Source organism: Aythya ferina (genome assembly GCF_964211825.1).
Source record: "Aythya ferina genome assembly, chromosome: 7".
Classification (NCBI taxonomy): Eukaryota; Metazoa; Chordata; class Aves; order Anseriformes; family Anatidae; genus Aythya; species Aythya ferina.
The window spans coordinates 10088608-11242040 of record NC_140302.1 but is presented as its reverse complement, the minus strand read 5'-3'; the positions used below and the strand labels follow the sequence as shown (position 1 = coordinate 11242040).

Below are 1153433 nucleotides of genomic sequence, written 5' to 3'. Positions count from 1 at the left end.
AAAAAAAAAAAAAAAAAGAGAGAGAGAGAAACCTAAACCTTCATATAAAAATATAAAGATAAGTATATCCATGCATAAACTATGATTTACTACTCTGAAAAGAACTTACAATAGTTACACCATCATTAAAAATAAACAAAAAAGAATGTACTAGCCAAATAACCTTTTTTTTTTGCCATATGAATGCCTGTCACAAAGGACATTCCCAACCAGAACTTTTTGCAAAATTAGCTCTTGCTGATATTAAACTAACTGTATTCTACCTTACAACAGGAAGCAAGAGTTGTGGTCTATATGAGAATAAGGTCTGTCCTAAATGAGAGGGAGATCTGTGTGTGGTACACTGCGTTACTGACTGGAAATGAAGGAGATCTGTGACTTGGGTTTATCAGCTCCGTTTTATTACATATGTAGTGTAACCTTAGTGGGGCAGGGATTTGAGCTACTGTGCTGTCTCCAAGGTTTCCATATTCACTGCAAGTGACAGTAACGTCCTGGGCTACTCCTTATAGCCTTAAAAACAAAACAATACCAAGAAAATGAATGAGCAAAGCCCCGAGACCAAACATCTGGGATTCAATGTCCCATACAATGCTCACATGGATCAAACTACTAAATATCTCTTAGAAGCAGGAGGAGCACAACCAATTACCTGAGTGCAGAACAGTCACTGCCTTTTGGCAAAAAAGAACATGTCAAATGGCCCAAAGAACAGTTTGTGGCCCTACTGAAGGACTAATTAGGGGAACTAATTGTTGAGTAATACCAAAGCTTATGTTTATATTATCTTGTCCGTGTCCTCTGTAACAGAGACTTTTTGACTGCTTTACCTTCTCCTCTCCCCTTCTGTTCATGCTTAGTCTCAAAGGAATAATTCTTACCTTGCTGACTATCCAGATATACAATTTATAGCATTTGTTCTCAGCTATAAAAATATTTTGACCTAACATAGAAAAGCCACAAATGCATTTAAGAGTTAACAATGTATGAAAAAGCAAGGTTAGCACTTTTGTGGGACTGTTTGGATCTGTTTACTTTGAGGTTACATTGAGGGAAAAGGGGGGGGAAATTACTGGCAGCTTCCAGTTTCACTCCTTCATGAGGAAAGGGAAAGTGCTCTAGAGAAAAGTCCATGAGGGTAAAGATTGGAAAAACTGCTAATATTTAGTCTGAAGAGATGTCTGTAAAGGAGGGAGAGAGTAATCCATACTCAGCTCTGTAGGCCGTACAATAGTTACCATCAATGCAATAGTTGGTAACAAAGGTCTGGTGGGTCACAGAATAATGGCAACATAACAGCTAGCTTCCAGAATGAGATAATGGATCTGCAATGTTTTCCTCTGATTAAGCTATATGTGTTGTATATGTCAATTCTTGTCCTTTACAAATCTGTAATGAATCAATGGGCTTATGAAATAACATGAAGCCAGAGCAAGACTGGCAAACAGAGAACAGTAATAAGGTAAATAAATATGTATATCCTATTTGTATTTGCTTTTCAGGAAAAAAAAATGCAGTACTGTTTCATTTACTTGAGAGTTATGGATATCTAGAATAAGTACATTTAAAATTAAAAAATTTTTCACTTTATAATGACTGTCACTATGGTGACCACTTAGCTTCTAAAGTGTAGAGGCTTCATAGCTTATCTTTGCTTTTGCATAGAAAGCAAAAATATTATTCATTGCTGTAAAGGACAGACCAGGTCACTGACATGAAAGAAAGCTCTGATGAAGTCCTGCTTGCCATCTAAATACATTAAATCCCCAAAATATAGTAGGTGTAATCATATTTCTCTGGGAAGTAAACTGCAGATGTTACTGGAGGAACGGGGAAGCTACATTTTGATTTAACAAATATTGAGATGGTCACTATACATTTAGCCTAGAGAATTCATGAACATGTGCTTTTTCATATATAAATAATAATGGCGTACAGAAAAATTTAAAGTAAAGGTTTAAAGGTTTAATTCTGTTCCTGGTTGGGCAGTATAAAGCAAAGACTACAGTGAGTAAGGCAACACATTCATTTTATTTGTTTTCCTGTTTGAAAATTGTTTTAAATCATATTTTAAAAAATTGAACCATTCATGTCTTTCAACACATAGTGCTAGAATATTACATCTTTTCTGGAGGTTACTTACCTATGATTCACTGTTTACATTTACTGTTGATGCATTTCTGTGAAGAGATTGTATGGCATTTATTTTGTCTACTGATTGGATATGAGTAGGAAATAGAAAAATGGAAGTCAACATATGATCAGTAAACACAGGAACTGTAGTATTAAGAATATTAACTCAGATGTTCCCCATAACACATGAATCAGATATTTCATGTGGCATTACTGGAAGCAAGATGACAAACAATACATGAAACAGTGTAGGTGAAGATTGCTGGGAGAATCCTTATTAGCACTTACATTTAACTGACTGGAGGATGAAACAATGAAGGGATGTGGTCTAAGAAGATACAAAAGCTATTCATGCATCCTGAGACAGTGTTTCTGCATTTTGGGACTGTCCTTACCAAATGGTGCCAGATGTAATGAAGCATAAGTAATTGGCTCATGGTGCTTTTGGCCAGTGAAGCACAGATGAAGTCTGATATAGAAGCATGTTTGTTAACAGATTTTCTCCCTGCCACAGGCATTGATTCTTCTTTCTTCATTACATTGTAGATATAGACGTATATCTGTGCGTCTTAACTTGTCTGTCCAGGCCTAGGGCTAACTACTTACTCCCTGCTTCACTCAGTGGTGTACGAGCATGGATAGAGGGGAGAGAAGTAAATCAACATATTACTTTGCAGGTGATCAGTAAGTGAAATGATGCTATAGTACAGGAGTTCTGGGGTATATAAACTAACTTTTTGTAATACACAGATATTAGGATTATTGCAATACAAAAATAACAAATGAGAGCAAATCTACTAGTAGCTACAGCAATTTTTAATATAAGTTGGAGTAGATGGGATAGCTGTAGCCCCTTTCAGATGAACATGCTTGGGCTTTATTCTTGGATGCGGTTCACAAAATCATCATGTTGAGTATCCTTGAACACAAAACATTTTCTCATCAACATGGACACAAGACAAACTCTTTTCTAGGAAGGATTATGGTACCTAGTCCTCGGATTTTTGTGACATTATCATTATTAGTAATATTTTAGATAATGTTAGTATATGTTAAAGAAGAGAGTAGATATTTGTTTTCCAGAAAAATAATCATGATGTAAAAATGTAAAGTATGCAATAGAGTATTTTTCATTTGTCTTAAGGTGATAAGCCTTGCTTAATAAGCTGGATACAGAGTCTATCAATTTATTTCTGTTCTTACATATCAGGTTAAATGTTTTTACTTGCTAATAAATTGCATTGCCACAAAGATTAGGAAAAGGAACTGATTGTATTTAATGTTAAAGATAACTTACACATCTGCTTACAGTTCACATGGATCTCAGTACTGGAGAGTGGTGTTAGCCCCTGCCTTGACTACAGTCACAAGAAGTCATTCTAGTATAAAGATTTAAAGATTGCTAATGGTGTTAGTTCAATTGGCATTTAGCCCAAACACAGAAAAGTTTCACCTTACTGGATCAGAGTTATATACGGGCAGAGAATGAAGGGTTGAGGGAATCTATTGAATTGTCCCTTCAGCAATCTCAGTCATTGGCTATAATTACCAACAAACTCGTATGTAAGTCTGGCTGCGGACTGAAGCTGTACGCTAAAACAGCATTGAAATACTTTCAGTGGGCTCTGTACATCCAATGAATCATTTGCTTTGCAAAGGACAAGCTTAAATTTATATTATTCTTCTGGTTTAGTAATAGGTGTAAGAGGGAAGGATTAACAACACCAATCTACAGTTAAAAACAAAGCCAAACCACATAAACCTTGCAGTGCCTTTTATATTTAAAAAAATAAAAAAATAATAAAAAAAAAATGTAATGCTATTTGAGAGCAATTGATCCATACAGAAAATCTGGCACAACTAATATGATGTCATAATGGCATGTGTTAATTTGGAAAAGTCAATGTTTGCACAAGTTATGTCTTATGAGTATCTTGACATTTCTACCTCTACTGATAATGGTTCACAATAATAATAATAAAAAAGCAAATAGCGTCTTACTTCTATTTTATTTCCTTGGTGATTTATTTGTACTAGGCATAGTCCAGCTCAAATGCTGAATATATTACATTTGTTTCCTTTACTCATGTTGCTGAAAGCAATCACATTCTTTAAATTGAGTGTTTTTTAGAATAACTTTCAAAGAACAACATCACATAGACTCTTCAATAAGAATGTAACTCTGGGTCTGTTAAAATCAGTTATTTAGGACTAGACCTCGCATGGAACTGTAGCAATGGAAATCTTTTGGAGGGAGAGTAAGAGAAAGGTTAGTCAGTCATCTAGATTAGATGGTCCTTGGACCTGTTTTAGTTTAAGTATTTTAAAAATCCTTTTTCCTCATCCCCTTAAAGATGTCAGCTGGAAATCCAAATGTCCTTGCACCAAAACCACTTGGAAATTATATTTTATCTATTAGAATAGTCAGCCAGGTGTATGCTGGTATGAAAATCTGGCCGTCAGCATTAAACACCAAGTAGTGTTTGGAAAAGTAATCCAAATCCATCTGCCAAGAGGATGAACCATTAATGAAATTATAAACAATACTTCAAATATTGTTCTGAATATTTCATTCAGATTTGAATCACTAAAAGTCTGTGAATACTCTCTAAATGTCTGTGGAAATATTAGTTTTCTATATGGCATTAAAATCCTATTATAAAGGGCAGATATATGTGGTTATTCTGAACAAACTTTTTACCTAGTTTCACTTGTTTTATTTGCTTCAAATAGTCTCTAATTTCAATCATAAGGATGATGACTGACTTCAGCCAAATGGCATCTTTGCCTGCTGAGAAGGAACCTGATAGACTTCTGAACTTTTCAGAGAGAATCTGTAAAAATGTTTAGGTCAACACAATAGCAGAATAATGTCTAAAATTATTTCCAGAAGTATTAGCAATAAATCAACAAACATTTCCTTCAGGAGTTCTGTTTTGGAAAACAAACAAAAACATATACAGTCTGACTACTTAGCAGACAGTGAAAGACTGAAATGCAACACACCCAATGTTATTCTGTCCAGAAGACTCTTCTAGCTCACTGCTGGTGTCTGAACACTGGGTACAAAATAATTGTATTTTACCATATAGAATTTTGGAAATATTTTCCTATTTTTATTTCTAAATATCTCCTGCTCTAATTCCACCTTGGTTTTAATTTTTCATTAAATCAACATTATAAAAAGAATTTTAAAAGGAATGAAAAGATAAATGATATTATATGATGCAATTTCTCCAAGGAATTCATTGCTGTGCAGTATGACTGAGTCCAAGCTTACTGAAAGTTGCATAAAAGAAAGGAGAGATTAAAGGGGACTTTAAAGAGTTGCAGTTAGAATTAAAAAAAAAAAAAAAAAAAAAAAGTTATTTATTATAAATTACTGATTCTCCAAACAATTAGGAATACTTGCCCTTTTCTCTGAAGCAGCTGAGGATGTGGACCACTATCACTGATTGAATAGCTGACTGAATCAAGTATTGATCTTAATTGAGAACAATGCGCGCAATACACTTAAGAATTTCAGCCCTGAAATCTTGTAATATTAGAGTTAAGCTACTGCACAAAATTTAGAAGGTTCAAAAATATATATATATTCTAAATACTAACTCAAAATCTGTTTCTGAATATTAAGTTTGATCTAGAAAAGGGATCTTTTACCATGTCAGCAAGAAGTACATCAGACAAAGCTAAAACTGACTTGTATGATCCAGACTCCAGCACTGAAGTGGGACTTCTGTAGCTAAGTAGGATTGACTGACGCTCTGTCTCTCAGGCTCAAATACAGTTTGAAGAGGAGCTTGATGATTACCTGAAAGCGTATAGGAGAAAAATTAGGCAGATTTTTAGAAGCTTATTCTCTACATAAGAGATCAAATCAAGTGATTCAGGAAATGTTTTTGTGGAAATAGACAATTTACAAAATATATACTTTACCTTAATGCACAATATTTTTATATTTTTTCTTTTTTCCTGTCACAAGACTATGACATGACTCATCTGCTTTCCTGTGGGTTTTGGTTTGGGTCCTAATAGTCAATTTGTACCAATGCATGTGTATTTTGCTGTTCAAAAACTGAATAGATTGATTTTGTTGCCTTCTTCTAAAGGAGCTTTGAGAATAATGTAGTTGGTGATGAGAGACGGATTTTTTCATATTATTATTATTTTTATTTTTTCTTTCTCAGCTTGGAAATGATAATCTTATTTTCAGCCACATTGTGAACACAGAGCTCAGTTCAATCGTTCTAATCAGGGAGCATGTTGTTCAGTTGGAGGACATGTTACACCCTGATGAATAAATCTAATACAGAGAATTAATGTGCCTCTAACTTGATAATATAGTACTTGATAATATAGTACTAAGTAACCACCAATTTCTTATTTGGCTATGGTGAATAGGGTAGAAACTGAAATTCACAGAATTATTTCAATTTGCTTTGTTATTGGAATTCCCTAAGGGAGAAAGAAGTTCTGTGATCTTGAAATCTAAAAACATTACTAAACTCTTTGTCTCCTTGAAATATATAAAAAGTTTGAGAGTGTAGTTATAACTTAAAGACTGGAAAACCTATAAATACCACAATGGAGTAGTGTGAACCTCAAGGCTAAAAATCGTGATTAGCTTAAAAATTATAAGATTAAAAATTAATAACACCTTTGGGCTTTTTCTTTTTTTCTATAATTTTCTAGTCCTTAATACTGCACACAGTTCACATTTTCAGGCTTTTCTCCACAATCATAAAGCCCAGTTGTTTACTCTATTTATTTTTCTCTCAATTTACTCTAGAATAAAAATAAATTTATTATTATTTATTTAAAAGTTACCAACAAAACTTACAAGAAATTCACAAGAAAAGCAGGGAGGGTAAGGTTCAAACTTGTCTGTCTGAGTCAAAAATAAAAATCCTTGTTATAAAGTCAAAACAATCTTTTATATATATATATGTATATATATATATAAGATTGTTTTATATATATTTGATTTATATATTTATATATAAATATTATATATATTATATATATAAATATATATATATATTTGATTTATATATTATTTGATTTATATATATATATATAAATCTACTAAAAGTATCAAGCACACGAGGTACACAGATGTTCTAGAGCAATCAAAGCTTAAATATTTAAATGGTCAGCAACTGTTAAGGCTCACATCCAAATGAAATATAAAACAATTAACTAATAGTCACTGAATACCTTCTAATCAAAAGTTTGGCTGTCCTGTCTCCACCTCCAAAGGTTTACAAAGCTGCATAGTGGTGGAGGAGTAGCAAACGGTCCTGCTCATATTCTTGGGTATTCTTTCTGTAAATGTATCTTCAGAAAGAAAAGGTGAAAGTGTTTCTTTAGTGATCTCTTTTTTTTATATGTAAATTTAAGTCAGGAAGTGACAGTAACCTGCACCTTTCTTGCTTGTTCAGGTATCTGGCTGCATATGCAGAGCGTAGACATATTTAACTCATTGGTGCTATGTAACTCATGGAACAGTGTAGCTAGGTCCCATTGCTTCGTCTGTGAGAGTTGTGAGGGCAGCCAGGCCTGTTTCAACATCTGGTTCTGTTATTGGCTTTCATTATTATATATCAGGTTTGTATTTATAATCTTAAAAGTCCTTCCTTTTGTTTTCAGTTCCAGCCCTTTTTACTGTTTCCAATTTGCACAGGAGTAATATCTTAAAAGCTACATCACAAATTTCTAATCACTGGGATTCTTTCCTGGAAAGAGATTTTTTTTTTGTGTGTATATATACCTACCTGGGCAGCCTTCTCTAAGGAACCTGCTTTGGTAGAAGGGTTGGACCCGATGATCTTTCGAGGTCCCTTCCAACCCCTACAGTTCTGTGATATATATATATATATATATATATATATATATATATATAAAACAAATATAGGCATTTATTCATAAGTTTACACCAAAAACGAACAGACTGACTGTGAAACAAAATTTAGAACAGAATGACATTTGTTTTTTTTTTCTTAAGAACTTTTTAAAAGTTTAGCCAAGACATTCATTTCTCATACCACAAATTTAATAAAGGAAAAAAAGAAAGCCAGATAGTTCTTTTGCAGGAGAAGCATATTGTAGAAATGCGAAGTAGGTTTTGTTTATGGCTTCTATTCAACCTATGAGCCACTTAACAAATACATTACACACTGCTTTGACAGTGTAGTCTGAATTGCGTTGTTTTTGCTAATTGTGTAGAAGTTCACGGTGAAAATCTGTAAATCCTAAATAAAGTTAAACACATATTGAAGTATAAGTCAATGAGTATTATGCTATGCTGTATATCAATGATTCTGTAACCTGTAGCAAGTCAATTCTGTGTCTACTCTTATCTCGGGTGATTGAATGATATGCTCTACTTCATGGCTTACTTTGTAGCTCTCGACAGTTTTGATTCTTTGTGATATACAGACAAGACAGGAAAGCAACAATTGAACACAAGGGTATACAGATGTTTGGTTTTAATCCTCGTTTTGGAAAGAAAAAAGAACAACCACCAACATATGACTGCTTAAAAATAGGATTTCCAAAGGGAAGGGGAACAGTAGGAATAAAAATGGTAAGATTTTCTGGGAGGATGAACCAGTCAATCAAATCATGAGTAACACGCACACACGCGCACACACACACAGACTCAACTCATAACATCTAAACAGTCAAATAAATCATCAAGGGGAAAAAAAATGAAATTTATAACATGTTGCTAGAGGGGAAAAAGAATATTCATACTGAACCATGATGATCTATAGGTGTTTTTGAGTAGCTAGAATTATGCATCATTCTTTCCAGTTTTAGCTTCACAAATATTATTTAATAATTATTTAATTACTATAACACAGAGGCTATGCTGGCAGAAACTCCAACTCATTCCTCCTAATGTATAGGGATTGAATCAGGGTTTGAGCTTGGGCAATTCTAAGTATTTATGTCTCAGTTTTTCCTACATATAAAGGAGAAAATAAGATTTTCTGGTTTGAAAAAAAGGGATACAAATCAGATCACATACTTCTGGTGTTGCAAATACTAAGGAGACTGGATTAGCAAATGTCCAGTAGTCTGGATTAGATTGTGGTAGGAATGTTCTTGCCCTGGAACCAGTTACAGTTATATCATGTGTTTTACTTCTCTCTCCTGGATAGTCATTATTCCATGTCAAAAGGTTCTTGATGGTTTATTTGTTCTGATGTCAAAATTCACCAGAATTCTAAATGGATGCTGTAGTCAAACAGTAACTTCCTCTAATAAAAATTGTGGTATATTAAATGAGTTTTATTTATCTTTGTGCTTTAACTTGCATATGTGTGCGTGTCTGTACTTATCTACAATGTATTTATATGCATACATATATGTATGCTCAGCTCTAAAAAGTGTCAAGGTGAATATTTTCTCTCTGATTGTACGTAATATTTAAGATTCTAATAAATTCGTAGGTAAGGATATCCTAGCTGATTTCAAAGCTGTCTGAAACACTGGATCATATAATGTGAGGTCATATCCATTTTAAAATTGGATGAAAGTGATAATTGTCATTGATCTTTTGAAGAGGTCAGAACTTTACATTTTAATAATTGTCCTCTGCATATCCCAGTAAGAAAGACTTTGGCATAAATGAATAGAGCAGGAAATACTAGTTAACCATGTACCTTGTCTCATGTGAAATACAGGAAGACAAGCATTTATATTAGGAGTGACAATATTAACAACAAACAACGTACTGTCCCCTGGCATTTTGCCAAGCATGTAGTTATTGAGTTCAACAAAGGAAAGGTATACAACATGGTAAGTTATGCCTCACCAGGCTAAAATACTATAAGAATTTATTGCACTACTCCGTGAAAAAAAAAAAAGTGAATAAATATACTAGCACACGTATAGTATGTGATAGCACATGTAGTACATTTTGGTATCTAGGAAATGTGTATTATTCTTTAAAAAGCAATTTTATTGAAAGACTAGAAAATGTGTTCCTCCATATTTGATTAGCTGAACATACGTTAGCATTTATCCTAGATTTTTCACTTTGAGACTGGTATTACTGATTCAAATACTAGCAGTCTGGTTGAGGTGTTCAGATTCCCAAGTCTGTGAAATCTGCATGCAGTAGTTGACAGTTTATGTAAAGAGCTAGGTGCTCATCATAAATCAGTGCAGCTCTGACATGGATAGGGTACTGTGTTCATCTGTTTTCATCTCTATTGGTGATCAGTGCATTCATGCTACCTAGGCTTTTTTATGTGACAGGCTCACTTCATATCTCCTTTTGTCCATGTCATAGGGAAAGCTGGACAGTAATAAAAAAAAAAATAGTTTGCCAGAGGTGTGGCAAGGTGGAGGTATGCTGTGCATATGGAATCCACAACTGTTTTATTATGTCAGCACAAGTCCTACAAAATCAAAACCGCTTCCATTATGCTTCAGGTGATGGCTATAATTCAAACAGTTTTAAGACATGATATGAATAAGTTCAATAATTTAAAACCCATTTGTTTCAGTTATTTTCCAGTAGTAGTATAAAATAACACTACATAGAATGTTTTTATTTATATAATAATAAGCCTGGCAAATGTCTACTATTTCCCTGCAGATGACAATGCCAATTCAGGTGCTAACTCATGTATAGTTAGTAGGTTAATGATGGTGGGCAATCATTTATGCACACAAAATAGTAATCTCACAATTTAAAATGCTAAGTAGTTGTCCAGATTTTGTGACATTGTGAGTCAGCACTGAGGACAGCAACAGTAGCTGTATGTAGTAGCCTGCAAGTTTTTATGCTTTTGTGAGTTCATGGCAGTACTCCAGCCTCTTGCTTTCAGGAACAACAATCTCTAAATCAGATATATTCTCTTTGAAAAGAATTCAAGTGCCATAAGGATGTATTTCTGAAGCTCTAGCTTCTAACCTTAAGACATAGAATATAGCACAAAAGTGCAAAGACACTGTGCAAATATGAGATAAAAAAGACAGGTTTGCACAGGGTATTAATACTGCTTTATAGTTGCTTTGCTACACTTTACACAGAATTCTGGTTAGCTGGTACCTGAGCTTTTCCAACTAGACATTCCAAAATGTCTAGTTCCTCTGTGCTAGAAGTGATATACTAAAAATTCATAATGTAATCAGCCACTTATGTTTATATAGCAGTATTCCTGCAAACATCTCAGAGTGCTTCACAGTCATTAAAATCAAATTAAAATACTATCTCAATAAACAGAAGAATATGCATAGTAATTCTCATTTGAATATTAACCCAGTCTAAACACGGACTTCTTTCTGGAAATTTCTAATAAAGAAAACAACTCCATGACAATATACCTTCTCTTTTTACTATTTTGTAAAGATCAGAAGGCTCAGACTGGATTTTGCTACAGCACACATATGTAACTAAGTAACATCATTACAGTTAACAGAGCTTTTCAGGTACTTAAAGTTATGCTTAAGCTTAACTACTGTATCAGGTGGGCTTTATTTCTGTTAATATGCTCTAAAATAATGATGAGAGCAAAATCTAATTTGTTTATCCAGTTTGTACAGAACATATGTTTATTAAGGATTACTTACTGTATAGTGCATATAATAAGGAACCATTTCCATTTTTATTTTTTTTTCATATTTGCCACCTGTGGCTGGCAATAGCAAATCACATCATAGCCAAATAAGGGCCATTTCTTTTATCCATTTCTCTATTGACACATAGGATATGCAGAAGTATGCACCTCAGGAAACTCAGATTTATTTTAATTTTTCCAGCTGGTGGTTGTCTATTTGGTCATCTCCTTTTTAGTGCAACATCTCAATGCAAGCCATCAGTTTGCTAATTTATTAGTGATAGGATATGGAAACTAGAATACAACAGTTAGTGGTTTCCAGCTTTCATTGGGAAAGATATCAATCATCTTACAAATTAAGCTTTTCAACGTTTGCTTAGTTCTTCTGCAGGAAAGTAGGCAACATTTGACTGCTCTTGGCTGTAAGTAGGTAGCCTGCTAGTTCTTTAAGCTGTGCTCCTTTATTTATTGTTTGCATTATGTATTAAATTATTGGCATGCATTCATCCATATCTTTGCTAGACTGAGTGAGGATTTTTTCCCCTTTGTTTCTCTGAAACTCTATATTAAAACAGATTTGGGGTAGGAATCAATCAAATGGGGAACGTATTTATCAACAGATCTTCCTTGATACTAGTAGGTGAAAAAATTTGCAAAGCAACAATTATGTCTGGTCACTCAGATTAAATGTTATTTCTTGATATTCATCAGCTAAAGAGAAGACGTGCATTATTATTAATTTATTTATAATTTGGGGGGTCTTATGAGAGGAACTATTTTTAGTGTTTTTTGTTTTAAACTCCAGAAGTTTGTTCCTTTCTTTAGAAGATCCTCTTCAGTTGAAGCAGTTATGGGGGGGGGGGGGGGGAAGGAAAATGCAAATCTTCTTTTGGTACTCTCCTTGCAGAAACACCATCTGGGGTTTAACTGGGATTCTTTTCAGCCATGAAATAGAGTTGGATGAGGTGAAATTCTGTAAAATTAGTGTTTTGGCTAGGAAATGCTAAACAGTGGAGGAGGACCCATTAGCAACATAAAATAATATTCTCATGCTAGAGGAAATTAGACCTAACACTTTTTAATTAATGGAAGGTAATGTAGCTCCCTGGGGGTCATCGTATTAGTGATCAATACACAGTGCCTGGAAATATTGCCTGCATTTCTCCCTTGTATTCTATCTACGTCTTTCAGAAGTACATTGAATATTGTGATATCTTAATTTCCTCATAGTCAGCCATCTTCATGTAAGGAATAAAGTGATTTGCTCCTAACAGACCTATCTTCATGGGTTTCAAAATATTTTTCCTTTTGATTGAACCTGGAGTTGTTCTATTCTTAAGGAGAAGTGATACTTGGTAATTTTCAGAATAATTTTTAGGATGACTACAGTATTTTCAATGGCAAAATACAGTATCTTAGTTGTGCTACATCAAAGCATAACTTGAGTAAAAAGATACTGCTAATGGTAATAGCTAACAATCTGTTATGGTCATAAAGAAGAGGAAAATAATCACCTTGTGTAATTCCAGCAGCCTATGTTTCAGATCCACGGGATACCTATCATTTACTGAATGTAAATTAAGGCTGTTTTTTTGGTTACATAACAAAAGGTGACTCCATCTCTATTGGATGTCTCTACGGAATTGCATATTTCTGGAAGAGTTCTACTAGGCAATATTTTGTCAAATTTATGGTACAGAAACAAGCAGTTTTAACATTTCTAGTTGTTGTAAAGCTGTAAAAAACTTATGGCAATATTGCTCAAATCCAAAAATAGTTTTGCATTTTTTGCTGTAGATGAAGCATCACCATATGTACTGAACCCGTACAGATGACCATGCTCAAACACAAAACAACAAAAATAAGAAGCATTTTGAAATCATTGTGTAGGTGGTTGAGGAGACTAGATGAGTAATAATCATTAAAATTAATTGCAAAGTGTTGATAATGCTACTATATAGAAGAAAGATCTTTAAATTCAAAAGATTTGGGGGGGGAGGGATGACTGTTATGATGGCCTTGATCTAGACTGAACATATGCTTAGCTTTAAGAGTGCCAATTAATTAATGTGAAGGGAGTTGATTAGATGTCTCAAAATAATCAGAGGCTTTCATATAGTGGTGAATCCAGACGTGATTTCTGATTTCATATAAAATGAAAGAAAGTACAAAAATTAAAGAACATAATGAAATTCTACTTTACATGCTTAGAACCTTGGTCTTATTTGCTTTCACTAGGACCATGGTTTTGATGTCACAGATGCATTTCTAAAGATGTTATGAATTAATGCATTAAACATTAATTATCAAATTGTGCATGTATCAGATTCTCTATACATTAGCACCAGGATGCTATTGAAAATTTAATTAGCCATACAGATCATTTTAAAATGTTAATATCCATCTATGAGATAATACCTATAAAATTTCATCTGTCTTATTTAAAGACAGTGCTTGTTCATTTCAAACCTTCATTTTATCTGGGGGTCTGTAGGCCCTTGTAATGTGAACCATGTCATTTCTTTGTTTTTACAATGTGTTCAATAAGCTCTCAAATGTAACGTAGTGAAAATAAAACAATTTATTATTCCACTAAGGTATATAACAAAAAATCTTCTATAGCCAGAGTATTCTGACTAAACTGTCTGTTCTCAACTCTCACAGAACCAGATAGCAAGATAAATTATTAAGGTAGGATTTGCAAGTTTTCATCAAAGTGTTAGGTAGTCTTTTTCTCCTGTCTTTGCAAATTTATGGTAGTAGTGATTCTAATTTTTTGAGACACGATTTTCTCAATATTAGAACACTTAGAATATGGTTTTAAAAGATGCTGAAGGCTCTGGTCCTTGTTCAACAAGCAGCTAGGTCCAAAGTAATTCAATTTTAAATTTACATTGTTCAAAAATAGACATTGTTCAAAATAGGCAATCTGACATGTTCAACAACTTGATGAGTAAAAAAAAAAAAAAAAAGTCAAAACTAGGATTACCAAGTATATCTCAGGGACAAATTCTAGAGCTTGGTGTAACTCAGTTTGTCATTTTAGTAAAAGTATAGTGTAACAAAGACCTATCTGAAACATATATAACAGGATTTTGCATTGCAATATGTTTTTTACAGATAAATATTCTATCAACTTTAAAACTTAATTCCTTTTTCTAGTATGACACTAATGTAGGCTATCTGTAGATCTATCCTGGGGTTAGTTAGGGGGAATATCTTGTGTTTTCTTATTCTCTGAATAAGAAATAATAATCTGTCTCCTTTCTGACCTAGCCTTATTTCCATATGTAAGATAGAGTATTAAATGGAAATAAATGTTTCTACTTTATTTCAATATACTCAACAGGAAAAACACATTTCATGAAGAGAAATGGTAGAGGTTTATTTTGCAGGTATCATCCAAACAGTTATTTAACTGCAATGTGTCTGACAGCATGAGTATTAGAGCTGAAAAAAACTGTATGTCTTTAAGACTAACTCATGTTTTTGCATCAAGATATGTTACATACACTCTACATAAAAAAAAAAAAAAAAAGTTTCATATTTTAATGTTTAAATATTAGAGATTTTCAGAGCTTGTGCTTGAAGTATTTGCTTTAATTGGCACAATTTTGATCTCATATTTACAATGCTGCAGAACTGTGTTATCTACTTTTTAATGAAAATACAAAGTGGAAAGAACAGAATGACTTCCATAACATTTTATGCCCACACACAGTGTTTTTTTGTAATGATATGAGGGTGGTTCCACCATGGTTAGAACAGAGGGAAAGTTTGTTCAAATAAAAGTGGAATTTCTGACTCAAGTGATACATGCCAAATACCACTGGTTTGGCCTATTTATTAAGAACTGGCTGCAACCTTTGTCTATGAACTAAGTACAGATACAAGACAGAGTACAGTCAGTACACAACAAAAATACACAGTATTTCTTTCACTTTTTTTTTTTTTTTTTTTTTCTTTCTCTCTCTCTTATCCATATTCTTTTTTCTTAATCTTATTTTCTGGTTTCAAATAATTGCAAGCCTCCTTCTGTTCAAACCAGCATCTTCCAACTGATTGTCTCATCAGTTGAACTAAGATTATCTAGAACTGTTTGGTTTTGTTTTCTAGCTGCTTCTCTTGAGATCAGCCCTCTCCTCTTTTTCAGTCAATTGAATCCTTCTGTCCCCCTTTTACATCACAGCATTTAAAATTCTTTTTCAAGGGATACAGCAGCTTTAGAACTCATATGATCCCTTTCTCTTAAAATAAGCCATTCATAAAATCAAAGGAGGACATTGATAATCCAGTTAAAAGATCAGAAGGAGAAGAAAATATTCTAACTGTACAATTCACTATCCTTCTGAAGAGAGACAAATATAAAATCACTGATGTTTCTGGGCTAAGTCTCTCTCTGCTTGATTCTTGCATGCTTTGGTTCACACTGGTGATGAGAATGCAGTAGAAGTAACGGTAAAAAAAAAAAAAAAAAAAGGAAATATTTGTATGACCTTTTGGATCCTTTCTTTCAGTCTAGCCTACTTAGGTTATAGGATAAAATGTGTAGAATGTAGAATGTGTTCAATTCATAGTGAAATTAAACCTGGAACAAATCCCATTAGGACCAGGACTAAGTACACCAATTCTCCCTCTATGGAAAGTTGAGGTAATGAGCAATGCTGACAATACAGAGGCTCTGACAATTGAAAAACAAATTTAGAATTGAAGAGATATAACTGAAAGTAAGATGGATGACTCATCCCTTATCAAATAGCTATCATTATTGATGTTTTACTGTCTGTCTGCAGGTAGTAAGAAGGGGAGATAACGTCTATTGTCTAATGAATACTATATTTTTGATGTCTTTCTTTAAAAAAATGAAACTTTAAAGTAGTTATATCCATGTTAATGTTTATAAAAGGAATAAAAAATCACACACACATAAACTGTTGATCATAACAAATGATTTCTTTGTCTGTCTTCCCACAACTGAGACATTGTGAAGAAAGTCAAGCATAAAACAAAAGAATTGTCAACTGATTGTTTTAGAGTTGCGTGTGAAGGGATGGGACAAATATATTCAGATTTACATCTAGAGTTTAAAGTGAATGTAAGACTTCAGGTAATTCTATCTGTTACCAACGGATGTAGAAAGAGGCTAAGAGACTTGGTTTCACTGGTCCTGTACTTTTCTTGAAGATCTGGTACATTATTCCATCTATTATTGCTTTGATTTTTTTTTTTTTTTTTTTCCCCCCCTCTGGAAATGGACTTTCACAATGTTATCATTGCAAAATACAAATAAGGATTACATAGTTAATGGAAGGCACCATTATTCAGATAGTGCCACAGGCCTAAAGAACAGCCCAGTAATACATTTTAGCAACTGAAGAACTGAGGGAAAAATGGACACTGTGAGAAATATTAAACGTGTGATACTTTCTAATTCAGTCAGTGTCAACTATATGGAGGAAATTTGAAGTTCACAGCAATTAGGATGGAGGATAATGTGAAGATTGTCTGCCTGAAGCATAGGTAATGAAAATCCATGACTGGTCAAAAGAAGTTAGTTCTGTTTAAAACCAGGTGACTGGTGACATATTATTTCACTATTTCTGTTTTGAGATGCTATGGTAGGTCAGAATAGCTATTTTCCCCCATTAAAGGGATTTCTTTGCCCACCTATGTTAAGAATCAACTAGTGGAGGGACCAAAAGTTTTCCTTAACTAGCTGCCTGATTGGTGGAAATGGTTACTTCTAGGTGTGATGCAACATAGAAAAAGCAAGTCATTGTTTATGAAAGCATTATCAAATATGCAAGAAAATAACATTCAGAACACATACACACAAATATAACAAAATTGTCTCAGTGTAAATGTACTTAAGATCTATTGATTACTATGCTCTGAGCAGTTATTTTGGAGAGTTTCTGAAGATGCAGGTATGAAAACAGTAGCTTGCATTGCAAACTGCAATGAAGCATGCAAATGCTACATGATCTTGCTGCAAATTGAATGACTAAATTGGCATTTTCTAAAGCTGGTTCTTGAATCACATAGTGAAATGTACCTGAGTTGCAAAAAAAAAAAAAAAAAAAAAAAAAAAAGCTTAACTTTCTCTCTTATAAAATATAATAATGGATATTTAATGAAAGCTGAGAAAAACTCACAGAAATATACATTAATATATATAATATCACTCAAGATGCTATCTGTGTAAGCTTTATTTTGAAACACATCAATCCCCCAAAATATCTGATCAAATCCAACTGCAATTTAGAAAAAGTTTTTCACCATTTAGAATAACTGAGCTGCCCATCAATAATGTTGTAGCTGTCCTCTCAACAGGAAAAGAATTGAGTGTAAGGATTCTTTCATTTCTTCAAACTTTCACATTGTGATACATGATATAGAACCGCAGAATAAACTTTCTACTGAGTCTTGTGTTAACCAAGTATAGATTCTGGCTGTATAAGCCATACTTAATGAGTAAAGAATCAAATCAAATCTTTCCTAATTAAAAAACAAACAAAAAATAAATAAAATCACATTTCTGGGTTAACATTTTAATGTGCATCTTCAATTTTTCTTCAATGCAAAGTGCAATCAGTGATTTCTGCATTGCCTACCCAAGTTGTTAGATACACATTTTGTAGAGTTATATGAATTTGAAGGTGGTTAGTGAGAAAAACAGATAAGATACCCTCACAGAAGGTTCTGTCTTCTTTATAATCCATGTTATACTATGGAGGACAGAGGCAGTCCTACGGGCTACATGAAAAATCTATTTTTATGGTAGGAACTTCTGGCTGAAATATTCCTTACAAATCACAGAGACTGCTGAAATGCTGTATCCTGTATATTATAAAATGAAATGACTTACATCACACAGGGATGGCTAGTGGCTTCACTACTGGCAGTTTCACTGTGTAGCACTATAGTAGCTTTAAAAATAATGAAATTTATTCATAAAACATAAAATCTGGCATGATACTGCTTCTTGTTTTTTAGAACATATGAAGGAACCTTCTAGTTTATAATCTCTTCCACTTTTGCAGCAAAATATGTCTGGGTTTTCTAGGTAAAGGAATCATGACAACACATTCACTTCTGTATGGCCAGCAAAGCAGTTGTATACGTCACAGCTAGGATCTGTCCCTCTGGTGTTCCCCTGATGCTTTTATCTAGAAATGTGTGCTGTGACAGGTTGGCTTGCTGGAAGGCTCTTGGCAGAAAAACGTTCGAAGACTAGATTACTAGCAGTACTTTAGATTCTTTAAAGAACTGTCTTTAGACTCTCAAACACAGAGTATACATTAATGAAAATTGTTTCAATACAAACTGAAGGACTTCATCCATATAAAGATCCAGAAAGAGGATGAAGGATACACAGAGGATTTTTAAAAGGCCAGCTATATTAGAATTGCTTTTCTTTGTGTTTTCATTTTACATGGAATGAAATTTTAAATCAGATTTGTATTTTTATTAGTCATGGTTAGGAGAGAGAAAAATGCCCAGATTCAAAGCTAAGCATCATTAATAAAATCTACAATTTTCATGGAAGTTATGGTTCCTGGCAGAGTCCTAATTTTATGTTTTACCCTGACATAGATTAAGATAGACCACTTAAAGGTCTCTATCATTTTATAGACTAGATAATTATCACTAACTTGACATCTGCCCAAACACTAAATATCCAACTTGGCAATGCTAAAACTTAACATTTAATCTAGCTTCCCTAGCATCAGTGAAGTCTGCAAACTTTTGAGTGGGGTCTCCAGTTGAACATCCATACCACCCAGTAATATGTGAATTCTTTCTTTACATGTTTACCTCTGTGTTTATTATATCACTGTGTGCAGTTAAAGTAGTTGTGTAACTTGCTAAATGAACAAAAGTGATGAGTTAGAAATAGGATCCATGAAAAGATGAAAAGCTTTTCTTGAATGGTTTCTTCAGTATTAGTCATCAACATGCTACTTATGTTACAATTATAACTTGTCTAGTGTGAGAAAATCATGTTTATGTACTTCATGCTGTATGTCCTATTTGAACTGGAGCCAGGATAAAATTGTCACCTTTTTATTATGTCACCTATATTACAATTATACTCTATTTTAATTCATCTCTTAAAAGTGCTCTTTAGAGTTTGCTTGCCTACACACCTTGAATACAAATTCCAAGTCATCTTTTGTTGACCTTTTATGACTAGATCCAAACTTGTGACATAATTCAGAAATAGTAGGGACATCTTGTAACTTCTTGGCTTCCTTTTTGTTTGGTTCAAAAAATCAAAATATTTCCCAGAAGACAGTGATTACAGTGTATTTTTAAGTTAAAAAGTGAACTCACTAGTATAGTAGGAATTACAAAACACTATCAAAAGAAATATTGAAATTATGTCAGCAAAACCAATAAGAACAAAGCTTATTTTAAAAAGAAAAAATTAAAACAAAACAAAACAAAACAAAACAAAACACAGGTTGGTGTAGTTTTTCATTTTCATGGGAAAAGATTTCAAGTAAGGAATCATCCTTAAAAAGCATTGTGCATATTCTAAACATTTGGCAGTTGCCTTGTGGCATCCGTTTTAACTTGTTGTCAGATGTTTCCTTAGATCACATCATTTTAAAATCTAATGAGCAATGACAGAATTGTAACCTGCTATGACACTTAAAGGAAATGTTAAAAATGCACCTGCCCCAGGGTTAGACTTCTATAGTTTCTAGAGAAAAACAAAGCAGCTTTGAAGTATTCAAGACTGGAAAATGAAACAGATGCTGAGAGTAAGAGAATAAAGGGTTTAAATATATGTATATGTGTATGCGTATATATATATAAAAGGTACTGCTGATTTGAATATTTCTTGCATACAGCAAGGAAAAATGTTGGTAAGATTAGTTAGTATGATGTCAAGAAGGTTTAGGAGGTATATGGAAGGTATATGGAGGGGTATAGCGGACTATCTCCATGTAACACGAAAATGTTATAATGGCAGATCTTATATATAGTTCATGTTATAGACACAACTGTATTATACTAAAACAATTGTAAATGTAGTCGGATATGCTAATGTCCAGCAGTGCTGAACGCATGCATCAGAAAAAATGTGAAGCCTGTCTTGAACTGTACACGGTTATTCTTTGAGACAAACAACACTTCCTGACCTGTGGAAAAAAATCACTTTATGACCTAAACCCCCAAGTAAAGCATCTAATAGTTCTGTATTCTACTAGGAAGTGATCACTGCAAAGTGTTTCATCTTTTCTTTGACCTGTACTAAACCACTTGTCTCAATGATATGTTGTGATAACAAGTTTCACATGAGGTTATGTATCAGTGTTTTATCAGTGTACCTGCTTTAAGTTTACTTCCTGATATGTCTGCAATGTTTCAAACTTGGTTGGAGTTAGTTCTTAATTACATTATCAGATTTTGTTTTACATGCCTTCAAACTAGGGAATCTCAGTCAGTATAGTACCACTAATATTCTTTTTTTTGTGTGTGTGTGTGTGTATGTGTTCACAATGCTTCCAAAAATTAAGAATTAAGTTGTGGTTGAAATACGTTTATTAACCAAAATTGGTGTAGCTACTTGTTTAGTTGGGGTGCAGAGGATATTAATTGTTTTACTCTCTTCTCCATTCCATTCTTCTAAGATAAAATATTAGTCCTGTCTTACCTCAAAAGCGTGTAAGTAAAAAAAGATTATGATTTAGAGACTAAATTCATAAGTCAAATTAGTGATGATGAATGGCTCAGAAATTACTTGACATTCTAGGGTTTTCCGAAGCATGTTGTGACTTGTCTGTTAGACAAGTCTGTTAGACATCATGGGCTGCACAGACTACTGCCCAGGATGCAATATGACAGTTCCCATATTTCTCAACTCTGAAGTTGTAGCGTAAATTTCTATATGCAATAATATATACATATATTTTCCATACTGTTCAGAGTAGCAATATAGATTGTATGTTTTTCAGCTGTGCAGCTTGATTATCCATCTCCGCAGCTCTCAAGGTTTTTTGGAGAAGGTTCTGTATTCCTTCAGATTTTATTTTATTTTTTTTTTAATGGAATGCAGACATTCTAGGAGGAGTGGCTAATGGGGTCCACATCAGCTGCTGCTTTATTTTCTTCTCTGATTAATTTTTTTGTAGCCTATTCACTTATGCAGTGTCACAGAGAAAACAACTCTTTAAATAATATTGTGTATTGGTTCAGTCAGTTGTGGACTGAAGTTCAGGACATCAGAAGAATCAAAGAAAGAGCCATCACAGTGGTTGTAAGATTTTGTAAATATTTTTTGGCCCTTTTGACCCTTTTTGGCCATATGTGAATGTGAAGTTACAGAATGCTCTATAAAGTTTTCACAGAGACAAGATTTAAAATGTTCAGATAGTTGCTAAATTAGACAATAGAAACTATAGTGCACCTTTCCTGTAACTAAATACAAGCAGATTGAAAATTGGCTTTTGAATCTTATGATCATCACTATTGCCATATACAGAACTTCTGTAATACGTAAGTTTATGTTGCAGATTTAATTTAAGTATATTGACAATGAAAATGAGATTCTCATAACTTACTATAGTGACTGAAAGGTCTAGTGTCTTGTTTAGTAATCAGGACATTTTTTAGACAATGGAGGAAGAGAGTGCTGTTTGGATAATTAATTCCAGCTATTTTAAGCACCTTCCATAACATGGGAAGAATCACATTCTGGAAGTATTTCATTTGTTTCTACTCAGAAGAAAAAGATCTTGACTCATTTTGCTGGATGCCTAAATGTTAGAAACCAGGATGAGGAGAGGTGGGCCCCATTCCTGAGTAACATATTTCTAAAAAACATGATTTCACTTGTGTTTCACTTCTTGACTAGCCTTTCAGATAGATTTTATAACGGGTAAAAAGAGACAATGTTCTAATGAAATCTTAAATTCATTCTTTTGTGAAGTGTTGTTTGTCTTGTGAGAAATTAGTTTATGGCCCAGAAGATACCAGTAGTCAGCTTAATTTTCCCCATTAGCTGAAAAAATAGGCATCTTAAGAATAAAAAGTGGAAAGAAAAATCATCCAGGCTACATTAACATAAAATAATTGTGATAATAAATTCCAACTAACTAATATATTCATGCCATTTGAAGAGCTGTTCTTTAAGGGTATTAAGGACAAAAATCTCTAAGTAAAGCTAATGAAAGGTTATGTATCATAGACCACATTATTATTATTGCAAGAAGGCCTGTACTCTGCAGCAGTAAAGTGCTGCAAAGACCTAGCAAACTCTAAAGTGAAGGTGCTATTAAGCAAGGAAATAACCACAAAAACATAGGGATAACTTTTTTTTCCCTTCAATCCCTTCTTTCTCCCCCAATTCCAAGACTGATAGCTTTATAGTATTGCAGTCAGTAAAGCTGATTTTTTTCCCTACATTCAGAAAGATTAGGTTGTTGCTGTCAGTAAAGAATATGTAAATTATGTCACTATGTTCACTGATTATAAAAAAACAAACAAACAAACAAACAAAAAAAAAAAACACACACACAAAAAAAAAACTATTATATTTTGTTCACTTACCTGGAGGAAAAAAGCATGAATTCATATTTTGAAAAGAAACAGTAATACTTGTTGCAAGATAAAAGATTATATTCTTCATGGTCATTTAATGACTCTGGCCCCATATTTAACCTGTTGAATACTTGTAACATGTGTGTACTCAGTGCTTCAAATATACTGATTACAGTTTTAGTCAAGTGGTTAAACCCTTATCTACAATTGCTTAATACATTTCATATCCAAGTCCATGTTAGCTAAATAGAATTTCTGAAGAAAATATGTGCCTTTTTAATAAAGTTAAGTAAATATTCTGCTAGCTCTAAGGGCTTATCATTGATTTTTCTTTGACAAGGATCAGGCAATCACTGTGTTTATATTTTCTATGTTAAGAAACAGCCTTGTTATCAGAACATCTATGCTGTTCTGGCTTCTACAGAAAGAAAGTATTGCTTTCTTAGCTTATCTTCAGATGTTATAGTAAGGGTATGGTTGTAAAGTTAAAAGAAAGCTGTCTGTCCGTGGTGAGTAGTAGAATCTTGAATTTGCTATGTGCTATTTTGAAGTCAGAAATATTAAACTGGATATGGATTTTGTTTTACTGCAAAAATCAGGGAGTTATGTTACTCTGATTTCATGTTGAATTACTAAAAGAATTTAAAATGTAATAAACTTAAATGTATAAATGATTGCATGGACTGTGGTTACTTATAACTAAAGCTTGAAACTGATACAGTAATAATCTAAAGTCTCTGGAAATTTCAAATGATAGAACTTATGCAACTAAATTTAGGCTAGAAACTCTTTTGGCTTCAGTGTCCTCTAAAAAGTGTAAAGAAGCTCAGAGCAGACTTAGTGAAGATGAGGAGATGATAGTGCTGTTGCATTTTCATTCAGAAATTTTGAGGACCCTTAGCACAAGTTGTTATAATCCCAAAGCAATTAATTTCAGTCAGTTCAGATCTGAGTTAACAGCCTGTAATGATTTGCATGCAATAATCCACTGAATGAGTCTATGAAATATTTTTTATCAATTTACAAGCAAATGTAAAATACAAGGTTCAGTGAGTGAGTAGAGGTACTTCACATTGAAATGAAAGAACTGAATCACTATGTGGAGGAAGTTTGACTGCACTGAGTCAAGTCAGTGGGCTAGTCAGTGACTGGAGGTGGCACCCGAACTGCTGAAGTGGCATTTGTAGCTACAAAGAGGTGAGGCAGCCTATAATTCAGTGGGAAAAATGTCAAAACTAACTCCAGAATAACTTAGAGTTAGATAAACTTCACAGGAAGGAAATTGAGTCTGAAAGAATACTCTGAACCTACAAGGGAAGGGAAAGGAAAAGGAAAGAAAAAGGTGTAAATTCTTCACTGGCAAAGGCTTGTCTCTGATAAGGTATCTACCTCTGATATGTATATATTTGGAAATTTAGAAAATAAGAGTGGATTTCCCAATAAGTAGTAACACATCAGTTACTTAAAAGAAGCTTGCTAGCTAATGAACCAACCAGCACCTCCAAATCTTCTACAAGTCTGGAGGATTTGAAGCATGCGGTACCTTGCCAGATCAGGCTCCAGGTTTTTTAAGTAAATAAACACTTTATTTATAACAGCTAGTATTATTTATAACAGCTAGACCTGTATTGGGTATCAAGTGCATTTTCTGCACAGATATGACTACAGCATAGGCAAATTGCCGATCTTCTGCACAGCTCTGGTAATACCCCCTGTGGTGACAAGTGCTATAAATTCTTCTCCTTATCTTAAAGAGATAAGTCTCTTTAAGATTTGACAGACTTTAACACAGCCATCGTGTTCTGGGAAGAAGGGTTTGTAAGCAATGTGTCACAAGTTCAGAAGACGTACTGCTGCTTCTAGATTTGTGAGCAAGTAGTTGGCTACCCATGAGCTTGACAGTATTTTTTCAATTTCAGTGAATACAAGTTGGCTGGGAATAACTCGCAGCTGGTACAGCTCTATTTTTAAATAGATTTATTAAAAGAAATTCAAATTAGCCTTTCTCCTTCCCCTCAAATTTCCATCTGCTACAATTAATATTAACATGATTTCTAACTTGTCGTTTTAGCTGATTATATTTTTAGAAAGACTCCATAAAAGGTTGGTGTGAAGAACATACATTTTGCATTCTTGTCAATCTGCTTGCAGAGAATGTGATCCAACATGTAGGTCAAAACGAATTTTATTTAATACTTCCCAATTAATATATAGCACATAAAGCACTCTCAAGCATGTAGGTGTTTTTGAGATATTGTTCAAGCCTTCATCACCATCACACAGTGAATTCAACACAGACACTCATGGGGAGGCTGGCAGAATTCAAAGAAGGCTGAGATACTGAGCTCAGAATTAAGCAGAAAACATTTGCCTATCCTTCATCAATAATACATGTGTTCATCATCCATGTGTGCTATAAATATAAAACAATCTTTGGAACCAGTGCAAAGCTTTTCAAAGATATTGCTCTCTGTTACTAATGCTCTTATGGGTATAAAAGGTCCTCCCCAAATCAAGTCATGCCCTTTGTTAAATTTTTTTGGGGAAAATGATGACATAATCTGTAAGGAATTTCATCTAGAGGCATCTAGTGAATTGTGGTAGTAGTTTTATAGATGAAACTACTCAGACAGAATCATCAGCCCAACAGAGATCCAAAGAAGCAGTTAAACATACTGTATTGGGTCTATTTTTATGAGAAAAACTTTATACTAAATAGCTTTTAAAATGCTCTTTAGAGTAGTAAATACTTTGTATATATGATACTAATTTTTTGGATGCTAAACCAGTATTTCCTGCATTTGAAAATAGCATTCTTCACAAAAGAGTGTTGTAGAAGTTGAGCCTGATGATGTAATCTTTTCTCAGTTGGGTTTCATTAACATGGATTTTACTGTTTATTTTTAGGGAAGGACTTGTAGGACAAGTGTTATGATTCTTTTGTTCACACTATGACCCTTTCAAATTCAGGGACCTCAGTCCTAAGGCAACATTAAAAAAAAAAAAAAAAAAAAGAACAGGTATTGTACATATTGTACAGATGAATCTGTAGGCACACACAAAAAAGCAACATCCATTTAACACTCCATTGTGCAATTTTACACTTACTTTCAGGGCCAGTTTTAGAGAGAACACTGCTGGTGCTCTATATACACCACCAGCAATATGCAAAAATTCTTTAAACACATCCAATGCTGAAAAAAAAAAAAAACAACCAAACACACACAAAAAAACAAACAAACAAACAAACAAACAAAAACACTTTTTTTATAGAGTATGAAAAACCTCCAAAAACTTTCACTATTTTCTCCACATTCTTTTCCTTCTATTGATTTTTGGTTAATGTCTAACCTGAAGAGTGACAGTAGAAGATGGAGGTAGTAGTAATTAATAGCTTGGTGGATTATCTGGAGTATTGCTACTGCTGCATGGGAAAGGAAGGAAGAACAGAACCTAGGGTAAGTATGCTCACTGTTGAGGGCAGAGGTCTTCACTCACATAGTATTTGCATCTGTAAATCATAATACATGGAAGAAACCAGCTGTTCCTGTTTCATAGTGTGGATGTAGTTAGAAAATTAAATTAGCTCCCCAGTATCCTCTTGCTGCCCCTCAACTCTTACAATCTGCTGTGTGTTAAAACAACACTAACAAGTACTTTACTTATTGCTGAGTAAATAAATGAGTAAACGCAATTACTGCAATAATGATCAGGGAACACAATTCCTAATTTGAAAATATTTTAATAAAGGATAAATTAATTAACACTTAATGACACTTTTCTTTTGCAGATGTTGAAAATACCATAAAAGGAGGGGGAGAAAGGAAAACAGAGGCACCCGTTTTAGCTGGTGGGAGTCTTCAGAAAAGACACCAATGAACTTAATCTGCATAATGTCATTTTTCTGACTGTATTTACACTTGTTGGCACATTTAAAAATAACTTTTTATTTAAATATTCAAAAATAGGTTCATTGAAATCTTGAGACTTTCACTTTCATATTTGTTTATAAATATATGATCTGTCTGGCAGTAAATAGCCATGTTGGTCCCAGTTCAGAAACTGTGTATTACTGCTTAACTTTAAATATATACCTAAATGATAATTAAATTAATGCTAATTTGCAGTAATGTGGGAATCTGAATGAAATTGTTTTCCAAATAGGAGGATAGGATATAAGGTATGAAGGCGAAGACATTTTGGAGGGTGTCATAAGCAATATGTTTAAAGTAGGCATATTGGAAGCAGATGCTGTCCCTACAGTGAGCTGAAGTCCAACTGTCTTTTACAGACAGTGAATGAATTGAGTTGACCCAGATTGGGCCTGTCTCTATTTTATATAAACAAGATCTGCCAGTTACATTTGGAGAAATAAATATAACTAGTCTTTATGCAGGTGTGCAAGAGTAATAAAGATTAAAGTAAAAGCTGTCAAGGGCATAGTCATCTTGTAGCATCATCAGATAATAGAACCATATCCCATAGAAGCAGTTGCTGGTTTCAAAAAATGAGGAGAATGAGTTGCTTGTGTGCTGGAAAAGCTTTTCTGCAGATTCTAGTTTAATGTAAGAGTCCTGGGTTCTGCCAAGGGATTAGGCTAGATTGTAGTAAATTCCTGCAGGTAGGTAAATTTCACACCACTCTGAAATGCTCTGGGAATAAAGAAATTACGAGTCTCAGAAATTTCAGAACAGGATGATGACACCTTCTGTTTTGTCCTAAAGACAGTTTTTTTTTTTAAAGTGGATTTACCTCTTGGTCTGTTCACTTAATAGCCTGAAACAGAGTGCAAGCTCTACATTTCTCTCTCTCTTTTTTTTTTTTTTTTTTTTTTACACTTGAGAATTGCACACATTGGGTTCTTCCATAGTCCTCATTTGTAAATCTACATGCCAAGGGGGTATAATGAAGGACTCTTCCTGCTGGCCACCTCCTCTCTGTAAAGAGTTTTAAAAGAATAGTTGGTTTTAATTGCAGTTAAAAATGGAATTATTCTTATGGATTGGGGCAAGAACAGTACTTGTTTCTTTGGACATTTTGACAGTTAAATCAAGTTGGTTTCTGAAGAGTAACTGCCAATTGTATTGCCAATGGTATTATATACCATTGTCTCTTCCTGGCACAGTGTGGTAGTAAGGAAGCATCATTACAGTCTTGCCTCTGTCATGGCAAAATTTACTTATATGTCGTTCTTAGGGAAGTCAGTTTTTCTGGTATCCCACCTATATAGTCCAGTATAATTACAGTACTTCCTATAAAATTTTCAATTCCCCAATGCCTGTCACAAAGTATGGTTTCATGATAATTATCCTAGGAATAAATATCAACTTTTAAGGACTTTATAAAATGCATCAATGTCTGACTGGAACTAAGTGAACCCTTTATAGTGAACTGCCAAGGACTGTAAGCTTTCTTTCTATAGCTGAGTAGTCAACAAATATGTTTTCACTTCAGTAAAAACATTCTTAATTTTAATATTAAATGAAAGTTTTATGAAAATTTGTTTCAGCTAGAGTTTGTCTCCAACTTTTTTCTATGGCTATTTTCTCCATTAAGAATTCCCTATTTAGGTATCATTTACTCATCTGAGTAATATACTGTTATCAGTAGACGGAGGTTTTTCTACAAGTCACTTTGAAGCTGGAAAGGTAAAAAGTTCCCATTTAAGTTTCACCCCCTCTGAATAATGTCCTTCTCCATCATGCTTTGTTCCTGATGGTTTCATTTGTGTGAGTCTCCAAATTACCATTGCTCTGCACTGATGTGTCATCAGTGTTTTTTCCCTGGAGAACAATGTGGATGAGAACAGAAGGAATACAAGGGGCCAGCAAAAGGTATTTTGCCTCTGGGCACACCATTGCTTCAAAGGCACAGCTACACCACAGGCAGCCCAAATGCATGTCCAGGACTCTTGTGCAGGAGTAGTGCAATGGCTTGCATCAACATGGGAAGAGAAAGAATTGACCTGCATAACACTAATTCTTCTCAGTTTTGCCAAAGGTGGACTTTCTTATGCAATTGATTGTTGCTTAAATATTATGCAGTGCTACTCTTTTCTTATATCAGGCTTCTCACTGTTGATGCAACTTTTTCCCACATGTTAGTCAAAAGCAACAAGTACCAAATTCCTTTTGAAAGCCTATAAGGGTTATTTAAAAGCAAAACCAAACCCTTAAGTATTCTGTCAATGCAGAAGTCAAATACTTTAAGCATTGATTCAGTCCCTATGAATAAACTAGCGTATGTAAAACAAGTCCTAAGAGGCAGAACTCTTTGTGCTACTTCCAGAAGTATTCTGTGAGGCAATGAATCAGAGAGACCTGAAAATGCAGCACTAGAGGTATTTCTGGAGGGAAAATAAATAAGTAAATAAATTACTCCATTATAAAACCAGGAAACATCTCTTCCCTGCATGATAATAAAATGTGTATTAGAATTTGAAATCAGAATTCTGATTTGGGCTTCTGTGTTCCATCCAAAGCTTTTTTTAAGGTAGCAGTTTTCAGAGCTCAATTGTACCAAATCTTGCTCATTCTTCTTCTCTTATTGAGAAACCTATCCTCACCACATTTAATTTGCATAACTTTTCTGGCCTTTTAAAAATAATTCCAAAATTATTTTAAGTATAATTCCAGTATTACTTAAAAATAATTCCAGTATTATTTTTTACTCTGGTTATTGCTTGTTACAACAGATTTCTCACAATTGACTATCTAGGTGTCCCATAGGCAATTATGTAAGATTGCACCAGAAACTTAACTCACCCCAGAAACTTATAAAGTAGCTCTTCTGGAGCTGATGGAAATTAGAAGTGACTTATGGAACATGTGCTGTGTAACCTCTCTGTCTGTAATACTGGAGCATGCAGTTACTTTGGTAGCACGTCAGAAGATAGAACAGTGTCTTGAGTAAGCATAATCCATATTTACCAGTCATCTTTCCATCTCAAACTTGAGCTCACATACAAATAGCTTCATTAAAAAAAACAATCGTTAACAAGCTACATACTCTGGTTTTGAATATTCCATTAATCGCAAGAGACTTACCTCCTGTACAAAGCAACATTTGTTCTTTGGCTTAATATACAGATGACTAAACCATTTACTTATGTCTTCTAAGACTAAATAAGCAATCTCTCATCTCTATCTAGACCATAATGAATAAATAATGTTAAGTTAATTAAAGTACTAGGACATGGAGTCTGAAGAACTGAGTTGGAACTTCTTAAAATTTCCTTCCTGAACAGGGAAGGAAAACTGTTATTTTGCATGCAAAATTGAGTGACAAATCTAATTCTTCCAAAATATTCCATGGGAAACTGATTCATGTCCAAAATTAGATATTTAAATTCGTTTAATGTGGCCTGTGTTAGCATATTGTCAATAACGAGTGTTCAGTCCCAAACCCTGGAATCCAAAAGGCCTCAGTGTACTATTTCAGTAGAGTTTAGTGTGCCTTCACCTGCTCCAAAGTTTTGAATTGATCAAGAGTGATATCCTAAGGCAATTTTTGTGTTATCAATAAAATCTTGTGTGTGCTGATGTGTTGTTAATTGCTCTTGTATGCAAATATAATCTATAAAAAGCTCTAAAATCCTGGACAAGTGCTTGTACATAATCAGTTTTCACTGTTCAGTTAATAAATAAAAGATGAGATTATTAAAACATGCTAGTAATGTTCGATGAGTAGTAATAATGTTTACTGATATAATGTAAAATAATGTTAATGATCATTCTCTTGCTATCATGTTAGTACAAATATGATCATTAACTTAACCTTTTAATACTTTCTATTAATTATGATGTTGTTAAATATCCAATAGGATGTTTTTAATGAACTCTTATTTACTGAACAATGAAATAGCTGTTAATAGATTTAATAAGTCATGAAAAATTTTAATAAAAAAAAAGGAAAAACTTGGTCTGAAATACTGTTGTTCCTGCAGCTCTAGGTCAGAAAGTTTGTCATGACCCACTTGCACAGAGATGATCACAGACTCACTGAGTGATGACAGCTCTGGAGCCCACTTCTGGCAAGGGACCCTAAAAGGCCAGGGGTTCTGGGGCAGGCCCCTGAGTCAGTCAACCTTTCAGCGTCTGTGCAACAAGTGGGTCCCACAGAGCTGTGGTGCCTTTATGCCCTGACATATCCCAGGAGAGCTTTAAAAGTTTTATGAAAGTAGGGCCTGAAATATTGTAGCTAGGTTTGTCTTTAAATTAAGAAGTCTCAAAGTTTCACCTCAAGAACAACATTTATAAATCCACACAATTTTTTATTTTTTATTTTTTTTTTTAAATCTGTTAGAATATAAAGCCTGGTTTATAGTTCTGTAGGATCTATTCCACTTGATTTTCAAAAACTTTTTGTGTAAATTATTAAAACACACAATATAAACACATTTTCTACATGGTATTTACTAGAAACTTTAAATTGTTATTCTTTTAAATTAGTGTAAGTTGATTAGATTTGGGTAAATTAGGGTAAATTAGATTAGACAGCTGGCTATGTGAATGCAACACAAACCATGTGCTAATATATTTTTTCTGAAGCTGTTGGTTGGCTAAGACACTGTATCATTGGATTTATGGAAAACAAAACAAAACAAAACAACAACAACAACAACAAAAAACACAACACCACAATGCTATAGATTGTAGGAAACATTTCTTCTTGTTTGAGAAACGTCAGTAAATTCCATGCAACTTCGCTGCTCTCTAGTATGCTTTTTTTTTCTTTTTTTTTCCTTGTCCTTAGAAAATGCATGTGTGCAAAATATTTATTTTGAGAAAATCTTTGCATAGTGGAGTCTCTCCATGGCAGATTAAAACTTTGTTCCAGGAGTTTTAGATTCAGATATAGATAGGCTATTCTGCTGAAATATAAAAAATGAGTGAACAATCAAAATTTGTAAGGAAAGAAAAATCCTGATTATACTTAATTATGTATTCTATACAAGATTTTATTAAATTCTGCAGGGTGGAATCCACTGTTTTCACTGATTTCACATGGATGAAATCCATGTTTTCACATTCACTTACTTTCACCACTTTTCAATTTTTTAGTCTTCACATACTAAATAAGCATTTAAAGTCAATTCACAGACTTCCAGGTGGCAACAGTGACTCAGTCTGGAGAATGGTCATACCGAGGACAACCATATTACAGCTCAAAGCAATTTAAGGTCTTTCCTTTCCAATTTGTCTTATGATACCTGAGAAATGAAGTGAATGCTGTAGCCTGGAAATTCATATAAAAAAATGAATTTCTTTACATTTTATTTAATAGTCTTCTTTGAAAAGTCTTTCTCCCATTTACTCTTTCAAAATTTTGGATTTTGGCTTGTTTTCTTTAAAAAAAAAAAAAAAAAAAAAAAAAAAAAGGATTTTAAAGATAATATTTAATTTTTGAAATATGTGGAGTTTAGCAGCAAATATTACTATCTTCATCTTAACTAACTTTTATCTTCTGACAATACCAGCAAATTTCTGAAGGGTAGGAAATAATTAGAATACTGAGAATCATAGAGTCATTTAGGTTGGAACAGACTTCTAAGATCAAGTCCAACCATTAACCTAGCACTGCCAAGTCTACCAAGTCTTGCTAATTTTAAGAACAGAACAAGAACATGAATGCCTAAATGTTTTCAGTTTTGAAAATTAAGTTTTAGTTATTCAGTCAGCATAACATTCAGTTTAAAGTTTTAGCTTTAATAAAAGATGAAAAAAATTTGAAGGACTATATCTCTTTAATCTTCAACACTATTGTAGTGTTGAAACCAACACCTGAAGCCAAATGTTTGTTAACTCATTCTATGTCTGATTCTCAGTTCAAAAATGGAGATTTAGAAAACATAGAAAGTATTTGTAGTCCAGAGCAGACTCTGACTATTAAGTGCTCAGCTTATATAAATCTTTTTTTTTCAGGTCACACAGATGATTGTTGATTAATGAACAGTTTGAAAATCCTTTTGGTAATTTGAAAAATTTACCACAAATGTAGGTGTAGAAGGAGTGAAAATCAAGCCAATCAAAATCAACTAAAAATAACATTACTAACTGTTATTAATATCAAAATAGTTGTGTCTTTTCAGAACATAAGAGGAATTAAGGTATTTGTGTCCAGCATCCTATTCATGAGCATGAGTTCAGATGTATCTGGGGTAGGAATGACAGGAGGCAAGTACCACTAGTCTCTTGCTGTTTCAGTCTGTGAAGAGGTTCATAGGAGGCAGCAAAAAGATTACCGTGTACTACAGCTGTTTCTGAATAGTTGAGTAGCTGCTTGGTGATTTATAAAATTTGTGTTCTCTTTCTTTGCTCAGGAGATTATAAAAGGGATTGCTTTGGGTTTTGTCATTTCTGACTCTGTATAGAAGAAAAAGAGACACTGTTTAACCACTACAGTTAAGGCGTGCCATATTAATTTTGAATAATACAAATCACATTACAGTGGATTTTAAAGATTGACCTGAAACAGAGCAAAATAGATTTGTTTATGTTTTATAGGTCTGAGGGAAGAACTCCTCAGATTCCTCTTGCTCTGAGGGAAGAATGACTTATAAGGAAAAAAAAAGCCACTCTAACACTGATTATATTGATTTATTTTTATTTTTTTACTCTTGGTGTGAATTTCTAGAGTTCTGCACACATTTAATGTGCAAAACATTTCATTTCTAAAAGGTGGTGTGTAGCATACTCATGCAGTTACCATTATAACTTGGCTAGTAATGTTAATCTTCAGCACACTTAAAATGAGGATAATGCAAATGTGCATACAAGTAAATTCAACTTATATAGGACTTGTATAACATTTATAATTAGGATTCATTTTTAAAGTGCATGAAAATGCCTTTAGGAAACTTAAAGAGACATGTATTACTATTATGCAAATCCAGCACTTACTAAATTCCTTATTCTTTCACTAAAATCTGTTATCTAAATAATTGCTTCACAACTGTAAATTACCTCCAGCAGCCAAATTCATGTCCCTCTTCCAACCCTCCCCTTCATCGTATTTATTCAGTAATATAACATCATTCAGTAGTGTTTATAAACATGCTTAGTGTTCATTTGGTTAAGCTTCAGTACACTGAGCTTCTGAAATGAGCAATCATTGGTTACAAGGTACGTTAAGCTACTCTACTAGAACCTGAGCTAAAAAGAGCAAAGATCATTTCAAAACCTGGTTGACATTTTAAACTTTTTTTTTTTCTTGGCAATGTCACTAACTTTTACTTGAGTTCATACATCAGTGCTAGCCCAGTAGTACTGAACCTTATATTTTGCAGTAATGACCAGGGCACTACTTAGCAGCAAGAACACAGATATCCAGGCTTAATTACCAGGACAGGTCATGGTGACTTCAGTTCCTCAACAAGTGAAGAGATCAGATCCTTTTAAAAGATAGCGTTAGATGGAACAAGTTGAGTAGAGAATAAACTTGCAAAAAAATTTTTTTAAATATCAGACATAGACAAAATAAAGAGGATTTCTGCTTCATCTAGTATTATTGAATTGCCAGCTGGCAACATGAGAAGCTCTTTCCCACCTCAATTTCCTCTGCTTTTATAAGAAAATTTACAGATATGAGGCCTTCTTTCATACCTTGAATTTAGAAATTGTCCAGCTAGACAGTTGTCCAGCCAAAGCCAAGCTACTTCTTCCTAACTGTAGCTGCTTTCCTTCTCCTGAACTGAGTTAGTTTTCCTTCTCCTACTTATATAAAGACTAGTCTACCATATTATTAATATTACAGCTCCAATGAATTTACTTAGAGCTCCAAAGTAAAACTTATTGTATCAGTCACTGGAACTGAGCTACCTTGGCACTCTAGCACTGCACTTGTGGAGCAATGCAACAGTAGCTGTATGAAGAGTAGTAGTAGTATAATTTATCCATATTGTGGAGAAAAATCACCACTGCTCCAACTATTGTGTTTCATATGAAAAGTGGTGGAAAATTAAGAGAGACTCTACTGTCAAACTATTTACTCAGAAAATTCTTGTCTTTTGAGACTTCGATATAGGTAATGGTGGCTTACTTCTTAACACATGGGGCTATTACAGGTTTCTATAGTGAGGTCTTAGAGTACACCATTTAATCTTTTCTTCAAAAGCAATCAGGAGCTGAATTCATTTGATATGGAGCTTGGTTTCAATTTACTTGACTCTCTTGCTGGCATTTACACAAATTTCATCTGAATGCATGCAAGATTGAACAGTAATGACTTTTTGTTTTGTTTTGTTTTGTTTTTACGAGTTACCAAGGGGCATATCATTGGAACACATATTTGTGGCAATGTAATTAGAGAAAATTTTGTTACATGTGTTCTCCAAAAAAATAAATATTCCCAATTATAAACTGCCTGAATTATTTTAATTATGTGAAGTAGCAACAGTTAGCCAAGTTTCAAGATGTATTTACAAAATATCAGATCATATTTCCACATGATTGGCCCGGTACTGATCCCACTGATATCAGCATAGGTCTTGCATCCCTGCTGTTCTGTCTCACACATCTCCAGCTGTTATTAGTTCACCATACCCACTTTTACAACTGTATCAACAATAACAAGAATATTACAGCTGAATTATATTTGCATGTCTGAAAAGGGAATTAAATGGGAAAAATGTGCCAACCAGTGCAGGAAAACAGGATCTATCCCATGTGCTGTTTTGCAATTTTTTCATCCTCTGACTAACAAAGACAGAAATTTTGCCACCATTTAAATATTTCCGAAAGAAAATATGAAATAATTTCTCAGGTCAGTCTAACCACTACTACTACTCTAACTACTGTGACAAACCCTTTGTACTTGGTTATAATCTACGTTCATGGTCTTTCAATATAGCTCTGATGGCATGCTTCTGTTGCTATAACTGGAGAACCTAAGCACATCTGCTATGTGAATTTGGAATGAAAAAAAAAAATTAAAAAATAGCCTTGTACTTCCCAGAAAATGCTAGTACCTACTTCTACTACCTCTGTGTGGAAAAATGCTGTAGATCTGGCTTAAACTCACTTAATGCTAGCTAAGTGTAAAATGACTATGAAGCTAGTCTAAATCATCTAATTTATTTCATGCCTAAAGACATAGAGAGAGAGAGAACTCCGTATGTTATTCATCCTATTGTAACTTGCTGTTCAATATTAGTTGGCTGTATTACATTCTTTAGGTAGTCTTTTTCCATTAACTGTAGTGGGACCCCAGTTCTCCTAGAGAAGTCCCTTGAAATACATTTGGATACAATTGGAAGAGATGATTCCTGGCCTATTTGCCTTTATAGTACCATGGATTTCCATTGGGTTTGTCAAGAGTAAGATGTCATTCAGACTTAGTGGCCCTACGTGCATTATTTAACAGTAGATAAGTTAAAGGGTAAACACCTGTAACTCTTATGTCAAGAGGAATATATTTTTAGAGGAATAGCATACAGCATATACTTGTTAGCAGGTTCTTTCTACTGGAAGCTGAAGGCAATTTCTCAAATTCTTTAAAAATATATGTATTTTTTGATGTCTACTTTACTTTATATTATATGTTACAACTCTACCAGGAGGAGGGTCCAAAAATACAAGCCACTGTCTTTCTCTCTGTCATCCCTCCTGCTCTTGGTAACTGCATATGCAAAGTGAAAAACATGACAAAAATGAAGGTCAAAGCTGTCTGGGATTTCTGAAGAAAAGTATGTGCCAACCAAAAGAAAGAAAATGAGCATGCTGCAGCTCAACATTTCTTTTCAGTTGCCACAAAACTTATTCTCCTTTCCAAACAGTATAAATAGTAAGTATTCACTGACAGAAGGTAATTTCAGAAGCTAACAACTTCAAGACAGTTGATTCCTTAATGGCACCAAATGGAGCTTCAGTACAAGTTGGTCTGCCAGTTCAGAAATGTCACATGATGCAACCCCCTCATCTTCTTACATGAAATAAAGGATGAATAACTGAATTCCATTAGGAATTGGGTTTTAAAATATCAACACAATGTATAACTTCAATAGAAACTCAAGTGTTTTTCTACATTTTGGCATTTAATTTCACTCTGTGTGGTCCATAATCAAATTTAGGTGTCAATATGATTTAACATTTAACTTCCTAAATGATAACTTATTCTGAGTGCATGTGTATGTGTCTTTGTACCTGTCATTGGTTCTTTCAATATGTATTTTAAAGTTGGTATTCAATTTCAGTGAAATTGGATAGAAAGGTACAAGTCTCAGAGAAACTCAGTTCCTGTAACAATTAGCTAAGGAGAGAGGGAGAGATGGGTGGGAGGAAGGTGTTGGAGAGAGGAAAGGAAGGAGGCAGAGGGGAGGGACAAAGAGATTTTTGTGTTTTTGATTTTTTTGTTTGTTTGTTTGTTTTGAATTGAATTGAATGTTTTTAATTGAAGTTTACTACTCAGGATACAAGACACACAAGGCATCTTATAGAATTATGTTTCTAATACGTGCCAATATTAACATTTACCCAGAAAGTAAGACATACTAAGAATTCAGTATCAACTTGGAAGGGAGGACTAAGGACAGGGATGTATCATTCTGTATTTGTAGGATCTCTTAAACTTGTAAGATAGTAAGTACAATTCAGCATCGCGTTGATGGGTGGGAGAGCTTCAAATTTCCATGGTAGATAGGCACAGCAAAAGATAATATATATAGTATTTCTAACATATAGTATTTCTAATTTCATTACGGAAGTTTACAGAAAGAAAATCAACTGTCTGAATTTAAGAAGAGATTGGACTGTGAACTTAGGCACATGGTCTGAACTTTTGGGTAGACCTGTGCGGTGTCAAGAGTTGGACTTGATGATCCTTAAGGGTCCCTTCCAACTCAGGATATTCTATGATTCTATGATTCTATGAACTCAGCTATGCACAATATAACGTTTCACAACTCAGTGCAATAAGCATGTTACTTGTCCAATGAATGTAAAATTATTCAATTTTATAACCAATAATATTTGCATAATCTATGTTTGGTTTCCTAGGGGTTTATGCTACCCACCTATTATGGTAAACTATGTCTTGTCCTTTTAGTATATAAACACATTATTCATATTAAAAATTCATTTTTAAATGTTCTAAGTTACTTAACTTGTATTTTCCTTCTTCATTGAAATCAACCATTGGAAACTAAGGAAAATACTCTTTTTATGAGTAAATTATGAATTTAAGGTATAACATTAAGCAAATATACCTTAGAAGATAACATTGTTTAATAGTCAATAACCTTACATAAAGACATAGCATTTTATGATACATATTTTTCACCATACATTCACAAAACTTTTTAACTTTCTTTTTAAGATCCATAGAATAATGATGGTATACAAACTACTGAGGTGAGGAGCAGTACTTTAAATGAGGTCTGTAATTATTTCCTTTAGCAGGTATATTCCCTTCATTTCCTTCAAGGCCAGTTCATTTAGCTACATTCAAATCCTTTTATTTTATTTTTTTTTTAATTCAAGAATGTTGTATAATTTCAGGAGTTTCAGGAATACATCTGGAAAAAAAATGTATCTGTAATTCGGAGTATGGCTGCTATCTCAGCCAATGCAGTCATCTGAACTGAGGTATCCAAAGAGAACTTTGAGGGGCTCTCAGTCATGCTGACCCCTAAAATTCAATAAGCATGATATATTTGAATTAAAAATTTGAAAAGTGCCATGAGCATGATTTTCTTGAGCATCCTTGCCAGTCCTGAGAAACAGTCATAGAATTCTAGAATGGTTTGCATTGGAAGGGACCTTAAAGCTTAAAGGATATCTAGTTCCAATGTCCTACCATAGGCAGGGACACTTCCCACCAGAGCAGATTACCCAAAGTTCCATCCAGCCTGGCCTTGAATATTTACAGGGATGGGGCGTCCACAGCTTCTCTGGGCAGCCTGTGCCAGTGCCTCACCATCCTCAGAGTAAAGAATTTCTTCTTAATATCTAATCTTAATCTGTTTTTTTTTTTTTTTTTTTTTTTTTTTTTTTTTTTTTTTTTCAGCCTGAGAGAAAAAAAACACAATGTGGCTTACTGTATGTCTCCAGGAATCTGTAGAACTGTATAGGCTTGTTTGGACTAGAGCTGTTTCAACTGCTGTCTAGATAAAGTCCGAAGCACTGGGTGATTTCATGGGATCATGTAATCATCAAATATTATTTCTCCTCATAGTTTCTGGTGGGAAAAAATGTTAAAAAATCTTTAATTATTATTAAAGATTTAATAATTAGATACATACATAAAAAAGATTAAATTTTAATTTCTGGTACTTAATATTTTTTCTTCATCTATTTTTCTTTAAACATGAAAAGAGATTTTCATAAAGACTGATCAGTTATGAAACAGCTTAACAACTCTGCTGGGTATTTTTCAGGCACACAAGCAATAAGCTTAGTAGGGTTGCAAATACAATCAATTAACATCTTTATCAGCTTATTATTATTATTCCTATGAACTAATGTTTCTATATCAAAGTTTTCATTAATTGATTAAATTTATTGGTTAAAATTAATCAAAACTTTGAGAAAATCTTGTCAGACTTCGTTGTTGTCTAAAAAGACAGGTTTTTATAATTGATTATAAGAAGATTTTTTATTTCTCAAAACTTAAAAGCCAAAACTTACAAAAATATTTTCTTGTGAATATATTTAGAATTTTATTAACTAATTTGTTTGGAAAGGAATTATTAAGTGTTGACACAAATGAATTATATTTTACTGTCCCTCTAACCACGTAATAGTGTAATGCCATAAGAGCTGTCTAAATTTGAGTTTGGTTGTATAGCAACATGTCAGGAAAAAAGATCTAATTGAATGATATTAGAGAGTCTGTGCATATATTGTGGCAACTGTAGCCTTAAGGATGTATTTCTGCCACATTAACTCATTTCAGATTTCATTCACTATATGGGTAGCCTACAACTCGTTGTAGCTAAGATCCATCAGTCTTGATATACAACCTTTCTCTTTGCAAATTAAACAGGGGTGAACAATGAAAATAAACTACCTGAAATATGGAAGGATCCTTTGTAATAGTAACCTGGTTTCTTTCTCTCTCTGTCTTCCCTCTCCCCCTTTCTCTCCATTATTTTTCCTTAGAACATTTCTAACAGATCATTTAATAGTAATGCATCTATTTAAATAATTGGATGTCAAATACTTGCCCCCAAAAGTTAGTCTTCTAAGAAAATTTGCATTATGTGCTGAGAAAACAAAATCATTATCCTCTGGAACTATATCACGGAATCACAGAATTCCTAGGTTGGAAGAGACCTCAAGATCATCAAGTCCAACCTCTGACCTAACACTAACAGTCCCCACTAAACCATATCCCTAAGCTCTACATCTAAACGTCTTTTGAAGACTTCCAGGGAAGGTGACTCCACCACTTCCCTGGGCAGCCTGTTCCAATGTCTAACAACCCTTTCGGTAAAGAAGTTCTTCCTAAGATCCAACCTAAAACTCCCCTGGCGCAACTTCAGCCCATTCCCCCTCGTCCTGTCACCAGGCACGTGGGAGAACAGACCAACCCCCACCTCGCTACAGCCTCCTTTGAGGTACCTGTAGAGAGCGATAAGGTCGCCCCTGAGCCTCCTTTTCTCCAGGCTGAACAAGCCCAGCTCCCTCAGCCGCTCCTCGCAGGACTTGTTCTCCAGGCCCCTCACCAGCTTCGTCGCCCTTCTCTGGACAATGAAAAATGAAACTTTTTTTACAATAAAACCATAAAAATGCTTGACCAGATCAAGCTGTAACGGGTTTTCTTAAGTAACGGCACAAACAAATATGTCAAGTGATTGACAGTACTGCATTACTTATCGTTCACATACTTTCACATCTGGAGATATCAAGGAGATGAGTACTGGTAAAAATGGAGGTCCTGGGAACAAGTTGTGTCAGACCAGTCTAATTTCCTTTAAAAATCTTTACTGGCTTGTTGGAGTTATGAATGGGGTAGAACTAGAAGATTTAGATGCTGGTAAGTTTTAGCTAGTGTTTCCCAGAGGACATTCTCATAAAAGAGATGAAGAATGTACTCTTGGACTCTTCAAAGCTCTGCCTTGGGTCTAGTCCTATACAGCATTTTCATGAAGAATGAGAATGTGTGTCAAATATGAACTAAGGAGGACTTTCAGTACATGGAAGATTCATCTTGACAAGCTGTGGTAATGTATTGAAAAGATGGGATACTATTTCCCAGGGACAAGTTGAAGGTCATTAGTGAGGCATTTCTAATTTTCCCAAAACCTGAAGTAGGAACAATAGTCTGGTAGCAGTTCTGCAGAAAACAGTCTGTGGTTGTTTGTGAATCACAAACTGAATATGAGTCAACAATGCAACATTAATCTAAAAAAATATTTAGAATAATATTCTAAATAATAATAGGTTACAGCCTGCTGTGATACTGTTGTGCTCTGCCTGGTACTAGACACTGGACTTGCCTCAGCAGGATATTAGTACCCGACAGAAGTGAAAGCATGGCACTTCAGGAAAGAGAGAGCCCAGGGTACGGAAACAGAAATGTGAGAAATCTAGAAAACAGAACCTACAGAGAAAAGCTAAGAGAACTGGGATTCAAAAGACAAAAGGAAAAAAATAATAATAAACACAAAGTATGCAAAAGGCTGTTTGAAAGGGAATACAATATTTTTATAGTCATGTGGATGGGACAAGAAGAAAGGTTCAGGCTAGACATCAAAAAAGCCTTTAGCAAGAACAGAGATCTCTTCAGAGTAGATTGTGTCCTCTAAGGTTTGAAGTCTCCATAATCACAGAAAGACTTGATACATCTGTCTAGGATCCCAAATGTTCTACTAATCTCATTCAGGGTCAAAGAAACCTTGTGAGGTCCTCCCAGTGTATTTTTCCATAATCCGTTTAGTGATGCTCTAAAAATTCCACACGTGCTGAGGTTTCACATGAAATAAGATGAAGTTGGATGATGGCTGTTAGAAGTGAGTTTAAACCTACATGTGAAAATGATCCAAAATCAGGCAAAATTTGGAGACCAAAAACTGGGAAGCTACAGTACAGTATATTACAGTATAGTACATTATTCCATTCACCTGTAGAGCAATGAAAGCAAGCAACATTGGAGGATTTTCTTTCATTATGTTTCTACCATTTCTTCAAAAATGAATATGATCACGTCAGTGAATGAATCAGGGATATATCAATAGAAGAGAGAGCAATGAAAGCAAGCAACATTGGAGGATTTTCTTTCATTATGTTTCTACCATTTCTTCAAAAATGAATATGATCATGTCAGTGAATGAATCAGGGATATGTCAATAGAAGAGAGAGCTTCTGTTTATACACCGATATCTCAGTAATCAGTAATGATGTGGAAAGCAAATACAGAAAAGTTCATGACAGTTAAATAGGAGTTTGCTGAAATATGATAATTTTTTAAATTGTGGCTGACTCTGGCAGGGACTTTTTAAGCAGAATTTCAGCCAAAGTCTGAAAAAGTGCATATCAAGCAGCCTTGGGCTTTTAATTTAATTTATATTAACCAGCCTACTTGGAGTTTTCAAATTGATTCACCACCACTGTTTGAACATTCTGTGACAGAAGCAATGCATATTAAAGTAGCTAAGTTCTCCTTTCAGCATGCTTAATTAACTGTATTTTTGTCACAGGCAATAGCAAAATATTGGAATATATATATATGTATTCTATACACTAGACTGAGCGAATATTGGAGGAAAAGCAGTTGTGAATACATAAGTAAAATTCATGATTTGGCAATGATAACATTGGGTATCTTCTTTTTTATTTTTTTTTCCATGATAATACTGAAGTGCTCTTTTTCAACAGTGTTAATAAAATGATAAAAATGTCTTATTTTTATGAGTATGTGTGGTCATGTGTGAGCTTAAGTAAAAATGATTCCATAATCTTGGAAACACTGAGAAGATTCATAAACATTAAATCAATGGCAACATAAGAAAAAAAATCAGGTTGAGAACAACTGCTGAACAGTGAATGCAGAAAATAACCTCAGCAAATATTATGTATGAGACTATGTTGCTTGAGCATTTGGGAAAAATAAACACATTTATAACAATCTGAAAATAAACTATATAGAAGAGGATTTAAACATTGAGAATAACATGCTTGCTGTGAATAATTTATCCAGTTTAAATATTTGCTCTTACATACACCAAAATTGAATTACTTACATTTATGGAACCGTAATTGTAAGGGTATTGCAATTCTACTTTCTGCCACAGGTTTCTGGCTGACCTTGAGTAAGTTATAGATTGTGCACCAGCTCTGTCACCTGAAAAACAGCAAAGAAGGAACTCAAAACTGTGAAGACAAAAAGCTTGTGATGCACACAGGCAGTATTATATCAGAGGTGGCACTTAACCCTTATAAAGACTTTTAGAAAGATAGAGAATGGTATTAGAACTTGTAGCATATTGCTGCTATTTACATCTAGATAAGTAGGGTAATGCTGAACCATGATCCAATGGTTATGAAAACATCCTCCAATGTTTCACCTAAAGGTGGAGATGTACCAGGAATTTGGCCTTAAGGCCCATATTATGTGTCAGGGCCAGTTCCTATGTCCATGGGGTAAATAGAATTACGGTAAAAATAAAGGTGACACTGTATTTTACTGGCTCATGTAAAACAGTGCTAATTATGCACTTACAATTCTATTCAAAGCAGTTATTAAATTTTCTTCATCAGATCAAGTTTAAATAAGTTTCATATCTCATTGTACAACCTTGCATTTTCTCTTTCATTTAAGCCTTCTTGTTGACCTGTTGTGATTATGCAATTTCTTAAGGAAAAGAAAAAGACATAATAAGAATGAAATCCTTGAGGCATTCATATTAACCTGCAGAAAAGGTCACTTAGTTTATAAAAGAAACAGAATGCATCTAAAAAGCCTTGAGAAAGGAACAGAATTCCCACAAGTTGCAAATACATGTAAATGTGGCCCTACTAAAAACTGCACTAGCAGTAAAAGTTAAACAGGCACACTTGCCACTTTGTCTTTTCCTGCACACATTACTTGGGCTGCAAGGAAATCATTACTGTGACAGATCATTTATATTAATACAATGCACCTGCCAAATTATTTTATATACCATAAGCATCAGCCTAGAGAATGTGCACTCTGGGAACTTCATCAGTATAGAAGAGAGGCTTCACTAGGAGCAAGGCATGCTAAAGTATTTTGATCTCACATATAGCATTGTAAATACAGAGTGATGCCATTGAAGCCAGTAGGCTTACTTTGGATTCACACCAATGAATACGACTGACAGGAGAAAGAGCAGAAAATTGCAGCAGAAAAGTGACAAGTCTCTGACAAGAAGATTGGAAAGAGAAATACAAGTTAGTGTTAGATTGAGCTACGAGTTTGTGTCTTTCTCCTGGAATAGCTGAACTTGTTTCTATAGCATTTCTTTTTTTTTTTTTTTTTTTTTTTTTTTTTTTTGAACTTAATCAGTGGTTTTCTCATCTCTAAGTGCACATTAACTTTAAATTACTGCATGTTCCCAAAGTTAAAAAAAAAAAATCTAAAAATCTGCAGTTTAAAACTGTATGTTTTCACAAGTATTATAGAAATAGAAATACTTTGGTAATCATGAATTACTTCCACTAATGTTTGGTTACTATTTGGTTATTCAACAGCTATTACATCATATGCCTTGACTTAATGAGGGTTCCCATATTCAAATGTCAATCCTTATTAGTAATGGATTTCCGAACTTCTCTATACAAGAAAAATACTCCTTCAAAATTTATATCTCAATCTCAGCATTTTGAAATTTGGCACTCATATTTAGTTCCTTGAAGAGAAAGTTTTCCAGTGTTTACACAAAGAGGGATTATGAGAAAGCAATATGTTTTTATTCAGCATATAATATTTAATTTACTGTGTGTTTGATCCGAAAGACATTAAAGTTTATTATTTTTCTTGCAGCTGATTGCACTAACTTCAGATCAGTTCCTCTGTTGATGTTTCTGGGTCATCATTGCCCTATTGCTGATTATTTCAAAAGAATCACATGCTAATGTACAATCTGGTTTCTTCACACTGAAATCAACCTGATTATGAGCTCTGGTCATATTTTTATTTTATTATTATTATTTTAGCTTCCTCACTTTGAATTGTTTTATATGAAAGTGTATGTGCAAACTCAAACTAGAAGAAGCATTTAAAGTTACTCACTGAACTGTTAATTAATTAACAAATTCAGGGACCAGCTTTTTCCAGCCCAGTGATCTATCTGTCTTTTTTCAAACTGACACCGCCTAACAGAATATAATCTTGCACATTAAAACATACAGAGGTTGACAGCGCAGTTATCAAGCAGTTTTCCAGGATGCATATCTAGAATGACTGCATAAATCCCTGTGATATCTTTTTCCCTTTTAAGTGCAAAGTGGTAGGCACATACTGTTTATAATGATAAACAAGAGATGAATTCTTCAATTCTCAAAGCAAGAGATGTAACCATGATAAATATCAGTGTAACACACACATTTTCAAAGGAAATATTTATCAGTAATCTACCTACTAGAATCAAAGAAAAGACTATCCTTCATGCTAATAAGCTTTGCTTTACAACCATTTTACTCTTCAAAATGTGACCTGAGGTCTCCAATTTTTTGGGTGGCATAACTCTGAAATATTCCGATCAACCAGTCCACAATATCTTCACTGAAGTTTTCTTGAAAGACGGAACTGCTTGAGATATCACTAACTGAAGAGGTTTTTATCATTTTTATTTTTAACCAGAAAGAGCTGTAAATGCTAAAAATAAAATAAAATAATAAAATAAAATAAATTGCTCTGTGAAAAAACAAAACAAAACAAAACAAAAAAAAAACAGGAGTATACACTCAGAAGTGGAGAACCAGAACTGAAAGTGAGGTAGAAGATATAAATGAGAATATATATTGGAAAAACAAACAAACAAATAAATAAAAAAAAAAAATGAAAAAAAAAAATGTGCTCATTTGGGGCAAATAAAGAACACAGGCTGGAGAGGATGGGTGACATCTGAAAGCTCCTGCAAGGCACCCATGGGGCCCTACAGGGTACTGAAAAACTAATCCCACTTTCATGCCCACTGCATCCTGATTTTCTCTTTAAGAGGATGAAAGAGTGTGTCTTTGAAAACCTACCTTAGGAACAAGAATTATTACCTTTAACATATGATATTCCCTACTAACAGATCTGTTTGTGTGTTGCAATAAGAATTTAACCACAAATGTGCATATTAGAATTTTACTCCCACTTCTCTTGATTATTTTCTTGGCCTTATGCTCAATTTGTACCATGTTTTAGCAAAACAAGACACTTAAAGTAGTTTGAAAATTGTTTACAAATTGGATGTCCTTTCACAGAAGATACTTTTGCATACTTACAGGTGTATTTCTATACAGTTAATCTAGATAAGACAAAGTTACCCTTTTTCTTTTTATCATAGTCAGAGCTGAATAATCAAACCATTGTGGGCAAGAGCCAAGATATTTGTCTGATTTTATGGAATTTACTGAACAAATTGCCAGGTAGATTGATCATTAGACTCTCAGTTTAATTCAACGGTGAAACCTGCAAGTATTTTAGACCTCAAGAAGGGCTGGAGTATTGAGAAGCTTCTCTCAATTTTCCAGCTGTCTAATAAAAGGTATTAACTCTACAGCCTTAATCTGCCTGTGACCCTAAATCACTACTTCTTTAGTAAAGCATTATTTCATTCAGATATTATTAAAATAATTTCATTCCATTACTTCAATCAGAATTTTGGAAGGTGCAAGAGTGACAACGGACAGAGGGTGGGACAGGTGGTAGGGAAGGTATGTACACAGGTTCACAGTTCAAACCCCATAAAGTTTCCTAGTTCATGGTCCTTTTATTTGTGCTTGTGATGATAGCTGCATTTATGCTTCAGACAAAGATTTAATAAAGTTATCTTGAGCAGACACACCTATAGATGAGGACTTGCTTATAAGTGCTTTTTTCAACAGCACTTATTGTTAAAGATCTGGACAACTTTGAATCTTAAAAGTTACTCCTTTAGGAGGGAATTATTTATATGTTTATTTTCCACTAAAGTTGTCAGTTATAATTTTTAAGTTATTTGATATGTATTATTTCACCTGGTAGAAGGAATTCCAATACCAGGATTTTTCAAAATCACCAATTTGTGTTGTCATGGTGCCCCTGTCTATCTTCCTGTCTAGAAATGATCCTTATAATACGAAATCATTAAATTTGCAGCAAAATTGTTTGTTTTTCCATATTTGTAGAAATTTTAATAAACTGTTTAGTTTCTATGGGTAATATATCAGTATTACTTACAGCAGAGTAATGTGATCATCTATAGGGGACATTTGTTTTGTGTTAGAGTATGGTTTTATGTTGTGTTTTTCTTTGTTTTATTTTTACCCATATGACAGTTTTCTGAATTGATATTATGCCTATCAAATAAATCACCACCTAAATGTAAATAAATCACCACCTAAAAGAATAGCAACCAAAAAGATTTTTTCCAATGTGAAACCATTACTGGTGCAACGATGAACTAAACTACTTGATGAATGGTATAACATCCAAGTCATCTTCATTTTTTATATTCCTAATAAAACTATACCCTCAATGAATTTTAATTAAGATGTTACTGTGCCTTGATGAAATACTACTTACTGAAATGAAATCCAGATCAGCATGTTGGTTAATTTCTATTAATTTACAGTAAAATACAGTTTGCAGTCTCTTCACTAGCTAATAATGAGGGTGTCATTATGCAGTCTCTACTGTCTACTTCCAGAAATAATAAGTGTAAAAATTACTGGAAATTTAACTACAAATAGTTGTCCAAAGAAGGGTTCCAATCTGCTAGTCTAAATTTAATTAAGTGAATTAATTAGGATTCTAGGATTAATTAGGATTCTAATTAATTAGGATTCTATTTTCTCAGGATTCTTTCCCCTGATATGTTCTTGTTGCAAATTGCAGCCAGATTAAGTAGATTTCAGTATAAAACTAAAGAACTTTACTAAGTATAAATATGTGTGTGTCTATGTAAGTGACTGGTACATGAGCAAAGAAAAGAGAATTGCAATAAACATTTATTTCCCTGTATACTGGTAAGGATAGTCAGAAAATAGCCAATGCAGGAAGAATTAGTACTGATGCTGTGCATATTGAGATGAATGAAATGAGAAAATCAATTAGAAATAACCTAAACACCACAATAAAGAAATACCTTACCTACAGCAAACCACAGTGATGGAACAGTGATGGAAAAGTATATAGAATTTCTATGGCAAGGTCAGAGGAAAAGTCAAAAAAAAAAAAAAAAAAAAAAAAAAAAAACAGCTCTATTTTTGAAGCATCTAATTTTTGAAGCATCTTAATTTTTGAAGCATCTAATCACTCATTTTTTTTCTTAAGGTTCATAAAAGTGGACAGAAGTAATAGAACTAGGTGGGTCTGACATGCTTTTTCTGTTTCTGGCCCCTCTCTGCGGTAATACCCTCATATTCTGCAAGAAGTTTAGATGCTTTCAAAAATGAAGACATGTATAAGTCTGGTTTCCACCAGTATTACAGATTCAACTTGAGTAGTTCTGGTGAAGAATGATATTGTGTGTACAGTGATCACATGCATGATTTTATGTTTTTAATACTCTTTTAATAAAGGAAAGTGCTCAATCCAAGTTTTTTAATGTAGGGTAAATTAAAAAAAAAAAAGAAAAAGAAAAAAGAAAATGTGTTTGCCCCTGTTTCTAGACCCTATGTTCGGTCAAAAGCCTGACTTGCTTGCCAAATTTTAAATACCTGTCTCTATGAAACATATTCTGAGTCCTTGGCTGATGCTTTCTCTCTACTGAATAGATTTTTTTTTTGTCCAGTTAATAGGCGCCAAACTGGAAATTTGTTAATAAATTTCTATTGCTGCTCTGGCTCCTTTTGTTTTAACAAAATTGGATCTCAGAGGAGATACATAAATATACCTCCTTTGTGTCTCAGTTCTGATTAAGTAATATGGATTTAATTAAGCAGAAGGAAGGCTTTGAAAACATATACAATGTAAAAGTAAGTTGCATTGACATCCTTCATGACATCCATGACTTGTAGATTACTACCATGTAACATTTGCTAGATTACTATCTTTTCATTTGCCATACTGTTCAGCCTACCCAAATATGTGATTTTGAATATTTTGGACTCAGAGTAATTACATACTAGAGCAACAAAAAAGAGTCACTATTGAAACAGATAGGTACCATTATAAAGTTTTCTTATTAAGGCTGCTATATTTCCAAGTATACATACAATAAATAAAACCTGTCAGGCAGCAGCAATGCAAGCCTGCCCTTCACCTGACTGAGCTGTCTCCCATAGAATGAGTGTGTGAAGTAACAATGGGAACAGAAGGTGAAGCCAGGAGCAAACCCTGCTCTCAGTTTAGCATTTTGTCTCTGAAGAATAGAGGCATTAAGATCTGCTGACTACCTATGACGTGTCAGCCTTGAAAATACATGAGGGAGTAAAGAATAAAAAGAGGACCTTGCATTGTTAACAGGTTTTGTTTTTACATTTTGTTCCTGAAAAATTTAAGTGCCTGAAGTGTGATGAACAAGTCTTACAAAACAGAATTCAGTATTCCTTGTGCTGAAGGCAAGAAGGATGTGCAAAAGTGATTTGGGATGTAATTGATCTTTGTTGGAAGCTTTCAGCATGAAATTGTAATTGAAGGATGTTAGGGGACTCCTGCTGCATTAGCTTCAGGTTAGTCTTAGATTTACTTCAGTGCTCTTGTGCCCCACAAGATTTCTTTTGCTCCTCCTTTATGAGAAAGAAAGAACAAAGCTGGAAGCAGGATTATGTTAATCAAAGATTTCCAAAGTGGAACAAATTAAGTCATTTACACTGCGTCTGAACTGCAGGATGCAGACTAGTAACACTTTCTTGAAATGAGTCCTGCTTTACTCTGGGCTTGTGGGCTGGAAGAAAGCCCCAGTACACCGCAGACAAGTTCCTGATCATCAGAAACACCAGACATTTCCCCTGCCTATACAGAGCCTAAGAGATATCACATCTCTGTGAAAAATGTTGATTTTCATCTACTTAACTTGGCACAGCAGCAAAGGTATTCTTCAGTTATCACTTGTAAGACAACACTGGTTGCAGACCAGCGTGTGCATTCTTCATGATACTACATGGGTAAACAAGGCCCAAGTACTCACTGGGGGTCTTATTTATTATTGTATCCATTATCAAATTAAACAGAGCAAATATGTCCAAATACCTTCTTTTTACACTCTCATTTTCTAAGTATAATGTAATTGTATTGGCTAATTCTTTGGAGTTAAATTCTTATTAGGTACTTATATTGCTTTCACAGAACTTAAATCAGAGCCCATTAAAAATTATTTTACTAGACATATTTACTACAGTAAGTACTGTAGTAACCTTGTTCTTCACTGGTAACCCAAAATAGCCATAGGCTGCATAGTTCACCTCATTAAATATACCATATCTTTATTTTTACTTTCTAAGCAGCATGTGTCACCATAATCTTTATAGTTAGGAGTGGTTTCTAAAGACCAAGATACCATAAATGCAATCCAGTTACGTCAGACCAACCTCTTGAACCTGCATTTTCACAGCATGTGTCTCAATAGTATCAACATCTGCAATATAAGTAATAGTACTAATTAGCTCTTTTACAATATTTTATCCGACATCCTCTTATAAAAACAAACAGTGGGAATTGAGGAAGAAAATGACACACTGGAGAATACATGCATTCCATTTTAGCAATTTTTTAGTAACTCAATTTTTTTCATCTTTAAATCTAACTCATAAAGTCAGACCTTCACTTGGTGTAAATCTGTACAGCATCATTATTAAAGCCATGAAGATAGTTAGCACTAAACTATTCAGCTAAAAGTATTTTAAAGTTGATTTGGAAAAGGAGATCTCTTATTATATTTCCCCCCATAGCAACAATATAAGTATTCTTAAAGAGAAATAGAAATCAAATCATAAAGATTCTGAATAAATACTCAAGATGTGCACATATGATTGAAAAGTGTATCATTGTCTCAGTCCACTCCCCAGTGCATTTGTACTACAACCTTCTTGCAGCTTTTGGGGTATCTTAATGTTGCCTTTTCTGTATCGTCTATGCTTTTTGTATAACTTGACACAGCTAAAGCCAAAGGCTTTAAGGGAGGGAATGGAAGTTTTTGAAAACGGATTAATGGCCTTGGTGCTTCATTAACCTAATCTGGCACTGATCAGCAGCCTGTCAAGCAGTCTTGAAATTCTCCCCCCCTTTTTTTTTTTGGCTTTCACTGGTGAAAGATGCATTGCTTTGACATGCTATAAAGAACTCCGTTGCGCACATATTATTATGAACCTCATTAAAACAAGCAGCCTCATCTATTTTTCTGTAGCCATTAATATCAACAACCTCTAATCTTTCAGTAAGTGATCCTGGATTTTACAGCTAGTTGACCCTATGATATTTTTTAAATAACCCCTCCCAAAGAGACATATATTTAAACATTAATTGCTACCCTTAGAAACCTATATGAATAATACATCTGTCCTTAGGCTTAAATGGTAATAAAGATATAATGGCTTAAAGGATTTCTATTTTATTCTACTCTTTAAGAATAGCAGTAGGATGTGTTATCACAAAATGTAAAAACAATAATGAATTAATCCAATGGAGAATAAAAGGCAATTCAATTATAGATGTGCTTAATATCTATTAGCATCCTGTGGCCTTCTCCATTCCACTCTGACTTCTGTTGGAATTGAATTGTGATCCTACACAACAACAGTGGATCAGTTCAACATTGCAGTTGTCAGCAGAAACACGCTCAAGGGCAGCATATATATATAATATAATATATATATAATATAATATATATATAATATATATATATAGTATAATGTTTAAATATATTTCTTTTTTCTCAAAAGAAATCTACTGGTGGCTTGTGGCCTGATGGCAGATGAGATGATGAACTCACAGCACCTTTTCCAAAGTAGGTATCAACAACAACCCCCGCTCCATCAACAAACACTAACTGACATCCTTTCTGGATGTCTTTTAAGACATACCAGCAGTCTACAATGGGCGCAGTTTTCATGACAACTAATCCACTAAAATAAAGCAAAAGGATGCATAGCCTTCTTCAACACCCCCGCCCCCCTCTAAAATGAGTAACTGAAAGTCAGATATTCACAGGCCATTTAAACTACATTTTAATTTAATCTATGTGTTCTTCCATGAGGTAGCTATTATCACAGCTTGCTAATTTCTATCTGTTGTGCACAAGACAACTGAGAGACAGCCTAAACACGAGTAGGTAGTGAGGAAGAATATGTGCAGCTAATATCTGCACAAGCTGAGGACAGTCAGAGGCTAGACTTTAAGTGGGCCCTCTTGCTAAGATTTTCAATCAGGTTTAAGTCAGATGTTCACTTTCCCTGGAAACTGTGTGTCAGAGCCCTTTGGGTTTCTCTAGAAAGCTCAGCTTAAATTAAACAGAAAAAGCTTGGGCATTAATCTTCTCAGGGCTGGTGTTCCACCACTTCAGTTTATTTTGACAGGCTGCCTGCATAGAAAGTAGTTCCTGAGATTTAGGCCTGGATTTCCAACAGGGATCTCAATTTGTATTCTCAGTGCCAGCAGGTCTCTTTTAATAGCTTTTTTTTTTTTTTTTTTTCCAGTCCTGATTCTTAACAAATGCTGAGTTCACTGGTTTGGTATACTGGAATGTTATAATACAAATCATTATAAAATTTTTATAAATCACTACAAAGACTACTTGATTTAATGGAAATGCTAAGATCTGTTCTAATAGCTCAGATATGTGTTAGTTTAATAAGTGTGCAATCAAATTTTTGATTGAATGAAACACTACAAAAAGGCCTTTTACTATTTCATTTTCAGACTCCAGAATTCTTTGTTACAGCACATGACTACACACTGTCTCATCTATGGAAATAATCATCTTGGATATAACTTGCTGATCAAAGTACAAAGAATTCTCCACACCATTCAAAACTGTAGTCTGTTCCTCTATAACCACTCTGTTCTGTAGCACCCTCCACTGGCTGATGTAAGCAATCAAATTAATGCATGCTGATGGTTGTTTTCCCCTACATTTGGGTAGCAGTCTTGTATCAGATAAGTGGCAGTCTCTAAAGACTGAGAAAGGAAGGGCAGACCAAGTAATTACTTATTTAATATAAATAAATAAATATTTACATTTATTTTTATACTTTGAGTTATGTTTATTATTAAAATTATTAATATAATTATTATGAAATATACTGTTATAATTATTAATATAGATAATAAAATTACAATATTATTTAAGAGTTCCAAATGGTTGCCTAAGTAAAGGACCATCCACAAGATATGGAGAGTTGTCATTGAACAGATTGGAAAAACAATGACTGGATGAATCATGGATTTGAAATTTAAAATTCCACTACTTCTGACAGCATGGTTCTACTTTGAAAAATGGCTATGTAAATGATATTTTCTACCCCAACAGATCTATGAAAAATGCCTGTTCTGTGTTAGATCCACTTACTTGAGGGTGAATCCTGCCCCCCAGCCACTATTTACTTTTATTTATTTCTTTTTAAAATTCAGCATTCTTTTTCATTTAATTTGTACAAGACTTGATGGTACCCATGGAGTATGAAGAAAACAAAATCCAGACTATCCTTTCTGTGTTATATTGGCCTCACAGCGCTACTAAGATTAAACTCTATTTTGCTTTTAAGGAGACCTTTCAGACACAGTTCATGGAGAGATGCAGACTTGTGCTGCCTTTTTGGTGCCCCTTAGGAACATCCATAAAAACACTAGTTCACAGATTCAGTCCTGATCTTCTCAACATCCCTGCTCTCTGTCTTTCTCTACTCCCTGTCACGGCTGCCTGGAGAGAGAGGGGAACAATTCACAGACATGCAGCAGAAGGCTGAATCTTGTTACTGACATCTGTGCAAACCATGACACACAGTACAAACCAACTAAAAAACATTGCCAGTGTTGCACAGATGGTTTTCAGTTTAAACTTCTAGTTTAAGAGCAATAGTTGAGATTTAAAATCTAAAAGCTTGCTTTTCAAGATATCCTTTAGTGACTTTTTGACTTTTAGTAAAGTTAAAATTGCATTTCCCAGCAGGCATAATTTGAGTATAACCAGAGGATCTTGTACTCTTGTACCTCTGTACTACTTGTAGCCACATCCTCTTATAGAGGTATACAGCTCCGATGCATCAATCTGGAGACAAGTACGTTCTGTAGAAAGTGGTGTAAAGGCTCCTATTTTCAACAATCAATAGTAGTGAATGTTTTAGTGATATACATATAGCTATCTACACCTGAACTTAAATCTTAACTAATGTACAGAACCTTTAATAAAATTCTGCCAATACAGCAAAATAATTTCTTCAAGGAAAACAGACCTGCTGTTCTTGTGTCACCTCCCAAGAGAATTCCTCTCCTTCCTCCTGTTGGCAGAAAGAATGGCTGAACTGGAGATATGGGGAAAAATGGAAGCAAAGTCTTTGCAGACCTAGCTTATCAACTATCATTTTTGCAGTTTCATCAGTGCTGTTTCAGCTGCTTGTCTCCCTGCAGTAAGTAGTCACCTCCAATCTGACACGGAGCAGTGCTTTGAAGCAATGAGTGTCAAAGCAGTTTGGCAACATGTGGCCCAGCAGGCAGATGCCTTTGAGAGAAGGAAAGTGGCTGCCAAGCTAAGCAATCTTTAAAACATCTCTGAAATAGTCTAGGAAAGCTAATTTCTGAAATCACTGGTGAAATGTGTTTCTTTTGCCAAAGCAAATTATTTGTCACTGTATCCCCTGAAATAACTAATCCATTTCACAATTTTTCTCCAGCAACCCAATGGCTTTTGCATTGAGGCAGAGGGCTGTGAACTCCAGGAAAAACAGCAGCAGTGAGTTTGTCTTTCTGCTAACACCAGCTGAGAGAAAGTTGGCTTTGGACATAGTGAATAGAATGAGATAATCAAGGTGGAAAAGTAATTCTACACAGTATTGATTATGCTCAAAATAAGTCCACTTAATTTATTAATGCCACATATTTTTACAGTTCTGAGAATGCTCACTACTATTTTTTTCTTATTTCTTTTAGTATCTGTTTGTTGTTTTTCCTATTACAAAGTACATTATTTTCCTTATTATGCATGCTATGTGTTTACAGTTATTACTTATATATTTTAACACAGACCTAGACAAGACTTTTAGTCACTCAGCAGAACTTCCTCTGACTATGAATAAATACTAACCATATTTCTAAGAGCACTTTGGTCTTTTCTCATCATTGCTATGCCCTTATTTGATATTTTGTATTTTTCCATTACTGTGCTGTCCTAGGCTTTATTATCAGCATTAGCATGGAGAACCATTTTTCCCAGCTGAAACTCAAAAATAATTTATTAGAGTTCTGTTGTGCTGATCATTAATGATACCCCTCAGCAGATCCAGCAGAAATGTCAAAAAGGATTATTTGGTAATATGTTGAATTTTATTCATATTAGTTTGTCTTTATTTCCAGAATCATGAGATTTTGAGTCTCCTGACAAAGACGAATGGATATCTTTACACCATAACATGAATACTTGCTCAGTCACTCCAACTTATCTGACTTATAGTTTTACCATTTCAATCAATCTTCACTGATGTCAATAAAATTGAATAATTTTCTCTAACAGTCTGCAAACAGACTCGTCTGGGCTCTGCATTCCAGCATTTTCCCAGCCATTTCAATAACTGGTCCTAATCTTGAGATTCTGCAGCATAAAACCAAGCAACAAAACCTTACTCAATTCAAGGTGCTGTAAATTCAGACCCAATTGAGACGTGATAGATAAAATCTGTAAGTTAATTAAAATCTATCAATAGGAAATATTAAGCATAAAAACATAATGGTAGTTCAATTAACACATAGAAATGATTCAAGCGTTGATCTCATAAGAACTCTCTAAAAGCTAATAAAAAGAAGAGCAGTTCCCAGTTTTCTTTATTTCATTTTTTTTCTTCCAAATGGCACGAAATATTTAAATGTTTTCTTCTTTTATGGAACTGTTTTAAAAACAAACACAAGTAAAGAGGAATATAAAAACGAAGGAAACAAATCTCAACCAGTAACAAAATTCTGTATCCAAAATGTGTCTCAGAGAATATTTAAATTACTTCATAGATCAGTTTTGAAAAGCAATCTTCTCATGCTGTAAGACACATTAGTTAAACAATAGAGAAACAATTTATTTATTTTTTTCTAATCTGTTTTGAACCCTCCTGATACCCTACGTCACATTCTTACCTTTACCTTCAGGATCTTGTTCAATTTCTAATAAAGATTGATGGATTTTTCTATAAGCAGAGATGGAAAATAACGTAAGGTGCCATATGCCACATGAAGTGGTGCTTCGTGAATTGCAAAATTCATTAATCCTTGCTACATAAGCAAAATGTGTCATATACTTAGGTACTTATACAGGTTAAATCTCCGTTGCACCTTTCTGACCACTTCAATAGACTTAGTTATAAAGAGTTGGTAGTTTCACTTTAATTGAAGAACAACCAGAGTTCCTAATACCAAATGTTCAACAGGAGGGATGCAATTACTAAAATTATGAAGTATCTTATTATTATATCAACAATTTAAAATTAAAATAAATGATCATTCAGATGAACCTCCAAAATGTCATGCAAAACTGCTTGTTTAAAAATAATAACAATTTTTAACCAATTTTTAAACCTCAAATGGAAACCTCTATGGCAAGCAGATCATTCTAAGGTCAACCTGTTACCTCAGCAATCATGGAAAAGCTTATCTGAAACTGAACAGCTCATGCTGAGCCTCCATCATGGAACTTCATTCCTCTTCTGGCCAAATTCATGTTCTAGTTTCATGCAAGTAAGAAGGAGTGTATTAATCTCCCTAAAAATTATTTTAGAGTAAATCCACAATTTTGATTGCTTAAAAGAATACTAGAGCTATTGCCACACCTGAAATACGCAGTTTTAAAAAGAAATGCAGTATTGACTGTTTTATTCTCAGCAAGTATGAACAAAAAAGATGATCTAATTAATGCTTCCCTTTTTCTCTCTGAAAAGTTTCCTATTCAGGTTTAGAGTTTTGTGGATTTTCTTACAATAACAAGTGAAATATTAAGCTATATTTCAGCCTTTTTTTCAGCTTTTTTTTTTTTCTTCCAGATTTCAGAAACTTTTTGTTCCAGTTCCTTGTGTTCAAACACAGTTCCATTGGATTGCTTCTGCTGGTTGGGTAAAGTGATGCATACTGAAAAGGGAATTATTTTTGTGGGAAGTGTATCCACATGTAAAAGTGTATCCACATGTAAAAGATTGCATTTAAATTGAGCAATATTTCATGAATGTTCACACAAAGCAAGAAAAAAAAAAAAAGATTATGAATATAGTTTTCTACAACAGTTTCATAGTTTTCAACAAGTTGAAAAGCAAAAAACAATTTATAAAAAAAATCCTTGCAAATGTTTTCCACTTGTAATGTTGGTGCAGAGCTCTGTGGCTGCCTCATTAGGCAAAGGGGTAAATTTTATAAAAAGGTATGGCATATAAGGTTTGTAAAGGTTTAAAAAATTGCATAAGGTTTATAAAACCATGTTCCTAAGGTAATTTCAGAGACAGAAACATTTAACAAAATGTATTAGCTACACTTAGGAATCAAAAGTGGACTCTTGGATATTTATGGCTGATTTTGACGTTATAAATGTACATGAATTTATACAAAGAGTTTAAAATATAATAATGAATTGCATATATGTCTTGGACTGATCTTATCTGTGTTAAATTATAAGGTGTTGCAGAAATGAAGCAAAATGCTAAGTGTCACAGCATCCCTAGAGAATGGTGAGAGTAAAAGAATACATTATTTGTCAGTAACATCTGGGGCATCTAAAACAGTAGTGGGATCACAGAGCTTAACATTCAATTTACAATACGGAATTAGAGCTCAGGGTGGAAACGTCAGGGTGCCACAAGTATTCTACAACATTTGTGGAAAGTTTCACATGTTTCATGAGAGGCTCAACAATTTAATATGGCTTTGCTCTTTCTCCAGATTTCTCTAGCATTAGGATACACAATTTCATGTATTGTTTTTCAAATGAATGCTGTCCACTTCCACTTGATTATCAAATATTTATGTTCCATACATCCTTTAATCTATCCTGGAATATAACGTGAGTAAGTAGAAATAACTAAATAAAATAAAATAAAATAAAAAAGTTTTTAAACATTGCATGAAATCTATGTACATTAAAAAAATAATAATAAAAAAAAATCTATGTACATTATTTAAAATAAAAGATTTTTCCATATTTTCTGAAAAGAAAAAAAAAAAAAAAAACACCTGCATTTCCTCTTATCATAATACAGAATAATGGAAGAATCTTCAATCCTTTTGGTAGTACACTGGCAATTATATATATTTTAAATGCTGGCTAAATAAAACAATCAATGGATCAATGAAAGCTACAGTCAGGTTTCGTTAATTTATTCCAGTATTTGTTGTTAGGTGAATTTAAATGTTTATCCTTTTTTTTTCTCTAGTGCAGAAGAAAATTCACTTGAAATGTTTCCTCTCTGTACAATACTTATTCTTGTCCTGCCTTGGTTGGCTCTCATCCTGTTATTAATAGCACCCAAGTGAAAATATGGGAGTTCTGTGGCTTGCCTTCTTAATAATGAATAAAGGTGATGCATTGTATGAAAGTGCCTCAATAATTTACAAGGTAATATCAAGCAAAGACTAACTCTAGTGGTCTACAGAAAATATATTACACTAAAAAATGATTTATAAGCTGCATAGATGTTTAAATGCTAAATTTAAGCACTGAGTTCCTAGTCTATTAGAAATGTTTAAGTTTTAACACCAAGCATGGGTGTTTTCCTACTTGTTTTAAGTTGTAAATTATTTTCTATTCATGGCTTTTTTTTTTTTAACTTAGAGATAAAGTTCACATTCCTTTGACATAATGCTCTTTTACATTCTATTCTGCTTGTAAATAAATAAATATAGGGGATAGAAGAGTTTACTATAATTACTGCTTAGTTTTGAATGTGAAGGTTGATGTCTAAGGTGGAAAGCAACATGGGGCCAGCTATCCCCCTACACACAACTGGAAAGGACAGAAGTACATGTACATCCATAGAAGCACTCCTAAGAGATTTTTCTTTCTGATTCTTCATTGCAATGGAAGACCAGTTGTTTTCATCTGACTTAAAAATCAACTTTCAGCAAGGGCTGGTCTTACATATTTCTGTTACTTCTGCACTCATTACTCCCCATGCGACACACAGACTATAAGATCATTTTATACTGGTGATGAAGAACTGTTCCTGGAAAAATATAAATAGAGCTTCGGGGAGAGCATTTAGCTAGTCACTGGAATGCTAAAGAATACTTCTTTCCCTATTGTTTCAGTTTTTTGCCTCTACCACATACACTACATGTCCAAGTTCCCATCTTGGGGTTTACTTTTTGCAATAGGTTTGTATTACTTTATCACCCTTTATGGTACATTATTTAAAGTTCCTCTGAACTGATGACTCTAGTGTTGTTTTGTTCTTAGGCATCTTCTTAAGAGCTCTGATTGCTATATAGGGATGATTACACAGTGGAGAAAATTTTCTGCTTTCTAAATATTGCATGTGGGTTAGAGAATTTAGTATCTTTAAACAGTTTTCAAAATGTGACCATCACAATTATTTCTAGTGCTTTTAGCTCACTAAATGTGGATTCTCAAAAGTGACTTGGTATTCAGAATAAAGCTTTTCTGGAGGTACCAACAGCAAGAAAATCATCTGCTTAATATTCAGAAGATGGAATATTAATCCACTATAAATCCACTCTCTGATATTCAGACTTATAAAATAGATCACTACCTACTATGCATTTGGCCTATGTATGTAAGTATATACATACACACATAGGTTGAATTATTTTATTATTAAAAGTAATAAAACAATATATGGGCTGTATGAAATATCTCGTGCATACTGTTTTTAATGAAATCTTCTATGAAACCAGTGTTCAGTATCACTTGCTCTCTAGCAAGTGGGAGTTATGGGAGCCCTGAACCCTATGATTCTTTGCAACACAATCCATCCTGTGAGGTTTGAACTGTAGCCAGTTATAGAGGTTAAATGAAAGTACAGCATGAAACAGAACGTGATTATGTCAAAAGGAACTACAACTTGTGGAATCTTAGTTGTCCAGTCAGAGAAAATATACGGATTTAAGTCAATCAATGACTTGAATTACTACCTAGAGAAATATTACTTAGTACAAACAGTTGCAAAGTCATACGTAGGTACAAACTTATTCTAACACAACAATTTCAGAGGGATGAGAAGACGAACTGACACTAAAGTATATAGAATCATAGAATCATAGAATATCCTGAGTTGGAAGGGACCCTTAAGGATCATCAAGTCCAACTCTTGACACCGCACAGGTCTACCCAAAAGTTCAGACCATGTGCCTAAGTGCACAGTCCAATCTCTTCTTAAATTCAGACAGGCTCGGTGCAGTGACCACTTCCCTGGGGAGCCTGTTCCAGTGTGCAACCACCCTCTCTGTGAAGAACCCCCTCCTGACGTCCAGCCTAAATTTCCCCTGCCTCAGCTTAACCCCGTTCCCGCGGGTCCTGTCACTAGTGTTAATGGAGAAAAGGTCTCCTGCCTCTCGACACCCCCTTACGAGGAAGTTGTAGACTGTGATGAGGTCTCCCCTCAGCCTCCTCTTCTCCAGGCTGAACAGGCCCAGTGACCTCAGCCGTTCCTCGTACGTCTTCCCCTCAAGGCCTTTCACCATCTTCGTAGCCCTCCTCTGGACACTTTCCAACAGTTTCATGTCCTTTTTGTACTGTGGTGCCCAGAACTGCACACAGTACTCGAGGTGAGGCCGCACCAGCGCAGAGTAGAGCGGGACAATCACCTCCCTTGACCTACTAGCGATGCCGTGCTTGATGCACCCCAGGATACGATTGGCCCTCCTGGCTGCCAAGGCACACTGCTGGCTCATATTCAACTTGCTGTCTACCACGACCCCCAGATCCCTCTCTTCTAGGCTGCTCTCCAGTGTCTCATCACCCAGTCTGTACATGCAGCCAGGGTTTCCCCGTCCCAGGTGCAGGACCCGGCACTTGCTCTTATTGAACTTCATGCGGTTGGTGATCGCCCAGCTCTCCAACCTGTCCAGATCCCTCTGCAAGGCCTTTACGCCCTCATTTGAGTCCACAACTCCTCCAAGTTTGGTGTCATCAGCAAACTTGCTCAAAATACCCTCTATTCCTACATCCAGATCGTTTATAAAAATATTGAAAAGTACCGGCCCTAAAATGGAGCCTTGAGGGACCGCACTGGTGACCGCCCGCCAGCCTGACGCAGCCCCATTTACCATAACCCTTTGGGCCCTGCCCGTTAGCCAATTGCTCACCCATCGTATGATGTTTTTATTTAGCTGTATGGTGGACATTTTGTCCAGTAGGATCCTATGGGAAACCGTGTCAAAAGCCTTGCTGAAGTCCAAAAAAATCACATCAGCTGGTTTCCCTTGGTCCACCATACGGGTGATCTTATCATAAAAGGAAATCAGGTTAGTTAGGCAGGACCTACCCTTCACAAACCCATGCTGGCTGGGAAGAATATGAATATATGAAGAAGCCAAAAAAAAAAAAGAAAAAAAAAAAGGTAAAGAGGTTAAAGAGGTTAATTCTGTCAGGTACATTCTTTGTTGTAAAACATTTGACCTAATATATTGTGTGTTTTTGTTACAACATCCTATAGCATTTTAACAGCTGACTGAAAAAGGATGTAGATGCATAAATGTATGGCAGAAAAAAAAAAAGAAAAAAAAGAAAAAAAGAAAAAAAAAAGGGGGGGGGGGTGGAATCTATAGTTCATTCTTCCTTCTATCCCTGCAGAATTAGACAATGACTTTTGTTGATAAGGGGACTCAGGTACCTTATAGCCTTGTATACAGCACTTGCATTGTGACAGTGGTAATAAGTAGTCTCTAACAGTAAAACAGCCACAAGCAGAAGATGCAAAGATAAATCAGGTGAGCAGTGTAAACAGCTCAGCTTTACACCTGCAATATCCCATATATCAGAAGGGGAGAAAGGGTATTTGAGCAGACTGCTGATGTTGGTATCCTTACATTCTGGCACTGGAGAGCAACTCAGAAATAGGCAGTAATTGCCAAATTGTTTTTGGAAACAGTAAAACTGTAAGCTGCACTTCATAAATATTTGCATTTATCAGCAAAGTCCCAACATGAAGAGTAAAAATTAGTGCATATGTATAATTCCTAATTATGCATTGATAAATTTAGAGGTCAGAGTTCAGAAGTAAACCATACAGTTTTGAATCTGGGACAGCATCTTTAAGACATATTTTATCCTCATAGATGCAGAGTACAACTTATATTCCAGAGTTATTAATGCTGACTTTTAGAATGACACCAGTTCTGCAAAATGCAATGTAATGCCAAGAAGACCCCAAGAAGACCATGTATTTCTATGTTATATTGATGAGGCCATATAATTTTCTGATTCAGACAAGAACAGCAATGGCTGCATTACACTATTATATTGCAATTAATTTTAGTTTCGTTGTTTGTTTGTTTGTTTTGCTTTCTTTTTTTAAAGCAATAATAAAAATGTAACACTTAATATTTACATCTCCCAAGACAGTGCTATCATACCATATTGTAAGCAGTGGCTTACATTACATATTTTGTGGTTGGACATAAGAATTAAATCATGTATTATTAGCAATAAGCTAATTCTCTCAAATTATATCGAGTATGCCAGCTTAACCTATTTGTCTCCAAAGTTTTCAATTTCTTCACATGAAGTTAATAATCCACATATTTAAGCATATTCATAGTTCATATATAAGAATTCCAATATAAATTCAGAATTACAGTGTTATTGCTACAGTGGTCACCATAAAAATGTCATAATTTACATAAGATCCAGAGACAGAATAATAGCACCACCCTTCTAACTAACTAATGTCCTAATGCATCAAAAACTGTATAAATCTTAAAATAGTTCAGAAATCAAATAGAATTGGATTTACTTGGGTCTTTAGACAGAAGGAATAATTTGATAAAATTTCATATTTTTGAGTTCTAATACTGAATTTAATCTTCCATTTAACACTTGGACAGTTTAGAGTATAACTATAAAATACATTTTAAAAGTTAAATCTCCTTCACTTTCCTCTTCATTCACCAGAATTGTAAACTTTGATGCCTGGCTTATTTTATTATTTCATTAAAGGTAAGAGGAAAGAGCTACAAAGAATATTATCCAAAACTTTCAAAAAAAAAAAAAATGTTACTTTAAAAGTGAAAAGTATATCTAGGTACAAATATGCTGTATAACTTCACAGAAACAGTTGAGTCCTGTATTCTCTCTGGCATCCAATAGAGATCTGTTCACATGGTCCCTCAATCTTGCCAGCTCTTATTAAACTGATGCTTGTTATGTAAGGACCAATGTTATGAACAAAATCTCCTATTTTAAGATGCATAGGCATAAAGCAAATGAGGGGCTACAGTGATATTCCTCCTTGCCTTGAAGTGATACAAGAAGGTATTCAAATGGCTACTCATTCTTTTATTGTGGTGTATTTTTAATTGTTCAGGTACTGAACCTGCATGAGTTTTCATTTCAGCCACAGAAGCTAGGCCTGATGAAACATCTTAGGGGAGGATGCTTACACACATGTACAGCAAGCACATGAAGGAAATAGGGCATTCCAGATCTCCTGTTTAATAAGTAATTGCCTGTAAGTGACCTTATAAGTGATTGCTGTGTACACATGTGAAAGGAAAGTCCAGAGTAATTTGACTGTATCAATTACTCTTTGATAACTGAAACCTCATAGAGCATTTTTCTGTAGCAATAAAACTGTTTTGCAGTACTTCATTACCAGTGAAATCATTTTTCTATTCAGTGTAAACATCTGCATAGATAGAAGCCAGGATTTGTAATAAATTGTTTTTCAGTGTGAATAAGTTACAGTAAGGTTAACCTACAACACTTGGAGTTCTTGGAGTTATATATATTTATCCTGTTCTTTGCAACACCTCTCATTCAAAGCTCAGAGCTACTAGTGCAGAACTGCACCAGTCACAATTACATACAGCTACAGCACAAGTTGTATTATCAGCTCCTGAGAGCATTGTGTTCAGATGCTTCTTTTAGATGCTTTCAAAGTGTCTCTGCAGTAGTTACCATTAGAAAAAGTCAATACTTGTCAGAAACCCTTCTTGTCTATTCCCACTACTAATCTTTCTTTACAAAGTAAAGGTGGAGGCATGGTTTCACAATCTGTTATAGGCCAGATCACCTATGATGTTAACTTGCTTTTAATCAGTCTCCACTGAATTGTACCACTCAAGATCCAGCTCATCGTTTTCCTTTTCTGTCTATTTCGCTGAACCAGATACTAACACAATTTTTAACAGCAGAGCTGTAACAACATTAATGATTCCCTGGCTTGCATAAGAAACAGTGTGGCCAGCAGGGCTAGGGGGGTGATTGTCCCCCTGTACTCGGCTCTGGTGAGGCCGCACCTCGAGTACTGTGTTCAGTTTTGGGCCCCTTGCTACAAGAAGGACATCGAGGTGCTTGAGCGAGTCCAGAGAAGGACGACGAAGCTGGTGAGGGGCCTGGAGAACAAGTCCTACGAGGAGCGGCTGAGGGAGCTGGGCTTGTTCAGCCTGGAGAAAAGGAGGCTCAGGGGCGACCTTATCGCTCTCTATAGGTACCTCAAAGGAGGCTGTAGCGAGGTGGGGGTTGGTCTGTTCTCCCACGTGCCTGGTGACAGGACGAGGGGGAATGGGCTTAAGTTGCGCCAGGGGAGTTTTAGGTTGGATCTTAGGAAGAACTTCTTTACCGAAAGGGTTGTTAGACATTGGAACAGGCTGCCCAGGGAAGTGGTGGAGTCACCTTCCCTGGAAGTCTTCAAAAGACGTTTAGATGTAGAGCTTAGGGATATGGTTTAGTGGGGACTGTTAGTGTTAGGTCAGAGGTTGGACTTGATGATCTTGAGGTCTCTTCCAACCTAGGAATTCTGTGATTCCGTGATATAGTTCCAGAGGATAATGATTTTGTTTTCTCAGCACATAATGCAAATTTTCTTAGAAGACTAACTTTTGTGTAATTTCTGGGAATAGTGAGTATACCTGGGGACAGTATTCCTATTTGCAGTTGTCCTGGTTTCAGTTAGAACAGAATTAATTTTCTTCCTAGTAGCTGGTGGAATGCTGTGTTTTGGCTTAGGATGAGAAGAGTGCTGATAACACCCCGATGTTTTAATTGTTGCAGAGCAGTGTTTATACCAAGCCAAGGACACCTCAGACTTTTGCTCTGTCCTGCCAACAGGCAGGCTGGGGGTGCAGTAAGAGCTGGGAGGGGACAGACCCAGGACAGGTGACCCGAACTAGCCAAAGGGGTATTCCATACCATCTGACGTCATGCTAAACAATATATAGGGGTGGCTAGCCGGGGGGGGGGGGCCGGACTGCTCGGGGTTAAGCTGGGCATTGGTCAGCGGGTGGTGAGCAATTGCATTGTGCATCACTTGTTTGTACATATTATTAGTAGTAGTACTATTATCATCATTGTATTATTATTATTATTATTATTATTATTATTATTATTATTATTATTATTATTTTCCTGTCTTATTAAACTGTCTTTATCTCAACTCACGGGCTTCACTTGCCATTTCTCTCCCCCGTCCCAGAGAGGGAGGGGGGAGGGTGAGCGAACGGCTGCGTGGTGTTTAGCTGCCAGCCGGGTTAAACCACGACAGCAGTGCATGCAAATAATATTGGAATGAGCTCTCCTCTGTTTAGCCCCTATTAATGAAAAATAAGCTTCTTTTACTCATCAAAATAAATAGAATATCTGCAAAACTTCTCTGTTTTCTATATTTTTAAGGAAAAAATTATACTGTAGAAATAGGCCTTCCTTGGAATCATAAACCATGTATAGTAATTCACGATAATATGAGTGTATCTAGTTCACATTCAGAACAAAAGTAAGGCAAATTAATCTCTGTAATGCTCTTTCCATTAAAAAAATGGTGTTACATTTGCATGAGCAAACACTGAAACATTAGACTATGTCAGTGCAATCTTAATTTGGCCCTTGTGAATATGTTTTTAATACTGTCTTTAATCATATGATTGTATATTGTATTTTTCATGAAAATCCTGTCTTATTCTGTGCATAATGAGTAGTATTCTTACATTTTCACAACCTGCTATTATTTGGATTGTTCCCCATGCAGTTCTTGAGTTGTCTTAATCCTGTTTTAAAAAAATCAACCGTGACTCAAGTGCTTTCTTGCAAACAGTTGTTATATCAATGAACTAGATAAAGGATTTCTATGTTTCCTGCCCACTCCATCTGTTTGCTAAGTAAAGCAGTTTAAAAGTATCACTAATGGATGTGGCCGAACACATATAGAAAATATCCCCATCTAGCTCTAAAATGTCTTACTACAATACAAATGTTGGTAGAAGATGTGCCTTCCTGCCTTTTTTTTTTTTTTTTTTTTTTTTTTTCCCCACATAGAAAATGATAATGCAATAAGGGCAGCAGTGCACAGTCTCTGCTCAGCACACTGCATTCTCATGTATTTCTTCCACTGCAGGCTCTTTCCATGCTGACTGAGGTCTCTTCCAACCTAGAAATTCTGTGATTCTGTGATTTCCTGACAGGGCACTGTGACACAACAGCCCACAGCACTCAGAGCCTGCAGGTTCTCTGCAAAGCAGAACTTACAAAAGAGATGCATACAGGTTACAGTATTTATAGGAAGCACCTATTTCCCAGGGCTTCATGTAATCAGGCAATCCCTAAATGAAACCAAAGTTCACAAGCTCCATTTTCATACTAAGGCTTAATATTAAAGCAGAAGGCATTGAGGGGATGGGATACAAATACCCTTGTGCCTTGTTACTAGTCTAGGAACAGCTGTGTTGTATAATGGAGAGAATAAAAAGCTCTAGGTTGACAGTGAAGTTTCATCCCAGGTCGGCTTGGGTTTTCAGTAAGAGGATTTATCTTTGAATCCATTTAGTTTCTGAATTGGCTGGGGTAATGCTTGTGATGAGCACACTTGTTTTTATGAAAAGTAAGTCTTTGAAAGGGATATTGATTGTATCCTTAGTGCAGGCAGGGATTTCAGTGTTCTCTTTCCCTTTGGGGGGAAAACCACTGATAAGATCTTATATTAAATACTCATATTTGTGAGATATAAGTAGAAAGCTCTCTTAATAGTTGCTAGCAGTTTTATGCTTGTTAACACTGGGAAACATAGCATTCTTGTGGTCTTGCTCATGTTGCATGGACTAAAAGACCATTGTTGAAATAATGAGTTGTGGGCAGAGTCAAAAAAGGTCTGCTCTTATTTACTGAAGAAAAGAGTGATCTTTGTAAACTAGACAAGGCAGAAAGTTTTGTGTTGAAAAGGCTGAGTCTTATGGGGACTGCCTGAGCAGCTTGAGCTGTGCTGTACCTGGCGGGCTGATGCAGGATCTTTGCATGGTGTTGGGAGGGAGGTTCTTAAAGCTGATGTCTAACTCAATGACAGGGTGAGTTGGCATCTCTCATCTTTTTGTTGCCATGTTGCTTGAGAAATCAAGTTCTGGCCATTTCATTGCTTAAGTCATGCTGGGGTTCAGAAGTTTTCCCTGACTATATAAGGCAGCTTTAATTCTAAAAGAATCATGTGACTACAGGAATAATTCTGTAAAGAGTATTATCTTCTTGTATTATTGTCATGCATATAATTTTTCTCTTTATATAGCAGTGGTAATGTTTGTTTGTTTGTTTTCAGCTTCTTAATGTTAAGTTGATACAATTAACTAGCATCTTTTCCTGATAATCCTGATAAGAAATCATTGCTATTTTAAAACTTTCCAAGACACATGTGAATTTCCAGGTCTTGCAGATAGCTGCAAAAAGAAAGTAGTTTTTCAGCAGTTATTCATTATCTATAAGCTGCCTCCTTTCTTATTTATTGAATGAAATGTTCCTAATACAGACTCAAAACATTACATTTTTTTTTTTTTTTTGGGGGGGGGGGGGCAAAGTAAAATACAAATTATTGTTATTCCTGTTTTCACTGTATGGCACTTTCTTGCTGTCTTTGGTGTATGGACGTAGCAAAGTAGCATATGTAAGAATTCCCTAGAACTTCTTTAAATCATCCTGGCCTCTCACAAATTACTGTGAAGTCTTGTGTTGAAAGCTGTTTCCTGGTGTTTTAGGTGGCAAATATTTTTGCTGACTTTTGTCAAGTACTTCACAAAACCTGAAATAGACAAATCATGCCTTTTGTCACAAGGTAAAAAAGACATTTTTCATTGACTTAGTTTCCAGGGTAGATTTTAATTTCCCTAGAGAGAGCAATTACATTGATTAGATGAGAAATTTGCAAAATGGTGATGGATCTGTGACATCTACTGAAAGAGTTCAGAATATTGCACTGCAGACATTCTCTATGAAACCTAGTGTATCTTATTTTCTGTGGAGTTGCAATGATTTCTCTTTGGCCTTAAAAGAGGTTATGACTGGTTTTCTGATCAAAACCCTGAGCAGGGGGCCTCACTGTCACTACCAAAGATCTTGGCTGACTTGCTGAACATCAGTCAGCTATATTGAACTTTATAATACCTAACTCAGGCAGTCAGAAAAACTCAAATGAACACAGGTAAAGGAGAAGGAGTCTGTCCTTTAGTTTTCTCTCATCTTGCTTCTCATTTGCAAAGTGGAGGTGATACTTTTCAGCCTTACCAGGATTGTGAGATAAATGTGAATATGTATTTATGGCCCCATCTGCGTGGACACACGTAGATGTTCCTGGCTCCATATGGCTACTTGCACGTTAATTCTGAGTCATATTCCTATGAGGTAGCTCCAGATGAACTTTAGCAAGCCTATATCCAAGATGAACCTTTCTGGACATTTCTGTGCTTAGTCTTTTTTCACTGATGAGCACAAAACAGATAAAGCTATAGAAGATAGCTGTTTAGCAAGCTTCCACTGTAAAGAATAAGTGGTACTTGTACCACTCTCTTTGCATTGAGGGCCTGGTTTGCATCAGCTAACAAAAGAGTAATGTCAATTTAGTGCAAAACTGACAAACAAACAAGCCTGTGGTTACTATAGAGATGTTCTTTTTGAGTCTAATTGCATCTTATGCAAACCTAATTAATTCCCAGTCTGGAGTAGATATTTGTTCTCAAGTTTGTCATTTTATAGTGAAGGTACAATAATGGCTTGGGTTTATTGTGTGTGGACAGCATTCAGGGGTATAGCTTGACTTGAATCCTGCCTCAGCAGGCTGCCAGAAATAAACTGGAAGGTTTTATTGAAACAATAGGTCAGAAGCTCAGTGTGTGCAGATCAGCACAGCTGACTTGGAAGTCAGCAAAGCACCATCAGTTTATACCAGCTATGTTGTTTCAGTTTGAGAAAACTTTTTTTTTTTTTTTTTTTTTTTTTAGCACAGTAGCTAGAAAATGCAAACAAATCTCATCTTTGTTCTTGATCTTGTGATATCTGCTAATTCATCTGTTTTGCCTGTTCAACATTTTGAGAATCTGTTATCCATGTTGCAGTTTGCAACAGAGTGGCCAGAATTCTTTTGGAAAGCAGTATTTTTGCTTAGAAAGCAAATTCTTTGTTTTTTACTGCTTTAATGCAGAATCTTCATTGTAATATTAAAATTTATGCAAACAGACAGTATGAAGGCTGGTATTAAAGAAAGGAAAAGAAAGAAGACTGAAAAATTAGGCATAATCCTTAGAAGTTTATTTGGCAAAAAGTGTAGTTTTTTTTTCACTCAATTTGTGTTTTCTTTGTACCTCTTAACAATGACAAGGCAATAAGATTTGGTCTCAGTATTTTCTTTGATCATATCAATCAGTTTCCCTGACTCTTTTTTTCACCATATGAATAGAGACAATTTCATGATGCCTGGAATATTTTCTGAAATTGTGAATCTGAAATGGTTATAAAATGCACTGTGTGTTGAATCTATGTGGAGATACATGTACAGCATACAAGTTTGGAGCTGGTTTTCACATGAATATTCTAGCATGGGGGTAGGGAAATGGAAAAAAAAAAGTTTCATTTCACAAAGTCTTCAAAATCAAATCTCTCTGACAGAAGAATTGTCTCATGAAAAGAGTTTTCTTTATTTAAATGGAAAAAAAAAAAAGAAAGAACTTCATTAAAATACTTTTTTGAAGGAACCATACTTTTCTATTGACATAATAGTTGATTCCCTTTTAGTCAGTGTAATATCAAATCATATTGTTAATTGTTTGTGTGGGTACATAGCCATTAACAAAATAAAAACTCAATCTTCACATTTAAGGTTTTTGTTCTAAAAATAATAACCTGATCTTATTCCTATGGTTATTTCACTGATTCACCAGAATAGCCTCTTGGTAGAATTTATCTTGTTCTGCTTGTGGCATATGACAAAATTAAGATATTATTAGTAGCAACCCCATTGGAGAGAAGTACTTATTTCTATTATTGCAAATAGAAGCCAAGGAATAGCAATATTCCTGAAATGCCTTTATTTTAATTCTCGGCTGTTAATCACATTTTATGTAAGTTCTCTCACAAGTCCATATTGATGCAGATATCTCTGAGGCTTTTAAAATCTTTCAGTGAGTTCCAGGAGTAAACTCTGTTTTTCTAGATGACCCGCTGCTTAATATTTGACCCTTTTAAAATTCAGTGAACATTTTTTTCTTTTAAATTTGAATTCTTATGTTGAAATGAATCAAAGTCCAGCACTAGAAATGCAAATACTTGGTTATGAAAGCTTCCTTGGAAGAATTGTCAGAGCTAGATACATTTCTCACAAGTAGCTGAATGACAAATTCAAAGAACCCTGTAATCTAAAAACACAAATGCTAACAGATTGAGAACAGCATCACTTAGCAGGTGAACCTTTTCAGTTGAAAAGTACTTTCCACAGCTGAAATAACTTGGTTTTGGTAGTGGCCTGTGAACTCTCCATTCAGTTGCAAGTGTGATCTTTGCCAGGGATATGCATCTTATTTGGAAACCATCCTGAGCTTCAAAAACAAGCATGTAATAACACATATAGTTGAAACTGAAACTCAGAATGCACAAAAACAAAAGAATAACCTACATGCCACAGTGTAGATGTGGTGGTTGAATGTGGAAGAATTCTAATGTGCAGATGACAGGCATTTCTTTCATGCTACAGTGTGGTCTCAGGCATGCTGAAGTCAACACACACTCCTTAATGCATGTTCCTGTATTCTTTGTTAAGTGTTTTTAAATAAAACAAAGTATTTCCTTCAGCTATTTTTCTTTCAGAAAATGTGAACTAACTCCAATCCTCATTTAGAAGTTTAAAGAAATGCTGCAAACTCAAAATACCATCTGAACATCCAAATACTATCTCATGTTCTGTAGGGAGCTCTTTAACACTTTTTGTCAGCAACTGACATCAATTTTATATATTATTCTTTACAGAAGTCTTATTTATTGTGGCAAATCAAAGTGCTTCCAGGGTGCCCATCTGCCATGGAACTCATTTTTCATGTCTGTTGTGCATACGAGAAATCAAAAAACCTTTCTTCAGTTATAGGCCTAATTTGTGAGTAGAAGGGCTAAACTCAAGACAACTTCACTTGCGCATACATAGTCATGATTACAGATATATACACATACACATGCATAGGGTGAGTCCTCAGTATTGCATTTTCCACAGTAGACATCAGAGTGCTGAAGGCTGGAAACAGAACAGTTTCAAAGCTGAAGATAGGTTTGGTATACTGAACTAGATACATATCTTCAAAGAAAAAAAACAAAACAAAACACCAATCTTAGGCCACGTATAAAAACAACATATCTTTGTGCTTTCATCTTCCTATCAGGTGGAGTCATCTGCAAGTTTTTCATTACCGAGAAGATTTGTATTGTGTCTGGTTTTGGCTGGTTTTAGATACATTGAGCTTGATATAGATATGTATTTGAAACACTCGTGTATTCAGTATTCCTTCAGTCTCTCTGTAGCTCCAGAATCCATCCTCTGCAGTGCACAGCCTGGAAATTTACACTGTTTTGCTCCCCAACTTAATACTGAGTTTGAATACTACAATTTTTGTGCACCTTTTTCTTTTAATGTGATTCACTGAGATATTACCCTGAGGCTTCCATTTTGCATACTGTTGTGGAGACACCTGTGGTAGTCAGCAGACAGCATGCCACTGGTCTGAAAGTGGACAAGGCACTCATCTATTCAGTGTGCAGTACAGAGCAATCCATCTGACATATTGGAATAGATGAACAATTGTATAAATATTTCAATTGCATAGTAAAAAGGTGTAAAATGTAACTTACCACAGCAGTGGAAGTGAACTTAGACTTACTGAAAGGTAAGGTCCAATCTACTAAGAGTATTACTTTTTCTCCTTTGACCTTCTACATTTCCTTAAATAGGATAGCTTCCAGGGAAGAATAACTGTGGAGAATGAAGTGTAGAAGACTGACCTCAAATTATTCACTCCAGTCTTACCACCACAGTAACTGTAGAAAATCAATATCCTCTTCAAACTGTTTTATCTTGCAACTTAGATCTATAATTGAGGGAAGTTCACCCCTCTCAAGATGTTTATTCCTAAATTTTATGAAAGATCAGATTTGAACCCTAAAGCTTGGAATGCATCTTTAGGAAGCCTATAAGTCATAAGAAAGCTTTATTAAATTAATGGGTGTAATTACTCAGACCATTCAACCTAGGCCATAAGTTTGGCAAGACTGTACATCTTGTTTTAGACTAAAACTGTACTATTTAGTTCAACAGTTTAGGGTCCAATCAAATTATAAAAATTTCTGACATTTTACCCATCAATGGGGAGAAAAAGAAAAAAGCCACGTTGCCCCTGGATTATACTGAATCTTTACAGGCAGAACTATAATGAAAACTTAAGCGAAGACAGGAGTTGATTTCATCTTTTAACCAGAGTTTAATTTTTTAATTTTCTGTAATTTTAGATTGGCGTGATTCTCTTGAAGTGGAATAAGAAAAAGGTACTTTTTCATAAGTGTAACTAATAAAACTAATGAAATTCAATGTCTGAGCATGTGAGGGGTGCCAAATTATTAAATCAGTTAAAAAAAATAAATTCATGGAGGACAGGTCTGTCAAGGACTGTAAACTTAGCTATAACCATCATAGATTGTAGTCTTCTGCACTACTCTTATGTTGCTATGGCTGTTCCTCATATAAAGTCCACTGAAAAACAAAGTATAGCTCTTGTCCTTGATTGAAGAGTTTTTTTTTTTTTTTTTTTTTTTTTTTTTTTTTTTTTTTCCCACAAAGATAGTGCCTATGATTTAACTATTATCAGGTATGAGTCACTTTTTACTGCAAAGTTGAGAGCTATCATGTTATAATGTTGTCCTCTAACAGTTCACCATAGAAAAGTTTTCAGTTCCTTCTGTTTTAAGTGACATCTTAATTTTATTAAATGAGTGAAGAATACCTGAATGTCCTAATCATGAGAAAATAACGGGCATGTGCTAAAAATGAGAGTGCAGTTATTTCACTGGAGTTAGAAGCATCACTTTTTATTTTGTAACTGCTGAGGATGCATCATATTCAGGTCTGCTGTAAATGTCCTTATTTTTTTAGTACTTAAAATATTATGAGTACAATTTATGTAATGTATTAAAGCAAATCTTCATTTGCCACATAACCTTGCTTCTATAAAACAAGAATCAACATCTAGGAATGTTCAGACTTGGTTCTTTCTCTTTTCTTTGGGGGAACAACAATATAGTATGGAAGACATTTTTGTGCTATTGCATTTTCTTTTGTTACAAGAGCAAATCTAAGTGAATGTGAGGGGCAATAGCTCAGTTTCTCAGTGATGGGAGACAATACTTGCTATTACATTTGACTATCTGGAGGCCATAGGGAGGAATGTCAGCACTCAGAGCTAGTTTGTAAATCTAGTAAAGTCAGAGGACTCAGAAATTAATAAAGGTTGAAACTATGTTGGACAGTTTCTTCCTTTCTCTCTTTTTCCCTCTGCTTTCTCAGTCCCTCTTGTGGTAACAAATGCAATTATCCAAGAGGTGGTGCATTTTTTGATCACTTTGTCCAGTCAAAGCAGTCTTCTATACAAAGATCTCCCATTAGCTAACAGAGATGATCACGTATCTCTATTCATAAGGAGAGATTTTGAGTACAATACCATTCTTTCAGGGAGACTATCATCTCTTGCCTGTAATTATATTGTTTTGTTCTATGTTTATAAATCAAAGGAAATAGTTTTCGTGCTATGAGTTACTTACAGATTGTGAGCCACAAAGAATTCAGCTCAAGTGTCAGTATGAAAACAAACCTTTTCACTCTCACATACTTCTCACATCTCACTTCTTTCATCTCACATACTTCTTAAATATGAACAGCAGCAATAGTTCTGTTTTCACATTATTTTATATATTATAAATTTAAATATTTATATTTTATTATCACATATTATTATAAACAAAATAATTTATATTATAAATTATATTTTATAAAATTATATATTATTATACAATTATTGTTATATTATTATAAGATATTTATATATTATAAAGTATATATTTTATATTTATTATACTTCCCAGTATTCCCAGTCATCTGTGGTAACAGGTGTCTGTGCTGGATTGTATGGCTAAAACACTACAAATGTTCTGTCTAAGAGCATGATGAATCTATTTCATCATATAAATTAGTCGCAAAATATTTTAGTTCAGAAGTATGGTAAAAAATAAAAAATGCATTATTAGTAACATAATCTTAAGAAGGGATCATTAACAACATAATGAATAAAGGCTATACTTCAACATGAGATATACTTTTCTTTCCCATAAATACATAGGAATCATGAGTAAAATTTGAATGTGTATATTTAAGCTCATATGTTATAAGTGAGGTCTGGAACTACACCTAGCACACTATCATAGCTATTCAGTAAAAGCTGATCCAAGAATCTTTGTGTTGTACTATTATCATTTTTTTTCTTATTTTTTTTCCTTCTCCTTGAAATCATATTTTGTGACAGTTATATAAATAGTTTGATATCTGTGACTGAAAAGTTAAGTGTTGGGTAAAGAATTTATCTCCATTTTACAGCCTGTGAAAAGAGAAGGAGAGAAGAAGAAAACTTATTGTCATGTAGTCTGGAAAAGAGGCAGTGCCTTGCAGTGTTATGTGAACAACATTGCTGTCATATTGTTTGGACTGAGGCAAGAATTAGAGACCAGGATTACATGTTTAAAATGTCATCTTTGTTGATAAATACTCTTCATTAATAAGTCTGTAACCACAGTTAACTGTTTTAATTGTCAGAAGAGGAACACCGGTGTGCATGAACCATAAGATGTGCGTATTTGAAGTTAAACGTTCAATGAGATTTACAGTTGTTCTACAAGCCTGCTGGTCACTGGCCTGTAAGACACATAAAAGATAGAGAAAAAAAAAAAAAAAAAGAAAAAAAAGATAAAACAGTGAGAAGTCTGCCACCAATTTTGTGGTGATCACACTCCATGAGTGTGATCTGTATGCTAATTGGAATGAAGTGGATGTGAACACTTCAGTGAATGCCTTCTATATAAAAAACAGAGACCAGAGAATTCCATTTGGCTCAAAGATGCTAATTTTATACTCTCTGAACTAATAGGATGTAGTATTTGAACCTTTGTTCATATGAATTTTCCAAATTTAAAATGAATGAGCACTGACAGAAGTGTTGCATGACTGAAACTGTATACATTATGCATAAAAGCATCACTTGCATCCACACTTCCTTTACTATCAAGCTAACTTTTTTTTTTTCTTACAAAAAGAAGAAATAAGCTTTTAATTTATATATCTTCCCAAGTTTGACATCTAACATATAACAATTGTTCACAGGGGAGGAAAAAAAACCCACAAATTTACAAAATAAATAAATAAATAAAGAGGTTCTCACTATGTTTCTTTAGCTTGCTTCATAAATTGGTCTATAAAGGCTGTAAACTAAGATTTTTCTTAGAAACCTTAAGACTATGTTGTACTGCATCATAGAAACACTGTTCCAGTGGCCCAGATTAAATTACCGGAAGTGCATCTGGAGGATTTAACAGTATTTCACACTGACACACGTAGCTCATAGTTTTGGTATATTCTGTATTTTCCCTGTATTGGAACTAAGCCTATCTTCACACATCCTTTTAGAAGAATGTAGCTGTTGGTTACACTGAACTATCAACCATGACCTTTGTCCTACAACTGTCACTGTTGTCTAAGAGGAAATGTTCTACGTATCCACGTCTAATAGGATTACCTTCAAATTAAAGTAGACACAGAAGTCTAGACCTACTGCAGTGTTTTGTTAGAAAAAATTCTTAGCATACTGGATACCTCAACAAAACCCTTCTAATTATCTTTGTATGAAAGTCTGAAGATGGGGGTGGGGGAGATCAGAATTTAATGTTAGCTTCAATTTAGAATAGCCTAAGCATTTTCTGTCTTCAGGATTACAGAATCTCCAATACTCAGGGTTAAAAGTGCATGGAACCAAAACAGTGAGGTCACAATCCTGATACAAGAAGATAAAAGCTAACCAAATCCCCGACCCCAACTTTTGCTGAGTTGTTGAATGCAAAATGCAATTTCATGTTAACATGAAGTAATCCTCTGATGCATTGACAGCTTCTTCTCTCTTTGAACTGAATTTTCATCTTGCATTTCTCACAAGTGGGTTTTGGTACTGCAGCAGTACTCTTCAAATATATTAATCCACAAGGTGTGCCAGTGGCAGACTCCTGAAGCAATACACTTGACATGCTCTGGGTTCAACTGTTCCAGAAGCACTAAACTGATCTGCCTAAATCTGCATTTAAGATAATGCATGGCTGTGTCTGCCAATGTTGTCTGGGCATTCTCTTCCCCAAACTTGTGTAGAAACTACTGTATGATTTCCCTATTCTCATTAATTTAGAGAAAAACAAACAAAAACTCTGCATTTTGTTCCTATGTACAAGAATTGGCAGTCAGGTCTGCCCCAGGTCCAGTGCTGCTCTGACCTTTACACGCTTATTAACATGCTAGACACAGGTAATTCAAGGACTTTAGATGGAAGTAATATCTTAATAGATAGAGAAGAAGCCAACAAGCTTTAAATAATAAAGCTAAACCTTAAATTCTGAAAGACCACTTGAGTTTATTTCAAACCTGAGAAGGGGCTTGTTTATCCAAAAGCATGTTTGCTTTTTGCCAGCATAGCAGTTGCTCTGACAATTATTACATACAAATCTTTTCTATTCTGTCCTTCAATCACTAGTAGCTATAAACCTACAACTATACAACAACAGAGGAGTCATGGCTATTTCTGAATTATACTCAAGGCCTGAGTTACTCTGGCTGTTTTAATATTTTATTATTCCATGAAAAATTTCAAATTGCAATGAAACAGATAATGGTTAAAATTGTAACTACACTAGGATTTTTCACCTCTGTGTTTCTGAATAAAATTTTCAACAGAATTACAAATTAAAAATAGAAAATATCTTCTTGCTAACTGGATTCTTTGCTTGAAGTCTATAGTGATTTTATTTAACATTCTAAAATGCTTTCAGTATTCTAAGCATTGCATGCTGTCATTTCAGTGTTAAATAAGTAAATATTATGGCTGTGGGTTATTGAATGATTGTTTTGTAAATACTACAGGTTCAACCCTGTTTAAGGGAGGAGGAAAAAGGGGGATAAAACCACATAATAATGCTGACAATAATATTCACTGTTAGCCTGAGTGAGGGAACAGAGTAAATATTTTCCTTTGCATGTTAATTCTAGTGCATTCTTAGATATTATTTTCAAGGCACGACAAAGTCTAAATCAAAAGTCTCACTGAACAGAAGAGTGAAGAACCCTGCATCTAGTTATGTAGGTAACCTTCTGTGGATAATTGCACGACATTTGAAGGTAGGATTCCATGTTTAGAGATTATGCTACAAATAGTGATGTGAAGGGAACAGTGTGGATGAAGTGTAGATGCATAACAAGTCTAGAAATGCTGCTTGGCAGCTAACAGTTTGAAAATGAGCATTGATCCTGACAGCTGGAGGACAGTAAATATCAATAAATGAAATGAGGTGGCACATAACAAATCTGGCATCATACTGCAGATAATTGAAAAAAAAAAAAGGACATTTCTGTAGAATTTTCTGCTCCAGCCTAGTGTGGAGGTACAGAAAAAAAGTACTAGAAACATTGGGTAAAGTGCCGTCTAAATGAAAATTTAACAATGATCTTTGACATTCTGCATTATAATTCACTCAATAATAAAATGAGAAAAAAGAAAACATAGATATTTATGGCAGTTGTCCCACTGCTGAAAACAAGCCAGTATTAACTAGCATTTCTTCTCACTTAAAATTCAAATGTCAGCATTTCAGCTCAGATGCTTCATGTTTCAGCAGCTCTGAAAAGCTCAGCCATCACACCCCTCCCCATTTGTCTCGCAGCACTGTGTAACAGTGTGTTTAAGTGTGGCCAATCCTATAGCATATACTGCAAAATGAGAAGTTATATTGCATGTACTTTAAAAAGCGAGACAACTTCCTTCAAAATAGTCCTCAAAATTTACAACTGTATGAAAACTATGGTTACAAGAGATGGTGGATTTCTTGCAAGTTGTTTTTTTTTTTTTTTTTTTTTTTTCTCCCACCCCTTCTCTCCCTTGCTTCCGCTTCATTATACCTATGTCTCCCTGTTTTCTTTAAGGTTTCCTTGTTTTCTTCATCTTAAGACTACAGTTTATATCTGAGTGCTCTGACTTGCATCATGACACAATTATTCAGCAAAGTCATTTTCTGCCATTACTGTGGATCAGTGGCAAATGACAGCTTTCCCACAAGCAACAACTTGCCTGCAGGTGTTGGTGCCAGGCAGGAGCGGGCCAGCCTTGCCTGCAGCCACTTTGTCTCTTTCATGCAAACTGCACTCACAGAAAGGGGAGAGAAAGAAAATACATCCTTATTCTTTAGTGTTCTTATTCTTCTGTGAAAGCTTATGTCAGTACATAGTGAATACTCTCTCTAGACTTTTTATGGACCACTTAATTCACAGCAAAACATTTGAGTTTTAGAGTAAACACTTGTAAAATTTTAAGAATAGTCCTTTGCAGGAGGAGAATAATGGACTGCAAGAAGAATTGTGAACTGCATAATGCCTGCTGAATTGGACATATACCATCCAGTCAGGAAACAGTAGCAAATGTAATATTTTTCCTGTTTAACTGTAATTGTTAAAAAATTTATGCACATCTCAGTGTTCGTGCTATCTTGATGAGTTAGATATGTTGCTCAGTATTTTTTAACAAATACATGGAATAGAATAAACAGGTATGTCACCTCCCACCAGAGTACCTGAGCATCTTTCAGGATATGTTACATGATGTTTCTTAAAGGTTTTCATAACATTTCTATTGTCTAAGAGACAATTGGAATGTTTTTATTTTGAAATTATCCATGTACTTGTTTTGATTTCTGTTGATAGGTTCTTTGCTTTGATATAAGTGCAAGAGTACGTGTGATCAGTGAAATCATGTTACATTTGAGGCAGGTATTTTTTAATTTTCCTAACAATTCATTCCCCATAGTTGGACTGGCCTTGTGAGGAGCCTTGTCCTTCATTACAGAAGGATAGAAATTATTTTTTACGTGAATGAGAGTCATTTTTTCCTGGAGATTACAGTAATTTTTTTTTTATGTTAAGGAGCTTCTAAAATTTCAAATAACTTCCTCTTCTAAGCACACATTGTAATAATATTTGAATTGATTTAACTTTTTATTTTGTCCCTTAAGACTACATCATTCTTCTATGTAAATTCCAGATTAAATACATTATTTTTCTGGCTTTGATTTTCCTTCTCTATTTGAATCCTGAGACATTGCCACGTGTGACCCTTAATTTTGGAATTACACTTTTTAAGGAAATACCACAGCCCTGGGATATTCAGCACCACTGATTCCCATGAAAATCCCAGGCTCATAAACTGATATTATTGTCCAGAACCTTTTTCCTCTCATTCTGAACGTGCTCCCAATACTTTAGAACATAAGGAACACCCTTTTGACTGGGACAACACAAGCAATAACAGAGGAAACAATGATTGGAAAGTTTGAAATAATAGAGCAAAAGAAGAGATGAAGATAGAAGATAAGTAGTGAAAAGGAGAGGGAAAATTAAATGATTAGATGTTTCATTTGCTTGTTTTCTGTAAAAATGAGCTGAGGGGTTTGGACAGAAGGACCTCTAATTGCCTGCTGGAGCTTTTTCAAAATGTACTTATTCAAAATGATTGCAAACAAATACAAAGATGTTTTTTCCTGTAAACTAATATCTGTTTTTACTATGGATTTTTCCATGATTTATTCTAGTTTGTTTGTGTTTGTGTGTGTGTGTTTGGATGTTTTTGAGTGTTATGGATCTCTCTTGTAAGTAAGTATTCATGAAATGATTACCTTATAGAATGATCTGTATTTATACTTTTTACTATTCCTTGAAAGACTATAATTTTATAGCTTGGTATACTGTAATAGCTGGTGGCTACACTATCAACTGACAGTTCTCAACCCTGTATCTGCTAATTTTCCTTCATTATCAGTGCTAAGCTCATACTGCAAGAAACTGTTCTTAGTGCAGGCTGACCAAAACTATAACAGATTGCTTCTTGATGGAGGTGTTCCTTTTTATACACAGTTTTAGAATTATCCCTCTGTAGTCTGCTTTTTTAATGAAGAAACCTCCTCCTCCTCCCTCCTCCTCCCCCCCCCCACACACATACACACACATGCAAATATGCAAATTAAATTGTAATACTACTCACTCACTCTTCATTGTGACTCAAGGCTAAACCAGACCATTAGAAATACACTTAAAAGTGTAGTGGCTAGAAGGTGAATAAATGGTGTGCTCATCAAATTGCCCATACCAAACATTGATAGAGAAAGTAAAAGGAGAAAATATGCTGTAATCAAAAGAGAAGTCCTGATGAAGAAGCATCACATTTTGTACAGTTGGGGAAGACAATTTCTTCACCACGATTGTGTGAAAGACTTCATCTTTCAATACACCCAGTGTATACCAGGCAAAAATGGTTTGACAAAAAAGTGATTCCAATTTAAAATCATGTCACAGTGGTTTCTTATGACCTGAAGAATTATCTTTCCTTCAGAGTGATTGTTTTGAGCTGGCCTTAATACTTTTAATGTTCAGTGCCATTACCATAAGGTTTACTGAGGGTGGGGAAAAATATTTCAAGCAAGATGGTGTGAAATATGTTCATCTGATCTGTGTCAGTATGGAACAATGCTAGGGCTGCATGGTATGATGAATATGACCTTCTGTATTACATACCCTTGTATAAGCACAAGTCTAAGAAAAACAGAGTGGTTAATGTATATAGTTCTTGTATACTGCAAAGGATTGTTATAGCAACTCGTGTCAATAGAGAGCTTGAAGGGAAATGTATTTGTAGGCTTTTCCTTAAAGTCTCTGATATCTGGGGGGTTTCAGAATAACTGCTAACTATTATGACTATTGCATGGGACACTATGCAAGTCTGATATCTGGCCAGGAGATTAAGGAGACAGGGAGAGCTGAAGAACAACTAAAAGACAAAGCTTGCAGGGGACGCTGCACAAGTCTATGACATACAGCCAAGTTGGGCAAAGGAGAAGGACAAGAGGGAGGAAAACTATGAGCCTTCAGCACAAGAGACCCCTAGAGACCCCCAGAGGGACCACTGGAGACTGATACGCATGCTCCAGTAGGAGGGTTTGGATTCCAGAAACTAATTATAATAACCCTGTTTTTTTTAGAAGTAGTAATGAATATGTATTAGCCTAGGAGCATAAAAATCAGCTGCTTGATGTAACTGGTGTACATCTTGGTGGAGCAGAGACTCCCGGCGCACCCAGCGCTGTTTGCTTACCTCTATTCCTTTAATAAATTGTAAACTTTGATTATAGTCCTATTTTGAAGACCGAGCCATTTATTACAATGGTAAGAAGAAATAAAAGGGGAATAGTACATACAGCTGTGAGAAAATGTCCTAACTGTGGAAAGCTTATAGTTGATACATCCCAAATTCATATTTCTGCCTTAAATAAATACATTGCCTACTCTCAGTTCAGGAACTGGTATAGAAGGTAGGATCTCCAAGTGGCATACATTATGACCTCCAGTGACAGCAATTTATATCAGTTACTAGTTTAGTTTCTGAAGTTTAGAATAGGTAGGTAAAAAGAGGGAAATAAATATATCAGGTATGTTCCCTATGTCAATAAGTTTAGGTTTCATTTGGTAGACTGCTAGATGATGATTTAAAATATTAATTTAATAGAAATCATGGTCACAGTCACTCATATTTAATTTAGAAAGAGTCACAAAGAACTTCATGAGAAAACTCTGCAATATTGTTTTACCAAAAATTACATATATTTTGGTAGATATCTTACTGAATGTAATAGATAATTATGTTTGTATAAATATTTTTGAAATCTTTCAACCATGGTATTCAAAAGCATAACTTTAAAATTGGATCTTTTGAAGCCAAGAAAACTCTTGTATTAATTGCTAGGGTAAAGTTGAATGCATTCATTATATGCTGAAAATCTGTAAAAATAACTATTATTCTACTGGAAAAGCAGTCTGATTTATACACTTCTTAGAGATTTCTGAGAAGATAAGATCAACAAGTTGTTTCTATGTCTTTATTTCTTTGTTGGAATGAGTGTAAATTCCTCTTGTCTCTCCCTTGTATGAACTTGTGAAATTCATTATGTCCTACTACAGGAAATATTTACTGTCTCTCCCTACACATAAAAATTAAATCTACAATACTACAGAATGTTATACGTAAGGCTATACCAGGCTAAGAAAAATTCAAGTTGCCTTCTCCCTCAGAATAGTTGAAAGACTGGTCTGTTATTTAGATATTATTTCACATTTAGTGTAGAATACTAGCCAGTTTACTCCTGCTAAGTTAAACACAGAAAACAGTGGAGATAAGTTCATTTATTACCTTAGAGATTTTGTCAAGGTCCTTTTGAAATATCACCATATCCAGTTTCAAAATATCTTAATTATGTAAAAATGTACTTTAAAAGAACTGCAGTCATACAGTTGAGAGAAGGATGTGATACAAATTTTAAAACCGTGAAAGGGTTTTAAAAGTTTTTTTTGTTTGTTTGTTTGTTTGTTTTTAAAAAGGTTTTTAAGGGTTTTAAAACCATGAAAGGGTTATTTTGTTAGTGCTAGAGGAGCTCGCTATGCTTTTGCACTTTCTATTTCTGTACACTAAGTCAGAATGTAAAGAATCTCATGCTGTGTATGAAGAGTTATTTTTCTAATTCTTTAAATGGGAAATGGAGGGATAGAAATATGAGTAAAGAGTGAATATTAAAATATGTCAAAGAATCATTAAGGTTGGAAAAGACCTCCAAGATCATCTGGTCCAACCATCCTCCTACCACCAATATCACCCACTAAACCATGTCCCTAATACCATACAACTTATGATAAAATAAACAGATTTCTTCAGAATAGCAGATTTAGAGCCAGACTGAAAATTTACCTAAATCACGTTAAGAATTAATATTTTTGTTCAAAAGTACACTTCAAGTATTTAAAAATATGTGTAGTCCTAGAACTGGGAAATAAGGAGAGATCTCCTAAAAATTAATGAAAATCATTAAAGAGATAGTTGTGCTTGTGTAGGTAGGCCATCAGAGTAGATAAAGGAAAGCTGATTTTCTTCCTTCATTTTTGTTTCCTATATTTAAAATTAAGGTGGTACCTTTTGTACATTTTCTCACATCTATAGATGCTAAATGAGGTTGGTGGTTCAGTAGTAGGAATAATGTCTAATGTGAAATACTCAAGATATCATGGGACAGTTTGTTTCCTCAGTTTTAGACTTCTCCAATAAGTATGTAAACAAGTGAGATTTTTATTTAACCGATCTTTCATTCAATGAGATGCATCTCCTACAGAAGTACAAGTCTATATAGCATTCAGGTTCTATGTAAATCTTATTTTCAGGGTGGAAAATGAAAAATACGTTCTGTATGCTTCTAGAGGAAAGGCAAAGTTTACATCTGAATGTGTCTTCCTGTCACCTCTTGACAGTAAGAATAGTGGCAAAAAAGGAAATATAAAAGAGAGTGATCTAGATTTAGCACAGATTTTAGATATTTTCTTTCTTTGTCTGTGTGTTTATTATTATTATTATTATTAGATTGTGCACATGTAGAATTCAGTGTTAAATTTCCCCCAATTTCAGTCACACAGATGGTTTTAAAACTGCAATCCTTGGTACGCTGAGCTCTTTTTATGTCAGGAGCAATACAGAAGGAAGAGACCAGAATGGAAGATATACCTTAAATAGCATATGCTGTGATTTTTCATCTTTTTCCAGTGCTAATTATAAGCTACGTTAATTATAAAATATAGTTCATTTTTTAACAGAAAATACCATTTGTCCATTCTTCTAAGTCTGTGAAAATGGTGTGACATTTAAACAAATGGATCTTTTTAGCCTTCTTCATGTTAAATGTTTATTCTTAGAAAAGTGTGAATTGATTCTCTTTGAGTGTGGACTTTGAAACTAAGAGATTTACTAGAGGAAGTCAAAGCATAATACTAGGCCTGTAAAAAATTTCAAAGCAAATCTGTAATTGAAAAGCTGTAAGAATTGTCAATTTTCCCATAGCACTAGAGCATATTTAGAACTATAGAATGACTTGAAAATAGAGATGCAAACAGGATTTATATATATATTTTTACAAGTTTTGGTGAGAAAAAAAGTGTGGCTGAAGTGTTAACAACAACAAAAGCTTATTTCTAGAACATAAAAACATTGCTGGGATATTCAACTTATTTTGCTATTGTTCAGTGAAGTGTTGCTTGCCTTCCTACTGAGCACATCGTGTTCAATCCGTAATGCAAATAGATTCAGTTCCAATTCATTTCATCCCCATGTTTTACTTGTTTGTATCCCACAGAGCCATTATTTTGATGCCAGATATCTGCTCACTTTACTTCATTTCTTTTCCTTTATTCATTGCCCTGCTGCATAACTGAGCAGCACATTCTGTCAATAAGGTATATTTGAATACGAGGCTATTTATTTAGAATAATAATGGTCAGCTGCTATTAAAACTGGCAAGATGACTGTCTCACATAATTTGCATGATTTTACTGTGAGACACTCATTAATTCTGACCTTTCAATATGGCTTTGCAGATTAAGTATAATGGCTTTAAATTTTAAAAATGCTTATTAAAAAGCACTCCAGGTTATCTACATTTACACTACTTATTTATGTGTAGTATATTAATCTTTCCCTATTTTTCATATGAAGCAAAGCATTTTTTTTAGAGTTTTCTCTCAAAGTTCTGTATATAGATGCACACTCCGATTGCTTTCAAAATTAGCCAAGATAAGTATCATTGTGATGCATTAAATTTAGTATTGATTAATTCTTTTACTAACAAAAAAGTAGGATCTGTCAAAAATATCTACGTAAATGCCCACTGCTCAGTTCTGAATATGAATCTTTCCAACACTATTGAATGTCTGAACCCTGGGCTACTCTAAGCATTTTGCTACTCTTTTCAGAAAGCTTTCCTCTTCTGAGTGGAGTGCTACAAAGGAATGTTTGCGTAGTTCCTTCCTTTATGTTCCTCCAGCTGTGGGTGGTACAAACTATTTTTTATTGGTTGCAGATATTTATGTCCTTGCTATATAACACAGAAGAGTTATTGAACTCTCAATAGAAAATTCCTTTTTGCTTTAACTTCATTCTGCTTAAAACCTAATGTTTTTAAAGCTTGAGCTATCGGGATATTCAGGTGATTTTTGATGGACTTGCATCATTTATATGCAGATGTTAGGTTAGATATTAAATATTTAATTTTTTACTCAAAGTCATAAAATCTTGGCAACCAAGTCTTAATAAAGCTGACCCACACAGCCATTACTGGGTATTGTTTAAAATTCTTTTTGTTTTGATACCATAATGAACTCATTTGCCTTCTGCATTAATGCTCAGTTTGAGGAATGTTTTGTGCTGTTTACCAACATTTTAGCCTTTGTTACTAGCAGGATTTATAGTACACTGTTACTAAGATCTCTAAGTGCATGCAAAAAAAAACTGCAGCTGTAGCAAAAATGTGACTTGCCCCACCATCTCTTTAAAGGCCAGGACCAAGGGTAAGAGGTTTATGGCCTTCATGCAATAAGGAAGCACCAATGTGAATAAAATATCTTCTGGATGTCGCTGTCATGGTATCCTATTTGTTTTCATTCTTCCTGACACCAGCAAGTGCAAAGCTCGGTAGCTTTTGCTTAATCACCACCTTAGCTTCTCAGGAGAGTTCCTCAGCTAGAGAGGGGCTGCTGAGTGAAATGCATATTTCTGAATACCCTAAGAAAATGTATTTGGAAGTCAGACACCAGCAGAGATGCAAACTCCAACTGCTAAGACCTGACACTGCCGCAGGAACTGCATGTTTTGGAGCCTGCTTTTTTTTTTTCTTTTTCTTTTTTTTTTTTTCTGACATAGCCTGCTGTACACACAAGGTTAAGAAAAAGCAAAATATATGTGTATATATAAATTGCCAAAACGTAAAAGAGAAAACATAGTAATGCACATTTGTAAACACATTATTGGCAGCTGGTAAGAACATTATTCAGAAGGTCCAATTCGTCTTTTTTCTCAAACACCCAGCTGGTAGCTACCGTGTCAGGACTAGGAATGCACCAATATGTCCTGCAAGAACTTTTCTTATCTGCAAGGGATACAGCTGCCTGTGTTTGAGCTCAGATCAAGTATGGTGCAGCTGTGTGACCTCAGATCTGACTGCTCTGGAAAGAAACAGCTGTGAGTAGCATTTTGGAATTCCTTTCTGCTGTGGCATGAGAGCTGCATTTTACCTCGGTCTCTTCACCTTAGCTCTTGCCTGACACAAGCTGCAGGTTTGCTTGTGCGTGCTCTAGCACCTTGCCTTGCCTGCTTCACTTCAGACTGGCCTTATAGTCTGATTGGTCAGACAATCAGGCTGTTGGCTGGCCATGGTCACTGTCACAAAATCTGCACTGCCCTTCTTATTCAGGTACTGTGCAACTTTGCCTTGTGTTAGTGAAGATGCTGATGCTTCTTTATACTGTGGATTCTTAGCCAAGGACACAGTCAAACATCTTAATTTTAATGAATATCCTGCAATCCCAGTTTTCAGATGAAAATGAGGTTGTAGAAATTTCTTAGATTTTATTTGTTCCTTTTTTTCCTTAAAAAGTGACATCTAACCTTATCCTCTTTCATTTCATCTTTGATTTTTCTGACCTCAGTCAGGAAGGGATTTCAAGTCCTCCTGCAACCTTCCTCCTGTTTTGGAAATTGAGGCCCATCTTCTGAATGGACAGGTGTGGTTATTATCTTTCCATGCAGTGAATGGATCAAGTAAAGTTGGATTAAAATCTGTGCATGTTAAATCCTTGTGATGAAGAACTTTCTTTCTTGTAAATCCCAACTTTTGGAAATTCTGAGCCTTATATTTCCTATGTACGTGTACTTTATTGGATGTGCTGTCTGTGATAATGTAAATGAGATTATATGCAGTACAGCAATAAGTTTTACTAGAGAGACATATTTCTGAAGGAGGAGGATGGGCCTGGGAGTATCTGCTTCAAATATTTTATAAAGTAAACTGTAACAGCATAATTGCAAAAGTATGGATCATATTATCAGTTGTTTAGCTTCTAGGTAAATAACCTCCTGAAAGAATGCTTGTTTAATTTTCCTAGAGCCAATAATGAAGTGTCTATGTTACATTCTGTCTGTAGTCATTGCTATTATGACACTAGCATATATCCTAAATAAAGAGCCTGCTAGTTTCAAAGCTATTACCCATATGGGATTTTCCATCAAAGAAGATAGAAGATAAAACTGTGATTAAAAATAGGAAATAAGTAAGAGTGAAACACTAAAACACTTCAGGAATTTTATCAAGAAAAAGGGGGGGGGGGGGGGGGGGATACTGATGTGTTGCAAAAAGCTGGTAGATTTTAGTTTTTGCTTTGTGTTTGGGTTTTCTTGCACACAGAATTAAGTTCTAAAGTGAAGAATAAGTGTTCCCTGATAGGGTTGATCATTAAAAAGAAATAAAGAAATTTACTAAGATTTTGTTGTTGTTTTACTTGTTGAAATATCCTCTTAGTATATAGTCCTATTTTTCTATTGTGCATACAGGCTTACATACCTTTTTCCCTTGTGGCATAGAGAAACTCATTCATGTAGAATGTGGGGAGAGTTTTTTAATGATTGCAGTCATAACCAGAAGATGCCAAAATTACCTTTAGAGGCACTGGGTGTTTATTATTCCTGCATGTCAGACAATTAACATCTTGGCAGGTTTGACCTGTACTTTTTAGCTGAGCTGAAGGAACAAGGAGAAGAAATCTTCCAAACCCCTTTCTTCCACCATTCTACATTCCATGTCCTTCAGGACACAGGAAAGGAGGAGGAAAAATAAAAAAATAAAAAAATAAAAGGGCATAATATATACCGTGTAAATATAGGCTACGCATGGAGGTTGAGGATTCCAGCAAAATAGTAAAATGTCAGCCTGATGTGTGTTTTTCTTTCCACAAGGATTTGCTCCCAGACTTTAGCTCTCTATTAGTCCATGTCTCTATTGCAACTTCTTTAGCTTACAAAGTAAAGTATGTAGTTAAGTTCTTGCAGAATTGTATCTTGAATATGAAATGGTGAGGAATATTTATTAGGATTTTTAGAATTATATTCTGAAGACAAGGTGTAATATTTTTTTTCTCTCATTGTATTTGTACTCGTGAATCCCCCAAACCCTTCTGTTCTTACTTGTAGTATTTCATCTCCAGAAACAACTTTTGCTTGCATGACTTACTATTAGTAAAAAAGTACATTTTAAAATCACAAACTGGGGCTTTTACGTCAGAGAACATATATTATAAATGGAATATGCCAGGCTTTCTAAAACGTCTCAACAAGACCCTCGTTCATAGGCAATCAGCCATCTTGCAGTGAGGGAACTCCTTGCAACTAGAACCGCATATACAGAAGTAATTATATAATTTTCCTTATCGGTATCAAACTAAATGCTCTAAGATGCTCTACCGAGCTAGTCAATCTAGTCGTGGCCTGAATTTTCTAATCATGAGGTCTCAGCAAGAGCTGTGGCTGGGGGGGAAGAAAAAAGAGGAGGGGGGGGATGGAGGAGAGAGAGGCAATAAAAAGAAACAAAATGAGAACAACAAAAGGAAAGAAAAGAAGTTTTAACAGATTCTAAGGCTTCCAGCCCTTCTTCTTTAATCTGCCATTTGCCTCTTTTTGCTATGACTACTGAAATATTGAAAACCCCAGTGGTTTCTCTAGATTTCTCTTCTGTTTCTGCAAATGACATCCAGTCAGTATATTGTGATAAAGGAAGAACAAAAGTAGAACATGAAAATTGCAGTGTAATGTTCACACTTATTTCACAGATTAAACATTAAAATTGCAATAAATAAATAAATGAATAAAAATTAAAAAAAAAAAATCAAATTAGAGAAACAAAGCTACCAAAGAAATCATAATAACACTGAGAAACATGCTTTCTTTAGAATGCCTGGAGATTTAAACACATTGCGTGTTTACTTTCACTACGTATAGTTGTGACTACAGACCAAGAAAATCTTTTTTTTTTTTTAACAGTGTAAACAAGGCTGAAGAATTTGTTCAATACCTTGCAAAACCCACGGTCTACCAGAAGAGATAAATATTTCCCCATCAAAGTAATAATCCTCTGAAATTATTTACTGAAATCTTCTAAAAAGTTAATGATTTTAAAGGTTTATATATATATTATTAATGTGTAGATAGTATATCAAGGATTCATGTTCTTACATGAGATTGTTCAGAAGTAAATGAGAAGTAAGTCAGAATCTTTTATTTTATATTGTGTTTGATTGTAGTCATTTTAGTCTTTGTCTCTTTGTTCTTTCATGGATGTCAATGGATGTGGGACCAGGTCCACAGAGAGAAATTTCTTTTATACTAATGGAACTTGTCCTACCCTTTTGAATCCTGAAATACAGGATATAGTGACCAGTGGGAAGTCTCAGCTAAAGTAGAACAGAATAGTGTAACTGAAATCTGATGCTGAGTCACCTCAGTTTGTTTATTTTTTTATTTAAAGTGGACCTTTCAATTTACATAGGCTTATGTAGGCCTATGAAGAAGGCTCTGAAGTACATGGGCTTATTCTTAATCGTTGTCTCATTTCTCTGACAAAATTACAAGCCCTGTAGAAGTTCAGCAATTATACAATCAATACATCAGTCTGAAGGTTTAAGAAATAAATAAACAAGAGTAAGTTTGTTTAGCTAAGAAGGATAAATTATTCTTGAAGCAGAAAGCAGATGGGCACTTGATTAAGTTTAACAAAATATGTTATTCCCATGGACTTCAACAAACTGCAGCATATTAGGCTTTGGCTAAATGAGTTGTTAGGTGTCCAAAATCTGGCAGAGGCAGCTTATGAAGTTTGTTCACATTGTTAGAGAATGACATGGCAAAATGTCAACAGGTATAATATTGGATGGACCCACTAAAAATAAACAAAGAAACAGGACCTACATTTTTTTTCCATTTGCTTGAAAAAAAAAAATAAATAAAGGCAAGCAGGTGAGAGAAGAGGAAGAGGTGCACAAATTAGAGAACTTGATTTGTGTCCTTGAGTAAAACTTTATTTAGACAATGTTTGCTTTAACCATTTTCCATCTGTAGCGTAGTGGATGTTATCTTCCAGAAAATATAAAGATCTTAAGTGTGTCAGGGAAGAACTCTCAATGTTTTGGGCTACATTTTTAGAAAATTCCAAGGACAGAAGATTTATTGGTTGGTTTTGTTAAATAGACAATTGAGATTGTAGAGGGAAATGTAAGATAAATACTTTTCAATATTTATTCATAAATCCTAGACATTGAACTAAAGCTAAGAAGGAAGCAATTTGGTATGTGTATTAGAGACAGTAATCAAAGGATAAGGCAAAGGTATTTTTTCTACCAAAGGCAGTGCATGATTGTCTTAACCATGCTTAAGTGTCCATACACTAGAAATATAGTATCACCAAGGATATGATTAGCAATATAATCAATGGTTTAGTAAGTATTTGAAAGAAGTTATAATAATATGGTAATAGAAATTATATTCAAATTTCTCTCATTCAGGTCAAATATTATGAAGCGAATAGGATCAACAATACTATTCTTGTGAACCCTCATAGCATGATATACCCATCAGTGACTAGAGACAGAGTAAATCTTTGCTTTCCGAAACTGTTTATTTATGCATAAACTCCTGAATGATTCTGTAACTAAATAGCAAAAGACAGCCTAAATACATAAAATGCCAATAAGATCTGAATGATGTCTTCACCTTCTGGATAATATCTCCAGTAATTGTCACTGGAAAGTAATATTTTATTGAGAAGCTTCTATGAAGTCTAATAAAACCTGCATAAAATTTTAAGCTGTAACAATTTCAATTTCCCTTCTCTGGCAGATTGATGAAGAGAATTTTTCATCCTTTTATAGGTAGCTTCCTTAAATTCTTCCTGAAAATATGTATAATTTTTTTTTTTTTTTTTTTAAGATCACATACCCTTATTGACATACAAAAATAGTAGAAAGTATAGGTGAAAATAATTTCTCATGCAGCCTCAATCACTTCATTCTTGAGAGCTGAAGTTGTGATCAAACTGTAATGAGAGGAGTTGCTGTGTCTAGGATTCCATATGCAGTGAATCTAATATCTGATCTACTCAGTGCCATTTCATTATTATTATTATTTATCATTATTATTATTATTAAGTTATACCAGTATACAAGGGGTATACTAATCTGTGAAAATTGTCCTCTGTTCCCTCTACAATGATCTTAACTTAATTGAATACATTTTGTTGGCTGCTTGCTAATTCTGTATAATACTCAAATTCAGAAAATATATGCTATTGTATATGGTGTGAAATAATTTGCTTTAGTTTTCCTTGTGGTAACTCAGACTAGAACTGCACATCTAGACTCAGTTATTTAGGAGAAAACATAATATTGTAAGCCCATAGGAGAAGGCTGACCATTGCCTTAGCTGGGATTTTTTACACTGAATTCTGTGAGGGTAGTATCAGGGTCTTTGCCAGTAGCTTCATGATCTTACTGAAAGTCTGTCAGATCCTGGGAGCCATCGATTATGATGAAGATCTCTTTCAAACAAGCAGAGATAAAAAGATGTTTTGAAACCAAAACTTTATAGCTATAGCCAGTGTGATGAACTTGACATCTCTATCCCAAGAAACCATGGAATATTATTGCACTGTAAGGGTAACTTGAACAAGTTTCAAAGCACGTGTAAAATAAGACAACACTTAGAAAGATTAGACCTCTCCCTATGGCTCAGCCATCACACCTCAACATCCCTTAAGTTTAAAGATATCATGTCAATGCATAAATAATCTACTATCTGACCAGACATGATGTCCTGTTTGTTCACTTAAGCTTATCTGGTTTTAGACAGAGGAATGAATGTTGCTCTTGTACATAACAAAAGTAAATTTAAAAAATACTTTAAGTACTCTTTTTTAAAAAGTTACATAAGGTACAAGTGTTATAAATATATTTTTTTCTTTCTTTCTTTCTTTCTTTTTTTTTTTTTTTTTTGATATACTGTTGCACAATGCTGGAGTACTTACTAGTTTAGTGTCCTGAACTGTCGTTGATATAGTGTCCTTAATTCTGTCCAATTTGATAAGTCTGTACACCTGGAAAAAAAAAAAAAAAAAGTAAAAAAAAAAAAAGTATATTTTTATATATATATTTAGATATATATACACATTAACAAAATCCAGTTTTTAATGCCAGCAAGATGAATATTGGTTCAGGCCTAACCCATAGCTTTACCAAAAGTAAGCCATAGCTTTACCAAAAGTAACATTAACAAACACAGAACTGGGATATATTCTTTTAACAAAACAAGCCAGCAGGTTATTTGGAATTTGTTTTGACAAGCATCAAAATTTCATTCTGATTTATCTAACGACCTTTAAGATTTAGGGTTATAGAACTTACTGTGATTTGATATGTGTTTTATCTAGAAATGTTTCATGACCCATTTTCAACTAAGTAGTCAAAGTAGTACACTTTAAGATCTTGTTTTTTGTTGTTGCTATCGTCTCCCCCCACACCTCCACCCCCCCAATAGCAAGTACACAATAAGTGCACAGTTAAGTTTTAATGTACGTTTTGAGGTAAGCAATCCTTACTGATAAAAATTATGGAAAAGAAAAAAAAAAAAAAAAAAAAAAAGCTGAAGGTTTAAAAACACTTTCAGTAGTATGTGGAACACTGCAGAATACACTCTCTCACAGGATCAACATATCAACATTCAGAACTGCACAGCCTGTCCACTTCATCTAGAAGATGAGGCAGATTAAAAGGAGCAGAAATAAAGGGACCCTCTTCACACAGAGCCATGGCTGACCATTGCAGGCCAAATTCTCTCTTGGAGGAAAGGGAGTAGCTACTGATTGTTTTAGACAGCTGCAAACCATTCCAACCTTGAACAATTTTCACAGAATTTTCAGGGAAAGCTTATTCAAAGTACAATACTAAGGGTTAAAATGCAGTGTCTTCAGAGTTTATTCTGAAGTCCTCAAATTTATCTTGCTGCTTCCTGTTCTTCACCTTCCCATGTCCTCCAAGCAAATACCTAAACCCTCATCACTCTCCCTACCCATGTTCACATACGAATTATTTTCTCCTGTGGCTGAGTATGATCATGAATAGTTTAAGTGAAGTTAATTGCATTCTTTTGTCTGGGTATAATTTGCATATATAGTACCAGAACTATAAAAGAAACTGGGTGATATGCACCTTTCTTACTGTCTCTCTTTGGTGGGAGTTGTTATGAGGGTATGAATAGGGCAGAGACTTTTCCCACAATTTGTAATAAGCAGTCTCAGGAAACAAATGCTGTTTAAAAAAAGTATTATTTCTACAACTATATAATTGCTGTCACTGGATTCTTCTTTAATTTTTCAACAATTAATTTGCTTTACTGCAAAAGCTTAAGAAAAAAACACCTCTCAATGCAGAAATGACCAGGCTCCATTCAACTGCTTTTAAGTCATGTTCATCAAATCATCATCTTTATTGTCATTCTTCCAGGAATATAATAAATATTTTTTCTTTCTAGCAGAGTTTAATTTGTCAGCCTAGCATTATTACAACATTTTGTAGATCAATAGCAGGAAATTAATTGTGCTGGTATGGTATACTAAAGTTCAAAAATCTTCTTGCCTTCAGAGGCTTCTTAAGTACTTAATTTATTTTTGTCATAATCACTGTTTAGAGAACTTACCTCAAGTAGCAGATAAGGGAAAATGCAAAATTACTGTGCTATTAGTTTGTGATAAATATTTGTCAAAGGCAAAGCTAGTTAGGTCAAAAAGCACACTAAAATCTTGACATTTGCCAAGGCGTTTTCTTCGCAGTGATGAATGAAATGCTGTGATTCATGCCATAATCCATAGTGTAAATGAGGAAATTGTACTTCTGGCCTATTAGCAGCAATAATCCCTATGTTTAGAATTATCAGACACTGAGTTGTGCTACAGACAGTGTAGGCACATCACCAATACAAAGCACTTACTGCATAGAAGCTTACAGTGAAACAGCAGTAATAAAGGGATACAGCAAAAAGACAGATTGGCAGTGAGCACCACGAGGCGCTACAGCAAGCAGATCTTTCACAATTAAGTGCCAAGTTCCCAGCGCTCTGTTGGCCCATACAGCAAACTCAGTATTAACGTCAGTTATGAAGAAAACAACTTAATCTTTGAAACTTTCTCTGATGCCCCAAGGCTGGTACTTCACTATTCTGTCACTTTTCAAATCGGTCCAAGTTTTCAAAACCAAGCTGAACTAAATGCCTCCACTACATTTTGCTGTCAGTCCTTGTTACTTTTAAAATGTTCATTTGGTTCTCTGGGCTTATTTCCCGTTATTTCTGTCCTCTACGTTTTGTCAAATTTCTAGTTACTGCATATGTCTCCCCTGCACACAAGTTAGATATGAAAATGTTTCTAAATTTCTTTCAGTATTAAGAAATGGGTTACAAAATTCACATTGCTTTGTATGTCTTTCTGACCTTTTATAAAGTAAGTTTCTTCTGCATAAGCTTTGAAGATCCTAGCAAAAGTAACTCTGTGGAAAGTCATTGAAATGAAGTGGAAACATCTTCATTCCATTCTAGTATGTTACTGTTGCCAGGTGGTTTTTTTTTTGTTGTTGTTTGTTTGTTTTTTAATATTGTTTTGTTTTTATTATTATTTTATTTATTTATTAATTTTCCTCTTCTGGAACCAAGTAGAGGAAAAACTTGGCAAAACAGAATCACAGTTCCTCATCTATATCAGTCCTTAGTTAACTGTTTCCCTTTCTTTTAGTGCTTGAACAAGTTAATCTATCTTCCAGAGAAATTATTTGCAACTCCATCAAGCAGTCCTAAATAGTTGTAGATAGCTTCAGGCTTTGGTTATCTGTTTGTTCATTTCCTTCCAGAAATGGAAAATTACTGGTGTATACAAGTGCTCCTCAGTTTGGTCCACTTTTTCAGAACATAAACCGGCAGCTTTTGTTTTAAGAAAGGCCTGAAGACTTATCATAAACTAAAATAACTCTCTGCAGTAATTCAAAGATTTTTCATTTTTTTTTGGTTGAAATTAAGAGGGAGAAGAAAAAAAAAAAAAAGCCTACTATATCCCTTCCTTTTGTTCCCTACCCATTATCCAGACAGAGCAGAGGGAAGATGCAAGGTTCCCAAGGGCATCAGACATGGCTGGTTTCTCTGAAATCATTTCTCTGGTCCTGGTGGCTTTGGTGACAGATTCTCACCATGAAATGGAGCAATGAGAATTAATAATCTGCAGGCATCATTGACACAGTCAAGAAAGCTTTTTCTAAGTGCTTTCATCACATTTTAGGTGAAATGCTTTGATTAATGTTGAGACAAGCTACGTTTGTGGTACTGTGCTGGGACTGGCACATTCTGTCTGATTCCTGGCTGGCAAACTGCGATGATAGCCAAAAGTGAAAAAGTGATGTTTGCCACTGTGTGGATATTTTATACTTAGGTTAGTATTAATTTTTCACCATTCTGCTTTCCTGCTAAGGATGCACTATATTTGCCTGTTTTTGACAGGTCAGCTTCTTCCTGAATAGACTTTTAAAATGAACTAGATTGTGCAGTATATAAGGGTAGAGAGATAAGATTGTTAGCTAATTGCTGGACCTGTGTTTCAGTGCTAGTGAAATTTCCACATTTTGTGTGCGATTAATTCAACATCTGAGGGAGATCTTCTCTTTCAACAGATAGTTTTGAGCTTTCTGTTGTGTTAATTGAAATCATCTGACTCCAAAGTACTTGCCTTTTGCAGTTAAAACAGATAAACTAGAACACTACATTGTTTATTCCACAAGCTTTATTGAACTGTCTTATCTTTTGTGTATTTCCATTTTCAATGTCACTAGGGCCTTTCATAGTTAGAACAACAACATAAGTCTGGATATTCATCAACATGTACTTGAATTATACAGCAAGGAATGATTCATCTTTCCTGGAGACTTACAGAAGATAGTTAACATGTTGTGAATCAGCCCAAATCAGGTCATTGTTCAAAAAACAAACAAACAAACAGAACCTACAAAAAAACTAGAGGTAAAACATTGTCTTAAATTCATGCTTTAAACCTAGCTGTGTCTTGCTACTTCATCAAAAAACAGAGACAGATGTGTATTTAAATTCTTATTTGTTAGCTATTTCTTGAGGTTTCTCCACGTTTTCCCTTCAATTTTCTAGCAATTGGATTTGCTCTTATTCTGCTCTATTAAGTAAACTTTCATGCAGCTCAAATTATCTGTGAAGTAAGAAGTACAGATTTGTAGCTATGTGGAAAAAAACAGAACCCTGCTAGTTAACCATGTTTGTTTCATTTTGGCTTTCTCAAGTTTTACCTGATGCATTTATTCCAAAGTTCCAATACAGTGACTTTCTGTCATATCCAGAAACTGGGAAATATGTTATTCTTTGTTTCTTTCTGGCAAGTTTCAATGTTGTTTTCCTTTGGAGATTAAGTCATATTGTTGTCCTGATTTTTGATTTTTATTTTTATTTTTTGTACCAACAAAGAAGCTGACTCTTAAGGATATTATGATTACTGTAACACTGTAGCTTTTCTATGGTTTTAACTAAATCTTGAATCTTAACCAGAAACTTCTCTTCCTGTGACCATGCAATCCTGCTGCTTCTCACAACTAAAAATCCAGTATGAGCATTTTATTAGGGTTCATTTACCCTAGTTACAGTAATAATGGGACAACTGAAGTCTGATTATAGTTGTTTTTTCAGCCCTCATAGCCTTTATGATTTCTCCTAGAATGTAGTATTTACTGTCCTCTTGGTTGAGAAAGGAGAGAGAAACTTCCAAAACTATATATTTTCTTGAACTGGAATTTTAATCCATCAGAATTCTGTGTTATATATAGATAGTTAATTAATCAGATCTGAAGCATTCATGTAATACTCTTTCACCAGCATGCCATTACCATTCCTGTACCGTGCTATTAGTCACTTTAGCATTTCTAATTTTTTTTACAAGGTCTATTTCTAAATGTTCAGTCAAAATGAAATCTGCTTACAAAATAAAAAAAAATATACATGTGCACACACACACACACACAAAGCAGATTAAATTATTGTCCACAAGGTATTTGAGTGATGAATCTATCAGTTTTATGGATTTATCTCAAGTATTTACTAACAAGTTTTTAAACCTTGCACAATTTTCAGTCTTCATTCTACAGCCTGAGCCTAATCTGAGTATGTTTCCTGGTTTGATTTGTAGGAGTTAACATATAGGAACAGCATGGCCTATGGTTTTCCCTTAAAAGGTTATTGGAAATGAACACATCAAAGAATCCCAAGTTCTGAAGAATAAAATTATGTTTATTTGCATTCAGATATGCTTCTTGGGCTAAGGAAATTGCAGAATTTAACATTTTGGCAGCAGCCAACTTGAAAAATATGGCACCTGCTGTTGTGATTTCTATGTGGCCATTCTTGTTTTATCTCTGTGACAGAAAGAGTAATCTCACAACATTAATATGTGTACAGGAAACTATGAATTTGTTTAAAATAAAGCTGCAAGAACATGAAAAGACTACTTGGCAAGGAAAGTTTCTTTCCTTTTAGAAACCAACGCAAAAAAACATTCTCTTAGCCTATTCTTTCCAGCCAAACCAAGCTGATAAATCGTGGCTTCTGTGTTACATGGCTAGAGGGACATTTCAAGGTGGACTCCCCAGACAGCAGATTGCTACTGCTTGGTTTTAAACTTCTCAGGTCATGAATATACTAAAACTTTGCTGCAACCTGAGCATTACAAACTCTTTGTATTCTCTGTTAGTATGTAATTTGAGTAAAGCAGAAGCTTCCTGAATACATGGCAGAAGCACCTGTTAGCCAGGTGTGAAGTGACCCTCTCATGACAGCAGAGCAGGCAATGCCGGCCAAGCATGATGCTAACAAGAGACAGAAGTCAGAACCCTTGTTTGAAAACAGGCACAGCTCAGTTGTGGCCTGCACTAATATTACATGAGGGTGTGGAGTGGCAAGTTGCAGGCTTAGAAAAGGTTGTGCTGAGATTGGCACTGGTATAGCTCATTTTTAGGTGAATTCTTGTGGCTTTACAGTTTTGAGAACTGGTGTTCAGGAGTGATTTCCAGCTTTTTCCTCCATACGTTTGTCGTTTAACTGTTGAATTGACACATCTTCCAAAACTAGACAGCACTACAGATGTCAACAGGGGACATTCCTTTTTTGTGTTTCTGAACAGGACAAGATTCAGATAAAGAATCATTTAATCCCATATTACTTACAAGAGAAGTGCTCTGAAGCACTGTATGATATCTCATTAGGTCGGAATCATTTATAGGCTGTGGGAGAAACCATTTTTCCTAAGTAAAAAGATAAGGGGATCGAGTGGCTGAATGTTTATTTTTAGTCAAAAGTCTTACCAGAAACTGATCCTTTCTGGTTAGCCTTCTGGCTAACAAAAATAACAGGAACAAGGGAGAAAAAAAAAAAAAAAAAAAAAAAAAAAAAAAAAAAAGAACAGTTACAGTTGAGTATTTCAGATCTAGACCATATTGTAGAAGGTCAACTTTGATTTGGAATTAAATTGTTATTTATCAAGAATTTGTATCAAAAAGTAGAATTAGAATTTAGGTTTTGCATATTTGTTTTTCATGGGGTGATTTTGGGATATCAGTGTACTTGATAGAATTTGCATCATTTTTTTTTCTATGCTTCTCCTTGGCCAGAGGTAACTTATGCAATCAGGGTAGACTATCTGACTCAGCAGAAGTTATATATTGTTAGAGTACAGAAGTACTCTACAGAACTGCTACAGCAACCCACTTTAGGATGCAATAATGCAGAAACAGTCTTGATTTCCTTAATGTATTAGACAGTAAATTGCAATATATCCTAACTAGAAAAAACATCCATATTACATGGACATTCAAAAACTCAACAACTGTCCCACGGTTAGTCATTTCTTTTAATTAGTCAGACCTCCCAGTTTCCCAAGAGATGAAAAAAAATAAAATAAAAATGTCTTTTCTTCACCCTGTTCACCATCCCCACCCCACGCATGGTTCTGGTGCATCAGGAAAATAAAATCATACAGCCATTCTGTTTATCTGATTGTAGTAAGTAATCCCTTTGATAATTACTGTTTTCATTTCTATCACTAGGAGCTGTTCTGTTACTGTTTTCTTCCTTAAGTAATAGCTTTTGATGAACTGAATTGAAAACCTGAATAGGAAAACATGGACTTGAAATGCTCAAAATGCGGATTACATTTTGTTCAGTCCTCCTCTCAGTCTCTCACTGGGCTTCAATTCATAACATAAATGAAGTTCTAAGCCATTATAGATGTAGATACTAATCACCTTGAGATTTGGGCTGGAATCTGATGACATCTTTTGTGTATATGTACCATTATTTCCAGGCTTCTTGTTCAACAATAATTTTATAAGAGAAATAGTATTTTTTTTTCTAGCTGCCTAAAATAAAGTACTTATTGTATTATCTAGAACAATATTCAACACATATCTGTACAGCACAAACGTTATTTTTTTCCCCGATAAAAAACATATGCTAGTGTGCCTGAGTATGATATTACTTTAGAATGTGTATTGCATATCTGGGAAGGTATTTCTCTGGATTCCTTTTTGTTTACCACAACTGGAAGCAGTCAAAGGCTACCAATCTATAGCATTGAAATTATCCTATTTCAGCAATGGTATTGTTCCTCTTTTTTAAAAGTTGCTATAATGCATCCTACAATGTGACTCATATATATACTAATGGTTTAAAGTATTGATTTTGTCAGATATTATCAATAAGGAAAAATTAATAATCTGATTTTTTAAAAATCTTTGTAGTGTCTAATTTCCTTAAACTAGAAAATCATAGTTATAATTCTTTATAAGAAATTGAGTCATGCCAGGGTAATTGAATAAGGGCAATTGAATAAGGGAAGTTCCTGTCATATATTGTTACTATGAATTTGCACTATGTATTTACTATGTATTTGCACTAGTTGCAAGTAGTTTCAAGAGTTTGGGAATCACCATCAAATTATTTTTAGCCTTGACTTCCTTTGTTGTTGTTTTGTGTCTGGGTAAGATTTTTTATGTCAAAATAAATCTAACATGCACAAGATATAGCTGAAATACAAGAGTAATAAAACTAAGGTGATAATACATAGTTTATATGTTGTCTTACTTTTTTTTTTAAAGGAAACAAATTGACATGAGTAATACTGCAAGATGTAAATGGACTCTATTTCTTTAGATATTTACAATCATGCTTTCAAGTTCCAGCCCTTTTCATTGGTATTTTAGAAACTTTACATCTTTAGTGCACTGTTCTCTTCACAGACAATTTTTGTTTTATCTTATTAAGACAATTTCTGTTCATTCTAGTGGACTCCCATCCACTAGAATGGGAACAAGTCCTCTCCCCTCCTCCCCCCCACCCCCTTTTTTTTTTAGTGCTAATAATGGTTGTAATTCTTTAATTCTTGTAACTGTAATGACAATTGGGTTTAATGTTGTGACTTTTAAGGTTTTGCATCTCTGAGGTACTGTGTGACTTTTGAGCATTCTGATGTTTCTCTTCGCTGCAGCAGGAGATGAAGATGATTCTAACAAATGTGTTGTGTTTATTTCCACTGTAATTCATGTTTATTTTCTGTATTAAAACAGGCTGTTCTAGGCAAGGAAAATTTCAATTTTGAAAAGAGAAAGAGCACATCATCTCTCAGCTAATGCCATTACCATTTCTGACAGTTTTATTTCCATATTAGTGCATCTTACTCCAGTGAGATGTCTCTTCTCCAGAGGAGAACGTTTTATGATGTTCTAAGCATTTTAGCTGGCATAAAAATGGTACAGCACGGCTAAAATTGTTGCTCAAAATGCTACAAAAGACTGCAGTTCACAGCAGGATGCTGCATAAATGAACTGTTATTTACATGTAATAATTTTCTTGGCTCTGACTTCAAGTTTTGTAACAGAAAAAACATCCATGATACCTATTCCAAAGTGGATGTTAGTCTCTAATCTCTAATCTGAATTTGTACTATGAAAACTGCAGATTTTTTTTTTTTGTCTGCGCTAAGTGTTAATTTCTGGAAGCAGCATTGAAAAAAGAGCGTCTCTAGAAATCTTGTAAGCTAGCTTTCCTTTTTTAATTAAAATAACCAGCAAATGAGCTTTCTATTCTTCATGTATAAGCAGCCTAATTGCAGAACTACTGCAGCAGTTGCACTAGGCAAGGTAAAGTAAGGCCACAGAGGTGTCAAATATTCATGCTACATAAAGAACTAATCTGTAATTGGAAAAATTAAAGAACTGAAATGGTTAATACAATCTCATTTTACTATATCAGAGCTACATTAAAAAAAAAATGTATTTGATATTGATTTTTCTTTTGAAATGTTAGGCATCAAAATATTTCAAACTATTTTATTTCAGGTTTCCACGAGCTGATCAAATGAACTTGGCATGAACTGGCAAGATATATTCATTGATCCTAATTTTAACTTTTTATCGTGCTCCATTTGTGAGCTGTGTGCCCTTCTGTTTGACCTGTGAAGATGTCTGTTGGAAAGGCATGAACAGACATTGCTGTGAGATCAGTTCATCTCTCTCGCCATGGGGAATGGCAGATATAGCTATACCAGAGAACTATAAAATTTGTTTTAAGGAAAGAATTCATTATTGACCTATTACAAATCATCACATATAGTCTATTCAGTGACATTTTGCAAATTTCTTAGTAAATAAAAGATTTGCAAGAATGATGAATAAAAAGCTGAACTCCTTAATTTACAGAGGATCATATCTCCATGGCTGAGCTTTTTTCCTTTCATTATGTCCCTTTTTGACTTAAAAATGTTTTCAACATTAGACCATTTTCAAATAAGTCAAAAGTAGAGGAGGGTTTCTTGTTCTGTCTTCTTGAAAGTAGTCTACTATTTTTTTCTCCGAAAGGTATTATTGCCATAGTGTAGATATTTCAGAGGCCATATAATTAAACTTGATTTTTTTTTTTCTAATTAACTCTTACAACAAATCCTGATTATACCACAGGACTCACTGGACAAGATAATTAAGAAGGTTTTTTTTTTTGGTGGTCATTCAGCTGGGCATAATTGTTTCTGTCAGGACACAATAGACCTAAGATGATAACTTTTCATTTCAGATGAAGAAGTTATGACCTCTGGCTAGAACAATACAAAATTAAATAAAACAAAATACATGCTGTAAATGACAGATTCAGTGTACAGAGAGTTGATTCATGACACTACATAAGCATAGAAACAAAATCCTAGACACTGTTATTTTAGAAAAAGAAAGATCCAACATTTCTGATGTAAGCTGGTTTTGACAGTTATCTGTTAACGGTCATAACTTTTAATGGTGCCTTTTAATGTAAGTATACAGGAAATTTGTGTAAAAAAAAAAAAAAAAGAAAAAAGTATTCAACTGTCTTTTGTGCACCATACAAGTTCCCTAGCCAATGAAAGGAGATCTCAGCTGTCAGCCGTCCTTATTCTGAATTATGTAAAGGCAGCAGCACTCAGGCAAAGGTCTAAGGTTAAATGTTTGGTGGATCACGTGACAAAAGAAAATGATGTTACATTCTTTCTCTGGGATTTCTTAATTGCATATCCTCTTCCTGTGATATTCATTTCAATTCTGTGCTATGTAGCAAGGTCTGAATTCCTTGATTTTTATTATCAAGAACAGTGTTTTCTTCCTCCTGCAAACTCATTCACAGAGTCTATTTTGCAGTATTTACTGAGCAGATCATGAAATATGGAAAATACCAAATTCTCTCTAACAAGAGAATAATGCTCATCCATTTTGTATTTCAGTCATATCACTAAATATCTTTTCCAAAGTAGGTTGTGTCAAAATGTTCTAGAAGTAGTTCAATTAATTACATGTAATTAATGTTAATTACAGCTAACAATTAGGAAAGAAAGTATGAATTAGATGTATAGGAAAATGATTAAATTCATAGTAAAAGCATTTTGTCATGGAATTATAGAATGCTTGGGGTCGGAAGGGACCTTAAAGGCGATCTAGTTCCAAAACCTCTACCATGGGCAGAGACACCTCCCACTAGACCAGGTTGCTCAAAGTCCCCTCCAGCCTGCCCTTGAATGCTGCCAGGGATGGGGTATCCAAAGGTTCTCTGGACAACCTGTTCCTGTGCCTCACCACCCTCAGGGTAAAGAACTTCTTCCTTATACCTAACTTAAATCTACCCTCTTTCAGTTTAAAGCCATTACCCTTTGTCCTTTGAAGTGCACCTTGATGATTTATGCTATTTGTATCCTTATAATGTTCAAAATGTTCTTTTCCTTTAAGGTTTTTATGACACACCCTGTGGATCTACATTTCACAGAATCACAGAATTTCTTTCATCTTCTTTTCAAGAAAAAAGCATGTGGACCCTCAACCTTTTAATAAGGTATTAAAACTGTGTATTTATAATATTTGTTTCATTTACTCTGTTTTATTCAAGTGAGACAAAATGTGGAGTAGATAGGGACAGTTTTTTGAGTAAAAAAGATTAAGTTTGTTGAGGTTCTGAAGGAATTTATTCCGTATCACACAGAATTTTCTAGGTTGGAAGAGACCTCAAGGTCATCGAGTCCAACCTCCAACCTAACGCTAACAGCCCTCCACTAAACCATATCCCTAAGCTCTACATCTAAGCGTCTTTTGAAGACTTCCAGGGATGGTGACTCCACCACTTCCCTGGGCAGCCTGTTCCAATGCCTCACAACCCTTTCTGTAAAGAAGTTCTTCCTAACATCTAACCTAAAACTCCCCTGGCTCAACTTAAGCCCATTCCCCCTCGTCCTGTCACCAGGCACGTGGGAGAACAGGCCAACCCCCACCTCGCTACAGCCTCCCTTGAGGTACCTAAAAAGAGCGATAAGGTCACCCCTGAGCCTCCTCTTCTCCAGGCTGAACAAGCCCAGCTCCCTCAGCCGCTCCTCGTAGGACTTGTTCTCCAGGCCCCTCACCAGCTTCGTCGCCCTTCTCTGCACCCGCTCAAGCACCTCGATGTCCTTCTTGTAGCGAGGGGCCCAAAACTGAACACAGTACTCGAGGTGCGGCCTCACCAGAGCTGAGTACAGGGGGACGATCACCTCCCTAGCCCTGCTGGTCACGCTGTTCCTAATACAAGCCAGGATGCCGTTGGCCTTCTTGGCCACCTGAGCACACTGCTGGCTCATATTCAGCCGACTGTCCACCATCACTCCCAGGTCCTTCTCTGCCTGGCAGCTTTCCAACCATTCCTCTCCCAGCCTGTAGCTCTGCTTGGGGTTATTGCGCCCCAGGTGCAGGACCCGGCACTTGGCCTTGTTAAACTTCATGCAGTTGACCTCAGCCCATCGGTCCAGCCTATCCAGATCCTCCTGCAGAGCTTTCCTACCCTCAAGCAGATCGACACACGCACCTAACTTGGTGTCATCTGCGAACTTACTGAGGGTGCACTCGATGCCCTCGTCCAGATCATCGATGAAGATATTAAAGAGGACCGGCCCCAGCACCGAGCCCTGGGGGACGCCACTAGTGACTGGCCTCCAACTGGACTTGGCTCCATTCACCACGACTCTTTGGGCCCGGCTATCCAGCCAGTTTCTAACCCAACGAAGCGTGCACCAGTCCAAGCCAAGAGCAGCCAGTTTCTTGAGGAGAATGCTGTGGGAGACGGTGTCAAAAGCCTTGCTGAAGTCAAGGTAGACCACATCCACAGCCTTTCCCTCATCCACCCAGCGCGTCACTCTGTCATAGAAGGAGATCAGGTTCGTCAAGCATGACCTGCCTTTCATAAAGCCATGCTGACTGGGCCTGATCGCCTGCTTCCCCTTCAAGTGCTGCATGATGACTCTCAGGAGGATCTGCTCCATGAGCTTTCCTGGCACTGAGGTCAAACTGACAGGCCTGTAGTTTCCTGGGTCTGCCCTCCGGCCCTTCTTGTAGATGGGCGTCACGTTTGCTAGCCGCCAGTCGATTGGGACCTCCCCCGATAGCCAGGACTGTTGATAAATGATGGACAGCGGCTTGGCCAGCTCCTCTGCCAGTTCCCTCAGTACCCTTGGGTGGATCCCATCTGGCCCCATCGACTTGTGCACATCTAAGTGCCGTAGTAGGTCACCAACCAGTTCTTCATGGATAATGAGGGCCACATCCTGCTCCCCATCCCCTTCCACCAGCTCAGGGTACTGGGTATCCAGAGAACATCCGGTATTGCCGCTAAAGACTGAGGCAAAGAAGGCATTGAGCACCTCCGCCTTTTCCTCATCTCTTGTAACTAAGTTTCCCCCCGCATCCAGTAAAGGATGGAGATTCTCCTTAGTCCTCCTTTTTGTGTTGATGTATTTATAGAAACGTTTTTTGTTATCTTTAACGGCAGTAGCCAGATTGATAGCTAGTTTGAGTTGAAAGGGAATGTTTGATTAAACGGAGACATTTCAAGTATATAAGAATTTTGTCCTCATTTGCTTGCGTTTTTGTTAATGAATGTTGACTTAATACTGGTAGCATGTCTTTCTGCACATGCAATAATATTTCCTCTGCTATTAATTGTTTTATGTCAGTTGCTTCTTACAGTCAAGATTAATTAACCACTTTATATGAATCCAGAGAAGTCAGATACATATATGTGTATGTATATGTATACTTTCAAATTGTTTTCTAAGTGGCTTAAGTGATACAATTCAAAAATCTAGTATTGCAAATGTGTCAGTGTTTAGTCTCAGCAACTGTTTTACTTTTTACATCGTCTTATACTAACTCATGGATCTAGAGGCTCATGCTTTTAAGCAGTGTTGTACTTTATCAATATTTTGTGTGTTATATGAAATGTCATGGTGATTATGCAGCCTCAGAGAAGAGGGTGTCGTGGTTCCACTTGAGTGGGCAGCCGAGCTCCACCACAGCTGCTCTCTCACTCCCCCTCCTCAAAGAGGAATGGGGAGAAAATATGTGAAAAGGGCTCAAGGGTTGAGATAAGGATGAGAAAATCACGCAATAATTATTGTAACGGGCAAAACAGACTCAGCATAAGATAAGATTTATTGTCTATTACTAACAAGCTAGAGAAGTGAGAAACAAAGGAAAGAAACCAAAAGCACCTTCCCCCCCCATCCACCCTCTTCCACCTCCTCCCCCTGAGCGGAGCAGGGGAATGGGGGAATGGGGGTTATGGTCAGTCTACAGCACTTCTTCTCTGCCGCTCCTTCTCGGTCACTCTCGTCCCCTGTGCTGTGGGGTCCCACCCACGGGATACAGTCCTTGATGAACTGATCCGGCGTGGGCTTCCCACAGGCAGCAGCTCTTCCAGAACTGCTCCAGATATGGGTCCGTACCACGGGGTCCATCCCTCAGGAGAAAACTGCTCCAACCTGGCTCCCCTACGGGCAGCAGCTCCTGCCAGGTCACCTGCTCCTGCGTGGGCTCCTCTCCACGGGCTACAGGTCCAGCCCGGAATCTGCTCCGGCAGGGGTCTTCCACAGGCGGCAGCCTCTGTCGGTGCAGGTCCACCGACAGACCACTGTGGTCTCCTCCACGGGCTGCAGCGTGGGACCCTGCTCCACCATGGTACTCCATGGGCTGCAGGGGGACATCCTGCTTCACCATGGTCCTCACCACAGGCCGCAGGGGACTTCTGCTCCGGTGCCTGGAGCACCTCTCCCCCTCCTTCTACACTGACCTTGGCGCCTGCAAGGCCATTCCTCACTCCCTTCACTCTCCCAGCTGCTGTGTGGTGCAGCGTTTTTTTTCCCTGTCTTAAATATGCTCTCACAGAGGTGCAAAACAACATCGCTTATTGGCTCAGCTCTGGAAAACAACGGGGCCCTTCCCAAACATGGGCAGCTTCTAGATCCTTCTCACAGAAACCAACCCTATAGCCCCCTGCTACCAAAACCTTGCCACGTAAACCCACTACACAGGGTCATGAAGTCTTAACGAATTAGTTATAAATCTATATGAAGATGGCCTCAGCTTGCTCAGTAACAGTAAAGAAATTTACTGTTTTAACCCCCTCTTTTAAGGGGTTGCTTGTGTCATTGGACAAAGTCAGTTATGTCAGTGCTGACACGATGAATTAGAAAAGTGTGACTCTTGCTCATTTCTTGCACATTTCTGCCCTTTTTAATTAATTGTCTAGAAACTGATTTAACATTGTCTGATGTCAAGTGTTAACTTCCTGCAGTGTTGTGTCATCCAGAGAAAACTAGAAACAGCTGTGTCCAAAGGAAAAGACAATATGAAGTGACAACTTATGCTGGCCTGCAGGAGCTTGATCACATTAATTCCCTAATGGAGAAGCTAATGTATGTCACCACTCCACCATGTGTAATCATCTCAGGCTGGAGAGAACAGTATTTCCTCCAGCTGAATAAGTTTTGATCAATTCTCAAAATGTTACTGCAACATTCATTTTTATCTGTGACTGGTAAAGAACTTTAATTTAAATATTACCACTTGTTGTTTTCACTTCAAAGTTTTAAAGGAATTCAGTGAAGTGAAAGCGTAAATGATATAAATGATAAATAGATAATATTCATTCAAAGAGTATCAGTATTTGTCATGCTTCAAGAACCTGCCAAATACCGACACCTAAGCAGCTGCTCAGCTCTTACCTGAGGCTTTGGAATTAAAGTAGCCAGTGGTCAACCTTACTCAGCAAATTTTTTCTTTCCAACAAAGCTAGTGGGTTACTGTGAATAATGCAATGGAAGACTTGCACCTTCTGGTTCCAACTAAACATGCAGCTACTTGAAGTCCAGTTTATATAAGTTTGTACAAACAAAATGGCTGAAAGAATAACAGATGTTTTCTGCTTGCAGGACACGGTTATACTATAAGAACTAAAATGAAAAATTATATGAAATTAAATTTTATTAATTGTTTTCATTATTACTAGTCAGTGTGTATCTGTATAGATTTGTGAATGTATAAAGCCAGAATGCCATTTCTGATACCTGCACAGTTCCAGTTAGACAACTGAAGAAAAGTCTTATATCATCAGTTTTCATCTGAGTTTATGGTGTTCAAGCAACTGAACATTTATAACACTTAAAAGGCAAAGATCATTAAATGTAGTTGTCCAGTGTCTTTGCATGTACCTACACAAAAAGCTCATTATGCTTCAGGCACTCACAAAACCACTGCCCGCATTCACCCCTGTGAATAAAAGCATTATATATTGATGGAAGATCTTTGCAGAGGAGTCCTGATTATCTTGTGTAGGGTCTTGCTCATACAGTAAGAGCTCTTCCACAAAGTTTGGCCTATTTTCACTTACGTGTAGACATTTTAAAGACATATTTTATTTTCAAGCTTTTTATTGCATCATGAATCAAGTCTTTAGGACAATATGAATCCCATTACAAAATGTTGACAGGTTAGAGTAAACGGGGATGATTTTCCATTTATTGTATTTATTATCTCTTTCAAGGTCACCTTAAAAGATTTATGGTCACAGAATTTGTAGAAGCTTTAAAACTTTGGTCCATCTATTTAAATCTTTTATCAAATTGTTATTGCTTTTTCATTATGCAGGTGGGGATCAGTCCCACAAGAATCATGCAAATCAGGGAAGAATAGTGTAGCCTGTAGTAACCTTCATCTGAATCCTTTTGAACAATTTATAGACTACAAAGTAGTTGATTCTTACAAAACCTCTTGTGGCAAGTTATACTATTTACTTGTCCATAAGTGGTTGTTTTCAAAATCATCCAGCAGCTGGTTCTAATGAAATTGAAATTCACATTGATTTCCACTGTTTTATGCATGTAGACAGGGCTAAGCTGCACCTGGCTTTAGAGAGGACTGAAATAAAAATCGAAGGACGACAAAATGAGAATTACATTTGAGCTGCTTTCTAGTTTCTGTTCTCCTCAGTAACCTGAGGTCTACAGCTAAAACAGGTTTTTAGTACAAAACACTGTTTATGTTTAGTTCACATAGTCTGTAGTCTCTCTTTTTTTGTCACAAGAGGAAGAAATCTAACTCTTCAAAGGCTATTTAGATATCTGTTTGGTCCATGTCATTTATATCCATTCTGGGCTTTGTCTGGTACTATCTCAAACCTTCTATGGGGGTGTATCTCAGCATTTTCAAGCAGTAATTGAAGAAGATCTCCAAGGATCATGTAAGTTATAATTGCCAGTCCTGAGTATGTAGACTTTCTAGCAGGCTTCTTTTTTGTACTAGGCTGACTTGAAATATGAACCTATAAAGTCATGAAGACCAAGCACCTGAAAACATTTAAATTTTAGTCATTACACTTCAAAATCATCTGGATAGCCAGTAGGAGACAATACAATGAGGGAAATTTCCCCAGGCCTGGAGGTATGTGAAGAGTGAAAGCAGAAAGTGAATTATACATAAAACACTTCTACATGAATCAAAGAGAGAAAGGGGAAAATGGTGAAAAACAGGGAGTACAGTTTCACCCCTTTCTTCTTTTCTGAACACAGGTGTTCAAGGTTTCCATAGAAACTTGAACATAGTCTGATGGGGGAGGGAGGGCGCATAACATTTCCTCCTTTTCTGTTTAAATGCCATAAAAGCAATGGAAAGACTGATAATGTGGTTTCTGGTTTGCATGATTAGGCCAGCTATATCTGCAAAGAACAGTCACTAAAACCAATGAATCTATTGAGCCTACATGTCACTAGAATAATTTAAGTTATAAAACAAACCTAAGAGGTATCAGGAGTTAAGATTGAGTTTGTCTTTCATCTCAGTAGGTGACACACTTATATTATATTTGTTAAATGGATTCCTTGTAATGTGTGTGTCTACAATTTTCACTATATTTATGAAAAATTACTATATTTTCCCTTTAAGGAACACTTCTGTAATTGTTTTGGTCTTTCTGCAATACTTAATGTTAGCTAAAAAATAATGTGTTTATTAGAGTCCTTCTCTATCCAGTGAATAATACCTAGAAAATTGATAAAAATTAGCTGAAAATAGGCTATGTAAAATGAGATACGTGCCAAATGTGTTGTTCAGAGCTGGTGTATACTTTATTTGTTCTGAGGCAGGCTACACATAGTTGTAGTTAATTCAGATGCTATCAGCCTAAGTAACTAACAGTTACTTTTACATTATCACCTCTTGGTACTCTTCAAGATATGAAATGTTTGAGAATTAAAGACAGCTGTAGATTAATGTTTTTAATACTTTGTACTTTAATAAAAAAGTTAGAAATTAAAGGTGTTCATTATGGATGAACATTTAGCTAAACTGTGATCTGTAGAACTCATGCAGGAAGTGCTTAGTTAAACATTAGCTTCACAACCCTTTCATAGAGATTGGGTTTGTGTGTTTCTACACATGTACAGGAGCAAAATTAACTGTATCACAAGGAAAGGCAGTTATTCCTTCATGTTAGGAAACAGGTAAGTTCAGTTCCATAGAGGGATATGAACTTAATGCTAAGAAGGTGATGACATTCCTATTCTTTGTTGCAAGGACTTCCTACACTTTTTTGCATTAACTGGTCATAGCATGAAGTGCCTTTAAATATATATATGTATAAATATATATATGTTATATGCTAATATTATATACTAATATTATATACTAATATCATATACTAACTAATATTATATATAATATATATATATATACTTCAGTAAGTAGTGGCAGATGGGATTCCCTATTCTGAAGTGAGAGGCTACAAATGAGGAGCAATATTAGGCACATAAATAATGTATGTTGTTGGAAGGGGGGTGCAGCATAAAAAGAACTGCCAGGGCACTTGGCCTGTGCCAAAGCCCTAGGAATTTTGAATGACAGTGCTCTCCTAAAGCCCATCATAAGGCTTAAATGCATGCCCACACAAATTTTACTCACAGTGAAACTAGTGGATGTCAACTACCACATGCAATTGCTTACTCACCTACTCTTGGATGTATGTGTAATGCACAGTTCTGTTTATGGTTGAGAACAGGCTGGAAGACTTTGGGTTTAGATTTTTATTAGAACTCCAAACTATTGTAATTAAGTTACATTTAATTATAGTAAAACGAAAGTTACTTTTATTGTTGACTTTCCCCCTATTGCTTATCTTCTTTGTTTAAAATACATAAATAAATAAATAAATAAATGCTGGCTGCACTAAAAATGGGATAGGTGCAATTATTTCCATCTACATGCTATTGTTTATACGGAATAGATTGGATTTTCTCTTAGGTAGAAATATACACTTTTCAAATTTTAATTTGTCTACTGAAAGGTAATAGATTACTATAAGCATATTGAATATATAAAATGAAAGTCATTTTGAGATTAAATCCAAAGTGCCAATAACATTCTCATTATTATTTAATATTTATGGGGTATATCCCATCTTTTACCTCTGTTGTGATGATTAACTAAAAAAAACCAAAAACATTATTGTTTTAGGTTGGCTGATGTAAATCTTGCTCCTGCTTCCCCCCCCCCCCCCTTTCTTTCTTCATATTTATTTGTAAAATCAAATAAGTGATTCAGCATGCCTAGATTTTGCAGTGCATATTCATATACACTGCAAAAAAAAGTAGATTACCCTTTTCTGTCTTTAGTTCTAATCAACACCAGTTGGAATATTTCAATGATGGTTTTAGCATGTGTGGTCATAAAAACGGTCTCTTTTACTTCCACGCACTTTGAATCATACTATATTGGTCAGTATCTCGTAGTCTCACTGAAACAATATTTCAGAGTGTTGTTTCCTGAGTAATATTGGCAGAAAATGTCCGGCTCCAGTGGACTGGAGGCTTCAGTGTTATATTGAGGATGTTGTTCTCATTGAAATTGTTTTAATTACACCTTTCATGAGAATTAAATTAATAAATATAAATTAAAATAATAATAAAAACAAAAGTAGTGGATAATTGCCCTAAACAGGAAAGGAGATGCCAGATGCTAGTCATTCAGCTAACTGAACTACTGGAAATACTTATCATTGTGAGGATGAGGGCAGACAAAGATCAAATATGGTATCACAGAAGATCCGCAAAAATCAGACTAAAAATATCTGTATGATAGAGCAGTCCTGATACTCACTAATCTGATAAGAGTTTTTGTTTAATTTGTTAATAGAAAAAGAAAAAAAGAAAAAAAAAAAAAAAAGGAAATATGAAAGCATAACAAAAATATAAGAAAAAAGCATAAATGACAATTCACAGAATTTTTACAAGTATCAAGTGAAAAACATTGCAGTCACAGTTGATAAGGAAAAACGTTAAATGTCTGATACTGAAATTGCCTCTTAAAAGGTATTACCTTTGGTTTACATTTCTAGAACTTGACACTGTCATTGTCTTGGATCATCTTGGATCAACTGTGCATCTGAAATGCACAGTTAAAATACTCTTTTAATGTGCATCAAGTTTAAATAGACAGAAAAACATACACGTGCACAAGAATTTCTAGATTATATATTTTGTATTTATGCATACTTCAGTATGCTTCCGTTAACCAAGAAATTGTCTTCTGTTTAGTTTGTATATTTTATAAAAGAAATAAGCTTATTTTATTTTAAATGTAGCAGCTTCAACTCCCTTCTTCATAATGAAATATGGTTTTACATATATATTTATTTGATCTTCATATATCACCATGCACAGAGTAAAAGACCTGAGAGTACAGGTCAAAATCTGTAGACTGGTAGTATTCGCCCATTCCTTGATAGCAGACAAATTCAATGACATGAATACATCATCTGATTGGCATGGCAATCTGTTTTAATCATTAGAAGTGTATTATCATTCAATTCCTTGAAAAAGCCACTGAACTTGTTTTGGCTTATTTTGCCAAATTTAAGCCTTGAGTAATTAAATAAACAAATAAATTAATAAAATAAAAAATCCTTTATCATTGGGCTACAGCTAATTTGGACTCCTGAAGTTTCCATAAATTTTGTTTCCCTAATAAAGAAACACTTGGGTTCTAAAGTCCTTCAGAATGTTAGGACCTTGTTTTATAGACCTCTGGTAGTGAATTTACTGCCTGGTTTAAATCTAAAAAGTCCAGCTGTTTCGAGTGTTGAATTCTTAATGACTAAAATATTGGATTTATTTAGTCATGATAAATAAGACAGCATTTGTAGCATTAGAGGAGAATTAATTTACCAATCTATAATAGTAGGCCTTGATCCCACAATTCAAATTTATGGAGGCCATTTATGTGAAAGTCAATGACAGTATTCTACATCATTAAAATGAACAATATGATCCATGGGATGTCAATATAACAGCTCTTCAGGACCTGAAAAATATACTAAGAGACTTTCAATTTACTCCATTGTTAAAAATCCATGGAAACCACTTCTAGAAAACTCCTGGATATTTCTACTTAATGATGGGGCTACTGGTGTTTGAATTCACAGACTAGTGCATCTAAGTTATACTGCTTAGTTAAAAAATAAATAAAAAAATAAGGGGGGGGGGGTACAAAAACAAGCAAATGAAAAATAGACTTTATGGTACTTACATAAACTAGGCCAAGATGTCACAGATGTCACTTGATATTTTGCTATCAACGATGTGATAGAAAATTATCAATACACTGCTTTCTTCATTGTAACAGAATTTTGGTTTGACCAATCTTAATGCTGATTGCTGTGTATTAACTAAAAAACGTATTTCTATATAAATATAATATGGTTACATGATACTTCATAGAATTAATATTGAAAAAGTGTTTTTCCAAACTGACATGATTAATGAGGTCCTTGAAGGGAATGACACGGTTTCATTATTTTTATAACCATTGCTTTCACTGAACAATATTTTTCAAGTCCCTAGATATCTTGGGATAAGTTTACTCCCTTGGAACTCTGTAGCTGAAATGTGGTAAGCATATCTCCGAGCATATTTTATTGTGATCACATGAACAAAGATGAAGACTTGAAGAAAGAATATGTGCATGCACATTTCATGGACATTTCATATAAAAATATGCACATGCCACTGTCTGAATAACATCTCTTCTAAATGAAGGTCTGAATCTCTCAATGGAATATTGATGTTACTATTATACACGGAAGCTTTTCTTCTAATTATTGCCTTCCTCTTCTTTTGATGTGCAATAAGATTAATGTCTGTAGGCAAATTTGCTGTGGAACATGTAGGCAGTCAAACTGAAAACTAATCATGCATGTCTCTTATATTCTCTTGTAATAAATGGTGTATTTTTTACAGTTACACAGAATTTAAAAATCCTAGGGTATTATTCATTACCAGATATCACCAGATATTCATTACCATATTGTCATTACTGATATTCTGTTGTGACATCTTCCTCTATTGACTGAGCCACATTTTATGTGGAGATTTCTCTCTTCGCTTTACAAGCCCCCCACCCCCCTTTTTTTTTCACCACATAAAACAATAGAAACTTCTAAAAAATAATAATAATATATATTTTTTTTCAATGCATTTATTATATGTATTTCTGAGGAATTAAAAACAAAAGGTGTACATTATCCAAGGCATTGGAAAAAAAAAATTAAGCATGAAACACATTATATAAATTTGGGATTCATTAATTCTTTTTTTTTTCCCTTTGAGAAGCAAAAGTATGTCTCAATTATACATCAAAGGACTGTATCTATTCTAAATAGATCTAGTATGTATTCTGTATCTATTCTAAATAGATCTAGATCTTCATCTAGTATGTGTTTTATATCAGTGGATAATTAATAAGGACACAGGCAGGCTGATATAGGTGATACCTATAGCAATGGTGATTATCTATATCAAACTGAAATCAATTGTGTTGGTACTTTAAAATTTTTACATAGCTTCTGGAACAAGAATTCTATTTTTCTAAAATAAAAATTGAATTAAGTTATGTCACTGATTGTATTGTAAATTGTTTGGATATTATTTCAGTAATAAACACTAATATCTGTGTTTGCTTTAGCAAGTTTTCTGGAGGCACCAAATGAAATAACAAAGAAAATATTAAAATTGCAGCAGTTATGTCTGTAATCCTTAAAAGCTCAGAAATTTAAATTCCATGAGAATAGCTTCCAGGTGCTATAATTTTGAAGACAGAAAATAGTTAATATGAAACTTGTGTTGCAATTTTGTAACAGTACCATCAGTCACAAACCTTTTTATATATGTATTGGACATTTTTACATATGCAGAATTTATTTTTGAGCCACCAGATTTCTGATTAGATGAATTATTTAACTGTTAATTTGACAAAACTTAAAAAAGCTGAATATAAACATAACTAAGGTTGTTGGAAAAAAAAATATTGGAAGGCTGTAAGACAATCTTCTCTCTGTCACTGAGTAAGAAACAAACAAACAAAAATCCTCAATCCTCCTTCCAAATTCATTAATATGTACTTATATTACATATAAATATTACTTAGTAAGAGTTATAGCTAGATTTAAGGTCAGACATAGGTCTTACCTTTTGCTGTTTTTGACCTATGCTAGCCACTGTAAAAAAAAAAAAAAAAAAAAAAGCATTAGAGAAGATGCATGCAAAACTAGGAATCAATCAGAATTTTAGTGATGATAGATATATTGATATGAATTTTTTCCATAACTTGTTCTCAGATGGATAGTTCCTGGAGTTTTTTAAGATATGTATATATTTATGTCACCCTACCTAGATTGCTGCTTTTTGCACTGATATATAGCATTTTCTGGCCTGAAGCACCACATTAATTAAATTTTGTCTGGACTACAGGTGTTTCCCCATTTAGAAAAATAGAAAATTACGTGTAGACTCAAGTGATCCAAATGGAACATTTTGCGGACTGAATGGCAGATTAGTAGAAAATGGAAGGGACAGACACAGTTATTACTTTTGAAAATCCATCAGAGCCACAGAACTTGTTGAAAGGTGGGCCAGACTCCTAAATTGCAGCAAAAATGGCATGGCTATAAGCAACCTCTAATGTGTTTCACTGTAGAGACAATATGACTGATAGTCAGGAGTTGTAACATTGTGTCCTTGACTTTGTCAGTATTTACTGTATGAGGTTGATAAAGTCATTTGACTTTTCTGCATTACTGTTTCTTTATAAGGCAAGTAATTCTGATCTTTCATGGTAAAGTTCAATGAAGCCTGTTGATAAAATAGTCCAAGTCTTGTGCTAAAGAATGCTTATGGTTTAGTTCTTTGATGATTCAGAAGTATTTCAAAAGTATTGGAAAGGGAGCTGGAAAATTCAGCTAGTATGCAAGTGTGTGTTGATGTAAAATGGTATATTATTAACTGCAATAATCATTAGATGAGTTTCACTTTGAAGAACAAAATGAGAACATGAAATATTTTCTCCCGTTATAAGAAAACTGAGATTGATGGCAGAATATCAGGATCCTACCAAGGTAAACTGGAAAATAAATAAATAAATAAAAATATAAAACTCATGGCAAAGAACCTAGTAAACCTGCAGGTGATCTTTATTTATTTATTTATTTATTATAGAAGATATTTCTAATATTATTATCATTGACATGAACACAATGCACAACAGGGAATACTGGAGGAACGTAATTATACATTTACTATATAAAGTCTAACTATTTTCTGTGCTATTACCCAAAAAAAAAGAAAAAAAAAGTTTTCATCCTAAAACTGCAAAATGCTTCTGTTAAACATGTTTAATATTAGAAAATTATCATGTGAGATTGAATGTATTAAGTTAAGAGAAATTATTAAGCTTACAAATGTTTGAAATGAGAATGCCTGAGTCTGCTTTGTGTTTCTATCAATGCTGGCATATGCTTGTTTTAAATACACGTTCTTCTTTAAATTTAGGGATGTTTCTGCCTGAAAGAGATCTCCAGTATTACTTTTACTGATTTTATGTCTTCTTGTGAACAGAAAATCCAAATTAATGACAGCAATGGTTTTGTGAAGGCAGATTAGAACTAATAAGGAAATTGATTAAATGTTCAGTATGTTGTATCTTTCTTTAAATAATGGCATATTTTATATTTAAGCCAGTCTTGTAAAGCACATTTATTGTTTTATTCATATCCTGATTTATTTTTTGAATTGTTATTATAGGATAGATATTCAAAATCCATCTACCTCTGTACAGATGTATAAGTATGTAACGTAAACCTTTTACAGTGACCACGTTTTAAATTCTTCCCCTATAAATTGGACAGGAGGACAGACTATGATTGTCTTGAAAGTGTTTTGAAGAATACTCATGAGCCTACAGCTTTTACATTCTTAAAATCCCATTTAAACTTTTCTTATTTTTATCTTTAACAAAAAATTTTATGGAAAAGCTATGCAGGAATAGTAATAAAGAATATACTGGAGAGCATGACATTCCATTTCTGCATAGCTAGGGAGATTAATGAACATGCCTGTAGGTTGGCAACTGCTATCTCCAGTGATAAATAAATAAATAAATAAATAAATAAAACGCCCATAACTAAAATACAGTCTGTCTTGCTTAGGTCAAATGTAGTGTTCCCTTGAAATAAATAGGTTTCTTTGGATTGTTTTTCTTTTTAGTTTTCTAGATACTCTCATGTCAGGAATTTAATGATGTTAAAGAGTAATTCTTTTTAGCCACATAATATTCATTTAATATAACAAATGTAAGGATTAAAGTGTGAATATTCAAAATTGGTCAATTAAGATAATTAAAATATAGACGTTTAAATATGTGATCTGTTTGGGGGTATTTTTTTTTTTAAAGAATCTCTTGAAAAGAGGTAATATCTGAAATGAAACACTGCTGAAAAATTCATAATTTAGTTATGGGATGGAATTTTAAGGACTGTAGAAGAAACTTGTTGCTCTAAATGTCTAGAAATTAATCAAAAAGAAAGACCTAGCTACTGGGATCAAATTCAAGCAAATATTTCAAAAATAAAATTATTATTAGACATACTTATTCAATTTCCACAATCCTCTTGCATGCCATTATTTTTCTTGTTGTTGTGTTTTTTTTTTTTTTGTTGTTGTTGTTTTTTTCCTCCCAGTTTTCCAGATTTAATCACCATTAAAGCTGTATTCAGGTAATTTGTTTTCTTTAACTTTCTGTATTGTATGATCAAGATTTCTGAATGGGCCTTTAATGTCATATTCCAAAGTCCATCATACTCCTGAGCAGTGATATTCCCATGTTTTTTTTGGTAAACTATTCATGTTGATTTTGTTGTGAAGTCCTTTAGGAGAACCTCTATCTCTCCAAAAATTAAAAACATTTAAAATCTAATTTTTAGTATGCAATTTGAAAAATGCTATTCAAATAAATAAACAAACAAACAAAACCCCACCTCCTCAAACATATTCTTATCAACTATAGTTGATTTTAATTCAGCTCAAAACAAAGCTCATAGTGTCCTGGGTGATGAATAAGGTGTTCTGGCAGGTGTACTGTGGGTGTTGTAGCAGAAGAAAAAAGAACTGATATTTTCATGAACAAGACTGTTTTATTTTTCCAAGAATTGGGATTTTATTTTTCACCAAACAAACCTTTAATTTGACTAATTCTCAACACACCCACAATAGCTGGGAACTTGATTACCCCACTTAATGTGTTATAATACAAAATAAATAATATACTCTCTTTAATTTTTCTTTCACTTTCACCATGACAAAGCACATTACCAGACATACAAATCTTTCTGTAATTGAAAATAAGAAAGGAAAAAAAAAAGGGGGGGGGGAGAGAAAAAATAAAAGTTACATTGAATATGTATGCAGTATGAGAAAATCAGTGAGTTTGAACACTCTTAGAAACCTTGAGAAGACTGAATAGATTGTATTGATGATCTGTTGATATCTTGCACTCAGCACTTCAACTGTGAGAATAGTAAATATTCTGTTATTACCTTCAAGAGCTGAATATTATTTTAGGAAAAAGTAACTACCTACAGCTAAAAATAATGGATGACAATTTATCTTCTACTATAGCCAAGGTCTTATCCCATAAAGGTATGGAAGGGAGACATAACATAACCAAACATATAAAAAATGACATATGACATCCAAGATGCATAGGGAAGAGAAAAACTGTATTGTAATATTTTCCTCAAAGAGGAAGCAAGAAGGAGACACAGATAGTATTACAAGCAACATAACTTTTGCTAAATTTTTATTTTATTTTATTTTATTTTATTTTATTTTATTTTATTTTATTTTATTTTATTTTATTTTATTTTTTCCCCGTGAAATCTGGCATATCATTTACAGAGTTGGGTGCCAAGATGTGAATTTATTTGCTCCACAAGGATTTACGGGCAGTGCCAAATTGTTATTACCAAACTTTACTTGGTTGCAAATAAACAAAATACTTTAGATCAAATTTCCCTTTTTAATTTGATTAGTTACTAGACATGCATAAGATAGTTGAATAAAGCTCATATGTTAAAGCATAAAAAAATAGCTTGTACAATTACTAAAGAGCATAAGTAAGAAAAAAAAAATCTTCACTATTCCTACCTCTTAAATTTTCTCTTGTTTACTAATACTTGAAAACGTAATATGGAAATGCACAACTCTTTTGTCTCAGGTTTCTTTCTAAGTGCTGTCATTAATTCTGCCTATGAAAAAAGTACAGCATTCTTGCTGTAGGGTTCTTATTAAAAAATCAGTCAGAAGGTGTGACAAAAACAAACAAACAAAAAAACTCTGGACAACACAGTACATTGCCACAGCAAGGAATCTGTGCTTGATCCCCATTCCAAATTTTATGAGAGGAGGAAGACCCCAGCCTGCCTAGTCAGACTGAACTTTCCTTGGTAGCAGCTTCTGTGGTATTCATATCCAGGGCTGTACTCATGTTCATTCAGTTTGATGTTTGGTACCTGACAGCAGCTGCAGTCATCCAGAGGAGATGCACTGTATCCTGCTCTGCTTCAGCAAAAACAAAGCCGGCCTTTTCCACCACAGCCACTGAGCTTGGCTCTCCCTGTGGGCTGCAGCCAGTGTGGTTATTTTCTGTGCTGTTTGAACACTGTTTTGTCTTCTGGCCTGCACCTGGCCAGAATGACTCAGAACCTGCCAAATGACTCTGAAAGCTGAACCAGGAAGGAGTGGCTTTGTTGCACTCACCTTCTATCTCTGCAGTTTGCCCACACTTTCCCCAGAGCTTTAACATAGCCTTGTCATGATCTGTGCTTCTTCTCAACTGGCAGCCACCTCTGTGGCAATGCCCCCACAGCAATAAAAAGATCACTAACACATTTGATGTTCAGATGGAGTGCTAAACTACAAGAAAATATTAAGCACAAACATCCATAAATAATATGTGTGATGCAGTTATGCAGTTTGAAAGGCACAAGTCAAGAGCACCAGGGCTCACACACAGCAGTGCTTGGCTGTTAGCATCTCGGCTGGGCACAACCATTTGAAGGCAGGCACAGGCAGCCATCACCTGGAGACCCGGCTGGGCAGCAGGGCTCGGCCATCACACCTACGGAGCCCTGGAGAGGAGCCATCTGAGGCCCCATGACAGCCTTGGCCTCAGCCCCTGCACACTGCTCACTCCCAGCCCTCCTGCTGGGTGCAAGGCTCAGGACAGGTGGGGTGAGGAGGCACAGGTGTGCTGAGGAGAGGTGAGGTGCAGTGGCTATTTTGTGGAGGTGAGGGTTTCTCTGGAGACAGACAGAGAGATGCTTTTGAAAGTCAGTAAGAGGAAGGGAAACACGAGCAACAGTATATAGGCAGTATATAGGTAGAGGGAGCTTTAGTTTTGAAAGTTTTATTTCTTGTTATGAGGAAGTTCAAATATTTTTAGTATTTGTTGTATTTCTAAAATACAGTGTAGCTTTTGAGACTAGAGCCCTTTCTTAACATGTTTGCTTGGAGTAAAATATGCTGACTAGCTGGTTACTTTCAACTCAATGCCTAGAGTTTCCCCCCATGAAGTGAGGTTGTGGTGCTGTACTTTTGGCAGTCTATGTGTGCCTATTTCTGTCTCTCTTGCCCTCCTTTCTAATAGTGCATTTGGAAAAATGGCCTGTGGTTGTAGGTTATCAGTAGATGCTTCCTAGGGCTGGAATCCCCTCTGTTGGGGTCCATAACTGTGCTTAAAATGAATTTTATGTTTAACTGCTCTCCTAGAGGACAAACTTTGGAGGCTGGGAGATTTGCAGCTTGGTAAGGGAAGCTCTGTAATTTAGTTTTATAATGTATTCGTAGCAACTTTGTAGAGCAGAGTGGGTTTGAACTGTGGGGTGGCTATATTAAATAAATCATGCCCAGCTCTTCAAAGCTTAGTTCTTCACTGACATCAAGCCACCTAATTTTCATTACTACAGTGACTAAATCTCTGGGGATTTCAATAGGCAATAGCTGTAAATAGTGTATTATATGAAGTACCCTAAATCCTGTGAAGGTATATCCGTATTTTTTTGTATTTCTTTCCTCTTAGGTCATTGATGAAGGAGAGTCTCAGCCAACTGCAAACGTTCCAGCAGCTCAGTTGAAGTAAAGGCTTTTAGAATATCTTGTATCTGAGGGGATGGGAGCAGCAAAGGTCATGTCTGTGTGTCTTTGAGGGAGCATGGAAGGCCAATGTTAAGTTTAAATGCTTTATATTTCTTTGGTTATCCTTAAAATGAAAGTTTACATTTTCAACAATTTTGGCAGACATTTCAATTCCAGAATTGTGGCTCTATGGAGAATAGGTAGGTAGATCTCTTCCTAACACTTAGGCCAAACAAAGCAGGTATTAAGCTCTGAAACAAAGCATACACAGGGAAAACAACAACAATAATAAACCATCTGTTTCTATATCATTCTTTGTAAATTGCTGGATAAAGAAAAAAAAAGACTGAATTTCCTGTGTGATAGTTGAAACCCTTACATACTGTTCTTGTGGAATGTTGAGGAATATCCACTAAAGAGAAGGAGTTTCCTATATAACACTAGTAACAATCCTAAATTTCATGAAGAAGATTAGCTTGGTTGGGAGAAAGAAGTCTTTCGCTATTGCCATAGGTCACTGTTATATATCATGTTATTGGAAAGCAATTAAAAGATTAGCAATTGGTTGCTATATCTATTAATTTTCTCCAGAATCTTAGAGATGTAATTGATATTGTTTCTTATTCCTTAACAGTATTTCCTCTTATTGTAAAACTTTGTATGTCCTTTTCTCAACTGTTTGATGTAATCCTTTGATGCAGCTTTAAATGGTAAGACCAGTTTATTTTCCAAGGCACAGTAATAATTGAAAATATTTACACTTCTACTAGATAATCCTGTAATTTTGATGAATTGAGAAGCATTTAGGTAATTTTTGTAGCAGTATCTCCTGCTGAGGGAGAAGAAGTAGGAATGTAGTTTAACTCCTGTGATGCTGATGCTTTGTACAATATATTTCCTGTGCTGCAAGATGCTGATAAGGAAGTGAGCACATTTTTACTGAAAGATTGGGTTTTATTCAAAGCTCATGTGAAGAGAGATGTTTTAGCATCTTTTTCTTCTAGATCTATGTTTAGTAAATATGTTCTGTCTAGAAGCCATAAAAACAGAACTTCATAATTTTCTTAATAATAGTATTTCATAATAATATTATTTCATAATTTGTTACTTTGAGTTTTTGAAAACTCTTCATTCTACATTTTGGTTAGAATTAGAGTCTACTGCTTCCTCTTAGTTAAAGCTAATGGAATTACAGCAGAAGAAAGTTTATAACTTAGAAGAAAGTATGTCTTTAGTATGAAAGCTGTTCCCCTAACATTTTGAATAAAAGATATTCAATCATTTTCATTGTACTCTGGCAAATAAAGTGAAGTCATAGCTGACCTGGCTTACAAAAGTATATGATAGTCTGTTATCTTTTTCACTTCTGAGGATTGTGGTACCATAGTAAATATAATTGTCAGGTTAAAAAAAAAAAAAAGTACTCATTACGAATACTTTTACATACATTGAGAATGTCTTTGACATACACTGACATAGATAGAAAGTTAGCAAATAATGGTAAAAAATAAAATACCTGACCTTTTTAGAATGGATACTAATATTTATTCAGGATGGTTTCCTAGCCAAGAGTTTCCTACTGAACAAATTAGGTTAACAAATTAGTGCCTTACAAGTCAATTAGCAATTTCAGGCCACTGGTAAGCAGTCAATTAGTGCTCTACTGCTTCTGTTCTATAGCAGGAGAAACCAATTTGTAATTATCACTTCTCTGTTCTATTTATGGTTATGAATATCTATGACATAAAACAATTCTGTATGGGTTTGTCAAACAGATAAAATTTGAAATAGTTCTTGAAATGCAGAAAGAGCATTGCAAAATAGTTTAGGGTTTTGTTGAATTGATTTATTTTTTGCCATATAGGAACAAAATGAGATTACTACTTATAGAAATATACTTAATTTTTGAATTGGTGTTATGCTTTTTTAACTATGAACTGCTTTATAAAACATGCCTTGTTGCATGAGTATACAACTCTTAACAGTATACAAGAAAGATTAGGCTATTTAAATGATGAAAAAATCTTCAAACAGAAAGAGGCGTGATTGCATTCTGGGAGAATTAACTTGGTCTACAGGGGATATGAATATGATCCTGTGCACAACCTAGCTTTGGTATGGATTGTTTATAGAACCTTGTGAAAGTGGTAAAACAATAATATTCCCTCTCTTTACTTATGTAATTTTTCATTCCGCATCTAGAACTTGAGATCAGAGCAGCCAACTCCTCTACTCCAACTACAGATGGTAGTTGGGATAATTCCAAACAGACTGCTTTGTTTTGGTACATTTAATGATTGGACTGAAGGTGACAGGGAATGGCTATTGGAGCTTTTCCCATGGAGCTTTCTTGGGTTCTTTTCTGATGCTTTTGTCTATTTTTGTCATTTCAGTAGCTCAGATAAAGTCCTAATGCAGGAGAGGTACCACTTCACTAGAGTAGTGCCTTTTCCTTTTATTTGTCTGTAGAGTAAAAGATATGGAGTTTTCAGCTTTGCACAGAATAGGTGCAGTCTGCAAGGCTAGTCAAACAGTAGCATAAGCATGCGAGGACTTGGAATTTACTTTCACAACCGTATATGATGTTCATGGTCTCTGGACCTCCAAGATGCAATTTATGACCCAAAGAAAATAAACTTTTAAAACTGTTACAGAAGACATAGAATGTGAGTTTGTTGGGAGATTCAACATTCTATGTGGATGAGAGGAAAAAAAAAAAAAGGCATACAGTGTGTCTGTATGTGTACAGATGGCATGTCATGACTCCCTATTATATGGAGTACCTATGTCATTACTTTGTGATCAATGTGTATGGACACTTTTGGCAGAAGGTGGGTTGCTGCAAATTTTCAAAATACCACATATCCAAAGTAAACTGAAACATCTAGGAAATTTGGGGATCTCTCTCTGAAGTATTCCAACAGCCTATTTCTGAGCACCCTACTCTAACTGTTGTGTTAATGTGGTCTTCTGTGAAGCTGAACATTCCCAAACATTCCCCGGGGTGCTCACAGAAAGGACTGCTGAGAGAAGGTTGTCTGCCTCTCACAGCTGCCAACATCTGAACTGTGTCTTTGTTCCATCCCTGCTTCATGTCAGGTACGGTCTTGCAGATGCACCCTCTATTTTCTTTCTGTGGTTGATCAGTTGGGAGTGGAAATATGTTTCAGCTATGTCTCCAACCAGGAAAAATCCTTCCTTAAGGCACATTGCTTAATGCTGCAAAGTGTTCTGGCAAGCACTGTGACCAGTAAGTGAGAGGATATATGTTGTCTTTCTAGAATAGAAAGAAAGAAAACAAAGAGAAATTATGGTTTGAATAGTTTTAAATGCTAAATGATTATAATGATGATTATTAATATTTTAACTTTAATAACCAAAATGAGTATTTTGAGCTATTGGAAAATGAGGGATTACCTTTATATCCCTCTTCTATTTAAAAAGAATGTTTTCCATGCTCTATTGTGCCAACTGTGAAAAAGGAGACTGTTATAATAAGCTATGGTCTTGCTGAAATAACTGCTAGAACTCATGACTATTATTATTATTATTAAAATAAAAGTTATAAACAGAACACAAACAATGAAATACCCATACTGTACTTAAAGCATATCTGAAGGTAGGTAATTCTGTTTAGGGAATGCCAAAGGAACCCTACTTACCCAATCTCATATAGTTATCAGACATGGAGAGTTTATACACGCAAGGGATATTACACAGTACCTGAATTTTCTCTTTAAATTTTGTCTGAGTTTTTTAAATTGAACAATCTGCCTTTAGCCAGGAAAACGAATGAATATTACACTGAAATCTTGTACTAATTAATAGTATATTCAAAATTAAATTTGTTGTTTTTGTTATTTTACCAAGTTCTTCTCTTAGGATATACTGTCAAAATCCTCTCAGTTTTTAACAGAGAGGCAATTATCTTAAATTAAAATTCCATTAAAATCTTGTTGGATAAGGGGGAAGACTTAACTCTTGGTGGTGCTTTTGTTCTACTGTCTGCTGATGCCAAAGGCCTGGTGGTGTCACTGTACCACAAAGGTAGCTAGCTGTATCTCGGGATGGTACCCTAGTGATGCTGTTTACTTGTTTGAAAGACTGAAACCAGAAAAGAATATTAGAGGAAGAGTGTCAGTGAAGTTGACGAATTGCAATGGAGAATATGCTGCATCCTCAATACAGAGGGTTTAAAAGATCCATTGCTTGCTATATAGTACATCTCCCAGTAATATCTAAGAAAGAAGTGTTATCTTTGTACAATTAAGATATGTAAATGAATTAAAGTTCCTTACACAGGGCTATCTGGTGTTGGAGAAGATAAGGTCATTCAATTAAACAGCTCTCACAATTAAAATATGTGATGTTTACTCTTGCATATATGGATTTAAAGCTCCTGTCATTGAATATTTCTATATATTTTTAAGCAGTACAGCAAATAAATCAAAATACTTTTCAAAAACAATGCAATCCAGAGCCTCCAGTGAGATTTAGAGGAAGAAAGCACAGATTTATGGGAGAATAGGAAGAGGGAAAAGCTAATTTTGCTCACTGCCAATTAGGAAAAGCTGTTTTTATTTTCCGTAGGTCTTTGATATATTGATATACTTGACATATTCTGATTAATTAAATATCTGAGCCAAATGTATGAAATATTGCTCAGCAATCAACTACTGTATAAAATTGTTTATGCTTACTTAAGTCATCCTTCCACCAAGCCAATAAAAAATAAGAAAAAAAAGGTAAAAACCCAGTAGTGAAAATAATTTAATGAGAATTTACTACTTTTTCTCTACCTAGTTTCAGCAGTGCTAAATACAGAAGAATATTAAATTAAGATGGTAGCTATTCACATAGATTCAATCATCTTGTAGTTTGAACAAAATAGTCTTAATTGATACTATCTGTTGTGGTTATAGTAAAACCTACAGTCAGATCATTAATGATGCTCATAATAACAGATAAAGCTTATGGACTAAATAGAACAAGAAAGAGACAAGGAACAGAGATGGAAGTGGTGGGTTGTAGCTGAACCAGAAATAGGTTTTGATTTCCCATTTCTCTGATGATATTATACTGTATTACTTCTGAACTGAGGTTTCAGCTGGATTTTTGGGATGCTTATTTTAGTACATGGTATAATGAAGTGGAGAATACAACCTGTGTAGAAAATTATGCAAAGTGATAAAAACCTCAGCCACGTAAAGCCCACAGAATCAATTTAAAATAAATAGTAATCTTATTAATTTTACACTATTACAAAAATACATGAAAAAATGGATGTATTTCTTTCCCTGCAACTTAATCAGTACAAAGCAAAAATAGTGTGTTTTCAAATTAAAGTATCAATAAGATAAACTTTCATATGTAAGGAAGAAGTGTTTTTTTTATTAAAAAATTATAACAGTTCACCGTTGAAAAGCAAGCTGAAGTTCCCTAGCTGATGTAAAGATGCTGCCATATGTTCAGCTGATTTGCACAGAATAAAATCTATCAGAATAAAATAAATGAAGATACAGATATGCTACTTCAAACAATTTCGACAACCACTCTCTCAAACTGTCATTTATGCAAACAGTACAAATATATAATTTAGCAAAATATGTTGACAACTGAAATTTGAAAGCCAGTTGAGACTTGAGATGTCTGCATATTCCTAATATACAAAAGAGGAGAAAAAAAAATTCTCAGTAAGCTCCCTGATAAACACACAAAGTGCTTCTCAGATGCAGTACCATGACTTGTTGCCTTGCATGCCATGTCACAGGTCTGTTGTCGTTCCAATGCTGGCTACCAGATCATTTGCACTAGTGGAATAATGCAGAGCAAAGCTGAGAGGACCTCAGGAAATCAGCTTAAAGGTTATCTGATCTTAGTCAGAAAAAGCAGCCTTCACACACACACACACACACACACATATATGTATATATTTTTTCCATGTTGTTATGCCTTTTTTAGTGTTTTGTTCAAAGGTAGACAAGGCAACAAGATTCTTAAATGTATTTCCTGCTCTGCCTGCTCAGTATAGCATTAAAGGGTGAAGCATTGTGGGAAGCATTAGAGCATTGACTTGGTTTAACATATTTTGGTTTGTATCATGTTGCCTTTGTGAAATGCATGAACTGGATTCCTTTCAGAGAGGAACTAACATAAGGTTATAGTTGAGGATGCTGTACTCTGGCTGCTGATGGGCACTCTGTTGGGGAACCAGCCCAGAAAGTGTCTTATATCTCCTTTGTCTTCTACTACAACACCATAGACAAAGGTTCCTCAGCACCAATTGTTATGTTCTGCAAATCCATTCCTGTTCCACTGCACAGCTTACAGGTAGAGACATTCCATTGTGAAAATGGCATAAAGTTGATCCTCTAGTAAGGGTTTAATCCAAGCAAGGGATTCTGCAAAATTCTTTGGGCCCAGAATCATGGAGTGGTCTATGCTTGTTCAGTATCAGCACCTTGCTCATTCAGGCATTGTTTAAAGATGAGTAAGGGGTACATGAATCAATTAATTGCTGACTGACCAATCTCCAGAAAATTCTTCAATGTGACCAAGTTTTTCTGTACCTGAATAAATCTTGTTTTTCTGAAGTGGAATGGAAATCATCACAATCAAGTGAATTGAAATGTTATGTTCATCTTTTGTTAGTCTTGTGCTAAATATCACATTTGTTCTAAGGTAGCCTTTTTAGAAAATGCAATTAGGAACGTGATAATATTTTTTTTTGTTTTATTTGTTTTATGATTTGGTGGTTCTTTTTATACTCCTTTTGAAAGTGTAATATTCATAATTCAGAATTGCACCTTGCAATTCCTCAGCAAATAAAAATATGACAGCCTAAAGAAACTAATGATTAAACTAGAGCTTCCATGCAGATAACTCTCCCTATATGCCTTATCCTCAAAAGGCAAAAACCTCCCCAGAATTATGAAAAAAAAATTTTTGAATAGCATTTTTTTTCTATTGCAAAAACTATACAAGTGCTGAGAACGTATATCACCTGGCTGCTTATTTGGTAAAATGAACCTTTTAATAGGTCAAGTGTACAATGTATTCTTTATCAAGGAAATTGTATAGCAACCAAAAGTAAAGCTTGAAATCTAATCCAATCAAATGAATTATCTATGATATCTGGAGTAATGAAAGCTAGACTTCTCATTATTGTAGAAAAGATATTACTCAGCAGAAAGATTTAGTATAATTCCCTAACTGATTGATGAATGAGAAGCTTACCAGAGTGAATTTGTGAAATCACTTTCTATTTCTTACCTTTATTGCCTGCTCCTTGTGATAGAACAAAAATTGACTTTACAGCATTCTAATCCCACAAACATCCAGCTTCCTGTCAGCAACAAGTTCTAGATGACCTGCTTTTGAGAAATTCTGAATGACATTAGATGTAAAAGCCATCTCTGATAGTATGGAAGGAGGGAAGGTTAAAGAACAAAACAGGATCCCTGAAAAAAAAATATTTGTATGTAGGAAAAAAATATTTTTAAAAGTAACACAATGTTATTTGAAAATAGCATTAAAGCGTAGTAAGTAACGCGCATGCACACACACACACAAAATCATAGAAATTGAATAAATTCAGCAAGCCTGTTTGGATTGAAAAGATTTTATTTATTCATGCCAATGAGATGTCTGCGGTAAATGAGTTCTCTCAAAATCAAGGGGTGCAAGCTCCAGCCATGTGGTATCCAAATTGCTAAACCCATTCTACCCAAGCATGTTCTGAATCTATCACTGCTCCAAAGAACTTGCTTCCAATCTCAGAAACACATATAGGAAATTAAATAGATTTCAGGGTTCTGCCTGCTCTTTATAAAGATACGACTATGTAGTGGTTACCGCAGTGGCTGGAGTGGCAGTCCTTACTCTGTTGCCCAGTTTTATATGCCTGGAAACTTTAGCTTTTATTGCTGTTCACCATGAAGTTATTTTGACATTTTCAAAAGAATAATGGTGAAGGTTTTTGATTCAGTTTTGAGGTTAGTAGTGACAGTAAATTGCATTGCAATTCTTTGGCATAATCATTTTATGATTAAAATATATATATATGTATATATGATTTCATGAATGAGCAGAAGTGCTTTCAGTGTGACTGCAGCTAATGTTCTAGTCATTCTAGTGGACTCAGACTGGAATGTTCTCTGCGAAAGTGTTGTTAAATAATATTGTCAGATATCTTAGTAGTGTGACAAATGTTATTTTTAAACCTGAAAAAAATGTGTTTATCTGCCCAAACTTAAGAATATAAGTGTTGCTTTTATATTTTCATCCTTCACTGCACATCTGAGATAATGCAGCGCTTGTATTTTAATCCTTCTCCAAATTATGTAACAGCTGTCCATTAATGATCTGGGTCTTGCCATCTCTTTCTCTTTTTAATATGTACTACTGATGAAAGTGCAAGTCCCATCTTTCTTAATTTCACTATCACTTTAAAAAAAAAAAAAAGTTATTTCAAATAAAATAACAGTAATAGTACACATGCTAGCTGCCAGGCTGTCCAGCTGCATTTTCTGTTTTCTTTCTGTTCATAGAAAAGAATTTCTGAATTCTCAATTCTTTAAGCTGGCAAGGTTTTGTTTGTTTGTTTGTTTGTTTGTTTGTTTGTTTGTTTTCCCCAGACTTGTCAGGGATATATTTTACTATTCATAAGTTCTGTGGTTAACTACCAGTCTGTTGTTTGATTTGCTATCCCTGTCACTGTGGTATACTTCTGTTCTTGGAGCATCTTCTAAGTAAAAAGTTATTTTCATTGGCATCTACATCCTTCTATAACCATTTGTCTATGTTTATTCCGAGGCACTTGTGTAGATCAACACTGATTAAAGTCAGCTGAAGGCCTGGCCTGGAGCATTTATTTGGTAACGTAAATAAATCTGGCTACAACGCTAGGTCTCAGTACAAGAGACTTGTTCAGATCCTTGCATTAACATAGCATTTTTTGTGATAAATACAATGACACACTTCCAGATCATAGGAAATAGGTGTTATTTTCCCTTCTAAACCCAGTAGGGAGTAAGTAGCAATTTTTCTCAGAGAATAAATACATCCGTCAAGACCTTCATTTCCCAAAAGAGGACAAAAAAAATCTATTACTACAAGACCAGATAGGATATTTATTGAGACTCCTTACAGCAATGACTCTTCAAAAAACTAAGATACTTCATTTGTTGGGGCACGATAGCTTGCTCCAATTCTCAGGGTGAGAAAATACCACAGGTAGGTTCTGTATCGTTGTCCTCACTGGCACAGAACCTTCCACTCTTGATGCCTGCAGGCTGTTTCCAGGACACAATCTATTACTAGGTCAAGCTGTGGTGGTTTTATCCAATTTTCAGGCTCATCTTCCTCTACATGAATGGGCAATTATTAGTACTTAGCTATGGCATGTAAAGTAGAGCACTAATGCTACACCTCAGAGGACTTGCTTCTAATGCTTGAAAGAACCCACTGCCTTTGCTAGTGCTCTGTTTCACTCATCTGGTTCTGCTTGTTTAGTGTCCAGAATGATTTATTGCATGTTCTGTAGCTCGTGTACAAATAAAATAGACATGTCTATGAAATGTTGTAGCAATTTTAAAAATAAATCAATCCCTCTCCCCCTTCCCCAGAAATTCTAATCAGAAAATTTTGGAGGAACTTTCTGTTGCTTAGTTTAGATTTTCTGATTTGCTTCAAAAGATAATCAGATGTAGACTCGTTGGCATTGCAAGACTCATTATCACATCTTTGTGCTGAGTACTGGGACAAGATCTTTTTCAAGAGCTTTTGGGAAAGTTATTAGCAAAAGAAATGGACTTGTCAATACTATTTATACCAAATCAAACTTTTTTTTCTTGTGCTGCACAAAGGTCAAATGTTGAATTTCTTAAAATATGTCCACTGCTGGTATTGTTTTCTCTTTTATACCCTGGCCAATCAAATTGTAGTGCAGCTGATAATGTTCATCTTCTGAAGGAGCTGATGAATTAAACAATTCATTAAGGGATTTTCTGCATGATCTTTACAGTAAAATGGACAGAGTTTTTACTGAGTACATGAAAAGACAGATGTATGTTGAAATGTGGATTTTTTAATTTATTTAATATTTTCCAGTAGCTTAAGATCTCTTTGACAGTAGGCTCTTGATTGGCCAATTGAGACTGCTATTCTCCCTTCAGCTGGTTACTTCAACAAAGGGTTAACTTAGTTTGGGTTCCTTAGTCTGCCATTGCCTCTTCTTTCTTTACTCTGTGATTTAAACAGAATGCTTCAGTCTCCCAGGCTGTCAATCTGTCACTTTTCATGAGTGCTAAATACACTAGAGGAAAAAAGCAATTTATTAAATTTTCACAACTGAGGAAGACTGGATAGCTCAGGAGATTGGTAATGAGCCTACATACTAAAGTTACAGGTACAACAGAGTGCTACACAAGCTGTTCACAAATTCAAAGATCTGTCTGTGGACACACCCTCTAGCTTACACCAGAGAACCTGAAGATGGAATGTGGTTGATGGAACACAATTTTTCTCCTATGTAATTGTAATAAGCTTTGACTGAGGCACCTTGAAATCTGTGTTTAGCAAATGAAATCCCTTTATTATGTGTCTTTCTCAGATGATCTCCTTTTAGGAATCTACTGCAGATGGACTTAATTCACAGTGAATGTTCTCTGTTCTCATATAGTACAAATGCAATATAAAATTGATTATTTAGACCATTATGGTATATCACGTTATGGCATACTGTAAGTTGATATTCTAAAAGGTAAAAACATACAGTCTGACTTCCACACTAAAATAATATAAAATATGTAAAAGTAATACTTTCAAATGATTTTTTTTCCTATGAAGTTAAATTTTAGAATACTTCAGAGATTCTTCTGAACTTTTAGTTGGGGATTTTTATTCCTAGGGTCTAATGGGGAAAAAAGTTTCAATAAAAAACACCATTTGCAGTGGGTAGATATTCAGACAAAAATTTCAGGCAACAGTGGTTCTGTTGCACGTGGAGACTGCTCAGGAAATGTGTTAAATTGTACTACACAAACTTTCATTAAGCCTTTATGATCTTCATAAGCTTTTGGCTCCAGTTATTTCAGTAGAGTGATATGAGGCTGCACCTAACTTTGATTTGAAAATTCATAGCGGTGGATCACTTTACATTTTTAATACTCTTTTTTTTTTTTTTTTTTTTTTTTTTTAGAAAAGGTAATAAACCACTGCTTTTGGAAAGAATTTTGCAGAAGAATGGTTGTTAACTAACTATTTTGAAAAATGATCTGAAATATTTGTTTAGATTTCATAGAGTAGTGTCTTTTGAAATTAAATAAAGGTTAAAGTTCAACAGAAGCATGGGTAGTTTGCTTAATTAGAGTTGCATGAGATGCTTTCCTAGCAGCAGCTCTTAAGTGTTTTAGAAACTTAACCATTTATAACTACTTAAGCAATATGGATTTTTCCATGATTATAGGTGAACTGAAGTGCATGAAAGCTAAATGATGCTCATATGCTGCTATTTTCCACCACCTGAAACAATGTTTAAACAATTTAGTATCAAAAACCAAAACACAAGAAGGGATTAAAAAAAAAAAAAAAAAAAAAAAAAAAAAAAAACTGTGACAAAGCCATCTTCATTCTTGTGGGATGCATCAACATCTATTACCTTGTAAAGTATCTGATATGACAAGGTTTTCATTTTATGGTGTTTAAATGTGAACCATGATCAATAATAAATAAAGTAGGTGCTTTCAATGACTGACACTATAGGTTAATGTTGAATGTGGAAATAAAGAGGGATATCCTAGCAATTTACATTCTTACAAGGCACATGTATTTGTCTTCACAAAAGCTGAACAAGATAACCTTTAACAATCTTTACTTTGGTGAGGAGCTGACCTATGTGTGCACTTAATAGACAGTTAGCTAAGACAGTAGGGAAGACATGAAAGCATGTACTCACAGTCTGTGCAAGTATTACAGTGCCTTTCACATACCTGTGTGTTTTACATACTTTGTGTGTATTTTCAACAAAGAAAAGATGATTTTTTTTTCTACTTGTTGTTAGGTACAGCTTACTTGTAAGCTTTATATGTACGTAAGAACATAGTGCATAGGAAAGTGATCCGTAAAAAATGTGTTCAGGTTCTTTGGCTTCAAATTTTCATGTTCACAACTTCAACCTTCATCTACAAGTACCATACTTAAAAAATGAAGAAAGAACATGACTTCTTGAAGTCTAAGATGAATTCAGATACGATACTTCTCAGGCTATTCAAATATATGATTCAGGTCTGTTCACGTAAAAATTTAATAAATTTTAGGGAATTTGGAAATGATAGGCCTTCTTTAAAGCTTTCTGTTCGGATAGAAAGAAACTATACAGTGAATTTAAATATTTTATTTTCACTTGACTCCCTCTTACAGTTCTGAGGCTACCTGTGATTAATAAGATATAATCTAAATTTCATTTCTAAAAAAGCTGATGCTTTTCATTTACACTTTCTAGTTGTAGAAATTAACGTGAATGAATTTGTGCTATCACTGACTTAATGATTACCAAATGAAGCTGCATTTAATTCATCATCCTTGCCAGATACCTTTTTTTTTTTTTATCTGAGGGTTTTAGAAAAGCATTATTGCCATAATTACATACTACCTGTCAGATGGTACAATGGAAGTGATGTATCATGTTGTATTTGTATTTCTTTATCAGATGTTCACACCAGAAGTATTTACCTTTACATAACATTGGCATCAATTTTGCAGGTTGCAAAGCAGATTTATTCCTCTGGAAAGGTGTTTTTAATAAACTGAGTACAGTGACATTTGGAAATGCAAGCCTTGAGGCATTTGTATCTTATACCAAAAAGTTTAATTAACTCATGACTTAGGTTGTTTGGGTGTGTTTCTTTTCAACACAATCACTTGAAATTAAATGAAATAAAATAATATTACCAAAGTAAAATAAACAGTAGTTTTAAACTTAATTCATACGTCTTTATCACTGAAAAGTCAAAAACTTGGCTTTGACATCACTTAGGAACTTCATAGATTAGGTGACTTCTGGTTCTTCCTCTCATAAATCCTGCATTCAATACCAATCCAGTACCAGTTATCCATACATTAGAAAATAAGTCCATACATTAGAAAATAAACCTTTTTGTATTCCCAATACATTTGTATTTTCTTGCCTTCTGGTGAGGCTTATTTTTGTTAAAATTTCAATGGCTGAATAGATAAATTCCATTAGAAAAATCTTGATTATGTGTCCTTCAGTCTTGCTACCTTTTGCCTTTTTATCTGCTTGTTTTCCACTTGCTTCTCAGCAGATAATTGACCTTTAAAGTGTTGTCCTATTCTGAATGGCAAATTAATAATAATAATAAAAAAATCTGTTGTGGAACTAATGTTCATTGCCTACCTAATTTTCTGAGGTGACAGGAGCGATATTTTGGAGGCTTCTTCCTGACTGTGAATACTGTCAGGTTTTTGAGAAACCCACTGTGTTAATTTAATCTCATGGTTTTTTTTTTTTTTTTTTTTTTACTTGTAATACAAAACACCTTGCTCACTGCTTATTCCGTATCAAAACATTGTCATGCAATGCATCTCCATAGAAGATCAAACTTCACTAGTTCTACTCCTCACAGAACAACTTGCCTGTAGTATAGTGCTGCAATTACATTTTCATTTGTTTCTTTTGTGCACTGAGATTCTAGATAAACAGGCTCTTCAAAAGGGTGTTATGCCATTTGTTAACCAAAACAAGTTAATGTAAAATACATGTATATATAATTGTAGCATAGACTGTGGCTGAGAACCTTGTGTTTCCTTTATTGTATTCACAGACTAAAAGCCATATACCTCAGAAGCTGTTGTAGTGTTCTGATGGTAGTCAGAAAGAAAACCTAACAAACTTCTGTGTGTGTGACAAAATTTTGCCATTATGCAGATCTTTTTTCTTGGAAGCAAAGGTTGTTTTTGTTGTTGTTTGTTTTGCTTTTTTTTTTTTTTTTCTTCTAATCTGAAGTATTTAATAGCTGTGGTGATATTGGCAATTATCTTACAACATAGGCAAGGGACACCCATCTTCAACATATGTAAGAAATGTTACATGCTACCAAATGACTTCTTTGGGGTTGAAGTTTGACCTTCAGGTATTTGAGCTAAATTATCAGTTTACAGAGCTGCATGTTTTGTAATGTTCATAACCATGTCTCTAAATTATCCCCTAGTACATGATATGTACAAAATTGTTTGCAGTAAAACTTTCAGTTAGCATTACAAAGCATTAGGAAGCAAAGTAATTTTTAACATAAAATCATTTTTTGAATATAAAAATGTGTACTCATCTGACTCTGGTCAAATCTTAGCCATGTTAAACACTGTATGTTAGGGATAATGCATTACGGGTTCAAATTCTGTACATAGTCAATATTTTTTTTTCTGTGATTTAATTAATTCATTATGATTAATTTTGCTTATGGAAGTGTTAATTATGTCCATGACTGACCAGATATTAAGACTTCATTAAAATTTACTAATTCCTTAAAAATCATTAGTAAGAAAAGATCGGACAGGTAGAAATTACTAGATGGAGCTGATAATAGGATAAGTTAAGGGTTTTTTTAGATTTCTGAAGAGACAGAGCCTAATCCTTGTATTCTATCCTGTTTCAGCCTTAAGTAGAGAGGCAAACTAATGCTTATCTGTTTATCTATTTATCTGTTTCCTCTTGCTGATTCTTTATTACCTGCACCTTTTTATTCCTAAAATATAAAAAGGTGTTTTTATATCTTTTTGCACCTTTTTATACCTTTTTATACTGCCTCATCAGCAAATGGTGAACCATATCAAAGGTTTTGGTTTGGGCACGTGTACCAATCTGGAGAGCATATGGTAGCTGGGCAGAATACAGTGAGTTTTAAAACTTTTAACTTATTTTCCAAAATGAACATTTCTGACAGTATATATGCAGGTTGAGAAGCAAGATGATATTGATATTGGGCCACTGATTTGGAAATACACAGTTTTAAGTCCTTATTATGAATTGTTATTAGAAATGGATTTGAGAAAGGATTTATATTTATCAGAACTAAAACAACAACAACAACAAAATATTTTTATATTTTTGTGTAAGTACAGGGGGTTTCATTTCAAAATATCTAATTTATCAATAAAAAATAAAACCTATGCATTTTTCTTCAGTTGGAATAATTTTAGCCTTCTGAACTTCAACTATAAACTTAACCATGTAAACCAACAGTAGTTGGCAGATTAAAGTTCTGTAATAATAAGTTCTGGTCTAAATGCAAGCACAAGGGAGGTAGAACAAACTATTTGTTAAATAACTGTTATGTACATGAGGTGTTTTTCCCTGCAGGTTGTTCAGCTGCAACGTTTGCCAAAAGTCAAACATGATAGATATGGGCTGATTTATTTTTTGTTTTTGTAGATGCTTGTATTTTACTTTGGTTTGTTAATTAGCTTTTCATCCAAGGCAACCAAACATAGTTGGTCCGTCATTGTCGGCTCTTCCATTTTTCTTGGTACTTTTCATTTAGTTTTTCATTTGTTTGCAGCTATTGTAATGGAAAATGAGTTATGTACTTTGTTACCGTATCTCGTTCAGACAGTGCAAGATCTAATTAGTTCATTCTTAATAGCAAATAATTAGTGATGCTTTTAATAGATGCATAAATAGGTGGGAGGGAAATACTACAAGAATAGGAGCTTTTTTTTATAATGCTTTGACGTGCAAGTAAACCTGGTTCCTCTTGGTAAGGGAAGAGAATGAGTAATTTCATAATCTTTTTATGACAAAAATCTAAGCTGTGGTTATCTCTGTAATGGAGCTGTTTTCATTTCTTATTTTTGTTCAGTCTATAAAGCAAGTTCTTTGTTTTCACTTGTATAATGTGATACTTTTACGCTGGATGATAAGTGCACCCTTGGGCTTTTGACAAAATTAAGGTTTTACAGTGACTTGTATTCTAAAAGTGGTGTAGTAACTCCAACTTTGATGCTAAACAAAGGAGGAAGGTTACCTGCTTTTAAGCAGGCCATTAATGGTCTTATGATGAGGAGTTCAGGAGCCCATGCTGAGTGCTGGCACGTGCTTTTTCGGTTCCTATAATAAATAGCTTTATTAGGTTTTCCACACCTAAATACAGTGTGGGAGGGGGGCCTTATATGTTGATAGTTGTACTGTAAGTTGAAAGTACCTAGGAACATTTGACCTCTGAGGCCTAGGGGGTTTCTGTCAAAATTGCTGACTACCAGCCTTCCTGATGTTTGAGGTCAAAGTCCACTCTGAATAAAATAAGCCATCAGGACAGCTGCTGGTGTACAAGCTATCATGTCAATGCATGAGTTACTCAGATTAAATAAAGGTGGGTCATGTGTCCATGCATCTTTCCATTCAGTCCAAGAGGCCTTGGACTGAAGTGCCCCTGAACATCCATGCGTTACAAAGTGAATGAGGAAATACCACCATCACTATCTTCCCTAAACCTCAGGGCCCATGGGCAGGCAGTGCCCTGCAGGTCCCCGGTGCAGCAGGACCTGCTGCTGATGCTGTGGCAAAGCCCCCCTGCTGTCAACGTGTCCTGCTGTTGGTGGAAAGGTGGCTTTTACACGTGGCAGTGGCACACAAGCTGTGTGCTGTGATGGGTTTTCTTCTGTAGGATGGTTGTATGTGATTGTAATATACAGCTATGATATACGATTATATGTTATATACTTGTAAAATAATATATTTCATGTGTTTTATATAAGGCAGATGACAGGATAAAATACAACTGTGAAAATTTTTTTGATAGCCAAATAATCTTGAAAGATTTTTCCTTCAAGTCTTCTTATCTTGCAATTTTAAATGCTGAATAGAATGGTTCAACCAGGTATTTTCTCATTCTTACAGTTGTCAGAAATGATCCAGACTTTCTATTTATGACTGTATGCTTCCTTATTGACAGAAGGAAACAGAACATTTATTTACAGCAGGGATTTACAGAATTTTTCATGCACCGTGCATATTTCAGACTAAACTCTGAAATAATCTTAATGACTAAGATATCACATGCTTAACAATTAGATGAATATATAAGGTCCCAGGGTGTCCGAGGATTATATGTGTTTAAGTAGTGAATTTGGCCCTTACAGTATTTTACTGTGTTCTGTTCTGTATTTTGGGCTGTATGAACTCAGCTTTTTTTTTTTTTTTTTTTTTTTGTAAAGGCTAAAAATAGTAATAAAAAATATATTCTTAAAATTATCTGGAAAGGGCAGCACTTATAAATGATTTTGAGCTCATTAATTTTGGATCTAGTGACAAAAAAAAGTACCCTAAATCACTCTACAACATGGATTGTGGCCCTTGCAGCATCAATTTAGCATTACTCAGAGAGACCTCCCCCTTTCCCTTTTTTTTTTTTTTTTTGTAGGTTGCCAGTGGGACTTCCTGCTTAAAATTAGTTATTATAGAGGTAGAGCTATTGGGAAATCATGGCTTTGATGCAATTATAAATTTCATAATGCTGTACTGCCACATGCTGTTCTGATAGATGGAAGTGTATTGATTTAGACGTGCTTTATGGTTGGTATTATATGCCCCTAATCACCAAAAGCAATTCAATGTCTTTAAAAACATTTTATGAATTCAGATCTGACAATTTTGGTGAAGAAAAGAAAACTGATATATTTTGTTAGAATAGATGATGAGGGATAAATGTGGGGGAAAGAAACGTATAGATGGGATTGGACAAAATGTAAGATTGGTGGAAAAGGAGAAAATAAAACAAAAAGAAGAGAGTGCAGGGATAAAGAATAAAAATGTCTTTTTTTTTTCTTTAATGTTCTTACTGTTAATGGGGCAATATTGCCACTTTAAGGCATATATAACTGATTCCCAAGCATGCTTACAGATCTTTTAAGCTGTTTTGACATTCCATTCCATTTATTAATCAGATTTGATAAAATGAAATCAAACTTTTTAAGTATGTAAGTAATTAATTTGTATTCTTTTGAGCAATGGGTAACTGAATAAAAGGCTTCATGAGGGAAAAAAAAAAAAAAAAAAAAAGAATAGGGCAAGAGGAGTTATTTCAGCAAGTATTAGTGCACAAGTTCAGAACACACATAGTCCAAGCCCATTCTGTGGAAAAAGAGAAGCTCTTTGTGTACAGTGATGTATTAGAAATGTGTTTTCAACACTGTTAAAGTATTTCAAATATTTATTCTGTTCTTGTGTGTTGCCTTTCCAAGGATAAGATTCTCTGTTGTCTAGATGAGAAGATTATTTTCTGGGAACTAGAACTACATATAATGGAAGTAAGATAGTCTTTTTGGAGGAGAACAGGCTTTTGTCTGCTTTTCATTTGAAAAGTGCTTAGGACATTTTAGGTAAAATAAATAAAATACCAATGGTGATAAATGATACCTGTTGGGTGTTGAAAGGAAGCTGGGGACTCACTAAACAGGGCTACGGGAAAGAGACACAGAGGCGACAGTCCTTAGAAGAAAGCACATACAGCATTATCCAGAAAACTGAAAGGATGCGAGTGATTTCTGACCTGAGCCATGTGCTTTCCCTACCACTAATACTAATGCTCTCAGCCTCATTTTCGCAGCTTCAGTATAAAATGAGACTCTTAAGCTCTCTCACTTTGGTGGGGACTATTGAGTTTTTAAAGTTCAGCCTGAGAAACTCTGGGCTACCTCTGATGACCAGAAAAAGTTGTCATAGTACAGTTTCATCTGCCAGCCTGGAAACCTCACTACAGCTCCCCTTACTGTTTCTGACTTGATCTTCATGAAAAATGCCTTTTTACAAATTTAAGTTTTTCCAATGGCTGGAGTTTTCCAGAGTTCTGGTTTAAATTTTAACTGAAATGAGTAGTTAAAAAATGTCATGTGTTCAGATGGGAAAGATTTCTCCCCCACATATTTTTGTGGGGACCAAAGAACAAAGAGGAGAATTAAATAATATACATTCATATAAACACTAGGGTTACTTTTGCATTTTACTTACCTTTCTCATGCCTGCCTTTCATGTATCTGAGAAGTTTCACCCTACGTAAAAGAGATGATCAAGAGAAGGTCTATCCATAAGGGCGGTCTAGGTCTAGTCATCAAGTCTGACTTGAGGGCTTAGGATTTAGAAAAATCTGTATATCTTGATCTCTGGTTTCTAGAGAAAACTTCATCCATCATAAGAAAGAAATTGTTCCTTATTTTTTCTTCCTTTATTCACATATGCTAAGACATTGAAAGAGCAGCCGTATGCTGTAAGTTTACTTTAGTGTTCAACCATCACTGTACCGTATTATTACGTGAATTTGAGAAATAGAATAAAAATTGGATATAATTTGTGGCTTTTCCAGAATTCTAGCAATAGGATAAGAAAAAAATAATAAAAGAAATTGTTCTAATTTGAACAACTAATTTTAATCAACTTCTGTGCATCAGATATACTGTCAAATTCTGAAATATTCATCTGTTTTATTAACTTTGACAGTATACTGCTTATGAATTTTACATAACACTTTCTAGGAATGATGGCAGTTAAAAATACATTAACAAAATGTCTCTTATTTTAAAACAAACAAGCAAGTTTTTAATAATAAATTTAGAGGAGAGACATAGCTGTAACATACAGATATGAAATAATATTATAGTTCAGTTATTCATGGAAACAAAGGTAAAGTGACAAGAAACATAGTCATTTCTTCATTTGTTAACCTGTAAGAACAAACCTCTGCATTAAAGGAAAAGCTGTGTGAATAAAAATCCTACATTGGACTTGAGTTTAAAAAATTAAAAAAAAAAAAAAAAAGCAGTATGTATGAAAACTGCTTCAGTGCTCTATAGCAATATAAGTTTGCAGTATGTCGAATCACACAAAACTTCACTGTCTGTTGAAATGTCTGTCCTTCCAAGTGACAAGTCAGTAAAAATTCTATATAACATGAAACTTCCAAACTTCATTATCAATTTCGGCTACATTGTTTTGGTGGCCTACTAAAAAGCACATAGAAATAAGAACAGAAAGCATTCCTTTTGCTTTAATCTTTATCTTTATTCTAAAGATAAGTACAGTCAGTGAGCTTCTGGCTGCTGTAGACAGGCTTAGAAACGTTAAGCTTCATATTCTGATTCTTTTTATAAATCTGTTCTGACCAAAGCTAGATATGTTTGTTCAAAGTAGAATGTGTTTGAATATTAATATTTCCATGTGGAACAATTAAAATAAGTACATAACGCATACACAAGCTCAAGCATAAAATAAATAAATATTTATCCTCTGGTATTATGAATTACATGATGGCCAACACAGCACTTCAAAAAATTTAGTCTCAGGATTAGATATATTTTTCATATTTCAATGAAAATTAAGTCAGATTGTTACTTGGGGAGCCTTTAAATCTAAAGATAGCCCCTAAAACTTTGTGTTGCATTCTTGAAGTACAGTACAAGATCATTTCATTAATTTTGATACCTTACTAGAGAAGCATTTTCTGGCCATTAGCCTACACACATTATTCTGGACATTAGCCTATCACAAACAGATTTGTGGTGATGAGATCAGTCTCTCCTTTAAGAAGGTACTCCTTCAGCTACCTTCTCTTCAGCTAAAATTTCTGTTCAGAGGAAATGTAGTGTCTCAGCCTTGTTTGATCGTAATTCAAATAGTCTCTCATCTAATTCCCCAGTAAAAACCCAGGCAATGGGCTGGTCAGTTACAAAAGACAGGACATATTGTTCGTCTGTGAAGATGTAGTTTTGTCATACCCTTCTTCTGCCTTCTTCCTACCACTGGCTTTCCCATTAATTTACTAGTTACAGGTTTACTAGGAAGGCAATGAAAATTTTACTTGAAAAACCCAGGCTTTGGGTGTGAGTGGATCTTTGTGTTCCTCCATCTTCCCAATATCCTGATATTGTTTTTTTTTTTTTTTAAATGCGTTTTCCAGAAATCCTACAGGCCTAGTCACAGGGTCAGGGTACTATTTATGGAATCTTTGCAAACCTTTGCTAAGCAGATTTGCTGTATCATAGTTTGTATATTTTAAAAGCAATGTGGGAAAAAAATAGAACTGATTCCAATTTTCAGTAAGTCCTACCTCATTTCTCTTTGATATAATAAATCTTTGGTTGAACATCTCAACACTCTTATTAATGTACTTGTTTTACTAATATTGTGCTCTCTGGGAGTCACTTGGTCCTCCTTGCAGCCAGTTGGTTAGAAAATCATCTTCCCCAGCTGCATAATCTTTAGGGGAGTAAATTCAGCCAGACAGTTCTGGCTATTTTCAGCTCCCAAATAATTTTCATTTCCTGGTTGACTTAGTGACTTTTTTCACTCCTTCTTTCTCCTTATTGCCTCACTGGACCCAATACTCAGCTCATTCCATACTAAATACAAAAATGAGACTATGAAAATTTACAGCTGTTCAATGAGTCCACCCTCTTTAAAAAGTGTCAATTTTAATTACTTATCATCAGATGGTATCAGATATTAAAATATCTAGAAGCTAGTAGATGGCATCAAGTGGCACTAAGTGTAGAAATACCAGGTGAGGAATATTTTTTGTGATGTTAACTTCCCTTTATTCAATAACATCTGATAGGCAAAACTGTACTTCCATATTTCTCTGTTTTGATCAATGAATGCATAGCATATAAAATTCCATATGGTCTGTATGAGGCACAAGAGTAGCTTCCTTAACATTGGACTAAGTTCTTAGAAAATAGCATCAGTGCAAACGTCTGGTTGTTAGTTCCTAACCAAAGGCTGTGATAAGTTCCTAACCAAAGGCTGCATGCTTTCTTGCATGCAACATTAGGTTTGTTAATGAATATTCAATGTGTATGACATAGAGAAGTGGCCAAAGTGGATGCCTTTGTGCTATATATAACATAGCAAAAAGTGCTCTTACTGATCTTACAAAGTGAGGACTGGTGCATTTGGAGGAGTACCAAAGTCAAAGTAGGGACTCAAAAGAATGATCTTATGGTTACATGTCTTTATTTATATGCATATTTAAAGTTCTGGATGTCAGCGAGGTTGGATGAAGAAGCGTTCTGTTGCAGGGTGGAAGCGTAACACGAATGAACACAAATTCTGTTATTTATGGAAAGGTCACAGTATGACAGTAGAAATACCTATTGTTCTTGCTACTGTGAAAAGGTGGAAAAACCCTCTGGAATCAAATGGATAATCCATATGAAGTTACGTTATGCTGGATGGTGCTGGATATCTAGGGGCTAGATATTGGAAGTGTTGTGGGGTGCAAAGGTAATGCAGAAGTCTATGGAGAGTCTGAATAAATATATATGTAGTCTGATCTAGGGACCTAGTTTCTGTGGAGCGCAGTGAATAATGGGAGTATATATGTGAATACAGACAGGTGACATGCCACAGCTCGTCTGTGTGACTTGTCAAAAAATATTTGAAAATCTTGTTCAGTCCTCAGCAGGCTAAAGCATTCTCCAATCCAATCTCACTGTATCAGTACGTACTTTATGTCCTTAAATTCATATAATCTTGAAAAGGTAAACAGTGAATGGCAAATACAAACTGGAAGCATTATTTGCCACTATGTGTATAATAGAAATCAATGTACATTTGGCTTCAGTGTTGTTTATCTTTGCTCTTTGCTCTTTCTTTCTGCTTCACAGTACCTCAGATTGGAGTTCTAGTCTCTAGATATTTAATATGGTATATAAATAAGTTGCTAGAGAAACTGGCAAAAGTCACTAACAGCCTTTGAAAATAAGAAAACGAGCAAGGCTGTATACCAATCCAAGTCCTAAAATGAATAGAGCTTTGAGAGCATTTTTAATATTTAACAGGACATTTTCATGATCTTATTGGGCTGATCTAGAACAGCCTATTCATACAGATTCCTCATTAATAATGAATTAATCCTGGGAAGAAATAATAATAAAAATAAAAAACAAACAACTAAAATGCACAAAGAATACTGGTTCTCCTGATAATCCTGTAGTCTGAGAATCTAATTTCCATTATGACCTTTGTGTTGTACTGTCAGCAGTTTCATTTAAATTTAATACATATTCTTGTGCTGTAAAGTACTGGTTGTTGTAATATCTGACCTAGGTTTAAAAGTAATTCTAATGGCTGTTGTATCACTGGATGATATAAGTAGCTAAGGGGCTTCAATATGAAAGTAAATGTACAATCTGCATTGGATAAGATTTTTGAATGGTGTTATTTGATTTAAAGATGTTTAATAAAAGTATGCTTGCTCCTCCTGATGTCAGATTCTGCTTCTCCTCAGCACCTCCTCAATTCATCTTAAAATTACTGTGAGCTCCTAGAGTGTACTAGAACAATGCAAGTTCAACACCAATTTTTTTAAAAAAAAAAAAAAGGAGGGGTTTAATCTACCTCTAGTCATGTAGCCAAGTAAAGCAAGAAGAAACACTTAATTGAAATACTTAATGCATTATATAAATAGCTGAATCAATTGTCCCTTGATGTTTGAGTGGTCATTTGGTATTTTGTAGAAAAAGCTAGAGATTTCCTGATAAATATGAGGAGGGTAAGTTTTGCTGTGTATCCCTGGAGACAAGTATAGAGAAATCAGGACTTACTTTCTGTGGGATGCTTGCATATTTCTTTTTCAGACTGTATGGAGTACTCAGAGATTCATATTTCATGTTTATTTTATAACATATATAGAGCTTATATAGACATCTGACAACTGTAATAGAAAAACTATTCAGAAAAAAATTTCATGTAGAACTTTAACAAAAGCACATCATGTAGTCTACTTTCACAAAAACCTGTTCAACAGTCTCTTGCTTTACTAATTTTGTGATCATCTAGTGATGAGCAGAAACTGGTTGTGCTCTGTTTTGTGTATGTTCAGATGTCACTATAAATATAATAGATCTTAGCTACGTTTTCTTTTTTTCCCTCTCAGGAGTGCTGTTCAGTAATGCTTTCTGAATGCTGTTCAGTAAGAGTATCCTTTTTATAGGATACTCTTGTGCCTACCAATCGTTAATCAGAGGTCATGTATCATCTGTTTTCTGACTCCTTAGAAATCAGTCATCTGACTTCAGATCCTCTGTGAGCATTAGAGGATGTAATAAAATATGCAGAATTACTATAAGACATGTCTGTACTTGTTCCTAATCATTTCTGGTATATTGTTGATATAAGTGTTGTTTGTAGCACCAGTTGTACTACTGCCAATCCTGTTATGGAAATGAGATACTTCATCCCCAGAGGTGTCCTATGAATTATCAAGTAAACACACAGTAGAACTTGCAGTAGAGGCTGAAACGTAAATGAGAATATGTTGTCTTTGATCCTTTTGGTTTACATAGTCATTTCAGCACATACAATTCCACATCTCAGGATACCCATAAAGTGAAGTAATATTGTGCAACTGCAGAAATTTTACTTTATGAACTTAGGATATATTAACAGGAAGGCAGTTTTAGAATATATTAAAATATTAAAGCTGTGCAGTTTTACTTACTGGTGTCTAGAAAAGAAAATAGAAGTTACATGAAAGACTCAAAAATACAAAATCTTTAAGATTTCTTGTTGGAGAATAATGGGGATGTGGATCATGTTCAAGAATTATTTTGGGCTTTTAATTTGTAGTCATTTTTCATCATTTCTACCACATTCCTTTTTCTTCAGGAAACTGAAGCATTTGCTTAATTTTACATCAGAATTTAAACCTTTACTTTTTTATTTATATATATATTTTTTATCAGAAGTCATTAAACCGCATCTTGGCAATTATTCAGTGTTCTATTTCTTTGTTGAGCTCATCACCAAAACCCTCCTTCAGCTTCAGAAGATCCTTTTTCTTGTAATGAGAGAAGGAAAATGCAAGAGAATAACTCTATAAGCCCACTCAGCAGATGTAACTGAAAAGGATACTAATTTCCATATAGGCATAGGAGTTTCTGAAGGCAGAGAAGCAGTTTTTTTCTCCCACTTGTCAATGTACGAAAAGAAAGAAAACAGAAAACTATCACAGAAGTGCAGATATCTCCAAACAAATGAGAAAATGTTGAAGTGTACAGCTTAAAACTTGGTGTTGTTGGTAATTTTTGGGTGATGTTCTCTTGACTCATTGTTGAACTTCATTGTCCATTACTACAATAGGCACATGCTGGTGTTTAGGATGAAGCTTGTTACTGCATAAAATCTCTTGAAGCATGTCACACGCAACTAAGAGCACTCTCACAGCTTTTGATTTCTTTTCCTTATCTGAGCTGAGGACAATTCAAAGGAAGTGAAAAGTGAACTAGAAGCTTTTCCATTTTTCTGGTAACCTAGAACATCCTTTGTTACAAAGACTCATGTAATATAGACTGTTTGTATGTGTAATTACCCATACTTAACAATATTGGAGTAAATACGTCAATATTGTAGTCCTTGATTTTTTAAAAAAAATTCAAGGGCTTCCCTCTGACATACATACCAGGGGCTGGTGGTAGCATTTGACTTCTCTTTCTTTTCTGCTTTTTTTTTTTTTTTTTTTCTGAACTTAGATGTGTAACTGTGGTGGTTTTACTGTGCTAGGCAGCTGAACACCACAACTGCTCTCTCACTCCCCCTACTTAGAAAAGGAGGGGAAGAAGTAAAGAAAAGAACTTTCTTTACTTCTCATGGGTTGAGATAAGGATAATTTAATTAAAGAAAAAAATAATTATTAAGGAAAGATTATTATTAATTAAACAATTTAACCAAAAGGAAAAAAAGGAAAATAGGAAAAGGGAAGGGGAAAGGGGGAAAAAGAAAAGTAAAGGCTGTGTGGAAGTGCAGAGGAAAGAAATTACTCTCTACTTCCCACAAATGAGCGATGCTTGACCACGTCCTTGAAGCAGGGCCGCAACGTACGTAGCCAGTGTTTGGGAGGACAGACGTTTTCACAAGAGCCCACCCCTTCCCTCTTCTTCCTGTTTCCATCTTTTATTGCTGTGTGTGACATCATATGGTGTCCCTTTGGTTGGTTTAGGTCAGCTGCCCTGGTCATGTTCTTTTCTCACTTTTTTGCCCACCCCCTAGGAGGGTTAGAGAGAGTCCTGATGGTGTGCCAGCGCTGCTCAGCAGCAGACACAACACTGGTGTGATACCACTGGTGTTCCAGCTACAAGTGCAGAGCACAGCACTGTATGGGCTGCTGCAGAGAAAGTTAACCCAGACAGGCCCAGTACAGTAAGACACATTGACAAGACGGGAAGACCATCAATGTGGTCTTCTGTTGGACTCTTGCAGCAGGCTGGGAGTAGAGCAGACCTAATAGTGCAGTCAGTGCAATCCCAAAAAGACTGAGTATGGACATAGTTGCTGCTGAACTCTGGTAGAACAGACATGTAAACAAAATCCCAAAGACCTCCTGAGCTTTTTTTTTTTTTTTTTTTTCAAGGAAAGCAGTGGGAAACAGTGACAAAGAAGTCATTGAAATGGCAAAATTTAGAAACTCTTAAGGTGGAATACAGGAGCCTCTCTAATACATCCCATTATCATAGCTTTTTATTATTATTATAATTTTTTAAGTCATGTGTGAGCTGGAGCATTGGAATTTTGAGGAAAATTGGAATATTGAGGCAGAATGATCCATGACCAAATTACTTAACATCTCTACGGAATTCTTATGGTACCCTTCATATTTGTACTAATGTTGGGTTTTGAACCCTAAAAAAGACTTGGTATTTTCAATAATTTTATTTTGAATTTTTGTCCTGGTTTCAGTTAGAACAGAATTAATTTTCTTCCTAGTAGCTGGTGGAATGCTGTGTTTTGGCTTAGGATGAGAAGAGTGCTGATAACACCCTGATGTTTTAATTGTTGCATAGCAGTGCTTATACCAAGCCAAGGACATCTCAAAAGACTGTCCAAGGACAGTCAAAAGACTGTCGTGGTTTAACCCGGCCGGCAGCTAAACACCACGCAGCCGTTCGCTCACCCTCTCCCCTCCCTCTCTGGGACGGGGGAGAGAAATGGAAAGTGAAGCCCGTGAGTTGAGATAAAGACAGTTTAATAAGACAGGAAAATAATAATAACAAAATAATAATAACAATAATAATAATAATAATAATACAATGGTGATAATAGGAAAGTAATAATAATATGTACAAACAAGTGATGCACAATGCAATTGCTCACCACCCGCTGACCGATGCCCAGCTTAACCCCGAGCAGTCCGGCCCCCTCCCCCCGGCTAGCCACCCCTATATATTGTTTAGCATGACGTCAGATGGTATGGAATACCCCTTTGGCTAGTTTGGGTCACCTGTCCTGGGTCTGCCCCCTCCCAGCTCTTACTGCACCCCCAGCCTGCCTGTTGGCAGGACAGAGCGAAAGGCTGAGATGTCCTTGGCTTGGTATAAGCACTGCTCTGCAACAATTAAAACATTGGGGTGTTATCAGCACTCTTCTCATCCTAAGCCAAAACACAGCATTCCACCAGCTACTAGGAAGAAAATTAATTCTGTTCTAACTGAAACCAGGACAATTTTATAATTTTATAATTTTATTTTGTATTTTACTTACAGAAATCTGTAAGTAAAAAAAAATTTTCTTTAAGAAATCTTACAGATTTCTGTAAGTAAAATACAAAGATGCTATTTTTGCAAAAAAAAAAAAAAAAAAATCCTACTTTTTTCTTATTAGGAAGGGAATTTGTACATTCTTTCATGCCGATAGCTTCATTTTCCTGTTGGTAACCTAGAAGCATCCCTCCTAAATTAAACTAACATATCAGGATACAATTTAAAATGATAAAAAGTTGCCTAAAATGATTCAGATGCCTTAAATTATAAAATTACTCCTAGTTTTCACTGGCACTAATAAATTAGTCTTCTTTAAAAACAACAAAACAAACAAACAACCCAATCAGATTTTCCTTGTGTCATAAATATTGTGACCTAATGCTATTTTAGGAGTCAATGAACACCAACAGAGGGAGCAGAGATTTTGATTATTCTCTTTCCATATTGGAGGTATTAGGGGAATAAAGAATCAGAGATGCATCCAAGTCACTGTATGAGATTAAAAGGAGGAGCTGATTTCTCTGAAATTATTTAAGTCTCATCTGTTCAATCTCCCATCACTTGCCTCCTTATAAAGTCTATAACTGAATAATTGAATAAGATGTCATAAGAACTACTTTATGGCAGAGATGCCTCTTCTCCACCCCCTCCCATCCACCCAGGAAACAGTATTTTGCAACTGAGGCTTGTGTTAGCCCTTACTTTACTTTATCATATGCCAGAAACATTAGCTGGTATAATAAATAACAATCATGTCTTCCTACTTGTAATTACATCAGTGAACATTGAGTTTAAAATACCTGGTCTTTGTAGAACCTAGATCTTTCTGTCCTAGATTTTTGAAGTCTTAAATGACTGTCAGGCACATAGGAGTAATTACTTTCTCCCGATAACTGTAATTGTATATGGCTGAATTGAAATGTTTTATGTCTGAGGTCATGAAGTTGCTACATATAGTTAGTATCAGCTAATTATTTTCAGTGCTTTACACTGCTTTTTTTTTTCTTTTTTTTCCACAAGCTACTAAGGCGTAAGTGTATACTTGTTTATTAATTTAATTAATTCATATGTATCATGAAGCAAATTTTCCACCAAGTGAAAAATTCAATGTCTCTTAATCTGCTCATCTGGAAAGGGAAAGTATGCCAATTCTTAACGTGACTTTGAGATTGCTGATGTTCTGACCCAAGTATTTTACGGTTATGTATTGCTCTGGTTGGTTAGACATAAGAACTACCAAAGGTGATGTAACATAATGTTCTTTGGCATGTTCAAAAATTCTCTCCAGTTGACATAATGTGAGCTGGTGTGTTGCCAAGATTTCTGTGGCAGCAGATAAGTTTGTTGTCAGAAAACCAGGGACTCTGAAGCAACATTAATAGTAATTGAAAAGGAAAGGCTACATGGCTTTGTTAACCTTCATTCTAGAGAATATCTTGAAGACTTTCAACTCTGTGAGTTTGATCTATGATAGACCACGGAAGCTGCAAAGAAAGGGATTTAAGTCTCAAATAAAGAATTCTCAAATCAAATAAAGAATTTTCTGTAGGCACCTGGCAGATAAACTCAGTTGGAGTGTTGATTAGTCTTGAAATCATCCAGCATAAGAGTTTCTGACTAGTGGGCTATCAAACTATTCAAGAAAGGAGACAGAAGACTGATTGAAATTTAAATTTTAGGTGAGGGAGGAAAATCTTTTTTATTATTATTATTTTTTTTCCTGCTTTGAGAATCAAGGCAGAAATGAAACTATAGCCTCTGAATTTCAAGGCAGTGTGTCAGGTGAGCACTCTAATTGCACTGCTACTTGTGCATGCTCTCACTGATAGCAACATAAGACTGAAGTCATATTTCATGTGAGTAATATGGCATGTAAACTGAAAGCAGAGATGAAACTCAGAATTGAAATTTGGTGGAAAAACAGGACAACTCTTTAGAAGTTTCTTTAAAACAAAACAACAACAACAACAAAATCTTTAATCAAAACCTGGCACTAACTCATGGCAGAAACTTATGTGTGCTTCAGTCTTGAAGTGACATTAAACTTGTTCACCTGATCATGGTCTCTTTTTTGAATATATTTTATCTTTTTGTCCTTTTCTTCTAGTGTTTCATGCAGAAGACAATTTTTGTCGAAGTTTGATTTTTTTTTTTAATTTTTTATAAGGAAAGAAACAAGTGGAAACTTATGCTGGATAGATTTTGAAGACTCTTCACAGGGTGGAGGGAAAAAAACAACAACGTGGTTTGTTCCGACTCGATCAGTCCCAATTGTTAGGCCCCTTGTAGAGAAGTTCTACACAGATGAATATGCATCTTGATGATGCATGTTGTTCTTCTGACCTTACTGTCTGTTTGTCAGGTGCCTAAAGGTATTCAGAAGCGTAAATCCATGGAAATGGGTTTTTAAAAAGCATTATGCCTTCTATTAATTTTTAAGTTGAGCCTAAATGCTTTTTCTGCTTATAAGAATTTGGATATGCTAGTAGTATGAGAACATAGAGGTGCACTCTAATCAAAGATTAGAGAGATTATTTGAGTGTTGAATATATAAAATGGGTGTTTTTTCCTCTTGGAATAAAGGAAGGAGAAAAATTGATAGGTTCACAGCTAGTAAAAGTTGAGGTATTAAGATCTCAGAATTTAAAGAACCTATCTAGTTAGGTAAGTAGAAACTTTCATGTGCAGTTGGTTTAAAAGCTTTTATTTTTAAGGTTGAAAATATGGAAAATATGTTATGACCCCCAGCTGACCCACAATTTTTTCTTGTCTGCTTCTTGATGACACCTACTAGTAAAAATTGCTAAAGGTACATATCAAAGCCAAGGTTAGTCAAGCCCAGCTTGCTGTATAGATCAGAAAGGATTTTAAACAACCTTCAGCAAACTTCTTGTCTGTTGCCAGTACTTTTTTCACGGGTGTTTCCTGGTTTGGGGTATCTTCTTCCATGTGGAGGTAATAAGGTGTAGATTATCACTGAATGGTCCCACCTCTTTATGCCAGCACTTTCAGGAAAATGTGTCCCAACAGACAGAAAAGCAAGACAACACACAGTTTAATGACTCAGCTAAGATCTGTCCAAATATAGATACTATAGGGGAAAAAAAATCCTTCTGGGGAGTATTCAATTCACCTAGATGGAACTCTATCCACTGCATTTCCTGAATAGCAGTGTGTATTGAAGAGTTCGGGTGTTATGAGACTGAGTGTTTCTCTTCATCTCTTTCCTCACAAAAAGTATGAAAAGGAAGTTTTTTTGTTGATTTGTCTATAATTTTATCTAGCATTTCAGTAAGTACAATTTTTAATTACCTTTGCACATATGAGTGTAATTCAGGCAACAACCAAAACTAAGTCTGACATAGATTTTTTGTTTCATATCTGGTATGAGTCCTTATTTGAAAACAGAGTACAGAATTTTTTATGTATGTATTTTTTTTTTTTTTTAATACCCATGAACTGAGCATAAACCAAGGAAAAATTAGTTATAAACAGATAGAAAAATAAGTGAGGAGACTAAAGGAATATCTCCAAGGCTGAATTTGACATGATTTATGGGAATTGGATAAAGGTTTTTGATATGTCAGTAGGACATGGGGTTAAAGATTATCATTTACCAGCTTCTGAAGATCCATTTGTTTAGAGACTCTTATTCTGCAATTCCACCAAGTGCAGGAGTTACATTCTCTTTTCTGCTGAGGAGTGAAGAATTTCATTTTACCTAGGACTTTCTGCAGGGTAAGAAAACATGCCAACACAATTACCATGGAGCTTTTAAGTACTCAGTAACCACGACTTTAAAAAATATTTTTTCTATAATTTTTAAACAAGTTTGTTAAATGAGGCCTAAAAATAGTTAAAACTCAGAAATAGTTAAAGGCAGGTTATAAACAATATAATTTTCTCTTGAACTTTGTCATGCTATGAAACTTAAGCAGTTTTAGGTATGACGTTAGAAAATTATTTAGAGCTTATATCCAAAAATGGCATTAAGATCAGAAAATTTAGCAACAGTTGTGCATATATAGATGAAGAAAGCTTAAGGTAATAAGGTATTTTGTTGATTGGTTGGTTTTGAACAGATTCAGCAGACAATCAGTACTATTACAATAGTACTTCCATAGAAAGGCATGCCAAAATGTGCCCAGAAGGAAAATAAAACAATTTAGTGATAGCTTTTTTTCCTACTTAAATGTGAACGTCTGTTTCTTCCTATAAATTGCTAACTAAAATCACACCATGTACAATAGCATAGACCTCTTATATGTTCTTATATTAAAAACACCTACAATTGTTACGTTATAGAAATCTAACTTCCTGTTTAAACTACAAAACAGAATCTATTGGTCATTTCAATGGCTGGAAACTTCTGTGTTATTTGCAAATGAAGTTCTGCTGTTTTTATCTCATTTCATATATTTGTTTACACTATCATTACTGTTTTTGAATAGTCCCCTTCCACCCCCCTCCTTTAATTTAGATAATGTGCACAACATGTACTAAGACTTTTTTCCTATTGCTTTTTTTAATGACTTCTTAAATAGGTGCTACTTACTTTTCAGAAACAATTTGATTCCACATAGAAATTTTAAAAAGTGAAAACTTTCAGATAATTAAATTAATGTACGTAATTAAAGTACACTTAAAATTGTGTCAGCTGACAACAGGCAAAAGGACTTTGTATGTTGCTCATGCAATTTGTATATATACACATGTACACACGCATACGTTGTAGATATATTTTAAGCTTTTATTAGCACATTACCATTTATCCTAATATTACTACTGAGATCAAGTCATAACACCAATTACTTGTATTTGAAAGGTTAGGGACTGACAGATTGTTCTGCTTTTTGATAAATGGGTCTTTGGGTTGGATGCTTTCCTTTTGTGAGAGCACAATTATGAAAAAGGGAAGAAAAAGGAGAAACTGATGAAGAAAAAAGTGTGTGACAGAATGGAATTCATAACATAAAGTTAAGATTCAAGTTATAAAACACAGTAAAAATAAGAGATAAAAACAGGAGATTATTGGATCACTCACTGCAAAAAAAAAAAAAAAAAAATAGGTGGGGTAAGACTTGAATTGCAAACATAACTTAAAAAGATATAACTGAAAGAAAACAGGCAAACGGAATACCTGTATAGCTGACAGATCACTTGAATAGCCGTGCTAATTAGGCGATATTCAGAAATTTAACAAAACAAGTTTTCAAGCAAACATTTTATCAAATTCTTGGCAAAAAAGTATGCAAATTTTTGCCAACTTTATTTTTTATTTTTTTTTTGACTCTCTCTAATGTTTAGCATAGTTTTTTAGAACCTGTAAATGCTGCCTTTCTGACTCACTTTAACAAGGTACAGTTCCACTAAGGGCCGTTAGCTACCTTTCAGAATATGTGCATTGCTTCCCCATGCAAAAAATCTTGATTTTTTTTCCAGTTGAAGAGGATATTGGGAAAGGTCTTCTAAAACAAATTAACATCTGTACTGGTAAAATAACAGATGGCTCTTATCTGGCTCCTTCACCAGAGGGAGGAGGGAGGACCTGGTGGGAGAGAACATTTGTGTTGGCAGGCTTTGATCTTAATACCTAGTGTAAACCAATACAAGAGGGAACATGTATCTGTCCACAGTGATGCTCTGACAAGTGGATGTGTATGAAACCTGCTTAACTTCAAAAGTGTTTGGACAAAAATGGTGGAAGAGAGTGTACAATTCTACACTGATGTATATTTGCTTTAAAAAAAAAAAAAAAAAAAAAGAAAGAAAGAAAAAGAATTGGAGCTCATTTGTAATTGAGAAGTATTTTTCCTTCTCCAGCTATATGCATTAGTTTTTAGATATCTTACAAGAACTTATATATGCTTCCTTTATTAAATTACAATATCCTATATGATGTTACCTTCTTTATAAAGGTGGGGAGACAAAATAGTAGAGTATCACACAAATTTAAGTACAACAGCATCTTACACTTTGGTGTTTCTGTTCAATACTATGATTTTTCTTACTTCTACTATGACAGTTTTGTTGCTGATTCTCTCTCAGAAAGTAATCTCCATCTGTGACCATTGCAGGCAAATCAATTTTAAATTGCAGTAGTCGTCAGAACACCCTACTAGTTTTCTTCTTGTAAGGATACATAACCAGTAGTAACTAACCAGAAAATAAGAATTATACAAGGTCCTTAAAAGGTTATCAAACCCATGTGTATCTGATTTGAAACAATGTCTTATCTGAAAGGGACATTTTAGCTTCCACATATATTTTCAAGGAAATTCATGTTACTCTGTGGAATGTTTTGAGCACCTAAGCACGCTGTGGTGCATGCTGTATACACCATTGTTTTATTGGTTACCATTCAATGTCTTGCAAAGTTAAACATCTATAAAAACAAAAATATACAATTATAGTTTAATGTTATTATATAAAACACTTAACATTACTTGCAACTATACCTTTTTTTTTCCCTCTCATTTTTCTTTTCATTATTCTTTTGGATGGAAATTCTTAAAAATGAAAACTTTAGAAAAGTGAAAAAGTAATGTGTGACAGGCTGTATGAGGATACAATGACCATTTTAGAAGTTCAGGCAGCTTCAGAAGATTTCAATCCTCTCATGACTTTCTAGTGGTGCTGGTGGGTGTAAACATAGTTTGCAAAGGTATTTAATAATAATAGCCATATCAGAAAGTATTGAAGTGAGCAGCAGAGGAGATTACATTAAACATGTAAATAAGCTAAATCTGCTAATGCAGTAGAATTTTTTTATGAAGAATAAAGTGTAATTTGTCTCAGCTTTACAAATACTCATTACAAAATATTTGTATCAAAACTAATCCATGTGCTATACCTTATCATGTCTTTTTTCTTTTTTTAATTACTATTATTTTTTTGTAACAAGATTTCATAATATCTCTAAAAATGCATTTAAAAAAGTGATTATTCAAACCATTCAATTTTGGGAACCTTTCTCAAGATAATTGAATCATTCAGTACAAAATACTTCATCTAACTCTGCCACTACATAAATCTCCAAATATTTCAATCCCTTTAGGCTCCAGTGCAATTGGAAATTACTTATTGTACTGTAGCAGAATACATAATTCAATGGCACACCATCAGTTTGTGCATTTTTTTCATTATTTGAGTTTTCATATATACTATATTTGTAAGTGAAATACCTTGAAACCGAGAAAGACTTAAGAAATGTGGGTAAGATCTTATTTTAAAACTGCTAGATATACAACCAATCATTAATACTACTTTTTATCTTCAAAGTATTAGAAAATTTTTCCCTGCTTTAAGATAATCAGGTTGGTTCTAAATAAGATAACAAAAAATGTTTCTATAAATACATCAACACAAAAAGGAGGACTAAGGAGAATCTCCATCCTTTACTGGATGCGGGGGGAAACTTAGTTACAAGAGATGAGGAAAAGGCGGAGGTGCTCAATGCCTTCTTTGCCTCAGTCTTTAGCGGCAATACCGGATGTTCTCTGGATACCCAGTACCCTGAGCTGGTGGAAGGGGATGGGGAACAGGATGTGGCCCTCATTATCCATGAAGAACTGGTTGGTGACCTGCTACGGCACTTAGATGTGCACAAGTTGATGGGGCCGGATGGGATCCACCCAAGGGTACTGAGGGAACTGGCAGAGGAGCTGGCCAAGCCACTGTCCATCATTTATCAACAGTCCTGGCTATCGGGGGAGGTCCCAATTGACTGGCGGCTAGCAAACGTGACGCCCATCTACAAGAAGGGCCGGAGGGCAGACCCGGGAAACTACAGGCCTGTCAGTTTGACCTCAGTGCCAGGAAAGCTCATGGAGCAGATCCTCCTGAGAGTCATCATGCAGCACTTGAAGGGGAAGCAGGCGATCAGGCCCAGTCAGCATGGCTTTATGAAAGGCAGGTCATGCCTGACGAACCTGATCTCCTTCTATGACAAAGTGACGCACTGGGTGGATGAGGGTAAGGCTGTGGATGTGGTCTACCTTGACTTCAGCAAGGCTTTTGACACTGTTTCCCACAGTATTCTCCTCAAGAAACTGGCTGCTCTTGGCTTGGACTGGCACACGCTTCGTTGGGTTAGAAACTGGCTGGATAGCCGGGCCCAAAGAGTCATGGTGAATGGAGCCAAGTCCAGTTGGAGGCCAGTCACTAGTGGCGTCCCCCAGGGCTCGGTGCTGGGGCCGGTCCTCTTTAATATCTTCATCGATGATCTGGACGAGGGCATCGAGTGCACCCTCAGTAAGTTCGCAGATGACACCAAGTTAGGTGCGTGTGTCGATCTGCTTGAGGGTAGGAAAGCTCTGCAGGAGGATCTGGATAGGCTGCACCGATGGGCTGAGGTCAACTGCATGAAGTTTAACAAGGCCAAGTGCGGGGTCCTGCACCTGGGGCGCAATAACCCCAAGCAGAGCTACAGACTGGGAGAGGAATGGTTGGAAAGCTGCCAGGCAGAGAAGGACCTGGGAGTGATGGTGGATAGTCGGCTGAATATGAGCCAGCAGTGTGCTCAGGTGGCCAAGAAGGCCAACGGCATCCTGGCTTGTATCAGGAACAGCGTGACCAGCAGGGCTAGGGAGGTGATCGTCCCCCTGTACTCAGCTCTGGTGAGGCCGCACCTCGAGTACTGTGTTCAGTTTTGGGCCCCTCGCTACAAGAAGGACATGGAGGTGCTTGAGCGGGTGCAGAGAAGGGCGACGAAGCTGGTGAGGGGCCTGGAGAACAAGTCCTACGAGGAGCGGCTGAGGGAGCTGGGCTTGTTCAGCCTGGAGAAGAGGAGGCTCAGGGGTGACCTTATCGCTCTTTTTAGGTACCTCAAGGGAGGCTGTAGCGAGGTGGGGGTTGGTCTGTTCTCCCACGTGCCTGGTGACAGGACGAGGGGGAATGGGTTTAAGTTGAGCCAGGGGAGTTTTAGGTTAGATGTTAGGAAGAACTTCTTCACTGAAAGGGTTGTGAGGCACTGGAACAGGCTGCCCAGGGAAGTGGTGGAGTCACCATCCCTGGAAGTCTTCAAAAGACGTTTAGATGTAGAGCTTAGGGATATGGTTTAGTGGAGGGCTGTTAGCGTTAGGTTGGAGGTTGGACTCGATGACCTTGAGGTCTCTTCCAACCTAGGAAATTCTGTGATTCTGTGATTCTGTGAAGAGCGCCTGTGGTTCACAGTGTTGTTCAAAGTCACTGTAATACTTGGCCACTTGGAAATATGTGAATATGTACTTGTGGATGAGTTTGAAAACTAATCTTCAGTTTTCAAGCTGTGTCTTTGAGATATTGCAAAGCAAAGGGACTAAATGGGATGCAAAAAAGGGGGATGTCTGTGGGAGAATAATGGCTCCTATATTTTTATCTGCTTCGTGCATACTGTAAGGTAAGACCCAGTTTATCCCTCCACACTGGATTTAATTTCAGGTTCATGGAAGACTGTATTTTCATGGGAAAATACAGTTCAAAATATGTGAGTATTCAAAATGCATTTTGAACTGTATATTCCAATGTTCATCTCCTTTCTTTGTTCTACCAAATTTTGTTCTAATATGTATTTCTAGATGAGGTGAAATTGAATTATTTTAATGCAATCTGAATCGTGTATGTCAGCAACATTTATGAGTACTGCTGTGGTGGTTTTACCCTGCTGGTCAGCCAAACTCCACCACAAGTACTCTCTCACCCCCCTCTTCTCAACAGAAGAGAGGGAGAAGAAAGTATGATGGAAAGAGAAAGGCTCATATGTAGAAATAAGGATAATTCAATTAAAGAGAAAAGAAAGAGGGGAAAAATAATAAAAAAGCAAGGAAAGGCTGTGCAGAAGCAAAGACAGGGAAAAAAAAAAAAAAAAAAAAAAAAACCACCAACAACAAAACAATTATTGTCCAGTTCTGATCAATGAGCTATGTTCAGCCACATCCTGGGAAGCCGGGCCTCTATATGCACAGCAGCTGTTTGGGATGACAGACGTTTTCATAATGAGAGTCACCCGTTTCCTTCTCACCCCAATTTCCCAGCTTTTATTGCTGGGTGTGACACCATACAGCGTGGGATATCCCTTTGATTGGTTTAGGTCAACTGCCCTGGTCATGTCCCCTCCCCACCTCTTGACCACTCCCAGCCTCCTGGTTCTGGGAGTTTGGAGGGAGTCTTGGTGCTGTGCCAGCACAGCTCAACTGTAGCCAAAATGCTGCTGTGTTAGCAGGGCTGTTCTAGCTACAAGTGCAGAGCCTGGCACTGTACAGACCACTTCAGGGAAAGTTAACTCCACCCCAGCCAGACCCAGTACAACTGCAGCTAAGAAACTTGCACCAAAGGGAAGAGGTTTCCCACGCTTGATTGAATATGCTCATACATGTATGTATTGAAGATTGGATAGCTAGGGTGTTAAGCAGAGAAACTTATGCAGGTTTCATAAACTTGCCTTTATAAAGTCAAATCAAAAGTATTTTCTATGGAGAAACTACTAACTCTGTTATATGTCAGACTTTTATATCTTGTTTTCAGGGAGGAAAAAAAAAAAAAGTGAAAGGAAAAAATGTCATATCACTTATACAAAACCGAAAATGTAGAAATGTTTGGTAATTAGTGGCCCATAAGTGGTAAAACTGAAGTAGATGGGAAGTTTCTGAAGTTTCCTTTTCCACATTTTTCTCAGGAGTCTACAAGACTAAAAATCAGCCTAATTATGAATCGTCCTATAAGTATGTTTCTCGTTCCTGTGTAAAGTTACTGGAAAAGTAGGAAGTTTCCCCACTATCTGTAAGTTACAGGAATTCTTTCTTGCCAAAGAGACGAATGTGTCTTAGGAGACAGTAGCCATATTGCCAAAAAAGGAAGAATTATTTGAAATAGCTACTGCTGTGAATTCTTAGAGAAGCTATATCAAAAGTTAAAAAAAAAAAAAAAAAAAAAAAAAATTTAAAGAAAATCACTGATGGGATAAATTCCCCAGAAAAAGCTATAAAGATCCAGATAAAAGCAATATATGCTAATGAGATTGCTGCTTAAAGATGAAGTCAATTTAAAGGAGCAGCCCAGTGATAAAACTAGAGGTCCACAAAGTACTTTTATGCAGAAATTCAAGAGACACCTATCATTGCTTTCCTTAAAGACTTGATAACTATGAGTTGCAAACAAATTGAAGACAGAGACTGCAATGTGTATAGAAACCATAAAATAACCTTGCATACTTAAGTTAATTTCTATTTTATATCCCCAAGTAAATTGCAGGAGCAAAGTTAGAGGCAGTGAGACCCCTAGAAGCGGCTTCAGCAAAATATCAAGAATTACTCGGGACTATATATTGTTCCTTCTGTCTCTGATCAAAATTTTTAAGCTGTATGTGTTAGGCTGCTGAGCAAGCTCCAGCGACTCTCTGTGATCTGTTGTGAGGATTTGTATTTTGGATTAGTTCTTAGGTTTCAGTCTCTGTTACCTGAGCTCTTCCAAGCCTCAAGAGCAAAATGAATAAGAATTTCTATAAAATTTAATTCAGAATAAAACCAACAGGCAGGATAAACTTAAAATGTATTCAGTGTGGAAGAATATAAAATCTGTATAATGTGAAGGAAAACCTACAAATCAATATAAAAATCATAGCTGCTAAATATGAGGTAGGAGGAATGATGGAGGGTGTAATATTTGTACATCCATCTGTCTAATAGGTGGACTATTAGACCATGACATTTGTTCTTGGTTTTACTGTAGTCTTGTTGCATGACCTTGTGCAAGCTGCTTAATGATTCTGTCTCAGCTTCCCCATCTGTCAAATGACACTTATAAAACACTTTGAGATGCTGTGGTGAATAATGTCATAGGAATTAATAATTCTCTGTTCAGAGAAAGTAAGAGGCGTATAAACTTTGAAGGTAAATGCCATGCCAAAATAGGGTTTGTGTAACAATAGTCCTACACACTAGGATAATGTAGAGATGGTATCATTGTGCTTATATACATATATATGAGGCCAGAAGTCTATTTTATAACTTCAACTGCATGTTTTCAGATGACTTGAAATTTTAGGTTCTTAAAGCAGTGTTCACTGAAAGCTGTGTTTTCTAAAATGTTCATTTTGTTGGTATTTTCAAGTGATAATTATGCACTTTTTCTTTCAACTTTGCCCTAATACTTTATTTGAAAATTTTCAACACAAGTATAGTTTGAAACTTAAGGAGTTCTTTTATTTATTTATTTATTTTCTATTTTGTGATGGCTGTTTGGCTATGGAAATGTTGTGAAAAGATTAGCCTAGTGTATCTTCTCTCAACTTATGTTCTAATAATTTAGCACTAGAGGAAAAAATATAATCAAGGAAGAAGATCCACTTTTTGTCATGTCATTTTAGTGCTCGACCATTCATTTTTTCTTAGCTTAATTTGAATTTGAACCATTAGATACTTGATTTATATAGCTGCCGATAGGCCAGTATTTTGCTACCATTACACTGTGAAACACCTTCCTGGCAAAGATTTATTGAATTCAGTCAAGTTACTCAAAGAGTGTAGAACTGGCACAATTTATTCTGTTGCTTAGTTGGAGCAGAAATTTCTTGTGCCCTTTGCTTAGATGCTGAGGCAATATTTTCTGATGAAAATATTTATTTTTTATTATCATTATTTTACTTCCTCTAATATTTATTTAGTTTAGATTTAAACTTATTTGACAAACGTAATTTCTAGTGAAACTTCTTTTAGTGAAACTTAATTTCTGGGGAATGTTATGAACATGGTAACTTAATTTCAATATCCTTTAAGTTTTTATTCTTTATATATAGTTATAGTCACAAATATTGAGGTTGGTGATGAAGTGTGTTCTGTGCTTAAAGCTCCTAAATTGTATTCTGATAAACACATTAAAACTTACTTTAAAATAGTGTATCATAAGTTTGCGTTTCCCTTGAGAGTGTTTTATATAACATTATCAGTAACTCCTTCTTGAAATAATTGCTGCCAACATTTTGCTTTTGGACTTGTGAATTCTGTTACATTTGACAAAAAAAAAAAAAAAAAAAATTCCCTTTTACTTGGCTGAAGTTTGCTGATATGAAAATTACCATTAAAAAAAGTTTGATTTGCCTTCATTTTCTTAATTAATGGTTTTGTAAGTAACCTATTTGTGGATCTGGAACATAAGAAGATAACTGGCTATGCTTTGCTAAGATATTTCTATTCATTACCCAAATAGTAACAACAGAAGTTTCTTTTAAACAACATTAATAGATTAGAGAGTCATGCTAACTGTCAGATAAAAGGTAGTCTTTTATAAATTCTATCTGTTTCAGATAGCTAATCTTCACTTTTTAAAATATGAATTTAACTTGTTTTTAATGATGTTTTGTTTCTGCTAATTTGCTGTACTTATAGTATCTCAAAGAGTTTACTGGTTATTAGCTCTCTGAAGTAATTTGGAAGTTAATTTCTCTTACTTGTAAGAGAAAATAATTACTGTATATATGAGCATAAAATTATTTAGAGTTGGTAGAAGTAGAAAAACATGAACAAAAAATGAAAACGTAGAAAACATGAAGTAGAAAGCATAAATAGTTACATGTGGACCAGTAGTGTTTCTCAGTGCTCAGAGGTTAGGATTATGAGTTTAATAACAAATGCTATTGGGATTTTCAAGTCAGTCTCATGTAGCATTCTCATGTTTTAGTGATAGCACAATCTGGATGGGTGCACACACACAAAAATGTTTGGATGATCAAACCTATAGCATTGTACTCTACCTATATGCCAGTAAGAAGTGTAAGAAGATAAGATAAGTAAGAAGATAACATGAGTCGTATGCTGGCACCCATCAAGACTTCTTCACAGTGATGATGGAGGTTCTTCAGGCTCATCAGGTTGTGGATGACACCAAGCTGGGGGGAGCAGTTGATCTGCTTGAGGGCAGGGCTGCTGATCACACAGACCAAGGCACTCTGGAGGAATGGGTGGATAGAAACTGTAGGAACTGTAGGAACTTCACCAAGGACAAACATGACATCCTGCACTGGGATGCCAATCCCCTGCCAGCAGAATGGGCTGGGCCCTGACCACTGCAGGAAAGGCCCCGGAAGCCCTGGTGGGCAGTGGGGGAACCCAGGTGAGGAGCACACCCTGGCAGCAAAGTCAGCCAGCAGCACTCTGGTGTAAGGAGCAAGGCCAATATGGCAAGGGAAGGGATTCACCTCTCTACTCAGCACACTTAGATGTGGTGTCCAGTTTGGGGCCCTGCATGAGGAAAAACAAATATAATAATAATAATAATCAGTGTGTGTTCAGCACAGGTCCGGAGTACTTGCCCTGCTTACAAAAACCAAGCATCCCTACCTAACTTCCCCCGCTTCCCTTCCTTCCACACTGCTCAGCTATACGCAAATTCAGCACAGAACTACAGGCTATGTAACGGCAGCTCCTTTTTTCTAGGTCGTTTTGGAAGCAGTGTGTTCATGCGGAAAAAAATGTTGGTGACTGGAAATAATGTATTTAGATCCCACAAAAAGTAGTGAAAATACCGTTAGTGAAATCATGATAAAGTGACTCTGTTTTGTCAGTAGAGAGTGTTTATCAAATAACAAGAATCCCCTAAGTAAATAAGCATGCATACATTGCATCCGATAAAAATTCAGCCATTAGCAGATACCTGGGATAGGGTGTAAAAACAGGATGAATATAAACAGTATTTCCTTAGAACATATTTCCAGGCTGCAGAGTCTTGTACCCTGAGGCTTTTTTTTTTTTTTTTTTTTTAATTCTTGTTTTTTAAACAGTGGTTATATTTAACAGAGAGTATATCCTATTTGCCTTTCTGCTAGATTCTGAACTATCAGGTCAGCTTTGTTACTTGCATCCCACCGGAAAAGCAGGTTGGGAGGGGAAGTGTTTCTCTGGACTGCAACCATTGAACTAGGAGTATGCATATGCATCAGTGTTTGCTTTTAATACAGATTTATGTGCATTTTATGGGTTAGATTTGTGTGTTTGGTTTATTTTTTGTTGTTTGTGTGTGTGTGTTAATAGTACTATACGTCTCTCTTAGCAATGACTAAAGCAAATTTGAGATTTTAAATTGTCCTGTAATACAGCACTACCAATCTCAGACTTGCCATTGCTGGCATGTGTAGTGGGTTTACATGGCAAGGTTTTGGTAGCAGGGGGCCATAGGGGTGGTTTTTGTGAGAAGGATCTAGAAGCTGCCCCATGTTTGGTAAGGGCCCCACTGCTGACCAGAGCCGAGCCAATAAGCGATGATGTTTTGCGCCTCTGTGAGAGCATATTTAAGACAGGGAAAAAAAACGCTGCACCACACAGCAGCTGGGAGAGTGAGGAGACTGAGGAACAGCCTTGCAGGCTCCAAAGTCAGTGCCGAAGGAGGGGGAGAGGTGCTCCAGGCGCCGGAGCAGAAGTCCCCTGCGGCCTGTGGTGAGGACCATGGTGAAGCAGGATGTCCCCCTGCAGCCCATGGAGTACCACGGTAGAGCAGGGTTCCACGCTGCAGCCTGTGGAGGAGACCACGGTGGAGCAGGTCGCCCTGCACTGACAGAGGCTGCTGCCTGTGGAAGACCCCTGCTGGAGCAGATTCCGGGCCGGACCTGTAGCCCGTGGAGTGGAGACCACACAGGAGCAGGTGACCTGGCAGGAGCTGCTGCCCGTGGGGGAGCCAGGTTGGAGCAGTTTTCTCCTGAGGGATGGACCCTGTGGTACAGACCCATATCTGGAGCAGTTCTGGAAGAGCTGCTGCCTGTGGGAAGCCCACACCAGATCAGTTCATCAAGGACTGCATCCCGTGGGTGGGACCCCACAGCACAGGGGACGAGAGTGACCGAGAAGGAGCGGCAGAGAAGAAGTGCTGTAGACTGACCATAACCCCCATTCCCCCATTCCCCTGCACCGCTCAGGGGGAGGAGGTGGAAAAGGGTGGATGGGGTGTAAGGTGCTTTTGGTTTCTTTCCTTTGTTTCTCACTTCTCTAGCTTGTTAGTAATGAGCAATAAATCTTACTATCTCCTTATGCTGAGTCTGTTTTGCCTGTTACAATAATTACTGTGTGGTTTTCTCATCCTTATCTCAACCTTTGAGCCCTTTTCACATATTTTCTCCCCATTCCTCTTTGAGGAGGGGGAGTGAGAGAGAGGTTGTGGTGGAGCTTGGCTGCCCACTAGAGCAGAACTACGACAGCATGTACAAAAGCAGCATATCCAGGAACAGCTACGTGTCTCTGTGCTTGGTGGTAGTGCTCCTCGAGGCAGGACATCATCGCCCTATAGCGCTAATACAGTGTTGGCGACTCTTCAGGTCGACAGAAGTCTGGAAAGCAGTTCTTGTTGTCAAAAGGAGCAGGGCATATCTGATGATATGGGGGAATAAACAACAGGTTGAAAACACTGAAATGTTGTGCATGGTACCTTAACGGATATAAAATGTTTACAGTCTACACTAATAAATTCTAATTTATTTGCCTAAGGAATCACACTACCAAATATGTTATTTCCCAGTCACAACCAGAAATAGAAACAAAACTTCCTTGCATCCTGACGTCGTATCCTCAGATGTTTTGTAGTTCTGTAGTTCTGCAGTTCTGTAGCCTTTTCTGTGTCTTAATTGGATACATCAATGCCCTATAAAATGCAAATACCAGCGATTTTGCTCAGTCTATCAGTCTGAAAATTCAAAAGTTCAAGAAGCACTGTAAGTATACCCTGTGAAACATCCTATAATTTAAGAAAACCCTTATGCCTCCTAAATTAATTTCCACCGCAGTTTCTCAATATATTAGTGGAAAATTATTAGCTTGTGGACTTCCTGATTGCTGTACTGATCAAAAAGGGAGGAGTATTTTTTTAAGTCTCTTTGAAGAATAATGAAAGCAAATGAATGATGAAGGAATTGAATTACTTCAAACAGAATTATAATTTGGTGCTGACCTTTCCCTTTGCTACTGGTCAATTTCCTGTGCAGGATTGTATGTTCTCAAATGTAGTGTGGATGGATGTATCCAAACTACAGCCATGGATGCACAGTGAGAGTGAGCAAGTTTAGAACAAAATTTCTTGGTTGCTACTGTTTCCTTGATGAGGAAAACGTACATTCAGAAATAATTTTATATCTCTAATTGTTAACCTTGAGTTGAATATGCATTTCTTTATGTTACTGCATAGCTGTAGAATGACATGCTATCATAAATTTACATATTTTCTTACAATATGATTAAATGCAGCGTGTGATTACATATGATTTCAAGTGCATGTATTTACCACAGAAAAATACCTAACAGTTTGAATATTTTAATGAACGCAGCATATTTTTTAGAGAGCTCATCTATGGTAGATTATATGCCTATTAGATATTTCAGTTTGAATCTACAAAGACGGGAGACCATGGTTCTCTCTGTCATGGTAGAGTTGTTTGTAAAAGGATTTTTCTGATATTAGAGTGTTCTGAATCCTCAAAGAAGGCACAAACACAGTCTATTAACTGTGTTGCACTCACTGGTAAGCAGTACTATTAAACAGATGAGTTCTTTTTTGTTGTTCTGCTACTAATGCTGACCAGAAGTGTTATGGGATATAACTGCAGAGTTGCTTAGCAACAATGAATAAAATATTGTGTTTCAAGTAATGCTGTTATTTTTTTCATCATATGTGATGTTTACATATGAAAAATAATATTTGATATTCTGAAAATCAACAAGGGCAAAGGGATCCACGACTGTTTAGACCTGAGCTGTCCATGACACTGATGTATCAAATGCCTACAGAATGATTTCTTCCTGGTGTGTGTGTGTTTTTATTTTTTTCACACTCTGACAAAATGCTAGGCAATTTACTTTTTTGCTTCTCCTAGTTTTCTTGGGAAATAATGGCATGTAGAAATGCTTTCATCTCCTGCATTCTGTAATGACCTTGTGGTACTGATATGCTAATGTATTCAAATGAGACATTATGTTTCAAAACCCACTAGCAGAGATTAAAAAATGCCAATGTACTAAGAATAGAAATACGTTTGGAATGGGGGATATAAAATTAACTATGTTCACCAACCTAGCAGTCAGGTTCTGAAAATAAATGTTTTGTCAAAGGCCACCAGCAATATGGGAAGGTTGGTGCCACAAATGTTTCAGTAATAGCTGTACTTCAATTGAGGACAGTTGGATAAGCTTGGTTGGTAGAGCAAAGCCTGAGAAGCCTGGGTCATGTTAACTGACCAGCCATGCACACTGAGCGTTACTGGAAATGGAAGGCTGTTGTCAACAGCATAGATGGGCAGAGCCACAGAGCTACTTTTTTTTTTTTTTTGCCTCCAAAGGCGTGGTTGTCTACACTTCTCTGTCTGTGTCATGCTCCCTGTGCATATAGGCTCCATTCAGCTGTTTTTCATGGCCTACACGTGTGCCACAATAAACTTCCTCAACTTTCTTAGCAACATCACAGGTACAGAAATACTTGCCCATGTTTTGCAAGTCCCTGTGAGTTTTGTCGTGGTTGCTGTTTTACCTCAGTTCTTACCATGGAATAAAAGGTAGTACCATGGAATAAAAGAAGTATTACCGAATATGTGTCAGAAAAATTAAATTATAGTCCCAGAACTGATTGAATATGTTAATAATGGCTGCTTGCTAAATATCGTGGTCAGATCCAACTTCTTTTGAGGTTGAAAGCTGGGTAGCTTTCTAGGTCAAGATAAGGTTGTTACCAGTAGGTAACAGGACAAATGCTATATCCTATAATCTTATCTTATATGATCCTATAATGTTCTGTAATAATGAAATATTTCCTGATTTACTCATTGGGAGGATTGACTAGAGTTCTTCTGGTTAGGGTTGGTGAGAAGAAAAGATGTAAGCATTATAATTTCTGTGTTTTCTATTATTGATCTTAGAAAAAAAGTGGTTTTTGTTTTTTTTTTTTTGTTGTTGTTGTTTTGTTTTGTTTTTAAGACCAGAAGGTTCTTGTGTTGGTTATTATGGGTTAACGTGTGCAATTAAACTTTCAATTTGCTAGAAAATACTACTGGTGGTTAAATGTAAATAATAGTTAAGCACCAGTGCTTGAATGAATAACTTACCAGCATTTAAATATAAGTTGTCTTTACAAATTATGTCAGTTTCTCTAAATCAGTGCATTCATGAAACAGCATGGAGGTCAGATGTTGTTGAAAGAATCATTCCTTTCTTATAAACTTGCCCTAAAAATTCCACTTGCTATGCTATACATATATATTCCAACCCTTTCCCTGTGGGTCTCTGGCTTAGGATCTGATCCTACTCTTATAAATGTTAATAGGGGATATTAACATTACCAGAAAGCTAGCTGAGATCTAATGATCAAGTTTTTAAAGATCTGAATTTATCTTTGTTACCCTTTAGATAAATACTGAAGTTGAGGTTCCTGACTGTTCTTCATACAAGACCTTCATAATTTAAAATGAAAAATTGAACTTAAATGTAGGATGAAATCAAACTATATTTTAAGATAGCTGTAGGATGGATAAACATAAATATAAATTCAAAGAACAATAATTTGGAACATCTTGTTTGCATCACTCCTTCACACTTTGAATTTAATACAACTAAAGAGAATCAATTATCTTTGCTCATTCTTAAGTTATTTTAATTTATTACAGGTAAACAAATAGAAGTATATTTCACCATAAATGAACGTTTGGGATTATCTGCATAATTTAGAAGAAAAAAAAATGTTCATTGATTTCTTTATAAATAGTAATCAGCTAATGCCCCAGCTTCCATCAGAAACAGTATCTTATAACAGAAACAGATCTCATTATTGTACAAAAATGCCTTAATCTTTTATTTTATGAGGAAAATTCTACTGTATAGGAATACCTACTGCTTTTAAAAAGTTGCGCCTTCCCCCCCATGTCAATGTGTTTTTTGTATTTTATCACCTGCCAGGAACTGGTTGTATCAGTCATATTGATACGTCTAGAACTAAAACATTTGGGTGTAGTTGAGAAGCAGGATTATTTGGATCTGCTTTTTATCAGATGTTTTTTTCTTGTTCTTGTTGCATAAACACCAGATGACTCAATACAGAGGCAACAGAAGTAATTGAAACATTATGAACACGCTTTATAATTGCCTCTTTGTTTTGACAAGAAAATAAGAGAAAAAAAATGTTTATTAGGTTTTCTTGCTTCTTTCAAATATGTATTGCCTCAGTACTTTCTATGTGTCAAACAGCAGTCAGACTTCTCAATGTATGTACTAAGAAACCATGATTAATACTCAGATGGCATTATTGTGGCTTTTCTAGTCTCTGCTTTCAGTAATTTGTAAATATTTTTACTTTACTTGGTCGTCAGAACATGATTGTGTATAAACCCTCTTCTCATATCCACTTGCAGATATAAAGATACTATATAGCTTTACTACAGGAAAGTTTCAGCCTGGGCAATATTACACTGGAACAGGCTCCCCAGGGAAGTGGTCACTGCACCGAGCCTGTCTGAATTTAAGAAGAGATTGGACTGTGCACTTAGTCACATGGTCTGAACTTTTGGGTAGACCTGTGTGGTGTCAAGAGTTGGACTTGATGATCCTTAAGGGTCCCTTCCAACTCAGGATATTCTATGATTCTATGAATATTATGCGAGAATTAATATTCAGTAGATATGTTTGAAGAGTGATAACTAAGTAAGTTACCCATGCAGGTTTGTTTTCATACATTCAGTAATTAATAATACTTTCAGTGTTGTCCCTTGTTTGATATAACAAGAGATACTGACATTGCAAAAGTAAAATTAAGCTGTACTAAAAATGGTATTTCGCTGCCAACACTTCCTCTGTGGAGACTACTGAATGGCAGCTGCAAAGAGTAAAGTCCTGAAGAAAATCTAAGTGATGCTTCATAAATTTAATGCTAAATCTGTCGTTCTATATGGAAAAATTTTGATGATCAGAAAGCATTAACACATTTGTGCTTTGGTAAGAGTTAAAAACTGCTAACTGTTGGATAGATTTTCTTGACCAGTTTTCTATGTCTGATAAATGAGATCCCTTTCTTTAACATCAAGCTCAATGATATCATGTTTTGTTTTTGTATATCATTTGTTTCTGTGCAAGTTTGCCAGTAAAAATAGATAATGCTTTCCCCAATTCTGACTACATCCAAGGTTTACCCATTTAATTTATTTATACACAGAAATTCCTATATTACTAAGTAAAAGTAGCATTTTATGTTACTAAACAAAGCATGTCAAACTCCTCTGATATGTGCCTTACTGGGAGGAGTATGAATCCTTGGAGTAGTATGTGGATCTTTGACTTTTTTATTCTACTTGTCTGAATTCGTGTCACCTGAACATATCTTATATTTTGTGCAATATTCCAGATGAAATTTTGCCACTGCTATCAACTTTTGCTCTTTCCTAATGTCTTCTGTTTTCAAACTTGTATTGTTTTGACTCCTTTAATGCATATGGGAGTTTTTCCTTTCCCAGGATCTTCAAATGGCAGCTTTCCCACTTGATAGCAGAACTTAGTTCTTGTCCTTCAAAAGGTTTTGTCAATTCTATTTCTGTTTTGTATATTCTGCAGGTCAGTCAGGCTTTCTTTGTAAAATCCTAATCCACCTTTGTTCTTAAAGTGCTACATAATTTCATGTCAGCTATGGCTGCCATTAATGAATTTCTACTTTGTGTTCATTAATTTAGAAAAGAAATTATATCTATATTCATTTCAGTCCTTGAAGAGCTAGTATCCTCCCTACAGTCTGATATCTTGTCTTTTAGCACTGCCCATTATCATCTGTCCATTAAATAGGACTTTATACACAGTTCTTCCAAACCATTCCTCCTCCAGCATAAATAATAATGGGTGTGCCATCATATCAAAATCATTACTAAAATTCAGGTTTGTAAAATCTGTCTCATGATCAGTTACCTTTTCAAAGATAGCTAATCTAACAGTATTGTATTTTTGATAAGTCACACAGCATTTGTTGCTTCTTTCTTTTTCCCCAAATGTCTTTCATGGGAATCATGTTTTTTACTTGTTTTCACTGTTATGTTTGTAACTGTTCTTGCTGGTTTTAAATACAGCCAGTCCAACTGATTTTTGAAAATATCTGCCTAAGCTGTATCTCAGAAGCACATCCCGGGGGCTTAGAAGTCACAGTGGATTTACATTACTCCTATTCCCTTAGCTGCTCATCATACTCAGGTACAGCATCTTACATGAAACAAAATTACTTCATCCTTTTCTGTCTCTCTCTCTCTCTCTCTTTTTTTTTTTTTTTTTTTTTAACTGTCTGTCTGTTTAAATCTATGGCTGGAAGAAACTGAACCTAGCTTTACAGAGGAAGATAGAATTAAACAAGCTTTAAACTATTTACACGCTGTACAGGTTATCATGACTGTGGCATCAGAAATTTTTTCCTAATTTTTTACCTTCAAACTTTGGAGAGTTTTGCAACTTTGGCTGTAAGATCCTTCATTTAGTTAAATCAGGAACTAAGACAAGTTAGTGATCAATCATTTACATTTACACAATACTTAGCCGTTTCTCTGATTTATTTTTTTTTTTATCTTAAATATTTATTATCAGGATGGGAAATTTCAAAAATCCTGTTTGGAGGTATGTATTTGGACATAGTAATGGTCCTTGCTACTTTTAAATGAACAGTAAATTCCTCTACTTTAGCAGAGGCAGCACACAAGTCGTAGTGTTTATCCTCTTTCCCCTGGGCTCTGAGCTGCATTGGCAGAAATGTTTGCCTGTCACCCAGAAACATGTTAGAGTAGAAACCACTCTGGCTGTTAAGCATACACTCTGGAAAAACTTCTCAATTCTTAAAATTCAAATCCCTATGTTCTCATCCAAAACCGTAAATAAAAGCTTTTTTTTTTTTTTTTTTTTTTTCCTAAAAGACATACAAACAAAAAGATCTGGAAGGAAGTGGGGACAAACAATGTCAGTCCCGTTGTTCTTTTAGAAACATGTCACTGGTTGAATTGAATTGGTTCAATTCAACTGGTTGAATTCCCTCCTTCACAACAGAAGGAGGGAAGCCACCTAGTCACCTTCTTCACGAAAGGAACCTGAGTAAACAGCCTGGGTAAGCAGAGGTAACGAACCTTCATTTCAAGGTTTGACCGTAGGTCAGCTCTTGGCTATGGAAAAGCTGGGTAAAGTTTGTAACTTTCATTATATGTCTGAAATTATCAGACAGACATAGTAGCATGACTAATTAATACAACATTCCTGAGATGATAGGAATCCTTTTCTTGTGGGAAGTTACTCTTGTTGTATTTGCAACTCCAAAGTTCGTTTTCAGTCCCCTTTTAAAGAGGAATTTTACTGCCTTAAAGTCCTTTGACTTCTACTGAAAAAGACGCTTTAGTCTAGAAAGAAGAAACCCTAGTGATCAAGGAATGCAAATTTTGTTATAATCCACCCGGAAGTACTGGATGACATTTTTTTAAATCTGTTACACACTTAAGACTTTTTAATAGAAAATAAAATAAAATAAAATTTACTACAGGAAACTGCCATACCTTTTACCTCTTTCAGATATTTTCTTCAATAGTGACATGAGGAACGAAGCACATTAGCCTGTTGATCTGTACAGAAAGGCATGTACTAAGTGGAAGAATATGGTATTACACATCTAGAGTATTGTACAACAATACAACAAGTAGCTGCTCTAAGTTAGATAAGAGGTCACTTTCCTCAGCTTGGTAAGTTGGTCAGTTTTTTTGGCAGAGTTAGAATTTAAACCTGCCTCTTGCCCTCCTCCAGTTCTTACCCAAGAAAAAGCTGTACAAATGTTGTCAAAATTGTACAAACCTTACCAACAAGAAGAATCCTCAATCTCTTAAGTCATCCCAGCAACACCACTACGAATGTGACAAAGTATTAATGAGGTGAGAGTATATGGGAGGTTATTTGTATACACTACCCGAGCAATGGCAGCCAAGGTGGTCTTTGTGTGTGTGTGCACCATTATAATGTTGATGTTCTACAGAATTGAAGAAAATGTTTATTTTTTGGCAAATGTCCTTAAAAATTAAGTCTATGGAAGAGAGATGTTACCACTGATACTGGTACGGGGGAGGAGGATGTAGCAAAAGGGATGTAGCAATTCTGTTGGTGCCTCTGGCTGTTGTGTATATGTAGATATTTGCATACATATATATTCAGTGATGTGATATACTTGAGATCAGTCACTAATATTTGTGATGCAGATTAATATCTCCTTGAAGATAGGGTTATTTAGTGTAAAGAATTTAACTAGAGAGGAAAGAAAGAAAAAAGGAAAAAAAGGCACGAGACTACTGATAAGAGAGGGTGAACAAATTACAGCTTTTTAATTTTCGACCTAAGGGAAAACAAACACAGCTTTTGAGTAGGAAATATTTATTAAAACTTTTATGCGATTAAATGGAGTAATTTTCTACTCTGTTTACAAATATTTATATTAATATCATAATGAAGAGGACTTGTCCATAGCTGATGACAGCAGGCATTTTTGTATGCAGGCAGAACTGCAGTCTGTACAAAAAAGTTTGCTCATGGAGTTTGTATGAACAGTTTATGTTAACCGAGGAACAATCACATGCATGCAGTTCACGAAGCAAGCTCCAAATCCCCACTGTGTTTCCCTAGGAGAATAAGGCCTGTTAATTCAAGCAGTTTGACTACATGCCAGGAACTTTGCAGTGAAATCCCGTCTCTGTGAAGATCCGATGGGAATCTTGCTATTAACTTCAGTAGATGCAGGATCGGGCAGCATATTCCTAGGTGACTTCGGTGCCACATTTTACTCATATAAGCAGTGCTATTGTGAAACTAGGGATATTTATTTTGCTCATTCTCTCAAAATATTTCACAATAAATAAAAATACTACAAGTAAGCATGACAGTGCTACTTAACAAATAATATGTTATAAATAAGTGAAAATTACATCAGAATCTGACCTAGTGATAAAGGTACAATTTTTCTGCCTACTAGATTCTACTTATTATGGATAAGTTATTAAAACCTTCTGTACCAGCCATCTGAATTGCAAAGGACTTGTTAGTAGTGTTTTGTTTTCTATTTTTCATAATAAATAAATAAGTAAAAATAACCCTCTGCATCTGTTACAGTCCCTCTATAACATGCAAGGGGACTAAGAAGTTCCACGTTTTTTGTATGTTTGCTTTGCAAAGCTTTACTTGAATGCAACTAATTAAATAATGTCTGCTACATTTCCTCTGCAGTGTCTTTGGTATATTGTAAGTTACACTGCATGCCAAATAAATACTTTTTTATACAGCATAATTATAAACAAGTATCATTGACACTGTCAAGCCTGTAAAATACTCAGCTTGCAAAATACCGAGTGTTAAAAATGTAAAATACAACTCTGAAAAAGAGGAAAAATCTTTAATCTGACAAAATTGTCTCTCAAAAGGATTTAAAACATGCTTGTTGGGAAGAGGGCAGTGCAGATCTTTTGCAGTCTTTTAAACACTGCATACTATGTACAGTTTGACTTATTTTTATTTAGATAAAGCTGATGCTTTTCAGAAATATGAGTGGAATTTGCATTTCAAACGATTCTCGGGTGATTTTTGTTTTGCCAGGTAGAATGCGTTTTTTCCCTTTTTTTTTATATATGCAGGACTGTTTAAGTCTTCTCCATATATTTTACGTCTTCTGTATTTGGTTACAGATGTATAAAGCTTCATAGACATATTGCTTATTGAATCAAAGCTGAAATCATGATATAGTATTCCAGGAATTTTGTCTACTAAGCACTCTCCAGTGGAAAAATGGCTTTGCCATTTCCTGAACCTGCTCTTTGAGCTCAAAGAGTATGTGAAAGTCAGTTGCAAAAGGTTTTGTAATCCTATATGTAATATCCTTTAAGTTTTGAATCTTTCCAGAGTTACTCATAGTTTTCTTATGTGTGTCATGAGAAAGTACTCATGGCCAGGTATAAAAATGGTGTAATTTCCAGATAACTTCAGAACTGTAGAACCATAGAATTATTTTGGTTGGAAAAGACCTCTAAGATCATCAAGTCTAACCATTAGCGTGGCACTGCCAAGTTTACCACTAAACCATATCCCCAGGCACCACATCTACACATCTTTTAAATACCTCCAGTGATCTTGACTTAACCATTTCACTCTCTCAGTGCTTCAAAACCTTTTTCATAGCAAATTACTTCCAAATTTCAGATAAAGAGAGGAAATATTTATATTTCACTTAGGTTCTATTGGTTGGTTGGTTGGTTGGTTTGTTGCTTTTTTGTTTGTGGTGTTTTGTTTTGTATTTTTGCTATACCCCATTTTGCTCTTCAATATATATTCACAAGACAGTTGAGATCCATCGATAGTTCTGTCCATCAGCAGGGAGAAGGAATCAACACTGAATTTATGCTCAGATGTCCTGGTTTCAGTTAGAACAGAATTAATTTTCTTCCTAGTAGCTGGTGGAATGCTGTGTTTTGGCTTAGGATGAGAAGAGTGCTGATAACACACCGATGTTTTAATTGTTGCAGAGCAGTGCTTATACCAAGCCAAGGACATCTCAGCCTTTTGCTCTGTCCTGCCAACAGGCAGGCTGGGGGTGCAGTAAGAGCTGGGAGGGGACAGACCCAGGACAGGTGACCCAAACTAGCCAAAGGGGTATTCCATACCATCTGACGTCATGCTAAACAATATATAGGGGTGGCTAGCCGGGGGAAGGGGCCGGACTGCTCGGGGTTAGGCTGGGCATCGGTCAGCGGGTGGTGAGCAATTGCATTGTGCATCACTTGTTTGTACATATTATTATTACTTTCCTATTATCACCATTGTATTATTATTATTATTATTGTTATTATTATTTTGTTATTATTATTTTCCTGTCTTATTAAACTGTCTTTATCTCAACTCACGGGCTTCACTTTCCATTTCTCTCCCCCGTCCCAGAGAGGGAGGGGAGAGGGTGAGCGAACGGCTGCGTGGTGTTTAGCTGCCGGCCGGGTTAAACCACGACATCAGATTAGCCAAGGGCAAAGTGAGAAAAGAAAGTTACCATGCTGCAAAGTCAGGAAAACTATGGGCAGACATAACCCTGGAAATAAATAAGAACAATTTAAGGGGTTCTTTGTGATTGTGAAATGATGAACCTTTGCAGCAACTAAGAATGTGATGAAATGTCACAAGAACTTTGAAGTCCAATGGGATTTTTGTATGCAAACTGGAGAAAGGAGGCTACCAGATTGTTTTTTTTTTTTTTTTTTTCCAAGCAGGAATCTGCCCAGCTAATCCTGAGAGAATTGGTTGTAGCTATTAAAATTCACATTTAAAAGTGTGAACCTAGCTGAAGTAATGTAATTATTGCCTATTTGGGAAACCACAATCCCCTACTGATTGCAATATGGGTTGATACTGGATATATGCTGGCTTTCAACATTAATTTGTAGGAATTTATTTGTTTTCCTATTAATCTTATAACGTTTTCATGAGAACTTTTTGTGGCTGAGTCACATTTGTCCATAAAATAGACCTGAAATACACTGAGTTTAAAAAAATATATATCTATTTTGTCAGAAGTTTTAAATAATTTTAGTAGACTTCATTGCTTCCTGGATACCAGAATCCTTCACATTAACTCATTCCAGGGGTTACTTTTGCTCAGTCTGTGACAGACACTCATTTAACAAGCACTGCACCTGTTTATCTTTCAAGTATTACTGCCTGTCTGATTCAGGGACTGCCTGCCAAGGGCTTAAATAAAACACAGAAAGTGTTCTAGGTAAGAGGTTCTCTTTTGTTTGTTTGAGTTAGAGACTCTGGAGGCCTTAAGGAGGCTGTCATCTCCCATGTCACCTGTGCTACTGTGTACTAAGCTGGTGTCTCCCTGGGGGAATTAGAAGGGAATCCCCTGAGAAGCTTGAGAGAGAACAGAGCTGCCTGCTTGAAAGGCTGCTATTTCACAGACAAAGAAAAAAAAAAAATTTATGCCATGCTTTTAAATTAAACTTTGACTCAGATGTACTTCAGCTGTAAGCTTTGTGCTGAAGCAGTTGTAGAACATTAGTATTTTACAGAGGAGCTCTGTTTCTATTCGGATTTCTGAAATACAGGTTCCATCACCTTTCCAAGGGGTAGTTTCCCTGTTGTATTAAGCAAGAAATATGAGTATTTTTATGAATAAGATTAGTTTCCAGATGTATCACAGCATGGTTCTATGTGGAAAAGACAGTAGATGACAGTAGATGATAACTCTGTGCATGTGCACTGAGGGAAGGAGCGTATCCCATTACCTACAGCATCATCTGTATGCCTCTGATTCTGTGTATTCATTGCACATTTACCTCTATCCCATGGCTCTCTTCCACTAGCTGGAACGTTTTAAGTACTTGGTCTTTGTCCCTAACTATTCCCATGCTGAGCTACTAGGTGTTACAGGCTTGTAACCAGCCTCATCTACAGCTGCTGGCCACAAGTGGAACCAGAAGATGTCACTGTGAATGGTGTGAGCTCTCACGCTGCACGTCTGCCTGTGCAAAAGATGAATAGTTGTATGTTTCATAATAGCAGGAATGACAAATCTTTTATTTCCTCCGTTGCTGCATCATTTTCTTTCTTTTAATTTAAGAGGACAGAGAACAGGCAGTTGTTTGCATCTGTCAGTCTTTCAGTCTAGAAATTTTATGATGAAAAGACTAGAAGAAAAAAACCTGCAATGCGTTTTCCAAAGTAGTCTGTTTAAATTTTACAGCATTATATGAATTAATATGGAAGACACATAATACAAGCAAATTGTTGTTTTATTAAGATTCAAGAAATCACTTCTTCAAGTGAATTCATGTGTAGAGATCATTTTTTCAATGTTGCTGCTGAATGAAGGCTCATAGAGTTGTGCAGTTTTTATTTTTCTTTCCATGGGTGTTTGATTTTAGAGTTAAATCAGAGGTTATTTTATGACATATAGAACAGAATACATGTCTGAAAAAACAGGTGGATCCAGTATAAAAAGAATTATATATATGTGTGTATATAAGAGGGAACAGTAGATTTCACACTTTTTAACTTGGAACATGGAATTTAAGGCCTATGGAAAGCAAGAATGTAGTTTACTTAATTAAAATGGGGAATCTAATAAAAAAGAAATCAAAATAAATTGTAAAGCTGAAATGGTATCTGTTCTAGAGCTTTTTTCCTATTTTTTTTTTCTTGAATTGCTTACTTCTCTGAATTAGTTCTCTCAGAAGAACAGAAAATTCGAGGGGAGAGGAGGGTAAGAAAAAAATCTCATAGATTTTCTTAACCAGATTGAAGAAAAACTCAAAGACTTTTTTTTTTTAATTTTTATTTTAGATTTTAAAGCAGAAAATGTCTTTTGTTATTTCTAATTCTATCTAAAATTTATCTCCAAAAACTTTTATTTTTCAATTCTTTTTTGTACTTGCACCAACAAAATAATAATTAGGCATAGTTACACAAAAATATATTTAAGTTTATTTAAAAAAAAAAAAAAAAAAAAAAGATAAATGTTTCAGGAAAAAATCAATTCCCAGTTCCTTAATATTATAAAGCATTCCTCTAGTAGTTGCTCTTATGGTTTGGATACCAGACTTCATAACTCTGTTCTTTCATTCATTATAATAACTCCTATAAATCCACAGAATGATGAAGAAAAGTCTATCAAGTAAAAAAGCTGACAAAAATTAATGCAGAAATATCCTTTGTTCTCACACACAACACTGGACGCAATTCCTCATTAAACATCTTGGTGGAGAAATAGCAACAGAACTCATCTGCATATGCTAAATAGTTTCATTTTATTCATGGGATTTAATTGTTGTACCTGCAGACAGCAGTTAATCTGTTGCATTGCATGTAAACTTTGCAGAGTGGGAAATTCACTGTAAATTGCTTTGCTATTGAATCCAATTTTCATCCCCACTGATGGAGAAAATATTTTTGTTAATGAATGGATGGTTATGTATTTTGATTACTGCACCTTTACCTCTAAGAATAGCCCTAACAAGGAGTTCGCTGTTTTCCAGGCAGTGCTTGTAGTTCTTTCTTAGATACTTCTGTCCATCAATGGTAGCTCTGAACTAGTGAAGATTGCTGACAACATGGCACATAAATGTTGTAGCTCCTCAATTTTCAAACATGATGCAGCAATTGTCCATATCACATCCCAGAATTCAGGGGAGCTTCATGAAGTGGGTTAAATGCATCATCTGTGTTCCTTTGAATACACTTGTACAATGAATAGCTTTTTCTGTTTCACAGATAGGCCTGTGGCAGGAAATTTGGTTTGCCAATGCTGAGGAATTTGTATTTGACTGGAACTGGAGCTGAGACATACCTGGTTCCTTTACCTTTTCTGAAGACATATTTCTCTCATGCTAAACGTACATTTAGCAAAAGACTCTCGTGTCCATGATAACTCTCGTGTCCATGATAACTATCCTCCCTGAAGAAAAGAAAATTGCTAACATGGAAATTTCCATCTATAAGAACCTCCTACAGTTTAAAAAGTTGGAAGTACCAAAGGATTGTGGAACAAGTACTTGTAGGATCTGTCCTTTGCTCAGACAGTGGGGTTACTGTGGATGTTTTGACTGTGAACAAAATGAAACCCTTAAGTATAGAAGAGTCATCTCTGAGTACACATACTATTAAAAATAGCATTTATAAAAAAAAAACAAAAAAAAAAACAAAAAAAAACAATCGAACAAACTGAAAATGTGTGCCAGAGCTACATAAAAAAAAAATGAATATGTGGATACATTAACATGAATATGGAAATGTATTAACTTATATGCAGGTAATCTAGAGGATTTGTTGTTCTTCACAAAAAGAAATATACATCTGCTGTTGTTCATGCTGACCAGAACCTCACTATAAAATATTAGTAAACTCAGAAGCCTATTTGAAACTTGAAAACTTTCAGTGTAGATTTTTGAAAGGATTTTGGGGGCCAAGGCCTAGGTATAATACACATGTTTAGAATATCTCCCTGATGTTTTCATAAGACTTGGATATCTAAAATTAAACCTATTTTTTTCTGCATTAGTTTCATTTTTCCCCAGTTTAAGACATAATTTTAATGCATTTTGATTTGATTGTTGTTGAAACAATCACTTGACTCCCACACTGTTGTTAGCAGTGCTCCCCCCCCACCCTCCCTGTGATACCCAGAGAATTGAAATTGCCTTTTTCTTCTTAGGTCTCCTGAGCTGAATCAAGTTCATGCTGAAATCAGTGGAATTTGGAACAGCTCTTTGTGCTCTGGTTGTATTCATGGGGGAATTTTTTCACATTAGAGTTTTTCCTCTGCTAGAGTAGAGCTGGCGCTGTGTACCTTGGGCTATAACTATTCCCTTGATATGACTTCAGCCATCTGGGAAAAAAATTATTTAATTAAAGCATTAACTGTACTTTAATACAGAGAAATGTAAGTGATTGAATCTGAGGGAAAAATGTAGGCCACATTTTCACAGTGAAGTTATTTTGGGAAAGAGCGACTGAAAGAATGCAATTAAGCCAATGAATGCCTAATATTTTAGGACTGAGTGAGAAGGTAAAGAAGAGCCTTAGGTGTAGAAAGATATATTTATTGAATACAGAGAATGGTCTCTATACATCAAAGATGACTTTGAAACTGGAATGGTTCTAGTTCTGTCCATTCACTGATAACATTGCAGATTACAGAAAAAGATTGTTTAAAAAAGCATAAATATATTTTTAAATGAAGCACAAGGAGTTTGTGTAATTTAACTTACTGGGGGCATGGATGGCATGTATCTTGCTTTTCCAGTCTAGACACACATTTATGGAGAGAAAACAGTTTTGATTTTAGACAATTTGCTAACCTAGAAGGCAGAACTACAAGATCTCCTGGTATCAAATTTAAAGTAGAAAACGGAATGAGCGAACTTTGTCTCATGAGATCTTTCAGTCAGATTCTTGTAAGTATTATGTTCTAGATCAAGCTATGATTACAGCCTTAGCAATGCTTGCAAGTCTGCTTCAGAACTGATAGGTGAAACTTGGCCTAGTGTGATCCCAAGAATATACCAGCCCATTGTAACTTCAGTCCCCTGGGTGAGGAGAAACTTTTAGTTTTCCTGCAAGTTTATCTGTTTAGTGGTGTTGTCAACTGGGTAATTCATTTTCACTGTACTTGAAATTATATTCCACTTGAAGATTCACCCAGAAGCCTCAACATGCCTGATCATTTTTAAGAGGTATCAGAATTCTTCCATTTAAAAGATGTTCCAACAAGTTTAAAGTTATTTAGAAAAGTCCTCTACCATACAGCTCAACTTTCAATACTCGCTTGTAATCTCAGCTGTCAGTTCTGTTTGTTTTTTTTTTCCCCGTCTTTCCCCACAACCCCCTCACTGGCAGTATTCACAGCTGAGCTAAAAGGGCAGGCTTCTCATAGGTGAGCCATGGGAAACCTGATGAAGTTTTCTTATGTGGGAGTCATCCCTGGGGGAAGGAAAATAAATAAATAAATAAATAAAAATAAGTGGAGATCGCAAGCTATCCTAAAAGGACTGAAAGGACTGGAGGAACTCAAGCCAGTTCAGCACATTCAAAACTGTTTTACAGGTGTTGTTATTCTTTCTGCCTCATTTTATTTTAAAACCTGGAAACCCTAAGGGGTATATAAATTAATATTAATTTAATATTGAGTGTCCTTGCCAGTAAAAACTTCAGATAGACAATGATTTTGACTTGACACAACATCAGGGGAATCAAAATGTAGAATGGCTGCAACTGCTCATTGGGAAAAATGGCCCTCCCACTTTTCCTCTTTCTCTACGGCGGGATTTATGATAGTTAGCTTCTATTTGGAACTGAAATCTCAGTTTATGTATGAAGGAGCCCCCAGTTATAGAGAATATAGTGACAGGGTAAAGATTGAAATAACTTAGTTGGATTGTTTTCTACTAGAGGAATTTTGAATATTTTTACTTAATTGCCCTCCTTCCCTTCTTCCCCATCTTCCTCTCCTCTCCCTTCCCCCTCCTCCCCCCCCCCCCCCCCCCCTTTTTGACTTTGAAAGGACAAAAGGACAAAATATCACTTTTCATTTTTAAAAGTGTAAATCATGGTGCAGTCATGATGAGATACTGCTGTGACTTGTGTCAGACCATGGTTTTCCTTGAGGAAGCTGGTGAGTGAAGTGTTCCCTTGGTGATATGTTGTATCAGTTATAAAGAGCTTGTGGAATTAAAAAAAAAAAAAAAAAAAAAAAAGTTTTTGCTAGAGGACTGGGTGATTTTTTTTTGTTTTTTTTTCATCTGCACTTTCTATCAAAATAACTGTTTTCCAAGAATGAGTGAACACCAGTTTGTTAGACATGAGTTTGGACAGTTTATTTAATTCTGTCTAGTTAATATGCTGAAACTCAGCAGGATGGAGCTTCTCTGGAAAAAATGCCATTACTATATTATAGTTTCAGTAATAAAAGTAACTTTTCATTGTGCAAGAAATGCACAATGTTGCTCTCTGAAGAGCAAAAAGGACAGTTTGTTGTTTTAATATTTTTGTTTGTTAGTGCTGAAATCTTTGTATCATATAATGTGTAATAATGTAGAATGTGTAATATTCTGGGGCTTCATAGGTTTGCACGGGGGACAGAAAGAACATGTAGAATACAGAAGACATTCAATAGATGCTTGACAGTTAAAACATAAGCTTCTTGGGCTTCAGGGATAGTTTATAAGAGAGGTAGGGTTTCCAAGACCACACATATTTCAAGCTCAGGTAGAAGTTATGTGCCTAACTTCCTTTTATAGATCTGTGTGTTTTACCTAGGTAAAATTGGTATTGAAACTTTTGTTTAAAGTGTTTTGTTGAAATATGTAAATTATCTGTATCTGGGTCATGAAGAATATTCACTAACAGTTAGTCTCAAGGTTTTTTCATATTTTTTCAACAGTGCATAAGAGGAAAAGAATATACCAAGGAGTGTAACAATATATTGATATGTACGCAGATACATAAGAAAAGGATGTGGTGTTACGTTGTGTTCATATCTCAAGGTGGAAAAGTATGCACTTGGCAATTCCACAAAAATATACTATGCCTTTCTTTGATGTTTTCTGGTATGATAATTCATTCTTTGATACTAGATCTAACATCACCTTTAGACTTATGCAAGCCAAATTGTACCATTCGTTCCATCTGAATATTATTAAGAGTCTCATTACTGACTGTTATTTTGTTTGTGTCTTTGTGGTGTTCCATTCTCTCTAAATCAGTGCTTTTGAAACTAGGTTTAGATTTTGAATGGAGGAGGAAGTTCAAGGGTTATACAGGGGCTGAGTTAAGCTTTATTTATCTTGTTATCCATGAGGCTTCATGCTTATTTAAAGGTTCTGGGTTGCTTTCTTCTTCCTACCTCCCTCCCCTGTTCATTCAAGTGTGTATTTTTCTCCATCTGAGAGAAGGACTTATTTAAAAATGTCTCTTCCCTACAGTTTTTAGTATAGCATGAGAAAAGAAAAGCCTTAAAACAAAAATCTCAACTTTTTTATGGTGGCTTTTTTTTTTTTTTTTTTTAGCCAGGATAAATGATTGTTCTGTTTTATGACTTTTAAATTTTCATTTGTTAGTGCATAATGAAGCAGAGTAATGTAGTAAATTAATTTATACTGTTGGATTTTGTTCATGTTCTACTGCGATGTGAGCATGCATTATGCATTTGGATTTCATTCTGCCTGTGGTTATTGTTGTTTGCATGTGATAATATGAAAGGATTAGTACATTTTCTTCCTTTATTTCCCTGCATTGTAGATATGAAGAATATGTCAGTGTAAGAGCGTTTGTTCTAAGACTATTTAATGTAGTAACAACAACATGGATAGCAGGAACAAATAAACACTGATTCAGCTTTAACTTCTGGAAGATTGGCAATTAGCTCATACGGTATTTAGAGGAATTTTTTCAGATTCTTCATGAAGTTTTCTATGAAAAAAATTATGTGTATTTTTGTATATTTTGTAAACTATAAGCTTTCTGTTGCACTGTGGCTGTGTAGAAGTTCTTAAAAAACAAATTCCATTACTTGGAACCCCAAAGTTCTGGTCTGATGTCACAGACCAAAGGGGATCACATATTAATATTGTCATCCAATAACTGTTTAAGGACTGTGATATATACATATCCACAGTAACTAATGTGTTGCAGTAAGTAAAGGTAAAACTTAAATTACTTCACTATTAAATCTGTAAAAATTCCATTAGTTTTATTTTAATGATTACCAGTGCACTTTTTTTTTTTTTTTTTTTTTTTTTTAAATACACAAGCATTAACGTTTCTGTGAGTTTTGTTCAAATTTTCAGGTTAAAATATGTAACTATAAAACACATAGCTTACTCTAAGAATATTATTACTCTAGAGTATCTGAACTTTTTCTTTTAGATATTAAGGTGATTTTCTGTTTTATTTTTCATGCTAGCAATCCAATGGATTTCAGTTTCTATGAGATTTTTACTAACTATTTTCACTAAATCAGCTAAGTCGTTATTATTAGAAATTGAGTTAAATTGAAAATGCAGGGCATAATGTGTACTAGTACGCACTAGAAATTGTGACAAGTTATATTTCAAGAAATCCAAAATCAATCCCAACATTGGTGGTGTATTTTTAAGCCCATTCCTGGGGAGAGTAGGCTGGCTCTTTGGATAATGGATGAATCAACCCATCTCTCTCCAGTCCCTTGTATCAGACAGAGTACTTGTTTTAATTAGCACAGCACACACATTTTTCTTTCTTTCTACATGGTGCTACTTATTTATTTATTTATTCTGCTCAGATATTTACCCATCAGTGTGTTATCAGATGTCAGGCATGCTTTGTCACATCTGTCTTGGTTTGTTCACTCTTTAGAACTTTCTCTCTTAATTTCACAGCTGAATTTGACATTCAGGGTCTCTTTCTCTGCTGATTATCTGGAGGTAATGAATGCTGCTTATATATTTTCACCTTAATTTTTTAAGAAAAAGTTTTGACATTCAAAAAATAACCTGTCAGTCATAGACTTCTAAATATAAAAGAGATTAATCAAAGATACCTTGCCTCCTCACTGCTTCATTCAAATTATATTTACTTGTGAACCTTAGTTTCTAAGGAAATTATACTTCCATTACCTATGTGGTAGCAAACCTTTATGGATTTTGACTATAGCTTTTGTTATTATTATAGTTTGATAAGGAGCTCAGAATAAGATGGTCTACTTCAACTGAAAGAAGAAATGGTGAAAGAAGAACTTGTTAATTGTTGTTAATAGTTTATCTTTTGGGCAATCAGTTGGGTGTTACTAAACAGAGAAGAAGGAATAATTTTGCCACTGATTTCAGCCAGTAGAAATCAGAGTAGACCCAGGTATGGGACCTGTGGTGTCAATGGCAGGCAGGCAGTGGAATATGTGACAGAAAGTAAGACAGTGAAAGAGTGGAGAGGAACATCATGCCTGAGATGTTACTTTAGAATGTGAAAAGTGGCTGAGAACAAACCTTTATGTCATTACAAAGATGAAAGTTAGATAGTAGTAATGGAAAAGATACAGCTGCCATCATGGCACAGTACAAAGGCTAGGGGACATAATGCCATGTTTTCAGAAACACAGTCACATTCAGCATTGTGGAGATTCTTTTTCTTGGCCATACAGTAAATTTAACTAATTGAGATAAATGCAGCGAACAATTGTCTTATATGGTATTACCTATTTTAAAAACTAATTTTAGTGCTAATCTTTAAGTCTTCTTAATTTTTGTCATGTATAAATTGATGGGGAATAGCTGATCTTAGGAAACTCAAATGTTTCTAGTGAGGATTACCCCACAGGGTAATCTATTAATTCTTTAAGGCAATTGAAAAGTTTTTGTGAGTGACACTTGACCTCAAATACATCCTGCTTTCAAAATTAATATCTATATCATGTAATGTTTACATCCATTCAAACTTTCCATTAATTCATGAGAAAGATCCTTCCCTGAGTCCATGTGTATAATGTGATGAGGTAAATGGAGAGAAGCTTCTGAAAATTTTAGAACCTGGGGCCTTTTAATCCCAATTTAGAGTGTAATAATGTATACTTAGTCTGAACAATCATGCAGGTAGTATCTGTTGCCTTAAGTAGATGACTGTATTATCTTTAACTTATGCACCATTAAAGAGCAGGATGGATTATGGAAATTGGCATAGTGCTGTTATCTTCAGTTGTACTAATTCACTTATGCCAGTGAAGAGCAAGCTCCAAAAGGAGGAAACATTTCAGGCATGCCAGGCATATGTTTATATATAAAGCTTAATGCAATTTGGTATAACTCCAATTAAGTGTTGGCTTTAAAGTAAATTATGGTGACTTCATAAAATCCTTTGACATAAATTAGAAGCTTTTGTTAAAAGCACACTTAACTGGAGGAAAAAAAAAAAAAAAGAGAGAGAGAGAGAGGGAAAGAGAGAGGCTATTACAGAAAACCTGAGCTGTAGCAAAGGTGATATTGGAGGCACACATTGAAAACATCAAATGGGCAGCAAATACACTGAGCTTTGGAGGCAGCAGCTGCCATCACTGCCCAGAAGGGAGATGCAGCAGCCATGGCTGAGAAGCTGGGAAAGCCACATCTGGGAGAACCTAGCTATAAGAAAGATTTCTTAGGTGTTGTTAGCAATAGTATAATGCTGTTAGACTGCAGGAAATTATGGAAGTTTTTGGAAATTTGTTCCTAACTGGAGAAAAATAAGATAAAGGATTGCTGTTGGCTCAGTGAAGAGGGCAGCTGTCAAAATGGTGAGTTGTTGGAGTGGGAGGATTGAGCGGTGGTTGAGAAGACAGAGCTCTGTTCAGAACAAGATGTCTCTGAAGCCTCCCTTAATGAAATTTGTGTCCCTTACTTGATACTGTACTGTTTCTATATACTCAGATCTGAGGCCAAAGGGGGAGGATTTCTACTCCTGTCAGAAGTCACAGGCTTCCACTTCCCCATGCACTGTGAGTTGTCACCACTACTGGGTCAAGCACAGCTTCCAGCTGTTCCTCTTTCCTTGCATCATTGGTTTCTTTCAAGGTCTAAGATCATGTCGATCCCCCATTCCCCTTCCCTGATGCTACACAGTGTCTTACTTTCTCCTGTACCTCTTCCACTTGGCAACACAGCTGGAGCACGCCTCCCCTGGGTGAGGCCACTGTCACTCCCCAGCCTGAGTCACGAGGCACCCTCTTCAACTCTGGACTTGAGCCACAGCCTCCACTGTCCCTCCACAGTGCCAGCTCTGGCTAAAGGGTGCTTTCTCCAGCTGGAGCTGGGGGCTCAAGTCCTGTGGTGTGTCACCAACACTGAGCTGAAGAAGTAGCTCAGTGTAATTCAGAACTGCAGTTTGATGTACATCACCATCTCTTGAACTAACGAGACATAATTAGATATAATATTTTGTAGATTCTATATTTTATCTACCATGATGGGGACATCATGGTAGATAAAATATAGAATATGCTTTAGCATTTCATATATGTTAGTTGCTCTTTGTTATTTTTGGTTCAGACAGCAAAAGTGCTGTGTAAGGAGAATGTCAGTGGAGATTGCTGTGTGTTTGAAATGCATGTAGGTTCAATTTTATAGGTCCCATTTTGTGTCAGCTAAGCTGTGTTTTCCAATCAGGGAAAGCGAAAGCTTGTGGAACATACATTGACAGATTCTGCTTGAATTTTCTGGACAATAACCATTGTGACTGTTCAGCCAAAGTCAATACACATAAGATTCAAAGTGCATACAATTCCAGACTGTCTTTGCAACTGATTTTCTGTAGAAGTGAGCTGTACACAGGTTTCTGTCAAATCATTCCTAAATGGCTTTTCTAAAATACATTTAGAAATGTAATTGCAATGTTAATTGGAAAAAGTTGAGCTCTGTGACATTCTCATAAATCTGGGTAAAATGCAACAATTCTGCATTTATACTAATCTAATGAAAAACACCAATAAAAAACTAATGAAAAAACACCAAGGTGGAATCTTACAACCTAAGTAATCTCCAGCTTCTTTGCAAACTAACCTTAGATCTGAAGTCTCACTGATTTGATTTTAAAAATGAATCTAACTTCTCTGGAGTATAAACTCCTAAACTCTAATCCTTCCCTGTAATATAAATAAAATATACTGATGGCAAACAGACTTTTTTTTTTTTTTTTTTTTTTTTTAACCTATATAAAAGGCAAAATTCTTTTGTTGCAGGTAGGTAAATTTCCAGGGAAGTTGTGAACCGTATTTCCGGACACTACTAGTTTTAAATTAGTCTTAACTCATTAAAAACAAAACAAATGAAGAAACATAAAAAGTTAACACTTTGTAATTAATTTAGATTATTATTGTTGTGAAAAACTAGTTTTAACTAGTTTGAAGCACTGAAAATTCTACAACGCTCAAAGTACCTAAAGGGGAGGAAAAAAAAAGATTGAAAAGGCATATGTTTTATTGGCAGTGACTTTGACTATGGTTCAACACTAGTCATCCATCAGATTAGACTGCAAGCGCTATTCACGAGATTCACAACGGAGACCCATGCTAACCAAGCGTATCGGTGTGTCATCATTGCCACAGGGAGAGCACAGTTCTGACAGAGGTGCATTTGATCAGAATGTTTGGTTCCAGAATAGCAGGCTTCAAATGGGGAAGAACAGATTACAGTGCATTTTTCCTTGAGAGATGCATGCTTTACAAACAAAGGCTACTCTAAACAATGCAAAATGCCAGCGGCTCAGGCTGCAGACACTATAAATGCAGTAGCATATGGCACATGGCTAAGCTTCACTGAGGTTACATCATTATCTTTTTCTTAAATATAGTAGAGATTTTGCTTGGAAAATTGGAATGAATTTACCTACATTAAATGCTTCCAAGCATTTTAAGTAAAGAAACAATAATTCAATTAATATAGAAAACCATGGCTTACATGAAATCCAAATGTAAACTAGAGCCAAAAATGAAAGGAAGATTAACCTTAATTAGCAGTATGTATTTGAGACAAATTCAGGCAATGTGTTCACAAAATATACAATTTATTCAAAAAAAAGCTGGTAACAACCACGGCGAAACAAACAGTGGAAAAATACTGGAAACAAATTGATGGACAAAAAAAGTGTTCAGGGTTACAAAATCATTCTACTAAGTCATAGGTGAGGAAGCCTGTAAATTTTGCAGCCTAAAGAAAAAACATAACCAAAAGAAAAAGTGTGAGGATTTCACAGAAACTATAACAGCATATCTGCAGAGTACAAGATTAATTATGATGGCAGTTGAAAAGTTGAAAAAGGCCTTTGCTTGTTAGATACATGTTTGTTCTAGGATGTGAGCATTGAAGAAATGTTGATGAACTATTTCCCCAGCTTCTCTCTAAGGGGATAACTAGTGCCAGCAAGGAGCAAACTTCCCATAAGAGAGGATAACATTCAGAGAGCATCTAGCTCATGGCAAAACAAGCAGTTAAGGAGTTGGCTGGCAAAGTACTAAGGTTAAAAGTGATAACTAGCTGATGTTTGGAGGAAGTGGACAGAGGGATAGGGAAGTGCTTCAGTATCTTTATAGAGGGCAGGATACAGCTTAACAGCCCCTTACAGTCTCTTTTTCCTAAAGCTGGAAACACAGATTGTTCTTCAGAGTTTACCAGTTGTCACAGCTACTGTTCTGGACAAAATAATATTTGAGGAGAGACTGAAACAAAGATGATGGAAACTAAATATGGTGGTACTGAGGATAAGTATAGAGTCTGTACACTGAGTTTTGAACTGAGCATAGTAACATGCTGCAGAACCAGTAATCAGACAAAGCTGAGGGAATCATCAGGAGAGCTGTGATTTAATTAAAGAGAGTGAAGTTGGATTCCCTAAATGAGAGATCAAGTCTAACAAATGTTATTGAATTGTTCCAAACGTTCTCAGTTATGGTGTATGTATAGTGTAAAGGTTTCTCTTATATGGCAAATGCTTGTTTAAGTATGATATGCATTAATTACCCTATCACTCATGCACAAGTGCATGATTTTTTGTGTACTCTAAATTAAAGAGTAGATTACAAGAAAATAATTTTTATCTAATCCACAGCAGCCTGTAAAACTACATAGATACTTGAGGCTAAATCCTTCCCTTCTAAAGAAAGAAACTCAAATTACTGTACCTTCTCAGTGATTACTCTCAGTGAAGGGTATCAGGGAGCTGGGCTTTTTTTTTTTTTTCCATGAGTCAGCAGAGCCCCAGTTTTCTTCTGAGTTCTGTGTCATGAATGGTCCCCACTCTAGATGTCTCCTGTCTCCTTTTAATGGGGATTTCCATGATCAGAGCTGACTTAGCTTCACATCAAAGTCTCAAAGTTATTATCTCTTTGTTAATCCCCTCCCAGAGGATGCAGAAAGAAAAGAAAAGAAAAAGAAAATGAAAAGAAAAACAAAAAACGTAACATTTCTCTGGCGTGGTACCCTGGGGGCAGCTCTGTAACTTCTCCACCCTGCCTACATCTAAGGGCTCTCCTTCAGTCCTGTGCTGTGAGGTGCCCCCTGTTCACTTCAACACACCCTGGGAAATGATGGCTGATGGTGAAACGGGTGGTTAATTCCAAGCAGTAATGCTTGTCTCTGTTTTACAACTGCAATTGCCATTCAAACTTTAGCTTTGAGAATTTATTAAAAAAAAAAAAAAAAAAAATTGCTTGGTATCCTAAGAGCAGAAAGATTAGGGGTATAGTTCATTCACTGCAATGAAGTAATAGAAATAGTAACATCAATGTTGGTGTAATTTATAGTTTTTTTTTTTTTTAAATATGAATTCATTTAATTCATTATTATGATGTTGAAGTATTTAAATAGAACAGCTTGGAATTTGAATAACTAATGGATTTATGTATGACATAACCTGACAAATGCATCTTTTTTTTTTTTTTGGGGGGGGGGGGAATATAAAGATATTGGTACAAGTAATGTGTTCTGGAAAAGAAATGGTCTGAAAGCCCAGTGGTTTCAGTTTTCAGCAGTTAATTAGGGGTTTTCTACCCTACATTCAAAAATAAACAGAAACAAATAAAGAATCAATTTAATATTTAGCCTGAAATTTAGGAGATATGCATTATGTTTTTCCCTCTTTGATGGATTTCTCTAGGCTTTGGTCATATTTCTTAGTCTTGTTGTCTCAATTTAACATCTGCAAAATTTAAATAATATCTCTGGCAGAGACTATAATGGAATTCGTGTTCCTTAATTTATATGAAATATTTGGAATTAAAGCAAGGAGAAATTATAGAAACATCTTGGAATTAATTACATCTGGAATATAAATCGGTTTAAGCAGACCTCAAAGAAATCTAAGTTGATACATTAGTAAAATTATTTATTTATTAATGATATTCCATTTGTGATAGATCCTACAATACCACCTTGGAAATAGAGTCCCCAGAGTATGTAAGATTTGCAAATATAATTTTGAAGAGAGTTAATTGTTTATTCAGAAAAGGGTAACTGTTTAAATAGCAGCACACACTGTAAATCTCATCAGAAGTTTATAAATGCTGTGAATATATTCTATGTATAGTGGTGTTGCCAACCTGTGTGGCTGCCCAGAGAACAAGCTAGAGAGTTTGGAACTGGTCCGTGATCCCTGCACCATGGTTTTCTGTCAAAGCCCATTGGGAGCTGACCTCTAGTTTCAGTCCAGAAATGTATCTTAGCTGCTCTGTGCCAATGGACATCTGGCCTTCTGTGTTCTGCACATAAATGGCAGAAGTTCATAGTGCTGGATTTCTAATACGCTTCATGTGACTGATGCTTGATTTTCAGTAATATCAATTAATCTTAATTACTATAGAGAAGGGTTCTGGTGTGAGTGTATGAAACCAAATATGCAGCTTGTTTTCAAACTGGATGAGCACTTCACTTTTATTTTTATAATCAAAATATGTCAGAGTATAGTCAATATCCTTTTCTAGTATAGCCATATATTTTTTCTCTGCACCCATGTCAGGACCCATACGCTTGGCTGACTTTGTTTTCTTTGCACAGTCTAGAATTTCCATGGCATTGTTTCTATGTTTGTCTGCAAATAACTTAACTTCTTTTTGGAGCTGACATTTGTGCAAGAAAACAATTATTTTCTAAATAAATATACATTAAACCTGATGAAAAACAATTAAGGTTTTTTGTTTGTTTGTTTTTGTTTTAAGCACCAAAATAGTAATTTTGCTACAGCAAATTCTATATCACCTAAAAGAAACCAAATGAATTCATCCCCAGCCTGGTGTTTTTAGATTTATGAAGCTGTTTTTTGCAGTGACTTTTTTGTGCTTAACAGCTTGTGCACCGATAAAGAGCTTGTATCAGGCAGCCATTGACAGGCAATAAGATAAACTGCTCGTGAGAAACCTAAACAACAAAACTGAATTCAGTTAGAAGTTCAAGGAAAAAATTAAGATGTTGGACATCCAACTCATGCAGCTGTTTCAAAAGGGTTATCCAAATAGATGGGGATTGGATTTCTTAGAAAAGTGTTCTGCTATGTGACCTGTTCTTGCACCATCTCCCGCTTTCAGTTGTATGACAGTATAAAACTAAAATAAAGTATAATATCTACCATACTTAGAAAAGCCATATTATGGCTTTTGTAAGAATTGCAGGTAAATTCTTAGACACTTACCTAAGTACACATGACCACATCAGTGGAAAAATCCATAATTCAGCAGTTTCGTTTGTGGACTGAGTAAACCAGCCTGTAACTGTTGAATCACTAGAGGTAGTACAGTGGTGCAGTCAACAGTAAATGTGAGTAAAAGCTTATCTAGTTTTATGTGGAGCAGTATCAAACTTAAACACTTCTGCTTCCAAGTCTGTTTATCTGCTTGCTAAATTAAATAGCTCATTAGAGAAAGGAAACCATGAAAGTGAATGAGTGTATCTTGTGCTACTTCAGTTGAGAACTGGACTCAGAGAAAAGCATGGCCAAGTTTGTCCTTACTTCTGGTAAAATTTCTTTCTTTTGATTCTTCTCTCTGAATAGTAATACTTCTTATAAGATTAATTGCCCTAAAGCTGCACCCAACAAATAGGCTATTTGCATACCTGTTCTGATTAGTGATGCTTAGCAAATCTTGTCTTTACTGTTAGAATCTGTCAGTCGCTGCTGATGTCAGTCTTATGAGCCCTACGTTCTCATTGTATGAGAATGTATATACGTGTAAAAGGGCTTACCTTGAAATATGAGTGCAGCAGTGGGAATGAGTAAAACAGATGCACTCAAATCTGTTATTGCCCTTTCTCTTTCTTCAGAATACCCTTTACAGCAATGAATTTCCACTTAACAGTTGAAAATGCATATTCTTGTCATTTTTCAGATGATAATTCTGATTTTCCTAATACTTTAAAATCAGTTTAAGAAAAGAACAAAAGCTTTGTTCACATTTGTTCTAGGCTCACTTTAAGTTTCTTATAGGAAAACGGAATTCATTTACCAGAAAATCAATCTTGTGATTTCATGGCAAAAGTGATTTAGAGCAAATACTAGTGAAAAGGTATGTATTGGACTATGAACCAAGGAGATGTTGAACTGAGTAAGGGTATGCAAAAATCAATCATTAATCTTAATCAAGGAATTCATGCAGTCAAAGGATTTTTAATTACTAGCTGTCATGAGACGGGCAAAAAATTAGCATTAGTTGCTTATAATCGTCACAATGATTCAATATCACTGTTGTTATTGAACTCTATTTTTCCACTTCAAAATATGTTCATTGAGACCTATTTTGTTAATTACCAGTGACTTTAATTTGGACTATTGAATTATAAAACACAGCAGCAAGACTATTTTTGTCACAATTGTTTTTCTCTTTATTTTCCTTGCCTCTTTAAAATTCCATCCTTAAAAAGTAACGTTTTCTCAAGACATCATCATAGTTAACTGTATCAATTGAAAGGTAAAAGAATGCCTATGTGTGAAACCAGGAAATGCTGATGTGAGATCTTTCTACAACGCAAATAGTTTAAACACTTCTGAACGAGCCGTGATACTCTGGAAAGGCTTTTTGCAGCCACAGGGTACTTTTTTTCAAACCTTTGGTGTAATTATTCTGCAGTATTATTCATCAAGTATGCTTCAGTAGATGCCTTCTCTTCATTCTTTGCAATTACACAGGTTATTTCTGGAACAACAAATACAAACTCACTCCAGGCTGTTGACAAACGTGGAAGTAAGGCTATGCAAATAATTGACTGTCAGTTTGGCACTCTAATAATACCTATAATAATAAAAATATTGGCTCCAACTAAGGAAAAAGCTTGTGCACTTCATGCAAAAACAGTAATTTGAGAATGGAATGGATCACTTTGTTTAAAAGGGAAAAGAAAAAGAAAACAAGTAGGACATTATGTTTTGTACTCAAAAGAAAAGTGAAATAAGTGTTATTCACAGAAGGAAGAGACTAGAAGAGGAAGACAAGGAGTAGCATTCACATTTTAAATAATCATATTATTTATGCAATGCAGAGGACGTTGATTTGACTTCTTATCTCTCTAAAGAACATCTTGTTATTTTGCTGTGGTTTCAGCTGTTCTTGGTCAGTCTTCATTGGATTTTCTGCCTGCTTTTGGACATAATAACCAGGGAATAGATCTGGAATAAATGCCAGGGAAAAAGATCTGGAAGTATTATCTCTTGTTGCAAAAAAGTGATGTAGGGAATAAATCCTTTTTCTTTTTGCTTGATTTCTGGCTGGACAATATCAGTGGCACAACGAAGACAGGCCCAAAACCCCTCAGGAGAAGGGTGGAACTGATGTCAAGCTGGCTTTGTTCAGGGGTTTCATTCAACCTGTTAATTAAATTGAAGTTTCAAAAAGCACTCTACCAGTTTTCAGTTTCTGTTTTTTTCCTTTTGAGAAAATCCAGTCAGATTTAATTCAGATTTATGTGTTTTCCCAGAAGTTGATTAATAATTGTTCAGATTTGTTTCTAAATCATTGTTTTCTTCATCTTCATTAGAAGCTATCTAGGCAAGGAGTGCTTCTAAGTAATGGTATTGCTAGAGTTATTTTTTTATTTTTAACAAACCATTAGCCAAGCACTAAGATAATTTAACAGTGTAGGAAACCTTTCGTCATGAGGACGTTATTATCAAATCTAGTCCAAAGTAATTATAGCCAATAGCTTTTATCTTGTCTGTGACGTAACTTGCTGAGAACAGCAGTAAAATAATAATAATAATAAAAAAAAATTAAAATTAAAATTAAAATTAAAAAAAAAAAAAAAAAAAAAAAAAAACAAGAAACCTACCCTTTCCACTGCTTTGCACTTTCTGGGTTCGTTGGAAAGATGAAATATAAATGGCTATTCTAGGGATTTGTTGTTTTCAGATGAGAAGAATGTTTTCAGGTCTTGTAGCATAACATCAAGCAATTCATGATGTTATCACATCTAATAAAGACAAAACATTTCCTAGTTTACATGCACAAAAATGCAGAGCGGTATGAGAAGAAACTACTTGTGGTTTAAACTGAAAGGAAATTCCTTTAATGAACTATTACTATTACAAGTAATAATACAGAGAAGTAATAATATCCTGTTAATCCTGTGTATTACAATACACTATTTCAAAGAATCAGGCTGAAGACAAGAGGAAAAGATTATTAGTTTTTGTCAAACCCTTTTCCCCCTTAAGATCGAGGCCTGGTAGTTAGAATTGTCCAGTGCAAATTAAGGCTGTATTTTATCATTTAAAATGTTTCAAGGATGACCTGATCACCATGCTGCTAAGAGTGCCTTAGTTGCTGTGGGCTTCTTGGACTCATTTCTGAACTGTGGCTTGTGAAGGTGAAAAGGAAATTGGCATGGGGTGGGCTGGTGGGAAGGAGAGGTTTTCAGCACTAAGGAGGGAAAAATGAAGGCAGGACTGTCACTTTCAGTAATGTTTGTGGACTTTGATGACTGTAAACCAGCAGTGAGATCTCACCTTTTAGGCACTCTCAGCAAACCTAGAGTAAACCCATCAAAAAATAATGGGATCACCTGGAGATAATTCAAGAACCAGGCTCAGAAAATATGGACCCAGAACAGCTTTCCGGAAATGGGTTTCCCAACCAGCCTCTCATGGGATTTTTATGAGGACTGAAAAGTTTAAAAGTAACTTTCAGACTTTTGCTTTTTCTTTTTGTTAATGAAACTTAAAAACCTCTTACACAAGTTATGATTTTGGTAGTGTATTTAGACAAGTTCTAGTCAGCTATTTATTAGAGATTACTTCAATTAATTTTAGTTTAACTAAAATGAACATAGCATGAATGGGGGGAATATAGGAGACACAGATGTCTATCAGCAATGCCAATTAAAAATATGGGACCTACTGCCAAAAATCCAGAGTTGAAGCTTGTAATGGTCTATTGAGTTCAGCACAGCAGGTATGCAACACGAACAGCACAGCTCTTAAGGTTAAAAATCCCTAGCAGTACAGATAGTGGTTACTCCAAATAAAAAGTTTTTGTATTTTGTTTCCATCAGAAAACATTGCACAGCATTACGAACTGTCATCAGATCGGCCCTAAGGGCTGGGGGAGATCCAGTTGACCTTCTGCATAAACACAATTGAACAAAGTTGTATTATTGCACTGATGTATAAAAATGGATTGGATAAAAGCTGTGGTTGTGGCCTAAGGGTTTTCCAAGCCCTTGTCATTATTGTCCCGAAAAACACTGGAGAGACTCTTCTTCGGATCACATTTTCTAACAGCATTATATGTTAACTGCACTTTTTATTTACATCATTCTTCTTCAAAGGTACACTTACTCTTGTATTTACATATAAAAGTTTCTGCGGAGCAAAAACCCTTTAAATTTAACTTTTTCTTTGTGACTTTTAAGTTTTAGTCTGTAGTACGTTTTGTCTGGAAAATTTCTAACTGAAAGGAGGAACCTTTAAAAGTGCATTCAGGATATTCTAATTTGTCTGTCTTTCCTCTTCCCGTATTTTTTCCCTATCAATTCTGATGCTAAGCTGTCCCTTGTTTTGTTGGCTTTTCCTATTTTTTATGGGCAGTATTGAAGCCAAAAGCATATATTTAGAATATTAATGGGTGTATAAACATTATGTGGCCATTGCTTACCTAAATTGGTGTAATTTCTTCTTTTGCATCAGGTTCCTCTTTATTTATATGAATGTCATCAAAATGAGAGCAAGGTCCTTTCTAATTTTGGTTTTCCACTTTCTTAACTGGGAACAGAGTCGTGCTATGTCAGGGAGATTGTGGATATTCGTGAAAGAACTGTACCTGGGTCAGTGACCCTGTTGCTAATAAATTGAAGGCTGTCATATCTCCCTTGTGAATGCAAGAGGAATTTAAAATTGAAAAATATGGCTTTGGTGATATTTATTATATATATATTATGTATAACAGCTGCAATTCTATGTCACTTCAGAATGTCCTGTTTGTTGCCGGTTACATTTCCAGGTATTTACAATGCAGTATAATTTATCATAGCTATATATCAGCCTCACCCTTCTTAGCATTATGTGCATTTCAATGATATGTAAAGTGATGACAAGGAGAAAGGACTTTTTCTGTAATGACCAGTACACTAATCTCTGTGGTTACAGGGTTAGAGATTGTGTGTATAATAATTGTAAACAAGAACCAGCTCCTAAACTGATTATAAATAGAACAGAATAGCATTTGAAGTTAAAGTTTCTTCAGTGGGTATTTACTAAATATGAATTATTAAATATTTTACCTTTTTTTTTTTTTTTTTTTTTTAACGTAATGGCTCATACTGTATAGAGAGAGCTTCGGAAAATTGGAGAGGATCTTTATTTGAAACTTATCAGAAAATGGCAAAAAGCAGTAGCTGTGTTGTGGGTTTGTTTTTCTAACACCTTTCTCTAGTTTCCCCCTAGTCCAGCTTCTGTTTGAAGGCATAATCCTCAAAGTGCTACTCCCGTATGGAGGAGGAGAATGTAATAATTTCTGTCTGTCTGTCCATAGTCATAAACAGCTATGCATTAAAGGGATGTAGTCTGTAGTAGTTAGTAAGCAATATTGTCATCAGAAATTTGAGGAATAAATTTAATTTAAACGGTTCAGAATGTGTAAAAATAATTTAAATAAATTTTCAACATCTACGTTAATAATGGATGGGAAGATAGGAGGTGTTATTCCTGCTTACAGTATATAACTTTTGAATTTCCTAGTCCTATCATGTTTTAGGACATGCTGTACATAAAATCTGCCATCTAGTTAATTACAAGGTAAGATCAAGAATCTTTTAAAATACCTAGAATAAAAATAGAATTTCAATTTAATTTATTTAATACACACTGAAATTTGTTTAATACCAACTGAAATGGGAGGACTTAACTTGAAAGAGACAGAAAGTGTTTCCCCTCTGTTCCTACTTAACTATTCAAAATTAAAATATAGAACTGATTTTAAATTCTCTCAGTCATTCTGGTGGGAATTCAGTGTTAGCACTATGAAGAAGAAAATATTCCAGAGAGTGTTTTTTTTTGCATTTTGGATTGGAAGAGTGGATTTGAAATCCAGAATATTATAATTACTTTTTAGATGCTTTTTAATATAGAATTTAATCCTTATTGCTATTCGATACCAGAGTTTTATACTTTGTTCAGCCTAAAGCATAACTATGTAACTGACCTGATATATAAGCAATCTTTTAAAATAGAGGTTACTGTAATAGTCTAAGAGTCATGTGACATCAAAATTTACAGGCATATTATATTTTTTCCCCAAAGATTTTTTGCAGAGGATTGAAGTAATTATTTTCTGGCCATACACATTGTTTACTGAATTACTTTCAAACAAACTACTCAATTAAATAACAATTTCATATTCCTGAAGGCTCAGCATGAGGTTCGTGTTGGAGAAATAAATAGGAGACCAAGTCAGGGCCCACACCATTTCTTGTCTTTATATTCCTGACAGTAAAATAAACGTAATTTTTAGACTTACTTCAGAAATGTTTGGTTTATATCTTTCAACTACCTTTACTTAAAGATTTTTCCACCTAAGGTGTTACAAAACCTTAAAAAAATAGGTGTTTGGAAAGCATTAGTAGCTAGGTTGTGTTAGGCGAAAATGCAGTCATATTAGTTGCTACTCAGCAGTACACAGGGGCCGAAGGCTCTGAACAGCTGTTACTGTTCTCTTTGTTGGTATCATACTGTCTAAAGATTGCGTATTGTTAAGTGTTTGATCGTTCAAGTGTTGAATTTTGGAAATTGAGATTTTTCAAGGGAAAAATTGATTTGGATCAGCTGCACTGTAGAAAATCTACTATGAAGAATGGGAGGCTTCTAAAAGGTAATGATGAGAAAAATATTTTCCTGCAATGCTGAAGTCCATGAACAAAGTTAAAGCCAGAGGGAGTACACAATAGTAACCTGCCTGCATTTGTTTCTAATAAAATGACTTTAAAACACAGGGGTAAAGAGATTGGCTGCTTGGCAATAAGTGTTTCTTTTTTTTTTTTTTTCTTTTTTTTTTTCTTTTTTTAGCTGCAATTAAAATGTTGATAGCGACTTCATAGAAAAAAAAAAAAAATCCCCAAAACACGGCCTGGATAAATGCACAGACTAACACGGGTAACTGGCAGTTTAGTTATTATGACAAATACGTAACTTATTTTTTACAGAAAGACTAGAGTAATAAAACCCTGTATTGTCTCATAGATGTGCAATCTGAGAGAGCTCTTCTGAATGGTGGGAATCTGCAGAATACTTGAATAACTAGATTCAGTACCCACATTAAACTGTTTCAAACTTTATTATTAAGACTAGATTAAGTGTTTTACTTTCTTCTTATCATATTTTTCCAGTGACTGAGATGGACTGCAGTCTCTGCACTGAATTCCCTATTCTCCACTTTCTGTGCCCTCTCATCAGTACAGCACTATCAGAGTGCAGTCCTTCCCTGTCTTTTCCTCAGCTTCTATTCCAGCACTATTCACTTTCTTGGCTAACTGGAAGGTTGCTTTGTGTGCTGGAGATTCTTCTATTTCTCAAACTTTCCAAAGTCTTTAAACACAAAAATGGAAATGAGCAAAAGTCACATGACAACACCACACGAAACGCCCACCACAAATGCCCAGCTCCAGGTGCATAATAACGGCTTGACGCATGAGCTGCCAGCTCACTTTGGGGGGTCTTATTCTAATGCTAGTGCTAAAGATAATGCTTAAGTGCTGTGATGATTAAAGACTTAACACCACGGTTTCCTTCTCTGTTATAGGGACCAAATCCCAGAGACCTTATTTGTGTGAATCAATGAATCAGTGTGGGGCTAAAGATTATTAATGTTTATTTTCATTTTATGCCCCTTTCCTTTCTGTTCTTCTCTATTACTCATAGCTTCATCTCTCTCAAGAGGCACTGTAACTGGCAGTCAGGGATGTATATGGAGCGTCACTGGAAAAAACAACACTTAGAGATATACACACCTAATTTAGCAAATACCATCTGAATAATGGTAGCAATTTTATCTAAGGAAAGAGACCATACCACAACGTACAGATATAAATCTCTGCAAAAACTTGCTAGATCTTCTTTTTGATAGTTCAGTGAATTTTACTAGAAAATCCCCAAATAATTCTAAAATGTTAGTCAGTTTGGTCTTTCCTCTTCACACTGGTGTGATAGAAGCCCAAACTGAGTATTTTAGAAAATAAGTTTTGTCTTTGAATTAGTAGAGAAGTTCAGGTGGATTCTTTACAGAAAATCACAGGTAAACTCACAAATATGAAGGAAAAGTTGATAAACTCTTTTACTCCCCAGAAACCTCACCCTAGCAAGAGCACACTGCATACGGACCAGTGCTGGTGTGAAGATGGCTGTATCTACTTGGCATGTTGGGCCACTTGTGCTTTTCTAGCAGCTGAACAGTAAACAGATCTTGGGGAGAGTCCCCAGTGGTGGCTTTAAAAATGGAAGTGGTAGCTTTAAAACTTTAAGCTTATTAATGTTTTTTTTTTTTTTTTTTTTTTTTGTGTGTGTGTGTGTGTGTTTTTCTTTCTTTTTTCTTTTTTTTTTTTTTTTTTTTGTCTTCTCATTTCAGGGAGTACCCTCTCTTCTGATTCCTTCCCTTTCTCTCTGCCACTCTGCCACTAAAATATTGCTTCATCATCCTTCCTCTCCTCTTCTTCCTACTATCTGTGTGTAAAGGTAACCTCCCATGGAAAACTAGGAGATCTTTGTTACACACAGAGATCCACAGAAGGTTCCCTTTCTTTTCAAATATTCGTGAATTTATTACAAGAAAACACAGTCATTGTGGGTTTAAATACTTTTAGAGCAAATTGCAGTGCAGTATCAGGTAGCATTTTCTGATACTGTAGCATTAAATAATGTCAGGTTAGGAAGACAAGCCACAGTACTAAAATACAATAATATTTTTCCTGTTTGATAGCTATTATTCCTAGGTTAAATATTAAAAAATAAACTTCCTTGCATGGAAAACAGACATTTTTGAAAAGAAAAAATGTTTAACTCCATATAAAGATTTTGAATAAGGAACACCTCTTTTCTGTTTCTTCCATGATATTTTTCAAAAGAAAAGCAATTGTTTTAAATCTGCTAAGCTCTTTCTTATTAAAAGAGAAATCCATTTGGATTAAAAAAATAAATATGTTACCATATGTTACAACATACCTATTTAGTAATTTGTTTTACTGAGAAAGATGAAAAATGACAATATAGATGTAGAGCTTAGGGATATGGTTTAGTGGGGACTGCTAGCCTTAGGTCAGAGGTTGGACTCGATGATCTTGAGGTCTCTTCCAACCTAGAAATTCTGTGATTCTGTGATTCTGTGATATGGGAATATGCACATTAAGTCAAACATTTAATTGAAGATATAGTATGCTTTCAGAACACTTGCAAATAATCATTTCCTTACCTGCAAGGGTGGGAAGTCAGTGTAGTACGAGTTCATTATGAGGAAGAAAGGAAAAGTCCTTGATCATTAACTCTGTGTCATACTTCAGATATGTTTGCAGGATTGTGCACAAGGGTGTAAATATTATGAGTGGTCCAGCATATAGAAAAGAAATATATAGAAATATATTCAATGTGAATATTTTGCTTATAACAGCTACTTCTGAGCTGACAGACCTGGTTGCTGACACTCTAAGCACCAGTCATATTTTAAAGGCTAGAGAGAAACCACTGCTGAATTTGGGAACATCGGCATCTCACACATCCACAGCTGTGTTGGTGTTCCTACACGGTATGTTCTCTGAGATTTTTCATGTCTCTTTTTTATGCTGTTCTGCCCACCCACTATCAACTTCTCTCTTACTGGATTCCTTGCATATGCTCTTGTTTCTGAAGTCCTTAGTACAGGTGTCACAGAGCGCTTTAAATAAAGCACTGTTTTAACTCTGTTTTAGTGCTTTGACTAATATAAATGTATCAAGCTCAAAGCACAGAAATGTGCTCTATATTCTCTTAAATAATCAGAATCATGAGAAATTTGTATAAAGTTTTATCTCTCCTTGGTTTAGCTTTATTCTAATGTGGCTTTTTTTCTCTTCTGAAGTTTATCTGTTTCTGTACTTCTCATTTAATCTTTCATTGCCTATCTTCTGTTTTGTGCAGGCAAAAGTGTGCAGTTAAAGTGTGTGGTTTTGTTTGGCTCTCTGATCTTTAACAGATGCAAATATTATATTGTATGAATTGCAGCTATTATTATATTTTACATAAGCTGTAAACTTATATGGCTTTTTAGATGAGAAAAATATGTTTTTCAAGGTAAAATATGTTTTTTTCCTCAAGACACTTGGGATCTGTATTAGCCAAGACAAATGCTGAGGCTTAGGACAACTGTTTGGGAAGTGCAAAGCGTATGTTAGGATAATTTGAGAGACTGCAGAGAAGACTCCTGGCACTAATGGCTTAGGATGGAAAGAATTCTTGGCAGATGAAGGCAGTGAAGGCATTCCAAGTGTGGGCAGTCAATGTGACAATGCTTAGGCAAAATATCCAACGGAAATAAAAGATGTAGGAAAGGCTAAAGAATTGTGGAAAACTTGCAGAAAGCTTTAAGTAGAACTGAAAGCAAAAGGATTTGTGTGATGGAAAAGGCTTATGCCCAAAGCATTAAATATCAGAAAGGCAGTTTTGAATTTGATGCAGCCAAAGATAGAAAGCCAATGGACTTTTCAAGAAGTAACTCATCCCTTAGCAGAATATGTGCTGCAGAATGCTATATACACACTTCCAAAATAGCTGACATGCAGAAATGACATGCTAAGTTGGCCGTGCACTTTTACTTGAACATATTAACATATTTCTTATTAGTATATATCACACGCAGAGATGCAGACAATTTATGGGGTTACAACAAGTGTTGTACAACACAGTGGAGGAGAAGATAAGTCAATATGTCTGCATTCTGCAAAAAAATGTTTATCCTGTTGACAAGGGAATTATATGATGTGTAACAGTTATAGAATATGCGTCTATTCTGCATAAAAGATAATGTATCTCATTTATACTGGCCTTTCCAGAAAGCAGGAGAGGGACTCTTTTGTCAGGGACTCTTTTGTGGTGATAGAACGAGGCGGAATGGCTTTAAACTAAAAGAGGAAAGATTTAGATTAGACATTAGGAAGAAGATCTTTACTCTGAAGGTGGTTTAGGCACTGGAACAGGTGGTCCAGAGATGCCCCATCTCTGGCAGCGTTCAAGGCTAGACCGGATGGGGCTTTGACCAACCTGGTCTTGTGGGAGGTGTCCTTGCCCATGGCAGGGGGTTGGAATTAGATGAGATCTAAGGTCCTCCCCAACTCAAACCATCCTGTGATTCTCTGATTCATCTCATAGAATCATAGAATCATAGAATATCCTGAGTTGGAAGGGACCCTTAAGGATCATCAAGTCCAACTCTTGACACCGCACAGGTCTACCCAAAAGTTCAGACCACGTGCCTAAGTGCACAGTCCAATCTCTTCTTAAATTCAGACAGGCTCGGTGCAGTGACCACTTCCCTGGGGAGCCTGTTCCAGTGTGCAACCACCCTCTCTGTGAAGAACCCCCTCCTGACGTCCAGCCTAAATTTCCCCTGCCTGAGCTTAACCCCGTTCCCGCGGGTCCTGTCACTAGTGTTAATGGAGAAAAGGTCTCCTGCCTCTTGACAACCCCTTACGAGGAAGTTGTAGACTGTGATGAGGTCCCCCCTCAGCCTCCTCTTCTCCAGGCTGAACAGGCCCAGTGACCTCAGCCGTTCCTCATACGTCTTCCCCTCCAGGCCTTTCACCATCTTCGTAGCCCTCCTCTGGACACTTTCCAACAGTTTCATGTCCTTTTTATACTGTGGTGCCCAGAACTGCACACAGTACTCGAGGTGAAGCCGCACCAGCGCAGAGTAGAGCGGGACAATCACCTCCCTTGACCTACTAGCGATGCCGTGCTTGATGCACCCCAGGATACGATTGGCCCTCCTGGCTGCCAGGGCACACTGCTGGCTCATATTCAACTTGCTGTCTACCACGACCCCCATATCCCTCTCTTCTAGGCTGCTCTCCAGCGTCTCATCGCCCAGTCTGTACATGCAGCCAGGGTTTCCCCGTCCCAGGTGCAGGACCCGGCACTTGCTCTTATTGAACTTCATGCGGTTGGTGATCGCCCAGCTCTCCAACCTGTCCAGATCCCTCTGCAAGGCCTTTACGCCCTCATTAGAGTCCACAACTCCTCCAAGTTTGGTGTCATCAGCAAACTTGCTCAAAATACCCTCTATTCCTACATCCAGATCGTTTATAAAAATATTGAAAAGTACCGGCCCTAAAATGGAGCCTTGAGGGACCCCACTGGTGACCGCCCGCCAGCCTGACGCAGCTCCATTTACCATAACCCTTTGGGCCCTGCCCGTTAGCCAATTGCTCACCCATCGTATGATGTTTTTATTTAGCTGTATGGTGGACATTTTGTCCAGTAGGATCCTATGGGAAACCGTGTCAAAAGCCTTGCTGAAGTCCAAAAAAATCACATCAGCTGGTTTCCCTTGGTCCAATCTGTCTGTTCCTACTGTATGAGTCAAAAGCACAGTCTATCTCTTGAAGGATAGTCGCTCTAACGTGGGCCTCTGTAGACAGTCTTCAAGTTGAGAAATGGCAAAGGAAATCTAAGTATTCCCACATAGATCACATACACTGTTGACCAGTAGAGAGTATTGGATAAATTCAACAAAAAATCATTTCAAACCTAGCTTACCGTTGATTTATTGTTGCTTGAACTTCACAGGCAAATTACACACTTCCATCTTCTACATATAGCAAATGATCTTCTACATATAGCAAATTAGATGTTTATAAGCTCCATCATATGACTGTTATCTTCACTTACTGTCACATAGATTAATGAAAAATAAGGCAAACTTTTGCAGATTTGAATGGAATTATATTATTTACAAGGGTTACAATAAACAAAATATACAAAAACATTGCTGCGATTTAGGAAAATAAAAACATATGCACACATACATAGTAAGAATGAGAGTAAATATGTGAAATGTTTGAAGATCTGCAGCTTTTATTTTTAATACTTTTGCATATGAAAACTGTCGACTGTATTTAAAACAGGCAGCTGAAGTTGATGTCAGGGTTCAGTTACACTGAAGTGGGAGTGTAGCAAAGATTTTAAGGAAAGGAAGAGCAATAGTTCACAAAGACACCTTACGTTGTCATGCTATATTCATACATTAGACTCTTTTTGTTTGTTTTTTCCTCTCTAGGTGTGATTCTTTCTCTCTCATCTCCTTCCTTTCTCCATCTTCATTTAGGAGATTATAAATTAAATGGAAGTATTTACTAATCATTTCTGTGTTCAAACGGGATATGATATGTGACTCCATCATTAAATTTTTCATTCTGTTTGTATATTGCGTACATCACATTGTTCATGTGCATCTTTTCTCCACTATATTTGAAACATGGGGATGTAAGTCTAACTATTTTCAAATACTATAAGGTCCTTGGTCTTTAGTCATTGTCCTAATAGCCTCTTAGACTAGCCACATTAGAGTGAATTATTTCACTGAGTCAAGCAAACCACAGAGCTACATTATTCCTCTTTCTGTTTGCAACAAGCAGAAGCCTACATGGCACAAGTGATTTAGGCTGTTATTTTGGGGGATTAGAATAGTCAAGGAATTTGGAACTGACAGAAAGTTTAGGTGTCGATGCCTAAGGCACCCATGAACCAGTCCAGAATTTTCCCATGCCGGAGCACTTGGCTACAAAGCTCATTTGAAATTCATCTGTATTCCAGTCTTTTCTCACAAAGAAAAAAGAACAGAATGTTACTTTGAGAGTATTTCCCTGGATGACACTCTATGCCAAAGAGCAGCTAGGCTATTGGATTGGTTTTGTTTCCATATATCTGTTACATTTATTACATTTTTACCAAGCATTTGTCAAGCTCTTCCTTTGCATATCATTCTTTTTTTTTTTTTTTTTGCTGGGTGTCAAGTATGATTTTACCAAATGACTTTTTCAATTACTAAATTAAACTGCCAGTGATTGTCCCCCACCCTACTTCATTACTCAGACAGTGCAACCTGTTGTTCCTACCTGTTATCCTTATTCATAATTATGATTATATCCTATTCTAGTCTTGAATTGGAAAAAAAAAAAAAAAAAAAAAAAAAGAATGTAGGCAGGGAGGAAAGAACAGAAAAAAAAGTCCTTTTTTCTTGTAATTTTTCATGGGTTATAGTTTTTCCTACACACAGTCACAATACTTCACAAAAATTTCCAACAGAAATGTATGTTGATCATAATACTGTATGTCTTTGGTATACTGGGTGTTGTGTGGTAACCCATGCATGGTGTGTATCTACTTTGCTCAAATCACTCAGAAGAAAATTCTGTTTTGTTCAGCTATTAGCATATATATCGCCTGCTTCTTTTTTCTTCATTCAAAATGATGCAGCAGGAAGGCCTTTTTCTAGAAGGAACAGTGTTTCACCTTCTCTTGTAATAAAATTTGTTGAATGCAGGCAAGAGAGGGAAAGTTTAAGAGGAAAATTGTTAATGTAGTATCTTGTTGAAGGATCTTCTTCAACTGCAAGGTGGCACATTTTCAAAAACACTTTTGAAAACAACTTTTCATGAGATTAGTCTACCAAAGTAGAAAATGACAGCTGTGCATACCTAGTAATTCCCTCTTTAAGGCACATTCTTCTGTTTTAAGCAGAATTGGAATTATTTTTATTTAGAATCTGTTGTTTTTTTTGTTTGTTTGTTTTTGCTTTTTTTTTTTTTTAAGTTTAATTATTAGCATAATAGGTACGTTTAAAATTACACTTAAGACTAAGAGGTAATGATATAAAATGACAAAAATAGTGTCACTTCTGTTTCATAAAGTGTATTGTTCTGAACTCCTAATAAAGCAAACAAAAGCTGCTTAGTGACTAAAATTGAGGGCAATTTAATGATGTCTGCTGGTTTAGTTTTGCCTGAGGAATTTCCAGCATATGAATAGGTATGAGAAATTGTAAGACAGATATCACAGAACATTCCAGCTCCAAATCTTAATTTGGTAAATCATCTGATTTCTGTGCAAGTGAACTGATGTAGGAATACTGAGATTTGGATTACATGTTGACTTACATGAAAAGTGTTTAATAACTTCATGTCACAGAGAAGACTGCAGAGATTGGTAAAGATACAGTCTTTCTTCATACTTGGATATGTATCCAGTTCTGACGGACTCTGTAACTAGATAAATGTGAATGTGGGTAGACTTCTTATCCATCAAATCAACTGATTTTTAGTTCCCTCTCAATGGTTCACACTCTTCAATATACATAGCTTCCAATGTATACAGGTACATCCTCTCCAGCTCAACAGCATGAACAACGTCTATCCTACTTCTCCAGCCTGTCAACTGTCATATATCTTCTGAAGCTTTTGTTGGCATTTTTTGGTTTTATTTTGAACAAACTGTTTCCTTCATTTTGCATTTCCTTGAAATGAGGATGATAATCTGATAATCTTTTTAATGCCACGTTCTTTCTCTACTTATTTAAATTATAGACTCTTTGGGACCTTGTCTCCTTCCTTTCTTTTTTCTTTTTTCTTTTTTCTTTTTTCTTTTTTCTTTTTTCTTTTTTCTTTTTTCTTTTTTCTTTTTTCTTTTTTCTTTTTTCTTTTTTCTTTTTTCTTTTTTCTTTTTTCTTTTTGAGAGAAATGATGTGACTTGGTGATAAGTAAGAGCCACGAAAACCACACAACTTGAAAATGATTCTTATTTGCAGCTGTTGATTATCTTTAGTTTTAAATTAACATCATTCTAATGTTGTGCTTAATAGTAGTGCCCTGTCATCTTTCAAGTGTAAGTGTAAATTTCAATAGAAATTTCTATTTGTTTTGGAAAATGTTATACCTCATGATAATTGGCATCATTAACAACAATATCATGTAAATGAAAATGATCTTTGTCCTGAATTCAGGACCTTAGAAGAAAGTAGTTTTTCACATTAAGAGGAGCCACCAGAGGCACAGGAAAGTGAGAACACCTTGAGGTACTGAAGAAGTTGTTCAAAGGTACCAACTCTCTTTACAGTTTCAGAAATTAAGGTGAATTAGTTCTTGGAAGGACAGCAGGGTGAGATTGTAGGGTGAGAATAAAGGCTGTGAGCACCTAGCGTTGGGATGAAATGATGAAATGGATGAAATTTACCTTTACTCCCTGGCTTTCCAAGCTCTTTGTGATCATTCTTTGATGCCTCCAAACCCAGCTTTTGCTAGCTGATAGCTCTGTGATATATGTGTGAATATATAACTTGGAATGAGAGCAGCTTGCTAGCATACCTAAACAAAGGGAACCACCTCCACCCACCTTTAAAATTTTCACTTGCTAAAAAATCATTTAAAAATTTATGCTATTCTTTTCTGTTGATTTTTTTCACAAGTGGTATTTTTAAAGCCCCAGCTGAACCAGCTAGGATAAAACCGAACCAGCTGCATGGGTACTGGACAAAACATTCTTCCAAAAAATGTTATTTTTGCTTCAGAGCCTAAGCAGGCTACACAGAAAACCCTAACAAAGATGGAAAACAAGAAATGTCATCTCACTTTACAAACGGGAAAAAGCACGTGAATATATCTAAGCTAATGAAGTAGACAGTATATTCTTCACCTTACCACTGAGAGTAGTTCAAAGAGCCTTAAACTGTCACTGAGTCTTATGACACTGGCATGGGTTAGCTCGTTAGTTCTGCTGAGACGCTGTATATGTATATGTATATTATGCTGTAATAGAGACGGTCTATATTGGGCACGGGAACTGGAATTTTGCTGTACATATGATTTGGACATTCTAGTCTAAGACTGCGCTGCTCTCTGGAGAGCTGTTTAAGCATGCTCAGAGACTGTATAAATAACTGTGACAAAGGTATGGGTTGTCCCCATATCCCCCAATGTTGTATTTGTTGCCAAATATACATCTGTTTGGTAGTCTCACTGCTGAATTTCCCCTTTGTATTTTTCAGTTGATTACACTATTTGTCTTGTATCAAACACATGTAGAAAAGGCTAACACAAAATATCAAAAACTATGTTCTTATTATATTGGAAACAGAGTAAAGAAGATACAGTGAAATACAAAGTCTCATTTCAGAGTCACAAAAATATTTTCATTTTACCCGTCTCTCTCTCTACAAGCTGAATAATCTATTTTTTGTCTACATTTCTGTTAGTAAGTCAAATGATCTAGCCTGCGTTATGCTTACTAGACTAATCTCTGATGATTTATTGATCTTTCTCCCTCTGTTTTCATTTGCTGTGCCAATTTGTCTGTATAATGAAGGAGCTTTTTTTTTTCTGATTTAAATACATTTTTGATGCTTTTCAGGTGGCCACTCTTGCTTGTTCAAATCACTGCTGTTTCATAAAGGGAGAATCAGCAAAACAATAGCTGCGATCAGTCCACTGTAGGTGGCACTAGCAGACATAGCAAACGCCTCTAATTCACTGTTAGTAGGGTGAAGTTGATACAGCATTGCAATTTCACTGCAACGGCATATGGCAAACAGTGCAAATTTCAGGTAGGCAAGCACTGACCTGTCTCTGACTAACCACAATCTTTAACATTTGCAGAATGCCAGTTAAAAATGTTCCAGAAATGATGATAGCTGCTTGGTGCAGCAGTAGGCATTTGTACAGCTTCATTATTATCTTTATTGTTAGGTAACTAATTTCATCTTCTGCCTGTTTTTTTGTAACACTTCAACTTCATGATTAAATTTGGCTCTCCTATTGTACTCACATAATGCCTTTATCTTTTAACACTCTATCTATTCTGAACTTCCTTCTTGAGCATATCAGCTTCCATGCAGGGAAAGGGGGAAGGAATTTTTTTTCAAAATAGCAATGAGAATAAGTCAGGGAGGGATGTCATATCAGAAAACAAACCTGATGTGTTCTTTCCTCTTCATATGCTGCAGGCCTCCTTGACTTAAAATCCCAGACTGGATTCTGCTTCAAGGAGAAATTGGTCTGTTGCTGTTTTTTATGTTGATACTGTATCATGTTTCTGCACCAGTAGCCAATCAAGTGAAATATGAAGCTACTATTTTAAAGCACTATATTGCATTTCTTTTTCTCTAGTTCTTTTTGCTGCTTCTAGAAGGAAAATAGATAGATAGATAGATAGATAGATAGATATATTCCCATTTTGATCTCACTTCTACCTCAGTGAAATCAGATAATACAAAGCTGAGTACAAAGGTTTACAAGGCCAGGTTGAGTCTATGTAATCTGTTCATGTGCCTCATGTCAAGCTTTAAGTGCGTAGGTTTGGTAGGATAGTGATGATTGGGGCAGCAACTGTAAAAATGTTAACACGGCTCACTAGCTGACCAGTTGCTCATACAGCTATTTGAGGGGATGTTGAGAAAATTCCCTTAAAAATCTTGTTAAACCCACTTCGATTGTAAAGGATGACTATTGCATTTTACCTCCCTGAGGCCTTAATATGCTGAAGCAGACAAGCTGTGCAGTTTTTCAGGAGGATATAAACTTCTAAAAATAAATTAATCATATACGATTTTTCATGCTGACAGATGCTGAAGTTGATAAACATTTTCGTGCATGATGTTCTGGTTTCTCTGGCCTAATTTGGCCATAATTTTTACTTCCCATCTGATTATGTAAAATAATGTACAGAAATGTGGTATGTTGTCCTTAAAGGCAGAATGGTTTCTGCTAGTCATATGCTCAGGAAGAATCGTTGCCCATCCAGCATATGAGGCTAATGTTGGAGTAGAGTTTAGTTAATGTCACATTCTCATCATGGCCTTAGGTATTTTTTAGCCAGATGTAAAAATGCTTGAAGACATCTAGTGGAATTTGCAAAACCACTCTAATAGCTTCTATGCAAAACCTGTTTTTAATCCATTTGTATGTTTAGATATGTAATTATTTTTAAAAGTTTACCTTTTTCCTTTCTTTGGTGAACTTTCTTTAGTATCTTGCCCCTGTTGGAGATAAAATATTTATGTTCTGAGAAGCCTAGCAATGGTTTTCACATGAAAGAGTGTAGTCTCTCCTGTCTGGGCTCTGTCAGGTGATACACAGTTTCCTGGCTTCAGTTGCCAGTGCTTGTTAATGGTTTAAAAGCCTAATTTTGCTTGCCTTTGCAATACCCATCACCAGTTTTGGAAGTAAGCAGGGCTGATGAGGAATCAGGCATAGCAAGAGCTGCACAGGGTGCAGGGACACTGCCTTGGCCAATGGGTGAGAGCCTCTTTTGGCAAGGGGAGAGTTGAGTTGCCCCATATCAGCAGTGTTCAACCCAACTTCTGGAAGGACCCTGCCCAGTTCCATCACTCATGTCAATAGCAATTAATATCTCATGTTTGCTCACAAAGGGATGTTGCTGAGAAGCTAGCAGCTCTTTATTTTCTGGGATGGCAGTTTTTTGGATCAGCTCCCATCTGGCTCAGTGTTAGTTCACAGCACAGAGACTGTCCTGCCAAGAGTGATCAATGATCTCCTGTGGGTTATCAATTGTGGTCACCGATCCTTCTTGATTGTAGTTGATTTGTCATCATCTGGGGACTGTATAGACCATAAGGTTTGCTGTCATAACACGTTTTCAATAATCTTACATACCTGACATTAGTACCCTGTTATGGTGTTCTAGTACTATCCAATGTTGTTAAGATACGAACATGTAGGCAGCTATGCTGTAAATCTCTTCACATTTTCTTCTTCTGGTATCTGTTTATTTTCATATTGGGATGTAACATACCCTGGGCAATGCTAAAATAGTAAAGCGATGGAAGAAATAATTTTCACTAATTCCAAGTTCAGGTTTCCTGCTTCTGCAAGTTAATACTAGTATTTTGTTATGTCTGCAGTTTTCTTGTCCATGCTATAATTCAAGATGACTGTTTTAATATTGGCTTCTTATAGCTGGGCAATGTCTTCTGTGTTAGGTAGATCATTGCTATACCTCAGCTCTATTACCAGAACTTTCTTTCCGTTTGTCTCAGGAAAACCTGAAATACTTAAAGCTATTCCTACATGTGACTTGTGACTACAAAGCAGGCATGCACATCTATCAGGTGATGTATACTTTTTGCCAACTAATAACATAATTTGTTCAGCTTACTATTGTGATATGCAAACTTTATTAGACTGGAATCTCTCAGTTTTGGACTAGACATTGTTTTCAGGAGACATGCAGAGCCATTTCAATACAGCTTTTATACAAATGAAAAGTGTTTGCACTATGAATTGCACTAAAATCAAGAATGGAACAATGAAATGGTATGCCCAAATTATTTCTGTACTTTACCCTCTTTGCAATTTTCTTGTATTGTAGACAGGATTACAGTTAGAATAATGACAGCAGCCTGCTTTGGGAAAGCTGAAGAATCCTTCTGTTTATGTGAGGTCCAGTGTACTCTGTGAAGCTGATCCTCAATGCACTGAAAATGAAGTATATACCAGGAGTAAAGTTTCCCATTCTTAGGGTCCTATTTATTTTTGAGTCTATAGACTTCAGAAATTCAGGTGACTGGCCAAATACTTTTATTGTTTATTTCCCTTGAAATTACTAACATTTCATTCATATCCATAACCATGCATCCTCAGAAATGAGTTAATTTCATTGCAGGGGGTTTATGCATAGGGCTGGATCACATTGTACCCAAACAAAGGATCACTGGTAGGAAAATGAGCTGCATCTCTCTCTTATCTATCAATACTGAGTCAAGAATAAGAACAGTACAATAACAAAAATGAGAAGCTTTCTTTGAGGCAGAAGTAGAATTACATCCTTCTTCCTACCGTGTTGTGGAACAGAATTTATTGCTGGATAGGAAAACACACGTGTATCATCTGCCTGATGGCAGTTTGCCTCAAAAACATTACTTAATGGTCCTGTTCTCAGGAGCTCCTTTGGAGGTACTGCTTTATGATGACAGCATTACTTCCTTTCTGGTAATCCCTCCTTCCCTCCTTCCATTGGTCAATGGGATAATGATCTTTACAGTATGACTGTATTTTTGGGGTATACATAAGATTTCCTTATAATTTGTGGGTTTATTCCTCAAAATTTAAAATGTTGAAGGATTTATTAAGGTGTAGAGCTCCTTAGCAGGCTCAATGTGAGTGGGGAAAGAAAGGACCTTTCTGTGTGTTGCCTGTCCTTAGATAGCCTGTTGTGGCTGCATTGCCAGACAAATGTTGACGAGAGGGATTCTGCAACTCATAGTAAGTTCAAGCATACTAGAAGGCAGAACCAAACTGGCTGTCTCATTAGGGAAAGAAGAAAATAAATAAATAAATAAATAAATAAATAAATAAATAATGAAATCTTGCTATATCATGACAGAAATAAAATAAATAAATAAATAAATAAATACATGTTTCCATTTAACTTTTGGGAAAGTTTAGCTGCAAGGCATAGTGAAAAAGCATTGTATGTAAATTTGATACTGATTGGAGCAATAGGATTGCTGGCTTCCATAGGTTGTTTTTCCAGCAAATTGATCCTGCCTGAGCTGCAGTTAACTTTACCTTATGGTAAAGCTGGAAGACTGGGACCTGGCACTGTGTAATGCTCTAGCTGAACAGCACTGAAAAATATACTGAATATATATACCTTGCTTTTGAATTAAATTTTAAAGTCACATAGGTAGATAGAGCTATAGACACTGTGAGTGTGCCAGCAGAGGTGAGATGCTCAGTGCCTGCACAATTGCCATGAGAACCGAAATTATGAAATAACAGGTTAAAGTGCTCTTGTAGGAATCTCTCACACAGTGCTTAAGGAAGCATTTCATATATTAACATTCTGCTTGGAGCTCCTGTGACAAAAACATGTTGTTGTAAAAATGGGGAGAAAGGAAGAAAACATACTTCCAAAGAAGGCCAAAGTTAGGCTCTTAAATCCATATCTAGGCAGCCAACAAATTTCTTTTCTGAAGAGTTGAATACCCAGCAATTTCCATTAACTTCACTTAAAGCTGTGCAAAGCCACCAGGACCCCATTGACCCTCTGCTGACAAGGGACATGAGTTTGCATTGAGTAATGTAAGTCTGTACGGAAGTGGCATACTTCAGTCAATCCAGAATCAGGTAAAACCAATAACTCTTACAGTTTTATTCATCTGTGGTTGCTTTCATATATTTAGTTTTCATTTTCCTCCATTAACATGCTAGATGGGTGCAAATAAATCAACTCGAAAATTAACAAAAACACGCCAGAGAAAAAACAAGCAAGACCTGTAAATATGCTAGGAAAAAAAAAAAAAAAATGACTGAGAGAAAAATAAATCTTATTTCAATGAAATAAGAGTATGAAAGAATTTTTCCCTAAGAATCTAAAGCTGAAGATGAGCTGAGATAGCCAGCTGAGTATGTGGGCAACTTAGTGTTTAGTGTGATAAATGTTGTTTATGTACGCACCAGCAGGAAGTAAACTGAGATGGCTTTTTCTTCACTTAAATCCTAGGAGTGGAGCATTTGAACAATTGCTGATCTTAAAATATTGAGATTAATAGGGTTAATTTTTCCCAACCCCCCAGCCTTTCATTAAGCTCCTAAAGAAGAAATAGCAATTCAGAACCAGTCTAAGGATTGAAACAAGCCCTTTGGTGGTAAATAAAAATGAGCTATTTTGACCTATTTTATATTTAGTGAATGTGTAGATATTCTAAATGATCTCCATAAGTAGACCATAAGTAATCATAATATTATTAACACAGTTTAACAAGATAGTTTAAAATTAGCATGCCTTTTTTTTTCTGTATACAATAAAAGTATGTAGAATCTCACTTGTCACTATAGATATTTAATCTTTTTTATTTTTCTTGTGGCAATTTCTAGTGGAAATAATCTAATGGAGCATTTTAATTATGACATTGAATTTCAGTTTTTAATAACAAAAATTAAAAATTCTTTATCTAGGTTAACTTGATCCTGGGTCTTCTTAGAGAGTCTCTTTGGCTTTTTCCATTATTCCTTTATATTTCTTTTCTGATTCTACAGAGAGTAAAGTAAGAAGGTTATTCTGACCAAATGGCTGTAATATCTCATGTTCGTATTTGGCAGTTCTTCTGAGTGGCTTTTTAATCTTAGCTTCATACTACAAACGTATTTCCACTTAGAATAAACTACAGCTAGCTGCATGAATGTTCTACATAAATCAGACTGCATTTAGACTTCTGATGAAATCTTCCAATAACCTTTTGTCTCTATCATCAAATAAGGTAGGGTACCATTCTTTCAAATTGACTTCTTTGCAGACAATATTAGCAAAATGACTGTTCCAATGCTTATTATAACAACTAAAAGTCAATTCTATATGTTGTTGTAGATATACACGCCTTTCTGGCCCTCATATTTGAAGTAATGTTACTATTAGATGAAAACAAGATATTGATATTTTATTTAAAGAACATGACAAGACTTCATTTCCTATGGTTATAAACAATAGTCTAATATGTGCTGTTGCTTCCTGTGCAATTTTTTGAATAGATGTTTGCATTTATATTTATTACCTGAAGGCAAAACAGTAGTTAAGAGAAAAACTGTCAAAAATCAAAGCAAAACATGTCGTTTAATAATGAGAAAAAAAAATGAATAGAGAGTTTTTTAAAAGAATATATTTCTGATGTGTTCTTGCCAGAATAGCATTAGGTAAATGCGTAGGCTATTACCACAGATCCAAAATGCCTGTGAAATTCCACAGATATGAAGAAGACTTAATTGTATTGCCTTTTACAGTAGTAATTACGTGTAAGGAACATATACAAAGAGCAATAGGCTGTTATTTGTACACAACTATTTGCCATTATACAAATACTTCTTTGTGGAACATTGTTTTATGTTGATCTACAAAAACATATTTGTCTGGTGTCTGTTCATCTTTCTTAGATTTGAGTATAAAACATAGAATGTTGTCTACTCTTAGGTATAAATCTTAGATTACTGGGCTACTAAAAGTGACAGTTTACCTATCTGTGGAACTCTTGGATTCAATTAGAATAAGTCAGTCAAGTAAAGTTTTTCCCAGTTTTTGTCAAGATTTGGACAATGGGACTGAAAAACATAAACCTGTTCTAGCATAACCTCCTCCATTGGTGTCCTTTATTTTTTTCCCCAGGTTTGTGTGTTAGCTTTGTAAATGCTATCCTGATACATAATCTGAATATTTGAAAATACTTACTTGGAATTTTGTATTTGTGTAAGATGAAGAAAGGTTATCTGCAAAATTGGTATACAGTTCAGCAGGAGAGTTATAACTATTACTTGATTCCTTGTTTTGGGTTCTGATTGTTTTTGCTTTAACATGAGATTATATTGATTTGTAAGGACTTTTTACCTTGTAGTGGTGCACACTGAATTATCTGAACAAATAATAGTGTTCCTGACAGTACTGTGCTACTGGGAACTCGGTTGCTAGTAAAACATATAATAAAGCTGCCTTCCAGCATGGTCTGCCAAGGTTCAGTAGAAAACAAAACTTAGTCCTGATTCTGTCTTTTGACACAAACACCTGGGAAAAGCAGCTGAATATTTTAAGTGATATATTTATTCTCTAAAAAGACTTTTGATATGCTGCTAGTAGAAACCAGACTCTATAACATAAAACAAAATAATAATAAGCAAACAAACATGCAAAACCAAAAACAAAGTTAGTCTGGAATTACATCCAAAGAAGTTATATAAAAAAGGACACCTTGAACAAGACTTCTTGCCCAACTCCTTCCTCCCATTCTTTTCAGGCAAGCTGTTATTTAATGATTATCAGGTTAGTCTGAGGGTTGGTTGGTTGGTTTATTGCTTTTTCCAAAATCATGTACAAGGAGCTCATTTGCACATGCATTTTTTGTTTGTTTGTTTGTTTTTCAGCACATTGGGTCTACTAGTAGCTCGTGCATTTCTTCTAGAAAAGCAGAATCTACATGTGGTCATTTTTAGAAGTTATAATTGTTAAAATAGTTTTAAACTTGAATCTCTGAAACATTTGCAGGTAATGCCCACATGGCATTAGAAAGGCTCATTAATTAGTTATTCTAATAACCTGAAGGTGATTCAGTACAATTCTAGCTAATGCATTTTGTAAATACTACTATGATTATACATTTCACTGAGTTATTATAAAATGATTTGTTCCCCTGACATATTCTTCTAAGTGAGAAGTAGTAGCTCAGCTGATCTTAGCAAGACGGAAAGGTGAAATTAATGAATGATTCAGTCAGTCTTTCACCCTTCATTAGCACTGAATTAATTTCTTAAAGAAATGAAAGATCATCTTGAAATGTTTAATGTGTAAATTTCATTTTAAACATGCATAAGTCCTCATCTATTTAGAGAGTAAGTCTTTAAAGATGAAGTTTAAAAATGTATATATCCTTCACAAATGGCTAATCACGCGAAGTTGCAAGAACTTCACTCTGTCTTGGTTTTGTACTAAAAACACACATAGGTTAGTAAACCTAATTTTAACAAGAAATTAAACTGCTCTGTTTGAAGTGAATATTGCCTGTGTTGCTAATGTATAAACAGGATATAGTATTTTTATTTACAGAGATAGAATTTCAGCATTTCAGAAGATAAGTTGTGATAACAAAGTACTGGAAAATAAGGGTTTTCATTTGTTTTTATAATAAGCATAGAAAGTATGCTTTCCATTCAGAAAATATTCAGAAAAAAAAATATAATGTTTGAATAAATGCAAGCAATCTCAGACAGGGCACTTATAAATAGGTTCAGATCAAATAGTAGGGCAAGAGGTCTTGAAGGTATTTCTCATGTTTCCTTAAATGATACTGGTGACTCACTAGGTCACCCTTCTTTTGAATCAGCTTTGAACCAGTGTTTCATAAAGTACTAGTGGGAAGCTTAGTGTGGGAAGTGCTCTTTCAGATGAGACCATATGTGGCCATGAAAGTTTCCCCCATTCTCTCTTCAAGAGTAAGATTCTGAGGTTTGGAGTTTTGTTTAGCCTTGGTGAATTTCATTCCTCCTACTTCATCTAAAAATGACTCCTGTAGTTTTAATTCCTTTATTTAAAAAATGAACAAAACCACGACTTGAGTGTTTTGTCATGTGAGGTCCATTGAATTGTATTCTTCAAGTGTTAATGTAAAATGAAACTGGAATCCACAATCCAGTCTATCAAATTATTTTATTTCTTAAAAGACAACATCTCTTTCTACTCTTAATTAATCTAATTAAATGCATATAACCCATGCAATAGGTTTTGCTATATTTTAAATGATGGCAGGCTGTGTAAAGTTTTTTTTCTTTTTTTTCTAGTAGGTTCTGTTGCTTAGATCAGATGGGGATTTTTTCAGAGAAAGATGTTTCTATCTATGTAATTTATAATTTTGTGTGTGAAAGACAACACAACATGCTGAATATTTAGTCTTTTTTTTTTTTTTTTTTTTTTTTTTGATCAAATATGTCTATATCATTCCCCTAAGGCATCTTAATGGATAAAAATGCTGTGTGTAATGTCACACTTACCTGGTAAAAAATCAGCTATTCTGTGTAGCAGTTTTTTCTGTTCAATACCATCTGGCAGCAGCAAGAAGCTTTAAATGAATAACTAACTAAATAAATAGCTAGCTATATCTGGAGGTAACCTTCCTTTTACGCCACCAACACCATCCAGGAGATCCTAGCTGAAATATTTTTTGTGTTTAACTTACTGACACCACGTAGAATGCATATCATTTATTTCAGATTATTCCTGCTTGAATAATTCTGAGATCCTTGATTTGATAGCGTAAGCATGGTAGTGAGTACATATGTCAGCCTTCTTACCGGAGTGATTCACATTATTATTGTGATTAAAGAGAAGGTGCTAAGAAGGTGAGGTCTTTTGTATGTTTTCTACAGTCTATATATAGCCACTGAAAAAGCAAGCAGCAAGCTTTAGGAAAAAAAGACTTACTTGGAAGGAGCAATAAAACATTCAGAAAACCTGAAAATTTTTAGGTATATTTTAGGATCACATGTGGTTGGTTTTATGCTGCTCCATCTGTTTCCATATTAGAATAGCTGAAGTGAGACAAGGAGAAGAAGAAATCTTTAAATATTTATTGATATTTTCAATTATGCTTGTATACTGACCAATTTTTCTGAATATTTACACAAAACAATTATACCAATTTATGAGTTTACAGTCAAATATTTTGAATGGAATCTCAGGAATATATGAAACTTTGAAAATAATTAAAATACAAAAAAACATCATAGGTCATTTTCTATGTAGAGGTAAGGAAACTTTCCTGCAGGTTCACTGCACAAACCTGGCTGCTTAGGCGAGTAGTTGAAGAGATGGGACTTGGAGGAGATTGTTACGGGGTGGAGAAGACCTGGGGAAATGTTGACAGTGTATCTTGGTGGACAGAATCACAGAGTAGAATGGTTTGGGTTGAAAGGGACCTTAAAGGTCATTTAATTCCAACCCCCCTGCCATGGACAGGGACAAACTAGGGTTTGAATGAATAAAATTAGACTTTTAATACCCTTTGCTGTTTCTTTGTATATAGTAACAGGGAATACATGAAATGAGCAATGAATAAGAGCTCCAGATAATTTGTGTTCCAAGCAAAATGTATTTAACTCTGAGCTGATTAGAACCAACACTGTTACACCATTAGAGTCAGTTCCAGGTTTTTGTGCAAAATAATGTATTGTTATTGTATCTTAAGTTCCTTGTGTTTCTGTTCTTAAAGTCTAGGAGTTGCAGCATTCACTGTGCAAGTGTTGTGCCTGGCTGTGCTGGGCCTTCCTCTGTCAGGGCTCTGGGCAGTGAGCCATCCCCACAAGAGCGTGAGGGAATTATCAAGACCACACCAGGGGCGAGAGTGGGACTGAATGGGCAGCCCCTGCCCATTACAACCTGCCTGTGCTGCTGGTGCACGCTACCAGGGCACTGCCTCAGGCTCCCTCAGCTCAAGTCTTACTTGGGAGGTGGCACCTGAACTAGAGGTGGGAGCAGAACACCGGTGTACTTGGCAATATGTTTGCTGGCTGAAGCTGCTGAAATGGGGGCCCATGACAACTCTGGAAGCCTGAGAGTGATTTAGGCAGGTGCTTAAAAAAAAGTGCTCTACCTGGAGCTCTTACAGTTGCACTGTGTATAGCCCTGTTACAGATACTTTTCACCCTAGAGCTTCTCAACCAATGAAGGGGATTTGGAGCAAAAAAAAACAGAGAGGAGGCAAGGAATTGCCTGTGGTGCTAGAATTTTTAGCTAAGGCTTTGAAAGTTACTTTTAAACAAAGATCATTAGAAAGACTTCCTGTGCAATGGATATTAATATTGCTCAATCCTACTACACCGATACTGTTTAATACCTTAATTTCTACTACTGCTACAAAATTTTTCATGTTGCAAAAAGACAGGAATGCCAGAATTCTTCCAGGCTGAAATATAGAAATTAAAATTTATTTGAAGAGCTATTATTTGGCTGGGGAGAAGGAGGGAAGAAAGAACTGTATGTATTTGTTGGTTACTTGTACCAATATGTGAACAAAAGAAGCTGGATGTGAGCTTCATCTACTACCTACGAGGATGCTTTTATGTGAAGTTAAGAACAGAGTTGGGAGGTGCTATTTCCCCAGAGTCATTAATGTGTAAGGTGCTTCTTGTGGGATAAGTTGTGGAGTAGAGGTAGGGCACCTGATGTTCCTTAGATTCATGCAGTCTACTTTGCCTTACAGTATTTTGTTCATGTGATCATATTCTTAATAACTTTTCAACTGTCAGGATTATGTGACCTCATAAGAGATGGAATTCTAGACTAAATTTATAACTTATATGTGTTTTTTTGGGGGGGGGGGGAAAAAAAGTTTTCATAAATTATTTTTAGGAATATTTATATATATATATATATATATATATATATTTTTTTTTTTTTCCCTGAGCCTGATATAAATATCTAAAAAGTGTGGTTGTAAATGTGTGGACAGAGGAGAGTTCTCTTTTCTTCCTTGATTAGTCAGTTTTCCCTGTCTGTAAACATTCAAACTCATTCTATTGACTGTTAATAATTACTTGTGGGATTACAGTTATTTCGGATTGGTTTTGCTTCTACTTTCAGTGGGTATAATTTATACCATAGTCTTTTATAAACACTCCTCATCAGGTCAGAATAATTTATGCATCTCTCTTTCACTCTCTCCCTCTCTCATACATTCTCTATTTCTCTCTCTCCCTCTCCCTTTTCTTTCTGCCATAATACTCTTTGGTCTTGTTTGTTTGTTTGTGTTCTTAAAAGTAGGGGTTGGTACTGTAAAGTAGTGGGATGACATTTTAAGCAAAAGGGCTTACAATTTTGTGGCTTTTTCTTTTTTTTTCCTAGAATTCCCAATTTTCATACAGCTGTAATAAATTGTCTTCCTCTCTCTGAAATTTAGATTTCTTACTCATGAATTATAGCCATTGTTGACCTACAGCACTTCGGCGGGTCATAGTGCGATTTTCAGACTCAAATCTCCAATTCTGTGTGTTACAGGGGTAGGTTGTGCACATCTGTATATGTTAGCATAAGCACCCAGCTACAAGCAAAATGGTAGCTGGGAACAAATGGAGTGTTTATTCAAAATTTTGAAGGTCAGCCCATGGTTGGTATGTCAGTGTGTCAGTGTAGCATGCATTTCTCAGCAGCAGAGAGAACTAAATTGACTAAGATCAGTGTACATGAGCTTTGGACTTCCCAGTTAAATTCATTATAAAATCAGTGTTTCAATCGATCAATTTCACTGTAATTCAGAACCTGGCATTGCAACACATGTTGCTCTAAGGTATAGCATCCTCTCTGTGGCTGCTAATGGACCTCATCAAAGACTAATTCAATCAATCATAGTACTGTATACTTGTGTAAATTTATTCTATGGGATTAGAACAGAGAACAGTGTCATAGAAAAACATGTGCCTTTTTGAGATGACTGCAAGCTTCTACAGTAAATAATTTGGATCAATATTCAAAATCTTATCTAGACATTTTATTTAATTCTTTATTTTACCTTTTTAAAAGAAAGTAATTCTATGATAACATGGTTCTTTTTATAATGTCTTCATCACTTTTTAAAATCTGTATCCCACTGTCAGTTCATTAAAGTATTTGTGTATTTCCATACCTACTGTTATGTAAGAAAAGTCCAATGAATGAGAATCAAAATTGTGAAGTTTCTCACAAAGTTAACATTGTTCAGCAAGGAGTAAAGAGATAAGAAAATAAAAGCAATGTGCCAAGACATGTTACATCTTTTAATTGTATACTGTTCTTTGCTGAATGTGATTTTATTATGCAGCCTTAATTGAAATGAAATGTTTATAACAAATATTTAATCAGTATTTAGTGATTAAATGGGCAAATTTAATTTTCCTGTTGTTATTTTTCCTAGGTAATCAATGCAGATGTGATTTAATGACAAAGTCTAATTAAGTACTTTCACTTTGAGAAAAGAAAATTAAAAGGAGAGAATTCACTTTTTAAATTAGAAGTAATGATGAAGGTACAGGATGATTTCTGGGGACTAATGACTCTGAGAAAGCTGAAGGCTCTAGGCTTAGCCGTGAGCCATTAACCTCAGGTGGTCATTAATTCTTCAAGTAATGCTCTATGTCCTTATAATGATAAGGACAATATTACAATTCAGCAGTGATGGAATAGTAAGTTTTAGCAATTAAAAATCAGCAATATCTTAAAATGCATATTTTTCTCTTCAACTTTTATATCCTGACTCAAGGCAGAGATTGAAACAAACCAGTGATTGTAATCAGTCAAACCCTTAGTGGTTTTTGTACTTCTGTACTTTTTTGTCATTGAGGGCATGGTGCGTCCTCAATGTGTTATGTGACTGCCTTTGTTGAGCCATACATATTTGTCCCATTAGCTGTGCCCCACACAAATTTAAATATAAGGCTGGATATGTACTCCTCTAGGGAGCCTTGAACTTGCACAGATGCTTGTTCCTTGTTCTCATCAATAATGATACAGATGCCACTGGTTTGACTGGCATCAAAATGATAGTCTAAATAATGTCCTTGTCTTCAACATTCTAAATGTTGATTTCCCCAGCTTTCTGAAATTAATACATATTAATACATATATTAATATGTAATTACTAATAGGTAGACCTTATTTTGCTAGATCCTTTGAGGGTGGTGTATGGCTTCATTAGTCCAAGAAACAAGACAGAATCTCTTTCAAGCAAATGTTTTAACTTAGTAAAAACAATATAAAACCAAATACACCTAAATAGAATAACACTATTCAATATAGTGATATTCAATATATATAATATATTCATATATATCATATATTCAATATATTTAATATTCTATATTATAATTCTAAAGTTGCCATCATACCAAGTTACCTAAGTGTCGTTAGTAAGAAATGCATATGTCTCTTCTGCAATCTAGCACTGTGTATTTGTCTAATTCCTTTGGTGTTCATAGACACCAAAGGCAGACTTTTTTCTGGCATACCAAGAGCATGGAAACCTGTTGATTTTTCTGTTACCATTTCTCTATTCTTGTCAAATGAGTGTATTCTCTAAGAAGAATATATATGTATATACATATGTATGTATACATATATAAATGAGAATACTGAGTATTTGTTTAATGTGGAGTTGCTAAGAGTGCTAAAACTGTCTTCCATATCCCCAACAGCATCTAAAATAGTTCTGCAAAAGCTTGCACCACCATATCTCTGGTTTGGTGTGACTTTTTTTTTTTTTTTTTTCTTGATATGGCTTCAAGCAGCCAGCTCTGATGATCTGCAGCTAGGTCTTTGCTCAGTCCTGTGAAGATTCAAAAGATCTTGTTACTTCTTTTGGGTTATCTGACACCAGCAAGTTAGGCTACAATTTTCTGTACCTAAGCATTGAACTTATGTGTACTACATCATTGGTTCACAGAGTCTGAATGTTCCCAAGTCTTGGCAACACATGTCAGTCAGTACATGGCTCAGAAAGTTGAAATACTTCAGAATTCTTCCATGGACATACTTTGGCCTATGAGCATAAGAGAGATTGATAGGCAAAAACAGCTGATCCACAAACCATCGGTTTATGCGTGACTGGGCCAAACAGAATAATAAAGCACATAATTAGGTAGGTCTCATTAAAGTATTAAAGCATCCCTGCAGAGTGAGGAAGCCAGTCATGGCCACTTTCTAGAGGGGCTTTAGGTGAGACAAGGACTGAGGGCTGCTGGCAGCATATCCCAGACAGCAAAGCCATCAACACATTGTCATTATGAACATGGGTAGCACATATAGCACAGGTAGCACACTAAATCATAAAGCTCAACAAATATGGGAAAGTATGGCCTGCAGAATTGGCAGTCTAAGGTTAAAAAGTGTTATGTTTCTGTTTTTACATAACTTTGAGTTTCAACTTATTCGTTTCATTTACGCTAATGCAAAAGTTAGAATTTAGAATAAATTCTTTTCAAATAATATAAAACAATATAATAATATAAAACAATAAACCCTCCAGAGCAGCTTTGATTGCTTAAGTTGATCATAGTAGCTAGACGTTGAGAGTATAATACATTCACCAATTATACCAATGAATAAAAAATCTTTTGTTGCTATTCTCTGCTTGTCGAAATAAAGTTCTCTATTTTAAAATAGTCTCTGCTGAAACATGTATTTGTGGTTGTGATCTTCCATACCTGCTACGAGGAATAAATTGGATGCTTGCACATTTTGCCTGCTCATCAGCATGTTGATAAACCTTTTCATATACAACATAAACACTAACGGCAGCAAAGCTTAAGTTATGGCTGCTGCTATCAACCCTGCCCATATTGTCCACCTTTGCTCTGTATCACTTGTACTATTAGGAAGTTAGATTTATTTTTTTTTAAGCTTATTCCTTTACTAATATTTCATTGGTTCCTTCTCTATATTCCACTATAGCCATTACTGGGAAAACAACTGCTGTGTTTTAGTGATCACTATAGAGATTCTGGCATATTGGGCTTGGTGCTAAGGGGGAGAACTCCTTGTGTGTGAATCTATGGCAACAAGAGTGTGGTTTAAAATAAAAAATAAGCCTAAACCAAATTTGGATCCATTTTTGTCACAGGTATTTTCACAGGTTTTGATTTCATACTTCCCTTCCATCTTTCTCATATGGGAAGTATAGAGGTACAACCAATTAGAGCATGGATTTCATTTTTTCTTTTAAAATCTGAGCATAATTTATTCAGTCTCTCTACAATAAGTGACAAAATATTCAATTTCTCATTTCTGTATTGGATTTGAAGTAAACTATTGCCACTATTGACAACCATTGCTTTAAGACATAGGCAAGTGTACTTGTGGTGTATGAGAAGAACAGCTTGTGATCTTGAAATGTTAGAACATTAATTTTCACTTATAATGGCTTCCAGGTATCTCTGAGAGTTTTTTTTATTTGAATACTATTCTAAAATACTAAAATACATTGTATAAGTCCATAATATGAATTCTATTCCTTATTGTTAGACCCTGGACATTTGAATTTCACAAGAAGTCTTATTTTTACTGTTTGTAAATAAAATCTTATTTACTTTTTTTTTTTTTTTTTTTTTACCATTTTTTTTCTTTTATTTTTGTGGGCAATGTTGGTGATAAGAGATTTGAGGTTTCTAGCTCTTTCAAAGTTCTGAATTTCAAGAAATACTAAAGACTGTCCTCTAAAGATGAAAACTTTTAAAGGTGGCTAGATAAGCCTCTAGCACATTCCTCCTGTTTTTCTTGGTCATCTGAGCTCATGCCAAGTGACAATGTGATTAAGATTGCCTGGGATGCAGCTATCATTCCTCAGACTTCCAACAAAGCTTGATTGTTTTTAAGCAGTTACTGTATCTTTACATAGTTATTTTATGCTCAAATATTTAAAGCTGTGTTGTTCTTACCAAGTGTTCAGTAGGCTTTAATGGTAGTTTAGATTTGTGTATTGGTACTTCTGATAAGATCTATCTTTATGTGGTTACAGTTAAAATGATTATATCTCTGTAGATGGCCTGTGTCTGGCTCAGAGTTGTATGTAATTGTCAGACTTGATGACTCTGGAGTATTTTCTCTGACTAAATTAAAAATTGGTGGCAAAATGACAGGATTTTTTTTTTTTTCTTGTTTAAACCTATAGCTTTTATTATTTTATTTTATTGTATTTCAGACATATTCCACCTGCTTTATTCATTTCAGGATTCCAAATTCACTGCAGCTACATGACATTGTTGCCTGGAATAACACTGGTAACTGGAGAAATGGAGGCATCTCAGAGTGAAACATAATAACAATATGTGTCATGAACCACTGATTAAAACTGAGATAAAGTCTGAAGAGCCAATAGTCTACTCAAAATAATTATTAAACTCTGTCCAAGCAGAGAAGGTTTTGGAACAGATATGAGAAGGTTTCCCCTTCAAAGACCTTTTCTCCACTAGTCTCAAATCAAGCATATGGAAAAAGGTAAAGCATGGGAGTCTATACATATCCTATGCAAGAGTACATCTACACAGAAAGAATTCAAAGATGGTACGGATTTTCAAGGAGTATTTAAAGACAAATATATATGAAAGGTTGGAGACTATTCTAGCTTGAGGTGGGATATAAGAGGAAGAGACATAAGTGAACTGAGAATAAACAGGGTTTTGAGAATGAGAAGTATAAGTTTTAGTATTTTGATATACAGGACTGACCTGGTCACAGTGCACTATTGTCTGCTATCTAGGCAACTTTCTGTGGATATATATATTAACAACAAGAGTCTGTCACAACTGAAGAAATGCAGTGACATCTCAATAACTATACTGCTCTTTTGATTTTCTCATTTGGTTACAGGAATAGTAACATCCCAAACTCATTGAAGTCACTGGGATTTTTATTGAATACGGGATAATTTTTTCATCACATAGGGGAAACCTTATCTACAATCAAAAATTAGCACATCATCTGACATGCAAAAGAATTACTAATTGTAGACCTAAAATCTGGTTGCTTGGTTGTTGTTTTTTTGTTTGTTTGTTTGTTTTTGTTTTAATTTGTTTTAATATTTAGCTTTGCTAAATGGGAAATACATCTGCACAACTGTATCTTAACACTTTGGCAATGCTGCTTTTGTTACTTAGGGGAGACCAACAATAGGAAAACTCCATATTCTGTGTATAAATTAATTATGCATTTATTTTATATTTTGCCTTATAATTTAAAAATAAATTAATTTATTCACCTAAGTATAGTGTTCCAATTTGCAACTGCATAAAATATACTAAGTAAAACAAGTGTAATTCAAATTTATAATTATAAAAAGAAAGGGAGAAAGTATTAGTATCTATGTTCATCAGTATTGATAAGAAGGGGTCTGTAATTTCCAAAAATGTCCACAAGATTTCTGGTACTATAAATGATCTTCACCAGAGAAATTGACCAAAACCCACTAGGGAGCACTTGAAAGTTAATACCTGGAGTAAAACCCTGGTGTGATTCTATTTTGCAAAGACTTAAATAAAGGACTTAAAACTTAAGTAAAGGACTGGGAGTAAAAATGTGTGGCCTCCTATTTCCTGTATCTGCAGAAAATCTGAAAATACTAGAAATAAGAGCATCATCTGACATAGTAAAAAGGAAAATAATAATAATAATAATAATAATAAAAAGATTCTAGGAGTAAAATATTACTTATTTTCTAAACATTAGTTTGTTTCTAAAATAATTGTTGTTGACTTTCCTAATTCATTAAATGAACAGTGGTCACTTTATAATAACTGATGGAAATTCTCTACTTTTTATTTCTTTTATCATTCTCATACAGAATAAAGATCAGATGTAGAAATGAGAAGGCAAAGGAATCCAAATGCTCAAAATTCCTTACAGTGCTTCCAGATGCAGCTGGCAAAGATGTATTGACTTTAAAACCTCAACAGAAAAGTGAGTTGCATTGCCAATGATTATACATGTGTTCAATAATCTTCAGTTAAAACTCCTGAATGCCAATCCATAAGATTAGCATCTTACTTTAGCTATTGTTCATAATATTAAAGCTGGAGAGATGTGTTTTCCCTCTTGCAGGTAATGGACTTGAACAAGAATGATTACAAAGTAGTGTGGGAGGCATCTGAGTTTGGTTTACCCTCTTCTGTAGATAGGCTAGTTGTAAGGCCATAACTTCATGACTCTTTATCTTTTATGGGATTTTAAGTAACAATACTTGAGCTTGGCTTTCTCTGTTTTACACACTAGGAATGTGGTGCTTATTTCTCATGAATGCAGAAAGTGGTCCTTCCTAACACTAGATTTTCCTTCCCAGAGGCAGCTCTGTCCCATCCATTAATTTCTTTATCCTGTACAAGGATACTTCTGTGCTCCATGGAAAGAATTCATTAATACTTGAGCACTAAAAGGTAATACTGAGTTCTATGTAATCCTATAAGGTAAAAATTGAAGTCTTTGTAACATTTTTTACCACCATGTGTTTAGTGTGGAGCCTATACAGGAATGAAAATTTTCATCAAAAATCAGTTGACCTATAGAATATTTTTACGTGATTATTGCAGGCACTTATAAGACGAAATCAAAGAGTGGTTTATAGTGGGGAGAGCTCACTGGAATTTGTATATATTGGAATTGGAGTGTGTCACCATTCCTATTAAATAATGACCTCTCTGTAAGAGACTATCTCGAATTATACTGAAATATATGGAACACATTCCTCCTTCTCCTTCTTTACCCATCACCTTTATCTTCATTAAAATATGGATTAAGATTCTTATCCTCCTTCTTTATCTCTGTTAAACCACTGTCACTGAAGACAAATTTTGTCGCACTAGCTGCTTTTTACAATGTTATTGTGCTTTTCTTGTATAGAGGAGTACATGAAATTTTCAGCTTCCAGCTTTTCATCCAGATAGCTGTTTGTAAAATGCTATGAGATCTTTCTGCAGAAAAGTTCAGATTTTTCTATTCTGCATGCAGACCTCTATCAGTGATTTTTCCGTATGGGTATGATACGATGTATTCACCCCACACAACACAGTATAAAGCCAAAAGCTGGAAAGCAAGAAAACAAAGTTGTCTAAGCAAAGTTAGCAATAGAACTGTATACAGTTGGATCTCAAAAATAGCTCTAAAAGAAAATCAAGTCCTCCTCAATCATTCTCCCTACATCCCCTGTCCTTGATTTTTATTTTGGGGTAGAGCTGAGAGGGGACCAGGGAGGAACTGAGGGTAAAAACAGGTGTTTTTCAAAATATCTTTTTCTTCCATGGCCAACATAAAAAATAGTATGTATTTAGGTAACTGAAACAGTGAGCATTTATCACCTTACCTGCTGCCTTACTTCCCTTATGAGCACAGAGGGACCATCCAGCTGGAAGTTACAAAACGGCTGGGGAGTGCTGACTCAGCTGGGTCTCAGTTGGCCTTTCTTGAAGTCTGGCAATAAGGTGTGGATATCGAGGATCAAATTTTTATTTCAGCTTTGACTGAGATAATGCAACAATTGATGGTTTTCAGGTGTTCTGGTGATCCAAACAACTCACTATCTATGTTTTCCCTCTTCCTTCATCACTTGTCTTGTGAATTTTTATTCCCATAGGCAGGAAGGTTATTCTGAGATGCATATTGCAGCCATTTAGATATTAGTCTTTCACTTCCAATCTTCTAAAAGCAAAATAGATTTCTTTTTAAATGAAATGAGTAAGAATTTTTTGTAAGTAGATGAGTTTAAATGTCTGAAGGAATGAGGCTTCCAAATGCCTTTGTCTTGTGCCAATGCAGGTGTGCTTGTGCACATAAGTGAATACATACAAATATTATTGGATATTGCAGTCTGAAAAGCAACTGAACTCAAGAAGTGGTTAAAACTTTTTTACTTCAAACTTACATGACCGTTTGAAGGATACTTTCAGCCTCTGAAATGTTGTGTGTACTGCTCATAACCTGAATGTTGAGTGTTTGCCATGTACTTGAGTGGTGAGTTAGCAGTAGTTCCAGGTGATGACTCACCCTGGCTGCTTTTCTCTCTTTTCCAAGTATTAAAAGTGTAGCTTCAGAAAAGCTATCACATGTCCACTGAATAAACCTAAGTTTTGGTATTATGTCATAAAAGGGTTAACTCCTCATGCTGAGTGCAGTGAAAATAATCAGCTATTTTACCAAGACCTACCATGCCTGTAGATTTGACAAAGCATTACAAAAACAGAAGCAAAAGTTAAGAATTAAATTGGGCTATTAAGCATCTGCTAAACCTTTATATGCCATAAATGTAATCATTTCATTAAAAGCAATGGAATTTAACACTGAAAAAATCTAAACCAAGATTTTTCTTTTTCACTTTTTATACCTGTACAGTGTAACAGTTATCTTTTCCTCTGACTTCTGATTCTTTTCCAATAAATTACAAATTCAAAAAATAGTATGACATTCATAGCTATGTTTTTCTGTGTATTTTCTTAGCAAATAAGGCATTTCTTCTCATGCTATATGTCAAACATACTTCATATTGTGTGTCTCAAAAAACAGATTTGACACGCCTCTTGACTGGTGAAAGATGAATGGCAAACTCACTGATCCATCTGTTTAAAATGCTTTTGGAACTGCTGCAGAAAAACCCATAATATTTTATAATTGTTTAGATAGTGATAACATTTTTAACTCTTCTTGTTTGTTTTTGCCATAAAGATATTTGCCAATTCAGAAAGGAAAACGTACTGGACCCTAATTCAGCAAAGACAAATTTTTACATTGAATAAACAATTATATTTTTTTCTTTTTATTTTCCATCATAAATTAAGTTCCATGAAAAGTTCAGGAACAGTCTTTATACCTTCAGAAGCATGAAAACCTAAGTCTGTCTGGTTAAGTCATCAGAGTTAGGATTAAACCCACAAAAACTAATATAGATCCAGCAGCAACATACGGCAGTATGTAACTAATACAAGAGAGCTTGAAGCTGGGCTTACTGGTAGTAGCCACTCTGTTCAAATTATTTCACAGGCCAGATAAAATTGCTGAAAATCATATGAGCCTATGGCATAATGAATATTTTACTGAGCCAAATATTCGTAATGTAAAAACAAGTTATTCTAGCTCTCACAGCATGTGTGCAAAGTAGACATAATGCAACCAAACCTGTCTTTGAATAAATGCAATTGAATGATTAAAAGCACAGTAATCAGTGGGTTATTTAACTGTCATTAATTTTCCTCTTTCCATCGTTACATTCTTCTAAATGTGCCTTCAGATTATTCTTAGCAAAATGTATTTTTAATTTCTAAGTGTGCTTTCTTTAGCTTGCATCATAAACTATGGTCTGTGCGTATATGATTGCAGAAATTAATGTAACCTGTTCATACATATATCAGATTATATCTACCCCATTAGTTTCCTTAATTGCTAAGTAGTGGTTCCTGTATGTATCTCCTGTGCTGACCTCATCTATCAGTGGGACAACAGTAGAAAAGATTCTTCTGTTCCCAACAATATAAATTACTCTTTAGCATAGGTTATGTCTTCAAGCTGGTATAATGGCATTATTCACAAGAGGGAAGTTATTTGTGTTCAGGAGTGTTCTTAGAATTAGTACGCAACATCTCAAACCAGATCTATCAAGGTGAGAACACAGAATGTCTAGGGTCCAACAGCAGGATGAATGTGTAAATATTCTCAAAATTGGCAGTTTTAAACATTTATGGTTAGAAAATTATTAACTATTTTTCAAGCTTCATTCATATCTTGTACCTAGAATCAAAGGTAAGTTATAAAGTTAGTTCTGAAACAAATACATTTTTCAGGACTTTAAAATGCAACATGCTATTTTTTTTTTTATTTTTTTTTTTCAAAATAAAAATTTGACTTTAAATCAAATATCTTTGCCCCAGTACAAAGTGAGCTACATGTGTTTCAGGATTTGCAAAAATATATGTGTTAGAAAGTGGAATTGCCATGTGAATTTTCTTCCAGTCTAGTTAAACTTTTAAGTCCTGTCAAATTAACCCTCAGCACAGAACATCATTACAGAAAGAGAGTAACCTGTCACTTCCTGTTATTAAAGTGCATCTTTTTCTTCTGTACTTGCTATTTCTTAAGGTAATGGAGTGTTGTTTTTTTTCCTGCATCTTAATTAAAATTAAATATTTTTGAGATACAACTTCTAGTGTGCCAATTAGCAGTAAACTAATATTGCAAGCTCCATGTTTCTGCTCTGCCTTAGTAACTATGAGGTAAAATATACTCAGTGGACAAATAAGATTATTGTTTTGCAATCAATAACTACATTTGCAATGATAATACTGTATTATTTTTTCAGTTTAATATTCTTTTAACTTTATGGTGTGTTTTAATTGCCTGTTTTAATTTGCAATGCATTAGTCCTAAAGACTAGATGATTAGTATTTTAAATATTTTTTTAAAAGTTATAATATATGGAATTTGTTTAAGTTGGTTAAGGTCTGGTATTTTTTTCTCTTCTTCCCTTTCTTCATTGTTTCCTTCCTTCCTTGTTTCTAATATTGTGTGGAAAGCATGGTTGTTCCTTCCTTAAATACTGAATTTAAAAAGAAGGAGAATCAAATGAAAGATGATTCCAGAAGGAAAATACAGTTCCTGAAACTATTAGAAATATAAACTCTCCTATAAGTGCTTTAGAAAGTTCCAAAGTATTAACTGCTGAATGAGTCTGTAGCAGAGCATGGGACTGCAGCTACAGCAATCACTCATCATTTAATGTCTGAATCACTTATTGCTGACTAAAGAGAAACATCTATCAGAGAACTCAATCCTTTTCCCATTGTTATATATGATTCATGAATTCCAGGTATTATACAATTCCACCATTAATCTAAAAGGAAGTAACGTTTGTCAAAATGTGTTTAACATTTAAAATTCTTTTCAAAGTAATTGCATTTTTTTCAATGTATTTACAATTACTCACAAACATCCTCTCAGACAACAGCAGGATTTTTGTAATACAGCTGGCATACAAGTTGTTGAAATGTTGTCTGCACTTCATTATATGTTTGCATTTCTGCTATAAAATACAAAATATACAATCTGCTACCAAAGATGAACAAAATTTATAATTGAAAGGTCTTAAGAAGTTAATGTGAAAACCAATTTGTTGTGTCTGTACTTACTCTTAGTTTATTCAGTACCTATCTCTTCAGTTTTAGACTGAAAATATGCATCATATATGCAAGTGTTTTTTAGATTTTTGCAAAAAAAATAAAAAAATATATATATATTATATATATATATATATATATATATATAGTTGCTGATGATACAGAAGGTGCTAAGTTCATGTGTGAAGTCTCCAACTATTTTGTTTGCTCACGGCATCAATGAAAGTGAGAGAAGACTTTGGCACTGATGTATGCATCATAGCTGATCCTGCTTTGAGCAGGAAGCAACCCTAGATGAACTTCCGAGGTCCCTTCCAGCCTGAATTTTCATCTGACCATTTTGATCTGAATTTAGGACTGAATGAGGGCCTGGAATGTTGTTTAAAATCCTTAAGTGGCCTATGCAGTGTATTTTTTTGTGTGTTTTAGAAGCTTTTTTTCCAGAGAAACAATTTTGCATGTAGAAAGTAATTTATCTAGTTATTTGGAAGACAACTTTGGCCTTGTGGTTTGTTCATATTGTAATTGTGCAAAAGAGTAAAAACAGTAATTAATAAGCCCTTGAGATAAGGTTATTTTAACAAAAGGTGACTGAATCATTTATTTATAATTAAATATTCTGTAATCTAGTAAGGGCTATTTAATTTCTGTCTGAGAAAGTATGAAAGTACATACTTCATGACTTTGTCTTAGTCCTTTCTTTTGGATGTGGGAGGTACTATTAATGAAAGATAGTAGTTGCAGGATTTGCTTTATGTTAAACGTACATTTGATGGTATGATATCTTGTTCAACCAGATGTATTATTTTTATACCTCGACGTAGTTATTTGAAAGCACACCATAGAAATTAGTATTGTTACTAAATGAAGTAAAATGCATCTCTAATATTATGTTATGGTGTTATGCTTCTGGGTTTAAAATGGTAAGCACAACTTCCAGCTTTGCACATAACTATAATTGTAACCTTATGGAGAACCTCAGAAGTGGATCTGGAGGATTCTTTCCTTTTTAATTGGAAAGATCCTGTCATGAAGGCGCTAGACGGGAAGTCAGGACTTTTCTGTTAGTGCCACAGACTTTCTATGTGGCCCTGGACAAGATTTGATTCTCACTACTGCAGTGTTCCACATAAATTTGAAATTTTGCTTTACTCTTTCACATGGTTTAAGAGATACAAGGATGTAATTGTAATACTGTTAGGTAACTGTAAAGTGGTGTCTGGATACAGACCATATGTGAAAGTTGAGTCTTTTTATCGAAATTATTTAACTCAGTCATTCCTCAGGAAGTTTCTCGCAAAAGGAATCCAACTACAGTAACAAAACGTAAAATTTCATGTAATTATTTTTAACCAAACATTTCTCATCTTAAACCTAAAAATATTTATGACTTGGTGGAATAATCAGAAACATTTTGTCTTAAATCTACCTGTTAAGCTCACAGTATGTCTAAAAGCAGGTTGGTTTAGAAATTAAAAATCAGTGAAAAACAGCTGTTATCTTGACACTCAGCTGAAATTTCTCAAGTAATGCTTGTGTTGTAATATAAAGATGTAATACTTTTGCCTATAAATAATACTTGTAGTATTGTTTGTATCATTATTATTTCTATTACAAGTATTGTTGTTGCAAGGTCTCTCAGTGGCTCAGGTTGGAGAAAGTTATTTAAAGAAGTCTCTGACTCAGTGGTGCTATTCAATATGTTATCTTACATTCTGATTTATATATTTATAAACTTATCCACTTTTTGTTGGCTTTTCAGAGTTCTTCTACAGTGTTTCTCTATTTGTTGGTCTGGCAAAGTCTTCTAAGTGAGACTTGGAGACACCAAAATGTTGCTTAGCAATTCACTGAAGCCAATAGAATGTTTTTTCTATTGCTCTCCTGCTGTGCTTGAAATTCACCCATTTATGTTTAAGTATGACAATATGAAACAAGTAGAAATAACCGCTATTTCTTTTATCATGTCTCTGGGACAAATTCATCAGCTTTTCATCAAGCAAGACTTGTATTGTCCTCAACAGGATTTCTGTGTGATGAAAGACTGCTACGTTTAGTGCTTTGAGCTTTTACATCTTACACACTTTGTGCCTGAGTATTGACAAATGCACTTTTCTAGCAACTTATTTATTTTCTTATTGGAAGCAGAAGCTTGGTTCTACTCCCCTTTCCTGATTCTTGTTGATGTCAGGCAAATTTACATGGATGATTGCTCCCTTAGAATACTTATCTATCTTCATAACTGGGAGATACTACAATCAGTGCAAACCAAAAGAAGAGAGATCACCCAAATTCAATTTATTCAAAGGGTATATTAACCTTCAAAATCTGATTTATTCTTTATTTATATATCCATGAACTCCCACATATTTGTAATGTTTTTTATATCAACTCTGCTCATGAAGCAGGTGACTTTGTATTAGTTGTGGTGTCTTGCTTTTCTGGGTATCTGAACCCTGTTGCTGCTATATAAAGCCTGCTATATTTCTGTTTTCATAGTGAAAAGTGCAATGAAAGCATAAAAGTCTCTATATTCAAATATGTTAAATGTCTAAAATATTTTTGTGAATGACATCTCATGAGAGATTAGGAACCATTTACATTATATGAGATTTTTGTTATTATTATTTGCTTAATTCCTTCTTTGCTTGTGATTTCCCTCCTTGTGCGCACAAAGTATCACTTAAACTGCAGCATTCAGTTACAGATGTCTGGTCTGATTAGGGTTGTACTCACAGTGTAGTGTCCTCATAGGGTCCACTGCATGTTCCCATTTTGTGCATGCAGTACAGGGTCACCGAGCAACATTGTGCAGAAATTGCTCATCATGATCATCACCATTCCAATAGGGATTCTCATTATTACTCCCTCTTTCCTCCCCAGGGGCACACTGTGGTGCTTTCTATCATTCCTCTGAGTCAGCTGTCACCTATTTATCATTCCTATTTATGTAATTTCAAATAGGTCTGTACATATCACTGATACACATTCCCATGGTTTACAAATGCTCTTCAGAAACTTTCTCAGACCAATCAGTCTGATCACTGTGCATCATCATATCAAGCACTCTTTATTGTTGCCAGCTGAGCTTAAAATGTTCAGATTAGATGTGTTCCTTTATGTTGTTGAGGTTACTTTCTACTTATCTCTTTTTGAAGGTTAAGTAGGTATACAAACAAAAAGAAATGCAGTTACATAAATAGAATGCCTTTCAGATTTTATTTATTATTTTTTTTAATTTAAGAAATTTACAGAAATCTTAATAGTGAGGGTTTGAAAGGAATTTTAACTATCCAGCTCCCATCTGAGACTGAAAAATCTCTCATCTTTAACCATTATAATAATTCTTCAATTACATGTTCCTCCCCCACTTCCTGGAGGCAAACAGCACACCAAACAAAAACAGTGCAGCTTCAAATTTAATGAAATGCCTTATTACAAGCAGACTCAGTCAGCAATTAAGCTTTTAAAACCTGCTTTGGCATCCTCATCATAAGTAGTTTTGCAAATTTGCAATACTACATTGACTAGTAACTAGAGCCAGTTAAAGAATATATATATACATATATATATGGTGACAAATCTGAGCTTCTGGGGGTTCACTTCCTTCATATTAAAATGAAAAAACAAAACAAAACATTCAAACAAACAAACAAAAAAAACATTCTGAATGCTTACATGTATGTAAATTTTAAGTTAGTGAGAAAGGTAGATTTTCAACTTGCATCTTTTTTATATATCAAAGGAAAAAAAGAGCGCACCATGAACCAGTGACATTTTTATTGCTTTATGCATCTTTTCTATTTGGCTGAAAAAACATTATTCAATTAAAAAAAAAAAAACTTTAGTTGAAATCACTTTGGCCAGCTGTTGAAGGTAATCCCTTTACCATCTATTTACTATCTATTTTAATCAGTAGAATCAGTAGTTTTTAGTAACCTTTATACAATATGTGAAGAAAAAGGTTGTCTTCTAAAGAAAGAGCCCAAGTATAATGGTAGACTAAATTCAAAATGGAGATTTGTAAGAACAAAAGTAGTAGGTAGTCCCTAGTAAAACTATGAATTTAACCTTTTTAAAAATGCACAGAGAAATGTTAGACCCTTATGAATGGCATTTACACAAGCCAGTGCACAAACTAAATATTTAGAGTTATGTGCTTCTTCCAAGGAATAGATATGCTCACCTGACTTGACTCAAAGCCCTGACTCTTGTCATGGAATTCAGAAGATGAAAGTTTTTCCTTCAAAAAAAAATTCTTTGAGAAGTTTTACCTAAACTTTTTTTTTTTTTCCAAAACATTAGTAGCTAGAATGTTTTTATGTTATATGAGGCTAAACACTCTGATTTGCTTAACGAGGCCTTTTGTTCCCTCACCTCTGAAGTGTCCAAATTTCCATGATATACAGTGGTCCAGGAAAGACATCTCCAAGAAACTATTGCAGTGAAGCAATAGTTTGTGCCTGAACTGTCTCCAGACACAACCCATATGTTTGGATAGATCACTGGACCATAGAATTTCTGGCCCTAATTGCCACACCTTCTCCATCTCACAGAAGATACAATTGATGGATTATTAGAAAGAGAAAGGAGATGAAACTACCACCAGGTTACTGCATTTTGAGTGGTATCAAAGAAAAAGATCAGATTGTAAAATTGTCCTCATTTTAAACATATTTTCTATGTTCTCATTCAGTTAAGGTTTAACATGTCTGACTATATCAATGCACTTGCTTAGAATTGTGACAATTCATCATATACTATGATAAGCAATATAGCTGTCACCACCTTTTTAGCAGAAGATAAAATTGGAAAGCGATCTGATTTTCAAAATTAATCTGAACTGTTACATGCTTTTATTTAAGCTGTTTACGTGAAAATCTTTGGTTGCTGTTTTAGCAAGGATACCCAAGGAATACATGTATACCATGTCAACTGGCCAATCTATTTCCATCTCTCTCTTCGCTCTGAAGATAAGGAGCCTGCAAAGTTTTTATTAGTCTCCAAACAAAGAAAATCAGAGCTGCCAGTGTGAGCGGCAGGCAGGAGATCAATTTTTAAATGCATAGTCAAATCAAATATATGCTTTCCAGAAGAAGAAACAGAAACAGAATCTCAGACATCTTGTTTGGGTTAAATCTCTATCATTCATGTAACGTGTATTAACTTGAAATGATGGATGCAATTTAAAGTATGTAAAGTTGTAATTTCTGACTGATTAGGAAGAAAAACATTTAGAAGAAAACTGAACTTCAGAAGCCTGCATCTCATTTATATTTAACAGGTCTATTGAATCCCTCTTTCTCAGCAGAATCATAGTGGTGCATCAGAAATTTTTAAGAGTTGCTTGTTGACTTGGTGGCAGCTAAAGAAAAATGTTTTCCTGTTACTGTCAAAATAAATGCTGGTATTTAAGGAAAGTTACCACTGTCATTTAATAGAATACATTTTAAGCTTATAAAATTGCATAATTAATTATATTTTCTTTGAACTCCCCAGTCAAGTTAGAAAGTTCCAATAACAGGTTATAAAATCTCTGCAAAAAAAGCTTTGGACATTTTGAGAATGTATCTTCTGTTCATTTGTTTTTATGATTGCAGGAAACAGGTTTTGAATGAGGCTGTAGTTTGGATCAAGAACCTGTAACTATGCTTGTTGATCATTTAGCCATATCACAGATGATGAAAAAGATGATGATTTTTTTTTTTTTTTGAGAGTTTCAGGGTAATCTATGTTCAAATGTAGCCATAATTTGGAGTAATAATTAAATGTGACATTACCAAGTCTGTATTTCAGACCAAATCTTGAATTTACTGGCAAACAAACACAAATGATTGGAAATCTCAGATAGGGTACAGTAGCAGCTAAACTATGATTGATCATTTTTATGAGCCAAGGTAAATGGAAGATCAACTGCAATAGCTACTGCATAATTAAGGTGCAGAGTGTTGTTATGGGAAAAAGATGTATTTTGAGGCTTTCAAAATATGATTTTAATGACTAGACTTGGGTTAAAGGTTAAATTTTCTCCTTAACATTTGTCAGCAAGCCTATGAGTGTCATTAACATAGTAGAAAATACTAAAGATCACCATTCTGCTTTTCCTTCAGTAAATGTGATGCAACCTGACTGGTGTTCTAATTTCCATAACTTCGGTTTCCTTGAATAGCTATCTACTCTCATATCACATCTAAGATAGTTTCTTTTAAAAGAAAATTATAAATGGGTGTTTTAGCTAAAGGTTGGGTGTTTTAAAAGGTAAAAGATCAAAATATAAACATGAGTGAAGCTAATTCATAAATTGTGTTTTGGAGTAACACCTTTATGTTCCTGCTGTGACTGTGCTGAAAAACAGTTACGGCATATCATGCCTTACTTTCCTTTTTAAAAAAAATGTTTGTTTGTTTGTTTGTTTGTTTGTTTTGTTGGTTTTTTTTTTTTTTTTTTTTAGACTTAACATATAGAAAGTTATTTGCAGTTATTTTGGGTTGTCTTTTGTAGGAGTAAGCTTCCGTAGTGTAAAGTAAAATCTCTGAATTGCAGGGAGGGAAGAATGCATAGTGCATTTTGTATACTGAATCTCAATTATTTCATCCATATGTATAGTCCCATCTGCTTAAGCATACTGCAATCAAAGAACAGGGGTTCTTCCTTCTCTCCCCCATCTTCAAGATAATTTGAACAGAGAAGCATACATAATCTTTTCTAGAGGAATGCAGTTCATTCATTCTTATAACACCTGGACAGGGTAATCAATGCTTAGCTGTAACTGCAACTGCCTTCTGGTGTGATACAGACTAATTTCATTGTTTATAGTGATATGTATATAGCAGTAGGGCTTACAGGCCTACAGGCTGCATCCCCATGTTGAATACATATGGAAATTATAATATCTGAAATTTCCCTCCCTAAACAACTTTGTAAACCAAAATCTAAAGCCACTCTGGGAAGATAAATGAGAGGTTTTTTAGGAAAAATATTGAATAATGAGTTTACTTGATATCTCTTATACCCATATTATTCAAATCTGTTCACTGGGCTTCTTAGTGGAAGCAGGGTGGGTCATTCATTTTTTAAGCTCCTCTGTCAAGATAATTATTCATGAAATTTGCATAGGATTGTGTCAAGATAATGGTGATATAAGATTGTATTTATGGGAGTTCAGTACATTTAGATCTATTAGAATTTTGTGTGTGCATGCGCATAGAATTTCAGATGGGGTTTGAATAAATTAATAAATATTGCGAATAACACCAGATGAATGTGTTTTGCCATGGAAACCTGAGAATTCTTTTGAAATTAATGTAAGTAATATAAAATATTTTACCATTTTTATCCTGTAAGACATGTCCTAAGACATGTCCTTTATGGCATAATATTAAGAAGAAATTAGAGAAACAGAAAAAGATTCTTACATTCTTAAAGGTCAGATGGATCTGTAAACAAATGTTAAGCTGCTTATACATTCAAACACAGCTGTAGAACTTAGGCAATGAATGTAGTTACTGTACAAAAAGTACTGAGCAGCAGCAACATTCCAGGCTGATTTGACTATAATATGCTCTTCTAAGGAAATAGAAACAGTAGATTCTTTGTGGGGGGAGGAAGTGTTGGTAATATGCTGTTTGTAAGAGAATATCTTTTTAGGAGAAAATACTTTCCTAAGCTGAGTTCTTAATTTACTAATCAGGTTAAAGTCCTGGACATCTGACAATTACCACCAGCATTAAATTCCATACTCCAGAATTTTCAACATTTGATATAATAGTGTTGCTATAAATTCTTTTTCTGTTTTCCTAAGTAACAGCATTAAGTCTACATCATTTTATAATCCCCTTTTACTGAAAAGGGCACTGAACTACAGTGATTTCCCCATCTCATATGTTAGAAAAAAATAACATGTAAATGTGCTAATTCCTCTCCACTTTTTCATGGATGTTGATGTTCTATATATCTAATGCTCATTTTTCTAGGGTACCTGCATCTTTTATTTTTTTTGTCAGACTGGAAATATCAGAAGATTGGGTTTTATATAGAATTTGAATTATGTGGTTTCTACTTCTGAGTATACAGGAAACTGTAAATAGGTAGGTGAATGACAATGGCCTTTTTTCTTTCATGAGAAAGTAGTTTGTTTTAAATAGGGGCTGTAATTTTGTATCAGTTTTTATTGTTTTAATATAGTTGGACCTTCAGAATTAAAGATGATTCTTGCTTTTCATAGTAAATATGAATACCTCATTTCTCTTCCATTTCCAGAAGGAAAAAAGCCTCTTTTATTTTCTTAGAGTCAAGATAACTGTTTTGAAAGATGAGAAAGGAACATTTTGATTACTTTCAAAATGTTTCCAGTTGTGTTTTGTCACATTTTATCTATAGAGAGGACATGCTCCTGAATTTGTCTTCCTCTGAGCCTAAGGAAAAGGATAGCACTCATGTCCTTCTAGCTGTTTAGAAACATGTGCACGTACCTTCAACTTTTTAGCAAAACTTGGAAGATGTACACATCTTTGTGGAAGTTTTTAATGGTGTTGTAGAAAAATATTAATTCTACAGAATTATGACATGAACACAGCCCAAAGGTATGAAAATGAATCAAGAGACATTGTCCAGAGAGGGAAAAAAAAAAAGCGTTCCATATGCTTTCTGGGAAAAATAAAAAATAAAAAAAAAAATTAAAAAAAAGGTAGTAGTGAGAGAAAATTAATGTTTTTTTTATGAGAAATATAATCTAAAATTTCAAATAGAAACTAAAAGAAAATCATAGAGGAAGCCAAACTATATTCTAAACTATTGTTATTGAGAATTTTACTTAATTAGGAGGACTACAACTGAAAATCATAATTATCCTTAGTCTGTTATTCTACCATGATTTTGCTGTTATTAGAAATAATACTTAGGATATTAAAAGAACTAAAGGTCATGAAAAGACAAAAGAAAAGCTGTTTTTCTGTATTCTTAAAGAGAGGATGTCTTAGATGCATAGTTGTTACTCTCATTTTCTGTCATACATGCAGAAATTAGAATAAAATAGAAACACTGGAGGATTTATTTATAAAAGGCAATACATGGGGTTAGTATCACAACCTTAAGGTTAAAGACACAGACACACAAACACATACAAACTTGGTCATCCCCAGTCAACTTTAAAAATATATGGTATTTTAATTTCAGTCTGTCAGCTTGAAGATATTTGAAGATATCTTTAATATTAACTTTGCCAAACTTCAGTAAAACTTCTTGATAAAAGTCTTCGTGTTCACCTAAAGTGAAATTAGTATTCACATAAAGACTTCTCTAATTCCTCTTGCTCTTGTAACTGAAAGGTCATGCCTGGACAAGGATGTGTTCTCAGAATAACTAGGAGCATCATCACGTATCACCAGAATAACAAGTGTAAGTTACTGTTTTCTTAAAGACCCAATGACAAGCTCCTACCATGCATTCAAATAGGAATTCTACCAGTAAACAGCAGAGATACCCTGATATGTTATGGTGAGCCAAATGACATACTTGTCAATATTTAGTCACTGAAAGAGTGGTTGTTTTTGTAGCCAGAAAATAAGGACAGCCAGGTCAATTGTGACCGCCTGAAATTTCTCATTCTTTTCACATATAAATTCAATTTATAAGACTCTAAAGCTCAAGTTTCCTGCCTGAATCCCTTCTTAGTTCACACAGTCCCAAAGTCTTAAAAATGTTTACAGAGAGACCTGTCTGACAGTTAGCTGCTCTCCAGGCATTTAATACCTCTGACTCAGTCCAGATGAGTATGTATCTGAAGCAAAATCTCCTCAAATCACTAGTTTTGCCTGTACTCCACCCCAGCTATTTGTTTCTGTTCCCTTCTCTTAAAAGGAGCTTCCAGTATCCGTTGGTCTAGGCAAAGAGCTACTGCCAAGTTAGAAGCTGTAGCACAGATCCAAGCACAGTGTAATAAAAGTCCATTCCATCAGGATTTTCTGTTAGCTGATCTCTAAACATGACAGAAATATGTCTATTTTGTAACTAGCTGCTGCCTTGTAAATCTTCTAGGCTGTAAGTAGTTTCTTTTAAAAGCTGTTCTAGTTTCACTTTTTTCTCTTTCAGACCCGGCCCTGAGTGAAAGAGCATAAATAGTTGGTTGCAACAATAAGTGGAAGGAACATAGCAATAATTTTAAAAAAGTTTGCACAAGCAAGTTACAGGAATCAATAAAAGCATGAACCTATACACACATTTTAATCATTTTGACACAGAAGAGTTAGAGGTTATGCTATCTTGACTTAAAAGGAACTTTCAACAATTAGCCTCTGGTAAAAGTAAAACAGCACCCTGTAAGATAATAAAAAATACAAACAGCAACACAAAGGAAGGAAAAGGGCATTTTCATTAAATGGGGGGGAAAAAAAATAAGATTTAAGTAATTGTACAGAACCTCACTCTTCCCTGAATCATCCAACTAAATAACCTTATACACTATTAAATAACAGCAGTTAATTGCACACACTTTTCTATTAAAATTTTACTTGACTATGTAGAAAAAGACACCACTATGTTAAGCATAGCTGCATTTTATTATTTCTTTTTGAAAACATAGTCATGGCTCCCTGAGCTATATATGTCTGTGACTTAGTGAATGTAGCCATATCACAATTTTGCAGTAGTCAGTGTTTGGAGAACTTCAGCTCAAGTGTTGTTCTAATAGTCTGGTGAAAGTCCTTTGGGGATAATACCAAAGGCATATAACAATATGGAGGATTTAAAAGTGTGAAAATAGAAAGTTACAATAAAGTGTGGACTAGTCAGCTAGGCATTTCTAATTGAAAAGTAACTGTATAACTTTGAATATTAAAGCTTTAAGAAACTGACGTGATTTCTTTCAGCTGCTTGCATAACTTGTTGTACTTTTCCTATGTTGTCCTTGAATCATAGATTTGAAAACTTCAGAAACTGTACATTTTTACATCTAAATTCTAATCTCTGACAGGGAAATCTACCTCTATCAGCTATCAGTTTATAGAACATCGTGTTCCCCTGCAGCCTCCCCCTTCCCTACCATACAAAATGATGCTGTAATCTCTGTTTGTTTGGTTATTTTCAATACCAAACTTGTGAATTTACTGGAGGAAATTTCTTCCTCTCTCACTCCTTTTTCACTCTTTCTTTATTCTTTTTAATGTGAAAAAAAAAAAAAAAAAAAAAAAAGGAAAAAAGAACTGTTTCCATGGGACAAACTAACATTTAATGTTCACTCTTTGTTTCTTAAAGCTTTCATAGAACTTGCTTCTTGCCTTAGCTGTTCAGTGTCTAAAGTAAAATTGTAGTATTAAAGAAAATGCTATTATGACTATTTTGCCCAATTAGGGAACTGGGTTTAAATACTATTTCTTTTTCTGCATTGTGTAAAATAACTGCTATGGCAATAGATACAAAACCAGAGAAATAGCTGTCTTGTAGGATTTGCTGGGGGGAATTTGTTAACCAGACTCAATGAAAAGCATTATCTTGGGTGGCATGAACTTCAAGGTTTTATTTTTGTGTTCTGCAATAAAGTACATTGGAATAAGATACATCTTCTGTTCTTACGTGGAGAGACATGTATATACAAAACATAATTTATTGTGTTTAATTTCATGCTTCAATTAAACTAATTGATTGATATAATATGTAATTAGTATAATCACATATGTAATAAGTATACATAAGTATACGTACACATAATGTAATAAGTATAAATTTTTATTTATACTTATATACATGTACATTAATGAATTATGATTATAGCAGAACTAGAAAGGGAATGTTAGAAAGCATAGAAGGTACCATGACATAAGTTATCATGATAGCTATTGTACAACACATCAAAATATTCATCATATCACGTTATATGCATGTGTACATATGCGTATATAAAATTTTCAATATTTTCAAAACTATTTTATAAAATCTGCATATTCCTATGATATTCAGGTATATTTAAAAAAAAAAAAAAAAGACATTTTTATATTCCATCTACGTTCTGTGACAGAAAGGTGTTAGAAAATTATGCATGTGTTTTTAAATGTTATATTCCCCTTGAAATTTTCATTAAATAGTTTAGTCCTCACTGAAAATTTATATTCATTTTAAACAATCCAGGTAATTTCAGTGGAGTCATAAGTTTGTAAAATTATAATTATGAATAGAAAAGGAGTTATAAGAGCTTATATCTGATGTCTTTAAACATTATCAGTTCTTTATGTAATGCTTGTTCTTCCTTAATGGGGAAAGGAGGATGGAAAGGTACATTTTAGTGATTTTGTTAGACACCCACGTGTTAACACCTTTCCTCTCATTACCCATCTTTTTCCATTTCATCAAGCCATGCTTTCTCTTTCTCTTGGCTTTAGTTTCTCTGAAATGCTTCATGTTTTTCTGTATTTGATTCAGTGTTTTGTTTAGTTTCTCCACTGCTGTTGCTCATATAAAATTGGCTATAAAATTTTCAGTGCCAGGTTCTTGCAAAGCATCTGAATTGCCTACGGTGATATCACCCAAGGCTGTTGTCTTGCTTGATTTTTATTAACCAAGCAGAGTCTGACTACATAGAATCATAGAATCATAGAATATCCTGAGTTGGAAGGGACCCTTAAGGATCATCAAGTCCAACTCTCGACACCGCACAGGTCTACCCAAAAGTTCAGACCATGTGCCTAAGTTCACAGTCCAATCTCTTCTTAAATTCAGACAGGCTCGGTGCAGTGACCACTTCCCTGGGGAGCCTGTTCCAGTGTGCAACCACCCTCTCTGTGAAGAACCCCCTCCTGACGTCCAGCCTAAATTTCCCCTGCCTGAGCTTAACCCCGTTCCCGCGGGTCCTGTCACTAGTGTTAATGGAGAAAAGGTCTCCTGCCTCTTGACACCCCCTTACGAGGAAGTTGTAGACTGCGATGAGGTCTCCCCTCAGCCTCCTCTTCTCCAGGCTGAACAGGCCCAGTGACCTCAGCCGTTCCTCGTACGTCTTCCCCTCCAGGCCTTTCACCATCTTCGTAGCCCTCCTCTGGACACTTTCCAACAGTTTCATGTCCTTTTTATACTGTGGTGCCCAGAACTGCACACAGTACTCGAGGTGAGGCCGCACCAGCGCAGAGTAGAGCGGGACAATCACCTCCCTTGACCTACTAGCGATGCCGTGCTTGATGCACCCCAGGATACGATTGGCCCTCCTGGCTGCCAGGGCACACTGCTGGCTCACATTCAACTTGCTGTCTACCACGACCCCCAGATCCCTCTCTTCTAGGCTGCTCTCCAGCGTCTCATCGCCCAGTCTGTACATGCAGCCAGGGTTTCCCCGTCCCAGGTGCAGGACACGGCACTTGCTCTTATTGAACTTCATGCGGTTGGTGATCGCCCAGCTCTCCAACCTATCCAGATCCCTCTGCAAGGCCTTTACGCCCTCATTTGAGTCCACAACTCCTCCAAGTTTGGTGTCATCAGCAAACTTGCTCAAAATACCCTCTATTCCTACATCCAGATCATTTATAAAAATATTGAAAAGTACCGGCCCTAAAATGGAGCCTTGAGGGACCCCACTGGTGACCGCCCGCCAGCCTGACGCAGCTCCATTTACCATAACCCTTTGGGCCCTGCCCGTTAGCCAATTGCTCACCCATCGTATGATGTTTTTATTTAGCTGTATGGTGGACATTTTGTCCAGTAGGATCCTATGGGAAACCGTGTCAAAAGCCTTGCTGAAGTCCAAAAAAATCACATCAGCTGGTTTCCCTTGGTCCACCATACGGGTGATCTTATCATAAAAGGAAATCAGGTTAGTTAGGCAGGACCTACCCTTCACAAACCCATGCTGGCTGGGACCAATGACTGCTTTGTCCCCCAGGTGCGCCTCAATAAGTCCGAGAACCAACTTCTCCATGATTTTACCAGGCACTGACGTGAGACTGACAGGCCTGTAATTGCTAGGGTCTTCTTTCTGACCCTTCTTGAAAATTGGCACAACATTTGCCAGCTTCCAGTCTACCGGGACCTCTCCAAATTCCCAGGATCGTTGAAAAATAATTGAGAGAGGTTCCGCGATGACATCCGCCAGCTCTTTCAGCACCCGGGGATGAATCCCATCCGGACCCATGGACTTGTAGGGATCCAGGTGGAGTAGCAAATCCCGCACACGTTCAGGGTCAGTTGGGAGTTTGTCATCCCCACCGTCCCGGTCCTCCAGCTCAGGGCACCCTGGGTCCCGAAGCCCATCATCGGCATTGAAGACAGAGGCAAAGAAGGCGTTAAGCGTCTCTGCTTTGCCTACGTCATCGTCTGTGAGGAGACCTTCCCTATCAAGGAGCGGCCCTATGTTTTCTTTAGTTCTCCTTTTTCCATTTACATATCTAAAAAAACCCTTTTTATTTTCTCTCACAGACACAGCCAGCTTCAACTCTAGCTGTGCTTTGGCCACTCGAACTTTCTCCCTACAAACACGAAATCATCAGCATTTGTATACAAGTCCTCCAGGTAACAAAGAGATACTGTGAAGCAAAAAAAGGATTTATTAACCCTCCTTCCTTTCTGTTTCATTCAACACTCACTCAATGATCCCGTTCAGTCATACCAATAGGTTACATGTATGAGAGTATGTTCTGTTGTTTGATATGATTGACAGATTTTAAACTGACACCCAGAAGTCTGTGAAATGCATCTAGTTTCTCTGTATTCAGCTGTAAAATAAGCAGCCTCTATAACATATTCTTTTTCACAGTTTTTTCTGTCTCCTCTGTTCATACAAGATACAGTTTATTCCTTTGTGAGCATAAGAGCTCCAGATCAGTAGAGCTCTGACCTAATTCAAGACCCCTAGAAGTAGCTGCAATCTGTATTGTGAAGAGAGAGGTGTTTGTTTTTTAAGGTGAAGCGGGAGAACCTTAAATGCCAGTTCCAAAATTACAATATCATTTTGTTTAGAAGTATTCTTAGGCTTGAAATTTTCCCTGTGTCAAGAATTGACTTTTTGCTCGAGTTCTGTAATAAATTTCATTGCAATATCTGACCCTTTGACTCTTAAGGAGGCTATGGATACTTTTAAGAAAAGGAATTTTATACTGCCCCCATAATGACTGAATCTCAGAGTAGTGAATCTCAGAGTAGATATCAATGAGGTCTCCATGAGCAACTGTAATACAAGGGCAAAGCAAAAAAAAAAAAAAAAAAAAAAGATTTCTTCATGAGAATATAGTAAGAGGAAAGGAATATTGTGAATAACTTTGGCAGCTGCAAATACGGGTTCCTGAATTTTGCTAGAGCATAAAGTGCAAAGGTGTTTAATCTTTCTTTAGTTTGAAGTGTTTGAAGTTAGACTCAGTCTTAATATGGCTGAAGTGCTACCATATGATTGCACAAGCATCAACTTCAGCTCCATGATGCTTGTATAATTGTTGACTTTACTGACAGGTTATCATTTAATCATGTAGAACTGGAAACTAAATTTGATCTTTTTCATCCCCTTTATTTGAATTTTTTATTAATCCAAGGAAAAAATATTATTCTTAGGTGTAGAAAGTGTTGAAAAAAATCACTTTCAGAATCCCAATTTTTCTTATTCCTATTAATTAGAAGTAAATTCAGATATAATTTTTGTTTTATTAATTCAGTTTTATTTCTCTTTTCTCACCTTTATTTCCTATTTATTATGTATTGCTTGGGTATCAGAATAATCTCACTCATTTTTTTCTGTTTCCAGCCTTCCAGTTTATGTTCTAAGGTCTGGGTTTGATTTGGACTCTGTCTGTACCTCCCCCTTATTAAAGAAAGAAACTTGATAATCACAATTTCAAACATTATACTAGATAATGAATTGATGAAATATCAAAGTGTGGCTAGCTGAATGTGTTTAAATTTTATTTGATTCTTTGAGTAAAAAAGAAATGCACCTATGATTTATTTCCACCAATGGATTTAAAAAGAAAAATGAAAACCATAAGAATGTTAACACGAAGAGTGGTTTGAAAAGGCAAATGATTACCGGCATGACAGCTTTAAAAATTTTGGTAATTCTCATCTCACATGGAAAGCAAACCAATGTATCTCAGATAAATCATTTCGTCATCTATTATTTGCAAGAATTCAGCACTTCCATTCTTTTGCAGAAACACTGAAAACTAAGCCATAAATGCATTCTAATACTTTCTGTCCATTTTTATGTATTTCATAAATCAAGTCTAACATTCTGCAAGTTTTCTAGAATTTTTCTTTGTCCAAATTACACTTACTCTATTGAATCATGTTGTCAGTTTAGTGAAAAAATTATACATTGAAGTAACGCATCTGATGGTTGATTCACAAAACAATATTTTTATACACCTAATTGTGTTGTAATCTTTCATGTATAAGTATTACATTGTCCTCTGCATAGTATCATTTTCACTTTTTAGTGTTCAACCAACATACACATTATTTTTATTTGTAGGTTTTAAAAAATATCTTGTGTTTAATTCAATTAAATATAACAGCATAACAACAATATTGATTCAGCTTAAAGATATAGACAAGGAATTGTTGACATGATAAATAATTTCTAACACTGGATTACTAAGTAGCTTAAATATTAAACATATTTAATGTCTCCTTAAACAGGACATTTAAATTTGAGCTTCCAAAGATATTTAAAATCCACATATGTTTGATAATGTTACTTTATGTGCAGCAGTTACCTACTGAGAAGACTTCTGCAAATCTTAATTTCCGCCCATTTTCTGTTGATTAACATGGAGGCCTATTTGCTGGTATTGTGCTCTGGATTTATCTAGAGATGCTTGGCATTCATGCATAATCCACACTTTTTAGTAACATGCCAGGGAGACATCTGACTGGTACTGGCGATTAGATGATGTTTTGCTTCCTTGGTTTCAGGTTGCTAAACACTTGATAAAAGGCCCTTGGAGTTTTGAAGACTCTTGGTAAAATATTATGAATCATATTATGAAAATTAGTAAATGCATATTTCTTAGGAGCTGTATAACCATACTTCCCTGTGCAGTTACTTAGCATCATATCCTGAGGGATGACATTTGGGGAATAGTTGCTTACACTGAGTTCAGGTTTCCCCTCTGTGCACCTAACTCTGTCATACTGATGGTATTACAGAATTTCCTCTGGGAGATGTGTCACAACAATAAACATTTTTAAAACATGTAATAGTTGCATGTAACTGCTAGTAGAAGTAGTGCCAAGGTAGTACAACATTCTGTTTATTCTGCCCAAGAAGAGATTTAAATTAGAAGTAAATGATTGATTACAACAATGATAATGGATAAGGAGCTGACCTCAGCTGCAAACAGGGGAAGAGCAGATGGTGGAGGCATATGTTATGCCCTCTTATGTTAGTTAAGCACAATAGCTGTCTCTCTCCCTTCAAACACCATTTATTTAGCAATAACCTTGACCATTTTCAATAACGGCTCAATCTGTCCAAGAAAAGAATTCACTCTGCTGTGTACTGTTAGCATCTTCCCTCCTACTGATGGATGCTTTTACTTCTTCCTCATTTTCATTGACTTCAGTGCAGCCCCTAGCTTTGTGCCTCTCTCTCAGGTATGTAGGGATTTCATTCCTTCCATAGCAGTTTCATTTTTGTCCACTTTACTGTTCTGCTGTGCTTTTGTGAGTGTGCGTATGACTCTGTGTGTTGGTTCCCCTATATCAAGATCTTCCCTGCTGAAGTATACAAAAGCATATTTTGGCAATCTGCATTAACCTTTTCATCAGTTTATTGCCTACTTGACCTTATTCCCTGCAACTCCACATACACAGAGATGGTACAGAACATTTAGGTTCAAATGTCAGTGATCTGTGGGGAAAAAAATAAAATAATAATAATAATAATAATAATAATAATAATAATAATAAAACTCAGAATTTCTAAAAATGCAGTAATGTTGAGAGTGTTAGAAAATGATGTGTGTGTGTACGTTTAGTGTAAGATATTTTCACTCTGCATGTCAAAATACATCACTCAGATTTTTGGCAACAGCTGTCTCCATGCTTGTTTCTTTTTTGTCTGTTCACTTATTACTAATATTTACCTGTCTTCCTCATTTTGCCACCTTTCAGTTGCTGCTGTGAGAATCCTTGACATCTGTATTAACTTCATTACATCTTCATCTTCCGAAATGCACTGAGAATGTATGCTTCCTCTGTCGTTTTTATTTTTTCTCTTTTCTTGTTGTTTTTACTCATGTATTTATGTATTCCACTGCTATTATCTTAAAGCATTCTGGCACCTAGTTTGTACACTGAGCAAAAGATCATATTGTGCATTATTAAGAAACCATAGGTCTTGGCATGTAATTGTTGTAAACAAAATCACAGGTTGGTGAGATTTACATTACTTCAGTATTTGACAAAGAACAGATAAATATTAAGTGTTAATACTGTAGATTCTTTGACTAATCCTTCTTCCTTGATGTTAGAGCTCTCATCAGCTACTTTTTATTATTTTCCTTTTCTTTCCTATGAGACGTTTAAAGAAAGGAATGTTGATACCTGAATCAAAATGACTTTATGTTGTATGATACCTAGCACCATTTCAATTAAATTCTTTTATAAATGGAACATACTTTTAACGTAAGTTGAGGAAACTGTCTTGAGGGAGTCAACCTCTCCATAGAATTAAAGACAGCAAAACAGCATTGTATATAATCATATAATATTTGGATAAATTTTTATGACATAGCTAGGCAATAGAATTTTGGACAAGCTGTCACTAAGAAATGGGTTGGCAAAGAGGGAAAAACAAATAAACAAAACCCTCAAAGGACCGAAATATAGCTTAACTTGGTATATAGTAATGTGGAAAAATTGGACAGTCTAGGATATCTGATCTCAAGGCTCTTAAGTGGAAACCTAAATTATATGACATAAACATGACATCCAGGAGAGAGGTTGCAGCAGATGTAAAGAAGTAGGGCAACTTAGAAAGGATGTTTTGGATACACTATTTTAGTTAAAGTTTGGAGGGTCTGTGGTAAAACTGTATACGTTTAAATGAGCTTTAGTAACAATAATCACTAGAAATGAAAAATCTGCTGGAGAGACTTTCAGTTCTGATGCTGAATGAAAATAGTATCAACACCCAATGAACATTTGACATATGCTTGCCATGATGGTTCTCTGTGTGGTTACCTGCAAACTGTTCCTTTTCTGCTTTAGATTTTGACATAAAATCAAAATTTTACACAATTCTTTTTTCCTTCTCTTTCCAAGAAGAAAAAATTAAAATTAGTTATGTATGTATGGAAGACAGTTTTGAAACTACCGGTAATGTTTGTTTATAGAACCCTAGTATACTGGTATTCAGGAGAAGCAGTGTCACCCTTTCAATTCTGACAAATATTTTCTGTAAGCTTCTGAAGAATACTGTTTAACTGTAGATGGAAATAAATGCTCAAGGGGAAAAACATATGGGGGGTTGGTCCAAGCATGCTAATTTATTTCCTGACCTGTCCCCCACTACTGAGTGCAGTTGATGTGTTCTATGTCATACCTTTTGGTGGACTAGAACTTCATAAATGTAAATGTTGTAGTTTTCCTGACAGCAGGTTAAATCTGACTGGGTGCCTCTGCTTCTGTAACTGGCCAGTACTGGAGCTCAAGATGTGCAGCACTCTGGGGGAAAGAACAGCACAAGCTAACCCCATGTAATCATCTGTTGCACCCAACAGGGCAGTTAAGTCTGTTTGAAGAAAGACAAGTTTTTCTTCAGCTTTAGCCTTTTCATCTGTGATCTGCAGATCACTGTCCATAGGAGAAAGAAGGAGGGGAAAAAAAAAAAAAAAAAAAAAAAGATAAGACAAAGGAGCAAAAAAGTAAAAAACAAACAAAAAAGACACAAATTTCAGCAGTCATGTGGGTTTAAGTCCCAGATGCATTAATTCAGAAAAGCTGCAGCATATGCATTTTCTAGAAAAATTCTGAGTTTAACGTACTCAATATGACTCAACTTTAGTCATAAGCCATAGATATTTATTAGTTTCAGAAATGCTAAATTGTGTAATTTCTGAAGTGTTTTCTTTTTTTTTTCTTTAAACAGTTTATGAGACTAAGGTTCAATTTACAGGCAAAGGAAATAATGAATCAATACTGTCTTGAAAGGTTAAGAATCTGGAGATATTTACCCAATAAGAGGCCAGATTACTATCTACTAATACAAATGGCATGCAAGGGATGCAAACACCTCTGAGATGCATTGACTTCAAAATATACTGTGATGTAGGTTGATATCATCGGGGAGCAGATCTGGGGCTTTGATTCTCACTTTTTTGTTTGTTTGTTTGTTTTGGTTTGTTTGTTTGTTTGTTTCCTCCTTCACATGTTCCAGGGATGTACTAAATCTTTAATGCTAAATGAAAAATGTTTGGAAAGTGAGCCCTGGTTCCAAGGCAGCCAGTGCAAACTGACCAACATCCATGTCACTAGAGCAGACTGTTAACTGTGAATGCAGAGCTTGGACCAGGATGATCTCCCATGGGAAGCAAAACCAGTGAATATACTTAGTATATTTCTGAACTTGTCTAAAGTATTTTGAGGGGGAGAGACAATTTTAGTGGTCCGTAATGGGTACAGGGTCCAAACTGAAAGTTAAGCAGTATAAATGACAAGAGGTCCAATACTTGAGAGTCTCTATAGTTCCCATTTCTTTATTGGTATTGATGGAGCCAGAGTGTCTGTCCTACAAGGAGCTACGTGGTCCAGTCTTCTTTCAGTGGATCAAATTTTTATGAGATATTCAAGGAAGAAAACTTGACTGGTTTATCTCACTGAATACATAGGGCTCTCTTCTGCCAGGATCTAGTCCCTAATGAAGTTTCCATCACTATTGTCTTAGAACATATGGGTATGGAAATACCATATTAAAAAAGAATCAGAAAAAATTACAAAAATACAAAATACAGACCTATTAGCTTACCAAATCAGCTGTACAGGATAGAAATAAGTGTATAGATAGTACTATCTTGTACTTAAACAGAATACAATGCAAAATGCGTGGGTTTTGGCTTTCAAAGCAACAGAAGAATAGTGTAAGGCTGACTGCATTTCCTCCTTGCTGCCTAGGGAATTATTATCATTATTAATAAGAACAATAATAAGCTAATTAATCAAACAAAATAGCTAAAGCCATACAGTATCTAGAATACCTTTAATATCTATTGCCTGGGTTTGGGGTTTTTATCAGCTTTCAATCATATCTTTTCCAGAGTAGTAAAATAAATAAATAAATAAATAAATAAATAAATAAATAAATAAATAAATAAATAAATAAAAATCAACTAATTCATTGCACTGTATTTAAACCTTGCTCTTAAACAGTTTTTAAGGATAAGCTAAATACGTACCCCAGGATTTTCAAGACCTACCACATTAAACACACATTTGTGGGGGGGCAATTACTTTATTTATTGGTTTGGTTTGTTCCACTATTGACTTTGGTTTCTATGTGGCATTTCCAATTGGTTGCTTATTCTTTGTTTATGGATTATTGGCTCAACTGATCTTTTAGAGTCCTTGTTGCCTGATTCTGTGCAAGTAGTCAATTAACCAATTTCTTTTGTTTTGTTCCGTTGAAAAAGACAATTTTAATTTCTTTAAATTCTTAAAGATATTAAAGAATATTATCTTAAAGATACTATTTAAGATCTTAAAGATATTATCTAAGAATATTATCTTAAAGATATTAAAGAATATTATCTTTATTCTTAAAGATATTAAAGTCTCTCTGACTTTTATATGGGGAAATAATTACAAAACAGAGGAGACAATTCTATGAAATGTCTACGTAGGAGGTGAATCAGTTAGCATATGATGACTAGCATAGTTTTTCATGCTTCCATAAAGGCTAATCAAACTCTTGTGGTTTCTGTATAGATGTGTATAGGATGGGTCTGTGATGTATGAAACCAATGCTTCTTAGCAGATATAAAATACATAATATTTTTAACGGCTTTATAAGCAGAGGGATTTATCAGTGGGTCTGGATTCAGGTATGCTGAAACTGAAGTTTCTTTTCCAAGATTTATCTCAGCACATACCAGAAGTAACCAGAAGGAACCACAAGTCCACCAGCCCCAAAGAGATTTTTGGTTCATAGTGTCTTTACTGCTCATGCTTCAAAAAAACGCAATGAAACAAGGCTACCTTAGAAGCAGTTGTCCTGATGTTGAATTTATGACAGTGATAATGGAAGGATGCTGATTCAAAAGCCTGGAGTGTTTTCCTTAAATTAATATTTGTCTCCTCAGATTTTTCTCATCATGAGGATTTGTCCTACTTTTTTTCTATGTTCACCTGATGCATCAGGTGTGCAGGAAATCAGAATTAATTTGCAAATAAATATAAATAAAATGTAAGATACTACATCAGCTTTCAGACAATCTCCTTCAACTGCCATGTTGTAGCATTGAAAATCACCATGCATATGTAACATTATAAATCCAGGTATATTCTTACTGAAAGTGGGTACTTAGGAAGAAGGATACACAAGTAGTTCTTACTGGCACAGGTGCTGTCCTCTACTAAGAACATCCTAATTATATAATAAGGCCTACATGTTTTTGATGTCATTTCCTGAAATGGCACCATGTGTGTAAGATGTGTAATTTCAGAGACAGAGTGACAAATAAGCAGTTGGCTGATTACTAATACAGTAATTTTAGATGCTCTAATTATGATGAGTAATAGTCACCCATCTTTACCTCTTGCCAAAAATATGTCTCTGGCAGTTAATTTAATTCCATCGATATGTGTGTTGTTTTTTTTTTTTTTTTTTGTCATTGATCTAAGTAATCCCACTGCAAGGCTTCTGCTGCAAAGTAGTTTAGGTAGGATGTGACACAACATGGAGTAGAGGAGACAATTCAGAGATGCTGAAGAATGCCAATCCATCAAGAATCCCCTTTGCATTCATGAAGCATAAGAAGCATGACGACAGAAACCAAGCGAAAGGGGAGGACAGAAAGGGATGGGACCTTGAGGCTCACAGGGAACTAAAGAGAACCAAACAAAAATTATATGCCTGTGAACAATACAAATACAAGGTGATGTGAGGAGATGCCTTTTCATCCCTTGTCACACAGAATGGGACCACTGTGCTAATCTTTAACATCAAGACTTCCTTGAAAGGGTATTTTACTTTGTTCTGCCACAAAAGATATTGCATTCTAGATGATATTTAAAAACTGTCATTCAAAACTGCATCTTTTATTTCCTATAGCAGAGTGTGCAAATAAATTTAGCAGGTGTTATTAGAGCTGGTATGGGGTAAAAGGCAAATCAAAAATGCTGATAGGGATTTTCTCAGTGTGTCACTGCTGGGACCCTGCAGAGACTAGCCAGTCTTAGTTAAAGCTGCAGTGTGCTTACTCTTTATGGGAAATCTATCTCTTTTTATATTATCTCACCTGTGAAATCTATTTACAGAAGAGGAATTTTCCATTCACCTTTCTTAAGGCCATTTTATTTTGTTACTCAAAATCAAAGGGCAGTCTGCAGCTATGTATGACAAATCAGTGTGATTCTTTATTGCGAATATAAATGAAACATCTTCCTACAAGCTCACCATTTTCATGTTCTGTACAGGTCTAGAAAGTTCACTATTCACATGCTATGAGCTATTACACTGTCACTTTTAGCTTGCTTTCATTTTCTTTTCTTTTTCCTTAACACGCTTGCCTAAAAGTAGGCCAGCCTGATAGATTGATAGTGGACTAAAATACTTTTATATCCCATGTTCTGGATTTTCCAGCTTTAAAAGCAGTCTGAAAAATATTGTCCTTACAAGAAAACTGGCATATTCAATTTATTGTTCTGTATTGTCTGTAGTAGAGTCTATTTTGAAAAAGAGGAAAAAACAGTTCCTGGAACAGGAAAAAGATAAAAATAAAAAAATCAGTCTGTATATACATTAAGGTTGTTTTGCAAATTCATTAGTTTTCAGGAAGGGAAAAAGGACATTTGTTCTCAGCAAATCTGTGCATCTCAGTGGGATTACTGTAAAGAAATGGGTAACAATTGTAGAATGAAGTTGTCACTGGTGGAATGACATGCTGTTTTTTTCAGATGCCTTTCTTTTCTGATGATCAAATTCCCATTCTGTTCTCCTACAAGGCAAGGAAATGAACCTTTCTCCCTAGCTCTGTACACTCTACCTCAGCCCCCGCTTCCTCCATCTTTTTGCTGGCTCTTATTGCTGAAACTAGTTCCCACTTTTCTGCAGCAACTCCATCTCCCACTGTCTGCAGCTTAGTCAGAATATCTCTTAGTCAGAATAGGTACTTGACTAGGATTTTTGTGAAGATAATGAATTGTTTTCCACAAGCAGCATTTTGAATGCTGAGCAGTTGTCAGTACGGAGATTTTAGATACTTGTCTAACAGGATAAGGGAACAGAGGCAGTAATAAATTTTCTTGTCCTAAATTCACTCTGTGCCTTAACAATGTTGTGCAGGGATGAGTTTTTAGTGTTTTGACTGCAACTGCTTGTAAACCTCAGTATATCCTCTGTCCTCTCCTCTGCATACTGCAGCCTTCCTGATGCAGCCAGAAGACTGCAAGGTGCAGGAAAAGCAGCAAACCTCGCTCCTGGAGTCAGGCTACAGGCACTGGATGCCACACTATGACCAGAGACTTCTGGGTGCTCTCAAGTTAGGCAAGAACACATTTTTGTTGCTCACAGGGCATTAACAGCCAGCAAGTGCTGAACCTGAGAAGCAGAAGCTAACTATGCACTTGTTATGTTTTATTAGTATTAATACGTAAGTTATTATTATTACACAAATTATTTTAATATATGAATTAATATTAATACATAAATTATTGTTATTGTTATTATTATTGCATAAATGGAAATGCAAATTACACAGCCTGTAGGCATTTTTGCTAGTGTCAATGAGACCACTTATTTTATAGAGTATACATAATTTTTTAATGAGCCTCATATGCCCTTACCTTTGATTTTTTCCTCTTTCCTAGTAATGTGGAGAACAACGATGAACCATAATTATGCCTTTCATATTTATAGTGTTCATATCTTCTGTCTTCTAAATAGTTAGCTTTATGAGCAAAAGATGGGAGCTTTCCTCCTCCTATTCCTTGCATTGCTGTGAAAGCCCGTTCTGTGAAATCTAAGTTGATTTCTCCCCTGATATCACATTGCTTAAGTGACACTGTTAGAGAGCGTGGATTAAAATTACCAAGTTAGGAAACAGAAATGGAACAAACTAACCTTAAGCTACTTTGCTCGTGGCTTCTCTTTGGCTCATTAAATCCCCTTTCTGATTCCGCTGTTAAAGAATAAGCAAGCAAGTTATACTGAGTAGCCCATTTACAGGAAGAAATAATCCAGCATTATAAAAGGCCTTTTCACTTTTACTTCTCATGGGAGGAAATATTTTAGCATCTCTTGTGGATTAAAACATGGAAACAAATAAATACAATTCAAAATATTTTCATGCCCTATGAAAAGTTTGGAAGGTACTTAAGTTTTCATGGAGATGTTATGGACTCAGTTCTTCACAAATCACCCCACATTGCACAGTTGAACTATTAAAATCAATGCAATTCAAACTTAAACTCTTAAAATTCAGAGATGATGTGTACATGTCTAATCTCCAGTAAATGGGAATGTACAATTTTTTTTAACTCAATGTCTGTCCCAGTGGGATTGAGTTACATAATGTTATGCAGAATTACAGCACTGACTTCACTGAGGCCAAGTTTTCATCCCTCTTCCTATTAGAAAAGTTTCATTTTTTTTTCACTGTTATTTCAATTCTTGTTTCTTATAACTAAAGTAACACTAATAAGGAAATTATGAAGTGAAAAAGCTAATAAAAATTACTAAATTTTTAATTATAAAACAATTAATTAAATAATTAACAATTAAATAATTGGTTTTAATAAAAACCAATGAGTTTATATACTCACTAGTACAGATCATTTGATGCATTTTTGAAAGAATGACAAGGAAGGAAAAGCATTACTTTTGACCTTCAAAACTGATACCATGGACTTCTCCATATATCTCGTATCCTTTACAGAGCTGCAACATTACAAAGATGAATGTTCATACATTCTAAGTGTGTCTGCCTAAATGACTTTGAAGATTTCCAAATGCTAAATAAAGAAATGTCCTTTATAAATGAGGAACTTATACTAAATAAGGGGTTATCTAAATCAGGGCTTTAGAATACTTCTTGATGCTTGCAGTCAGTATTATTTTTTTGACAAAATATTCATGTTTTTGTCTTGAGAGATAATATTAGTATTATATTCATAGATCGGATGTGGAAGCCAAATGGAAATCTTGCATAGAAGCCTTACATTTGTGCTTGTGTGGACAGTTCTTTTCTAAGATATATTGAAAGCTTTTCATTTCATGATTAGAGCTTTATTGATTGTTGGAAATGTTTTATATTTTATATTGCTTTTTTTTTTTTTTTTCTAGTAGTGTATTTTTTTTGTGATTGCTGGGAAATCATTGTGGAAAAATGAATTTAGGAAAATAACCAAAAATCATTTCTCTGTTTTCAGTCAAAAGAGTAGACGACCAAACTATACTTTTTCAATATTAAATAAGATATAAATTTCTTTCTCTTGCCCCTTTGGTATTGGTTTTTCTAAATGGAGAATTGTGCTCTAGTTGGGAATGAGTGCCTAAGGTTAGTAGTCCCATCTGACATCAAGAACAATATAGAATAATAATTTATTAAGCACAAAGACAGAAAAGTTAGTGTTACAATTGGGAAATTGCAAAAGTTCTCATAGCAAAACAAACAAACAAAACAAAACAACCACAATTTTCAAAAGTACATAAATAAAATAAACATTTTAATACTTAGAATACTGAATGCTAAACTGAGGACTTTATTGATTTATTAATAACCCTGAATGCATAGTAGCATTTCTATATCAAATCATATCAAAATTATATCAAATTTAGCAATCTGAACCATCTTTTTAAAATACATTTGGATGCTTTATTCAGTCATCTCCTAGAAGCTCACCTAATTATAGCATTATAGGTCATTGAGGAAGTGGAACTAAACTCTGGCAAACCATGTAAAATTGGTTAAATCATAGAATACAACATCAAGTTCAATATGTCTCTTGCTATTAAAAAATATATATATTTGGATTCGTTAAAGGATAATTTAAAGACCCATTGTTTCAGGTATGGATTTGCAAATCTTGAGCAGTTCATGCTGAAAATATGTGGTAGCTGAATGCTTCATGGAAGTTCATTTTTATTTCATCCATAACCTATTCACTTGAATCAGACATTTATTTTTTAGGAGTACACTGGTCAAGTGTATGCCAGAGAAACAATTTGAAAGATGAAGACTTTTCAGAGTTCAAAGTTTTTGTTGATGAACAGATTCAGAACAAATAGTGGGTTCATGTGGACCTGATATAATTGGACTATTTAGTACAGGAAATAAAAGATAAAGAAAGATATGTATAAGAATATGTGGTGTTTCTTGCTCGGTTTTTATTTTGTGTAAATGAAATTAAGCATCAGGTGAAGCTAGATGACATTTAGTCAGGGAAAATCCATCATCCAGAGTTAGATGAACTACCTTTTGACTAAGGCCTGGAGGGTTCAGTGAAGTGGCAGTGCACATTAGTATATGAAATTATGTCAAGATTTATTTTTATTTATTTTTGGCGGACGGGGAGAGGGAAATTCTAATAAAGTGGAAACAACAGTCAATATTAAGCCATCCCAGTTTTTTTCTGTTTGGCAGACAGCAGCCCAACCAAGAAAGGTAAGACTTGGTAGAAGTATCTCCATTTACTCTCCAGACTTAAGTTTTTCTCACAGGTTTAAGCTACTTAATCATTCTATATAAAATTCAGAAACAGTATTTTGAAGGAGTATTATGTACCCAGCTTCTTTTAGTTCTCATAATAATTTGGAAACCTAACTTCATCTGTCTCTTTATAATGATCAATGAGTAAGCATTTTTAGGTATTTTATGAAGTTCTACCATTGCATTTCTTGTACATGTGTTCATTGTGCATCTGTCCAACCTGTAATGACACAGAGCATGTCTACTCAGCAGTCACTGCAGAGGGCTATTAACTGGTTAGCCCAACTACTCCGGGACACCAACCAGGCTGGCAGATGAGAAGTTATGTAGTTTTTCAAGGAGGTTTTGCAGCTATGTTGATCTATATGCCTCTCTAGCAATATTCATCTATATAGCCAGCTAAATTGTAAGTATATCTTTGCAAGAGGCAGTAAAGATGGAGAAAGGGAGTTGTTGCACTAATGCTATTAGACAGTCTTGCTAGATTATGAATAACGTGTTGACACACAAGAAGTTAAAGATGATTTTGTCATGTTAGGAGTCTGAAGGAGTTTGCAGACTTCTTAATTTTACTTGGGAAGTATGCAGGCTTGTGAAGCCAGTCTGAAATCTCTTGCACTGATGTAGCCGTTCTACCTGGAAAACAAAGATGCAGACAAAAGTACAACCACAAATCTCTCCCACAGTCTGTGACGTGATGATGTAGTGCTATGCTCTTTCTTTGCTTTATTTAAAATTCACACACCATTAAACTGCATTGAACTTGCCATTAAAAGTCACATTTCTCTCAGGACTGAATACTATTTGAAGCTGGCAGAAAAACCTTTGTGGTTCAAAACACTTTATACATGAGAAATAGATGGAACCAGTTGGTATAGAACTTAACTATACCTAACTTTCTATTTATTTATTTTTTTTTCCATTCTAAATAAACTATAAATACACTCCCCTCTTCAAACTTTTATTTGCAGTCTCCAATTCTGCTTTAGACCTTGCTGTCATAATTAATTTGACTGTTTCAAACGTGTGATAGTCATAAATACCTTTCTGTGACTTAAGTTGGAGTTCACATGAGTATCATTGGAAAGCTTCCTCCTTCTTGATATCCAGAAGGTATTATCTGTAATATGAGTTTGCAGTTACAAGAATTCACATGCTCCTAACTTTTTTCTCCTGAGTCTGTTATACGTGAAAAAATACACCTAGTATCAACATACTGCAGCACATTTTTAAAGTTGTTATTAGAAAATACTACTGGAATGCTTGAAATACTTTAAACAGGTTAATAGAACCTCAGGCCAGGCTCATAAGGGGTGTAAAGCTGCCTAACCCTGAAAAGTCAGTGGAGTTATTCCAAACCCTTATTCCTCCTTATCTTTCAAATTTAATCACAGTCATTTGATCTGTCCTAGGTAGAATTTCATTTTTCACACTCCCATATTATGTGAAAATTGATACTCATGCAAAGTCCTAACTGATAATGAGGATTCTGTGTATTGTATACTTCGCAACATGGAAGTTTAAAAAAAGTTATGCTTCACAAGGTTTTTGTATCAGTTTGGAGTGTACTCAGTCTGGGTATATTTGTAAGTGCAGAATGGTGTGCATTCTAGAAAATTAGTAGCAGACGTTGTCCCATTGCCTAATTTCATTTCACATTTAGTTTGTCAAAAACTGGCTATGACATGCCTATCTCCTGTTCACCTGGCTGCAGCCAATTTTTTGCTTTTCTTTCTCCCAAATACATTCACTCCCAGCAAGCTCTGCCATTTTAAAGAACAAGACAGAGTGAAAACACAGCTGAGACTGTCAGATTTATAGATCTCAGCAAAGAAACTCACAGCCTATATGTTCACAGGAGGGGTTAGGTTTTTTTAAGAGATCTAGCAATCAGAGAAGTCAAAACTGAGTTATTTAGCAGCCTAGCTATTGAAGCTTTCGACTATGTAGCAAGATACTGCATTAAATGTCTGATATAACCGTATTTATTTTTTTCCAGAACAATTTTGTGTAATTTAAGAACTATATATTATAAATAAACAGGACCAGTGCTAAAGAAAGTCCACAGAATATACAGTCTGGCCTCCTTGCCAGAAGTGTTTTTGCACCATTTAGGTTCCTGTCTCTTTCGCTGTTGGATTTTGGCACTTGTATTTAACAAAGTACTTTTTGCTACCACAGCTCTACAGTCCTTGCAGTGATGTCCCTGAGGGAAAAAATAGACTGTTTAATGCACTCTTGTCCTAGAATCATGCAAACATCAAACGCATTGTAGGGCTCATCCTTAAAAGAAAAAATACACTTCTGCAGAAAGGCTTAGAAATGTTAGACTTGTAGTCTGTGCATGATGCCATGCTGTTGTTCAAGGATATGGTCCAAATATTTATGGAACAACCTGTCTCTTCTAAAACATGCTTTTCAAAACTGTGTTCCTATTGATTTTAATAGGGAAGTAATATGTTATATATATACTAGACATCATACTATAAGTAAATAAGCTTTTAAGGCATGTAATAAATCTATCATATATACGTATTAATCTTAAACACTGTTGCACTGTATCCAATACCTGTACGTGCTTTTAAGTTCTGAAAAGCTGTTCTCAAGACGGCAGGAGCCTGTTCTGATCAGAGGTACTGTGTTGCACGTAATACTGCACATCTTGTTTAATCAACTAATGTACATGTGTGTGCAAGCACAGCAGGTTACTTTTGAAGACATGAGGTGGGAGCATAGCTGCACCTCAAATTTTAATGGTGGAGGGGGGAGCAGGAGGAGAGAAGGAAATTCAAAAGAATGCTCTTCCTACTTTGAATTTCATTTTTCAGGCACACAGTAATAAATCAAATTTGCTAATTTTTCAGTTTCTGATGCTTCTTTCCTGCCCTACATTCTGGATTTTTTTCCCTCAAGGATTGGAATGGGCAGATTTTGCTTCTCACAAAGACTTTTAAAAGTCTTTTCTTTGTTCAAAGAGAATCATATGTATCAATTCAGACCTTTAGTATTGAAAACTGATTAAGTTCAACATTTCTTTTTTTGCAGTCAGTGGCCAAACAGAAAACAAAGTAAAATCATTTGAATTCAAAATAGAACATTTTTTTTTTGTGACTGTTAAAGCTTACATGTTTCAAGGTTAGTACAGAGTACTTTGTAGTACCAAGAATGTGTTCTCTCTCTTTTGAGAGTTATCAATGCTTACTATAATGTTATAGTAGTTCAGTTTTTGAAGATACCATCACTTAGGAAGTGTTTAAACATATTTTAGAGAAATATGTTTATTTTTTTTATATTTATATATTCATATATATATATTATATATATATTATATATTATATATTATATATATATTATATATAATATATATAATATATATATTATATATATTATATATTCATATATATATATTCATATTTAGAGAAATATGTTTTTTTTTTTTTTTCAGAAAAAAAAAAAAAGTTTTCAGCAAACTTTTCTGGGAAAGCATAATCATATTGGATGTCGTCAGCAGGAATTAAAATTGAGCAAAAAAAGACCAGGCCTAGACCTGGTCTTCATTTGAAGAAATGAATACTCAAATAGAAAGTTAGAAATTCATTTCTATTTAGCTTTATTAAGACATTGGCAGACATATTTTGGAGAGATTTATTTAAAAACATTATCAAAATACTATCGTGAACTTGCAGAAATAGACACATATAATGTTGAGAGTTTCCTTCCACCTTTTTGGCTTATCTGCTACTAAATTGACAGAACAAAACAAATGCTGCCAGCTAACAACAAGTTTTTGAAGCTTGTTGTCAATGTGATGCACAAAATGGTCCTTTTCTACAGCTGTCACATTTTATTAGTTCTTTCGATTCACTTTGCTTGCACAAAATTTTTTTTGTTTGTTTGTTTTTTCCCCTTGTAGTTTTGACACACTTGCTTCTGTTTTAAAATCACAGCAAACTGTGAACTTATAGTAACTGGTAACACTTGAAAGAAAAGATGGTACCTGCAAAATGTGATGCTGATTTATTATTGTAACAGAATACAAGAATGTGTTTTGATGCTTTCAAAGTATTCTTCCCACTCTGACGTGGGATTTCAGAAAACTTCTCTCAAGCATTAGCTTTGCAATGGGAGGTCCAGATTATATGGTGTAAAAGTAAAAGTAAAGTGAACGACAAGGAAGGAGGGGATGTAGGTACATGTGAAAGCCTTGTGAATGCTGGAAGTTATTTTCTTCATTGAAGTCTTTATCAATAGGGTATGTATTGGAGAGGTGTCTGCCTGGACAAGACGTTTAGTTGTCCATGTCCTGTGGTTCAACTGATTTCCAATGAGAATAATGTATATTCTATCTTCCATGCATTTTGTATTTAAACTTCTATTTGAACTATAATCTTCAGGGAAGATTATAAAATGTCTTTTACTGTGCAAACGAAGAACGCATTAGCACACGTTAGTACCATAAAATAAATAATATATATTTTAGTCGGCACCATGATACCTGATAAAACTTTCTCTGAAATCCCCAGTGACTTCTCCTCAACTGAAATTCAGTCTTGTTCTTTCCCTTGGCTGTCTAGGATCTTTTAGTAGTTTCTTCCAGTCATTGAATTTTATCACGAGTCTATATAGCATTTATTTCTAATGCTGCTGGAAGTATACGATTAACTAAGAACCTCTTCTGTCATTGAAAAAAAATTTTTTAATGTCATGCTGGTGAAGCAAAGCCTGAAAACTGGAGCTTTAGCATAGTAGGTCAAAAGCCAGGGTAAAGCCAATCTTTACTGCATGTTTGCACAGGGACCCTTAAGCCTCTGGGGCCTGTAATGACCCCAGGGGTCTCCCCACTGCCACCTACATGACCTGATCTCTCCACTGTGTCCCCACAGTCTCTGACATCTCCCCCTTCTTGTCACTGCAGTTCTGTGCAGCTTATCTAATGCTATCTGAGGGGTGATTTTTCAGTCGCTGACACTTTAAAGACAAGGCGAGTATACATGTGAAAACAAGACAGATATTCAGGGAGGCAGCAGAAGGCCTAACAGGGGAGTACCCTGAGGAAATGAGGACCAGAAGTGAAAAAGGCAGAACTGTGGACATGTGTCTTCACTGTGCCATGGAGGTGGTGTGAGCACTAGAAGGCCTCACAGGACTCAGCACGGCAGTGTGCAGGCACCCATTTAAAGCAGTGGCCAGTCTGGAAGGATAATAGTGGCAATGCACACGTGTGTGCAGTTTCTGAACACAGGAGAAGGCAGCTTTGAACAGCTTGTCCAGAGACTTGTCAGTCATTATCAACAAATGTGCTACAGATCTGCAGTTTCAAGGGATGTTCACATTGTAGGAATACTTTTTCTCCTTTACACATGAGCAGAGAGGTGGTAAAAGCCACATGTCAGAGAAGCTGATAAGGGCAGCTGGGGGTGACTGAACCTGTATGACTGTAAGCCCCATGTTGCTGGCAAAATGAGTACTCATTTGATCAACTCTTGACTAGGAGATTTTCAGGGCTTTCTCAAAAATTTTAATCTTTCCCTGGGGAACTGTTTGAGTGTATATAGATTCATAATAAACAGGAACTCCTGAATCATAGAGTGATGGAAATGTATCTGCTGATGGTTCTAGATTTTAACTGCAAGTTAAACAGCCATCTATACATAGGTATGCAATGTGTGCGTATGCAAAACCTACTACCTTGGGAGTATAATCCATAATTAGAGCTCCTATAAAAGAAATATCCACCCATAAACTAATGAATTATATTTGCCCTAAGTATGTGTGCATCTAGAAATGTATACCATGTAAAAACATGAAGTGGGCCTCTATCATTTATTCCATAATTAACTCTTTTGGCTTTACTGAGATGAATTAAACTCTGTTTTTGGGGAGCATTCAAAGTGTGGCCATGGCTACATAAAAGAGCCAACTAAATTGGGTAAGTTCCATTGTTATCTGACATTTTGCACCCTGACCACCCACGCTCTCCAGCCTTGCTTGGCTGCTGTTTCCCTTTTTCTATTCCCCATTGGTTAGGAAAGCATGAAAATCAGCCTTCAAGAAGCAGTTCTGAATATGATTTGAATTTCTGTGCTTTATCAGTTTAGAAACTACTGTCAAAGACTTCTTACTCTGAAGTATGAAACTTTTAAGAGAAAAGGAATTCACATTTTCATCTTCTTAAACATTAAATGCTTCAGTAAACATTGACTAGCTTGTGGTGGCTTCTTACTGTTGTTAAGGTTAAAAAACAGCAGCCCTTCAACTAGTCCATGGTATATTTCCTGTGGAAAAGTGGCACTTTCCTTACTAGTGTCAATAGGCTTCCCAAGAAGCAGCTGTTCCTTCCCATGACCCCTCTTTGACTGATTCTCTCCTTAAGATTTAAAAAAAAAAAAAAAAAAAAAAAAAAAAAAAAAAAAAAACTAGGAATAATTCCCAAGATCTGCATCCTGTTTACCAGAAATTTAAAGCCATACCAAGTCCATTATTTTTCCATAAGAGGCTCCAAAGGCTCCAACACTTGCTAGATCTTTTAGATCTGTTTTTCTACTCTTCATAGAACTGTGATGGTAATGTTTTTTTGATGAGGAAAGTCTTAGTGAAGAGTTGTTCCCAATGTTTTTTTTAGTCTTTTAAAGCCTGTGACAAGGGGCTACTGCTTCTCTTATTTATATTCGCAAGCTATTCCTTGATCAGATTGTTGCAGGGGTGCATGTACATTCATCCTTCCAGAAAGTTTTGTGCAGCACCTCAGTGATGTGTCTGTATGGGACATCAAAGGAAGACCAGAGCTGAGAATTGTAAATATGTGCTATTCCAGAGAACTGTAGCCAAATCCTTGCCTTTCTTAGTTTTAAAACCTGCATCCTTCCAGGCTTTTCAAATTCCTATTTAAATAAGATATTTTTGCTATTTTTTAAGTTCAGATATGCAATCTGTCAAAAATAATGAAACCTCTCAGTACTAAGAGAAGCATTACAGTCATATTTTGTGATAAAGGTAAATGTTTTTGGTCCTGCTTCAAATTCTTCATGAAATCAGGGGATTTTGCTGTTGGAGATTGTCGTTTTACCCTGAAAACATTGCACATTCCCTCTGAAAATTGCAAATATTTGGAAATTCATACCTGTGCTCTGGAGGTGGAATTTCACAATTCCTACAATGGATATCTCTGCTCTCTCTGACAGAACTGGCAATTGTTCCCCTCTGGAGCAATTACACATGTGCCCAGGAAAATATAAGTTTTCACAGAGATATCCTTTCACAAGAATACTTTGAGTGCTAGTCAAATGATGCATGAACGTGATGCCAATTATCAGAATATAATACTACATTCATTCCTGTTAAAGGAAAAATATATATATTTTAAATGATCGTACTTAATTGATAAATGTTTATTACTGCATGTGTCTTCTCTAAATACATTGGGTGACACTGCATCTCAACTGTGTTTTAGCTAAAAATATGGCTTTAGATCTAATATTCCATCTACGTTATTTTAAGATAATTCAGCTGCAGAATGCAAACTCATTTGTTTTGCTGACTCCTTGTATCTTTGTACTGAGAAACATCAAAGAGAGTGGCAAGCAATTTTGTCGGTATATGAGAGAAATATTCTTAGATAACGTCCTAATCTGGAAATTGTTTTTGTTGAACAAGGGGAAAAAAAAAGAGCTGGAAAAAAACTAATGAATAAAAATTGGCCTCTGGAGATACAATTCAATATTTCTCTGTAAGATTTCACCCAGAATTTCATTTTGGGTAGAGAACAGCAATTCCATTTTAAGGAAGCTTTCAAAAAGTTGGTTTCTTTCCAATACGAAGCAAATGCTCAAATCTTAACATTTACTGCTGGGCCCATTTAGACTTGTAGGACAAGCGTGTTTGGGGAGACTGTACTAGAACAGAGAAACTAACAGGCTGGAAATTCTAGACTCCTCAAATACCTCTGTGGCTGCAGGTGAGGGACTTCAGAGCAGCTGGCTTTAAGAAGCAAGTGAAAGCCTGCTGCCTGCCACTGCACCTGATATGAGTTCTGCTCAGCTCCAGCTGATCCTGAGAGTGTTTGCTGTTGGCTCAAATGGTCATGGGTTTCAGCTGGTACGAACTGTTATAAATATCTTCTTCAGAGTTGTAGATTTCTGTGTGAATATGAGTACCCCAATGTGTTTTACCCTGATTCTTCCTTCATTTGAATTTTCAGTTCATCTCAGAAAACAAATACCTGTGTTTACTGTAATCTGCTAAGGATTTAGGTACATTTTGTCTGAGATGCTTTATTCATTCTTTTCACCACACTTACAATTATAGTATATTTTGGAAGCATTGGTTATAAAACTTATGAAAAACTGCTTTTAAAACTTTTAGAATTGTAAAGAATCTGTTTCAATGGAAAAAAAAAATAAAAGGTTCAGAATGTTCTGGGATCTTAAATGGATTCAGAAAAGACTGTTCTTTAAGGATTCTCATTTCTGTTGAGTGCAGATTTCCTGGTAGATGCTAGTACTGCATGCGTATACTTGGCAGGAATTAGTATTTATAGTATTTATAGTAATTTCTAAAGGAAGGTGCCATGTATGATAAGGCAATTCGTATTTGTAGAAAGCTATCTGGCTACGTATATATGTGTGATCGTATTCTGTAGGACACAAACTCTAACAGGATAAATTTTCCTTAATTCCTCTATTATTGATTATCTAAGATATTATTGATTATCTAAGAATCATACATGTTCCCTATTCTGAATTTGCATTTCCCTTTAAAAACTTCCAGCGTAGCTTTAGGATGCTAAAACTTTATTAAGCTCTATCATTTTTTCAAGCTCTTTTCTCTTTGCATGATATGCCAATACCTAATTACCGCTACTACTCGGATGTACTTCAAGCTGTGGGCTTTTATTTTTTTTTCTTTTTCCATACAGCAGGTGAAAACACCCACGCTGTATAAAAACTCTCTTGCTTTCTTCTACATTTAAACAATAATCATGTCATCAAAGCAGAAGTGACTAGAAGCACATTTAAGGATGGATCCTGCCCTGCTGAAATTACATTGAAATTATATACACTATCTTATATCTCATTATTCTGAAACAGAAATTTATATAGGGATTTAGGCTATTGCTGTCCTTTCTATGATAAAACAATAATAGCATTTATGAGGTTTCCAAACTCCTAGCCAAGACTTACTATAATCCTGAGAAGAGTTATAGCAAGTGTAGAGGAAAAGAGAAATCCCCACTTCATGAGCCTAAGTTTTCTATAAAACTGGGAAAGAAATGTGTCTAAGAATCTTACAAAATACATTAGTGCCCTTCACTGACTGCAGTAATGCTATCCTGACTCACACTAATGTTGGTGACTGGGGAATGGCCTCTGTCTTACAAAAGCTTCTAATACTGTTTCAGTAAATAATTGTTTAAGATATAGAAAAGCCTGAAGGTCTGGCCATGAAAGACAACTGACTGTGGGAAGGTGTGTGTGTAAAACAGTTTCACTTCAGGGCTTTGTGACCTGTACTAAGAAAATCAAAAAGGACCAGTGAAGAATTTTGCTCTTTCTGTTATGCACCTGGGTCTTGGAGACATGAAGGGTTTTCACATAGGAAACATAAGCTAGCAGAGAGCTGAGCTTTAAACTGACATTTGCAGTGTTTCTGCCAGTGGGTTAAGTCCCATAATAGGCACCAAGCCATGGGTTTGTTTGTGTGTCAGCCCTGGCCATGTGAATGAGGTTGCCTGGAAAGGAGGAATTGCAAAGTAAAAGCTCAGAAGTGATGGAGCCAGGGCAACTGCAGGGAAACCACTGCTAGTCCTGGAGCACCCTGAGACAGCACACAGAGAGACAGAAGAATTTTATTTGGCGTCATATATTGGAAACTTACACTTCATTGAAGAGTCAAACAGGGAAGCCCCATTAGTCGCTGCCGAGTGCGTTGTCACACACAGTGACACACTCCTGAACCCAAATGTTGTGTGTTCCCTCTGTATTTTGGTCTGTGACCCTGGCCAAATCTCTGACAACTGGAGGGAGTGTTAATAGGCTGAACAGACCATAGTATTGCTCTGCCCCCAGCTCACCTGTGGGCCAGTTGCGTTGGAGTGGCAGTGGTGGATAGGGGCTTCTTGAGCTGTTGCCTCCCTGCACTGGGGCCTTGCCCTGGCTGCTGTGGGAGTATTGAGAATCTGCCTTGGTGTATCTGATGATGGGTAACAAGGTTTTCCAGATTATTAAAAGAGCATTTAACTTGGATGCTGTGATTATTATTACAAGGCAAAATTCTACTTCTCTGAGGGTATAAAAGGTTGCAAGTAGGATTTTGTGTTGCTCTACACCAGGCACAATTAGGTCACTTTTAAGATTGTTCTGACAAACATGTCGGCTTAGTGTGTTGAAACTATGCTGTCACAAATGGTTTAAGAATAAATGGATAGTGTTGGCTAAAATCTAGACAGCTTGGATACAGCTGTTCAGGATGATATGGATCTATGTGCTTGTGGTTGCATAGTGGATGTGTAAATTATGCAATGTCCCACAGTGGCAGAATGTACATTGATACTTTTACGTTTATGCATTGGTTTTAAACTATAGTTTACAGCCTGTTGGGATGATATGCTAACATTTTAAGTACAGCGACCTCATACAGCAAGGTAATTAGGTAAATTAAGCACATAAGCTTGAGTTTAATTTTAAACCTGGGACCAATTACAATGAAATCAAAAAAACTGTTTCCATGTTAAATTCTAGTCACTGCCCAGCCCTGGAAGTACTGTACAAACAGCACTGCAGAAACATTGCATGTGTCTGTGGAGGAGTTTTCTGATGTGAAGCCCATCACAGCTCCTTAAATCATATTCACTAGGACAAACTTTTCCATGTCCCACCAGTTCCCAAGACGATTTTGCAGGTTAGTGAGAAAATCATCTAATCTATGCTTTCCAAACTTTTGTTGGAATGTAGAAAAAAGAGTTTATACAGTTGTATTATTTGGCTGCTTTATTTCCAAATAAACATCTGTTGTTTATTGCCCTTATTAGAGATTTTTCAGTATGAGTAAAGATAAAATTAAATAATAATAATAATAAGCATTATTAACGATAAAGTTAGCAACACAGTGCCAAATGAAAACTGTAAGAAATTAGGAAACTCAAATGAAATCTGTCACCAACTTCTCATCCTGCCTTTTTTTTTTTTCTTTTCCTATTTTATATACATATATATATTTTTTTTTTTAAATGGTATTAGTCTACTGTGGGAGCTGAGAGGTCAATTCAACATCTCTGAGACAGTTCCTGTCTTTCAGAGTATTCTTGTATCACTAGTAATGAATGCTAGTCCCCTGCAAATAGCTAAAACAGTCCTCTGATAGCTTAGGGGATCTTGGTTTGCTGTAACTGTAGGCTGCAGTGCTTGGCTTCCATGTGCACAACAATAATGCACCTGTGAGCTTTGGTAAGGATGATCCCTCTGAATCCTGATTACTTTACATATTTACTTTTCTTTAAAGAAAAAGTCAGTTGAACCAAATTTGTAAACCAAAGAAGTACTATTTTACAAGTTATTTATCATACAAGTTATTCTCATCCTCAGCATGCTGCAGTTTCAGTTCTCTTTTGTTTTATTAGCATTGCTTAGAGTATTTATCAACAATACTGCTTTTAGGGTTAGTACATCATAAAAACACTGCAGAAATATTGATTTAACTCCGTGCCCACTGCAGGCTGAGATATGGTTGACTAGATATTACAGTTCCAACACCAACATTTTTGTAAGAAAGAAACACCATTTTATATACCAGATGGTGAGAGAATGTTACAATATATGTATTTTTAAATCCATTACCCGTACAAAAAGATGCCAGCTCCATAGACTTACTTCTACCTTTCCTTAAAACACACTATGCATCATATAATGTTATCGTAAACCCAAGTTTTCCAGCAGTTGTTCAGATACCAAAATGCTAACTGTGCAGGCTCACTGGCCTTGAGCTGGACACATGATATGAGTGGATGATATGAGCCCCAAGTAGCAGCTGTGTGGTGAAATAGAGCCCTTCTCTCAGAGAGGTTTGGCTATTGGAAAGCATTCACGCTGATTTTCAGCAGCTTCTCAATTAAAGCTATAGTCTTTTACTACTGGCAGGAATTATTAATATATGAAGGGGAAAAATTATGAATAAAACACTGGATATAATTTCTGCAGTCTACAAACTAGAAAATATTTGAGGCCAAAGAAACTCGTTTACAGACTACAAGAAATTCCGAAGAGGTGGAAGAGATAACCCGACTCCTATTGTCTCACTCACTCAGACATAGCCCATGCCTGACCTAATTCATTATCATCTCATCACTGACATAACAGAATATAGTTTTTATTAAAAGCTGGAAATTTGAACTTTAGAGGAAAGAAAATAAAAATGTATAACCCTAAGATTCCACAACTAGCTAGATTTGCTTTCTGTTCATCTAGGAAAAATCATACCATGTAATTTAGCTTTAGAAGAAAAATAAATAAATAAAAGACACTTGGATTCACTCAGAACTCAGCTAATTTCTGCTACGATACTGCATATCTGTGAAATCCGTCTGTAACTAGAATCTAATTAACAGTTTAAAAGTACAATGTAAAAATTGTACATGGAGTGGCCTTTTTTTTTTTTCCTATGGCCAACTTTAATTTGGTCATAAATAACATGTTTAAATAATAATTCTAAATAATTCTAAATGTACAACCTTAGAGAGTTGTTCTGTCCTCCAGATATTTGTACTTAGCTCTGTGACAGAATATGTTAGGGGAAAAAATAAAAAAAATAAAAAAAAAATTGGGGGGAATATAGAAACATATATAGAAACATCTTTGTATGTGATTCAGTTATTTCAGTGCTTTCATGTGCACCTTTCCAGTCACTCAACATCCATTTGATGAATTCCTTAAAGCTAACCAAATAAAAAATAAGCTATATTAATATATCGGAGAAAGGTTTTAGGTCTCTACATATTCATTCTTCGGGAACTAATTAAAATTGATTTTGCTGCCCTTGGTTTTTAATGTCATCTCACATTGTGACTGCTTTTTCCTATGATTATTTCATAGTTCTGAATCAGGAGTCACAGAACTGGTGCCTAGTAGGTTTGACACTCATAATTTTTTTTGGTCATAAATATTTAGCTTTTCTGAGTGAGCTTAGCTCGATTTATCTACGTTGAAAAAAATGCTTTGGTGTAGGCGTCACTCAATTTGATCTAATAAGTTGTGTGGTGTGCTGTCCTAACAATCCACTAAGCTGTAATCACTATTTGTATGCAGAGAATTGCAATTAGAGTAATTTTCTTTGCTGGTGATTCTGAACTTGAAAGAAAAACAAATTAGAATAAAAATGCAAACCCTTTATGCTCCAGTATATTATACATTAGTTGAACATGAAAATTGACCTTCATAGATTTGGAAGAAAGAAGGGAATGTACTCCCTCCTGCTCTCAGCTTGAATCAATCTTTCTTTCTTTCTTTCTTTCTTTCTTTCTTTCTTTCTTTCTTTCTTTCTTTCTTTCTTTCTTTCTTTCTTTCTTTCTTTCTTTCTTTCTTTCTTTCTATTTATTGATTTATTTTTTGAAATAATGTTTTATTATCTAACTATCTTTCTGTTTGGTTTTGATTTTTAGCCACTTTGGCCATGGATGTATCCTCTTAACATTTCTCAAGATTCTCTGAAAGATGAGGATTTTACATTACATTTAAAACTAAGCAATCAAAGTCCCTTGTTCCTTTCTAAAAATCGTGAGGATGGCCTCCTGTCAGCTAACAAGTAATTCACAATGTGTATGGATGTTGAAGTGGGGCTCATAGAGTAACTCTGACTTTTATCTGATTTGCTTGACTACATTGCAAACTTCACAGAACTATAAAAATAATCTCTTTAATTCAATAGATCAGTAAGAACCAGTTGACTCTGAGTTCTGTTTTATTTACTTGTTTTGTTTTGATTAGTGTTTGATTTTTTTTTGTTTTGTTTTGTTTTAAAAAGAGCCAGTGGCAAGTAGAACAGCTCACTTTCAAAAGTAACTGCTAAACCAAGATCTTACTGTAATAATGACTATGACAGTACAAAAGAAATACATTTCATTAAATTGTGATTTTCCTTATCTTTATGCTTATAATGAAGAAAATAACATCTAATTAAACATCACTTTGCTTCAGTAGATAAAGGAATGGAAACTTGTGGAGAAGGAAACCTCTCTTCCACCACTGCAACTGCTCTGGGTAGAGCATGTCTGTTGACTCTTTGGGACATAGCTTCCAGCTCATCCTGAGCAAGGTAGCAGGGAGTAGGGATCCTCATTGTTTATATGATTTACTCTTCATATATTTGAAATTAATAGATACAGGTAGTTGCTGAAGAACAAGCAGCACAACCCTAAAAGAAAAGCCTTGCCTCTTGGAAGAACATTGCTGCACCACTGTGGTCTTGTGACAAGGAATATGATTTCTTTCTTTCCACAAGACAGCAAATAGCGTCATAATATAGGTGGCAATGACTTCATATGATGTGCAGTACAAGCCTCTCTTACTATCACTCTTGGTTTAGTGCATTGTGCTTCAGACGTTACTTAACTAACATGTGCTGAAAATTTGCTGCCTGCTCCTACAGCCATGTAATCTCAACAGCTTCCCTTTTAACCTTGACTCAGGTCTCAGCTGCTCTGTGAAGACTGAAAGTAAAATCATGTTCCTATTGAAATACTGTGTGTTCTGCAATTGACCACAGCTGGGACTGCATTCCACCCTATGGTGCTGTCAAGTTTTTGACATTCATATGCCATCCTCACTTCTTGAATCTTACGATCACTAGTAAAATGGAGCAATGTTTAAAAAGAAGGAATATGTTTTTACATTTGCATAACTTTAATGATTGAACTGATTGAGCTTAACATCTCCTTCAAAGTTCCCACTTTGACTAGAATTGCTAGCGTTCAAATTGCAAATGCATATCTCAAAAGGAACATATTTGTAGAAAGTTTCATGTGATAGGAAATGGAAATGGATAGGAAACTTAAGATGAAAAATGTTTTTCATCTTAGCAGTATTTTTTATCTCACTTGTGTATGTAAGCAATGTGCTGAGGAGGAAGTCAGATTGTGTGTATGTTATTAGCTGTATATACGGATTTTCCTGCTTGATTTTTTTTTCTTTTTTTCCTAATTCAATGAAAAGAAGCTTTTAGGATGAACAAGTAGGAGATGAAGCAAGGACCAGGCAAGAAACCATGTTGTACATTACCTCATAAGAACTAATGGTGAGGCCATTATTGGAGAAGTAATTAAAATTATATCACTGCTTTATCAAAAATATAATTAATCATTAAAAGCTTCCTCATGTTAGAATAGAAAGGCAGCTCAGTATTTAAGGGTGGTTTGTGCAAAACCAGTGAATGAAGACAATGACTCTGAAGGACTAATGGTTATAGCTTTTTTGTTCTTTACATACATGCAAAGTATCCACACAAAGGAAAGCTGGTGAGGGGTCTGGAGAACAAGTCCTGCGAGGAGCGGCTGAGGAAGCTGGGTTTGTTCAGCCTGGAGAAAAGGAGGCTCAGGGGCAACTTTATCACTCTTTATAAGTACATTAAAGGAGGCTGTAGAGAGGTGGGTGTTGGCCTATTCTCCCACGTGCCAGGGACACGACAGGACGACACGACAGTGACAGGACAAGGGGGAACGGGCTAAAGTTGCACCAGGGGTGTTTTAGGTTGGATATTAAGAAGAACTTCTTTACTGAGGGGGTTGTGAGGCATTGGAATGGGCTGCCTAGGGAAGTGGTGGAGTCACCATCCCTGGAGGTCTTTAAAAGACGTTTAGATGTTGAACTTAGTGATATGGTTTAGTGGAGGACTTGTTAGTCCTTGTTAGGTCAGAGGTTGGATTCGATGATCTTGAGGTCTCTTCCAGCCTAGACAATTACGTGATTCTGTGAAAGTATGTATACTTTACTATGTACACTTTCAAATTTATACGCAGTATATTCATTTTTTTAGGAGCAATTTTTATTTAAAAAGCTGTTTGTCACAAGCTTCTGGAGGAAAGTTTCTTCTAGGTGCCAGGACAGCTTGGCCTGTTGCACAGCAGGGCTGAGAAGGAGTGGCTAAATTTGAGGACTCAGAACAGTGGAACTGAGGGCATATTATCAAAAGTGTAGAGGTAATGATCGGTAAATTGATATTTCCCTGCCTTCTGAGGGAGGGCACTGAGATCTGCAGTACAGATTCTTCTTTATTCTTGGTGTGAATGCAATAATATAAGGTAAATTTTATACCTTGTTCTTTATACATTGTTCTTGCCTCTTCTGCATGCTGAAATAACACATACTACAGCACTCTCAATACAGAGGAGCTTTATATATGTTGTCCAAATAAACATTGAAAAAAAAGATTTAAAGCACTCAGGTTTAAAAATTGTTTTGTTGCATTATGAATGTTATTATTTTCTGTTTCATTCTTAATGTAAAGAAAAATAAAGTGAAAGAATGGCAGTAGAAGCTTATGAGGAGACCTTGGAGACGTTTGTGATCCCCTGGTCACGGGTTTGAATGATCAGGGAGTTAGAGCAACAAACTGTGAAGTCTTCATTTTTGGTCTTTTAGTTCTGAATATAGATCTAACTTTCTGCTGAGCTTGATTCCCTGTTTATAGACAGATGGGCTGGAGAGGTTTCCCCTTAAAATACATTCAGTTTCCCAAAAGACATGAGGGGAAGTTTAGATGTCTGTAGAACAAATACATAAGTGAGCAGTGTGTGAACTCTAGCCACTTAAAATCTTCATTTTGCACAGACAGGAGATACACAAAATCCAGTCCTGCTTGTGACTGGGAGCTTACAAGATTTTGTCCTTGTAAAAAAATATTTTCAAGCTTTCTTGTTTTGGGATTCCTCCATGCATCCTTAGAGTCCTCCACGCATCCCAGCTAATGGCAAGAGACTCACTTCAATTTCTGTTTGCCAGAACAGCCTGGTGGGTCATGGATGCATCACTGGGCCTTAAAAATATGATTCAATAAAGTGGTTTGTGTTGTATTGCTTTTAAAACTAGGAAGATTTACACATGTGGATTTGTATTCAAAACTGAGCTGTGTGACTTTTGTATAATATCTGATGGATGGATGTTTTTATATGTAGTGTGCCAAAATCATAGAAGCGGACAGAATATGTACTGTTCTGTTTATTCTGTGTCTTTAACATCTTCCTCCTCGTAAATGTAGCTACACACACACATCTATATTTATATACATAAGTACATAATTCTGTATATATTTCTGAAAGCTTTGCCACTTTCCCTTTAGATCCGTTAGTGACATAAAAAAAACAAACACATAATTTTGTATGGGAAGAGAGAGTTTGTAATAAAAAAGGGCTCGTGTGACTGAAAGCTTGTTTACTTTGGCCAACTATCTCAGCTGGGCTGGTAAAAACAAACAAACACATGAAAAACAAGTCCCAACAAACCTGATATCTCTTGTTGATTGTGCTTACTGTTATTAAAACATCAGAGTATGCAAGTGATATTGTTATGGGTATAATATTGTTTATTAAATATTAAATCCATTATTATTGAACTGTAGAGAACTGCTATGAAGAGTGCTGTGTGCTGTGCATTGATGTATTCATAGTACACACAGGCACAGACATACAGTATTATGATTCAGAATTACTACTGGGATTTTAGACTAACTAGTGCATCTCTAGTTTTGCATTGGACAAATAAATATTGACAATTACAATGTTAGTAAGTGGAAACAGAGTTGCGTGTTGGTACCTAAGTAGTTTAGAGTTGAATCATAGTGTTTGATTTTTTTTTTTTTTGAATGTCTTCTATTTTTAAGACTCTGAGATTGAAAGTTGAGTTAAGCTTTGGTAATTCTATTGCTTTCAAAATCCTAAAGTTTTCAGACAACATTTTTTCTTTTCTTTTCCTTTTTCTTTTCTTTCTTTTCATTTTTTTTAATCACAGTTTTTAGTACAATTGATTCTGTATATAAAAGTAGCAGTCAGGTATTTATCAATTAACATTCTATCTCTTGTTCCCTTTGAAATATTTATTCAGCAGCTGTTTTGCTCCCGGCATTGTTTTACTTCTTATTGTCTTTCCCTAGTGTTTCTCCATTTGCAGTTAAATTGAAATACATGACAGCGATAGAAACAGGATTCTCATATGCTTTGCTTTCCGTAACTCTACACTGTTTTAGACTTGGTGTAGAAACGTTCCTCATATTTACAGAGGGGTACTGGGAAACAGTGCATCCTGACTCCTGTGTTTAAAATAAATAAATAAATATTTTCTACATTCTTGAAATGTAGAGGTGAAGTGCTTGGAAAATGTGAATGATTTCATGGATGTCTCAAAGCTTTAAAGATGAAAGATTCTTCTTTTTTTTTTATTTTTTTTTTATTTTTTTTTTTTTTCTTCCTCCCTGATTAAGCTATGAGAATGATGAGATCCTGTGGGCTTTTTCCACTTCAAAGGGTCATTCAAATATAACTCTAAGGATGAGTGCCACAAAACTATTTCCATGAAGTTTGATAGAGTTCCTTTTGTGTTACGTGGAAGGATAGGTAACTGTTCCCCTTCATTTCATCTAACTTTTGCTCTGCTGGACTTTCCAGGAGCTGGTAAAGAGTTAATCATTAAGTCAAGGAACCTCCTAAGTAGCAGGAATCTGACATCCAAAATCATATTAATAATACTCATTACTTTTAATGTAATTCTTCCAGGAAATTGCCTACATATTTGATATAAATCAGTTCATATCAGGAATGAAAACAGTTTAAAAGACACATAAGGGGGTGGAAATCTGGCCACCATAGGATGGATTTGGTCTGGACCATTTTGGATCAGCTCCATTCAGTGATGGGAGTGTCAGCTGTTTACAGCAGGGAAAGAATGGGTCAGTGTTATTCAGCATTACTTCCTTTGAACAATTCAAGGTTAAAGACATGAACTTCCAAACTTGTCACAAAAGGATTTGAATGGCAATGTCTGAATTTGACATTTCAAATACAAGAAATACTGTTCTACAAAAGCCCAAACAAAACACTCCTAATAGAGCTATGAAAAACACTATTATAGGGCCTTAAAAATGAAATGGAGGAAACCTCTCAATACTTACAACAACAAAAGAGTAAGAAAACATTGTTCTGAATATAAGGAAACTGATAGAAGAACTTACCAAGTCTTCAAAACAAACATACCTAAAATGGTTCACTCAGTCTTGGCACCTGGTCTGTAGTACAATAAAACATTCTGGTAAAAATAAGTTTATGGATGAATGTTAACAGTATAGAAGGAAATAATAAGTCCAAGTTCATTTCTGTAGGATCTACAAAAAATAAATTAATAAGTTAATTGCTGATAGCAATGTTTCTCCTGTCACTGTTTTCCATGTGTTAAAATGAGCAGCAATGTTTGGCTTGATCTCTCATTTATTTGGTCATTATTGGAAGAAAAAACAGTTCTTTGTGATATAATTTAATTGCTGAGACTGATAAGGAAGTTTTAATCTACCTCTAGTCCAATCAAATTTGGACTTCACCAGAGCATTCAAATGTATTTTAAGTTCTACTTTTCCATCGCTATTTCATAACTGCCTCTAATACAGATTTATATATACAAATGTATTAGTCACTAATTGTAGTTTTAGAGAAGGTAACAATTTAGAACTTCTTTTGAAGTCATCTGGAGGTGCACTGTTTGACCTGTGATGTTCCCCTCAAAAATTTGCCATTTGTAAAGAGCATTCGTGCCTCTCTGGTGGCAAGGTCAGAAATAGCTGAAACTAATTCACTATCTGGATGCCTCAAACACTTCTTGAATTTGACAGTCTCTGTTACTTTGTGTTCATTTCCAGGAGAAACCCAGAAGGAATATGTTGGATACTTCAGACCTGTTACCTGGAATTTCCGGGGCTGTGCCTGAGCAGCAGAGTTGCTCCTGGAGCATTGGTCACCTGGAGGCTGCTGGCACACATCTTTGTCCCTCACTAGGTCCATCAGGGAGAGGAGGACCCAGACAACTGCTCATCTTTCTCTCAGGTACACTTTACCACTAACCATCTTCACCCCTTTGGTAGCATATGGAGAACACCACAGAAACAGTATGTTCTTCATCACTTCTCTGCAAAGACTACAGATGCTACGGTGGATGGTGGAACTAAAGGTATTTAAATCTTATTCATGATTCCTTGAGGCAGAGTGGTAGAAGTGTGAGCATTTCCAGGATGTACCTAGTCTTGTCATGTAAAAAAAAATAATAATCTATGCCCAGATCATTTATCCAGCAACAACTGGCAGTAGAGTTCTTTGCATAGCATTGAAGTCCCTATTACATGGGACAGTGCACAGTTTTGTAAACAAAACAGGAAAGGTGCCAAGGTCTGAAATGTATATTCCCATTCTGCCTGATTAATTTGGATAGAGTGTATTAATTGGGATGGGAAAAGTGTGGGTTTCCTGGGGAGGGGAAAAAAAAAAAAAAAAAAAAGCAGTTATTCATAAGAGTAAGTAATTTTAACTTGTCTGTTGATGACTGATTGCTTCCTAGGCTTTCTCACTTGCTGATGTCATCATTTTGTCCAAAATCTTGGAAAAGTTTGAATTTTGATTTAGGGCCTAGTCCAAGATAGATTGCAGTATACTGAAAGATTTCTGCTGACTTCATTGTGCTTTGGATCACGCCCCTTTGATGGCATTTTGAACAGTTGCTTTCAAATCTTTCTTCATTTGGCATCTTCAATTTATGTTCCTGATAAAAATCTCATGGGTTACAATGGCTTGAAGAGGAATATATGCATTTCTGTTGTGTTCCAGTGGCTTCAGTATATCACAAGGGTATTGTTAAGAATAGCCACAATATATCTCAGTTGAAATCATTATTAAGTGTGTGCTTAAGGGACTGATACAATACCACTAAAATCAGAATTAAAAAACTACTTTGATTTCACTCTTGCCAGACAGAATTTTTCCCATTGAAATCCTTAGAATTTATGGTCAGCAGAGAATATTGAGAATTTGTCTTGATAAGACGTGACTCAGGCTTTTAGGATTGCAGTTATTTAGTAATAAATTCCTGAAAGGATAATATTTGGTTTACTAATATTTCCTGATTGAAACATATTTTTGCAAGATTTCTTTTTTTTTTTCCTAATGTTATGGCGTCTCAATTAATCACTATGAACCATGCCAAGAGAGACTTTGAATTGCACATATTCATTGATGTAGATTCAAGTGTAATCCTAAATATTTAGTGGCAGCTATGGCACTTGCAAATGGCCTATGTGTGATCTGAAAAAGTTGAGGACACGCTGACTGTTGATGAGCAATAAGCATACTTGCACCATTTGAAAGGATAGGTGCATTTTATCCAATTAATTTAGCCATGGGGTTGTTATTCAGAGTTTATATTGCAGTGAGAGAGAACAGACTTTACTTCTTATTCTGAAATTAACTGTCACTCATCTTGCACCTGTGTGAGACTGGCTTAATGCTAACTGGCAGCTTACTAACGTCTCAAATTGGTGCTGTGCCTTTGAACTCCGCAGTGGATTTTTCACTTGTTGCGACTTGTGCTGTTTCTCCACCACTACCAGAGGCACTGATGACATCCTGCATAAAAATACAAGGTGGGATACTTTGGGCTGTATGCTATGCATCAGTATATAGATCAAGTCTCTACAACATGTTTGTTGAATAAAACTTATTCTGTTTGTCTTGCCTAATAGCAATTTTAACAATCATAGCAGGAAAGAGTACTTCAGTTCTGTGTGCTGATTAATGGGATTGGTGGAAAACTACTTGTATGTTTCATATGAAAGAAAGAGTAGAAATACACCTCAGACAAAAAGGAAGGTTCTCCCTGACTGTTAACCAACCATGAGGGGCACATATGCTGTAGCTGAGTTGAGGATGAAAGCTAAGAAGAAAGACGAAGTAAGAATATTCAAATGCCCTAGTTTGAGAAAGTACCCCAGGAGTATAACACCTACTGACAGAACCGGCCACAATTCCAACATCTTTTGTTTGTGAAATTCTGGTTTGGTTGCCACATTCAATTGCCCAACTATCAGAATAAAGCAAATGAGGTGAGCACAGGAGGAACACAGAATTCGGAGGGAATGTTTGTGTTGTCAGCAGCCAATCGCACCCTAAGGCAAAGTAACTGTAGAGGTTTTGTTGGCCACAGCTTCAGATAATATTTATATGAATTAATGATGAATGTCTTCAGATATTTTGTGAAGTTGGAGTGGAAAGACAGGATTCTAACTGTGTGTGTATGTGGGATTTGAATATAAGCATCTCAAATGCTTGCTGTTTGGGAGCTGAAAAAGATGTGGTTCCAAAAGGGTCTTATTTTCCATTTAGAATTTTTGTTTCTTTTGTTGACTATTCTGAGGATAGCTATCCTGAGATCTTTAGGACTGCTTCCATGTTGATAGTTAAAGCAAATCTAAGTCCTTTAACTTGTTTATTACATTTTTCTATATGAAGATGATGTCACTGGTTCTGCTGTATGGAGGCAGATGTGAAGCCATCAGGAAGACGACCCTTGTCACAGAACTGCTGGTTGTGACATATCTACTACACAGTCAAAACTTAAACTGCCTGTGACAAACAAAACAATATATTCATAAACAGTATATCGATCTTGTGTATCACATCAGTCCTTAAGAAAATACCACTTCTGACTTCACCATGGATAAATTATTTAATTCCATCTGAGTTACGGATGTTCTCAAGGGGATACTGAGTGTTTCTTAGCATTTTATGAAGAAAAATAAATTGTATGTTGTTTTCTGATCATGACAAATATATTTCCAGAAGAGTAAAGAAGTTGGGCTATGATACAGAATGAGTAGGAAGAAATGCAAGTGAAATTTACAAAATACCTACGTAAATTAGAATTAATGCACTGAACAGATTCAGTTTAACAAGAGTGGGCTGATTTGGAAAACTGATTATGATTTTAATATTAATTCTTGGGGACAGAGAAGTAATCTAGAATAATTTGGAGTCTGTGGTTTTGAATACATAGTACCATCTTAACTGGTGGCTAAATTATTACAGAACAAGTTTTCCATGCACCACCTGCACTCAGCTGTCTGTCAAGGTTGCGTGATGTATTTCTGTAACACTTCAGAGTAGATGTTAAAGAGCTTATATATTTTTTTCTTTTTTTTTTAACTGAAGGATACCCTATTTGAAATACATTTGCCTTTACTATGGGGCTAAGGGGAAGCTACTTTGAGCTTGCTGTTTCATATTTTTAGACCAAAGAACTTTCTTAAAAGAGGAAAGCAGTCACTATCTGGGAGATATCTGTTTTTAAGTAATCCGGTTAATGAAGACATAGTGAAAGCATTCCCCAGCCAATTTAAATAACTGTTACTGTTTGTCAACCCCAATGGTAAGAATAGGAAATTGTAAGAAAGAAGTCTGAAAAATCTTTACTCATAATACAGGAAGTCTTTCAATATTAAACGATGCAATGGCTACACTTGAGTCATCTTAATGGTATCATATCCTGATGCCTTTCTGTTAGAACCATTACAAGTTTTAGGAGCTGACAGCTTGAAAATCTTACTGAAGGGAAGAAATGCAGCTGAGACAGATGAAATACTGAAAGACTTGGTCATCCTCACTTAAAAGGACTTAAAAGCTCTCTCTCTTGTGAGTGCTGTAAAATGCTTTTCTTGTGTTATGTTCTCCCAAGATGCGTGTACAAATTGTTTGAGAATGCATACAAAGAACAATTCATACAGAGTTTGAAGAACAGCAGTATGGTTGCAGAAGAGGCAAGAGCTAATGGGCATTTGCACAGGCAATGCAATGCCTGGAGCAAGACAACAGTTTGCATAGCTTGTGAGGAAGGTGAGGGCTGTGCAGGACAGGCACTCATGACTGTAAGCACCTAGTTCTACATTTCCATGAGGAACGCTGGATTCCAAAATAAATAAATAAATTAATTAATAAATATATACATATATATATGACAAAGCTTCTATGGATTTCTAAGGCTTCCTTATCTTGCTCATTTTCTTGCTTTACTGGGTGTCTGCTTAAGTAGTGAAGAGTTCTCCCGTGGTTGTCTCTCAATGTCTTCACCCAATCCTTTTCCTCTTTGTCAAAGGGTTAGAAACTTGTATATTGATATTTTCCAATGCCAAAGTGTTTTTCATGAGGAAGGGTTTAAAGAGCGCACTTACCCGATAAGCCGTTTCCTCAGATTTCCTGATAGCTGTGAGCACAGGCCTGTCCTAGCAAAGCTGCCAGGCTCCAGTCAGATTGCTCACCATGACAATAATCTCAGTGTCTACTTAATGCACCTTTCATATCGTATTATTAATGCTATTAACATTCCTTCTGAACAGAAATTCAATATTTTGTTTTTCACATTTGTGTATATACAGAACAAATGTATTTCACATTTTGCTGTTTTCTGCTCAATTATTCTGCCTCAATATTTACATGCCTCTATGTGAACGGCTAAGGAAATCATACCTAAGTGTCATTACCACAATGACACCGATGGATTAATAGTTCAGGGAAAAAAAAAAGGGGGGGGGGGGGGGTTGGGCTCAAAACATCTATGCGTATATAATTTTATAGGTCATTTTCTAAAATGACGAAAATGGCAATAAAGCCACCCTTTGGTGCACCGCCGTTAACCCTTTAGTGACCACCCCAGCCGACGAAGTGTTTTGCCCAGTACGGGAGTAGAAAGGGGGCGGTGGTGCCTTCAGAGTTGCTGTGGGCAGGTGGGAGAGCGGTTTGGGTCCCAAAACTTGTCTGGCTGCAGGCTCGGGATGCGGCGGTGCCGGCAGTGCCCCCGGCTGCTCGGGGGGACCGTCCTTTTGTTGCAGGTGCCTGCTGCCGGTTTCCGTTTTCCCGTAGGGAAATCCCTTTCTGAAACAACAGCAAGCGCTGCTTAGTGCTGGTTATCAGGTAGCATCAGCGTCAGGAAGCAGCTCCTCGTCCCGAGCACTGGTCGTTCGCTAGGAATCCTCTCCGGAGGTGTCTCCACCTCCCTCCACACATGCCTTTTTGGACATGCAGCGGCAGCCTATGGGATTACTGCCCCAGGATGGGTTCAGGCGCACCCCCTTACGTCCCCCCCTCCCCCACACACACCATTTTTTTTTCTTTTCCTTCTTTTCCTTCCTTTTCTAAGCTCCGTTTGCCGTAGCATCCACCCTCCCGAGGGGTTTGCCTGGATCATTTATTTATCTTGTGCGCATTAAGAAACCACCATTAGGCTTTGGTGGGAGGCGCCTTACTTTCTGCGCGCTAGCCTGCCTCCCTTGCGCCGCGCTAGGAATGCACAATTGAACAGGAGCTGCAAGCTTGGCAGGAGCTGCCTTGTGCGTGCCTATTCGGTGGCCGGATCCGTATTTCTGTCTCCTGGGCCACGGGCGTCCCCCGCTGCAGGGTGTCCTTTCCATCCCCTGGATTTTACGTTCTTTTGTATTTTTCGCTCGGGAAACCTCGGCGGAGTTTCGATGCCGGGCCGGACTTGAGCGCGGAGGAGCGGCGGGGAGCGGAGCCGCACCGTGCCGAGCCGAGCCTCCTGCCCCGGGCCCCGCCCGCGGATCGGCCTCCCTGGCCCGGCGCCGGCCGCGGGTTGGCCGCGGGGCCGCGGAGTGGCGGCTGCGCCTCCCCGCCGCCTCCCCGCCGCGCAGCCGGGGGATGCTGGAGCCGCCGCCGCCGCTGCTGCCGCTGCGCTGCGGCCGGGCATAGGCGGGAGGCGAGCGGGCGGGGGAGGGAGCGGAGGAGAGGAAGACGGCGAGGAGAGAGCCCCCGGCCCCGAGGGGCGAGGAGAAGGAGGAGAGGCGAGAAGGGGCGCGGATGTGAAGGAATGTGCCTGCCCGCCGCCGGGACCGCCAGCTTGGGGTGACAGCCGGCATTGCCGAGGGAGGAGGCTGGATCTCGCGACCCACCGCACGGAGGGGAAAAAAATAAAATAAAGAAGAAGAGAGGAGAGAAGGAAAGACCTGGGAGCGGAGGCAGAAGAAGGAGAGGCGAGGAGCCGGGCGCCCGGCGAATGGCGCGGCCGTCCCGCTGACTCCGCGGCCGCGGGAGGCTGCGCGGGGCGCTGCGGGGCTCGCCATGCCGGGCTGCCGGCGGCACTGAGTGGGGCGCTCCCTCCGCTCCCCTCCGCCCACCTCCGCCGCATGCCGCCGGCAGCCGCGGCGCGCTGATGCCCCGGGGCCGCGCTGCGGACGGCCCCTAGGATGAGCGAGGGGGCTGCCGGCGCCGCGGCGCCTGGGGCGGCAGAGGCGGCGGGGGGCCCGGGCGGGGATGGGGCCGGGGGGCCGCCGCGGGAGCTGCGCTGCAGCGACTGCATCGTCTGGAACCGGCAGCAGACGTGGCTGTGCGTCGTGCCCCTCTTCATCGGCTTCATCGGGCTGGGGCTCAGCCTCATGCTGCTCAAGTGGATCGTGGTGGGCTCCGTCAAGGAGTACGTCCCCACCGAGCTGATGGACGCCAAGGGCGTGGGGCAGGACCCCTTCTTCCTTTCCAAGCCCACCGCCCCCCCCCGCGGCGCGGAGACCACCGCCGCCGCCACGCCGCGGCCGCCCAGCCGCGTCAGCCCCCGCCTCACCACCATGAGCCGGGCCCCCCCGCGGCCCCCTGGCACCCGCGGCCCGGCTCGGGGCGGCCCGAGGCCCACGGCGGCCCGGCACCCCGCCGCGCCCCACACCGCGCCCCCGACCAGCGGCCCCCCCGGCCCCGGTCCTGGCCTTGGCCCCGGCCCCGGCCGCGGTGCCCGCCCGCCGCCCGCTGCCCCCAGCAGCCCGCCGCTGCCCGCCTGGCCCACTGCGGCACACGCTACCTCCTCCTACAAGATCTACGTCCACGACTCGGCGCCGTCCTGGACTCTGTCTCCCTTTCAGGAGTCTACCACCACCACGCCGGAGGCCAGCACGACCCCCAAAACCCGTAAGTACAGCCAGCCGGCCCCTGCCCTCAGGGCCAACCCACGGGGTGCAGCCAACTTTGCGCCCCTTCTCTCCCTTCCCCTCAGAGTCCACCCGGCAGGTTCCCCACTCGCATGGTGGGTGTCGAGGTGGAGCGGCCATTTGAGGTGCCCCATCTCGGTGCGGTTTGCGGGGAAGCCTCCCCCGCCGGGTCGGGCTGTTCTGAGGACGGTACCCGGGAGATGCGGGGAGCACGGGGGGGCTGCCGAGCGGCGGCTCCCGGTAAGGGGCAGGGAGCTTCTCGGGAGCTGGGGCTGGCGGGGAGGGAGTTTTTTACTGCTTTCCGCACGGTCGCCTCTCTAGAAAAAGCAAGCCTTTGGCCCAGGAAGGATGCTTGCTCCCTCCGTGCATCTCAGTGGCCGGCTGCTGGAAGGGGCCCCCACAAGCTCCCCCGGAGGGGGGCACCGGGGCAGCCCCGAACACGCAGAGGCTCCTGTCCGTACCGTGTCGTCTGCAGCCTCAGCCCGTAGCTGACTATTTCTTTTAAGCAGAGGAGGGGGCTAGCTCCCCGATTGATGTCTGGTGTCTGACACTGCAAGGTGCAAAGCGAAGGATTCGGGTTAAATCTCAGAATTCGTTTGGGTTGGGCACATCAGCTTCCTACTTCTCGTAAAGGTTATCTAGGACGAATGCAATCCATGCCGAAAGAACTTGTGTGTGGTGCTGTTTAGTAAAATGCTCAATTACACTGTATTATAGTCATCTGCGCTTTCTTGGATGCAGCATAGGAAATGAGGAGCCTGTGTCCTCCATTAACTCTTAGTCGTTTCTGCTAGGATCATCAATTCAATTGAACGCTACCTTCTGGATTGCTTTTACTGCCGATGGCTCCCCTTTTGCATGTTAATGTATGTTTTTTCCACTGGAGGATTCTGTCAGCTAGTCCTTTAAACTTTACTTTGTCTGTTAAATCTATTTGCTGATGAACCCCGGGACAGAGAGTATATGCACGGTGAACTGATCTTGTGAATCGACAAAATAGGAAGAACAGCAAACTGGACGTGTATGTGTGGGTGGGTGTGCAGGTGGCGGATGGCTGGGAATGATTACGAATAAAACTACCACTAAATCAGAACAGCAAACAAGGCAGTAACTTGCTTCCCCAGTGTCTGCTACGGCAATTGAGAAGGAGCCATCCCTTACAGGTGTGTCTGAGCCAGTTTGCTCTGTAGCTGCAGCCCAGGGAAGTTGGGTGCTACCAGCAGGAAAATCTCTCGTGGCTCTGAGCTCTAGCTGTTCCACGCTAGGTATACGGAGCTGCACAGAACCCTCTTTTGAAACACATGCAAAGGGAGCGTAATTTTCAGCCTGTGTCTCTGCTCACAAGGTTTATGTGAAGCAGGTATCTTACATGGTGTTGCCAACTGCAGTGACATGTGTGCATCTGAAATGCTACTGGGGCTTGCCAGGTGGGATCTGTCAGGGTCTAAATGCTCCCTTGCGACCTCTTCCTTTCTCCCCTTTGTATCTTTTTGGGTATGTAAGAGAAATCCACTGCAATTTCCACCCCTCTATGCTGTCTCTTTACAAGGTATAGAAGGCAATAAAATCCTGGTTAATAAATAATGGTGGGCTGGCAGGACTCTCTTCCATACAAGGCACACAAAGAAAGGAAAAAAGCCCACGATCTTGAAATGTTCCTGGCAGTTACGCAGTCTTGTAACTATTATTTGTTTTAGGGAGACTGCTAATACCTTTTACAGCAGGGTGTTTCCCCTCATTAAGTACAGCTGGATTATAGGATGAAATGCAAGAAGTGCAAATCCAGCAGAAATTGACCCTGTTTGGGCACATTGATAGCAGAGATTATCATTAATGGAAGATTAAATAGATTACATAAAACAGGATTTGAATTTGTAGGGCATGTGGAAATTTTTGTAAAGCCTACAGCTGTACTTTGCTGGTACACATAAGCATCTCTGAGGATACGTGTAGAATTCTCTGAGGCTGCAGTATCCACTGGAGGGGAGAGGGAGAAGAAATGTAGCCTTTCTGCCAGCAACTGCTGACATGGTGTGACCCTACAGCAGATATCTGCATCTGCCTCTTAACTTTGATTGTGGTGACTAACAGCTCTTAGGAAGAAAGGAAATTATTTTAAAATAAACGCATCCTCGTTTTTCCAGGGCTAGCTGCATGATCCTTCTGTGCCCGTTGCTCCAGCTGCTATTGAAATGAAAGTCATGGATCCTGTTGTATCGTGTGAATACAAATCTGACATGACAAATCTGATGCCCCAGCTTTCAAAACAGAGCACAGCCTTGTGTGATCCTCTGGCTTGGCAAGGCACATATGTAGGCAGGGGTTGTAGGTTATTTAGCCTTTCACAGCTTTTAAGAAAAGAAGCAGCTGTCGTTGTTTATATTGCTTCATGTTGCAGTTTATTTGATTGTATTAACACATAAAAATGGGCTCAAAATGTGGCTTAGGAAAATGGGAGGCAAATCAGGAGTTCTGTCTTCTGAAAGCCGGATGATTGCCCACCTGAAGTAGATGTTGGTAAAGCCTTTTCTCCGTGTGTGTATTCATCTGAGGAGATGTTGTGAAATCTCTCACTTTTTTGTGGGTGTGCATAATGACAATAATTCTTGGTTGTGTTTCACTCAAAGTCAAGCTATCTGTTAGCTGTTTTGCAAGTTCTTGATGAAGATCCTTCAGGTTCTGACTAAGCAAAAGCCACTTACTCATCAGATCTCACTCCGTGCCTTGTGCCTGCATGTGTTTCTCATGATCACACACAGACTGTGGCTTTTCAGCACCAGCCTCTCTACCCAGCATTCAATATGACAATCAATCATTGATTTGGAAGGACAACCCGTCTTGTAGATTGGAAGAATCAGCCAACTGACTGGAACGCACCAACGAGGTTTTATTTTTATCAAGCCATTGCTTTCATTTCTAAAGAGTAATGCCCTGATTTTTCCAATATGCATTTTTCATGGTGTTCTGGGCTCTTCAGTAATGTTATTATCTTTAAACTGAGATAGCGTACTTATAAGAATTCCGGTGTGAATTCAGCTATGAAATAGCGCCGTGTTTTCTGTTGTGTTCATATGACCAAAGGCTAATGCAGAGAACTGAGGTCAGGCAGGTGGGGCTCAACTAATGCACAGTAACCAGGGAAAGAGATGTTACAGAGCTCTTAATCAATACATCTGGTGAAGTCCAATTGTGACCTTCCTTTTGAGTCCAGGCTGCTGCCTCGGTATACTTTGATTTCCTGCTAAAGATTTTCTGGTCCAGTCATTTATCCTAGTCATATCTCTGTCTGTTTGTTATGCACGGCATGGGTTCAAGTAACGAGCATCTGGCAGCTGAACTGCTACCAGCGCTGACATTTTGGTAAAAGCTGTTTGTTTTATTTTGCACTGACTCAAATATCTTTTTCACGTTAAGCATGACACTTAGATGGAACTGCGGGGTTTTCACCAACTGGAGGGTGTAGTGGGAGGTGCCAAGCCGTAGTAAAACCAGACCTACTCTTCCCAGAGCTCCGAAGTGTTCTGCCAACAAGTGACATGTCTCTGCAAATGCTTTGCATTCTGATCGTGAGCTGTCATTGGAATCGAGGAGAGCACACGTGACTGTAAAGCACGTGCCTCTAGCATTGACTAAGACTAATATGTCAGTTATTTATCAATCTGTGATGCATCAAAAGCTGTGGAACCAAAAAAAATATTGAACAACTGGGAATTCTAAAAGCATTTGCTTCTCGTCCTCGTTCCTACTTGCTTCTCATCCTCGTTCCCACTTGCTTTCTATTCACATTACCATGAGTCAACGTACCACAGACATGATTAGGTTTGTGTTTCCCATCTTAAATACTTGTCAGCAGTACTGCCAAGATAAAAAATAATAAATAGAGAATTGTAGTCATACCAATGAAGTGGAAGTAATTGTAATTTTCTTTTATTTTTCCTATTTTATGGCTATAACTTGCTTCATCTGTTCAATTAAGGGGAATGATATTGGGCTTAATTTCGTTTTCCATTTATAATGCCCTTTATAGTTAGGAACTAGCACAATTATCACTAAGTTTGTAAGGAAGTGGAATGTTTAAGTAAAAGTTACACTCACAGAAGCATGGATTGGTTCAGTTTGGATGTATTTCCCTTTTGCTGAAATATTTGTTGGAATAGCGTGACCTAGGAGAGCTTTTACAGCACTGGTATGATAAGAGGAAAGAATATGGCTGAAATTACTCCATGGTGCCTTTTAAGCCTGAAGAAAAATCTTTTGGGGGCTGTAAGGATTCTCATTACATTGATTTAAGCTGTGATCACTGGTAAAAGCAAAGCCTTGCATTTTATTTGGTATATTTTTTTAGCATCTATACAAGAACATTATGTGATATATTATATGTTGACAACAGAATACCATTATTAAATTAAACTATTGATTCATTGCAAAGTATTATGCTAAAGTAATGTCAGTGGTTTGTCTAAACCCACAGAAAATGGAAATTAAAAATTAAAGCAGAAGACTTGTCTCTATCTACAGTATTGTGTCTAGTGTTGCAGTACATTTATCAACTGACTCATTGCTTTGAAACCTCCTGCAAAGCCCAGCAAATGCAAGGATTGGTATGGATTTGGCTCTGACTTTATCTTTAAATTCTAGAGCTCTTATGGCTTTCAGGAAGCATCTAAAGCATACCGTTGTTTGATTTTGATGATTTCTCCCATGATTTGTTTACAAACAGCACAAGAAAACAGTACCTAGTGAAATCATGGGGGATGACCTGGTCACAAAGATAAATAAATAAACCCAAACCAGGGTGTTTTGTATGTCTTTGAGGCTGGTGATTTCTTTTTTGGATTCTTTGTTGTGGCTTGAATAAGTTTGTAATATTCCATCTTCACTGCAGGCATGCAGGGAATGCAGGCAAGCATTTGTAGATTTGCTCATTCCCTGCATTTAAGGAGGATCTGGAGCTCATGGACTGTAGTGACTGCTGGCTTGGTCTCTGCTTTGGTTGCGGTGCTTGGCCTTGCAGCATGGGTCAGTGAAGAAACTGCACTGAAGTCCAAGTGTGTTTGGTAATCTTAGGAGGCTTCATGGTAGCTAAGTGGACTGAAAACCAAATTCAGGTGCGTCTTTTTCACTTGAAAGTCTCTTTTAGGTTCTGCTGTCTGGGAGGGATTTGCTGTCACTGTTGTTATTAAGCATAGGTATCTTTCGTGCCTTACAAAAGTGGACAAAATGCAAGAGGATACTTTGGGCTATGGAGATAATTTCTTACTCCAAAGGATCCAAAGCTGTTGGATCGATATGGCGAGGGTTAGAGCATCCTCTAACAAGGAGGCTGTGCTCGAGGTCACAATCGTGACTGTGCTTTCTCATCACTCAGAACTAATTTCCAAGGCGGACATCTCTTAAACCTGCTTTCATACTTCTCCCTTCCCCTTCATACCTACTCTCAAGCCACTCCAGTGGGTAAAGTACATCTTCAGTGGAGGAAAGTGGCTGCCTGCGAGGGCGGATCAGCCAGGCTTGCCAAGCAGGGCACTTCTGACCAGAGCAGAAAAGCGAATGAGTGTTCAAATTGAGTTCTAGGTAAGAGGCAGGGGATGGAAGCACACATAGGTGGGCAAGAGTTTCTGAGGTTTGTTTTTTTTTTTTTTTTTTTACTTTTTCTCAAACAGGTTTCTTCAGCCCTTTGGGTAAAATACATTCAAGAGGGGAAAAATGAATGAAGTGGCCATAAGGAAAATTAAAATTAAAATGCATTTTTAAATTTCAGTTTCTGTTCAAGAAGAAAAAAAGGCTAAATTAGATCAACTGTTATGGGTGAAATTTGGTGATATCAGGGAAAATACATTTACAACATGCTTATCGCTAAATATTTACATTCTTGTTTCTGAAACTATCATTATCTTTTTGGCTCCAAAAGTACAAGTACTTAAGTAATATTAAAATAAAAAAAAAAGTAGATGAGTAAAACCTACTACAATTTTTTCCAGTATTGCATCCTTTTTGACTCCTCCAAGTGTTCTGTCCTTCAGTATTCTGCATTCCCAAAGCTGTGTCTCTTGCAGCATGTAAACAGGAGGGTTTTATGACTTTCATGCTGGAGGTGTGATAACTGATTGCTGACTGCAGGAGACTATTCAGCTTCAAAAATAATTGGTTTAGCAACAGATTAGAACAGATCAGAACAGAGCTTTTGAAGTCCAAACTCATTTATGTTTTTTCCTTAAGAGTAAGTTGAATTTTGTATTTTTGCAAGAACTAAAGGGAAAGCTTAAGTAGAACAGAAGAGGCTCACCATTCAAATCTTGCTGCAGTAGCTCTGAATGAGAGCATCACTGGGAAAGAAGGTGAGGTGAAACTTTGGTCTGACATACCACAAGAAATTCCTGTTATAGACCCTGTGAGTTAAAAAAAAAAATTCCAACACCTTGCACAGTCTCCTCTTTTTGCTGTAACATCTCCTTTTTGTTTGCTCCTTTTTTGACCTGTGGTTTGACTTTTCCTTTCTAAATTATAATTAATCCCTTAGCAATTCCAAGAGACTGATGGCTGTGTCCCATCTTAACTCCATCCCCAGCTTGTGTTTTGCATTGCCTTGGTAGATGCACATAAGTAATCCACTTATGTTGGCAATATGGTAGGTACTCTTTGTAGAAATCTGAATTAATATTTAGCAAAGACCTTTCACTGAGGCATTTTTCAATTTTGCTAGCAAAGAACTGAGGGAAATGTATATTGATAATACTCTGTGTAGAAGTTATGCTGCATTAAGTAGCTCAGCCTTTATTTTTTATAACGAGATTGCTATATGGCCCAATTTTGCAAACATGGAGGCCCATTTGAGGGCGTGCAAGGTGATGCCTTTTGTAGACTTCTGCATGTGCAGAATCAGGGTCAATTTATGTGAACATCTGTGTGATTAAATCTGTTACTGTGTCTTAGATTGCAGTGTCAGTGCTTACAAACTGTGCTTGTTTAAATAAATGTACATCAGCTTGAAAGTGCTGCTTTTTAAAGGTTGTCAGCGTTATTTAAATGTGCCTATTAGAGTTGAACTTCCATTGATGTGTTTTCTTTTTTGCTTTGTGTGTGTGTGTGTTTAGTACTACCATGAGAAATGCACCATTATGCTTGTATTTTAGCCTGAAATATGTTCTGTAGTAAAATCTTTGTGTTCTGGGGGATTGTGGTTGGTTAGCTGGAGACTGTCAGGAGACATGTTGGTCGTGGATTTTTTGCATCTAACTTCTAAAGGATTTCCTTATCTGAATTTTATATATTTTTCATATTATTCTGGAGAATAATACTTCTGTTTTTTATCGTTGTTTTTCTCTGTATTACTTCTTCAGCTACAAATATACCAATACTTGTTTTCTAAAGCATGTAGATATAAAATGTTTTCTGAAATATTACAGATGCTCAGTTGTATTTTAAGATATAAGGATTTTTTAAAAAACAATAACATTATCTTCACGCTTTTCATTTCACAGCATCATTACTGTTAAAGTTCAAGATTCAAGTTCAATAGGAGCTGAGCCTAGATTGCTGGTTGTTACCAGCTAGAGGGGCTATAGCTCTGCGTAACAGCAAGCCATTAAATTAGTATTAATAACAAAGTGCTTCTTTTACTGATTTGATTATTCTCGTTGATGTCAGGACTTGTAAAGGGAGCATTTGAGATAAGATGAGGTTATTATCTTGGAATATCTGTGGTGGTCTCTTTTTACTGCACTGACAAGGTTTTTTTTCTAACGTGATGCAGGAAACGTAATCTAGCCTGCAATGCTACTTCTAAATGTAAACAAGATTTTAACAAAAACAATCAACTTGTATAAAGCATGTTAAATTATACTGCACCGTGCAATGCTAATATGTTACTTGTGTCTCCATCTCCATGCACAATAAAATAGCATTTTCAGTAGAGTGCTCCAAGTGGTTGACAGCTGTAGCTCTCTAACCTTCTCAGTGGTTGAGCAATACTGGTAAATATATTAAAAAAAAAAAAAAAAAGACATAGGGAATCTTTGTTTCCTTTCCTGCTGTGAATTACAGTGTAAGTGGTGAGAGGGGTATCACTGAAGTAGTACCAAGCTATTCCAGAAGTTCTGACTTGAGAATTGGTTGTGTAATTCTTCTGAAAAACAATCTATCAATCGTTTAACAAAGAGCTGTGCTTTGTTGTTGTTTTTTAAGAGTAGCGGTGTGTGGAGAGGAAAATAATTTTCTTGTTCAATCTGTCAGTGAATTTGCCAAAGAGAAACAGGGTTTTTGTTTGAAACTTAGAGACAGGCTGCACTGAAATGTTACAGTCATTTTCCTGCCTTTTAACTGTATCAAAGATGAAAAATTTGGCAGTGCCAGGGTTCAGTGGGCAGCAGGTTCAGGAACTTCACTGAGGAGATTACTCTGCTGAATGTCAGTGCTCCTGATTTAGGAGGGTAGAGGTACTTCTGTAATTATTTCATAAATAGCTAAACCGCATTAGTCTTTAGCCTCCAATCTGACCCAGCTATGTAAGGGTCACAGTGTTGAAGTTCAATCCTCTCAATTTTTATTATTTTTTTTCCCACTAAAAAGCCAAAAAGTCACGTATAAATACATTCAGCAAAGACTTTTCTCTAAGTAGTTGGGGTTTCTTCTGCTTTTAGACTTCAATCTTTTTTAAATTTTTGTAAAACATTCTGTTTACAAAACATATAAATAAACAACTGACTCAGTGAAACGTATGTTAAGACTGTATCTGAGCATAATAAAGTTAGTTATAGTTAATTTTCATCACTCAAAAATATTGGAGTTAGAAAAATTCAGGTTGCATATGAAAACTATTTGTAAATTTAGTATCTTTTAACAGGTAAAGTTACTTGGTGTGAATGCTCTTTCTGAGCTTGTAATACACACTTGTTAAATTATCTTAAAACAACGTAGAAATGATTCAGTCTTTGCTCCTAAACTGAGATTATGTACTTACATATCAGTTTTGCATCACGCACAAAGGCTTTTTCCCTACTAAGGCTGCTCTGGCAGGAGGTTGCACCTTTGCCTCAACTAATTAGCTCTGGAGCTGTGAAGCTGACGACCTTGACATGCATGAAGATGATAAAAATAACCCAGAAAATGCAGCATGGAGGATACCTTTAGAGTCAGGGGGCTTACAGACTGAGGGCTCATTAAGGTATCTTTGCACTGGGGAAGGTGAATATTTGCCACTTGGCAACTTGCTGTTGCCTTGCCTTAGGTGAAGGGCGGCAGGTGGGCAGTGGAGGTGGGTGGGCTGTGCCTATCCTTGCTTCTGTTCCAGAAGCTCCCCTGCACCACGCAGCCTGGGCTGGGAAGGCACAGCCTTTGCCTTGCCTCTGCCAGCATTAACTGTCTTGTCTTGTTCTCTGCAAAAGCACAGAGGGAAAGACGTGTTTCTAATACCCTTTCATATCTGCTGCACATTCATTACAGAGGCTTACTTAGTCCTAAATGAAAAGCAAGAATAGTAACTTAATATTTTAAATTGGTTTTAGAAATATCTGCTTGCAAGAGGGAATTCATACAGGTTTTAGTTCTTGGATGGCTGGGTTTAATCTGAGCACACGAAGCTGAAATTTTAGTGTGTGATATGTTTAATAGGGGAAGTAAGAAGAGTTTATTGTAATTTTTATTTTATAGGAGATTGAAGAGGTTGCTTCATCTGCTGAATTTCTGTAACAGGGTGCGCTATGAGGCTTGATTAAACCTTGTGTTTACTTACATTTGAAAGCTATCATCCTATATTACCTTGGCAGATGTAGGGGATTTGTAGCCAGCCTCACCTTCAGTGCTGTAAGGTGCTTCTGTAAATGTGAACAAACACAATTTGAGGAGCTGCTGAGTAAAGGCTCCTCACTCCTTGTTTGCTTACAGTGCATATTTTGGCAGCACGGGCAGTTCTGTATTCAATTTTGATCATCAGGAATAAATGTATTTTAGTTATTTTAACAATGATCCTGGCTGGGGAGTGACGTACCTGCAGAATATGAAGTGTGTTGGACAGGCCCAAGCTAAAAGTCCTTATGGTGAAGAGGTTATTGTGGGTAGTCCTGCAGTGAGGATGAAGTATCTGAGGTGATGTAAAGAATAATCAATCTTCTGAAATGTTTTAGTTTTGCATACTGTGAGAATTTTGTCATTTTAAAAGCAGTGTGGGTGTACTAGGGAGCTTTTTTTTTTTTTTTTTTTTTTTTTTGGTGACAATCACACAAAGGAGACACCGTAAGATTATGTGTAATTAATTAAATACAGTACATTTGAATTATTTGATTAGAGATTATTTTTCAACCATCCCATAATAACGTTCTAATATTCTAATCATGTTTTCTCAAGTTTGTAATCCTGTTTATTGATTCAATCTACATGACAGCATACACTCTTGGCCTTTCTCCTTAGTAGATACTACTTAAATATAGTATATTTTGTATAGTGAAATATAGTAACTATCATACAAAACTAAATAACTAGCTGGGACACAGATTTTAAAGAGAGAAAAGCTTTAAGAAGGCTGTTCTAAATGTGATCTAATTCTGCAGAAATACATTCCACAACTTTTTGTGTCACTGGCTGTGGCTTTGAAGACTGCATAGGAGATGAAAATGCAGAGTATGAATTGGGATTTGTGGATCCGGTCTCTCATGTAACAGAGTATTCAGTGGGATCTGTGGGCTGTTCTGGCAGTTTCTTAAGAATCATAGGAAGAGGCAGGCTAGACCACAGGCAGGTACTGGACTGAATGCTTTACATTCAAACCAAGAACCAAAGCTGCTTAAAGAATGTAGAGTCCAGAACATAATGAGGATCTCATTAGCACAAGTTTTTGGTCAATCTCCACATTGGCAAAGAGGTAATTAAAAACTTCGACGTTGAGTCCTGTTCTGCATAAACAAAGTTGGGGATAATCAAAGGGATAAATAAAGAAAATAGCAGGATATTAGATTAAATACATGTGATATGGAATTTTGGTAGTAGTTAGAGAAGATAAATTGATGTTAAAACAAAACAAAACAAAACAAAACAAAAAACACCTGCCACATAATTCCTGAGATTCAGCTTTGTTTCATGTCTTTGTTAGCTGCTTGTATAATAATTTCCTACATTACAGAACAAAGTAACTTTTCCCACTGGGTATTGAGAAAGCATATAGCATAGTGCATAGATGGAGGTACTTTGTATAAAGACAGTGCTAAAGCTTGAATAAATTGTGCTGCACTATTGTCTTTGAAGCTCTGTCCTTTGTTGTTACAACCGAAATTACCTTGACTTTGAAGAAAGTTTTCCTGCTTCTACCAGAAAATCAGACTTCAATGGCATAGTGCTGTTATAATAGACAACCGCTACAGAATTACTTCATTTTCACAATTTCAGCTTGCTTATTAGTCTGCAAGTCATCCCTAAAAGTTTTTCAAGCCTCAGTGATGGTAACAGATAATAATTGGTTACTGGAAGTTAGCAGACCTGGAGCAATCGCTTCTTTTCCTCGAGTTCAGGTTTTCTTATTTGTGAAATAAAGATATGATGAAGAAGGTAAAAAGTGAGCGGTGTGTTATAATGAATGCTTGAAAAAATATAAGGAAATGCATTTAATTTATTTTTTGGAATATATTTGGATATCATCAATTGTGCCATTGATTGCGTGTGATCATTTTCAGTAATTGTCTAATAGTGAAATCTGTCAGACTTTGGTATTGCAAGGGAAGGGATGGAAGCTTTTATTTTTTAGGTGATCTGGAAGTGTGTCTCCAAATATAGCCAAGATATGGGTCTGAATAGCAAGGGTTTATCTTAAAGCAGGACAGGGTTGTGCTCAGGACACACTAACAAGCCAGTTATTCTAGTTAAGAATTCTTTCCTTTTTGTCCTGCAGTGAGATGAGTCAGGTTTGAATTTGGGGCACTCATTAGGCCAACAGCTGCCATTATGACAACCCATTTAAATCTTTTTAGCTTAACTTCATAGTCAGTTGTCACCAGGAATTTTAGTAACTACTATGTTTTATATTGCTGCCTTGCTATATTTTAGAACCGAAGTGTTATTGTTGCCATATCTCACATCAAAAGGAAGAAACACATTCAGTATGGTGTAGTCTTCTATACATAGAGGCAAAGTGCTCTCTGAGTAGGTGGGATCCTCAGCCAAATCCAAACCCAATGAGATAAGTGAGAATAAGTGGGCACTAGCTAACATTTAAAATAAACAGTTACAAAGGAGTGACTTGCTTACCCTAGTCTCTTCTGCGTTTGCTTATAACTGACTTTTATTAAAGGTAGCTATGTTGATCTCTGAGGAAAAAAAAAGATCTATTGTAACAATAATAAATGTATTTTTTACAGGAGATATGTGATACAGGGTGGGGAGTGAGATTGTGTTTATAGGAGAGGTGCTCAAGTAGATCAACTAATAGAAGATAGTTGGCAGATTCTTTTTTTGGTGTCACTTTGGTAATGTGGTAAAAATGATTTCACCTTTTCCATTTTCAACCTTCTTCTAATGGCATGAGTCTAACGTAAGCAAAGTTGTAGATGTGTTTAATTTTAATTAACAGAAAATGTTTCATAACTTCCATTGATATGCTTATCTTTAAAGTGTAATTAAATAAGCGTAAAACTTGATCAGTGATTTCCTATTTGTTTATTTATCCTACTGTTAGTTTGGGGGTTTAAAATTGATGTCCATATCAGTAAAAGATGTTAAAGGTGTGTATGAAACTGCTTGTTATCTTAAAATTGTTGTGTTTTCCAATTGTTTTAGTAGTTCAGAGAAAGTCTTAGCATCATTGCTTATTACTGAAGAGTAATATTGCATTAGCACCTCGACATATGACCCCAGCACAGTTGTTCCCATTGATGGCTCATTCACTATGAATTTCAAAGCCTATGTGAAATGATTTATGGCAGCGCTTGAAAATATGTTTTGGTAATAGCCTTTTTAATGCCTTTAGGATATTTAATTGCCATTAAGTGGCATAATCTGCTGTTTGGAATGGAGAGCTGGGAGTATTCTGGTTGCAAATACGATAATGAAATGAATTGAGAACAAGGAGGAGTAATAAATGAATGGTTCTGTCCTGTTAACAACTAGCTTGGGCTCAGTGTCCTATTTATGACCAGAGTAAACGCTGTGTGTCACCTACAGTGGGAGGTATTTTCCCCAGCTTCTATGAGGTCTGATCCTGCCTGTGCTGAAGTTGTACAAAAGCTAGGTTAATTTTGATAATAATGGCTCAAGGCCATACAAATCTTTATTTGTAACGACTGAAGTCAGTGGCAGCTCTGCATGTGGCTGGATACGGGGCACATTCAGATGCTGTCAGTCTGGCACAGCTGTGCCAGACTTGGATGTCCATTTTTCTGAACACTGAGCTGGTATCTGTATGGAAGGGTTTTTGGCAAGGTTTTTGTGTTCTGCGTAAATCTCAATGCTTCTGTCAATCTTGATTTGTAACATTTACATCATAATCTCGTTGCATGAACATCAAAACACTAAGAAAGAGTTTCAGACGTTTTGCTTTAAAAATAACATAAAAATTTTCTTAGTGGTATGTCCTGTCCACTTATTTCAGTTGTGATAATGTGTCAGGGTGCTCAGCTAGTAGGCAGATAAGCATTAGAAGAAATGCTTTTTTTTTTTTTTTTTTTTTTGTGGTCATCTATTTGAAGTGGTTGCATTGCTTCCAGGTTTTCTTGGGGGTTTGCAAGTACAGCTGTGTTAATGATGGTTGTCTTTTGTAAGGGATGGCAATTCTGCTCTTAAAAGGAAAGACTATGCAGAAAAATAAAAATAAAGTTTGTGAGATAAATTGTTGAAGTAAGGTAATATTTGGCCATTTTGTAAGCTAAGACAGCATTTAAAAATTTAAGCAACCACTGCACTAATCCTGGAGAATCAAGGATCTCCTTGCTCCAGAATCAATGACGGTTTTGACCTAACGTTTACTCTAGTAGGAAACAAATGGCTTATGTAGGTAGGCTCTTGGTACCTTAGGCAGTTCTGCTTGTGTCTAGCATTTCTTTGTGAACTTGATGCAGTTGGTTTGGGTGGTTAGAATTTATCTTCAGAAGTCTCCATCTAGAAAAGTGTCTGTTCTTCAGAAAGTCAAGTTGTACAGTTTTCCAGCTTCATGTTCGAACAGCTACATGAAAAGATTTCAAGGTCATTGATTAACAAGAGTTTATGTTAAAAAAGATAGAGGCCTCAGACTCATTATTAAACAGTTAAGATTTAAAAAAAAAAAAAAAAAAGAAAAAAGACAAACAACAACAAAAAACAGTTCTCCGAAGTCTTTCTCTGCAAACCAAATGCAACTTTACCAAATGACCGACTTCCCTTGGAGACAAGCAATTGCTTGTGTAACATAGCCACTGTGAAATGTGTCACAGAAAGTGTGATTTTAGATGATTTTGTAAACATACCTAAAATCACACTGTATATTTGGAGTCTTAACATGAAATCAAAATACGATCTAAGGGAGATTTGATGCTGCAATTTTTTGTTTGCTTGTTTTGGGCCTGATCTTCTAATAGCCATGGAGTCTAATAGATTCTGATATATTTATTTATCAAATCATAGTCTAATTGCTATGCAGAATTTTCACTGATGGGTTTTGCAGAATCTTCTAAATAGGGACAGGTAATAGTTGTTCCCAAGTGGTGTTTTAGTTGGAAGATAGATACACAATAAGCCTACCAGAAGCTGTCTTTCCTCATTCAGTTTTTGATATGTGCTATGCCACTGATGTAAGAAAATGGCAAATGCTGTTTCCAGTGTTCTGTGCTGATTCTTGTATTGTTGCCGCTTAGTAAAGATTTTCCAGAAATATCCAGAGAGACAGTGTTGTACAGCAGAGGTAGGAGCAGAAGTCTTGTGCTCAGAGTGAATGAGAAAGACAGAATTAGAAGCTCAGGAGATGAGAAAAGCCAGTGGAAATGTATGCATCAAGAATTCGCATCCATTTTTATAGGCCTAATTTATTATGATGAAACTCTGCCTGTAGTTGAATTATTGAAGAGCTAAGGAGGAAATTGCGGCAGGATGCTGTGCTGTGCCCAGAGTCAGCTTTGGGATCAGTTCCTGTCATGCTCCCTACATGATCCTGTACTATTTCTCCCAGGGATTCTCCTCAGATGGGTGGCACTATCAAAGAGAAAGAAGTAGTATGAGCTAGAGGAGGAGGAGTTCCATACATCATGGGACATTTTGGCTGATATTTCCCCTACAGAAACATTCCTTGCCAACTCAATCTATCTTTTCATCCGTGATAGCACTGTATTCTGAGTTGAATGCACATTTCATTGTCACTATCATCACCTGGGCATGCTATCCACGAACCTCAAACCTCACTGAGAAGCTACCATGAGTCTCAATGAGCAGAAAATTGTGCCCCAAAAGATCTTATTCACTATGGTGGTGCTCACAACCTTCTTATTGTACTTTTAGCGTTATTTCTTCCAAAACAGTATACATCTTGTAGGACAGCCATGCCTTTCAAAATTCCACCTAACAAAAAGAGAATTCTAACTTCAGTATCTTGCTATGAAAATCTAATGATGGCATTGTCTTGCTTGTTTCTTGCCTTGTACTGTTTCCACCCAGTTTCAATTTCTCTGCTGCTTGCTGCAGTAGTCAAAAGTGCTGGTGCAGGCAAATGCAAAACATAAATTTGATACTTGCTTACAGTCAAGCAGAGAATTACCCTTCTGTATTCAAAGCTTGTTTAATTTTGAAAATGATACAGGCCTTTCCTAGTCTGCAGAAATCTTCTGACTTTGGAGAGATAAATATTTGGAGTAATTATTTGTTCCAGTGAAGTTTCACTCTCAGTGAAATGTCATTTTCTGACTTTAAAACATGCTTTTGTCAGAATATCTCAGCTCACTTTTTTTTTTTTTTTTTTTTGTAAGAGTGGCAGATACAGTTTGATACTTAATCTGTTTGCATGATGGATATCAGTGCAGTTTTTGTTGTTTTGTTTGTTTAATAGATTGCTTTATTTGTTGGCAATTCACAATGAACTTTAAAACATAATCTTTTAGAACCTTTTCTGGATGCTTCTTTTATGCAAGTGCTTTGTTTTCTCCTTAAGTGATTCCTACTAGAAATATAACATCGGCAGGAGATGTTTCTCTGTCATGTTCTGTGGTAAAGATCAATGCACAGAAGTCATTTATTTTATCTGCAGTATCCATAATTGATGCCTGATCTTTTAGTGGAACATCTGATTCTTTCATAGGCTTCCTGTGAAATACACTTAAATGCCTTATTTATTGCCTTTAGCTAATAGCTTTTAAATTTCTCCTGGTTTCCTGAATAATTTTCTTGGGCTAGATTTCATTTTTGAAACGATGTGTTGTCGTTTGGCTTCCTGTTTTCCCCTGTTATGTTCTTCCTCCCTCAGGGAGAGGGGAGAATTTCAGACTTTCATGGATTAGCTTGCAACATCATTTGAAATTCTTATATTTTATATTTTCAGACTTTTCTCTTTCCATTTATTTCTCCTTTCTTTTTCCTTTTTTCAAGACCCCGAGTCTTCTGACACATTTCACCTATCATTTGTAATGGTTGTTGACTTTCTTGTCATCCTCCTTTTCTGTCACAACAGGGCTGCATCATATTTTCCTCATGTTTTGAATCAGTTCTGTTTTTTTTTTTTTTTTTTTTTTTTGTTTTGTTTTGTTTTGTTTTTTCTTCTTCTGTGAGAACAGAGTCAAAACTGCTTGCCTGATGTTCTTTTCTTTCTGTTCCAAGAAGCAGCTGTTTAAGGTGCTGAGGATTTGCTACTGGAAATAAAATAGACTATCAGAATATATTCATGTTTTTCACTGTTTACTATATTCTGAGAACTTCAAGAGGCCACAGTAGATTTTTCTGTAGTTGCTTGCATCTATCAGATGGGAGGCTATCAAGTCATCCACTCTTCTCTGAGTCTTTCCTCACCTTATTGCATAAGGAAAAGTTTGAAGAGTATTTCCAGCTTCAAGAATGTTCAGTTTCCTGTCTGACAGAGTTTGTGTGCTCATTGCTTTAAAACTATTTTTTTTTTGTATTATCTTTATATGTTGAGAACCTGTTTCACATACAATTATAAAATATTTGAGAATTACCCTCTGAAATGAATGCTTTCCTAAGGCAATACAGATCTATACCCTGCAGATTCTATCTTGTGATTCCTCAGATTGCATTCTTGGTATGAGCATACCGCATGAGTGTGGAATTTTTTTAAGCAGTTCTTAGTGCTCAAGTACATGAATTCATGCACTCTGCCCTTCCAATAAGCAAGCCCTCATCCTTTGTGTTGTCTGCCAGTTGGCTTTTGGCTGGGGATACTTTTGGAGCTTTTTTGCATCTCTCTGCCTGACCATCTGAGAGCTGTAATTCCAGTCATGTGAATGATTTATTGAACAAACAGTAGTCAGAGCAGTCTAACTCTTTGATGAAAGATTGGTTTCTTGTTGGTTCCTTCATTCAGAAGACAACATCCTCATTGGAGAGGGTGCCCAGGATGCCTTGATGTGGCTTCCCATGGTTTGCCACTTGTCGCTTCCTTTCTGTTATAATGTATTGGGTTTACAGCTGCTGAATTTGTCATCTGAGGACCACATACATCGCTGAGATAGCAGGCTAAATCATCCATCCTATCCTCTCCTCAACACTATATGTAACGTCTCTTGGTTGTACTTTGGAGATGTGTGTTTGTGGACTTGTCTCTAATTTCTCCGATAGAAAAACAGGTTCTAGTGATTATCCACTTAATGACCTTTAAACCATTATCTAGTGCTATTAAATTCCAACATAGTATTAAATTTGGATGAAAGGGACATGCATTTTAAATGACAGATGTCTTCAAAAACATTTGTTCTGTAATTTTAAAAGGAACCAATTTTCCACTTAAAAATAAATTGTCTGGGTTTCTTGATTATTTTCTGCTTCCCAAGGAACCATTAAAATTTCCCAGAACATTTCTTGTTATCATTTAGCATCTTTTTGATACTTTCCACATATTCTGAAATATTCTTGCTTTTTATGACAGAAATTGGGATTTAAGTAAATATTTCAGTATGCTAAGAAAAGAACCTAGGAAATAACACTAGCTTGCCTTTACTCCCTAGACATGATACTGAGTTTGATTTTGATCAATAAATTTGTAGTGGCTTTATTTACCTGACCAGGTAATTGAATTATTAATAACACCATTTTGGAAGAAATAGACTTTTACTTTCATTTCAGAAAAATTTAGAAACTTTTTCTCGTCTATTATGATGCCGTTTCTATGGCACTGGGAAACAAAAAGAGTTGTTTCCATTAAAAAATATGAGGGAGATAATCATGTTCTTACACTTAATGAAATTAGTTTTTGTTTGTTTGTTTGTTTTCCCCAATCTCCACCAGAGTTTTCTCCTTTCCTAAAATGCTAGCTTAGTCTTAGAATCTTATTAGTTTATACCAACTGGTTTAGCCAAACCCATTTTAGTAGTCGCATCTCATATAATTCTAGGTGAGACAACCATGATTTTGACAAGGTGAGAAAACTAACGTCTTTTCGTTATGCTGCTTATCCGAAATCATGTGAGCACTGAAATTTTAATAAATCCCTCTCGATTGTTTTTTATACACTTTTATAATGTGAGATTATATTGCAAAGTAAAATTGAAACATAAGTTGTCTCTTAAATTTTATGAATCATAAGGTTTTTGTATTAGAATGGTCCATTTTTCTGTTTATTTATTTATTTTTCCACAGCACACAAAACACAGGAAGTTGTAGACGTGCAGTTGACATTATCTGATTTATGGTTTTTTACTGGATTTAAAAGTTTTAGCACTTTGTATGATCTCTAATGGCTTACAGGTTGAATAACTTTAGGAAGCATTAAAGGCCTGGTTTGATGTCTAGTTTAATGCTTCTTCTAAGAGCAATTTGTAGAGATTAGGATTTAGTGAGACATCACTGGAGGATTAGCAATTGCTTCTTAAGGCATTCTTAGTTGACAGCTAATGGATAGCTTTGCCTGATAGCTCTTTTGTAGTCCAGTGCTGCTGGATAAAAATCAATGAGAAAGTGAACTTAATTTTGTTTATCCATTAATTTTGGTTTTAACAGATGAGTTCAGCTGCCATAGTAACTTGCTTAGTATGTTGTCCCCATCTATCACGATCTAGGTAACCTCAATTAACACACTGATTAATCCTCAAATTCTTCTTCAGTTGTTCCCTTCGTGACTGCACAATGTGAAGGAAATTGCTCATGGTGTGCCTGAGAGGAGAGAACACGTGGTCATGAATACCCAGATAATAAATAGAGTCTGAAGATATCTAAGACCCTTTTCCTCAGGTTTCCTGCTCTCCCTACGTGCAAAACAAAACTGTAGTTAAATTAATTTTTGTATTTTCTTTTCTTAATTTGTTCCACATTTTGATACTATTTAAATGTAAAACCAATAGCTGCTTTGAACTCTGCTAGTAGCTGGGAATCCCTAAGTGCATTTTAAATGTCATCACAGAGACACCAAACACTGTACAAAATGGCTTTATTTTTAAAGACTTTTAAATGGGAGTGAAAAAAAACTATGTAACTGTTAATTTATGCTGGACTTTTTGTGAGAAAGCCACAGCCCTCAGTTGGAATCTGCAAGGATTTCCGTAGCTGTTAATAGTGTTTCCAAGTGATGTGTCCCATCTAATTTAACCACTATAGTCCTTAACTTTGACTGTCATATCTGTTGAATACTGCCTGGGGGGACAGTTCTTCCCTCTAACATCCAGTGACACAGAATAAAAATATAAACCAATATTTCAATTGCAACATTTTCACCACTGATTTAGAAACCAGTATTTAAGTATTTATTTGCTCATATATGCATTCATTTGCTTTTTCAAGGTTAAAAAACAAAACAAACAAACAAAAAAACACAACAGTACATTTGGGAAAAGTTCAAGGAGAATTTTTGTCCTCTTCCAGCCGCCACTGCCAGCAGGAACTACCTGTGTAGCTGTTTCTGTGCAGTAGGCAGGATTATGGACAAAAGGTTTTAGTAAGAAAGTTGTGAAGCTCCTAAATGTGTATGCTGAGTGCATAGCATTTAAGAGAAAGCTTCAGAGAAAATGATCTAGGCAGCAATTTTATAAATTCAAGAAATGAATGCATGGGAGAGCTATTACAGGAGACTGCAAAATATTCCATTTTGCACTACAAATATATTCCATTTTACACTTTTAAAATTTAGCTTTAAGTAAAAATGATCCAGATCTTTATTCTCTAATCAAACAAAAGCTTCTAGGCTGCTACTGTTGCATGAAACATTTCTCTTCCTAAGATTTGATATGATGCTGCTGTGAGATACAGTTAGCAATGACACACCTGACAAGTTGAAGAAATAGTTTTGGGATTTGCAGATATATTTGCAGGTTTTATGATTGTTTTGTTTGTACTTTCATTTGTTTCTTAATAGTGATGGTGAATGCTCTTTGAAATACAGCATGAGACAGGTAGTAAACATACACTGATTAGATCTGAGTGTGTATCTTCTTGTTTAGCAACAATTTTACTGGATCTAGTTTAGTTTATTTACATTCTAATACATGCTTAAAATTTTAAAATAAATTACAAAATGTAATCTTCTTAAAGAAAACTATTTACAGAGAAATGATAGCTCTAAGTGTCTTTAACCCTTTTGTTTTCCACCAAAGCAAATATTAATCCTCACTAAACCTGAAAAATGAATCTAAGCGTAGGTTTCCCCTGTCTTTGCTAGTATTTGCCAGAGTAGTTACTTCTCTGTGTTCCTCCAACTTCTTACAGTATTGGATTAGAAAACTGTCTTCAGTCTCTCATGTGAAAGCTCAGCATGCAGCTCTTGTTGATCCCTGCCTTTGGAGCCATCCAGCCTGGGGGAAGCCTCAGGGATTTAGAACACCTGCTGACGTGCCCAGTGCTGGCTGCAGGACCTGCAAGCTCAGATCGTTACTGTGATCTGAACATTGAACAACGCTTACATTGCCATTTCACCATCAGTGGATCTGCTTATGGAAAACACCTTTTAAGATTCTGGTAATGCTACAAGTATTTTTATTATTTTTAATGCAAGCCAATAACTAATCTACTGTTATTAGTGATCAGGAATATTTGGCTTTAAGTACAAGCTGGGCATTGTTGCTGTCAAGGTTAAAACAAAGTAAGAGTCTGTGAAGTGTATTATCCTTAACAGCAGAGGCATGTGTATCTGGGGCTTTTCAGAAGCTCTTTAAATTTAATAGCACTGTGGCTATCTCAGAGGCCTGCCGCCAAGGAGCCAGTGCCACAGAAGAGTAAATGGGAGATGGAGGTTAAGCTGCTGACCAAGCAGAGGGTGGTGTGAGGGTGGTACCACAGCTCAACTGCTGTTGACGTAGTTTGGCCTTGGGGTGTTAAGGACAATGAATTCAGGATCTGTGCAGTTTCTCTTGCAAAATTTCTATAACTGATCATTTAATAATATTTGTTAGTCTCAATCTTCTACGTTGGAAATATTGTTAAGTAGCCCATCCCTGCTGCCAGAGAGCTTCATTTGATCAGCAATCTTAATGCTGGTTTAGTGTATTGAAGCAAAAACTGTTGTGAAATCTTTTGTGTTAAGCGTATAGCACAAAACTGAGAGGGGAAAAAAAAAAAAAGCAATGCTGCAAGGATGATGAACAAACAAACATTTCTTCTTAGCTAGCAAATGGCGGTCTAGCCAGAGGAAGTCCTCCTTACAGCACTGCTGTATTTCTTTCTGCAGAAGAGGCTGCACAGTAGCCAGGCAGGCTGGAGGAGCTGGGGGGCCAGCCTGCTGCACCGTGTAGTGTAACTCTGATTTTCTGATTCTGATTTTGTGGGTGCTAAGATGTTCTGAGAGGTGGTTTTTCTTGTTGTGTTTTTTGTTTATTTTTGTTTTTCCTTTAAAGCATCTGAGTAAGGGACTTCAAGTGTTGTGGCTGAAACTTTTGGTACTGGACGAGTCTTTAATGTAGCAGGCAACTTCAAGCTGGAAACACTTCCTAGCCATGCATACATACTTGACAGGGCTCAGGGTTGTAACACCAGCCTAGCATTTGGTAATGTATAAACCACATCTTCAGCTGTTAGTAAAGCAGATAATTAGAGAAATTGTTTCTTCATTAGTAGTTGTAAGTTCAAAGTCTTGCCGATTGTTGTTTGAGATCTGTAAACTCACATACTTCATAATTCTTCCCTAATTGAATGAGTATAGTTCAGTTTAAACTGTCTGTACTCTGATATTTTTACTTTTTTCTTGAAAATGGTGATTTGAGTTCGTAATTTATTTCTAATGCAGTACAAATAGAGCCTTTTTTTTTTTTCCTACAGAAATTAATCTTATTGCTCTTCAAAGTTACCGTAAGGGTAGGATTTGAATTTCACCCCAGCTAGTTGTATTTTTATATTCCACTTTTGCTAGGTAATAAATGGGAGATGCTAGCCACTTTTATAGAAGTGCTTTAAAAAATCAGAAGCACTTATGAAATACAAAAAAATGCTATTGACCTTTTGTGAAGTTTTCTTTCCAAATAATCCATCACTGGTTGATCACCCGGTACAAAATTACAGCTTTCTATTCCAGCTGCTGTACCTCCTATCACTCCTCAGTTTTAGAAGACCTGGAAAAAGATGTGGCTGTTTCATCACCAGTGCGCAATGTGTTCATAGGAAATACAGAGCTGGTGTTTATCTTTTCTCAGTATGCTTTCAAAACCCAAGTCACTGAAGGGCCTTGTATGGCTACCACTGATGAACAGCTGTCTCCTGTAGCTCATGTTTCTGCTCTCCTGGGAAGAGCTCAGCTTTGCAGCTTCATAGCACAGGTTGGAGGTAGCAAACTTGATGTTCTTTCTTACTGCATTCCCTTGGTGTCGGTCATTACCCAGAGATTAGTTTCAGGTCATTAGCCCAGAGAGAGCCAAACATTGGTTCAGGTTTCCTACCACTTAGGTAATTTGGATGGCTCACCACATCTCCTAAGGAATACTGTTTCCAGAGTCTTGTTATTTTTCCTATTTATCTAGCAAATGTTAGTATTTTCTATGCTGTTTCACCTCTTTGTTTTTAGTAATTGTCAGCCCCACACTGATTATTTTTAAGATTATCTTACTGTATATGCAAAACATATCACTTATTAGAGGACTTCATTTCATTATAATCATGTGTAAGTCCATCATGACTATTAAAATTATAAAACTTTAATTTGAATTTTTAATAAGGGCTTTGATCCTGAGAATAATTACAAGCATTCAATTATATTCGTATATTATCGATGTCTATTATGTGTGTGTATTATTATGCAGAGGGATTACTTACATGTGAGTTACTGATGTATGAGTATTTGCATAATTAAGTCCTTATTTTACCAGCTTTGGGAAACACTATTATTGCTATATATGTAGTAACATTTTTCAAGGGTACGTAATTTTATTTTCAGTAATGATTTAGATGTTTAGAAGCCTTGGCTTCTATGAAGAATATTTATCTACCTAAGTGTGTGTAAATGGTTTAGGTGTTACGGCATAAGCTGTCCCTTTCAGCTTAAAATGCTTGTAAAATTGAGTAAGTTATTGCTAATATACATGCATGCACACACACTTTGCTTTCTTCATTACTGAAGTGCAGCCTCTGCTGACAGAAAATACACTTATATTTTAACCTTGTGCAAAACAGGATTTAACAGCTGGGGTATATAGAGCAGAAGTTAAACCTTCAGGAAAAGTTAGTTTAGTAGTACTATGTTTTTCCTCGTTGCAAATTTAAAAAGGTCCCCTGGAATATATGAGCATACCTGTGCCTTCATGAGAGTATAAAGCATGTGTACACTACATCTAGTAAAAATTTCCTAAATGTGTTTTTTTTTCTTTTTTTCTTTTTATTTTTTCTATATTCAACATTGAGAGAAAAAGAAGGCTGAGATAATTCTATTATAAGAATGGAATTTCTTGGGCAGTGGGGAGGGTCCAAAGAAGAACATCACTGTGATTATATCTCAGCTCTCAAAACATAGATGGATGTTTCTTGTTCAGCACAGCAGTTGATGCCCATGGATCCTGGTTTCCTCAGCCTGCCTTGCCTGTGAGGTGCTGTTCCTCACAGACCACGGGGGTTCCTCTCCCCCACATCCTGCTTTGGAAGGTGACTAGGGTAAATCTGGCACGTTTCTTCATGTTTCTTCACGTTTCCTCTGCATTTATCCCTTTTGGGAACAATGAAAGGACCCTCATGTTGTCACAGGTAACACATCCCATAAATTCTTTAAAAAGTATTTCATTCAAAATATACTATAACTACCATAGATTATGCAGGAGCCCTTCATTCTGTTTTGCTACCATTAATCTAAGTAATTGATCACTGAACTAAAAGTGTTTATGATAATTTTGTTTGCTATGTAAAAACACAGTGTAGTCAATGTTAGAGTAAACATGACAAACTTGCCAGTTTAATATATAAATATATATATATATGTGAAATTGAAAGCAGTTACGAGTAAATGGAGTGGGAGGTAATGCTGAGACATAATACCAGTGATAATTGGGAACTGTGCAAGCCTGATTCATTAGATGACAAAGAATACAACACATTAATCATGAGAGAACTACTTTGGATTAAAGAAATATGATTAAAAAAAGGAAGTTAATCAACAGGAGAATAATGATGAACAACAAATAGATAAAAATGGAAAAGCTGGGAGCACCTTACCTTAGGAATTGAGGGCATGAGGGCAATTGCTAAATGATATCAAATTGTTAGGAAAAAAAACAACTATGAATTATTGCAGTTGTCTTTATAAACAGTTTAGTGAAATTCTAAAAATGGCATAGGTCTAATAATGGTTTTGTAAAGAACTGTGGAAGTAAAGCTACAGTATATATATATATTCTAAATACTTGAGAAGAAGATTGTATATTATATAATGGAATACTTTTTTTTTTTTTTTTAACAAGTAACTAACTAATGTGTTGAATAGCTTGATATAAAGTTACAAAATTTTGATCTGCAGGTCTAGATAGGTTGAAAAACAACAACAACAAAGTTAAAATACCCAGATAAGGTTCTTTCTGAATGATTAGTGCGGACTTCTAACAATGAAGGCTTCCTAGGTGGGTTCAGAAAGCATCGTAATGACTTACTGGTACTTAAAACATAAAAGTATCTGTTCTGACAGTGTATGTGTTTAAAACTATAAGTATTTAAAACTTAAGATACTTAAAACAAACATGACCGCAATAAGTATAGGTGAGGGAAAGGAACAGCCATGCTGATCAAAGTCATGACCAAAGCTGGTATGGAAAACAGCTGGAAGCAGCAGAGAGGAAGTCGCGCCTGATTTGTGGTATTTGGAGAGAATCTCCAGCTGGCCGATTTACACGTTTGCCTTTGCATCATTTAGTTGATTTTGTCACATGGCATTGGAGAAAAAGGGCAATAATGCTTTCAAGTGAGCAAGTGGTATACAAAATCAATGTCTGTATGTATCATATAAAATCATGTTAAATAGACCACAAAATGAAAACCAGAACAATTGATTTCCAGGAGATCTTGGGGGAACAGTCTTGGCGTGGTGCTTATTCTGGTGTATGAAAGAGAGTGCAGGTCCTTTTATCTAATGAGGGGATTAGAAACGTTCAGATGAATGTTACATTTGTGGGTTTGAATTCTTCTCACGTACGGATACCCTCCAGGTTTGAATCTTGACCTCTTTGCACATTTTCAGTTCTGATCCTGCTCAGACCTACTTAGCTAATGAGATATAAGATCATTGCCTGAGGTAGAAAGACTGTGGCACATCAGAATTCACAGAGATGTTGTTTTATACTTGAGTGGAAATAGCAGGGAAGGAGTTGCCAAATATGCTGTGCTTTACAATTAATATTTTAAGTATGTTTTGAAGATGCATGTGTCTCTTTTTGCTCTTCATGGCTCTATGATGGTATGATGCATCAAAGAAAGTGGAATCAATATATGTTTTCTTTGGTGTAATTGCAGATGTTATGCTGCTGCACCCAACTGTTTTGCAGTTGGGTGTAACTGTAATGGCTAAAGATTTTTATTTGTGATTACTATTTTGTTGAACTATATTATGGAGGTGAGTTCCTCAAGTTTTTGTGCCATTATTTCATTATCTATCAAATAATGTTCACTGAGGAATTAACTCTTCCATTTTAATCCATTAAATGTTTTTCTGCTTGTTGTTATCATTGTAACATACATCTTACTATGTGTTTTGCTGATGACCTTTAATGATGATGATTTCAGCATACTTCAGTGTGAACCAAATTGGATGAGTGGCCTTTACAGTGGAAGGAAATACATGCCACATGTATGGCATCCTTCCCTTAGTTCTTTCTTATCTCTCAAACCTGTATTGCACTGGTACATAGCAAACATGTTATACATGCAGGGTACTAAGCAGAACCTTCTGTTTCTTTATGTAGGTTGTTTTGAGTGTTGAATAGTGTAGGTTGTTTGAGTGATGAATTGATAACGGAGGCAGGGAGCATGGTGCTTCAGCTGTGGTCTGTGTCCAGTTGATATGTCAGTTCCCTTCAGGTGTTACCAGAGGAGTAGGAGATAAGAGCATACTGCTACTCTGTTGAATGCTGCTCCCTGCAAATCACTTCTGCAGCCAAGTCATTAGTCCTCTTCATGACAGTACAGTGTGCTTTTCCTGCTGCTGTCTGTCACATGCATGTGCTGCTAAGCCTAAACATGGTATGTGAATTTGTGCGAGTGCAATTTTAGACAGGATTGTTGAAACTTAAAAACCAGGATAAAAACTCCCTCTAATCTAAAACTGCATTGTATGTACCCCATGTGAGAATATGTAAGTCAGTAATAGCTTAAATACTACTGCAGTCAGTCTACATAGACAAATATTCGGAGGAAATGTGGATAGCTGGAACAACTTCATTGTACAATTTAATTATCTTTTTAAACATGCATCTGTCTGATATACATATGACTGCTCTTTTACAGGGCTTTCTTGTGTTTCATTGGGAAAGCTGAACTTCCCAATTTAGAATGAACAGCTGAAATCTTTCAGCTTACAAGAATAATTCATTTATTAGTTAGCACCTAAAAATCACCAATCTCAAGGGAAATGTTGAGGAATAATTAATAATTTTCATGTAATTTACAGAAAATGCTGCAACCCTGTCACTTTCGCAATGCAAAAGCAAGTCAAGCAGGGTATGTTGCTATGAAACACTGCAACTGTGAATAATGGGTTAAAAGTAGATTACTGGTTTGCACCTGATTTTGAAATATAACTTTTGGATTAGATTCGCTCAATAAAACTTGTCTTTCAAATAACACTACTCATGCTCAAGGGGCAAACCCTTAGCCTGCAGTGTTGAGAGCAGCTATTCTGTGAAGATAAGCCTCTCCTTCGTATCAGCCATACCTTGTTCTAATTGAAGTGATCATTCCTGAACAAGAGCAGTGAATTGCACAAAGCTGACTTAACACATTGATGTCTTTGTCCCTGTTCTATTTTGCTTTTCCCCTGTGTATACTTTAATACTTAGAGCTGGATTTCCCACTAAGTAGGGTGTTATGACACAAGAATTGTTTAAAATACTTCTCTATAGTATCTTTAAAACAAAATAAAATCCTTTTTCATATCTTGATTTTCACTGAAGCACAGTTTTAAAATAAATACCAGGATTAAGTCATTAATAAGTGCTGGGTTTGTTAACTGGCTCTGGAAGTAGGAGGTGCTGGGAACTTTGCAGAAGCCTGGGGTCCGGTGCTTGTGGTGGGTCTGAGCTGAGGGAGGCAGACAGCAGGAATCTCTGAGAGGAGCCTCTTCTGTCTGGGGTGCAAACCTCATGTACTCCAGCTGGGGTTTCAGCCTAGGGACAGAAGTGGAGGCATTATGCTTATACTGACAGGTGTACGTGACAGGATATGTGTGATACGTAGTTGCTATAGTGAAAATATCAGACAGTGGACTTCCGCTTTTTCCAGATACTACCTTTCTTCGTGTGCATTTCAGCTAGAGGCCCACAGACAATTTAGGTACAGAACTCCTTATAAAATCTTCAATATTGCCATATCCTCAACTATTTCCTCAGTCTTTGAGCCCCAGCTTTCTGATATTAGTCATCTATCAGGTCATCTGTTAGACCTGTTGCTATCTGAGATCTATGCTGTAATACATAATTTTACGGGCAAAGAAACTAAGTCACAGTTGGGTAACTCAGAGTCAGAGTGGTTTGGATCAGAGGGGACCTTAACGATCATCCAGTTCAAACATCCCTGCCGTGGGCAGGGATAAACTTGTGGAGGATAAGCAGTTGTACGTAGAATACAGAGCCCATCATGTTTATGAAATTATAAACACCAGTTGCTCCTCCATGATAACTCTGGAGCAGTATGAACCTGACAAACTTATTGTAATGTCCCTAATGAGAAACTTCTACTTGCTGTTTGCACTGTGCCCATGGCTACACTACAGCCATATCTGCATAAAAATGCTACTGAGCTGTGAGGACCAGCCAAGCACAAGGAGGGAGGTGAATGTGGCCGGGAACCAACAGTCACATCACCCACAAGAATCCCAACTCAGAAAATGGAGAACAGCCTTTGATTCTTCAAAAATTTTTAAGTCAGATGATCTGTAGGTTAGTATATGATAGGATTTCAAACCATGGTATCTGATCTATTTAAGCTCCAGCTTCTGAAATTGGGTATTTATTACGCGCAAACATAACATATTTCAGTGTGAAATTCTAAATATGTAATGTCCTTAAAGCACAGAACAAATTTTAAAAAAAGATTATAAAATTCTGGTGTTCAAACATTTGCTGTTGTCAGGAGAGCTCTCTGTAGTTTTCTTTTTTTTCGCTTTGTTCTCATGTTCTTTTGACATCCATAGCCAGTGTTACAATTAAAAGGAGATAATAAAAGGATACTAGCACTTCAAGTTTAGGGCATATCATTTTATATTACAACATCTTAGAAGATCATGGCATCGTTTAGTAAAGTTTGTTAGCTTTGATACCAAACGAATATACTAAGCTGAATGAACTTCCATTTGGCTTAAAACATCATTTATAGGAGTATAAATGAACCTGCAAGGCTTTTGCCCAAAAAGTAACTTGGGCATTGCTTTTAGTCTGCACAGCAATATTAGTCTATTGCTATTAGTTATTAATATATCTAATGTAGATATGTAAATAAGGATAGGAATTGCTTCTATAGAGCTTTGAGGAGAGGATAACTATGATGGCCATTGATGCAATGCCCAGGCACCTCATTTTTCAATTGGTGTCAAGATGTCTAATAATAATGAGACAATTATAACACAATTTTTTGGCCTTTTTTTTGATCAAAGAACTGATAGGAAGCTCATTTTTCATAGAATCCCATTCAGTGTATAGAGAAAGACTTTTCTGCACAGATTTTATACAAGCATTGGTATTTTTTCTCATAACATAATTTTCTAAGCATTACAACAGAATTTTCAGTAAATTTTGCACATGCCAACATTAGCATATGTGATTAACTTTGATTTAAAAAAAAAAAAAAAAGATCCATTCCCATTTACTCTGATGAAGAATTGCTTTTCACTTAGAAAAATACCTGTAATTAAGATAATGAGCAGTGAGTTAGGTTGCTGGATGTGTAAAATAATTAAATAATTGTAATCAACCATTGCCAAGGTCTTCTCTGTATACACTTTGTGAGCAATGTGGTTAATACAGTGTTGCTACAATAGCTGTCACATTCTTTTTGACCTCCCATCTAAGATGCTACTTGATTTAGTTTTGGGAGAAAAAACACAAACAAACAAACAAAAACAACAGAATAAATGTATTTTTAAATTTTTAGGTGAAAGCTAGAAGCAAACCCTTATATTCTTTTGCTCACTAAAGACTCATGGAAATATCAGTTGAATATTACATCAAAGACAGTGCTAATGTCATTTAACATTTGAAAGGGTAAGGGATTCACATATTCTGCAAATCTCTTCACTTGATCCCAGAGCTACAGAGGTGAAAAAGCTGCACTGTGCTCCTGCTATAATCCAAGCAACAGCAGCATCTTCTCTGCTCTTTCTGCAGAGGCTTTGGGGAGCATACAGGACACCCTCTGTGCTTGGTGTGACAGCTCAGGGGTATGTACACAGTGCTGCTTTGCCGCGGTGCGATGAGTCTGGTCAGAATTGACAGTTCTCTCTGCAGCTCCATGTCCTGCAGTAGGACATTAAAGCAAAGATGTGTTATTTTAGGAGATATACTGAGAGAAGAAATTGATCCATAGTAGCACTCCCATAAATTTGTCTTCATGTTTGCCTGTGTCTGCATCTTCTGATTTACATTCAGTAGAGCCTATGTGAAGACTGAAATTTCCTGCTCCATGTTGCCAATTTTCAGTATTTCATTTTGATTTATCTGGCACTTGGTACTGTTTTCAGTGCTCCTGGGCTCTTCTTTTCATCTGAAACTAGGCTTTCTTTCTCTCTTTTTTTTTTTCCCCCCCTCCTAAAGTAAGTTGTGATAATAACCATCGTGAAGTATTTTTTTTTCTTTTGAAATTAGAGAAATATCAACAGAATAGCTAAGCAGTCTGAGATATGTGAACTTCAAATGAGATTAGCACAAAAATATTGACACTTTGTGATCAAGTAACGTTAAAAAAAAACAACAACTAGTTGGAGAATCTGTCAAATTGTTAGGAAGGGCAACTGGTGATAAAACAGATTAACAATAACCTATTTATAAATTTGTAGATTTTAAATCTCTTGAAATCTTTGTGATACTGTAGTCTGGCTCTGGTCAGAGACACAGAAATTAATCCTGTATTTTTTTAACTTTTTTGCTGCGTCAAAACCTATGCTTTTTACAAGCAATACTATAAAAGTTTTCCAAAGACAACCAAATCACTCAACATAGAAATCCCAGTAACTTCTGGGGCACTTACTTTAAGGTGCACGAACACTTTTAGTGTCAATCAGGCCCTGATTGCAAAGGTTGTGAAGTTGCTTTTAGCCATATTACCTGTAATCTTGATTTAAAGATTTCATGTGATTGAGGTTGTGTAAATGTATAAGAAGTTGCACACTGAAGTTTATAAAAGCCTGCTTTTGTGTCATCTTAAATAGACCCGAAGATGTTGTTCTAGTCATGCTTAAAGGAAGAAACTCTTTTGAAGTTCAGTGAGAATATTTCCTGAGATGTCTTTTTGCTTTATGCAATTAAAAAAATTAAAAAGTGGCTATCTTTAATAAATCATAGGGAACTTTTGTTTTATATTGACTTGTTTTTATCATGCAGTATCAAATTGTGCTGCTAAATGTGCCAGTCTTAAAATAATATTGCTATCAAATTCATTCTTGCATATACACTTATTTTTTCTCATATTTTTAAAAATAAATAACAACTTTTCATATACTCTTTAATTTCTACTAATTTTCTCTGCATGTTAAATGATTTCTGGTTAACTGAGAAATTTAGGGGATTAGGGTTTCCTCTAGGCTGCCTGGTGATCAAGTGCCTGAGCCACCTGATCCGATGAAACCTGCCCTGAGCAGGGGCTTGGCTTGGATGACCTCTTGGGAGGTCCCTTCCCAGCCAACCTGGGTGATCATTCTGTGGCATAGGAAATGCTGTAATGCAGTAAAAATATATAATTTAGCAAAAGTTAGCCACTTTGAGGAGGGATCAAAGGTTGGTCATTTGTGTTTTGTCAGTGGCTGCTCCAGGTCAGCATTAGGGGGCTGGCAGGGACAGGAGTTTCTCAGCAAGCATGGACACAGCTCAACATATCACAGAATCACAGAATTTCTAGGTTGGAAGAGACCTCAGGATCATCGAGTCCAACCTCTGACCTAACGCTAGCAGTCCCCACTAAACCATATCCCTAAGCTCTACATCTAAACGTCTTTTGAAGACTTCCAGGGATGGTGACTCCACCACTTCCCTGGGCAGCCTGTTCCAATGCCTAACAACCCTTTCAGTAAATAAGTTCTTCCTAACATCTAACCTAAAACTCCCCTTACTCAACTTAAGCCCATTCCCCCTCGTCCTGTCACCAGGCACGTGGGAGAACAGACCAACCCCCACCTCGCTACAGCCTCCCTTGAGGTACCTATAGAGAGCAATAAGGTCGCCCCTGAGCCTCCTTTTCTCCAGGCTGAACAAGCCCAGCTCCCTCAGCCGCTCCTCGTAGGACTTGTTCTCCAGGCCCCTCACCAGCTTTGTCGCCCTTCTCTGCACCCGCTCAAGCACCTCCATGTCCTTCTTGTAGCGAGGGGCCCAAAACTGAACACAGTACTCGAGGTGCGGCCTCACCAGAGCTGAGTACAGGGGGACGATCACCTCCCTAGCCCTGCTGGTCACACTGTTCCTGATACAAGCCAGGATGCCGCTGGCCTTCTTGGCCACCTGAGCACACTGCTGGCTCATATTCAGCTGACTATCCACCATCACTCCCAGGTCCTTCTCTGCCTGGCAGCTCTCCAACCACTCATCTCCCAGCCTGTAGCTCTGCTTGGGGTTATTGCGCCCCAGGTGCAGGACCCGGCACTTGGCCTTGTTGAACTTCATGCAGTTGACCTCAGCCCATCGGTGCAGCCTATCCAGATCCTCCTGCAGAGCTTTCCTACCCTCGAGCAGATCGACACATGCGCATAGCTTGGTGTCATCTGTGAACTTACTGAGGGTGCACTTGATGCCCTCGTCCAGATCATCGATGAAGATATTACAGAGGACCGGCCCTAGCACCAAGCCCTGGGGGACGCCACTAGTGACTGGCCTCCAACTGCACTTGACTCCATTCACCACGACTCTTTGGGCCTGGCTATCCAGCCAGTTTCTAACCCAACGAAGCGTGCGCCAGTCCAAGCCAAGAGCAGCCAGTTTCTTGAGGAGAATGCTGTGGGAGACGGTGTCAAAAGCCTTGCTGAAGTCAAGGTAGACCACATCCACAGCCTTTCCCTCATCCACCCAGCGCGTCACTTTGTCATAGAAGGAGATCAGGTTCGTCAAGCAGGACCTGCCTTTCATAAACCCATGCTGACTGGGCCTGATCACCTGCTTGCCCTGCAAGTGCTGCGTGATGACTCTCAGGAGGATCTGCTCCATGAGCTTCCCTGGCACTGAGGTCAAACTGACAGGCCTGTAGTTTCCCGGGTCTGCCCTCCGGCCCTTCTTGTAGATGGGCGTCACATTTGCTAGCCGCCAGCCAACTGGGACCTCCCCCGATCGCCAGGACTGCTGATAAATGATGGACAGTGGCTTGGACAGTGGCTTCAACATGTTCAAGATGTTTGGGTAAAATATTCTTTTCAGTTTTGTTTGTTGTTTGTTTTTTTTTTTTTTTTAAACAGCTGTTGGCATGTACGCTTATTTTGAGTCTGCTTTAGCAGTAATCTTATCTCTATGAGTGATTACAAGTATAAAAAATACACAGCTTGCTGGAGTAATTAATAGTGTGAAGTGGTTTGTAATTTCAAATAAGTATAATATTTATTTTCAATTACTGCTTTACCACATTATCACACATTTCTGATGATTTGTAGTGGATCTAGGATGCCAGTTCTAGAGTTCCAGGGGGAAAACACTGTTTTTGCTGCCACTAAATGCACATTTCACTAACAGCGCTTCATTTTGCCCTGGAAACATTTTATTTTATTTTATTTAATAACAAGAAAAATAATTTTCAAGTGGTCTTAACCACTGAAAAGAGCAAACTGCTATCTTCTTTTCAATGTGTGTTTGTTTGCCTATACTTAGCACATTAGTGATCAATACAAAGCTGTCAGTAAGACACTTTTGTGTCTTAATGGCTCAGAGCTTGTTTGATGATACAATGTTATTTTAAATTCGGGGATATTTTCTGAGCTTGGAGGGTTTTTCCTTCTAACTTGACTTCTCCGAAGCCAGTCAGAATTTTGTACGTAGCAGGGTTTGGCCAGATTCATCCTATGCAGTTCTTTCTTTGTCTGTCTTCTACCATTTCCATTTGAGTGCTGCGCCCTCAGAGGAAGGCTTCCTTTGGCCACCTGTCAAAATATTGATCAAAGTCAAGTCACATCATCATGTGAGATGCCCTTGCTTCATGACACCAATGTTTTCATATCACCAGTGAGAAAGATGGTCCTTTTAAAGATTGAACACAACACAGCTAGTCTGATAGTCATGGCTCTAAAGAGTTAGGCATGTGTGCAAGCTGTGTGTCTATGCTTTCAAGCAGTTTATCTCAATTTCAAGTAATTTTAATTCTCATACTTAAGCTATGCAAATTTAATCAGATATATCTGATGGAGAATGGCTGTTTAAGGAAATTGACATTTTAATCACAGTATCAAAACTAAGGGTTTTATATAATAAACCACAGCAACAGCTTGGCTGTTCTTTGAAAGAATAAAAATCTGTTGCCTTTTATTCCCTGCTTGATAAGCTTATAATTATTGCACCAAGAATGGTTGAGGATGAAGCCCAGAAATCTGTAAAAGAAAATAATTTAACACTTTATTAATATATATCAGTAAGTTTAGAGAAAGATCTATAACGAGACAGTGTTGGAATAGTGCTCCTGGAGGCTGCTTAAATGTGTACCTGCATTCTCCCCGTGCATTAGAAAACCATTGTGCAATAATCTGCCAAAAAGAAAAGATGAAACTATATCAAAATGTTGTTTTGACAAGGAAAAATAAAACAAAAACAAAAATAATAATAATAATAAAAAAAAAAACACATACAGAGTGTTCTTGAATGTATCCATGAAGATTAGAATTCTTTCCACTTGCATTCTTGCAGACTTTTTGTGCAAGTCCAAAGATTTGTTTAGCTAACTTTCAGAGGAAGGAAAAATTATTCTTGTTGTTAAAGAACAGAAGGCAAGAAAGGGTCAGTGAAGATGCAATGCTGGAATTTTTGGTGTTGCAAATTTCTGAAGTAGGAAACTACCCCTCCAAAAAAAAGCAAACAAAAAAACAAAACACTGTCATCTTTTCACTGAATTGTATACAAATTTTAATACAAATTTGGAGAATTAAGCTATTAATTAAGGCATGCAAGATAATAATCTTGTGGTTTTTTGTTTGTTGTTTGTTTGTTTTTCATAATACTGATATAAAGCAAGCCTTAACTAGCACCTGTTTTGAAAAAAATAAATAGGATATTTAATACTGAAAAATCTTTCTTTTCCCCAGAATTTCCATATTTTAACTATACTTTTTAATCAACCCTATTAGTGTAGGTCAGGTTTAGAAGAATATATTCCTCCAAGAAGGGAAGTCTTTTCAAAGGTCTTTGTCTTTCATCATGACTTGCCGGTCATGATACTGAAGAGTTCTACAGCAAAGCCTTTTAGTTTTAGTAGAGACTGCTAACTGGAAAATGTTCTGCTCAGAGTGAGATTTTCCTGTCTGGTAATTCTTTCTGTCTTAGCATGAGTCTTTGTGATGCTCTCTAAAGAGCTGATCCTTTTCCTTCCTCTCAGAGCTGTGGGCCCTCTGCCTGCTGGGGGACTGTCGTATCTCCCCTGCAGCAGGCTGGCAGCCTTGTGCCTGTGCTACCTGCTCCTCCTCCATGCTTTCACCAGCTTCTCTCTTCGCTGATCTGAGTTTCCAGAGTGTGACTGCTGCTTTTTCCTTTCAGGAGAGGATTTGGTTTAGAAGCTAGATCAGAAGAGAGAGGCTATTTCGATTGCATGGGTCTAGCAAACAAAAGGCTGGGACTGATAATTCCCTGGGACTTCAGGGAATTTTTCTGTGTTTCTGGCAGAGACTGTTAGATTTCTTGTGCCTTTAAGGTGTGCCTGTATCATTCAGTTAATATGTGGAAAATCAAGCAGCTCTACTGTTTTTAAACCCTTCTAAACAGTTTAATCCCACTCTGCATACTTATTTACCTGTGAAATAACCAAGGAGATGCTTGTCATACTTTCACATTCTTGCTTTTCACATTCTTGCTGTTTCAATGCAGTTTCCTTTGTGAGAATTGCCAAAATTTGTGATACAGAATTTTCATTTCCATGTATTGCTTCCCTAGGAGTAGCCTACAAAACCCCGAATAATGAGTCAGTAAATTGATGCAGTCTTCCTTGTAGTTGGGTGACATTTCAAGGGCTCAGAAGGCAAGCCCAGACAGAAGGTCATAAACCAGCATGAATTCCTTATGTAAACACTTTTAGTAGGCTTCAAATAGCATGGTGTTTCACTTAAATGTGGGATACGCAGCCTACCTTGCTCAGAAGCTCTCTCGATGTATACAAGGAGCATCTGTACAGGGGTTAGTTCAGTATAATTAGCACTATGAAGATGCACACCCTACCATGGAAAAGTGGGAAATATTAAACGACCTGTTCTAGGGTAGAGGCTAAACAAAAGTCAGAAGTAGTGCAGAATACTTCTCTAAAATAAAGATTTTGGCACTGAAAAGAAGTGTAGAGAATGGAGCTCCTGTCCATCAAATAGAACAAAAGGTACCACAGAAGCCGAGTGTCTCTGCAGTTTCCCTGTCTTTTCTATGAAGCTGGTACTTGACAGAAAGCTGTACTACAAAGGTAAACAACACAAAGGGTGGAAATTCACTGCAAAGTATGTATTTTTACTTAATTTATTTGTGAAAGAGATGAAGAGGACCCTTGCTATTCTGAATTCAACTGTTTTCGAGATGTATTTAATTTGGGCCACAGTGTGTCACACAGTGTAGGCACATAGCTCAGAAAGCTTGAAGTAGCTTAAGGACAATTTTGAAAATTATTTTACTTTGCCAAGGTGCTCTGAGAGTAGTCTTGATCAGTGAATACTTTTTTTCTTTTAATACTAAAATTGGATAGAATGAGTGGATTTGCTGTATGTTGTTTCATTCTTTGAATATGTTGAACAAAATACAATGAAGAGCTCTTATGTATATGCTTTTTATCTGAATACTAGGAATGTTAAGATGTTTTTATTTAAACTATTAAATGTGGTTATAGTATGTTACAATAATATATATCCATATATGCATTCACCACTGTAACATTCACCATAGGTGAGGAAAACAAGTGTTATCCAGCATTTTTGTTTTATATGAACTGTTTCGCTATTCCCCAATACATTTATATTTCATGAACTGACAGGGCTGTTACTTAACTTTGTTCATATGTTTCTGTCATCAGCCAGAAGTATGACATGGAAGTGTGTGTGCAAAAAGCAACTTTCCGAATGGTCAACATCCTGAAAGAATTTTTCATGCATATAAAATCTGTCAATGGGATTTCATCGTTAATGACCATTCTCACATCTTATTCCTTACTGTTGTTTCAAACATAATTTGAAAAAAAAATTACAGATAATTTTAATGCGTTGTTGCACTTAAGGTGTTGTGTAATTGGTGGGGATGTTAAAATAGTTTGAAACAGCTATTAGCATTTATAACAGTCATCTATGAAAAAAGAGGGTTGCAATTATTTCTGAAGCACTTAAAGTATCAAGAAAAAATAACTTCATTTTAAAATGATATTTAGTCCCAGAGATCAGGCTATAAAAAGCTTTTCAAGTTGCTGTTAGTTGTACAAGTCTGAAATGTCAAAAATGACTGTTTTTAGAGGTCCAAATATGGATGAAAGAAAACAGGCTTTTTCAGTAAAGATTTATTTCCACCCCCCAGTGGATGCCTCTTTGAAATGCAGACAGATGGACAGCACTATAATCTCGTAGAGAGGAGTAAATACCAAATTGGGCACGAATCAGGATTTGCAGCAGAGAACAACGGAGGAAGGTGACTAAACTACCCCCCCCAGCTCTTTCTTTTTTCCGCAGCTCAGAACAAAGCATGTAGAGAGATTTGTTGAGGAAACCTCATGTTGCTGCTGGCTGCTTGCTGGAGAGATGAGAGGGCTCTGGTGTTACTGCTGTCCGTGCAGCAGGTTGCTTGAGCAGTGGTACCGTGCTAATTGTGTCTGTGCCAGGAAGGAAATGTCACACAAGGTGACTATAAAATTCCTAAACAAGAGGTGTGGTAGGTGTCTGTTTTATCTGCTGAAAGCTTAGAAAATCAACATATGGAGAAATGCTGGGCATGCTTGTTATAAAATTAGAAGTTTTTTCTGTTTGATCCAATAAAGATATGAATTAGGAACCCAAAAAGATTTATTTCACAATATCTTGTTGACAATTCTAATTCAGGAATCTTTGACAAAGGTCTCCCTCACTTTCTGGCAGCACGAAGGACCATGTGGGGTGCAGCTGAGATAACTGGTAGAATAGTCAAGTTCCAGCTGTCATAACCCAGCAGGCCTCAGACCAGATTTGTATGGGGTATCACTTACTGTGGAAGGAGGTGGTTCAGTGCCTTATCTGGGGCAGAGCAGGGTCGTGCTAGCATTGGCACCATACTGACAAGCAGGGAGCAGGGGTGATGGCTCACTGAAATGGTGTGGAGGGAAGGAGAAGGACTGGTCCCATGGCTGTTTGAGTCACTGTTGGGTACCCATCTCACATTAACTGGTCAGCCCATGTCCTGCGAGTATCACCTTCCATTCTCCTCGTGGCTTGGAGACAATGGATGGAAACTGCAGACTTAAAAATTCATTTTGCTCTGTGTCAGGAAAGGGGCATTAGCATTTGTATATCTTCTTATTAAGAAGTAGAATTTAAACTTTTGGGAGACTTGCTAAGCATATGGCTAAGTTCTCCCCTGAAGCTATTCAAACTCATAATATGTCTGTTCTTGAAAAAATAGCTATTACTTGGGTATGTGCGTATTGGTTTTTCGAGATGTATAATAATGCAAAGCTCTCCACTTCACTGGAGAGTTAAAATGAATCCATAAAGTTGAGTCTTATAAATACTCTCTATTTTGACTGGCTAGATATTTCACCTCTTTCATGCAGGTTGTAAACAGGAGAGAACAGGAATTGCCAACAAATCAAATTACAGAACATTGCAAATGTCAGAGTTGTGGTGTTCATTATGCTCGTTCACAGAATATATGAGTCATTAAAATTCTGATATTGCTTCAGAAAGCCAGAGTTAGTAATGAGAATTAAAAAAAGTCATTGCTTCCATTTCTCTTTCTGGCAATGATTGTTGTGAAAATTAAGGATAATATCGAAATGATAACCTGTTTCTCGTGCAGTCCTAGATTTTCAACCCTAAATGCCATGCCTACCTGAAGTGTAAGCACACTCTGAAGTGGTGAAGTAAAATATGTATATATTTTTGGAATGACAAGTAAAGAGCTTTCAGATTTTGTTATAAATTACCTCATAATTCAAAATATTTCAATTTGCTTTATTCTTGGAATTAAGCGGTTCTTTTCAAGTAAAATATTTTAAAAAGGTTTTCAATGCTTTCCATGTAGAATAGTTTTTTGTTTATTTTTCTTAATAATTCAGGATTATCTAAGCATATACTAGAGTTGTGCTTTGTCAAAAAGAGATGTATAATACAAACACATCCCTTTTTCAAGAATCACAAAGCCAGATGAAATTCCTCTGGCCTTTTTTTTTTTTTTTTTTTTTTCTTCTTCTTTAGAAATCATTGAGGACCAACAGCATGTGTAATTAACAAAATAATTTTGCTTTAACCACCAATATGTTAAAGCAATGCTCGTGTTTCTCACATCAGTTATGAATGCAAGGCTGCACTCTGGTTGTCTTTGCACAGTCCTTTTGTAAGGTTCTTTTAAGTACTTCTTGAAACAGTGTGACTGCTGCTTTACCTGCTTCTCTTGAGGAGATGGTGCCAGTTCTTACCAAAATAGATGAAATTGCTGTTTCCGACCTCAGCTGTCTGTATCACAAAGCTATTCCATACTTCACACATATTATGCAACTTTGCAATATCAACTCATCTCTGCAAGAAGTGAATCAGAATGAGCACATTTGTGCAGTGTTTGAATCTACAAGCATACCTGGCAAAAGGCCCAAAAGGCATTGGAAGCACTTTTAAGTGGTGTTCTTGGCTAGTTTCTTGGTCTGTCCTAGGTTTTTGAAATAACTGTGCAGCTCTCCACCCCTAGCTTTGTATCTTCAGTGTCAATTAAATAGTTCCCATCCTTTTTGTAATCTTGTCTGTGGCTTAAACAGTCTAAAATCCTGAAGTAACTTTTCTTTTTTTTTGGTGGTGGTGGTATTATAGGGTATTCTGGAGTATTTCTGGAGTGATCTAGTAATTTGCAAGGGCTTTCACTGTATTATACAAACCACTGAGCTAAGTTTCTGATGTGCAAGAAAGATCTGTGTTTGGAACTGTCAGCTTTTTCATCATACTGTACATGCCCCCTGTTGTATCAGGTTGTCCTATGTACGGTACGCTTCATTTATTGTTTGAAAACATGCATTGCAATTCCCTTGAGATGGTATTATGTTCAAAATACAGCTATAGATTGTTACAAGAACACTTAAACTAATAGAGTAAAATCACATAGCGGGTAATTTGAGGGCTCAGGGAGCCACTTGCACACACAAAAGGAATGGTAGCCACTCATCACGAGTCCTGCCTCTGTAGCAAACAATTACTGGTTAGTGGGAAAGTCACGAGTGCTATTATTCCTTACACCTCTCCAGACATAATCAGCATTACAGGTAGTGAACTGCAAACTAATTGGAGCTGCAACTTGGTCTGTGATTGATTTTAACTAAGCATGTAGAATAGAAATGAATTATGTTTAAAAACCAAACAAACAAAAAAAAAAAAAAAACACAGGAGAAAAGAAAAAAAAAAGAAAAAAAAAGGTAACATAAGAGGTAACATACTTCAGGGGTTACCGGCCATTGTAATTGAATGGATCAGATACCCAAGTCTAACAGTGATTTGGTGTTTTATTTCAGAATTGTGAGAAATGTTTTATATTCAACTTTTTCTATTTGTTTACATTAGCTAAAAAAATTAAATAGCCCTTTATTCAAGCAAATCAAAGCTTAAACAGCAGAGTTGATCTCTGGGGATTTTTTTTAAGTGAGAAAATAAAATGTGACTGCTTACACCCGATTATATTTACAGATGGGATGAACATTGCTTTTAAAATGGAATATATTCCCTGGAGGCAATGACATGTTTATGTTTGCTGATCTGAAGTTTACTGACCTATCATAAAGGTTACATTCCAGTGATCTTTAGCAACTTTGTGAAACGAGGATTTAAAAAAAACAAAACAAAACAAAAACAAACAAAAAAACACCTTAAGGTATATGTGGTATGAAATGGTTACCTTTCTATGTAAGAAAAAATACAGATTTGTTTTAATCCAACAACATTCTTGCGCAGATGAGTGGGTGGGAAAAATGCAGTTTTCTACACTTTATCCCTAAATATTATAGGATGCAGTTAGAAAAGTTTTTTTGTTTTTCACTTGACAGATCTGACAGAACTTTAAACCAGTTAAATTCAATCAGTGTAAATCTTGCTGTTGACTGTCTCTTCAGGCTTCATTTCTAGACTTTTCTCAGAATAAGTATGTTGTGTAACTTGACCTTGAAGATCCAAGAACCTGAAAGAAATAGGACTATTGAAGCAATTTAGGGATAGCACCATAAATCCTTAATAATAATTTGGCTTTCTGGTCACTGATGGTTGTGACTGCTGGACACCAGTCTGCAAGGGCAGCTTCCACTGTGGAGACTCAGGAATGGCTTTTTCAGTTACATTTTCTCAAGGTCAGGACTTTGGAGGAAGCTTTTAGATGCTACCATAGATAAATGTAGTTTTGTATTTTAATGAAATGTGGAATTACAATTTATTTCTATGATTCCAACAGAAGGGAATTTGGATGCAAATCATCAGAGCCCTACGATTCAAGGAAAAAAAAAAAAAAAAAAAAGTTGTTTTCCTTGGACCATAACTGTTTAGTTAATAGAGAAAAGCACCCTCTTATCTGTGCATCTAAGATGTCTTGTGGCAAAATGCATGTAAATATATCACTTTAGAGAAGTTCAGTGTTAGACTACATAAAATTCTGGAGAAGAGGGGAGAGGAAGGAAAAACAAATAGGAGAGGTAACTGAAGTAAGTTGCATGTGTGAATTTTACTGTACCTCATTTTATCTCATCTCTGTCTAGAGGTGTTTAGGTGAATAAGTGCATACGTGTCCCTAGGTCTCTCTGTTGACACCAGACAAAGCTTAGTAGATGGGTCTGGATGCACATGTCTGCGCAGTAGGTGTTGATCAGATGAATCTCATGACTTTTGCCCTTTTACCAATATTAGTTCCAACTCAGAATCAAGTCTGTGTACATGTGTATAAGGCAGACAGATAATGGCTGGCATGTAACTAGAAGATGAGGTAGGAGGCAGAGGAATGTTTTGCATCATTTTGCTTTCTTATTAATCTGCACTTTGTAATCTGAATGTATAAGCAATTTAAATGAATCATATGAAGCAGCAATCAAGTTTATGAGCTGATGCTGGCCTGAATGTCAGGCCTGAAGAATGGTGAATTCACATTCTCAAGCTTTCTTGCCTGTTTAAATATTTTTTTTCTTTTTCGTTTGTTTGTTTTGATAAGCTTATTACAAGAAATCTTTGAAAACTTGCTGGTAAATATATTTATTTCAGAAAGCTAACGTAAAATCCATCAGCAGGCTTACTTAGGAATTTTGGCATAATGTGATGGAAGCGTTCCCGGTAGTGTTTGAGTATTGAGTTGATTCTGGATATAGATAATCCTTCAGGTTAGTAGTTCAATTTGCTTTCACTGGCTGAGAGTCACTTATTTTGTTATATATATTACCCTAGAGTAGATGAGAAGGAGAAATTGAAAGTTAAATGGTAAGATGGAAAACACTTTTTTTCTATGCAAAATGTATCTATCCAATATCTGTACCATTTCAGCCTACTTGCTTTCTCATAATGGTGTTAATCCTGGCAAACACTGCTGAATTAAAGGTGATAGTTCTGTGACATGGCTGTTTTAGCCTGTAAGAAGTCCTTCAGTTCTGTTTGGATTTCCAGCTATGGCTCGACTTGATTTGTGGGAGCAGAGGTAAAACGTCAGTGATTTATCCACTGTCCTAGGGCTTCTATGAAGCATTTCTATCACATGCCTTTGCTATTTATTATATTTTTAACTCTTTAAATTATGTGCTAGATAGCTGGTTATTAAAGAAGGCTTCTGCTTCCTCATTACAATTGATTGTGCTGTAACACAGAGATGCTAACATCCAGGCCTTTCTAATTTTCAAAAGTATGTTCAGGCCTTCTGGGGTAATGTACATCACATCCTTGACTGCAGTCTTCCATGTAAAAATATCCCATTTCACACTTCTTTCCAGAGGGGAGACAGACAGTAAGCCTTTTGATTATTATCCCTTTGTCATCAGAGATTACCTGGGTTAATAATGTCTGCCATCTTCTCTGAGTCTCTCTGTTAGAGTTTATGGCTTTGATTCCAGATTGTGAAATGAGTTTTGTGATCTTTTTTGTTTTGCCTTGTTACCTTCAAACAAAAAAAGGAAATGCTTTAGATTAAAAAAATGTTTCTTTTTTTTTTTTTCTTGTCTGTAGAATTTCAAAGAGGACTTGCAACGTATAAACTTATAAAAGTCCTTTATGCTTTGGAAATGGTATGTCTTCTTGCACAGATAAAATTAGTGGGTTATGTTGCTTTTCAAAAGACAAGTGGTCAGCTGAAGCAAGGAGAAAGAAACAGGTGCAGCTGTATCTTTATTTCCCTCACTGTAATTTCTTTATATAAACTTGTGTAACACATGTAGAAGGAAACTAAAATAAGTTTCTTCATAGATTAGCAGGAATATTCTTGCCACTGTAATGTTGAATTTTTATTCTTTTGCACCTAATTTTTGTAAGGATTATACAAAATATGTATTGCAGATAGGCTAGGTGTTGATTATCATGAAGTTATTTCTTTTCAGAAAAGACAAGTTTGGGTACAATAGTGGACATACATAGAACACATAACTTGCTCTTTTGTAGAGCTAACCCTTGTAATGTTGCTACAGTCAGTGCTGCTATGAATTAGCAGCCACAAGAATGTAAATTGTGCAAGTTCAGGAGTTCATGGTAACTGATTTGTTTCTTACTTGCTGCAAGTTTGAGATAATCGTGCCTTAGGTCAGTTGTCCTTATTCTCTGTTTGTTTCAGTTTTGAAAATGATTTTCAAGTGCATAATTTCTATGCACTTGAAATATGCCCTAACTGGAAGTTGTCTGGTTACATTTTTTCAGATAAGTTAAAAATCTGAATTAATCTTACTGGCACTGAGGTTGCTTTTGTTTTTGTTTTAAAGAAATTTACCTGTCTTTGTGCATGTGGATGTTTAAAAGATTCTGTGAAGTTTCTCCATATCTATGATAGACAAATAGGATTCATGGTACTCTTTACGAATTAGCTCAATGAAAGTGGCCACCATGCTGACAAACTCAATTGTTCACTCTGAGCTATTTGTTTGTTTCTGTTTGTATGAGTGATCAATAAAAAGGAAAATTCTTTTAGAGTTAAAATTGAAAAATACTTGTTACACAGTATTAAAAAATAATATATTTTCTGGTACTCCACAAAATATCCTTTGGACTGAAGGTCGTTGTCAGAGATGAGTTCTAGGGGTATAAAGCAGCAACGGTCTTTTAACAGAAAAAAAAAAATAATTCTGCTTCTCAGTTCATATGCAGAGGAGACATCTCTGAATATGTAGCAAGAGAAAAAGATTTTAAAAAGACTAAAGGAATTCTTGGCTAGCCTCAAGTGACTAAGTCCTGAAAGAATCCTATAACCTGCAAAAGTACAAGAAAGATGTAATCCACAAGGAGAAAGAAATGTTGCCCTTGTTGTCAATCAGTATTTTTCATCCTGGAAATTGTGTGTATGTTTTCTTTCAAAAATATTTTATTTCTTTGGCTTGTTTTTGATCAATTAAATATATTAATTTTATCCATAAAATGCCAGTTTTCAGTTTTACACCTTCATTTTGTTTCAGTCAGAATGACACTGTTTTATCACCGTGTACTACTATTTCCACGTATGTTTGAGTGCAAATTTCAAAGCATGAGATCTAGTGATTAAGTTTTTTGTTCAGGTCCTTACATAGTGAATCCTGAGAGTATTCTGCCTTTTCTTCATTCCAGTTACTGTCCCATTTCATCGAGGCAGAACTGAACCCTTGAAAACTGATTAATGTCTTCATGCTATTTATTGCTTGAAGCTTTTTGTGCTTTTACAATACAAGTGAATGTGTGAATGTTTTATTTTGGGTTCTTGTTATATAGTTTAAATGAAAAAATTAAAAAAAAATCCTGTTACTGTATTTTATAATAGAAGTAGGTAGGAGCAGCCACATGGAAATACATTTAACTGTCATTGTACAGCAACTCTTAATGAAACATAAGCAGTTTTGCTGGGCTTATTCCCATTTAACATCTATTTTATTTTCTGCTGAAGAAAAGACCTGTATTGAGAACTGCCATGTTAATTTAGAGCTGGAGATGGAAAAACACAGATTACTTGTAGCTGGTGCAAGGCCCGTGTGACAGGTGACGTTATTTTTAGAGTAGGCTGGCAAAACCCAGTCCTGGGATGCTGCTTGGAAGGATGCTTGAAGCAAGTACTTTGTAGGTTACATTCCTACATTATAAATACTGTAACTGGAACTAAAATCTAACAAGTATAAAATTAAAAACCTCTCTATATGCAGCTACATCACTGTTCCAAGCAAATAATATTTCACTTTTAATGTTCATACACAGGTGTGGCTTCGTGCTTTGTATCCACCCAGGCTGAAGAGAATAAGTAATATCTGTCTTACTTCAGCAATTCTTAGTGTACGGTGTGATGTGAACCCCTCACAGGACTGAACTCTTAATAGAGCACTTCAATCTTCAACTGTCCATCATATATCTTTACTATGGCTGGGAGGTTTGTCACTAGTACTTGTCTCATATATCTGCTACTTGCAGATACTTGCTTCCAGTACAACTTATCTCGGTGTTTCTGAAATAAGCAACTTTTGCTGGTCCATAGCTTCTCATGTTTTCTAGGTACATCATATTTTTTCAGCTACTTACTTTCTCATATTATTTTTTGGTAATACCTGGATCATAACAAATAATTTCAAAATGTATCTGAAGAGGTTACTGACCTTGACAAACTATTAAGCATATTAAGTAGATTTACTAAGATTATAATTTTATAACAGAAGTTTTAGGTTTGTGAAATAATCTCTATTATTAATCTATCACTCACTCATGGTGGTGGTGGTACCCATAAAATTAAAGGGCCTGATGTGACCTGTTGTAACCTACTGGATTTCAGTTTTTCAAAACAGTTGTGAAAACACATATATAGTGGAACAATATTCTCATTAAGTTGAAAACAGCTAGATTAGGGGAATTAACACCAAAGGCTTACAAGTTACTCTACTGGTACAGTCTGTCAAGCCTTTGAACTGTACTCTGCCACTCTCTTGCTTTCATCCGTCCCCAAAACCAGCTGCCTGCTGTCACTTGTATTTTTATGAGTAAAATGTGCACACTGAGTAACTCAACGGAGCACAACTGCACATCACGTTCTGGACAAGAAATTTTTTTTTTCTGGCGAGGTAAGTGAGATGACTGTTGTGTTGTAAAAACCACACATAGCTGAGATCCCCTGAAAGCTTGCTTCTAGTGATGAGCTAAAGCCAAAAGGCAGAGCATAGGGCCTGTCAGGATCACACACAGGATGGCTGCTTGTATGGGGGACAAAAACCTGGATGCTGTTAGCCTAAATCTTTTTAACAGCGTAATTAGCATGTCAGGTGGTATTTAGCTGTGAGGCTAACTGGCCAGGAGGAATCTGAGTTGTGTGAAAAGGGCAGTTTTGGCCCCATTATGATTTACTCTCTGGCTCCTTAGTAGTGCCATGGTTAACCCTTGGGAATCACTGCCCTATGGTCCACCAAGCAGCACTCCTCCTAGCTAGGCATGCCAAGCCTGTGAGAACAGCTTTGGTGCCGGCAGTACCTAGGGTGGCACAGAGCCCAGCATGTATGTAGCTGCTGTGCAGGAAGGGAGCAGCTCTGATGCCTGCAGACCTGCTTTTGTGTGTGCAAATATGGTGTCGGAAAACTTTCATCTCTGCTAGCTGTCAGTCACCGTAGTTTTAGTTTAGGATATTTGAAATGTGACGCTGGGGAGCCAGTACAGGTTGTATGCACTAGTCCAAAGTTCATTGCTTTTCATAGGTTGTCACAGGTTTTCTCATAATGCTTTTTGTGCAATCAAAATGAAATTTACAAAAACTTAATGCAGTTCTCCGTCCTGCTCTGAGTGGGAATGGGCTAAAGTTGCACCAGGGGAGGTTTAGGTTGGATATTAGGAAGAACTTCTTTACTGAAAGGGTTGTTAGACATTGGAATGGGCTGCCTAGGGAAGTGGTTCAGTCGCCATCCCTGGAGGTCTTCTTTTAAAAGATGTTTAGATGTAGAACTTAGTGATATGGTTTAGTGGAGGACTTGGTGGTGTTAGGTCAGAGGTTGGACTCGGTGATATTGGTGTTCTCTTCCGACCTAGATGATTCTGTGATTAAATTTTCTGTGATTAGGTTGTATCAAAATTGAAGCAGTATCTTTTATTTTCTAACTGCTAAATGGTATGAATTTAAGGTAGAATCCCTTACCGGATGTATTAGCCAATCCTGCTTACTCCAGATCTAGGAAGATGAAATTCCCGTACTTCAAGAATATTTTTAAAATATGCATTATCTAATAATAAACACAGCTTGCATGGAATATGGGCTGCGCAAGATTCTTAAAGTATACCTATTTTGTTAAAAAAGCTATTTTGTTTTTTTCCAGTTGTAAGACAATTTCCCTCTGCCTTTCTGTGATGTGACATGCAGCTCCACAGCCTGTATATCACACAGTCTCCATAAGGAATGGTCCCATTGTTTTCTTTGAGTGGAGTGAGGTGCGGGGAGGAGGTAAGAAGATGTGCCAGAGCTCAGCTGAGTGTGGAGTTGAGAGTGGATGCTTGAAAAATTGTACCCCAGGGACTTGGAAGTCCCTATATTACTCTTAGATCATTGTGAGTTCACAGACATGATACATATGATGTTATGCATTATATAAAATGTTTTCTATAGATTTATTTGTCTCTGATTTTATGCTATTGGAGTTCTGAGTAACTGTTGAAACATTACATGCTGTTTTGAATGGTTTATAAGTTTACTTATGGCCTTACAAATAATTATTGTGAAATTCTCTATTAGAGACATTTCCATCAAAATCTGTCCATTCATTAAATGAAAATGTATAAATTTAAAGGCCTGCAGGCTCTCCTTATCCTCTTCCTTGTTCCCTAAATATCTAAAGCCTAGTTTCAGTATTTAGCATTTAGCATCTTAGATGACGTCTGGTTGGGTTTTATTTTTATTTTTTTATTTTTATTTTTTGTTCTTTTTCTAGTGTCCTTACTTGGTACCATAGTGGCATGTGGTTTTCAAAAGAAACTCCTTCTTGCTTTGGTTCTATCTGCCAAGAAAAACCCGTCTGAATGAAAAATACTTCAAATGCCATAGGTAGTTAATCTGTTAGGCTGCATAAATTGGCTTTCACTTAAGTGACAATAAATGTTTCATTTGAATTTAGGTGCTCTGATGAGTCACCATTTATGTAGGCATTATGATGGCACTGTTGATGCCTCACTATGACAGGCTCAATATAGCTGTAATTATGCTAAAACTATTCAATAAGTAAAATCATTGTATTAATCTGTATGTTTTCTTTCCAGGTTCCCACAGAAGCATTTAACTCTGTTCTTTCTCATGTTCGTCTTATTCTTACACCACATGTTTGCAGGGAGAGGGAAGTGCAAGTATGAGATGTAGTCATTCAGAACTCCTGATTCATACTTAGCAGCTTCTCCTTGCCTTCACACTTTCCTTTTTCATACCAGAATGTTAGTAGTTCAGGTGGAGCAACCATTGCATCTCCATTGGTCTCATACCTCTACCTGTCTATCAATGAGAGCAGATAAGTTGCTATGTATAATGTTTTTTTTTAAGTCATGCATAAACTAATCCAGTAATTAATTATTAAATAATAATAATAATAATAGTTTTCCCCGTATTATTTACAAGGTATATGTTTTTTCTTCAGATCGTATGGCTTGCTTACTTGATAATGAATTAGCATTCATTAGAAACACTAGAACAGTCCAAAGTTGTGACAGGGGAAGTTTAGATTGGACATTAGGAAGAATCGCTTGATGAAGAGGGTGTTTGAGCATTGGAACAGGATGCCCAGTGTTGGTGCCCCTCTCCCTGGAGGTATTTAAGGGACATATGGACATGGTACAAAGGGATATGGTTTAGTGATGTGACTCAGTGGGTCAGGCTGATCGTTGTCCTTGGTGATCTTGAAGGTCTTCCAACCTAGAGGATTCTAGGATTCTGTTCTATGATTTAATGACCTAAGTGCACGCATTCACCTTTATGCCATCATACTTGCTGCAAGCAATAAAAAGAAGTATTTTTTTTTCTTACAGAAAAGAATCTTTACTTTTCTAATTGGAGTAATAAAATTGCTTCCAATAAAAATGTTGAACTACACTGCTATCATTTGAGCAGCAAAAACCATCACAGATTGTGAGAACTAAAAGAAAATTCTTCTCTGTTACCTTTAGGCTGAGATGCTTGACAATTGTCTAGCCAAAGAGATAAAACATTGAAACTTTTTCTACTGGTGAAAGGCCTTTGACATTTTAAAATGGGTATAAACTCTTCCTGTGTGGTAGGAAATTCCTAGCATTACAAGCATAAACTATGTGAACAAAGCATGGAGACTTTTTACAGAGATGTCTCAGATGTCTTTGTCCCCTAATACATATATAGGTTTACATAATGAACTACAAATGTTGTTGATCAAACTTGCATCATGACTAAGAATAACCAGGAATTTTACTATGGTCCTCCCAGATCTGGTATAGCAATAAATCCTATAATTAATTATTGTATATATGTCCCTCTTATTAGAATTTACAACATACTTTAGCCAAAGGTCTCTGTTGTAAACTCTCCACATAGATTGAGATAATGTTAGTTCATTTAATATAGGTACTTCACATTTCTATTTTATCTTAATTGTTTGAGTGTGATTACACATTTTCAATGATTAGTATATTCCTTATTTTTATTGTTACAGTTCTTTGATTATGGATTGACTTGCATTTTCTCAAAACAGAATGCTTATTCTGTATAAGTCTCAAGTTAGGAAGAAATCTTCCACTGCTTTTCCTAAACACAGATTTGATTTAATTTATATGTAATTACCTGTTACATATGTACTTTTATATATATTACATAGTTTAATAAGTCATGTTGCAAAATATATCTTTAAAATTATTAAAATTGAAACACAAAATATGTAGAATACATTCAAGTTGCACATCTGACCAATATTCATGGTTGGTCCTGTGCTACGGATACACTGAAAGCACCTATGTCTTTATTAAACAAAATACAGTTTGATTTTTGTAAAAATAAATTTGTTAATAATAGTTCATTGATTTGATTTGGAATACAGAACTTCAAGATAAAATTAGTTCAAATAGCAATAAGGCTTTAGTCGAAAGCACTGGCAAGCCCTAACATTGTAGGTGGTTAACATCTTTATACAGTTTTGTTCAGAGTAAATAAACTGGATGAGATCCTGGCTGCCCTGAAATCAATGTTAGTTCCATTCCTTTCATTAGTGCTTATTGACTTAAGTAGATTTATTCATCTGCTCAAGGTAGACATACATTTATCTTCTTTGCTGAATAAACACTAATTCTGAATGTTTTTCTTTTATGAACCTTAGTTCATAGAGAGCCTCTTCATTTATCTGCATGAAAAAGTTCAAATATGAGGATCTTAATCTGTGAATGTTAGGTTATAAACATTATTTTAGTCTTTCCACATTTCAGGCATCATTGAAGTCTACAGGAGCTGGAGGTGTTTAGTGCTTTTCAGAAGTTTTCAATATGAAATCTAATTCTGAACGGGCTGAATAAATTAGCTATTTTTCCTCCTTACAATATGGCTTTTGGGCACTGAATGAGCTAAGTGATGTGCGCATGTGCACTGAACATGGTTTAGTTCTAAAATAGAAACTATGCTAACCCACTATCATATATTTTTCTAAATTGAGAACATAATTTGTGAATTACTGAAGAAGTCTTGAGCACAGCTTGAAAGAGTCCACCACTGATGCTACAAAGCAATTATACTTTCAAAGAGTTAAATATATGGTACCATAAAATGAGAAATTAATTCTTCCTTGTACTTCACCCTATCTTTAACATTAAAGGCTTGCCATTGCATTTGTGCTTTCACTGTGTATGTCTGGTGTTTGTCCTTCACCACCCCCACCTTCATTGGCACCGGCACAGAAGCAAAATCTTAAACAAAAATATAATACAATTCAATCCAGACCTGCCCCCCACTTTTTTTTTTTTTTTTTTTTTTTTTACTCATTTATGGATGAATCTTTCAAGCTGTCCTTAAATCTATTTGGAGTAATAAGGAACATTTCACTTGCATATGGTCTAAGGGCAAAATGATATTTTAGATCCATGTCAATTACTTAATTTGCAACCAGTCTGCGCTTCCCTCCAGCCAGCAGCTAAGGAGCTGTTATTTGATGATCAGCATTAACTCCGTCAAATAATATGCAGAAGTAAGGTCTACATCTTGGCTTGAACTATGTAAGCAGGCATAAAACTTCCTCTCCCCTGCACCCCACCTAGGTTCTCACTGTGCAGCTTGCCCTGAGCTGTTGGGAAACACAGCTACGGAGTTTCATGATATCGGGCTGCAGTTCCACACAGCTGATCTGAAAGGATGCTTTATCCTATATGCTAGCCAAAATGTTTTTGTAGAGGTCACTGGACCCCACACTGGAACAGGCTCCCCAGGGATGTATTCACAGCACCAGGCCTGTCGGAGTTTAAGACAGGGACTCCATTTGGACTATGCTCATATGGTCTGAATTCTTGGGTAGACAGACCTGTGTGGAGGCAGGAGCTGGACTTGATGATCCTTGTGGATCCCTTCCAACACAGGATATTCTAGGTGCCTGATTTGTTTCACTGGTGTAGTTAGAGTAAACTTTCGTCTGGGTTGCTGACTTCAGAAATTGAAAATTTAATGTTTCTAGGCCTACAGTCTCATGCAAGCTTTTATCCTCACCCCAGATTTCTAGGAAGTATTGGTTATATAAAATCTACATTAAAAAAAAAAAAGTCTGGATCTCCTTCTTATTATATTATATACAATAAAATTTCAATAGGGTAAAAACTAGTGGCATTTTTTTTCAGCTGGACTCAGATTTTAGCATGTATTTAAAGTAAAATATATTCAGAAAGTTTTGGCATAGAAGTAACTTAGGTAGAACTGCAGTTAATGTGGAGTGTACTGCATATGCTCTTCCTATGTAGCTAAAGGGAATATGTTTATTTCATAACTTCTTGTGTGTTTGAAATATTCCTTTGGGATTGTGTGTACTCTGAGTTAACTGCCTGGGATCCTGCTGTAGTTCAGGTTTCCAAACAACATTTAATTCCCTTATTGGGCTAAACAAAAGGAAGTAAAAATACTTCCTTTATCGTTTGAGGTGCAAATTGTAGCATGGTAATCCATTTGTTCAGGCTTTCAGAACACAAATAGCAAGAGTGATTTTGCTGTATCCAATTAAGGCATACACAGTGCGATTAGAGATATCACAACAAATGGTGAGAAATTAGAGGGTATGTTTCCTGTTGGGTTCCTTTTACTTTTTAGCCTTCAGTATTTAAAGCCTTTAGCAGTACGTATCTTGAAGACTCATTTGGCTATTTCAGCAAAAAAATATGTATTTTTTGAAAAAGAAATAAAATCTGGAATTTGAGATACTCGCATTCTGATCATCTGCTATTGAGAAAATAGCAAGATTTAATCACACTACTAGCATGTAAAGCTATCTTGCCTCTATTTCCCTGAGTATCCACATACGAGGAAGGCGAATTTATATTGCTTTAATGTGAAAGAGAAAATGAAGCTTCATAACACATGCAGATCAGATGTGAAATACAATATGCAGCTGGGAGATACGTAGAAGTTTTCATATTATATTACTTCAGAAAATTTGAAAGTATTTCCCATGTTATTTTTCTAATGTATACAGATAGGATTTTCTTCCTTGGTGGAGTAATAATTTCTGAAGGGAATGATGTGTATATACAAATCAAAATTACAGACAGAGAGGGTATACTGAGCTGTTCTAAACATGTCTAGCAAACACGAGGTTAACTATTGACTGATGGATGGCCATATGTTTGAACAGCTCTGAAAGTGAGATCACCGCAAGGCAATCAGGGAGGATTTAAGTAGATGATTTCCACAGCTTTGTTTGAGGAGACAGAGCTAAGCGAGAAATCTGTCCATGCCTTCAAACAGCAGAGTTGGCTCTGGGGACTGGAACTTGACTGGACACTGTGGCGTGGGCATTCATAGTCTGTCTGCAGTTATAATGTGTAGGTGATCAAAAGAGGGTGAAGATGAAATCAATGTAGTGATTTCAGACTGTACACATTGCACTGAATCCAAGGTTAGTTTTGTGCCATCAAATGAAATATCTCATCTAAGCTGCTTTAGTTAGCTTCGTGTTCAATAAGGATTGACTACAAATCCTCACACGTGTCCAGCCTCTATGTCAGAGTCAGGGTAATCAAGATTTGCAAGCTTTCCGGACAAAAAAAATAAATCCCTTGTATTTATACAGACAGATAGGAATCTCTACATGTATAGCTAGCAATTTCTTTGTCTCCTGACTGTGATTCTGTGATTCTGTGATACTACCTTTGCATTGTCTGAATAATGGTGACATGTCTATGAGCTCTGTAAGAGTTTGTTGGTGCTGGGATGTGAATGCACAGGAAAGGATGCATTCAGTTCAGCTGAACTGTAAGCAATTAATAACTAGGACAACTATTAAAAAAAAAAGTTTTAATGTGGAAGTATTGAAGGTAAAAAGCCTCATACTGAAATCAGTCATGAATACAATTTTCTTTTGAAAGCAATAGTTGAAATCCTTGAAGAATTGTGATATTGCATTATTTTTAGTTCATTTTTCAATATAAAAAGTGTAAGAAAAAAATCAAAGCAATGGCAGAGCTACATCTGCTAGTAGGAATACATGGCTTACAACCTATCTACACGAGCTTAGAAGTTTTCCTCCAAGTACAAGTCAGGTCAGTAAGAGAACAGAGCTGGAACCTGCATCTGCTCTGGAGGATGTGGCAACTACTACTCTTTGTGAAGACTTGTTCTGATTTAGAGCAGCATGCATTGTGATGCTGAGTTGGGTCTCTTTCTGCACACCTAAGCAAGTAGGAATGTTGTCATGATGTTAAGTATTAACAGTGAGACAAGCAGAATAAATAGATGTTTGTTTTTTTTAAAGCTACATGAGCTTGAGGTGTTCAAACTAAAAGCAATTATGTGCACTGTATTTTTTTTTTTCCAAAGCCAGTGTGATCCATTTGAAAAATAGTTGCAGAATATTATTATATTCTGCAATTCCCTTTAAACTGTAACTGCTAGCTTTTGGGAAAAAACTTCGTGCCACATAAAAAAGAAAAAAAAAAGTGCAAAGCATAGAGCAATTATAAGTGAATATTCTTTTTCAGATCATATGTGTCCAAAAATTTCTGCTTTGTAATTGCTTTGGCTACTGATAAACCCACTGATTTGAATGAAATTGTCTGTATCAGCTTGATGCATTTTTTTTTTCCCAAAAACATTCTGGCTACTATCTATGGCCTGTTTGCATTTAATAAGTGTCTGTTTTTGTTTTGACATTGATCCAAAGTACAGCTGGTGAGAAAAAAATGTGAATTCAGAAGACATTTAATGGAACACAATTTTCATATACTTGCAAACAAACAAAAAAAAAGAATGTTTTTTCAATCACATCTAAGTGAACATGATGTTTCAACAGACATTGTTAAGGCATATATACTTTATTGAGCACATAAAAGCCTTCTATCTGCTAATTAATTCTGCCCATTATTAGTGTTCTTCTCCTCAGTAAAAATAGGTATGTCTACAAAGTCTTATTCATCAAAAATAACATGGGAGATTAGAGATGGGATTCAAAATTTGTTGTGATGATAAAGACTGACAAATTTAACTCCTCTTCTAAGTAAAGGCAGAAGTGAGGCTGGCCTGCTGATCAGAGGAGAATTGAATTTAATGCAGATCTAGTTGTTAGGGAACACTCATACTTCGGCAGTTAAGCACTCTATATCAAATAAGAATTACTCCTAAGAAAACATTACTGATATTAAAATCCTAAAATATTACTTAGTGTTGCAAATATGACTTAAAGATTCCTGACAACTAGCAAGATTAAAGAAGTAATTTAAAGTTGTTTTTGCTTGTGATATGAACTTTAATATGAAAAAACAAAGGAACAAAACTAAAAAAAAAAAAAAAAAAAAAAAGTGTTTCCTTTTGTCCACTGTTTTTCTTGCAGTGTAAAGAAAAGGTTCAGAGAAATGCAGAAAAGAAACAAAAAAAAAAAAAAAAAAAAAAGGCAAATATATGGGACATTTAAATGTATAGCAAAATTTCCCTGAATATTATAATAGCTGTGTCAGTGTGTGAGGTGTAAAGTGGGGAGGAAGTGGTGACCTCCTGGAGCATGACATTTAAAAGAAAGACCAATTGTTAAAAATGACCTAGAAACCGGGAAATAAAATCTTGATTTTAAATTTTATGGATTCCATTAGTCATCTTTACCTTTGTGTACAATAAAACACCTACTTTTATCTAAATAATGTGATATTAAAAAAATAAAAATCAGATTATTATTCATTCTGTGCTCTGTAAATGGAGCAAATGTTGTTTTCATGCTCAATTATCATAACATTTTAGTCTTCTGAACAATGGAAAACATGCATTTAAAATTAATTAGCCTGCTTGTTAAGTGTCTGACCTTCTGTTTCAGTGTGCTAATATCTAGCATTTTATTTAAAGAAAAAAAAAAAAAAACACACAAAATTGTCTCCATTTAGATATGGTTAACTGATAACTTTCTTTTGAGGCCTTCCATTATCAATGCCCCTAATTCTGTGGATTTATGAGCAAGTATGATGCATCATTGTTTCAGGAGGGAATGTAAATGTAAATTCACAGATTTTTCAGTTTCTCTTCTGTCCATAACAGATACCCTCACATTGTTTCAGGAGAGTGATATGTTCGATTAAAAATACATCCCTGTTTTATAGCCCCGAGACATTCAATCCTGGGCAGCATATGGCATTGTCTACTGCTACACCTTGCTAAGAGGAAGCATTTCCCAGGGTGCAGCCTGCTTGTTCTGCTAGCTGAACAAGCTATGGGGGCTTTATGGGGGCTTTGAAATCCCCCATATTTCTAATATTGTACTGCATCTTTTATGGACAGCTCTAAAACATTTGAAAGTAGATGACAAAGGAATAGCTTTATAAGTGGTGTGTGAGGAGTGAGATCCAAAGGAGAGGGGCACATAACAGCGTAGCGGACCTAAGCTCACAAAGAAGGCTTTGTGTTCAAGTCAGGTGTCCTGTGGACATCTTTAGACCATTATTAGCAGAAGACAATTACCAAGTAAAGGCCAGAGATGATAAAGGATTCAGACATGAAGGTTAGATCAAAGCTAAGTTTCCATAACACACCTGCAGTTAAAAAGATATTCTTTTTTTTTTTTTTTTTCTTTTTTTGTTTGTTTGGAACAGTGGAAACAATCCTGTCTAGTGATAACTTGAATAATGTTTGAGATAATTTTCAACAGAAAGGAGAATGAAGCCTCATCCATTTTACCTTTTTCCTCTAAGCTCTCTTTAATTTATAAAGAATATAATTTTTATTTGGTATTTTGCATCTTTTTGAGTTAGAGTCTCAGCATGAGATGAGGAAAGGAACCCTGAACAGACTGTTGAAGCCTTAGCCATACGCAGAAGTGTAGTCCGGGCACGCATGTTAAAGAGAACTGAGCTAATGGTTGCAAGTTCCAAAATAGTTGCTTTAATTTTGCAATGTCATTACAACTGCAGAAAATGAGTAATTTCACTGAAGTGAAAAAAAAATCAATGGTGCTATTGATGTGCTTCAGCTGAGGTGTACATGGCATTTTAAAGATGAAGTGTGGAGCCAAAGCTGTCCATTTCATAATGAAATGTACCGATTTTGCCTAGTTAAAACCTATTAGCTGGCTGAACTCTTCAATGCTGGTTATGTTTCAAGAAATTATTTTTGAATGTCAAGCACTTGCTTTAGCAGGCAATTTTCTCTTATCAATTTCTCAAGGTTAGTGAGGCCATCCTACGGTTCTTAGGAGGGATTTGCCCACTCTCATGCAGTGTAGAGATATCACCAGCTTTTAATACTGTTTTCTATTTATTTTATTTATTTTTTAACCATAGAATTCTTGAGTCTTTTTATGTGGCTGTTTTTGGATTTAATTTTTTAGTCAATTGGTATAAAACTGTTTTGTATAACACGGTTGCCAACTAAAGGAGGTAATGCTGTAGACTGCTACATCATTTCCATGTGTTCCACTGATGTAGGAGACAATAAATGTTGAATACAAGGGTTTTTAAAGATCCAAAATGGTGGTGTGATGCTGGAGTAGGAATTGCTTCATGTTCTTTTTCTTCAAAGGATAAACTGTCTCCTTTCATTTACAAGAGAATTTGAGAAGAATGTTAAGCAAGAGACTAGATTACGTCATTTTAAGGGCTCATTTTATTATTTAAATGTAAAACAAAGCTAAATCAAGATGCAGCTATTAAGAAACATTTACTTTTAGTTCTCTTTTCCTGTGCTCTGGGTTTTATGTTGGGATCTGGCTTACACTCAAATAAAGCAGAATTTCTTGCTGGCTTATGCAGCTGACTAATTAGACCCCTCTGGGAAGCACCTGATTAGCTCTCTTTAAAGAGCTGCTACCTGGTTCTTCCTAAGCACATGGTGAAACACAGCAAGACAGCTTCAGAATAGCTTAATTCCTTTCTGGGCAAGGTATAGAGTGAGAATGGAGATTGTCTCTCTCCTGTCCCAAGTTGCCTCTCTTCATGGCAGATAATGAAATAATTGTCTAGATGTACCTGAATTCCCTGTATTTCTAAATTGCTTGTTAAAGGATTGCTATTGTGATAGCTAAGAATCAAGACAAACCATTCATCTTCAGGTCAAACTTTAGCTGTTATTGCGCTTTATGGAACTCTGCTGATTTTTTCTGCAGAAGGCAGGCTAACAGTGATACCCTCGTGATCCTGTTAATACGTTTCCTGCTTATTAAAACAAACTTGCATATTGTAATGTGCAGCATGGTAAGTTCTGTAAGCCAAAGCTGATGCAATGTGTGCAATTCAAAAGTAATTGATTAGATCTAAATCTTAATCTCTGAAAACTTCCAAGTCATTTACAGGAGTTTTTTCATCTGTTAATTATCTTTGATTCCTAAAAGCATCTAACTACATGGTGTTCTCACAGAAAACACACAGTGCTGTTTTTTTGTTTGTGATGGTTTGTTTTTCAGTACCGAAGTGAGTAATGTGATGCACAAAGCAATCATTTTTCATTGTACTGTCATGGAGATAAGTACAGGTAGACCCTACCTGTAACAGTGAATGTTAAATATAGGGGGCTATCATTTCAAACTTCTAGAGTTGTAAACTAGGACAGGTATGGCTTTTCAGAGGCACTGAAGAAAGTATTTCAATGTTTATGCCTAGAATCAGCCATGTAAAGATTAATATTAGCACATAAATGACAACATTTTTGTTGTTGATAAGAGTTGGGTAAGAAATGACATTCTTGTTTCAGGAGAATTTGCGGTATTTTAGGGAATTTAATTCTCTTGAAGAGTCAACCCTGAAAATATTTGTCCCTGAAAATTATAAAGAAAAATTAACAATCTTAAAAATACATGTGTGATATGCGTGATGGTTAGTGTGTTTATGTAAATATGTCATATTTGTCATTTAAATTTAATTTATTTTTTTTTTTCTTAAAATGAAGATGCTTTGGTGCTTGATTTAACTTTAGAATTCACGTCATGTAGCTTTACTTTCAAAATGCAGAAGCAGGCTGTTTACCAAATCAACCTTATGCCGTAAAAGGAGTTCATATAATCAAATTGATTCTTGCTAGTGAAAAATGTTTGTCAAGACATATCCAAAGAAGAAATATCATACCTCTAGCAAAACCAGCCTCTGTAGGCTGAGGAAGAAAACTAACATCTAAACCAGTTGGAAGTATTTGATTTTTGCAATCTGGGTAGTTCAACTGTTGATGAAATGCTTCAGTATATAATTGTGATGTTTGGAATTACCCTATCCTTACTTTGCAAGTAACAAAATACAGAAAAAGAGAGGGTAAAATAATCTTTGTCAAGTAAGGTGTGCATGATAAATAGGAGAATAATCTCTCCCCTTACTACTGCAGTTGTGTCCACTTGGGAGTTAGCAAGTACTTCGCAGAGCTACATGTCACATCTTCATGTTCAGAAACTTCTTGTGAGTTTCTCTCCTGTTAGCTTGGGCGTAGCCTGATTTTTGTTTTAAACTGCAAATGTTTTTGTGACTGAAACAAAATAAATATTTGAAGAAAAGTGTTCAAAACTTTTTTTTTTTTTTTTTTTTTTTTTTTTAATGTGCCAAAACCACAAAGATTTTCTAAAATCCAAATGATGGCCAGCAGGAAGAACTGAGAGACGTTTCACAGTTGTGGCACTTGCAGCTCTGTGGACTTGGAGGCACCATGCAGAGTGTCAGTTCAGGAACTGCTGCGGTGAGTTTCACTTAAGACTGTCAGCTAGTTCTAGTCAAGTTTTCATTACTGGATTCCACATCTGCTGGAACAACTTCATTTGTCCAGTTCTTGTTGCCACTGCAATTAAAGTTTCTTAAACAGTTGGACTTCACTGGGGAGCACAGGTCCCTCCTCACAGGCATTATTGACCCCTGCCACAGACTCCTTGCACAGCTAACAAGACTGACATTCGAGGAGGATGTGTCAGAGGTGTGGAAATAAGTCTTTTGCAGTAAACCATATGGTATTCAGATCTCCTCTGCACCAAATGTTTTGAACAAAATATATGTGCTGGGTTTCTACAGACTGCAAGATGCAATCTTCTGACATACCAGAAGGAAATCCCTTTCTCCTTGTCGTTCTTGAAAAAGCAATAATGATGGAATAAAATGTGGTAAAAAAATTATAATCTTGTCTGTTGCTATTCTTGAGTAGTACCAGATTTCTTGCAACTGCTGGTAGGGAAAATGTGATGTGTTTTGAAGCCCAGAATATTACTCGTTTCAAGCCGTTAGTTCAGTTTCTCAAATGGGTAGATTTTGATCAGGAAAAAGGCAGCAAAAATAGACTAGGTATCTCTGTAATTGCTTTCACACCTATCTGAAGATATCCTGAGTGCAAGCAATTTGGCAGAACTAGCAGGTTAGGTGAAGACACAATAAACAGTTTCTGTTCTACTAGGCCAGACTCACCCAAACAGTAGGAATGTTTGCAGATACAACTAACAAACTGTAATTCTACAGGCAGAATTTAATCAATCTAATGTTATGATGATGACCTGGATGCTCATACTGAGAAAAATGAGAACATGCTATTTCTTCTGTTTTGCATCAAGAGGTCTACCTATCCTACTGCCAGAAGCGTTTAACTGGGGAAGATATGGTGGGCGAATCTGTGCCACTACTCAGTAGAATCTTCTTTCTGTGTTCACATGCCCATTAGGTGCCTGATTTGAAATCCATTGGACCTTTTTTTTAATTTTTATTTATTTATTTATTTTAACAAGAATGACTTTTGAGGCAGGACAAACTGATACTGAGGGACATGCTCTGAAGTAATTTTTCTGGTTGCATGTAGAAAGAAGACTTCAGCAGCTATGGTATGTAGGAAATGGATAACAAACTGCTGACAATTTTACTTAACTCTCCTTTAAATCAGATACTTCAATATTGAATCTATCACTCAAGAACGTGAGGTGGATTTGTAACTACTTGTAGGGGACTATAGGTACAAAACTCAATGATGAAATTACAAATACCATGACATTATTTGAGGTGCCACTTACCATGCCAATAAACATGCTAACAAGTGTACCAATCCCATAGCAAACTTTTAATACATCTCAGTGCAACAGTACTGGTGATTTGTAGGTCAGTGCTCAGCTTTATTAATATTGAAGTATGTCTATTAAAAAAAAAAAAAAAAAAAAAAAAAGAAAAAGCTAGCTTTAAACAAAACACATGTAATCTGACATTTTTAGTGGAAAATCTTAAATTTCCACATTTTCAAGCAACTTACTAACAGTAGCAGTAAGAAAAGTATGGTTTCTGTACTTGCATTTTTTTTTTAATTTATATGTTTTGATTTAAAATTACTAATTTAAAAAGTACCTCATTCTGAAACCATTTATTTTGGCAAAATTCTTTAGGTCACTACTACTAAAATTGCAGCATACAAATGGAAGCTTCAGAAGGAACATTTCTAATGGAAAGGGAGGAAAATATGGTTAAATAACCAGGGAGAAATTAATCATGATGCCTGATTTGCTAATCGTTACGATTTTTGCTTGTGTTGTTGTATGTACAAATTGAAATCCTAATGACAATTATTTTCAGTTCACTAATGCATATCCAACAAGTAGGCAGACACAAAGGGTACAGAAAAGTCTTCTCATCTGTTATATCTGACTCAGATTTTTCAAACCATGGGATATTTTTATTATTTAAAGGTCACTTCTTGAAAGCTTTTATGAAATTTTAGTCACATCTGTTGTCACTAATTGGAGCTTTGTAGTTTTACACTCGGCAGTTCACTAAAGAGGTGGAAGTCGGTGTTAAATCTGTTGAGTGTGGGCTTATTTCAGTAGGCAGTTCCAGGACAATAATATGAAATATTTCAAAAAGTCACAGAAAGTACAGAACAGTGGGCAGGTGCCACGTAGGCTTTTTACAATCGCCACTGAAAACCAAACTGGAATCTCCTAAATGACCAGATTACTTCCCATAGCAAGGAATATAATCATATTAACAGAAACTGCCTTTGTATTTGCATGATTTCACCTGAACTTTTAGTTGTATAGTTTCCTAACCAATTTTTGATGTTTAGTAGGTGGAACAAAAAGTCATAGGAGCATAGAATCACAGAATGATTTGGGTTGGAAGAGACCTTAAAGCTCATGTAGTTCCAACGCTGTGATATGGGCAGGGACACCTTCCACTAGGCCAGGTTGCTCAAGGTCCCATCTAGCCTTGAGACTGTGTATGATAACATACAGGGATGGAGCATCAAGAGCTGCTCTAGGCAGCCTGTTCCACTGCCTCACCACCCTCTGAGTAAATAATTTCTTCCTAATGTCTGATCTAAATCTGCCCTCTTTTATTTTAAAACTATTGTTCCTTGTCCTATCAGTACACCCCCTGACAAAGAGTCCTTCCCCAGCTGTCCTGTAGGCCTGTCCCCATCAGGTACTGGAAGGCCGCTATTAGGCCTCCCTGGAGCCTTTTCTTCTCCAGGCTAAACAACACCAACTCTCTGAGCCTCAAAATGATGTTTTTTATTACTCTGATTCTAAAAATCTCCTTTGGTCAAGATTAAACGTAGTTGCTTTTTGAGGGAAAGGCTGTGGATGTGGTCTACCTTGATTTCAGCAAGGCTTTTGACACCGTCTCCCACAGCATTCTCCTCAAGAAACTGGCTGCTCTTGGCTTGGACTGGCGCACGCTTCTTTGGGTTAGAAACTGGCTGGATAGCCGGGCCCAAAGAGTCGTGGTGAATGGAGTCAAGTGCAGTTGGAGGCCAGTCACTAGTGGCGTTCCCCAGGGCTCGGTGCTGGGGCCGGTCCTCTTTAATATCTTCATCAATGATCTGGACGAGGGCATCGAGTGCACCCTCAGTAAGTTCACAGATGACACCAAGCTATGCGCATGTGTCGATCTGCTCGGGGGTAGGAAAGCTCTGCAGGAGGATCTGGATAGGCTGCACCGATGGGCTGAGGTCAACTGCATGAAGTTCAACAAGGCCAAGTGCGGGGTCCTGCACCTGAGGCGCAATAACCCCAAGCAGAGCTACAGGCTGGGAGATGAGTGGTTGGAGAGCTGCCAGGCAGAGAAGGACCTGGGAGTGATGGTGGATAGTCAGCTGAATATGAGCCAGCAGTGTGCTCAGGTGGCCAAGAAGGCCAACAGCATCCTGGCTTGTATAAGAAGCAGTGTGACCAGCAGGGCTAGGGAGGTGATCGTCCCCCTGTACTCAGCTCTGGTGAGGCCGCACCTCGAGTACTGTGTTCAGTTTTGGGCCCCTTGCTACAAGAAGGACATGGAGGTGCTTGAGCGGGTGCAGAGAAGGGCGACAAAGCTGGTGAGGGGCCTGGAGAACAAGTCCTACGAGGAGCGGCTGAGGGAGCTGGGCTTGTTCAGCCTGGAGAAGAGGAGGCTAAGGGGCGACCTTATTGCTCTCTACGGATACCTCAAAGGAGGCTGTAGCGAGGTGGGGGTTGGTCTGTTCTCCCACGTGCCTGGTGACAGGACAAGGGGGAATGGGCTAAAGTTGAGCCAGGGGAGTTTTAGGTTAGATGTTAGGAAGAACTTATTTACTGAAAGGGTTGTTAGGCATTGGAACAGGCTGCCCAGGGAAGTGGTGGAGTCACCATCCCTGGAAGTCTTCAAAAGATGTTTAGGTGTAGAGCTTAGGGATATGGTTTAGTGGGGATTGTTAGCATTAGGTCAGAGGTTGGACTTGATGATCTTGAGGTCTCTTCCAACCTAGAAATTCTGTGATTCTGTGATTGTTAGAAAGGGATCCAAAACTGTAGCTCTGGAGTTTTGCATCCAGAAAAACAAGATAGTAAAGGAAAATAGCCCCAAGACTTGAGAAGGAAGTTGAATTGCATTTTCTATAGGTAATGTATTAATCTCTTCTCTGAAAAGATGACTCAGGATAGTTCTGTGTTGTATTACAAGGCAATGCTAGAATCTACAAAAATGTTTACAAGTGCTGTATCCGTGGTAACTTTCTGATTGCTGCAAACAAGAAAAAACAAAAAGGAATTGAAAACAGAAGAAAACGAGCCACTTAAACTTCAAACAAAAATATATAATCTAGCTTCTGTATCTCACAGGTAGTGGTTTTGGTTCCATCACAGGCTGCTTAGTAGGGTTGGATTCTGCTGAATTCATTCAGATATTCAAGGGAGAAAGGCAGTATAGGAACTTACAGCAAAATCATCGGTCTACAAAACTACTTTACATGTCTGTTAAAAGATCTCTGTCCCAATAATAAGTACTGTTTAAGAATTCTGAAAAGGAAAAAAAAAACATCAAGGTGAACTAGTTATTTTATGCTGCAAACTCATTATTTATTAAGCACCTTGACAGTAGGCTCTCATGGGAGATTTTGTTGTGTTTACTGTCTTAAAAATGACTGCTACCAGTTTGTGGACAAATATCTTTGTCTGTAGGTTCTATATCCTTGAAGGTTTTCAGAAAATAGCAGGACATATCCCTGAGCAGCCTTATCTAACCTGATGTTAGTCCAGTTAGCAGAGAAAGGACCAGATGACCTCTAAAAATCTCTTCCGGTCTAATTTGTTCTATGATCCTGTGCTAATCCACTTTATCCCCACCTTCATCTTTCCCTAACACAAAAATTGTATTGAGTTCAGTATGAACACCTATAATTGTGTAACCTCTTCTTATCTTGACAGGTAACACACCATGTTGTACAATTTTCTGCTTTGTGATATTTTTTTGAGACATTTCCTAAGTCAAACAACCAAAGCTAACTAGATGTGCCAGACTGTAATTAAATGTTAGGTACTGTATATAGACAGGAAGCAATATTGTAATAAAAGCTGAATTTTTTACTGGAGGGTCATAGAAGGTATTGTAATGTAAATCTTCTTAATTTTTTGATAGTTACAGCTTTTAACATTTCAGCTGTTACTGAGATGGAAGATATATTTATGTGGTAGATGCAAATGTGACCTTTGAATGAGGCCTGTGTTTTATTCTATCATTAACGAAAAAAAAAAAAAAAAAGAGAGAGAGAGAAGACTAGAAAACTGCCAGTATCTCCTTCTTTCAGGTCTGTCAGTGTTTCCTGAATTCTGCTTGCTTATTTTTCCTCAGCATTGAATCCAAACATTACTCATTGTAATAATTTCCATTTCTGTTGTTTATTGGGAGAGGTGTGCCGATGCAATTATAGAGGAAGGAATGGACACTTCTGATCTGTAGGACTGTACTCCTTAAGTCCTACCAGTAGCTATCCCAGTACAAAGACAGTACAAACAATATAAAGTAAAAATTGACCCCATTATTTTTGTAGAGTGCGCTGAGGCGTGGCAGTAGACAACAGCACCATTCCTGCAAAGCCTGAACATCTCCTATATTACAGCCTCATAAATCAGATTCGGTTTCATTTATTCACTAAGTCAACTAAAGTATCCTAGCTGAGAGCTCTTCAGGAGAATACTTATGCTAACTTCAGGAGAATAGTTATGCTAACTTCAAATCTGACCTATAATAAAGTAATGTAATTATTGAAGCTGTTTCCCTGGATGTGTTAACAGCAGGTTTAGCATTCCAATTTACAAGGAGTTCTAAATTTATGTCTGTTAAAGATGCTTTGATCAGTATACCCTCAGATAAGATTTGCAGTGGCATGAGAATGATCCGATGAAGTAAGACAGTAGATTTCAATAAAATAAATTAATATTTCTGATTACATACTGAAAACAGTGTGGCCTACATGGAAGAGCAATGCAGTAAATGTATTGCATTGGGGTCATCTAATTATTATTTTTTTTTTTTAGTAATTTGAAAAGTTTTGTATTTCATACTCTGTAAAAGCACAAATTTTTGTGATGTGTGACAAGACAGTCCTTACCTGCAGCCCATAAACATGGCGAGTGATAGGAGGAACTTAGTGTGGTCATTTAAAACATGAATTTTTCTTCTAATAATCATGTGTGGTCACCTCTGTCACTTCTGTGTGTGACAGGTACGGCTGCCACCTTGGTAGGGGTTTCCTGACAGTGCCCTCTTTCACACTGGGGAGCATCAACGGCTGCTCTTCCTGCAATGGCCCTCTGTGGTGCTCAGTGTCAGAATACCATTGTGGCCTTCTCCCCTGTTCCTGTGGGGAAGGGGTTGACTCATGGGATGCCACGGTGCACAGGCCATGCTGGTGAGAGAAGGATGTTGAAACTCTTCACACAAGGCCAGCTGGTAGGGGTATGCAGGGCATGTGTCATGGGGTCTCTTCCCTGCATACTGCCACCCCACGCTGCAGCTTCCGTGAGCCAGGTCCGATGCTGTGCATTGCTCCCACTGCAGAGAGGGACAGGAGCCAGCTGTTCGTGGTGTGTCAGTCATGCTTTTCCATCTTCTGACTTGTAATATCTGGCTGATTTGACAGAACATACACAATGCAGTCTTGGAAGAGGGTGTGTGAGTGGGGGGAGCTGGCATGAGAGATTGCATCCTAGCGCTGCTGCCGTTCTGCAGTCTCCCCAGCCAGCAGCCACTCGCCTTGCCTCTCTCAGCCATTTACTCATTCACAGCGCAAATGTTCTTGTTTGTATGACAATGCTAATTGAAAGACCTGTTCCAACTTTAGTAGCTATTTGTTTGGTTATATCCCAGACAGTAACTTCTAACTTAATAAACCAAACAGACAAATGTTCAGGAGTTGTTGCAGCATTTTTTTTTTTCTTTTCAGAGTGGCAATGTAATCCAAAACACAATCCCTATCTGTAAACAAAACGTTGAGAAGGGGCATTCTGATCTCTGCAGTTAATTTAAATGAAAAGTAGCTGTATTTGACTTACAGAAGCGTAATTCTTGTAGATTCTGTGATGAGTTAACGTAGACATTTGCCTCCTAAACTGTTTTACTGTTTTTTTTGTTGTTTTGTTTTTTTGGTTGGTTGGTTGTTTTTTTACTTTTCACATATCTTTTGAATATTAAGTTCACAAAGAAGGGATACATTTGTTACTAGCTGTCAATTTGCTCATATAATTAAACAATCTTAATGCAGATTTATTCCATTTAAAAGCCATAAAAAATATGTACAAATTTTGTAGCATCCAGACCAGCTTGGGATACATACTGGATATTTTTATCCATAACTATATGGAGTAGAACAACCAGGTGCAAGCATGGCCTGCAAGGTTAGCCGTGTGAGGATTACATGGCATGTGAAGGAGATCTTTGTGCTGTTTTCATGGCATGCATCCTTCTTCAAATCCCAGAGCACTTTCAACACTGCATCTTTCTTTCACGCAGACCTACGCATTGATCACCTGCTATTTGGCAGTATGAAATTTTCAATTCTAGTTACAGATTTAATCTCCTTTAAATAAAAGGAATTGTGGCCAAGGGCATTTATGTTCGATTCAGCTGGTTTATTTCAGATGGAAAGAGAGAAAGCAAGAAGCTTGGATCTAGAAATGTCTGATTGCTACTCTGCAGTACTGTCTGCTACTGTGAGCATATTTTGACTTTAAACCAAGTTAGAGATTAATCTTATTAGCAGTACGGATTTGCAAATAGGTAAATCCTTTGACAAAAGTAATGGAAGCCAGAAAACTGATTTTCACCAGTGTTACTGGAGCAGAAATTCCTACTTTAATGTTTTAAAGTGCAGTATTTGATGTACAGCTTTCTTGTACCACAGCACACATTTATTAGTATTAAATATTACCATAGGAGAAAGCATCTTTGTTCTCTGCTCCATGTTAGCTGACAGGCAGTCTAAAAGTCTGACTGATTTTATAGCGGGTACTGTCTGGAAAGCAGTGTCAGGGTTAATACTCTACAACTTGGCCTAGTCTTTGTCGCTGCTTAAAGATTCCAGTAGAACACTGCATTCAGAACTTCTCACTTGGTGCTGTTTGACAAAAGAATCTGCTAAATATCTATCTATTATCTATCTATCTTATAATGCCAGTTATAGAGCAGTTTCACCAATCCTTTATCAGGCTCACAGGCAAACACATGCAGACATTAGCGTTTTATTGATCTTCCTTTGATATGACTTGCCCTGTATGTCTGGAATGCTGCCAGTTACGTGATCTTGCCATGCTTCTGCCTTTGTGACCATCTCCTAGAAGGGCTGGCTCTGCTGCTGCTGTTGTGCATAGCAAGGTGGCCCAGGGCCAAGCGTGAGAAGCACAAGGGACAGGTGGCAGCTCTGAGTGGCTGCACTTAGCATTGGCAAAGTAGTTGCCTCAGTCATTTAAAGACATGTTTTTCCCCTTCACAGTTCTAACAATAATTCATTTATATCTAGGTCTTTGAACATGATTGGGGTTGTTCAGCCTGGAGAAAAGAAGGCTCTGGAGAGGCCTTACAGGCCTCCAGTACCTGAAGGGGGCGGGCCTACAGGCCAGATGGGGAAGGACTCTTTGTCAGGGTGTGTGACAGGACAAGGAACAATAATTTTAAAATAAAAGAGGGCAGACTTAGATTATACATTAGGAAGAAATTCTTGACTCAGAGGGTGGGGCACAGGCACAGGCTGCCCAGAGCAGCTGTGAATGCCCCATCCCTGGCAGTGTTCAAGGCCAGGCTGGATGGGGCCTTGAGCAACCTGGCCTAGTGGAAGGTGTCCCTTCCCATGTCACGGAGTTGGAACTACATGAGCTTAAAGGTCCCTTCCAACCCAAACCATTCTATGATTCTGTGATTTTATGTTTGAACACTCAATTTCCATAAATTTGTGTAGCCAGACATCCAAGTTTCTGAGGCAACTTCAGAGTCCCAGATGAGATGTATCACCTATCTGATATGTGTGTGTAAGGATCATTTTGGTTATTGTTCCAGGTTGTTTAGGTAGACCATTAGCTGTGCTTACACAAACTGATTAAAAAATAAATAAATAAATAACTTTTACCCTTTTTCAAGTTAACTGTGTAATTAAAAAACAAACAACCACCACCAACAACAACAACAAAAAAAAAAAACACAACAACAAATCACACTGTAAAAAAAGATACTTTCCTTGCCTCCTTCCCCCCAGATAAATCAAGCATATTACATTTGAATAGCAGAGCTGAGTCGTGCAGCTTAACTTTTTAGGAAAACTTCTAATTATTTTTACAAGCACAACAGAATTCCAGTGCAAGTGCAGTTAATTTGAGAGAAATAATTAGTGTGCCAAGGATGTGATGACAACTGAGAGGATGCAGTGAAATGTTCCAGCTTCCATTAGAAAATAATGACCTTCTTGGCTGAGTAAAAGTATTTTAATTAAATACCGCCAATTCCTAGTAATCAGTGAACCTATTAGCCATGAAATCTGATTCCCTCATCACTGACTGTTCACTTACATATTTCAGATAAAAATGGTTCTGCATATCATTTCTACTCTAACAGTACATGGTGGTGTACTGTTTTTCAGATATTATAGTAGCATTTGTGTAGCTAAGGAAAGTGAAGCAGTAAAATTTTTTTCAGAAAAAGTTGCCAAGAATCGGTAGTTAACACTGCTGTTCTTCATGTCAGGAATCTGATGCTTTAGTGGTGATCTTGCCTGGCTCCGTTTTGTCATCTGATCAGCAACAGAAATGCAATTGCGTCTTTCTTGATTGGCTTCATCTCTTATTGATGGCTTTTACCATCAGGGAAACTGAATGGGAAAATATCCTTAATGGAATAGAAATATTCTCAAAAATTAAAATTATTTGCGTGGCTTATACTCTAGTCTTGTTAACGGCTTTTTGGAACCCACTAAAAATGGGCTTTCTGTTCTATTATCAATAGCAAAACAATTTCCACAGGCAGACTTGTAGTAAAAAATAATGGATTTGATAGTTATATTTTGCATTAAAATAATTTGTTTCCTAGGAAATCAGCCCTATATGTACTGTGCAGCTGCAGGCAGAGTCATTATAAGATTTAATTGTTGTATGGCCTTTTGTAATAAAATCATAAAAACTGCAAGTTTCTGTTTGCACATCTTGAGTTGTTGCTATGCAGAGTTCATATGGTTTGAAAATGTTTCAGGTACAAATGGAGCTCTTGCACACTGATAGGTCATCACAAACGGTTAGCAGAAGAGTGGGGCATAGGCAGCATTTATAATTAAACAGCTTTGGGTCTAATTCTATTCCCATTGAAATAGAAAAAGAAAACAATTATAGTTTGCTTACACAAAGAAGAATTGCAACTGGGACCTACAACATGACTTCAGGGAGGTGCAAAGGGAGTTGAGTGCATTTTCTGCTTCTATGACTTTGTCTTCCATGTCAGGAGAGTAACTGAACTAAGAATATACTCACTATTTTGAAGTTCTCCTGCTGTTGAAAGAAAACAAAAGCAAACAAAACAAACAAACAAAACAAAACAAAACAAAACTAGAATTTGGTGTCTAAGTGCAAGGTATGAATTTCTTAACTAGAATAGTGTTTGCAAATGCATATGGCCTGCTTTCATCTTTGTGAATGACTTGTTTTTTCATAGGTAGTACACTGAAGTAACTCCAGCTCTTCCAACTCTCATACAAGAGGTTTTTCCCTTGCCATGATGAATCTGTATTTATTTTACTTGCTGCTAGGAGCTCTTTCTTACTCTCCTTGAGATATGATACAACATGCTTTAAAAACAATGATCGTCTCTCCATTCACTGCTCAAGTTCTGTCACCTTCAGTTATTTATAAAGGTGTCCAGCTTCAGTAGCTGTAACAGTATCATTAAAGTTGATTGTGAGAGGGATTGGACTAAAGTACTTTGCTGTATCATGAACATAGCAAGTAAGTTGACAATTTACTCAAAATTTTCAGTCAGTAATGATCAGGGTATTGATTAGATAGAAAAATTTGGAGAAAAATGGCTTGCTATATGGTGTATGTTATACCATCTTTAATGATCTTCAGACTTCCTAGAACATTAGGGTGATTGTCTTTTAAAATAAACATGGGAGGGAACTGAGTTTTCCTATTCGCTCACTCTCCATTTTTAGCTCTTCCCCTAGTCAGCCACTAGATCTATTTGTTCTTTGCATCCAGAAAATTGCATCTAAGAAAGCTGAAATTTTAGAAAGTTTTGAGCAGCTGGCATAGTAAGCTAAAAGGAAATAATTTTGGAACAGTTATTGTAATTTTCCATTTTTTCCTGCTGACTATCCTGTTGAAAATACATAAGATGGAGCCTGCTGAAAATTTCTGGTGACATGATCAGATCATGATGATAAATCTTGTTTAATACAACTTCCCTGAAAATGCAAGTGCTATAGAGCTGGGTTAAATGCATTTGGGGAATGTATTAGCTCTTCTATTAAATGTCATTTCATTTTAACTTTTTATAAGCCATATATTTTTGTACTTGGTGTTTTCTTTTCTGGGGATGATATATTAATGAAGCATAATATGGTAAAATAGGACAATTGTTTAAGTAAGAAAAGGAGGAAAAACAGAGCATCATCTCACCCAAGTCCTTAGTGTAACTATAAAATCTCTTTGGATATCACCACTTTCAGTTGTGGCACTGTTTAGGGGTGATGAATAATTATATTTTCTGTAAGAATACGGATTTTAAATAACTAACTATGGTCTAGAAAAGCAGCACTAATAATAATAATTAAATATATATGTATATAGTAAATATAATTGATTAGAATTCAGGTGAATTTCCTGTCTGTTATGCCTGAGTAACCATTTTGTGCTTCCCTATGTTGAATTCTGTGGTTGTGCAACTGTTCCCTTCACATTTGCATTTATAGTTACTGTAAGTGCGTTACTAAGATCACTGAAATAAATACTGTAGTGTTTTGTAAGCCTTTGGTTCCGCTTCTGCCCTCAAAGCTGTAAATAATAAAAGCTAACATTTAGAAATAATACTGAAAAAGAATAGTAATTTGTTGATCTGAAGAACTTCACAGAAAACGACAACAAAGTATGCCATCATTTTGTATTGCACTTTGAGACACTTGTATGTAGGAAGAAAGAATAGCTCAAAGAGCTTAATATCACTTTTGCTGTTTTGCTTTAAATTCCATAAAATTAGGATTTTTGATTAAAATATAAAATACTTGCTAATCAATTTGTCAATTTCTATACAACCAGAATATTATTTTTTCTTGATACTGTATTTATTGTTGCATATTGTCCAAAACTTAAAAACAAGTCTGCTTTGTACAGGCAACAGGAGACACAAAAGGAGAGGAAACTTGAAAACCTCATGAATGAGAAAAATGTAAATAAATTGCATCTTTAAGGCATAAATTAACTTTTGTTTTCCTAAGGTCTAATAATTTAGCTACCTGCTTAGAATCATCAGACCTATTAATATTCCCTTTCAAATCTGGAAGTTTCTCTAATTTCAATACTGGAATTTGGTAAATACAACATTTAACATTCGTTATGCTGTAAAGATAAGAACAGGTTGGAAACAGGTCTGAGGAATCTAGAATGATTGCCTTATAATGACCACAGCTATGTCATTGGAATCAAACTGATAATGAGAGATGTTTGACTATCACACCTCATCATCAGGAAAGGATAATGAAATTGGAGATATCAGTGTAACAACAAAAACAAAATAGAATAATTTAGAAACTGCTCATGGAATTACAGAATCTTTTCCATATTTTTTGATAGTTTAGATGCTAACATTGTATTAAGCTCTGTGGCAGTAGACTCACTAATATGGGTGCACATCTTATAAGCACAAGTTTATGATGCAAAAATGAACACTATAATTTGGTCTGCGTCTACTCTGAAGATGTTGATAATGGTCTGCATGCAGACCCTTTAGTTGCATCTAGAAACCTGAAGACCTTTCTAACTGATAATACAGTTTACCCCATTACTTACAAAGATTATTAAAAAAAATAAATATATATACTATTTAAGATCTCTTTAAGACATAAAGAATATGTATATGATATTTGACCATCATTTTATACTGGCAAATTGAAAGAGAGGGAAATGACAATAGAAGGATTTAACTTAAAATTAATCATTAAATGTATGTATTTATTGCACATATTCCTATCATAAGTGGTGAGTATGCTTTTGTAAAACTTTTTGTAAAACTTACTTTTTGTAAAACTTTTGTATGCTTAAGTATGCTTTTATAAAACCTATCAAAATATTTTTAATTCATACCAGAAATCTCTTAATTTTTACCTTACTAAATAGTAAAACTGGGAGCTAGGGAAGCATAATGTTCTACAAGTGGTAGGAGAACATAAGCATCAAAATAATATCGGTGTATTGATAAAATAACAGCAGTAAAAAAATACTAATATTAATTAGTAAAAATGGTGGAAAAAATATAAGCAAAATATTACGAAAATCTTTCTGTGGGAAGATTCCTGGAATATTTGAATATTTTTCAGGCAAATTAAAGTACATATTCTTTAGGTCTTAAAGAGGTCTTAAATAGTGTATTTTTTTTTTTTTTAGTAATCTTTGTAAGTAATGGGGTAAACTGTATCATTTAATCATAGTACTAAATATTAACCTCCACCACAAAACAAAACGAACAACCAACCAACCAAACAAAAAACAATCCTTCACGTGACCTTCAGTGTAATCTATTTTTCTGACTCTATAAGAAAAATAATCAGAACAAATACATATTGGCATATGAAGGATTCGAGAAGAGAACCAGCTGAGAAACATGAAGATGAAAAGAAATACTGACTGCCTGTTTAGTTCCTGAGATTTACATATACTTACTTGCATGAAAGAGAGAAAATGAAGACAGAAAACAGAATAGTGAAGCATGCATGTTATCTTTTTCTATATAGAATTTAAAAGGTGAACAAGAGCAATCAGATATTTTTTCTTGAATTTTATCATTTGGCTTTAAATTCAGATGACAACAATTCATTCCTAGAGTTGAGGTACTTGCAAATTTTTAGTGTACTCTAATTTCAAACATCATGCTGCAAAGTAAGTAGATTAATTAAAACAATAGTGTTCAAATTTCTGCACCCTGAAGGATTTTCTGAAGTTTTGTTTGTCATAGCACTGAAGATATTCCTAAACAAAACTCATATTTGATCAATAAAATGTGTATTGAATATACTCAAAATTGAAGCTATACCATTGTCAGAAAAGGAACACTTTTGGAGATAAGTTCATTTTTAATATCATCTCAAATTATTATTTTAATAGAGGTAATGCAGAGGACCATATAGGAAATCATGAATTTCATATTTAAAGGTCTGCCTATAGTCAGTCAGTTGTGATTGCTTGCCTTTCATTTGTGAATTTGATTTGCCATGTGGCATGGGAATAAGACAACTAGGCTTACCGCAGGAAGACAGTATTGATGTGCAGACTGAAATGGAAGATTAGATTTCCTTCCCAGATCACTGTAAAGAATGGGCTGAACTTGAACTTGAACTTGAGACTCAGTTGCGGTAGGCAAGGGTACAACTTCCCTTCAGTCTCAGCTTTGTTCTTTCAAATCACAGCCTGAGACCTGCTGATGCTGTCAGAAGCAGCATTAATGCTTTTTGTTTGATTTTGTTGCTGTTGGGTGCTTTGTTTGTTGCTGTTTTCTGTAAGCTATGCCTTCTCAAGCTGACAGGAAGTGATGCTACGCATCCCTGTCTGCATAATTAGCCTTAACTGGTCTAGTACAGAAATCCTTTTCAGGGATTTCAGACTTTTGTCTCAGTAACTAAAGAAGGGACAAATTGTATTGTATTGTATTCTGGTGGGACAAAATAATGTTGCACATCCATCCTATGAAGTCACTCTTTATTTAATGGAGACAAGAACTTAGATCCATTTAAGTAATCACAGTGAACAGAGAATCCTACTTTTTTTTTTTTTTTTTTTTTTAATATATATATAAACGTTATGCAACTTTGTGCTAACATGCATCAAAGTGCTTTGTTGATGAGCCACCATCATATACTCTTTTGAGTATGTGATGAATCTGAGCTGGGAAAAGAAGAAAATCACTTTAAAAACTCTGAGGTGCCGTTAAGGAAGATTCTGTTCTTGGGTTCTTCAGTACCTTCAATTGTAAGAATCCACAGCCTCAGCTCCAGCAGCCCTGAGTCCTCTGCCTTCTGTGTCCTCTCTCATAATGTAATAATTCTCACTGAAATACCAGTAAGGTCAGCTGGCACCTTGCTATACCAAGTTTTACATGGATTGGTTATCCCAATTTACTTCAGTAGCTGTTACTATTTTACTTCTGCATATCAGAAGCATCTCTGAGATAATCGTTGAACCTGTGTTGCTTTGTTGGAAATCCACATAAATTGAGATTTTAGCTAAAATAAGTATTATTTAGGATTTATAAAATAGATTTGTAATCTGCTTCATTCCTTTTTTTTTATTATTATTATTATTTTTTTCTGGTGATTCAACTTGTTATTCTTAAGTTTCAGCTTTTTTAACTTGACATTCACCACTTGATGAAGAGGTCCACAGTGACCATATGGGATTATCTGAATGCTAGCAAACATATATATATATATATATATATATATATATATATATATATAAAATATTGAAAACTCATCAACTATGAGTTAACTATGAGTATTAGGAACCAGATTAAACTTTATTTTGTTCTTTGTTTCCTCTTTCTTTCCTTTGTTTCTGAGGGAAGACAGTTTACAGCATCTTCCCTCTTATTCTCATCAGTGAAGACTGTCTGCTCCAGTCAGTGCTCTCACCAGACTACTGGATTTCTCCTGTTTGGTCACTCAATCTAACTCTTAGGTGTCTTCAGCATAACCAGGAGGTAGCATGTTTCAAAAGGAGGAGGACTGAGTGACAGAATAACAAAGATATTTCCTGCTTCACTGATAAAGTCCTGTAGAAAAGACAAGGTTTTGACTACAGCTAGATTTGCTGTTTCAGTTGATCTGCTGAGTGTCTGGCCTTTTAGTCTGGACATGGCAAATCCTTTGTCTCAGCAGTCTCGGAAGTTTTGTGATTAGCTTTAAGACTGTCAGCTTTCTGGTGCCTCAGCGTGAGCTGTGCCGGACAGCTCTAATGTGCTGGGGGAGTTCTGCTTTGGTAGGATCAGAGTCTGTCTGCCTAAATACGTTCATCTGGAGTATTGCCCTAAAAATTAATTTCCACTCCTACACTTGAGGTTTGCAGAATGGGAACAGTGTAGAACAGCAGTGGGCAGAAGGGCTTAAGGCTGGCAAATTCTTGTTTGGAGGTATAGCCACTGATGTATGCAGTTTGCCAGTTTAAAATTTCTGTTGAACTCTTTAGTATTCCAAATCTCTCTATAGCAAAATGAAATCTGCAGACATTGGTTATTTTCTCTAATGCATTCAGACTTAAAAATCTTTAACTGTAGAGTGAAAAAGTTCTAAACCAAAATGTGTCACATTACTCTCTTCAAAACTGGGAATTCCATTGCAGTATTAATTATACAATATTAGACTTTATAAAAAGAACTGGAACAGCTTTTGGATTTATAAATGCGTCAATGTTATAAAAATGTGATAGTAGTTGCAAAGTTTCTGTGTTGGTGAGCAAGTACATTTGATTAAGTGACCATCTGGTAAAATGTTTGTTACCAGTGAAAACACTGAATTTTGGATTTTGCAAGTGTTGTGCATGTGCCAAGTAAAATGTGGGTAAGAGTTATAGCTGCATAAATTGAGTGGGCAGTAATTGGACCATATACCTTTCAATCCTACTCCTTTCAATCTAAATAAATATTGTTGTTCTCAAAGCCATTTTGCTTAGCTGATCCGCTCCATCTACAGTCAATTGTTTTACCATGATGCAGAGTTTCTGTGAAGAAAAAAATGACGTTATTTGCATCTGTACAGAGGCTGGATGATGACCTGATTTTGGGGATACTTACCATAGAAATAATTAGGCCCTATTATTGCATATATAAATGATTTAAGTCAGCCATGTCACCATATACATCAGGCCTCAGTGTCATGGCATTTGGAAAGGTTCTTACTGGTGTGGCTAAATGGCTTGTGGCTAGAAAAAGAGTTTTGGCTACCACACTGACCTGCCTAGAGCTCCCCTCTGCTATGGATGTTGTTGTCTGGCATGCGAATAATAATAAAATGCTAGAGACAAAAACAACAACATGGTCTCGTTAGAAGAGTTGCTATAACTTACGTTCATTGAGAATTGCAGGAGCTTTTGTTGATGTTTTGACCATTTTTTTGACCACAGCATCGATGGCTGTGCAGAATACAGTTGTCTTTTTCTCTCCTAGTCCTTGGTGCTTCTGTAGCTTTTCCAAAAACCCTCAGCGTGAATTTGTAAGACATCAGCATGTCAAAAATGTAAATGCTATATAAAAGTCAAACAAATTTTTTTTTAATATTTCTAAAAAAATTAGCCTAGTACCTATATTTGTCCTTTTTTTATTTATCACAGTCTTGGGTAATATGGTAATGTTTTTGAGGCCCATTATTTTATTCCTATAAAAAATGAAAAAGCATTCTTTTAAGCCTGTCAGGTTTTGTTTCCTGGATGAGGTTAGGTGTTCAGAGATAGATACTGTCCATAGAACGTGTTATCCTGTTTTATAAGGTCTTTTTTCTTTCATTGATGATTCTAGAATATTTATGTGTATTCTATATATAGACAGATTTTACAGTAAGAGAATACTATAGAGAGGGAATGTATTTTCTTTTTACTCCGAAATTCTAAGGCAATTATGACTCTCAATAGAGAGTTGTTTTTTTGAAAATATATTTTACAATATAATGCTCAGTAAAAGTAAATTGTCACTAATTTATTTAAGGCAGAATGGAAGCATGAGGCCATCTAGTCAAAGCTTGCACCTTAGCAAGAACAGCATTGAATTCAGAGCTGGCTTCTTAGAGTTTTGTCTAGTCGTGCCTTGAAAACCTCAGGAGGTGGAAATAGCACGGCCTCTCTGGCAACATGTTCCAGTGCTTCACTAGCCTCAAAGTGACTTTTATTTGTTTGTTTGTTTAACTTATGTACAGTCAAACATACCCTATTTCCCTTTATGAGCACTATCTCTCCTTTTGTTGCCATGCACCATTGTCCACCAGTTGGGAGTTAGTGAAGCCATAGTGAAGCCAGTCCTAGAGCCATTTCTTGTTTTGGGAAAAGCTCCACCTGGGAATTTGTGCATTGCTGTCCATTAAATTTCATATTTGATTTAATCTATCTCTGTGTTGTTTATTCTAGCAGTGGAACTCAGATGTTTTATGTCCTTTAATGTCTTCGCTCTTACCTTGTCAGCTTCTGCTGATAGTCTGTCCATATAAGTTTTTGCAATATTAGCAAATTCCTAAGCTTTTTGGTAATTTAAAAAGACAAATTCTTTAAATAAGAATATTCATTTTAATTCATGGAAGTGTGCTTGTAATCATTATATTCATGAATACATTGTCTAAAAATATGAAATGGCTGTACCATTGCCTGTACCTTGTACAAAATTCTCAAGTCCTCCGTCTTTTAACTATGCAAGTATTAAGTCAACTCCACAGCTTTGTGAGGTCATGGCTGTTCTGAGTATACAGCTACAGTCAGCAGCAACTGCAGTGTGAAGATATTTCTGGATACATTTTTGATAAGCATTGTTCCACAGTGACAAAGTCAGCCTATGGAAATGTTTCTGCTCAGGAGTAAAGTTTTTCTTAGCTTGTTACCATTATTAATAGAGGTCTACTTCATTACAAGTAGCAGTGGGTGTTTGTTGACTCTTGGTTTTGACATAGGAAATGTCACAATTTAACTGCTGTCAGAATATTAAAGAGTTTTAATATTTTCCCATGATTTCTAATGAGCTAATATCTGTGGGAGACTGAGAAGACTAGATATCACTGCTATATTCGGTTTTATCTTTGATCCCAACCAGTTTTGAAGTGCGATTGCCAGAGGTGAAAACTAAATTGTTTTTACAACAAGAACTATTCTAATTCAGGGAATGCAATGCCAGTTGTTCTCTTCATTATTTACCATGTACATCGCTATGTCTTCATTGCATACACTCATGGAATGAGTAATGAAGTGGTGGTTATTTTATAACTCTGTCTCCTTCTTTCTGACATTAAATATTGAAGCTACAAGCACTTTCTGAGAATTATGAGATGAGGAGCTTAGAAAAAGAGTTCTTTCTTTGATAAACAAAACACTGTGCCCTAAATATTAATTAATCAGACTCCTGTTGATTCCATTTATAAATTAAGGAGACTTGGAAGAAAGGTGTTTTGTGAATGCTATGCTTCATGAGCATCCTATAACACTTTTAAAAATTGTTTTGAAATTGCTGGAAATAGTTGTTTATGAACTTAGATCTTTTTTGGTGAAAGATGGTATGAGCAAAGAAGAAGAAAGCTGAAGAAAAGGCATGGTCATTAAATACTTCCTTTAAAAATAGAAAAGAAATGATGAATAGATGCATTTTGCACTCTTAAAAAGCAATCCTTGCTTTCCTGTTATAGTGTTACAAGTCTATAATTTCTGTTATTTTTCTTTAAATGGGGAAGGATGAGAGAATATCTGTTTTTCTGGTATTTCTGGTGTAATTTTGTTGTAAATTGTTCAAAATTAGGTCTTTGGGTTTATTTCAGCCAAGCTATACTGACTTGGAAATATATGTTTATATTCACTGCTGATCAATCCCAGGGTACTTATCCTGTACCTTGATGAAAATCTTGCAGTTTACAAAACCGTGTTTGTGTTTTGAGGTGCATTGCTTGCTGAGAACCACAGAGTGGGTTTGTACCATCAGTGCATTATACCAAGCTGCCTGGGGGTTTACATGCTGCCCATCAGCTGAGGGCCTTTGCAGTTGTCAGTTTGGCCAGCCAGCTGTCAAAATGCTTTCAGTCCACTCATTACTTGTTTTTTAAAGAGCAAAAAAGAGCATCACTACAGAGAGGACAAAGAGCTATTGCGGCTTACTGTGACACTTCAAAAAGCAAATATATTGATAGGCAATGCCACCAAGTCATCTAGGGTCTGACTTGATCATCTGCAATTGGAGAAAACTTAAATTAATTCAAATGTCTACTACAAGTTAGCAAATCAGCAATTGAGATCTTATGAGATCTTAGATGTTGCCCTGTGTTGTGTTTGGGCGCCTTGTGTCTTTAGGTCAGGACAGCCTTGCTTTTGTTTTCTGTTACCTCCCTGGACTCCATCAGCTCCATGACAGTATAAGCTCCTGAACTAATTTTTATTCTGTCCAGTCAATACCACAGCCAGCTTCCCCTTCAGATTTGTGTCCGCATACTGCAGTCTCCCAGCTGCTTCAATCCAGTTCGTGTTATCACTGGGTTCAGTTAACTGTAAAGACCCATTCTTTGTTACGTGGTTTGCTTTTTCTCTTCTTAGCAAGCACATGACAAAGTTATTCTGGGAGCTGTAATATGTCTTGATAACAGTACCTCCCATTGAAGTAAACTATGTTGAGACCTGGGATATTCTGCAAGTGCTTTTAGGAATCTTTGAGACCAATATTGTGTCTTCTTTGTGGTGATTTTTTTGTTTGTTTGCTTTGGTTTTAATTTAATTGTATGCAACATTTTCAATAAAGGAAACACAAAATATAAACATATTAAAAGCATTTTGCATTTGGATAACGTATCTCAAATTATGAAATAAATCATGCTGCCTAAGATGCACTAAAGTACATTGGATCAAATTACATGTATTTTCTATCACCTTATATTATAATGGACTTTATAATGACATCCATAAAAAAAAAAAAAAATCATCCATAATCCAATGGTATATGTACATATACCATTCAGATGCTTTAAAATACCATCAATGAAAATTTCTAAAAATACTGGGTTTTGGTGGCACCTTCTGACAATGAATTTCTTTTGTGTCTTTGGGCTGTTAATGCCTGATAGAAAACAGTGCTAACTACCATCTTACAATTTACAACCACGATTAGCAGAAAGTATAAGAGAAAATATTAAGTCACTACCTGTATAAATATCAGTTAAAATAATCTACTTGCAGAAGGTGTGTGTGGGGGGGGGGGTGTCTGCAGTCATGAAATTCCCATAAAGGAAAATTTCAAACTGAGGAGGAAACGTGGCAAGGAGGAGAGTGAAGGACATTGCATGTTCTGTTTTTTGGAGAGAAAAGAAAAGCAAACAGGGATTTCAGCTGGTTGAAGTGTGATGTTGCACAGCAGTCAGTTCTGTGACGATGTGGTTCATTAGGACAGCAAGCCGGGGAGATGTTGCTGTCTCCATCCTGGAAATATTGCCGCAGACGGTTTGTACTCTGCGTCCATGCAGGAGAAGGACTGCTCTGGTGGCCCCAGTGGTTTGTGCTGCTGGAATCTGTGCACAACCCAGGCTGCAGAGTGGTGTCTGCAAGATGAAATGCATCTCTTTTCAGTCACATGGTAGTGCTTTCATTGTTCCTTAATTACCCTGTAAGCTTTCTTCAGGATGTAATGCTGCACTATGTAGATGCTTCTCTATACAGAACAGAGTTGAGTAAAATTAAGGGTCTTACTGAAATGATATTTCAACTCAAGAAAGTATTTTTCTTTTGTTACTGTTTTCTACTGCCATGCCAAAAGTTCTCCTTAGTGCTTTCTAGCCAGATGAGCAGGAATTCCTAATTCTGATAGCACACCTCTTTTTTAATACGGCTATATTAACAGTAGTTTCATTGTTTACCTGTTTCTGTTGGACAACTTCCAGTTTTCTCTCTCCTGTTTAAGCAAAGCTATGCAGATGTCACCTAGAAATCTAGGCCCACAAATGGTAGGCTTTGTGGCAGAAGAAAACATGGTAGCTCATGTGAAAGCCCATGTTGACTGTACCCAGTGTCTGGGGAGGCTGTGTCTCCAGCCACGTGCATGCCCAGCAGCCCTCCTCTGAGCAGGGATGTGGGCACTGTTTGTGTGCATGAGTGCTGTGCAAATTGGGGCATACAAGGCACCCTATTTGCTGGGAATGCTACCTTAGGTTTTGTTAGGCAGGGATGTTTAGTTTGGTGAAAAACGAACGAATAAAGGGGATGTCGTTGTGGGAGTCTATTACAGACCGCCTGGCCAGGACGATAGCGCCGATAAATTATTCTTTACAGAACTAAGAGAGGCCTCGAGATTAACTCCCCTTGTCCTTATGGGGGACTTCAACTTGCCGGACGTTAACTGGGAGTGCCACACGGCTGACACGAGCAAGTCCAGGAGGTTCATGAAGCACCTAGATGATAACTTCTTGGTACAGGTGCTAACGGAGCCAACTAGGAAAGGTGCCCTCCTAGACCTGTTGCTAGAAAACAGAGAGGGTCTGGTGGGAGATGTGGTGATTGGTGGCCGCCTCGGTCATAGCGACCATGAAGTGGTTGAGTTCAAAATTTATGGTGACAGAAGGAAAAGTGCCACCAAAACCTCATCCCTAGATATGGGGAAAGCGGACTTCAGGCTGCTCAGGGAACTAGTCAGTAAGGTCCCCTGGGAAACTGCTCTTGAAGGCCTCGATGTCCACCAGTGCTGGTCACTCTTTAAGCGATGCCTCCTAGAAGCACAAGATCAGGCAATTCCAAAATATCGCAAGTCAGGCAGGCGGGGCAGGAGGCCGGCGTGGCTGACCAGGAATGTCCTAATGGAGATTAGGCGGAAACAGAGAGTGTTTCGCTACTGGAAGGAGGGCCAGGCGTCATGGAAAGAATACAGGGATGCTGTTCGTGTTTGTAGGGAGAAAGTTCGAGTGGCCAAAGCACAGCTAGAGTTGAAGCTGGCTGTGTCTGTGAGAGAAAATAAAAAGGTTTTTTTTAGATATGTAAATGGAAAAAGGAGAACTAAAGAATACATAGGGCCGCTCCTTGATAGGGAAGGTCTCCTCACAGACGATGACGTAGGCAAAGCAGAGACGCTTAACACCTTCTTTGCCTCTGTCTTCAATGCCGATGATGGGCTTCGGGACCCAGGGTGCCCTGTGCTGGAGGACCGGGACGGTGGGGATGACAAACTCCCAACTGACCCTGAACGTGTGCGGGATTTGCTACTCCACCTGGATCCCTGCAAGTCCATGGGTCCGGATGGGATTCATCCCCGGGTGCTGAAAGAGCTGGCGGACGTCATCGCGGAACCTCTTTCAATTACTTTTCAATGATCCTGGGAATTTGGAGAGGTCCCGGTAGACTGGAAGCTGGCAAATGTTGTGCCAATTTTCAAGAAGGGTCAGAAAGAAGACCCTAGCAATTACAGGCCTGTCAGTCTCACGTCAGTGCCTGGTAAAATCATGGAGAAGTTGGTTCTCGGACTTATTGAGGCGCACCTGGGGGACAAAGCAGTCATTGGTCCCAGCCAGCATGGGTTTGTGAAGGGTAGGTCCTGCCTAACTAACCTGATTTCCTTTTATGATAAGATCACCCGTATGGTGGACCAAGGGAAACCAGCTGATGTGATTTTTTTGGACTTCAGCAAGGCTTTTGACACGGTTTCCCATAGGATCCTACTGGACAAAATGTCCACCATACAGCTAAATAAAAACATCATACGATGGGTGAGCAATTGGCTAACGGGCAGGGCCCAAAGGGTTATGGTAAATGGGGCTGCGTCAGGCTGGCGGGCGGTCACCAGTGGGGTCCCTCAAGGCTCCATTTTAGGGCCGGTACTTTTCAATATTTTTATAAACGATCTGGATGTAGGAATAGAAGGTATTTTGAGCAAGTTTGCTGATGACACCAAACTTGGAGGAGTTGTGGACTCAAATGCGGGCGTAAAGGCCTTACAGAGGGATCTGGACAGGTTGGAGAGCTGGGCGATCACCAACCGCATGAAGTTCAATAAGAGCAAGTGCCGGGTCCTGCACCTGGGACGGGGAAACCCTGGCTGCATGTACAGACTGGGCGATGAGACGCTGGAGAGCAGCCTAGAAGAGAGGGATCTGGGGGTCGTGGTAGACAGCAAGTTGAATATGAGCCAGCAGTGTGCCCTGGCAGCCAGGAGGGCCAATCGTGTCCTGGGGTGCATCAAGCACGGCATCGCTAGTAGGTCAAGGGAGGTGATTGTCCCGCTCTACTCTGCGCTGGTGCGGCCTCACCTCGAGTACTGTGTGCAGTTCTGGGCACCACAGTATAAAAAGGACATGAAACTGTTGGAAAGTGTCCAGAGGAGGGCTACGAAGATGGTGAAAGGCCTTGAGGGGAAGACGTACGAGGAACGGCTGAGGTCACTGGGCCTGTTCAGCCTGGAGAAGAGGAGGCTGAGGGGAGACCTCATCACAGTCTACAACTTCCTCGTAAGGGGTTGTCAAGAGGCAGGACACCTTTTCTCCATTAACACTAGTGACAGGACCCGTGGGAACGGGGTTAAGCTGAGGCAGGGGAAATTTAGGCTGGACGTCAGGAGGGGGTTCTTCACAGAGAGGGTGGTTGCACACTGGAACAGGCTCCCCAGGGAAGTGGTCACTGCACCGAGCCTGTCTGAATTTAAGAAGAGATTGGACTGTGCACTTAGGCACATGGTCTGAACTTTTGGGTAGACCTGTGCGGTGTCAAGAGTTGGACTTGATGATCCTTAAGGGTCCCTTCCAACTCAGGATATTCTATGATTCTATGATTCTATAAAAAGCGGAAAGCTATCAGCTGCTGTTTCTTTCGATAAAGAGTGCTAGCATAGAAAGAACTTTGCATTTTATACGGTCATAGTACTAAAAATACGTGAAAATCACAGAGGTTAAGAGGAGTGAGGTTTTCAAGAAAAGGATTTGTAAAAATAGATACTTTCTGGTACTTCCAAAGACTTCTGAGAGGAAACATGCTAATCTTTTTATAAATACCAGTCTTCCTTGATGCTAATCCTATGCAACTACAGAAAGAAGAATTGATTTTCTTTATTGATGTGGCTATTTCTGCCCAGGCTATAGAGGCAGGACATGTTTTTTATTGATTTGGCCGTGAACTTCCCTGACTCTTGATGAGCACAAATGACAGAGCTGCTCCAAAGAGAGCTGTGAAGCTGCAAGGGAACTGGTACTGCCACGTTTGTGAGGCTCCCTCGCTGCTTCGCAATATGAATTATACATTGGGTTACCATCATGGCAATTAGAACAGGATCCAGATGTTAACTGTGTGACCTGTACTGAGTGCTGCTCCTTGGAGTGCTTAATCTTTGCATAATGGTAAAGGGCGAGATTTGTACTATAATTATAGAGAAATGTTGATGGGGCTGAAAACTTGAACTGTACTGGAAGGGCTTTGTGTGTCCAGGGGATGTTGAGCTTGTTTCTGTCAGAAGAATAAAGGAAAAGGAATTCAAGAGAAAAATGCATTAGGAACTATTAGATGACACTTAAAGCTTGTGCAGGGCAGATTTTCCCACTAACTTTTTGCAGAGGTTTCCAGCATCTGGCTGAAGGCAGTTGGGGCACCTTCAAATCCTCGAAGCTTCACTTACGCGTCTGCTGAGAAATTGGCTGTTGTAGTACTGAGTGGTTTGAATTTTAATCTGCAGGAGACATGAAGGTACCAGTAAAGACACTGGACAAATACTGGATTACGTAAGGACACATTCTCTGCTCTGTCACTATGGCCAAACTGTTTCAGTGCTGCTGCTCCTGATGGCTCGCACTGTGGTTTTGTAACAGAGGAAGCTGGGTTTTGTAGCCTGCTTCTCTGCTTTTTGTTTCATTTGGTTTTAATACACACACTTAATAAATAAGCTTGTCTTTTTTGAAGCTTTTGTGTAGATGACAGAAGAAACACGAGTATGTCTTTCAGAAAGAATAACATCTTAAATAAGATGCTGTGTCATTCTGCAAACTGCATCCTTCCAGTAACGCGAGTGTTCTCCCACTCCCTCTTTATGCTAGTAGATAAGATGAACTTGTTACGAATTTACTTGCTGGTTCTAAACAGATCTAAATCATGTTGTCAGCATGCCTCTTTGTACTATCATCCTTAAAAAAAATAAAATAAAAAAAAAATTCGTATAGCTTTCTTGTACCCAGCCAAAGGCAGAGAGATAAGGATGAGCCCTTTCTAGTACGTGTGTAATTTAAAAATCAGAGAATATTTCTGGCACAAGAATCAATAAAGAATGAATATAAAATTGTCAGGTGATAACAACTGTGTGATGCAGCGGATTAGCAACTTGTCCTTTTATTATCAGGGGCTGGGTTCAAGCTTAGATACAACAAATCAGAAGTAATAATATGCTGCATGGGCTTCAGTAGTACTGAACGAAAAGAGCGAATGTGCATAATTCCCCAGGCCAGCTGGGAAATATTAAGCGCCGCTCTAAACTCTTGCGGTCTGTTCAGACCACCTATGGACTCTCAGGCCAGAGCTTGGTTGTTGATCATTCTCTACCATCAGGACAAGCCTAGCCCACCACCAGAAGGAAATGCTGTATGTGAAGTCCTCTTGGGATGAGCTTAGGAGGCAGCAGTTTTCCCTCTGGGTGTGGCTGCATCGGAGCTGAATCGGAGAGGGGCTGCTCAGCCTCAGGTGGGCATGGGCACTGGCATGGGCTGGCTCCCTTGGCAAGGCCAGGAGTCAACCAGCACCTTCCTCAGCAGCCTTTGACAGGCACAGTTGCTATGGAAACCTCCTGAGGAATGACCTCTTTTAGTGTTTAAATAAATAAGCTGAATTTTCACTGTTATTTTTCTAACAATGTCTAGTTTTCCCTGGGAGAAGCAAACCACAAATGGATTCAACACACTGTTGATCCGGCCTCCAGAAAAATATATTAAATATAGATTGAGTGTGTTGTGTGTATTTGTATTTGCCTGTTTGCCTCTCCTGGAAGCACAGGTACAAGGGCAGGGCATGGCCTTGATACTCTAACTCAGCCCAGAGCTATGGTTTTAATTACATCTCTGAAAGAACTGTGAATCACCTTGTGAAACATCAGTTAATACCTCAAATAATTAGCTGTGATAAATAGAGTGAGTTGGGCACTCCTAAGTAATTGCTCTGTTTCACCTGAGAGATTTCTGCATTCCAGTGGTGGGTTAGCAATTCCCTTGCATGCTTTGTAAAGCCACTTGTAAACACTTTTGGACTGAACACAGTCAGGAGTGCCCTGCGGAGGAGTGCCTGGCTTGCAAGGGGTGCCATAATGTTCCGGGGGAAGGAAAAATGTTATGTTAACATGAGATTGATCTCAACATGAGCAGCGGCAGTATTTAAATACGGAGGTATCTAAATAAACTCTGATTTATTGGTAGAAGTGAAGCATGAAGAATCTCTGCAGCTTGCCAAACCAATCTGACGTAATGCTGCCTACTTTTCCAGGTCAGATTCACGCACCGATAGCATTTCACCTGTGCGTGCTTAGAATTAGGCCCTGAAGAGGTGAGCCAAAAAAAATAGCTTAACTGTAGAAGTGGATCACCAATTTCAAAAATTCATGAAGACAATAGTGGGACATTATCCCCTTGGAGGCAGGGTACAAATTTCTGTCTGCATAGTTCATATTAGCAGCCCAGTCCTGATGAATAAGGACAGAAGTTTTAATCAAGCTATAATAATTAGACTGAGCCAGTGATTTGAAGAAACAATGTTTTCGCTCAAGGCGGTGCACTGTATGGGATAAGATGTGCCCGATAGCCTCTGCAACATCTGGCACAGGACAGTTGCATCTGGTTTAGAGCAATCTGAGTTTTTAAGCAAAGCTTCTAAGGCAGCAGTCCTGATAAAACATGCCTGGTCAGGATAAACACATTTCATGTCTGGTGGAGATTTTTTGAACAACGTGACAGCTTATAGTTCATTATTCTGGAGATTTACATACAAAAGAAATAGGAAAGGAGTAAAAGTGCAGTACTGCTGACACCAGTGTAACAGATGAATGCTTAGTACAGCAAAGTGATGGAGAGTGCATAATTTTGTTTCCAATCAACAGAGCTGAAAGACATTTTAAGTGAAAAATTCATTCAGAGGTCTGAATTTTGGCTGTGCTTCCAGTGTCCTGCACTGCACAAGGTAACATAGAAGATTCTCCTTATGCTATGACAAACTAATTCCAAAACAGATATTTGCACAGAGTAGAATTTACCATATTAAAAGATAAAGAGCAAAGAACTTCTAATAGAGTTGACATGATAGTTTATTGTGGCCTTCTTTTGCCATATTTGAATAATACCTCAGAGATTTGCAAACCTGTTGAAAATTGTCTTCATATTCAGAAGCTCTGCCAACCAGAATCATAGAATTATGAAGTAAACTGTGCTTTTTTAGAGACTTAAGGTGCTTCTCTCATGCCAGGTTTAACTCCTTTTTATGGCACTGGAATTTCTGTTCTCTTGTTCATTGTTCATTGTTTGTTTGTTTGTTTGTTTGTTTTTGTTTTTGTTTTTGTTTTTTAATTGTAATTTTACTTGACCAAAAAAAGTACTTGTAGGTATCTTTATTGGACTGGAGAAAATGATATTTTACCAGTTTAGCAGTGTTACCTGTTTTTTAAATTTCTTAGACTGATTGCATTATTCTGATTAAGTAGTAACTATCAAAGATGCTATTAAATGTATACTCTCGTAAATTATGCTTTACATGTTTCCATCATCCCATGCAAGCAATAAGATATCAGGTTCTCACTTAAAGAAGTCACGTGAACTAGCCTTCTGGTGGACATGTGTTTCCCAGAGTGGAACGTGTTTCCCAGAGTGTTTCTTCTAACCTGTTTTCCAGAGTGAGAAACACTTGCTGCATCAAGAGAAGATACAGACTACACCAGAACTGGAGTTGAGTAGCGTGTCCCCTGATCCAATAAAGACCCTTGCAGTGGCTTGCAGCAGGGCTGGTGGGTACCTCTGCACCCAGCCTGCAGCTGCCTGTCCTCAGGAGAGAGAAGCTTCTAGAAGCTCACCAACATTTCTAACATTGCAAGAAGTATAAAATTATCAATATAATTCTATTTTTGATCCCCTAATAAGTATAAAAAATGTAGCTTTCTTCTAAGTAATCAAACTTTAACCCTTATTTGATTTTAAGATTTTTTTCAGGGTTGTTATTTTCTATTTAGCAATTTGCATTTTATCTAATCTGTTTGGGCCAACATAAACTTTTAGAATGAGGTATTTCAGAGAAAATTATTTGTCCTGTTCATCAGTTGGCAGTTTGCTGTTTTCACCTATGAAGGTTTTCTCTAAATAGAAGAACAGAACTTGATACCACCTACCTCAGAGTAATTGCTGTCTGGGCAGCCTTGATCTGATGCTGGAGATCAAAGTTGCTCTTTATCCTCACCAGGTAAAGGACTTCATCTTGCTGGTCTGGTCTGTATCTCACAGGAAGCATGTGCTGAGTAGAGGAGCTGATAAGTAATACATTTTATCTAGAAGTTAAAATTTCACTGCTTAGCAAAGTCAGCCAGATTTCAATACTTATTCTGATGAATACTTCATGTCCTTACCTTCTTGACTGTGTGCTTACAAATGCCAAAGGACTGGAGCAAGGCTTTTAGCTTACATGCCATGAAGAGCTTGTTTGTTTGGCTGCAGCAAGTGAAGCAAAAAGTTCTGTTGGTACGATCCTTATGTACGTATGCTGCAAGAGCATCCTACCTGAGCCTGGAGCTTCAGTCCATTTGGGATTGTCATTATTAGCAGACACACACTTTGTTGTCCCATTGGATTTGGAGAGATGTCTGAAATGTGGAAGTGCTTTCTTCATTTGCAGGTTTAAACATCAGGAAAAGAGAAAGCATGAACAAAGCATCTGAAAGTAACAAGTCATGTGAGTGGTGATACCAGGCAGATGCAGTGTGAGTTACAAATAGAGCTGCTTTGTCTCTGAAAAACAGATGTATACAACAAATGCTATCGGTGTTCTGTAAGGATCCATGTAATTCGTTTAAAAATGCAGTTGATGAAATGAAACTGTAAGCCTACTAAACCTCAAGCCATAATACAGCAGAAACCAGAGTGCTGTACATTATGTACCCGTAATGGAGTCCTGTGGGTGACAAGTGTTTGTGCTGTTGTATAAAGGTAAGGCACAGATGTGACAGAAAAGCAAGTGAGAGGGTTACCTTTTTCCACCATCCAACTCTTTTCTTCTTGTTGTTGCTTGTTTGTTTGTTTAATAAACAAGGCTTTACAATTCCTTATGTAAATCCTTAACTTTTAAAAATCATTTTTGACAGATCTGGAAGAACCTGTATATATTTAAATGAAACTTTGGTTGTTTTTATGCCAGAAAATGCAGTGTATTTCATTAGGTAAACAGGGACCTCTAAGAGTTGTTCACAGGAGCTTATGATGATAGTCAAAGTAAATTGCATTTAATTTTCATGATAATCGATCTTCTGAGCTTTATCAGTCTTCTATCAATAATTTCTATTTGAGCTGTTACTAGGAATCAAAATTGAACTTAAGATAGTTAAGCTGATCCCATGCCAGACATCTGTCTGAATCATCAGTGACTAAGTTAAGTTCAAGATGTGTGCTTTAAAATCTTTCAAGTGAGCCTGGACTCACAGAGCTGTCATTTTTATACTACTGTATCTGTTTATTTTTGGCCAAAACTGGGAGATGACAGAACCAGTAGTTTATGTTTATGCTTTTAGTAATACTTACTTATCCAAATAAGTAAGTTATCTAGCCCAAAAGACTAACAAATATTTGTATTTCATGAAATCAGTGGAAAATATGTACCTCACACTTGGTAATGACAAATTACATTAGGTTAATGTAAAACTTAAAAGTTACAATCAGTAATTTACTTCTCTGTCAGTAATTTACGTCTTTGTCTCTAAACCATTTTAAATTATTTCAGAAAAATAATTAATTTCTTTGTTATTTTAAATCTAAATGCGTATAGTTTTTGCAAACAATAATGCTATTTAAGAATAAACTAATCTGAAGGATTTTTAGGGAGATTGAAGCATTTGCACATGTCTAAGGAGCAAGAATTTTACTAAAGCGTTAGCAAGAAGGAATTGTGGATAGTGTTTTTTCACCTTTGCTATAACATTTTGAAAAGTACTGCTGAGCCACACCTGTCTTTTCACAAGTAGAATAATTTGAAAATGTAGTTGTGTATTTTTTTTATCTTTTTATTATTTTTTTTTTGTATGGCAAAATTTGTGAGGATAAGTTACAACATCTTAGTTTATAGTCTGTGTCCACAATCTTATTTTTTCCCCCTAGTGGGATCAGTGGTTTGCTTGGAATTACCCACTTGTGTCTTTTATATAACTGAGAATAAAGTGGAGTCTAGATTTAAGATGTTTATGCTGGATGCCCACCCTAAAGATCCTGGCAGTGCTGTCTGCTTAGATCACCTCCCAGCCATGCGTGTCTCCCAGTGGGTTACAGGGCCATGTCCCGACTCATGGCTTTTGATGCCACACACAGCCGTTGTCTGTGCTGCTGCACTCTGCTCTTATTTCAGGCAGAATCAAACTAATTACTATTTTTTATTCCTTTCCACTAATCAGACTCTCCTACTAGTTACTCCCAGCTGGAGTCTGTCCGTATGTTGAAATTATACCCCATCCTTTTTGTGTCCTACGGCTATTCCAAGAGATGATATTCTCCTTTTCTCAGTTATGCCCTTTCTTTATTTTTAGAACCTAACACAACTCGTTCTCTCTTGAGATCCTATTTACAAACAACTGTGGTGCTAAATAGGATAAATCTAAAGGCAGTTCAGGCTTCCCTCACCATGATGCTAATGTTACTTAAAAGCTTTAGACTTACAAGACCCCCAAAGATTCTGTAGGTTCTGTTTGTGTCTATTCATTGCTTAATCTTCCTGCTGGGATTGCCAAAGATGATGGTATGGAAGCAACCAAATCTTAAGAAAGTGGTAACATCATGACATGGGTGAACCTATACAGACATTTTTAAAGCAAATTTAAATCATAGAATCATGAATTTTTCAGGTTGGAGAAGACCTCTTGTTGCGAAGCATGGACGAAAGCACGACAGACACCAGCAGAGTCAGATCATGCTTCACCATTTTATTGCCCGAATAGCCCAACTTTTATAGTGAATTTTACAGGGGTGGACAGTGTTTCACACAAGATTATTGGTCAAAAGCACCCAGACAAACTGTTAAGAAAATAACACCACCTGCAAGAAAAGAACCCCCCTTTTTGATTAGAAGTTAGGAAAACAACCCCCTTTGTTCTTAACGGTCACGTAGGCCTAGTCCTTGAGGCCAGCTGCTGATAACAATATTTTCTGAGTTCCTTAATTGGGTGATGTGGGAGTCATTGCCGTGGGAGCTTCTCACAGTTACTCTGGCAGCCTGGTTTGCTCAGCTACAGCAGGCCCTGAGATTTCTAAGGCCTACCCCTGGTTGCTTAAAGCAAGCTTAGATCGAACAATTATGCCAATTCCCAACACCTCTTAAGATCATCTAGTGTAACCTGTAACCTTTAACAATACACTGCCCAGCTTAGAATTGAAATGTCTTTCTTACTTTAGGAGCTAATATATATGGCATCACTGTTTTAAAATTTGGAGGTAAGGGAGTGAAGCTGTTTTGTTTTATTCCTCAGCCCCCCATACACTTAAATTCTTAACTCTGCCATTTCTACATTTTTCCTCTGCAAGCCAGGCTGATTCAGGTGACTAGAGAACTGTGCAGATAAAAACTGCCCATTAGATTTTGTATATTCTTTAAATATCAAGAAACAACCAAATGATCAAACTAAAACTAATTCTGGATTACTACCTAGTTTTAAACTGAAGGTTTATGTTTGAAGGTAATCTACTCTGTAAGAACTGTAACTGATTTTAGAAATGAGATTAACTACAAGAACAAAACTATTGACATCAATGTAGATGCTGAAAAAGAGTTTTGGTTTAATAAATGTAAAATAGGTACTCAAAATGCATTGCCTTTTAAGGTGCATACTTTTTTTTTTTTCTTTCGTGCTTTGATATTGTAAAATGAAGAGCATTGTAATTGCAGAGGCATTATGAAGTAGTTAGTGGATTCTTCAGTAACTGTGACAGAAGTGTAGGACAGTAGGTGGAAGTCTTTTCCAAGTGATGGACATAATCCAGAGTTATTGCTCCCTGGGACAAGTGATGTTTGTTTTCATAACAAGTGTTAGCATTTATCAAAGCCTATTTACTTGCCCAGCTGTACAAAATCATGACAGCACACCAATGCATTACAGTACAGCAATCCAGTTAGGAGGAATACTTCAGTAAGTGCATGAACAGCTATGAGAAGTGTCTTATTTGCTAAATGCAGTGCTCTGTAAGTGGCTACAAACCAAACAGCTGTGTTATGGTGTTGATATCTATTAGTTTTACAGATCCTATTTTCTTCTTAAAGTGCTCATATATTTGACTATCCCTGTGCTGGTAACCAGCCTTTTACTGGATTAAACAATTTGACATGACTGAATATGAAATCATGGGAGATTTAGAAGAGACTAGTTTAGTCCTTCTATAACACCATTTTTATTCCAAGCAGAAGGACTTCATATTTGATAGATATTTTCAATTGAATTTGGTTCCTGGAAACTGATTTCAGCTTTCTGCTATGAGCTCAGTCTGTTTTAATTTTGAAACTCTAAGGAAGCAGTCACACAAGTAGTCATGATGGCCACAAATATCACATGTTAAGAAGTAGAAGTGGCATACAGACAGCATTTCCAGTGCCGTTGCTGAAGACAGTGTCTTTGTATATACCAAAAGCATGGTTATGCAGTTTCCATAATACTTTATTAGACTAGCTTAGTCTTGGCATCAAAAAAGTAGACTTAATAATAACTATTAACTTTAATCAGTATTCTTATTGGGAAATAAGTCATTTTCAGTATTAGAAAATGTATTGGAAATGGATCAATTTACTAGGGGTACTTTTATTTTATTTTATTTTATTTTTACGGGATTTTTTTTGTCCAGCTCTCACTGGAGAGCTCCCTGCAGAGTTGGTCGTACACAACCTACTCCACACAACTTTCTAGAGATAGGAAAGAAGGCCATAATCATAGGCTTTGCTGTAGGGCATTACAGCTTGCTTCTGCTTTGAACAGGCACAGCACATAGCGTAGCCTGCCAAGAGGCCACTGTAACATCTAAGCATACAATTAACTGTAAGTGTGTGAGTAATCTCATCCTTTTTCAGTGAAGCATTTAAGCACGTGTTTATGGTTAATGATTAGGTCCAGATGAAAGCAGTAAGATGATCTATGATTAAAGTTAAACATATGTTTATGTGTTTTCTTGAAGAGGAATGAAATTATTCAAATGCTGTAGCACTGTGTGGGTCACCTCACAGTACTGTATTTTCCAGCATAAACCATCAAATTCTCCAGTGGGGTAATTTATAAATTTTTCTAAATGTGAGAGGTTCAAACACATTAATCTAAGTTCTCTGATCTAGTTGTTTGGGTCTGGATTTTGGTTAGAGTATACGCACAGTTTCCCTAGAATGAATCCAAAGTGCTGATGAGGAAGAATTTGGCAAGTCCAGATCCTGAACTCAGAATGTGAGCCTGTAATAGCATAATAGGTATTGTAGTGTTGTCCACCAAGCTGTCCTCTCCAGTAAGTACTTTTTGACAATATAATTGGTAGTTGCCTTCAGGGGGAAAAAACACACTTTGGGGGAAGGAAAAAAAAAAAAAGTTAGCAAACAGTTATTGCAGTACAGGCAGACTCACCTACCAATTATTAAAAAATCAATATGACATTTTCAAAATGTCCCATTCAAATAAACAAACAGAACAAAACAAAAAAACACACACAAACATAAAGCTCATTTTAGTTTAAAGTTTGGCTTTTAAAAGAAATTTCTTCATTGACTTTGAAGTTGTCAGTAAAATATGGGTGATCTTATACCTGATCTTCAAAAGTTCTTTCCATTTATTTTATTGAATAGATTATCCCTTCTGTAGCATTTATGGCACATAGCATTTTAATCACTGTAAAGTGAAAAAAATAGAATGGTGTAAAAGGCATAAAAATATATTTCTTGTTGTTCTTGGCATACATTGAGTGCTAGCTGTACGGTGTAAAATAGGGATTAAAGAGAGGTGTAAGACTGTAGGGATTTCTGAAATCTGTGTGAAAGTTTCTCCAAAAGCTGAATCTTAATTCCAACACCACAGGGAATCATAATCTAGATTTTTGCTTCTTCACTTCACTCTGCTTATACATTGGTTAAAGGGACCGCTCCCTGTCCGAGAACAAAACCACCTCTTTGTTAATGCAAAATGCATAACAGATTGTTGCAGTTTGTTGTTGTCATTAATATTTGTTTGTTTTTCTTTCTCATAACTGAGCTAGAAAGAGAGACTAGAGGTCCCTAATTATACACTGGTCCTTCCCACTGGTTGAGCCTGAATATTTGCTGAGCCTGTTACATTTCACTGGTTCCAAATCCCTACCAGCCCTTCTCCAGGTATATCTCTGCTTTAACCTAACCTCCTTTAGAGTTCATTCTCTGTCATTCAGAGGAGAAGAAAGCAGAAATTTTAAAGGCATCTGAAGAACTATGTAAGAAATAAATAGATAAATAAAATCAAGAAACAAAGTGATAAGTCAATATTTTTAATTCCTTATTTGACCATGTGGATAGGAAAAGAATCAATAATGGCCTTATGGCCTCTTTTTCGTGAAGGATCCCAGCTCCCTCTTCTGCCTTGATGTACTAGAAAAAACATGCTGCATTATGTAGGTTTGATGGAAAATGTGTTTTCACTGTGCATGAATTTAGGATATTAATTCTAACTGCATCATATTTTGTTTTCTGGGTGCGTTTACTGAATGCCACTATTATTTTGTAACACTATTACAGACTTTTATTCTATGTAAAACTGCTTACAGGTTATTTGTGGTATTTATTTGGAGACAGGTGATGGAAAAAAAACATATTAGATGAAACTGAATTATGTTGCCAAGCCTTGGTTTCTCAGTGTTTATAAATGGAGACAGTAGAAAACAAATTAAAATCAAAATTTCCCCTTCTTACAACTCTCAGTCTACGTACTCTTGGTACTCTCAGAATGATGTTTTATTTCCAGAGGTTGCAGGGCTGTGGGGACAGAAATGAGATGCAAGGCCAAGATTCTGGTGAACACTTTGCCTTTGCCTGGGGAGGAGTCTCCAACTCCTGCGGGGGGTTGTTAAAAGATGATGGGGAGGGATGAGGTTTTTAGGTGTTCCCCCATGGTTTTTATTGCTCCCGTGCCCTTTATTTGCATCTGTCCAACTTCCTATGTCACACAGAAATCCTTCCCTTCTTCCAGATTCCTTATGGCTGTGAAAACAAGCCAGGCAGGAGTGTGGGAGTGTGGTGGGACCAGCTGACCTCTCCGCGTACTGCAGTGATGACCCCCATACAGTCCCGGTGACACGATCTGCTACCTTCTATCTTCTTTCTACCTCTCCCTTCTGAGTTATTTCCCTTTCCTACCCTCAACCCCTCTTTTACCTTCTGAGTTTCTATGACAGATATGGTTACCTAGGTGCTGGTGGCCTTGCACAGTTGTGCTCCCCAAAAGGTCCCCAATCCTCCTCTTCAAATACCTGTGGCGTTTGGCCAGATAACTCCCATTAACCGCTTGTGGAATCCAGCATGCGAGCTGTAACTTCTGCCAGCTTCTCAGCCTGTCATTTCTTTTAACCAGCAGTTTTCTTCTGTCACATCCAGGGGTTTTGTAGACCGTGGAAGATGTTTCAGCTTTGGCTGAGGACCTTGGCTGCAGCCTGTTCCTATGCTGGGAGCTCTCTAGGATTTTTTCACTCATTCCCAGCAGAAACTGCTATTGCAGTGGCCAGTGGCCCAGGGCACCAGAGTCCACAGATGCTTTTGTACAGATTCTCACTCTTTCCTATCTCTCTTTTCTTTCTTGGGCAAGGTAAACCTCGTGTCCTCTCAGGTCTTCATAAATGCAAATTTTATGTCAATACTTCTTGAACTCATACAAGGAACAAGATTTTTTTGGCTCATTTGTCTTTTTGGGACTATGAAGCAGGAGGGAGGAATCAAGGTGTGCCAAGATTTGGACTAGCAACAGCTCTGCTCCTGGGGGGATGGGAAATGAGAAGTTACTGGTCACAGGCATTGACGTAACAAGGGAACTGCCAGTAATCAGAGACAGCAGTTCAAGCTCCTGCCACCGCTTCTAACTCACAATCTCAGTTCCTTTGCACTCCTGTCCTGCAAGAACTGGGCTGCTGTTTTATTTTGCCTAAAAAACATTTGTGTTTCTGTCCTACCTGGGGACAGGCTATTCCATGTAATTTTATAGTGCACTGTTGTACAGAGTTGATCTAGGTCAGAAGAGGAAATGAAATAATTTATCTGCCAGATTATAAAAGAGGAATGGGATGTTGCCTCGGTCAGTGGTGAGATTCATTCAGTGATGTCTCCTTGTAGAAAAGTGTTACCAAGACATCTTATTCAGCAGAAAGGTGGTTGATATAAAATTACTCCATGACTATTTCAGAATGAATTTGAATGAGCAGGCTGAGTTTGTGCTGGATCAGCACTTTACCTGTTATGCCTGTATTGATTTTGATCCAGCCCTGTGAGCTTTAAAGACAGATTTACTGTACTGTCACACCACAAACTTCAAAAGGTGTCTTTGATTGAAGGAAAGTTTAATGTGATCTATGCAGAAGAAAAATCATTAATCAAAGTTATTTTAGATTTGGTCTATTAATGGAAGAAATAAGACTCATAAGGCTAGGACTTCATTTGTTTGCATTTGTTTTAGACCGTTCTTCCCCCTACAAACTAGAGGAAAGCTCTAGTGAGTTCTGCCAGGATTCCCTCTGTGGTTTATTTAAAACTTCGAAATCAGCAGCAAAGAGCATGTGATTTATAAGACAAACACCCTTCTTTAGTTTCAGGAAGGATTTCTGGGGTAGATAAAGAAAGAGACCTAGATGGAGGGAAGAAAGATGGGCCTGAAGAAGAGCACAGGCTGTAAGAAAACAAATTTGAGGCATAGATGTTGTGGTTGGGGAAGATAACAGAACCAAAGAGAAGGAATAAAGAGGAAAATCTCAGTCTTATAGTTCTGACTTGCCATTTTTCTTTTATCTGTCTGCTCACTGATCAACATGCATAAAAATAGGGAAGGAAATTTTTGGGGAAAAAAAAAAAAGGCAACTCCTGTTGTGGCAAGTGTTTTTTTTTTTTTTTTTTTTGCTGCTTATGGTTTGTGTTCTACTATTATCCTTGTAATGCTGTAATTGGTAGGAGTCCATGCAAAAACATTGCATGGAGCTATGTCTTTTTGAAGAAGTAATATACATTTAAATTATTTTTGTATGTGTGTGTGTGTTATCTTTGAAGTCCTTTCATTAGTAATTGTAGCTCTCATTATCAAATGTTACATTTAAAGCAAAGCACTTCTGTATGTTTCTGCTTACCTATATTTTCTTGACAAGTCATCTTCATGGTCATACATTCCATAATTAGTCTTACTATTGTAATCTAAATTATTGTTTAAACTATTCTTCTGGTTTTGAGAGCTGAATGCAAGAACTTCAAATTTATATGTTCATTACAGACACAGATGAATGTGAACCCATTGACTTTAGGCAGAAAAAGTACAGTTCTGTGATCCAAAACACTGTTACAGGTATGCATAAGCTTTCTGCTTTTACTGTCAGACAGGTATATTTAATAGCTGTACAACTAGGCTTACGCAAGTATTGTTAGTATGCTGTATATGGAATCACAATTAGGGAGAGAGATAGCGAGAGCATAGGTTCTTACTCCTCCTTCCTTCAGATCAGGGAGTGGAGTGGTGTCTCTGAAATCAGAATCTTTGCCTGTTGGGACTGCTGAGGCCACATGTTTAGGGCATCATAAACATCATTGTGTCTGTACTTAGCTTCTCTCTGGTTCAGTTCATTCTTTCCAGCTATCGTTAGTATTACAAAGATACTTATATTCATCAACTTTATTTCTGGGTTATATTTCTGTTTCCAGAAATTACATTTTTGTGTGTTTTACATTTATGTGTTTAGAGATTTCAGGCAGAGTAATAATATGAAGCAAGCGTTTTATTTTATGTCTACTATTTTTTGTTAAATATTTAGTATTTTTATAAAGAAAAACATCATGCATGTCATGAGAATTCTAAATGAGTTGTCTTTTTGCATTCTTATATTGAAAAATTGTGCAAGAAAATTAGAAGTGGAACACTAAAATATAGTGTCAGTTATTTCAGTGTTTATCTGACATTTCCCTCCTTTTTGTCAGGAGGTCCATGTAAGCACCAAATGCTGGGAAACAGTTTTTGAACAGCATGGCTATGTTTGTTTTTTCTGTCAGAAGTGACAAAAAAAAAAAAAAAAAAAAAAAAAAAAGGTTGCTTGAACTTTCTCAAAACAGCAATTTCAAAATTTGATTCCTCAGAGAACAAAACATCCATTTAATATATTAGTGTATTTTCAGCAGGACTTTGTGTTTCCAGATTAATTTACATTTTAAATTACTCTGAAAGCATTAATTTACTGACTAACATGAGAAGTACGGATGAAAGAGCTATTTAGTTTATAAATTGTGCCATCTACTTTCAATGTAGGAATGGTTAATGGCTTTAAAATATATAAAGACTAATTGTCCTACAGATTTTGTAACGAATCATGTTAGTAATGTTCAGTTGTACTATTTGCAACATTAACTGTAATGTACATGATAAACGTGGGTCAGCCATATAAGTAACATTAATGACTTTGAATGAAATCATCCCAATTGAAAACTGCTGTGCCAAAACTATTCAACTTGCACTAAAAAATGATAAAATGAGCAGCTATGAAGAACAAATTCATTGCAGTATTTGTATGTATATTTAAAGTCTGAAAATATGAACATCAATTTGAACTTAATAAAATTTAAGAAGATTGAATTATGGCTACAGCCAAGCTGTTAGTGTGCATTTCTAATGTCTAATTTTCTGGAATTCTGGTGCAACTGAAGTAATTCAGAGTACATAAATTATTCTGAAATTATGATAAAAATCGTGTTACATTCTGTTTGCCATTGGTTACTACCTTTCTCTGTTGTGCACTTTTTCTTTCTCAAATCTGTATTGTGAACTTTTAGCAAATGAAATGTTTGCTCATCTTTAAACCACATAGCTAGCTTGATGGACCCCAAAATCCTTAATGGTTGGATCTTACTAATCAATGCAAATAGACAATGAAGAAGAAAATTAAAAATGAAATTCCTTACTCCAGCAAACTCAGTGGCAGATATCCTTGTAAGAAACTCCCAGGTTTACAGAGCACAACAGAAACATTACAAGGTCATTATCTTAAAGTCCTCATATCTTTATTTTTAAACTGTTTTTGCTCGTACCGCCAGCCTCCTTTGTCCTACGGTGGATGGTATGATCTGAAACAAATAAAGTAATCTTTCACTATTTTAATTTCTTCCCTCTTTTCAACATCATAGAAGCACTGAGAGAAATAATTCATTAGTATTTGAAATGTATTTGCAGTATTTGAGAAGCAGGATAAAAGTGGAATTTATTATTTGAGAAGTGTCATTAACTGTGTTGCATTTCCTTCAATAATTTCAAAGTAATATTTCTAGTTCCCTTTATAATTAATGTGGCTTTGCATGCCAGGTGGTGATAGATTAGACGTAGTTAATGACTTTTCAATTAATGCATTGTTTATATGTAGTTATCTTTCATTTAAAGTTATTGAATAGAAACATGCATACAAAAGGCAAATACAACTCTCTCATAGCAAATTTAGGTGAAATGTGAGCATAGGAATGCTCTTTATTTTTAAGATCTGAAAAGATAGCTCAGGTGGTTAAACATAATTTAGCAGAACACAAGAAGAATATCGTGCAAATATAAAAATATTTCTGGATAGAAGAAGAATATTTTAGGTCAAAAGCTTTTACCCAAAAACGCATTTTAAAAACTCACTATTGATTAAGTTTCCTGCAAATGTAATGAAAACCAATGACACAGTATAAAACAAATAGGTCATAAAAGTGCAAAAATTCCACATAGCTTTGCAGACGCTAGAGTTCGCCTTTGTTTTGAAATACCAAAAATGGACTTACCCTTTCAAGTCAATTTAAAACTTTTTTCAAGTTGTAATAGTCTATGATACTTTTTATTTTGTAATATAAAAATGATACATCACTAAGTCTTTGAACGTATTTTTGAGCCTTCCTTGACTTTTATGGATGACTAGCAATATGTGCAGTATATTGCAGCCTTAACATATAAATTCAACAGAATATCTATAGCTGAGTTACATGTAAGTATACTGGAACTTAAAAATGAATTGACGCTGTTTTTTTAATGGATTGAATGGTGTAATATCATTGAAGTTCTCAGGTATTGTAAGCTCTAAAATAAATTGATATGCAATGAGGAAAAAAAAGTCATTCTAAACCTATTTGAAGATAGTATGATTTCTGAGACTAGCCAGTCCAGAGCTGTAATGTTAAGGTTCAGGAACAGTTTTATCTTCATCCCTTCCTTGTGCAAAACCAACAAAATACTTTGCATTTGCATCTTTGATATTCTGAAAATGTGGAAAAAAAATCAGGCCATTTTTTACCTTAAAACTATGAGTAATTTTTACAGATTTGTGGGAGATTTGCAGGAGCCATCAGCAAGTGCTTCTTTGATGCTCCTTTTAATAAGCTGAGCATGTTGAAGAGGAGACTTGTTTCTGTTTTTTTTAAACCTCATTTCTGTCTGGCATGGCTTGAATTCGAGTCTCTGAAAGCTGAAGTTAGATGAAAAGTGTTTTGTATTCCAGGATGGTCCACATTTTGCAGTGGTCACTCTGTTGTGTCTCAGTTCATCAAGATTGCCTATACCAAAGCTTGTATTTAAAAGACAGGCTTTTGTCTGCACCAAGGGAATCTCTGCTTGAATATATACCTGCCTTCAACCATTTGATGTGATGTTTTTCTACTTAGCTAAAGCATATCTGAAAATTTTGCTTAAAAAATTATGTTAGTGCATGTAAATATGATATAAAACTGTATGTTAAGAAGCATTGCAGCTATATGCAATGCCTCTTTTCTTTGGAATAAGTTACTGGTAGGCTGGCATATTTTTATGCTCATTTCTAGAGCCTGGTGTGGGAACAGTTTTTGACTTCATCCCCAGTAGAGCAGATATCAGAGCAATGACTATCCATTAGTAAAATCTGCTCAAAGAAGAGTCAGGTTTTGTAATGCACAATGGCAATCTCCTGCATGTCAAAAAATCTAAGTGAGATTTGAGCTTTATCTATTTTATTTGGACAAGTATTATATTTAAATTTCAAAAAAGTGCTATAGTAAAAAAGCTTTTAATCCTACTTGTTTCTGACGAGCAAGAACATCTTAAATATATCGTTTAAGGGTACAGGTATTAATACAGAGATGAGGAATAGATGGAATTTGTTAATGGATAAATAATAAAAACAAAAAGAAATAGTGTCTATAGCTACGTAAATTCCCTTTGAAATTTATCCTCAACTTCATGGATGTCATGGACCTGTATGATTTAAAAAGTAAGCTTATATTTAAGTTGTTTTCTTTGACCAAGATGTTCAAGGTACTTGTAAAATTGCATACTAAATCATCAGGTGCGTTATTGCTCAGAGGTGTGATTAATCAGTAAAGAGAGTAGTTGAGGTTGCTTGGGTATTTGTTCCTTGCACTTTTGCCTTTTCTTCAGGGACTTGTTTCTACATCTAAAATTTGTTGAAAACAGTAGCAGTCAGGGACACTTAACACAGTGTTACTTTGTGGTTTCTTATCTGGGACATCTAGTGAGATGAACATTTTAATATAAACCCTTGGTTTATATTTTGGTGAAAGAGGCCTGAGCATACCTAAGACCTTTTCCGTTCACAGATGGCTTTTCCTGCTTGCCTCAGTGTATCAGGATACAGCAGGCCTATGTGAAAGAAGGCTTTGTTTCATCTCAGTTAATATTACTAAAATACTATCATGCAGATATGTTTCCTTCTTTGCAATATAACTACAACATGTAACCGTGAGGGATCAGTCACGTACCCAAAATACATGTTTTCATGATTAAAGCATTTTATCCTGTCCTTGCTAGCCAGCACTTTTGGCCTCAGTAGACTACTGATCTTGCTATCTATGCACACTACTAATTTCTTTAGGTATTTGAGCATGGATCCAGGGGCCAAAATAGTCCCGGTGAAGTTACTGGTGTCCTTCATTGCCTCTCTGAGCTAGGGCCAAGCTGCTTGTCAGCCTCAGGTGGGGATGGTTCCTTGGGCCTGGGGCATTGGTGCCACTGAGAAGAGCTGGGAGGAGGCTGGGCTGCATCAGGCCAGCTGGTCAGTCACGACCTCTGCTGGGAAGCTGCTGGGGAAAGAAGGTAGGCTTTTGGCTTTTCTGAGGTAAAAATTCTGATTTAGATGATAAAGGGGTTGATGATTTGGAGGTTTGACCTAGGGGGAGGTTCTGAATAGGTATTACGGTCTTTGGGTTTGGGGACATCTTTCACTCTGAGAGAGATGAACTCAGCAGTGTAAAAATAGGGATGAGGTTACTAATGGCAGAAGTGCTGATGCAGTAGCCTGGCAGAGGCTTACATTGCAATCTGAGCATGAAAGAAGAGCAGCCTGTGGATCCTGTTGTAAGTGAATGCTATTTTGTGTTTTGGTATTGTCATTTATTCCCTTGTTACAGCTGTGCTCATCCAGTGACCCACAGGCTATGTTTTATCACGCTTTATTTATCCTTCAGCCTTCCTTCCTTGCAGGTCTTTTATGCTCAAGTGAGGTCTGGATGAATTGCTTTAGTAATAGCAGTAGGTGTTGATTCCTCATATGTAATGTGGTAAATGTGAATATGGTACTGTGCCTGGAGGGGGCTACAGTACCAGAGAGGTGATAGCAGGAAAACACAGGCATCTGCACAATTCACCTAATCCACTGCCATTTAAAGCCTGTGGATTGTCCCAGAAGCAAATTATAGTCCCTGGCAGTAGCAGTGAGGAGAAAATTTACAGTGAGTATTTGCATGCTGTGCCTGAGTAGAGAAATCTGGCTTTACTAGTGATGCTTTAGGTATAACGAAGACAGCAAACTGGTGGTGGTGTTCTGCCTTATTTCTAGTCCCATTGCTCTAGTGTTGTTTGCCTGTAGCAGACAACTTGATGCACTGCCATACATGACTGAAGGTATGCCGTGCAACTACTGAAAAGCTACTTCAATAGCAAGTCAGGAAAATTCAGGACCTACTAAGTCATGTGAGCAGTGTTGTAAAGAGTTTATTATAACTTGTATAACATCAGCTGAGTGCAACTCACAAGATCACAGATTCTGATGATAGGTAAATAATGATGTTTATAAAATGTAGAAACTAGTAGGTATCAATATGTGTAAAATTTGCTAAACTGCTAGGAGAATGTTTCAGTCTCTTTATTTCTTAACATTTATTAAAATATTACCACAGTTCTCTCCATCACAGCATCTAATGCTGTCCTGGTTTCAGTTAGCACAGAATCAATTTTCTTCCTAGTAGCTGGTGGAATGCTGTGTTTTGGCTTAGAATGAGAAGAGTGCTGATAACACCCCGATGCTTTAATTGTTGCAGAGCAGTGCTTATACTAAGCCAAGGACATCTCAGCCTTTGCTCTGTCCTGCCAACGGGCAGGCTGGGGGGTGCAGTAAGAGCTGGGAGGGGACAGACCCAGGACAGGTGACCCAAACTAGCCAAAGGGGTATTCCATACCATCTGACGTCATGCTAAACAATATATAGGGGTGGCTAGCCGGGGGGAGGGGGCCGGACTGCTCGGGGTTAGGCTGGGCATCGGTCAGCGGGTGGTGAGCAATTGCATTGTGCATCACTTGTTTGTACATACTATTATTACTTTCGTATTATCACCATTGTATCATCATTATTATTATTGTTATTATTATTTTGTTATTTTTTTTTTTTTTTTCCTGTCTTATTAAACTGTCTTTATCTCAACTCACGGGCTTCACTTTCCATTTCTCTCCCCCGTCCCAGAGAGGGAGGGGGGAGGGTGAGCGAACGGCTGCGTGGTGTTTAGCTGCCGGTCGGGTTAAACCACGACAAATGCCATGAAGAAATCTACTGCACAGAGCCTGACTCTATGTGTTACCAGTGAAAGTTATGCAGCTGCATTAGCTTTTATGGACAAGAAATACATTTCTGAGTTGTATCAGAAATGCATTTTTGAATTGTAATTTCTTCTCTACTTTTTTCATTTGAGGTTGGCTATATCAAATTATGTGGGAATAAATTATGGAGTACTACAAGAAGATGTACTACAAGCTCTATTTTTACTGTTTGCTCTGCGGAGACCTACTGTTATTTATGTATCCCTTTCCTGCCATTCAAAGTTTACGTATCATATGCAGATTTTGTGTTTTGTTTTGTTTTGTTTTGTTTTCCTTATTTGAGCAAGAAGGTAATTTGTTTGCTAGCTGTAGGTGTGTAAATTTATAGCAAAGATTTTGTCTTTCAAGCAAGGACAGAGATAATACAACAAAAATAATGGGTTTTATCTAAGTTTGGAGGTGTTTTTTTGTTTGTTTGTTTGTTTGTTTTTTTAGCAATGGAAGCTTATAAAATGAAAACAGATTAGTTTTCCATGTTTATATAAATATTTAAAATTGGTTAACATTACTGCATATTTGTTAAGTAATATGAAAAAATGAATGCCCTCCTGGAGAGTAAAGATAATATCCTAATGAATGTATCTAATATCCTGCATAGTGTTCAGTATATCACCATAATTATTAAATAGGCAGAAACGAATGCCTTAAGAACCCATCTTCTGTGCCCCATACTTCACTAGATCTCATAGGCCTGTCTTGTAAACTCTAATTAAAACTATATTGCAATAAAGAGAAACACTGCAATAAAGAGACATGATTCAGTGCTAACAAGTACCTGTTAATTTTACTTCTTGTTTATGATGGAGAGATTTAATCAAAGTAATGGAGTATCTATGCTACTGGGCACATCCCGTAGGAGGCATGCAGTGTTTGGACAGCATGAGGAACTAGTAGTTGACTAGATGCTGCCCTGAGTGTTTACTGAAAATGGATACCATTTAACTCAGTTCTAGAGATGTTTTTAGAACAAGTTGTATGTAAATTGCAAGTCAACACTGATATAGATGGAAATCTGATATAATGTCTACATGAAACGAGTAACATTTTCTGGGCCTGTGCCTAAGAGGCAGTTGGGGTTAGAGTGATTTTGATATGATATACCCTGGTAATGGAGAATAAGTGAACTGCTTAGGTGAGACTGGGTGAACTGATACAGGTGAGAACAGTCACCCAACCTATGTCTCTGTTAACTAAACTACAATGCCTAATGTAGCAATGTCTAACTGAAAATAAGTTTTTGTTGTTGTTGTTGTTGTTGTTGTTTTTTTTAATAGGAGTTGCCAATACCATATAAATATAGCAAGTAAGGTTTTTATTTATTTATTTATCAAAATAGTTTGGAACTTGACTCATGCTGCTGAAGTTTACATACATCCTGTCTGTGTCCTTAACTAGCATTCAGCTGTTCTTGCCATAAATGTTTCTAAACTTCATAAATGCACAAGGAAGGAAGACAAGGTACCACTAGATTTACTAATTCAGTAGTCTCTAAATGTTCACATTTTGTAATCATATAATTGAATTATGTCTCCATCAAAACCTGTGACAGTTAATATCTCCAGTTCTCAACATCTTTCCTAGATAGCAATGATCAAATCTTAGTTTTAGGTATTGGCTTCCATGACCCAGGATTTCAGTATTCTTTTCAACTTAAACTTTCCAGAGTGGTAGTGTGTTTGTTTTATTTTATTTGTTTGTTTGCTGTTCTCTTATATCTGTTGCTATAACAACTATAATAGTTATCATATAGTTGCTGTAATACCAAATGAAGAATGTTGAGGCTGTGTTTTCACAACAGAGGATTAGCGTAGGCAAAAGTGATAGGGCTGAAGTCAGTTCTTCAACAGAGCATCTCCTATTTTTTAAAAAATATTAAATTTATTAACTTAAAATTAATAAAGCTATTAAAAGCTGTGAGGATCTGGCCTCAGAAGTCAATAAATTTTGTGAATATTTGAATTTCCTGTGCAACTTGAACTACATGGGCTTTTATTCCTCACCTATAAAGTATATATATATAGTATATACATATAGTGTGTATATATATATATATAGGTGATATATATATATCACCTATAAAGTATATATATATATATAGCTATATATAGAATATAGCTGCTTAGGATATCCAGGTGGACGTGGCAACTTAAGGAATAGATCATCTAGAAATTTCCCATTTTTTTCCCATTTCCCAATTTTGCAAGAACTTTTTTAACAACTTGTTTCTGTTTCAACTATACCTCTATTCTGCAACTCATTTTACAGTGGTCTTGGTAGTAATGGTTTTACAATGGTTTTAGTAGTAATTACGCTGACTATATTATACACAGCCTGTTCCATTAGTTACCAATGTGCCTATTTAGAATAAGCAATTAAAAGATTATAAGGCGAGAGAATTTTTTCTGAGTCTTTACCACCAGCTGGGTGATGGTAAGTGATCATGTACATGTAACAGGTGAACCATCAGTTGTACTAATACTTTAAGTAAGCTTAAATATCTGCTATAAACGTGGTTTCTGTGTAGTAGAAAAGAGAGAGATTAAAAATATTGTCACATATCAGTCACAAAAACACTGGAGTCTAAATGCAAGCCAAATGCAGCCTTAAGTCACGCAAATAAGCAAAGCACGGAATGTGTGCTTTGGGATTTCACTAGATTTGAGTACTGAGAGTTCTTCCTTTCTACTCATGAAAACACAGTTCTTGAGTAGGCTTTCAAATAACAGTCATACTGCTCATATAGTTCTGCTAGTGACAATTTTTTTTCCAGAGTATTATTCCAACCGATACATCCAGCCCAAGAGATCACATTGGATACGGGCTCATGAAAGTAACCAGTGTATTCTAGGGACTAAGTGTTAAGACAAGTGGGAAATTTTATTTAATATATTCATACGTGTCTCACTAAACATCTCAGGTCTTGTGACAGTACCCACTTTTACTAAGAGTTAAATATATACATACATTTTTTCACCAGTAATAACTGATGAGGTATCATAACATTTCTGCTTATAGGTTCTTCATCTTGTCAGTAGTAATAATTGAATTGAAACTTGTGTGTGTATATTTCTTTTAAGAAATACAGTGTTTTGTTTTTGTTTGTTTGTTTGTTTGTTTTTTACACTGCTGCATCTTATTTCTTACCTAAAATGCTGAGTTTAGTAGAATTATTATGGAACTTAAATTATTGACTTCAGGTACATAGCTTGGTCCTCATTTAAATGATCACAACTATTTATTAGTTTTAATCTTTTTCCACAAATATTCATTTTTAAAGAGCAGTTATTTATTTAAAATATGTATGTAAAAATTACAATATTTTATATGTAAGCAGTACAAGAAAATTGTCAGTAAAAACAAATGAAACCTGAAAACTTGCCTTTTCTAGCTGCTACTGCTGTTTAAGAGAAGCATAGCTTTACGGTCAAGTATTCCTAATCAAAACTGAATCCCATCTTTTTCCACTATACTGCATCACAGTTTATTTTTAGCCATACATTTCTAATAGCTTTTTAACTGATAGGAAGAGAGTGAGGGAGAAGGCAAAATAATGAAGGAAGGTTGCAAATGAAGCATGGGTAGAATAATCTTGCATAAACCATGTGGCACTGTAATAAAGAGAAGTAGACTGGAACCAAATGCAAAAACATTAAGTATATCTGGGCAATACCTAACTTCTGGCAGGCTTGGTCTCCTTTTCATCAGACACTTCAGGACCAAGTAAGCTAAGAGCATTATTTACTGTGTGGGATAGAAGAGCTGCACTACATTAGTTTTTTGCCTATCTAAATGTATGATTTAAGTAGCTGACTTCCATTGTAGCTGAATCCAAGCTATTTTTGTTGGCCCTTTTTTATACTTCCTGCTGGTGAGTGAAAGAGGGGGCGGGGGGAGAGAGATGTTTCTACTGAAGGCGTGAACTTGAACGCCAAAGCTTGAACAAGACATACTTGAATTCTTACGCTGCTATGCAAAGAAATCATCCAGTATAAATTCTCTGCAGTTACTTGCTCTTGTTTTATTGCTTCTGATACTGTGTTCTCAGCTGTGGATGATGGCACTCACCTCTTGAGCATAATAGTTGGCATGTAGAATGTGCAGTAGTGGCAAATTCAAAGAGCATTTTCTGTAAAGCAGTGTAATAAAATATTTACAAGATTTGATAATGAACTAGACAATTATGTGTGAATTGTCTTTAGTTGGTTAGAATAGGCAGTCTTCAAGCATTTACAGGCTCTCCTGGCATAGTTTTGAAATCGTGTTTTATGGAGCGAGAATATTGTTACTTTCTATATAGGGTTTCATTTCAGCGATGTGTATTACTGAGCACATAAGCATTTTCAGTCAAACACAGAAAAAGAAGGAGGTCAACAATTTTATCATTTATAAATGAGCTTATGTAAGGATGTATGCATCCTGAGCCTGGCAGAGGAGATGAGCAGGAAGATGATGAGCTTCTTGTTTTGGAAGGTCATGGGCAATTTCATGTTCTCTGGGCATCTGTTACCTGTCTTTCAGAGCTTTACATGTGTAACGGCAGAAAACTCTTACCCTCTCTGCTTAGCTGGCCATCTTACTGGAAACCTTCAGTTGCCCATTTCACTGTAAGATTGAAGTCTGTGCTCTTTGGCTGTTTTCTAGTGTCTTGTCTACTTTCTTTTTCTAACTTATATGCTCACCTTAGAAATGTACCAGCATATGCGGTGTTCCCTACATTATAACTGAACTGGCCAGTTGGCTGAGGTCAGGATAAGGATTTTTCTTTTCATAGATGTGACAAACCTACTCTAGTATGTTATCCAGTCCTTTTATTGGTTGAAGGGGTGCAAAACTGGACCAATGTGTTATAATATGCCATCTCTTTTGTGTTTGAATAGGAGAGAGAATTTGGTTCAACTCAAATCTGGAGACGGTGGTATAATAGTGCAAAGAACAACTATCTAGTTCTGCTACAGTTTTATTATTGGATAATACTATATACATTTGCTTTAAGTAGCATCTGAACTAAGCAGAGGAAGGACTGAGGCTGCAGTTCTGACATAACCTCCAATGTAAAATTGCCCGAATACTTTAATGTCCAAAACGCTCAGTTACAAAAGAAAATGCTGATTCATCTTTCATCAGCCTTTGCCTGTATCACTTTAATTCTAACACTGTAATCTTCTCAAGGCAAGCTTTAAAATGCTTTGATCTTCATGTTAGCTGCTTGGCACTGCTTTATGGAGTTACAACCAGCTGCCTTGTTTGAAGAAATTAATTGGTCCACTGGATCACAGAATCACAGAATCACAGAATTTCCTAGGTTGGAAGAGACCTCAAGGTCATCGAGTCCAACCTCTGACCTAACGCTAACAGTCCCCACTAAACCATTTCCCTAAGCTCTACATCTAAACGTCTTTTGAAGACCTCCAGGGATGGTGACTCCACCACTTCCCTGGGCAGCCTGTTCCAGTGCCTCACAACCCTTTCAGTGAAGAAGTTCTTCCTAACATCTAACCTAAAACTCCCCTGGCACAACTTAAGCCCATTCCCCCTCGTCCTGTCACCAGGCACGTGGGAGAACAGACCAACCCCCACCTCGCTACAGCCTCCCTTGAGGTACCTATAAAGAGCGATAAGGTCACCCCTGAGCCTCCTCTTCTCCAGGCTGAACAAGCCCAGCTCCCTCAGCCGCTCCTCGTAGGACTTGTTCTCCAGGCCCCTCACCAGCTTTGTCGCCCTTCTCTGCACCCGCTCAAGCACCTCCATGTCCTTCTTGTAGCGAGGGGCCCAAAACTGAACACAGTACTCGAGGTGCGGCCTCACCAGAGCTGAGTACAGGGGGACGATCACCTCCCTAGCCCTGCTGGTCACACTGTTCCTGATACAAGCCAGGATGCTGTTGGCCTTCTTGGCCACCTGAGCACACTGCTGGCTCATATCCAGCCGACTATCCACCATCACTCCCAGGTCCTTCTCTGCCTGGCAGCTCTCCAACCATTCCTCTCCCAGCCTGTAGCTCTGCTTGGGGTTATTGCGCCCCAGGTGCAGGACCCGGCACTTGGCCTTGTTGAACTTCATGCAGTTGACCTCAGCCCATCGGTGCAGCCTATCCAGATCCTCCTGCAGAGCTTTCCTACCCTCAAGCAGATCGACACACGCACCTAACTTGGTGTCATCTGCGAACTTACTGAGGGTGCACTCGATGCCCTCGTCCAGATCATCGATGAAGATATTAAAGAGGACCGGCCCCAGCACCGAGCCCTGGGGGACGCCACTAGTGACTGGCCTCCAACTGGACTTGGCTCCATTCACCACGACTCTTTGGGCCCGGCTATCCAGCCAGTTTCTAACCCAACGAAGCGTGCGCCAGTCCAAGCCAAGAGCAGCCAGTTTCTTGAGGAGAATGCTGTGGGAGACGGTGTCAAAAGCCTTGCTGAAGTCAAGGTAGACCACATCCACAGCCTTTCCCTCGTCCACCCAGCGCATCACTCTGTCATAGAAGGAGATCAGGTTCGTCAGGCATGACCTGCCTTTCATAAAGCCATGCTGACTGGGCCTGATCGCCTGCTTCCCCTGCAAGTGCTGCATGATGACTCTCAGGAGGATCTGCTCCATGAGCTTTCCTGGCACTGAGGTCAAACTGACAGGCCTGTAGTTTCCTGGGTCTGCCCTCCGGCCCTTCTTGTAGATGGGCGTCACGTTTGCTAGCCGCCAGTCGATTGGGACCTCCCCCGATAGCCAGGACTGCTGATAAATGATGGACAGTGGCTTGGCCAGCTCCTCTGCCAGTTCCCTCAGTACCCTTGGGTGGATCCCATCCGGCCCCATCGACTTGTGCACATCTAAGTGCCGTAGCAGGTCACCAACCAGTTCTTCATGGATAATGAGGGCCACATCCTGCTCCCCATCCCCTTCCACCAGCTCAGGGTACTGAGTATCCAGAGAACATCCGGTATTGCCGCTAAAGACTGAGGCAAAGAAGGCATTGAGCACCTCCGCCTTTTCCTCATCTCTTGTAACTAAGTTTCCCCCCGCATCCAGTAAAGGATGGAGATTCTCCTTAGTCCTCCTTTTTGTGTTGATGTATTTATAGAAACGTTTTTTGTTATCTTTAACGGCAGTAGCCAGATTGAGCTCCAGATGAGCTTTGGCCTTCCTAATTTTGTCCCTGCACAGCCTCGCTACTTCTTTAAAGTCCTCCTTAGTGGCCTGCCCACTTTTCCAAAGCTTATAAACCCTCTTTTTCCTCCTAAGATCAAGCCACAATTCTCTGTTGAGCCAGGCCGGTCTTCTTCCCCGCCAGCTCATCTTTGGGCACGTGGGGACAGACCGTTCCTGCGCCATTAAGACTTCCCTCTTGAAGAGCGCCCAGCCTTCCTGGACTCCTCTGCCCTTCAGAACCGCCTCCCAAGGGACTCCACCAACTAGTGTCTTGAGCAGCTCAAAGTCAGCCCTCCGAAAGTCCAATACAGCGGTTTTACTGGTCCCCTTCCTGGCCTCGCCAAGAATAGTGAACTCCACCATTGCGTGGTCACTCTGCCCAAGACAGCTCCCGACGATCACGTCCTCCACCAGTCCTTCTCTGTTTGTGAAGAGAAGGTCTAGCGGGGCACCTCCCCTGGTAGGCTCACTAACCAGCTGCGGATGGAACTCTTGGGCAGAAGAATTCTACCTAGATGACTGTTCCGTGTTCTTTTCTCTCAGAGTATTTTTAACCTATGTAGAAGATACCTGTATGCAAGTATCACGTTTATTAAGAACATTGTGTTTAGCAATGCAATGTTTTAGCAATTTCCAATCAAGAAAAAAGAGAAAATGGCCTGTCTGCAATTCTTATAATCGCAAGAACCCAAGATATGCTGCCATATTTTCCACTGTTATAGGGTGATGATAAAATGTGGAATCTGTTGAAGTGTGTACAATCTGTACCACAAGGACATCTTAATTGGAGTTTGATCTCTGACTGTTAAACGTCTCTCTACACATCAATGTCATTCTCTTCTGTAGCCTCACCTAATGGGAATCCATTTGCATAGGCTATGTGAATATATATTATGGAAGTACTGGCCTGCATTTAGAGTTTTCAGATGCTCATTTCTGCTGCAGTCTGAACAGCAGAAATCTTTTTTGGTTATTACCAATTCTCAATGTGTGTACATAAAATTGAAAATTGGAGAGCAAGGTGCTTGTTGAATACTGTAGTACAACAGCTAACTTGGGGGGGGGGGGGGCGGAGGAGGAATTTATCTGCAAAACCACAGAAATTGAGAAATTGGATCCATTGATATCTCTTCCTAGCTCTTTTGAAATCCTCGGGTTACTTTAAAGAGTGGTTGGATGTTTCAAAAATAATGAGAAGTGCTTCTACAAATTTGTTCCCAGCTTTGATCTGTGCTTTCAAAGAACTATGTGCACCTTCAGCTAAATGTATCCATTTCTTTGTAAGTCTTATTGTTATGTTTCTTTTTTTTTCTTTTTTTTTTTTTTTTTTTTTTTTTCTATGAGAACATAGAAATCAATGCAGAAGCAGAATGAGTAAATAGTGCATTACTGGCTTTAGAGAGTGAGATAGGGGCCAAAAGGAAGAGAGGTTTGCTGTTTACTGTCTGCATTTCTCATCTTGCACAATTTCCTGCTTGTGACGTGTATGCAAAGCATTGTCAGTGATGAGCAGATTCTTAAACTCCAAAGGAATGTGAGAAACCATATTATAACAACACTGCATGAGAAATGCAGGATAGCTAAGTCATTTATGGAACCTGCTATCTTCTAAGGATTTCTGTAGTAAAGCAGAAAATAGATGGTAGCCTTTAGGCCCCATTAGCATTGACTTATTTTCACATAGATCACAATAAGATAAACTGATAGTTTTTGCATTTTACAGTAGGAAGCATGGCATATCTATTTCTTTCTGAACTTAGTAGAAATGTGGTAGATACATGAACAAAGTAACTGCAATAATAATATTTTTAAGGAACTATATAAATGAGAATTCACTTTGCACTGTGAATTGCTGAGCATAATGGGAAGCTTTTCAATATTTTTGCTTTTTTTCTGAAAGGTTAGTGGAATACTATGTAGTCTAACAGATAACATTGTATCATTTCACATTTTTGTCTCCTTTACATTAAATTGCTTAGCTACAAGTGCATAGCATCCATGAATAACAAGGTATTCTGATTGTTAGTATAAGCAAGGTATTTCCGTTTAAGTGATTACTTAGGAAGCATATGTGAGATGAATGAAATGTGTTCTTTGGTATCATTAGAGGGGGCTGATGCAAGCAGTGCAGTAAGTCACCAATTTATAGGTTGCACACTGCAATTAAGGAAAACTGAATGAATTCATTTTCATGTCTCTAGTACTTTGGAATTTGTGCCATGCTAAATTTAAGAAATATGAAGTACTTTGCTTGCAGTTTCACTCCTTTTTTATTCTTCTTGTATATTTTGTTTTCCTCTTCTACATAGTCAGGTATAATTGTTCTTTCAAATAATGATGTCCAGAGATCAAGTATCAATCATCAAGTACTCTTGTGTCTACATTGTTGAATGAATCTAGCTGTAAAAATGCCAATGTAAAATTTCTAATATTGGTAATCACTAATATTGGTATCTTCATATACATGGTTTTCTTTTGTAAGAGCTGTGTTATTGAAAGCATTAGTTGAATTATAACCTCAGAATATTTGTGACAATTGGTCACTTATTTTCAAATCTACTTCTTATAGACAAGACATTAGTCTTTCTAGTGGTTGCATAAAGCATTATTTAGGGGGAAAAAACAATGCCAAAGCCTATAGTTTTGAAATTACCATTTTCTTCAGAGCAAAGTATAACCTCTCTTCTATTAAGAAGCTCTTAATGCAACACTTGTCAAGCTATTTTGAACCACATCCTTCTCTAATGAACTTTGCTCTGTTCACTTTTTTGCAGCCTATTAGCTGGCACAGTACTGTGCCTCTATTGCTTCCACTTCTTACAGCTGAACTCTCCCAGGATTGTGGTGCACTGTTTAGGCACAAATGGCTAATGCCAAGGTTAAAGGTCAGAACAGACAATCTGGAAAAACAGCAGTTCAGAACTGACAGCAAACTGGGTACGTTCTAGTCATTCTTACGAATTGTGTTTTACCTTAGGCACATTGTAAACAGAAATTATGGTATAAAATAAAATCAGAGTGTGCAAAGTTGCAATTCCTTATGCTGTACTTTGAAATGCCATCTAAAGCCAAGTCTGTCCATTTATTATCTAAGTTTTTAATTAGCTTTAATATAATTAGTTGTACCTTTAAAAATACCGCATGCCTGAGGGGTGTGGATTAGGAATGCACAAAATGGCTGTCCTAATAAGCCATGCTGCTATACGAAGATCTCCTTTCATTTCAGAGTACTTTTTGGCACTGTATATTTGTAGTGTGCACTGAAGGTGTGAGATATTTGATATATTTTCATGTGATCCAGTACAGAGGGAAGCTAGCAAATCTACCAGCTCTCCCATATGCCTAGAATAATGAGACAAATTCCATTCAGCTCTTAAAGCATGTTTCCCCTTGTCTGGTGTGGGTTCAAGACTTTGTCTTGGATTATATGCCGTTAGAGGAATTAATGCAACACGGCATCACACTGGGAAGAGTAGTTCTAATACAACTAGTAGTGGTACTAATAACTTTAACTGCAGAGGAGTGCAGCACAACAGCTCCTAATTGTTGTGTTCTGAGACCTTTTCTGTCAGCATCAAATTTTTTCCTTGTTGCATCCTATTAACGTCGCCAGCATTTTTTCCATATTTATTTTCTTTACTAAATGTTACTACCATTATCTTGTTTAAAATCTTTCAATTCCCCAATGTGATCAACCTCATCATAATTTGTGTTCTGCATTTATGAGCAAAGTTACTTTAATGCCTCTTCATTCCCACTCCTCATTTACTTTAATGTTCATCATTCTGTCTGGCAGTTTTTCCTATTAGAATACGCCATCTTAGATTGCATAAAGCTTTTCTGCTCGGTAGATAATGAAACTGAACTCTTTGAACTGATCTCTCTTAAAAGATAAAGCTGGATGCTGTTCTGAGTTTTTTCCATCTTTGAAGTCTGAGGGTGTTACAGAACCAAAAGTTATATCATGGCACTGTGGGGTGGTTTTTTATTTGATGGGAGGTTGTGATTCTGATTTGTGCTGTTAAAATGCAATGACCCTGAGATCTGTCTCTGCTGCTGACAAGTGGAGTGCCCTTTTTGTGGGCAAACATAATACTGCTCAGGTGTCCAGAGCAACTTAACACGTTCAAAGCCCTCTGAATAGTGGCAAAGCCCATCGAAGACATGGGTAGGAAACTTTGCAGATGTAGCAAATTCCAGGGAAATCAGGCAGACAATGCAAACAAGGAAGGATCTTGCAACCCTTTTTGTCTTTAAAAGCTCAGATGGAGTTAATAAATTTTGGCTGAAATATTATTTTTTTTCTTCTGCTTAATCAGGTGATTTACAACCATAGAATAGTATCCTCATGGAGATTTAATCAAAATAGGCAGAATATATGCCAGTACAAATGAGTAACATGTAAAAATAATGAGAATATTTTTGAGGAATAAAAATGCTTGTGAAATACCAAAAAAAAAAAAAAAAAAATCAGATTTACAAAATACTCAGGCCTGTATTTATCTGGAGGCTGTGGAGAAGGACAAGTTATTGGCAGGCATGGCAAAATGAATGCCTAAGAGGCGTTTTCATCATCTTCCCAGCCCATCCCTTTGAGGAATTTGGTGCCATCAGGATGTGACTGCACCTGTAGATGGATTTTTGTTTCCAAGGGTTTCTATCTACACTTTCAAAACCCCTGCATTTATTAACATACTTCTTTTAGGAATGGCAGACATTACTTTAACAGCGAGCAGAACATGCCAATACAAAGTAAGTGTGAATAATTCCCTGCTGGAAAGATAATTCTATAATTTGCCTCTAGTCATTTAGGGACTGAAAATCTGTGGGCACAAATCATTTTCAGTTTAGTTAAGTCACTTTAAAATAAAATAAATGATTCCTGCAGAGCTGGTGGAACTTATTTGTAGTTGAGGTGCTTCTGACTCCTGATCACATTTGGCAGGAGGAAATTGTATTTGTTTTCCTTATTATCTTACACACAGCAAGTACCAGATGGATGAAAAAAAACATGTAGTGGTAGTTCAATTGAAATGCACATGTTTTGTTGGGGAAAGAGCGAAGGAGAAAGGGGATCAGGGAAGTAATGCATTGGCCTCTCTTAGGTCTTCCTTCCATTGATTCCTTCCTTCCTCTTTTCCTCAACATCTCTACAGTTGGTGGCAGTGTCTGCCCTTGGGCTCTCTCGCATGTAGTGACCATGCCTTTTTATGTTTTATTTATGCCTTTTTATATTTTTCATGGCTAGTTAAGGAAATGTGCTTCTTTGTTTCCCTCTGATGGAGATCCCACCTAAGTCATCTCCAACTGCCTGATCAAGCAGTAGGAGATAGGGAATTATTTCTTCCAGTTTCAATGCCTGAGGTTAGTCTTTGCTATGGCCAGACTCCAGGTATGGGTCGTTAGTGCTTATTGAAATACAGAATCAGAATGATGCTTTTTGGAGGGGGGGAGAAAAGAAAAGCACAAGCACAGCAATATTGCCTGTCAATATTTCTGTTACATAGTCTTTGTCCTCATTTTACCAGGAAAATAACTTGGAATCAGTGTATTGGTGTCTTTTTATATTCCTTGTATGAAGTTTTTAGTCTTAGGGATTTTTGCCTTCCTTCTGAAAATGCTGTTCTGTATATATTTTTTTAATGTATTTTTTTATGGAAATACCTTTACTAGGGGCTCTAGTTGAAGCTATCTGTTCTTTAACTCTTAGTTACAAGTTTTGGTTTTATTTTTTTTCCACTTCAGCTGGTGGCCCCTTGATAGCATACCACTTAAAATGATTCATGGATGTATGTCTCAGTGACAGTCATTCTAAGCAGGCTCTTTGTGGAACTTTCTTCTTGTCACTTAACATCTGTTTTTAAAATAGAGAGCATTGGGACTTTCAGCAACCTAAGTTTAAAGTGGCTGCTAAATCCATTGTGCTTTGAATTTTGTGTTCATCAGTAACGAGGCCAGGTGGACTTGCTGGTAGTATCTCACTGCTGGCTCTGCTTTGGCAGCGCTAACAGCTTGGGACCTCCCTGCACATTGGTCCTGAGCACAGGGTAAGCAGCCTGCCAAAGCCTTGGTTGCCTGAGGTGTTTGTGGTCCCAGAAGGATAGCAGCTGTGGGGTGGAAAGCATGCCGAGCTATCTCCTGGGAGGTGGTTTACCACGTGCCGTGAGACAAACACAGCATTGCATTGCATGGTTGAGGAGCTAAGTTACAGCAAGCAGACTGCTCGGTTTAATTTCGTCCCCCTTGCTGTTAGTGTGCTGGCACTGGAATGGAGCTGTTCAGCCATGGAACGTGGTGTGTGCCTGGAGACCACATGTATGGAGAAAAATCACTTTAGCTGAAAGAGACAAACACGTATCAGGGGAAGATGTGTCTGAAGGTGGAAAGGCTATCCAGCCTTTGGCCCTGCCACTTAGAGTTGTGAAGGAAAACAGCACGGGGGCCAAGCGTAAGCAATGGCTAGGATCAGCCCAGAACACCTGGAAATGGGCACAGATGCTTCTGTGGTCATATGCGCTAGATCTCCTCCAATACAATCCCTTCTTTGGTTTAGGAAAGTTTTAATGATATATAATTCAAGGCATAAACTGTATATATAGCCTGGTTACGAAGGAAGCAGCAGCCTGTCACTCTGTATTCCTCTTCATTGCTCATGTCATCTCTCTGCTGCATGTCGGAGTTGATGAGTGGAGTGGCTTGTTATAGCCCTTATGGCCAAGGACATGATACCCTACAGCTTTGCTCATGTGCCTTTTGAGGTGCTCAGTTTTCAAAGTGCTACATAATCAATGTCTCTCTCCCATTTTTGTCAGCCAGACATGATTTTGCCTATCCTAAAAGTTGGCAAATAGGGCGTTGCTGAATATAAAAACTAAGCATTGTTACTGTAAGCAGGCTCCTAAAGAAATGAAATTTATTTCTGGTAAAAGATTTTCCCCCTACTGTATTGCTTGTAAATTTGTAATTGCTTTTAATATATAAAACATTAAAATAAATTTGATATAGTAAAAACAGGTGTAGTCTAATCAAATTATAAGACTCGAACGTTCATTATAATTATATTTTAATTGTTTTTATGATCTTAAAACAAATCTTACTGCTGTGTATGTGATTCAGAGACTGATGTTTGCAATATTAGATAATGGCAGTTTGGGATCAAAGCTATTTGTGTTTTTCAATTACTCTGTGCAGTACTGTTGAATTTTCAAGTACATTAGTCATACATCAGCCTGGTTGTGTACACTGCTTTTTCAGTGAATAACCTGGTCCTATAGTTTCACATAGCCTGTAGCGGGAGAGAGTTTTTGTTCAAGAGAAATGGAGCTGATGTTATTTAACTGAGGATAAAATCAATTTATATTTGCATTGTAGCTTTCAAGAAATGTAGCCCATAAAGCCATCAACCCTGTTTCCTAGCAGGTTCACATAGAGTGTTTTGCTTCCACGTAATTATCAGGAGGTCTACAAAGAACTCCTTCAGGTTCAGAGAATGGGCTGAACACCTGGTGTCAGACTTTGGTCTGTTACAGCTTGCTTTGTTAATTTGCAGACTTGTTAATTTTCTCGGGTGTGGGAAGGAACAAACACACCTTGGTTTCTTGCTCTGAAAATACTCTTCTGGTGCAAAATTAATATCTTAAAATTGTTTCCACTGTGTCCTGTTTTAGTAACAATTTCTTGTTTCTGTATGTGCTGTCCTGAGCTGCTCCGTCCATAATAGAATGAAAAGTCTCTATTTTCTTCAGCTCTTTTTTAAAACTTTCTGCCAGAAATGTCAATATGTTCTAGCTTTCATTCACTATAGTAAATTTGGCTGCAAGCAAAAAGAATTGATTTTCATCCAGACCACCTTACCTTCAATCTTATCACAGTGTGTAGCCTAAAGACTATAGCTAGATGAAACTTTCATGTTACATGCCTCATAAAAGCAGTGTAAGTACTTTAAGCCTCCAAATTCTGCAGTAAATATTAGGCAAAGAGTTTTTGGTGACCTTTTGCATGTGGTTTTTGAGAAACCTTGGAGCTTTTTCTGAGTAAGATTTAACTTCTTTCTTTGATTTTCTTATGAAATCCATTGAAAATCAGAGCTAGTGGAAATTTCAAGGGATTACTTGTTCTTTGTCATGTCCTGATGAGAACTCATTTCAACAGTGTTTTGTTTCTTTAGTGACTATCAAAAATACCCTTTATTTACAGAATTATTTTCTTATGGTCTTAATCTATAAAGCTGCAAATCTTTGTACAAAGGTGCCTTAAAAACTAAGTGAGCTCTCTAGCCTATCTTGCCATGGAGTAGTCTGTGCCTTCAATATTACCATGATATCAAAGCCCCCAGATCAAATCGTGCTGAAGAGTGTTTGTAGTTGTAAAAAAGGATGTACATTTTTACACCACCTTGCCCCTTGCAAGGTAAAACAGACAAAAAAAAAAAAAAAAAAAAAAAAGGGGAAATTAAGAATGCAGTGTTAATGGATATGCTGACCAAAATCTTTAGAAATTCAGTCAGGAAATCATGGCTCCAAAACATAATTATAGATTTTTTTGATAACTGTATTCTCATTTATCTGTAGAAAAATAGCCATTTAATTAGAAGAATGAGTAGAAAGTCTTTTAGCCAGTTTATAAATGTCTTTTTCAATGTTCACCACCTTAAGCAATGATTATTACTTCTGAAAGTCACTTCCGAGTTGTACTTCTGTGGGGGAAAACATAACCCAAAACATCACAAAGTCTGTATTCCACTTCCACAGGCTTAGGGTCTTATTGGAGCTGATTGTAAATAAATCAGTTCATTAGTCTTTGACATGAACCCTTCATTCTTTGCTTTGATCTTGTAAATCAAATCAGATTTGACTTGTTAAGTGTAGTTAGAAACACTGTGAAAAGCACATGCCTCTCTACCACAAGTAGATTAGCTTTTGTGTGTGTGTATGTGCAGGTTTGTGCACGTATGTACGTGTATGATTCTCACTGTTTATCTGTTGTGATAAAAATATAGCTCAAATCTGTGGGATTGCAGAGTGCCCACGTGTTAGCTAACTCATTTTGAGGACTCCTGATACACCTAACTGACCTACGGTTTGTGCTGAGGTGACTTGTCACCCTCGCCATTTGGTAAATTCAGCACTTAGTGGTATGGCTTCCAGACATTCCCATGGGAGCAGTTTACCTTCTTTGAAGTCACTGAACACAAGAACTTAAAAATAAACATCAGCAAAGTATATGGGGCACCTGACTAAAGAAAAACCTGGTCTGAAAAATAATAGCAGCTTGGTGAACCAAAAAGGACAAGTTAACCTGCTGTTGACCACAGCTGGGTCGGGAGTGGACTGAAAATACCCCTCTTTACAAACTAGGCTACAAATTGCATCTAGATATTAACAGGCGTAAAATTGTCTGTCCCACAAAACCTGTGACTTGTACCTGGTTAAACTCGATAAATAATCGTGGAAAATAAAACCAGGTTTTTACAAAGAGACTCATATTTATTGTCTCTAAAACAATGAATTCAGACTTGTTTTCTTTGTGTATTAAAAAAAAAAAACAAAAAAACAAAAAAAAAAAACAACAACAACGACAAAAAAAACCTACATGTTATGTGTATTTAAAAATATATATATTACAAATAGATATTTAGCCAAATTGGAATATTTTATAATCTCTTCTATGTTGCAATTATACCTCAAAGAAATGGCTTGTATTGAAATTACTATTCAGTATCTTTTATCCCCCCACATTAATACATGGAATGTTAGGATTTAATTAATTCCCCCTGAAAAGCAAAGCACCAAAGATGACTGCTGTAAGGCAAGGATTTCTCACTTCCATGTTGGTGGTTGTGCTTCATCTGCTCTTGTATTAGAGAAACTTTCTTCTCAGAAACAGTGTTGTAATGCTTTTTGGATTGTAAATGCTATAGCTGTAATGAATTAACAAATTAAAATGTATGCTGAACTTCAGCTTTCCCTTGGTATCCCTCTCTTGCTGTCTGGATGTGGTTTAGTGAGTAATGCTAACATGGTAACTAATGTAGATCTTGACTGCAGTCAAACTGAGCACAAACTATACAGAGCAGGCTCCACTCAAAACAAACCTGTACAAATGTTAATCTGTAAAACTAGATTAATACCATGCAAAGCCAGTCTTTTGGCAATTTTTTTAAATTATTGATTCCTTTCACATAGTACTGCAGTTAGACATCTGTGTTTGAACAGTCAGAATGTGTGTGTTGTTTCAAGACTCTTGCATATAACATTAAACCAACAAATGTTTATCACCATACCGAACAACAAGTAGTAAATTAGAACATTTTTGCAAAAGGTGTATATGTATTGCTAAACTATAGCAATCTGTTTGTGTAACAAAGAGATCTGAAGCTGTTTGGGGGAGTTGCTTGGTAGATTTAGAATAGAACCATCTCTGAAGAAGGCAAGAACATAGGGTGTACTTTCATCAGAAAACCCCAAGAGTCTGCACTCAATTCTGTATTCTCAGTGAGATGACACTGAGAGAAGATGAAAGTTTATATATATGTATAAATGGTTTATATATATATATATATATTTATAATGTGTGTGTGTATATATATATATATATATCTCACAAACTGATCTGTTACAATAAAGTAGTAAATGATACATTAAGGTAGGACCATAAATCTAAAAAGACGAAAAAACATTTAGCTACGACAAGGTGATAGGAGGCCCCACCCTTTCAGGCTTTACAAAAGTTTCCTATTACTAAAACAAGAGGTTTATTCTTCAAAAAATTCTAAGCCAAATTAACAAATTTTAATTTAGTGTCACTAAAATATAGCCACATTTGTCAGACATCAAATGTAACAACAATTTTTCTCTCAATTTTTGTGAAAGTAGGCATCTTAATGGTTGCTGGTTTGATTTCATACTCAAACAATGTAGAGGCATTTACTTGGCTATGTTTGTTCAAGTATTTCTGAGCTTCCTCAAGCAACTTACTTCTCTTGAAATTGCAGTAAAGCATGTAATCCCTCAGGCATTAAGTTTGTGGGTGGGTTGTTCTGTTGGTTTGTTTTGTAAACTCGGTCCTGAGGACAGTAACTGATGCCTTTAACTGTTGTATTCTGGATGTATTCTACTTGGTTTAAATATTTTAAAGCAGACCAAGAAAAAATGATATTTGCTTTTTAGTTACTTTCATTGAGTGTGATGGGTGCCCTCTGTTACAACATTAGAATCTAGTAAAACAGCTAAAACTGCTTTCCCTAACACTTGATTTCTGGCATTTTCTTTTTTTTTATCCTTCATGAAGGAATGTGTCTTATAATGAGATTTAAAAAATATGCAGAATGTAGTTGATCACACCTAAGGATAGGGAAACTTCAAAGACCAAACAGGCAGACGTAAGGGATATCATGGATGTTGCTGCATGGCAGCCAGGATCTACTCACTTTGCAGCAATGAAGGATGATGTTAATTTGAGTATTTCAATATGGCTATTTTTTTCTTATCCTGTGTGATTTCAGATAAATTCAATAGTGCATTATTTAACTATTGGTTTAAGGTCTCTCTTAGGAGGAGGCTGCTTCCATTTTTGGTTGGGAAGAACAATTCTAATTGCTATTTATTGAGCTGCTGCTTTTAGATTTTAAGCCAGGCCATGTTGCGCTTTTGATCTGTAATAAGCGTGAGTCTCTTCCATTTCCTTCCATGGGACTGAGATTTTGAGTAGGAGGAGGGATTGATGATGCTAGAACTGTGTAGAAAAAAAGTCTAGCACATCTTATATAGTTTAATGTAGTAGTTGAAGTGAACAAAAATAGGGATATATTTTTGGTAAATAACTTTGCTCAAATAAGCAAGCTGTTTTGTATGCTAAAAAGGGCAATTAGTGATAACGAAGAGAAAATTAATTTGGTCATTCAAGAGTTTCTGTGCCAGATGATGTCCTGCCATAGAGCTACCTCACCCCATGCACTACCACTGGGTTGCTTATGCAGCTGTCTGTTGTCCCAACACCCTGTCCATAAGTATGTTAATGTTTAAAAAAAAAAAAAAAAAAAAAAAATTAAAAATAAAAGGGGAGGGGGGTGGAAGAGAAGGTAGAGGGATGACAACAAAATATTGTGGTTGGGTTAATATATTAACCCTATTAATATTAAGAAACCCTATGGTTTCTTACATACCTAATGTGACAAAGGCATTCACTTACATTATTTGTTAAGTCAACAGCATTTACTTTTTAAAAGTAATGCACAATTTTAATTGATTTTGCTATATCCATTAGAGTTGTCAGAAATATTTTTATTATAATACAGAATACTATAAATTATTTCCTAATTAATGATTAATATTAATTTCTGTTTTCATCTCAATGTAGCTTTTCAAGAAGGAGAAAAATGTTAAGTCATGTTTAGATCTATTTTAAATCTATTTTGCCTATTTTGCCTTAGGAATATTAGAGGTAAATCATATGTAATACCACGTGTTCATAGGGCTGTGGGATCATCTATATCTCGATTAATGCCTTCATATGAGATTCTATGGTGCTTATTAAATTAAAACTCCACTTTCTTAGCTTTGCTGTTTTGCCTAGATGAGGGTATGTTGTCATTTCAAAGTTGTCTTTGAAATGTATCAGGATGGATATTGAAGGCAATCTAGATAGCATAAGCAGAGAAAAAGAAAAGATGTTTTTCATGCCATAATGCTTCTCTTAAAACAAAATTCAGTAATGTGGAAAGAAGTTGTAAACAGTTCATGTAATTTTTAGAATTAAACCCTGGGAAAGTCCTCTCCAGAAAATTGTTAGTAGGCATAGCTTGATATACAAGTAAGCTTTTTTTGGACCTTTCTTCTATTTGTTATATATACCTTTTGTTATATTATTGCATCATTATATACATTTTATTTGCATTGCATCATGTATTATTGCATCATTAAAAACTGAAGAGATATGATCACATTTCAGGGCTACATGTACTACTTTTTTGTTTTGTTTTTCTCTGTAAATTCAGTGAGAGGGAAATCCAGGGAGACCACACAGGATGACATGGACTGCTTGAAAGCAAATTTGCGATGGTTGTTCAAGAATAAATATATCTGAAAAGCAAATGTAACGATAAGGCTTTGTAGAGCTCCAGTCTCTCAGGCTGTCTGCTGTTTGTTGTTCATGATGTTGCCTGTGTAGGCTCAGTAGGCCCATGCAAGTTCATCCAGATTTCTTATAAAATTATGGATTTTTTTTTTACATGGAAAGATGTACAGAACAGGTTGGGGCCTTTGGATACTGTATCCTGTTCAAGTGGAAGGGCCACAAAACAAGCAAATATCTATGCTGTGATAACATGATTTTCCTTGAATGTCCAACACAGAGAAGTTTGAAAAGGGAAAATGTGGTTACCTAAGCAATGTAATCAGCATTTACATCCCAGTCAGCTTTTCTGAGCTCCTTTAAGCTGTCTCATTCTTATGTTTCCTTTGAAGATGTTCAAGTGAATTGTTTTGGCCTTCAAGAGAAAATTAGTTTTGGTTTTGATTATACATCATAAGATCTTTCTCTCCTCATGATTAATGAGATAAGCTGCTTGAATGACCACTTAATTTAGTAATCTATTTTTAAGATTTAGAGAACTGCTTTGAGAGTGTTGATAAGTAAATCTGTTCACAATGTGCGGGAGGTGTTTATAATTACATCAGCAGCTTGAGAAAGTCTGCTTCCTACTTAGGGATGTAATGCTGCTGATACAAGGTGGTTGTGTGTGGAAAAACTTCAGCTGTCCACTGTCATGTTGCAGAATTCAGAGCAGCCTGTTGTATACAAATTGCCTGATAAGGGCAATCAGTTGCAATATGAGTATCAATACTCATATTTTATTAATTATGCTAGCTCTGAAGATAACGGGAAGGAAAGCCACAAAGCTGTACCATGCCATGAAAGGAGTTATCTCCCAGTACAGCTCTTCTGCCACATCCTTCTGCCATTCCCTTTCATAGGTCCAGCCTATGGACTAAAACTGAGTACAGCCTCCAAGGATGCAGATGTGGACACTCTCTCCTCTGGGTTGATCTGTGCAGTGCTTTCACTGCTTTATTTTCACTGTCCACATACCCTTGCAAATGTTATATTGACTTTAGTTTAAAAGCGGTCTTTCAGAGCAGCTTAGTTTGTTGCCTCAGTAAGATATTTTTTCTCCAAGTCCAACCTCAACAGAAATGCACATGCATTTTAGGTCCCAAGAGCTGGAAAATCTTTATAAAAATGTCAGTTTTTGCCACTTCCATGTGAATTTATTGTCTGATTGTCTGGGGGTGATGATCACATGGCTATGGAGTTCTACACCTTATTTTTAACCTTTTATACTTCATATTACAAATCTGATGGGGATAAAGAAACTGAGATTAAATGACTGTGCTCATATGAGTTGCTATGAATTTTCTGTCTCAACATATCAGTGATATGTCAGACAATGGCTAGCGTCAATAGCTGGATACATGGTTTAATCAGACACCTAAGAAAAATGCCAAGTGAGATGTTGGCATCTTCTGTTTCCTTTGCTTGGACAAACAATACATACACAGCTTGCTGCTTAATTCTGTTCAATGAGGTCCATTCAAGCTGATTTTCTGCCTGTCTTGGCAGATACGGCCTGTCATGTTGATCCAATGAATTACTGTTACTACACGGTATTTGCTAATTTTTAGTTGGTTTAAACCCTATTTATTGGACGTGAACTACTAGATAAATGCTTTCATATTATGCAGAATGTGAAACTACTGTTTTGGTTTAGATATTTACTTTCATTTTGATTTGAGGTTAGCTTCTTTCAGTAGGTATCTCATTTGACTCACAGTAGTCTGCTATTGTTGCCAGAAAAATCTGGCAGAGAAGAGAAGAAAGCAATAACTAGGTCTTTAAATATAACAGCCAAAATACTGCATTCTGCAAAACTGATTCCACATATCTTATTGGTATTCACCTCTTTTGCTCAACAACTTGTAGTGGCTGTATCATGAGTTTTGGTTACATCTGAAAAGTAAGCGAAATGCAGTTTTCTCACTTTTCTTAATGTATCCTTTGAATTTGAATGTTGTCTAATGATGTGTTCCTACTCTTTATAAGATCTAGGCAAGTTAATTTGAAAAATTCACCAGCAGAGCAGTGGGTGCTTGTAATTGCCCACCTGGTGTGCAAGATAGGCTTTTATTTAATAGGAAACTTCAAAAGCTCAGGGAGTTTAATTAAAGTGAATGGAAGAATAAAAGTGACATTAAAAAGGCATCAAAAGTGTGGGAGGGGGAGGGAGAAATAGAAGAAATACAGGAAAATGATATAAATGTGTTGTGATCTTTCAAGAAAGCATTTTCAGGTGAATTTTTAAGGATTAGGCACAGGACATGCTTTAGCTGCAGAGTAAGCACAAGCCCATCTGTGCGACTCTCAAGCATCCGTTCCTAATTCCCAAGCCTGTCTGAATTCGTTTGTGTGTACTCGGGCTTTTTCTTTAATTTTATGTGCATAAACCTTTCTCTTGGTGTGAAAGTTTCAAGGCAACATGCCTAAATGGAAATTCTTGAAGCCATAGTGGGTCACTTAAATAAGAGAGCAGGTGTTTAGTTCAGTTTTTGTGATTTCAGGCTGCAGTATATCCCATTAAGTTGATGAGAACTTCGGGTATTAGCTTTTCAGAAGGCTGAATGACTCTCTACATTGATGTCTTCCTGCAATACTCTTGGTTTCATTGGTGTTTAACATTATAGCCTACGTAGGGAAATATAAAGAAATCAAAATTGCAGGGAACACCTGTTGAAACAGTAGGTATGATAGCCGTTCCAACTAACAGAGTGGCTTTTGATTTCTCTTCTTCAATTGTGGGGGAAGTTGCTCTTCTGGCTCTTCAAATTGCAGTGGATATGGAAGTGAGGATTTTTCCAGTGATTATAACTTATTTTACAGGCTCACAGTGTTTCAAATCTATTATAAGCTGTTGAGTATAAAGGGGTTATGATTGCTGTTGTCAGCAGTAAAAGCTAAAGGAATTATCAGTAGTTTCTGTAGGGGCTGCTTTGTCTTCTGGGTCAAATGCAGAAAAAACGACACAGAATCAGAGAGAGTTGATAAGGTTATCAAGCTTGGAGGCATTTGGGACCTAAGCTTGAAATACTGGTTACAGCTGAGACACTGAAGAAGGAAGAACATTAATTCCTAGTGGAAATATGAATCTAACAGCTTCCTTTACAGCAGGGGTTCATGAAAAAGTGTATGCAGCACGTAGCTACCTGCCGCTTTGGGAGAATGGGCAGCACCCTCGTTCTGTAAATTTGAGGAGAAAATCTAATAAAGCCTTCAAAGTTTGACAGTTTGTCTGAATAGACAAATAGAACATTCATGTTTGGGAATAACTGAACTTTGTCCATATGCTCATTTCTTTATACGTGTTTAAGAAAACCCAGGTTCTTAACTATTACATGTAATCCAGTGATGACTTGGTGATAAGGAGAGAAAAGGCCAATGGAACATTGGCCTTTCTTATTAATTCTTGGATAATTAATAGATAAAAATTATCATTCATTATCACAATTTATACTGTGATATGGAACTAAAGTTGCAGGTAATAAAAGCTGTCAAGTCATCCAATTTGTCTGTGAAACACAAATTTGAATGCTGTGGAAATTTTTCCATGGTATCAATATGAATATTGAGTCCAGCAATTTAGTTCCAGCTCAAAATCGTACGCTATCTGTCCTAGGTAAATTTTCTTTCCTTTTTAAAGAAGGAAAGCAGCAAAGGAAAAAGAGTGAACTAACAGTATTTAAAATAGGAAGATTCCAAACTAAGGAATAAAAACTTAAATGAAATTCTGCAGATAAATTAGTATGGTAAGGAAAACTAGGACTTCTGGTAGCAAAACACCTGCACTTGGATAACTAAGTCTAATTAAATGCAGTCTTTTTCTGTAATTCGGTTGCGAAAAGCTGAATACATGATTCCCAGTAAAAATCACAAAAGAACCAGGTTCTTAATGTTCAGGAAGCTTTTAGAGAGGAACACAGTGGCAGGTGATAAAGGAAGATCATAGAGCATGCATCTAGCTGTAGGTTTCTTTAATTTGGCTTTTAAATACTTGTGTACCTTTAGGCTTCACAAAGGCGGTGAAAAATGAGGGTCATGTTCTGGCTTCTGTGAATCTATTCACCCAATCACTGTTGCTTTTTTCTTTATGTAATAAGAGTTTAAGTAGGAAGAGAAAACTAGAAAAAATAAAATACAACTTGTGATGTTTTCTTGTAGTATATAGTGCTTTTATATGGTTCTTCTATATGTTGCTATTACTGTATACACATGTAAAATTACTGTAATTTTTTTCAGTTATTTGCAGTGCAAATTCATGGTATTTGGTCTTTTTTTTTTTTTTTTTTTTTCTGCTTTGGGTTCATTTTAATTAGCAGAGATGTGAAATTATGGGGAATCCATGCTAAAAGTGAGAAAGGTCATTGCCTAATGTTAATTTGCAGAGCTCTTGTTTCAATCCCAGCTTAACTGAAAAATAAGTGTTCTGTTTTCTTCCTCCCACACATAGTTATCAAATAATTCTGTCTTAACTCATGCAGAGATAACAATGGTATGAAGTAGCTGGAATAGGGTTGGTGCCATTGTCAATAAGGTGCAGCATGTGCTAAAGATTAAAACTGTGCTGTAAGCACAGTTTTTTCATTGCCTGTAATGTTACTCAGCACTGTTTTCTGTGAAGTCGGGCAATTTCTCCAAACTTTTTGTAAGGTGGAAGCAGGCATCCATTGCTCGGGTAGTATTTATTTAGATTTTTTCATTGTTTTTAATTCCCATCCTCCCTTCTTGTGTACATGTAGATGTTTTGTTTTGGTTTTGTTTGTTTCTTTTTAACTGCAGTAACAACTGGTACAATCTGGCCACAGATATTTTCAGAGAGATGAAATGTCATAGGAATTAATGTAATGTGATATTTTAGATTTTTATTCATATCTCTACTCTTTTTGTCACTCACTAAATGACTTCTTCAGAGTTGATTGTTACAATGACAGCAATAATTTATGCTGCTCTTTCAATCTTTGTTCATTGCTGTCTAGTCATATTAATAGCTGTCAACTAATTTACCACGGAAATTCACCATTAAATAACTCTAAGACATTGAGTTGAATAGTATGGGCTAAAGTGGCTTTGTTTGCTGACAAGTCATAAACAGACACTTACGGGGAAAGAAACCGTGTGCCGTTGCCAAGATATAGGATTTTTAAAGGAAAGTACTGGTTAGGCAAAAGATTAGACGTCAGAGTTTTTTTGTTTTTGTTTTTAAATTAAAAAAAAAAAATAAAGTATCTTTCTTACAAGTTATGTTCTAAAGCGCAGAAGCTTTACATGTAAATATGTCAATTATTAGACCTCTTTCCCTGCCTCAGAAGATACCAGAAAAGGTAGATGTCAGTTGGTCTTAGTTTAGTCAGCAGCCTACCTTCCTGGTCTTCATTTTGTTCCTTGCCCTTGGTCATCTATGGAGATAATAGATACGGGTGTGTGTTTGATTGCTTTTTGCTTTTTTGTTGTTGTTGGTTTTGTCTGTTTGTTTTGGTTTTGTCTGTTTGTTTTTAAATAATTGGGTTTAAACATGGGCATTATTGCTTCCTATTGCAGAATGGTTCTGCTAAAATGAAAGCAAGCACCTTTAACTGCAGTATTTCAGCAAGATAGTAAAAGCAGTAAGTGTTGTAGTAGTCACTTAAGAGAATCACATCATTTGCTTAACAAAATCCTCAAAATTTTCCAGTGCTTTTTGTGAATTAATCTGTCTGTTTTTGATAAAGTCCCCCTTCACAGGCTTCTGTCAGATTGCTTGGTGTTGTTTGATAAGGTAAGTGCAGATATATCCCTGTGCTGTACTTCCAGTGTATCTCTGTCCTCATCAGCATTGACCTTTCTCTGGAAGAGGTGTATCTCTCAGACAACACCACTCCTGCTGTGTTTTGTGGTTTTTAACAGATGTGTTGTGGATTACGTTGGCAGCACTAGGCTCATTTCATTTGTCACCTGCAGTATGCTGCACTTCGTTCTAGATCACCAAAGGCAAAATGTGATTGTGTTGAAATTGCTGCACTACCACCTCTCTTTTGCATAGGTTTGCCTTTTCTGCTTTTTCAGCATCACCATTTCAGAGCTTTTGTCATCAGGGTCACAGCTATGAATCCCAGCAGCAATCCCAGTAAGAGTAAATACAAAAATATGTAGAGGAGTAAAGATGATCCCCTTGTTGTCCATCCTTAAAATAACAGGAGCCATAGGTAAATCACTTCAAAGAATAGGGAGAGCTGCACAAAAATAGTGTAAACAGAGCATACAGCATGCTTATCGCATAATTAATTGGTAACCTATGTAGCTGATGCATCTAAAAGTTTTATTTTAAAAAACAAATAGCGACAGCAAAAACAGACAACAAAAAAAGTAGATTCCCTGTCCCCCACGAGAAGAAGAGAAGGGGGAAAAATAGATTAAGTTTGGAAAGTCATCTTGGCTATGCTTGCTGTGGCTTAAGTTATTTAAATTGTGTTTATAACCATTAATTTTCACTTTGATTTAATTTAATTAAAAACAGATGTGGAATTGAGATTTTTCTGATCTTCAGGTAAGAGAGGGCATCATGCTCGATATGGCAACAGTGATTTGTTCTGGAAAGATAGGGAGCACTGGGACATTTGAGATATGTTGTACCTGTGCTGGTAAACAGGAGAGAGGAGTCAGAATTCTTCCTCTACCTGTAAAATTTTGAGGATGGTTTGTTACCCTGCAACTGAAGAAAATACTTTCATGTGGGATGTTTCTTTTTTGTGCTGCAGCCTTTACAGGAGGGAAGCATCATTCTACTTAGTTCAGGGGTGTCTCAATTAGTTGTATATCGCACATTGCACCTATGCACTTGGGTATCTTGAACCTTATTTTGTGATCAAAAAGCATAGTAGAAGTAACTTTTAGTAAAAGACTGAATAAATGCTAAAGCTGCACATCATAGCCTTGATTGTCTAAAGAATCCAAGTCCTTTCAATTTTGAGCCCCCTTCTCACTTTTGCACTAATATTGGTAACAAAAAAGATGAAAATAACTGCTGGTGCTCATCAGTCCATCAGCTCCAAATGTGAATGTTCCCTTCCAGAGGAAGCTCTATGATCTTCAGCATCTCCAGCTGTCATTCTGCATGCGCCTTTGAAGTACGGCTCCTGAACTCTTCAGTTCAGGGGTAAGCCGTGGCTGCAGTACATGCGTAGGTTGTGGTACACATGTGCCACCTGCCCATTTTCACAGTACAGCTATTTAAAGCAAGTCTGTCTTCTTGCCTGCTTAATCATATCTTGCAGAGACTCTATGCTGCAATTATTTATTTAACTATTGACATCTCTAGAATTGGATACTCTGCTAATATTTTCATTGCTATTTGCACTGTGTTAATATTCCATCTCCATAAAGCTGTCTGATGGCAAATAGAGCAGTGTAGCTTAGTGGTCTCCACCTACCTGTGATCCACATGAAGAGCAATACCTTTGGTTTAATAGTGTTTTTGTTTGTTTGTTTGTTTGTTTGTTTGTTTTTGGTTTGGTTTTTGATTTGGTTGCTTTGTTTTTGTTTTCATTCTCCCTTTAATCAAAATGTCAGCATATTCAGAAGGGAAGTGGAACGATAATTAAAAGCTGAAATGAATATCTAATTTAATTTAAGTCAAAAAGACAGAAATGAAAATGATTTCTCTTCTGAAGTTCTCATCATAAACCTGAGAAGAGTTGTGTAGTTTCTAAACTCTGGTAAAGCTTTTGGCTTTTTTTATGTGGAGGTTCAGGGAATTAGAGTTGAAACTGTTTTAAAGAATAGATTTTTCAACACTTGGGACCATCATAGTGTCTATACAATATAAATATACAGGTTTTTTTGGGGGGGGAGGGGGGGGGAGAAGGGGGGCAGATTTTATTGCTTTAGTAAAACTTTGGTTAACTCAAATATCAACAGGAGTAACTGTCCCCAAGCATATCAGTGTTAGGAGTCATTCAGGTAGTCTGAGCTTGCTACAAACTGGAAATGACTGGTTTTCCTTGCTTTCCCTGATGCACACTTTCTTCATCCAACATCCATTAATTAGAAGTACCATCTTGTTGCTGGATGATACAGGACATAAGTGTGAGTTTCAGTGCCTTTTAACTCCACCCTAAAAATGCCTCTCCAGATAGCGATGGGCACTTATAACATTCCATGATGACAAGCTTGACTATTAAAAATCCCAGGGAGTGAAGTTCACATCTAGATCCTTATTTTTGTGTTACTTGCATGAGTGTTACCTTTTGCTCATGTTGCTGGTTATGCTACCTTGTGATCTCTCTAATTAAAATCTGTCATAGTCTGCAAGATCTGAATGCCAGTTTGCTTCCCTGCTGCAGGCAGAAGCCACCTCTCTACTTTAGCTGTGGAATTAATTTGGCTTACACAGGGTGATTTTGGGGGTGACATGTTTAGTTGCACTGAGGAAAAAGCCCTGCAAGTAGTTAAAATGGAGAAAAAAATACTTTTTTTTTTTTTTTTTCCCCCCCTAAGTTTCTTTTGTCTCAATGCACACATCTCTAAATTTAGATGCTTCTGCTTTTGCTAAGACAATCCCTTTTGAGAAAAGATTAATTAAAAACTTTGAAGTCTGTGGTGCTAGGTTACATGCATGTCATAGCCCTCAGCACCGTCCCCCAGGGCTGAGCCATGGCTGGGGGTGACTGCAAGGCAGCTGCAACCCAAAGGCAGTGCCATGGGCTGCATCAGAAGCATGGGCCTCTGTGAGCTGCTGCGAGAAACTGGGCTGGGTTTCAGCCTGGAGCCCCTCGATTGTGCCTATTTTCTTAAGAGTGCCAGGGACTGTTGGTTACTTGTTTTCCTCCAGCTCATAGTAGACTTCCTTTCAGGAAAACTTCTACTTTGTTGCACTGCTAAGTTATTTAATAATTAATCAGACAAAACCCAAAGAGAATCAGTGGTCTACAATATCAATCATCATGTAAAAATCTCACAGCATGGGCTATCTAGAAGTACAAGTCTACAGTTGCAGTGTTGGGCCCTAAAATCTCTGTAAATGAAAAACAGCAATTGCAGAGTAAAACCTTTAATTCCTGTAGGTACAGTACTGCTGCACATGTGCGACTAAGCTTCAGTTAAATTCCATAGGTACTTGCCAAATATAGTAGTTAAAATTCCTATTTGCTTTAATTTCCTATTTAATTTCCTCGTTATAATTTCCTATTACTATAATCAGGTTATTACTTACAGTCATTTCTTAAGAGAGGATTTGATTCCTAAGGTGAACAGCATATTCTAGAACAGGAGTCAGTTCTGAATGAATGGATTATAACATATTACAGAAGTGCATTAGTGGATTACCCTACCAACATGAAGTTTGGAGAGGCTACTGAAGGCAGAATTTTTGACTTTTTTATATACTGCAATTTATATAAAATGTTCTGAAATGTTCAGGTGGCTTAAGGTGTATAAGTATTTCATTAATGTCCAAGTATATCAGAAGTGTACCAAACTGAAGCTACTCTGTTGCTATGAAGGTAATTGGAAGCCTAGAAAGTATCATTGTACACATAGATGGGAAAATCTAGTTGTAAAATATTGAGCTTTGCAAAGATGTCTAAGGAAACTATCAATACGCAGACTAAAAGAATTGAAAAATTAACTTTTTAAAATTATTTTTGAGAAATAATTTACTAGGAGGGGAAGATAACCTGTTTTACCAGGGGGAAGGGGTGTGTGTGTGGGGAAACAACTGCCTGAAAGGTTCCAAGAAGGGTAGAAGCGGGAGGGAGGGAAGGGGGAAACACCACTAACAAAACTACTTCAGAGGCCAGATGCAGTTCTATGGTGTATAAAGTTTTTGTTGTTGTTGTTGTTGTTGTTTGTTTGTTTGTTTGTTTGTTTTTTAAGTTTTCTTTAGAAGATAAAGTAATGCTGTTTTAAAAAGCCTTCCAGCAATGAAACTGCCCATTGTTTTAACATATTTCAAAAGGCTGTCAATGGCTTACCTTTGTTTTTGCAGCTCCACAGAAAATGCATGTGATTGTTGCCTGCAAAGGAGAAGTGATTCTAGGCAGAGTGCCTGGCACTGCATACTCTATTTTTAACATACTGGTTGTTCCTAGCAGTAGAAAATATATTGTATCTTTTTTTTTTTTTTTCTTCTCAATTTGTGCTTCTAATAGACTAGTATCTTCCTTAAGTTTGGCAGCTCATGATTTCGAATAATGAAGTATTTTAACTTTGCAGCATCATGGTAAAGATTAGGGATGTAGGGATGCTTGTTTGTGCTTTGCTGACCCGAGGCTTCACTTAGATCTCATTTAACCAAAATAAGCAAAAAAAGTCTTTTTTTTTTTTTTTTTTAAGAACTGAAATGACTGTAAGCCTTCATAATTAACATGGAAATATGCTGTTAATACTTTGTTTTCCCTTGTTCCTTAATTTGAATTATCATCCATAGCTTTGCTGTTTTATTAAATCAGTGCATTTCTTTGCTTAGAAAAATGATTGCATTAGCTTTTATTAAAAATATCTGCATTCTTACTGTGAAGAATATGATAACTGCTGGACTTTCTGTTCACACACAATCAGCTTCTGCTAAGATTTGCTTACAACCTATCAAAGAACCATTTGATTCTTTGCAACTTATTTTTTCAGATGATTAGGCTGTGCATAGATGTGATCTAAGTGCTAGTACAATCATAGCTCACTGCTTCTTTTTCATTTTTTAAATATTGAAGTTATGATCTTATCATCCAAGATTGCTGATAGATTCTTTTTCTAAACACAAAGTGATCAGTGACAGCACTTTGCAAAATTATAAGTAAATATTGAATAACTTTGAGTTATATAATTTCAATATGTATGTGATGTTGCCTAAAATCTCACAAAAATAACAAGTATGTACGTTATCAAAATCCAAGTGAATCTTCAATGAAGATATGTAATTAACTTGGGGAATATTTGTTTCTGTGCTTTTGACTTCACACTTCTTGATTTTTCTTGTATATAATGACCATAAACACAAATAAATTCTGCAGAACACGTGAACATTTTGTATGCAGGAATTTACAGAAGGTCTAGCTCTTAAAGCTTTAACTACTACAGTTTTCCCTATATACTAGCTTCTCAACTGCCCTGTTGTTTGTTTTCTTTTGTATATGATGGAATTGATCACTTCCTATATACATACCACAGAGTGTGCAGTTTGAAAGCTCTTGAACTCAGCTGGACTACAATGAAACTGTTCTTTAAACAAATGCATGCAAGGAAAATGTAAAGGAATTATGTTGTACTAAAGGCTACACTAGTAGTAGTATACTTTCTATTTGTATTCAGTTTGCTGGCATGTTTACTCAAGCTTTAAGAGAAATTCTTTAGTTTAATTGCATATTTTGTTGCTATGTAGTTTGAGCAGTTAAATTGGTGTTTACAGGAAAAAAAAAAAAAGGAAGGGAAGGACCAAAACACTTATTGATTTGCATAGATCGGTATTTGAAATACTAACTGGATACTAACTAATATTTGCTGGACCAAAAACTTTTCACATGAGTCTTTGACTTCTACTATTAATAGTAACATTTTTTTCATTAAAGCATTTGCTACGTGTGTCACTTATTACAAGGAGAAAATACTGTCTGCAAAGTCCCAGATGAATAAGCTGCTGTAGATAACTAATGGATAAGAAGAAAAATACTTATATTTTGTGGCATGTTAGCAAAAATGCTAAGCTTTTGGGAAAGTCACAAAAGTCCTGGAGGCATGCTGTTACGATAAACATTAGATTGAGCACTGCAAAAGATTTTCTGTGTTTTCTGACCAAGATACGTAGTAAAAGTTAGAAATGGGCAGTTACAGAGAGGGAGAAAAATGTCTGTTCATCTGTACTTTCTAGTCCAAGGTTAGAACAGTTTGAGCAACTAGGAAAGCTCTGAGGTATTTTGATACCATGGGAGAGAGCCCCAGAATTTTGGAGCGTGGGAGCCTGCCTCAGAGCTGTGGTTGTAACCAGGCAATAATGTGGTGCCTTGTACTGATCGCAGTCTACAATCCCATGGAAGCCTCCAAGGCTAACCGTGGCAGATCTTTCTGCATTGTACAGGAGGGAATCAATATGTGATCACTTTCTAGATATTTTATGAAAGAAATATGAAACTGGAGCTTTTATAGCCTCCATCAAAGAACAGTATGTCAGGAAGTCTCCTTCCTTGGAAGCCAGAGAAGAATAATCAAATTTTTGTGAGCAATTCTTGCATGTCACCCAATAGTCTAGTGACATGTTTGCTGTGAGTTATCTGTCATTGAACCACTTATTTACAAACTTCATAAGCCTGAATTTAAGTTGCACTGAAGCCTTTCAGAGCATCAGAAAATCTTTGGGGTTAGGATTGACAGCTTGGTGAACAGCAAGAGTACATAATACAGAAGAATTACGTACAAGAATTAGTGAATTCTTATTTAGGGGCTGTTGTTCCTAATGGAGACCAGTGCTTACTAGAATTATTTTCTTACGTTTAATGGTCACTAATACAGAACATTTCTACGTGTGCAGAATTATGCACACCTCACCCTGTACAGTATGTATACGTGTGAGAGAAAAGTTAGTATGGAAAATTAAGGGGCTTTTCAATAGTTACTTGTTACACAGTATGCATACTTATTTTCTCTGAAACATCCAGCTTTGAGAAGTTGCAAGGGTCAAGAGAAATGATCAGTGAAGCGCTTTGACGCAGCAGTGGCTAAGATTTTACCTCTTCCCACATGCTCTGTGGTAATTGCAGGGATCAGAATAAGTGCCAGGTGTAAGGCAAGCTGTTGAAACCCTGTGCTTTATTACAGCACCTTTGTGTTCAGTAACCTGTGTGCAACCTGTGTCCTTTTTGCTTATAGCTTTATATCCTCATTGCTTATATGTATAAATGCCTTCTTTAAGTAGCAGTGCTAACTTGACTGTCAGCTACTATTCCTGTGGTGTAGATGTTGTGGATGAATAGGGAACTTTACTTGCCAGAGCTCTTAAATGTGTTACCTTTTAAGAGCACTATTTATTTATTTTTTTATTCTGGAAGATGAGTAGTCTTGTTTGGTGGAGTGCATCACCACAGGTTTTTTTTTCCTCAGTGTAGTAATAATAATAATAGGCTTAAGATATCAGTCATGTAAAAAGGAAGATTGTATCTTGCTGTGTGTGTGTGTTTTTTTTTTTTTTTTTTTTTTTTGATTGTGTAAGTCTTTATCTTCTTTTAAAGATAATGAACTACAGGAGACATAAATAGGTAGCATGCGGGGTTTTTTCCAAATACAGTACTCAAATCTGCAGTCAATGGTAGATACAGGTACAGCTATGGTTTATGAAGGTTTAAAGATAGAAAAGCATCACAGGAGACTTAAGGATGTTTTTCATCATGAAAGCAGGAAGGCTTTTATACTTTTAATAGTTACATTAGTGACAGACCACCATATTGACATGTGATCATCTTTATAGTGGTCTGGATGGGTTTTGCTGGAGGCAAGGAGTTTGTTAAGCAGATATTGAGTGTTATGTTAATTTGTTTTATTTATTTCTCAGGGTGATGTTAAATTAATACAACAGCATACTGTTTGACATGTTCTTTAATTGTAAGATTATTCTCTTCCTTCCCTCTTTTCGTGCTAAGTTTTAGTGCCTGATTTTAAGCCATTTCAAGTCACAATTAATATATTTGTATTAATACGTGTATTTCCGGTGTAAATGTTGTCTGCCTTATTATAGGGATGAAATGCAAAGAAATAAAAGGAAAAATAAAGTATCCAGACAGAGCAGAAGACTTTTACAGAAACAGCCTTCAAGACCATTGGGAACAAAAGAGTTGCCCTTTCCTTTTTGCTCAGCATTCATCAAGGATGCGTTGTAATGGTAAATAAATTGAAAACAGTGACAATTCTGTGGTGGGACCCTCAAAAATAATGAGACTAGAATGCATGATTGTTGTACTTTTAGAATTCAATGGATTTTTTAATTGCTTATTTATTGTTTTATTTTAATGCTAGGTACTCACAGGCATAGCTAGGAGTTTAGACTTGCAGGGATGAACTGAAGGCCTACGTGTTTATTTGGTTCATGTTGTTGGGAACTTGGTGGAAGACAAGCAGAAGACAGGTTGTTTAGTGTCATGATCTCTGAAGCCTCAAACTGGTATTTTAGCTGCCATCACGGATTTCAGAGCAGTAGCTGCAGTGACAGCAAGGGCAGCTGTCTCTGCTCCCAATTTCTTGTTAAGGAAGAAATTCTCAGTGTGTGTGCGCAGGGGGCAGGGGAGTACTTGATTTATTTATTTATTTTTTAGTGGTTGCTTTGCTGCACTGTGGAAATTACTCCTATGCTGGAGCTACAACTTCAGTAGAGAGGGGTAGAAAAATAATAAAATGTAAGACACTCACTCGGCAATACGGAAGTCTGTGTCAAATATTTAAAATGAAAGATTAGCTACTGGAAGCTAGGAGTATCATTTTCTTTTTAAATACAGACTCTGTTCATTTTTCTTTAAAGTTATTCATTGATGTTTTGTAGAGTGCTTTGCACTTACTATATAATACCTTTCACTGAAGGTTCAATATGTGTAAATGGAGAAAGGGAGACCCATTTCAGGAAACTCAATTAGTATCCACACACCAAACACTGCTCAGCAAGTCACTGGCATCATGTAGGGTACCTGCCATTGCACAGCTCCAAGAGCATTTGTAGGAAATGCATGATAATAAATATTCCCTGAAATATTTCCAATTATACTACTGAGTAATACGTTGTTATTGCTCTAAATAGTCTGTATGTGGTTTTTATAAGATGTTTTCCTAGTGAATGTGAATTTACCTGATTTTCAAATGTTCAGAGGAGATATGCCTATGCATTATGAGACTGGCAGAAATAAATCCAAATAATTGCATTAGAAGAAATAAGGGAGTAACAACTTAAACATAGAGGAAAATTGCAGGTTTAATATTTTCTGAACATATCAAGAACAAGCACAGTGTGGTGCAGCTGAGAATGAGATGGTATCCAGTCTGTTCATTTTGGAATGGAAAAAAGACAGACCCCAAATTTTATGTGCACAATTTCAGCCTACACTTCTGTCAGAAACTCATTAAGAGAGTAAAATTCCTGATCCTTCTCACCAGGCTGGTGTGGCAAGAGAGCAAAATGATGAAGAAATAATAGCTTCAGTCAGAAGCATTCATGAATACCTGTCTCCAGGGATGGGCTCTCCGGCAGCCCTAACCACAGGTAAGCAGAGCCAGCAGGTGAATCTCACCATGCCAGTAACCTCAGGTTTGTTGGTGCCTTGTGTGTGGCACATGGCCCGAATCTGCTCAGTGAGCTGCATGCGGTGTGGGCTGGTGTTTGAGAATACCTAGATGCATCCCACTGCATGGCATGGTGTTAAAAGCTTGGCTTAGAGAGAGCAGCTCAGTGTGTCTTGTCCCGCCTGAGGGACACCCACATCTAAGGGCAGCGTCAGTTTCCTGCAGAAGAGAGAAGGACAAAGTGGTGTCCTGCTTTGAATTCCTATGCCAGTGTTGGCTTGGACGGGCAAAAGAAAAGGCTGCTTTTTGGCCCCACTGTGATTTCAAAGGCTTTGGACTTCTCTGTTCTGGGATAAATTATTTCTGGGAAAACATAGTAAAGCTCAAAGAATGCCTGCAGGTTTTCCTTAATAAATAAATAAATAAATTAATTAATTAAATTCAGATTGAAGGTTTCATAAGCTGACCGTTCTTCACAAATAGCTCTCTTTGACTATCTCTAGACCTTTATTTTCCTATTTTTTTTCTTCCACACAAATTTGTTTGTTCATTCCATAAATTTTACAAAAGTAGTATTATGTGATAATACCACATAGGATAAAATGAAAAAATAATATTTACATGCTGTCTAACACCTGAAAAAATCATTTAAAGAATATTTGAAAAGACATACATTTGAATTGATTTCACATATGAATTCAGAGGATTAGTTTTCTGATGGATTTTTCTAATTGATAAAAAATAATAAAGACCTTTATTAAAAGGAATGAATTGGAAAATAATTGCAACTCAGTGCAAACTTGTAAAATATGCTTATAGCTATGCTCTAAATGAAATTAAAGGTTTTGATTATGCAAATTTATATTAAAGCAAAATATACTGTCTTTTCCTATTCTAATGGTTATTTAATATTCACTTATTTAAATAGAAAAGACGGAAATACCAATCAAGAGATCAACTGGTCTTATGTAGGCATCATTAAGTCTGTTTCAGTAGCCTGTCTTTAACTAATGTCTGTCTGTACTCTAAGCCTTCTAATTCCTGAAAATCCTTTTATATTTATGAAAAATCATGCATCTTAGTGATTAAAGTAGCCCTTTAAAGACTTTATTCCAAAATCACGTAAATACTACAAAGACTGCTCCTATAGGAAAACATGAAGCAAACTTCAGTTTTCATTTGAAGTTTTAGGAGGAATGCAAAGGAGAAACAATTCAAAAGTAGTGTGTGTGTTTGTTTGTTTGTTTTAAATCTTTACCCCATTACTCTTATGAAAGAAAACCCGTGAAAGATGGAAACTCCAAGTTTAATTGCCATTTTTGTTTTCAAAACCTGCTGAACAAGATAGAACCCATTCTTGGTTTATTGATGATAGTTTTGATATAGCAGTGAATCGTATATAATTTGCTATACATAGTTGCTTAATTTCCAAAGTATATTGATACTGAAATTGATATTAATGAAATGCTTGAAGGAAATTTTTTTTTATTTTTTTAAATTGTTTTCCAACTACTAAAATACTTCTTGAAACTTTTTAGAATTTCACATACAACACATATTTCTTGTTTTAAAGAGAGAATTTAAATCTAAAATATTAGAGCAGTGATGCATGGCAGAATATCCGAATATATAGAGTGCTGTGTTTAACACTGTAGATTTGTGATTCATACCACTACAGAGCCATTAGTCTAAGCAGAATTCTCTGCAGCTCTTTGGACTTAATTTTGAAGAAATAATTATGAATATGACAGTAATTTATAAGATGGAAGGAAATGTAATTAGTATTTAGTGAAGAGCAGTCATGTTCTTCTATTTTGCCATCTTTCATACAAAAATTAGTCTCCCTTCTGCTCCCCCATTACCTCCCCTCCCCCCCAATGCAATATATTGTAGCATCTTTTTTAAATGGAATTCTGAAAGACTTTTTTTTTCCTGTTTTGTGTGCCATTGCGATGTGCACTGATAAAAGAACAGTATGGAGAGAAAAAAAAAAAAAGACTTAAAAAAGAAAACTCAGGACAAAGTTACTTCTCTGAATGGTTTCAAGAAGATGATGAGATGGGCAGATGGTTCAGAGTTATGAGTTCTTGTTCTTAGAAACAAGAACTACCACCACCTCGAGGACAGGAATGGAAGACTGCATTTGTAAAGTTTAATATAAGGATGTTTGTTAAGAGTTATGTCAGTTGGGCCTGATTTAAGAGGAGGCCTCTACACCCCTTGCCTATGGCAGAACATCATGGGTCCAGTGTTCCAGCAAACTCCCAAAATATCATTGTGGTTATAAGAACAGATGAAACAGAAAGCTCTTCAATACTATGGAAATAAGCTACATTTCACTCCAGCATATACAATTTTGGTGCATCCTTCTCCGAAAGTTCTTAACCTCCACAGCTGCCCTTTTTAGAAGAAAAATGATAATTATTTTTTAATACAAAAATTGCACAGTACCATGAAATTATACTATGTTGTGTTTTTTTTTTAAATAAATTCAAGATCAACTCTAGCTTGTGAAGTTTCCAACTACAAGGGTGAAAGATGTTGTAGCCTCAGAAATGTTTATAGCTAGATTATGTCTACCTAAGCTTTTCACTGTAACATCTTCACTGCAGCTTTCTTCGTGACCATCAGTACACGTTAGTTTGTCTACAGAACAAATTCTGTGAAAGTCCACTTACCAGTCTGTTTTGGATGTTTGGCTTCCTGCTACGAGGGATGAATTCACTAGAGTACTTAGCATTTTATAATGGTTCAGAAAGCCAGGACTATGTTCACACACAATGGTTCGTTTGGAAAAGATGCACATGCATCATTTGTGTATACTCGTTCTATCCCAGTGGAAAGGTGTGCGATGCTTCTTCCCCACAAATGTCAAAACCAGACATGTGGGCCGGCAGTAAAGCTAGAACTATGCAGAAGACTTCTGGCCCTCCCATAACTCATAGTGCCAGCACATGTTTTAGTCTGTTCAATATTTCCTTTGTCTTTTTTTGTTTACTGAATTGTTTGCTGCAGTCTTTTGTTAATATCTGAAATGAAAACACCTATTCACTGGACCTGAAAAGATGGCTTAGTCAAATGTGAATTAGAGACCAAGAGATGAAGGACAGTTATGCAAGTTATTTATTTGATTAAATAATCAGAAGCCAAAGTCAGTTGTCTGACATAATTGTCTTGATCAGAAAGATTTTGTCCTTTAGAAAAGATTTGCACATAACTTATTATTTTGCTCATTCACAAAAGGACTTTGTCATACGTGACTGTGTAAGAATTGCCGAGAGGACTGTGGTGGATGGATTAATGGGAAGTTTTTCTGCATTTCCATAGTGAAGTAAAATGTTTGAATGTTATTTAATAAGGAGGTTCCCTTTTGTGTGATTAATTTAGTTCCTGTGTGCATCCTTTTCTTTAGTTTAATTGTGTATTTAAACATGAGCTTTTTGGTTTTCTTTGTTTGTAATGGTCAGCATCGTGGCTTTTGCTGTGTGGTCTTGCTCTCTCTTTGATTAAATGTCGTAGTTAGAAATGAAAGAATTCTTACAACTGTAGCTGTTTAGTAACACTTCTTGAAGAAAACAATTGCTTTGCTGTACAACAGGATTATGGCTGCCATGTTGTTGCATCACCCCAAAGCTGCTATAGTGTTCCCAGCCACTGGAGTTGGTGGAAACTCAGGGGTCGTGGCACGATCCTTGTAGAGACCTGGCTGGTACCCATTACTGTGGACTTGGGGGAGTGTGGAGGGCTGCAAATGCCCAGTGCTTCTGCAAAGTTAGGCACTGATTTATTGGTGTCCCTGAGGTTTTTCCATTTAACTGGTTTACATTAAGGGTTTCTTATACAGACAAGCCACTGTGTCATTTTCAGCTGTAAATCAACAGGCTGTGCATGTAAAGTTCTGTATCCAGACACGTTTGAGCAGGTTGTCTAGCACAGTTTCTTTGCATTTCAGAACTAAGTATTTCTGTGTATCAACATTGTAATCAAGTAATACTATTTAGCCAGTGAGATTGTTTCTTGTGTACATCCTTTGGTATGCTGAATGCTATTGAGTAAGGTGCTCCATGGTGCTTGTGTTTGTGTGTTTTAACAGAATATGACTCCTGTTCTTGGCGTGTCACTTTTCCAAAATGTAACTGAACAGCCTTGGTAGCATCATGGGATAGATTTATTTTGTTACAATTCATGTAATGTACTATTGTATTTTGTTCTGTCAGAATAATGGTTCTTTTATCTGTGAACAATAATTATTTATCTGCAAATCGTGTTGCTACATTTTTCCAGTTTTTAGCTTAGGTATGCAGGAGGAGGTAAGTAAAAATTGAGCATATGACACTGGAAGAGAAGAGATATGAAAATGTTTTTTTTGTTTGTTTGTTTTGTTTTACTACTCAGGGATGAAAGAAGCAGGAGACTTTTAAAGCTGATTTTGCTTTAAATGATGCTGAAGAACTATTCCGAATTTATTAACACAACAGAATTGAACTAACTGGTTCAAAAGTAATTGGCCTTTAGAAATGTAAGCAAGGTGACACTGTCATGAGATAATAATGATATAATTTGAAACATCTGAGATTTTTGACAACCGTGACCTTCTTTGGGTCTGTCAGGCTGTGCCACTAAGGCATTGTTGAATGATTTTTTTTTTATTATTTTTTTTTTTCCTGGCAAGCCAGAAGCTTCTACTCATAGCAATGAGAGCTGGTAAGAGATTTTTTCTCTTCCATTTCACTTGATTCATCCTGAAAGTGAACAAAAAGAAAAAAAGTGCCTCTCCCAGGTGTTCAGATTCTTTTGCTTTGACCATTCCAGCATCTTAAATCTTTTAGTGTTCTTTACTTTTCCTGCCCTTGTGGTAAAGGTACCTTGTCCAAAAAGAATTGAGGGAACACTAGCACCAGTTTGGTTAAAATATTCAGTGAAGTTTACTAAAATATTCCATTGCTTCATTAAGTCATACTCAACAAAAATGGAGAAAAGATTGTGCAGAGGCTTGAGATATCCTAATAACAGCTTTTTTGGTTGCCTGCCCTCAAAAGGGGCATTTTGTAAGATGGAACTGCTACATGTGCCGGCAGGCATGCACAGCAAGAGAACAAGATATGGTTTTCAGAAATATATGCAGGAAGGTTATGGTGGAATATACAGGAAAAAATGATCTTACTGTGAAGGTAACTAAGCCCATGGAGCAGGTTATCAGGGAGGCTGCACTTTCTGTGGTTCAGCTCAGCATTGTCCTTGATTTTAGCATGAGGTTGGGGCTCCTGAGGTTCTTTTCAACCTCAGTGATTCAAAGTCTTAAATTCAGAAGCGCGACTGCCTGCTTTCTTAGTGACATCAGGTACAGCTTTTGCCTAGAAAGCTATCAATTTCTTTTTAGAAATGAAGCAAACTGGCAATGAAACTTGGAGTACCTTGGCAGAGTAAAATGTCAGATTCTGTTCTCGTTTGTAGGTAATGAAGACAAGCTAAGGCAAGAGAATTAATTAACCATTTGTTTGTCCCCCCTACCATTATATTGTGCTTATTACCTAATGAACACCTTCAAGTGACCTTTCTCATGCATCTCCTGCAAATGGGTAACGTTTAAATTGTGCTGGTGCAGTGCTGGGAAATCATCTTGGTAGTTGGACAGGCAGTGGCTTGGTAATTCGTGATGGTTCTCTGCAGGGTTTGCAAAGTCAGAGGCAGGCTCTGATTTTCTGAAGACCTATTTGCAGCAGAAGTATTGCACAGCTCTTAGACCTGTGTTACTGAGCAAATACCTGCTATGTTTTGCACTAGCTGATGACTGTGGGTTTTTCTTTCTGCCTCATCAGCTGTTTGGCTATGTTCCCAAACAAACTGAGTTGAGTAGCGGTGTCTGTGTGCATGGATCACTGAGGCTGGCCATCAGTAACAGAAGATAAGAAATAGTCTGCTAGATAGTCCTCAGCAGGAAAGGGTATTGCCTGCAGTTTTATCTCCTTTACTGTTTGAAAGCATTGAGGGAAAGCAAAGGGCCGTAATAGCTGTACAGCAAATGAGCAATTGTTGAGTGGATGGCTTTGATCAAAGGAGATGCAAAGGGCCTGTGAAGAAGGGGGCTCTAAAACACCTGGACAAATACTTTGCAAATAAGTAGATGCTTACAGTGATGTAATAAATTTGGTCATGCACACTGAAATAGTCAAACCCAGGATAAACTGACCTAAAAATGAATATGCTGCTTTGGTTTTGCAGGTGTGGAAGACTGGGAAATAAATTACTATTTTCTTTTTTTAATAGGTTTGGGATTTCTTTAATCAGCCTTCTACTGTCTTTTCTCCATAAACAACCAGTTAAATATTACCAAAATTATGTCCAGTCATCAACAATTTCTTGTGTGAATAATGCATTCTATATTCTGTTTTTTTCTTTGTTGGTTTTTTTTTTTTTTTACATAACAAGAATTGCAAAAGTTAAGAAAAGAGGTACAGCTTCTTATAGAGCTATAGATACATATATAGAAAGAGATATTATAGAGATATATTTATATATATATTATTTATACGGAGAGAGAGAAATGAGAGATTTAAAGGATGTTTTTTTTAACACCAAGTTATAGGTAGGTCAGTTTTTCCTTAATGATAGTGGCTACGTTTCTAGATGATTTATACATAACTTAAGTTAGCGCGGCAGTTAGCGCAGGAAGGGCAGAGCGCTCCCCCTACACACAAACAACACCTCGTTAACAACAGCCGTAACTAGGCGATAATGGTGGCCACCAGGCACGGCGCGCTCTCCAGAAAGTCGGTGCACACGCAGACCGACTACCCGTTAAAAAATGCCGCAGTTCAGGTCACCGGATGCAAGGAGTGTCTGAGCCTGTTGCTGCCATCGGCGGGAGGCAGAGAAACTGCGTGCGTGAGGTGCGAGCAGGTGGATGACCTGGTCCGCATGGTGGCGGAGCTCAAGGAGGAGGTGGAGAGGTTGAGGGCCATCAGGGAGTGTGAGCGGGAGATAGACTTCTGGAGTAACTCCCTGCAGGGCCTCAAGGGGAGGTGCCGAGGTGAGACTCCTCAAATGGGGGCGGACACCCTGCCCTGTCCCCGTCGGGCAGAGGGAGGGGATCTGGGAGCTGAGGAGGAATGGAAACAGGTCCCTGCTCGACACCGCAGGCGATGCTCTCCCCTTCCGGCCCCACCTTCCCAGGTGCCCTTACGCAACAGGTTTGAGGCCCTAGAGATTGAGAGGCCGGTGTGTGAGGAAGAGGTAGCAAATGTTCCCAGGAGGATGCCTGGAGCGAGGAGGTCGACTCCGCGCCTCAGGACTGCCTCCACCAAAAAAGACAGGAGGGTTATTGTTGTTGGTGACTCGATTCTTAGGGGAACAGAGGGCCCTATTGGTCGGCCGGACCCTACCCGTAGGGAAGTCTGCTGTCTCCCTGGGGCCAGGGTCAGGGACGTTGCCAGGAAGCTTCCTAACCTGGTACGCCCCTCTGACTATTACCCCCTTTTGATAGTCCAGGCGGGCAGTGATAACATCGAAGGGAGAAGCCTCAAGGCTATCAAAAGGGACTTTAGGGGGCTGGGTCGGTTAGTGGATGGAGCGGGAGTGCAGGTGGTGTTTTCGTCCATCCCTATGGTGGCAGGGAGGAGTTCAGAGAGGACACGGAAAGCCCACCTGTTAAACACGTGGCTCCGGGGCTGGTGCCAACGCAGAAATCTTGGGTTTTTTGATCATGGGGCACTTTACTCAGCACCTGGCCTGATGGCCGCAGACGGGTCCCTATCTTTTAGGGGAAAAAGGATCCTGGGCCAGGAACTGGCAGGGCTCATTGAGAGGGCTTTAAACTAGGTAGGAAGGGGGATGGGGCTGAGGCTAGGATTGTTGGGGCTGTGCCAGGGGGAACAATGGCAAGGCCGGAGGATAAGGCAATGGCCCAGCTGAAGTGCATCTACACCAATGCACGCAGCATGGGTAACAAACAGGAGGAGCTGGAAGCCATCGTGCGGCAGGCAGGCTACGACTTGGTTGCCATCACGGAGACGTGGTGGGACCAGTCTCATGACTGGAGTGCTGCAATGCCTGGCTATAAGCTCTATAGAAGGGACAGGCAGCATAGAAGGGGTGGTGGTGTGGCTCTCTATATTAGAGAGTCTTTCGAGGCTGTAGAACTCGAGGTTGGGAATGACAAGGTCGAGTCCCTTTGGGTTAGGATCGGCAGGGACAACAAGGCTAGTGTCCTGGTCGGGGTCTGCTATAGACCGCCGAACCAGGATGAGGAGACAGATGAGGAATTCTACAGGCAGCTGACAGAGGTTGCAAAATCATCAGCTCTTGTACTCGTGGGGGACTTCAACTTCCCTGACATATCCTGGAAGCACAACACAGCCCTGAGAAAGCAGTCTAGGAGGTTTCTGGAGAGCGTGGAAGATAGCTTCCTGACGCAGCTGGTTAGTGAGCCTACCAGGGGAGGTGCCCCGCTAGACCTTCTCTTCGCAAACAGAGAAGGACTGGTGGAGGACGTGATCGTCGGGAGCTGTCTAGGGCAGAGTGACCACGCAATGGTGGAGTTCACTATTCTTGGCGAGGCCAGGAAGGGGACCAGTAAAACCGCTGTATTGGACTTTCGGAGGGCTGACTTTCAGCTGCTCAGGACATTGGTTGGTGGAGTCCCTTGGGAGGCGGTTCTGAAGGGCAGAGGGGTCCAGGAAGGCTGGGCGCTCTTCAAGAGGGAAGTCTTAATGGCGCAGGAACGGTCTGTTCCCACGTGCCCAAAGACGAGCTGGCGGGGAAGAAGACCGGCCTGGCTCAACAGAGAATTGTGGCTTGATCTTAGGAGGAAAAAGAGGGTTTATAAGCTTTGGAAAAGTGGGCAGGCCACTAAGGAGGACTTTAAAGAAGTAGCGAGGCTGTGCAGGGACAAAATTAGGAAGGCCAAAGCTCATCTGGAGCTCAATCTGGCTACTGCCGTTAAAGATAACAAAAAACGTTTCTATAAATACATCAACACAAAAAGGAGGACTAAGGAGAATCTCCATCCTTTACTGGATGCGGGGGGAAACTTAGTTACAAGAGATGAGGAAAAGGCGGAGGTGCTCAATGCCTTCTTTGCCTCAGTCTTTAGCGGCAATACCGGATGTTCTCTGGATACCCAGTACCCTGAGCTGGTGGAAGGGGATGGGGAGCAGGATGTGGCCCTCATTATCCATGAAGAACTGGTTGGTGACCTACTATGGCACTTAGATGTGCACAAGTCGATGGGGCCAGATGGGATCCACCCAAGGGTACTGAGGGAACTGGCAGAGGAGCTGGCCAAGCCGCTGTCCATCATTTATCAACAGTCCTGGCTATCGGGGGAGGTCCCAATCGACTGGCGGCTAGCAAACGTGACGCCCATCTACAAGAAGGGCCGGAGGGCAGACCCAGGAAACTACAGGCCTGTCAGTTTGACCTCAGTGCCAGGAAAGCTCATGGAGCAGATCCTCCTGAGAGTCATCATGCAGCACTTGAAGGGGAAGCAGGCGATCAGGCCCAGTCAGCATGGCTTTATGAAAGGCAGGTCATGCCTGACGAACCTGATCTCCTTCTATGACAGAGTGACGCGCTGGGTGGATGAGGGAAAGGCTGTGGATGTGGTCTACCTTGACTTCAGCAAGGCTTTTGACACCGTCTCCCACAGCATTCTCCTCAAGAAACTGGCTGCTCTTGGCTTGGACTGGCGCACGCTTCGTTGGGTTAGAAACTGGCTGGATAGCCGGGCCCAAAGAGTCGTGGTGAATGGAGCCAAGTCCAGTTGGAGGCCAGTCACTAGTGGCGTCCCCCAGGGCTCGGTGCTGGGGCCGGTCCTCTTTAATATCTTCATCGATGATCTGGACGAGGGCATCGAGTGCACCCTCAGTAAGTTCGCAGATGACACCAAGTTAGGTGCGTGTGTCGATCTGCTTGAGGGTAGGAAAGCTCTGCAGGAGGATCTGGATAGGCTGCACCGATGGGCTGAGGTCAACTGCATGAAGTTTAACAAGGCCAAGTGCCGGGTCCTGCACCTGGGGCGCAATAACCCCAAGCAGAGCTACAGGCTGGGAGAGGAATGGTTGGAAAGCTGCCAGGCAGAGAAGGACCTGGGAGTGATGGTGGACAGTCGGCTGAATATGAGCCAGCAGTGTGCTCAGGTGGCCAAGAAGGCCAACGGCATCCTGGCTTGTATTAGGAACAGCGTGACCAGCAGGGCTAGGGAGGTGATCGTCCCCCTGTACTCAGCTCTGGTGAGGCCGCACCTCGAGTACTGTGTTCAGTTTTGGGCCCCTCGCTACAAGAAGGACATGGAGGTGCTTGAGCGGGTGCAGAGAAGGGCGACGAAGCTGGTGAGGGGCCTGGAGAACAAGTCCTACGAGGAGCGGCTGAGGGAGCTGGGCTTGTTCAGCCTGGAGAAGAGGAGGCTCAGGGGTGACCTTATTGCTCTTTACAGATACCTTAAAGGAGGCTGTAGAGAGGTGGGGGTTGGCCTGTTCTCCCACGTGCCTGGTGACAGGACGAGGGGGAATGGGCTTAAGTTGAGCCAGGGGAGTTTTAGGCTAGATGTTAGGAAGAACTTCTTTACAGAAAGGGTTGTGAGGCATTGGAACAGGCTGCCCAGGGAAGTGGTGGAGTCACCATCCCTGGAAGTCTTCAAAAGACGCTTAGATGTAGAGCTTAGGGATATGGTTTAGTGGAGGGCTGTTAGCGTTAGGTTGGAGGTTGGACTCGATGACCTTGAGGTCTCTTCCAACCTAGAAAATTCTGTGATTCTGTGATTCTGTAACTTCAGTTGAATTGCAAGTAGAGCTTCAAAAAAATGAATCCTAAAGCCATGCAATTGATGGGACCTGCCTGAAACCTAGTGAGGCTATGCAATTAATGCAACGTGCCTCTACTTTACAGTTTAACACTGTATTGAATGGTAGGAAACAAATTGGCTATCTGTTTGTGGGCTTGCTTACTTAGTTCTTATTCATACCAAGAAGCGTCAGATGCGTGTTCAGAGTTAAGTCAGTGGAAGTACTTGTGTGCATATATCTATGTTCTCGAGAGTTACAGGAGTTACAGGGTTATTGCAGCACCTGCTCTGTGCCCTTAATGGGCATCCATGGCTACAGGTCATGTCTCGAACTTCCATGGGACTTTTCACTTGTCCAAACCTCTGTCTGATTGCTTTACTTGATTGGTCACAAGCCTGTAATTTATTTGGTAAAGATTTTTTTTTTTTTTTCAGACAATATATGTTAGCTGCTGCTATTCCAGGTGTTTCTATGAACGTATACGTGCAGAACATGACAATGCATCATTAATGAATATAACTCTCTCCAGAATGAAAAAATTTTGAAAAGGTTTGGGATGTAGACGTGTGTAGGTATTTCTAATTTTTATTTGAAAGCCCAAGTTGCTTTCAAATAAAAGAGCTGCCTCATCTCTGTATTATTTTAGCAGTGTAATGATAAAAATCATGAGGTGTATGTGATATCAATCAAATTCACACTATGAGAACAGTAAAGTACTGATACACACATTCTAACGGGAAGGTAAGGCCTTAATTTTTTTCAAATATTGTGCATTTACAAAATGCCCAAATGGCAAAAAGCAGTGTCCTGAAAAAGCAGCAGCCCCAAGAGGTTAAGGCTGGTCTAAGATGGGAAAAAAACTTTAGTGCTTTGTCTTTGGCTTTCTGAAAGGCAACTGTGTTTGTTTTAAGACTTTCTGCTTTCAGTATGTTAAGATGAATGTAAGCTGATCAATGTCTTTCATTTAGCATCATAAACAGCTGATACTGAGAGAAATCCATATGGGCTGTAGTGTTGGAAACCAGTGCTGTGGGTAAACTGAAAGAGCACAGAGAAGATTGGAAGACAGGAGGTTGTCCTTGTGTCTAGTTCGTTATAGTTATAGATTTGTTTTAAACAAGTAGATTCATGAAAATAATCTGTTACTGGTTGAGTGCCTAAAATACCAGTGTCTTCATCTTCATCATACAATAGGTACTTCCCTGGAGTTTGTGGCATGATGTGTGTGGGCTGCAAGCTGGGGAAGAGTGGGCCAGCTGCTTGTGTGACTTTGGCACTTCTGTGGAAGAAGAAGAGTGTAGAGCTCTACGTTGTAGAGATCAGCCTTGAAATTATTTAGCCTATCCCATTCAGTACTTAACAGGAGGGACCCTTGTCTTAATTGCAACAATAAAATAAATTCAAAGGGGCTTTCTTTTTTTGTTCCATTAAATTTGGCATCTAAATGGGTTGACTACTGAAGTCAAACCAAATGACTTTGGGTTTACAGCAGACTAAATGGGAGCTGGGAGGGCAGGGTGACCTAAGAAATGTTTACTGCAGAGGCAGTAAAAAGAGGCTAAGGGTTTTAATCTTAAATTCTAAATGTTTTGACTTCAGATTTCCTTTTTGAATCCATACTGTTATGCTTTGTTTAGCAAAGTGCGCTGTGGTGTGGCACGATCAGAGTGCTGATGTGAATTTGGAAATGCCTCTGAGTGCACAGAGGGCTGGTGGAGTGCTGGCTATGGCATGGTCAGCGCTGTTCTGTACCGAGGGCTGCGGCGGGGCATGTGCAGAGAGATGTGACGCTGCTGCAGCCTGTCATGCTCCGGCAGCTGGGAGAGCCATGCTGACAGCTCGTGGGTCACTGTTGCTGAAGGAAAAGCTGCCTCATCTCGTGCAGCTGGCCAGCTAAGCCACGAGCATTTGGTATGAATGGATTTTGGATCACAAATATGGATCTGCAAGTCTGGCTGGCTGAATCTTAATCTCGTCTCTAAAACGGGATGCAGTCTAAATAATAAGTGCAAAAAAAGGCTTGGGAGGCTTTCAGCTCAATGTACTAGCTTTCTGGGGAAAGCGGCCCTCATAATCTGCATCTCTGCATCAGAGGAGCTACTCTGAGTTCACTGTCTGGGAGTAAATAGTGTGGAAATCTGCTTTGTAGCAGCCACGTATGCAGCTGCTGGAGTGGGGTCATTATGAAGTGCTTGCTTAACAATTAAGCATACAGCTGAGTGATTCTTGACCAAGTTTTTGATCCTAAAAAAAATATTTTAAAACTCAATTGTGTGTAGTGAGTGAGAGAGAGAGTGACTCCTAAATCCACCTACCTAATACCTGACCAAGGCCAGGGTTTTCAGAAGAAATGTAATAGCTTCTTTCTGACAAAGCAAATTCTGTTTTGAATTCAGTGAAAGTGAACTTTAGTCAACATGGAGTGCTTTCCAAAAGCTACTCTTTCAGTATTGACTGACATGGAAGTCTTAACATTATGTTTACTGTACATGATAAATTGCAAAGAGTGTTATCTCAGTTGGCATCTAGCACTCATAGAATACATTGGTTTTGTATTATATTTTGATGTGTTGCTTTCATGGGAAGAGTGATGATATATCTGGCTTACTCAAATACAAAATCCAAATACAAAAATTGTTCTAAAATCTAAGTCCATAGGTAAAATTGATTTTTTTTAATCTTTTTAATTAGTAAAGTAAAAGAATGACAATATTTGCTTTATCAGAGAAGTTGGGTAGATAGAAACCAAGAAAGTAGAAAACAATTTTATTTTTTTTAAAGGTTCAGAAATTCATGGAAATACCATCAGTTGTTTTGATGCATCCCATTTTGTTAGGTTATTATGCTAAACTGAGTATGAACTGAATACCTCTTGCCTGCAGACATGCAGTTCTATTGCTGACGAATGCTACTGTCTCACATTTCATTACATCTTGGTTGATATCAGTTTAATGCTCCCATTTCATGAAAAGTGATTTAATTTCTGGAACAGGGCATTCTTAAAATACTATGCGTAACTTTTTTTTTGAATATAAGAAGTCATAGTTGTTTTCTTGTTGAAGAATGTGAGGCTGAAAGATCTCCATTATGTAACAGTTTCATAAAATAAGGGCAAGCCCTCCCATTTACTTGCCATTCAAACCCTGGTTCGACTGAAACATATTAAGTGCAAATCATACAAATGGCTTTGGCCCTCAAAAATCATGCTGACTCTGACAGCTAGAGGCAACAGACTATATTATATACTGCATTTCTTTATATGCTCCAAACACTGCTGCTTCAAGAAAACTATAAATATTATTTAAAGTATCTATATGCTAGCCTGATAGGTACTGAAGAAGCAGAAAACAGTGTCACAATTAAACTTCTTACTATCTCACTCAAAATAAAAAGTAGTTATGCTAAGTAGATACTCTTGTCAAATTATGGACAAAATATTGCGTATCACAAACTGCAGTCCTAGTTACAGTGGGAAGGTTACCCATGCTGTTGTTGTGTAGATGTACACTAACTGTGTTTAAGCCAGACTGGTTCTAGTTCAGAGTCCTGTTGGTACCAAGGTAATAACTGCTCTGACAACTCCATTCAAGTGGGAGAGGTTAGCATGGATTTAAAAATTAAAGCCACTCCCTGTTCTGATGCTTAATATCTTGGAAAGGCAACTTTGAGAAACAGCAGCTAACTGGAAAGCTACCCTAAGCTTTTTAAAATTATACATATATTTTTGTTCTACGTAATTAGTGGTGTTTTCCCTCTCTATTTCTAACCAAATGTGAAGAAGGGAGTATCACACTACAGCCTGCTAGCAATGTGCTGGGTTGGGCATCACCGGAGGATATAGCTGCAGCTCTCGCAGCTCGTTGCTTCACAGCCTTGAACAAGCCACAGACCTTACACAGCTCCTTCTCTTTTTAATATCTTCTAGATTAAAACTCTTAAGGAGGAGGGAAAGGAGGTTGTATGCTAAAATGCTTCTTGATTGTCATTAGGACTTGTAGGTACAGAATGTAAACAACTGGCATCTGAAAAATGCTGATTGAAATCAGCCTTTGCTATCTTCTTGCCACAGATGAGAGCAGTAATGAATGCAACTAGTTTGCATATGTAGCTTGCTCTTAACCACAGCAGTTTATCACATGCTGCAGTAACCCGAGAACATTTTCACACTTAGTTGTCCAGAGCTTCATGCTTCTGAGACTACGCATTGCCAGCAGGACGTGTAATTGGTGTAGGACTCATTACAGTCATCACGGCATACACGTGCAGAGCCAGAGTTATCATCTGTAGGCTGGATTCAGCCCCTGGAACCATTTAATCTGTTCCACAGTCATCCCGTGACTCTTCAAACCAGTGAACGTTCTACACTGGAAACTGCTGTAGATCCCTCAGTTAGCTCCTGAATATGTAAATCTGCTGTCCACAAAGTGAGGAAGAGATGCCAATACCAAGGAGCAAGAATGGTAGTAAGTACAATCTGAATACAAATGGCAATACATCATTTAATTACATTATTTGTCTTATCTGAATATTGGTCAAGTTAATGCCAGAACACTAGATCAGAGCTAGGTGACTTCAGAAATAGTGACGTAGATTTCTCATCATCCTCTTTCCACATAACCAATGGTAACACATTGCAAATGCAGTTCTGTTCAACGAATGCAGGGACGTTTTAGGGCTGAGGTTTCTGTACTAAAGGTATGTCAAGGAAAGTGAGGACATGGCCTGATATAAGTAACACTTTCAGGAGTTCTGCCTTTGGACAGGATAAATTGCAGTTCATCCTCAACTGCCATAGAATAATTCAGTAAAACAATTTAAGGGGTACTTATACTTGCAGCTACTTAGTAAATCAAACTGCACAAGAGCAAACTGATTAGATGAATCACTGACTGTGCAGATGCACTGGAATAGACTGAATAGACTGTCATGTAATTTTATTTTTAAAATAAGAGCATTTAAATGTGCAAACCAAAGTTCCTAAATCATAACCTCGGTGTCAGATGTGCAAGGCATCAACTTTCCATGTGAATGCTTTTCAGGCAGGGGGTTGCTTTCAAAATATATTTCCCTAACTTGAGTGGACACTTGGGATGCTCTTGATTTGGATTTCTGAGGCTTGCATCCTCTGAAATTTGGGCAAGCAGAGGACACAGTGACACATCTGCCTGCTGGGATCAAAGTGCTGGGTAGCTCTGTGCAGCGCTGTACAGCCTGGTATATTGTAAGGGCCTGTCCTAAAGCGGTGGACACCTACATCCAGGTTTGTGGAGGAATTCAGTCTGAGAGTTAGTTTTAAGCACGCACAATGAACAGTGCTATTCATGCAGGTAGCCTGAGCGTTGGCATGGTACCTTACTGAGGGTTGGTCTGCAAGAGTTCCCAGACCAGGTTAATTCAGTTAGTGGCTTATTGTAGATTACTGAAATTTCTAGATGTCTTGAGTTAAGCGCATCATAATTAATCAGCAACTTAAATTAAGACCAGAGTGGACAGCAATCTTTGAAGTCTCAACAGCAGGGGCATTCTTTGTTGGAGATTTTTTTCCATGTGATACATACATAATGTGATGTCTGTAATACAGAACCATAGGGTGGTTTGGGTTCAAAGCCCACCTGGCTCCATCCCCTCTGCCATGGGCATGGACAAAGCCCCATCCAGCCTGGCCTTGAACACCTGAAGGGAGGGGACATCCATAGATACTCTGGGCAGCATCAGCAACTTCTCTGAGCAACACATTTACATTATGTGTATAAATATAAAAATGTGTTTGCATGTGTATGTGTGTATATATATGTCTATAATATATATATATGATGTAAAGAAAGAGAACGTGAATACAAAGTTAAACAGGGCTTCTACTTTGGAGAAGGTAGCTGGCTGGCTGAGAGGAGGAGCAAGGAAATATTCCTTTCTTGGTTTAGTGTAAAGAAGATTAAAGTCTGAGATTTTTTTTATTAGTATTTTTTTACCCAATTCTTTTATTAACATAAAAATCTGTAGCCTATCCTCTGATTAAATTCTTATTTTTTGTCTTGAGGTAGGTGGGAAGTTTTATGGGTAGATGGGGATTTGCTGGGGTTTTATTTGTTTTAACTGAATTACAAAGCGCTTTTTCTTTAAGAGGTTGGCATTTTGCAACACTATAAACAGTGACCTCAGTACGTGCTATACCTTCTCAGCACATCTAGAATGAACACAGAATAGGTCTCATCAATTCAGGGGCATAAAAGGCAGCACAATAAGAGGTCAGAAAAAGCAGGAGAATATTTCAGTTAGCAGCTGGTAACCAAAAAGGCAGGCTGATGTGCAGCAGGATGCTGGGCTGCATCCTTGAACCTCATGGGTCATTATGCAAATGTGTCTGGTGTTTCTGGACATTTGTGGGTGTGTTGTAGTTTTTTTATAAGTAAATATTTGGCAGAGTACCTGTAATAATTACCGGTGACCTGTACTCAGAATGCATTTTTTTGTTGTATCCAATAAACAAGTATTTACAGCTTCATCAACAGCTTTTATTCTATACAGGTGAAAATGTATAAACAACAATCCACAAATGCAAACCAGATAGGTGTAAGATATTATGCTTTTCAATATGTGGTAATTTAGATGTTCTGCCTGGAAAAATAACTTTATTGAAAGCAATCAGAGGAACAAAGCAAAATAATGTTTACACAAGCAACATTATGTGCTCTTTAAAAAGCATAAACGACAATGATTGCTAAAAAGTATTCTCCAAAATAAATGCATTATTTGTTTTAAGATTTACAGTTCACCACTATTCTACTGAGCTCACTTTGGAATATACTTCTCAGAAAGGAAGTTTCTTGCAAAATATTGATTTGTTACTTTTTAAAATAATTATTATTTTTTCTACAGAAGGGAAGAAGGAATAACAATGTACAACTTGTAGTAAAAATAAAAAAAATACAACTCACCACCCACAAATTACATAATACATTTTTTGGATATATTTTACATGCTCTAGTCTAAGTCTGTCTATACTCTTAAACTATAATTTCAAAGTAATTTCCTTTCTCTGTTCATTAGTTATCATTATGTCAGCTGTTTTATTTTTCAGATGCTTCCAAACTGAATGGCTGGAAAACCTTATTATGTTGCCCAAATATGTTGATAAGGTTTTCTCAAATGTGAGGGACAGGTGGACACACATTCTGTCTATGTCTGTCAAAACAGGTAGTTGGTATGGTGGTATGGGTCTTCTGATTTTTGTTACCCTTGTGTTTTTTTTTGTTGTTTTTTTTAATTTTTGTTTTAAACACAGTTTTTAATTACACTAAAATTAAAAATGATACAAAGAGGAGAGATTTCTTTCACAAATCTTCAGATTTGTGCTCCAATTTGAAGGAATGTTTGAAGTACACAAGTTTTGAAATATTGTCATAAGCTGAACTGCTTCCTGATTTGGTCCCAATTTATTCATCTGTCTAATTCTGTGAAGAGATGGGAGAGTCCTACATTGTGTATGTTATCCTACCACTACTGGAGGAGGAGGAAAGGGAATAGCGAAAGGAGAGTTGCTGGAGTTGTAAGCCATGTGGGGGTGGACAGAGGGTGGTGCTTCAGTTCTTCATTACAAATCATTAAAAATTAAGCTTCACTCTGAGCGTGAGAGATACGGAGTGATGAGTCCTTTCTGACTTCTAAAACAGGACAGCAAAGACTTGCACACAAAAGCAAATCTTTGCAAGACTGAAGTTTAGATTTAAAAAAAAAAAAAAAGCCATGAACATGGCTGCAGCTCCTAGAAGGCTGAATTTCAGCCAAAATTCTGTAAATGTATGAGCTTTCAGCTGCTTGCCTGGTTGTTTGCTATCCTCGGAAATCTCACATCTGCTTGATAATGCTGTGATGAAATGCAAGCTTAGAAAAATCTGCAGAACTTGTAACATTGCATTGCTGCATGTGAAGGGACACTGTAGGTTCTGAGCTGAGAAGTGCAGCTCTAAGCATCATTTCTCAGAACCGCTGTCTCAGGCAGAATATGCAGCTGTGCATGGAAAAACACAGGATCGTTTACATGTTACCTAATATAAGTGATTTATTTATTTCTGATGTGGTCGTTATTGACACTAATTGGCCATGTTATTTAAGGACGTGAAGATTTTAAAAATATTCTTTTGAACATCCCAAATATTGTCAGTAATCATGATGTTCATCTGAGCAACCGTGGTATATGCAGCATGAGAAGACAGGACTGTGGGCCTTACTGATACATGTTGGGGCTTTGAATTTTCAGGCATCATTTATGGCTGAACAAGTTTTCTTCTGCACTGGCTTTTCTTGATTCACTTTACAATAGCTTTTAATTTCTAAACACACAGTTCAAGTGTAATTTAGATCATGGTACTCCACAGCTATTTTCTTCCAACTTGACCTCTGATGTACCACTAAACTGTGCAGAGATCTTTTTAACATCCATGTCTCAGGTGTACTTATAGATGTACAAGGCTTATCAGTAAGTGTGTGGCAGGACATACTAATCCTTTGTGTTTGATACAGAATTCCAACAGCTCATCTGTATCCCCACAGGATTTGCAGATACTGATGTGCTCTGTGTCTTGCTTTCTGCTCAAGCTGCCATCTCAAACGCTACATACGGTGTGTGGGAAAGGGGGAAGGTTGGATAACAAAGACCCAAGGTGATCATTTTGTCTGTAAAGTCCTTGTCATCCAGTAGGAAGAAAATTAGCTAGCAGAAACTATCATTGTGGATGTTTGACAGTACTGAGGCAATAGCAAAAGAAAATACATAAATCTACTGAATGACCATGAAACACATTCAACCTGAGATGAAAAGGAAGAAAATAGAGTAGCTGGCAAATGGAAAGATGCAAGCTGCCAAAAGGGAAGTAAAACTGGATTTCCGCTATCTCAGGATTGATGTGTGTGTGTGTGTATATATATACATGTATATATAGAGAGGGAGAGTCACCAGATGCCAGCTGGATTGCTCATGCTAACTAGATCATCTGAAGACTGTTCTAGCTTGTTCCAACTTACTCTAACTTCCAGTGCCTTGCAAAGGCTTTTGCAGCAAAAATGAGATCTGCCTGGAAGAAAGAAGTTCTGACTAAATCCTTCTCTAAATTCGGATATATGTCCATCTTCTATGTGCCAGTGGCTGTTTAAGGAGGCTGGCACGGGATCTGTTAAACAGCTTTTGTACTAATGAAGCTTTTTCCTAACCAAAAGATGGCTAATGCTATCCAACACTCCATTGAAGCCAAAAATTTTTACTTGCTATGTTCCAGAGAACTTCTGATTGTATACTGTGGTTTCCCTGTCCTACCTTTTGCTCAGGTTTTAAATCCAAACCTTCACACATCTGCTGCTTCCGAGTGCATTCAGTCTTACTTACCAAAAAGAAATTGAACACTGAGGCAATGCAAAAGGCACACCCTTAATAATAAATAAATGCCAGATTCAAAATGAACTGACTTGGAATTTCAGTTGGAAAGAATGCTTTCAAGCCAGGCTTAGGTGTTTGGGAGAGGCTTTATAATTTTATTTTTTCCTTTTAACAAGTAATGTTAGTAACCTTGGTTTCATATGAGTCTGGGTTCATAGGTAAGTCTAATCAGAGAGAAAGCATCGGTGCATTTGCTGTGTTTAAACTGGAGATTAAGTGGAAGCTTCTACTTGTGGAATTAAAGTTGTATATAAATATAAATGGATGAAATCCAGAAATATTGGATTCCTAAGTATATACCTGCTATTTCAAAGCTTAACATAGGCCAGTGTTTACTGATTTGTACTTCTTGATGTAATCCAAGTTACATTTTTACCATGTAAGATGTGGGTTTATAGAGAGATATTTATTTATTTATTTTGCAATTGTGAGCATTTCTTTCCTGAAAGAACCCTTCTTACCTGTTTGGATGATCACGCTTTCTTTTTTGATCAGAACTTGTGCAGATAGAGCAATCTTTGCCTTGGGAAGATTTATGTAGAAAAACAGTAGGGCAGGCGGTCTGCGGAGGAAATGATCTTCATGTTTTCTTGGGAATGGCTTAGAAGCAAACGAGTCTTGATTAGGGCAGGCATTTATCTTGGTTTCCTCAGTTGGGAACTAAGATTGAACTTGTATGGGCTAGTTGATAAATTGTCATAAAGAACCACTGTTTGAATCCACTCTTCCTGATATTTAAAGCCCAAACTACCTAGGTTGAAGAATTTTGACTCTCCTGTGACCTGAGCAAAGCTACATGAAAATTTCTTAGAAAACAATGTGGCTGAGGAAACAAAGTGAAAATTGTTCATTGGAGAAGGAAGGCAAGGAATACTGTAATGCAAAAGTTCTTGCATCTGGACTTCTTTCCACAAACTTGAAATGAGATGCTGCTAGAGGAGTTGATTAGCTTTAGGGTTCCTCTCCTATGAACTTCTGACAATGATTACTGAAGCATTTTGAGACCAGCTTATCTGGTTTATCAGCTGATTTATCTTTTTGTTGGCCTTTTCCACACTTCCAAGAGTAGCTCTTGTGCTCTCCAGAGGGGATATTACTAGGACTTCTGCTGCTGCTGCCAAAAATGCGCTGGCACAAAGACACTGTCTGAGTCAGCTTTGTAACGTGACAAATTCTCAGACAGCTGCAGCAATGATATGTTAGTTGCCTACTGGGCAGCTTCAGAATAGACAATAAATCTGCTACTAGTTATGAACTGTCATTTAAAGTAGCCTAATGTGATAGACAGTAGTGAAATGTGCTTATTTTTCTGGTTAACAGGTTGAAGGATGTACAAGTGATATAAATTAGAACATTTATTCAGTTGTGGCTGCATGTCTTGTTTGTATCAGCATTAAAAGAAGAATTTAAACCATCAAGAGGATGATGCACTTTTTAAAATCTTTTATTATTTAGTTATCTGTTAATTGCTAATATTTCAGTGATCACAGCTGTCACTTCTGTATATTTTTCTCCAATTTCATGGCAGCAGAGTAGTGAATACGATGCGTTTTCCAATTGAGAGATTGTAAAATGAAGTCAGGCTGCCACTGGAGGTGTTCAGTGTTGCATTTCCAAAACTGGACTTCTGTTGCTACTGTCTTGTAATTCTATGAGCATTATTAATGCTGCCATGTGTAACTTACAGTTCGAGTTTAATTGGCCTTTTCTCTACCATACTAATACCTTCAGTCAACCAGAGCCTGCAGTCCTACTTTTATAATGTCTCATTATGTTCCGTTCCTGTGCCCCAGCCTACATTTAATTTGCACAGGAGTGGAAATGAAGTTGTCAGTGCCATCTTGCAGCTACTCTCCTCCCCCTTACTTTAGTTATATCAGATGCCAACCGTGCTGATTTGTTGAACCTCAAGCTGTTTTGTTTAGCGCTGGCAAGCTGGCTGCTTTGTAACCACCAAACTGGTGCAGTGAGACACAAAATGCGTGTGATATTGCCCAAATTTCTCACGAGTAAAGGTAGGAGATGCCATTTCAATTTAAACTGTATACTGCATTAATCTGAATAATAAAACAGGGATGCAACTTCAATATGTGAAATTGCATGTTCTCTACTAGCTCACATGGGTAAATGCCTGGGTTAGCACGTATTTGATTCGGCAGTGTGAGAAAGCGAAGGCAAATGCATTTTGAACTTCAAGGCTAGAAGTCATCTTGCAAAGACAATTTTATTGAAAGATGCTGGCTACAATTGTGCATAGGCTATATTGCCTAAACCAATTAATTGCAGGACTGGAGGGTGAGGTTGGATCTTAATGTTTCTCAGGAGGAGAGGAGAAGCTGTTACCCTCTTTGTTCTTACCTAGTACAAAATAGTGGAAATGAATGCATTTCATAAAATATAATTTCAAATGGTAAAGATTTGTAACAGTGCAAATTTGTTGATGCTACCTTAACCTAAATATTAACCTTTTTGATGAGAAAGCAGTGGTCGCTTTGTTCTGTTATGCTATTTCTATTGTGACTTAAGTGTAATTGAAGATCAAGGTTTGTGTAGCATTGGATTTTATACTGCTAGGAACTCACCTCGTATTTTCTGAGTTTGTGCAGCACTGGTGGAGAAACTGGCTGTTTCTCCACACACACACACGTACCATGTAACACCTTTCTTTCTTTTCTTTCTGTTACAATTCTTTATCAGGGAAATGAAATTAGAGTTTTTCTGTTTTTGTTTTTGTTTTTTTTTTGATTTAATTAAAAAAGAAATCTTTAAAAAAAATAGTGAACATACATGTAAGACCTGAAAAAATTGTTTAGTCATAGAAAATTAATCTGAATGTGATCAAGAATTTAAAAATCCTAGTTGCAGTATTTCTTGTGAATTTTTTCTTTGTGATCTTTAGTAGAGGTAAATAATTACTGGCATACTCTTACTTACAGCTTTCCATATTCTTTTGAAGGGTGTATTGTCAAGGCTGACTAGGGCATCTAACACCCCACTACTCCCTCCCTCCCTCCCCCCCCAAAAGAAAGATAACACATACCAAACCAAACAGATTATACTGTAAAAAGCTGATAGAGAGTATATTTAGTGCTTAGCATTATCCCTGCCTGCAGTTATAAGTCTGTTACTCAAAACTGATTAAGGCCAAATTAAATTTCTTGGCTGAGTGGAGTATAAGAGATATGATGCCTACAAGAACATAAAACCTCAAAGTATTCTGGCAGCAAGAATTGGTGGTGGGATTCAATAGAACCAGCAAACTGGGTTGCTGTATACTTATACTATGGATGCCTGAAAGTGAAATACAAGAGTTTTATTTTTATTGCATTTGCACACAGAGGTTATAACTTCGTATATAATAAAAATGTAAGGAATTACTAGAAAAGTAATAGATGATAGCATGCTACTATATATATATATATATATGTATGTATATATATATATTTTTTTAAAGTCACTGATAAATGCATATTTATTTTTTTTTAAAGTCACTGATAAATGCAGACCCCTTCTAAGGTTTCAGTGCTTCTTGTGATTAGGTCTCAAAAGGAACTAGTAGAACTTGAAACAAGCAGAAAAGAGTCAAAATGATGTTACTGTTGGAAAGATGGAGTGAATTTTCTTGATTGTAGCAAGACGTAGCCATGGCAGGGATTACTAAATGTGGTAGATGAATAAATTAGACTTCTTTTGGTAGTTTATTCTTGTATTAATTGAGTTGCTGGTACTTTATAATTCTCAGTAGCATTATATAAAAAAGCTGTTGTGTGTGTTTTTGTTGCCTGACAGTCAGCCTTGTTGTAAACCACCAGCATTTAAGGAGGTAGTATATTAATAAAATATTGAAAACAATGAATTAAACACCTTGAAGTTAGAAATGCGTATTTTAACTAACAATTCTGTTATTCTGTGAATTGCATCTCATGAAACTTGCTCATCAGGTACTGAATCTGTAAGACACAAGACCCGTGCACCTTTACTCAGGGTGTGTATACTGACAGCTTATAAAAATAGATCTATAGAGCAGGTTGGATGTAGAGAGCATGCTTTCAATTGCAACTTTACAGAGCACTGTGGCTTGTGGAAAACAGTAGCCATAACTATGATGTGCAATTTACCCTGTGTTCCAACACCTGTGGTGGTGGTGGCAATGGTTAAGAAAGATTTCAGTGTTATACTGTGCTCCTGTGAAAGCATCTTGCCTGATAGTTGTGAACCCCATGCCATCCGTTTTCTTTACTCCTTTGTTCACAGTTAGCAAGAATATATATATTGTTTTACTCCACCAATTCTTTCAGTTTTCTAATTATAAGAAGCAAACCCAAGAGGTCTTAACTGTTTTAAGCTCTTTTTGCACCAACTTCATAAATTGCAGAGAGTTTAGCAGAAAAAGCTCTCTCTGATATTAGACAATGACTTAAGTTTGAATCACAGGAATTAAACATTGTTTTATTTATGTTAGGCCAAGACCAGAGGGAGATGGAACAAAATTTCATTTGAATGTGTCTCTAAGGCCAAGGATTTATGAAATAGAAAAAGCTCATTTTTATATGAATCTGTTACTACAGATGAAATATTACAAAATAATACTATAGACATTGTGATATGACGTGCAATAACATCTCTTGTTGAGCTCAGTCCTAACCCTGGGTAATCTCTGTTCAAGTCTGGTTTGTGAAACTGCAATGGTCCATGGGGCAACCTCATTACCTGGCTCTTTATCAGAATGCACTGGCAATGCGCTGCGTTGAAGTGCTGGCTTTACATTATAAAGTTGCATGTAATTTACGTAACTTATTTGCATTGGAAGGTGTAATGCTATAGGATCGAGCAGCTTGTCACATGCTGGCAGTAAGGTCGAGGGGATCTGCAGCATGAGCTCTGCTCTCAATACCACATCAGAACCAGGCAGAAGAGCATTCTGCTTGCCTAAGAAACTGTGAGCTAAGCTGTGCCTGTTAAGAGACCTGGAGCTCCTGCAAGGACACTTTACCTTCTCATGCCTGTGCCCTTTCTGTTCTGGAAGACTAAATTAAAAGAATAAAGGGGAGGAAATGAAATTTAAAAAAAAAAAAAAAAAAGTGTACATATATGTGCATAGAAAGGAGGAGATATGGGTTTCTTTATGAAAGGAAATGCTGAGAATAACATTGTTTCATAGCCTGACTTTGCATCTCTGCTCCACAAGGATGTCAAAATGATAAATGCAATAGTGAATAAACTTTAGATTGTCTGCCTTGGAATAAAGCACAAGGTTTGGGTTAAAATTGCATTTCTTATTTCCTTCACTTCTACTCAATGTGTTATTTGACCTATTTCAGTTCCTTGGAGAACAAGTCAGACAACCTACTAATAGCTTCTTGATAATTAATATATTCACATTGCAATGTGAAGTTTTTTCCCCACATAACTAGTATTATTCTTTTATTTCCATTATGCATCTATTTTTAGCCTACAGTACTTTGTCAGAGACTAGAAAGGATTCATTAAACATACTACTAAAACATTTGAAAACATATTGCTGGGTAATTCCTGTACAACTTTAATAAAATTTCAAATGATCCAAAAGAACTATAAAATGGCTCAACGCCTTTCTCCTGAAGAACTTTGTGATAGTGTTGCATATACAGAATTGCAAATACTGATTATTCCAGATCTGTGATTGAAAAAACCTTGGTGCTCAGCTAGGAAACTTGCCAAGTAGCATTACTAAGGAGACCTTAGCTACCAAATTGTAGCTCGTCTTTCATTTAGCAATCCCTGGGGATGCTAAAGCCCTACACATCTACTAGACAGTGATATTTAGCTATTTACACTCTTCTGTATATGTTGTGGCACTTATTTACATACAAAAAATGCAATCTTTTGGGAAAAAATACAGTCCTTTCAAGAGTGCTTAGGTTTTTAGTGTTGGAAGCTTTGAACATTTTTTCAGAGTAAGACTGAATTGCATTCTTACAGTTGTGACAGAGAAACAACTGTTTGCAACAATCACTGCATGTTGTTGTTAATGGTCTGAGCATAGTTACAGTTGTACCACTTCTAATTTCTAATAAAATCAGTCATTTCTCAGCAAAGTCCAGATATGTTCCGTCATAACTTTTTTAATGTTTCAGAATAATCTCTGTAAAAGTGGGCATTGTAATGAAGATTACTAATAGCTATGTGGAAATGAATTATTGACATTGCAACATAACATCTATTTCTTACATTTTGCATAGCCCTCTTATTTTTCTTTATTAATGTTTATATTCTGTGAACACCTAGAAGGAATAATTTATTAAGTCTTTAAAATATAGAGGTGAATAATTGAATTCTCATCACACTTTAAGGAATTTGCAGATGGTCCTAATGAGCTGTAAATCACAAAATACTTGTTCCCAGAAGAATTTTCTTGCACGACAGTTCTTATTAAAAAAAGGAAGATTGCTTCAGCATTGATAATGTTTGCCGTGTCACTATGGAATGCTAACTAATTGTAGTTTTCCATTACTTCACAGCAGCACAGCCTACCTGGCTGCTCTCTGTGATATGATTACTGTGTAAGGATAAAAAGCGTTGGAGAGGCCTGAGTGGTTGAAAGAAGAGCCATTAATGTCAGTGAATGCCTGCTCAAGCATTCATCACTATTAGCTTAATTCTTGAAAACAGAATTCAGACTCTGGCCATTGATGATAACAGTACAGCATCCTTTTATAGTAACCAGTAAAATCCCCTTTGCTCTTCTGAGCAATAGTTTGGGCATATCTACAGACTTAAATGTTGTATCTCATTTTCCTATCATTTTGGAAAGCTCTTTAAGGGCATTAAAATCAGTAAAAAATAATTTTAATTTTAAAAATTGAATTAAAACAAAACCGTTGCCATTCTTTATCTGGGATATATCGAGATCTGAAAAACTCTTTTCATTTCTACTAATAAACTGTTTTGTACATCAAAAAGAAACTATTTCTGCTTTGATTGTCTAGTGTATGGTTAGGGTATTCTTAATCGTTCCCTGAGTATCACCTTGTCTCAGTCCGATTTAAGGGGGCGAAAACAGTCCAGTGAGAGTGACATGGCAGTAGATTGTTTAAGGAGGTTGCAGAAACTCTAAAACCCGCTACTAAATGAGCCCGGTTTGGAGCTGGATACCTTCCAGTTAAAATTATTTGTCCATTTGTGGAAAAACTCGTGGGTTCAGTTTGCAGACAAGCCAGAAGTCATTCATTTTTACATCTAACATTTTTGCTTTTATAAAACTCTCAGGCATCAGTTATGTGCCTTAGAGCTAGTTGGAGGTTTCTCAGCCTTGGGGGCATAACTTGATTTGGAGATAGGGCAGCAAAGCAAATGCTGGGTGGCAGCATGCAAAGGCTGATAAAGGCCAGGTCACTTAAGGTCCAGGAGCTGAGACTGGATCAGTGTTTGGGAGCTTTCAGCTAGGGTTAGGAATTTGCAATGTCAAAGACTTAATTTAAGCTTCTCAGCTTGCCTGTGAGGTGGGAACAGGTGGGGCAGCTGGGAAGGGGATCCAGAACTTCTGAACTGTGTAAAATGACAGGAATAGTGAGAGAGCTGCCTCTTCTTCCCCCTTGTGTACCCTTTTCCTCCTGCCAGGGCTCCCACCTGCTTCCTGGCAGACAAATGCAGGCAGTAGTTTCAGTGCTGGGCTTAAAGAATCCAAGAGTCCGTGTGATAATACGATTTAGGAGAACTTTGGGGCACTGTACTAGTGTACTTTTCTTAGAAGAACAAACCAGATCAAGGATGTGACTTGTGATGGGAATCAGGCAACGTGGGACAAGGCAGAGCCATGTGTGGGATCAGCTGGAGGTGGGCTGCAGCTCATTCCAGCACTACTACCTCCAGGGTGGGTGCAGGAGGGATTGCCTGCACACAGCAGCACAGACATCAAGATCCCAGGTCTCTGCCATCATCTTCCTCTCCTCTGGTCCTTGCTTTGCCAGCATGAGGAGAGAGAAGACAGTTGTGATGTGAGAAAGAAAAGTATTTGGAGCACTAATATATGTATTTATTTATTTATTTTTCTGCTGTGTATAATAATGATTGCAACACCATTTTAGTACTTCAGTGAGTTATTTAGATCATTGCACTTCTTGCATTTCCTTTTAAATATTTCCATTTCAATATACCAGATTTGAAAGTGCAAAGTTCTGAAGCACTTCAATTATTTATGAGGAACTCCAACCAAATCCAGTTAGAAGTAACAGCCCTTCCTAAGCAATGGGATTTGAATTCTCTTGAGATCACTTGAAGGTGAGCATGAAAAATAAAAGAAAATTATTCTGATTTAAGGCAACTTACTTCTCATTTTTATTGCTGTTCTTGATAAATAATGATTAACCATAGCTCCAAACTAACAGGCTCTCCAGTACCCAAACTAAATGAAAAATATTTCATCACAAACTTCCTGATGCACTTTACTATAGGTTTTATACACAAAGATTTATTTCTTTCAGTGCAGCTTGCTGATGGTTGTAGATTCCCCAGATGTGATGTTATGCTTGCTTTCTTCTAGCATCTTGTAACCTATGCAGAACTGTTCTGTTTTTCTCATGGCTTTGATTGCATCAGAATTTTTTTTTGCACCCCTGAAAAAGTCTTCTGATTTACTCTATTGCTTTTACACTGGTCTGCAAGTCACTTTATTTTACTGTATTTATTTCTCCATCTCTTGGACAGTATTTCCTAAGCTGTTTTCACATCCAAAGCAAGCAAAATACATGTCCCCTCTTGGTGGATGCCATACAGGCTTTTGATTTCTCTAGTGGTGCGAGTACAGCTAGTCAGATGGGAGGGACAGATCGGGGGAGCAAAGGAGAGAAAAGCCCTGGTGGGGGACAGTAGGTCAACCCCACTTCTTCACTGTGTTCCTTTGTGATTTTTTTTTCACATCAATTAATGAGAAGTTCCACAAAAAGACACCTGAATACATGGCTGATTGGCAAAAGCATTCTGCTCCTAGAGCTCCCATCACAACTGTCACGACTCAATTTTGAAAATAACTCTTCACATTGAATGCTAAAACCTTTTAGAGTTTTAGTCACTTCTGTTGCTGCTCTCCTAGACGTTGAACTTCTGAAAAAACCCTGGCCTTTTGTGTCCCACAGGCTCTTTCCTGAGTCATCTCCCATTTGTTCAGCTTTTGCTGATTTCAGTTTGAGCTGTACAGGAGAATGCAGCCTCTGATGTGCAATTCTGCACGTACATACGTGCATTTCATTGGCGTTCAGGATTCAGGATTTAAGTTCTGATAGATATGACCAGGTGATACATTTTGAAGTGGTGCAGGCTTTATTTCATTTTCTTCTTTTGAGTTTCAGTTGCAAGATACCATTAGGTGGACATTTTTACGTATGTTATCTTGGCTTTTTGGCTTTTTTTTTTTTCAAGTTGTGAAAATAGTTTAGTAGATAAGAAGTTTGTAGCAAGCAAGCAGCTCTCCAATAGCACATGCTGTTTTGCTAATAATACACTAGTGGCTTGAAAATCCTTTAATATATTTTCAAGCTATGATTTAGTGCGCATGTATTGTGATTTCAAGCTGATTACACATGTGGAAAATGTGAATATCATTTATTTCTGGAATGAGGTCACACTTTAAGAATTAATTTCGGAGTCACTGACAGAGAACGCATGCTAATTTTTTTTCCCCAAAAAAATAATTTCTTGTACCTTTTGTAAGCTTCAGTTGTTGCTCCTGTGCAATAGTGGTTGTGATGCTGCTCTGCTGATACGGGACAGAAGTATAGTCTGTTCAGGGATGAGGTTGGTTTTTACCCACAGAGAAATTTCACAGAAAGGTCTTTGGAGAGCTAAATTAATACCACGTGAACTTGCTTATATAATTAAACTCAAGGGAAAAACATTTAGACCTTCTCTTACTGATAACGATTTTGAGTACTTCCACAATATGGATGGTACGCCAACTACTATAAATGAGGATGCTTTCATGCATCTGTTGCTGTATCAATTTGTTGCTAAATTATGCAGATTCTTGCATTTGAATCTGAAGGGTAGTAGAAAAGCTCCAAGTATTTCCATATCTATAGTACAATTTCACTTAATATCACAATGCAGTCAAATCCTCTTAAATGTTATTAGCTTAAATAAAATTTTGTCTGGCAAAAATAGCTAAGGGGTGGCTGCTTGAATAATTAGCATTCAGGATTTGATTGCAAGTTAATGGGAAACTATTGAAGTGAAGTAAAATATTTTTTATATTTTCATTAAGGTTTTGGTTTTAATTGTAGATGAATCATGAAAGCAGTTCAAGTAAATTTAGAACAGGGACCCTTTCCTTTAAAAAAGAAAGTTTTGAACTCTAGATATTTTTATAATTTGGCTCATAATTTATCATAATTCAATTATCCTAGCAGTCTCCCATGGCTAAAGGCAATTAATGTTCAGTTACGACTGACAAAGGAAGATTTCTTCTTTGCATTAGAAATGAGTCTGTCTTGATTTTTTCTTGAGTTAGTTGCCAATATTTATAAAGAGTTACCATGAGTTTAGGTTACATCATAACAACCCTTACCAAGTAATATTTAAGTCCTCCATTCCATTAATGAATGTCATGGGTAGGGGCTTGGTATCTTTCCCTCAGCCACCTTTTCATTTATGTCTAAAAATATGGGAATAAAAATTTTAGGTTATACATTTTTAAGATTCAGGGCATGTGAGTAGACAAAATAATATATAAACCACTCTGTGTTTGGCTTTGTTTATGTTTTGTTCTGCTTTGCAAGACCCTTTCCAGCAGAGCTACCACATAATTATAAAATACCATGAGAATCGCTCCACAATCCTGTAAGAACTGCATGGAATCCTGTTTATACAGTCATTGTAAATATTTTGCTATATTTTATTCAGACTCCGCTGAATAAAAAATATTATACTCTGTATGCTATTAAATTCTCTTTTATGTGATCTTCTTTATAGACTGCAGTAATGATATAAAAAAAAATATAGTGTCAGAAGGGGCTTTTTCTGAGTAGCTTTTGTTTTGGTAACTGGAATTGCTTGGTAATCCAGTTATCTGTAATTGGCTTACTTTTTTGTAGTACATTTAAAATGGGATCAGTGATTTAAAATGAGTATTTTGCGTATGTAGGTTTTCTGAGAAATGACCAATTACAAATGAATAACAAAAAAAAAAAAGGAAATTAGTTGATACTAAATCTGTAAAGCTGATAATGTACAATGGTAGTCAAAACACTCAGTGTTTTCTAAGTAGTATTTTGGTCTTAAACACTGTTTGGTACTAACAGACTAAGTTGTTGCCATACATGCATTTAGTCAGTGAAGCTATGATGAGAGAAGCTATGAGATTTGCATGACCAGCCGCTTGTATCTTCAAAGAGGGTAAGCATAATATTTTTGTTGCTCCTTTACCTTTTGTTTGTTTGTTTGTTTTTGTTTTTTTGTTCACTCTCTGGCAGTGACAGCAGTGTATCTGGAAAAAGTGTTTACAAGGAGGTGCATGCAGTATGGGTATTTTTGAAAAGTAGTGTGGAGGACTTATTTTCACTTGTTATGTATCTAGTAATGTGTGTTTCTAAAGCCAGAATGTTGTGAGCCAGGAGTGATGGGTGGGAACAGTTGCTTCTACTACAACTACATAGAAATAGATTTCATGAATGCTACTGTTTTCTATGATATTTTAAATTTCTTGTTCTTTCTTTTCTTGCATTTGTCTAGGCTTATTAATACCAGAACACAGTACTGGAAACAATGAATCTGGTACTCTGAAGTGGGGAGACAGTATCCATATCATGCCTTGACGATCATTCAATAAATTAGCTGTAATGAGCCATCCTGTGCTAGTGTAACATGTTGAAATAAATGAGAGAACAGTAAAACACAAAGTCACTAACACCTCTTTAGACCATAACAAAATCTGAAAATTTGCTGATGAAATTTTCTTCAACATTCCCAAATAACTTAATTTTTCCAACCAACTGCATGCTACAAAATGAAGGATTTTGAAGCCTTCCTTTCAAACTTGAACTGAGTTCTTGTTCGTTTGATCAAACAGTGGCATCTGAGACTTGGTATATCTGTTTTTTGAGTAGGGGAATCATGCATAAAGATTCGCTGATTAAGTGAGCCAGTAAAAGTAAAGCAAAAGTGTCTAGAAATTCGTTATTCCAATTCAGTTGGAAAGATTCCAGCAGAAATCAATGGCCCCTGCTACTTTTACATGAAACACCTGGGTACTTGACAATTAAAAGAAAAAAAGAAAAATTGGGGGGGGGGAGGGGGGGAAGACCAGAAAGGATTATGGATTATTGGCATTTATGTACTGAATTCAAGGACATCTGAATGCATAACAGAGGTTTCCTGTTGTTACCTATAAATGTTTGGGTCTGACACCAACACAGAAAGACTAGAAATAAATTAAGGGGCTGTACGAGTAATCTTGTGAGTGCTTAGGTTTTATAGCCTATAAAAAGAGAATCCTTGAAAGAAATTCTAACTTCACAATAAAATGGTGGATACTTAGTAAGCTTCTGAAGGACAGTGCCATGGAAATGTCAATTCAGGGTGTGGTAGCAGTCATACAAAAGAGAAAAAGCAAAATAGATGGTAGGATTTACTGGAAAAGGAATCAAGAAAGCTAGATTGTCTCTAGTGTTATCCATTGTCTTGTTCCTTCTGTAGTTCTGTTTAGAACATTTTTTCAGATATCTTTTTTTCAATATTTGATGAAGCTGGATACTGGGGAAAAAGAATGTTTCATTATGAATGCAACATGAAATGAAAACAGCAGCAGTATTGTAAGCTTTCAGAAAACTCGCATATTGTGTATGGGAATGTATCCAGAAGAAAATATAAACAAAGAAAAACCCTCCAGTGTTCTTTAGGATATCAATTTTTAATTGGTTTTGTTTAAAAAAAAAAAAAACAAAAAAAAAAAAACAAAAACAAAAATGAGGTGATAAATTTTTTTGACCAGTTGAAACCCAAGCTGTGCCTCACCTTACATGTGAGAGTAAAAAGACCTCCATATGTTAACCTTCATGCCTTAAATTGCTGCTCACAAAATGGAAATGAATGCATTATTGAATATGGGAAATCTTTAAAAGTTGAGAATTCCCTTTTCTGGAATTCCCTTTCGAAGGGAAGCGATCATAGGTCTGTCTTGGCAAAATATGAGCAAGGCCTGGCTGCCCCCAGGAGCAGAAGGGTGGCACAAGGCTCTGCGTGCTGCCCTGCAGCCTGGCCGCCTGCCCATTCCTCAGGCCTTTGCAGTTTGGACACCAGCTGTATGTGGGCTGTTTCCCTTCACATGGAGCTGTTTTGGCTGGCACAAATAATTCTGAGACAAGATTGTGTAATTTAAAATTGAATTCTAATGGGACTGCATTCTTTAAAAATAATAAAAAAAAAAAAAAATAAAAAATATGTAACCTTCAACCTAAGAAGAGCTTTCCAGGTCTGTCGTGAGGAGCTGTCTGCACCATCACCTCAATCTACAACTCTTGTGCTTACTTTGAAGGCCACCTGCAAAACTCAGAACATTGTAAGAAAAGCTTGAAATGAACCCCGAGTGGGGAAAAGAAAGCACCACAATTTTAGGCTTGTTCTTGGATCTGCAGGGACAGAGCACCATTTCCCTCCGCTGCTGGCCTGGCAGAGGCCTACTCAGAAGGGCTGCTTTGCTACGCTACCTGGACACACTGTGGTTGAGGCATAGGTCAGTAGGGAGGCCTGATTACTTGTGGAATTTGGGTTAATGCCCCCAAAAAGTCTTCACTGGCACATTTGTCATTGTGAAATGGCATGTGCTCAGCCTTAGCTCTGCTCTGAAGCTGCTGAATTGGCACCAGTTTCTGCTGGGGACTTGATTTAATCTTAAATAACATTGAGCAGAGAAGTGATTAAAGTAAAATAGTACAAAACCTCTGAAGAATATATTTAATTTAAAACTTTAAAATGCTGACCTTGACAAGGCATTTTTGAGTTAATTACAGTAGAAAAGGAGCATCCTGCTCTTTAAGCAGCATGCTCTGAGAATTCAGCACATCACCATCTCAAAGACATGCTTCGCAGTACTGCATGCCTCCTTTCTTTTCCTGCTGGCCTTTGGGACAGTTCAGATTACTTTGGTCTGTGTAATGCAACTACCTTCATAAAGGTATTTGCACGGATTGTTTCTTCAGAGGAGGCTGACAAACATAAGTGATCTGCTCTCAAAAGCTGCATCGAATTGAGATGCTGCTCATCAAACAGTTCTAGTTACCTTTGGTAATTATCACAAGTGCTTTCAAATAATATTATCTCCAGATTTCCTTATTTAAAAGGGATAGAAATATATCTAATTACAGTTGTGTGTGTGTATACATCACTATATATATTGTGCAGATTGGCAGTGGTGATGTAAGTGCTACTTTATGAAACTGACCTTAAAAAGGTAACTGGGTGTTGCTTTCTACCTGAAGATATTTTTGTTATATAAAACCTGATCACTCTGGCATTGTCAGCAGAAACTCTTGGCACTGTTTGCATTTATAAACATCTCATATTTTTTCAAAAATTCATTTTGATACATTTCAATACAGGGCTGGCTTGCAGTTGTTGAAGGCAGCAGTTTTTTATAGCTTGTAATGTTTTTGTTAGCTCCACTATGTTGCATCTCTGAAAGATGCCGATGTGCATCATCTTCAACAAAGTAGCAGGGAAAATGGCAGGACCTTTCATTCTAAATCTGTGTAAACATTTGAAGGAAGACTGTTTATTTCCAGTTGTGGATTTTTTCCCCCCTACACTGACAGCTTTGAATTAAAATACTTTCCCTCTGGGAAAAGTGTTGTTTTATGAGGATTAGGATGTGTGTGTATATATGCAAATATTTATTTTCAAAGGAATTTTGTTAATCTTCCTCCACTTAAGTTGGGTAACAAAGAAACATTATAAAATTATTTTCATTAAAATACTCTAAGAATGAATACACAGTTACCTTGCAAGCATTTTGGAATGACGACATTTTTGTAAAGTATCCTCTTCAGTTGTATTTATGGGTGTCCTCATATATCAGTGCTTTACTTTTCAACCTGGTATTACCTTGGTGGATATTTACTTTGGTTTTAGTTATAAGCAAAAAGAAAGTTAATGTGTTTTTTATAATTTTGAGTTTGTCAAGTTCCAGGTGCAACAAATATAGCTTCATTCCTTTGACAGTACCAGAACAGTTTGTGATGATCTGTATGGGTGAAATGTTCTCTTACAACTTCAGTATATATTGAATATATGAATTTATATATTCAGTATATATCCTGCTTCCTGTCCCAGCAATTTGAGAAGGAATTTAAGTTTTGGAAATTAGTCTTGTATATGAAGATTAAGCCATGGTTCTATAGAAATCATGGTCTACTTAGAAAATCACACATCATTAGAAAACGCTGGCTTTAGTGAAGAGAATTAAAATGATGTCAGACATCTTCCTCTGAAAATATCAGTTTATTGTTGATTAATCCAATTGAATTAGTTAAATAAAGTAGAAGGCAGGAAGAGTGGTTCACCATGACATGCCGGCAAGCTATTTCAGATTTTGGTATATAACCATGTATTCCAAATTGATGGTTAACAGACTAAAGTGCAATGCACTTTTTGGAACTATGTTGTGGGGTGAAGAAGAGGGAACCTTTGGAAGGTATGCCTGAAATGAAACAGTCTATAGCATGTTGCTTTTGTTTGTATTCTAGGCCAATTTTTGTGACCGGTGTATCAAATTAGTGTTGTCTGTAGGTTTTTGGCTTTGTTTTTTCTTTCACAGTGGCTTTTGTTTGTGTGTGGTTTTCAGGTTGTTAATGTATTAACTATTTTTCCTTATTTTTCATTAAAAAACTATATAATTTAAAGTCATTTTTAGGTTTATTAATATGAAAAATATCTATTGTTCTGGTTTAAAAATACATAGTAACAGAAGATAACTACATTAATTTCTTGAAGTGTTAGCAGTCATCATTTTAAAAATACAGGGTAGTAGGAAAAAATAGGTGCTTTTATTTTTTAGAAATGGGAAGTGTTTGGAAATTCTACGCAACTTTGCTTCACTGTAGGTTTTTTTTTTTTTTTTTTTTTTTTTTGTTTTGGTAATGTTTCCAAATGTAAGATTCCTTTTGTGAATCTTTCTAAGAAGTCCTACTGCTAATAATATTACAGTCATACTGCAATTTGCTTGCCCTGTGCTGTTGCTATCAGCACAGTCTTTAGACTGTATTTAGACTGTCTTGATCAGTTGATGTTATGGACATTACTTTGATCAAATTTAAAAACATCCAGTGTTTAGCCTTTAAGCTTTTCTTTACCTTTATTTTTTTTTCTGTCCTCCACAGATACTACAACGTACTCCACTGAGCGATCTGAGCACTTTAAGCCATGCAAAGACAAGGATCTTGCATATTGTCTCAATGAAGGGGAATGCTTTGTGATTGAAACCTTAACAGGATCACATAAACACTGCCGGTAAGTCATTTGCAAAGTCTTTTGTTTAAAATAATAATAATCTAATCTTCTGTCCTGGGGAGACAACAGCCAAAAAAAAAAAAAAAATTAGAATTTTATAGATGTAAAGCACTGGAATTTATTTACACTTGATTGCTTAACATTTTTTGGGGGAGCTTCTGAATAATATTTATAAATAAAAATAAACATTACAAAAAGCAATATTTTAATTACTTTTATAGATATATTTTAATTACTTTTATAGATAAATCTTCAATATTCTATTGTCTAATGATACAAGCAAGAATGAATTTTTACTTACGATAGCCTTGTGTTCCTTTAAATGCCAGTAGTATTTCTTTACTTCGTGCACTCAAAGTACAGCTTTGACAGTAGCTGTATGCACTGTTCATTAAGAGAGGGAAAGAGTTGTTCACTTGGCAGTTTTAAGAATTTGTGTTTCCTAGTTTAATTACTGACAGATAAAATGGGTTGTGATGACCATCTGAACCTGCTATAGATAGCTGTTCTGCTAATATAACACCAAACAAATTCTGTTAATATCTATGAACATCTTGCATGTATATTTAAGAATATCAGAAACAAAAATGAGATTGCCAAAGTTTCTCTAGGTGTAGAGGCCAGCAAATGGGATTGTTATGCAGAAGGAGTACTTTTAACACCTTAAAGATGAGAAGAAAAAAAATCCTGGACTCAAGCAATCATTGGACTCAATCCTGGACTCAAAAAACAATCATTTATATAGAAGTGGTACAAATGAAATCTTTTATTTCTAATGTTTTATTCTACTTTTAAGTTACTGTGTTTGGCATACAGTGGATGTATTTATGCTTAAATTCTAAACTGAGAGTCCAAATATAATATAGTTATCTTCGGTATAAACGATAAAACTGTTTGAGAACACTCAGAAGCTTTACTGAGTGATTTGGGACCTAGCTGAAGGTTGGTCCCTCAAGAAAAGAAAATCACAAAATGATTTGTGCCTAGTTTGAGATTTTACTTTAAATTCTCTGCTGGCAATTTTTCCCATTCAGTTGTATGCACTTTAGTGATCATTTTCCCTGTTTGCTTTCTGTTTTCTTATGGCATGCTTACTAAATTAATAATTATGAGTCACTGACTATGGAAAAATGTTGTCCTTTCAACTTCCATCATAAAAGTTTACAGGTATTGTTTTCTCAAATTAAGTGGGTGATTTCAATCTTTCTTAGAAGTGTCATGAACTTTAAACAAGGAAATTACATCACTCAAATATTTAAACATTTTTCATTGTCAGAAAACTCATACTGGACAAAACTGATAGATTTACATGAGCAGAAAGAAACTAACATAAGAATTGGGCTTAAATTTATTCACAAAATTCTGTGCACAGAATTTAGTTAATGTCTAGTAAATTATATGGATTAGTCTATCATATCTGCAAGAGTTTATCTCATAAGAGCTGTCTCTTTTTTTTTCTGATTTTCAAGATTTTTCACATTGCATTTGGCAAATTCTTGTTTATTCACTGTGATTCTAATGCCACGTTCTGACTAAAGGCTAGAGGATTTCCATCCAGGCTTTCACCCTTAACTAAGCAAGCCATAATGTTGTGTTTTCATTCTCTCCATCAAAACAAAATTTTTTATCACTTTCTCATGTGTTATTTTTCCATAGGGAAATACAGGTATCTCATTTGTGAATCTGTTAGCTCTGGTATGCAGCAGATTGGCATCGCTTGTACAAGTTTCAGATGCCAGCATATTCTCTGGGAATTAAACATCTGTTTATTTCAGTGGGTACTCTGAAATGTGCGACATGAAAAGATGTGTATATAGACATAAAAATTCATATACCAAAATCAGACAAGTAAAATTTAAAAGGTGATTAAACTAGTTATAATGCTTCGTTTAATTTTTTAAGGACCTTGAAAAGTGTAAGTGGCAGCTCATTCAGATTCACTTTTATGGTACTGTTAAGTATGTTGTTAATCACTTTTAGAGCAATTTATTTAGAATCAGATTTTCATGATGTCCAGTTTGAAGAGAAACTGTTTAATTTGACCTTCAAATTGTGTATCTAGCTCAGTAACAGGTTGTGTATCTCCTCATGATCAGTGCCATAGTGAGCAGGATGCAGGTGTTTTTTCTATCTGCAGCTTAGAACCATGCTCTGAAATAGCAGCTAGAATGTACTCATACAGAAAAATACAATGTTAGTGTACTGGATTTGTCCTTTAACTAGAAGAAAAGTAATTTTCCCTGAGAATGAAAGGGTTATGGAATTCCCCTTGCAATTAAAAGAATCATTTGAATACTGAATTATGAAGATTTAGAGTGTGAAATGATACTTTGTTCTTAGAATCAAGCAGCATTGTGTATTCTCATTAAGAGTCTGATTTTGCATCTGTTCTGGGAACAGGGCACCAATTTACTGAAATGGGAATTTGCCATGTGGAACAGCTGCAGACAGAAGATCTTGATGTAGCAGAAAACTTGAGTCCCACTCTGTCAGGTTGAAAGAGTGGTGGTAGATGATGTGCTTAGGCAGTTGTACAATCATTCTTGTTCTTTCACATATATAAGTACATATATGTGAAATATTGTGTTTAAAAAAAAAAAAAAGCCTGGGGATGGAAAGTGACAGTTGTGTAACAAATGAGATACGCTGGGTGCTCTTGTGCTATTTTAAACATGTGACTTCAGTATTTATTTTTGTGAATGGTTTAACACGAGTTCATTTTAAGGATAGAGTAGGTCAACAGTAGGGAAACTTGATATTTAGCTTCTCCATATGTTGAAATTTCTTCCCTGTTGCCTTCTTGAGAATTTAAGATGATTGGGAGGGTGCTTTTCATTGCTATTTACACAAAACAAATCAAGCACACAGTCAATACTGACACATCACCATTTAACTGGATATTATGTAAAGCAGCTTTTACCAGGGGGGAAAAAAAAAAAAAGTATGGTTTTATTTCAAAGATTGTATCTCAAGCTTTGTTGTGTCATTTTGTGTCTTCTTCCCCCCCCCCCCCCCCCCTTGTTTCTGAGTTAATTCTTCTACCATTTTATCTCTTTTTAGTCTTTTAGTCCCCTTCATTCCTTCTGATTACCCTGATTACCAATTAAGAATGCAAGATGCTGGATGAATGAGTGGCTAAAACTTTTGAAGGGAGTAGAGGATTGCACTGTTGTTAAATTTCTCTTCCAAAAGAAGCCATTAGGACTATTGTGTATTCAGTGGAAATCTTGGAGTGGCAATGAACTCTAATGTATTTTTTATCCATACAAGTATGTTGGATGAGATATTCCTTTTGTCACTCATTCTTGTCCTTCATCTCTCCTTCATGAAGAAAGCAGTAAAAAATCTGAGTGTATTTTCTGAAAGCAGAAAGTCTTTGAAAGAGTAGATTCACAAATGCACAGCAAAGAAAACACTATTCCTTGTTAATGTAAATACAGCAGATTGTGCATATACATCCAAAGAGGACTACGCTGGTTATTGCTCCCAAGTTTTCAGATTCCATAGGACAATGTATGGGTTGACCTGGTTCTGATAAGAATTCTGAGCTTGGTGTTCTTACTCAATATTATGCATAAAAATTTCCATTTTACACTCATTGATGGAGAAGTGATACCAGCATTGCTCAGTTATGTTTAAAATCTGTTAGTAGACACAAAGGATTAATTTCCATTTAATGAAAGTCCAATTTTTATAAATACTTGTTATATACTGTCAGCTTTTATTGTTGATCTTTCACATAGTGGCAACTGTAATTCAGGTGCAGCCCTTGCTGTCCGTGAAAGCAGGAGAAACATATAAAGCAGACTGGAATTAGAACAGCTCTGATCAGGGCATAGGGCATTCCTTCTTTAGGAAGAAATTCTTCACTCAGAGGGTGGTGAAGCACTGGCACAGGTTACCCAGAGAAGCTGTGGATGCCCGATCCCTGGAAGCGTTCATGTGTTCAGGTATTCATGACAAGGCTGGATGGGGCTTTAGGCAACCTGGTCTAGTGAGAGGTGTCCCTGCCAGGGACTGTTCCAACAGGGAGTTGGAACTGGATGGGCTTTAAGGTCCAACCCAAACCATTCTATGCTTCTATGATTTTGTGATATCTAGATATCTTCTGTGATATCCTTATCGTGTTTTTTTCCAGCCTGACCTAGATATTTTAACTTACTAGCTACCCTGTTTAATGTTGTTCCCATCTCATATTACACACAGCAACATGTCTCCAGAACATTACCAACATACATGTATAAGTAAAGAAAAACCAGAAAATAATTTGCTATCGAATGACAACAAATAAGGCATTTTGTTGATTTCCCAATATTACAAGGTTAGCTTCATCAAAAAGAATCCATGGTGTTGACAATGTAATGTACGGCTACAAGAAAGTAAAGGAGGAAGAAAGCTGTCCTTTAAACTTAGGATACTTTGTCAAGGGCAATCAACATACCTCTTGTTGTGAAAATTATTGGCTTATAAGCACAGCTGTAGCACACATCTAGATTATATTTGCGTAGTTGCAAACATCATTAGCTGGCAATGCTGCCATTTTTACTTTCTTGTTTACTTAGGAAAGCTGAGGTGAACTTGAAATACTACATTAGGTATTTTTAAGCAACTACATTTTAATATAGGTATCACATTGTGTTACTATTGCATCACATGCTTATTCAGCAGCACTTCTAAAACTCTTGGTTGCCTTCAGCACTGCAGTTGTTTCTGTTAGCTCAAGTGAATCTGCCTGAGTGCCCCAAGCTTTGCAACTATAATAGTTCTCAAAGCTCAGGCTTGTGAAAAGTCAAGTTGCAGAATTTCTGGCCAAGAGGTCTCTTGCAGAGTCTGTGCATCCCAAGGGTAGAATCTGCTCAGCTATATTGATGTAGTCAAGACTATACTAAAAAAAAAAGCAAGTAAGTCTTTATTTCTTTAAGTAATATTAAGAACAAATCTGGAATTATAATTACTTCTCCCTTTTTCATTGGAATGCCTCTGTTTTTCTGGTCTAGTTTTAGATACCTCTTTTCCTTTCCCCCAAAAACAAACAAACAAACCAAACAAACAAACAAAAAAAGTGGAAAAAACACATCAGTTTGGTGAATGCTCTTTCAAGCTCCTGCCCCTTGAAATTATGGACAGAAGTTGCATGGCTTCATTGTCATGTACCTGTTTTATCCTTACAAATCTCTTTAGACAAGAACTGTGAAGAAATCTGATTTCTAAACCCGAGAATGAAATGGTGCAAAGTTCAAGAGATCTCTAGGACTCATACTTGTTACCTAAGAATCATAAGTTTTTGTTATTATCCAATCTGATGTGATTTTTTTACTACTTGATCTGAAACTATACATAATTAATATCTTAAGATTTGAGCTAATTTAAATAGAACCAGTTAATCAGGATTCAAGCCAAATTATCACACCAAAAACTAACATTCGCCTGCATAAAAACAGTACTTTTCCAGATATTCTTACTGTTTTCCTAATAGTTCTTTAAAACTAAGACCCTTCAAGTCTGATATTGTTGTATAATCATTCAGTAAATAATGTTTTTTCTTAATTTATTAAGAAATTTAGAAATTAAGAAATTTATTAAATTCTTATTAATTTATTAAATCTTAATAAAGCTTGTGTTTACATGTACAAACTTCACAAAAACAAATGAAAATCTTTTAACATCCTTCCCTAGTGAAATAGTGTAACTGTATTATGTGATACACACACTGAATATGGTTGTATTCAATAACACCTGATTAATGATTTCATAATTTAATATTCAGAGGATAGAGGCTCTCAAGAAAGCTTCTTGTCAAAGTACCGTAATTATTGATTAATTTTAACAATCTCAACACTCCATTTTAGTGGGTTTTTTATTTACAAATTTTCCCCTAGATTATTGCACTTGGCAGATATTTACCTTCTTCAAAGTTCTATAACTTCTGCTGTAGAAATTACTGTCAGCTTGAAATATGTATATATATGCAAATCGAAACATTATGAAGTTGAGTTACTTTCAAATATCTGAAAAACTTAGTATTTTAATGCAGCAGTGTAACAGCCTGTATTTTGAATGTGATACTAAATGTTTCCCTTTATGTGTTTATTAAAATTTACCCTTCTGCACATGCTTAAGTTCTTGAGTATTGCAATAAATCAGTGATTACTTGTTGTTGCTGTTCATATAGTACTGTTCCTTCAAATATCTCTTAAGTTTTGGATGACTTTTTTTCCTCCAGAGAAGTCACTGGCAAAATATCTATTATCCATTTATCTTTCCTAACCATTTTCTAAAGCAAGCTTGCATTAGTCTTCCTATTTTGGAGAGGACAGATGAATTTCACAATAAAAAGAAATATGAAATAAAGTAAAGCTCTATATTTAGTTTTAGGCTTCCATCCAGATGCTATACTTTGTATTCATAGTATTTCAGTCTATATATGAGCTCTGCTTAGCACCGTAAGCCTGATTTGCTAGTTATTTCCTTTGAAAAACTAGATTGTATGAATTTCTCATTCTATTTCAGTCTTCCTTAGTTGTGAAACTTGCAATCCTGGTTCAGGTTTTGAGGAAAATGCTCTTTTCCAGTCAGAGCAATAAAATAAAGCCACAGTACTGTACACATGAAATGCATGCACAGATATTTTAATTCTATACTGATTTAATTTCATTCGCGTATGTTATTCATTTGATTTAAGTAAATATTAATAAGAAATAAAATTTGTTGTCCATTTTGTCATGTATGGAAAGTTTATTCAAATTTTATTCTTAAAGAGTTTGAGGAAGAAATAAAGAAGAAACAGCCAAAGTTAATGTTGAACCTTAAGAGAATGCATATATTTTTAAACATGTATCACCACAGAGGACTGAAAAATTGTGGAGTTCATTTCTTTTTCCCAAAATACTAAGCAATTAATCTAAGTTAACAAAAAGGTTGGGAAATCAAAGATAATGGTTGAGCACATCCCCTGCATATTTTTTTAAACACCTGTTTTAAGAGCATCCACATGTTTTGAAAGCTGTATGTTTGTAATTCATAGATAATAGCTGTCAAATCAAACTGTTAATTCTTTAAGTACGTGCAGTTATGTTGCAAACATAAGAGAAGTGCTTTTTCTCAGAACTACCAGTAATGCAAGTGAAACAAGAGTTTTCTGGAAGCTTTCTGTAAATTATTATTTCTGGAGAGGTGAAAGAGGAAGAGATCCAGTTCAACTCCCTTTGAATTTGGCAAAACCCCTGTGATTGGCTGAAGGAAGAGTTAGGTTATAATCTTGAATTTTGGTAGAGAGAAGTGCAAAATGAGCAACTGCTTTTTTTTTTTTTTTTTTTTTTTTCCTCCTTATGGCTGCTAATAATTCTTGGATTTCTTGATTTGTCACCGAAGTGGGAGACTAGGAAGCAATGCTGCACTATCATTTATTCTCATATCTCACCAGCAAGCACACTTAACGCTGGTGGAACCTTAAATTTTTGTCACCACATACATCTTCTTGTGCCTACACATTTCTGAAGCTGAGTCTTGTCATTACTGGTTAGCAATGCATCTTGATTGTACATCAAATCTACACTGCCAGAGAGGACTCAAATCCATTTAGTATAAAACACAAACTTCCATAAAGCAAGTTGATTTTTAAATGTAAGAAACTGTTTCTAAACTGACTCCTCTTTTGCAATTCTAAAGGGAAATAAAGTTATGTGACCTACAGAAGACTATTACTCAGTACATGCTGTCTGAAACATGAAATACAATATGAAGAGGTAAACTCAGAAAATTGGAAAAATACAAATGGTAAAAGCTTTCCCCTGCAAAGGAACAAAGGAATATTCAATCAATTTATGAGTTGTCGTGTGTTGATTTCCCCTACCCCCCTTCCAATGCCTATAAATGGAAAGAGGAATGTATAGCTTATACTATACACAAGTATTTGTAGAAAAGAAAACCTTAAAGCATGGGCACAAATATCAATCAAGTATATTGTATCTGTCTTCAAGCTAAAATATGTAAATATTCAGCCACCAAACCCTGCTTTTAAATTAACTTGGAAATGAGTTAGGGTTTTTGTTGTTGTTGTTGTTATACCTCCCTTAGGCAAGAAGGAATTTGTGAAGTGTGTAATGCAGACATCTGAAATCTCTCATTTATATTCTCATCCTTGCCAGTGTCTTAAGTACATGGGAAGGAATAGTGTTTCCAATCTAATCCTATCTGCAGACATTTTCCCAAAAGGCGTACTGGAAAAAATCTTAGTAGGAGAAGAAATAAACCCTGGACAATTAATTGAGTCATTTAAATAGAAACAAATGCCAACTATATCAAAATGCTAACTACCAAAATTTTAATCCACTGGTATTCTAGCTTAATCTAGGCAAGAAGGACAAACAAAAAAAAAACATTTCCTCCATGCATCCTTCTGCAAACAAAACCCTTCATACTAAATACATAGAATTGGGAGAAGTGAGGCAAAAATGTGTGGATCTTGTACTGTTATGAAAACTGAGGTATGTAGATTAGATGTGAAGGTAATGTAAACTGTCATTTGTGAGTGATGGCAAAGAGGTAAATATTCTGATTCTTATAGTGTACCCATTACTGCATAGCAGTCGGTCATTTGAACGTGAAACAAACTCCTTGAAGCTGGTCTAGTGCACACAGGGATAAATTCCTTAAGCCACCTAGAAGCAGTATCTACTAAGTAGCAGATTTATATAAAGTGTATTCAGAGATATCTTCAGAAGGCTGTAATGAATTTGGGGCTGCATTTTTGCCTTCAGCCACTTTGCAAACCAAAGATTTTGCAAGAATTATGCAATTGAAGAAGGCTAGCATCAAGACTAGGGTAATAAATTGACCCCTACTTGAATCAATATGTGAATTTGATGTCGAATACCTGGCTGCTTAATATGGCTATGGTGTGCCCATGCAATCTTGTTAGCTAAATTATTAAAATGTGAAGAATATGTGATAGTGGAATGCAAAATACAGGTATCTCTGCAATTACTTCCAGAGGTCAAGCCCATGCTATAAATCAAAAGAGATATAAAAAGTAAGTTAAGAAAATAAAAAATCAGCTAAATGTTATTGTTTGTCTGCTTTGCAGTCTGGATTATTATGGTGGACATCATTGAAGTGTAGTATCAGTAAACAGTTGGTATCCGTAAACAGTTGGGCAAGTGTTTGGGGCTGTCAGTGAGCTTGTTGAAAGAAGAAGGGGGAAGCGTTACTGCTGTCAAGTGCTGTTTCTGTTTGCTCTTCTGAAGTTGCAACTCATGGAAGCAGTGAAGATGTTTCAAAGTTGAAAGCAACTATCTGTGAACTTCTTCAAAATTCGTTAGAGGAATTTTAATCCTCAGTCTCGGAGAGGTTTTAGATGCTCTTTCCTGCTGTTCACAACATCCTGTGTGATGGCGCATGTTTATGATGTCATTTAGTTGCACAGCTGCAATGGGAAGGAGTGAGAATTAAGGGAATTATAGCTTTGGAGAATTTATACAGGGGCACTATTTCAGTAAAGGACAGTTAATTGTCTCTTTCCCTGAACTCTTGATGCTATTCAATCAAGTTCAATCCACAGTAGCCAATTCACAAGCAATAAAAGCATAAAGATCACCTTTCTTCAGAAACTTTTCAATTACTTTTATTTCAGATACAGTATCTGCTATAGTCTAGGGCTGAAGTTCAATGAAGGGATATTTATATATTTGTAGTGCCTTGACAGGCACTTCTGATGTATAAAATTAGGTATTTAAAGATATTTGTGACTTGGGAAGGAGAGAGACAACGTAAAACATAGGATATTGCAGAAAGAAAAGAAAAAAGAAAAGAAAAGAAGAAAAAAGAAAAACTTCCAATGGATGTTATGGCTGTTGTTTAACGTTATGGCTGTTGGGCAAAAAAATATATATTTATTTGAGACTGGTATGATTGCATATGGTTTGTTATCTGAAACTAATATTCTTGTCACCTCTAAAAGTCAAACATAAATAACCAGTCTTACAAGTACTTAATTTTATCCTAGGCTGATTTCAGCTGGAACACTAGAGTTGAGTGAAATTTGAGATTTTCATTGCACGTCATAATAGAATGTTGTGAATAATTTACTTTGAATTGCAGAAAATATATGTTCTTGTTTATGCTTTATTCTTGGTGTTGCAAGATGGAATCAGATGATTTTTAGATATCTAGCCTTTTTCCATTTATCTACAAGTTCTTTCTACAATACTTTTTTGACTTTTTCTCTTCAAATCCAAATTGGATCTGTGGGAAATTCAGAGGCAGAAAGCTGTTATTTTATCTTTTTTCAACTTAAAAAAACAAAACAAAACAAAAATAATAAAAAAAATAATAATAATAAAAAAAAAAACAAGGCTCCAAGGCTTTCGGGCTTTCGGTTTCTTTGAATTTTCAAACCATAGAGGACCATGTTCTCACATAAAGGATTAGCAAAAGGAAGAAGAAAAGAAATAAAAGCAGAGATAAATGTTAGTTTATGCTATAAAATTGATTACAGATTTGCCAACATTTGTAGATCCTGTAGACCTACTTTGAGAAAAAGTTGTATGTTATTACTGAGTAAGGAAAACATGGCCAGACACACTCAAGTATTTTGGTGTCTTTAAAGATGCTCTGGGTGGAATGGGACCCTTTCCTAGTATCTCAGACTGTTTCAGAGTCCAAATGCAAACTCCTATTTTATTATGGACTTACCGAAAATTATAAGTATTGATGCCACAGTATATTATTAATGTCCCTGTGCATTAAAACAGGAAGGATTTTGAAGATGAGCACTAGAAGAATGTCTTGGCCGTAGACATCATAATAGACATTTCTCTTAAGCATCTCTCATATTAAAATTGCAGATTCGGTATTAATAAGGGGAATATAATACTAATATATAATTAAAATATAAAAAGTGATATATCAATATAATTTATAAAGTGATATATCACTTTGTGTTTAAATAAATTGATGACACACAGAAAGCAATACATGCAATATGCACTTGAGGAATAAAACCAACAAAGGATGTCTTTTATGATGTAAATTTGCTATGCCCTCTTTTTAATTCAGATTTTCAACTGCCACTATTAGTTTCATCTTTTTCCTCTTCAGAGTTCTGTCATCTTTGGTAGATGTCTAATAGTGTCATAGAAAACTAGGCTCAGAAAGGATCTGTAGATGTCATTCATGTGACCCCAGGCAGGTAACTTCTGATAGATGCTTATCTGATTTGCCCTGAAAGACTGGGTATTTTGTAATGCTACTAGATATGTTTCAGGGATCTTTTCAGTGATCCATTGGAAGGATTTTTTCTGTTCTGTTGCTGTTTTTCCCTTTATAAAATGCTACTACTTGCTTTGTTACTTCTTTTACTGATTATTTACATTTTTTCTTGCTCCCTCCACACAGTGCAGCTTCTTGGAGACTAACTTTTCCAGTCTGTCTTAAAGAACGGAGCTTCAAAAATCTTGAATTCCAAGTCTACTAAGTTTAACTACTGAGAATGTTTTGACAAAGGACTTTGTCACTGTAGGGCAGAAAGACAGCTGATTCATTCTTGTTACTTGCTGTATGCTAGCAGATTGGCCACATAGCCCTTAAGCTTAGTTTCCATTTTCAGGTGTGCTAACTTTGCAACCATGTCATAAAGCTTATTTTGTATTAACACTATCTATTCAGTGGATAATCTTTTAGCGGTAATAATGATTTTGTGTTTGACTGGTATTTGTGGACTTGTATTAGGATCAACTGATACTTTACTAAGCAAATACACAGATGGCTAGTCTGCATAAAAATTCTTATTATTAGGAAAACTTCTGTTCTCTGAAATCTTTCAAACTGAAATGCTAAAAATAATAAATGTGGGGTAACGAATGGCTACAATAAATAAAACAATATTTCAGAATATTTAATTCAAAAGCTCTTGGGAAAGAATTTTATTTTCTCATAAGAAATTGTTTTCAGTGAAAGTTTGAATTTATTAAGTCATTTTTGGCTTCTGTGTATTGAATGGACTTTTTAGGTTTTCCTTAGATAATCTTTTTCAACTTTTTTTTTTTTAAAAAAGAAAACCAACAGCATTGTGGCCGTTACTTATACTGAATGGTGACTCTAACAGTCATGACTATACTTGTGTAGTAAAACTCCAAACAAACTTTCAAATCCCATTTCCTCTTATAGGCTAGATGAGTTCTTCTGCATGCCATTAACTAGTAAAAACATTTCAACTTTGTAAAACCTGTTATGGACAGAAAGAGGACAAAAGGCAGAATCAAAAGGTCACCTTTTTCAAATTTCTCACTGAACAAAGCACAAAGATGTGTAAAAAAAAAAAAAAAATAAATCTTAGGTATCAGGTAGGTTTTTTGTTCCCTTCAAAATTACGTTAACCACAGTAGAGATGCCTTGCTCTGGTCTTGGTGCTGTGTGTGTTGCTCATCTTTTGTTTTCCAAAGTGATCATAAACAAAGCTGAAGATCCACATGTATCCTAATTTCCTATTTTCTGTTGGACAGCTTAACATACTGCTTGTGATCCATGAGTATGCTGTGCTGGTCATGTAGTGTTCCTTGACATTGAGCAAGTTGGAACAAAAAGACTACAAACAGGTCAACATTTATGAAAGTGTATGGAAACTTAACACTTGTCAGAAAATCCGTGTGGTATAAGGTTATTAATGTCTGATGAAAATCTCTGTTGAAACTTACAGCAATTTAATTGCTTGTCTTAAAGCTCTGCAGCTTTAATTCTGACTAGACCCATAATAATTTATTTAATATGTATATTTTAAATCTCTGAATACTGTCACAAGCAAATCAATATAAATTATGCCTTTTTATCAGTGGTGATTGTTGAACATCAAGTCTAGTGTTAAAGTGCTGCTTTTTAATTCTTCTAGGTATTTTGAACATATTACTATTACATATATTATTAAATGCTTGTATATTATTTTTACGCTGGTTATGGAGAGTGCAAAGGAAGCACTCTCCATATGGAGAGTATGGATTTGGTATGGATTTGTTATTAATCACCATGTTCTTCTAGAAAAATGAACATATGAATGAAAGCTTGGACTTGCTGAGTTAGAGCTTTTACAACAGTCCTACCTTTGAAGTAAGTTCAAATAGGAAATAGAGTTTTTCTACAATGATTATTGTATTTTTAATTAGAGCCTTCTGACTGAATTAGATGAGAAAAGAAATTTGTCCTAACCTCATCTGGTTCCTGATGTACATTGCTTTTTGCCTACCCATGTATATCTTAATATCCATTATTCTCCTGGCAAGGACTTTCAATTGCAGCAGTTCCCTCCCTGAAGGAGCAGAATCTATGTGGTTTAGGAATGCTAAAGGTATTGGAATGATACTGTGCACAGAGGCTGCACTGAAATCATGCTGCCCCATTTCTTCTGCCCTTCTTTTTGTCCCCTTATTCTCATTTTATTTTGTATCTATGAGCCCCTCCAATAGCATTCGGATAATGAAGAGGCTCTGGCTTTTTTTTTTTTTTTTTTTTTTTTTACCATATTAGAAGTCCCAAGGAGAACAATCTAAAGTGCAGAGTACCATCACTGTGTTGAATTGCTAGTGTATTCTGGACAAATTCTCAAATTTCATCTTAAATTTCTTGTGACTGAAGCTTCTCATAGGGCCCATGAGGATGACCAAGTCCTAAAAATGAGGTTTTCCATAATAATGCTAGGGAAATGCTACCAAAAGCCCGAAGAAAAAAAAAAATTGTTTGTTTGTTTTTGTTTGTTTTTAATTTTCAGTGAAAAATGTTCATTTAAAATATTTACTCTTGCCAAAGCCATAAGAAAAGTAAGGCAGCTTTACCAGTAAAGTCAGTGATTGCTGCTGAGGAGCAGCAGGGTTATGGCAGCAGAGTTACTATATGGCGATTAGCTTTGAGGACTTCTCTGATGCAGAAAACGTAGGAAACAAAAATTAGAATATGATGAATAAATAAGCAAATAACAATTAAATTAGGATAGGTGCATGAGCATGGAGGTTTTTTATTCAAGTACTATTGAAGTCTTTGTATGCTGAGGGAAATTGTGTATAAGGGAATGTTGTCTATAAATGTGTGGTGCTACTTTCATGCTAAATTGCTTCTGTGTCACCATGACTCATTAACCAAAAAATAACGCAAAGTCATTGGAACTTCATGTTACTGTATTGTCCAGGGTCTATATAATTTTTATCCTATTAGAACAATGAACAATTGTTTTCTAAGTCATTCAGCATGCTACAATAGCTTTCAAGCTCCATGCAGTAAATCAGTTAATGTTACTGTGCAGTAGAAGAACATGACATTGCAGCTGGTCTGGCAGAGAATGTATTAATGAGATATTTATCTAGTGTGATAAAGAAAAGTTGTGCTAAAATGGACACAATGAGGAGCATTATCTCTGTACTGCAGTGTTGGTTACAATTATACACAACACAGAGATGGGGGGGAAAAAAGATGGTACCAGAGAAGCGAACGCTTTGGGTTTTTTCCTTTCTCTGTTACTTTGACCTTTCCAGTCATTCCATTCAGGGGCGATACACATCTCTCATTGTGGGTATTTATTAGAGCTGATAACAAAACAATTAAAAAATATATTTTGTTATTACTGCATTTGGAGCGGGGCTGAGTGTTAAGCTTTGTATATTGGAGCATTAGAATTGCCAAATTTTCTGGGGCCAGGAACTGATAAGTTTAGAAAAACATACTTCTGTCAGAAAATTTCAATTTCTTCAACACAATTTATTTATTTTTTTAACCCCAAACACCTCATATTCCATACAAATTTTGCTTGCCTGACAGAAACTTTTCCATATCTGAACAGTTGTGGAGGACTAATTGTTGTTTTTTCCCTTGCCTCTATACCCCACAAAGGCTTCCAGACCCTTGAACTATCTGTTCTGACTGGCCTCTCCCATAGGCCAGCAAACCTTGTGTTTTGGCTAAGCCTAACTATAGCCAGGGAGTTGTGTTTGTCAGAGGCTTTCTTGAATGTCTACTGTACATCTGCTCTACCAGCTTCTGCACTATGCAGTTTTTGCCAATAGGAATTTACAGGGAGCAAGAAACCTGGCAGGGAAGAATGCCAAATAATTTAGGAAAATTACTCCTTTTAGCAGTCTAACCTGTTGAAAAATAAGTAAAAAATAAAGACTTCGAAAATGTTACGTGCTTAAAATCGAAGATGTGTTATTAGTACACTGTTTTTGTGCTTGGTTGCTTGCTCTTCTAGGACAAACAGGATTTATAAGTGACTTGTGATGATTAAAAAAAAGTTCATGCAAGAGTGGAAAGGAGCATAAATCTGTCGTAAAATGCCTTAAAATCTGTATGTTATTTCTGAGAAGAGTAAGCCTATAATGGAATGTTGTCATACATAAGAATAAATCACAAGATGTTTTTTATTTGAGATCTGCTGCTCTTCTCAAAGAAATTAATCTAGGTAGCTGCCTCCCAGCTAGTAGGGAGTAGAGAGTAGAACGCAAATACCAGGCACCGTCTGACAGAGGTGAACTAAAAGGCCAAGTGAAGCCACCCACAACCGGAATTAGAGAACACGCTGTAAGATGTGACCAAGAAGGGCATCCATGAAAGCATTGCAAGGCTTACCAGATTCTACACTGGAGACCAGTGCAGCTTTATTTTTCTTCATTGCTTCTGAGATAGTTAAGTTATTCAGCTCTCTGCATTACTTGTGAAGAACAGTTAGTATTTTAGTTTATCCAACTTATCTGTCTAGGGTATGAATGTGAGTAAATGTAGACCTATCAATTACTGATATTTTATTGCTGCTGTTTTTAAAGCAGGAGAAGCTGGTGATGAAAATTCTCTGGCAAATCCATGACAAGTGAGCCCTTGTGATTAATCCTCTACAGAGACCGATGTAATACTTGGCTCAGGAGAAATGGGTTTGTCTGGAAAAAAGACAGTAACCAACTGCCAGTAGTAAAAATTTGCTAGTGGTGAATACGCCAAGCCTTTCAGGCAAAATGTTGCTTTGGGTTATGCTGATGTCAATCATCTCCTAGGGCGAAGACCAAACTTAATCTCAGTAATAATGCTAATGTGTTGAACATTTAGCCCTGTGGGGTTTTCTTGCTTTCGAGTCAGAATTCAGAAAACATAGTCGTGATCTGTGAGACACAGAAATTGTCCTTCTGTCTTTTACAGAAAGAATACAAGTCGAGAGAGGTTTGAATACAGGTCAAGAGAGGTTTTCAAAATCATAAAGAAACACAGCTACATGGACTCTTAGGTATTTTGCATAATTAATTTTGTAGCATTAAATGCATACATGAAAAATTGTTCACAAATCAAATGCTGTTAAATATTAATTTTAATTTCTTATTAATAAAAAACTAAAGCCCTTTTTGAGATGAAAATTGTAAATTATACATTTATATATGGAGTCCTGTGGAATAACTGTAGCAGCATGTTCTGTTTTATCACTTAATTGAGCAGGATGGCAAAAATCTCCTCTCCCCAGACAGTTTACATCTAAGTAGTTACATGTGAATGCATCTTTATTATATTTTAATCCCAACTTCAGAGCACTCTGTGCTTGAATGGTAATGACTTTTACTGCAATGGAGACATTCAGTACACTGCACTATGAAGATTTTTATTTCTAACTTTTTTTTTTTTTTTCTGAAGTAATACACTGTAGAATATTCCTGAATACAAGGAAATGGATGAGATAGTGGTGATGTATGCAACATGTTAGTCAAAAACAGACTGTATGGATTTGAAATGAAATGCAAAGTTACTTCATTATGCACAATGGATAACTACAATATTTGCAGAGAGGAGTTTTCTAGTAAATCTTATTATATGCTGAATTTTGGGCTTCAAAATACTCCTGCAGTTCTCCGGAGAGAATTTGCTGTACTTTCTTTCCTGGTGTAGTTTGATTTTTTTGATGTTGTCAACATAAACTAGAAAACAAGAAGCTGCATATTGATAGAGATGGAATTAATTAATTTATTTGGATATTGTTTTAAAATTATTCAAATGAGTTTTTGTTTGTTTTTTTTTTTTTTGTTAGATAAAAGGAAAGCACTGCTGCACTTAGATACATTTGGCAATTTTTTCATAGTTTCCAAGAATTTCATAATAGACTGAGTTTTCTCATGCTTGGATGGCTTAACATTAAAAAGGATAGTATTTACATTCTGACATAGAATCTTAGTTAGGGATTATAGTGTATGTAATCATTTACTAATCTCTGTAATTATGAAATTATGCTGGAGGTTAGCTACTGATCTTTTTCTCCTGCACAGGAACAATGTTTAAGCTCCATCAAAATAATCGAAAGCCAAAAACAGAGAACAATTTTATAGCTACTCCTGATAGCTCCAAGGTTATTAATAAGTATGAAAAAGCTTCGGTTACTCATTGATAAGTGACAGATGAAAGCCTTTTTCAGTAGAGGTAGTTTGGAAAGCTCATTGTTTCTTGACAGAGAAGTAGATTATGTACAGGATCTAAGTTTTTTTTAAAACATGATAGTTTTTTTTAAAACATGATAGTGCTGAGCCTTGTGTGCCAACACCCCCAGGAGTAAGTCTACAAGTGCATATGGCTGTTCAGAGGGTTAGCCTCTTCTCACATAGAAAACTTCTTAGCGGTGATGTTAATGAAAGCTGGAGTGCTATTTGTTTTCTGTTCAAAATTTTGATGGAGTATTTATTTGTCCAGACATTATATATTTTTCCCTGTGAACACTTTTTGTGCCTTTAATTCCTAATTCTTTTTTGCTCTGAATTCCTAATTCTTTGTTGCTCTGTGTATGGTTACTGAAAAGACCCAATAGTTCACAAACATTACAGACTGAGGTAACTGTGATCAAGTGGAGAAGGCAAAGGCATCTTCTCTGACATTGTCTTCTGCTACTACTATTATTTGTTTTTACCCAGAAATTAAGCGATGTAGCCTTAATGCACATGGAGCCATGGAGCACAATTTTAAGGTACAGAGGAATGTACAGACAATGTGAACTCATATAATATAGAAACATGGATTTGTGCTTAATGAATCACTGGTCACAGTGCAATCTGAGTAATATAGCTAAGTAGAAAACAATAAAAGCTAAAATCTTAGGCTTTTACTTCTTGAAAATATTTGCAGACTTACCGGGGAGACTCTTAATGCCTGTAAATGGGCAGGACTGCAGACAGTTTTTTCCAATATTGCTGAAACTCAGCTATTTCCTATAGGAAAACAAACAACAACAAAACAAAAAACAACAAGAAGTAGTACCCATCAGTTGTTTTTGCTAATTTAATCTGTTGACATCTCAGAAAACAGTCAATGCCTGAAAAATAAATGTCATTTTTTCCTCTTGGTGGTTGAAAGGGAACTGGGGGTTGGGATGTGTCATTTATAGACCAAACACTATACTAGCTATTTAGCTGTTAAAAATTATTTTAACTCAGTGGTTAGAAGACTGCATTATGCATTACCATTGTCTCTTATCCTGAGACAAATTTGAGAAGTTTAGCAATTGTCATTTTAACCTTTTTTTTTTTTTTTTTTAAGCATTTTGTGGGGCAGACAAGGAGATTGACCTTTTATTTAGATTCATACTCAGAGCAGATGTTAGTTAGCCAGTTAGTCAGCTGTGGCAATAAATATCTCTATCATCCATAAAGTCTGATTATTGAAGCCCAGTTCTCCTCTTAATTTCTACACAACTGGAATGACACAGAAGTCTAATAAAAAGATAACAAATTTGCAATTTTCGTTCATAAAGTGACTAGGCAGTTGAGTGTATGTAGATGATAGAAAATGTGTATCATCCTGTATAATGAGAATGAAGTAGTAGATTAATATTATTTTTCTTAAAAGTTATAGAAGTGAAAAGTATTAAATTAAAACAAAACAACAACAACAACAACATTTTTTTTTCAAGGTGTTTGTTGGAGTTGACACAATGGTGTTATTTGTTATGACACGGGCCTTCCTGTTCTGTCTAAAGCCAAAAGAATGTTTCTGTAGTGCCTGGAGAATTGGTACTGTACTTTAAATCTTATTATTTTCATTCTTTCTTTTCAGGTATGTCCTAATCATGAACTTTTCATGAATAGTTGTTTGTTACAACTAGGTTACAGCTTTTAACCTCTAGCTTTTATTAACTAGGCAACATTTATACTTGCTTGTTTGTCCTGCTTTTTGAGTAGAGGCACAAAGGTAATTTAGGACTGATGTTTTGTCTTTGCTTTACTGCCTGTAAGACTGCAGTAAATTTTGTGCTTGGATTCTCTTCTAGTAGAAGTTTGCACTTGCTGTAGGAAGATCTTGATCTCATGGGATTTGTAGATCGAGAAAACAGTGTCACAGTCTGAGATTTCCACATACCTTTATAAATGCATTTATGCATTTGGTAACCTTTGGTAAGGAAGGTGGTAACCTTCCTTATAAAACAGAACATTTTGTATTATTACCTCTCACACATACGGCTGTAATGACTTTGTAAATCGGGGTTATTAATTGCATTTGAAACTAATTATGTATTACACTTTTCTCTGTCAGGTTGAAATTATCTGTCATACTTTTGATAGCCAGGCTGCTGATCTGCAGTTTACCCTGATAAATCACTATCAAGCAGGTCTTTGTTTTGAGATTAGCTCGCTGTTGGTTAGTGAGGAACCATGTGCCTGTCTGGCTGGGAAGCTGTCTCTTTTCTGCTGTCATAGGAGCTGGGATGCACGTGCTGCACTGCGGCCTGCTGCAACTGTTGTTGTTTTCTCTGATGTTACTTAATCTGAGCCTGATCAGTGTCTTAAATATGTCTTAATTGCAGCACTGGCTAAATAAATAACGAAAAGTGGCTTTTAATGGAATGAAATGTCTACATGTGTATGTATCATTCGTTTAATTTTTGCTTGCTAGCTTATCTCAGACACAAGTAATTTGGAAGTTGTTTGTTTAGCCTGTTCCTATTTGTCTGTTCTTTTCCTTTTCCTTGCATTATAAACCAATCTATTGAGCGTAGCAAGGTCAGATGTAAATCTTCACGACTGAAGCCTGCATTGTCTCTTGACTTCAGATTTTACAGATGCTATTACAGTTACATTCTTCTTTCAGCTCCTGCTGGAATGGAATCCTTTTTGATTGCCATTTTTTCATTTTAGATATAATCAGGAAAGAACAACACACTTTATGCATAAATAGATTTTGTTTAAAAACAAACACCAAATCAATTTTCTGCTTTTCAGTCGTCTGTTTCAGGATCTGGTCTCAGAAACAAATAAATGAAAAGAGAGAAATGCCTTACTTGTTTATTCAAGATGAAAAGTTAGACTTAATCAACTTAGTAATAGTTTTTATAGAGCTTCTTCAGAGGTTGTGGATGTGTGTGTGTCTGTTTCCTACATTTTAACTGACCTGACTCCATGCAAAATGCCTTCTTCAATCTGTGAATTTATTACGCATCATTGCTGGATTGTGCCAGGTCAGTTACATTGAGGGCGTTCGTGTTCTATCTGTGAAGTTTCATTGTATTTAGTCCTGCTTAGAGTTTCTGCATCAAGTGCATGAATACTTGCTGCAGCTTACCCACCAAGACATTGGTGTATGGTTTCCAGCCCCTCATTTGCAACCATTCGGTATGACATATTTCATTTCATGAATTGTACTATGATGAACTAGATAGGATGAATTCTGTAGGCATGACTTGCCACTCTCTCTAGCTATCATGAAGACAAGTAGTGTCAGAATGTATGTACATAGAAAAAACAGTTTTCCTTTCAGATTTTACTGTGTTAAATTTATCTTGTTTTCATTAGAAAACCAGTCCCTTCAGTGGAAATAAGTGATATTTAATGTTGAGGCAGTATTCCTTACAGTCCTGTCTGATTTTATTTTCAGAGGAAATTTTCTCTGTTTGGTATAGAAATTATGATAGGCAAGATTGATTGTGGATGACAGCGAAATGTTTGATCACCCAATGCATCTTTTACTTTTGAATACCTAAGAGGTGTATTTCCCCCTTCTTTTTTTTTTTTTTTTTTTTTTCCTTCTTTAATTTTTTCCCCTCCCTCCTCTCTCCTGTCTCCCCTGTGCATTAGAAATTTATGTCACGACCACTTGTTCAGCTTTGGGAGGGTAGCTGACAGTCAGTACTGAATGTTAGTGTCTATATAAAATCAACCACATAAAACAATATAAGCTAATATTTGTGAAATGTTTGTTTTCTTGTTATCAACACTTAGTAACTGTTACTGAAACTACTCATTACTTGCAGTCTTTTTAAGATGAGCTGTTTGTTTCTAATTGTAATTCAAGCCAAGATAATAGCTCACCATTCCCATGATAAATTATGGTAACTTAGTAAACCTTTTTCCTCTGCTTACCTTTTTCTCTTTTTAATTTAAAATCTTGCATGTGATGATGTTTTAACTTAAAGATTTATTTGGAGATACAAATATTGAAGTACTGTCCTTGCTTTTTATACTAGTGCACAATTTCACATCAATGTGCTAAACCCCCACACTAGATGTGATTTCATCAGTAAAACACTTACTTGAAATATCAGTTGGAACTATGACACAAATTTCAGCCAAATTCATTAAGCCAGTGATTGAAAGCATAAGGGAACAATACACAGAACAGAAAACTCAAATGGAAGTTCCCCTGGTTCACAGTAGTGTAGATAGTGTGAGTAATTTCCCAGCTTGGCTCTGTTTCTATTGGCCGTGGTCTAGCAGAGGCCATGGTCGTATGTTAAAATGAGATGTTCTGTTTGGGCATAGATGTGAGGGGAGGAATTGCTCTGAAGATAATTAGGCATTGAACAATGTGTCTAAGGAGGATATGCAATCTCTGTTCTTGAAGGTGTTCAAAGCCTAATTGGACAGAACTCAGAACAACCTTGCCCAAATTCAGTGGTGACCTCCTAAGCAGCTTTCAGACTGTGATTTTTCTAACATGTTTTATGCATAACAAAGGACTTGGGGAAAAAAAAAAAAAATTAAGGTCCCCTGTTTCTCCTTGCAAAATCATATTTCTAAGAAGCACTAAGAATTTCCTAAAGGAGTCACAAAACTTTGCCTTGTGCTCCATTTTCTTTGCTGTACATCAGTTGTGGATTTAATGCCAGTCCTGTGGCATCCAGATAATTAAAGATTGATCGCTTTCTGTAAATGCAGTGATAATCATCAGTCACCTGAAGTATTTCTACTTAATGGGCTAGATATTTCCATACTCTTTTTTTCTTGCATGCTTTTATGTATCTCTTTTTTTTTTTCCCCAATATTGAGACATGAAACTGATAAATAAAGAAAAAGAGAAAAAGCTTTTTTTTTTTTTCTTTTTTTTTTTTTGTATCAGTAGACTTGATCACTCTGGACATTCTTATCTTGAGTGATTGTCTCACCTTCTAAATTTTGAATTTTCATTATACAGATACAGGTCAAAGTGTTCTTTTTCTGTTTATTTGTTTTTGGAGAAGTATCCCCCAAAGACTGGTTCTAGTTTTAGGTGGAGCTTTCTGTTGCTAGCAGGTAGAGTTGCTTAGATCAGGAGTCAGATTTGCTCTGATTTGACATCTGAAGGAGCTTGTTTCTCTTTATTGACCTAATAGAAAAAAGAATAAAGATTGAGAAATTATGTATGTTTTTAAGGAAAAAAAAAACAAAACTTGGAGAGTTATTTTGTTCAAATTTGATGGTATTTCTCTTGATGAAACTATTATCTTAATATGTGAGATTTTTACCCACATGTGTTTTCATTGAACTGTCTTCAAATTAATTATCAAAATGTTGATTTATTCAAATCTGTTACTTCTATCTGTAAATGTTAATTATTTGATTGACAGGTACTAGATGAACTAAAGACTGATTTTTTTTCCTATATTTAACAGAAATTTACAAAAAAATGAGCTTACATTTCCAATTTTAGACCAGCTGATTTAATTTGAAACTGAAATTATCTTAGGCGAAAGATTTTAAATAGCAATAAACAAATGAGGCTTATATCCCATTTTTTTCCTGCTGTTTTTTATTGGCCTGACTGACATAAAGATGTGTGAACTCTTCCTGCAATATTCAATGACAATGAGTTCTAGAGGTCTGTGGAAGTACTAAATATCTATAAATATATATTTTTCAAAGTGTTTATTTGTCATCATGCGGACTATGGAAAAAGGAAGATAAATTAGTTTTTACATATATATTTAGTTATATATTTAGGATCCTATACACCTATGGGCATCATAGAACTCTAAGTCTTATAACAGTTTAAAATCCCATGCAATAAAATAAAATAAAATAAAATAAAAAACAAACAAACAAACAAAAAACAACAAAAAAAAAAAAAAACAAACAAAAAAAACAACTTAAGGATTCAAGATACACTTCTCATTTTAGTATGGCAAGCATCTTAATCTTTTACTTTTTTAACAATAGCAAAGATGCTAAAATACATATTATAAAAGGCTTGTGAAATGCAATGTATGTGTGCATGTGCTGTATATATATAATATAGTTCTATAAACACTTGTGGTAGCCTTTTTTGACATGACCAATTTGGTCAGACACCCTACACGCAGTTCTGTGTGTCCACACATGCTATATACGTTCATGCCCTTATCTTAGCAGGTGCTTCTGTCCAGGCCCTTTGCCAAGGTGGGGGGGGACCTACAGATATTCAGCTTGTTATTAAAAGTTTCATCACTGGTGCTTTGGGTCCCAAATTAGTACATGCTTGGAAAAACCAAAGCGTTGTCAATTGTGAGATTAACAAAATGTACTTTGGGAAGTTTTTTTCTGTTAGGTACAATATTCCATGTTTGGATTTTTAACAAAATTAGCAGCTCAGGTAATTACACTTACATTAGATCAAGTAAATGAACACAGAGGCTGGACTTAAAAGCTGAAAGTTTGTCAGACTAACTGTAAAAAATTGTTGATCTGACATACAAGGTTAACAGCAGCTAAAAGCTTAGGAGGAAAAGAAAAAACAATCAATAGGGAAATCCTTCTTTAAAAAAAAAAAAAATCTTTCCTGGGCTTGAGTGCATGAGGCAAACAGGGCACAAACCAGAGGACGAAGAGAAATTTTGACTTAATATTTGAAAACCTTTACAGATTAAAGAAGCCACAAATGTACAAGATTTAATTAGAAGCTAACGATCTGGTGCTATAGGGAGGGTGAAGGAAGCAGAACTGGGAATGGCTTGTTTGAAATGACCTTGATGCCAGTGTTTCATATAAGCTGTTAAATGTATGCAAAGAACCACCAGGAAATCAATAAAATAAAACATTGCAGTGGTCCAGTATGGAAGTGCAGGTCATAAATTACCATTTTAATTTTCAGTCGATACAGAAACAACTATCTCTGAAGCAGTAAAGCATGACCAGCACACAAATGTTCATTGCAGGACAAAAATGAAGACAGCAAATATCCATACATCTCAAATAGACATTTTCAAGAATAACAAAACAGGGTTTGATGTTTCTTTATAGGTGGTACATAACTGTTTCTATTCAGAAATCAAGACAGCTGCTTCCTAAAGAAAGAAGCTTTCTTCATGATTTATCAGGTTTTACAAAGCTTTTTGACAGCTAGTTTTAAAGTGTGCAGGGTGGCATTGGATGTGCTTGCTGTTTTGAAGTTTGCAGTTCTCCAGCATTTTTAAAATGTGCCTGGTCTATCTGAGCATGGTTGTCTGAACGGTTATGCCCAAAGGTACAAAGAGGGAAATTGAGTAGCTCATGGAATTTGATTGGACCTCATAGGTGTAAAAGGGTTCAGGGTTGATTGTTACTAAAAGCTGTTACTGTTTGATGGAATTCTCATGTATATTTGAATAAGTAAAGTAGGCTGTTTCTTTTGAAAAGGTAAACTTGTTACAGGAAAATCTGATTGCTTTTCAGTTTGAAGGTGAAAGTAAAGGAGCTTGCAAACCTAATCTATTCATACCTCTGATTAGTTTTGAAACACATTTTTAGGATGCTGGTGCATACATTTTTGTTGCTTTTGCCTGATCTTACAGATGGGCAGCACATAGTATGAATGGTTTTAGTAACTTCACTTGTATTGACATGCCTCTCTAAAATGTAGCACATTTGCATTTGGTTATGACTAGAAGTAACTTAAAAGCTAAACCACAATTGCAGAGACCTGAAACTGTGGAGGACTTCTTCATGTTCCATGAATTAAAACCACACTGTAGAATATTTATTTGCTCATGCCATGTCATAAATTCATAAATTCCATTTTTACAATACTCACATAGGGGCATTTACCCAAGAGGTTAAAAAAGAGAAGGGGGAGGGGAGGGGGAAGGGAGGGAAGGATAAATATATGAGGGGAAGACTAAACCTTCATGACATAGGCAATGACCTAGGCAATGACATAGGCAAAGCAGAGGCGCTTAACGCCTTCTTTGCCTCTGTCTTCAATGCTGATGATGGGCTTCGGGACCCAGGGTGCCCTGAGCTGGAGGACCGGGACGGTGGGGATGACAAACTCCCAACCGACCCTGAACGTGTGCGGGATTTGCTACTCCACCTGGATCCCTGCAAGTCCATGGGTCCGGATGGGATTCATCCCCGGGTGCTGAAAGAGCTGGCGGACGTCATCGCGAAACCTCTCTCAATTATTTTTCAACGATCCTGGGAATTTGGAGAGGTCCCGGTAGACTGGAAGCTGGCAAATGTTGTGCCGATTTTCAAGAAGGGTCAGAAAGAAGACCCTAGCAATTACAGGCCTGTCAGTCTCACGTCAGTGCCTGGTAAAATCATGGAGAAGTTGGTTCTCGAACTTATTGAGGCGCACCTGGGGGACAAAGCAGTCATTGGTCCCAGCCAGCATGGGTTTGTGAAGGGTAGGTCCTGCCTAACTAACCTGATTTCCTTTTATGGTAAGATCACCCGTATGGTGGACCAAGGGAAACCAGCTGATGTGATTTTTTTGGACTTCAGCAAGGCTTTTGACACGGTTTCCCATAGGATCCTACTGGACAAAATGTCCACCATACAGCTAAATAAAAACATCATACGATGGGTGAGCAATTGGCTAACGGGCAGGGCCCAAAGGGTTATGGTAAATGGGGCTGCGTCAGGCTGGCGGGCGGTCACCAGTGGGGTCCCTCAAGGCTCCATTTTAGGGCCGGTACTTCTCAATATTTTTATAAACGATCTGGATGTAGGAATAGAAGGTATTTTGAGCAAGTTTGCTGATGACACCAAACTTGGAGGAGTTGTGGACTCGAATGAGGGTGTAAAGGCCTTGCAGAGGGATCTGGATAGGTTGGAGAGCTGGGCGATCACCAACCGCGTGAAGTTCAATAAGAGCAAGTGCCGGGTCCTGCACCTGGGACGGGGAAACCCTGGCTGCATGTACAGACTGGGCGATGAGACGCTGGAGAGCAGCCTAGAAGAGAGGGATCTGGGGGTCGTGGTAGACAGCAAGTTGAATATGAGCCAGCAGTGTGCCCTGGCAGCCAGGAGGGCCAACCGTGTCCTGGGGTGCATCAAGCACGGCATCGCTAGTAGGTCAAGGGAGGTGATTGTCCCGCTCTACTCTGCGCTGGTGCGGCTTCACCTCGAGTACTGTGTGCAGTTCTGGGCACCACAGTATAAAAAGGACATGAAACTGTTGGAGAGTGTCCAGAGGAGGGCTACGAAGATGGTGAAAGGCCTGGAGGGGAAGATGTACGAGGAACGGCTGAGGTCACTGGGCCTGTTCAGCCTGGAGAAGAGGAGGCTGAGGGGAGACCTCATCACAGTCTACAACTTCCTCGTAAGGGGGTGTCGAGAGGCAGGAGACCTTTTCTCCATTAACACCAGTGACAGGACCCGCGGGAACGGGGTTAAGCCGAGGCAGGGGAAATTTAGGCTTGACATCAGGAGGGGGTTCTTCACAGAGAGGGTGGTTGCACACTGGAACAGGCTCCCCAGGGAAGTGGTCACTGCACCGAGCCTGTCTGAATTTAAGAAGAGATTGGACTGTGCACTTAGGCACATGGTCTGAACTTTTGGGTAGACCTGTGCGGTGTCAAGAGTTGGACTTGATGATCCTTAAGGGTCCCTTCCAACTCAGGATATTCTATGATTCTATGATTCATTTTCGACAGAAGCTTCCTTAACAAGCAGGCCCTGTACTGTCGCAGACTAGTGAACTCTAGCAGGAAATTGTCTGGAAAAAGGGAGCGTTGATTGTGTAGGAGAGTAAAAAATGGTATCTGTAGTAAATATAGTAGATTGGGAGGTGGGGGATGTAAAATGGTAGCATATGAGACCATTTTTAATATTGGTACTGAGGAAAGCAATGTTTCAATTTCACTTGTGAAGCAGCTTAGCTAATTGATTCATCATTAAAACTGCATTTTGATTAAAGCTAGTGGCAATTGGAACAGTAAAATGTGATGAGCTCTATTGTAGTGTGGTAATTTAATTTTCATATTTTGTTTTTGCCTGTTAAATTCGGAATTGGAATTCAAAGGATAAAAATACACATTTATTTATTTGTAAACAAACAGCAAATGAAAATATCTGTATGGAGGATATAGCACACTAAGACTGACTTCACAAGTTGTAGGTTAAAAAGAAATTGCCACTCTTATTCAAGATCTCTACCAGTAGTTATATAAAGAGATTTAGTCAGATGAGAGATTTTTGAATCAGATTAGGTTATTATATTTATTTTTCTCTAGATAAGAAAAGCACTGGAAGAAATCCAACCTGGGCATATCAGGAAAATACCCATAACTCTCTACCGATGCAAAGTCAGGGCATGGCTTCTTTCAGACTTACTGAGAATGCAGTTTCAGGTTTTGTATGCTGCTGTGTCTTTGTATTGATTTGGGCACCAAGATCCTCAGGGCTCAAGGTAATGGGGAGGGCTTCCCTCATTTGGTTCACGTTCCCATTTGTGCCAAACCACAACAGTTAAATGTTCTAAGGTCAACTGAGGTCCTCCAAAATGCAAGTCAGCCAAGCATAAATGCTTCAGCTCTTTTGATTCTTGATGTTTAAGCCAATCCCAAATGCACAGTTCAGTTATCCAGCTCTTTGTTGCAGAATGCTGTGGCACTGAAATTTTAGATGGCCTCCAAATACATCTGACTAAAAGGATAGTATAAAAATCCACTGAGGAAGTGTTAAGCACAAAACCCCTCGCTCTGGCTCAGGAAGTATCACTATAATTTTTTCTAGGCATCTGTTATTGACCAGGATACTTACTGGGCTCAATAGGTGCTGCTCAGCAGTTCCTGTGTTTGCCACAATATGCTCATGTTTCCCTGCAAAGGCAGGATATTGTTGTGGGATTGTTAAATGAATTAGCTCAGAAATCATCTCTGTCTTTAGCCTTTCCACCAGAAAACACTTTCTTTAAAGCCATCAGCGTGAAGCTCCTTTACATGTGTTCACAGGGCAGGAGTCAGTCCTGCCACCAGCGTGGTTATATTGCAAAGGCTGATTCCCTGTGCACCTGCTTGAAGTGAGCTATGAGCATCCTGTTACCTACCTGGGATTAAATATATTTGGCCTTTGGGAGGAGTGTGCCTGAATACCTGGGGAGCCGCAGAGAAAAATGTGGAGTTAATCAAAAGCGATCATCTGAAGGACCACTGTGTGTGCTTTCCTAGTAGAAGCAATTATTTTAGATTGGGGTGGGGGACGATGCATCTGTCTGTGTGTACTTATGAAAAGTAATGCACTTGCTATTTTAGTCCTTAAGTTCTTTTTAAATGAAATTTTTGATTTGTTTGGTCATTATTATGTGTACAATGAGCTATAAGCTTTAGACAAAAGTAACTGCAGTTACCTGAGGGAAGAAAGCATACTGCTTTTTCTTGTTTTATTTTCCTATTGTTGTTATAAATTGCCATACTATTCACAGGGAAGGACTATACCAAGCAACTTTAGTAAGCAACTTGAGAAATATCTTTCATCCAACTCTGTTGTGTAATGTGAAAGTCATGAACTACATTTGGTCATGTTTGGGTTGGTCCACATTTGATCTAGAAGTCTTTCGTAATTCCCCAGAAAGGTAGTGTGAATGATAGCTTCATAAATAAACATTACAGCATGGCGGGGGGGGCTTTTCCATACCTCATGAGTGTGAAAACAGATCATGGTGAGTGTGGGAAGAGTAGGAAGAGTAGATGAGTGAGCTGTAATTGCATGTATAAGAACTCAGTGAAAAGCTTCAGTTCCTGGTTGGTTTTATTCTGTTGCCCTGGAGTTCGGGGAGCAGAAGCAAAGATGTGGTTCCTGGAAGAGATGTTCTTGTAACTAGACATATAGCCAGACTGAAAACAAATACTTGAAGAGCCAGCTAGATAAAATGTGTTCTACAAATGTTTTTGTTCAATTGGAATAAATTTCAGGGGATTGGATACGGTGTCTGTTTAATTTTGTCACTGGCTTCAAAGAAGCCAGCATTTTGCTCTCTATTGTGCACTGTTTTTGCATCAAGGCTTCAGAGGATCATAGGATTATGATGTTGTTGTTTATCTTCTTTTGTATACAGAAGAAAGGCTGGCAATTGCCTGTGGGACCAGAGACACCAGTAGCAAATGAGCAAATTGTAGGTGATGGCATTTGGGTTTTTGGATTAAATAGGAGACATGTGAACCCTACCCAGCTTCTATCCAAAGTCAGTGAAAGAGCAACAGACATGAGCGAGATCAGGGTCACCATCAGTCTTTACTTGCAAGTGCTGTTGTTTCCACTGAAGCAAGCCACTACCACAGGTCACTCGGTTCAGTGATGAAAGTTTGGCTGAGTGATGTATTCTGTAGTTTTCTGCTCATACTGAACCACAGAGAAAGCTTCCATGGTACGGGTGCAGGACCTCTGAAGAGCAGAGGCAAGTGGTGCCTGGAACAATGAAGGTGGGGTGGGACTGGGTAGTTGGCCATACAAGGGTGGCTTTGTAAAATGGAGCTGAGGAAAAACAGAGCTTTGTGAAATCTATTGGTCAGTTTTATGCCATAAGGTTATTTATGTCTTAAAAAGTAGCTTATCCATATGAAGTTCTCATTGAATTTCAGTTTTGAATGAACCCAGAATAAAAATAAATGGGAGTTATTGCCTTTTATCTGATTTTTGCAGCAATTCTATTCAGCTGAGGAGTAAGCATAATTTCTCACAGTGTGCTCTTGCTGACTTTGTAATGAAGCTTGAAGCCGGGTGACAAAGATGCACATGGTTTCATTTTCAGGTTTCATATCAGAGTTCTAGGAAGAGTGGGATCATACGGTTACTAGTGACCTCTTTCCCCCATTTTCAAGAGTATGTCCTGCTTATTTCCAAAAATACTATATTTGCATAGCAGAATAATTCTGTTATTACACTACGAGAGGTAATTTCTGTCAAGTTAACAGTATATGGTGATCCTACTATGTAATTTATCTTGATAATTCTCTTCCTCTTCCTTGCTAGGAGAAAAAAAAAAAAAAGTGACTCCTGTAATCAGCGTGTTACTTAAGAAAATAAAGACTAGAAAAATACTGGTGAAACAAATTCAAAATTTTAGGGAGGAGTGAGTTTGCCAACCCAGAAATGCATTTTATTTTTATATTTATTTGTTTTGTGGTTAAATTTGAGATGGATATACTGGAAAAGTATTCTTGTGTGTTTACAAGTATGTTGGGTTTTTGGTTGTGATGGGAATTGTGTATTTCAAAAGGAACAGAATGTTAAATTATTATTGAAAGTCATTTAGAAAATGAGTGGGAAATAATGAAAATATTTTTCTACCATATAGTGTCCTTTTTGCTTCATATCTTCGTAGCTTTTAGTATCTGTATGTAGAAAAATACCAATAAAATAATACCTATAAAAATTAGGATACAAAGTTTACAATTACATTTTGCTAACTTTTAAAATCTAAATCTAAAATCTAAAGACTAAAGACATTCTAATGTTGCAGTAAAAATAGGTACAAAATAGGTTTGCTCATTTCTAATTTCCAACAGCAACTTTAGAAATGTTCAAGAAAATTCTAGTGTAAGATTTGGATTGTTTTGGCTGAGTTCACAATCAGGAAAGATCCACCAATAATATATGCACATACAGTACATGTGGGCTGATCACAGATATATATATGTGTGCATGTGTGTGATTATATATATATATATATACACACACACGTTTCAAATTCTAAATCAGAAGGGACATCAGGTACACAGTACAGGCTTATGCATCTTAGTGAAATTTCTTTCTTCAATTTAGATTTCTAATATGTATAAAATGAGATGAAATGATGGGCTTTTCTAGGCTATGTTTGCATTGATTTAGGTACTTTCTCACCACAGATTCCTGTCACCTCATTTATTAGTAGTATTATTACTTTTAATCTCCCTCTTACTTTTTTTAATCTCTCTCAACTTTTCATCAAGTTGATGCACATTTTCAAACTAATTGGTGTCATTATTTTTGTATAAATTTACCTTTGAGGGACCATGTCCAAATAATACAAATTGCTGCTTGTCTACTATATCCATGATGACAAAGGTCTCCTTGGAGTAGATACTTAGACAAATCTAAGGCTTCTTAGATTTTTGGCAGGAAAAATTTGTGTGTTTGTATGTATAGATAGGTATGTCAGTTGATTTTTCTTTTTTTTTTTTTTTTTTTAATTTCCCTTTCTCAGCATATCTGTAACCAAATTTAATTGTCACTGCTATTCTTTTGGTCTCCTTGAAGTTGTTCACCGTAGTATGTTCTAAAAATGACTTAAATACATGATATTTGGGGGTGTGCTGTGAGACTTGACATGTGTAATGAGAGTTTATCCTTTAATGTTTTTTAAAAGATTATAAAGTGTATTTAGAATAATACATTCCTAAATTCAAGTTCTGTTTTATTAGCTTATTTTTACAAAATGAAACAAAAGAAAAGTCAGGTGGTAGTTTTACTTATTCATCACAGTAGATTAAACAGACCACAGAAGTTTGTGTACAAATAATGTTGTCTAGCAAAAATTAGGAAAGGTCACTAACTATGGAAACTTATTTGTATTATCAAACATGATACTAATACTTGATACACGACTTTACTACCCTTCAATCCGCAACCAACCTCCTTTTATCCCACATGTGGTACCTTTTATCTCACATGGTCAGATCTAATGATCTATTGATCTAATGATCGATATGCTGGTTATATACAACCATGTACCTATGATGCCAAGAAGTTTCCATTAATCTTCATAAATAAGGTCAAATGCAGCGAATCTCCTACAATTAATAGAGTGACTGAGGGCAAAGAATTCAATCTCAGGTTAGAGAACACTCCAGTAAATTAAATGTATTTATTTGGTTGTCTAAGTACTTAAACAGCTGCTAATAACATTTCAGGTCCATTGGGAATTATCTTTGTGAACTCATGGATACACTGAACTTTAGGAAAAGATAAACTTCATGCTTACCACGAAAAAGGGAAACGGAAGTGGAAATTACATACCTGTGAATTTAGCTTCTTTCCATCACTTTGGGAATGAAATAAGCAAATGAGTTGGATAGAGTAGTTGGGTTTAGGAAAAACTTAAATGTTTTTTATTGGTAGTATTTTATCAATTGATGGTAAATTCCCTCTTAGTAGAATTACAAGCCACTAAGCAGAGATCAAGTTTATCCATTTGTGTAAATCTCAATAGATCAATGTTTCTACATAAAAGTAATGGATCTGTCAGGTAGTAGTTTCAATAAAACATATATTGCCTTCATAAAGAAGGTGAAATCACAGTAACAGGTTTAAGGTAATTACAAAAAACAACAACAATTTGTGTGTGTGTGCACATTTGTATGTTCACAAAAAGTTCTTGCCACTAATGGCCAGAGCATTCCAAAGTATTCCCCTAAAGAAAGGTTCAATTTTCCATAAATAGGCAGTGGTGTTGAAAAGCAAATGAGCAGAGCAAGTAAGGTCATCACCTATCAGGTGTTTGGTGTCAGGGAGAAAGATTGCCAGGAGAATAGACTTAACTCTGTCTTTAGAAAAGTTGTCTGTTGTAAGGAGGAGTTAAGTTATGAAGGAAAATTATGAGAAGTCTGAAGTGGTTTGCAGCTTCTTGGCAGCAGGGTTTTTCTGGGCCGCAATGACCTAAGGAACTTGTACATTGCACTGTTTTCTGCAGTCAGGTAAGTTTTCCTTTGTCTGAAGAGACTTGGGAATTTGGGGGACAGTGATGTAACAGAGAGATGCAAGAGCACGAAGAATGAGATCTAGGACTCCTGTGCTACAGATTGGAACAGTATTTAAAAATATGGCAGTATTTTAAAATGGGCGGTATTTGCAAACAATGCGAGGAGTTTTGTGCCTAAAGAAAAAAGAATAGCTGATGATGTTAAGCCTCTGTTGCTGTGGTATTTTTTTGTTCAGTATTCTCTGATGTAAGATAGAAAACTCTTTCCATAATGTATTTTTGTGAGTGTACATGTCTATATCATAGGCATAGCTGTGTATAGTATAAAGTGAAAGAGGGAAACTGTGACCCAACATCTAGCATTATATGCAGCTCTTCTTTCTGACATTTAGTGAAGTGCAATCTGTGTGCAAAATATCTGTTGGGAAGAGAATACAAGTAAGTGGGATAGTTTCACCCAGAAGTAATACTGGTCAGTTTGCTGGGTGGGGGACATGACAAAAACAAAAATTCTGTCTTCACCACTACCACCCTTGGAAAAAATGGCAGCATGTGTATCTAATTTGAGTCAAAGTAATTTACATGTACTTTGAGTTTTCCTTTCTTTCTTCTAGCTGTCAGAGACATCGACTCGTGATTAGCACATAGGACTCCTGGGTTTTATTTCTCATTCTAGCTCCTGAAGAAATCTAGTCTTTAATGCTAGTTTAACCTCTTACTATTTCTCTATTTCTTTCTAATGTAATACTGGGGATTAAAAAAAAAAAAAAAAAAAAAGCTGAAAGAAATACTAGTAAATTTTGAGAACAGTTGGCATTCGTTTGAGTACAAACTGTTCATAATCAAAAAATAATTTTAAAAGAAAATCAGTTCTGTAATCCACAAATTACTTATGCCTACTTAAGATGCCTCTGTAAGGTATGCGAGCTCATCTGGTACTTACAGGATAAGTGTTAAAACAAAATGGAAGTTCAAGTAATTTGATTATCTCAATTCCTCTGTATAGTCTGTCTCAATGACATCACTGAAACGACTTAACATGTTTAAAGGCAGTTGCAAGCGTAGGTACTTCTCTGAATGAGAAGCCTTCCTAGAGTCTTGGCTGTCTTTTACTTTGGAGCACCAGAGAGATCTTTGTTACGGCAGGCAGAGTCCAGCCTACTGATGCTCTTTACATGGAAAAGAGGATTTTTGAGAGCTCTATACAGCTGCCTACTTACATTGGCTTTATACTAAATGTATTATTTTGCAGAAAAAGGTATTTTCTCACCATGTCCAACATAATCCTTTCAGGCTAAGGTATTTTAAGAAATCATAGCACTTTTATTACTTGATCGGATTAGGTTTGATTAGTTTCCTTTACTTACATGGTGAAACAAACATCAGGATAAATGAGAGAGTCAAGGGTTGAACCAGGGATGCAGGTCAATAGCTTCATGCCATTTAGTTATTCTGATGCAGAGAATGTCCAGAGCAACTGAATAATTATATAAAAATCAACATTAGGTGTAATATTCACTGCAAAGATGAAAGGACAAGAATCACTATCTAGCAGATACTGATTGCCACATCCTACCCAGTCTTTTTTAGACAGAACAAAGAAGACATTAATACAAAATGTCTGCCTTGCTGCACAGTTCAATCACAAGTGATTCAGGTCTGTTTGATCTGGTGAAACTTCCTGAAGAAAATCAGAAAGGAGTAATGGTTGTCTGGAAAATACTTCTGCCTCTCTGTTCTTTGGGTCTTTGCACTTGCACTGGAAAGACGGCTGTTCGGAAAGACCTGTGAAAGCAGGTCATCTTCTTTGAAGAGACAGTATTCAGTTATGGAAACTGTACCTCCCTGCTTTTAGTAACAATATCATTTACTAAAGAGAATTAACCTCTTCATTAGTCAAAATGTAAATTTAAATATATTACCGTTTTTTAAAAAATGTGAATGATACTTTTTGGCTATGGCAGTTGCAAGTAAACATGTCATTAGATCTATAGTGAAATGAACATACAGGTTTCATAAAATGGATTTATAGTTTTAATTTATTTCTAATTTTGAATTTGTTTTTATTTTACTATAGCATCTTGGCATTTGTGACGGAGGCATGACCACACTTTATATTTTAAAATATTCAGTCGTGTATGAGTATAGTTTGAGTATGAGTATGAGTTTAGTCGCAGATGAGTATTTATGTATTCTGCAGACAGCACATGGCCATCTAAATCCCCAGATTCTCCTTTTTTCTTTTTTTTTTTCTTTCTTTTTTTTTTTTTTTTTTTCCCAGTTATGTAGCGGAGCTTTGTTCACATCACTTTTACTTTGTTAAAGATCGGGTCTAAGAGAACACTTCTGGTTGAGTACATTTTGTACGATCTCAAACTTTTGATGCCTTCATTTCAATATCTCATTCTGGTAATTGTAACGATCTTAATGTGTAATCTTGTTTCTAGAGGGTGTTTGGTAAGTACCCATAAAAATCCATGCTAGGAGTGTTATTTACAGCAGAAACTTTTGTTTGCTTTCTCCCTAGAATTGACTTCTATACATTCAGCTAAGCATTGATATCTGCACTGTGTGACACAGTCAAAGAATGAGGCCTTTTAGCATGGAAAGTACCACCACCCTTTAAATTCTATTCTCCTCTCTTGTTTTATTGTTTAGTTCAGTGGTGGGATTTTCTTTTTGAAAAAAAAAAAAAAAATCTTACCATTGACCATGCTATATAGGACAGTCAATTATATTGTAATTGCTAATAGTACTGATTCTGATTTGATTTTTTTTTTTTTTTTGAGATGGAGGGTTCTTTTAACTCATGTGAAATGTACAGCAAAAATGGTCTTGATGTGTCAGTTATCTACCTGTACCCGAATTCTGAGTATACTTGCTACTGCACAGACTTCTTGGTTGGGTGTAGTATTGAAAGAAGTCCAATATATGAAATTTTAAGGGAGAAAATTTGTAGGACTACCTTCACAAAAATACATAAACTATGTAATCTGGGGCCTTGAATCTATTTCTGATTTCCTGAACTGTATAGTGTACAAGCAGTATGTGTATTCTGGGGAGGGGAAAAAGGAAAAAAGAAAAAAAAAAAAAGAGAGAGAGAGAGAGCTTGTATATGATCCAGTGCTTATTTTATGTTTCTCTGTCTGAAAAAAAACTTCAGCTTCTTTAGTGGAAAATGAATGTGGTCAGGTGTGGTCAGGCAATGACTGTCCTGTTAGGACAACAGTAGATGCCTCTGCAATTAAAAAAAAAAAAAAAAAAAAAGGGGGGGGGGTATGTATTACATGCTTGAATTATGTCCATGACTCTTCCATTAAGGAAAAAATATTAATTTTCTAACACTTCTGAAGTTGCACGCTTCACTAGAAAGCTTTACTGTTGTGTTATAGGGGCATCATGTTGCTAGCTTGTGCACCGCATCATCAGAACACCCCTCTGTGTTCCCTTATCAACACAACTAATAAATCCCATCCTGTGGTGGGCAAGAGCTATGTCTAAAGATCTAAGACTTGCTTTCATCCGTGTGATACCTCTGAGCTACATTCCAGTATGTGTGCTACACACTAGGTGAGGGAATCAACGATGTAGTTTACAAGGGACAAGCTTCAACATGTTACATGGAAGAGCAGGAGGCCTCAAGAATTGACAATCATTATTTTGCAGGCAAATTTTAATAAATTGCTGTAAATATGTGTAATTTAGAAGTTAGCTGCCAGCTTCCTCTGGCAAATAGAAGTTCAAGGTTACAGAAGAGTTTGCTTCCTATTGCCATTCATTGGTGCAAAGCCCTGGTGTGGTTGTCTGTTTTTTGTTTGTTGTTGGTTTGTTTGTTTTTGTGTGTGTGTGTGTGTTTTGTTTTTTTTTTTTTTTTTCTATTTCATTTTATTTTATTTTGACCTAAAACTGTCATTTTCTCTGTGGTTTGGGGCTGTGTGCCAGTTTGTTGCATGTCTGTGCGGTATTGTATCTCTTGCTGCCTGTTAATTTGCCTCTGCTGCATAGGTGCCTGCCTCCCTCTCAGTGCACATAAAACAATTTGAAAGAAAATAGGCTAGGTTTGCCTTGTATTTCCTGCCATGCACAAACAGTGCCAAGGTTCAGGGGAATATCCCCTGCAAGAACCTGTCCTCTCACCAGTGGCTGAAGTAAGGATTTTAGGTAAGAGATGATGCATTGTCAGTTAGCCTGGCATACAGTGCTTTAATCTGCAGATGGAATAGTAGGGCTTTTATCCCATGGCATTGATCAGAATTACTTCTAGGAGGAGGAATCAATTCTCTTTGGTGCTAGATTTGAGCTGCCTGCACTATAAAATTGCATTTTAATTTAGACCTATTTTCCACTGTAAAAAGATAAGGGCTCTTTCTGGACGTACTATGAGGTCTCAGCCTTGTAGGTTTCTGTTATAATTTCAACATTTATCCACTTATCTCATGAACAAAAGGTTTCTGTTTTAATTCCAGTAATCCCCCATGTGCCCCTAGCACAACCAGATTCATTGCTGAGAGCACACGAATCAGCCCCTCAATTCACTTATATTGATTTCTTCTGCTTACTTAAGGGAGAGATCAGCACCCCGCTTCATTAACAACACCGAGTCAGCACTCGCCTCTTCCCTTGTTTGGTATGGCTTCCACTCGCTGATGTCTCCTGCCTTCACTTTGAATTACTGATCTCATCCAGCTGAAAGCCTGTAAATGGGTCCAAGCACTAACACAGAGACTTAAGTCTTCTTATTCCCTTGAAAAGCTTTGGTGTGGCAGTGTGGCTTTTCTCTGAGATTTGTGATTTGATTATGTGAAGTTTCTTATGCTGCAGTATTTCAGATAAGTACTTTTTCTATTACCTGCGTATTATTCAAGTCACAGGGGCAAACGTTCTTGTCTTGTATATTTTCTCTTTAATTGTGACTGTCAGAGGATTTACCATCACCTTGGGTTACGTGTGCATGGAGTTTCAACTGCTCTCTGAGTTAGTCACTGCTCCAGATTACGGTTCAGTGAATGTCTATAGGCTAAATTCCATCTCCCAGGCAATTTGGGGGCTTTAGATCGACTACAACTTTGTAATTTTTTTTTTTCCTAGACTTTTGAGTCTTTCTAGTTAAGCTAAAAAAAAACATAGAAATAATAATAATAAAAAACTATATTGACTGAGCCTCATATTTATAATTGAGCCATCAGAGTCTTCAGAAGAATCAAGAGTATTTTTGGCAGTTGTGCTGCTGGTAGTGCTTAAATCTAGAAGCAAGGTGCATGTGAAAATGAAAGATAACAGGAATGGGGGAAAGGAATCTATGGTTAGAATGGTGAGAATGAGAGTGCAATTTAGTTCTCATTCTCTCTTGGTCACTTGGGGTTTGATCATAGAGTCATTTTGAAAACACCTGAAATGACCCCCTCATTTGGAGGTGGTGATTGTTGAGATGGTGTGGAGAATTGTGTGAGAAAAGCAATAGGTTCAAAATCAGTCGAGTTAGTTTGAAATTGCTGAGGTTGATTTTAGCAAATTTAGATGGTTTAACCCAGAACTGGATGAAGAGATGCATGAGCTGAAACAGTGTGTGACTTGTCGTTCTTACTGGGGGGGGGACAGAGTGGCCCGTGTGGTCACATTCTTATCAAATCAAAATAAAGCATTGGGTGAGGATTGTCTGCCTTGAATTCCTACTGTCTCAAAGTACCTGGTTGAGATTTTGCCAAACACACTTTTTACTCAAAGCTTTGACTCTTGCTTTTCAAGGGAAAGGCATGTTAAACAATATAGGAGAAGTTACCATTTATTTATATATTTTTTGCTTTCTTCCCAAAATTGAATCAGTTTTTCCTCAGATGAGCCATATGACAAGAACATTGCTGCTGTTTGTTACAGCCTTTCATTTTGTAATGGATTAAAATTGGGTTCCTCGGTGGTGGTGGTGGTAGAATTCAGCATGTCTCAGAGGTAGCTGTCTGCTCCATTGAGGTGAGCACATTCATCTGCTGAAACCAGCAAGTCTGATGGACCTTTGATTTAGTTTTAGACACCATTAGCTTATCCTCTGCTGGCAAAAATAAATCAACCGTGACTTGCTTGCCTTGGGGCTTTTATTTCTCATAGCTTTAGCATTCCCAGTCATTGTGGGGAATTTTATTTTATGCTGTGAATAAAATGGTTTGATTTGTTGTAGAGCTCCACGTGACCATTGGTTACAGGGAGGAAAGAATTAGGCTACAGGGAAGCATAATATGATAGTCAACATAGTGGACTTCTCCAATGTGCAGGGTAGTTCCATAAAAAAAGATTTTTTTATTATTTAACAGGTACTATTATGGTACTCACTTTCACAGACTGTATATCTTCTCTATAGTCTCTTCAGGGATTAATTTTGTTGTAATTTTCCAGTCATAAATGAAACTATATGGTCTGAAATTTGTGTCAGCTCTGCAGCCTGAAAGCTGTTTTCATGCCATATAAAGAAAAGTAGGTATTCACACTAGTTAATTTCCACATTTTGTAGGCGTTTGGTAATATGTTATATTGGCTACTTCTGTTTCATGCACAGAGGTTAGAGTTATTTTCATTAGCATGCTAGAAGAATCACATTCACTCACGTTGTTTATGTGCATTTGCACTATTAATTTGACTTCAGGTGAAATTGACTTTTTTATTAATTTAGTGTAGATGAGTGTGTAGTCTTCCAGGTCTAGACATTGTTTCATCCAAGCCAAACTTATCAAGAAATAGAGCCTATCAGCTTCCTAATGTCTAGGCTGCCTAACTATTCTACAACCATACCAAGAAAAAGTAAGATAATGTCCATTTGTATTTGAAAGCTTAGTGAAATTTTACTCTCTTATAGCTTTGAGGGTTAAAGATTATCCAGGGCTATCAAAGTCTCTAACCAAGCTGAGGTAATAACAGCTTGTTCATAAATTGCTCTTGTAAGTACCGTTGTCTTTCTCCTTTTTTAAATTCAACGCCTCTTCAAGCCTTTTTCCGATCCACATTCTAAAAAAGCATTTACACTTTTCATATGTACAGGTCAAAGACTAAACATCAATTAGCTAATTATTGCTGACATAAAGGATGTCTTTGTAGATACTCCATTCGAGGAATGTACCGTCAAAAAAACAAATTCTTATTGAGTCTTCTTACACATTTTCTGACCTCTGCGTGTATGTATGTGTTACTTTCTATTAAATAATATGGGGGGTCTTTACAGATTTCTATTGGATTTGAAAGAGGAAAAATAGGTAGATTAGGACTTGTACTTGATCACATTTTTTATTAGGAAATGTGAATTTATATTAAAAAAATAATTTGAAAATAGTTACTCTGATGGCTCACATCAAAAAGATGTGTGCTTTTATAATAGAGCTTATGGACAATTTGAGAGGTCCTGAAAAATTCCCAGCAGGCCAGTTACTTTCAGATGGAATCAAACTTTTTGTTTATAAATTAGAATGATGAAATAAATACATGTATATTTAAGATATTTTCTTCTATAAGGAGAGAAGTTTAGGAAAAGTTGGCTAATACTATGTATGTTTTGATGCTGCATATGACAGTAGTGTTCTGGTTAATGCTTCTGGAGCAGTAGCGTACAAAATTGAACATGGTCTCCTGATTTGGGATACAATTTTTCCTTACAGGGATATTGTGACATCAGGTAGTGTTTGACTTTACAATGCAGCAGACATGATAACAATATAGAGGACTTCATGGATTCCATAATTTGGAAAAGAAGTGGGAGAACATTTTGATTCTGAGATTTGGGAAGAAGCAGACTTTTTGGCCTGGAGTTCGAGAAAGAAGGTATAATTTCCATGCAGAAGAGGGAATTCTCCAACAGAATCTCAGAATCTCCTACAATATCTCAGAAGATATCCAGCCTTTTGAAGTCTGATCAGCTGAAATGCAGTGCTGGCTAATGCAGTCCTTCGACCTGGAATTATTTAGGGTATGACCTGCCCAGATGTCAGCACACTTTGCTCCACTGGTTTCCCTGAACAGGGAGCATAAACCCAGAAAAGCCAAGCCTGAGTGCAGCTCAAGTTGGTTAATCTTGAGGTTTGAGTTTTGAAGCTATTTTTCATCTTTCCTGATAAATCAGTTTAATACGGGAGCTTCTTCATCCTCCTTTGTCCATCTTATCTAGAATTGTGGATGTGTGCAGTGCAGCATTTACTGTGGAGAACTTGAGTACCACGTGTTTATATTTGTGGGAGGGGGCTGGGGGTTCTTGGTCATGTTTGAAGTTGAGCTACCCACCTTAATATAACTACACTGAGCAAAGCAAATGAGCTGGAACTCTTTTCCTTTCCTGTATTAATATCAATTAGCAGTCTGCTACTTCATTTTTCTTCCATGCACTTTGACATTTAGCACTGTAGTTCTTTTCATTTTGTTTCATTTTTAGAAAGGCTTTTTTTGATTATTGAATAATTTTAAGCAACTTAATTATAACATAAAAATGTAGATTGCAAGCACCATCAACAGTATTTTTTGGTTAACTTCAGCAAAACTCTGCTTGCACCAGCTGGGGTTGTGGTTCATGTATTTCAAGGCAACCTTAGGGTTGGGATCAGGTATTATCCCACTGAAAGGGAATAAATTATACAAGAGTTCCTCAAGTAAGCTAAGATGAAGAATTGAAAACTAAATATAATGCAAAACTAATTTATGAAGAAATGTGATTTTGTGCCCTAAGTAGTCTCTGTATATATATATATATATACAAAGCAAAACTGAGTATCATTTACCAGTTTGTATCCTGGCTACATTCTAGCTGACACAGTAGAAATTCTCTCAATCTCTAAACAATCTACTAATATGAGCTGGCCTTTTTTTTTTTCTCTTTTTTGTTAAATATCACTGCTTTGTTGCTGTCTTCCAATTAGAACTTTTATTTTTCAACAATTCTTTGCTTATAGAAAGAGACAAAAATAAGTAATGGTGTAATTTTTGAGAGGGAGTGCATTACTTGTAATAGTGTGTTTCGTTTTGCAAAACAGTGACAGATAATCTTCTTTGTGAATAAAGCATAGAAATATGCATGTAAAGTGAAGAACTAATGTTCTGCAATAGCAACCTGTGGAGAAAGGTCCCCTTAGGTCTGTTAACTAACCAGCTTTTGAAAAGTTTGTTTTGTCTTGACATAAATAAATTAAAAAAAAAAAAAAAAAGTAAAAAGTGACAGTGTCCCTGAATAGGAATTATCTAACTATGTATTATTTATTAAAAAGTATGTTAAGAAAATTTAATATATTCTATAATATTCTATACCAAAGGCATAGAATTATTTGATTCTGAAAGATATCTAAGCTGTCTATTAGCATAACTTTTTTTTCCCCTTTAATTTTTTTTATAATCCTTTATCCAGGGTCACTGTCTGGCTAACATGTCAGTTCACTTTCAGCTGCCAGATTTAGTGAAAATGTGAGTAATGTTTTAGAAGCACCAAAGTAAAATTAACAAAACCTCTTCCTTCCTGATGTACTTAAAGGTAGAATTGAAGACCCTAGGTGCATGTCTATTGTCCTAGATAAATAGAAGTTAGGTACACTTTAATGAGGAGTGAAAAAGCTCCTTGGTGCTTCAAGTGGCAAAATTTGTGCAATTTTAACCTTATCTGCATCCCCAGCTTTATTCAGTTGGGCTTTATTAGGTCTAACACAGTTCTGTAATGATTTCCTCATGTATTTCTGGAGCAGGACAGTTCCATATATTGCATTAGAGGCCTCCACTCCCAAATAACTAGTGATGGTACAAGAGGGAATGGCCTCAAATTGTGCCATGGGAGGTTCAGGTTGGAAATCAGGAGACATTTATTCTCAGAAATAATGTTTAGGTATTGGAACAAGTTGCCTAGTGAGGTGATGGAGTCACCATCCCTGGGGGTGTTTAAGGAAAGGTTGGACCTGGTGCTTAGGGACACTGTTTAGTGGGTGACATTGGTGGTAGGGTGATGGTTGGACTAGATGATCTTGGAGGTCTTTTCCAAACTTGATGATTTTGATTCTATGATACTAATGAATTTCTTGATGCTTGAGCAGGATCTTGAGATGGGAGTCTTATTGAAACCTTAAGAAAATTGTGTAACCCTCTTAATTTTTAGGCACATGAGAACAATTAAGCAGAAGATTATGGATTTATTTATTTTGAATAGGGTGAGGAAAGCTGCACAGTGAATGTGTTACATTGCGAAAGGGATGTGTTGTCTGATGACAAACATTTGCTAAATAATATTGGAAAAAGAAAGCAAGCAAACAGCTTTATTTTATCTATGTTTAGCTGCCAGCTTTTTGTTAATGTTTCTTCACTTTCTACTAGTTTCCATATTCTCATAGTACCATAGTATAATTTTTTGTAAATTTATCCAGCAGATTAGAATAGTAAGGAAAAGATTAGTACATACTCAATGAGAGGTAGGTTTCCTTCCTTTAGTGGTTGAAAAGAACTTATTTTTAATATTTAAGTTATTCTGTGAAGGGGATTTTTTTTTCTTCTTTTTTTTGCTGTAATTGATGTTCTTTAAGGACACAAGCCTTTCTTTTTTCTGGTGTGTTTTGAAAATACAGGTGTGCTTTTTATATTAGTATAATTCTAGTTGGATGCTTCTTGAATAACAGTTACAGCTATTAAATTATCTGTGTATTTAAATACAGCTAGAGCCGCAGGACTGTCAGGGCTGGCATTTAGCAGGTACATGGTTGACCAGCATTTCTAGAGCATTAGATTTAGCTCTTCATTCCAAGTGGAATGAGGGCTAGAGTATGATTCGTAGTTTAAAACAAGCATTGGAAAATACTGGTTTTTACTGGAAGTTTAGTAAAAATCTTTTTCTGTTTGTACTTGAGGCAGAACTCATCAGAAGTCGTTTGACTGATTAATTTTTCACTGAGAAGAATTCTTTTTTGTGTAAATATCTCACTACTTTTGGAATGTTCTTTTGGTGGGGAGGTTTCTTTAAAAGAAACATTGACTAGATACACTACTTCATCAGGGTTGAAGTAGTGTACATTACGCATATATGTATTATGTACATGCTGTATAGCTTACATATATTCTACTAAAGGCTTTACTTATTTCTACAAGATTCCCCCTGCACTGCAGTGTAAGGACTGGGAGAATGGGAAATGTTGAACTAAAAATTATGGGTGTGGTACAGAGCATCAGGGAAGAAAGACACAGGTACAGCATGATAGATTGCTAACCTTTGGAACTACATTTATTTTTTCTGTCTGCCACATTCTCACCACGTGGTCTTGGTAAAATCACTTAAACCAGACCAGTTGTAATCACTAATTATGCATTTACTGAGTGACTGACTAAATGCTGGGCTCTGTAAGGGGCGATATATGGCACTTCATTAGTCATCTGCTAGTCTTTAGGGAAATGCACATTAACGGTAACTTCAGGAAAACATGGTTGCAGTGACCTTTTCTAGAATTCAGAGCTGCCTTTCCATGCTCCCTTCAAAGCAGGCATGACGTAAGGTTTAAATCGTGTTTCTCAGGACCTTCTCCTGTTGAGTTTTGTTGAATGAGGGACAGAGATTGCAGAGAGAGATCTGGATGCCCAGTTGCAATGTTAAGCTACTCTGTAAAAAACAAGGTTTTTCTTGTAATAAATGTCTCAAGAAAAAAGGTGTTCCAAAGGAATGTTGGGAAGATAGCTTTAGTTTTGCCTTTTCCTAATACTTTAATACAGCTTCTTAAGCAAGTTTTCCACATATATATATATCTCATACACAGAAAATGTAAGATTACGTCATTCTCTTACTTAAACGGAGAGAGGTTCATACCCACTTCTGCAGCTGTTACCTTCCAAAAGGAGATGTGTATCCCATATATTGGAAAATGAAGTCTCTCATTGTAACTGAAATTAAGTGTTTTGAATTTTATAGCTTGTAACAATGCTGTTTTGAATTAAAATACTACTAAGCTGTTCAATTTAACTGCTAAGGTGTTGAATGTATCATGTTTTAAAGTTGCTTTCGTTAATATATAATATGCACATATACATATGGGGTAATATCTCAGAACCTTGAAAACAAAGAGCAGCCCTTATATTAGGGAAAGAACTGCTTAGGTAAGCCTTAAGGGAATTGTATGCTCAAGATGATAAACAGAAACAATTGTTGACTTGCTTGTCAGGATTTGAGATTTTCCTCTTAGAGGAGCTTGTGTCAGCAGTGTTAAATCCAGAAACCCTTCAGGAAATGTAGAATAAATATTAGACATAGCCAGAATTTAGGCCATCTGAGAGGTTACCCTGAAGTAAACAGAAAATAAAAATGTCTCTTGATAAGAAAATTATTCTTCCCCATAAGGAAGATGGAGTAAAAGTCTGTTTTTCTGCAGGTGTGTTCAGTTTTCTTCCCCTTGGAAGAACAGTGAACAAAGTATAGTGTCAAAATCTGCAGATAAGGTACCTCATGTGAGAAAGTATTGCAAGGTAAATCTTGAATGCTTAGTGAAATAAAATAGTTATCTTTTATCAAAAATGCTATTGCATCTCCTTCTGTATTAGCTTGTATGTGATTTAATATCATGGAATATCCCTAGTTGGAAGGGCCTACATGGATCATTGAGTCCAACTCCTGGCTCTGCACAGCACCACCCAAAATCAGACCACATGTCAGGCAGCCCTGTCCAAACGATTCTTGCACTCTGACAGGCCTGGTGCTGTGACCACTGCCTTGGGCAGCCTGATCCAGTGGCTGACCACCTCATTGCTGAATAATGTTTTTCTAACACCCAGCCTGACCCTCCCGTCCCAGCTCTATGCCATTACCTCAGGTCCTGTTGCTGTCCCCAGAGAGCAGAGCTCATGGCTTGCCCATCCTTAGGGGAGCTCAAGGCTACAATGAGGCCTCCCCCTTGGGCTTAACAAACCAAGGGACCTCAGCCACTCCTCACACACCTTTTCCTCTGGACCCTTCACCGTCATTGTACCCTCATTTGAGCACTCTCTAATAGTTTTATGTTCTCCTTGTACTGTGGCACCCAAACCTGCACACAGCACTCCAGGTGAGGCCACACCAGTGCAAAGCAGAGCAGAAAATGGCTCCCCCCAGGCAGCTCAGAAAAGTATTGTGTCCTGGCAGGTTTTGAGTATTTCAAGAGAAGGTGACTCCAAAGCCTCTCTGGGCAACCTGTTCCTGCACTCTGTCACTCACAGTAATTTCATCTTCTTTCATTTTTCCATTGAGGTTTCAAGCCCCATATCACTGTATACCTGCTGCATTATAGGATGTCTCAGTCTTCATTTTAGTAATTTGTTACAAATCATTCTTTGAGATACTTAAAAATTTGCTGGCCTTGGCTAATAGTGTGAAGTTTTCCATTCTTTCCTTGGTTGAATGTTTTGGAAACTTTTTACCAGAATGCAAGGGATGTGTGATTTTGTTCACAAATGTCATGTGCTCTCCCCGATACAGCTGTCTCTTGGCAATAATAGATTACCTGTCCGGATCTGTATGGTCCTGTAAATTTGACAAACCTAACCTTAAGCAATCTAACCATTCTTACAGTTATGAAGTATTATTATTATTATTATTTTTTTAATAATGACTTGTTCAAGAATTAAACTCAGTCTCAAAAGAAAAAGAAAAAGTGGTCAGGTTTGTGACAAGCCGATCTGCCAGAGGGTAGGAAGGCCATGCAGAGGAGTCTGGAAAGGGTGGGTTGACAGACAGAGGCCAGTGGTTTGAGGTTCAACATGTCTAAGTACTGGCTCCTACACTTTGGCCACAACCCCATGTAATGGTACAGGCTTGGGGGAGAATGGCTTGAAAGCTGTGCAGAGGAAAAGGATCTGGCGTGCTGGTTGATGCCAAGAAGGCAAATGGCATCCTGGCTTGGATCAGGAATAGTGTAGCCACCAGGACCAGGAGGTTATAATTCTCTACTCTGTTCTGGTGAGGCCGCACCTCAAGTGCAGTTTTGGGCCCCTCACTGCAAGAAGGACATTGAGGCCCTGGAATGTGTCCAGAGAAGGTCTATGAGACTGGTAAAGGGCCTGGAACACAAGTCCTGTTAGGAGCAGCTGAGGGTACTGGAGTTGTTTGGTCTGGAGAAGAGGAGGTTCAGGGCAGGCCTTATTGCTCTCTACAGCTACCTGAGAGGAAGCTGTGGGGAGCTGGGTGTCTGCCTCTTCTTGCAGATAACCAGTGATAGGACTAGAGGGAAAGTTGTGCCAGGGGAGGCTCAGGTTAGAAATGAGGAGACATTTCTTCTTAGAAAGAGTAGTCAGGCATTGGAACGGGTTGCCCAGGGTAGTATCGCCATCCCTGGGGGTGTTTGTGGAAAAGTTGGACGTGGTGCTTTGGGACGTGCTTTAGCGGATAACGTTGTTGGTTGGGACATGGTTGGACCAGATGATGTTGGAGGTCTTTTTCAACCTTTATGATTCTGTGAATCACACTGATAGAGATCAGCCTGAAGCCACACTTGTTTTGTCTTGACAGTAGTACAAGTTCTTCTGCAGGATCAAAATAAATAATAACAATAAAAAAGTCCATTCTTTCTTCTCTTTGCTGTGTAATTTGTCATTTTTTTCATTGTTACCACAATTCAACGACAGATTATTTTAGTAAGGCTTTAAATTTTCCCATCAAGCCCTTGAAGTTCACACTTTTTAATATTTTAATATTTAATTTGATAAAATGTTAAGATACATCTTACCCAAATATCATCTGAGTCAGTTTGCATTCATAGTGTGAAAAGTGTCAAATTGGCTCATCAGCTTCAGTGTTGTAATTTGCATCTTTTCAAGAGTGTGAGAGAATTCAGAAAGAAAGAATGGACGCTTCCAACAACTGAAAAAGAGCAACTGGAAGTCTTTAGGGTTATCCAAAATAGATTCTATCACCTCTGCACTAAAAACCTGTTATCCATAGTCATATTTGTATGTAAATCTTCCTTCCCTGAGAACCAGCTGAAAATCTGACAAGCCATGAGGAGTGTGTGGTTGTGTGTGTTTTTGTTTTTTTTTCTCGCAAGAAGAATCTGACTGACTTTTACTAATTTTTTAATCCTCTGAGTGTTGTAAAGAGTTGTGCCTATACCTCCAGCTTACTTTTTATTTTCAGCTAAAAAGAACCTCTTGGCAATAATTGTAGGCTTAATAGTGTGGACTACCACTGTGTGCTCCTATGTCAAATCCCTCAATTCTTCTGTGTGATATGCACATCTAGTACGAAGATGGGGTGATTTTGTTCATTTTGTTTTCTGAGGTCTACATAAAATTATTTTCTTTTCATGAATGTCATCCACTCTGATAAGTTTCTCAATTTTTGCCCTTAATCTGTTTAATCCTTTTAAGAGAGATGGTGCCTATTTTTGGCAATGAGATGCATATAATTGCTGTTTAAAAATGTTTTTGCTATATCTAATACTGGTCTTCAACAGTATATTTGGATAAGAAGGAATAAGATACAAGGATCAGAATGCTGGAAATTAATATTTCAAGTCTATTGAATTACAATATTAAAACTAATCATTATAAAATAACAATCTTCCAATAATGATTACTGAGCATAACATGAGACTGATGAAAAGCTCTGTTGGTTACTGAATCCAAATCATTCGAATATTTCTGTAAAAATAAGGAAAAGATTAACAGTTACTGATATGAAAAGCACTGGGCAATAAATAAATTCTTAGTAAGCTTCTTATTCTCAGCAAAAGTGTTGTTTCTTAAATAACGTAAGTGTATAATACCCCCCAATAGAATGAAGCATTTAACCAGTACATTTTTTTCAACACTTTCTGTAAAAATGTAGCTACTTTATTTATCTTAACTGAGGGCAAATCAGTTAAGAACAGGCATCCCAAAAATAAAATAAAATCTAACTTGTAAATAGTTATATAAATAAAAATGTTGTACATTCCAGTTTGTGTTGAAGAAGACTTGGAGCGTGTGAATGGGGTTAGAGATGGAGCAGTAACATCTACCTTTTTAGAAGCATCTGACTGGTCACCAACTGTGGTGAGCAGCCAGGTGGATTGAAGATCAAGTGGGTCTGAAATTTATCAGCTCTCTTCAACTTTTCTAGGGTGCTCTTCACATCCTTTTACTTGTCATGGAATGAATCATGGAATTAGGAAAATGCAGGGATGGTACAATATAAGCACATTATTGAACACTGCTGGAAGAGGAAGAGCCTGAAAGCTGCAGAACGTCTCCCATTTTGTGTTCAGAGTTCCTGAAGCAAGGAACTCAGTCTAGCAAGATTTCAGAAATTTTGGTACTTAACAGTATTGCAGAATTTTTAACTTTAAAAAAAAAAAAAAAAAAAAAAAGAAAGAAAAAAAAAGTGATTTTTCTTGTTCACTCCCTTTATTTTGGGAAGCTGTGATTTCTTTCATTAGTGAAAACTTAACTTAGTGCAGCTGTTTTATTTTCATTCTTTTGCCCAGTGTTTAAGTAGAAACATTTTATTTTTTAGTGGAAGCTGTGTTAGAAATTTAAGTGTATGAAATGAAATGCTCTGTTGGCTATTTCTGCTTCTGAATTTGTCATTATTTATAAAGTGATTTGCTTCAGTGTTCTATTCCAATGATAATTTGGGCAGAAAATACTTAGACTTAGGTTTTCTTATAAATGTACATTAACTTTACTATATTCAGCTAGCAAAAGTTGTTTTTGTCTTTTGGTAACTATGGTTCTCCTATTTGAAATTTTACCTGTATATTAGGTAATATATATTGGTTGGCTAATCCAATCACTGGAAGAGTTCTTTTTCACACTAATGAATTCAAACTGTGAATACAGTTTTCACATGGAAGTTTTTCAGCATTGGACACGCTGATCTTCTCAGTCTTGGGTACTTAAATGAACTCAAGGTCCATTTGCAGACAGGGCTGCAGGATGTGAATTAACCCACATGCTTTACTGACGTTACTTGTTATTACACGCATTAATGCATGTTTCATATCAATCCCAGTAGATTTAGATGTAAGGACTTTGTTGTGTTGATTATTTTTTTCTCAAAGCAGCTTTACTTTTATACCTAAAAATTACTGTGAAACATATTACATATAACAAAAGTCAGGAACAGTAAAACAGAGTAATTTAGACATTTTTGATGCATTTAGTTTTTCAAAGACATCGCACATGACACAATAATAACATAGATGATTGATTTGGCATTTGTGGTGGTTTATCAAATGGTTTTAAATATATGAGCTCAGTAATAATTTCATGCCATTACATTTCCATTTAGACAAGCATACAGAACTAGCAGTTGCTGTTTTATATTTCTCATAAAACCCTAAAGCATCCTTTTGAATTCCGTACATATACAGGGAGAAGGACAGAAAAGATGTCCTATGTAAGACATTTACTTATGTACCTGGATGAGCTGTGGATGCTGTTTAATATTAGCATGTTGATGGTACAATGTGATGTTACTCCCAATTATTATTTTTAATGTAAACATATATATACATATATATTATATAGAGTGATATTGGACAGTGTCATATTTGAGGGGTTACCAAGAAGGAATTTCATTCTCGGTGTCTGCTAATCTACTTTTCAAACTTAAGTAGACATAAATCTTTTGAAAGCAATAGAAATATGTTAGCCTCTATTCAGCTCATTCACATGAGTAACTCTGTTTTCTCTGACAAAATATTTTGGATTATTTGATTATGAAAATGCAAGTTACATCTCTTTCTTTGTTTAAAAAATATGCTTTCTCTTTTCTTTTTCCTTTCATATTTTAAGGCAAAAATTATAAACAAGCTAATAAAATGAAGATCTGAGCTTGTATTTTATTATACTTAGTGCTGGAAGTTTGTCGTAATGCAATATTCTTGCTTGAATGCAAGTTAGTATAACTACATTTTCATCTGTTTTGTTATTGTCTGCATAGAATTCTTTCTCCTGTGTGGTCTTTTTTTTTTTTTTTTTTCCTTGCCTTATTTTCTAAGAAATCCTACTGAAATTGCTGATGTACTCGTAAGCTGCTAGTCTTTATGTATGAGGACTCTAAGAGGGGAGACAGTTTTGGCACTGGATTTTCATTCATTCAAACAGATAATATTTACTCCAAGACACACAAAGCACAATTCAGTCAAGCAAAAGATAGGTGTGATACTATGGTTCATTGGCTTTCCAAATTAGGTGTGTGTGATTCCAGTGCTGAGATAAACTAGATGGGAACAGGAGCTTGAGTCTGGCTATATGGCGTCATTGTCACAGTTCATGAGATGGCCCCAGAGACTTTGGAATTGATTCATTCATCATATTTCCTCTTCTGAAAAAAATAGCTGAAATAAACTTTTGGTCTCTTTATTAGCTACCTTTCTGAGAATGCTTACCGTAACTTTTTCCAAAAGTGTATCAAGAAGGAGGCTTTGAGTCTGTTTTGATTTATTGACAGCTTTGTTACTTGGTCACCTCTTCTTTAACATAATCACTAACCTAGACTGTGTTACCAACATTCCCCTTTGTATACGATCAGTAGCAGTCTGCTTTCTAGTAAGTTGTGTCTGAATAGCTGGAAGCTTGTTTTGGAATTAAATGCCAAATGCACTTAGTTATCAACTGCAGAACACCAGATAAAGTGCCCAGGAGTAATCTCTTCAGTCTTCAAGGAAGCATTATGGTTTCTCCAGGCATGGTCTTGTTGCTATTTTCTTATTTTGTTTTGCTTTTAACACTTAATACACAAGAAGGATATGATAGCTTTAGAAGCAGTCATTAGGATTCTGAGAAACTGTAAATTACTTTGCTGATTTTTTTTTGTTATTAGATTTTGTTCTTTGTAGAATTTTACATGGAAGAAAAATTTAGGTTGGCAATCATCTAGTACAGACCCTGCTGAAAGGAGGTCCAGCTAGAACAGATTGCTCACGTCTGTGCCCAGCTTAATGTTGAACAACTCCAAAAATGAGGACTCAACAGACCCCATTCCAGCATGTTAGCATCCTCAGGGAGCAAAATGCCCTTGTATCTACGGGATCACCCATCTTCCAGCTTGTGTCCCTTGTCTCTCATCGGGTCACTCTGCACCGTGGAAAAAAACATCAGACTTATGCACTCCCATTGCATATTTGGAGGGTAGAAATAGGATTTTCCTTGAAACTTCTGTTTTCAAGGCAGAATAAATGCAATTCTCTCATCATTTTAGGCAATGTACTACAGCCATCTAACCACTGGGACTCGTTTCAATATGTCAATGTCTTGGCCTGAAACTGAGCACAGAGCTCCAGATGCTGTCTTGCACAATAGAAAATACTCTGGTTAAAAAATAACCACACAGAAAAAAAATGTTTTTAAAAGAAAAATAAGCTAGTATTTTCTTCCTTTTTTTTTTTTTTGATTGCTTTTTGTAGTTTTGACCATACAAAACACATTTCAGTAACACATTTTCCAACATAATCATCTTGTATCTCAGTCTGTCATACTATCTATGTCATCCCTGCTTTATAGGCCTGGTGCCCTTCTACATAGTTTATAATCATTCAGCATATTTCAGTTGTCCCTTATCCTGTCTATTACTCTTATTTTCTACAAGCAATCTGTATGTTTCTTATTCTGAATGACAAGAAAACCAGAGAAACTCTAATCTGTCCTAATTCTAGGATGACAAAAAAAAAAAAAATAAAAAAATAAAAAAAAATAATAATCAGGATAGCTTCAGTAGAAGGTTCTTTATTTAGGACCTAATTTACAGTTTGCAAATGATGAGAATTACTGAAGCTTAGAGGAAAAGAGGTATTACGAGATTTGATTCTTCTGTTTTGTCAGCTGAGCTTTGTAGCAGCTGGTGGTTTAAAACCTTTTTTTGTTCAGTTAGTGGTTTATAGTTTTGACATTAAACAACTTAGTTTCTCCAACATGGATGAAGTGACATAAAACATGCTTTGTGATGTTAGACTGAGTTTTTTCCAAGTTTTGTGATAAGGTTATAATAAGCTGTTTTGAGCTGAAATACTGATTTTTTTTTTTATTATTTTTTTTTCATAAACATGCAGTAGTGTTTATCAGCATGTTAGCTAGGCTGTTTAGAAGCACCTCAGACACCTCAGGAAGTTGAATCTTATTAAAATACATTCTTAAGTAGCATAATTGGAACAGATGATCTATAGGCCAATGGTACACATGAGTGTAAAATGCCCAGCTTGTAAAATCCAGGCCATTTATTTACCTGTGGTACGCAGATCACAATCTCTTTGAGGGTGGCTCTGAAAAGTGTTGTCTGGATTTTGCCATGTGTTGAGAGCTGCAGTTGTGGGAGTATTTATGCAGAGAACCAGTTTCCCTTTCAGCATGGGGAGGAACCTGACGGCCTGCCACGCTGTGTGCTTCTCAGTGACTTGGAATTTATGTATGTGGGTAGTGTATGACTACGTAGAAAGCCATGTGAAGTATCTTATTTATTGTTTTTAGCTGTGCTGTTTTTTTTCCAAGAAAATGGGACAATGATGCTGGTATTATTCTATAAAATAAAAATTAAGAACAAAAATAGCCCCATGACAAGGAAGGGGCAGTTGTAGAAGAAAGAATCCTGTCCATTGTCACATGATTTGAGATTAAAAAGATGAAGATTTGTACTGTGGATAGGGTCTTGTGCCCCTGAATTCCAGCAAGTATCACAGGAAGCACAGGCAGTGCTTCAGCCTTAATGATGGGCTGCTGTCTCAGAGATGTTAGTATGCCCTGCTGATAGGGGAGAAATAAAAGTGTCACGTGAAGCATGTTTGGTTTCTCAACTGAACAAAATGTTGCTTCACACATTGCAGTGGTCAGGGGCATTTAGGCTGTGAAGACAATTACAGTAAGAGCTCGGCTGTTCCTTTGCGTTTGTAGAGACAGGTGGGGATGCAGCAGGGGGCAGCACATCACCAAGGTGCAGACAAGCTGGCAGTGTTTTACCTTTACCCAAGCAGGACTTCTCCAAACCAGGGATGTCCATTTGAGCTGCTTTTCACAGATCCTGGCATGGTCTTCCAGTCCAGCCATCGTTTGCACACAGCCTCCTTTCCAGCTCTGCAGGCGTGGGACTGCCTGAGGCATACTCTGGTATTGGTTTGTGAATCTGTAGGTGCGGGTGGTGCAGTTCTGTCACTGCTGTAGGACCTGGTGTGTGGTGTGAACGTTCCCTATTGTAAGCTTTGCAATGAAAATATCCTTGTGTTTGTCTAGTTCTGAGGTAGGTTTGCTGACATGATTATTTTTATCAATCTCTTGTGATTCTGCAGTAAGCTTATTTACCAGCTGCTTTCAAGTTGTGTGTTCCTGGCTAGAAAGTGATGTTTCCACCTGTTATGTGCTTGATAATGTTAGGTAAAGAAAATAGCAAGAAAAATTAGAAAAAGCCATAAAAAAAAAAAAAAAAAGGGTTAGTTCATCTTCTGCTGAATGTTTTTCAGAATGCAATCTTCCAGTTCTTAAAATCTGAAATGCTTGAGCTGTGTGTAGGCAGATGGGATATGATCTTTGCATCTTACTATCTTGTGCAAGATATGATTTTGGGGAGACATATTTCTATGTTCCTTCATTCTTCCACCCAGTAGAAATACTACATAGAAGAAAAGCAACAAAATTGTTCTATTTTCTATTTTTTCTATCTATTTTCCTTTGTTTTTTTGTTGTGTGAAAAATTACTTTCAAATTTACATGTAATTTATAAAGGCCATCCACTCCTGCTGTAAAAATGAGAACAGAAGTCTTTAGGGGAAGGGGTGGTCATGGGGCATTCACTGGAAACATTATATTGGGTTGCAAGTCCCCATCCACCCCTTCTCCCCAACATCCCCTCTGGCTACTCTGTAAAATCTGGGAGACGACTGTACATTTTATCAGAGATGAGAGCAAAATGTCTGATAACAGCTGATACATACTATTGTGGCTTATTGTGCAGAAAACCAAAATAAACAGCACCCAAAACCAGAATGGAGAGTGATGAAAGATGGCCAAATGTTGCTTAGGGAAATAAGAACATCTGTAATCTTTTCATAAATACTTCAGCTCTCGTGACAAAATAATTTAAAATAACTCTGTGTAAATTCTAGAACTAACTTTGTATTTGTTATTATATATTATTTGTTATTATATGTATTTATTATGTATTTGTTATTATATATTATTCAGCCTCCTAAAACTGATGACTCTGAAATTCTACGTTTAAAAAGGCTGTTCAATAATGTATTGTTCTTGAAAATAAAAGGCAGAGAGGCAACATCTCAAAATCATTTTGCAACTGGAGTTTTATGAAGCTGTCTGATTTATCATTGTATTCCACCTTGCATGTAGCATGTTATTTGTTTAGATTTCCTTTGATTTTATGTGTTTAGATTTCCTTTAATTAGACAGAAGGGTGTTATACCACAGCACCATTATTTTATCAGCAGCGTAGAATCAGAGTGGCGGTGGCAGACCAGGCCAACAGGCAGTGTAACCAGGGTTCTGCTTGCAGAAAGAGCTCCAAGAAAATGGCTGGAGAAGTATCTCAGATATTTCTTAAAACTTCCAGCCCTTTCTGGATCAAGCTGGTTGTACTTTCTGTGTGTTTATTAACCTTTAACAAGTTTCTCCTACTTGAGTATATGTTGAGTTTCCCTTAAATTTGGTATAACCTTTACCTTCCTAAACACCATTAGCCAGGAGGTTCACAGCTCAACCGTTTGTGGGCTGATGAGTCACCTCATCAAGTCTTGAAGCTGTTTCCTGTTAGTTGCAGCAGATGCCTTCTGCTCCTTATTATGGATGACAGAACGAAGAATCAATTTTTATCACCTTGACCTTGATGACCATGTTTTTGTAGGCATTTGTTATTTCTCCCCTCAGGCTTGTCTTTCTGGAAAGAGACCGAAATGTCTTTGTTGTACATGGCTATTTCTTGCACAGAAGTTACATTTTGTTACCTCTGCCAACCTTAAGTTTCCTTTCTCTGATTTTTTTCCAGTTTTACTGTCCCTTTTGTCATGGGGATCCAAGATGACACACAGCATTGATGTTAACAGACCAGGGATTTATACAATAGCAAATGAATGTTGTTGTTCCATTACTTTCCTAAAAGTTAAAAAATTCTGCTTCACTTTTACAGCCACTACTGATAGATTAGGGTGTGCTTTTTTTTTCCCCATTTTTTCCTTTTCCTGTGTTATTTTTTTCTTTCCCCCTCTGTCATTTTATTGGCTGGTCAGTATCTTGTGATTTTCATGATTCTCCTGTGAAAACAGGCAGGTCTCCTCTGTCAAAATAAATAAATACTAATTTGACTAAACCACATCTTTCCAAAAGCATCCAACTTTAATTTGAAGTTTTCAGTGAAAGGAAAATCCAATGGCTAAAACATTATTGGTTAAAAGCGTCTGCCTTATTTCCATTGTGTATCAGGATTATCCTGGTACCTAGGCTGGGCTTGTCTTTGTCTTTTTCTACGAAGCTGAACTTTTCTTGTTAAAATAGATCAGTGCGCTGGAATATATTCCATAGGTCATATGGAAGAAAGATGAGGGAAATTACAAAATTGATAATAGTAATAATAAAATACAATATGTAAACATTAGAAGTAGGCTAAATATGAAATGCATATATACAGCCATATATGTTTTAAAAACTCGTGGGTGTTTTTTGTGCATCAGTTCCAGTCATGCTGTTTGCATGTGGTCCATACAGCTGTGCCCAAACATAGCCACATGGATCTTAATGCCTGTGGAAGTTGGTTTGCAAGGCTGGGATCCTGATTTGCATGTGAAAACACGGTGATTACTATCAGAATGCTGCAATCAGAGATGCGATCTGGGAGTTCCACCATGTCTATCCTATATAATTTCAACTAAGAAAATTAAGGTGCAATGTGTATGTACTTCTCATGCAAAAAAATATAAATAGATACTGAAATTATTTGTTAAAAATGTTAGACAAAAAATGATTAACCAGGCAGGTTCTAAGAAATCTATGCTCAACTTTGATGAACTCGGCTTAAGATTAGTTCATAATTTTAATGATAGATAATTTTTATTAAGTGTGTGATGTGATGTTAAATGGCACTGTGTAGACTGGAGAAGTAGATGAGGGGGTGGGTTTCAGAAATGTAGCGAAGAAGTGAATTTTACTATGACAGGTAAGTTAGAGCAGCACTATTCTGGTGAGATTACATATAGCCTATTTTGAATCGTTATTTTATTCATCTGTACAATTTCCATTTGATAAATGCTGCCTGCAGTACAGATACTTTTCTAGAAGAAAGAAGAAAAAACAAAAAAACTTGCCTCGTAGAAGGCTTCAGTTGCTTACAAATTCATACTACTGTTTCCCCAGTCTCAGTGTTTCTTCCTCCCACCTGCACCCACACTGAATCAGGCTTTAATCTGATTTTCTTTCTGCTACTTTAGAAACAGAAAATGGTTTCATGGATGTCTTGTATTATTGTATTAGAAGTATTTCCTTAACTCCATATCCATTTCAATAACAATTTTTTTGCTGTGCCAAGGCATCTTTGAAGTCAGCTTGGCTGCTTTTGTTGGTATGTGTATGCATAGACATTTTCAAATCTGAGATGATAGGTATATATCAGTATTTTTTTAATTTGATTTTGCTTCTAGGAAAAGTAATCACTTATATGTTAGAAATTCTTTTCATTTGTAGCTTCTTCATTACAAAAATCAAATAGTTAGCCTACTGTTAACAATTGTTATAATTATTGTTGTTAATAGTTAGAATAGGACTTCAGTGCTTTCACTGCAGCATTTTCAATTAGCACTTATCTTTTCTGTTACAGAGCATGCACCTGGCTTGAGTTTAGTTGTGTTCAGCTCAGACTTTCTAAAAATTCAAAAAAGAAGTCTGAAAGGAACTGAAAAGAAATGTTCAGACTGAACGATTACTGAATGCTTATTTCTTCAGTGTTTGAGTTTTTTTGTTTTAGATTATTTTTATTGCATTCCCACAGCATAACTTTTTACTTTGGGGCATGTTACAGTATGCATTTATAATGAGACTGACTGTTCTTTCTTGCTCTGGTGCACATGACTCCAGTGAAGTCAACAGACTTAGGTAAGACTTGCTGAGATGACATTCAGGCTATTAATCTTTACTTTAGTCTCACACGGAAGACTAGCTAATATTGAAGACTAAAATTACAGCTATTGCTGCAGGTTCACAAAGTTATTTCATCCTGGTATTTTCATTATTTTGAATCTTTTTTCCCCTCTTTTTTTTTTTTTTTCTTTCATTGAAAATGGATTTTTTTTTTTTTCTGAATATTGAAGTCATTCAGGAGTACAATATAAATATTTTTTCTGGATATATTCATATTCACCATCGGTTGGTATTTGTGCAGTATAGTAAATCAAAGCTGGAGACTTTTTCAAAGTTAATATGTGGAATTAGGTTGAAAGAGTAAGGAGAATGTTTCTAGACAGTCTGCGAGGTAATGTGGGATTAGATGTAATTTGTGTTATTGCTTGCTCTGGAAGAAAAGTGAAAGAATGTTAATGTGGAGTTCAAAGAACATAGTAAATCAATTTTATTCTTTGGTGTTTTTGTTTGTTTGTTTGTTTTATTTAAATTTTGGTCCTCTTAGGTGTTTGTCTATGGTGAATATCATTCCTGACTGGCAGTGAGTGAGTTTCACCACCAAATCTACTTAAGGATTAATTAAGTAACATCTTAGTTAATGATGACTGTCTCTTAGGCACTGCATTATAGGGATCATTTCTGGTGGCAAAGTCTAGGTAATAATTACTGATGAGTTGTTTTTAGCTAAAGCAATGTAGTAAAACTGCCAAGTTATCTGAGTTACTACTCAGAGAAACCCTCAAGATCACTGGCCTTCTTGAAGAGGAGAGAGTAAAGAAGAAATGTGGTTCAATACAAAATCACATTTGCTGTAGATTTTTGTTGTGAGGAGGAAGGGACAAGAAGGAGATGAAGCCAATATTGTGTGGATTGCTTAAAAAAAAAAAAAAAAGTGAATTAAAGAGGAGTTATGTTTAGGAGTTTAGAGTGAATTAAAGGAGTTATGGATTGCTCAAAGAAGAAAATTGGCCATGAAAGATTTTTTTTTTTTTTTTTTTTTTTTCATGAGAAAGAATGATTTGGAAGGGCAACATCTGTCATGTATCACTCCTGGATGATGTATAATTTCTATCCTGTCCTTTGGGGATAATCTGTTGTTGGTTTGTACCAGCAATTTTGATGTGTTTTTTGTTTGTTTGTTTGTTTTGCATCAAGTCAGCTTTCTCTCTGGCCCTTCCTGCCAGATCTCTGCCTGTGTTCTCTGTTCCTTGGAATGAACAACCAGCAAGCAGCATCAGCTTCCTGCTTAGCTCCACTGTGCTCAGGCTTGGCATAGTATGGCCATCTGTGTTCCAGCTCTGAGTAGCAGGTACAAATACTAGTGGATAAAGGTGACAGCAGCTCTGGCTCAACTTTGAGCTTTCCTGTTGTCAGTTCTTTCAATAATCTAGTCTCATGTCATCAATTAAGCATGTGGGACAGGGAACAAGAGGAGAAAAGGTAGTTTTGAGGAGGGCAGGAGAAAAGGAATCACTACCAATAATAAAAATGTAGATACTCAATCTTTATTACTATTGTAGGTTCATAGGGAGTTATGTTTACAAATAAAAAGAACATTAGCTGTTGCGATGTTTTAGTGAAAGAAATGACTTATGTAAAATTGCTGTTTACAAACATATTCTCATTTTGAATAGTTATTTAGTGACATTGATGTAACTTAATTTATTAGCATAAGGCGTTCACATTAGTTTTTCTATTCTGATTAACATTTAGAGAACGATTGCAAACCGTGCAACTATTTATTATCTGCATGCAAGTAGTAGTTTTATAAATGGGCAAGAGAGTTTTCTGCACTTTTTCAGTATCCCTTCCATCTCTTTAAGCTTTGATCATTTATGATTTTTCCTAGCACAATTTCTTTTTCATTTATCAAAAATTATGCCATGTGACTGATCAGAGGCTGAGGCTGATATGTATTTGAATCAAACAATATACAAGACATTGCTAGCAAATTGCTGACAGGTCGTCCCATGGGATAAAATTTGTTCAAGTAATTTGTCAGACAAACACTTCTGAGCAATGAATTCATTTACAGCTATTAGGGTCACTTCATATTTGTGAAATCTTTCAACAGGAATAAGGGCTAACTTTGCAGTGGCATTTGCAGTAATAATTTGAACTACTGTCTGTATTATCCACTATTCAGTAAGGATAATAAAAGTAAACATTGCAATCCTGTTGTCTTAATGCCATGGGGCTGCTGTGCAGCCTATCCAGAACCTGAAATAATGCTTCATTCAGTCCAAAATGACCTCCCAAATAAAATCTAATCATTTATGGAAATGAGGCTTAATGAGTTACTCACGATCGATTGACGTTATTAGGAATGTTCATCTGGAGAAGTGTGCAACAGCTTCTACTGTGAACAGATACTAATCAGAGAAAGCCACTAAGGAAACTGTCAGAGCTTTGCTGTTTAATAAATGAGAGTGAAAAGCATTCTGGAAAAGTAGCATGGAACTGCACCAAATACTTATTGTAGATGACTGCCTCATTCCTGTAGACTGCAGGAAGAAATTGAATGGGCAGAAAACATTGTTTTAAGTTTTGTGTGAACATTTTCCCAGTATCTCTTGAAAACTTTCTGTTTTTATCACTTTAATATCATACAAAACTCTGTGTTTGTAAACTCAGGAGTAATATCTAAACTTAGGGGGGTTAATTTTGAGTAACATGTTCCAGATGAATGGAATAGGCCTCCTTTCTCTACAGAATATTTTTCTTGAACATAAAACATCTTATCTCTTATTTTGTTTTGAGAAATAAAATAAGAAAATTCTGTGGTATTTTCATAAACATAAAGCAGTTTGAAAATGGGCATTTGTCAGATCATCCTTTATCTGTTTTACTTTAAAGATAATCATACATCACATAATTCTAACACATTGTATCTTCTAGATTATCCCCTTTTATGACTGTAATTAGAAGTCGATTTTTTAATGTGATATAACTGTAAAATGCACCATTGTATTTTTTCTGAGTAGATATATGTCATCAGCTTAGAAAAGGAGAGACTGAAAAGTAATTTTATGACAAATCTTTCCAACAATTTCATCTATATTCTGATCAGCAGTCTAATTTTGTTTAAGTTCTGCTCGACTTCTGTAAAATTTTCTAGCAATTTGAAAAAGTAATCTTTTTACTATTTCTTATGTTTTTTCTCTTGTAAAAATGGATTCTGTCATGCATCAATTATATAGGTTTCTGGGATGAAAATGGGAAAGAAAAACAGGACATTTCTGAGACCTTTAAATAACCTGCTCAAAATAACTTTTCCCCTGAAAAATGTTTTAATATTTTCGTCTGACCTACATAGGGTAGAAGCAAGAGCCATGGCCTAATGGAAAAAGAAACATACTTATTTTTCTAATTGCATGATGGCACTAACAGTTTTAAACAGACCAGGAGGTCTGTTTAAAACTGTTAGAAAGGATTGGGTGAATGAATGAAGATGCACTTGTCATAGGAACTTTTATGCCCCATGGACATGAACTCCACGTTGGTGATGCATTGTATTAGATTTCATGAGGAAGCATATTACTTATTAATGCTGCAACATAAGCTATTACTAAGTTTGAAAATATGGTAATAATAAATACTATATTACTAGGCAGTATATTTGATTTTTGAACCAAACAATCTATCATAGTTTATGGAACTACCTATTGTAGTTTAGAGAGCTAAACTACAATAACTGTTAATTACATCAGTTAATGTAGAAATACAGAAAACAGGTTTCTGTAGAGTCCAATACTGAAACAAAGGAGGCAAATCCTGTAACATGCCATTTGATCAGCTGCTATATTCTTGATGTTAAGAGAGAAATTCTTAGAAAGAGAACTTTCTGAATCTTTCTGGATTCAGACTGGACTCACCAAAATAGGGCCTGTCTTTGTGAGATATTTTCTGGGTCCATCGCTAAGTGGATAATTAGGCTTTTCTATACAGATGTACCGTGATAATAATCTTCACTCAGATTATATTTTTTCTCTTGCCTGTAAGGGGAGAACAGCTTTCCCACCTATTCTACTGCAGTAGTCAATGTTTTCTGTTTTCAGCTGTGAAATAATACTAGGATAATCTCCTGGGAGGAGCTGTGTGCACATGTGCCCAGGAATTTAGCATTTTTCGAAAATGAATTCAAAAGATTCCCATGAGATGGCTGACCATAAGTGTATTTCTTTTTCATTATTTTCCACTATAGTAGGTCAGCCTACCATCCTTCTCTGTATGGGCTTTTCCAAAACTTTGGGAATGTTGTGCTACAATTACCTTTGAATCTTGACTTCTGTATAATTTTCTGAAGTACTGCATCTTTACCCACTTCTCTTGAAGAGGTCAGTTTTCTGGAGTTCTTCAGTACAATATGACTTCCACAGTATGACTTTTCAGTACAATATGACAATAAATGGCCTGAAGCTTTCATGTTTCCACATTACATAAATTCAACTATTGAGACTTTGATGTCCTGTCCATTGCTGTGCTGTTTTCCCATACACACAAATTTTGAATGGTTTAAAATCAAGTTTTCTCGTGTTTCCTTACTAAATCATAGATCATATGTCGTGTTTGTTACTGAAGTTGTAGCTGTTTTTTTTTCCCAATATCACAATATGACAAGTGAAATGGTGTGGAAATCATTGAAACTAATGACTCATCTGGAAGTGTTTATTGTGGAATATCAATCTGGGAAAAATAAAACACCTACTTGTTCTTTCTGTATTTTATCAATTCATGTTGGTTTTCAAAGTTTTCCCTTCCTATCCTATCATTAATCAAATGCTAAAGAATATGAATACAGAATGTACAAAAGGTATAGATGGAAATCCAAAAGGCTGTTTAGGAAAAATTTCTTGATCAAATCAGTAAAATAAAATGATATAGAGTACTGATTTTTCACATCACAGGTTTGAGGAAATAGAAGGAAAGAAAGAACACTTTAAGATAAATTATTCAGCAGATATAATACTATGATACACCGTTAGCTTCACTCAAGTAAATTTTTTTTTTGATTAACTGGCATTTGAATCATTATAGAGATTAAGCTTTTGCAATTTGACTGTTGAGAAGGGGGTTAGAAAAAAAAAAAAAAACAATTATCAAAGGGGCAGATGCTATCTTGTGTGTTAAAAAATGTGTGTTAAACACATTTCTCTGTGTGAAAATGTCCTGGTTTCAGTTAGAAAAGAGTTGATTTTTCTTCCTAGTAGCTGGTGGAATGCTGTATTTTGGCTTGGGATGAGAAGAGTGCTGATAACACCTCGATGTTTTAATTGTTGCAGAGCAGCGCTTATACCAAGCCAAGGACATCTCAGCTTCTTGCTCTGTCCTGCCAATGGGCAGGCTGGGGGTGCAGTAAGAGCTGGGAGGGGACAGACCCAGGACAGGTGACCCAAACTAGCCAAAGGGGTATTCCATACCATCTGACGTCATGCTAAACAATATATAGGGGTGGCTAGCTGGGGGATGGAGCCAGACTGCTCGGGGTTAGGCTGGGCATCGGTCAGTGGGTGGTGAGCAATTGCATTGTGCATCACTTGTTTGTACATATTATTAGTAGTAGTACTATTATCATCATTGAATTATTATTAATATTATTCTTGTTATTATTACTTTCCTGTCTTATTAAACTGTCTTTATCTCAACTCACGGGCTTCACTTTCCATTTCTCTCCCCCGTCCCAGAGAGGGAGGGGGGAGGGTGAGCGAACGGCTGCGTGGTGTTTAGCTGCCGGCCAGGTTAAACCACAACAGAAAAGTATGAAGAAAAGGAGACCATAGCTTTATTGCCATCAATGGAAGAAAGCAACATATTTCCATTCATGAGAGGATGACCCACATTACTAGCATCAAGGAATGAATTGCAGTTCTGTGCAAGCGTTTTATTAAAATGTTGTCGTACTCTATTACCAACTAAAGAACATTCCCATCTGGTCACAGAAGATGAGGAAGTATGACAGGGCAAGTGTGGCAATATTTGTTTCTTCCAATTCTCCTTATTTCTAAAGGCTGAGCAAATGCATTGCAGGTCCACCAAAGAAGCAGTGTCATCCACTGCTTCAGATTTCAAAGAAACAAAATCCTCTATGATGAAAAGCTGAACTGTTAGGGGTTAAAAAATAGAGAATTTCTCCTTTCTTTCTGGCTCCTGGTAAACACTGGGAAGATGTTAGTGTGTGAAAGATATGATTTGTGTTCTCCTAGTCCTTTAAACAGTATTATTCACACACAACTTCTAGCCGCTGCTGGAAGATACTGAATGCTGATTTTTCCTTTTTGCTTTGTTTTTGAAAATTATTTTTTCTCTTTTCCCTACTTTATTATTATTATTATTATTATTATTATTATTATGGGTTTCATTTGGAGAAGTTTGATAACTGAAAATTAAAGCCAGTTTGCCCTGCCCCAGTCTGCACTATTCTATAATAGAAATCAGATTTAATTAATTAATTTTATAATCAGTGGAAAATTTTTGTTGCTAAAGAGTATTTCTTAATGGTTCAAAGCAAAGGACTTGTAGAAACAGATTAAACAGTCAGCCTCTTGTCCTGGTTTCAGTTAGAACAGAATTTTCTTCCTAGTAGCTGGTGGAATGCTGTGTTTTGGCTTAGGATGAGAAGAGTGCTGATAACATCCCGATGTTTTAATTGTTGCAGAGCAGTGCTTATACCAAGCCAAGGACATCTCAGCCTTTCGCTCTGTCCTGCCAACAGGCAGGCTGGGGGTGCAGTAAGAGCTGGGAGGGGACAGACCCAGGACAGGTGACCCAAACTAGCCAAAGGGGTATTCCATACCATCTGACGTCATGCTAAACAATATATAGGGGTGGCTAGCCGGGGGAGGGGGCCGGACTGCTCGGGGTTCAGCTGGGCATCGGTCAGCAGGTGGTGAGCAATTGCATTGTGCATCACTTGTTTGTACATATTATTATTACTTTCCTATTATCACCATTGTATTATTGTTATTATTATTTTGTTATTATTATTTTCCTGTCGTATTAAACTGTCTTTATCTCAACTCACGGGCTTCACTTTCCATTTCTCTCCCCCGTCCCAGAGAGGGAGGGGGGAGGGTGAGCGAACGGCTGCGTGGTGTTTAGCTGCCAGCCGGGTTAAACCACGACACCTCTTTAAAAATAATTAGTTCTTTGTACATTTGAATATTTTGGGGATATTGAATTGACAGGTTCTGTCCCAGAGTTCTGTCTTTAGTCTCTTTACATAAAAGAAATACTAAAAAATATTGCAATATGTAACTATACAAAAATGTTATACAATACAGTAAAAAAGTGTAACATTGCTATATCACATTTATATGCATAATTTTCATTTACTTTTTATGAATCAAGTGGTAAAATTACAATAAACAGCAGTGAAAAACTGTTGCCACAGCAACTATTTTCTTGTTAAAAAATGATTCTGAAAAGCTGAACAAGTCAAAAGCAGATTTATCAGGTAATTATTATCAAGTAGATGCACTGTAATGCAATATAATTAACCCAAAAGGCTCAGAATGGTCATATGGACCTGGAAATCTTTAGCTGTTCTGCAAATACTGATGCTGGGCATCTTGTGTCATTTGCGTCAAGGATGCCCCCCTTTTCTTGGAAAGTGCTTGAACAGGATTAGAGCAAATGAAAGCAGCCCACTCCACACTGCCTGTGTGGGTGTGTACAATTTGTGTATAGGTGTGGCAGTAGTGGAAAATACTCCAATTCAGAAATAGTGGATTAATAAATAAATACTTTAAAATCTTTTGTTTCCATACATACCTCCCTGCATCTGTTATTTTAGCACTACTTTTTGTCAACGTTATTGTTTATTAATCTGTGTGAACTAAGCTTGATTTGCATTCACTGTATATATATTTACAAGTGTGTATGTTTCTGTTTTTATATACACTCACATTCACACACATACAAACATACATATCCAGAATTATGTTTTAGGATGCAACAGGAAAAAATAAACCTGAATGTACACAGAGGTAGCTACTTCCACTTTTTCCTCTTGTAGAAAGTCTTGAACTTGTGAAAACTAGGATATAAATTTCCACTTTATTCAAGTGTTACTGTTCACTTGAGTAAATAGAATTGTGCCTGAGAGTAAAGGGCCTGGGGGGTGGGAAAAAAAGGCAAGCCTTTTAATTTTCTCACAGTTGTTAATCAAAATATAGAAATTAACAGTACTTGTTATAACAGTTCTTGAAATAAGTGCTGCATATATTTAGTAATTTTAAAGGTGCATGGAGCTTGCTAGATCATTCATTATTATGCATTATAGTAAATTATATAGAAAAGCAATCTCTATTCAATTCAGATTTCTGGTTAAAATTAAGGGCATTTTATACTGGGAAAACTTCTCTCTGTGCAATGGAAAAAGGTCTTTTGCTTAGCTGGCAAGTAACATAATGTTGCCATGTACCAACTGAAGGCCTATTTTTGACAATATAATATTTTAAATGCAAATCCTGTATCTCAAAGAGTTGGAGTTTTCCCCAGCTTTTTATCTATGAAATCCTCATTTAGTTCTTTGCAAGCAACCTGACTCCTGCAAACAGAAGCAAGGAAGCACAACAAAAAGTTTAGGAAAACACACGATATTTTCACTAGTTTGTGGTTTGCCGGGGAAAGAAACAGTAAATGTCAATTGGGACAGACTCATGTTTTGGCATAAATCTTAGGCTTTATGATTTGAGAAGTTGCTAGTTCACCTGCAGTGAATTCTTAATTATCGGTTACTGCATAAAGTTTGTATTTTCATATGTTTTATTAGCACTCTATAATGAAGTCAACATTTATTTAAAAAAAAAAAAAAAAGTGTTACTCATTTGAAGATAGATAATAGAAGTATCTGTAGCATCTCTCTGTCTCATTATGTGGACCTTGTGCTTTCCTATTACTTAAACAATTTTCCTATTCAATGGTTGTTGCCTCTGTCTGGGGTCAAATTTGCTTCTATTTCTTTTCATGTCAGGGCACAAAGGCTGACTTTCTGTTGCCTTCTATCATATCTTTTGAAATTAATGGAAGCATGTCTGGGCTATTTTAAAATGTGGAATTACAGAAAAATTGGGGGATAGTTGGCCTTTAACCACAATACTAGGCTAGGTTTTTTCTTTCATGTCTAGCTGGGCAACGTAATCTTACCAACATGCAATTAGAAATAACGTGGCATTTCTTTTTTCTTTTTTTTTCCCCCTGATATTTAGCTTTTGAAATGCAGAAGGTGAAATGGGAAGGAAGAGTCCTCTAATATTTTCTGTACACTCAGAAACATTTATTAAAACTGACAACTGAGTTAGAAATAAACAGGTACACAAAATGAACAATCTCCTACTTAATATTTAAGTTTTTTTTTTTTTTTTTTTTTTTTTTTTACGTTGAAAACATTGACATTTTGACTGTAAAAACAGCAGAAAATGAAAGCTCATTTGAATTTGTAGTTTATATTATTGGAATTAATATTGTCCAGTGGTGATACTAGATAGGGTGAGTATTACCACAGACATGAAGAAATGTTAGAGAAATGTTAGAGACCCAGTGATTCTGAAGAACTACTTAGTAAAGCATCAATTAGTTAAATACAGCATCTTTGGATTTTTTAAAATAAATAGTAGGTACAATATTAAAGTAAGATCTTGGTATGGAAATACCTAGTACAAGGTCTGGAAAGAAAGAGAGAAACCTGTCTTGACTAAATTTATGGAACAGTCAAATTGTTCATTTAATAAATAACATGTTTAGTATTTAGTCATTTCTACATAGCAGTTTTCTGTAAATGGAATTTTCTGCATTTCATACATAGTGGTCTTCACAGTTGAATATTAGTTTTTCAATGTTTTAGATGTTTAATCACAGTATTGTTCTATTTGCCTCCAAATCTTTGAACACGAGTGCAATCTTGCTGAAGTTAGTTTTTACTTCATAGATAGTCATCTAGCACTCTCAAAAGACTTTGTCTTTTTTCAGTTTCACTGGAAACTTAGTTGAATTTGCATTCGAAAATTGTTCCCTGGTATATTGAATTGTGGAAGACCTACTGCTCTGTTAAGAGTCAAATTTAGTATGTCTTCTTGTATAAAATTGAAAACAGACATTTTTTTTCTAAAAAGTTATCCCCAAACAAAGCTTTATAGAAACTTATTTACTCGCATAACTCCTTTTAATATAATCTTATGCTGTGGTGGAGTATAATCCCTCTTAAATCACGTAAGGCTGGTAGCAATACAGCAAATTGGTGAAAGCTTTTCACTACTAGCAACTGTTATACTGTTCTGATTAAAATGTTACTTCTGCATAATCGCATGTCTGATCATTTACAACTGTGAGAAGTTAATGTTAATCCTCCCATATTGATGCAGCTGATAAGAACTGTAATAAATGTGCTGTTGTGTGTCCCTTCTCAAGGTTAGAGCCAGTTTGAGCTTTTTTCAGTTGATAAACCTATATGTGTCAAAATAAGTGATTTTTCAAACTCACTGACAATGGTCTGAGTATTCTTAGATCAGCTATTTCTTTCAGCAGAGGAAAGCATTTTCTTTGGCCTCAGGAGAGAGACGTGTTTTCATCAAAATGGTAATTTCTCCTCCACCTTCTCAGTTAAAAAGTACCTCTCAGTATTAAAGTACCTTTTGTAACTGCATTGTGTGAAAGTACCTCTCACAAGTCCAAAAAGAGTCTTTATTGCATGTTCTTGGATAACAAAGTGATTGGATAAATAGTTCAATAGAAATGGAGAGAATATACTGGGAAGGAAAGTGCTGAGACTTTTTTTTTTAATTACTCTTGATGCTACTGACTGTTGATTGTGGCAAGAGATGACAAACACTTGCTTTCTATATGGAATGTAGTGTAGTTAGGACTTTCTGTACTTCCTTCACTACCATTGCAAGGCACGTGGTTCATTAGCTGGTGCTATATGTTCTACTCCTCCATGCAGTTAGGAGCACTCTTATATCCAATTGGCTTTTGATTCATACGGTAGAGAAGAAATGGAAGATATTTAAAAAATGCTGATTCAGTTTTTTTATGAAACACAATTTAGTACGTGCAAATCAGTGCGGAGTTTTGCTGTTAGGCAGTGAAAAGTCTTTATCAACTGTTTTGCTTATGATTGTGGCACAAAACAATTTTGGATATCATATGCAAATCCCAGTCTGATCTCCAGTTGTTGAGGTTATTATCTGGATTTGCAATGATACACAGAAAATGGTTTTTTCTAAATGCTTTTGGCAGGTTTTGACTGGCATAATCCTGGTCTCATCCAGCATACTTCTTGCTGTTGATAAAGAAACTATTCATTCTTTTCTATTCATATACTTATAGCATAAGTTTTGAAACATTCTGAGGTATTTATGTTTTATTATGAAATTCCACTTGAAAGGTATACAAAGATTAGCTTGATTATGCCAAACTAATCTCTGTACATGTTTATAACTTTAGGGACAACAAAATTGAAAAGTTATTTTTAATCACAACACTACTTGATTAGAAGAATGTAGTGAAAAGGAAGTTGTGTCCCTGCTTTTCATCTTGGATACTCTTCGCTTCCTATGTGGTTGGGAGCTTATATTCGTTAGTTGTTCCTGTGAAGTAACACAACTCTTATGTTACAGGCAGCTAGAGAGGAGATGGATTTCTTTTAATCTGGAATGGTTCTCTCTTATTCTTTTCCTCTTCCCTGTTGCAACACAGAGTTAGAGGAGGTCAGCAGGCTCATATTTGTATGACTCAAATATGCATTAGAACTTGAAAGTCAATGTCATGGCTTTGGAACAATGATTTCATTGGATCCAGGAAACAGTTCTCAAGGTTCCTCAAATGTAATTGCACAGAGACATTTAAGCCTGTGAGACTTGTTTTGGATGAGTGGCATTTGGAAACGTTTTTGCTTTTCAAGTTACAGGAAACCTTAGTGAGAATACTATGTTATACTACGTATACCCCATACTGTCGCATAGAACTAATCTGTAAAGTTACAGGGCTAATTAGGCAGTATGTATTGCCATGTAGGCAGACTCCTAATCTGCTATTTTTATCTTTATAATTTTGTACAAATATGATCCTTTCTTGTGAAGACATTTTCAGAATTTTTGGTATGCTGCCCATCTCATTGCAATGGAAAAAGTGCTGCAAGTTTTTTTCTAGCCACATGGTACTTTTCATTCACCTGTCATATGAGGATATCAAGTGCAGATACTCTGGGTTGACAGTAAATACAGCTTGACTGAGATCGTTCAATAGAGGAGTTGCATCTAGTTGATTTATGAATTTTGTAGAAATGTATTCTGGCATAATTTACTATGAAATACTTCATGGATAGCATCTACTGAGATTCTGATATTTTTCCGTATAACACAAAAATTCTTCTTAGGAAGGTAAGGTGAGAGTTGATGTGTTAACTCAATGAGTACTCCCCCAGGATAGTGGAGGAAGCAGCCTGATTGCTGAGCATACAACCCATAAAAGTTTGGGCCTGGGCAAGTTTGGAACAATTTTTATTCTTCATATAGACATCTCTTCTTCTTTTGTCAAACCCATATCTAGGCTTTAGTACATGCAAACATATTTCTTCAGAATTCTTTGTAGGTTATTATTTATGGAGTTTACTAGTGTTGCTGTATTTTCAGGCTCGAAACGGTTGTGTCTAGCAGGAGGATAGAGATTCTGCAGCCATGAAGAACAGATGCTTATTTTGTTCTAGACTACATAAAACTATTACAAGTCATTATATCATTGACAGCTGTCTCTCTCGTGTTTGGATAACCACAGATTGATGTGAAATATTTTGGTTGTTTGTAATTCTGTTACTAGTCTGGAAAATATGACTTCAATCAAGAGTAAGGGGAAGATGAAAGAGTTTTTGTTCTCTTCATGGTTGTTCAGAATCTATTATTTCAATATAAAGCTTTTACAGTCTAGTAAACAGCTATACAAAGTTTGTGACATCTTGTACATCAGATTCTGCACACTATGCAATAACCAAGTGTTGAGACGTACAGAAAACTGCAAGATTAGCATCTAATTGATGATTACTGTATACTAGTGTGGACCTTTTGCCCTCCCATGCACACAAATTGTAAATCCAGTAGAGTTTACATTATCTATTTAATATATCACTTCTCAGGTAACTCCTGTACCTAAATTGCTGCAATGGGAGTCAGAATTTAGCTGGGGCTTTATCCATCAAATGTATTGATCTCCTGAAGGGTGAAAATATTTCTGTAGAACTGGTAATTATACCTAATTCAAGTCACTTCAGTAGTTTGTGTTCCAATCTGTTCTCATGGATCATGTGGAAAAAAGATAACTCGAGTCTGTTGATCACAGCTTGAATTGATTAATTGCCTTACCAAACCTTCCAGAATCTAGTGGTGTTTTTAAAGGTACATCTTGGTATCATCCTTTTTTTTTTTTTTCTTTATTTTACTTTCTTGTTGCCTTAGGACGGGAATACAGTATCTGACATTTATCCGTCCTTGCTCGTCTTAATGTTTGTTCTTACATGACATCATCACAGCTATGCAGCCATCCAGAGTTGGATTTGATTGTCTGCCCATCTAATTCACAAACTAATTCACTGAAAAAGGAAATCAGTCATTTTTATTACAGTTAGTAGATACAGTTAGAAAAAAAATAGTTTTTGTTTGTTTGTTTTAAAAAGGCATGTAAGGGAATGTGAGGATTATTTTTTCTGAAAATGTGGATTGTGGCGCTTGCTGGAGAAGTAGGAAGCACATTTTAACAGGATAATGGAGCACCCTAAATATCATCCACTTTCAGTTTTTATATTGGTAAAGCATTTTATTATTCCATTGTATCCAAAGCAGTGGGTCATGTTTGTCCAAATTTTAATAGGCAGAAATGGTATCTTGTGCCAGAACATATCAAGTACAAAATTCAGCTGATAAACAAGGCTGTCCAGGTTGGAGATGTAGATAATACTTATCCAATTTTAAAATGTCTGCTAAAGGTTGGTGATGAGCAATATTGGTGTCATGGAAATTTGTATATGTGAATAGAAATATTATTTTATTTATGTTTAGTATTAATGTAGTTTCTTTGTCTAAAATTACATAAGCTCCCATGTGTGTAATGAATAATGAAAAGTGGTTTGGTTATAGAGGAATTCTACCAGGGAGGAAAAAATAATAATTAAAAAAAATCTTAGTTTTTATTAGGTTGAAGATAACAGTCCTGGGATCAGCATTTTTTTTAATATATATATTTTTTTAACCCATTGCTAAAACTATTTGAATTTTCTTTTCATGTTGGAATATGTAGTCTGGTAAATAGCAGGGAAGAACCTATGTATCCATATGTCAGTTTTAATACAGATATTCTGTCTGCTTTTCTGAGCAAATTCAGAGTGTATTTGACGATGAACTATGATAAAACAATGAAGAACAATGACATTGTGGGAAAATGAATACCAAGGAGTAATTGTCAGCAATTTTCTTTTGGACTAAGATCAATATTGTTGATTATATTATATATGTATATATGTGTATATATATATAACATACATATATATATATACACACACACACACACACATAATATGATATATAATATAATATATTACATTGTTAGTATCTGGATTATGATCAACCTGGTTTAGGTTTACTGTTTTGGTTTTATTTTAATGGCTGTAATGAAGATTAACATTTGTGAATGATGCCAACATGGAAGAAACTGTGAACATTTTGATAAATTGGAAGGAGAGTCCACTAAAATGCAAGATAGTATAATTGGGAAGGTGAACTCTTAGGCATAAGGAGTAGAGCTGAGTAGTATAATGGTTCTTAACTCTTATGTCCAACTACCCTAAATAAGTTAATAATCTGATAGTTAGAAAATAAGGATATATTAATGGCAAGATAAGAAAATCCTGTTGTCCCACTCTAGTTTGAATTATGCTGGAAGGTCTTTTCCAGCTTTGAGCCCCTTTAAGAAAAATCTGGCAAGTTGAATTTATTCCATTGATGAACAAGAACAGGTGATATTTAAATAAAGTGATGTGTAAGGAGACATTAATGGAATACATCTGTTTTTTGGTATATAAAAAAATGACTCCATAAACTATGTACACAACTTCAAAAAATACAAAATAGTCTTGTAATATGATGGATTGTTCTCTGAAGAGGCTGTGTGTGGGAGGAAAATAAATCATCTGTTTGCACTAGCTCAAATGTTTAGATGTTAGCAGAAGATTCACCATATAAAACAATATATTGTGTTGAGAGATTTCAAGAAGGTACTCAAATATCAGACATGGCATCGATGTGTTTGGTCTCTAAAGATCTTTCTCTTGCCATAGTTCCTGTAAAAAAAAAAAAAAAAAAAAAAAAAAGTGTTTAATAAGATGTCCTTCTGGTAATTAACGTCTCAGGTTCCTCTTCTCACCTTTTGTTTCTTTCATGATATTATTTTCTCTTTTTCAATGACGTAAGATGTCCATTACTTATGGTTGTGAGCATTACATAATAGTAATATTATTTAGTCTTAGAATTAACATTATTCCAAGCTACCTGATAAGCAATTAAAATTGGTGTTAAATTTTTTGGTGGATTTTTTTCCTGTTTACTTCGTTTTAATTTTTTTTCTCAGTGAGGTTTTAGATTAAAAAATTACACAACAATTATTTCAACCACATAAATTGTCATTTCAGAAATATAACTATAAAAGAATAATGCCTTCAATGATACTCTGTTTAATTTGTGAAATAATTTTATCATGACTGTGATATTTATCTAGCGTTTTTCATATATAATGTTGTGGAAGATGCTGTTTTTGTATATTATAGGTTATCTTAACATATAAAATAATTGAATATATTGTATTGTAATCATTCTTTTGTTGAATGAAGCAGGCCTCTAGAGGGAGGAATCTGACAGTTTATGATCATCACATTTATGGCCAATTAGTAATAATCAGTGAAGTAATTTAAGGGAATCATCTTAACCACTCATACTGCAGGACATCATAGTTGCATCCATTCTTGGTGAAAAGTAATGTAGAAAAACATAGAGAGCTAATAGTAATAATCTGCAACAGAGCAGCTTAGAAGCAAGCATTAGGGCTCAAGAAAAACATCTGCATACTGTGTTACATGACCACTCTTAATCATTCTTGAAATGGAAGAGATCACCCAGTAGGTCTAAACCATGGCAGATACCTTCTTATAACCACCAGATCCAAACCTTTCCAAAGGTGGTTCAGATAGATTTCTCTTTGTGGATATCATCTGTATCTGAGATGTGCACTTTAACACAGAGAAGATAAATAAAATTAATTTGGATAACGAAGTAATACATAAAGTTATTTTATAAATTCTGTGTGACTTTTGTGATTAAATTACAAAAAAGAAAAAAGGATGAGTTGACACTGCAGAAAGTCTGATAGGAATGTTTCAGTGATTTTGACGTATACGTGTATATATATTTGCTTATAGTAGGCACTTGTTCAGAACAACTTTTTTTTTTTTTTTTTTCTTTTTAAGCTTCTTCAGCTTCTAAATGATATTAAAATAGGGAGAAGAACTGATTCACTTCAATAGTAATCTTGGGAAATGTTAATTAACTCTTGAGATTCAGGAAATAAATATGGGTCCTCAAGAGGACCCATAGGTTCAGGCTGTGAACATTATTTTTCATTTGTTTTAGTATCTGAAGTAAATGTCTCACTGATTGAACAAATCTGAAGTCATAACTTTGTTTCACCTTAGAAAGTGCACCCTCAGGAGCAGTCTCAATCCCTTATGTAAGTAATTGCAAAAAGTTTGAATAGGTTCAAATAGGGCAGGGACTGTAGCGTACACCTCTGGGTTGCTAGGTGGGAAACTGCTGTGGTCTTGTCTGGTCTGTTTTGTGGTTATGGCTAGAGATGTAAAAGATATCAGTTACAATCTGTTGCAATGAGAACAGTTTTAGAAATCTCACAGGTTCCTTGTGTGCCTAATTTTCATGTTTATTTTCCAGTAACTGACAAAAGAGGCATTTATACTGAGAGTTTTTCTATGATGAATAAAGGGAAGCCTTCATGGGACAGTACACAGGTGTTTCATTTGGAGCTCAGTAACAGATAGTATAAAGCTTTTTTTCTTTGCTCAATCCCATGCCAATATTGCCTGATGGTAGATTTGCATTCTATCATAAATGTCCTTGTAAATTTTAATCAAAAATATTCATATTTTATTAAATGAAAAATATGCTAATAGGTTTTATTGATTAATTGTAATTGTCTCCAACATCATACTAAGGGCTTCAAGGATGTAGTGGTTGTATTAATTTAGTTAATTCCTCTGTTGTTTCTGAGCTATTTCATGTTCTATGATTTTAAAATATCTTACGTCTGACATACTTGACCTTTCCCATACACTTACCACTCAAAAACTAAATCTATTCAGTAGAGCTTTTGAAGTATCCAGATTGAAGACTCCAACAATCTTATACTGGCAAGAGATGGCACTCTCTTTTCATAATTGGTATCTTAGGAAGAAATAGACCACTTGATCTGACAGAAGAATCCCGATGAGTATTCTCACCTCCTTTAATAATGATGATAAGGATTAGGAATCCTCTAACACAAGATCACTCTACAAAATCTGAGCAGTTCTGCAGGACTCTTGGAGAAAGTCTTTATACAAAACCTTTTCCCTTTATTTTTCTCCAAAGTTTTATTGTATCTTGTATCAAGTGTTATCCTTTGTTCCTTGCAATTTCACAAGCTTTGTTTTTTGTACTTTGCTTGTCTATTAAAAGCTTGACTATTTGCTTTAATCTACTGCAGTGACCTTACACTGCATGGTGTAATATACATATATGGGTGAAATTACATGATTAGTGTATACTTGCAGGACTGAAATATAAATTTCTGAAAACTTAGCTATGCCTTTTGTGACTTCTGAGGTTTATATGATTGCATGAAAGCACCTCTCCTGAAATGTAGTTAAGTATATCATAATTTAATGAAAGTCTCAGAGTCTAATTGCTAAAATTGTTTATTTTTTACACAAAAATAAATGTCTTTCTTAGAAACCAATTTTCCTAAAGTTGTATCAGACATCAGATATACCAGTCATTTATTTCTTTAAGAAAACAACACTTTACAGGTCTGCTTAGCCTGCTTGAGTCAAAGCTCCATTTTCCTTGAGCCTTAACTAAGGAGCCAGTCAAGTCCCATACTCTTTTGATTCTGCTTCCAGAATTCACAAGGCTGGCAAAATAGATTTTGCAAATGCTGCAAATATATCCTTTCTGATGTATCTAATGTTCCTAGCTAGTAGAAGTGTTTTAAAAATAAAAACAATGTCCTGTTGAAGAATGCTAACACTGACTCTACAGACGCTAAACAGATTTTAAACAATAGGAGAGGTGGGGCCAATAAAGAGCAATATTATTGGAAATAAAACACAACAGAGGTTTTTTTGTGTTGCCCAGATTTCACTCCATAGGCATAGGAAACTACTTTTTCAGTTAAAACTGCTATTAGCGTCAATTTTCCATCTCTTCAGACTTCCTCGTGGCCAGAAACTTAAAATTACTGCAGTGCAACCACTCCTAAGGGCACTTGTAGCAGCCATTTGTGTGTCATCGTCTGACTTCGTCCTCAGATTGCCATAAAGATCCCTGAGATCACAAGGTTGCATATGGTGTCTCTGCCCAAGGATTATGGGAGAGATGTCTTGAAAATGTTGCGCATTATTTGCATTACTTTTGTTTCTGGCAGAAGTCTACCAAGATTCCAAATAGTCTGCCTAAAACCATCTTTAAATTTATAATACATTTGAGGTGTTGTTATTTTTTAATTTTTATAAGTACATCTTTTTGGCTACTTCCTGAAATCTACTTTTGGGAAACAAAACTTTCTTAATTATGACTAGGTTTAAGTTAATATGTAGAACTAGCCATATAATTTAACATGCAGTACTTGCTTTGGTACATATATGAGATACATCAATATATACACTTATATTCACTGTCATTGAAAATAAACTCTCGATCCTCCAACTTACGTTACACCTTGTTTAAATTACTATTCAAGCTACCACGTATTTTGACTAATCAGGTTAATGGATTTAAAAATCAGCTTTAAAGATGACATGTAGGTGGAACATGTTTAAATCTGCTATTTAAACCCGAATACAAAGAGTTTAAAAAAAAAAAAAAAGCCAGAATGTATGAGTCAAATTTTTTTCTGTGTTAGTCTGACAGTTTAAGTGTGTTTCTGCTATTTATCTTTAATGTGACTTCTGTAAAATTTAAATCATTCTATATGTTTTACAAAAGGAATAGACAAAATGAAACACTGAAATTGCACATTTTTATTTAATAATTCTAGCTACTCATAATATCAGATTGTTGCTTATTACTAGAGGAAGATTATTTGTAAGAATACTTGAAATTATATGTGAGTTACTTTCCTACTTGGGTGTGTTTTAGACCATTTACGAGTCATAATTAAGGGTCCTTTACAATGTGATATACCTATAGTAATTACAACAGGATTTGGAAATCTGTGACTCCAGATGCCAGTGATTTGAAGGTGATGCTAGATATTCCAGTACCTTCTTAAAGGTCTTGGTAATTACCTGTGCCATAAAAGTTCTAATTGGTTAATCTATTATTCATTATTTTTGCTGGCAGAGCTACTTTGCTCCCTGTTAAACGCACTAAGCAGTTTTAGGAATGCATCTGGAAGAACTCTCTAGGACTAATACAGTAAATGCATCATATAACCACGCTGCTGAAATTAAGTCTCTCTAGACACAGAAGAGCTTTAGCCTGATACTCTCCTATCCCCTGAATGTCAGCGTGGAGAGCTCAGCTCCTGTCAGCACTTTGGTATGTTTCCAGTATCCTGCAAATGTTTTCTCACTGATTCAGCCACTATGCCATGTATTTGAAGCCCAGATAGCAAAGGTTCTGAAGAGCTGCAAGCTCGGCATTTTTAGTGACCTTGGTTTTTGTTTATTTAGACAGCACCCTGAAATAAGAATCCACCCATATGAAAGCCAAAAATTTAGTAACCTAGGCACCACAGTCTCACTGTCATACATCAGTCTTCACTGCATTTATCCTTATGAAACCTCTGGCTGGGTCAGTAAAGATGCCTGAATCTTACTACTTACTGAGGATGAAGTATGAAGAAATGACTGCAGGTTTTGGAGAGCATGTTTTCTTTGCAGGTAACAGCCTGTTTGGATTTCAAAAGAATCCAAGAGGTTCAGGCATCCAGCTGTACTCCCTTTGGTCACCTTCCCTAACTTGCTAAGGTGCCTCTGTTACCTTTCTGGTCAGCGGTGCAGTCTGTGGTTGAGCAGTGTTAGAGCCTAAACCATGGTTTAGTATCCAAACTACTGGGCAGTAACTTTTCTCTTGAGGGTTTAAAGAATGAAAACTTAAATCCATATTGCCTCTGTTCTGTGATGGTGCACTTCTGTGCACTTCACTGGGTGCAGCTAGAGCCTTGTGCAGGTGGAGACACATGCTCTTTCATTTTGTCAAACTTCAATACATAGTTGGGACTGGAGCTGTTGTTTGTTTTGAAGTGCCTGACTCATCCACTACCTCTTAATACAAACTGATTGAGAGTTGTCAGCCCAGAAGGGAGCAGAAAATAGTAAAGCAGAAATTTGAGGAGAAAATAACTAAGTTTCAGTTATACATACATACATACACACACACACACACACATATATATATATATATATATATTACAGATGTGAATCAAGTTTTCTTATTTAATATTGGAGTGGCCTTAAGGAGTCAAACATTGTATCAAAACCTGATTTTCATGGACACAGTGTAAATTCAGAACAAAAACCTTAAAACTCCAGAGATACCATAATCTTATTGACAGATGTATTTTTACACTTATGAACAACCTTTCTGTCCTTTGTACTTCAAAAGCAGCTGGACCCAAGAGTCTCACCTTTTTTAAATGTACAAAAAGTGCCCATTGGATAGTAAGTAGCATTCTGCAGATACCATTGTCCTTACTTTTCTCCTACAATAAAGGTGAAAATCATAGATATAGGAATTTTTGAGGAGGTTTGGATGTTCTTACTTCCAAGATCCAATCCAGTAGTTCTCTTTTGTGGAGCATGGCAGATGCTTGAAAAGAATGTGTAGTCAAATTTATCCTGTAAAGCATAGTTACGGATTAATCTTCAAATGCATATATATTAATGTTGCTATATTTGTTATTGGCTGGCTCACAGCCATTGAAATGTGAATTTTTCGCTCCTCACCAAAGCATAGTAGATGACCAACACATCCTCACTTCTGAGTTAATATGTCTAGATGTTGTGGAAACACATTCCCCTGCTTACCTTTAAATTGTTTAATTTGGTATTAGATTTTGCTTGTGCATTATATGTGTTGATTTTCAGTATCTTTGAATGTTTCCTTGGTACTGTCTTTCACAAGAAGAAAAACAGAAATATTCCTGAATTAACACTGCTGTCAAATTATGTGGCTGAAACAGATTTGAGCTACAGGAAATTCATTCTCCACTCTCTTTGCAATGAATCTAGAGGGTGACCTGTTTGTTATGAATTACAGTAGCTTTCATAGAAGTCAGGCCCATAATTAGGAAGCAAGAATATGCATGAGTAATTTGCAGTCATGTAATGAAAGATTGCCATGGGAAACCAAGTAGATCAACAGATGCTGAAACCCTTGCTGTCATTCTTGGCATATTTATTTTTCACTTTCCTTCTCATCTTCTGAGTCACGATGACCTGAGAAATTTGCAGACTTCCATGTATTATGACAAATACTAACATTGCAGCAGATATTCAGTAATAATTTCAAAGGAACATAGCGTGTATTCCATGTATCAGAAACCTGAGTTTAATACATAGGCTTTTTTGTATTTAAAACTAGTAGACATTGATAAAATGAGCAACAGAGATCATGAAGTATTGTTTCTCCAGACAGCTGCAAAATGTTTTTGAAGATATCTGCTTATTTCTGAAATAAGCAAATTTCTTTGACATTTATTAGTGTAATGAAAAACAATCTCCATTACCTTCATCAGACTCAGGAAAGGCATGCAGTGAAGTACATACATCAAATATATATATATACATGTATATATATATACATAAAACCATTTACTTATACCTGTTTCCAAAAAGACGGGTTGTAAGAAAGGAGGAAGTATAATCTGAATGGTCTTTCAGTTTATAGGGAAATAGGCAAATTTTGTAGAATACTTGTTTTAAGGTAAGAGTTACATTAAGAAATTGCTTTCAGTGCATACAGTGAGTTTACTAAGATAAAAGTGTTTATTTACAATAAGCTTGATACTGTGACTGTGCATACTTATACTGGAGTGTGTTATTTTTTTCTTGTGAAGACTAAAATAATATTTTTGCTAATTCAGTATTTTTAAGATATTAAATGCAGGGTCAATCAGTTAAAATTCTTTGTCTTGATCCCTTTTTAAAATCTGAACTTTTTTTTTCTGGTTGGAACAATTGCCTGTATTTATTCATAGGAAGGATCTAAAGTCTTCAGAGAGGTCGTCTTTTCATAAAATGTCGGTGAAGCAGCATGACTGCTGTCTTTATTCAGCTAGTTCCTTTGAGCTGTTCTAGGGAGTTTTTTCTTGGTTATTTCGTCTGGTTTCTGACTGCACAGAAGATCATTCTACTGCTCTGTTCTCTTGGCGAAGTTGATCAAAGGCAAGCTACATTAGAGCCTGCTGCTCAATTTTATTTTTATATTAAAAGAACGTTTTTGCCACTGACACAGGAAGAATAGGGAAACGTGGCAGTGCTCTGTTGTCTAATGACTGACAGCAAGCTTTAAAAAAAAAAAAAAGCTACTGTTAAATCTGGAGCTGATAAGAAGATAAGAGATCCCTCCTTAATGTGGCTTAACTTTATTGTGTCTGTTGCCATCTTCATAGAAAAATGAATCTTACATGTAAGAGTAAAATGGTTTCCTTGGCTCCAGAAATACATTTTTTCCACTGGTAGAAAAAAAAAAAAAAAAAGTGCTTCTGTAGCCACCTTTGTAATGTGGTATGGCTTGTGTCTGAAAAGAGAGCTTTTGGAATCCATCATGATACCAGAAGGGAAAGGCCAAAGTATGCATTCAAAGACTTAATAGCATAAATGGTTTATGAACTATATTTATGAAAGTTCTCAAAATTACAGACTTGTCTTGGTTGATCAACTTGCAACATTTATTTTTGTTTTTTTTTTTTGTTTTTTTTTTATAAAGCTTATATGAATGTTCTGAAAGGCATTGAGGCAGACTGCAATTATTGTTATTATTTTAAATATCTGCCATGAGTTTTACAAGTATTATGATAAAGAAGAAGCCATCAAGGATGAAGCCAGCCTTTCCAAATCATTCAAGTTTGCACACTGTGAATGTGTTCAGCATCACACTTAAGAGGGATTGCTCAAAGACAAGTGTTGATTACCTCAGAATATCCTTGCTCCTTGAGAACAGAAGTGGGAGTAAGGCATGTAAGTATTTGTTGAATTAGTGAAGTGACGGTTGAAATATTCAGTGTTAATCCCATATATTGCAGTTTTTGTACATTTTCTAGCTACACCCTTTAGCATGAACAATCTTTCTGTATCTATCCATTCCTAAACACCTCTGGAAAATGACATCTTCTGTTTGCAACCTCAGGTACAAAACTGCTGTGTCATTTCTGTCTGCAAAAATACTTTAAGAATATGACCTTCCAATGTACTTCCCTTTGATCAGATTTTTTTTTTTATTTTTTTATTTTTTTTTTTACTCCACTTGAAGTTCCCTTTACACAAGCCTGTCATCTTAATTTCATATCATTGCTTTCTCAGTTCAATGTGTCTTCATTTCACTGTGACTTAATATTTAGAAATGTATGCATGGGTCATCTCAGTAAATTATATAATATTATCTCTGAAGGTGACTATTATCTTTGAATATTCCTAAGAAGGAGTATTTTCAGGCAAACACATGTTATCTTAAAGATACTAAGCCAAGCTACTTACTATTTTTGGTTATATCAGCAAAAACCCTTATATCATTAAAAACCCTTTGTCAGGATCAAACTTAGTTTTCAATTCCCTTCCCCAGTGAGTAGGGTGATTTGTATTGGGGAAGAAAAAACAACAACAACAATAAAAAGAAAAATAAAAAATAATAATAAAAAAAGGGCTAGATAGTGTTTTGCTCCGAATCAGGTAAAGTAAAAACTCCGAGAGTCTGCAAAGCTGACCCTTTCCATCAATTCTCAGTAACACACCTAAGGCCTCTTAACCAGTCCTTTCCTGCGTTAAGCAGGTGGATATAGAAATTAGAAAGGAGGATGTCATAAGAGACACAAAAAAAAAAAAAGTTATTTGAAACCTGCCTTTAAGAGTGAAAGTGGGAAGAAAGTTATCAAGATCACCCTTAATTCTTTAGCAGTCTTTTCTAGGGCTTGTAGGAGAATAAAAATATTCAATGCCCCATCAATCTAGCCTTTATATAAAAAATCAGATGTAACCTGGAAAGAACTCCATGCTTTTCAATCAGATTTGTTGCACCACAGGGTCGGTCATTTCTGTACCAGTTCACATGGAACAGATGTGAGACAAATCTGAAAGCATTTCTAAATAAATAGTAAAAGAAACTCCTGTCACGCTGGAGATTGTTTAAAAAATACCAGTCTGTAGCAGACTATATCTCTATTAAGAAAAATTTGACCAAAAGGACACGTATGTTTTTAAAAATAATAATAATATATATGGTTGAAAATAAATGTAAATAAATATAAATGTAGGTAAAGTCACAAAAATTTGCTAGGTTAAAAAGTGTGAAGAAGGATATAAGATAGATGTTAGGGTTGTGTAAGGTGGAGGGGGAACGACAAGGAGGGAAAAAAATGTTGCTGTCACTGGTTAACTGAAGTGGGGAACTGATAGGAAGATATCAGACAAATGGGTACAGTGAGAGGGAGAGCCTAGAACTAGCTGAAGGATGGGAGAATTAAACATTTTTAGAGAAAAGAAGAGAAAGGATTGACTGAAGTGTAACCATCAGAACAGAGAAAAAATACATTATCAAGGAGGAAGAGGGTTCTCTCAGCAGTCCCATAAATTATTATTATACTTTCTTATTCAGTTATTCCTCTTGATTTTTTTAAGGGTTGGAGAACAAAGGGAAGAGACCATACTTTGGACAGGCAGACAAGCAAGTGCCAGTATAATTTACTTTGTGAGCAAAAGGAAATTGTTCGTTATTTCACTTCGTTTGTACTTGGTTAACTTTGCTGTACCGTTACTGAAATAATAAAAGTAGAAGTACTGCAACAAAGTATTAAAGGAAGAATAAAATATATTGAAAATGAACTCCCTTTGACACTATAATAGTATTTAATTGACATTAAATAGCTCCTTTGGAACCATTATGAGTATGATATGAATACAAATGTATGAAGCATTTCCATCATATTGAATCAACAGTTCCTACAGATGAAGTTACATCATTGGAGCCATTAAGAGTTGCACTGTTGCACGTGAATTCAGTGCTTATGAAAGAGCCAGGCTGACATTTCTGAAGACTGCGGTCTTTTTTGAGTGGAGCTTGTTTGACTTGGCAGTTCTGCTAACTGGAAACTTAGTGCAGGAGCTGATCAGAACTTTGTGCAACTTGACTAGCGTCTTCTTGAGGCTGACTATCTCTTGAGGCTCACTGTCTTGAGGCTCACTATCCAGCCAGTGGACAAAGTGCAGGAAGAAACAGTAACAAGCAATCCAAACGAGTAGAGCTGTGCTATTGGCACAACAAGCTTCTCTGTGCTTTCTTCACTAATAAGGCTTCCAATAATCAAGCAAAAGTCTTTATATTGCAGATGCAACTTTCTTGGGGTATACGGAAGCCTGGGTGAGAGGATCATGAGTTCTTAGAGTTACTTTCTTCTCAACCTACTCATGATATTTGAACCTCGGGTTCTTTTTGTCCAGTGAAACCTGTACGGAAAAAAAATGAGTCTTTAACAGAGCAAGCTGTTGGTATTTGAGGTCTCTGTAATTCACAGTTAATTGCAGATACTGGAAGGGACTGCATGTCTTTGCTAAGGACGTTACGGACTGTCTGGATTTCTCCATAATTTGTTCCCTAATAGGCTAACACATGTGGTACAACAGATTAAGGTATTAGATCTGTTAATTTTGGCAAGGTATTTCCCTTCTAATAAGCGGATTAAGCCATACCCATCTACTGATCAGCATAATAGAAAATGGCTCTTTTGTTTGTACTTTATAACTTTTCAGAAGCCTACTGAATTTTACATTCTATTCTTAATTGGAGAAGAAAATACTTTAATAGAAGGCATATTCCACTTACAACAGTATGCCTTTGGGAATTTTATCAATACACACTGGATTTTTTAATGTATTTTGAATAATTATACAAGCTCTTGTTCTGAAATAAGAGTGCAGATACAAAAGCATCCTGTTGTGCAGTTCATCTATAGCAATGAGTCCTTATTTAAACATAGTTTGCTTGAATACATAAGGTCTTTTAAGGGGAGAAGTTATTCCTGCAGTAGCAGATGGAGGATTCTTTTTATGTGCTTTGGTGCAAGGCAAGAGGTAAACTAAATTTGATAATCTGGGTGAGATTGTCAAGTCAACACTTATTATTTAGGAAAATCCTGAATCCTTGTAGATCTTTACAGGTATAGTTGTATTCATGGGGTCTTGACAGTTCAAGTAGTAGGCTTTTTAAGAAATGAAAACAAAAACAAAAAAAAAAAAAAAACAACACTGAATAACAGTGGGAGTCACATACAAAATTCCTTTAGGTTAGCAATCTGGTCTGGAATCCAACTTCAGAGAGAGCTTTATAGAAAGTGTTGTTTTCATGCTGGAAAAGGTGATAGAGATGTAATTTATTAAATGGAGAATGTTTAGTGATATGGAAGATAAGCATGTTTTCATTACAATTGTGGCAAACAACTGCTATGAATATTTGGACTCTTTTTTCCAAAATCTTAGCATTTTCCAAAATATCTGTGTTTGGAGTACTGCTACAGGGTCATTTGTAGGGAAGTAGTGGCAGTGAGATAAGCTGCGGAAAACTTCACCTCAGGTTTCAGATACTTCAGATACTCTTCCAACTTACTGTAGTCATTGAAGAAGCACTGAAGATGATTTATTTCTTTAATTTTCCAAACCTTGCGATAAGTGGAACTTAGATTTTCTTTCTCTTAGTTGCTGAGGAGCCTGTATGCTGTGGCTAGAACAGATACCAGAGTTTTAGACGACAACAGTTAATTTTTGCAAGTTTCAGCCTTTGTATGTGGCATTCTATGTGAAAAAAAAAATAAATAATGGATTTTTTGAGAACTAGTAAGATAAAATAGTACTCTGAAGGAAGATATGTATGGCTTTTGCAAAAAGAGCCATCAGCTCTGAAAAATTTTAAGTCATTGTAGTAGCAACATTTTCTCAGATCAAAGTGAATATTTACACAGGGAAAAAAAAAAAGTTAAGAAGAGATGCTCTCTTGCTGAATCATGTGCCATCTCACCAGCCAAACCCTTTTGCTCCCATGAAAACAGAGTTATGTGCCTTGGACCTCCATGGTTTGCAGAATTCCCATTCCAGCATAAGGAACCAGAGGCTGTAAAAGTAATACGAAGTACAAGGAACCTCTGATTCAGTGTTGCCACAGAGGGGAAACTTTCCATTCTTTATGGTTCTTTATAAAGCCTAATAGCACAGTGAAAAATGGAAACATTTGAAAGATTAAATGGTTCCCTTCTGAAAATTTTCACTTGAATCAGTAAAAGCAGCTTGCAGAGAGGGGGAAAAATCTCAGCTACAATAAAAATGCTTATATTGCTAGCTTCCACAAAAGTTGTATAACCCAAAAACCTTCCCTTACAAAACCCAGCTTACTTGCTGGATAAAAAAGACCTGTGCAGTATCTCTTCTGCATGTTTGCATGTCTGCATTTTTGTTTTACAGGTACGTAAGAAAATGGAGCTAAAAAAAATCTGTGATAAATCACAGTGCCAGTCACTAATAAAAGTAGTGCCTTGGCGAGCAATATTAGAGAAACAGTCTCTGTAGTAAGAGATTTCTTGAACAAAGGATTAAAGTGTTTCATGGAAAAATAAATCATATTTAATATATGCGGTTGATAATGATTGGGCTCCATATCATAAACCACTGAGATCCTTGCATAATGATAATTCTATGTTATATGAACACTCATAATATACATTTACTAGACATGCAGCATTGTCAGGCTTTTTCAAGTTATGAAGTAGTTACAAAAGTGATCAGCAGAGAAATAAATGCTTTTTTAAATATAATTTCTCTGGAAACACAAAGGCAACACTTTCAAAATGAATGGTTTCCTATTCTGCTAGCTGTATTAGTTCAAATGAAAAACAATTCTTTTTAGTACTAAGCAATTTTTTTCCAAGTGCTAAATAAAAAAGTGAGTTACCTTGCTCTGTTTCCTCAAAGTTGAATACCTCTGACCTTCTGAACACTGTTTACTATTCTAAGAGTAAATAATTTTTTGTTTCTAATCATAAAATATGAGTTTAGGTGTTCTGGTTTAGATCACAGCTTTTGGAAGGGTGACATCCATTGCCGAACAATACTTAAAATCCCTTTTCAGGGGTGGTGTTTTCAGGGAGGAGGAAAGCCTTAGTTCTCAACTCCATGAAGGGGTTGGAATAGCAGATGGATGAAAACCACTGCTTCACTTGTCCTGGTATTAGTACAAATTTAACAGCATTTTGCTGCAAACATATATGTTTTGAAGTAGAAGAAGACCATAAAAACTGTCAAATTTTGAGATGAAGTTGCATGCCCTAAGCAGCATGCTTTCAGATCATAGATTAAGAGCTGTGCCTGTTTTGTATGCTAGGGTTCAGATAAAATGAAGTGTTTCAGCTTGGAACTCATCTTTAGGCTTCTCAGTAGGAAAGTAAATGTGTTTTGCTTTTGGGCCTACATCTTTATTTATTTATTTTAATCTAAAAATGAGGCTACCGAGGACTTCTTGCAATACTGTCATATTTACTCAGGTACTCCATGTTAGATGGGTGCTAATTTTGCAGGCAGTGCAGTAATGTTATACAATGTTAGACCAGAAAGGCTGTAGTTCTGGGTCACAATTCTATGGGTTCTATATTATTTCTTGTTTCTGGTGGATGTTTTTGGATATATATTTTCAGTATTATGATTACTTGTTACAGTATCCTTCTGTATACTTTGAATTATGAGGGTGCACACTCAATGCTTACGCGGTGTGTCTTGCTTACTGCTCTGGTTTGCAGCGAACACTGGAGTGGATGTGCGGTTCCAGTGCCATTAGGTGGCTTCCCCTCAATTCTGTGCACTGTGTGCAACTTTCTTACTTGTTTCTGGGTACTATTCAAGGTCACGAGCTTTACCTGTAAAGCCTATCTTTGCAGTGCTTGGCATATTGAAAGACAATGAGTTGCTTTCAATAACATCCTGTAAAATAAAAGATATAAGGACTAAAAGCAGAATTTTCTCAGTAGAGAGCCATCAGCTCTGGAATTCATTCCTACATTTGTGCTATATTTTAGCGACATTAAGGGCATGACATGAGATTTGTTTATTCATTCAACCTTTTATCTAATGAAGTGGTAAGATGGTGAGCCTAGAGATCTCTTTGAATGAAACTCCATTCAGATTGTTAATGTTTGAGCTCCTTATTGTTTGTATACAATTAGAAGCACTATGAAATCAGAAAAGAAATATTTATACTGATGGTAGATTATTAATTCTTTGCATGTAGATTGTATGGTGTTCACCTCATCCAAGTACCTGCAATGAGTCTGAGATAGCTCAGTAAAAAAATGGCATTTTCAATCATAAAGAACTGTCCCTAGGGCACTGTTTAATTTCAGCCAGTGTCCATGGAAACTTCTGTCTTTCTGTACTTTTATGTGTGGGTGCTGGGAAAATACAGCTTCCAGGAGGAAAAGCCTTTGGCCACTTGACCTCTTGAAGAACAGCCAGGTGAATTGTCTGCTTTTTGCAAGCAGGCCATTTTGTTTGCACTGGGATCTTTATGACTATGTACAGCTGAAAATGTGGGCACTTGATTACACTCTGTAAAATGAGGGAAAGAAAAGGTGCTCTGTCCTACATGCATCTGCCAGCTGAGCTCCTTATACACCTTCCTCAGCTTTTTGTCAGTGCCCTGCTACACCATTAGCAATGATGAAAAACTATTTTACTAAGCCATTTCTTAAGTTCCTGAGTTTTTGAAAACAGTAACAAGATAATACATGTAGTCATTTCCAAAGTAAGAGAAGCAAAAGTAGTCCTGATGTCTTAATCTGAAGATACTAAATACAAATTTGTAGAGTAAGTACTGAGCTGAGGCTGTCAGGAGAGATTTTCCTGCACATTGAATATGTGCGCACACATGCCATCTGGCATGTTGGGTTCTGAGTGGAAAGCTTGATCTACTGTTAACATCTCAAAGATGTTAAGGTTTTAAACCCCAGAACAAATGCACATATAAATATAACTTAAAATGCTCAAAGAGATAATGTGTAGACTACTTGTATGCAGTTTCAAATATTTTTAAGCAGCCTTCATCCATACTTTTGCTGCTTTGCCCCCTTGGGACAGGAGTGCAACTTTGCGTCCTAGAAAGTCTCCTAGCACATTATTTAATATATACAGTTCTTATCACCTCTTCATTTTTTTAATTTTGTTTCCTCTAAGTAATCATGTAATCACTGTTTCCTAGTTTTTACATTAGTATTTAATTCAAAAAAAAAAAAAAAAAGTTTGCTTTTAGCACTCCATTTAGGTTTCAGTACTCAAAACACCAACCTCGAATTCACTTAATTTGGAAAGAATTCTTAATCAGCAGCTACTGTTGTCATTGCACAGAGCAGAGAAGGACTGTTAGAATAATACCTAGCAGATTGAAAAAAAAATATATAGGCAATGTCATGTTAAAAAAAAAGAAAGAAAGAAAGAAAGAAAGAAAGAAAGAAAGAAAGAAAGAAAGAAAGAAAAGCATACCTGAAACAGGCTGAAAATTGAAATGAGAAAATTAATTTTAAAATGGAAGGTAGCAATAGCCTTTTCAATTATAATAATTTGTGAATCTTTTTGAACAGGTTCAAAAATGAAAATTGGTTTTAAGTGGTGCATCGAAAAATAAAATAAAATAATATTGTTGGTACTTTGATGTGATAAATAACCACCACTGGGTGCCACTGTTGAGTTTCAGAGCACTGGACCAGACAGGGTTTCTGTGGCAGCCAAAATTTGTAGCTGGAAAGGAATGTGTGGTAGTAGTTGTGCAACGGAAATAAATTATTTCTGCAGTTTTAGGGCTTGTGAAATAGAACTGCAACCAAGATTTTCTTCTCAGTGTTTCACCGGATATTATAATATCTGACAGTCGGTTGTTGTGACAGGTCCAACATGCCTCTTTTCCCTGTGTCCCTGGCTTGCAGCACCGAGCAGAAGTGATGCTAAATGAGAAAAGACTATAAACTCACTTTATTGTTATGAAGCATTTTATCTCATACTGCAGGCTTTTTGGCAAGCACATCTAGTCTGCTAGCAAGTCTTTCTAAATAGCATGTTTACTAGTTTGGAGTGGTGCTGAGGTATAGGAGAGCTCCACGTTTTGTATGGCTTTACATCTATTTTCTTGGTCAGCAGAGCATAAACATGTTTTGGATATAGCTTGCCTGCACTTTAGAAAAACAGGAAGAAAGAGTAATGGTGACTCACAATGTGACCATTTTCTGACAAAAAAATATAAAATGATGAATATGCTTCTAAATAGTTTTGATTTTGAGAGTAGACAATTAGAGATTTTCTAAGGCATTTGAATCTTAAATATATTTAAACACACATACATGTGCAAAGCAAAACAATACAATGCTGCATTAAACAAGACTTCTGTGTTGAGAAAGGGACTTCATTCTGTCTTGTCCAAAATAGAAATAATGTGCAATCTGTTTTCGTGGAATATTATGATCTTTTACTTTCAACCAGAATTTAGAGAATTTGGAAAGGTATTTGTGTGTTATGGCACATAAAATTAAAAATTTAGTTGAGTTCTGAGTATATATTTTGAAGTTAAGGACTAGGATTTGGATTTTAGGTTCTAATCTAAGTAAATCACTTAAATATAGTTAATTTGAATTCACAGGCTTGAAGTTACATGTTTTACTGGGTTTTGTTGAAATGAGGCCTCACACATTGAAATACTTTTGATAAAGGTTATGCTTATAGCTCTCATAGGGAATCCACCAAGCATAAACAAGTTCTGGTTTTGAGCTACTGTAGAGCTCCACATTAGGAGGGGGAAAAAAAAAAGTCTTGATTTGTAATTGGAAGGAGAAGTCTCTTCATGGTACAGATTTTAACACATTATTTGGTCAGCTGATCAACTGTGTGCACTTTCTGGGCAATGATATGCAAAGACAGAAAATTAATCACAATCTATAGGTTTGCTTCGAGACTGATTAATTTCTGATAATAAGGAAGACTATCTCCTTACAGCAATATACCTGCTTTGTTTTTTTGGGTGCTTTTAGTACTTGTCCTAAAGATTACTCTACTGTCATGACACATGTCCATAACAAAGCAGCTTTAGTTAAGAACAAAATTTGTGGAAAAATAGTATAAACATCTTTTTCAGTTCATCACTTCATCAGTTCATCACTTGAACAAAGTTGTGCTAACCTTGAAAGGTAATATGCATTATCTTTTCATGTATTTGTTGATCTGAAATGTATTTGGAGCATTATTGGGTATTAGTTATGAACAGTTAAGAGAAAGTTTGAGAATTTCATTATTGAGCATCATTTTATAAATAAAATTGAAATAACTCCTGCTCTAACTTGTATATTGCAGCTGCAGCTGGGTGGGTCTGTTTCTCAAACTCTGAGCAAATTTTTTGAGCTTTTCTGGACAATTTCATATGTGACGTGATGACTATGGGTAAATTGTGGGTAGTGAAATCTCTGGACACAAGTAATGTTTTTATTGATTATATGACTGCTATTAATCCTTTGTCCAAGGGTGACTTGCAATTCAACTGTTGTCCCCAATAAGTGTAATTTTACTGTCTTTGGAGGATCTGTTCCTGACTTGTGTTGCTTTAAGGGAGCTACAAGCATAGCTGGGTTTAGAAAAGGCAAATAAGTGAACAGTAAAGCAGAGTCCATAGTCAGTTACACAAATCAAAGCACCCAGAAGCCTTTTTATTAAAGATATAGGTTTTGCTGATCACTTTAAAACCAGGACATAAAGAATGGAAATAACTTTTCACAGAATTATATTTTCCTATTTCTCTCTGACTGAAAAACAGTCATACATTAGGGGAAAAAAAAAAAAAAAGCAGCCCCATCCCAAAACCTTTCTATTTTTACATCCTCACCAAGTTTCAGGCTCAATCACATTCAAATTAGCCTTCTGTTATCATGACATTTGAATTTATTCCTTTTATATGTATTCCAGACTTGCACTTGTATTTTGCTCTGTTCTTGCATAAAATACCCCACTCTGGTTCTTTGATTAATTGATTAATTTGCTTTGTAAAGTTCTTTGACATCCTGAGGTGAAAGTCTCTATAGAATTTGTAAGTTCAGTTTGTCAATTTAGGGGAAATAATGTAGGAAGGAAGCAGTAAAGGGACAGTAAATCACATTATCATTTGCCTGGCTCATGCTGACAGGATTTCAAAGAATAATGATCCATCAAATAGAGTTGATTGTGCTTTGGCCTGCAGTGAGAAAGTTTCTAGTGCCATTTGCTTTTCAGTCAAGTACCTCACTTAACCTCTATCACCAATTTTTCCTGTTTACTAATCTTCCAAGTTATATATTAATCATAGTAATACAGTGTTACAGAATTAATGTATTAGTACTAATGAATTCATTGTCACATGCAAAGCTTCAGTCAAAGCAAGTCTGAAACCTAAGCTTCAGACTGTACTTTTAATCTTTAAGGTCTGAGCTTCAATGTCCAAATGTTTTAAAGACCATTCTTTTATTGTTATTTACTAGTAGCTTAGTTAAATAATTTAATTTGATCCACATGCCTGTCTGTATTTCAGCAAGGCAGAATTCCCATTTTTAGCTTATAATAGACTCAAATCTCATTTGAGTGTCAATTGGCTTTTCTCCTACGAGATTTTGTCAAAGTAATTGAAGATGCATATCTTTCTCCCAAGATGATAAAAAAAAAAAAAAAAAAAAAAAAAAAAAACACTCAAATCTTGTCTTCAGCTGTGAGGTTTTCTTTTCAGCTACATTTGGTTAGATATGTAAGGTCCTCAAATGAAAAACAAAATAAATTTTAAAGAAAATGCACAGAGAGTCTAGTATACGCAGGTGATGAGAGCACAGTCAATTGGCATCACCCATCTGTTAGTAACAAATACTTAAGTGACCTCTGTCTGCAGTAGCAATATAGTGGAAGGCAAAGCAGGTCAAACTGAAGTATTTCCTAACGTGGTGGTGGAAGATGCAGTTTACAGGTCTCAAAATAGTTGTTGATTGTGGCAGAAATAGGAAAAATAAACTCTAGGTAGATGTGCAATTTCTAGAATGTGTTACTGCCATGTTGTAGGAAATGAGTCTCATCTGCGCTATTCAAAGTTTCCTTTACAGGAGCATTGCTTTTCGTAAGTGTGTTTGAACAGGGATGAAGGTTGGTCTCACTTGCAATCATGGTCTGTGTTCTCTTTAGACTTCTTGCTCTCTAAGCCGGTATTATTCTGCCAAAATAAACTTTAATTGGACATAAGCTAGTGCAACCATTGACTTTGCCCCAGATAAATTGTTTGATGGATAAAATGATATAAATTACAGAAATGGTGTTTATTTCTCTTTGTTATGGATAGTAGTTTATGATTATGAGTAAAACATGGGTACCTCTATCCTTAAAGATTAATGGCTATTAAAAATAAAGTTGGTACTTCAGCCACTCTGTAAAAACAGACTATTTCCTGATGAATTTAATTTTTTTCATTACTTCCTTAATACAGAAGAAAAAAAAAAAAAACCACTTGTAATTAATATAATAATAACAGAAGAAACACATAACGTAAAACTTCATAATATTAATCTTAGCTGCTTGCTGAACTTCACATGGCATTTGTTTTTCAGAACTACAATGGCTTAATAACAGTCATACTAAACTTCAGTGTTTAAAATACCTTTTCAAAATATGCATGATGGAAAGATGTTTAAATGTTGTGAGGGCTGTCCATTTCAGTTAGTTACAAAATAGTTATGATTTTTGAAAACTATTAAAGCAAAACACTCAAGGCTTTCTAGTGGTCTTTCAATTTCTCTTTTGTCAACTGTTTATAGTTACTAACATATCTACTCTGTAATAAATGAAGCATAGATTCAAGGTAAGCCAGGTAAATCATGAACATATCCAACAGCAATATCATTGAAGTAAAAGTAGCATTATTGTACAGGACATGTTTAAATTGTTTTTTTCCTCTTGTTTTTAGGTGGGAATAATACTCAGAAAATTCATGTTGTAGCATAATTTCCCTTGTACTGCAGAGATTCCAGAAAAGTAAGGTTTGGGTTTTTTGTGATCTTTGACAAATTCTGTGAGATATCGTAATTATTTGAGATAAGACAAACCTATCCATTTTAGATCAGAATTTTGAAATCTCCAAAACTGATTCTAAGATTGTGGCTAACTGAACTACAGAAATAGAAGTCAGCTCTGACATTTAGGTGAAAGTACATTTTTAGACGCAGAAGGCTCCCAAAAGCTGTAATTTCAAGAGCTAGATTATGTTTCCTTATGAAACAGATCCTCTCTCATTATCACGTGATGATTTTTGAGAGGCAAAAGGTAACAATTAGTCACAGAGTTGGTAAAGAGAGTTTAGAGCTCTGATTTTCAAACCTCCTGGCTCTTATTTGTGGACTGTATTTTCAGCCACACACTAAATGGCTGGACAGATGGTGCTTTGGGATAGCTGGCAGAGAGATGCAGTTGCCCTTGCACAAAGCTCTGCAGAGGAGCAGTAGCAAGGACAGTTACTGATGCCATTTTGAAGGAGGGGTCTGTACCTCAGTCTTTCTAAGGGAAATCCAGACAGGCCATCCAGTCTCTTACATGCCTTCACTCCTGCCTGCTTACTCTGGATTACAGGTTAGGACTTAGTTTATGGGATGCAATTTGCCAAGGAAGACAGCCTTTTTTTATTGGGCAGGATAAGACTTATCAGATGGCTGATCCGCCATTCTAGCTGAGGGAAGGGAGGAACATGAGGAAAGAGGAGCCTTGCTGGGCTTCCTTTGAATGCATTTCAAGGGACCAAGAGACAAGCAGGATTTCTTCTTTCCAGTGTGATCAAAATATTTGAAGAGAAAAGGGCTCTCTTTTTCCATATGTCCATATTGTTGTTAGGGAGCTTCATTTAATTGCTGCTAATGTAGAAGGCAGGAGTGATTCGCAGTGACGAAGCATATCCACGGTACTTTGTCCTTCACTGCTGCGGGGGCGCTCTGTCATGGCTGGACTTCTGCGCCTCCTTCTTGCTGTGCTGAGGCTTTTCAGTGGCATGTAGGAAATCTCAGTTTGTCATAACTTGATGTTCAGAGTGACTCTTGCCACTGTGTTACTAAATTGAAATTTGGTATTGTGTATATGCATGTGCGAAACAAATGGTATGTGGCAGTGGTGGAACTGGAAACTGAGCCTACTAACTTCTCAGTTGCAGAACTGGAAAAGATCATGCTTCCAGTCATTTTTTATTTATTTTTTGATAAATTGATTGTTCTAAAGACAACTCATTTCCCAAACAAGAAAGAAGTGGCTTAAATTGTGTATTATGGTTTCTAGATGTATTTTAGCCCACGCTCTAAATTACTTTTTAATCTGTGTCCAAACTCCAGAGCACCCCGCGAATCTGTAGCGGTGTTATTAGCAGGTGGCTGCCAGTGAGCAAACCCAGAGCAATAAAAATGTCTGTTACTGACAGAAACAGCCCCACAGAGATTCAGTATTCATCAGAAAACTGAAGGTAGATTTAGTCACTTGAAATGTACAGTCTATTGCTTTTGCCTGAACCAAACAACAAAAGGAGACTTACCTAATTGAAGATTAATTTTATTCTTTCTTCATTCACTTTGCCTTTCCATTTAAAAGTGATCAGTCCTTTATGCACTCAACAACAGAGTGGTCAAGGCTGAAATTTTAATGATATCACTCACAGAGCAAAATGTTTAATTTGGTATTGCTGATAGTTCAGGGTCTTAATCGTGTACCGTTGCACTCAGACATAAGTGCTACAGTATTTCGTTCAGACTTGCCAAATGAAGCATGTGTTTTACAGTCTTACAGTTGCTTTTGCTTCTTTTTTTCTCCTTTTTTTTTTTTTTTTTTTTTTGGTGGAATTTGCTGGGTGTTTTTTTACAGGTATGTGATTCCTGTGTTGTTTCTACCTCTACGTGATGTATGTGTTGTTAATGGTTACATTTGTATTTGGATTTACAGACTGTTTCCTCTTGTTTATCTTTGCATTTTCATAATGTTAGCAGTTGATTCATTCCGTAAGTTTTTTTTTCTTTTTTTACTGAGTGAAAAGTAGGGCTTAAGTGATGAGTGTTTCACAAGATGGTCCTTTGAGCAGAGTTGGATTTGATCAACTGTTTTCAGCCATCTCGCTTTTTCCTGCCAAGGTTATAGAAGCATGAAATCTGTACTAAATGTTTGTATTATACTAGTTGATTACATCATATCTTCAGTTAAAAGCCTTTTCTGTTGTCCTAGTTTAATCAATAGTGTTAAATATTCTTTGAAGAAAAAGAAAAAATATATATATATTGTTCTTGCAGAAAGTTAAGCTGCCCAATATGATAACCTGTCTGAGCTGAGGCATAAGCTCACCAGTGTGGCTGTAAATGAACCTTGATTTTATCAGCAGGAATGCAGTAGGAGGTTAATAAAATCAGTAATGAAGACCTCTTATGCAAATCACAGAATTAAAACTTTGAGCTGCTATTGTGGTCATGGTGGAGAAAAAGATGTGGTAAGGCAGGAACGCCATAACCTGGAAAACCAACTTGTACTTACTTCATCATATAATCATCTCTTACATTGACGATTTCTAACATTGTTATATGGTGTGCTGTCTAACTTAAAAGGTACATATTACATCTACGGTAATTTTTCTCAGGCCCAACAGTGAGATCAGTAGCATTTAGAGGAGCTTCTGGGCTGCAGTAAACAGGCTGTTAGAATAGGTTTTCCACTGAAACTCGCTCAAGGAGCAGATTGGCATAGCACAGGGCTGTAGTGAATATGGAATCAGTGTAAGCCCCATCTTCAAGTTCACCCACCATCTCTTTTACCAGACAGAGGCAGAGGTGAACGGGGTCATCACTCTGCACGGAGCACAGGCCAAGCATCCCCCCACTGAATTCATGCCCCTGTGCTTCATGCCCATCACCACTGCCACTTGAAATTATCTGAAAACATGATCACTTTGCCAGGTCCTTTGTCTGATGATTTTGTGCTTATTTCTGTAACAAACAGACAAGATGCAACTGGCTAATTAAACTAGTCATGGCTGACATCAAGCAGATTTTTTGTGTCAGTTCTCCATGTATTATCCATGATCATCAGTCTGACTGTAAGCGGGAGGCAGAAGTATGTTTCCAGTTGTGTATCGTACTAGAACTGTGTGTTACTTCTCTCAGAAATACAAAATGAGGGGGAACTGTTGAGATACTGTAGTTACTGTTGAATGGAAACTGGATCTTAGTGTCAGACATGTTTATAATGCCAACAAATTTGTCTTTGCATTCTTGGGCTTGCCCTGGCTTGTAGCTGTGTTACAGCTCTCTTTCTGTGCTGAATTCAGTGTCTCTCACTTTAACTGTCATTTAGAGTCGGTTTTATTTCAATCTATACCAGTCTTTGTTTCTGTTTCAGTTTTGGAACCACTGGATTGACTGATCTTTGTGGGAGGGGGAAAGAGTGTTGAGGAATAAGTGATTTCTTATCATCTTAAGTGAAAGGTTTCTTGCTAAGAGACTCCTCTATTAGTTGTTTTAGTGAAAGTTTTCTGTTTTACTTTTAATATCAGTTTGTTTTTTCATGTAGGGAACTAACTTAAAAAAAAAAAAAAAAAGTCCTACTGAAAGCATTTAACAGCTATTTTTAAAAAATAATAATAATCAAAAATTCTAAATAGAATAGAAATATAGAAATTATAAGATTGTGGATGTGTTTGGGCAATTAATGACAGCAAAAATGTGCCCTTTTGTATAAGCTTAGAGAAAAACATCCAAACATGATGAGGCACAAATGGCAGTTTTCTAATGAAATTAAAATGCTTGCAAGCGGACATACATCAGAGTCAAAATTTTTGAGCCCTCTCTTAGTCTGAGGTAAAAAAAAAAAAAAAAAAAAAAATAAGAAAGGTATGTAGCAAAACTGTAAATAAGAGATTGGAAATAAGGTGGATTTGGGGGAATATTAGTTAAATTTTGCAAATCTTATATACCTATTTTCTTGACGTTTGATGAACAAAATAAGATCTAGGATGGATCTGTTGCATGGGACATATGTTTTGTTTTGATATATTCTTACGTGGTATGTAGTCATAGTAGTGCAATGGCAATTGGGATATTTAATGCAGTATATATCAGTTTTCCAGTTTATTTAATATAAAGAAAGGGCTTTGCAGGAGCCAAGCTGTTCTTTTTATTTTTTTGTAGAAAGCACTTATGTGGAATGAGTGGGATGGAAAATCTGAGGTTAAAGACCTTGAAGATTGGTTTCATAGACTTCGGAAATTTGATTTCTGCATATAGGCATTTCTGAATACCAACTAACCTATTTCATGAAAGATTTCTTTTGCTTGGGTTGTACTGCCTTAGTTGTTCAGAGGCCACAGTTATGTAACTGATTTAGATAGCTTGCATGATCCTTTTTGTTTTTCATTAATGCGGTCCTAGATACTTCTCAGCTAAAAAAGAATTCTATCTATCTGCAGCTCAAAATATTTGAAAATTGTTTTTACATTGATTACTCTCTTTGTATGTCAAAATGGATTCCTCTTTGTTCTTTTTTCTTCAAAGTGCAGATTTTGATTCTTTGTACTTTCATTTCTTATGTATTTTCTGTCACCTCATTTCACTTCACTGATACCGTTTCAAATACAATTTCCCCCATTTTATTAACTCATCACCCATTTCCAATCCCTATGCTCTGTTGAGGTGTGTGCCTCCTCGTGTGCACTTACGCTCACCAAAGAAGCTTATTTCTACTTTTTCTTCCTCTGATTATTGAATGTCACAGAACCATTCTTCTTCCCATGTGTGATGCAAAAGCTGATTTAATGTCAGAAAGCTGATGATCAGCATTAACATTTTCTTTTTTTATTAAAATTGTGAATGCTTGCAACTACAACCAAATATTTGATTAAAATAGAGTTTTTCACTGACTTAAAAAAAAAAAAAAAAAAAAAAGACAAAAAAAAAGTACAATATGCTGATGTGTGAGTATTTATCCTTTTTTTTTCCCAATAAGAAAGTGTGTCATCTTTCTCATTTGACATAAGGTCACCTAATGTATTTATTCTGATCTGCATTTTGTGAAATAAATAGATAAGATAGATTTAAAACTTACTGTCAGAGAACAAGAATTAGAATTTCCTAGCGGCAGTGGTTGCTGAATGGAAACTAACTGCAAGAGCGAATAACCTAGAATTGGAACAAGTTGCCTTCAGTAAATCTCTTTTAAATATTTGTTGAACTGTAAACAATAGTTGCTAAACTGAGGGGAGAGTTACTTTATTTTCCATAGTGGTAGATTATTTTCAACATTTCTATATAGAAAAACCTTTCCATTCTGTTTTATAAACCTTGTACCAATATTCGGATATATTTGTGCAATAGAGAACTTAAAGAAATTTACTGGAAAGAAGAAATTGATTCCTTTTGTAGTGTTGCCATTATTTTCTACATAATTTTATGCAAGCAATTTCTTTTTCATCCCAATATAATAGTTTCACTGTACAAAGCAAAATTTTTATATAATTTTCTCCTTCAGAGCTATAAAATGATTTATTAACCAGAGTTGTATTTTTTTTTTCTAATTGTACCTCAATACAGATGATGTTTTGGGGAGTCTGTAACTCAGGAGCCAAAGACAAATCTCCCTTCAGAGAGGAAATACACAAATTGTCTGTCCTGATCGCAAGTTTCCATAGGCTCTTTATCTGTCCATTTCTCTTCTAAGACACCTACTAAGTTTTGCCATGCTCTTTATTATGAAAGCTTAGGTTATTATTTGTATTAAAAAAAAAAAAAACTCAGTAACCTTTTTTTTCCCAAATAAGCTCAACAAAGATGAAAAGCTCATCTTATCAAGGCAGAAGACCTGAGCAACTTTACTTACTATAATCTGAGAGGCAGCACTTAATGAAGCTAAAATACGAATAGTTACTTCCACATAATGAAAGTTTTAATCAGTATGTCCAGTGCTATTACATAAAATACTTTGCAGAAATCCAGATATACAATATGCTTTATTATATAGATTTCTAATATTGAAAAGGATTATCCTGCCAGGATGCAGGATATTCTGTGGAGAGAGAGGAAAAAAAAAATCTCTTGAGTCTTTTATCAGTCTTGACATATAAAGGAGTCTGCATAGTTACTTCATGTGAGAACATTCTCATTTTCTTGATCAGGTACACAGGTTGTAAATGTTACATCACTCCAAACTCAAGGTACTGTTGCTTCAACTATAACATCTCTTTACATGGTTATAGAACTTTGTGACCACGAATTGTATTTCTCAGTTCACCCGTTCTATCCTCTTAATGCAGGTTGGGGTGGGACATTTGGAAAAACATAGTTCCCAGCTGGAGAAAGGGTGTTAACTAATTGCACATAGATTACTTGCTAGGTATATTAACTTGTTTTTGTTATCAGTACAGTTTGTGTACTCAGTGATAACCAAAAGGTATGAGATAGATATTTTCTAGACCTACCTGCTCTGAGGCTCATCAGTCCCTTTATGTTGTGTGCAATGCCGATATATAGGTCAGCAGAGAATAGATGAGAGGATAAAGATGCAATCAGAGGGCAAAATGTCTCTTTTTTTTTTTTTTTTAATTAAGATTTAAAAGCAGCAAGCATTTTTTTTTTTTTTTTATAGCTGTGTACTGATAAAAAGGCAACTATCCTTAAGGCATGGATGTACCTATCTGAAAACCATAAGAGGTTTCTTTCCAAACATGCGTTAGTATTCATACACAATTTTTCCCCTTTGCGTATTCTCCTAGATGAAAGATTTTCCCAAGAAACAAAATCCATCATAATGCTTTGGCTGATAATGCTATTATAGTTAGGAATGGTGATTCGTTTAATATCTGAAACATTGGTTATAAACATGTGCAGACCGGGGAAAATCTTATACTTGCGTGTTATGGATAGTATAATCCACATAGCTCTGCAAAGAAAGATGTGTATGTCCCATTCCTGATGAGGTAGGTTTCTGCCAGAATTCTGATTCAGGCTGTAGTGTTCATGAAGGCAGAACACAGCCATAAATTACCCAAAAGTGTGCCAAAGAATCTATCCTTACTTCTAGGATGGAAAGCATGGTTTATAAGGGGGAGGAGGAGTTGTATTTTTCAAAGGCTGTTAATTTTTTAGCCCAACTTTTCCCTTTTGGAAGAGGAATCTGGCTGCTTTTCATAATGTGCATCCATGAACACTCAACTCATTCACAGAATAAAAAGATAAAATGTGTAAAACATACTCATGACATTAGGGGTAGCATACAGTCTACGACAAATCTAATTGCACATTGCTGAAAAGCTTGTTTTATTTTCAATGAACGTGCATTATATCACCAAATGTACCGTCTATAGAAGCAATTATTTATCGAATGTTTCCTGATAAAATTACAGAGGTTTAGCAATATCCATCAAATTACCAGTGCGTTTCATTGGTACTTTAAAGTGATAATCTATAGAAATTGATCAAAGCAGTGATGGGAAATATTTACACCAAATATTTTATAGCCAAATGACATCTTATTTCAGATTTAAAATGAGAATATTTTGGATGCTCTGAATTACCATGAGTCTGTGTTGTCAATGAAAACATAAGTTATTCAAGCATTTCTTTTATTTGGGATTAAATAATTCTTCTAAAGTCATTTTTATGTGCTTCACATTGTAGAGATGCTAAAATCAAATCAATCTCTTGTAGTGACAAAGATTTTACATTATGAAAACTTTGGTTTCTTGTACGCTTCTGGGACCTGATGGAAAATAACCTTTTGGGAAATCAAACAGGGACTTGGACGTGATTCTTAGAGTAGGCTAAGATTGACATAAAGCTCTCATTATTTGCCAGGAAGTCTGAGTGTCTGCTTTTTGTCAAAGGGCTACAAGCACATTCAATTTAATGTTACTTCTGCCAAATGTGATCATTTAATTTTCTTGTAAATAAACTGTGATTAGCTTTCTATCACCAGCCTTAGTCAAATCAATCTAACACAGTTCTGTGAAGGTGCCTCCAGGTTCTTTGTACCTTGATCGTACAGCTCCCTTAATAAAATTTAGAGAGAGAAGGTTGTTTGCAATTTTGTCTTGCAGAGTAAATTGTGAGTGCTTTTTCCCTATGAAGTGTTTTGTTCAAGTAAAAAAAAATAATTAAAAAAAATACAGTGCAGGATAAAGTATTTTTGATATGTTTGACTAAGGAAATTGAGAGTACAAGATTTCTCAGTTCGTTCTTGTATCTTTTCCAATCTTAATGGTATTGAAATGTATATATATATGAATATATATTCATACATATATCAATATATATTCATATATATATAAATATGACAGATAGTTGTAAAATTCATTTTGATCTGCTGTAGAGAAAGGTATTGCTTTTGCTATGGGGAAAAATGCCAATTTAATATTAACTATTCAGCCTATACATATTGTATAATCTCAAGATAATTATCATCACATTCCAGTGTGCAAAGCTCTGCTGTAATCTAGAGGAGTTTTAGCTGGCTTGGGTCTCAGGTGAGATTCTAGGGAGATACTGAAACAGGTGAGTTCTCATCTGGTTTTAGTCTTCCACTGTTGCCAGTTTGATTTGCATTCAGTTTTCATTTTGCCTTCAATTTTCATTTAAATTTCTCTCTAGTTAGAAAAAAATACATAGCGCAGCGTATATACAGAGAAATATATTTATATATATATTTTTTTTTTCCTAAATAGGCTTCGCACTTTTAATTTGTATGTAGCACAAGTATTTTTTTTTTGAAAATAGCAAGCAAAAACTATTTTTTGCTTGCTGTTATGGCCAGAGACATGTATCAATACAATATTTCATCTTCTGTCTCTTATTAATGGTAGAATTTAGGGCATATCTACCAGGTATTTTCTTACGTGAGAGGAGTTCATGTTAGCTCTTTCCAAGGCTAATTTATCCAGATTATTTATCCAGAAATTATATAAATATATAATGGTCCTATCTTTGACATTCAAATATATATGTCATTTTAATAATTGACTTGTTATCCCACTGGCTATCACTGTTTTGATATTATTGGGACAGTTAAATTGTCATAGAATTTAGAAATAAATATCAAAGCCATAGGAAATCACTGAAATGGGTGAAACGGGTATTCAAGCAGCTAAATCAATAAAATGGCTACTGAGGAGGGGAAAAAAAAGTCTCCAGTGAGGCACTTATTTTCTTTCTCTTCTATTATCCAAACTGAGACTTTAGGCTTTGAAGAACCCATAAGATCAGCTTTTTGCAATTGACTTATTAGATGACTCTCTACAATTCTTTTAGTACAAAAATATAGTTAAATTAATAATTTAACCCGGGGGGGAGGTGGGGGGGGGGTGTTCCCAAACCCAGAATCTAGGTGAAACTTCTGAGTTTAGGACTTCTGATTCAAAACTTTGAAGACAATGGTGAAACATATAATATCATTTATTGCAGACTTTTTTCTACAAAATAGAATTTTAAAATAGGAATATCCTTCCTAAATCAGGGTCTTGGAAAAGGGGAGTAAACAGCAAAGTGTGGGTAAGCAAGTGATATTTTTAGAGTAGCAAAGGAGAACCCTGCTGTGCAGGTTTATTTCATCATGATTCCAGGTCAGTGCTGAGATGGGGAGGAGAAAAACTTATTCTGTTTAAGGTGGTGATCACCTTCTGACAAGACTTAGCTAACAGGGATTGCTGTAATGACATTGGCTACCAAAGGAATACAGATTAATTTAAAACAGCAAGAAAGAAAAATCTGGGAATAACAGTCAATAAAGTTATCTGGAAGAGGTTTTATTTGTGTGTGTGTGTGGTTAAGCAATGTTATCTTTGTGCTAAACACACATTTGTGTATATCCACACTGAATTTCCAAAGGAATAATGGTCTGCAAATTTTTCAGTGCTGAAAAGAGGGAGGGAGGTTAGCTGACTGCAACCTTTTTTTTTTCTTTTTTTTTTTTTTTCATTCAAAACTTGAATATGTTCTTAAAAAGTGTTACGAATATACACTTTCATTACTTGAAATGGGTGGCTAGTTTGCTATCCAGGCCTGTTTGCAACATGTCCCTCTGGGACTGGTTGAGATGGTTCGTAGCCCATGACACAGCTGGCAGTGGAGCATGCTTCACTCACTTTGAGATTTCTTTTAAGAATAAACTGTTTTATGAAAGTCAGCCAGCTGTGCAACCCTCAGTCGATTACACCAAAAAATCATTCTGACGGGTGTAATCATGCTTTCCACCTTTATTCGATATTAATATTTTTAATAGTCTTACTGTCTGTGTGTGTATAATAAATGTGTGACTATAGCTTGTTTCTGGATGTAAGCCTTTATGATAAAAAAGCTGGTGACACTAATTCTTGCACCTCCAGTGAGCCCCAGGGACATGATGTTTATATAATGTGACATTTTAATTTAATGTAACATGAGCAAACGTTTCTGTTGCCGAAGGATGCAAAAAGTGATGAAAAACATTCTCAAAAAAAAAAAAAAAAAAAAAAAGCACAGGTTTTGTAAACAAAAGGTTTTACAAACTGTTGCAGAATTTGTAGGAAAGTTCTTTGACTGTGCTTGCACTCTGTGCTGAAGGTGCTCTGAGAAATTCTTTTGCAGCCCAAACAAGTGTATTCCTTTGACCTGTTTTATGCATGTATTTGTGTTGATACCAACTCCACCTAGTCAGTTCCCAAAACCTTAAAATTGCAGTCATCATGTGTCTTTGAATGTTTGAAGCCGGGCGGTGTCAACTCAATCCATTTTCAATCAATACAGCTAGGATTTCAGTTAAAACAAGCAAACAAGCAAAAGAGTCTCTCTCTCTCTTTTTTTTTTTTTTTTTTCTTCCCTATGACAGTGTTACCGTCTAAGCACTGGAAAGTGACTAAGGTCAGAGAAAAGGATTTTCTTTTATTTGCATAAGGGTAAATAGAATATAAAACACAAATATTAAGAGCATAGGTTATTTCCTAGGATATTTCCTTTTTTTTTTTTTTTTTTTTTTTTTTTTTTTAACCAGAAGAAAATTCAGAAATATGTAAGGAAATAGCTATGAACTAGAGTCCTATATTAAGTCAGAAAAGTCGTTTTTTTGGGGAAGCTTTTTTTTTTTTTTTTTGCCCAACAGTGTAGAGAGAGTAGATAACTGAGAATGTGATGTCAGGGAAGTTATCCACCCAGCCCTCTCAGAAATCACTTAAGTTTGGGTGTCTGAGTGCTCCCACTGAAACTTGACACTAGAAATTAACCGTGTTTAAGTGCTTGCCTGGGGCAAGGAAATAAGCTCAGAGGCTTACAGGGATCAGCCTCTGAGGATGTGCCAGTTCTGTTGACTGTGTTAGACATTCAAGTATTTTATCTCTGAAAATCAAGATTATTGTTCAGATGCATAAAAGTTGGGGGGTTGGTTGTGTTGTTTTGTTCTGGTGTTTTAGAAAAACAATTTTTAAACCATAATCTTGGGAATTTAAGTGATTTTGAATATTTGAAGAAGATATTTAAGTAAGTCCTTTAGGGTCAGTAAGAAGAAGTATTTAAGGACTGATGAAAAATTCATATAGGCCATAGAATATCCAATTAATTATAAAAATTTTATTCTCAGCATTGGAGCAGTTACAGGATTTAAAAAAATATAGCAACATTTTTATGAATGTCTTTGAAAAATCATCTCATCTTACTAGTCTGAAGTTACACGTTATGTTGTGCAATCTAACAGCTGCTCAGTTTTAAAATAGTTTGAAATGACAGCAGTCCTTTTTTGCTAGAGCATCCACAAGTGTACTAAAGTGCCACAGGATCTGTGTTTACAGAACATAGGTGCATAAAATGCAGACAATTAGGAAAATGCAGCGGGAGATGAAACAGTAAGCAGCACCACATTTCATGCATGTTTTATTTATAGTTGTGAAAATGGTGTTTACTGAGAGCTAAAGTTGGTGTGTATGCTGATAAAAAAAAAAAAAAAAAAAAAAAAAAAAAAAAAACTGTTGAAGTACAAAACAGTGGAGAAAAAAATAAAAAAAGAGAGAGAGAGAGAAAGAAAATCCAACCAAGAGCCTTTTGTTCTCTCTGCATTTGCAGCTGCTTTCCTAAATTTGTTACTTGGTTTATGGAGAGACTGTGACTGACACAGAGGAGGAAGGGAGTCTGATGGTGCCAGCTCAACCTTTGCATTTTTATTGGATTTCAAAAACTTCAGAGAGGACAAATTAAGTCTCAATAATGGTCCTAGAGTTAGGGGAATAATTTATTCTGGGGCTTGGAACAGTCTTTGAGGCTAAAGCATCACAGCAGAAGACAGAAAGACAAGGTGGGGGTTTGGGTGTGGGATTCCCCCTGTGCTGCTGGCCAGGTCCTTCAGATGCAGAATCAGAGTCATCTAGGTTGGAAGAGACCTCCAAAATCACCTAGTCCAACCTCTGACCTAATGCTAACAAGTCCTCCACTAAACCATATCACTAAGCTCTACATCTAAACGTGCCCACCTCTTGGGGATCTGCTCTGCTCAGGGCAGAGTGAGGAGTGGGATGGAAGGTCCCATTAAAGTTGTGGGTCTCTGCTATCCTTTCAGTTTTAGTCTTTGTTCCCCTGAGAGACACTTGTCCATTTTAGCTGCAGACTTTGAGTTAACAACAGTTGTCTTGGTGTGCCCAAAAGTTGAGAAGGCCATAGCATGAATTCTGCCTTGGAGTGGCCTGAGTAGCTGTGGCCCAAGTCTCTGCCTCTCGGCAAGGTCCTCTCAGGCTGCTCCTCAGGAAAGCTCTGAGGTGAAGAACTGGTTCCTTTCAAGAAGATTCTTACTTCTCAGTACATGTGGCTCAACATGTCCTTAGTTTCTTCTCTGCTGTAGCAAGGAAGTTTTATCATCTCACCAGATGGCCAGAAATCTTTAAACATGGATTTAATTAGCTGGAATCCTACCACCAGATGGCAGCTTTTGTGGTTATAGCAGTGAGGAGAACAGAATGCTTTAGGGACAGCGTCCTCAAATTGAGTTAGGCAAATGCTGGGTCATGTAGGGGTTACTTCAACATCTCTGGTGGGCTCGGGAAGGGAAGAGTAGGTGCTTAACTGATGGGAGTGCAGAAAGTCTTTAGAGATCTGGTGTTCTTCCTCCTGAGGATAATTGAGGTTATGCTGAGTGGCTGAGCAGGTGCTGTGGCTGGAAGTCATCATGGGCTTTAAAAGCTTTCGAAGTGTGGTAAGGAGTTGGGTATGAAAAACAGAGGTGCTTTATCCATTTTAGGCCAGCTGTAATTAGGTGAGCGATAACAATATGATACCTGATAAAACCAGGATGTTACCACATCCTGTCCACATCTGTTCATATACCCTTTCCTTCTGAATACCTGTGAATGGAAATGGAATGGACTATACATAAATATCCTGTCTTGCTGGAAATACAGGAGCAGCAGAAAGGCAACAGTGAATTCTGTTCTTCATGCATTGTTAAGGTAGATTGGATACTTGTGGACATTAGCCTACTGAAAAAAAAAAAAAAAAAAAGTAGGCCTTTGGCAGAGGTTGTTGAAAAATAGGTGCAAATGGAGTTTTATAAATGTTTGTATTGTACTGTTATCACTTCTGTTAGGTTTTTTCCAATAATGAATTAGTACAGACAGTGTTAGCTAGGTTTCAGAAAAATTTCCTGTTTTTTTTATAACCGTTTGCTATAAAGTACTTTCTCCAATCTGTTTCTTTGCCTCCCTCTCTGATTTAGCTTTTGTTTCCTCTTTTTTTTTTTTCTTGTCTCCCTATGGTGCAATATACTATATCAATCAAAGTGGGATAAAGAAGGTCAAAAGTCTTCAAATGTTTTCATTAAAAAAAAATGAAAAAAAAAAAGATGAAACTATAATATAATCAGCTCACACGTGCTATTTCATTTATGACCTTTATTCTTTGGATTATAGCTCTAAGTGAGATGAGTTCCTTTTAAAGCAAAGATGATGAGACCAGACCTCAAGCTTTGGAGGACAGGGAGAAGAGAACTGTGTTTATATATAGATCCTAATCTTTCTTTAGCAAGTGAAGGAGCCTGTATGATTGATTTCCATGACTCATTTGAGCACTTTATTTAGAAAGCATGGAATGTTGTTTTCAGATATGGAAATTTATTTTCCTCTCATTTGTCATAATGCTGAATGATTATCTGAACAATTATACTGGGCTTTAGGAAATATACTAGGCTTTAAACTTCACTAGAAATGATCAAATTTTGTTTGGTTACTTTTTTTGTTGTTTCTTTTTTTTTTGGGGGGGGGGAGGTTGTTTGTTTTTGTTATGTTTTCTTTTATTGTGGGAACTCTTGTAATTCTCAGAAATTGTTGGTTTGAGTTTTTTCCATTAGCACAAAATCGATGAGGTAGAAAGGGCACCCCTGAAGATCATCTATTCCAATCCCTTCTCAGATGGAATCAGCTACAGCTGGTTGTTCAGGGCTGTGTTCAGCTGGGGTTTGAGTATCTCAAACAAACAAACAAAATTATGTTTAAGGGGAATTTCCTGTATTTCAATTTGTTCTTTCACTGGGTATCACCGAGAAGAGTCTGGCTCTGCCTTCTTCAATCACCCCCACCAGACACTTGTGCACATCAATGATATCCTTCTTGAGCTTTATCTTCAAGCTAAACAATCCCAGGACTCTCAGGCTCTCCTCGTATGTCAGTTGTGCCAATCCTTTGATCACAGGTGCTTCTGTAACTTACTGGCTTTGTTGATGAAATTTCATATGCAGACTCTTCCAAGTGAGTAGAAATCACCTTTGAGAGTTGAAAGCTTGGATCAGTCTTGGCTACAATCAGGACGCTTCAGGTATATTACTTTTGAGGTAGGTTGTTAAAGCTGTAGAATGGAAGGGGATAAGAATTAATCCAATTTGTAAGAAAGGGGAAGGAGGAAAAAAAAAAAAAAAAAAAAAACTGATACCAGGGATTCTGTTTTTTCCCAAGTGTAACATGTGGTGAAATATAACTCCAGAAAGCTGGAGAGGAACTCCAGGAAGGTGCTGAAGACAGCAGTTCCTTCCTGTGGCTCTTCTATTGGTCATTCCTTCCACTGATTCCCTACTGTAGTACTGTGGGACTCAGGTTATTAACAGCCATAGATACGCAAAATTCTGCTAATTACTTGGAATGCTTTTCCTGACTCTGGTGGAATTTAAAGTAAAGTAAAAGAAAACCATTCTTCAGGATTGATGGATTTAATTTTCCATGATACAGCTTTAGAGACAGAAGCCTGTATATTAAGTTTTAAATCTTTGCAGGTTGAGTTTATTTAAATAAGGCATAATATTATATCTTTTATCTGGGAAAACATTTATGAAACCAAGAACATGGTTGTGTAGATTATATAGATGAACAATTTCCTTTCTTTTGAAAATGGTGTTTATGATTGCCATCAAAGGATGAGACTTGAAAAGAATAATTTGAAATTAAAAAAAAAAAAAAAAAAAAAGTATCTTTATCTTTCTAACTTTAAATTTAATGTAGATATCACAGAATCACAGAATTTCTAGGTTGGAAGAGACCTCAAGATCATCGAGTCCAACCTCTGACCTAAAACTAACAAGTCCTCCACTAAATATGCTTTGGAATACATTAAATGTATTCTAAAATTAATGTAACAATGTCATTTTCATATGTATTAGAAGCCTGCATTGTTTTACTTTTTTTTCAGTGTGTGTTTTTTTTGTATTGCATTTAATCTGTAATTAGGCTATTTGGTTTAAATGAAGTCAGGTGTTGACAGGCAAAATGACTTAGAACAAAGTTAAGTACTTACTTTTATGCATCAGATTATGTTAGCTTGAAACTTCAAAATACTAGCTTCTAGATCAGGTTTAACTTTACTTTTACCTCAAGTATATCTGAGTTTGTGTTATTTTTATTACAAACTCCAAAGGAACACTAGAACATAGATTTTTTTTTTTTTAAAAAAAAGCATTTCAATAGTATAATCTTTAAAAAGTAAATTGAGCATATAAAAGGAAGTGACAGCAGTATGCATCTTCCTTAATGTTATTTTTAATACTTCAATGATGAACTATTGTGCTACCTTTATGTTAGTAGCACTGCTGTATCAATCTCTGTTGCATCTTTTTTTTTTTTTTAATTTTACATTAATTCAAATGAAACCATTTCACCATAAATCCCATCTGAATGCTTAATGACTGTTCATTACAAAATAGGTTGAAAGGGATACTAGACTTAAGTGCAAATGATGTTTCTTTCCTTATAAATCTTGAACTCAAGCTCCTATGAGATAAAAGAGAGCTTTAAGCTGTAAATACATGGATTCCCCCACCTGCTTTAAGCTGGTTATTGTTTCAATTTCTTTAAAGCATTCTTCATGGCCATGATTTGAGAAGCTTTCTTCACAACTAAGCAATTGGGAGGAATGTACTGGGGCTGGAGAACTGTGGTTTTGTAGTTATTCAGGTTAATGGCATAAGGCATTACTATGTTACCCAGTCTTATCTTTTATATGTAGAAATGGAGTAGCATAGCTAAAAAATATTTTTCTTTTACTCTATTTCAAAACATAACCCTTTCTTTGTATGTGAAATATGGATCATCTTTGATAGCGTAGATTCAAAATTAAAGTTACCTTCTAGATCAGATGGTTTAAAGAGGTCCATTAAGGTCCATTAAGTGGTGGTGGTGGTGGAGGGGAGTAAAGGGACTGGTACTTCCAACAGTAAGAACTAACATACATAAGCAATAAGCAGAACATGCTCAGGATATTTTTCAGAGGGTTTTCTTCTGTTTAGAAACACACTTACTTGGTAAAAATAAATAAAATTGCTGAGCATCTTATTTCTAATAAATCTGAAAGGCAGTAAAGTCAACCAAAAAGGAAAAGGCTATTTTGTACTATTGGAAGAAGCTAGCCAGGTCATTTTTTATTTTCTGATCTGTTACTGACTAAAGAAAGTTAAAGGGATAAACATGTTTCACTGCAGGGCTGATCTAACTGTTGAATAATCAATTTATATATAATTGAGTTATTTTGCATAAAAGCAGAAATACCAGTAAGTAGCAGTGGTGTGAAAATAGCAAGGATAGCAATACGTTATTTAGAATAGTCTGTAACAAAGGGAGTGAAAAGCTGTCCGAGCTAACATCAGATTTGCCAACTCACACCTCATAAAATAATTGCTGCATCATGAGAAACAGCTCTGGCTGCCAAATTTACCAAAAATCTCTGTAAATACGTGGGTAGTACGCTGTGATGAGCTGTATGCTAGTGTGCTATGATATAAATGGTATTTGAATAAGCAAGTATAACATTGCGCTTAAACCATAGGGCCTTTAGTTTCCAGCATGTCTGTAGAAGTGAGTGAGGTCTGGGGTGGGTTATCACAGTAGTGGCTGTCCTGGCAGTGAAGTGTAACTGATCTGTATCTCACAAAGGTACTAGGGCTATCTCTTTGACTTGTTGAAGACTGGATCAGATGCAGAACTGTATTGAGTGATTTGGGGGCATCCAGAGTGTACAGCTGACACTTAAAACTGTAGGAGCTGCAGGCTATGCTGCTGGCAGCAATGCTGGTGGGATGCTGTGCCCAACAATCAGCCCCCAGTGGCTGCTCTGCTTGGCTGCATGCCTCCGTCACAGCCTGCCCAGGTGGAAAACTGTACAGATTTCTCTTCAGGTTTTCTCCAAGCTGAACAGGAGAGTCTCACCTCTGGGTCTACTGGAATTAAGACTCTATAAAGGACAAGGAATGGTAAAGGCCTTGTAGCTGAAATGGTGGAGGTGCGTGTCTTAGACTACATGCCTGCGTTGGCCATCGCATATGTATTGTTTAGCCGATATCCACAATGTCTGCACTTATCATCCAGCCTCAGAGGTCATTCAGACAAGGCTTTCCTCCCTTTCTGGCATTCTGGGCTTCAAATGGTGAGGAGCTTTTTTATCACTGTGGAAAGAAAAGTTACTTTTTTTCCTGTTTCTAGAAAGGAGCTTATATCATGCATGACAGTGAACTAGAATGCTAAGCTTTGCTTTGTTGTTACTTGATGTTAATATTTTAAAAGTTAACTAAAACAAAAACAAAACAACAACAACAACAAAAAACAAACAGGGAATATCAAAATTTTCCTTATACCCAATGTTAGTGTGTCAGTTGGACAATGTAAGATTCTGCTTTGTGCAGACAATGACAAAGATATATCTTTATATTACCCATGTACCTTTAATAAATTACCACCTGCATGCTTTTCAATTATTGCATGCTTTTCAATTATTTATCCTCACAACATTCCAGCTGAAGTAAAGACTGCTGATCCTGCTATGCTGCTCTACGGAGGCAGACTGAGTGGTGAGGCTGTTACGTGCAGGGCTGAAGGTCATATTGAAGGAATCGGCATGGCTTCCGGAACAGAGCAGTTTAGCAAATGTTCTCTGCTCTCTTCCCCATAAAGGATTTATATTTGGTCTTTAGTATTTATTTTCTTTGAAATAAGAATGAATAAGATCAGAATGACCTTTTCTGCTCTTTTTGTGTGTATGTGATGGGAAAAATTTGGTAGTACTGTGTAGAGGTAGTACAAGCTGTGTAGCTATTATTTCACCTGAATTTGTAAGGGAATTATCAGAATCACATAGCTGAGTTCAGCTGATTTATGATTAGGAGTTCAAGAGAAGCAAATGTATTTCTCAAATTTCATAGGGATGTCTTATCAGAGACTAATTCTAATCTACAAAATGATCCTAAATGGAACTTAATGACTTTTCTGATTATCATCCTCAGCTGCCATTATTTTGAAAATGGAATCAAGCAAGTGTTGTATATGTATGACCAGTATTTTCTGGCAGCAAGCACATCAGATCAGTGCTGCCCGTTGGAGTTAACACTATGTAGTAGTAGTCCTTTTAAAGATTTTTCGTTGGCAGATGTGGCAGGGCGTGGGCGAATGTTCAAGCAACTTCTTACTTTTAAAAACATTACTGAGAGGAGATGCAAATTGTCAGCTGTAAGTCATAGTGTAGCAGGTCTTCTGTGAGGATGTTCTCTTCAGCAAATAGTTTTTCAGGCAGCTTCCACTCATTTGCTTGAATTTAAGCACTTTACATGCTTTAATGTAAGAGTCGGGCATTTTGCAGAGCTCAACTGCTCAAAAGGACTTAATCCTTCAATAGCGCTAACCTGGGTGTTAATATTGACACAAGTGTTGGGAGCTCCCCGTCTCTAATAATGTCGCTGTTTCTGCTACTGCTCTTACAGAAGCTGCAGAAAAAGACAGCAGATTAAAATGTTTCTGCCCATGAGTAGCCATGAAATACTATGCTCTGGATCCCTGTGCGTTACCACATAGCCAGCAGTGATAGTTGTGTCAACCAGAGAGCTGCTTTGCGTGTTGGGCAACAGTTGAAATGGCCACAGACCAACATAAACTTGCCCCTACTGCTGCATTTCATTTGGTTTGGGTATCTAGCCTACTTGGAGGTAATATATTGAAAACAGCTTTACAAATATTGACATCAGAAGTAAACGTTGTGCTTTCATCTCTGCTATCCATTTTTGAAAACATTCACCACCCTTATTAGAAATGTTTTCTATTAACACGATTTATTGTATTGGATCATTTTGATTTTAATTCAAAAGATATATACAGTTCTTCAAAATAATGTGTAATTTGTGTTCATCAGCATGGCTTCAACCATTTCAGTTATTTTTTGTTAATTAAGACTCTTTGAGAAATGGAGTTATTTTTAAATGTGGTCTGAGAAAACCTTACCCTTATTTTTTAAGCGTCATGAAATCCATGGGCTTTGGTGTGGTTCAGTCTTTCCTCTGAAGGAAATCCATATATCAGAAGTTTTGAAATTTTGTGTTGTAATATAATTTCATTCAAGAATATTTTATTGTTACTGAAAGACTTGGATTCATGTAAACAAGCCCTCCACAACTGATAGGCAGTGATGAACTACAAGAAGTGTTTGCAGGAAGTTATGAAGTAATAATTTTTAAAGATTCTTGAACAGAGCTGCAAAAAATCTAGCTCGAGCTGAATTTGTAGCATAGAATTGTGTTACTATTTACAGTTAATAAATTGACATTCCTTGTTTTCCATTAGAAAAGTTTCAGTTTTCTACAAATACAGAAGAATGTCACTAACATATCAGGTACTGTCAATAGTCAAATAGTATTGCTTGCAGTTGGTACACATCCTATAGTCTGAAATGCATTCATCCAAACTCTGCTAAATTACAAATAGATTGTATGTTAGTGACACTTGGTAAGCTTGCATTAACATTTTTGTGAGCAAAAATGCTAGAATTACTAGTACTTTTTAATGATATGGGCTCTTTTAAACCACAAGAAATTAATTAAGGCTTCTGATCAAGATTTCAGAGTGGAACAAAAGTGAGGTTCTTTTGCCTTGTTCTCTCTTTGTGTGTGTGTAAAACATAGTATGTTTTTTTTTTGTTATTGTTATTTTGTTAGACATTTCATCTTCAATTAATGTTCCTCCTTATTTAGTGTAGTGAGGGTACCATATTGCTCCTGTGCAAGTCCACCTGAATTGTATCCGAATTGTATTTTATGTGGATGATGATGTAACTTTTTTTTTGTTTTGAGTGGTCCTGATCCTGTAGCTGTGGAGCTTTTCTTTTGCCACTAATCTAACAGGAGAGAGCAAAGTAAACTCAAAAAAAAAAAAAAAAAACCACAAGCACTAGTTGATTACTAACTGGAGTCACTGCTGTAATGTGAAGAAGGCAGTAGCTTCCTGTCCTCTGTAGGTGTTAAATCTAGATTTGCTCAATTGCTTCCCAACACTTTTTGTTGACTGGTATGCTATTTATCCATTAATAGGAGAGCTTTAGCTGCTAGTTCTATGCAAACTTTACATAATTACGTATACCGATGCCATAATGTCATTACAGTCCATACAGTTTTCTCTTCGTATGAAATTATACTACCAAAACTTGTTCGTAGTTGTTCCTGTATAATGGCTAGCAACTTGAAAAATTTGGAGTTTCTCAGCAACTTTAAATATCTCCACAAAATGGCTTGCTTGAATTTTAACAACACTTATTTTCTGGATTCTAAATTATACTTAATATGCTAGGAAGGAATTATTTTCAAAACTGTTTCTCTCTATTTGATCTTTGCTAGGCAATTACATTGCATGTCAGACTGTTCTTATCTATAAAATGAGATGTGTGCTGATCAGATGAAATAAGGAGGTAGCATAAGCAATTTTATTTCCTGCTGTAAAGTGAGAGGGCATCATTTGTGTAGACCTTGTCAGTAGTTAGGAGTATTTTAACTGGCACCTCCAGAGTGGCTTTGGTGATTCTTTCCAAACAAGGTGCCAACTCCCATCAGAAATGAAAATCTTGGAAGGCTGGCCTGAATCTGTCTGAAAAGCCTAGAGCATAGGCATCTCTTGCAACTGAAGTGGTCACTTCATACCTGTCTGGTCAGAAGAACCACTGTTGGTGTAGTCCATCTCAGGGCCTGCTGTGAGTGCTTTGGGCAAACACCCAAATACCATTTTTACAGTGTAGCTCATTTAGGTGTCAGATCCAAATTCAATTTCTAAGCCAGCAGGAGTCCTTACAGTGGGACTGTGCTCCTCACTGGGAGCCAACCTCTCAAATCAAGGGTAGACTGTGTGTAAGGCACCCTTGTCTCAAAATGGTGGGAGTGGGGGGGGGACCTGTTTTGCCCCTGTCAGCAGTCCAGTTTGGGCTCCTATGACCCAAGACTCTGAAGATCAGCCTTACTGATTTCTTTGCTGGCAGTCTGGGCAGACAAGGGTTTTTGAGTCACCTGTTCAAGATCACAAGATTTTTTTTCTTGTTTTCTTAGGTACTAAAGGAAGACTTGTGAGTACATATATTTCTATAGCTTTTTTTTTCCCTAGAAACATTCTCCATATAAAGTCATGCACTAGTAAACCCCTCCAGTTCTCCGTTTGTTATTTCCATATTAGATCTGAGATTTTGTTTGTTAGATCTGTATAGAAAGAAAAATAGTATCAAAGACTCCTTACTGTAAGTCATAGATTAAAGAAAGCGGACTTAAATTTGCCATTACTCTTTAATTATCTCCTGCCTGCTTAACACTGTAGCTGTATAAATTTGTTGTTGTTGTTTTTCTGTCCATGCGCTCTTTCTATTGCAGTAGTTGACACAGATGACAAAGAACACCTTGCTGAGCTAGTGAGATGATTTGAGTGCTAGCAGAGACACTCTGTCCCTCTGGATAAGGATTGGCTTGATGTGACCTTGAGCTATTTAAGAGAGTAATCTATGTCAAGCATTATTCCATATATTATTACTGGACAAGCATTTAAGTTTCTAATACATATTTTAAAATTGTCCAAAAATGCATCAGAAACTTCAACTAAAATTTGACAGATGTTTTTGAATCTGCAGGGCTCAACTTGCATGACTTATTCATGATAATCAATGGATCCATAGTACTTTTAGCTGGGCTTTAAATGCTTCAGGAATACCATTTCACTGAGAATACTCAGTTTGGCTCTGTTTTTGAACGGGGTAATAAGAAAACAAAATTAAAAACATATTTGAAACTTTTTGAAAAAAAGTACAAGGCTGCTGCTTTTGTTAAGTAGCTGGAAGCAAAAACCTTCAGTTCTGAGCATGTAATATGTGTGGGGAGAAAACTTGGAAAAGAAACACATCCAGCCAATCTCTTTTGCTAAGTACTAATGAGTTTGCATCTCTCTCTAGGATTGGCTCACTTATTGTTATAATTGCTGTCTGTAACAAATGGCCACTTGAAGATGAGGTAGGCCATGAATACCATGATAGTATCTATAAATCTAATGTCTTTTAGTCCTTCCTTAATTGATTTTGAGACATCTTTTTTTCCTACCTAAGTCCATCCCTGAAAGATCTTTTCAAGAAGAGTTCTGAAGGGCTTTTATAAAGATGGTAATCTTGGGCAGACATAGTGTAAAGCAAAGGTCTCATTTTCATTTGTTTTTCAAGTATTGAATGTGGCTTTCATCTGTGCCTTAGCAGCATGAGGCTTTGAATATGGTATGAAATCACTTTCCATTTATTCAAAAGCTTTCTCATAGCTGATGAATGCCTTACATAATGAAAGACTATATTCATTTATCATCCATAGTAAATCGTTTATCACACAGCAGAGATATATTGGGGGAAAACCTAATCAAAGCTTTTCAGTTTTTCTGCTTGGTTAAATACAAAATAACAGAGAAGTGATTGCTCAGTTAGTTGGTTAAACATTTTGTTTATTAGATGATATTCCAAGACCATTTCTCATGCTTTGTGGTTTATGGATTGAAGTCTTTTAAGGAGAAGAGAACATTTCTTTTTATAATGGTTGTGGAAAGGTTGTGACGAATTCCGTCCATCAAATTAAATTTGAAAGATATAGGGCAGAACTAAAATATTCCTTCAAAAAGCAAAAGAGAATGCAAAAAATTACAGTTCTGAAGTGCAGTCACTGCCAGGGTTGCTTCTGAAAGCTTCCATTAGACTTGTCCATCTCTACTGATGTTAAACTAGCATTTTCAGATCTTCAACTCATAGTTAGAATTGGCACTAGGGACTCAATTTATGCAATACAGACTGTAAATTTTCTTATTCCAGCACTAATATAAGGTAACAAAAGCTAACATTGAAAAAGTGAATTTTTTAAAATGAGAAATGTTGATTAAGCCAATTCAAATCTTCCCTGTTTTGAAATATTTTTTTCCAGATATTGATTTTTTTTTTTCTCTTTGGAGTAAAATTGTTTTTTACATCTAAACTTCTATGGTGAAACAAATGTTGCCTGTCCAGAGCTGTCTGTCCTAATCAGAGTTCAAAAGTAATGTAAGCACTGTTTATGTGGAATTAGAAGTCTGTATGAACTTTTGTTGAGTAAGTGTTATCGCTTGTTCACCTCCTAATATTTGATTTTTATAGAACACAGCTGAAAAAAATCAAAATTAAAAAAAATAATAATAAAAATCTGATACTAAACAATATGTTCTATTTGGTAAAGGAAAACTCTCCTGGGACCATGATGGGGGTGTTTAAGTAAAGGCTGGACGTGGTACTTAGGGACATGGTTTAGTGGGTAATATTGGTGGTTAGGGAACCGTTGGATCAGATAATTTGGGAGGTTTTTTCCAACCTTAATGATTCTATCATTTAAACAGGCTTAGCGTAAGGTGATTGTGACGTTGGCCCTGTTAACACTGATGGCATACTCTTGATTATTCTTTCCAGTCGTGCTCCAAATCCAGTTTCATTATGAATACTAGAAGTCAGTGGTTCTCAACACACTACTAAAAATAAAAAATAAAATTGGGGGGTTTTCTAATGTTTTGTTTAATTTGAATTTCAGATGGAAATGTATCTTTGCTCCTATCATCTTTCTTTCCTTTCACTGGAATATTGCAAGGGCAAAATAGTTGGCAATACTTCAGAAGGATTCCTAGATTTCTTTAACAGATGTATCATTTTTGGCATGTAAATGCTGGTCAGTCTTGGCCACTGGGTCTCTTTATAGTGAATGACTGCAGGAGCAGTCTGTCCGTGGTGCATATTTCTAGCTTTTTTGTTTTTCTTTCAGCACAGTAATGCAGCCCTATCAGATTTGAATTTTTCTCTTACACAATAAACTAGCACTTTGCGTTATTAAGCTAAGAATGGAGCAAGATTTCATTTCTGTTGATTACTGAACAAGCCGGATGATACTTGTGATGTCTATTTTCTAGTCATTCCAGTGTGCTCTGGTTTGATGGTTCCTGAATACAGTCTTACTTAAAGACCAGTCTTCAGCTGGAGGAAGATAAAGGTCTTTAAAACCAGAAATTCTGTTGTTAAAGTATATGATGTAAATGACAAATTCTGTTGTATAAAGTATATGATTTAAATCAATGAATTCATCCTAGCTTAATTATAAGTAAACTTTTCATTTGAAGCTACATAGCAAGGTTTGTCACACTTAATAGATGTGGCAGCAGCCAACAGCTGGAAGCTTACATCAGTTAAACTCCATTCAGTGCTGAAGTTAGGCATCAGCCTGTTTTGTATGGATTTAAGTAATTACATAGATTTGATTGGATAAGCAGCTTGACTAGGTTCTCTGGAAATCCCAGTGCTTTCTACATATGTGACTATAGTGGATTTGAAACATGACTACATTAAACTTCAAAGCTGTTTTTCATTCTTGAATCTGACCATTGAAACTAAACTACAGTCATTTGCGAAGTTGTCACTTCAAAAGTGTTATGAATATTGTGACTTCTATCCAGATATATATTTTATGAAAACAAAAGGAAAAAAATATTTCTTAAGGGTTTCATTGTCCTTATTATGAGGGTGGAGATAATTTTCATCCACAGGAAAAACATGAAGCCTGTGTGTTGGTTTGAGATGCAGCCCCTCTGCCTGTGGGTATATTGCAAGTAAATTTGATACCAAGTTTACTTTTATTTACTTCTTTTACATCTGTTATACATTAACCATATCTCTCAGGATACAAATGCTAACCTAAATTTTAAGTCAATGTTATAGTCAAGCACAATGCAACAATTCTGTTTTGTTTTGTTTTTAATTTTTCATGCAACACCAAATGAAAAAGCTGGTTGTGGGTGACAGGAGAGGGAATGGTTACTGAATTGTTGCCACAGATCTGGACAGTTTGAATGGCTTTGTCAACACATCTTGCTATTTTTTTATTTCTTTTTCTGACCTATCCTTTGTGAAAAATGAAGGATAACCATCCAGAGCAGTAGAGAAATGATAATTTGGTAGTTTCTGCATAACCTTGGTTGAGGCATTTAAATCAAATTCATATAACTTCTTTTTAAATGCTAAAAGGCTCATTTAGTTCAATGGTTCCTACAGAGGATTTAGAGAATTCCAATTTTACTAAAGTATCTCCATTTAGCTTCTCTGAAGCTAAAGGAACCTGAAAGACTGGAGTCAACAAATGAGTTGAAAGTTGTATTATCCAAATCTAGGCAATGACATAGGTTTTTGTAGGTTTGACCTTTAAATCTTGATGCATTTGCTACAAGTGCATAATAGTACTTCCCTATTTCAGAGAGGTGCACTGACAATTTCTAGCCTGAAAAATATAGTGAATTATACCAATAAGTAAAGACTTTAAAAAGTCTGATTCAATTTCTCTATTGAAGTTAGTGTTTCAGCTAGCCTGGTTTTAGGACGAATTATATAGGAAAACTTTTTCACCCTTTCCTGGCTGCATTTTCAATATAATTTCCTTTGTGGTTACTTGTTCTACTTACTTTTAACAATTGCAGGATTTTAAAAGAAAATTGACAGAACGGTGATTTTTTTCCCCAAAGTTGATAATGTCCATTCTGTAAGAATTGTACTATTTCTTTACGCAATAAAGAACCTTATTTCTTTTTAAAAAAAGGAAAAGGAAAGTCAGATGCATGCCTTAATTTAATCACAACATAGATTGCAAGGTCTTAAAAAAAAAAAAATCATAATAAATGTTCAAACCCTGAATATGAAACCTTTATTATATAGAAAGTTTCATCTCTGGGTGGAAGTTATTCTAGATTCTAGAAAAAAAATCTTTAGAATGCAGTTTGTTACTGCTTATGAAACTGAAGAGTATCTTAGCAGGGAAATGAGTTTGTGTTGCTGCTGTAGGTATGAGAGGAATGAGCATCTTCAATACATAATGCAAATGGAATCATGTTTAAGAGCACATCATCAGTGATATGGCCTTCAGAAAGGATCCTTCAAATGTACAGTTCTATTAGCGTGTAAACCACCTTTCCATCTTTGCTAATGAAAATCACTGAGGAGAAACTGCATTTTTATAATCTAGTTTTACAATCTAGCGCTTTGTTTTAGGAAGAGATTAAGCTTTATTAAATTACATATGATGTGATGCTAAATAGATCAAGGGAGGAATTAATGAAGGGCAGTTTCCTCTGTTGCTATGGCAGGCTCTTATAACCGGTTTTGTATCAGGGCTGTCGCCCTTCCTCCTCCTCCTCTTCCCTTCTGCACCTCCTGCCACTCATGTTACTGAGACCCGACCGCTTGCAGCCTGAGCTCCTGCAGCCCAGTGCCCACCTGCGTTCTCACAACCAAGAAAAGCCATGGCTCTTCCTTTAACAGATTGCCTGTAAGTTACTGCATGAACCTTTTATGAGACAATATTGGAAAGGTCATATTAACTTCAAAAAGTCTTTCCATTGTGAGACTACAGGAACAAGTTAGCAAAGAGAAAAGAGTCGTCTCTGCTCACCATGTGCCCTGTCTGTGGCAATTTCTGGAGAAGTCTGCAATAATGGTTAGCTCACTTTGCGTTACAATATTACTTCTGCTTTGTATTCCACTACAAACACTGTTGGGTGTAAACACCACCTGATAACAGTATTAGTTTTCTGAGGCTTGACACATGGCTATTTCACCTGTTCCTGCATTAGATTAGATTAGAACTGTGATGGAAGTTTCTTTGCACCCTGTTGAAGTTGTGTGTTCATTGGTTTGGCGGGGCCAGGTTCTGTGCTTAGGTCCTGGTGGCCCTCTGTGGTGCTGGGGCTGCTCAAGCTGGAGCAGGGCTCATTGCTCCCTGCAGCTGCCTGGGTGCTGTGGTGAGGGAGGTGCTGCTCTCACTTCTCAGGCAGTGGGACGCAGGGAGGCAGCCTCAGGAGGTTTTGACTGGATACTAGGAAGAATTTCTTCGTGGAAAAGATGGTTGGGCATTGGGACGGGCTGCCCAGAGAAGTGGTGAAGTCACCATTCCTAGAGGGTATTGAAGAGATGTGTGGACGCACATGGACATGTAGGATGTGCTTTGGTGGTAGACTTGGTACTGTTAGGTGATGGTTGGACTTGGTGATCTGAAAGGCATTTTCCAACCTAAACGATTCTGGTTATCTATTCTAGGAAGTACTGTTATAGAAAATAATCAAGTGATCGTTGCATTTCTGGGATATAGAAAACCTGGGCTTGAGTCTTTCATGCTTCATTTTCACACCAAAAATGGAATGCATATCTCTTACTTCTCAGGTCAGTGCACAGGCTGCCCTGTCTGACCCTCACTGTTGAGATGATTTTTTTTCTTCCCTGTGAACGAAATCTCTGCCTTACAACAGTTACAATAATAAATACAAATTTCCATTGATTACAGTTAAGGTCATTCTAGCTGAAAGCAGAGAAGCCTATCATTAGCTTACCTGCAGAGCAGAGGACTTATTTTTCATTGTTTATGGCATATTCCAGGCTAAACTCCAGTACAACCCAGTAGCCCATAAAATGTCATGGCTTGCAATATATATTTATTGCATAACTGGTGCTCTAACCCAGGATAACGTGTATTGCATTCTCTGTGTGAAAACAAATATTGATCAAAATGTGTAAACCATTGGTATATTTCTTTACCAGGATCGCTGATGCTTGTCTCAGAGAACAATTAAAACATACAGGATATGCTGTTACCTGGCATCTGGTTTTCAGTACAATGGCTGTTAATAGTGTCATGAGAAAGTAATTGACTTTTTGATATTTAAGTGTGAATGTGCTTGAGTAGAGTAGAAAGAAAAAAAAAAAAAAGAGAGAGAAAAAAAAAGGAAAACAAACCTTACTACCACAATTGAGAAATGTGCTTCTGCATGTGTTTTCACAGAAAGTACATGTATGTTGTGGGTGGTTCTGTAAGTGTAACACACAATGAAGCTTGTCTTTGGTGACCTTAAAAATCATCATATTAAAGTATATTAGGAAGTGAAGGATGTGAAGAATATATAATAAAATAGTTCTGGCTGAATTTGGTAACTATCATTTAGTCATGTACTGGTTGTAAGATTTTCAGTAGCTACAGATCAGCTTTATCTAGAATTCTCTTTTCATACCTCTTTAATTTAAACATAATAATTTAAATCCTTCTTAAACTTTTATTGATAATTTTGGTCCAGAGCTAAGACAGATACAGTTACTTGGGGAGAAAATCAGAGTGAAAAATAGTGAGTTCCCTTTTCATATTTACTTTGCACTTAGTCTTTAATTAATGCTATTTAAAGAGCCTATCACCATGGTCTGCACTTGAGCACGTGCCCAAGTCTGTTCATAGAGTAAAGTGCTTTAGAAGATACCTGATTTCTGGTGTTGGATCAGAGCTTACACAATGCTTTCAGCCCTTTGCTATAGGGTCCCACATACAGGTCAGAGCTTGCATTTCACTATGAGCAATGTCTTATCCTAGTTTCATTTTCTTTTCTTTTATTTTCTAAAGCCATTTCTAATAAGCCCTTGCTTGTTATACAATCAAATGATCATTTGTACATTCATCTGTATCAGAGTATTTCTGAAGATTTTCCTGATTGCTCACAGCTTTTCTAATACATGCACAAATATAAATGTGATCCTTTGCACTGCACATGGCAGTGTTTAAGGACCTAAACTGGACTTCTCTGAACTTCTAAATCTGACACAACACTGTTGCTTTAATAATTTTTTGTTTGGTTTTCCTCCTTAGAGGCATGATGCCAATTAGCAACACGTACACTTGTCAGGTAACGTGGGCACAACTATCACATCTGGCACTTTAGGATGGACAGCATATGCTTTAGCAAAGATTATAGGATGCCACGACATGAGCAGCTTTTATTGTATTTCAGCGTTATATCTGTTATGTGTGTATTCTACAAGACTTAAATTTCACAAGACTTTATTCCAAAGATTTAAACTGTGGTGTGATATTGACAGAGCAGGTACTGTTATTACTTGATGTCTTACAGATTTCAAAAATTATTTGATAATGAAACTAGATAAATTAGTTTTTATCTTTGTTAAAACATTAGTATCTTTTAAAACACAAGCTATTATCTTAGTGTAAGATTACATTTTTATATTAAAAGATTTTGTTTATTCTTTGATATATCAGCCATCTCTATTCAGTTTTGAAAATAACAAAAATAAATTCTTGTTTTGGCATGTTCATTGAAATGAACAGGTAAGTGAAAATGTTACTTAAGATGCATCCAACTCAGTCAACCATCTGATTACTGTATGCTCCAGTTTCACGCTGTTGGAGATGAGCAGTAGTATGATATAGCCAGGACAGAAGTAATAGCTTGATATGACAGCCAGTCCCATCATTATCTGCAGATTGCATAGCGTAGTTGAGGCAGCGCACAATCCAGTCAGCAACCAAGGATGCTCAGTTTTACAAGGCATCAGATGTAAATTTGAGTGACTCTGTGATATATTCTGTTCCAACCCATCGCTCCTACAAACTCAGGAAATGAAAGCCATGGAAACACATCTAACTTAGTACTTGTGTGATACTTTACCAGTTACAGGAGTCTTGCATCAGATTGTTTTCAAGGACACCAACTTTATAGGCCTCTGCAGAATTTGCAGCTGGTAAAATGTAGCCCTTGTGAACAACATTAAAGGGAAAAGAGAATTTTCACAGCTCCAGTTACTGCTTTTGACAGACAGGAAAAACATTTTTCTAAAGTAAAGGACTGGTGTTTGGCTTGGCTCTTGATACAGTTGGTGGAATTGGAACAGAGACCCCCGAGTTCATTGCCTGCCCTGGCAGCTAATAGGAGCAAAGTTTCTCTCCTTCAGTTCCAGCATAAGCAATTAGTTACCTGGACCATCTGACAGCTGAAACAAATGGTGCAGATTCTTTCTCAGCTGTGAAGTGAGACAATAAAATACCTGTTTTTTTACATGAGGAGGGGTGGAATGATATAAAAGGACGGCAGCAGAGCTGCTGGCTGAGATGGCCGTGTTGGCTGTCAGAGAGGATGGGAAGGGGTAGCTCCTGCTGCTGTACAGTACTTGTAGCATCACTCTGCCTGGTCCTGCCTGGTGGTAGTCACACACAGCTCTTCCAGGAGTTATTGCTCTGTGACTCTGTCGTTGCCTGTAGCAGCAAAGCTTTCAGTTGTGGAGTTAGGCTAGGTGATGAACCCTGGTTCGGCTTGCAGACTAACACTGCAATACAGAGAATTTTAAGTCTGTAATAGGGCAATAGCAAATGAGGTAGGTATAAATGTCCATCCAGAAGTTAATAGAAAATGATAATGCAGAGAATATCACCATCCTTGAAGGTTGTTCTTAAGCTGTGAGATGAAGTCTACCAAGTTTCCTCAAGAGTGAGAAGGAAAGTTTGTGTTCAATGTGAGACTGCTTATGGTATTTTATAATCTGAGTAAAAAAAAAAAAAACAAAAACAAAAAAAAAAAAAAAAAAAAAAAACAAAAAAAACACATGCAACAGTGTATGAGTATATGAAGACTTCTTCAGTTTTTCTGAATAGTGGCCAGTTTTTAACTCAATATGCTGCATTAAGAAAAAATAAATATATGTATGTGTGTTTGTGTATATATATCTTCAGAATGTTTTTTCCTTGACTGACAATTTGAGATCACTGCCACAGGATCCAAATTCAGTTTTTTTCCAGTCAGTCATTTTATAGATATGCAGGTCCCAATGACAAAGAAGCACTAGGTATCCTTCAGGGAGGTATTGAAAAAATACGTTTTTAAAATCCTTCTACTGTAGATTGTTGGGTCTGATAGGAATTCTTATAACTTATATTTTACTCACAAAGTTGTTGTTTTTAACCCCTAAATCAGTGCTGGTGAGATGCACTTCTCTCTGAAACATTAATTTGTTAATCCAAAAGCATTTTAAAAGGCAACTTTTAGAGGAAGCCTGAGTAGAAACACTGTGAAGGAGCAGAACTTCTGTTCCTGACATTATCATATACAGTTGTCAATCCTAATGAAGGTACTGATGTTGATTTGAGCATATTGTTTATATGATGTGCAGGAGCGTTGGGAGATAAGTAGTCCCTGTTGCTATCATTTATAATTAAAGTGTCCATCACTTTTCTCTGTTAAACTGCTTAACGAATAAATAATTAAAGGCCCGATTCTGATATGCTTAGCTGAAATGAAAAAGACTGTTCTGAGAACAGTCCAAATGCAGCAAATGGAATTTCTTCAAAGTAAGGATGCAAGATAAATAACAGTATTAGAATATTAGTCAAAGCAATTTCAGGTTTATTGCGGCAGTGAGATATTCTGGTTTATGTGCTTCAAAACTGAATGCCACAGATATCTAAGACTGTTCACTTACAAGCAATGTCTGACGTTGTCTATCAAGCCTAAACACATTATCTTTTAAGCACAGTAGGCACTAGTCTTAAAATTAATGGCTGGATAAGTGTTCACTGCATATTCAAACATCCTAAGATGAATGAGTTGTAAATCTCTTGTTTTGTACAATGTAGAAGCTTTTTAAAGTTTTGTTCTATCTAATGGGCTTAACTTATTTACGAATGTCTATTTTATTGAGGGTTTTTCTTTGATCATTGAACTGATATTTAATTGAGTTTTAATTTGATATTTAAATAAAGGTTATGCTTAAATGATGTTTCTTTTGATAGTTTCTAAAATAACCAAAAAGGATTGAAAAGAATTTCTTTAAAGACAAACGATTTTATGTGGTCCTGTTGTGTTTTAATTACCTTGCTTCTATAATAGTTCAAATAACTATGAATATTGCAAGTCCCTCACAGCATTGAAAGGGAAATTTTCAGTTGATTTTGCTACCTTGAAATTAACCTTTTACTATCGCATGCATATGTTTGTCATTTATCCCCTTTTTCTCAGGTGCAAAGAGGGCTACCAAGGAGTCCGCTGTGACCAATTTTTGCCGAAAACCGACTCAATCTTGTCAGATCCAAGTACGTCAAATGCTTTTCTTATATTTTTATCCCGTGCTGGAGGCTGTTCTTGCTATGCGAGATGACCCTTTGCCTATTGTCAAAAAGTATATTAGGGACCACTGCAGTTGCATGCAGGGACCAGTATTGCTTTTGTAGATTACAACATTTAAAAATAAATAAAAACACATCCATCAGTCTCCATGCTAATAAAACATCCTGTCGCAGCAGAGCAGGCCATCGGGGGACTTGATTTCTTATGATGTGGAATGATGCTGTCAGTGATTAAAGCCAAAACATTCATGTTTCCTCCCTTTGACTCAAGAACAAGTAAAATTACATAATCTAAAAGGAAAACAAGTATGGGCTGCAAAGTGGTTCCTTCAAAGAAAATAAGTGCGTATTTTCTGGAGTTGCAGAGATTATCATCTCTTTGGAAATAGGTGATGTCTTATTTTATCATTCATTACTTTTCCTTCAGTTTACACAAAACCCGTTCACTTCTATGAATGATGTTGTTCTGTATTTGTGAAGTAAAGGTGTGCTTTCCATTTTTAATGTGGTGGGAAAGTAACTTTCTATTACACTGGTCAGTATGTGCCAAAATGCCATCTGCGTGTATGTTTTCCTACTCCACAGTCCCACTTTTTAAATTATATTGACTATCAAAAAATATTATGCAAGATTAATTCCTTGGAACCAAATCCATTTGCTAATTAATATGGTTCACGTTAAATTTTTAGATGAAGTGACATACAGGAAAGGGTCATATCCATCCTCTTATTTTTGTTCTTATACCTGGAAAATGTAATGTATTAAAGTCTTCTGCTTTTGGGTGCTCTTTAAAATGTCATTTTGGTTGTTTTGTTTCTGTTTTTTGAACAATAATGCTTGTTCTTCAAGTCTTTTTTGTGCTTTCTGCTTATTTTCTTGTTCTTTTTCATGTGAAAGCCTGTTGCCAAAGATACCTGTTGTTTTGTATTTCTGTATGTTGTATACCCTCCATTCTAGTTTGCCTTGTATTTGTTTTAGCTTTTTGTTTTTGCTTGACCTTTAACTGTAAAGTGCAGAGCCTATAATGAATAGGTATATTTTATCTCTGCCAAGCTGTGTGTGCATGTGTAAACATCGCAGTTGTGTATGTGTGAACAAAAAAGGTACTTTGCATCCCAAAAGTTGGGGAAAGGTAACTCAATTAGCAACGGGGCAGGGTGGTACCTTTCTGACATGTTTTAAACATGGAACTCTGGTGGTATCCTCTCTAAGGCAGAGCTGTAGTGTTTCACTGAAACTGATGTTGATGCAGTACAAAGCCCAGAAAAATATTTCTGTGTTAAGATGCATCTAACAAGGCCAAAAGCCCTACAGTGTTTATGTGCTGCAAACATTGTTGATTTTTTTTGCAGCATTGTGCTGGTTGCACAGATTTGTTTGTCTGAACTTGGGAGCCACACTGGTTGTTTTCTGACTGTAGTGTTTCCATAAAATTGTTGAGCAGTGATTCTGCTCCATAAGCTAAGGTTCTGCTGAAATGTCCTTGTTGACAACTTCTGACTATAAAAGGCAATTTAATTGTATTTATTAACACTTGCATTTAGAAATATATTATTTGTTTGATGTTGACGTAGATCTGGTCACACCTGTGGCCCAAGAATGGTCCTTCTGCCAATATAAATTAAGAAGGCTAATGTGAACCAGGTATTTTCCTAGTCAGTTTTGAAATGTAACTTGTATTTAAACATCTGCATTCAAAGGAGAAAAAGCTTTTGCTCAGGCCTGTTCCTGTGTGTAGGCATAGTGTTAGTAGGTATGCACATATACACTTGTTCTAAGCATGACTCTCCTGCAAGGTAGATATTAAAAAAAAAATTATGCAGCTGAACATTTATAATATCAGCATTTTATTTAAGAGTTAAATCAGTAAAGTATTTACCTTTCTTTCCATGAGAAAAAAATGAACGTCTCACTGATGGTTAGCACTCGGTAGAGGTCATATTTACTATTTGCATAACCAGAGGACTGTAAAAAGTATTTGACACTATTTTGACACGGTAGTCAAGTGCAACATGACCGTCTCCAAAGCGTCTGGTGTTGCTTTGCAAAAATTTAGTTTTGTAGTTGAATGTGTAGTTTTAGATTAGCAGGAGAACTGCTGAAGGATACTAAAGGGTGCATTTGGAGGTGGCTTCAGAAAGAAGTAATTTTTCCAGATGCAAGCCTCAGTTCCAGAAGTTCACACTCAAATGAGTTCACTTGTGTCGGGACAGCATTCAGCCAACACTGGTGTCACTCAAGTTTTATAAGCAAGTCTAGCTCACTTGAGTTTTGTGGGATTGTTTATGATTCTTGGAAGTAAATATGTTCTGAGCTGCCACTGGTACATAGAATCATAGAATCATAGAATATCCTGAGTTGGAAGGGACCCTTAAGGATCATCAAGTCCAACTCTTGACACCGCACAGGTCTACCCAAAAGTTCAGACCATGTGCCTAAGTGCACAGTCCAATCTCTTCTTAAATTCAGACAGGCTCGGTGCAGTGACCACTTCCCTGGGGAGCCTGTTCCAGTGTGCAACCACCCTCTCTGTGAAGAACCCCCTCCTGACGTCCAGCCTAAATTTCCCCTGCCTCAGCTTAACCCCGTTCCCGCAGGTCCTGTCACTAGTGTTAATGGAGAAAAGGTCTCCTGCCTCTCGACACCCCCTTACGAGGAAGTTGTAGACTGTGATGAGGTCTCCCCTCAGCCTCCTCTTCTCCAGGCTGAACAGGCCCAGTGACCTCAGCCGTTCTTCGTACGTCTTCCCCTCCAGGCCTTTCACCATCTTCGTAGCCCTCCTCTGGACACTTTCCAACAGTTTCATGTCCTTTTTATACTGTGGTGCCCAGAACTGCACACAGTACTCGAGGTGAGGCCGCACCAGCGCAGAGTAGAGCGGGACAATCACCTCCCTTGACCTACTAGCGATGCCGTGCTTGATGCACCCCAGGACACGATTGGCCCTCCTGGCTGCCAGGGCACACTGCTGGCTCATATTCAACTTGCTGTCTACCACGACCCCCAGATCCCTCTCTTCTAGGCTGCTCTCCAGCGTCTCATCGCCCAGTCTGTACGTGCAGCCAGGGTTTCCCCGTCCCAGGTGCAGGACCCGGCACTTGCTCTTATTGAACTTCACGCGGTTGGTGATCGCCCAGCTCTCCAACCTGTCCAGATCCCTCTGCAAGGCCTTTACGCCCTCATTCGAGTCCACAACTCCTCCAAGTTTGGTGTCATCAGCAAACTTGCTCAAAATACCTTCTATTCCTACATCCAGATCGTTTATAAAAATATTGAGAAGTACCGGCCCTAAAATGGAGCCTTGAGGGACCCCACTGGTGACCACCCGCCAGCCTGACGCAGCCCCATTTACCATAACCCTTTGGGCCCTGCCCATTAGCCAATTGCTCACCCATCGTATGAATAATGAATATGTGCCAAAAATGAATAATGTGCCAAAAAGGAAGAAAGGCTGCATGACAGTACAACTCATGCTCACAGTCACTGTCAAGAAGAAGGAATCTGTCAGTCCTAGTTAGGACAAGCCTGCGAATTATTGTTCACTCATCCTCTCCCTTGTGTATGGAGGAAGGACTAACAGGGCAAAAAGGTGAAATAGGACTTGCTGAAAGGAAATGATAAGAGTGTATTTGAAACATTGCTTCATCTTTCTCCATTTGAGCTAACTTCTTTCCAAAAGCACAGTTCATGGCAATGGTAGAGCAGTTATATTTTCAACGTTATAAATACAACTTTAAGATGCTTTATAACTTTATATACAAGTCATTTTTCAGGCATGTGTAGTCCTGTGTGTAGCTATAGGATTGGAAACTTGTATACAGCATAAATTGTACAAATGTACTTATGTACTATCCTTTATAGTGTTCTGGAGTAGACCTGCCTGGACCAATGAGTCTTGAAAGGTAAGTTGTATCTAGGCTGCAGATATTCCATTTGATCAATTTTTATATTGAGGCAAAGTGCTACAGAATCACAGAATTTCTAGGTTGGAAGAGACCTCAAGGTCATCGAGTCCAACCTCTGACCTAACGCTAACAGTCCCCACTAAACCATATCCCTAAGCTCTACATCTAAATGTCTTTTGAAGACTCCACCACTTCCCTGGGCAGCCTGTTCCAATGCCTAACAACCCTTTCGGTAAAGAAGTTCTTCCTAACATCTAACCTAAAACTCCCCTGGCTCAACTTAAGCCCATTCCCCCTCGTCCTGTCACCAGGCACGTGGGAGAACAGACCAACCCCAACCTCGCTACAGCCTCCCTTGAGGTACCTATAGAGAGCGATAAGGTCGCCCCTGAGGCTCCTTTCCTCCAGGCTGAACAAGCCCAGCTCCCTCAGCCGCTCCTCATAGGACTTGTTCTCCAGGCCCCTCACCAGCTTTGTCGCCCTTCTCTGCACCCGCTCAAACACCTCGATGTCCTTGTAGCGAGGGGCCCAAAACTGAACACAGTACTCGAGGTGCGGCCTCACCAGAGCTGAGTACAGGGGGACGATCACCTCCCTAGCCCTGCTGGTCACACTATTCCTGATACAAGCCAGGATGCTGTTGGCCTTCTTGGCCACCTGAGCACACTGCTGGCTCATATTCAGCTGACTATCCACCATCACTCCCAGGTCCTTCTCTGCCTGGCAGCTCTCCAACCATTCCTCTCCCAGCCTGTAGCTCTGCTTGGGGTTATTGCGCCCCAGGTGCAGGACCCGGCACTTGGCCTTGTTGAACTTCATGCAGTTGACCTCAGCCCATCAGTGCAGCCTATCCAGATCCTCCTGCAGAGATTTCCTACCCTCGAGCAGATCGACACACGCACCTAACTTGGTGTCATCTGCGAACTTACTGAGGGTGCACTCGATGCCCTCGTCCAGATCATCGATGAAGATATTAAAGAGGACCGGCCCCAGCACCGAGCCCTGGGGGACGCCACTAGTGACTGGCCTCCAACTGGACTTGGCTCCATTCACCACGACTCTTTGGGCCCGGCTATCCAGCCAGTTTCTAACCCAACGAAGTGTGCGCCAGTCTCTGTGCATCTACACCAAAGTGGTGAAGAAAGCAATTGAGAAATGGTATGTCATATAGCATTGTGTGTTTTTTTGTTTTTTTTTTCTTTTTACCAAATTCAGTTGAACTTAGCCTTCAACTATTTTATCCCTAACGTAGCACTGCAAGTTATTTCCCATAGGGGAATTGGAAAAAAAAAAAAAAAAAAAAAGTGTTTTAGTTTTATGAAGTGCAATATTAATTTTGTATTAGACATATTGACATTTGAGTTGTCCTATATGACCAGAAAGGCTTAACTGAAGAGGGATCCCCTATCAAAGATCAGGAATGCTATTCAATCCTATTTCAAAATAAATGCATTATTTTATAAAAATAGAAAAATAAGATGGAAGGTTATGAGTAGTTAAGGTATGCTCCTGCAGTTGTGTTTGGCCCCATCATGTGATTACTTCCACAGGCTGATTATACTTCATTTTTACCACTTATGATCAGTGTGAACTAGCCACTAGAGACAGTTTTTGTATCACCCCTGCTCTGAAGGTTTCATATTCCAGTCAGAATTTGTCCGCAGCCAGAACTTGTCCATTATGTTTTTTGTTAAATGTGCGCCTTGTTTCAATATTGATACCTTTATCCATCAGTTTCCACAAACAGTCGCATTATGCTTTGGGTCTGTCAGTCTGGCTTTTTCAAATGTCAGAAGTCTTGTTCCTATAGCGTTAGCTTTAGCCTGTGGTCGTATAATACTTGAACCTCTGCCAGCATGACACAAATCATGTTTCTTTTTGAATCTCATCAAAGACAAACCTGCAATCTCCATGTCTGGAATTTGCAATTATTCATTCTTAGATTACTTCTTTATGTAGCTAAGGATCAAAATCCCTCTCCCGGAAGACTCTGGGGCTGTAAATAAGTAAAACAAGTCCAGATAGTTTAAAAATAAAATACTTTTTTCCAGAAACATCTTCAAAGCCTCAAAACCCCAAACCTCTCCATGCCACCCACTCTCCCTCAGCCCCATCTTAATTACTATTTTATGCTATGTATTGCTACAATTGATATTTTTTTTGCCTAGATTAGTTTTGCATTTCTTTGGCATGTCTAAGTGGGAAGTGTCTGAGCAAAAGCATATATATGCCCATGTTTTCAGCCCATCAGTCCAACTCACTGCCCTGGGTTATTTTACTTAAGAGGCTTTCTTTAAGCACAGGCTTGGCTTTAGGAAGAGGTCTCTGCCTAGAAACAGTAGCAGTTATGTTAGTCTTAAGGCCTTATGCTTCAATCTGAGCTTAGCTGCCTTTTTTTCCTTCCAGTTTTGTATTTGTAAGATCATAGGATAACTTAGGTTAAAAGAGAAATCTGGAGTTCTCTGGAGAGCTCAGGAAACAGCCTCCTGCCTTAAGCAGAGCTACCTTTGAAGTTCCTGGTAACTGCACTGGACCCCACAAAGGCAGTCTGCAAAGGGACTGCTACTAAATAGAGGACAGTTGCAAAATATTTATAGAATTTCTTCATCTTGTCAAGTCACTTGGATAAGCATGATACGTGAAACTTTTGAGTCTCTTAATGAATGATTAATTTTCTAGAACCTGAATAGTTTATTTAACCTTTCTGATTTTGTCAACATTCTTCTTTTTTACTTTTTTTTTTTTTTTCTTTCTAGAAACATAGGATAAAATAAGATCTTCCTGTTGGAAAAAATACAAAGGTTCTCTGTAGGTAGGGGCAGTTATGAATGGAAGACAGAAGATGTGAGGACTGACTAGCCAGAGGTGAATTTGGTGGAAGGCAAGTCCTTCTAAAGCAAGTTTAATATTGGGCTAGTTTAACCCCAGAGGGACCTTTGGAAATGTGTATCTAAGCCTGAATTGTATCTTAGATTTGTCTCAAAAAAAAACCTATATATATATTTTATATATACATATAAAAGTTTTTAAGCCTTTCTACAAAACTTATTATAGAGGAATTGTTATCCCTTTATTGAGATTAAGACTTCTGTGTTAAAAAAAATAAATAAATTCTTATGGAGGTAGCAGCTGCAGACCAACTTTATTTTGTAACAATATTTGTTGTCTGCACTCTTACTAATGGAATTGCAAAGAAGTGATACATCAACTGCATGTTCACAATAAAAATCATTAATGTTACTATGGCATACTATGCTTTTAAAAAACAAATAATCAAAAGGTGATATTTTATTGCCTTGTAAAATTTGATTTTAAGAGCTATTTGATGACAATGGCCAGGTGAATTCCCTGAAAGTGACAAGTCAGTATAAGATCTGTCAGAGCCTATCAAGTGTGTATGACATTTCTTTTAACTATGTTTTCTTTTTTAAGGTTATATAAACAGAGTTCCTCAGTTCAAGTGTCTTACAAATCAACCTATATTAGTATTGATGCATTAAAAACTGAAAGAAGGGAAGGAATTGGCTTTATAGAAATAGCAATAAAGGAAAAGAGCAACACAGTCACTTAAGATTTGATTATTCTTTCTATAGACAAGAAAAGATGCATCATATAGAAACATGGTTTAGGGAGTATGAAACCCTAGCAAAGTAAAATCAGAAGGAAAAGATACACTGGGGCAAAGGAGGGACATGCTATTCCTCCTCTTTTATAAAGCGCAGGTGGAGATCTCAGGATGCATGCTGCAGAAAATGATGTTTTCAGATGGAGTTGCATTGAAACCATACAATTTTATTGTGTGTAAATAGTATCAATCTCCCTGTTCTGTTGTGGGTTTTTTTTTGCTTTAAAGTAGGAGCTTCGGCTTTATTCTGCAGAACAAGAATGAAATGCTCAAAAATAGAGGTGCAACATTAACAACGCGTTAGTAAAATGATTTGCCATTGATTAATGGAAACATGAAGGCATTCTTGGTGAGAACATAACAAAAAGTTAAAGCCCAAGAGAAATTAAATGAAATCACAAATTTGCTACTAATGCAGTAGGCAAAGAAAATCATACACAAAAATCATTATCAGTTCTGAGAATGTGTTTCATAATATCTCAAAACCCAAATTAAAATGGAGAAGAAACAACTGGAATTAATATTTGTTTCTATGGATAACTAAACAGTGACTTATACAGAATGTGCAGTACAGATGTTATTTAGTTATTTTATTATCACTTTTATAGAATAGATTTTAAAAATGTAGTTTTGATATTGCTCAACCCTGGATGATGATGTTTTTGTTGTTGGTGGTGTTTTTTCTCAGAAAGATTCAAGGGGGTTAGGTATGAATTCAGTTTCAGATGAATTGTTAACCTTTACCAATTTCATAGCTTTCTTTATTCAGTTTTAGCTAAAATAACATTAAAATAAGAAATCACAGAGCTTTGTTTGGAAAAATAGAAAAATTCAATCTGAATTTGGCCAGTACAATTTCATTAGTTTTAAATAAACAACAATTCTTTATTCATCTCTTGTCCTGGAAGGCAAGATGTTGGCATCTGGTTACTCAACATTGTTTTATTTTCAAAACTTTTAATCTACAGAAATCATAGCTAATATTAAAGTATGTCTGTCTTTGCCATGTCTTTTTACACCATAAGTGATCTGTAATTCAGATCATTAAAACTGCATGTCAGTAGAAATATGTGAAGAGAAGGTGATCGGTGACAGGTAGATGCCGTATGCAAAAGAAAAAGCAGAACAAGAAAGAGGAAAAAAAAAAAAAAAACAACTTTTAGTTTTCTACTTCTTTTTTAAAAACTGTCTCTATGTGAAATGATGATAATTAAATTGAAAAATCCTATTATTAGAGCACAAAATAAATCCCAGGGAAGACAGAGAATGAAAATATCAAGCAATGCAAATCCCAAACAAGAAGTTTTAATCACTGTATTTTCCTGTAAGCCATAGATGACAGAAATCAAGAAAGAAATTACAGGCACCCCATGTAGAGGAATTTGAAGGCTCCTTTTCCAAATTACCATTCATCTGTGAAATCTGGGACTTGCATCTAGCTAAAGAATATCTAGGTCTGTGTGTAGTGTTTTTTGCATGTGTATTTTAAGGAAATTTACCATGTGATGGCAGCAACAGTAGACTATGGCTTGTTATACAACAGTCAGAGCAGATGGCTGTGAATAGAGGTTACCGTCTTATATAAAGGACAGAGTTGTGAATCGCGGGAGCTGGCGAGCCTGCTCTTCCATGAGCACCAGGTTCATCTTGGTGCGTGAATGAGAGGCGGTGCAGCACATTTGCTAAAGCACCTTCTGAAGTGATGAGACTGAAACTTCTCCTACCTGCTGTTCTTACAAACATGTTATGATTTCCTTGACTGTCCCACGTCTGGAGAACCATAAGTATAAATTTAGTACAAAGTGCATGTTCTGGGAGACTCAGGAACCATCTCATTTAGCCTGTTGGTCTGAATAGCTAGCTTTTCTGGCTTGCGTGCTCTCCATACCAAAACCACATTACTATTGGTTTCAATCTTACATTATTTCAAAAACACTTATCTGATTTTTGCCTGGACACAGGACACAACTGATCATTTGACTTGAGATCCCATTTATAGTCCTTTTACAGAGGAAAATTCAGCAGTGCAGCAGCCATAGTTCTTCATGCTCAGAGAGAAAAGTATGAACAAAGATAGGTCATTGCAAGATGGCACACAGAAATACTGCACAAAACATGCCAGTGATTAAACTGAAAAGCATTCATTTCATTGGGTTCTGTCTTTATGAATTAGCTACTCAGCTGTCTAAATAACATTTTGCTTTAGCAATGCTGTTTCACTTTCTCTCAGTGAGTTAGGCACACTTCTGATTTTTAAAGATTCAGGATTAATTGAGATGGTTTATATTTCATAAAGATGTCCTAGCCTGTTGCAGGAGCTAGTAAAAACACATGGAGAAAAGAGATGGATTTCTCTTATTGGCAACTAATCTCATGCCTCTGAATTAACCTGTGTTAAATCTAAGTTTGAACTGAGCATTTTGCCTTCTTCTATGAGTGTTCTGTGTTAAAATGATTCTAGTAAAGAAAGCAGTACTGAGTATGCAGATAAACCACAAAGTTATGGGGTGGCTGGTATTCCAATCTGGCCTGGCTGCAGTACGGTTATACCATACTGTGTCAGTGTCAACAATAAGCAGCAGGAGAAGCTCTGCCCTGATTCTTACAGGCACAAAGCTGAAGATCAGTCCAACACATGCTAACTACTGTGAGAGTAAAAGCATTAAGGGGCTCCTTAGCATCTTAGCATCTCCAAGAGGATTTGTGCTGTGTGTCCTGATCTACTTCCCAAATCAAAAACTAATGCTTTGTAAGTGTCTGTGTGTTCCAAACTCAACTTCACTCTTTGCATTACGTCTGTACTCTGCTGTGAGGATGCTTATTAAGGCAATTATTGTTAGACTTTGCACTTCACTTGGAGCTTCTATCAGTGTTCAGTCAGCTCATTTGAACAATCTCAGCTCATTAAGGAAAACCTGGAATAAGTGTATCGTGCAATATTAATGCAATAAGTGCTCTGCGTTGCTGTGAATGCTTTATGCTTTGAGGGTAGCATGTATATATTTATTTTTCTAGGATGATGGTAATCTTACTGAAAACATTAGGGGTCATCACTATTTTGAGTTTGATTACCACATTGAGGTAGTTACCTTTTTCTGTTTTTTATGAAGAAAGATAGTTCTGAGGTTCATGAAGGCATTTTTAGGCTGATTTTCTGAGGGCTTCTATAGCAATCATAGTTGGCAAGAGGACATACAACAGTGATGCTGACTACAGTCTTACTGTGCAAAACCAGCAGATTATGAAACTATTGTTCCATGGATCAGAAAGATCAAAAAGGTAAAATCTTGATCTTGTTAAAACTGATAAATATTTTATTTAGTTCTTTGAGGTTATGTCATTGTATTCTGACTTCCGTGTATGACTGCTTTTTTGCTATCATTTTTTGTATTGACCAGTAAGAGTTTGAAATTGCCAACTATGAGGATATGTCCCTGTATTCATTTCCTTCAGTGATAAACTTGACCATGGAAATGATTTCTTAAAGACAAAAACAGATCAGTGCTCTCCCTGGAGAAAAGCAAAGAGCAGATTGTAACAGGCAGTTCTTGATGTGGTGGCTTGCACTGGGGGATTTGATTCCTTTCCAACCTTTTCACAGAGCTCTGTGCTCACAGACTCCTGACTCTGCTCTTACTGCCAGTACCAGCTTGCTGTAGGGAAAAAAGTCCAACTGCTTGCTGCCATCATCAGTCACAGGTTAAGAACAGACCTGGGAGACAAAAAAAAATTTCTCATTTCTTCCATGAGTAGCAGCTTTGACAGTCTACCTCTGAATGGTCTTAAAATAGAACTGAACCACTGAATAACTGAATATAATAGCCAGATACTGCCTGCCATTGTCCATTTGATTATTTTCAAGTAGTTCTGCCCTTTGTTCTTGTTTCCCTCTCCCTCCCATTCTTCCTATTTTGAATCTCAGCTAGGTTATCATCATCAAAAAGGAAAGACTTGAGTGTACTACATGTTCTGCTGTTCAAGATGCACGTCTCTTGTCCTATTTGGCTAAATTTTCTACTCTCTAGCTTCTTCCTTTTTTTTTTTTTTTTCCTTCTCTCCTCCTAACTTATACTCTGATGCATCTGCTTATTTCCTTCCCTGATTAAAGGACTTTTTTCCCTTCGGCATCTGAATTGCATTTCTGTTAGTGACTCTTCACTATCTGCTAATCCCTGCTCCCATTCAGTGGTTGCTGTGTGTTCATGCTGTGACTTCCTTGCACATCCCTACTGCCAGTGGCCTTCACTCCCCCTCTGAAACCAAGGCTCATCTCCTTGCACTGCTTGATCTGTTTCCCGTCTTCCAGATGAATGTCTAGATCAAAGACAGCTTTTCATGCACAGTCTGCTCAGTCTCATTTAGGCTTCCCTTTCTTCCATATATGTCATTTGTACTTTTGCTGTGTAATAGAACAAAAAAATATATAATTTACAGTTTAATGTCCAAAACATTATTTGCACTTTTACATTGAGCATATGCCCATATTCCACTTTCTTATTTAAGGAGTTGGCTCCAATTATCTCTAAAGATACAGGAAGAGGTTAATACCTGATGCTTATCATGAGAAAATATCCACTGTGTGGGCTGTTTGTGAAAGGCAGTGTCTAAATTTAATGTTTATTTATTTATTTAATTTGTAAAACCAACTTCTACTTGAAAAAAGGTTGCATTTGCAGTATTAAAGCTTTTTTACGTGCCTCAACAGTATTTTTACAGGGAAAGCTTTTTCAGCTTCAGGAAAAATAAAAAGTTTTGCTTTGATACAGAATAAGGGACCCCAAACTAGCAGAGAATGGAATATTCACCTGTAACAGGTGAAACACAGGTTCAATCCTTGTTCCACTTGACTTGATTCTCCTCTCTTCAGACGAATGCCTAAATCACACCATAGAAAAGTGAGTGGGTCATTGTCTTGTCATTTTTATTTTATTTTATTTTTTCTGGAAGGAAAAGATTAGGCTTTTTCTAGTTTCCCAACCATCTCTAGTGATGAGCTGTTAGACCTAAAGTCTGTGTTACATTAAAACACACATTTTTACAGTACTGCACTACCCTAGAGATGGTACAGGATAATTTTGCCTTAGCGCTCAGCAATATTGTAAATGATGCGAGAGTTTATAAAACATATGATACTGACCAAGGTCTTGATCCTGCAAAAAACTATATGCGTGCTTATTGTTTCTCACATAAAAAATACTAAACACATTTGTAGCATCCAAATTACTTACATTTAATCTGTGGTTTACCTCACAGAATTTGCAATTTGTTTGATAGATGATCTGTTGAATTTTATTCTCTTGATTTAATGAGTCCTTCTTAAAAGACTTTTGCTATGAAGCTCAACGGCTCTAGGGTAGGAATCTGGCACCTGCTGGTGGAGGAGCTCCAGCTGAATGGCTCTGGCTGCAGCCGACAGACAAGTCAGGACATGGACAGGTAGTGTCATTTGGAAGGAATTGCTGGTCTCTGGAAAGACTTATAAATATGTATATACAACTTACTAACTTTTGGTCTTATACATTTTAGTTACTGTGTAGGCTTTAAGTATTCCAGTCTGTGTTAGTTATCTTTGAAAGTTTTTGTCTTCTATTAATAACATTAATTTGCTGTTTCTATCAGTTTTAAGCAACCCTTTTGGTTAAGTTTTATTCAGAGTTCAGTAAAAGAAGGCTTAAATGCTTTAAAACCCTTAAGATTTTTTTCCCCTATCTTTACACTTTCTGAGAAAAGATGACTTGTTATGGAAGAAATTGTGAAATCTTAAGCCACCTTTGTAAATGTCTGAACAGTTTCAAGTGAAACAGCTTCTTACCAGTGCAGTGTTCCCATTCTCAGAAAAATTATTATTAATTTTATAGGCACTGGAAGCACAATAACTGAAAAATTAAGTCAAACTGTTAAGTATAATTGTATCAAATGTCTTAATATATACAAGGTGGTGGGACAATTTGACTATGTATTTAATGCAAAGCTAACCAAGATTTTTTTTTATTTTTTCATTTTTTAGTTTAGGCCAGAATATACCATTAGAATAATCTAGAATTTTACTTACTACAGATCAAAGATTATGTCCAATTCTGTAATAATCTTATAAATTTTGCTCAAACATTTAAAAACAGATGGCAGGTTAAATTAGTCTTTTGTTCAGGTTATGTCTATTTAGCAAGTTACTGCAAGTTCTGGTGTAGGTTTAGAGTGCAATTAATTATTCTGGGTTAACCGTTTGCTTGTGTGCTGGGTCCTTGCAGATGCACTGAGGCAAGTCTCCTACCGCACCTTTATAATGTGGCTATTCACAGGAACTTGCTCGGGCTGGCAAATTACAGTGTTCTCATAGCTTGGTGATGAAAGAAATTACCTGAAACTACTCTGGGTTCTACCATGCTACTACATGGAGCAAGGACAGCTGCCTGAATGGGCTCAGTGAGATAGTGAGGTGGCAGTTTTGGACCAAGCGTCTGCTCTCCATGTACCTGCTGCTGTTCCAGTCTGTACATAATCTACCTACTGTGACAGATGACTGCAGTCTTGTTCTTCTGAAGTAGCAAGAATTTAAGCTTTTCCAGTAGGAGCATTCAGGAGGGTTACCTTAGCAGTCACTTAGCAGTTTACTTTAAAAGAGAGATTATGAATCCCTGAACTCAGAGAGATGCTAAGGCTACTACTTGGGTTTGTAAGAAAATAAAAACTTGTTCTTTAATCAAATATGTAAGGTCATTCCAAGAGTCCGAGGACCATCAAAAAAAGTCTGTGTAATATAAGATGAAGTCTGTCTGTCCATACTGCACTTTACAGTGTGATGCAGCAGTGCAAATTGACTTTTCCTTGTGGCCCAAGACATGAGCTGAAAGTTCCTGATGCAGCCCATGTCAGCTCTTCGGAGATGTTTTGTTAGACCCTGGTTGCTCAGTTTATTTATTCTCTGTTCAAACTAAACAATGAATTGACTGTTTATTAAATAGATAGAAGGGACAGTAAGTCAGGCAGCAGGCTGGTAAATGGACAATAGCAAATATTTTCAGAAAGACCAGCATTTTTTGACCTTTCATGTGTTTCCACAGAGGGTAAAAAAAGAAATTGGTGGCTTGCTGTAAATCAAATCAGTTTTTCATTCCTTGTAGATGTGGAATTTGCAGTCATCAGTAATTCCAAATTGGATGCCTGTTGAGCTGATCATATCAGGGCTTTTGTACAGTTCTGTAGAAATAATCTACACATTTGTTTTCAGAATTTATTCCTTAAAGACAATACTACATGAAAAATGGAAAACCATTAGCTGGCAATTATGTGTCACAGTGTCATACAAGTAGAACTTTCAGAATTTGGACTCTGTTTATAAACCAATATTTGCTCTTGATTTTTAAATCTATTTTGTAGTTCTTACAAATCAGTATTTTCCTGTTCATTCCAAAATATAAAAAAATAAAAAACAGGATGCATGGCATATTCATAATATTTGATAACTATCATTTCTGTGACAAGGGGACAATGCTACTACATGAGTTTGTAGGCAGAAGAATAACAATTTGGACCCAGTTGCGATGACGATAAGGACTCTGACACTCTCTTAAATACCAGAAACTATAATATTTGTTGCTAAATGTAGAGATGCATCTCTACGACTTCTTCTGCAACTTCTTCAGGAGCCTGGGGAGATTGTGGAAGTCCATTTCAGTTGGATCTCATATTTTGAACATTCTGTGCCTTTGAAGGTACATTCGGAATAATTCATTTCTCCCTCCAGGACTTCTGCTTTACTCAGCACTTCATCAGGCGCCTTTTTTCCAGAATGTGTTGTGAAGCAGCATAGACTTTGTGGTCTTCCATACCACCCTAGAAATATCTGAGTTGGGATCTCTAAGTTCCCAAAGTAATTAATGGGGGAGATGCAATCTCTTACTCCACCACAGGCTAATTACAATATGGCAAATTAGGTAAAAGCCAAATTTATTTGTTGTAAGGTGACATGTAGAGGTTCTCTTGACTGTTTAAGAAGCTTCAATATGTCAATCTGAGGAAGACTCCAAGTCATAACTGCTCTCCATCTGACTGCTTCTTGCTAGGGGGAAATTGTTCAGTATCAGCTCAGGCAGATCTGCACTGGAAGCAGCAGGGACACTGACCCTGCCAGATGGGTTAAAAAAATAAATAAATAAAAAATGAAACCCAGCAGAGACGTGTAGCTGAACTTAGTGAGTTGGCAGCACTGCAAAGCTGACTGCCAGAATTCAGCACATACAAAGATGAAAACTTCTTTCTTTCTTTCTATTTTTTCCCCCTCCTGGTAGTGATTGCCACAAGAGAAAACTAAGAAAAAAGAAAGGGGGGGGGGGGGGAGAGGGAGGGGAGAGGAGGAGTTCTTTGCAGAGCTAGAACTAGACCTTGCTTTGATTTTAATTTAGGATACTTTATATGTATCTCAACTCCGAATGGAATAATGCAATATAAGCAACCTGCTTCTTCGGTCAATATTGCTCAGTACTTGTGAAATGAAAGGATTTTTCTAAAACTTATCAAGGTACTAATAGTTAACCACTCTAATTCCATTTAAGTTGGAAAAGACCCATAAGATCATCATTAAGATCTGACAAAGTGGAAGAGATTTAAAAAACAAAACAAAAAAGAAAAGAAAACATTCCAATGAGAGGCATTGAGAGGCATTTTTAATGGTTGGGTTGTATTTTTATTTTTTTTTTTAATGTACTGTGGAATCCTTTGTTGCGTAAGTTGAGAGACTTGATTAAATGAATTCTAAATGAGTTTTTGCTCCCAGAATTAGGCCTGGGACAGATGCTGTATATTTTAACTTCCCGGCTGAGTTTGTATTGAAAATGAGAATTACTTAAGCTTAAACTGAAACTGACAGTTACTAAAACAAAAGTGAGAATTACTTAAACCTCAGCATGAGAGTTAGTGAAATTTAGAGTGATCCACAACATTAACCTTCCCTTCCTTTTCAGTCCTGGCTGTGGATCAAATGGAATAGAATAACTGGGCTCCAAAGCTTTCCCCATCTTGATCTTTCATATGTAAATGCTCCTCATAACATTTAGTATGTATGTGTTGACATAAAGCAAAATGCTTTAACAGCTAACAGCACATCCTTACACTGTGTGTTGCTTTTGACAATGCTGTCTTTCATCAGCTGACAAATTGCCTGCTAGAGCTGCAGTCCTTACCATTACTCCACTGGAATTACTCCAAGGATTCTCTACTTGCATTAGTCTGTGTATCATCTGCACATTTTTCACTGGAACAATTTGTGTGTTTTACTTCTCCGCATAAATGGATCAGCCTTGGGGAGAAAATTAAACTTGGATAACTTGAAATCTGTTGCTTAATATCATAATGCTGAAAACCATCTGAAATTGATTGGTAAAAGAGATTTTGAATAAGTTTTAACGAGTGGTAGGAAGTGCACATGGAAAATTTATAGTACATGCCTTCTGTCCCATCTGCTGTGGGCTTTTGCTTTTTTTTAATAATCAGATTCTTGTTACAATACAATACTGTCCTTAAACCAAAGTTTAGGGAGAAAAATATGAAAATAATTCACACTACGATATCCTTCAGTGACTACAAATATTAAAGCTGACAAGTAGTTTGGTGAGCAGGATGGCAGATGGTCCATGTCTGAGCAGAAAAAAAGAGCATCAGCAAAGGAAATATATTGCCAAGCATAATAGTGAAGTTTACAAAGCAGAAAAGGTAGCTAGGCATTACTTAGATTCTTCAGAAGGAGGGAGGTAGAAAAAATAAGAGATTAGAGAAGGAATTCATGATGACCATCTAAGCAAATCTTTTTTTTAATTCTTTATGCATGTTCCCTTACCAGCAGATTATAATATACGGGGCGGGTGTATATAAAATTTAAGAAGTAGGAGCTTGGCTCAGAAAAGATGAATCAAATTGTCAGCAATACTAGGCAAGTACTACAATTTAAACGAAGTTTAAACCACGTAAGAGAGCAGAGCAGTAGGAGTGGAAGGCCAAGAGGAGCAGATGGGAAGCTGTTCTCAAGGTGGTGGATGCTCAGACTCCAGCCCTGCAGAGCCCTGGCTGCTAACACCACCCTGTGCCCAAGGTCAGGACCTGGCTTCTGCATCAAGCTGATTGCAGAAGTGGGGCTTTGGGTATTTATGAAAGATTTCTCTGAGTGTCTTAAACTGCTGAACATAGAAAACTAAAGAGAAAGGAAAGTTAGAAGAGAAACAGCTGCTTTGATCAATGCAGAAGGAGCATTGCTCCCCATATTCTGACCACAGGGTGCCTGGACATAGATCTGCTAGTCTGTGGTGCGTGTTCTATTCAAAATGCTATTGACCCCAGGAATTGTTCATGAGAACTGCGTACAGACATCTTTGACTTTTGGTATAGGTTTACAATCATGACTTCAATTCAGAGCTCTTCTGTGTGCCATTGTTTTATTTCAGTGATTTTGATTGATAAAGACTGAAAAAGAACGGCATAAAGTTGTCAAGTTTGAACAGGGAATAGTCTGGTTCTTTATTTGGTCTCTTGTTCACGAAAAAGGCATACACAGAATTTTTATTATTTTCATTTGTACAGACTAGTATTTACAACAGGAAAAGATGCAAAAACTCCATGTCAGAATAAGTGATGTGACTGTGAAATAAGCAGTGTGTGCCCAGCACAGCAATTAATGTGCAGACGAGATGCAGTCACTTTGTGAGCAAAGTGGGATATTTGAGAACCTGACACTGTCACAACCTTTTTTTTTCCTGTTACACAAAATGATTGTTAAGTTTGATTTTTTATTGGTAGCCACACAAAAGAATGTCTATTCTTTTCTTTTTTAATAGATTCATTGGCTTAAAAAACAAGTTCAATAGTATGCTTTGGTCAAAGAGGAAAGTAATACGTTATCCATGTCACTCTGGGACTATGAGATGTGTAACGTATTTATTGAAGAAGCAACCTGGCTGACTGGAGAATTTTATTTTGTTTTACATTTATCTGTAAACTTGTATCAGTTGTCCAGCAGTTTGATTGACTGATACAGATTCTGTTTGGTATACATCCAAATGTGCTTGTTTATTGTTCACTCCCGTTATTATCCATAAATCTCTCAAGCCTTAGGTACTAGCAGCTGCACCGCTATCTGAATGTAAAACAATGCACCTGCTGTGTAAGAATACAAATCTCTTACTCAGAAGGAAAAAGGCAGTAAGTGCAAAATTATTAGCAGAAATTCAGCACCTTTAGAAAGTTAATAATATTTAAGCTCCTGTGTGTCTTAAATTAATTTTTGAAATGAAACTCAGGCTCTGTGAAAATTAACTCCATAATGCCTTTGAAACACCTGGGAGTATATACATGGTTGAAGAAAATCCTTGCTTGCAATTTTAGGGTTCAGGAAGTCCTCCTTCCCTCCTCCAAAAAGAGATTGTACTGCATAGCTGGTCAGTGATAGGAAGGTAACTATTAAGTGAGATGGCAGCTATTCATATCTGATTCCCTTTGCAAAATGTGGTTGCCACAAGAGGGCTTGTTTGTTACCTGGGAGTCTTTACAGACACGTGCAGGGCTGTGGAGAGAAAGCTGCCCTCAGCGACTATGCTGAATTTCTCTAGTCTGTCCCTAAGTTTAATGTGTACTGTTCCTGAGTGTATCTCTTGCAAATGTAACACAGCTCAGATCTCAAAAACCTTTCCCATGTGGTACGTGGAGTGACAAGTTTTCAGAAGTTTTACAGGCAGTCATTAAGGACACTAAATTGGTACCCAGGTGGTTGGAGGTTGGGTGCTGAATTGTAAGATGATGCACCAAATCAAGAAAAAAAAAAAAGTGCTGCAACAATGTTTTATGACGTTTTAATTTGCTCATGAGGAATCTGTTTATTTGGTATGGGGCTGTGCGGCTTTTCAAGATTATTTCTGCAGCACACTGCATACTATGCTTCTCACATGGTTCAATGAGGAAATACCCAAGCAAATTCTAAATGAATTAGGTCAGGCTTGGGAAGCAGTTTAGCTGCAGCAGCGTAGAGCTCAGCAAAAGCCAATTAATCCACCTGCTTGCATAAATAGTGCTCTGCCTGCTCCTTTCCCTAAAGAAGAAAAGCAATTTTGTCCATCTTCAACCCAGTAACTCTCCTGGGCTCTCTTTTCAGCATAATTTACATGTGTTAGTTGCAGCCCAGTTTTCTTCCCCGTTCCTATTGCATTAATCTGTTTTGAGTTTGTGACAAATCTAACAACAAAGTTCAGGGTCAAAAAGGATCTCTTGGGTCATGAGAATATCTCCAGAAGTAAATAAAGAATAAATGTATTGCATAACGAAACCAAATAACTTAGATCACCATAAAATCACTTCAGGAAAAGAACTGGGTTGCTGTTTTCCATAAACTTCTCTATTGGTGCCTTAAACTTCGCTAATGAGCTTTTTTCATTATTGTCTCATTAAGTCTAAATGTTCTGTTCTCTTATTGCCCTTATGTTCACCGTGCTTCTTCAAGTATCTGTGTTCAACATGTTCTTTAGAAAATAAATTTGCTTATTCTTTTAGCCTTCCATGTAAGTCTCCATTCTGAATCATCTGCTAAAATATGCATACAGAGTATGCATGTATACATATATATGCAAATATATATGTTTGCATATAATAATAGCACTAGTTTTGACCAGAACTGACGATCCTGTGAAATTAGCAGTGAGAAAGACAAGTTGCTAATACTCTGATATGTTTGATACAGTTAGGCTTGCAAAAGAATGAGTAAATTCTGTTGTCTGAACAGGATGCGTCAAGCAAAATTTTTTTCATAGTTCCAGCACTAAAGCTACCCAGTCTTTCATAGAGAAGTGCCTTTCCCATGTTTTTATCTTAGGCCCATACTATTCTTATTTCTCTGCCTATCCCATTTCTCTCTTGGTCTGCTCCTTACTGCTTCTTGCCATTGCATAACTTGCCAAAACTTCATGAGCACAGCATGCTTTCCTGTGGTTTGGACAGAGCTCTTTGGTTCTGGCTAATTGGTCTTGGTCTCCTCTTAGTGAAGAGCAACCAGAATGCTGTCCTAACCTGTAAGTCTGTCTCTTCTTATGTACCATCAATTCAAGCTAAAATACAATACTTTTTGTTGTTGCTGTTAATGGATAGGTTAAATAAAGTCACCAAGTCTTACAGTTGTGCTCAGATGGGCCAAATATCTCCAATTTCTACATATCTGTTGCTGATGATAGATTTCCCTAATCCACTTTGCACAGCTGTAGCAAATTACTATTTTTTAATGCATATTTTATGCTTGCAAATGCTCTTGAAAAATCACCAAGCTCTGTGGAAGTTGCCATTGTAATAATTGTAAACAGTTGTATAAAATTATGCTGTCATGCTGTCTGTTCCTATTAAACACACAATGTTTTTGTATGGAGCATACAAATCTATATAGTAAACTGGAGAGAATGGGTCCTTAACAGTTCTATTAAAAGTCAAATTACATTTCTTCATAGCATAACTTGAGAAAAAATACAAGCAGTCAGCCTCTTTTTCTAAGATAAAAATGCACTAAAATACACAATTTAACAGTAAGCTGCAATCTAAAATACCACTAAGATTTTACCTATCGCAATTACAAGAGAATCTTTTTCAACTATATTAAACACTAGGTGAAAGTGAGTGACCAGCAGGCACAAGTGAGGTGAACCTAATCTGCTTGTACTAGGATGTCCTGCTGCTTTTTGTGAGTGCCTTCTGCTTTTCCTGACTTTTTGTAATCAGATACTTTGAGTAGAAGCGGGACTGTGGCATAAGGTGCAGTATCTGTTTTTGTTTAGCACGTTTGTGGCTTAATTTTGTTCTTTGATTCTGCAAAGGAATGGTTCCATGGCAGAGCAGAGCATCTTGACAGTGTTTTGCAACAAATGAACTTTGCAGACCTTTAAAATACCGCTGCCACATTTCTCTCTCTAGAAAATGTAAAAATGCAGGAAATCCGGTTCTGCAAATTTTTATACTCAAGTCGTAGGAGGTGGAAGGGAGGGAGCACTGAGAGAGAACAGAGCCAGAACAATCTGTTTCTCACTCTGAAATTTGCCGTATGAATTCTTTACAAAGCACTGTAATAATTGGAATTAAAAATTATTTCCAGGTGGAATCATTTTATGGGCTGTCAGCTGATGTCTTAAGCACAGGGAATGCTGGCACTTCTCATTTTCATCATTTAGGTTACGTAATCTATAGGTAGTCTTATAAATAACCTGGCCAGACCACATGTGCTTCAGGGTGTTTAGTGGCCCATGAAGAATGCCATCATTACCTTGGGTTAAATCACGATACATAGAGGCCTCAAATCAAACGTATTAGTTGTGTCAGCAAAAATTATTACAAAGAGGACAAATATAAATGGACTGGAGTTTGAACTCTTTAAAATTGGTTTCTCATGGACGCAATGGAAGTCTCAAAATGATGGGTCTGTGCTGCAGCACCTGGGGTCTTCCACTGTATTTCAGAGCTGCTGTTGCTGTAATACCTGCAGCCCAAGCTCAGTTCCTCAGTGATGGTGTGCTTGGTCATCTTGAAAGCCTAGAAAAAAACATCAAAAAATGGTTGAAATGTTATGACCTCTTGATATGTCCTGCACCCCAATTAATGTGTGGAAAGACCTTTTTTGGGGAGGAAAAAAAAAAAAAAAAAGAGAGAGAGAGAATAAATCTTTGGTACCAATTTACAAAACATAAATTTACTGGTAAAATGTGGAAGAGCATATCCAAAACAAAGTTTTTCCTGCCTTCAAATGACAGATGAAGCAAATGAAAAGGTCTTTCTTATACCATTCAATACTGATATATTTTGTGATCCTCTGGAATGCTTAAAGGATGATAATGTTAAAAAGTCATGGTAAGTGGAGGTATCAACACAATGTGGTTTTGGTGACCATGTTTCATAGACACAGAATACCTCCATTCTGTGGTCATCCAACAAAGAGAGCTGGGATGAATGGTCTCCAGCTTGCTCAAGAGAGAAACATTTATCCTCAAAATTGCAATTTCTTAGGAAAATGTTTATGAACAGTATAAGTGGTTTCTTTTGTTTTGCACGGTTATTTTGCCCTGGAGTGTGCTTAATTTTGTTAAAGTCAGGCTAATGGACTGTAAGAAAATGGAAACATGTAATTGCAGAGCAACTAATGAGCTTCCATCACAGTGACAGTGAGTTCAATCAACCCAGGCAGACTAGGGCTGTGTGCTTTTATTTTATTTTATTTTTTTACAGCATTTGGAATATGTCTGTCTCCAGACACTTATATTAATGCTTAATATATAACTCAACTGCTGATTGAAAATACTTTCCAAAAGTAATGTTGCTGCAGACTTCCACTTGCATTAATTCTTCAACAAGTATTTCTTCTTCATGTATGGCAATTGGTAGGCAATTGTTTAACATTTCATATATAATTACTTTACATGTACTTGAACTTGCTTAAATGGCATACTGAGCAGGGAACAGACATCAACAAGACATCAAAATTGCAACTGTATGTTGTCCTAACAGTCTGACCAGAATTACCAACAATAATAAATAGAAGAAATAAAGTGTATCAGTATTATTTTGGTCTTATGCAGTGGTGCATAGAACCTACTCAAAATGTAGCGAAAAGCACCGTGCATGACTGCACTTATTGTGTGACTGTATATGCCCATAACGTGCACATAACCTGTAATTATCACAACATGATTTGGTAAAAGTTGCTTTTAGCGATGGAATCTTAAGACCTCTGTCTTGAATTTTACATTCCATTCTAAAACCAAAAGATATTTATTCTGAAAATTGTTCCTCAGTACAAAATTAGCTATGATAAAAGAGTTAGATCTTCCTGAATTGTTTTGATTTATTTCATCTGCAAGTCTGGAACACGTTTCCTCTAGTAAAAATGTTATTTCCATTTAATAATTCTAGATAAAATCCTGCTAGTGGAACCACAGTCTTCCTAGGCAGCTGGGATTTAAGAAAAATCTTCTGATTCATTATGACAGTTTTCTCACTGCTGGACCAGTAACAGAGAGAGCACCATTCCAGCCAGCGCAGTCCTTAACTTGCATTTTGGGGATAAGATTGGACATTCAGTGTCAGCTCTCCTCTCCCTGGAAGAGTCTGACTCAAAGGTGCTAGTCAGAGCTTTTTACATCTTTTATTCTTCTGGATTCTGGATTATTGTGTTTGTTTGTTTTATGATGATGTTTGTTTGTTTGTTTCTGGTTATTCTTGCAGCACCAGTAGGCACACGGTATGGTTTTTGCTCTTTTTACATGCAGTGTCTTACAGGGATGTGGGTCTTTCATGTGGGAAGTGACAGTAGTGGCAGTAATTGTTCATTTTTTTAAAAAAAGAAATATTTGAACACCATTGTTTGAGTGAATATATAGCTGATGCAGTGCATTAATTGATAGATGTTCCAGTGTCTGTCTGGAAATTACAGCTGTATAGAATGATGGGCCTGGGAAATATGTCAGAGAGATCGTTGGGTCTATAAATACGTCAAGTGGATAAATATAAGGGAAAGATGAGAATGATTGAAACTGAAAGATATGTTGGCACAAGAATGAATGGGTTTAAATTGGTGCAGAATAAATTTAGACTGAAAATAGAAAGAAAATTCTTACATATTAGAAAAATCAGGTTCTGCCGCTTGGAACCTAAGAGACGCTTAAGATCTCAGCTGGTGACCATAATAGCATAATGGCACAAGTGAATTATTTATTTAAATGTCATCAGATACGTAGTTTAATAACTAACTGCATCCAGAAGTGCCTCAGATTCACCGCCTTTTTACTGCAGTGGTTGCTAGACCTTAGCAGAAGTGTTCCACGTGTGAGGATGGAGACTGCAGCATTTAGTGCCCTGCTAGTTTTCTGTTAATGCAACTGATTGCCAAAGGAAGGGGTAGTTGTCTCAGCAAAGTGGCTATCACACAGCAAATCCAGGTGTCTGAAAGCTATCCTGATCTAACTAGTACAAGCAATAACAGCAATGCAGTGGTAGATCCAGCTGCAACACCACAAGCTATTCCTAGACCTTGATATTCAAGCTTGGCCATTCTTCAGTTCTGCAATAAGTACAGGCAGGTATTCCTTGTGCTAACTAGTTGAATGTGTAAATGTAAGGTGATACTTAGAGAAATGCTTTAGAAAGTACACAGAGTCAATGTGTTTTAATCCTGCCTGGATATTTATCTGTGCTCGCTAAGCATCAGCTATTGTCCACCCTCCTGTCAAATTCTGGTGGTACTAGGTGGGCACATGCTGAGCTGCAGCTGCCCAGCAGTGGGTTACCAGCTGGCTGGCTGAGCAGCATTGCAGGGCTTGTGAGTTGCTCAGGTTTTTGAAGGAAGCTGCAGAGCTGGAGAGGAGAAAGGGAAAGGCAAAGTCCCCGCTGCACATTGATAATTCATGAAATTGAATATCCCACAGAGAATCAGAAAGTTTTGACGTGGTCTTACAGCTTTTCTCTGAGCAAAGCCTTACAGATTTGAACAGTTTGACAAAACAAAGTAAGCAGGTGATATTTTTTTTTTAAACTTAATTTTCTTTTGATTTTCCAGACCATCCTACAGAGTTCGTTTATTGACTGACATTCCCAGTTTGTACTAGAAAAGTATCCACATCTTCCTTTCACTCCTTTTTTGTTTGTAAAACTGATCTCTGCCCTAATAGAAAGGTCTTGTAATGGAAACACTGGATTCTGTGATATTGTTATCATCTAACTGAATGTACAATAAAGTTATATCTTAACCCTGACATGAAACAGTAATTCAAAAGACCTTTGATGGGGGAAATGTACTGTGAGGTGTGTTGGGAACTATTACGCTCTTTGAGGACCCTGGATGTTTGTATTATGGAGAAGAAACAAGAAAAAAGAAAATAAGTGCACTTCTGATCATCCCAAGTACAAGCTTTGCTGAGGAATCTTACCAAGGGCAGGGCATAGTGGCTTTTTTCCATTGTTCCTGCTGGCTTTCTGATGCCTTTTTCTGTGAAGCCTCTTAAAAAAAAAAAAAAAAAAAGGCTCCTCATTCATCCAAACATCTTTGCCTGGCTTTTAAGTCACAATTTATGTTTATGAAGGTCACAGAAAAAATTCTCTTCCTTTCTATATTTTTCTGATACGTTGCTCTGCGTGGGGTGCTGCAGTAATTTGTGAGCTGCTTTGAGGGCAAGGTGCAAGCTGCCAGTGCTGCAGTCGTCAACACCTGGGTACGCTTCTGCGTGCTTCCACTTAGACCTGATCTGTGCCTAACAAATTCATTTGTCTGAATGGCTCTGGCAGAGTGATTGCTTTCAATGAGTAAAATATTTCCGTATGTGTGGCCTTTTGGCGCTATCCTCATGTAACATTCATAACAATTAATTGCAGTGTGTCACCATACTCAGGTGAGGGCAAACAGCAGCTGTAATTTTGCTGCTCTTGCTGTAAATAATTCCAGGTTGTGTGCACGTGATATGCTATTGTTCCAATATGCTGTTGTTTTTTTCTTGTTATTTCTGTTGATCTCAGTTAAGAATCCTTTTTATCATAGCTCCAGGTCTGCTTCCAACCTCTAGTATGAGCAATATTATCCATCCCAAACATTAACGTTTTTAGACAGCATTTGTTATACATAGTACAGTCAAAAAGAACTCTAATTCCTCACTTAGCAATATTTTTAAAAATATTTGAATGCTCTGTATAGTAGCAGTGAAACAAAACTCTGAAAAGGTACTTCAAACTGCCTCCATATGGTAGACTCCCTTATCACATACCAGTACACAATTTATAGCAGTAGAGAACTTGAAGACCTACAATAATCACAGGAACAATTACAATGTTTTTTGGATTGTTATCTAGATATTAGACACCATAAATTCACATCATGTATCCAGAATTAATCTTTCGTGTAGTAGTTAAACTGACTTCCACAAGATGCTCAGGCTGTGAAGAAGATCTGATGGTTGCTTTCTGCCATCCATTTTGCTGCTATGTGTTTGTTTTCATTATTAGTTAATAAACAGAATAGATTTCTCAATAGAATCTGTTTCCATAAACTTTCCATAAAGTAGGCAGCTTAGGCATGGAAAAAGCATCTATTCCATTTGCGTGCACTACACCAAACTGCAAGGTAAGTGGATGAGTTGTTTCACTGTTTGATATTAAAGGTCTTGTGGGTTCTTAAGCACACATGGTCAGGATGGTGTGAGGGTGCATATGCCAACACACACCAACAAAGTGACCTGGCATTATTTGAACTGTTACAGCTCCAGGTAAGAAACGCATTTCCTTGGTGCATTGATAACATAACTCTGTAATTTAACATGTCTACAAACAACTCATCTCACTTTAAAACTCCTGACATTCAGACAGCTCTCCATTTGCTGCAGACCTGCTGTCCAACTGTAGTGTGCTTCTCCAGCATGGCTGGCTTAGTATTGATTACCTCAAACAAATTATTTACAGATGTCAAGAAAGGGTTTTAACTTAGAGGAAAATACAGCTCTTCTGTTCCCAGCTGCTGTTGGTGCTTTGATACCACAAACAGGCTGGTAACTACCAGCCTGCTTCCATGAGGGCTGTTGGCAACAGCCTCAGAGGATGGGGCGTGGGGAAGGCACTTCTTAGGTGATTTCAGAGAGCACTCAGACTGTAGTATAGAGCTGTGCCTGTCATTCAGGGAGCCTATCCCTGAATCTGAAAACACCATATTGTACAATAATCCCCTTAAGTGTCTGTGTTTGCTCACCAGTTTCAGACAAAATGTAGCTGCACAAATCATTTGGTGGAATCACCAAGTTTTTCAATAGAAATTACCAGGTAAATAAAACAAACCAAAAAATAGACCCCTGAAGTTTCCGTCAACCCCCTTACTTAACTGTGGACATTGAGCTTTTTAATATTTAACACCACATACAGCATAAATGTAGTAAAAGCAATGTTATGTATGTGTGTGTTTTGCACACCGTGACAGCCAGCCGATCATGCAACAGTGGTTTTTGTTTGTTTGTTTGTTTTTAAGAAACTATTAGTTGTGTTGTAAAATGAATGGGGGGGGGGGGGATAACACTGAAAAAATAGAAGAAATGTGCCTAGATTTGGAGTTGTTGCCTTGCTGTACACACCACTTTTGTACAGCCATGGCGGAGTTGTGCAGTAATAACAGTATTTTTGTGAAGTGACATTTGGTATTTCTTCCACTGAATCATAAGAGACATTGGACAAATGGTAACTTTTATGATAAAGTTCACTGCTATAAGGTCTTTAAAGCTTCCAGGTTTATAGCCCTGTGATTTTTCTTAAAATAAATAAATAAATAAATAAATAAATAAAAAGTGTTTCTTTTTTTCCCTCACAAAACAAAGAAGGCTTACATAGGTGAATACAACCTGAATACAACCTCTTTTAATGCAACCTGTTATGCGCATGGATTGTTCCCCTGGAGCCATATCCATGGTGTGAGGGGACTTTGATGCCTGGTTCCCCAGAGAAAGGAGCCTCTCAGTGAGATTTGGAGGAACAAGGGAGATCTTGGTGTTAATAAAGGAAGAATGGGTTGAGAGACACATAGGAGACAAGGGAAATCAGCAAGCCCACGGTACAGGAAATGCCAGAAACATTGGGAGAATTTTGATTAAAGCCAATATGTCTTATCCTCATCCAAGCTTGAAACACAGAAATACTGGAAATTAGGTTAAGTACAGCTGCTGTGTAAGGTAGCTACTTACATAGCATGTGAGACTCATGTTTACTTGGAGTAATCAGAGTAAATTTAAATAATTCTCATGGTACATTCTGCATTATTTAAAATAAAATAATATAAGAAAGTGTCTTCTTTGTACAACAAATATGGTTACCATTGTCAATATTGATTGACTAAAGAAACGTAGCTTCCTGGATCAAGGTAAATAAAAAACATCTTTCTAAAAAGGTCTAAGAATCCCTTACCTTTGAGTTTCCTGCATACTTCAATGCAAAAATCAGACCAAATATGTAGACAGCTAAATATAGATATAAATAAATATGGAAACTTTATTCTCATTAGAATAGAGATGTATAATTCAGTCAATATTGTAAAAAGTCTTGGTGTAAATACACGTACTCTGCTGATGTTCGTAGTTCAGGGGCTTATTTTTTGACTACAGTAGAACCAAATTACTTAGTGCATTAGGGAATAAAGCTATATTTTTCCACAAATTGATGTACATTTCTTGTCCTGAAGTTGAAGAAAGTAATTAGGTTTTAAGGAATTGACAAAAACTTACAAAATTTTCCGTGCTTTTAGAGAGCAGTAAACACGATTGCATTTGAACATTTTTCTGTAGCAGGCAAGTGAAGGACAGCTTAATGATCTGTGGAAGGAATAAAGTAACATTTAGTATGAGAAATGTTTATTAAATGTCATATGTTTATAAGAAGAGGGAGCTATTAGCAATTCCTTTAATGTTTCTGTGAGGCTGGTTATATTTTACAGACCCATATTGTCAAATACCCATTTGGAAATAATAGTGCAAAAATCCCTATAGTAATTTCTAAGAACCTCGTAGACTTATTCCACCCTAATAGACGTTTTGTGTAATTGTTTAACCAGAAGAGGATCCCCACCCCCCCACCCCACACACTGCAGTCAAGTGAAATCTTTTAAGTCTGTGACAAGACAAATAATCTAGTTCATACATGGTTCAAAAAACTTTCCAGACCATATGTTTTGAAAGTGCTGTATTTGCTTTTGGAATATGGTTTGTAGCACTTTTTCTGTTGTTTGTGTTGACAAAAATATGATTCCCTTCTCCTAAGGAGCTTTATGAGAGCTTGTCATGACATAGATGGAAAGGAGCAGTTTTAGCAATGTAGAGGTTGGCGTTTTCAAAGGACTCCGCATGACTAACCATGCCAATTGCTATTGAAATGCAGTGGAAGTGTCTAATTACTTCAAGCGTCTTAGAAAAGCTCAGTTTAGATTAATACAATAATACCACTCACCAGCATTTCTGTGTATAAAGGCAAGCCCACCTGCAGATGCCACTGTGCAAACCTTGAGCAGTGAGAAGATACAGACAAGGATTTTATGCAGTGAAAGTCTCAGCTATGCAGGAACTGTTACGTTAATGACACAGAGAAGGATGGGAGACTGTATTGCTCTGTAGCCTAATTCTCCTGATGGTTCCTCGGTTGTTACAGTGCCATAATCATCTACTAGGCAATTGTGACTGTGGGATGAGTGTAGTCATTGTCAGAGAAAGTTACTGCAGAAGCCCAAGAAAATACTTCAGAATTTCAGAAGTAGGTCAAATAGCTGCTTTGGTGTTTTCTCTTTGTGTACTTAGCACAGAAGAGAGATCCTTGTATGTGAGGCTGTACTTGTAGATGGTAGTGTAAAAGAAGTGTGATGTCTGGAGCCAAATGAGGAGGGGAAAAAAAAGGAAAAAAAAAAAAAAAAAAAAAAAAAAAAAGGAACCAGAGATGATCGGTTTCAGTAATGAATTGGAACAGAAAAGAGGATTTGCCTTTTTTTTTTTTTTCCCAGTTTTTATGCTAATACAGATTTTTTGCTGATCTATTTATCTCTCAGAATATCAGGAAATATTTCTTTTTATTTACTGTAGGAACACCTAGCAGAATCATTGCTTATAGCAGTTGCTACTCCTATCAGTAACCAAGTAACCACAATATATTGTTCGATGTTTACTGCAGTCTCATTAGATTGTGGGGAGATTGATCACAGAGTGGTGACATTTACTTATCATTTTCAGCATATATTTAGAGGAAGCTTTGTAAATAACCTCTTCACCATGAGTCACCATATACAGACAGCTTCATTTTCATTTGATGCAGTAACTAATTTTAACTGAAAGAGCATTAAATTGTTCGCAAATTAGATTAGAAAGTATTTTAGAGTTGATTGACAAGAGACAAAACAGTGTGTCCACACATAATCTGGACTGTTAGAGTCCTTATGTGTGTTCTGTTTGTTTGTTTGTTTCTGAGTGTTAACTAAATTAGTAAATATATATCTGAATAATATGTGTGCAGTAGCAGTATCTGACATTTACTTGCTCTCTCTTCTCTTGGTGAATACAGTAGCTCATTCAGAGAAAAATGAAGGATTGCAGTATTTGGCTGACACTTAACACTCAATATTTTGTCCAAGACCTGCTAAAATTCTTAAAGATATGCTTCAGGCATTTTCTAAGTTTGATGGAGTAATTTCAATCCATAAATTTAAAATTAAAGACATGATTGTTTGTTCTAGTGAATTTATAGCCACAGTAAATATATATATATATATACATATATATATATATAAATATCTAATCTAGGGTTAAAATCTGTACTGATTTACAAGACTGGATATCTGCAGATTGTCTACATTATTTGATGAAAGTAAATTTGTTCATCAAAATCCAGTGTTATGCATCAAAGAGAAATAACAGTCTGTTAGCTGTAGAGATGATAATTTAAGATCTTTAAAATGACAGAACAGGCAAGATAATCTGCTGCAAGCCTCCATGCTGCAGGAGAGGTACGTAGTTCAGAATTCTAACGTGTCTTGAACCTGTGAAGATGCAAGTATTGCTAGTGTTTATTTTCAGAAGTTAGAAACAGTCTTTCCACTTTGGTGGAGTAAAACACAGCCAGGAGTGTTTGTCATTCAAACATAAAGAAACTCAATGGTTTAGTCCATTATTCAGTACTGTGTGCTATTTATAAAAGAACAGGTGTGCTGTGTCTTTTTCAAATGCACCTTTATTATAGAACTGATGGTGGGTATGGGGTTCTATCTGGAGGCTATGCTAACTTCTATATAGCCATACAAATATTCAAAGCAAGTCTAATTTTTGTTTTTTCCTTTTTTTTTTTTTGTGTGTGTGTGTTTTGTTTTTTTTTTAACCAAAAAGAAATGGATAGAATGATTAACTTCTAGATGTTGTCTCAGTGTTGAGTTTTGTGGACTGAGGGTTTTAATTTGCTTTAAGATAAAATTAACCCTTTCTATACCCTATCATATTCAATTCAGAATATGAATCTTTTATCATTGTTTACACCAAGAATACAGTAGATTGTGAAGTTTTATATAGCTTTATGGCTTCTGTTTTTAAATTATGATTTCTGTGATTTAAAATTTCACTAAAAATGACCCAGTCCATTAAGGGACGTATAAGGGATGTATAATTTTCATTACTGTCAACGTGGGCAGGACAAATTACCAATATATTCTGTAAATTTACTGTCACCCTATCTAGCATGTAGTGAATACACCTTTTGCCAGAGAAATTCACATCAACAAAAAATTTAGCAGCCGTCTTTTTTGGAGAGGATAAATGGACGGACCAGGTATGAGTTTGCTCCAAGTCCATCTCAGAATTTAGTTTGGTCCATTTTTACATGTCCTGCAGAGTAAGATTTGTATAATGTCTTTCATTGAAGACGGTTTGAAAAAACAGTAGTTGAACTATCTTCATTTTATTTATTTGATTGATTCCCTTGAATCGTCCCAATCATTCCCCCCTAAATATTGTGGAGAGTACCTCTGTGCAAATTAGTTGTAGAACCAAATCTCTAAAACAAACAACAAAATCCAGTCTTGTGCTTTCTAATAACTCACATTTGACATGCTGGTGCTTTTTTGTTTTTGAGCCTGAAAAAAGCTTCTGATAGCATTTGGCTCATTTGTTAAGTCTGAGAACTCCTTTTTTTGATCTAACATCCAGAGAAGGTTGTCTCTCCTCCCTGCTGAGCAGAGACAGAGCTTGTCCTATAAAGTTGTGGGCTCACATGCTAAAGTGAGGCAGTGGTCTGGATTTCAAAAATAATATGCTTTCATATGCGTATCTAACCAGTTATGCTTTTATCTTCACTAAATACATGAGCAGGCTGAAAACTGTGTATTGTCAAACAGTGTAAAACATAATGGATAGAGTAGGTTTAGTTTCAGTGTTTAGGTAGTATCCTCAGCTAGCTCCTTTTTGAATAAAAAGGTTTGTTTGGTGGTGGGTTGGTTGTTTTTTTTTTGTTGTTGTTTGTTTGTTTTTTGTTGTTGTTGTTGTTTTTGTTGTTGTTTTCCTATTTCAGACAAAGTTTGGTTGGTCTTAAACTTTGTCTTATTCCCATCAACCAAATCTGTTCAGAACACTTGAGCTGTCCCAAGGTAGTTTGCAGCATATTACAGTGTTGCATTTTTTATTCAAGACATAAACTACCAAGGACAATTTAGCAAATCTTATGAGTTTATTGGAAGCAATAAATTTCATTTACAGGGAAAATACTTTGCACAGATATTGTAAAGCTGTCTCCTTCATGCCAAAGTCAACCTATATTTAGGACAGATTTAAATGTCTGAGGTGGTATATGGTGAATATTTTAATAATGAATATTTTTCTTATACAAATCAGGGATATTTATATTTCTATTCATAGTGTGTTAGAATGCACCCGGAATAATGAAACCTGTCGTGAACTGGGAAAAAAATCAATGTTAATACAAGTAAGAAAAAGGCCCCAGCAAACCATAATCCAGACCCAAGGCTGCAAGTTGCATGTGAAGCACTAGTAAATTTATCCATTAGCAGGTGCAAGTTTATCTTCTCTTGTGTTTGTTATCAAGTATTCCCAGGTGTGTATGTATTCATAAAGTATAAATTAAAATGCCTTCAATATTAGCAACAAATTCACATAATACAAGGACCATAAGGCACAGTATTTTTCCCACATCAACAACAAAATACAGAAATATTCATAAAATTAAATACAAAAGTGAATAGTCTTCCTGTCTTAGTAATATATTATTTCCTCAGAACATAGCAATACCAGAAAGAAAAGAAATCACAATAACAAAAATAAAATACAGTCACATTATTTGGTTAATGACCCTATCTTGTGGAGCAGTGCCCACGCTTCAGCACATTAATAGCTCTCATATACATTTTTGTTGAACTGAGTCCTTGAAGGAACTGCATTGCCTGATGGCAAATTACTTGACACTCCGCACTCTGTCCCCGAGGAAGCGTTCTGGATGCAGTTTATCATGTACGCATTATGACTGAGTAGGAATATAGCAGCCCTTTATTACACGGGGGCATATCAGGGGGCAGTATTTCCATGGCTTTGTGCTTGGTTCAGCCTTTGGCCAGCACCACAAAAAAAAGCACCACAGCTTGCTTTCTGCCCCTGTTGCCCTACAGTGTGCACGTCTCTCACAAATACCTGCTGGAAGGTCTTGCCATCAACAAGAGAGGAAAAGCACGATTCAGAGAAGGATGGCACTTGTGAAAGCATTTATTTATGTTCACCAGAACAGGGTGAGTGAGAGCAGCCAAGGGCAGCCGGCCAATGCCCGTAACCTGCTCCCCACGCCTCCTGTCCCAGCCACTGCTGGGTGCAGGGGAGGGGTGCGCAGGGTGTTCACCACGCTGCACTTCTAGTGGGGAGCTTTCAGGGCCCTCCTACCCCTGCCAGAGCCCTGTCACTTCTCTGCTGGAGGTGGCGCCTGTCTGTGGAATAAAGGCTTTATTCCCAGAGAGTTAGCACCCGATTCTGCCTTCTGAGAAAGCGGGTTTAGTTTTTGGAGGTGGCCTTTCAAAGGAGACAACTCAGACAAGGATTCAGATAAGGGGAGAGGTGGCAGCAGTCATTTTCTCTCCTTTTCTGTTTTTGGTTTTGCTTTTTGTTGTTGTTGTTTTTTCTTGTTTTTATGTTTTTCTATATGCAAAGATGTGGGTTTGGGGTTGTCATGCTGGATTTTTGTTTTTGCTTTTTCTCTAGTGGAGGAAACATCATAGAATGATACAAACGTTACTCTAAGAGCCAAACAATGGGAGCAGTTACTTTAATGACTGCTGATATTTCTTCTTTTGCCTTTCATTACTTTGCATCCTCAACTCTGTGTGTAGGAGCCATGTTTATATTAAGGAATTAAGTTTTGAAGTTAGGTGTTTGTTAACTTGTGAGTACAGCTGAATTTCTGCAGTGAGAGAAAAGGGGATGGAAGGCTGTGTGTACATTCAGATTCTTAAGAGGTTATTTCTTTTATTTATTCTTCTTCCTTCTGAAGTCCTTGAGCCAAAGTAGTGCTGCCATCCCATTGCTGTGTGTGGGATCAGAGCATCTTTCTTGTTTTAAAAAGAAGTCGTGACATACTTAAACTAGGGAACAGGGGGGAAGAAAGTGAAGAGTTGTACTACAGTCTCTTTGCAGTTTAAAACCAAAACCAAACAAAAATAGGGATTTACAGATGCATTTGGACAGCACTTGCACACTATCCAGTGTCCAGTGGTCTGGAAAGTGTGTTTTAAACAGGATGCCACTGTCACTGGGTGTTTTTCACTTCAGTCAGTGGGACGCCCATAATCCCCAGATATGCCTCCTGGGTGATTTCCTGATCATGACTCTGGGCGTGGTGCCTCTTCCCCAAACCTGCAGGTGACTGCAGAGGTTGGCTCCCAAGCCTGGGCTCCATTTCCGTCGTGCAGGGGAAGAGGGCTGTGCAAATGCCTATGCGCTCTGAATGGCGCAGTGCACCAAATCCGCAGGGATTATTAATGCGGTGTTTTCTGTTTCCAGGTGTCTGCTTGCAGAGCTTGTAGAACAGTTCTTGGTGATACAAATTGGCAGCTTAGATATTTTACTGTAAGGGTTTATCCCATTAGACATCCTTTCATCATAATCTTTGTAAGTCAGCTTTATCAGTGATATATACTATGCTGGTTGCTGAAGTTGCTTTCCAGGCACGTGAGAGATTTAAAATAACCTGACAAATTTCCGCCCTCTTCGATTGAACTTTCCAGATGTTGTTAAGGAACCCTCCAGTTTTTAAAGGAAGGGTGTATTTTGTATGCTCTTTTTGAACAAGTAGCTTTTAACCATGTTGGTGAACCGAATGCAGGAGAGTACAGGCCGTGCATGGGAAGCTCTGCTATTTAGAGAACCTGCATACCTGGTCAGGATAATTTTATCAGCTCTTCTACATAGCCTTAAAAAGATGATATAGCTTGATCTTCATGTGTGAATATCCTTAGCTCCTTGGAGACCTGATTACAGTGTTTTGATCTCCATTATAATTTTTTTTAAAGCAAGCAGTTGGTGGCTACATCTTCATCTAGTTTACAGAAAGACGCAAGGTGTGAATTGCAGACAGATATTTGTGGATTTTGTAGATACAGAAAAATTGAGGAAAAAAGCAAGATACAACCTCTGTGAATATATTATGTTAAATGCACTTTTGATATTTCTAATCTCATGCTCTTCTAAGAATTAAATCCCTGTGCCAACAGGGTTGTTTGGATGTGAATGCATAAATATTGATTAGATGTGCGATGTATGGCTTTAAATTTGTGTGAAGTTATATTTCCCTAATTCATATATGTATGGTTTTAATTTAACATTAACATTATATACGTATAATACAAAAGTAAAATATGTCAGTCCTAGCATAGACAAAAATTGTGGTTTGCACCCTTTCAGAAAGTTTGGTCTTCCACAATTTAAGTTTGTATTTGAAGCTACTCCTTACACACCCAGTTTTGAAGAGTCAGCTCTATTTTTTTCCTTTGCCCTGTCCCTGAAGGGTGGAGAGTTTGTTATTCTTTAATTGCGTGTCAACTTAAACATACTTCCTATCAAGTTAAAAAAGATAAAGGCTTTATATAAATTGAAATCTACTTTGCACTAAAACTTCTTTCTGTAACAGCATCAAACCATGATTCACTACCACCACTAGTCATGTGAAAAAAGGGGTCTTGAAGTGGTTTGATCTCATTATGGTAAATTTGGTCCATGTGACTGAAAAAAAAAAAAAGTTTTTGATTGTTCTGATTTCCTTGAAATTATTGCTCCATATCAGAACAAATGGCTAAATAGGCAATGTGCCTGCTATTTCCTGAAGTTGGGTTTTCTGTTATGGAACACACCACAGTTGTGCAATCACATTGGGTGGGGGCATGGCCACTGTAACGAGCTGCAAAACTCAGTAATAAAAGCCTTTCATTTCTCAGTCTAGGTTTTGATCCCTGAAAGAGAAATGAAAGAGAACACTTTAATTAATGATATTGAGAGAGGATTTTAAGGAGGAAGAGAGGATGAATTCCTGTAGGTAACTGGCTTGAGGCAGTTCAGTCAATGTAAATATAATGACTGCAGGTGTTCACGTCCTACCCCAAATACACTTACTTTAAGTGACAACACTTTAAAGTTCTGGCTTACAGTTGCCCCTGTGAGGACAGAGCTCTGGTTTTCTTTCAGACCAGTCCTTATACAGTATATCCCTGACCCTGTACTGAGTTCTGCAGCATCTGTCATAAAGTACTGAATTCAATACTGAATCATACAATACAAATGATGATATAGATTGTATTTACTTTTTAGTCTATTTCTAACATTTCCATCTCTTCTTCTTTTTTCTTTTACATGCTTTCTTATGTACAGCAGACCATTTAGGAATCGAATTCATGGGTAAGTTTTCTCTTCTCTTTTTTCACTGTCTAACATGTATCTTGGTGCCTCATCCCAAAGCACGTGGAAGTTAATGGGAAGACTCCCATGAACTTCATCAGTGGATTTTGGATTGGGCTTTGAGAACAGCTCCTGTTATATTTACTGATTACATATGAAATTATATCAAGATCTATTTTTTCGCTTGTTCACTCTTGTTTATAGAGAGCTATAAACTTCATAGCAATGTTTTGTGTGTGTGTTTTGTTTTGTTTTGTATTTTATTGTTGTTTAATGAAACGTATTGTAGAAATTATATGGGTGTATCATGACATTTTATATGAGATTTTAGAAAGAAGTTAGAGCCTATCTTTATGTAAAGGAAAATAAATTTTAAAATAGAGAGCATTTTTGTTTGTTTTCAGAATTTGGTATTGACTGCAGTGTTAATGCATAACTATGTTTAATGTGAACCATTTCATTAGCATTTAACAGAGAAGTTGCAGGGATTCTTTTCAGAAAAAATGACAAATAAGCTTTTTCCTAACCTGAAGTTAAATTAAGCAGGAGTGAATAACAGATCAGAAGTATTCCTTTTTATATTTTTTGAAAAGAAAAGGTGATGTTCTATTGAATTCATTGCTGTCTTGTAATGTATTCGTAGCCCGAGGGACTGACAGACTTAATAGGTCATTGCTTCACCTCTCAGCTGGGGATCTGCAGAAAGTGGGTGGGTTATTTTCTTTAGGAAGCTCAAGTTTGTCTTTAGTAGAGTTAGTGAACTGATGCATCTTTTGTGTAAAAGAAAAAAAAAAAAAAAAAAAAAAAACACAAAAAAACAGCTTGCATAAACTATTGCATATGACTGAAGACACTGTAATAAAAAGCTTGTGAAGATGTCATAAAAATTACCTTTAGTGCATCCTTTGCATGTGTTGAGTTTTGCCCATTTTTTTTTCAGATTTTAAAAGTAAAAATATGATAACCTTATGACTGTAAGTGATGATATGGGGTTTATTTTGGCAATTCAAGTATAAGTTGTCATTATACCAACATGGTGATGAATATTAATGGTGCAGCTGACTTAGCAAGAGGACAGCTAGCAGGCAGAGGGATTTTTTTCCTACTGCTTTTGGACTTTTGTGGCATACCTAGAGACCTGTCTCCAGGTTCAGACCCCCTAGGTAAGGACAGAGATTTACAGTCTGAATTGAGTCCAGTGGATGCCCAGCAAGATGGCCAGGGAGCTCAAGACATGCAAAGAGATGCAAAGTGCACTAGTTTCATAGAGGAGGACAAAGTGGAATCTCCCTCCCATCTAAAACTATCTGATGGCTACTTACAGAGAAGACAGAATTGGACTCTGTGGAGGTGAGGGAGGTGGTGGACCCAGACAGCATCAAAAAAAAAAAAAAAAAAAAAAAGTTCTCATTACTTATTATGAAAGCGTATCTTCAAAATGAGAGTGGTCAAACATTGGAACAGGTTCCCCAGAGACACTGGGGAGCTTCCATTGCTGGAGATTTTTAAGGCTTGGCTGGAGAGGTCTCTGAGTACCCTGATGGTGCTGCAAGGTGTGGTCTGCTTTGAGCAGCTGGTTGGGCAGGATATGCCCTCCAGTGATCCCTTTCAGCCTTTGTTATGCTGTGATTCTGTGAGCTCTAGAAGTTTGGTGTTTCACTTCACTTTATAGGAAACTTTAAAAGTACTGGTGGAATTAATGCAAGTGTTTCTGTAGACTTCGTTGACAAGCAAAATTTTTTACACAGAAGATTCTGCATATATTATAATTTTACTGCTTAACTGAAATTGTAAGCAGCAATCTTGAGGCATACGAATTGAAAGATAAGCATATACATAAAAGAAAGAGGATACAGAACACATACAGGATTCAAAGAGTAAGCTTTTCCATAGGAAGCAGGAAAGCGTACCGTAGGAGGCAAAGCTGAAGCATTTTAGCTTCATTTTGAACATTTTAGTTTCTTTTCTTTTCTTTGTTTTTGTTTTGTTTTGTTTTGTTTGTTTGTTTTTACTATGTCTCTCTTAAGACTTGAAATAAAGCCAATCCCTGTAGTCTTGGCTCAGAGTAGTCTTCTCATATGAGTAGCTTTCTGATTGTCTTATTTAATATCAGAACAGATCCTGATTGTGTACAAATTAATGAAATCTTGTGTCTCCAGCCTGGAAATATTATGACAGAGTCTAAGATGAGGCCTGAGGTGTTTTATGGTGGGCTAAAAAAAGCAAAATCCAGAACTACACATGAAAGTGAAATGCATGTGCTTCTTAAAGCTGCGTCCCCCCCCCACCCCTCCCGTTAAGAACTACTTAAGAAGTGTAAGCAAATATGGAATCATTACTGTACACAAAGCAAAATATACAAATCCCCACTCTGTATACAGAGACATGAGGTGACGATATACTCATCCTGTTATGGCCACCAATGCAAAGCCTTTCCCATCAGTTTACTTATGTTCTGTAGAAAATAATCACAATTACTGCGAGAAATATTTTTCAGTTATTAGAAATAGCAATGTATGGGTGATGCAAAGCTTAGCCTTGATTGCGTGTAATCCAGGACATGCTTTCTAGCGTTTTCGTTGTGTTTATGGGTTCAGTTGCTTTAGGGATTCCACTTCTGTCATTGTCTTCTGAGAATTTTGCTTTTGAAGTTCCCCTGTTCTTTGAGGAAAATAGTGTAATAATTGATTTGGAGAGTATTTTCACTTTCAAAATAGAACTGAATTTCACTTTGTTTTTTCTGACTGATAATGAGGGAATGGAAGATACCACTGTACTCTCTTAGAAACATTTTGTAGTTAGGTGAAGTGAAACAGTAATGGTGAACACTACATAAAAACCTAGAATTTGGATCCCTGCCTTGCTTTTCAAAATTATTTTCACCACTTTTTCACAAACTTGTTCTAAGAGCAAAAGCCACATAAGCCTGGATTCCTGAGGAAGGCTGGACTCTCCACGGTCAGTAAAACTAAAAGCTCATTTAGATAAGAACATCCATCCCTGGAGATGCCCCAGTGGAGCAGATGAATGGTCCATCCAATTAAGCATTCATTCTCTAAGGAAAGGAAATGAGCCATTTTTTGTCAGACTCTCAAGAATCCAGATTTGCTGGAGTATAGACTCCTGCCCAGTTCTTTTACTCTCCTTATACGGATCTGCCGTCCATGAATTTGCGTGTCCTTTTGAACTGGCTGGTACTGCCTTCCCCCACAAGCTCCAGCAGCTGCCAGTTGCAGAGGTTCTCACTGGCAGGCTGTGTACCTTGCTGTCCCATTACCTGCCAAACCCACCTCCAGCCAGAACCTTTGACAGATCCTTATTTCTCTCTCACATGCAGCATTTTTTGAACATGAGTTAAACGTTCAGTTTATCTGCCACACTTGCTGTTTTGTTATCCTTGACCATGTTCCCCTATGCCTCCTTTTGGATATTATTTGGTTTATGTTCTGTATGCTATTGTACATGCACAAACATGAATACCTGGTACTTCAGTATCATTGCTGGCCTTGGTTTGGAGTGTCTGTTTCTTCGTATGGATAGCAGAGATAAATGCAGACTTATTAATGTGGCATATCAGTTTTAAAATGTTGCAAATATAACAACAGATGTATGCTTCTGAGGTATGCTCATGCAGCTTCTGTGGGAAAAATGAAATTCATATGTGTGTTCAGGGGACACTGTCCTCTCAAAAATGTACATCTAAGTATTGTAATCAGAGTGGCTGAGCTTCATGAAATTTCTGATGATATGGACATGCTGTACATTGCCTAATACCTCAAAGGAAAGAAAAAATAAAGTCTTGTTTAGTACTCACTTGTGAGAACTAGATTCAGTTCCCACCTCTGATGCAATCTATTCAAAAGGCTTTGGGCAATATATTTTTATCACTCTGTGCCTTACTTTCTCATTTACTATCTTTTTTGTCAGGCTTTTACATTTAGATTTCTCAACTCTCTAGGGACTAAATCTCTTTTTGTAGTGCATAACACAGTTTTCTTCCTTGTGAGAGGCTGAAAGGTTCACCTACTCTTTGCTGCTGCTCCCTGCTTCCTCCTAGGAGCATGCCATGGTGCACTGGGGACCTGCCTTGCCTCAGCATGCAGGGTGCCTGGTCTGGATTGGTGCACATTTCTGTGGGGTTCCCAAAATGTCTCACCAATGATGATGCTTGCAATGTCATTTAAATTTCTGTCACATAGGTAAGTATATATTATCATGATGTTCCTATAAACAGGCTGAACATCTATGTGTATTAAAAATTTTGTGTCAATTGAAAGCAGGCTGACTGTTGCTAGTGCTTGTTTGGGGCAGTGAGTTTGTAATAAATGAGAGAGATTGAAAGAAGTATTGAATGAGAGAACTAAATGATGTATTGTTAGCTCTAGTGTGGGGTAGAGTACATACACATTACAATCAGTCTTCTTGACTTTCAGAACTGAATGTTTGGTTAGTTGGAAATATTGATGATGAAGCCAAACATCTCTGATAGCCAATAGGGCTGATCTGGTTATTTGGTGATATGGTAGTTGCAACCCAGTTGGTAGCTGGGTTGTGGAGACTGACCTTATGTGTGTGTGTCTCAGCTGCAGAGTAAAATCTGCTTTAACTAATGCGCAAAAGAGATGCAGAAGCCTGAGGGTGATTTTACAAACAAGTGTTCCAGGTAAAGAGTCAGTCGGTACCCAAGACAAGGAGTCATCAGTTTTACTAATTTCTTACAGCAAGAAGGAGCAGAGTTAGGACATTCTAAAGGGTGAACTGTGAAGGTGAGTGATACGTGAACAAGCACGACTGTTAAAGCAGTTGTCGTGGTTTAACCCGGCTGGCAGCTAAACACCACACAGCCATTCGGTCACCCTCCCCCCTCCCTCTCTGGGACGGGGGAGAGAAATGGAAAGTGAAGCCCGTGAGTTGAGATAAAGACAGTTTAATACGACAGGAAAATAATAATAACAAAATAATAATAACAATAATAATAATAATAATAATACAATGGTGATAATAGGAAAGTAATAATAATATGTACAAACAAGTGATGCACAATGCAATTGCTCACCACCCGCTGACCGATGCCCAGCCTAACCCCGAGCAGTCCGGCCCCTTCCCCCGGCTAGCCACCCCTATATATTGTTTAGCATGACGTCAGATGGTATGGAATACCCCTTTGGCTAGTTTGGGTCACCTGTCCTGGGTCTGTCCCCTCCCAGCTCTTACTGCACCCCCAGCCTGCCTGTTGGCAGGACAGAGCGAAAGGCTGAGATGTCCTTGGCTTGGTATAAGCACTGCTCTGCAACAATTAAAACATCGGGGTGTTATCAGCACTCTTCTCATCCTAAGCCAAAACACCGCGTTCCACCAGCTACTAGGAAGAAAATTAATTCTGTTCTAACTGAAACCAGGACAGCAGTTCATCCACAACACCTAATCTGAGGATCCAGAATCTTTATCTTTTGTTTAGTAACAGTAATGTCTGATGGATACAAATGAAAATAACATGTCACAGGCAAGTGCAACAGGCAGGCCACTGCTGTTTTAATGGAAATACATTGTCATATCAAATAGTACTCTTCCTTAGGCTGCTTAACAGTTAAACTAATGTCAGCGGTATAAATAAGTATGAAGCATTAACCTGAATCTCCTATGCTTGGATTGCAAAATTAATATAGCAGTTGTTAAAATTAGTTGCCAAGTTTAACTCTCTGGTATTTAGGCCTTACTCAGGAAATAAATATTCTTCCATAAAACTGATTTTCTTTTTTGGAAAAATCAGAAGAAACTTAACCGAAGTCAAGGGAGTAACAATGATGTAGTACCCTTACAGGTGGGGAATCATTAAATAACATTTATTTGAGCAGAGCTATAAAGAACTCAGGAATTGAATGCTATGAAAATTATTCTTAATATATCACCTTGTGATGATGATGGTGTGAAAAATGTTTGCTTTTTCTATTCTGAGCAGTTGTTAATATTGGAGAAGAAGGTGCCTGCTTTGTTTTCATTGTGCTAATTCTCACGGTCTCCTCATTGTGATAAGATGGTTGTAAACCTAAGACTCTGGGAACACCTAATAAATCAACTCTGTAAGCTTGTGTCATGTATCCTGACAGATGCATTTTGATCTTTCCCAACAATAAAAGTTGGGTTTGCTGATAGTCAGTATGAGCAAGACTGCAAAAAATAATATTTATTTTGTTTGAGAAGAAACATAAAGTTCATAGGTTCCTTCACAGTTCACAAAATGTGCAGCTGGTGAACCATCCTCTGAAACCCAATGTCTTGTAGCAGCAAACAGATAATGAAAATAAATACCAGCGGATGGTTCTAGCCATAGTTGTCATTTAGCAACTCTTATCTGTTATAAAATCCTCTTATACTTCCATCTTCAGTGGAAAAGAGGATGAATGCTCGTTTGCATGAGCAAAGAATGTATTTGCTCTAATGGACATGTTTAAAAAAAAAATAAAGTTCATCTTTCCCTATATTCCTTTTTTTTTTTTTTTTTTTTTCTTCCTTTTTTAAGTATTTAGCAGGTAGATCTTTTTTTATGGTAATATGTGGCACTGGCTTTTTTATGCTTCTGTTTACATAAAATCTATTATTAGGTATTCTGGTCATAATCAACACATGTCTATTTAGTTAATTAATATTGTTCTTAATCATAAGTATTTAAAATATTTCATCATATCTCCATACACCTTTAATAAATTCTGAAGGAACTAAGAGAAGATGTTTAGGTAATGTCAGTTGTTATGTCAGTTGTTGTCATTTCTCCATTAATCCCTTTGTTGTTAATCCTGACCAAATTTTTCATTACTTTTTTTTTTTTCAAATTTAGTAAGGGCTTCATTCCTGGGACCATTGTCTTTCTTTTGCTTTGTGAAATACCTATCACTTTTAAGTATGTTGCAAAATAACATTAGTATTCTGAGACACTAAATTACTTTGGATCTGGAGAACTTTGCACGGGCTTCTTTTAGCGGATAAGAGCAATCATTTATTCAGCTCTAGAGAAAAGAGACATAAGTACCAGAAGAGAGAGTTTTATAGAAACAGCTGATGTCTTCATGCTACGAGAGTAATGGATAAATCAGAGGTTCCTCAGTGGCTGGAGAAAGCTCTGCTATCACCTTGGTTCACCACTACCTTCTGTACTTTTCTCTGTATGTCATTTTTCCGATTTGTCTACATTTTATGTATTGGCAGTGGGTTGGATTGGATTCATTTTCATTATTTTTAGAAGGCATGATTAACAGATTCACCATACGGTTAATTTACATGTGCTGTAGTAGCCTGTAACACTTCATGACCATATTCCCTAACAAAATAGTCATTTTGTGAACTATATGGATAAAATAACATCAAGGTATGTATTTTCTTCTGCTTTCACCTAACTGTATCTATTAATTACTTGTGGTGAAACATATGGAAATGCAATTGTATGTATATATTTATTGATAATACAGTATATTGATGAGTTTAGGAAACTAGAATCAGTCAGGGTTTCTCTGTCTGGGCTGGGCTGGGCTGGAGGAGGTGTTAGTTGTGTGAAGCAGGGTATAACTGTATAAACTGGGTGTATGTCATCAGCAATGCTACGTATAGCCATTATTCTGTCACTTCTTATGCGAGTGTGTACAGTGTATCATTATGTGCTGATCAGAGAGAAATTAGTAAGGTTGGTGTTATCTGTGGACTAGAAAACAGAATTGGGAAACCCTACAAAATGGATGTTTTATACAAGCTCTCAGGTAAGTTGCCATGGAATTCCTAGTGCCAGCTACAAAGTGTTGGTTTAAGAACAACTGCACTCTATTGTCACCTTGGGAAGAAGAGACGTGCTTCAAGGCTGGATTTCAACTGGGAACACAGCATCTCATCTGCATAAAGAGGTTTCTGCTGTATTATGTTGTTATGTATACAAATTACGCATACATTCTGGTTTGGGATCAGGGATGTACCTGAGGTTGCTGCATGGCTACTGTGTCTCAAAGGTGAACTCTTTTCATCATGAAATGCAGGTAATTGGATGGCACCAGCTGAACAGACAGCTGTGTGTTTAAATGTGACCTTATACCCAGTCAGCCTTATGAGCTGCGCTTGAACGTGGTATTTAGGTCAATGCTTCATTTAGCTCAAGGAGTTGTTAAAACGGGCATCACAAGGGCATGCTAACATAATTAGATGACTTGCAATGTTGATATTTTACTTTTGGCCTTGTTTGGGCTGTGATAGTTTAACCAGATGAAAAAATGTGTAGACAGTGACTAGTATGTATTGTATGGTGTGAAATGTGACTAGCACACAAAGGTGAGACCTGCACATCCAAGGTGGTGGTGGAGGCAGCTGCCTCCCAGAAGCTGTGATACAAAGCCAGTGAGGTTTTGTGTTTCCAGTTGAGCAAGGACCTGGGAGGAGGCTTCATAGTAATACGTGGCACATGTACATGAAGAGACATGAAAACTTGGAGTCTGCTGTTAGGCTACTAGGTTGTGTTTTTTTTTTAGTGGTTGTTTACTGTGTACTGAAGTTACCTTGCTACAGGAAAGAGGCTCCAAATGCCAGTGCTGTGCCATGTTTATGCAGCCATGGTGAATCGTGTTACTTTGTCCTTTTTCTGCTTTGAGGTGTCATGTAGATGTCAAGTCTCATCCAGAAAACAATGCAAGGACTTGGAAAGCAGAAGGTAAATATCACACTAAATGTTCCATGGCAGTGGTGCACTTATAATGTATATTACAGTTGTATAGAAAATTTGATGTTTCTGACAGTGAACTAAATTTTTCTGTGTCCTCTGTGCCTAGAATGAGTAGAGACAGTGTCCTGCCACTTGCTGCTGGGAGCAGAGGAGAAGGGTAAGCAATGTGGAAAAGTTGACAAGGCATTCTGTAGAGCACTAAATTATTTTTTCATGTACTCCCTTTTCTTTTCTTTTGCAGGAGCTGTACGATATTGGCATGTGAAGAAACACAAAGTCATTATTCCAACTCCCGCTGATTGTTTTTAATAAAGTTACTTTTACAATAATTGAAAATTGTCTCATGATCCCATTTTCCATCCTCATCAATATCAGTTTATTTCCATTTCAAAACTAACATGCCTATGCTGAAAATTGCTGTTTGTCCAGTTACCCAGGGTATCACTATTTGCGTGTGTGTTGTTCTTGTGTGCTTGATTCTTAATAAAGTTTTATTAATCACAGAGTTGCAAAACGTTGCATGCAGATGACAGACATGGTTTTTTGTTTACCAGTGCAGACTTTGGACCTTTGGATGGTAAAAACGATTACAATGAGGTATTTTGATTTATGGATTCAGAATTCTCAGTATCATTTGGATCATGTCCATGTGGTTAGTCACTGTGGTTATACTTATGAATAATTATCAAATTAATGTGATCATTTTTATGTTCATGATAAATGAATTATGTACTGCTTCATGCCTATATTATCGAGTAAACTCCATTGTCTTTAGTAGTATAATATTACTCTATGGTTATTCTTTCAGGTCCTTTGGTAATTTTGCATTTCACATTCAAATACAAAGAAAGATCAAAGTGGAAATACAAAATAATAGCCTGGTAATGGAGGGGCATGACAGATGATAATATTGAAGTTCTCAGAAGAATTAACAGAAACAATTTAGGGTCTTCAATGCTGCCTGCCTAAGACTTGTCTCTTCTATTCAGTGCCCAGTGAGGTACACTCACAACTCTCCTGCGTTTAGCTCTGTTGGATGTGGCATGGGAAAAGCACCAAGTTGTTCAATGCTGTGAAGACTTACATATCCCTATGCAAGCCAAGTTTAGCTCTAAGTAGTCGTATGTGCTGCAGTGCTAGAATTTATTAAATTAATAACCTGCGTCAGTGAGTACAGCACTGTGATTTCAGGTACTGTTGTTGCATGACATTTTTTATACTCCTGTACTTTGGGCAATTCAAATAAGATATAAACAAGAAAATATCCAAAGTTAACTCTGTTCATTTGATGAATGATGAAGATAAAAAAAAAATCACCAAAATAAGGTTTTGATTTGTGTCACTTTTTCTTGTAAAGCTCTGTGGGGTGCTTTTAAATTCTTTCTCACACGAAGGGGGAGCCTCTTATCAAGGTAAGGTAGTATCAGAGCATCTCATTCTTCCAGTTAGTAGCGAATCTTGTCTTGAAATAAAATGGCTGGCCATTAGTGGGAAAAGGTAAGTGAGTATAGAAATCTTGTAGAAGTTAATCAAGCCATTTAATATTAAATTACTTTGAGAGACTTGTAGGTGAGCTGGAGACAAACAGTAGATGTACTCATCTTAAATTGTGCTTTTTTTAAAGCTAAGATAACTGTTGTGTTTTCCTGGGAATACATATTTTAAGCTACATGTTCTAAATGTCATACTCACTATTTTGCCCCAATAGAACTGGATTTTATCATTATAACATCAATGTAAATATGTATATTTTTTTGGTGGATTGCCAAATACTAGTGAGTTGTGGGAACTGTGCTGGAAGGGCAATATCTTATTTCTCAATATTGGGTCAAAGTCTCTCAATTCACTGATAATTGGTGTAGCTAGGAGACATCTGAAAGACAATGAAAATGCAATCTGTTCTTGATGCTGCTTTATTCAGCTTTTACAACAGGTTTTGTTCTGCTAGAGGAGTGAGCAATGTATGGTGTTGGCTTGCTTTTTTGAGTGATTTGTGATTTTTTGCTATATCTTTTAGAATTTGGTAGTATTCATGTATCAGCTATTTTTATCGTTTCATTGTCTGAATACCTTTATGGATTGGTTTTAGCATCTGTAGGCCATGAATCAGTTCAGTAATCATCCAGTTCAGTGTGCTCATTCGTGTGCAGTATGGATCTAATAGTTCTTGTGCAAAGAAAATTCAGAATCACCTTTAATTTTGCAGCTGTAATTCTTATTGTGCCAAGCTGCCTCGAGAATTTAGGATTGAAGTATGCTCCAGATATCTTGCTGCATGTCTCGCCTGTGTCCCTGGATTCTTTCAGTGCTAGTTTTTCATCTCAAGCATGCTGCATAAATTGGGACATACTCCTTTCCTTTTTAGCTACTGTGAAGAATGTGGTGGGGAAGCAGTTCACTTTTTAAGAAACCTGTTCCATGCCTCTTCACCCACCAAAATATGCCCTGTTTCTCTCTCTCTCTCTCTTTTTTTTTTTTTTTTTTTATATATATAAATAGAAAGCTTCTGTTTCAATTTGTAGTTTCTTCTCTCAGTAAACTAAGCTAATAAAAAAATATGATAATACCAGTATATGGTTTATTTGCCTTGGAATTATCTTCTCATAAATACATCCCATGATTTAACATTACTGTTTTGTCTCATTTTCTACTGCTTATTCATAGTATCAAGGTGTGTACTATCAATCATTTCAGTTATCCTTTTGTCACCTTTATTGCTTGCTCAGTCTCTTTGATATCTTCATCTTACACTTCATTCTTTCACTCTTGGTGCTGTAAAAACATTGATGTTTCTGTTGATAGCATAGCCGTGCTGATAGACATTTTTGCAAGGTCTTCTGCTGTTCAAAGGAGTCTGTCCCTTGCTGTCATTATTCCTGTGTCACTGCTCTTAAGAGTTGCTTTTTACCTATGTACTTCCTTTGTGATTTCCTTTTATTTTTAATTGTTTGGCACACCTCTGTCTGCAGCCACCACTTATTTACTGATTATTTTGATATTGCTACTACTTTTGCTGTTGATGCTATCCTTTTTTTTCCTTACCAATAGTTTGTATTGTTAAATTTTCTGAATAATCAGAAGTCCACATATTAACACCTACATCTGTTATTCAGAACTTCTTGTTTTTCTTTTATGCTAGAGCTTAAAATCTTTTTTGTAATTAAGATTTTTTTCAGAGTTCTTTTTGCAAATCTTGTGTTCATCTCCAAGATGCCAACTGTCTTTTTGTTATTTGTGAGGAGTTCTGCAGTGCAATGAGCTACATTGCACTTCTTAAAATAATTTATAGTATTCCTGCCCACTGTGCTATCTTTCTTTATGTACTAACCTCCCTATTTAATGTTGGAAGTGCTTCCTCTGAGTTATATATATTATATATATATAATTTACAGCATATATTTCTTTTTCTCTAATCCTTATTTTTTTTTTATTATTTTTTTTTGCTCGATACCACCTGTTTTGCTCCCTGTTGTACCTTTCATTTTCTGTTCCCTGATTGTCTGAAGTTGCTGTCCTTCAAAGCATAGTTGTTGTGCCTGAGAGTTTCTTCTTCACTTAGAAAGTATTTGCAGAAAGCAAGTCATAGTATCAAGCTGAATAATTGAGATTGGAAGGGACCTCAGAAGGTCTTTAGTCCAACCTGCTGTTCAAAGCAGCAGGGTTAGCTCAGGTTCCAAGAGGATGCTGAGGGCTTGATCCAGCTGAGTCTTTAAAAACTGGGGACTGCACTTCTCTGGGTGACCTGTTCCAGTGTCTCACTCTCATAATGGCAAAATAAAGCTTCCTCATATCTAGTTAAAAATTCTCACTTTAATTTATTATTTATGTAAGAATATTTTGGAACTATGCTTTTGTTTAGTTTGGAGTATATTTATATTTATTTCTTTTACTATTTGTTATATTTTAGATATTATTAAGTAATTGCATATTGATCCTCAGTTCTATGCTGTTTTGACTGTTATGCTTTGTAAAAATGTGTTTAGCCTTAGATCTGATAATCTTTCTTTTCTTGCCTGGTAAATAACTCATCATCATTAATTTCTGTAAATTTACTACTAGAAAAATTACATGATATAATACAATTCAAAAATAAAGCTCACTCTGTGATTTTGCTGTTATCCAGATCTAGAGTATAGTATTTTATCAGATGTATACAAAAGGGGATTCTAAAATTAATGAGCTGTATAGTATGTTATTTTATTCTAAATCATAACAGAAAAGCTACAAAGTTATTCTAGTTTTGGCATCTTTGCTCATGTAGTATGATCAAAGTTGCTCTTACTGTTATCTAGAGAATCTCTACTATTATCCAATTTCATGTTCAATTCTGCACTTAGGCAAGAATTCAAAGAATTAACTGGAAGTTAAGAAAATAATATTGTTGAGTTTTCTAATGGTCACAAAAACAAGCAAAAGTAGTTTAACAGTCTTGACAGACAGTTAACAGAAATACGATATATAATCTGCTGTGATTCCTGATATGACTCTTTAACAGAATTCAGGCATAGAAGTACCAGGAATAGTAGGGTTCAACACTTTATCCATGTACGTTAAAGGTGCTTTGGGTCTAAAACTACAGGATTGAAGACTCTTCATTTGAAATGGCTTCAACATTGCAGTCTCATCTTGCAGTCTTAGTAGAAGATTTATAAACTTTAGAGCATGCCATCAAAATAGGCTTGAAAAGGTGCTAAATGTACAAGCCTTGCTTTAAGCTAACACACACTCTATTCCTAAAGTGCTTTTATTGATAGACATACACTTTTGCGATAGCCTGAATTAGGCGCAGTCATGAAAGGCAAATTAACATTCGTGATTGACTCATGCTTCAGTGTTGAAAATTTATGATGAGTTCTTTTCTGATTTGTCTTATGCTGTTTCCTTTCCAACTTTGTATGTATTTACATTGTGTTGTTGTATGTTCCAAATCTGTGAACTTTAGTGAATTTTAATAATCTTTAAAAAAAATAATTAAAATATTTTTAGGTAGTAGTTCTTCTTTCATATCTTTCTCATCTTTCTGCTTTAGTGAATATTTACAAAGCCAATATGTATTTTAAAATGTTTTTCATATGATATTTTATGACATCATTCTTTTAGACTAAGATGCATCTGTTCCATTTTTATGGTGAATGGTGGCAGTGAACAAGCAACTCAATAAATCCAAGTGAAGTTAATAGAGTATTCTTTCTCTTCTGCTGTTTCTATGACAACGCTATCAGCAAAAGGAAGAAAAGACTAATGATCTCCCTTTAGGGACAACTGTTCCTCTCCTACATCATTTTACATATTGGCCGAACTTCTTTTTAGAGTGTTTATAATAAAGTGAGTTGGTTAAAATGTGTTTAAAAAGACAGTCTGATGGATTATTAATTTGGATTATTATTTTATTATGTACTTTTGCCAGCACCAACAAGTGGTAGTCACTTTCAAAAATAATAAAAAATAAATAAAATACTAGAAGGCATGGGTGTGTGCTCTGCAGTGTAACCTAAGGAACAAACAAACAAGAGGTAACACGAAGTGTGTTATGTTGGGTAAGAAGTCAGGATATAGCCTGGATCATTTAGGCTGCTGATCTAACTTCCAGCATGAGAATATTGCAAGATTCTAGGTTTTGTTGAACATATGCATATTCATTGCAGCAAACACAGTAGTGATGTCATCAGGTTGAGTATAAACGTATAAGACTTGGCTCATCCAACTATACCTACTTTAAAGTTCCTGCCATAAGCTAATCATCTGGAATTGCTCTATAATCAGTGGGGAGTGAACAGTACATGCAGACTGTGATCAGTCCACTTTAGTATGTGCTGAATTGCCACCTGGACATCATGGTGAGATCACACCTTCTACATGGCTAAAAAGAAACAAGAGGAAACCTGTTTCTACAGATGGCATACATCAGTGTGTAAGAATAGTAGCTTACAGCAAGATGAAGTAGTTCATGAGGGAGTAATTTACTTCTGAAAAAATAGCTTGCAAGGAGATACAGAGGTACTTGAGGCTGAAGAAATCAAGCAGGGTAAACTCATCTTCAGGAGAGTAGAAATGACAGATGGACAAGATGAGACAAGAATAATTGTTTGACAGTGACTGAGTTGTTTTGCTTCTTGCTTATTTTGCTTCTTTTTTTGTATGTCTTTAAAAATAGGAGTTGGTAGGGAGGAAGGAGCTGATCTACGCTCTTCTGAGTGGCATGGAGATTTTTAATGTTGTGAAATTGAGAGACAGAAGAAAGGGAGACTGAGATTAGACATGTAGTACAAACATCAAGGGCATACAGCATGAGGATACATTTATACTTTGAGAAATATTTCTACAGTAATAGGTAATTATATCATGAATGCTGTTTTACAAAAATCACTGATATTCTTATGTAGGTGGTTGTTCAATCTAACAAACCAATAGTATGGCTTTTAATACACTGCAGCACACTAGCATTGTGGATTTAGGTACTGTAAACATAACCTCATAATGCACTAGTATCTATTAATAATGTATTAATTTATGAAGATAGAAATACAACAGTACAAAGCACTGACCTGGTTAAATTAGTTTTTTTCATTAATAGTACATTTACTCAGAAAAGTAAATGTGGAAGAATTTACTTCTGAAGTGTCCAAATTAAACCATATGTCTATTTATAAAGTAATAATAATAATAATTAAAAAAACAATGTGGTCTGTAACAATGTCCAGTCAACTTGTGAGAAAATGTAAAAATGTTCAAATTGTGTTTGACTATTACTGAGATGTGTTTAAAAATTTGAAAGCATTTAGGACTAACCAATGTCTTCCACAATTTTATTTCCCAAATTGTATGCTACACTAGTAAAAAATTGCAACACAGCATTGTTCTAAGTACTTACTGATATTAATTTAGAAGTAGTGGCTTCCATGATCACTGATGCAGTTGAGTTTGTTGAGTCTTTTTCCTAATTAAATACATAACAAAGATTTACTCTGTAGATTGCATTGTCTGAATAGTCTTGAACAATTCATATTTGAACTAGTGTCAAACAGATGATGATTTTGAGATTTATTTTTTTTTTTTGTAAACAAAGGATAAGAAACTTGTCAGATCTGTTCCACCTGCTTAAATAGATAGTTTTGCAGATTGGAAACTTAGATTTAAATGAATGTTCTTAAATATTTTGGTAGCTTGAAAAAGTATTTTCAGCTTACCACTCATGGGCAGTTAAAAGACAGAAAATAATCCTTTTTTCCTCTCTTTTGTCCCTTTCTGTTACATACATAGATTTTTTTTCTGTCATTTTACTTGAATGTAAAAGGATTTGGTCATTTTCATTAGCATCGTTTTTCATTTTCTTCAGCAAGTGATAGCATATTAAGATTTTACTTTTATTCACTAAGTATGCAGTATTCACTAAGAATGCAACTGTGTGGTTTGCCACCAAAAATTTTATCATAATTTTTTTTTCAATTTGGGAAATTAATCTTTTGTGCTTTCAATAATTGTCTGTTAGTAATTTCAGTAATTGTAAGTTAGATTTAAAAAAAAAAAAAGAAAAGAAAAGAAAAAGAAAAAAGTAAAAGAGTTTGTCTTGCAGTTTTTTTGGAATATTTGATAGTAAAGTGTTCTATTGTCTTCCATCATATCTGACCTGTCCAATTTAGAGGGGAACAGCACAGAGGGGATGAGTCAAAGGACAGCTTAATCCTCTGTACAGTAGAGGGCTGCCAGTGAGCAGTCAGTGCTTCCATTTGGCATAATGAAGAGATGAGGTGGTGCAGTAGCACAAAGGAACAGTTACAAGTAGGTGGAAATTCATTGCAAGAGTTTTTTTTTTTTTGCAAGGCGATAACTGGGTGAAGAATTCTGACCACAGGTTTACTTTCTTGAACAGGACGAGGTCAATTTCTTGTTGAAGAACTTGATTTTACTGTTACTAGATATAAACATTGTGAGATTTCTCTCATGCAGTATAAGATGATTACAAACTGATTTGAAGCTATTTGTATAGTGAACAGAAGTCATTTCAGATAATGTATTCTGAGTTACAAGTGACTGAATTGTCTCAAATTACTATAAGCAATTAAAAAAAAAAAAAGACTAATTTTTTTTTTGTATCCCAGGTACCATAATAGATTATAACTTACACATTTAATAAGAATAATTTTCAACAAGTAAAGTAATTAGAGTTTGCATAAATAACTTGGTGTTCGTATCTTTTATCATTGCACCTGTCAAGATAGCTTCCTTTTACGCTGGTGAGAGACTGAAACATATAATCTGCAAATATATTTATCTTGATCTATATCAAATTTATCTATCTATAGTATATAACTACGTTGAATATATTTAAAAAAAGAAAAAGAAAAGAGTAATTCATAATAGAATCCCATGGGAAAACGTTTTAACATCAAAAGTTTCATGAGCTAAAATGCAACTCATGAAAAATAAAGTTAATAATGGCATATTACTGAACTCTTAACATTTTCTATACGTAGAAATAACTGGAGTACCTATTCGGTATATTGATTTCTATATTTTATTTGCTAGAATCCTTTCTACTTTTCTGTTTTCCTATTCTGTCTTCTATTGTTGCTGAAGTCTTTACACACACATTTAATTAGTCACATTTTTTCATTTATGCTATACACTGTATGACACTAAACTGTCATTTTAACCTAATCTACTGGTCCAGTCATGCATCATCTAATGATGCATCCTGCTTTGTCCAGACAAATTACAGCAATTTAATAAAGTATGTTTTTACTATTAATATGGACAATCGTGTTGTGGATGCTTCACTTCTGTTTCTGTTCTCTGAACAGGAAGCAGAAAAGAACCATTTCTGTTATTCTATTACCAGGAAATATTACAAAGAAAAATGTTTTCTTACTCATAATTCCCTATTTAATCATTACTGGTGAATAACGTTGTTGTTCTAAAAATAATCTGAATTGCTATGTGGGTAAGAGGTTATGCCATTCGTTATGTTAATGTTGCTGAATCAGAAGACCTCAGCTTCTGAGGTGGACCAGGATACATAGTCCATCACTAGAGGAAGGCTGACACTGCCCCAGAAGCAAAGCATTCATGTGCTCAGCAGCTTTCTGCCTTCCACCTGCTGATGCAGCTCCCCCCTCACATTCCCTGTGGTGTACAAGCCTCTGTGGAGGCTGTGTTTGTGCCCCACCATGCTCCCTGAGAAGGTGAAAGTGCTGTGCAGGATAGCTGAGAGCTTGGCCACTCGCCATGCTCCCCCGGGGAGGTACCCGTGCCCTTTTCATGAGGTTCTGCACTCCAGAGGTGAGGGCAGTATTGCTGGCCTTTCTGGGAAACTGCTGACAGGTACTTTTTGGCTCAGCATAACAAACTCTATAACTACTTGATGCAGAATATGCACTGAACACTCCTTTATGATCCTATATTCCCCAGTATCTGCCCAGTTTGTCTTAGGTAAGGATAAAGAAACAATTAGAGCTGTGTCCAAACCTTCAGGGGGACATTTATAATAGAAGCAAATCCCATTCAGTTTACACTGCTAGTGTTAAGCTCGGTGTTTTCAAGAGTGTTCACTATGAATAAAGTAAAGAAATTATGTTCTGTCACCCAAAATACTGTATATGTTATGTCCGATGCTCTCCGCTTTGCTGCTGTGCTTTTCTATGCCTACTGGTAAATTGCTGCTTTTTAGGGAGGACACAAGTAGCATGTGAAAAACACCCTCATCTGCTGGATTACTTTGCAGGGTTGTTTGCTCAGCAAGGAGCACAATGGATCAGAGGTCGTAAAATGCTGTAATCCCTCTTCTTGACCAGTGTTTGTTAATGAAATGGGTTAAGGCAGAAGCGAATGTGGGCAGGAAAGATAAAGTCAAGAACAGAGGGAAAGTCCAGTGCCGCTTCAATGAAACAAGGAGAAACCATGTTGGGGTTGGTGAAGAGGCAGTGTGGGTGGGCTGAAAGAGGCAGTGGTGGTCCTCTTAAACACTGTGATTGTGGTGTTGTAGAGAAAGAGGTTTTGTTTAGTGTAACTCTTGTTACCCTAAAAGCAAATTCTAAGAACGAAGGCTCTCATAGCAAAAGTGAAGCCAGGAGTTTTGCTGAGAAAAAATTCAGTAAGTGCTACAGCCAATCTGTCTCTGAGTCAGAAAATTGGTGTCAGTCTCCAGAAAAACATCAATAAAATGTGTCTTTAAGTGAATAAATGAGAGACAAATGAAGGTTGTTTTAGCTTGAAAGGTGACCTATTATAAACCAAACTACTTCAGTTCTGCAAGCTTCTGTTTTTCCAAACATAGACATTGCTTCTGGCTGTTCAGTTGTTGACACAGGAGCATGTGTTTCATGGCAGCTCGTGGTGTTGTACATGACATAGTAGATGTGCTATTGCTAGATTTTGTGTTAGGATTTAATTAATTTTGCTTTTCATATGATAGTATTTTTGCCTATTTTATAGGCATTTCTGTAAATAAATAAAAAAACTTTTCATAATTTTTATTTATTTAATTTCTATGTGTTCTTTCATATAGATTCCCAGTTTGTAAGGGTAAAACTTTTTTATACCCCCAGTGATTGTGGCAAACCACAATCTAAATATAGCATTATTTAGATCATTATTTAATTGGCTTTACTAATTGGTAACTATGCTGAACACCTATCAGAAGGCTATATACATTGTTAACATACACTAAATTATTGTGTAATGTAATTCAAAGCTGTAAGAGCAGGCCAGTTTTAAGGGGAAATGTGAACTTAGTCACTCCTCTTTCTATCTTCTATAGAAAATAGTTTGCTGTGCACGTTTTTTGACATGTCTCTAACTAGCGAGTTTCAACAATAGCAGATGATCAGGCACTGATGCCAGCTACTTATCAAAATGAAATTTCCAAGCTGACATTGAATTAGAGTTGTTTTACATATGGAAAGAATATAGCTTATAAGAGTCATAGAACTGTAGAAGTTGTTATAATGGGCAGGGGATAACAGGGAAATCAGTTAGCTGCTTACTTGTCATGCATGACTGGTAGGGCACAAGTGTGCCACATGGAGCATTGAGCACAAACTATGCAGTGCTTGCAGCATGAACAAACAAAGTAACAACTAAAGAAACAAAAGCAGATGTTGCCTTTATTAAGAGTCTTCATTAAGGGAACAAGTCTTGCTTATAGGAAGTGCTGTGCAACTTGTCTGTAGAGAGATATGCCATGGAATTTACAGCTTGCCTTTAACAGGAAGATTTTGCTATTGACATTGGGATCTCAGTTGGTAAATACTCATTTCAACGGAGCTTTGCTCATTTACTCCCTTTGACAACCTGGCCCTCTTATTTTAATTGAAAAGAAGCAGACAAAATCTAATCATGCAGAGCCTGCTCCATACCAAATGCAGGCTTACTGCAGCCACCCAGAGTTCAAGTGAATCCTTCGTGCTCCGTGTAAAACTAAATTGAGCAACTGCATCACGTGACCAAATCTTCTACAGCATGCTCTGAAAGGCAATGTCATAGGAAGAGCATCACAGAAGACTGTGAAAAGGTGGCAAAAGGAGCAATTACAGCATTCATTTTTCCCTTTTATTGTCTGAGACATGCCAGTTGTTAGTGAGCAACATTTAATTAAACTGTTATCAATTTAACTTTGGAGTATTTCATAATCTCACCCTTGGCATTGTCTTTTTATTAGGAAAAGGCTTAAGTGCCTATGAAATATAATGAAAAGCCATGGGGAGGGGTTGCACAGAGTGAAGCTGGTAATCCATTGGGGACCTACGTAGGAAACTTTCATTTTTCAGTGATACAGCAGAGCTTTGAAGATTATCAGGACTCTTTATCTTCTATTCAGTTTTCTCTGAACTCAAAGCCTCATCTATACAAAGTACATCCCAGTGAATATCTACTGAGATAAAGGTGGAGAGACTAGTTTATTAGTGCTTTTCTTCAAGTGTTTTATATTTGTGTAATTACTTGTACGATGTGGTGTGTAGGAGCCAGAGTGAGACTCCAGGTCACTAAGTCTGTTCAGTGCCCCAGAGTGTTTATTGTACAAATCGTTAGGTTCGGTTCAGGCTCTGTGTTTTTGACACTGCAAACATATGGATTTATATTTTCCTCAGCCTCTAAAAAATAAAGAATCACAGAATTTCTAGGTTGGAAGAGACCTCAAGATCATCGAGTCCAACCTCTGACCTAACGCTAACAGTCCCCACTAAACCATATCCCTAAGCTCTACATCTAAACGTCTTTTAAAAACTTCCAGGGATGGTGACTCCACCACTTCCCTGGGCAGCCTGTTCCAATGCCTAACAACCCTTTCGGTAAAGAAGTTCATCCTAACATCCAACCTAAAACTCCCCTGGTGCAATTTAAGCCCATTCCCCCTCGTCCTGTCACCAGGCACGTGGGAGAACAGACCAACCCCCAACTCACTACAGCCTCCTTTAAGGTATCTGTAAAGAGCAATAAGGTCGCCCCTGAGCCTCCTTTTCTCCAGGCTGAACAAGCCCAGCTCCCTCAGCCGCTCCTCGTAGGACTTGTTCTCCAGGCCCCTCACCAGCTTCGTCACCCTTCTCTGGACCCGCTCAAGCACCTCCATGTCCTTGTAGCGAGGGGCCCAAAGCTGAACACAGTACTCGAGGTGCGGCACAGACTCAAGGTCCGGATCAGGACTGATCTGGTAAGTGCAGGGGCACAATATTTTCCTCTTAGGTTTGTTATTTTTACACAAGAATATGTTCAACCAGTCAGCCAGGATCCAGAATTCGGATTTCAGCTCTAAGATGCCAACTGTATGCAATTCTTGTATATGGTTTCTCTGTTGTATTGTTGATTCACATTGTAAACTAAATACTGTAGTAATGCTGTCTTACCTCTCTACAATTGTTTAAAGACTATTTAGTGCATGTGAAGAGCATCAAAATCCTTAGAAAACAGGCAAAATCCAGATGTACCATTCCAGTTGAGTTCTTTTTTCTGATTATTTAACTGTCAGTTACTAGTTATTGTTGCTTACAGGACTATTGCTCCTTCAATCCCAGGACCGGAAAGAAGTTCTATCTCCACTAGTAATCTGTATCTTTCTCAGATATTAACAGGTTATGAATATAGATATTAACAGTCAGGTGTCTTTTTTTTTTTTTTTTTTGGAAGAGTCTCCAATGTGTGGCAGTGTAAATTGCCATTACTGATCCCTTTGCTTAGAGGTGATGCTCATCTGACTGCTGCATCTCCCCTTTTGTTGTGGCTGCCTGTAAGCACAGAAAGGCACAGTTGCAGCTCACATCTAACTCAGCTTCTGCCTTGCAGTTAAGGTGTAAAGCATTAATTCTTAAATGGAAATCTAAATTATAATTTTATTAATTATTAATTGTATTATCTAGCTTGCTTCCTTTCCCAGTGTCAGAGGTGCCGACTCGTGCCATTCAGTTTGAGTTAACCCTAGTTGTGACAGACTACTGCATATGTCCATATTGCTGGTAACATAAAGAATGGCTAAGCAAACAGTCTGTAGAATGTACATGTATTTAGCCCTTCACATAGCATATGTGTTGCAATACATGTATGGTAAACATTGAAGATTTAGCTGCCAATGGAAATGCTTTGGTTTTGTAAATGTCTTTTTAGTTAGTCTTCATTTGAAAGTGAAGGAAGGAACACCGAGACCTATGTACTGAATACAACAACCCAATATGACTTGTTCAGTTTTCTGTAGCTAAGCAGATGTGTATGCTAATGCTGGTAGGACAAACAAGTCAAACAAATGTTTCATTTCCCAAATAGTGTTATGAAAGTTTATCTTGGGAATTTTAGTTTGATCAGCTCATCGTATAAATTCTGGCTGGTACCTCAGTAGGCAGTGTATGTGCATAAATAAGGCAGTGTCACTTCTGGATTCATTCACTGATTTTTTATTTCAATTTTTGCACAGCCATGATACTGCTTTCTCAAAAAGGAATAAATAAATAAATGGTTAAAAAAAAAAAAAAAAAAGCTAGGAAAATGGGGAGCTGTTACATTCATTTATACTCCTCTCTTTCCTAAATGTGCATTGATCCAATACTGTTAGTCTGTATAGTTAGAGGGCACAGCGACATGATGGAAAATGAAGAAGCAGCAGTCCAGAATCATGTCTAATAAGTGTGACTCAACTGAAATCCCCAGGAATAAAGCAGCACTCCCTAAGCTATTAACTGCATTTTCTGTGCTCACTGTTTAAGTTCCTCCTAACTATCCAGGATGGAATAGCAGCAATATGATGAGAGTCATCACATACATGTGCCCTGGGGCCAAAGGGAGTTTGTGGTGTTTATCCCTGGGATGCTTTAGCAGATGAATTCCTCACATGCTATGAAAGTATTTGTCTGCATGTGAAATAAACCAAGTTTTGCACTTGGCAGATACTGAAACGTATTACCTAAGGAGAGATTGAGACAGATTTATTTTTTTTTTTTCTGTTGCAAAGAAGACAGTAGATGGGAAAGAGCAGATAAGTAGAAGGAAGAATTCTTTCTCTTGTTTTTGATAGCCACATAGGGTTGTATGGCACCACTTCCTTTTCAGTCTCCAGAACAGCATGGCTCTATGTCCTGCAGTCCTGCAGAATGTAGGACCACTTTCTGTGGTCCACTCCTCGCTTCTGAGTTTTCTAAAATGGATCCTGCAGCATATCTGGTCTTAATTTTTTAGAAACTTGCATGTTTACCATGTGTTTATTCATAGGAACTGAAATGAAGATGAAAAAAAAATTACTTCAAGTACTTGCAATTCTAAAAAATTGTTTGTGTAGGCTCCCAGGCAGGGGATGTTCACAGAGAAACCTAAATGGGATCCATAAAACTTAGCTAATTCACTTCTTTCATGGAGACCATTTGTAGAGACAATTTTAGTTGATCAACCTGATCTTTTTTTAAATGTTCAAAAGGTCACAAAAATTCATCTCCAGTTTTGAAGGAGTATTTGCACTAAGAATAATAGGAAGGAGATGCACATCTTAAAAGTTACTACACTCCATTCTGGCAAGTTAAAATAATTAGGGTATGAAAGGGCCAGCATCTCTAAATATATGTAAAGTACACTTTTCAGTGAAATACATGAACTGAAGTTCCACTCCTTGTCTCTTTAATTAATATATAGGTTGGTATTGAGGCTTTTTTTTTTTTTTTCCAGTGAACAGAAAGAAAAGCTATTCAATACAATGCAATTTGCCATGCATTGCATGGTAAACCAAGTAAACTGATAAACTGTAGCTCCCAAATAGTTTCACTTGCTCATTAGTGGTAATTACTGCTCATTACTGAAAATAGTTGTAATCAATGTGTCAAAATCAAAGAAATAGAAACAAAACCAAATATCCCTAGTGTGGCATTTGTCTAAAATTCTTCTCCTTTGGCAGTTTGTTTAAATAGCTCTGTGCTTTATTACCTGATAAGACTTGCTACAATTTAAGCTAAAAAATAGTTTTCTTCATAACATTGCTTATATCATATGGCCATAAATTTCAGAAATCTTTGCTTTCAATGCTGTCTTTTTCTCTGGAGAGGATTTTTTTATTATTATTATTACTTTTTTTTTTTTTTTTTTGAGTATTCAGTGGTCCAGTGAGCAGTGCTTAGTAATTATTTTTTTTAATATAATTTATTTAATGGTGCTATTTATTATTTCCCATAGACTTGAAATGTTTCAGCAGAGAAAGTTTAATGGGATACAATTTAGCTGAGGAGGTAAAATTTATTAGAATTGGATTTATTCAGACATTTTCTTCATCTTCCTTCACTCCAGCTTGCATGAGCTGCTGAATAGCAGAGCTATTGCTGACAGTAGGCCATTTGATTAATGTAAAAGGCTTTTGCCTCACTTCATATCTGAATATTTTTGAATAGCAAAAAGCCTTGTATTTCATGCTGTTAAAAATAAATAAAAAGTTGGATTTTATTTTACTACTGAATATCTCTATAGCCACTAATTTTGTGGTATGAAAAGAGTAATTTGTGCCTAATTGGGAGGAGCAGAGGTTATTGTTTCTTTTCTTTTAACACATTTATGAGATTACAGAGTCCTTCAGCCACCAGAGTTTTTTAGTGAAATCATAATGTAAACAGGTCACTTGAAGGCCAAAATTTTGATACTGAATACAAATATCTAGTTATTGCAGCTTTTTATTAAACAGTTTTTGTTAATGGACTAAAAAAAATATTACACAGAAATCGGGAATGTGAATTAAAGAGAAATGGGTTCAACTGTGAGATATTTTTACCATTTTCCATAAGAGCATCTTTGTGATCTAATAGATAGGATTCATCTTGTCCAGACAGAAATAGGAGAAAAAAAAAATCTATAAACTAATTCATTCTAATTATTTCAACTGGTACAGGATATTTGTGATATTTGTAAACTACATAGATAGGAAGTTTTTGTATGAGGACTCTTAGAAGATATTAAAAAGAAGTTGGATTATATCCTCTCCTCCTTGGTACCTGCAAAACTTACCTTTATTAACACTCTGCTTTTGACGGCATTTATAGTTTAGGAGATAACCAAGTATAATTTTAACCAAACATAGCAAGATACATGAAGGTACCATGTTGTATCAATACATACCTCTTAAACATACATGATACAAAATATATTTTAGAGTTTATGTAGAAAAAGAAAGATTTTTTTATTTTCTAAAGAGAGATTTCTGGCAGCGTCCTTTATTTTGTTTCTGCTAAACCCAAGAGGCTTTCCAAAGTAGAGCTGGAATGGCATAAAGCTTGACAGATGGGAAGAAGTAAAAGTTTAGACAATTGGTACGATATTATTTTATTATTCCACAGTGGTAAAGTGAGAAATGTCTGCTTTTACTTTAAGATGCTTAAGGATTTTCATTTAGGCAGATTTGTCTTCTAACTTACATTGCTGTAACAAAATGTTATACAAATTTATGGTTAAGCCCACTGCTGTTCAAGTTCTTCATACCATTAAGCATAACAAATATAGTAGTGTAATGATGCTGTATTAAATATGAGGCTACAAGAAATATCATTTAATTATTTCTGGTTTGCCAAATGATAATGTGTAAGACAGTGCTACAGGTTTTCACATTAAATGTAGAGTTTATCCATACATTCTGAGCTTAAGAGCTACACAATGTATTGAATAACAGTACTATGCAAGATGTATGCATGAAATGCCATGGCTATAGCTAAGTCTGTTTGCCAAGGAAATATCTTGTATTTCTTTTGTTGCACAGAAACAGATTTGCATATGTGATTTGTTTCACAAAACATGCATGATTTTCACATTTGGAATAGCAAGAAAGAAAGCCAACCTACAGTTCCACTAATGTTATGATTTTTAAAGTCTAATGGTCCTTGTCTGTTTTCACTCAACTACGAGAATGAAAAATTACCTCTAGACAACAGTATTTTATGATGTGAGTTCACTGAACATACAAAAAGATTTGGTGTAAAATGCTTTGTTCCACTATAAAAAATAAAAATTAAAAATATATATAAAAAAAAAAAATGATGGCTTATTGGGCCTCTGAATTTTATCTGAAAACCTACTACTTGATTTGACTATACTGAGGTGAACTTTCATCACTGATTCTTTAGGCACCTGAAGTGGTCAAATTATTATCCATACAGCCAGAGGAGATTTCATGCAGAGGAACAGGGAACCTGAGAGAGGCTGGCAGAGAAAGAGGCCTCTGTGTGTGCGTATATATGTGTGTACATAGATAAAAATAAAAATTATTAGCACATACCAGAAAAAATATAGTGTATACCTTACATAGTGTATACCTTAAATTCTGTAGTTCCAAGCTTTCTTAAAGACAAGCCAGTATATGTCCAGATCATATGCATCTCTTCACTGGTAGCAAATTGAGTACTGAATTTACACCCATGCAATCAGAAAAGGCTGTCACATTTTAGCATCATCTGAATCATCAGAAGTGACCAGTATGTGTTGGAAAAGCTCTCAAGTTTCCTTCAAACCCACTCTCATGGGGCTAATTCCACAAATTAGAGGAATGGTTATATTCTTCTCTAATTGGCTATTAGAATTTTGTTTTTGTTGTTCATAGGCTCTGGAAGCATAATTTAAAATAATTATTAAAAAAAAAAAAATCTAGTCAGGATTTTAAACCTCAAGATCTTTTTTTATCATTGTCTTGTATGTTTCTGCTCCACTCTTCATAGAAGAGGGTATTATGTATCTAACCTACCATAGATTATCAATATCTAGATTATTATTAATATCTATATCTATTATTAGTATCTAGATAGTATATATCTAGCCTACCATAAATTTGCTCTGTCAATTTTTACGCGTTTCATATTAAAGATTAATTAGCAAGATTATTATTATTATTATTATTATTATTATTATTACTATTATTAAGGAAGCCTTTGGGAGAATCCTAGCAAGTGTATGTAATCATAAAGCTTAGACTGCAAGAAATTAAACAAGATAGTTAAGGTAGTTACAAGATTCCAGAGTATTTTGTGTCTGGAATGGATATAACTGAGGATGATCAGGCAGACTGTATTTTGTAAATGATGGTTAAAATCATTAAGCCTCATAGTTTGGATTATTTTCAGTGTTCATAGACTAAAACTTTACTAATATTAAAAAAAATAATGATAATCTCATAAAACTGATAGTAAACTATTAATATATTGCAACTACAAGACTTGAAAACAATTTAAATTCACTGAAGCAAAAATACACTTTGACACCATCACTTACTGAAGTTTGATGTCTCACAAGTGACCTCAGTTATTCAATGAATGCATCCACAACATTTGATGGATATGTCAGTTACGAATCTTTATAAATTCAAATATCATAGGTCAGGAGTCACTACAACATTGCAGTACTCTGCAGGACAGTTAAAAGGTTAAAAAAATAATAATAATAAACTTCTAATGCCGAAACAACTCAATATGTTATTTCATTATGAGATAGCTAACGATAAAACAAGGAGCAGGAAACTCAGGTGAATACACAATACATTCAAGAAGTATAACGGTCAGTGTTTCAAAATTTCATTGCAGAGGGTTCATAAGCCTTTGTCTTGTAAAATACCTGCTTTCTTCAGTCACTGCAGTTGCTTCTGTGAAAATTTTCTTAATGAGCTGAAATTTGTCATTACTCAATAGAGGCATGATCAATGAAGGCTAAGCTTAATTGGGACACATAGCTGGTAGTTGACTTTCTTCTTTGCATTTTCTAAGGTCTGATTCTGCATTATTGGAAGGTTTGATGTTCCATATGCCAATTAGGAATACCTGGAAATGGATTATTGAATCGATAAGAACTAATTAAGACAAAATATAAAAGGAAAGCTGACATTTGAATGACAGATCTTGTTCCAGCCAATGTGTGGCAATGCTAGGTCAAATACAATTGGATCTCTTTCTGGTTTTATACTGGTATGACTCTGTTTTTAATGAAATTTCTTCTGTTCATTGCAAAGTAGACCAGAATCAGTCTCACTATTTATAGTTATTTTTGCTCTACTCTACATTGCACCACTCAGAAGGGGGATTTCCCATCTGAAACACCACTTTAACACTTCCAACTCAAAAGAGAGTCTTAGCAAGGTGCAAATACACAGAAGGATTTAATCAAAGCTGTAAGTGAAAAGAGTTGGGGGTTGAGGGATATTGTTCTGGCCGGACATCGGGTTCTTGAATCTCGTTCCCAGCTACTAACTTATTTAGTTAAATTCTATCTTCAAACTTCTCTGCCTCTGCTAGCAACTCTTGGAAGGTTGTTCTGGTGTATGCTTTGGTCATAGCTGTAAAGGCTACTAATCTAAATTATCTAATTACATCTAAACTAAGTTATTCTATACATATATATATTCACGTAATACCTTTTTTCTGCATAATAGACATGTCTGCACTAGACCACACTAGACACCTATGTTTTCAGTATAGTGCTGGTCTTGTTCTGCTGAGTCAAAAACAGACAGGAAATCAAGGAGCAGTCTGGGCTTCGTTGCTGGTTTTGCATCCAGAGTGCTAAATTCAGGCTTGAGGGGCAGCTTCATCACTACTACAAATGTTATGGCAATCTTCTCCCCTGCCTTTTCCTGCCTACCACCCATCATTTCTTGAAGCAGTGGTGAGGGACGGGTGCTCCACAGAAGATTGTGGATAGTGCTTCAAGAAGACTGAGAACTAGTTTTGGCAGAGGTGTTCACAGTCATTTCTCAAAGTTGAAACACTGCAAGGAAAGAAGCGTCAGACCATAATTCCATATCTGATGTGTTTCCAGTGCTGGTTGAGAGTTAATGTTTCAGTAAATGCTTGAAGTAAATTAATAAGTATACGTGGAAGCTTGGCAGCATGTGTTGGGCCTTGTACTTCATTGCAAACTGTTTTTTTCTCAGTGGGCTCCCAGGCAGTAGCCAGGTATCAAATACTTGCTGTGTCAGGTTATTGAGGCACGCAGTACCCAAACTTTGTTGGCTGCTATTATATTTTCCTGTGGAATGTCTCCATCTTAATTAAACTGTTATCTGAAAATACTGGATTTGATTGGTATTCACAAACCTGCTGCTGCTGACAAAGATGATAGGACACAAAATGAGGGCTGTAGAGTTCAGACCATTTGTGACGGTTCTTCACAGACTTTACATACTGAAGCTTACTTATTACCTTCCTTGGGAGATAATTACCTTACTTTGTTGGAGAAAAAGATAGATAAACTGAGATTTGATCTCTTCTTTAATCTTACCAACTGAGGAAGCTGTAAGTCCCAACCTTTTTAATGACAATTTGTTTAGCTCATTCTCTTAGTTCATAACTATCATTTTTGCGTGCCACTTAATTCTCTAACAATAGTATGAAATTTTTGAATTGGTGATGGCGATATGTTAGCAACTTGATGAATTGTGTTCTTTGGCTCTGCCTTAGAGTAGGCGTTAGAAGTATGCCATTCAGAAGATGGTAAAGAAGGGACATCCAAGGGAATCTCTTCTCTAGTCCTACTCAAGGAGCTGTCAAAGGGCATGAAGGGCAGCCTGGAAGGGCAATGTATTTTCTTTGGTTTTAGCATTAGCAACAACTAACAGCAAAGGAAACATTCAGATACAGTTAAGATGTGCAGAGATCATCCGATATCCATTTTAATAATAATGCAAACTGGATTTTTTATGAATTTAAGATTAACAGTGGGAGAATCAATCATAACTATTCAAAGCTGCTAGGAAATATGAAGGAATACAGTTTCAAATTATAAGAAACTCCAGATTTAGGGGAGAGAACACTGTCTTAGGGACTGGCTGAGCAACAGGCTGGTCAGCAAGGATGTCTTTCAGCCCTTTCAATGTGGCATTTGTTGCACTCAGAAAGGCATCACCATGATCTCTTGAAGCTCTTCCAGGGCGTGGGGGTCGTACATGGCACTGCCTTTGGCAGCCCCACTAGTCCTTTGTGTTTTTTCCCCTCTTGCTGTTGTGCAAAGGTGATGCAGCAGCGGGCTCCTGCTGCCTGCCCTCCCTCTGACACACAGCATTGTCTGAGCTCTTCAAAATGTGTCTCGCCCAGGCTAAATAGATAGCTGGGTCACAGATGGGCCCAAGTAGGCCAAGGAGTTATTGCCTGCTATTCACCCTCCTTTGCTTATGTTGCTGTGCTCAGCCTCTCCAAGCCTGCTCATTCTTTTCATTAAGCCATACTCTGCACTGTGATGTTTCAGCTGTGTTTGTTCAAAGCTCAGCACACTTTTGGCCCCATAGTCATAAGCTGTCCACCCTGTCAGCCACAGGAAATAATGTGAATATTTTTTAAAGGCATGAAGCTGAGGAGTACAGAAAGGATTGTTGTATAAAGTGTGAGTCAGAAAACACTTAGCCGTGACTGGTTGGCGGAGTGAGCTTTATGCTAAAATGTGATGAACCAGACACAGTCTCGCTTCTGGCGTAATATTTCCATTTGCAATTTTTAGATAAAAATCACAAACAAAGGCGTTACAAAGCACATCAAGAGCTGTCCCTGTGCTGCTGCCAGCATCACTGTGGTGTGTGACAGCTCCTGGCCTGTGACGCCCACCCAGGCCCTCTGTGTAGAAGTGCTTATGACTGGTACCACCGGTCAGCTTCGCTTGGGTGCGTTTGACACTGGTGTAGTGTCCTTCAACTCACTACACAATGACTGTGAAAAGCTGCTTTTTTCAGACAGGCATGAAGTGCTTCAGGCTGGGAGGGCCCTCAGTTGCTGAAAGCCTCCAAGGAGGGCCTTGCCTCTGTGGGCAGCCTGGTCCCTGCATGTCCACCCTCATGAGGAGGTTGTTTTTTCTTATATCCAGCAGGAAACTCTCATTTCAAATACTGTCTGTATTGTCTTGTCTTCCTGCCATGCACTGCTGCCTCCATCTTCTCAATAACATCCTCTGGGTCAGAGATAATTTATTTTTTAAGTTGCTTTTAACTGTAAACTGATTGCATATGTCATTCTGAAAACACTTACACTGCTGCTGAGTTTGATTCCTTATTATTCTGTAGACTGGAATAAGTTACATTGCACTGTATGGTTTCGGATAATCATGCAACTATACAAAGTGGCAAGTTTATGATTTTTTTTTTCTGACACTGTGTGTTTCATTCTTGAAGGACAATCAGCATGTGTCATGGATTCTGAAATTCAAAAATCTGCTAGTAAAAATGTATTCATGTTTATGTACGCACTTACTTTCAAGCATATGTTTGCATCCCTTTGCTTTATGGTTTGAACTGCTGTTTTCAAACTAAACTAGATATATCTATATATCAGGATTGGCCTATACATTGCTTTTCACGTTTATTCATTTTGTGAGGCCAGGGAGAAAAGTTACAAGAATAAGGAAAAGTGTGTTAAGAAGTTTGTTTTATCTAGGAACACAATTAGGTGGTATAATCGATGTCTTGCAATATATCAATTGCTGAAGATTTTAATCCCCTTCTTCAGGCCTTCTGAAGCAAATGCATCTGAAAAGGCTTGCAGTGCAGCAGTCCCAACAGTCGTATATACTTACAAGTTGGCACTTGAGCAACTTGGCTTTGGCAGCTTGCTGCCTACCTGCAGCTACTGCCAAATACACGAAGCAGTTCCCTTAACATGGATGAGCACACGGAGCAGTTCTGCTAGACGTTTTGTGGGTTGAGGGCTTAATCGTGTCTTAACACTGCTACTCACATTAGTAGATGTTAAGCATCTGCCATTGCTCAGTATGAACAACTGGATGTATTATCCCCTCGCACTGGCATAATGCCTCTGGAGGATTAAAAGGAGGAACATAGCTGCTTACAGGCACCACGTTGAATTTTCTCTCTCTGCCAACATAAACTGTTTATCTCTCTGATTGCTTGTAGGGATTTATCCTGCCTTAAGTGTTGTAGTCATTATGGTGAGCAAAGTTGTATGTGCTGTGGTGTGGCCTGACTGATGAGGATATTTTGTGGCAAGGTGAGTGCAGTGCATGCTAAACCAGGTCTCTACCTGCAATTGCTCATGGGGTAGATAGGGAACGTCAGAACAGTAGTGACTGCCCAAGTATGTAGTCCCTTAATCCTCCGCATACCTGGGAGCTTTGACTGGGAATGGCTTCAAGGGGATCACAGATTGACGCAACCCTCTGTGAAGGATACTTCTTTGACTTGCTCCCTCTGGCAGTCACTCTCCTTCTTGTCCCATCTCCTGTTGTCTTAGTCACTGGCTTGGGAGGAGCTAGGCCAAGGAGTCGGGGCTTGGAACAAAAAGAGAACAATGCATAAATATGTAGACCTGCACCTGTAAAGTCCTGTTCAGAAACTGCTGTACTTCAGTAGCAATGCAGCATCCCTCATCACACCTGTCTGCAGCCAAGTAAGACCTTGACCTTCTGCTCTGTGCCCTCACCCTCCAGATCCTTCCCAGGTAAAAGACCACTTTTCTGTTTCAGTTTTGGAAGAAGAAAAGCAGAAAATATTTCAAGTTATTAACAGTCATTTTCTGTGGCTCTCTTGTCACTGCTCACACTGTGTTTTTGTGAAATGGAAGAAATTATAAAAGCACCTTGGTTAAAACAGCAGTAGTCAAAACAGAGACAGCATTTAATTACAATGTTGCTTGACTTACTGTGAGTTTCTGACAATGTAGCCATCAACAGTAGCTGTCAAATACACTTTGGCAGCTCTGATTTTAGCTTGAGATTTGAGTGAAATGTTCAATATTAGTAAGTGAGCAAGTTATAGAATATGTAAGCCTCACCTGTGGGAGACATTCTAGTGACAGGGCTTTGCTGGTAATAGCAATGGAAGATCTGAGATCAAATAGAATATCAGCTGGGAAATTAAGGCATTATTATATTAGATGTTAGCTGTGCCTATGATTTTGGGAATAAAAACCCTCATCAGCTAAGGAATTATTAAACCAGAATTGAAGAATGTTATTGTTTTATAAGGTCATAATAGTTTTATGTAATAAACATCTAAGAAGCTATACTTATATAGTTATGCATACAGTGACTTAAAGTGCAATGATTATGTACCTGATCCAATGTCTGTTGCACTTAATGGTGTTTGGATTAGTCTCTGCCTATCTGTATGTATATTAAGAAACCATGGTACACGCTAACTCATGCAGGAAGCTTGTGCTAAATGTCCTTCCTTCTGCTTCCTCTATTTACCAGCACAAAGTATAACTGAACCAGGGCCTCAGGAGAGATGGAAGGCTCAGATGTGCCCTTGAGAATACAGACTTAGCAGAAATAGAAGGTCATGTTATAATTTTTCATGCTGATGGTGGAGAAAAAAAAAGTGATAGCAAAGACATTTTGAAAATGCAAAATTGTGTTTGGTTATAAGATTTACAATAAAATGTAAGATAATGAAAGGAAGATAAAATCAAAGAGGGAAGGTGATCAGATATATCAAGAAGCAGACAAAATTTAAGGTAGAAAGAGGGTGAATCATCATTCTGGAGTCCAGATAGTATACTATTACCACCCCCCATCTCCCAGCTTGACTCTCATACAAAATTTTGGTGCTTACACAGAGGACGCAAAAGAGTAATATATTACCTATGAGAAATCTATGTTCTGAAAGGTTAATAGGACCTGGCAAATAATCAATAGTATGCACAGAAATGAAAAGATGGGGAAAAAAAAAATAAAATAAAAGTACCTAAATCCTTCTGGAAAGATTGTTACTTAATCACAGAAAATAATCATTATATATTTGTAATATTTTGCAGTTTCTAAGCTGTTGCGATTTATGCTTAGAAGAGTTTTACATATTCTTGAAATTTTAGAAGCTTTTCTTTGTACAATGCAAAAGTGTTGCAAATTCAAATGGTTGCAAAACCATTATATTAGAATGGTCAATGGTGTTGTCAACACAAAAGAAGCTTTAACTGTGCAGAGTTGGTGTTTATCTGTGCAACTAAATTATACTTTTCTTGCATGTTGTTCTTCCATGCTTAGTATGATCCCATCACTGAGACTGGTGTGATGGTGAAAGACCTCGTTTAAGTGGTAGAATTTCGCTCTCTTGTATCTGCTGTAGAAACTGGAAGTACTTACAGCTGTGATTCTCAGTGAGCAAAGGTGGCATAAAGAATAAGACTTGTTTGTAAGTCTTCAAGTCTTACCTACTAGCTAAAACACGTGTTTTTAGCTATTAGTTCAGTAGCAGCTCAGTACTGGCAATTACACAGAAAGAGTGTGATGAGACTTAGGTAATGAATTTTGTTGACATATGAATGACCTTATCAGTTGTAGAAGTAGGATGTAAACAGAAGCAAAGAAGAGAGTTGCATTGTACTAGTCATGAAATGTCAATACACAAAAACTCGTAACCAGATACTTTCTTAAAAAGGGAAAAGCTACCTCTCATCTTTTAGCTGCCTACTGACCTACTTCACTCCTAAAATTTAATAAATTTATTGCATTGAAAATACTTAACTAAGGCTTTGTAAGTTTGCTATATTTGAGCACTGTTTATAGTTGACAAACTCTGAAGTTGCCTGCAGATAAAAGGAAATGGTGTTTCTTAGGAAACCAAAGTTAAAATTAATTTACCTTCAAAGTTATGATCTTGCTGTATAAAAGTGCTTATCAAATCATCACATCATAACAAGTAGCAATTACTAAGAATAATGGCATGTTCACTCCTATTGTAGCTGCATTTTAGACACTCTTATGTAACATTAACCTATCTCTTTTTTTTTTTTTTTTTGGTAGATGGAATGAGCCAAAAAGTAGAGTTGTTATTGTTGCTGCTTTATTTTGTTTTATATTGTTTTTAAGGATAGGTTTGACTGAAATTTTTCAGGATATTTTGGTTTATTAAATTTTGGATCAAATGTTACCTTTTACTCACCAACCTAAAATATCTGCTTGAGAGCTCAAGTTTAGAGCCCACATACCTTTGCATCCCTTTTTCGTGATGACTCTTCAACATTATACTTAATTCATTGCTTCATTTTTTTTAATGTTCCATGCAAAACTATAGCTAATGCAGTATTAATATTGTAGAATCAAGTGCTCCAAAGTAGGTCATTCAAAGAGGTTGAGCACTCCTCTTTTCATTCTCTGCCTTGTGTACACAGAAAATGATCTCACTAGGTTTAAATATCAATAGTCAAATAAAATATTACGCAATTATAATATATAATGCACTTCATCTATTTCACTTTGCTCTTTTTAAGGTCCTTCTGATGCAGACATTCCACAAGCACAAGAAAATGTATTTTGTTAATCTTTGTTACAGTCAGAATCATGTAACACTTCTTCCCAAGAGAGAATCAGTACTAGAACTACGAAATGCTTTATGAACTTTATTCCAGCAGAAGTTAGCTTGATCTGCTTCCAGTCTGAAATGTGAACCTGTGCAATTAACCTTGACTCTTCCCTTTCTGTAAATGATAGTGGATACAAACTTCCATTTTTAATTTGAGAGCCAAAGTGATTTGAAGCCCTTTTAAAAATAAATAAATAAATAATCCACACAGACAAGAGTTGAAGGAAAAAAAAACTTGGTGACTAATAAAGATATCTGAAAATTGGAATAAAACATGGTATTTTATCTGAGGTAATGTATATCACAGAATCACAGAATTTTCTAGGTTGGAAGAGACCTCAAGATCATCGAGTCCAACCTCTGACCTAACACTAACAGTCCCCACTAAACCATTTCCCGAAGCTCTACATCTAAACGTGTTTTGAAGACTTCCAGGGATGGTGACTCCACCACTTCCCTGGGCAGCCTGTTCCAGTGCCTCACAACCCTTTCAGTGAAGAAGTTCTTCCTAACATCTAACCTAAAACTCCCCTGGCTCAACTTAAGCCCATTCCCCCTCGTCCTGTCACCAGGCACGTGGGAGAATAGGCCAACCCCCACCTCGCTACAGCCTCCCTTGAGGTACCCATAGAGAGCGATAAGGTCGCCCCTGAGCCTCCTCTTCTCCAGGCTGAACAAGCCCAGCTCCCTCAGCCGCTCCTCGTAGGACTTGTTCTCCAGGCCCCTCACCAGCTTCGTCGCCCTTCTCTGCACCCGCTCAAGCACCTCCATGTCCTTCTTGTAGCGAGGGGCCCAAAACTGAACACAGTACTCGAGGTGCGGCCTCACCAGAGCTGAGTACAGGGGGACGATCACCTCCCTAGCCCTGCTGGTCACACTGTTCCTGATACAAGCCAGGATGCCGTTGGCCTTCTTGGCCACCTGAGCACACTGCTGGCTCATATTCAGCTGACTATCCACCATCACTCCCAGGTCCTTCTCTGCCTGGCAGCTCTCCAACCATTCCTCTCCCAGCCTGTAGCTCTGCTTGGGGTTATTGCGCCTCAGGTGCAGGACCCCGCACTTGGCCTTGTTGAACTTCATGCAGTTGACCTCAGCCCATCGGTGCAGCCTATCCAGATCCTCCTGCAGAGCTTTCCTACCCCCGAGCAGATCGACACATGCGCATAGCTTGGTGTCATCTGCGAACTTACTGAGGGTGCACTCGATGCCCTCGTCCAGATCATCGATGAAGATATTAAAGAGGACCGGCCCCAGCACCGAGCCCTGGGGGACGCCACTAGTGACTGGCCTCCAACTGGACTTGGCTCCATTCACCACGACTCTTTGGGCCCGGCTATCCAGCCAGTTTCTAACCCAACGAAGCGTGCGCCAGTCCAAGCCAAGAGCAGCCAGTTTCTTGAGGAGAATGCTGTGGGAGACGGTGTCAAAAGCCTTGCTGAAGTCAAGGTAGACCACATCCACAGCCTTTCCCTCATCCACCCAGCGCGTCACTCTGTCATAGAAGGAGATCAGGTTCGTCAGGCATGACCTGCCTTTCATAAAGCCATGCTGACTGGGCCTGATCGCCTGCTTCCCCTTCAAGTGCTGCATGATGACTCTCAGGAGGATCTGCTCCATGAGCTTTCCTGGCACTGAGGTCAAACTGACAGGCCTGTAGTTTCCCGGGTCTGCCCTCCGGCCCTTCTTGTAGATGGGCGTCACGTTTGCTAGCCGCCAGTCGATTGGGACCTCCCCCGATAGCCAGGACTGCTGATAAATGATGGATAGTGGCTTGGCCAGCTCCTCTGCCAGTTCCCTCAGTACCCTTGGGTGGATCCCATCCGGCCCCATCGACTTGTGCACATCTAAGTGCCGTAGCAGGTCACCAACCAGTTCTTCATGGATAATGAGGGCCACATCCTGCTCCCCATCCCCTTCCACCAGCTCAGGGTACTGAGTATCCAGAGAACATCCGGTATTGCCGCTAAAGACTGAGGCAAAGAAGGCATTGAGCACCTCTGCCTTTTCCTCATCTCTTGTAAGTAAGTTTCCCCCCGCATCCAGTAAAAGATGGAGATTCTCCTTAGTCCTCCTTTTTGTGTTGAAGTATTTATAGAAACGTTTTTTGTTATCTTTAACGGCAGTAGCCAGATTGAGCTCCAGATGAGCTTTGGCCTTCCTAATTTTGTCCCTGCACAGCCTCGCTACTTCTTTAAAGTCCTCCTTAGTGGCCTGCCCACTTTTCCAAAGCTTATAAACCCTCTTTTTCCTCCTAAGATCAAGCCACAGTTCTCTGTTGAGCCAGGCCGGTCTTCTTCCCCGCCAGCTCGTCTTTGGGCACGTGGGGACAGACCGTTCCTGCGCCATGAAGACTTCCCTCTTGAAGAGCGCCCAGCCTTCCTGGACTCCTCTGCCCTTCAGAACCGCCTCCCAAGGGACTCCACCAACCAGTGTCCTGAGCAGCTCAAAGTCAGCCCTCTGAAAGTCCAATACAGCGGTTTTACTGGTCCCCTTCCTGGCCTCGCCAAGAATAGTGAACTCCACCATTGCGTGGTCACTCTGCCCAAGACAGCTCCCGACAATCACGTCCTCCACCAGTCCTTCTCTGTTTGTGAAGAGAAGGTCTAGCGGGGCACCACCCCTGGTAGGTTCACTAACCAGCTGCGTCAGGAAGCTATCTTCCACGCTCTCCAGAAACCTCCTAGACTGCTTTCTCAGGGCTGTGTTGTGCTTCCAGGATATGTCAGGGAAGTTGAAGTCCCCCACGAGTACAAGAGCTGACGATTTTGCAACCTCTGTCAGCTGCCTGTAGAATTCCTCATCCGTCTCCTCATCCTGGTTCGGCGGTCTATAGCAGACCCCGACCAGGACACTAGCCTTGTTGTCCCTGCCGATCCTAACCCAAAGGGACTCGACCTTGTCATTCCCAACCTCGAGTTCTACAACCTTGAAAGACTCTCTAATATAGAGAGCCACACCACCACCCCTTCTATGCTGCCTGTCCCTTCTATAGAGCTTATAGCCAGGCATTGCAGCACTCCAGTCATGAGACTGGTCCCACCACGTCTCCGTGATGGCAACCAAGTCGTAGCCTGCCTGCCGCACGGCAGGCAGGCTACGACTTTCTATGCCCTTAAAGAAATTGGAACAGACTTATCTGGGGCAGTTTTAACTGTTTTATATATTTTCATTATTAGAATTCATTATTTTAGAGGTGAAGATGTTTATTAAAGTTTATTACTCTATTTGCTGAAATAGGAGAGGCAATATTATCCTCATGATTACAGAAAGAAGAAGGATCTTCCTTATACCCAAGGTCAAAGAAATTTCTGAATTGTGGCTTTTCACATCTCAACTGCTAAATCATTCTGCCTTAGAACAAGCCACAACATATGGCAGTATGTCTGTATGGTAGGTTTTTGCAAGTGAAAGAACAGGGAAAACTCTTGGGAGAGCTGAAAGTGATTCTGAGGCAATCGCAGATTGTTCTGTGGAACATGCAAGGTTTTTTTTATTCTCTTCATGAGTTAAATTTAGAATGCCTTATATAGTTCAACATTTGTTGCACGTAAATATAAGTATATTGAGAAATATGCTCTTAACTAATCTCTTGTCTTGTAATTTATGGTAATCCATATTTTATGGGAAATTTTGATGTGAATGGAGTTTCCATGTAGTCTTCCTCTATTGTATTTAGGACTTCTGCAGAGCCCTCTGAGGATACAGTACACCAATAAGGGTCCTGTAAGTGGCAAATGATGCTTGTGAGGTATAAAAAAGTTATTATTTTTGCTTTGTTATAATTTTCTTTAGGCCACAATGCAGTTATTTGTATCTGAAATAAGTTCCCAAGAAATTTCTACAAATTCAGAAAATAGACTGTAGAAGTTAGAGGATCAGCTGATTACAGCTGGTAATGACATTGTGGATTTAGTGGCTAATAAAACTAACATAATCTGTTTTAGATAACTGAATTATTTTTTCTTCAGTCATATGGCTAGAAATATATACTTCTCAAGGATCCTCTATCAGTGTTTTTCCTTTTATAGTAAAGTTACAAAGAAGTGGCAGGTTTCAGTTTGTTTATACAACAAAACCACTATATCCTTTAGAAGTAACAGTCATAGGAAAAATGTCTGTCCTACACTTTTTATCTTTTAAAGTCTTACGCATATGCTTCAGTGGGTCTTTCCACATGCATAAAGCAGACAGATGACAGCCTTTACGAGTAAATTTTAAAGAGCAAGGGAATCAAAAAGAAACCTAGCACCTGGAATATGACATGTACTTTTTTTTTCATTGACACACAGATGAAATTTGACTGTGCTCTGAGTGCTGGAAGAAATATTGCTTCCATGGGTCACCAATAGTTAATTTTGTATTTTATTACAGTAGGAAATGTGTGAAATAAGCTTAGAAGAAGGAGCAGTTAAGGTAATGAGAAGTTTAAATTCAGGCTCAGTAGGATGATGGGACAGAGGCGAAGGGCAAGACAAGTTTGTTGCCAGAATGAAAATGAAAAGAAAGAATCAATAGTGTAAACAAAACTGCACCAGACGTGTAGCAATGCACATGGAGAATGAGGGCTTGCCTACAAGAACTGACCTTTCTAAGAGGCTTAATGTCCCATGTGAGTTTGTCTTGGTGTTCTGGAAAGATCATTGTTTCCATAATTTTCACTAAACAAAATAGTCTGAATCTAAACAGTTTACTATTTTTCAGCACTGTTTTCTGTGGTTGTATTTTTGTTGGTTTGGATTTGTTTGTATAGGTATAATTTGAATGCTTGATGGAGTTTATTTTCTGTAACCTTAATTCCTTAGCTGGGTAATCTATGAATATCCACGTCAGTTTATATTTTGTTTTTTTTACCTGAAAAGTTTTCTTGGATGCTTATTAAATGAGGAGTCCTCTCCCTAGTGTTTATTTCAATAGAATGTAATTAAGGTGATCTATTTCACAAGGAATGTATGAATATCTGTGAATAAAGAGACATATAATTTCACTCACATTTTAGATTATCTTGGAAGTTTGTTTCAGTATGTAAATACATGTGTTCATAGTTTGATGCACATATATAGCTAAGCAGAAGTAATTTTCAGTTCTCTTTTTTGCCCATTGAATTTCATCAGTGTCCTGTTCTGTGAGAACAATAGTGCTTAGCAAAACTCAGCTATAACCCTCTGGTTTATTGTGTTAGATTTAAAGGCCCTATTCTGTACCCCTCAGCTAGAGGAGATCTCAGCTATATGCATTTAGAGCAATGGTGGGGTTAAATCATAGCAATGAGTAGACCATGAAAGTTTGCAAAGAGATGCAGATGAAATTTCCATCAATAGGATGGTGATATTTGCTTTTGTTTTTGTTTAGCATTTTTTCTTAAAAAAAAAAAAAAAAAAAGTGGAAGACTAGAGAATGGAAAAATGCTAAACTGATTATATTTTAAGATGTTGGAGACAAAAAATGGTGGAGTCCAATACACAAACACGGATTTAAAGGATGTAAAAAATGAACAAAGCTTTCTAAGAAATGGAGTATAGTTAATCAATAACTAGTTATTTAAATACGCACTATACAGAATAAACAAAAAAGTAAAGAAAGCATTGATCAGTATGTGTTGAAAACCAGTGATGGGGATTAAGCAGACTATACAAGAGACTTAAATCTTCACCTAGTTGTTTGAGCAAGATAATATTGTCCAGTCTCTGAAGTGCTTTTATCTTGGTAAAATATATTCTAAAGCATCTTTAACAAGACAATGATAGCTAGTCAGGACTGACAAAAGGTCATAGCTGCATGAAACTCACCATTTCTTGACAAAGTCACAAAAGAAATAAAGTTTTTAATGAATACCTAGGTTAACAGAAAAAGAAATTTGAGCTTTTTGTCACAATTTATATCAATTTCTTTTAACCCAAATGTATGTTTGTTTTAATGATAGGTAATGTCTAAGTAACATCACAGTTTATAAGTACATATGTTTTATTTGCGATTTTAGGCAGAAGGTGTTGATATTGGTATTCAGTCAGAATAGATGAGCAATTACAGAACTGAACAATTATTTAATGATTTGCAGTGTGATCCACCTCAACATTTCATGATTCAAAACTTGCAAGTTTTTTTTGCAGTCTTTTGTGTACTGTAATGGAAATGGAAGGGGGATAACTGTGTTCAGAAAGGCTATTAAAAACAAACAAAAAAAGAAACAAGAAACCCCAGACATTTAGTTCACTACCAATAAGGATTTACTGTCTAGATCCAAATTTTGTTCATGTAGTGAGGAATGGGACTAAAGCTCTATTGGAATCAGATTTGTTGATATGTTATCAGGAATGTTCTGAATTATTGCATTGCTCTTTGAGAGAGCAAGTAAAGAAGTAGCTAAGAAACAAAGATTTGGTACTTGTAATTTTATTTGAAATAGCTTATGAAGTGGAACTGGCCCTTCTATTAGAGACAAATGAATAAGATTCCAAGTGTTTCCTAACAGTACTGGGGTAGTCTGTATATTTTTTCTTGAGAAATTAATAATTAGTACTGATCAGGAAACTGTACATAGTATTCAGTCAGAGTAATAAAGAAAGTTGGTATTAGACTGACATTCCAATTAGGTGCTAATTTTTTCAATATTTGCCCAGATAGACCTTGATGTTGCCTTACATTCTTTTCTTCTTAAAAAACTGAGCCTTACGAACCTAGAACTTGGAGTTACTGTCACCTACTTGACACATGAGTCTGGTATTCTTGTTAACAGGGGTCTGCACTGAAGATCTCTGACCTAGAGAGGAAATGTAGTTTTATCAGTGTACAGTGTTTATGCTGTGCTTTGATAATCTGACATGTTGGTTTTCCACCTCAAACATATGAATAAAAAGATTATTTTATATGTTGTATGTTTGGAGACAGATTATGATACAATCTATTTAGCATGATAGCACTTCAGACTAAACAAGGAGCTGAAATAATAAAAATAAAATATAACACGGAGCTGTTGATAAATTCAGTGTGTGAAACTCCAGTTGCCTATCCGTTTCTGTCTGCTGTCATGAATGAGTGTTTTCTCTTTTTTTTTTAGCTTTTTCTTTTTTTTAACTTCCATTCTGTTCCTGTTTTGAAATTAATTAGAAGATGATGAGATGTATTAAGGAAATTACTTCAAAAACTAGAGATTCCCATGAAAGCAACGTCTGATGCATTGTAGCATAGCATTCCTTGGATTCCATCCAAGTTGATTTTTTTTTTTTTTTCACTGTGGTATGTTGTGCATTAGCTCCAAATACAGGGAATGACATGGGAGCAAGACATTGTAATCACCATTCTTTGAAAATAAAACATGCATTTTTTTCGTAGCAGAAAATGAACTGAGTCTTATGGGACCTTCCGAGAGCTCTGATGGATCTTGCCTTAAGCCAGTAAAACTCCATGGTTGCAGCGCTTTTTATTCTATTGACAGTGGAGCTGGAAAAAAACATTTAGGGCAGAGAAAATATTAAATTTTCCTGGGTTTTATGGTTATGTATCTTTTAACGTGTTTGGGAACCATTTTCTAAAACTTTTCTAGGAGACCACAGCTCTATGAATTTTATCTAGATGAGAGGTTCAGAGAAGCATCCATTCTGTTGAGGATCTGGCCGACTTAGACCTCCAAAATTTCACGTTTGTCCATCAAAGCATGAAAAAGCATGTGAAAGCATGTTGTGCTGAAATCTACTCTTCACAAATACTGTTTTCTGATGCCTTCATAATTCTCAATTTTGTTGTTCACAGAGAGTGAAGAAGTGTACCAGCGCCAAGTGCTGTCTATTTCCTGTATTGTCTTTGGCATAGTCGTAGTGGGCATGCTTTGTGCAGCGTTCTACTTCAAAACAAAGTAAGAGCCTTTGTCTAGTGTGTTCTTTTCTTTTTTCTTTTTTTTTCTTTTTTTTTTTCTTTTTTTTTTAATATATTTTTTAGCTTTTGTCTTTTTTTTACGGCTTTCCACTTCAGTTTTTTCCCTCTTTTTGAAGCAGTCATTATTTCTTGACAGGCTAGAACAGTTCTCCATGGGTAGATTATGTAAATCAAAAACTGGTAACAACAACAACAAAAAAAGTAAATAGAAGTATTACATGTTCTTCTTTCTATTTTCTGATAGCAGGAAAGAAGCGATTGTGACCTTTCCAGTTCTTTTTCTTGACAATAATAATTTTGTGCCTTTTATTATCAGCACGATAATCACTTCCTAATTTTGACAATAAAGGGTTTTTGCATTTAGTTTCATATTCCTTAATGTCCCTCTTGTTTCTGTATGCTGGGAATAAAGGTAAAAGTTAGAAATGCATGAACATATAAGTTTTCTGTAGATAACTATAACCTTTAGCTAATAGTGGTAAGCTGCTGATCAAAGTTGTGTAACTGAGTATCTCTAATGCACAAGAACATTGAACTATAAAATAAGATGGAATCATGTAGTGTACTAAACAATTTTCAAGTGATATACTTTCTATTCTGTTTTGTTTATCTCTGCAACTGAACATTCTTTTTTAATATTTATTCTTTTGTGTATAATTTGAGTTGCACAAACGTCATAGCAATTACATGACATGCATGCCAATGCCACTGTATTTATAAATATTTTCTGTATGATTGTCATTCCTCATTCCTGTTCCAATGGGAGCTAATGAGAGAATGCATATCAATATAAATTAATGTAAAAATATTAATAATATAAAATAACCTGTATGAAGTTAGTCATGGTGAGCATTTGACTGAGCATCAAAAATGTGGAGGTTTCCACTATTTAAAAGCTTGGGTGTTTATCTGAATCCCCAAACGCCACTCACCACCCTGTTTCTATTTTAAATTTATTCTAATGGGTAGGAAATGAGATGCTACTATCAGAAGCATTTATCATACTACTATGATGAGAGGTACTGCCAAAAAAATGTTTTGGCATTTCTATCAAGAAAAGGAAAAAAAAAAAAAAAAAAAACACACTGGAAAAGTCACCAAGCCTTTTTTTTCACCCTTCTCTTCAAATCTCAGTGGTACATGTTCTGTTTAAACTCTCTTACCTGTTCTGTCTTGAGGGATTTCATTTAGTCGTTCTTTCGACAATGACATTAGCTAGGAGAGTGCTGTTGCAGGACAGTTTCTCTCGGTTGCAGTTTAAATTGTGAGCAGGGACAGCCATATTTCCATATAATTAGAAATGTCATTATTTATTTTAGATTTGCAGAAGAATGAAAGAGAGAAAGAATAAGGTGTTCCTGTCCTTCCTGGAAAGGGATGAGTTTTTTTGCTGATGAATTCAGGAAAAGCAGACTGGGAATGCCAGTTGGAAGAACATACCATCAACAACTGAGCATACTGTGAATAAAATGTCCCTCTCGTCAATTTTCTTTTAGCTGTGTTCCTCTTGGTTTTGCAGTGTTCTAGGGAATAGTGAAGAGCTGGGTTGGAACAGCCTTCCAAATACCAGTTTTGATGAGGTGGTAGGGAGAGCTATTTTTAAAAATAATGAGTAGAAATAATCCTTCAAAAATGCACTCACAGGACTGTCGTGGTTCATATTTTGGGTTTCTTCTTTTTACTATTATTTTTTTTTTTATCTGCATTATAAATATTATAGCTAAGAGTTACTAAGAAGAGTTGAAGTGTGCTTACGCCCAATTCTGGGATCTGAAGTTTGAAGAGTATTGAGAAAATGGGCACCTCGGTTCTGTCATGAGATCTTTTCAAACATGTGAAGCACAGCAATTTTAAGATGCTAATCCCTACGTCCCTGGCTGCGGTTCCATCTGACAACCTGTCCAAAAAGTAAATGTCTTGATTGGCCTGACAATACTACCTTCATGGAAAGTTTCAACAAGTGTTCTCCATATCAGAATCCATGAAGATCATGAGCACTGGCAGGCAAGTAAGGTAGTAGGGTTTGCCCAGTCCAAGGCAGCAGGTGGAGAAGCTGTGGATATGTAGAAATAGCTGGAGATGACAGAAGTTAAAGAAGATTGAAGTAACACTGCAACATCTCTTGCCTTTGAAGAGATATTCCTAAATGCTCTCACTGCTGGTGAGATTTTGTTCCCTATATTTCCCCCTTTTGTCATTAGCTCCATTCCCTCAAAATCCTAGGAGATGCACTGTAGCCATACATCCATCTGCATGTTGGTTTTGTGCCACTGCCTTGACTCAAACTTCAGCAGGTGACCAGTTATTCCATGGTTCTCTTAGAGGCTCAATACCAGGCTCACCTTCACTATGGGTTGCACTGGGACAGTTCCCAGTCATTGGACACTAAGGGAAGCATTTTGCTTGTCCCTCTTGATCTGCTCACCCATGTGAAGCTCATGGCCCACATAAGCTTGGTTGTATAGAGACCACATAAGACAATATTGTATCTTTGACATTGCCCAGTGTCTTAAGGGTGTAAAAAACTGCAAATGTAAAATGAATCAACCCTTATCATGTGTTAGCAGCATTTAATCAACAGATTTTCAGGACTTTTTCATCAGGCAGAGGTATCTTCATCATGCTTACAAGTTATCAAAGCATCCCTCCTGTGTGGAGGATAATCTTTGGGCTTAACTTGATATATCAAACAGTAAAATATTACTAACAGAATGTTGTATGGTCCAGGGGGAAAGATGTTTATATGAAGAAACTGACTCTGTTTTTCTTAGTCTAACAATTGTGAAATACCTGCTGCTAGAAATATGCAATTCCCTATGCATCGTTGTATTAAAAAGTCCTTCTTTTTGGAATATATTCGATCTGAGGAAGTTCAGATCTTTAATTAAACACTATGACCTTCCAATTATTCCTTTCAGAGTAATCAAGAAAGTAAGTGTTAGCAACAGAGGGGAGAGCACAGTAAAAAGAAAATGTGCTGCTCTTTACAGCTGGATTTTATAGATGACTGGTGACTTTATTTTCTTGCTGAGATAACACTTTATTGCAGAGTGTCTGTAAAGTAGAAGACATAAGGATCATTTGTTTTGAAAACAAATATATAAATATATTAATAACTTTGAATTATTAATAATTTCTGGTTTTATAACTGTGCATCCTGTTTTTTGGCAAAATGAATATGCATTAACCTAATATTAATGTTAGGTTGCATAAAAATTAAGTGAAACTAATTATTAGATTGTTTTTCTCAGTAAATTCCATTCTGAAATCTCAATTGTAATGTTGAAAAATACAGCAATGAAGTACTGAATATTCCAGTTAACTTTCGTGTGTTTATAAATGCAGAAAGAACTCAAAACCCATATTTTCCAAATAAACCCAAATTAGAGTTCCAAGATTGCATCATTTTTTTTTCCTGATTAAATTCTAAGATTATTGTATGTGCAGAAGAGATTCCCAAAGTCCAGTGCTCAATCATACATACTCTAGAGCTGCTGTCATGAATTTCCTCTGGAATTTTATGAAAATGATCATGTCATGATGCTTTCAGCAGCAAATCATCAGAACTTTTTCAAAATTTTAGTGAAGCCTTTTTGCTAGAATTTCAAATTCAGAATGGAGAAAACATTGTTTGTTTTTCCTTTATTTCTTATCTACGCTTCCTTGAAATCACTTACTTCCTCCTGAAATTTGGCTCGGCACCGATTGCTGTCCAAAAGCTGTGTGCAGCATAGCAAAGCAGTGCTGCTGCTGGCCAGTGTATGCAAGACACTAGGTCAAGTCTAACGCTACTAGCAGAAATGTTTGACACTTTTTATAACCAATAGGGGTGAATGCCTGCTGTGTTTTCCAAAATCTCTTTCCAAGTTCAAGTAAAATGTTTTTTTAATATTCAGGCCCACATGCAAGCTATTGTTAAATATGCAATAAATTATCTTTCTTTCAAAAATCTGCACTAAAACAACTAGCATGCTATCATAGTAAGTTGAGTATAAAAGACATTTTAAACAGAGAAGCGCTTTTTTTTTTTTTTTTTTTTTTTTTTTCTTTTCCTTTCTTAAGACTCTCCGGAAAATGACCATTGCATTGAAATATTAGACTACTCAATTAGGCCAGCTGCTTAATCCAATGCAATGAAGTTTTGAACAGAGAGAACCATGGTTATATAAATATCATAGCTAATAGTAGTAGTTCAAACTAGCTCTTCCTTACATGAATTTTATTTCTCTCTGCAGGAAACAAACAAAGCAAATTCATGAACAGCTGAAAGAAACACAGAACAGGAAAACCTACAGCCTAAATGCTTCCAGCATGATGGCAAAGTCAGAGTGTATGGCACAAAGCCGAGTCCAGCTGCAAAATGTAAGTAATCCTGCCAGCTACAACACTTAATAGCCTGGCTGTGTTCCTGCTGCTGATGGCAGCACATCGTCATGTTGCTGTTAGCATCTGAGCAATGGGAACAAGAATTCTCACCTCTTTCATAAAATGTTTTCTATCAGGCCTGTTAATAGAAAACACCAAGCAGGGATTTTTTTTTATTTATTTTTTGTAAGTTACTTTGATGGGCCCTGGGGTATTTTGTTCATGTAATAAACCACGCTGAGCCCCCTAGTTTTGCATCCAGCACTGGAAATTACTGTTGGAAAATACCTTAGCTCATAAATATAGTTTATACGTGAAGTGGAGGACTTTCATCTTGAGTGACTTTGAGTTTTCCTGTACAACATGTTAATGAACCTGCGTGAAACTCGTCACAGTTAATTCAGAGAAAAAATCAAAATCTGGACTTAAATTTGTACAGGTTAACTAGTGCCCAAGGAAGACAGTGCAGATGGTATCATTTGGCTGGGTCTTGAGTTAAATAAAGGGATTTTTGATACTAGAAAGAGATTGGTTTGTCCAAACTAAGTTCAAAGTGTATTTAGCCACGTTTTCAATAAAGTTATTTGTAAATTAATACAATCCCACAATAATGAGATGCATAAAGTGCATGAAACAAGGACCTTGAAGACAGCTAATTTATTTAGCCCTTGATACAAATTCCTTTCCAATGCATGCTGTTCTCTTCCCCTCATTCATACACTGAATGTGTATGAATGCTGATCCTTTTTTTTTTCTGAACAAAGCCTTTAAAACAATGGATAATGATCTTGATAGCAAGACCAAAATTAGAATATTTTAATAATTAGAATAAGTTATAATTATACTTTATAATATAAAAAAGTGAGCACTCATGCTCGTTTAGCCACAGATATCTCAAATCCAGGTTTACATCATTTACATCAAATGAATGCCTTTTTAACCAGTTGGAGTAAGCAGAGCCCCCATGCTGTGACAGAAGAGCTGTTAAAGCACTGCTTGTGCTCACGAGCAGTTTTGTTTCGTAGAAGCACCCTTGCAGTCATCGTATGTTTTGTGATTCAGGAAAAATGCACCCTTTCAAGTAGAAAGATAATTTCACTAAAATAGCACAGTGACAGTTTAGGGAACCTTCTGCAGTTCTTTAACTTTCATTCAGTCATAGTTTACTTCTTGCCCCTAAAACGAGCTGTTGGGAGTGTTATTAGGTTGTGATGGTATCAACAGAAGGTAAAGTTGTAAAGAGCTTTTGTTGTAAAGAGCTTTTGTGATCCTTTTGTTCTAACATACAAGGTAGGTCTTCGTTAGCACTAAGAATATATTCTCAGGCATTTTTCACTAATTCAGTGCAGTATTTTTTCAACCAAACATCACAAAGAACTACTTGGTATCTTCTGAGCATCCAGCAAACACATCGACAAGCTTTATTTAAGCCTTTTTCTTTTGCCATAACAATAGTTATAATGGCTGAAGCAGCAGTCTGTGGATTCCAAATATTAGAGATTGAAAACAATTGTTATTCTTTATTATTTTAAGCCACATTTGCTTTTCAGCTTTTAATGCTGTTCAGACTGCAGTTCTCAGTGCTGGTAATTAACACCGCTTTCTAGTTCCCGTGGCAGCTAGCAGGGAGCAGTTTTATTCTTGCCATTAGTGCATTTTCCTTTGGGGAGCAAAAATACTAAGGAAGAAATGCAGAATGACCTTGTGCGGCATGTAGAGTAACAGTGCAGGACAATAATGATTTCTATTGTTAGAAAGATTTTAGTGCAGGAATGCATGTAGGCAGTTCATTAAATATTTACAGAACTTGGCAGATTGGAGGAAAAAAAAAGGGGGGGGGGGGGGGGGGGGGGAGGGAGGAAGAGCAGAAAAGAGCTTTGAAATGGGTCTGAGTGGCTCCCCATCAGAGACCAGAGATCTGCCCTGTGTGTATCTGCAGCTTGAAAAGGAGACAAGGCTCTGGTGAGGGGAGGAGAGCTTTCCCTTGGCTCAAACCTGAGCAGGTGCTGCAGTCACTCTGGGTATGATCTCCATGAGGATCATCTGCAGCTCCCCACCATGGGGAGAAATCTTGGTTCTTTTTATTCCCAAGAGCCAAGAGAAACTTAAACAAATTAAAGTTATTTTCTGGATGCTAGTCATCCAGTTAGGCGTTGTTTGGGTTTATGAAATCCTGGAATTCTTTTCCTTTTCTGTTCTATATGGTCTTCTAAAATGGGTAATCTGTCTTGCTTGTATACTGCCATTCTCTTTCCCTAAAAGTTTCTCCTTTTTTTTTTTTTCCCTCCTATGCATGATGGACCTGGTGATGCTTCCATATTTTTTTTCACCTTGCTTTCTATTCTCCTCTGTATTAGTGTAGACCTAAAAACATTTCTTATTCTTGATGAATATTCTGATGCCTATTCTGAAAGAGCTTTCACATTTACACTCAGAGTCTGCTACATTTACTAATAGGTGCATAGGTCTTTTCAAATGCTGTGTTGCCCTAGGAAGAAGTTGTACATAGTTCCTGAGACCCAGGGAATAGCAGATAGTTTTTCAAGTGGTTTGGGGTTTTAAAGAGCTTGACCAATTTCAAGGGAGTACTTTTTCTCCTCATAATTCCTTTCTTCCCTTTTAACCTTGACTGGACTTCAGGAGGAAAAAAAAAAAAAAAAGTTATTTAGTTGGAAAGCCCGTTTTGAATCTTTTAAATGAGAAGCTATGTAAATGTATCAAAATTGTCGTTAAAAGAAAAAAAAAAAAAAAAAAAAAACACAACATGCAACCCACATTTTGTTTTTGAATGAAGTATTGAAATTATAAATTTCCACTTTATTCTAGCCTAATTCATTTTGCTTGCAGCTGTTTTGATTGCTGCAGAAGGAAAAGGAAAGAATTTTGGACCTGAGTCCCTGTGATATCCCACCTCTGCCAATTAAAGCTTCTTTGCAGTGGTGTGATTATGAAAATCACATAGAGGGTTAAAAGATCCAAATGTTTGATTTTAAAACACTCTTCAATTCTCCTGCTGCATCCTAAGCTAAGGGCTACCTTGTTGGGAATCCTTATTTCAAAGGGCAATATTTAAGAAAAGAATTGGAAGAGCAGGACATTCCTCCATTCCATCCATATGGAAATATTGGTCTTTTAGTTTTTTTTAAGAAGACTGGATATTCAATTTTTTATTTTTATTTTTAAAGGGGGACATTCAGGGGAAAAAAAAAATGACCAGGCTTTTTAGAACTCCCTTAATTTAAGAAGTTGCTTTTTAATTTTTTTTTTCTCCTTCCTTTTCTGTGATAATCAGAATAAATACAAGAGAGGGAGAACAGCCACATTGTGGCATTCTACAGGTCAGGCACCATGAGTAGGAATAACAAAGCCTCTGGTGTTGCAGCCTTAGGTAGCCCCCTACTACAAGGAGATACAGACTTGGCTTTACACTCCTGTTCATTATTCTTTTTGTTGAAAGCATTCCCAGAAAGTCTTTGAAGAGCAGCAAACATAAAAACTCTTAAAGCTCTGCAGCAACTGTGCTTCAAGAGCTCTGGTAAATACTAACAGATTATCATTCCGATTTTTGGACCCTCTAAAAATATCCTAAATGAATGATGCCAGCATACAGCACTGTAATAAAGTTGGGAAAGAATAGGTCCACCTGGCATGCAGCAGAGAATAGGTTTGCTGCAGCGATCAGGGACTTAAACCCAGGCCCAGGCTGTGCACCATGCCTCTGCCAAGTATGAACCAGACAACAGGTCAAGCCATCTTTTACCAGTATAGTCATTCTTAGCACAGAGGTACTCCAAGCACATTCACATCAAACATCTGGCATTGGCACACAAGCTAGATAATACATGTACAGTGTAAGTATAGATGAAGCAAAAGGTTTCCAAGGAGTTTGAGTCTGCCATTCCATCAATTACAACTAGCTTGAAATACTGGAGTGGGGTGGGGTGCAAAGCAGCAGGCTTGCCACACCTCCATTCCTTCTGTGATTTTGAGAGTTGTCATGGCCTTTTTCACCCTTGTGGATTTTAATACCTTCTCCCATGGTAGTAAGTGGATCTATTAATTCCCCATCACTTTCCCTCTGAGGTGCCTAATATGCTTTTCATGCTGTAGTGTATGGTTTCACTTTTCACTACACTTGTTTCTAACAGCTTGCAGTCATTGGGTAGAGGTTTCTGATATCCTTATAGCAAGAGGACAAAATGCTTTTTTTGTGCTTTGTTGCCTTTTGCTGATAGTAAAATATATATATATATATATATATATATATTAGTCACTATGATAGAAATGCAATTAATATCAGTTGAACACCAGACAGAAACATTTAACTCTTTTAAAAAATCACTGAGTGTTTTTGCCTGAGTTATGATGTGATTTATTAGCAGAGATCAAGAATAAATTTCCTATTTCAATAACTTGTGACAACCTTGGAAGAACCGCCAAAATAGACAAACTTGAATTTACTGACCTCTGTATAGAGCATTGGCAACAGAGCACATAACATATGGGAACAGCTGTAAGGATGTTAAATATTCCAGCTGACAGGTTGGTTCTGCAATGCCAACCCATTGAGAAAAGGCTCTTCACCTCTCTGAGGAATGCTCTCTGAATGTAATTTAAAGCTGAACCCCCTCTGCCTTCTCAGTCCTTTTTGAATTGGCATCCCCACATCACCTCTCTTTCAATGTTGTGTGCATATATTGACTTTATTATTATTATCATTATTATTATCATTATTATTATCATTATTGTTATCATTATTATTATCATTTGAGGGAAAATCAAGGAGGAAGAGAGAAGAAAAGCTGGAGGGGCTGAGCTGCTGTTTTGCAGAAGCCTAGGACAACAGTGTCTAGCTATTCTGTAGCACCTGTAGCATTTGTCACCTATGGATCCTAAATTTTAGAAGTAGTCCAAGATGTAGAGCAGGGAAATGATGTGCTCACAGTGGTACAGCAGGTCAGAGGCAGAGGCTGATTTCTTGCTTCCCTGCCCAGGCTGTCATTGCAGACTTGTTTAGCTTTAACTAGCAGGGGCTGGAATTTTATTGTCAAAGAGTTTGAGTAATTGTACATAACAGATGATTTTCTCCATGAAACCGTGAAAAATTGAAAATTTGCAAAACGTTTTATTTTTAAATGCTATCATTATTCTTTAATTTATTTAGCCATATGCATCAGCATTTCTCAGTAATTGCTCAAACAAGCACAAATAATTAACCAAGAAGACAATAAAACCGTTACAAATAATAATACAGATAAGCTTTCAGTGATGCTTCCAACCTCCTGGAACTGTCCTTTGAAAGTGTTTCACAGCTTATTCTCCACAGTGGCTGTGTGCTTGGCAGCTCAGGATGGGCAGCCTGGATGAGAACTGGGCTTTGGGACAGTGGGACAGTCTCCACCAAGATACTGATGGGTAGTGATCCCCTACCCTGTTTCTGGGAGCAATGACTGATGCTGCTGTACACATATACTTCTCCCAGAAACCTGAAGATGTTTTCATCCGGGGTGAAGGTCTCAGAGAAGGGATGTGGCATTTACAGTTAAACTACAGAAGAGTAAACCCAACTGTGTTTAAGTCTATGGATGATGTGTGATACGTCCAAATAAATCCAATTGCATCGATTGTTCAAATTCTCCATATATTTGCACCCTTAGTTCAAATTGTGATTCACCTTATCATTGTAATCAACATTATAGCTGTTGTGGTAATTGGTAAGTGGTGTTTCTGAAAAATGATTAAGTGAAATGGTTAGCGGGAAAGAGCCACCTGTACCTGGGCAGTGGTGGGTGTTGGATATCTGGGGCTGTTTGCTAGTCAGAACCAGCTCACGGGGGTCCTGTTTTTCCTCAGATGTAATGAAGAAAGACTCTGTATGCGATCCTTCCAGCCCACATCCACTCTAACTGTGGATGTGGCAAAAGACATAGCTCATCGCAACGTACCCTCTGTGCTGGACTTCATAATCATGGTCCTATAAGCCATTTGAACCTTAAATTTAATATTATGAACAAACACGAAAAAGAAGAGAAACAGCTTCCTGGTGCTAACAACCCATCTTTCACATAGCCTGAATTGATTTATTCAGGTCAGCAATCAGTGTCACTTCTGCAGCTGGCAGAATAACTATTGAAGTTTAAAACTTTCACAGACGTGAGCACCTTAGAAGTCATACTTCTGTCTGAATACTTTATCTATAATGGTTACAAGTGACAACTAAGATCATAGTAGCTGAAAGAAATATGAGTGGAATATGTTTCCTCTTATTATTTTGGTTGTGTTTACTTTGTGCACAGCAACATTTTGCATATTGCCACCTTGCTCTCAAAAGCATGTAAGCAGTTATTTTGGCCCTGTTTCTGTGGATATTTAACCCAACAGAAAAAGGGAGAAGAGCTCAGGAGAAAAAATTGGAGATGTTATTTTATCAGTAGAAACTGGTAAACTGGTCATGAGCAGTTTGAGTAGGTGTGCTGAAATTGCATTTAACCCAGTTAAAAGAGAGTAATCATGCCATTCTTTATGATTTTGCTGAACTCATGAGAAATGTAGATAAGAATAAATGGGAATCAGAAAATAATTATATATTTTTAAGTTCTTCCTTCGTCTTATGTTAGACAACAAAGTAATTGTGAAAAAGATCTGTGCTGTGGCAGAAATCTTACTATCTTCTCCACTGTGATCTTTGTTTTGTTTTGTTTTTTAGTTTATGTTGTATTTTCTTTTTAAAATATTTAGTCATGTAATAGCATCCACAGTACCAGCTTATTGTAAAGATAACAAATATCTAGTACTAAAAATACAAATTCAATGCAGAGAGAAATAGATTAAAGAAAAATAGACCAATTATGTTTATTGCAGGTCATCACAACACAGCATAAAAACTCTGCAAGTGCAATATTTTCCATACCTCTGTGGAAATGTGGGTTAACCACTCATATCTCTGAGATACTGCCCAGTAACCACGAACAACACCGATTCTTCTTTCAAGCCAAAATGCAGCTTTGACTTCCTGGCTCTATTCAGGGTCAGAGACACAATTTTTTGCTGAATTTCCAGTTGAATCACAAAGCAGGAAGAAGAAAATCCATTCCTGTTCACGTCCAGTGTCTGCCTTACAGATCTTTGTGTCTCACTGTGTGCCCAGAGATTGCCCTACGCCTACAACTGTCACAAGAAGAATTATGTTTACACTGATATTACTAGCACAGATACTCCCAGGTCAAAAGTTTCAGGCGCAGATTTGTCCAAAAGGGATGTCTGGTGCTATAGATAGGATTCAAATGTTTTTCTTACTTATCTGATGATACAAAAGCTGTTTTGGTTTGGTTTTCATAGTTATGCATATTGATGAAAGCAATATTTGACTGAAATTACCAAAGGACACAAGGAGGTGCAGAACATCCTCTGAGATGTGTTTTGTGATCTCAGTCCTTGCATGGACAAACACAAAAGTAGGCTTTTATTCAAAGGGATCAGTCTTCCCTGTCATTGTGGGAAGATTAGTCAGTAATTCTGCTACCAATGCAGATATCAGTATTCTGCTGTGTAGAAGGTAGTGGGGATAACAAGTATCGGTGCTCTTTGCTTATGTAAATAGTGAATGGATTATTTGCAGTGCCTGATTTAATTTTAAAATGTATTTTAGCACTTCTAACCAATTTCAGTTCTGACTGAATAACATCAACAATGTATTTTGTTTTTTATGTATTAATTAATTTTGTTCTCTGTGCCACAGTACTCCAAACCAGATAGGCATCCTGGGCCTGTTCTGGACAAAGTTATGGAGTCTAGCTTTTCAGGCCCTCAGTCTTTCCCAGAGGCCTTGTCTCCTGACAGAGGAACCCAGCCCATCAAGCAACATAGGTAAGCAAATGGCTGTCTGATGGCAGGCTGCCGAGAGATGTTGCTGAACTGGTGATACACAGACAGGATTATTGTGCTCCAGGACTGGGAGATGTGCGGAACCATACGATACTAATAGAGCCTTAGCCTACTCATTAAGCAGATGTTCAAGCATTTTCTTATCTGTGGACATAAAAGGCATTAAAAGTGCTCACCAACTACGTTTTGCAAAGGTCCTAGAGGAAGCATTAAAAGACACCATCCCAGCTATAGAGACAGACCACCAAATGAAACAACTCTAGTTTGAGAAATCATTAAAAACAAGACTTTTCTTCTCAATGTTCCTGAAGTTAATGACTTATTCTCCAAAGAAAGGCATGCTTGAAAACTTACAGCCTTTCTCACTCTTTCTTTAAACAAATAGTACTTGAAATTAATAATGACTTATTTGTGAACATATGGTGGCTTTTGAAAACTACTCTTTACAAAATTTGGATGCACGTTTTTTCCAGGAGTAAAAGAAGAGGAATGTCAACCATCACTGGGTGGCATTTAGGTTAGAATTCTACTTTTAGCCTTTCTGTGTGAAAAACAGTGCAGATGCTTTGTTATAGGACTAGAAATCAAGCTTGTGATTGGTATAAGCAGTATGGTTGGGGGAATTGTAACAATAATGTGTTTCAGATGTCAGATTGAGATAGAAAGAAGGCTGAGAAAAATGAGATAAGAACTTTTTGGCTAGGTAATCTAAAAGGAAGGATTTATTAATTTTTAATTAAGGACAGCATTTTAAAGTTACTAAAAAATAGTATGGGATTGCATGAGGTAGTAATCTAACTTCTGTGGCATCTAATGTAAAGCCGAGACGGCACTTTCATTGCAGCCTCCCAGTCAGCTACATGTTCCTTCTTCTTTGAATGAAAAGAGAAGGAATAAAAAGCCTACCAAAATTCACCATATAAACTAGGAAAGGATATTTGGGTCCTATCTACATTTGACTTACTGAAGCCTTTAATTTGGCATGAAAAAGTAATGCCAACTTGTAATACCAGTAATATCATGTCAGATCCACTTATTAGGGCTTCTTCCTTATTCCACACAGATTTTTTATACACAATTAGTAATTTTACTAAGCATAAGATGAAATCTGTAACTATTGTCAGAATGCTTTCCACTTGAAGCTTTGGGGAGACTTTTTATCTCAATTTAGTCAAAAGGTGAAGTTTAAAGAAAAGACATTGACGTTCACTTATCTTTAATAACATTATTGCAACACTCAACCTTGAAATTATGTAGGTGATACATTACTACATTATTAAGCTAAAAAATGTGGAAATAAGGGCTAAAAATATTTCTTGTTTATGACTACTTCTTAAAATGAAAGCTGAATGACTCTGGATTCTGTTTTCCATAGGGAAAATAAAGAATAAGTCTCACAGAATTTACAGTGAATTAATGCAGAATTCCAAAGTACTTATTTTAACACCTCTACGCACCAAAATCTCTGTTTACTAAGGGAAAAATATATAGTTTTATACTTTCAGATATCAAGCACTGGACTAAATTAAGATTCTTTTCTTCAGAACTGCTTTTAAGATGTGGAATCACTAGCTTGATTTATATTCTTTTTGTAGTTCTGTAACTTAAGATTTATTATACAAGGGCCTCACTTTATAAAACATGCAACAGACTTCAACATGTCACTGACTTATAAGGCTATCTTTGATTTATGCATCATGTGAAAGCTTCCTAAGTTATTCAGTTTCTTTAGTTTCTAATTACTGTTCAGTATGAAATAGCTTTATTTCCCCCTCCATTTCATTTTTGTGATGTCCATCTATTAAATCACAATCTAGGTACAATTAGAACTTATTTATATATTCAAATAAGGCTAAACAATTAAACTTTTTTTTCTTTTTTTTTTCTTTTTTTTTTTTTTTTTTCTCTGAGATGCATTTTGTCCTAACCATCCCTTCATTTCATTCCACTGAGGTGTTTCATCCAAACTAAGCGGTGACATAGGCTTGAAGTGATACTAGCTTAAATTCTTAGGTCTCCCTAAGATGGACAATTAGAGAAAAATAGAGCAAGTGCAGTATCATGTCTTCAAAATTACATGAGCCTGGAAAAATTATAGCAGCTCTCCAGGTTCTCTATTTTACACTATTGTTAAACTATTACTGCTCTATTTCCGCTCAGTATGGAAATATTTTGTTCCATGACTAGAACTGTTTTCTCTGTTGGTGCTTCCAAGGGTATTAATGATGGGTGATTATTTCTTAAATCAGTAACTGTCTGTTCACAGTTTCTAAAACCAATGCAATTTTGGCCTGACAGTAAGACTATCGAGGTAGGAAATCATTCTGGGTTGCTGAAATTTGACTGACAGAGATCATCTGGTTATTTCACTCAGATTACTAGATAATAACAATTTTCTCACTCTGCCAACCTCAGTTGCATGCAAGGAATTACAATAGAGATGAAAGAGTTGAATCACCACTGCATCTTACTCCTAAAATATTTCCTGTCTTATGCACTGTTAATATTGTAGAATTTTACACCATCTGCTTACATATGTAAAACAATCCATAATATTCCTAGAACTGGAAAATAACAAGTATGTTTAATGAGTAAACTTACTCAGTATGCTCAGTTTCATCCCAGGTTATCTGTTGGTTTCACTAAGAAAAACCCCTTCTGTCTTTGTATCTAACTGATAGAAACAAATTACGGTTTTGTTAACTATCGGACCGATGTGTGATCCCTTTGAGTAGCAGTTTTCTTGGTAATTAGTCATACTGACTTTCCTTCATTGATTCATTCATCATTGATTTTAGAAGGATTCATTTCGGAGAATGCTTTGATGAAAGCCAAATGCAGCTTTCAGTTTAAAGCAGTTGTATTGTCTTGCAAAGGCACCAAAATACAAAAATCTTACTCCAAATTGTAAAATAATTTGTTGTTGCATTTTCAATGAATTTTAAACTCCATAAAAACCATGCTAAAACCATGTTTTAGTCTTAGCAAGCATTTTACTCTTTATGCTCTCTGTATAATTGATTCAGTTTACGTTAAATGGAATAGTAAATCTAAGCTATTATGTAAATAAAGTTATTGGATTAAAAAGAACAAATGCTGATAAACTAATGCAACCAAGGAAGCTTGAGAAGGGAGAAAGTATAAAGAATCTGGTACTTCACTCCCTCCTTTCCCTCCTCCTCCCCCCCCCCCCCCCCCCGTTTTCTGGAGAAGTTTACTTTTTAAAAGTAAACTTTTAAAAGTTTACTTTAAAAAAAATGGCATAAAGAGATTAGGGTGTAGGGGGGTAGGCAGAGAAACAAAATATCACAGAGAACAATAGGTCATGCTTGAAGGGAACGTTTCCAGAAAGCACTGAGATTTCAGGACTACTGGTGATTCTGTAAGTAATTAAGTGTTCCTGCTGTATGAGTACTAGACAGAAAGAAGCAAAGCTGATGGTGGGACAGAGGTTATATATGAAGCAGTTAGGGAAATTCTGGATGAATGTATTTAATTTTTCAGTTAGGATGATTGTTTGAGGACAATGGTAGAACAGAAGTAGAATAAAACATATGAAAATAGACGTTATTGACAGTCAAAAAGGAAATAAAATGCAGAAATCAATGCCCTTGAGTGAGAACATACTAAAGAAATTACTTAAAACTTAGGGTAAACATAGATAAGGATCTAGATATGAGGTAAAGAATAAATCAAATAGCCTTAAAGAGTTGAGTAATGCAGATAGATCAAAACTCTGCAATAATAAATACAAGGTCAGGCATTTGGGAACTAATAACAAAATTTTATCTGATATATTGAGAAACAAATGGGGAAGAAAAGGTTCAGTATATGCTACTCGGTGAAAGGATAAATAAGTCACAAAGTGACACAGATGTGCAAAAGGTAAATGGGATGGGAGGAAGTATTAGTTAAGACATTTCCATCAGAAAGTCAGAAATTTTAGAACTACTTCATGAGACACTGTTATCACCACATTTGAATATAGCATGAGAACACACCAGTATTATCTTGTGTATTTAAAATGGCCTCCTGATTAGTATGAGCTCAAATTGCTTGATGAGCTAATACAATAATACAAGGAATGAATAATCTGTGTTCCACAGAATGGATTAGAGAGTCTGTCTTGGTGTAGTAAATGAAGACTGAAAAAAGTATTTGGCAGCTGCTTATAAATACCTCAGAGAAAACATAAGGAGAAGTAAAAGACCAATTGAAAATGAAGGAGTATGGTGGCACAATGAAAAATATGTGTAGATTAGATGTTTTCCTAAAGTAATCTCTGGTGTCTTGTTACATGATTGCTAAAACCAGGTTGGACGAGGCCCTGGGCAACCTGATCTAATGCATGGTATCCTGCCCATGGCAGGGGGGTTGGAACTAGATAAGCTTTAAGGTCTCTTCCAACCCAAGCTATTCTATGATTGTATGAAATGCTTGGAATAAATACAGGATGCTACTGAGATTTATATATATATATATATATATAACTATAAGACTAGTAAAAGTTCTCAGTTTTCTTATGTCACAGCTTTTTGGCATAATAATCTCTACATTCTTAGTATTACTTCAATCACATACAGATTTATAGATCTGTTGAAGTTAAAAAATTATGTTAACTTTCTTCTTTGGGGGCTTTCTGTGACATGGACTCCAGTACAGACTCACTGTTTCTTTGTCATCTCATTCTTGTTAGCAGTCTGCCAAAAGGACTTCATGCTACAGTATTATGCTGCCACATGGCATTTATTGAGAGATGCTTATGTTCTCAGATGGAACAGATCCTTTTTATTAAAATGGAAAATTGGTTGAAAGTCTGTATAGATAGTTGATCTAAACAAGTGTTAGCTATAGATAGTGTATTTAGCCTAAAAATGTGGCTCCCAGGGAGTATCAGAAAATGCTGCTTATGTGGTAGCTAGCTCTGTCATTGGGGTTTGTATTTACTGTTCCTCTCTTGGAAGGGCAAGCAGCACGGCTTTCAGCCTTAGCAATATTTGCATCTTGTTATCAGTACAGAATATCGTATGTAATATAATATAGCTCTCTGTATAGTTTTTGCAGATACAGAGCCAGAGTATTTACAATCAGTTTTAGAACTTCCCTTCCTTCCTCTGCTTTGCATCTTTCTGTTCATGTATTGCAGCTCAACAAAGTTTTTAAAACAAAACCACCAAAGCAGGAAGAGGGAACATTTAAATGTTTTTAGCATCTTTTTAGCATCTTTCTCTTGGATATCTAATTCAGAGTGGGACACCAGGGGGCATCTTGAGAATGCGGGGAAAATGTGAAGGCAGAGACGTAGAAAGAATACAAGATGTACCAAGGAAGAGTTTGATGGGAATCAAAATGATGTGACAGTGCTGTCATCACAAGATAAAACAAGACTGAAGAGGCAGGAAAAAGAATAAGTAAATAAAATAAAGATAGACATTGTTAAAAGCAATATTTCTGTAGCTCCATTGTCCTTATTAAATAAGAAGGGATTCTGTCGTGGTTTAACCCGGCTGGCAGCTAAATACCACGCAGCCGTTCGCTCACCCTCCCCCCTCCCTCTCTGGGACGGGGGAGAGAAATGGAAAGTGAAGCCCATGAGTTGAGATAAAGACAGTTTAATAAGACAGGAAAATAATAATAACAAAATAATAATAACAATAATAACAGTAATGTTACAATGGTGAAAATAGGAAAGTAATAATAATATGTACAAACAAGTGATGCACAATGCAATTGCTCACCACCCGCTGACCGATGCCCAGCCTAACCCCGAGCAGTCCGGCCCCCTCCCCCCGGCTAGCCACCCCTATATATTGTTTAGCATGACGTCAGATGGTATGGAATACCCCTTTGGCTAGTTTGGGTCACCTGTCCTGGGTCTGTCCCCTCCCAGCTCTTACTGCACCCCCAGCCTGCCTGTTGGCAGGACAGAGCAAAAGGCTGAGATGTCCTTGGCTTGGTATAAGCACTGCTCTGCAACAATTAAAACATCGGGGTGTTATCAGCACTCTTCTCATCCTAAGCCAAAACACAGCATTCCACCAGCTACTAGGAAGAAAATTAATTCTGTTCTAACTGAAACCAGGACAGATTCCCATCTAAAGTTTTAACATTTTAATTGTGCTCCTCTTGTTAATACTTTTCATGTTTCTGTTAACAAAGGTACTTTTGATTGTGTTCATGAGATGTATAATCAATTTTGTTTAGTAATTAACTAAAAAATAGTACAGGATGATTCCCAGCATTATTGTAAATTCACTACAAGTCATCTCCTCTTCATGAACAGGTAATGCACTTGGGAGTTGCGTATGTGTCTTGAACAGTCCACTTCCTGAGACAATCTTTGTTTTAACTCAGTTGCTCAACCTAAAGACAATTTCACATAAAACAATTTTATTTCAAACCATTAATTCATAAGAACTAAATTTCTCCCTAGTTTATTAATTACTTGTGAATCATTTCAAACCTATTCTGATTTTTGTTATTCTTGACTAATCAAGAGATCGGAGACATATCTGCTACAGCTTTCCTTGTTGGTCTGCTTTATTGAACAGCCCAGTTTCATGGACTAGTCTCTTCTATCTACGTAGACTGGAGTACAGAGCAGGGAAGAGAATATAATGGTGACTAAAGAAGGGTAAACAACCTGGAAAAATTATAAGGACCTTGTTTGCCTCAGAGAGGGGAAGGCTTCACATGAGCAATAGAGCAGAAGCCTGAGAGAGACTGTATTAGAGTTATTGGAGGAAGACACAGTTGGACAGTTTGGGGAAAAAGGAGTCACATTTTCATAGTATTTCCCAGTATTTCACAGTAAATTTGCCTTGGCCAGTCGTACAAATGATTTGTGTTCATTTTCACCTCCTTTTTTCAGTCAGAAACGCCAAAAGCCTGAGAATTTAACATTAGCAACAGTTTGGCCACTCAACGCTTGTCGGTGCTGCAGCTGCTGCGGTTGCAGGAAGATGCCGGCCTGTGCTTAGATCACTGCAGCCCAACCAGCCCATGCTCCTTTAGTGGGATGGAGGATGTGGCAGCAGAGGGAGCGAGAGGAGTTTCAGTACAAGCTGAAGGAAGTCTACATAGGGCATTAGATGCATCTTTCCTGCAGATTATCCAAATCATCTCAGGTGTACATGTATGTGTTGCAATTACATCTGTTACAGACACAGCATGTACATGAATTTGCACATGCATGCCCATGTGCTCTCATCCAGCAGGGAAGATGCACAAGAGCATCAAACCAACTACAATTTAACAGTGCCTTTCTAGTTTCAAATATCTGCAATCAGTCCAAAGTTTGTTAAGTTATAATCAGTTTGTTGACTTTCCTAGTACATTGATGAATATACTGCAATCAATAATAACGCAAAAAAACAAACAAACAAACAAAAAAACACTAAATTTCATTAGCCTTTGTGAATTATTCATTCAGCTGCATCTTTTAAGACTCCCTGATCTAATAATCTGTTTCCTGAGCAGAAATTGTCAATTGTTTTATGATGTGGTAATGTTATTTTACAGAGTAGGAGCTGTATCTCACAGTTTGAACCCAGCCTTCCAAATTGAAAAGCCAGTACTTCACTCCAACGTGGTTTGTTGTTTCAATTTTTTTTGCAGCCTTCATAATAGCTAAAGAAAAATCTATTTAAGGAAGCATCAGAAGTCCTCAAGGGAGTGTTATTGCTATGGGTTATTGATCTTTTCAATTAAAAAACACCAAGAAAGCGTAAGCATGAAGAGAACAGAATAGAGACCATAATCGAACATGGGTAGTTCGAGTAGAGCCTGTTGGGTTTCTTTCTTATGTTTTCACTATGAGGAGAAAGGTTATGTTTTAATGAAAATGTATGTTCCAAGAGAATTTGTCCAAGATATTTGATCCAAGCAAGAATTGCTTGAGGAGTAGATGTGACCCTAACTATTAATAATGTTTCCACTAGGTATAAAATGCAGATTGCTAATAAGCCATGTTACAATAGGAGAGGTAAATATAGGAAAAGTCTTTTGCATAGATGAACTGTGTCAGAAGTTAAAATTATTCACCTAACCAAGGATAATTCTTACAAAGCATCTATGAAACCTATACTAAAACATCATTAAGGATGTGACAGGATCTTAGATAATACATGCACATTTCTGAGACCAGGGAGAAGAGAAAACCCGGAGAAGAAGGGCCCAGTGAAGAGAAATAGGGAGTAGCTGGAAAATGAATAGCTAGTCATGCTGTGCAGTACTGTGACCTGTTACCAGTATAAATAGGTTATGTTTTGACATAATTGTGTGTTCCTTTATTTTTCCATTAGAAACAGCTGGATTTATGGTTAATATAACACAGCTATGTGGATTCTAGACACCTTTTAATTTCTGTATGACATGGAAAAAAATCCATTCTTTTTCAAAAACACTATAAAAATGTTGCTTACAAAAGCAATTTTCTAAAAATAAGTAGAAAACTATTACTTTATCATATTACAGTTTATATTTTATATCACATAAAGAAACATCTCTGTATTTGTCAATATCTGTAAAAATAATAAAATCAATGTATATAATGCAAACATATATCAATGTATATAAAATAAGAATAAAACAGTATCAAAAGAAATCTTGTCAAAATGGAGGAAACTTGTATCATAGATGTTTTTTCAAGCTGGCGTTCAGAAGCTTCATTAATATATTTTTTTTCCAATGTAATGTTATATCAGCAAGCAGGAACCCTAAGCTGATAGGTGATATAATGGACTTTAAATTTAAGAGCTGATTTTGAGTTCAGGTCTAGGTATTAAGGAGCTCTGCTGTTTATTTTCACTGTCTGAGGGTTCAACTCCTTACACCAGGATTACTGTACACAGCATGGAGAAAAAAAAATAGGAAAAAAAAAAAAAAGCATCCTTCTTCAAGTACGAGAAAATATTTAATATACCAGTCAATTACTTTCATTCCTAGAAGGGTTGTGATCTATTAGATATGGCATAAACAGCAGCTAGCTGTGGATTATAGCGGTAGATTTCCTTAGAGAATTTCTGCTGACATCGTAGACTGTCACTGCAAAGTTTATAAAATCCGTAATCCATGCATTATTAATTCTGAATCTTTACTTTGCAGAAGTTTACGCTTTTGCTGTGATAATTTTTACTGTACCCTTGATGTTGTTCCTAGAAGTCTCTCTTCATGCTGCAGCCCAGGACAAAAAAGTGGTATGCTACATAGAAATGCCTTTCGGAGGACTCCTCCCTTACCTCGGGGTAGGTTCAATGGAATTACAGGACCAGCATATCAACAGCTAGAAGAGTCAAGGATCACAGACCAGGACACAATGCCTTGTCATGGGTAAGTAATAAAATAACCATAGTGAGTTTGTTAGTGAATGCTTTAGGTAGTTAACATGCTTAGCTATTTACGGTCCTTCCAGCTTTGTTGTAGTGTACTTTGGGTCCAGTTCATAGTGCTGAAAGCAGACAAATGTTTTTTGCGTACTGGCTGGTACTCTGGAGGTAATATGCCTTTACCTGGCTGGCTGCTCTTCCTTAGCCTTTAAAAGTGTGTAGGAGTAGTGATCAGCACCAGCTCTAAGTGACTGCCAACACTACTTCACAGCACTGCTTGGAAAAGTAGTTCTAGTAACTTTTGCACAGCACTTTCTTCCATCAGTACTGGACAAATGAGAGGAAATAATTCAGAAGGCCAACTTTCATGTTTATTAACTAAATCTTTGTAGATTGTGTGTTTGCTGTAGACTGAAGACCAACCACTTCACACTGGTTTGTCTTTGAACACACACAAAGAACATGATATTTTTTATTTTTTAATTCATCTCCAGCTGTACATAAGGTCTGAATTTCAGAAGTGCTCCCGAGCACATACAGCTGCCTTTGAAGTCTTTTGCAATTGCCAAGTTGTTTTGCATAATATTTACATATCCCTATAGATTTCCAAAGGCTTCCCGGAATCATTGCAAACACACTACGTGTACTGCTAGCAGGAATGCCTGCAGTGGGTTGTGATAACCCTGGTTTCATTTGAACATGCTAAGTCCCAGCTAAGTGAGGTGAAAGGTGTGCACCCAGGCGGGCAGAAGCAGGCAGCGCATGTCCCCCCAGCTCCTCTGGCCCCTCTCCAGCCTGCAGCTGGTGTCCCTGCCCGTGGTACCCTGAGGGAGGGCGGTTTGCTCACTAGATCTCTTGTAGCTGAATCTGCCTAACAAAGCTGGCCACAGTCATTGGCGGAGGCAGACTACGAGAGGGTCTTGCTTAGGATGGAAGAAAACATCAGCAAGAGCTGAAGTCTAGATTTCTCTAGACTTCTGCTCAAAAGTTCAGATTCGTCTCATACTTTTTTCATTTGTTGCTGTTGGCTTCTTCACAGGAAAAAAAAAACTCGTTAATAGTTCTTACAGTAAATATACTGTTTTTCATTTGTACAATAATGTATCTATAATTCCTTAAGAAAATTTTGACTCTGAACACAATCCTTAGTGTTATGGGCAGGCTACCACATGGCAGTGTCTTGCAACACAGGCTGTGAAGGAAAGCTGCAGCTTCTTCCAGGTTGAGAAGTGAGGTAGAAAACACAGCAAAGCTGTCTTGTGTGTTAGCTGTATTTACTCCTCCCTAGGAAATCAGGGTATGATATTACAAGTATCATCTTGCACTGGCCTGTTGCCACTCTGCAAAAGGTTGGCTTTTCAACTGCGCTGTGACCTCTTCTGGCCTCAATCCCTGAAGCACTTCATCCTTATTTTCTGCACTGTGCATGTCTGTAGGATTTCACTTTCTTCTTACTGCCCCTAACAGTGGGACCTTTCCTCAGAAAGAGCCCTGCAAATACATCAGCAGGTGCTGTAGTGACAGGGAGTCACAGCAGTATGCGTCTGTCTGGTTTATATTGGTTTGATACCAACATCCAACATTTTAAATTGGTTTGATACCAACATCCTTAAACCAGTGCGCATGACAAGTAAATATAAAGATGTCAATGTTAGGCATGAAAATAAAAGCAAATCTTTGATCTTGCTTTATTACAGTGTTTCACTGATGATGGCTTTTACTAAAAAGAAGTCTTTAAAGAGAATAACAATGCTTTTTGCATGTGACACAGTAATGAAACACTCTTCAACCAAAATATAAATACACAACTTATGTCTGAACAAAAATAAAAATTGATTCGCTAATTCTACTTTCTGTGAAATTCCAGGGACAGGTTTTCCCCAAATCTGCATCTTACCACCTGAATATCCCCCAGTTTCAGATTGCTGGTGTTCTCAATAGTTTTCCAGCCCAGCTGAGCACGTTCCCTGCCCCTGCAGAAGCTGTGGTCCCTTTGCTGCTGTGAGGAAACACCAGCTCTTGTTATTTGCAAATCTAACATTTGCAGAGTTCAAGTCAAATACAACTGATACCAGTCAATTTATCAGTATGCTACTCAAAGCAGCAGAAATATCTGCTTGAAATGAGGGGCTTAAGGAAAACAAACCATTTCCATGGCACTCACTTCTCAGAGCCTGATGAGTGTCTCAGGGTGTCACCAGCGTGCACGCAGGGAGGTGGACAGCATTTTGAGCCCGTGCTTTCAGCAACAGCTGTTTGCGTTACCTGGTGTTAGCTGCTAGAATTAGTGTCCTGTGTCTGCAAATGTGTATTTATACAGGTATAAATGTGTTTACAGATAACCGTGTGCTATGTACCAGTAGACATACAGGTGCATGTGCTTACAAGGCTGAACTGAAGCCTGTTACTGCCACTGCAATGACTCCCATTCATCACAATGGACTTGGCCATCAAGCGTATGCAGTGAGCACCTACAGCAGTAGGCCTTACAGCAAAGCTGCTTGTGCTGTGCTGAGTAAAACCCATTTTGTATTTAAAGTTCTAATCTCTTCTGTCTCACTTTAATGGCTATTTTAAGGGGCAGTATAATTATTATGCTTCTTTCAGCTTCATTCTTTGATGCAAACTCTTGAAAACTGTGTAACCGATATTTACTGTTGCAGATTGATATATGTTTGCATTTTTCATTTTGCTTGGAGGAAGGGTGGACAGAGCTGCACTTTGAAGTACATGCATATGCTTGAATTTATTCAGACAGAAAATGTTTTGTTTTGGTTTGTGTTTTATTTTTTTTCAGATAAAAATGATACAGATATCTTTCTTAAGGGAAACTATAGTTCTGGGAAAATTTAATTATAGGAAAAAAGTAATTATGGTTCTGCACTTATAAATACTTATTGAAACTTAAGTCTCTATTGAAAACAGCAACAGTCTGGTGTCACAAGTAGAAACATGGAACTGTTTGTAACCAAAAGCTGGCTCTCACATGGCTCAGAAGTCATATCCCTACTAGTTTAACAAAAAGCTTGTTACACACTATATGCTTTAATTCAGCCTCAGTCCTCCTTTGAAAGTTCTGTGAGCAAAGGACAGCAACATGTAATTCTGGCATAAATTTGGTGCATTGATCAAAAAAATCTATGGAAATATGCCAGGCATTGTTACATGTTATTGGTGCTGCCAATTAGTTTTCAAAATACCAAGAACAACTGAATCCCTTTTGTGGAACTACAAAATGTTACTGTTTTCTCACCAAACCCGTTCAGATAATTCCATCTTTTTTTTTTGTTTTTGCTCATATATCATCCATATAATAAATACATCCATTGCATGTGAAATTCATTAAAAAAATTCACTCCCTTTGTTTTCAGGGTGCAGCCCAGAATATATTTAGGGCCTGAATTACCAAAAAAGGGAATATCGCAGCTGATGAGATCCCTCCAGCTATAGTCGATTGAACAATTATATAATAAGCAAATGCAAAGGAAACAAGAATGGGCACAACCCACAGGTCTGCACTTTTTTGTTTTCCTTTTTTTTTTTTTTTTTTTTTTTTTCAGTTGTCCTCCCTCTGGAATACTTTTGCTGATCAGTTATTCATTCATACTGATTCTTGAAAACTGTTTGAAAAGGCCCTTGGCTAGAAGTGTGTCTAAGCAGAGAACAAACATAATTAACCAAAAGCTGAGTCCCACCTGGTTCGGCCATAAAGCATGTATAGTACGTACAAGAAGCGCTGTTGCGTATCCTCACAAGCCACTTGCTTCATTATTCCCCTGGGTCCCACTTCCCAAAGCAGTATCTCATTCCATCAGATAGCAACAAGGTTCACAATGCCTCCTCCTTATCACAGAGTTCCCAGCTGTGGTTTCTGCTCTGCTGGGGAGGCTGCTGCAGAGCTGTAGTGCAGTGGCTGCACAGCAGCGCACGCGTGCACATGTCTGGGCTAATGTGTCGAGCAGTTGTACAAACACACTGCCACAATAGATGAGCTAATTACAAGTCAGTGGCACTCTACTGGAAATGAGCCTAAAGATATTTACTCCTCTTTTTTCTGTCTGACAGCTTACCAGGAGGATGGGGCCAAAGGAAACCTTTCCACTTAATTAGCACTGTACACTAATATCAGACTGCAGCTGTTTTGTACTCTTTAATTCCTGTTCCTAAGTTCTCTTTCTGCTAATGCCAAAAGAAGCAAGGCACATGTGAATAGGATATCCCTGGGGGAAGTCCAGAAAGTTTAAGCAACGTTCAGAAATACGTGCTTGATGTACAAACTCAAACACCTGCCTCATGCTAGATCCAGATGTTACTTTCCTTGACCAAGGACACAACATGTTGGATTTCATCGTTAGCTTGCCCTATTAAATAGTGATATGATCACAACGCTGATGATACATAAAATATGATCCAGTGAGGAGGTGATGTCTGTGTTTTTTGGTAATCATGACTAGTAGAAATACTAACTCTTACAGCACTGGATTTCTAGTCAGACTTCTGAATTGGAAACATCTTTTTTTTTTTTTTTGGCATTGTTTCCTTTATACTTAGTTCTCATTTCCGTCTTTTTAAGTATTTCTTATAAATGAAAACATTTTCTGATCAGAATAATGAATTTGGCTGTGAAGCAAAATGGAAGTGTCAATGAAAATTCACCAAAGTTGCCTTGTACGATAAAAGAAATCGTACTATGATATGTGTTAATGGAGGACAAGCAATTTTTCTTGAAATAAAGGTGAATAACATTTTCCAGGGCACAACGTATTATTTCCAGATGAGACTTAAGAAACCAAATCATATCAACATTGGCAGTATGGGTGATTGAAAAGAACAGCACATTTTTCAGAGGTACAATGCACTTAGATGCTCTGAGTGTCCGAAGGGGACTGCATGTGTTTCCATGCAAATAAAGAGACCAGCTGGATTTTGTTTAAAGTTCATTTTGTTCTGCATCTTTTTACACGTTTTCCTGAAATAGTGATTTGACATTGAAGTTTTGATGTTCAAGAAAGCATCAATCCATTTCCCCAGTTATGAATGAAGGAACGGGATTTCAAATTTGATTTGAAAAATAGTCACGATAATAATAATATAGTGTAACTCATGCAAGTATTTAAAAAGCAATTGTCATTATTCTCATATACTGGTGGGGAAAATGGGACAGAGAGAAAAGCAGTGGTTTGCCACAGGCAGACCTGACAATACAAGCTAGGTCTCCAGAGTCTGCTGTTTTCCCCAGGGCCATACTAGCACTAAGTGCTCCTAGTGTGAAGGAAAAAAAAAAAAAAAAAAAAAAAAAAAAAAAAAAAAAAAGGCAAAAAAGCCATGTAGCTTTCCAGCACAGCTCGGTGACTCTCATACAACATTCCTCCCTCTGGTCACATCTGACTGCCCAGTGTGCAACATAACCTTTTTCTTTTTATTATTCTTTTCAGGTATTCATCCAGTGGTTTAAAAACTCCTCGGAATACTTCAATAAATATGCAACTGCCTTCAAGAGAAACAACCCCTTATTTTAATAACGTGGATCAGAAGGACTTGGTCGGATATTCATCTTCAAGGGCCAACTCAGTTCCCATCATCCCATCTGTGGGCTTAGACGAAGCCTGCATGCAAATGCAAAATGTTTCTGAAGTAACAGGCATCAAATGGTGCAAAAACTCTTATTCAGCTGAACTTGTCAATGTGAGTTCCCCAGTCAGTAATTGTCTTATAGCAGAACAACACGAAGTGAAAATATTGCTAGAAACTGTGCAGGAGCAGATTCGGATTCTGACTGACGCAAGGAGGTCAGAGGACTACGAACTGGCAAGCGTAGAAGCAGAGAGCAGCGTGAGTGAAAACACAGCGTTTCTGCCCATGAGCCCCATGGCCAAGTCAGAACGAGAGGCACAATTTGTCTTAAAAAGTGAAACGCAAAGAGACTCAGTATTGACCAAGTGACTTTGTGTGGGGGTTGTGGGAGGGGAAACAAGATCTGTGCATTTGATGCTTTGCTAAACAGGAAAGGAGGAAATTAAATACAAATTATTTATATGCATTAATTTAAGAGCATCTACTTAGAAGAAACCAAATAGTCAATCGCCCTCATATCATAGTGTTTTTTAACAAAATATTTTTTTAAGGGAAAGAAAAGTTCCAGGAGGGATAAGGCGTACATCAGGTGCTTTCTAGGCAGGATTATACATACAGTTTCAGTTACAGAGCATTTTAACACTGTCCTGTTTGGCTGTCAGAAGGCTTAGGCTATGCATCCTTTTTTCAGTAAAGGCCAAGATCTTTCTTAGGTTCATTTCTGGTTTCAGGGCAGTGCTGCAGCGCGTGCTGGCAGGGGCGCAGGTCCTGTAACTCCAGCATCAGCCTAGTCCCCTCTCCCCCTCTCCTCTTGGCTCCAGCTTCATCCCAAGAGAACAAACACACAAACAGCTACTTCTCGGCACTAACTGTGGAGTGACCACCAGTCCCTAACTGAGCTAAACTCTCTACCTTGCTTGAGAATGGTAGTTGGCTTAAGAAAGTCAGTGGAAACTACTAGGAGCTTCGGGTCATGCCGAGCGTGCAGTGGGATTGGGGCCTCTGGAGATGCAGTGGCCAGGAGCCTGTGGCTGCCCCGTCTTCTTCTGAGCTTTGCCTATCAGAGCTGCCTTGGTGGAGGAAGAACAAGAGAAACAAAGTGCAAAAGTGTGCGCTGCAGCAGGTTGGGTTGGTTTGTTTTGTAAGAGCGGGAATGTAAACTCCACTGTTCTTACCAACCCCTCAACGTTTCTAAGTTGTTATACTTCAAAGGCATTTGTAAGCTCTCAAGGAGCACTTCTGAGTGTGTGTGTATTTTTTTTACCTTAATTTTTATTATGGGTTGTTCAGAGACGAATCAGGGAGGTCCAGTATGATCAAAGGCCAGCCGGTAAGTGTCCATGCTGCCCTAATTTGCTCCCGCTTTCAGTTCTTCAGTCACTTTAATTAATCGTGGCTTAGGCTTGTGAACTCTAAAGCTCCAGTCCTGCAGATGGTACAGTATGGGCAGCCCCGTGATCATGCACACAGCTGATTCTGATGGGGCTACACATGAGCAGATGGTTTCCACCAAATCAATTCCTGCTGGGGATCAAGGCCTTAGAAAAGAAATACCGTTTCCTGGTTGCAGTATCCCAATTGCATTATAACCATTTTTTGCATTTGCTTTCTTTTGAGTCCCTCTTCTCCCCAGAAAATTGTAACATAATATGCCAATAACACCATGAATTGGGTTCAGTGGCCCACACATTGCAGTTTTTATTGGTATTAAAATATCTGCTTATTTGTGGAGAAAAAGAAGATGAACTATAATAAATAATTACCAAATAGCCTTCCCTGGTTAATGTCAGAAGATTGATTTTAAAACAATTACAGTATATACAGAATGTATTAAAATATTCCTTTGCAGCAAATTAATTGTTAAATTTATTAGATGTGCCCCAGACTTTCCAGTTCACAAGTCTCAAGATTTCCCAAAATAGCACAATTGATCACACAGTGCTGTTGTATGTTTAGTCAGAATAAAGCAATATTTTAACCTCTGTCAAGTAAATTTCAAAAAGAAATGCTGAAGGTGTATGTCATTTATTTTGTGCCTAGTTAAGGCATTAAAAAAAAATCTTATTCACAAGTCTTCATTCAGCAAGTCTTATTTTGGGTTTCTTTAATTTTATTTTGGTTTGGTTGTTGTTTGTTTGTTTTGTTTATGTGTGTGTGCTTTTTTGTTTGATTTTTTTTGTTTTGTTTTTAAGATAAAAGTTGATGAAATTGTCTTGTTTACAAAACTTTCTATGGCTGTAATCTTTGCTGTGTGTTTTCAATAAAATTGTATTTGAGGGCAAACTATGCTTTATGCCCCAGGGTGGAGCATGCTTCATTCAGACTCCCTTCCTCAAAGCTACAGAGCTTTTCTTGTAGCAGTAAGACGAGACTTTCGGCTGGGATCGATCTCTCCACGACATATTTCTGCACTATGTGGTGGCTGGGCACAATCTCACTGGGCATGAGCTGAGCTGCCTGTGGTCAGCATGGCACCAAGCCCTCACCAAATAAACCCTCTGAAAGACGAGGTGTGTTAGGTGGGGCTCAACTTCACATCAGTACATTTGCGTGATTTTCCGGTAGCTGTTTGCATCTCGCCAGCTCAGGACATGAGCGAAGTGAGCTTGCATCTGCCCAAAAGCCCTGCACAGATACCTGCAATTTACAAAAGGCTACTGTGTAAAGCTCTGAGTCAATAATCTGTGAAGCGTGCTCACAATTAGATAATTGTTCACCATTAACTTCAAGAGATGGTCTCTCTGCAGTAAAGTGCAGAATCCTGCCCAAATAGCTGCTTCAGTGCTAAATCTTTTCAATCCAACTGTAAGGCCTACCTACTCCCAAATCCTAGCAAACTGTGCAATCTCACCTTTGGCAATGTATTGGAAACACACTGCAAGATTTCTGTTGAAGAAAGAACTATATCATAAGCAATGCCTTTATTGAGAGAATGTGTTCACTCAGCACCCCCAAAAGACCCAGAAGGAGGGCAAGAGCGATGTATTTAAGAAAATAAAATTGTTTGATTGAATGACAGATGAAGATCTGAAATGGTGAGGATATCTTCAGTTCATGTTAGAGATGCGATCTTGTATTCAGCAAAGGATGTGTGACTGTTATATGTTAACTGTTCTATTCAGTTTTCAGCATGTTTGAATAGAGAGACGTTAATATTAACCATATGACAGACTAGTGTATTATTTGTTAAGAGTATCATTTCAGATCCTGTTGAAGCTGTCATGGTTTACAGAGGAAAAGAAAAAGGGTTTCAAACATCTAAATAGGTAGCCTTGATGTGTGAAGTGTGTTTATCTGGTGCAACTGTTTTCCTCCATGGACCCTCCTACTTTACAGTGAATGGGACAACATTTTCTCTGAGGTCTGCCAATTAGTTTCATAGAGGGCACAAAAGATTCCTTAAAGTTGCACTGAAACAGTTGAAATGGTAGGCCAAATGTTGCTTTACTTCTGAACCTTATGGTCCCATCGAACTCAGCAGATCAGAAGGGATATATCAGTGCGAAACGTAGTTTATTCCTAAAATTGCATCTGTTCCTAGCCTTGGAAACAGACTGTAATCTGCCTAAAAGAGGCTCTGAACTCCGTCATTTACCTGTAACATAATTAAAAATTATATCTGACCTACGAAGTTCAAGTGTAGTCTGGTGTGAAAATTCACACTCACAGTGCTACACTCGAGTAAACTGGGAGAACAGCTAATTAAATGGAGTTGAACTTTCTCTGAACTGAGCAGATGAAGCCTGCGTCTATTCAGTGTAATGCTGGGGAGCAGAATTATGAAAGCAATGTTTTGATTTTTTCTTCTTCTTCAAAACAGTCCAAAATAACCCTAAAAAGCAGTAGAACAGTCACAACATTTGAAGTAGGAAATGTGGGTGAGTATGGGCAGATCTCATGTCATCAAACACTGAAAAACTCTTCAGTACATCCATATTACCCAAAGCTGAAATGTTTTAATTCTTGAAGGATCACATTTAGGTAAACAAACATACCGGTGAAGAAAGCTCTTCAACGTGCTTTTGGTAGCTGGTCACCTAGCCGAGCTCTCAGCTGCTGTACTCAGTGCTGATATATTAATGATATATTAGTCACGTCACAAGTCTCTCCTGCTCAATGTCCAATTTAGTGTCATGAAGCTTAGTAGCCTATCACAAGATGCAGGGACTTTTACATAGATTTATGGAGCTATCTTCATTCTGCATATGAAAATCAGACTCATATCAGTGTGCAAACACCCTCACTACATGCAGTACAAGGTTGGTTGGCCAAGTGATTGGCTTGCCAAATTGATCCTTTTATAAGGGCTGAATACCATTGACTGGGCCCCAACAGGAATGAACTAAGCACCACTTAAATGTAGCTAATTCTAATGTTATTCATCAAAATCCTCTGAAGAACCTGGTTTAAATTTGGGGAAAAAAATAAAAGAAAAAAAAGAGTGAGACCATAGCATGTATATGATGAAACATGTACTAGCTTCTGAATCAAAATGTTCAACTAGATAATTCATGTCTACTTCTCACATAGGGAGGAAAAAAAGTAAAAATTAGATTCCTCTTCCCAATTCATCCTCAGATTCCTTCAGTCTAATTTTGAACGTTACTTGAGCTATTAAAAAGAAGTTATGAAAATGAATACCAAAGAAGAACTCTTTCAGAGTCCTAGCTGCAGGAAATGAAATTCAAGCTTGAAGGAGCAGACACAGAATAAAAACTGTTTTTGAAAAGGGCATAAATATCAATTGCCTTTCAATAAAATACAATTTCCCTGTAAACTGTTTTTCCCTCGGGAAAACAATGAGTTTATATGAGTGATTTGTTATCTTGCCATGAATTTAAAATGTTCATCTTCAAGCAGATTGGGAAAAAGCAAATATTTAGTATAGATTTTTCAGCTTTAAAAAACAAAGATCGATTCATAGAGTACTATAGTTCTTTCTCTTGTTGAAAATATAAAGGGATACACACTTTTTTCTTTTTGTGCTGTGTCATTACTGCAAATTGACAGCAAGATTATGCTCCCTTTGTTTTGATGTCTAACCACATGAAAACACCTGGGACACTCACTTTTCAGGTTTTAGTCATGGCACCTCCAAATCACCGTTATCAAACAGGATTTTTGTATTTTAAGTAACAAAGTTCACTCATGAGATAAAAATGATACAGCTATTACAGCAGTAAACTTATTCATGAGGTGTTTTTCATTTTTATTACACAGCAGTTAGTGGATTGAGCCGCAGAGATTGGTAGTTTCTTGTAAGAAATATGGTCACGGAGCATATCGCTGGCAGTGGGAAGCCAACACTGAGCCCAGAGCTGGGGAAACCTGCAGTGGAGGAGGCAGCAGTTGTCCCCAGTGCGTGCTGTGCAGCGTAAAGGGGTTTTCATCTCAGTTTGGTATGTTGAAACTGCCAAAAAAAAAACTGCCATGAATTTATTAACAACCACGTTAGCAATATTTGATTAAAGGAAAAGGGGCAGAAATTCCCAAATTGTTAGTACTTTTATTGTTCACTTGAACAAAGGGAATAATGTTTTGATTTGTTATTATGACAGCACCATTTTCAACATCTTCAGTAGGGACAGAATGATCATGGTACACTGACAGGATGCACTCAGCCTTATTTAATTGAAAGGATTTAGCACCGTCCTCTTTGGTCAGCAGTCCTCTAAAAGGCGAGTGATTTCCCAGGACCCCATATGGCTGTTCTTGTGAAACTTTTCCCCAATATAAAAATAAACAGCAGAACAACCTACAGGTTTTTGTTTGTTTGTTTTTCTTTTTCTATGAGGGGACAATTATAGGTATAAAAAAGAGCTTTTTACTGATGACTGAAGAATGTAAATAAAGTATAGGACCTAATGTATGTAAGTGGCATGGAAATTATCTATTTATACTATAGCTTTTAGTAATATATTTGAAAAGTAATATATTCTCTAACACTGCCAGGAGCAGACCTACATGCAGTTTATATTTATTTTTCCTTAACACTGGCCATGGGCTGTACCACATCACTGTAGTGACTGGGTATCTTGTCCTTCTTCCTCGCTCTTGCATTGCAAGGCCCACTTCTGTGCTGTCTCATAGCTTCAGATGTCACTGAATGTACAGTAGTTCAGCATCGTTATTCACGTTCAATTTACTTTGTCATTGGAATCAAGAATAGAATTTATAACCTAACTTCTGGGACAGTAGGGACAGCTACCAAGTAAATTGAAGGCCTGAAACCTTCAAAATTCTGTGCATGTCCATTTCCATGCTGTAAGTAGCCCTTGCAGGAGAAGTTTTCCTCAAGAGGATTTGTGCAGGCTCTGCTGCAGGGTTCTTCCCTGCCCCTCTTTCACAGCTACCAACTCCCAGCATTTCCAGTCACCGAGTCAGCGCTCCTCTTCAGGTTTCTTTGTCCATACATTAACTCCCACCGTTTGTGTGCTTATGCTACAAAGTACTGCCACTTGTCTGACCTGGATATTCCGGTGGCCAAATGTGAACACAAAAAACAGCCATGGTTCAGGCAGAGACAGCGGCTCCCTTTTCCCAGTAGGCTCCATGATAAACCCTTTTTTTTAGTGTCAAGTCCTCTGGTGTTTTCCCATGAATTAACACCTCAACCACTTGCATGTTGTTGCCTGTGAAGGATGAATGGCTTGGCAGTAGGAGCAGTGGTCAGGACTTGTTCTGGGACGATTAGCAGGACAAGCAGGACCAGAAGCCTCTGATCCCTGCAGAGTACCAAAGACCAGAAGCCACCTGAAGTGAAGCTTTCTGCATCTGATTCACACTAAAATGTCTCCAAAGGTTAAGACCCCTAGCATGCAGCACATTAAATAACATGATACAAAAAATGCCAAAGCTTATAAAACAATTAAAAGAGTTATATGGCAAACACTGTTTTAAGTACATCTCGTTTTGATGTGGATGGAATAAGCTCTTAGTTGTGTAAATATTTGGAAAGTAAGAATACCAATAACAGTACTAGAATACAACAGAATGCAAATAATAATTAATATGCCAAAAGGTCTAAAATAGGTAGGGAGCTTCGCTGGCTATGGCACAGCTTTTTCCACAGGAGAAGAGGAATGGATTTTGAGTCATGCTAGGACACAACATCTGAGAAGCTTACCTCACTTTCATTTCTTTCTGAGATCTCTTGCACGTAAGTGAAATTTTAGTCATCTGCACTAGATCATTTTTTTTAGTAAGTGATTTACAAATTCTGGAATCCTTTTGAAGTGCTGAATTTCTGAGGTTTCTGAGGATTTAGCTCATGGTTTGAACTGAGTTGTTACTCACAATTTAGCTGGAGCAATCCAAGCAGAAATGCCACTGTCCATAAGGATAATTTCTGAACAGTATTAAAGCAGTTTGATTCCAACTAACTTCATTTTTTTTACTTCATTACATGTTCTCCTTGATTATCGCATAGGTGAAGCTGCTTCCAAATTCTTCTTAGAGTTTTCATCCTAGATCAGGTTTTAGCAAAGTAACTGGTTCTGATCCTTTGACTTCAGTTCTGACCTTGGTCTGAAGTGTTCCTGTGACAGAACGGAGCTGTGTCTTACAGTCCGAAATTATGTGTGTGCACAAGCAAAAATCTCCATCTTATTCTGCAGCAACTGTTTGCATTGGAATCCAAGCATGGATGGTGTGAGAGGGCTGTCATGTTGATGTTCTCGTATTATCAGTTTTGTTTATATTTTAAATATAATCTTCTATGCTGTTTCTCTGTATTTTATATAGTGAAACAGTGAAGGTAAAGTTAGCCTGTCTGCATTTTCGTCTCAGCTAACTATGGCAGCTTTTCTCCCAAAGCCACTCAGCAGACTAACTCTTTGAAATTCTGACCTCAGAGAGAATTGATACCCCAGCAGGTAAGGATTATCTGAGCAGGTTTTGTCTGTGTGTATGATTATCTAGGCTTTCTTTCATCTTAATAAACTTACTTTCTTCCAAGTAAAACACTAAAAAAAATTAAAACATTATGAACAGCGAAGCAAAGCTAAGTCAAAAGGTGTTCTCTGCCTTTTTAGTAAGGGCTTGCTACCAGAAACCTTTCCACTAGTATGGTAATATTCTCACACACTAGTAACACCAAAATGGCTCTGTAGGATTTGATCACATACATTTATAGACTGTGCCATGCACGTAAACTGGTAGCCTGTTCTAAATTGTCAGTGGTCTGTAGCATCTCAGAATGGACTTTCCCATTAGCTATCCTCGCTAAGGATAGCACCCGACTTGCAGTTTGGTTTCATTTGCCTAACAGGCATTTCTGGTGAATAGACAGCAGTGACACCCTATTGCTGGGTGTCACACAAAGCCCCACATCGCTTGCTGGCAAGACAATCCTCCCCTCAGTCTTGCAGGCAGTGCTCTGTGCTGAGACCAGAGCATGCCCGCCTCCTGTAGGCTTCACGCGTTGGTCAGGCAAGGAATAAACACTGCATCTCACAGTAGAGGAGGGTTCCTATGCTAAACATGAGCATCCGTCCCTGGACTGAGATAAACGGGTAAAAAAATACAAACCATAGTCCTTTAAAAAAGTCTCCTCTGTTACCCTATACAGATTGACCACAAAGTTGGGGTTTCATTTCAGTTTCTCCACTAAGTAGTCTTGTGTTCACATCAATGTAAAACCATTTATAGGCAGCTTCAGTGAATAACACATCACTGTGCAAACACCAGTGCACTAAGGAGGTACTATAGCTGCTGTGCAACTTTCTGTCCTTGTGGGTAGGATCTGGGTCACAGCACTTTGTCTTCCTTAATTAGCTCACAGAACATCCGGCAGTGCCCTCCGCTGCTCTACCACCGTCTGCAGATGCACTCCTGAGCAACTGGCCGTACTGAAAGCACTTAGAAGTGGAACGAAGGTAATGGAGACATGGTTTGCTGTTCACTGTGAATATCCAGCTTGGATAGTTGGAATAACTGCAAGGGAAGAATTGACTTTGCAACTCATGTGCCTGATTTATTGGTTAAATTGCTTTTCAGTCCTTGCCATTTAGTGAATAAGGACATTAAAATGTCCAAAAATAAACGTGGAGTGATTGGTTCCCAGAACTAGTTTTAATAGTCACAAACACAATATTTCGGACTTTTTACTGAGCACTAACAAAGTAGAGTCAATGAACCTTCATTTAAACAGGTTATTTTCTATTCTGGAGTTATACCTGATTTCATACTTTCTTCTATTGACGACCATATCACATAAAACTGTTTACCTTAAATGTAGATATGCATGAAATAGCACCTAACATGTAGACATGAAGTCTGAGCATTCCTAATGTGTAGGATGAGTCTTGTGAAACCTTTTTAGCAGCTGAAAGTCTTGAACCATTCACTGACATAAGACAACTAAAATAGCAGCAAAATTGATTCTGCTGTCAATAAAATCACTGATAAACACTGGACTTGGATTTGGGGCTGGTGAATAATACATAAATATATATGTAACACCACATACAGACTTTTTTTAGTACACAAAAATGAATGCTCCAACTTAAAGTTTCTTCATCTAAATAGCTGGGGAGAGTACCACTTAACCACATAGCCTAAACACATTGACAAAGGGGAAAAAGCTGTCTATTTTCAACTGTGTTTATTTTTTCACTGGTAAGAATAAAAGAAAAGAAATATAATCATAGTGCCTATGACAAAGATTGCGTTTCAAGGAGTGTGTAATGTGTACCATTATTATTTTGACTGCAAATGGAAGCAACTTTTAAACTGACTGTGGTTCAAAGGAAAAAACCTTAGAAAAACTGTCATGCAGCATTCCAGGAAATGTTTTGGTTTGGTATGTTTGGCCTCCGTTGTTGTGGAGCTGTACGTTCCTGTCCATGGTTTTAAAGGATAAGAAAAAAAAAAAAAAAAGAACTGATTTCAGAATCCATCTGTATTTTGACTCGTTCTTATACTTCCAATGCCCAGACTGGTTTATGCATACGAGTGAGCAAAGCTGAACAGCATGATTTTCCCACTTAGTGTTACAAATGAGTTCTATTGTGTGTGTTATTGAATTCAGCCCTTTTTCCTTACCGAAGCAGTGTTCTCCTACCATCACCAGTGATCGCTTCTCTCCGAGCAGAATTTTTGCTTGAAAGAAAAGCCACAAAGTGGTACAAGACTAATCTGAAGACGAAAGTTTTCCTTGCCTCAGCTTCGATGCTAGGAGGACCAGCTGGGATTAGCTGGAGTTGGAGACAGAGAGGCACAGGGGTCTCTCACATGTCAGCATTGACAGGGCACAAGTATGAAAAGCTCGGGTCTGCTATTGAAGTCAATTTTTCCAGTCTCGCCTACAAGCCTCTCAGTTTTAGGCACTCAGAGTGAAGCAGGCAGAAAGGCTAAAGTGTCAAAACAACACATTGATGGGGGAATCAGCTGAGAAAGAAGGCAGAGACAGCAATGCCTTTAATTCTGGACTATGACAGAGAAAAACAAAAACAAAAACAAAAACAAAAACAAAAACAAAAAAAAAAAAAACATAAATTCTTTGCAAAATGACCTCCCATCTTAACACAATGAAACTGATCTAGGCAACATCACTAATGTTTCTTACAGGAAAAAGAAAAGAGGGAGAACTTTAAAGCAACTTACATTTCAAAAGCAGAAGGTGAAGATCTCCAGCCAGGTCTGCAGAAGAGCAGCAGGAGGGGAACCACAAACTTCATCCCTCCCAGCTCAGCCAGCACCTGGGACTCCAGGTTCAAGCCTCCAGAAACTTCCCAAAATGGCAGCTAGCACTGTCCCCCTGGCTGGGGTGTGCAGTGTCACCACAGTCACCATGGGGTTGTGCAAAATGTCAGTGTCACCCATCCAACCTGGGTGGGTCACCACAGTGTAGTGGGTGGCACCTCCTGGGGTTCCATGTTGTGTGGACAGCTGCGTTTTGGGGTGGCATTTTCACACACAGCCCTGGTGGTTTGGGCTGGACTGCTTGGTGCCAAGCATATTGATCGTCAAAAACCCAAAGGAACTTCATGACTTCCTCCAAAAACATCCTTCTGATAGCCCCAGGGCAAAAACTGGAGCTGCCTTGTTCCCTGCAGCTGCTGGCTCTCCTCACGATGCACTGAACGCCCAAAATCCCACTGAAAGCCCATAGGAATCACAGAATCAGCAGGGTTGGAAGGGACCTTTGAAGATCATCAAGTCCAACCCCCCTTCCAAGCAGGATCACCTAGAGCATGTTGCGCAGGATGGCATCCAGGCGGGTTTTGAATATCTCCAGAGGACACTGCACAACCTCTCTGGGCAACCTGTTCTAATGCTCTGTCACCTCACAATAAAGAACTGCCCTCTCATATTGAGCCAGAACCTTCTATGCTTCAGTTCGTGCCCGTTGCCTCGTACTGGGCACAACTGAAGAGACTGGCTCCATCCTCTCGACACCCTCCCCTCAGGTATTTATACACATGGATGAGGGCTCCCTTCAGTCTCCTCTTTTCCAGGCTAAACAGGCCTGGCTCTCAGCCTGACCTCGTACGACAGGTGCTCCAGTCCTCTCATCATCTTTGTAGCCCTCCTCTGGACTTTCTCCGGGATCTCCATGTCCTTTTCATACTGGGGAGCCCAGAACTGGACACAGTGCTCCAGGTGTGGCCTCACCAGGGCTGAGTAGAGGGGCAGGATCACCTTCGTTGGCCTGCTGGCAACGCTCTTCTGAATGCATCCCAGGATCCCGTTGGCCGTCTTGGCCACAAGGGCACACTGCTGGCTGGCCACCAGGACTCCCAGGTCTCTCTCTGTGGAGCTGCTCACCAGCAGGTCAGCCCCCCCATCTGTAGTGGTCCTTGTGGTTATTCCTCCCTAGGTGCAGGACCCTGCACTTGCCATCGTTGAACTTCATGAGGTTCCTCTCAGCCTGTCCCTCCAGCCTGTTGAGGTCCCTCAGCATGGCGGCGCAGCCCTCTGAGGTACCAGCCTCTCCCCCCAGCTTTGTGTCGTCAGAAGGGAGGGCCCAGGGCTGGGGGCAGCGCCCTGCAGGCCCACGTGTCAGGGGGCCACCAGGCCCTGTCACAGTTCTCAGCCACTCGGGCTTTCTTCATACCCTGCTGCATAGCTCCCAGCGACTGCCTCAAAGAGCCCTGCTTTCCTAGCTAGTTCTTAGGCTTTTCCTTTTTTAAAAAATGTGTCTCAGAGTGTATGAATCTGTCACTTGGCCTCTTCTAATGCATGTTTTTTGCTTGAAATTTGTCTTCAAGGGTGTTAGGTCAAGTGCTTTTGAATACCAGCTTACAAAATGGCAGGAAAATGCTCTGCTTGCAAAGTCCCATTTCCATGAGCAGAGGTGCTCTGAAGAGCATGATGCTGTAACCCATTGGTCTAATAACACTGTTTTCCTCTGTCAGAGGGCTAAGGAGAGGGTTGGGGTGGGAAAACAACACTGCCCAAGGTAAAGCTCCTACCCCAACACACATGCGTGGCCTGACAGAGAGGATAACTGGGGATGGGTCACGGACAACCGATACCCTTCAGTAAGATGAAGCTGTTCACCTGGCTGTGCTGTCACAGCTGATGTCACTAAGGACACCCTTTATTTTCCCACCAGCAGCTGCAAGCTCAGGTTTTTCCTTGTGTGCCTGTGTTGTAAGGCCTTTTTGCTATGGCAGAGAGGGGCACCTCTGAAGGTATCCTGTGGCGGTAGAAGGCTTGTTTCTGAAGTGAGTAATTTCTGATATTTTTTGTTAGAAAAAATAATGTGTTTTTTTATCTTGTTTTTCCTCCCTTCAGTGAGTCTGGTTATCTTCCCTCTTTCTTTACAACCTTTTTTTTTTTTTTTTTTTTTCTTCTCTTCTTCCTACTCCTTCCTCTGTACTGGATATTTTCTCTAATAGTTATTTTACATGTTCTATAGTATAGTAACTGGGTTTATTAGATTGAGCAGGGATTAAGGTGTTAGAGAACAACAGTCTTAGAGCTTTATCTCTCAGTATTCAGAGTGAAAGCCTTAGCTGATTATTTCAGAAATGTACCTCCTTGGTAAGAGAGTCTGCTTTGTTTTCCTCTCACCCATGGGTAAATTGCAAGTTTCTTGTCTGCTGCTTTCTAAAATTGAAAAATCTGAAGCTTATTTAGAGTATATGCCACAATAGGCACTGCAAGCAGTCAGGCCATCCAATAAAGCAGTCTACATGCAGAGAGCCTATACTAACTTCCAAGGTTGCAACTTAAATTGTAAGAAATACAAATGTAATAGGAGTGGCTCATAAAATACCCATTAAGAATCATGCCTGATACTTGCTTAAAATTTCATATGATTATGGAATTCCATTTGTAGATGTTGAAGATGTGTTAATTATGATGGCTTTCTGAAGCAAGGCTACAGCAAGTACTACACAGCTTCAGAAACTTCCCATGACAATCTGCATCCTAATAATTCACACCACTTTACTTAGGCAGTTATTTGCAGAACAACAGCATTCTTCAAGCCATTTAAATCCTTTAATTCATACTCTTTGCAGATCCATAGCAAGCTGGTAAAAATGATGGCAATTACTTCTCAAGCGATGTTTACAGTTATAGCTACTGCTAATGTTAAACACTGCAGTTACTTTCCAGCAAAATGCTTCTAGAAACATCATTGGTACCATGTAAAATAAGAAGGTTTTATTGTAAGTATCGTTTTCTGCCGGGACTTCGTAAGAGTATGCACAGAGACCTTAAGTGAAGTGCTTGGTTACTTGAAAAATGTGTCATTGTCCCCCCCCAACACAGCTGTGGAAGTAAGGATAATTGTGAGCCTCCTTTGTTTCAGAGGTGGTACTTCTCCTTAAAATGAAGGTGTACTTCCTAACTTAGCAATATTCAAACTATTGTGTTTATGTCTCTGGATGCTTTCCTTGAGAGGAAGAGTTCATCTCTCAGTGCACTGAGATAGGTGGGCAGGCAGCAGCAGAACAACCAGTCATGAAACTTTGATTTTACTCCTTTCTGGTAAGCTTGTGGCTTTTTTGTTCTTCACTGTCGTTCATAAGCACTGTTACAGTGGGATTTATGTAGGAATGAAGACATGAGAAGGGCTGATGGTTCAGGAGGCTCTCACTGTTCTGCAGCAGAGGATGCCAAGGCCTGAGGGAAGTGCAGGCCTTGCCTCAGTGCATGAAAGGCCTCAGGAGACCTGTGGGATGGGCATTAATAAGAACTTAAAGAGTAAACTCCCTACAGTATTCAGATGGAGATAAGCCAGTTAGATCCAGGTCAGTATGGGAGTGTTGCTTGGAAAACGAAGTGGGGGAAATCCTATTCTGAAAATAGGATTTTGTTTCCTTTCTTGGCAATCATCTGCCAGGGAAAACGTTAGCTAAAAACTTTGTGCAGCGTAATTACATGAAAACAAAAATGGAGGGGGGTTTGCAAAAAGAGCTGTGATGTGTCTGTCAGAACAGCTGGGCACCGAACATGTAGCTCCTCACTAATCGGCCTGACAAATGGCTGGGGCTAGGTGTGTTGGATTAAGTAGATTGACTACTCCATTTTAAATGTGGTGCTCTCCAGTAGAGCTGCTTGCTTCATAAGGAACCAAAGTACCTAGAAAAGAATTGTGAGGTTTGAGAGCTTTTAGCTGTCCTATTGGTTGTTTTTTCAGAAATCAGGCTGGAGAAAGGTAAAGGGGGTTAACTTTAGGGGTTAACTTAGTGAAAACTTAAAACTTTTTAGAAGTAGTCTCCTACTGCCTGGGATGGTGGATAACCATGCTGATTCTTCGGTCAGCTTTGGTATCACAGGTGTGCAAGTGTCTGTTTTGCTCCAGTCCCTCTTGCTTGTAATGGTCTCCTGACTATTTCTCTTTTCATCCAGAAAATTCTCTGATACGGTGGACTTGGAGTGGGGGGGTTGAGGGTAGAAGGAATAAAGTATCTCTCCAGCAGCTAATATAACACCCTACTACTACATAGTCGCTTTTTTTCTTGAGACACTACTATTCAGGAAGCTGATGTTGTAGCAGTAATACATGTATGCTAAGGGATAATTTTATGGCAAACTGCATTTTATGGATGTCAGTTGTCCTGCTTACAACAGCAGTGTAAAGAACGTGAAGTTGATGAAGAGCATGACAACTGACTAAGGTGGATGGGAACAGACTGGTTTAGGTGCCAGACAAGCACTACACCTGTTGAGAAATGAGGGGAAGGAAAATCTTGCCTCTGTTTGATCTGTGCTTGTAGTGCTTTTTGGAAAGCACTGCAGAGAATAAGTGCTTTTTAAGTCTGTATTTTACCATTGGGTGTAACAGATTCTCAACTGAACCTCCACAGGGTATGCCTTGCTTTGGGAGGTTTCTCTGTTTGAATTGAAGAGCAGTTACGGATTTATTAGGGGTAACTTCTCTGCATCTATGGCTGGTCTACATTTACAGTAACTGTTTTATTTCAAATCAAATGAACCTTTTATTCCTATCTAGTTAATTGAGCCAATATAGATTAAGTTCCCTAACACAGCTCTTCCCCTCTATGAATTTGATGAATTAGAAAGCTATTGCTAATTATTATTACTATATTGGACTATTAATTTCTTTCTCAAGAAGTTACTATTTTTATGTGGCTACAAAAGCCTGAAGTAATTACAACTTGAGGCCATGTGGTTTAGTGCTCTACTGCTGAAATCTACTTCTATTACTAACGTCTTACAAATACTGGGAAGGAATAACAGTGTAGAAAGGGAATTTCAATAAGTGCCATCAGGACAATAGGTGAGAATACCCTAATACAGCAGTATTTTTAACCTATATAACACCAAGGTAATTGCATGGCTATTGAAGAAGAAGAAAGGGTATGTTATAGGTTTCTTTTGATGCTAAAGATGATAAGCCATTTATTTTATCTGGCTGATGAAAGAAAAATTAGATGATGAATGACTTAGTGCAATTTTGAAGTCAGTGAGACTGCCCAGAGTCCAAAATTCACAAAGTCAAAGGCGGCTTCTTATTCCTATTAGAATGATAAGATGTTGAATTGCTATTGTGTGTAAGAAGCAGTGTTAGTGAAGGACGAGAATAGGCAAGTATTTCAGTGACCATAGTCTAATAACTTTAGTGGATAAAAGTGTCTACCTCATGCCGCATGAGTGGGGGAAGTAAAATCCCCTTCTCAGCTCTTCTGATCTGGGAAAGAAGGTGCCATACCTGAAGTATTTTTTTCATGAAAGATTATGGCATGAAGCCAAACAGAACTTCATGATTTATGGGTTAAATATCACTTTAATCAAGGAGATGCTTTAAGTAGCCAGTTTAATCATTGTCATCAACTTCATCAGGGTGATTGAAATCATCATTACTTCAGCAACTGATTATCGAGAGCTGGATGTGGTCTTTCCTCTAATGCTGAAACTGCTCATTGGAAAAGTGTCAGAGGTCTTTGACAGTACCTGTGCATAATCTGCCCTGGCACTTTTGCCAAGTTCTGCTGGAGTGTTTGGACTTTTTCTTACATTGAACTTTGCTTGGTGCAGTTCAAATTAATTGCTATTTTGTATTATGAATACCTATCTATGTATAGAAATTCTGATAAAAGTGTAGAAATCTATATTCTTCTCAGGCTTTGTAACTGGTGGCAAAAAATATTGTTATTTAAACACAGAATACATGTTTATTTCACTTGTCTCCAGGGCAAGTCTTGAGCTGTAGTGGTGTTACGAGTAAAAGGAAGTGGAAGATCAGGCAACGTGCTCTCCTTGTGTTTCTCTGAGTACAGGGTCTCATTCCCACTTGTAGATTAAAAAAAAAAAAGTTTTGAGTAAAAGTTTGAGATCTTACACAAGAGGACCAAACTTCTTGTTGAAATTACCTGATTATGATTTGGGGGATGGCTGCTTAACTGAAGTGCTTCTGGCAGAGGCAGCAAAGCACAGAACCCAAAAGTGGCAAAGCTGAAAAACCTGTGTGCTTTCAGGAATGCAAAGATGCTGATTAAAGCTTGGCAACTACACATCCTAGATTTAAAATGGATTTAAAAGAAGAGAATGAAATTCATGAGTGAGAATGAAACAAAGATTAAATCTAAACAAAGCAAAATCCCAAAGCAATATATGCCTGAGTGAACAGGCTGATGATGGTTTGTGGTCAGGCAGCAAAAAGATGTGCCATGAGATCAACAAAATGATGGCCATTTTGGAAGTTGTGTGTGAAGTTCCCCGTCTGGTGTAAGAAGATAAACTGATCAACATCATTCATGAGGAGCATACTCCTGGGTTATTTGAGGCAGATAACTGAAAGCTTCCTATTTTTTCCCCTAAGTAACTTGGAATGGACCATCAGACACAAATAAGTGCAGAGTTTTAAGAAGGTTTGAGAGGCATAAAAATGGGTTTGAGGTTACTAATGGGTTACTAAGATAACTATAAACTATACAGCAAGTTAATTGTAAAAGATGATGAATCCATACAGCCAGGGATGTTGGGGAGCTGGGGTTTCTGTAGAATGGAAGATAAAAATTATGCCTTGTTAGGTGAAAAGGCTTCTCTTGCTCTGGCTTGATTTATTTTTTTATATATATGAAAAGTTCTGGGAGTCCTGTTTTGTTTAACTGTAGGGTACCACCAAAGAACTGATTGAAGATGTGGGTGCTGGAAGACAGATGGAAAACTGTAAGTCTGTTGAATCATCCGGGTCTTGCTTTGGGTTCTTGATAGGGGTTAGCTGTTCTGCCAAGAAAAACAAAACCCAAACAAAAATTGTCATAAAATTTGTAAGCATAGAGGAAAATCAAGCAGGACTTAGCTGTCTGGGAGAGAGATTTGAAGATCAGTAATTCAAGCATGGTAACTTCTGGCACAAGCGATAAGCCTCGCTGTCTTCAGATGGAGACTGGGGAAAGGAAGCCAAGGATGCCTTTGTCATTTTGTAGTAACCACCATGGGAAAGGCAATTGCTCCAGGCAGGAGCCTGCCCAGAGAAGAAGCAAATACAACTAATGAGAAGGGCCCCTAGCAATGCAGAAATAGTTACACAGAGGAACCAGGGTTTTTAATTTGGTTTCAGAACGTATGGAGAAACATGCATTTTAAACTAAACATTTAATTATTTTTATGGTTTGAAAACTGAATTTAATGTGTTGGACTGAGGAAGAAGTGACACAGAGGAATTGACAAATGTGAGAGAAGCAAGGATAAAGGATTTAGAAGGGTTCCTGGACTAGGGAACAAGAAATGTCTCCCCGCTTTACTTAACATATTGGAAACCATGTTTTGTTGTCTTGAAATACATGAGAGACTGCTTGGGACTTTAAGTGACATGTACTGATTTAACAGCCTTAATCTCTTCTCATTTGGGGGTAGGAATACTTATGTCAATCCTGCTTTGCAATGGATGCCTGCAATGTGCTTTCTAAGGTTTATGGTGCAAGCTCTTCTCCTTGCCCTTCTTTATCCCTACAAGATTACCCTGTAATGCTCCCCCTGCCCCATGCCTGCAAAGAGGGGGAAAAGCAAAAACCACAAAACCCCCAAGGCTGTGTTGCAACGCCTGTTAGCACTCCTGTGAGGCTGTGCTGTGTGCACCTTGTGCTCTGGTCCCCGGGTGACCCTGCTGCTACTGCAGCTGCTTCTGTGGCAGCCAGCAGCGCTGCTCTTGCAGTACACTACTGTGAATCAGGTTTCTTACTGCTCGTGTGTAAGAGCTTGAACCAAGCTTCCATTTCATTCTTTGGGCAGATGATCTTCAGCGTAAGTGTTTCTGCTCTAGCTGCTCTTTAAAAATGCATGCTGAAATCTTATTTTTATTACTCTGTATTAGCAACTGCTTTTCTTTTAGACCTTACCTTTGCTTCTTACGCAACAGCTGGGCTTCCTGACAGACACCCCCTTCCTTCCCACTGTGATGTAGTTGCTTGTGCTTAGAAGGAGCATTTGGTACAGTTACAAGGCCCTTTATGATAGTACTGTTGTTCTGAGAGTGTTCTGGAGTGGCTGTGTGCCTGGTGGTTGCTGCAGCCAGGCAGCAGCACCTGGAGAGAGGAGGAACAAGCTGCAGCCTTGCCATGCTGAGGAGCTGCGGCCAGGCTTGGCAGACACAGCAGTGGTGGGCTGCCCTGAAGATGTGGCTGGTCTGGTAGCCTAAGGCACAGAGCCCGAGCTATTGCCTCTGTGCAGGAGGACAATCAAACCTTCTACAAGCAGCAAACCACCATGGCAGCAGCCTGGGAGTGTCAAAAGCGGCAATGAAACATCTGACTGCTGCTGGTGGCATGTCAGCAGTAAATAATCCTGCGTGTGTTTTGATGGTCGCTGACAGCTCTGGCAGTGTGAACTCTGCTACCACCCACGGTGGTGGCTGTGTGGCCCGAGGCTCAACACAGTGGTGGTCATCCTAGATGATGTGGATTGGTACCCATGTACTCAATGTGTGTACATTGCTAAAACAGGGACAACAAGGGATTTTACTGTAGGTTCAAGAGGTTCACAGCTCTTAATTCTCTTACAATTACTAATATTACAATACGTTCCCAAATTAGTGGTCATGGACAGAATTGAGCAAGACAAATACAGGACAGGTCAACTCGCTTTTAAGTATGATATACGGCTTTCTGAGCAGACAGTGTGTGGGTACAAAAGATACTACTATACTAGTTCATATTTTCACAACACATTTCCTTCTAGACATCTTATTTCTATTATCTATTTTAGTTGATCTAATTTTGTGGTCAAAATGAGCCAGATGGAAAGGGATGTGCTATTCCCTAGCATGTTCTAAACTGCATCAGCCCAGTGTTAGTGTCAGCACAAATAGCTGAAGCTGGAATCATAAACACTTGCTGTATCTAACACAAATGATACAGCTCAGCCTGTTAATGGGGTGGGCATGTATTAACCTCCCACCAACATGGCAGAGTTTCAGAAAGTTCATGCATATGCTGCCTTGCTGACACTTGAAAATTAAGAGTATATACTTCTCTAGGTTGCTGCAGAAAGAAATGGTGCATTTTTAAAAATACTGTAGATGTTGATGACTGAAATGTGCATAAGAAAAGATACTGTTTATATAAATATTATAAGATTTATCTCCCCCATCCCAAAATTGGGAGTCCTGAAGACACATGAACAACCTTACAAACATTAAATTGATTTAATTAAGCAACTGCTAAGATACAAAAGGCTAGGAAATGATCTGATTTTGGTCATTTTTTTTAGTGTCATTCATACTAAGTGGTTCCATCTTAGATGTGTAAATATCTTTTAAATAAATTATAATTTTCTCTAAGGAAAGACAAGTCTATCCAGGAGTTTCAGAAAACAGGTCATCATAGAGGGGCATCAGGAGCCGTAGTAACAACTCTTCTGTCATTTTGAATGGGTATTAAACTTTTCTTTAAAGCTTGTGTAATTTCCCTGGGCAGCCTCTTCCATTCATTTCAAATTCTAATCCTGTACTGCAAGCAAAGAAAATTACTTCATTTGGTTTCTTCACTGTTAGCATGCAGAGTAGATCACTCTTTCCTGCTTTGCCTGCAGCTCTGTGAGTGTTTGAAGACTTCTCCAAGTCTCATCTCTGCCCCCTTGGTCTGGGATGCCTCCATCTCCCCAGAGGTGATGCTCTGGAGCTGTCTTGTAGCTCCTTTTGGTCAAGAAAGACTACACATGGTGATAGTCCATGTGTATCTTAAGAGCATATTGCCATGGATACTCAACAAAACTTATTACAAACTACTCTATGTGGAATTCATATTTTCAACTAATGTCTCCTGTGGGAGTTCCAGTTCAGAAATGAGAGTTCATCCCATTTGTAATGTGGTCGTTGCTGGTCAGCTTGTTCATGCTGATCAATTTGTTAGATATTTAAAATGTCTAAGGGTTTTCATAATCTTAGTATGATAACATGAAGTTCTGAGAAACAATTTTTTGTCTCAGGTTATTTAATGTGTGGTATAGGTTGAAAATCTAGTAAATGTTTAAAAAAAAAAAGTCTTTCTAGCTAAAGTAGCATTAGGGAAAATCAGGAACAGCAGCCATGAAAGACTTACAGTTGACTTCAGAATATTCTAAACAGGCTTATGTTTCACCAGTGATGTGTTATATATTTGAGATGTTACTCAGTACATATACATACTTCCCTCCTGGCAACTGGAAAGAATGACTGCTCATATTGTGACCACACCAGGAATGGATATGAACATGCTAGCCTCCTTTGCCTCAGTAGGAAATCAATGAGTCGTGCTGAAAATATTATGTCCAGCTAATGATCAAAACAACAAAGGCAGTGTGCCCCACTCACACAAACTCTGCTGGAAAACAGACAAGGTTTGGGTTACATATCCCAGCTGACACTGACGTTTTCAATTTTCCCTGCAGTAGTTAATAGAAAGTTAGCAGGTGCTAGTGGATTGTTCAAGGCTTTCAAATATCAGCTTTTGGTCTCCACACAGAGCTGAGCACTTGCACAGCCTCAAATAGTTTGAGGTTTTTCAAAGCATGAGCATATCATAGTGCCAGGGATGTTTTTATGCCATTAAAACACATTAAATTTCTTATCAGATATATACTTTTGCTTCCCATTTTTATGCAGTTTGGTTATATTGGTCTCTACTGATTTCCTCTGAACACTTGCAGTAACTAAAAACTGATGAAGATGTTACTTTTCCCAAAAATACAAACAGTGCTAGCTTTGCAGAATATATGGACTTTTCATAGGACTGCGAGGAGACATCATGCAGTGAAATGCATGCTCAGGTGTAGAAGCAAACAAGTTATGTCTCGGACTGCAGGGGAGGTTTTCAGACAGAGTGATGAAGTTACTAAAACTGCCAGAGATCTACAGCTTTGGTTTGCACAGCTGAAGTTCCTCCCACCCCCACCTCTCCTTTTAGGAAGCTCTGTATCCAGAGGGTAGTGGTTAGTGCCTGCTGGGACAATTGCACAAGAGGAGCTTGGATACCAAGAGAAGTAAAATCATGGGGGAGAAAAAGTGACATGGGGAAAAAGAAAAGAGTAAATGTCCATGCAAAAGTTTATACGCAGAGGAAATAGTCTGTTTTCTACAATAGTGAACTCACTTCAGCAGTTTGGCAGATGATAGTCACTATTTTTCTTAGAGAATGTAGTACGGAAGGGATATTAGGAGTGGTAGTAATGTTAAATTCTTAATTAAACCTTACTGCATTCTATTTCACTTTCAAATTTTCAGCTGTTTAGGGGTGATTTGCAATTCAGACTTACTATTCATGCTTAAGTTGTCATTTATGCATATAATTTCTATGGTTGCTAACAGAAATTGAACCTGGAGACTTCATGGCATTACTTTTAAGAAAGCCCTGGTAAAAGGGTTTGTGTACTTTATTGTGGTGTGTTTTTTTTTTTTTTTTTGTTGTTTTTACGATCTCAAATGCTGTTGACTGGGGTCAGAATTCAGGCTGGAAAATCAGGAGCATTAGATGAAATTTTAGAGCCAAGCTCTTTGGTGATTACAGTGCTGTCAAGATACGTGTATCTTGGTCAGTGTTTTTCCTCTGGAGTGTCAGCTGAAGAAAACAAAGGAAGGGGTGAATGTACGGCTAGCTATGCTTTTAAAAAAGTAGTTTTCTACATACCTGTGCATAGTTGTTTAGAGTCATTAATTAAACAGATATGTGAGAACTAGAGTAAATTCAAGCACAGTTTATTTCACTTCTATTTAGCTGTTGGTCATCACCTTTCTAAATATGAGTCTGTGCCTTTTGTCCTCATAGCGCTGAGATAAAATCTACTGAATTTTCTTGGGGGGGGGGGGGGGGGGGAGGTAGCGAATAGGAAATAAAATCTATGATTGCTAATTTTTGACATTATAGTATTTAATACTGACAGGCTGCCACATGAAAGCAATCTATAGGTTGAAGGGTTGTTCTGCAGTTCTGAGAAGCTTGTTAATTATCTTGCCAGCCCACCGCTAGAATTTGCGCTTGACTGTAGCTTTCTGGTGCAACTGTTTTCCTGTACCAATTCTTAACTGGCTTTTGCAAATCTATTACACTTGGAAGTACCTGGAAAGGTTTGATGCAACGTGCTCTAACACTGCTACAATTAGCCCAGTGTGTCCAGTTAAGCTGGAGTAAATAGACCAAAACATTTTAGCTATGAATGGTAAGGTGGGTGGGAAATTGGTTGGACTATTGAGCTTGAAGGGCCATGATCAGTGGCAGAAATTATTATAGAAGTGGAAAAACAACTTTGATTTTGCTGGCTCAAAAGAATGACCTGTATCACTCCAAGCGAGAGAATTGCTGTCAGTAGTGTAAGGCAAATAACAGATGAACTGTCTGAGCCTAGCCAGCCCGCGATGGGGTGCCTGCACTGCCACTAGCTGTTGGTGAAAAGCAGAGTTAAAAACGGTATTCTGAGAGAAGCTACTGAAAACAGCTGAAGGTATTTTGTAATAGATAGAAGCAAAGTATAGGGAACATCATATTTAAACTCTTACTTGCAACTGGATTAGCATAGTCTGAATAATCTGTATCTAGGCCTAAAGCAGATGTACAAGAAAGGATGAATTGAAATAATACTCAGGTGGCCTCTTAGGCAAAGCTAGTTTCATTTTTTTTTCTGGCTAATTCAGAGCTGTGGACTCCAGTGTGCCTCCCTCTCCTTCAGTAAGTTTTTACAAAAAAAATGTATGTTGCAGTATACTGTACAGAATGAAATGTAGAGGCAGCCAGACAGACCTGCTCAGTCAGTTCTGCATTGCTTTTTAATCACTGCACAAAGTAACACTTACAGGGAAAAACATCATTTTAAGGATTAAAGAACTTGTTCTTTAGAGCTTTCTCCTCTGCGCTTTCTCGGGACATGTGGGATGCTATTACTGTCCTACATCTTATGCACTTCCCCAACAAGGTTTTCTGCTAAGCCATTATAAATATTTTGCAGAGCACTTGACTTTACTGTCTCTTCTTTCCGCTGCATATGTTCATTGTATTGTTTCTGTACAAATATGAGAAAGCATTAATAGGATTCTTCCTTTTTAAATTATATCTCACTTTGAAGACCAATATTGTCTTTCAAACACTACAGTGACAAAAACACTGCTGCTGGAGTTCCTGGCTAAATGTGGCCAGCTGAGTTGGGGTGAAAGAGTAAGGTGAGAATTTGGGGTTCTGCCTGCACACCACGCCTTTGGAAGCAAACAATTCGGTGGAGTGAGAGCTGACAGCTTGACGAGTTGTCTTAAGGTGGCATAGATATATCTAGCCTCCCTGGCTGAACACAGCTAACCCTAGTGCCTTATGAATCTCTGAATCAGCATTGTGCACCAGAGTGTGGTGATAAACTTCTCCATTGATTTGCATACTGATAATACACAATTTGCCTTGCCAGCTGTCCTAGTGCAACTGGACTTCAATATACAGAATGATGTTTATTATGTTTACTTTAATGGCTTGCTTTAAAAAAAAAAAATCAAAAACCTATACTAGTGCCTCTCAGGGCTGATATTTTTGTCTTTTTTTTTTTTTTTGTGAAAACAACATTTGGTATACATCAACTAAATGGAGAGGAAAAAATCATCTGGGGAAACCTTGTCAGACTCTGGCTAGAGGCCAATTTCAAACATTTTATGATTGCAAATTTGTTGCAGAGAATCAAAGAAACAGGAGGCAGAACATCCAGAAGCATAATAAATTAACCTATCTGAAATTCCATCAGGAGTGTCTGTACAGCAGGGGAAACAAAAAGACCAAGTTGGCTTTCCCTTAAAGCTTTTCTAGAGCATATCTTTCATGATGAGTAGCTCAGTACATTCGCTATGATCTTAAAAGATTCAGGACTTTGAAGGAGTAGAAGATTTTGCAAAATAAAACTAAGATCAGGGTACTACTTGCACCCTGTTAGTAAATGCTCCACTGGGACACAAATTAAAGCATGCCTTGGTGTGAGTGGTGACAAAGCTAGCATTTGAAAGCAGGGAAGAAAAATGATGTTTGTTCTCTATGTAAAAAGAAAAAAAAGTGCCACTGACAGAAAAAATGCAGAGTCCTTCCTCTCACAGCAAGCTGGGTGTCTGCGCAGCAAATGCTGGGCTTAAAACACTTGCACACATTTATAGGGAGAGGCTCTTAGATTATATATATACTTATGCAAGAAAAATGGATAGCTTGGTAAAAGCTCCCTTTTTTTTCTCCCTTCTTGTAGCAAATGTGTTTAGCAATAGGCTGATTTAAACTTCTAAAGGAATTTCTGTCAAACAAACCTATCAGGGAATATTACAAGTGAGCAGGTATCAAAGCTGTGTTTGTAGAAATTGGGCTTCAGAGTACTTGAGGAGGGAAGATGTTTAGTTGAGTTTCTTTACATGTCATTTCATGTTTCTTTTCTTTATGAATCTTCCAGCTGTGGTACTTGCTGTCTGTTTAAAAACAAGAGTACTCCAGCAGTTTCTTTTCTAAAGAAGTCTATGGCAGCTGCATTGTATTTATTTTGTTTGCTTTTGTCTCTGGTTGAAAAGAAAGGCAGGAAAGTGAAACAAAGCACAAATGAATGTCTGTCAAACTGAAAACCTCTTAACATAATGAACTTTATTGACTAGATAATTCTCTTTGATACCCTTGCTTTTCATATTTGTAACTGTTCTCGCTTAAGACTTGTTACCTAAATATGAGGAAATTTTGTCTTGATATTGTTAAACTGAAAGAAGCATTACATTTGTGGTGACAATTGGTTTTGAAAGCATGTCAAAAATATTTTGAATGCAGTTAGAAAGCAAATGCATTTCTTTCAAGTGTCTGTAGACTTTAATTTCATGAATATTCAGGATAAGGCTGGGATGGTATCAAGAAATGTGTGTTGATTTTCTTTTTGCGTGGCATGTATATCATGTTGAAGGTAGCCTTTCTGTTTGTGGCTCTTTGGTGTTACCTGTGGATCAAGTGTTCACACAATTGCAGAGAAGAATGTATTCTTACTTACACGTAAACCATGACAATGATAACCTGAGCATTATTTCAAGTACAGGGGGGAAAAGATATGAAATAAATCCATTGCATCTCGTTAGGCTGCTCAGTAGCTCACAATTCAAACATGCACACACTAAAGAGAATGAAATGTCATTGCTTGAATTCAAGAGGAGTGATCCACTGAATTCAAATTAATGAGGAACCCTGAAGAGCTTTCAGCTGTCCTCACAGGTGGTCACTGTTCCTAATGATAAGTCAAGTGTACAGGTAGGTTGGCGGAGTGTGAGCAGAGAAGTGGAGTGCATTTGCAGGAGAAGGGGTGTTAATTGACAAGGGTACTTAATATCTTGCATGGACTCCAAAACATCTCCATTGTTGTCATTGGAGTGCTGTTCAGATGATTTCAGAGAAGCCACATAGCTTCCAGCCTTAAAGTAAATGCTATGGAAGCAGGAGCTATGAGCTATTTACATTACTTTTTTATATGAAATTTCCCGGTGAAACAGCAAGTCATGCTGCGTCATACCTTTCTGAGGTCTCCTAGGCACCTGCAGTGATGCCAGTAGGATCTGGCAAGGGTTCTGAGTGCAGAGGAAGGGGATGGACCTCCTCAGCGCAGCAGCGTCCTGGAAGCACTCCATTACCAAAGCAGAGACCAGAACATTTTTCCAGTGATAACTTTATACTGAATTAATGTAAGACTTGCACAGAGAAGCTAAAAAGCTATTGTTGTATACAATAGCTTATGAGTTCTTTCCCTTTGGAGAAGGGGGAAAAAATAAATCGATGACCCTAGATGTCTGCATGCATCACCTTGCATGGGCATCAAATCCTGTTCTACTCTAAAATTTAAGTGGGACTTGCTGAGGTTCAAAGCTGCAGCGGGATGACTCATTCCTCCAAGCAGAAATACCACTGTGCATTTTGTGGTGTCAGTACAGTGATGTAGTTGAAGAGGATACATGACAGAGCAGGAGGCAGGATCTATTGCTCACACTTCAAGATGTAAATCAGTCAGAGATAACTTCAGGTAAGAAAGAAACCTCTTCTCTGTGTATTTAATGCCTAGCTATAAATTTATGAGGACTCTAACTCTCTCTCATACAGCAATACTGTCTAATGTGTTTTTCCTATCTACAAGTAGGCATTTATCAGTTTCCTCTGCCCAAAGTACACACATTCACCATCTTCATCACAGGTGAAGACTTCCCTGTCCAAAGATTTTCTTGCAAGCAGGTTCATTTTAAAGGTTTCCAGAGGATGACAAAGCTGTGAAAACACCTCTACTATATGGCACCCCAGGCTGCCATGTAGCAGTGTTTTTTGGAATAAAAAGTTTTTTCTTAAGAAAAACAAAATGGCCTTACAGGCCATTATCATAGTTAATATGATGAGGACTAATTTATAGTTAGAGCTGAGTTCAGGTCACTTCACTTCCTATGTAGTGCAACTGCTTTAAAAAAAAAAAAAATGCTTATTTTCTAGGCTTTGAAGGAATGTTGTTCTAGAGGCCATGTGAACTATATGCAAAAGCTTGTGCGCTTCTTGAAAGGATCTGCTGTTTTAAGAGGGTGAGAAACTTTAGAAACCTCTAATTATAGCAGTGCAAATTACCAGTGCTTTTATATGGTACTGTACTTAAATATATTTTGTATTGGTTCACTTTCAAGGCAAGATAACAACCTCATGGGAAAGTGGGCTTTTACATCAATTAATTTACAATTGGTATGGCTCCACTGCGGCTTTGAAAAAGAAGAATTCACCCCTCCTGCTTCCAGGCACTCAGTAAAACCTGCCCTGGTAAGCAGAGGAAAGGCCAAATATTAGTCATTTTTTAATGCCCTGCTGTTTTTCCTGCAGGTAGCTTGTAAGGAGAATACAAAGGCGATTTAATTTCAGTGTCTTGTAACAACTTTATAATAAGCTATCTGCTTCTGCAGTAATTTAGTGTTTTAATTCTATTACCATGTTCATATATAAAAATCTTCCTGGCTTATTTCCCTTCACGTATTTAGTTCTGTTTAGTTCATGTATTTAGTTCTGTCAGGGCTGAAGGAGCAGGGCAGGAGAGACACAAAAGTAATTACTGAACTAAAACCCACTGTCTGGCCTGAACTGTGTCTGGAGGTGAGGAACTGGTGCAGCCACTATTTCTGAGCTCCCGTGCAAGACATAGAGTTAGACTCAAAGCCAAGGCAAGGTTGACTAAAACTCAGGGGTGAGGGTGATGTTTTCCTTTTTTTTTTTTTTTTTTTTCCTGTGGGATTGGTCTTAACTGTGCTGAAACAGAAATAGGTTCTCTGGGAAAAGCATCAAGTTTCACAAATTCATATCCCTCAATCACCAAGGTGCCTGATGTTCACCATAAGCACTAGGTTTGGAGCTTGGAATATTTGAGGCATGATTGAAGTCTACTGATGCATACAAAGCATCAGGAAATGCAGACCAAAGTGAGTTAAATATTAGGTACCACACATGGTACTAAAACTAACTTCCTACCATGTGTGTAAATTCCTACAGCACAAAGAGAAACAGTGATGTGAGCTCTTGGTAGCAGGCTCTGGGAATGGGCTTTACATTTCTGCAGCTGTAGCTTGGTAAGATGCAGTGCTGTGGTTCAGGTCCCCCAGGGTGTGATGAGAGCAGGATGGCACTGTACTAAGGATTAATGTACTGTTTATTTTTTTCAACAAAAGATTATCTTGTGGACATCCCGGTGCTTCTCCCAGTTTATCTGTGGGTAAAGCTGACAATTGTACAGTCTGGAGTGATATGGTTTCTCCTGAAATGCTTCATCCCTCCTGGAATGCAGCAGGAATTCAGAAAGCTGCAGAACTCTCCTGCTGTATATCCACAATCCATAACCTGTCCAAAATCCATAAACATGATGGGGTGTTTGCTTACAGCATAGTAGAGCTGTAGGAAGAAAGCTAGTAATGAAAGAATGTGCTACCTAGTTCACAAGTACTGTAGATTTAAACAACAACAAAAACTAAGAGAGGATTCAGCTCTGACTGTAGGATTTACTGAGTAATATATCAGTTACTCTCCAAATGCCTCGTACCTGTCTTAAGTTATTTTTGTCCACCTGCTTCTTGCATGTGTAACTCAAACATTCAGGGGAAAAAAAAAAAGGCAAATTGTAATGAATTGGCAAGCCCTGGCAACACACGGTTTCTTTGGCTAATGTAGGTATCTTCTAAAGGTGTAAAGATGAGGGGGGTGAGGTCTAAGAAAATCTGTGGAGCTATTCAGTACGTGTTACTGAAGTTGAGAAAGTCTCTGACTGACCACGCAAGATGTTTCCTTTGGAAACTTCTTTTGAAGAAATTCAAAGATGGCGTTAAAGATAGCTTATTTGTAACTGCAGTTAGGGAATTGTGTTCTCTCCAGTAAAAATATCCAAAACCTGCTCAACTCTTTAGTTGATGGAACTTGCGTATGCAAAGCATTTGCTCGTGTGGTTGAGTGGCTTCCCTGTGCTGGAGATGGCCCAAGCGCACTGGAGCTCAGGAGTTGTTCCCTGTGTGTCAGTGGTTTCCCCTCCAAGAGCACGGGCCCTTCCAACGGGACCGGGTTTTGTTTGTGGATGGACTGGGGAGCACAAAGGTGCAAGTGCTACCAGAAGAGAGCTGCTGAAAATTGTGGTAAGAAGATTAAGGAAGAAAAGATAATGAGATTAGGGTGTTTGAAGTCAGGCCTCTTCTCTGAGGCTCTGTGAGAGACAGGGCTCAGAAGTGAACATCGAGCAGGGGAGAGCTGTAAGAGCTCCTTCTCCTTCAGGCCTCAGGTTCAGCAGCTCTTCCCACTGCCTTCTGCACAGCCTGGGCAGGGCTGGGCCAGGCCCTGCCTGGCATTGCCTTTGTCCAGCCTCAGGCTGCCAAAGGCTGGCGTGATCTGAGGGGGAATCCAGCACAGCCAGTCAAAAGATCCCTACCAACAGTAGGGAGCACTTAATTAGCAGTGTAATCAGTCTACTGCTCTGGTTTGGGTCCGTTTTGTTATGGTTGGACCTTGTTCAATTCCTGTTGACTATGGGCCTGTGAGCATTAACGTAGGGGGCCATAATAAATCTGGGGCTCCAGGGTATGTTTTGGTGACAGAGGAAACAATAAATGCCTATTTTCTTTCCAAGCAACTCATGTGGGCTTGGAGCTGTTGGAGAGCTTATGGGTGGGACAGGAAGGGTCCTGCTCCCCATGAGGGCAGGGCTGGGATGGCTGGAGGGAGGAGACAGACGGGCTGCAGCTCTGTCACCAGGCCCTGCTGCCTATTCCCTAATTCCTCCTGAGTGTGCAGCCTGGCTGCCTTCTCCCCTCTGACATAAGCTGTTGTTTATCAAGTTTTGGAGCTTTCTTTTCAGATTTATTGCTGTTTGGTCCCTGAGTGTGGGGGTATTGCAGAGGAGCCTGCTGCCTCAGCACAGCTCTGTCACCACAGGCTGGTCTGGTAGCAAAGCTCAGCAGTGGGAGGCCAAGGGTCACTATATTAGATCCAAATATACTAAAATATTTTGTTGGTAGGCTATCATGATTTCCATATAAATAGAGAGAACTGCGTTAGGCTGGGTATATTTTGGGCATGTAAAATATTATTGGTAACGTTACTTGTATACAATAGTGTGTTTTGATTTAGCTATTTAACACATGGAATTCTTGCTACACTAATGTTGGAACAAATTATTTTCATTGTAATTAATGACTGTCAATAATACTTGTACGGGTCCCTGGATTTACATACTGACAAACTAGGTCTTCAGACCCTGAATTCATAACACATCAGATTTTTTAAATGTCCTCTATCGCAAGCTAATATGAATCTGCTTTAAGGTATAAAGGATCCATAACTTTTCCAATGTATCCTTGGATTGGCCCACAGTTACACATTCTGCCACTAAAATGACCTCTAACAAAAGTGATTTTTGTTTGTGAGAACATGCTGTCTGAGCCTGCTTTTTTTGTTTCAATTCCTGAACTCCCTTTGTTCCTGGTGATCACATAGACACCATCCAGGCTGTAGTTCTGGCAAGCTTTATCATAAAGATGATAAACTTCTGGTTTTCTTTTAAAAATTCTTACATTTGGTCATATGTTATTCATGAGAATGGAGTGACGTCCTAGAAGATGGCATATTTACCACCTTACCATGTTCTTATTTCTTATAAATGAGAAAGGAGTGTAGATCACTGGTTGCTGTGCACTGACAAATGAACTACAACTCAAAAGGAAAACTCATGAGCTGTTGTGACTGCTCCTTCACAAGCGCACAGCTGGGATGGCAGGAGGCACTCAGGCCTCCACTGACCCCATCAGAGGATGTGCTGGGCCATGCACAGCACATGCTATGGGCAGTGCTCCTGTTGCAGCTGTGTGTACTTATATTTGTACTGAGAAAACAACTGGTGATAATGCAGGGAATGCACCGGAAGGTGTGCTTGTCAAGATGTGTGCTATCTAGGGTGTAAAGCAGCACCTTTCCTAGCTGACCATGCTGGGAGGACAGGGCTGCCAAGGCAGTGTTTAGCCCTGAATGATTTCCCACTAATGGTTCTTATCTCATATTAGTGTCTTTCATTATCCTGGAAGTGTTTCTCCTCTGTATCAGAAGCGGCTGACTTTCCATAGATAGCTCTGATGTGGGTAATGCATCTGCAGATGGGAGGTGCCCATGCTCTGAATGTCAAGCAATCATTCCCCCTCGAGTGGAATAAAAGATGCAGCTTCATTGGGATGCTGTTCTGTGTGCTTGTCCCTATGTAGAAAAGCTGTCAAGGCAAGATTTATTGCTAGTGGGAAGTTTGCAGAAAATAAGCAAATCTCACCCTGCCCTCTGTTTTCAGAGCATAAAGACTTCCAGGATATGTTCGCTTTAGGAATATCAGCAAACAGTTCCCAAAATGAAATATGCTCCCAAGGCTTCAGAGCTGCAGAATTGAGCTTGCTGTCAGTTTCCCTGCTTCTCAAACTTACTTTTTAGTTCATCAGTCCTGGTTCAGTTTATAGTTTTCTATAGTCCAAAAGTCATATACATAGCATACCACTTTCTTATTGCTAAAATTCGTTCCCTATTACTTTTTCCCAAGAAGTGGGAAAAAGTAATAGGGAACGAATTGGGTTAACTCATGGTGTGTTAACCCACTGATACAGTAAGCCTAAAAGTGAAGGAAAGAAAGATGAGTTTTAATAGTGTTTTCAAATCATTTGAAGTTAAATCAAGCAACACACAATTATAAATATGTTAAAACTGGTTTTAATCAGAAAGCTACCTGCAACAAGGGAATCCAAACTTTGTTATCAAACTTTTGCCATCACCTGTTCTGCTTCCTTCTGCCCAACTCTTTGTTACTGAATTTGTAGTAGTCGGGATATCTATAACGATTTAACAACCTTGATGGTTTTTAATTTAAACTGAAATTCAGCTTGTGCTATAGGAATATGGTTTTTCTCTTGTGAGACTCACAAAAAGTTTTTTTTTAAGAATATGAAAGTGCTTCATTTTCTTGTAAAGAACATAAAGGGGATACAGAATGGTGAAAAGGATGCACTGAATTCCCAGTGCAAGTCCTGCTAGCATTAGCACCTGCCTTTATCACAGTATCACTGTTGCAGACAATGAGAACCTGCCTCTAAGCAGTGAAGGGAGTTTTTGTTAGTTTTCAGAGTATGGATTCTTTTATCTAAAAAAAAAAAAAATCTGCACATGTAAAAATATCATAGTGTGCCTAGTCCTCTGCTCATTACCTGCATATGATTTTTGTAGCTGCCAGCCACTTGTCTGCTGGATTTTTTTTTTTTTTTCCTAGGGATGTTTCAATGGCTCTTTTCATTTGCAGTGTGTCACTGGACAAAACTTAGATTCAGTGGCTTCTTTCATCATTTCCAACTCTGTAAGGCCTACTAGAAATGTATGTGAGAATCATTAGAGGGATCATCTAGGTCTATTCAGACAGAAGGATAAATCACACTAGGTCTCTTCCAGTTTTCAGCTCTATCAGCATCCTTCCCTTGGCTCCTTGTTAAGGGAGATAGGCAGACCTGGTATGCTTGGCACCGTTCTACTGCTCTGGTTCATCTTTCCTAATGTCATCTTGAATCGTGACTTGTCTTGCAAATAATAGAATTGCTTATATGAAAGAGTATATTTTCACGTGAATGGACCTACATTTGGGCTGCTCAAAAATGGTTCTGTGGCATTTTACACACTTTGCTCTTTGGTCTGAAGTTCAGGATGTTCCATTTCTAAATCTGATTTCCAGCTAAAATATAAATGCTTCTTGTTGGTAACCTTGAAAGCTTATATGCTTTTAAAGATGTGAATGATTAATGCTTCCGCTCTGCTTGACTATGAACCATTATATGATGCCCTGATTTTTCTTCCTAAATCTCTGGCTGTAGCAAATAAGGTGTTTGAGTGAGAGGGTAGGAGAAAGGATAGAACATGACCTTATTAGTTGCCTTTCTGATGGAATAATATTCCTGCAAGGACACTTTTCTGTTTGCATTTATTCCTACCTTTCAAACTTTGACAAAGTACAGACCTATCACCTGCAGGCTTCTGTAAGGAAAAGCAAACAAAAACAGTGAGTGATGCAACAGAGCAAGCTGTCAAGATGTAGGTTTCAATACAATCCTAAAGTAGCTTCAGTATTTCTTCTCAAATTGGATAAAACACTTTGGGTTTATCCAAAAATTAGATAATGCACTGGGAAACACATTTGTTCCCTTCTGGTGTCCAATAACATTTAAAGAACTGAGACTCTGTGGTCTTATCCTCCATGGTGCAGGGAGGTTCCTACCATAGGGACCCAAATCCTGTGCAGCCCTGGCACTTACTCTCTTCCAGCCATTTTCAGTGCATTTGGTAATGTAATGCTTTAATGTGAACAGACAACTTCTCTCGTAAGTATCTGTGGTAGACTTCGCAGAGTAACAGAGGTCATAAAGGACTGCAGTGAAGCCTACCAACAGGTATCTCACTGCTGCATTTTCTTTTCGACATACTGTGATCTTGTATAGCTGCTCATTGCCACAGTCATGACAGTGCATATGACCAGCTGTCAGTAAGAGGAAACTTCTCTTCATAAAATATGATGAAATGCAAAAAGTTGATATTAACCTTGTACCTTGTTTCTTACTTTCTATACCTTATCTTGCAAGTGTTTTTACATCCAGATGGACTGTATTTTTTTTAGTAGTGTTTTCCCCTCTCATTAGAGTTCAGTTCATTATGATTTTACAGAACACTGCATAAAAAATATAATTGCTTTATGTATGTTTAAAAGTCATTTATGCACTTAGAGTAAAATGTTTTACGAACAGTCTAGGTAATAAATTATTGATTGGTTAATCAAATTCTTTTTTGTTCAGTTACTAACTGATAAATCATTGTTCCTTCAATAACAGACATTCTGAAAACGCGTTGTTAAAGATAACTGGCCGTTCGGACATTTTTATTTTCCTAATGAACTGAGAACAGTGTTTTCAGTCACGTTCACCTATTTCCAGTTTGTATGTTTTCTCTCCACTTCCCATCATTTTTGTGGACTAAACCTAGTAGGGTACCTACTTTTACTCAAAAATATTTCACATGAGTGGAGTGGGTGGAGTCATTGTTTTTTTTTTTTTTTAGGGTATGCCTGTTTTGAAACCACAGATACTGGTCAGATACTGACCACCAGATATTTTGTTTTAAGCTGTTATGTGGTGCTTAGCATATGTTTCTCTTATTGAACTTATTGAGTTCCTATGTCACTTTCTTGACGTGCAAACCCACGTTGCATATTTCAGCTAAATGGAAGGGATCGCATTTCCTCAGACTTACATTTTGTTCAGCTGCATGAAGATTCAAAATTTGGCAGTCGTCTTCCTTCTTGATTCAGACTTTTCTTCTTGAAGTCTGAAATGTCAATTTACTTCATGTGAACTCCTAAAAACCTGGCCAAGCAGCTGGATTTGAAACTGTTGAGCTTGTCTTGTGTCAATGGAAAGTCTGAGAAGAGCTTGCACGCTTCTAATGCTACTTTGGGGACTAATTGCACAGAATAATTAATGAACCCTCCTCTCTCACAGTGGTTGTTTTATAAATAATTCCCTGATCTAAAAGGTGATCATACATACACTTCCTTAAACAACTCTGCAGAGCAAATAATTTTCTAAAAGTCTCTATTTGTCACATGCACCAGAAAGCAGAAGCTGTGGGCTGGTGTCCAGCAGCTGAGGAGCAGCATCCCCCAGGAGAGGCGGGCTGGCCCTGTGCACCATCCCATGGAGCACTGCTGTCTTGTCCATGGACTGTGTTTTGAATGCAATTTGTTGGGGTGAAGGGGGTCTCCTCCATTTTAAAGCATGAATTGTGGAGCGACAAGCTATTGCAGAGCTCTGATGCTCAGCAAACCTTCAATCTGCAGGTTCACTCCAGATGAAAGGGGGAAGCTGGGTTTCCAAAGGAAGGTGACAGAGCTAAAGAGATGTGTGCGTGGCTCCATTAAGAACCCTTGCCTCAGGCTTTTTTTTTTTTTCCTGTGTCAGAAATTCAAAAGAATAAAGCAATCTGTTGGCTGTAAAGGGAACTATGTAGGTAACTGCACAGATGTGGGGGAATGAGAATTTAAAACAGGCAATGTCCACTGGTTGTGTAAATGATAAAGTACGGATTGTGTTTTGCTAAATATATTAGCAAGATAGATGAAGCAGGCTTGACAGTGTTGTTAAAACCAACAATGAAGCAGTTGTACGGTGCAATCAATATCTTCTCTTGCTGCAGTTCCCTATGTCAGCTGAGGAAAATGTTTTAATAGAAATTCAGTACCTCTCTGAGGTAGAGGAGGTATTTTGTATTTCTTATGGTAACAAATGTAGCTTTCTCTTTGCAAGTATGTGTCAGGCGAATTTTGCTTCTCTGTAGGAAATGGAAAGCCGTTTGTAATAATGGGAAGACCAGAGGGGTGGTAGGGCAGTTGCAAGTGAATTGAACACTAAGTGCAGCAGATTCCCTGGAGCAGGCAGGTGCCTTGGGGTGGCTGCCTGCAGGCTGTGTAAGGGTGTGTGTGTGTGAGCAGCCTGAAATGGGAGTGGGTTGTGTGGGATAAGTGAAATATGGTGTTATAACTTGCCCACAATGATTCATAACATATCTACCTCTGACTACAGAGGGCAGAACTATTCTTGATTATAATTCTGAAAGCTAGGACATCTTGTAGGTGAATATTGAAATGCAGCTTGCCAGAATATATAGAGATGGAAGGCAGGACTTTTGATGGCCCTAACCAGTAGTACCCACCTGAGTTCTGTGGCAGGGCTTTAGTTGAGAAGAGTGCAAGGTTTGGTGTGGATTCTGTGTTTGTATTTTAAACGGGTTAAAAATCATTTTGTTGTAAAACAGTGACGGTAGCTCACCACTGCCCTCCTGGAGATGCTAGGACACAAATAGCTTAGCTTTGGGTGTTGTCATCAGAGATATTTGATAGCTTGGGGGTTATTCATCACTCAACCACTTTTGAAGGCCATCAGCTTCATTTCATGGCATTTTTATTTGGTTTTGAGTGATGTGGTTTCTTGAATCAACAGTGGCATTGCTGACCTATGAAGGGCTTCCCAATAAAATTTCTTCCTGTTAAAAGTAAGATGGCAGAAGGGCTAATGGGCTTCCTTTAAATTTTGACAATTACCAGTAGTTGTCCTTCATTTTGTATCAGTCAGAAGTGGCTTAGGATGCAACCTCGGTTGTGGCCATGATCTAATCACAGAACAAGACCCTCTTCCCAGCCCCAAACTTAATATGGTTTTATTTAACCTCTGACTTTTGCATTTACTTTTACTTCAAAACACTTTTCCAAAGTAATCTGAAAGGCCAAATTAATTAATGAAAGCTTAGAGCTGCTCATACTTCTCATGTCTGCATGCCCTTGCTTGCAGACAGAGCTTTGTTTCACCATGCCAGACAGCACTGCCCGTCAGCTCCTCGCATCGGGTAGGCGATCCTGTCTCCAGAGAGCTCAGCGGGAGAAGTTGAGGCTTTTGCTTGAAGCTGCATTGATCCAACAGTGCCAAGCACAGGAGAGAAATGATGGCAAATTCCTTCCCCAGACAGAACAATGCCATTTACTACAAGATGTGATCTTCAGAAATCAATCAATTTTATACTTTTCAGTAAATTCATGCTGCTCCAAATTAAATTGGAAAAGCTGACTGGCATGAAAGTAATTCTTCTAAGTAAATTTCTGCCTGGATCCCTGCGATAATATCAATGTAGATTTCATGAATATGTTTCATTAAAAGGATTTTCATTAGGAATGAGTGTCAAAATTTGTTAATATGTCAGACTCTGAGGACACCCTTAATTGCATGTGCAGCATTTGTAGATCTATCCTTTTTTCCTCTCTCTCTGCCTCTATTAATAAGCTTTTCTAAACTGCCTCTTAGTGTAATAGTCTGGCACACTTTACAAATTACAAAAACAATTTTGTTTTCTTTGTTTGTTCAGTCCCTTAATCTTCTTTTTCATTACTTCTAAGCATATTATCCTTCTGCTTTTTATAATAAAGGAGTGGTGAAGATGAAAGTCTAGTTACAGATGGTATCTAGATTTTGGACCCCAGCCATGGGATCTGCTGTGGTCTTGTGCCACACAGCATCTTGGGATAAAAAAAAAAAAGAGGTAAAAATGCTCAAAAATGCTGGTGGTCACCTGGCTGCCCCATGTCTTAGAAAACCAAATCTGAGCTGTCACATTGGCTACTATGCCATATTGTAACTCGTCCTCAAACAAACATGCCCCAAGAAGTGTACATGTCTAGATCCCCATGTTGGAAGGACTTCCAAATTTTGTAGAAGGCAACTTTCCTGCAAGGGATCAGGGACTTTGAAAATTGTTGGTGGATAAACCTATTTAAGAGGAGGATTACACTGATGTTTAGTAGCTGCTGCAAACATGGGTGACAGAAATTGTTTTGCCTTGAGTGTCTTCCTGGGTTGTGTTAGACTTTGTATGCTGGTGGGTTACAGCCACTCTGACTAAAAGGAAGGGCCTCTGAGGCAGCAAGAGAAATGAATGTCAAATTGTGGAGGTTGTTTTGGTGATGAAGAGAACTCTGAGAGAACCTGACCTGGGGTTAATGAGTGTATTTCTTGCCTTCAGGCTACTGCTTACGCTGGTCTTTGGCTCAAAACTGTGCACTAATGAACTAGTAAATATTCCAAGAAAAACCTTGGGTTTTGATGATACTTTTCCATTTTACCTTTACTGCCGAATGCAGTCATTCTGTGTTTTTTGTTTTTCTGAACGTCATCAGCTTGTTTTCCGGAGATGATCCTAATTAAGTTGTTGCCACTGAAAATTTTTTATCTCCTGCTTAATAGCTATGGGCTAGGGAAGTCAAAGAGGGAATTAAGAAGTAGTTATAGTGGGCTTATTTTCTTTTAAGGAAAAAACGAAGGTAAAATTAGTTACTTGATTCCAGGCATCTTTCAGTAAACTGCAAACTGTAACAGGATGCTTTGTCATGAAAAGATGAGAAAGGTATAAATAGGGGTTCAGTTCTTGTGGCCTAGGGAAACCAAGAAGTCAAATGCCATCCTTAAGAGTGCTAGAACATCTTCAGCTCTTCTAGAAGGTCTTGGTGCTGCGCTTTGTTTGCTGTCTTTACAGTTTTAAGTCAGTGATGAGCACAGGTTGTATTAATGCTTGCTGTCCTATGTTACCTAAAATAAGACTGTATTGTATCAAAATAGAATTTCAGCTTGAATTACAGGTTTTGAAAAATAGGATCTGCAGAGGAGTGAAGAGGATAAATTTATATCCAAGAAGGTATTTTTAAAGCCACTCTTCCTGTCACTTTCTTCAAAAAAGCAAAACATTTTCCAGGTTTCCTTTAATCATTTTGATTGAGAATAAATGAGTAACATGAGCACAAGTCATGCATGTCTGAAAACAGACAAGAAATATATCCTTAAATTAAAAGAAGGAAAACACGTTTTATAAATAGAGGCTTGATGATGCAGGGTATACTGTAATTTGCTTGTATTCATGTTCCATTTCATTGCGGAACAGTTTAAAAAAACAAAAAAAACTTTGGTTATCATTTTTGAATAAACATCAATCTTTAGGAAATGAAGTTAGAAAAAAAAGTTTCAATGTGTAACTGAAACCGTGGACACCCATCTGTAATGTATGAATGCTTTACCTGGAGTGAGGTTTGGTTGCCTGATAAATAGTCTTGTATGAACTAAAATATCATCTTCATCCCATGGAATGCAATACGTACTAACATGAGCCCTAAATATTTTTCTTTATCAACTGTTTTGCTGGACACTTTTTTTTTTTTGTTACTGCTTACATGCAGAACTCCTTAAGGTATTTACCATTGCTTAATGTTTCCCACTGTTATTTGGAAATGTAAATGACTCAAGAATTGTTCTGATAATCCTTTTGTGTTTTCTTCTGGTTTTATATCTTTTTTTTTTCCTTAACAAGAATTTGAAATCATTGCTTGAATTCCTGATTTCTGAAGTGTTCTGCTTTTCTATCATTTCTATCTAGCATTTCTACCTCTCTTAGTTTCAACTTAACTACGTTCAACTTTGTCATTTTCTGACCAAAGCGGTCTGTATTTAGGATCAAAGTAGATAAATGAGACTGACTCTGCATTTCTTCCTCCTGTTTTCATGGTATGCTACTGTGGTAAAACCAGAGTGATGCTGCTTCAAAGTTTAATCTTCTGTCCGCGGTGATCAGTGATGATGACATTTTTCTTACCGAGATATGAAACCTAGTTAAATTTTGATAGAAGCTTTGATAGAAAGGTAATATAAAATGAGAAATAAAGAAGTGAAGTCTACAAGGTACAACTGAAGAACATTAGAATCATAGAATCATAGAATATCCTGAGTTGGAAGGGACCCTTAAGGATCATCAAGTCCAACTCTCGACACCGCACAGGTCTACCCAAAAGTTCAGACCATGTGCCTAAGTTCACAGTCCAATCTCTTCTTAAATTCAGACAGGCTCGGTGCAGTGACCACTTCCCTGGGGAGCCTGTTCCAGTGTGCAACCACCCTCTCTGTGAAGAACCCCCTCCTGATGTCAAGCCTAAATTTCCCCTGCCTCAGCTTAACCCCGTTCCCGCGGGTCCTGTCACTAGTGTTAATGGAGAAAAGGTCTCCTGCCTCTCGACACCCCCTTACGAGGAAGTTGTAGACTGTGATGAGGTCTCCCCTCAGCCTCCTCTTCTCCAGGCTGAACAGGCCCAGTGACCTCAGCCGTTCCTCGTACGTCTTCCCCTCCAGGCCTTTCACCATCTTCGTAGCCCTCCTCTGGACACTTTCCAACAGTTTCATGTCCTTTTTATACTGTGGTGCCCAGAACTGCACACAGTACTCGAGGTGAGGCCGCACCAGCGCAGAGTAGAGCGGGACAATCACCTCCCTTGACCTACTAGCGATGCCGTTCTTGATGCACCCCAGGATACGATTGGCCCTCCTGGCTGCCAGGGCACACTGCTGGCTCATATTCAACTTGCTGTCTACCACGACCCCCAGATCCCTCTCTTCTAGGCTGCTCTCCAGCATCTCATCGCCCAGTCTGTACATGCAGCCAGGGTTTCCCCGTCCCAGGTGCAGGACCCGGCACTTGCTCTTATTGAACTTCATTACATCTGCTTAGCATTGGTTATTGAAAATGAACCCTGTTTCACTTCATGTAAGAATCCTCTGATGTTCTTTTATGGATCAGACTTCGGAACAATAGCAAGTTTCAGTGCCATAATAAGGCGTTTAGATGGAAACTGAATGTTTACCTACACTTTAATTACACAAAACAGTTGTAATTAAATGTGTTTCAAACAGTAGGCAAACAATGAAATAAATTCCTCCTTATAGTAACATTAAATAAATAGACAATATTCTTCTGTTTTCTCAGGGCCAGATAACAATGAACCAATTATTCTTTACAGCTTTCCAAGAGAGCTTCTCATCGTACAGAGAGGCTTAACATCTGGATCAATGCTTGCATGGTTTATAATGAAGTCCTTTAGCTCTTAGAAATTATTGAAAAAGCATCTCCTGTGGAAAACAAAGATTAGTTTAGCTGGATGCCATGCTGAGCAACGGATGTTTTTCTTGGCTGGCTCACCACAAAACTGCTTCCATTCTCCGTATCAAGTAAGAATCTGCAGGCTTTAGTCCAGTAAACAAATAGTATTTTCTTGTAATTCAGTATGCACTTGTAGCTTGTTGGTCATCTTTAAGAAGGAGTAAATTAGACCAAATTCTGGCTGTTGTAATTGCAACACTTCCATATAGAAGACATAAATGTTCTCCTGGAGAAATTCCCCTGTATGTATGACACGGAACTAAGACATCCTACATCTCTGTCCTGGAAACTGCCATGCATTAAGATTTTCCAGTATAAGGGTTAAGCTGGGTGAAAGGGCTGTTGGCAAATCACTGCAAAGGCATGCCGAAGTGTGAAGAAGAAGAGCAGTACAAGGCTGCCCTTGGGCACAGACCCACAGCATTTTTAAAAATTACTGATGGGTGTGCACTCATCCCAAAATTGAAATGAGGGGGAAAGATGGAGCTTAAGTTTGAGATGTTCTTGTGTGTTTCTTCCTTTTGCTCTCTGCACTGCTCCTGGCAGAAGGCAGTCTGTGTGGCCAGCATTGGTGCTCATCCTCTGAGGGAGAGGCTGATTTCCTGACACAGCCCCCAGGAGTACCGCATGTAGGAAGGGTTGCAGCAGCACTTGCTGCATGCCTCAGGTATGCAGTGACTCGGACAGTGCCCTCTGTTACTCAAAAAATGTACCCCGTATGACTCCAAATGACCTTGTCAAATCACCTTGAAAACTGAGAAGAGCAACTTCTTGTTCCTCAGTAGAAAGCATGTGAGCAGCCTGACAATCTCAGGCTTTCTTCTCAAATCACTTCAGTAGTTTGCTCAAGACTTTGTCAAGTCATTTCAGTTCTTGGTGCTTTTGTATACCCGGTGGTTGGCCACAGAGGTGTCAATCTATACAAGGGCTTTCTGTGCTATTCAGAGTGCTTGCTCCAACAATAGTCAGGCTCAATAAATCTGTCTGTGGATAACTTTGCTTTTATTTGAAAAGCTAAATAATATGAGAAAAGCAATCAATGCAATGTATTGTTCTGGGACAGCGAATCAATGCATGCTTAAATACGTCCCATTCTGGGACCTATATTTAATGGGATAACCCAGCATATACCACAAGTGCTAAGCAATGAAATCTTTGCTTTCTCTCTTAATATGAGGAAGAGTTCTATGTCTGATTTATTTTTTTTTGCAGCACTCTCATTTAAAATTAATACATGCAAGTGGAGGTGCACTGGAACAGGGATGTTGGCTAATGGCTTCCTAGCAGTTATACCCACACTGATGAACAGCATGGCTCTCTGCTTCCTGATGGAGTTGTTAGGGAAGTGAAATTTTAACTGACAGGTTCATTTCAACATTACTATGGTTCTTGGATAAATAGGAGGTTCATTAAAAAGAGAACAAAACTAGGGTATGAAGAGTTGTAGGTGTTTCTATGCTGGCATTAATCTAGTCTTGCCACTGATTACAGGATAAAAGAATTCTGTACTACCTCAGTCTGTGTTTATAAACAAAAGCATTGATGTAATAGAATTGTTTCAGTGTTCATGAATTCATATGTTGAGTGCAGCTTGGAAGCGATGGAAGAAAAATATTTAGAAAGAAGCACCTGAGATAGTGTGCTTAAATTGGTAAATTGTTGGAATAAATACAGATGTTCTGGAGAAAAAAATATTGTGCTAGTGGAGCATTAAGGTGTGATTATTATCTACAGGAATGTAAGTGTTTCTGACAGGCAAGTATGTGGAGACAGATGTGCATACAAGGACAAAAGCATCCACCTTGTATAGAGAAGCAAGTTTAGAAGTGCTGAGAGGGGTGGGGAACACAGGTGATGAATGAAATATTCCCCCTTAGGTTTGGTGTCCATCCTATTAGCTTGTTTCTGTTCAGGACTTCATAAGAATAGTTCTGAGGCTATGGCATGGCTATGGTTTTTGTTAATTAGCCAAATTGACAAGGTATATTGGCTACTTAAGACATGAATTAGGACTTGCGGTGTAAATACAGTTTGCATTATCTGTACTGTAATATTAAGAGTATGTGTCAAAATTCTGTCTTTTTATGTGTAGGGTGTAACTGAACTCAGTACAAACCTCTGTGTAAGGAATCCTAATCAGCTAAAAGATACTGTAAAAAAAAAAAAGTAACATTTTGAAAAAGGATGAAGTTGCAGAAACAACAAAACAAAGGATCCATCACAAATAATAATCCAAATGTTTTTTTCTCTGACTACAAGGCCAATCAATCTTTTAAATTACCTTTCCTATTTTTTAGAGTTAGTCCTGTAGCAAGTATCTAAATGAAACTTGTTAATATTTCATGGACTGCACATTTTATAATCTGTTTTTATTTCATTTTTATGAGAATTACCCTTCAAATTAGTTTTCTTCACCAAGGAAGACCTGTATCTTCTGCATTATAATTTCTTAATTATCTTGATTTATGTACAGCTATGACTAGAGAGAATTCCAGCTTGGATTTCCAAAAGAGCTAGTGTGACATACCTGCCATCTAAATGATGCTCCATATCCCTCAAAAAGCATTTGTGATGGTCTCTTGAAATGTTCTCAATGAGTGACTTGAAGATGATTATTTCAGTTTTGTTTTGCTTTCTCCAAATTAGCTGGATTCTGCAGGAATAGAGGTTGCAAACAGTTCAGATGTTAATTGCTGCAGTGCCCTCCTCCTTCCCCCTGTTCCTGACCCCTTTCTCCAGAGCTGGTGTTCTCCTCAGGAAAACAAGGTGAATGGTTTCCTTTCATGGGGAAATTTGGGAGATGAGGCATGTGGCACTGATTCATGGTGGGAAGTGGTGGAGACTACAACACCTTTCCTAAACACTTGTACAGTCTCGCTGCAGGCTGCATCCCTGCCATGTTCTGACATCTAGCCATGGAGTTGGGCTACGGAGGCCAGCCCAAGGCTCTCCAGACCTGGCAGCCTTTTATTACCATTTGTTTTAATGCTGACGGTTTTTCCATGATAGGGCTCAGGAAAGCAGATAAGGCTCCTCTGATTTCACGCTGTCAGAACCGTTATTGTACGGGAATGGAGATAGCCACACTGGCTGTGATAGCGCAGATAGACTGAGAAACCAGGCAAGCCTCCAGACTGCGAGCAGGCACTTATTTATCATGAACTACTTGACAATCTAACCAATAACAGCTTAAAAAAAAGCGAGCACTAATCAAACAGATCAGTCAAGTGACAGTACTGAGCCTCTGGTGCTGTATTTCTGTCTCTAGTAGCTTCAGTCTTTGGTATTTCCCAGCCTCCAAGGTCAAGGCATTCAGTCTTGAGACTCCTGGGATGTGAAAAGCCAGGAGCAAGGTGGGAGTCTTCTGCCCTCCCCAGGCTGTGCCGTCTGTCACTGGTGTTTGTATGCCCTTCTGTTGATCATCCCCGTCTGGTGGAAGGACTCAGGACCTCTTCACAGGGGTCAGAGCCCATCTGTCTAGGTAGCCCAGGTGGTGTGAGTCCTCCCTGCTGTGTCCAGCTGAGTGTGGCCTGCCGGATCCTGGCTGTCTGACTGCTGCTAAGCACTGCAGACTGGAAGAGCTACCAGAATGAAATACCTCTATTTTTAGGCATCCGTGCCAAACAATACCAAGCATTTTGCTTTCTACCTTAATTTTAGCAGTCTTGTGGTATGCCTGGGGTGCAGGACAAGCAGGGTGTGTTTTACAGGGATTCGTGCTGTCAGTCTCAAAGGAGCCTCTGGTTTCTAGTCCTGATTATGCCCATCAAACAGGAAAGCTTGTACACATGCAGTCTGCAAACTAAATTACCCACAGGGATGAAATCTGGAGCAAGAGTGAACCCTCGCACAGACCTGAGAGCTTCTCATGTAAGGGTAGGAGTACTGAGGCATGGGAAACATGAGGAGCTAAAGGTGAAGGTGGGTGCCCCAGAAATGTAGGCTGACACACACTCTCTAACAACGCTGATCGTAGCTGCTTTCTGCAGCTTTTGTCATGTTTTGCCCAAATATATTTTTCTCTGGGAGAAAGCTTTTTATACCTCTTCTAGCACACATCAGTATGTGTTTTATTAGTCTTATCTCCACTTGATTGAGATAGTACTTTCCCCTAACTAATCTTGCTCCTTCTGGTTTGGTTAGATGCTTAATTTCCCACACTGTGGCTCTGAATTATTTGAATTTTTGTGTGCTCTAGAAACCTTGCAAAATCAGAGACTTTCAGATCAGGCATTCAGTTCCACCCAGGAGCTGGTAATATTCTGAATCTATTTGACAACTTTTAGTACTTTTTCCTCTATCAAGAACTTAGAAATACAGAGCTCTGTGAAAATGACTGTAAAGCTTTCCTTATGTAAAGCTGGTAGAGCTTTGCTGCACATTCAGATCATATTTGGAGCACAGATTAACATGATGTTTGCTTACTCTTCATCCCTCCTGCTCTTCCCTGCTTCCCTGTAATGGATTTTGATTTATTTGATGGTGAGACCAGACTTTTCTTATCTGTATCTTCATCATGAATCTCCACACATTTTTCACTGAGGAAGGGGAGGGAATGGTAAGATTTGCATTATGTTTATTTGTGATTTTACTTCCATTACAACTGAGACTTGAGAGTCACTGGCAAGAAGAATATTGTGCTTTTTTCTACATACAGGTCCATAAGCCAATGAGAATGTATAAATATGTATAAATATACAGATGAGAATTATATAATGCATTATTTTAGTAGCTGGATCAGAAGTAGCTGGAGGTAACACAAATTATTTAAATGAGGTAAATTTTCCTAGCTGAGAAAGTTTCTACTATGCATTTTTGTCATTGTGTCCTTCTTGTCAGGGAAAAAAAAAGCTGCCAAGAACTTCATTGCACCCTGTACTCATTAGTAGTTAGTAAAGAATCTGATTCTATGAAGTGCCTGTGAAACCCCCGTGATCTCTGTGTATATTTGTCTATTTTAATACTCTTCCTATAGCTATCCTAGGTATAATGTGTATTCATCACATGTCTGTCTTTTACTTGTTGGCTAATAATATACATGTTAGTCTGTGTTGCACTGAAGTTTGGATGTGTGCAAGTTTGTACCTATATTACCATTAAAAGGGGAAAAACACTTAAGCTTATAATAGCTCTTTCTAGTTAGCTTACTTATTTTTATTCTGCATGTATTTCATTACTAACAACCTTTTATCAATGTTACCATGGAAATAGAGAATGCCAATTCCTGCATACATGCCAAAACGCATTTTCTGTCCTAGCTACTTGCCCTGCTGCAAACAACGCTTGCTAGGTATCGGTGAACAGTTCAGATCAGCTCAATTATTTGACCTGCTCATTTTTGTGTGCATTATCCTTGTCTATGAGCAGAACATTTCACATACTTTTCCACGAGTAACTTCCCCAAAAGTAAGCTGAATTCTAAAGGCAAAAGCATCAATGAATTTCCGGGGGGGGAAATAATCCATGAATTTAAAGCAAAGAAAGGATGGGGGCCTAAAATTACCTTTGCACACTGAGTAGATCTTTTCAGTTCAAAAATTGTTTCTTACTAATCCATAAGCTATGTTTCTCCGAACTGGTACATGTATGTTTTAGCAGAGCTCAGTAATCATTAGGCACAAAGTGTGTGCTGAGGTACTTTTCAGTGTTTCTTCTGAGAGCTCAGACTATCAATGGAACTTAAAGCAATGCAGCTCTATCAGCTATAGCCATCTAGAACCTTGCTAAGTCTCTTTACCATATCATTACAACTTATTTGTTTTTGAAATTGTAATTAACTGGGAGAGGGGGGAGGGAATTCTAGAACCATTGAATAACTATATTTGCAATGCAGAGGTTATTTAGAAAATTAAATATGTTAAAATAATATCAGTTTTCCATAATTCATATAGTTGGAGGACTCCTCAATGAATCTTGTGAGTTTGGAAATCATAATTAAAACAATATTCTTAACGTATTAGTTGAATCCAGTTAAAAACCAACACGTTCCTTCTGCTTCATGTATCATTATCAGCTACTGCAAATTGCAAATGTCCTAGCCTCGGAGCTCAACAGGTTAGTTTGATCTAGCAGGAACTAGAAAACACGTTTTAGTCTTCTACAGCAGTATTGACTCTGTGCTGACAACTCTGCTCCTGCTTTATGGTACTGTATAATTGGAAAGAGACAAGCAAACCAGATGCACAGCAGAAAGTACATATTTTTGTGTAGCTATCCTCTTGATTTATTCAACCCCCAACACGCACATTGTGGCCATGAATAGGAAGAGTGAAGAATAAGAAAGGAAGAAATCATTATTGAAATGGGGGATTCTGATTCTATCTTTTGGCATTTGGAACCAGAGGATTGATTTTATAATGTACTTAACACTTGGTGTTTTCCTCTGGTCAGTGTTTTCAGGATTACTTACCTGTCTTTTAATCACTTATCTCCTTAAAGAGTGCTGAGTTGAAAAGTGATCTCTCTAACATAGTCTTTTGGCTTTAGATAGACCTTTTGCTTCCTTGTATGGTACATTCTGTAGACAGCAATAGTATCTAAGGGTGGAGTGTTAGCATGATGTAGGTGATAAATAACTGTTTTTGCTTTTACAATCAACTTCACAACTGACAAGTTTCTCCAAGAACTAAATCTTGTGTTTCTACATAAACAGAATATGAAACTCAATTTGTAATAGTCAAGTCAGGAGTCAGGATATTTCAGCTGTGGTTTCTCTCTCAACTTGAAAAGGTTTTGATTAAGGGTGCTTGTTTAAAAAATAAAATAAATCCCACTCCTCGGTACATGTATTAGTATTAAATCTTCCTCTTCATGCTCCTCCACTAAATTAAACAGGCAACTCAAACCAAAGTTTCAACTGAAAGCAAAACTCTTGATGCTCGCATAACTGCAGTAAGATTGTTTTAATGCATATTGCTATTATTTCTTATGTACTAGTCATGGCTGCATCATTTGCAAAATATTTTGAAAAATACATATCAGTGATCAAGGTTTTAAGATCTATGCCATAGATTTGACTGCCTTCATAGTGTCACTTATAAAATTGTTGGTATCAGCACAGCCCAGTATGTGCACATTCACATGTACAGCTTTACACAGAAATCTGCTTTCCCCTGGCAGTAATGATGTTGCCTTTGAAACACAGCAGAAGGGCTGGAGATGTAGCACCACTTGCAGTGTTTGTCTACATGGTGACGGCTGGTGTATTATGCTCATCTCTGAACTCTGCTCCTAAGAACGGAGTTGACTGGAGGTCTTTGTATCACTGATTTCTTGAATAATTTCACTTCACTACACCGTATCAACTGCAGGTAGCCGTTGCCTGCTGAAAGCAGTCCATCTTCAGGTTTTTCACTCCTCTGCAATTTGCAGTGAGTAACTCTGGCTCTCCCTCCTCCCCCTGGGGGCATTTATTGTCATTTTCTTCTCCCATGTGTTTGTGGAGCGCTGTATTCTCTTACTACTTTGACCTCCCACCAGATTTGGAGAAACGCACAGTCTGATGGGTCCTCACGGCTCTGCTCTGGCAGAGTAGCAGCAGATCGCTCTGCTTGGAGAATCCCTCTGCGCTCCTCCAAGAAACGTCGGCGTGCAAGCAGCAGGCTGTATGAATGGATGATAAATTCTGGTGCACCTAGGGAGGGGGAAAGTGTTAATTGCTTTGTCTACAGAAATTGGCCACAGGGATTTGGATGCCTCAGTTTTAGTTGTTTTTTTTTTTTTTTTTTCTTTCCTTTCTACACCATTGCCAATTTTTAATCTCTATCTTTAGTGCTGTCTGTGAAGTGTTATCCTCTTGAAAGAGTGTGCATTTACTGGAATAATCACACTTTCTCTTCCCCTCTGTCAGCTATTAATAGTGATAAATTTTAATTGCATATGTAAATAAAAACACTGTGTACTCATTAGTTTAAATATGTTTTTCATTAGGGAAATGAAATGCTCATTGCATATGATGCAAAGCTAAAAGCAGGAGAATGTTAACAGCATTGAGCAGTTTGGAAAGTATATTGACTCATGATTTATTATTAATGATAAAAATAAACCTTGTTTTTAGGAATTATTATGGGCAATGTTTCCAGTACTAGCATCTAGATTTTGGAAGTGGAAAAGCCAAAGTAAAGTGACAGAAACATAAGTATGGTGTCAAGGCCAATGCATTTGAAACTTGTACTGAAGAGAGATGACAAATGCTTGTTACTATTTATAGCATTGGTTATTTTGGAGACAGTAACTGCAAAGTGGGGTAGATGTTTTCAGTTTCTGTATAGGAAAATCCTGACATCTCTCAAGTTTTGATAACTTGAAACATATTAGTCCTGAACTACATTGCTTCTTTATCATTAATTTTCAAACTCTTTGAACCCAACACTCCAAATACACTTTCTGCTATTTTTAGGGGCTATGCAATTATAGTTAAGATGATATAATTTTTCAGTTCAGCAATCCATACTTTCAAGGTTGGAGTATATTTATCTACCCACTAGGTCATAATTTGCTTCCTTTCTATCAACAGCATACACAGGATTTTTAACTGGTTACTTGTAAACTGTCTCCGCCATCTCTTTCCACTGTTCTGCTCACTGGAAAATGATAAAAATCTTACTGGAGGCATTTAGTAAATCAGTAGGATTTTATACAAAAGTCTGGCTTCTTAACAACTCAGTCTTGCTGGAAAGATGCTCTGTAGGTTTGACTTTCTAAAGTTACGGTTCAAAACAGGTTAACGATAATCTGTTTTAGCATTGGAAAAGATTGCATTGCCAGTGCAGTTATCCACTAAGGTCAGTTGTCATTATAAAGTAGATGTATATCAAAATATCCAAACATAATGTTTCCTGATTATTATGAGGATGTAAAATTTTTGCCTCCAAAGCTTACAACAACAAACATGCTTTCTTCTCAATTACTTCCGTAAGAGAGCTAAGATAAAAGCCATTTTTATTTTATAAAGATAAGCTTGACTGTCTTTGTCTCACATATACTTCCTCAGTTCAAGTTCTATCAAACTTTTATATCAGAGCACAGTAAAATATTTATGTAGAAGATGACCTGAAAAAAAAAAATGAAAAGGCTGGCTAGAGGGCAGTCTCAGAATTAACACAAAGCCAAAGCCTCAGCAGGAAACTTGAAAAAAAAAAAAAAAAAAGACTGATATATATATATATATATATTTTTTATATATCTGAGATATATATATATATATATATACACTGATATATATATTATATATATCAGTGTGTGTGTATATATATAATATATATATATTATAATATATATATATTATATATATATTTCTAGTTTCTTCATTTGCTAAATGACAGTGTTGTTTGCAGGATCCATTGCTAAGAAAACAATGGCAAACAGTTACCATTTTGTATGAAGAGCTATTGCACGTGACAGTGTTCAAAACAGATTCATGGGCTGTAGGCCAAGAGGGACTACTATGATATCAAATTGGACTTCACATAAGCATGAACACCCAGTGAACATTACTTATACACTACATGGTATACTGTCTGTAACATAGCAGACCAGAAAAAAGCAGAAGTTTGAGAGCACCTAGGATATTTGCTTCAAGAAGATGCCAAACATGCAAGAGATTCTTTGTTTCTTGAAGTCTTTCAAACAGGAATGATTGAATGTGTTCCTCAAAGTTCTGCTCCAAATCAGCCAGAATCCATGAACTTAATCGTGCCATTTGCAGCTGACACCCTCTGGTATCTCTTACATGTGAAGTTAGTGATTCACTGCAATGCTAGCTCATCTTGGATCCCTGCCCCAATGGACCTGTGCACTCTTCTTTTCTAAAGAACTTGAGTATAACAGCCCCACATGTCCATTGTATACAGACTGTGGTGAGTCAGAAAGCAAGCACACCCTGACCTTCATGCTTACTTTAAATATTCACTTTACTATTCAGAGCAGTTCTTGTTCATCTATAATCCATGTGGCATTTCTCCAAAGTTGTCAGTATTCACAGAAAGTGGTTAGCTTTTATAAATGATTGCGCTGAGCTCCAGACTGACTTCTTTGATTCTCATCCATCATCAGATCCTTTTTAGTGGTTTCTCATGAGGTTCCCCTCCCTCTTGCCACAATTTTTTTATGCAGGAGGAGATGTTCTTCAAAGATGCATTAAGTTTTGTACATCAGTTTCTGTACTTGCTGACACAACTCACTGTAGCATTTGACAGCTCCTTCCTCAGGTTCTTCAAGAAGCTTATGGCAGAGGTGAGAAATTGGAGGGTATATAATGTAATCTATAGTAAGCTCTCAAATATTTAAATTGTAGATACACCCAGACTTGGAATGGTGAAACTTAACATGTTATACAGCTAGATAAGGAAACATGATTTCTGCATAACTTGTCTAGAACTAGCATATCAAATTTTATCTACACACAAATTTCTTATCCGATGAAACTCGGCTCTGTAGGAAATAGTAACGTGTCCAGGAGACAACTAATATCAACTTGTTACCTCTGCCTTTTTTCTGTGCTTTTCAGTTCTGTAATGGTGAAACTATTGACTGACTTCTCTCATAGTACTGATTTGCTGAGATCTTGAATGCTACTGGGATTTCTGGGTTTGAATGGGATGAGCAGTGGAAGCCTCTCTTCATTCATCAGAGTATCGTAGAGATCTGGATGTCCGCTTCTGTGTCCTTTTTGGATTACGTTATCCAAACTGCAGACCCTTCTAAACCTAAATGTTACAGACCAGTCCATCTTGCACAATGTACAACTTCAAAAGAAGTATGCTTTTGAAGTACAGTCAGCTTTCCAAAATCAAATTTGCAACGAGGCAATTGGAGTGCTTTATAATAGGGAGAGTTAGAAATGTAATTACAAGCTGCAGTAGACACTAAGGAATGGAGAGGGTGAGAGAGGTCTGTGATGCATGCATTTGCATAACTGATAACTATCAGTTATAAATAAAAAAAAAAAGTCACTGTCACAAACTCTAGTACATTAGACAATGCTATTTCACCTTCTCCCACTGTCAGCCTTAATATCCTCACAAGGCACTACTAGAAAGGCTGCAAAGTGGTTCTTAGGTGAGATATGCAAAATGTAAAGTCTACATGAATTGTGGAAATGAATTGCCTCTTGGCAACAATGATAGTGACTTTTGCTTTTTGTTTTACGTTTTCCAAGATTCCCACTTACAATATAAGTGTCTCACAAAGTGGTCTGACTGATTTTTGCCTATGTTGCTGGATAAATCAAACAATTTCAGGGTAATTTGCCTGCCTCCATTTTCTCTTCAACTAAGTGATTATCTGTTGTGCAACTGTTAGTATAAATTTCAAGCTATGAGGGGTCATTCACCAATAAATATAGAGAGTTGTGGGAGGTGAAACAGCAAAGAAGTAGGTTTGTGTGTGCAGACTGTTCCCTTAACACAGCCCCAGACAAGCAACCAAAGATACTTGTATGATGCGATTTAGGATTTTGTTGTGTAGTTAAAAACAGCATCTTACTGCATGTTCTACTGATCTGCATCACTTCTGACTTAAATTATCTGTATTTTAATACCCCATATTGGTAGCAGTTGTAGTTCCAGTCCCAGTATACTCAGTGTACCGTGAAACATTTATTTATATGGGTAACTGAGGAGCATGATAATTGGAATGGTGGACTAAGGTGAAGTTGGTAGCATCCACTGCAGAGGCCATTAATAAACAACAAAAAAGTCTATCACAAATCAGGCCTCATTCTTTTTCCTGTGCTTCTCCCCTGCTTGTAACAGATAAAGGGCAAAAAAAAAAAAAAAAAAAAAAAGATTTGCCACGAAAGTCAATGTGCAAGACAGAATTCCCCAGAGGGGGGATTAATACCAACATTTTGAGGTCAATGTCCTTCATGTTTTGGGAATTTCTATTGCCTCAGAGCAATCCTATCCATATGGACATAAAATCTGTCTTCCTGGGTGAGCCTGTTATCTGTTTAGCCCAATATATGTATGATTGCTAGGCATGTGAATATAAATCTCTGTCTGTGAAAATACAAACAACAAATTACTGAGCAACTTGTGCAAGATGCATGGTGATCTGTTGTCAGTTTTATGAACTCAATCTCAATTTGTTTTGAGTTCCATCTGGGATAAGCCCAGCAGATATATGTAAGCCATGATTCAAAGCATATAGAATATTGCACATGGATCATTGTAATGAATTTTTGAAGAGGCACTCTATGCTTTGCTTAACTGGGAGCGTACTGTGGTGCTGGTGAGATCTGACAAACCACTGAAGTGCTTTGCTGTGCCCTTGTGTTCAGGTCTTGGCAAGTTCGAGCAATGCACTGGCTCTGGCAGCCTTTTCTAGTGCTGCTGAAATACAGACTTGTACAAAATGAAATGCGATGCAACTATGTCCCCACAACCATTGAAGGGTTGCAATTTGGTGTTTTATAATCTTCTCATTGCATAACTTTACACTGGGTAGTTTTTACTTTGGAGGCAAAGGAGCTTCCCAGAGCACCTATAGTTTGCTGTTTGCATTTTTATTTTTTTTTTCCCCACAGAAGTAAAATATCTTGGTACAGCTGTAGAGGGTACAGGTAAGATGTGAGGTGGGGCAAACAGAGTAACTAGCAAATGGAGAAGGACTTACTTGACTCCTTCACATCTAGCTCCAGTTATTAACTCATGGATGCAATGCAATAATATACTGTGACTTTGATCCTTTGATTTGAGATCCATCATTATTGTTAAAAACATGTTTAAACACTAGATTACTAGGGTCTTCGTCCAGTGTCCACAAACCTTAGCAGAAAAAGTTGTGGATTGCTTTGAGTGATTCTAAACTACAGGTATCGCATTAAATGATGGCTGGGAATTTTTACTTGAAGTTACAGTTTGCAATCTAGAACTTCCTAATAATGTATTCCTACTTCAGAAAGTATTTAAGCATGTTTATAATTCCTGTTGAACTTGATAATCTTGGAGCATATGTTTAAACTGATGCATTTTGGATAGGGAGGGATATACAGTACAGATCTGATGAACGTTTTTCTGAGTCTGTGCCCAAAGCATTTCATGAATCATAAATGCTTCTATTTCCTCTGGATTGCTTCATTTTCTATATAGGTTGCCAGATCACATATAGAAGAAACTTGCTAGCAAGCTTAATAGATATTAGCATTCATAATTTAAAGTGCAGAAAAATCTTTGCAGTGCAGATACAGAACTTCAATTCTCCAATAGTGAAGCATGGAGACTATTGCAATAATGTCCCAGCTATTTCCTTAGCTGATTTTGTGGGCAGAGGCATGCTAGATTTACATTGTGTTTATGCAAACAGAATGAAAATTCTCTGCCTAAAAAACTTCTATTTTTAAAAAAAAACAAACAAACAAACTATAAACTTACCATATTAAATAGTCAAGAGCTACCTTTACAAGTTAAATTAAACAACAAGTCTGGGGAAAAAAAAAAAAAATCTACTTATCTGTATGCTTCTTTGAACCAGCTTGTTTCCATTTTGTTAACAAACTTTGAACTCAAACTTTCCGAAACTTAGTTGTGTCAGGTAAAACACTTCAAGATTTGTTGTTGTGCCTACAGTATAAGAACACTGAGCTTTTATCCCTACCAATGGTATTTTATGACATCATCTACATCAAATTAGTGAATGTCCCTAGAGAGCTGCTGTTGTTAAAATCCTCTGAAATCTGATGAGCAGGAGCTTTTAACAATGGCTTTTACACTAATTAATGCACAACAAACCTGTCTTCCATCTACTCTTATTAAACAGAGTAAACAATCAGTGTTGCACAATTTTATTGGCTCTTAAAGTTGTATAGGTATCTCTAGAGAATCGTTGCCATTGAAGATGATACCATTTCCTTTTCTAACTTTCTTAATAAGACCATTTTGTTGGAAGACCTTTATAATCAGATTTGTCCTTGCACAGCTGTATGCTCAATTCCTAATGAAAATGAGTTAGGATTTCAGAAGTGCGATACCAAGTTAACTGAATATGATCCAAGAATTATTTTCCATTGTGGTTAGCTTAACCAGCCTTTCCTTGCGTTCTTTAAAATTGCTAGAGAATATAATCCAAACAAATTGGCTGTAGTGCCTACTAATGCATAATTTAATTATTTTTAAGTAGTTTATTGAATGGGTATTATTAATAAGTAAATTACCTGCAAAGGATGCATCCAAAGACTAGCTTGGATTCAACATAAAGAATAACTGAAGCCCACCTGGGTGAAGGTCAGAGATCCAGCAGGGAATGCAAATCAGCCAACCAAAGATAAAATCTTTGCCACGTGCAAACATGTTGAGACAAGGGGTGCAGTATCTTGACCTTACTACAAGAATGTGATACCTCAATGAATACTGACCAGAGGAAAATGCCTCAATAAAAATAGGTGAAGCATCTTAGCAACAATAAAAGTGTAAGCAGATTTAAAAGGTAAAACATTCTAAAAACATTCTACTAGCAGATTTTTAAGATAAATGTGATCCATGTTTGATTTACCAGCAACAACAACAAAAAAAATCTAGTGTAAGGAGGAATAGATTAGTGTTACTGCTTAGAGTATCAGAGGGTATAGAATGACTATGACTTTTCTTTCTTTAGTAAATTGTGCAACTTTTCCTTTTTCTTAAAGGTTACCTGAGATTTATATATGCTTACTGGTTTTTGCATAGTACAAAACACCTGGAATATTTTTGTCTGAATTTCTGTTTTTGACTTCTTAAAATTTATCTTTCCAATTAAAGTATCTGAAGTACTTATGGAAACTTCAGGTTTGAGAATTTGTCTCAGAACTTCTCAGTGTAGTTCTGTGACATGGCTCAGGAATCAGCCTGCCTTAGCGTGAGCATCTCGGTTTTCAAGGATGTCTCAGACTTTGTGGGAAGATAATTCTATTTATATAAATATAGTATTTATGGATATAAGCCTTCTGAAGTGTGCATTTTTTGTTCCTATGATTGGGACAGAAAATACAGTGGGAAAGGTAAATATGTGTTTGACTCACTGTACAGCATAAAATGCAATAAAATGAAGTTAGGCAGCAGGCTTCGGAGGCTTTTTTGCTTAGTTTCACTGGACTTTCTTTGCCTATTGGCTTTGCTTTAAAGTACTAGTCAGCCTCTTCTGAAGAGTTCATCAAATTTAGTGGAGAAATAGTATCTGCTATCAGATCAACCAGTACAGGTGGGAAAACAAGCAGGCTTTTGGGCTTGGTGTCCCTTGCTGACCTCTTCTATTTTCCTTATATCCTTAAACTGTGTCACTGTTATGAGAACATAATACCTACTACTATGGGAAGAGGCGTTTTTATTGGATACCTTCTGCCTATACAAGATACGTTACCAAGTCAGAAGATAAAATCAAGCTCTATGAAGTTTGTGAACCCGTATACAGACTCATGCCTGTTTTTTATACTGGATGTGAACATATTTCAGTGGTCAGTTTATAGTAGAGAACAAATCCAAAATAATTTATTATCAGAAAAAAACAAGAACTTTGCACGGACATGGTATTACAGAATCACAGAATTTCTAGGTTGGAAGAGACCTCAAGATCATCGAGTCCAACCTCTGACCTAACGCTAGCAGTCCCCACTAAACCATATCCCTAAGCTCTACATCTAAACGTCTTTTGAAGACTTCCAGGGATGGTGACTCCACCACTTCCCTGGGCAGCCCGTTCCAATGCCTCACAACCCTTTCAGTGAAGAAGTTCTTCCTAACATCTAACCTAAAACTCCCCTGGCTCAACTTAAGCCCATTCCCCCTCGTCCTGTCACCAGGCACATGGGAGAACAAACCAACCCCCACCTCGCTACAGCCTCCCTTGAGGTACCTATAGAGAGCGATAAGGTCACCCCTGAGCCTCCTCTTCTCCAGGCTGAACAAGCCCAGCTCCCTCAGCCGCTCCTCGTAGGACTTGTTCTCCAGGCCCCTCACCAGCTTTGTTGCCCTTCTCTGCACCCGCTCAAGCACCTCCATGTCCTTCTTGTAGCGAGGGGCCCAAAACTGAACACAGTACTCGAGGTGCGGCCTCACCAGAGCTGAGTACAGGGGGACGATCACCTCCCTAGCCCTGCTGGTCACACTGTTCCTGATACAAGCCAGGATGCCGTTGGCCTTCTTGGCCACCTGAGCACACTGCTGGCTCATATTCAGCCGACTATCCACAATAAGATATTGAGAGTAAAAAGAATATCTCATAAGCATTGTATAAACTACCTTTTTTCTGTTATAGACTGCCTTTCCATCAGTAACACTCAGTTATGAACACTGGATTGTAGAAGTTAAATCACACATTTTGAAATAAGATACTGTTAAAATATTTATGAAAATTCACTCACCTGTTTAAGTAATATTGAATATTACCAGTGTCAGTATGTGTTATTTTGGGTAATGACAAGTAAATTAACAGTCCAGCCTAGAAATAATTACAAAGCTTTTTGTTAATTATTAAATATGTGAGGATTAGAGAACTGCAAAAGTAGAAAGGAAAAACAAACAAACAAACAACCGTGCTTCAGTGATCACAGACACAAGCTGAGATGTTTGACAATAAATCATTTATTTTACAGCATCTTTAATGTCTAAGTATAAATGCCTTCTTTGTTAAAATGTGAATGTGCTTTCAGAAATATCAAAGGGAAATGCCTATGTATTTGTTTAAATTTGACTGTTTTAATAGGTTTAAACCAGGAGTTTTGCCTTACAGCAATGGGCTGCAGTCTTAGGACATCTGGACTCCAAGAGCTAGTTTCTTTTGTCTCTGCCCCCAGTTACCACTTCAGAAAGAGCAGTCTTTTTTTTTTGTTTGTTTGTTTGCTGTAGAAAATCCACAGCATACTTCTGCAAGAATTCAAAGGTATAGCTTCATGGATGTTTAAGATGTCTCCTCTCCAGACAGAAGCAATGAATGTACGGAATTGTTTCAAATCCAGGCATACACCTAAGGTTTATAATCCTTCCCTCTCTTCCTCCTCTTTCTCTACCACTCACGTTGTCCAAGAAACAAAGATGTATGCCAAGCAGACATAATAACTATCTTTGCTAACATCTGTTACAGGCCAATTTCAATGCTATTGCTATTTCCTTTCTCATTCTGTATGTATGAGTTGGTATTAATATCTCCAAGGAAAGTAAATGCATGAATCAATGTGTCTGAATTAAATAGGGCTGAACGGATGGAGCATACGTACGAAAGGACACATGTCGTGTTTGTACATTCAGGCTTGGTGCAAGCACGGCAGGTGGTGTGGATGCAGCACAGGTTGGCAGAGGAAGGTGGAGCAGTCAGAGGAGATGAGGAGCCCTGCCTGTGGGTGACCACTGCTTCCCTTGAAAATAAGGCTGGGGGAGACCTTGTGTGGGAGGCTTGTCTGTGCTCTGCTGCCATGCAGGTATGGGGGGAAGGACTGGCAAATGGCTGCCCTGTCAAGACAGAGGCCCTCAGGAGAAAAGCAGGAGATGGAGGGCAGAGCTTGTGGGGGCATCAGAGACCGACCTGAAGCTGCAGTGGCTGTGAGGTCAGTGCCCAGGGTAAGGGACCGTTCCCAGATAGAGGTCTCTGCAGAAAATGGAAGGCGTCCATCCTGTGAAGAAAACTGGGGGGAGAGAGCAGATACTTTGAGAAGCCCTTTCTGAAAACTGCAGATCAGAGACATTGTTGCAGCTGCCTTCTTACCTGCCCACGTTTTTCTTGCAACAGCCCTTGCACAAGTGGTGTGTAGCAGTGATGTTCCTCCCCTGCTGCTGAGAGTGGGTGGGCAGATCCACCTGACGGCCAACTTGTGGTCAGCTTGCTTGGAGAAGCTTCCAGCTGTGTTTGTTCTGGCATGTGAGCACCTACTGAGGAGACAGTGTTTGTCCTTTGGCCTTCCCAGCCCGATTAACCCGTGTCCTTAGAGCAGCTTGCCCTGTGTCAGTGAGTAGCAGTCGCGGTCAGGGCTGCATCAGCACCTCCTGCAGCCCCAGCAGGGACTCTCTGCTTGTCTGTCTTCTCATAGTGCAAGTCAGACACTTCATGGTCAACCGCCTCCTATACCGGCAGGCATGGTCCATTAGATTTCTTTTTTTATTTTTTAAATCAGGGAAGGTAGACACCCCATAGGTGGCTTGTAAGAGGAAGGGGTGCTTTGGCTGGCATGGGTGCAGATGATAGATGCTTTTTTGTACTGCTCAGACTTGGATGTTGCACTATAGTGCATAGTGGTGGCTGAAAACTTTCTATCCATTTCTACTATCCTATTCCTTATACACATTTGCTGAATGTAAAAAGCATGTGGCCTGGTAGCTGGGTCTGCTTCATGCTATATAACGTTGTGAAGACTGGCGTCATTGATATTTTGCTTTGTGATAGCAATAGGCATTTTTGCAAGAGAAAAATATGTACAGGAAGCTCTCCAAGGTCAATATAACAGTGTAAATAGCCAGATGCTATTTCCATGTGAATTACAAGGTTGAGCAGCCAAACATCTCTTAGTCATGTAAATTATGAAAATTCTGAGAACTGCAGTGCAGACAAGAAATCTATGGCTGCTGAATCATTTTCTCTGGTTCAAAAATGATCATATCCTTTTGTTCCAGATTTTATTTGCATCGAACGATTGTTTCTTCCTGTCAGATATAGGGATGGAGCTAAGATCTTAGCTCTAGGATATTGTTCTTTTATTATCAAAAAGGCATTCAGCAGACTTGGAGAGATTCTTTTCAAGATGTGGGAAAAATAATACGAAACCAGTATTGAGCTATTTCTCTTAAACTATCTGCAGTTAAAGTGATTATTAAACCCCAGGACAGGTTTAAAGGTAATCCAGATGAATATTGTTTTCATCGGAGCAATAGGGTCTTGGTGAAGTCATCTGCTTTTTCACTGTTGCCTTAGGACTGACTTTAGAAAGACATACCATCAAGTGAAATTGGAATTATTTTGCTCCAATTCCTTTAAAGTTCAATTTTTATCAGTTACTGCTTGTAGGTATCTGATGTAAGGAAGACTACTTGCTTTCTGAATGGTGTCACTGATAGTTTTTTCCAACTTGCACTTGGAAAGTTAGAAATATTCTGTCTTCGTAGTGGAAAAAAGAAACAACACGAGATGAAAATGCACTGCTTTTTCTAGTAGAATAAATAAGGGCCATGTACAAAACAATGTGACTTATTTGAAAGATGAGTGACAAAAATAATGTGAATGCTGAACAAATAAGGAAATATCAGCGTGTGCTAATGTTACAGACTTCAGCCTCTTACAAGAAATATGGAGCAATGTTTGTCATTGGCTACTTCTGGCCATCGCTGATGGATACCAGGGCACAATTTAAGCTTGAAGAATATGACAATTATTTTTAACTATGTCAGAAATACTGTCACTTGAGAAGCTCTGCTTCATCACAGATAAAGTCAAATGACAGCAGACAGAGAAAGAGGTAGAGGGCAACATAGGGCATAACATTTCATGAGACAATTTATAATATCAGATTGTTCATGTCAGGACAAAATGAGTGGAAAATGGAACTAAATTAGAATAATTAGGGTTAATGTATCCTTTGCACTGGCATGAATAATTATTTAATCCACAGGTCAGAATCAGTCTCTTTGGGTTCTTCTGCTATTTTTATACTTAACGAGTGTAAGAGGATAATAGCAGAAATAAACAGCACTGCATCTGGAAGAGTTTGTTGTCTAGAGAGACTTAATCATTTAAGCTAATTCTGCTCTATTCACTGTTCTTTCAGCTTGGTGCCTGTTACATTGATCAGCCTATCTGCTTTCCTAGTGGAGACAGCGTTCCTATTTTTTCTACTTTTTCTGTTAATCATCTTTCTCGCTCTTACATGGCTTCCCTCAGTGATGCTGTCAGCAAGATTACGCCTAGTCCCAATTAGAAATTCAATCAATATTCACATAATGAGGGTTCTAGCAAAACCATGTCATTTAGTTCAAAGACATGGATATATTACTGTAGCTATTCAGGATTCAAGTAATTTAGGGCACCTCAGTAGAGGAAAAAAAAAAAAAAGATAAAGCTGAAAGGCTTAGAGGTAGTTAATTGTTACTATGGCAACTTCCTAAATAAGCTTTAGATTCTAGTCATTATTCAGTTTATTTGGAGGCAGAACAGACTCATTAAAGATAAAATTTAGTTAAAGCTCAAAACAGTTCAGGGAGCATATAGTTTCCTGCTGGTCCTTATAGAGTTACTTAAAGTCTGTCCATTTCAGCTTTGAACTGTGTCCAAGAGCAAGATGCAGCCTGCATAGATTAAAAAATGGCAGCATGTTACATAGCAACGATCTAATTTTAATAACTTTGGAAATTGCATTTTTACATTTTTATATCCCAGTAGAACCCTTTTCAATGTATTGTGTGGGAAAGAAGTGGTCCTCTGTGAATAATGCTCTCATCTGTCCATAAAATGAAGTGATTAAGTTCTGGTATTCAAATCAGGCTCTGACTGTGAGCAAACCTCTGTCGTGTCTCAATGCTGGGGGCAGTCCCCCCAAAACCTTTTGGGAACTTGGCCCCTTTCACATGCTGGCCCTCAACATCGCTGTCACATGAGGGAATTCAAATATGGATCTACAGAGTGTCGTAAAGCTAACTGTAGCTTCCTCCTATGAAAATGCCATGTGCAGAAGAGCAGGAATAGGCTTTAGCGTGGTCCCTAGCCAGTGCTGTAACAAATGTGATAATTAGGAGACGAGAAGAAGGTTGCCATATCAAAATCCTGCCACGCTGACTGTGTCCGTTTGTGTTCCAAATGAGAACAGGAGAGAACATATTCAGCCTGTGGAGCTGCACTGCTGGGGTGGATTTAAATAGCCTTGCTTCAACAAGCAGTGGTGGGGACAGCAAGCTGTACAGAGACAACAGAGCTGGGTAACTCTCAGCTGCTGCACTTTTGTTAGCTGCAGATCGCTAACAGCCTAAACCTTTTGCATTTTCTCAGCAGCTGTAGCTCCCTTCCTTAACTGCTCCGTAGTACATAATAAATCTGCAGACACCATGAAATGAAATGGTGTCTCCATAGGAGGCACTCCAAGGCTTCTCACAGAAATAAATTCCTAGCTCAGACCAGCTTTACCCCTTTCTGTAGGCTGGAAATCTCTGAAGTCACTGCGTGATAACTGAGAAGTTGTTAGGGCATGATGTCTTAAAAGTGAAGATACTCCAGAAAAGTGAAGATACTCCAGAGGTCAATGTGTAAGCAGTACAGACTGAATTAACTATTTCTTCCCCAGAAAACAAGTTACCTAGATGTGAGCTTGGTGTTCCTAATGGCAGCTGGTATGTAGGCATCTCTAAAACTGCTCAAGCAGCTTAACTGTGCAGGAAAACTGGTATGTAGGTGTCTCTAAAAAGGGCATAGAAGAAGCCCAGAAGAGCTATAGGCTGTTCTGTATTTGGCTAGGAGTCAATATGGCATTGTCATAAAATAACCACCCTCCCCACTACTCACAAGCCAGGCTAATGTCTGTCTTTTGTGAGCTTATGGTTCTGGAAGTGTGGAACCACCTGGGACGTATCTTGCCCGGTTTGAGAGTCTCGGGATGACTGTAAACTTCCCCCGTAGCTGGTGTAGGGAAACAGGTGTGCTACAAGGATACAATTCATATCTAGTCCTAGGTATTAAATTGAAAGAGATTGGAGGAATTAGCCTGACTCTCTTCCCAGAGCTTGAATTTTGAAACAGAGAAGTCTTAAAATTAAGTCTTTTTTTAATTTTTCCAAATGAAATAGCCACAGTCTCTCATTTCAAAACAACTTTATTTTGAAAGATTAGTTGATTAATTTAACTTCGTGATATAAAGTAGTCACAATGAAAGCAAAGAGGTTCAGACTGGTTCAGGATACTTCAGATTTAATTCTGTTGATCTTTTTCCCCTTTTTTGTGTGCTCAGAGAACTTGCTGCTTTCTTTTCCGTCTGTCTTAGCTGATATTTTAAAGAATATTTTTACTGTTCTATCTACATGATGAAAAAGGGATGTACAATGGAAACACTTCTTTCCCTCATGTGAATAGACCGTACAAGGTGTAGGAATTCTGAATTACTTCTTACTTGCAGCATTCCTTTTCTATGGAAATCCAGTCTCCAGAGCTCTAATGCAGAGAACTGTAAGGATTGCATTTGCTTAATTTATAAGAGGAGGAAAAAAAACCTGCTGAGGATAAAACAAAGGAGAATATGGTCTGATCTCACAAAGTGTTGTTAAATCGGTCAGAGCATTATTTATTGTACTTTATTTCCTTCACTGTTATACAACTGCTGCACCCATCTGTTTGCTGTATTATAAAGGTAGTGTTTTCAAGGTTAGCACAGGAGTAATCAAACACTCAACGATGGCATGAATATTCATATCAAGACACATGAGCAAGTAGATAGAGGCAAATACACAATTTAAATATAGACTGCAGCAGGAAATGGGACATGAAACAGTAATTAGATAGTGAACATTACATGTTATTTTCATAGGTAAATACACTGCAGGGGTTATACATGTGATCTTTTCTATTAGCATTTGTTTGTGATTTAACCCTGATTTAAAAAGAGGGTTTTTCAAAATAAAAAAAAATGGGAGAAGAGGAATGCTTGCTTTGTGCTAGAAAACCTGCATTTCTTGCAGGATCACTGACTTCAGAGCAAGCCGGGTTTCATAGCTCATGTAGATCAGAAGAGGCCTGTACTGCAGGAGTTAGAGGTGCTAGTTCTCTAGAAGACAAACTTTTCCCCAGCTTTGCTGATGCAATTCATGCCTGTTTGGACTACTGGAAGTCTGTTGGTGCTGGTCATAAATGCCCAAGCTCCTACAATACAGATCAGGTGGAAACTGTAGTATGCTCTTGAATTTCTTTATGTAAAGGGCGGCGAGAAGAGGACAAAACCATTTTTTTCATTATCCAGGAATCCTCTAGATCTACCTTAAGTTTCCTGCTTTTACTTTCAAAAATAGAAACATGGCTGTAGACTAGTTCGATCAGTACTAGGGTGCTTTGTGAGCCTCCATGGCCATGATACCGGAGGCTGCAATGCTTATAGTTTTGCTTTGAACCACCTCAAATGGTTGGATGCCCTCCACCCATCATGTCCTCTTTCTTTTTGTGCTTTCACCTACTTGTGCCCTTCTCTTTTTGCCAAGAGAAAGGCGAGAGACAAGGCTCAACTAGTGCACCTCCTTTCTTCCCTTTGGCCAGTAGTATTCCTCCCTTTCCATGGCTAGCTGCCACGGACACAGAGTTATATGGTAGTTTGGGCTTCCCAGAGAAAGTGGAGATTAGGGAAGAGGTAAAGAAAGATGGAGACAGATATTCCTCTCCCAAGGGCTCATTAATTCCTTGGCTTTCCTTCCCTGGGTCATTTTTGTTTGGGCACCTTTACTGTGATTGAGTGTGTAAGCAAGAGAAATAACTTGAGTACACAGTGTTTGTTTATTGGTGCAAATGTGCAGTGGGTAGCTAGGACTGCAGGGCTATGTGAATATTCTCATGAGCTGGGATGAGTCTGCCGAACAGGCAATCATCAGGCAGGTGAGGAAGGCTCTGCCTCTTGCTTCTTGGTGCAGGCTGATCATTTGATACTGCTGATTTGCTGTCTTCCTGTTCTTTGCTTTTCTCTCCCTAGGCTTTTCTCTTTTCATTCCAGTATTTTTGTCTTGAAACCCTGAGCTTTAACTGGCCCCACCTCAATAAACACTGAGTCTATTCTTTTGATTTCCTCCCCCTGTATGGATTTAGCTCATGGACTTTCTCCATGGGTTTTCTATAAAATGCTCTCACGGTGACATAATTGTGTTGCACAAAACCAGGCTGGGGCTCAGAGATGGCTGAACCCTGTAGCCAAAGGGTACAACGCATCACATTATCGAAACCAATTGAGATTAGCTGCCTCAATGGCATAAAGAATTGCAACGTATATTTCAAAGAAAAAAATGCAAGACGAGTCAATGACAACACAGTGCAGCAGTATTTTCGGGAAGTTTGAGTGTGTAGGCTCCTGAACTGGCACTTAGCAAATACCCAGAATCAAGAGAGAAGGTTCTGTACTGCTGGACATACTGTGCTTCACCAGAGAGAGAAATTAAGACTTTCACAGCGACTGGGTGGTTTCCCAAAGGGTGAGTGTCTCAAACATGGTGTTCTGTGCAAATTCCAAGCTGGCCAATTGTGCTCTGGCTCTTTTAAAGTTCACCTGACATTGCAAGATATGGATTAATCTCTGTTCTTTCTAAAATCCAATTAAGACTTCAGTTTAGAAATCAGGATAATGTAACTTGTGTCTTTTGTTATCTTTTGGTTCCTGTTTACTTTTCATTAGCAGACAAGTGCTTGTGGATTTAAAGAAAAAGCCCGAGAACTCTTCCTATCTTTTGTGCAGAATTTAATATGCAAAGAGTGGGCATGTGTGAGTGTGTATCAGTGCTCTGTGGAGTAGCTGTGTATTGCTAAGGATTTGCCACTTCTCCTTGTGGAGGTGGCAGCACATTGGTCCTTATGCTTTATAGAAAGTTTATTACTTTTCATGAAGTACCTTGAGACTTTGTGGAATAAAAGAATGTGTGAGATAAAGATTATTTATTATTCATCACTCCAAATACATTTGTTCATACATTTTAAAGCTGGGAACACTGTGTGATAAGAGACAGCTGCATAGCTAAGACACTTACCACAAGCATGCAAATTATTTTTCAGATCTGAAAAGAAGTGGTGAGACCAAGTGTGTCTTTTTTTTCCCCAACCACATCAGATAGGCTAACAAAAGCTTTTGTTTCTCTCCATAAAGCATAATACAGTAAGACCCTGTCCAAAAAATGAATCTGTCAATAGGGATCATGCTGTATATATAGATATATAAATAGCACAAGCATATAAAAAAGAATGCACAAATGACATAAAAATCACTGTAAAGATCATTGAATCTTTTGTGTCAGGAAGACACCCTGCAACCAGGGCTACCGTAAGTACTCCTTATCCCAGTGTGCTCAGCTCCTCCCATGAAAATTACTTAAGGCAGCAGGAGGTAATTCAGCCAAAGAAATAAAAGCGAAAGTAGTTGTCTTGCAGAAACTAGACTTTTTATTAAACCAAATGGAGCAGAGAGAAGAGTGGACATCTGTGATTGAAACAACCATGACAAGACTATCTCTTAGTATGTCAGATGGATAAAGTAACTACAGACTTCCCTGTGGAAACCTAATTGAAACTCATTCATATCAAGCCTCTGGGTTTTCTTAGGGAACAGAAATTAAGTTTGAAGTAACTTTTCTACAGCTGTTCAAATGGATTCAAGTTCTCCTTTTTCCCCCATTAAGGAGGCAGAGGTGATTGAACATCTTTCTTTGCTTTTGGATCCAGTTCAGAATTGCTGGATATGTTACAGGAAGCAATTTTTAGGGGGGATAATGCCTCCAACTTGGGCTGAAATTGTTTTCAATGCCTGTGGCAGTTGAGAACTGAAGAAGGCCAGGGTCCCACACAGCAAGCCACATTTACTGCAGTTGCTTCTATGGTCTTTGAAACAAAAATATTTTTTCCACCTTATTGTTTGGAAGTTAATAGTAGCCTTTGGGGAAGGGAAAAGGTGGTTTGGTTTCTCTTTGTCCTGCTACCAGATTTTCCTTTGAAGTAGTCAGTTCTGCTCAGGATGAATCCTAAAGGATTTTTTCCTCCCTTTTCCCAGAACCTGAATCTCCATTCACGATGGGGAGTGTTAGAACAGCTGACTGGATGGACTTATTTTTGTACTAAGGATGTCTAAAAATGTCATCAGTGGCTTGTCTCTGGAAACTGTAGGTGACTTTGAATAACAAACAGATGAGACAAAACAGATCTGTTTTGTACCTTGCTGTGCTCAGCAACATGCAGTAGTTTGGTGGAGTCCATTCTCAATGAATGACTCCTTGGAAAGAAACAAAGCCTGAAGTGTCATGTGAAGAAATGAAGCTATTTTAGATAAAACGTAAGAGTAAATTTCAGATGCTTCTGAATTCAGCAGACATTCATATATGCTGTCTGTGACTATGAAATGCTCTTCAAAAGAAAGTGGAAAAAACCCCTGTAGTGCTAAATAGGCATCAAATCAAATTTAACAAACTTTATCACTGTACTGAAATCTATCTGTTCATTAATACTATTGGCTGCTAACTTCATCTTTAAGCATCCAAATACCTTTAAAAAAAAAAAAAAAAAATCATTTTTAGTACTTCCCTGACTAAATTCTAGCTTTTTTTCCCTGTATGTTAAAACCTAAGATATTTGTACAAAAAGGTACAGAATAGGGATTATGCTAGTTTATTTCTCAGATCATTTTCTCTTACTTGAGATGTTCCATTTCCTTTTGTTGATGAGTTTTAGCTGTAAATAGTGACGAGCTATTTTCTTGTATCAAGTAGCTTGTTTCCAGCCTGGATTAACCTCAGTGCAAAGGCTTCCACTCTGTAAGGCATTCTCATGGCAGATACTGTGGTAAAAAATCTTAAGATCCTTGGTGTGGCCAACTGATTTTACCATTTCTCTTCATGCTGCCTGAGATAGGTGCAGTGACTGTCTATAACTTCTGAATGCTGTTCCAAATGATTAATTCATGAGTCACACTAAAGAACACACCAAATATCATGATGAACCTTTGCCTACAGGGAAACAATACCTCTAGGTATTTGTGCTCAAGATTTGATTTATATAAATGACATTTTGTATGTACATATACAGCCAGACGTTTCACTGCCTGCCAAGAGGCATTCAAGCTAAACACAATGAGGCTCCACTTGATCTAAAATGTCACGTTCTCATGTGCACCTAGCGCAAAGGTTATCACACGCATCAGAAAGTAAACAAAAAAATTATTTGGCAAATAATCAGCACCTCACCAAATTCATGCCTTTTTCTTCCTGTGGTTAAAATAATTTATGCCAAGAGGTTTGACTCCCAAGGAAGTATCCATCAATGTTGGGTGCCTGATTTGAGATGTTATAAAATTAATAATCCCCTTCTCTTCACGCCAAGCTCCACTGGGAGTCAACACATGCTCTGAGGATGCTAGTCCCTGGCTTAAAGGCTTCCGGGTAGTCCTGTCCGTATGGTTTCCTTGGGGTGTTATGAAGACCCAAGCACATCATGGTCTCTTTTGAGTCTAGACTTGCACTTGGAGCTTTGTGTAGGTAAATCATTTCTAACTGGAGATCGCTCTGGCTGAATGTGTGTTGAGACCTGGGTTTCTTCAGGAAAAGCGTAAGTGGAAAACGTTACAGAGTCCCTTGTCTTCTTCCTCTGTTCAAAGGAAGGGTTCAGAAGGTAGCCAGGCTTCTGATCTACAATTGGCAGATCCCATCTGTTATTTCAGTGCATGTCTACTGAGTGTCTGATATGTCCACTCCACAACTGCAGAACTTCCCCAGGCCCCGGGATGTTTCCCCAGTACTGAGACTGCAGAAGTAGTACCTCAGACATGCCTGTTGATACTCATTGCCTGTATCTCCTTACTGATTTGGTAAGTTATAGGTAAGCCTAGGGAGAATATGAATCCCTAGCTCTGAAGGAGAAATCTGAATCATGGTGGTGCCTCCATTTGCAGAAGCCTGCAGTCACTGCCTCTGTTGCTGGGCAAAATTATTTCTTGTTCTACTATACAGATGCAGGCAATTCTCTGAATTTCAGTTAGATTTTTTCACTTTTTTTTCTTCTTTTTTATTTAAATAATCAAAGTCTGAGTTATTGATCCCTCCTCCAGCAAAGCAACCCTGAGATCTGTATTTTGTCATGGGTAGAGAGAGAGTCCACTGCCACACAACAGCTATCCTACAGCAACCTTGTCTTCAATTCAGGAGACGCTTGGTTTTCCATCCTGTATTGCTGAATGGGAAGCCAAAATGAGGCTTGCATCATTTTAGCCTTTCTAATGTCAGACACTATATGGATAAATTATGTTTTGTGGTGTAAGAAATAAAGCAAAAAAACTGCAGCGTTCCAATGACATGCCCAAATTTCCAGCTGAGACCTCAGTCAAGGTTTCTTTTTCTTTACACATGCTATGCACAATGAGGCAAAGAAAAAACAGACTACAGTTTGTCTGAGGAAATTTATTTTTTTTCCACTTTAAAACCTAACAAGAAGAAAGGACTAAAATGCAGGGTTTGATTCTATAATTCTTTTTTTTTTTTTTTTTTTTTTTTTTCCAAAATATCATAACAAAAAGGATGTAAAAGAAACATAAAAATGAAATGATCTTTCATTTTCAATCACACCAAAATTGATGGTACATTTAACTGCAAGCGCTAAATTTCTCCTGCTTTAGACACGGAAGGAAATTTTTCCAAAACCAAGTAGCATGTATATCCCCCATAAATTAAGGGGAGCTATGGAGCCCACTATTGTTCAAACTGTGTCACTTTATTTTTCCATTGGGGTGCCCAAGCATCACTCTTCCTCTGTCCTCCAGTTCTGCCTGCGAGCTAAGTACCAACAACAGTACCTCGGCTATTTACCTCTAAGGCAAGGGCCCAGTGCTTATAAAAGGCAACCTGTCTGAGTAATATCTAAATGAAAATAGTCTTATGTTATGTTCCTGTACACTCAAACCATAAGCTGTAGCCTAATGGCTTGAAAAGCTGAAATTTTTCCCTTGAGCACAGATGCAAACCTCACACGAGTACACCCCATATGCTGCCAGCAAAGTGCCTAGAGAGGTCTGAGTGACCTACAATGTAGGGAAGCTAGCGCAGGCATAGATGAAGAAGGGTAGCAGCTTGCAAACTCCAGGAAACCAGCTATTTCATTCTGAAGAGCTGCCCCAGCCTCTAAATTGCTCCTGTGATGGATGCTGACGAAGTTGTCAGCTCTCACAGAGGAGTCCTCTGTTATTTTAACCAGATCCAACCCAACTTCCTGTTTCTCCTTGGGGAAAGAGACCTAGAAGACTAGTTTCATCCCTACCAGGAGCAAAGAGAATGAGGTAAAAAATGCTGTGGCGAAGGAACGCTTGTCCGGGATGAGGAGGGAGAGAAAGAATGATAATCTCTTACAGAGTGTGAGTCAAATCTTAGGGCAGAAGAATCAGTCAGCTGCCTGCTTTGGTCCTTTAACCAAAACCCTCTTCTAAATCTGAATGTTCCTCCCCTCCCTGACTTTCTTCCCTGTTCTGCCACCACTGTGTAACCTAGTGCCTGTAGGCTGGCATCGGTCTCCAGGTTTGAAACAGGGAAGGTAGTGTGTAAAACTTCAGTAGGTGTTGCTGTCCCGCAAGTGTACGTTAATGCTGCCCTTTTCAGGGGCTGCAGATGTATTGCTTGCTGGGATGCTGGCAGATACACAAGAAGAGTTCAGACATAGCCAAATCACCACTCATGCTTATCACTCCCCCTATGCATGGTAACCCTTGGCTTAAAACCAAGTTTGTGGCACTTGACTGTAGAAATGATGATGAGCTAAATTGCTTCCTGAGTGGCACCCACAAATAAATATAAGAGCTGATCAAACAAAGCCCAAGACTCTGAAGTAAGAGCAAAAACAGCAATTAGTTCAAATTTGCCATTGAAAGCATGATTTTTTGGAAGCTGAAAATAGTTCAGTTACAGCGTTTTGCTGAAAGCCAAGAGAGACTATGTAAGTGTTTTTCCAGAATCTAGCAAGGAATAAGAAGATAAAACAGGGGAGGGCAGGGAAATCATCAGCTCATAGACTTGCACCCCAGGCCTCTGTTTTTGCTCTAGTCCCATCTCCCACCAGAACAGGAACAGCACATCAGCTTCCTGGATGATGTGGCATGAAAGAGATGTTGAGAGCATTCATGTAAACCTGATATACTTGTGTTAAAATTTGCACGCTTGGTTTTATGGACTTCCAGGCACGTCATGTGCTTGTGAGGCTAAGCTATGGGCTATATTTTGAGTGCAGATACTTCAAATTGCGAACTGGTGCCAGGTCTTCTGGGCTCACGCTTCCTAGCTCTTTCCTTGGGTTTGTAGCTTCCCCCAGGATTATCCAGGAGAGATGCAGATTACCTGACAGTAAACTGTTTTCTCTTTTAAGGGCCTCTATCCAGTTTTCCACACATCCCTAAGGGAATACAAATGGTTACCTGCTGTCTGTCAATGCTTTCGATCACCTGAGTCCTTGGAATTGAAGTTCTGTAACGTTCAATTATATTGCATCAAGTAACGTACACAGAATACGTTTCCACAACTGAAACAGGAGAGACTATGGACTTTCAAAAATTATGCTCTCAGAATCACCTACTGAGTTGAGCTACCTCTTACTTTAACAGCATAGTTAGTGGTTTTCATATAATATTTAGGTGTGAAATCATTACCATGAATAATTCATCTGTGGTTTTGTAGCTTGTGTTCCCGCTCCTCCCCCCCCAAGTCACACTCTCCATTAACAAAGAAAACCTGGTGAGTGGAGTGCTGCAAGAATACTAAATTCATGTGTTGATAAAATATATATGCTGAAGCACTTCTAAGAGGGATTTATTATTCTTGAAGCACAATATAATTACAGCATTTGTTGATTCTAACTTTGTTATTATGCTTTCTTTGACCTATTTGTTAAAAACTGCTTGCATGAGATGTGTTTCTCGTACAAAGCAGGTCTGTGTAACTCCATCAGAAAATAGTACTGCTTATTATGATATAGCAGAGAAAAAATAACGTAAAGTTGAGTTTGTTCAGAAGCTACGAAGTATCAAAATTATCACTGCGTCCACTTAACTCACTGTTTAATTCACTTAGCTTTATTTTTCCACCAGATTTCCATTTGGCTCATGATCTCTTTTTCTCAGATCCTTCACTCACTGGCTGGCTAACTGTTTAAAACATTATTATTTTTTTAATATATATAGACAGATATCTTTCTCATTCATTGTGCAGCCTCCTCAGTGCCTTACTTACTGCATCACTCTTACTCGCTGTGGATGGAAGATTTACTAATGTCTTCAGAGGCTTTTATTTGTGTTTTTTTACAACAGGATGTGAGCACTTAACATACATTGTCTGTATCTTCCCAGCGCCTCTGTGAGATGTTCTTCTTCCCATTTTACATATGAGGAATTTAAGCATAAGATAAAGATGAAATACTAAAAGGTGCTAAGGTTTGTTTTTATTTTTATATTAAATTTATGAGATGTAAGTTAGCTGTTTATACCAATGCGTATATGCAGTGAAGAGTTCTGAGTAGCTCTTTTTCAAGTAGCCTTTCTGCAAACCAGGCCCAGACACCTCTCATACAAAGAATGAAATGCACTTTAATGATCTCCTCTGAAAAGCATTGGTTTTCATTAATCGTCCAACAATGCACGTGAGTTTTCTGGCAGACTTAAAATGCAGCTCTCTAGAGCAGCTGCTCTCCTTTTAAAGCACAAGACCATCTTCTCTTTTCTGCAGCTTTTTGTCTCAATTTAAACGCTGTCATTTTTTGCAGCAAATGCAACCTTAGTGATACAGGTGCCGTTATACCACTCTGACAACAATCCACAGTTCATGTGAACTAAATATGAGCAGGAAATTAAATAGTATCTAAAGGAACTACATATCACAACAGGTCAGAACCAGAGGTGATATCAGGCTTGTTTTCATGTGTAAACAGCTCTCCTATCCTACAGTAGGTCACAGAAATTTTAAGTCTATTTGCCAGACTAGAGAGATACTAAATTTCTCAATTAAAAAGTTAAGACACTCTTTTTCCAGATAAAACTAAGATTTTTTTCCCTCAATTTCCTTCTGGTAAATACAGAGGTGTTTGTTTGTTTGTTTGTTTGTTTCCTGAATTTATCTAAGTCTAAATTTGACTCTAAAATATAGCAAGGCCATAAGTTACTGATAAATGGGGTTCCATAAAAGACAGTGATACAGGACGTCACCAGAATCCTGCTGGTTTCACAGGCTCAAGTTAAGCAATAACCCCCAGATAGAGAAAAAACTAACCTTGGCATTGGAATTTTCTTATTACATCCATCTTTGAAATATCCTTCCAAGATATGACAGATGGTTTGAAGACCAGATGATTTAATCACACAAGCCAATCCCTATATTTCTATCAGTTAGTAATTTTTTTTATTTTTTTTTCCCTATGTGAAAGTTTAACATTTAATTGTGTTTAAGTGAACTTGGAACTCAAACCTTTCTCATGATTTCATGCTGATTTAAAAACAAAAACACTACAGCTGGGCTTTTCCTTTCATAAATGTGATTATCAGCTGATTATTGGCTTAAAAGTGAAGGGAAAAAATCCCCATTATTTATTTAGCTGATTTCATTTAGTTGCAGAGTACCACTTAACATGCTTTTGAAAATATAACTACAAAGCCAATATTACAGTAACATTAGTTGGTGCAAACCAATTCTAATTTTCTGTTTAATTAATGGGAGTAAATGTTTACAGCAAAAGGGGCATTCAGATGTAGGTTTAAAAAGAAAAATCATTTAAAAACCCTAATAAAATCTAGTAAAATGCCAGGCCTTCTCCTTCTGGGTGGTTAAATTTGTGTAAGCACGTCATCAACTGTGACTACGGCAAATGTTTTGTACTTTAAAAAAATAAAAGTAAAAAATTAAAATTAGCAAGTCAGCTTTGTTTATGATCTTACATGGGTTTATGGCGTTTCATAACTGTTGCACTTAAAGCTTTCAAGGCTCGGGGTCCATATAGAGCTGTCTCGTTTATGGAACTGGCATGGTGCGAAGGTTTACCTTTGTTTCGTGGCTGTTTTGCTAAGCTTAGCACAAGTCTATTGTATGCTATTTGTCTACTGTCTTCAACAAATGAAGGCCTTTTACTGTTGTTTCATCACTGTGCTGGAAAGGAATATGTCTGATCTATTTTTAAGAGCTTTGTGTCAGAGAAAGAGGTATCTGCTTTTCAAGGCTTTTCAAAATAGAGAGACCTTTGAAACATACTTCACTTTATCAGCTCACAGTGCTCACGCAAACAGAAATGAGACAAGGGAGAACAGGAAGGTCAAACTCGCATAAAAACACCGTTGCACATGTTAACTGCTAGGAGAAAGAGCAATATGCATCTGAACTGAATACATTATGCAGAGAAGACAGGAGATGCTATTCTGCCAAAGTCAAATTTCTCTTTGGTGCAGGCTCCCATGTGATAAAACTTAGAAGCACTGCTTCCTTTTAGTAACGTAAGAAGAGTAAACTAAAAGGGATTATTATGAATCTGCCATGCCGTATTTTAACAACAAAGGCAGAAGGAGCTTCACTTTTGTGTTGTTGTTTTAACTGTTGTTGTTGTTTTACCTTACAGCTTAATGAAATTAAACATTTTTTTCTGCTTTTATCAGCAAAGAAATAAATTTCCTAGCACTATCATTCCAATAAAGCACAACTTATTTTCAAGAATCCCATTTACTACTACTGAGAGAAATCCACCAGAACTTGACCTCTTTTTTTCTTTTTCATGTGTAGTGAGTATCTAAATCTGATATTAAATGATTTTAGAAAGAAAAAAAATAGTCAACCCATTTTCTTTGAAAAAGCTATTTGAAACCTCTGTAGGGGACAGATATTTTTAATGAGGTAAATATAGAAATGCAATTTTAAATTCCCTTTCTCTCCCCCAAATGACTGGGACTCATTTCAATAAATCCAGTATTTGGTACACATGAAAGATCTTAACACAGGCCCTGGACACTTCAGTCCATTCTTTGATAGTGCTGCTTCCTGTATCAGTGCTCCCTCATTCTCCTTGTGTAATTTATTTTCGTGAAGGTAAAAACAAATTGGAATGCTTCTTCATTTATGCAGATTAAGGCTGCTGTATACCTGTGGGAGAATTGCAGTGAAGCAGCACCACACAGCCCCATCTCAGGTTTCATCACTGATATGTAATCTCAGCTTTGTTTGCAGGATTTCTCCATCTCTCCACTGACAATAGTGAAGGTCTGGGGGAGAAATTATGCTGTCTGGCCCTATCTCTAGTGGAAAGAAGTGTTTGCATTTGCAATGGAAAGAAGGCATGATTTTAGAACCTGATCTCTTTGACATCAAAGGTTGAAGAAGTTTAGAAATGCTTAGATTTGCACTTCATTAAAAACAAACAAACAAAACTCACCCTGTATTTCACCCTGTAAAAGAATAAGTTTTCTCAAATTGTGTGCTTTACTTCTCTTTTTAGTGTGTATTTACATTTGTATCTTAGTGTATTTTAGTAGTTCTCTGAACTGTTTTTTGTTTTTGAATGTTTTTTTTTTTTTTTTTTTTTTTTTTTTCCAATTAGTCCCTCTGGGACTATTCTATTAAAGTCTTTTTGGCAGTAAAAATATATAGATGATATCATTAATCTGATTAAAGTGTAAGTACAAGTTTATAATATGAAATGTGATAAAGTAGCACAAGACACGATTCCTAATGTAATTATTTTCATTATAAATACAATTACATTTTCAGTTGTTGCTCGTTTAACCTTTCTAAATTTTCCCCATCTCTGAGACAAATAGGTTTTTCATTAGATGTGATCTTGTGTTGCAAGAGGCAGTTTTCTTTTTCTTTAGGAGTAATAAGGTATTGATGGGTGAGGTGGACAGAATTATTAGCAGAGAGATACATGCCTTTTACCTCTCTGTGACTTGTCTGAATTCCAACAGGTAAAGACAGCTCAGTTAGTATAGCTGTTCACTTTCCCAGGGGAATGAGCAGTTGAGGTCTCAGTTTATTTTCCAGTGGACAATAGTTTTACTGAAGAATCACGATAATCTATAGTGTTGTAAATAACACCAGGAAAAGGTGCCATGAAATACTATTTAATTGCTAAAAGAGTCCCAGGAATGGTTTTAAAGACCCGCTCTATTCTGCTTTACTGCCAGGCTGCCATCATTGGCATCTTGTGACTACGCTAGAGTGGCTTTTGCATGGGAGCACAAAGGGTAAAGAAATAAGCTGATGCCTTAAGAATTGCAAAGTGAAAATATTAAAAATAATGATGAGGAAGTGATTTGGGACAGGAATTCAGGGTGAAGAAAAGAGGGGAAAACCCTATTTTTGAGGGGAAAACAACAGCCTCCTGGGATTTTACATAGGCTCATTCTAGTCTGGTACAGTTCTCCAGGGAAGCTATTGTGTTTTGGATTGTAATTGGGATGTATGTGATCTGACTTCTCCTCTTGTCCACCCTGAGAGAGTGAGCATGGAGATATTGTGAGCTGCTGGAGACAGAACATAAGGGAAATGCTGGCTTTGAAACTCGCTACCCCCCAGCAGTTCCTGTACCTCTGCTATGGCTGCGAATAATCAAGAGATGATGGTTTTTCTCTGCATTTTCATGTTGCTTCCCAGACACCACTGACCTGAACTAATGCAAGCAGATGTAAATCTAGATCCCTCAGGGTAGTAATTCAAAGTTGAATGTATTGATGTAAATTAAGAAAGACTTCATATGGCTTGTATCTGTACAAAGATTTGTACATATCTAACCCGGGGATTTCTTGATCTCTTGGTTGGAGGAGTGGGTCTGGAAACTAAAATTCTGCTCTTTCTAATGCTGTCTTGGCACAATGTGTGTTTTCTTTGTATTTGGTACTAATAATTTACACATTCAGATCACTTTCAAATGCACTTTTATTTATTTTTCTTCAGAAAAAAAAAAACTCAACCCTACAGGCTAACTGGTTGAAAGGCTGAGATATGACACAGCATTAGATAAGCAATGTGCAAAAACATAGGGAACAATCTAAAGGTGATGATTAAAATTTTGCACACACACCCCCCTTTTTCCTAAAAGAGCAGTTAAAAACAAAACAACAACAACAACAACAACAAAACACTCAGTATTAGAAAAGAGGACCATACGGAATATCAGATTATAGCTGTGATATGAGTCCTGATCCATTATTCAATGCTTATGCTGGGTAAAACCTCAGTGACTAATTTTGTGAAGATTAATAGATGGTATTAATTCTTCTAATGCCTAGGAAGCAACTTGAATGAGCCCCCTTCCTGCACAAAGCACTTATCCCAGAATAGTTGGCAAGATCTACAATTGAATCCTGACAAGACAACAGTTAGTGCATCACTGGGAGTTTTCTTTCTGGCATGCAGGACAGTCAGTGGCATCTGCTACTGCATGGGTTCCCTTGAGTACTGCTACTGTGGTGGACCCTGATTTTATTTTATTTTTTTCTCCTTCCTGAGCAAAAGGAGCATCTGCCAATGTATGCATACTTTCTGAACCCAGGGGGCCCTTTAGCTTGTCCATGGAGTGGCAATGGATAGATATAAAGCACCTAGAAAGAAAGATGAGACACTAAAAGATATCCTTTTAGTTTTATAACTTGAAAGGTGTCTAATTAGGAAGAAAAATACAGAACAGAAGGAAGAATTAAGATTTAACAATAATGAGACAGGTGGAAAAAGAAGCAGGTGTTCAGTGACTCCTATGAAGAACAGAAACACATGAAAGCAACTATTCAGGAATAGTCAAACTCTTTTGCACCTTTTTTCACTGCTAGTACTCTATTGTAAATAGTTGAAGGGAAGGCTTTCTGAAAGAAACAAGCATGGATTACAAGAGAACGAGAAGCGATATTCATGAAGCATTTAACAATAAAAATGATCAACAGGCCTCCTAACGAAACGTCTCATCCCAAATACTAGAAGTTCTTTGAAGTTCTCTCCTTGCTCACTAAAAATGTGGTTGTCTAAAGATAGCACCTTATCCAACAGGAGTGAACTTCAAAAACTTTCAAATGTTTCCAGAGAGAGTTTGTTTTCTTTCAAGTTATGCCAATTAGTTTTGCTATTATAATTATATTAAAAGCGGTCTATAGGTCCAAAATTACATCTTAGATTTTGTTGTGGGGTTCACAACATTTAAATCCTCAAATACGGAGGAGTAAGGAATAGAAATTTATATGAGATGACACTGGTATCAATCATCTTCTAGGAATACCAAAAATAAGTAAATCATTAGAAGTAACCCCTGACTATTAACTCCAGTAACGCATCTGTTAAACAATCTCATCCTGTGCACTGATTCATTCAGTTGTCGATCTAAGGTCATTCCTTATTAGTAGAAAGGGTAGTAGCTGAATGTTCCAAATGCTTTGACCAAGCCCAAACTCAGAACACTGAAGTTTGAAAACAATCTGCTAGAAGATGACACTATTTCTAGATAAAGAAATACTAAGAAATCTCAGCACGAATGCTGATAAACTCATATATATTGTTTAGAAATATTTCAAAAGCTCTTGAAACAGCAGCCCTTCTTTCTAGATGAGAAACGTATGCTAAATAATAACTCTACCACAGAAAAAATTGTCACCCCTGGCTTTCAAGGCTAACTCCCTGGGTGCTTTCCTAAGCTGTGGCCAGACAAATGAGTAGAGCAGCAAAAGTTCTGGTTTAAGCACTCTTCATGCTCAGTATTTCCAAAGATTGGTGCTTGTGTAAAGGTACAAGAAGGCTCCAGGGCCACTCTCCTTTACCGTGAGGGAGGTCAGGTTGGCTGTGCTGCTAGACAGAGTGGACCATGCTCAGAACTTCTTGAGGTAAGATGACCCCATAGATAGACTGATGTTTTTTATTCAGAGAGATGGCTTCCAGATAATTAAATAATGGCATCTGATTCCAACAGATACTCACAATTAAAACTAATTACTTTGAAAGATACAGAGTTAGTTCAAAGTAAAAATGTGGAAGGGCTAGCATAAGAGTAAAGACAGTAGTTTTTTCATGTAAACTTTGCCTTGTTCAAGAAAATCCTTGTCATTATAGTCTTTCCTAGTAATTTTTAGGTTTCTGCTGTGCTGGCATATCTACAGAACCATGGTAAAAGGCTGAATCATAGTTTGTTTGTACAGTATTAATCTCAGGCCTCCTGGTTTCTTCTGAGGTACTCGTGAGAGACTGGGATGAATTTTATTTTTTTGATCTTGATATACTGTATGGCTTTGGGGGTATTATTTCTACTATCCTCTGCAGCACTAGGGTTTGGCTCCAGCTACGGGTAGGATTTTGGCAAGGTACACACCATAATCTTCACTTGATGTATTATGTTTTCCACACAAGAGAAAATCTGACTTCTGTGGAGAACATGAGTTAGTAAGCTGACAGAAAGAGCAAAGAGCATGAAATTCAGATGCATTTGGTTGGTGTTTTGCTAATCCACTTAGCATTAAAGCCAGGCACAGATATGGAGCCAGGTGGGAATTTTCTCTGCATCAGATCATGAGCAGGTATTAAGGTTTGTTTTCTACCCTACTCTACAGAGTGAGTCATGATCCTTCAGCAGGCTCACGTGAGAGCTTTACTGAGGAAAGCTGCTGTTACAGGGTGTTGTTAGCCCCACTATTATTACCTTGCTATCTATCTGTAAGAAATGGCAGCATGTCTGAATAAGGCTTTCTAATGGGTACCAGGATGTATTTTGTCTCATCTGTGTGACAGTGCCTGGCCCAGTACAGCAGCCCTTGCTGGTGTTTTTAACAAGTGGCTGGAGCCAGGAGGCCACAGGCCCCATGCTCCTGCAGCAGCGCAGGCCGCACATCTCTGTGCGTGCCCAGCAGGTGCAGGGGGCAGGCCGAAGCTTTTTCCTTGAGGCTGGCAGAGTTTCTTCATGTAAAACAGACACTGAGTAGGTCTTTGCAAACGCATGCCTGGTGGCTGAGTGTACCAAGCAGCAAAACACAAAAGCCTGTGTGGTATTGTGTGGAAACTTAGGAAGGAGCAAGGCTACACGGGGATTTGTGACAGAAAGTTCAGTAATGGCTGGATATAGAAGAAAGGCCATAAAGGGGAACTCCTCCTGCACACAGCCCTAAGTGTTGTCCTCATAATACCAAGAATGTGCCATATGTTTTTGTAGTGAATGATTAGTGCTTTCATTTGAGAGAAGCAGCAAAGGAGGGAAGGACAGCACAGGCAGTGACAGTGAGACCGTTGTGCTCGGGCCGCCACCAGAATACAGGCTCAGGGACTGCATGGAGGCAAGCTGTCTGCTTTATAAGATAAAGCTCAACGGTTGGATATATCAGCTTTCACAGTGAGGTGCTTATTAATCACCACTCCTTCTCCAAGCTTTGCTTAATCTTTAGGTTGGCCATGTCAGCGAGACCCCTTTGGCTTCCAAAGGGCTTTGCTAGAGCAGCTCCGGTTCCTCCCCTTGGCACGAGCCAGTTCTACCAGCAGCTCAGCGATCAGGCTGCTGCCACAACAGGGCACATGGCACGGGCAGGCCACTTAAATCTGGCTGTGGCCACCGATGCCTCTCCCTCAGCCAGGGGACAGCAACACAGTCATGCTGGGCTGCCACAGCCTCACGGTTTCACAGTGATTTAATCTTGGAAACTCCAATGCAGGAGGCCTCTTGGGAAGGGCTGGAAGTTCACAGAATTGTAGGGGATGGAAGGGACCTCTGGAGATCGTCGAGATTAACCCCTCTGCTAAAATTGGGTTTCCCACAGTAGATTAGGCAGGAAAGTGTCCAGAAAGGTCTTGAATATCTCCAGAGAGGGAGACAGGGCAGGTTGTTCCAGTGGTCTGTGACCCTCACTGTAAAGAAATTCCTGCAGGAAATTCCACACATATGTGAGTTCCTGTTTTTGGCCACTGCCTCTTGTCCTATCGCTGCACACCACTGAAAAGAGCCTGGCCTCATTCACTTACTTCCTGCACTTTAGTTATTTATAACCACTGATCAGATCACTTCTCAGTCTTCCCTAGGCTGAACAGACCCAGGTCGCTCAGCCTTTCCTCATATGGAAGATGCTCCAGGCCCTTAATCATCCTTGTGACCCTCCCTGGACTCTCCCTAGAAGATCCCTGTTGGATTGGTGTAATTAAGGAGCTGTCAGGTTTGGTGGCAGTAGGGCCCTGTCATGGGCATGGCAGGGTGCTGGTGCTTTCAGCAGTGTTGTAAGGCTTCTGTTGCACCCTGCTTGTGTCTGAGGTGCTGCTGCTGTGAGTTGGCCTGTGCCAGTCAGTTGAATTAAAACCATTTTGGTACTGAGGGTCTATTTTTCCTCTCGGATTTCTTGTCTGGGACTCCTCAAAGAATTGCTTATTGGGTCTTTTGCTGGTTTATTGCTTGTGCTGCACTGTCTAATCTGTCATAAAGGCCAAGCACACTGGTAAAGCCTCTGAGCCTGACTGATCTGCTCCTCAGGCTTGGCTACAACTAAGGCCTTTGGCCTTTTCTTTGCTTGAGGCTAGTGGGTGTGTTTCATGGGCATTGCACGCAGTGATGTAAGAGGAAGAGTCGGGCTGCAGCTGTGGAGTGGGACACAGATGAGGGCCAGTAATTGTGACAGCAGGGACTGCGGTACCTGTGCAGCCCCTTTGCATCCTCTGCTTCCTCAGTACAACTTAGTCTGTAGTCACAACTAGCTTCAGACACTTGAGCTAGCAAGATTCTTCTGTACTGCATAATTTCATTGTAAATGCTGCCCAGCATAATTTCCAAATACGGACTTCTTTGTTTTGTCAGGTGGTAGAAGAGATTTTTTTTTTTTTTTTTGTGAGCTTTTATCTTAATGTGTGGCTACTTCAAAAAAGTCCTCAAATTTTGAATATGAAAGTAACATCTGGTTTGTTTTCAATTCTGTTGCAAGCAGCAAATGCAAATAAAGTTTTGTATTTTGACAAAGGACTCTTGGATTGTCATTCTAATGAAAGTTGCCTACATCCCAATTATCCTGATGTCAGGAATTTGCTGGATCTAGTTTCAGCTGAATAAAAAAAAAAAAAAAAAAAAAAAAAATTGCTAAACATTTCAGCCTGAAACATTTCAGCCTGCCATTTTTAATAGCACTAGCTAATCTGCAACTTGCAGTTCCTTCACTTCCATATTTAAAGTCCCCAGACAATGTATAAAATCTCTTTATAGGTCTCCAGTACAGATTGTATCAGACATGGACTATTACTGATATACTGACACCAACCTCTTCGCACATATGCTGAAAGCTTAATGAAAAGCTCTGAGGAAAAGTGGCATGAAAAGGAGCTGCTGACCTAAAGGTACTAGGAACATCTATGATGAGAACTATGGTGAGAAAATGGAGAACAAAGTATTGGGAATTTTGTTGTTATGTCCCTTTATTGTAACTTTAGCAAATAATAAGGTTTTGATAGAGTTGTCTTCCTTAATTTGCGTGCGTCTTTGAGAATTCCACCTGGAAATTAGTCCTAGAAAATACCTTTGTGGGAAGAGGTGCCATTTTCTGAAGTAGATACAGAACTTCACAGAAGAGATTTACTTACTGAATTCCTGTATACACAACTTTTCCACGGTATTTTTTTAACAAAAATCTGAGATAAATAGTTCAATGTGTAGGATAAGATCTGTTTCACAAATAAGTGATAACTCCCAGTTGGAGTGGGATGTCTGAATAGCAATACATGATAGAACATGGCAGCAAGGCCAAACAGCTTCTGCTTTAAAATCTTGGAGGAGGCTTGCTGGTTGGTTGAAAGTGCTGAGTAGAGCTGTTCAGAACTTCATTTTTCTCTGAGCTTTTTAATGGGGTAACTTTCTTGTTTTATCTAAGCGTCTGTCATGCAGATTACCTGACATAAAACCAAAGCTGTCTTCAATGTAAAACTCTCATCTAAATGTGTCTGTCTATGTGTTTATGAAAAGCTTTTTTTTTTTTTTTTTTTTTTTTTTTTTTTTTTTTTTTTTTTTTCCATTGCATGAGCGAAGGATTTTATTCTTCAAAGATCAAATTTACTTTTTCTCCTTCACTTTTTTTTTTTTTGCATTTTGAATCCTCTGGAGAAGAATGGCAAAAGTAAACATGAGAAGGGTGATGGAATTGCCCAATGTCAGATGTGTTAATTCATGATTTTATGATACTATTACTCTATTACTCTATTTTATGGTGTTTTGTGTCATTGCAGTGTTGCTTTAAGAAATGTGATGACCATAAGTGTTGTAGTACTCAAGGGTGATATAATAGATGGCCTGCTATCAGCTTACTGTTTCTTTTGAATGACCTGACATGTTATCATTTCTCTTTCCTGAATGAATAATTCTCCTGAAAAACCTAGTAAGAACTGTGAAAAGTGGCTTCACTGGAAAACCTTAAAGGAAAGTACTCATGGGCTGCAGCTGGCAAACAAGCAAGGGCAGAGGATCTATTTGATGTAGCTTTGGTGATTGCTTTCTTTCCATATTATGTTCTCCACAGCTGACACAAATTGATTAATATTTATTTTCTGTATAAATTCCACTTTTACAAATTAAGCTGAATGTGCTGTAGCCATTGAAGTAGAGTGCAATGAACTGGTCAAATAATGAAAAGCTTTCCAGGTCAGTACAAAAACCACGATATTGTTATCTGATGTCCGTGAACATGCTTGAAGGCAGTATAAATGATGTTCTCCACACATGGTCCTGACTACTTGGCAATTTGAGAGAATGGATTACAATCCTGTTGCACATGGAGGAGGTCTGCCTCTTTACACGGTTGGTCAGACAAAGCTTCTTACACTCATTATTTAATCATTCTGCTTATAAACACTGCTTACTATTTCTTACCCATGTGGTATCTGCAGACAGGCTGGGCTGCAGAGTTTTCCATAGCTTCCAGGTTTCTGAGTGCATTTGGTTGTGTGGATATACATGACACTTGTACAGCTTGTGTCTAGATTTTGAAGAACCAGAGCAATCAAAGCAAACACCCACTGATTTTTTGGTGGTACAGGGCTAGTGACAGGATGGGATGGGGGCTCAATATAGCCTGATATGGTTGGTCTATCTTGTTAATTTTCTTAAAGTCAAATTCCCTGTCTGTTTTATTTCATTTTTAAGTGTAATGCTTATGCTTTATAGAGAAAATTTACCAAAAGGTTGTTTTGCTCAAGGAAGTACAGAGTTATACAGTACAGTAAAATATTTTGAATATTCAAATAAATAATGAGTTTGTTACCCATTAACAATTGTTGCCACTACAAGTCAACACAATAGGAACACTGGCTGATTAAAAAGTTTCATTGCAGTGGCATAAGAATTGTTCTTGGCCTTTGCTGCAAGAGATGTAGCTATTTCAGCCAGAGAGCTCAAGCGAAAGATGTTGGCATGCCCGTACGCCTGGAGCTCTACAAAGCCTTTTAAGAGATCTTGCTATTTTCAGTGATAGTCCTACAGGCTCTGCTCTGCACAGCTCTGTTAGAAGTGCCTGTATGGACAAGGGCAGTCAAAAGCTTGTCCAGCAGCATGCTTAAATGCATGAAGAACATGACTTAGGTTATACTATGCTAATTTAGCTGTCTTTTAACAGTGTGCCAAGTGAAACAACAAGAAGTAACTGGACCTAAAAAGTGCAGTTTGCTTGCTTTCTTCTTTAATAAACCATCCAAACACTACAGTTTGTTTGTGTTTAAGAGGACTTACCTAGAGCAATGCCCAGCATTGCTAACAGATGTTTGGCAGGCATGTGAGTTTCCTTTTTCTTGCAATTTTCCTATTGCTGTTGGACCACTCAGAAGTACTCTTTTTAATATTTTGAGGTTGATGGGAAAATACTGTTCATAAGCCTTTTTTTTTTCTTCCTATTGTGTCAAAATATGAGATAGGCAACCTTCTTTTGCTGAATAATCACGAAAATACATTTGAATCTGAAAAACGGGGTTTGGAGATGAGCAAGAATAGCACCATCAAATGCCTATTTCATGCATTTTGTATCTTTCTGAAAATTTTAATCCTGCATATTCCATTTTTCCTGTATTAGTGAGTAATCCTGTATCCTTTTAATGCATCTTTCCAGAAATTCTAACCCGTTTGGTTGTGCTCAAGACACATTTGGTAGGACATGGGGAAGAATGACAGTAGGATGGATAGGTGTTGATGGAGCATAGCTGTGTCAGAGAAGGGCAGGTGTTGCTGTTAGAATGAGAACAAAATACTTTGAAGCTCTTTGAAAATACTGACAAACATTCCACTAGTTGTGGACGCCCAGGGTGAGAACAAAATTCACAGCCAAGTGTATAATATAAAATTTGAAATTTTTTGCTACAAAACTTCATATTGTTTTATGTAGCTCATGGCCATAAAGTGAACTTGCCGGAGGAGAATAATCTCTGCCATCATACAGCAAAGTCAATAACTCAGAATTGGCAGATGGCATCAAAACAAAGGTGCTGTGCCCTTACTGAGTGCAAACAAGTTGTCTGGCTGACATTTGGGACGCTTTTTTGCTGCTTTGAAGGACACAACAGAATTTCAGGTATGGAGTGGAATGACAGGTGTCAAGTGAGCTTTTCTTTCACTTAAAATATAAATATACCATCTGCACAGTGGTCTCTAGAGAGCTGGGCTCCAAAGGCTCTAGATTGATTTAGCTTTTGTGTGCTCACAGAGTAAGCTGAGGAGGCTTGAACGGTATACTTAGCAAGCTGTGGAAAGCTGACAGTATTTAGCTTCCACCCAGTCTAAATCACCTCGTGCCCAGAGTTGTTCTGTACATCCTCACTCCCATCTACTAACCTGTCCTTTTAGCTTTCCTCCTTTTGCTCAACAATTTTAGGGTAATGCAGCTCAGCAGGAATGACCATTATCTTTGCTTAGCCCCATACCTTCACAGGGTGTTTCCTTATGGTAAATAGCTAATATCTGAAAGCAATCCCTGAGCTCTTTAGTCAGCCTTTTATTTACTATGCTGCACTGTGCTGGCTTTCTTAGCAAGATCTGTTATTTTCTACATAGCAAGAGTCTTTAATGTGTGGCATACATGTATTTTAAAAATTCTGCTTACCTATACGCTCACCAGGATTTTGGGCTCTTTTTTGTTGATTTGAGATGTGCAGGCAGTAGACCTCAGCCTTAAAGTAAGTGTGGTTTATAACAAGTTGTGATCAGAGGAAAAAAAAAAAAAAAAAAGAGAGAGAGAGAAAGAAAAGAAAAAAGTCTCTAGACTATAAACCCTTGTCTTGGTTGTCCTGACCATGGAGCTCCATCTGCAAAAGAAGCAGGTGGGAAAATGGCAACCCTGAACCAGGAAACTGCAGCAAGTCAGTTATTTTTTCATGGTTCTGACACTAAAAATATAGTGAACACCAGCTGCTTTCCTCCTGTAAATAGAGGCAAAAGATGAGATTGAAACTGGCCATCAATTCTAGTAAAGAAATATCGAAGCATCTGTCAAATATTTGACTCTTATGGAATCAAACTTTGTTCACTCTGGCGCTGCTGGAAGAGCATCTGGTAAAACAGAGCAGAGCCTGGAACAGTGTCAAGCAAAGGCTTGCTCCTGGAAGGGATCTGCTACGGCTGGCAACTGGCCCCCCTCAGCCTCACTCGGATCAATGCTCCTCTCCATTAGACCAGCCAAAAGAGCAGCACGCTAACCTGCAGCTCATGCAGACTCCCAGAGCAAGTTTAGTATTCATAGCAGTGAAGATAGTCTGGTATTTTTTTTTTCAGGAGGCTTACAAATCATTATATTCTTAGAAATTAGGTGTCTAATACTGGAATGACTAAGGAGCACAGCTGTAAGCTGTGTGGCAGCTTCCATGGAAGTTGTCACTTTGGGAGTGAGTATTGTGATGAATACTTGGGAAACTTTGAAGGTTGTTTATTTCTGCTGTGTAAAAGGCCAAAACGTAGCCTAAGATTTGCATCATGATGTGAAAGTGTAAAATGGGGACCAATCAACCTATTCATTTTCTGTTCTATTTATCTTACAAATGATAACACTTTTAGCATAGCCACATATTAAATCTTATCTCATTGTGTTGGCAGAAGATGCAAGCAGGAGTATACTCTCGTATTCATGGCTGGCTGAGCTCTAATCTCACTTCCAACAATGATGTTTCATGGGTGTATTGTACACCTTCCCTGATGCACCTCCTCTTGTCTTTAAAATGGAGATCAAATTTTGTCCCATAAAGTTGTACTGAAAATTAATTGCTTAATGTGCTATGTATGCACTGCTTTGAGAATAATGGCTTATAGGTGATTAATGTTTTTACTAGCTAAGTATTATTAATGTAATGAGTTCTAATTAAAGGAACTATGGAGAGAAAAAAAGACGTAGTGTATGATCCTCCAATTTTGGTGGCACGAGTGCTGCAGTCATAAACCTGAAATAGTGTGGTGAAGAAGCAGCTCTGGGAATTGCTGGGTTTGTTGTTGTTTTGTGTGAGTTGTTTTCTTTTGTTTTTTAATGGAATCCCTTTCATCACTATAACCTAGTGGTAAACTGAGTAACTTGTAGTATCAACTCTGAGGGAGTTACAACTGCAAATAGAGCCAGACAGGCAGAGTTTAACAGAAATGAAGTAAGGATTGTACACAGCTCTGCGCAGTGGTCAGGCAGCATCGTGGGTTGTATTCCGTGACCACAGAGGTAAATGGTGCTGAATTCTGTAGTGTTGTCTTTTGTCACAAACATGTCACAAATGTTTAACATGTGTTAAATTAATGGAATTTATTTAAAGGTAAATGCCTTGGTAACTGTGAACATGTGTGAACAAGTCCCCATTTTAGGGTAGGAAATGCTCTGACTGACAGTCATATTCATATTCAGAGTTAGTACCCAGCCTGGTGATGAATGTTGTGATTTATGAAAGAGGATGCTGTAAGACTAAATTTCTGTGGAATTGGAGAAGTTCTGTGAACTCAGTCTCAAAACTAGAGTAGCAGAATTGCTCAATCTGGGCATAAAAAAGTGTGCCTGTTGAAAAGTAGGCTTGAACATCTGCCTTCCTCTAAGCTTTGCATTGAGTTTTCATTTGCTAAAAATTTCTTCCTCAGGAAACTGCAACCTGGTGTGCTGGGTTGCAGTCTGAAACTCTTCCAGAAATTTAAGACAGACCATCCTCTAAGCCGTCAACATAGAAAATCTCATCTGCTGAAGTATTTTTGTCCTGGTGCCACCTTTTAAGTACCGTCTTTGACATGACACTTGGTGAAGACTACACTGAATATCACAGCCAGCCCCTTTAGTATTCAGTGATTAATGCAGTTTTTTCCATTTACTGTAAATGACGTGTTGATAGCTCTACAGTACCTTGCTATTAAATTACCTCAATCCTCTTTTACTTTAGTGACGTTCTGTTTTAATACTCTGCATTGCTTAACTGAACTTCAGTGAAGTACATTTGTTGTCTGACTTCACTTTGTGCAGCTCATGTTTTAATTGACTTTATGCTTTCTTAGCATTGTTGGCTTCCTGGTGCACTGTGTGATTAGTGTAGGGGTTTGTCTTGGAAGAGGAGATGTGGATTAACATTTTCTCAGCCAGAGGAGCAAATTTTGTTTGTTCAGTTTTCCTGCAAATGTGGTAGCTGAATTTGGTGTCTAACCTAGTCCTTTTGTCATGTGTAGATATGCTCAGATAGCAGTGATTCAAAAGAATCCTTCGCCCTTAAACATATGAACTCTTAATTTATGGATCTTAACAGAGCTGAGCTATCATGCTGCTCAGTCCTGCCAGCAAGTCTGGGCATTTCTACAAGCGTGGGGCCTTTAAAGTAAGGAGGTATCTGATTTGAGGGAGTTCAGGTTAGAGACTGCCTGATTCGGGGAGGGATGCTTAAATTTCAGACAAGACATTTTTAGATCTAGCCCAGAGAGACATGACTTCACTTAACTTCCCATAAATGTGGCTTGTTTCCATCATACTTATTGATATCGAGGTTGGAGGACTTATTGATCCATAGTTCCCTGTTTTGCTGAAATAGTTTTTAATGTGTCAGACCAAGATTTTCTCTTCATCCACTCTTACCTACCACAAATAACGTAAACTACATTTGTTTCTTGAAACAAGACAGCAATTCGTGTTCTTTCATATCTCTACAGAAAATCAGTGATCTGTTTGCCATTTTTCATATCACCTGTATTTCTTCCCTTTATGACTACTCAGGTCTGATTTTGTTGCTTGCCTTTGTGGTCCAACCTAGGCTGCTACATAGGGCACAGGGATTCCTTTAGAATGAGAGGCTCTGGATCTTGTTCTAGCTTGAATCAATTGTTTTAAGTCTAAAGGATTTTATACCTGCTCTTAACTACTTTTGTGAGCTTTTTTCTTATTCATGGTCTGAATTTATAGTTACTTTTTTTTTTTGCTCTGCTAGCAGTAATGTTTTGGCCACGCTTTTGGTAAGGCTTTTACGTGCAGTTTCATGTAATTGAGTCTTCTTTGTTCAAAGAAGCTTCTACCACAGTAGTCCAGATTTCATCAATTGATAAAGACCATGTGGTACATCAGCAATTCCAAGTAGTATTCATTTTATAAACTATGATCTGCTATAAATGTTCCCTCAATGCTATGCCATTGAATGTTTTCCTGCAAATGCAGCACCAAGCCTTTCCCTAACATTACTGGATGTTTTGTTCAGGCTCTGAAATGCAGTAGCACGTGTCCATCGCAATGATTGTAAGGAAGTACAAATTCTTTTGTTGCTTGTCTGCTTTTAGCATGAAACTGTTGGATTCATACAAGGGAAAGAATAAAGCACAGTGAAATTACGTGAATATAAGTGCATTTATATAATATCCATGAGGTCTGCTATGGCCATCAGCTAAACTGTTTTGACAAGGAGTAACAGAACACTGAGTTTCAAAATACCTTTAAATAAACTTTTCTGTCACAGTTAGGAAGTGGTCATGGGTTACACATAACTTCCATGAAACTTTTTTATTATTGTCACATCTTGATTAATTATAGCAATGCACTTTTTTCTGTCATGTTTTTAATATCAGGAATATTTAGCAGTTAGCTACTTTGTAATTCCTTCCCAGATCAGTTACTGAAGTCTAGGGACCAAATAGAAAATTTAGAGATAATAAAGGCCTCAAGCATTGATATTTCTCAACTCTAACAGATTATTTTTCTTTGGCAGAGATTTTTCTCTGAATGAAGCTTTTGTCTTGCAATGGTTGTGGAAAGAGTGCTGTTCCTTATGAGGGGGCTCGCAGTGTTATCCCTGACTAATTCAGGATTTATGTACCAATTTTTAAGGTTGTCTAAGTACAGTTCCTCCCTGCAAGGGAATGAAATGGGCCAGTGAGAGATTTCCTGACCTTAGCCCTTCCCTTCGTATTTGTTATCAAGCAGCATTTCTAACCTGGAAGAATTTGAAAGCCAGGGATGAGTACACTTTGGGGCTCTGTGGAGGAGAATTGCTCATGGTTTTGACAACATGACTTACGGGCTCAGAAGAGATCTAATCAGTGTGCTCTTAAAGGCAAGCTGGAAGCTCACAAAAAATGTATCTGGTATCACCATTGCTCTGGGACTTGAAGTTCATTGGTAGTAAGAAACAGTTAAAATTATCTGCTGTGGATTGGGTGATTTAGTAATGTACTACAGTGCAGTTACATCTGCCAGACCATGAATTAACAGCTCCTTCAACTTGAATAGTGCTGCAATTAAGAAATAATGATAGCCTGTAAATACAGCGTCTGAGTGTCTTACCTAGTATGTGCCTGCTGTCACAACAGCTAATGAAGAATTTGGTAATTCCATCTCTGTTTTTGGGGAATGTAATCAAATCCAAACCCCATGAGATGGAGGATTTGGGGGGGACTGATTCATCAGGCCTTGTTGTTCACATCCAAAGACACCTTGTAACACTGGTGGGTGTCAGGATACTGAAAAACAAGTGAGTAATTTTTTATTACCACCTCGCACTCTATAGAGGGATCTGCAAATAGAAGGCAACTATTAAATGGCAATCTCAGAAGAGCTGAATGTGTGGTGTGTCTTGCTGCTGCAAAAAAGGGGTTGTGGAATCATGTCCCATGCTTCAGGGTAGCTCTAATTCATCATTGATCCATCATTGTTTTCATGGTAAATCTGTGAGGCTATAATGCACAGAGCTGAAATATTCTCATGAGCTCAGTGGAGAAATGAATATTGTTAAATATTAATTTATTGCACTGATTTTTCAATGATCTTGTAAGTGATCACACTAACCTAACAAAGTGATTAGATTCTTCTGGTAGGTTTGTGTTAGCCAATTATTTTGAAACAGCTTACTAAAAGATGTCATTTAACATGCAAGTTATTATATTTTATCACTTGATAAATGACAGCTTTCCTTCAAACAGCAGTTCTATTCTTTCATCAGGTAGCTCATTACAAAGGTCTAATATAGAGCACAATATTTGCAAAAATGTTCTTTAGGATAACATTTACATGAAATTTATTCATACAGCCAAGCTATTTTGGCTGATTCCCATCTGAAACATTATCATACAAGTCACTTTTCTGTGATCACTTGCAAAATTCTGTTTTAATGGAATCATTTAAACTTGGTTTAATTTTATTCATTTTTCATTCAGCATTTTTTGCAATATTTAGTTTCCCAGCAATGTATTCTTTGACCGGTGACAGTAGACAGCTGTATATTAGCCTAGACAGCAAGCTAAGAAATCTGGGGTTTGGATATCAGATATCAAAATTTTGTCCGGTATTTTGGGGACTTTGTGCTCTATTTCTGTATGGCAGGTTAGTATTAGCTCTAGTTAGTATTTAGCCGTTCTGTTTGTTTATTTTTTTCTAGCTTCTACCGTTAAGGATATAACTGGCTTATGGAGTAAGCTGCAGGTACAAGCTGGACCTAAAAATGGTACCCGATGAGAAAGACTCTAAAGGAAACCTTGGTCTGACCAAGTTCCCACATAGGCTTTATCTTCCTGGTCTTATTATGTCAGACTGTGATAACTTGTGAAATATAGGTGTGTATCAAAGGACAATGATTCAAAAATGCATTGTTTACATAATTCAGTACAGTACAACACTGATAAAGGTCTGTATTTTCCCTTTTCTAATGATCACTGTGGGAGTGACAGTTCCTGGTTAAGTAATTGCATCCATGGAAGGCAGACGCAGAAAAATCTGACAATGATAGTTAACTTCTTGCTGTGTTTTGCTAAGCTTCACCAGGCCTAAAGCAGGCTTTAAAACACAAATGTAACTGCCTGGGAACACTTCTTCCTTTGGCTTTCGATCTTATTTTCTAGGGATCTAGTTCAATAACAGATTGCAAAGACACAGCAAGACAAAAGCCAGGGGAGTTTTAGGTTAGATGTTAGGAAGAACTTCTTTACTGAAAGGGTTGTGAGGCATTGGAACAGGCTGCCCAGGGAAGTGGTGGAGTCACCATCCCTGGAAGTCTTCAAAAGACGTTTAGATGTAGAGCTTAGGGATATGGTTTAGTGGGGACTGCTAGCGTTAGGTCAGAGGTTGGACTCGATGATCTTGAGGTCTCTTCCAACCTAGAAATTCTGTGATTCTGTGTGAAAAGGGGACTATCCAGCCTTGCCACTTCTGAGTATTTTCATTGGCTGCATCAAGTATTTACTACACTTTGTAATAAATCTTTGAAGGAGAATTTGACTCAGAAGTTTGCTGATGTCTGAAGGCACTATTTCATACTGCCATTGTTGATGTGAGTCTGCTCTTTTATTCTTCCTTTGTGTTGCCTTTCTGCAGTTCTGTAGCCTCTTATTCGTTACTACATGCAAGCTTCAAAAAAAAGTTAATATTTAATCTTTTGATTCAACATTGTGTTTAGGAAATACAAATGGTGCGTTTGTAGACTGTATACAAATGCAATAAAAGTTTTCTTACAGTAGCTTATGGAGGTCCCAACCAAGAGATGAAGTCTTTCTCTTGCAAGTCTTTTGCAAAGGATCGGTGCCTGATGTCCTACTAATCTAACCAAACAGCATGACTGTAATGATGCAGTGCAGTGATGGGGAAACACACTTGGGGGACAAAGCTACAGCCAATGGAGGACGAATAATAATACTGTGGTAGGATGTCTCTGCCTTTCTGTGCCCTCTTACATTGAATTGTGGAAGAAGCTAAAAGGAACGTGGGGAAAATGGCCTTCAGCTGCTAGAGACCTTTCTGGAGCTGAGTTGGAAGTGACACATTCTTTTCCATGGAGATGTGATTATGGAATATATAACTAATTAGATATGGACATATAGATATGAAGTCAATATGCCTCAAAAGAAATTTGGCATGTTTTCTCATGGATAAAACACCTTTGAAATCTTTGTTTCTCTTTCCATGTTACTTGGGAAAAAAAATGCTGAAGAGCATTCATAACTAAAATAAATTGCAGAGAAAGTGGGAACAGGACCAAGACCTAGTTTCAGGCTGTTTTAAGCAGAAAAGAATTACTTCTTGAAAATAGCTCAGTGAGGGCACTGTGAAAGTTTTAACTTAATTTTGTATTCATTTTCTAGACAACAAGAGAGGTGTTCAGGCTGTTCAGCTTATGTAGAACATGGGAACAATTCAAATTCCTCTTCAGCTGTGTCAGTCATCTCCAAAGTCAACACCTGCAGCTGTGTTAAATTATAAAGGAGCTCCGAGAATGAGAGGGGATGGACTTATCATTAATATCGTGCAGATTGTAGGACATAAATTTTATTGATTCGCTAGTTCTATTTCTAATGGCAAACTGCCCAAAGCCAAAAATTTACTGATAAAAACTTTCTGTAATTCACTCAGCAGCCTGAGAGGATGAGCTGATCTGCACTGCATGGTTCTGCTCCTGTTCAGTGCCATCTGCCAGGATGGCCTCCTGTCTCCAATACGCTGGTCCTTCAGGACACGTGTGTCTTGTTGGACTCTAAAGCAAATCCAGGTCTCATAATTTTGCAAAACTGTACTGAAGGTCAGGCATATGATACAAAAGTATTATAGCTTTAAAGATAAGTTTAACTAAGCATCAAATTCCTGAAGGTCCAGGGCTCCCTCAAAGGGACATTTTAATTATGTTCTTGCTGAAGGAAGCTAGTAAAGTTACATACTCTTAAATATCTTGTTTGCATTCTAGGTAGTTACACCTAATGCTACATTATTGTACCACATAAATGTGGCAGAACAGTGTTGGCATCTGGCACGGACCTGCTATTTGTGAGTTGTAGTTGTTGTAAGCTACCAATTGTCAAACATACTGGTACCACACACTTTCAGATAGGAAAGTGGCTGTCAATATGCTAGTGGAGCAGAGCCCCCAAAGCTGACACGGGGAGCTATCAGTCACTAGGAGTCACCTGCTTTTTCTCTAGGTTATCCTTCAGAAAGTTACTGTTGTGTAAGCCTTCTTGACAAGAGCTGCTGTAAACTGTTTAAAAAACAAAGTCTTAGCTCCTTAGCTTATATAAATCAAAGGTGCTTTCAGAGTCTTGTGGGATGGGTCCTCCCTGATGTTTTTAATAAAAAGACAGCTCATCTAAAATCCTGTTCCCTGCTGCTTTGTAACAGCTGACTAATCTTTGATCTTACAGAAGCCACTATTCTTTTGCAGTTCCTCCAGTCCTATATGACTAAGATTTGCCAGAATTCAGGGATTCCTCTCTGTAACATTTCTAAGAAATAAAGGGTCTAAACTCCCAGACTTTTCCTCTCTGCAGAGAATGGTGTTCTTACTCCTCCATAGTATTTCCCTCCTTTTTCTAGTAGATATACCACTCTGCTATCCCTCTTGCTGGTCCCACCTGCTTTCCTGGCACTCTGACCTCTACCATTTCAGCAGTATTAAGCTGCCTCCCACATCTAGCATGAAAAATCCTATTTACTCCATCTCGCTTGCTATTTTATTACTATTTTATTCATACTCGTTATCGTACCAGGACAGGTTCTTCCAATTATTTAAGTTCTGTTTGCATAGTTGTGTTTTTTGGTGTTTTGTTTGTTTGTTTTCTAAAAGAAATAAAGTAGTCCTTTCTCATTCTCACTGAAAAGGGCTAATTCCCATGCCCTTTTATCCTTTGTTGTCTTAGGTTGTCATCTTCATCTTGAAGATGAATTGTCACTGTGCTTGCATGGCATCCTGTCAAGCAGATGCTGATGCAGGTGGGATTAGCCACAAGGTTACTCACCGTGTGCTGGAACACGCACATGATACTCCAGGCAGGATGGCTTACGATTGGAACTTTTTTACCCGATGAAGGGTCTGGGTGCTAAAGAGGACTAAAGAGGTGTATGTATTCATTGTGATACATTTGTTCAGTGGAGTTGCACACAGAAGAAAGTTTCAGAATCTCTGGATGTCCTAGGTAGGCTTAATAGGTGGCACCAGTAGATCCGTGTGTTTTCCAGACTAATATTTAGGAGAAGTACTTTCACGTGCTGCACAACTGAAGAACAATCCAAGAGCCCCTAATGCTTTTGGGAGATGGATCTCCTTGTTCTTCAGAGCTTTCCACTACAGTATCAATATATCATAACTCAGAAAAATGAGTCTCGAATATTTGTTTTACCTCAACTTGCTCAGCAGTTTAAGGGACTTGAAAGCAGATATTAAAATAAAACAGTTTTGTAAGAAGGATTTCACATCACACAACCTAGGTTTTATATTAAAAATGTAAAACAAAACAACTGATGCACAGAATGTGTAGTAGAAGTACCTGCGTAGAAAATAAAGGGTATCTGAATAGATATCATTTGTTATGAAAAATCTAGTGCCTGTATTTTGAATCAAATGCTGAAGAAATAATATTACAGGAGCGTGGCTGTCATGGCTTTTCTAAGTAGCATGTGAATATAGGAAAAAAAAAAACCACTGTAGTGAAAGCTGTTCTTTTTTTTTTCTTTTTTTTTTTACCTTGTGTTGGGGATATTTTAACTTTGGAGAAGCGTCTCTAATTATGTTGCTGTTATTTTTGAAGGTGAGGATAGAGGAAAATTGTCTTGTAAGGAATGATTGCCAGCTACAGATGTTATCTGTGAACTCTGACTCTCTTGTGTTGGAATCAATCTTGCTCCAGAGCATCTGTCCTTACCAGAAAATAAAACTTTTAGGATGCAGAAAACATAGCAGTCTAGACAAATTCTGCTATGTTATTCCTGATCAATTCTTTTGACCTGCTACTTGTCATGAGAACACATCGAAGTTCTTTCTGTTTGATGTAAACGTTATATGTAGTTGATAGTGGAAAATTTGATAGCGCATGAGAAATAAAGCTGAGAAGAAACATGAAGGAAAGCAATTCCTAAAATGAATGCAGAGCATCTTTCTGGGTCATCAGTCTGTTCTAGACCACGAAGTAACACAGTTTTAATTTTTGCGCTTCAGTACAAATTCACCAACATACATGTAATTTAAAGAAAATGCTCAAAAAGACTATTGGAAGATTAACAAAAGCTGTAAACAACATTATATTTCAAGAGAAATCTTACTGCCTTCTGTTAATGTGAGCATTTAAAGCAAAATCTTCCATTATTTCATAGATATTTTTTTTATGAATGAAAAGCATCTGTTAATCTCTAGCTATCCTTTTGTAGGATACAGGTGATTGTTGCACTGGCTCTGGTGCTCTGAAAGAGTTGCTGCTTTCAACTCTCTCGTGTTGCTTCTCATAAGCCATTTCAGGGCAAGATGATGCTAAAAAGTGAGATCGTGTTTGTGTCCTAAGAGCTTCTTAAAATCAGTTTTCATAGCAGGAATCCAGTCACCAAGACAGGACTTTTAGTGAATCAAATTTTAATCAAGTCTGTACTCGATCACTCAGTGTACTGGGAACCGTGAGGCCACATGTTATTAGTTTCCTATTCCCTTCCACTGAAACCCTGTGCATCACTATTAATAGAGAACAAGTATGTAGGTGTTTCATGAGCAGATACTGTTACTGGAGAGTTTTGAAACTAACCAATAGACTATATAGGATGAAGACTCAATGAATTTTTGCTAACTTCACAGTTAACACGTACTGCACTGTTTTCCCAGCTGTGTTTGCTCACTGTTCAATAGGCACAAAAAGCCACACTGCCAATGCTCTTTATCCACTAGTGAGAGCTTCCCAAAGCCTCCTTGCTAGCACCTGAAAAAGGCATAGCATGTTAATTTAGTCTTTGGCCTCTGCAATGCAAAAGTACTTTAAAACAAATGGTCTCAGAAGACATCTACAGAGGCAATCCATTAGAATGCCATTGGTAATATTCCTGTGGAGTTATTCCGATATATTATTCTATTTTAAGAATTTGGGACTTGTGCTTGAGAAAATAAGGTTCACTGATTTTGCTAAAAATATGTTGTTGGAACCTGTAAGGGCCATCAATCAGTGTCTATTGAATTATACTACACTTTCATGAATTCTCTGGAAGTAGCATTGACTTCAGCAACATACTGGCTATCTAATATTTTTTTTTTTGAGAGGGAAATGTTAGTTAGCATAGCACCTAGCTATCCATTATCAATAGCTATCCATTGTAATTAGGTCATATTTGGCTTTTGCTATTTGAATAGACATTTTGTCACATTTGTCACAAAATAACTTATATAGTTTATTTTATATTTTAGAGTATTTTATAATCAAATTAGATACACAGTTAAACAGAAATGTTTGGGTATAACTAAACTTCAGAAGACTGCATTAAGGATAAAAGGTAAAGTGACAAGCATTTTATGGAAAACTTTCTAAACGAGAGCACTTCTTCCTAGGGTGAAAAGGTCAAAAATGACTTGAAACAGTCCATAAAAGCTATGAAGTCACGTAGAACATGTGGGAAGACAAGCTTATTAAGGTCTTGTCAGCCCTTTTTTGTAAAGTATACTCAATTTCAGTAAATGTAGGAACAATTCTTCTTTTCATAAGTCTTACATTGTAGATTACTTGTCCTAGAAGTTGCTGCAAGATGATGTGCAAGCGCTTTTCTGATTGGTATGCAGCAGTAGTACCTGGCAGTTTAAGAATGAAAGACATCAGAACCCAAATCAAAGTCAGTCTCTGGATCTTAGCTTCAGAATTGATACGCTTGTAAATGCATTAGATCTGTTGAAATTTAAGTAAGAACAGGTAAAGGGTTTTGCTACAACATCTGTCATGAATGCAGAGAATAAATTCTGGCATGGCTTTTATTTTTTTCAAAAAAAGATTACCCTAATTCCTTATTGCCTGCAACTTCTGTATGTCAAAATATTAATCCCCCCAAAAAACAAACATCTATATTAAGCTTGTTCGAGTAGTCTATTGTATTGTTTTGAGGTTTACATCTGTCAGTTCTGTACTGTTTAGACAAATTAAGAAAACTGAGCAAAACTGTTTCATTTTTCTAATACCCTCAAAGACAGAGTTGGGCACAGCCACCTGAAGATGCCTGTTCTAACACAGTGCTGTCCTAGAGAAAAGGGTATGTGGCAAAGCTAGTGTCCTTCCCCTGTGAGGTTTTGACTTTCAGATGGTGCTTGCAAATAATAAGTGCACTGATCGCCAAACTTGGTGGTCAGGTCAGCTGCGTACAGATATGGAGAGCTTTCTGAGTACTCATTTATACCCTGGATAAGTAATGTAATTGTGATATTCATTCCCTTTTGCCATCTGTAGTATTTTCAAACTTTTTAATATTGGGGTGTTTGTTTGTTTTAAAATTTTGCAATTATATATATATATTTATTTTATGTTTTTTTACTCGTTTTACTGTTAACATGATTCTTGCTAAAAGGTAATTCTGAGGCTTGCTTCAAAATAGTTTGCTTCCCATGGATGTGGATGTGACCACAAAGCCAGGATAGTTGAGCATAATAGTTGTGCCCATAATCCCTGTGCAGTTCTTTGGCTAACAATATTTGGTAAATTTGTACTTGTCTGCACAGGCTACCCTGAGGATTTGTAGTGCGGTATCACTGGAGGAAGAAATTCCTCTGGGTTGGCTTCAGGCAGTAGGATAATGGATTGAGGACCTGAATTCCAGCTGTCCTCAAGCATCTTGTAAGGAAGATATATGGAATCACTAGCTGCATCATGGAAAAAGAGGCTTAGAGCATGTGCTTCTGTTGAGAGAGCACATTATTGGCAAAATTAATATTTGTGTTCTCACAGATTTTGGATTGTTTTTCAATAACATCTCTTAAGTACTGTTAGAAGACAATAACTGATGGTACTGCAAAAGCACACTGAAAATAAAATGTGCTGATAAGTATGATAGAGGAGAAGCTAAGCCTACAGATATCCCCATGTAATTAAGGTCACCGTCGTATTGCCATCAAGCTTATTTTAGAAGTTAGTAAAAGCCTGTAGTATACTGCCATTGGTTTTTCTTTCTAATAAAATCTGTATTTGTTCTTGTAATACGTCTTCCATTTAGCATCATCAGCAAAAGGTACCGTAAGCAGTACAGTGGGAGTGCTGCCTTATCACTGGATTAGGAGGTAGTAAACAGGAATGATTAAGTGTTGTAGTGTTTTGTTTTTAGTCATGGGCATTTTCTTCAGTGGTTTTGTAGGGAACATCTACTGGATAGAGCTAGTACATAAAGACAGGAAGGAGTGAGAGAGCTTTTATATAGTGCCTTACTCAGCTCAGTGACAGTCAGGTGGGTTAGCAAGCTGTATTCATTTTGAAGCTAACAAAAGTGGAAGAGAATGGGAGCAGACTAAAACCTGTAACAACTTTGACCAGAGCCGATTCAGTATCTCTGGCAGATATTTAGCTCCTTCTTGCTCATACTTCAGAATGAATCCTACTGCATGTACTAATGATTTGCTCCTCACTGGTACTTAGCAGACGTGCTGGCATAGTTTCTGGATCTCATAACAAGAAATAGCAAAGTATCCATTTTTCAATATTTTTATAAACGATCTGGATGTAGGAATAGAGGGTATTTTGAGCAAGTTTGCTGATGACACCAAACTTGGAGGAGTTGTGGACTCAAATGAGGGCGTAAAGGCCTTGCAGAGGGATCTGGATAGGTTGGAGAGCTGGGCGATCACCAACCGCATGAAGTTCAATAAGAGCAAGTGCCGGGTCCTGCACCTGGGACGGGGAAACCCTGGCTGCATGTACAGACTGGGCGATGAGACGCTGGAGAGCAGCCTAGAAGAGAGGGATCTGGGGGTCGTGGTAGACAGCAAGTTGAATATGAGCCAGCAGTGTGCCCTGGCAGCCAGGAGGGCCAATCGTATCCTGGGGTGCATCAAGCACGGCATCGCTAGTAGGTCAAGGGAGGTGATTGTCCCGCTCTACTCTGCGCTGGTGCGGCCTCACCTCGAGTACTGTGTGCAGTTCTGGGCACCACAGTATAAAAAGGACATGAAACTGTTGGAAAGTGTCCAGAGGAGGGCTACGAGGATGGTGAAAGGCCTGGAGGGGAAGACGTACGAGGAACGGCTGAGGTCACTGGGCCTGTTCAGCCTGGAGAAGAGGAGGCTGAGGGGAGACCTCATCGCAGTCTACAACTTCCTCGTAAGGGGGTGTCAAGAGGCAGGAGACCTTTTCTCCATTAACACTAGTGACAGGACCCGCGGGAACGGGGTTAAGCTGAGGCAGGGGAAATTTAGGCTGGACGTCAGGAGGGGGTTCTTCACAGAGAGGGTGGTTGCACACTGGAACAGGCTCCCCAGGGAAGTGGTCACTGCACCGAGCCTGTCTGAATTTAAGAAGAGATTGGACTGTGAACTTAGGCACATGGTCTGAACTTTTGGGTAGACCTGTGCGGTGTCAAGAGTTGGACTTGATGATCCTTAAGGGTCCCTTCCAACTCAGGATATTCTATTCTATGATTCTATGATTCTATGATCCTGAAACAAATGATTGTCAGTAGGGCAATATCTGTTCTAAAAATTGATTTCATGGAGTTTTAGTACTCCTAAACTTTATGTGTAGTCTCATTTTTCAAACCCTTGTAACTATATTTGCAATTCAGTAGTCCTAAGGCCTTTACAGCTTCACAGTTTGAGGTCAGCAGTACTGTGCTAGTTAATCTGTTTTATTTGATAGCAACTATATAAAATGATCTTAATCTTCCTGGATTTTGGTAGTTTGTTCCATTTAATAAGTGATTGCTTTAAAGAATGGCTTGAAACCAGAAAGATACCTGTTGATAGTTTTTAGCTTTGTTTTTCAGAACTGATCAGTGTATCTGCCTTCTGCTGAGTTCTAGCCACAAAGGTGGTTGGGCTACTGGCTTTTTATATTTTAAAAACAAATACAGTAAAAAAAAAAAAAAAATTATAACAGATGCATTAGGAAAACATGACAAGGAACTACTTATTTCTGTTGCCTCCCTAGTGAAAAGGAATGGTTTAGCTTTCAATATATCCCAAAAGAAAAACGTAAGTAATTATTCTGCAACTTTGTTTTTGTTGGAGGAAAAACTTAGTGTTGAAGTTGAGATCTCTCACTGAATGTAATTAATTCAGAATGAGAAAAATGAACAAAAACGCAGCCTCCTGCAGTTGGATCTGGACTGAAACCTATCTCTGGTTTTGATGTCATGACTTGCAGTACCTGTCCAGAAAACTTTGTGGTGAAGTGCAGCTAAAGGACTTTGTGAAATGCAACTTCAGAGTTGCTTTCTGGCAACAATCTGAAAGTTGGATATGTTAAAAACAAGGCATATATGCATAACAGAAATGGTTATAGGCAATAAAAATATGTGAGCTATTCTAGCATGCATGTGGGAATGGTGAAGATGGCACAAACGGTGAAGCTGGATGTTTAAAAAAGTCAGAGCTTTGCTCCCTAATAGGTCACTCAGTATTTAGTTGACTTTGCTCCTCAAGGATTCAGTTTTTCAAGGCTTAGGCCTGTTGGTGATGTCATTTTTTTTCTGTAGTTGTTCATTTAAATAATGTGTTCACTCTATCTTTAATTATCTGGACTTTTCAGGCCGAGAGGTACTACTACTAGATGTGAATTTTATTGCTCTACTAAGTGATTATTAGGTGGTAGTGATAGTTTCAAAAGCTAGTTAATGACTTGAATTTAATTACTCTGGGATTCATTTGAATTTAGCAAATCCCTTTTTGACTGGGAAAAAAATGGAGAAAAAAAAAAATGGACAGTTATTTCTAGGACAGCGTCTTTGTTTTCTTTTGTTTTAATTAGTGTTGTGCTTAGTATCTCCCAGTGGGTTTCTTTGACGAGATCTGGAATATGTGGTTTTTTGAAAGATAGGGATCTGAATATGTTCTAAACTTTGAGAAGGTACCATCTGTCTCTAAGGGACTAATTATGAGCTTTGCTCTGTACATAGCCTAATACTGTCATGGAGAGAAGGGACATCAGTCAGGTAGTGTAGTGAAATTTCTCTCCATTGTGAGTTTGCATTTGAGTTCCTTTGACCTTTAGAAGACCAGATTGGTCTTGCATGTGCCACTGCTTACAACAGTGTCCATTTTCTGTTGTTGTCAGCCATCGTGTACTGAACAATGCCAATAGTATATTTTGTAGAGAAAGGACTGTACACTGGTATAAAATTAAACAAAACGGGGAATTGTCTGCCCAAGTGTGTTTCACATCCTCTTTATTTTTCACCCTCATTGGCAAAAGTCTTTTTTCTTTAAAAGTATACTAATTCAACCTGAAAAGAAGGTTTTGGTAAAGAAGGATGTAAACAGAGGGTTCCCTTCTTCCCCATATTCTTACCTGAAAAAATCTCTCACTCTGTGTCTCTTAAGTTGATATGAAAGTGCCTTTTGGATACAGCTACAGGGGAAAACAGCCAAAACGTAGTAGGTCTTTGGATGTTGGATAAAGATTAAAGAGAAAGGGAAAAGCAGTTGTTCCTTTTTTATTCTTTTTCTTTTTTTTTTTTTTTTCCCTCCTTTCCAGAAGGAAGTCAATACTCTTCTGTTGGGGTGAGACTAAATTAACTGGGAAAACAGACAACAGTTGTGTTTCTTCCTTCATTACTGGATAGCAATTAAATGTTACAGAAAGAAGAATGGTATAAGAACCTGTGTAAGAGCAAATAGGTGTAACCACATCTTAATTGGAATAAGGGGAGAGGAGGAGGAGGAGACTGCGACATCCCTCTTCTTGTCATAAGGTTTATTTTTAAATGCTGTTATGCAGACTGAGCAAGAATCATTTAGCAATAAAATAGGGGATAGAATGCAGATGTGTGATTCTGCTGTGTAGCTAGGAACTGTTTCTTGGGTCCCTACGGGGAAGCAAAATATTATCTCAGTTTTCTGACAACTTAAAAGCAGCGATACAGCCCAGACTGCAAGTGATTTAGCAGAAGGATCACTGTGAGGACCCTGTGAGGGTCCCAGGGCTTCCTCACAGCTTAGTTCAGGTCTAGCATGGTGCTATCTCACAGATTATGGGTCACTGTTCACAACTGGGAACACAGCCATGAATATAACTAAGTACTGGACAAATGTTTTGGAAGCACTAGTATTTGAAATAAGAAGCCCAGATTGTGTTTCCCAAAGCATTAGTGTAGGATTTGGAATAAAATGGCTCCTAAATAACTGTTTTTGACAACTCTAGCTCAGGTGCTGCAGACTCACAGAATTGCTGTGCAGAAATGACATGGAATATATTTTTCCTCTGAGGTCTTCCTACACCTGCATAATACTGGCTTAGAATAAGAATAACTCTTGCTGTATGCACATTTTTAGTTTGCACTTAATGTTCTATGTTCATCAGATGTATACATTTTATTGAGTTCTTCTGAAGTAAGTGAATGATGGAGTAGCATTTAGCAAGGTTTGTTTGCTGGTCTTACAACTTAAACCCTCTGTAAATTGCAGTTTTGTATTGAGGGAGGAAAGGGAATTGCTGAAATGTCAGCTGCTCAGCATGAAACTCCTGGGAGACAGGATTTACAATCCTGACCTGAATGCATGCAAACTCTTTGAATTCTGGACTGCCAAAATGCTGTGTTGTCAGTGTGAAATAGCATGGTGCTATCAGTATGCCAGCAGCAATGAAGATGTATGGCGTGCGTCTCATGAATACTAAAATCCCATGCACAGTTCAGATGGAAAGTTTCACATGCATCAGTCATGTTTGCTCTTGTAGCTATCTCCTGGTTCCATATGTAAACATTTTGAACTAAGCTTCTAATAGTCAAACTGTAGAAAAGAAGTTAACATCAGAGACAAAGTTTATAGAAGTTAATGTGGTGTTCAGTGCAAACTCCCTTATTGATTGATTCCAAATGACAGAGCCTGAGGATTCAATAATTAAAGACCCACTTCACTATTTTATTCTAATTTAGTTTTGTACTGCTCTCTCACCTGCCTCTCAGTAAATGCCAAAGTAATTTAAAATGGCAGAATTGATGGTTTGTACTATTGGACTTACTGCTTACATCTGTCCAGACAAATGTGCCCTGGACCATTCTCAAGCAGTGAGGTCCACTGGCGTGGAAAAACCCATGCCTACATTATGAAACTGTTTTCCCTGCCAGCACAAGGGTTGGGTGGGCAGCATTCAAGCTGTCACATTTTTTTCTAGGAATGATCCTTGTCATCTGCTGTCTCCAGAACCAGGGAGTTGTTCAGGGGAGTGTCATTTGCTACTTGCCAGAAGTGTTTGAGACTTGAAGATGTGTAGCAATGTAGACAAGTGCATTTCAATATGCCATAACAGTATGGTCTCTCTTTCCTGGCACTGCTGAACTTGCTATATAAATGTACCCTTGGATAGGGTTCATTTCACCTCACTTAAATGAGGTTCTTAACTTTTATATAGTCAAAGATTCTGGGCTACAGCTGGTAGAGAAATCACAAGATAATTCTTCCTAACCTAGCCTCTCTGTCTGAATTACCCACTGTGTATATAAACATGCATAAGTCAGAACTGTGCATGAGAAGGTGACATCAGCACTTTTAATTATCTGCAATACCTTAAGGAGATGTCTGTACAGGAGGACTAAATACTGGTTTGAAGACATGTCTGAAGAAGAGTAATAGAACTGTGAGTTGTGGGTTTAGAAACGGTGTAGAAAATGGCATGTATGCAAGGTCAGAGGGAAGCACAAAGGTAAAACAAAATAAGGAACATTGCTGCAGAGCACTAGAGGAGGAGACTCGAATGAAAAGAAAACTGACAGAGATCCTGAAGGAGAAACAATGGGACAATATTAATAGGAGGCTGTAATAAATGCTGTTAAAGGAAGGCCAAAGTAAATGGAAGTGGGCAGACCTGAATTCTAAATAAGTAGCAAGTCTGGAGTAATCAGAGGGTTGTCTCACTAAAATTTAGTCACTTTAAAAAAAATAAAAATAAAAATAAAAATCTCTCCAATTTAAAAAAAAAAAAAAGTATTTGGAACACATTTCAGAAGACATTCTCACCTGAGTCTCTACTGTGTAGCAAGTACTTTGTAATTAAATTCTGGTCTGTTGGATTTATATTCTGACAGAGATCAGAATCCTTACCTGATCACATAATTAGACAGTAAAATAGAAATGTTCCTTTCTAATAGATACATAAAGCAATAAGGATATTTTAAAACCCCTGTCAAATCACTCAGTGTAAATTATCTAATCAGATACCATAGCTACATAATGTAATGTTAAAAACAGCAGAATTATGCCATTACAGAAATCAGCTAGTCCTGTTCCAGATTACAGGGTTTGTAATTACAATGTTTCATCATCAACCCACTCAACTCCATGCTGCCACGTATCTTTGGAATTGTTACATACATTTATCTCTGTATATGTTTTCATCCTCTTAAAAACGTGTGTTTTTCAAATATTTTTTCTTAGAAATTGTTTTCTGGTGAATGCTGATGCTGACATGTTGGTTATATAGTAGCTAGTGTAATGGCAAAACAGGATCTGTGGAGTACTGCTTATTCAGCAGCCCTCCTGCTCCATCCCCACCAGATCTGTAAGTGTAAGCTGATGACTGGGCAGCGGTGAAGGTGGTCCGAAAGGGGGACCATGACAACTTGACTGCTGAGAGCCCCTTCCTCACAGAGATGCTCTAAGGTCTTGACCTAAGCTATTGCTAAATGATGTAAGAATTGTGTGGTTATGCAAAATTTTAAAGGAAATGAGATTAAATGTATCTACCAGCAAGTTTCTCTTTAGATAGATGGGAATTTGGTCAAACTCCAACCACTGCCATTCAATTAGATCTGATCCCAGTCATGTCAATATCAGTGAGAAACGAATGTTAGTTCCCTTGAAGTAGGAACACCTCCCTGATGTCAGAGTTCACTTCAAGGAAGAAATGATACAGAGCAAGATCCTCTTTGTGCATGTATATTGAGTTTACATGGCAAGGTTTTGGTAGCAGGGGGCCGCAGGGGTGGCCTCGAGCAGAGCCCAGCAGCTTCCCCCTGTCAGATCAGAGCCAGCTCCAGCCGGCTCCAAAGGGACCCGCTGCTGGCCAGAGCTGGGCCGTGAGTGCCACTGGTTGGGCCTCTGGGAGAGCAGATTAAAAAAAAAAAATGATAAAAAACCCTGTGCAACAGAAGTTAGGAGAGAGAAGTGAGAAAATGTGAGAGAGAAGCAGCCCTGCAGACACCCAGGTACACAGCAGCAGTTCCCTGTGGCCTGTGGAGAAGCCCCTGGTAGAGCAGGCTGTCCCCCTGCAGCCCATGGGTCCCACATGGAGCAGATCTCCACACTGCAGCCTGTGAGGAGCCCACATGGAGCAGGTATGAACGTGGAACGTGTTTTTAAGCCACGTTCACTTAAATGTCTGTGGTGTTTTCCTTCTGGGGCTGACAGGAATACAGGTCAGCCAGCTTCTGTCACTTTCAGCCTCACATGAAGGCAAAACAGTAGAAATCCAGTTAAAAGCCAGGCCTCCATTTGTTGCTCAGGCCAACTATAGTGTTTTTTTTTTGTTTGTTTTTCTTCTTCTTCTAGCATTCTTCCAGCATTCGTCTCTGGAAGTAGAAGTAAGGAAGACCTGTCAGAGTGCAATACTCCCTGACCAAGTTCTTTTTAGATATTCCTCACAAGGAGGGTTTAATATTTAATATCAAATTTACTTACTTTACATACTTGGTGTTTCATGGATTTTGATATAGCAGTGATTCAGCAATATTTGCAATGCATGATATGCAACACGAATGTGATTGCCATTACCAGTCCCTGTACACTCTGTCATGATACTGGGCATCTGCAGTCACTGGGAGGGAATACCTGGGCTGAAGCCAGCTCAAGCCTGTTGCTTGTTTTATTAGTTGTCCAGTTTTTATAACTCCAACTAGTCTGAGACAAGTATTCACTTCCCGCCTCTGCCCCCAGCTGCTCAATACAGCTCAGGAAGATATTATTCCCTATTAATTAACTCAGGGAAAATAAAAAAATAAATAAATCTGGAAGCCTGTAAAGTTATGTCATGCGCCTTTGGGATTAAGAAAACACTGGGTTAATGGCGTGTTTGAAGGCTTTATTTCTGCATAGCTCTACCACACCTTTACTCTTCAGTTTTATGCTCCTGTGGAGCAAGAACTGTTCTCAGTAACAAAACTCACTGGATAAGCCGAAGACAAGGGCTGCTCTGCAGCTCATTCTGGCCCTCAGCATACGTTTCTGGTGTTTGTTCCCAGCTTTCTTTCCCTTCTGCCCAAAGAACCACTAAGCTGACACTTAAACCAGCTAATAGCAGCACAGAAGTCAAATAAGTCAAAGAAATGCTGGTCAGGAAAGGAATTAAATTGAAGAGTTGCTCAATTTTCAGCTTATTGGTTCATTTTTTCTGCAGTTTTTCTTTTGCTACTTTCAAGTTCCAGGCTCTACTCTTAGTTGGGAATGTTTTTTTCTCTTTAAAGCTACATCTGAGCACATCCCTTCTGTTCCTGTGCCACATAAAAAGGGTGATTCTGCAATAGGATGAGAACCTGGAAGAAAGTACCAGGGAAGGCTGGCAGAAAAGCTATGACTCTGCTTCACTGGTGATGCGAACATAACACCCAGACTGATAGAACAGCTAAGCAGCAAAATAAATATGCCCTTTTCTGTGGAAAATGTGAGGGAGTAAAAGGATATCTGGCCTGCAGACAGGACTGAATGCGTTTATAAAATGCAATGCAAGTATCCTCATCTGAAGGTGACCTGGGGAAGATGACAATTCCTGCGTCAGTCTCTGAGCCCAAATAAGGCTGACCAGGAAACTTATCTTAAACCTGTTTTCATTATTAGAATATGGGAAAGCACCACCTCCATCCCAGTCCAGTCCTTCAAAGTAACAAATCAACGCACAACTTCATTGGAACTTGCTGGTTCGCTGAAATCGAAACATTTTGCACGGGCCATTTTCATTTCAGCAGAGCTCATGTAGGGCTCTGACAGATTCCTGCTGGGTTTCTGGCTGGCTCTCCTGCCTCAGCCTTTGGCAAGCTGCCTGGCAGGTTGACAAGCAATAGAGAGCCTGACAAACTAGGGATTTCTGGCGCCTGTGTTCATCACTTCTTGGTAGGTCAAACTTACAGCCTCTTTAAGACTCATGATTCCAACTGTGCTTGATAGGTGTACTGCCCTAGACCGAGGGCTTGCTTCTCCTTTTAAATGGTGGGGTAAGAATAAAGCCAGCATGAGTGCCGATCACAGATTACATGTTTCTAAATAGCTTTGCAGAAAGTCAGGAAAAACTTGAATTTACATAGTTTTCCTAACATGAAGTGGAAAATGTGACAAAATATTATATGTGGAAAGACTTTGTTTCTTAGAGGGAAATATATATATATATATATATATATATGCTATTTTTATTGAATTAAGTTATTTTAGTCAACATTGCTGTTGCTTAATAACAAAGTCCAAAGTTAAAATTACAATGTATTGCACAGTAATAAGACTTATCTTTGTGTTTTTGTTTTGTTTTGTTTTGTTTTTTTTGTCAGTAACTGAAAATTAGATACTCTAAATCTTGTTATCGCATATGAATTGGAAAATTCGCATGAGGTAGATCAAATGAAATGTAGAAAGTTTGTTCTTTGATGCTTTCCATGTCTGATAGTTTTTATCACCAGGCTATCCTGTTTTGGCAGGAGGTGTTGAAGGGGAAAAAGCAACAAGCTGTGAAGGCTTGACAAACTACTCAATAATAAAATAATGTTAGTCTGACTTCAGACGTAAAGCTAAGGCATCCTAGAATACTTTGTGTCACTGGTTAGAGATGAACCTAGGAAAAGTGACACAATAATAACTGGGCTCCACTAATAGGGCTGTACCAACAAGTCTGATGAATACTAACATTTCTGATACCCAAGTGAAGTTAATTCAGAATTAGATATGGTCTGTTTGCAGTAAGACACACAATAACATTGTTCTGTGGCTGCCCACAGTTCTTTACATTGCATTTCCAGTCTGAGCTCTCATCCCTGGTAAAGAATGACAGAGAAGTCAGCATGTAAATTTTTTTTTCTTCAGACCTAGAAATTCCCAGCTTCTTCTTTCCCTTCTTGAGGTTGCAGTGGGCTTCCTCTTTTCCATTTCTCTCTTGAGTGATGGCTAGATTGAAATGTAAATGCTTCTGAGCATTTTTCTAAAAAGGATTTGATTCAGGCAGATTTCTCCGCTCAATTTTATATATTCCTGACATATTTGCTTTAAGAGAATGAAATAAATTTACAGTGCCATCTTGTAAATATGTCTTCAAACCCTGTTAGCTTTCATCACGTTTTGATCAGCTACCTGCTATTTTGCTAAGCACATGATTTCTGTTCATTTCTTAATGTCAAGCAGGAAGTGGCTATGAACACAGTCTTACAATACTGCTGGAAAAATGTTTCCTTTCAATTCCATTCTGCAATTTTGATCTCATCTAAGATGCACATCATGCAAGCCCTTCTTGATGGCTCTTCTAAATTTTTTTTTCATTTTCCCCTCTTAAGCATTTCCAAGTCTGGCTTCTTATCTTGCCCCGGAGCTCTCCTGTAATTTCCCATGGAGTTCCAACCATAAATCTTTCAATTTAGCAGAGATCGGCAATGCTGCTGCAGTCAGCATGCATATTTCTTTCCTTTCTTCTGCCCTGGGCTCCTCTTCCTTCCAGAGTGCATTTCTGCACCCTTTTCTGTCTGTTGGAATCCAGCCTCTCCATAGACTTTGTTCTGGAAGTTAAGCAGTTCTGTCAGCTTCCAGATTAGACCAGGTCTCTCAGGCTGCAATTTACTTCACATTTCCTTAAATTCACATACTTGAGTTCCTCCCTTCCTGTTTATTATGTGTTTTTTACATTCTTAGAATGGAAAGGTCCCCACACGATGTGTCACTGTCTTCTAAGCAATTGTTCTTAATCCCATCTTTTCCACTTGAGACCCGTGGCCTCATTATTTCTTTCTGGTTCAATAACAGTTATCCATCAGTGGCTTTTTTTCCTGAGTAACACAGGCCTCCTCCTTATCCTTTTAAACCCTTTTGTTTTATTTCAGATTGCATGTGTACAGTGTCTACTGCGAATAGCTAGTATGTCCTCTTCTTTTATTGAAACTATTTCCCTTTTAAGCATGTATTTCAATATAGAAGTTCAAAAGAAAAAAAAAATATAAAAAAAAAAAAACACTAAAAAAGACAAGCTACATTTCCCACTGACATCTGTAGTTAATGTCCTTACTCTGCTAGCCACATTATCCTCTAACAAAATGACAATTTTTATTAAAAATGCATTTTAATTGCCAATTCCTGCCTCCCAGCGTATTAGCAGCATTTATTTATTGTTACTACAGAGAAACAGGAATTTAATTTCTGTGCGAGGGGGGGAAATGACCATGTTCTGTTCTATAGGATCATTTAAAAGGATTTGAAACAAAGCAAGAGTCAAAGGAGAACTTAAGCTTGGCTTCATCAAAAGCAGAAACGAATCAGTAAAATTGTGTGTGGTCAGACACAGCAGCTGCCATAAGGTCAGTCTCCCTGGCCTGAATTAAATTTTTCCTCTGAAGTATGTCTTACATTAACTTCAGTGATCTGCAGGAATTGTGCACTTCAGGGGACCACAGACCAAAGCTGGTAGATAAGTTTTGTACTTCAAGAACAGAGTGCAGTATTCTACATAGGCATGTCCCCATCAAGGCTCTGCTAAAAATAAGAAAGCAGCAGCCTCAAGCAGCATAGTAAATTTATTTTCCCTTACCTGACATGACAGCCATAAGCCTTCTCAGCTTTGCCCTGACAGGGATATCATAGAATCATTTAGGTTGGAAATGACTGCTAAGATCATCTAGTCCAATCTTTAAACCTTTTCAGTTTTTTCCAACACAGCCGAGAGATCTGCAGGAAGTTGAGGATCTAACCCTCTTCTCTAGTGTATTGTCCTTGGATTAGTTTCTGCTCAGTGATCTTAATAATTTTCTGTCCCCTCTGGAACCAGTTCCTGGCGTTAATGGTTAGTTATAATTCTCTCGAAGGCCATGGGATCTGAAGGATGACTTTCTGGACTAACTATGTCACTTGTTTCTGGACAGGCATTGCCATATTTCTTTTCTTTACATTTCCCCTGTTTTTTAGCATTCACCTTTGTTCACAAAGCTTACCTTAGGGCATACCCAGAAGTCATCTATTCTGATTCCTAACGTACGTTGCACATAGAAGCTCTCACAGGCCCTAGGAGATCATGGTTTGCAATGGTTTAAAGACAAGTGTTTTTTTTCTGGTTTAAATGGTTTTTCTGGTTTTAATGGTTTAAAGACAAGTGTTTTTTTTTCTGTACTCGTCACTCCACTGAAATTAGAATCTTTTTTTTTTTTTTTTCTATATTGTCATCTTCAGCAACCGCTCCCTTCCCTGTCAAGAGAAGGGGACAAATCTTGAAACAAAGAATTACAAAAGCATCCTACCTGTGCAGCAAGGAGCAGGGAGCTTGTAAAGTTCAGTTTGACACACCTGTAGGACATGAGCTGTCATACCTTAAAGTCATGGTTGGAGGGTTTTTTTGTTTAGCTATTGGAGCTATACAGATATTTAATAAAATGTAGCATTTTAAAAGATAATCTGAATGTGATTTGTGGCAATTGCAACAGGTATCTCCTGGATCCCTAACTTGATTTCTGCTGAAATGTTAGATAAAAACATAATTGCATAATCTATATAATTGCTTGTTGCCCTCTCATATGCATTCAGATCTGATTAAAATAATCTTTTCTGCCATCCTGTTTGTATATTTGTAAAGGTCAAATGAGTTATTAGGCTTGACTATTCAGCTGCAGGATATAGAAGACTCTTTACAGCATCTGTAATGTGATACACACAAACTGCCTTTCTGCTTACAAAATGACACCTACTGGTCTCGAGGGCTGCAGGCACACTTCTCTTATCTGCTTTGCTCAAAGTCATGGCACCAGCTCCAGTCAAACCCGAGGGTAAAGCAGGGACCTGATTGGGAAGCTGTGGCGTTGGCTAGATGATGCTCAGTACGGAAATGCTGATAGTCTTGAGAGTCAGTTATCTTTTTTTGATCTTTACTTTCATATTGCGTTCAAATGCCTTATTGCAGTAGTTATTTATGGGAAAGGATATACAATTCCCTTTATCTTTCCCCTCTCTTTGCTGACCAAGTAGAGCATGGTTCACAATGCATTAGGCACAGTGTACTTGAGTTCTGTAGCTATTTTCTCTGGGCCTGTCGCCCAGCTGTATCTGACTGGTACCCTGCCAGAATAGCACTTGGACACATAAACCTGCCAGTACTCACACAGATTTCAGAACACTGCATGTGAGGTGTGCTTTAAGTAATTTTAAAAAATACCTTTCATGCTCTAGAGACGTCAGGAGGCCATATTTTACCTTTGGGAAAAGTGTAGTAGTGAATATATTCTGTGTATTTTGTGTGAACTTATCCATCTAGGTATAAAGGAACAGTATTGATGGTGACCTTCCATTACCAAGTAATGGTAAATTCAGCATTTTACTGTAAGCCACATCCCTGTTTCAGTGTGGAAACTGCAGGATCTGAAAGTTTGCAGTCCTGCAGGATACCAAACATGTGAAGCAACAGAAGTTTGGGTTCAGAGCTGGGCCTAAGGAGATCTGAATTTTATTCCTGCACTGGTAACAGATTCCCTGTGTAATATTAAGCAAAGAATTTTGTCATTCATTGCCAAAGTTCTCTTTCTGTAAAGTGGGAATAATTGCAGTGCCGCTTGCGATGTTTTACAGTGTCCTCTGGCACCTGTTCATGCTTTACTTTAAATAAGAAGCCTCTTTGGCACTGATGCACTTCGTGCCTTCTGAAAGGTCTGGTTAGAAGCTTCCCAAATTCAGTCGAGGTTGATTATTACTTTAGAAAGGTTATGAAATACTTAAGGAGGCAACTGGCTTTTCCCACTGAAGGTAAACTTTAAAGGGACTCTTCTAGCCAGCTAACAGATCCAAGGGCACCCTTTAGAATTATTCTGAATAATCCATGTGAAACGAGTTAGTGTTTTCATCCTGTTTTCTCTATCTTGCAGCTACCTTTCCCTTGTAATCAATAGTGTTGAGATTTTTACCAGTATTTGGAAAGGCCAAGAGTACCACAATATTAAAACTGTATGGACAAGGTGATACAGACTGAGTGGTGGATTTACAAAGGTATGAGGAAAACTTAAGTAGCTGCTTTCTATTTTATTCCTAGGCAAGCTTTGGTTTGCTTGTACCTTTAAACACCTCCTTTTTTGGTTATTCTGTGAATGAATATACACAATAGTTATTTTTTTAATTTAATGAAAATTTTCAGAATTCTGAAGGTGGAACAGAATAGGTACACTGAGATAACACAATATAAAGGCAAGACGAGACCCTTCTGTTTGTTATTACTGAGCCCCCTTTTAGTCAGAATCCTGTGGTACTCCAGGGAGAAGAGTCCAGAGAGTATGAAATAAATTCAGTCTGGCAATTGCTTCCCCCATCCAGACCTCGTTAGAACTAAACAGAATTATTCAAAATAAAACAAACTTTCCTACTTGGACAGCAATTTGGATCCTTTCCTCTCAATACAGCACTTCTTTACATCCTTCAGCTGCTACATCTCACTACTTTAAATATGAATGAAATTGGAAAATTGAGTGGGTTTCTGTTCCTCACCCCTGTTGGCAGATAACCTTTTGCATGGCTGCACCAGTGACAAACCACAAGCTGCTCCTTCACAAACCTGTGAGTCCTACCTGAAGGTATTCGCTCTCTGAAACTACACAGGTGCTCATTAGTTAAAACCACATTTATGTTTCCAACGTATGAAAAAGTGAGATAAAGTTCTTTGTTTTAGAAGCCACACGGATTGCATGGAAATAACAAAATACACTCGTCTTTAATGAAGCCTAAACAGTACGTACTCTTCAATGCCACCTACTGGTATTACGGGTATTAACTACCTATCTATGCCTATATGGAGAAATCTTTACAGCCCGGTCTTGGATCAAGATATACTGTGCAGGAGCTTTGTGATTAGACAAAAGCAGTCAAAGCTTTGCTATCTCTGCCTTCCCTGGTTATTTTGTGTCTCTTTCCACCTCCTGTATCCCTTCCCAACCTCTCATTTTTAAGCTGTACTAGCATGTTTTCCTAGATACAAAATGTTAGATTGAGTAGACTTGGATCTGACTGATCACCGTCGGTCAGTGCACTGGCATTACGCAGGTTGAAGTGCTTCGCGTAGTCTCATTATGCAGGTCATGGGATGAAGTGGTGGAGGGTCAACAAACCAGAATATTGATGGGATGTTGTAGATAACATGCACTAAATAAATAGTTGATGTCTACCCACAGGAGGATGTCAGGGTCAATGCAGTAGAATTTGTCTCTTCTTTCAAGAAGAGTTAGGACTGTTTTTTTTGTTGTTTGTTTGTTTTATGTGGCCTGAATAATCATACACAGTAGCCTCTGCAATATGTAAGAATATTTCAAGCTACCTTAGCAAAAAAAAAAAAAAAAAAATCAACCCTTTCCCATCTTGTAAGACAGACTTCTAAGAAAATATTTGTTGTAGGCAGTCTGCAGTACCTGCTCCTTCTCACACCATGAAGGGAATATCCTGTCATGATGACTGCTCTCTTGCTTCCCATTGCTCTTTACAGGGACTGTCTAGGCCCTCAACAAACTGTCATCCATCAGCAACTTTAGGGGATTCAATCTTAGTACACCAAACCATGTAAACACATGAAATCATCAACCTTTGATTCCTGAATGCTTGTAGGCTATATTGACTCTGTAGTTTTTGAGAGAAGTGATCATGGTCCTCCTCTTGAAGCTTCCTTTTTTGCTTTTATTTTTTTTTTTTCTTTTTTCCCTTGGGTTTCTCTCTCTCTTTTTTTTTTTTTTTTTTTCTTTTTTCTTTTTTTTTTCCTGGGAAGTTGGGTCAGGAAGTGGCACACTGTTTTTCCTTGGGTGGCTTTTGGTGAATCCTGGCAAGGAGTACATGGACTATCCCAGATAATTGATTTCTCTCTTTGCTGTTGTGCTTGCTATGTAGGAACAGCTGATTCATGTAGAGTATACGAAATTGAGACTGCAGTTATAAAGAACAGTGGCTAATCATTCTTATCTGCTCTCTCATGACTCTTCAAGATGTTACCCTGGTTAGCCTTATAATTACCAAATTATCGTCTCTATCCCATTAAGATTCCCTCTTAGCACTCAGATTCTTAAGGAAATAATGTGTTTTCTTGATGTTTTTGAAAGAAACTTATCTTTCTAATGTTTAAGCTTTTGAACTTCTATATGTCAGTGCTGTGAGCAATTTTCTTACAAAAACAAAGACTTTTGTTTATTTTCTTGAGTACACAATGTTGAAAGAAATGAAGAGTTGATATATGTAAGTTTACTCACTTCTGTGGTAGCTGATAGAATAGGCTGGTTTGGTTCTGGATAATAATTTCCATGAAAACATAATATACAGAAATATACAGTTAAAAAAAAAAAAAAAAAAAAAAGTATCAACAGCACAAAATCCAGAGCTGACTTTATACATAATGAAAACAGGTAAAAGAGAGACCAAATCCTAAGCACAGATCACAGAACCTGCATATGTGATGCAACACTTTAAGCCTGGAGATTCTTCTGCAACCACCAATTGAAGCAAAAGCTTCCCTTTAGCTAGGGGGAAAAAAAAAAAAAAGTTATTGTTTTGAAAACATCTGAAACTTTGATGCAAGAATTTGACTGATTCTATTCTCATTACCATAGCTTTTGAGCCCACAATTTAGTGAGCTTCAATTGCTGTCATACTATGCCAATCTAGTGGCAGTTTAAGACAGAATAGTGTACATTGTAATGAGAATGGATTTGAAAAACCTGATTTTTTTTTAAACTCTTAAAATACATGGAGAGGTTTGCTTTAAAGTAATAATAATAATGAAATAAAATAATTTTAAAAGACCCTGTAGTCCAAAATGTTGACCTGTAACTAATTGAAAGGACATAATTGACTCAGAGATGTTCAAGGAAACAAAAGGTGATCATTCAAGTAGTACGGCTGTGACAAGACTCTTGTTATCATTTTCTTAGAGGTGCTTTCTTCAAATGGGAGAAATGCCTGATGTTTAACAGCTGGTCGAAGCAGATGTACAATCTCTGGACAGCATTCTTCTAATACTGTAGGAGACAGTTTCCAGAAATCACTTCTAGAAAAGCAGTGGCTATTTTCAAAGGGAAAGGTAAGACAGATTCTGTCATGTAAGACAGTACGTGCCCCCTCTGGAAAATGTGAAATACAAAAGATCCTTAGAGGTATTTATGAGACTGTAGAAACATCGCCCTCTTCTGGTAACAGAAATATCTAGTGAATTGTTGACTTTTTTCAAAAATGCAAACGAGGTGTTTTGAACTCTTGTATTTATGACTGTATTACTCTGAGACTGTTAAGAGTTTTAATTTTCTGGTTACCCCACCTGCTGTTTCGTTATTAAAATCTTAGGTCTGGTTAATCAAAAATGCACTTTGCAGTCAGATCACACAAGTTCTATAAAACTTGTATGTGTGCGTATACTGCAGAAGCTGTTCATGACTGAAATAATTTTTAAAATTTCTGATGTGTGTTTAAAAGTCTTATGAGAAAGCAGTACAGAAAAACAGGAGTGTTGCACTAGAGTCAAAAACATGTGACACTGTCATAAGGAACTTCATTTCCTTTAATATTAAACATACACTTGTGCATAAATATGCATTATGTGCAAAGGCAGAATGCATGTGGTATTTTCTTGAATGCTTAGAGATGTAGTATGTCAGAAGCACATGGCTGACAAAACATCAAAAATAATGGAAAACTTTGGTAAATGCAGCCCCCCTAAGTCATGTAGTTTAATGCATGTGATTTCATGCCTCAAGGGAAAATGTCTTAGAGCCACTTTTTTTTTTTTTTTTTTTTTTACACAAATATTGCATGAAGACGGTATTAATGGATCTTCATACTTCGCCTAGCTGAGCTTAGATGTAAAAAGGTTTACTGATCTTTTACTGGCTCACAGTTTTGCCGAATGCTTTTCTAACAATGGAAGGTATGATGTGAACTTTCTCTTGCACTTGGTGTTTTCTTGTGAGGATCTTCATCTGATGACTGAACAGTGAATCCTTCACTTTTTCATGTAGTCTAGGGATAATTTAATTCCTCAGCCTATATTCCTCCTAACTTCTGCTGTGGAAATTATTTTTTTCTTCCCTGGATTATGTTTGTAAAGAACCTGGCACCAGAATGTGCTCCATATCTGGACTTCTCTCTGTACGTGTTTATAGTTTGTATGGGGGCTGAGGCAGGTAACCTCCGCTAGTCCTGTTATTTACTTTTCTGTACTAGTTCTGCCAGATCCAGCAAGTGTAATGGGGTAAAAAATGATGGCAGGTCTGCAATGAAGTTTGAGGAGAGTAGTACCCAGACTTGGGAGGGACAGAGGTGACAGCAGTAAGGTTCCCAGTGAAATGGTGACGCAGGGGTGTGAGCTGAAATGCACCTCCTGAGCCAAGGAGAAAAGGCACACCTACTGCCCCTTCCCCACCCCAACATTGCTTCTTACAGGTATTTCTTGCACAGCTCTTTCTAAGAACATAACGATTTTCACAAGTCTGATCCAAGGTCACACTGATGTTGCCAGAACATAGGTGACCTTGAACAGAGACAGATGACCAAACCTCTGTGAGACAGGTTTCAGAGCCTGTTGGTGCACTCAGGTTGCTGACCCATGCTAACAGCTGGATTGTCTTCAGACTACTGGAGCGTGTTAGAACCAATAACGAGACAGCTGTTAGGACTAGTCTTGTATCTTCTACTTACATACAGAAAATGGCTGGGTAGAAGTTGGACAACTGGGGGATTATTTGGTCTGAACAAGATTCTTCTCCACCCAGTTCTGGCCTTGTAACCACTTTCATTTATGTGCTGGTTAGTTCAAAGATGGAAAGAGCGATTTCCTGAACGTGTGTGATTTAGGTAGTTACAGACTAGTACAAAGCTCCTGGAACAAGTCATCTGGCTCCAGATGGTTAACCACGTCTTTTGATGGGAGTAACATCAGAGGAAGATGTAGTGTGACAAAGTATCTGGCCTCTGACCACACTTCATGTCCCAGTGCTGTGTTTAGCAGAAAATGTGGCTGTCTGGAGCTCACCTTCAGGTATCAGAAGCCTAGTGCTGAGTATCAGCAACATCACGCTCAGCATTTTCAGGGGAGACTAAAAGAGATATTAAGCTCCTTGAATTTTGTTGTACCAGTGGGTTATGTGCATCTCAGGCTGCTTTTTTCTTCCTTGCCCTCAGGAGATGGGCAGTTTCTCTAGAGAACTCTTACTGAAATAAAATTGAATATAGACTATTTCAGCCTTTGAAACTCAAATTCAGCCTCTTCTCTTATACCCTGTGAATGTGATAAAAGGAGAGATTGAATCTGAGGCTTGTAGTAATAAGCTACTGAATCAGGCACCTTGGAAGGTTTTCATCTTTTAAATAGCATTTAAAAACGTTCTAAGTAATACAGAAGTACACCAGATTGTTTTCAGGGGATTGTGGCATGATACATACAAGGTGGTCTGCCTGTGCAGAAAAAGAGGGTGTTTCAGTGCAGTGCAGAAACATCCTTCTGTGGAAACCAAAGAAGCTAGGGTTCAACATGATGCTGTCCCTTTCTGTCCTCTGCAAAAATCAGTTTTGAGAGAGCAAGAATGAGACATGTTTTTAAGATTTCTGTTTGTTACCTCATGTGGTGTTTAAGGCTCTGAGCATTGCTTGAGCAACTGTGTGCATCAGACGAGGCTTTTTTTGTTAGTGAAGGGTGTTGCTTTCATTTAAACCCTTTTCAGGAAGATCACAGGGAACCTTTGCTATTCATGATGCTCAGTAATTTTTTTTCCAATTGCAGGGATTGTAGACATCAGTAACAAGGTATTCCCTCCTGCAGACACTACTGTTGTCCTTTCAAAGATCTAGAAAATAAGCAAGGTTATTTTAGCATTTAGCTAACTTGAGGTATAAAAACCTATTTGTGCTTTTTAAGAAAATTTGTATTTTCTTAAAAGTTTTTTTCTGCAAAGTGTCAGTTAAAACAAAAGCATGTTAAAAATGATCTAGAAAATGTTATGCTAATTTCTCTGCAGAGTCATAGTGAACTTTGTACTCATCCACATATTAATCATTAGAGCTTTCAGCCTGACTCCCAGCTAGACTGTGGAGGGTTTGGGCATGATGTCATTGTGCCTCTACCCTGCCCACCCCGCTTCGTTATCTTGGAAAGAGTACTAGAAAGACAAAATCTTGGTTGAAGGTACCCATGGAAATCTGTAGTCCAGCCTCCCACTAGAAGTAGGAGTGTCACCAACACCAGACCAAGGCAAATGCAGCTTTCTCGTGTTACATCTTAAAGGCTCCAAACATGCAGTTTCCACAACTTCTCTGGGTAAGCCCTTCCAGTGGGCTCCCCTCCCAGAAGAGGGTCTTTTCCTTTTTCACACTCTATGTATATTTTACAAGATATTTGATGTAACCTGGAAATTATTATTTTGTAGTCTTGTGTTCATCTGTATTTAAAACCTTTATGGAAGTAATATCTACTTCCTTTAAGAAGTACCCTTCCATTGAAATGCTTCCTATGGAGTTGAATAGACTTCTGCTATCTGTCCTGAAGCTTCATTTTCCTCTGTGTAAGCTGTGAAAATTAAATCATCACCAACGATCTTAATTTTGACAGTAGATCACTCCAGTAAAACATATAAACTGAATTTTTATTTTATTTTATTTTATTTTGTCCTGGCTGTAACTAACAAATATTGGGACAAATAGGAGGAACAACAGAACTGGTGACAAGCCTGACATGAAATGAAAAGAGCAGGGAAGGAACTTCCCTACTGCAGAGTAGGATGTAGTGTAGTTAGGAAACCACTGGAAACTTGACCTGTGAGGAACAGAGGAAGAGAAAGCAGAGAAAATACCATTAGGACTGCCTGCTCTGTTTAATACTTGCTGAAAACAAACAAACAAAAAATCCATCCCTCCCCCCCCCCCAACTGTTTTTGCTTCATGTGTCTAATGACTGCATTAAAATTCAAAAACAACTCTAAACACAAGATCCGTTTGAATTGAGAATGGTAATTGACTTTCATGGGAGCACAGATTAAGTATCAATACTTCTCTCTGTAATACAGCCAACAAAATCCCACCATAATAACATTCTCTGTTATTTTCAACAATATTAAAAGGGACAAGGAGAAACCTCTGAACTGAGCTTGAAAAGGAATGCTGTGTTTTGCCAAGGGTAAGAATTCAGCAGAGAAGGAGTGTTGCTGAAGGCCAATCATTTATAATCTTTGGGATTATGGTGATGTACATCCACTAAGGTGTGCCTCAGAGGAAATCATTAGCGACATTACATGATTTCCCTGGACTGACATATTTTGAAAAGGTGTGGGATATTCTCTGTATCAAAAAGGGGAAAAAGCTGAAACAAGGTGTGTGACACAGAATTTTATTGATAATCTTCAGGGTTTTAGACGATACTCTTTGGAATTGGTATGACTAATGAAAAAAGGTAGGGACCTGGCAGTTATTTTAGGTTCTCCTTTTTATGTTGCTTTAGAATCTCTGATTATCTTCTGGTACCATGGAGAACTGATACAGGGAATGTTTGGTTTCAACAACAGTTGATCAGCATTCTCCTCTGTAAAGATTTAAGTCCCTGTTTTTTACTAGTGCAAAATGGTGCAGATTTGTTTCATTGACATTAAGCAAATTTATACTATCTGAGATATATCTTTTAATATTAATCAGAATATTGCATTAGAGCCTTTAAATATTTCATCCATGGAAAATGAGAGTAAATGGTATCAGAATGATGTGTTAAGTTTCTTTTAAAATTATCAATTTTTTAAATGCGTGAGCATATTAGTATATACTGAGGTCTTTGTGATGCTAGAAAAAACTTCCAAAGAGATTGTTACTAAAAAGAGAAAATTCTATCAAGAAAAGGTGAGGGAAGGATACAATACAAAATAAAAATTCTGTAAAGTTAATAAAGCCATTCTGATAAGGTTTCCTCGTCTCTAAGGGAAGGAAATTCTGAACCAATAAAAATGAATGCAAACTGAATCAAAAATTACTGGGGGGAAAAAAAGCAGATTCCATACTTTGAGAACAAAAAGCTTAAGATTAAGGGAATAAAATGGTAGAATTGTTAGTAAGTGTCCTAAAGGAGACAGAAAGCTCCAGAGTTTCACTGAGCATACAAAGGGAAACAAGGGAGACTTCAGAGATCCCTCCAAGATTAGGGCAAGTGTGGTTGTGGCTTACAAAAACCCTTTTATGCTGAATTCCAGGGAGGAAAAAAGTTTAACACAATTAAAAAGTGGAAATAGTCTAGTTAATATAAAGCACTTGGATTTTCCATGCATCCCTGTGAAGTTAATGGCAATAAAGAAAGTACGTGTTTGGAGAAATTATGGGCTGAGTAGCATGGCATCTTTCAGCAGTTTGATCCTTTAATATAAGCTCAGCAGGGGACACCTGATTAATTTTGATTCATTGCCATGCAGAAGTTGTCTCTGGTTTAGCGGTATTTTATCCAGGCTGCTAGTATTGCTTAGTTGCTGCTTACCTGTCTTCCCGATGCTGTTTTTTACTTGTTACCTGATGCAGTTCATTATTTACCACCACCATGCCAGAAAGCCCTGCTGTGCCTGGCATGGTATAAAGCAGAACAGAGAGGTGGTGTCTGTCCTGACAAGCTTACAATTTGTATACACAGAAGAGGGAAAACAGTGCTTTTAGGATATGTGGCTTACCACCCTGAAGTCCTTAATGGATTGTATTACAAAACCTGTTTAACCATAAAGGGACTCTGGAGTGCTGAGCTCTGCCATAGAGTTTGCACTGCTTTTAGTTAGGTGAGGTGGGTCATCCCCCAGTATGTCCCAGTGACCGCCGTGATAGGGTGTCATGGCTCACTGCTACTGGAACTTTGACATTCTCATTCGTGTATGTGTATGTATATATATATATATATATATGTAAATACGTGTGTGTGTGACAGCCAAATAAATGTATGTGGCGCATACATGTGTTTGAGGGAGGACTTGGCAGAGAATGACTAGAGGAAGAGAGGAAGAATAATAAAGGTATTTAAAAGTGGTTTTTTGTTGGTTTGTTTTTTGTTTTGTTTTGTTTTCTGAAAATGCAAGGCTGTCAGTGCAAAATGTCTATGCCTTCTCTGAGTAACTCTGAGCACTGAGATGAGCTCCAGGCAGGCTCTGTTGGACTGCCTTGCACCAGCCAGGGTGCTCTGTTGTGCTGCAGCCTATGTTTCCATGCAGCACAGTCCATACAGATGCCGAGACTTTTATTTATTTTCCTGCTAAGGAGCAGTCTTGACAGAAAAAGGTTCAATGATGTAGTATAGAATATAGCAATAATAAATTTTAAAATTGTATGTTTCTCAGGATCATTGTGGGGCAAGTGGCAGCCCCCTTATTAGCAGCAATAGATTTCCTTTTGATCAGGAGAAGAAGCCTTGTTGATCCTAACAAACACGGGCCCCTGAGTGCCTTGCTCCCACTAAGGCAGGAGGTACTGGGTAGCGCCAAGGCGCAGAGGCAGGGCAGTGGTCCGGTCAGGTCTCCAAGCAGACAGCCTGTGTGCAAACTGGGCTGCTTCCTGAGCAGAACGGGCTAGAAAGGTGATACCTAACCCGCGGCCGTTAAAGTTGCATGAATGCAAGATAGAAATATAAATATTTTACTTACAAACCAGTTTGGCTACTCACACTCTGGTGTTGTGCTCACTGCTTTTGGAGTTTCATGGATAGGCCTGTTCGCTGGTTAAGTGCATAAAGTTTCCTTGACTGCTACGCATTAGCATGTATTAATTAAGGCAGAAGTGCCCTTCCCTGTGAGCTAACTGATTAGCAACAAAGATTAGGATCTAATTGAATTAGGATCTAAACACAGACTTGCTGTAATCATGTCAGGTACTATAGAGTTCATGAAGCAGTTTACCATGGGTAGGTGGAGAGGACACTTATTTCTCTATGACCTGTTGTTCCTTACATTCCTGATGCCTAGGAGGTGCCAAACCCAGGGGATTTCTTCATTAGGTCTGCAGAAGTCCCAAAGCCCCCAGTGGAGGTGGAGCAGCTGCAGCTAAGGCTCATTGCCAAAATCTGGTCCAGGCCCCTAGAATAAAAGGAAGGTGTATGGAAGAAAGGGGTTTGGCTTGGGGTGTTATGTTTTCCTTGGTGATGTTCTGCAATGAGCAGGGCTATAACCATGGGGGGCTTTGTTCAACTCTTTTTTTTGTTTGTTTGTTTTTGTTTTATTTTTTCCTTTTAATATAAGAGTTGTATGGGGTAGAGAACAGAGTTGATATGGCCTACTGTGGATGGTTCATCTAAGCTTAGAAGAAACCTGGGTCTGGGGTAAAAATATAACTTAGAGTATATACAAACAGAGGGAAAAAGATTCAGCAGCATGGTGTGGATATGGCACAGTGTAGCACTGCCTGAAGGCTAGTGTTATGTGCATGCATCAGGGCTATAGGTAGCCCTGCTTGAGCGGGGGGGGGGCGGACAAGGTGACCTCCAAAGACCCCATCCAACCACAACCTCTGTGAGGCTGAACTGAAAGCACTTGCTTACGTTTTAATTCTGGAATACCTGAATGGCAAGGACTGCTAGGGTAGGTGGTATAAAAGCTTGTAATAGCTTTTTTTTCCTTTAACTCTCTTTGTACTCTAGAATGATACATGCCCTAACTAGAATCTGATCATGTTCCTGCTGGTGAAATATATTTCGCTAAAATTTTAGTTGTGGCTAAAAGTCTAAGGCTATGTGTGGTACAGGTAAGCTGAAGGAAAAAGCAGCCACAAAATGCAGATCGAAGGGTAGAAATACGGAGGTGTTATAATGGTAACTAAAGAGAAAACCAGTAACACTGGTTCCATTAACTACATTAACCATTTGCATGCAGGGGAGCAAATATACAGTGTTCCTGCTAGCTTTTCTAAAGGAGAGTGTAGGTCAGACTCCAGTGCTGATGATATAGCAGCTCTATGGTTGGGCACGATTGCTTTAATCAAACGCTTTGATTTGTTCCCAGGCAGAGTGTGCCTGTGACAACTTCTCTTCTGGCTACATTTTGCAAGCTGGGGTGGAATTTTGCCAGTGACCCAAAGCCATGCGGCAGTAGCCCTTGGCTGCCTGTGCCCGAGCTACAACAGCATTAACTCTGCACTACCAGTCGTGGGATGGATCACGGCAGTGGAAATACAGGCAAGAAACACATTTCCTGTATCTTTATCAGTCTTCAGCACATTGTTTCATAGTGGACTTCTACTGAATGGGCTGTTGCCGTAGCAATGTTGGTGTAGAGAATGAAGTGGAAGAAAATCTTGTACACAAGCAGTTGGCAGCAGTCTGGTTTACACCTTTCACATATAAGATAAGTAGCCTGACTGAAGCTGTCTGTCAAAGTTTGGCTAGAGCTATTAGTTTCACCTGGCTCATTCCACAAGTGGGTGTCATATTTTCATGTGGATTGTTTTTTAGAGCTGGAAGCAGGTAGGGATTTGCTTCTTTTACATTTTCTGCACCTCTACCTAGAGAAAGGTAGTAAGTCAAGCTGGAAACCGTCATGTAGATGGATAAGCTCTCTGATAATTATATATTTTCATCTGTCACTTTCTCAGGCAATTGCCTAATAACCTAATAAATTTGTTTGGCTTCTCTACTGATAATTACAAAATGCCCTGGAGTTGTTAATATTACTTATTTTTATTAGGGTTGAAGCTAGTTCTTTTGAAACATGTTTGCCCAGTTGTAAACTGTAGCTTTTGTTTGCCAAATCTTTTGACTACCAATGACCTTTGAATCCTGAAGCCAGAGTGAATGTTCTAGGTCTTTCCTATGAAATATCACAGTAAACTTGAAACATGCTATGAAGGATGGTGAGCCATATAACGATAGATGTGGTATGTGTTATAGTCTCTTTAAAATGATGAGTTTTTTTTAGAATGTACTCTATATGGTGATTATGGAAGTACTTAAATATTATGGTATTCTATTTGGTTCTTGAGGCACATAACTTTGTATTAGCTTCTACAACAGAATACAACTAATATATTTAACACACTCTTTAGACCATAAGCTTAATTATTTCAAGAGCAATTTGTTATCTTATGGTATAGCCCTGTGTATGGTAGGGGCTGCGAGATAGTACAGTGATTGGTGTATCTGGAGAAAATAAGGTTGATTCAGTTAACTTTTGGCTTTGGAAAACCCACTTGTTCATACCTGTTAGTGGTAGGTGTAATAAGTGGTTCTCTATCTGTTAATTGCAACAACTACTCAGGGGAAGATGTAAAAAATTATGTGTGTACTGGCTGTGCATTTTGACTTTTGCTAAAGCAGGTATACTGTGAGCTAGTATAATAGGAAGGGCCCAAACTGGAAGTGGACCAGAGCATTTTGTCTAATTTTAGACCCAGCTAAACTTCACACATCTCTCCTGATTTACTGTTTTACTTATGAGAAGAGTGGCTGTGGGTTTTATTTTTAATAATAAGTGAAATAAAATGAAAAAGAACAGGGGATATGGAAAAGAGGAATAATCTTCTATTATCAAGATTAAAATCTTCAAATCCTTGTTCTTAATGAAGCTTTTCAGTTTATTTATATTAGTACTAGAATAGCATAGAAAAACTCTCCATAAAATGACCGTGTTCACCATCCCCTTTCTCAAGAAAGCAAAAATGAATAACTCCTATTGCTGTGGAAACTTCCAAAATCTTGTTTAGTTTTTGACAGTCACAATGATGCTTTCTGTAAAAATGCATTTCAGGATAGCTGGAAAACATTTCTTATGTCTGCACGAAGCCAGTGCAACGATGCTTTGGTCCATCTGGTACCCAGCAATGCTGACAGAAGTGCAAATCAAGAGTACAGTAATTGAGCCCTCATTCTATCAATTAGACAATGGTAGAGATTGGGGGTAATTAATTGCATTAACCAGACACAGAAAATAATGAATGGACTAATACCAATGGCATCTGCACAGTATTGAACAAGATGTGGCTTGTTTCACTCTTCCTGTGAAGCGTGTACGTTAGCAGTCAATACTGATGAAATCAGTGACGTGATTTCGAAGTTGGAGCTTTCCAACTATTTCTGTCCTAACTGATCCAGTATTATTAAACAGAGGTCTGTGACCAGCTTGATTGTGTTTAGTTTTCCCTTACACTCCCCATTGCTCTTCCCAAGGACTATATGCTCAGTTGAAAATTGAAAACACAAAGAAAAAGCAGCGTGGGGGGACTGGAAGCATTCATATATATATATATATATGTATATAATTTATATAAAAATTATGTATAATATAGACATAAAAATTGTTGGCAAGTACCTTCAGCAGCCAAGGAGCACACTCTAGCTCAAAACCGTCAGAGAGACAGCAATTGAGTTTATATTCAGTTTGCATGATTCCTCTAGAAAGCTCTGAGTAACAGACAACATTTGTTGAATAAAATCCAGTTACAGAAATGATTTTCCTGTGAGAGTTTTGAGACTGTCAAATTAGTTCTCATACAGCTTTTGATTTTCACATGCGGTATAATTATTCCTAATTTTCGACCACTACAGTTGGATAAAAAGAAACAGGAAATTCACAAAACACTGTGATTCTTCAAGGCCAAGAAGGATAAGCTAACCAACCAAATAAAAAATACTTGTACTATCTGTCACGGAAGGCAGAATAATATAGAAGAAATTTATGTTAATGAAGTTTCAGGATAGGCATAAGAATTATTCAGACACCAAAGGACTTGATAATAGACCGACATAAACAGAAGCATCTGTCTTTCTGAAGTGCTGACTGATTAAGAAAATTACTGCATGTGTTTAACTAAGCTTTTATACTAACCTTAGGTTAGTGGTGAGAATTAGAGACTTTGTATGTTTTTGATGGAAAATTTTTAATTTCATCTTTGTAGATAGGCGCTTAAACAAACGCTTTCATTTACATGTTGGGCTTGAATATGATTTGTAGAACTGGAAGCTGAAATGTGTAAATAGCTGTAACTAATAGGGAGAAATGGTGGTACAAGAACTGTTGGAAGGCTCCTTTGCCACCTGCTGATCCACCTGCACAGAGAAGATGCTCTGAGCACCTAATTTGTTGGGTTTTAGTGTCACTTGGTGTTAGTGGAGCAGCCACTGCATTGTGCAGGGGCCAATTTTTTTTTCAGAAGATAAACTCCTCTTCTGCAGCTCCCACTGTTTTCAGGAGCAAGTACAGGTGTTTGGCATCTCTCCTGGAAATGAATGAAGTCACTAGGTCCTTGTAAGCTCTACACTACCACAAAAGAGAAGGCGTAAGTTCGTCAACTTTTCAGAAGCAAGTGCAACAATAAAAGTTCTGCGAGGGTAAAGACTTGCCATTGTACATGGGCACTAAAGCTCCCTTTGGAACTAGACTGAGCGAAGTGCAGTGAGGGGATAAGAAATGATCCCTAACCCAAAATCCAGTTGCTGACACTGTGTTATAATGTGTTTACAAAGAAGCCATGTGACATGTGCCATGGTATTGTTGAGAGCCCAGCAGTTCACCAGAGCAGTGCTCTGGGCGTTTACTTCTGGGGCAATGTGCTACTCGCTTCGTGTGTGCTGCAGCGGAGCGTACCAGAGGGAACAGCCCTGGAGACCCCAGCAGGCTGCTGCCTTACAGCCTGCTGAAGGAACGTCACATTTTCGTTGTTGTTGCTGCAGTCCAGTAACTGACGGAGCAGAAAAGAGCGTGCTGACTGAATTCCAAATTTAAGCAAGCTACTCCCTTGCCATGAAGTTGTCTGATGGGTGAGTAGGGGGAACAAAAACCTGCAGAAAAATTGCTGCTAGTGCTTCCAGAATCTAATCTATAGAAAAGACCCTCTGAGTGATGTGATCTCTCACTAATATTCCATGTGTTTCTTGTGCTTATGAGACAAGGCAAGACAGCAGGTCCTGTCTAGTTGTCTTCTATACAACAGCTGTATCTGAATAGCCACCAAACAGTAGAGAATATGGCATATCCATTGAGTTGGAGGGCTGGAACATAACCAGGGAAGTGCAATTCAGAAGTGCCGTCAGAACTGACAGCCCTCTTACTGCCTGCACCTGGCTGTTTCCCACAAATAAATACAGTTCCTAAAATGAGAAAGCTTAGTCCTGAAGACTGGATTGAGCAAGCTCACATCTTGAGAAATTCCTTTAGCTAAATTTTAATGTTTACAAACTTTTCTCTCCTCTGCATTTTGTTAAAGAAATATTTTCATTAGGGAAACTCAGTTGAAATTCCACAAAGCACATCTCCAGTACTGAATATTCTTCTGTTCTTTCAGGGCTTTACTTGCAAGCAGGCAAACAGATCAGTTAAAATACAATGACAATTAAGCCTGGGGTGGATCCTTCCTAGGGCAATGTTCAAGAGACAAAGAAGGTTGCTTTGTTCTAGAAGGCTGTTAGAATGCTTAGAACTTCATTGTTCTCCTTTATAATTGCTATTTTTGCTTTGACAACAGTATTTTCCATGGATCAATTTAACAGGCAAGAAGCTCCAACTCAGTATTGTCACCTCCTTAGCTGTTTAATGAACCAGCCCTTCCCTCCTGTAAATTTAATGGATTATTCTGCAGCGAAATGAAACTCATCCACAAGGAGCAGTAGATAGAACAATTACTGATAATTTCATCAGAGAAAGTTTTCAGCTCATTTTGTCAATCTAGTGAGTTAAACTAGAGACATTTGTTATTTGATTTTAGAGGTGTATTACTCATTTAGGTTTTATGTATGTGCCTTAATAGGTATCAGATTCATTTAAGAAAAACGTATGTGTTTCAGGACAAGGCTTATTCTGTAGCCCCTGTATTAAGGGGCAATAGACAATCTTAGTGTTTCCAAAGGAGCACCAGAGGACAAAAATCTTCCTGATTTCAACCAGATTCCCAGTTCTTCTAAGGGAGCAGAAATTTACTAAAATCTTGAAGGAAGTATATATATTTTTTTCCCCTTTCATGGGAACCCATGAATAGTAGGAATTATTTTTTGCCTGACCTTATGATTTGTGTAAAGTACCAGAGTTCCTGGGTAACACATCTACAGCACAGTCAAGGACAGATTTTCTAGTTAGTGCAGTGGAATTTTCATGTGTAGATGGTTGCTTGAGGCCAGAATACCTTCTTGCCTTAAATTTCAGTTGCCTAAAATTCCCTTTTCCATTTGGGCAAACAGGTAACAGTTTGGTTCATAGATGGACAGCAGTTGTTACCTCTCAAAGTGAAAGTCATCAAAGCACACCATCAGAAAAATGTTCAGGGATGACTTAAATGAGAGAAGAGAGGGTCAAGTTCTGTCAGCAGTAATCAGTGCAAATGCATCAATATTTGCAATGTCTTGTTTTAAAAAGAATGAAAAGGGCAATTTGAAAATATAAGTGAAGGGGGGTGGGGTGTCTTTCTGCTTTTTTCCTGTATTCTTTGTCATCTTTCCCTGTGATATGGCTTTTATATATCTGTATACATTTAAATATTAGTATGTTCTTATACACATTTGTATACACACCCTTCACTTACAGCTATCAGCTTGTTTGCTGTGCGAAGATCTGTGCAACTAAAGCCATTAACTGATTTTATAGGGGAAATATTTTCCATTAAAGGGCATTCACTTATAGGGAGATACCAATACTTCAGACAGTAGTGGTGATATTTTCAAGTGGAGTGTGTGTAGCTTCATTGCAAGTGATAAGCATACGTATGGTGCAAATATATCACACAGATAAACATATTAGCAACTTCACATTATTAGTTCAGACTAGGAATATACACACTTCATACCACTTGAAGCATTGGCTTCTTTTCAGCAAGCAAAAATTACAGGTTTTTACTCAGCCATTTCTGGGTGGCAGAATTCATTTGGAAATTTCGTGATCGATCTTACCTGAGCATAAATATTAATATAATTGTAGCAGCATTTTCAAAGGTACTTCCTTGATTCCAGTTCCAGCAATCATGTAATTATTAATGGAAATTAATTTTAAATAGTTTTCTGTTGTTTAAAGCATTAATAATGGTCACAAGACAGATTTCCTGATAGCTTGAGCCCTAATTATATATCTTTCACTTTGTCTGGGACTCTGAAAGCGTAGTGGTACCTACTGCCCAAATAATGAATGACACTGATATCTTACTCCCTATGATAAAAACAGGGTAGGACACAAAATCCAAGTTTACAGTTGAGCAAGTAAGAAGCACGCAAGAATTTGTGAAAGGAAAAAAAGCTTGATTTGGATTCCTTTATAGGTTTGTGGCATATTGTGTAAAAAATTAGAAGAAAAAAAAAGCCACTAAGATGACAATCTTTAGTTTATATGAGTACTGATGCTTGTTCTACCTGTGGTAGAATCTCTTGCTCTGTTTTAATTATGAGTTAATAACTGTTTCAGTTGGTAATGGATCAAGAACTCTTGTTTTCATAGTGTCTTGGTAATCAATATGCTGCTCTTTGTGGTTTTGTACTATTTGTATGTTCTGTTGCTCATTTTAAGTGATTGCAGGATTTGGTTAATTAATTAAGGGGTGAAACTCTAATTTTACTTTATTCAGTGTATTGTAATTTGGGACTGACTATACAGGTGTCAAGGGCAGTGCAGCTATATGGGACTAGAAAAAATAGTGAAGCAATAATGCAGTTAGTGTATGTAATTGTGTGTGTATGTATGTATGTGTGCATACACTTCTAATATAAAATACATGTATATAACTGAGTATATACGTATATTTATGTACACAGATATAGGGTAAAAAAGTATACTCCTAACATGGTCATCCCAAGTTGTGTATGTCTTCCCCTATTAGATTTGTCCTTGAGTTTGGCTGCCTGTCCTTACTGTTTGTTCATTTATTGCATCTTCCCTCTGTAAAAGTACTCCTTTCTTCCTGGAGCTCTACCTGGCTGGAACTCTTAGACATCACTACTCAGAGCCACATGGTAAGCACTGTACAATGTGTGCTGTAATTATGTGGGGTTTTTTTAGGCAGTAAAACTATGGAGTATTCTTTCACGTTGTAACAAATTTCTAATGACTATCTGTAGTCATACAAAGAGAGAATTTCAGTACTAAGATAATCTTTTATGTCTCCATGTTTTCTTTGTGAGCCATTATTGCTCTTCTTCATGTCTCAGCTTGTTTCCACCTTTCTAAAAGGCCTCCTTAATTTTTCTGTTCTTTTTCCTTAATCTTAAGTGACATTCTGTACCTGAGCACTTCTGGCAATTCTTGAGCAAGCTTTCCCTGACTGTAGAGAGTCTGTTTTGGCTCATCCTACTTCCACAGTGCAGCTGGGCATGCTAGATTGAATTTTTTTTCGCTTCGTACTTGCCAGCTGCCAGACCTTAATCTTTTTCTAAAACCAAGAATTATCAAACTCCTCAACTTTTTCTCTCATTACCGTAACTGAGGCACATATGGCAGATTTACATAGGGAGACAAAACAAAGCAATTCTGCAATTATCCCCAAAGCAAAGGCTTCTGCACTGAATCAGACGGTCCCACTGCACAGATTTTGGTGGAGCAGTCTCATGTGTCTTTCTGTCAAAGTGGTAGACTAAATTGGGCACTGACTGAGAGCATTGAATTTTAATCTGGATTTTGATATTAACTGCCATTGTGTCCTATGGCTAGTAATTTCATCTTTTTCAGTTCAGACTGCGGGGCTGGCAGAATGAGGACTGTCTTTTCCTGTCTTCCTGTGTTTTGTACAAGGCTGCTACAGTAGGCTCTAAACCATAAGCATTGCTGCAGAAAAGTTTGCTTCAGTCACTGGCGTCGCATTCAGGATTTAGAAACAGCTGCTTCCGTGTATTAGAGGACCTCAGAAATATTTTCAGCCCAGCTTCTGAATTTTCATTCAATCATTTTTTACAGTGAAATGCTAAGGGGCAAGAAAGTCTTCAGACTGAAGCTATATGGCTATACTCTGTCCTTTAGAAGGACATCATATCCTTGGTTTGAGCGAATGCTGCAGCTAACCAACGAGTTCCTCCACATCTGAGAGATGAGTGTTGACAGATACCACTTTAAATGCATATGTTGTTACACTAGACTGAGTTGAGGTAGCAAAGGTGACAGGAGTATAGAATGGTTGAATTCTAATCCAAATTTTGGGGGAAACATTAATTATAAAAGTGTGTGACTTTGTCACTTCTTTAATGGTACAAAAATGTTGGTTTGGATGGCCTCATTGGCAGAATAAAATCAGAAATAAGAAGGCATAACTGACTCTACGCTGTTAATACCAGTCTAATGTCCAGAAGTGTGTGTCTCACCAGCTGTCTCCCTGAAGCACTCAGGATAGATTAACTGATCGGGTCAAAGTACTGAATAATGTAATGGGTAAGATTTTCCCATGGACCCTCCTCAGTGTCATTGTAAATCTGAACTTGACAAGAATCATACAGATGATGCTAATGGAAGAGCCAGCGGAAAAGGCTTGTCTTAGTGAAGCATATATTTTGCCATTTATATCAAACATTTGTCAAAGGTTGCATGAGGTTAAAAAAAAAATAAAATAGAAAAATTGAACTGGAAGTGAAATATACCACCGACATATCACTTTTCTTCAAATGCTTTGTTTTCCCTTACTTCACTGTGCCATATGTCTGTTGCTCTTTTGATTGCTGAATTATACCCAAATATTTTTCTTTCAAAATCAGCAATACAGGCCATTAATCCTTAAAAAAGGTTGTTTCCTAGTCTTCTAAGTCTGACTGTGGGTTCATGTTCCTTTTGTTGAGAGTAAGCAATCCATATTAAGCAAGGTATCGACCGTTGTGAACCTGGTGGGTGAGGGAGTCAGTGGGGGTTGTTGCTGCCCCTTCTGCTTTGTAATTTTACCTGGAAGCCGCTCAGCAGCTTCTCAAGTGCTCAGCTGCTCGTTTAAGGTAAATAATGGGAGACCAGTAACTGTAAATGGCTGAATAGTACCTGGTGTTGAAATTGTGAAGTGATTTATATGGCTGTTTTCATCTTGGCAAGCTTCCATTGTTTCAGCTGTACATTGGATCCAAAATGACTCTGAACGGGCATATGTGTTACATTAGTGACAGTAGCGTCATACCTGCTGTGAAATCACTTCAAGCCATTGCTCCAGTTGGACAGACAGCCCTATTACTGGCCTGCAGTGGTAGGTAGCACGTTTTGCAATACACCCTGCCTTATGCCAAGGGTGAGTGTGATCTCGTAAAGCTACTGAGATTAAAGCACACCACACTGAAAACAGAAACAAAAACTCGAGAAGTGTTGTGTTATCCTGGTAGGGGTGTTATTAACTCATAATGGTACAGATTATCATCACTGTGAATGTTAAATCCATGAAATCAAATGAATTATCCCTGTTAAGCGTCTGGTTCTTTTTAGAGGGTGGATAAAAAGTGATGTATGTTAGAACGTAAATTCATGGCATGTCTTTGGTAGAGCAACATCCATGTTAATAGGAAGGAGAGAAGTTGCACGAGGGGGAGTGAGGCTTTTTTTCCTTGCTAGGTTGTTCAAGAGATAACAACAATATACCAGACATAATACCCTGGGTAAGGTTCTGTTTCACTGAAAGCAGGCTGCAGTTGCAGAATGCATAAGGAGCTGGCAGCCAGAGCTCCAGCACTACTCGGCTTTGTACAGTCTTCTCAGGTGCGTTTGGACTTTCAGCCTGAGGCTACACTGATGCCAATGTTTTGTTCCAGAGCAGTAGTGCAGTTTTGCAGATCACACCCTGCTTGTCTGCTAGTTGACTGCCTGTTGGTGCAGTTCAAAGATTTTGGTACGTGTGAATTGCTTTCCTTCGGAGAAACAAGAATTAGAAGCTCCTGCCCTGGTGTGGACTACATACTCCATGTGCCCACTGCGGTCAGGATGGTCTGAGCCAGTGAGTATGTCATACCAGAAAGTGCTCCAGCAACACCTGCGTCACATTTGCATGTCAGTAGGATGCTCTAGGGCTGTCAGCAGCTCCCATAACATCCTAAAGAGCTGCTTGTGCTAGAAATAGCTACGTTCTTAATGCACCCTCATATTTACTGTCAGTCACCACCCCTCACTTGATTCTGCTGCTTTTTCCTCACCTGTTCTGGTTTGGTGTATTTTGCCTCTTTAATCCCAAGACAGTGGTTTTTTGACTTTATTACTTGCTTCAGTAGAGTTTTCAGAATTAATGAGACTGATTTAAATAAATAAATAAATAAATCTCCCTTTTGGTTGCACTCTAGTCATACTCCTATTTATTTCTTTCCTGCTTTGCAGCATAAGATGGTGTGCTCATCTATATTTACAGGACTCCTAAACAATTTTTTTTATTTTTTTGAGAAAAATGAGGTTATGGCATTCTCTATAAAAATCCCGTATATGCTATAGCTGATTTTGATGCTCATGTGCGATTGGAAATAAAATTAAAAATACTGTGTATTAAGAATGTCACATTGCTTCACCTCAGTCCAAGCTGACCTTCAGTTTATGTGAAGCAGCAGGCACTGTGTCCTTGTTTGCAAGTTATACAAGTTTTATGTGATCTGTACCGTGAGCTCGCTAGCTAATAAAAATATGTATTTAAAAATAGACAGAAAAATCCAAAAAGAGAAGGACCTTCAGAGCGGCAGTGCTATTTGATATCACATGTCCTTCCCCCCCAGATCTCCTTGTTCCCTACTCATCTCATTGATGTACAGTCTCAGTTGCTAGTCTCTTTGGTACAAAAAGGCTTATTTGTACCTACAGCCAAGGAATGATTTTGTTTTTCGTATGGTCCTGCCTCAGGAGTCCTTGATATATCTCTGTGTCCCCCCAGAATCATCTTCTGCAGGACCTCGGGAGGAAGGTGAGCTCTTATGGTGGTGGGGGACTTCTGCCTCTCCTTCCCGCGGCCTTGGAGCACCTGGCAGAGGCAGCCCTGCAGGGACTGGCACGTCAGCTTGCCCTGTCGTCTGCACAAGGTCTAAAATAGCTTGTTACTCACTTTAGGGAGTGCTTACAGGGAGCTTGAAAGCTGAAGAGGGAGGCACATAGCAGGTTTTAGAGATCCAGAGAATTAAGAAAGGGTAGGGCAGGTAGTTTTTCAATTCAGGGTTCTGCAACTAATGGCCCAACTTGTCAAAGAAAATTGCTGGTGGCTCCTGGCTGTTGGTGGTCTGTTCTGGGAAAGGTCATCACTAAAGCTGCAAATATCCTTTAGGACAAATCAAAGGGATCACGAGGATGTGGACCTGAAGTGTTGCAGGAACAGGTGGACGACAGCCAGATAACACCTATACAGAGTATGTCCCTGAATAGCTGCTTATGTGGCTGGTACCTGTGACTAGGATTACACTTAGCTCATAGCAGCTTATCAGGCTGTAGAGACAATAATAAGCAGGAAGGGGTTTCCTTAATTTCAAGGCATTGAAATGCTCTAATAAAGGATATAGCATAAAAATATGACTACAGTAGTCTAGATAAGGTTCAGTGCAGTGCCTAAAATGTGTCTTCTGTTGCTTGTAAACCCTGTAGCAATAATGCGATTTGATCCATTAAAGAGCTGGATGTGCTAGCTGACTTTTATGACTAATGGCCAATGCTCACACAGAGTGATAAACCTTGATCTGACTGCTCCTTTGCCACTCAAAAACCTTCTGACAATAGCAACAAGATGGCATCAGATGCCAAACAAGAACAGACATCACTCTAATAAGCTGAGGGAAAGATCCACAATTCACATCCAAGGTCTTGTAGTTTGCAGCTTTCTCTAACAAAGTGCAGGAGTCTGGCTACCGCTCCTGAATGTCAACTACAGCAAGACAGGGAAAAAATTCTCAAGTGTTTGTGTTGGGCTAAAGACTCTTCATCCTCTCCCAGATAAATTAGCATGCCGTTCATTAAGGGCATCTGGAGACAAGTGGGTATACCTATTGTCAGGAAAGAAACATCACCATAACACAAATTACTGTACTTGAAATGTAATACCAACTGAAACTTCGTTATTGTCATGGGTGTCATCAGGCTCATGGAGAAACCATCTTTGATGTTTTGATGTACCTACACACAACCCCCACCAAATGACTACAAAAACTAAGAGTTTGTAGAAGCAAATGGGCAGAGACTTGCACACTGCCAAATCTAGAGACTGATGTTAAAAAAAAAAAAAACATAAGATAAAATCTGCAAAAGCTAGGGTGTCTTCTGTAGTGCTGGTCCAGGGTCTTCCATGAGGAAGTAGTGGGATACTGCTTGGGTTTACAGCATAGAAGGTCTAACGTGATCCTAATGGAAGAATCCCTGCTTGCTTCTCCACAGCAATAAACCTCTGTTTAATGTGGATGTTTAGAAGAGTGTAACATGTTGTCTTTAGATGAAAAAGGAATGTTTAGCATTTGTATTTACGGAAGATGAATTATCTTAGCTACAGCTCTTCAGGTAAACTGAATTTGGGAGCATGTGCCCTAGTATAGAAGACAGCATGATAGAGCAGCCAGTAGGTTAATAGCCATATTAATAAAAGTAATATACATGTAGAAAAAGAAATAAATAGAAGTATCTGAAGTACTTTATCTTCAAAGTTTTTGTATTTCTGGAGTGCTTTTTCTGTCTTGATTTAGATACATGTTCTTGAATCTGGAATTATTTTTTATATTTATGTGTGGTAACTGGCATGTTAAATGAGCGTGCAGATTTTATGTTGCTGCACTGGAATATCTAAACATACATGGAGCTATAAATGCCACATGCATATCCACTTATTGTATTGTCATTCAATTTGGAGTGGAAGCTACCTTGGGATTTTTTGTAGGTTCATTTTCCATGAAAAAGTCAGTATCATACCTGGTTTGCAAAATTAGTTTTTCTTGTTTATACTGTTTATCCACAAGGGTTTTGCTCTGTTTGTTTTCTTGAATTGACTGAATTTAATCTCCATCTACTGATCATGTCTCAATTTTCTGAAAAATCTCCGAGCCTTGCTTTAGTACCTTTTGGGAAGACAGTTCACAGCCCTGTGGCCTGTTTTAGCTCATTCTATAATCACTCTGGTGAACTTTTCGTGCCTTTTGAGTAGCTTAGGGCTTTTCAATTTGTTCCATCTCATTTCACAGGAGTACCAGCTTATAACTTACCTCCTGCGAGATGCCACCCTTCTCCCGGTGCCAATATCAATGCACATCCAAGTGGTACAAGATATCAGGACTTTGCCAGTCAGCAGGTAGCTAGGGAGCACAGCTAAAGCACTGCCTTCACCAAGCTATAAAGTAGCTAAAACCTACCCCTTCAAAACAGCTTTTTCAGAGAACCTATAAACCACTGATCAATAAGAAATCTTTCTATATAAACCATATAAAGATCTCATAAATTTGTAAGACTGTCTGATTATATATTTATTCTCTGATACATTTGTTTAAGAACTTCGCCTATTTCAAAAACTGAATTTTCTGTTCCACCCGTGCATTCAGAAGGGAAACTATAACAGTTTGTCATCAGTGGATATGATGTGGAATTGTACTGGTATACTAACCTAGCTTGTGGGACTCTGGCAGCTCAAGGCCACTAGTGTTATTCTTAAATTGTTTTTTATTTACATTAAAGCAAATCTATTTCTGCTATGCTGACACTTTCCACAGTAGGTCTCGGAATGTAAGTGCCAGACTGACCCGCTTGCTACTTCGTGTTCTGGGCTGCAGCGTGCCTCCTGCCTATGCTTCTACTCCTGGTATTGCATTCTGCTTTCCAGTGATATTTTGCTCCTTTTTTCTTTTCATCCTCTTTCATCACCTTTTTTCCAAGGGCATCTGACCTTTTGCTCGGCATGGCCACTCCAGTTTTACATATTAATTGCCTCATCTGGACATATCAAGGTGAATCTAGCTCATTGTCTGCCATTAAAGAGGAAGGTGTGATAATTCTATAAGTTTCCTCTGCATTTATTTTTTCTCCTCTGTGTCAAGTGTGATTTATTGACTGGTCAAGAGGCTATTTTAAGCACACAGAATACACATAATAGATGTTTGTACCAGAGGTTATTCTCACCGCTGTTGAGGTCACGGGCACAACAAGAAGAAAAAGCAGAGTGTGGCTCTGACTCTGGGGCTTTTGTGCATTTGATTCAGTGTATGAGTTATAATGACCCAAAGGAGATGAACAAAGGGCTAGAAGCTAAACCAAGGTCTCCCAGCCAGCACAACACTGATGCGCAATTAGGCTGTGCACCAACCAAACTGTTTCCCATACCTTGCAAAATGTCACAGTCATTAGAACAAATACACAGGATTAAGAGCAATAATAATGAGGCCTGTGCTCTGAACAGCTCAGTGTGCTGCCTTCCCATCTGTAGTGCTCAAGTTCTCTGCACAGAAAATATGCTGTGATCTGAAGAAAAACATAGAGAATTGACTGGCATAGACTGCCCGTGTACGAATTTATTAATTAAAATGAAAAAGCCACAACATTATTTGTGTACTCAAAAGCAAAGGGGTTTGCCCAGAGCAGGTGCTCTGAAATGGAATTCAACCCTGTAAAAAGTACTGTGAGCTGGAAAGTTTTCAGCATGATCTAGTTGGAACAGGAGGGTCTTGCCAGGCTTCTACAGCGTGTGTACATGCATGTGTGAGACGGGCTACATGTGCTTTCTCTTACTCAGGAAGGTGCTGAAGGTAAAGGATGCTATGAAGCTTGTCTTTGTTGACCATTCTTTCAGACAATTACTTTCGAAGACGTGATGAAGAGAAGGCAGGACAGAGGCCATATTTGTTACTCGGGAACAGGTTTGTCTAAATTAGATTGTCTTGAATTGATAATAATTAGACATTTTGGTATAACTATTTTCTTAAAGAAACATTTGAATCTTTCCTCTGTTACATGTGACTGAGAGAGAAGGTGAGCTTTGAGTTTTGTGGTCAGGGAAAGAGTAATTGAATGACCATTTTCATTTTTCCTTTTGACTAACTGGCAAGAAATAACCTAGCTGGTATTTAGATTTTTCAATAAACAGGTTTTAAATCAGCACATCATATTTCTGATATTCATTTAAAAGTTGACATAATTTTGTCGTGTAGTTTTAGAAATTTCTGACATTTATCTTTATTGGAGAAGTTTTGCTTCATATTAGATTTCTTTTGAAACAGTGGGTAAAATGGAGTATAGACTTGGCAAGCATTTCTTTAAGCTGGCATATGTTAAGCAGTGGATGCCAAGGTACAACTACCCAGATTTATTAATGCTGCTCCCCAGACTATTGGAAACATTTTGCATCGATCCTTTCATTCTGCCTCTCATAAAACCATCCTATCTTCTGGTTCCAATCACCAGAAGACACTTGAACCTTTTCTTACAAAGCAAAGAAGAATGCAAAAACAGAAGAATAAAGCAAGTTTGTCCCTGGAAGTTTGCTTTCAGCGTCAGCTGTTGAGGTGTATGAAACCAATGAATGACAGCATGAGCAGTGAGGTAGTCAAAGCAACGCTTTGAAACTTCCCTGAGATGATACACATTAGTGGCAAAAGTTCATTTTCATATTGGAGAAATTGATTTCACTAGCAATGTTTTTTTGTCCTCCTAAAACTTAGTGATGAGTTAATAATGAAATTATTGTTGGTATTTAATTTTATGTAAGATTGTTATGTGATAGGCAACTATGAATTCATCATCATTTATACTTTTATTTACTTGAATTACATAGTCTGGGATGAAAATTAGTGATGGTGAGACAGTTGGTAATGTAAACTCTGCAGTGAATTTTCTCTACTGTAATGCTTGAAAAGCAGCCCAATGTCAAAAGCCCAAGTTTTTGGTCTACAGTATAGTCCTTTGCAGCAGCTACAGACAAATTATTCATTATGAGGCTTTGTATTTGAAAGGAAGCAACTACTTTGGATTCTGATAGTCTAATTGGTATTTTTTTTTTTTTTTTTAATTAGGGATAATCAGATGGGGGGGGGGGGGCGTAGTAGGGGTGAACTGAAGGCCAGATTTCCAGTTGTCTCTTTTCTGAGTTTAAGTTTTTACCAACTGCAGCAGTTTTTAGCCGTTTATTTTCTTGCAGATGCCTCAGTAATTCAACAAACGAAGTTCAAATGCTTTAATGTGATATTAATTTTGCTTTTAATTATATTAAAGAAAAAGCTCAGATTTGATGTTTTTGCTATTAAATTTAAAAAATATTTATTCTGTTAGCTGAAATACTTTGCTAATTTATTTCAGCTCAAACTTTGCAAGTGAACTGCTTAAGATGCTCTTTTGATGCTCTCTGGTCTGGTGCTTTCACTAGTAAGATCAAGATTAAGATTTTTCCATTCCTTTACTAAGGACTGTCATCAGATAATGAGTTTTAGTCATAGCTACTTAGAGATTAAAGACTTGCCATCCCATTTCTCAGCACTGAATGAATCAGTTTGCTGCTAGGCTTGTTTTCCCTTCTCTTCCTAGGCTTTAATTGGCACTCTATCTAAAGGTATGCCATGCATGCTCTGCCTATGGAGTGAGTTCCTTTACTCCGAAGTTTACATGTAGCTATGCTTTGAATAGATGTGATGTTTTTGTAAGTTTACACTGCTTTTGTTTATGTCAGCATACTCTTCTGTGTGCCACAATGAAGATTAGGTTCCTTTGTTCGAGACAAAATGAAAAGTTAATATATTCCTCTAGACATTTTTCAAATTTGAGTTGACAAAACCTCCTCTCACTGCCTCTCAATTAACCTCTACTCAGCCTTTTATTAGATTTGTCTTTGTGCTTTCAAGAGAGCTGTTAAATTTGGAGTTAAATGGGTTCACTTACGTGATGTGCTCTGTCAAATGTTGTGTCTTAATGTCACTGCTGTTCTTCTGCAGAGCAGAAGCTTTCTTGTGTGGCAAGCTCACGAAGAAAGACACAGTAGAGGAAAGCACTTGTTGGTAGTGAGAGCTGTGAAATGCTTCTGTCTCAGAGCACATTGCAATCCTACAGCTTCTGTGCCTTAACGGCCAAGCCATAACTCTTCCTGCAGAGTCCAGCAAGCAATTGATACTGGATTCAGATGTGATTATACAGACTTGTTATGTTTGTACGTGTTTGAGGTACCCTATATGAGTAAAATGAAGCAATTTGAGTTTTTGCTTCATTATTTGGTCTTTGCGTTGTGTGGTTGTGGTGTATTTTAAGTGGATGGATTGTTGCTGCTGGCTTTTTTTTTTTTTTTGAGATCTGAAGCTCACTCACCCCAGCATGCTACCACTAACTCCAGAGCAGATGATCATAGAATCATTAAGATTGGAAAAAACCTTCAAAATCATCTAGTCCAGCCTTCCCCCTACCACCAAGATTACCTACTAAGCCAAGGACCACATCCAGTACCAGGAGGCATTCTGCCTTCCTGACTGCTTCTTCCCTTTCTTGTTGTCTGGGTTAACAGTTTTTATCTTGACACATTCTCACACTAAGCAAATGTGCAGATTTAACATGCAAAGCCTGAGCTTCCAGCTGACAATCTTCCTCTGCTTTCAGAGCAAGTAGGAGCAGGAAGAAAAACTACACCAATAGCTTCTGTTTTCCAACTTCCCCTTCAGCTCTAATATCTTTTAGACTGAGTCTTCTAGGTTGTGGTAAGTGAATACTGATCTCATAATAAATTTAGGAAGCTGTGAATCTTCAGAATTAGGTTTATATGCCTAATTCAAGATTTAGTTCTCTCACACTGATTCTGGTCAGGCATAATCTCATATCTCCCTAGGCTTTTTCCCAACTGATTCTGTGATTCAAAATAATAATCTTGTGGTAAGAGGCCCATGAGTGCCTAATTAGACCGTATGCCAAAAGCGTGTTCTGTGGATAATTAAATATGCCAGCTTAATGCTGTAGGAGTGACTTAAACATGTTAAGCCACTGGGAAGTCATTTATGAGCTGCCTGCTGCACAGGAAAGATGCAGACAAATCTTTCTTATGGACCATTGAAATTCTTTCTGGCTGTTATTTGTGATTTGCAGTAAAATCTTTAAACTTGAAAATCTTTGATCTTCCATCAAACATGTATTCCTGTCGCTACATCAGCAGTGCTTGAGATCAACAGCCAAGTGCTGTTCTTTTGTGCTAGCTGCAGGTTTAAGGTTTGATCTGTTTCTGTAAATTCATTCTTATGCAACAGAGGACGCAAATATCTGAACTTGATGAATTTCCCAGAAACATGGGATCACTCTAGAGATGTGATCACATGCAGCTTTGATTCCAGTGATGCTTCCTGACCTTCTTTCTAGAAAATGAGTGAAGCGAATATCTAGTGCACAGTAAAGTGGCCATGGTGCAATATAGACCCAGAGGAAATAATATATAATTTCCCTAAGGGAAATATCAAGATAGATCACATACTAAAAAAGTTGAGTGAATAAAAAGATGCCTGTTCTATATCAAGTTTTGAGTATCTCCGAGGATTCTGCATAGGTCAGTCTGTTTCCTTCAGCATTTCTGGTTTTCAGGGGCAGATTTTCTCTGTACAATTAAACCTGCAGAGGGAAGAGAGCTCCCTCCATGCTCAGTGCCCTGTGCCAAGTCCATCCAAGTGTAACGCATTAGGAAAATAGTTTCTCTTTAGAAATGAGGCTGCTGTTACAGTGTGTTTTTCTTCCGGGCATCCAGGGTTTAGCAACCAAAAAGTTGTTGCTCCTGGAGGCTTTTTTGGTGGCTATGGAAAAAGGCTTTACTCGTAAGTATGTGCGAAGGTCCCAGGAGAAGCACCACCAGCACCTTGTTTCACAGGCTCGGCAGAAGGCAGTGAGCGCTGCTGGGCCACATCCACTTCTGAAGCCGGGCAGGAAGGCTGGCTTCCTTCTCAACCTCCTTGTGTCCAGTCTTTCACATTTGGCCATTACCAAGTTTACACCTCACGTTGTAGTCATGCTGCCTATAGTGCAATTTAGATGACAAAAAGCTATCCCGTACTATGGCAAACTTAATTGATGATATAACAAGTACTTGATTTAAACCGGCAAAATTGGTTGCTTTTTTCCTGTTTTTGCTGGTGCATAGATACATGATTTTAGCTGCCTCCAGGTTTGTCTCAGTGTGGCTCATTTTCACCTCCTGAACCTGCATTGCTTTCTATTTGTGACATCAAAATTAGTTGCCATGGAAATGATTGCAATATTAGGAATGGAGAGGGCTAGGCGGCAGCAGCAGGAGCAGAACATGTCTTAAATGGGAGAAAAAAAGGATTGTGTTTGTATGTGGATGGGCTCAGTGATAAACAGGGAAGAAAAATTACCTGAAATCTGAGATGTGAGGAGCATGGTTGTTGACAAAAGGTCTGTATTTTCATATGGATACCAGCATCTTAAACTCCTGGTAGTCACCCAGAGCACTGCGTGTGTGTAGCTGCTTACTCAACACCCTGGTTTATATGGAAGTGTGTCCTCAGCCTCTGTGGGGCTGGGCTCTAGTGAGATGTGGTGAGAACGAGCTGCAGCAGGTGAGGGAAGGCCCCTCTGGGAAACAGGTGCAAGAAGAAGGGTTTGGAGGATTCCTTTGCTGGGCCAAAAAATGGCGTGGCCCGCATTTCCCAAACGCTCTGCAACAACATCAATCTGACAAGTGCAGTGACAGCAGCCTGGAGGGCTGGCTCTATTTAGTTATACGTGCTTTATTTTTTTTTTCTTTCTCGGTCCAAGAAGGATCTGACCTGGGATACATTAAGTCTTGTTCTTCTGATTAGGGTAAGAACAGAATAAAATCTGTGGTGGGACTGTCAGGCTTAGGCAGGGCAGGCTTTCAGTCACAACATTGATTTATTTTTTTTTTTTCCTTTAAAGGATCTAGGAGTATCTCTGCAGTTTTTATGTATGATTACAGTCTTTCCAGCTGCATGTCTGTATCCATACTGATGGGAAGCTGACACTCTTCACACATGGTGTAAGGGAGAATGTGTTGATTCAGCAATGTGGCTGGTGATGAGAAAATTTCCAGGACAAAGTAAACTACACATAATGTAGGGGAAACTATTTATCTTAGTGTAATTGCTTTTTCCCAGACATAACACAAATCTGGAAGTTAAAAGTGTGTTTATATATATCTATTTTCTCACTGTATATATTAAAAAAAAAAAAAAGGGGGGGGGGGGAGAATTGGAATGCTATTAAACCATAGAAATACTGAAAAAGGGTAAAGAAAGCAATAGCTAATCAGTCCAATCTGATTTCTTCTTACTTCTCTTTGGAAAGTAAATGGTTCTAATAGTTGCAGTATAATTAGACTATACAGTACAGGAAAGGGAATAATTTAATGTATTTTTTTTTTATCTTTTTGCAAATGGTCTGGTGCACGCTATATTTTGGCACAAGCTTTAACGTTGTTGATACAGAGGCAATACTCAAAAAATTTGGGTTGAACAGGATTCATATTAGGAAAATCTCAGGATGTTTGTCAGAGTTTTGACTTTAACGAGCGTGTGCCGGTTCATATAACCTTTGCTACATAGTGATTATTACAAGAAGTTAAGATTTTTATCTATCATGATGTGTATAAACAAACACTAACGATGCTTCATGTTTTTTTGAAAAAAAAAAATTAAAAAAAATGTCAAGGATGACTGAAGGGCTAGAATTTGCTGTCCTCTGTGCCTAAACAGTTGAGATAACTGTGATTATATTTGCATGTGGACTTTTACTGATTGAGATTTGACAGACTATTGCATTGTGCTTGTTTCTCTCTCATCAGAGTCAATTTTCAAACAGAAGTAGTTCCTTTAAGTAGCAGGAAAAAAAAAAAAAAGTATCAAGGAGACATACCAGCAAGAAAAAGCAAAGGATTTTCCTTATAGGCAATTTGTTTATAGAGTATTACTGTAGTGTTCATAATGGTGTTTGGATAGGCTTTGGAGCTTAAAACACTAAATGAAAGCTATCCTGGGCATGATTCTTAAAACATGCAGCTCCTTTAAAAATCATAAAGCTTCTGCTTATATGTAAGAAGCATGGAGGCATTTTCTGTGGTTTTCTAGAAGCTCAAGCAAGTAAGATGCAATAGTATTCAGCTATTCAACATATTCATACCTCTTCCTGTGAGACAATTCCTACCTTCTTACTGAAGGTCTTCACTTGGTCTGCATGGCACTGGTTCTTCAGCATTGCCAGCTGTATTTTGGAAAGTGATGATAAAAGGAATTGCTGTCTCCCACCATTTGTGTGGCAGGGTTTTGCCCAGCCTGACTGAAGTGAAACTAGAAAGAAGCTTACAAGTTGCACTAGAGAAAAATATATAGCCAAATGGAGAAGACAGGCTACCATCAACATGACTTGTGTAGTATACTGCCAAGCATTTGCTGAAGTAGCCAGACACTTCCTATCAGTCAACAGCCACTGTGTACCTAGTTTAGCCACCAATATTAAGTAAGGTTTAGTCTTTTCTATCTCACAGTTAAGTTTTCAAGGTGTCCAGCATCCTTCATACAAACTTTCCTAATGGTCACCTGTTGTTTTGCCTTTCCCTGTTTGCCTTTGCCACAGAACAGATGAGAAGCACTTGCTGCCAGAGTGGCTGAAAGGCATTTTAAGTTGTTCCCTGCTGTGAGTTCTGATTCCGAGCTGAACATGTGCCTGATTGTACACTGGCTTGAACCCGCCCTGACAGTAATGATGTCGCTAGGCTGAAGAACTGGACTTGGGGATTAAACATGTATTAGGATCACTGCTTGAATGAGAAGCAATAATGTTACCAAACTAAGCAAACCTAAGTCAGTTGCAATCATAATGTAAATCTGACAGACATGGAAATCAACACACAATTTTTTTTTTTTTCAAGCACACAATGTGGAGTGAATTTACATGGAGTGAATGTATGTAAAACTTCTGCCTTTTTCTCAAAATAAGGCAGGAAATGGCTTCATGTTTATTTTTTTCTGTGAGATTACATTCAGTAGTTTTGAGCAAGCATTTTATGGCATGCTTTCATGCACAAGATATGGAATTTTAATGAGGAGAAATGCAAAGCTGAAGAGTTCACCAGAAAGCAGTAAATTCCTGTACTGAGATATAATATTCTTGAGCATTACAGGTGAAAGACTCAAGGTACCAGTAAAGCCCATCTCTGTTATCACATAGCAGACATATAAAGCAGAGCTGCGCTTAAAGGCGTTTCACAGGCAGCAGATATGCCATATAATTCTAATACTGTGCATTGCAAAACAGAATTAAAATTTAGACTAAAAGCCCAGTAGTGTGTTGATTTTAAATGATTTTAACAACAAAAATATAGTTGCTGGTAGTTGGTGTTCATAACAGCTAGTGCCTTCTTTTGGTTTATATTTTGTTTATATTTCATAAGCCTGCATGCATTTGTGAGACCTAGGTATCAGGCTACTAGATCACAAAAGTGAGGGAACGTATCATTTAAAGTAGCTATTAAAAAAAGACTAAACAGAGTTGTTCTTTGACTTGTTAAAACCTTGTCTGGATGTTTCAGTCCTGCAAACTGAGGTAGACGTGTGGTCTCCCTGCTCTGTGAAATGGAGGGCAGCTGTCCTGCCTCAAAACATGGTGGGATCAGAATGCGACTCAGCAAGGTTCGTGGGGCTGTTCTGCGTGTCCAGAACAAAACCTCCATTTAGATAATGAATAACAAGTGTTAATGGCTGACAGGATGTTTCACATCTAGGATTTCACAGTGTATGAAAAGAGGACTGGAAGTTAAACTGTGAATTTGGCACTGGTTAATCTACCTGGAGGGGAGGGCACAGGGGAGGGAGGACAGGCAGCTCAGCAGTCAGCAGGAGCCAGGGGCAAGCACAGATGCACAGTGCTGGGCTTTTTGTGCGTTGTTCTTTGCATGATGCAGACAGTGTTGCCACAGTTGTGTGAGATGATAGCTTCCCTAAATTCCTGCAGAAAACCCTCCTACAAACACAGCTGCTTATGTGAGAAGTGGTGTATGCCTCTGCACGCTGCTCCCTGTACCTCACCCAGCAAAACACCTTGGGTTTTGTGTAACAAGTTGCAAGGGAGTCAACAAGCCAGTGTTTTTGTGAGGAAAGGAAAAGCACTCTGATTGTTTTGGTGTGTGTAACCCTGCCACTTCAGCTGTGATAGCAACCCTGACCCTCCATCCATGTGCAGAAGAAATGCCTCCGTAGGGCTGTCTGTCCCTCACCCTGGGCCAGCTGATCCACAGGGTGAGAAAGCAATTCATTCTCTGTTCCTATTCTGACTGGCCACAGCTCTTGAAAAGATGTTGGTGCCTACTGCAATAGCAGGTCTTTCCCTTTCTGTGATTTGAATATCTTACTTGGAAAAGGGCCCTGGGCTTCTTGAAATAACTTCACACAGACTCTGAAAGAGCCTTGAGGTTTTGAGGCCAATCAGTAAACCACATTGGCTTTGAAATACAGCCTTTTATTCTGTTACCTCTCGTCAATGCGAGCTGTGGTGTCCTTGTATCTCTGCTACTGTTCAGCTTTATTGTAGGTTTGCTTCAGTGCTTTCACAGGGCAGATAAAGCCTTAGCTCTGCCTGTGACAATGAACACTAAATTTCACGTTTACCCAGTCCAGCTTGCTCCCATGAACACTTCTGTTCCTTTGAGGCTCATAATCTATATTCTGTCTGCTTGTTAATATCATCCTTAACAGTTAAGATGTTGCAGGCTGAAGTCTTAAAAATAATTTGAATCAGAATCCAGCTTGATATCTAAAGCTTGAAAAAAATCCTCATTTGTAGACAGTAATAAAAAACTTGAGTCCATGAAGTTCTATAGGATGACATAAAAGGCATGGTGTATCTTCTACTACCTACAAATTTTTATGGAAAGCCAGAAAATTAGTATGCTCTAGGACAAGCTCTTTGAGCAAGCAGCTGAAGAGCTGGAGAGGACGCTAATACCTCCTGTGCTCTCAGATGAGGCAGTCTGTGCAGTATGCGGATTTAAAACAACTTTTGGTCTTCTACTTTACTCCTATTAGGCTGCTGTGGTGAATCCTACCATTTTGAACTTTTACCGGATTTCAGTGGTTCTAGTAGGGGTTTCTTCCTTTCTGTAGCCATGGATCACAAGGGAATAAGAAATCCAGATACCTTCTCTGCTCTTCTTGGATGGCAGCTGTGCAAGAGTTGTCATCACCAGGCTTTCTCTCATTAGGTATTTCCTTGCTCAGCTCTATGAGCAGAGGAGCTACAAGGATTCAAATTTAATAATATTATTAATTCATACTTTCAGCTTTAAAACCATTCTAGAAAAGTCTAAGGGAGTACAGCTGGGGAAAATTGCTGCAAACATATCAGTGTTTAGAAAGATGATGGTGACTTCATGGACCACTTACTGTATTTGATATCTTCAGACATAAGATGAGGAACTTCTCAAAGTATCTGAAGTTGCAGTATGATCTATAGCCTCTAATGCATTGTGCTACACTAACATAATGTGTGCTTGGGGATATGACTGTAAATAACATATTTCCTGTGTTCTTAAATGAGCAGTGTAGGCCTGACTGAGGATACTACCTGCAGCAGCTTGGGTCCCTGCTATTGCTCAGCTGGGTTTCCCCAGTATTGTTTGGCTCAACTGCACTGTGACTAGATGAATTAAGGAGATTAAAAAGAAAATGAGGTGACTCACTTTAAGCTCTCAATCATTTAGGAAAGCATGGGAAGGAAGGCCTGTTGGTTGTGTCACTTAACTGCAGCAGAAACACATTCTTTTTCTTAGTTAGACACTCCAGTGACTTCACGTCTGCAGGCAGAGATGTCTCCTGCTCTAAATATTTTTTTGTTTCCATTCTAAACATATTATGCAAATAAATCACCTCATAAAAACATAGCAAATGTTTGTGTATTTTTTTTTAAACAGCCCCAGATATGATAGTTCAGGAAGCCAGTGTAATTTTAAGAGCATAAGAAGCAGCAGCTACAGTATAATGGGATCTGGGTTTTATGCAAATAAAACCGTTATGCCCATTACTGGAGTATAACAAAGCAGGAAGACCTCTGCACTTATGGGTACTATGACAAGTGCTTTATTTATTATAACTCTTAGAATTTTCTCCTACATTTTCTTACAGTATCATGTGATCTCCAAAGGGCAGGGTTTTATATTGCCAAGAAGAGCCCTCAATGTATTAGTAAGATGCTGAACAAATTATTCGTGCAAAACAGATGTTCTTCCGAGACTGCTTTTTTTTTTTTTTTTTGCCTTGTAGCTCTCCATCAGTTCAATATAGTCTTGACATTATAAAGGATTGCACTACAATATATACAGTTAATATAACATCAACATGGAAGATGGGAAAGTTCTTTTTATGATTAAACTGATCTTAAACTTGACAAGTGGAGTGTGTCTGAAGTCAAATAAAAATACCTTGCCCTGGGTCAAATTGTGGGGACCAGCAGTCATTCTTCTACTGCAGTGGGCAAGGGAGTATCTGAGTTTTCTAAAGGCCCCACACTCTATACTTCTAACCTATTGAAAGCAGTTATGTTCTTAATGTTTTTACTAAGATGGCCTGAACTCCTTGTTCTTCAAGTGTATTTCTCATCATAGCAGTCAAGTCAGTTATTTGCATTCTACAGCCAGGGGTCAATGGCACAGGAAACTGATGGAGTTCCTTTTGAAAAACTGCAAAAGAGTAGGTATGATCCTTGGCCCTGTAAAGCAGCAAAGGGAATATCTTGGCTTTTATCCTTTTTTTTTTTTTTTTTTTTTTTTTTTTTTCAAGGGAGTCGGGGTTATAAGCTTGTGTTTTCAGCATTATCATGCTTTTGATGATTCAGTTCCTTCTGATTACACTAAAGAAAATACAAAATACATTCTGTGTCTGAAGTTTAATCACAAAGGCTGCATAATACTGAGTCAAAAGACCAAAATATGCAACCACATTTGTAGAGAACTTACAGGTTAGTGCCAGGGTTGCTATGTTCTTAAATGTAGCAATGTTCTTAAATGGGGCTGTCTGGAAGGGTAGGTAAGCAAGCTTTTTAAAAATGTAGTGACCATTGGGACAGTGATGTGATCGCACTAAACACCTGTTGGGTGAAACTTTCCTACCCGAAATAAATCCTCGTTAAACTTAGCCAGCTGTTAAGACTACAGTGTGGTTTACTTTAGGGTGCAATAAATATATATTAAATATAATATATTTAATCATATAATATATTTTAATATATATTTGATATATTCTATATTTATAAGATAGAATATATTTCTATATTTATATTCTTATTTATATAATATCTATCTATCTATCTATATATATATATATATATTCTGAGGGGCCTGGAGAACAAGTCCTACGAGGAGCGGCTGAGGGAGCTGGGCTTGTTCAGCCTGGAGAAAAGGAGGCTCAGGGGTGACCTTATCGCTCTCTATAGGTACCTCAAGGGAGGCTGTAGCGAGGTGGGAGTTGGTTTGTTCTCCCACGTGCCTGGTGACAGGACGAGGGGGAATGGGCTTAAGTTGCACCAGGGGAGTTTTAGGTTAGATGTTAGGAAGAACTTCTTTACTGAAAGGGTTGTGAGGCATTGGAACAGGCTGCCCAGGGAAGTGGTGGAGTCACCATCCCTGGAAGTCTTCAAAAGACGTTTAGATGTAGAGCTTAGGGATATGGTTTAGTAGGGACTGCTAACGTTAGGTCAGAGGTTGGACTAGGTGATCTTGAGGTCTCTTCCAACCTAGAAATTCTGTGATTCTGTGATTCTTATTTATAATATAGAATATAATATCTCTCTCTCAGACACACACACACACATATATATATGATGCCAGCTCCTTGACCAGTAGCTGACCTTTATTTTAGCTCTTTGTCCTTATTTACTATTGGGAGGAATTTGTCAGCAGTGCCCTCATAAATAGCTTGGAAAATCCAAATACATCTGATACTTACGCAGATCAAAGTAGGGTCAACTGAAGAAATTTATGGACAAAGAGGAAGTGGTCAGCAAAGCACCATCCTTTGTGTGTGTGGCTTGATATCCCATACCCAGTGGGTCACATCAGGTGGTCTTCATGCAAATATGTGAATGGTCACTAAAGAGCCCTTGGGAGCTCAAAGTTTTCCTCAGTGAAAAATGCTCTAAAGGACAGTACTTAGGTTCACCTTTATGACTGACATAAGTAGAAAACCAGATATTGTATGTAATTAAATATAGATAGCTAGGTTAATGAAAAGTGCAGCTTCTACTAGCAAGTGTTCAGGACATGTAAGGTAGGGTTTTGTGGTATTCTCTGTGACATGATAAGGCATGGCAAGCAAGCCTGCCTTCATAATGCAGGTTATTAAAAAAGGGAGAGGGGAAAAAAGCTATTTATAATCAAGTTTATTTGAACTTATTTCTGGAACTATTGGCTTTTGAGAGAAACTCCATTTCCCCACACAGGTCAAGGCACTTGGACTGAGAAGAACTCAATCCAGAACATCCAAAGTCTGTTAAATACTTGTACAAAGTTTTGTTTTGGTTGGTTGGTTAGTTTGTTATGTTTTGTTTTTACAGGTTTCAGTAATTCAGTTTAACACTTCATTGACTTGCATCTCCAAAGATTTGCTTCTGAGTCTTGGCATTGAAAAAACTTCCTTGCACAAACAGTGAATTGTGGCAGAGGAAATTTGCCTTTTAAGTCACATGTTCCTTTATAAGGTTGCATGTGGTTGCCACCCAAAGGCTCTTTGACTTTTGTGGGTTAAATTGTGTCTCCCTAGATTAGAGAAGTCTCACAAGTAGTCATGTCCTGTGGGGAGGGTAAGTCCTGCTGTTGGCTAGCCTGAAACTGTGCTGTTTCTAGAAGGGCTTTCCTTATACCCACATTTCTAGTCTCAACACCAGGCTTCAGAGTAGTGATATTGGCACTTTTGTGGGGGCAAACCCAAGGAATAGTGAAAACAGTTCACTATTATAAGACTTCCTCTCTAAGAGGGAGTCTTTAATAACGATCCAATGAAGTACCTTAGCATCTGGTCCATTTAGATGGCATAAACTTGTTTTTACAGACCCACAAGTACTACTTGTTCTGTAAATTAAGAACATTAGGACCAGTTTGTTGGAGATCATGTTGCTTTACATTATTTTCTTCAAAACGTCATCTAGCCGGTATAACAAACATGCATTATGGGAAAAGATATTGCAAAATTGCCTTGGCATAATCAGTATGAGTTATTTCCTTAAAACAGTTTTCTAACTAAGAGCTCCACGTGTATTTGGGAAATGTTTTCCACCACTAAGAGATGAACTAAAATGGGGTGACAGATTGATGCCTGACAGCAAGTGGAGTATTACGAGGGTGATGGAACTACTCACAGAATTGGTCGAATCACTTAGGTGATAAAGGGTTATAGGATTGAGACTCTGTGGATTTAGTTATTCAACATATGCATATTTTAACGTATGCAGAACCAGAATAGTCTTATTAGCTCAAGTGGGTGTCCTGTCAAATCATAAATCCTGTCACTTACAGTAACTTGGAACTATGCTGGCTTCAGGTGCATGTAGTACTGTGATGGGACTGGGATAACCTGCCAGTAGAAATGCCTGCTGGAGACGGGAGAGCCTGACTCCTTGCAGAACTGCCTTGTAATTCTTATTGACCTGGCTGTGAAAATGTACACTGGGGATTAATCATTCAGAAGTTTAAAACTTGGGAGAGGAAAGCAAATATTGTAAAAGAGATATAGCACAGGACTCTAAGAATGAAAAGCCAAAGAAGGGTTCATTTCTGTTTACTTATATTTTATATTTCTTATTTAGCAACAGGTAGGTGTGAATATATAGAATCACAGAATCACAGAATTTCTAGGTTGGAATAGACCTCAAGATCATCGAGTCCAACCTCTGACCTAACACTAACAGTCCCCACTAAACCATATCCCTAAGCTCTACAAAAACCTTTTGTTCCTAGTTATTGTGAAAATAGTGTCTAAGCTTACTTTATTGAACGATCATTTTTTCTAGAAAAGATCTCATTTAAGCTGGAATATTCTACCTCTTCACAATGAAAAGTACTGTTTTGGATAGAAAAGGGCATCATTAGTATAGATTGTTAATATAGATCTAATTCTGTGATGAAATTTCTCAAAACTACAAGAAAAACTAAATTTAAAGCAGCCTCTTAACATTTTCTGTTGCTGAGAAATTATATGCTTAACTAGCCTGGTCTGGGTTACTGTGTCTTGGTGCCATAGTTCCTGTCTTTGTTAATGCTGTTAGCTAAAACTGAAGGATCTGTTTGAACAAAATATGAATTCTTTATAAATGTAAAGATATATATTACTCTACAATAAAAATAGCTGGTTGTGATTAGCATTCTTACTCTGCTTCTTAACACAACATATGTATAGGCAAGTCTGGTAAAGTTCCCTGGTACGTGCAGCTCTCAAGTAGCTCCCTGTGTGAGATGATGTGTTTAGTTGTGTTTAGACCACCTTCAGCATACGGTTTGGCAACAACTGTGTTATGGATAATCCACAGCCTAAATTTCTGGGCTAATTTAAATTAAAAAATTTCAGCTGTACAGCTTAAATAAGATAGGGTGAAATACATTCTTGTGCTCTATTATTTCTTACAACTGATTAATTGATAATCCCTAGTGTTTTGGAACAGAATGATAACTTGGCAGAAGCCTCGCCTACTGCCAGGGGTATGCCAGCCTTTGGCCTGATGACAAGAGCTAAAACCAACATCTTACAAACACTCAGCTGAGTCCATCAGAGTTTGATGGCCCAGTTCTCCAAGGAAGTTCCCTTTTCTGTGGGCTGCTGGAGTTTTTCCAAGCATCCCTGTGAGTGCTGCTCTTTCCAGCCAGGCTGCTGTGGGCCAGGCAGTAGGATGGAGAGGCAATTGAGGGGCAGTAATGGCAATTCAGCATGGAGTGACCGGGGGCAGGCAGAGTGTTGGGCAGGAGCTTGTCTGGGCACTGGCCAAGCAGAAACTGGCTGGGAAGGGGACAGCAGCAGGGAAGCAGAGAGGAGAGGTACAGGAAACAAAACTTCTATCTTCCTCTTTAATTTCTATCTGCATATATAAATTGCCCCACTACCTAAAGACATGCTTTTGATTTAAAAATATCATCTCAGAGTGACTAATGTGTACTTGAACATAGTTTCCCCTGATGACATTGGTCTTTTTCCACTTGGGGGAACAAACTAGGGAAATTAACCTCTTTTGGGTTTATGCATTTGAGGCAATCTTTACCATTATTATGCTTGTCTACTGATCTTATGATGGCAGCCTGATTCATTGCAGCTGCATCCTTTTGCTCTGAAGTGGCGTTACAGTGACAGCGGTGCTACTGTGGACCAACAGTGGAAGCAGATTTTTATTTTTGTTGTTGTTTTTGCAGCATATAGGAAAGGGAAGATGAAAAAGTTTTGATAAAATAGCCAGCAGTTTTGTGTTTTTTGCCTAAGGTAGTACAACAACAATGCAAGGCTGATGACAAGTAAATAGCAGTTGTCTTAAATAAGAGCAATTACAATGTACTCTCCTCCTTCAAGCAGACCTAGTGTTGTGTCTGTAATTAGCAGTTTCTGGAAATGGCAGTTCATGTTTGCAGTAAACATGCATTAATCAACCCAGCTGAATGATTTTTGGGTGCTCATTATTATAACTATTTCTGGGATAGATTGTCAGACTAGCTGGCTTTTTGTAGCCCTAATTGTGAGGATGTCCAGATTCTCCAGCAGTTGGAAATCCTCTATTATAATGTTTCTGTATCTGTAGGGAGAACCCTTTAGCACTTTTGTATCCAGTTCCTCAAGGTGTGCAGCTAACATTTCAGGTGGATGCCCACATGTTTAGTAGTACTCAGAACTAGAATAGAGCTAGAAAAAAAGGTGAATTATTACAGAGGTCAGGGCATTTAAAGCTGTTTTTTTTGTGGTTTGCTTGTTTTGTTGGTTGTTTTTTTGATCTTACTGTTAGGGAGGGGGAAAAAAAGATCCTAGAGTTGCAACTGATGCATGAACTTGACAGGCCCTTGCATTCTGCTGTGCTTTCATTTGTAATACAATATTCAGTCCATAAGCAGCCATCAAAACACTAGAAAGCCAGCCAAAAGCTCTATAAAGCATTGTGTTTTTTTTTTCTATTTGTCTGTTAGTTTGTCCTTATCTGCACAAACCTTGAAAACTAATTACATAATTTGAGAAGAAAAAAAAATCACATATAATTCCCGCCACCAAATACAGTAATATATATATTTTAAAATAATTCCTTAGCAGAACTGTTTTATTTAAATACAGGTTTTATTGATCTTACCTCTTACAGCCTTAAAGCTGGGGGGTTTTGTCTGAGAATGTGTGCAGATGAATGGAAAGCTTTTGGGCAAAGAAACATCTTTGATCAACACTAAGGAGCAAAGCAGTGGTGCTGCCTAGGAGTGGACATTTCCTGTCTATTCATCACCTGTGGCTGTAGACGTGCATTCTGCAAGGTTTTTGAGCCTAACCTGAGGTATTTTAAAGCGGGTTTTCATAGTGTGTTGCTCTGTCCCAGTTTAAGATAAATAAATAGAATAACGTGTCTTTTAAAATATCTTCAGGAGACCCCTGAAAATCGCATGAACTTTTAAAATTGCTTGTGCCCATGACCATTATAACTGAAGTAATGTTAAGGCAGTTCCCTATCAAAGTTGTGCACTAGCATTGATCTTGAAGTATGCAGCAAGCAAAGCTGTATACCCTCCTCTGACAAAATTATCTTCTAAGAGCAGATTCTGGTAACCCTACTCACGTCAGGAATGTCCATTATGTTTAATAAATAAATAAATAAATCTGTAGTGATCATATGCTCTGAATTAATTTCTAGGTCAAATTTGTCCCAGATCTCAGTTGTTGCGTTTTCTGAAGTTCTGAGGTTTCTATGTAAAAAATATTAATGCTATATTATGGTGCATCGAGGCTGGATTGCACCTATGATTTGACATGCAGCTACTCCATATTGTAGCAACATTTCCAGTGGTAAAACCTGTGGGAGAAGTAATGTTGATTCCAGGTATAAACTTCTGATCCTTTGTAAGCCTCCATATGCGAGTTTTCTATAATCTCTGCATTCCTCTAAACCAGTTTTAATTATAATACTGCTTTTCTCAACACAGTGTGAAATGTGTGTTGCTGAAATCAAATGACTTGGCTCCTGGTAAATAAATTGAATAGCTTAGGAGATGGTACGCACCACTGATGCCACCTATGTTTCTAGACAGGCTTTTCAAGCTCTTAGTGCAACCTCTTTTAATAGACTGATTTCAATTAAAAAGGAGTATGCTATATTCCTAGTTTTGGTATGACTGGAACATCTGCAAGACTTCAGAGTGACTGCAAAGGTTTGATAAGCAAAACATTCACAATTTAGCTGTGGATTGTTTAGATGTATTCGTGGTGAGTTTTGCTTTAGCCTGTGGAGAAAAATAGCCTGCAAAAGCAGCGGAGTAGAGAGTTAACTTGGGATTCATGGAAAATGGGGTAGATAGCTGGGATTAGCTTGCTGGTATGTACACGTGAAGCTTGAAAATTAGGGTTCCAGCTGACTAGTCAGGTTACTACGCAGGTAAATACTGTTCAACCACTGCGCTGAAAACTTTACATATTGAAACTTTCTTTACTGCCACCAAAGCTGTACAGAAATTGCAATTGTAAGGTAGTGAAGTCGTAATTAATTTGTAATTTAATAGTCTGAGATTTGAGAATTTCCAATTACCCCTTTGACAAGATTTTCTTTGGTGAATGGATAAGAGGTTTCCATCCTTTATTGATGAGGATTTCCCCACAGAGCTCTCAAAAGCTCAGTGCTGGGGGACTACTTTGGGAAGGCAAGTGTTTGTTGCAAAAGAGATGTCTAATGAGGTCCTCAGTGGCTCAGAGTCAAGTTACAGACTTTTCAGATCAAAGAGAAATCCTGGCAATGAGGAGGACTGCTCTTATATTTCAATTCTATTTAGAGGGCAACCTTCAAGGGCATGTATCACCAGGGAAACTCCCGTGCATGTTGATGGCATTATTCTAGGTGGAGATATTAGTGCTATCATGGAATTTAGGATTTACTGTAAAGTGCAGACAAGCATGGCTGGGGGAATACAGCTCCTGGCATCAGTTAATACCATAGAGCTTTGGTTTGCAGTATAGCCTTCTCTTACTTCACTGTACATCACAATTGCATAGTCAGATTGTATGAACACAGTGCTTGGGAAGCACTATTTTCATACAGTCTTTTGATGGCAGAGGTTCTGCATTTTAGGGTGTGGGAATGGCAGGGAGTTTGGAAAGGACGGTATTCTCAAAATTCCCAGCAAATGGGCAGCATTACAAAAAGCAGGGCTTTGGCAAGTTCTAACGCAAGGGGTCTGTCCTTTTGTGGATCTTGAAATGTAGTTGAAATGTAGAAACAGTACTTTGCTCCTGAAAAGTAATACTTCAGAGCTTTTAGTCTTTGGCAAATAAGTAGTTTTATGAGAAATTGTTACAGCCTCTTTTAGATAATATCAGCGTTTCGTACAAATGTATGCTGGTAATTGTTTAAAGCACTTTCACTTGAGCTGCCAGTACAAGTGTGTATTATGCTGACTACCATTGTAACCAAGTTCCCCCTACCAAAATAATCAGAATTTTTTATGTTTTACTGGACGTGAAGTTCTTCCTTCCCCAGAATCCTAAATGTTAATTTGAAATGAACGCCATTCAAAGCATACGTTTAAGAAGGGAGGTAAGCAATAGCAGAATTCCACTGCTGGAGAGGCTCTGACTACATCCAGGAGTTTCTCATTTTTATGTCAATAGAAACCCTGTGAGTTAACCTTTTTTCCCCCTCTAGGAACATACATTAGTTTAACTGAGATCTATAAAATCTCAGTTACTGCTGACCCAGCAAATTTACCCTATACATCACTACCTATGGCATTTATATTTCCATAATGTTGTTCCTGCAGTTTTGCAGAACACTGTGTTAACTGAGAATTCAGCAATGGCCTTTCCATACAGTTGTATGAATGTGGATCTAGAAATCTGCACTTGCTGTATTTCATCAACTGCTGATTGTAGTAGGTAGCCTTATTAAGATTAAGCAAAGATGAGTGAGTTCACTGAAAGAGTGGATTCATGTTAGCTTGGATGATTTTCCAGTTGTCCATAGTGTTTGGCACTCCCTGTCTCGCATGCACAGTGATTTGTGGAGGGAATACAGTGCTCTTAGCTGACTGTAAACTAGATCTTCTGCATAGAGAGTCGTCAAGATGTCTTGAATCTGTTTGGGAATAACACTTTCTGGAGGAATGTTTCATTTATAGTTTTAGTGATCTGCATTTGTTACGGTCCTGATTCTCCATCCCCATTTGCTGTACTTACACATCAGAACTTCATTATCTGCCTTTCTGAAATTCAGTTTTCCCCACTCTTTTCAGCTTAAATGCAAATCTGTTCTTCCTCTCCTCTTCTTGTCATTGATATTTCTCACAGCCATTTCTTTATTATTTTTATTTGCCTATACTTTCTGCTTGCATTTATGTGACTCCATGCTTCATATATGAAATAACCTTCTAGGTGATGCATACTGCAGTGTTATTTAAACAGCATATAAAGTCTTTCTTATTCTATTAAACTTTCAGGCTATGATGGCCATACCCCACACTGTTTTTTTGTTCTTACATTCCTCTTATTTAAGATGTTCAGTGAGGCAGTCGTGCCGTTGTTTCAGTGCTCTATTGCTTATGGGGCAAACATTGTGAATACTTCCAATACTATAGCAAAGAACTTGAGTTTGTTTGCTGAAAGTCAAAGACATGGATCTTGTATCAATTATAACATGGGTATTTTTCCAATGGGATTTGGATTTAGGTATATATGGCTTTTTCTTTTTTTTTTTTCCCATTCTAAGTTATGTGTGGACAGAAAGATTTAGTCTTTGATAGATATTTTAGTGCCATAAAATTCTTTAGCTAAGGTGAGCTCCTGGGAGAAAAGCAACAGGAAATTAATTCGTAACCCTAAGTGGTGGTGTCTGGGAAAACTAAAGACTAATTGAGGTAAGCTATCACTTGACTGTTTATTTTCATAACCTAATTGTTCATTTCACAATGGCTGTAGGCAATGTGATTAATATAAGCTGTAAGAGCAATCAAGCTGAAAGAAGATGGTAATGGACTACATGAGGGTATTCTTGTTCTCCATCCACTTATTTTGCTGTAGTTTGAAAAGCTCTTCAACCGAGCTGTGGAATGAACTGAAATTACTTTGGTAGCCAGCAGGTATATCAAGGTCAATCTATCAACAGGCATATTGCCATTGCTGGTATTGTTTAAAGCAATAAAACACCTAAACAGATTTTGCTTTTTTGTTTGTTCTTTGCTTCTTTCCCCTGTATCATTCTGTCTCATCTTCAGACCTAGACAATATATAAATGCTTCCTTTGCTATTTGCAGGTCAGGTTGCATTCTTCAGACAGAGAGACTCCTTCCCAGAAGACACTCTCTTGCTTATTATTTCAGCTTTGTAATATATCAACCAAGCCATTCACAATCCATTACTGCTCCATTTTCCCCTTTTCAAAAGGCATAAAAGCCCTTTGTTGTTAGCTTTATTTCCCGTGTGTCTTTAAAGCAATGTGATGCTTTTCTGTATATGAACAAGGTGAGGCTGATTGAATGAGAAATTCTTTCATGTACTTGCCTGCATTAGACTTTTAAATTGCAGGGCAGAATTAAACCAGATATGCAGTGATGCTCTTATAAGATATTTAAAGTCCAGTTCTGCTGGCAGCTGGCCAAGATAGTCAACAGTATTGGATTGCTTCAGCAAACTGAAAAAGCATGACCTTGACATCTTTGCTTCTGTTAGTTCAAAATAAAGGTGGTACCAGTCGCTTGCAAGTGGAAAAAAATACATTACAATGCTACATGGGATTTACACAGAATGACTTCTGGAGCCTAGATCAGCTTGTATTGGAAAAGCTGGACCTATAACATCTCCAGATGAAAATTTTCTCTTGTTTAGTTTCCTATTCATGAGCATTGTATGATGAACAATTCTGCTTACAATCAGCTTCACACATTTGATTTATTTTTTAATTATTTTCTACCTAAAAATAAGCCAAAGGCTGCATAAATATACTTAGTACATGCCACTCAAAATACAAAACAAGTGCATAGCAATAAAGCTTGGCTCACTCGCGTGAAGATGAATAGTCCATGTGCAGCAGCAGAAGAAAGCTGTATTGCCATTAACTGGTATTTCACTTACACGTGTACAGGGGCCATGGGGTCTCACTCTGTTAGTTCAGGACAAGCCAATATATGGATGCGCCTTGGCCACAGTGAATAAGTCCATGCCTCTGAAGCCCTTCCTTTGAAAACATTTTTATATATAGCTCAAATAATAAGCTCCTCATGGTGTGATGGATAAATGTAATGCCACACTTGGTCTTCACATCTTCTAATAGCCTGAAGTGGATTCCTAAATGATGTGTGGTGTTTGTACTGCATCGTGGTTGTTTTTCCTGGTTTGTGGTTTCTGATGCATACACTCAAAAACATGGACTGAGGGTAAGATTTCATAATCTTGTGTTCTAGGTGATAAATTTGTCTTGATGGGGCCTTCAATGTTTATTAATTGCACCGTCAGGAAAGGAATGTCAAAGATGACACTATGAATTTTAGATTAGCCAATGAATTAATTTCTACTCTTTTCTTCTCACAAAACAGTCTATATGAGAGATCCAAATCCTTTACCTTTTACTCATGAAAATGTAGCGAAGTTCAATATTGCAAAAATATCTGTTCATGAATCACTAGCAAAGGTTGTTGATACAGATTACTCTAATTAAAAGGGGTCAGCATTGATACTTCCGGTGAATCTAGTGCAATTTCTTCAAGAGTAATCAGTAACAGAGCCCTTGTCTAAGTAAGGTTTTACTGATAAATATCATATCAGTGATCTGAATGCCATCTCTCCAAGGTCTAGAGAGGAAAAGCAAGCTATCCTATTCAGGAATAGAGAAGCTTATTCTTGAGAGCTTTTCCTGTCTTTTTTTTGACAATGTAAAAAAAAAATGTATTTCAGTTGCATGGTGCCATTTATCCCAAGAATGCTCTGAACAGGCTATCAAAAACCCTTGGCTAGAACAGCCTACGTGAGCAGATGGACCAGACTGTTGAAGCTGATCCTACATTCCCCATTCTGACTTCTTGCAAGCTTGCCCAACAGAGAAGCAGTACCAGAATGCTCAGACTTTGTTACCGTCCAGGCAGCAACACCAGTACTTGGGGTTATTGCTGAAGATCGAGTCTAGAGCCTTCTTGAGGTTGTTCTACTTTGCTATACCTTGCCCTACTTCTGTTTCTTTCATTCATTTCCACCAAAGATGAGTTAAAGCTGAACGTTTTCACTGGAGTTGACGCAGACATGTCACAGCCAGCAAAATTGTGAACGTGAGAAGAAATAGAATTGTTTCAAGTCCTGCCAAATTAAGAAATTTACAATCTACAGCAATGGAAATACTGACCTTCTTATCAACATCAGAAATGTTATTTGATTTCAAATGTAAAGCAGCATTTTTCCTGCCCAAGGATTTTTTTCTAGTTTTCTACTTTCCTTGATTATTTTTTATCTTAAAAAAATATATATATGAAAAATAATATGCTTACTTGTAGGCAGACAGTTTTAAAACCAAGACCTGTTGGTAAGAATTTATAATGTAGTGGGAAAGAGGAAACCAAACAAATTTGTCTGTCTTATACTGCTTTAGGGTTGTCTTGTATGGGATATCCATCTTAGCTTAAAATGCAGTTTAGTTCATTCCCTACATCTGCAGTTGGATAGTGGATTAAGTATTTCACAGTTGAATGGAAGAAGTCATTAGGTCCACACTGTGTTTCTGTGACTCTTTCGTGCCACCAAGTTCTCTGTAATTAGTGGCCCTTGTACTCCAATTATCAGTAAGGAACTACATGCAGATGTGCTCACCTCTGCTATTAACTCGACAGGTCTGTGCATGCATTATGTCAGAAAAGCAGGTGAAAAACACTCTTAGGGTAACATTCATGCCTCCTTGCTATTAACTCTGACTCCTCTATAAAATTGTGGCTTTAGTTCTAGATATAGTGCAGATGGGCTGAAATCACAGGCTACTTGATTTCCAGTGTTAACCCTGTAGAAACAATGTCTTCTGAGCTGTGCAAAGGTTGAAAGAGCTGCATAGAGACCACAGGCTAATCACGAAAGCCCTAAGGCACATCTTTACTCTTTGCTTCTACTGCCTCCTCCTCTTTGCCTTCCTTGGGTCCTTGGGTCACTCTCATCTGTAAGCATGGGTTGGTGGTTTTTTGTTTTGTTTTGTTTTGTTTTTTTCTTTTGTTTGTTTTTCTCTTTTTTGGGGGGGAGCACTTAAGCATTTATCTTTGCTGCTTCATCACCTTTTAAGAGATGATTTGTGTGACTTTCCTGATATTTTGTTCTGCTAGGAAGTCTTCCCTTCAAAGTCAGTAACAGAGTACTCCACTGGCACTGGGCTGTCCACATGCCCTGTCCTTATCTGTCCTTCGTGTTTGCAGAACGGTCCCTGCACTCATCCCATCTTTTTGTAGAACAGCATGGGAAAACTCTGCATTTTATTCCACAGCATATTCTGTGGCCAGTAGTAATAATGTGTAGTAAGACACTCTAAAAGCATTTTGAATTCTTGTACAGACAATTTAATCGCTACTGTTAATGGGGACAGTGAGAAAGGTAGTCTTACACTTATTATCTCACAATTTATTTATTTTTTTAGGCTTTTGGTTTTGGAATTTCCTTGACATTTTTTGGTACCCAGTGGTGGTTGCTTCATTTTTCTTGTTCTGTTTGTCTCCAGTTTTACCACAAAATAATGCCAGATGAATTAGTTTTTGAAATATAAAAACTAGAGACAGAACTGGAAACAGGAGAGACTAAAAGATTTGGATTAACTCTCCTTAAACAGAGCTGAAGTCTGATTCATCTGTATATGACTGGGGCAAAATGTCTTTTGTTCTTCCCTGGGTGTTTTCACCAAGGACTTGCTTCGGAGTACAGGAGCTGACTAACATGCGTGCTGTGGTGTGATCAGGGAAGTAGGACTGGCATGAAAACGGGGAGTAAGCCTGCTTTGTTATAACAATGTGTTAAGTCTCAGCCATCTGTTTAGCATAGTCACAGTTCTGGGGCTTCTGAACAACTTTCAGGCAGGAGGAAGGGGTACAGTAAGGAGAAGAAAAGGTGAACAGGCATCCTCAGCCTTTCCCTCTTATGAGAAGCAAAACAAAAAATGAGGAGAGGATGATGGTTAAACATGGTTAAACAGAAGTGATTAAAAATGAAAATAGATCCACTCTGAGCAGTACAAATTAGAAATGAGCTAGGAATTTTCTTTGAGATTATTCTGAATAGCTCTGAAAGCAGTCCATAACAAAAACAATTTCCTGTTCTACTTATTTACAAGATTAAATGGTGCAGTTATCACTTTTTAATCCAATCTGTTTATGCACTACACATATATACATATTCTTTCTAATGAGGACTTCTGTTTGGGAAGCACCTTTAAGGGAATCATGCCTCTGTTGGGGGAAGGTTTAACAAAAATGATAATTACAGGCTGCTAGATCACAGTCCAAAGTCTGTTAGCAACAGTTCTTTTTGTGCAGGATGTTTCCATAAATAACTGGGTTGGTAATTCTGAACTGATAAATGTTTAGACGTTTTGTGAAAGAAACTGCCTGACATTTGCAGAAAGAAACACTGTGTTGATCTGGAGAAAAATGGAACAACTGGAGGTTGTCCTCAGTTGCCTTGCGGTTACTGGTTAATGGTGAGAGAATTCTTTGTTTAATCCAGATAATGCCACACATCCAGAAAGAGGGCATCTTGTTTCAGTAGTCGGTGCCTTGCCTCTTCAAAACTCTCCTAAGAAGGTCTTAAAATTTATATGAGGATAGTACTAACCTTTGTTGTTACTTTTGTTTTTCATGTTTATAGAAAACAGTTCTGATACTGTTGTGCAAAGTAATTCTGAAGATAAATTCCAAGGTATTTATTTCCTCTAATATTTCTGCTGCTGTTTAAAGACAGAAGTCTCTCTTATGTTTGCATCTGACAAGGTGTGATACTGTTTTTATCAGATTCCTTTATCAAAAAAGTTCTGCTTTCAGCTCTTCCCTCCCCTTTTACGCTGCCATTGGCTAGCAGTTTGTAGAGGCAACAGGAATCTCACCTTTGTTGAAAATGTCTTATTGTCCACACATTATTTCTGTATGAAGTGATCTCAGACAAGATTGAGAAATGTATGTTGTATAAATCTTTTCCTGACCTAGAACTCCCTGGAGATAGTGCCAATGTTGTTTTAGTAAGTTTAAACTCTTTCACTGAAAGCCCTTCAGTGTCACTGGAAAGATCCCTGGTCGAGATGACAGACTTTGGAACAGGCTGTTCATTATTTCCCAACAAAATTAGGCTGTTGAATACAGGATAAAATGAATTACATTAAGACCAAAGACTTTGTCTATGAAGGTGTATGGGTTATGGTATAACAGATGACTGGGTCACTGGTGTGTGAAGGAATGGTTTGATGTTTTTTCCTACTCATTGCAGCTGTGTGCAACCCTTACAGCCACCCTGAAAGCTGTTTTGCAAAGTTCTAAAGCACAGATAAAAATTGGCCTTTCCAGAGATAACTAGGGGTGTCTATTCATAAATTAATGAACCTCTTTTCTGTTCACTGCTACTATGTAAAACTAGATGAGACAATTTAGTCAAAAGGTATGCATCTCAGAAACAGTTTTTTTTTTTTTTTTTTCCTTTTCTGCTTGCTTAGGCTGGTCTGTAGATGTGTGGATGCCTTTTGTAGCCTTGCCATCTTCCTACTTTCACTGGCAGTTAAACCTTACCACGTTTTAGCATGGGACACTTGACCAAATGCTTATGAATAGAAAGCAGATGCTGAAACAGTGGATGCAGAGCCAACGTACCACAGCCTTGGCTGTCAGGCCAACGCATTGAGGATGAATGGTGGATGTGTGTTTGTATGGCTTTCTTGCTGAGCCCTATGTACATTACAGCTGCGTATCTCTGAGAGCTGTAGCTTTCTGAAAGTGGTAGCAAGCTTTTGTCCATCACTTCAGGCTTGTTGGCCTTAAAGGCAAGAAATCATCAGGCCTTAACACAGACCTTTTCCTCCCTTTTCAGGCAATGAGGCCAGCCAGCTATGCATCTTCCAGCACCTGTCATTACAGTGAGTACTTGCTTTCCTGCAGAATGTCATTAAACATCCCAAAAGGAAACCTCAGAATTGTGGCTGAGAGAGTTATTGCTGCAAGTTGGTGCTTTCCAAGGCTCTCTGTAGTTTTCAGCTGAGGAAATGAAATGGTGAAAAACAACCACAAAAAATAGCTGTCAGAACACCACACATCTGCTGTGATATTTTGTTATGCTTTATTTATTAAAATGAACTGGTTACAGAAGAATTTTTTTCCTCAATATTTATTTCTTCATCTGCCATAAAATGAGATTGTATGTGCTTTGATAAATGATTAGGAAAGGTGTCTGGTTTGATTTCTCTGTTGATTGTTAAATAAGCTGTGCTTTGTTGAACTCCTGCATTGTAACTTACACTGGTATCCTCCAGAGAATCAAAATGTTCTGTTATCTGGAGGAGCAGCAGTTTTTGCAGGACTAATTGTCCTTGTTCCTCAGAAATGGAACAATGCCCAGCAACACAAAATTATAGTTAAGTTCTGGTCCTTTGTCACACTGATAAATGCAGTGGTTAAGAAAATATCTCTGCAAGTGATCAGTTTAAACATAGATAATTGGAGAATTGTGCAGAGAAAAGAGTTTCTCTTTTACCTTAGCTTTAAAGGCAGAGGCAGGCTAGGCAGGCTTCAGGGCCACAGACTCTCAGCTATAGATGCTGGGGGAAATAGAAAATACAGTGATATTAGTGCAGTGTATTGCAAATACAGCAATCAAAGTTGCAGTTCCTAGTCATAGCCCACGAAATGCAATAACTGGAGGCCATGTTGAACAAATTCCAAAGAGAGTCTCTTCTGCCTTGTGTGACATTATTGATTAACCTGTCACTCCTCCACACTGGACAAGAGCTGTAGTTATGCAGCAAATGTATCTTTCATACCTGGGAATGAGATGAGTCAATAGTTTTGCTCTTCAAAATCTCTCGATATTAGTTTTGAAACTTTCTGTTAGTACTGGAAGCCTTTGTATCAGAATGAGCCAGGCTATGCTTTAGTGGAATTCCTACTTTGCTCTGTTGTTTGAGATAGTTGGAACATGTAACTCCAGCTTTTCAGGAAAAAAAAAAAAAAAAAAAAAAAAAAAAGTCTTATCCAGGCAATATGAAGAGTTGGCTACTTTTCATAATAACTATTCAGATGTCAAGTGATTTGAATTAGAGATGTAAGGAAATTAATGTAGACTCTGTGTAGCTCTTTTCAGTTTAGAAATCACAGAATCTCAGAATGGTTTTGAGGTTGGAAGGGACTTCCAGAGGTCATCTAGTCCAACCCCCCTGCTCAAGCAGGGTCATGTAGAGCATGTTACACAGGATCACATCCAGGCGGGTTTTAAATATCTCCAAAGAAGGAGACTCCACAACATCTTTGGGTGGCTTGTTCCAGTGCTCTGTCACCCAAACTGTAAATAAGTTCCTCCTCATATGGTGATAAAACCTTCTGTGCTTCAATTTATAGCCATTTTCCCTCGTCCTATCACTGACCACCACTAAGAAGAGTTTGGCCCCATCCACTCTAGGTATTTATATCTGTCCCCTCAGGTATTTATAGAGGTTGATAAGATCCCCTCTCAATCTCCTCTTCTTTAGGCTAAACAGGCCTGTCTCTCTTAGTCTTTCCTCATAGGACAGATGTCCCAATCCCTTAATCATCTTCATGGCTCTGCACCGGACCCTCTCTAGAAGTTCTCCATCCCTCTTGCACTGGGGAGCCCAGAACTGCACACAGTACTCCAGGTGTGGCCTCACCAGCGCTGAGTAGAGGGGGAGGATCACCTCTCCCGACCTGCTATCCACAATCCTCTTGATGCAGGCTAGGAATGTATGGTGTGGAATACATTAGTGTGGAAACTATTTCCCCACTGCCTTGTTCTGAACTTACTTATGATACTGCAACCCTTAGGACAGAAAAGAACCCAAAATATCAGTTGCGGCTTCTGCAGTGATGCTGAATACACAGCTCATAGCACCTGGCACTAGAAAGGTTGTATAAGAAGACTGGAAATGAAGGAGACTAACCGACAGGTAATGATAACAAAAATAGTAGGAAGAAAGGTCACTGATGTATCATTCTTATTCTGGTGTGCTTTTGTGGAAACGTCTGTAGAAAAGCAAGTGAGTGGAGAAGCCGCAGATGTGAGGCTGCAATTCGTTCTGGGAGAGCTGATCACGCCCAAGTGCTGCGTCCTCTGCTAGGCCGGTTCCCGACACGTAGTCAGAATCACATTCGATGACTTTGGTGCTTTCAAGGTTTCCCTCCCTAGTTTGTGTGCTTTAAGGAGGGTTTTCCAAGGCTTGAAGAGGCTGCCCTGGGGCTTTCTGCTCTGTTGTTAGGGTCCAAGGAGCTCCACAGCTGAGCTCCACACAGCTCAGGGTCTTGGGGCCTGTGGGGCCGAGGCCTCTTCGTGCTGCTGAGCTGGGACCTGGAGGGGAGCAAATTGCTGCTGTGGGGAGTTTTATTTCGCATGTGGCAGTTCTGGTGTGCCCTAAACAGCCTTCTGCTGTCCCTCAGCAGTGCCATAAGCCAAGGAGGTGAGCGCTGGTTGTTCTGGCTCTGCCTCTGCCCTGGTATCTTACACAGCTGCATTTCTTGTTCAGGCTTGTGTTGCCTTAGGCAATGCAGTCCCTAGAGGAGTGGGATTACATAGATGTCTGTAGGATGTAAAACTTCTTCAAAAATTTGAAATCATTTAAAAAATGCATTTGTCAGGAGTAGCAACGACCAGTGGGGAAAAACAATACATGAAAGATTTAGGAAAGAAGCTGAAAGTGAGACCTTCAGTCAGTGTAAAATGTGTTGCTGCACAGAAGTCTGATTGGCCCCAGCTGTAAGAGAAGCCTACAAAGAAGGCCTGAGGAAATGAGAAGGTGATGTCTGATGCACGCTATGCTTTACGTGCACTGTATGACATGTAATTCTTAGAGGAATTGAAAGAATGGTGTAAAATCAAACTGCAGTCTAACTTCTTTTCTCTCTTTTGTTTTGAAAATTTGCTTTGGAAAATGCTAGCCAATTTTTGCATATTTCAATTAGCAATCCTAGCAGTAAAAGCAATGTGTAGTTGCTTTATATGTGGGTGTATATATTCAGTATTAGAGTCCCAACCCATCAAAGTAGAGGCTTTGAAAAATGTTTGTTGTACATGGGAATGCATAATGAACAACTTCTTCCAGAAAGTTTTTCACCTGTAACATAAATGGCATGTAGCAGCAACTTCCTTTAAGGCTACTGGCACTGGTGGTACTGAAGTCTTGCCTGTATGAACTCAATAGACTCCTACAGTACGGTGGGAGTCTACAGTGCTATACTAAAATACTTTAGTTTTAAAATGATCATATATAGACAACTTCTAGTATACTGCCCTGCTTGAACATTTGGAAGTTATCATTTATATTTTAAAATTGGAAGAGAGAGGACCTTGACTAAATCCATTATCCAGGTCTAGAGATGCTTGGAATAAGGTTTGAATTTGGCAATTTTGTTCCAACCTTTGGTGTTGAGTATGTTTAATGCTGTGACCCGTCCTTAAATGCTTTCCCTTACTGAAGACTGTATAGCAAATACTTTATAGCAGAAAGCTATAAAGAAAGGCATTATAATTCTTTGAAACTGAAGTAGTATCCCGGTCCACTTAATCCTGTGACATTTTCCAGTAGCTGAATGTAGAGGAAGGTTCATTTTACTTTTTAATTAGAATCTGACATCTTAAAATGCTTCTCTTGCTCAGGGAAGACTGAAATTCAGGTTGCATACACAAACCATATGTCGAAGATCCTGTTTACTATCTGGAATATTCTAAAATGTGTGAAGGTGATGTTCATAACTGTGTGTCTCTAAAGCTATGGATTGTTGCATACGTCTTCGAACTGCAGCAGCTGTTTAAACATTTATGTAACAGTATTGCAAAATGTATGTCTACAAAGGCAGCCTTTTTAGCTTGGAGATATAATTAAACAGGCAGATGAGTACATGAATTCTTCAAGTGCTCATTTATAAGTTCTTAAAAGACTTTTTCTAAAAGTGATAAAGCAATGCTAGTACTGGATACTCTGAGTTAAAAGTGCAGTGACCTTTTGTATGGTAGGAAGGCTCATTTATTGTATATTTGGGAATGCACTGAAGTACATAGAAACTTTACTTCTGAAAGTACTGTGACATTGGGAACTTCTGTGTATGCTGAAACTCATCAAGCAGCAGAGTCATTTGAGTTGTGGCTGTATACCAGATAGCCCCTGCCCCAGTCATTCAGGAATAAGTTGGTGGTAGGCTGACTTCCGCATTCATGCAGTATTATAATATTAAAAGCTAGTGAGAGATTGCAACTGTAATGGAAGTTTTTATTTTCTTGGTCTGAAGTATTTAACACCATGACATCTATTTACTACTACCTAGGAGCTTAGCTATGTGACACTGCTAGTGTCAGGAAGGTAGGAATTGTAACAGCAGCACTGGATTTTCTACATCATCAGTATTCTTGTCGCTATTTCAGTCATATCTATTCCTAGTCCCACAATATTGCATCAAAAATAGAATTCCCAGCTGACATTCAATTCAGAATCTCACTAAAGATTAAGACAACTGTTGAATCAAGAGTGAATTCACAGGGTATCATATTTTATAGCTTTATTCCTCTGAGGATCAAGCTAAGGGATGTTGGAGCCCGTATATACAGTGGTAGGCACCTTTCAGTTTTCCTTAGATTAGCTATTTACTTGAAGAGCTATTTTTTTTCCCCACAAAGTACGAGTGCAGAGAAGGAAACAAAAAAACAGTGATGATCTGGAGTGTGATAGGCTGTGCTACAGAGCTCATTTCATGCGCCAACAAGGGGACATTTCAGACTGCTTGATTTTGAGGCTAGATCGTGTTTAACAATGTCAGCAATCTTAACGTCACACAGTGTGCTGGGCAAAACTGACCAGATGTGCACAAGCTTCTAACTGTTAGTGTCTGAAACTGAGACCCCATGCAAAAGCACTAAGGTCATGCAGTATTTGCTTGCTCACTGCAATGAGGGTTGGTGTTGAGGTGTATGCTGTGGGCATTTTACGTAACGATGACTTTGGGTTCTAGGTCTGTGTGATTTATCTGCTTTAATATGTGCTGAACTGATGAAAAATTAAAATTGAGCAATGTAAATATTCATTAGCTATGATGAAGGTAAAGCTGTTTTAAAAACATTGTTTATTTGTTCCTGAATAAACCAATGGGCTGCAGTGCTGCTGCTAGCAGCTCTTCATGTCATTTATGTTACATCTCCTAAATCTGACAGAAGGATAAAATGATGCCTATCAGCCTTCATTTCAGATGACAGTCTAAGTACGCTTCGGGCAGATCACCTTAACAATTTATTAATTTCAGTTCATAATCACATAACCACAGAACACTCTTTGCAGATAACATAAAAGCATATTTCTGCTGAACTGTGTAGAGCAGCAAGCCCTGTGATTAACAGTTCTTCTTTCTTTTTCTTTTTCTTTTTTTTTTTTTTTTTTTTTTTCCTACTCGTTCCTACATGGAGCCTAATGGGCAAATCAAAAAGAGTTTTAGGTAGATGTTCTCAGTATAAGGCCTTCAATTCACAGGGAATCCTCTATGCTTTTTTGGTGAATAATTCCAATACTTAATTTGCCCAGGTGGTAAATGAATTAAAAAAAGAAAAAAAAGAAAAAAAAAAAAAAAAAAGAAGTCCTCAAAGCGTAGTTGTCTTCCTGTAGCAGAACTCTCCAGTCCATTGGATCTGCTTATCCTTTCTGTCTGCCAACTCCTAGAGTCAGAGATCTTCTCCATATTCAAGTAACTAGAAAACTTAGTCATCATCCTATAACTTTTGATAAGACGAGAAGACAAAATTCATGTAAAATGCTTTGTAGCTATGGAGTATTTTGTAAGGTGGCTTCATGATCCCTCTTCAGTTTTTTAATTACTTTGCAAAGTATAAACACAGAAAACATTCACTACTGAGAATAAGGGCAAAAAGTATATAGTCTGTATTCTTGGAAATTGCATTGGTGAAACTCAGAAAGGACTAAGTAGGTTTTGCTGCAGTACTGGCAGTTCAGTGAATCCTCTGCCCTGGAAGTTGCTGACTGCAAAGCAGGATGCAGCAGGCAAGAGAGATTTTGCAAGCCTTTGTCTCATCTGTCTCAGTTGGTAGATCCATGTTTTCTCAGCATTTATTTTGTTCTCATCAAATGTTTCTGTGTTCAAGTATGACAGTTTTGTGTCATGAGGTGATAGCTGTCTGTTTGGGGTTCCATGCAGGAGGCCCCTCATGCTTAGGACCACATTTTGTTTATTGAATTGGCCAAGAGGTTTGTAAAATACAGTATTCTGTGGATAGAATTAGTCATCTATTGGACTTTTCTATGTAGGTGAGGATAACAGCAACTTTGTTTCCTACTGGACAGCATCTATTTTTCACGTTTGTTTTACTGTTTTACACATCTGCTTTAAAGTTTCATGATAAGGATGAGGGGAAAAAAAAAGAATCAGGAAACGGTGCAGGCTTTTAGCTACCCATCCAGAAAGGCTAGGGAAAATTCCTGCCTTGTAAGGACACGGTGGTTGAACAGAAGATGATCTCCTGTTAACCTTTTTTTTTTTTTTTTTTTTTTTTTCCTCCTGTCTCACTGACTGACACTTGAGGGTTTGTTTTTGCTTTAAATGTCACCTCTTCTTTCCTTCTGAAATAAAACTGCCTTTTAGTTTAAAATCCCTTTGGTCTTTTGGGAGATACTGCTACAAATGCAGTTACAGTCTCAGGCTAAGTGGAGCTTCCCGTCATACAACACCTTTGGCTGACTGTAGGTAAAATAAGTTGGGGTGCTGTTGCTGTTTCTTTCCCTGCACATCTGAACACTCTTTTAGTCTGAGTTACAAGTAACATGGTAGAGCTCTTTCCACAAAAGAGAGACTTCCAGCCTCTCTGAATGTCTTGTCCAAATGGCTGCAGCTCTCTTCCAAGAACAGAACAAAATGCGTTTGAGTATCCCTGAGCAATGCAGATTTAGATGCCACTCTTTCAGAAGATATGGACAAAATCCTGCATTTCCTGAAGCTCAAATCATGAGATAAGTGACTGTCAGGTGAATCCTTGAAATCATAGCAGATGGCTGTATCTAGCTTGATATAATTTTGTCTTATCAGTGATTTTTGAATTATCTCAAATGTCATAATCTATAGTAAATTATATATTGCATCTGTTCTGCAGGAACAAGTGAGATCAGGACTGAAATGGTATTAAGTACTCTCCCATCTGCCTAAACCAAGGGGTGCATTTAATGAGGTTTCTTTTCTTCTGTGCTTCCATTGTGCCAAATGGAATTGAGGATGGCACAGAGAATTTAGATTTTTTTTCAGGAGATGATGTAAATTTGGAACAGTTGAGCAATAATGATGGTTTTTGCTGCCTGTCTTTAAAAAGAAAAAAAAAAAAAAGAAGACCCCAAAAGATGAATCTTCTTTTCACTGAAGTTTTTGGAGTTCCTTTTATTTCCTTTTGTTTTACATTAATTTATGGTGTAGAATATTCCATAGGAATTCTCTTATCGTCAAATAGACAATATGGATATCTATCTATAAATAGATACTTCTGTAGAGACTTTAATTTTAAATTGCTTAATTAATCTATAAGCAAACAGAAACTTCAGTGGTTCAAAACAGAAAACTTGAAATGCATAATGTTTTTTATGACTTAATAATATTGTATAGGGTATTGTATATGGATTCATGAAATAATTCAACACGCATCCCCACAGTAGGTTAGGCTCTGTCAATATAAATTTTGGTACTGGAGTGCTAAGAAGGCTACACTAAATATGAAACGGTATTTATTTGGAGGATATTCTTCATTTTATTATTACAAATGGAAGGTAGACTAAACTGGAAGTTTCATTGTTGTCTGTGACAACTTATTCTCTAAAGCTTTCCTAAAAAGCATAAATAATTCAAGCCTGCCCTTATACCTTTTCCTGCCAGAGATGTATTTATTGTATGTGGGCTTCAGAAATAAGAGAGTATGCATTTTCTCATATTCTTTAGACACACATTTTTTTCCTCAGTGCTGTCAGATATTGTTGGTGGAGCTCCCCTATTCAATTAAGTGGTCATTTAATCAATCCTCAGGCAGCAGTTTTTCATTTTGGAGGACTTTGTAAGGAAAAGGCTAAGCGCTTCTTTCAGGCTGTGAGGTTGCTTTCCTTACCACTGCTCAGTCTTGTTACAGCAAACTGTTGCAGCCTGTCCCTAAACCTCCTGATAAAAATCAAGCACTTCACAGACTGTGTTAAATATTCTCCTTCGTGAAGAACTGTAGTCTGGAAGAGAAGGAGTTGCTCTTAACTTGGCATGGCTTTGGACCAAGGAGTTAAATAGGCAAGAATAGTTCAGTGGGAAGGGGCCTTCAGAGGTCACCGAGCCCAACTGCCTGCCCACTTTGGGGCTCACCAGTGGTACTGAGGGCAGTGTCCAAATGCCCCTTGAACACGGGGGCACCAACCACCTTGCTGGGCAGCCTGCTCCAGCCTTTGGCCATCCTCACGGGAAAGCAATGCTCCTGGTGCTTCTGGTGCCCAGGGAGCAGAGCCCGGCACCTGTCCTTCTCTCAGCCTCCTCTCCTCCAGGCTGGGCAGCCTGAGCCTCCTCAGCCTCTCCTCACAGCACGTGTCCTCCTGCCATAGGCCAGCTTTGGTGACCTCCTCTGGGTGCTTTTAAGGATCTTAACATCCCTTTTGGACTATGAAGCCCAGAGCTGCACACGGTATTCGAGGTGATGACTGATTGTTTCTGCTCAGAACTGAATTACTTGAGATTTTGCTTTGAACTAGAGCTCGGAGATTTTGTAAAGGAACTTATATAGTTGATTGCTCTGGTGACATGAGGAAGCTTTTCAATTTTTCTATTGAATACCAAAATTAAGTTGCTGGTATTGCTCCGTACTTAGGATATTGTTCCATAAATAGGATAACCTAATATCTGAGTATAACTAAGTAATAATTGCACAATTTAATTGATGTACTCTTACAAATAACAAAGTAAGAGGTTTTTAACTAAATCTGGAGTGGAGCAGCATTAAAAGGGTATCCATGTCACACCAAAATGTAGCTACTGTAGATCTCGGTTCACATTGCAGACGTGGCACTTCTGTGCAGAGTGAGAAGCGACTGTTAATTTCTCAGAGATGGTGGTGGCACCAAGAGACAGTTGTTCTGCACACTGGAAAATGCTAGGGTGGCAGTGTAACCCCTCTGCGTTTCAGGCACAAGTAAAAGTAGGTCACCTGCAAATGTGTGGCTTGGGTCTAGACAGACAATTGACAGATGTGTTTAGTTGGCACATAGATCTCCAAGCCCCCCAAATGAACCAGCTTTTTTTAAGTGATGGTCCCATTACAACACAGTTCTTATGAAGGCAATAATATGCTTCTGGAATATGAAATGCTGTTGGGGTTTAGGGATGTGTCCCTAGTTTAATGGTTCTCGAGCTGTTTCTAAGTTCCAGTGGAGCATGGTAAAACGCATAATGGCTACAAGGAGACCTGAGAAGAATGGATCCGTCTCTAATTCAGATGCTGCTACTGGTTATTTAGGCTTCCCTCCCTTCGCCCCTCAGTCAGGAGAGAGATGTGTGGCAGCTATTTGAAATTTCCAGGTATCTGCCTTACCTTTAGCGCTGTGCTAGACTCACCCTCTGAGAGTCATGGCTAATGCTTTGACACTTTATAGGTGGAACTTCCTAATAAAATACGAATTGCATTTACAAAATAATTGCCTCTTGGTAAGCAGTTTGCAGTCATCTTCATATTTCTTCACAGAGGAAAAACAGAGGCAGAGTCTGTTATGTAGCATTAACCTTGTACCTCACATAAACAATGTAATGCATTTCTTAATGCCGTCAGGAAATGAATGACAGCAATAGTGTTTATCATACCGTTCCATATGAATCACAAATTTTGCAATTTGACAGCAATAATGGATTTCAGAAGTGTCAGATCTCCAGGAGGGACGTTAGTCCCTGTTTTGTTTGAGTCTCGCCCTTATTTTCTAATGCTCTTTGATGTACCTGTAGACAGAGACTGGTTCAGTTAAGCCTTGTATATTGAGCTGTAACATATATACAAAGCAGGGTTGTGGCAGGGAGAAAGGAGAACTTTGTCCTCAATTGTCTAGAAAATCTGAAGAATTTTGAGACATCTTTTTTTCTTTCTTGATTTTTCTCTTGAAATGAATGGTATGGTTGGTTCTTCATGTGCTCCACTTCCCCAAAACAGCCATATTTAATGATAGACAAATTCTGTTCTCCAACCCCTTTATCATTCAGCTTTTTGAGAGGGCACAGATGTATTCTGGAATATGATTTTGTTGGCAACATCAGCCTCTCATATTTGTCAGAAGAAAGATGTCAGACATTTTTGATTAGTGGTCAGGGAGCACTTTTCAATACTCTTGAGGGAAATCTCCAGCACCATCACTGATATTTTTATGTATGGAAGGCTCCTCCCTATGGCGTTAATAGCAATGCAGAGGTTGAATCACTTGCTGTATAATTGAGGCAAGATTTATAATTATTTAAAAGCAATAGTTTTGTACCTTGAAGACTAACTCATTTGTGCTTTAGAGACGCTGTTGTGGGTTTTCACTTTTTAAAAGATTAAATTGGCTTTACATTATCCTGTGTTTCCAGTATGTTTTCTAACTGTGTGACAGACATTAGCTTACAGCATCAAAATACACAGGTAGGAAGAGGAATGTTTTGTATTTCTTATGCATCCTGAGTCTGGTACTATTTTGTGTTTTCATTAATAACTCAGATAATGAAATAAAGAGTGCACTTAATACATCTGCAAATGGTAATAAGCTTCAGGGAAGGGCCTTGAGCACTCTGAAAGTGCACAAGATAATCTTGAGCAATCAGTGGAATCACCTGAAATAAACAGGATTGCAAAGGGCTGAATGCAAACTTCAGTACTTCAGTATGAGGAACCATCTGCACAAACCAGGAATGGACCAGGCAAAAGCTCTGCAGACAGGATCTGAACACAAGACAATGGGCTCATACTGTTACCAAAACCCACTGATCCCAAATATTGTGAGATGTAACACATTGTGGCCTACTAAAATCAAGTGTGAGATGTGCAAAAAAAAAAAAAAAAATCACAGGTATGTTACTCAGCTGTAAGAATATCTCAGCTCAAGTACTATGTCTAGTTTTAAGCACCACATTTTTGTTTTGTTTTGAGGTTCTTAGCTCACATTTTTAACAGTTTATTATTTAGTACCTGCAAACTTCACATCTTTCCAGTGCAGTGTAAACATAAAGGGGAAGTTATTACCTGGTACCTTTCATGTGGGAATTTGTAATGATTGTTGTTCAATATCTGGCATACACAGAAGGAATGGATATGTGTATTACTTTAAAGCATGAGAAGTATCTTCAGATAAATGTTAATTACATTATTGTTGAGCCACTTTGCATAGTAAAACTTCATTACAAAGTGAGTTCCTGTTCACTGTAAGAGAAGCAGCCAGTAACTGTGATTTACAAAGCTATCAGAACTCTGGAAATGCTCACTTTAATCAGAACTGTAATTATGAGGAAATTTGCTGCAGGAAAATTTACTCGCAGAATAAAGATTAAAAAGATCTGAATGTTGTCTATCAAAGTGCAACAATTAAATTTTCTTTCCAAGCCTGAGATCTTTGTGGAAGGGGGGAGGAAAAAAAAAAAAAAAAAAAATCCCATCTTTTCATTATAGTGGAGAAAATAAACTGCAACTGTTACTGTAATTTCCTCAGATAACGGTAAGCAAGTGTCTATGAACATACACACGCACATGCAATGACTAGATTTATTCTATTCTCTGAGGCTAGAATTGCCTATCAATACCGATACCTGTAATTAACTCTCTCATATTAAATAATTCTTTTGGCTTAACATAACAAAATCACTAATCTGAAAAGGTGTTTTTCTCATTCCCAGAGCTTCTGTATCCCCCGCAGCTGCCATGTGGATGCTTGTAATATTTCATGTACTCATCGTTCTGACAATTGCTATGCAGTCTTCTCCTCCTCTCCTCTCAGGAGATAAAGCTGAGATGTTGTCATCCCATTGTGAGCAACCTGGCAGAGTTGGCTGTTCAATGAAAAAGCGTAGCATGTATAAAGTGAACTATGGGACCTGAAATCCATTGAGGAAAAATAAATTTATTAAAAAAAAAAAAAAAATCTTAAATGGAAAGAATGACTTCTCAAATAGCAATTTCCTGCCAATATTTTTCTTGCTGCCTTATATGAGCCTATGGTAAATATGCATATCAAAGTCCAAGGGGAACAATATGAACGTAAAAGTACCTTGTATAAACCAATTACTGCAGTGGAGTCAATAGTACTTCGACAGTTTAAACTTGCTTAATTGTTTTAATACTGGAGGGTATAAGAGTTCCACTAAACCAGGAACTGAATGTTGTTCTTGAATTTGGACCAGAATAATATGACATGTTTGTAATTTTTTTACAAGCTTGGAAAATAATAGGGACCTTGGAGAAGATGGGATTATTACTTCAATTATTAAAATGTGGTTATAATGCAAAATTTTGGAGAATTGCAATTTATTGATACTTGATATCTGATGAATATGTGTATGCATTGTCCCGAGGTGTCTGGACAAATCTGATGACCTGGAAGTAACTGGAGATGAGCTAGGGAAGTCTGTGCATTCCTCTGTGTTGCGATGCAGTGCTCTGTTAGAGAGAGATCAGAAATCAGGTTGCTTGCATCTTATTTATAAGGCAGTGTCAGATGTATGACCAGTTCAGATTTGCAAGAACACTTGCATCAGCCACGTGATATCTTTGAGAGAGCTGGTCCAGCTGTTTCCAGTTCATGAATCGGACTGCACTAAAAGCCACCTTACGGATCTGATTTGCACTGTACTGAACAGCATGGAAACCTTCATAACCATATTGCTTCCTCACCAGCGCTCTCATGGGAGTTATCACTGAGCATGACCATTGTCCTTCTGGCCTGACTTGTCATGATGGAGAGTTCTGCAGATACACACATATGTTGTGGTAATTTTTCCTCCTTTATCTACAGTGAGAATAGAGAAAGAGGAATCTAACATAAGCAAGTCCAAAGTCAGATACAGGATCAGAATACTAGACCCCAAAATACTGTCTAGTTACCCTGTCAGTAGGAAGAAAGAATGATCCTATGAGGCAAAATTAATCACTTTTGGAACCTTATGAAATTGCATTCGCACACTTGCTGATGTAGCTGAATCACAAGGGCACATGTGAATGGCACAATGCAGAATAATCACTGTGCTAGCTGGAGGCTTAGTCTGATCTAATTAACCCTGCTCAGAGGCAAGGTTAATGAGTCTGGGTATGGTCCGGCACAAGAGGTTTTTTTCAGCTGGCTTGGAGCTACCCTAAGGCTCTGCTGTAGGAGTGCGGTATAGACATGCAGGTCATTAAAACGCAAACATGTAATGTGACCTCAGGATTCTTGTGTGGTTTCATGCAGCACCTCACAATAATGCATATCACAATGAAATGGCACTTGTGGTCTTCTGGGTTGAGTGGCTGTCTTAGAGGTACAGCTGTGAGGAGTGCTTCTCTGGCAGACGGGAGCCTGCCTGTAGGGCAAGTGACCCATAAATACCAAAGAAAAGGTAGAGTGATGAACTGGTATGTGGAGGCTGGAGTGAGATCAGCTTGCTTGCTGTTTTACCAAAGGCTAAGCTGGATGTTGATTTCACTATAAAACTTCTGTACAAGTTGCAATGGTATACTTTCCTATCCAGATCCCAAGCTTCTGATAGAAACCGAGCCATCCTGTAACAGTTTTATGACTCAAGACAAGAGCATGAACTACATGGTCCAAGAGGTTTCTTTTGGTATTTTCTGTGCAATCACAGACACTTGTGTAGTACCTGTGTTCCAGAAACATCTACACATCACACATTTCTGGTCATAATACGCAAATTATTTTCAAAAAAAAAAAAAAAAAAAAAAAAAAAAAAGGTAACCTACTATAGAGACCCAAAGTATAAATTTTATTAATGATAAGGTATAATGTTCAACAGGTTGTCTCTTCCCAGTGAAAGTTTTCTTCTTTCCCACTTTCCCCACTGCCCAGCATTTCAACAAGCCATGCTATTAATGAACTATCTATTTTAATTTCTAACTCCAAATAGTTACAGAAGAAAAACTTATAATTTTCTTTTTTTCTCATATAGGTGTATTTAATAAAAACCATAATTATGCAGACAACATAGGTGCAAATAGTTATAATGAAATAATGCTATTTCTATATACTTCTATAAGTAGAATGAATTAGATCTTCCTTCTCAAGTGATTGTGACTGTTTTCTTGAGACTGGTTTATTCAAAAGGAATGTAGTCTATTTCACATTAATTGGGGCATGCAACTAATTAACACAGGTTTGGGAAATTAACTGTTTCCTCATAGATGGTACTCTTTCAGACCAGTAAAAAATGTCATATAACAGTTTAGCCATAAAGTTTGAGTGAATAATTTATGATAATTTTCTGTCTTTTTGGTTGTGTGTGGGCATTTCCCATACTTGCTTTACTGAAATTTGACAGGAATGGTAAAATAAATTATGGACTTCCGTCTTTCCCATTCCCATGCCCTAACACTGACCATTCTTTCTTATCAAATTACTTATCCCCATCTCATGATCCCAAGTTTCTTACCTCTGGTTTGTTGTTTTACATCAATTTGCTATAATGGGATGTTTTGCACTTCATTATACAATTTGATACTTAGAGTTGTTGAACATATCAACTTAAAATTCACATTTTATACATGTTTGATCTAGTAAAGTAGTTATTGAAGTGCTTGGTGAAAGTAGATATAAAAATGGATGCTGATTTGTCCAAATATAATTTCCAGTCTGTATATTTGCTATCAATTTGTTCTCCCACATGCTTTCATCTATGTCATGTACTTCTCAGATTAAACGTTTTAGTAAAAATTTGTTATAAAATTAGTTTGCTACCGAAATGTCATCTCAACCTCATTTTTGGCCTTAGCTATATTGGATACTGAGAGTAGTGGTAATAATACTTAATGAAATGTCATCTGAAAAGCTAAGTGATCTGGAGGAGCTTGGCAAAGAGAATAGAGACCATTAATTTCATTTGCAGATTGGAGGAAACCGAGGCCCAAAAAGATAGAAAAACTAGCCCAAAGTCATTCAGGACTCCAGAAGTAAAGTCAGACTTGGAATAAATGTCCTTCCGGTTCTATTTTTCAGCTTACTATTCTAGGATCCAATATTCAGTAATCAAGTTTAGTAAGCCAAAATGCTGTAGTTCCAAGTAACTCTTTATTAAAGAGAAAGGAATTATCATTGTAGAAATAATACTTTCCAATAGCGAAAACATTCCTGTAGATATATCAATTTCAGTGCTACTTACGTCTTTCCTATTTTCAATTAATTTGTCAATATTTAAATGTATCCACTAAGTATGATTTTAATGACAAAGTGAAAAACAAGAAATAAACATTTAAGGCTTCTTAATCACAAGAAAACTAAAAGAATGTTAATTTCAGGTGTCTGATAGACATATAGTATCTGTATTCCTACGTGTTTTTCTCATGACCCTTAAGGTACTCTAGAGAGACAGCAGTTTGATGGCCTCTGACATCAGTCTGTGTTTGTTATGGAACAAAGTGAAGGTTTAGTTATGAATCTGCATGGTAACCCATGCAAGTTGCAGTTATCAGATTAACTTGTTTGAGTTATGTTGTGTTTCTGAGGCTACCTTCTCATCAGTGCTGCAGTTGTATAGTTCTGGATGGCCTGTATCAGTATGGCCTGCATATTTAGAGGGACAGGAAAATCTCCTTCATCTACAAGTTTTTGTACAGAAGAGCCCACTTCTAAATTTCCTGGATGTAAGTACTACAAGTACTAACAACTTTGTTATTCTGGGTATAACCTGCCACACAGAGCAGTCTCACTGCCATTTGCACAAGAGCCTGCACAGCACGCAGATGTTAGGTGCAGCCTTCTAAGCTTAGTTAGTGGTTCCCCCCATTTATGACATTAGATGATTCCTTTTGATTTTATCTTGCATGTTTTTTTCATTCTTAAATCAGGAGTACTCTCTGTAGGAAGTCTTATTGCTTCTATTTCTAATTTCTTCACATCTTGATGCTCCTTGTAATTTCTTAGATCAGTTTAAATTCTTTCTTCTTGAGAGTCAGTGAAAAGATGTTTCAGGTACAGATTTATTTTTTTTTTAAACTTAAGTGGAGAAAGAATTGTGTTTCTACTTCCACTGGGGGGTAAAAGAAAAGTAGAGTTGTTGCAAAAGCCTTTTGTTTTGTTCGATATTATGTGTGTTTTGTATTCTTTAAAACCACAGTGGAAGATTTAGATGAAAGAGGTACATGCATAAGTTCAAAGCCTCTCCTGCTTGATCAGTATTCCCACAAGAAACATGGATGAGAAAAGGTGGATGGGGAAAGCCTGGCTGGACTCATCTCGTCAGCGTGACTAGAGGGAACTAATGAAAAAGAAATCTTTTAATTTTTGTTTGTTTACTTGCTTTCATTTTTATTCCCCTCTAGGCACAGAACAAGCAAACTGAGCTCTATTTAAAAACAGTGTGCTTTTCTCCCACACACCATCTTTTCATAATCAGAATCTTGGTAATTTTGTGTTAGACGTTTTCTATGAGCTTTTTCAAGGAGAGAAAAAAAATGCTGAAAGAGCACCTAGGGGAAAACTCTGCAGTCTCACAAAAGATAATTTTCTACCTGATTGCATAAATAAGAGCAAAAATTGGTGTGTTGAACTTCGTGTTTGTTAGTATTTAGGCCATGATTCAGATAATTGTTTTTCCTTGGGGTCAGGCTTGTGTCTGAGCTCTTCAAAGTACTTCATCCCTGTGTGTGCATTCATTATAGTCTTATAAAATGACATCTGAAAGGAATTGGAATAAAATGGCAGTCAGTTTCTCCAAAGACTTCGGGATCTAACAATACGATCTAGGTTGTGTCCTTCGCAGCTCTCCTCAGACAGTGCAGTTGTTTAATGAAGCTGTAGAAATTTGAAAGGCAGGTAGATTTTTCTTGTGCCTTATCAGACAGAACAATCTTTGGCAAAGACATGGGGAAAAAACTTTTCATTACTTAATCTGCAATTGCCTACCTCAGGTTTTCTAGAGGCAGTTCAGATGCCAGCCTGGTGGAGACAAAGTAGCAGACTAAACAGGTCGATTGCTGTCTTTTGAGTAGCTCTGGGTGTTTTGTTTTTATTTTTTTTTAACTTTGTTTCAGTAAATTTTCATAAACAAATGTAATTAACATTTGTTTCAACTCTGGGTGATTTGGTGTACCTGCCATAGGAGCACACTGTACAGTCATAACAATGCGTAGGTTAGAAAAGGAACCCTATCAGAAAATGTCTGTAAGAGCCGCTGTAATGATGAGCCTTTCGTTGTTTGTGGAGCTATAATCTAATTCCCTTAAATATTAATTTCTATTCCCTTTCAGTACAACAAAGAATACGGTATCATACCAGTTCTATCATTTGTCACTATTAAATCTTTTAGAGGTATGCTAGCAGCTGCGAGTGAGAATTGATAATTGAGATTGATGAAGTGACTCAAATAAATCAGCAGCTCATAATTGAGAAACTCTCTGATGTACAGACAGGTTTTTAACTATATTTGGTCTTAATATTTGTTGAGCTTCAAAGGAAAGAGATGAGAGCTAAGGTCTTTCTCCTCTAGCAGCTTGGTAGATTACTTAAACAGCTTTGTGAAATTTGCCCATTGCTAGTTCAAAATATCTGCATCTCTCATACTTTGTGAGAATCACCATGTCTTTTTGGCCACCTCTTTTTGGAAGGATAAGGAATTACTAGTTGACTTTACCAAACCTTTAAGTATAAGTGGAGTTGGCACGATGGCTGATGCACCTTGCTTGTGTGTCTATGAAAAGAAGTAGCATACAATTGTTCAGATTATTTTGTTATGTTTTGACACAATTTCCATTTCATGAAAAACGTTTGTAAAATTTTGTACAGTGGATTTATCCCATGAGGTGGTGCTTCCATTTCCATTCTGGAAGCTGTTCTCCAGACAGATCTTGTGGCTGATGCAAATTCATGCATCTTCTTTGTGTTCATGGATGTATAAGGCTGAAACAGAGTCTACATCTATACCAGAATAAAACTGTGTATGGCTCTATGGGGGACTTGTTAAACCACTGATTGTCTGAATCTTAGTGTTTGAATGAAGATTTGAAAACAGTGCTGTTGCTTGTGGGCAAACTTCTACGTAGAAGAACATATTCTACATGATGGAAGATAAAGCCAACCACAAGATAGCTTTCTACTCTGCATGCTCTCCACATCAATGTGATTGTGTACACCTAATGCAAAGTCTGGTATAACCTTCTTAGTAGTCTTACTAGAAAAGGTAATTGGTAGGTTGTAGGACTGACAATCAAAGGTTTGTGTGGTGTGTGTTTGGTGTTTTTTTTGTTGTTGTTGTTCTGTTTTGTTTTGTTGGTTTGTGTGTGTGTGTGTTTTTTTCCCTATGGAGAGTCTCTTAAGCCAGAAATGTAGTGATTAGGCATTATTGAAAATCTAAGGCTTGAGTTAGTTTCAGTTTTAAATGACCTATTTTAAGGGAGGAGGGAGGGTTGTGACACACTTACTAAAAACTTGGGCCCGTGTTGTTGTGTCTTCAGTTTTTAAGTGGAATTGTCTTTTGAAAGCAATGTCACTAGGTGACACCTGGGTTTTGATCAGTGCCTAACAAGTTACTGAAGTCAGAGGAAAATTCACTTTGGTAGATGTCCTGGCATCCTATGCAGATGGAGCAATTCATTTATAATTTTCCCTGCCTGTGTATAAATGAGGATGTCCATCTTTGTCAAGCTGGTCTAGGACGGCTGTGAAATACAGTATGCTGAGATACTGGGGAGGGAGCACTAATTCAGGCACTGACAAAAGGCAAGAAGATGCTGATTAAATGTTGTGTATGAGATACAGGTCTGAACACTACACTGTTCTGACCTGCACAGATTTACAGTCATTATTGTCAGAAACATCAGCATCTCACAGAAAAACAAGAATGAAGGACAGCTTCCATAAACAGAAAAGTAAACATGAAAGCCAAATATTTTGCCTCATTAGTCCTCATTAGGATTAGGGAGACAGGTAATATGTCAATGGGACTGAATAATTAGGACATAATGAATCTTCTTAATTCATGCTTCTCAATCAGGCACTGAGAAGAGTGGCTCAGTCTGTAACTCCAGTCTCCTGTTTCTTTATTTCTATGGAAGTGTTTTCCAACACTGCATGTGGACTGAAAATTTCAGGGAATGTACACAAGTTGGTGGACTAAAGTGACTGAATTCCTTAGGAGGGTATAGTTTAACCCAATACTGTACGTAAACAAAACCAAATCAGTTTTTCAGTGACTGCGTCTTTCTTTTCACTGCTTGGTCTGCATCTGTTGATCGACATGTTTATTGATCTCTTTCAATGCAGAAATGGCCACAGCTGTGAAAAACAGGTCTTGGCTAGTAACACAGTGTATTGAATTTAGTCCTCAGTATTTGCACATGCCTCTGCCCAGGTCTGTAGCATCCTTGCATTTCTTAAACCAAGCTTATAACAGTTCATTGTGCCAGTCTGGGGTAGGGATCTGGCAAATGCTGATAAGTCAAGTTTTGTTGAAATTAGGATTTGAACTAACATTTCCAGAGTTTAACGTGGTGTGCAGCTGAGCGCTCTCAAGATTTGTGTGGCTTACAAATGCTATCATGTACATGACCAGAGTAGGACATGTCATGAATTAGATTAATGCTTGTTCTTGTGGAGTTGCACAGAAAAGTGTCATTTTGCTCAAGTATTTTAGCACTCTGGATTACAGTCTCTCTCCAGTGTGGGAGAGATTTATGAAAGGAGACCATATGTAGCATCTATGACTGTCTTCTGCTTTTTAACAGTTGTTTTCATTAATAAAATATTATGCTTATCTAATTATCCTCTTAATTTTATTGACAAATAAGCTTAGTTTGAAAGCTTTACTTTCTAATGTCCTTGCCTTGTTTGGGGGAGGGGGAAGAAGAACATCTCAGTGTGCTGTAGGATTTGTGTGATGCTGATACACCGAAGGCATATGCATTCTGTAACTGGTTTGGTAGGAATATGGCCTTGGGAGCCCTACAGAACAGCACAGTGAGATTTCCATTTTGCATATTCCTCGAGAAACAGATGCCTAATGTGTTGACCAATTGGTGATGAAAATCCTGCTTTGCGATGCCTTTTTCCAGTCTGTCAAGACCTTTGGGGCAATAGACCCTTTTTTGTACACCGTGGCTGTCCAGTGACTTAATCTCTAAACAAAACAAACAAACAAAAACAAAAAATATATATAGTAACACGGTGTTCTCTGGAAACAAAGGAGCATGTATTCGGTGTGTACCCTGAACAGAGAGGCTTTTTGCATGAGTTTGATTTCCTAATGGATCAGAAAGTACTTTGTACAAGGTTCTCCTTTTTGGAGTACTTAAAGCATGGCACAATTGGGTGTGATCCAATCCAAGGTCCAAGTTAGTGGTGCTTAGCCGTGCTTTGTGAAAGGTTGAAATTCCTCATTGTGTAGGTTGCTTTTGTTGTGTAAAGCTATTCTGTCTGTCTGGGCACCATTCACTGTACCTGAAGCTCCACCACTTTGTAAGCAGTAGCTGCACACTTTGTATGGGCGACTTCAGAGCTCAATCAGTCATGAAACTTTAGTTCAGCTTTGGCTGTTTGTTATCTTTGGATATGCTGAAGTCAAACAGCACGATTCTTCTCTGTTGTATATAACGAATAGCTGGTAGTTTGCATTCAGCTTCTATTTGTTGCATAAAATTCTGGTTTTATGCTGTAGTAAGAGCAGCCTCACTGCAAAAGAGACTAGCTTATGGGGAGGAAAGAGAATAAGAGGTGAAAGGATAGTTCAAGTCAATATTCTTGAACGGTGGCCCTTCTCCCAAATACAAAGGTGTTTTCTTCAGATGAAAAATAGATCTGCTTTTAATCCTGTGTCAGTTCTGCACAGCTAGCAGTTCCAGTTCCAAATCTAAATCACTGGGTCACTTTGAGCTCCCAGTTCTCAGGGCCTCCTTTTCAGCTATGACGTGTTTTCTCTAGGATAAAAACATCCATACTTTGTTTGTTATACTGACCTGCGAAACATCAGTGGGACAATATATAGACCGAGTTCAAACACTGGATTTATTGCCAAAGTATACATCTTCCATGGAGAGAAATAAAAGTTGTGTGTACATCCCTCAGAGGGGAAAATTCCTCTCTTGATGCAAGCGACAGAGGAGGTCTTATTTCACCAGTGTATTATGTTGGTTTGTTTTTTGTTCGTTTTTTTGTTTTTGTTTTTGTTTTCCCCACAAGAAATTGCTTGATTACATTTTGTATGAAAATTGTGTTGAATTTTGAGGCAGCAACATCACAGATCATGAAATGCTCAGAGGCAGCTGTGCAGGGCATGGGGAATTTTTTGCTGCCAGCAACTCTAAAGGAATGAAGTCGTATTTGGGAGGCTTCGTGTGGTGATGTGTTCAGCTGTAGAAAAGGCACTTCTTGTGGAGACTACTGCTAGTTTTCACAGAGTGAAATCAGTAATTTGTGTGAGCAGCCAATCTCACCATAAACACTAGTAGGTTTCACAGTACTAATTAGAGTATTAAGCTTGTTTTATTGAACCATATGCAACAGATTAAATTTACCTAAGATTTTCCACGTGTCGTAGACAGCAAAGTAGGTGCAAGCTTGGTCTAGTGTTTAACTTGATTAAGTCGATGATAAACTTTACAATGTGCAGCAATGACAAAGTGTCTCTATTTGGAGACCACAGAAAATAATTAGTTACAGAAATAACTAAAAGTTTGGCAAGCTCATCTTGTAAATAACATATTCAGGGGCTACAAAACGCATTTGCTGGTGTGGTCTGTGAGCGAGCAAGCTTGGGGCATAGGCATGGCCTTGAAAGGCTTGTGGACACTTGTGGATGTCTGTTTCTAGCCACTGGTTACTTATGTTGTCCAAAATTTTTGGCCAACTTGACATACTGGGATTCTAAGTCAGAGTAAGGGTGTCTTCTGTTTCTTTGTTTAAGCTATACTTTACTATTGTAAAGTGATACAATTTACTGCTCAGGTTTCATCACCAAGAAAACCCCACTTGCAGATGGATGTAAAGGCTCCCCTGAAGGCTCGGGAGTGGAAAAGAAACAGAAAAATGCTGACATGCTGATTCTTGACTGCATGCTATTAATAAAGCAAACTGCATTGCTCCAGCAGCCATGTGGCTAACACAAGGTTTGCCTGGAATCACATGCTAAAAGTGCTTTTGATGATAAATTTGCTCTGCTGCCCTCAGCACTTTTTAGTCTCTCAGGTACACTTCCCATCTCCGCTGAAATTGAAATTCAGTGCCATTGGGGTTGTTCTGTGCCTGGAGAAGGCTGGCTGAAAGGAATGGATGTTGTGGTTTCCTAACAGTATGTTAAGAAAGGAAATTACCAGGCTCTAAAATAGCAGTGGTACCCTTCCAGGGTTCCTAAAATATTTATTAAATGGATATCTAACACCTTCAACCAGAAATATGCCAGAGTAGCATGAAATTCTTTGAGATAAAGCGTGCTGGCCTAATGCAGTCCCCTGTGAAATGCTGGACAATAGAGTCAAGTGATGTTTAAATTGTAAAGAAAACAAATAAGCTGCTAGTGCAAAGGGCGACGTTTCTGTTAGGAAATGTGTAGCAAGTGCACATTGCAGATGCTAAGCTTTGTCTTGGAAGTAAAGGTACAAAAATCTCAAATAGCAGGTACTTTCCTGATGTTTCCAGAATGTGAAAAGAAATGGAGGGCATGCAATATTCAGTGCGTGGCCAAAATTAACTCAGATTAATCAGTTTTGAAGAATGGACTATATCGGTTTACTTCCTAATGATCGTGTTTCCTTACTTAGTTTTTCAGGTAACCATGTTTAAATGCTTTTTTGGAAATAATTTTGGATGTGTATTCAGGTTTCGTTACTTTGTATGTTGTTCTCTGCTGTTGACTGGCTATTTAATTTACCACGTTGTCGTGGTTTAACCCGGCTGGCAGCTAAATACCACGCAGCCGTTCGCTCACCCTCCCCCCTCCCTCTCTGGGACGGGGGAGAGAAATGGAAAGTGAAGCCCATGAGTTGAGATAAAGACAGTTTAATAAGACAGGAAAATAATAATAACAAAATAATAATAACAATAATAACAATAATGTTACAGTGGTGATAATAGGAAAGTAATAATAATATGTACAAACAAGTGATGCACAATGCAATTGCTCACCACCCGCTGACCGATGCCCAGCCTAACCCCGAGCAGTCCGGCCCCCTCCCCCCGGCTAGCCACTCCTATATATTGTTTAGCATGACGTCAGATGGTATGGAATACCCCTTTGGCTAGTTTGGGTCACCTGTCCTGGGTCTGTCCCCTCTCAGCTCTTACTGCACCCCCAGCCTGCCTGTTGGCAGGACAGAGCAAAAGGCTGAGATGTCCTTGGCTTGGTATAAGCACTGCTCTGCAACAATTAAAACATTGGGGTGTTATCAGCACTCTTCTCATCCTAAGCCAAAACACAGCATTCCACCAGCTACTAGGAAGAAAATTAATTCTGTTCTAACTGAAACCAGGACATCTATCCACCCCTTATTCCATACCATTTATGTCATACTCAGGTTACACTCTTTTCCATACATTCTAATTAGTCACCTACAGTAGTCATAGTAGTGATAACATACAGTATTATATAGTAATTAACATGGTACAATTCAGTTCATGGGCTATTCTCACCCAGTATTAAATCTCCTTGAGGTACACACCGGACCTCTCTGTTCTTTTGCATCACCCACCAAGTGTATCCAGGTCCCTGAGCGAAAACAATTCCACGAATAGGTTTGCCTTTTCCTGAGGCAGGAGTAGCCCAGACTGTTTTACCCAGCATATTTCTTACATGCACTACAGGAACTTTATCCCCATCTACAGTATGTAACAGGTTTGATTGGGCAGGTCCAGCTCGGTTGGCAGATCCCCTAGTATTGACTAACCAGGTGGCCTTTGCCAAATGCGTATCCCAATTTTTGAATGTTCCAGCGTCCATTGCTTTCAATGTAGTCTTTAACAGTCCATTGTATCGTTCAACTTTCCCGGAGGCTGGTGCATGATAGGGGATGTGATACACCCACTCAATACCATGTTCTTTGGCCCAAGTGTCTATAAGGTTGTTTCGGAAATGAGTTCCATTGTCTGACTCTATTCTTTCTGGGGTACCATGTCGCCATAGTACTTGCTTTTCAAGGCCCAGGATAGTGTTCTGGGCGGTGGCATGAGGCACAGGATATGTTTCCAGCCATCTGGTGGTTGCTTCCACTATTGTAAGTACGTGGCGCTTGCCATTGCGAGTTTGAGGGAGTGTGATATAATCAATCTGCCAGGACTCTCCATATTTATATTTCAGCCATCGTCCTCCATACCAAAGAGGCTTTGACCGTTTGGCTTGCTTGATTGCAGCACATGTTTCACAGTCATGAATAACCTGTGCTATAGCGTCCATGGTCAGGTCCACCCCTCGATCACGAGCCCATCTGTATGTTGCATCTCTACCTTGATGGCCTGAGGTGTCATGGGCCCATCGGGCTATAAATAATTCACCTTTATGCTACCAATCCAGGTCCACCTGAGCTACTTCAATCTTAGCAGCCTGATCCACCTGCTGGTTGTTTTGATGTTCTTCAGTAGCCCGATTCTTGGGCACATGAGCATCTACGTGACGTACTTTCACAGCCAGGTTCTCTACCCGAGCAGCAATGTCTTGCCACAAAGCAGCAGCCCAGATGGGTTGGCCCCTACGCTGCCAGTTGTTTTGCTTCCATTGCTGTAACCATCCCCACAGGGCATTTGCTACCATCCATGAATCGGTGTAGAGATAGAGAACTGGCCATTTTTCTCGTTCAGCAATGTCTAAAGCCAGCTGAATAGCTTTCACTTCTGCAAACTGACTCGATTCACCTTCTCCCTCAGCAGCTTCTGCAACTCGTCGTGTAGGGCTCCATACAGCAGCCTTCCATCTCTGATGCTTCCCCACAATACGACAGGACCCATCAGTGAACAGGGCATATTTCTTTTCATTCTCTGGTAACTGGTTGTACAGTGGGGCTTCTTCAGCACGACCCACCTCCTCCTCGGATGATATCCCAAAGTATTTGCCTTCTGGCCAGTCCATAATCACTTCCAATATTCCTGGGCGACTGGGGTTTCCTATTCGAGCCCACTGAGTAATCAGTGCAACCCACTTGCTCCATGTAGCATCAGTTGCATGATGCATAGAAGAGACCCTTCCCTTGAACATCCAGCCTAGTACTGGCAATCGGGGTGCTAGGAGGAGCTGCGCTTCAGTACCGACCACCTCCGAAGCAGCTCGAACTCCTTCATATGCTGCCAATATCTCCTTTTCAGTTGGAGTATAGCAGGCCTCAGATCCTCTGTATCCCCGACTCCAAAACCCCAGGGGCCGACCTCGAGTTTCCCCAGGTTCTTTCTGCCAGAGGCTCCAGGTGGGGCCGTTCTCCCCGGCTGCAGTATAGAGCACATTCTTTACATCTGGTCCTGTTCGAACTGGCCCAAGGGCTACTGCATGGACTATTTCCTGCTTGATTTGTTCAAAGGCTTGTTGTTGTTCAGGGCCCCATTCAAACTCATTCTTCTTACGGGTTACTTGGTAGAGCGGGTTTACAATCAGACTGTAATTTGGGATGTGCATTCTCCAAAACCCCACAACACCTAGGAAAGTCTGTGTTTCTTTTTTGTTAGTTGGTGGAGACATAGCTGTTATTTTGTTGATCACATCCATTGGGATTTGACGACGTCCATCTTGCCATTTTATTCCTAAAAACTGGATCTCTCGTGCAGGTCCTTTGACTTTATTTTGTTTTATGGCAAAACCGGCTTTCAGAAGGATTTGGACTATTTTCTTCCCTTTCTCAAAAACTTCCTCTGCTGTGTCACCCCACACAATAATGTCATCGATGTACTGCAGGTGTTCAGGAGCTTCCCCCTGCTCTAGCGCAGACTGGATCAGCCCATGGCAAATGGTAGGGCTGTGTTTCCACCCCTGGGGCAGCCGATTCCAAGTATATTCAATATCTTGGAGAGCTATTGTAGCAAGCTCGGAGGGTAAGAGGGTGGTGAAGGAGGAAGGCATAGTGATCCAGGAGGATACAGGAGTGGTGAAGGAGAAAGGGAGAGTAATCAAGTAAGAAAAAATATCTTCCCCTTTCCCCTCCACAGATTGACTCCCTAATGGAAAAAAAACAATAGGTATAATTGCTAATAGTTTCCAAGATACAGTTTCCAAAATACAGAGTCGACGATGTTACTGAGTACAAATACCAAGTTAGAGTCATGACCAGATATCTCATCATCTCATAAGCCATTGCTACAACACTCAGTAACATAATGATCTGAAACCAGGGCCCGGATAGGATAAACAACATGACAGAGAGCAAGTACGGAAAATAATGTACTATAATACTCAATTTGGAAAACAGGCGCAGCAGAGTTGAGATTAAAGCAATCAGCATTATGACAAGTGACTATTAAGGAGGTCTAATACTTACACCAATTTTAGTTTAACACACTGTGGTCAGATCTGCCGTTATCTCAACCTTTCGGGCCCCACGTTGGGTGCCAAAAAGACTGTCGTGGTTTAACCCGGCTGGCAGCTAAACACCACGCAGCTGTTCGCTCACCCTCCCCCCTCCCTCTCTGGGATGGGGGAGAGAAATGGAAAGTGAAGCCCGTGAGTTGAGATAAAGACAGTTTAATAAGACAGGAAAATAATAATAACAAAATAATAATAACAATAATAACAATAATGTTACAATGGTGATAATAGGAAAGTAATAATAATATGTACAAACAAGTGATGCACAATGCAATTGCTCACCACCCGCTGACCGATGCCCAGCCTAACCCCGAGCAGTCCGGCCCCCTCCCCCCGGCTAGCCACCCCTATATATTGTTTAGCATGACGTCAGATGGTATGGAATACCCCTTTGGCTAGTTTGGGTCACCTGTCCTGGGTCTGTCCCCTCCCAGCTCTTACTGCACCCCCAGCCTGCCTGTTGGCAGGACAGAGCGAAAGGCTGAGATGTCCTTGGCTTGGTATAAGCACTGCTCTGCAACAATTAAAACATTGGGGTGTTATCAGCACTCTTCTCATCCTAAGCCAAAACACAGCATTCCACCAGCTACTAGGAAGAAAATTAATTCTGTTCTAACTGAAACCAGGACACACGTGCATTTATATGAGCTTGTGATTATTTATATTTTGGTAGATAGTGGATGATCTGAACAAGCTACAGTGCAACCATGAGCAAAAATAACGGCTGTATTTATTCAATGAAGGGGCATAAAGGCTAAGGACCCACCTGGCTCCATGTTCAAATGCTGGCTCTGTATTACTGACTGGCCTTCTACTATGGGGAGATTATCACAGGGAGAGCTCTGCTGCCCCAGCCTGGCATGCCCCTTGCACAAACACTATCCCATGCTGACATGAGAGCACTGCAGAGATAAGGGCCTAGCTCCAGAGAGAAGTACTCACAGAGGGCATTTCCTGGGTTAAGGAAAATATCTGCTGAGCAAATGGAGGCAATTTGTGCCCCCTTCATCCCACTTAGTTTCTAAGTACTGCTGAGCAATCTTATCTGAAGCAGGGCAATAGCAGATTATTAAAGCCAGAAGCTAATGAGTGCACCCAAATGTTTAGCTTCGCACGTTTTATAGTCTGCATATGAAATGAGTTACCTTTGCAATAGGAATAAATATAGAGCATATCACTGATATCCAAGTCTAATTAATTATATTCAACCAGATCACAAGACAAAGCACGAGATTATATTATATCCACACCAAATTTGTGTTTCTCAAAATCTCAAGCAAAGAAATGTTATCTGACATCATGCCAGCAAACTTGAGGTGTCCCAGACTAAAGCATTTACAGGGATAACAAATTACCCTTAATCTCCTGCAGTTTTATTTTGTAAACAAACAACCCTCTACCATTATAGCATTTTTTTCCTAATACACAGCTGAACATCATGGCTTCAGTGTCTAAGGACATTAAATATTCCCCATCTTCCTCCTCCTTAGAGGACAAACCACTGGCTTCTGTCAACTGTTGTACTTTGATAGCTCCTTGTACTGGAAGACTTCCTTTTCCTTAAAAGTGCTTTCTAAAAACAGTGCTTAGAAAATAGATATTTTGAAATCACATATATGCACTATCTGCAGCTATGCAGTTGCTGGGAGTTAGCTGTTTGAGGAGGGAAAAAAAAAAGTAATGCAGTGAGCCAGCTGAAAGCTGAGATAGGGGTTGTACATAGCTCTCTTCTTTCTCGGATGCAGAGAGCTGTTTTAACTACAGTTTCTCTATCTTTTAATTATCTGTACAGCTAAGTGTCAGTTTTGGTGTGAAGGAGATACTCAGGACTCAAATGGCAGTGTGTGGTCGTCCATTCCATGCTTTAATTACACTCGATATATAAAAATGTCTCTGAGTTCTCTTACCATGCAGTTCTTAGTTTGGAGAACACTTCTTGTAGCTTCTTAAATGGCCCTATGGGATCCACCTATTATTTAATCCACGTGAATTTAATATGTGGTATTCCTCAGCTGTGCAGTTGTGCTGTGTTTTGTGCAGCCGACAACAAAGGCAGCATGTTCAGCAGAGAGTGTGAGGGGGAGAGAAGACAAATGGTTCTTGACCAGCAGAGCGGGGATGTCTGGGAGCTGCTCCACAGCTGAGAGGATTTGTGCCAACACTTAATGATTCCTGCAGCAGGGTCTGGAAGCTACAGAGGAGATTAGGTTGCTGCTGTGCTGGTCCATCACTAGTGACTCTTTCTGGCCCGAAGACTACTCACACAGCACAGGAGAAGGCTGGGAGGAGGGCACGCTGGTTACCTCAGTTAAATAGACAAGGAAAAGCAGACGCTGCAGGGTGACAGGATTTGTTCAGGCTCTAAAGAAGCCAAAGGTAATGTTGGGCAGCTGTTTGAGCTAGATCTACATCCCATCCTCGTTTCCCTGAAATGTGGCCAGCATTACAGGTTTAAAAAAAAAAAAAAATCTTGATGTTGCTACAAATTTGAGGTCTTGCTAGTACTTTGCAGTGTTTTCTGTAGCACTGTTTTGGCCTTGTTATTGAGGGCATGTGGAGCAAAGAAGCTGAAGGAATATGCACATCTCATCTCTAGTTTTAGCCTGTATCAATCCAGTTTAAAGAAAAAAAAAAAAAGAGAGAGAGAAAAAACAGTTGCAACAAATGTGTACACACATGAATAATATGGCACCAAGATGTTAAGGCAGTCTTGGCTTTGCCCTTGAGTATGACTTGGTTTGGGCATGGATTTTTGTGCAACCAAATTATTAAGCCTGGCCAAATTATTAAGCCTGTGTTTTACAAGGAGACTTCAGGGAGTTAACTGCAAAGAAAGCCTAACCCTCTCTTCTCCCTTCCAAATAGAAACTTTTTGCCTTTTCTATTAGAAAATCCAGTCTTTTTGTTTCACGTCTCATTTGTAATTGCACCTTCAGTCTCATTCTCTGTTTCCCCTACCTAACTATGTAGAAAGCCCTTCAGAAGAGGGAGCATCTGTCATTAGAAGCGTGGGTGGCTGTAAAGAGTAGAAAGCTAACTTTAGTTGGGATGTCTGAGGACTGCTCAGCTTCATATAACCATGCTAGAAATAAACAAGAATGCAAGACCTCCTGGGCTTTGTAATAAAACATAACCATTTAACATTTAATCCTTTTTAAAAAAAAAAAAAAAAAAAAAAAAAAAGCACAAGTTTCCGCAGATTTTGAGAGGCATCAGCAGCTTCCTTTCTTTTGGCATCCTAAATAAGAAGAATGCTCACTGATAGCAGTGGGAGGTTAACAATCACCCGCTTCAATCAGAAAACTTTACATTTCAAATGCAATCTAAGCTGTGGACAGCTTTCGTAAAGCTGGGATGTTGAACAAAATGCCTGTAGCTTAGATGTCATAATTGGGTATTTGGGGTTTTATTATAACTGCTCTTTTATAACATTTTGGGTTTTATATCATAACTGCATCATCTATAGATACTTTTGATAAAATGGGGGGAGAATGTATTTAAAGCATCTGCTTTGATTGCTTTAGCTCGTTAAGATTGCATATCCTTCTTTTAGCTACTTTACCTTCTAGCAAGCTGTTACCTTTTTGAGTCACCTTCTGTCTTTCTATAGTACCTCCATTCTTGACCGAAAATCTTGTGGTACTACTTTTTAGAATAGAACCCTTTATTTCATCTGTTGATTCAAAATTTGCCAAATGTTGTTACTTTTATAGCGTCTTGAACATCTTGGTTTACAATGGTTCCCTGAGTTTTAAATGAAGGCAAATGGAGTATCAGTGGAGGAATTTGTTAAAGAGCTCCTGTACAGTTCTCATTTTGCTGTCTTTTGTGGCTTGTGGATTTACACCTCTTGCCTTTTAAGTTGGCATGGATTTTGCTGCTGACTTTGGAATGGGTAGAGTCCTCATAGCTTTGCTCTGAGCTTGGTGTTTCCAAATTGCTTTACTCAGTTTCTCACAAGAGGTCCTTGGCTTCTTCCAGAATTTTGCTCTCCAGCAGGTTATTTGGTCCCTGCCAATAAAAAATGCATTTGTCTTTGAAAATTAGTACTCTTCACCATGTGGTTAGTCCTGGCTTCATGCCACTAGAAAAGGCCAAGGATTTAGAAAATCCATCTATACCACGGCATTATAATTGTTCCTGCATTACTGTGAATAATCTTCTATCGACAAACATCAAAGGTCTGTAACATCATCCTTATGATTTATTTTCCTAGAATGAATCTGCCTGCAAATCACATGCTCTGCTTGACAAAGATAATTTTTAAACTTTCCCTCGTCGTTCCCTCCTTACAACCCTTCTAGAACAACACCACCACGGTGCTATGTGTAACAGGGACAAGTTCCCATGTTACACTCATTTCTGTTAATACCTGGTCAGAGTAAGGCTGGCTATTAAGGATGACTGCATTCCTTGTGACAGAGGGCAGAGCAGCAGAACAGGCTGTTGCTCTGAGGAGTCTGCTCCATTCATGCTGTTGACAAACAAACACCAAAGGAATTTATCTCTCATCGTATTGTCACACTGGGGTATTTTCATTAGTATCATGATTGCCGGTGGTTTAATGTCATAACCATCAGTGATTGTCCCTGGGTGAAAAAGATCATTTAAAATAAAAATGAATTAGAATTAGGTTAATTTTATTTGGGGTTGCATGCTTGCAGCCAAAGGGCTCCTCTCTGGATTTTTTTGCCATTGCTGTACCGTCTTTGTGATTCCTCTGAAGACACCTACGCTGAGTTGTGTGGTTTAATTATATTTTCCTGTAGATCTGGCTGTTGAACTATAAATATCTTCTAAATAAATATCTTCTCTATTACTAAATATCTTCTCTCGTTGATTTAACACAGATTATTTCCTTTTTTATTCTTTTATGTCTACAACATCCTGAAAGATACAGGATGCCTGTTTGTTTGTTTGTTAATCTAACAGTTCAGGTGTGGATACAGCTATTTGTCTGATTTCTCCTATTGAAGTTTTATGTGTTGGCTGTCTTTGGGGAAGACTACCCCTTCCATGTAAAGCAAGTGAGAAAAAAAATCTTTCTGAGTGTTTGTCAGCAAATGTTCATCTGTTGCTTTCATTCTAAAGACTACTGGAGTGAGAGAGAGAGACAGATTGTTAGCGTCATTGCCCAACAGTTAACATCAGAGATCAAATTCAGCTCTGTGATTTGCAACGTATTGTCTTTTGGGGATAGCATATCTGGCAAAGTGAATTTGCTGAGCAGCACCAGTGTCATTATATAAAAAAAAAAAAAAAAAAAAAAGCAGCTGAACACACTCTGCTTTTAAGTACTTTCTGCTGGTGGTGACTTTACAAAGCTTAAGGATGCTTGAGTATAATTCTTGAAACAATAAAGCCACTCTCACTTGTCATGAGCAGTACCACTGATTTCAAGTATCCTCATTGATTACAGTGGAATTATTCACAGAGAGAGGGTCACGGAGTCTGTCCTGTATCATTGTATTTTTTATCTTTCATCAGTCTCCCACTGTCTGATAAATACATAGTCATAGGATAGCTGAGGTTGGAAGACACATCAGGAGGTAGACACGTCTGAGCCCATGGCTCAAAGCAGGGTCAGCTACAGCAGGTTACTCAGGATAGTGTCCATCAGGTTCTGAATATCTCCAAGGATGCAGACTTCTCAACCTCTCTAGGCAACCTGTTAGAGTTTTTGTTTTTCTTTCCTTTGTTTACCAGGTCTGGCTTTATCTTTACACATTCTCATCAGATATTTATAGGCCTGTTTCCCCCAGCCCCTTTTCATATGACTGATATTTAAAGCCCTTATCACCTTATGGCCCTTTCCTGGACTCACTCCTTTAAGTCAGTGTCCTTTAGTGAGGAGCCCATAGCTGCTCTCAGCACTACAGAGGTGGCTTCACCAGTGGTGAGCAGAGGGGAAGGGGACTTGATGGCAGCACTCTACCTGTCTAATGCAGCCCAGGCTGCCGCTGGCTGCCTTTGTCACAGGGGAACACTGCTGCTCCATGTTCAACTTGGTGTCCACCAGGACTCACAGTCCGCATATCTGCTTTACATCTTGTTTGCCCCAGCCGGTGCTGGTGAAAGGGGTTATTCCTCCGCAGGGGCAGGACTTTGCATTTCCTTTTGTTTTGTCATGATATCAGCCACTGTGCCAATCATCTCATTATAGAAAGCTGTCATTCCAACCAAGCATTACATATTCTTCTTTATAAATCCATGGTGACTACTGCAAATCACCTTCTTGTTCTTAACATATTTTCAGATAGTTTCCAGCATTATCTGCTCCATCTCCTTTCCAGTGATTGAGGATGACCAGTCTGTAGCTCCCCAGGTCCTCTTCCATGCCCTTCTTGAAGATTGGAAGAAATCAAATGTCGCTCCTGTCCTCAGGAGCATCCCTTGATCATGACCTTTCAAAGCTAAGCAAAAGTGTCCTTGCAATGACACAAAGACCTTCAGCACTTGGGGATGCATCTCATCAGATCCCAAACATCTCCTACCGTTTTCACGTTCTTATCCACAAGCTGTGAGTATCAACTTAAGCTTAGATTTGCATAAAAATGGCAATAACCATTTCCCAACTATCGTTTTCCAATTAAAAACAGTTACTTGATCTGCTCGTCCCCTGAGTTCTTGCCAAGTGGTATACTATCAGCTGTATGGTTTAAAATCTTTGATAAATGTAACAGGAAGTCATCCATTTCTTTCACAGTGAGGAGGGAGGGAAGGTTGAGTTTCTAATGTTACCGTGATAATTATCCTACTGTCATTATTCTGTCTCATGCTTCGGCACAGATTTATAAAGCTGATATGATATGCCTCCTAGGCTGGCTGTCTGAGAAGCAGATAAAATTCTGTCTTTTTACAAGCCTGCAGGGAAGAGCTAATTCAACCAGGTTACTCATGATTTATGGGTCTTTATCCTAATCAGCTTTTCTGACATGCCTCTCATCAGGATACCACTAGATTTGGAAGCAGACACAAAAAAAAAAAATTAAAAAAAAAAAATCTAGTTTTGCTTCTCGCTGTGAGATGTGCAGAACTTTTCAATGCAGAGACTGCTGTCTGAGTACCTAGGCAAAGCTCACTCAAACCGTACCTGCCTTGGAAAGGTAGATACCTTTTTCTAACAGTCACCAGGACCACCAAGTGTAGCGTTCAGCTCATCTATGACTATTACTAGGGATGCTATTGAGCATTCAGAAGATCCTTCACGTTTTTTAGTGAATATTGATCTCTCTATTCTAATTCTGAATACAATCTTCTGTGGTAATTACTTCTTTGTAAGAAAATGGAGACAAAAAGGAGTAGTCTGATAACACACTAAAATCAAAGATAAATTAGCAGAATTTGGTGCTGCTTGACCTTTTTTTTTCTTTTCCCCCTGTTTCCTTTCAAGCAAACAAACAAAAAGAATCCATTATTGCACACTGAAAGGTTGCTGACTTTGGGGATTCTTGGGAACTGTTTCCCAGTAGAAGTACATGAAGTGCTTCCACAGCGATCCGAACAGTGATTTGCCACTGCACCTAATGATGGTTTTTAATGCCTGATGTCAGTGAGGCATATTATCTACTGTGACATTTCTTCTGATTACTCCAAGAGTGACATTTAGAAGGATGTAAACATTTGTTAAAAGGAAGATGTAGGTCTGATGTGCCTACTTATCTCAAGTGCACTGGACTTCCCTTGTCTGGGAGGTTCATGAGGTACAGAGCAAATTTCAGTCATACCCCTACCTCTTCTAATATGCTAATATGCAGTAAATCCTATTTACTGTCTTTTTTTTAGGATTCAGCTTTTAATATCTACTTTTGAAAAAGAGAGAGAAGAAGGTTAATTATAAACTTCAAATATAAATCAGGAGGACACAAGCATGCATCTGATATTTTGAACTAAGGGATCTAGTGAGCTTAAGGAATTTGGCAGTATGTTTTATACTATCCAACAAACTACACTTCTTCTCAGATGTATTTGGAATCTAGGCTGGAGAAGATGAGTTCAGTCTGAAGGGTAATTCATTCATAATTTTCCTTTAGTTCTGAGTATTTTGTGTGGAAACCATGACATTTATGTGAACACGAAGCAATAGTTCATCTCAGGAGCGAAGGACATCATTCATATTCTGAGGAATGGTAGAGGTTCTTTTGTGTCAGAGTTCTGCAAGCCTTTGGAAATGAAGCACAGTCCCAGCAAGTTTTTCTCTGCATCTTGTGCTTCATAGAATAAAGACTGGAATCTTCACTGTCCAAGAAAGCACGATTTTTTATTACTTTTAATCACACCTTCCTGTTGGTGTTGTCTAAAACTTGAATACCAAGTGGAGTATCTACAATTTAGGTATTTGGAAAGAGGCCAACCAAACCCATATTTCTGGAGCAGCAGAAATATCATCCCTTCAAACTTCTCTACTTGATGCTTGTAGCCTCACTTATTTCAAAATTAGCCATACCTTTTCCTTTCATCTGCATCTGAGAGCTTCGTTGCTTAATAAATATCTTAATTAATAAAAGAAAAGCTTTTACTAGCTGGAACAACTTTCAAAACAAGAAAAAATATCCACTTACCTGCCAAGAAAACTGGTAAGCTCCTACTGTCAAGTGAATTAAAAGCAAAAAGAATAATGCAGTATGCATGGCCACATTTGCAGAAAGCGTATACAGCATAGTTTCCCTTGAAGCGATGTCCCTGATCTTATTGGAACTGCCAGAGGATTTGTTACTTGAGACACCCCTTTTTCACCCCTTCATTTTCCATTCTTATCCTGTGATGGTATTTCCTTTGTTTTCTGAAAAGCATGATTGCTTTTCGGTGTTCAAGTAAAACTCTAAAAACACTCTAAAAATGTTTTGCAGCAACTGATGACTCCCACTCACAGCTCAGGCAAGAGTGAAATATTTGGACTGATATCTTCTTGCTTAGTACAACATGCACTTCTTTGGCTTCTTGGGTACAGCGATAAAAGCGTTCCAAGTTTTACTGGCTTATGCAGGTGGATAGGTCTTACCTCTCAGAAGTGCAATTAACAGAAAACAAAAGAGAATTAGTCTTGGGCAGCTATGTCCAAGCTAATTCCACTTTCAGAATGTGGACTTATTTCAGTAATACCTTTCGTATATGAAATTTACATTCAGAACTAGCTCCCACTCACCCCTACCCATTGTCCTACAAATAATTGGTGCCTTATGAAAAATTGATTTTTTTTTTCCTACCTTGTAAGCCACATAAGCAAACATTTCTTACTGGCAAAAGCTCATATTTGCCCAGATGGGAAACCTTTTTCTCCACTGTTTTCCACAGATAGGAGCTTTCTTTTAGAAACAGATAACAAAGCAGCACACTGCAGTCCAAGGGCTGCCTCAGGGCAATTTAAATATTCATTCACAGGAAGAAAGAAAAGAAATTAGAGACTGGCAGGTATTCAGAATATAGCTAATTTCCTAAACATAAATTTGCAGCTCAAGAAAAATTAGTGTCCTGTATTATAAAAATATTGATGTGAATTTTTAATATCCCAAAGGTCAGGGCTGTTCAATGCCAGGATTGTGGTTCAGCCTATCAAAAAGAGAAGAATCATTTGGAAATTGTGGTGACAGATTCATGCTCAGAATATTTATACCGTGATCATGAGTGATGCTTGAATTTAGACAGATTCAAGCAGTTTGTGGACTTGCCAATGCAGTTTCTCCACGATCAGCTTTGGGTTTGTGTTCATTATCACAGAGCTCAAGGTGTCGTGAGGTATGTTTCCAAGATGTTCTGTTAGCAGGTGTATTTGAGAAATTGGCTACAAATTATTAATGATCTTATCAACACCTTTTATTCTCACTTGAAGTTCTTTTAAGAAACGTTATGGAGGAAGCCTGCCTCCAGGTAGGAATAAATGAAGTAGGTGCAGGGCTTGCAGCTGAGCACTTCTGAACGAGCTCAGCAAGCAGCCAGCGAGCGGCACCACAGGCAGCAGCGCGAAGGCAGTGGGGCGATGCCGCCTGGCGCGCTGCTGACGCTCCGTCACACGCAGTCGTGGGCTTGTACGCTGATAGACGTGTAATTATGTGGTTTGAATGAAATCCTGCCTCTGCTGGAGTCAGTGGCAAAATTCCTATTGATTTCTGTGGAAAGAAGTAGCCTCATCTCTTACACCCAGCCTAGCCGTTCCCTGTGTGAACCTACTGTCGGATTACTCAGGTTATCCTAACATTTCAGCTGTGTGTGCACACGACAACTGTCATGGCTGTTTTTGAGATTGCTACAACAGCATGGAAGCATTAAAGAATTGTACTTCTGAATTTTGCTGTGGCACTCAGTAAATCTGATCATGGTCACAAAATGTTCTAGCTTACAGGTGAGGAAAAAGCTCTTGTGGTTGCTTGACCCAAAGATCACTGAAGGCTTTTGAACTTCACGTCATCTCTTAATAACCCACTGATCTGATATTTTGTGCTTCCGTGATCTTTACAAATCTTCTCCAGAATGCAAATTAAATTCTCTGTAAAACACTTGAGAAATGTCACGTTAAATCATATGCAGTGGTCCTATAATTATGAAACCACACACTGAAAGAAAAATAAATGAAGAGAGCTTTCTCTGCCGCACTTAGCAGAGAAACTGCTTATCACTTCTGGCTGTAAATGCCTTGATCAAGGGATGCCTTACATTTAAAGACAGAATTTATATGTTGAGGTGAAGATGTATTTTCTGTGCTCTGTTGAGCACAGAAACTGTGCTCAAGTTAACTCTTGCCTGAAGAATGTCTGTGATCTAATGGTACAAAGAAAATAGAATGTTTATATATATATTTATACATATATACATATATATTTCTGCTGTGCAACATGGGAACTTTCTTATGGTGTCAGTGTCCTATGGCACCTTATTGTTGTTTGCCCTAGACCAGTCAGGGAAGATGCATTTGGTGAGACTTCACGTGTAGTGCCACTAAGCTGTGGCTGGTGTAGCTGTGAGCAGAATGAAGCTGTCGTGTGTTCGTGTAACGCTGGCGTAGCTGGAGCCTGCCTGAAGTTTGGTGGTGGGACAGAGGAGGCATTCGTCAAAACCCAGTGCAGTGCTTCAATGGGATATTTTTTTCTCCACATTTTCTATCATTGCTTAGATGGTGAAGTTACTCTGAAAATCAACTACGTAAAAACAGCAGTGGGACACCCTGCGATCAGGTGAGCTCTGCTTTTACAATACAGGCTCTGCAAGTGCAACCTGGCACCTGCACGGCCAAGGGCCTCTTACTGGCTCAGGCATTACCATCTGTAAAGAGTTTGTGGTCTGCCTGTGCTAGCATTATGTTTTCATTGATTTTCAAACTAGAATAGGCTCAAGGTTTGTTTCTGCCCCCCCAGATTAGAGACATATGCTTCACTTGACCCACTTCTTAAAAAATATATTAGAAGCTTGTCTAAGCTGAAAGGGAATTGAATTTTAGCTGCGTGGTTCCATGCTGATATTCAAGGGTATCTGAACAAAGGGTTGGAAGTCTGTGAGTTTACCAACTTTTCAGCTTTACAGGGGTCATCATTATCCCTGTTTATTTATATCACTCAAACCCTGAGCTGAATTGCTCTGTTCTTCAGAAAATGGCTCCTGTCCTGGAAGCAGACCTGCCTCTACAGACAATAGCCCCAAATGTAATTTTGTGGTCTTCTCTGGATGTATAACCTGCAGTGAGCCCACAGGAATGAGTTCCTTAGTACGATAGGTACAATAGGCAATAAAAGGGAAACACACAAAAAAAGCATACAGCTTTATGAGACAGCTTCAAGTGCAATATTTATCTAACCCAGAGAAACGAGTAGAAGGCTATCAGGAGCACAGAAGGGCATTTGCAATGGCAGTCAAACTGGAGAAGACAAACAACCCAAGTAAGGTTTTTGATCTATTAAAGGAAAGTCTCATGAAGAACAGGTTAACAAAACATATTTTTTCTCCTTTCCTTTTAACATTGAAAAAGACAAAAAATGTATAGACGTCTCACAAGTATTTTCTTTCTTCATCAGAACATACTCCATTAAATACTTCTAATGCTGGTTTAGCTAAAGCACTATTATTGTGGGTTTTGTTTTTTTTGTTCTTGGTGGTGGATTTTTTTTTTTTTTTTTGGTGGGGGAGGAGGGAAGGGATTGTTTTGGTTTAGACTGCCTATTCATTGACTTTCTGGGACACCTTTTTTTCATTAATGGAAAGTAAACCTTCGTGAATTTAGCTATACATTAATAATTGTGACAATCAAAAGTTAACAGTGAAACCAAAATAAAATACAAATGTACAATGGTATTTATTAAATGCACATAGCAGGACAGCTATCCCCTATCTAGAGAGACTGCTTCTGAAAGACAACTCTGTCTGGTAGCTATTAATGTGTATTTCCTACAAAACACCAAGGACTGGGAGAGTAAGGAATGAGGTAAAAAAGCAGCAGTGACTGAGCTCTAAGTGTGGGAGGAAAAAATTTTTGTATTATTAACAAATTAAATATTTTTATAGAAATAAGGCTTATTTCATCTTTCCCATCCTTTTTTATTTTTTTTTACTTTTGTTTTATAATGATTATAACATTAATCAGTAGTGCCTGTATATTATTTATATATAAATATATATATATACACTTAGGGAGTGCATGCTCAAATTTTTTTAAGGAAAAAAAAGACAGGGGTATACAATCAATCAAAAAAGTTTGGAGACCACTTAGCTAGAGAACAGTAATTGACATGACAGTTCCACACTAGATGTTATTAGTGATCATGTTATCAACTGCTGCTATTGGTCATGCAAGGTTGCATGAGGGAAGGGTACAAATGGAATTGAACCAGACCCAAAGCCTGTAGAGTTTACAGAAAGACTCCTGTTGACTTTTAGAAGATACGTTTACAGGCATTAGAGATGGTGATAGGTTAGGATGCCAGAAAGTGGTATTCAACTCAAAAAATGAAGCAAGACCATTTTGGAAAAAAATAATCCAAAAAATCAACAACCACATTGGAGAGGCCTGTAAGCTAGCTGTGCAGATGGGAAGTTATTACATAAGGAAGGGTGGATAGAAAGTTGAAACAAATCTATGTGATGAAGCAGCACAAATGGCCAGAGAGATTTGATTAGTACTATTGATGCATGTACTTTGGAGTAGGAATTAATCATTCATGTTGACTTGGCTCCAGTATGGCAGCGTCTGGAAAATTGCACTAAGTTCAGGATATTGCTTTATCAGAAAGACATGAACACCAAAATGGAAGAGTTTAGGATAAATAAACTACTACAATAAAGACCAAACGTACAAGATTCCTTTATAAAAATTGAGAGTTATTAAAATGCAACATATTTGATTGCATATGCAGAGAAAGGAGGGCTGGGACGTGGGAAAGTGGGTGAAATGGCTTTAAAAATTCTGAGCATCTCAGTGAAGGGAAGGAGAAATGGGAGAACATTAAGCAAAGAAAAATAGTTATTGCTTCTGTGTAAAATTCTTGATGATGACATAGTAATGATAAATTACTTAGATTCCAGTAAAGTTCATGGTGCTGTGTGTTTTCTAAGCACATAAAAAAAAGATCTTTCAGAGTTTGATATCATAAAGACAGACAATAGCTGAAATAGTGCAGGTGTCCAAGATAACAGAGCAGTCAGAATAGGTCAGAGAGGTATAAATGGTTATGCGGTATCTGGCCTCCTCCCAAGGCATTTCAGTCTGATTAAGTTCTTTGGGTTTTATTGCTTGCTTGCTTGCTTGTTTGTTTGTTTTCTTTCTTTCCAAATACTTAGTTGCATCTCTTATAAGAAAGTGAAGGATTTTTGAAGGCAGACTGTGCTGACACTGGATCATTTTACAATCTTGTTTATGGTGTTCTAGGAAAAAAATATGGAAAATAAACAGTCAAGTTAGTGAAATTACGATTTTTTGACATGCAAAGATGACACAAAGCCACCAGTTTTTTCTTATAAGTGTGCAGATATATTGTTGTATTGGGTTGTGACAGTCTGTAGGTACTGAGACAGCCTGTAAACACTTCTGCATAGTGAGGCCAAGATAGAGGTGGTCATCCGTAGACTCATTACCAAAAAAAAGTGAAAACACTTGTATAACTGTTTGGCAGAACTTGACACTATTATTATTTTTTTCTAGGACAGTGTATTCCTACTATCTTGACATTCAGATCCAAGGTCTCTTATAAAAAGTCAATGATCTGCCTTTCCTTACTTACCCTTGAGAAATTCATTGTTGGTTTTGAAAAAAAGTTGATTCCTGATTTATTTTTTCAGAATGGAGTAGAATTATCATATAAAATGAAGAACCCTAAGTGAAACATGATTATAAAATGATTGTTTTTCTAGTGCATTTAAGTCATGCAATTTCTGACTGTCATGTTAGTTTTTACAGAGCTTTGCAAAAACAGTCACATATGGGTTGAAGGCCTTGTAGCTTTTCTCACATACTAGACAAATTCAGACAGTAGTCAAATCTAGTCTGCTTTTGCCAGCAATTGCTTTTTATCCCTCAATATAAAAGGCTCCCTACACTGAGGACTGCTATATACCACAAACCAAATCAGTTTATCTTCTGTGGTTCCTAGACCAACCCATTAAAGACATGCAGCAAAGTATGTCTCAAAAAAATGGTACCATAAAGCTAGAGGTCCCAAGATGTCAGTTGTCATGTGTCGTTATACTGCAAGTGTTACCTGTGTCTTAACAGGCTTTTGTAATCACTGCATCCTTAAGAGAAGACTTTTCAGGCTATACAATGACAAGAATCAGAGTGACATGATTTGGATCTTAGTATACAGATAATTGAATACAAGGAATTGTGTTTAAGCATAAGAAATTTTTATTTTTTTTTTTACTGTAAGGTTGATCAAATACTGGAACACCTTGCCAGATATGTTGCACAGTCTCCATCCTTGGAGATGCTTGAAGTCTGACTAGACGCAGTCCTGAGCTATCTGCTGTAGGAGACCATGCTTTGAGAGTAGGTGGTTGGCCTAGATGATCTCCAGAGGTCCTTGCCAACCTCATCTGTCTGTGATTCTGTGAAAAAGCCAAGCATTTCCAGCAACATTATGCTATACCAGTCACAGTACTTGTAGTTTCTGTATGCACTCTGGTGTAGGTTCCTATACCCATTTTACTTAAATTTGTTTGCTCACTGTGCCATCTGAAGACCTGACTTGGTGTTGAAAGTGGCGAATTCCAGTACTTAGCTTAGATGACTGCTCTTAGGTTTCTGTCTTCTCTGGCAGTGCCTTTGCAGAAGGGAGGAGCCACAATTATTAATGCTACAGGTCAGATGATAAGCAACAGCATTTAGAAGATAACATAAGACATTCTTTTGGTAGTTGACGGCACATAATGAATGGAACCACAGATATTTTAGATGTTTTAACCTTCATTGAGATGATGACAGCTATGTCTGATTGTTAGTTCAAATAAGGGAAGAAGTAGATGAAAAAATAAGTCTCCATTATGATTTTGCCAACCCTTTTTCAGGTTCTGAATGTTGTCTTTGAATAAAATGGTGGTCTTAAGAAAATTTTCACGAAAAAAATCCAGCTAGAGAGAGGAAGGGAAGCCAAAGCACACTGAGACTTGTCAGGTGATCAGAGAATGGGGAACACCTAATTCTAACCAACTCTCCCCTTCCTTTTCTTTTCCTTATATTGTCGGGATCTCACCTGCACTTGGTTTCTATTGCATTTATTTCAGTGAATGTAGAGGGTTTCAGTTGGTTGAGAGAATCAATGCAGGCCAGCCTTATTCCTGTCATTTCTAATGTCTCAAGGAGTAATGGATTTCTCTCTGGCTCATTAATGGTTTCATTCAGTGAAATTCATTTTAATGTGTGGCTCAGCACCACCTTACGAGAACTGTTCCAGAGAGAAGCAGCTTATGATGAAAGAGCCCCTCGTAAGCTGTGCAGACTTCTTTCATGCTGTTTGTAACCCTGTTTTCTTAGCTGCCGCTAACTTGCTCACTCTGTAGACTCAGTGAATATCAGATTAAATTGTCTTCTGTCGGTTTATGTGGTGATACTTGGAGCTAATACTAATGCTGATCTGCTTACATTACCTTCAAAGGAGAACGACATCAATGTGGTAATCTTGTACTTTAACTAACTGAATTCTTAAAGAAAACATCGACTGCTAGTTGAATACACATCTTGGACCCCTAGTTGTACATTGCAATTAGCCCTGATATTTCAAACTTCCAATTTTTAAAAATATGGGACTTAGCATTTCACTATTGCAAGAATAGGTTAGATCATAAGGGAGGGACTGTTCTAATTTGTTACTGCATTGCAAATTACTAACTCAGAGGAAATTATGTTTGCACTGCAAAGGGCCCAAACTGAGCAAGGCTGATCTCTGTGACAGAAGTCCGTGCATCTGGCCTGTGCATGCTCGCTTCACAGGAACTTCTCAATCATGAGGCAGTTGCAGCTAAACTTGGAAGAGAGTAGAAGTCGTAGATACACGTGTTCCTACAGGTTTTGTTAAAAATGGAAGCAGGGTTGAGCAGAAAAGCACACAGGACTGTTTACTAACGGGACAAGTTGGTAGAACTGAGCTGTTGTACGTGGGAGCAGCTGGTATGCCAGTAAGGAAGGAGGCACTGGCTAGGCAACTGGTACTTGAGCTAGGAATTGCACGTACTGGGTTTTGACTGGCACAGATGTCATGGAGATGCAGGAAGAAGCTGGATTGCCTGTAGCAAGTTATGGAAAGGAGAAAAAAAAAAAAAAAAAAAAAAAAAAAAAAAAAAACAGGGTTTATTAGTCCTGCTGTGGATGGAATGACTTGCCTAATCCATTTATCTTGATTTCATCCTGAGAAGTAAGGAGTGATACTCCCATTTTACAAGTTGGAAATGCAAGCACAGTTGGATAAAGTCACCTCATCAGACTTCACTGGTTGTGTTACAAAACAGGAGACTTAACCCCAGTCTCTACAGTCCCAGGTTACTGTCAGAACCACTTAACAGAGCTCTAAATATTTCTTACGGAAACAAACTCTCAGCTACAGGCTAGAGTCTCAGCTGCATAATTTCCTCTAATTCTACTCAAGCCCTATGTTTTTTTAATTCCACATAAGTATAATGTTTTTGCAGCAGTATCACTCAGATCTGGGCTGATCGAAAACATTGCTCAAAATTATTTTTCTGGAAGCCAATTGCATTTTTAACTGGGATTTGTTAATTCCTTCTAAAGGATGAGTTTGTCCACTTAACCTATTGCTCGTACACTGTGGGTACTCCATTGTCTGCTGGAGACATATGAGTAAGTTAATGGAAAAGGTCAGTCAGCACTTATTAACATTAAAATCTCATTTAGATCTGCTGGTCCCCTTGAGGGCGCTTTGGTGCTCACAGTGCACTGGGTTTTATACAGCTTTTCAGTGCTTGGAACCAGGGGTGTTTCATTGCTCCTTTTGAAAGCTAACAGCAGCACTAAAGGAATGAGTTAGGTGTCATGGTGCATGTAGATCATTGCTGCTACATCTGAACTGCTGCTGAACCTCACACCATACTCTTCTCATGCTCTTTTAACTCACAGCAAGTCTCTAAAATGTAGAAGAGCTAGGAAATATAAAGGCTTTTGGTGTGGCTGCAGCACAATTTTTTTTCTTGCCCACCTTCCAAACAGAGCTGCATCACGAACAGCCTTCAGATACCCTTCATGACAGTCCTGGCAGTCAACTGTCAAGCTAGCCAGAGAAGGGTCAGATATGGAAATCTGGTCTGGATTGTGCTATCAGCAGACAGTAGGGGCATAGGCTTTAGAAGATTTAATTATAGTATTGCTTCTTTGCTTGCTTGTTTTTTAGTTTGTTTTAAGACAATTACAAAGATCTAGAGAAATAATGGTGGGACTTAGTTGTGAACTCTTGGGTTAATTAAATATTCAAGTTAGACTGAAGGCAATACTGGCTCTGTTCCCATTTCATACATATTTAGGTGGTCTGTATAGCTGAAGAAATGCTTGAAGAGGATTTTTTAATCATGCAGGCATGTTATCTTACTGGTCCTGTTCATTCATAATTTGTGTACCCAAAAGATTATACTTGCTCTCTGTAACCAGAGATTCTTTGTGTATTCCTAACAGATAGGTATATCAGATAAATTTCTGCTTGCTATTTAGCTGACCTTACTTGCCATTACAGATCACTGAATCCCAGGCAGAGACTTTTGTGTCACCTTTCTCAGGTTATGAATGAGCAATTCTATTTTAGCCTGGTTTAACCTACTTATGCTTGTAAATATTGCACTCAACACTGTAAAATATCTTCTCAAAGAACAGTTAGTACAGCCACTAAGTGTGGTGACCATGCTATGTCTCTGTCTGCTATTTGTTGTATGTCCACTCATCATTTCTCTACATATCTAGGTGAGGTCAGTTTTGTTGTAGTAGACTCCAGAGTTTCTTCTTTGATTAAATATATTCTGTTAGAAAACTGAGGTTAAAATCACCTTCTCCTGAGCATTAAAGGATGTGAAGTTTGTAATGTTCATCCCCTCCCTTGAAATGTCCCCAGGACAGCTCTGACTCCTGTGCTGATGAATCAGTCTCTGGTCAAGAAAAGTGTTGCCAGTAATACCTGTGCCCAGCACGCTCAGTCAGTGACCACATCCTCTACCTGAAAGCTGCAGAAGCATTTTAGATTGCTGAGCCTGGACCATCAAATGAGCTGAAGCTAAGGACACCAGGGGATGTTGAGGTGATGGCGTTTCCAATGGGAAGGCAGGCTCACGGCAACCAGTTTCCAGAGGGATGTGGCACACTGGTCTGTAACAGCTGGTATTTTATAAGGGATCAGCCCCCACAGGCTGCCCTGCATCGTGGGCATTGTATTGGCAGCGTGTTTTCACTTCTGCTGCTGAATGAGTTTCTCATATTAATGATCTCTTGAAGGTTCAGTGTGGAAGACTTAAGCTTGTCTGACACTGTGGATTAATAATAGCATAGTGATATAATTAACTAGGCAACTTCTTGAAATAAAGGGCTTTGTTACTTGACCAGGATTTCATAGACCAGAATGATTAAAAAATAATAAAAGTCTCCATTACATTTCCAGTAGAGGATAAATGTTTGGTTTTAGCTTTTTTCCTCTGCCACAGGGAAGAAAAATAAAAAGAGGATCTAGAATTTTAAATCTCTAATGCACCATTAGAGAGAGCGTGACTATCTGTCTGATAAGCATGTTCACTTTTGATATTTTCCTCTCTTTTTCTTTCAATTTCTCTGAATGGCTAAATCAGTGTTCTTTTCTCAGCAATCCTGATATCGTCTTCTTCGAGTCCAGTAACCTCTCAAACTGTGTACTATAATGCTGCCCACTCAAGAATTATGCATAACACCCAAGCTTAATAATGCAGAATTGTAGCTCCATGTTTCTCGTTCTTACTGATTTGTTATAATATTCTGTCACGTACAGAGAAACAGACCAGAAACTGGTAGACATCTGTGCACCTCTACAAAGTTTTGCACTGTTGTGTTTAAAAACAATAAAAATCTTGTATGCCGTAAATATACATATATTGAAAGTAATCCAAAAGAAGAAGAAAAGATGCATCCTATTTTCCTATTTTAGGCCAACAAAACAAAATAAAGCCTTTAACCTGACGTATGTATCAGGCCACTTCTCATTTCCTTTCAAGCATGTTCCACAAACCACTTCTAATCATACAGAATCAAAATCAGGCAAAGTGGTGAAAGGTAAATCTTTGATTTTTTTTTTTCCATACTATATTTCTTATGAGAGTTCTTTGATTTATTTCCACAGGAGGAATTAGGGTCTTAATCACAATTAGCATACTTGAGAGTGTTGTGTTAAATGTGAATTTGAGGGTTGTCTTTTTGTATATTTTAAGAAATAAAACCCAGAGAGCTATGTGATAAGACTAGGTACAATTTCTGGAGTTTGCTTTGCTAAAATTACAGGTTAATGTTATCTAAATTTGCAATTTGATTTGAATTTGAGCTGTGTGAAATGTTTGCAGTAGAACTTGAAGCTGAAAATATATCTGGTTTGAGTATTTGAAAGAAATACTTAGTCTGTGTGCACACATTTCAAACGAACCTGAGCTGAATTATGCATTTGCATTGAAATTACTTGAAGAGTTTACCTGCAGCTTAAAATGAAAGCAGGTTCAGCCACATTTAATAAATTTCACTTTGAGCTTCAAGACACTTTTGAACCTAATCCAGGAAACAAATCTCAGCTGGTTTAAACTGGTTGCATCCCACCAAAGTACCCCCATATAAACACTGCTTGTACTGAAAGACTGGGACTCTACTGAGCTGTACCAACTGAGAATCCTGCTCAGCATATTGAAAACTGCAGTCATGAAAATACACATGAACACGTGTTTGCACATAAATGTTTGAACAGATTTCCTCTGTGTTTATTCTGAAATTTGAACCATAGGAAAATTTTTCATTTTCTTCACTGCAAAAGTTTAAACAGCTTTAAGGAATTATGTATTTATTTTCCATTTGAGGCTTGCGGTCATTAGAAATATTCTTCCAAAGATACTGCAGTACAAATTGAACTTCACAGCCTAAAACATCTTCAGTTGGGCCAGGGGGAATAATCAGCAGCTAAAGGAGAGAGAAAATCAGATCAGTTTTCACTGAAAGGTTGTCGTGACACACGACAGGTAATGTGGCACCATGCTGCTGCACTATTAGGAGTAGGAGGTGGATGGGACACAGCTTCCGTTCCTTTAGCAGATGTAGGCAATATATTTCACTCCATTTATTTTGAGAAACACATCACTTAATAAATTGTTTCTTTATGGAGTCATTCAAATAATTCACAAAAGGCCAGAAATAAAATCCTTAATTAAGATTAAATAACAATTTGTATTAAGGGACCATTTGCATATGGTAATTTAGGAGTTAATAAATGGTAAGTAGATGTTACAAACTTATTATAGATGGTTACAAGGAACATGGTTTTGTGGACTGTTATAAATACTGCCAGCAAAGCTTGGGAGGTTTTGTGATTGAGCTTGTGGAGATTTTTTGCTTGAGTTTTGTCAGTGTGTTTGAACATCACTTTTGAACATTACATTCAGTTAGTTCCAAAATGAAGCAAATGGTCTAAGCTAATAGCTAATAAAAGCTATTCCAAAAAGATAAAAGAGTCACTCAGAGGGCTCTAACATGAGTTTAACACACAAAAAGCTGGAGCATCTAAAAGCTTTTGGCCAAGCAGTTGTGTGCAGCTCTGTCATGGGGCCTGCTGACTTGCAAAGTGTTGAGTCCTTGGCAAGTGCCAGCACTCCCAGGGTTGCTCTTCTTTCTAGGTCCTCCTTGCAGTGTGGCAACAGCACCCCCCAGCAGTGGAGGTCAAGGCCCTGGCAGAGGACAGCTCAGAGTCCCCCATACCTCCCAGGCTTGGCCACTCGTGGCACTGGTCACCTCGCTCACACTGCCCTTGACATGGAGTGGGTAAGCAGAGGTGCTGCCAAGCGCCACTGCTAACGTAGCGAACTCATGAAAGGGAAAAGCAGATGGAGATAAAATAGCCAACAGGCCAGCTATGCTAACAGCTGAACCACATGAATATCACCCTTCCTTTCTGTATAACATGAGTTATACACCCTGCTGCACCTTCTCAGCATCTACTTATACTGATGCTTTCCAGAATAACAGGAGCAGAATAAAAGTCCTCGTTTCTGTGCTGCACCATACGTTCCATTCAGTCTTTTTCTTTCTTCTGCAGGGGTGTGTGGCATTTCTGGGGTTCTGAATGAACCTGCCTGACCTGCTAGTGTATAGAAATCGCTATCTGGACAGCTATAAATGACCATATGATTTGATTGGATTGCAGACTTTGAAAAGATCTTTTGTTGTTTTGTTTGGTTGGTTTTTGTGGTGCCACAGATCAATTTCATTATCATAATAAGATACTCCAGGCTGTACTTTGTTGCCTCATAATCAAATCTTTGTGCAGCTGAGGACACTTATGTATCTGCATCATGTCTCTCACTCCAGCCCAGACATGCAATTGTGACCAAACAGCAAGCCCCTTAGCGTCCAAATCGTCCACGCCTTATTATACTTGTCCTCAAACTTCTTTGAAAGCACCTACAAACTTGTCAATATACAAAACAAAAGCCAAATTGTACTTGTCATATCATTCTCATTAGTCTGTGTCCCAAAACAATTCAGGGTACTAACAGAAATGTAGACAGCTCAAACTGATAAGGTTTAATCTGGGTAATCTTTTAATTTCTTTCCTAGCAAACAGGACTGAAATAAACTGGGACTGGTTCCTTCCATCTGAATGACTATGATATTCTTCGTAGGACGGTTTTGACTTTCAAGCAGTTCTGTCCCTAATTTATACATCAGTCACCAGCAACCAACATTGGGCCAAAATTGACAATTGCATTTGTTTTCAATTGTCACTTTTCTGTCAAGCAGCCAAATTTGCTTGGTTGACTTCATTTGCAGTCCTGACAGGATCTCAGGCCTTAAGTTTCAGAGGAGTCGCTAAAGATTCCTTGCAAGTATTGTAAAGTAACAGTTGCTGAATGCTGCCAGAATTTGTACCTCCATCTGCTAAGGTTTGCTTTTATTTTTAATTCATGTGAAGTTGTAGTGGGTTTACGTGGCAAGGTTTTGGTAGCAGGGAGCCATAGGGGTGGTTTCTGTGAGAAAGATCTAGAAGCTGCCCCATGTTTGGGAAGGGCCCCATTGTTTTCCAGATCTGAGCCAATAAGCGATGTTGTTTTACGCCTCTGTGAGAGCATATTTAAGACAGGGAAAAAACGCTGTGCCAGACAGCAGCCGGGAGTGAGAGAACAGCCTTGCAGGTGCCAAGGTCAGTGTAGAGGGAGGGGGAGAGGTGCTCCAGGCGCCGGAGCAGAAGTCCCCTGTGGCCTGTGGTGAGGACCATGGTGAAGCAGGATGTCCCCCTGCAGCCCATGGAGTACCACGGTGGAGCAGGGTTCCACACTGCAGCCCGTGGAGGAGACCACGGTGGAGCAGGTGGCCCTGCACCAACGGAGGCTGCCGCCTGTGGAAGACCCCTGCCGGAGCAGATTCCGGGCCGGACCTGTAGCCCGTGGAGAGGAGCCCACGCAGGAGCAGGTGACCTGGCAGGAGCTGCTGCCCGTAGGGGAGCCAGGTTGGAACAGTTTTCTCCTGAGGGATGGACCCCGTGGTACGGACCCATATCTGGAGCAGTTCTGGAAGAGCTGCTGCCTGTGGGAAGCCCACACCAGATCAGTTCATCAAGGACTGCATCCCATGGGTGGGACCCCACAGCACAGGGGACGAGAGTGACCGAGAAGGAGCGGCAGAGAAGAAGCGCTGTAGACTGACCATAACCCCCATTCCCCCGTTCCCCTGCGCCGCTCGGGGGGAGGAGGTGGAAAAGGGTGGATGGGGGGGAAGGTGCTTTTGGTTTTTGTTTCTCACTTCTCTCGCTTGTTAGTAATAGGCAATAAATCTTACTATCTCCTTATGCCGAGTCTGTTTTGCCCGTTACAATAATTATTGTGTGATTTTCTTGTCCTTATCTCAACCCTTGAGCCCCTTTTCACATATTTTCTCCCCGTTCCTCTTTGAGGAGGGGGAGTGAGAGAGCGGCTGTGGTGGAGCTCGGCTGCCCACTCGAGCGGAACCACGACAGAAGTGAATTCATATTTCTCTGCAGAAGTATCTGACCTTAAACTAGGTTGAAGTGGGACTGTGAAGCACTGATGGGTATCTGCATTGAGTTACAGTTTTCAAGTGCAAGGATGATATCTGCTTTCAGAATCACTTGATCACTGAGGTTTCTACTCAGCTGTGTATTCTCTGGAAAGGTGTATGGTTACCACCAAAATACAGAATACCTTTGTTGCAAATGATACCTGACTCAGGACTGCTAAAATATATGGGCTAAAACTGCCACCGCATATTCTAGACGGCATTCTTCCTTTCAGTGAATTAGAAGAATGGCTACTTCGAATAGATTCCTTAAAAAGTAGTAATAATAATCCTTGCAATATTTGTTGTATTCTAAAAGGCATTTGTGCTGCCTCTGAACTTCCTGTAACTCATATAAATCCAACCTGCCCTTGATGCTGGCAAGGGGATTCAGTTTAAAAATCTCTTTTTATAATTCCAACAGTAGAATATTGAATTAACATCACAAGTCTGGCAAAGCTTCTTAGGCTGAAATAACTAAGCTAAATATCATTTTTATCAATTTGTTTTGGAAAATGGAAACACTAATTATTTATGGGGTTGTGCGCTATTTCATGGCATGCAATTTCATTTCCAACAGGTCACATAACTATACTCCAGGGGATGGGATATGCATATCCAGGGTACAAACCCAAGCCCCTTCATACCAAAAAGCCTGGATGATTCTTAAAGATAAGCTTTGCTTTTTCAGATTCTGATCCCTTCTCTCACCAGTTTTGATGAACTGTAAATGTGTTCATGCATGTGTGCAGGTGTAAGAGAATGTATGTTTTCTTCAGCCATTTTCATCATGACTTTCATTTAAATGACCTCTACGATAGAGATTTTCAAAGGGAGTAAAGCAGAGCCAACTTTCTGTGGGTCTGTTAGAAAGGTGTGGTCTTCCTAGCTTAAGCTGCTTCTCTTTTCTCCAGGAAAAATACTTCGAACAACGCTGAAAGGGGGAATAAAGAAAGGAAAAAGAAAAAACAATCCTGCCCTGAACAGTTGTTATTGTTTTTGTTTTTATACAATCTTTTTTTCCATTTCAAGTATTCTGACTTCAGCTGGAGTTTCTACCTTCCTTCTAATATCAAATTATTCTTTATTGGAAAGATACTATTGGTTAGGTGTAAAATCAGTGTGTGAAAATGATATTTAGTAATTAAAACAGAAGATTATGGAAGACTACACTGCTGACCATTGCAGAAACAATTTCATATAACTGTATTTTTTCTTACATTAAATTATAGCTGATATGATTTAAATGAATCCATCTTTTCTTCTATTTGTATTGTGACCTGCCTTAACTTATGCAGTATCTTGTCCCAAGGTAAAAACAAAAAAACATAGAGTGAGAATGTTATCTTTCTAAAGGTCATGTTTGTCATGATTAATGTGTTGTTTTGAACACAAATATCACTTAGCAATTATAATGTGAACACAACTACCAAAGTTTTAAGACAGAAAGGGCTTGCTTATGTATTTATTTAGAGATATGCTACCCAAAGCCATTTGGAAAACGAATGTCTCCCATAGGTATCCACACTTCATTCACAAATCAGACCAAAAAACTGTAAAGGCCAGGAGTTCTTTTATATTTCCATGCTGCAACCTGTGATTTCAACCTGACATTTCCAGTCTGCCTTAGATGAGTGGCTTCAGTGTTAGTTTTTATTCCGTTCTTAAATACATCGTTAATAATGTGGAAGGTGAAGGGTGCAGGGGGAATGCTCATAGAATATGGATGAAGGCAGAAGGAGCTTTGTGTCTTTGGTAATCATAATTACTTTCTTTTTTTTCCTCTTTTCTTCCCCATGTACAGCCTGGAAGTGCCCCACAGACTGTCCTGAAATGCCAACTGTCTGTCAATGTCATCCATCAAGGGCAGATCAAGGATTCACTCTGACAGACATATATGGCTTCAAAGTAACGTGCCTTACATTCCATAAACTGAATTAAAGGCTTGTTATAAAGCGAGACGCTTCAGACCAATGTGGAATGTAGGGTAACCACTGTTTTGCTTCCTACTTATTTAATGGCTACTTTATTTAATCTGTCTATGATATATACTGATGCAGTGAATGAATCTGCTTGCCCTTTGTAGACCATGTAAATTGCCTGTGCCGGTATTAGAGTGGGTGTCACCTGGTGCGATAGCAGACTGCAATGATGTAAATGTTACTGATATTACTAGTCAAAGGAGCACAAGCTTTAAACTCAGGCATCATGGCTGTCTCTGCCTCTGGGTGACCTTAGATAAATTGTTTGTTTGCTCTCTACCTCAGTGTCCCCCAGCTGGAGCAGAGATGCAGTGTACATCCAGTTAGATAGTTGGAGTAGAGATTCTGTACGTCCTTTGGAGACCTGTGGTTTAGAAGCTGGGTTTTGTTAACCTTTTCTAGTTTCACTATTATAAAACAGCATTTTAAGTCATACATTTAAAAAGTTATAATAACCAAACTTGAGCTGGAAGGATAAAGGAAAATATGTTTTCTTTAACACTGTCATTCTAGTACTTAGGATTATGCACTGCATTTTTCCACAAAGGCTAGATATGAAAATACAATTTGCTGTTTTCTTATCTATATGATTAACAGAAGCCCATTTATCAGGAAGGCTCTCATGGGGTTTAGCAGCTTTCCTACATATTTACTCTTCTATGTCCAGTACAGTGAATTTTTTTAAAAAATCTATAGAAACTACATCCTTACCAATCTATAGAGGGGAAAGTAGTGTGTATTTGATTTGATTTATTTTTTTTTTTAACTTCCATACCTATGGAATTTCTAACACCTATTAAAACACAAAAGTACCTATGGAGTTTCTAGGTTTTATTATCTGCAGATACAGCCAAACATTTTTACTCTCTGTGAGATGTTGTGAAGCTGTGCCTTTTCCTCTGGATGATTTTGAACATGCGATAATGGTCTCCTTCCTCAGGATGCGTAGCATAGAAACACACAGGGGCTGTCTGCATACATCCAACTGCAGACTTCATTTTGAGATTGCTTTCTTAACTTATTAAGCTATCTCAATAATTATGAGATTCTCTATCTGTAGTGGGCCTTGCATATTATACAGCTCTCTGTGAGCAAGAATGCAGTCCAAATTCATGCTGACAGACCATACTGCTAAACAAATTGCCTCTGCTTAACTTCAGTGCCAGAGGTGTGGCTCAGCCTCCATTTGTGCTTTCCTTTCTGAGATGGGTACTATACAAATTACCACTGAGTTTGTCAGTAAAAATCCTAATACGTCAAAAGTAAATGAACACAAATCTAACAAAGCAATCTAGCAAGGTAACTTTCACATTGCAATGGTTGATAAAGCTGTCGTTCTTAAAAAACGATGTTCCATATTCATGCGTTTGTAAATAATCAATATTGTTATGCTGATTTCTCAATCAGGAACCCCCAGGAAGATTTTTAAAGCACTCAGAAGTACCAAGGATGACTTCATAATCACCAGGTGGGCTGGTGCAAGGTACCTGGAGCACCTACTCAACAACTGGCTGAGAAAGTGTTAATGCTCTCCTATGCACTGAGACCTCAGCTGCACTCACTGATTGCTGAGGTTGTCAGCCCAGCAGCCCTGGTGACTTGGGAAATGTCTCCTGTGTTGTAAGGAGGAACTCTTCAGCTAGAAAGGTTTGTTACTATGTAAATTCAAATCTTTAGAGATGATCAGAAAAAGAATGAAAATAGCTTTTCCTGATACTTTTTCAGAGTTTATTTCAGACATAGCTTGATCTGTCTGTAGCTTCTGAACTCTGTTACTTTGCTGAGGGTAGCTGCTTTGTTAGTTTGGTAAGACTCCTAAAACTGCTGAAGAAGAGGAAACTTTCAGCTGTGAGTATAATTCAAATTCTGTTAGTGTCTTGACTCTCCTTTAACTCTGCTTTAACTTCCTCTGAATGAAATTTAAGGCAGTGGTAGAGAATGTGACCTCATATTCTCTGCCTTGTCCTCTTATCCACTTTGAAACTCTACTGGCCTGTGAGGAAAAACGGAAGGAGATGGATTTTAGTCCAAAGAAAAGACAGTTGATTCTTTAAATATTTTAAAAGTTTCTGCAAAGAGGAAGGGGAACAAACTGTTCTACTGTGCAAGTTGTGATACAAAAAGTAACATTCTCAAATTGGAACAAAACCAGATTTAAGAGGAACTTTGCAGAGAGAATGCTCTGATGACAAAGATAATTAAGGATCACATATGGAGCCAGGGTAAGTTTACTCACTGGAGGTTTTTAGAGTGGTTACAGAGCCATCTGCCAGAAGTGCTGTAGTTGATGTGGGGCAGGCAGAAGCACTGAGTGGTGTCTTCCTTTGCCCTTTTGAGGATTTAGCAATAATAACTGAAAGAAGGGGAATGCTTACATCAAACATCTGCAGCAGGGTGACCCTAGTTTCAGATCAGGTGATTCATTTATCCAAGTATAGCTCCCGTATCATGGCAGTAATGGAGGGCTCCAAGAGTACTTAGCATAAATAACGTGTGTGCATTCTATCAGCCATGGGCAGTCATGTGTTTCAGCTAAAGAAAATGGGCACAATATCAACCCAGGACTGGACTCCAGGGAAACAGAGCATAAGGCATCAAAATGTACCCACCAGTACTTCTCACACAACACGCCTTGGGAAAGTAGTTGGCACAAGATATGAAGGAAAAGAGGCTTATGAATGATCAGGCTCTGTGTTTCATCAGGGATAGCTTATCCAAAAGGGCAAGATGGAATAGCCTTGTTTGGAAGTGGTGAGTTGTATTCCCCAAGGAATATGTGAAGGGGATGGTCAGGTGTTGAACATAAAGTTGTAATTAAAAGCTTTCTCACATGCCACAAAGCTCTAGCCAAGCAGGCTGAGTATTCTCTGCAACCTTCCCATCAGGCACTTGCAGTGGATGTAAGCTGATTGCTCGACCATTGGCTTAAAAATAACAAGGATTTTTTTTTTTAGAGTATTTGTTGGAGAGATGTGTATGTTTTTGACTTATAATAAAGTATTGCCACTTTGAAAAGGATTAGGATGATGCATATCATCCTAATGATATGAGGCAGAGAAGGGGAATAATGATATTAGGCAGAGAAGGACCTGGGAGTGATGGTGGACAGTCGGCTGAATATGAGCCAGCAGTGTGCTCAGGTGGCCAAGAAGGCCAACGGCATCCTGGCTTGTATCAGGAACAGTGTGACCAGCAGGGCTAGGGAGGTGATCGTCCCCCTGTACTCAGCTCTGGTGAGGCCGCACCTCGAGTACTGTGTTCAGTTTTGGGCCCCTCGCTACAAGAAGGACATCGAGGTGCTTGAGCGGGTGCAGAGAAGGGCGACGAAGCTGGTGAGGGGCCTGGAGAACAAGTCCTACGAGGAGCGGCTGAGGGAGCTGGGCTTGTTCAGCCTGGAGAAGAGGAGGCTCAGGGGTGACCTTATTGCTCTTTACAGATACCTTAAAGGAGGCTGTAGAGAGGTGGGGGTTGGCCTGTTCTCCCACGTGCCTGGTGACAGGACGAGGGGGAATGGGCTTAAGTTGAGCCAGGGGAGTTTTAGGTTAGATGTTAGGAAGAACTTCTTTACAGAAAGGGTTGTGAGGCATTGGAACAGGCTGCCCAGGGAAGTGGTGGAGTCACCATCCCTGGAAGTCTTCAAAAGACGCTTAGATGTAGAGCTTAGGGATATGGTTTAGTGGAGGGCTGTTAGCGTTAGGTTGGAGGTTGGACTCGATGACCTTGAGGTCTCTTCCAACCTAGAAAATTCTGTGAAAAAAAAAATATCTGTATTCAGCTGTGGTCTGGGATGGAAACTCGGATCACGTGGCTTTTTTTTAGTATTTGATTAACAAAATTATCTGACAGGGTAGAGGGTTAATCTAGTTTGTTCTTCCTATGAGTAGCAAACAGATTGTAACTGGAGGTGAAGGGGTTAGTCTGTAGAATCTGCTTAAGTCACACAATGTTAATTTAATAAGTTAATTTAGTTTATTTCAGTAGCAAATATTCTGCCTCCAGGAATTATCCTTTCTGTGAAAACAGTTCTGTTTTCTATTGTCTATTAACATGATGCTTTGAGGATATTTTTGGTGGGAATGTTCAGACTTATCGTTGCAGGTGGGCACAGCTCTATAACTAGCAAAGCAAATTGCATTATCCTCTCAGTAAGCATTTTAGTTCTTTATTGTTTTAACCTGAGTTCCTGTAAATCAGCCAGAGCAATCAGTTTTAATGACTCCTCTAAGAGAAAAACAAACAGCAATGGAAAAGCTCTGGGGTTTTTTCAGCTTAATCCAGAGAAAAAGAGAAGAGACACTGCTTTTTCCCTCATCATTTTTTCCCTGGTGCATAACAAATTCTCATTGCTTGCCCTACGCTAGAGGTTATGAACTTCCTGAGTGTATACCAAAGCGGAGAGGTTTTTTCAGTGTTTGCTGTGAACGACAGTCATGCAACAATCTGCTCAAAGAACTGCACCATCAGTAGGGAACAAGGTGCCCGTGGTCATCAGTATTCTGATTCTGGTGATCCCCAAATAAGTCTGTATTAATAAAGTGCTGAGCTTGCTTGTACTGAAACCCAGTACATGATTTCTCAGCTTATCTCAATTGAGCCATCCTTTCTGCCAACCACCCCTACAAAGATGAATTTCTGGGAGATGCTTGGGTTTCAAAAAGAGAGACAAATTGGAAAACCTCAAGGACTGGATGTAAAAGCAAGATGAGTAACTGACTTCTTTCTTACTGCCAGGCTTCTGTTTCTTCCAGTACTGGGGAAATCCCTCAGCAGTAGTGCTCATGGCCCTAAACAGAAATGGCAAAACCAATGAATTGTTTAGGTCTGCCAGCATCCGTTCTTTTCTCAGCAGACAGAATGTCTCAGTTCTTGGATTATAAAGATTATATGTCACAACCATAGAATTATAAAGTAGTTGAAGCTGGAAGGGACCATAGAAGTCCCTATATATGTCTTGTAGATATTCTAAAAGTAATGGGTAAAAGTAATTGGATTCTAAATCTGGTCATTTATTTAGCTGTTAGATGACTAGAAGACAACATTTTTGGGAGGCTTCAGGCCAGAAGCCCTGTTTCTAGGAATGGGTGAAAAAGTAAAGTGACAGCCTAAAAATTGAAACAATGTTAAGAAAGGAAGAAAACAGTAGGAAAGGGGAAAAGGCTTTAAAGATCTTCTTCCATTTGAGAAGTAATAAGGTATGGGGAAAATAGACTATTCTTGTTTCCAATTCTTTCCAGTTTCTCTATTAATACAGTACCTCCTTCTATGAAAACTACCTTCCCTCTGTCCTGAGACAGTTGTGTTACAACTACTGCCTCAGAGACATCTTTCTTAAAGATGAAAACCACATTAACACTTAGTTATAGCATAAGGTTAGCAGCCTTACTCGGTAGCAGTGGTCGGTATATGGTGTTGTTACTCAGCAGAAACAACCTTGCAGCCTGTTTAATTTCAGATTTTTCCATCTCTACTTCCTAATCCTTCTCCCCAGCCACAATACTCCAACCACCACCAGAGAGACAGCAGTTCTGCAGCTGGTCCTAATGGCTGTGCGTGTTAATTGGCTAGCTAATGTCTGCCAAGTAAACTCTGAGGACCAAAGCAAGCCTGCCTCACCCTCATCTGGGGCGCTGCTCTGAATCTCTTAGCTGTTCATTTATGGGTCTTCACAAAATCTGTAGGAACAGCAATGGCAAGGCAGAGATGACAGACAAGTGGCAAGCTCTGTTTCCAGAGGACATCTGAGTAAAAAGTTTTTAAGGACAGCATTTCCTCCTAAAACTTCAGTGTCAGCGGTGGATTAAGGTTGCTGTGCAAAATCCATGTTCCCTACTGATATGGTGTTTGGGATTCTGAAACAATTCTACTGGTGGTGGACATCTCAGTGCTCAGACTAGTTCTGGATAATGATGTTTATATATATATATGTCACATCTATATGTTTGCTTAATTAAGATGTAAAGGAGCTAAATCAGATCCTGAGGGCCCAGTAGTAGTGTGAGGAAGAAGAAAAGTAATTGCCGTGACACACTTGTCTTATGTGTACCGTTCACCTGTGCGGTTTAATCTCTCCAGGAATATATAGGAGCACAACACTTTACACCGAGCACAGTGGCAAAAAAAAAAAAAAAAAAAAAAAAGAATTTGAGTTCTGGTAATTAGCTATTTGGTTAAGTTTCTTTCCTGTCACCCCTATGTGTTTGCTATTAGCAAGGAGTAAAGTACCAGTCCACAAAGAACTGTAAGATCTTCAATCTCTGTACTTTGACTGACTGATGTATTTTAATGAGCTTTAGTGATTTAAAGAATTAAAATCATTTCAAACTAATTAAATCATATAGAAATTTAAAAGAACTTCCGAGTTGAGGATAAATGTGGAAAAAAGATAAGGAAAAATGTATTCTACAAATGTTTCTTCTGTATCATGATGCTTAACATGTATTTTATTTATTTTAATGTTCTTCAGAAAAGAAAAAGAGATTCCTTGGAAAGGAAGGGAGACACCTCTGCTCTTGGAGCCACTGGGGGAGAAGTTTCCAGAGCACAAGGGCAGACTGGAAGGGGAGCCTAGCGACAAGAGAGTTTGCAGCACACTGGAGATGACTGAGAACGGGGGACAGACAACCTGCCAAAAGTGCAAGCTGACAAAGAGGCTTTTCCTGGTGCTTGGAAGACCATGCAGTCTGCCAAAACCCAGAAAGTGACTGAGTTGGATTTCAGCCAAGCCCTCCAAAAAAGATTTATCCACCAAGAACACGGTAAGATCTTCATTTGCAAGTTCTTTTTTTTTTCATTGTTTGCTCTTCATTTTAGAAGTTAGCCTTTCTGTTTGTATTTTGAAAAGAAGTATCTTTTGCTTTTGAAAGCCTTTTGAGCACTTTTGGGCTGTACAGAATGATGTGATGAGACTTTATAAGTTTGACTTTCATATGTTGACATTGTGCATCTTCTCAGATTGGTCTGTGCAAATAATTTGTAAACTCTTCAAACCTTTTTTGTTTGTTTGTTTGTTTGTTTACCATCCCTGAAACCATGGTCTTCTGACAAGTAGGCTTGGCATCTACTGTCTCCAAATGCTAAAGCAATACGTACACTTATACTGAGGTCACACAAGGCATGCTGTTGAATTAAGGTATTAATTTTGTTTTCTCCATTGGATGGGAGTCATTTTGCTCTCCTCATGCAATGCTTGGAATTATCACCTTTTATTAATAGTGCTGTCATGTTTTTGTGACACAGCGACAGATTTGGACCTTTTCCTCTTTAAGCTATTTGCCGCTTTTTTCTTTCTTTTTTTTTTTTTTTTAAAGTTGTTTTAATTATATAATTGCAGACAAACTTCAAGACCACCCAAGTTAGATTAAGATTATAAACAGTTTCATATGAACAGTTCCATGAATTTTCCAGTTTTCAGTATTGTTGTACTTTTAAATGGACACCTGGGAAACCTTAATGTTCTGTATATGGATGTATTAATTTACTAGTACCTTTGAGACAGCAAGAGCTGTCAAAAAGCCTCAAAAAGTTCACATGAAAGAAGTAATCTCAGATGAGCAATACATTCTAGCCTACCCCAATGAAAGCTACTGGCAAAACACCATAAGTAAAGCAAAGACAATTGCTGACAGGTAACTGATGCTTAGTAATTTGCAACTTAAATTGTTTCATCTTTAGAGGATAGGAACCTGCTCTTTTCAACTGGCTTTTTTTAAGACTGCTTGATCAGCAAAGTGATATAGTAAAATGCAAGTAAAATCTATTGGAAGGGACTGAAAAGACAGCTTGCTTTTTGAGAAAAGCTGTTGTTTTTACTGTGCTGGGGCCCATTTAGATTCAATTTGCACTGTTTCCTCCAGATTTTATGGAGCTTTTACTTTCATGACTCTGAACAGCATCTCTGTCAAAATCCACATCATAGAATTAGGCCTGTAGAGGCATTTTATGGCACCTTCCCCTGGATAGCTGTAAAAAGAGGAGTGTGTCCACAGTATAACTTCAGATCAGCTAGACAGCTTTCCGTTATTAAAGTAGTCATGGCGCTATACATAAAGGGATCCAGCATTTTCCTCAAAGCTCTCTGTCGAAAGTGAAGACTTCCCTGATTGTTCTATTGGATGTTCTCTATTTTGAAGGGCCTCAGGATAAAAGAAGATATACTTCTATATGTCTCTGTGAACTCTTATTCTATTATTTGTCTTGTAAAGACATGAAAAATTTCCTAGCTCTAGCCTGTTGAATTTATAATGTATTTTTATAGGCAAAATACTAATAATTGAGAACACAGTAAAAGATCCTGCTCTTCTGCAGTGAGATAAATGTTAAGCAATTCTACTAGGTTTTGTAATGTAACCTGGCCTTTAAAATATATATCATGTAAAATAAAACATGGGATAGATCAAAATATAAGAAAATAATTTAATGGAGACACAAAGTTTGCCAGCATTAGTATGGCAAAAGGAATTAATTATTCAGTCTGCTATGTCTTACTTGAACCGAATGTCATTCTTAAACATACAATTGGACTGATAATTTCGGCTTTGCTGTTACGCAGTTGCACAGCTTCAAACCAACAGGCAAGCAAACACCAAGTGCCTCCAAGTGGCGTGAGTGCATCCACTGAACTTACTTGCTTACTGTGTTCTCCCACGTAGTACCTGCTATGTCAAAGTGGAAGGGTTGATGCATTTAAATGGAAAACCTTTCTTGTGAGAACTGTCTAACCTAGTCCTCAGGAGAACTAGGCAAGGCAAGAAGGCTACTCAGCAAGAGCTTGAAGTTAATTATGACAGATATTGGCATCCTGTCTGAAAACATGTTTGCAGTGAAACGTTTTAACCGCAGTAGACTGAAATCTGTCACTGTTACCTGAGCTTGTGTAATAGTCTCTAGATACCCTTTAGAGTAAAATGGTTTAGTTGCAGAAGGCACAGTTTCCTGAAAGCCAAATGTTTTACAGTAAAAGATTGGTCAAGCTGAGCAGAAGTGGAAAATGCAATCCAACCTCTCCCAGATTACTAAGTAGCAGATTACAATTAAGCTACAGTTCCAAATGGGAAAATAATTTGATTGCCTTGCATGATCTACAGCTCTTGGTTCTCTTGCCTTTCATTCAATCTACCTTGAATTGGATATTCTGTAATCGTGGATCTAAAGCAGGGATTGGTGGTGGTCACAAGTAGGAGGCCCTGCAAGAAAAGAACTTTTCTCCTATAGTCTAGCTGTAAGCAAGGTGTTTACAGATTCATAATAGTAATTTGAGAACCTGGATATGGGGGTTATTGAGAGCCATCAGACATGGGGAATACTTATAGCATCTGCAGTGTTAACACCAGTGAGAAGCACATACATGTATGTAAAGCTCTTTGAGAAAGGTGTGACTGAATTTATCACGGTGGTGACAGCTAGACCATACAATGAATAATGCATCTAAATGTCACAATACCAGGAAGGCATCATCTCAAAGAGCATACAAGTTTCACTGCTTGCTGCCCAAGTAGGTGGGAATTTTGCTTGCGTATCATTTTTGCTAAAGCCTGCATGGGTTAATACATCACTGGTAGTATTTCAAGCAAGATCACCTGTTTAATAGACCGTATCTCTTCTCTAGGCTGGAACTGGAGAAGAACAATGGTTTCCTATTAGCAAACTACTTACTGGGAGAAATGTAAATATTTCACTTATCTGTGGGATTTTTTTATTTATTTATTTTTTTTTTTTAAGAAAAAAGAATCAGAAAAACTCAAGACATGATTTTTTTTTCACTTTCTGTAAATATGACAAAACATTATCTACTGCCATTTCTATTTTATTTTGCTATTTATAATGTTAATATTTTTTCACATTTTTCACTTCCTCATAAATCACGTGCAGTAGCTGTTAATTGTGAAGTAACTCAGAATATTAATGAGCACTTCAGAAAGAGAGAGTGGTAAATTCAGGAGTACTATTGCTGACTCAAAACACCGGATGCTTAAATAAACGTGGGGCTTACATTTGTTGAATTGACAGCTTGTGAGGAAAATACAAGAACAAAGAGGACGGTCCTTAAAATTTGTTGTGCTATGGAGGACATAAACATACATTATGTGTACCAGACCACTCAACAATCTCAGGTGATTATTATTCACACTGATGCTCTTTAGTATTTTTATTGGACATTGTGAACATGCAGCTTACCAAAGTTCAAAGGTCTATTTTACCTCAGCAAAGAATAAGTTTCTTATCCTGTGCACTACATAAAAACCTATCATCTGTTCTGTGTCTTTCTTTGGTGGAAGAAGCCCTGTACTTCCTACAGCAGGCAGTGCTTTTGGTTAGTGGTTCAATTTACCATAATGGTCAGGGCCTAATGACCGAAGAGCAAGCCAGCATGGCAGAGTGGGATGTTTCCTTCAAGCGTGAAGGAATGTAAATGAGTGAAAACTTCCTGGCTGTGAAGATGGGTGTATTCTGTAGTTTCAGAGAAAGGCATGGCTCTTAACTGCAAAATAATTCATTGTTATGGTCCTATTTTCCTTCAATAAGAGGTAAAACTCCCTTTAATTCTTATAACAAATAGAGAGATGACTCTGTAGAGCCCAGTGACTTGTTCGAGTTATGTGATTCATTCTGTCCTACATTGCATAAAATAAAAACAGCTGTATATTATACTGCAGTGTTAGTTCTGGGGATCCAACCAGTTTCTGGCATCAGGGAAGCTGTGGTGATCTGCTGAAATTGAAAGGTGGTTTCTGTGTGTGTCTACTGAGCATATCATGATTTACCCATAGATCCTAGAGAGTTCAGCGAGTATTGGTCAAAGTTATTTCTTAATATGGTTTACGGTTTATGTTGTAGTTCCAGCAGCATTGCCCATTGGCACCATTTGTCCTGTTAACCTGATTATCATGAGTATCATGGGGGATTATGGTTTGCTGAAACAAAACAGAATCACATTGTTATGGAAGCTTTGGGAGCAACGTTCCCTGGGAAGGTTTGGTTGAAATTTATATATGTAGTAGAAGTAATATCTCTTGGTTACAACTGCACTTCAGTTAACTCGCTTAATTTTGCTCGAATGTCTACAGCACACTGACATATTTTTCTCCACGAATTATATTTACTCTAGGGAATGGTTTCAAAAGAAAGGTTCATAGCATGATATGTTATCCACCCAATAAGTATTTTAAAGTAGACCTTTATTTGTCATTTAAAGAAGTAAGAAAAATACCTATTAGTTAGATAAGGTCTGGAACATTTTCATGTCGTCAGGATTGTTACATCAAGACTGTTACAGATCAGTCTCTGTGTTACCCAAACTGACTTGTTTTCCTTCAAATTCTTCCATCCTTTATCCTTACAAAGATAAAAGGGCTGCGTTTTGAAGGGAGAGCATGCTTAATCTGGATGTTCTTTGACAAAATAAATAAATAAATAAATAAGTGCTAGTTCAGAGAGGATTTTCTTAAATGTTGTTTGAAGAAATTTGTTTGCTCTGTAGTACAGAAAAGGTACAGTGACTTCTGGAGATGCTTGGTGAAGTTGTTAACCATTAGCATTCTGCACATTTACTTGTTTTTCTGTCCACTAATTGTGTAACTGAACCCCCAGATTTGCAGTGGAGAAATACTTGCTGCTTTGGTTATCCTTTATAGAAATGTTCATGATACCTGCAAAATAAGTTTTGGGGTGTGGACAAAAATTGGTTCATTAGCTGCTGGTCACTCCTTTAATTTACTGTTCATTATGTTATTGTTTTCAAAATCAGTGTCATGCAAAGTTAGAAATGTTAAGTATTTTAAATTAAATCTTCACAATATGACACCATTAAAGGATTGGATGTTGTCACAGGCAAATACTTAATCAGAGCTTAATCAACAAACTGGAAGGATCAAAATTAGCTGATGATCAAAACAAAATATAAATGTATTCTCTAATTGATTAGAGTAGCTTGGGAGGTCCTGCAAGTCAAAAGATTTTGCCCAGCTGGAATGAAAATCAACCTTTCTTCCTATTTCCTAGACAGAAATATTTAATAGCAGTTCAACAGTCTCTGCACCTGAAGAAAAGTACGAAGATGATGATAGGAAAAAAATGGCTTGTAAAAATGCCTGATAATATGATGAGTGCTACTGTAAATGTGCCAATTTAATCAGGACTGTGGGTGGGGGCCGTGGGGGAAGTCTTCCAATGAAATAGATTTTTTCCAGTGTAGATTTTTGTCTTGCACATAAAAAAAATCACTGTTAATATGTGTATATATTAATATTAATATATATTATATTAATATATATGCGGCATATATATATAAAATAGAAACAATAGCAGGAGAAAAAAAAAAAAAAAATACTACTTTGCATCAAGAAGATCATTTTTTCAACCAAAATCTACCTAATCAACCTAAATCTAGCTTCTGTGATGTCCCAGGGATGGGAATTGTCGTAGTATATCACTTAATCCCATGAAGAAGGAGGGTCCCTGTGTATCACAAGTGTGTGACACAGGGAGGGAGGGCAGTCATCCTGCTGGGCAGAGCAGCTCTACCATGTGGGCAGTTCTCAGATGCAGCTTTTCCAAACCATCATATTTTGATTCTGGGCCAAAATATTTCAGATTGCTGGACAGACAGAGATAGCAAAAAATAAATACATAAAAAGACTGAAAAAAGTTTTTTGTCAGTAGATTTATTTTAGGAGTAGCAGGACTACAAATAATGTACAAAACCAATATTAAACAGATCAGTGTTGCAGTATATCAGCCTGGTGAGGCAGAAGGAAGCTAGCTTGTTGGATCAACATGCCTGCATTCTGTTTCCATATTTCTATTCCAATAATGTTGATCCACATATTAGGAGAAGTGTTGACACATGAAGTTTGCAGTGAGTGAGTTGGGGTCAGCCTGAATATATGCATGAACCAATCCTTGAGTTATTTTTATATTACTTTAGGCTAATTTTATTTCCCACTTACCACTGCCACCATAGAAAGCGTGAGAAGTGCTCCCAAATGTTGGTGCCCCAAAAGCATTACAGCTCAGGGAGCTGGGACTGTTTCTAAGCACAAGAACCAAGTAATACTGGCCTGTGCTATTTGCAGAGACCTACGTGTACCCTCACTGAAGCACAGAAAAGATCTAGCAAAGACTTCATAGATAAAATTCACAGGGCAAGGACTCATGGAAGGCTTTGTCATCAGTCACTGGAGAATTAAAGAAAAATATTTTTTTTCTGGGAAAAGTAAATAAAGGCATATTTATAAATAACTTATTTTCATACTTCAGGGGATGGAGGGTATTATTGCAGGCCATCCCTCATCTAATTATATTTGACATAAAATAATTATTTTTCTTTTAAGAACGCATCCAGTAAAATGAAATGAAAATGAAAAAGCTGTCAAGCATGCAATTGTAATGGTGCAGTCTGAAAAGCTGGAAAGTGAAAAAGATGGCATATTGAGAGAGACATCTAATTTCTGAGTCCTGAAGTTTAATTTTGGTTGCACATGGCACTCTTAACAATAATAGAAGGGAGGAAGAAAAATAAATACGACAATTTGTCGAACAAAAGTTTGTGCATCTCAGAAATAAGAGGAAGCAAAGGCTTAGAAGGACACAACCAGGGAAACTGGCCTTTCTTCTTCAGAAGTAGGGCAGCTTCTTGCTCAAATTCTCAGTCTAATTCTCTGTTATATTATTCCTAAATCATACATATTGTGATGGTCTATGATGAGCAGTGCACCTGTAATCCAGCAGCCTAGTAAAAGGAGGCTACAATTTTTCAGAACTGTTTTGTCATTTTTCCAGATGCAGGCAGTTGAATGCTGCACAGCATCAGCTGCTGGGCGCACTGCACAACATGGCATATTGCAAAATAAATTGGCTAGCCTGCTCCTTAAAAAAATGCTAGGACAATTGCTAGACACAAAAAAAAAAAAAAAAAAAAAGAAAAAAAGTAATAACATGGAGGTATAGGTATGAGATGGAAAGAAACAAAAACTATTAAATGAAAGAAAAAAGTTATCTGCTGTGCAACCTATATCTTTCCCATCAGAATGCTCAGCAACTTCGGGATATTGTTCTTCTCATTGGTTACAGCTGTCTCCAATTAATTATGTTAGTTTATTATTGTAAAGATCCACAACTATTCACCAGGGGCATAATTATTTTGGGGAGAAAGATACGCTATTAAGTACATTTTAGATTTTTTCTTTTCTCTTTGCATCTCGCCCTCTTTGATCTAAACATTTTTTTGTTTTGTTTTCAAATGCCTAAATCTAGATGTTCTGGCAGTACGGACATTTTATAAATTATCTGTCTCTGCCTAGCAACTGTATCAACGTTTCAGGGACAGTAAATGATTTACAACAACTCAAAATGTAACATTGAGAAACCTCACAAGCCATGCTGGCTCTTATGCTATCCTTGAGAGAACTCATTTGCAGTGAAAGCCATGCCACTAAGGATCTTTCTAAAACTCAGATCACCCTTGCTGTTGACAGCTTAATGTCCTAGCTTGGAAGAAATGCAACACTTGACACCCTTTCAGCCCTTTACTGAAGTTTCAGCTTTGAGGTCTACAGCTAAAATATTTGCAGATCAGTCATGAAGGTAGGTTTTTTTAAGAAAATAAATTGGTGTACAAAGTTACGTAGCAGCTTTAAATCAGCCAATTATATCCAGTTTTATTAATTTTCCAGTGCCATAGCAACCATCATGGGATTATGGCTTTCCTAGAATATGGAGGAGGAATAGACCTACATGTATTCTAACAGTTTTCCTGTATCTTCCTGAATTGCAGAAGAGCAATGCATGAGAAGGTAGAAAGGTAGGTATAATCAGAAAGGTTCAGGCAATGACAGGAGTGTAAACTGTAATACATTTTGAGGTTGACTGTTGGGTATTTCTCTTCCCTTTTCATTTTACCACTGCTAGTTGCATCCTTTCTGTCACATGCTGATTTTTTTCCTAAGGCTGTCTGTATTCTCATCCCAGCTGCCAGAAGGAATCTAAATGAAGCATCTAAGCAGGGTGAGAGTGCAGTTGAATTAAGATTATTTGAAATTAAGAAGATCTTGCACAAATAGTTCTAATCAACATGTCTTTCTTGAGCAGAAGTTTGAATACTGAATTATAGGAGTAGGAGACATTTATATTTTAATGACATGAAGTAGGGCATGGGGCAGGACCCCTGAATTTCTCTGGTACAGTCTGTCTTCAGGATAGGAGCGGCTTATCAATGCCACATCTGAAGTTGTTCATGTCTAGTGGTTACAGTGCTTGTACCTTAGAGAACAAGGCAGGGACTGGAATACACTTGTGATAGTTGTGATGAAAGCTGGACAAATGCAGAAATAAACAACAAAAAACCTAAAGCCCCAAACAAATACCCCTAGTCTGACTTCAAACTGGATATTCTTAAGGCAGAGCAGTTGGATGCCAGCAGCCAAAGGATAATCAACAGGAAGGCAATATTCTTCAGTATGATGCTCTCGAGAGCTTTGGACAGGCAAGCCATTGAATTCTGATTAGGCAGCAGAACCTGGGAACTGTGATAAGTGAATTGGATAAGGTGGAGTACAACAGAATCTTACACTGATATACCCCATACACTTTTGGCTATGTCTGTTTTCATCACCATTGCTTTTTTAGTTATGTTAAACTTAAGCACAGATGTATAAAAAATGTGATTAAATGTTCTGTGCTAGGTAGGAAAAAAAAAGTAAAATGGAGCTGTAGCAGCCCTATCATTGTGCTTTAGGTTTCATGCAGCATTCATGGGGAGTCTTTTGAAAAAGAATCAGAGTTCAGCAAATATGCATGCTAAAAAAGCCTGTGACAAATCCTGATGGTACCCTGTGGCTTTATACCAGCTAAAAATACACATTATTATAAGGAAAGTAATCACGGTTGTATTCTTAAGGCATCTTCCCGAAAGGTGCCATATGTCTATGTCCTCGCTAAGAAAATAGCTGCCGTCCCTGGCCTGCCAATAGGTAAACAGTTTGCCTAGTTTCCTTGTAGCTCTGTGCTTAGAAATGCTCTGAGTGAAGGGCAAAGGTGTCAAGAGATTCTACTTGGTGGTGCTTGAAAAAACATCCCTGTGCTTATGTGTTTCTAAGTCTTCTGATTGAAGTCCATTGCAGGCTTACAGAGGGCGCAGGCTGGTATCTCTGTGACAGCTCTTCTCGTGGTGTGAGTTAGAGGAGATCCAGTGATGTTACCAGAGCTAGAACCACCCAACTGGAAGCTGACACATGAAGCCACAGAAAGGTTTAGAGAGTAAACTGTCCAGCTGTTTAAACCTGCAAACAACATACAATTTTAAGTGTATGGTTACGATTCAATTTGGTCCAAGCACTACATCTTTTGCAGTAGAAATCTTGAGCAGTAATTTCCCCTGTCATAGAGCCCACATCCTAGCAAATTCCCCATCTTGGAACACTTCAAGTGAGAAGGAATAAGCTAAAACAGACTAGAGTGCAGGAGAGGTCTCCCTCTCTGTGAGCAGTAATCTCTTAATGCTCAGAGATGCTTGTCTCAAATCCTCTAACCTGCAAAATGAGGTTGCTGTTGCTGTATTTCTTAGCTTGTCATCCTGGATGTCACTGTTAGCTATTACTAAGTCTTTCAACGGAAAGAAAAAAAAAATATCAGATTTTGAAACCATTCCATCTGTATTTGGCAGTAGCCAAATCTACTGCTTTACAGCTATCCTGGAGTTTGACAATAGGGTAAAATAAAAATTAAAAAAAAAAAAAAAAAAAAAAAAAAAAAAGGTCTGTGTTTCCAAAAGGCTTTAGAGTGTGAGCAAGCTCAAGGCTCCTGGTGCCTCTTCTGAGCTCTCAAAGCTTCTGAAAGTACTAATCCAAGTAGTTACTGCACACAAATTCTCCTTAGCTTTGGTGAAACTCATCCCTGTGCAAGAGGCATTTGCATCGCTTCTTCCGGATGCCAGATTTCCAGCATGCAGGGAATGATGGCACCAGGAGGAATAGTCTGGAGAGGGGGGGCAGAATATTCTGCCTGAGACACAGTGGGTTTTGTGTAGTGGCAAATACCCGTTATGTGCTCTGCGAAGGGATAGATTTTGTGCAAAGGAGCAGTTCTTGCACACTAGCAAACTGGGTCTGAGACTGGTGAAGGTGTCAGAGGAGGGGAGGCTGACAAGTAGAGAGAGAGATACTGATGTTAACCACCACAGTGTCCTTCAGAGCACTTAAGGTTGGCAGTAGAGCCCAGAATGGAATTCCCAGTTTGGAATTTCAGCATTTTGTTCTGATGTTTTTCCAAGGTTTTAGTAATATGATGGCAATGGAAATGTTAAAATTTTATAAGGACTCAAACTAGAATAAAATAGGAGACAATGCGTAAAATACACAGATCATGAACTTGTTCTGAGAATGGCAAAACTCACTGTGCTTTAAAAAAAAAAAATGTATGAAAACTGTAAATGAATGCTGTTATATTTCTCCCTTCCTACAGCATGTCTTAAAGACCAGCTGGACATCTCCAGTGCAGTGTAAGTTTACAGTTGTGTAAGAATGGCATGGTGTGCTGTGAGGCACTAGAGAGCAATGTGTTTGACCACTACCCTTTAAGCATTTGAAACTTTGATTCAAACCTCGACATGAACTACGGATGAAAATAAGTAAATACTGCATCTTCCATCCTCAAGTTTTCACTGATGCCCATTGCAACAGCTAATGTAATTGTGTATTTCCTCCTCTGATAAGGACCACAGAAACAAAATAGGGGGGGTTGATGGTTAAGAAAGAAATGTACTTCTCAAAGTCAGGGCACAAAAAGGTTCACAAAAGCAGAGATTTGTTCAGGTTGGGAATGGTGCATTTTCAGATCAGTGAGTAAAAGGTTGGGCACAAGCTGATCAGAAAAAACGAGTCCATAGGTTCCATGAAGTGAGCTGCTGGAGTCGTTGTCACAGTTCCAGGTCCAGTTTGGCAACCACCGTGGCTGCACCTGCTGGTGCCGTTTTGTTGACAGGTACAAATCACCAGCCATCAAGGAGAAAACCATGAAACAGGCAACAACTGGCTCCGAAGGTATGAAGTAATTAGCTAGCCCAGAGCTCTAGGCAGCAGTATCTAAAGGGAAGCAGGTGGGCCACCAGGGAAGCCTCTACGTTTGCTGTATTTGTTTGTTTGTTTTTCTCTCTGCATACAGCAGTAGCCAAACAATGCAAAGACATTTTGCAAAGTGCTTGCTGAAGAGAGCCTCCCAAGGGTCTGACAAACCCAGTGCACTCTCTTCTTATTTAACACACATCTTTTAAAGATCTACTCTCCTTCACGGAGTTTTTCCAATTGTATTCTGAGATCAAATATTTTTTTTCATATTATATGAATATACTGATTGTAAACTGAGAAAGATGGAGTTCATGTGTGATGCTGAGCAATGTGAGCTTTAGTTTGGTGACTTGGTTGTAATTAGGTGGCTTTTTTAGTGGGTGCTTGTATAGGCTAATTAGAAGAGTCTGACTTAGAGCCAGGCTATTTCTTCCTTAAAGATGTGGTAGCTCTACAGCATGGTTGGAGCAGATTTGGCTTTCAGGTTCAGCCTAGGAATGAGTAAATATCACAGGTGGAAGAGTATGAGCACAGGAAGTTACCTGCCTTCTTGATAAAGACAGACTATAAATCCTAAATGAATGATATTGGGACTTCTGAAAAGTCAGTTCTGTTCCTCGCTGATTATCAGAGACATTTCACCAAAACGTCCAGCAAGCTGCAATCAGAGTAATTGCATAACAATTGCAATCACAGGCTTGTTTGGCCTTTCTGGAAGCAGCACAGCTATTTGTTATACAGCTGTGGAGAGGTTTGCAAATGCTCTGGCAGCATCAAGTTTGTTAGCGAACCATGCGGTTTGCTGAAAAACTGTCTCGGGGTCAGGAGTTAGCATATGGACAGAAATGCGTGAGCTCTGCTTTAGCGGAGACTGGTGAGACTCAGAGCAATATCCAAACAATTCCCAGCATCCTGGAGGCGGAGAGGGAGCCAGAAAGCTTTTGAAACTGAAGTCTCTGGAACTGTTTTTTACTCCCACTGCTTTTACTCCCCATAGGTACATCATGTTTATTGCCTCCCTTCCATGCACTTTACTACAATTACTTGATAGCAAAGTTTAGTTTTATTGCCATAGGTGTTTCCACCATCTCACGCATGCTTAGAGAACACTGTACAATAATGGCCAGGCTTGATAATACTCAGGTGAAAGATGAAAGTTCCTCAAAGGCAGGACTTCACCAACTGCACCCTTGGCTGTGGTTTAGCACTTTTCCTCACTGTTTCTTGGACTTGGTGATGGCTTTCTTTGTTCCACATAGTCCCAGATGCTGACCACATGAACTCTAATCCTGAGACTAGAGCAGGGGATCGGTGTGCTGGAACATGTACGCGTACCAGGCCCTGCCCTTAGGTCAGCTTGTGCAGCTGGACGGGGCTCAGCAGTTACAGGGAGCACTGCGAGCTCTCAGGCTGGCAGTGTGGCCCAGAGGGGGTGAGACTAAGCAGACAGTGGGTGAGAAAGGACGTGCGGTTGTGTCAGCGTGCAGGTAATGAAGATCCCCACATTCACCCTGCCCTGGGACAGGGGAAGAGCAGAACTCCTGCAGGTGAGCTCTGGGCTGGCAGTGCCAGCTGCCTCCTGCCCAGCGGGGCTACCCCCACCCCAGGCAGTGCTGTCCCTTCTGTGCCCCCATGCCTTTGGTGCACCATTTGGGCACGGTGGCTGTTAGCCCCATCTACCTGCTCCCCTCCATCCTGTTGTACCTTTGCTTCTTGTGCTTGTTCTCATTTGCATTCTCTGTTGTTTTGTGGCCCTGTTATTTTTTCCCCACTGGTTTTGCTCCTCTTTGGAGATGTTCAGTGTAAATCTACGGAACTGAGTCAAATATGGCTTTGGCACTTAACTGAGGTTCAGACAGCGCAGTTGCCTGGGTCACAAGGCCCACTCTGAGTCTGCAGGGCTGTGCGTGGTTTTGGTGAGAGATGCTGCTGGCAGACGGACAGGAGCCACCTGCTGCTTCTAACCACAGCCCCAGGTGCACAGCGTGGACGTCCAGATGTGACAAGATCGGGGTCAGTGCTCTCTTCCCTCTCCTTGGTGACTAGAGGAGGTACATGCATGGCTGTGACCATGGGGAATGGCTGCATGGTTCAGTGGGCTTCCATCACGCCCCTCCGCACCTCTAGCTGGCTTCAGAGGGGCAGAGCTGCAGGAGTAGCCACTTTGTACACCAAGGCAGCAGGGGGGCATGGAGTGACCAAAGTCTGCATCTCTGTTGCTGGGTAAGAGGAGGGACAGGGCACTTGTCCCATGGATAGCTTAGAGGGAGCCTCAGGATATTGCAAAATGTGGGGATATGGGGACAGTGAAGGACTGAGGAAGTCTGTGATTCCCCAAAAAAATGCAGCATTCAGCTTTTCTATGGGACTCATAGTGTCCTCAGCCTTGCCCAGAATGCTCCGTGATTGTTTACATGTGGAAGTAAAAACCTTTTCCAGGCTTTCCCCACAGCACATAGTGGGGACAGGAGAGATGCAGAGGATTCTGAGGGAAAGTTGATGTGGGAGTCAGGCTGCCAGCCCCAAGCAGTAAAAGACTCAGCTGCTGAAGGAGAGTAGCTCTTGCTTCAGAGCCAACAAGCAGCAGGGTTAAACATCCCCCTCCTGGTTCCTGCAAAAGGGATGGGTGAAAATACAGCGGCAGGTGAGAAAGCTGAGCCTGTGGTGTCTGAGAGCAAAAGGCTCAGAGCTGGAGCCAGAGAGGAGGCAGGATGTGAGCCAGCAGGAACAAGAACAAATTGTCAATGCAATCGGAGCTGAAAGCTAATCTTTAGCGAGTCTGCAGTGTGGATGAACATCAGCAACTTTGGTAGGGGCTGGGGCCCTACTCCCTGAAGGAAAAATAAATCAAATGTGTACAGGCTGGCCTTGTGTTATTGTCAGGGGAGATATCACAGGGGTGTCTTCTTCATGCTATTTGTTGCTCCAGGTCGAGGGTCTGACACTTTCAGGGATAACTGTTAATTGATTGGGGTTCTCAGGTCCCTTCCTGCTCCAAAAGGACTAGGAAGGTAATCTGTTGTACAGGGGAAAAAATATGTGGTTCCCCAGCCTGCTCTGGGTAGACACCAACATTCTGGGAGGGACAAAATGTCCTCTGTTCCTGTTGCCAGGGAACTTCAAGACACAACTTCTACAGCTCATTATATTTTTCAAATGATCACAAATTAAGGTATTTTTCAATGACTGATGCTTGGCCCTTTGATCAACTAATCTTATGATGGAAGCAGAAGGAAATTAAGTCTTCAAATAGGTAAAATTAGCTATATTTCATTTTTTGCTGCTCTACAGCAGCAATGATTGCAATAAGTTTGGGAGTCCACACCTTCATTTTTAACCCTAAAGAACAAAAATCCTTTATACCACATAGAGGATGTCAGAAGCAGAGATGTGTGGAATTAAAAGGAGGAAAAAAAAAAAAAGAGAGAGAAAAAGAAAAAAAAAACAAGCCTCAGAGGATAAATGGCACAGTGAATTATGATTCATGCAGCAACACAGGTTGGAACTTGTCTTATGCGAGGAGTGATCAGGAAGTAACAAGCAATTAAGGATGAACCCAGAGCATGCCTGCAATTTTGATGGCAAGAGCCAATCCTCAATAGGCATGTTTATTTGTTATAGTGAGCATGCCGAGTTCGTTTTGGATGCTGCCGCCTGAAAAGCATCATCTCTTCCTCTCTGCCTCTAGCATAAACACATAAGAAAATGGTCTTGCATGAGGCTTAATATTTCAGGAGGTGTTTATCCAGTTTGGAGTGACTTTATCAGAGCATTTTGGCACGTGCGGGCACCCTAACAGATTGTACAGCCCCACAGAACTCCAAGGAGAAGGAGCTGTTCCTTCAGATGGATCTCCATTAGTTGATGTGAGCCAGCCAGCTCTTCCCCTTGCATCTCATCCCAAGATCTGGCTGCGTTTTGTCTGCCTCCTGCGTGCAGGGAAGGTGGTGGTGTGCTGCTGGGTGCGAGGGTTGCTGTGGATTCAGACCTAACTGCGCTTTCATTTTGAGGAATTCATTACCAGTTCACAGCTGTACAATGGAAATGTCAAAGAGAAGGCAGGTATAACTTCTGTTCCCCTACAAGCTTTGCCTACTCGCCTCCCTTCACATGACTTCTGTAAGATACTTGCTGAGACCAAGGGGAAACAGTGGTCCATAACATGAAAACTTTAAAGTTCCTGTGATCAGTCCTGCACAGCCCTGCTGCCCTTCCCCACGCTGGTCACACAATGTGAAGTTCCCACTGTGCATCTGCTGGCTTGCCGCAGGCAGCACAAGTGTCCCAAAACCGCGTTCTTGCTCTTATCAGGCTTTCCTGAGGTCATGTCTTTGCTCGTTGTCTCTGATGTTGTCCCTTGGCAGGTTGACTGGCGTTAATGATCTAGGAGAGAAGGTTTTCCACATCCCTTTTCATTAACAAAAGTTCTTGCTCTTTGTAAAATAGCATTTCATTGTTTTTAGAAATTCTGCAGTTTAATGAGGCAAAAATTCTTCTTCAGAGTGACAGTTTTGCTGGTGGTACTGTTTATTTTTATAATGCTTTATATCCTTGGGGTTTCTTAGGTTGGGATAGAATAAAAGTTTAAAAGAAAGCAAAAAAACAGATAAAGTTTAACAACTGCCAGGCATTCGGCTGACAGAGTAGAAGGCAGTGTGGAGCTATTGTTACTTCTTTTAAATATTGGATGTTTACATATTGAAACAGCCAAAGTCAGAATTTCAACACGAAAAATTGCTTTCTTTTTTTGTTGGCTGTGCTGGGTTGGTTTTCTTGTTTGTTTGTTTTTGTGATTCATTCTCCCCAAATAGTGAACACTTAAGCTATTTAATATACTGATAGGAAGCTGAAAGCTGAAAATTAAGAAAGGACTTACCCTTTCTGGGCCTTTAGGTCTTGCTACAAAATACCTGGCCTACGTCCATCGTAGGATTTCAGTAATGAGTAGGAATCTGTTTCCTGATGTTTTTTGTTGTTGTGCCTGTGAGTGGGGTGAGCGCTCATTGTGCCCCCTGAGCAGCAGAGGCAGCCACGTACCTGCTGTGCTGATGCGCCCAGCTCTGCCAGGATGCTGGGCACCGCGGGGCTGTTCTGCACTTCACAGGTTTACGTCTTCGCTGGCCATGAGAGGCCTCGTGTGCTATAGGCATGCTTTGGGACCCGCTCCACATGCTTTGTTGACCAGGACTGTTAGCTATTACTGTGACAGATACGGTACCCAAAAAGAATATGAATGAATAGCAGTGGAGGAGTGCCATTATTTCAGACAAACATTCATACTGAGAAATTTGATGACAGAGAGTGCTTTTTCCAGGCAGAAAATTCCAGTAATGGGGAGAGCTTGGTTCTACTGGGTGTTTTTCTTTCTCTCCATCTTTGTATCAGAGCTCATTTGTCTCATACTGATTAAAAGCAAAAGCTTTGAAACCAGCAGAAATGATTTACAGTTTGGTTCTTTAGAATAGTAAAATCAATCAAAATATTTTAAAAATAGAAGATAATAACTGGAGCTGCTCATCAAGATTTAGGACTAACTGCAGGCTTGATTGAGGACTCTAAAATTAGCTTTTATTTTATTTTTCATGTAGGCATGTGCAAAGCACAACACAATAATTATCAAGCTGAATTGTTGCTGAAAAATGACTTAACTGGATCTTTGTAGTAGATTAAAACAGAATGTCTTCTGCTGTAAATCTCTTCAGCAAATGTTCACTTTATCTCAGGTCTGGTACCTTGTTGTGTGAGGCTGTTTCCATAAGATATCTTGCCAGGTGGAGGCCATGCAGGTACTTCTACGTCAGTAGAAATACTCTGATTTACAGGAGATGATGAATTGGCCCTACACTTATTCTTCATTAATCCCTTTCCATTTCTCTACGTATCTAGAAGCTGTTGAAAAATGGCATCAGCAAGCAGGAGTCTTACTGCTGTCCTGAGCAACTTGTTGTTGCTCTTCTTGTAATTTTTATCACTCACGAGCAAGGGATGGAGCCAACTGAGAGACAGAATGGGAATGTAAAAATGTATTAGCCTTCCCTAGGTTTTTTCCCACCTCTTTCTTTGGGAATCTCCCCAATATTTCATGGCTAGAAAACCCCTGGAAAATCTCCATATGGGCAGTTTGGTTTGCACTCTGTCTTTACCTCAACAAATTGCACCCAATTTAGCTGATAAAACATGTTTTAAAAAGTGGTCATGATAAAAAGGACAAAGAAGCTGTGATTATAAGAAGTTAGATCCAGTCTTCTCTTTTACTTTTGAATCTAAAGCATCCAGCATTGTTCCTCAATTGCAATCAAAAGCAGAAGTCTTTCTGCACCATGTTTTTTTTTGTTTGTTTGTTTTTTGTTTTTTTTTTTTTTTTTAAAAAAAAAAAAAGGCAGGTGACCTAGTGACTTCTAAGGCGAGTTTTGTGCAGAAAACCTCATAGGCACCAGAAAGGGTAGTCGAGGCACTGGGTCCCTCTTCTAATTACTTGTAACACTGGGCTGAAGTGAAGTCACTTCGCTGTCAGCAGCTCAGCTGCAAATACATAACTGGGTCATCTGCATCGGCATCAGTTCCAAATGTAATTGCTCCCCCCCGCGAACTGTCAGTACTTCTTTTTTCAGATTGCCTCATGTTTGTATAGGAAAAAGATGGGGTTAGGAGAGGAAAGAAAAAGTCAGTTGCTTAAAAGAACAGCAGGAAGGGTGTTTCACAACATGGTGAATTGGTAGGAATTTGTCCAAGACCCAAATTGGCTCTCTTATTTTGCTGGCTTTAAGTGAATATTAAATAATATATATAGAAACATTTAAAGTTAAGAATATGAAAACATTGCCAAACTTGAACTAAAATTTTTGTTACCTCCTAAGCAAGAAGTACTTTTAAATGGGAAAAGAATTAAACCTCTCATTTTGGAGGCATCAAACTAAATTAATGTCTTCATTTGGAAGTATTTATGTTCAGGAGTTTCTTCTAGAAACAATCCAATCAATTCAGAACATTAGCAAAGCTTTTCAAACTATCCAAATACCTGGTAGTGTACTTGTCTTCATAGGAAAATTCTGAAAATGTTTTCCCAGCTGAAGCAGTCAGAACTTTCTTATCCTCCGATGACCTCAAGTGCTGGGTGGCTCAGTCTTCTCTTTCATTTAGCTTTGAGCTTCTTCTAAATAGAAACTGCCAAACCTAGGGCTGTTTCCTGAACCATAAAGTACATTAGCCATCAAAGGGAGAGGAAACTTTCCTCCATTTACTGAAGAATTAATAAGCAAAGTGCAATGAAGGTTACAATTTAAGAGGCAGGAGCAGAGCCCTGGTTGCCTGGGAACAGGAGGATGCCTTTGGAAAGCCACGCCAGGCTCTCCCGGAGAGCGGCCTCACACACAGCCCAACACCCAGCTTGTCCCTCTCAGAAACATGGCTTTCCTCGTTGCTCTTTATCAAGACTCTAATGAGTTCTGAGATTCATTTAGCCTTTACCGCATATATCAGCGGGAGGATGTATCATGTGGTATTCTCTAATTAGAGATGGACCTGAATCGAGGTCCCACATGCAAACGTCAAAGAAATGAGCCAGCATTCAGATTCATAACTGCTCCTGTACTTGTACTGCTGACCACACTGCTTAGGAGTAGTCAGACCTGGGTCAACCGATATCCCCAGAGCAAGCAGATTTCACCAGAAGCCATATACAAGGTAGGGCTCAGTTTAAAACCTGCCTTTCATCTTAGCCAATCGGATTTAAAGCAGTTTGCATAAAATAAGGTCTGTTTCGTGTCTGCAGCAAAACCAATATCAAATTCTGTCCTGTTGCAGGAAAACTGAAATTAATCACTTTATTACCATTGCCAATGCATGTAATTTTCACATGTGTTTTCCATGCAACTTCAGCAGCAAAGCTATGTAAATAATATCCTCTGCATTAAAAGGACCTCTGGAATTCATATATATCTATATATACAAAACCTCAAGTTGGTATGGCAATATAATTGATCCAAAGCTGTAAGGGGCCTGGTTAGTAGAGCATAATAAGGCCTTAGAAACATTCCAGCTGTCCTGAGGCTGTGATCCTGGGTGGGTCCAGCCCCAGCTCCACCCAGGCAAACTGCCAGCTCCAGAGGGACAAAGCTGTTCAGCCAAGTTGCATGGCTGGCCTTTTGTAGACGTGCTGAACTCTGGGGACACAAACCTTCATCCCAGAGTCAAAGGAGAAATCATGCGATTGCCTCGAGGTGATGCCCTGGGGCAGAAACCACGTGTGCACTGAGGCTCTGGAGTCAGCACTGCGAGAGGGAGCCCACCTGTGGGCTGCAAGGCCCCCGTGAGAAGGAGATGCGGATCCCCCAGGTTTCAGAATCACAGGCCTCTGAATGTGGTGACTTATCTGAAGAAAGAATCCAGAATTTGATCCAATGTTTGGGTAAGAAACCCCAAACCCAACAGCTTCTCTGAAATGTGTCTGTCTTCTACTAATATTTCTGCATCCTGCAAATAAGAGTGGAAAATGCTCTGGTTTTGCCAAATGCTCAACTTCCCAGCTTCTGAATAGCAAAAGTAAGTAGACAAAGAGCAGCATTTGTCAGTTCCCAGGCCTGGAAGGGGTTAGGGTGTTGAAAAATGAGTAAAAAATAAAAAAGAGAAAAACATACTACTTCAGAGGGCAAAAGCAGACAGATTGAAGATACCAGCCTTATGCACTCACTGTTTGTTTGAACCTTTCATTACCACAGGTCCCCCCTGTGTCAGGTGGAGATGATGCATTTTTCCTAGGACTATTGTGACAGCTAGTGCTTTACCAATTGCTTTGATGTCTTTGAAGGAAAAAATACTCTGTCTGCCTAAATTTAGACTGACAGAGCATTGTGAATCAGGTGCAGGTGGCTTTGACCAGATTCCTGTAGAGCCCTTTATTGTGTGAGGCATGGCTGTTTTATCAAATATACCTTTTCTTTTCTCACAGCCTCCCAAAACACCACAAAGTCCCCCCAAGATGTGATGCTTTTGCTAAGAAATGTTTGTCCTTGCATAACTCCTGTGTGTGCTGAGAAATAGGAATATTTCATGAGAGTCTTTGTGCCTGGTAATTTTATCAGTTCTTATCAGGTTGTAGGGAAAGAAATGGCAGTAAATTGGATGTCTTACCTTGAAAAGCTTTCAAAAGGAAAACGTGACATGGTGAATAGATGCCTGGAGGGCAGGGTTTTTTTCTTCTCAGGTTATGGGAACACAGACAGGTCAATATGACAGAGAGTTATGTTGGTATTCATGAGCCAACATTCCCTTTGCCTTGAGAGCTTGCTGTAATGGCTTGAGAAACATGCTCCACTGTGGTGGCTAAATGGCAGATTGTATCCACCACTGGGGGCCGGGGGAATGGGGACAAGTGCTGAATACCAATTCAACAGGAGCCGGTGATTGCTGCAATTTGCTGGTGGCTGTGAAGGGCCTGAGATAGGTGGCAAAATCTTCCCGTTTACTTCTTTTGTTTGTGCCTACATAGTGCACAGAGATCACTGTCTGACAGCTCTGACAACTAAATAATTTCCTCGTGGCATTGGGTCACGTGGCACCAGGCCTTGTGGCAAAGGTAGGAAACCCTCTAACTACAGCAAAAGCATCCTGGAACCTTAAAATGGTCCTTCCCAAATAAATAAATGAAGCTTTGTGTTATCAACCTACAGAAGTAAGCGGGAGGTGGGGGGGGGGAAGGGGGAGAATCCCCTGAGGATAAATACTTCTCCTAGATGGTCTACTCGTGTAAAATCTGCATGTAAAATTGTGCAAACATTCAGCAGTGATTAGACTAAATGCTTTTCCTTATTTGGAAAAAAAAAATATATATATATATATATATATATACACACTGTTAAACATTTTCATTATTTTTTCTTAGCTCTTAAGTACAGTGGGTCCAATTCTCCAGCTGGCATAAATCAACATCATTAGGCCCAGGAGTAAAACAGCAGCTGAGGCCCAAGAGCTTGGTAGGGATGGCTCCATTTAGCCTTGCATTTAGCCTCGTGCTCGTGGTTGCTTTTCCCTGTATTGTTTTACTGTGCCGATAAGTGAGATTTGTTCCTGAGCACCAAAGAAATGAGCATGTCACATTTAATATGAACAGACTGCTTACCGTTTCTGTAGTTCCTCATATCTGAGGCTCTCACAGCACATTTCATGCTGCCACAACTTGGCATGTTGTGGCTCACGTGCCGTTGCTTGTGCTTGCTGAGGCAGCATCCCCAGTCAGCGCTGGCAGCAAGCAGCTCAGAAGGCAGCATTGATCTCAGCCTGTTTCATGCACTGTCTGTGCCCAGATCAAACCTTCCAGCCCTGCAGTACGGCAGGTCTTGCTGTTCTTAATTGGCATATCAGAAAACAGAGCCCAAGACGAGCCACCTAGCCTGCCTGATCCTGTTTGTAGCCTAACTACGGTTATACACCTGACTTCACGAGCTGCATTCTCTGCTGCTTTGCTGATGAAATAACCTAGTGAGTAGCAGAACCAAAAAGAAGTCACCTGCTTCAAACTAGAAGTAGGTACATACACAGTAGTGTACATGTACAAGCTGTGGATTGAGTGGCTCCAGTTTTGCCTTATTTAGACAGAACCCTACTGGGGATCTTGCGTGAATTCAATGGATTCAGGATCTTGTAATGCCTCTGCCTTTGAGTGAGGTGCAGAGGGACTGTGCAGAGCAGCTCCCTGGGGCAGAGCAGCCCAGTCCTTCCCATGAAGCTCTCTTTGCCAGACAGGGGATGGGGATTGTGTCCCAGCTGACGTGTGGGGTGATCTGCTGGCCATAAGCATCCCACAGGCATTGTCTTTCCAGTTACATGTGTTATCATGGCATGTAATTTACAGACAGATTATTATAATTATTTTTTTTTTATTATTATTATTCTTAGGCTGCACATAGAGAGCAGTTGTGAAGAGCTCTTGTTGCTCCAAGCCTGGATGTAGTCGATGAAAGTAGCCTTTGTAAGGGGAAAACACCGCCTGCTGACACAGAGGAAAATGCCATGTAATGCCCAGGGAGCCTTCCACCTCTCAGGGAAAGCAGGTGATGGGTCCTTTGTGGGGGTACCCTGTATCGCAGGGGTACCTGCTGGATCGAAACCTCAGTCACATCTGGAGGAAGTTAGCCAAGTGATCTGGACCATTATTATGTTTTGAAATACAACTAAGATCTCATTATTTTCTTCCCTCAGTTAATTGTACTGCTCTGCATCTTTGTTAAATTCCTAGGCAGCAGCACATATGAGCAGATGATTAAAAATTCACTTTGATTTACATGGTAACACAGATGACCTTGTGCCATACCATGATGCTAGTGGAAATGCTGCTTCTACAAGATAGCCTGTTGTTCCTGCTGCCCCTGTGAAGAGCCTTGCCTCATTCATTAGGGTGGTTTGGGGCTTCCTGGCCTCCTCTGACCAGAATGTCACCTGGAGCTGGCAGTACAGCAAAGCCCTGAGAAAGGCCGTGTATTTTGCTCTATCCTACAAGCTGAGCAGCATATTACTGCTTGCATACTGTTATGTCTGGGGACAGTCAGATAAAACTGAGAGGCAGCATCCTATTTCCCTACGTGTTTCCAAGGGGCAAGAAGCACCCTTAGGAGCAAATGACAGGAAGAAATCTTATTCCTCTGGATCAGCTCAGACAGTAAGCCTTGTGTGATGGGCATTTCTGTCCTGGTACCATGGAGCTATAGAGGAAATAGTTGTTAGTACTGGCTTTAAGAGATTTACTCCTTAAGCATTTAGGAATTATAAGTCCACCACTATGTATCGTCCATCTTATAAGGCAATTTCATTCTGAACTCTCAGGTATGCTGGTAGTGCACTTACGATGAATAGCATTTGGGATTGCTAAGGACAAAAAATGTTTTGTTGTTTTTCTTATCTTGACCACTAACCAGACACCTTTAACTCACTCCTGTAGCTGTGGTGGTGTACTGGTAACTGTGCAACTGATGATACCAAGTTACTGTCTCTCTGGGCCCGTAGGGTAATTGAGCTAAGCTTTCATGTTTCCAGTTCTTTCTGCAATGGTCACTTTGCTGATCATTAGACAGCTCAAGTTCCCACCTACCCAGACCACTTCTCATGGATCAAAGAGCAGTGATCTGTAAAGTATTTAAATTTATGGCCCCAAACATTACCTCTGCATTTTCCTGTACTACCTGTATTCTGTAACATGTAAATATTTAAATAAACAAATTATATAAATATGCAAAAACAGTGGTGTTTATCTTTGAGACAGGGCAAATAATATCTCAGTTATATAATCCTGCAGGATCTGTAGCCACAACTGTAGGCAACGCAAGAGTTTTCACTACTGTTTCAAAACCGGCTTCCAAATGTTTCAGAACTACCAATGCAGCGTTTTCAAAACCAAGCATGAGGTACTGTAAGGTAATGCTCTTAATGAAAACAGTCAAGATACGATGTCCCATACTGTGGTGCAGGAGTTAGAAATGTGGGGCTTGGGATGATGGGACTTTCTTAAGGTGAATAGCATTGTCTAGGTTGGATTTCAGTCTTATTGGAGTAACTTGATGTGCCAAAGAGAAGACAAAGTCATTTGCTGTCTTCCCAAAGGGAATTTGGTAAAATTACAGTATAACTGTAAGGCTGGTAGCTGAGAATCATGGGCATCGTTCTGTGACAGCAAATGGATGTAGATACACGTCTATTTATGGACATGTAAGAAGTGGAGGTAAAACCCATTGTGTATTATTTCCCCATTCTCCTCCTGTATTATTTTCATCCATACTGCAGATCAAGGGTAGAGAAACCCTTTATACCACTGAGTTCTGCAAACACAGCTTCTGTGTTGAGGTGTTGCCTATCAATCATTATAACTTAGATTAGCTCTCAAGTCCATGCAAAGACAAATCTCTCCAATCTTCTTCCTTGTCACCACTATTGATGAGCACGAGTCAGAAGATTCACTTTCTTTGATAATGTCATTCTGGACGTTTGTTTCAAGCTTTCATGATGCAGCACCTCTTATGGAAAATGACAGGTTGATAGTGCAGATACTGTTTTATGCTGAATTAGAATTCTGGACTCAAACTTCTGGCACAGTCCTTTCTCAGTAGTCTCTCCTATAATAAGAATAGGTAAACATGGAGCCTGTGATTTACTAATATTTGCTGGTATAATACACTTATTTATTATTTACATCTTCAGTTCAGGAAAGCGCCTGCCTTTAGCACTGCTGCTAAACATGGCAGTGTGTTCAGCAGCTGCACAATCTGAAGTGGTATTTACAAGCAGGTAACCAAGCAGAAGAACTCAGTGCCTTAGCTAGCTCACTAAGCATAACCTCAGGTCTGTAGGCAGCAAAATTTCAATGGTTTTGCAAATAAGCAGATTTGAGTAGTACAGAGACTGCAGAGCTCATGGCTGACATCAGTTCAATGGCTTGTGACTCTCCCAGTACAGTCGAAACATTAACAGTATATGTAGTTATCTGCTCACTGAATCTAGGGTTATTTCTATTGACGCTCATAACCAGAACCTCTGGCATAAGTAATTTCTTATACCTATCGCTCATTTGGAGCACTAGGACATACGGTCACAAAATGTCCCATTTCATGCAGTGCTTGCAATGAATTTCTCTTGCAGGACGTGCAGCACAATTTCCCGTATACTGTCTGAGCACACAGTGGTAGCAAAGTTTTCCCTGTCTATTTGGAGTCTGCTGAGCATGTGTCCACAGTATTGTAATTTTCCATAGGCTGCACTTTAAGCCGCCATCCGGAACAGCCATGTAGCTGGAGCAGTGCTTGCTGTACCCTTGCTTGCTGTACCACTTCTGACATTGCTGACTCTGGCTAGTGACGGCCATGGCCTCTGTAGAGTTGAGTCTGATTCAAGCAGTAAATCCACTCTGATGTGAGGTTTTCCTCTGTAAGTGATCTCGACTAACTTTGTCTGCCACACTTCCAAACTGACGTGACAATCAGCTCTCCTGAAACTACAGTATAATCTGCTCATTTCCCATAGTCTCTTTTTAAGCTGACAAAATTTCTGGTGTTTGTCTACAGCAGTTGTTTTAAGTACGTGCCAACATCATTATTCCAAGAGCACAACGTTATATTTATCGTCCGCTCAGGAAAGTGTGTAAAGTACACACTTGCCTTTGGCCCTGCTTGTCTGCCCTTTCTTCAGAAATGTACCTGGCATTAATTGTGAACATAGAGTATCCAGACATTCTTGTTCAAGCAATAGAAATGCTAAGAGTCTCATCCAAATTTTGAAGGATGGCATGGTGGGTTTGCTGAGGACTGTAGCAGAGTGCAGACAGGAAGAGGAGAATGAAATGTTTACTCGGGTACAAAGCAGCAGCAGCAGAAGTAGCGTCTGGGCATTCCTGCAGTCAGGAGAAACATACAGCAGATGTGTGTGGAGAGACCTGTCCGTAACAAAGACAGGGTCTCTGGTATGTTTTCTTTATCTCAAAAAAGCTGAGCAGAGAAAATGCCCCACTTTACCCCAAACTGTTGTAAATTATGGGAAATGTGCATTTAAGCACAGAAAAGATGAAAGCCCACCAGTGTGCCCCAGAGCTGTTAGAAAGAGGAGGGACAGTGGCAGTTGATTCCTTTGAAATTTGTACTGGCTGGTTAGGGATGGCTTTGGGCAGAAAAAGAGCTTGGCTGGGAGGAGGAGGAACTCACAGAGCCACCTTTCTCCTGACTATAGGAAGTAAAATCCATTTCTGTGGGATGAGCCGGCTTGCAGTGGCTGAGTGAGGTCAGCCCTGCTGAGATGGAGCCCCTGAGCCCTCCATCTGCAGAGAAGTGCTTTTAGCGGTGATACTAAAAAGATGTCCAGATGCTCTTCTTGTTTTGCATTTTCAGGTTGCTGCCAAACTAACTGGGAAGCCATATTGTATAGATGAGGCAATTCGTCTCGTGTATAAATTTGTGTGTAATTCATAGCCCATGCCTTTATTTCCCAGCAAATTCTCTTCTAAAGGTCAGACCAGAAATTTGGGAAGGCATTCTGCCTCTCTGAGGGACAAAATGCAGCCTCATCTCGATTATGGCACCCAGTTGCTTACCCAGACTGTTAAGCTGGATCCTGTTGGGGAAGCAATGTTCAGCAGGAGAGAGTTTAAAAGTAATTAGTAACAGGGGAGGTAAAGAAGGTAGCTTTAGTACAAGTAGAAAGTAGTGCATGCTAATGATTAGCTGTAGAGATGGTGTGTAAGTAGAAGAAAGAAAAAAAAAAAAAAAAGAAAAAAAAAACAGTTAATTTATCAAGATAAACAATAAGATAGTTAAAATAAAGGAGAATAGAGAAAGAGATAATTAAAATCCAATATTATTGAATATAAAGCCAAATTTCACAGTAGCTAGATGTTTGTTTTTTAATAGAGCCCAACTGAGCAATTGACAGTATGCAAGGTATTGGTAAAGAGCTCCAGGAAGAACAGGGAACCATTAGTGTAAAGGTATCCTTTAGGACACATTTGCTCCACATATAAACGAAATTGTTTTGCTTTTATTTTGCCATCAGCATAGAAAATTGCAGTATGTCTGCATTTGTCTGCAGGTGAAGGTTAAAGGAAAAAGGTTATCTTTGTAACCTTTAACAGGACACAAGCTGAGGGGAAGGATGTGATGCTGGTGTAAATCCAGAGTAAATAAAATTCTGTGCACTGCATCTCATGAGCGTGAAACACTCATGTGCTGGTGTACAGTGTGAGTGATACATAAAAAGTATGCAAAATGAGGTATATAAAGCAATGAATGTTACTGTGCTACAGTAATAAGCAGAGGAGCTGGGAAGTGGAGAAGACATGGAAAATGGAACCAGGTCATCTCTCCGAGATCACAGTTAGCCCCCAACCAACCTTCCCTCTCCCCACCCCTTTTTTTTTTTTCCTTTTGCAATTAAATAGAACTACATTACCAATACCACGTTGTGTGGGTCAAAATTTCAATGAAATAGCACGCAAATGTTGGTTTCCTTTATAGACACAGCCTTTGTTGCATACCATCATCATACACCCAGCCATCGTCCTTCACAGAGCTCGAGGCAGCAGCTGTCCACGCTCCAGGGCCTTTTACTAATGGTTAATATAAAAATTAATGTAAAAGATGAGAGGAGATGAAAACTTCAGGCAAATTATTTGAATAATTACCAAAATGAGAGCAGATAGGTCAAATGTGAAGTATTTGAGTCACTTTCTTATTTCTGTAGATGTGCACGCTGGTCATGCAGGGAAAGAGATTGATCTAGAGTATATCTGTGTGCACAGTTGTGTTCATCATTTTAGAGGTTTTCTTACACGCTGATGTTTTCAACAGTTACCGGGTCAAAAAGGAGAGTGGACAAAAAAAGGATCAGAATAGTGTGCACTGGATTTGAGTAACACGTCTGTAGTTACCTTACCCCTTGCTTCAGTCTGCAGTGGAACAGTGCCACGGTGCTAATCTGGTGCATGGTGACGTGACAGGGCTGCTGGTTCCTTTCATCAACTGCTTTAATGGCTGAAGGTTCCTGATACCGAATACAGGAGCAGAGTTTCTGATCCTTTTCTTTTTATCCGAATACCCCAGATTAACACATGTACGTCTTGCAGCAATGTCTGTGCATGCAAGAATATTCAGGGATAAAACCAGAAAGTTTGTCTGCCTTTCTCGAGCACTTTGTGTGAGGTCCCAGCTAGAAGGAAAGCTCCAGCAGCAAAAATGTCTTGGTGTTCCCAGGCACGTCTACCTCTGGGACACTTGAGATGTTGGCATTTTTTGTTAGAGCCAGAAGCACTTTCTTTCAATCTGTTTATTTCATGTATTCCAACACATCTTTTCTACCATATTTTCAGGTTTATGTTTGACTTAAGGTTTTCAGCAGTGGGTATAGGAACTCTTTTGTTTGTACACTGAAAGTTCCTTATTTTATAGTCTCAAAACCGCCTGAAAAATATGGAAAATATCACCCCTATTTTGTGGCCTAAAAAGATGACTTGAATGCAATTAGATGGGTTATCCAGCCACGTGTTTTGTCTGCAACCTCTTTATAAATAGAAAAAGCATAAAAGATTGTGTCCTTCCTAACGGTGTCTACTGGTGTCTACTCTCTTTGTATCTGGCAGCTTGCCCTAGTAATGCTTCCATGGCAGAACTTTAATGGGAAGCTGAAAACTATTCAGAATTTGGTTTATGTTCATTTCTAGCATTTAGGATTCAATAAAATATATTGGAGGGCATATGCTACTATAATTTTTTTAATGCTGTGGAGCCCACTGAGAAGAAAATAATTTTTCCCAGGGTGACAGATTCTGTCAAAGCCTTGTTTCACTGCAGCAGGCATTGCCATAGTGGGACTGAAAGTGATTAAGATCTATAGCAGGCAACAGGTTTGAGGAGGAATAGTGTTTTCATTGTTTGAAAATTAATAATGGAAGGGTTTTCTGCTTTAGATGCTAATATGTGTCAGCAGCAAAGTAAAAGATGTCTTGGAAAGTGCTTTTTCTGTAGATGAAATGTATTGTAAGAAAACATGTTTTCCCATGTTGCAAGATTAAGTGAAAGGAAGACACTGTAATATCATTTACATTTAATCTCACTTTCCATTCTGAAAGAAGAATGGCTGATTACAGCCATTTACCCTGGGCGGGGGAATCGCTCCCCCGGCACAGGAATGCACTCACCCCAAGAGAGGGCTGTAGCAGGTGTTTAACAGCAGACAGCACAACAGTGTGAATGCTAACCTTGCTGCCAGGTGAAATGCTGTGCAGGTGAGGATGTCGAGTGAAGGCTAAAACCAAGCTGAAATTCTTTGTGTTAAAGAAAAATTGGATCCAGATTCTGCTCACCCTCTTCAGCCTACAGCTAAACATCTTCATGGTTAAATGCAGACCCCTGATCACTGATTTATTTATTTATTTATGTTTAAACTCACGTAGGTTGATTCCGCCACTTCTTTTTGAGCACTACACAGTGTTTCCCCTCACAAAGGAGAAGCAACAGGCACTAAAGATGACAGCAAAACTGAACCAAGTCCTAAAAGCAGAGCAGTGTGGGTCAAAAGCAAATCAAAGACCGTGTCACTGGAAAGGTGATCCAGCTGCTTCTCTAACGTGTATTTACTTTTGCTTCCTTTCCTGCTTCGTTTGCCTCCTATTATATCTCCTCCTTAAGTACCTTCTTACCCCATTTCATGCAGAGGATGCACAGATTCTTTTTCTAGCCTTAAATCACGTAGTTGGGATGTCTGCGTATCCTCTTCAGGTAAGATATCCTTGTCAGGTAAGACACTCAAAGCCAGGCCAGCCAGCACAAAAGAGATCTGCTCCCCAGTCAACAGAAGCATCAAAACAAATGTCTTAAGCGTTCATTGATTGGATGCTTAGGTCAAAATTGTGCAAGCCGTGTTTTGTTGCTTCTTCAGTAGGTATAAGGTACAAGATATTTGGAGCAAGAGGTCAATTTCAGCTGGGATTGACAGATGTTTCTAATAGCAGAAGGCATCTGGGAGGTTTTAGAATTATTTATGTAGATGGTACTGCATGGTGTACTCTAAGCAATCACGTAAAAAATCTGCAGATCTGAAATGTCTGGCTAATTGCAAAGACAATTTTATGCTCGCGTGGCCTCTGAGTGCCTGGGGCTACTGAGGGTTGGTTTGCCAGGTCAGAGCTGCAGGTGAGCAGTGAGCTTTGGCTGTATCCTTCCTTGTCCCCAGCACTAAACCTGACATGGTAGCATGCTGCTCCTGCTTTTTACCCACAGAAAGATTGCTCTTCTTCCACACATCAGAACAGTAAAAACCAGGTGAATGAGCCACATCCCTGAAAAGGATTGCACTGTAATGGCAATGATGTGCTAAATTTCACATCATTCTCTTTTCCTGTAATCAGTGTCCACATCTCCTAAGCCTTTTCCAGTAACAAAAACCTAATTTGCATTAATGTCCAAACTTTGCACACGCCAAAATTCTTAGTAAAAACCTATGCTGTTAATGACTTCTAAAAAGTCACATAGGGAATCAATGACATGATCAGGAAGAGCCAGAAAGCCTGACTCATTTGTTACTTTCCTGGTGTGCTCTTAGCTGATGGATACTTGCAGCCACAATAACCTGCTCCCTATCCTAACTGCCGTGTGTTTCCTTCAGGGAGCTGCATATTTAGTCTCTTTCAACTCCACTTTAGTACACACAAAACATAATCAAATTCAACCTAATATCTGTCAGGAAGGAATAAAATGAAAATTACAGATAGGTACTCAATTTACAATAATTTATGGCATTACTGCTGTGCTTACTATCTTCCAGTGTGCGGTTCTAACTCCAAGAAATGGAAAGCTTTGTTTGTTATTTTCGCCATTTTAGCTCCAGTAGGAATTAATGCATTGCCTGGAGGTAATGAGTTTTCAAATAGTTCAAGAATATTTATTTTTGTTAAACCCCACTCTGAAAAGGTAAAATGCATGCAGCAAACAGGTCGAAGTTTTAAAACTTCTTCCCAAAGTTCTTGCCTTTCTTTAACCACAATTGAATGTTTCCTTGCTTTAGCATAACTATGATAAATGATCCATAAAATGTCTGTGTTCACCTTATTCACATCACTACCTGCACTGAAAATTACCTCTGGGGAGGAAAAGAGAAGGAGGGAAAGGAGTCATAGCTCTCTTCAGCAGCAGGCACAGCATTGGTCTTGGTGTGGCTGTCACCATCACAAGAAACTCATGCAGAGCTAAGAAAAGGGAAAAACTCCTTTCCTCTTCCCTACCAGGAAATCAGGGCCTAATCATGATAAAATATCCACTCTACAAAGTAAAGCTTTTTTATTTTTATTTTTATTTTTTTATTTTATTTTATTTTATTTTATTTTATTTTATTTTATTTTATTTTATTTTATTTTATTTTATTTTATTTTATTTTATTTTATTTTATTTATGTTATTGTCAAATTGTGCCAAGATATGGTTGTCAGCTTAGCATCTTGCCCAGTGCTCGCTTCTTGGAGCTACTTCTGTGCTTTCAGTGATGACCCAATGTAATGCAACTCATGCTGTGCAGTACTGGGGGTGGTAGGTGAACTGCTGTCACTTTGGGAAGGTTACCTGGTATTTTCAGTTCAGTGTACAGCCAGGAGTTTCCACGGCTGTTACAGAACTGTCCTTACTTTTAATTCCTCCCTTTACAACCACAGAAGTTCTCTCCTGCTGCTTTTCTCATCTGTTCATATAGGTGGGGGTTGGTTTGGTTTATTTTGTTTTCTCAACAGCAGTGCTGCTGTACCTCACATACTAAAGTGAATTTATACTCCACCACCAAACAGGCAATTCTGGATGTAGTTCAAACTCTGAAATCTGAGTTTGTGGGAACAAAGAACTGATGGTAGTAGTTCAAGTGCTTGCTTGAGTCTCTTCAAGTGAACCAAACAACAAAGAGGTAAATTACTGAATCTATGTTAGCATGAAACCAACACTTATCATTACAGTTCATTACTGCCATAATTTTAATTCGTTCAAAGGACACTCTCTGATTTATTCTGCTCTTTCTTATAAATCTGATGATGAATCCCTTTCCATTTTTGCCAAATTGAAGTTCTATTTGGTCATAATTCCTACTGATGAATTGGAGGACTAATTTCAGTAACAAATGAAGATCAGGAAAGCGATGATGTATACATCAGTATACATCTTAATATTGATGGCAATTGTTTTGTTATCAGTTATTATTATTCCTATGACATTAGGTCATTATGAACTTTCATGTGTCACTGTATTGAGAGAGAATCATGATTTATATGTGGGGTATTTGATAACTATAACAGCAGATGGATCCAATTTTAGTTACTTGTTTTATTAAATGAAATGCTATAACTTAATGTAAGGAAAGGTTATTTTTTACTGAGGAAAAGCATGAAGCACTAATGGTTTGTTTATCACTCCTGTTAGTGGTGTGATGTGTTCTGACAGATCCTTTACAGCTACTGTCTCATTGTAACTGGTATACCATTTTTTCTGTGCTGTACTTGTAAAGGTGCAGGTAAGTGATAGCTAGGGTTAATCAAATGGACCATTTGATAGAAGCTTTTTGTTGCAGTTTTTAAAGCTGTTTGGTCAAAATGGCCAGAAGATTCATAAAACAGCCTCCTTAAAGGTCAGACAGACCCATTTAGCATGTGAGAGTCCTCATCTAGTGATGACTGGTGTCACTGGTAGTAGATTTTGTTGTAGGTCTGTTGTATTAGGAGTCCTGAACACAGGCTATTGACAACCCTTTGCTTTGTAACAAAAAGCCATGAGCTCTTATTAGTACTTTTTCATTAAGGAAGATCTGTTTGTTTTCAAAAGTTCTCTACTGGTAAGATAAAGTTCTTCATCCCTAAACCTCTAAAGAGGTTTTCTAGAAGTCTCTGCTACTTAATATTTAACACATTTCAGTTGTTGCCTCAGTGCCCGTGCACAGGAGAAGCTGATGGGGTCTGAAAGCCCAGGATTATTGCCAGCTGGGAATTATCAGGAGAGCAGTGCCCATGCTGCAGAGGAAGAAAATAAATGCAGAGGTTATTAATAGGTGAGAAGTTCTTTCCCTCTTCCCAGATTAGCAATCAGTCAGCCTTAAAACATTTGCATAAGACATAGCGGTGAAGCCAAGGGTCTGGTGTGTCGCCGTGCAATATTGCTGTGCTTTGTAGCGGCTCGTGAGGAGGGAAGGGCAGTGGTGCATGAAGCTGCAGGAAAACCCTTTGCAAGCTCTCTAAGCAACTGGAGCTCTGAAGCAACACCGTATTAGATCATATTAACAGTTGTAATTGCTTAGTAAATACTATGGGTACACTGAAGGGCATGCAAATAGTCTAGTTCTCCACAAAAAGCTAAGAGTGCTTGAGGTGTACCTGAAAACCTGATAATTCTGTGGTGATAACTTCCAGAACACAGGCGATGCTAGTGCCTAGGGTCTGTCTTTAATTGAGTTGAATTTCACTGCTATGTGAAAGATTTGACTTCTCCCACTGGGCCAGTGGTGATGGAGAGACCTCCTTATTTTTTCTCTCTGACAAAATCTTTTCTCTTTTATTACTTCTGTTGTCATGAGATACGATTCCAATTGTGCTGCTCTGATGAATATAGAGCCTCTTAAGATACAAAGCAAACCTTTTTCACATGAAGTGCCTTCTTTCTCCTTTCCTTACTCGTTGGTCCTGTTTGTGCCTTGTCCCTCTGGAGTCTGGGCAGAGCAGGAGAGGTCTACGGGCTGCTGTAAGCATTCAGCCGCAGCATGGGACGCACCTGCTTTGGGATCTGCCAGGATGTAAATGTGCTGTACGTTGGCATTGCTGGTGGGCACAGTAGCAGTGATGCTCAGGGATATGTCTTCCTGATTTTGGCAGTGCCTCCCTTCAGAAAGCCTGGATCTCAAACCATCCAGCTTGGTGCAGGTCTGACAGGCAGGAAGGAGGGGGAGAAGGACTGCAATCCCAAGCCCGCCAGCGAGCAATTAATGTCCAGAGAGAGGAGCTTAAAACCCAAGGTGAAAAAACATTGCAGTGCTGTAGTACATGACTAATAAAGGAGACAAACATTGTCAAACACCCACGGTACGTTTATAGGCTTCAAGTTTTGTAAAGTGGATTAGAGACATTTGTATTCATTAAGGAGATGAAAACCTTTTCTCTGCAGCTCAAGTATTTTATTTAAAAAGTTTGAATTTTATGGGTGGTAAAAGAACCATAAACAGAGCAATGAAATGGTCAGAGAAAAAATGGCAATTGTGTACACTGCTTTTAAAAGAGCCAGAGCATTTCTTCTTCTTAAACCCCCATTTAATGGATGAATGTATTATTTAAAAAGATAGATGATATACATGATAGGAAAAAGCCCTGGGACTGGGATCTTTCTCTTCTTTCTCTCCTACTTATAATAATTTGTCTCTCAGTAGCAGTTAGAGGCACTGAGACTGAGGCCTCTGTGAGCACTGCAGAGACACAGTCCCAGCCTGCAGCAGGGCCACGCTGAGTGGAAAAGTTTGGGTGGCAAAAATGGAAATAGGGCCTCTGGTTTAAAAACAGCCATGACAGTCACAGGCACTACTGATGGGAGACTGCAGAGCTTGAAGCAACCCCTTTTGTCTCCATGGCCTGGTATGGGTGGTGCTCCCAGGACATCCTCCTTGTCATCTTATTTACTCCCTCTCCAGGTCATGCCTTCTCTCTCCTCTCCACTTTCCCCTCCCTGTATTCCCCTCCTGCTCTGTGATTTCTCTCTCCTTGGTTCTCCTTCCCTCATCTCCCAACAGCTCCCTGCCTGTAGCCCTCAGCTTCCTTCCTCTCCCCTTTGGAAGCTGTCAGGCTTTTTCCATTCCACCGTCTTCTCATCATCCACCCACTTCTGTGGCATCACTTTAGTATTATTTGGCAGGTTTGAAAAAGGGTGTATAAAATAAATGACATTTATAACCTGAACATACGAGTAGTTTGCTAAAGATCTTAATTACTTGACAAAAATAAGCTAATCAAGAAGGTTCAGTAAGAATTAATTGTGTTGGGGAAGCCTGGGATATTTTTTCATTTTTTTCTGCACCTGATTGGGCCTTCCAAATGAGCTGGCAGGTGTCTTTTTAGCAGGCACAGGAAATTGAAGTTTAAAATAGATTGGCTGTAGAAACAGGGTACTTTTTTTTTTTTTTTTCTTTTTGTGAGAGCAAAATAGGAATTTAAGTACAGTCAAGTTACTGTTCTGAGAAGCATTTATTGGAAAAGTCGCAGAAATTCCTCTTAACGCCTGCAGGAGTTAGGACTTGTACTACTTTCTTAAGGGTACACCTATAGCTTATGGTATACTGAGTTACCTTTCACTGTGAATCAAGTCTCTGAACAACTGCCCTGCTTGAAACTACTTTGGGGGAACACAGCTCAGGTAAGGTGCAGATCTGAAATGACATTATGAACCTTTACTTGACCCATGAGCTCTGAAGGTGCAGATCTGACAACACCAACAAAGATGGCTCTGTCTGTCCCCACCAGCCCTCCTCTGTACAGGATTTCATCCTCATTTCACTGTTAGACTGTTTCCTCTCATATGTGTTTAAACAAAGAGATGGAAGGCAGAATCTTCTGCTAAAAAGTAGATGAAAGTGAGGATATTCGTGGCTGTCCATGAAAAGCAATTTTAAATGTATAACAGAAAAATACTGATGACATGGAAAGAGAAGATATGCAAGAGGTTTCTGGTGTGTGTTCCAGCTCCACAGCACAGGCTCCCTCTGAACAGGTCACAGTTGTCTGTTAATCCCTGGGTTAACCATCCTTAAAACTGGGACTGAAGCGTTTCCTTTTCCATTTTGTGTGCCTTGTGTACTTAAGTTGTAAACTTGTTGGAAAATGGTCTGGCTCTTGTTAGTACCTCATCTTCTTTCTCGTTCTGTAGTAAAATGGGGAAACTTTAACAGAATAAGGAAAGTCATACTCTCTCAGTGCTATTCTTTCTTTCCTCTACTTGTAATTTTCAGGATAAAATGCTCTCCAGACTTCTTTCTGACTGCTGCACGTTTGAAGTAAAAGCACAGATTCTCACAGCTCGCTCCAGCAAGGACGAAAGACTCAGGGCCAAATCCACCCTGGAGCTAAACCAGGGATATGCCCATTGTTCATCCTGCTGCTTTTGCAAAGTAGGTTTCTTTTTGCAGTTGTCTGCGATTATTCCCAGGGATCTTCTATTGCAGGTCACAAACATATGCCAGCTCAATGGTCCTTCAGTTTATTTTTCTCTTCCTGCAAGGTAGTCATTCATCCATGGAGTAATTTCTTTAAATGAGGCATTTTAATCCAAATTGCCAGTTAATACCTGCAGGGCCAGCTTCCCTCCTGATCAGCTCTGGAAATTAAGGGAAGCTTTGAATGGTGCCATAAAGTTTTGCTTGCAGAAATTCTGAAGGACTTTTGAAACAACAAAATTGGAAGGGCAAACTCTGAAGCTTCAGACAAAATGCAAAACTATGGGGGAGAGGGAGGGGCAGGCATAAAGCAAAAGATTTTTAGAAGCAAAATACCAGATTCGCTTTGCGTTCAAACCTGTTGGTTTGGTTTCTGAAAGATACCATGACTAAAAATGAGGATGAGGTTTTACTGTGTTATACTTGTTCATTAACTTAGAATCAGTGTTCTTTTTTTTTTTTTTTTTTTTTTTTTTTTGTGGCCTTTTCTCTAAAATGATCTGATTTTAGTTCTGATTGTTGTCCACGTTACGGTAAAGCCAAATGATCACCCCAGTTCTTCTAATTTATGTGTTTATGTAAAAGTAGCTACTGTAGTTTTTAGTCAAGCTTGAAAGGAAAAGGTCAAGGATCTGTAAAATTTGTCTGGGTAAGGTCCACTTGAGTGTCTTTCCTTTGAAAACCTAAGCCAGAGGTTCAAGCACCACCTGCACAGCCCACCTTATCAGACCAGATGTGGAATTAGATGGAGAGCTTCCTTCTGTGTAATTAAGTTCCTTTGACTTGATTGAAAATAGTAATGGATCCCAAGGACACGCACACAAAAAAAAATATCTTATAAGTCTTTTATGATATCTTCTGCTGGATCTGAATCAATAGGATGACTGTTGCATCCTCTTTGAAAATTAGGGGGGAAAAAAAAGGCATCCAGTAGAACACAGTGCAATGACTCTTCTAAATGGTGGTGGTTGTCCCAGTACAATATTGAACTAGAAGGAAAATGCATGGACACAAGCCAAGATGAAGCAAACAAACTAGCTCACTCCATGTCCTGGTGCTCTGTTGGGTCTCATGGCTTCTGTAACCTGTGAGAAGAGAGAGCTCCTGAGCTTTACGGGAATTGGGCAGCAGATGGACTTCAGCGGTCAGTTAGATTACGGAATTAGTTCTGAGTAGAAATAAACAAGGCCTGTAAGTAAAAAGGCTGTAAGTTACCAGTTAGTGTTGTACAGTTAAAAATGTCAGTAATTGTTGTTCTCTAGCCAGCCATTCGTGGCTCATTCCTTTTAGCATTGTTACGGAAGGAAAATTGTGACTACCTGTTGATAATCTCTGCACAGTCTGAGGACTTTGCACACCGTTAGACACGGGGTGGGGAGTTAAGCCTGTTTACATTTTCTTATGTGTAAGCCCATCCCATGCCACAGTGCCATTCCATTTATTGGATTCCACATTTAAGCGATCTGTCCATAATTGCAATAGAAAATGTTCAGAGCAATTTGCCAGGCACCTATCTGGAACAGTAAGGATGTTGAATAAAATATGATCGTTGTGCTCTGAGCACCAATAATAATAAGAGAGCTGAGCATTCTCGCTTTTCAAGTAAAATATAATTGTTTCTGGAATACATGTGTTTGAAAGAAACCTCTGAGTGCTTTAACTGATTATAATTTATTATTATATTTTGACCTTGGAATAATGCAATTACATAAATAATGCAACTACGGAGAAGGGATGGGTTAAAGGGAGATTATAATTACATTCAAAATTGAAAAATCTTATCATATGCTTTCTGTCATCCCAATTAATTTAGCTATGGTTGTATAAATACAGCCTTCTAAAAAGGCCATTTAGCTCAGGATGGATAATAGATTATTGCAGTTTTGCTTAGAGTTTTGCACAACATGTAAGTGCTGCTAAACCCACACACACACACACACACACACACACACAAATCACAGAAATTTAAGCAGGTTCTGGTTATGATTCACTCTTTTACCCCTTTACAAACATAAATTCAGTTACAGTATCTGTTCAGCTGTCTGAGACTGACCACTGTGATACATTCAGTCCATACTGTGATTCATTCAGTCCAAAATAAAATTTACCATCCCCTTTGTGGGTATCTTACCCTTCAGCTCAAGCTGATGGTGGCTAACAGAGCTCTCTTAATTTTCTCATTTTAAGCCTTCCTTACTACCTTATTTTACTGTGAAAAATACTAGTGCCCTGCCTCCCATTTAAACCATAATTAGACATTATTTTGTATTGGACATTTCTAAGAACTGCAGGTATTTCTTCTCTAAGATATGGCCTACTGAGTGCATCCTAACAACTAAAATGCTTTTTTTTTTTTCTGAGCTCTTGCTCACTCTTTATGTCTTTGATTGCTACAACACTGTTTTCTTTGTTCTCAACAAGTATAATCATTCCCCAAACTGCTGCTGAAAAGGTTTTTCGTCTAATCCATTACTTTTCTGTGTCAGATTCCTCTCTGCATCCTGGCTCCATCTTCCCCATCCCATTATTTGTATATGGCTTTTAGAGACCCTCGGCACCCATCTGGTGCTTAGGGTCCAGTTCCTGCTGCAGAGTAAGCTAAAGTAACCCAGTTAGATGTGCAAACGTGTATTCATGCCTCCCGCCCTCAGCAGGCCTTGGGAGGAAGACCTCATAAGCTTCCACGGATTTACCTCACTATTTGCCTTCAGGTGCCCCTACCAGTGTGGAGACCTTCTGTACACTGCAGGTGGGAAGATACAGTGCCTCCTGGGAGTGAGCTGCACGCTTAGCTCGGGAGGAGGCATGTGCACAGGCAGCTCCCATGGTGCAGTTAATGTGCTGTGAATCTCATGGTAACTTGTTCCTGTAGCTACACCAACAGACCTCACCTGCCAGCCCCACGTTTGCTCTGAGCCAGGCTCATTTCTCTGGTTTGCCCTCAGTTCACGCACGACAGTGGAATATTTAAACTGAAAGGAGCTTTCCGTGTAGTTAATTATTTCATCGTAATGTTTCTATTCATTTTTTATCATAAAACTTTTTCCGTCAAATAAAGCCTTAAAGGAAAAGGGGACAAAGTAAAATCAAATGCTTTCAATTGCTGAAGCAAGAAATCTGCAGTGAAGCTTCTGCTTAACAAAATGGAGAATTAGAAAGCATGTTTTATTCTATCATAAATTAAAATTAAGGGAATGAGGGCCTCATTTGCTTAAAGATTGTCTATTAGTATTCACCTGGTGGCAAGCAGCCTTAATCTCACACCATTAATGAAAATAGAAGCTCATTAAATAGTAATTCTTTTTAATAGCGACAGAAGCCTGGGTCTGAGCTGCACTGCTTTAAGTTCTCGTGTAAATTGTGCATGATGATCACCAATAACAGAATTTCTTGTACCTCTCCCCACTCCGAATAGCTTTCATTCCTCGTGTAATCACTCACGAATGCCAGACAGGGAAAGAGCCTTGCAGATGGAGGGAAGAGGTTTTACCACAAGAGTCCTGATGTTAGAAAATAGCAAAGAAGCTGCTGAATTCAGAGCAGGTGAAATAAGCAACAGCACCTACTGCTTTCCCCTTTTGAATCAGATCCCCACCACCTTTGTGAACAGGTTGTTCAGGGTGTTCAGAGACCCCCAGGAGCCTTGGTGATAGCATTCCTTGCTTCTGGACAGGATTGCAGTGGGCTTCTTGAATTTCTCTGCTTGGCAGCTGCTGCTAGACCGATCATCAGATATAGCAAGTCCCATCCTAATGATTATCCCCCTCTAGCCATTGCTGTGCCCTCTCTTCCTCCAGATGACTAAGTCATTAACTCTGCCTTAGAAACAAGCATAGGCTAGTTATTAGCACTACATGACTATTCTTATGTTAAAGTCCTAACGTGATGGATAGCGTACTCTTATGCTCATTTCAAATCCACAGCTGAAATTTCCATTTAATTTGAAATGCTAAAAAACGTTCTTTGCTCTGTCATTACAGTTCTCATCTGTTCCACTGCTTTGCATGGTACCAAGCACTGTCTTCATCTCATGCCTGCCCTCAGCTGAGCTGCTCGTGTCTCTTCTGATGAGCAACTTCAGGCTGTGTGGCCCTGTTCCTCACTTAACACAATTCTATTCTCCCTCCTGAACTATTTCTTCTGTTGGGCCAGGTATCGTTTTTTTTCAGATGTGCACGTGGGATGGTTGCTTACTGCTACACCCTAGCCACAGTTAATTCAATTACTGCCAGATTTTCTGGGCCTCTTGACATTGCTATATATAGTTCCTTAGTAATAATATTATCAATTATTTAAATTTTAATTAGTGCTTGAATTAATTACATGATCCTTTACTTCAGGGGGAAAGAGATCTCAGTTTCTGCAATTACATGACCATGGTTTGTCCTCAGAGGCCTATGTTGTATTTTAGCATCATTGCTAATACTCATAAAATTGCTGTCACCCAATATATAACACTGGTGTGTTATATATAATACATATTATATATATATATATAAAATAAGCATTGCTGCCCTCTGATTCCTTCCACACACCCACCTGCTCAAGGTACTGGGCAGCAGTACTGCAGGAAGGTACTGGGGGTTATGTGCTACTCACTTAGGTAAGGTCCTTAGAAAGATTTTTCCATGAAAAAAAAAAAAAAAAAAGGAATCAGAGCTCACCAGGCTGAGCAGGAGCTGAGCTCTGGGCTGCAGTGCCTGAAGAGGCAACTCTAATAGAAAACCTGGCTGGGAAAGGTTTGTGAGCAGATGAGAGGGAGGCTAGCATGACAGCCCAGTAATGACCCTAGTTAGCTCTTCTGTGCTTCACTCCCTGTTGCAGATTGTAAATAGCTTTTTACAGTTAAGATCTGCATCAGTATTTGTACTTCTGCTGTGTTATTAGCTATTGCAGTTGCTTTGGGTGACAAAATCCTCTTCTGTGTTTAGCACTCAGTGTTACAAGAAGTAGATTAGTACCCTGTCATGTACAGCAGAAAATGCTGTGGCCAAATACAGTGTATATGTTCTCACCAAGTGCACTATTAATGTTCCTGTGCAGTATAAATACTGAGTTTGTTATAGCATCTCTGCTGTGGGCAGTTCTTTCTGGGATTGTATCAAGCCCTTTTCTTTTTTTTTTTTCTTTTCCTTTGGTGGAGGATATTCCAGTAATCAGTGTTTAGGGGATTTGGGGTCAAAATGATGAAATGGGGTATAAGGAAATTTTTTTATTTCTTCATTTCTCTCTGCCACCATGTTCTTCAGTAACTCCAAGGGTTTTGATGATCAGTTTTTTCTTTTGTGTGCTGCTTTGCAATTTGAAAAAGGAGTCTGCCTGTAGATAAAGCAACAGGGAGAATTAATGTTGCTTCATATTTTCTCTGCATGGAGCATGGTGAGTAAAATGTTAGTTACAGAGGGCTAAACCCTGCTGGAAGAAAGGATTTCATCCCTTCGGTCCCAAGCAGCAGAGCAATTCATCCTGCCCTGGTTGCCCCCCTGCCAACAACATAGTATTTCACTGCAGAAAGCACCTGTAGGTACTTAAGACTGAGAGCACCATTTCAGTGTAACTGAATTAAAGTGACAAATTAAAAATCATTTAAATTACAGCTACTCTCTTGTTTTGGGGGAATGATATGAAGGGTGTATTTAAAGGAACAATGGTAAAGGAGCTGTAGCTCTTCCTTCCTGTTCTGTTATTGCCATTTCTTTCACACACACACACGTCATCTCTGCCCAGCCACGTGGTACAATAGCAGCTTTTGTGGGCAGCCTCTTGACCACATGGCCAATGTGTCCACTGCAGGCCACTGATTGTGGTGATTCTCACAACCTCTCTGTATCCAGTCTCTGAGATGCAATGTAACAGCACATCTCACCCATAGAGCTGTACATTTCCATTGCCCAGGTACAAAGACTATTCATAAAAGAGTAAAAACTAATTCTCTAATTATGATGATAGCCATGGGTGTTTTTCCTTGAATTCACAACCAAATTCTTCTCACTTCAAAAATATATGTAATTTTTATAGCTAACTAAAAATAGTGAAACACCAAAAACAAGTGCAGACAAATGCAGGGAATGATAATGTCATCAATAGGACTATTTTCTGACACAGTACTACACTGAAAGGAATGAAATGCATCCAGGATGTAGATTATTATTTATTTATTTATTTATTTATTTGTCTATAAAGTAACTAAAAGCAAGCAAAAATTGTCATTTGGGCCAATGGGTTTTAAGGGGAAATATAAACATTCCATGAAAGGACATGCTTTTCAGTACAATAAAATAAATAATTTAACTAAAATCCCGTCTTTCTACTGAGAGTGGTTCCCGTAGAAGATAGTGAATAAATCCTGTTTCAGCTGTCCAAAGCCCGTGATGATCATAATCACAAAAGGAATGAGAACATGAAGGAATAATGACAACATCATAAAACCTTTTTGGAGAGATTTTCTTGTCTGCTAAAAACCTCCACCACCTCATTCTGCTTTGACTTGAGGTCAATGGCTCAATTCCTACTAATTTGGATGGGAACCACAGTCTACCTGATTTGTGTTAGAAATATAACAATTCATACAATTGTAGTTGTTACTCCTTTTCTTGTGTGGATGTTGTTGTAACCAATAAAAGTATTTTCTTTGTGAGATTCAAACAAAATATCAAGCAGTGTCCTACCAGTGGGGGTGTCACTCCTTAGCACTTGCATAGATTTGACTGCACTGAGTGCTTCAGAGGAGCTGCAGAGCTCTCTGTCTTAGCCTGCCTGCAGTAAGGCATGTTGTTTCATAACTGATTTTGTAGGCTTGTATTTTGCAGGCATGTCATGAGATCTTTCATGTGGTCATAGTTTACATTATTTCTGCAGAAATACGTGATACGCTGTGATCCACAATGCAGTGTGCACATCTATTAAATATTGCATGAACACCAAAGCCATGGGGAACATAAAATATTGAATCTGAACAAACGGAAAGCTCAAAATAGGGAAATGCGGGGCTTTTTACCTGTAGGTTGCCAGTTCAAAAACCAGCTCAGATGAGTGCCAACATGACAGCGGATGTAACTTTGTAGGAGCCCACGGGCTGAAATGAATTACATCGTCCAACTAGTTGCATCACACAAGCCACGGATCTTTGTGGCACTGTTAAGATGAATCATTGTTTCTGTAGAACAGCCAGGGTTTAAAAAGACTCAGAGACCATGGGTTTTCCAGACATGTCTAGAACTGGGGCAGAGTTTGAAGACTTGAATATGGCACAGAAGTTTCCATTCTCCCTGCAGAATGAAGCAGCTTTCCTTCTCCAGGAAGCCTGTGCTGGCACTTCCTACAAGGGGTGTGAGACAGTGGCGTGGCTGTGCTGCCCACCCTGAACACCTTTCTCTTGGCTGCTTGATCTTCTCTCAGCACAGTGCACATCACCTTGGGCTCTCTACTCAGTGCCTCCTGCTGTGGAAGCCTCTTTCTGACCCAGTCTCACTCCTGGCTCTTCTTTACTGTTCTCCCACCGTTTTCCTTTAGTTTTTGGGGCTGTTCCTGCCTGCAAGGGAGCTGTCTCTTAAGCTCAGGAGATTTAAAGCTGACATTCTTATGACCTTGACTTGAGAGGCCCATAATGAGAACTCTTCCACAATGACTGCCCTTTGCATCTCTTGCCTGGGCTCGTTGTTCTTCGTTCCTTACTTTCTTCACCTGTGAATTCCTTACTCATATCTGCTGCACAAAAGCACAGTCTTTCTCTCACTCTTGTCATCTTTACTGACTTTATCAGAGGGTCTCCTGGATGGTGTGATACGAACATAACCATACCTATATCTGTATCTGAACATGTCTGTTTTATTACAGTTCTTCTGTAGATGCCATTTTGTAACAAACAATGCTTTCGTTCCTCCAAATCTCAACTACAGTAACTAATATAGCTGTCATATTTTTATTATGGCTTCATAAAGCCTGTCCTTTAGGCTGTAATGGAGAGGTTAGAGTACTGATATCTAATACAATAAACCACTGTGATGAAAAATCTTGAATGTATGATTTTTTGAAAGTGACAAAATCTGTGTTAATTTATCTCCTACTTGATATCGAGGAAGCTGAAGACACAGCCACCACTAATGGGTACAGTTGCTTCTTTTAAGGTTGTAGTGTGGCAGATATACATAAAATTTGTGTCTTAGGGGAACTAAATCCTAAAAAAAAAAAAAAAAAAAAAAAAAAAAAGTTAACTTATTCTTTCTTGTGTATAACTGGGCAAAAGAGCAAGATTGGTACAAAAATGGTATCCAGTGGGGGGTCAGAGGATACTTGTGGCTCTTGGGCTGCAGTTGTCATAGGTGTTGTGTATATATACAGATCTGGGGGGTGAGGGAAATCTGAGTGTCCTTACACAGCTGAGGTAGGGCGCTATATTAATCTCTCCCCCTTTTTTGTGATTCCATGTCTTGCAAACCTAAGGGAAGAAATCGCACATCAAAAAGCCATGAAGGAAAATAAAAACACCTCAGAGATAGGTCACATACGGATTTTGCCAGCCCAGCAAAATGCATTTTGTAAGGATCTAAAAATCATCATCAAAACAGCTGGCTTATTTATTCTGCCAGGTTCACGAGCAAGAGAGGCTATTCCAAGGGATGGCTGTAAAACTGTTTTTTTAGAAAACGCAAAACTGCTACACCTGTGGTTTGCGTCTATTTTGTGGCTAAAAGTCACATTTGTTTAATGACTGCGGGGAGAGCCAGGGGACATAATGGCAAAAACAGATTTGATTTCTCTCTTTTTAGCTGAGCCTGGGCAGGCAGAAATGGGCACCTCTGCTGTTCATTGTAGAGCAGACAGGCAGAGGCACAGAGCACTTTGGCATCTAGTACATCCGCCGCTTGCCTAAATTTACAAGCAAATGAAATTTGTAAGAGCACTACAAGGAATTCTGAGTGGATCCCATTCCTCTGCTGTAAGGTTGTTATGCGGCACAAAATTAGGCAGCCTCAGCTAGCAGCTGATGTCGCCAGCACACATGAGCCCTAAATACTGCACAGGCTGGAAGAAATTCCCCCATTATTCTCCAGCTTGTCTGCGGGGGTAAAACAGCAGCAACAGAAAAGTAATAAAACTCAGAGACCAGAACGCAGTTTGTGGCTGCAGCCTGGAAGCCCGCACAGTGTGGGAGGCCACATGCTGGGCCGCTGGGCCTGCCTCAGCGTACCACAGGAGAGTGGGGCTTTTTGGTTGTGCATGGCTTTAAGCAGGGGGAGGAGGAGAGTGTATGTGCCACATGGATGGTGTAGAGTATGTTGTTGAAGAGAGCTGGCAAAAAGAAGAGTCTCTGGAGAGGTGAACAGAGGGAAGGGTGTTTGTCACTGAACAGGTGCCCCCTTTGGCAATGAGCTCTCCGTGAGGTGTGGTCTGACTGTGTGGAGGCCAGTGCAGCACCAGCCATGGAAATGATGAACTTTGGCTAGTAATTTACACCAATTGTCACACCACTGCTTCCTTTAAAACCAGTGCCCTCGTGTTTGTGACATTGGTGCTGCAGTGCTGTGGAGAGGCAGCAGGTGACCAGCCCCTCACATCAGCTGGGTGGAGGAGGAATTAAGCTGTGTCCTAACCTGGGCCTTGTTTTAATTACAGAAGTCCACCTGTCCTGAAACAAGGAGGCCACAGGCACCCTGGGATGGCTGGCATTCCTTCAGGGCCTCACCTGGCAGAACATGGTGTGTGTGTGAAGAACTGAAGCTGTGGCAAGCAGTCAGGCTGGCATCAGCCTCTCCCCTGCCTTGGGGAGCTCCTTCATCCCGAGCTGCCCCTCTGAAAGAGCCCGGCACAGAGCAAGTGTCCTCACTGCGTGTCTGCTGGAAGGTCCAGGATTGTTTTGGTGCTACAGAAGGTGTGAAAGCAGGTACATTTTTGTGTGACGTTGCCACCAGCTCTTCAGCGGCACTGGGTGAGTAACAGCCTTTCTGTCACAGTGGCTGTGTGGCCTAGCAGCTCCCTGCACGTGTGGGCTGGGTTGAAGTGAGATGGAAATTCCAGGGTTTTGAAAAAAATAAATACTTTGTTTCATGTCAGGTTGAAATGATTTTTTTGTTTTGTTTTGTTTTTAATTTTGCGTCCTATTCAGGTTGTTTAACCAGTTGGGAGATTGTCTGGGTTGTTTGTTTTTCATCTTTTTGAAATAGATCAACTTTAAAATGGAAAACAACATGAAAAACCTTTTTTTTTTTTTTCAAGAAAAATGATTTTCTATGTATTAAGATTATATTAAGAGAAACTCTTTTTTTCCCTGCCTTCACTCGTGTAAACAATTCACTTAACTATATATGAACATAAAGGTAGTTTGTGTTTGTCTCCTATGTCCTAAAAACTTCTTAGAGTAAATCTTGCTGTTTGTTTTGGTGGAAAAAAATGTCCAGCTCTTCCCTTCAGTCATGTTTTCTTTATTTACTGACTTGTGCTCTGGGAGTGTTCAAGTTCACTTGAGGCTACCTATGAAATACCTGTGAAATTCAGTGTGTGTCTGTCTGAATAATAGATGTTCTTTCAAAAAAACATCAAGAAAGATTTTCAAACCTTTTCCACAAAAAAAAAAAGTTTCAGTATTTTTTTCATTGAAACAAAAATCCAAACTTCATTCACAATGAAACATACTATTTCTTTATATGGCGTGCTTTTAATGTTCTTTTGTTTTATTTTAAATAAGGTTTACGCAATTTTGAAAAAGTTAAAATCACAAACAACTGGTTTTCATTTTGAAATTACACTTGAATGCATTCGCCACATTTGCTGATGGTGTTGAAAGCATTTTTTCATCAATGACACATTCAGAGGAACTATTTTATTAAGCCTTGCATCTTAAAACCTTTTATACTTCGTATGTGATATTTCCTAGCACATTGAACCATAGATCATGAACTCCTTTGGGCAGTAATTAATTTCATTTTGTGCCTGATACAAGTTGGTCGTTCATGTTAAATGGGAAGCAAAACAATAAATGCTTTGATCAGTTTTTCCGGAACATGCTTACAACCACCTGAAAGTGGTTCATCAAAATGATTTCTCTGACAATATCTTAATCTCTCCTTCCAAATTTCCTCAGCAATATTACAGTCAAGAATTCGATAATTCCATCTATGCACCCAAGCAAGACTTTTAAAATTATTTTTGGATCTTATATTTTCATGACTGAACATCTCCCAGACAAAATTTAAGAATAGAAAATGGTAGGATTTCTAAGGTATTTAGGTTTGAGTTCTCCTCTTCCTTACAGAGAGGAGTCTTTGTCAGGCGGTGTAGTGATAGGACAAGGGCTAACAGCTTAAAACTAAAAGAGGCACTGGCTCAGACTGCCGAGAGCAGCTGTGGATGCCCCATCCCTGGTAGTGTTCAAGGCCAGGCTGGATGGGTCTTTGGGCAACCTGGTCTGATGGGAGGTGTCCCTGCCCATGGCAGGGGTTGGAAGTAGATGATCCTTTAGGGTCCCTTCCAATTCAAACTGTTCTATGATTATTTATGGAGATGCTTATGAATATTTCTCACAAAACCGCTAACAAAATTATACTGTTTTGACTACCAGAAAACATTGAGGTAAAAATTCTGTTCTCATCCAAAATTTTCAGCTTTATGTTAGGAAAAAATAAAACTGTGAAGGGAATAGCTGCTCTAATGCTTTAATTTCAGAAGCATTGCTTCTCTACTGTGTTAGTCCGTAATAGTGTGCCTGCACACTGAAGATGCAGAAGATTTAATGATACATAAAAGCTGAGGTAGGATGATAAGGACAGAAAGATTGATAACAATTGTTGCTACTCTGAATTGTTGTACTTAACAGACTTTATTTTTTGAACAATGGATGTCAGGCAAATAATAAGAGTGACATGATATCCGAACAATTTCCCTGTACTGGCCAGATAAGCTGGAAATGCTGGTAATTTAATCTATGGGTGTTTTTTTTTTAATTGACTTTTCATGAATAAAAAAGCAATTAGAAAAGGGAGAACTTGGTAACAATAATGGCTGTTAGGACTTCAAAGAACTGCCACACTTTTCAGCTTTGAAGGAAGTAACATCTTGCAACAAAAAGAAGAAAATTAGGGAATGTAATGCTTGTTCTGCTTTAATGATGTGTTGTAGTTGCTGAGCTGTTTTAATAATCATATCCTGCTTACCATTTAGTGTTAGGCTTAGCTGTGAATGTTAACAGTGGTTTGGCTCTCCTGGAACGTCAGTCACTGTGGTGTGTTTCATGCAGCTTGGGGACTTGCACTCCATTTGTGTAAATGGGCAATACCCCTTTCTGAGGGAATGGGTGGTGGGGCCTGCTCAGCTCTGATTAGATAAGGCTTTCAGAGCACCTGTGAAAATCCAGCATAGTTTTAGTGTCACTTATGTGCTGCAATGGTCTGACAGCAGAGCACTGGATGAAGAAGCTGCTACAGACTGTCAGTTTCCTATATATCCCTATATAAACATCCTCAGATACTAGAGCAAGTTTTTTTTTTTCCTGTTGTTTGTGTACCGTTTACATGCAAACTGAGCTACTGCAAAGTAGCGAGAGAAGCACCAGCCAGGAAAAAACACTCCTCCCCGGCAGTCAGCTGTTAGAGGAGGAGCAGCAGCAGTGGCTGTAAGGAGAAAAATAAAAAAGATGCCTGGAGAAGGAGAAACTGAATGCGGGGCATTCTGGGGGGTGGGGGGAGAAGAGGGTCTCACTGTGCCTTCCACCTCAGGTGACTGACGTGCTGAAAGGGTAACTTCTCTTGGAGATGTGTGTGCCTACAACAGCAGCCAGGATCATGGCATGCTTTGCTTAACTGCAGCTGACTTCAGGGACCAGAGGGCTCTTTGTTGTGGTTTTGTGTGCAGCCAGAAGGGTTTGTCTTGACAGGGGACAGCAGATTGACACCTACCTGAAAATGTCCAAGCTGGTGATTGCAGTTACGGAAACACCGAGCAAGGAAGGGTAGCATGTGTGGTCTTGCTCACTGACAGGCTCCTTTTGTGCACTCATCGGCTCACATCCACAGCCTGCCTGACATTGGCAATAAATAATACCAGCATACCTTGGCATATTTTCAGCGATGTACATTTAGGTACATCACTTCTTTTCTGACTAGAATTGTGAGGGTAAATGGGTTACAGCGTGAATCAGACATATCGTGGATTGTTCCTTCTTATATTTAAAATACAACAGGAAGGCTTTTTATATTTCTTTTGGTGTTGCTAATATTGAAGTAATGTAGATATTTTTACACACGCACTGGAGAGCTATTTTTTCTTATTTTTTTACTTCCAAAAACTTGTCAGAAGTTGCTTGCTGTGACTTTCTCTTTTCTTTTCCATTTCTAAATTTATTTGGCGCCCATGAAAGCTGTTGGATGAATAGTGTTGCGTATCAGATCACAACCCAAGCAGCACGTAGGCTTTCTGCATCTTGCATGTGTTTTTTGCACTGTATTTCTGGGAGAAGGGGAATTATTCACAATGAATCATTTATCTGACAAATTTTGCCTTTTCTGTTGGTCTGGAAATTGCCCAAGCAATTTTGAAGCTCTTGGAAGCTAATGCAAGTTATTTTTTTAAGCTATCCACTGAATGAGATCTGTGAATAGCACTTTGTCTGAAGATTGTACTTGATAGTCGAGACCTGAGATTACAGTTTAAATAGTTTAATAGGTTAGACTTAAAATGATCCTAAAAAAATGGCACACTTATTTGGACTTTTAAAAATTCATGGGTATAGTACTAAAAATGCATAAATGTGTCTGAAGCAGAACCTGAGAAACTAAGGCACAATACTGCTGATTTAGCTTTTCACTCGGAATTATGCAAAAACCAATCTGACCCTTTTGTTCTTAAAGGTGAACTGCAGCATTTTGGGGGGCTGGGTTTTTGCTGGGGTACCTGCATGTTTTGGTCTGCTCAGGTGCTGTTGCTGAGGAAAGGACTGCTCCATCCATGTGCCATGGGCACCACTGGCGACCTCGCCAATGAGGCACTGGAGGCAGTGCCAGGCTCCTGCACAGCTGAGGAAGGCTCGGGGAGGCATTCCTCAGGCCTTCCCTGAACAGCGTGGTTTATGGCCTTGGACATAACCAAGCAGGACCACGGTTTCTTTGGGACCGATCGTCTGATGGCAGTGGCTCAGAGACAGCTGTGCTGTGCCTGTAGGTCACCCCTCCCAGCTGGCCGGACAGACGGCACCTAGGGGAGGCACAGGTACTTGGCAAGTGCTAAACAGTGCAACTGGTGTCACCTCTATATTACACTTTCTAATTACAAATCTCCTTAAGCCCTTATAGCTTTATGTCTTCAAAGTGCTGTGTGAATGACTAATTAAATGAATTAATCATTAATCCACCTGGCATAAAGAACAAATGTTCCTTTGAAGTGATAGGGCATTTCCCAGCCCCTCTTGTCTTACAGAGGAGGAGAAGGCGACTAAATGGAGAGGTGTGTAATTGGAAGGACCTTCGCCAGCTTGGCTGAAGGTGAGTCCTAGTGCTTAAGTTGCTTCAGGACCTATAAAGATGTTTCCTTGGAGTTCCCTGGCAAAATAGAGACATCCGTCATGTTCCTGCAAGGCAGCCAAGTCAAGGCAGCCAAGTCTGCTCCGCCTGGTGGGGGGCACGGCTGCTGGAGCCCTTCCAGCCGGCAGAGCTGGGACCTGGTAACCACACGTTAAACAGCTTCTTTAGCCTTGCCTTGGTTTTTCAGCTTCTTTTGAAAGCACAAATCAAGCCGGAGCGTGGTTCCAGGTTTCCACAGAAGCCTGGGAAACTCTGTAGCCAAGCTTGTTGCAGTCTGGACTTCTCGTATGCTGTTTGTGTCCTCAGTCAATGCGTGCAGACGTGAGGGTACCTGTGAATGTGAAAATGCAGATTTACAGTTCCACGCTGCACTAGGCAGATTGGCACATAATAAATTCATATATTTTATAAAAGCTTTGCTTTCAAATATGTTTGTCAGCTGGGGCCTGACACGTTTTACCTGTCTTTCATATCCCCTGTAGAGTCAGCTGCTGGTCTCTGAATCCGCAGCCAAGCAGAGCGCCTTGTGTGGGAAGCTGGGTGGCATCTTGCTCTTATTTTGGCATTTGTTATCTACAAGTCCTGACTAAAGCAGGACAGCTGGGGTTGGTGTGCCCAACGTAACTTTTTCCTCTGTTTGTCTCTGAATCTGTCTAAATTCTACGCCTATCCTTGATAGTGTTTCTTTTGGCTTCTACTTGTGTGTTATGTACACTTGCAAGTGCACGTTGTATTTTTCTCTTTCTGTGGTGTCATCACACCAGTGGGAGTGATCCTGGACTAACAGAGGTGTGCAAGTAATTCACATGGGGGAGGAAAAGGAAACAGCGTAGCCTTGCTGAAGAGATGTGTACCCCCCCAGTTACCCCACCGGTGCCCATAATGTCATTTGCATAGTGAAAGAATCCAGTCTGAAATGGGAAAGCAAACTTCAGCTGCATGCCTACTAGGAGTTGTTATGAACAACGATGGAAAGGGAGAAGAGTATCAGGTACCATGACCTTAAGCTCTCTAAAGATAGAACTTTAATAATGCTGAGAGGTTTGATCCTAAAAATGGCTTTTGAAAAAAAAATCTCCTTGTTTAAGTGGAAAAGAAAGCTGTCAAACTCGTGTTGACTGATGCTGAGACAGGGCAAGGAGGTTGGTGGTGGTTATAGGAGGACCGAGACGGGCAGGAATGAGTTCTGCTCCTCCTTCCCTCGCATGACCCCCATCACAGGGCCCGATGCTGGGCGAGCTGCGGTCCGGCCATGTGCAGCCACTGGGGAGGGGCGGTGGCAGCGGGGCTCCCGAGTTACTGGAGGCTCTGACATCCAGCCTAGGAGCCGCCTGCGGTTCTGGAAACCGCTTCTCCTGAACCAAACAAGCTGCCACCAGCAGGGACCTGAATTATTTATTATTTATTTCTTAAATTCATAAACAGAAATGCAACTGTGTCTGGGATGAGGCAGGGAAGTCAGCACACAATAAGACCAGTTCCACACAATGGCTTCTGACAAAGACAAATGCTGTCATTTGAGATAACAAAACACAGACCCTGTAAGGAAGACAAAGGACAGTCAGCTAAGCATATTTAAATTTTGCTCGATGTGTTAGAGATGCGACTCCTGAAGATCTCTGGGCTGTCAGGATTGATGCTGGGAACTCTACAGGGCTCCCCTTGGAGAATGGCCTGGTTAGATGACTAATGTTGGAGGATATCAGTCTCCCCTATCTGCATACAGACACGAATTACTGCGAGATGCAGAGTACTCCCTGATCAAGCTAAGCACTAAGGCATGGGGACAGGTGACACATCTGAAGTGAAGCGCTGGTCCAGAGAAGCGACTGAGTCAGCTTGCTTGAGGTGTCTGCAGAGATGCACTCCTGTGGACGCCTTTGAATGCAAAACCCCTGGAAGTTATACTTCACTTGTTCTGATTTCCTTTTCCCTGGCATTTTGTTGTTATTTCTCTTTACTCGTAGTATTATTCTGACCTGCCATCTGCAGATTTTCTGAATCTTGAACAGTAGCTGTGACTTTGCTGTGGGAACTCTGAAACTCATTAACAGAAGGACTTGGCTTTAAGCAAATGTCACATCGCATTAGTGTAACTCTCGGACACTAGTTTGCTCTCAGCTTGGCCCATTCATTTGAGCAGAGCTTGAAATACCTCCTTGCTGCATCATAGAGATGTTCTGATGAAGCTGATTACTTTTGTCTGCATTTGTTTTGATTGATAACTCAGGCAATTATTAGCATTCTGCACACAGCAGGAGCTTTTCTCGGCTCTTGTCAGCAACAGAGGACAGTGGTGAAGGGGAAGGGAATTTGTAAGCAGCATACCGGGGAAAACAACCTACAGGGTCTGAAAGTATTAATGAGAAGAAGTGCCACTATAATTAGATGCTGTGCATGTGGATGGTACATACATACTACATTATGCTCTGCTTGAGGTGCAGCATTGGAGTCTTGCAGTAATCGGGATGAAGATATCTAAGGTGTGCTAGCAGCCTGCCACAGCATGCCTTGCATCTGCTTTTACAGGTGGAAGGAAAGGGAGAACAGAGCTTTGGCATTTTCACAGATAGCCCCTGAATCCTGTGTAATGGCTCTTCCTGGGCCACCTGTTAATCCTTCATTCATTATAATGACTGCAGAAACAGCCAGGAACCCTAGTGTTCTGCAAAGGTTGCTAACGTTACTCTCGGAGCTCAAAAAAGGGTATGTCTTAAAGCACCAGGCTGACTGGTAGAGGAGCAGGAGGGGGGTAAGGAGGCTTCAGACCTCCCCAGTGTACCAGTGGGTACCCTGCTCTGGCATTGCTTGGCATGCTTTGTGCCCTGATTGTCTGCACAGCCTCCTCCTCCCCCCTGTTTACGTTGGAGGCTATATCCATCCCCGATGCCAACACTCTGGCAAATAATCTATTCAATCATTGTATCAAAGGAATATTAAAGCCATCGTGGCAGAAAGCTGAAAAGCAAATAAACCCTTACTATGCTTGATGTATGACTCTAATAGTTTGAATTTCAAAGCAGGCTAATATCTCTTGATAATCTGGATGCCTGTTTTGGGCCAGGAGCCCAACTGAAAATATCCCCAAGTTCCTAGACCGCAGGAATAGCAGAGAAAAATTAAAAAGCTATGAATACGTAAATAGGTAGGTGGAAAGAAAGCATAGCTCTTGATTCCAACCTCCAAGCAGTAGACTAAGCAGGGATTGTGTTTTCTTGGCTACGGCAGGCATGCACAGTAAGCAGGCAGGAAATGAAAGATGCATGATGAGTTCTTCAGGGGGTTTGAGCAACTGCAGGATACTGAGGTTAATCCTGCAAGTCCATGACTGGACTGACGTTTGCTGCTTTTTGTTTAAATTATGGTCCTGGTCATCTTACTGACGGCACAAGGTCAGCTGAGAGGTGGCAGTAGCCAGTGTCTGCCTCAGCTTATTGACTGCCCAGAGCGTGCCCCAGCTCAGCATGTGTAATATGCAGAGCTCCTGGGCCTCACATCCAGTTTCTGCCTGCTTGTGGACTTCACAGTTTCTTTCTCAAGGCAGACTGGGGCTTGAGGGTCTTTCAGGACTCAGCCTGGAGCATGGGCTCTGCCTCCTGTAAGCACAGCCCTGCCACTGGTTTGCCATGAGATCTAAATCACCAAGACTCAGTTTGTTCATCCAGGATTTGTATTTAGGGACAAGTGGTGAGAACTGGTGAAAGGCGCGTCCAAATGAGGAAGATGTCTGAGGTCTTGATGTTCCTCCATGGTTACTAACAGGATTGCACCTGGTGGGCTGTCAGCCCAAAGTTAATAAAAGGGCAATGAGGATCTTATCGCAAACAAGCTTGTTTGGGGACAGAGAGCAAGTGTTTGTCACTGGCCTGAATTTTAGGGGACTCAGGTGACAGTTTGAATGAGTCATTGATGTGCTGCTCCACTAGGGAAATTCATGCAGTCCACTATCAATTTCCCCTGACGTTTACAACCCTCATAGGGTTTCTGGTGTTGGTTATTCATTACCAGGCAAAAAGAATTTGATTTTCATACTCCTTAAGTGAGACAGAGTTGGAGAAATGAATGAGACAAACAAGGTCACCTCTTGTGGATGGTTTTGTTAGTTACTTTCTGTGCAAGTGAAATGGAATCTAGTAGTTGGTTTCCTTATGTCATTGTGTCTTTACTTTGCCTCAGATTAATGCGGTTTTTTTGTTTGTTTGTTGAAATCAATATTGAAGACAGAAAATAGGGAAGAAGCAAGAAAAGGCGCACTTCCCTTCAGAGGGAGCACTAATTTAGTGATGCACAACTGCTGACTTCTGCCGGGCTTCCAGCTCCACAGTTCGGTATTGATATGTACTCTTTTGGCATTAATACTATTGTTAAACAGTTGCTACTGGGGCTTTTCCAAAGTGGGCTCCTGCGTGTGCCAGGGTAGGTTTCTTTACACTTTTACTGTGCTGTGGTTAATGATACTGAGTGAAAAATAGTCTTTGGGATGACTGCCCAGCTCTGCTTAAATGTGACCATCTCAAGGGGAAATCATCATGTGGCAGCTCTCTGGATGAATTTTGTACCTTCTAGTGAAGGATGAAGCATCTCAGTATTAATTTAAAGTAAAAGTGAGTTGTATTCTCCTGAAACAAGAACTTAGAAGAAAGTAAGTTCTTAAGGACTTTTTTTTTTTTTTTTTTTTTTTTAAAAAATCTTTCCAATTTTTGAGAAGTTCCCAGAAGTCACATAAGCCAGAAGATTCTGCTCTCACAGAGATGTGCAGGGCAGTTACATACAGAGAAAATTCTTGCTGGGATGCACTGGCTAACTAGAGATTACCAGTGTCCCCAGTGTAAATCAGTGTAAATGGCAAGCAGGTAGAGGATTTTTATTTTTACCGCAATTCTACTGAGAAAAGTCACAAGAAAGAATTCCTGTTATCCACTCCACGGTTGTCCTGTAAAAAACACCTTTAAACTGACCTTTTCGAGTCTGTTGTCAGTTTGCATGGGTCCACTGTGAGCTATTCTCCCTGGCTGAGTTGAGTGGAGTGATGTCCACAGCGTGCTGTTTGCAGTCAGTGATCACCGTGTGGTAGTTTGTGAGAGGGAAAAAACACGTTCTAGTCCAGGGCACCTCTTGTTTGGGCAGTGCTGCACTCAGAAGTGAGAGAGCTGGCTCCAAACCTGGTGCAATGGCCTCTCAAAGAGATCAAAGAGAAAGAAGGAAATATGCTTCAAATGTAGCAAATGCATAATCTGTTCATGCCATCAGATTTCTCTTAAAGCTAATCCTTTCTTCCTGGTGGCCTGAGAAAGTACTGGGAGAAAGGTAAGGAGAAGGAAAACAAGAACAGGAGGTGGCGTGGGAAAGAGAGGAGGCAGCTGATGATAGTGTCCCTCTACTGCTATAGATAGGTTGGTATCTCCCGTGAAATCCATTATTTCGAAAGCAAGAATGGAGAGCATCATCTCTTGCAGAATATGGTCAGAACTGCAAGTCCCATTTAGACAAAGAAGATAGGCTCTGCTTTAACACACAATAATCCTTTATGGTAACCCAAGGGGACGAGAATAAAATGTTCCTAAACACCAGCCTCTCTAGCTTTGTGTGGAAAGTCACAATGCAAATTTCTGGTGTTTTATGTGTGCTGGCTGATACTTTCTAAGGTGTCCTATCAGCAGAGTTTAGACAGTGCTTACACAGAACCAGCATTTATTGAAAGGTACTAAATTTGCCTACTTTACTGAAAAAGAAAGCCAGGATTTGGGTTTATTCTCTTGATGTACATTAGGGACAAATAATTAAGTGGAGGAAAGTATGTGCTTCAGTAGGTACTATGTAATCAAAACGGAAGCACTGAATGGTAATAAACCCTTATTGATTTGGTATAACTTAAAAGTGGATGTCTCTTAGGAACAGAGAAGAACTAATCAGACCTACAGTGAACAAACACCTGGAGACTTGATGGTTAGGGTTAGTGGAAATCTATTTGCATGCAGGTCTGTTACAAAGCTATGAATGAGACTGAGATCAGTAATTTGATTAATTTTATTTTTATCAATGATAAACTGTTTTTCTTTCCTCATTCCCCAACTCCCCCCCACATGCACGCACACACACTCCAGACTACGTACTCTAAACTCTGGCTCTGCATTGGTATCATACTTATCGTGCTTTTGAATCTGCTTGAAGCACTTTTGAAATATCTTTGAAGTGCAACATGGTGAACATTTAGAGGGAAGCAGCTGTCTTCTGCAATATTTTTTGGATTAGAAGTAAAATGGGATAATGATTTCTCCTGATATGCCAGGAAAATACTAGGAAGCAAGAGCCTTCCCTCAGCTGGGATATCACGCCTCATGAGGTGGCTTTTTTGACAAGCTCAGGTTTGTGCTCTGCTGGGTAGGATCAGCGTAGATGAAGATATACGGATGAAACTTCCATGGGAGCTTGTGTGTTCATTTTGAACTTCTAATTTTTCTTCTATCAAGCTCTGTTTGTTAAACAGAGTTTAAATAAGAGGCAGAACATCAAATAACTGATGGCAAACACTAGGAAATTAAAAGCAAAAAGCGCAATCACATTTCAGTTCATATTTCCTTGGAGAGCCTTTAATTTTCCTGTTCAGTAAGACATTGCCTGCCCCATCCCTTGTGCAGATTCATACAAAGCAAGGCTTGTCTTGGCATCCCTAGTTGTTCCCTGACTGTGCTGGGATGCTTGTTCATATTGGATCAACGTCAGCCCAAAAATCATCTCTGCTACCCCTACCCTGGAAAAAAGATCGACAGTTTTCAGGGGAGATGGCCCACAAAGGAAGAAGAGGAATGATTTCTGTGTACTCAGTTATGTCTTTTTCGTACCTTGCAAAACCAGGAATGGTATCTGAGATAGTGAACAGCGGGGTTTAAGTGACAGCACTCTCCAGAGAAATGCAAAGTGACACGAGGAGCAGTTGGATTTGGTACCTCAGTTCCTCGGGCTGTCTTTTCACTTACTGCTACTACGAAACTGTCTTCTATCTTCCAAATAAGCAAATTGCTTTGATCTGAAAAGTGCCAGATAGTATTAGGCTTTTCTTAGGAATTAATCTAGATAAAAGAAAGGCTGCCTCTTTAGGCAAGGAAGTCTTGCATCTATAAACTACCACTCCTCATTCCATGTGCAGCGCTATAAAATTAATATATTGCTGATAGCTTTATATTTCCATTTGCTTACACAGCAGTTACATCCCAGTGACTTCCCCAAATCGGGTGTTAATGATTTACACCCTGCAATTTGTGTATCCATTAAGTTCAGCTGGACGATCTGAAAAATCAAAGACCATGCCTCGGCGCTCCCAGGATTTTCCTCTTGATTTACTGGCGGGTGCTTGGCACAGCCCGGTTTAATGGCAGGCAGTACAGAAGGCAAGGCCTGCTGCAATAGCAGCCTAAGGCAGTGCTCATGGACAGCCCTGCAAGTACTGATGGAGAGGAGCAAGCTGAGCTTGGTCTCAGGACTATGGAATTCATCAGCCCTTTCAGGAGCATCCTGCAGAGCCTCAACAGGAGGCCACAGGCATGGGCCTGTGGGAGGTGGGCAGAGAGCAGTGCGAGGCCTCCCTTGGCCTCCTGCCTCCCAGGAGCATGTCCCCCACCCACCAGGCCACGGGCCCTCTTCTGAGGGGGGAAGAGACTTCTGGGGGGAAGGCCATTGAGGCCTTGCATTTCAATGGGTGACTGCTTAGCATCTGTTACAGTGGGTGTAACCTGATTTTTCTGTTGAGGACCAAAGAAAGATCTTTTAGCTGGAGCTAAGAAGCCAAAGGGCTTCGCAAAAATGCATGATATATATAAGAAAAGCTTCTTGAAATGCTACGCGTCACTCCTCATTAGATCATTTTTACTTTCATTCACTGTGTCCTGGAAAGCCAAGTAATGGAGCTGCTGAGAATGAACAGAACAAGTATCAAAAAAAAAAAAAAAAAAAAACAAAAAAAACCAACTTCACATTTGACTCTTTTCCCAGTGTGATTAACAACTTTGGTGCTGAAGTTACAAGAGGTTTCTGGCAGGCATGAGCCTTCTGGGCTCACTCCAGCCGTGTGGTTGATCAGAGAGAAGCCTCCTCCCTGCTGGAGAGTTGCTTTCCTCCTGTAGTCTTCCTGTGAACCCTCTAGACTTGTTTTCCCTGCAATCAGCACTAAGCTCTGTTTTCTTGTGCCATTCTCCAAGTAGAGATTTTGCTTCCTCTTGGCTTTAAATTAAGCGCCAAGTGCTGCTTTCACTCCTTTGAACAGGTTCTGACTTCAGCGGTTTGTTCCCCTCTTGGTTCAGATCCGTGCTGTTTTCTGCTGCTGGACATCTGTATCTCAGGGCATCCATCGCTGAAGCAGGTGGCTACCTCCCAGCACTAAGGCTCAGCTCGTGCCTGGCTGGGCAGTGTTGGAAAGGGGAAGGATAGTAACACCACAGGCCCTTCTGCAGTCCCTTACCTCACTCCACATCCTACAAGTGAGGCATGGGGACGAAACAGAAACCACAACTTACTGATATTAGCGTTATTTGTATGATGATAGAAAACAAGCAGTCCTTGCAGGTAGCTGTGCCACCACTTTGTGAGCGTCAGACACAGTGGGCATGGGATTGTCCCTTTGCTTTCTACCAGCCCTGCTGTCCCCAGTCCCCCTCCCATGGCTCAGCCCAGTGCCAAACTAGACAGACAATTTCTGTGCTTGCACAGCTTGTGCTGAATCCTCAGTGCAGGGGGATCCAGGTATCACTGGAACAGAATACAAACTGATAATGATCCCCTCTATTAGTCCATTTAAAGCAGGTCAAAAAGACCACCTAATTGCCATAATTGCCTTCTGGCACTGCCTATGCGACAAACCTTTTGGCTGCACGTATGGACATGTGCTCAACAGTAGTCATTCCTGTCTCTTTCAACCGAGTTCAAGGATCAATACCTCTGTTTTATACAGCTGCCATCTGCTGCAGCTGTGTCTGGCCACTGAAGGATCTTGATCTCTGATCTTACAGCGCCAGTGTGGTTGCTCTGCCTTCTCACACTGCCTTGCTGGTGTGACTTGCCATGACTGGAGGGGTCTACAGAAACCACACTGCTTGTAGAACAGTCTGGTAGGCGAGCTAAGAGACCAACCACCTTGTTTAGCGCCTGCCTTGAAGCAGGATGAATTGAAAAGAAGTAAAAATGTGTATGATATGTTGATTCACGGAAAGGCTAAGTGTAATGTCTGAATAATTGCACTAATCCGAGTGTTTCAGGGCCTGATGCTGTCACATCATGGCACATCTGACATTATCTGCTGGTGGTGCCACTAAGATGAGTGAGGCTGTCGCTTCCCCGAGTTCCTCCCTGTCCTGATGTTTGTGATGAGAGGACAGGGCAGAGTGACTCGAGCTGGGCACTCAAGTGCTCAGGTTGAGTTTAGCACTTCAATGTGTGTTCTTGCTTGCGCCTCTTCTTGAGGATGGGGAGAGACGTGCAGGTTTGGGTCCCGCTGTGGAAATTCTTTGCTGCTTCAGTCTCCGACGGAGCTGCAATGCAGCCCGTAGCAGACTGCCATAAATTATACGTTGTCATTTTAATTACTGCTTAGGGGCCTTTAAGCTCAGAGTCCTTGTGGGTGCCAAAGCAGCCTCCTGTCGGTCCTGCCCTGTGTGGAGGCAGGAGGGAGCTCTGGGCCCCGTGGCCTTGCGGTGGTGTCTGGGAGCTGGTGGTGGGGTGAGCGGCGCTCGGGTGTGCGCCGTGCTAATCTCCGAGAGCCAGATGGAGAGGATTTCGTGTCACAAGGCGTTTTCTGGGGATCAAAGCAGTTTATCGAAATAACTTATTTTTACCTTTAAATGAGAAGAGACGCGATAAATGTTAAAATGGCCCTTAATTCATGAGCCTCGCCTCCCCGGGGTGTGATGAGCACAGATAGCCAGCTCTCCCCGTTGCTTGGTTACGCTGCACGAGCAGGCCGGGTCCTCCTCTTCTTTCTGCCTTCCCTGAGCAGCAGCTGCACGCCGTGCAGGTTCAAGCAGACCATGGCAGGGCGAGAACTGCCAGCTGCACGCCCAGCCGCCAGCGGTGCCATGCGCACGGTGCTGTGAGAGGAGAGGGGTGGCTCTGCTGGCAGGTGTAAGCCAGCAGGTGCTCTGCTGGAGGTAACAGCCTGAAGCAGCGCGGGAGAAAGCGGAATTGGGCCCGAAAGATTGATCCTTCAAGGGAAGTAATTTATTTTCATTATGAGAGCGAGAGAGATTAGCGTCACGGTGCTGTGATAAACTTAAAAGGCCCTGGAAGAGCTATCGCTGCTCCTTAAATGTTGACTCTTTTGTTTTTTTTATAAATAATAATAATAAAAAAAAAAAAAAAGTGGAATACATCTTTATGCTGTAAAACAGGCCTGATGCAAGGAGCTGCGTACTCGGGGAGCGTGCTGAGTGTCTCGCTCCCCTGCCCTGCACTGAGGGCATGGCTACATGACGTGAGGGCAGAGCTGGCCCGTGCTGGCTGGTGGGAGCTGCTGCGTGCAGTGCCGCTCGAGCACCGGGGCGAGGAAGAGGAGAGGAGATGGTGGCGGTGTCAGAGGGCCCATCTCCCACCCCGCATCCTGAGCGAGCTTGGGGCTCTGTTCGTTCTGGAGATCTCTTGCTGACTGTGTGAATTTGCACGCATCTGTCACAGCTTGGTCTTACTGTCCAGGTGCTTACTGAGATTTGTCCTGAGAACGCATCCTTCAGTACATAGACGTCTCATAGGAATGAAGGGAGGGGGTAAAAAAAGATTTTGCCCCAAAAAAGTGCCTGAGTTCAAATGGCTTTGTGAAAATTCTGTAATGTTTGACTCTAAGTACATGTCTGGGTAGTGAGAACACTTTCCTTTAGGTGACCTCCAATACTTACTGACCACACCAGCTATGAAGCCTATAACAGCAGCTTTTTAGTCCTATTTCATGGCTGGATCTTCAATTAAACCAAAATTAGAGGAAGATAGGAAGGGTAGTAAGGATGTTAGTTAATTCCCTCAGAGTAAGTTGGGTTAAAGATCTTTTTTTTTCTTCTTGTATTATTTTGGTTAGTTGTTGATACCGTTTTTTTATTATGGTTAGTTGATTTTCATTTTCCTTTTTTGGGAAGAGGGCACAGAGGAAAGGCCTGAAAAGTGTCCAGAGTGGAAAGTGTCCAGAGGAGGGCTACGAAGATGGTGAAAGGCCTGGAGGGGAAGACGTACAAAGAACGGCTGAGGTCACTGGGCCTGTTCAGCCTGGAGAAGAGGAGGCTGAGGGGAGACCTCATCACAGTCTACAACTTCCTCGTAAGGGGGTGTCGAGAGGCAGGAGACCTTTTCTCCATTAACACCAGTGACAGGACCCGCGGGAACAGGGTTAAGCTGAGGCAGGGGAAATTTAGGCTTGACATCAGGAGGGGGTTCTTCACAGAGAGGGTGGTTGCACACTGGAACAGGCTCCCCAGGGAAGTGGTCACTGCACCGAGCCTGTCTGAATTTAAGAAGAGATTGGACTGTGCACTTAGGCACATGGTCTGAACTTTTGGGTAGACCTGTGCGGTGTCAAGAGTTGGACTTGATGATCCTTAAGGGTCCCTTCCAACTCAGGATATTCTATGATTCTATGATTCTATGAAAATAATATTTACAGCAGTATTTGTTTGTGGTAATTTAGCAAAGTGTATGAGAACTTCAGCTCCCTATGTCAAGTGGGGAAGGTGAGGGAATTGCTGGCAGAAGAGGGGATGCTCGAGAAGTGGTGGTGTCATTGGTAGCAGGATTGTTGCTAGGTATTCGGTGACAAACAAAAAGTGCAGTTGTCTGGCAAAGGGGAGCCCTCCGAAGTACTCTCATTCTTCATTAGCTCTGAAGGGCTGTGAGAATTAGCAACTGTTCTCTTCAGCTGTGAGAGTGTCCCTGACTCCGCAGCTGTCACGTGAACTGGGAATCCCTTCTGCAAAGTCCAGAGTGAGTTACTTTGGGGAGTCTCGAGATGGACAGTTATATTTGGTAGAGTCCCTTGGGAGGCGGTTCTGAAGGGCAGAGGAGTCCAGGAAGGCTGGGCGCTCTTCAACAGGGAAATCTTAATGGCGCAGGAACGGTCTGTCCCCTCATGCCCAAAGATGAGCTGGTGGGGAAGAAGACCGGCCTGGCTCAACAGAGAATTGTGGCTTGAGCTTAGGAGAAAAAAGAGGGTTTATAATCTTTGGAAAAGTGGGCAGGCCACTAGGGAGGACTTTAAGGATGTTGCGAGGCTGTGCAGGGACAAAATTAGGACGGCCAAAGCTCATCTGGAGCTCAATCTGGCTACTGCTATTAAAGATAACAAAAAATGTTTTTATAAAACATTGTTGCGATAGATGGTTACAGGCTCTTCAGGAGGGACAGGCAGGGTAGGCGAGGTGGTGGGGTGGCGATGTATGTGAAGCAGGGGCTGGACTGTGTGGAACTTCAGGTCGGCGATGGCAAAGTTGAGAGCCTCTGGGTAAGGATCAAGGGACGAACGAATACAGGGGATGTCGTTGTGGGAGTCTGTTACAGACCGCCTGGCCAGGACGATAGCGCTGATAAATTATTCTTTACAGAACTAAGAGAGGCCTCGAGATTAACTCCCCTTGTCCTTATGGGGGACTTCAACTTGCCGGACGTTAACTGGGAGTGCCACACAGCTGACACGAGCAAGTCCAGGAGGTTCATGAAGCACCTAGATGATAACTTCTTGGTGCAGGTGCTAATGGAGCCAACTAGGAAAGGTGCCCTCCTAGACCTGTTGCTAGAAAACAGAGAGGGTCTGGTGGGAGATGTGGTGATTGGTGGCCGCCTCGGTCATAGCGACCATGAAGTGGTTGAGTTCAAAATTTATGGTGACAGAAGGAAAAGTGCCACCAAAACCTCATCCTTAGATATGGGGAAAGCGGACTTCAGGCTGCTCAGGGAACTAGTCAGCAAGGTCCCCTGGGAAACTGCTCTTGAAGGCCTCGATGTCCACCAGTGCTGGTCACTCTTTAAGCGATGCCTCCTAGAAGCACAAGATCAGGCAATTCCTAAATATCGCAAGTCAGGCAGGCGGGGCAGAAGGCCGGCGTGGCTGACCAGGAACGTTCTAATGGAGATTAGGCGGAAACAGAGAGTGTTTCGCTACTGGAAGGAGGGCCAGGCGTCATGGAAAGAATACAGGGATGCTGTTCGTGTTTGTAGGGAGAAAGTTCGTGTGGCCAAAGCACAGCTAGAGTTGAAGCTGGCTGTGTCTGTGAGAGAAAATAAAAAGGTTTTTTTTAGATATGTAAATGGAAAAAGGAGAACTAAAGAATACATAGGGCCGCTCCTTGATAGGGAAGGTCTCCTCACAGACGATGACATAGGCAAAGCAGAGATGCTTAACGCCTTCTTTGCCTCTGTCTTCAATGCTGATGATGGGCTTCGGGACCCAGGGTGCCCTGAGCTGGAGGACCGGGATGGTGGGGATGACAAACTCCCAACTGACCCTAAACGTGTGCGGGATTTGCTACTCCACCTGGATCCCTACAAGTCCATGGGTCCGGATGGGATTCATCCCCGGGTGCTGAAAGAGCTGGCAGACGTCATCGCGGAACCTCTTTCAATTATTTTTCAACGATCCTGGGAATTTGGAGAGGTCCCGGTAGACTGGAAGCTGGCAAATGTTGTGCCGATTTTCAAGAAGGGTCAGAAAGAAGACCCTAGCAATTACAGGCCTGTCAGTCTCACGTCAGTGCCTGGTAAAATCATGGAGAAGTTGGTTCTCGGACTTATTGAGGCGCACCTGGGGGACAAAGCAGTCATTGGTCCCAGCCAGCATGGGTTTGTGAAGGGTAGGTCCTGCCTAACTAACCTGATTTCCTTTTATGATAAGATCACCCGTATGGTGGACCAAGGGAAACCAGCTGATGTGATTTTTTTGGACTTCAGCAAGGCTTTTGACACGGTTTCCCATAGGATCCTACTGGACAAAATGTCCACCATACAGCTAAATAAAAACATCATACGATGGGTGAGCAATTGGCTAACGGGCAGGGCCCAAAGGGTTATGGTAAATGGGGCTGTGTCAGGCTGGCGGGGGTCCCTCAAGGCTCCATTTTAGGGCCGGTACTTTTCAATATTTTTATAAACGATCTGGATGTAGGAATAGAGGGTATTTTGAGCAAGTTTGCTGATGACACCAAACTTGGAGGAGTTGTGGACTCAAATGAGGGCGTAAAGGCCTTACAGAGGGATCTGGACAGGTTGGAGAGCTGGGCGATCACCAACCGCATGAAGTTCAATAAGAGCAAGTGCCGGGTCCTGCACCTGGGACGGGGAAAACCTGGCTGCATGTACAGACTGGGCGATGAGACGCTGGAGAGCAGCCTAGAAGAGAGGGATCTGGGGGTCGTGGTAGACAGCAAGTTGAATATGAGCCAGCAGTGTGCCCTGGCAGCCAGGAGGGCCAACCGTGTCCTGGGGTGCATCAAGCACGGCATCGCTAGTAGGTCAAGGGAGGTGATTGTCCCGCTCTACTCTGCGCTGGTGCGGCTTCACCTCGAGTACTGTGTGCAGTTCTGGGCACCACAGTATAAAAAGGACATGAAACTGTTGGAGAGTGTCCAGAGGAGGGCTACGAAGATGGTGAAAGGCCTGGAGGGGAAGACGTACGAAGAACGGCTGAGGTCACTGGGCCTGTTCAGCCTGGAGAAGAGGAGGCTGAGGGGAGACCTCATCACAGTCTACAACTTCCTCGTAAGGGGGTGTCGAGAGGCAGGAGACCTTTTCTCCATTAACACCAGTGACAGGACCCGCGGGAACGGGGTTAAGCTGAGGCAGGGGAAATTTAGGCTTGACATCAGGAGGGGGTTCTTCACAGAGAGGGTGGTTGGACACTGGAACAGGCTCCCCAGGGAAGTGGTCACTGCACCGAGCCTGTCTGAATTTAAGAAGAGATTGGACTGTGCACTTAGGCACATGGTCTGAACTTTTGGGTAGACCTGTGCGGTGTCAAGAGTTGGACTTGATGATCCTTAGGGGTCCCTTCCAACTCAGGATATTCTATGATTCTATGATAAATACATCAACACAAAAAGGAGGACTAAGGAGAATCTCCATCCTTTACTGGATGCGGGGGGAAACTTAGTTACAAGAGATGAGGAAAAGGCGGAGGTGCTCAATGCCTTCTTTGCCTCAGTCTTTAGCGGCAATACCAGTTGTTCTCTGGATACTCAGTACCCTGAGCTGGTGGAAGGGGATGGGGAGCAGGATGTGGCCCTCACTATCCATGAGGAAATGGTTGGCAACTTGCTACGGCACTTGGATGTGCGCAAGTCGATGGGGCAGGATGGGGTCCACCCAAGGGTACTGAGAGAACTGGCAGAGGAGCTGGCCAAGCTGCTTACCATCATTTATCAGAAGTCCTGGCTATCAGGGGAGGTCCCAGTTGACTGGCGGCTAGCAAATGTGACGCCCATCTACAAGAAGGGCCGGAGGGCAGACCCGGGAAACTACAGGCCTGTCAGTTTGATCTCAGTGCCAGGGAAGCTCATGGAGCAGATTCTCTTGAGAGTCATCATGCAGCACTTGCAGGGCAAGCAGGCAATCAGGCCTAGTCAGCATGGGTTTATGAAAGGCAGATCCTGCTTGACGAACCTGATCTCCTTCTATGACCAAGTGACACGCTGGGTGGATGAGGGAAAGGCTGTGGATGTGGTCTACCTTGACTTCAGCAAGGCTTTTGACACCATTTCCCACAGCATTCTCCTCAAGAAACTGGCTGCTCTTGGCTTGGACTGGCATTCCCCAGGGCTCGGTGCTGGGGCCGGTCCTCTTTAGTATCTTCATCGATGATCTGGATGAGGGCATTGAGTGCACCCTCAGTAAGTTTGCAGATGACACCAAGTTAGGTGCGTGTGTCGATCTGCTTGAGGGTAGGAAGGCTCTGCAGGAGGATCTGGATAGGCTGCACCGATGGGCTGAGGTCAACTGCATGAAGTTTAACAAGGCCAAGTGCCGGGTCCTGCACCTGGGGCGCAATAACCCCAAGCAGAGCTACAGACTAAGAGATGAGTGGTTGGAGAGCTGCCTGGTGGAGAAGGACCTGGGAGTGATGGTGGATAGTCGGCTGAATATGAGCCAGCAGTGTGCTTAGGTGGCCAAGAAGGCCAGCGGCATCCTGGCTTGTATCAGGAACAGTGTGACCAGCAGGGCTAGGGAGGTGATCGTCCCCCTGTACTCAGCTCTGGTGAGGCCGCACCTCGAGTACTGTGTTCAGTTTTGGGCCCCTCGCTACAAGAAGGACATCGAGGTGTTTGAGCGGGTGCAGAGAAGGGCGATGAAGCTGGTGAGGGGCCTGGAGAACAAGTCCTACGAGGAGCGGCTGAGGGAGCTGGGCTTGTTCAGCCTGGAGAAAAGGAGGCTCAGGGGCAACCTTATCGCCCTCTACAGGTACCTCAAAGGAGGCTGTAGCGAGGTGGGAGTTGGTCTGTTCTTCCACGTGCCTGGTGACAGGACGAGGGGGAATTGGCTGAAGTTGTGCCAGGGGAGTTTTAGGTTGGATGTTAGGAAGAACTTCTTTACCGAAAGGGTTGTTAGACATTGGAACAGGCTGCCCAGGGAAGTGGTGGAGTCACCATCCCTCGAGGTCTTTAAAAGACGTTTAGATGTAGAGCTTAGGGATATGGTTTAGTGGGGACTGTTAGTGTTAGGTGAGAGGTTGGACTCGATGATCTTGAGGTCTCTTCCAACCTAGAAATTCCGTGATTCTGTGTGATTTTCCCTTCACCTGACCTTTGACAGACGGTAATTACCCAAGCAGTAATTCTAAAGCAGCAGACTTACAAGCTTCATCATTTGTTTTCTGGTATCTACAAGTATAGATATGCTCCCACCTCAGAATATGTTCTACTTATTCCCACAAACATATAATGTTTTGATCCCTGCTTTTATCATGCTTGTATTTAGATAAGCAGCCAGTCTTCCTGTATCAATATGTAACTGTATAATTTTCTGAGAAAAGAGTTCCTTTCCTGACTGCTTATTAATACGGAAGAAGATTCACTTTTATCCTAGGGAACTTTACATTCTTCTGTGGTTACCTATAATAGTTAAGCTATTGCATATTTAGCTAGAAATGCATAAGGACAGCAGGTCTCATTTTCACTTAAAATATCTCCAAGGCACTCATCAGCAGGCTCCTTGGTTGAGAGCTTGTGCCTGGTTTTCAGCTGACGAGCTAATAAACATCCAGCTATGTGGGAATTAAATGGGCTGACTTGGTCCAAGTGGATTTTAAATATTCATCGCATTAACTAGGGACAAAGTCTTCCTTTTTAGAGATATTTTTTTTCCATTTGACGTTAATGCATCCAGTCAGGAAGGTAAAGACCAATGTGTAGGATCATCAAACGAAGGGAGAGAAGGAAAATATATGCCAGTACAGATTTTTTTCAGATATGGAAATCTATGTATTTTTGTCTTTATTATGGCTTAACACAGCAGCTTCCTGCTTAATGTGGCAGAAAGTACGGGTCCTGGAACGGTCAGCGTAGCATTAAAAGCACAATAAATAGTTCATAATAAAGAACTTACCTGGGGTTAAAGACCACTCTTCTCTGACTAAGATCACCTGAAGAAGGCCAGGGCACCTTCCTGCCTGGCTGCAGAGCCTGGGGCCGTGCCCAGAGCACTTGTGCCACCTGTGCCCAGAGGCCCTGGAGCAGTGGCCTCCCCACAGGTGCCTGTGTGGCTCCTCTGGGATGGGGCTACATGGAGGGCACTGGGCTGGGTCTGCTCGTAGAGGAGCAGCAGAGCCCGAGGAAGCGAGTGCCTCCAGCTCTGTGCTGCATCCCTGGAGGCATGCACAACCCAGAGCTTGTCATCCACGCTCATCTCCAAGTCCCTGAAGGTAATGTGTCTGGGGGAGAGGGGAGGATTAACATCTTACCACCGCTGTAATTACAGCCCAAGAGGCGTCATTTTGAAACTAAGTGTCCCCTGGGATATATGCATGCGATCCAGCAAGCATTTGGCTTGCTTTCATGAGGAAAAGTCCTTTGGGATAAACTGCTTGGTCAGAAATGGCTGCACAGTGTGAGTACATCCTGCAGGTGGGATCATGCCTGTCTCGTATCTTTTCTGGGTAATATCAATACAATTTGAGATGCTTTTAAATCAATATGGATGATAATTAAATATTCTATTAAAAAAAAAAAAAAAAAGGAAAAAATGATTTTCACCTGGAGGAGATTTCAATAAGGTCAGCAGGGAGGCGGTGATTAGTAAATCAGCTTTTGTTCACAGTTTACAAAATCTCTATCACAATAACTTGGATTTACAAATCCGGTTTTCCTCTAGGGAGAAGTGGCAGTCAGGATCTTGTGGGAGAGGCAGTTGGCTCTGCAGCTTCTGTCAATGAGCATTGATTGACTACAAAGACCTCTGCTGATTTACACCTGCCAGCCATCTGGCTTGGGAAATTGCTTTGAGACACCTCTATTTGTAACCTTGTCTGCTTCTTGCCTTTGAGACCACTTGGTTCAGGCTGTGCAAATTGGTGTCCTTCCTGCCCCACACAGCTAGTGAAGACCCTGTGGCACCTTTTCTAAATAAGAAGCTGTTCCTGATGGCCCTCGGTAAAAACATACCCTCTGCTCCATTGGTCTTTGGCTAATGTACAGCACCCACACCACTTTTGCTGCCTGTTTGCCACTTCTTTTGGCAGCGATGGGCAGAGATAGGCTGCCCAACCCTGAAGCCCAGACACGAATAATGGCTCGCTGCCTGTAAGACTGGGCTTAAAGTTTCTCCACTTTCTGACCCCCACAAAGATGAGAAGTGCCAGCAGCCACAGAAGTGGGTTGATGAGGAGGGGAGGTATGATGAGCTGTGTGGGTCTCCTGGGCTCCTGCATCATTTTGAGGGTTACAGTAAAGAGTAATTTCCTGCTGGGTCTGGACAGTAAGGCCATGTGCCTGGAGGAAGATCTGGTCAGACTGGCAGCTGCCTTCTTGGGGTGGTTCCTAAGCCCTGATTTCTTCCAAGGGGATGGGGTCTGTTGGGTTGTGTTCAGTGTCCATGATCCACCCTCAGCACAGCCCAGGGCTCGCAGCTAGTGGTGACTCCCTAGGCCTGTGCTGCTGCTGGCAAGAGGATGCTGAGAGCTGTTTCTGACCCCTTCTGCTGTCCGAGGAGATGAGCAGAGCAAGTGGTGATGATTACACGTGCTGGTCTGGCTGTAAGATCTGGTAACTCATGCAGCAGTGAAGTTAGTTCTCAGTTTCCCTTAGATAAGTGCATAGGCAGAACAGCCTCAGGATACACTATGCACACATTCCTCAAACGGAGCTTACAGACCTGTGAGGATCAGGTGAAATGACCCAAGTGCAGATTTTCATGAGTGAGCCTGAATATGTCCTGTTCTGGCTCACCCTTTCCTAATGTTTCCACAAAACTCATCATTCTGCTGTGTTTTTTTTTTTTTTCTAAAAACAAAACAACAAAAGTCATTCTCCCATCAGTTTCAGTGGGTTTCGGATCTCATGCACTCCCTCAACTAATTAGACAGAAGTGGTTCTGGAGAGAAAGATTTCTTTTTACCCAGGAAGGCTTATAAATCTGAGAATCAGTAATGAGAAAGTAATAGGGATCAGCTGCAGAGTTCTGTGATTTATGGAGAAATATGAAGGAAGCGCGCGCGCACACCCACCCACACACACACACACCCACACACACACACGTTCAAGGCCAGGCTGGATGGGGCCTTGGGCAACCTGGTCTGGTGGGAGGTGTCCCTGCCCATGGCAGGGGGTTGGAACTGGATGGGCTTTAAGGTCCCTTCCAACCCAAACCATTTTCTTATTCTATGATTCAGAAGTATAGAGGTATTGTGTCTCCACTGTTGCATCTTCACAACGTGGTATGAATGTCAGAATACTGCATACAAGTTTTTCTCTAGAAAGTTTGACAGGAGAGAACTCTAAATGAAATGCTTTTAAAACAGTACTGATGGTAGCATGGGAAATAGAGATTAAAAAGGAAAGGTGGTGCACTCGTTGGCTTTTTGGTTTTGTTTTTTGTTAACTGGCTTAGATCTTCTGGCAGTAGGAGATGTGTAAAACAAGCTTGGTGTAACCAGGGAAGCAGAGTAGGAATTGCCTCTGAAGGAGGAGCTTGGCAGAAATCCCAGGCACAGACTATTTGAACCAACTGCCTGTGCAGCTGGAACTTGAATTAACACTAATAACGAATACTAGATGGGGAAGCTGTGCTCCAGTACAGTGCTGACAAACCTGCATTTAAACCCACAGTGCGCTTCTCTTGCATACCTCTGTTGGTCTCTTGATGACTTCTTCCCTGTGTAACACACCCTGAGAAATGTCTGACCTTCCATCCCCCAGCATATGCGTGCTCAGCACTTGAGAATTGAAAAGGGGCCTCTTGAAGTTCTTTCAGCCGAGCTAGATGCGTTGTTCAGCTTTCTGAAGCACTTGGTGGCCACTTGAGAACCGCAGCTCCTGCACACAGAGGTGGGCTCTGTGTGGGGCAAGTGGGCTGGGGCGGAGGGGCTGTGCCCAGGGCTGGGGCGTTCCCACCTACACCCTCTTCATGGCACAGGGGCTCATTGGATTTCAGCAGCTGCTCTCATGCAACAAAACCCCATGCAGCTCCTGGAGAGTTGTGTTGACTCCAGTAGATTTACGCTGGTGTGAATCAGGAGCCAAGTGACAGAAGAAGGCCATATGTTCTCCTGGAGTGCTGATTACAGGGGAAAGGAGCTGGATCAGAAGAAAATGATTGCACCCAGATTGTTTTCAGTGTGTTAATGACTAGCTTAAGGCAGCAAATAAAAACAGAATCAGAGGTGATTTATATTTATGCTGAAATCCAAGCGGGTCTGGCCCTAGGCATTTGCATTTGTCCCTGTCTGGCACTGTGGCTGACTCCAGACCTCTTGAACTGCAGGAAACTGCTGAAAGAGTGAAATGGAAGCTGACTTGTATCTGAGAGCCTTGATGCTATCACATACAACATGAAGATGTGCGTGTGGGAAGAACGGGGGGCAGAGGAGGAATGGTCTACTTCCCATGCACAGCAGCGCTTTCCATGTGAATGCTGCTCTCAGCTCCAGAGCATGAGTGGTGTCAGGGGAGCTGGCCATATGCACAGCCAAAACCAACTGCCAGCTTGGGCAGCGTGTTGCTAGAAGGAAAAAGCCCACAGCACAGAGCCCCGTACAGGAAGGCCGGTCACAGCTACTAGAGCAGGAGATGGAGCGTTTGAGGCTGCATGAGCTGGTGTATGTTAGGAGGAGAGAAGTATCTCCTTTCTGTAAGCAGGCCTCACCATTGCACATCTCCGTTCTTCAATGGCAGGAGCAGCTCTACCTGACTGTGGCTGTCTCTGACTGTCACAGCTTTGCCATCCAAAAGTTTAGTTCCACTTATGTAACCAAAAAGCCTTGGCCTGGTTCTGTCTCTGGAGATGAGCCAGAGCACTGTGGTCATTGCAGCAGCAGATGGCTCTCAGTTCGCCCTGTATGGGTATGTCAGTGTCCTTCAGGACCATGAGGCATGGAAATGCTTTCCCCCATGGTGGGGAAAGATGGCTGGAACTCTTTATATATATGCAGCAATGCTGTAGCAAAATCATAACGATAGAGGAATGTATGCTTTACCCAAAGGATGTTTCCCCTTGCATTCAAGGTCACATGGAAGAAATACTGAAGCCTCTTCCACTCTTCCTTGCCCACTCAGCAGAGTGCTGTAGGTGTTCAGTGACACGCTGAGTTCATTGTGCCATTTTACAGCTTCTTGTAGATGCATGCCACAGCAGAAATCTCATTCATGGATGACACTGATTGTATCGTAGATATTGATTCATCAGTCTAAGCCACGAGCATTAGTAATGAGTCCTTCCTACACGCTTCTTTTGATGGCTCTGATGTCTGATACCAGCAGTAAGCTGGCCTTGTCTGATGTAGGGTGGGTGGTCTCGATGGAGTGTTGTTCAGATGAGGTCCCTCTGCGGGGCTCTGGAGGCTGGATGTGTGGATTCAGAGTAGGTGTTCTACTTCACGGTCGTTCTTCATTTATTTTTCCAACAGTTCCCATTGAAATGCAGCTGTGTTATGAAAGGGCAGATAATTTCAGGGGGAGAGAGTGGTAGATGGGGTACATGGTTTTTGTTTGTTGTTTCCAACTGGATTGGTTCTTCTCAGTGTATGTGTCAATGACTCATTCCAATTTCAAAGGTAAACCCCTGGAAACCAGAGTTCAGGGCGCATTAGAACAAGCAGTGCTTTGGGGAAGGGAAAGTTAGCTGGTGGGAGGTTTGGGGCTCACTGGTCCGTTCTCATTTTGTTTAGGAATGCAGTGGGCAGCAGCGAGGTCAGGGCTTCCTGGTGAGCTGGCAAATTCCTGGTAGCCGTGAGGCACTTTGGGTGATTAAGCTTTATGGCCTCCAGATTTCAGAGGCTTAGTTAGAAAACTGAAGGCCATTTCAGGGAAGGGTGGCAGTTTCCTCATGGTACAGTTCACACCTGCTGGAGTGGGGGTCATAGGCACATGCTAGTTTCTGTGAATCCAGTTTCCCAGAGTTGTTTATAATCTGACAGTTCCCCTGTGCCAAGAGACTGTTAGTTGTCCTCAGGCTTTTGCAGGAGGACTGAGTTCTTGATGCATTTCTCTTCATTCACGTGCTTCTTTCAATTGGAGTACAGTTGTCTTTGTGACCAGGTGAGGAATGTCCTATGGCAACTGTCTGTTATCTTGAGTATTTAAAATTTTTTGTTTGTTTGTTTGTTTGTTTGTTTTTAATTAGCCATGCAGCAGCCCCTGTCAGGAAACTGGAGGACACGGACTCCAAGAGAGATGTAAGACACAAAGCATTGTAAGGGACAGCACCATCTGCTTTGTTGACAGTCACTTGTGCAGAAAGGACAAGTCACTGATTAATTTGTCAAGGACTTGTCTTAAGAGCTGTGAAAAGAAGGCAGATAGGCGTATTCACAATGCACGGGGTGGGGGGGCAACGAGATGGTTGTCAAGACAAGGGAGAAGGGTGATCGGAGCTTTTAAAATGGGGATTTGGGTGTCTCATCTGGAGAATGGGACGGAGGCACTAAGTGACACTCAGCAGTGCTGCAAGACAGATGAAAGCTGTAAGTTGTTGCCGAGCAGCAGAACATAAGTACAGATAGCTATTTATGGTGCACAGGAGATACGGAAAAGAAAGTGCAGGCTGGCTGCTAACCCTTGGCTGATAGATGTTTTCTTCCTTTTTTTTCTCCTTCCTTCCCTGAATCCTATGAGGAAAAAGTGCTGTGGTAATCTCCACTAATTGGCGGTGTTGCTGCCAGGGTCGCCATACAGAGGACTAAAGGAGCAGGAGGGATAAGTGCCTGCCAGGGAGATGCGATGGAGGGATGAGACTTCCTGGTGGTCAATGGGAGAGCTCTCACAGCTGCAGTCCACTTTATTTTTTTTCCTCTGGCTCTGTGTTCTCCTAAAGCCATGCTGTAAATGGAGGCAAGTCTTGTAATTAAGCAAATGAAAACAAGTCTAGAGGCAGTCTGGGAATGTCAGCCTGGCTAAAAGGCACAGACAGAGTGAGCGTCCCTCAAAGGAAAGCTGCTGAAGTAGCCAGCGTCTGTGTTTGTAGAGAAGAATTATCTTCCGACAGCTGGTGCCAGTGCTGCAGATCAAAAGAGAAGTGTGGCCAGAAATGGATGGGAAAGATCCCAAAATGTAGGGAAGCTTTTCAGAGGGATGACTTTCAGGCAGAGTCCTAACGATTGTATCACTTCTACTGGTGGCCTAGAAATCATGTCTGAAAGAGGCCTGAGAGGGAATAACTGGCGTTACCTACTAGTCAGTTGTAAGTTGCATGTTGATGGCATTAATTCGCTGTGTATCAATGAGAAGTGGCGGGTAAGGAACGCTGGCTCATAACAGCTCTGTTCTGGGCAGTTTGGGTCTTAATACCAGAGAAACCTTATGGCAAGGGCCTGCTGTGGAGCTAAGTCTCACCTGGAGTGGCACATCTGGGGCCTCTAGAGATGCTCTGTATGGGGGGAGCAAAGAGGGATGGGGGAAATGCTCTCCTGTCCTCAGCGTTGCATATTTGGCAATTAGAAGTAATGCCACAAGCATTATTCCATGCATCTAGAGATGGACGTATGCAAAAAAAAGTATTAAAAACTCAGTTTTTCAGAACTCTAGGATTCAGGCATTGTCTCCACAGAGCTTTCTTCAGGACATGTTACTTTCTCTCTTGGATGATCTTTGAGCATTTCTTGACTCAAGGCTTCTTTCCAAAGCGTAAGTTGCTCTTAGGACAGGATGCTTTGAAATGGATGTGTGCCATTCACAGCTCGAATTCAGTTCAATAGTAGTGACCGTGAGGAAGATGAGGAAGGGGAAAAGTACTTGAGAATCTCCTGCTGTGGGATGCTGCTGTGTGCACTGCCAGTTGAAGTCAGCATCACGGACAGGGAGTGGAGGCATTAATCACAGAACAGGCTTAAATTAAAGGAACCTTCCAGTTTTGTTGCCAGTTGTAAGGGTGCTGCATGCTTAATGAAATGGAGAATTCCATTCTGAACTCGTTGCCAGCACCCTGATGGAGCAGCACAGCGTCCTGTCGATGGACAGGCAAGGGGGCCTGAGACATGGATCCCTTCTGCTTCCTCTCAAAATTTTTACTAATCTGCTGGTCACGATAAAGGTCTGTCTCAGTCATAAACTCCCACTCAGAACTGTCCTGAAACCCTACCCAGGAGCGCTGCAGCAGGATTGGCATTGGCTCTGTAGAGACAGACCTCTGCCAAAGTGTAATTGCAGGATTGGGAGCTTATGTTAATCAGAAGTCTGTTCCCAAATCAGCAGAAACCATGGAAAGACTCCCAGCAATATCTGTGCCTTTGGATTAGGTCTGCATTCGTGCTATTCGGCTAATGTGTGTCAGAGACATTAGCTGCCTGGCTTCATAGGTCGTGAGATGTTAGTGCCCGCCTCCTTCAAGGCTCTAGCTGGGTGACTATCACTTGGGAAAACGTAATTCCATAACTGCTGTGAGTCCTGGTTATTTAAAAAAGAAATCAGTTTACAATTAACTTCTGGTTTTCTTCTGTGTTTTTCCCCAGTCATTTACAGCTCTGCAAAGGCACTGTGAATACCAACCCTCTTAGCACCAGGCCTGTTCATTCCTTGCTGACTCTAAACCCCTGGGTGAGTGTGCAAGGCAAGGTGCTTGGGAGAATCGGAGCTGCTGTGAATCTGAAAAATCCAGCAGTTTTCTCCCTTCAAACCTTGCCCTGCCCCAGGTGGGCTGTGGACAGACCTCATTTCTGCCTGGTTAATCACTGCCGAACGTCCTGCTCTACAACAGAGCACCTTAATTCTGAGTTACAGTTCCTGGTTTGTGTGCACGTTCTCTCTGTTCTTAAGCATCACCAAATAGCCTGAAGGGAACAAATTTCAAGAGCATTACTCCTGAACAGATTTTCTCTCATCTACTTCACCATTCTCACCTTCCCCATCCCCTTCATGGCAGACTCAGGAGTGTAAGCGCAAGCGAGATTAGTTTCAACCCCCCTTTCCTTTCCCTCTTGTTATTCCCCATGCTTTTCCCATCACCGTTCCTTTTATCTTTGCAAAAAATAATCAATCTATAAAGCTGAGCTGTGACAGAGATACGCCCTGCCAGGGTTCTGGTGGGCACTAGCTGTCCCCCAGCCTCCCCCTGACTCTCAGACAGCACTGTGCAATTCCTGCTCCTGCACATAAGTAGGCTGGAAAACTCCGGGCGTCTTCCTAGACCCCACAGGGTGAGAGCAGAAGCGTTTCCATCCTTCACGAAGCCTTCTGAGCATGCTTACCAGCTGCTGCAGGTGAAGAATGATGTTAAACTGCCCAGCAGGAGGACAAGTGACAACACTGGGCAATATTGTAGAGGCATCCTAAAGTCTGTGCAGTGGATTTCATTCTAGGCTCATTTCTTTCTGGACTTCTGGTTGTTGTTTTTCTTAAATTGTTATTTTTGCCCTTTTCTCTTGCTCAATGAAATGCTGGCTGGTAAAGTGCCTGATGAGGAATCCCAGATGATATGCCAATGTTTTACGTGCTATTAAAATACACGGCTCCAGCCTGTGCAGCTGCTTGCTGTCAGGTCCATTACATCCTGAGCATCCATGCCCCCAAGTGATTTTTTCCTGAGGCTTCTTCTCATTCATTGCTGGGGATGACAGATACCGCAGAGCACGGCCGATCCTGGCGGAGGTGGGAGTGGAGCTGCTGATTGATTGCCCGCAGAGGATGCATCGGCACCAAGCCGGTCTGCGGCGAAGTCGTGCCTGGGAGGATACAACAGGCAGCTGGGTTTTGTCCCTCTCTGGAGCATTTTGTTCACATTCCTGGATAATCTGTGCTTTGTTTTGCCTTTGTACCAGATAATACACTGATGATGGCTAGGGATTTTCTTTTTTCTTTCTTTGCTTTGTTTCTCTTATGTTCCTAGAAATTAGAAAGGAAAATGGTACACTGGGTCGCACGCTCAGTATTCTTTAGCCAAATCCAGTTTCTCCTCTGCTGCAGGAGCTACATCCAATTTTAAATCTTCTGGAAGTGCCGTCACAAGCAATGACACCTTGGTGCTTGCTGTCAGCTCTCGCAGGGAAGCGAGAGGGGAGATTTTTGTAACAGGGTTCTCCTCTTAAATATCTTGGCATAACTCAGGGAATTATTGCTGCTTTGCAAACCATCAGTTGATGCAGGATTACAACCAGGGACTCCGAGTTGATGTGCAAATGGCACACCTGCATTGCGTGCAATTTACTGCTCAGCCTCCTATCTCAGAGCACACTGGCACCCCTGCAGCCCCAGGGAGGTGACACTCACCAGGCAGCGAGGTGCTTCTTGCCTGGAAAGGTTGAGGAGGCTCCACAAACTTCTGCAGTTGTGCCTGGACCTGGGCTAGCGCTGCAGGGTATTTGTCTTTCCCGTCCTCTCTAAGCAAGGCTGACTCTTCAAGCTTGCCTGGAGCAGCACGAGGTATAATTTGACTTCAGTGCTGGTACTCAGCTACAAGTCTGCCCACGTGGCAGGACTTCTAAATGACAGATGAATGTGCTTGTATGAAAACGTTGCCTTATTTCCCTATCCCTTAGCTAAGTGGAGCTTGTCAGGTGAGCAGTCAAAAAGAAAGTTGAGCAAGGAACTGCTGTCACAAAGCTACCACTTACAAACCACAGCTGAATTTGTGCGCAGTTCATCAGGGGCAGCGGATGACTAAAGATCATTGTGCAATTGAAAATGACATAGAATTTGGGCGAAGTTTAATAAGTGCCTGGCACCTGCAGGTAAGGATGGACAAACATTGAATGTGGGTCCAGACATTGAGCTAAAACCTGTTTTTTTCCCTAACTGAGCAGTAGGACCAAGTATCTTCCTGTCTCCTGCTTCATTACGGCGTTAAGGCTTGTAGGTGCAGCGCACACCGCCCTGTCACAGCAGGCTGCTCTGAGCGCTGCCTCGCTGCTAGCGAGCCGGGCTGCTGGCAGACGCTGGGGTGACGCCGAATTGCATCCTTGGCTGGGAGGGCAGAGGCAGCAACACTTGTTTAGGTAAGCCTGCAAGTGGTCTTCCTATGGAAAAACAGCACAGGAAAAAAAAAAAAAAAAAAAAAAAAAAAGGCAAATAACACCCCAAAGTGATCAGTCCTTCCTTCCAGGTGGGAAGAGGCCAGTGAGCTACCAGGAACGCTGATCCTCACGCTGACAGTGGCAGAGCTGGGCTGCCCAAATTAAAAGCTTCTCAGATGTGATGTGGGTTTGATTTCACCTGGGCTGGAATGGCTGTTTAGGAGGACAGGGGGGCTATTTCCCTGCTCAGGCCATTCTGAGTGCTGCCTTTATTTTCCCCATGTAGAACTTCCTCCTGTCTGAATGTGTTTCGGTGAATCTGTTAGCGTTTCTTCTGTTTGGCAGCTTCAAGTGGCCTGATGCCTAAAGGCCTACTGCCTGCCTCGCTCCTCAAAATAATAATAATTGAATTTGAACAGAAAGTTCAGATTGTTTCCTTTCTGTTACAGCTATCCATTGCATCTACTCTGTAATCCAATAATACACCTCCTGCTTAACTCCAGGTTAGTGGCAGCTCTTAGCATGAGATTTTAGGCCACCTGCAATGCAGTAATAAATTGCTGATCATTAAAGGAGCAGTAACACTTACCTTAATCTAGATTCAGCGTGTTTGGAGTTTAGGTATGTGAGGAAAAAAAGGCTAGAGCCTCCTTAATTGGTATGCTTTTAGAAAACAGAATAAAACTCATCCAGCACCCAGTTACTGGGAAAAAAAAAAAAAAAAAGAAGAAGAAAAAAAAAAAGGCATAAGTGAATATTCAATGTTAAACGATGAAACATGCATCTGGGAAAAAAGTTATAGCCCGTCACCTAAAAGAACCAAAGGAGAGAAAGAGTGTGGCTGCTCTAATGGTTCTAGAAAGAGATGAGCAGTTGCCTTTTGTTTCTGCCACTTTTTCTTTATGGAGGCTTCTGTCCACCCACTTACTGTTACACTGTGCATCTGTAAAATGACCCCGGGGACCCTTAGCTCCTCTGCCATGCCAGCTAGAAAGAGCTGGTCTGGAGAGTACTCCGGGATTTTTCTCAGTTCTTCCTTCCAAATGAAGAGTGATGTTGGCTTGTTAGTTCCGTATCCTAGGGTGTTCTTTTGCTTCACAAGTACTTTAGAAGAGGCATACAGTGGCCTGAGGACTTCCCTCGTTTGCCGGTTTCTCCAGTAATCACCTTAAAATGAATGTGATGTTTGTGTAGCCTCAGTGAAGCTTTCGATTGTAGTTAGGAATCCAACTGGAAATCAATTTACGCTTCAAACAGGTGATGGGAGGAGGGACGTGTAACTCCTCTCTTAGAAAACGCACCCGTTCCCAAACGCTAGCTGGCTGTAAAATGTGCAAACGCTCTCGGTACTGCGCCACAAGAAACAATTCGCATCTCTCCTGAGAGCTCAGCAGCCCTTGTGGAATCAGGTGCTTCTCTTGCAGCTGAGATGCATGCCACAGATGATCCCTTTTTCCCTGATTGCAGAATTCACAGAAACTGAATGATATTACAAATCAGAAGCCTTTCTTGTTCTTAAATGACCCATGGTCTTCGCTGCTGTTTAAGTGTGCCTAGAAAACAGTGACACCAGTGTCTGGATGCATGTCTCTGATGCATAGATACCGCTGACTCCACCACGTGTTACAAGGCTTGTTGTTTGTTGGCATGAAAATGTATTTCTGCCTTAGCAGAAGTCCTCGATAACACTTGAGTATAAAAAAAAATGTGTCTAAGTGAACAGTGAAGCAAAATCAGGGAGTCTTTTACTGCCGTCAAGGACTAACATTTAGATGTCCTAGATGTCCTTTGCTGCGTCACCTAAGACCTACTCTTCATTCTGGGAGAAGGTAGTGAAGCAATCTGCAAAAATCATGACAGGCTTATGTTGTTCCTGTTAATTGCACAGATGCTTTTAAATGCAGCTTCGGTAGGAAAAGGTGGCATTGTTGTGGTTTTTCGTGCATGAAGTGAACGTGGTTTCAGACAATGGTTTTAGGCACGTGAGAGTGTGGGATGAGGATGCTTTAAATTGAAGTTTGTATTTAAGAAGTCATCCTGCATTTGGATCTCTGAGTTCCTCTCTTATAATGACTACTCCAAAGCAGTGATTCTGTTCCTTTGATTCTATTCTATACCTTAGATTTTTTCTTAAACTCTGTGCTTATCTAAAGAAGTCATAGAAGTGGATTTTCATAAGAAAAGATCCAATTTTGGTTTCATGGATAACAGAATATTTGGAAACTGTAGCTGCAGTCTATAGTAGAGAAACAAACAAACAAACAAACAAACAAAAAAAAAAAAAAAAACACATCCAAAATAAGCTTTGTGGCCTGAGGTTTGATGTGGGGATAAGGAAAAAGGGCGATTTATGTTCCCTGAATAATGAGGTTATAAGAGTAAGTTTTTAGGGTTTTGTTTGGAATTAGTTTCGGAGGTTCTCACTTTTGCTTCTGACTAGCCACAAAGAAGTACCAACTTTTCTTTCTTTTTTTCTTTCTTTTTTTCTTTCTTTTTTTTCTTTCTTTTTTTCTTTCTTTTTTTCTTTCTTTTTTTCTTTCTTTTTTTCTTTCTTTTTTTCTTTTTCTTTTTCTTTTTCTGGAAGAGCAGACCAAGGCACTTGTATTTATTGATAATCTCTTTAACCGAGACACACTGCCCGGTGTTCTTGGCAGCTTGCATGAAAGCCAGCTATAAGACCCAATAAAGAAATGTTCCCAGACTGATTAGACACTGGATAAGGATTTAGGCCAAGGAGAGATGACCAAAAATAATGTCAGGTACAGGTCTGAGTTATTCCTCCTCTCCCCTTGCCTTTTCCTGCCTGCAGCCTTAGTCCACTGACGCCGTTGTCTAGGATACAGCCAGACTTACTCTATTCAGCTCGTGTTTTAGATGCAGAGAGGAAGGATGGGCTTGTGGCTAAAGCCTCTCTGTAATGCGTGTGCATGTATGGCATTTAACAAGTCAGTTGTAGTTTTCAGAGCTGCCCTTCCCTTGCAGGGTGCTGGGGAGGCGCACGGAGCTAGGAGGCACGTGGAAAACACAGACAGAGATCACAGCAGGTGGGGGGAGAGAGCCAGGCATCTTAACAGAGTCTGCGTCCTGCAAATGCACCCTTCTTTGTGCTGAGTCTGTGTCACAGGACTGGGAGCGGGGATGAAATCTTCCAGTGAGTTGCTTGCTTCACTGGCATTTAAAGCTGGCTCTTGGAGCATCCCTTCCTGCCCTCCTGGCTGCTCCTGGGGACACAGGAGCTGCGGGCAGCCTCCACGCGCAGGCCTGGGCCAGAGGGTGCTGGGAGCTGGGGCAGAGGCATCTGTCTTTGGTGGGTGAGGGTTAGCAAAGGCCTCTGCTGCTACATGCTGCGTCATCATGGAGCAGCCTTCCCTGGCAGCAATCCCACAACAGTAATCCCAGCGTGCTGGGAACGGGAAGGGCTGTGTTCTGCTGCTGACGGGCCTCTCGAGTGTCCTGGCTGGGTGATTTCGGTGAGGAGCCGGGAGCCCCCTGTTCCCTGCTTGCTTCTGTCAAGGAGCACCCCGGACGTTCTGCTAAGGCAGCTCCTAGTGGGAGACCCTTCACCTAAGGAAATGAAATCTCCTATATCACAGAACCTCATAAAATTGCCCAAAAGGTGCTACGACAGGTAATTGATTTGCTGAGACAGCAGAGGTGGAGGTAGGAGATATTTCCCCAAAGTTTGTGCACTCTGGCTTGATACCTAGGTGCTTGTGCCAGCCAGCCTCTCCCTCCCTCTGATGCAGTCGTTTTCCATGGCATGCAAAATAAACTTCAGAGCAAAGCAATTACCTGGTGTCTCTGGAAAGCAATGCTCTGCCTGTCAAGAGCAGGCGTACAGGAAGGATCCGGCACAACTTTCTCCCTGTGAGCTGCGGGGTTTTAATCAGCATTCTGCACAGGGGAAACTGCAGGAAAACCTCATGTCTGTGGTATTTTGCTGTGTTGCTCTAAATAGGAGCAGGAAATAAGAACAAACAAATCCCCAATAATCACAGCTCATAAATTCTTCATCGTGTGCATGGTCCTTAGGTAGATTCTGGCTTCAGTCCGCCAGGGGAGGGATGTGACAGCTTCCAGGCACAAAGTGCTGCCCTCTGTGCAGCCCACAAATTGCTGTGTGCGCTAACAGCGTGCTGACGGGCTGGGCTGGTTAACAGGAAAGAGCTCTTGACTGAAACCAGGCCATTTTTCCCCTTCAAAGCAGATCTATTTTCCCATCAGTGTGTTTCGTAGTAATTCAGCGATGCCCAGTTTGCCACGCCAGCAACATTTTCCCTAGCTGCTTAACAACCACGCTCAGAACAGGAGCTGCAGCATGTCTCATTATTCTGCTCCAAAGGCAGGTAGGAGAGGAGGGGTAGATGCAAAGGAAACATCTGTTCCCAAGCACATCATAAGTAAGGTTATACTGCCAACTGCAGTCAGCATCCCTGCAGCAGCTGTACAAGAGGAATGAAATGAGAGGAAGGAGAAATCAAGATGGGAAAGTGTTACTGGCTCTATCTGCTGCAGTGCCTTTAACCCAAGCTTAGTATCTTTGTGATTTAAAATATTCAAGGAGCTGCTTCGTGACGGTCCATTTGCGAAGCCAGATGAAAGCTCTGAGTCGTTATCATCATTGTGTGCAAAACTGGGAAGAGTCAATGCTGGAGAATTACACTGCGGAGCTGTAAAGGGTCCAGACCCACGGGCCTGGGAGGAGGTCAGGCCACTGCAGCGCAACGAATGTAGGAGCTGAGGCAAGCCTTGGGCTTTGCTGGGTGTGCTGTTGGCTCTGTCTGTCCTGATCAGGTCGCCCAGGTCCAGGCGTGCAGAGGTACAGGTCAGAGGGGCCTGGGGGAGGCTGCCAGGATAGCAGCGCCATCGGCTGGCACTGCTGGCATCCTTCTGGCACGAACCAGCAGGTCCTGAGGCAGAGAAAATCGATAGGTGCTGCTCAAATGCTCGGCTTAGCTTGTTTTGTCTTGATTCTCGCAGTTTTCTTAGGGGTACAGGTCTGGCTTCAACCTGCTTGTTACGAAAATCCAGGGAAGCGCTTGGCTATGACACCAGCTCTTTGCATCCCCTTGATGTAATTCATGTTTACTGTAATTTCAGATGAAATTCTAATGGGGGTATTTGACAGGACACTGTTCAGTCTGCAGGGCATTACCCACCACGCACTGCATCTTGCTTTCTAGAAGCTACTGCCACAGGAGAGTTTGAAAACGTCTTTCTTGTGCTGGGTCTGTCTTTTTTTTTTTTTTTTAACATTGATTTTTTTCTATCATTTTCAGCGTGAGTTAGAGGACACTTTCCTCCTGCCACTCCAGCGTCTGAAAAGATAAAGCAGTCTGCTCATGGTATTGCTGTGGCTATTTCAGCCTGGCTACAGTCAGTAGAAAATAGTATTTCAAAGGTGCTCTAAGGTTGACTTTGTCTTTCAGCTGCCTCTTAAAAAGCACAAACGCGCCAGTGCGCTGTAGCACAGAGCTGAGCAGCACACGAGCAATGCAGGCCGGGGGATGGTGCCGGGCTGCTGGCACATTCAGGCACTGGGTGAGGACAGGACAAACCCACCCCAAAAAAACAGAAAGTTGGGAAAACCTGATGCTCTTTTGACTGTACGTGACTTGAGCAAACCTGGTGTCATTGAGTGTGTTATGTTTTAGCTGGTATTAAAAAAAAAATGCAGTCAGGGTGAGGTCAAGCAGAAGAGTTTACTCTGATTTTAACCAGCAAACCAAGCTAAGTAACCCATGGGATAGGTCACAAGAGAAAGAAATGATGCATTTGGGGCACTACTTCAGCCCCTGCCAAGAGTAGCTTTGGGTGAGCTACTTGCTCTTGATTGAATTCTGGGCCTCATCCAGAAAGGGAGAATTTCTAGGTGCCTTTTCTTTTTTTTCTTTTTTTCCCTCTCTTGGAGGCAGATTCCGTCAAGAGCCCGTGGGCCTGGCAGGGACAGGTTGTTACTCTCGCTGTTAAGCAAGGATGGAGATGGGATGTGTTGCTCTTACCCTTGACTGACTGCCACCAAAGCTTGTGTGGTCGAGCCCCTTCACAGCTGGTTGTCCTCTGTTCACTTACTGCCTTTAGCAGCAATAAAAAAAGAGTTGTTTTCGGGTGCTGAGACAGGAAGGTGGCTGTGGGGCTGCTCGGTGCACTGGAAGCATTCAGGAGTGAATAAAGGTGCTTGTTTTTTTGCCGTGGTATTCAGCAGGCCCAGAAGGTTGGTGCTCTCAGGACAGAACACCTGTGGAATATTTAAGATGGGAAGCCAAATGAGCTGGGCCTCTCTGTGTTTTTTAAAGGTTTCAGGAAAACTCCGGAGACAGTAGCCCAGAAATCTGACCCTTTAATAAATGAGAAAGCAAACTTTGTTTAATACTCTCTAGTTCAGAGAAGATGCTCATGGCAGATGCTGTTTATTGAAACAAAAGCTTGATGGGTTTTGCTAATGATGGTGTATCCTAGGAAATATTTATGTTCTGGGAATAGTCTGAGCTGTGATCTTTTGGTATGAGGTTTTATTGATGGCGTCTAGTACACAGTTATGGCAAATCTATTCCTTCTTTTGAGTTATATATATTAAACCTTTTCTCTGTCATTAGTTTTCCTGTCCTCAAAATGAGAATTAGCAATGCAGGATATTATGATATGGGGGAAAAGATGAATTGTTACTCTTTAGAAAGGTAATTAACCTCCAAAGGTGGCTGCTAGAGAGCCATTATAACATCCACTGTACTCCACTTCAGCTTCAGTCTTCCTCTGTCTTCCTCCAGCTCTCTCCGAGGTGTGCTGTTTATCAGAGCAGCTCAGTGAATGCAGGAAGATGGATACCTTCAGCACGGCACCTGCAAGAGGCAGGATCTCAGACCGCTGCCTCTCACCAGCACAGCACCCCATGCCTTTCCATCTCCCCGTCAGGATGTGCGGCAGGGCTGCGACCTTGGCAGTGCCCCGAGCGGCTGCCAACAATCTCTGGTGATGCTGATTAATCGTGCTCACTCGGTGCAGGGGGAGCTGCTCGTTAATTCAAGCCTGAATGAAGGAAAGGGGAGCAGACCCCTTTGGCGAGGGTCCTTAGATCAGGTCTGCTGATTTATGTCAGGGAAAGAGGGCTTTACGGAAAGCACATCGAGCTTGTGGGAGAGAGAGGAGGGGCAAAGAGCATCCCTCTCGCTGGCAGCTCAGGTTTGAATCCCGGTCTGAGAGTACTGTAGTGTTGATAGAGAAATATTTAGCTTGTCTACAGGCAGTTGTTTGCTAGTAAACAAGAAACATTGTTCCAAACAGAGATGATTAACAGTGACAGAAAAATTTAGGAACTGGGTAGAAAGCTTTATTCTGCCTTGATCACAACTACCCATTATGTCAGTAGGTTCCGATTTCTCAGACTAATGGTGGGTGTACACTCATACAAGTATGCAACTGTGCACTGATCTCGCCCTCGAGGGACTGTGGATTTATCTCTAATGCTGTCAGATTTATTTACAAAAGATAGAGTGCATTTACAAATGCTCCATTGTGCTCTGCTGTTTGGAACAGAGGGAGACCTGGTCCCAGTGGATACGGCAAAACGAGGAGGAGGTTTTTAAGGCTTTGCCCTCCCAAATCAAGTGGCTGCTGACTGCTAATTGAAACCATGGAGTTTCTATCAGAATGCATGGGAAAAGGAGAACACAGTGAGGGTTTAATGCTGAATGCCCTGCAAAGAACATATGTTTTGATGCAGTGTTGACAGAGTGCTCAACTTGCTATGCCAATAATAGCAATATCAATTATTGTGACCTTTTGCTGCTGCTGCTGTTGTTGTTCCAATGCGTGTCTGCCTGCTATGACAGTTTGGGTCTCTGTCGTCCTTCAGTGACCAAACTGTGGTTGAGCTCATTTAGCTTTTTCACCAGAAAAGCTAGAAAAGTGGTGGACATGATCAAGAGAGATCTCGGATAGGAACTTTCCTGCTGGATGTCAAATTGGTAATGAGTAAATGTTTCTGGTTATTTGCTAGATCCTTCATGTCATTGCCCAGGTGGGTTTGCACATGCAATCTCTAACCCTGGGGTGAATACACTAGTTAGTCCAGGGCAGGTTTCTAGGCAGTTTGAGTGTTTCACTCCCTCCATTTACACGTCTGTTGCAGTGCTTGTATCCAGACGTGGTCCCAGAGCTGTACATCCATTTACCGTCCCCATCCATAATGTGGTTAAACCTTTCTGCACATGAATCTCCACAGAAAAAGCAAAACTGTTCTTTTACAAAGAAAAAGATTCTGCTTATGCTAGAGGCACATTGATTTCAGCAGGTAATGAGCTCTCTTTAAAACTGGGCACTTCAGTAAGTAAGGTATCCAAATGCTGTGCTGAGAGATGTAAATCCCCATCGGTATGCAGAGACAGGAGTGCACCTGAGCAGCTGCTGGATCTTTCAGGTATGGGAAACTGCAGTTGCATGAACACAACTCGTTCAAAAAGGAGAATTAACCTACTCCTAGTGCCTCTAATTGTACTGTTCATATTGTGTTAAAACATTACATGACACATCTCTTGAAGTGCGATGCTCACTTGGATCCATGGGTTACAGCCTCCCCCAGTCAATGGGAGTCTTTGCACTGATCTTGGCAGGCTCTGGACAGCCGTAGGCAGAGAAGCTGGCTTTGTCTGCAGAATGCTGAAGGAACAGCACCCCTCTCCTGTGCCACCAGAGCTGACTTCATGGAGTCATTCTCCTCAGGTTCTTGTTGCCCTCCAGGCAGGAGGCAGATTTCCTGTGTATATCCCTCTATCCCTGTGCAATCCTTGCCTGGTAGTCATGCTTTATGAACAATCCTCCTCCACCAGAGGGGTGGCTTCTTAGAGCTTTGACTCTGAGAGGCTTTGCAGGGGAGGTGTTTCCTCCCAGCAAACAGTAGTGTGTCTCCTGACAAATGACTCCAGTAACAGAATTGTGAATTTGTGTGGGTTTGTTTCTCTTTGCTACCTCTGCTGCTTGAAGTATTCTCAGGAAGGTCAACTGACCTTTATTGAGCATGAGCCATTGGCAAGATGGCATCCATAATGAATGTACTTCAAGCAGCCAGTGCTCCAGCACGAGTGTTTTAACATTTGACCCCGTCAGAACAAATAGTGGTAGGCACGGAAGTTGCTTGACTCCTTTTCCTAAAGGAGAGCAGCTTCCAACTGGTGCGCCAGATAGTGTGTAGAATGGTATACTTGGAGTTTAGCTAGGTAAATGCCAGAAAAATAATGGTTGCAGTCTTTTGTTTAGTTAACTTGAGAGCACTTTCTGTTTGGGTAGTTTTGCTTGTTTTGTTTTTCACAGTACCTATGAGCTGGGTTGCTGCCTGGGCAGATGCAAAGGTTACTAATCTCCTGGTATTGCCTGGGCTCATTACAATCCTGCCTGCCCTGAAGGAGAGCTGCCTCCATTAAATCATAAAGGTACACATCGGTGCTGTCAATACCAGGCTTCAGGCATGTATCACCTACTTCTCATTTCCTACGGTGCCAGACACAGCATCATCTGCTTCATGTTAACCAGCATTTTTAGTAGTTAGTGCTCACCTTGCAACTCTTGCATATCATGATGGAAGTTGTTTGCCTGTTAGCTACCAGCGAAGCCTCCAAGGCAGCGTGTGCTGTACGTGCAGCGCACCCTGCGCTGAGAAGTGGCCACGTGTGGCAGCGTGCTAGCCTGGGCCTTGAGGGAATACAGTGAGACAGAGGGGAAATGAAGGTCTTCATCACCGCGCTTGTGGCTTTTAATCCCTTCTCTCTTCCTTTTCCCAAGCCAAACAGAACGGCCTACGCTAAGCTGCATACACAAGCGTGCATGTTGCTGAAGTAGCCCTCTCTCTGCAGTGGGGTTTTTGCCCCATTACCATCAGGCCAGCCAAGCATGGGGTCAGCCATGGGCAAACAGCAATGGGAAACCCCAGTTCTCCGCTGTCAGCGAGAACAAAAATGGGAACCTCCCTTCTGGGGGGAAAAGGTGCTCACACCAGCCAGTGCCTCAGCAGCCACAACGTGACTGCTTTGCAACTTTGCACAACATAAGGGATGTGGCATTTCACTCTGTGATAGCATGGCTTTCTGCTCTTGTGAGCATTATGCTTATTATACTCTTCTTGATGTTTTTTTTGGTCTCCTTGGGAGAACCACTTGCAATTCTGAGATGGACCAGGTTTCCGGTTTAGTGTCTTCCAACATCTTTTATAAGAATTGCCTCTTTTTCTTTGGAACTTGGATCTTACAATGTATCATTTATGTAGGCAGAGACCAGCCATACCCACTTGAGCATCTCTGCTTTCCCACTTGTACAGTGCTTACAAACGTACTTCTGTTTCATGCTATGCTCATAACTGAACTAAAATGAACTTTGCTTTTGCTGTTGTACATTGGTACTAAGTTTAACAGCCAAAAATCATCTGCACCAATTGTTTGGGACCAAAGCTCTCTGACTCCCCATCCACACTCCCTGGCTCAGCCAGTGCTCTGCAGCTCTCCTGTGACACTGGGGCCACGCGAGGGGACAGCTCTCAGCAATCTCGAAGAGCAAATTAGAATCACTTTGTGGGATTTTCACTTTCTTTGAAAACTAAAACAGTACTGCCTCCTCTGTGCAGACGTGTTGGTAAGTGATATATTTTTTTATACATCTATATGAAGGTCAGGTCTGTAACTGCAATCTTAGGTTTTCCCATGCCCTTTTACACAGGCGTAATGCTCATATGCGCCCTGCCCAGCAGGTAGGGACTATCTCAGCCCATCAGCAGATGTGGTCTCTGAGAGCAGGAAGGAAAGAAACAGCAGTGCTCTTGAACTGGAGGCTGAAGAAGCAAGTTATTTCTGACTTCCTCGCCCAGAGTACTCCTCAGAGGTTACTGAAGCCTTCACCCTGCAGGCAAACCAAGGCTACATGCTTAAGGCAAGAGAAGGAAATAAGTAGCTGAGGCTAAAACTTACTAGGAGACCAGGACTTCTTTGGCTAGGGGCTTATTTTCAAATAAAGATGGGATCAGCATCACAAATACATGACTTTTTGTATGCTGTCAGCAGGGCAACCATTTTGCCAAATACAAGAGGAGGATAAAAGCAGACAAATTGTGCAGAAACAGCAGTAACTAGTCAAAGTGGAATATGTAGAATTCACCAAAAGGAAATGTTACAGTAAAAGTCTGGAAAGGACCCACGGTAGTCACCTGGCCAAGTCCCTGCCTTGATGATTATCTGTGTATGTTATCTAGCTTATCGGTTCTTAAAGGAGACTTCCATTTCAAAATCCTGCTCAAAAACTGTACTCTGGGATGGTTTGGATCCAAACCAAATGTGCCAAAATTTATTTACATGTTGTTAGACCAAGTTAAGGTCTAAAACTCAGACACTGCAGATTTCAAAGGCATGTTCATATCTGGACTACTTGTTTCTTTTCTGCTTTTAGAGATTTTATCTGATGTGAATGAGCTTGACCCATGCTCTGAGCTGACTGGCAGCCATGCTGTTGTAGTAGCAGATCATCAAATTTCAAGTGATACGTCCACGTGAGCCTCCATATAGCTTCTACTGAGTTGGAGGAACTTGCATGTGGTCACCCAAAAGGGACTAGCTGGACAACCTCTGATCTCCTTTTGAAGGACAGTCGTCCTTGCAGAATCAGAGATCCATCTGCCTCTACTAAAACACAAGCAGCTACCTCTCTGGCTGTGTTGCGTCCTGTGGGCAGAGTTTTCAGGTCTATAAAACGTAACCTTCTACTAGGGGGTCTCCTCCATCAGCAGCATTGCTGGGATTTTGCTGTGTTAGGGCACCACGGGGGTGAATTTGTTCCAGGAGGCCTGTTAATGGATCCTTTTGGATAGATAGGAGGTGAATGGCTCTTCATGTGAGTGTGCAATAACCTTTCTGGTAGTGACCTTATATTGATGCTTGATCGTTGTGTGCAGGTGGGTTTATCCTTCCTTATGAGGACTTCCAAAAACCCCCTTTGATTACCAGAAGATATGCAGAAGAAGTAACAGTGCAATAATCATTTGATATACTTAAAAAATGGTGAGCTTTTATTCCTTGGTTCCTAATTCTGCGCTCATCCTGACTTCAAGGTTTGAACTATACTTGTAAAGTTCTTATCAACTGCTAAATTAAAGGAGCCTACTTTTTTCCTGTACCTCAGATTTAGATAAATGCAAAATCAGGAGTTGCTTGAACTCATTTGAGATGAAATAAAAGAAAGATGAGAGAGCGCACTTGGCGATGGAAGTATTTCAGGGTGTTATCACGTATCGCCTGAACACTTAGATTCCAAGGTGATACATACCTAAAAATGCCAAAGACTGATGTATCTGACATTATCTCACCCTCTAAATGCTTGGTAAAATTACAAGAAAGCTGAAACAATAAAGAAGAGGGTTTTTCCTCTTTTTATAGCTATACCTGTGACAGTTACCCTTAAGATAGCCTGTCACATTTTTTGATAAAAGGTCCATCTTCAGTTTTAAATGGGAGGTATCTATGCTGAGGCATACATTCAAAAGCACTTTCTATAAACAGTCTCTCAGGAGCCTTTAGCTCCCTGCTAAAAAAAAAAAACAACTCGTGAGTCGAGCTGTCCTTGCTGCAGGAGGCAGGTAGGAAGCCTGGCAGAGGCTCAGGGGCTCCGTTTCAGCTTGTGTGGCGTCAAGCCCAGCTCCAGCTCTGCGCTGCTTTGGCCCTTGGCACGTCACTTCCATTTATCCCCTGTGGGGGCGGAGGCAGGCTGGTTTGTGTGCACACGTGGGGGAGTTCAAAGCCATCCTGCAAAGGCAAAAATGGCTCAGGTCAGTGAGGAGCTGGGCTCTGATTCCTCTCCTCTCCTGGAAAATCTGGGGCAGCTCTTGGGAAGTAAATGAAGCCGCGCTCTGCTCTTGCAAGCAACTCTCTTTTAGGCATATGTCAAATTTATGTGGCTTAGAAGAAAAAGTAGCAAGGATTTAGGCCAACTCCTCGCCAGGTGTAGCGTGATGTGATGTCTTTCACTCCCAGGGAACCATGTCTGTTACTCCACGTAAGGATCTGTCTCCAAGTCTGCTGGGAGCAGACAGGCATCTGTTCCCCGACCTTCTGCAGCAGCAGCTACAGGATTTTGGATGAGGGAGAAGCCTGTAATGAGCCCGAGACTCTCCTCCACCTCTCTGCAGCCCCTCCTTTTAGCGCATAGAGTGTTTTCAAGAATACTTGCTTGCAGAAAATGCATTTTGTTCGTGGTGAAAAGACCCTGAATTCTGCTGGAGGGAGGACCCCTTTCTCCCCTTCCATGCACGCCCTGCGTCCAGTAGAGATTCATTTAAATAAAAAAAAAAAATAAAAAATAAATAAAAAATAAAAAATTCAAGTGCCCTCCAGGGTGAATTTATTAAACCATTCTGCCAGGAGGGAAGGGAAAAGACTGCATCATGCTTTCCTGCACTGAAGGATCTGGGTGGCTCTGCAGCACAGCAGGAAGGCAGTGATGGACAGAGGTGTTACGTGAGCGTGGGGGTGCGAGGAGTGCTGTGTGGGCACAGGCTGTGCGATACGAGGAGAAACAGAGACTAGCAAGAACCCCTTCTTTGAGACAGAGACTTCTAAAGCCTTTTTCTGAAAGGAGATACCTAGTAATAGACTTGGAAGAGGAAAAAAAAAAAAAAAAAGCAGAATAGAGCCTGCTGCAGTGGTGAACTCAATGCTGCCACCCAGAGTAGCTTTTTGCATAATATATGATGCTCTCTGTGGATCTGGAGACTCGGAAGATTAAAGCAGATGATCTTTCTGCATGTAAAGCAGCCAGAGACAGCATGATGGATCATTACTGAATACGTTTCTGGCCATGCATAATTGTGCTCTGATCTTCCTTGTTGAAGTACTATCACCATCTCTCTGCCTGACTACATTACTTGACTTGTAAGAGCCCCAAATATTCTTTACTACTTGGTGTTTTGTCCATAGCCCCCATAGCTGGGGTCACTTAGAAGCGTATACTGCTAGCTATAGGAAAATGTTAAAAGGGCACTAAAACATGCTACAGTGGGCCAGCAAGTCGCATTGGGTAATTGACTGTGTGTAGGCTCTGGGAAATACGTGTGTGTTAAGATGTTTCAGAGGCATGTGGCTTGTTGGTGGGTTTGGGTTTTTTAACCCTTGGTGGTTAGTTCAGCATTGACTGATTTGTAATGGCAAATGCCAGTGCAAAACAACAGAGAGGGGATGGATTCTTGTCATGTCGTTTCCATTTGACATCTTATCAGACAAATACTGATAGTATATTGTGCGGTGTGTATACTGAGGTGTGTAGTACAAAGATTTTGTGAATGATGCAGAAAGGAAAAAAAAATCTGTATTGCCTACAGAAAAATCTGCAATGCCACAAGCAGGCTGTGTGATTTGGTGTAGTGACAAGAGCGCTGTGAGCTTGCCCAGATTTCAGCACCCTGGGACACGAGCACCGAGATGCAGGCAGGTATCAGTCTGCACAGCCACGCGGCTCTCCTGGGGGCGGGCTTTGTGGTGGCACGGCTCATGTTGCTGGCCCCTGCACTGGCTAGGAGAGACTCGCTTGCTGCGTGCCTGTATGCCTGGGGAGTGTCAGCTAGTTAGTGTAGCTCCTAATTTACCCCTTGCATTAAACAAGCCTTTACTGCATGTGGTATTTAAGAACATGCAGGTGCCTTTCACTCCTTAATAATTGCATGTGAGATATGCAGAAGCTTCCAGAAAATGTTCCTTCCTCCTCCTGCCTCCTCCAGTTCAATAAAGCAAAGCTGGAAACTTGAGGAAAGATTTATATTGGACTTATGTTCAGGTATTTTTGCCTCAGAAATAGATGGTGAAAGTTTGTGAAGTAAGGTTTAAAATGGTGGTGTTACTGCTTCACTTAAATCCCAGAAGCATTTCAACAGCGTCTGTATTTCAGCACTTATCATATTGGCAATTACCCTTGATATATGTAAGTACAGATATAACCTACCTACAGTCATCAGTTTATATCCAGCATTACTGTTGGTCCCTGATACTGTGCTGTGTTAGGTTGTAATGAACAAACACACTCATCATATTTGCTTTCTAAGCTTTTTTTTTTTTTTTCCCCTCTAGAAATGTGAGGGTTTTTAATCTACATTATGGTATTATGCTATTTGCATGCTGCTGCTGAGCCCATTGGATATAACCTTCAAGGGTATTGATGCTTTCTATTTTCAACATTTTAATTTCTGTCCCTAAAAAGAGATGTCAATAGGCAAAAAGTGCACTTTAACACCTTATTATGCAGCTCAGCTCCGTCTCTAATACTATTTGTCACTTATTCAAAACTAAAGAATTCATGCTATAAATATCCCCTGTGGTATTTCCTATGTGATAAATAAGTGATACGAATAACATTTTCACTCTTAAAGATGTCAATAGTTCAGCATATAGCTAATAGAGGTATATTTTTTTTTCAGTGCTTCCATTTTTTCTTCAAGATGTCTGAAATTTTCTTCCATCTGATTCCTGTTTGCATAGGAAATACAGAAATACAAAATGGCATGTTAATAGAAAGTAACCGGTTGCCTCTAGGCAGCAGAAGTTTGTCTTTTCCTGACCTTAAAATATTTGGTTGTCGTGAGTCACAGGGAAGGGAATCGCTTGGCTTGGCTCTTGCTTCAGCTCCATTTTCTGTGAGCGCTCTAATGAGGGGCAGAGGATCCCTGTCCATCCCCAGTTTCACTGCAAGGTGTTGACAGAGTCACTGGAAACTTACTTCATGGCAGAAATCACTGCCGTGCTGAGCAGCGGCCTGCCTGTGTGGCTTCGGCTCTGCTCATCTTGAAGGGGGGGCCCCGAAGAACAGCTTACAGGCATTCCTTTCACGTTTTCTATGGTTGCTCTTGAGGTTTTACCTGCATCAATTCCAGCCCTTGCCTGTGAGGAGAGGCCAGCCCAGGTCTCACACCGCAGCTCCACGTTTCTGCTGAACAGTAAGTTGGTGCAAACTACCTACCTACTGAGGGGAGTGCGCCAGGTAAGCACGAATGGAAAAGAAAATCTGGCAGCACAACAAGAAATCAAGCATTTGTGCTAGTTGCTGCTTTTGACCCCACATCTCAGTTAAAAGCATTCTGTGCTGCAGCTGCTTGGGCCATGCAGACATCCCCTGTGAGCAGTCACGAGTGGTTGCAAGCCACAGGGGCTAGCCCAGAAGTGGTTCCACAGCCCAAAGCCCACCTATACTGGCATCCTACTTAAAATCTGCATATCCTTGCTGTTGCAATTGCTTTCCTGCCTCTGGATGACCATTAGTGCAGAGCAGCTTCTTGTTCAGGTGCTGGGGAGGGGTGGGAGCAAGAAGTACCAGATTTCACCTTGGGCTCCAAAGAAACGGGGAGGCCTGGAAATACACGAGGGGATCGGGAAGCGCAGAGAGGGATTTAAAACCACGGCAGCAATGTCTGCATGGAGCGGGCAGGAGAGGCCCTGAGAAGAGTGTGCGTGCAGGAGCGATGGGTGTCTGTGGTTCTCTCCCCATGCCTCTTTTTTTTGCCTGCTGGTTGCCTGTGCCCCCTGCACTGCACTAGAACAACCTGAAAACTGCTCAAACCTCAGGATGTGGGAAAAAATTTTAGGTAGAAATTTGTACTATTTGGAGATGTCTGCGTTTCCTCCAACCATGTAGTCGTTTTCTGAAGGCAGCATCCCAATGGCACCTCCCTGGGCTGGTTACCCTTCTAAAAGCAGTCCTGGCTGCGCCTTCTGCTGGGCTGCACACAGAGGCTATGCTAAAAAAGCAGCAGCGTAATGGGCTGTTAATTGTGCCTCAGGCAGGTTGTTGTTGCTTTTCGTGTAGATGCAGGAGGTATCTAGTGCTAGCAGCTGAAAGCTGCTCTTTGATGCCCTCAAATTTCAAAGGTTAGCACAATAGCTAAGAATTGCACAGCACATCTGCGGGATCCTGCAGAGTACTGGCCAGAGCTCTTCACACAGAAACACTGAAAGAAACGTGTGAAACTCTCAGCCAAGCTCAAAGCACCGATGAGACCCTCTGCGTCCCTTGGTTTGAACTCAGAGGCTTGCTCTCAGAGCATTGTCTGTGCTAACGTGGGCTCTCTGAAGTTTTCCATTAGCAGCATCTCTAGCTAAATGGAGATTTGTCTTTTTTTTTTTTTTTTTCTTTTACACTGGAGGGACTTGTGGGAAAATTACTGGTTTAATACAGCAGGAGGATGACAATAGAGCGGCATTAGAATTTTTAACTAAGGGCTATGGATTGCCCAAATTGCTATTTCCTTCAGAAATTATGGTGTCTACAAGAGGCAGCAGTCTGTCACGGCTCTGAGATGACTGACTTCTGTGTTTAATGGAAGCCGACAATAAGACTCCTCTTGTTGCAGATCTGTTCACCTATAATTATTATCGAGAAGTCATAAGAAAGTATTTCCAGCAGCACGTCTTAGTCAGATGGGAATAAATTGTTATCTGAAAGCCAGACACAATTTCCACTGAAACTGGAAAATTTTCAACTTAAGCTTCTCAGCTACAAGATTTTTGTGTCCCTAAAATGTGTCCCTTTGGAGTTCAGAAGTTTTTGTTGCCTTTTTCTTTCTTTTTTTTTTTTTTTTTTGTCAGCCACCTCTTAGGCATAGTATGTTGTTTTTTTTTCCTCTCTAGAGACATTTTAAGACAGTGCACTGAGGAACTAGCTCGTGCCAGTCATCCCTGAGCACAACCAAAAAGCCTTGAAAGTGATGAAATGGGTTTGTGTCATCTGTGAACGCATTGATATTCATCCCTATTATCTTTCACATTTTCACTTCAAGCAGCACATAATTTATCAGCTCTGTTGTCAAATGCTGCATGTAATTGTGTTTAGCAGAAGGCTCGGTGGGAAGGAGGGGAGGAGAACGGAAGGGGGGAAACCGTTCCCTTCTTCCCAGGAGAAGGGTGAAGCAGCACTTGTTTTGAAGTTGCTGACCGTCTCCTCGTTTCAAGTAGTCCCACAGCACCATGGTGCTAAAGTGGAGCAGCACGTGAAATGTACAGAAGTAGTTCAGCAGGGGCAACCCAGGTAAATGGAACAACACAGAGCACACGACTGGAAATGCTGTGAGGGTTTGCCAAGCAGCCCCACCGCTCGCTGCCTTTACTGAGAACACGAAGTCACCTGGGGAGGGGACGTGCACTGCTGTGCTCTCCCAGGATCTGCCTTACGTTAACTGAGATGGTTTAGCCCTTGCAGCCTCCTTCAGGTTTATGGATATGATTCAACTAACATACAGCACTGCCTCCACATGGCATGTCGGTTGCAAACGATGCTGGGAAAAACCTACTGACGTGCTCAAGCTTTTGTAGGAGACCCTGGATTTCCCTCCGTTCCCTGGCTGTTGTGCATTCAACAGCCACAGAGTCACAGCAGAAGACCTGACAATTACTTCCCTTAGTGTGCTTCACACAGCTGCTAATTAAGCAGCTAATTAAATCACATTGTTAGTACACACGTAGGGAATACACCTATATAGGTAGAAAAATGCGAAGAGGACAACCTGTGTCTGGATAAGGGGCTCCATTTCATTCCTTGGGATAAGGCTGTTGTTGGCTGGGATAGCTGATGGTCCCATGGCTCCTCCTTTTCTCAGCATGGCCCGTTTGGCTTCTGACAGCAGGGCAGTACTTCTGAAGACTTTCTCACCTACGTCACTGTCCAAGAAGCCCAGGTAGATTCTCACCCAGCTCCTTTGCATCTCTTGGATGTGACTAAATGATGTTGGAAGCATCTAAATCTTTCTGCTAGCTGTCACCTCTCACTCTGGAGGACGAGTGATGTAGGGAGCACGTTGTGATGTGACAGACACTGAGGTGGATTTCACCATGTCTGGTAAGGCAGATTGGGAGCCTAATAGGCTCAGCGTCCCCAGTGTGGGGCAGCCTAAGTGTAATAATATTGAAGGAAATAATTCCTCTTTCCTGGCCTGTTCTTGTGATCCAGAGTGGAGATTTTTGAATCACAGTAAAACTACGTGTTCTCTGGAGGTGCTTAGCTCACGGTGAAAATGTTGTGACCCAGAACTTCAGCACTGTATGATCTTATGTTAAGGCTGTTTTCAAAGATGTTTCACGATGTTTTCAAAGAGAGGAGTTGTTCTTCAGTTTGGTTTGGTTTCCCCGATGACAGAACACTGCTGTGTCTGTATAGAGGGGCATGCTGCAGTATCAATACATGGGCAGAAACTTGTTGGGCTTTGCCTTTTTCTCTGTTTAGTGCTGAGTCTGGGCTGTGAACCTTAGTTGGTGTTGCCTGCTTGAATAGGACAAAACAAGGTAGGCAATGGGATGGTCATGGGCATAGTGAGACCGGACAAGGCAACTTGAAAAGCTCTGTCAGGATGAATCAAGCAGTGAGCACCGGCTCCTGCAAAGTGTATATGGCTCTGCCGTGCCGCCTCTCCTCCAGCAGGCAGGGAGCAGCTTCTCCCTGCCTCCATCTCCTGCCGTGATAAAACCATGCCCCATGCTGGCTGCGAAGGAAACGTCTTGTGCTGCAGCTCCACGCTTGAGAAGGAAAAAATGGAAATAGGACATGTGGCTTCTCTGGAGTGTCAAGTGTTTGGGAGTGCTAACGGTGACGAGTGCCTGTCTTAGGAAGAGAACGGGGGATGTGAGGGGTTTGAGCAGAAAGGGTTGCCAGACTGGTAGCTTGATGTGAGCCCTCACTGTGCCAGAATAGCAGCTTGTCCCCTGATAATAGATTAGCAGAAATTTCTATGTCTCTGCAGCACATTAACAGCGGTTTGCCTCTCTGTTTTGTTACATAAATAGGAACACAGCTAAAGCTTAATCTATCAGACAGATTTTCTTTGCTTTTTTTAAATAATCATCAGACATTCTCATCAGTTTCATCCTACAAGCAAGGCTTTAAAGAAAAAAACCCACCACCTGAAGAGCTGGCTGAACAGTTGCTTTTCTTATGGAACCCATAGCTATTTCATATTTTGCACGTCTGTCTTTTTAGGAGCACAGGGGAGAAAGAGCTGCTCTCTCCAGTCAGTATGAAGACAAGCAGAACTTGAGCAACTGGGGAGAGAGGACAAACTGCCACAGCAATGCCAAAATTTCTGGCTCATATCTTGAGCTCTGCTCCTCGTATGTCAAAACTTGGAAGTCTAACTGGGTGAATAAACCTCAGGCCGTAAAATTCATAACGGTTTGGGTTTCAGCCAGCTCTTCACTGGGGATTTTGTGGGTCCAGTTCTAATTCTTCTTTCCATTTGGCATTTGGGAATCGCGCTATTCACACAGTCCTAGAAACTAGGTAGCTTTTTATTATTGCTGTTTTACTTATTGAGTGCTGTACTTGTTACCCTTACTGGTCAGAGTTTCACAAATATTTAAAATAAGCTTGCTATGTATTTCTGGAGGGTTTGTACTTACTGCTTAGAAGCTAAATGGACTTGATATTTGTTAAAACAACAAATTCTGATACCACTGATAGTTAACCTCAAGCCTCGCTGTGGTGAGGGCAAATACCATCTGTGACAGCTTTCTTTAAGCAATTTTGCAAATAGTGACTGTTTCTTTCATGGGCAAATTGCTCTTCATGTTAAGATCCTTGTCTAAAGTCACGTTAGTATAGTTACATCACAATACTTGCCTAGTAAGCTGAGTCCTACATTGGATTCGGTATCTGCTTTTGCTTTAGCCTAATATTTACCTCTTGGTAGGAACTTCAGGCTTAGCCAGTACTAGATCCAGGTGATCTTTCATGCCTGAGCCAGGAATGTAATTGCCATACTTCCATGGATCCACAGAGCACAGAGACAGAGAAGGGAGCTGTGGTACTGACGCTGTGTCCTGCTGGTATGCACTGAAACATGTCCTGAAGCTGTGCATCTACCTACATGCACACTGCAATTCTATGCAAGAAATTACTCTGTAATTTGCTCAAAATATGGTTGTCCCACTGTGAAACTTTGTATCAGGATGAAAGTTAATCTCCTTTAGGAAGTGGTAAAAGGAAGTTTCTGAGCTTGCATGTGTGTTTTGGAACAAGACTTGCATACCTGACTTGAGGCCATGGTGCCACCATTGGCACTTTTGTCATGTTGCAGAAATTTCTTCGTATTCATGGCCCACCAGTAGCATGGCATTATCGTATGCTTTGCTCTCCTGCATTCTGCTTATGGTGTGAGCACATAGGAAACAGTTCTTAATCCTTCAAGGCCATCATCCTGGGTATAAACCCATAGAAGGTGCTGTGATACAAGGTGATAAAGTAGGTCTGACCAAAGTAATGCACATGTATGAGAATATCTGGCTGCGATCATCTTATGTTCAAAAGCAGCACCAGCTCTCAAAGGCTGACCTACAAGCTATCTCACTGGGAGGTGGAAAATCCTGCCTGCTTTTACTTCTCTTTGTACAGGTAGGAGGAATAAATAGAAAAAGGGATGAGGGTAGTAGGTGAAGTTTCTTTTGGATTTTTTTCATGTTAGGTGACTTCTTAATGGTAATCTGAGATGTTTCTTAGTTGCATGTTTTAATATAAAATAGTTGTTTTTTTAATAACATCAGTCACCCCTGCTTTTTTTTTTTTCCTCATAGTAGCGGGTCAGAATTTTCTGTAGTGCATCCTGACAGCCTTACTGCCTTGTACTTTAAAAAAGTTCTGGGGATAAACAGAGACTTTGAAAAGGATGACAGACTCCAAACTGGATGAAAAATCAGCCCACTGTTCCCTAGGGAAGTATCTGTAATATCCCTGATATAGAGGCTGTGTTACTTAGTTTCACTCCTGCATCATTTTTGTGCACTGTTATTTTCCCTTCCCCAAAAGATAGGAACATCTCACCAGGCACAATATCAGCACCTGAACCTCAAAGGACCCCCAAATGCATCCCCCTGTGCGGCAGAACAGCACAGTAAAATACTGCAGTGTTCTGTGAGAGTCCATTTTCTAGTGCTAGATAACAAGAAAGCATCACATCTAAAATTTACTCCTGTTTCCTGACCTAGAAAGACAGCTAAATAATTTGATTGCCATTAAAAACAAACAAACAAACAAACAAACAAAACTAGCTCAAGATTTATTTTTAAAAGAAACAAATGCTATTAATTCCTTCCTCTCTGTTTTATTCTTCTTGCCCAGCTCCCTAGCAATCACTTCTAAATTTTAAATTTGCATTTCTGCCAACTTGGCACACCATATAAAAACAAAGCTTTTCAATAATATATGTGCAGTGCCTACTCTGAAAGTACATTCTGGCAAGGGCTTCTCCGACTCAGACTGGTACCTGCTCTTGGAGTTGACTGTTTTTTATCACGGTTTTATTTCTACACTGCCTGCGAGAGGCCACTGTCTGTGGTGCCAGAGAGCAGCCTTATGAAGGCAGCTGCTTCATGCGAGAATTTAGAGCCCACCAAGGAGGCAGAGAAACAGCCCTGGGAGCTCAGATCCTGCGTGCAAAAGAGCAAGGCTTCTCTTGTTACCGCACTGCCACGGAGGTTCAGCGTTGCTGCTCCTCATGCAGTTTCCTGGGGAATTCATGAACTTGCTACATCCCACTTCTCTTGTGCCTAAGTAATCTGAAATTATTATGCACTGACTAGTTCTAGCTAGAATGAATAGAAAACGGCCCTGGATTTAATCTACCCGTAAAAGCTTACCATACACAACACGCTTTAGGATATTCAATTACTGGATCACATATTCTAGCCACAGTGCACTGCAACCATGTTAGTCATGCCAAAGCAGCACTTTTGGTACTGGTCATGGCTATAAAGCTTTAAGAACATCCTTTAGAAAGTTGTTTTAGAAAATGTTGGTGTCACAAACACAACATTAAGCTCCTCTGTGTACTGATATTTGTACCCATGTAATTCTGTGAATAATTTTATTATTCAAAGCCCCATGACAGGGTGATTGCTTTCTAGGAATTTAATATTAAAACACACCATAGGCTACATTTTAAACAGCAAAATGAAAACGAAAGTCTCTGCTGCTTTCTTAACTTCTTAAGGCTTTGCATAAGAAAGCCAGACAACCGAAGTTAAGAATCTCTGGTGCATGAAATGCTGGCAGCTTAAATTCTGTTTTGGAGAAAGACAAGTGGAAGAGAAGTTTTCTGAAACACTCTGCAGTTTGTTTGAGAATGTGTGTTCTTAATTTGAGGTGCTGTGTGTTTTTTTTTTTTCAGTTGTATGGATTGCTTCTTCTAGTTCATGACATTGTGTTCTAATGTTAACTATTGATATGCCAAATTACACATTTTGATTTAGGAAATGTTATGGAAAACACTTTTAAAAAGCTTCCTATCTTACATGTATAAACTTTTTTCTTTTTACACTGGTAAGTCGTGTTGGTATTTTATAATATAGATTTGTAGCATTTTCAGTATCTTTATAGAAAATGACAGAAGTTGCATTGCAAAACAAATTTCCATAGAAAATATAGAAAAACTGAAGGCAGTTCAATGTTTCAATCTCCAATTAAAACCCAGTGTTTTTATAATTAATAACAGTAGAAATGTATGATCTCTGTCAGCTCTCAGCATTAGCAATGACTGTGGCGCTGTCTTAGATCCTGTACCCTCTAGACTGATTGCCACTGTACTACAGAATAGTTTTGGATATAGAATCACAAAGGATGCTGTCAGGTAATTTTAAGAAGTGTTGCACTGTTTCATTTTAAAAAAGATATTCATGATGAAATACAAATTATTGCAACTGCCCCTCCACATATGATTGTATCCTTGGAAAATAGCAGTACTTCATTTTGTCCCTACTGTGTTTTAGGACCTCCACAGATGTCGTCTCTTGTTCCACACCTCAAAACCCTTGTTTCTCCACTTCCTCACTAAATTTTTGTTGATATTCGCAATATGCTTACTGCATTTTAAGCTGCAAGTGAGCATCCCTAATCATAAGGTGTCACTGAGCCTAAGCAAAGGAGAATTTTATAGAGTCAGGAATCCCCCACTGTGGACAATAACATGGGAGAAGCTCGCTGCACATGTCAAAGCTACCTTGTGGAGCAGTTCCATGGGGCTAGGCTATGTGCAAAGGGCATGGGGAAGAACGTGAGGAGATGAGTATAGGAGAAGCCAAAGACAGCAAAGGTTAGTTTTGATCTCTTGCTTATTTTTCACAAGCACGTTAAGGTCTACCTTTACAATAACGTTGGTCCCACTCACAATGGGTTCTGTGTTAAGTACCCTGCCACACACCGAGTCCCCTGCTAGTCGCATCCGTCTCGTCACTGAAGTTCCTTGGCATATTGAAGCTGTCAGCGTGCTGTGTGGAGCCAGTTACATGTCAAGCAGCTCCCACCTCATATTCATAATCATTCTTGAATCAGCCTAAAGGCCACTTGCCTGAAGGGACACTTAAAAAGTCCTTAAGTACCCATCCCTTCTTAGCTAGCAAGGAGTTTTTGTTGCATATAGGTAGCACCTTGGTATGTGTTGTTTTTTGTTTGTTTGTGATTTTTGTTTTGTTTTGTTTCGTTTTGAGGCAAAGGTCTTCCCTTCTATCTCTTCTCAAGTCTGCTGCACAATCTTTATTTCAGCAGGCGTGCATATGCAGCGTACTTCCCATCCTCCCACCCTTGTCCATCTGTGTGGATGCTGTTGACATTACTTATACATTACCAGACATGGGCTGGAAGCAACAAGATAAAAGCTGTACTTTGAGTGCCCCAGAAGCACCACCTTCAGTTGTGTAATCACCTGTGGGATCTCGGGGAGTTGTTATGCAGTGGCATGAGCTCTGAATTTGTACACACCTATCGCTCTGTTTTACCCCATTTGTCTGGCCATGGTGTGCTAGACAGCTTCTTATTCATCTAAAAGAGGACATGCTAACCCTGCTTTCTTCTGAATGGGGGTGCCAGATAAGCAGAATCTGTTGCAAGAGGACAGGAAGCAGATGGAGGGGTCACTTGGGTTATGACAATGTGCCCATGAGGATGTGTACGCATAAGGAAGAACCTTACAGCAACACTTGGTGTGTGTCTGTGTGTGTGAGACAGGGAGAAGATGGTCGGTAGTATGCTGCAGGCATCCTACAGGCCTCCTGCAGTATTAGGAAGAATTGTACCTATTCAATCAAGAGTATAATGCATGTTAATAATGAGGAGGGCATCCTGCCTAATTAGGATTTCCCTGCTGACCCTGCAGGATGTTACTTCTGCTCCTCTTCAAATCTACATTCATTAAACCCTAATAAATATATCTGCAATTATTCTCTTCTTTGCCTGATGCTTCAGCTGCCTTTCACTTCTTTTCCCACTTTTTCTTGCTTCTCTCCATAAGCATAGTGCCAGATAACACCTGTTCCTTCCAGGCTCCTGCAGAAAGCATTAGTCCAAACCAGTTAAGCTTACGTAAGTAGGTCCCCGTTTTTGCAGCAGACAGGACAATAGGATTCAGATCAGAGAGGAGGAATGCTTTCCAGCAGTGAGCATGTGGAATACTGCAGAGATTTCTGTGGTAAGAGGACTCAACAGAACTGGAGGGCTAAAAACATTTTAGATCAGTTTTCACCAAAAAATGCTGTAGATGTAGTTGTTATGCCTGTTTGGGGACAGGAACTTGGGTGATCTTTCAAAATCCTTTGCACCATTATTTTTCACTTCTAGGACTGTAAGTACTACAGGTTCAGATTACTGCCTGCTACTGCCTCCAGTTATGATTTTTTGGGGGTAAAAGGGGAGAAAAAAATAAATATAGAAAGGAACTAACCTGTTGGTACATCCAGGTGGCAGATAAGAAGCAGCTACACGTTAGCTGGAGAAACTACCTTTGCTTTCCTGGGAGCCTTTCAGCAATCAGGGTTCTGCATCTGGGCTCTTTCATGACTCTTGTTAAGGGGCTGTTTTGCTTCTGGCTTGGCGGTGTGAGTGCTAGGCAGTAGACCCAGGACACAGCTCCCTTGGAGTTACACCATCTTATCTGCCCATCCAGTAAAAAGGATTGAGGCCCTCATTGTTTCTCCCATGCCCCTTTAAATACGTAAGGACTTCCCATGCGTTCAGTTGCATTAATTACAAACCAACCTTTCTGCAGGAATCTCTTCAGGTAGTAGGTAGTAATTTCAGGCTCTAGCAATCTAGACTAGTTTCTGTGTAAGCTGTACGCACAGTGCCACTCACAGTGGATGGATGTTATCATACAATAAGAAAGTGATACACTCCCCATGTCAAATTGCAGCTTGGATAATTAAATTCTTTCCACCTACGTTCCCCTTCCCATTTCAGCTGAGAGGTATCTTTCAATCACTTCTCTAAAGATTTATGTAGGGATAGAGGGAACTATTAAATGTTCCTTGCAGTCCACTCCTCAGCTGGCTGCAACTGAGCAGCAAGTGTGTGAGCTATCGCTTTCACTTCATCTGACTGGTAAAGTGCTTTCAGGTCTTTGGCAGATTAAAAGCATTTCATACCAAACCACACCCTCCACATGTTTCATTAACATCTCCTAAAATAGTATCCACTCTTTATCTCAGTGAAAGAACTTGGAGATCTCTATTATATACATATGTTATGTGCTATACGTCTTAAGCAAGACAAGATGCAGTTAATAAAATGTGAGCCAGGGCCATCAATCCCAACACCTGATCAAAGCTAGGACAACACCATTTCACATTTTCCCTTTTGTTTCTGGACCCTTTTGAATTGAACTGAGATTTGGTTTTTATTTTCTGTTTATGAAGTCACTGCTGTTAAGAATAACCAGAAAACACTTTTTGGCATTTACTTTTCTCTCTGTTGCACCACCGACCCCAACACTTTTTTTTTTTTTTTTTTTAATGGGCTCAAGTACCTACAAAGGGAGTAGCAGACAAGACCAAACCTCATACCCAAAGGAATTACAAAAGAGAGAATTCATAGTATGTGTTCTAGTATAAAACAAGGACTTTGAAATGGTGGTGTCCTGTTTTTAATACCCTGCTCTATAAATCATAAAGCTTGTAGTTAAGGGAAGCATATAAGCAGATTGGATTTAGGGGAGAGCAGTTATATGGGAGCCCAGCAGCCCCCAGAGCATATCCCATCGGCTGGCAGCACAGGGTGCTGGGGACAGGCTGCAGACCTGCCTGTGCCTGCAGCCCCCTTACCACTCAGCTCAGCGCTGCAGCGTTTCCCCATCTGGAGAGCCTTGGAGTAAGTGCTGGAGAGTTTCTGGAGTTCAGTCAACAGTTGCTATCTCTGCTTTCTGCCAAGACTTTAACCTTTTTAAAGCAGTTGTGCACAATGTTAATGAGTCTCCACAAATAGAAATCTGTATTAAATTGGCACTGGAGTTTGTGCCCTGGAGTTTGTTCAGACACTAAATGCAGCTGAAGGAAAACTCTGAGTTTTACTCTAAAATGTTAAGTACCCAGAGTTTCCTCTCATCTTCAGCAGGTGTCACAGCAAGTCATACCTGCTAAATGACCCTGCTAGTTTGAGTTAAAGAAGTTTAGTGTTGTGATTCAGTCCTTACAACCTGTATCTTGATACAGGTTGTAATCTTCCCCTCCATTCTGAGGCTAGCTGACGGATGTAGTGATGTGGCTGAGTGAGAAGCTGAAAGGAGCTCTCAGCATGCCACGAGCTCTGCAGGAGGTAGGTTTTTATTTACAGGGAGTACAACCAAACTAATAGGCCCTGTATACGTTCCCTGTAATGTACACGCACTTGTCAATATGTAAACTTGCTCTGTCCAGTCTCCTGGCCTTGTGACAAGAGGCTCAACTCACTAAGCAAGGTGTCTAACCTGATGTTTTCTTTTGAGCATTCTTCATAGGAAAGATTTCGTGTTTAATAAGCACTTACATTTCAAGTCTTGACTGGCATGTCAAGCCTTTCTTGCCGTGTCTTACCATGTCATCTGATTGTAGTTCTGTTTACTTCACACCCAGAATATGCAAACGCCCAGGACATGTCTTCACAATGAAATGAAAAATTACCATAATTTTCTTTCTGATTTTCTCCTCCGCTCCCTCCTAGACAAAATCCACCCTCAAATCATTTCTGTCATCTGGTTGGTATCAGCTGGGCTGACAAAGTAAAACCATCAAGATCAGAAATAATTATGAAAGCTTAAGGGAAATCTGCAATGTGCATGTTCTCTGGAAGAAAGACAAAGCGCATTTTCCAGATCACTGACACAAGTGGGCATATTCCGTACAGGTTTTGTTAAAAGATATATTTAAGAAAAAAACAAAACCTTCATCTTGTCAGCTTGATGTAAGGAATCAGAAGGATTCAAGTCTGAAAGTGGGGCAGAGGCATGGGTGTGGGTTGTTAAATACAGAGCAATGTTGGATGGGGAAACAATGCGTGACAGGCCTGATCCCCTGTTGTCCTCTGGGCTCTGAAGGTGCTTGTGGCTGCATGCAATGTGCCACCACAGCACAGTTGAGAGGATGGTTTCTGCTGGACAAAGTGGATCAGGACCTGTGAGAGATGTTTGGATCATCAGATTCTCCCACGTTCCCTGGTCAGGCCACGGGAAGGGACACGATAATCCCGAAAGCAGTGGTGCTGGCGGAGTAGGGGCTCCATGGCTGTACGTTGCACTAGCAGGGGCTGGAGCTGCTCAAGAGGGAGCAGCATGAAGGCCATCAACCTTGGGATGTTGTGGGCTATGTGTTTGGGACCTCTGTAGCAGATGGCTTTCCTCAGCAATCAGGGCATGTGCAGCATGCCTTGCAGAGGGGGGCTGGAGAGGCAGGGTAGGAGATGGTGACCTTTGGGTGGCTGATTCCCAACTGTTATGGGGAATGACCCAGAGCGTGGGGTCAGCCCTGACCTCTCCTGTTTGCCAGGCTGGGCCTGAGCAGCGTAGCAGCTCTGTCCTGTGTCTTTTGTGAACGTCTCTACGTGTATGGGCATGGAGAAGGCAGCAGTCCTGCTGTGGCACTGTAACAGTTCTGAGCGTTTGCTGAGTGTGTTCACTTCACCAGCTGGGTGAAGAGAAAGTGTGGCCTTCATCTCTCCCAGCAACACAGGAGACTTCAGTCTGGGGAAATGGAGGATCATAAAACATCCATGTAAACAGGACCATTTCATTTGCTGAAGCACAACTAGATAGGTGAAGAAAATATTAAATTATGGCCAATTTATTCTCTCCACCTCAGTCCAGGTATTTTAAAATATTTTTACATGACACAGAAGTGGGTCTAGCCTTTCAGCGAAATGTTGATATAATTTTTTATATCATGATGTTTCAAAATTTCCATATCAACAGGTTTGGGGTTGGTTTGAGTGTATGGAGACTGCAGTAGAAGTTGGATTTGTTACACAACGCTTGTTCTAGGTGAAGAGGATGCAGCAGTTGCATGTGCTTGAATTTAATTGTTTCTCAAAAGTTTTTTACTTTTCACTTTCTCTGAGGTTAAATGGCCAAGCAGTGGAGTCCAGGCTCTTTGACTGGTTCTAGAAAAACAGTTAAAAGTTTCCTCTGAAGACTGCTGGGGTTAGACCTCGTCCCTCAGATTGCGATCCACTCAATTCCACTTGTGCAGAAGGCAGGAGCTTTGCCGTGCTCAGCAGACAACTGCATTTCCTTTAACAGCTAAAAATAAGCAGTTTTCTGATAACACTGATAAATGACTGCCTTCTGGGAAGGGAGCATATATTATTTAAGAGGTATTACCTGAACTGAATTATGAGGTGGATGAGAACACTCCTCCTTTCGTGTGAGCAGAACAAAAGGGCACGTGGCATCTCTGAGGGTTGCCTTTTGGGATTTATGCTGCAAAGGACTCGCCTTCACCTCAGTGTGTCACAGTAAGTGCAAGAGTTATTCCATGCAAACTGTTGTAAGGGGCAGGTGTGGGAAGGGGGAAAGGATGCACAAGTAACATTTTTTATCATGCTTGTATTGTATGTTTAGAAGTAAGATTTTGTAGAAACATACTTGAAAAGGATGTTGCAAGAGAAGTTGCAGACAACTGCATTTTGGTCATAATTTCTCAAAGCGGCAGGAATGTGAGTCCCAGGTTAAATTTTGCTTTGGTGTGATGTTGGCATAGGGTCACATGAGTATAAAAACAGGTGTGAAATTTCCCCAAATCTCAGGGAAAGATCTGAAATTTGATTTTCATTGCTCCTCACTATTTACAGTAGAGCTATGCTGCTAAGAGCCTGTGGCCGACCATTGGTCTGACTTCACGTGACACTTGTTAGATCTGTGCCTAGAGAGCTCTTAAGATTTGAAACCATCTCTTCAAAAGTTGTCTTCTCCCACTGAGAATAGACAAAGACCAAAACCAAATTCCAGACTCTGGTGAAACTTGAATCAGCAGCACAAGGAGGCAGGCTGTGCAATTAGATTTAGATCACTCTTATGTTTGCGGTAAGTTTCAGGTAAATATTTCCGATGGGATCACGACTTGGCAACCAGTGCTGTCTGGCAGTCCATACGAGAATGTGAGTCCAAACTTTCTCATTATTTATATGTTTACAAGAGCAGTTATTATTCTTTAATAAAATAAGAGGTTTTATATTGCTCATGACTTCACCTGTATTAGTACAGACATTGAGATGCAGCAGTCTAGGGCAATAGTCTGGGGGAGGGTGGAGTAATATAATTTCATGGTAGCACATCATTAGTTGTCTGTATGCAAGGTTGCTGGAGATGATGTTTAAAAATGGGGTCTGTCCAAGCATCAGGCACTGTTTCTCCCACACCGATGCCTCATTTGTATTTCTTGTTGTGTTTGTTTTTGTTTTTGTTTTTTTCTTTTGCTAGAGAGCTAGTCACCTAGTTGAAGAAGTTCATTTAAAAGCTCAGACCTTCTCAGCAGAATGTGCAGCTTCTGAGATGCACAAAATCCTGCCCACCTTCTGTCATTAATATATTGTAGTATCATCAACCAGAGTAGGATGGTGGTCCTTGAGTTCTGGAAAAAATCCACATCTGACATCTTGAATTCCTTAAGGAATTCAAACAGTTAACAAAGATTCTTCTTGTACTTTGTCCTACAGAGAGCTTTGTTATCGGTAGAAACAAACATAATTCTTGTGCAGCACTTGTCCCTGACTCTGAAAGGACTCACACATGTGATTTTATGTATAAATTTAAGCAAGAATTTGTTAGAGAACTCCAACGATTGTGAGTAAGATGCATAGTACCCCTGGGATCTTTTGATGAAAGGTGGTGTTATCTGTTTCAGTCATATCAGATGTGTTGGTTTTACATGAATGCTGCGGTTGTAGTCAATTCATTTTCTAATGTTTGGAAAAACAGATACAAACCCTGGATGGCCTGAAAGAGGATCAGCATATTGCAGGCACTGTGCATAGATTCTTCTGTAGCACAGCTGGCTGGCAGGTATTTCACAGAGGTAAAGGTCAAAAGTTCTTTTGTGTGTCAAGCTACAATTTCCACATAGATCAGATATCTTTGACGTCTGTATTCGCACACACCACTTATAAGTCCTTGCTGCTGACAGCTGCGGAGCTCAGAATTAGCTGGCTAGCTAAAAGCACATGACCTGATTTTTCTTTTGTGCTGTCCACCACCACTAGCTATTATTCATTTCAGGCACAATTGTCCAAATGTTGATAAGCAGTGACAGATTTATGGCCAGAGGAGGAAAAACGTGAAGTGCTGAGGCTTGGGCAAGATAGTCTAGATAAAAAAGGATCCACTCCTTTCTTGGGAGGTAGGAAATAAAGGTTTGATTTCTCTCTGTGCATTACGGAGATGCAAGCAGCTCTCTCTTCTAGCTCTTTCCTCACTGGAACAATCAAACTCATCCAGTCCTGGGATAATTCAGTCTCATTTGCCTTAATTCACAATCCCTTTTAGACTCTGGGGGGTGAACGTCACATTTCATCAAGATGACCTTAGGCTTCTTGACATGCCTTGAAAAGTATCACACAGTCCAAATGGAGTCAAGTTGGTCCTTTCCTTTATGGTAGTTTTTGCAGAGCAGGAATAAAGCCCCTTCTATCAATCAGTATCAGCTTTGAAAATGCTCTTGTGTTTTTTTTTTTCCTGTTTGCATTCACGCTTTATGTTTCACAAGGTCTTAACGTTGGGTCATAGCATCAAGCAGGATAAGCAGTGCAAAGTCTCATAACCCTACAAACTCGAGCAATTTTGTGGTCCAAGCATCTGTGTAATTGTATTAAAAGTAGTTGTTACTCTACATTTTCAAGATCCAGTTTTGCTTCCTTTACCCCCCAGTATAAGTGTGTATGTATAACCGAAACAATAATTGCCAGGAATTTATCCACAGCCCTAATATGGGATGTGTCAGAGTTTGGTGCCATGGACTCATAGATCTCAGTGAAAGACAAGAAAATGTCTTTTGGATCCAAGTTAGAAAAATAAGATATCTTTGTAGCGCAAAGAGCTCGGTCTGTACAAGTGCACTGGGACAGTTTTGACTGTAACAATGAGATTTTAAAAACCCTTCTGAAGTAAAAACCAACTTCCTACTCCCATGCATTGTTTTTAAAGGTCCAAGGTGAACTCAGAGCAGCAGAAGTTTGCCATTGCGCTGCACTGCGCTTGGTACAAGTCCTCATTAGAAGGAAAAGTATCCATCCAACACGGGCTGTCAGCTTAACAACCTTCTTCTTCCCCACATACTCCTCTTTGAACAGAGAAGGGTTTTTTATTATTATTATCAAAGTCCCTCAGGATCATAGTTTATGAGAGACTTCATGCAAGTTTAAAACCTATTTGAGTCTTTTCTTGCTGCTCATACTTCCACGCTTACTTATACAAGGCAGATTCCTTCAATTATTTAATCTCTGCTTTCTGACGGCAACAGCTGACTTCGTTTTTTTCTTTAGCTGTTTGATTTTGTTCCCCCACTAAAACCCTGGTAATGCAGTTTGTTTGTTTTGTTTTGTGGTGGTTTTTGTTTGTTCGTTTTTCTGAGGGTCACACTAGGGATAGCTCAGCAATTTCAAAAAGCAACATAATTAGCTGCTTGCCTTCCCTCACACACTGCATGAAGAAAAGCAAATCTATTAAGGCGTTTAATTCTGGCTTATAATGGCATGCCAGGACCAGGCACACACTCAGTATCTGGTAAAACAACAGCCGTGATAGCATGAAGAGGATGGGTCTCAGGAAGCAAAGGTTCTTCTTGTTGCAGAGCATTGTAGGATAGTCATAATGACTGATAAAGGCACACTCATTTTTGTCAGAAAAATTAAAAGTTCATAGCACTGTCGCATGACTAATGATGTTGTTATCCATTGAGGGCTTAGTAAAGACCTCCTTTACTGTAGGATCTTGCTATAAATAAGCAGATGGTAGTGGTTTGGGGCCTAAATTGTTATTGTTGTATGCAGAATGCCTTTGGGTATCAGGACGAAAGAATGGATTTAAATTAAACATGAAAAGTATGCTGTATTAAAAAAAAAAAAAAAAGTAATCAAGAGCAACAATACTATCAGTATTGAAAGCCTCAAAGTCTAAAGTTCTGGCAATGTTTTAAAGCAAAGTGAGACTACACGTGGTTAAGATTACTCAAATACAATAAATTGGAAAGTCAGTGGAGTTGTGTTGATTTACAGCAATAGTTTTACTCCTATGATTTTATTTTCAAGTTAAGACTCCAAATACGGTCATTTGGGGGGGAGGGGGGGGGACTATAAGAAGATGTAGATTTAAGCCTATTTTGGATGGCTCTTGTTATACAGTTTGTACCTGAGGCACCTCTCACTTAGAATTTTTTAATATTTACTTTTTGCATACTTTTCAGCTAAGGTAATGAAAAGTTGGCCACCATGTTTTACACTTTCAGAAGGATATGTGCGATGTGATCTTTAGCTCTCCAAGTCACAACACAGTCCCCCGCCCCAGCCCCTACAAGCACGTACGTGTAGAAAAGCTCAGGGCAGTGATGCTCAGCTGACTGACTTCAGTCCTGTGAAGCACCGTCTGCACAAGGACTTCATGCCCATGAAAAACATTCATGTTAGACTGAAGCCTTTAGCTACTTTGGATTAATAGGGCCTAAATGTCTCTTAGATGCCTTTACTTCCAGAAGGTAAGGGATTTTCTAGAAGGTAAAGAGTGTCTGAGAGAAACGTGGTCAATAGTACATGCAGCACTTGCCCTGGAGCTCTCCCTAGTCTCCTTGCCACAAGTGTAAACCCACCAGCAACACCACAACCAATGTCAGTGCCTCTCAAAATATTTCAGGAAGGACTTGGGCTTCCCATAAAACACCAAAAGGAGGCTCTAACTGCCAGGAAGCTCTAATTCAGAGCCTTTCCTGGGGAACTGCCAGGCTTTCCTGCAGACTGTTCAGCCAGCAAAGCTGTTATAAATAAATACTCCTGCAACCCGCAGCGCTGTCTGGCTCCTGCTGCTCTGGGTCACGTTGGCAGAGGGCTGCAGCTCCAGGTCCAAAGGCAAGGTCTCCTGTTGGGGAGCTGCAGGCGCAGCTCTTGGTGCCGGGGACAGAGGCTGTGTTGTGCTCCTCAGCACACACCTGGAGCCCTTCCTCTCACGGGGCTCCCAGCACACCAGCCCCGTCCACCTGCTTGACCCTAGCAGTAATTCCTCTCTGCTCCTGGATCTTCCATGTCATAATACTACACTTCCAGGTGTTGAGTTTAGGTACAACTCAGACCATCAGGAAGGTCACTTTATAGACTAAAGACATAAATTCTCTGGCGTTGGCTTCATCGCCAGCCTCCTGCAGGGCCCATCCAAATGTGCCTGGTGAAGGGGTAGCCCTGTGTGTGTAAGGGGAGCTCTGCTGAGCCCACACAGTCGCCCTTGTAGGACAAACTGTCCATGAAAGAGGGACAAGAGAGGGAAGGCAGCCAAGGACAGATTCACCTGCAGGCACCCCCCTGCCTGGGATGCGGAGATGCAGCGCCATTCCTCCCCGGGAAGGGCTGGCACATTGTCGCAGAGGAAAGCTGCTTCTCAGACAGGGTAAAACTCACTAGCCCGCCAAAAACGGCCTCCCAGGCACGAGCCTTGTGTCCTCTTGAGGAGGGATGGTGCTCTCTACAGCTGCCTGTCGTCACCTGGGTAATTAAATTCCAAATGAAAGCAAACTAGTGGAGGGGAGCAGAGAAGCTGGAGTTTGTCCAGGTATATATCGGCATGTAATAATTGCAAGTGATCTTGCGTTTCCTTCTCTGGGAATGGTTCACAGATTTCATGTGCAGGCTTTGCCTTACCCACAGCTTAAATGCAGCTGTCTCAGGGGAAATATGGAGGTTATTTAATAGTGCCTAGCAATGACACAAACCAACTTAGGGCAGTAAGGAAGAGAAGAACTCCATATTAAATTAAATTTGCACAAAGCAAAATTTAGGGAGACAGAATGTAATTACCCAACTTGGACTGTGGCCAAGACACTGGTGCTAACACCTCTATTATTAAAAAAAGGGGGGAGAAGATGCTACAAGAGCCATCAAAATCACAAAGAAGAGACATTGCTTGCAGCCTCCCTTCTGAAGGATGGCACCTCAAGCAGCACAGCGCCCATTAGCACTATGCCAGGGTATTGATTCAGTACCTGCTAAGAAGGAAGAAGGCCACCTGCTGAAGAATATGCATAATTAAAGCTTAAAAAATGAGCTACTTTCTTTGTGAAATATAGAGTTCTCATAGCAGTATTTCCCCAGTGATACACCACAGCCAAAATAATAGTTTGCACTCTACCTCAAAGGAATTTCACAAAGGTCAACCACTGGAGCCAGCTGAATGCATTATTTAGTGACTTCACCATTTTATCACTGAATATTTCATTGGGTTTGTTTTTACAATCAACTATTTCTGTTCATGCTAAAAGCATTGATTTTTAACAATTTATAATTTCTTTGTGTCGTAGATCTCACCCTAAAGTGAGTTCCACAGTATTATTCTGGAAAACTGTAATAGCAACCAGGATTGTTGCTGCTGCCCCAGATAAAATTCGGTAGTTTCCTGTAGAATTAGTACATGGTATGTGATGAGGTTCTGAAGACACAGCATCAAGTACTTTGGAGGCTCCTTGGGCACAGGGTGAGTGAATTGAAGGCAGAGATGCTTTGGTATGAGTGTGGTTTCTCTGACACAAACTGGAGGGACGCAGATGGGAAATGACCTGTACGTTTTTCACAGTTACCATGTTATCCTCGTAACCAGATTCAACCTGGTGTGTTCCCCTGTGCTTTACAGAATGCGTGTCTTCCTGAAGAAAACCTGCAGTTTCACCGTGGTCAGAAGTTCCATATTTGATGCAGAAATCCCATTTGAGACCTTAGGACCTATGTCGTGCGCTTTCTGGGCTAAAATCCCATAAACCTGTGTAAGGTAGTTACCTGGATACGCTTTTGACTTGTTTCCAGTTTAAAAACTTGCTACCATTTGCCAGTCTGTTGTGGTGGCTTGCTGAAAGGGTAAATCAAGAATTTTAGGAAAATATCTGTTTTATAGAACAGATGCAGAAATGTTATTAAGTTGCACATTGCCATTTAGTTCACATTCAAAAATTTGAGCATTGTGTATCTGATTTTTTTGTGTTTATTTTTTATTAGGGTATCTCAGCTTTCCTGAGTACATGCTAAATGATTCGTAGTATCCAAATTGCAAAGTAGAGCTTTAATGATGTGCCTTTTATGAATAAATACTACTAAGCACTTGCAAAATGATCTTATTCTGTTAAATTTTCATGGGCAGCAGCTTCTGCTGTTCTTCTGTGCAATATACCCTTCAGAGTCTGTGCAGTCACCAATATGATTTCACAAGTGTAGTAAGAACATTTCAGATGAATAAATTACATAGCAGCATTATTATGCAGAGCCCGTCCTGCTGCACAGTTAAGGCTGAGGCTGACTTTCCATCATAAGCCCAACAAACGCAGCCACCTTCCAAAGACAGGGCTCAAAACCCAGAACCATTCCAGTGCTAAATGCTCTTCCAGTGTTTTCTCCTCGTGACTCAATCTAAAACTGAGTTGTAAGACCTTCTGTGGAGCTGACCTGAAGAGGTTTGGTTTAGGGCAGCTCTGAAAGATGAGGCCACCAAATGACCAAGTTCTGCATCGTTCTTAGCGAAGGAAGGCTGGCATGCTCGCCTTTCCTTTGAGGAATGCTAAGAAAGACTTAATGATTACAGCTGACAGTAAACAGGCTTACATTTCAAAGGGTGCAGGCAGCATCTGACAAGGTGTGCTGTTAAGTGTTGTCTGTGCTTCCTCCCTGAACATGGCAAAACTTTTACCCTTGGTGAGCTTGGAAAAGGATAAAGATGTTGTAGGACTCGGGACAGCAGAATATGGGTTTCTGACTTCCTTGGGCCTCAGCTTATATACAGAAGTCTACAGTGAGTCGAAAAAACTGCAGAACATAACAAGCACAGCCAGCACATACTGCAATGTCTGAGGAAAAAAAATCTGCAATTAAAAGCTTTTTTTTTTTTTTTGATATGTAGATTTGTGTGGGTCCTGAATAAGCAGACACCATTAAGAACTCTTCTTCACAGAGCCTGTGTAATATTTCTAATTTATTGTGGATGAAGGGGCTTTCTCGCTGCAAGACAATGATTTCTGAACTTTTAGTGGCTCTCATTTTGATCAGCGGTGAGCAGTGTTTCAGAGTCCTTACCTGTGGTGTCTCCATGAAAAGAAACATGAGCTTTAAATCAGTCTTGCTGTGCACACAGACAGGTTTCCTTTATTAATGAATATAAAATGATAGAAAACCTTTCTCTTAATCATATAGCAATTTCACTAATTCCAGCCTTCTTAGTGATCATACTACAAACCACAAAAGGATGTACTTTAAATTTCTTATTAGACAAACAGCATACTGCATGTAGTCCTCATTAAGATCCCATATGCCACCAATTATGCAAGCATCATTAAACAATGAGTGAATACATCTACATTTGCAACTCTCCTTGGCCAGTATCTTGTGATTACAACGCGTGTACAAAAAGAAAAATAATGATCTGATGCTGTAATACAGCATGTAGACAGAGACGTGCACGGTGAGTCCAGCTCCATTTTACACATTGTCATTGCTGCGTTTGGAGTATGGGTCTGGACATGCAGGGACGGGGGTGAAGGCTGCCAAAGACAAGAAGGAAGCGTTGGTTTGCAGCTCTGGTTCAGGATAACTTAGCTGGCTTGTCAGCCACAGTGGGGGCCTGTCCCAGTGCTCCACGGTGCCTTTAGTACAGGACCATTCGGGCAAACTTAAAGAGGCTGCGGTAAGCTTCACAGCCATTGGCCTTTTTCATCCTGCATTAGCACATGAAGGGATGCAAGTTTCAAATGATCCCTGCCCTCGATTTCGTGCAAAGCTGTTGTACAGCAGGTTCTATCAAAGACATCCGGAGCGGGACCAAGCTTTGAACCATGGCTGTTCACATACACTGGCATGCAGGGTGGCCACAACATGGCCCCTGAACTATCAAAGCAATGCTTTATAAAGCTCCTACATGACAAAAAAATAATCCAAAATTGGTGTATTGGGATTGCTGTAGAGGTCTCTTCACACTTAAGGTTTAAAAAAAAAAATCACAAAAGTACTGTATGCAAAAGAAAATATATTATATTGAACACGAGCATCATGGAACAGAATAAAAATGAAGGTACAGCCATTTTCATACTTAGAAATAAATGGGTTGCTTTTGAATGCAACTTTAGCTCAGAATTAAAATAAACTTCAAATTTATACAACTATGCCATAAATACTGTGAAATTTTTAACTTTTAAATTACAGATTATCTAGCATTAGTGTCCCTTTTGCTTTATTATGTTAGGGTCTGAGATAGCTTTGGACAAAAGTGAAAAGCCCTGGATGAGGCACAAGAACGACGGCAAGAAGTGTTTTCTCCTGCTGGTCTTTAGAAGAGATCAGACAGATGATCTACCAGCTTCCTGATGAAACATGCCAAAGCCTAACCCATGGAGAAAACCTTTCCATCAGAAAGGGTGTTGCAGTTCCACCACTTATTTCAATATCCTTATCAGTCTGAGCACCACTACAGGATCATGAAGGTTACTAAAAATAACCTTAATTCAGCTAAAATCTTCACTGCCGTAATGAGGAAATCACTAGCCTTTATCTGAGGCTTGGGATTTTGCTATTATTATTGATTTGATGCATCACAATTTAGTAACAAGAACAAAACAAGAAAGAGGCTAAGACAGGCAGCATCCAGAGCAGTATTTTATCTGATTTATTTCAGTTTGCTCAGTCCGAATGGTAACAGCACTGACTTCAGCTCAAACTGCTGTGATGGGATGGGGAATTAGAGCCAGAAGCCTCCTCAGAGAAGTTGTATCATCAGCAATGAGTACTCCAATATCCACCACAAAGTAACATTTAGAAGAAATCCCTTCTAGTCTTCTATTTTCTGATATTTTCTATTTTTTATTTTCTGATATTTTCTATTTTTTGATATTTTCTTTTTTTATAACAAGTAAAAATGTAAAGGGCTTCTGTCATCTTAGTTTCCCAAAATGAATGATTTAAAAGAAAACATCCGTTTACTGCTGATTCTTTACTGGATGTTATTCCCAACTGCTGTGTAATCATTAAGTGAGCTTTAATTTAACAAGTGTGCTGCTCTCTGCACATTTTTAGTCATGTAGTAGTAAATTAACTATAACAGATTATAACTTCTCCGTCATTTAGCAATAAGTGAGACTTCCCACAAATACCTTTAAAACTAAACCTATGTGTTTTCATGGCACTGGCTCACCACCCATTCTCATTTGTGATCACACGTGCAACAATATCAATTTTAAAGGAAAGAAGATTATTTTTCATGCTGAGGTTCACAATTGCCGCTCATTTGCTTTCCAGTTACTGGGTTACCTGGCCACCTCTGCTAGATGAGCAATGCTTTCGCGATGGGGATGGGAACACCAGCAGCCTAAGTGAATTTGCTGGGTCAATGAGGCATCGCTGCATTTTCAAAGCGATTTGCTTCAGTGTCTCACTTTCACGCGTCTATACCACAAATTTTGCTTTGGTAGTAATCAGAAGCGGGTTTCTGCAGGGCTACAGTGCTAAGGGCCAAGTCCCAGAAATACAGTAGCCAAACCCAGAGCAAGCCTGACTTCCAGAAGAGCTCTCACCATTCTTATCTGCAGCCTGCCAATTCCTTATATTAAACCAGGCATCTGTACTTTACTATATGGGGGGGAAACTCCTGAAAGACTGTCCTTACACGTCCTTCTTTTTTTTTCTGCTGTATATACAGGTAGGAGTGACCATGGCTAATTAGCTACTAAAGTAATTTCTCCAGAACGGCAACAATTTTTGACTTGAATATTGTTTTCTCCAGGGCTTTGCACTGATCCTTTAAGATAGTGCACTTCAAAGAAAAAAGTAGAGCTAGCATTTACCTTTATGCTAGGCTGACATTGTTGGTCTGCTGCCAAAGATGCGTATCACAGAAGCAATACTGACGGATCTCAGACATGAAACATTGGTGCTAGCCTTATTAGAAGTCACTTCAGTGGTGATAGGGACTATCTCTGTCCATTTTGTACCTAAAGTTAGTGAAATGCTATCTAAAGTTAAAGCGAAATTTTCTTGTATATGCACGTGACCCTTCAGAATCAAATTGATGCCATCAGCTTGTTTCGTGTCTAACTGCCTGAAGCAGTCCTCGGGAATGAAAATTTTGCTTACAGAAAGCCTGGTCTGGCCTCACCCTTTTGATGTCCACAGGGAAAAAACTAGCTGAAAGAGCCTGGTGGAATTTGACATAGGGACGTTAATTATGCTTGAAGCGTGCCCTCCTTTTTTTTTCCAGTAACTCCATATGCTCCTTTAAATATACAGAGCAATGGCATTTGATAGGGAATCATCCTCAGTTTCTCTCAGTAACCTTGCCTGAAGCATGAGTCAGACGTGCTCCCCTGGAAGCCATCCGCCTGCGTTAGCTTGGCAAAAGGAAAGGCGCTGAGCCAACCAGGCAGGAGCAGGACAGAACGGGAACCTGGCCAATGTCTTCAGTGGGAGCTTTTTCACGCGAAGAAACTTCACTTTTCCTTTATATACATTGTCAAAGCAACAGCTCAGATTTGGGAATATTTGGGTGCAAGGGGCCCACTGTCACTAGAAAATAAAACAAGAAATATTGCTGTATTTAGAAACCTGATTTCTGTCTGGATGACCTGTGTGTACAGCAGTCCTACTATGTCCACTCTTTTTTATTTTTGTCAGTCCGTAACATTTAACGTAGATAATTAATTCAGTTCTTATGCTATCTGAAAACTGAGAGAAATATTTGTAGTGCATCTTATTTTTTCAAATGTAAACATTTATCATTTGTGAACAGTACTTGTTAGAGTCTGTACAGAAAGGCACATAAGTCTTTCTTGTCTAATACAACTAATGTTATAGCTGGATATCCGTAAATTAATCTTGCTCTCAGTTCAAATGATGTCCCTGCTTATTGTCTTGCCCCTGTGATTTAAGCTATGACTTAATTTGACTTTCATTGTGGAGACCTCAGGGAAATTGATATTGGTCAACAACAGAGACTTCATCTACGTATATAATGTTCATATGGCTGTACTTAAGATTTAAAAAGTCAAGTCTTTAAGATGGGATAACGCCCATGCCATGGACAGACTTCCCTGAGTCGTGATGGTTGTTTTACGGTATTGGGAGAACATGCGTTTCCCTCAATCTTTATCACCAAGAGCCAGATGTCAGGGAGTGCTGGAAGCAGATATGCAAGTAATTACAGGTTCCCTGGTGATACCCTGTGCTATGACTCTGTTTGTAAAAATATTTGAAATTTCCACCAGATATGTAACATTAAAAGCATGCAGGATAAATTATGAAAAGAAAACTGGAAAGGGAAGTGGCTGAGTTGTTTAACACCTTAACTAAAATGAGAAAAAATAAGTCCATCAAAGAGCCCTAAAAAGCAAATCTATGTGCTGTTTTTTTCATCAAATATTAACTGGATCCTGAGGGGCTTTCATTATCCAGATGAAAATATTTGGCTTATTTATCAGAGTGCAGAGGCTTACATTGACATGATAGTCTTGAATGCAATCATCACGGCACGGTATACATCTGAGACACTGAAACTGGTGGGCTGATTGAAGCCTTACGTTTGGCTGTGATCCTAGAAACCTGGAAGCATGCGTTCAGCTCCTCACACTGCATTCCTGTAGCACTTCATTGAGATCAGGGCTTCTGCTGGTAAAACTCATTTCACCGGGGTCTTTGATTCCTTGTGTGCACTGTGTGGTTGCTATCAGGTTACAAATAAAAATTAAAATTGCTTTCTCAACTGTTATCATCATAACCAAGTTCTGCTATTAGCTAGGTCTAAATGTTTTCATATATTCTGCACCCCTGTTGCCCCTTGAGATTTTTAACTCTTGTTTTCTTGTACATTAACAATTTCCTTGTATAATTGTTCCCAAGAGAATGAGCTGAAAGGATTGTGAATTAATTTGCATCTTTTAATGTACTAATAAACTTCCCAAGAAGGAAATTTCAGTCCATCCAGGTGGAAACCAATCATTTCAAATCGGAGCTTACTGAATTTCAAAGAGGATTTTTTTTCAAGAAGTTTCAAAAGAACAGTGCCCTGCGTGTTAAAAGTAATTAGAAAGGAAAAACATCAATTTTAGAAAAAGCCCTGGGTCATTTTTTGCTGCAGTATAGAGTTCAGAGGTGTTTAGGAAAATGACTATTTGTTCTATTTAAACAAAATAAATAGCAATTTCTTGGAGGTTGAGAGGTTTCATTTTTTCATTGAAAAATATTTTAAAACTGTTTTAGATTTTCTTATCATTTGGTGTAAATAAATAATTCATGCTATAGGCTCCAAAACACGGATCAAGAAAAATAAACATCCTTTTAAGTACAATTTATTCAAATAGAATCTTCAGTGAACCAAATGTTCTGTCTTCTGTATTCATTTATAACTATACAGTGTCAGGTCCTTGTTCGCCAAAGCACTCATCTTCATTTATCTTTGAGCACTTGAGTAACCAAAGCACTGCTCCTGAGAAACTAAAGCAACTGCTCTGAGCATGTGCTTTAAGTTAAATACATTAGAGCTGCTGCTCCAGCTAGGATCGTAGCTTCTAGTTACCCATGAGCTTCAGCGATGTATTGAACTGGGAATTCGACGTTCAGGCTTATATACCTTCATGTATTTTAACTGCGGTTAAATTCAGAAATAGAAATGAATGCTACAACCCTCATTTTCCATATCAGATGGAAAATATATATTTAATGGCAAACACGTGATTTCTTATCAACCTGTCTCTCCAAATTCCTTCTGTATGGCACTATTTAATGGTATCTAATGTAAAACAAGAACATGATGCTTAACGAATGCAAGTTTGTAACATAAATAGTAGGAACAGATCAAGTCAAGAGGGAAATCTTAATGGCACAGGAATGGTCTGTCCCCTCATGCTCAAAGACGAGCTGGCGGGGAAGAAGACCACCCTGGCTCAACAGAGAATTGTGGCTTGATCTTAGGAGAAAAAAGAGGGTTTATAATCTTTGGAAAAGTGGGCAGGCCACTAGGGAGGACTTTAAGGATGTAGCGAGGCTGTGCAGGGACAAAATTAGGACGGCCAAAGCTCATCTGGAGCTCAATCTGGCTACTGCCGTTAAAGATAACAAAAAACGTTTCTATAAATACTTCAACACAAAAAGGAGGACTAAGGAGAATCTCCATCCTTTACTGGATGCGGGGGGAAACTTAGTTACAAGAGATGAGGAAAAGGCGGAGGTGCTCAATGCCTTCCTTGCCTCAGTCTTTAGCGGCAATACCGGATGTTCTCTGGATACTCAGTACCCTGAGCTGGTGGAAGGGGATGGGGAGCAGGATGTGGCCCTCACTATCCATGAAGAACTGGTTGGTGACCTGCTACGGCACTTGGATATGCGCAAGTCGATGGGGCCGGATGGGATCCACCCGAGGGTACTGAGGGAACTGGCAGAGGAGCTGGCCAAGCCACTGTCCATCATTTATCAGAAGTCCTGGCGATCAGGGGAGGTCCCAGTTGACTGGCGGCTAGCAAATGTGACGCCCATCTACAAGAAGGGCCGGAGGGCAGACCCGGGAAACTACAGGCCTGTCAGTTTGACCTCAGTGCCAGGGAAGCTCATGGAGCAGATTCTCTTGAGAGTCATCATGCAGCACTTGCAGGGCAAGCAGGCGATCAGGCCTAGTCAGCATGGGTTTATGAAAGGCAGATCCTGCTTGACAAACCTGATCTCCTTCTATGACCAAGTGACACGCTGGGTGGACGAGGGAAAGGCTGTGGATGTGGTCTACCTTGACTTCAGCAAGGCTTTTGACACCATTTCCCACAGCATTCTCCTCAAGAAACTGGCTGCTCTTGGCTTGGACTGGCGCACGCTTCGTTGGTTTAGAAACTGGCTGGATAGCCGGGCCCAAAGAGTCGTGGTGAATAGAGCCAAGTCCAGTTGGAGGCCAGTCACTAGTGGTGTCCCCCAGGGCTCGGTACTGGGGCCGGTCCTCTTTAATATCTTCATCGATGATCTGGATGAGGGCATTGAGTGCACCCTCAGTAAGTTTGCAGATGACACCAAGTTAGGTGCGTGTGTCAATCTGCTTGAGGGTAGAAAAGCTCTGCAGGAGGATCTGGATAGGCTGCACCAATGGGCTGAGGTCAACTGCATGAAGTTCAACAAGGCCAAGTGCCGGGTCCTGCACCTGGGGCGCAATAACCCCAAGCAGAGCTACAGGCTGGGAGATGAGTGGTTGGAGAGCTGCCAGGCAGAGAAGGACCTGGGAGTGATGGTGGATAGTCAGCTGAATATGAGCCAGCAGTGTGCTCAGGTGGCCAAGAAGGCCAGCGGCATCCTGGCTTGTATCAGGAACAGTATGACCAGCAGGTCTAGGGAGGTGATCGTCCCCCTGTACTCAGCTCTGGTGAGGCCGCACCTCGAGTACTGTGTTCAGTTTTGGGCCCCTCGCTACAAGAAGGACATCGAGGTGTTTGAGCGGGTGCAGAGAAGGGCGATGAAGCTGGTGAGGGGCCTGGAGAACAAGTCCTACGAGGAGCGGCTGAGGGAGCTGGGCTTGTTCAGCCTGGAGAAAAGGAGGCTCAGGGGCGACCTTATCGCTCTCTATGGGTACCTCAAGGGAGGCTGTAGCAAGGTGGGAGTTGGTTTGTTCTCCCACGTGCCTGGTGACAGGACGAGGGGGAATGGGCTTAAGTTGCGCCAGGGGAGTTTTAGGTTAGATGTTAGGAAGAACTTCTTTACTGAAAGGGTTGTGAGGCATTGGAACAGGCTGCCCAGGGAAATGGTGGAGTCACCATCCCTGGAAGTCTTCAAAAGACGTTTAGATGTAGAGCTTAGGGATACGGTTTAGTGGGGACTGCTAGCGTTAGGTGAGAGGTTGGACTCGATGATCTTGAGGTCTCTTCCAACCTAGAAATTCTGTGATTCTGTGATTCTGTGAAGTCCAAAAGTCCCCTGTAATCTGCTGGGAGAGAGATCTGAAATGCTGCAGTCAGCACTACCAGGAAGTCAAAATATATTTCTCCAGCTCTAATTTGAAAAACTTCACCAGCAAAGTTTGCCCTGAGGAGAAATTCTGCTAACCACAGATGTATTTATTTTCTGCCGATGAACACAGCCGTGTGAACAATTGACAGAGACGTCTTTTTTCTGCAGGAGGATGCCAGAGCTGCAGATTAAAAGCTTAAGTTTCAAAATTCAGAGTGACCCTATTTATCAACACAAGAATGGGCTTGTTGTGGCTCATGCGGCTTTTCAGGATTGCCCTGAGCTATGTGTAAGTGTTCTACTGTCTTGTTTAAGGTGACTGGCAATGCACAGCATGCGGCTGAAAATACCTCACGTGGTATTTCCTGAAAGATGATTCCATTAGTGGCGATCCTTGCTTCTATGGCACAATGAAAAAAAAATTCCCTCAAGAAACTAGTTATCCATAAGAACAGATGACTTTATTCTTTGGAAATTTGTGATGTTTCTCACGGAAGACTTGACGAGAGGAGCATCAGTCTCTTTGGGAGTGCAGGCAGCAGGTCAGCTTTTCCCTTTGGGCACTGCAGCTGGTCACTGCCACCCTTTATGCCCTGGCAGCAGCCATTTATGGGAAATGTCAGACCTGTTCCTACACCCAGCTCCTGCCTGGCTGGGGGGCAGCACCTGGAGCCTGCCCTGCCAACCTCGCTCACATCCCTTCGATCCTCAGGTCCCTTCTCAAGGGAGTTTCCTACTCTTCAACAATTTCTTATTATACAGTAATCCTTTAATACCAAATTGTATTTGATCCTGCCTAGATAATTATAGGATAGCCAGCAAATGCAAAACCGGCTGTAGGTAAGAACATGAACTACTGAAATTAAAATTATATGATTTTTTTAATGTCAGTACAAGTTTTCCTAATTATATTTTGATTTCTGAGGAAGAGTTCACCTGTTTTCAAAGCACATTATCTTTAGGGTTTTCTGTTTGTTTAGGTGGGTTTATCTTTTTGTTTATTTTTTGTTTGGGGGGGGGAGAGGGGTGATATTTTTGTTTCTTTGGAAGTGACACCTTTTTCATATACTGCCTGGAGAAAATGAAAATGTTTACTTTTTTCCAGACATCTCTTGTTGGTGCATATCAGTCCTGAAAAAACAAAAGTGGTTCCTTCAGGAATCGTTGTGTTGACATTACATAGAATAGCTGAGATTGGCAGAGACCTCTGGGGATTGTTTAAGGCAAAACCCCAGCACAACAGGGTCACCTACAGAGGGTTGCTCAGCACCGTGTCCAGTCATGTTTTGAAAATCTCCACAGACAGAGACTACAAAATGCTCTGAGCAACCTATTCCACTGCAACTACCACTATACATGTATATATATATAACATTTCAGTGAAATGTCTTGTATTTCGGGTTGTGCCCATCCTGTCACTGGATAACAGCCAGACTCAGTGGCTTTACTCTCTCAAGTCCCTCAGGTAAGGTCCCTCTGAATGGCAGCACAGCCAGTGGTTTTGTATCATCTGCAAACCTTCTGGGAATGTACTCTGTCCTACCATCCAGTCTATTAGTAAAGGTCCTAAACAGCACTGGACCCAACTCCAGGTGCTGGGGACACATCACATTTGAACACAATGCCATGAAGGAAAAGTGCATCAGAGTTTAAAAGCAAATTTTTCTGTGTGCATTTGGCTGCCATCTCACCAATAAGACTCGCTGTCATGCTGTTATCCATGCTTTTATCAGCGTGAGCTTGAACTACTGCAAAAGCTCAGCCAGCTGCTTTGAAGCTCTGCAGTAATATGATGCTGCACAGCGATTGAAGTTATTGCCTTCCTGTCTGAGAGAAACAAGTCATGTTACAGCGGTGCCAACAGAGAGGATGCAACCTGCTGGTTTAGACTCACAACCTCCTAGATGGTTTGGGACTTGCTTGCATAAGAGGCCACTATTTTCCCACTCGTGCACAATGATTTTGTTAGTTAGAGCACTTAAATCCATTGACCACCTCGTAGAAAAGGATTATCTGCTAGCAGTCAGTTTCTGTGAAAAAGCCTCAACAGGTGAATTGCTGCCGTGTGGGTCCTTTGTGGATTTGGGTTGCTTCTGGCAAAACTATCTATTAAAGAAGCAATTTGGGACAGAGCTGGATTGAGGATCTTATTTGAAAGTCCTAGGAGACTTTTCTACATGATTACATGCTGTAGCGAGAGATAAGTTTGATTCTTTGCATAAATTATTACTATTAATAACTGAATTACAAATTTAAATATTAATTATTATAATGAATCCTTTAGTACCTAACAATTATTGAGTATTACAAACTCTGAAATAAACACTAGAAGTTGCTAAATAAAAAACATTATTTGTAGTCTGAAACTGGCTTTTTTTATTCCATTGTAGGAGACCTTGGGGCTATAGACTTCAAAGCTCTGGATTTTGATTTACTCCAAAGGAAAGTAAACAAGCTTCAGAGTAAGTAAGAATTAGACCTTGAATCCCACTAGGTTTGGCACTCTCACAAGGAATTTCCATGCTTACGTAGCATGTTCTTCTGCCTCGTTCTTCTCACTTAAATTCTATTTCACAATCCTATGTGCCAGTGCATTTTAGACCTCTCACACATCTGATCTCTCTTATCTTACTTTCATTTCACAGAGTAGTAGTTCACTATGTTCACTTTCTAACGGTTTAAACAAGGAAACTCTAAGGTGTAGAAAGGCTAAGATCACAATCCTCAAAAGTTTATTTGTAACTCTCATCCTATTTTTCTACCTCATTCTGTATTCAACACCTTTTCTTTCTTGTTACGTTTGTCTTTGATCCTGGCTCAAGTCTCTCACAGTCTGTTTTACTTGGCTGTGAAGAACCATGCCCATATGTAGCGTTGAGGCTGAAAGAAACTACAGAGCTGTAGCTGGAGCGGGGCTGGAGAGGGGCTGCCAAAGCAAACTTAGGGCTGCCAAAAGAATTCTCTTCTGAAGAATATCGTGTTTCTCGACAGTGCCTGGTTTATAGCTCAAACTAGGGTTAGGAATAGCATTGAAAGTCTGAAATGCAGATGGGATGGGGCTAAAGAAGGTTTGGCAAAGGTGAAATAAGTCTGACAAGATAGTTTTTCTCCTAGTAATATTAAGGGTCTGGACTGAACAGCGCCACTGACCTTTAGCTCAGCCTAGGGTTTAGGGTCAGGGCTGGTGGAAAGACCAGAGCTCCAGCTGGAGCAGAGCTGCCAAAGAAAAACAATGGCTGCAAAGAGATTAATCCCCCGGAATTTTGCCAGAGTCCAGGCAAGTGCTGCAGTGGCTTTTTAGGGCTCAATTTAGGTCTAGGGTTAAGCTTGGAAAAAAAGCTCAAGGCTCCAGCTGGGCTGAGGCTGGAAAGAAGCTGCCAATGGAGAATTAGTTCATCCAAAAGTTCACCCACAGGGAATGTGTAATCTCTAGATGGGCTGGAGTGCCCTTGCAAGGCCCTGTATTGAGCGGAACTAGGATTAGGGCTGGAAACATGCATTCCTCGAGGCCCTGGAGTGTGTCCAGAGCAGGGCTCTGAAGCTGGTGAAGGGCCTGGAGCACAAGGCCTGCGAGGAGCAGCTGAGGGAGCTGGGGATGTTTGGTCTGGAGGAGGCCCAGGGGAGACCTCATTGCTCTCTGCAACTGCCTGAAAGGAAGTGTGGGGAGCTGGGGTCGGCCTCCTCTCACAGATAACCAGTGATAGGACCAGAGGGAATGGCCTCGAGTTGCTCCAGGGAGGTTCAGGTTGGAAATGAGGAGACATTTCTGTCAGAAAGAGCAGCCAGGCACTGGGATGGGTTGCCCAGGGAGGTGGTGGCGTCACCATCCCTGGGGGTGTTCAAGGAGAGGTTGGACGTGGTGCTTGGGGACATGGTCAGTGGGTGACACTGGTGGTACAGTGCTGGTTGGACCAGATGGTCTTGGAGGGCTTTCCCAACCTTTACGATTCTATGATTTCTCTAATATAATTTCTCAAATTTCTCACTCGTTTATTTTCACAGAGCTGACGCCCTCTGCCGGCACACGGCGGCACCTGCCGGGGCCAGCGGCGCCGGGAGCGCTGCCCGTGGGGAGCGCCCGGGCGGAGACGGCTCCCGGACCCCCGGGCTCCGTGAGGCGCTGCGGGGCGGGGTCCGCCCTCAAAATGGCGCCGCCCTCAACAGGGTCTCCACTGGAGGCAGCTTCCAGAAGTTTCTCTGCCCGCGTTAAAGATGGCTTCCCGGCGTCCTGTGGACTGCGTGACGTCACACCTCCCCCGCCTCCCGGAGCCAACGGTGCGTGCGTGCTCTGGAGTCACGTGGGCTGAGCCAGCCAGTCGGCGTGGGCGCGCGGGCCGGCGTTGCGTCATTGTGCTGGCGGCGCGGCGCGGAGCGGGGCGGTTACGCAGGTGTGGGACGGGGGCGGGCGGCCTCGGGGGCACCGCGGCGGGACCGGGACCGGGACCGGGACCGGGCGCTCCTGACTCCCAGAGCCCGCCTCGGGCCGGCTGCCCCGCGGGGCGAGAGCCTGGGGGTCTGGGGGCCGGGCCGGGGCCGTGCCGCCTGTTGAGCTCTGCGCTGCCGCGTTCCTGCCCCTCGCGCTAGAGGCGGCTCGCTTCAAGCGGTAGCTTCACAAACAGCGAGCGCACCGCAGGCTCTGGGAAATGCGTTACGCGGCGGGCGCGGAGGGGGTGGGGCAGGAGGCGGCGTGTCGGCCGCACGAGTGGGCTGTCCCAGCCGGGCCCACCGCCGGCGCTTCCTAGCAGCGAGGCTGGTTTCTGCCTTCGTTTTTCTTTCTTAGCGTTAAATTTCCAGCAGCGCGGGCACTCGTTTCTGGTGCGTGATTGACGTTTGTTATTTAGAGCACGCAAGTTGCGCTTGGCAATGTATGCCTGCGTTAGGAAGGGTTCTTCGAGAAAAGCGCTGGGAATCGGCGCGTCTGGTTACATCAGAACTGCGCGAAGTCACGGAGTAGCTGGAGCAGGAAGGGCTTCCAGCCCCTTGCATGTGACACGCAGTACTCGTGGAAATAGGGTAAAGGTGCCGTGTTACACGGCCTGGGGAGCCTGTAGGCTGCTGTGCCCGCACGCTGGTGATAGCTGCGTGAGTTACGTCAGGGCCTTCTGGTCAGGGCCTTCTGCTCAGAGCTGCTACGGAGTAGCCTGAGCTCCTGCGCTGGGTGTGACCTTGACTGAAATCTGACTCTATAAAGATATTTAATTCATCAAAAGAGCAACTTAAAAGGAAACAACCTTTCCTAAAGCTTTTTCCATCAAGTGCATTACACTGTTTAGTCATTTGGTGTTATACCTGACTGAAGTTTATGTAGAGTTTGGAAGATCTTACGCTCTTTGAAGGAAGAATGCTCACGCAATGTTTTTCAAAATAAAAATTAGTTGAGATAATTCAAACATAAATACGTAAAGGCTCTTGGTGATAACTTCTGTGTAAGAAATTTAATGTGTTTTTCTGGTTTTTGGTAAGCACCTTGTTGCAGAAGATAACCAACAGAAATGGAAAACAAATACGGATGGAAGAACAGTTAAATTTTGCTTAAGAATGTTCTAGTTCTCATTACAGTACTCAAGAATCAGGATCTCTAATTATATATTACTATTATATGGCGTGGAGTAGTTGAGAATAAGCAGTAAATATATGGTTTTTGTGTGAAAACCTTGTAACAAAACTAAAACACATTTTCTTGTGCACTTGCAGGAAAGCTGTTAAACTAAGCAACCATGTTGGCTGCAAGGCTAGTGTGCCTGAGGATGTTACCATGCCAGGTGTTGCGCCCCACCATTACTCAGGCTTCCCCAGCATTGAGGAATTCCAGTATAAAAGCGTACCAGCTGTGGCAGCCTAACCAGGTAAGGTAGATGTCAAGGGGCTGAGTGTTTTGCCAAGAGAATTGCTTGGCATGGAGTACCTGTTTTGAACACTCCTAAACCTTTGGCTTGTTTGAGAAAGCTACTGTTACTTAGTGAAGGAATAACAATAATCATAAACAGAATGCTTAAAAGTAATTGAAGTAATATTTTCCATTTAAATTATTAGAAAAAAGAACCTGAAGCAGGTAATTAGCATTGGGCAAGCCTTATTATGCAAGGTGGGGAGAGCAAAAGTTCTACCTCTTCCTAGGTCCTTGTTTGCTAGTATTTTTCCATCTTAAATGTTACGTTAAATGCAAAATTTATTTTCAAAAACAGTAGTGTCGTGGTTTAACCCGGCTGGCAGCTAAATACCACGCAGCCGTTCGCTCACCCTCCCCCCTCCCTCTCTGGGACGGGGGAGAGAAAATGGAAAGTGAAGCCCGTGAGTTGAGATAAAGACAGTTTAATAAGACAGGAAAATAATAATAACAAAATAATAATAACAATAATAACAATAATGTTACAATGGTGATAATAGGAAAGTAATAATAATATGTACAAACAAGTGATGCACAATGCAATTGCTCACCACCCGCTGACCGATGCCCAGCCTAACCCCGAGCAGTCCGGCCCCCTCCCCCCGGCTAGCCACCCCTATATATTGTTTAGCATGACGTCAGATGGTATGGAATACCCCTTTGGCTAGTTTGGGTCACCTGTCCTGGGTCTGTCCCCTCTCAGCTCTTACTGCACCCCCAGCCTGCCTGTTGGCAGGACAGAGCAAAAGGCTGAGATGTCCTTGGCTTGGTATAAGCACTGCTCTGCAACAATTAAAACATCGGGGTGTTATCAGCACTCTTCTCATCCTAAGCCAAAACACAGCATTCCACCAGCTACTAGGAAGAAAATTAATTCTGTTCTAACTGAAACCAGGACAAGTAGTCTCAGTATGTCTTTAGAGCCGTTGCCCAGGCCAGAGTAATTCTTGAAATCTAGCAGGACTATCCAGAGTCTTACTGGCAGTTTCAAAACTGAACTGTCATTATCCAAAGACTTCATGGAGAGAAGGTAGTTGAGTCTACTTTCTGTTTTCATCTTATGCATAGAAAACTCTTTTAAGCACCCTAAATTGCAGGCTGTGATTTTTTTGCTTGTTTGTTTTGGTGGGGTTCTGATTTTTTTGGTGGTTTTGTTTGTGTTTTGGTTTTTTGCTTTGTGAGGAATGCTACATAATTATAACGGTGGAGTTAGATGTTGTTAGGTGGGGGAAAAAAAAACTGCCTGAAATGCTTTGGTAGACTTCCTGGATTTTATTGCTCGATCAGCTAATGCTTGTAGTAATGCTTGTAGATCTCAATTTTTAGTATTAAAACAAACTTGCTACTTTGAGCAATCCCTTGGTCAAGTGCCCATATAATAATTCAGAAATTTCTGAGCAAATGGTTGACTTCAAAAGCAGTTTCTGAACTTAAAGTAGGAGTTCTTATACCTCCTGCAGATTGTGAAGGGTTCAGTAGAGCAACGTGCCTTATTTGCTTGGAGCTTGTTAGCCACAGATCTTTAGTTTATCGGCCTTCATTCGACGTTTGTTCTTGAAATCAAGGTTAGATACAAAAGTGAATTCACACTGCTCTCCCAAATTCAGTGGGCAGGAATGTTGTGTTATTTTTTTTTTAACATAAAGTTAAGTAAATAAAGAGTATGTTTTTACATGAAAAGTAAAATAAAGTCTTATGGCCTTGCTTAACACAGTGGAAGTAGAATAGAAATGCAAACATTAAACTTTTTTTATTTTTAGCAGAACTGTTAACTTCAACTTCTGCATTGGTTCTATACTGCTGTCTGTAAATGTCTCTTACAGTTTCCTGAACTTTAATATTCAGTTGTTTTCTCTGAACGTTGTTGTTTCATATACTTGGGAGGGAAGCACAAATAAATTAACTAGCAATAGCAGGTGTAGCAAGTAAATGGCAGTGCTTTGGTGTGTTAAAAGCAAATTGCTTTCTCTCAAAAATGGATTGTTATTAATTTGTCAATACAGTTCATCATAAAGAATGTCTCCTGTTTTATTTCATTGAATCTGTCTTATTTTACCTTTGAATCTAACAGTGTTATACCACTAGAGTAAGAACCGGTGTAAGGCGTGGGAAAATTGGCCAGGAAATTAAAGAAGCAGCATTTGAGCCATCTGCAGAAACTGTGCTTAAAGGTAGGGTAGCTCTGCTTTATATACTCCCAATCTTTTGAAGCTTATCTTAAAACTTCCTTGAAGAAGATGGTTTCCTTCAAACCACTAAGGAGACTGAAAACATTGCTTAGTATTTTAAATTTACTAGCAATTTGGAGACAGTTACTCTGCTTGTCTTTCTCTGTAATGTTCAAAGCTGGAAATACCTCACAGTTTCTCACAAGACATTTATTGTTATCTCTGCTTTGAAGTGCTGTCAGGAACTATAAAATCAAACTTGGCTGCTTCTTAATGGAGACTAGTAACTAGTACTTCCTTGGTTACAGGTGTCTTTAAAATAATGCTAACACTTTGCTCCAACTACTTCTTATGCTGTTTCAAGGAAGTATTCTGCTCTGTGTGGAGTTTGCCAAATAAGGGGGGAAAAAAGAAAGAAAAAGGCCTAGGGTGATGTAGGCATGTAAGGTATTGGTGTACTATGCTTGCTGGTCCATTTAGTGTGAATCAGAGCTTTTTCTCAGCAGGTCACAAAGTGATTGGTATTAGTAGTTCAGCAAGACTTGTAAATGGATGTTAGCAGGACTGAATTGGTTAGTAGAATATACATAGATTGAGAAAAGAATACCATGGCTATAGCACACTGAGGAAGAATGTACACAAAGAAGTGCACAAGTGACAGCATTTGTTTTCAGCTGATAAATACTTTTCTGTGTATTGTGACACAGAAGTAATATGTCTAAAAATCAGACAGTAGAAACTGATGGTAAATCATGCCTTGTTGCCTGTGAGCTTTGTAAGTCGCATCTGAAACTGACGTGGTCTAATCTAATACCGAAGACTTGACTGAGCAAATGTTAAAGGTAGATGAATGACGGGAAAGGAAACAGTATCTTATGTCAGAGGACTTGTTAACTGGCCTTTGTGTTAGAATTCCCAGCTCTTAGTGTAATAAAGGCCAATAAACTTGCCATGATACTAGCTGATCTCAATTCCTACTCTGTTTTATGAAACTGTATGGTGTTGGTAAGCTTAATCTGGAGCGTTCCGTGCATAGCTATCTCAGAAATGGTTACACATTGACTTTCAAAGTTAAGCGGAGCTTTAATAAACCTAATATGGATCAGGTATTAGAGATAAAAACAAAGCCATGTGAGAATGCTTTTAACAGTCCAAGAAAAGCATTCATGAGAGCATGATTTTTCTTCATACAGTTGATCGTCTGGGAAAATTCGTTGTTGCTGGAGGGGCTGCTGTTGGCCTGGGGGCCCTCTGTTACTATGGAATGGGCATGTCCAGTGAGATTGGAGCTATTGAAAAAGCCGTGTGAGTAAGAGAGCTTATTTAAGTAAAGAGCACTTGGAAGTGGATCCTCCCTCTTTTTTTCTGCCCCTTCTTTAGCTAGTATCTCCTAATATGCATGTAGTTTACCTTTCGTAATCTCTGGACAGAAAGCCTTTGCTTCTGGCTGTGCAGGATTTTAAAGTATATAACTGAAAGGAAAATTTAAATAACTCAGATTTAAATAGATACTGAGTTATGTGAATTCCTTTGTTTAGCTAAATTTGAAACTGGAGGTGTGCCACATGCAAATAATTCATAAATTATGAAGAGTAAAACAATTGTTAAGACCACTTTGCCTTGTGTTCCTCTGAGATTATTCATTAAACTTTACACATTTCCTTACAGAACACTGTATTAAGGAGTTTCCTTTGAATACTCTACTTATGTTGGTTTAAACTCTTAAACTTAGATGTATTGCACAACAAAGCCTCGCTGATGACAGCATCTAGTTACGTAGACTTAAGTCAGTTACTGGTAAGCATAGGTGTGGGAGAAAGTGATGCTGGCAATGTCTTGATTTGCTTACTCTACTATTAGTCACTTCCAAATACAAATGTGTTCATTGTACTGAGGAGCTCTCATTCGTGTCCAGTTCTGCTGCTATTGTTAGAGCTCTCCAAATGACATGCCTGGCTTGTGATACCAGATAAATGTGCACAAAGTGACTCAGCATTCTGTAAGCTGCTCTGCAGGCTGCTTACTGCCCAGTACATAATCTATAGACAATTTTCTTTGCACTCATTTGTTGTGTGTATACACCACTCTATACTTCTCCATATTTAGAAAAAAAAGATATTATTTCGCATGTAAGCTTCCTCCTGTGTATACTTTCTCCTCAGAATTGAACTATCATTAGCATTCTTTGTAAATCACAGTGTTGCTAGAATTGTTACATAATATCTGCATGTAGTGGGGGAAGATCTAAAAGTTCAGACTCCTGTTGTAAGCTGAACTCATGATACAAGTTGCTAAACCACACAATTTTATGATACTTCACTTTTATCCATAACTATGAATATATTTAACAGCTTGGATGTGCTTTTTTTTTTAATTGGTCTTCATTCTGGTGTCGATAACTGCATAGATATGTACAACTACTTTTTTTTTTTTCAGTATTTGGCCACAGTATGTGAAAGACAGAATTCACTCTACTTACATGTACTTTGCGGGAAGCATTGGCTTGACAGCAATGTCAGCTGTTGCAGTAAGCAGATCTCCGGCACTCATGAGCCTTATGACAAAAGGCTCTTGGCTGGTAAGCTCACGTTATATAAAAAAAAATTCACTGAGAAATGACCCTAAATGTCGTGGTTGATAACAAAAATGCTGAATGTAAACTGTTTTGTGAAAAGGAAGGTGGAACTTTGCTTATGCTCTTGTCCTTATCTTTAAAGATCACAGATGTTCCCTAATGATATTTTGTGTTTTATAATTCGATGCATCTAATTGCATGCTGATGTGCGCCTTCTGTACCTCATCAGTAGCGTGTTTTTGACAAACTGCATACATAACATAAAATGCTGTGCTCTGCTGACCAGCTACATGTAAATATGAACCTGTTGCAAGTGGTCATTTGAGGTTAGCGATACTATTTCTGTAGCTTTCTAAAAATGGAATTAGAGTTTCTTACGCATTTGTACTCCTCCCTGTGCTGTTTTGTGTAACTCCTCCAAAGCTCTTGTTTGCCAAGGCCAAAGTGATACTGGTAGGCAAATCATCCAGGCAAACTGCTAACAGAATCTCTGTTTCCTACATATTTGGTGTGCTAAGTGTAGCAGAATAGTAGTAGTTAAATGCTAGCCTCTACACAGCTTTACAGAGATCAAATTAATTATGCTTCCTTGGTAGTAAACCGAAGTTGTATGTTTCTCTAATCAGTTGGCTAGCTGCTGCGTGTTTTTTTCAGAATGAAAAGTAAGAGGAGGCAATGAGGTTTTAAAAGGCGATAGTAAAATCATGTGAACTGAATACTGGCTTTGGGTGGAGAAATGTACAAGGAAAAAAAATAAAGCTAGTCTTGCAGGTACTTTCATGAAAATGGGATTAAATGGAGGAACTGTATGTTTTCCTTACACGAGTAAGAGATTCTTGCCATCTCTCACTAAACTTGGATTTCTAGCAGACTTGGTGTAAGTAAAATGGAAATTACTGCAAGTTAGAATCTGCAAAGATTTTAATATCTTTTACTAGAACAGTAAAGAAATTGACAAATGTTCAAATTATGACTTAGCATAATTCCAGAAAGAGCAGTTTATTGACTTTGAGACTAGGAGGTTCAACAAATCATGTGGTAGAATGGCGATCATACATTCTTAAGCCAACTTGAGCTCTCTTACTGCTGTTCTTACAGGCAATAGGTGCAACTTTTGCTGCTATGATTGGTGCTGGAATGTTGGTCAGGTCCATATCCTATGAAAATAGTCCAGCAGCTAAACATCTTGCTTGGATGATGCATTCAGGTATGTGGCTATAGTCTTCATTATAAAATAGTATGTTCCTGTGTGACCGCATTCTTACTTGAAGAAAACTGTTGATACTATAATAAATTACTATGTTCTGCTGCTGGAGACTTGAGATTTTTCAGAGACCACTGGGATTTCTTAAGTGTCCTTAATGTACCTCTAATTTCTCATACTCTTGTAAAAGTCACGTTCAAGTTGAACTTGAGGTACGTGTTGGATAGAACTGATTTATTAATACCTGCTTTGTTTTTGTGACTGCTTTCTGGCACTATAGCTTGTATAAGCACTGTTGCCTACACTTACTGAAATTCATCTGTACAGGATACGAAGATATTTGGAAACTGATCAGAAAAATACAGTTCTAGTATTAAATAACAGCTTCTTAGATACACATTCCCGTCAGGTTTGTAAACCAAAGATGGGTTTGCAAGAAACAGATCGGTGTCTTACTGATGTTGCATACTTCAAATAATAATTAGACAGACACATTAGGCACGGAAACTGTACTAGATCTCTAGTAGAATTGTACTCTAGAGCTGAAGTAAATTAGTTCTAGAGTACAATTACTTTATAATGAATTTACAGAGTACAATTAAAGTTTCTGTTAAGAAGTTGAATTTATTTCAGTGATGTGTTATTGATCTAGTATGACATTAACAAAACAGGTATAGGTTTCATGCAAGACTAGCAAAAAGTCTGACTTAATTGCTGGACTAATTCTTACTGCAAAAATCTGTCCTGACCTTCAGTTTTGAGCGTTCCTATGGCTATTTTGTAGTTGATTAGTCCATTCAAAGTGTCTCTTAACAGCTGTTTTTGAAGAGATCAGTATGTTGTTTGCTGTTAAGCTTTCTTCCAAAGACAAGCTCACTGAAGTACTCTCCAAAACTAGAGGAAAGTAGGTCGCTGAATTTAAGATTGTGCACCTATCTAGAAGGTAGTGCGATAAATTGGCAAGTGTGTGTGCTGGTGTTCTGTCATGTTAAGTGGATTAGTTTGAGTCATGACTTGAAACATTGTTTTGGCAGGTGGTGTCTTTACCAGAGCTGTTCCAAACCTTACTGGTTTTGTGTTCCTTTGGCTAGGTGTCATGGGTGCGGTGGTGGCGCCACTAGCCTTCTTGGGTGGTCCTCTGCTGATCAGAGCTGCCTGGTACACAGCTGGAATTGTTGGAGGGCTCTCAACTGTGGCCATGTGTGCTCCAAGTGAAAAATTTCTGAACATGGGAGGACCACTTGGAATAGGCTTAGGCTTTGTTCTGGCCTCTTCAATTGGTAAAGTATTATTTTAACTGTCAGAGTAGCTTATAAACTTACACTGCTAGGATGGGAAGCTCACTTTTAGTTACAGGCTAGCCTGTCAGTTCATAGGAGAAGATAACTCCATTACGCTTCTTGAAGACAGAAAATGAATTTATGATTCTGGCAAGTGTTAATTTGATGAATGGTTGACAGTAATGGTTTCTATTGATTAACTACTGGCAGTGAATCAGGAGAACAGTAAACGTTACCCTAGCTTCTGATTCACTCGTTTTTTTCCCTTTTATGTTTCAGGGCATTCTTGTATGAAAGTCCTAGGAACACGAGTACTTTCATGTGAAGAAAAGTATGCACGATTCCTTAGGGTGTTCAAAATTACTGCATTGGCTTCTATGAGACATCTTCTGTTGGTGCATTAAAGTTCCTTGAATCAAAAATGCACTGTAAATTGAGAATTGAATAGTTACTGAAAAACACGTGCTAAAGGAGTTGAAGTTTAACATTACTCAGAGTAGCAAATACAGTAGCTTTCATCAAGGCTATTTTATGTTCTTCTCCAGGGTCCATGTTCTTGCCTCCTACTTCTGCTTTTGGGGCTGGCTTGTATTCAGTAGCTGTGTATGGTGGATTGGTACTCTTTGGCATGTTTCTGCTGTACGATACACAGCATGTCATCAAGCGTGCAGAGACTCTTCCCTATTACGGAGTGACAAAGTATGACCCAATCAATGCGTAAGTATTCCAATGTCACTGTATGTGCAAGAATCAGCTTTGAGCTGTATGGCAGTATGTCTTACCATAAAGAGCCAGACCTTTGTTTACTATTCAAAAGTGTGTCGCTATCAAATGGAAGAAATCATAGGGTTTAGGAACATAATGTGAAAAAAACTAGTGGAGTTAAAACTGAAAGCATCTGCCTGAAATGAGAGAGACAGGATTGAAAATGTGGTGTCATGTCCAGTAATACTGGCTTCCTAAAAAGCACTTGTTTTCTGCAGCATTGTTGAGAGGATTTACAGTTGTTCTCTGAAAATACCTCTCAGTATCAGCTGAGATGAAGTATGTTAACTCTTCTGAAGTTGCTTAATATTTACTGGTCTTTATCACTCTAAATAAAAAAAACAAATGTGATACGGAAAGATGGATTAATTGACCCTCACTAAAGAGCAAGTCTGAACAAGTAACTGCCTTACTGTACCTGTTGTCTATCTGATCTTAGGTGAATTGTTTATCTCCTTGCATCTGGCCTTCTGTCAGTAAAATAGAACACTAGTTGTCTTCTAAATTCATGGAGACAAATAATAGATGATAAAGCATAGAAATAGAGGTCTCCTATAAGAAAAGCATAGTCTCCGTTAAGATTTTTTGCAAATAGATGCTGCTGGCAGAGATGGTACAAAAAAATAAAGGGGTGTTTCTACTTAACTAGGGTAGAGGACATGGTAGAGTTGAGTTTTGTTAGAAACCCTTGATGGATGCTTTTTTTAGAAGTAAATGGTATGAAGTGCAAAATAATACTTTTTATGTTCAACAAGATTAACTTTCATTTCTTCTTTCCTAGGTGCATGGGTATCTACACAGATACACTGAACATCTTCATTCGGGTGGCTACCATGCTTGCTGGTGGTGGAGGTGGCCGTAGGAAGTAAAGCAAGACTCTTCGCAGCTGACAGCCAGGAGTTCTAGGTTGTCTACCTAGTGCATATACTAAATAAAAACTTATGATTACAAGCACTTTTGCTGCAGGTCAGAAGTTTAAAGCATTTCAGCATATTGTTTAAGTGCAATGTGATTCAAACTTAATAGTGTTTCATCAAACACCTTCCAACAATGTGGACTGCTTGAAATTGTACATTATTTGGGGAGAGTAAATTATTTTAAATATATATGAGTAAAATAGTCGATATTCTTCTTAATGGGTTTGACAGCAGTTCAACTTTTGCTTTCTTTTTCTACTGTAAGTGCGTAGTAAAGTAAGTAATTTCTGTAAACGGGTATCCTATGTGCAGATAAGGACGCAAGCTACTTCAGGAAATGCTGTTCAGATGCAACAGTTTTTAGTTAAGTTGTAGACATCATTTTATTTGCATATTAAGAAGAACTGAATAAGTTGGATGTGGTATTGAATGTGACAACGTATTTTGCTGCTTAGGCAGAAATTTCAGAAAGGTTTGAGCAATTTTCAGAAAGACATTGGTCACCTCACTCACCCAGTCCACCAACATACAGAAGGCAATATGAGGAACCTGTGACGCCTGTCCCATGTAAAAACTGTGGTCTCCTTCTGGGGCACATGAAAACTCCATGTCTGCTTTCCAGTGTTTTAATGTTAAGTGGATATAACAACAGCTAGGCTCTTTTGATACTAGATTTATCAAATTGTTGAATAATGATAGAGGTGTGTCTTTCTTCCAGTGACTAAATTTCAGTATTGCAGATGAAGCACCATTCTTCAGAACAATTTCCACTGTTCATCTCCTCTCACAAGCTTGTACAGTTGACACTAAAAGAAAAGGAATTGAGGACTGCTTGCTGTAAAGCCAAGTATCAATTTACCATTTTGATATATGCTGTAGTCTGCCTCTAACTTTTCCAAATTGGTGTGTTTAGTACAGTTGAAAAGAAATGTTCCAATAGGTGGAATTGATTTAACATTAAGACATGCATGCTTGCTGAAGTACATCACGTTATGTTGGAAGATGGGGCAAGTTCTTGGGCACAAAAAAGTTTGAGCTAATACCAACAACTCGGACTTCCATTTTTCCGGTGAATATGCTATGTTTATGTATTCTGGGAAAAAATAAAATTCTAGCCTCACAAGTTGATTGCTCTTACTTCTCATGTGTTAATATAATTTAACTAACTTCACAGTAACTCAGTTAAGAGTACTGTATTTTTTTGGCTACAAATTCCTTTGTAAGAGAATCCTCTGTTTTACAAAATAAAAATTTAAAAAAATCCCCAAAGATGTTTTCCAGTTTCACTGGTTGCCATCTTTTGTGGATGTTTCCCCGATGGAAGATGCTGATCTACACTTGCTTCAAGTGATCCTTCTGGTGTGTCCTGTTGGCTATGGATTACAGCCAGTACTGCTTTTTTCTGTTTACTGCAGTATTTTTAGTTTCTTCAGTCACAGGGAAAAACAGTGGACTGTGAAGAGACTTGTTGCACAAAATCCGTTGTGACCAAAGGTCATACAGCACAAACGAGCTCATGGCACTATTTTAAATGAAGGAAAGCTTTTAGTACTTCGAGAAGGTAGAAATCTCAGGATCACATCACATTGTAGGTAAGTTTATAGGATCTTGGTCTTTTCAAGTAATTTCATACACAGTGGTATGTGTAAACTGATTTAGAGAAACTATACATAGCAGTATAGTTGTCATCAAATACTGTAATCTACAGGAAGAGATTCTAGGGAATCTGCCTTATAACAAAACTAAAAAAGTAATATTTGTGCCTGTAACTAAAGAACACAAGCCAAGCTGTTTTGGGGTTTGTTTGTTTTTTGATTCAGGGGACAAAGCTTTAGAGATTGATTATGAACCACAAGGGGGATCGTGGATGGTTTGAAACAGTAAGGTGTAGAACACAACACTACAACAGGAAAGTCGAAAAGCTTAACAACAAAAAAAAAAGTGCTGAATCATGAACACTCTCATTTGCATTGAGTCTTGTGGGAAGATGCAATTTGACATTGGACTCCAGCAGGAAAATACTCTGGTGCTATCTAGTGTGGGTCTCCAAAAAAACAGGGGAAAATAAGTTCTTTTATATGTGAAGTCCTAAGGAAAGAGCCAAGGTTTACCTTACTTAAGATAGCCCAGATTTGGGGAAAAATAAAAATCTTGATTGTGGTTTGATAGGCACAAGAACCTGGTGCTCATTTTGCAGTGACGGCATCTGTTAGGTTCTTGTGCTGGTTTACTGTCATGGTATTCTTAAAATGCTAACTGAAAACTTGAAGACTTCCTAGAACTAAAAAGAATAGGTTAGTTTTACAAATAAAACTTATTAGGATGCTGTTGTAAGTAGTTCGGTTTGTTTCCTTAAATTGAGAAGTACAGTTTTAAATCAGGAGTTTCTCATAAGTGAGTATTAAGTTCAATTAAGTATATCTTACTCCACAGCTTTGAGAACAAATACCGCTGAGGAAGGGCTAAATAATAATTTATTTATTTTTTTTGTAGGTCTCCTCCTAAACACTGAGTATTTTCAAATGAAAATTAGATGTTTTACAGCCTGAAATTCATACATATAAAAGCTGATCAGTACCTGGATAGACTAATTTTTAATGTCCAGTTTCATTCTATTCCCAGAAAACTGGGAAGCAAAAATAATTGTTAACAGTAGGCTGTAAACTCATAGAAATAAAAAAAAACTAGCAGTCTTAGCAGTAAAGCTGTTTTTGTTGTTGTTGAATAAGGAATGTTATTTAATGTTCTACTGACTATTTTGCCTTCCCCTTTGGGTGCTTTTGTTCACCATGGTTTTGATAGTTACAAAGTCATAAGTTTTTTCATCTTTTGATGCATTTTGTTGTGTCAGATTGAAGATGGTGATAAGTAATTATATTTTCGTATGACTTTTAATTAAAACTCAAAAGCAACAACAACAAAATATTAAAACATAAAAAAGTAGAGTATTTTTAAATAATTAGTTTTAAGTTTATGGGACATGAAATAAATCAGAAAAGCAAGTGTTACAGAATCATAGAATGGGCTGGGTTGAAAAAGACTAAGGTCATCTATTTTCAACCCCCCTGCTCTGGGCAGGGTTGCCAACCACTAGAGCAGGCTGCCCAGAGCCACATCCAGCCGGGCCTTGAATGCCTCCAGGGATGGGGCATCCACCAGCCCTCTGGGCAACCTGTTCCAGTGCCTCACCACCCTCTGAGTAAAAAACTTTCTCCTAATTTTCAGCCTAAATCTCCTGTCTTAGTTTAAAACCATTCCCCCTTGTCCTATCACTTGTACATCACACATGTAAACAGGTGTTCCCCTGTTTATTATCAGAAGCTTTCATAGTTTCCATAGTTTTCATAGTTGTGAGTAAATAAACATGTATTTAAGGAAAACACAATTCTCATGCCTTTGAGATTTAAGAAGATTCGTGTAGTTTAGTGGGAAGTTTAATCAGCAGCTTGACTGCCAATAAATATGGGAGGAATAGGTGTTTGTGTGTGAGCATAGCAGAAAGGAATTTTAAGTTTTATTAGCCAGAAATAGGGTCTTATTAAAATCATGATTCAAAATAGCATAGAACCAAAAAACAGTTCAAGGGGAGAGATTTCAAAACTCACTTCTCAGGTTAATGGGGAATGCAGTTGGTTCTTAATCTTTAGTATAAGTTCCAAAACTGACTTAAGTGCAGTAAGTACTGGGAGCAATTGGATTGCTTCAGGATGATTCGATGAAGGTTGGGCTAGATGGTCAAGTTACAGCCTTTCTCAGGCTTGAAACATAAAAGTCTGTTTAGTCTTTGCACAGTAGAGACCAGTCTGCTGAAAACACTTTATTCTTTTGGACTGAAGTTGTCCATTAATTACAAAAGGGGAAATGGGATGGGGCAAGGAGAAGGAGACTTGTTTTTTTGTTTATTTTACAGGCAGTAAAATTGAATCCACTGCAGCCACCAAATCCAAGACTCTCAGTCACGTTAGTAACTCCAGCTGGCAAAGGTGGATAGAGATGCATGCCATGTTTCCCAACTGGTTGGTCAGGTAGTCCAGGGCTGTAAGAATTCCTTCAAGAGCATCATGGTTTGTCTTTTTGCATGTTATCTTACTCTTAGCGTACTCTGATGTGGGGTTTATGGATAGATTGGCCGTAGTTTCTCATCCTTAGTTCCACTGTCGATGGTGGCACCTGAGCAGCCCATTGCTACATTGAAATGAGGATGACAACCTCCATTTGGAGACATCGGTTGAAAAAGATGTCTGGACAATCCATCTTCACATTTCAAAGGCAGGTGGACACTTGTGGGCAGACTGCTTTCAGGACATCGGTTTGAGTGAATTCTGTCTGCGAGGTATTTAAGTGTTACATTCCAATCCTGCAAAAAATTTGTCAATAGCTACCTGCTGTCGTGCTGTGCACTTAGCGGAGGACTCGTCCATATGCATGGCATGTGTCTGTCTTTTGGCATTGGAATGTGCTTGTTTGTGATGCTTATCTGGGGCAGTGGAACAGAGGTGGGTGTTGGAGGGCTGAAGTTCATTGTAAATGACATCTAAGAGTGGGAAGGCAAGGATCTTCTTAAGGAAACTGGAAATGGAAGATTAGAAGCTAGTGTCATCTCCAGATTTGCCCAGAAGAAAGAAAAGTCTCTAACAGATAAGATCCAAGAACATAATCTGTAAGACAAAAAGGTCAGGGAAGCAGTTGGAAAATGGAGGTAGAGAGAATATACAAATTACTGTACAGCTTGCAGACCTGTGACTGTAGAGTCTGTCAGCTAGATGTTTGAGGCATTTATAAAAAAAAAAAAAAAAAAAGTCATCTTTAAAGCATTAACTTTACAAAAGAATCAGAAAATGTATTAAGTCTCTGCAATGGGAAAAAGATTGTTGCTTTTTGCCAAGGTGAGTTGGACTGGGAAAGAACCTGAGTGCAGAGGTAACTGTTTCTGAATCATCCAGGGAAATAAGGGATGCTTCCTCAAATTCACATTACTAATACCTCACGTTCAATAGTCATAAAAGATGTCGCTCAAAATGGTGAAAAAACAGTGTAACTTCTTATGGTTAAATTAAGGCACCCTCCAGAGTGTTTTTGATGCTTTTCGAGAAGAAAACTGGGTAAACTCTTGAAATTGCAGTCTTCATGTAGTCAGTATTCTGGAGGTGGTATGCTAAAATACTGTAAGGTTTATGAATGTTTTACTAAACGCTGCTGACATTCTAAGAATCTGCATTTTGTATGCAAGATTTCTTCTATCCAGGTTGAAACAGCTGCTGGTGGCATAAGGAGAACAAAACAGTTGGAGTAAATGGCCTTGTTTAAATTTTAACATAAGTTAAACTAACTTTTGGGCTGGAAGAAACAGGGAGAATTAAGAACTTTCAGGGAGCAAAGATAATTTAATTCAACCTGACCTGTTATTGTGAGGCAGTGTAGTTCTCAGGGAACATATGCTGACCTCCATTTCCCAGGGAGAAGGTATGTATTGTAGAAACCATAGCCTGTAGTTTTATACATTGTATTAAAAAGAGCAATGATGGTGTCTGGGATACAGAAGCTAGCTAGGACTAGAATAAAGAGCAAGACAACAGTTATTTCTCCCAGCAGTTTATGGTAAGTTGAGAATCACTTGGGAGATTGTCCTGGAGCAGGGTTTAAAACATCTTTGTCTCATTCACAGAGCTTTTTCAGCAAGTCTCCTGTGACTCCTCAGTTTGTATCCTGCATCTAATGCCTCTGCAGTGCTAGCAGCTGCCTGTGAGTCCCGTGTGTGTCATTCGTGGTCTCTAAGCTCTGTGCTTTCACTTTTCTGTCTCTTCACGCGTCACTCTTTTGGATAGTTTTGTTCTGTTAGTTGAGGCTTATACCTCTATTTATTTCACTTGTTTTTTTTTAACTTCACTCCTACAGGCAACCTAAGGAAGGTGAAATAACAGATGTCTACTTTCCCTCTGATTTCTGACGTGATTTCAGCTCTTTTTGTAGTCTTTTGAGGTCTCAGGCATGATGAGGCCCAGCTTACTATGGTAGCTGTAGGCTTCTAAACAAAGTGCATATCACAATGAAGCAAGGCTTTGGTCCTCAAAGGCTTATACTGGATGCAGTCATAACTGTTCTGCGCACAAGAAAAATGTTTTCCTGTGGTGCTCTGGTTTAAGCAAGATGTAATTTAGGAAGCTGAGTTTTGATAGCTAACCTGCCAGAGCTTGTACCTCTGTTAGAGGGTGGTAAGAGGAGCTGTGTAACCTGGTTACTGTACTGAAGCAGCTCAGTTCCCACAGTGCCTCCCTCCTTTCCCCCAGAGTGAGGAAAAACATGAGTGCCTATATGGAATGGGGGGTGAAAGGGGATTATCCATCTTTCCAGTTACTTCATCTGTAAGAGATTCCACCTTGTTTCACTTACAGCTGCTGTTGCAGTGAGGAAAAAAAACAAAAAATTGCCTCTTTCTTCTTTCAGAAAGATGGTAGAAGAATGCAGGACACTTCACTGGGTCTTTGTGTGTGAAGTACCTAATCTGGTTGCTCAATGCTTAGTTCCAGAGGACTTACTATGAGGAAATGAAGTGGTACAATGACAAATGTCTGGGCAGTCATCTTGTTCTTTTTCCTGAATAGATAAGGCATTTAATTAGCTGGCAAGTCTCAAAAGCAGAAAACACTGTGCAGCTGTTAGCCTCTAGGGCTTCCGGAAAGATTTTGTGATTAATCTGCATATTGATCTCTTTCTTTAAAGCACAGATAAACCTTGTCTTACTGATCAGACAGAAGCTGGTTGTAGGGCTGACAGAGGGAGTTTCCCCTTCGGAATGGGTATAAATGATGTTCCTCAACCACTGTGGCATCTTCCTGGTGGTTCTGCACATTGTAGGTATGGTGATCGTTAAACACAACCAAAACAAGTAAACACTTTCTCTTTTCTTGTTTTGATGATTTGAAATCCAGAATTTGAACGAAGGCACTCAGAGCCATAGGCTAAGACTGTCTATATTTCTGTAACAATGTGAATTTCAACTTGTTCCTGCCAGCTCCTACACAGACAGTTGTCTGAGAATAATGTTCCATCATCTGATTTAGTTTCGATTACTTGTGTCAGCTTGCACAAACTAAAACCCCATGATCCTGTTCACTGGGCACCATTTCAATGTAATGAGCACAATCTGTTCCTCAAAGCATTTATGGTCACTTCAGTTGTATTTATGTGACTGGGAAGGAAGAAGAAACATGCTTCATGAACAATGGTTTTACTTTTAGCCAGAAATTTGATGGAATAGGAGAACTCTGCTGAAACTTCTACTTTGAGCCAGAGTTTTGTCTGAATCCATCTACGTAAACAACATCAGTGGTTAGAAAGTGAACTTCCTCTATTTCAGTTGAGCTTGTATTTCTCTCGTTCTGTTGGGGCTCAAACAAATAATTTGCCAATGTCTCTGGAATTTTGTTTTCTTAAATTATATTGGAAGAAGAAAAATCTGCTAAATTACTTGCTCTTGTAAATTGTTCAAAAATCCTGAATGAAAATACTGCTTAAAGAAATGCAGTAGTTGTTGCTTGGCTTTGCAGTTGTGTGTGTGTTGGGTGGTGGGTTTTGGAGTGTGGTTTTTTTGTTTGTTTGTTTGTTTTTGTTTGTTTGTTACATTTTGTGATGTGTTTTTTCTTTCTTTGATTGTGATGGATGAGGATGTGTTGTACCTTTTAGGAGGAAAAAGTGAACGTCATCTCTGGACTGATCATCACTGCAAAAAGGAACAAGGTGAGTTTGTAGCAACAGTAGGTTTATGCTCTCCTGTGTTTGCTCTAGCTGTGGTACGGAGACGTTAGGCTTGTACTCAATAAATTAGGACCCACAACTTGAAAGCAGTTACCTTGATACAAATAAATTATCATGCTTCTGCTACCCCACCAGTGTACAATTTGTGAGTTTAGTGCATAAGAAGAAACATGGTGCTTCTGTAGATACCTAGATCACCATACAACTTGTAAATGTAATTTCCATGAAACATACTAGGTACACGTTTTAGTCGTTAAGGTTCTTCCAGATAAATACTTAATGCATTTATTTTTCTGATAATGCTTTTTTTCTGGTAGTGTTTATTTCTGATAGTGTTCAAAAGCTCTATTTTTCTTCTGTGGTTTGCAAATTCCTTGTTGGCCAACTCCAGGAAGACCATGTTGTCATGCTATTTCTCTCAATGACAGTGCAGTAATTAAAAACGATTTGCAGTAATTCTTTTTGGTGTTAAAGCTACTAGCAAGAAGTGGAAACACAACATATTACAAGATAGTTTTTTGTTTGTTTGTTTAAATGAATGAGCTATCTTTCAGTTAAAGCTTAGCCTCCTGTGTGCAAGTTACTGAAAATAAATGCTTTACAGTAGGGGTAAATAATTGTTCAGAAGCTTAATACAGATGTCAGCAACAGCAAAGGAAATGGTATCAGAATTGAGGAATGAAGAAATTAAAAATAGCATGTCTTTCTGCAACTCTTCCCATTTGTCTTAGGCTATGAAAGTAGTGTTGCAAAGGAGAGATCGTTAGGTCTTAGTCAGCCCTGTGATACACAGTGGGCAAATCTGCGAACAAGACATGCCTTTCTAGAGTGTGTAAGCTCTGTGTTTTACTCATGTTCATAGGCTGCTCTCGCTTGGTAAGGCAGGGGTGGGCAAATGGTGGGTTAGTGACTGATCTCAGGGTCTTGTGCTGGCAGGTTACTTGCCTTCATAGCACCTGGAATTCCAGTGCAGGATTACAGGTCTGAGCAGCTATCCTCACTGAGAATTGCCACAGACTGATGCACTCAGTTTCCTGTGTTTTATGAGCTCATCTCTGCTTCATTGTTATGACTGAAAGTCACTGAGATCGTTGAGTGTTGAAATAGAAATCCAATTCTTTCTTAAATACTATGTGGAGGGGTTACTTAAAATGCATTTTTCTATTTTCAAACTGAGTCCAATTTGAAGTTACAGCAACCATTTTTTAATTGTTTGCTATAAACTGAAGATCAGTTAAAAAGTAAGCTGTTTTAACAAATTTATTTAAAATATTAAAACAAGGCAGCTCACATACTAAGTGTTACTTACGTAGGTTTCATAAAGTTCAAAGCATATTTACCTTCCAGTGGTATCGGATCTGGGGCAATTCAGATGAAAATTACAAAACTAATTACATTTTATCTTACTTTATGAAAATACTTAAATTACATCGTGTATTCTGCTTTGTAGACTGAAAATATTTGCATGAGTTAGTTCTGACCTTATTGCTTATACCAGCTAACACTGAAGAACGTTTTCTTCACAAAATAACCAAAAAAAAAAAAAATTAAAAAAAAAAGTTTTAAAAAAAAAAAAGTTGAAATACTAAAAATAATGCAAGTTCTTATTTAGATCATGGTTTAAAGTAGAATTACTTGAAGCATCGTGGGAATCCTCAGAAACATTAGTTGTAGCCAATATTGAGGATGAGGTTTTAATTGCAGGATAAACATATGGCTCGTTGGTAATGTTCTTTGGCACACGTAACAAAATAAGGAATTCATATAAAAGGGTGGATTTTTAGCAGAATTCTGTTTACGTGTTAGTGAGTCATGCCTGGACCTGTAAATAATCCCATGGAGCTTTATGGTCATAGTGAGGCATGCTAGTTGTTCTATTTATGTATGTGTAAGTAGCAACACACAAGCACTGACTGTAGTGCTGAAAAGAAAGGAAATGTAACATTTGCAGACATGAGAAATGAGCTGAGTGTTTTCAAGAACAATTACAGGACTAGTCAGTGTTTGATTAACCCCCTGCATGTGTGTCCTTTAGGAAAGAAGGCAGCATACTCAAAGGCATAAGGCAATGAAAAAAAGCTCTGACAGAGTAAAGAACACTTCTGCTACCACTGTTCTATAACTTGAGATGGAGCAGCAAGGATAAACACTGGAAGAAATTAAAATAAGCCCTTGTGATAAAGGCAGTCATTTATCCTAGTGAAGTAATGGGTAACCAAGACCTGCATAAGATATTAGCAGTGGAGAGAGGAGGGAAGGGTAGAGCTAGTGACAGCAAAAAGAACTCTTCCTGCTGCACCAGCAAGGAATTTGAATGCCAGGGGAATGGGGGAGACTGTTGGCTGTATATGAAGGAGTTAACTGAGCAGGAAAGTCTTGCAAAAATCACAGATGAAAAATTGTCTCCTAATTTTCTAGTAGGTAAATCTGATATACTAAAATTATGAACATTGAAAAGTGAATAAGCATATAGTGAGCTCTGTAAATTCTGGCAGTGTTTGTAGCACTGGCTATACAAATAGTAGTAGTGGATTATAGGTGAAGGCCTTCTTTCGTGAAAACTGACATGACAGTTACATCAGGCAACTGTGATGAGCCTCTCCTTATGACATTAGTGAATGTAAACAGATAAGAAACAAGATCAACAGTGGATATCAAAATCTTCTGCTTTAAATTATGATTTAAAATTATGTGAAGCACTTTAAATGGGTGTCTTCCATAATGCATGGGGACATACTACACTCCATTGTGGTCCAAGTCTGCAATGAGATGCTAATTTAATTACAGGCTCAACTTTTGCTGTAGCTGTAGTGTTTATTAGTTTAAGAGTCAGAGTGGAAGTTCCTTTGAAAAGCAGAGGTTTTTAACAAACACTTAATTAGATATCAAGTTTTTAAAAACAAAGCCAAAAGCTTTCTTGAAGCATTTTTAGCCTTCCAGCTATAATAAGTCATGTCATTCTGAAGTACGTGGATGTATTTGTTGGTGTATGCAGAACAAACACAAGGCTTGTTAATACCAAAAAAGGAAGGGAAAGGAAAAACTGTACTCATGCAGAGGGATGGGAAGGTAGTCTTAGCATACCTGCTTGTTGGGAAGGCAGATGATGGGAATTGGTGTGACTAAAGCAAGATGAGTGAGCGTTGTGATGGATAGGCCATCAGTATGGTGTATGCATCAGTAGATTTCTAACCACAGTGTACTATGGAAGCTATCCTGAACAGACAGTTTGGCCCACATGACAAGTGGGAAATCTAATCCTTGAACTTTCTCTCCCATGAGGAATTATAGTAGAGTTTAAGCATGTTTTAGGTTTTGGAGACTATTTAAAGTGAATCCTAGGTTTTCATGCATTTTTATTTTATTGAAAAATCAAAATATTTCTGCCATAAAAGTACACTTATGCCTTTGAAAAAGTAGTTAAAATGAAAAAAAAAAAAAAAAAAAGAAAGAAACCTTTGCAGCAAAAATACTGTTCATCTATAAGCAGGTCATAATAACAGAAGGAGGAGATGGGGGATTGGATGGCAGAGCAAGGAAAAAGGTAGTGACAGAAGAAGAGAAGAAAGTAATGCAAGTGGAGGACAGGTTGAAGGGCAGAAGTTGCCCTTTTTTCAATTTCCAATTTCCAAGTGAGAAGACATTTAAAAAGCTAACCTAAATGAGCAGTATTGCTGATACAGGTGCGCTGTCTGAGTAGGGGACACAAGTAGCCAACTGTGGCAAAGGTTACAGGCAGGTTATGTGAAATAAAGATTACAAATCAAAGAATAAAAGACTAAATATAGTTTGTCTTACAGAAGGTGATGCGTTTTCCGTTAATGGATGAGAGCAGCATGCAGATGCTGTGAACATTGGAGAAGTGAAACACAGAAATCAACTGTTCTGCCATGCTCCAGAGCAAAGATCACTGATCCTCCCTGGTTTGAGGGCCAAAAATACCCTGCAGGTAACACTTCCCTATTTGCTTTTGTGTTAACCAAAGTTGCAGAGGTAGTGAGCAGCCTCTGAGGTTTGTGGGCAGTGCTTCAGAGTCATCTGCCAGAGTCCTTTGTAGTCTGGTTTAATAGCTTTTAAGCAAATAGTTTGGCTTCTTCCCACTCAGAATGAGAAATACAAGAGCAGTCTGAAAGAACACACCACAGCTTTCTCCCACCTGCACCATTTTCCCACTGTGGGGTGATGCAGTGATAAGGAAAGTATGCAGATTTGCCTCATTTCCAATCCAAGTAGCCGGCAGGCTTGGATTGCTGTAAGAGGAGGCCTAGTAGCAGCCTGCCTCTTCCAAGCAGAGAATGAGTGAGGCATCCAGGTAGTACACACACACTTCTTTCTTGCTCAGGGTGGATGGTAAAGTCAGTCTTGTCACTGTGTTCAGGAAAACAAGTCATTGTAAACACTCCCACTGCCAATATTCTGTTGTAAATATTTCATAAGAAAAATGTTTGGTTTTTTTTGAGGTAGGTGTTGGCAGCAGCTGTAACTGCATTTAACATTCCAGTGCTCTTCCAATTCTCTTCCAGATTAATTACATGAAGGTAGCTGGAAATGTTAGTATATGTTCTGTGATAAGGTTCTATTGTGCAATTTGGTCCCTTCTTACCTAGTTACTTACCCTTCTGTATTCAGTTTTTTTATTTCTTACTGTGCACACAGAAATAAATGGCAAAGGTGTTCAGTGCTATAAAGACATGAAAGATTCTTGGGTTATAAAGTCTCGGTAGGCTTAAGTTAATGTATGTCTTTTATGAGGTGGTTTTTTGTTTATACTTTACCTTTATATTTAAGGAAGAAGGACAGTTGGGTGAGTCAGTCACTGTTTTAAGAGGCAGAACTGAAATGTGATTTTTTTCCTTTTTTATTTTTCTGTTGTCTTCCTGATATAAACGAAGTCATCCTTATTGGGGAAAGTATGGGGAATGATGATGGTTCTTTGAGAGAAGCATGAGAAGATTGAGTGTGAGGTTTTAGAAATAACCGTATTCTCAGTGAAATTGAAATAGTTTTAATAAGTAAAAAGTTTTAATGTTCAAAATAGGTACAAGGATTTTGATTTAAGAATTGCAACTATTTGATGTTAGAGACACTACAGGTTTTGATTACAAACTAGTTATCTTCTGGGTTACCACTGAAACATTCTGCTCACTCAGTTACTACGTATAAATGGTTATGTGAAGTCACAAAACTGACTCTTTGCCAGTAAACCAAATTCTTTCTTTTTCTTCCAGGAAAACCAAAGTAATACAGCTTTTGGAAAAATCTTTCAATAATATTCTATGTACAATTTTTGTCTCTTTGTCTGAATTCAGCTAGAAGCAAGTATAGTGATTTATGTTAAAACGTGTTGCAGAGGAAATAAGCTGTTATTTTATTGCTTTCAGACATCACAGAGGCATCCCCCATTGCCCCATTTTCCCCAGGTGTTTCAGTAAGGTCTAGGAGTCTAAAAAACATAACAAAACAAGACTTGTATTGGAGTCATCTTGGTAGAAAAATCCTCGCTGACTTTAACAAGATGAAAATTTAGGGTAACGTTAATTACGTTTCTCACAGGCTTAAAAACCTAGAACAATTAATGTCTTGTAGACTTCTTTCCTACTTCCCCTCTCATTCTCAGCTTTGCTGTCAGGGGGTACAGGAGGTAAGGGGTAGCTACCACTACCTTTGAGAACGTTGCTTTAGCCTAGAAAACTAAGAATTTAAGTCTTGATGTTGGTGTAGGAAACTTGTATTGTTAAAATCAAATATTATCCTGAGCAAAAAAAAAGGCATTCAAGGCTTTTCCTGAATTGGGATAGGATGGACTGTGCCACTTGCATAAATTCACCTTTGAAACTATTTGGTAACAAATAGACCTCGGTCTGCTAAAATGGAAGGCTGCTGATGGAATGGAAAAGATTGTTCAATGAAAATAGGTCTGAAGAGATTGTGCTGTTACCAGCTTAGATTTCATTCTGTGCTCTAACCTATACAGGCCAGACTTTCTTCTCGGTTTAGAGTTCCTTCAGAGCAATGTAATGCAGGGCTTCAGTGTACCAGTGGAAACATTCAATTGTTAAGAAAGTGGACTGCAGAGATGTTTCCAAGTCAAGTGTTTCCTGTCATGTTTCAAACGAATTTGTTTTGTTTTATTTTGTTTTTTAATAAAACACTTAGCAGACAAACTGTACTTTGGTAATTCTAATAACTGTTTTTAGAGGGGAATATAGAGCTTCTCTACCAATTAAAAGATTGATTCTATACTAACAGGCAAAAATGCTGTTGACTTTTAAAGTGCAAGATCAAGGTTTACATACGTATGTTTAAACAATGCATAAGCCCAGGATCATAAAAACAACACCAAAGTTCTGTTGTCCCATGCATATTTATGTGTCATTGGCTGAACTGTAAAAGTACTTTCTGAGAAGTTTAGCAGTGATGTGAATGACTGAGGTGTGCCAGTGGTAAGAAGGGGCTGCTTGTAAAAGAGAATCAGAAGAAAATGCTGTCTGTAACAAATGTTGGTAGTGGTTTTTATCTTAGAACTTGTTAACTTGGTAACAAAAAAGACTGAGGCATTAGCAGTTCTCACAATATTTGGATATTACAAGGTAGGAGGGAAGAAATAAGCTTTTGGGGCTAAAGTTGGTAGATGAAGGGGTGACCCTGATTTGGAAGGCCATTGATCCAGCACAAGAAATAAGCCACATCCAATACCTGGAATATGAAACCTTTGAAATTCAAGGTTGGGGGAATAGGGATGCTTATGCACGTTGCATGTGCACCAGCGAGCATGTGCCTTCTGTCCTGCTGCAATTCCAAGTCCAGCCAGCCTGTAGGTACATTCACAGCTCAGAAGGCTACATGGCTTACAGCATGTTCGGGTGTTTCAGACAAATCTTTTTGTGTCAAGCTGCGAGAAGTAGGTGCTGCCAAACATAAACTTCTGCCTTACATAAGAGACTTAAATCTGCAGTTAATCTCTGCTTTTTTTTTTTTTTTTTTAAATGCATGCTCTGTGAACCTTGATACTGTGTTGAATTTGATGGACTCCTTAATCTTGATTGTTAACTGGAATCTCTGTAAGGGACTTAATTATCCAGTTATAATAGATACTGAGAAGTTAATAATAAACTCAGAAATATGCTGTTTAACCAGATGTCTTGTTAATTATGCTAACGCCACATTGGCATTTGCTTTGATTTAAATGCTCTAGATTTTGTTTGCCTTTTCAGTTCCCAGCCCACACAGCTTTATTTCAGCTGGGCACTCTGCCTTTCTAAGCATCCAAAGGAACACACAGAGTCACCTCAGGAGGCTGCTGTGAACCACAGGACAGATCCTGCCTCAGAGCATCCCTGTATACCCTGGTACTCAAAGCCAGGTGCTCCCTTCTAACTGTTAGGACGTTCTCTAATGCAGCTAATTGCTGCCTGATTTATGAGTAACTATTCTTCCTAGTAGGAAGGGCTCTTTCTTTTCATACCCTTAAGTGCAATACAAAGGCCAAATCTCCACCCATTCTGAACATAGCATTCCTTCCAATCCACCTTATAAAAATGTGAGGTTACGCTGGAGGCAGACCAGAACACTACTTCAACCTACTTGAAGACACCTCCTAACTTGTTGTAAGGATGAAGCTCCTGGCACTCTATGGCTTTTTGTTTGTCTTACTTTTGTGCCTCAATGCCTTTACTGCAGAAGGTACCGTATGTTCTTCTAATACAACTGTCTTCTTTCTTTTCCGATGCTTTTTTTTTCCTTGTGACTTTTAAAAAAAAAACAGCTTATTCTCTAATTGTATGTTGATCTTAATTAAAGAAAACAAACAGAGCTTGACAACTGGAAAGGACAGAATAAATTTAGGAAAGAATTTAGAGCTGCAGAACGTGTATCAGTGCTTTGTTAGGTTTGTAGCTTTTCCTTTGTTACTGTCTGTGGCACATCATACGGCGTGATTAACTTTTACCTTCATATGTGTTCTGAAACCTGCTCCCCATCTCCAATCTTGAAAAAAAAAAAAAATCCTTCTTATATTTTCCAGTAGATAACTATCAGGCACTATAAGATTTACAGATTTTCTGCATGGTGAGAAAAACGTTAATGGAAAAAGTTTCTACCCTTATGCAACAAGGGAGTGTGAAACAGTTCCCCAGAACTGGAGTAAATAAGTTTTGTACAGAACAGTGAAACAGATGACTAGCTCTCCTGACCTTCAGTCAGTCCTGATTTTAATTTTTTAACCACAGATATTACATACTGTGTTACCCTGTGGCACCCATTTACCATTTTGCAGCATTCCAAAGCACACAAACTCAGAGCAGTTTAAGCCTTAAAAGTGTGTTTCTTTGTCCACACCCACATACCTGTAGATGTCATTCTGGGTTTGCAAGAGAAGCAGTATAGTTGGAATTTAAACTTAAAAGGTGTAGCTCTTAGTTATCTGTTCGGATTTGGTGCTTGATATTGGAAAACTCGGAGACCTACCATGTTCCATGGTGTTTATTTTTTCAATGCAAGATATAGTGAATGAATATGAGATAAGGAAAAACAAATAAGCTAAGTTTCCAAAGGTCAGAAGCAGCAGATCTGCCAGGCTTCATATTTTTTAGAAACCTCATAAAAAATCATCTTGTGTGAATATGGGTGTGGAGAAACACTGAAAGCTCTTTAAAGCTGTTCGAGTAGCCTGGTTTTCTCACTTACTGGAGCCTGTTCTGAGCTGTAAATCTGTTTGCCAGAGCTGTGGAGAGGGTGAGTGAATGCTAGAGCAGTATCATTGTATGTTTACCTGAACTCAAAGGGAGTTGGAGAATATTGAGATGGGTCTTTAGGAACATGGCAGAAATATGTCTGAGGAAATGGCAACACCCAGTAAAAATAACTGAAGACTTGCCTTGTAATTATGTTCCTTTCTCTAAGCATGTTTCCTAGGGGGTTGATGCCTTTGCTGGGTCAGGAAGGGCAGAGAAGGGGTTATACTGATCCTTATTCATAAACACATGGATTGGAAAGGCTGTCAGTAATGTGCCTGAGGTTGTCAAAGCATGTATACATGTTAACATGCTTGAGTGCAGCAGCTGGTACAGAAGTGTGAGGAGCAGTCTAGAGTGAACTGTATCTGTGTTTTTTCTTCTCAGTTCCTGGCTGTAGTTTGTTCTTGCCCCAGAGCAGCTTTACTCATTCTAGCTGAGGTAGAATTACCTGGATGTACAAAATGAAGGCATGTTTTTTGTTAGATCAGAATGAAATGATGCTGTGACACCTCAAACCTCTTGGATGCTAGAGCAGTGACCATCACTTGCCTTGGCTGTAGAACCATGCCACAGGGATTTCTGGAAACACTGAGCATATGTGAGATTTTGTTGAGAATTCGACGACCTCTGTTCTTCCTGCTCTACCTCTGCTCCAAGCTCACTGCAGTGTCATCTTTGTTCTCCCTATAACATATCCAGCACTCTGTACGAAACATTCAAGTGGAATCAGCAGCTCATGTATTTGGGTCTAGTAGGCAGGGAGTGACTAAACGGCTTTGCCTGTCCAAAGCAATTTGTTCTACACCTCTGTGTACCCATATGGATACAGAGATGCTCTTTTTGTTCTCTTGGTAATCTTTTATACTTTCATTAAGCAACATAACCGTAAAAACAGTGCAAAGTCTGTTTGTTATGTTAAGACAGCTGGAATTTGCTGGTTATATTGCCAGCTAACATGTAACATTTCAAAGGGTAAAAGTCTTCACAATGCATCTGGCATATTGTGTCTACTAGTAATGATAGAAGAGAACAAATTAATTCGTGTTCTATGCTAGGAACAAGGCTACACGTGGGTGTAAAAAATCAGTCATGCTGATGTTTTCTTTCACAGATCTCTCTGTTCAAGGATTTCAATGGTAAATACAGTAACCAAAATGTCTGGACTCTTAAGCCATTTGGCATGCATGTGTGTTGCATCCTCTGTCTCCATTGGTAATGTATAATTTTTTCACCCTTAGGTCGGAAGGTTAAAAAAGTCTGCTGTTCAAAACTAGCCAAAGTCAACAAAAAGGCAACTAAAGGTAACAATATCTACATTTTAATTGTAGTAATTAAATAATCATTATAGATAAAAATTCCTGTGATGTAACTGATTTTTCCGTACACGTGAGTATGGGAATCTGAAATGCCGCCTTCTGCTGCAAACCCAGTAATACCTCCCTTTACTTGTCCCCTGTGAGACTGTCCTTAGTTCGCTGAGCTCTCAAGCCTGCTTACTGTAACCGCCTCCTGTCCCAAGCTGCAGCCAAACCTTTTTTAGGTCAAGGAATGATGTTTGTTTCCATACAGTGTCCACCTGTCTGTTGCATGCAATTGCTTGTCTGTTACAGATCTGCTTATATGTCAATGCTTGATCTGAGTGTGTTTTGATTCTTACTGAGACACAAACATAAAAGCTTAGGCCTAACACAGCAGCTGCCCAAAGCTAAAGGTAGCAGAGTTTTCTTTCATATTCAGTTCTGGACTGGAAATGCACAATGTTGACTTGGTTTGGTATTATTATAGCTATTTCTTCCTCATTGCAGTCTACAGCTTCCTCCCAAGGGGCATGAAGGGGCAGGTGCCGATTTCTTCTCTTTAGTGACCAGTGATAGGACCCACAGGAATGGTGTCAAGTTGAGGCAGGGGAGGTTCCAGCCGGACATCAGGAAGAAGCTCTTCACTGGGAGGGTGGTCACATACTGGAACAGGCTTCCCAGTGTCATGGCAAAGTAGTCACGGCACCAAGCCTGTCGGAGTTTAAGAAGCGTTTGGACTGTGCACTTAGTCACATGGTCTGAATTTTTGGGTAGATCAGTGTGGTGCCAGGAGTTGAACTTGATGATCCTTGTGGGTCCCTTTCAATTCAGGATATTCTATGATTATTATTATTAATTATCAGGAGATTTCTGGGTCACTTGTGCTTTCACATTGCTTTCTTTTCTAGGGGAATATGACTTGCTTTACACAGTCTGTAGGCAAGCACACTACCTGCTTTTCAGCATTACTCCACTCTGCTGTCTGTGCTAGGCATATGCCTAGGGGAAGTTGCAAAGCCACTCAAAGGCTGAGTGTGGCTGAAGGAAGGGGGATAATTTAACCCTACTGGCTACTTATCTTTGAGGCAACCTCCCTGCTTTCCTAGATCTATGCCCTTTTAACATAAAGAATTACTGTCCCAATAAGCAAATGTTTCAAGCCAGCGTTGGCTTGTGGCTTCTCAGGAAAGCAGGTAAGTGTGATGATAGTAAGGGGACAACAGTGTAATACAACTAGGTGTGCAATGTGTTGGCCGTGGGACTTGAGCTCTGGAGTAGTACTGTCTGAAGACATCTGCTTTGTGGAAGCTTCCTGCAAAAGCAGCAGGATTCATACTTCCAGTGATTGTGCTCCCTGTACAGGAAAAAAAGGCTGCAAGTAGTGGGTGATCTCCAGCAATGTAATGAAGAAAAAATATTGCTTTTACATGCCTCCCTCCCCTTTTTTCTGCCCCCTCCAGATTGCTGATAATCAAAGCCTGGCCATATAAATGGTTCAGCTTCTGGTACTAATGTTTTGTACCTTTCTACATACTTCCAATTAAACATCTCTTCCCATTTTCTCTTGCCATCTTTGTTTTACAGGTGTGCCTTCCAAGACGGCGCCAGTGCAAACAAGGAAATACTGCAAGCCTTGTGCTCAGCCAGACCCTCTGCGGATTCCTGGACCCCTTCCGCGGTTAAAATAAGACTGAGCAGGGTGAAGAAGAGCATCTGCCTGCCAGCACATCTCACAGTGCTTCACTTGGTTGAGGGTCTTCCTTTTACAGATAGGGCCTGAATGTATGCTATTCTTCTTTTAGTTGGGAGGGGCTTCAGTCAATAATGCTTACTCAGTCCCCCAGGCTCCTTCATCTTGTTAACATTAACCTGCTGTCTAAAGAGACAGGTAAAGCTGTCTGGCTGCTACTGGATTTTTTCAGTTGCATGTTCCTCTGTACCAAACAGGGATTTAGCTCCCCAAACAAGATAGATGAGAGCTGGCTGTATCGCTTTGGACTGCATTTTTAGATGGGGAAGGGCTGAAGTTACTGTCTCTAGTTATCAGTATATATATATATTTAACCTTTTATATGAATAACTTCTTTTATATAGACAAATGGATTTTCTTTGTAGCTAGGCACATGATGAATTTGTTCCTGCAACATTTGCTCTCAGTGCTTAAAATCCACTTGGAAGTGGATTTCTATCAAGCGAGAATGAACTTATGATTTAGAAAGGGTTGAGAAACTAGATTCCAATAGTTGGGAAGGACCAGAGGACCAGATTCAAGTACAGTGGCAAGTATTTTAATGTCTGGGGTGGGGGAGGGAAAAACACCTGTTCTTTAACTTCCCAGAAGAATGTCATCGGCTGGTTATTAAAAGGCATTCTGGAAAGGTGTAAGGCTAGTCAGATTATTTTTTTTTCCTCCTGAAGCCAGAACGCAATTGTTCTTTCAAGGCACTTGAGTTGTGTGATCATGCCAATAAGCAAAACTCACTGGAGTATGAAATTAAACAAATGTTAAGAATAATACCAAAGGGCTGAATAAAAGAGAAAGAGAAATGCTCCCTGCTAATACAATTAGCAGTCACTGGGGTCTTTTCTCTGGTATCTCCTGTCCTTTTTCTAGCTGTCTCCTGCATATGCTGCTATTTCTATGCCCAGGGTGAGTCCTTAAGCCAGAATTAATTGGAGGTTTATGAATTTGGCTTTCCTTCTAATGAATGTGACAAGGTGTGGAAAGCTTTTTCTGCTCTTGGGCAAATAGCACTTTGAAAATAGTAATTTTACTCTCAATACTTAGAATAATGCTATTTCCCTAAGGTAATTTCCTGTATGATAAAGATGGTCTCAGTGCCCTTTAGTAATCTGGGGGAGTTGAATGGGGATGGTCATATGCCTGTTGTAACCACCTTCAGGTAAATGTGTTTCCTGTGAGTCAAATTAATGGGCACTTACATATGGCTGTGCTTTCTCATGGTTAGTGTTTCTATTGTACTCAACAATTGAAGCAATTTCTAGGACTCCTACGTGCTTGTTATTATTTTATTTTCTTACTGCTCTTGTGATTAAGTAGATCTGACCCTCATCTTCCTAGTTTTGAGCTGACCATGCACAGCGTTTTCATATCAAGACTAAAAAGGATCCTCCAATCCTCACAAGATCTGAGCCAAGAGGTTGGTGAATGAGCTGTTTGATAATTCTGCTGCCAATGTCTGGGCAAACTTTATTTATGTCTTTTGTAGCTCACAGAAAGTATCTCAGGAACACGAACGATGAGCAGATGTGAAAAGTATTTTGGATATTAAATGTTTGCATCAGGAGTTTACACAGAGCTGTAAACACGGCCATATCTTACGAAGCATTACTAAGAGGTGTGAGGATTCTGTTCTCTAACATGAACTTAAGCCCATTTGTTTCATATTTTTGTCTTTTGTAGCTCACAGAAAGTATCTCAGGAACACGAATGATGAGCAGATGTGAAAAGTATTTTGGATATTAAATGTTTGCATCTTGGCCCCGCACTCTCCAAACAGTCTGCTCCACACTCCAATCCTCCTTCAAGCAAAATGTTCTGACAGCAAAAGCATAAAGTCCCAAAGACCACCAACACTATTACAGAAATACTTTGTCTTTAGAGGGATGCAGGGACATCATCCTATGTACTTGAATATTTTTACTCACCTAGTTTCTCAAACTAGCCTCAAGGTAAGGTTGAGGGCTATTCAAACTCAAAAGTAAGTTACTTCTGTGAGGTCCTAGTCCTGACTGAACAAACTAAAGCAGGATTCCTCAAGCTATTTCACCACTCATTGTGACTGTTGCCCAAACAGGCTCTTTGCCTGGCCTACAAGTATCAGGAGGTCATGCATCAGCCTCCTGCAGGTACTTACTCAGCAACATTGGACTTTTATTTCCTGAACCTTTTTCCCTGTGTGGTAGAACAGAGCTACCATCTGATCATGGCTTTGTTTACAGGCCCCTGTTCTTCATCTTGCTTTTCTTTCACTACTATGTATATTTGTTTGGCATTACCAGAGGAGAAACATATTACTCAGTGGCTTTTCAAAGTACACAGGCTCTATGCTTACATCAAGTAGTAAATTCAGCTTGCCCAAGCTGACAAATGCATTTGTCTGTATCTTGTGGTTTTCTGTGTTTGTTTGGCTGTCAAGCATGAAAATTGCACAGCCTTCAAGTTCCAATAAAGATATTTTGACATATCTCTGTGCCTGCCAGAATAGATGTTGGATCCTGGTCTGACCTTGTCAACTAAGTGAGCCAGGTGGCCCCTCGCTTTGTTTTGAGATTAATACCCTCAGCTGACACCAAATCAGTCTGTCTTGTATAGTACTGTGACTGAATTGTCAGGGCACAGGAGAAATGATCACCCGTGACAGGGGGAATGTGGGGCCACAGGCAGTTCATGGGTTTTTCCTTCAAAGTGCATATCAGAAGGTGTAATTTGTACAAATAACATAAAATTTTATGACCCTCAAAAGTGTAATGGGACTATTGCTGTTGGCTCTTCAGCCCTCTAGACTGTCTGGCCCACAACTGCTATAAGGGTCCGGGTGTAGCTGAATTCAGGATTTTAGCTCTGGAGAATTTCTGTTAATCTGAAGTATGGGACACTCACAACTTTTTGTGATTGCATCTGCTAAGGAAAACCAAAATCCTGTATGGACAATGTCACTGTGGATAATAAAGTCATCTGACACATGAAAACAGAGGGATAAACTTTTGCTCTTGCGGGTTTGCATACTCTTATGAAGAAATGCTTGATAGAGCTGAGTGGAAGACTCCTGGTGATTTAAGTGTTCATTGAATCAAATCTGAAAATCTGTCACTTGATTCAGGTTTGTCCAGCAACTGCAACCTCCAAGGCAGATCTAGCAGTGTTGCCAGATGGTGAATGCAGATTGGATTCTACCTACTTTTGACTGAATTTTGCTTAAAGAAGAGTTGGGCTTAAGTTTAGCCATGACTACTTCTCAGTTAAGGTGAGAGGAAGACCTTCTTTACACATCAGTCTTTTTTTTTTCTTTTGCATCAAATGAGCTTTTCTTCGTTAGATCTGAGCAGTTGTCTCTGTCACTAACTTCTCTGTAGGACTCGAGCATTTATTTGTTTAAATGCTGGTGGGGAACGCAGAGCCCTACTTCAAAACACATTAAATGATGTGCACAAGAGTGTTGATTCCAATCAATGTGTGTCTTTGGTTCCCAGTAGCCATTTAGCATGGTAAGGCTTATGTTGGGCATTGGATGGTTGTCTGAGTTGCTTTCAGGTCCACTACAGTCATCATACTTTCCTTTAATCTTAGAGCAGGCCATGAAGAAATTCACCAAAATTGTTTCTGTTCTGAGTCTCTGCTAGAAAGAGTGTCTTGGTGTGGTTTGCCATCATTCAGCCCTTCAGTTACTCCTTGTTTATCTGTGTTTCAGAGACATGGCTATGAATATTTTCAGGTGTTGGGGATTTAATTCCATATTTTCAGGTTGATGGTCCACAAGGGAATGACTAAGGCCAGAGATTTGCTGTAGGATAAGCACCTTACTGTCTCAGTGCCATCTGGTCAGTCTCTGAAAGCATAATCAGAGAAATCAGGTCACTTCATGCCTGCGAGAGATCCTGAACTGAACATGACTTGTCTGTCTTGTGCAGCCTGGCACACCCACAAAAATCCCTGTAATTGCAAGACACTGACAAACCAACAGTTCAGTTTGGCGACAGTCAGACTCTAACTGCATTGGGCACACTAAGTTCAAGAGCTGTTTAGTTGCAGCTGGCAGTACAGCACAGATGCTCGCAGGACAGAATTTAGACCTCACAGGAGGCATTCATTATCATATGTATGGAAGTCTATGTGCAGAAAAATGCCTGCTCAACAGATGATTGTGATCAACTGTCTGCTACAAGGCACATGTACAATCTTCTAACTATGTTATCACATTTGTGATAAGTGTAGCACGCTCAAAGCAAATAACAGATCTTGGTTAATAAGATCAAACAATAATCCAAATGCTAAACAGCAATAGGGTTTCCCTCAGCTGATGGGCAAGATGACATTTAAGATCTGTCACTGGCAGAAGAGTGCTTTTCTGCTGGTTTCTGTGATGTTTGGTCATCAGCACTGATCCCAACCTTAGGATCAAATCCTAGATGCTCTTAGAATCAGACCCTTGGCATTCTAAGCTGGAGTGCACTGGAAAATATTGTCTTCGCTAGGCAGGTTCTCAAGACAAAGCTTCCCATTTGTCTTGTTGCAGAGCCCCGTGTCATATGGCTAGCTGTGTGGCATGTTCACTGAGTAATGCTAAAACCCATTTGTATCCCAGAATTTTGCCTAAGAGATAGATAGGCCTGGGAATAAAGATGTTTTCATGAAAAAAATTTTAAAAAGTGAAGTCCATCTGTTTACAGATGCTATCAGAGAAACACAACAGCATGCAGCAGTGTCTGCAAGTCCCTCATTAAAGCATTCCCTTTGTTTTTACTAACTTCTCAGTTATCAACTTTTCATTACTTGAGAAAAAAAAAAATGATGATAGTTGTCACTTGCCTCTTATCTTGAAGTTGTTTGAATATACCAAGATTAAACACTTAAGCATCTTCCTTTGTCTTAGTAAGCAGTACTAGTGTATATTTAACTTTTTTCTGTAAAAATCATCAGATGATTGGATGATGAAAGAAAAAATATTTGAGTTGAAGTTATATCTAGCAAAGAAGGATATGTGGTTGCCTTTTTCTGTTCCCAGGCATGATTTTACAGTTTCTGATACCAGGACTTCTTCACTGACTGACCTCAACAACTGGAAAAGCCATCTTTTGTCTCTTTGGGCTGATAGTCACCCACCCGTTCTTTATTTATGTGGGATCTTACCTCAGAATGGTTTTGTTGTCTGAATTTCCTCAAGTTTTTTTCCTCATGCTGAACTATTATAATTTGACACCATTAATTTCTGTCCACAAGACCAAAAGAACTGCACATTGTCAATAAGATGATATAAAACGGTGCAGCATTGCATTGACTATTTCCAGGCATCATTTTTTGTACCAGAAACAGCTTCTGTTACAGGACTTGAGCATCTCTGTTTCAAGGCACCATGTAATCGTCTCAAAGTCATGGGATGAGTAGGGATTTTTCTATTATTTAATTTGTATTTCAGCCTTCACTGCAATAACTTTGGATCAATGTAATCTCAGTTATCAGATGTGGAAATCTGTTCCCAGATATATTATTTATTCCTCAAATTAACATCTGTTGTTGAGATTGTTGCTATATAGTTCTATTGATTTTACTAATAGGTTGTAAAAAAAAAAAATAGTGATAACCACAGTGCTTTGAGATAAAGTACTTGAAGGTGTGGGAGGAAAAGGTAAGAACACAGGGCTTTTAGGTAGAGCTAGTAAGTACGAAGAGCCAACCTCTGGCCTCTCGCCAGGGGTAACTGCTTGCTTTGAAAACTCTGAGAACCAATACACTTAGAGAGCTACAGACTGTCTGAAATCTCTCCAGCCAAAGGCTAGATAATTACTAGAAAGTGTACGTGGAAATGGAGTGATAGTTACGTTTGGTTTTGAGGTAAGGTATATTGCTTCAAAGTTGAGTGTTTAGGCCTCTTCTGAAACACACCTTGTTTTCTAGTCTTTCGGGTTAAGGACAAGCACAGCTTTGATGCAAGACTCTGGTTGCTCAGATTACTTCTTGTTAGCAATGGCAGGTGAAGGCTGCGGTGCCCCCTGGCCAGCTGGATCTCCCAGACCCTAACAAGGTAGGTACCTCAGCACATGGTATATTTCAAGGGTTGCTGAGTGGTGGGATTCCCCACTGAGCTCAGCAAAGGCACATACCAATGTCCCCACCAGCTGGTCACAGGCAGACCTGTCTACAACCGTGGTGCCACACACTTACCTGAGTAAGATCCAAGCACTGTCCCAGCTGCTGTAGCTGAGGTGCTCTTGCGGCCTAGAAATGTTTCCTAGCCAGGGCTGTAGTTCAGCTGTGGTCTTTGTGTTTGTGCATTTCCTATAGTAAGCAGCAGACTTTGGTTATGCATGACAATGAAAGAAATATATTTAACTTTCGTAAATCCTCTGATTCAGCTAGTCATAGCACTGCCTTGTAAGCAGGGCATCCATACAGCGATGTCCTTGGTGTGCACGCCAGCCAGAAGATTTATGGAGCAAACATAAGCATTTCCTTGTTCTGCCTTGACAAGTTTTGTTATTTTTCTCAGCCACACTGAGTAAACTATAAAATCTTCATTCATTCATTATTCACACACTAACTGCACAAACTCGGATATATCTACATTTTTTACAGGCAAAACAATGAACAATTGTAGTTTTTCCGCAAATAACTTGGACTCTCTGTCTGCTGCTAAATGGCATCCTTCACACAGATCTGTCATGCTCCTTGGCACCACATCTATCAGTGATCATGCTGCTGAAGTGAATATAGGCTATCTAAATATACCTGGATATTCTAGGGCCTAATTGTTCTTTTTTTTTATCCTTGTCAAAACAAAATGAGGAGAGTGATAGGAGAGGAAAGGATCATGGTTACTGAATAGTAAATGGATTTTTCAGTGCTCTTTAAGAGCCTCTAAGCTACTAAAATGGCTTAGCAGGAACTTTAGCCATGACAATTGTTCTCCTTTCCCAGTTATCTACAGTGCCATTTTTGCAAACATACAAACACCCCTTGGCAGACTGCAGCCAGGAGGAGCCGTATCTGAGATGAAGCTCTGGGAGTGTTGCTTCCTCTTCCTAGGAATTTGCACACAGTCAATGACTATAATTCGTGATAAATTATGCAGGCAAGTGTCTGTGAGATTTTTTCCTAGGGGATGAAAATACAGTCTCCTTATGCCTGCATTTATCTATCCAGGGAGGGGAGAAGGAAGCATTTTGATACCTGTTTGAAAGTCACTGTGGAAATGCTAACACTGCTGGATGTTTGGTGACTATTCTCCTTCTGTTTTCCTTACATTGTATGAAACTGTAGCATGGAATTAACTGCTTGTGATATGCAAGACAGGAGGACTGTCTGATCACACAGAATAGCATTACTGTTTTTAAGACCACTTTGTCCTATGGAGCCCTGGGTACTGCCTGTCCCTACACCAGTATCTCCTACCTTGGTGTGTTTGCCCAGCTACCTGGTTACCTTTTGTTGGTTCCTGATGCAGTACAGTGAGTTCTCAAACTTTATAAAGTTTGTGCCAAGCAGAAATGCTATCAGATGTCCAGTAAGTACAGAGAATGAAAATAGGTTCTATTTAGATATAGAGGTTCTATAGAGGTTGGCATTTAAAACAGCCCCCCAGAAAGAAAAGATTCTGTTCTGACTCAACCATATCAGTCAATTCGAGGAGACAGGCAAATCTGTCCTTATTTATACCTTCTGAAATACTGACCATACAGAACCTCCATAACCTGATCTTGGTCTGTGCATGCTTGGACAGCATAAGTATTTCCTCCTCCAAGTTCTGGCTTGTAACCTCATTAAGAACACATTGCTGTCAGTTACTGGAACAAGACTTCAAGCTTTCTCCTTCTACCTTTTCAGTAGCAGTGAACACAAGTAAATGGTTTTACTGCAAGCAGACTTCCAGCTTTAGTTCCTTATAAATACCTTTATAGAAAAAAGCTCTCGCCCTCAGATTAGGTCAGGATTATAAAGTCATTTTCACAGGTGTTAGATTGTGTACCTGCGCTCTTAGACTTGCTATCCATGTGGAAAATGTGGGAAGTTTCTTGCTATATTTATTACTTTATATGTCAAATGTATTTGAGATGCATCAAAATAACCTGAACTTCTTACAGGAAGTGGCTAATTTGTTCTGGCAACAGGGAGGATTGGAGTTTGGTGATCACAGCCAAGCTCTCCAATTACCATGGTCTAAAGCATGCATCTGATTAGATTTAACTACCATAAAGGCAGCACTGCTTGTCTTTTGTTATTCTTACTATGAAACGCTAGCGTGAGTGGCTCAGGTTCCTTTGCTGCAAGATCCCTGTGTACTTCCCATGGTTTCTTTCAGCAGCCAGACAGAAAACTTGATGCTGTGTCAGGAGAATGCAAAGCTGGTTAATGTGAACTTCTCTGCTGCTGAAAACAGTCATCAGAAATAGTTACCAACACTTGTTCCTGTATTTCCAGCACTGTCACTTGTACTCTGTAGTAATGCATGTTGGTGAAGAGTGGTGATGCCCCAATCTAAATTATCTCTGTCCTTCGGGGGTGGATTTTGAGGGGGAGAAGCAATGTGGTTTCAACCAGGCAAGACTTTTTAATGTTGTTTTGTGTGTAGTGGGAGCTGCATGTTTAACTTTCTCAGCTATCTGCTTATGAGCTCTCAACCATCCACTATCAGCTCTGCTGAAAGAAAGAGCCCTCACACCACTTGCTCAGGTTCCAGCCAGAGAGAAAAGATCCAAGCAACTCTTACACTTACTTCTCCTTAGCAGTTCTGCTGCTGTTAATACATTTTGAGAACAGTTTGAACAACTCTCGCTCACAGTGCACTGTGGGACTTGCTAGTGAACTGAGCCTCCAGCGTGCAAGAAATGGCCCAGCTGTGGTTATAGCTGTGTCAAACTCAGGGCTGTTAGGGTGTCTGCCTCACCTGTTGTGTGTGTCACAGGCCCACCCTTCTCCACTTCCTTTGCTTTCATAGCTAAGAACCCTCCTATCGCATCTGAAGATGTGAAAATAGGGAGAATTTTAAGAAAGGTCTTGAAAATGACTTAGGCTCCATTTGTCTTCTTCACAGCTATTTCATCGAGCAATTCTAAGTGAATCACTCTCTGTAAAATGCCTCTAGAAATCACTGATAACTCCCACAGCTCCTTATCGCATCTGATTTAGGGACTGGAAGCCAGAGTGTAATTTGGACTCTTTCTGCACATGCTGAAGTTTGTATGAAGTGCGCAGTGCTTTTGTGTTGAATTTATTTACACACGTGCACAAAATGCAACATATTCCTTTCCAGGATAACCCGTAATGTTGTATGCAGCCAGCATAGGAGGACAAGCGTAGGAAAAAGAGTAGCTGGAGCATGACTTGCATAAAATGTGGACTTCAATACTTAGCAAAACTATCCAGAGTTTATAACGGGGGTTAACTCAAATGGAGGCAGGCATAAAATCTGAAGACTGTACATAGTTTATATAAAGCAAAGTGAGGCAGCAGATTATAATTTATTTTTTTTTTTAATTTTATTTTATTTTTCTCTCATTCTTAAATTCTGTATGTATGTAAGCATCCAAAAACTGACTGAAAGGCAACTCAGTGAAAACCTCACATTGATATGCCAAGCAGGTGCTCCCAGGTCAGCAGCAGTGAGATGATTGCTCTGAGGTGGAAGGGCCACCCACAATACAGAAAGCGTAATTTATCTCCATGCCTGCTCGGTCTTTGCCCTCTGCTCAGGCTGCCAGCACAGGTGGCAGTGATTGCCAGCTGGGTGCTTCTGACTGAGAGATGCACTTGCTCTTTGCCAGCTGCGAACTGGCCACCTCCTGCACCCAGAGGTCCCACTGAGCTCAGCGTTGGTATCGCTGTCTAGTGTGAGGGGTTGTGGTCCTGTGCTGTTTCTTTCCAAGTGAAGGCCATTGGAAGCAGTTGTCCCCAGTGCCTTCTACTGTCTCTTCCCCTGGTCTTCCACAGCAGCACCCATGGAGGGCACAACTGTACCCTCCTCTTGTACCCTGGATTCTTGAAAGCTCAGAAAGTTAAGAGGGCAGGAGCAGGCAGGGGCTTGTATGTGGTTAGTTTTTTTCCTGAATTATTTTAGTAAAAATTCAGGTAGTCCAACAAGCGCTTGTAGATACTGCTGGTCAGTGACCCAAACCCAGAACTTGGGTTCTGAAAATTTTGAACCTTTCTAGATTTATTTGCCTACTGAGAAGTAAACAAACAAAACAGCTTGGGAAACAGACTGGTTCAGATCAGAGGGGTGTATTTCATTCTTCTGTTTTGATTTTTGCTACTCAGTACTCTATATGAAATGGAAGGTTTATTCTACATAGAGTGGGATCCTGCCATTCCTACAAACATTATTCTCCTGAAACTCCTTCTGGCACCCTTTCTTCCCAAAGCATAAATTAATCAATATCAGCCTGGTTCCTTGTGCTAGCTTAAAGCAAGAGTATTTTCTGACAAGAAAAAAAAAATATTATCTGATTCTTGCTACCCAGCTGTATTATCTGTATGTGTATAAAAACATATTAGCTGAGTTTTCAAATTCTACAGGATTTAAGAGCTCAAACTCATTGAAATTCAGGAGGAACAAGACATTTTGCTTCCTTAGATACAGGCCCTAGAGATTTAGATCCCATGGGGATGCAGCCAGGGGAACAGACAGCTACTAACTTTGGCAAGGGCTCACCATCACTTTTCCTATGAAAACATTGCAGTAAAAGGTGTGTTATCAATTCCAGAATGAGGTGGCAGCTGAGAGGAAGTTTAAGAGATATCTCTTTGGGGGCACCGTGCAAGTATGTTTTTTTTTTTTTATTTTTATCAGTGGTTCAGTATTATTGTTCGCAGTGGTGCAGCATGGTTAAATCTGTAACAGGCTTAGATTTGTGTCTTCTTTATGTGTACCCCTTCCCACACAGTTTTCAGCTTTGAGTCACCATATTGTGAATTTAAATACACTGATAATACACATTTGTTTTTCTTAGCTGCCTGCTGCAGGTTGCACTGAGCTTTGCAAACCACTGGAAAAGTCACACAGTGGTTTGATGTGGAGATCTTGCAAATGCTGCTGTGTAAGAGTAGCCATACAGAGTCACACAACAGGTCTGATCTTGTAAGAGGGAGTTAGGAAAGGAGCAAGATGACAAAGGCAGAGCAACCGTGTTTTGTTTTGTTTTGTTTTGTTTTCCCACTGGTTTAACTTTCAAGCTTCTGGCAGGCAGCAATTTAGTGCTGTACTGAGCCAGGATTTGTATCTGGATTGTCATGGTTGAAGCTCACTGATGTACCTAGCCTTCATCAATCTGTCTAAAATATTCTAGAGCTTTTCTAGGCTTTTGCTCTTTGTGCCATTCTCTGTCAAGTTCAACCATGGATGGTGAGTTCTGTTAATATTTTTCATGAAACTTTAAATTCTGCCTTTCTGGGAGCCTTATAGTTGACATGTTTGGCCAGCAGAGAGATCCGAGGAGCACCATAGGCCCACAGAGTTACGTGGGGCGTACACACTCGACATGGCCAAGGGGCTCTGCGGGCATAGGGTTGGCCTCTGACCATCAGAAGGCCCTGAGGGGTCAGCAGCACCATCAGATTCTCCTGCAGTACTCTGCAACAGCAGTGGCTCTGCTGCAGCCCTCCCTGCGGGTACAGGGCTGCCCGGCCACTGGAGCTGGCACCTATCACGTCAGCAGTCCTACTGGGTGCAGCCAGCACCAGTGTAAATCCTTCCAATGTGCCAGGAAGAAAGGGTAACTCCTGTTACATTGAACAGGACTGCAGTGGGGCGCTCTTTGGCTCATTTCTCAAGTGTTTCTTTCATGAACGCTGTCAATTAAAAAAAAAAAAAAAAAAAAAAAAAAAAAAAAAAGCACTCCAATAACGCAGCATTAAAGGGCAAGTGCTTTTCCTCAGGTCAACAGCTAAACCGCTGTGTAAAGATCCCCCTGACTGGAGGTATTACCACTGATCAAGTTCCTTTTAAGCAGCCCAAAGCTTTTGCTGTGAACAACTTCCTAGGCTGGGTGTTTCTTTAGCTCTCTTATTTATTGGATGGTAAATATGTTTTAAATTAGTGCAGACACCTTTTATGTGCAGAAAACCAAAACAAGGTGGTGCAGAAAAGCTATTGCATGAAGTTTTTTCCGTGAGATGTTTTTGGTGTGTTGGTTAAAAATTGTTTGCTGAATATAATAGATGTTTTCAGAAACACATGCATTTTGATGAGGCCAGCTTGCAAAAGGAACATTTGACTTCTGCATTTTTAGTATGCAATTTTGTCTGTTTTGTATCTTAAAAAACAGATTAGCTATCATAAATGTGGTTGTTTCCTTTAAAATGGTTACAAAGGTATTTACTCTTTGCTGCTAGTGTTATATTTTCTTTTTCTGTAGTTTCTCACAATTACCAAATCTAAGGTAAAGACAACCTCTTCTAGCTCTCAGAAACAGAAGACTGGCTTAGAGCATTAAAGATAGAGTTCAGAAAGGAAACAACTTTCAGATTTGCTTTCTCTCTGACTTTCGCATTTGGACAGCATAAATACAGAGCTAACAGCAGAACCTGTGAGAGGTTCTGATTCCTCCAAATCTTGTCTTAGAAATGAGTCCCACAGCTCCCTGCAAAGTAATTGGTCTAATTAGGTGGTAGGAAGGAGCTGCTTTAAATTCCTCAGAAATTAAGACGTGTCATCCGCTTAACATCTTAGCATCTGTTACTGCCTCTTGCACATTTCTCCGCTACAACAGTCTGAAGGACGCTTTCCTGGACCTTTGAGAGAAAAAATAAATAAATAAAACCCTTGAAACAGAGAAGAAATTAGCCCTTTCTTCGGTGGGATGAAGCATGTAAGGCATTTCACCCCCTCCTTATTCCTCAGTTTGGTGCACGTGTGCCTGGGTGAGTACAATAATCACTTTAAATAAAAATATAGGAGGATATGGGCATAACCTTAAATCCTGTAGTGATCCTTACTGATGTGGTCATGTTGTCCTGAAATATTTTCCGTGGCAGCTGCTGACCCCTGTGAATTGATACCCTCTGTGCTTATATATTTGTACTTGTACTTTTATTTCAAACGGGCTATTTTGAATCTCTTACAGTCAGTCAGTAGAGAGACAACTAACATGCTTTTTGTTTTGTTTTGTTTTGTTTTTTAAACTTTGCTGTTGTCTGGCAGCAAGTAAGTAACAATTTAATTATGGCTAATTGCTCCTGCAGTAGGCATAATATTAAGGCAGAATGCGTTTAGAATACTGTGTGAAGTACTAAGGCACTGGAAAAGTTTCAGATTCATGTGTGTAGCATAGGGGAGAGGCGTACAGTCATTGCAAGCTGAAAAGGTTAATTTTGCAATGAAAATGTCTGGATCTGATTGAGATTTCTTAGAGATCCTGCTACTTGATGTGCTTATGGTAGTGTTTTTTTATATGCTCTCCTTCTCTTTTTGCTGCTGTGTGAATTTTGGCACAGTAGCATGCAGAAGTCACTTTATGTGAAATATTTGTACAGATCCAATTCAGAAAGTCCACTGCAGCAACTGGATATCGTTTTGTGTTTGTCAGTTCTTGTTTACTGAAAGTCAGTTAACAAAGCTAGATAACTGCCACCAATGAAATGCTTTTCTTTGGCTTCTGTTTTGTTTTGATTGCAGTTCAGGCAAATTATGCCCCCTATTTCTTTGACAATGGAGCCAGAAGCACAAATGGGAACATGGCACTTCTCAGCCTTTCAGAGGACACACCTGTTGGTCAGTATTAACATGAATATGTTTATATTGTGAAACTGGAGCTGTTTGCTCTTTTGATTAGCAACATATGTTTTGTCGCAGGCACTGTTGTATACTGTGGGTTTGCATATTTTTTTCTCAAGCATTTAATTGGTCTCAATTTAAAATGACATGTTTGAATTGTAGCTGTAATTTAAAGCATGAAATTTAGCTTCCCTTTTCTTGATCCATGAATCTATTCACAGCATCAGAGCACAGACCTTTGGGATCTTCTCATCAATTCTATGAATGTTTATAAGAAAGCATAGTTGCCAATAATTTTATCAGCCTTGATAAAAGCAAACTATACATTGAAAAGTATCAGAAGCATGATTTTCTTTAAAGTTATCACATTTTTCAGGCTTACAGTACAAATGGTAGAAAACGTTTCTACTTGGAGTGAAAATTGCTTTGTCTAAATCTGTTTTTTTAAAAATCACTTCTATAGTTTTGTTTTACTGAAAATTAGAAAACTGGTACATTTTTCAACTTTGAATATTTTAAGGCAGGTGTATTTATGCTTTTGTAACAAAAAAAAAAAAAGAAAAGAAAAAAAAAAGAAAAAGATGATTTATAATCAACATTTTCCTTGGGGAAAGAACAATTTCCTAACATCTAAAAAAATTTAATATAAAATATATCACAGTGATGAAGACCACCTTTTTTCCAAATGTAGTGCTGAGGTTTTGTGTAGTATTTTCCCTGGGTTGTCTGTAGCTGTTGCAGGTAGAGAAAAGTATTTAGCTATTGCAAATTGAGCACCAAAGCACCCATTTATTATCAGCCTTGTGCAAAGATGAGAGAGATGCAGGAAGGGGTGTACCCCCAAACCTCCCGTCTCAGGCAGGATCCAGAGGGCACAGTCTCTCCTGGAAGTCCAACACCAGTGCCTTCGTCATCCTAAACATGACCATGGCACTCATCACTTGGAGAAGTGGCTGCTTGAGGTTTGCTCCAGACCTCTGTTTTGGATCCAGTGGTGTAAATGCCAGCCACGATCCATGCTGGGCATGTTGGGGGGTGAGGAGGGGATGGTTGGGAGGCAGTGACTTCTTTCGCTGTTCAGCCAGAGAGGAGGAGGGGGAGAAAGCAGCACACAGCATAGAAATGACGCATCTAGGGGCTTAACTTGAGGCGAGCTTGCTTATGATGCAGCAGGGCTTCACTATAAGCTCAGTCAAGCTCAAGTGGAAACCTCGGCTGAAGGCCAACAGTGTTGTAGTGGCACCTGCAAAAGCCAGAGGCTGTGATTAGCGCCCTACCTATTCATCTGGAAGCCACGCTTGCTCTACCTTAGCAATGAGGACAGCTCTGCTGTGTGCTGGACCAAGGATGGCCCATGGAATTGCCTGTCTGTTAGTGTAGATAAGGCTGGTAAGGCTGGATGCTTGCTGAAACAAAATGGGACCCCTGATCCGGTTTGTTTGGGGTGACATTTGCCATTGCTGCCCCTCAAACCGCGGGCAGTAATTTGAGTCACTTGCCTTTTGCCTGCCATCCCCTGGTGTGGTGCCAGCTCGCAGGCACCTACAGAGCATCAGCCTCGCCCTGCCACTGCTGGGGCCTCCAGCCACCTGTGTGGAGGTGGGGAGCTGAAGATGGCACAGAGCTGCGGCACAGCCAGAGATGTCCCTCCTAGCAGGTCTGCAGTGCCACAGTCCTGCTCAGGTGACAGCACTCCCCGCAGCAGTGGATTGTGTCGGTGATTTTCTAGTGCTGGGACACCGTGCAGCTGGTCCGGGGCTGCAGGTGGGCAAAAGAGGAGCATGTGCATGCCTAGATGGCAGAACAGCAGCGTGTTAGTATACGGGCAGCTAGCCTGAGCAGGGTAGGCAAATACACACTGGGCTGCTACCTGTGCTGTGGTAACACAGCAACCAGGCGAGGTGCACAGAGCTCCCCGGGGTGTTTCTGCTTTGGTTGCAGCTGTGGTAAAGCTCAAGCTGCTCCATGTGTCATGCTGCTGGTTCTCATGCTCGCTGGCTTTGGCCAGAGTGTATTTACATTGGCTAGCCTGTACTTCTGGTCTGCTCTATAAATGTACTTTAAGAGACAAGAGAAGCAACTTGTGGATTAAATCTCCAAAGGTGCTACCAGAAGTGTTTTGCTGAGGTGAAGGATCAGGAGTTGCTGAGTTCACACTTTTGCAAAGGACCTAGAGAAGCCTTTGCCAAAGGAAGAAAAGAGCTTGCTTTTGAGGAGTCCCTGTGTGCTGGCTTTGCCAAGCAGCTGCAAGTATTTTTTTTGGCCTGTAGTTCTCAGGGCACCTTGCCTAAAAGCTCTGAGTACTGCAGGATCCTCTCTGCTGAAAGCACTTGGGGAAATGCCCTTGGGACACAGCTACTTGGGGCTTGCTCAACACAAACTGCTGCTACCCGCAGCCCACGTCAGCACAGGCAGTCCTCAGGGATGGTTTGGCAGGAGGCTCCCAGAGCAGAGCATGAAGAGTGCTGGCACTTCAGTGCTCTGGTGCCTGCCGTGATTTAGCTTTGCTCCTTGAGAGGGATCTCACGCTGTTGCTCTTCCTCCCTCTGCCTTGCTCTTTCTCTGGAAGGAGGAGAAGGATTCTGGTCTCCCATGTCTGTGCACAATCCCAAGGATCCGTGCTCCACCAGTCATCTTTCAGTCCCGAGCAGGACGATCGGTGACAAAGCAGGGGCATTAAAACCTTTGTAGGTTTGGTTCTGAATGGCTTCACTCAGCATTGGTTTGGGTGCTGCAAAACAGGGTGGGTTGGTGTTTGGTCTTCTCTGTGCTTACCTAGAAGCTGGAGCATAGGCAGGAAAAGCTTTCTTGGCTGTGCCTCAGCAGCAGCCAGCGTCTGATGTGAGCAATGCCATCAACAGCGGCTTTAATAAGCCTCCAGAAATTTTATAGGCTGGCGCTGCTGAGATGACAAGCAGTTGGCGGTGCTGTGTGTTAGTTAAGATCCCCAGCATCTGTAGGCAGGGGGCATGCGGTGTTTCAGAGCACCAAAAGGAGATGATGGTTTCTCTGAGTGACTGTAGAAAGAGAAATTGAAATGATACTGCTGCAAGAACGCAGCAAATTCAAGAAAAACACATTTTCATGCTCAAACCATCTTTTACTTGACCTTCATTTCCCCTGTGGTGTTTTGCCTACTTGCACGTAGTTGTGGTCTATCAGGTTATATACGTTATGGCATAAGTTATCATAAAGAAAGCAATTGCTGTTTCTGTGTGAAAGCCTGAAATTGCCTGTGCATTTCCAGATCCCATTTAAAGCTGCAGAGAGCGTGAGACAATGTAAGAAGGGCCGGAACAGCAGCCCCTTCCAGCGGCACATGGAAGAATGGGAGAAGTTAGGATCTGACATAGCAGTTGTGGTCTGTGGGACTGTCCCACAGGGCAGGTGGGGTTGTTCAGTGATGAGCTGTTTGCAAAGAGCTCTCTTTGTACATATACAATGCCACTAATCGTGGTCTTACGGCATGTGTGAGATGTTATATCAGGTTGTTTTCCTCATCTTACCTCGTTAATCCTGTAAGCCTTCACAGTGGGACATTGACGAGACTTGCAAAGCAAGGGATTGAAGCATACTCATAAGGCCTAAGTTCATTACTTTCTCAAAGCCCAAGCATCATGCCTGGAGATTTTTGCATGCCCTTCATGCTTGCATTTCTTTCTGTCTTCTCCAATGCCCCACGTATGCACTCCCTCCCCATTAAAAGCCGATGTGCGGTGGCACTTTGTGATCAAAGCCCCCAGCTGCCTGCCACCTGACTGACCACCTCATGTTCCTCTGTACTTCAAGCCTCCCAAGTTGTTCCTGCAGGCTCCTGATCTGGTTTCTTCCATCACTCATGGCTGGCGGTAGAGGCCTGTCTTGTCCTCTCTGGAATCCATCATTCCTCCTTCCACCTGATGGTCCCCAACCTGGCAAAAGTTCCTGCTATTGCTCCCAAGACTTCTTTCAATGCTCAGAAATCGCCCCCTGGCACTGTGCTTTCTGTGTTTTTGTACTTCATCCATCACAAACATAGTAGCTGAACCCTGCCCACAATTTATTTCCTGCCCCTGTCACAAAAAAATCTCTGAGTGAAAGAATTAGCGTGCTTCTCTTTTCGATAACAGTTCTTTGCTGACTACGCAGACATGGACAAATTAGCCCAAGTTGTGTCTTGACATCCAGAGACCCATCATGGCCTCACATTCAGATTACTCCAAAAAGGGTAAATTGCCTGAAGGTGCAAAAATATTCAACTTTTTGCAAAAACTAAAACCCACAAATTTTCATTAAGAAAATTAGGAGCTCCCAGAACAAATTTGTTAAATGCAGCCAGCCTCCTACCTCACTGTAGCAGAGGTAACTCTACACAAAGCGGCATGCTTGCTGCTGTACTCCAGTCTCCTCACCACAGGGTCTCAGCTGTGGGGCTTCGAGCTGCTCCTCCCTGGTCTTGTCTCTGTTTTGCCAGCCACTGCGGTGTGCTGGGGGCAGGGGGGAGCAGGAGCGGCTGGGGCACTCAGGAAGAAGCAGGAGCTGGTAGCAAGTGGGTATGGAGCAGGTTTTTGGGTAGTCTTTGTACTGGTCCATGTCATCCAGGAGCTCTGCTTTCCTTGGGGTGACCTCGCAGTCTGAAACAGGTGTCTGTGGGCTCTGTTGTTGCCTCCTCTAGCAGGGAGATAGATGGGCTTTTGGCTGAGACGGGTGGAGAACAGGCGAATAACCCCAGGTGAGATAGTATTCGCTGTGACACTGGGAGCACACGTGTCCTGTCCTGGGAGCGTGGCCGTGTACATCCCTCCCAGGATCTTTTTAACAGATGTCAGCTGTGGTGGCAAAGGAAGATAGGGAGTGAACATGAGTCCAAAATGTGCCTGGCCCGTTTAACTTGGCAGGGAGGGGATTTGTTTGCAGAGCATCGCATAGTGGAGAGGGAGTGTGTGTCTTCAGCGAGAGGGCAGAAGCAGCCCCAGAGCACACGGACAGAGGCTGGCCGTGAATAAATTTGCTAGAAATGAAGGAAAGCGGAGAAATAATGTCAGGGGACAGACATTCATCCTGAGCAGCAGGAGCAGAGAGCAAATCGCTTGTAATATGGACTAGAAAAATAGGGTGAAAGTCTGGTGTGGTGCCTGGCAAGCAGCTGTAGCAGGGAGCAGCATGCAGCTCCCCGGGACATCCCCGACCCAGCCTGCTGTGCCATTCCCAGGTGCTCAGGGGGTGCAGCACATCCATGGGGCCCTTACTGTACTTGCCGTGTCTCTGGCTGAAGATTCTTCCATTCCCTTATCTTTCTGACAGGGAACGGCTGTTTACTTGGTGCTCCCTGATAAGATTTTGGCTCGGTGTTTCATTTATTTTCTTTTCAGCAAGTGGAGGCAGCACGCTGAGAGGAGATTTTTAATTGGCTTTAACACTGTGCTGAGAAGCATTCCCAGGGTGTTAATGATATAGAGAGCATTGTGCAGTGAAATTGCAGTTCAGACAAAATTAGGAACTGTAATGAGGTAGAAGAGAAATTTTGATCCACAATCCAATTTGAAAGGCACACAAGTACCCTGTGTTATGAAAAATGAAATACCAGTTTTAGCTAGGAAGCAAACTTGCTCAGAAACCTCAGTAATCTCATTCTGGATCAATATCGATGTTTCTCCTCACTTCTAGCAACAGGAAAATTCCTGTTTTTCTCAGAGGAAAATTCCTAGATGGTGCTGGAGAGAAAATTATAAGATTAGAAGAATGAGTCCAGGTTCAGGTGTGTTCACCTGAACTTTCACAGTCCGGCTCTTCTCTAACACATGCCTGGCCATCCCTGAGGAGCACTTGGCAGCGGTGGTGGCACGGGGCAGCCCCAATCCCAGCACTGCACCGTGTACCTGGTTGTCACCCACAAGCTGTGAATGACCTCAGCCATGGGTCGTGGTGTCCATCCTGCTTCTCCTCTGGACAGGCAGTGCTGCTCAGCAGCTGCAGGCACCTCCATGTGCTGGAAGCAGGCAGGACAAGTGAAAAAGCAGAGCACAGAAGCAATTAAGAAGTAAAAACTTCTAGTGGCAGAAAAAGGACGAAAAAGGGTTGGTCTGAAAACATTTGATGCCTGAATTCTTCATTTGGCCCTAGCTGTGGTACTGAGAGAGCTTTTGAAAAACAAGAACAAATGCGATCTATGCTGGGGCTATATCAAGATGTGGGTGTCCTCTCAGAACACTGTTTGAAAACAATCCCTGTTTGTTCCTCTCCTTACCTTTCTTTTTATGTATATAGTTCAGGTGTTATGGTAAGAGAAGTCTCATCGTACTGCTCATTGTCTTTCCCTAAAAACAACACCGATGTCCTGTAATTTCCTTCTCTGTTCTGTGGGATAAGCCCACCAAAATCGTGGTAATCATTTTTGCAGTTTTGTAAACCTGTTTCGCAAACCCTGAATATTTGTTGGCTGGCTGAGCCAGCTCATAATAGAGTCTGTTGTATGTGTTCTGCATGCTCGTTGTTTTTTGAACTTCTTTTTCTGTACAAAGTTGCCCAGGTAATTGCCTTAATAATCACCATAAGAGGGGTCACTTGCAAGTGAGCACAGATCCAGCGTGGCTTGGCACAATCTCTTGCTGTGCAAACAACATCTATCTTTTCTAAGTATCAGTGCTGATGTCTGGATGTTGTATGTCCATTAAGCTTGCCAGTTTGCTGCTTCACGTTTTTCATGTCAAGCAATAAGCAAATGAGGTTGCATTACAAAACTAAAGAAACCTTCAAGAAGCTTGCCTGTCTGCGCACTGGCAGGACTGCAGCCAAAACTCTAGAGTTAAACATATATGGGGCTGCTCAGTGAAAAACTCCACTGCCACTGCAGTGAGGATATGTGAAAAAGATTATGACTTCTGCTCATAGAGTTAAAAATCCATCAAACTTAGGGTCAGAGTAGTTAAAACTGGAATCTTCTGGGCTCCCCTCGACAGTGTTCTGCCCTAACTTTGTTAGCTTAGTTAGCAGTGGTCATTCTATCATGCTTCTGTGTCCTGTGCAAAAGCAAAAGACAGCACCAACCAGTCAGTCATTCACAGTATTTCCAATTTAAAGAACTTTGTTAGAAGCTTGTTAGAACTTTGTTAGCTTGTGTTCTGAACCTCTACAACTTGGATAACTCAGATAAGTTATCCACATTGCATCAGACTGCTAGGAGGAAAAAGCAAACGACTGTTTTATATATCAGGCTCAGTTAACTGATAATTGTGAAGTGCTTGAAGTTACTTGGGTGAGGATACTAATGCACATTAGAATGACAAACATCTGAGTTTTAAAAAAAATAATGCTAATAAACCCGCAGCATGTTTTGAAAATGTGGGCGTTATAACTCCCCCAGAAAATATCACTTCTGATAAACAAAGTCGCTTTACTGCAAAAACTGGCACCAGCTTCTCAAATACTTAAAAATAGAAATAACATTCTCTCTTTCCCCAGCTTGTGAAGGAAATACATTGATGAATTTAGAGAATTTATTCATTGTTAAGTGCATGAGTGGATGTGTTAAGTAGAGAATCTAATGAGAGGGAGCTAATGAGGGGGAGCTAAGCGGGCAGGAAGACTTTTGCATCTAGTTCTGAAAGTGGAAAAGTCAGCAAATGTCCTTGTGTCTCCAGAGCCTGGGCCCTGTTCTGCGTGAGTGCTGCCTTCAGCTCCTGGCTTCCATACCTGCTAGTTTGCAACTTCATTGTTTCCGTAGAAAAAGGTGTGTGAGGGCCCTACAACAGCATCACTTCAGGCTATCCTGTGGTGATAGTTAGTCAAGAACTTATCTGTGTCATCACTGTGATGCAGTTGTGCAGGAAAGGGTCCTAACTGAGAGAAACCATCACTGATGAATTCAGTTTAACCATGAGGCTAAAAAGTGGCTGTCAGTACTATTAAACAGTCTATGCGCTTGTATTTCCCAGTAAGTGGCTTTGATGCACAGAAGCTTTGAAGGAGGGCTGAGTTCCTAGAGAGCAAATCAACAAAACATTAACTGACTGAACATTTCCCTGTGGTTACATCACTGGTCAATTTTTCAGGTACCCATGTGTATACCCTGAATGGAACCGATCCTGAAGGAGATCCTGTGACATATGGCCTGACCTATGAAGCTGGATCAAGACGCTACTTTTCTGTTGACAGAAACCTTGGAAATGTTACGCTAATTGAGGAACTTGACAGAGAGGTAGAGTACAGCAAGACGTCACCACTTTGTGTATGCATGGATTTTCCTTATGTTTCCATTGATCAATGGCTGTGAGGGGCAACATCAATTTGCGTCATATGAAACATGTAATTTACTTCGTAATTCTGAGACACGATAATTCACCCATCAGGTTGTTTTCCAGTTGATTTGCACCACTAACACTGCTATCTAACTTGTTGGCAGCTGTGGGCTTTTTTCAGCTTTTGCCAAAAGAGAAGTTTATATTTTATATTTATCTTCCCCCATCCACACCCCATCGCATACAGTTCTATAATCCTCAGACAGAATCTGTATTTCTTTAGGACTCTCCTGTCTTTAGGAGAAAGTAGATATTTATGAAAGCAGTGTTCCGGGATGCTTTTCTAGTTACATATAGCCCTTTGGCCCATAACCACGTGGGTTAAAGTTGTTCCTAGCAACAGTAGCCTAAAGGCAACCTTATTTCAGGAACACAGGCATAACCATTATGTATGTTTTGCAGTGAAGAGTACGCTATACTTAGCAAACCCTTCAAAATACTGCATACTAAGAAGAATTTTAACAAATAATGTTGTTTTAGGTAGTGTTTCTTCAAAAATGACTTATTTTTCACAAGCACTTTATAGAATAATATGAATTCCCAGAGCACCTGTCTCCTGACAGTAGCTCCAGAAAGTCCAAGAAGCCCTTTAGCTGAAGCCCCTGAGGGGTCTCTTTAGTCTCTCCTGTGATGGTTTTGTGGTATCGGTTGTTATTTTCATGTACCTGCTGAGATATGTTTAAATCTGCAGTTCATTTTCCAATAAGGGCAAAACCTTCTCTCTAACAAATGAATTTTATTGGTTTACAGAAAGAAGATGAGATTGAAGTTATTGTCAGTATTTCAGATGGCCTGAGTACAGTAAGTATTTAATTATACTCTAACTTGTCAAACTGTCCGCCCTGCAGTTGTACCTCCTCCCATTAAATTACCTTACAGGGACTATCTCATTTTATCAGAAAACATAATCTCATTAGAGTTTTACCTCCTGTTTCAAGAGCCACTGAACTGCCAGTAACTCAGGTCTCACTCCAGCTCCTTACTCAGCTGTTTGAGGATAATTACAGCATAGTGTGAGCTGAAAGCTTGACTTAGTGGCCTGCAGAATAACAGCAGCTTCCTACGAAGTTTCACTGTCAGCTCAGTGGGATTCATAACTAAGAAGGAGCTGAAGGCTTTTTGGAGAAATATGTGACATTACAGCAACCTAGTGTTAGACGCATGAGAGCTGCCTGTCCATCCACCCCCACAATGTTTCTCTAGTGTGGCATTAAGAAGATTTGCCTAGGCTAGCTAAGGTGGTGAGGGTTTTCGTCTGCTGCTGAATAAAGCTTTGATCATGTCTAATCATTAAGGGCTTAACCGAGGCATTGCACAAGTATCCAGTCCTAGTTCTACAAATTTCCTTGACATTTCCAGTTTACAGACACACTCTCACAGTCAGGATGTTAGTCTGCTGGTAAGAGGACCTGGGCTTCATTGCTAGAGGAGCAACAAAAGTGGGACCCTCTTACTATCCACAGAACTGGATAACTCTAGAGCTTTTTCTCATCTCAATCAAATGAAATGAGATTACCGCATGCTTGGGAGACACCCACGTCCTACAGGCACAACTACCCCCACAATCTCCGTAAATAGCTAGTAATGGGATCACATCCACCTGCCCGCTTTGTAGACAACTGGGAAGTTCATCAAATATATTTGTGTCCATATTTTTAGAAAAAGAATATGCATTTTCTTCAAGGTAGATTGTTAAATATTAAAAACATGCATTTGTTACATCCAAATTATGCATGCTATTAACCTAATATGATACAAATGAGGCATTAATGAATGCCCTGTGCTGTCAGTACCAACCTTATACTGTCTTTTGTGTATTCCCATAAAAGATATCATGGTATCTTGAATGCCATAAAGAAGAAGACTTAAGAAAATCAGCCCTGATCTATAACTTTATAAAGTACGCTAAGACTCCTTATTTAATTGAGAGATATCTGCATGCTCTCCACACAGATATCCACAAAATTCTTTTGGATTTTGTGGTTTTCTGTTTTTTCTTTTATATACTTAATTTTGGTAGTGCAAAGGCATCCTATTACGAATTTTTCATTGCCTTTGGCTACACTTTAGTAGACAAATGAACAGATTTTGTTGTAAATCAGCTTGACATATAACGTGTTCTTCATATTCTACTCCAGGTTTCGGAAAAAGTTAGGATTCTTGTAACAGATGCTAATGATGAGAGCCCAGAGTTCATCAATACACCTTACATAGTCCAAGTCCCAGAGGTTGGTGAAGTTTCTTTGCATACTATATTTCAATAGATTGGAAAGAGGAGCTAGTTTGTTTTCAGTCAAGTAATAAGATCAGCAGGACTAATTGGCATTGTTTTGTTTTGGGATTTGGGCAGGGATTTAGTATTTACTGCAAACTTAGGGAACAAGTTAGCAGATTTCCTGACACCCTTATTCCAGAAAGTTTTTCTTGTTTCTTGGTCTTCTCCAGTTTCTTCCATTTTAATCTCTTCCCTCTTTTCTTTCTGCTCTTTGGTTCCTTCATTCGTTTATATTCTTTCTACTAGCTCCCTTTTTCTGCCTCTTTGCATGCTCACTTTGCTTTTTTTTTTTTTTTTATAACTCCCCTGATTTTTCACTTCTGTCTGAGTCTGGTACCTCTTTCTGCTCACAGAACACTCCCTCTGGCAGCAGTATCTTTAAGATCGAGGCAGTGGACAGAGACACTGGTTCTGGGGGAAGTATCACCTACTTCTTGCAGGTAAGGTATTGCCTCTACCTTCAGAAACCATCTCTCTCCTAAGATGCAGAGGATTGAACTGCTAGTAGTGTCTATAGGACCAATTTTGTACTGTGCACCAGAAAACAAGCTTTGACAAATTGGATATTGTCTGGTGAGCAGCCAAGTGCAGTCCAACTGGCAGGGGTTGGTGCTGGGGTTGCCACTGTCACTCTTGTGCTTGCCAGTGGGAATCCTTGCAGCACGGCTCCTATTGGCCCCTTTGGAGTGACAGGGATAGCAAGTCTAATTTGTAGTCCTGTGTGCACGTGGGATTTCAAAAGTATGGAATAGCTTTCTTTGGAAAGCAAAATGCATTGGAAACCCAAATCTGCATTTGGATGTAGCAGACTGGTGCATCACTGTAAAATATTGGGTACTAAGTCTTCTCCCTGAAAAAGCCCAGTGCCTGATTGAAAGCAGCCTTTCAGGTATCGCCCACTGGTGAAGAACAGAAAGGGCTCTGTATGTAAAGCTGAACTTCTGTGTTACAGACCCCTTGCATGCCAAAATACAACATCTTGCATGATGTCCTTCAACTTCCTTCTTCCTTTAAGCAGCTTCTTCCAGACGAGCTGCAGTTCCCTTTATTCAGGAGACAATAAAATAAAAACCAAAACAAAAACCGATTTGTTGCTGTGTTTACCTTGGGTACAATACAGAAACAAGTTGGAATATATTTGCATAGCACTAAAGCTGATGTTGTTAAGACCTTGGACCTACTGTGGAAGAACACCTTGTTGAAATCTAGTTTTGATTTCACTGATTATGATCCAATTAAAATGCAATATGTGCAGGATTCAGTTTTACCCAGGGCTTTTTCCAGAAAGCTGATAGACTCTGAAGCCAAGGAACAGCTATTTTAAACTTCTGTCTCTACCTAATATATTTGTATACCAAAAAATCTTTCTAAATATGTGTATTTGTTGAAAAAATGCAGCTATAACTTTTGGCACAATTTATGGGAATTCTCAAGTTGTGCAGAAAAACAAATTCTTTGAAAGTCTGGTGTGGGCAGGTGGTGACGTCCATCAAAAAGACAAAGATTATCCAGCAGTAGCAATTGTGTAAGGAAACCCAAACAGAGCTGTGTTACTGGATTGTTCCAGTCAGGCAGAAGGGAGGGTGACATTTTTAGTCTCTTCTGGAAATCGGATGTCTTTTAGGTGTTTCTTTTGGAAAATCACTTAAACATTAATTTAAAGTCCTTGGCAATAATCTATGTATGCAACATGCCTGCTTCTCTGAAGCCAGAACTTTGAAATGCTAAGGGATAACACCATTTTTCTTCTTCCTTTTTTTTCCCTACATTGTCTCCCCCACCCCACCTTGGTTAGGCCTCTCTACCTCATTGTGTGCAATGAACTGGTAGCCAATTCAAGATTTCACAATGAAATACTAAAAGGTTTTTTTAAATCTACATTGAAGCTAACTGATTTATTCTGAATAATGAGAGACTCATGGTTGGTTCATGAATTGTTCATAAACACGCAGAGGTGAAATTCATCAAATACATTATTCACCCAAACTATATCATTATTCTGGTCTTTTCCCTTAGAAGATGAAATAGAAGATTAATCCCTACAGCAATCTTATTTCCATACCTGTAATCTTCTGCTGGTTCTCCTTTTCTTCTAGAACATCCATGCTAATAAGTTTACAATAGACCGTCACAGTGGTGTCCTGCGCATCAAAACAGGGGTCACCCTGGACTATGAGAAATCAAGAACACATTTTGTCATCGTCGTAGCCAAGGTATGAAGCTTTTTTCAAAACTAGAGGAGATGGAGGGTTGCATTTGAGAAGGGCAGCTTAGGTCAAATAGAGGGATGGCTTAAACAGTCTCTGAAATAACCATAACACTGAGGCAGCAGAGTCACTCCATCTGCCACATCTGGCAGTATGATGGGTAACATGGAGAAGTGAGGGAGGAAAGGTGACCAGCTGAGTAACATCTGGAGACATTTGGTGGTGGGTTTCCCACATTTAGATCAGGCTTCAGTGCCAGGGCAATAAGTCCAGCTGCAGAAAGTCACCTGTGTACTTTGAGAGTCACCTAGAAGCAAAAGAGTTGGTGTTTCAGCCCCAGCTTTGAGAAGTCAGCCTCTGTGGGCAAGCGCATGTGCTTGGGCTCCCTCCTATTGTCCAGCACACAGCCCTGCCACAACAAAGGGGCAAACCCTGGCAGGCAGGCAGTGTGGATCGCTGTCATTAGCCACAGGAAGACAGAGGAGACAGCTGGACCCAGGGCAGCACACAAGTGACTTTTATAGAAATGTCTGTGGATGCTTTTCTTTCACCTCTCTGCTGCCTTGTGGCAGGATCTTATTCGAATCCTGCAAATATTGCTGCATGTCCCTTCTTTCCGCTATCATTCTCAGCAGTGCTGTGCCTGTGGCACAGCTGAGGATTCATAACAGACATTAAAAGTTTATGGGATTCTGAAGTAAAGTCTCTCAGGATCCTGTGCAGAGCTGTCACACAGGCAGAGTCACACTGGCGGAAAGAAAATGATTCTGCTGCTACTTACAGTGACTTTGAGTTTCTTATGTTTTATGAAAAATATGGATCATGTTATTTATTTAGGCAAGGTTCATTTGAAGAGAAATAACCAAAATTTGGTCTAAATGCTGCCTTTGGGGCAGTGAGGAGGAAAAAAAACCTGTCTCTCCCCCAAAAAGTGGAAGTTGCAGAACAGACACAGCAGACATGCTAAACAATTCATACAAGCATGACTACTGACATCCAGCCAATACTCTGAGATTGTTAAAAGCTTCTGAAACTGTGAGGAATTTTTCTAATTGTCTCTGCTGTATCGATAGCACAGAGTTGATTGCAGTAAAGTCCCCAGACACTGTTTATACACCATGGCTCTCCAACAGTTTCTGACTTTGTGCTCCTCCATCCTTTCACTTTAGACTCACACGTAGGAGTCCCTAGGAGACTTTGATCACCTGCATTGTTTAATTTTTCCCTGGAAATGCACTACTTTGCTACCTCACATTGTCTTGAATTTATGGCAAGACTATATGTGGGATGAAAAGCTGTAGATCTTGGTTGCTATTTTTTTGCATCTGTTTCTAGCTGTCCCCTTTCTCTCTCTCAAAAAAAAAGCTGAATTCCTTATCCCATCTGTTGTTGACAACAGATTGTATATAACTGCATATATTGGCACAACCACCTTAATAAAAGAAACTACTTCTGAGACGTTGCAAGATGTCTACTTAATCAGAGAGGAAGCAGGACAAATGGAAAAGAGAAGGGAATAGGAAAGCAGAGATGAGTCTGTGCGTTAAGAGAGAGAAGGGATTCCTGGGACTGTGCTTTTGAAGGCTCGTGAGGAGTGTACAGTGCCATAAACAGATTTGCAGGCATATTCCAGCAGATGTTTGATGATGACATCTCTTCTAGGACGGTGGTGGGAAGCTCAGGGGAGACAACAAAGTGTTTTCAGCCACAACAACGGTTACTGTCAATGTGGAGGATGTTCAGGACACACCTCCCATGTTCATCGGGACTCCCTACTATGGATATGTCTATGAGGATACACTCGCAGTAAGTGCTGGTTTTAACCTGTAGGAGAAGTGCAGTCTTTCACATCTCAGTCAAGGCAGACCCATGCTCTAGGCTGTTTGTACAGTCCCCTTGATGACAGGCAATCCTGACATCCCCATAATGCAGAATACTTTCTGCTCAGTGACGGCAAAATAGGCAGAAGGGGCCAGGAAGTCCTCACAGGCCTAAAATCCACCAGATTATGAAGCAAGCAGGGACATACTTAGCAGAACCACTTAGGAGATCTCCTAAGACTGTGTTTGTTGGCACATATCTGCTGCTGAAGATACTACTTCATATATACCACAGACAAACCAAGGAGTACAATGAGCTCCTGCCTGTGTCATCACCTCACCTAATGGCGGGCTTGCTTAAAGGAGAGTATAGAGCTTAGAGTTAATTCATTGTATCCACCATGTGGATACAATGAATTAACTTCAGCTGTATATTATTCTTGGTGTTGATGATGCTTCAGCTGTATATTATTCTTGGTGTTGATGATGCTTCCAGCTATATATTATTCCAGAAGCTGCAAACTAATGAATTGTCCCTATATCTATGCAATGGCATGACACTGTATATGGATCAGTTTTTACCCTGATACATAAGTTTTGATTATTTATTTTTTTTTTGTATGTAGGATGAGAAGTGGTATCTGCTTGTGAAAACACCCAACCTTAGACTATTGTTGGTGTCTTAGCACCCTGTTCACCTGATCTTCCCTTGAATTTCAGGAAAGATTGTGTCTTTACTTTCTGTCCAGAACTCCGATGTACACTTCAGCCCTTGCATGACTGGTTATTGCTGTTCAGTTCATAGGCTGTTACATTTCAGCAGCATAGAGGAGTATTGCTTGTGTATTTTCAAGAAATTCAGAATGAATGATATTATGTATATTGATTTATTCTGTGTAGTTGCATGTAGATCTTGAAATAACTATCAGGTACACACACGGGAGTTAGTGTTTACCATGGAAACAGGAGTCAATAAATGTTAATTACATCCAGCCTGAGCTCATAATTTACACCATTATGATGTTATAATGACGGAAGCACAAACAGGTCCTTCCCAGTGTGAATTTTGCTATTAGAATGAAATCCATAGAGAGATAAGCTAGCAGATTCCTGTGTTGTTTACACATTTGATGTTAATTTTGTAAACTTGCTGCTTTGCTCCTTGGTGAAGTTATCAGGATTTACAAGTACTATGTCACTTTCAAAGGGACTGCACTGCATTTTGCCCCATAGGCAGATTTTATTGCAGCTTCCAGCATGAATGATAATAAGTACAGTTTTGTATTTCCAATTGCTCTAACAGAACCTTGCTCTCATCTGAAAAATTCACTCAAGGGTTGTCATCAAAATGTTTGTTCCCTGTTGCCATTTGTGATTAACTAACAGTTTCTTCAGTGTTCCTGTTTTTGCAGTCCAAAACAGTAGCACTTGAATTCAGAGGCCTAAATTGTGCAATTCATTGTCAGTTGGGTGAGCACTGCAGTGCTGGCAGTCATCATCCTTTGCAGTTGATAGGAACAGTCACATGAGCAAATGGTCTCCAGTGTACAAGCTCTGTACGTATGGCCCACGGCCATGTTACTTGCACAGACAGACAGCAAGGCTTTTAAGGACAGTTAAATCATCATAATTTTCATCACAATTTTATGTCCTAAATGTTCCATGAGGCAAGTTGCTTTGTGATGCCTTGATTTGCTTTTGCTGCCTGTCTGAACTTGATCGGGTAGTACAAAAATGATCTGATGACTCCTCAGTGGCTGCCTGGGTCTCTGCATGCCATGGGGCGCACAGCAACACCAGGAGCTGTCCAGCAGCTACCAGAGGGCGTCTTGGTAGTGAACCAAAATAAATCTCAGGTCTCAGATGGGTTACTCCAAATACTTTGCCCAAGCCTGTGGCTGTGTGGGGTCTGCAGCTGCTGCACACCCATGCCACCAGCACTGCCCCAGCAGTGGGCAGGGGCAGCCCATGGGGAGTGGCACAGTGTGCCTGCTGGTCCTCTGGTGCTCACCTAAAGGGGAACTGGAAAAAGGACAAGAGACTGGATGCAGGGAAACAGGCACGGTATCTTGGCAAGCACATGGCATGCCCTGAGACTGCAGCAAGCCCTGGCCTCCCCGGGGCAGCTGGGACCCATGTGCTGAAGCAGGATGCTCTGCTGTTGGTGCACGCAGTGGCATGGTGCTGGCAGCAAGCTGGAGAGGGCAGGTGGCACAGGGGCTCCACAGGGAACAAGTGGTGGCAGGGTCATCTCCACTTTGTGTGAGGTACCATGTATGGGCTGTAACATCACTGGGAACAAATAAAATCATCGGTGTAGGAATGACACAGAGTTGGTCCAAGGAGTGGCATCCTACGTGCTCGGCAAAGCGAAGCACAGACTTTTCTAGTTGGGAGTCAGTGGTCCTCGGTGTGTTTCCCGTGCAGCATGAGCAAAAGTACCCGCTCTTCCATCCACACCTCACTGCATAAAAACTTGCTGAAGTTCAGTTTATGAATACACAGTTGCAATTTCATTGCTTTTTGATCTCAGCACACAAAGTAATTTCCCATTTCTCCCCAGGGCTCTGAGGTCCTCACTGTTGTTGCTCTTGATGGAGACAGAGGAAAACCTAACAGTATTCGTTACTGCCTCGTGAATGGTGAGTAGACTTGACTTGTAAGAAATCTGAAGAGGAGTCAAAACTAGATGTGACATTAAATTAGAGGGGGATTGCTAGAGCTTAATAAAGCTGAGACAGACTCATGAAATAGTGTCAGGTATCTCAAACAACTCCAGGGCCCTGTCTACCAGAAAACAAGCTACGATTCACTGAGTTTTAGTACCGGCTTCACAGAACTATGCATGGAGTTGTTAGCATGGCTGATTTGTTAGGCACCAGTAGCCTCCTTGCTGCTTCAAAAAAATGTAAAGGGAGATGCATTCACTGCCACTGAGTATCTCCATCATTTAATCTGAGAGACAAGAAAATGCATTGGGAGATCCAGACATGATATTTAGAGGTATATTTTTATTAATATTGTCATTTAAGTGGCTAAACATTCAAATGTCTGGTTTCTTGGAAGAAATTATACTTACTAGTGAAGAGAGACTGACTGTCCAGGGCACTAGAAGTAGGTATTATCAAAAGATTAATGCTTTTCATCAGCAATTCGGAGAGTGTCCATAGCATGTCTTTTAATAGCATAAAAAACAGACTTAGCTGAATTGATGACTGGTGAAGTCAACAACTTAGATCAACTAAACTGCAAGCTACAATTTTAGTTTTGTTTGGTTCTCTCTTCCTCCGAAGCAGGACTTGCATGACAACTGGGCACCCTGACTCACAGAAGTGAGAAACCAAAATTTAATGAAAGAAATTTGAGGCTTAATTGAGAGCTATGCAGAAACTTCTTAATTGTGTTATGTGATTTAAAAAGCAAGGTAGAGCGGACGGAGAGGGGTGCAGTTCAGGTTTTTTCTTGACATAGGAAGGGACCCATGCTAAGGTTCCTTCTCCCCTGATACAAGGAGAAAAGAAAAGCAGAAGCACTGAGACAAAAGGTAACAGAAGAGAAAAACAGATGGAAAGCAAGAAAGTAAAAAAGGTGGAGAATGAGGAGTAAAAACAAAGAAATGGAACAAAAAGAAGCTAGACAAGGGAGGAAACTGAGGAAGGGAGAATAAGTGGAGGCAGGTGAACCAGGCAGTGTATGAAAGGAAGAAATTGAGAAGAAATACTATATTTCCAAAGAAAGTAGAGGACCACCTGCTATGGGAGAAAATGGAATAAAAAGGGTAAGCGATTAGGCAAGAGTGGCAAATGAAGATGGAAGGGGATGACAGACTAGTAGCATGAAATGGAAAAGAGGAAGGGAATATGCTTTTAGTGCATAGAAAGTTATGAAATAGAAAAGAAGAGATTACAGCAGGTGCCTGCCCTTCCACCTCAGACCCTGACCTGAGTCATGACAAGCCATTATTACAATAACTGCAGGCTGACTAACGGCAAATGGGAAATTATTTATTCTTTACAAGCTTTTTTTTTTTTTTTTTATCTAAGGAGGGTGAAACCACTTTAGAAAGCACTCTAATCCTCTGAATGTGCTATATGGAGGAACACATAGTGCTACATACTCTTGAGTTACCAATTTCCCTGTGGTACCTAGACAATAACGCTAGGTATTGTGGCTTGAAACCACTATTGACTTCAGCTTCTTCTCAGTCAGAATGTTCTTTCCAGGCCAATGTATCTTAATAATTGACCAGAGCATGATTCAATAGCTGTTCATTGTTGTGCCTAGTATACTGTAATGAAGTTGCAGTTATTGCAGGTATTAGCAAAATGGGACACTGTCAGATGGTTTAAAAATTAGCACTGAAATTGAGTTAAAAAAAAAAAAAAAAGAAAAATGGCTTGGCTTTCAGATTATTATCCTTTATTTCTGAGCCTCAATCTCCTTTATTTTAAAGGTTTTTCTTTTTCTCCTTTCAATGGTATGCTCTGCCACATTGGCCATTAAGGCCAATACCATGAGTGAGGTAGCATGCAAGGGTGCCCGTAGCCCTGTGGCAGAGCAGGGCAGGGCCCCCTGAGCTGTCAGCTGGTCCCTTCCTGGGCAACTCCCTGTTTTTGGCTGTGACGGTGAAGTGGGCACAGACATTGTGATGAGTTGCTGCTGCCTCTTTGCAAGCTGACATTTGCTTCAGTACAAATTCACCAGGTCTAAAGGGATCACAGCCCTGTTCACATTCTTTTCAGAAAGATGAAAATTAGGTTGCAGGGGTCAAAGCCAGCCCACAGCCCTGTTCTGTCTGTGGATCAGACTCAGGCTCAATGAAAAAAGCCTGAGCTTTACCTGAGGTTCTCCAAAATCACTTTTAGTTCAGGCCAGCCTTGCAGAAGGCTGAGAGGTGTTTTTTATTATTATCAGCTGAGCATCTAAGGGCAGATGTTTCTCAAGAGACACTGTTTGCAGAAAGAGTGACTGTTTCAGATTGTCAAACTTCTCACCTTAGCTGATATTACTGAGAGAAATATTCTTGTTTCTCAGACTTAACTATGTATGAATTTGCTAATTAAAATGAGGACTGTCTATTTTTGTCTAAACCAGCATATGAAGAAGACAGCCTAACAGAAATGATTACCAAATTTGCATGCCAGGCTGCTGAATCTAGAAGGGAACCTGACCAGGGTGGGTGAAAGGAGAATGAGGGTAGCTGTCCATATGGGTAGGGCTCTGCCAAGCCATTCCTAGGGGAGGAATCCCTTGTTGGCCTCCATCTGTGTTTTCACCACACCATGACCGGGCATCAAAATACTTCATTTTTGAAAGGCAGAGGCAGAGCTACTGATAGGGATGGGGGATGGATACACATGCAAACAAAGGTATGCTTAATGAAGTATATGGCTGATTGATTGTGCTTGTTCAGAAAACAGGAAGAATGGCCTGTAACTAGGGCATCTTGGTTTATTACAGGAAGCGAAGGTTCCTTTGAGATCAGCAACACAACTGGAGCCATTTCTGTTATAAAAAGCCCAAATCAGCTCAAGAAAGAAGTGTATGAACTAAAAGTTCAGGTATGCTCTGTGGTCACTTGAAGACTGTTGGTCTTAAATGCCCTAAGTAGTCATGATTGTCTAAAATAGCTCAATTTATAGCCCACTTTACCTGTTTTAGGAGCTATATTTGAGCAGACTGCTCGATACTGTAAAACAGAACAAACTGCTTTTGTTCCATGAGATATTTGGTGTCGTAAATATCTTCTTTCAAGTGAAGTCATCTTGTCCTAGTTTCATGTCTGAGCCTAGAGAATCAAAATCCTTTGCGATATGCAAATAACTGTTCTCTGTATTTTCAAATGTTATTGCTGGACTGGGAATTGACATCTTGTAACTGCTATGTGAAGAGATAGGTAACTGCAAAGTCTGTGATTAGTAATAGGATTGGGGTAGATCACACTGTGTCGTGTCAATAACCACTCCTGAAGCATTGATCAACCACGTACTAATAAATAAGTGCTAACACCCTGATGAGCTGGTATCAGTGTGACAGTCTTCATTATTTAAGCAGTTTCTAAAGAGCAAGGATTTAAAAATGTAGAGTTAGATTGTGAAGACTATCAGTTTTCCTCTAGCAAATGTGTATTAAAATCATGAGAGTTCGCCAAGGTAAGGACAATATTGTCTGAAGACAGTTTTAAATATAGCATGTCCAAGGGTACTTTGTCTGCTGGTGGGCTTGAGCAGCTGGCTAACCATGAGAGATTGTAGGGTTCCTCTCATTGAAGTTACACTGATCCACCACTTCTTCCCCTAATCCCTGTGTTTTACTAAAGTCTGCTGGCACTTCTCAGATTCAGGATTAGTCAGGCCCTTTCAAGCTCTTCCAACCTCCTAATTGTAGCTGTGGCAACCTGGAGCTGGTGCAGGCTATAAAACCTGCCTGTGGGACTGAAAGGATGTTGTATAACCCCGTGGAGGTAGTGCCGTGTGCTTCTATGACAAGACTAGCACCCTCGGGTTGCCTATAAAATCACTGAGAAGGGTCAGATTCTTTAGAGTCAAGACACATCAAACCTTGACTCAGACTTCAAAATGCTCCTAGAGAAGCCTTCAATAACCTTGGGAAAACATGTCTCCTAAGCAAAGTGCCAAATGTTAAAGCAGAGATAAAAATACCTGGCTGGGTAGCAAGCATGAGCCTCTGTTTTGGCTGTATTCAGCAAAATTGCTTGTTTCTCAGCAGTACCTCCAGATTGGTTTGCACACCAGAGAGGATGAGTGGGAGCAGCTGTTATGGAAGGAGAGCAATGGCTGTGTGCCAGGAGGGCAAATTTTGTGGTCACTGAATGAAGCCTGCTGGATCTGCCTGGGCCTGGCTCACCCTGCCTACCACCCCTTCCTGGCAGACCCATTTACAGGGATGTTCTCCACTTGCTGTTGGTGCAGTTTCTTGTTCTGACCAGATGCATAGCAATACAGTCAGCGATACATACAGGAATTTAGGCATAATTTACAAATAAATTTCCCCTAACATCTAGTCAAAGTCGTGTTGCACCTTGGCTATTGCTGTCAGTTCTAACTGCATCTATTTCAAGTTGAGGATCTTCTTCCCCAGCCTCAGAAAGTGGTACAACAATCTTTCAGGTAAATTCAATCTTAGTTGCATGTTGCAGAACTGTAATATCAAATCAGTGAGGATGCTATTTGTTCATAGATGGGACAACAAATTATGTGATGGAATTTAGCACCACTCTACATATGGCATGCTTTAAACAATTGAATTTTACTTCTTCAGAGCAGTTTAGCAGTCTAGCACCTTTGTTTTTGAGCCCTTTGAATGCAAAAATGTCTGTTAGAGATACCTGCTTTGTTACAAAAACACCAGTCAGAGTTTCTGTGCTGACAGAAGAAATATCTTAGGTTCAACCCAGTGAATTAGACTGTGTGTTGGAATTGTTTAACTTTGATTTCATCATTCAGTTCAGAAAAATGCTAGCTAAACTTGCTCATCTGTACAAGCTCTATCCAACTTAAATTAAGCTCACCTAGGCAGGAAAGCAGAATTGTAAATCAGAGAATAAATCTAAAAAAAAAAAAAAAAAAAAAAAAAAAAAAGTCGTTCTGCTTTTTCAAATTTCCAGCTGCCTAAATGCAGCAAGTACAGTTTTTCCTGTAGTGTTTCAAAGCTGCTGTCCTTCCAGCAATGCAACAATCAAATAACTGTAATGCCCCAGCAAATTTAAAGTTCACCTTCCCTTTCTATTCTGTCAGCACTTCAGGCAAGCAATTATCTTGTCTTTATTAGATTATCTGTCTTTAGAGAGCTGTTTTCATCTAGGGTGATGTACAGAGCTCACAAAATGAGGAGATATTTTCATCAGGATTTTGTTGAGACTCGTATATTACCATAACCTTCTAATCATCATAAACTTCATTGTGAAATGGACTGAGGTTTCTAGAGAAATGTAAGCCTGTGAATCTGTGCACAAAATCAGTGTGTGTCAGGGTGATTTCTGCATGCAGAACAATATCTGAACGTGGAGCTGAGGAAAACCAGCTGCAGCTAAGAAGGGAATATTCCCTCATCTTTTTTCTCTCTACCTTCTGTAGGCATCCGAAGTCAGTCCAGAGGGTGACGTCTCTGCGTATGCTTTTGCCATGGTGACTATAAGGGTGGTTGACCTCAACAATCATCCTCCAACATTTTACGGAGAAAACGGTCCCCAGAACAGATTTGAACTGACCATGTATGAGCATCCCCCAGAGGGTGAAATCTTGAGGGGACTGAAGATTACAGTCAATGATTCAGACCAGGTAAGCGGAAACTACGTGGTTTTTGAGTTTTCCTGCCCTATTTCCCAAAGACGAGTAAGGGCTGTCAGGATTAGCAAATGTCTGGCCCCTTTTTTTTCTTTTTAGGACCTCAACTGTTTCACCTGCATTCCCAGAAAGTTCAGGGTAGACAAAGTATTTTTGGGGTCCATTACCATAGAGTTTGGAGCCAGAAGCATATTTAGTCTTTCATATCCCATTATGGCAATGAGCAGGGTGGTCCTAAAGCTGCAGTCCAGCTCTTGGGGCCACTGAAGTTCGGCAGTCCTCTGTTGGTTCTATTCAGCTGTGTAATGTCCAAGAACATTCCCTGTAGAGATTTACTTAGGACTCCCAACCACTTTAGTAACTTTAAGTGCAGTTGCTGTCTGTGTCTTCTCTAGCCCCTCTGGAAACAACGTGGTCTGTACCCTTACACTGTTTTTATTACAGCATATTATCCTTCTGGCCCTTTTGTTAGAACCAGAGTCTGCAGTGCGTACTTCGATAAATCATTCCCACTGGAGTGATATTTTTAGGTAATCTGAAAAATTATGCCAGAGCCAAACTAACTAACCAGATCAAAGGAAAGAAAAGAAGGCTCCATTCATCTCCACCAGATATCTAGCTGACCTCTGATACCCATAGGTACTATGGTGATGGTTGCTATAGGGATCCCTAAGCTAAATACTGTATGAATGGCATCCATCTGAGTTAGCCTCAGGTTAGGTAGTGACAAGAGAAAGCTTAATGCATCTGAGAACTGTATTGCTATTGGAAAGAGTACTCTTATATAACTGCTCAGTACTGTGCTGTTTTGACTGTATTGTACTCTATCAAACCCACTAGCTTCTTCCCCCTCCCTCCTGCTGCTCTGCAGCAAGCAGATAAATGACTGCTTTCAAAGCAGTGCTACGTCTATCCTGCTATTGTCACAGAGGATGTTGCTGCAGAAGAAAAGAAACAAAACCCATCTCTTCTATTTAGAGACAAAACATATATTTATCATATGTAGGCTGACAAAATATTCAGGGCTGCAAGTTAGGCTATAAAATAAGCAGAAAACATTGCTAAGTACACTATAGATTTCTCAAGAAGCTTCCTAGTACAGTGTAAGACATCACTCCAGCGAGAGTAGTTAGGTTTTGTTTTAAGGCATAGAAGGCAATGTTTCTCTTCTGCACAGGAGTTCTATATAGGGAAGCAAATTCAAATCATAATCAGTTTGTCACAGCCACTGTTGCCCCTTTAGGAGGATGGGTTGCGTAGGTGAGAATGAAGTTATGGGCATAGCCTGTTTCAGGCCGAAAGTTCAGTGGAAATGCCATCTTGCAAGAACATCATTCAGAAATTTCTCCCTCTACTCTCCTCATCTGACAGACGCAGCTAAAGGCTCGCTGTGTTGTCCCTTCAGTCATTCCCATGTCCCGCGGCTGTCTGCTATGAGACACGCAGAGTAGCTTGCTCTGAGCTGATCAGGGGTCAGTGCGCATCACTGTCAGAAATCACACAGCTGTTGGAGGGAGGCAGTTCTCTCCCCACCAGTGCCACCATCCCAAGTACAGAGGACTTCTTGTGGTCAGATATTCAACTTTCCCCATAGTCCAGCTGTTGTGGCTTTTTTTGCATGCCCAGCTTTACTGCCCAGAAGAAGAGAGCCTGTTGTCCCCTGTGTGGCTGGGGGGGTTTGTGTAGCCAAACCGTGCAAACTGCTGTGCTAAGGCACACCACTGAGCTTAGATCCAAGATCACTCCAGTTTCCTTGTGGGTCCACCACTGAATACTTTTCCTCTTGACATGGTCTAAAGTTGTAGCAAGAACTGCTCGTAACAAGCTCCTTGGGAATACAGCTGCAAGTAAAGTTTTCCTGTTTGAAAGTTACTATTAGAAATTCTTCACCTCAAGATTCATGCTAGGGGCAAAACATGGCACAGCCAGGCACTGAATGTGGCTGGTTGTCACAATGTAATCATGACATTGTTGGAGAAATTGGTGAAGTCAGAGAGCTTGGTACATGGCCTCAGCTCATTTTCCTTCTTCCCCTGTAAGACAGAGACGTGAGAATCCCCACTTCATCTTTTTTCTTCCATGCTCCAGTTAATTTTAAAGAGTTGGGCTGGCACTGGGGCTCCCTGGTCCCAGCTCACACACCAGTAGTGGTAACCTTCTAGATTTTGCTGCTTCCCATTTCCTCTCTGGCTGGGTTTATCTATGTGATGGGATTTGTCTTCTCACCTCACCTGGAGCTATCAGATGTTTGCCACATTTTATTCTGCACAAGAGGGGCTCATTTCTGCTCCCAAGTGCACCAACCTCTAGTAGGTTTGGTGGCTGTAACTCTGGGCTGGCTTTACCCAGTCAGTGCAAACTGTCAGGTACCACCTCTGTTTGGAAATTTCACATCTTCATGGCTCTGCATCATCCCAAGAATGAGTTATTAAAGGTAACAGGTTGGGTTTTTGAGAACAGTCTTGACTCAAGCAGCACAGTTGTCTTTCCTTGGCAGGAACCAGGAGAAGGCAGGGCTTCCTTGCACATGGTGGTGTCCTGCTCACCTGCACTAGCTGGCAACATGCAGTACAAAGCCCAAGGCTCCTTGCCAAAAAAGTGCCTCTCGTAGCCAGTTCTACTGGAGGGTTTTTCCATTATGACTGGAAGAATAACCAAGCCTGTCAATCTACTTACAGAAAAGCTACGTCTGTTTTGTGACCAGGGCTGGAGGGATTATATAACTAAGCTTCTTAGTGGTCTCTTTCTCAGGGGATGGAGAACAGAGGTCTCTAAGCAGTAAGACTGATGCTAATTTTATACAGCCTGAAGAAACAGAACTAATGTAAGCTATAAGAAATGAATTGTTCACCAAAAACAATGCAGTATCTGCTTTTATTCACAGGGAGCCAATGCTAAATTCAACCTCCGTCTTGTTGGACCTGGTGGCATCTTCCGAGTCGTTCCCCAAACTGTCCTGAATGAGGCTCAGGTTACAATAATAGTGGAAAATTCTGCTGCTATTGACTATGAAAAATTCAAGGTGTTAACCTTCAAGGTACTTCTGCTTTATGTGTCTTCTCTGCCTGTGTATCTGATATGTGTATGATGGCTTACATATCTGATGGGATTTGTCTTCTCAGTCCACCTGGAGCTGTCTGATGCTTTGTCAGTGACATTATATTCCATGTAAAGAACACCCATTTTCCACCCTTGGTTCATCAACTTCCAAAAGGTTTAATGGATGCATCTGGATGCAATTTAGTCCAGTCAGTGCAAACTGTTGACTATTATCTCTGTGAAAATTGTACATGTTGCTGGCTCTGAGTCATTCTAGGCAGAACCCTAAGGGTGTTATTTCTTCTCTTACAATGATAAATTCACAGGGTGAAATCCTAATTTCTCTGGAGCCAGAAATTCACCTGCTTAGTTCTAAGCAATTTTGTTCATGATCATGCTTTTCAATATTGGCTGGCTGAAGGTCCCAGCTGACTGGAAAATTATTTCCCAGAATTGCTCACTCTCTTTGTCAGAGCATATCTATGTATATGGCCTTTTGCAGACTGATCTGGGGCTATTGCACCCATGCTCCAAGCCAGCCATACAAGAACCAGCATTCATCTGAAGGCTGGAAACTTGTATTATCACCTTCCCTAATGGATTCATCAGTTCATCAATGAGATAATTAAGTAGTACGGTTTGTGTCAGCTGCCTGTGAACATGAGTATAGATGTTGGGTTCTGTAAGCATCAAATGGTGTAGGCAATCTCTGCAGTCATAAACAAAAAAAAGTCAAAACTGTATAGCTGAGTACAAACATGCCAATTTTCATTTTGTACACAAAAAGGTGTTTTTAGCACAGTTCAGAAGTCAGACTTCCTGGATTTTGTTCTCACCCTTACCACATAGTTTGTTTTGTGTCCTTAGCAAGTCACAGAATCACAGAATATCCTGAGTTGGAAGGGACCCACAAGGATCCCTGTGTCCAACTCTTGGCCCTGCACAGAACCACCCAAAAGTCCTTTCGCTGCAGAATGCTTCATGTCTCTTCTTGTAAAGTTGGTTGCTCAGTTTGAGCTTCATAGCTTATAGATGCTACAAAAATATGATGCATCATTATCGTATCAAAATGAAAGATTCAGAACGGGCTATAAAATGCTACTGAAACTAATTATAATAAGCACACATTTATTCAGGTTAAACTGCCAAAAGACCAGTAAAGAAGCTACACATGGCCTCCTCATGAATACTAATAGAAATGGAAGTAGTTAATGTGATTGGCCTGAACACTGAAAGAATTAATTACTAGGAAAAAGAATATACATCTTTTTAACTTGAGTAGTTATTGTTTTTTTGGGGGTGGGAAAGGAGGGTGAAATTCCTTCTACAGAAGAAGGACTGTACAGCTTTGCTAAAAATGCAGAGCATTTGTCTAGATTCCAAATGGAGAAGGTGCAGCTGAATGATACGATAATAATGTATGACAGCAAATACTTTATAGAGACTTCATTGTCTTCTCCATTTCCCTGAAAAGTTCAAATCACTTCCTACCCAGTTTTAGTTGCTAAAATAGTCATTCTAGTTAAACTTTGGGGTGAAACAGGTTCTTATTTCTATTTAACACATATCCTACAGCAGCTTTGAGAAGCTATTGTCATTTTTTTCCCCTGTAAACAGTGGTCCAGCTCCTCTGGTTCATTATTTAACAGTAAAATGCCAGAGAGGGATTAAAGCTGATATGACTGGGAGGTGCCCTAAAGAACTACCTGAGGCAAAGGCTACTTGAGAAAATCTGTCTTCTGTTTAGGGCTGGCTTTTAAATACATTTGGTCAGCATGACCTTCTTCATTTTCAGCTGTCCAAGAGCCAGAGGGGGGTTCCCAAGTTTTGGCAGCTGTGATAATTTGTAGCTCTGTGCCCTCCAACCTGGCCCTTTAGAGCTCAAGCCCCTCTGCCAGAGAGGCCAAGTGTTACTGTCCCACTATGCTGGGACTTGTAGCCACAGGCTGACCTGCTCTGAAAGCCAAACCACCTCCCTCCTCCTCCATCAGCACACAGTACATCCCTCCTCGACAAGGGCCTGGACCTGCTCCTCGCCTTCTTCAGACACTCACATCTTCTGCAGACCGGGACCAAATGAGGCTGCAATTATCTTCGGTTGCCAAAACCAGATCTATTTTAACGAATCACCTGCCACTTTTAAGATTATACCTCTCTGCTTTTCTGGCAGTTGTATTAATTGTTGCTGTGTAGTCCTCTGAAGAAATAGTTTTCCCCTATTTTTTTCTTTTCTCTGTTTATAATGAACTATATATGGCTGCATAATACATTGCAGAGAAGTAATCTGACAAAAATCCCCTCCCAAGGGAAGGAAGATGTTGTCAGTATGTTGACATAGCTGGACTGTGACTGCTGAAAGGAGAGGGAATAAAAATGAATGTAGAAAACAAAGTGAAAATACTAAGCCCTTGTAAGATACTTTAGCAGGGGTTGATACCAGCAGCAAAGATTTCGCTGTGGATGCTATAGTTTAGTTATAGGTCCACGTGCATGATAAGCAGTCGGACTTTATCTGTGTGCTATTTTAGAGCTGAGATTGCTCACAAGCAGATTTGGTGATGTCTGTATGACTAACTTAAAAAATGTAATTTGGTGAAACACCACCCAAGACTCCCAAGCACACAAGTTAGCACAGAGATGCAGTAACAAACTCCTCTTTCAGAACAGATGTGATCTGTAGTGATTCTAAGCAATCCTTTGGGCTGAATTCTTCAAGAACTCTGTCACTTTGTGTTTTCAACTGTTATAACCATAAGGTACGAAGAGTTCCAGAAGATGGTACTGAGATAGCCTTTTCCCTGACTACTTAAACTGTTCCCCTCCAAACCCTGTCACCTGTAGGTGACACAAATTTCTCCCAGTCCAGCAGGGAAAGGACTTGAACACAGCATGTGCCTCTCAGCCAGTCAGCGGTGCCACCGCTGGCGGACCTCACACACCACCTGCCTCAGTGGGGAACTGTAATACGGCAGGAGAAAGGCTGAGTGCCCTGCAAGTGGCACAGGGAGGATGGGCTCCAACAGCCTTTGTCTCAGGTGCTGCATGAAGCGAGCAGGAGACACCATGGCAGCCCTTCTCTACCATCTGAAGCTCAAGGCTTCCACTATGAAACTCCTTTAAGAAGTAGTAGTATCAGCTTTGTAGTAATTTTCTGGTTTTGTTTTTCTTCTTAGCTTCTTGCAATAGAGGTGAACACACCAGAGAGATTCAGCTCAACAGCTGACGTAGTGATACGCTTACTGGATACCAATGACAATGTCCCGAAATTCTCTTCTGACTACTACATTGCCAGGATCCCTGAGAATTCCCCAGGAGGCTCAAACGTAGTTGCTATAACTGTAAGTTTATTTATCTGTTAAGAAAATGCTCTCTTTTCTAGCTATTTATGGAGACAGCTCAAATACCTTAAAAACAGTAGACAATGGCACCTCACAAATCTTACCATTCATCTCCAGTTCCTTTCCAGAATCAACAAAACATGTTCCAATAAAATAAAATTGTAGGCAAGCATTCTTCAGAACAACAAATTTACTTTTTTTTTCTTTTTCTTTTTTTTTTTTTTAATTAAAGGCCATCTGCTTTTAAGACAGATCACATGTTCTGTGAGTACTAAGAAAGCCCCAGTCAAATCAATGTCCAGCAGAAAGCTTTGGTTCTGGCTAAGTGGAATTGGATTTACTGGATTTGCTTGCTTAAGTACGAGTAAAAAGAAAACAAGATGCCTGCTTAGTTAGGTATAAGTCTCCTCCTCCTGGGAGGAATCTGGCTGCTAAATGCATAATTAGACAGTTAATGAAGGCAAGAATATAACACTAAAATGCTTAGAGTTGGGAAAGAAAGATCCCTGTTGAAGTATCTTCTCACTGTGGGAAGAATACGCTTACAGATTTTCCTCTGCTCACATTTCCATAGAAAGAAGATCAGGGAAAATCAGAGTGTTGCATGGGTCCTGTGCTGGAGAAGCATTCCCAGCCATTAGATGCAAGCTGTACCCCATTAGTGCAGCTGCTTGGACTGGAAACATGTCTCATGTCACAAAGCTCCTGGCCACATGGGGATCGGAGGGTGATGCAAGTCACTTTGCAGAGAGAGGCCTTGGAGGTAAGGGTGATGGAGGCAGGTTGCCAGAGATCTCCAGCACAGGCTGTCTGCAAATCACAAAGGAAATGAAGTTATCATAATAAAGTGCAAAAGGCAAATATTAGAGCTGGAAGAATGAAAGAGGAAAAGGAATATAAACACTACAAAAATGGTTGTTAGAGGAAATTAATAGGAATGCTGTAGAGAACAGACTCCAAACATCACTGTCTTCGCAACAAGGTGAATTAAAAAATTTCTATGAGGTGGGCAGAAAAAAAAATAAATTTACAAAAATTTTGTAAAAAGCAATGAAACTAACCATTCTAAGCCAAGGTATATATAGCGTAGCTGAAGTTTCCATGTAAAATTTACTTTCATGTGATAACAACTCAGTGTTTGACCCAGATTCACAAATATACTTCACAAACTGAGATTCTCCGAGTACCCAGAACTACTATTCTGGCAGAAATCCCAAGTGTACAGAATGTTTCAGGAAAAGTTAGGCAGTACCAACGTAGACTGTGGTCAAAATTATGGGGTGAGAGAAACTTAAAACACTTATCAGCAAGGTTGATAGCCATGCAGGAATCAAAGACATTGTCCTAGTTTTCAAAAGAAGTAACAAATGTTTAATCAGAAAGATGAGTGAGCTAACCACGACCACCAGGAATTTAGATGGCCAGATACAATGGTACAGTATAGCATCTCAGAGCTATCAAAGGAACGGGCTTATGGCAATTACTATCACCAAATCAGTAGCTTTCCAAATCCTGAGCTAAGACTGGAAGCCAACAAGAATCCTGAACAAAGATATCAACAGTTGTAGCCATCTGCATTACTAAAAGTCACACAGGAACAAGAGTGATTATCTTATAAGCAAAGCTAAAATATTATGGATAGTTTTCAGTATTTGTTACGTGTTACTTTAAACAGAATTGATTAAAAGAGCAGAATATTAAAAAAAATCCTCTATGTACAGTAAGTAATTTTGGCCAGGGAATATACATTAATACTAAACTGATAATTAGGAAGGCTTGAGAGTGGGCAGCTTGTGTCATTGGGATTGGCTCCTTTTCTTTTAAAGGAAAGATGTGTTAAATGTCAATGAATAGAGCCATCTAGTGGCTTTCTCCCTGCTAGAGCCTCTGGGCACCAGCCTGGCCAGGAGACTGGCAACGTCTTAGCAGCTTAATTGGGACACCCAGTGACATTTCTGTGTGTTAGATTTTGCTGTTTTCTAGGTGCATAATTGTGTGGTTTCCCCCTAAAAATGTTCTGACAAAAGGAGGGAGCTTGGGTTTTTAAGTGACTTGTTTTTCAAAGAAAAATGGCCACACATCTTTTTGCAATTTCGTAAAGGATGACTCTCTTATTTTCTTTTCTTAAGGCTACAGATCCAGATTCAGGGCTTTGGGGAGAAGTCAAGTACTCTATCTATGGAACAGGAGCAGATCTGTGAGTAAAAAATAAAATTAAATAACCTTTAAGCAGAGTATTAAAAAGAATTTAAAAGAGCAGGCTTGTTCTTGATCTGCTCATTTCCAAGGACGTTTATGCCATGTTCTTTGAGCTTTGTGGGGGGAAAAAAAAAAAGAAAAAAAAAAAAGAACAAAACAGAAAAAATGTGATCATTAAACATCTGCTTCATCAACCCATGGAATTTTACCCACAAGTCCCCAAAGAGATATAAGGCAGCTGAAGTACCAGTACACAGGATCTGTTCAATCACCATCTGAAAAATGCTTCTAAGCGAAATGGGAGATTTTGGTCTAGCTGTCAAAAGTCAATTCTGGGAGAAAAAAAAAATTCCTTGCTCTTTCGCCTACCATTCTATACAGTTGTACAAATAGTTTGGTTTGAACTCTTGCCAAAATAAATCAAAGAAGTCAAGACTTCCAAAGATATAAACTTTAGTTTTCAAGGCCAGTTGCACTGGATGTTCAAAGCATCATATATATGTAAAACTTGCAGCCCTACATCAGGGAAGAAGGGAATCCATTACTTGTTTGATTTTGTAACGATGCCTGGCTTCTCCTTGCCTTGGGAACAGTGTGGGGGTAAGAAGGTCCTGGTGTGTTGTTTTTGCCTACACTGCTTCCATCCCAGCAGTTCCTGTGGTCCATCAGTTGGGGCTCCCAGCCATGCCTAGCACCAGCCATCACAGACATTGCTGCTGGAAGCTGCATCTCCTGGACGTGATGGGGCTGCAGGGCAGAAGTTGGAAATGAATAAGCTGTTCAGGCACTCAGCTCCAGAATCTATTTTTCTCTTTACATTATCCCCTGGAGTTAAAGCTGAACTCCTCTTGTTAGGGTGAAAGCCATTTATGAGGCACAATCAAAGTCCAAAATCCAAGATGTTAAGGGTGAACTTCTTCTGTAGCTAGAAGGGTACACATAGGGGAGCATTTCCAGGATGGATTATTCTGAGCTGCTCAGTAAGTCTTTAAGCTATCTGCAGACTGCATAGAGGCAAGCAGGCAAAGGTCATGTCATAGAGGCAGACCTCTCTGATTTAAAGTGTAGCTGCTGGTGCAAAGAAGCTTGTGAAGGTTGTTGACAAAGGATTAAAGAAGAAAAAAAAAAAAGTAGGTGCAACTTTCTTCTGATTGGAGTTGTGAGGATGTTCAGGCTCACTCTTCTTATGCTACTGAATGAGGAAATAAGGATGCAAAGGCACTTTTTCCCTTCTTAAATACATTTTTTTTTTCTTTTGCTTGTGCCAGATTGGCATGGCGCTCCAAGGCTGGATTGATTTCTTAAGCATTGAACCTCCAGATATGCTGAACATAGATTTGAGATTTTCAATTAGGAGCATGTTTTTTCATCACAGGGTTGCATCAGTGGAAATGCAGTTGCATTAGCAGAAAGATGAGTTTTACCTGAGTAAGAGGAATAGTGTTAGCTGTTGAAGACAGCCATTACGTCAGTAATTCTCCATCCAAAGTGACGCTGGGAGTGGGGTGCACTGCTACAGTCTCTTCACATCTCACTGCTTCTGTTCTTCCACTAAAATGGCAATGATGAGAGTTCTGTCTGTGTGGTGAGACTGGGTTGGGCACTAAAGAGGCACTCAGCACAGGCACTGCCTCCTACCAAGAGTTTGCACAGCTCTTTCCACCTCCAGGTCCTGGCTTTCATCAAGACTTGTATTTGTATTTAACAGAGTAATGCTAACAATTGATGATTCTGGATTACTAAGTGCATGTTTTATAATCACTCTCAATTACGCTCACAGTTGAGATACAGAAAATATTTTGTCATCCTTTAAACTAATTAAAGGAGATATAGAAAACCTTTCATTTGTTAAAAACCCTACTGTTTGGAGCCTATGTTGGTAGTCCTTTAACAAAAGACACTGCATTGGTATCTTCTCTGTAAATCTGAGCTTTCGCACGTCGCTTTTGATAGTGTCTCAGTAATTACAAATGTGTAGAAGTGAATTTGCTACAGATAAATCTGAACACCCTCTCCATCCCAGTGCCAGTCTGTGGAAAAGTGATTAGTTTTGGAGGACATAATGTGCCCTGCACTTCTGGGGATTTGAGAGCAGCCATTTTTCTTACCCGTTCTGAGAAGCAAAGAGTTTAAACATGATATTCAGCAACCTTCCTTTAGCTGTTGAGGAGATATCAATCATTTTTAATTTATTCAGGACATTATCAAATACGTTGTACTTATAAACTGAACAAATAGGCAGTTAATTTTTTAACATGAAGAAATTATTCTGGAGGAAGGCCATCGAGCTGGGCATTTATTTAGGACAAAGCCTTTAACAGAAAATGCAGCTAAAATGGCTAGTGCACAATGAATAGAAAAACACCAGACACTGTGGTGTTCACATCGCAGTCTGTGGTTTTCAAGCCTAAAGGAACAAACCAAAGATAGGTAGAGTGAATGATTCAGAAACATCAGCCTGACAGAAGGAAGGTGAAGAATACCAGTCTTTGATCTTTGAGCACAGTATTTCAGTGTTTAGAACCCACCTTTGCCCCAGGCTATAAACATATGTTAGGTTACCAAAAAAAATAAATAAATAAACCTCAAAATCTCTCCGTGCTTCTTTTTTTCAGGTTCCTAATCCACCCATCAACAGGTATAATTTACACCCAGCCCTGGGCTGTATTAGATGCTGAAGTGAACTCAAAGTATAATTTCTATGTGAAAGCAGAGGACACAGATGGGAAGTACAGCCTGGCTGAAGTGTTCATCACTGTGCTAGATGTCAATGATCACTCTCCAGAGTTCAATGAAAACATCCAGGAAAAGACGATGATCATCGGGTCACCAGTGAAGATAGAGGTGAGAAACAACACAGCGTGTCACAAAGCAGAGTGCTTTGGAAAAGCCCCAGCTATGCAGTTTATTGCTCAGGGAACACGATGAATGCCTGAAAGTTGGCTTTTCCTGAGGCTTTATTCTGCACATCCATTTGTACGTAACAAATGGATTAAAGCATGGAACAGTAGTATTTACAGACTGCTGAGAAAGAGAAATAAATTCTATAGGCAGAAGATAAAGTTCCGTTACAGTATTTTAACCATTAACTGGTGGAGGATTCTGGATTATACAGTGATCATAAGAAGCCCAAGCACGATGAATGAATGAAAGTACAGGGTTTTGAATGCTTAACCTTCCTGCCATTTTGCTCAACCGCACAACTTCATTCCCTTCGCTTTGTAGAACTATATATAGCGATCCAGTGCAGAACAGGAGGTTAAAAAACATTGCAATAGCAATTTGCAGGCAAAGGAGCAGAACATCCGATGTTACACATATTTGAATGCATACAGTCAAGCCTGATTATGCAACACCCAACACTAGCAGAATAAATACCACAGCAAAAAACTTAAGGCAGCTATAGCTTAGTGAGTGTGGAGCTAATCCCATTGTTCTCTATTAATTTCAACATTTGTCCCCGCTGCTGTGGGAGAAAGTCCCTAGCGACAGGCTGTTTACGGTCTCCAGATAGGTTATGATTCTGCTTTTCATCTTCTTCCCTTTAATCTTGAATAGAAATCATTTATACAAAAAGAACTCTAGCCCTGCTATTTGTCATTAGAAAATGGTGCATAGCTGGTACCATGAAAGGGTAGTTTGTTTCCAAGACTAGACAAAAACAGTCAGTAAAAATTACCACATGGATGTTGTCAGAAGTGAATGCTCAAAAACTTTTAGAGTTTTATCTTCAGGCAAAGCAATAACATCTTTGTTCTTTACGTTTCCCCAACCAGGCTATAGATCAAGATGCAGAAGAACCCAACAACATTGTTGATTATTCCATCATGCAAGCAGACCCAGCCAACGTGTTTGATATAGACCAAAGCACTGGGGAAATCAAGTTGAAATCCTATATCCGTTCTCTGGACATCATCCACAACATTACAAAGAACAAGGACTGTATATGGTCAGTGGTGGTGCAGGCCAAAGACCGAGGCTCCCCTTCCTTCAGTACCACAGCAGTTCTGAAGATTGATATCACAGAGGAGGTAAGCAAATATTTTAGAAAAATCCTAAACAGTGCTGGGATGATTCTTGATCAAGAACAACTATCAGAGTACTTTGGGGCTGACCCAATGTTAAACTCTATCATTAAAAGCATTATCAAAATGCATCTTAAACACACCCACAGGGCATCAACCACCTCTCTAGGAAACCTGTTCCCACATCTAACTGCCCTCTTGGTAAACAAGTTTTTCTAAATGTCTAGTCTGAACCTCTGCTATGCAGCCTTGAGCCATTCACGTGCATCTTCTCAGTAGATACCAGGGAGAAAAGATGAGCACCTCCCTCTCCCCACTTCCCCTCTTCAGGAAGTTATAGAGAGCAATGAGGTCACCCCTCAACCTCCTCTTCTCTAAGTTTAACAAACCCAGTGTCCTCAGCTGCTCCTCACAGGACATGCCTTGCAGACCTTTAATGATGAGTTTCTTGCATTTGGTTGTTGGAGACAGATATGAATTAAGGACTATAGGCTCCCGAGAGTAGAGGTAAATCTCTGATCTTTTGTTTACATTCAGGAGAAAACAATCTTTTTTTTCCCCCTTGCCAAAATTTAATAGAAAGTAACTGGGGCCAGAGTGAACTATATTAGACCTTTTTTTGCAAGTCAAATGAGTGACATAGGAAAAGTGAGCAAACTTTATTGAAGTGCTTTAAGTAAATAGAAATTTGGATGTGAGTTTAATAATTGCAGTATTATTAGCAGACAAAAGACCACTCTAAAAGATAGCAAACATATGTTGAGAGTGTCCTGGTAGTCCAACTTCTTCATCCACTAAAGGACAGGCAGCAATTGATGCTGAGCAGTGCATGCTTGTGTGATTTTTATTTATCGTAACTGCCTTGCTATGCCTTTAAGTAGGTACCAGCAGGAAAGAAATGGTAGATGAGAAACACATCATTAGAGTGATGGTCTCTGGACCAGATGCGTACTGGGCAAAGATGCAAATCTCTTTGTGCAGACAGCAGCTGGCTTTCTCTCTTTTTTTCTCTTTCTCCAATGGAAACCATAAGTCTTGGTGGGTTTTATGCAACAAATAAGAATCTCTACTCACAGCCAACAGCAGGAAAGCCCACCCTCACTGCCTGCCTTCCAGGCTCGCCCTGCACCATAAGTGGCTCACAAGGGGCACCAGGTGGCCTCAGGCACTATCCCCAGCTGTTGGCCCCAGAGTGCAGGTGAGATGGAAATGGAGGTTCCCCATATCCCCCAGCTCTCCCTCCCCTCTCCGGGGTACACAGACGAGCTGTTTACCAATCTGTTAGTGTGGGGCTAGGGCTGAGGGATGTCAAGGAGAGTGGGAGTACCCACACTTCTGCTGCTGCGGGAGTTATGTCCCTGAACCGGGGCTTCCTCCTTCTATACGGGCTGATGAAGGATATCTAGAAGAAAAAAAAAAGAGCACCTTGTGCATTGGGATGAAGAGTTTCTTGGATTTCCTTCTAGTGTGTGAAGTAACATAAGCACATGATGAAAAGAAGTTGTCTTCTCCATCTCTCTGCTCCTTTTTGTCCTGGGTGTGCATGAAGTGAGGGAGCTCCCCCTTAATAAAGTGTAAAGGGGAAACAGAGAGGGCTCTGAAGACCTGGATTCTTCTCAGACACAGCTATTCCTCCTTCCCATGCTCTTCTCCCTGCCAAGTCCTAGCACGTATGCTGAAATAGCAAAAGTATCCTCTCTGCACTTGAGTATGTCTCTTCAGCAGGACCTGCAGCACTAATCTCACGTCATGTCCTCTGTAAGCTTCTGCACAATTCTCCACTACTTCTTTCATTGATTGTAATGATTTGCATTGTGGTTTTTTTGTTTGTTTGTTTTACCCAAGAGCATCACACCTCCTTGAAAAAGCACTGAAGTTCCAGCTTCCGTGTGGGTGAGTTACCGTGGTGGTGCAGGAAGCTCTTGCTTGTTCCCAGTGTCCCAGGCACAACAGCCACTGCTAGCGCTCTGTGCAGGAAGCAGTCTCTTGGTAGAGGCACGTTGTGTGCGCTCTCTTTCCCTCCCTCTCTCTGACTGTTACGAATCTACATGTCATCCTTCATGCTCCAGCTGCACAAAGTCTCTCTTAGTTAGCTGTTTGGTGGGTATTTATGTATTACTGATTTTGGATAAGGAAGATATTTTTGAATGCATCCTCCAGAGGTTTCCCGCAGTGTTAATCACACCAAGTAATTAAACAGGCATATTTTCTGATTAACATTTACCACTGCAATTAGCGCGAGGCTGTGCCCTTCGAGATAGATGCCTTGTGGCTAAGTTCAGCAGTATTGCACATCAAAAGGACCTTTTGCTGTTGGAACAATATAGCAATAAAAAATTCCAGAGGCCTTTTAATTTAACCGAGTCTGTTTTTATGGAAATTGGTATTGAATGGCATTTGTTAATCTCCTATCCTTTCTCAACAGAGTAAGAAGCATATGCTGAAAAAGCCATGGTTTTTGCACCCTAATGTCACTCAAAAAATCTATTCCTGCTGCACGCAATTTTCACTGGTAGCTGATCCCCCAGTCCTGATCCTGAGGGTTGGCCTGATGGGGGATCCCCCTGCCTCCTCGTGACTCTGCTGAGGTCCTGCTAGGATAGAGGGGCGTTTATTTACAGCTCTTCACAGCCCAGAGCTTTAGTCCACATTTAGAGAGTATAATCTGTGACACCTTTGGTTCTTAATAGCTTTGGCCACTGATTTAGACTTCTAAATATACCTGATGAGTACATTCCCCTGATTTAAAGGTTCAACAAACTCACAGAAGGTGTATTTCCTTCTCTCTTACACACTCTGCAACCATCCCTGCAACAAGGCTAGGTCTAATCTGAGGCAAAACCCAAGAAACGCTAAAAACGTGGAAGTGGGCTCCTCACAACCAGTGGTTTGTTTTACAGATGCACTTGCTCAAGTTGACACAACCTGATTTGTCTATAATCCGTGATGGCTTGGGCTCTTAACAGCTTCGCCTGCTTACTGAGACTTCTAAATATAGCTGAGGAGCCTTAGCTGCTCCCATGCTTAAACAGCTCAGCCACATGCTCCTGTTGGGTCCAACTTCAGGACGATGCACTGCCCACTCGTTCTGCGTGCTGCAGCCCACGCACTATGAAAGGCTCTTGAGAAGCTGCCAGAAGGTGTGGATGTCTGCACGCTGCAGGCTGTTGTAGCAGAAGAGTAAAAAGTGAAGGAAGGAAGTCGCCCTTTCAGTAGCAAAAGGAGACACGAGCATCTTCTTTGGTAAACTTGGGGTTTTGAGGAGAAAGCCACTGTGAAGGAAGGATGGTGAGAATAAGGTCCATGTCACAGAGTCATACCTGTCCTGAAGCTGCACAGTGCAGAGTCCATGAAACCAGCTTCAAAGGCACGTGTCAGTGTTGGAGACCGGCCCCTCAAAAGCTGGCAAGTCCCAGGGGTGCAGAGCCGGGCACCTCATCACACTGAAGGGATGCTGGCTGAGGAGCTTCCCTGCAGGGGACAGATGGCTGCAAGGCTTCTGCATGAGAAGCCCAGGACCACACATGTGTGTTAAATGATGAATAGCTCATGGCATGTTTTATTCCAAACGGTTGCTTTAATCTCTTTAATTGCATTCTTGTCCCAGGATTGGACATCCCCTTTCTCAAAGCTGATACACAGCTTAGCTACTTCCAAACTTCTGCCACAGTTCTGAACTGTCTGCCAACCCTTCTCTGGTTCTCATTATAGCTGTGAAATCGCAGCAGAAGAACCATCAGAACATTATCTGTTGTGAGCAGTGGTATTTTTAACTCCTCTGATGGCTGTTGTGAAACAGAGCATTTCTTCCGTGTTTAGGCCCAGAAATATGACAGTGTTTCCCATTACAGCTTTAATTTCATTGTGCATCTGCCATTGTTTAATCTGTTCAAGAAAAATCAGCACTTTCCAAAATGCAACGTGCCTCCTAGGGAAAAAATACCGGCTACATAAATTACCAAGCAGTGCTATTTGATGGCCCAGTTCTGACGCACTGCTGGTAATGGTGCAGTGCCTTGGAGGTGCGTTGGTTGTGCAGGGAAGTGCTCAGAGACAAGGTACTTAAACTTCAGTGTCCAAATGCTCCCACGCTTTGACTGTAAGAGGGTGCTCAAACCGCTCTCAGACCTGGACTCTGCATTACCTGACTGGGTCACGGGGATGACACAGGATATTCAAGCTTTTTGGTGACAAATGCACTTACCATAAGCCTGTCTGCAGGACAGCTAAGATGATGACGTTCCAGGCTTGTTTTGCAAATCACTCTTCCCATTTATCCTGCAAATGTCATGCCCACAACAAACAGCAATTTTACCACTGTATGCTTACAAAATGCCGCATGTTTTTATGCAAACATCACTGAGCAGTTCTCATTCAAGGCTTATTCTAGGCAACGCTTGTATAGTACCATCCCAGTATTTAGAACATAGGCTGAATCAGCTAACTATTAATGGGTTTAGCTTCAGTATTAATCATCTCTTCATACCTGGAAGCTCTGAACAAGTATCAAACTTAGTTAGATGAGGGGCAGTTGAATGAAACTGTGTTCTGAAACTCACCATATGATCTTCATCAGTTCTCAAACCTGGAACCGTTGTACACTGACAACATGGGACACGTACTTCTGTCTAACCTCATTTATTCAAGATTTGCAAATAGCTAGTTAAATAATTATTACTGATCTATATAGCATCATCTTAAGTATATGTCATCTTTCTCATGTCAGTTCTATATTATGTAGCCGTCTGTGGCACGCTACAGAATAGATCTCGACAACACTCATAATTATAAGTGGACTCATTTCAGGTCATGTACTACTTAGCAGGGTTTGTCTGACACTTAATTCATCAGATTTTCACATGAAGTTAAGGTAAGCTAGGATAGAATTTCTGCCATCTGATGGAATTTAAGTACACAATATCTATGTAATGCACAACAGCAAAGCTGATGTTGAATCCAAGCTCTGACAGTCGTGGGCTGCTTTGCTTTTTCTAGCTCAGGTCTGTTGCTCGTTGAATAATGGGAAAACTTTGCACAACAACAACAAAAAAATCGGTCCCTACTTGTAAGGTAAAGTGGTCCATGACTTCCAATAGCACGTATTTGCCCATTTGTCTTTGCCAATAGGAAACATTCAGATTATGGGAACAACGGTCTTGTATAATGTGCCTGAGGTAGGTTGTGAAAATACAGAAGTGAAGACACTCAGCTCCCTTTATTTTCCATGCTATCCGTTCCATAAGCGTCTCACCCTAGCTCCCTAGTTGTATATATAACAGATACTCACCTCTTTCAAATACAACCACGCATGGGTTGACCGTTTCTCTTATTTTTGACATTTCCAGATCAAGTCCAGGGTAAAATCCTATATTTTAGGCCTCAAGAAGCGTCCATGGACGATATTTGGAATTTGCATGAGTGGCGTCCTTTCCACCATTTCTGTAACAATGGTGATCTCCACCATCATATACTGGAAAAGTGTGAAAAGATCCAAGCTCTACCCGCAGGGCAAAATCCGCAAAATTATACGGGGACCTCCGAGACGCACAGTGTGCTAAGCTGCATAGTGAACTGGTCATTCATTTGTCCTTAATATGCCATATGTAGCTTACGTCACTGCTTATTTTTCTTATTTCTGAAAACAAAGCTCTTTAGCTCTAATCATGTCCCTTACCTCAAAGAGTTTTGTTATGTCTGTAAAAGAGTACTTGAAAACAGAATGCAGCACATACCTGCTAACTACTCATTTGTACACTGTAATTTTATAAAGCGTAGTTTTCTCACAATCTTTTAAATGCCATTTTCAGTAATGGTCCTATAAACTGCATCACCGTATCACCTGTGGCTGTTTTCAAAAGATCATTTTCTACTCATAAACTTCTGTTTGGGTTCAATGCTATTATTCCTAGGAAATTATTTCTGACATATAGTACAACAATACAGCTGCAGATCCCGGAACCAATTATTTTCTTGCTCAGTTCTTGCAAGTTAAACAAACACTGTGGTGATAAGCAGGAATCTGCCCTAATTTGGCAGTAAAACTCCTGTAAGCTTTTGTGTTTGACCACCATCCTTCTCTCAACACTGCAGTGCTTGCCCAGTCTCCTGCTCCAAATTGTGCAAAGCTGGACTGGCTCTTTGACTCTCACTTTTCTTTAGAGACAACTTCCAGTAGTGGCCCCTGCTTGTCACATATTTTGGACAAATGAAATTTCTAGGTCGCTGTCTGTCCCACAGAGTAAGTCATGTGTTTTCTTTGTACTCTTTTACAGACTCTTCACAAAGGGCCTATGGCCGCCTTTTTGATGCAAACTAAAGATAACCCCATGAAAGCCTTAGGAGTGCTAGCTGGTGTCATGGGCATAATGGTGCTGATAACTATCATGATCTCTACTGCCATGTTCTGGCGCAATAAGCGCTCCAACAAAATCATGCCGGTAAGAAGGATCATAAAAAAGAGGCAGCCCCAGCCGTCCCGCACGGTGAGGATGGAGTGGCTGAAGTTCAAGAGGCCCAGCAATGCCGCAGAGAAGTTTGTCGTCGAGGATGATGCACAGAGCCTGCAGAACGAGAACAGCAACAACAACGTCCAGGTTGCCCCCGTGCCACCAGCCGCCCCCATGCCCCCGCCACCCCCTGCCCTGGCTTCCAGCGGGGATGCCCCAGGGTGGCGGGTGCCAACCGTGTCCGGCTCCCTCACCCCCAAGTTCATCAATAAGCAGCTGAAGAAGCGAGGTCACAGCAGCGCCCACAATGCCCTGGTGTCAGAGCTCAAAATGAGGTTTGAGAAGAGGAACGCGGCTATCGGCGAGCCCCACATCTAGGCGCTCTCAGCAGCCCCAGAGACTGCACCTTGTGGCTGTACGTGGATGTATTATGTGCCGTGGTCCTCCCTGTGTCTGTCAGCACCCTGTGAACTGAGAGCAGCTTCTTGCTCCGACAGTCCCCCTCACCTCCTGAAAGTATGACATGCTACAAAGTTGCCCCACCTGTACCAAACGCTGTGGTCCATGCCCAGCTAGGACTGCACTTCCTTTGTGTTGTGTCCCAGTGCTGGTTCCACCCTGCAGCTGTCTGATGGGTGCTCAGTACTATGCCCGTGCGCCAGGCAGTCTCCCCAAGCAACCAGCAGCTCAGCTTGCCCCAGTTTGGGAAGCCCTTAGCTGGAGTCCTGCTCTGCATCAAGGTGCTCTGCAGCCGAGGCGCTGGCAGATGCCACTTCTCGTCTGGTCCAGCACGGGGGTCTGAGGTGCCCGAAACCCCCCCTCAACTCCCAGGCCCAGCGTTGAAGATGCTGGTCTGGCTGTGGCACCAGGGTTGGTATGCGGGGCTCCTGGAGCAGCGGCACGGCACACTGGGAGGGGGCTGCACATAGCTGGTGCCTGCTGCCCTTGGGGCACGACGTTCAGGGTAGCAGCTGGCAGAACAATGTGCTGACGGCCCCGGTACCCCTCATCCTGCAGGTAAGCAGGCAGGCTTGGAGAAGTTCTTCATTTTCCTGCAGTTTATGCTGGATTCTGCCGGAGCACATTGGCATGATGCTGAGCTTCGCTTCCACCCTGGACTTGCCTGCTAATCAGGGGATGGGAGGACCAACCAGGCCAGGATGCAAGCACAGAAACTCAGTAGCAGCACTCGCTCAATACTGCCTCCTTCCGACACTGCATCTCCTAATGAGAGGCAGGTCAGCAGGAGGACTTGATTAAAGCAGCAGGGAAGGTAAGGTAAAGGCGAGAGAAAAATTATAAGTGAAAAATAGAGACAAGTGCTAGAAAGTCGCATATGTCGGTCAGGAATGTGTCTGGAAAGATTACTTGTGTTTTTTTTTTATGCTGCTAGCAGGAGGTGTCAGGGAATGTATTTCATCACCTCTCCTGGCTTGCTCCAGGGACTGGTGAGTGCAAAAGGAAGTTTCCATAAAATATTCTGGCTTGTCCTAGCAGCATTTTTGACTGAATTATGCAACAGCTAACTGGAAAGGGTGTGGGGAGGATGACAATTTTTTCCTGTTAGGTGACAGTAAAAAGGCACTGAAGGCAGAGCAGATTTTTTTACAGGCCCTCCCCACAGTTTCTCTCTTGTGTTCGTTTCTGAGGAGGTGTTTTTCGGCTGGGCCTGGCTGTTTCCTGTCGCCTGGGGAGAAGGCAGTGTGCACTGGCCTAGCTGGGGAGCAGCGCCCTGTGCCCAAGCCCTGACCCCGTAAGGCAGCTGTGCCGGCTGCCGTGGGTTTGCTGTTGTGGATGGACACCATGAGCATCAGGCTGGGGAGCAAACCCTAAGTGACAGGATGCTGTGTTCATTCGAGGGCTGCTTTTTGTCATTTCAGCTGGACCAGCGGACCTGCTCCTCTGGGGCTCCTTTTCCTTCACCCCATTAGCTGGTCTTATTTCCTTCAGCCGGATCAGGGTTTCATCACCTTAGCAGATAGCTGGTTCAATGAGCCATCACCTACTAACAGAGAGAAAAATCCTCTATTTTTAACTTCCATTTACTCCACCCAGCAGCCAGAGGGTGACTGTGGTTCTTGTCGCCCACGGGCTGAGCCAGGAGCTGCAGCTGAGAGGGGCCGCAGGGCCCGTTGCTGCCCCGAGTTTGCTGCATAAACTGGCACCAGCCCTGGTGGTGCTGGGCTTTGGGCCGTGCCCCGGCGCTGGGTCTCCTCGCAGCGCAAGCCACTGGGCCCAGCTCTCCGGGCACGCAGTGTGTCAGGGCTCAGCCCCATCTCCGCGCAGGTCAGGGACTGAAGGCTGCAGAGCAGCAAGGAGCAGCAGTCTGCTGGGTGTGGGGAGCAACACACATAAAATGCACGCTTGAACGTTTCTCTGAGGTGGCCCCTTGGTATGGGACTGCACGAGGAGCTGCGTGAGGAGCCGTGCAGCTGTAGAACTGTTGGTAAGGACAGTGCAGTCTGAGGGCCGTGCCCTGAACCAGGCAGAGGCTTCACAGGGAGCAGAGGCAGTAGTGGCAGGGGAGTGATGAGGGCCCAGCATGGAGGGGCGTGGCAGCACGGCAGCCCATGTTGGTGCCGATGGCTCCTTTTCCACCAGGTCTTTCATTTTCTCCACCCTTTTCTCGCCTTCCCTCAGGGCCCGTTGCTTACCCCTGCTGCTGGCTCCCAGGCCCTTGCATTGTGCACTGCGTCCACCTCATCCTCCGGCCCTGAGCCATTTGGAGGGAGGGGACACACAGCTCCTGTCACTGCTGCTCAGCCCCGGTCCCACTCCCACGGCCCCACAGGCTCCTTTCACTGGCTGTGTCTCCTGCAGGCTCTGCAATGTTTCATGGGGGCACCAAAGGCTTGTGATCTATTCCCCATACTACTGTTTTCCTGATGTCGTGTTGAAGCCAGTATTTAGTGGTCATTCTCAGATGAGGAAAGCCTGTAAAGACCATTCAATTAAGTGAGATTTAGCAGGAATTACAGGCTTAGTGTTAGAGATTATATTTAAGAGGGAATAAAGTTGTTTTATTACTATGTTGTGAGACTTTTCCAGTTACTTTGTACTTCAACTTCAGAGTTTTGTTTTTTTTTTTTATATAAATTAAAAAAAAAAATACAAATGATTCTTCTCGTGGTGTATTTTTGCTGGCAGAGATGCCTTTTTGGTTGCTTGCTGCGTGACCACTGCCAGGGACGGCAGAAATGCCCAGCACCCGGCTGTGGCACAGCCCTGGGGCAGGCATGCTACTCACCCAGCAGCAGGTTTTGGTTCGATGCCAGCACTCACCGGGCATGCAATAAAGTACTCACATCCTGCGCGTGGTCATCAGAGGTTTTGTTCTTCCCAGGCCATGTCCTCGCTGTGATTCAGCCTCCTTGATTCTCCCTCCCTGTTGTGTGCATCCCCGGTCTGCCCCCAGACCATCCCCGCAGCAGCTGCGGTTCCTTGCCGCCTCCGACTGGCTCAGGAAGCCAGAGTGCCCTCCTTCCTGCAGGGCGCTGTGAAAGGGTTCCTCTTCTGAACCAGGGGCTGAGAAATCAGGCTGCAGTGGTGGGAAATAATCAGCCTGCCTCATTTTTGATATTCCATCTCTCACCCTTGTTTAGATAGGGAGCCCCACTCATTTACGGTGAGCTTGTGTTAGGACGGTTGTTAGGAAGGTTTTATTTGACTTCTTGTCTTCATTTGCGTAGCAAATGCAAGGTCACGAAGTCAGGTTTTATTTTAAAGTTCTATATTTGTGCATGAAGAGGAAAGGAAGTCTTACCTTGGGGGGGGGGGGGGGGTTGACTGCATCAAGCAGAAGTCCTCTCAGCAGCATTGCCAACGCTGGAGCGGCACTTTCAGTGCCTCAGCGCCTTGGCTTTAATCACCAGAGTGAGCTCAGCCCCCAAGCTGAAGGCTCCCAGCACGGCAGCGCCGTGTGCCACCACGCCGAGTGCTGGATGAGGAGCGGAGGCACCAGCTCGTCCCGCTGGGTGCTCTCCATCCCTGCAGGGGTTTCTCCAGGCCATGGCTGTCACCCCACTGGGCTGGCTGCTTCTGAAGGGCCACAGGGGCCCTCACTGGGGGAGCACAGGTAAGGAGGGCCTGGAGCTGCCCTTCCCTGCAGTGGTGCCCATTGCTCCTCAGCACTCAGTTTTTTTGCAAATTGTAACAGTAAAAGAACAAAAATGAAGCAGAGGACATTGCACATTGTGAAAATCAGTTGTGTTTGTTGTGTCACATTAACACTAACACACTAACAAGCCTCTTTACATATAACATCAAAAGCATCAACAAAACATGTTTTTTAAAAGCCACACAGTAAGTTGCAGCAGTTGCAGGTGCTGGGGAAGGAAACAAGGGGGCCTGAGGCTGTGCAGCATGGAAAACACACAGCAAAGCATAGCTTTTGTTGCCAAAACACAACTAAAAAGGCAAACTGCCACACAGTAAAGGTCGCGGTAGTCATTATCTCTGGCTATAGCCAAGGTTTCTACTCTGGTTTGGTATTTTTGACGAGGTCTCTAACAACACACATGACAAGGGCTGTGGGTCTGTCAGCCACGTGCTTTGTGCTGAAAAGAACAAGGCCAAAAAGAAAGGGGAAAAAAAAAAGTATGTTTATCCCCCCAAAAGGTAGCTGCTCTACAAGCCTGGGCCAGTTGCTCTCCTATATATGTTTGTTGTTTTTTTCTGCCTCTGGCAAGGTGGCGAGCCTTGATGTTGAAGCAGCAGGCTGTGCAGGCAGTGCGCCTGTGTCTGGGGTTAGCACCTGGCTGGCTGCCCAGCCTGGCAGCAGGCGCAGCGGTGGCTCCTCAGCTCCCAAACCCTGGCCCCTGCCCCAGGGATGTGCCCGCTCAGTGCAAGCAGCCACTTGTCCCAGTGGCAGGGGTTAGGCCCAGCGTCATGGAATCACAGGATCACTATGGTTGGGAAAGCCCTCCAAGATCATCTGGTCCAACCATGTCCCTACCATCAGTATGATGCACTAAACCATGTCCCCAGGCACCACGTCCCACCTTTCCTCGAACACCCCCCAGGGACGGTGACTCCACCACCTCCCTGGGCAACCCATCACAGTGCCTGACTGCTCTTTCTGAGCAGAAATGTCTCCTCATTTCCAACCTGAACCTCCCATGGCACAACTTGAGGCCATTCCCTCTGGTCCTGTCACTAGTTATCTGTGAGAGGAGGCTGACCCCAAGCGCCCCAGCACCTTAGAGGTTCTCTAGGCCTCCAATCTTAGATGTTGGTTATGCGGGGTGTACTTGGTGTGCTGCCTCTGAGAGGAACAATACAGAGTGTGGAGTGGAGTGGGGACACTGTGGCCAGGCTCTGTGACAAGATGGGAACTTGATTGTTCTTGTGCACACTGGAACTGATAAGCTGCACATTTGCTACCCTGGACCAATGGCCTATGTTTTTGACAAAATGCTGTCCTTTTGGTGAATATTGCCCATTATAATACCAAAACACACCTCCATCCCAAAAGCTACCTGCCTTCAAGGTGTAACCATGCCTCACATGTTTGCACTTTAAAATTTTTCTAGTCTATAATTTTAAAGCAGAGAGAACATTTTGCACCAATTGTAACAAAGATATGCATGACTAGAGTCACTCAAGCTCCACCTAAAAGATAGAAAATTATATAAATTAGCCTAAGGGAGAGAGAATGTTACGGAAGATACCATCATGAAGGATACCTTCTGACTTCTGGGATCGGTTGACAGGCTGAGCCTCTCTTCCCCTCCCACCACTGGGATGCCTTTGGGTAAGAGTTGAACACTTGGTTACACCAAAAGTGCCTCCCTGGGAAACTCAGACATCTCTGTAGAGTTGCTTTATACCTTTTAACGCGTTTACGGCCAGGCTGAGTTACTTGAACTTTGGTATTTGTATGTGCTTTGCAGACACTGAATTTATCACTGGCAATCCAAAGAACCTGTGTACCTGTTGCTTAATAAATTGCACTATTCATTAAATCTAGCTGTGGTAGTTCTCACTGAGCACACCCAAACTCTTGGAGTGTGGCCACGGTAGTTCATGGAACGCAACTAGACTGGGGGTGTCTTACGTTACTCGTGCATCTGTCATAGTGATATTCCAGTACCCTGACTGCAACCAGACTTACAACAACTAATTGGGCATCGCTCCCAATTACTTTAATCTTGAACACAACATGTGGCTATGTGGTAAACTAAACTGGTCATCTAAGCTACATATTTTGGACACAGGTAAAAGTCCCTTCCCTCCCTATTACAAAACACATTCCTATCAAAAAACAAATCCACAAAAAACAATCCCATGAAACCCTCCACTGCTGTGACATTACACATCCACATGGCAGCCAACAGAAGTCCAGCACTGCAAACACACCTCCCCATCAACCACATTCCTGGCTGGGAAAGCTAAAGAAATATTTTTTAAAAATAAGATGCACATGTGCAGGCAGCAGGCAGCGCTGACCTTTTGCTGCACATTTCTGTTTGGTTGTTGGGTTTGTTACTTTTGTTAATGCTTGTTTCCTTTCATCTCAGATTGAAGCCATCAAGTAGTAGCTCTAAAACATTTCCTAAGCAACTACTACAAAGGATTTTGGTGATGTTGTTCTTCAGGTCGATCAAGGGCACCTCAACGTGTGTGTGCTGCTCCATGGCAGTGCTGGGGGTGCTGGGGTGCAGCCGCACACCCTAAGGCCCCCAGGCCTGGGGCTTTGGGAGCCCACTGGGTATGCTGGCCGTGCACCCCACCATGCCCCAGGTCTGTGACACATGGGGAGTTTCACTGCTCCTTCTCAAAAAAAACAGCAGGATGGAGGCCACGTGCCCGCAGTTGCAGGCAAGCACAGGCCGAGCTAGTAGAGGTCAGCGCTGTTCCTGTGGGGTGGCCAGGCCTTACCAGGCCGCTCGGGCTCCTCACGGGCTGGGGGCCGCCGGGTGCTGTGGCCACCCTCGGGGTGGCAGAGCCCGTCCTGGCTGCCGGCGGGCAGGCTGTCCAGTGTGCTCTCCTTGCTGCCTGCGGCTGGCGGCTGGCCCCCACGGCGGCGGTGGGGCCAGGCAGTGGGGCAGCGTGTCAGGCAGCCAGGACGGGCCTCGGCGGTGCAGGCGTACATGCCGGCAGGCACAGCCAGCACCATGGCACAGACGATGACGACGATGTGGATGAGCTTCTCGCGCTGCTCCAGCTGGCTGACGTCGCTGCCCGTGACAAAGACGACGCACTGGCCCTTGCGAGGTGCCTGGTTGCGGATGGCCACGCAGACCTCGTACTTGGTTGCAGGCAGCAGGTCGGTCACCGAGTAGGTGTTGACGCCAGGGCCGATGTAGATGGCGTCCTTCTGGGCAGTGTCATAGCGGCCCACCAGCAGCGTGTACCAGGTCTCCCCTGGCTCTGCCACCGCTGCCGCCGCGAACCACTCCAGGGTGATGCCGTAGACTGTCTGCTTGGCAATGCGCACCTCCACGTGGGCGCCTGGCTCTGCAGGGGCAGCAGGGGCCCAGCCTGGGACAGGGACAGAGGCTGGCGGGGTGCCTACGTGGAGGGCGATGGCCACCGAGGCATTGCCCAAGAAGTTGGTGGCAGTGCAGGTGTAGTTGCCGGCATCTGCTGGCCCTGCCGCTGGGATCAGCAGCTCGGAGCGGACGGTCTCCTCGCTGATGGGCTGGGTGGACACTGTGGGGCAGAGGGGAGCTGAATCAGCGGGCAAGGTGGTCACATTGCAGCCCCAAGACTGTCCCAGAAAGGGGTGAAGGTGAGGGGGCCAAGCAGCATCTGCCTGTCCAGGGGAAAAGGGAGTTGGTGTGTGGGCGTGCACCAAGCCCAACAGAGCTCATGGGTGAAGTGTTACCCAGGCCAAGAGGCAATAAAGAAGGTTCATAGACTATACTAAACTAGGAGGAGCCATCGATTCCCTAGAGATGAGAGGCCTTACAGAGTGCTCGATAGCTCGGAGTGCTGGGCAATGACCAACTCTATGAAATTTAACAAAAGCAATTGCCAGATTCTGCACCTGGATCAGTGTCAGCCTGGATGTACATACGGTCTGGGGGGTACAAGTGACTGGCTCAAGGTTGCACCTGGGGAAGGTCAGATGTTAGGGAAAAGTGCTCCACTGAGGGGATGGTCAAGCCCAGGGAAGTGGTCATGGCCCCAAGCCTGCCAGCGTTCAAGAAGCATTTTGACTATGCCCTTAGATACCTGGTTCAACCTTTAGGTTGCCCTGTGTGGAGTCAGGCATTAGACTCAATGATCTTCATGGATCCCTTCCAACTCAGGACATTCTATGACTCTAACCTGCAGTGCCATTCGCTTTACCTCATAGCCCCTAAATGCCTGGAGACACCTGCCTGGAGGCAGGGCAGGGAGAAAGACGCCCAGGTGCCATCTGCTGTTGTCACATTCAGGCTGTAAGAAAGCAAGTAGAGCCCCTAAGGCACCTCTGTATTTTGGACATATGCTCCAGCCTCTATTAGGCTGGATATTGAAAATTTTCATTCTCAAGAAGCTATGGAGGAAAAAAAATTAAAAAATAATAATAAAAAAAAAAGGCACATGGCTGTCAGGAAGTGGGCTGGAAGCAAAATGTAATTTTAATAACCGTATGAAACAGCCAATAACCTTATGAATCTACCCAAGCAGGGCCATGAAAAGAAAAAGCCTGGGCATACCATGGCCAGAGAAAGATGCACCAGTGCTGCTAAAATGCTGAAATGCAGACCAAGATTAACAGGTAATGCTATCTTATTGAGATAGCAGGCTTATTAGGAACACACATAATCTGTGTAGTGTCTGTATGTCTTCTTAGCTTTGAATTTATGAAAATAGCAACTTGCCCTATTGACTGTTCATAGCAAAAATAACTGGGGGGGGTGGGGGGGGGGACAACGACCTCCAGCTGGACGAGGAGAAAGGGAAAAGTCCTTCTATTATGAGGTCCTCCGTAATGCAGACAAATTACAAATTAGCGTGTTTTATGGAGAAAAATGTCATCTAGTTTGCTCATAGAATGTGAGTGGGCATGGACAGGCAATGTAGCTTCAGGGTTTTGTGGTTTGCATGGATATTTCTCGAGAAAACATATGGGAATAGGCTAGAAATGTGTGTGTGTGTGTGCATGTACATGCATGTGCACGTCATGTGTGTGTCCATCATTCGTGTCAGTCTTGTGTGTGTGTCATTTGTGTATGGTGTGTCTGTCTGTGTCCGTGTATGTGTGCGTGTGTCTGCGTGTGTTCCTACACACGCCTGAAAAAATATATAGTATGTATATAGAGTGTATATATTTATAGAGTGTATATATATAGAGAGTGTATATATTTAGCATGTATATAGAGTGTATATGCCTGTCTATATCACACACATATATAAGAAGTGTGCATATATACGTAGTATATACTATATATTCTCTATATATGCCTGTCTAGATAACTACATATTTAATATTTGTATGGCTGTGACACTACTGATAGTTCTTACATCATGTGTCATGATGAAAGAGCTATTAATAAAAATCCACATATCACAAAATAATTGCATGAAAACGAGGACTTGCTCCCTTCATCTTTGACAGATTTCCCGCATGAAGCAGCTCTTCTCGTGCTGGTCAGACATGCTTAGACACACTGTCTGACCCACTAGGATGATTAAGATTATTTGGATTATTGCAACCACACTGACTGTGATGCTGCATAGGGGCTGAGAACTGATGTGGTGACTAGATGGCCTGAAGACCTATGTTAGTTGAACAGCAAAATGCAAATTAAGGGAAGGGAAAAAAAAAAAAAAAAAAAAAAAGCATTGCTTACCATTAAATGCTCTTAAAAGTTTGAGTGCATAGGTCCACCAGACAGCTGGGGAAGGGCTGGCTTGCACAAAGCAGGTCAGGGTGACATTCAGCCCCACAGGGACTGTCAGGTTGGTGTCAAGGGCTGAGGTTTGTGGCTTCATGCAGCTGTTGAGCTCCACTTCATGGAAAAATTTCCCTGCCCTGAATTTCGGGCTTGAACAAGTTAAATAGGAATTCATCAGAATAATAGGTGGGCCAACTGACTTGATAAACTGGACAAATCCCCGCAGGCGACAGTCACAAATCCATGGGTTGTCATGAAGGGCCAGGACAGCATTGGAAATAGCTTCTAACTGCCCCTCCGCCCTCTGGCTTCTCTGGTAGATAGGCCAGCTATAGAAGACATCCCTGGATATGACAGTAAGCTGATTTGAGGATAGATCTAAATAGGTCAGGTTGGGCAGATAGCGGAGCGCATGTTCTGGAAGGACGTCCAGCCGGTTGTGCTTCAGATCCAGGATTTTCAAGGCTGGGGTGTCTTGAAATGCTGTCCATGGCACTGAACTTAATTTGTTCCCTTGCAAGCGCAGCTCCTTCAGAGCCGGCAGGTATTCCAGGCTCTTGATGTGCATCACTGTGATGTTGTTAAAATTGAGCCAGAGATACTCCAAGGCACTAACGTTTGCAAATGACCTGCGAGGCAATTCTGTTAGGTGAGAATTTTCTATTCTAATTTTTCGTATGTCTTGAGGGATGTTTTCAGGGATCTTCCTCAGCAGTGCAGACATGCAGAGTAAACTTCTAAAGAGGAAAACACAATTCTCCAGGTCACATACCATGTATATGGCTAACATAAGCAATACATTGATCCTTCAGTTTGGTTTTACACCCATTTTTCCCACAAATACAATTAAGTAAGTGTTAAAAATTGCTACATATGCAACTATATATCCCAGGATAATAAAAGAGATCTCATTATATGTTCAAGCTAGTAATATGCAAGTATTAGCAGCGGAATATCATGCGGCCATCTGTTTGGTTTTGGTCCTCACCACAGCTGCAAATATATATTGGGAATCTCCAAGCTGCTTGATGCTACATCTAGGGTAACTAGCTTTCTTACCTTCCGAAACTGTCTTGAGGACAAGAGCATCCTGTGACACAAGATGAAAATGAAGTGCTTATCTTGTGGAAGGCCAGAAGAAGAAGAAAAATGTGGCGAATAATAGGGTCCATATTCTCCTTTAAGAAAGCACTGTGCAGGGTTTGCACCAAACATGCCAACAGCCTCCAAGAAGCAAATCCTATTAGCTGTAATCTTCCTTGACGCAGAAATAAATCCTGCTGGGGACCCGACCCTAAAGAAGACATGTAGTATGGTACACAGTCTGTGTCGAAGTGCTAAAAATCACCCCTGGGACCACTCCTGGCATTTACTGCTCAGCACTGGGGGTTTTGACAGATGCATTTAGTTGGATGTTAATATGAATGAATCTCAACATGGTCCTGAAGCCAAAACCACTTCTGATTCCAAGTCCACACAAGCAGACTCTTTTTTTTTTTTTTTTTTTTTTTACAAAGTCTCACTCAATCTCCTATATTTTAATGGCATTCATCAAGACAGAAAACCACATTAAGGGCCAGACGTCACAGTTGCAATTTGGCAGTGCTTAGTGCTTTATTGTACAATCTGTCAGGCCCCAAAACCTGCTCACAGTTCTTTGCAGGGTTTACTATTAGACATGGTGGGTAAGAAACCTACACAACATTAGTCATTCTGTCATGGAAATGTTGCACTAATTTTCCACTGAAACAAATTTTATTTTCTCTCTCTCTCTCTCTCTTTTTTTTTTTTTCCCCCACTGGTATCTCCATTCTTACATGTTAGTACTGAAAACAGCAACCTAGCTATAGCCAGCCTGTGGGCTTCTCTTAGGAATGACTATTTATGGCATTCATCTTTATTGTGTAAGTATAAAAGCAGTGCTACTTCAATGTTCTTAGTTCTCAGGGTTCTCTTATAAGATGTATGCCAATTGCCCTTCAGTAACCCTGAAAAACTCAGTCTAAATAATTTCTTGAGAAGGACTTTAGCGTGACCAGATATATATATATATATTTATTATTTTTTATTTTTTTTTTTTAATTCGAAAATAGCAGTTTTCCGGTAGAATTTCCAAGCATCACTGTGTTCTCCTGGGGCCATCTAGTGTGCATGGGCTGCACCACAACCCACAAAAGGCAGAGGCCAGTTGTGGAAAAGGGCTTAACCTCAGTGCCAATATCTGTGAAGCTGGGTCACAAGTCAAGATTAGCCTGAACCTACTTAACCTCTAACCTATGGGACCAGGATAGAAAAATATTTATAGCACAACAGCTTAGATCCATACATGGCTTTCAGGGAACATGCACTAGTGCAGCTGCTGTAAGCCTAAAGAAGATATAGGATTGATTCTGCAGCTTTCAAATGAGCAGGCACTTTGAATTCAAGGATAAAAGTGAACAAAATGAACCAGTAGAGAAACTGCTGAGGACCGTTGCAGCACTTTTTGGTGGCTTCCAGTTTACAAGTGGTGGGCCATGATTAGTGGGCCTGTTGGGCTGCCATTGCTACCTATGCCTAGCATCTAACCACAAGAGTTTGGGCTTATTATTTTTAGCGTGGTGGCTTCTGGGGACATCCCTGAGAGTCTTGGTGAAGCAGCAGCTCTTGCAGTTTGGCACCAGCACAGCTCCCACATGCATGCCAAGGCAGGCACTACTTACCCCCTTTCAGTGTAGCTTAAGCAGCAAAGGGGGATGTAGCTGGCTGGCTAAACTGGGAATGCTCCAGGAGTGACACCAGCAGCAGCGATGAGAGGATCCTATGATTCTATGGCTCTGTAATCTGTCGTTCCCAACCAGCCCTCAGCCACGGGAGCAGAAGGCTTCAAGGATCCCTGTGTGGGCATGGGCCTCTGGGCAGGCAAACGCCACGCACACCTGTGCTTTTAGGCCTCTTCTGTAGTCTGCCATGAAAATATTCCCTAACAGAACAATATTGTTATTTTATAATAACAATTTTGTAATTTTACACATTATTATAACTGCTGATAACATTTTAGTAATGACAGCAGTAAAGAAAATACATAGAAAAGAGCTGGGCGTCAGGAGCAAACCTGGGGTTTGCCTTTTCATGTGCCATGAGAGAAAAACTTTCAGATGAAGCACAAGAAAACCAATGTCTTGATGGCATTCAGCACTAGAGGTGATGGGACACCTTCCCATGGTGGGAGAAATGGATGAAGTCTACCCAGGTCGTTGGCTTGTCCAGTCACATTCTCTGGGTATACATGAGGCAATGGAGATGCTCATTAGTGGGGCTTGTGAGGAAATTGTTCTAAAAAATGCCCGTTTCATAATCTACACAAGCACCACCCCTAAGGTAGCTGGGCTGGGGGTGGTTTGGTTGTCCTTGATGAGCCATCACCATGTGGTTCAGCTGGAGGGAATCACCACTTGCAAGGCCCAACCTTGCAAAAGCTTTCACTCACGGGGAAGGTCCCTGCTTTGCCACCATCACACTGCTCTGCAGCCTAGAGAGGGGCCTGAAGTACATGACAGCCTAGCCATGTCTTCAAAAAAAATCTTTTATGAAAGAGCAGAGTATTGGTATCTATACATGTGTATAGATATACACATGTAGATATGTGTATAGATATACACATATAGATTGGTATCTATATATGTGTATAGAGTATCTATACACAGAGTAAAAACTATTAGAGGTTTTCTTCCCTATATACATCTTTGGCCATAGCACAGGTGCATGGTACTGCCTGATGTCCTGGAATGCAGCAAGTAAAATTTAAATTTAAATTTAAAATTTAATTTAAAAAATTAAAATAAAATTTAACAGGCTTCTCTGTTAGCAAGAAACACGTTAATTTAAATGAGTTTATTAGTGGGGACTGTTTGTGTTAGGTCAGAGGTTGGACTCGATGATCTTGAGGTCTCTTCCGACCTAGAAATTTTCTGTGATTCTGTGATTAACAGTAATTAACAGGTAACAATTGCAGTTGTTTTCTTGGCCCCATTTTTCCCACAAGAGCTCTATTCCCAGTCCCATCTATCTTCTACAGGGCTGAAAAATGGCCTTTCAAAGAGTGGTGTCTGTCAGTGACATGGGCCAATGCTCCGGCTGTTTTCAAGCTGATATTTGTTTGCTACTTGAGAGGCTATTTCTCTAAATATTCCCAGACTCCAAGTGTACTTAGAAGATTCAGCATTAAACTGAGAAACTAGTGGTAAATTATATATCAAAATCAGATGTATTGGTGGGTAGAGTACATACTTTCTAGGGCAGAGGGGGGAAGGAAGGGAATATACATATATATGTATATATTCACTCCAAACTGTGTTAGCTGCAGCCTGTATGTTTTATGTTCCCTGCTGGAATGGGATTATGTTGCCTCTTCAATTCAGCCGAGTTTATGTCTGCCTGTAAATTTAATGGTCACTTTTGTGACAGCAGATGTCCACTCAGTTCAGCTGCTTTTTAATATCATGTGGCATCGTGATTGAAGCCAAAATGCAGAACAAGCTGTCTAAAACCCAAGCTGTCAAAATAAATTTCCATAGAGAAATTGTCTGCTAATTTATGGGAAGTAGAGTTTAGGAGACCGCACATTGCCAAAGTAAATGCTGAAGGGAAGCCCATTGCATGCTCCCAGCAATGGCAGGGGATTCAAATGCTGTCTTGAAATGGTGGGCACACAGGTCTGTAAGGAATCTAGTCCAGGCTTATGCTTTAGAATTATAGCCCCTCTGCCAGGGTTATCACAGCTAGAAATCCCTGCTAGGGAGGACATACGAGGTGAAGGCTGCAGTTGGGTATTTCAGATATGGTGCATGTTACTCCAAATGGTACAGGACTGAAAAAGCAGCTTTCAAAAAGAGGTGAGTGATGTGAAAAGGAAGAGGTAAATAAGACTTTTCCTCCATGATCCTTCAACAGCAACAGCAGCTGTACAAACCTGCAGCTCTTTCCCCAATATTTTCAGTAACCCAACGTCCCCATCAGGGTCCCTCTAGAGCCCCAGCACATCCCTGACCTTCTCAGGTCCTACAGACAGCTGGCAATGCAGGCCACCCACCCCCTCACCCTCTGGGGGGAAGGCAGGGCTCAAGCTCTGTCTCAGGGCAGGATCTGAACCAGGGAGCCAAGAGCCAACGCTGTCCTGCAGGGTGCCACCACAGCCTGCAGCCACCCCTCACTGCTGCCAGCCCCGGCCCCTGGGGATACATGGGCACTGCTCCATGCTCACCCCCTGGTCCCTCTCTCTAGGGTGTACATATTTATTGCTCAGTTCAAACCTTTGTTGGCAGTTTCTAAATTCCTTCTTTTTTAAT

At 38.4% G+C, this 1153433-nt stretch overlaps 7 protein-coding genes and 5 long non-coding RNA genes across 33 annotated transcripts; 7 read left to right on the top strand and 5 right to left on the bottom strand.

Annotated features, from left to right (window-relative positions):
• Positions 1–282549: 282549 nt before the first annotated feature.
• Positions 282550–286623, top strand: LOC311439551. The gene is made up of 3 exons (XR_014694814.1): positions 282550–282679; positions 284185–284265; positions 285131–286623. It is a non-coding gene; the product is annotated as an uncharacterized lncRNA (long non-coding RNA).
• A 688-nt stretch (positions 286624–287311) lies between these two features.
• Positions 287312–289719, bottom strand: LOC311439599 (uncharacterized protein; the record flags this gene model as incomplete). Its single annotated transcript, XM_084525492.1, has 3 exons — positions 287312–287545; positions 287917–289113; positions 289483–289719. 3 exons carry the CDS (start codon positions 289717–289719, stop codon positions 287312–287314), a joined length of 1668 nt encoding a protein of 555 aa, XP_084381618.1.
• NRG3 (neuregulin 3) lies at positions 288871–705997 on the top strand (the record flags this gene model as incomplete). Of its 3 annotated transcripts, none has more annotated exons than XM_084525355.1 (9): positions 288871–289579; positions 466573–466702; positions 593002–593075; positions 630041–630064; positions 673231–673333; positions 677589–677715; positions 685457–685584; positions 694762–694932; positions 700364–705997. In XM_084525355.1, the coding sequence occupies 9 exons, from the start codon at positions 288871–288873 to the stop codon at positions 700869–700871; spliced, it is 1974 nt and encodes a 657-aa protein (XP_084381481.1). In that variant the 3' UTR covers positions 700872–705997. The 3 variants fall into 3 exon arrangements, with proteins under 3 accessions (XP_084381481.1, XP_084381480.1, XP_084381482.1); XM_084525354.1 differs by having other exon boundaries at positions 630038–630064; XM_084525356.1 differs by lacking the exons at positions 593002–593075; positions 673231–673333 and having other exon boundaries at positions 630038–630064.
• Positions 322925–328014, bottom strand: LOC311439550. The gene is made up of 4 exons (XR_014694813.1): positions 327889–328014; positions 325483–325629; positions 324186–324226; positions 322925–323629 (listed from the first exon to the last, which is right to left on the bottom strand). It is a non-coding gene; the product is annotated as an uncharacterized lncRNA (long non-coding RNA).
• Positions 705998–712650: 6653 nt separating the features above from the next.
• Positions 712651–948351, top strand: LOC311439549. Of its 14 annotated transcripts, none has more exons than XR_014694805.1 (6): positions 712651–713173; positions 824511–824683; positions 865559–865604; positions 917889–918071; positions 919474–919713; positions 924530–925056. It is a non-coding gene; the product is annotated as an uncharacterized lncRNA (long non-coding RNA). The 14 variants fall into 14 exon arrangements; XR_014694807.1 differs by lacking the exon at positions 824511–824683 and adding an exon at positions 816453–816601; XR_014694810.1 differs by lacking the exon at positions 824511–824683 and adding an exon at positions 718040–718094 and having other exon boundaries at positions 917889–917992.
• Positions 895778–901083, bottom strand: LOC311440029. The gene is made up of 2 exons (XR_014695170.1): positions 900951–901083; positions 895778–896400 (listed from the first exon to the last, which is right to left on the bottom strand). It is a non-coding gene; the product is annotated as an uncharacterized lncRNA (long non-coding RNA).
• Positions 948352–958366: 10015 nt separating the features above from the next.
• LOC311439598 (uncharacterized protein) lies at positions 958367–1052622 on the top strand (the record flags this gene model as incomplete). The annotated part of the gene is made up of 5 exons (XM_084525491.1): positions 958367–958618; positions 960596–960754; positions 970415–970727; positions 1050706–1050777; positions 1052318–1052622. 5 exons carry the CDS (start codon positions 958367–958369, stop codon positions 1052620–1052622), a joined length of 1101 nt encoding a protein of 366 aa, XP_084381617.1.
• On the bottom strand, positions 1002287–1004241 carry LOC311440106. Its single transcript, XR_014695213.1, has 3 exons — positions 1004078–1004241; positions 1003500–1003613; positions 1002287–1002913 (listed from the first exon to the last, which is right to left on the bottom strand). It is a non-coding gene; the product is annotated as an uncharacterized lncRNA (long non-coding RNA).
• On the top strand, positions 1052463–1064234 carry GHITM (growth hormone inducible transmembrane protein). Of its 6 annotated transcripts, none has more exons than XM_084525367.1 (9): positions 1052463–1052590; positions 1054010–1054161; positions 1056274–1056373; positions 1057564–1057675; positions 1058807–1058948; positions 1060044–1060152; positions 1061241–1061429; positions 1061975–1062146; positions 1062976–1064234. In XM_084525367.1, exons 2-9 carry the CDS (start codon positions 1054033–1054035, stop codon positions 1063061–1063063), a joined length of 1041 nt encoding a protein of 346 aa, XP_084381493.1. In that variant the 5' UTR covers positions 1052463–1052590; positions 1054010–1054032; the 3' UTR covers positions 1063064–1064234. The 6 variants fall into 6 exon arrangements, with proteins under 6 accessions (XP_084381493.1, XP_084381491.1, XP_084381495.1 ...); XM_084525365.1 differs by having other exon boundaries at positions 1052558–1052703; XM_084525368.1 differs by lacking the exon at positions 1052463–1052590 and adding an exon at positions 1052751–1052918.
• Positions 1064235–1078358: 14124 nt separating this feature from the next.
• Positions 1078359–1085614, top strand: GPR15LG (G protein-coupled receptor 15 ligand). 2 transcript variants are annotated; one of them, XR_014694798.1, is made up of 4 exons: positions 1078380–1078549; positions 1080840–1080902; positions 1082484–1082681; positions 1084324–1085614. XR_014694798.1 is itself a non-coding variant. In XM_084525384.1 (3 exons), the coding sequence occupies exons 1-3, from the start codon at positions 1078480–1078482 to the stop codon at positions 1082585–1082587; spliced, it is 237 nt and encodes a 78-aa protein (XP_084381510.1). In that variant the 5' UTR covers positions 1078359–1078479; the 3' UTR covers positions 1082588–1085107. The 2 variants fall into 2 exon arrangements, 1 of the variants encoding a protein (XP_084381510.1); XM_084525384.1 differs by having other exon boundaries at positions 1078359–1078549; positions 1082484–1085107.
• Positions 1085615–1095283: 9669 nt separating this feature from the next.
• On the top strand, positions 1095284–1139593 carry CDHR1 (cadherin related family member 1). Its single transcript, XM_084525353.1, has 17 exons — positions 1095284–1095492; positions 1096247–1096342; positions 1104376–1104521; positions 1105372–1105422; positions 1106760–1106849; positions 1107250–1107336; positions 1108993–1109109; positions 1110766–1110909; positions 1113487–1113565; positions 1116384–1116484; positions 1119020–1119223; positions 1122114–1122266; positions 1125442–1125606; positions 1127736–1127803; positions 1130421–1130649; positions 1131582–1131836; positions 1138103–1139593. The coding sequence occupies exons 1-17, from the start codon at positions 1095432–1095434 to the stop codon at positions 1138652–1138654; spliced, it is 2598 nt and encodes an 865-aa protein (XP_084381479.1). The 5' UTR covers positions 1095284–1095431; the 3' UTR covers positions 1138655–1139593.
• Positions 1139594–1145111: 5518 nt separating this feature from the next.
• Positions 1145112–1149278, bottom strand: LRIT2 (leucine rich repeat, Ig-like and transmembrane domains 2; the record flags this gene model as incomplete). Its single annotated transcript, XM_084526325.1, has 3 exons — positions 1145112–1145929; positions 1148062–1148843; positions 1149166–1149278. The coding sequence occupies 3 exons, from the start codon at positions 1149276–1149278 to the stop codon at positions 1145112–1145114; spliced, it is 1713 nt and encodes a 570-aa protein (XP_084382451.1).
• Positions 1149279–1153433: the final 4155 nt, after the last annotated feature.

What these genes read in the sequence shown, in the direction of transcription:
- GHITM (XM_084525367.1), top strand. Translation starts at nt 1,054,033, where the DNA reads ATGTTGGCTGCAAGGCTAGTGTGCCTGAGGATGTTACCATGCCAGGTG. An exon ending in TGCTTGGATGATGCATTCAG is followed by an intron (nt 1,060,153 to 1,061,240) that starts GTATGTGGCTAT and finishes TCCTTTGGCTAG; the next exon opens with GTGTCATGGGTGCGGTGGTG. An exon ending in TGTTCTGGCCTCTTCAATTG is followed by an intron (nt 1,061,430 to 1,061,974) that starts GTAAAGTATTAT and finishes GTTCTTCTCCAG; the next exon opens with GGTCCATGTTCTTGCCTCCT.
- GPR15LG (XM_084525384.1), top strand. Translation starts at nt 1,078,480, where the DNA reads ATGAAGCTCCTGGCACTCTATGGCTTTTTGTTTGTCTTACTTTTGTGC. An exon ending in CAATGCCTTTACTGCAGAAG is followed by an intron (nt 1,078,550 to 1,080,839) that starts GTACCGTATGTT and finishes TTTCACCCTTAG; the next exon opens with GTCGGAAGGTTAAAAAAGTC. An exon ending in CAACAAAAAGGCAACTAAAG is followed by an intron (nt 1,080,903 to 1,082,483) that starts GTAACAATATCT and finishes TTTGTTTTACAG; the next exon opens with GTGTGCCTTCCAAGACGGCG.
- CDHR1 (XM_084525353.1), top strand. Translation starts at nt 1,095,432, where the DNA reads ATGAAGCATGTAAGGCATTTCACCCCCTCCTTATTCCTCAGTTTGGTG. An exon ending in TTTGGTGCACGTGTGCCTGG is followed by an intron (nt 1,095,493 to 1,096,246) that starts GTGAGTACAATA and finishes TTTTGATTGCAG; the next exon opens with TTCAGGCAAATTATGCCCCC. An exon ending in CAAACGTAGTTGCTATAACT is followed by an intron (nt 1,125,607 to 1,127,735) that starts GTAAGTTTATTT and finishes TCTTTTCTTAAG; the next exon opens with GCTACAGATCCAGATTCAGG.